This window comes from Chiloscyllium punctatum, chromosome 5, assembly GCF_047496795.1.
Source record: "Chiloscyllium punctatum isolate Juve2018m chromosome 5, sChiPun1.3, whole genome shotgun sequence".
Lineage (NCBI taxonomy): Eukaryota > Metazoa > Chordata > Chondrichthyes > Orectolobiformes > Hemiscylliidae > Chiloscyllium > Chiloscyllium punctatum.
The window spans coordinates 67,040,532-68,193,964 of NC_092743.1; the positions used below are offsets into that span (position 1 = coordinate 67,040,532).

The 1,153,433-nt window shown below is 40.9% G+C and overlaps 2 protein-coding genes across 5 annotated transcripts; one reads left to right on the top strand and one right to left on the bottom strand.

The window, feature by feature from the left end:
• Nucleotides 1-40,437: 40,437 nt before the first annotated feature.
• On the bottom strand, nucleotides 40,438-57,065 carry LOC140476746 (tyrosine-protein kinase Src42A-like). Its single transcript, XM_072569560.1, has 8 exons — nucleotides 56,578-57,065; nucleotides 54,375-54,496; nucleotides 52,667-52,830; nucleotides 44,891-45,056; nucleotides 42,251-42,409; nucleotides 41,942-42,120; nucleotides 40,852-41,008; nucleotides 40,438-40,769 (listed from the first exon to the last, which is right to left on the bottom strand). Exons 1-8 carry the CDS (start codon nucleotides 57,063-57,065, stop codon nucleotides 40,576-40,578), a joined length of 1,629 nt encoding a protein of 542 aa, XP_072425661.1. The 3' UTR covers nucleotides 40,438-40,575.
• Nucleotides 57,066-378,388: 321,323 nt separating this feature from the next.
• On the top strand, nucleotides 378,389-902,432 carry sntg1 (syntrophin, gamma 1). 4 transcript variants are annotated; one of them, XM_072570504.1, is made up of 19 exons: nucleotides 378,392-379,648; nucleotides 541,206-541,284; nucleotides 704,555-704,609; nucleotides 742,730-742,864; nucleotides 766,013-766,069; nucleotides 776,774-776,831; nucleotides 776,927-776,970; nucleotides 777,089-777,130; nucleotides 794,654-794,756; nucleotides 811,022-811,104; nucleotides 815,457-815,587; nucleotides 821,027-821,156; nucleotides 829,183-829,221; nucleotides 840,534-840,650; nucleotides 855,008-855,079; nucleotides 860,539-860,691; nucleotides 870,861-870,953; nucleotides 893,856-893,966; nucleotides 898,080-902,432. In XM_072570504.1, the coding sequence occupies exons 3-19, from the start codon at nucleotides 704,583-704,585 to the stop codon at nucleotides 898,209-898,211; spliced, it is 1,527 nt and encodes a 508-aa protein (XP_072426605.1). In that variant the 5' UTR covers nucleotides 378,392-379,648; nucleotides 541,206-541,284; nucleotides 704,555-704,582; the 3' UTR covers nucleotides 898,212-902,432. The 4 variants fall into 4 exon arrangements, with proteins under 4 accessions (XP_072426607.1, XP_072426606.1, XP_072426605.1 ...); XM_072570503.1 differs by lacking the exon at nucleotides 541,206-541,284 and having other exon boundaries at nucleotides 378,392-379,352; XM_072570506.1 differs by lacking the exons at nucleotides 541,206-541,284; nucleotides 855,008-855,079 and having other exon boundaries at nucleotides 378,389-379,352.
• The last annotated feature ends 251,001 nt before the right edge of the window (nucleotides 902,433-1,153,433 follow it).

Sequence of the window (1,153,433 nt, forward strand, 5' to 3'; positions counted from 1 at the left end):
GGCTTCACATTGAGTCCACACTGGGTTTCACATCATGTCCGTACTGGGCTTCACATCGAGTCCACACTGGGTTTCACATTCAGTCCACACTGGGCTTCACATCGAGTCCACACTGAGCTTCACATTGAGTGCTCACTGGGCTTCACATTGAGTCCGCACTGGGTTTCACATTGAGTCCACACTGGGCTTGACATCAAGTCCGCACTGGGCTTCACATTGAGTCCGCACTGGGAATCACATTGAGTCCACATTAGGCTTCACATCGAGTCCATACTGAGCTTCACAATGAGTGCTCAGTGGGCTTCACATTGAGTCCATACTGGGTTTCACATCAGGTCCACACTGGGCTTCACATCGAATCCACACTAGGCTTCATATCGAGTCCACACTGGGCTTAACATTGAGTCCTCACTGGGTTTCACACTGAGACTGCACTAGGCTTCACATTGAGTCCTCACTAGGCTTCACATTGGGTCCATACTGGGCTTCACATTGAGTTCACATTGGGCTTCACATTGAGACCGCACTAGGCTTCACATTGAGTCCACACTCGGTTTCACATTAAGTCCTCATTCGGCTTCGCATCGAGTCCACACGGGATTCACATTGAGTCCACACTCGGTTTCACATTAAGTCCTCATTCGGCTTCGCATCGAGTCCACACGGGATTCACATTGAGTCCACATTGTGCTTCACATTGAGTCCACTCTGGGTTTCACATTGAGTCCTCACTGGGCTTCACATTGAGTCCACACTGGGTTTCACATCATGTCCGTACTGGGCTTCACATCGAGTCCACACTGGGTTTCACATTCAGTCCACACTGGGCTTCACATCGAGTCCACACTGAGCTTCACATTGAGTGCTCACTGGGCTTCACATTGAGTCCGCACTGGGTTTCACATTGAGTCCACACTGGGCTTGACATCAAGTCCGCACTGGGCTTCACATTGAGTCCGCACTGGGAATCACATTGAGTCCACATTAGGCTTCACATCGAGTCCACACTGAGCTTCACAATGAGTGCTCAGTGGGCTTCACATTGAGTCCATACTGGGTTTCACATCAGGTCCACACTGGGCTTCACATCGAATCCACACTAGGCTTCATATCGAGTCCACACTGGGCTTAACATTGAGTCCTCACTGGGTTTCACACTGAGACTGCACTAGGCTTCACATTGAGTCCTCACTAGGCTTCACATTGGGTCCATACTGGGCTTCACATTGAGTTCACATTGGGCTTCACATTGAGACCGCACTAGGCTTCACATTGAGTCCACACTCGGTTTCACATTAAGTCCTCATTCGGCTTCGCATCGAGTCCACACGGGATTCATATTGAGTCCACATTGGGCTTCACATTAAGTTCACACTGGGCTTCAAATTGAGTCCGCACTAGGCTTTAAATTGTGTTCAGACTGGTTTCACATTGTGTCCGTAATGGGCTTCACATCGAGTCCACACTGGGTTCACATTCAGTCCATACTGGGTTTCACATTGAGTCCACACTGTGCTTCACATTGAGTCCGCATTCGGTTTCACATCAAGTCCACATTCGGTTTCACATCAAGTCCACACTGGATTTCCATCCGAGTCTCCACTGAGCTTCACATTGAGACCACACTGGGCTTCACATTGAGTCCACACTGGGCTTCACATCAAATCCACACTGGGCTTCACATTGAGTCCACAATGGGCTTCACATCGAATCCACACTGGGTTTCCATCCGAGTCTCCACTGAGCTTCACATTGACTACACATGGGCTTCACATTGAGCCGCACTGGGTTTCACATTGAGTCCACACTGGGCTTAACATCGAGGTCACACTGGGCTTCACAGTGACTCCACACCGGACTTCACATTGAGTCCACACTGGGCTTAATATCAAGTTCACACTGGGCTTCACATTGAGTCCGCACTGGGCTTCACATTGAGTCCGCACTTGGCTTCACATTGAGTCCGCACTGGGAATCACATTGAGTCCACATTAGGCTTCACATCGAGTCCACACTGAGCTTCACATTGAGTGCTCACTGGGCTTCACATTGAATCCGCACTGGGCTTCACATTGAGTCCACACTGAGCTTGACATCAAGTCCGCACTGGGCTTCACATTGAGTCCGCACTGGGCTTCACATTGAGTCCGCACTGGGCTTCACATTGAGTCCACACTGGGCTTGACATCAAGTCCGCACTGGGCTTCACATTGAGTCCGCACTGGGCTTCACATTGAGTCCGCACTGGGCTTCACATTGAGTCCACACTGGGCTTGACATCAAGTCCGCACTGGGCTTCACATTGAGTCCGCACTGGGCTTCACATTGAGTCCGCACTGGGAATCACATTGAGTCCACATTAGGCTTCACATTGAGTCCGCACTGGGCTTCACATTGAGTCCGCACTGGGCTTCACATTGAGTCCACACTGGGCTTGACATCAAGTCCGCACTGGGCTTCACATTGAGTCCGCACTGGGCTTCACATTGAGTCCGCACTGGGCTTCACATTGAGTCCACACTGGGCTTGACATCAAGTCCGCACTGGGCTTCACATTGAGTCCGCACTGGGCTTCACATTGAGTCCGCACTGGGAATCACATTGAGTCCACATTAGGCTTCACATTGAGTCCACACTGAGCTTCACAATGAGTGCTCACTGGGCTTCACATTGAGTCCATACTGGGTTTCACATCAGGTCCACACTGGGCTTCACATCGAATCTACACTGGGCTTCACATTGAGTCCTCACTGGGCTTCACATTGAGTCTGCACTGGGCTTCACATTGAGACCACACTAGGCTTCACATTGAGTCCACACTAGGCTTCACATTGGGTCCATTCTGGGCTTCACATTGAGTCCACATTGGGCTTCAAATTGAGACCGCACTAGGCTTCACATTGAGTCCACACTGGGTTTCGCAGCAAGTCCTCATTCAGCTTCGCTTCGAGTCCACACGGGATTCACATTGAGTCCACATTGGGCTTCACATTAAGTTCACACTGGGCTTCAAATTGAGTCTGCACTAGGCTTCACATTGTGTCCAGACTGGGTTTCACATCATGTCTGTACTGGGCTTCACATCGAGTCCACACTGGGTTTCACATTCAGTCCATACTGGGTTTCACATTGAGTCCACACTGGGCTTCACATTGAGTCCACAATGGGCTTCACATCGTATCCACACTGGGTTTCAATCCGAGTCTCCACTGAGCTTCACATTTACTACACATGGGCTTCACATTGAGCCGCACTGGGTTTCACATTGAGTCCACAGTGGGCTTAACATCGAGTTCACACTGGGCTTCACACTGACTCCACACTGGGCTTCACATTGAGCCGCACTGGGCTTCACATTGAGTCCACACTGGGCTTCACATTGAGTCCACACTGGGCTTAATTTCAAGTCCACACTGGGCTTCACATTGAGTCCACACTGGGCTTCACATCGGGTCTGCACTAGGCTTCACATCAAGTCCTCATTCGGCTTCACATCGACTCCACACGGGATTCACATCGAGTCCACACTGAGTTTCACATTGAGTCCTCACTGTGCTTCACATTGAGTCGACACTGGGCTTCAAATTAAGTCCGCACTAGGCTTCACATTGTGTCCAGACTGGGTTTCACATCGTGTCCATACTGGCCTTCACATCGAGTCCACACTGGGTTTCACATTCAGTCCGTACTGGGATTCACATTGAGTCCACACTGGGCTTCACATTGAGTCCTCACTGTGCTTCACATTGAGTCCACACTGGGCTTCAAATTGAGTCCACACTTGGCTTTACAACGAGTCCACACTGGGTTTCGCATCGAGTCCACACTAGGCATCACATTTAGTCCGCACTAGGCTTCACATCGAGTCCACACTGGGCTTCACGTTGTGGACTCAATGTGAAGCTTAGTGCGGTCTCAATGTGAATCCCAGACTGGACTCAATGTGAAGCCCAGTGTGGACTCGACATAAAGTCCGCACTGGGCTTCACATTGAGCTGACACTGGGTTTCACATCGAATCTACAATGGGCTTAACATTGAGTCCGCACTGGGGTTCACATTGAGTACACACTGGGACTTCACATTGAGTCCCCAGTGGGCTTCACATCGAGTCCACATTGGCTTCACATTGAGTCCACACTGGGCTTCACATTGAGTCCACATTGGGCTTCACATTGAGTCCATATTGGCATTACACTGAGTCTGCACTAAGCTTCACACTGAGTCCACACTAGGCTTCACATTGAGTCCGCACTAGGCTCCACATTGTGTCCACACTGGGCTTCGCATTGAGTCCACACTGGGTTTCACATCAAGTCCACACTAGACATCACATTAAGTCCACATTAGGATTCACTTCGAGTCCACACTGGGTTTAACATTGAGTTCACACTGGGTTTCACATTGACTCCACACTGGGCTTCACATTGAGTCCATACTGGGTTTCACATTGAGTCCTCACTGGACTTCAAATTGAGTCTGCATTAGGCTTCGCATTGTGTCCAGACTGGGTTTCACATCGAGTCCACACTGGGTTTCACATTGCGTCTGCACTGGGTTTCACACTGAGTCCACACTGGGTTTCACATTGTGTCCACACTAGACATCACATTCAGTCCACATTGAGTTTCACATCGAGTCCACATTAGGCTTCACATCGAGTCCACATTGGGCTTCACATCGAGTCCTCACTAGGCTTCACATCGAGTCCACATTAGACTTCACATCAAGTCCACACTGGGCTTCACATTGAGTCCTCAATGGGCTTCACATTGAGTCATTACTGGGCTTCACATTGAGTCCGCACTAGGCCTCACATCGAATCCACACTGGGCTTCACAGTGAGTCTGCACTGGATTTCACTTTGATCCACTCTGGTCTTCACATTGAGTCAGTACTGGGCTTCACATTGAGTCCACACTGGATTTCACATCAAGTCCTCACTGGGCTTCACATTGAGTCCACACTGGGTTTCAATCCGAATCCAAACGGAGCTTCACATTGAGTCCACACTTGGCTTCACATCCAGTCCACACTGTGTTTCTCATTAGGTCCACACTGGGCTTCACATTGAGCCCACACTGGTTTCACATCAAGTCCACACTGGGCTTCACTTTGGGTCCACACTGGATTTGACATTTGGTCCACACTGGGCCTCACACTGAGTCCACACTGTGTTTCATATCGTTTCACACTGGTCTTCACATCGAGTCCACACTGAGCTTCACATTGAGTCCACACTTCGTTTCAATCTGAGTCCACGTTGAGCTTCAAATCAAGTCCTCACTAGGCTTCACATTGAGTCCACATTAGGCTTCACATCAAGTCCACACTGGGCTTCACATTGAGTCCGCACTTGGTTTCACATTGAGTCCACACTGGGCTTCACATCGAATCCACACTGGGCTTAACATCGAGTTCACACTGGGCTTCACATTGTGTCCACACTGGGCTTCACATTGAGTCCACTTTGGACTTCACATCGAATCCACACTGGGCTTAATATTGAGTCCACACTGGGCTTCACATTGAGTCCACACTGGGCTTCACATTGAGTCCACACTGGGTTTCGCATCAAGTCCTCATTCGGCTTCACATCGAGTCCACACGGGATTCACATTGAGTCCACATTGTGCTTCACATTGAGTCCACTCTGGGTTTCACATTGAGTCCTCACTGGGCTTCACATTGAGTCCACACTGGGTTTCACATCATGTCCGTACTGAGCTTCACATCGAGTCCACACTGGGTTTCACATTCAGTCCACACTGGGCTTCACATCGAGTCCACACTGAGCTTCACATTGAGTGCTCACTGGGCTTCACATTGAGTCCGCACTGGGCTTCACATTGAGTCCACACTGGGCTTGACATCAAGTCCGCACTGGGCTTCACATTGAGTCCGCACTGGGCTTCACATTGAGTCCGCACTGGGAATCACATTGAGTCCACATTAGGCTTCACATCGAGTCCACACTGAGCTTCACAATGAGTGCTCAGTGGGCTTCACATTGAGTCCATACTGGGTTTCACATCAGGTCCACACTGGGCTTCACATCGAATCCACACTAGGCTTCATATCGAGTCCACACTGGGCTTAACATTGAGTCCTCACTGGGTTTCACACTGAGACTGCACTAGGCTTCACATTGAGTCCTCACTAGGCTTCACATTGGGTCCATACTGGGCTTCACATTGAGTTCACATTGGGCTTCACATTAAGACCGCACTAGGCTTCACATTGAGTCCACACTCGGTTTCACATTAAGTCCTCATTCGGCTTCGCATCGAGTCCACACGGGATTCACATTGAGTCCACATTGTGCTTCACATTGAGTCCACTCTGGGTTTCACATTGAGTCCTCACTGGGCTTCACATTGAGTCCACACTGGGTTTCACATCATGTCCGTACTGGGCTTCACATCGAGTCCACACTGGGTTTCACATTCAGTCCACACTGGGCTTCACATCGAGTCCACACTGAGCTTCACATTGAGTGCTCACTGGGCTTCACATTGAGTCCGCACTGGGTTTCACATTGAGTCCACACTGGGCTTGACATCAAGTCCGCACTGGGCTTCACATTGAGTCCGCACTGGGAATCACATTGAGTCCACATTAGGCTTCACATCGAGTCCATACTGAGCTTCACAATGAGTGCTCAGTGGGCTTCACATTGAGTCCATACTGGGTTTCACATCAGGTCCACACTGGGCTTCACATCGAATCCACACTAGGCTTCATATCGAGTCCACACTGGGCTTAACATTGAGTCCTCACTGGGTTTCACACTGAGACTGCACTAGGCTTCACATTGAGTCCTCACTAGGCTTCACATTGGGTCCATACTGGGCTTCACATTGAGTTCACATTGGGCTTCACATTGAGACCGCACTAGGCTTCACATTGAGTCCACACTCGGTTTCACATTAAGTCCTCATTCGGCTTCGCATCGAGTCCACACGGGATTCACATTGAGTCCACACTCGGTTTCACATTAAGTCCTCATTCGGCTTCGCATCGAGTCCACACGGGATTCACATTGAGTCCACATTGTGCTTCACATTGAGTCCACTCTGGGTTTCACATTGAGTCCTCACTGGGCTTCACATTGAGTCCACACTGGGTTTCACATCATGTCCGTACTGGGCTTCACATCGAGTCCACACTGGGTTTCACATTCAGTCCACACTGGGCTTCACATCGAGTCCACACTGAGCTTCACATTGAGTGCTCACTGGGCTTCACATTGAGTCCGCACTGGGTTTCACATTGAGTCCACACTGGGCTTGATATCAAGTCCGCACTGGGCTTCACATTGAGTCCGCACTGGGAATCACATTGAGTCCACATTAGGCTTCACATCGAGTCCACACTGAGCTTCACAATGAGTGCTCAGTGGGCTTCACATTGAGTCCATACTGGGTTTCACATCAGGTCCACACTGGGCTTCACATCGAATCCACACTAGGCTTCATATCGAGTCCACACTGGGCTTAACATTGAGTCCTCACTGGGTTTCACACTGAGACTGCACTAGGCTTCACATTGAGTCCTCACTAGGCTTCACATTGGGTCCATACTGGGCTTCACATTGAGTTCACATTGGGCTTCACATTGAGACCGCACTAGGCTTCACATTGAGTCCACACTCGGTTTCACATTAAGTCCTCATTCGGCTTCGCATCGAGTCCACACGGGATTCATATTGAGTCCACATTGGGCTTCACATTAAGTTCACACTGGGCTTCAAATTGAGTCCGCACTAGGCTTTAAATTGTGTTCAGACTGGTTTCACATTGTGTCCGTAATGGGCTTCACATCGAGTCCACACTGGGTTCACATTCAGTCCATACTGGGTTTCACATTGAGTCCACACTGTGCTTCACATTGAGTCCGCATTCGGTTTCACATCAAGTCCACATTCGGTTTCACATCAAGTCCACACTGGATTTCCATCCGAGTCTCCACTGAGCTTCACATTGAGACCACACTGGGCTTCACATTGAGTCCACACTGGGCTTCACATCAAATCCACACTGGGCTTCACATTGAGTCCACAATGGGCTTCACATCGAATCCACACTGGGTTTCCATCCGAGTCTCCACTGAGCTTCACATTGACTACACATGGGCTTCACATTGAGCCGCACTGGGTTTCACATTGAGTCCACACTGGGCTTAACATCGAGGTCACACTGGGCTTCACAGTGACTCCACACCGGACTTCACATTGAGTCCACACTGGGCTTAATATCAAGTTCACACTGGGCTTCACATTGAGTCCGCACTGGGCTTCACATTGAGTCCGCACTTGGCTTCACATTGAGTCCGCACTGGGAATCACATTGAGTCCACATTAGGCTTCACATCGAGTCCACACTGAGCTTCACATTGAGTGCTCACTGGGCTTCACATTGAATCCGCACTGGGCTTCACATTGAGTCCACACTGAGCTTGACATCAAGTCCGCACTGGGCTTCACATTGAGTCCGCACTGGGCTTCACATTGAGTCCGCACTGGGCTTCACATTGAGTCCACACTGGGCTTGACATCAAGTCCGCACTGGGCTTCACATTGAGTCCGCACTGGGCTTCACATTGAGTCCGCACTGGGCTTCACATTGAGTCCACACTGGGCTTGACATCAAGTCCGCACTGGGCTTCACATTGAGTCCGCACTGGGCTTCACATTGAGTCCGCACTGGGAATCACATTGAGTCCACATTAGGCTTCACATTGAGTCCGCACTGGGCTTCACATTGAGTCCGCACTGGGCTTCACATTGAGTCCACACTGGGCTTGACATCAAGTCCGCACTGGGCTTCACATTGAGTCCGCACTGGGCTTCACATTGAGTCCGCACTGGGCTTCACATTGAGTCCACACTGGGCTTGACATCAAGTCTGCACTGGGCTTCACATTGAGTCCGCACTGGGCTTCACATTGAGTCCGCACTGGGAATCACATTGAGTCCACATTAGGCTTCACATTGAGTCCACACTGAGCTTCACAATGAGTGCTCACTGGGCTTCACATTGAGTCCATACTGGGTTTCACATCAGGTCCACACTGGGCTTCACATCGAATCTACACTGGGCTTCACATTGAGTCCTCACTGGGCTTCACATTGAGTCTGCACTGGGCTTCACATTGAGACCACACTAGGCTTCACATTGAGTCCACACTAGGCTTCACATTGGGTCCATTCTGGGCTTCACATTGAGTCCACATTGGGCTTCAAATTGAGACCGCACTAGGCTTCACATTGAGTCCACACTGGGTTTCGCAGCAAGTCCTCATTCAGCTTCGCTTCGAGTCCACACGGGATTCACATTGAGTCCACATTGGGCTTCACATTAAGTTCACACTGGGCTTCAAATTGAGTCTGCACTAGGCTTCACATTGTGTCCAGACTGGGTTTCACATCATGTCTGTACTGGGCTTCACATCGAGTCCACACTGGGTTTCACATTCAGTCCATACTGGGTTTCACATTGAGTCCACACTGGGCTTCACATTGAGTCCACAATGGGCTTCACATCGTATCCACACTGGGTTTCAATCCGAGTCTCCACTGAGCTTCACATTTACTACACATGGGCTTCACATTGAGCCGCACTGGGTTTCACATTGAGTCCACAGTGGGCTTAACATCGAGTTCACACTGGGCTTCACACTGACTCCACACTGGGCTTCACATTGAGCCGCACTGGGCTTCACATTGAGTCCACACTGGGCTTCACATTGAGTCCACACTGGGCTTAATTTCAAGTCCACACTGGGCTTCACATTGAGTCCACACTGGGCTTCACATCGGGTCTGCACTAGGCTTCACATCAAGTCCTCATTCGGCTTCACATCGACTCCACACGGGATTCACATCGAGTCCACACTGAGTTTCACATTGAGTCCTCACTGTGCTTCACATTGAGTCGACACTGGGCTTCAAATTAAGTCCGCACTAGGCTTCACATTGTGTCCAGACTGGGTTTCACATCGTGTCCATACTGGCCTTCACATCGAGTCCACACTGGGTTTCACATTCAGTCCGTACTGGGATTCACATTGAGTCCACACTGGGCTTCACATTGAGTCCTCACTGTGCTTCACATTGAGTCCACACTGGGCTTCAAATTGAGTCCACACTTGGCTTTACAACGAGTCCACACTGGGTTTCGCATCGAGTCCACACTAGGCATCACATTTAGTCCGCACTAGGCTTCACATCGAGTCCACACTGGGCTTCACGTTGTGGACTCAATGTGAAGCTTAGTGCGGTCTCAATGTGAATCCCAGACTGGACTCAATGTGAAGCCCAGTGTGGACTCGACATAAAGTCCGCACTGGGCTTCACATTGAGCTGACACTGGGTTTCACATCAGGTCCACACTGGGCTTCACATCGAATCTACACTGGGCTTCACATTGAGTCCTCACTGGGCTTCACATTGAGTCTGCACTGGGCTTCACATTGAGACCACACTAGGCTTCACATTGAGTCCACACTAGGCTTCACATTGGGTCCATTCTGGGCTTCACATTGAGTCCACATTGGGCTTCAAATTGAGACCGCACTAGGCTTCACATTGAGTCCACACTGGGTTTCGCAGCAAGTCCTCATTCGGCTTCGCTTCGAGTCCACATGGGATTCACATTGAGTCCACATTGGGCTTCACATTAAGTTCACACTGGGCTTCAAATTGAGTCTGCACTAGGCTTCACATTGTGTCCAGACTGGGTTTCACATCATGTCTGTACTGGGCTTCACATCGAGTCCACACTGGGTTTCACATTCAGTCCATACTGGGTTTCACATTGAGTCCACACTGGGCTTCACATTGAGTCCACAATGGGCTTCACATCGTATCCACACTGGGTTTCAATCCGAGTCTCCACTGAGCTTCACATTTACTACACATGGGCTTCACATTGAGCCGCACTGGGTTTCACATTGAGTCCACAGTGGGCTTAACATCGAGTTCACACTGGGCTTCACACTGACTCCACACTGGGCTTCACATTGAGCCGCACTGGGCTTCACATTGAGTCCACACTGGGCTTCACATTGAGTCCACACTGGGCTTAATTTCAAGTCCACACTGGGCTTCACATTGAGTCCACACTGGGCTTCACATCGGGTCTGCACTAGGCTTCACATCAAGTCCTCATTCGGCTTCACATCGACTCCACACGGGATTCACATCGAGTCCACACTGAGTTTCACATTGAGTCCTCACTGTGCTTCACATTGAGTCGACACTGGGCTTCAAATTAAGTCCGCACTAGGCTTCACATTGTGTCCAGACTGGGTTTCACATCGTGTCCATACTGGCCTTCACATCGAGTCCACACTGGGTTTCACATTCAGTCCGTACTGGGATTCACATTGAGTCCACACTGGGCTTCACATTGAGTCCTCACTGTGCTTCACATTGAGTCCACACTGGGCTTCAAATTGAGTCCACACTTGGCTTTACAACGAGTCCACACTGGGTTTCGCATCGAGTCCACACTAGGCATCACATTTAGTCCGCACTAGGCTTCACATCGAGTCCACACTGGGCTTCACGTTGTGGACTCAATGTGAAGCTTAGTGCGGTCTCAATGTGAATCCCAGACTGGACTCAATGTGAAGCCCAGTGTGGACTCGACATAAAGTCCGCACTGGGCTTCACATTGAGCTGACACTGGGTTTCACATCGAATCTACAATGGGCTTAACATTGAGTCCGCACTGGGGTTCACATTGAGTACACACTGGGACTTCACATTGAGTCCCCAGTGGGCTTCACATCGAGTCCACATTGGCTTCACATTGAGTCCACACTGGGCTTCACATTGAGTCCACATTGGGCTTCACATTGAGTCCATATTGGCATTACACTGAGTCTGCACTAAGCTTCACACTGAGTCCACACTAGGCTTCACATTGAGTCCGCACTAGGCTCCACATTGTGTCCACACTGGGCTTCGCATTGAGTCCACACTGGGTTTCACATCAAGTCCACACTAGACATCACATTAAGTCCACATTAGGATTCACTTCGAGTCCACACTGGGTTTAACATTGAGTTCACACTGGGTTTCACATTGACTCCACACTGGGCTTCACATTGAGTCCATACTGGGTTTCACATTGAGTCCTCACTGGACTTCAAATTGAGTCTGCATTAGGCTTCGCATTGTGTCCAGACTGGGTTTCACATCGAGTCCACACTGGGTTTCACATTGCGTCTGCACTGGGTTTCACACTGAGTCCACACTGGGTTTCACATCGTGTCCACACTAGACATCACATTCAGTCCACATTGAGTTTCACATCGAGTCCACATTAGGCTTCACATCGAGTCCACATTGGGCTTCACATCGAGTCCTCACTAGGCTTCACATCGAGTCCACATTAGACTTCACATCAAGTCCACACTGGGCTTCACATTGAGTCCTCAATGGGCTTCACATTGAGTCATTACTGGGCTTCACATTGAGTCCGCACTAGGCCTCACATCGAATCCACACTGGGCTTCACAGTGAGTCTGCACTGGATTTCACTTTGATCCACTCTGGTCTTCACATTGAGTCAGTACTGGGCTTCACATTGAGTCCACACTGGATTTCACATCAAGTCCTCACTGGGCTTCACATTGAGTCCACACTGGGTTTCAATCCGAATCCAAACGGAGCTTCACATTGAGTCCACACTTGGCTTCACATCCAGTCCACACTGTGTTTCTCATTAGGTCCACACTGGGCTTCACATTGAGCCCACACTGGTTTCACATCAAGTCCACACTGGGCTTCACTTTGGGTCCACACTGGATTTGACATTTGGTCCACACTGGGCCTCACACTGAGTCCACACTGTGTTTCATATCGTTTCACACTGGTCTTCACATCGAGTCCACACTGAGCTTCACATTGAGTCCACACTTCGTTTCAATCTGAGTCCACGTTGAGCTTCAAATCAAGTCCTCACTAGGCTTCACATTGAGTCCACATTAGGCTTCACATCAAGTCCACACTGGGCTTCACATTGAGTCCGCACTTGGTTTCACATTGAGTCCACACTGGGCTTCACATTGAGTCCTCACTGGGCTTCACATTGAGTCCACACCGGGCTTCATATTGAGTCCACACTGGGCTTCACAGTGAGTCTGCACTGGGTTTCACATTGAGTCCGCACTGGGTTTCACTTTGATCCACTCTGGGCTTCATATTGAGTCCATACTGGGCTTCATATTGAGTCCACACTGGGTTTCACATTGAGTCCAAACTGGTTTCACATCGAGTCCACACTGGGCTTCACTTTGGGTCCACACTGGATTTGACATCTGGTCCACACTGGATTTCACATCGAGTCCACACTAGGCTTCACATCGAGTCCACGCTGGGTTTCACATTGAGTCCACATATTGGCTTCACATTGAGTCCACACTGGGCTTCACATTGAGTCCACACTGCATTTCATATCGGGTCACACTGGGCTTCACATCGAGTCCACACTGAACTTCACATTGAGTCTACACTTCGTTTCAATCTGAGTCCACGCTGAGCTTCACATCGAGTCCACACTGGGTTTCACATTGAGTCCACACTGCGTTTCAAATTGGATCCACAATGGGCTTCAGATCGAGTCCACACTGGGTTTCACATCGAGTCCACACTGGGCTTCACATTGAGTCCACACTTGGTTTCACATAGAGTCAAACTGGATTTCACACTGAGACCGCACTGGACTTCACATTGAGTCCTCACTAGGCTTCACATTGGGTCCACACTGGGCTTCACATTGTGTCCGTACTGGGCTTCACATTGAGTCCACACTGGGTTTCACATCAAGTCCTCATTCGGCTTCGCATCGAGTCCACACGGGATTCACATTGAGTCCACATTGGGCTTCACATTGAGTTCACACTGGGCTTCAAATTGAGTCCGCACTAGGCTTCACATTGTGTCCGGACTGGGTTTCACTATGTGTCCGTACTGGGCTTCCCATCGAGTCCACACTGGGTTTCACATTCAGTCCCTACTGGGTTTCACATTGAGTCCACACTGGGCTTCACATTGAGTCCACAGTCGGTTTCACATCAAGTCCACACTGGGCTTCACATTGAGTCCGCACTGGGCTTCACATTGAGTCCACACTGGACTTCACATTGAGTCCACACTGGGCTTAACATCAAGTCCACACTGGGCTTCACATTGAGTCCACACTGGGCTTAACATCACGTCCACACTGGGCTTCACATTGAGTCCACACTGCGCTTCACATCGGGTCCGCACTAGGCTTCACATCGAGTCCACACTGCGCTTCACATTGAGTCCTCACTAGGCTTAACATCGAGTCCACATTAGGCTTCACATCGAGTCCACACTGAGCTTCACATTGAGTCCACACTGGGTTTCACATCGGGTCCACACTGGGCCTCACATTGAGTCCGCACTGGTTTTCACATTGAGTCTGCAGTGGGCTTCACACTGAGGTCGCTCTGGGCTTCACATTGAGTCCACACTAGGTTTCACATAGAGTCACACTCGGTTTCACACTGAGACCGCACTCGGCTTCACATTGAGTCCACACTTGGCTTCACATTGAATCCGCACTGGGTTTCCCGTTGGGTGCACACTGGGCTTCACATTGAGTCCACACTGGGTTTCACATAGTCACACTCGGTTTCACACTGAGACCGCACTCGGCTTCACATTGAGTCCACACTTGGCTTCACATTGAGTCCACACTGGGCTTCACATTGAGTCCACACTGGGCTTCACACTGAGTCCACACTGGATTTCACATTGAGTCCACACTGGGTTTCACATCGAGTCCACATTGGGTTTCACATCGGGTCCACACTGGGTTTCACATTGAGTCCACACTGGTCTTCACATCGAGTACCAGTTGGGCTTCATGTTGAATCCACACTGGGCTTTATGGTGAGTCCGTGCTGGGCTTCACATTGATTCAACTCTGAACTTCAGTATGTGTTCACACTGGGTGTCACATCAAGTCTGCACTGGCTCAACCTGTCGTCACCAATGCCATCTGAGAACAGGAAGTAAGTAGTAAGGGAAAAAAAGGAGAGAGAAACGTAGAAAAGAAACCGATGGAGCAGATCTTGGATCTCGAATTAAGAATCTAAAATTCTCCTAAAACTCTTAACTGCCTCTTGTATGCACTAGTTTAGGTTTAGTAGAAAGTGAGGTCGACAGATGCTGGTGATCAGAGTCGAGAGTGTGGTGCTGGAAAAGCACAGCAGGTCAGGCAGCATCCGTGGAGAAAGAGCCCTTCATCACCTGAAACATTGATTCTCTTGCTCCTCGGATGCTGCCTGACCAGCTGTGCTTTTCCAGCATCACACTCTTCACTAGTTTAGATTTCACAAGTGAATTAAAAAATAGGAATAGGAGTAAGCTATATGGGAATGCAGGCTCATAGCTCCTTGAAAGTAGAGTCACAGGTAGATAGGATAATGAAGAAAGCATTTGGTATGCTTTCCTTTATTGGTCAGAGTATTGAGTATAGGAGTTTGGAGGTCATGTTGTAACTGTACAGGACATTGGTTAGACCACTTTTGGAATATTATGTTCAGTTCTGGTCGCCCTCCTATTGGAAGGATGTTGTGAAACGTGAAAGGGTTCAGAAAAAATTTACAAGACTGTTGCCAGGGCTGGAGGATTTGAGCTATAAGGAGAGGCTGAATAAGCTGGGGCTGTTTTCCCTGGAGCGTCAGAGGCTGAGGGGTGACCTTACAGAGGTTTATAAAATCATGACGGGCATGGATAGGGTAAATAGGCAAAGTCTATGGTGTGAAGGAGTCCAGAACTAGAGGGCATAGGTTTAGGGTGGGAGGGGAAAAATTGAAAAGGGACATAAGGGGCAACTTTTTCATGCAGAGGGTGGCACATGTATGGAATGAGCTGTCATGTATGGCTGAGTATATAAATAGGAAGGATTCAGAGGGATATGAGCCAAGTCCTGGCAAATGGGACTAGATTAGGTTAGAATATCTGGTCAGCATGGACATGTTGAACCGAAGGGTTTGTTTCTGTGTTGTACATCTCTATGACGCTATGACTCCAAGACTCCTAAATCCCGTTCTACCATTCAATATGGTTGGAGGTGAACTTCTTCATCAATTACACTTCCTGTTCTATCTCCACATTCCTTGACTTTGTTCGTGAGTAGTAATCTATTGAACCCAGTCTTGAAGATATTCATTAACTTGAGCACTACAGCTCCCTCAGGTAACAATTACAAATAATCATAATCTTCTTAATTAAAGAAATTTCTTTACATCTCATTCCTAACTGCCTATTTCCTTTTGGCAAATATATGATTCACTGAGATCCGCGCTCTGCAATGAAAGAAAGTAACCTCTAAGCACTAGCATTTACCGTATAAACTAGGGCTTTTGAAGAAGTTTCTACGTTTCAGTGAGATCATTTCTCATAAACTCCTAGGAAAATAAACATACTGTCGTCGATTTCTCCTCATTTGGAAAGATATCACATTCTATGCATCAATTTAGTGAATATGCTGTGTCTCTTCAAAAACAAATTTCCTGGAATAGTGCTTATGCCCGAAGCATTGATTCTGCTGTTCCTGGGATGCTGTTGACCTGCTGTGCTTTTCCAGCACCACACTCTCGACTCTGATCTCCAGCATCTGCAGTCCTCACTTTCTCTTAGCAAATTTCTACCATTAAGATGACCAAAGCTGAACACAAGATTCCAGATCTGGTCACCAAACCACATCACCTTGAAGTCAAAATTCCTTATTCTAACTAAAGTAAAATACTGTTGGTGCATGAAATTTGAAATATAAGCAGAAATTATCAGATACATTCAGCACATCAAGCAGTATCAATGGAGAGAGAACCAAATTTAATAGGTAGCATTTAATGCCCAACTTCTGCAGGAAGTTTCAACAATCCTTGGCTCAACCTTTATGGTCCAGAGCATAAACCACAGACACAGTGATGCATTGGACAGGGTGAAGATTATCTGGATTCTTTGGACCAAGTGGTCATCATACCAATTAGGATAGGGCTTTCTGATTTTGTCAATGATCAGGGAGAGGAGGGCGTAACTGTGAGTGAGGTAGGTAAGGGGATCCATCGGTTGCGAATGTAGGAGCGTTCAGCGTCTGCAATTCTCCAATTGGTTTGACGTTCAGCTTTTTTGGATGAAAATCCCAATAAGGTGATCATCCCTTTCTTATTTCTCAGTTCCACCCAAATAACGTTCCTGGCTGTATTTCTGATCCTCTCTCAGCACAGCTGTAATGGTATCCCTGATCAAAACCGCCATTCCCCCTCTTCTCTTGCCTCCCTTTCTATCCTTCTTATATACCGTTTGCATCCTGGGGCATTAAGCTGTCCATTCCTGAGCCATGTTTCTTTAATTGATATGATATCCCAGTCCCATGTTCCTAACCATGCTCTGGGTTCATCTGCCTTCCCTGTTAGGCCCCTTGCATTGAAATAAATGCAGTTTAATTTATTAGTCCTACCTTGTCCCTGCCTGCCCTGAGTGTTGACTTGCTTCTGTTCTCAACTGTACCAGTCTCAGATTGATCTCTTTCCACACTACCTCTGTGGGACCACCCTCCCCACCCGCCCTCCCCCAATCTATCTTCCTCGTTGAAATCCTCCCGAGCAGCTAAAGCAAATCTCCCTGCCAGTATATAGTCCCCTTCCAATTCAGGTGCAATCCGTCCTTCTTATACAGATCATTTCTACCCCAGAAGTGATTCCAATGATCCAAAATATGAATCCTCCTCCCATACACCAGCTCCTCAGCCATGCATTTATCTGCTTTGTCCTCCTATTCCTCCCTCCCTAGCTCATAGCACCGGGAGTAATCCAGATATTACTACTCTTGAGGACCTCCTCTTTAAATTCCTGCCTAACTCTCTGTAGGATTATTTCAGAATCTCAACCTTTTCCTGTCCTATGTCATTGGTTCCAGTGTATACGATGACCTCCTGCTGGCCCCTGTCCCCCTTGAGAACATTCTGCACCATCTCTGAGACATCCTTAAACCTGGCACCAGGGAGGTAACACACTTCTCTGATTTTTTGCTGCTGGCCACAAAAACGTCTGTCTGTACCTTGGACTAGAGAGTCCCCTAACACAATCGATCTCTTGGAACCCAATGTACCCCTCATTGCATTACAGTCAGTCTCAATACCAGAAACGTGGCTGCTCATGCTACAATCCCCTGAGAATCCATCACCCCCTACATTTTCCAAAACAGCATACTTCTTTCAAAAGGGGATAGTCACAGAAGACTCCTGCACTACCTGCCTTCCTCTCTTATCTTTCCTGGAGTAATCCCATCTATGTGACTGTGTCTGCAACTTTTCTCCCTTCCTATAACTATCATCCATCACACCCCCTTAGTCTTGTAAGTTCGTCATTCCCTCTAACTGTCTCTTCAACTGATCCCTTCAATCTGATAGGATTCGCAACTAACGGCATTTATTGCAGATATAATCCTCAGTAACATGTAAACTCTCCCTAAACTCCCACATCCAACAAGAAGAGCATATCCCTCTACAAAAGGCCATTTTTGCTTCTTTCAATCTACAGACCCGGAAATAGCACTGTTGTATTCCTCTACAAAACACTGCTCCAGGTTAAATAAATACTTATGGATTATATTTTTTAAGTTTAGTGAAGAGACATATCTCAATATCATCTTCCGCCTGGGAACCCTCCAACCACAAGGGATGGACTCAGATTTCTCCAGTTTCCTCATTTCCCCTCCCCCCACCTTGTCTCAGTCAAATCCCTCGAATTCAGCACCGCCTTCCTAACCTGCAATCTTCTTCCTGACCTCTCTGCCCCCACCCCACTCCGGCCTATCACCCTCACCTTGACCTCCCTCCGCCTATCGCATTTCCAACGCCCCTCCCCCAAGTCCCTCCTCCCTACCTTTTATCTTAGCCTGCTGGACACACTTTCCTCATTCCTGAAGAAGGGCTTATGCCCGAAACGTCGATTCTCCTGCTCCTTAGATGCTGCCTGACCTGCTGCGCTTTTCCAGCAACACATTTTCAGCTCTGATCGCCAGCATCTGCAGTCCTCACTTTCTCCTCAATATAACATATAATCAAGAAAGAATGCATTCTACTCACTACTGCAGACATACTCTAAGGCCATGCTTAAAATATTCACTTATCTGTTTCTGTGCTGTGACCTCTCCCAAACAGGTTTCTCCAAGATCAGTTGTGAATTTCACTGTTTAACAATTTTCCCAGACGCACTCTGGGTGGCGGCACAGTGGCACTGTGATTAGCACTGCTGCCTCACAGCACCAGAGACCTGGGTTCAATTCCCGCCTCAGGCGACTGACTGTGTGGAGTTTGCACATTCTCCCCGTGTCTGCGTGGGTTTCCTCCGGGTGCTCCGGTTTCCTCCCACAGTCCAAAGATCTGCAGGTCAGGTGAATTGGCCATGCTAAATTGCCCGTAGTGTTAGGTAAGGGGTAAATGTAAGGGTATGGGTGGGTTGCGCTTCGGCGGGGCGGTGTGGACTTGTTGAGTCGAAGGGCCTGTTTCCACACTGTAAGTAATATAATCTAATCCAACTCTGATGTCAGGCAATACGTGAATTCAAACAGCAAAAGCAGTAACTGTCCAGGTTCACTACTGTGTCAGTTAGCAGTATGGTTTCATTTTCTTGCTCTCTTTCTCTCTCTCTCTCTCTCTCCCTCTCTCTCTCTCTCTGTCTCCTGCTTTGTCCAAAAGTAGCATAATTTCTTTAACCCTTTAGTTAACGACAGATCATGGGTCCTCCTTTTAGAAATGGTGTTTGCAGTACGAATGTGGTCATTCTTAGCATTTTGAAAACTCCCGTCAAATTTCTGCCACACCATTTCTATTGATCTATCTGTTAGCTGGTATGTCAGACAACTTCAGCCAGCTCAACTTTCCTGCAACCATGATTACTGTTATTTAGTTTTAACGTTTCAATCTGAAGTATCCAATCTTTTCCCTTTCAAATGAAATGTAAACTCAATCATATTCTGCTACCTAGTGATGCCTTTACTCTGAGGTCATTAATTAATCCTGTCACTTTATACATTTTTAAGTCTGGTATTTCCTATTCTCTGATTCATTTTAGATGGGCTGAACTTTGAAAATATCTTGAAAGTATTTCATAATCTCCTCATCCAGAGTATTGCTGCACAACCGACTTTTCCCATTTAAATGTAAATTAAAATCATGCATGCCAACACCCAGCCCATATCTCTCCAAACTCTTCCTATTCATATATCCATCCAGATGCCTTTTAAATAGTGCAATGGTATGAGCCTGCACCACTTTCTCTGGCAGCTCATTCCATACAAGCACCACCCTCTGCATGAAAAAGATGCCTCTTAGGTCCCTTTTAAACTTTTCCCCTCTCACCCTAAACCTATGCCCTCTAGTTCTGGACTCCCCCACCCCAGGGAAAAGACTTTGCCTATTTACCCTATCCATGCCCCTCATGATTTTGTAAACCTCTACATGGTCACCCCTCAGCCTCCGACACTCCAGGAAAAACAGCTCCAGCCAGTTCAGCCTCTCCCTATAGCTCAAATCCTCCAACCCTGACAACGTCCTTGTAAATCTTTTCTGAACACTTTCAAGTTTCACAACATCCTTCTGATAGGAAGGAGACCAGAATTGCACGCAATATTCCAACAGTGGCCTAACCAATGTCCTGTACAGCCACAACATGACCTCCCAACTCCTGTACTCAATACTCTGACCAATAAAGGAAAGCATACCAAACGCCTTCTTCACTATCCTATCTACCTGCGACTCCACTTTCAAGGAGCTATGAACCTGCATTCCAAGGTCTCTTTGTTCAAGAACACTCCTGAGGACCTTACCATTAAGTGTATAAGGAGAAAGTGAGGACTGCAGATGCTGGAGATCAGAGCAGAAAATGTGTTGCTAGGGAAGCGCAGCAGGTCAGGCAGCATCCAAGGAGCAGGAGAATCGACGTTTCGGGCATGAGCCCTTCTTCAGGAAATATACATTCCTGAAGAAGGGTGCATGCCCGAAACATCGATTCTCCTGCTCCTTGGATGCTGCCTGACCTGCTGCGCTTTTCCAGCAACACATTTTCAGCATTAGGTGTATAAGTCCTACAAACTGTCATATAATTCAACTGAAGCATGATTACCATTTGATCAGAATTTTTCATACCTTTCAGAATTTAGCATATTGACAAAGAAAATGTGCACAAATGTACTACTGCGGACTATTTTTAGCACTGTTTACTGTGGTTGGACATTTTTGGATGTGAACTTTGTCCAAACACTGATCTATTTACAACAGACTACTGGCTTCAAAGGTAAAGTAATTATCTGTACTCAGTTTAAACATAGCAAGATACATAGTACAAGTGTACTCTAGGGTGAATAAATAGGCCAGAAATAGTGGCATGGTTGATCCAGTACAATAAGTCCACAAAACACAAACTGTCTGGATATTGTGGCTTTGTACTGAATGCCAGCTGATATTAACTCTTGCTTAATTTGTAGCAATGTGACCACATTTTATTGCTTGATATGCACCTAGCACAGAAAAGCTGGCAACAATTGGAATGTAAAGGAACAGTAGTCAAAAGGTTGTCAAATCTAAGACCAGGAACAGTACATGACAAAAAGGCCACTCATCTTAGTAGGTCTTTGTGACTTTACTACTTGTTTAACTCAGGTTTACTTATGAAGGAGAAATACAGGCAACAAAATCGAGCAAGAAGACATCCTTAAGCCAAACTCATTTGCATGGTTGATCATTGTTAGTATCTGGTTTACATACAAGTAAGTTCATATGCTCCTGGAAGATCTTGAAGCTAATCACTGGGTGTCATAAACTAGACAGAGATTCATTATACAGCACCAGTCCTTTTTTCTCAACTTCTTAGTGCTTGCTCGATGAACAGAAGATAAATGTTGAATTGATTGAAATATTTATTTCGATGGCAATCAATAAATCATAAGAACATGCTGCTAAAAAGGATGTGAATTGAAGTTGGAAAATCTATATATTTAACAGAACTTCCACAAGAAAGTGGTGATGACAGAGGAGTGCATCAATAGGGAAACTGCTCAGCTTCTGTAGGACCCGATGTACAGTGATTAGAATCTTTGGCAGATTGAGGATTAGAGACAGGTGCAGGGAGGTGAGGGAGAGAGAAGCACAGAGCAGGAGTAAAGTACCTGTCAGTTGTAATACAGTCACAGCCAAGGTCATATAAAACAGCAACATAAGTCTCTGACTGTGGCTAGAGAACTATAAAGAGGAGGTAAAATAGGTAGTAGTCAAAAGGTGTGGTGCTGATCAGGCAGCATCTGAGGAGCAGGAGAGTCGACATTATGAGTGTAAGTCCTTCATTAGGACTTCCTAATGAAAAGCTTATGCTCGAAATGTCGACTCCCCTCCTCCTCAGCTGCTGCCTGACCCACTGTGTTTGTCCAATACCACACTTTTTGACTCTCATCTCCAGCATCTGCAGTCCTCACTTTCTCCTAAAATGGGTAGTAACCAGAGATATTGCACACCAGACAGCACCCTGAAGATAAAAAGTTAAAGAGAAAGAAATTCCAGGTTTATTTGTAAGAGACAGTGATCTGTTTGATGTGCTCATGGGAAATAAGCATCAGTAACTGCGCCATCTGAATTGTCCTACCTGGTTGATTCGACATCTGGAGTTAAAGTCTTGATGGTTTCCTGGTGGACCTGGAACTTCAGTCATGGAAATGCATTGTAGATAGCTACTTCTCAGAGTTAATATAAGTCTCACACAAATGAAATAAATAAATCATTTTCCTTATTTGTGTTCTGAAATCACAAGGGTATCAGAAGTGGGATTCCACAATACAGGCATTGAATTATGAACAAAATAGAAAGATGCCTGGCCAAGACGGTGCGGGATTTGAAAGCACTGAAATTTGCCTCTGCAGTGAGGTAGGCCCAAGTAGCTGTGGCTGTTCTTGAGACATAGGCTTCATGGGAGAAAGCTGAGAATCAATGTTGTAACCAGGAATCCACTTCCTGTGTACCATCCTGGAATGTGGCAGGGGAAGAATAGAATATCTCACCATTGGCAGTCTACCTGCCAACAGATAGAAAGCTGGACAAACTGGAGGGAAGACTGGAGATGAACTAGTGACCAATCACTGGACTGAGAATGAGCAAGTGGTTATCGTATTCAAATACTTCAACACGAAGAACATCTGAGCAGTACGTCCAATTGGAAAATGCTGAGGAGAATTGTAGATGTCGATAGAAGTCTACAGCGAATCGTTGAGGTGCTGACACGGATTTTTTAGCACAATAGTAGCCTGCCAAGCTATAAGAAAATTTTTCTGAGTGGCAGTAAACTTAAGGAAAGGTCTTAGTCTCCATATCCCTAGAACTGGTAAAGCTGTTCAACTGCATCATCCCCCTGGATCCCTCCTTCAAATCAACCAGGGACAGGCAGCTGAAAGATCACACAGCTGGAACAGTGAGGGAGGAAATACCTGGATGGATTTGAGGAGGCTTACTAATGACCAACCCCAACTGCCATTCTTTAATATGTGTAATAACATCATCTGGATCTGGGGTAAAGTTGGGCAGCTAGGATCAGGAAAGGAGCCACTCTCAGAGAAGTGATTGTCTGTGGAGGTGCCAGTACTAACCTCAGCTGAAGAGCAGGCAGAATAGATTATTGCACAGTAAGCACAAATTCAATCCTTGCTGTCCTATCTCTATGCCACAGGATGAAGCACACCCAAAAGCTACTCACATTTATAATGATTTGGAGATGCCAGTGTTGGACTGGGGTGTACAAAGTTAAAAATCACACAACACCAGGTTATAGTCCAACAGGTTTAATTGGAAGTACACTAGCTTTCGGAGCGACGCTCCTGCATCAGGTGATTGTCAGGTAATGGAGTGAGACACAACACTTAACAACCACATTCAGTGTAGATGCCAACCATGGTGATCCCACTTACTATTTCTCCTCCTTCACTGGGAAGGTATTGGTTGATCACATAGCATTGCCCTTTGATGTGAAGGGCACTGCTTGTCACTGGCCACTCGGGTGTTTCCTTTCTTCCTGGTGGTGGAAACTGAATAAAGATTCATGCACCTTGTGTCTCTCACTGTGTCTCACACCTGCACACACACAACATGGGTGCTGGGGTAAAAATAAGCACTACCGCAGTTAGGCGGTAGTTTGGGGGGTAAAAGAAAGAAAAAAGAAAAAAAAGAAAATAAACAGGAAAAAAATAGGACTATCAGGGGCTCTTCTCACTCTGAGAGCGGGCTGTGAGGGAGCTGGACCAGTGTCCAAGGACTCTCCTCATGATTGCTTCAGGAGAAGGGGGAACTGATTCTGGGACTGGCTGGGCCACAGCCAGTGTGAGAGAAGAGAGGAAGGTATTGGTATAGTAAATGTAATGGAATTGCTGAGGTCATCAGCTGGAAAAGTCACAATGGAAGTGCTATGTTATATATACTTACCTTTGTACATACACTTGCTCTTCCCTCATGGAAGAAATGATATCAGTTTTATTGCCTATATTCTGGAACGAAACAAGCAGAGACTTTCATACTTCTTGTGACACAGTAGTACTGTGGCATGGTACTGTATTTGAAATAGAAATTCAAACAAGATCAACATTGACACGTGTGTAAGAGATGTCATGTCCTTCCTCTTTGGGACTATAAATTGAAATAGAAGCAGGACTGCTATATAACTGAAATACGGGAGAGTTTAGCAACATGGAAAAATCAAGTGGTGCAAACTTTAGCTTGCAAGACAATATTGCTTTTGGAAGCAGTGAGAGGGGTGAGAGTGGAGGCAGTGTGGAGCAAGAGTCTTTTGAATCTCGCAGAATCATCCTGATGACAGCCCTCTGATTAGTTGAGATGCAGTTTGCTTCAAAGCTATAAGTGCAAGGGTAGCCAGAGACATCCAGAGTCTTAGGACATCTCCCCCTAACTCACACCACCCTCTCTCTGTGTGTGGATGAAAAGACAGAAACATTAAGGTAGATTAAAAAAAGATTCTGAAATGAAATGGCCTAGTTCGATCAAATTAACTATCTATGTGAAAAATTACTATTGCTTTAAAAATAATAGGATGTTATCATTGTTGAAATCAAAAGGAATTGTGAGAGACAATTTATCTCACCCCTGAGGTTAGGAGACACTACTACCTGTTGTTGAATGCATGCCTGGTCTTCAATTGTCCTTCAAGCATCATTGAGCTTGGGAGTTTCGTTCTTGACTAACTGCAGAGATGTGTCAGCAATCTGCTGACTAGATTGCTCACTAGGTAGAAAGTTAGAAGTTTCCAAATTAATGGAGGATGGGGATGAAGACTTGCTGATGAAGCGTTTAGTGGTTTCCTCCTTAGGTTTGAAGGTGAAGCCGAAGGATTTCAGCACTAATATCTTTGTGGATGTTCATTGGGTTCTACTAGTGCCTGCGTAAGGGAAAAGTAAGAATTACCTATTTAAGAAGGACAAAAGTTTGTGTAGATTTCAGATTTCCAGCATCTACAGTGTTCTCTTTTTATTTGAAAAATCTCCTATGGCTGTATTTTGATGAAGAACATGTTCTCTATGGTGGCTTGGCCAATATATATATCTTAATTGACGATACTAAAACAGACAATTTGTTTTTATCACATTCCTGTCAGGACGACCTTGATGCATGGAAATTACTTGTTACAACAGTGACTCAGTTATGACTTGAAAAAGTAATTCATTGACTGTAAGGTGTTTTGATGTGTCTTTAAATTGTAAGGAACTACCATCTACTGTCTCACCCAGTCAAAGTCAGCAATCTTCCACTAGTCATAATCCAGCCATTTTGTTGGACTAGCAGTGTATGCAAAAGCACCACAGAGAAAGGTGCACTTGATATGCACAGGGGTGAATTTGATCTGTATCTTTGGAAATTCTTTTTAGATAAGCATGTTATGCCAAATATAGCTGTGGGGTTTTTTTCTGATAGGATTCTGGACAGGAGCATATTCAAAAAGAGTACCCACAGAAGTGAAAATCTCTGCTCTGACAGATAGTTCAGGTGAAAACCTTGCTAGTGCATCTTCTGAAGGTCAAGTGGCTTCCTCCTTAGAGGCAGATGTGGAGCTGAAGATTTCAGGCACTGACTTATTGTTTGCAATGTTTCAATGGACTCATTATGCCTGCATTAAAAAGAGAGGAAATTATTTGTCCAAAGAGAATAAAAGCTTGTGCAAGTTAAAAATGGTTTAGTATTGTTTTGGCAATGGGACAGCAGCACAGGACAGCAGAATGAAGCTCTTTGGGTTGATTGCCTGTGGAACTCTCCATATTCCCAGATGAATGGTCTTACTTCTGTTGAGAGAAATCCACCATTTCTCCTTATGTATCCTAAGGAGCCTTATGTCCACCAAACCACCCTCCTCCTCTTACAGCTGCCCCAGCCCTGTTGTGCAAGGGGAGAAATGGAGGGATTGAGTCTGATGAAAGTGCTTGGGAAAGCCATTAGTCATGATGCAGAGGCTGGAGAAGTGTTAAGCTGTGCCCTGTGAGTAAGAAAGAAGTGCAAAAGACAGGAAGGCTTGATAGTTTGGAAGCTTGAGTTGGCATAGTGCATTATAGTACATGTGCAGTGGTAGAGTTACAATGGGTGGTAGTCCTTTGAGAATGAGGTACTGCAGAGAAAATGGTGGTGCCTACTCTTGAGGAAGGAAGAAGATAATTTACCTTCTTCTTGCATTGTTGTGCATGGTGTTTCACTCAAAACATTGTCCTAGCTTGAGCCGCTACCTTAATGCAGGCTGGCTGCGTCTGCCAGCATGGCTTCCTTTGGCGGTCAGCTGAAAGTTCTTCCTTTTCACTACCTCATCCAGCTGTATTTTTCTGTCAGCAAAATGGGGGTGAGCTTTCCTTTGTGAGCCCCTATGATGAGTAATAATGTAGAAGCAACACCTGAAGTGCTGTGGGATTGAGCTTAAACATGATAGCAATGACATGAATGTCTCAACATCTGGGTTTTGTGTCTCCTGCTGCATGATTCCATGAGATGGTGCTAAAGAAACATAATTTCATAATTAATGAGCTGAAGAGTAGAAGATTGTATGGGATACATCTACATGGGCCATGGCAGAACAATTGCCTTGAATCTCATCTGAGAAACCATGATGCCAGTAAAATGGGAACTGGTAACTTAGTGTTTTTCATTTGTTCTCTTTATTGAATGTTCATGACAGTGTCCACTGTTGTATTCACTGTGCTATGTGACATGAACTCGTAGGCTCCCTTCAAATGTAGCTGGTACACATAGGATATAAAAGAACCTCCTGGACAAAAAAGCTCATGTGAATGAGATGAGCAGAGATAAATGCAGTATTGTAGGTGGTCTCAAATCCCTGGTAGAATTCTGTCAGCCAATATCCTGAGGTATACACAATGGTTTCACTCTGAATAGGTTTAGACATTATTTTCTTTAATTTTTTGAGTTTAATTATAAAACATCACAATTGATGGCTTGAATTTTGCATTTTTATTTATTGAATGTACTTGTAGTGACCATTTCCTTTCTTTTCTACATTTGTTCTGAATAATTAGTTGGAATTTGAATGATAACTTTCTGTTGATATTGTGAAAAATTGTGTGCATTTTTGAAACTTAATGCACTTTATTCAAGACAAAAGGTAAGATCTGTGATCCAAAAAGCCAGAATTGATATAAAGTTATTAGTTTACTCTTATTGTCCAACATAATTTCTGTGACATTAATAGCTGTACGACAGTCTAGATCATAGATCTTGTCCAGAGATAAGGTGGTGGAAATATAATTAAAAACAAGCATAAACAAATTCCTAGACTGGTCTCTATCCCCCAGTCTCACATATCCATGTTTCTTTTGTCAATTCCATTTATTTGTGAGATTTTTGAAGTTTGAGATCACAGACCCACAGCTATCGCTATAGGTAATAGATCATGGTAAAATCTCCTCAAAAGCTTTTAGGCCCTTATTCAGCCTTCTCTTTTCCATCAAAATAATATGGAACTGTTCCAGCATTCCTCCTGAGCAATCAGGTGGCCATCAATATATTCCTTACAAACACCATATGCTTTTTGCCTATATACAAGTACCATTTGTGATTGAGTCTATGCTTCTTCATTAAGGCACATTTGGGTTCCAGCATAACAGTTCCGCCAAACTCTCAGGGGAACAACACATTCTTTGCTTTATTGCTTAAAACTGCCCACAATCTTATCAATCCAACCTTTTGTGAAAGATTTCAATTCATTTCACTCATCCCTAATCAAAGAGCTCTCCTTTGCTCACTTTATTTGAAAAAAATCCTTGTTAACGTTAGACGCATAAACTGGAGGTGGTAGCAACAAACTTCGCAATGTGTATCTTTATACAACTGAATATACTGCAGCGAGTTTAATCTTTCATATCGTGTGTCTTTCACTGCCTTTAAATGTCATGTCTTAGAAAAGCCAGTTCTATGAACATGTGTTAGGTCGAAGACTTCATTTCAGAAATGACTGAGGATTGAGTTACATCATTAGCCTCTTGGTCCTCAATCCACTGCCTTGCAAATATTCAACTTGCCATGATATAATTGGCAATAGCTGTACTGATAAACAATATAAATGGAGTGGATTGTAGAAGCTATAATGGATGTTGTAAAGCTGCTCTCTGGAAACCAATTGTGTGAAGTTGGGTAAACACAGAAAGAAGTAAAATTCACGTAGCAGAATTATGCAAATGAGAAAAAGAATCACTTTAGTTGAAGGAAGAGCCGGAGAAATTGTAGTTAGAGAAATAGAGTCATAGAGATAAACAGCATGGAAACATACCCTTCAGTCCAACTAGTCCATGCTGACCAGATATCCCAACCTAATCTAGTCGCATTTGGCCCACATCCCTCTAAACCCTTCCTATTCATATACCCATCTAGTTGCCTTTTAAATATTGTAATTGTATTAACCTCCACCAATATCTGTGGCAGTTCATTCCATATATGCATCACCCCCCCGTGAAAAAGTAGCCTTTTAAATCTTGCCCATTTCACCCGAAACCTATACCTCTGATTTACCTTTCCAAAGTGCAGCACCTCACAGTTATCTAAATTATAATCTACCTGCCACTCCTTGGCCCAATGGTCCATCTGATCAAGGTCCCATTGAGGGATCCTTCTGAGGTAACCTTCTTTGCTGGCCACTACACTTCCAATTTTGGTGTCATCTGCAAACTTACCAACTATACCTCCTATGTTTGCATCCAAATCATTGATATAAATGATGAAAAACAGCGCTCCTTGTGACACACCACCGGTCACAGGCCTCCAGTCTGAAAGGCAATCCTCCACCATCACCTTCTGTCTTCTACCTTTGAGCTAGTCTGTATTCAAATAGCTACATTTGAAGAAATTAACTTATTTGTGTTAAAAGGCCAAATTAAAGATCAGCATGTATGCATGCAGTGTTGATGTAAAGTATGTATTACTGGTTACATGTTCCATAAAAAGTCTTCTTACTGAAAGACATCATTTTATTCCAAACAAAAAGTACACCCTTGTAACCTCCTCTTTCACTTTCCCTGTCATGCACAGGGCAAAACCAGACTATACTTTACTTAAAGCTAAGCTACTGCTCACATCGGAGACTGCATGATCTCTCTGCCATCAGTCAGCTCCACATCTTCCTCAAACCATTCATTTGCCACTGTTAATCTCACTTCTCAGTGTCCTTCTCAGCTCCAAGTTCGACATTTCTAGTCTCTTGTGGATAGCTTTCAATTTGCCACCCTTTTAACTAATACAATATTCTAGTTTCAATTCTATACTACACAAAGCCTAGCTCACCTTGGGGCCAGGTGAAAAAGCATACATTTATTGTCCCTTTGGATATTTCAGCCCAAATCCATGCAGTGGTGCAACACCAGTTAAAGCCGAGAGCTGGAAGAAAGCATCTTGCACATTAATAAAGGGTCATTCTGGAAGACAGTATCCAACAGGCAATGGGAAATTCAGTCAGGTTTCCACAGAATCCCAGCTGCCTTAGAATATCGCAAACATTATCTGTGATTGTGGGCCACTGGCCCATGTGCTGATAGGTCTCGACACCAAACACCTCACCACCCCAACAATCACTGTTTCTGATTAACTTTTATGCATTCCCCAAATGCCTTCCATCACTGGTGGCTGTGCATTCAAATATTAGGTCCAAAGGCTGGATAGCCTTCCCTCTATCACCGTGAGTCTCTTTCTATTTTTAGACTCTGTTGGATGGAGTTTTTAATTATACTCATATTAGCTCCATCCTCAGTTTTCACTACAATTTCACTTTTGTGAAGTATCATGGCATGGCTTTTCAATGTTAAAAACACTGCATAAATACAAATTATTGTTTTCATGTCAAAGTTCAGATCTTGTAATTAAATGCTCCTGTATATATTTAACTACTGCAATAAAAATAAAGACTTGCACTTAGGAAGCATTTTTCATAACATCAGGATATCTCAAAGCACTTTACAGCCAATGAAATGCTTATGAAGTGTAGCCACTGTAATGTAGGAAAAAATGAAATATGCAAAAGTCATTGTACAACTGTACACCCAAAACCTCATGCTTTGTAATATTATTTAAGAGAAGATCACCTGCATGTTTTACCACATTAAAGTGACATGATTAACAACCATTAAAAGTTCTACATCCCTCCAATAAAGGACCTTAAATAAGGAAATTACCCAAAAAGTTCTGACCATCTCAAAAATACTTTTAAGAAAGCAAGAGCCTTAAAATTGTATGAGTGCTAACCTAGAACTTATTCTGCAGTCAAGAAGCAGTCAGTGCAATAGGACGCAGCATAGTTGGTGAGCCCAACGTTTATGCCGTATTTGGGTAATTCATAGCCTTAGGCAACACATACAATGATATCTAATAAAAATGTTTCTGATTTTTCTTTTGTCAAGGCAAAGGATATCAGCAGTGGAAGATACATCTCTGACAACACCTTGCATCCATTCCTGCTAGCCCTTGAAATGTCTCAATTTCTCAGTATGGCCAGTGTACTCCTGATGGGTTAAAATGTATCATGGAAACTTTGGCAGTGAAAATGTTCTGTTTTTGATTTGTATTGCCTCACAGCCATTAATCACTTCTGGCATAAACCTTACATGAACAGTGATTCATAGGCTCAGATGCTGTTGAGAAATATTTGCACTTCACTTACGTCAGCAAAAAAAACAATTGTATAGATAAAAGGCAAGGACAACATATCAGAATTTTTGACTCAACATATTCAGAATTGTAAGCAAAGCATTTTCAATCACTGATTCCAAAGTCTGTGAGGTGATAATATGGTTGAAATTTTCTTGAGGATATCTGTTTGTAAATAGTAAGGACTCAAAATTCTTTAGGGCAATTTGATCTGCAAAGACAGGACAAGCACACCAGTTTTAACCTTGTCATAAAATGATGTGCCACATTATTTGCAAATCTACTAGCATTGTTAACAACATGTGTTGAGTGGGGAGGCTGGAAATGCACATACATCTTTTAAAGAGAGAAGAATGGCTTAAGATTTCATAAACAGAATGGGGGTGGAGGACATAAGAAACCAACCATTTGCAAGACTCAACTGATTGATACGTAGTTGCAACAGATGGGTCAAAGAAAAACGGCAAGAACGACCTCAGGCCAATGCAGGTAAGTTTGGAGTCAGCAGGGAGGTGACAAAAAAAACCCAACTTGACTAGTTTCTTGATGTCTTCCTGCCTCCTTCCAACTTTTCCAGAGCAGCCCCTTGTCTGAGATCATTAAGGGAACAATAAAGAGGGATTTTCTACAGAAATTCCCCTTCCCCTCAGTGTAAGAGTAAGGTTACACTGATGACTCCAGAGTTGGAGAAGTAGGCTTCATGAAACTAACAAGCTATGAAGTTACATGGAACTGCCCCAGCCATAGCCAAGAGAGAGACAGAGGTGCAAAGCATTTACACCTGCCCTACAATTCTGTCACTGTTTGACAGATAGTTGACAATTCCTAGGTGTGTATGAGCAACATCTGTCACTGCTCATCATGTTGGATGAGCTTTCTGTATGATTATTCATTTTGAGATAGATTTGCTGTTGGGATGGGCTGGACAGGGTTTGTTTGTTTGAGTACGATGGAGAAAAAAACTTGCTAATGAGAAGAGGCTCTTGTCTTAAACTGGGTGTAGTTTATTGCATGATGGCAACTAGATACAAGTTACATTCATATGATAGGCATTGTTACACTGGCTATGAGGAATACCCAGATCGCCTCAATCCTTTGAAATACTAAGCTGTTCTCCCACCAAGCCCATATGATATCATCAGACTGAGTGTTGCTTCAGGTACACCTCAGAATTAGCCTTTCAGACCCGAACACTCTTTTACCACACTTGAAAGGCACTTCACCTGAACAAAATATCACACCTTCAGGTACATTTCCCAGGTACCAGCCTTCAGGGCGGCATGGGATAAATTTATCCAGCTTCACCATACCAACTTTTTAAGGCTGGAAATTTTCTAATGCAATGTGTCCCAGTTGCAGAAGGAGGAACACCAGAAGCAGCAGCATTAACATCAGTGCCCTTCTCTGGAGCCATATGCTCCACCACATCACAGGGGGTGGAAACACTGAGGTGAACTCATAAGATCAGATCTCCACCAGAGAACCAGCAGGCAGAGACCCAGCTATCACACAGAAGGTTTAGGCTCCCAAGGCAGGTTATTACTGCTTATCTTGATACAAAACAGTCTTCCGTGTAGATTGGGCAATAGAGTGACTAACAGCGTCTCTATCTGTCAGTGGAAATCTGCTCAATCCCTTCCTCAGATCCATATAACTTCCACCAAGTTTGTCCTCTATTCTCTTGGAATCAGAGAATGCAGGGAGCTGTGAGTGTTAACACAGGCTGATATTCAAAGGCGAGAGGATGATATTTATACATGGTGATTGTGAAGCATGGAAAAGGCTGAGGGAAAATGTGAATATCGACCGATCAGGTGGTGGTGTGAGGAGCTTGCAGAACCAGCAGGTCTTCAAATTGCAAGGTGCATTTTCCTTAAGTGTACTGTTCAGGACAGTGATGTCTGATGTGGGACTTGGCACTTGCGCTGTGTCACTCGTCAAGCCATGTGAGATCCTCAATCCTCTGGTTCATAGTCTTCAGGATGGAGGAGACACATTTTTACTGCTTGCTTCTTCAGTGATTTCCATCATTAACTAGTTGGCAATATCCTCTGCTTACATTGTGGATGTGAGCAGGATTCGTATCCCACAGAAGTGGACATGATATGCATTTCAAATGCAGGTACTATTAAAACAGACGAGTTTAACCAGTATTGTGAAATTGTGCAGTTACCCCTTAAAGGGCCTCACTCACACAGAAGTAGAATCCTCTGGGCTCAGGCTGAAAAATATCAGTAAGGCTACCTATTCAGGGTGTGGTTGCATCCATTTTCCTACTCCAGTGCACATTTGTGATTCGCATGAGTATAGAAAGAAATTCTGGTCACTCTTGGACAGTGAGTCACTGGTTTGTAATCAAATGACTTCCCCAAATTTCCATGTAGCTTTCTTCCTTGCACTCCGTGCCCAGCCTATAGTATTGAGCTCCCATGTACCTCTTTGTATTAATCTTCCCAACATCACCCTCTGAGCCTGGGACCTGGAACTTAGTGATGCTAATCATCTTGCTGTGCTGCTCCTCTGTTGATGCCAGAATGGTGGTGATCATAGGCTAACGGGTCAAAGTACAAAACATCAAGGCAAGGCAAGGTGGAAATGCTGTGAATGTTTTGTTGCAAAGTGAGCAAGTGTTAAGAGAGCAAGCAAGGAGCCCTGGGATATATCCTGGTCCAATCCATGAGATGGATGCCTGAGACCCAGTAGCAGCATTACAATGAAATGCGCTGGTGCAGTCCAAAGTGTAGCACTGAATGCAGAAAATGCAATAATTGTTTTTAAATTGCTTAGGGATGTGCTGTGGTGGAACTGGTGTGTATATGAAACCAACCTTCATGAATGTAGATGTGTGGGCAGTTGTTGCCTGAGATGTTGATGACTGCTGTTTAAAATGAAGGCCTGGCAACCTGGAACTGCCAAGTGTCCATTGTGATCTTCATTTTGGGAATTGTAACCATTTAGCTTCTCTTCAATGAATGGGAGAATGAGAAAATGCTTAAAAAATTGAGGTGAGGTTCGATGTTATTAAAGCATTAATGTGTACAAGTTCGCTCTCACTGTTCATTTGGGAAGATTCTCATCTTACGGTTTAAATCTTGGTTGCAGAATTGAATTTTCTTTCTCTCAGCATTGAATATCTCATTATTGCCAATTTCACTTTATTTTCCCAACTGTTATGGCAAAACACAAGAGATCTTTCCTGTCCTTCTGAATTGTGGCTCACACTTCTAAGCTCATCTGTGGTTAAGTCTTGTTCATAGCAATGGATATGATCAATCTGCAAGAAGCAATAAGATGGCCAAAATTGCTTGTGGCCAGGATTTGTACTCCACATAGTTGTATTTCACATGTATAATTTTATGGTAAACCTGTATGGATCTGATTAATGCAATTATTGCTTGAAGGGCAGTGCATCACTCAGAAGTGGAGGCTGAATCTTTGGATTGAAAGAAAACACTCATCCCACCCAATCTGTGCGCGGTGCATCACTATGATTCAAATGAGGAAGGAAAGTAACACAGATTGGTCACCTCATCTGCACTCTGTTCAAGATCTTGACATTTTTCCTGGAGTGTGATGCTTTGTGCACACTCCAGCTGAGACCCAACTGTGATTTGCAAAGGTTTGAGACAACTTGCTTTTCGGCATTCAAAGACTCCATTTACAAAAATGAAACTCCACCCCAATCCATCCTCCCTGTCCCTCCCTATAGGTCCATGAAGAACGGATAACCTGGTGCGGAGTCTTCTCCCCATTAGCAATTCTGCTGGAGCTATCCCTGTAATTGCATGAGGGATGGTCCTTTAATCAAATGCAAACCAGGGACAGTTTGGTCTCCAGTGAAGCTGTAGGCTGTTTCTTTAAGCCTGTCTTCAAACTTTGGACTACACTTTCTGCCAGACCATTGGATGATAGATGGTATGCAGCTGTCCTCATACAATGAATATCACTCAACTTTCGGAAATGCTCAAATTCCCTGCTGATAAACGATGGCCGTTTATCTGTGACCAACATGTCCAAGAATCTACGTATTGCAAAAGATACACACAGTTTTTCTTACATTGTCTCCTTTTTTGACAAATGAACTCTATGCACATCTACATTGAGTGAATGCCCACAATGAATGTCTGGGTGAAATTTGCACATTCTCCCCATGTCTGCGTGGGTTTCTTCTGGGTGCTGTGTGTGCCATGCTAGATTGTCCGTAGTTTCCAAGGGTGTACAAGCAAGGTAAGTTAGCCAGGGGAAATGCAATTACAAGGCCAGGGTAGGTGGTGGGTGAGATGCTTTAAGGAGGGTCGATGTGGACTTGATAGGCCAAATGCCTTGTTTCCACTGTACGGATTCTGATAGAGGAAATTCTGATAAAATTGAGCATATAAAGGGACTTACACAGTTGATGTGTAACCGAGTCCAGAATTTAGCCAGCCATTCCCACGAACATGAGGAGCTGCTCGTGGTAAGTTTTGTCCTTGTTAGCATTGTAGGCACTGCCCCACGAAGGCAGCGATGTCTGCCACCAGACATAACTTCTCATCAACATTTTAATGTTAGACATTCTTGGATGACCCTGGTGGAGTCCAGCTAGTATCTAGCTAGCAGTGACCTGTGCTTAGGACAATTACTCTTCTTCCCTATACCGATATGGCAACACTACTCTGGTCTCACCGGGTCCAAAAAGATTTCATATCTAGTTGCGACACTCCTTTGATTTCCCCCTTAACCACAAGCTGTTTCAGTTTTGCCAGGACCTGATCTTTCTGTGCCCAAAGTCTGATATTGTTAGCTGTGACTGGAAATGTGTCCAGAAAATTTAGAACCATTACAGACTCTTCTTGTGATGAGACCACTGGTGGTATATCTTCTAATGGGAGGCAACTCAATGCATCCGCATTTTCTACTTGGCCTTCTAGACAAAGTGTTCCAACTTTTAATTATACACATTATGGCCCACCGCTGAATTTGGCCTGAAGCTATGGGCAGCACTGCCTTGTCCTCTTTAAGTAGACCTAACAGGTGTGCTTGTTGTCTGTTATTTTTGTAGATTTATGTCTGTAAAGGTATTGGTGGAAATTCCTGACTCTAAATGTGACTACCAAACCTTCCTTCTCTATCTGGGCAAATTTACGCTGCATTAGCTGAAGTCCTGGATGCATATATTATTGAGCATTCCTCACCATTGGTCCACCTAGGAGTCAATACTACCCCTATGTCATACATGGAGGCATCACATGTCAATACCAGATCTTGCTTGGTTTCATAATGTGCCAACACCTCAGAGATGATAGCTGTTTCTTCATTTCTCTGAAGACTATGGTTTGGATATGCAACAATTTCCAAGGCTTATCCCTTTTTGTAAGAGTTGAGGCAAAGGTACCAGGATGGAGGCCAGTTTATGTATGAACTTTCCATAATAATTCACCAAGCCAAGGAAAGAACTAAGCTCTGGTACTGACGTGAGAGCCGGGTCACCTTTGATTGCCCTCACTTTATCTTCCAATGGGTGTAATGTTGACTCTATAATGCAAGTAGTGACATAGGGTGCCTGGAACACACAATTTTCCTTTCTAAGGGTATGCCTGCCTGGGAGAAACATTTAAATGATATGTCCAAGTGCTCCTTATTGGTCTTCCCTGTTATTATCCCATCATCTAGATAAATGGCAGTCTGGGGTAGACCTTGTAAAATATTCTCCATTGTCTGCTAAGAAATGGCACAGGCTGACAATACCTCAAGTGGCACTCTTGTATATTGGTACAAACCTTTTTTGGAATTAATTGTGGCATACCTTTAAGAATCCGCATGTAACCACAATTGCAAATATGCATTGCTCATGCCCAGCTTCGTAAAGAACAGTCCCCTGCCAGATTTGTGTATAAATCCTCTATGCAAGGAGCTGGGTGTGAAAAGTGGTTTACTGTTTGTTAAAATTCCTCGTAAAGGTGAACTAACCTGTTGGGATTTGCAATTGGTATGACTGTTGCTGCCCATTCCGTGGCGGAACCTTGATTGATGATTCCTTCACTTTCCAGCCTTCTGATTTCTTCCTCCACATTTACCTAAGGCACTGGGTGGGTCTTGCAGAATTGTGGAATTGCTTCCTGGCCACAAGCGAGTGGCCTTGGCTCCTTTAATAGTCATAGAATCATAGAGGTGTATAACACAGAAACTGACCCTTTGGTCTAACTCTTCCATGCTGCCCAGATATCCTAAATTAATCTAGTCCCATTTGCCAGCATTTGGTCTACATCCCTCTAAACCTTTCCTATTCATATACAACTCTTAAATGTTGTCATTGTACTCGCCTCTACCACTTCCTCTGGCAGTTTATTCCATACATTTTCTGTGAAAAAGTTGCCACTTAGGTCCATTTTAAATTGTTCCCCTCTCACTTTAAGCCTGTGCCGTCTAGTTTTGGACCCCTCTACCCTGAGGAAAAGACCTTGACTATTCATCCTATCCATACCCCTCGTGATTTTATGAACCTCTAAAGGGTCACCCATCAGCCTCCAATGTTCCAGGAGAAACATCTCCAGCCTATTCAGCCTCTCCCTACAGCTAGAACCCTCCAATCCTAGTGACACCTTTGTAAATGTTTTCTGAGCCCTTTCATGTTTCACAACATCTTTCCGATAGCAGAAAGATCAGAATTGAAAGCACTGACGAATAAAATTAAACGTACCAAAAACTTCCATCACTACTCTGTCTACCTTCAAGGAGCTATGAACCTGCACTCAAACGTTTCTTTGGTCAGCATCATTCCCCAGGAGCTTACCATTTGGTGTATAAGTCCTGCGCTGATTTGCTCGACCAAAATGTAGTACCTCCCATTTATCTAAATTAAACTCCAATCCTAGACCTTCCTGTAAAGTTTCCTGGCATTTAATTAGGACTTCATTCAGGCAGCCATTTTTTAATCAAAAAATGTTAAGACCACAAGACCATAAGAGATAGGAGTGGAAGTAAGGCCATTCGGCCCAAGGAGTCCACTCCACCATTCAATCATGGCTGATGGGCATTTCAATGCCACTTACTCGCACTGTCCCCGTATCTCTTAATTCCTTGCGAGATTAAGAATTTATCAATCTTTGCCTTGAACACATTTAACATCCCAGCCTCCAGTTAAGCAGACTCAGTGAATCTTTCTCAACCAATTTCACCCATCAAGAATGGGATGAACATTTTACTACAATCAGTGGTAACCAAACAGCTGCTTCTCATAACAGGCCAGAACCAATATTGTATTCTTAATCTTTAAAGGATCCCCCCCAGTATAGATTCTCAGTCTAGCTGACCTAGAGGCCCTCTGTTCAGTATAAGTCCTGAGCAAGGCCGTGCAATCACCTTCACTCAAGTGGTCTTCCCCAAACTCAGTCAGATGGACAAGGATGTCCACTTCCATTGGAATACTTGCAACTTATGTGCTCTACATGCCGCATTTTCCAACAATAAGGCCAGTTGTGGTGGCTTCCACTGGTAGATGCTTTTGCCTGTTTGCATCATGTAAGCCCACATGTCAAACAGTCTCTCATCATCACTTTAAGGGTTAAACAAAAATCACATGCTTCTGCCAATCATCTTAACTTTGTCAGAAATCCCGATACAGGTTCCTCTGGTTCTCACATTTCCAAGTAAAACTGATAGTGTCTCAGAATTAGAGGAGAATTGGGGGTCGTAATATTCCTTAATTAAGTTTGTCAATTAGTATCTGGTACCTCAGAAAAGGTCAGGCTCCTAATACCTAAAACAAAACTGCAGGTCCACAAGCTGTCAGGGGAATTAATTGCTTGTTGCTTTTCATCTGCCCCAGCGTCTGCCTGGAAAATAAAATGCACTCTTTCCACATACTGGGCCCAGTCTTTGATGGTCAGATCAAATGACTCATGCTTCTTAATTAATGGCATGATACCAAAAATGCTTACTCAACTCAAAGACAACTATTGCAGGTAAACTTCTTAGGATCGTGCCTTTCTCCCGTCACCACTGAAGTAACTCCACAGAGGCCAGTATCCCACACCAAGTCACCCTTTATCTACATGTGGAGAATCCTTGACATTGATCCAACTCCTCAGAGGCAGCTCTCAGAGTAAATAGAACCTCGGACACTCTTGTTTATATTTGTCAGCCAGGACTCCTTGATTGGTAGATTAACAGCCCCAGTCAGGGAACTCTCATGCTCTGAGGTCCACCCACTGACCTTATTGCAAACATGACAGAGCCCTGATCGAATCTCCTCTAAGAAATGTGGACCTCATTGGTGGAGTGAAAAAGAGGTTAGGATTAGTGACTTCTGAGAGATTGTCACTTTTGGAAAATCCAGCCCATTAAGATGATTCACTAGTTGGGTCCAAAGTTAGTCAGAGGCTGACTGATTGGAAGACAGGACACGAGCAATCAGACTTCGGGCAGAATTAGTTAACGTGAACTGATAATCAGCTGAAGTTATGGATATCTTGTTTATTAAATAGATTGTTTCATTTCTCCATACAATCAAGACATTAAAAATCTATTAAAACATATCATATACGTTTCTTAAAACATAGCTTTTTGATGTATGGCAGACTATTGCTTTATGTATTTATTTTTCTCAGTCCTATGTTTTGAGGTAAGGGGAACATTCTCTAAATCTATTATTTTCATTGTCTTGTGCTTGCACAGCAAACATTTCCACTACAGTAATAAATGCCTGAAATCAGGCACCAAGTACTCTGAGGAGAATAAGCAGCACTCACATCCATCTTCAGAAATTTCTAAATAACCACATGTGCTGATTGTGTCCTGCTGAACCGCAATTGAATGTTGGATATATCTACAACACAGTCTTTAGTCTTAAGCTTTTTGGAGGGTAGTCACAACTTTTTCAAAGCTTTTGCTAGTGTTCTTTTTGCTTCAGTTTGGCATTTATTGATATGACAGGATCAATGCTGCTGCCGTGCTGCTGATGCATTTGGAAGCATTTTGTGATTTCCTCATTTGAAAGCTAACTCAAATCTGGTGTAAAAAAAACAAGGAAGTAAGTCCTCAAAAGAAGATATTAAACTGCTGCATCAGAGAAGCTGAATTGATAATGGTCTAAATTATGCTGTGTACTATTAAATGTAAAACTATTGAAGAATATGAATTTCTAATACTGTAACTTTATAAATACATTGAAAAGAAAGCACACTTCAGTCAACAACTTTCATATTTAATGACACATTTAATAGTGACCAGAAGCTATTGCTCAATTTCCATCTATAACAATCCATGTAATTAGTTTCATTCACACTGCACCATTCAGTCCAATACATTTTGAAACCTTTTCTTCTTTTGTTGGTAGCTTTAAATAAACACTTTCCTCATTTTGAAGAGAGTTAATACAGAGGACTGTAATTGGTTATGATGAACTCTTCAAGCTGTAGTTTCAGTATACTAAATGATGGCCTTTGAGATGGAATTTCATTCCAGCATTGTCTCATAATGTTATAAATGGGTTGTGGACAGCCATTTGGACGTGGCATCCTGTAGCCTTGTAGTAGTTCAGATAAGACCATTTTATTTGTCATTCCTGCAAGGTCAGAAAATATCAGTATCTGTTGAAGTGAATAGTCTAATAACAGAATGAAACAAAATATATATTAAAAACTTACCAGGATATGGTATCTTCCCATTTGTGGTAATCTCAAACAGAACAATACCAAAAGACCAGACATCAGATTTCATCGAAGCTTGATTCATACTTGCTAATTCTGGAGCTGTCCATTTAATAGGAAGTTGACTGTCAGGTATGCTACCAGTTGTGGCATCCTGTTATGAAAAGCATGAAACTTTAATAGATTTCTGTTCATTTCATAACCAAGTGTTCATATTTTAATAATAAATCTGGAATCATAAGAATAATTTGAAAGTATTTGATTGCAATAGTGAAATACGTTGACATACATTTGTACACATTGACATACAGTGTACAAATTTATCACATTTGTAAGACATCCTCTCTTTTAATGTAGCTTCAAATCATTTAAATGGCTAGAAAACCATGTGGCTTGTGCACTCATAGCTCTAACATATATCAGCTATAGAGCTCCGAAGTGCAAGTGTAAAATTTGGATTCCATCTTAAAAATTAATTTTTGTTTTTCACCACGGCAATCTAGTTTGAAATACCATTCAGATAACACTTAAGACGAGAAGAAGTAGAAGGTGTGTCTTGCGGCCTCTTGAACATGTTCTGTTATTCACTAAGATCAAGGCTGAATTTTGACCTAAAATAATTTTTCCAAAAGGAGAACAGGTAATTATAAATGTGGTGAGGGATTGGGAACATTCTTATAACAGCTTCACTTTCTCAATCATGACATGCTATGACCAAACTAGGAGCGGGATGGCATCTTTGAGGTTGAGAGATTTGGAACATTCTTCTCACAACTTCAATTTGTCTGTCACGACATGTTATAACCAAACTAGGAGCATTGAGGGGACCAAGAAATGAAAAATTTCCATTCCCTAGATTAAGAGCACATAAATAGAAATTAGGCAAAGAAAAATCAAAGATCATAGATTTGAAGCAGAAAATCATAAACTAATTTGAAACTACCCCATTTCCAGGTGAAACAAAATATAACATTCAAATTAAAACAATAATGTTCAAATGCAGTTTTAAATATGAGTTAAGTTATTCAAGCCATAAGCTTAAAGCACTGTTAAGTTCTTCCTCATAACTTTATACACAAATATATACCTTAAGCAATCTAGTAAGCCCAAAGTCTGAAATTTTGCAAACAATATTGTCTCCCACAAGAACATTTCTTGCTGCTAAGTCCCGATGAATACATTGTTTGGATTCAAGGTACAACATTCCAGTAGCAATCTGAATTGCCATTTCAATTAACTGTGCAATTGTAAAACAGCCTTCAGATTCTGTAAAAAAGATACACACAGCTGTCAAAAAACCACAAAGCAAGTACTTGAATATATTCTCAAAACACAACAGTTGCTGGTCAGAGTGACTTCAAAATCTGTTTAGCTTTAAAGTACTCCAGATACTAACCCCTTAAATAATTCAAGAGATCTCCATGTTTCAACAATTCAGTGACAATGAAGAAAGGTTGCTTTATGGTGCATACAGCATAGAGGGGGACCAGATTCTCATGCTGGAAGTTCTTCATAATTTGTGCTTCTTTCAGAAGATTGCTGGAATCTTTAACCTCTGTAAATACATAAATTGATTCAGTAGAGCTAATTTAAAATACAAGTGAAACATTACTGCTCAAAGTGGTGATCCAGTTTAATTCTCCTTAGAAAATTACAGGACTAACCAGTTAGCACAAAAGTGGCAGTGTTAACTCATAGTCCAGCAAATAGTGGGTGAAAATTCAGATTAGGAGTCCTAACAAGTGTGGTATTAAGTCCTAAGCTAAACCTTGCATTAGCTGCTGCCAAGGCGCTGTGGGGAAAAGACCACCAGGTAAGGTCCTTTTGCTGAAGAATAACAGGGGTCAATTTAGTAATTGGGCCCTGCTGATGCCTCAGCTAAATGTCAAGAGTTTGACTACAAATGTAGAGAATAGTGACCATTGAAGATTGAATTTGTTCTCTGTAAGGTAAGAGGGTATGGATATGAACGGCTCTATTAACTGCACAGGTACCAAAGATTTCTTTTGACGAATAAAGTATATTTTTGCCATAAATAAAAAGAAGCCCTCTTTTATGAAGTAGCAAGCTATCTCTCTTTTTGCCTGTCCCACTGAGAAAGAGCACTAAATCAGGACATGGATGGTACAAAATATAACACTTTCATAACTGAACAGACATGGATTACAAATAGGGAAGTTAAGTGGTTCCATCTTTCTTGGCATATGCTGTGTATATTTGTTGTCAGTCAGAATTTCTGCGCACCACAGTTGATGGGGTACAAGCTTTAATGATAACACTGAAGGAGAGGATGCAATTGTTAAGTAAATTGACTTCCAGAGCTTGATATTGAAACTACTCTTGTTGATCATTTACAATGAATCAGTATGACAACACAAATTGGTCAAAATTTACAGGTGATCACAGAGCTATGAGAGGCAACAAGATTAATGGAGCAAGCTTAAAAACTATATGCTAGAGATTTTGATTCAACAGCAACTGATATTTCAGTGCTGTGAGTGCTGTTTTACCTCCAAAATGCGGTTGGGATATCTGGTCAGCATGGACGGGTTGGAATGGAGGATCTGTTTCCATGCTGTACATCTCTATGACTCTATGACATGGTGCATAGCAACACAGAACCAGGAGTAGGTCATCCAGCCCTTTGACCTGCTTGGCCATTCATTTGATCATAGCTGAGAATTTACCCGAATACCACAGTCTCTTACTATCTCCATGCTCCTAAATGTCATTAGTCTCTAGAAAGCGCTCTCTTCTTGTAAATGTTCAATGATTGAACTTTTGCAGACTTCAAGGTAGAGAATTCTAAAGATTTACACTCTCTGAGCAAAGATATTCTTCCTCAGCTCTGTCTGAAATGGCCTGTCTCTTATCCTGAAATTATGTCCTCTATTTCTAGAGTCAGTAGCTATGTAAAATGTCCTATTTATATTCACTGTCAGACCATGTTAGAATTTTGTACGTTTAAATTAGATCACCTCTCGTTCTTCGAAACTTTAAATAATACAGACCTAGTCTCTTCAATCTCTCTCTATATGACAACCTGAGAGATTAACCTCGTTCATCTCCATTGCACTCCCTCTCTAGCAAGTACTTCCCTCCTAAGATAAAGGAGCCAAAGTCATACACAATACTTCAGATGAGGCCTTACCAAGTCTCCACACAATTACAATAAGATATCTTTTCTTCTGTACTCAAATCGCCTTGCAATGAAAGCCAACATAACATTTGCATTTTTAATTACTTGTTGTAACTGCATACTAACTTTAATTGACTCATGAACAAGGACATCCAGGTCCCTTTGGATGCTTACACTTCCCAATCATTGAAGAAATAGTCTGACTCTCTGTTTTCCCTACCAAAGTGAACAACATCACATTTATCCACATTATTATCCATCTGTCATTTTCTAACCAATTCACTTAACCTACGAGGTACTCTTGAAACCATCTTGTATCCTCCTCACAATTTGTATTCCCACCCAGTTTCGTGTTATTAGCAAATTTAGTCCCCAGATCCAAACCATCTATATAGATTGTTTACAATTGTGGACCAAGCACTGGTCACTGTGGTCCACTAAAAAGAACAGCTTGCCATTGTGAGTATCGTCCATTTCCTACTTTCTGCTTTTTGTCTGCTAACCAATTCTCAATCCATGTTGGTATTTTTCCTCTTGTCACATGTAGACTAATTTTATTTATTGGTCTTCTGTGTGGTTTGTAATCTACCATTTTAGTTCTATAAAATTAGTGGAATGCAAAACTAGTTTAACGGTGCCATGTAATCATTGTCCTTTGTTGCAAAAACACATCTGGTTTCTTTAGGAATAAAATTTGTTGGTTTGGCCAACATGTAACTCCAGATATACAGCATGTCTCTTAACTGCCCTCTGAAATGGCCTATCGAGCCATTCAGTTAGGTTCAGGGCATTTAGGAATAAATAATAAACATTGGTCTAGGCTGTGATGTCAATATTCCATGAGTGAATTAAAAAAACTATAACAGTAAAATAATTGTTCTTAAATAATATGCTTACCTTCTTTCAACATTTTAATTGCAACAGGTACACTGTCATTCCAGATGGCTTTCCACACTTCTCCATAATTACCAGATCCTATGCACTTTATCAAAGTGAATTCTTCTTTTGGTCTTTCCCATTTGTCCACTGTGTTATATGATAAATGACGAAGTGATGGCTTTTTCTGTTGATAAACAATTTTTGTCTTAGAAAGAAATAAATTAAGTTAAAGAGGATATTTGAGACGATTGATGAATAGGTAAAGATCCTCTGAACCATCTAACCTTAGGTTGTAAGGTTGCTCGCTGAGCTGGAAGATTTGTTTCCAGACGTTTCATCACCATGATCGGTAACATCATCAGTGAGCCTCTGGGGCTCATCGAAGTTTCACTGGAGGCTCACTGATGGTGTTAACTCACTTCATGGTGAAACATCTGAGGACAAACCTTCCTGCTCAGTGAGCAAACTTATAACCTGAACCTCAACCTGAGCTACAAATCTTCTCAAAAATCACAAACCAAAACCTGTTCATACAACTTAATAACTTGGGTGGTTATGGCAACCAGCCAAAAACACAGATACAAATTTGTGGAAACATATCTGAGAAATTCCTCTTCTCTCCATTCCACTTTCCGAGTTTAGTGTTTGGAACATAAAACAGGATTAGGCCATTTAGCCCACAAAGCCTTTCGTTATTGGTTAAATGTGATCAAGGCTGATCTACAAACTACCTTTATAAATCTAGCTTCTACGCTTAACATTCCTTAACAACCGTATTCATAAAAATCTAACAATTTCAGTTTTACAAATAATGTTTGATCTAGCATAAATTGCTAACAAACACAGAGACGTGCTGGAGAAACTCAGCAGGTCTGGCAGTATCTGTGGAGAGAGAAACATAATTAATATTTCAAGGATGGTTAGACTCTTCTTCAGAACTGAAAATCACCAATTGCTGTTCACTGAAGAGTATTTCAAAATGCGCCCACCGTTTAGAAAATAAGAACAGAAGAGCGAGGAGCAGGAGTGGGCAATTCAGCCCCTTGAGTCTACTCCACCATTTGATATGATCATGGCTGATCTCACCTCGGCCTCACCTTCACTTTCCTGTCAGCTCTGCATAACCCTTTAACACATTACTATCGAAAGAGCAGTCTATTTCCTTCTTAAATTTACACAGTATCCCTGCATCGACAGCATTCTGGATCAGCAAATTCCACGGATTCATGACATTCTGAGAGAAGTAATTTCTTCTCATCTCTGTTTTACATCTTCTATGCTTTATTCCAAAACTATGAATTTTCTTTCCAGGTTCCCCCAAAGCAGAAATATCTTTTCTATGTCTACTTTGTTAATCCCCTTTGACACCTTATATGCCGCAAGTTGGTCTCCTCTCATTCTTCTAAACCTGAGGCCTAGACTGCTAAATCTCTCTTCATAAGACTGTGTGAAGAATTGTTTCCAGTTTCATTCCTCCATGGTCTGGCTCCAAGTTATAGATGACCTTCCTTCCACTTGACTCTTCAACTTTTGGATATAGTTTCTCTTAATCTACATTATCTATCCTCCTTAATAGTTTTATAATTTCAATCAAGTCATCCCTTAATCCTGTAAATGGTAGAAGCAGAATCACTGAATATTTTTAAGGCAGAGTTAATGGATTCTCGTAAATCAAGCAGGTAAATGGTTATCATGGTTGACTGAGAATGCAATGATGTAATCAGGTCAGCCATGATGTTATTGAATGGCGAAGCAGGCTCAAGCAGCCTTTCCACCTCCCAGCATCTCCTCCATTTGGAAGAAGTAGCCACAGAACTCTGAGAAGAAACACCAACAAGACTGTCTCTTTTACCCTGCACCAGGTCAGATGCCGGTACCTCTGTTGGCGAGTTAGCTTGATTAGAATCAGGAGTGCATACTTCTGAGCATATCACTGCCATGTCTTCATAGCTGATTAAGGAAGAAAGCTGTCAAGTCACTGGAAGTCAGCGGTCTACTGGAGACCAGACCTCAGGCAGCAGAGCTCCCGATGGTGATGACCAGTTATAACTTTATCCAAGTGCACAGGTAAATGCAGGAACAGCAGGTATTGAAGGGATAGCTATTCTTTCTATAGTACTCACTCTAGCATGAAATTCTGTCATGAATGACTAAAGTAGAATTGGATGTTGTGAAAGCCTCCTTCACTTTGCAGTCTTAACTTTTATTAAACAGCATGAGCATTTTTGAAATATCATTGCATTAAGCTGCATTTGCAGTTGGCATTATACAGGGAATATTAGCCTCAGCGATATCAAAACAGTTGCAGAGTGGGAAAGGTGACTTCCTGCAGAAGTGGGCTATTGAACGATGTTAACAAAAATGACCTGCCTCTGTCATTTTGGATGTCATGGTGCTGTAGAATATTGAACATGCTGATCCTCATCTTTTGCAGCACTCATGGATCTTCACTATTCATTGTAGAGCCTTGACGCATCGTCTAATTGTTTAGCACAGATATTCTGAGGATGAAGCAATGATGGCAATAACAAGGCACACAATGCTATGGGCCACATGCTAGAAAATAGGATTAGAATAGTGAAGCTGTTGTTGAGCAGAAACTTAATGGGCTGAAGAATGTTTTTCTGAGTTGTCAAACGTTTTCATTGGCATGTGGGAGTTTGAGGGGGTGATGTCATAGAGGTTTATATAATCATAAGGAGTATAGATAAGATGAACAGTAAAGGTCTTTTCCCTAAGGTGGGGGAGTTCAAAACTAGGGGGCATTTTTTAAGGTGAGAGGAGAAAGATTTGAAAAGACACGACAGGCAAATATTTTACACAGAGAGTAGTTAGTGTGTGGAATGAACTGCCAGAAGTGGTAGATGCAGGTACAGTTACAATGTTTAAAAGACATTTGGATAAGTACATGAATGTGAAATGTTTGGAGGGATATGAGCCAAATGCAGGCAGGTGGGACTAGTTTAGTTTGGACTGATTGGACCAAATCTGTATGGCTCTATGACTCTTTTAATCAGCATTTGTCACAAGCAACAGCAGCCTATTACAGAGATCCACAACTCTGCAAACAAATCACTGACATCTAATGTCAAATTAAGATCTCACCTTGTCCAACTTTAAATTGTTCTTCCTGTACTATTTAATTGGAAGAAAATGACGAGTGAATACTATTGATAATGCCTTTCAGGACTGAATGGGTGGAATGAACAATCCATTCTCTTTGTGACTTTATAGACCTCTTCTAGATCAATCCTAAGTAAATGCCTCTCTAAAGTGTAAAGTCCAATTCTTTTATTCTACTTGACCCAGGGAATTCATCTTGTGACTCTATCTTTTCCAAAATCTCAATATCATCTCGTATATAAGGTGACTAATATTGGACACTTGAAACGACTTGTAAAAGTACAGAAAAAGTATGTTTCTTAAAGTCAGTTATGCTATAAATATAAGCAAATTAGCTTTTTGTTTTAGTAATCACTTCACGGAATTGTTCACAAACTTTTAGATATGTGGACAATAGAAAGTTCCAATCTTCTTTCTTCTCCATTGGCTTTTTTAAAAATTTGAAGTGTGTATGAATATTACACATTTTCTTACCTTAATGCAGAACGCTGCACTTATCCCAGTTGTATACCATGTAATAAGTTTAATCTCAAGCACATTAAGATCAGCCTGATAGAGGTGAGCATTGTTCACAATTGTAAGATCATCAAATGATTACACACAGTAGATAATTTGATCATAAATTCATGAGGAATATGAACAAGAATATGCCCCTTGAGCTTGCTCATTTTACATTCAATAACACATTGTCTGAGCTGATGTGTGGCTTTAACTCTCTTTCCCTGCCTACTCCTCCCTACCCAATAACCAAAGAAAATAGACTCAATTTTGTCAAATTTCTCTCAAAACACAGCCTCTTCAACTTGGGTATTAACATAATAAACCTTCTCTGAACTGGTTCAATGAAATTATATCCTCATTAAATAAAGAGATCAAAACTGCATAGGGTATTTTAGGTGCAGTTTTGCCAATGCCCTAGCAGTTACTCACTTAATCTATTGACATCTTTTTGCAGATTCTGTGCCCCCCTCAAACTTGTTTTCCGGACCATATTTGTACTGTCAGCAAATTGGGCCACAATACAGATGATCCTTTCAACTCAGTTGACAAGGATAGATCATTAATAATTAATCAACATTGATCAACGTGTTTGTTTGCCAATGTCAAAATGATTAATTTGTCTTATGTTTTCTGCATTGCCAATACTCAACGTTACCCTAACTAGCCTACAGATAAATTGAAGCTTAATTATGTGATTCCCAAACCTCCAGCGAAAATGTTGAGGAATGCTCGAGAAAAAAGTAATTTACTGGCCAACTGGCGAAAGGTAGGATGGAGGGAAGATTTTCACCCCTTAAGGACAGAACATCCTGCTTCTGTGAGGTGCTGCCTGTTATGGGTCTGACAGTTGTTTCCAGTACTGGTAATGCCAGCAGGAAAGTGGTGGCCACTTGCCAACAGCCCTCTCAGGTGATCGGGAGCTGAGCTGTAGTGGGTCAAAAATTTGTAAGCGTTTGATGATCAGCAAGGTGAGGTGGGACAAGAGTTTGAGAGGCCAAGGGGGAGGAGACTTTCAGGGTTTGGGCAGAGACATGGTTGGGGAGTGTGGGTTGTTTGACGTATACGGGTCTCCCAAGGAGGGATTAACTATCTCCACCATGAGTTAGCACAATGAAAATTGGAATTCTAGCCGTCGTTTTTTTATGGGCCTTTCTTGTTGCCAATTTAATCTTGGCAGTGCAGGATGAGGTCTTTAAATAGGCATCAATTGCTGCTCAAGGGTCCAAGCTGGTCCACTGGTATGTGGTCTACCTGATACCATCCCCGTTGGTGGTAAAATTGTGGTTGGTCAGAGCAGGCAGGTAATCAGTGGATATAACAAGAAACACATGCTTTCCAACTCACAAGAATGTTAATCCAGCTCCCTGTTTTCGTTTTCCTTCTTTTCTTGAATAAAGATGGTATATTTATGATTTTCCAGTATACTAGTACATCACAATGCACTAATATATCTATCTTTAAGACTTTAAGAATCAGATTATCAGCTAGAGCAGGCTTGTCAGCCTTTAGTCCCATTAGCTTTCTGATTACTTTTCCCATTGTGACTGTGATTGTTTTAAGCTCCTCCTTTCCTTTCTTGTCTTGATTTTCTACTATTTTTGGAATTCTTTGTGTGTCTTCTGATGTGAATAAAATGTTTGTTCCAAGTCTGTCATTTCCTTGTTTCTCATTATTAATTCCCTTCATTTCATCTTCTCTGGGACCAACAAAGACTTTAACTATCCTTTTCCTTTTTTATATATTTGTGGAAGCTTTCACTGTCTGGTCCACTTCTGTACCAACGCTCTCTAGGATTAACTCAGCTAATATCATTTCCCTGTCTATTCTTTATAGCACTACATTTCTTTTGTCCCTTATCCAATTTTGAAAGACACGATTGAATTTCCGATAGATTAATGATGTCTTCAGTGATGCCTCCTGCACTTTTCTAGAATTGGAAGAAATAAACAGTTTTGTTTCCAATTCCACCCTCCCATCATCTTCAATTGGTCCATCACTGACTCGTCCCTTTCTTTTCTTTACTTCATTGTTTTCATTTCTGGGGATAGGCTGTCCACCAACATCCCCTACAAATACACCAACTCCTGCAGTTACAACTACAGCTTCTAATGCCCTAGTGTCCTGCAAAGATTCCATTCCATTCTCCCAGTTTCTCTATTTCTGTTGCATCTGTTCTGATGATGTCACCCTCCACCAGGGTGCCTCTGACATGAACTCCTTTTTCATTAGTCAAGCATTTCCCACCAATATGGTTGAGAGGACTCTCAGCCACATCTCCCAACCAATGACGATTGGGTTCCCTTGATATTAATATCCATTTCATTAGTCTCTGCATTCAAAGAATCATCTTCTGCACCTTCCACCACTACCAGTAAACACATCTTCTCCTTTTAGTGACACAGCGGTCCATTCCTTCATCACTCCTAACACTTCTCACTTAACCATGGCACATTCTCATACAATTGCTGGAGAAACACTTACTCATTCACTATCCTCTGAATTGTCCAAACACAGGTGAATTCCAGGTGAAACAGCATTTCATTTGTACTTCTTTCAATCTAGTTTATCGTATTTGCTGTTCACAATATAGTGTCCATTACATTGGTGAGATCAAATGCAGACTGGGTGGCGGCTTTGTGGAACTCCTTCACTTTGTCACGAGGAATGACCCTGACCATATAGTTCTTTGGCATTTCAATAAACCACTTTAATTTCATACTAATGTTTCTCTCCTGGGCCTGCTGAAATGTTCCAAAGCACAACATAAGCTCGGAGAACGGGCGGCACGTTGGCACTGCTGCCTCACAGCGCCGGAGACCTCGGTTCAATTCCCGCCTCAGGAGTGGAGTTTGCACATTCTCCCCGTGTCTGCTCCGGTTTCCTCCCACAGTCCAAAGATGTGCAGGTTAGGTGAATTGGCCATGCTAAATTGCCCGTAGTGTTAGGTGAAGGGTTAAATATAAGGGAATGGGTCTGGGTGGGTTGCACTTCGGCGGGTCAGTGTGGATTTGTTGGGCCGAAGGGCCTGTTTCCACACTGTAAGTAATCTAATCTAAAAAAAACCCTCATTTTCCACTTAGGCATTTACAGCCTTGAGGTGTCAACATTGAATTTGATTGTTTCAGAATCTGACTGCACCATGTCTGTTCTCCACCTTTCTTATTTTCTCTCTTCCGTCCCCTCTAAAGCTTTGTCTTGTTTACTTTGTTGCTAATATAATGGACCCATTCCCTTTCTATCACAGATTAATTTCCATCCAGTTTCTCTCTTCCTCTGCTATTAAAAATCCTTTATTATCTGCACTAGAGCTCTGCCCCTGTCAAAAGTATAAGAAAAACAATGTTTTGAACAGCTTTCAGTTGAGAAGAAGAATCAAACTGGGTTTGAAACATTAACTTTGTTGCTCACTCCACAGATCTGCTGGACCTGCTCCATTTTAGATTAGATTACTTACAGTGTGGAAACAGGCCCTTCGGCCCAACAAGTCCACACCGCCCCGCCGAAGCGTAACCCACCCATACCACTACATCTACCCCTTACCTAACACTACGGGCAATTTAGCATGGCCAATTCACCTGACCTGCACATCTTTGGACTGCGGGAGGAAACCGGAGCACCCGGAGGAAACCCACGCAGACACGGGGAGAACGTGCAAACTCCACACAGTCAGTCGCCTGAGGCGGGAATTGAACCCGGGTCTCTGGCGCTGTGAGGCAGCAGTGCTAACCACTGCGCCACCGTGCCGCCCACCAGCATTCTCTGTGTTTGTACTTGATCGCTGCACTGCACGTGTTTAACTTACACCGTGTTATGTATTTGCAAATTCATTTTTCAGATTTAACACCAAAAAATTCATTAATACTGTCTTTGCTAGTTTCTGCTATTAACAAACAATTGCTTAAGTGGTGTCACCAAACTTGGTCAGCCATAGATAACTTAAGGCTTGGATGTTCATGCCAAGTACAGCTGGTGTATATTGTTCCTTGATGTTCCAGTGGGATCTATACGGGAAGGTATGATATTCCTAGCTTTATGTTTCAAGAATTTATGGGGTTAAAATATTTAACATCCCATTGTTTTCTCATTTCCTTATAGCCCAGAGAGAACTGAAAGAACAGCATTTTAATATCCTATATAAATTATTTGAATATATTTTGCTTTTGTACTTACCTTTTTGCTGGGTCTGTTTAATCGAGTATCATATTGTATTGCATTATGTTGATAATGTTCGATCAGCTCGTGAATGTTGTGAAAATCTCTGTCTTCTGTTACGTAATAGTGACCATTTTCTTTTTGTAAAATCACAACATGAATGATCGACTCTCCATTTTTAGCTGAAACAAATGGTGATAATAATTGGCTATCAAATGTGATTATCATGAATTTTTCAATTCAAATTGATATGAATGTCAATGCCAGAGAAACATGGGGTTTCACTTTTCATGTATGGAAATAACAATACAGTTGTGCTAACCTCAAAGAGACTTACAGGTTGTTTTGCTATAACACACATTTCTTTAATGTGAATTCACAATAACATGATTGATGAAGTGGGGACACTGTTTCTAAAGTACAAACTTTTAAAGTCTGTGTTAGTTATAGCAGAACTGACTGTACTCCAGCACTAATCCCACTGAAGAATCCTGAACAATCTTAAAAGGGTGTGATTGAACATTCAAGAGTCAGAATCAGCCTTAGTTTTATAGATTCTCCACTTAATACCAATGTAAATTGCTCAAATCGCTGAAGTAAAAAGCAAAGCTCCCTTAGTAGTGACCCAGTATTGACCAGGAACGGTTTTGAAGATGCTCCTTCAAAACCATTGGAACATCATTGGAAGCACAGACCAAATCCCAATTATAGAGTCAACTGGCCTAGAAATTGTCAAATTCTTTGCCCACTTTCCAGACTTAGAAATAATGGCCTAAGGATGTGTATGGCACCAGCATGTTTGTCATCTGTCAATGTGGTAGAGGTTTCTTTGTAGGTGTCCAGGGTGCATCCCTCAAGTGGGCATTAGATCCTTTATCATTGGATTAATGTTTTTATGAGACTCTCTTTGCAAAATTACTTAAGACGACAATTTTGATGCAGGATAGTTAGTTCATTTATCTAGATTGCTAGTGTGTAGTTCAGAATGATATTATATATGATCTTTGTTCCAGTTGATACAGGCTTGCAACTTGCTTCCTTGCCCTGTCCCTATGAGTAGAAGGAAATGGTAAACCACCAATAACAACTGCCAAGGAAACAGCTGACGATGAAACATCAGACGACAATGAGTCTACATTCAGGCAAAGCTCATATACCATAGCAATTTGACTAAAGAAGTATGTTTAGAAACAAGTAGGAGATAATTGCATGTATGTAAATTTCAGATAAAGACCAGTAAAAACACATGTGAAGTATAAAAATTACTATACACAGAACAAAACAAAATAACCCAGCTATATGGCAAATCAAATCAAGTGATTCAAATGGTGAATATTTTGGGCTTGTGTTTGCACCTTATGATGCTCCCTTAAACTCATTGGTTGACTTCTTTTTTGTTTGTTGACACAAGTTCAGTTTTTAAAATTTACTTGTGTGATATGGGAATTGCTCACTGGGCCAGCATTTATTGCCCTTGAGAAGGTAGTGGTGTGCCGACTTCTTGAACCACAGCAGTCCATGTGGTGTAGGTAGACCCACAATACCATTAGGAATTCCAAGGTTTTGACCCAGCAACAAGAACAGTGATCTATTTCCAATTTATGTTGGTGAGTGTTTTGGAGGGGAACATGCAGGTTGTAACGTTGCATATATATGTTGCTTTCATCCTACCATTTGGTAGCAGGCTTATTTCTACCTCATTTCTAATCTGTTGTAGATTTCTTACCTGACAATACATATGAGTTCTGAAATGTCTCACTTTTGCGGACAAGAAACATGTCAATAGTTTGACTGGAAGAAAGGAGATGGTTTTCTGCCTCAAACCTGGTCATTTTTCCACAATACCAGCTAGAATTACAATGAGTATGACATTAATTAGGCTATATAAGATGTAACATTTTACTTTATTATGCAACAGTTCACCACACAAAGTTAGATTATTCAATAATATCTTAGGTCTTTGCATAATTTGCAATTTTCAGCACACTGATGAATTCACAAAAATCTACATTTTACAATTTGCACTGATATGGAAGTTGTCCAAAAGTCTAAACAATGAAGATATTTTAATTCACTTAAGAACAAAAGGCATGGGATAAGGCTATTAGACTTGAAATATAACTTTATATCCTTGAAATCTGCAAACTAATGAGTGTTAAATTTATCTTTAAAATATATTAAGGAGTGCAAAACTTCTTCCTTTCCCCAATATCCCTGCACACCAATACTATTCAAAAAACAGTCAACACCCTCTTGAATGTATCAATTGAACCTGTTTCCATTACATTTTAGGCAGTGCATTCCATATTCTGGATTAGTGGTGCTGGAGGAGCACAGCAGTTCAGGCAGCATCCAAGTAGCTTCGAAATCGACGTTTCCGGCAAAAGCCCTTCATCAGGAATAAAGGCAGAGAGCCTGAAGTGTGGAGAGATAAGCTAGAGGAGGGTGGGGGTGGGGAGAAAGTAGCATAGAGTACAATGGGTGAGTGGGGGAGGGGATGAAGGTGATAGGTCAGGGAGGAGAGGGTGGAGTGGATAGGTGGAAAAGGAGATAGGCAGGTCGGACAAGTCCGGACCCTAGTGCATTCCATACCCTAACTATTTGCTGAGTGAAAAAGTTTTTTCTCACATCAACCTTGCTTCATTTGCACACCACTTTAAATCTAAGTTCTCTTTTTATTGTTTCTTTTACAAGCAGAAACAGGCACTTCCTATCTATTCTGTCTGAAATATTCATGATTTTGAAAACCTCACTCAGATACCCTTTCAGCCTTCTTTTGTCCAGGAAGAACAATTCCAACTTCATCAATTTATCCTCATAACTGAAGGTTTCTCCAATGCATTCACATCTTTTGAATAACGTGGCACCGACAACTGTACACAATACTTCAACTGAGGTCTAACAAGTATCTTGTACAAGTTCAACAACACCTCTTTGCTCTTTTATTTTGAGCCCCTATTAATAAAGCTGAGGATGCTGTACGCTTTATTTACTGGTCTCTCCACCTGCTAGGCCACCTTTAACGATTTGAGCACATGTACACTCAGGTCCCTTTGCTCCTGCACACTTTTAGAGTTTCACCCCTTATTTTGTATTGTCTTTTCAGTGTTCTTTCAACCAAAGTGTGGATCATCTCAAACTTCTGTACACTGAACCTCATCTGCCACTCTCTGCCTGCCTGACTAACTTGTTAGTGTCCTTTTGGAGTTCCATACTGTCCTCCTCACACTTTACAAACCTTCCAAATCTATTGCCTTCTGAAAAATTGGAAATTATTCTCTGCATACCAAGTTCCAAGTCATTAATATGTACATATATATGTAAAGAAATACAAGAGTTCTAACATTAATTCCTGCAAAACTCCACAACAACCCTTCCTCCAGCCAGAAAAAGATCAATTAACCTTTACTCTCTATTACTAGCTAATTTTTTGCCATTATTCCTTTTATGCCATGATCTAGAATTTTCTTCACAAGTCTGTTATGAGTAGTGCAGCAAATGCTGTCTGTAAATCCATAAAGACCACATCATACCACTTTCACGAATCTTTTCCACTATCTCTTCAAAAAGCTCCACTAAGTTAGTTAACCATGATTTCCTTGCTGACTATTCCTAATCAACCTATGTGTTTCCACGTGACTACTAATTTGTTTCTAAATGTTCTCCCACAACTGAAATTAACTAATTGCTCTATAATTGTCAGGATTAGCCTTACAACAGTTTTTGAACAAGGCTGTGGGGACGGAGGTGCTGATGTGGTGCCTTTCTATGAGACCTCTTCCTCCTTTCTTGATGCCAGATTCCTCAATCAGACACAGAGTCCCCATGAGTGAAAGACTCTCTTGAATTCACATGCCCATTCAAGTGACTAAAACCCCAAACCCTGCCTCCAAACTAGTCCCATTGATTTTCATGTAATAAATACTCACGGTTCTCCCTCCAAGCTCTTCTCTTTTGCAAGTATTTCAACAGGCACAAACCCAGAGCAGGGATTTTTTCGTTTGTTTGAACCTTTCCAAACTTTCTGAGCTAGCCACCAATCCCCTTCTTTGCTGAGTATTTCCAGACACTCTCCTTCTTTCACACTCAGCTCCTCATGGCTCCTTGCCATATAATCAAATTGCACTACATGAATCTCTGGGGAATGTGGAACTTCATTCTTGCATAACTCCTTGCCTTCTTTATCAGCACATGAGCTTGCAGAACAACAACATGCATTTTGTACATTCTGGTGAACAGCGATCGTCGCTGGGAGAGATAAAGGCTTCGCTTCATGAGTGAATATTCCAACTTCAGGGTTGTCAATTGTGTTACAGATTGTCAATCCTTCTGGCTTTGCTTTTCTACCATCCTCCGAAGTGGTATTTGTCATTGCAGGATTGCTAAAACAACAGCAGCAAGAGCATAAAACTTCCATTGTGCTGATGCAAACCAGTCAAAATAATTGCTTGCTTTGCAGAACTGTTCTTACACCAACATAAGCAGTGCATTTTAAGCAATTGGACGTTTAAGTCTGAAGTGAGGAAGTGCTTTTGATTCAAATGGGGAATTCCTTGTGGGTTTATAAACATTTAGAATATGTAATTTTCTATTAGATCATTTTGTGTGCACATACAATAAAGACAATATAAAAATATAGAAAAGTTAGCATGCATTTAATATTGCAGCACAGAAGTATGAAATAGCAAGTTGATCAAATGTAGTAGATTATTTATGGGTTTCTCTTCATGGTTCATGTTAGAAACTGAAGTGACAGGCAACAGAGATGTTTTTAAAGAATGCTATTGCCCATTGTCAAGGCGACATGATTTCCAGATTGGCCTTAAATGAACTGCCAATGTTCCCTACTCAACAGACAGGAGCCAGATTATGTCTGAATGTAAAGTTGATGTTAAACTCAGACCAGATCTTATTGAATGGCAAACAGACTCAAAGGGCTGAGTGGCCAACTCTTGCTCTTTGCTCATATCGTTCTTGAGGCTTCTCCATTTTATGTACTAAGTGAGTTAGCATGATAGTTATAAGGCAAGGGTTGGTGACTGAACTAGCATTGATTACCATGGGGGGTACAAGGTATAATGGGATAAACACACAACATGGTGTGGCATGGATGGGTTGCAAAGTGAAAAGGTGGTTCAATTTGCCACAACTGTTTGTAGTAACCCACATGATTTAGTCATTTTACACAGTGAGATAGACAAAGAGAAAAAGAGGATGTGGAAAGGCCAACATAACCTCCTTATCAGGGAGAAACAATATTTATCAGAGTGAAGTATATTCCTTTTTAAAATTAAATTCTATTGATCTCTTCACAGGACTCCTCAATAAACTTAAATCGGTAAGTCAACAAACTCAAATCTACACTAGCTATCTATTTCTGCACATGATTCTAAGGATTGGCCACACCCCATCCACAGATTGCTACTACTGTATATGAACAGTTTGCCTGAAAGGACTGATAATACCCATTGAATAAGGCTGGAAAGAGCTGTTCCTTAATCTTTGAGGGTTGACTAATATTTCTGGATCTTCAGTCATCGATTTGGGCTTTCCGTATCATCTGGGATTGGTTCTGGTCTTTGGGTTGTCTCACCAAGTTGGTCTCTCTGGAGACACCATTGATGAAGATGCAAAATGCAGAGGATGCTAGTGTTCCAAATTACCCCTTTTATTCTTTCTTTGTGCCCTTCTCAAGATTCTGTGGCTTGTGTACAATTCTGGCAGTGGGCAGGGGCAAGAAAATCCACTAAGGTGACTAATTTCATAGTTAGAAGTCGCAGAACATGATTTTGAACCTTGAACTGTCAAGTGCTGTCCTTGTCACGCTATGCTTCTGGCCTCCTGCTGAACTGGATGCTACCAAATCTGTGTAGCATTCTTCTAACAAAGCAGGTTCACTGCAGACATAAACTACAGTCTGTTCTAAAACAGTGTGACCGTTAGCACCTGGCCAGGCTGTTCCAGGCATGTCTGGTTTCAACAGGAAGCTGATTGTCCAAGTCTGGTTGCATGAATGTGAAATGTTCCAGCTCTGCAGTTTGCGAAATGCAGAGTCCAGCTAGGTTTAAACTTGGCTTCCACATTTTGAGTTTTTATCCATGGTCATGAAAAATAAATCCATATTTCCATACCAATCCAGGAGATCACCTGACCACATTCCCTCCTATTGATTAAGTGAGCATCAAATGAGTTGGATCACAGCACTGCTGAAGCCATTGCACATGTAACTACCAGGTTTCCACATGAAGGAAAGCTAACACTAATCTACACTATCTCATGAGAACACAGTTAGTAAAATAATAGCAATAGGAAAACAAATGAAGGAAAACATACATTAGTTGATTCTGAAATATCATACAAATAAATATGTACATGGTATTGTTGAGTCTGGAGAGCAGCAGTGATTCAATTATTTATAAATTGTTTGGGATCTCAATAAATCAAGGTGTTGGCTGAGCAGAGCTCTCTGCCCGTGCCTGTTCAGCATTGATTGTACATTCAGGAACTCAGTCAGTTCTCTTTTCCACTTAAATATTTAACTGTCAGGATGGTTATACACACTAAAGAAAATAAAATGAACAATACAGTGAGGTGTGAGAGCAGGCAAACCCAAGATTTATTTGTATAATTAAAATCCAAACGGCATCACATCAGTTGGGTGTCTTCAATTTCTTTAATGTCTATTTGTACTTGCTCTGTCTGTTCGACAAGAGTTCTAACAATGTTTGTAGGTTAGCCAGTTCTGTCCAGAACCTATTGTAATTTTTCTGGTAAGATTTGAATATCAATGTCTAGTTTTTTTTCAAATAATCTCCGAAAATCTGTCAGAGTTAACAAAGATCTCACTTCTCCTGTGTATGTCAATGTGTTCAATTTGGCCTAAGCTGGCTGGTATGTGTGGCCTAATGCAGATAGTGGTGCCATAGATGTCACGAGCAATTCTGTACTCATAATGTTTTCAGGAAGTTGTGATGCATTATTCTCCCTCTCTGCTGTACACTACTCAGGTGACATCAGTGTACAGACCCAGATTTCGAGTGTACAGTTTAAATTGATGCCTTCGAAAAACCATGCAAGTCATATTCATCTAAATAATTAGTAGGATACACAATGTCTTGTTTGGTTTGCTGACATTTATCCAAAGTGGCACCTACAAGTGTTCCCACTTTGTGCCATCATAGTCTAGCCAGATTCCCTCTTGATGATGCCAATATTTTCAAACTCAAAATAGTCCACCTGATTGTTACATCGAACCATTACCATGTGGTCTGGCTGGACTCAGACTACCATCAATACATTCAGCTGCTGTGGCAGAAGAGAACCATGTGTAGCCAGGCTGGTTCTTTCCTGGTTTGACTGGTCTCCTGAAAGTGAAGTAGACAATAACAAGAAGGGCTGTCTGCTACATGCCACTCGATTCCTGAAAAGGTCCAGGTAGCATCAGTTACTATCTTGTTTCAAAGATTTAGTTCCTCTCAGTTCTCCCTTTTTTATTCTACAATTGCAAATTTTGGTCAGGTACAAATTTCCCCTAATGATTGTTCAGGATTTAACCCAAAGTTTGGCGTTGGAGTGGGTTGCTGTGTGGACACCTTCAAGAAATGTTTAATAAATGGAAAGCAATTTTAAGTCCACAGGCACCAGAGTAGTGCTATGGGAATGACAATGAGCATGATGAAAAGATGCGAAGTGGCCAAAATTTTAAAAATTCGATGAATTCCACATACACAAAAATCATGTTGTGAGGTTATAAATATAAAAAATGACTAGAAAGGTTCACAGACTTTGTAAAATGAAAGGCTAATGATTACTATCAATCATACTATACCAAGATTATTGTCACTATGGCTGCCACATATGCTACAACTGCTAGCTCAGCAGCCTGAATGCTCATTTTAATGGGGAGCGGTAGCAGTAATTCGATCAGGAGTTTGACTCTGTGGTTCACGTCCTGTCTTTTGGGAAGTGAAAGTGAGGACTGCAGATCCTGGAGATTAGAGTCGAGAGTGTGGTGCTGGAAAAGCACAGCAGATCAGGGAGCATCCGAGGAGCAGGAGAATCAATGGTTCAGGCAAAAGCCATTCCTGATGATGTTGGAATGTTGGATGTTGGAAATCAGAAACTAAAACAGACATCACTGGGAAAACTAAGCAGGTCTGGTAGCATCTGTGGAGAGTCATGGAGTCATAGAGTTATGCATCATGGAAGCAGCCCCTTCAGTCCAACTCATTCAGATTGACTAGCCATCCCAATCTGACCTAGTGCCATTTGCCAGCATTTGGCTAATATCCCTCCACACCTTTCCTATTTATATACCAATCCAATTCCCTTTTAAATGCTTTAATTGTACCAACTTTCACAAGTCCACTGAGTCCTCATACACGCACCACCCTCTGTGTGAAAAAGTTACCCCTTAGGTCCTTTTTAAATCTTTCCTCTCTCGCCTTAAACCTATATCCTTGAGGTTTTGACTCCCATATCCTGGGAAAAAGACCTTGGCTATTCACCCTATCCATGCCACTCATGATTTTATTAATCTCTGTAAGTTCACCCCCTCAGCCTCTGACACACCAGGGAGAAAAGGCCTCAGCCTATTAAGCCTCTCCCTGTCACTCAAACCCTCCAATCCTGGCAACATCTCTGTAAATCTTTTCTGAACCCTTTCAAGTTTAACAACATCTTTCAGAATTGAACACAGTATTCCAAAAGTAGCCTCACCATTGTCCTGCACAGCTGCAATATGACATCCCAACTCTAAATACCTTCTTCACCACCGTGCATGCCTGTGGTTCTCAAGGAACTGTGCACCTGTTCCCCTTGGCCTCTTTGTTTGGCAACACTCCCCAGGGCCTCACAATTAAGTGCATAAACCCTGCCCTGATTTGCCTTACCAAATATACCACCTCACATTTAATTAAACTCCACCTGCCACTCCCTAGCCCATTGGCTCAATTTTCTTCACTGTCTACTACACCACCTATTTTTGTGTCACCACGCCATCTATGTTCATATCTAAATCATTTATATAGATGACAAAACGTAGTGAGCCCAGTACTGATCCTTGTGGCACACCGCTTGTCATAGGCCTTCAGTCCGAAAAGCAATTCTCTTCCACCTCCCTCTGTCTCATACCTTCAAGCAAGTTTTGTATCCAATTGGCTAGCTCCTCCTGGATCTCATGTGATCTAATCTCACCAACCAGTCTACCATGTGGAACTTTGTTCAACTTTTGCTAAAGTCCATATTGATGTGTACTGCTCTGCTTTCATCAATCTTCTTCGTCACCTCTTCAGAAAACTTCATCAAGTAAGTGAAACATGATTTCTCATTCACAAAGTTATGTTGACTATATCTAGGGTTGGCTTGGTGACTCAGTCGTTAGCAATGCTACCTTAGAACACCAGGGACTTGGGTTCAATTCCGCTCTTGGATGACTGTCCGTGTGGAGTTTACATGTTCTCCCCATGTCTCCATGGGTTTCCACTGGATGCTCTAGTTTGCTCCCACAAATCAAAGAAATACAGTTTAGTTGGACTGGCCATGCCAAATCGCCCATAGTGTCCAGAGATGTGTAGGCTAGGTAGATTAACCATGGGAAATTCAGGGTAACAGGGATGGGGGTGGGTTTGGGTGGGAAGCTAATTGGAGGGTCAGTGTGTGCTGAGTGGCCTTCTTCCACACTGTAGGGATTCTAGGATTCTTATCAGTCCTTGCTTTATGAATATACGTAAATCCTGTCCCTCAGAATCCCCTCCAACAAGTTACCCACGACGTCAGGCTCAACTGTCTTTAGTTCCCTGGCTTTTCCTTACAGCTTTTCTTAAATAATTAGCCAATCTCCAGTCTTCTGGCACCTCACCCATGACTGTCAATGATGCAAGTATCTCAGCAAGGGGCCCAGCAATCATTTCCCTAGCTTCCCATAAACTTCTGGGAAACGCCTGATCATGTCTTGAGGATTTCCTACCTGTATGCACTTTAAGACTTCTAGCAGCTCCTCTTCTTGAATATGAACTCTTTTCAAGACATCACAACTCATTTCCCCAAGTTGCCTAGCTTCCACATCCTTCTCTGTAGTAAATACTGAGGCAAAATATTCATTTAACATCCCATTCATCTCTTGTGGTTCAGCACATAGACAGCCACGTTGATCTTTAAGGGGTCCTAGTCTCTCCTTAGTTACTTTTTTGCCCTTAATGTACTTATTTTTTTACTTCTCTCACTTTCATTAATCTTTTATTTTACTTACCTCTTAGTAAAGAGCTCAGTTGCAGCAATGGCATTGGTGGTGACGAGTGTGTCCACCAATGGGGACTCGGTGGCCGTGATGTGATGGCAAGTTCAGGTTTCCGGCGACTTCTGTTGAGGCGATCCTGTGCCAACTCAACATCTTGTTCATCTTACCTTCTTTTGGCAGCTTCGGATGAGGAAGGATGCTCCAGGAGGCTGCTGCAGCAGAAAATGCGGAGTGGATCCAGCTGTTCCTTTGGGTTGCATCCTGATAGCAACCCATCGAAGGATCTTCAGTGTCAGCAAGAAGAAGAGAAGTGTCCAGGCCAGAATTCCAATGGCCTTGGTTTTCCTTGAAGCCTTTGCCTGTGTCTTTGTGACAGCACAGTTGGTCTGGCACAGCCTGGGATTCCTTTAGGTGGCTTTGACGGTGGCCTGGAAACCCTTCCAGCAGCTTCCGTAGCTGTTTTCTTCGGCTTCGGTCTGGACTCCTTGTGGTGGCTTCAGTCAGCCTGTGACTCTGTGCAGCAATTTCTTTGGCACTGTGGTGGATCCAGCCTGGGATTCCAACTTGGTGGGATGTGCGAGTGGGGGGGCAGTTGTCAGGTCCTCGAAACCAGAGCTGTGACATAGACTAGGTGGACTTTGTCTTAAATTCTCTTCTTAAAATTGTGTTGTTATGGTGGAAGCACTGATATTCTGAAATTGTTATTTCTTTATTGTTCTAATTTATTGCTGTGGTTGTGTACTTTTGAATTTCTGTATTGCTGAACTTTTTATTTTCTTATTTTTCAATTTTTTTCTCTACTCAAAAACCTATACCGAGGTACCTCGGTACCTAAGATGGTGCTGTAAATGGTGACTTGTAAACTTTTCACTGTACATACGTGAGAACATGCAACAATAATGTTAATTCAATTCAAATAACACCTTCACATAATGTTCGAGACCAGGATGTATTTTTCCTCTGAGTGGAGACTCACTAGCATACTGCTGGTGGTGACGAATAACATTCTGACCGTTCTGGTGGTGAGTGGTCAGAGGGTTCTTTGGGGCAGATATAAGGAGAGGAGGTCGCTGAACTCTGGGGTCTGGGGATTCAGGTTGCTTCAGGGCAGGAGTTTCAATTAGGATGGGTGGCTGTACTGGGATGGGAGGCTGTATTGGAATGGGAAGCTGTACTGGGATGGAAGGCTATACAGGGATGGGTAGCTGTACTGGGATGGGAGGCTGTACAGGGATGGGAGACTGTACTGGGATGGAAGGCTGTACAGGGATGTGAGGCTGTACTGGAATGGGAGGCTGCACTGGGATGGAAGGCTGTACTGGGACAGGATTTGCTTTGATAAGTTAATCTAAGTGCATTGATCATAACATACAAAGACACAAAGATCATTGGTGATTGAACAGAGCAAGGAGTACAATGTTAGAGCTGCAAAGAAGATGCACAAAAGCAAGATCAATGTTAGATTTAAAATTTGAAAATTCAGAAGTTTCACGAGAGTGGGGAAGAAGCTGTTCTTGAACCTTTCGGTAGGAGGCTGTACTGGGTTGGAAGGAGTGAGGGTAGGGATATAAGAGGTGTGTGGGGGGGGGGGGGGGGTTCCCTTCAGTTTTAAGGATGGGATACCTGTATGCTTCCTTCTCTAAACAATCCCAGTCTGTAATGTGGGTGCTATGTCCTGGGATCCATACTATCAAGGTGCACATTATACCCCTCTGTACTGACAATAATGACTTAAGTCTGCAGTGGCACTTTAAGTGATCAGCAGTGTGGGTTTGATTTTCTTGACCTTGCTTGGTGTGGATTCTGATCGCTGCTTGTGGACCTTACAGTGTTCTATGCTTAGCCATGTTTCTCTGGTCAGCGTCACAATCCCCAGTCACCCCCTGCTCTGGCTGGTAGACCTTCTCAAACTGGACCTGAAACAGTCCCACATGCAGTCAGTTTGCTTAACTGCAATGCCTTTGCTCCAGGAACGTTAAATTCATTCTTTTTAATTGTAACCTTGCTTCCTGCAACTTCTCCTTATGCCTGAGGATCTCTCTCGCTCTTCCTCTCTCTCTCTCCCCTAACTTCTTAAATTCTCACATGATGTTAACTGTTTCTTGTTTCTCATTCTATGCATGCTTCTTTAAATTTACAACTTTGCGGTAATGAAGTGGTGATTGTATCATATAGCTAAGGTTTTAGTTATTTTGAAAATGTGCTTCTCTAAACAGCGATGCACTTCCTCCAACAGTTCTGACCCTTTGACCCCAGAGCCGATGCTAATTTATCACAAATTTTACCCACTTGGGGTACTTCTTATTTAGTTATTTAGATAGTGTTTCTCCCAGTTCATGCTGCTGGCCATAGCATATACTTTATCTTCCCCTTTATGGCTTGTGTCTCAAAATGGAGGCACCTCGTTCTACTTAATTTCTCATCGAGTACCTTTCCTCTCTGGTGAGGTCTCATTTGCCAGATTACCTTTTCAATCATTTATTAGGCTCAGCCAGGGATGCTAATATTGTAAAATGAATGGTGGGTGATTGTGCCCTGACTAATACTGACTAGTTTGCAGTAACCCTTTTTAACTCAGCTGTGTTATGCAGTGAGATAGACAAAGGGGAACAAGAGTCAGGGGAAGGTTCAACATAATTTTAATGAACACTTTATCAAGGAAAAGCTATTTATCAGACTCTACTATTGTACTTTAACTAAATTCCATCAAACTCTATCAATCTCTTCACAGTACTGTTCTGGAAACAGTCTTAAATCTCTAAGTGAACAGTTTCAAATCTACACTAGCTATCTATTTCTGCCACACACTTGAGGATTCATTACAGCCTTTCTACAGGTGTCTCCCACTCTCTTTGAGCTGTTTGTCTGAATGGGCAGTACCCATTCACAAGGCTGGGACAGGCTGTTTCTCAGTCTTTGAGAGTTGGCTGGTGTTTCAGGAGCTGCGGCCATCAACTGGAGGTTCTCCATTCATGTAGGGCTGGTTCTGGTCTTGGATTGTCTCACCAAGGTGGTCTCTCTGGAAATGCCGTTGATGAACGTGAAAAATGCAGGGAGCTGCTGGGGACTCAAGGTTGTCCCTTTTATCTCACTCTTCATGCTCTCCTTGAAGATTCTGTGACCTGTGCCCAATGCTAGCATTGCGCAGAGGCAGAAAGATCAAATCAGGTGACTATTTTCCATATTTGGAGTTTGCAGAACATAGTTTTGAGCCTTCACCTGCCAAATGTTGTCCTTGTCATGCTATACATCTGGCCTGTTTAGTGGGTGCCACTAAGTTTGTGTAATAACAAAACAGGTTCATTGGAGATGTAAACAATGGTTTGTTCTGAAACAGTGTGGCTGTGAGCACCTGGCTGGGCGTTTCCAGACCTGCCTGCTTTCAATGGGAAGTTGATTGTCCAAGGCCTGGGTACATGAATATGTATGTTCCAGCTTTGAAGTTTGCAAATTGCAAGATTCAACGAGGTTTTAACTTGGCTTCCACATTTCAGGTTTTTAATCCATACTCATGGACGATATCAATATTTCTGTAACAATCCTGGAGGTCATGGGTCAGTTAACCATAGATGGGGCAGACAATGTCGGTGGAGGGGGCATGTGGGTGGTGTGGTGTCTCCTTTATGGCCATTCTCGTGTCTCATGGTCACATGTGCTGCTCCGACTGAAGAAACAATTCGGTGACGGTGGCCCCAGGACATCTTCAGACTGTAGCAACAATGCACTGTGCACTTCTGGAGGAAGTGGAATCAGGGACAATTGAAACTAGGTTTCCATGCATCCCATAGAGGCCTTCAGCTGCCTTATGTTAAGGCTGCTGCTCACCCTGGCCTTGCTAATACATTTATTTGATTTCAATGTTTCTCCACATTCATTGTAGTGGGACCATAGTGACGATGACATCTGCTGTGGCTTGATCCATTGGTCATAATTCCAATAGACCTGTTTGAGGAATTTCAGTTTTTGTGAATAAAATACAGTTTTGGAAATAAATTGTTATGTTGCATTTTCATACAGTCTATTGGTCATTATTAACAAGTATATCACAAACACCAACTGCATAATAACCAAAGCATAGGAAAAAATTCCTATCCATAGTTGGATAAGGATTCTCACATTGACAATCCAGCAGATTGAATTAAACTCAACTTTGGATATCCTTCAACTCCTGACTTTTAGAACATAGAACATAAAACATAAAACATAGAACAGTATAGCACAGAACAGGCCCTTCAGCTCACGATGTTGTGCCGACCACTGATCCTCATGTATGCACCCTTAAATTTCTGTGACCATATGCATGTCCAGGAGTCTCTTAAATGTCCCCAATGACCCTGCCTCCACAACTGCTGCTGGCAAAGCCTTCCATGCTCTCACAACTCTCTGTATAAAGAACCCGCCTCTGACATCCCCTCTATACTTTCCTCCAACCAGCTTAAAACTATGACCCCTCGTGTTAGTCATTTCTGCCCTAGGAAATAGTCTCTGGCTATCGACTCTATCTATGCCTCTCATTATCTTGTATACCTCAATTTGGGTCCCCTCTCCTCCTCCTTTTCTCCAATGAAAAAGTCAGAGCTCAGTCAACCTCTCTTCATAAGATAAGCCCTCCATTCCAGGCAGCATCCTGGTAAACATCCTCTGAACCCTCTCCAAAGCATCCACATCTTTCCTATAATAGGGCGACCAGAACTGGACGCAGTATTCCAAGTGCGGTCTAACCAAAGTTTTATAGAGCTGCAACAAGATCTCACGACTCTTAAACTCAATCCCCCTCTTAATGAAAGCCAAAATACCATATGCTTTCTTAACAACCCTGTCCACTTGGGTGGCCATTTTAAGGGACACCAAGATCCCTCTGTTCCTCCACACTGCCAAGAATCCTATCCTTAATCCTGTACTCAGCTTTCAAGTTCGACCTTCCAAAATGCATCACCTTGCATTTATCCAGATTGAACTCCATCTGCCACATCTTAGCCCATCTCTGCATCCTGTCAATGTCCCACTGCAGCCTACAACAGTCCTCTATACTGTCAATGACACCTCCAACCTTTGTGTCGTCTGCAAACTTGCTGACCCATCCTTCAATCTCCTCATCCAAGTCATTAATAAAGATCATTTCTGATCTTTCTGAATATATTTAGTTAACTCCACCAGGTATTTGAGCAAAGGTGATCGATCACAGACAAATCTGGTGACATATTGATACAACTGCCACTTTAACTTTGTGTACAGCATGTGTCAGCTTTTCCAGAGGATTTTCAGAGCACATTCTAACAGAGGAGGCTTGATTTTTGTAGGTTGATGGTTAACCAGGAGGCTGAGACAACCCTGACATGATTGTTTGGAGGAGCTTGGGCTGCATTTGGGCAGCAGATGAGTTGTCATGGGGTTATAGACTCATAGAGTCGAGGAGCTGTACAGCACAGACACAGACCCTTTGGTCCAACTTGCCCATGCCGACCAGATATCCTAAAGTAATCTAGTCCCACTTGCCAGCATTTGGCCCATTTCCCTTTCTATTCATATACCCATCCAGATGTTGTAATTGTACCAGGTTGCACCACTTCTCTTGGCAGTTCATTCAATACATGCACCACCCTCTGCATGAATTTCACTGTTTGTTTATTTTCCTTAGAATGAACTCTGAAGTCCAGAGATACTTGAAACTAAACAGCAGAAGCAGTCAGCAGATTCTCTGCTTGGTCACACAGCTGTGCAGATTTACTGCTTGTTATTTCACCTCCCACATACTCCCTGGTTTCTCCCTTTTTTAAAGTGCTGGTGTTTTGATCTCTTTTTTTTCCAAAGTTCTGAAACACTGCTGATAAAACAATAATTGCTGCTCTAAAAATTTGAGGAAATCAGCTCCAAAACTGAAAACATCTCAAAAAGTGGAAGAGCTCTTACATCCTCAACTTTTTCCCATCCTCCATGAAGCATTAAGACCATGAGAATACACCCGCAAGAGTTACTGGCCAATCAGAGGGATGGCTGCTATTCAGTGCCAATGGGCACAACTGGACGTGAAGGCTACAGCTGACACTGTGCCTGGAAGAAAGGGAAACTATACAGGGCTGACACTCTCCTATCCAATTACATGCATTATTTGGCAAATCCTGGCAACAAGGACAGGGGCTCTGGTGAGAAGAGGAGTAAGAGGTTACCCCAGTGTTGGCTATTGTATCAAGGTGACCCTCATATGAATCAGCTGGTGCCTGTTCAGGCGGGGCTGTCTGGTGGTTCACAAAGAGACTGCCAGTGTGGTATTCACCTGGTATTCTTCATACACAGCGAAGAGCCCACCCACCACTGGGTCCTTTCTACCCTTGACATCTCTTATCCCATCCTGCAGAGTTTATAAAGTTCTGCTCATATGGTGCCTGAGGCTCTGACCAGAACTGCAGTATAACCTTAATGACTCACACAGCTTTGTCTGTTTTTAGTAAGCGGTTTTATCAGTTATGGGGAAAAAAAATCAGTGCCAGAAGATTTGAATGGAATAATGAACCTGTTAAATCTAACAATTTACCAGTACAGCAGCTGAAGCTGGGACAACAAACACACTCTGTCATTTTCAGCCAGATTAACAATACTGCTTTCTCCTTTGTATGAACCATGCCTTAGTGGTACAATTCTCTCAGTAAAATCCTATTTCTCTTTTTGTAATACTGTTAATTTTAATGTGTCTTTCAGTTCACATTTCATCAATTTCACTTTTCCTGTGCAGTTCCGGATGAGCAAATAAACTGAAGGAAAATCAGGAAGTACATTAGAACTGTTCATCCTCCAATCAGCCAGAAACAGCAAATAACATGACATAACATATTCACTGGTTAATATTTTTAGTAACTATTTAGATGCTAATGTTTTTATGGAGCCTGTATGTGCGGTGATGGAGTGAACCTTTATTCCACTGGAAAGTCATGAAACAATAGAACTTTACTAAAACCTTTACATCAATGTATATTATGCTGCACGATCTCTACAGAGTTATCTAAAAGATCTTCTAGTTTTGATAGGAAAGATCGACATTCAATAATGTTACAATTTCTGGGCCCAAAGGATTTGTCTCTTACCTAAAGGTAGAAATTGATATCCTTCTTTTCCAACTTTTGAATGAGCTCACTTTTGACTTACGCTACTAATAGTCCAGCTGCTTGAGCCAGTGAGTTATTATGTTATCAGGAAGGTGAAATCTAGCAATTTCATACTCAACATGTAAAGAGAGGGGTGCTAGAATTACCCTTTAACATCTGAGGTGACCTTGGAAAAGAATCCTAGGAATTGCATTGCTGATAGCTATTCTGAAAATTTAGGTTTAATGTACAATTATGGAAATATCTTATGAAACTATAATCAAACTGGATACACCTACTTCACAATTACATGCACAGGGGAACTGCCAGATCAGTGAAGTAGCTATATCTAGCAGGGTTAATTGTTTTCACAAAAAAGTGAAAAATGGAGTGAGTAACCCATTATCCCTCCATTGACAAAGCAATGTATTATTCTGTTCTATGAAATGACACTCCTGGATTTGAATTTGAACTTTAGCTGGCATATCCTGATATTATAACATTACTTGAAGTAGAAAAAGACACCTATCTTAAAGATAAAGAAAAAATACCCGCAAGGAGATGATCACGTAAAAATGTTATTCAGTGGCAACATGTTCATAATGATCATCAAGTTTACTATGCATGTTTTGGGAGTCTACATTGGAGATAAAATGGAGATAAATCATTGGGATCTAGTTATATACATGTTATGAAAACTGCTGGAATGTACAATGTATTTTTAAGATATAAGTCAATGACAATTGATATTTTCTATATGATTGGCATTGAGTTATATTTCAAACAAGTAACCGTCATTACTAAAAGATCCTAAGAAGTCAATGACAGTCAGTAATATATTGCTTCTGCTCTTTCAACACAATCTTAAGCCCCACAGTAAACTGTAATATCAGTCGAGCAATGTACCGATATGTGGACCCGTTAAATCTCCCTTCCATTTATTATTCTGAAAACAATAGAGCATAAATAAAAGAAAATTGCAGATTATTATTTCAATATGTGTTTTCATATTTAATTATTGTGAATAAATTATTTCAATCTGGAAATGATTGGCGTTTTCACTGTACAATGACTCAACATGATTGGAGTATTCTTTCTGTGGAATCAACTGATGTTACTTATGGTGGTGTCTTCATGAAGAAATTTAAAATCAGTTGTGCCAGGCGCCAATTTGTGCAATCTCAGTAGAACCGTTGACTGCCAATTTAGGGTTTGTTAAAAAAAAATGGGAAGCCTGTTAGGAAGTGTGGGTAATGGAAACAATTAATATTTTAAAATCTCTTGTGAGTTAGAAGTTTTCAAATTTATTTTCAACATTTTATACTTGTATTGGTGCATGTATGTGTGTCTGTGTGCATATTTGTATGTAAGGGAGGAGGTGGCATGATTTGGGGTACTTTCGTGCCGAAATCCTCCCCAACCTATTCTTTCGCCTTCAATGTTACCAGCCCATAAACTGTAATCTTAGATCTGCAAGTCATAAAGAAGTATGAAAGTGACTAATTATGAAATCACATCTGCTACAACTTCAGGATTGATGATATCAAGTAGGTTTACCAAAACTAAGTTAGATATCCAATGCAATCACAACCATAAAAAGAGATTACCTTTTGTCTATCTAGTCACATTGACAGAAATATTAAGTCAGCTGTAAACTTAGAGTATGAAGGAATAAATAAAAAATTGGAAGTATAAAATCAAAGTTAAAAATGTGGGAAACTTTATGACACAGCACAGTAAAAAGGGTAGATACTTCCTCCTTCTTAACACACACTTTCCTCTGTATCATTTCCTGCTGCACTTAACCAGAATGTTTAAATTAATTTCTGTATTGTTTTCCCAAATTAGGCTTAGCTGCTTTCTCCTGCAACATCTATTGGGCCGCAAAATTATAAGCCAATTGTTTTCTCAAGGTTACTGCCATTTCATTCTATTATCTCTAAGAGGAAGTTATGATACTTGTTTCTGTACAAATGAGTGTACCTATTAATGTTTCCTTCTGAATCACACTCAATTCCTGTCTAGAACATGAAATGACCCATATTCTCCTATCAAAATACATAATTGATGGTCAAAGCTGGAATGGGATTTATTAGATTGACATTCCCTATTTTGAAGCATGATGCATTTTCAGTTAAGATTGTAGTGCCCAATTCACCATGGCCGAGAGTGACTTTTCTCATGCAAGCATCTTCTGTTCATTTCATTAATTGTTGTAAAGACCACATCTTTCTTATTTTAGATTGTGGACTAAAAATGAAAAAATTTTGCCAGGCTTTTGAAAAAGAAAAAAACACGCCTGCAAGGAATTTGTTTGCAACTTAAAAGAAAATGTGAGTCTAATTGATGTCAAAGAGACAATGTGGACAGTGACTTCAGTAAAACTGACACCATCTTTCGTGAGCTCAGAGAGTTTAGCATAGTAACAGCTTTCTGACTGGTCCAGCTGTGGCTTAATACAGATCTTATGAGTGAAAAGCAAACAGAAACCTGCATGAAAGAAAGTGAGTCAAATCAATTAACAAGTGAGATAAACACTGTCTTGCTTGTGTTCTGATTAAGGAGTGGACTCTCTTTCTCTCTCCACAGATGCTGAAAGAGATTCTTGGTTTTTCTAGCACTTTCTGTCTTTATTATTGAACTAAAGACTCTCCAATGTTTTGCAAATAATATTGTGCCATTAGCGATAAGGATTAAGAGGATTATGATTAAGAGGATAAGGATTAAGAGGATTCATTTGTTGTCTGGACTTGTTTTCCTTGACTGAATCTTTTCTCCCATTTTATCTGGGTGGGATTTTCCAAGACCTGAAATGATGTGGGCTATAACAAGCAATTTGGGAGAAACACATAAATTGCTGAACAAGCTTCCTCAACATTGAAGATAACAAGTTGAATTTTCAAATTAAGTTCTGGATTTTGAGACAAGATTCTCTCTATGGAAAATGAAGAGGCCTACTTATAGGAAATGTCATCCATTATTGTCCTCATTATTAAATAATATCACCTTATGACTATGCAACTTCTCACTTTACGCCCTCTAGTTAGAAACCACATGCCAAACAATCTGAACATGAAAGTCGGAGCAAGTACCTTGTGACTCTGCATCACTGTTTGCTCCTCCAGACCTTCACCTCGGACATCTGACATCAAATTGTCTGGACATCATCAAATGGGCAGTGACTGCTTATGTTTTACATTTACAAAGACTGGCATCTGACATTTATCAGCCTCTCCACTTGGTCATGGTACATCTCTGATACACTTAAAGTACACTTCTGCAATTTAATGCTGTCCTCTGGAGAGCACAAACCCTTCTGTTTGGACTTCTGCCTCAAGGACACTTTGTGACAGGAACAGGATAAGTCTCAAGGTTTTACATTTGCATGCTCACTTTATACCTACCTGGATGCTCACAGTCTCTTTGTTTTGCCTTTGTTATGCTTTACCCTTCAGCTAGAGCGCTATGGTTCAGAGTATTGCTTGTTTGCCTTGTGGATTCCTGATGAAGGGCTTATGTCTAAAATGTCGATCCTCCTGCTCCTCGGATGCTGTCTGACCATCTGTGCTTTTCCAGCACCACAGTGCTCGACTCGTTGGCCTTGTAGTTTAGCATCTGAAGGAAGCCAGTGATGTTGGAGAATCCCACTCCCCAGGTTTCTTAACTGTCCTCTAGGGTTCTGGTTTTCGAACAGTTATTTTCTGTTTTTAAGTGATTTGAATTACCGCACATCCCTGGTTCTGGACACTGGACTAATTTAGGGAATGCAATATGAAGAAGACAATAGATAGGTGTTTCAGGGCAAAATAATTTCTGCGTTTAGTTAAAATACAAAAGATAAGTACAATATAAAAATCATTGCCACATGGAATGAACTGGGAAATTGACACAATCAACTATACAGAGGACAGTAATGCTAGTAAATACACTATTAGCTAGTTTAGACACTACTAGAACCTAAAAACAACAGTTTTAAATATAGAATCTTTAAGCAGGCATCCTACTCTTGGTGTCCCAACGCACTGACACCAACTGTCCACACCTCTCTCTGCTAGCTAGGTCAGAACTTCGGAGTCTCAGGAATACTAGCTCACTACTGAGAAAAACACTGATTTGAAATATAAGCTGGCTCTGTTGTCTGTTTGTTGCAGCCTCAGTCTAGGATTTTGCTCAGTATTTTAGATATTGGAAAAGTCCAGGGTCTTCTCCAGTATTTTAAATGATAGGGATTTTTGCTCAGTCCTATGATGGGAAAAGGAGATAAATCTGGAGAAAATGGCATCCATGACATCCCGGATGGATCCGTGGATTGAGGATTGGGAGAAGCCATATAGATCCTGAAATAAACTGCAAGCATGAAAGTTGAAGGTGACTGTAACTCTGACAGTTATCAAGGTGGAATTACCACCCAATCTTTCTGAGCACAAGTCCTTTTCCAGCGGATGAATAGTTCAGTGAGAAGGCTCAGCTTACTTAATCTGTGCCTGGCAAGTTTCTGAGAGATGCAGAAAATAACAACGAGATTCATAAATTCAGGGTTACATTATTTCCCTGCAGCTCTTTAGTGGATCTTCTCCATTTGCTTCTCCTTCTGGAGACTGTGTGACAGTCATTGGCGATTGCTGTTCTTGCTGGGTTTATTGATGATATTGTAGTTTGCTCCTTCAATGTTTTCACATTGGAAGAAATATCACAAGGAATCCAGCCAAAGCACTGTCTATATCAGATATGTGAGCAGATAACCCTGTGGGGAGCATCAGAATAAGAACACCATTTCACCAATGAAACTCCTGAGGATTCACATCAATCACAATGAAACTCCATGCTATATGCTGACACAGTATGGGTTCACAAGGCCAACAGCATGCCTCAATATGGAGATCTGAGAAACGTAACTTTATCAAAATGTATATTACACAACCAAAGTGATTATGCTATAATGAGTAAATGGAATTCTGACAATATGTGAGCATGATAGTCCTATTCTTTCTCAAGCAAAGCACCCTTAAATATCACAGGCCATGCCCTAGCACGCATATGGCAGCACAGTGACTCAATGGTTAGAACTGCTACCTCACAGTGCCAAGCACCTGGGCTCAATTCCACCCACAGGTGACTGTCTGAGGGAGTTTGCATGTCCTCCCCACATGTACCTGTATGTCCTCTGTGTGCTCCAGTTTCCTCCCACAGCCCAAAGATCGACAAGTTAAGTGGAATTGCCATGAAAAATAGTGATAGGGTTGGAGGGTAGGTCTGGATGGGATCTTGAGGGTCTCAATGGTGGACTTAATGGGTTGCATGATCTGTTTCCACATCAAAACAAATTTAGCATTCAAATCTAGCAGCTCTGAAGTGTTGTGAAGAAGGGTCATGTCAGGCTTGACGTATTAACTCTTTTCATTTTCCACAGATATTGGAAGATTTGCAGAGTTTCTCCAGCATTTTCTGTTTTTACTTTTGATTCCCAGAATCTGCAGTATTTTGCCTTTATCATGGCAGACACCTTTGATATGGCCAAAACATTTAGTTTAATCTTATTAAAGGAAGCCAGTTTGAGAAATTTCTACTCTCAGATCCTTTAGAATTATTCAGCCATCTTGGGTAAGGAATGTCTTCATTCATCTCTATGAAGATGCCATTTTGGTGAATAAACACTGAACATTACAGTGAAAACAGCACTTTAAATAACAAACAGATTGGACACCAAATAAAGGGCAGAACAGATTAGGACACTCCTCTTCTAAAAACAAAATGTGCATTATGCAGACAAGTAATCAATGAGAAATGTTGCATTTAACAACTGCATAAATAGCTAATTTAGAGTCATAGTGTCATCCAGCATGAAACAGACCCTTTGGTCCAACTCATCCAAGCTGACCAAGTTTTCCAAACTAAACTAGCCCCAGTTGCCTGTGGTTTGGTCAATATCCCTCTAAACTTTTCCTATTCATGAATCTGTCCAAATGCTTTTTAAATGTTGTAACTGTATCTGCATCTACCACTTCCTCTGACAGTTCATTCCACACACGAACCAACTGCTGAGTGGAAAAATTGCCCCTCAGGTTCCCTTTTAAATCTTTCTCCTCTCACCTTAAAAGTATGCCCTCCAGTTTTAACTTGCTCACCCTAGGGAAAAGACCTTTGCTGTTCCCTTTATCCATGCCCGTCATGATTTTATAAACCTATATAAGGTCAAGCTCTAATGCTCCAGTGAGAAAAGTCCTAGCCTATCAAGCCAGGAAGGGGGAATATGATTCACTTTACTTAAAAATGAGCGGGAGGAGGTATTAACAATTTTAGCAGCCTCTAAATTGGATAAGACCTTAGAACGAGAGGCAATATATCCCAGGTTGCTGTGAGAGGCAAGGGAGTAATTGAATGGGCGCTGACATCAATTTTCAAATCCTCTCTGGCCACAGGAGGCATGCCAGGGGACTGGAGAACAGCTGGAGTGGTACCATTTTCTAGGAAGGGTGGTAGGAAATAAACTAGGACCTAGGCCAGTGAGTCGAACATCAGTGTAGGGAAAACTTTAGAAGAAATTCTGAGGGATAGAATTAATTCCCTCCTGGAGAGAAAAGGATTAATCTAGAATAGTCAGCATGGCTTTGTAAGGGGAAGTCTTGCCTGATAAGGCTGATACAGTTTTTCAAGAAGGTAACTAGGTGTGTAGATGATGATTGTACAGTTGATGTAGCCTACGTGGAGTTCAGTAAAACATTTGGGAGGGTTCCAAATGGCAGACTAGTCAAGAGTGCAATATCCCATGCAATCTGCAGCATATTTGGAAAATTGAATGCAAAATTAGTTTAGTGTTTGGAGGATGAAAGTCAAAGATTGTTTTTGTTTACAGTGGTGTGCCTCAGCGTTCAATGCTTGGGTGTATTGATGTTCAAATTTGTGGATGACATAAACATTGGTGGGTGGTAAAGAGTGAGGAAGAAAGCTTTACTCTACAGGATGATAATAAATGAGTTGATCAGATGAGTTGAACAGTGGCAAATGGAATTTAATCAGAAAAGTGTGAGGTGATGCATTTGAGACGACAACTAAGGCAAAAAAAGTACATGATGAATGATAATTTTAGGGTGACAAAGGATCAGAGAGACCTTATTGTGCATGTCCACAGATTCTTGAAAACAACAAGACAGGTGGATAAGGTGATTAAGGAGACATATGAAATCTTTGTCTTTATTAGATGAGGCATTAAATACCAGAGCAGAGAGGTTATGATGGAGCTGCATAGATGTTAGTTAGATGAGGTACTGCATGCAGTTCTGGTTTCATACTATAAGAAGGATGCAACTGTCATAGACAGAATGAAGAAGAGATTCACCAACACCAACATCTCCAAGTTTTGCTTCAAACCACTCACCATCCTGACTTGGAAATTTATCACTGCTCCTTCAATGTTGTTGGTTCAAATTTCTGGAACTCCTCCTGAACAACACTGCAGAATGACAGTAAATAGCAGCAGTTCAAGAAGGAAGCTCATTCCCACCTTCTCAAGGGCAACCAGGGATGGGTGATATTTGCTGTCCCAGCCAGCAATGCCCACACCCTACGTATGTGGTCTGGGTCTCCCTGTGATGGCTTCAGTGTTGGGTCTGTGAATCTATGCAGTTTTTTCTTCAGCATCATGATGATCCGGCCTGGGATTCCAATGGATGGGTTGGGTCCTCGAGCCCAAAGCCATGAAACAGACTGAGATGAACTTTGTCTTAAATTCGCTTTTATTAACTTATTTTCTTATTATACTATTGTGGAAGGACTGTTACTCTGAACTTGTTATTTCTTTATTTTTCTTTTCTTTCCTTAAGAATTTGTACTCAAGAATGTGCACCTAGGTACCTATCTACCTAAGATGGTCTAAGTGGCGACTTACAAACTTTTCACTGTACTCATTTGAGTACATGTGATAACAAAGTTAATGCTAATTCGAATTCCAAAAATGTAATATATGGCATACTTTGGTCAGTATATAAATAGAAAGATGGAGGAGATGCAGGCTTACCTTTCATCGTTGTTATAAGGATGGCATATTCTGACAGAGAATGGGAACATGGAGATACCATAGGAGCGAAGAAATAAAGTACATGAAAAGCTGTGAGATATAGAAAGAGCTAGAATAATATATAGTGAAGCATTAGGTAAGGTCAGAGCATCCATGAATGCCGGGTATCCTAAATTAGGTTATTGTGTATATGTGTGAATGCTTGCAGTATGGTCAACAAAGCTGGTGATTTTCAGGTATAGGTAGTTAGATGGAAGTGTGATGATGTGGCTATAGAAGAGACCTGACTTAGAAAAGGTCAGGGCTAGATAGTAAGTTCTCAGTTCCAGCAGTGAACCGAGAATGGGTTGCTTTGCTGCTTTGCTGGCAGAAGTGGCAGGTCAAATGTAAGATGTAATAGCTAACCAGTTAAGAGGAGCAGTGATGTACCTTTACCTTAAGTCATAAATACAGGAAAGTCAGCAGAAATTGTATGTCCACTGGTGACAACTCAGGTGCTGATGCCATTTTTAAATGTCAGCTGTATGCTTTGGCAGTATTTCCAAAATCTCTGACTGTTTTACTAATTGGAGCTGACGGAAGTTGTCATTTTGCTGTCAACACCTCTAGGATCATATGACGATGTGCAGCGGGAGAGGGAGCGAGGTGCTGGGCTGATGGACACTTTAAAGGAACTTTGTGCCTGCACCTCGAGGTTTGTCTGTTCGACAACACCCTTTAGAGCCCTACTAATAACTGCATAAATCCTGTCCTGGTTTTCTTTCCAAAATGCAAAATCTCACATTCGTCTAAATTAAACTCCATCTGCCATTCCTGGCCCACTGGCCCAGTCAATCAGATCCTGTTGTACTCTTAGATACCCTTCTTCACTATCCAGTATACCACCAATGGCGTAATCTGCAAATTTATCAACCATGCCTCCTATAATCTAATCCAAATGGTTGATATAAATAGTGAAATACAGTCAGCCCACCAGCAAACCTTGCGGTGCATTGCTGGTCATGGGCCTGCAGTTTGAGCAACATGCCTCTATCAACATCCTCTGTCTCCAATCATCAAGGCTGGGTATTATTAGGAGGAGAAAGTGAGGACTGCAGATGCTGGAGATCAGAGCTGAAAATGTGTTGCTGGAAAAGCGCAGCAGGTCAGGCAGCATCCAAGGAACAGGAGAATCGACGTTTCGGGCATGAGCCCTTCTTCAGGAATGAGGAAAGTGTGTCCAGCAGGCTAAGATAAAAGGTAGGGAGGAGGGACTTGGGGGAGGGGTGTTGGAAATATGATAGGTTCCAAGGAGCAGGAGAATCAACGTTTGAGCCCTGCTGCGCTTTTCCAGCAACACATTTTCAGCTCTGATCTTCAGCATCTGCAGTCCTCACTTTCTCCTCGAAGATTTTAACCTACTGCGAATCCTCTTACAAGGATGCCTTCCTTGAAGAAGCTCTCTTCCTCCCTCTACAAGGATTTCAGTGAGTCCCTCTCTCACTGCACACCCGAGGTCATCTCCTCTGCCCAGAAGCTCTTCAGCCACGTTCTCAAACAGACTCACTACCACAGCCACATCTCCTTCCTCAGCACCTGCCTATGGAACCGACTGACCCCGCACGGACTCCGGACTACGTTCAGACCAACAAAATTTGGACCCAACCAGGACAACCAGTACCTACAACAAATCCGAAGCCTCCAGCAACAGACCTCCCTCCGGGTCCTTCGCTCCATAACCCCGCCCCCATGCTGATCTCCATCCCCGCCCCCACGCCCAACCCCGCCCCCACTCCCAGCTCCAGCCCCACACCAGGTCCTAGCTCCTAGCCCTGCCATGTTTTCACCATCCCTCCAGAACTACCCCTCTCTGAGGATGAAAGATCAGTCCTCAGCAGAGGCCTCACCTTCATTCCCCTACGCTCTCGGATTAACGAGTTCAACATGTGGCGTGACATCGAACAATTCTTCCGCCGCCTTCGCCTCCACACCTACTTCTTCAACCAGGATTCTCACCCACCCTCTGACAACCCCTACTCCCACCTCCAACACACCCCACCCACCTGGACACCCCGTGCTGGCCTCTTACCCGCCCTCAATCTCTTCCTAGCCAACTGCCACCGCGACATTAACCACCTCAACTTCTTCACCCCTCTCACCCACTCCAACCTCTCACCCTTGGAATGTGCAGCCCTCCACTCCCTCCATTCCAACCCCAACCTCACTATCAAACCGGTAGACAAGGGAGACGCGGTAGTAGTTTGGCGCACCGACCTTTACACAGCTGAGGCTAAATGCCAGCTCGCGGACACCTCCTCTTACTGCCCCCTTGACCATGACCCCACCTCCCACCACCAAACCATCATCTCCCAGACCATCCATAACCTCATCACCTCAGGGGAGCTCCCATCCACCGCCTCCAACCTCATAGTCCCACAAACTCGCACCGCCCATTTCTACCTCCTGCCCAAAATCCACAAACCTGACTGCCCCGGCCGACCTGTTGTCTCAGCCTGTTCCTGCCCCACCGAACTCATCTCTGCATACCTCGACATGGTCCTGTCCCCCTTAGTCCAAGAACTCCCCACCTACGTTCGGGACACCAGCCATGTCCTCTACCTCCTACATGATTTTTGCTTCGCTGGTCCCCAACGCCTTATCTTCACCATGGACATCCAGTCCCTGTACACCTCCGTCCCCCATCACGAAGGACTCAAAGCCCTCCGCTTCTTCCTTTCCCGCCATACCAACCAGTACCCTTCCACTGACCCCCTCCTTCAACTGACTGAACTGGTCCTCAACCTGAACAACTTCTCTTTCCAATCCTCCCACTTCCTCCAAACCAAAGGAGTAGCCATGGGCACCCGATTGGGCCCCAGCTATGCCTGCCTCTTTGTGGAACAGTCCATCTTCTGCAGCTACACTGGCACCTACCCCCACCTTTCCCTCCGCTACATCGATGACTGTATCGGCACTGCCTCATGCTCCCACGAGGAGGTTGAACAGTTCATCCACTTTAACAACACTTTCCACCCTGACCTCAAATTCACCTGGACTGTCTCAGACTCCTCCCTCCCCTTTCTAGACCTTTCCATTTCTATCTTGGACGACCAAATCAACACGGACATTTACTATAAAACGACCAACTCCCACAGCTACCTAGACTACACCTCCTCCCACCCTGCCCCCTGTAAAAGCGCCATCCCATAATCCCAATTCCTTCGTCTCCGCCGCATCTGCTCCCAGGAGGACCAGTTCCAATACCGTACAACCCAGATGGCCTCCTTCTTCAAAGACCACAATTTATCCCCAGATGTGATCGACGATGCCCTCCACCACATCTCCTCCACTTCCCGATCCTCTGCCCTTGAGCCCCGCCCCTCAAATCGCCACCAGGACAGATCCCCACTGGTCCTCACCTACCACCCCACCAACCTCCATATACATCGTATCATCCGTCGTCATTTCCGCCATCTCCAAACAAACCCCACCACCAAGGATATATTTCCCTCCCCTCCCCTATCAGCGTTCCGAAAAGACCACTCCCTCCATGACTCCCTCGTCAGGTCCACACCCCACACCAACCCAACCTCCACTCCCGGCACCTTCCCCTGCAACCGCAAGAAATGCAAAACTTGCGCCCACACCTCCCCCCTTACTTCTCTCCAAGTCTCCAAGGAATCCTTCTATATCCGCCACAAATTCACCTGCACCTCCACGCACATCATTTATTGCATCCGCTACACCCGATGTGGCCTCCTCTATATTGGGGAGACAGGCCGCCTACTTGCGGAATGTGTCAGAGAACACCTCTGGGACACCCGGACCAACCAACCCAACCACCCCGTGGCTCAACACTTCAACTCCCCCTCCCACTCCACCAAGGACATGCAGGTCCTTGGACTCCTCCATCACCAGACCATAGCAACACGACGGTTAGAGGAAGAGCACCTCATCTTCCGCCTAGGAACCCTCCAACCACAAGGGATGAACTCAGATTTCTCCAGTTTCCTCATTTACCCTCCCCCCACCTTGTCTCAGCCAAATCCCTTGAACTCAGCACCGCCTTCCTAACCTGCAATCTTCTTCCTGACCTCTCCGCCCCCACCCCCACTCCGGCCTATCACCCTCACCTTGACCTCCTTCCACCTATCGCATTTCCAACGCCCCTCCCCTAAATCCCTCCTCCCTACCTTTTATCTTAGCCTGCTGGACACACTTTCCTCATTCCTGAAGAAGGGCTCATGCCCGAAACGTCGATTCTCCTGCTCCTTGGATGCTGCCTGACCTGCTGCGCTTTTCCAGCAACACATTTTCAGCTCTGGATATTATTAGGGGGACCCAAGTATAAATTCTCAGCAATGTAATCCCCATCTTTATTGATATGGAATTAATTCATGATTCAATAGTTCAAAAAGTGAGAAAATAATATATATTTGAAACTATTGCTATAATGAAGTGGGGAGTGGTGAATTGGTTCGTCTGTTTTCAACCTCCCTAGTTGGCCATAACAAAGACTTATATTCTAATTAGCACTCTATCCATTTAAAATGTAATTCACTAATTTGTATTGTAACAACAAGGAGCCAATTACAAGATTTGCTTGAATGAAAGAAAGAGCAAATTTATTTTCTGCTCATTCTGAGAAAAATAATAAATATGCAACATAAAGCATCCAGGCATAGATAAAAGATAAAAGGGATCATATCCACTACAAAAGAAGGGTGGAAGGAATACACAGTTTGAATTCCTTATTAATATGTCCTTGAGACATAAAGTTTTCATCTGAGATCATGTTTGTTTATTTCACTAATCAAAGATAATGATTATTTTAATTATCTTTTGGGTTCTTGCCATTCTGATGTTTCCTTTTAATCAGTATTAACAGTTAACATTTTTCATTCTTGAGAAACAGACAAACAGAGAAAAGAAGAGAGAGAGAGCCAGAGTGTTCCATACATTTTCAGTTCTGAGCTCTTAGTTTCTACTGTCTTTCTGTCAAAAGCAACTTCTTGAAATGCAGGCTTGCTTTTGTATTTCTATGTTCATTGTTTCTAAATTTGATGATTACAAATGATGTTTTCATCTTTAACATGCAAACATCCTCATTAATGAGTAACATAAAAATAGAACAGACTTCTATCATGTCTCCTGCTGGCAGTGGTTAACAAGTTTCTTTGCCTTTGGAAGGAGGTGTTAATTTCGCCACAGATATCTTCTGTTGTTTAATCTATGTTGAAACTGTGCTCAAGTGATGCCTGTGGTTAACATAAAAGTCAATATTTTTGGTCCTTTCTTTACAACTATTTCATTCCATGAAAGTCTCACGTATTTATTGGACCAGGGAATTCAAAATCAATAGTTCATATTCTATATTATCACAACATTGTGTCAATCTGTGGTAAAAAAAAAACATGCAATTTACAATCAATCTCAATGCTAAACAGGTTCTAGAAAAAGAAAGAATATACAAGTTCATTTTTAATAGAGAATCCAGTTATAAAAATTAATTACTGTTACAGCTCAATATGTACGTAGGATATCCATTAAGTATTAAAGTAGCATTCACCATTATCTCCAAGTGAATACTCCACCCTGTTTCAAGTAAGAAAATCATTATCTTTGATGAGTTCCAGGAGATGGACCTTTACCATGACTGATACTCAAGTGAGTTAAGAAAACCTGATCATCCAATCGGTGTCGTCAACTCTCACTGTGTGTCTTGGGCTGTAAACAAACTTCTTAGGTAAAAGGTGGGATCTAAATAGCAATTAAATGTAGCTTCTTTATATTCCAAAAATGGTTTTGCTCCCCATTATTAGCTAAGTAGCTTTGGGGTCTCTTTGATCAGATACAGTTTATTCAGTTGTTAAATTGCAAACCTTGGGACCAATAGATTCTAAGGAAAACAAGCTGCATATTCTATATTTTCACAATCATGTGTCTTTGTTTTAATATTTATAATATAGCTCTTAGATTAGATTAGGTTGTAACAATTCTAGTTGACAATAGTCTGATATTATCAGTATGAATTTACTTTATTAAATACTGATTTGTGCTGGCTTGTTGGGTGAAATGGCTTGTTTCCACACTGTAGTGATTCTATGAAATGATCAGATCAAAGACTGACAAATACTGTAGGCTCTAGGCTATTTGAAAGAAAACAGGCAGGAGGTGAAGGGTAGCTGAGGGTGGGTTCACCTCAGTAACACAGTCAGGTCAGTGTTTGATTCAGGCTCTCTGTGCAATACATGTGCTGAGGGAGTGTCCTGGCCTAAATGAGAGGGCTCTGACTATCGGGGACTTGTTCCTCCATGACAACTCGGTTAAAGCACTGGAGGGAATGCTTCAGCAAAGGAATTACCTCATTCACGGGCCTGTTCTGTGCTGTATTGTTCTATGTTCTATGTTCTATGACCTCTGGGCTGGAGCACTGCACTGTAGCCTTCCTCAGGTGGACTACTTTTATCCATCTCTTTCACATCAGGGCTGCTGCACATTGAGGCTTTACTCTCCCAGCTGGGGTGGGTGGGGTCAACTGTGGGTTGGATATTGAGGTTGCCGGAGTTAAAAGGTGTGACTGCAAACTGGTCCAGCTTAGTCAGGGTACGTTTACCCACCTTTCAATCTTCAACAGTGTACATTTCAAGAAATCTATCCCCAAGAAATCCTTTATACTATGATTCTCCCAGTTAATATTGGAGTTGTTGATATCCCCTAAGAAAATATGTCCTATTATTAATTTTACATGCCAATGTGAACTGAGTACATATCTGCTCTTCAATTGCCTGTTGACTGTTTTTCCACCTATAGTATATGCTTAACAGTACGAATGTCCTCTTTTTATTCCTATGTTTTATCTACAAAGCCTCATTTGACAAATCTTCTAAGATCCCTCTTTACCATAGTAACTAAGTCCCTAATTAATAATACAACAAGACTTCCACTTTTGAACTTTTGCCTCTCTTGTCTGAAGATCCTAAACCCTGTGCCAGCCTTATCTATTCCTCAATCATGTCTCTGTGATGGCGACAATATCACGGTTGCCTGAATTGATCTGATACGGAGAAAGTGAGGACTACAGATGCTGGAGATCAGAGTCGAGCCGCCTGGCCCTGTGCTAATGGCCATTTCTCAGAATGAACTGTTGTTTATGTCTCCAGTGAACCTGCTTGGCGGCACACTGCTCAGTAGGAGGCTAGAGGCATTGTGTGTCAAGGACAGTTCAAAACCATGTTCTGTCACATCTAAAAATAGAAGGTAGTCCCCTTATAGGATCTTCCTGCCCCCCATTTGATGCTAGAAAAGCACAGCCAGTCAGGCAGCAACTGAGGAGCAGGAGAATCGACGTTTCGGGCATAAGCCCTTCATCAGGATTGAGGCTTGCTCCTGATGAAGGCCTTTTTTCCTGCTCAATTCTCCTGCTCCTTGGATGCTGCCTTACCTCTAATACTCCAGATATTAAAGTAGAGGGCATCCAGCCTCACTACTTTATTCAGGCATCACATGCCTGACCACCCTCTGTCTTGCTCCTTCAGTAGAGCATGCTGTGTCACAACTGAATTAACATATTGTGTCGCCTGTCCCCACCGAATAGTTTAGACATCTCACATAGCACTAACAAACTCTCCCACAAGGATGTTGTTGCCAGTCTTGTTCAGGTGCAGACCACCACAGTTGGAAAGGTCCCACCTTCCCTAGAAACAGTCCCAGTGATCCAGGAATGTAACCCTCTCCTCTCCTGCATGAATTCTCGAGCCACTCATTCATCTGCTATATTCCCCTATTTCTGTACTTGTTAGCTCGTGGCATCAATAGTATACCCGAGATTACAAACTTTGTGATCCTGCTTCTTAACTTATTGCCCATCTCCCTGAACGCTTGATGCAAGGCCTCATCACTCATTCCACCTTTGTCAATATGTACCATGACCTCTGTATTATCACCCTCTTATTTCAGGATGCCCTGCAGCTGCTCAGTGACATGCCTAATCCCTCATACTTCCTTAGTCTTACAAGTTCAAATTATCCCGAAATAGCTTTGCACTTCTTTAAAATAACTGCAAGTTAGGGAGAGTTCCTTAAACTTGTTCCCTTAATAGCCAATCTGCTCACTGATTTTGTGATTTCAATCTGAATTTCTTTTCCTCTTTCAGGATAAGTGAATTTATTCTTAGATGTAAACTCACTGTGAACTTCCACCACAGGCTTCGACTCTCAGGTAAGTCAGCCCAGGTCCTCAGCTGTAACCTTTTATACACACTGCTCCATGTACCTCAGCCACGGCTCCAACATTATCCCAGTCCAGAGAACCATGGATGTCTAGGAATATTCAGGACTGAATAAAAAGGAAAAGAGAAATGACAGATACAAAGGGAGCAAACTAATGGAGGTCCCAGGGAGTATAGAACTACCGGGGGTGAATTTAATAAAGCAATTAGGAGAGCAAAGAGGGGCATGAGAATATCCCAAGATATTTTACAAGTATATCAAGGGAAAGAGAATAACCAGAGACAGAGTACGGACCATGAGGTCAATCTAAACATGAAGCTGGAGAACAGTGGCACATTTAAATAAATACTTCATATCTGTCTTTTCTCAAGAAAGGGAGGATGCATGTGTGGAAATCAAGGAGACAGACTGTGAAGTTTGTGGGCAGATTGATAAAAGAAGTGAGGAGATACTAGGGGTTTTGGTGGATTTACAAGTGTGCACATCTGAGGTCTGGTAGGTTGTGTTGTAGTTTGTTGAACCAAACTTTTAAATTTTCTCTGGCCACAGGAAAGTGCCAGAGGATAGGAGGACAACTAATGTGGTTCAACTTTACAAGAAAAGCAGTATTGATAGGTGAGGAAAGTATAGATCAATGAATCTATTGGAGAAAATAGTGAACGAGAAAATTAATTCCCATTTAGAAAGGCAAGGTGTGATCAGGAATAGTCAGCATGGTTTTGTCAGAAGGAGGTAGTGCCGAACAAATCTGGTGGAATACTTCAAGGAGATGACTGAGTATTTGGATGAGGATAGTGCAATTGATGTGGTTTATATGGATTTCAGCAAGGCCTTTGATAAGGTGCCACATGGGATCCAGGGTAACTTGGCAAGATGGATCCAAAATTGGCTCAGTGATAGAAGTAAGATGGTGTTGGTAAAAGGCTCTTTGTTGGGTTGGAGCACTCTTTGCAGTGGTTTATCATAGAGATTGGTGATGGGTCCAGTATTGATTTATGATATTCATAAATGATGTAAATGAAAGTATGGGACTGATGGTAAGTAAGTTTGTGGATGACACAAAGACCGGCCAGATGGTTGGCAGCAAGGAGGAAGCTCTTAGGTCGCAGGAGGATATCACCAGATTGGTCAGATAAGCAGATCAGTGATGACTGGAATTTCTCCTTGTTAAATGTGAAGTGTGAAACTTTGGAAGAGAGAACAAGACAAGGGAACACTCAAGAAATGGCAAGACACGAGGAAGCTCAGAGGAACAGGGGCACCTTGGGATGTTTATCCACAGATCCCTGAAAGTGTCAGGACAGGTTAATAGGGTAGTTAAGAAGGCACATGGAATGCTTGCCTTTATCAGTTGTGGCATAGATTATAAAAGCAGGGAGTTCATGTTGAAATGGTACAGAATTTTGGTTAGGGTTAAAAAGTGTGGTGTTGGAAAAGCACAGCCGGTCAGGCAGCATCTGAGGAGCAGAAGAGCTCTTCATCAGGAAGAGCTTGTGCTTGAAATGTTGATTCTCCTGTTCCTCAGATGCTGCCTGACTGGCTGTGCTTTTCCAGCACTGCAATATTTTTACTCTGATCTCCAGCATCTGCAGTCCTCACTTTCTCCCAGAACTTTGTTAGGCCCCAGTTGGAGTTCTGCTTGTTATTCTGGACACCACATTGTAGAAAGATTATGATTGTACTTGAGGGAATGCAAAGGAAATTCAACAGGACTTTGTTGGGAATGGAGAATTTCCGCTATGCCATGAGGCTGGATAAGCTTAGGCTCTTTTCTTTAAACCAGAGAAGATGGAGAAGGGAGCTGCTAGAGGTGTGCAAAACTATAAGGGACATGGATAGGGAGACTAAAAAACAGGTATTCTCTTTAATTGTGGGATCAATAAAAAAAGGACCATAATCCTGAAGTAAAAAGCAGGAGGTTTCGAGGTAATTTGAGGGAAAACCTTTTCATCTGGGGATAATGGGGGCCTGAAATGTGTTTCCTCAGAGGGTAGTTGAGTGAGGAAGTTTCACAACTTCTAAACATTACTTGACTGAGTAAATGAAGTGTCATAACATTCAAGGCTATGAGCTGAGTGCTTGAAAGTAGGAATGGTGTCGACAGTTTTTTGGTGAAACATCTCGACGGGCCAAAGGGCCTCTTCTGTACTGTATGATTCTATGATTTAAAGTTGTAACTCACATGTAATCAGAATGTTCTTTCGCCTGGCATGAATGGACTTTTACCACAGTTGTTATCTTGAGGTATTGAAGAAATAATTCCATGACAGCCTCCATGTTGTATGAAATGCAAAGAGAAAGAGAGTTATGTGTGTGTCTGTGTGTGTGTGGGTTGCCGTAATATCTAGTAATATGTGTACACTATGAGATGTGGATATGTACTTGCAGTAACTCTAAGTGTGTGAGGATGAAGTGAAGGTGAATGTTTGCTATCTCCTAATTGATAGAGTTTTGTTTGCAGACTGGTAGAGCCGTGGTGAACTGAGCAATGAGTGAAGCTAATGCACTGTTGCTAGGATATCACATTTGCAGATTCTTTCACAAATCTTGTGTGTTCATGTGAGTTCACATAGCATTTGTCAGATGGCAGCTAGGTCCTCAGAATGTTGAACACCATGAATATTTTCTGAACTTGCTAATGGAACAATGCCTGGCTCTCTGCAGACACATGATATCACTCCTCCTTTCCATCATCTCTCCTGGAACTTCCAGCACATTATCCAAGACTTGAAGTTTTTTGTGTGCAATGATGTTCCATTCCTCTGTATTTCACAGTTCAGAATCAGTTTTAGAACAACTTCCAATACCTGCTTTAGCCACAATATATTAACCAACATACATTATATTAAGTCACAGACTTGTTTTATGCAGGCTTGTTTCAATTGGCGTTGGCCTCTTATAATTTTGGGTCTCTTTGTCATGTGTACAGTTGTTAGTAAGTACCATGCTTCGCACTACCTGATCACTATAATCTATAGTCAGCAAGAAGTTGGTGAACCGGCTGCATCACATTGTGCAAGTAACACATGCCCATTTGTCCTAGACCCCATGTTTAGGGGCTATCACCTGTGAATTCCCTCATGCTTACTTTAGAATTATCAAAGAGCAGTAGTGAATACTTCTTTTACTTAACTGCCTTGCTGAATGATGCTTAATGCAATTAAAATGACAGGAATAACTTGCCAATAAAGCAGCAAAAGAGCTATAATTGTGTTAGTTTTCTATTAGTAAGTCTTGCATTGTGTCTTAATAACATTAGACAATGAAACCTTCTCACCAGTTAAATCACAAATCCAAAATCCTTGATCTGTCCTCACCTATAATTCCATTTACCTACCGTCATTTCATTTAACCCTCTTTTTAATTTACCTTTTCACTGGCTGTAGCAGCTAATGTGGTTAGGTCTCCATGGAGATTTAAAACTCACTGTGATTAGGTGCTTTGGGTCGATCAATTTTCAATATGTAACTGACAGAAACAGAAATCTGCCAGAAGTTACTGTGATGGTAACAGAATGGAATAACATTGCAGTGTTATTTCTGGAAGGACATAACACAAACAATAGTCACAATGTGACAGCAGTTACATGAAAACAAGATCAAACTCAATTTGTTGGCGTATAAATCCTGAGATCTGTTTATTTTGATTGAAACATATGTTATCCTAGACAGCGAATCATCAGTCCTTCCTCGAACCTAACCCATATGTTGAGAACAAAGTGTAAATTAGGAAGCTGATAGAAATCTGCCCCTTTCTTGTCAGGAGATTTAGATTTATATCAAGCTTTAGAAAGTTATGGTACAGAATGAAGCCCAAAATCTGTCTGCCAGCTCTTTCCTAAAACTATTCAAATTTAATTGTTCTGCCCTGCTTTCTGTCATCATTGCACCATGTGACTGCATCTTCTCCATGGAGCAGGGAAGGTTAAGAGCAGGCCTATTAAAAATAATCAAAGTTATAAGGAGTTTTGATGGAACATGTTCAAAATTGGTTTCTTCTTGTAACAGGGTTGTTAGCCAATGGAGGTAGATTTAAATAATCAGAAAAGTAATCAAATGGAAAATAAGGATGAATTATTTCTCACAAAGGGTTGCAAAGATTAGAAAATCATCACCTGAAAAGAGAATGGATTAGCTTCTGCAAGTTTGTTCAAAAAAACAATTAGGCAGGTACATGTATCAGATTAATTTACCTGACTAAAGTAAGAAACATGCAGCATGGGACTAAATTCAGCAGTTCATCCAAAACGCCAGCACATCATGTGAACATTGATGAAGCAAACTGAAGATGGTTGGGCTCAGGACAACATACAGAGGGAAGTTAGGGACATTTCTTGTGCAGTTATGGTACCCCGACCTGGAGAGGCCCGGGCTCAAGTCCCACCTGCCCCAGAGGTGTGTCATTCCATCTCTGAATAGGTTGGTTATAAACTACCTACAGAGACATTCGATTACCTGAATATTGGATTATCTTTCATGATCGCAATGTCCCTATGCTTGGATAAACTATGTTATCTGGCATTCAATTAATCTGGAATTTGATTAACCAAACAAAATACTCCCCACCTGTGTCCTTCGGGTAATTGAGGTTCCTCTGTATACCTATGCTGAGGAAAATCCTGCATTGAAGTTCTCAGACTGTGCTGAATGCTCACCAGCTAACTTGCTTTGTGCCACACAGTTTTCCAGTCAGCACTGATTCCCAGACTCGCCATGGAACTCCATGATGCCACACTTGATCAAATGTTGCCTTGATGTTATGGGCAGTCACATTTCCCTCAGCTTTGGAATTCAGCCTTTTAGATCATTTTTGGACCATGGCTGTAATGAGGTCAGGAGCTGAGTGGCCCTGGCAGAACTCAAAACTGTATCAGCAAGTAGGGAATTCCGAAGAAAGTTCGGCTTCATAGTTCTATTAATGTCACTTTATTGATGATCAAGATAGGGTGGTTCATAAAGTGTGCCATAGTGATTTCCAAAGACTGCTGGTGATTGGGGGATGGGGTTGTATATGCTGGGGCAACAGGTTGTGTATGCCTGGGAAGAGTGGGCTAAAACATACGAACTAGAAGATTTATCTTAGCTAATGAAGCCATTAAATATTTTTCGGCATTTCAGCTGCAGCCTGCACTTGGCTTTTACACATTCTGTGACTTTTGTCGACTTGCACAGGGCAGTCTGATTGGTTATCTTCCTCACACACATAAATAAAACATTTCCCATCTTCCTGCCGATCACCTCCAGCAAAACCACCAACAGAGCATGCAAAAACCTTGTCGTTTCTGCTCTGTCTGCTATATTCCATAATCTTCACTGACAGTTATTGTAGTCAGAACCTCTTCTTCAAAAAGAGGAGGCTAACTTAAACAATCTGAATTCCTTTGATTTGGTGAGCTCCAAAGAACAAGGAATGTGACAGTGTGTTTGACATACTTTCATGAGGAGCACAAATTTGGGGCTGTCTTTGTGGTCACATGATCAGGTGCAGTCTCAGATCAATATGCTTTCTATAAATGAAAACACAGTTACATAATTTCTGCATTATTTCATAGAGTATGGAGTATTATGTCTTCTTGAAAAATATCCATTTAAAACAAACTACAGGCAGGGACAACACCATTAACTGTATATTTTAATATCAAGAAGTTAAGTCATAATTCTATCACAAGCTTTTTGTGATGATGTGTTACAAAATGCATATTATAAATACCTTTTGTAAGGGTTAGCAGGCAGCCCAGAACTACACACTGATAAAAAAAACAGAGATCTGCATTGCGGTTATTTCCTGAAATGATGCTTTCAAAATATTTATCTCTACAGTTCCACAATTCTGACTTGCCAAACTGCACACTGCTCAAGGAAACAATGACAACGATACAATGTAGTTAATTAGATTAGATTAGATTACTTACAGTGTGAAAACAGGCCCTTCGGCCCAACAAGTCCACACCGCCCCGCCGAAGCGTAACCCACCCATACCCCTACATCTACCCCTTACCTAACACTACGGGCAATTTAGCATGGCCAATTCACCTGACCTGCAGATCTTTGGACTGTGGGAGGAAACCGGAGCACCCGGAGGAAACCCACGCAGACACAGGGAGAATGTGCAAACTCCACACATTCAGTCGCCTAAGGCGGGAATTGAACCCGGGTCTCTGGCGCTGTGAGGCAGCAGTGCTAACCACTGTGCCACCGTGCCGCCCAAATGTGGTAAAATGTCTCAAGACATTTCATAGGAATGTCCACAGTCAAAGTCTGACACCACGGCATGACAAGATGCTTCAGCAAAATGATATGGGCTAGGGATTTATCTGGTGCTTGAGGTTCTGTACACCAAACAAAAGCCAATGGGTTGATGGTGGGGCATCTCAGCTGGTTATTGGACCCTAACCTAATTTTTGATGGAGCAGGAAATGAATAGATGTGAGCATTTCCAGCCTTTAAGAGAGAAGTCCAATCTTTAAATAATCAACAATATGGATTAGGAACAGGAGCAGGTGACTAGTACCCTAAAATGTGCTCCACCCCTCACCAAGGTGATCTGATTGCTCCAAATTTGCATTAAATCACAAAAGCCTTCCATGCTCTTATTTATAAAGAATTTATCAACATTTGTCTTAAAAATATTCACAAACTCTGATTCCACCACGTTTCGAGTAACTGCGATTTCAATATTCCTACCCCTCTGTGTAAATAAATTTCTCTTCATCACTGTCTTAAATGGAAAACCCTTGTTCTTAAACAGAGATGCCACCAATTCTGGATTGTGCTGTAAGTGGAATAATTCTGTGCATCCGGACTGAGGACAACAAATGCCAAGGATCACAACGGGTCCGACAACATCCGTGCAGAGACCAAGCTAACATTTCGAGTCTAGATGACTCTTCATCAGAGCTGAAGTAAAGTGTGGAGGGGACATCGTTTATGCTCCAGTTCTTTGGGGGGGAGGGGGGGGGAGGTGGAGGCACTAGGGGTAGTGGGTTTAGGGTGCTGGTGAAGAAAAGATGTTGAGAGTTCAGATTAAGTGATTGGAATGTGAGGATGGTAGAACAGTGATGTGTCTCCTGCGGGAGGGGAGGACATGAAAACAAGCTAAAAGAAAAGGAAGAAATATTCACAATTTAGAGGTGTTGAACTCAATATTATGTCCAGAAGGCTGTAAAGTGGTTAGGCTGAAGATGAGATGTTGTTCACTGTGATTCACTGGAACACTGCAGCCTGCTGAGGACAGATATGTGGGTATGTGAGCAGGATGCTATTTTAAAATGACTGGCTATGGGAAGGTCTGGGTCTTGTTTGTGCACAGACTGGACTTGGCATTTGGTTACCCCAATGTAGAGTAGGCCACTCTGGATGCAGTGAATACAATAGACAAGATTGGAGAAGGTCCAGGCGAAATGCTGCTTCACCTGGAAGAACTGTTTAGGCCTTAGATGTTGAGGAGGAAGGGGGTGAAGGGGTAGGTGTTGCACCTTCTACAGATTCATGGGAAGGCACCATGGAGAGGGGGTTGTGGAATGAGCAAGAGCTGCCTGGGGAGAACGATGCCTCAAAATGCAGACAGGGAGAGTGAGGGGAAGATGTGCTTGGTAGTGGCATTCTGCTGGAGTTGTCTGAAATGGCGAAAAATGATCCTTTGAATGCGGAAGCTGGTTGGATGAAAAGTGAGGTGAATGGAAACCTGATCACAAAGTTGTGAGTGATGGGAAGGGGCGAGGACAGAAGCATGGGTGATAGGCCAGATGTGGTTGAGGGCCTTGTCAACCACAGTGGGCAGGAAACCATGGTCATGAAAGAAGGAAGCCATTTTAGCAGCACTGTTTTGGAAAGTGGCATCTTCTGACGAGATACAACGTAGGCAAAGGAACTAGGGGAATGGGATGGAATGCTTACAGGACATGGAGTGTGACGAACTATTGTGAAGGTAGCTATGGGGGTCAGAAACTTTATAGTGGATGGCAGTGGGCAGTTTATTTCCCGAAATGGAGACAGAGAAGTGAAGGAAAGGGAGAGAGGTGTCAGAAATGAAAGTTATAGAAGGATGGAAGTTGGAGGCAAAGTGAATGAAGTTTTCAAGGTCCTGCAGGAGCATGAAGTGGCACTGAAGCAGTCATCAGTGTACCAGAAAAAGAGTTACGGGAGGGGGGTCAGTGCAAGATCGGAACAAGATTCGTTCCACGTACCCCATAAAGAGGCAGGGCATAACGGGGACCCAAGCAGATTACCATAGCCATTCCTTTGACTTGGCAGAAATGAGATGAATTAAAGGAGAAATTGTTCAGTGAGAGAACAAGTTCAGCTTGGCAGGGGAGATTGGTGGTTGATGGGGATTGTTCAGGCCTCTGGTCAAGGAAGAAGCGAGCTCTCAGACCATCCTGGTCAGGAATGGGGGTACAGAGGAACCTCAATTATCCCAACGAGACGAGCGGGCACTATGTCATTCGGAGTTTTGATTGTTCAGTTAATTGATTTCCTCTGGGGCTTGGAGGTTTATGTGATGTCTGCTCCCCGTTTGGGAGACTAGACAAAAGCACAATATGTGTGAAACCTTGTCGCCCCCACCCAATCCTGTCTGGTCCCAGTCCACCCCTTGCCCACCCACCCCCAGCCTTGTCCTCTCCCATCCCCACCCCCCATCTGCCCAGCCACAACCCCATCTGCTGCCACCTGCCCCCACGCCTACATGTCCCAACCTCATCTGCTCTCACCTCTCCAATCTGCTGGAGGGCATCAGAGGAATTGTGGATATAGCTGGACAGGATCCGGACAAGTGGAGAGAGGATGGAGTCAAGGTAGGAGAAAATCAGCTGGGTAGGGCAGGAACAGGCTGATATAATGGGCCTACCGGAACAGACTGGTTTGTGGATTTTGGGAAGGTAGAAGCGAGCTGTTCAGGGAGACTACTAGGTTGGAGGCCTTGGGGAGGATATTCTCCAGAGGTAATGAGGTCAGTGACAATCCTGGCAACAATGGCTTGATGAAAGTGAGGACTGCAGATGTTGAAGATCAGAGTCAAGATTAGAGTGGTGCTGGAAAAGCACAGCAAGTCAGGCAGCAGCCGGAGAGCAGGAAAATCAACGTTTCAAATCAATGTTTCAGGCAGGGCTTGATTTTCCTGCTCCTCGGATGCTGCCCAATCTGCTGTGTTTTTCCAGCATCACTCTAATCTTAACAAAGGCTTAATGTTTGAATGTGGGGTCATGGTCCAGGGGTGGTAGGAAGAAGTGTCTAAGAGCAAGTGTTGACCTTCCACAAGATAAAGATCAGTGTGTCAGACTGTAACAGCACTGCTTTTGGCAGCTGGTTTGATAACAAAGTTAGGGTTGGACCTAAGAGAGAGAGGTGCAGCAATTTCAGAAGGGGACAGGTTAGAGTGAGTGAGAGGAGCAGAGAAATTGAGATGGCTGATGTCACGTCAGCAGTCTTGAACAAAGAGGTTGAGGGCAGGTAAGAGGATGGGGAAGGGGTTCAAGTGGAGGGTGAACACTGAAGGTGGGTGAAGGGATCAGTGGAATGGGGGAGTGGGGGGTATCCTGATTGAAGAAGTGAGCGCAGAGACGGAGGCTGCAGAAGAACAGTTCAACAGAACATCCCGAAATTCATTAAGGTCGGGGGTGGGGTGGGGTGGGGGGGAGGGGGGAGGTAAAGGTATGAAGCTGAGTCTTTTGCCAAGGACATTTGGTTCAGCATCAGAGAGGGAATGTCAGGAGGTCTGGTGAAAACATGGCAAGTGCTGGGGTTAGAGGGAGTAGCCTGAGGGGAATAAAAAGTGATGGCATCTGAAGGCTGGAAAAGGGTGGGTGCTGAGGGGCAGTCTGTAGGACTGATGTTGGAGTCCATAAGTTGCTGGAGTTTGCATGTCTTGATGTTTGTAAGAAAGAGGAAAAAGGCTTTTGTTGAGGAGACAGATGAGGGGAAGGATGAAGTGAAACTGGGGACCAGTGCAGCTTTGAGAGATGGTTAGTTGATGTTGCTGCAGAGAGGAGTCAAGTATGCACATACGCTGGCACAGGTATTGATTGTGGATCACAGGATCTGACAGGAACAGCAATCTGAGAAACGTTGCATGTCCTGGAGATACTTGTAATTCCAGGTTGATTCAAAACACGCAGGATGAAACTTGAGTTAGAATCCATGCAGACTAAGTTTGAGTTTTTGGCAGTAGCTGAGGCAGGAAACATGGCTATGGAAGCAAATTTCAGCCAACACCTTGTTGAACACCAGCAGTGAAACGGAGAGCAACAGAAATGTACACAGTGAAAGAGATGACCGGAATTCCTGTCAGACGGAAGAGCAAAACTTCTTCAGAATAGGCATTCCTCGAAGAGATGTGATAGTTGATTAAACAAACTTAGGAACAAACTACTGCAGATGCTGGAATCCTACATTCAACCTGTCATAGATCCTATATATTTCCATCAAGTTATTTTGTACTCTTCTACGCTCCAGCAGATACAACCCTAAACTGTCCAACTTTTCTTCATAAGAAATCCTATGCACTCCAGGGCACTCACTGAGCCTAACTATACCCCTATGTAACTTCTTTATGTTCTCTTCACAACTTACTTTCTTACCTATTTTTGAGTCTTTGGAAAATTTAGCAACCATTCTCTAGCTTTTTCACCCAAGTCATTTAGAGTTATAGAGTCATAGAGATGTACAGCATGGAAACAGACCCTTCAATACAACCCGTCCAGCCGACCAGATATCCCAACCTAATCTAGTCCCACCTGCCAGCACCCGGCCTATATCCCACCAAACCCTTCCTATTCATATACCCATCCAAATGCCTTTTAAATGTTGCAATTGTACCAGCCTCCACCACATCCTCTGGCAGCTTATTCCATACACGTACTACCCTCTGCGTGAAAATGTTTCCCCTTAGTTCTCTTTTATGTCTTTCCCCTCTCACACTAAACCTATGCCCTCTGGTTCTGGACTCCCCTACCCCGAAGAAAAGACTTTGTCTATTTATCCTATCCATGCCCTTCATAATTTTGTAAACCTCTATAAGGTCAGCCCTCAGCCTCCGACGCTCCAAGGAAAACAGCCCCAGCCTGTTCAGCCTCTCCCTGTAGCTCAGATCCTCCAAACCTGGCAATACCCTTGTAAATTTTTTCTGAACCCTTTCAAGTTTCACAACATCTTTCCGATAGGAAGGAGACCAGAATTGCATGCAATATTCCAACAGTGGCCTAACCAATGTCCTGTACAGCTACAATATGACCTCCCAACTCCTGTACTCAGTACTCTCACCAATAAAGGAAAGCATACCAAACGCCTTCTTCACTATCCTATCTCCCTGTGACTCCACTTTCAAGGAGCTATGAACCTGCACTCATATGAATTGTAATAAGTTGAGACCTCAACATTAATTCCTGCAGCACTCTAGTCATTACATCTTACCAATAAGAAGGTGATATGCCTATTATCCATATCCTGATAGCTAGCCAATCTTTAATTCATATCAATTATTCACAATATCATGAGATCTTACTTTCCACAATAAACTTTGATATGACCTCATCAAATGCCTCACATTGTTTTCTCAAAGAAGTCCAAAAAGTTGATTAAACAGTATTTCCCTTTCATAAACTCACATTGAATCTACCTGATTGTCTTGGATCCATGTATGTGCTATAACATACTTAATAATAGGTTCTAACACCATTTCTCTGACTGATGTTAAGATAACTGGCTAATAGCTTCCTGCTTTCTGTCTCCCTCCTTTTTTTGAATACAGGGCTACATTTGTGGCTTTTTAATTTAATGGAACCTTCCCTTAATCTTGCACGTTTTGGAAAATTAAAACCATTTTTAACCTATTTAAATTAACCAGTTGACTATCCAACTCACCATTTTTTTCAGACTCCAGGATGAAATCAATCAATGTATAAACTCACAACTCCAATAATTTACTCAGTAGCACTTCTCTGCTGATTGTGATTTTCCTCAGTTGCTCCCTGTCTGCTGTTTCCTGATTTATAGTTATTTCTGTAACAATACGTATACTCTGTATAATAAAGACTGATGCTGTTCATCTGTCAGCTCCTTATTTTCCATGAATAAATCCTGACTCATTTTCTATAGGACCAACAACCATTGTGTTAGCTCTTTTGCTATTTTAACTATCTGTAGAAATTTTTTTTAATATACTTCATGCTGGCTTTTTCTTGGACTGTAATTTTCCCAACTTGTTTATCATGAATCATTCTTTTCTAATAATTTTAATATTCTGGTCAAACTTCTGATCTGGCATTCGTATGATTGCATGCTTTTTCTTTTGAGAATATCTTCGCCTTTATTAGTTAGCCATGGATTTGAATTATAGAATCCCTACAGTGTGGTAGCAGACCATTCAGCCCATCATAACCACACTGATCCTCCAAATAGCAGACCACCCAGACCCACTCCCCTACTCTATCCCTATAACTCTCCATTTCCCATCTCCAAAGCACCTAACCTGCACATCTTTGGACATTGGGAAGAATCTGGAGCATTCAGAGACCCATGCACACATGGTGAGAATCCGCACAGTCAGTTGCCTGAGGATGGAATTGAACCTGCATCCTGGCACTGTGAGGCAGCAGTGCTGACAACTGAGTCATGGTTGTTGGGGGTCTTTGGCTAAAAAGTGCCCAATTAGGTGTGCCCCACCTTCAGGAAAGAAGCTACTGAAGTACATCTGGCAGTCTCCTGACATGGCAGTTGGTCTGCTGGCGATTTGCTACTGCTGGTAAGAAGCAGCCCTGACCTGGCCATTCATTTGTCACTAGTTTGGTGGGCCATCTATCAGCTTCACTGTCTCTGTGAAAAAGATCTGCAAGGCTCAGAAAGCAATGGGTATGTCATTGTCATTCTCCCATCCAATTCTTTGGCTCTTCTGCCTCCCAGGATAGTCCATGAGATCTCACGTTATGAAGCCTTTTCAAGGAAGATGAAGAGGTGGAAATATTTGGAAATTCAGAGCTTAAAGCTTAGGATGCTGAAGGATGCACAGCAGGCTAGAATCAGAGAAGCACAGAGATCACAGCAGGATGTATGGCTGAAAAAAAGTCACAGTTTGGGAGGGAGTTAGTATAGAAATATTATAACTGACCTGTTGGTGGCCAGGATCTAAAGAACGTCAGGCTAATGGGTGAACTGGACTTGGTCCAAATTAGATTAGGAGCAGCGGATTTACAGTACAGGAAGTTCCACAGATTCACTTCCCTCTAAAAAAAATCCTCCTTAACTAAGTCTTAAAAGAGTGACCCTTATTCAGATGTTATAACATTGTGACCTAGACTGTCGTATTGATCTCAAGATAGTTTTCCAATCACAGGTCCATCCATGATTAAGTCTTCATCATTCCACCTCTATTGCATTACATAACCCTGGTCTGGTTTTGATTAGCTGCCACTGAAACCCCAATGATGTTACCTTTAGATTAGATAATTTCAATGCTCTAGTTACTCAGTTCCTATTCACCACCCTTTATAAACTAGCATTGGTAGGAAGAGACTCTATTGGCTGAATGGCCTGTTTTAACTTTTATGTTTTATGGTCGTATGGGTCAGCTTCAGGGAGCTGTCAAGAAGTGGGGTGGAGTTAGTGGCTCAGGAACAGAACTCGTGACAGAGACTGAAGTAAGTCGTTGATTGAAATTTCTGCTCATCCAATGTTAAAATCAGCTGACAGTCCAGGGAGGTGGTGGTGAAGCCATGCTAAATATAACCAGCATACATATGGAACCTAACATGACTTTGGATATGGAGCAACAAGTAGATAAGAAATAGAAGAGGGACAAGAATGATGATGAGGGATAGATTGCTATTGTTACCGTCATATAGGATACTATTTGTGGTTTTGATAAAGGCTGTTTCAGCGGGGTGGAAGTCAGATTAGATGATTAACACCAGTTGTCTGCTCTATCCATTCAAATTTACATCCATTCTTGAAAAATTTCATCCTGGAATTTTTAAAACTAATTTAAGGGATGTGGATGCCACCGGGTAGGCCAACATTTATTTCCCAGCTCTAGCTGTATGCAGGGCAATTAAGAGTCAACCATAGCTTAGGTCTGGACTCATATGTAGGCCAGACCAGTGAGGATGAAAGATTTGTTTTCCTAAACACATCAATGAACTAATCAGTTTTTTTTATGTCAATGGTTGCATGATCATCATTAAGTTATCAATTTTTATTCCAGATTTTATTTCAACTTAATTCAAATTTCATCATCTGCTATGTGGGATCCATGTCTCCGGAAAACTCACCTGGGATTCTGGATTATTACACGGATGACATTACCATTATACCACCACCTGCCCAGTTGGTGCAACAACAGCGAATTTGTGCATTCTCTTCAGGATTCCTAAAAATAACAATTCATAATTATTGAGAGCTATGTTAATGTAGAAAAATTACCCAAAATACTTCATAGAAAAATGGAAAGGATTGCCTTCTGATCCAAAGGAAAGATGAGACTAAAGATTGGACCAAATGAGATAAATTTGAAGAAGGATCTTAAGGAAGGTTTGGGAAAAGGTAAGATTTATGGAAGGATATGACCGGTTGAGGCTTGAAAGTCATAAGGTAAAACACGAAGAGGTTGGAGTAGAAATGAGATCTTGAATTGAGTTGAAAGGTTTTTTTTGCAAGAATTCAAACAACCTAACTATTGAACAGAGGTTAAAAAAAATATGCATTGGATAAGGGAAACTTCAAATTCATGAGCCTGTTATCTCAGTTTGATTCAATTCAGAAGTTAAACTGAGTTGCATCAGCCAGCCCCACCTGTTCCCTTTTCTATATTCACTACAAAGAGTTTTCAAGAAACTTCCTTGGAAACTTTGTGTGACTAGCATTTCAAATTTGTACTATTAAAAATAGAGTTCTTATATTATTGTAAAATAATACAACCTTAATTATTGATGTCTTCTTTTTCCCTTTAGTATATTGAAAGAACATAAGAACTTAAGGGCAGGAGTGAGTAGGTCTAACAACCTCTTGAGTCAGTACCACCATTCAATAAGATGTGCCATATCAATACAGAAACCTCTGATGGCTTCGTTGTTCTAATACACTTGCATGCCACAGATACTCCTTCATGTTCATTTAAATCACAGCTGATCTTCTATATCAACTTTCTTGGCCTTGCCTCATTTTCCTTGATTTCTTTAGAGAAAATGTATCTCCCTATCTAAGAAAGGACTGACTATGTATATGTCACCAAGACAGAGAGTTCCAAAAGATGCCCTCAGCTTTATCTTTTATTCCCTGTTAGTAATGTTTTGACGTTTTCTATAATGATAACTTAAATTGTTCTTGGGTCTGAGATCAGAGTCAGAGATCAAAAAATGTAGTGAGGTATGAGGAGATACATTTTATCATTGAGCCCTTCTGTCCACCTTGACTTGATGGATTTTTCAATCCTCACTAATGAATTAAACTTGCACCTCCTCCCATTCCTAAACTCACTAGGAGGTAGAAATGGTGGGCTGTTGATCTGATTTTAAGTCTGAGTCAACTTTCTAGCCAATTGCTTACATTCATATTAAAGTTATTTTTTCTGTTTTTTTCTGCCAGCCACATGATGGCGATGTTTTAACACAATCACCTAAGCTGTGGAAATGTTCCTACTTGTCAGTTTCTCTTGGCATTGCACATGCTGACTTCAAATCATGTGCAGTATGGGGTTAAGATTAACAGGTTAATTCTGCTGAGGCATCACTAGTTTTGTGGCAGGCCTTTAACTTAGGTCATGGATTCAAAATTTATCAACTTGTCTCTGTAATTGCTTATCTCTTTTAGAAAACCATGACCATGCAATTGCAAAGTGTTCAGATCCTTCCTGAATGTACTGCCCAGAATTTGGCACAATATTCCAGCTGAAGTTGAAGGAGTGTTTCACTTATATTTTTGTTCTGGCTTTTACACTCTATGCATATATTTTCAAAAGGCAAAAGGTCCTGTTTACTTTATTAACCTTTTTATTAAACTGGCATGTCATCTTCAAAGATTTGTTCTCTCTTTCCATGGTAACTGTCTGACCAACTGTGATCTCCAATGTTTGTTGCTTTCTGTGTAGAAATACTGCCAGTTTGCTGTCCTGTTTTTTTACAACTTAAAACAATGGCAAAAGTGCCAAGTTTGTACAATTTAGCATGCCTGATTTTAAAGTTCTTTCTAACTACAGTACCACACTCTGAAATGTGTTGAATTTCACTTACCTTGTGTTTGCCTATTCTACAAACCTATATATGTCGTCTTAAAATTTTTCCAATCTTTCTCACTGTTTGCTGCATTTCCAATTTCAATATAATCTGCAAATCTTAAAACTGTCCCCTGTAACTTCAACTCTGAGTAGGCCTGGTTGCTTTACTACACCAAGGAATCAGATTTGATTTCAGCCCCGGCTGACTGTGTGTGGAGTTTGCACATTCTCCATGTGTCTGCATGGTGTTCTGTTGGTTTCCTCCCACAGTCCAAAGATACGCAGGTTAGGTGGATTGGCCACGTTAAATTACTCTTAGTGTGCAGGCTAGGTGGGTTAGCTCTGGGATTATGGGGATAGAGTGGATGTAGGTGGGATGTTTTTTGAGGATCAGAGCAGACTCAATGGACTAACTGGCCTCTTTCTGCATTGTAAAGAATCTGATTCTCAGTAATTAATGCATATTTAAAGCAACAATGGTACAAGTAGTGAAAATTAGGAAAGACTATTGCACTCTTCAACCATTCACCACAATTCTGTGCTCTATCCTTAGCCAATTTATGCTGTTTTTGCCTTTTTTTAATCTCATAGGAAACCATTTTATTAATTACGTTTCTGATGCAGGGCTTATGCCTGAAACGTGCTTTCCTGCTCCTTGGATCCTGCCTGACCTGCTGTGCTTGTCCAGCGCTACACTTTTTGACATTTTATTAATGAACCAAGAATATGCTATTCTACCTTTAGAAATTCTATATATACAAGACACATATTCTTACTGTTATCTTAACCAAAACCTTAAAATTAGTCAGATTTGTCCTTAACAAATCTTTAGTGCCTCTTTTTAAATTTGTTTTCACTTCCTCAATTGGCTTTCTCACAAAACAATTTTAAGTTGTAATTCTCTATATAATCCTCATTTGAACAAGGATAAATCCCTGTACATACAAAGGAGAGAGTGATGGAGACAAATGGAGTATGGAAGAAGGAGAGAGAAGATAAATGATAGAAAGAGGAATTTGGGATGGGAGGGATCATCAAGGGATCACTGAGAGGGAAGCATTGGACAAAAGGGAGGAGATGAAGGGGACAGCAATGGGAGTGAAAGGACAAAGGAAAAAATAGGTTGATGGGAAGGGAGGAAGAAGATAGTGTGAAGTGAAACAGATAAGGAAAAAGGAAAACAGAAAAGGGAGGGAGAAAGGTAATTTGAGGGACAGTACAGAATGAGAAGGAGGACAGGACAGAGGCAGGGTGAGATTGAGGAGAAGAGAGTAAGAAAATTTCACTCCAAATTCATTAGTAATTTAATTCGAACTCGCCTGGAACTGCTAAACAGATGCCTAAGGGCCAGTTTTATGGAGCATACAAAGGTGAGAAAAATGACATGAATGATGGCTTAATTATGCAGGATGTGGAATTTCAATTTCTTAGTATCAGGTTGTGATGCATAGGCAAAGTTAATGGTGTATTTATGGTGTGTTGAGCACTTACACTTGTCTTTGGTGGGTTCATACTTGTAATATGTTTGTATGCAATGAATACCCATTAATATCATTTTATTAAAGTACTATCTTCAAGATAAAGTCAGTGACAATGAAAGATATGTACTGCCTTGCTTAACACCAAATGACACATTTCAGGATGGCTCAGGGACATATGGATGAGGAGACATTGGTTTTGGTCATGCTGGATACCCTCAGAAAGGAAGGAGTCCACTTCATGCTCTTTGTCCTCCATCACACATCCACTTTCCTTGAGGAGCCGGTGCTTCCTTGACAAGCTCATTTTTTCTCTCTACTCTTCCAGCCGACCAAGTGAAATTCCAGCAAGACATCACTCAGCGAGCAAACCTTTTTCCTTCACTCATATGATATACCTGATAATGTGGTGTAGCAAAGTATTTACATTTTGTTAGATGAAACCTTCAGAGAAATTGTGAAATAAATGTGCCTTGAGAGTTGGTGAAATCTTGATGTGTCACAGAAAGTCTTCTGCTATGTTTCAGAGGACCTTTTCACAACTTCAGCAGCGCTGGTCACAATATGTTGATGATGCTGATAAGGCATGAATAACCCTTTAAATATCTCTTAAAATCAACATCAATATTACATTTATTACTGAACTAAAAGCCAGTTGAAGTATTATTCATGCCATTGGGCTGCCCTTTGATTTCTTTTGTCCAAAGATGCCAGCAAAAATCACTCCTCAATCATTAATTTGTTTTTAACTGCATTAACCACTCTAAACTCATTTCAACTCACCTTCCTTAACGTAAGTTTAATTTGTATTGCATTTTACAGTACTTGCTTTAATATCTATTTATATTTCACAGAGATGATGTTAGTTTAAATTCAATAAATATTTAATTGAAAACTAGCTTCAGCAAGAGAATGTGAACTTAGCTTTGTTCATTCATCAAAACAGTCTGCATTTAAAATAAACATGTACCATATCATTTTCGTTTTCTACCTTACATATAATACAAATAGAATGCATTATGCCAAGCCAAGTAGTTTATGAGCCACTCTGAATACCAATTGTTATTCTCTCTTGGTTTCATTGCTCAAGAGTTATCCTGTCAATTTTTCTTTGGAAATAATTCAATTCTTCTGTTTCCAATGTAGATCTTCTTTTGAAACCTTAGAACACAACGAGCTTGTCATTACTGTTATACAGATCTACATCCGATGACAACTTTAGACCTAGCTGTCCTGCTTAAACAACAAGATTAATAACACTCGATGATTCATGTGATTCTTTGTTCATTGTGAATGCACATTACCTGTAGTGATAATAAGGAATTCAGACAACTAAACATTAATTTTGCTCTTCCAGTTCTGTAACCCTGTCAATAATTAACATTCATGCAGAAAAATCTAGTTCATAGAATCTTTGAATCATGCATTATAGAAGAGGTCCTTCACCATTAAGTCTGTACTGCCAAAAATACACCACTATCTGCTGTACACCAGTCCCAATTTTCTGTACTAGGCTCATCGCTTTAAATGTTACAACACTTCAAGTGTTCATCCAAATCCTTTTTAAAGGTTGTGAGGTTACCAACCACCCCCACCTCCCAACGCTCGTCCTTCTAGGAATGCATTTCAAACCCTTACCATCCTCTGTGTGAAAAGAAATCCTCAAATATCCTCTAATCTTCTTGCCTTTTACTTTAAAAGTGTGGCCTCTTGTTCTACTAAAGGAAACAGCTGCTTTCTATTCACCCCATCCATGCCTCTCATCATCCTTTAGGCCTCCATCAGGTTCCTCGTCAACTTGCTATGCTCCAAAGAAAACAACCCAAGCTTATCCAGCCTCTCTTACTAGCTGGAATGTTCCATCCCAGGCACCATTCTGGTGAATTTCCTATGTGCCTCTTCTAGTCCAAATCATCCTTCCTAAGAATTTAAAATTACAAACAGTACTCCAACTGTTGGCAAACCAAAATTTAATGAGTAACACACAATCATATTAGTACTTATTTTGATCTGATATTTTATGAAAATACTGTGCTGTAGACTTGTAATAATACATGTGCTGCAGTTTGTGATTTTCTATATGTTAGCCCATGTAATATATACTACAAAGAGTTAGATCCTTTTAAGGAGATGTCTTGAAGTTTATTTGCAATACTTATCATTTACAGGGCTGTAATATCACAGACTTACTGAGATACGATGATCTCTGTGCTTATTGATGTCACTGTAAATACCATACATATAATGGATTGACCACATTGACCTCATTAAGAAAGTGACTGAAGGCAATGTGAGCATTTTTACACCAGAATTTCCCATGGCCTGACATCATTTAAGTGTCTTAAGGTACATGCCTATCTGGCCTAGAATTAATGACATATTACTATGTCCCCTGTTTTTCCCTTCAAAGAATAGGAATACTTTTTCAAAAGCATATTCAAGGATGTATATAAATACATTGTCTCTATACATTTAGGTAACACCTTGTTAGACAAACAACATCACAAGACCTAATCCTTACACAGTTATCAAGACTTGGTGGTGTAGATGCACTCTGTAGCGTGCCATTGCCATTGTGGATGGATATGTATCATTTGTCTTAGATGTGTTGTTGTTGTCTGGCATGAAATCTTCAGTATCCAAGTCATCAGCCTGTGTGATTGCCACTTGATGATATGCATTTCAGATATATTGTATATTTCTTTGCAGGACTTCTTTACATTGCTCGTTACTGTGTCATATGGCTTAGGTTGGATGCGATGATTTAGTATGTTTCCATGAAGCTATGTGTTCATAAGACATTCTTGAACTCATATGCTTTGTACTGTTTCAATTTGAGATGACTGCCTGCATGCTTGTTGATCATAAGCTTGTACCATTTTCTCCTTCCTTTCTAACAATGCATCATTCACGTTCTTGCACAGTGAATGGTGGGTGGGGGTGGGGGGTGGGGGGGGTGGGGGGGGGGCTGCAGGGGGTGAAGGAAAGAATTGTGTGGATCTGTCTCTCAAATTTGAGAGCTGCTGGTGACAGTACAACTTTTCCAAGAAATGCAGCACAGAGATTTAGCATAGCTATCTAAACATCTTGGCAGGTTGTTTTACATTTAATGATTTTAAATTTTACAATGGGAACAGTGCATTCTGTGGGCCACTCTCTTGAGAGTAGTAAGGCAAACAGTCAATGGTATGTAGTTTCCCATGGCCAGACAAGCATAGATGGGATTTGCTTATGGGGATCCTGCTGAGTGTAGCTAACAATTCTGAAAGAATGGTCCTCAAAATTTAAGATGTGGAGGAACTGGTGTTGGACTAGGGTGGACAAAGTTAAAAATCACATAGGTTATAGTTTAACAGGTTTATTTGGAAGCACTAGCTTTTGGAGCACTGCTCCTTCATCAGGTGGTATGGAGACTAGCACACAGAATTTAAAGCAAAAGATTACACTGTGATGCAATGTGATATATTGAACAGATCTGGATTGTTGTTAAGTCTTTTAGAAAATCTTTTAGAATGTGTTGCATGTTTTGGTGCATTAATATGTAAATTCCAGAACTTATTTTAAGTTACCTTCTTGAGATAACTTAAGATTTTATAACAAAAGGTGACATCTCAGCTCAGACAATGCATTAAAGGTGTGAGGTTAGAGTCTGTCTGTATCGCAATCTTGATTCAGATTGGTTCTATTTCCAAAGTGGAACATACAAAGTATTACATGTGGTCATCCTTTTCAGGTGACCATCCTCCAAGGTGGACTTCAGGATAGGCAACAATGCAAAGTGGCCGAGCCAAGACTGATAGCCAAGTTCAGTACCCATGAGGATGGTCTCAACTGGGACCTTGGGTTCATATTACATTACAGATGACCCCACTACACTATACACTCTCTCACAGACACAAGCACACATACACACATGCAAACTCACACACAAAAAACCACACACACAATCTCACAGGCTTATACCCCCTCTCACATACACACACTTTACCAAGCTTTCACACACACAAACATACACTCTCTCACATGCACTCACACTCACACACGTTCATATGCACTCTCTCTCTCTCTCTCTCACACACACATGCATGTGCACACACTAAGTCTATGGGGTGAATTTGTATTTGCAGATTTATATTTGCAGATACATTCTATTTTGCTCAAAAACTGCACAATCTGCAGACAGTCAATACATGTAATATTTTGTAAATTCCACTTTGGAAATAGAACCAGTCTGATTGAAGATTGGGATATAGGCAGAGTCTAACCTCATATCTTTAATGCATTGTCTGAGCTGAGATGTCACCTTTTGTTATAACACCTTAAATTATCTCGAGAATGTGACTTAAAAGAAGTTCTGGGATTTCCATATTAATGAATTGAAACCTCCAACCCATTCCAAAAGATGAAAGACTTACAATAATCCAGGTTTGTTCAATATATCATTTCAGTTGCATGACACTATCTTTCACTATAAATTCTGTATCTTATAGTCATATTCTCCCTGAGGTAACAGTGGCTGAAGGACCTGAACTTAAGGGAATTTCTATTTGCCAGGATTTGGTGTTGGAGAGACTGTTAGGTCTGAAGGTTGATAAGTCTCCGGGACCTGATGGCCTGCATCCCAGGGTACTGAAGGAGGTGGCTCGGGAAATCGTGGATGCGCTGGTGATTATTTTCCAGAGTTCAATAGAATCGGGGTTGGTTCCTGAGGATTGGAGGGCGGCTAATGTTGTGCCACTTTTTAAGAAGGGTGGGCGGGAGAAAGCAGGAAATTATAGACCAGTTAGTCTGACCTCAGTGGTGGGAAAGATGCTGGAGTCTATTATAAAGGATGAAATTACGGCACATCTGGATAATAGTAACAGGATAGGACAGAGTCAGCATGGATTTATGAAGGGGAAATCATGCTTGACTAATCTTCTTGAATTTTTTGAGGATGTAACTCGGAAGATGGACGAGGGAGATCCAGTGGATGTAGTGTACCTGGACTTTCAGAAAGTTTTTGATAAAGTCCCACACAAGAGGTTAGTGAGTAAAATTAGGGCGCACGGGATTGGGGGCAAAGTACTAGATTGGATAGAGAATTGGTTGGCTAATAGGAAACAAAGGGTAGTGATTAACGGCTCCATTTCGAAATGGCAGGCAGTGACCAGTGGGGTACCGCAGGGATCCGTGCTGGGACCGCAGCTTTTTACAATATATGTAAATGATATAGAAGATGGTATCAGCAATAACATTAGCAAATTTGCTGATGACACAAAGCTAGGTGGTAGGGTGAAATGTGATGAGGATGTTAGGGGATTACAGGGTGACCTGGACAATTTAGGTGAGTGGGCAGATGCATGGCAGATGCAGTTTAATGTGGATAAATGTCTGGTTATCCACTTTGGTGGCAAGAACAGGAAGGCAGATTACTACCTCAATGGTATCAAATTAGGTAAAGGGGCTGTTCAGAGAGATCTGGGTGTTCTTGTCCACCAGTCAATGAAGGCAAGCATGCAGGTACAGCAGGTCGTGAAGAAGGCTAATAGCATGCTGGCCTTCATAACAAGAGGGATTGAGTATAGAAGCAAAGAGGTGCTTCTGCAGCTGTACAGGGCCCTGGTGAGACCACACCTGGAGTACTGTGTACAGTTCTGGTCTCCAAATTTGAGGAAAGACATTCTGGCTATTGAGGGAGTGCAGCGTAGGTTCACGAGGTCAATTCCTGGAATGGCAGGATTGCCTTACACGGAAAGACTGAAGCGACTGGGCTTGTATACCCTTGAGTTTAGAAGACTGAGAGGGGATCTGATTGAAACGTATAGGCTTATGAAAGGACTGGACACTCTGGCAGGAGGGAACATATTTCCGTTGATGGGGGAGTGCCGAACCAGAGGACACAACTTAAAAATACGGGGTAGACCATTTAGGACAGAGATGAGGAGAAACTACTTCACCCAGAGAGTGGTGGCTGTGTGGAATGCTCTGCCCCAGAGGGCAGTGGAGGCCCAGTCTCTGGATTCTTTTAAGAAAGAATTGGATAGAGCTCTTAAAGATAGTGGAGTCAAGGGGTATGGAGATAAGGCTGGAACAGGATACTGATTAGGAATGATCAGCCATGATCATTATGAATGGCGGTGCAGGCTCGAAGGGCAGAATGGCCTACTCCTGCATCTATTGTCTATTGTCTATTGTCTATTGACTACCTGAAGAAGGAGGAGTGCTCCAAAAGCTAGTGCTTCCAAATAAACCTGTTGGACTATAACCTGGTGTTGTGTGATTGCTAACAAAATTTAAGATTCATCTGTACAATTACCCTCCAGTTGGAATCCTCTCATTGTTTCCAATTTAATCCAAGAGTTTGAAAAGTTCTGCTGCTTTGAGGTTAAGCAAATAGTTACTCAGAAAATGTTAGATTATTAATTAGTTATTTCATCTCCTACGTAAATATTAAACTGACCCCCTAACTTATCTTACTCACACTCATGCATTGGCTGAGACCCTGACATACTCCAGATCCTGAGCCAACAAACCTCTCCACCCCGGAGGTCCTGATCATTGCCTTCTCCTAATCCAGATCTAATGCCCATGCCCCCATCCTGCCAAGTCCACTATCTGAACCCATGTCCCTCACTGCCATAGCCAATTGTCAACAGCCATTTCACTTATTGTAATTTTAATATCTCACTAAGGGGATTTCAGCGAAATGATCAAGTGCTCAAAATGAATTGTGGTCCTGGATTAGAAAACATCTATGGCAGTATTACACTATGTCTCAGAAGGAATATTCTGTTGAATGAGATATTCTCTTGACTGTTTGGTTTGGTTGAATTGACTAAGTTAGTTTATTACCAATGCTTGGTCTATGTGGATTTACACGCAAATCTCTTGTTTCTTTTACTGCAGCCATGTGACCTACACAGCTTACTGAATCTGTTCTGCTTGGCTGCAACCAAAATCTATAAGACAATTTTTAAGACTATCTTCCAGTTCAGATTCAATAAAATCCATTGATGAATCTTAAGTAAGACCTCTTTTCTTGGTGTGGAACTTGAAGGTCAGCTAAAAGCATTGGAAGTGGTTATTTGTGAACATGTTTGATAGTATACTTAGTAATTATACTCTTGAATAACCACAACTATATGCGGTCTTCATGGAAGAACAAGAGGTTTTTGACAGATCATTTCTAATAGTTTGTGGTTGGTCTGAAGAATGAAGTCCTTGCCGAATAGGTTCCTTTAAAAACCACCATATCCTGAAAACTGGAGCAAGTGTCTCTCTTTCAGCATTGGTGTCGTTTATCTCGGAGTTATCATAAGGAGCTGAGAACTAAAAACAATAGGCTTGTATTGTAGGATTCGGTGATTCTATGTAGAAATGTGTTTTCTGTGGAAAAGATCTCAAAGAGGAATACCTCAGTTGTAAACTCTGCAACAGATGGAAATAAAAGTTTAAAGAAAACAAAACATCTTTGTAAGTCACATTTGCCTCACTGTGAGGCATCTCCTTCACATTTTACTATTTTGATAGTATCAGATCTAACACTGGTTGACAAGTAAATTGAATTAAAGAAATTGATTTGGCTCATGTTGAGTTGACATTTTTAACTGTTGAAAAGAAAGCCATATTTCCTTGCCGCTGTCATGAGGTGATGGAAGTTTGTGCCATACTCATTATCAGTAATACAGAGACAACTGGTGGATTCTTGATGGCACAATCCATACGTTATGAGAATATGTTTTGCTTAATGAATAATCCAAGAAAAGATTTTCTATAGAAAGGTGTTTAAAAAGTCATCAGTTCCTGTGATTGCAGAGAGAGATGTATGCACTAAAAACAATTCTTGGCAATGAGTTTCAAAAAACAATTGCCACCTGGAAACCTTGGATTAAGCTCTTCTGTAATAGGAATTTTGTGGGGACATCTTTTCTGTGCATTCTTCAGGATCCTTCTATCTAAAGATGCATGAATAACACCATCTCAGATTTCCAGAAGACATTCAATGAGGTGTCACCTTGAAGGTTATTGCTGAAAATAAAACATGATCGTGCAGGAGGTATGGATAGAAAACTGGATGACCTACAGGAAGCAGAGATTACTTCGAAATGGTTTCTTTCAGGTTAGCAAGTTCAAGTGAGTGTTGTGGCTTGGGGATCGATGCTGCAGCCTCGACTGTAAACAATTAAATAAATTATTTAAATGAAGGGACGGAAGGTTTCCAAATTTCCTGATAACATAGTTAGATGGATTAGCAAGTTGTGAAAGGGACATAAGTAAGCTACAAAACGATATTGATAAATTAAATGAATAAGTAAATATTTGGAAAATGAAGTATAATGTGAGAAAACATGGAATCATCCATTTTGGCAGGAAGAATAAAAAGGAAGTCTATTATCTCAATGGTGTGCACTTGCAGATTCTCAGCACTGAGATGCAGAGGGATTTGGTGTCCTCTTCATAAATCACAAAAGGTTAGTATGCAAGTACAACAAATAATCATGAAGACTAATATCATTTTATTATTTACCATGAGGGAAATGAATACAAAAGGGAAGGTTTGTTTCAGTTACACATGTGAGATGGCACATGGAGTATTGTGCACAGTACTAGTCACCTTACTTAAGTAATGGGTGGGTTCACAAGGGAGGGTTTGTATCTGCTGGAGTTTAGAAGTGTAAGAGGAACTTTATTGAAACATAAAAAACAGAGATGTCTTGACACGGTAGATGTGGAGAGGATGTTTTGCCTTTAGGAAATTTATTTGAGCTTTTCTTTAACATGAATGCTGCACATATGGGAGAGCCAATGCTGTGATGGTCATTATCCATCCAATATAACACTGCATTGCCCTTAACTTTGGCCGTAGCATCAAACCAGTTCATCAGAAGACATAATAGGTTTGCTTATGCAATCTGGAACTTTGATGTTGCAATTGACAGATTTGTCACCTTATGTGCTGTGAGATTATGTAGATCAATGTATACTGGTAAACCTGTGATAGGAGGTCCATTCATTGCAACAATGTAAAAGGCTTCAGGTGACCAGGCAGAAACCTAGATACCATCTAGATGAGTGAGACGAGATCAACATTATACAAGATTTGGAGGTTCCACTGAACCTGTTGACAGCTGCAATAGTTGTTCCAGAATCAAGCTCTTGCTGAGGTTGCTGACCTGTTACAATTGCTTTGAATTTGCCTCCTTCTTCTAATGGATTATCAATGTCATATGATTTTTTTCATAATGTTCTTTTACAAACATATAGATGTTAGTTCCATGTGTATTCAATGTAGTCAATATGGTGACTTGAATTTACAATATTTAGGCTGTGGTGGCTATTACCAAATAAGAAAATAGCACAACATTTAAGAGGCATTGGATGGGTATATGAATAGGAAGGGTTTGGAAGGATATGGGCCGGGTGCTGGCAGGTGGGACTAGATTGGGTTGGGATATCTGATCGGCATGGACGGGTTGGACTGAAGGATCTGTTTCCATGCTGTACATCTCTATGACTCTAACAGAATTTACTATCTTGTTCCCATCTGTAATAAACAAACCTAATGAATGTGCCGACTTTTGAATGAAATGCATCACTAATGTAGATATAATTGTAAAAAAATTACAATATTTTTAGAAATTTTTGATCCCTCTTGCATTATTACATGACTAATTTCCAGAAATAATTTGAGAAGGAACAAAAATAATGAACCACAAATCCTGATGCAACGCTCCTGAAACGAACTTGTGAAAACTCCTTCATATATATGCAGTAACAACTTTAAACTTTAAAGGTAATAATATTTTGGCATTAAGGATAAAGATAGATTATCATGATAGTTGTGTTAGAAGGGAAGAGATTTAATAATTCAATGCAATTGTTAATATAATAATTCCAAATGTCACTTCAACAAGAAGTCAAAAATTTAATCAAGTGCTTCATAAAACAAACATTATAAATTTTATACAACAACTACTTACAAATTCTATTTCTTTATTATTACTATTACTTGTTATGATTTGTTGCCATTTTTATTCCTGTAGGATGTGTACTGGTGGGATTTAATTTCACTTCAGTAAAAATGAAAACATATTCTCATTGAAAGCAGGTTTAATTTAAAAATAGAAATACTGTAGACACATTATAGCACAAACACTGCACACTTGACAGGAACCATTCATGGCAGTGACATCACTTAACATTAAGACCTTGGTCTAAAATAACAAATTGTATCAGACTTCTTTGTCTGGATTGTTTTCCTTCTGGGCATGTTCAAGCTTCACTGCACTGACACCAACAATTGAACTTCCAAATAACCTCAACCCAATATCCTGAATCAGGGGTCATTGCAGGCAAAGAGGGCCTTGGAAAATTTTGGTGGTGCTCCATTGACAATTTCAATTCAAAATTACAGTAAGGAGCTCATGGTCCAAACGGAAAACAACTTTTTGATTTAAAGGTTATGATTTAAAATTGGGTTGGCTTACATTGTTGGTTTGCAGTGCAGAGTGAGGTCAACAGTATGCGTTCAGTCAGTTAACCCGAAGGATTTTCCTTTTCAACCTCTCCCCTCATCTGTGGCATGGTGACCCTCAGGTTAAACCATAACTAGTCATAGAGTCATAGAATCATACAGCACAATAGCAGAAACTTTGATTCAACAAGTTGATCACACGCCAAACGAAACTAGTCCCACATGCCTGTGCTTGGCCCATATCCCTCCAATCATTTCTTATTTATGATAAAAACAATGACTGCAGATGCTGGAAACCAGATTCTGGATTAGTGGTGCTGGAAAAGTACAGCAGTTCAGACAGCATCCGAGGAGCAGTAAAATCGACGTTTCAGCCAAAAGCCCTTCATCAGGAATACAGGCAGAGAGCCTGAAGGGTGGAGATATAAATGAGAGGAGGGTGGGGGTGGGGAGAAAGTAGCATAGAGTACAATAGGTGAGTGGGAGAGGGAATGAAGGTGATAGGTCAGGGAGGAGGGTGGACTGGATAGCTGGAAAAGAAGATAGGCAGGTAGGACAAGTCATGGAGACAGTGCTGAGCTGTAAGTTTGGAACTGGGGTGAGGTGGGGGAAGGGGAAATGAGGAAACTGTTGAAGTCCACATTGATGCCCTGGGTTGAAGTGTTCAGAGGCGAAGATAAGGTGCTCTTCCTCCAGGCGTCTGGTGGTGAGGGAACGGCAGTAAAGGAGGCCCAGGACCTCTATGTCCTCGGCAGAATGGGAGGGGGAGTTGAAATGTTGGTCCACAGGGCAGTGTGGTTGATTGGTGCGGGTGCCCCAGAGATGTTCCTTAAAGCGCTCTGCTAGGAGGCACCCAGTCTCCCTAATGTAGAGGAGACCGCATCGGGAGCAACGGATACAATAAATGATATTAGTGGATGTGCAGGTGAAACTTTGATGGATGTGGAAGGGTCCTTTAGGGCCTTGGATGGAGGTGAGGGAGGAGGTGTGGGTGCAGGTTTTGCAATTCCTGCGGTGGCAGGGGAAGGTGCCAGGACGGGAGGGTGGGTTGTAGGGGGGCGTGGACCTGGCTAGGTAGTCACGGAGGGAATGGTCTTTGCGGAAGGCGGAAAGGGGTTGGGAGGGAAATATATCCCTGGTGGTGGGGTCCGTTTGGATGTGGCAGAAATGTTGGCGGATGATTTGGTTTATGCGAAGGTTGGTAGGGTGGAAGGTGAGCACCAGGGGCGTTCTGTCCTTGTTACGGTTGGAGGGGTGGGGTCTGAGGACAGAGGTGCAGGATGTGGACAAGATTCATTGGAGGGCATCTTTAACCATGTGGGAAGTGAAATTGCGGTCTCTAAAGAAGGAGGCTATCCACCACAGAACACACCAGATGGCCTCCTTCTTTAGCGACCGCAATTTCCCTTCCCAAGTGGTCAAAGATGCCCTCCAACGCATCTCATCCATATAGTTATCTATACCCTCATGATTTTATAAACATCTATAAGGTCACTCCTCCACCTCCCATACTCGAGTAAAAAAGTCCCAGTCTATCTACCCTCTCCTTAAAACTTAAACCCTCCATTACCAGCAACATCCTGGGATAAATCTCTTCTAAACCCTCTCCAGCTTAATAATATTCTTACAGGACAGCTAGAACTGGACACAGTACTCCAGAAGAGACCTCATCAAAGTCCTGTATAATTTCAACATGACATGCTAACTCTGATACACAATGGTCTGAGCACTGAAGGCAAGTAGGTTAATTGCCTTCTTCACCATTCTGTCGACATGTGATGCAAACTTCAAAGAATTATATACCTGAAACCAAAGGTTTCTGTTCTACAACACTACCTAAGGCCTTATTTTAATTGTGTAATTCTTGTCCTTGTAAGTTCTTTATTTGTTTTACCAAAATACAATACCTCACATTTAACCAAATTAAAATCCGTTTGCCACTAATCAGACCATTGGCCAAATTTATCAAGATCTCTTTGTAATTTTAGATGACCTTCTTCACTGCCCACTATATCACTAATTTTGGTGTCATCTCCAAAATTATGAACCATACCTTCTGTGTTCTTATCTAAATCATTTATACAAATGACAAACAAAACTGGACTCAGCACCGATCCCTGTGGAACACTGCTGGTATCAGGCCTCCAGACTGAAAACCTCTCTTTCTCTCCATTCTCCACTCTCTTTCTCCTGCTGTTAAGCCAAGAGACAGCAGCCGTGTGATCTGGTAAGACTATAGATACTTTACCTTTTTATTTAAGATTAAGGCTTCTGTAGATTTGGCTTTGGGTCAGATGTGGATGAAGGTCAAGAATATCTTTTCCTTTAATTAAATGTTGGCGCTTTCATATTGTTATAGAAGGTATGGTTCTGAAAATGCTGAAAACCACATCAAGCTCCATCCATTCTGAGGATGTGATAAGGAGTTAGGTGAGGTAAGGCAGAAATTCTTGGGACGTAAAAAAGGACAGATCTGTTATCCTGGGTCTTAGTAATTAAGGGCTGAACATTAAGTTTCTTATGGATTAGTGTCAATTTGGTTAAGTTTTTTGGAGGGTTTCTTGCTGCGATGCATAGCGAGATTTCTCACAGTATCTTACCAAACTCACCTCATCCAATTCTAGCACCATCCTACCATGTTCCATTCCTCAGCAGATATCCATCAAAAGACCAGGACGACTGGTGCATGCTCCAAAATCAAAAGGCCACTATGCATTTGAGTGAACATTGGCATTCTGAAGCTGCCTTGCTCAATGAGGATCATTCAGTCAGAGGATGCTAGAGAAGGAGATGATGACACCATGGTTCTCTAAAGGAGACCTTGTGTTCCTGGTGATTGAGAGGAGGAGCACCTTTTAATAGAAACCCTACAGAGTCGATACTGACCCTCTGAAGGTCTTTCCACACACACCCATCCACTACCCTATGATTCTGCATTTCCTATGGCTAATGCACCAAACTTGCACTTGCCTGGACTGTGGTAGGAAACCGGAGCACCCAGAGGAACCCCACAGAGAAATGGGAGGATGTGCAAACTCCTCACAGATAATCACCCAATGCTAGAATCGAACCCAGGTCCATGGCATTGAAAGGCAGCAGTGCCAACCCAAAGGAACAGTAGAGGAGGCCACAAAACCAGATTCTGGCAGCCTAGGTCTGGAAATTTGGGAACAGTCTGGTGGGCACTTCAGTGGCTAAGGAAAAATAAATAGCCAGTGGTCTCAACAATTAAGCATTTCATTGACATGCACAGGGAGAAACATGTGCGGCAGAGAGATACATAGGAGGCAATAGCTCTCATTGCTCAGAGGCTGGAGGAATGCTGCTACACAATGGGAAACTAGCTGTCTCAAATATTTATTCAACAGTTTGATGGCTGCTGTGAACACAGCACTCTTAGAGTCTGCCAGAGAGATGCATAAATGTGCAATTCATCTTTCCAGCTACTTGTCTTCAGGTCTGAAAGCATGGCAACAGGGAAACAAGGAACCTGATGCACACTCCATGTGGCCCTTTCCTCACAAGGAGACAGGCAGTGCCAGGAAGCACTCAACTGGAGGAGGAACCACACACAGACTCTTTATATTTCAACTTGGAGGTGGCTGGCCTTGGGTATGGGATATGATGGATGGATGAGGGTCCACATGCCAGGTGAGTTATGAAAGAAATTTGGGATCTGGGGCCAGGTCAGGTGCTGAGGGATCCACATGGATCTGGGGTTTTTGAGATTTATGTTGGTGACTAAAGCGTGGCAGTGACTAGGAGTCAGGTCAAGGAGTGTAATTGGATGTTTGAGGGTGTGGGGGTGCAGTCTTCTGTTTTGGAAATCCGATCAGTGTGATCAGGCCTGAGAAGGAAAGAGATATCGTCTTCTTGGCAGAGTCAGAGTGGGTAACTTGAGGGCATTCCATGGGGAATCAGATTTAATCCCTCTACCTTCAACTGGCTAATAATCCAGCAGTAGACAGTTGAGAACTCTCTGAGGTCTCTGACAATAATGTAGAGCTGGAGAGAAGGCCAAATGTTGTCATTTTTTATTGGCTGTTTAAATTTCACAGGCAATTTCTGCAGAATGAGCTGCTCTGGGTCAACTACATTTTTCCAGAGGGATCTCTTGTCCATTCTGCAATGTCTATCTTCCCATTGGAAGATGTGGGCCAATAATCAAAGCATGATTATTGATAGATATTGTATAAGTTTCGATAGAAATTAATCATCAGTTAATCTGTTATAATTAATATTTCATGTATCTTTAGAGTCTGCAGGAAAATGTGGAAGTATGCTAACAGAGCTAGGCAGCATTGGCATGCTGGAAGAACAGGCTTCAACCTCTGCACAACTCTCTGCATCAAGTTCTTGCTTGTCTCCTCTTCTTCACATCGCAGACATACTTTCTGGTGAACATACCACAATTTCATCATGCAGAGCCATCAGCCTTTTCCTTGAACTCACCCAATGGGTTGTTTATCAGACTCCACTTCAACAGACCTCAGCTTCTGATATGCTGGCACAAGGATTATAGAGTATAAAAGAAATGTGATTGATTAGCTTAGTTTGTAATGTTTATTTTGAGGTGGCTTTTATATCTTTGTGACCAATAAGAGATTGTGATAGGAAAAAATCAATTTTCTTTGTGAATCAGTAGTGTTTAATGGTATTGCACCTAAAAGATCTAATCACAGAGTGCAGTCAAAAAAAGGGCTGTGCTGAGCTGATCATTTTTGCCCTCCTTCTCTTCCTTTTGCTCCTGCTCCTCAGCTGTTCACTGTATAACTAACAGAGACAATAAAAAACTGCAGATGCTGGATTCCAAGGTGGACAAGCAGGAGGCTGGAACAGCATAGCAAGCCAGGCAGCATCAAGAGGTGGAGCAGTCAATGTTTTGGGTGCAACCCTTCTTCAGGACTCCTTATAAACACCCATCCAGAAATCAAAGATACACGGCATGGATACAGATCCTTCATAATTACAAACTAAACTAGTCCCACCAGCCTGAGCTTGGTCTACATCCCTCCAAGCATTTCTTATTCGTGCACTTATCCAAATGTACTTTAAACATTCTGACTGTACCCAATTCAGCACTTCCTCTGAAAGTTCATTCCATACATAAACAACTCTGTGTGAAAAAAGTTGCCCCTCATCTCTTTTTTTTAAATCTTACCGTTAAAATATTTCACCAATCTTGATATCACCTACCCTAGGAGAAGACACCTGCCATTCATCTTATCTACATCCCTCATGATTTTATAAAGGTCACCCTTCAACCTCCTATGGTCCAATAAAAGAAGTCCCAGCCTATCCAGCCTCTCCTTATAACTCAACATTCCATTCCCAGCAAAGTCCTGGTAAATCTTGTCTGAGCCCTTTCTAGTTTAAAAACATCCTTCCTATAACAGAGCAGCCAGAACTGGACACAATACTCCAGAAAAGGCCTCACCAATGCCCTGTACAACCTCAACGTGATGTCCCAACGCCTGTACTAAAAACCTGAACAATGAAGGCAACCGTGCTAAATGACTTCTTAACCATCCTGTCTATACGTGACGCAACTTCAAAACATTATGTACTTGAACCCCTAGTCTCTCAACTGAACAACTCTACCCAAGGCCCTACTTTTAATTGCATTAGTCCTGCCCTTGTTTGTTATACGAAAACATACCTCACATAACTCCAAATTAGACTCCATCTGCCACTCCTCAGATATTGACTCAATGGATCAAGATATCTTTGTAATCTTAGATAACCTTCTTCAAAGTCCACTACGCCACAAATTTTCATGTCATCTGCAATCTACTAACCATGCTTTCTATTTTGTTATCTAAATAATTTAAATAAATTACAAACAAAACTGGAGCCAGCACTGATCTCTATGGAATATCCTTGGTAACAGGCCTCCAGTCTGAAAAATAACCTTCCACCACCACTCTTGTCTCCTCCCATTCAGCCAATTTTGTATCAAGTTGGCAAGCTCACCCTGAATTCTGTGTGGTCTAAATTTATTCATCGGTTGACTGTGCGGAGCTTTGTCAAAGGCTTTACTAAGGTACAAGTAAACAACCTCTACCAGCCTGCCCTCATTAATCTTCTTAGTTAATTCATCAAAAAAACTCAACCAAGTTTATGAAATATGATTTCTCTCACACAAAACTGGACTGACTATCCTTGGTCTCAAAATGCATATAAATCCTATCTTTTAGAACATGTCTAACAACTTACCCACCACAGAAGTCAGACACACAGGTCTATAGTTCCCATGCTTCTCCTCACATCCCTTCTTAAACAAAGGCAGAACATTAGCCACTCTCCTGTCATTCAGCACCTCACCTGTAATTATAGATGATACATATATTTTTGCAAGGAGCCCAGCAATTCTCCCCCCTCACAATGTCTTGGGATATACTAGATCAAATTGCAAAGATTCATCCACCTTTATATTTTCTAAACCTTCCAGCACTTCCTTTGCTGTAATGTGAACTGTTTTCAAAATATCAATGTTTATTTCCCTGAGTTCTCTAGCCTTCATTTCTTTCTTCACATGAAAAACTGACACAAAATATTCATTTAAAATCTCTCCCATCTCTTGAGATTCAACAGAAAGATGACCTCTTTGAATTTAAATTGCCCTACTGTCTCTCTCTAGTTCCTCCCTTGCTCTTAATATATTTATAGATTATCCTTACTCATATCTGCCAACCCTATCACATATCCCCTCTTTGCTTTCCTGATCTCTCTCTTAAGAATGCCGCGACACTCTTTATGCTGTTCGAGAGATTAATTTGAACCCGTTTTTTCTATCTCACATATGATTCTTTTTTATTTTTGATCAGAACCTCAATATCTTTATTCATCCATTGTTCCCTAATCCTACTAGCCTTACCTTTCATTCTAACAGGAACATAATGACTTTGAACTCTCATTATCACACTTTTGAAAGCCTCCCACTTGTCTGCAGTCTACTCCAATCAAGCTTTGAAAATTCTTGTCTCATACCATTAAACTTTGCCTTATTCCAATTAAAAACTGTGATATTTATGGAAGGCTTATCCTTTATAATAATGGTTTTCAAACTAACAAAGTTATGATCTTTACATTCCATTATCACTTCAGTTATTTGCCCTGCCTTCTTACCCCAAAGAAGGTCAAGTTTTGCTTCCTCTTTAGCATGAACATTTACATATTGATAAAGAACATTTTCTTGAACACATTTAACAAATTTTTCACCATTCAAACCTTTAGCACTATGGTTGTCCCAAACAACATTTGGAAAATTAAAATCACCTAATATTACAACCTTATTATTCTTACATATATCTGAGATGTCTCTACGCATTTGTTCCTCAATTTCCCTCTGATTATTGGGGGACTATATAACAATCCCATCAAGGTGATCATTATTTTTGTATTTACACATATATTTTCAATGGACGATTTTTCAGAAATATCTTCTCTCGTTACAGCAGTAACGCTTTCCTTAATCAAAAACGCCGCTCCTCCTCCTATTTGCCTCCCTTTCTACTCTTCTTACGGTATCTGAAACCTGGAACATTGAGCTGCCAATCCTATACATCCCTTAGCCAAGATTTTGTGATAGTTATGATATACCAATCCCATGTTTCGAAGAATGCCCTGAGTTCATCAGCCTTACCTGTAAGACCCCTTGCATTGAAATAAATGCAGACAAAGTAATGAAGGTAAGCTGACATTAATACAGAAAAACAAATGCAGTGAACATACAGAGTGATGGACTCATACAGGATGGAGTTAGGTCTTTCGGCCCAACTCATCCATGCTGACCAGGTTTCCTGGTCTGAACTAATCCCATTTGCCTGCATTTGGCCCACGTCACTACAAAACTTTCCTATCCATGTACCTATCCAAATTATTTTGTAATTGTACCTGCCTCTACTACTTCCTTTGGCAGCTCATTCACTATAGCAACCATCCGAGGTCTGAAAAAGTTGCCTTTCAGGGCCTTTTTAATCTTTCATCTCTTAAGTTAAACCTATGCCTTTTGTTTTTGGATTCCCCTGTGCTGATGGAAAAGTCACCTTATCTATGCCCCTCTTAATTTTATAGATTCCTATCAGATCACCCCTCAGCCTCCTATGCTACAGGGAAAAATGTCCCAGTGTATCCAACCTCACCTATAACTCAAACCTTCAGTGTCTCGATAACATCCTTATCAACCATTTTTGCACCCTTTCCAGTTTTATAACATCCTTCCCATGGCAGGGTGACCAGAATTGTATGGAGTAGTCCTGATGTGGTCTTCACAATGACTTGTTATAGCTGTAACATGACGTTCCAACTCCTGTACTCAATGCTCTGACCGATGAAGGCAAGAATGCCAAAGGCCTTCCTGTCTACCTGTGACTCTACTTTGAAGTAACTATGTACCTATACCACTAGTTTTCTCTATTCAACAATACTCCCCATGACCCCCATTAACTGTGTCAATCCTGCCCTGGTTTGTTTTACCAAAATGCAACACCTCATATTTATCTGAATTAAACTCCATCTGAAATCCTCAGTCTTTCTTTGTACTCAAGTTATTTAAGACAAGTTAGATCTCACATAATACAGGGAGAACTAGCCATTTGGATACAGAACTGGCTCAAAAGGTAGAAGACAGAGGGCGGTGGTGGAGGGTTGTTTTTCGGACTGGAGGCCTGTGACCAGTGGAGTGCCACATGGATCGGTGCTGGGTCCTCTACTTTTTGTCATTTACATAAATGATTTGGATGTGAGCATAAGAGGTACGGTTAGTAAGTTTGCAGATGACACCAAAATTGGAGGTGTAGTGGACAGCGAAGAAGTTTACCTCAGATTACAACAGGATCTTGACCAGATGGGCCAATGGGCTGAGAAGTGGCAGGTGGATTTTAATTCAGATAAATGTGAGGTGTTGCATTTTGGGAAAGAAAATTTTAGCAGGACTTATACACTTAATGGTAAGGTCCTGGGGAGTGTTGCTGAACAAAGAGACCTTGGAGTGCAGGTTCATAGCTCCTTGAAACTGGAGTCGCAGGTAGATAGGATAGTGAAGAAGGCATTTGGTATGCTTTCTTTTTTTGGTCAGAGTATTGAGTACAGGAGTTGGAATGTCATGTTGTGGCTGTGCAGGACATTGGTTAGACCACTGTTGGAATATTGCATGCAATTCTGTTCTCCTTCCTATCAGAAAGACGTTGTGAAACTTGAAAGGGTTCAGAAAAGATTTCCAAGGATGTTGCCAGGTTTAGAGGATTTGACCTATAGGGAGAGGCTAAACAGGCTGGGGATGTTTTCCCTGGAGCGTAAGAGGTTGAGGTTTATAAACTTTATAGAGGTTTATAAAATCATGCGGGGCATAGATAGGATAAATAGGCAAAGCCTTTTCCCTGGGGTTGGGGAGTCCAGAACTAGAGGACATAGGTTTAGGGTGAGAAGGGAAAGATATAAAAGAGACCTAAGGGGCAACTTTTTCACACAGAGAGTGGTACTTGTATGGAATGAGCTGCCAGAGGAAGTGGTGGAGGCTGATACAATTGCAACATTTAAGAGGCATTTGGATGGGTATATGAATATGAAGTGTATAGAGGGATATGGGGCAGGTGCTGGCAGGTGGGACTAGATTGGGTTGGGATATCTAGTCGTCATGGACGGGTTTGACCGAAGGGTGTGTTTCCAACATCTCTATGACTTTCTAAGTTATTTTGAATGAAAAGATCCTATTAGCATTATATTAATTAAATGATCATACCTTGCATAAAGAAACATGGTTGTGGTTGTCAGAAGTCAATCATTTTAGCCCAGTATCTCTTTACAAGAGATCTGACTATTGCCCTTTGAAGTTATCATTGTGAAATCTTCCACTGTCAGCATCTTGGAGGTTATCATTGATCAGAATTTAAACTGGGCCTGTCATCTGAATACTGTGACTACAAGAACAGGTAAGGTACAAATAATTTTGCAAGACGTAATTCTCCTGCTGACTTCCAAAAGCCTATCCAGCATCTGCAAGTCACTCTCCACTGGGCTGGATGGGTAATACTCAAGGAACCCAATACTATCCAGGACAAAGTCGTCTGCTTAATTGACGTCCCAATCATAGCTTTCTTAAAAAACATAAGAATTTTTTTTATTCATGCTCAATATTTGAAACAGTATGAAATATTTAGAACATTACCTGTATCATACAACTAGCCTGACTCATATTTGTAGATTAAAATGTTTTTCATCCCCTTTGCTTTTAATCTGCATAACTTATTAAAATGAATACTTGACTTGACTATGTGTAACTGCCAGAGGCAGCAGTGAAGAAGATAATATTCTATTGGAAGAATATACTGATTTACTGAAAACAAAATGCATTTATGGAAGAAACCTTTGATGTAATATCTCTTTATACTGCACTAATATCAATAGAATCAAAACTCTAAACAAAAGCATTCACACTGTATGCACTGCCTTGATTGTGAAACTACAATAATATGTTACCATTGTACTGTCGTTGAAAAGCCAAATGACAGTCAGAGGAACATTTCCCTCCACATTTTGTAAAAGGTCAGAATCATTGATTTCAAACATTCGGGAGATACATCATGATTCCGTCTGTAAATGTGAAAAGGCTATTGATTTGTGTGTTAACAAGGAATAGACTTATTAGAATGTATGGGATCAGAATAAACCACTTCCTTCCAATTGTGCTCAGAGTTGAAAACTAGAATTTACAGCCTGACCGATTTTAATGTTCATTGAAGTCAATGAGTAATTTTGAACTGGTGAAAAATTAACATTCCACCTGATCCTGTGGGTTTCCCTCCTGTGAGTTACAACAACAATTTATATGTCATCTTTAATGACATAAAGATTTCACAGGAGCATTAGAAAACAGAGTATGACACTATATAAAACACAAGGAGTTGTTAGGTTGGCGGATCAAAACTTTAGTCAAAAAGAAAAGTTTTAATAAATGTCTCAAAGAAGGCAAAGGTAGTTGGGATCTGGAGAAATATTGGGAGGAAATTTCAGAGGTTAGGAAACTGAAGACACTGTCAGCAATTGTGCAGCAACTGTGTTGGGAATATATCAGAGAGCAGATGTAAAAGAATGCAGATATCTTGAGTGGATGTAAAATATGAGGAGATTATACTAATAGGGAGGTGTAAGACCATGGAGGGATTTGCAAACAAGGATTAGAATTTTAAAATCAAGATGTTGCTTTGCTGGGAGCTAATACAAGTTATTAAGCACAGGAGTGATGAGAGAACAGCAATGGTTACAAGACAAGACATGGACAGTAGAGTTTTGGATGTTTTCAGGTTAACATAAAGTAGAATGTAGGAGATCAACTACATCACTCCTGGAATATCTACTCTGCAGCTGCTTAAAACAACTCAAAAAGTTAGGGTCTGGGCGACCGTCTTAAAATTTTTGATGGGGTCAGGCCTGTTCCATATCACCAAGGCAAGGATATGGGATTCAGCAGCAGATTCGATGAATTCAATCAAGGTTACTGAGTTGAAAATAGATAGGCTTAGAGCTGATATGAAAAGAGATCAGCATCACAGGATTAAATGTGATAGAAAAGTTGCTATTGGGCTGATTTAAACTTGATTGTTCAAAGTAGAGGGATAAAGTTAGCAGTTAGGGAATGGAGTTTGGATTGCAGTCTAAAAACCTTAGGCTTAATTTTCACAAATTTTAATTGGAGGAAATGTTTGATCCCCCAGAACCATTTCGTAGAATCCCTACTGTGTGGAAGCAGGCCATTCGGCCCACTGAGTCCACACTAACTCTCTGCAGAGCATCCCCGACCCACCCTAACCTATCTCTGCACTTCCCATGGCTAATCCACCTAACCTATGGATCCCTGGACATGTATGAGCAGTTTAGCATGGCCAGTCCACCCACCCTGCACATCTTTGAACAATGGGAGGAAACTGGATCACCCGGAGGAAACCCATGCAGGTACAGGGAGAATGTACAAATTCCACAGAGTCAGTTGCTCAAGGGTGGAATTGAACCTCAGTACCTGACACTGTGAGGCAGCAGTGCTAACCACTGAGCCACTGTGCTGCCCACCAGATGTCAGATAAGGAGTTTTACAAGTGATCAAGGTTGGAGAGATAGAGCATGTGGGAATCAGTGGAATGCACTGTAATCCCAGCCAAGCACCACTGTAGTAAATCCTTGCAATTTGCCCAATTTCAGCTTACAGCTGATGAACTGGAGTCTGAGTTTTAGACAGTGTGAGACATTGGGGGTAGTTTTAGACAGTGTGAGGAATGGGGGGGAGAGCTATCTGGATGTTTTGTCCAGGAAGTAGTCACATCCCTCGGACCCTCCTCCCCTCTGGGTAGGACAGTGCGACTCGGGTATAAGGAAACAACATGCAATAATGGAGCTGTCACAACCCTTGACAATCTTGATGAGATGTTTGCTATCTGTGTGAATAAGGAAGAATACAGCTGGTTGGATGAGCATGACATGACATCCTAGTGCTGTTGCCATTCAAGTGGGTGAAAGGAAAATTAACCTGGCAGTGATAGGTATCAGTAACCAGGGAGTTAGATACTCATCTCTGCAGCCATGAAGAGCAGCTCCAAAGGTTTTGTTACCTGTTTGTTGCTATGGTTAAGCATATCTCCTTATGGCTGTAGATGAACCTGGAGTGTGAAGGGGTGAAACCATTTGACGTGGTCGACATTTTTCCTGGAGTAATTTCTGACTGGTAATGTCTTTTGAATGCCATTTCAAAGATTTTCTGGCAGATAGTGTAATATTCCTTTGATCATTTTAAGCACCTCCATATTATCTATTCCAGTTAATGCAGGGGCGATTTATTCTCCAGTTCCTTTTTTTTAAATCTTGTATCCCATTTCTCTCATCAGTATAAATATATTTCTGTTTTAGTATTGTATACTTCTTCCTTCTCCCTGTCGTATTATAGGTACGAGTACTTTACACCCCAGATTTCCAAATAATAAGAATGCATCATGAACCATCATTATGGTCTGTTAATTACCATATTAGTCATTCCCAGGGGCAGATCTATGAGGAGCAGTTTGGATTTAACTTTCTCCTTAGCCCTAGATGGCCAAAGACCTGCAGCATCCTGGCTGGCTCAGTATTTATTGCCCATGTGAAGTTGGCCTTAAGAAGGCGGTGATGACGTGCCATTTTGAACTGTTTAGTGGCAGATAGGTATTATTGCTATGAGGAAAGGAATTGTAGGATTTTAAGTCAGCAACAGTGAAAAGATAGCAACATGTTTACAACTCAGAAAGGTGAATGGCTTGGAGGGGCGTTTGCATGCATCTGCTTCCTTATCGCTGTAGGTGGTAGTAAACCTAGATTCTATCCTGTTTTAATTGTCTCCAAATTCACTCCCTACTCTTCACACTTTCCAGCAGCTGTAATAACTATAAACAGTGTAGGCATGTGTATTGGTTTTCCACCTCTGCTTGCTAACCTATAAGCGACTTCATGTTGATTCATTGGACTAAGTCAAGCCAGTGCAATCTGTACCTTCTAAAGTGCTTTGATTGGTCTATGAACCATTTTTCTTTTGGAAGATCTTTTATCACTTCCATGTCCTTCACAGGGGACGTATTTTCAATTAGATTTCGTACTTGATTCATTAATTTTTCCAGAGGTTCCTTAGTCTTCTGAACTCCCTTCACAAAAGAACTCTACTTCACTTACTTGTGAAATTACTCCATAATATTCCGTGGAGGATCTTTAATCTAGAGAATGGCCTCAAGAAAAAAGATGGATTATGTATTAAAACAAATACCTTTTTTCCTTACAGTATCCTGGACTTTTAGATCAGATGATTGCTTCCTAACTGCATCCTGAATCTATGGACAGTATTCTGACTTCTATGGACTTATATGCAGCTCATTCCCACCCTGTTCAAACAAATCTTTACTCTCAACCTTCTGATCCATCGATATTGAAGTATGTAAGCTCTTTGCTTCAACTTATTGGATAAGTTTGATATATTCCTTTATCTCTATAGATGCCTTCCCAGTGAAAATGACGTTTTCCCATCTCCATTCATGGTTTTAGAGAATGCTACATATTGAATGTTTCTTTGTCTATAGTAATAATAATTCTTTATGGGAAAACAATGCACAGAAATATTGGGTTTAAACTTGTGGTAAGTCATAATCCAACACCAAAGTCCATGCAGCTATACCAAATTGTTCAGTGGGAAGTTATGCTGTCTGAAAAGCTTCAGCAGGAAATTTATCAGTAAGTTTAAATTTTGCCAGAATGCCATATATGTCAAGTGGTATAAAACCCAACCATCATTAAACTTGTGTGTTTAATTCTGATACCAACTTTTGAAGAACCATTTGGCAAGCTCTCAATAGATTGTGTAGCAACCCTACCTAATATCCGGAATGGAATTAGTATCTTTCAGTATTGTGCATGATTCAATAAAATACACTGCATTTAGGAAAGATTGCTGCAAAAATTGTAGTGGAAAGTTAGTCCAACTTTTAAAGTTGTGGATTGCCCACGAAATATAATCTGATCAATATTAAAATTTTATATCACAAGTATTCAATGAAATTATGACTATTTGGGAATAAAACAATTTATGTCTTAGAATATCCCCCACAAATTTTCAAGATGCATTGGAAAGATGGCATCAAACTTTGAATTCTGCACTTAGAATTGAATACCAAGAATGTCCAAGTGTTTCGGTTAAAGGAATTCCTTTGTTACAATTTGCCATTAAGGATGCTCCCACGAATCCACAGAATTTTGTCCTTTTCAACTAGTATATGGACATGAGGCTAGAACTAAGCACTCTGTTAAATAACTGCACACATGACCAAAATATACAAAAACATAAGGGGCTATCATGCATTGTAGACCAGGCCAGACCCTCAAAATATTTCAAGAAGATAGCCCAGACCCTAACTTTGCTACTTGTTTTAAGCAGGTGTAACGTGGATATTCCAGGAGGGATGCAGTTGGTCAAACCACTTAGTTTCAAACAAAACAGAATTTATTAATAAGATTACTGAATGAAACACAAAAAAGAGAACAGAATAACTTAACCTATCTGAAAACCCAACAGATCATGCCAACTTAATGATGCTGTTCCCAATACTTGCAACAATCACCATAAAAACCGCTTGGCACAAAAGGTAAAATCAAACACAGGTTCTTACAGAGAGAAGTCAGAGGGAGAGTACCAGCCCGGATGTGCTTCTTTGTGTCTAGCAACCTTTTCAACATTACTGCTAAAAACCAAACTAAACCAGAGTAATGCTGAGCTGGGAGAACTGGCAACTCCCCCTTCATTGAACAAGTGTTTTTTTTTCAAAGACTTGAAAGCCTTTTTTCCTGAGCAAGTACCTGTTAGCTATAATCAAACTATGTCTTTTACGACCTCTCTGAAAAAAAAACAAGGACAACATAACTTAGTTAAAGCAGTAGCTTTGTCACACATGAACTAATTAAAATTAGCCTGCATCATTTAAACCCTGCCCAAATGTCTTAAATGAGAGATGTATTTCAGTTGAGTACATGACTCTACAACTGATCTTTACCTGCTAAAGATATAACAATGGCACAGTAAGGCAGAGGACAAGCTCCAAGACGTTCTGATGCTGCACTGCAGTACTTGAAGGAAAAGGAGAAAACAAAATGAGGAGCCTCTGCAAATATCATGAGCTTGGACCAGTGAGTTGTGGATATCAATGTGTAGAATCCATCCTGTGAGCCTGGTCTCTGCTCTAGAAGCAGTTTAATGACTTCATAAGTGATCAAGGTTAGTGAGTACATTTTTAAATGCTACACATCACCAGTTAAACACTTCATCTTACACACTACTCAACACAGCCATCCATCCATTGTGTTTTCTATTATGACTTGTACAAAACATTTATAGCTTTACTTCACTCTCACACACTCAACATTGCCATAAGCCTCAAATCTGTATGTCACAGCTTACTTACCAGCTATTTATCCCTGACAGGCACATCACCCAAACATGTTCTACAAAACTTACTGATAAACTGCCTTTCTGTATTGTAGGATGAGATAGTGCAGAACTAGCAATACATAACCATACCTACTCTCACAGAAATATAGGAGACAGCAGTTACAATAATTGAAGCAACCACACCTGAGGTTCTAGCCTGCAGCGATACTGAATCCATCAATAATGATGATGATAAGTATGTTCATTCTTAATTCTTATTCATGCATTCCCTTCTATCCAGATCCCATAATGTCTTCTGAGGAACAAACTGGAGATGGATGTAGGCACACATCTCTTATTCTCCAGATTTCCCTTTAACATGACTCGGTCCTATATGTTTCTTCTTTCAGGCAGTATTATGAGCTAGATATTTAAGTCTGTAATTTCTATGCTTTCTATATCAACTCTATTGTCTTCCCACTTCAAAAAACTAACCTGTTTTCATTGGGCTACAAGTCTTTGATGTAAATAAGAAATAATTGTAGTTTCAAGACTATGCATTGGACAGTACATTAAGATTCCCTTTCCTATTCTACTGTATTATCACTGCAGCTTGTATTTCATCATCCACAACATTCACAAATCCTAACGGGACAATATAAAAATAATACTTAGCAAGCCAGTTTATTTCCCTGCTGGAATTCTGTGCTGCTACCATTGGTTGGCATTAATTAAAGGATAGTTTAGAATCTATATCCTAATCTGGTCCTCTTCCTGAGCGTACTGTCAGTGAACAAAGAACAAAAAAAAAACAAAGAAAAATACAGCACAGGAACAGGGAATTCAGCCCAACAAGATTTTCTAGAGTAAAAACCATTTGCTAACCATGCGTCATATCCTCTATTCCCCACTTATTCATATAGCTGTCAAGATGGCTCTTAAAGGTTGTTATTAACAAAAAAAAACAAAGAACAAAGAAAATTTACAACCCAGGATCAGGCCCTTTGGCCCTCCAAGCCTGAGCCAATCAAAATCCATTGTCTAAACCTGTCGCCCAATTCCTAAGCACCTGTATCCCTCTGCTCCCCACCTACTCATGCATCTGCCCAGATACATCTTAAATGAATCTACTGTGCCTGCCTCTACTACCTCTGCTGGCAAGGCGTTCCAGACACCTACCACCGTCTATGTAAAGTACTTGCTACATGTGTTCCCCTTAAACTTTTCACCTTGCACCTTGAAAGTGTGACTTCTTGTCATTGAATCCTTCACCATGGGAAAAAGTTTATCTTTATCTACCCTGTCTATACCCTTCATGATTTTGTAGACCTCAATCAGGTCCCCTTCAATCTCCTTTTTTCTAATGAAAACAATCCTCACCTACTCAACCTCTCTTCATAGCTAGCACCTTCCATACCAGGCAACATCCTCATAAACCTTCTCTGCACCTCTCCGAAGTGTTCACATCCTTTAGGTACTGTGGCAACCAGAACTGTACACAGTATTCTAAATGCGGTCAAACTAAAGTCTTGTACAATTTTAACATGACCTGCCAGCTCTTATACTCAATATCCCATCCACTGAAGGCAAGCGTACCATATGCCTTCTTGACTACTCTATTCACCTGTGCAGCAGCCTTCAGGATACAATGGACCTGAACTCCCAGATATCTCTGCTCATCAACTTTTCTCAAGGCTCTTCCGTTTACTGTATAATTCACTCTAGAATTAGACTTCCTAAAATGCATCACCTCACATTTGCCTGGATTGAGCTCCATCTGCCACTTCTCCACCCAACTCTCCAGTTTATCTATAATCTCCTGTATTCTCTAACAGTCCCTTATGCTTTCTGTTACTCCACCAATCTTTGTGTCATCTGCAAACTTGCTGATCATACCAACAGTGCCCTCTTCCAGATCATTTATGTATATCACAAATAACACTGGCCCTAGCACTGATCCTTGTGGAACACCACTGGTCACCTTTCTCCATTTCAAGAAACTCTCTTCAACTACTACTGTCTATCTCCTGTTGCTCAACCAGTTATTTATCCACCTAGCTAGAACACCCTGCACACCATGTGACTTCACTTTCTGAATTAGTTTACCATGGGGAACGTAATCAAAAGCCTTACTAAAGTCCATGTATATGACATCAACAGCCCTTCCTTCATCAACTTGGTCACTTCCTCAAAAAATGCTATTAAGTTGGTAAGGCACGATCTTCCCCACACAAAACCATGTTGCCTAAGCCCATTCTTTTACAAATATAAATAAATATTATCCCTCAATACCTTCTTCAGCAACTTTCCCACCACTGACATCAGGTTCACTGGTCTGTAGTTACCTGGAATATCCCTACTACCCTTCTTGTACAGGGGGACAACATAAGTAACACTCCAGTCCTCCAGCACCTCACCTGTGCTTAATGATGCTACAAAGATACCTGTCAGAGTCCCAGCTATTCCGTCTCTTGCCTCCCTCAGCAACCTGGGATAGATCCCATCCAGTCCCGGGGATTTGTCTACCTTAATAACCTCTAGCCTACCCAAGACATCTTCCCTACTTATGTCAAAGTGATCCAGAGTAATCAAACTTCTATCTCTAATCTCAACATTCATCATGTTCCTCTCCTCAGTGAACACTGATGCAAAGTAATCATTCAGAATCTCAGTCATTTTCTCAGGTTCAACACACAGCCTTCCTTCCTTATCCTTTAGTGGACCAATCCTTTCTCTAGCTACCCACTTGCTTTTTATATAAGAACAAAAGGCTTTGGGATTCTCCTTAATTCTGTTCACTAAAGTTATTTCATGACCCCTTGTAGCCCACTTGATTCCTCATTTAAAACTGGTCCTACTCTCCTGATATTCCTCCCGGGCCCGTTCTGTTCTTTGCTGCTTGGACCTTATGTACACTTCCCTTTTCCTCTTGGCTAGTCGTATGATTTCTCCTGTCATCCACGGTTCACAAATCTTGCCTTTTCTATCCTTTGCTTTCAACAGGGCATATCTATCCTGCACTATCTTTAACCTATATTTGAAAGCCTACCATATCCCAAATATGGACTTCCCTTCACAGGAAGATGGAGATAATTGCATCACCTCCTCTGGCTGCACATCCCAGGCACTTACCACCCTCTGTCTAAAAAAAAGTTGCCTTTCACATTTTCTTTAAACCAACGTGGGTGGCACGGTGGCACAGTGGTTAGCACTGCTGCCTCACAGTGCCAGAGACCCGGGTTCATTTCCCGCCTCAGACGACTAACTGTGTGGAGTTTGCACTTCCTCCCCGTGTCTGCGTGGGTTTGCTCTGGTTTCCTCCCACAGTCCAAAGATGTGCAGGTTAGGTGAATTGGCCATGCTAAATTGCCCGTAGTATTAGGTAAGGGGTATGGGTGGGTTGCGCTTCGGTGGGGCGGTGTGGACTTGTTGGGCCGAAGGGCCTGTTTCCACACTGTAAGTAATCTAATCTACCCCTTTTTATCTTAAATCCACTCATAATTGACATTGTCAACCTGGGAAAAAGACTCTGACTATTCATTCTAACCATGTGTCTCATAATTTTGTAAACTTCTAACATTGTCCCTCATTGTTCAATGTTGAAATACAAACAAACTAAGTTTGCCCAATCTCTCCTCACAGCTAATGTCCTTCAACTCAGGTGACATCTTGGTAAGCTATTTCTATACCATTTCCAGAGCTTTCACAATTTGGGTAGTGTGGCGATCAGAACTGTATACAATATTCTGTATGTGGCCTAAATAAAGTTCTATAAAGTTCAACATAACTTGAATTTTTATTCCCTATACCCCAACTGATGATGGCAAGGATGCCATTTGCCTTCTTGACCACTTATCCACAGGGAATCGCAGATCAGTGCATTCAGATCCCTCTGTACGCTGATGCTACTAAGGGTTCTGGCATTTACTGTATACTTCCCTCCTGCATGAGACTTTCCAAAATGCATCAGCCTGCATTTATCCAGGTTTTACTCCTGTAGTTTTCTAAGGAGAGTTATTTAAGTGGCTATATGGGTCACTTTGAGTAGCAGTGTTTCACGTGACCTGCTGTGCTTTTCCAGCACTACACTCTCAACTCTGATGTTCCAGCATCTGCAGTCCTTACGTCCCCCTCAACAGAACCCTGGTTAACCTTCCTGTAATGTCCTGACTGCTTGCTCTTGATCTGCAAGCCAGATTATGGACAGCACTTTGTCGTGGAAATGGATAGGCCCCTTGACTCACTGAAGAGTCATCAATCATCCCACTCTTTGACTTTCAACAGTTCCATTTGTTTGAAGAGCAAATAATGTGATTGCTTGTGTTGTGCTAGCAAATGCTGCAGCTGTGAAATTGATTTAATACACTGTCTTGCTACATATCTACCTCATGTCTGACTGATAATTTGTTCAGTGTAAACCCCCCAACACGAAATACCTATCTTTAACCTATATTTGAAAGTGTCCCACACATCAAATATGGTCTTCCCTTTATAGGAAGATGGAGGTTATTATATCACCTCCATCACCTCCTTTGGCTGCATATTCCAGGCACTTCCGTGCATATTTTCATCTGCACTAAAAAGCAAGCTGAACTGCAAAGGCACAAAGCCAGTGAATATGAAAGTCAGTATGTATTAAGGAAGCCATATAATGCAGACAGAGTGGCAGCGTCCAAGTAAGTATTTAAAGTGAGGGAGTACAAATAAACCACGTGAAGATCTATAAGATGAGCGTGTCAATGTCACCATAGAAGCATCTTAAGCAGATGCAACAGAGACTATCTCTAATCTGAATGCCACATTACATTGAACAAGCAAATTAAGCTCAAGATTCCTTCCAAAAGATTTTTATTCAGAGAACTACCTTTAGTTGAAAAAAAATTTAAAGCAATATGCTTAATGACTTTTTTGATCAGAAAATGTTCTTAGTAATTGAAATCTGTGATGGCATTAACAAAAGGAAATGATTCCATGTATCTATTTGCCAATGCAAAGTCATTTCAAAAAAATATCAAAAATACAAAAACCACAACTGCTGGAAAAACTCAGTAGGTCTGGTAGCATCTGTGGGAAGAAAGCAGAGTTAATGTTTCAAATCTGGTGGCTCTTAATCAAAAACTGGAATTCTGATAAAATTTAAAATACTTTGAACAACAGATGGTATTCTGTCTGAACAAGTGAAAGCGAAAGTGAAAGTATTCACAGTTAAAGATGAAAAGAATAGATTTTGACACGTTCTATTAGATGAAGAACTGAGTCTCTAGTTTACTCTTTCTATACCATTCAGAACATACAGATGGATGCTTATGCCTTTCAAAATTTCTCCAGCTCCTGTTATATTTCAGAGAACACTTTCTCGAACCTTAAGAAAGCTTGAATGTGTTGTTATAATGGGTGGTACTAGAATGGTTGTGCCGGTGATCAGGACATAATTTAAAACTGAAAACTCTGTTGAAGCAATTTGAATAAGACAATCTCATCAAGAATAAGGGGGAAATTAAGATGAATATTTGGATCACAAACTCTTTGAAGAGAGACCAAAATCAGGCCCTTATAAAATAAAATTTTAACAAATTATTCAGAAGGTTGCTAAAAGGACTAGTTGCTTCAAAGTGTTTCTTTGTGGCCCTACTATAGAAAGAGGTGGGGCTAAATCTTGCCTCGTTTTGGTTAAGTACGAGTTGCGTTGGAGGAATTCCTGCTGTGATGTATAGCAGGATTTCTGACTATATCTTAATGAACCCATCTTATTAATGATTTGCCCTGTCCCCTTAAGACTGATTCTATCCTTATCTTGTGATGTGCTGTATACAGTGAAAAAAAGATTGGCATCTCTTTCACCCATTGGTAATCCAATACTGTCCCTCACCAGCAATACAATGGCGCAAAACAATGTTGTTCATAGCACATAACTGGAACGCCTGATATTTCCTTCCACATGCAACCCCTAGTCTCTTTGCTTAACCACCAGACCATACAGTTTACTTGTTTGTATCAACATCCTGTCTAAGTCCCCATTACAGAGTTCCCAATGTCCCCTAGACACCCAGATCTTGTCATTGTCCACTGGGTGAACATGGCATGTAGGAAACAATGGGACAATTCTAAACATGAGCTTTTACTCACAGCCACCAAAAGAGAACACAAATAAAGCCAATAGATCTGGAAACAATACAAAGCAATTGTGGGCACTATGATCAATGACTATTTAACATTCCATGATGGTCTGCTCCACATAGTTTTTATCTCCTGGAAGTGGATATCAATCAAGTGCTCTCCAGGTTGTAGCAAGCTTTTCAAAATGACTTAATGGGTTTCACAGGAATCTATCCTCTCACTGATTGTTTAAAGACTTAATTCACAGGATGCGGGTGTCTCTAGCTGGAACAGCATTTATTGCCCATCCTGATTTGCCCTTGAGAAGGTGGTGCCAAGATATCTTCTGAAAAATCTGTTTGCTGTAGACAGCCCCTAATGGGGAGGGATTTTCAGGTCATCATGTTGATCAACATCTGTAGATTTCATAATGTCCATATAATAAAAATTAATATTTTGATGTCATATTTGGTTGGTGAACTGATTGAAAACCTCAAACGGCTGGAATAATTAGCTGTACACTATTCTCACAGATTCCTGTGAAGCCCATGAAAAGTTTGTCAATGAAATCACCATATCAGGTCTCAGCTGCATCAGGTGCTTCAATCTGGACAGCACTTGGGCTTGTTCACTGTTGGAAAGCTAGTGGCAGTTCTACCAAAACCATTCTTGAGTTGTCTTGAACATGACGAAATGCTAAGCAGTTGGCTTTCATCAAGGTCTCTGCTGCCTTCAGGACACAGAACCCACAAAGAAAGTTCATATCTCTGCAGACCCAGGATTACCATTGCGATCAGTGACCACTATTGGTACTGCTAGAGACTGAGAAGTGGAATATTGCTGGTGTTCCCATATCTCAGGTAACAGGTAGAATTGGAATTAGATTTAGATTTTTAATGCCATGTATACTCAAATATAGGAATATCTAAGTACAGTGTTGCCATTCTCTGGCACCATCTTGGTTACAAAACCTGAATTTAAACATAAACAACTGCAAAAGTGAAAGAAAGCCAAAAAGGTAACAAAAACATCTGGATCTTAAAGTCTAAGCCTTATCTCCATAAACATGTTTGGAACCACTGATGCCCACAACCTGGAATCTGGGTCAGCCTGCAAGTCCGGGAGGAGTCGGGTCCTTGCTGCCACTGACACTGCCACTACCACATCCAATTGGTGGAGGAGCTTTGCTGCCTCTGATGCCACTGCCAGCCCTGAAAGTTAGGGGCCATCGTTGCTGCCACTGTCTTGCTGCCTCCAATTACTGAGAGGTACCAGGATTGGTCAGGGTGGGGAAGGGGGTGAGGGCAGGGGGTGTGAGGGCGCTGTTAGTGGTGCACATAACTTAGATAATGGGGTGGGAGAGGGTAGGGAGATTCTTCCTTCATTGTCAGCAGTGGCTGCCGTTAGCCCAGAGATAGTCATGTGAATCACCTCCCACTGTTGCTTATAAGTCTGCCCATTGCCACAGCAGGAGCACACTTCTGCCACACTTTTATCCTGAGATTGGAGAACTACAGACATTCTTGTTCATAATTTAATTCTGGCAATGGTGTGATTTAGTTATGTCATCACCCTACCAAATTAAATGCCTCCAAGCTTGCCAACTCTGGTTGAAGAAGATTCTGCTTAACATGATGTTTTTACACAGTAAATTGTCATGATCTGGAATGAACCGTCAGATGGATGCAGATTAAATAATAACTGAAGAAAAACCTTGAAAGGGAAATATTTGCATGGGTATGGGGAAAGCGAAAAGATCTGGGATTAATAAGATAGCTCCATGACAAGAGTTGTCACAAGCATGATGGGCAGAATGGTGTCCTGCTGTGCTGCATTATTCTATGATTCACAGCCTCATATGTATGCACCTCTTGTATTTCTTACATCATGTATTTTAATAATCTGATTGAATTTGAAAGTTTGTGATAGATTATGCATGGTATGTGCTGTTAACCTCTGCTGTACAGGATAAGGATTCCCAGATACATTTCACAAAGTCCTTTAAATCCACATAAATAACAGGCTGTCATAACATCAGTCTGATGTGGATTCAAATCCACTTCAAAGGCAGTCCTCACCTTTGTGGATACATCAGACTAAATTGCAACTGCAGCCATTTATTATGAAATAATACTCGGTTGCTTTTTCAAGCCAACTGTGGTGTAATCAGTACCTTTGGAAAATGAGAATGTGCTAACACGTCAGCATTAGTTGAGATTCATAATTGTTTTAAAATACAAACTGTCACATTTTAGGGTTTTTTACTGTCCTATCAAGATTGTGAATTCACTCGTGGAAAAGTAATGATATTAAGTTCAATTTAAGTCACAAGAGGTTCAATCCACCACACACAGCCACAGGGACTTACAGATTAAATTCAGTTGATGTGTCTACGCTGATGGCTTGAGACAACAACAATTTGTTTAAAAAAATAGTTTTGCAGTACCGTTAAGAGACTTGATTCTGAAAAATGAAAGCTTAGTCATAGAATCACAGAGTCATAGAGATGTAAAGCGTGGAAACAGACCCTGCAGGTTCAACTCGCCCATGCTGACCAGATATCCTAAATTTACCTAGCCCCATATGACAACCTTTGATCCATATCCCTCTAAACCTTTCCTAATCATATACCCATCCAAACGCCTTTTAAATGTTATTATTATACCAGGCTCTACCCCCTTTCTCTGTCAGCTCATTCCATAACCACAACATCCTCTGCATGAAAATGTTGCCCCTTAGGCCCCTTTTATATCGTTCCCTTCTCACCCCCTTCCCCACCCCTACCTATGCCCTCTAGTTTGAGACTCCCTTCCCTTGGAAAAAGACAATAAGACCCTAAAACCATAAGAGTAGAAATTAGAGCATTCGGCCCATCAAGTCTGCTCCGCCATTCAATCATGGCTGATTGTTCAATTTCATTTTCCCGCTTGCTCCCCATAACCTTTGATCCTCTTGGCAATCAAGAATTTATCTGTGTCTGTTTTAAATATGCTCAATGACCTGGCCTCCACAGCCTTCTGTGGCAATAAATTGCACAGATTCACCCCTCTCTGGCAAAAGAAGTTTCTCTTTATCTCCAATCTAAAAACCCTTTCGTCTAAGGCTGTGCCCTTAAGTCTTCATCGCTCCTGCTAATGGAAACATCTTCCCAATGCTCACTTAGTTCAAGCTGTTCAATATTCTGAAAGTTTCAATCAGATCCCCCCCCCCTTATCCTTCCAAACTCCATCGAGTATTGCCCCAGAGTCCTCAAACATTCCTCCTGTGTTAAGCCTTTCATTCCTGGTATCATTCTCATGAACATTCTGAGGATCCGCTCCAGGGTCAATGCATCTTTCCTGAGATATGGGGCCCAAAATAGCTCACAATACTCTAAATGTGGTCTGATCAGATCCTAATAAAACCTCAGAAGTACATCCCTGCTTTTGTACTATAGTCCTCTCAAGATGAATGACAACATTGTACTTGCCTTTCTAGCTACTGACTCAACTTGTAAGTTTACCTTAAGAGAAACCTGGACTAAGATTCCCAAGTTCCTTTGTACTTCAGATTTCTGAATTTTCTTCTTATTTAGAAAATAGTCCATGCCTCTATTCTTCCTACCAAAGTGCAACACCTCACATTTTCCCATGTTGTACCCCATCTGCTATTTCTTTGCCCACTCTCCTAACTTGTTTGTATCTTTCTACAGCCTATCCACCTCCTCAGTACTTTCTGCCCCTCAACCTGTCTTTGTATCATCCGCAAACCCAACCAGAATGCCCTCAATTCCTTAATCCAGATCATTAATGTTTAACGCGAAAAGTTATGATCCCAACATTGACTCTTATGGAATACCACTATTCACCAGCTTCCACTGCCATACAGCCAATCGTCTATCCATGCTAGCACCTTGCCTCTAACACCATGGCCCCTTATCTTACGCAGCAGCCTCCTGTGCAACACCTTATCAAAGGCCTTCTGGAAGTCCAGGTCGGTAACATCCATTGGCTCTCCTTGGTCTGGCCAGGTCAATACCTCCTCCCCAAAGAATTCTAACAGATTTGTCAGGCATGACCTCCCCTTGATGAAAACATGCTGTCGTTGCCCTATTTTATCATACACTTCCAAATATTCAGAAATCTCATCCTTCACAATGGACTCCAAAATCTCACCAATGATTAAGGTCAGGCTAATCAGCCTATAATTTCCCATCTTATGCCTTGTTTCCTTCTTAAATAAGGGGATTACATACCTGATTTTCCAGTCCTCTGGGACTGTGCCTGATTCAAGTGAAAACTGAAAGATCACTACTAAAGCCTTCACTATCCCTTCAGCTATCTCCTTTAGAACACTAGGTTGTGACCCATCTGGTCCAGGCAATTTATCCACTTCAAACCTTTCAGTTTTTCTAGCACCTTCTCCTTAGTGATGGCCACCGTACTCAGCTATGGCAAGATGGCTACTGATTACCTTCTGGGGTTACGTCTACAGTTTTTAAATCATTCACTGGAAGAATAAACATCCTTCCAGAAATGGATAATTCAATATTTTACCACATATGAATAGTAATTATATACCACCAACAAGCCACAAAATAAATTTCCAAAGAATTTACAATATTTTTCAAGCACAGAAGAGACAACATGCATGAGTTGCCTCATTATTTCAGTGAAATTGGAGTGAAATTACACCCTACGTTTTCCCTAAGCATCATTGAAATTCTGTTTGTGCATTGTATTATTCTTCAATCTTTAACATCCATCTGAACCATTGGAATGGAAAGTTTGCACTTAATTTGGAAGATTAAAAAAACTGCTGTTACAGAAGTTACTAGCTCAGAAAAAGTGAACGCACTTTTTCAGTTTTCAGTTAATCAACTATTATCGTGTGTGATAATACCCACTAATAACAATTACATAGTGTCAAAATTATTTTTACATTTCAATTCCTTCTGTAGCTCTGAATAATCAGACAGAAATGATATCCTACTGTGTTCTTTTTGCTAATATCAATTGTCATTGAGGTTGTCAGATTGCAAATTTTTACCAATGATGGCAGTAAAATGTAATTGACAAAAATATTGAAACAACAATGTTCTGTTACATTGTACATTTTCATTTATTACTAAGTTCTATAATGGAACGATCTTCAGCTGTACAAATATGTTGAGAATATTTGCTGTTTGTTTGAATATAGTGGGAAAAGGATGTTCACTTGCCACCCATCTGAAATGGAGGTATCAAGGACAGGAGCATTTGAGAAACCCAGAGGTCAGGATTTATTTTGCATCTTGTATCACTTTCACATCAATTTAAGAGCGCTGACAGATTCCTCCACCACAAGCACCCACAATTCAAACCTTCAACTGCCCATAATATGCAATCATAATATTGTAAGACAAAAATAGCAGATGTAGACAATTGAACCTCGTAACTGCTCCCCTTCAAAGGTCATGGCTGATCTGATTTTGACTTTAACTTCACTTTCTTGCCTTTCTGCCACCTTCTCCCATAACTCGACTCCCAAGAAGATCAACCATCTGTCGATATTCAAACCTATCTTCAAGTGCTCTCACAAAAAGAGCTTCCAAGGATTAATGATCATCTGAGAAAATTAGTTTTTCTTCATCTCCATACTAAGCAAGAGAGCCCTTGATATTAAACTGTATCCTTAATTCTAGATTCTCCCAGAAGGGAAAATGTCCTATCATCACCTACCCCTATGGAAGCCTATTTGCATCACTAACATCACCTCTCATTCTTCTAAGCATCAATGAGTATGAGCCTAACCTCCTTATTTATTCGTCACAAAGCAACACAATCATTTCAAGAATCAGCTCAATGAATCTCTCTTGAATGTCTTCCACTGTTGGAATATCCTTTCTGAAATCACGAGATTAAAAACTATAAGTCACAGTATTATAGGTGTGATTCGGTGTCTTATCCAGTTGTGGCAAGACCTGCCTACATTTTTACTCCTCTCCTTTGCAGTATAGGTCAACACTCCATTTGCCATTCCATTACTTGCTTTACCTGCATTTGGTCTCTTTGTCATTTAGATGCATAGACATCTATAAAGATGATCCACTCCACATCGAAATAAGCACCAGAAATGAAAACAACACACTCAGTCCTGCTGGCTTTATAAAGTCTTTCTTGCCAACTTGGGTGGGATTGTGCCAAAATTGTGGGAGCTATCCCACAAGCTAGTTAAAAAACTGTCTGATATAATGATTCTTACTTAATCATATCTTACAGATAATGTCCCAGAACTTTATTTCCATTCCTGGGTACGTCCTGTCCCACTATAGACCCACCAGAGCCAGAAGTATAAAGGCATACAATTGAGAGGGATTTGCCCTGATAGCCCTCAGTTTTACTCCAGGTATCATCGAGCCTCAAGCCATCAGAGAAGCACAAGCAAGGAATCTCCTGACTGATAATTATCTATCCCAACACACCAGCGAACCACATGGGTTTTACCAACAATGATTTCTAGTCATCATTTGGCTAGTTTAATTTAATTGTAGATTTATTAAGTGAATTCAAATTTCACTCTGTTGTTGTGGGATTCAAACCCATGGCCCCAATGCATTAGCTTGGGTCTCTAGATTATTGGTCTAATGGTAATACCCCTTTACCACAGCCTCCCCCCAGTTTGGTGTCAAATCATGAAATTTAATGACACTGAACTACTCCCATGTCCCTTAAAGCCCCTATCCGAACTCAACCAACCCATTGCAAATCATTCCAATCACAACCACCTTGCACCTTCCCCCTTCATGCCAACACACACAGTAACCACTTTGGGCAGACCTTAGTAATCATGCTGCATTGAAATTAAGTAGCTATCAATCACTTCATCATATATATTTTTAAAAACCCATTCTTGAAAGCCCTTTCAGTGAATTCATCCAAGTGTGTACTCAATCCTTTATAATGGTAAGCATTGATATTCATAACCCCAAATCAAAGACAAATAATCCTTTGATAAACTCGTGGAGCTCAACCATGAACTTCCGGCCTCTTTCTGTTCTAATGATAGGTTTTGGAAAGCAGGTCAAGCAAAAAAGGGCTACCATGCAAATAACTGGACATCTTGACAATGCTAACAAACTTATCTACCTTTCACCAGCATTTACATCTACTCCAAAAATTTGTAACTCACATGTTCTGGGATAAGTGTTGAGAGTGTGTTGCTGGAAAAGCACAGCAGGTCAGGCAGCATCCGAGGAGCAGGAAAAGCGACGTTTTGGGCCGGAGCCCTTCATCAGGAATCTGTTCCTTTGTCAGTTTCCTGATGAAGGGCTCCGGCCCAAAGCATCGCTTTTCCTCTCCTCGGATGCTGCCTGACCTGCTGTGCTTTTCCAGCACCACACTCTCAACTCTGATCTCCAGCATCTGCAGTCCTCAGTGTCTCCTGTTCTGGGATAAGGCCTTTGCTCCAATAAAAATGGGGGAAATGCTTGATTTATTCCCATTCCTAAATTCCCAAAGTGAAGTTAAAGTTTTTTTTCCCTTGAACTGCTTTAGTAATGTGATAACAGCAAAAAACCAAAAGAACTGTGGATTCTGGAAATCAGAAACAAAAGTAGAAATTGCTGGAAAATCTCAGCATGTCTGACAGCATCTGTAGAGAGCAATGAGAGTTTACGTTTCGGGTCCAGTGAACCTAAAGAAGTTCTGAAGAAGGGTCACTGGGTCGGAAACATTAGCCTTGTATTTTCTTTACAGATGCTGCCAGACCTGCTGAGATTTTCCAGCGATTTCTGTTTTGTATGTCATTCCAGCAATTTGATGCAATCTTGTTTGCTGTTTCTATATTCTTAAAAATTAGAATTATCACTGCCATGGTAGGATTATCTGATTTACTAATTCAGCAACATAACAACCACACTGCTACACTTCCAGCAGCTGTCGAAGTGTTGGATAGTTCCCTGAAAGAAGATCGCAAAATTCCAAGCATTTTAGAAACAAAACTCAAAGTCAGGTGGAGTCCAGCTTTAGGAAGCTAATTTAATATTTTGCAAAACAGTTAAGTTGATTAACATATTAACAGGCTAAAAGACAAACATCAAAGAAGTGCAGATATAGTTGCAAATAAGCGCAGGAGGTATTGGCAACATCTCATTCATTTTAAGTAAAAGGATCTCACATACATTTTTCAATGTATAATTTCAGTTACACCACACTGTAAACTTTTGCTATAAATTCTGTGTCTTACAATTGTGTACTCCACAATTGCCTGATGAAGGAGCAGTACCCTAAAAGCTAGTGCTTCCAATTAAACCTTGTTGGACTATAGCCTGATATTGTGTGACTTTTAACTTTGTACACCCCAACACCAGCATCTCCAAACCAGCACTCGCAGGACAGTTCCCTTCTGGATATTATTCGGAAATGGTTAGATTTTCATTAGTGACAATGAAATAAATAAAACTTAAGAAGGGCATTGCAAGAATATGGGGAAGGATATTTCAACACCTCTGCCAATTCACTATAAACTTAAAATTCACTGCTCCAGGCCAGTCTTGAAATCTGTAGGATTTCCTATCCTGGTTCTTTAACATATCTCTGGAAAGTGCTAACAGTGACAGTAGGGGCAGGAAGTATAAACATCTGCTGCTGGGTTCTGGCCTGCTGAGATTGAAGCTTTTTATCACTGATGAAGATTAGTAACTAGAAAGTTTCATCACATTGAAACAAAATTGTGAACTTTGAAAATCTTTTAGTCTTTTGGTCAAGCTGCAGGAGTCTCGCAGCAGAGACTCATGGTCGGACCAAGGTATCATATTTCTCTTGCTGCCATGACCACTCCAAAGTAAAAGCTGATTTCAGGAATAGCCTCACAGAAATAGAGTAGCCAGATTATTCAGTTTCAAAGAACCAATTAGGCAACATGATTATCTCCTTCTGAAATAATAAATCCAGATTGGAACATTTGCTTGCTACAAAATTTGGGGATGTAGTACATGAGTAAATTGAGTATAGCTTAGAAACAATATGTAGCTGTTCATCTATGGTTCCCAAAGCTTTTCACTACTGGGATTTCAGCTACCTATGCTCTGAGTCGAATGGCCCCATTTGAAACCATAATGGGCTGAATTTTGTGGCTGAGTCTCAGGTCTCATCACTGAGATTGGTAGCAGAAGCAACATCTGACTAGGTGAGGATTAGCTGCCCATAATCAACTTGCAAGGGCACAGGACTGAGAGAGCAGTGGTGGGGAGAAAAGTTCCATTAGCTGCTTAACCCTGCAGGTGTTGCCGCCATATTTCAAAGGAGGCAAACACTCAAAGTCATTGAGGCTAAAGGAACAGCTGCAGAAGGAATGTTAAATCAGGCTAAACAATGATGGAAGGGAGATGTCAAGTGACCTCCAGGATGCAAGGGCTAAACAGCAGAACCGTTTCTTCAGGATATAGTATATATGTATGTTTCTTCTAGATCTATCTTACATTCATTCACTGCTATTAATCTTTCTGCTGGTATTAGTCCAGGTTATTGATATCATGTAGGGATGGATGCCTTCACAACATCTGAGGGAGAAAAATAGGCTTAAGCTTGATGAACGGTAAATAGATTTGCTACACTTTACTTAATAGGTAACTGCATTACATCTAAGATGTATGAATGCCATTAAGCTGGACATAAGAGTAAGTTTACATTATAATTATTAAAACATTCTCACTCAGCATTGATAACAATCAAAGAACTCCAACAAAATCCTAGACACTGTTAGCCATTTCCAGGAACAGTCCTTTACAGGGGGATAGGTAAGAGTGCATTTTGTCAGTTAACTAACTTTTAACTTCTTTCTCCACAAGCATTGTTCCAATTAAATTCTTTATACAATTCTTCCAAATAAGTGAGATAGATTTATTGTTAGCCCACATCTAGAGTTCTGAAGGCGGGGCATGTTGTAACTGATATTTTAAATTGTTCACTCAATCAAATTACGAGTTCAATTTTATTCAGTCAATTTTCTAAAAAAAAAGACATTATTTATTTTTCTATTGAACAATGAAGTGAATGTACTCATAAAGCTTTATCAAGAATTTTAACTTCTATCTTCTTATTTTCATTTTCAGAAATTATTCTTAATTTTTATTGATTATTAACATTGAAAATGTTTTCAATATTGCTGAATTATCCTCCTATTTTGCTTTAAAGATGATTTTCAATCATTTAAGGATTATTGAAATATTTTAAAATGAAATACTGCATTTTAACTTTCCATATAAAATAAGAAAACACCTCTCAAATTGCTTTTTAGCCTTTTGCTCTTTGATTTTTGTACCCTTTTTGCCCTGTAGAGGGTTCACACCTTTTCTTCTTCTCTGAAGTTTACATCTCACTTTACGAAAGAAAAGGCAACATTTCCTGATGAAGGGCTTTTGCCCAAAACGTCGATTTTCCTGCTCCTCGGATGCTGCCTGACCCGCTGTGCTATTCCAGCACCGCTCTAATCTAGACTCTGATTTCCAGCACCTGCCGTCCTCACTTTTCCTTATCATGCTGATTATGCTCCTTCAAGAAGTATTTTCAGTTCATTCATAAAACTTAATTTTCCCTTTCAAAATATTCCTTTTAATACTCTTTTTCTGTCTTCAAATATTTCCATGTTCATTAGTTGATTCATACTGTAACTTTTGAACTTTCATAAGTGTCTTTTTTAACAAAGATTTTTCTCACTGCAGTTTTCTATAACTTATTTTTAACAATCATAACAATGCTTGATCATGGAAACTTAAGCCTTGATGTAGTGTTTCAGCATAGAATATTAGTTTAAGTGCAAACATTTTCACCCTTCTCACATCGGATCTGATATCACCCATTCCATCCATGGATTATGAATCCAAGTTTTTTGCTTGTATCTTTTGTGAAGCTCTGCTTAGCCTTCACAGTTTTTTCAATAATTTTCAGATTCTGATGAGATTGAACAGACAGACAGACTTAGTGCTGTGATGACTTCTGATCCATTTTAATGAACAGCCTCAGCTTTCACCGAAGCTGATAGAGTCTGTGAACTTTTGAGTGCTTTAAGTGTCTTTCCTCTCCTCAATGGACTTTGTAGCATTCATGATTCTTTGTAGCATATTTTATGATGTAGTAGTGCCCATTGCAACCATCTTTTTTATTTTTGGAAGAACAAATTTAGGTGTGAATTATACAACAAATGGCAGAACCCTTAGGAACATTGACATACAGAGGGATCTGGGCATGCAGATAAGTTGGATAAGGTGATCAGGAAGGCATACAGCACACTTGCCTTCACCAACCTGGGCATCAAATATAAAAGTTGGCAGGTTATGTTACAGTTATATAAAATTTTAGTTAGGCCACATTTTGGAGTACTGTGGCAGTTCGGGTTGCCACACTACCAGAAGGGCATGGATGGTCTGGAGAGGGTACACAGAAGGTTTATCAGGAGGGTTTTAGTTATGAGGAGAGGTTGGACAAACTCAGATTGTTTTTGCTGGAAAGACGGAGGCTGAGGCGTGACCTGATAGAGGTCTACACAGTTATGAGGGGCATAGATAGGATGAATAGACAGAGGCTTTTTCCCAGCGTGGAAAGGTCAACTACAAAAGAGTACAGATCCAAAGTGAGAAGGGAAAAGTTTAGGGGAGAACCGCATAGAAAATTTTTCACACAGAGGATGATGGTTGCCTGGACCGGACTGCCAGTGGAAGTGGTGAGAGCAGGCACATTAGCAATCTTTAAGGCTTATCTTGATAGACACATGAACAGGAGGTGAACAGAGAGATAGAAACCATATGTAAGCATTAGTAGCAGGTGTAAAAAAAGCTTAGGAATCGAAACAGGCTTGGCTAGTTAATTGTCATCAATCCTTCTTGGTAGTATTGGTCCAAGCTACCAATGCCTAGTGGGAAGAATACACACATGTTGTCTTAAGCAGAAGATAGGCCTAATTGTGAACAGCTCTCTCGAAACTCCTATCAAATCATCCCTGGAGCAGTCCTACACATTCTGTTGAATATAACTTATCTCATGATTCTACCTGTCTTATACAACAAAGAAGATCATCTCATGTGACAAGAAAAAAGCCTGAATGGAAATTACAAAGAAGATCAACAGGAATAGACTAATTTAAGAATCTGGGTCCTGTGATGCAAATGTGTTGAAAACCTCACCTTCTCCAATGTCCGCTCCAGGTCTCTTTTCCTTCGGACTTTGTAGGCTTTTAATCACACTGTCCCTGGTGCATCAGATTTATTCTAGCAATAACTCAAAGTAATTCTAACAACTGAATATACCCAATGTTATTCCTTAGAGCAAAGTACACCACAAAAAGACTGCAAAAATCCTACCCATACAATGCTTACAATCACAAGTGAATCCTTTTTCATGGAATTGTCCAAAGATCAGATCAAAACAGGTGATCAGCCTGTTCTGTCCCAAGTTCTAGTCATTGATCAGTCAATCTCTTCTCTGATCTAGCTAATATTGCAGTGAAGTTAAGTTGTTCCAAACATTTTCCATAACAAGAAGGGAAGCATTTACACTTTTAACGCTATCCAGTTTTCAGCAAATGATCAGTTTGACCACTGACAAACATTTATGTTTTCCACATTGGTTTGATCAATTAAATCATTAAAGTTTGCTATGTTTCCTTGGAAAGAGGCTTATCAATTGCTCTTAATGAATTTCAACCTCATGCTTTATCTTGAACTTGTTATTCACTACTTTTAATCTAGATTAGAGTGGCGCCTGAAAAGCACAGCAGTTAGGCAGCATCCGAGGAGCAGGAAAATCGTTGTTTCGGGTAAAAACTCTTTGCTACTTTTATGTCATTTAATCAACTGCATGATATTTATATGGCACAATTCCATTACAATGACAAATTCAGCTGATAAATAATCTAAACTTTCACATCTGGTTCACTGTATCTGTTTTGAACAAAACATCAGCTTTTCCAGAGTTAGTGTGGCAGTTCAATCCATTCCTGATGAGTCACAATGCTTTATCAGCAAAAAAACAAAAATATGTTAAACCCGTGATCTTTCTAATCATTAGGTCATCTCACCAGGCTTCATATGTTTTCTCCATTTCATTCAACTTAATTTCAGCTAACTTCATTTTGGCTAACCCTGCAAAGTTTAGGTTAATTTTAGGTATGGAATCAGGCATTGCATATTTCGTCAGATGCATGACTGCATTTTATGAATTTCTGCCTCCTAAAGGCCTCTTGAGGGTGGCCACATGCAGGAAGCAGTCAGAGACTTCCAACTTGGACTGTTAGACTGCTGTCAATGCCACCCTTGCTGGACATAGATGTTGTGCTTACATCTATGCGTTGACTTATAATGATTCTCTTTGTATTTGTAGGAGAGGACTGTACATATTGCAAATAAACTGGTTAAGTCAAGCAAAGGGATTCCATTAAAGCCCATGCCAATCTGCATGGAGAAGGAGACATTAGAATTGGTAGACAGCTCAATGGCCACTCCTTCACAGATGATGAGACAAGAGAGAAGACATAATTGAGAGGTGGGCAAGCGCACACGCACACACACAAAAAAAAATCAAGCATATGAAAAGCTTTGTGGCCATTATCTGCTCCTGGTTGCATGGATCTCCACGCAAGGAGTAGCTGAAAAACCATGATGGGAATCTGATGATCCTTTATTCCTGCTTTCAGCTCATGCAGTTCAGACAGATGAACAGGGAGCTGCAGTGATGGGTTAGAATCACCTTTGCCAGGGATTTCACATCGCTAAGCATTAAAAATAAATCTCACTTTACAATGTTATTCCTCAGAAATAATTACTTCAGTAGTTCCATAGGTAATGGAACGTCCCTTTTAAATAAATAAATATGCTTTCAATGAGCAGGTTATTGCTGAGTAGGTAAAAACAATGACTGCAGATGCTGAAAACCAAATTCTGGATTAGTGGTGCTGGAAGAGCACAGCAGTTCAAGCAGTATCCAAGGAGCTTCGAAATCGACGTTTCGGGCAAAAGCCCTTCATCAGGAATAAAGGCAGTGAGCCTGAAGCGTGGAGAGATAAGCTAGAGGAGGGTGGGGGTGGGGAGACAATAGCATAGAGTACAATGGGTGAGTGGGGGAGGAGATGAAGGTGATAGGTCAAGGAGGAGAGGGTGGAGTGGATAGGTCGAAAAGGAGATAGGCAGGTCGGACAAGTCCGGACAAGTCAAGGAGACAGTGCTGAGCTGGAAGTTTGAAACTAGGATGAGGTGGGGGAAGGGGAAATGAGGAAGCTGTTGAAGTCCACATTGATGCCCTGGGGTTGAAGTGTTCCGAGGTGGAAGATGAGGCGTTCTTCCTCCAGGCGTCTGGTGGTGAGGGAGCGGCGGTGAAGGAGGCCCAGGACCTCCATGTCCTCGGCAGAGTGGGAGGGGGAGTTGAAATGTTGGGCCACGGGGCGGTTTGGTTGATTGGTGCGGGTGTCTCGGAGATGTTCCCTAAAGCGCTCTGCTAGGAGGCGCCCAGTCTCCCCAATGTAGAGGAGACCACATCGGGAGCAACAGATACAATATTGCTGAGTAGGTGCTGCTTCATAGAACTGTTGATGACACCTTTTATCACTTTTACTGATGATCGAAGTATTGTAGGATTAAGCAAAAATCCCCATCACCTAAAATCCCATCTTTTGGGATACTAGAAGTAACAATGGAAAACAGAATGGCTTGCTAGGAAAATTGGCCAATTGAATGGCATGTTGGTAAAGGGACCGAGATACAAAGCCAGGAAGCTTTCACTGTCAAATTGGATCAAGCTAGAAAAATATGCAAGCTATTTACCTTGATTGATTATGTCGAATAGATGTTGATGAGACAATATTGTGAGGTTTTGGATGGAACAATAGGCTGGAAGTTCTGAGGAACCGTTTTTGAGACAACCTGTCTCCCAGGGTTGGCTCAATCAACAGGAAAATTATAATACTCAGAACTGCCTTTTGTAACGCCTTTTCATGAAAAAGAAACTCATTCACATGGAATAACTGACGTATGGTAATTATATTACTGTATGAAACTGTTTAAACTACACAGGAGGAATGTGCATGTTGGTTACCATGCCGACACAGTAAACGATAGTAACTCATTGTACTTGGGTTGACCAGTAAACAAGTAAATCAGACAGGTACAAAAATGATTTTTACAGGTCAAAATCTTGAAATGTCACTAAAAGAATTAATGAATTCTGCTGTTGACTTTTTTTTTGACCGATTTAATACTACTAAACTCTGGAAGAGAATATCATAACTGAGTGTTTTTAAAGCAATTTTAGTTTAAAACAATTCAATCATTATGGTTTTGCCTTTTTCAGTGGCATTCACTTCCTACATACAATGCTTGCTAATTCATTTCTATTAAGTTGCACAGTAAGTACATTACAGTTAAGTTTTTTTTAACAAGCTTCATTTGATTCGACAGCTTTTGTGCTAACTATACTGATCATTTCGCATCAGGACTGAAATTGTTGAATGGTAAACTTGAAGCAAAGACATGGCACTTTATTTGATTCAGTTATTGAAATAGGGTTGATATTTTTAGCTGGCTCATTTACCATGTCAGCAGAGGCAAAATGGCTATATACCTTTGCTGAGCAGGAGTGGGACAGAATGATTGTTCCTTATAGAACTATAACCAGCACTAAAATAAAATCTTTCTGTGAATTTCATTGGAATTAAGTAATCTTTAGTTTAACAGGTAATAACTGATATAGGCACAGTCATTTTTGTACACTTTGCTGACAGTAATATTTATTCGTAATAAATCTAATTTAAGCTTGTTAAGCCATGTAAAATAACATAATATCAAAAATAAATTATTATATTAAGGAGATACATGTCCTGACAAGTTGACACCCACAAACTAATTCCTTAAGAATCAAGAAAAATAAATAGAAAACTAATCTTAACTATTGCACAGTTTGTAATTCACTTCATTAGGATGCCATGTGGCAAGCCTGAACAATTTGTTTTTGCATGGGATAAGTGGGTGAAGGGAACCCATCATGGCATTTACTAAATAATATCCCATTGTTCTAGAACTATTTCAAGAACAGGACATAATTTGGAATTTAATCCCACTATATTTGGATGAGTTTCTATACTGGTGGCATATTAAAGGTCCAAAACTGTCAATATGTCTTGAAGAGTTGGTATCTGCTGAATTCCAAATGCATTTTTAATTCACAGGAAAGGTCAGTGAGATTTACATATATTTCAAGTTAACTATCTGCTATCCCATCAAAATGCATGGGTTTCCTGAAAATACACAAGTAAAGCAATAGAACCACACTGATTGCTGAAGTTAGGCCACATGCAAGAAAGGTATCAAGTGCTGAGATAAGACATGTTTACAAGTAGGAAGTTTTTACTCAGAGGACTGGTTCTGAGAATGTGTTTTCACTCTTTTGGAGGTGACTTTCAACATTTTGGAGATCAATTCTATTATTTTGGGTTTTTTTAAACCTTTAATCTGCACTTCCCAGCAGTCAGTTATCACAGCAGGATATTAGCACCTTAGGCAGCTTGATTTTGGGCCTTTGATGATGAACAGGTGCAGCAGCATGAACTGTCAATGGCTGAGAATTAGGTCAGCATCACATGAGGTACAGAGGCAGGGTGGGGTCGTAGTAAGTTGGAGGTAGGTCATTTGTATAGTTATCTACCAGTTAGAATAGGTTTTAATCAATTTAACCTTTTCTTGGGTAGCTATCCAGCTGGTTAAAATCTTTTGAAGTCTCTAATGCTCATTCAGAGATCAAATTATTTTTGGACAATTCCTGGCAGTATGTTCATGAGAAATTTTAACTTCCCAGGCATGTTTTATTCATTCATGGGATGCTGGTGTCATCTGCTTGACATTCTTCATTGGCCAGAAGATAGTTAAGAGTCATCACACTGCTGTGGTCCTAGAGTCACATGCAGGCCAGATTTTTATTTATTCAGTCCTGGAATGTGAGCATCACTGGCTGGAGAGCATTTGTTCCTCATCTCTAGTATCCCTTGAGAAGGTGGTGAGCTGCTTTTTTGAATTACTGCAGTCCATGTGCTATAGGCAAACCTGCAATGCCATTAGGGAAGGAATTCCAGGAGTTTGACTCAGTGATAGTGAAGGAATGGCAATATGTTTCCAAGTCAGGATGGTGAGTGGATTGGGGAGGAACTTGCAGCTGGTGATGTGCCTGCTAACCTTGTGCTTACATTTGAAATTATCATGGGTTTGCTATCTAAGGATCTTTGGTGAATTTCTGCAGTGCATCTCATAGATAGTACATACAGCTGTCCCTTTGTCATTCATGCTGAAGGGATTGCCTGCCTGTGGATGTAATGCTAATTAAGTGGACTAATTTATCCCGGATGGTGTCAAGCTTCTTGAGTGCTGTTGGAGCTGCACCCATCCAGGCAAGTGAGGAGTATTCCAGCACACTCCTGACCTGTGCCGTTTAAGATGATAGACAGGCTTCTGGAAGTCAGGAGGTGAGTTACTCACCGCGATATTCTTTGCTTCTGACCGGCTGTTGCATCAATGGTATTTGTGTGTCTGCAGATGCTGGAGATCTGAGTTGAGAGGTAGTGCTGGAAAAGCACAGCAGGTCAGGCAGCATCTGAGGAGTAGGATAATCAGCGTTTTGGGCATAATCCCTTCATCAGGATTCCCAATGAAGGGCTAATGCTGGAAACATCGATTCTCCGGCTCCTCGGATGCTGTGTGACCTGCTGTGCTTTTCTAGCACTACCTCTTGACTCTGATCTCCAGCATCTGCAGTCCTCACTTTCTTCTACTTATTTATGTGGTGAGTCCAGTTGGGTTTCTGGTCAATGATAACACCAAGAATATTAATAGTGGAAGAAACAGTGATGGTAACATGATTGTACATCAAGGGAGGGTGGTTAAATTGTCTCTTATTCATGATAGTCATAGCCTGGCATTTATGTGGCACGACTGTTACTTGTCAGCCCAAGTCTGGATATTGTCTAGATCTTGTTGCATTTGAACATGGACTTCTTCGGTATCAGAAGAGTCTCAAACGATACTGAATATTGTGCAATCATCAGCGAACATCCCCATTTCTGACCTTATGACAGCAGGAAGGTTGTTGATGAAGCAGCTGAAGATGGTTGGGCCTAGGACACCAACTTGAGGAAGTCCTATAGCAATGTTCTGTAGCTGAGAAGACTGACCTCCAACAACCACAACCACAACCATCTTCCTATATGCCAGGTATGACTCCAGCCAGTGAAGGGTTTGTCTCCTGATAACCATCGATTCTAGTTTCGATTAAATCAGTTTCCCTATTGGGTGGAAACAGGCCATTTGACCCAACAAGTCCAGACCGACCCTCCAAAGAGTAACCCACCCAGACTCATTTCCCCTGGTTAATCCACCCAACACTATGGGCAATTTAGAATGTCCAATTCACCTGACCTGCACTTCTTTGGACCGGAGCACTGAGAGGAAACCCATGCAGACCCGGGGAGAATGTGCAAACTCCATACCAGCAGTCACCTGAGGCTAGAATCGAACCGGGTCCCTGACGTTATGAGGCAGCAGTGCTAACCACTGAGCCACTGTGCTGCCCTCAGGCTCCTTGATGCCACATTTGGTTGAATATGGCTTTGATGTAAAGAACTGTCACTTTCACTTCACCACTGGAATTCAGCTCTTTTAACCGTATTTGACCCAAGGATGTAATGAGATCAGGAGTTGAGTGGCCCTGGTGGAACCCAAACTGGATGTCACTGAGCAGATTATTGCTGAGCAGGTGCTGCTCCATAGCACTGTTGATGACATCTTCCATCACGTTATTGATGATACAAGTAGTGTAGGATTGAGCAAACATCCTCATCATCTAAAGACAAGACCCTGGACTTGTCAAAATTTTGAAAGTAAAGGGAACAGCTGAGCTAAGCTCTGGAAAAACTACATAAACAAGGAGATGGTTGCTTGGAACCATTGTTAAGCCTGGAAATCCAATTTATATCTCCACTCTGTTATGACGCGGTAGAGGCCCTGTACCTTTAAGGAAGCTGTAAAGCTAGCAAGGCCTGCCTTACACAGCAGAAAGTATTCTGAACAAGATAGCTATTTTGACCAAATGTTATATTGTTATCAGTAGCTGAGGTGCCATGAAACAAAAGCAAATTCAAATTCAGCGAATCAGTTTTTTAAATTATGCTTCAAGATACCAACTCAAATCAAATTTGAATTTAATATTTTGATAATACTAAAACCAATGAAATGACCTGATGTTTTGGGGTATTAAACCAGGCATTTTTGGACGGTTGAGGGAGAACTGCCAAAAGACCAACAGATGTAGGCTGCTAGTTTAAGAGCTCTGTGAGAGGTACCTGTCTGTGGAAGACGTTTGCACAGCAGAGCATAGAAAATGACCTGGAGAGAATTTACAAAAGAGATTCAGCAAAGCTGACTGGTTTTGAAATGTGATTTTTTTTTATCGTAAAGTGAAATTGGAATTTTTTATCAGACTAGATTGTGGAATGGACGGTAAAAGAGATTTAAGAGAAGTGAGTTGTAAATAGTTGTTAGTTTTGATATTCTCTGTTGGACTTAAAGAATAAAGTTCTCAATTTTTATGTTAAATAGTGATTTTTGGGATAGTTCTTTGTCTCTTGAATTTTAACAGATTACAGCACAGGGGGAATGTTTTCTGTGTGGCTGGTTTAAATTACCGTGTCATGACAACTCCAAGAGAACAATCAACCAAACTTAACACTCGAGATCAAAATTAACTTTTCCACCTCAGGCTGCCCAGCACAGACAGTATGGAGCTACACAGATACTGAACATTCAACTTCAATCTAAACCCATTTACACCTACTCTTAACGATCAGAAAGCCCACTGACCTCAGAAGAAAACATCAGAAACACAATGGACCACACAGATTTGAGAAGAGATAGGGGGGCACGCAGTGTGTGTATAACAGTTAGCACTGATCTGACTCAAGGAGAGAGCTTTTTCAACAACAAGCTTCTGCACAAGCAGCTTCCCCACTGGCTCCCAGCCCCAACAAGCAGCTTCCCCACAGGCTCCCAACCCCAACAAGCAGCTTCTGAACCAAGAACACAGAAGCTGAACAGAGAATCGGGAAGTCAAACCAAGAGCATCATTGCAACAAAGGACATCCGAGAGGTGGGAGGCCAATTAAGTGCTATCAGAATAAAAGCTTCCAGACATGGGCCTGTTCTGTTTGAAGAGAACTGATGGCAATAACCTCAGCAACTGGATGCACTTTAAAACTGTGTTTTCCTCAGTGGTGAGCTGAAACTCCCAAGATACCCAAGTTCTGAACTAACTAGCAGGGAAGGGAAGGCGAGTGGTAACGTTGCAGGGAACCCCAAATGTGATTAAACCTGCTGTTTAGCTCCTAATATTGTGTAATCTGTGTTTAATTTAATGGTGTATTTCATTGCTATCCTTTGTATAATTGATAGTGTTAATTTCACTGTTTATTGCATTTACCTTTTATTTCTTGTATTATACTTATTTTTTGTATTGTAACTAAATGTTGAGATTGTTTTGCCCTGAAACACTTGTCTACTGCCTTTTTCAGTTCACATTCCCTAAATAAGTCCAGTGTCTAGAACCAGGGATCTGGGGGTGATTCAAACCAGCTAAAATCAGCAAGTTACTGAGTGCAGACCAGAGCCTTACATTTGACTGGGATGCTAATTAGTTGGGTTAGATTTGTCTTGCTTTTTATGTACAGAACATACCAGGACAAATCTCCACATTGTCAGGTAGATGTCAGTGTTGTAACTTTACTAGAAGAACTTGGCTACGGGAGTGGCACATTCTGTAGCACAAGTCTTCAATGGTATGATCTGAATGTTGTTAGGGGTATAGCTTTTGTACCATCCATTGCTTCCATCTGTTTCTTGATATCAAGTGGAGTGAATCGTATTGGCTGAAGACTGGTGTCTGTGATGCTAGGGGATCATAAAGGAGGCTGCAATGGATCATCCACTCAGCACTTCTGGTTGAAGATTCGATTGCTGTGATGTTTTGGCCTTATCTGCTGCACTGTTGTATTGGGTTCTTCCATCATTGAGGATAGCAATATTTATGGAACCTCCTCCTCCAATGAGTTGTTTCATTGTCCACCAAAACTCTCAACTGGATGTGGCAGGACTGCTGAGCTTCGATCTGATCTGTTGGTTGTGAGCTCGTGTAGTTGTCTATTACTTGCTGCTTCTGCTGTTTGGCATGCAAGATAGTCCTGTTTGCTAGCTTTACCGGGCTGACTGCTCAATTTTAGGTATGCCTGGACTTCACTCTCCATTGAACCAGGGTTGATCTCCAGGATTGATGGTTATGGTTGAGTGGGAGATATGCCAGGATATGAGGGTGCAGATTATGCTGGAATCATTTTTCCTGCTGTTGATGGTCCACAGCGCCCCATGGATGCCCAGTCTTGTCCTCAATCTGTTCGAAGTCTGTCCTGTTTAACACAGTAAAAATGCCACACAACACAATGGAGGCTTTTCTAATGTGAAGGCGACATTTCATCTCCACAAAGACTGTGTGGTGGCCACTCTTATCGATACTGTCATGGCATCTGCAGCCACATATTGATAAGGATGAGATAGAATATGTTGATTCTCCCACCATCTACTAGACCCAATCTAGTAGCTATGTCCTTTAGCACCCATTCAGCTTAATCAGTAGTACTGCTGCTGAGCCACCTTTTGGTGGTGGGTACTGAAATCCCCCACCCAGAGTACATCTGTGCCCTTTCCTCCATATGTTTTTCAACATGGGAGGAGTTATTCATCAGCTGAGAGGATGGTACCTATTAACTAGCAGGAGGTTTCCTTACCCATGATTAACCTGAAGCCGTGAGACATCAGAGGAGTGGAGTCAATGTTGAGGGCAATTTGCCGGGCACCTCCCTTCTGAGTATATACCACTATGCCAACACCCTTGTGAACTCTGTCCTGCTGGTGGGACAAGACATACCTAGTGATGGTGATGATGATGGAGGTGGCTGAGACATTATCTGTAAGATATGATTCTATGAGTATGACTCTGTCAGGCTGTTGTTTGATTAGTCTGTGAGACAGCTCTCCCAATTTTGGTACGAGCCTCCCGATATTGGTAAGGAGGACTTTGCAGGGTCAGCAGGGCTATTTCAGCTGTTGTCTTTTCAGGCGCCTAGGTAAATGTCAGTTGGTCTGTTTGATTCACTTTCTTGATAATTAGCAGTGATTGTTGTTACAGATATTGTCTTATTGAGTTCAGACTCCTCCACCTACCATGGCTGGGTTCAAAACTATGTCTCTGAATACTTTAGTGATAATAACATTAGGCTATCACCGCCTGTAGCTCTGTAGGTAAAACTTTTCACTTGCATGCTGTCTTATCTCAGTACTTAAAACCTTTCCTTGGACATTACCTCACCCCGGCTACCAGTACAGTCCTCTTGTGTTACTTGTGTAGTTTCAGGAAACCCATGCATTTATATGGGATGGCAATTAGTTATGTTGTAACCTAAGTAAATTTCAACTCTAACTGTCCCATTGGTGTTTCCTGTGCATTGGACTGGTTAAGAACAGCAGATTTCCTGCAGAAAAAGATATTAATGACGCAGATGGGTTTTTGTGGCAATTGGCAATGGGTGCATCACCATCATTACACCAGCTTTTTAATTCTAGTCTTCTTTCATTGAACTCAAATGCTCTTATGTCCTGTAATGGGATGGGAACACATGTCTTCATAAATTTGCCTCAGGCACTAAATTGCTAGTCTAGTGAGATTACCAATATGCCATCTCCCTGTAAACAAGTGTATATGGGCTTCCACATGATCAAAACATGCAACTCCACTCTCTGCTGTTGCAGCAAACCATGTTGCTAACTGAAAAACTGGGTCTATATTTTTTCCATGATGCATAGCTTCTCCACCAAGGGAAAAATTGTGGAAAAGTCTGTCAATCGCCAGTCTGATACCTGAATACAACACTTGTCCTTTTGACAGTTAATGAATGTTTAAAATGTATTATTTTAATTTGGGAATTTTGATTTTAAAGATGTGGTAAAAATAGATTTTAGTTTCAGTCCTATGATTATCCTTTTCTTTAAAAGAGGTCAGTGTGTTATTTAATAAAGTGAATTAAAGACAGAATGCTTCAATCAAGTACCTGGGGAGTTAATTGCTGAATAATTATGAAATTCCGTTTACATCTACATTAGAACAGATGGTCAGAGGCTGAAATCAGGTTTGAGTTCAGAGAATCATTTTCATATCAGCAGGAAGCAGGTTTGGTTTTAGAAATATCCAAAAAGTGAGAGAATTCGTTTTTTGAAATTTAGTATGTAGGTATCTGCTTGCTGAGAGATTTTATAAAGATCTCATTGATGCACAGAATCCTTAAAGTGTAACCAGAGGCCAGTCAGCCCATCAAGTCTGCACCAACCCTATGAAGAGCATCCTATCCAGATCCATTCTCGCACACTTTCCCCATAACCACGCATTTACCATGACAATCCAACTAACCATATCATCTTTGGACTGTGAGAGAAAACAAAAGGACTCATGCAGATGCCATCCAAGACTTGAATCAGACTCCGATCCTGAGCACTGTGAAGCAACCGGTTTAACTGCTGCTCACAGCTGTCAGAACTGAAAATGAATCTTCAGGTGATCAGAGCTGTTAAAAGAAGTCTTTAGTTGCTTCAGCAGTTCAAAATGAAGGGATGGAGAGAGTAATTTAAATAGTTAAGGTAGGAGTAGTACATCATGAAGTTTGAGTATCTGTAATGAGCACTGCTGAAAAAAGGTTGAATTTATTTTTTGTTATTCATGGTCAAATATTTCTAAATTGCTTATGTGTTGCTTTTTTATTTTTCTGTAAAATAAACCTGTGATCTTTTGTAAAAGAACACCTATGGTTTGTCAACTAACCAGCATAGTCGTTGAAATGCAAAAATAAAACTTATGATCTATCAAGGCAGGCTTCATCTAGAAAATCTGACCTGCCCGGTATTATCTTCCGCTGGAATCATAACAACAGTCCAGGTAATGGGGATAGTTCGCATTTTATATTAATGTTGTTCAAAAGGAATAGCTGGCTATTTCAATCATTGGTTGTCTCCACTCTAGTCAGAGATTGGTAGCCAATGAGGATAAAACATTAAATAAGCAGATTAGACTTGGTGTTTTCAGGTCAGAATCCTGTGGATTTCTAGGATACCCCTTTTGGAGAAGAATGGTACCCCTTTGGATATGGTCTTGTCATACATTTGGAGAAGATAATTGGCCTTTAGGAAGGTCAAGTATAATCTGGTGGAGGCAGGGTGCCATTTAACATTGTGATATAAACATGTTCTTTTGCAATGAATAAATTAACTGCCAAGTTTATTAGAATTGTTAAGATAACCTATCAAAACCATCAAAAGGAATTGTCAAAAACAACTGACAACTTCCAAGATGTTTAAAGTATTGTACTTTTAAAAAAAACTATGTGCAGTGTTAAAAATATATACAGTGTTAAAAAGATCATTATTTGCTCTACAATAAACCTGAGGGTCACATTACTTAATTATTACCACCCCATTACTGATTTCGCAATCATGCATTATCACAGTAAGATGCCTGCCATTTCAAAAAGGGAAATCTGTACAGAATCTGAAAAATGATGTGCAAGCATAGGATGGCAAAAGCAGTCTGAAGTGGGGGACTTTTGTCCTTGATAATGCCCAGATTCTCACCAGTCCTGACATGATGAGATCAGTTCTTCTTTTGCAGCAAGGCACCACATTCTTGCTCTCTCAGGTTACCTTCTTCTTCCGAAATTACTATTTTCTTCATGCTGTCAATCTGGATTGGGGAGGGGGTGGGGTGTGAGGTTTGACTGGATAGTGGTGTCATAGGTGCTGTAATTTTTTTTTTGTTTTCAATGGTTAGGAAAGTTGGGAGGCAAATATAGCAACTAGGTCCACAATCTCAAAGTTACTAGCTAATGTGAATTTTGAAGTTATTATTATTTATGATAGAACCACAACTTTATCAACTCATGGTTAATATTTCCTCCACATGCAATAAAACAAAATGAACCTCATTAGGAAACGGTGAAAATATTCATGAAGCATTAGATTGTGTGTAAACGTGCATAGAATTGATCATGACATTTCTAAATTAAAACTATCTAATTAAAGTAAATGGTGATTCCTTATTTTTAAACTTCACTTATATTCTAATAAGTTACAGTTACAGTTTAAAAACCTCCTGAGTAGCATTTGAAGTGGTTGTGTATCATTTCTGTGTGGATTCTTTCTGAAAGGGATTTTTTTTTTGAGGATGTAGTCAAATAACTGACTTTTAGGATCTTTCACAATCACATGGTTTTAAAATGAAATATTATGTTAACACGTTAGTTTCATAGCATCAAATTTCTTCAAGGGGTTTTGCATACAAATTTGCATACAATATTATGTCAGCTTTCCTGGTTACTCAGGCTGTAAAGCACAGAAGTTGCTGTGAAATGAATAAAATTTAATCCAATGCAATAAGCTTCTGTTTCTTTAGGTTCCACTGGGAAACATTTGTCTTCCTCCCCAGGTTTCAGAACAATCTGCTCCTTCTCAGTGTGGATCATCTCTATGTGGCAAGGTGAGGTCATACATGGGTTGATATAATGATGGGTAAGGTAACTCTGCCAGTACAACTTTAGGAGCCTTGTTTACTTGGATGTGCTCAAATCACCGGAGAATCCACATGCAGACCCTTGAATTCAGCATTTCTATCTGCATTGTTGGCTCAGTGGCTCAGTGATTAGGGCTTCTTCAGTGTCAGGGACCAGGGGTCAATTCCATCCTTGGGTAACTGTATGTATGGAGTTTGCATGTCTCTCCATGTGACAATGGGTTGCTACTGGTGATTGGTGGCACGGTAGCTCAGTGGTTAGCACTGGGGTCTCATAGCACCAGGGTCCCAGGTTTGATTCCAGCTTCAGGTGACTGCCTGTGTGGAGTTTGCATATTCTCCCCATGTCTGCATGAGGGTGCTCCGGTTTCCTCACGTAGTCACATAGATGTGCAAGTTAGGTGAATTGTCCATAGTATTAGTCAGAGAAATGGGTCTGGGTGGGTTACTCTTTGAAGGGTCGGTGTGACTGGTTGGGCCGAAGGGCCTGTTTCCACACTGTAGGGAATCTAATCTTAAAAAAAAAAATCCAGCTTTTGCCCACAGTCAAAGGTTGGATGGAATGGCAATGCTAAGTTATCTGTAATGTCCAGGGATGTGTAGGTTAAGTGGGTTAGCTATGGTAAATGTGGGGTTATGGAGGTGTTGTGGGTATGGGTGGGATGCTCTTTGAATTGAATTGAATTGAATTTATTGTCATGTGTACTGAGGCACAGTGAAAACCTTTGCCTTGTGAGCAATGCAGGCAAATCACAGAGTTAAGTAGCATAGATAGTAAATAATAGGTAAACAACAACAAAAACAAAAACACAGGTACAGGCGAATGTTAAGAGTTTGTGAGTCCATTCAGTATTTTAACAACAGTAGGGTAGAAACTGTTGCGAAATTGGCTGGTGTGTGTGTTCAGGCTTCCGTACCTTCACCCTGATGGTAAAGGTTGTAGAAAAGCAATGCCAGGATGGAATGGATCTTTGAGAATGCTGGTGGCCTTTCCTTGACAGCGGGCCTGGTAGATGGATTCTATAAATGGGAGGTTGGCCTTTGTGAGTGTCTGGGCTGTGTTCACCACTCTGTAACCACCTCCAATCTTGAATGGTACAGTTGCCATACCAGGTAGTGATACATCCAGACAGAATGCTCTTGATGGTGCACCTATAAAAGTTGGCAAGAGTATTCACCATCATGCCAAATTTCTTCAGCTGCCTGAGAAAGAACAGACGTTGTTGGGTCTTTGTAACCAGTGCATCCACATGAAGAGTCCAAGAAATCCTGTTGTGGATGACCACTGCCAGGAGCTTGACACTCTCCATTCATTCCGCCTCTGTGCTGTTAATGTGTTGGGGGGGGCATGCGTAACAGTCTGCCGAAAATCTGTAATGAGCTCCTTGGTTTTGCTGGCATTGAGAGCTAGGCTGTTCTCAGTTCACCATTTTTCCAGGTCTTCCACCTCCCATCTATAGTCTGCCTTGTCGCCATCTGAGATTCGACCGGGTTTGATGGTGTCATCAGCGAACTTGTAAATGGCATTAGTTTTACTTGCAATTCAAATTCCTTGCCTTGCATGACTTAGTGGGATTTTCTGGGCTGAATGAATAGTGAACCATTTTCAGAACACACCAACCACCAACAGATAAAGACCATTCATTGTTAAATGTTCAGTATGTTTGACTAAAAGATCACATGCACATAATTACATTAATTTTTCTTTTTACTGCAGTCTGTGATGCTATATTTGAACACACTGGGTTTAAAAACCTGTTAGCATGATTTTGTTAGCAGTACACAAGGAAGGTTTTACAACCATATTTATGATATGGATACATATTTACCAGGTAAATCTTAAAGTTCCTATGAGTGGCAGAGCTAACAGAGTAACGACTCTATTAACTGCATGGACAGTTACACACAGACCTTGTAGTAGACATGATTTAATTTATTGTGAGCTTTTTAATTAGTTTTGAGACTGCAACCAATGTCAAAGATGGTTTTCTAAAATAGCAATCACAAAATTCAGATTCTCACCATCACATGGAAACAAAAAGTATTTTAGAACATAGAACAGTACAGGCCCTTCAGCCCATGATATTGTGCCAAGCATTTATCTTAATCTAAGATCAACCTAACCTACAGACCTCTTAATTTACTGCAGTCCATGTGTTTGTCCAACAGTCACTTAAATGAGTCTAATGTCGCTGACTCTACTAACACTGCTGCCAGTGTATCCCATGTACCCAACCACTCCCTGTGTAATGGACCGATCTCTGACATCTCCCCTATACCTTCCTCCAATTACCTTAAAATTATGACCCCTCATGACAGTCATTTCTGCCCTGGGGAAATGTCTCTGTCTATCTACTCTATCTATGCCTCTCATTACCTTGTACACCTCTATCGAGTCACCTCTCTTCCTCCTTCTCTCCAGTATGAAAACCCTGAGCTCATTCAACCTCTCTTCATAAGACAAGCCCTATAATCCAGGCAGCATCCTGGTAAATCTCCTCTGCACCCTCTGTACATCCTTGCTATAATGAGATGACCAGAACTGGACACAATATTCCAAATGTGGTCTAACCAGTGTTTTATAGAGCTACAGCAAAACCTCATGGCTCTTAAACTAAATTCCCCCATTAATGAAAGCCAAAACACCATACGCCTTCTTAACAACTCTATCAACTTGAGTGGCAACTTTGAGGGATCCATGTACATGGACACCGAGATCCTGCTGTTCCTTCAAATACTAAGAATACTTTCTTTAACCCTATATTCAGCATTCAAATTCGACCTTCAAACATGAATCACTTCGCATTTAACCAGGTTGAACTCCATCTGCCGCTTCTCAGCCCAAATCTGCATGTCAATGTCATGATGTAGCCTGCAACAGCCCTTGACACTATCTCCAACACCACTTTGTGTCATTGGCAAACTTACGAACCCACCCTTCCAATTCTTCATCCAAGTCATTTATAAAATCTACAAAGAGCAGAGGCCCAAGAACAGATCCCTGCAAGACACCACTGTTCACCGACCTCCAGCTGGAATACTTTCCATCCAGTACCACTTGCTGTTTTCTTTTGGACAGCCAATTCTGTATCCAGACAGCTAAAATCCCATGTAACCCATACCTCCTAACTTTCTGAATGAGCCTACCGTGGGGAACCTTATCAAATGTCTTACTGAAATCCATATACATCATATCTACTGCTCGACCTTCATCAACTTGTTTCATCACGTCCTCAAAGAACTGAATTAAGGCTTGTGAGGCATAACCTGCAACTCACAAAGCCATGCTGACTATCTTTAATCAGTCTATGTTTTTCTAAATAGTCATAAATCCTACCTCTCAGGTTCCTTTCCAGTATCTTGCTTACCAGATACCCAAGACTGACTGGTCTGTAATTCCCAGGGATTTCCCTATCCCCTTTCTTGAATAGAGTAATAACATTCACCTCCCTCCAATCAGTCAGTACTACTCCTGTGGAGAGTGAAGGTGCAAAGATCATTGCCAGTGGCGCAGCAATCTCATTCCTTGCTTCCCATAGTAACCTTGGATATATCTGGTCTGGCCCTAGGGACTTATCTATCTTGATGCCTCCCAGAATTTCCAGCACATCCACTTCCTTAATATCAATCTGGTTAAGCCTATTAACCTGGTCCACGATTTTCTCACCATCAACAAGGTCCCTGTCTCTAGCCAATACTAAAGCTAAAAACTCATTTAGGGTTTCCCCTACCTCTTCACACTCAAAGCACACGTTCCCTCCACTTGATTAGCCCTTCCCTTTCACTGATCATTTTCTTATTCCTCACTTAAGTGTAGAATGCCTTTGGGTTTTCCCTAATCCTTCCCACCAAGGCTTTTTTGTGCCCCCCCCTCCTAGCTCTCCTCAGTTCATTTTTGAGTTCTTTCATAGCTACCCTGTTATCCTCTAAAGCTGTGCCAGATCCTTGCTTCCTCAACCTAAGTAAAATGTTTCCTTCGTCCTTTTAATGAGCAGCCCTCTGCTCTTGTCATCCAAGGCTTCTTCACCTTACAGTCCTTGCCTGTCCCAGTGGGACAATGTTATCTAACACTCATAAACAGATGCTCCTTAAACCGCCTCCATATTTCTATTGTGTCTTTCCCAAATTATACTCCACAGCTCTTGTCTAAAAGCAGTATAATTTTCTCTCCTCCAATTAAATGCTGTCCCATACTGTCCGCTCCTATCGCTCTCCATGGCTATGGTAAAGGTGAGGCAGTTGCGGTCACTGTCACCAAAATGCTCTCCCACCGAGAGATCTGACACCTGGCCTCAATCGTTGCCTAGCACCAAATCCAATATGCCCTCCCCTCTGTCCAGCCTATCTACATATTGAGCCAGAAAACCCACCTGGGCACATCTGACAAAATTGGCTCCATCCAGACCATCTGTACTAAGGAGGTTCCAATTAATATTGGGGAAGTTGAAGTCACCCAGAACAAAACTCTCTTACATCTGTATCTGTCCAATCTGTTCTTCCATCTTTATCTGGTGCTGTTGGGGGGTCTATAGAAACCATCCAATAAAGTGACTGCTTCTTTCCTGTGACTGACGTCCACCCATGCTGACACAGTAGACAAACCTTCCTCAACAACCTTCTTTTCTGCAGTGGTGATGCACTGTCTGATTAACAATGCTACTCCTCCTCCTCTTTTATCTCCACCCCCTGTTATTTTTAAAAGATCCAACATCCAGCAACAATTCCTGCCCCTGTGAAATCCATGTCTCTATTATGGCCACAACATCCTAGTTCCAAGTACTGATCCATGCTCTAAGTTCATCACTCTTATTCCTGGCATTCCTTGAATTGAAATAGACTCACTTTAACCCATCCCTTTGCCCTATCAACTGTGTATCCTTCTTGACCGACTCTCTGCATTCTATTCCTGTGTTCAACAACTACCCTCCCCTCTGATCTGTAGCTCTGGTTTCCATCCCCCTGCCAGACTAGTTTAAACCCTCCCAAAGTGCTCTTGCAAATCTCCCGCCCAGGACATTGTTGCCCCTCCATATTTTGTTATGTGTTCTTGAGAGCATTGTTTGCAATTTAGTGCATGCATAAATGTATATATTTTCAATGCATCCCCATAGACTAATGAGCACAGCATTGTATATATTGTAAAACATAACTCAATGAAAGCGTGATAAATTTTAGTCAATGTCAAAAGTTCAGTTAAAACTGAAAGAGATAACATATTCTGAAATAACCCAACTAATTCCACATGTGTAGCTTCATACTTCTAAGGGAGAACTTTAATGTCACTGAAAAGGAAATTGACAAGAAAGTTTGGTTAAAAATTAATTCACTTCCAATATGTTAACTGCAAGGACAAGAAGCTGGTAATTGCTAAGTTTAATAGACAAAACAGAAATATGTAATTATCTAAATACAACTTGGAGGATATGCATTAAACATCTGACAATAAACAGACACCTTTCCTAAATCAGATCGAAAGCTGTTCTTCGCACAAGCTAAAGTAAATAAAAATTACAAAATTTTCTTTAAATCTCAACAAATCCATCAGATTCTTTGGAACTTACTGTTTTCCTAGTAATTAAAACTTTCAATTTTTGGAAAAATAATGAATACATGTGAAAGAAAGAAAATTAATAGAATAAATTCCTTTCAGAGGAAGTTCAGAAATGTGTGTAACTGACAGTTAAGAGAATACTTTCAAGTGAATTAAATAAAGAGTGAATTGTTAGAATATAGAGAAACAATTTTTAAAAATAATCTAAAAAGGAGTTGAACTCTCGAATAATTTGAAAGAAAAATACTGAGTTGCTGAGAAGCAGATTAAAAATAAATTTGAACAGAGAAATGACTCATTAGCATTTCCAAATAATTTGTCAGATCGACTGTGGGAGGTAGATCACGGAAGAATTGGATAAAATGTGAAAAGTGCTGTGAATAAGAACTCAAATCATTTACCTTTATAAATAGTTTTTCTGTAACACAATGATTGTGTTCTTGTGCAACACCGTGTTGTAGAAAGATCACGCTTTAGAAACAGTGCTTAAAGTGTTGGCGATGTAATCATGTTACAGCCAACATATGTTTTAAAAGTTTGCACATTAGAAACAATGTCCCCAATTTGTTAATCATGTTACAGCAAATTTGCATTAGCAAAACATTTATTAATGTTAGAGAAATTGTAGAAATATTTCAAACATTGCTGGAAATAGTTGGATGATAGAGTGGTATGGGCGGCACAGTGGCTAGCAATGTTGCCTCATAGTGCCAGGGACCCAGGTTCGATTCCAGCCTTAGGCGACTGCCTGTGTGGAGTTTGCACATTCTCCCTGTGCCTGCGTGGGTTTCCTCTGAGTAATCTGGCTTACACTCACTGTCTAAAGAGGTGCAGATTGGATGAATTGGCAATGCTAAATTGCCTATAGTGTTCAGGGATATGTTGGCTAGGTGAATTAGTCATGGAAAATGTAGGGGAATGAGTCGAGGTGGGATACTTGAGCCAAGTGCCCTGTTTCCACATAGTTGGGATTAAAGTTTTAACAATGAGGAAATTGTTGTTAATAAAAAGAAAGAGGTAGATAAGATCCAGATATTTTGTAATCAATCATAATACTCGTTAAAGGAATGGTAAAGATTGTTTGGGTGAGTTTTTCAGCAGCTCTGGAATGTAAACTCTGGAAGACATCAGTTGTTAACATAACCTAACAGATCAGACCAACTTGAAAGATGACCTAAAGAACCATTGGTTGGATTTTCAAATTAGGGTTAAAAATTAGCAGATAGATAAATTCCAAGGTTCTAACCCAGTGTTTGAACTCTAGTAATGTGTTATTAAATGTCTAATATGTTATTAAATGTGAATAGCCAGTTTGGGCTGGCAGCAAGCTCAGTTCCCAAGTGAAGGTGCCAAGCATCTCCAGGAAACAGCAGCTGCCTATCTGCTGCTGCCTGTCCTCTGCTGCCAACAAAGACAACAGCCATGTAGGGGGTAGCCATTGACTCGTCATCGACAGCAGGCATCTTATGAAAAAGTCAGCCAGATAAAACCACTGTAAATGTTCATAACAACCTAGTTGAAGTATAATGCTCAATTAGGCACCTTCACATGTCATAAAGCACAGATGGAAATGTTTTTTATTCATCTCAGGCAATCTTGACAACTAATGTGCTCGAGTCATTTTGGCTTTGTCTGGAAGAAGGATTAAAAGTAATCTGTTGCAAACAAACCCCCAACAAACTCTTTAAGAGCCTAAGGGGGCTAATTATTGGTAGTGACTGGACTGATTAGATTAGATTAGATGACCTTCACTATGGAAACAGGCCCTTCGGCCCCACAAGTCCACACCGACCCTCCGAAGAGTAACCCACCCAGACCCTAACTAATGCACCTAACACTATGGACAATTTAGCATGGCCAAGTCACCTGACCTGCACATCTTTGGATTGTGGGAGGAAACCAGAGTACCCAGAGGAAACCCATGCAGATGCAGGAGAATGTGCAAACTCCACACAGACAGTCGCCCAAGGCTGGAATCGAATCTGGAGCCCTGGTGCTGTGAGGCAGCAGTGCTAACCACTGAGCCACTGTGCCTCCTATTCCTTTCACACTGCAGCTCTTTTAAAAGTATGAAAACCACTCGAGAGGTGGCTGGATCCCACTGAATGTAAATTTCTATTTGCACCTATTCCTGTTCCCAACAATAGCTGAAAATGCAGCTCGGGCACACATCATTTATTTCAAAAATTCTAGAAGCCATTATGGAAGATTTACCGAAAATCAGTTGAGGCATCAGCGAGCCTTCAATCATACACTACTGGAATGGGGTAGAATGGTCTCTGTCTGTGAAGTCTGACTGTGCTGCATTTCAGGATATTTGCTTATCATCAATGTGATTGGAGGAGCAGAAATACAACTCTCGGATGAGTAAATATATAGGACAGGAGTAAGCATCGAGTTGTTGCAAGATTTTAAAACCTACAGTGACTTAAGACAGCAGCAGATTCTTAGAAATACAGTTGGCAAACAGTGTATTTTGTCTATCAACTTTTAACAAGAGCATTATTATCAAAGCATTATTGCTTTTGTTTCCTTAAGATGTATTTCTCCAACATAAGACAATGAATGATCACAAGCTAGGCTGCATGCAAGTGGTGCCAAAGCAAGCAAGAATGCTACCCCTCTTGATTTCATAACTGAAGACCAGTGTCAGAGGAAATCTAATGATCTAATAAATACAGCCAAACTATTAGAAATAAGATCATTACTATTTTATTTTGCCACCAGGGACTACCTCTGTTGATTATGTTCAAGACTTGAATGGAAACTTATTCTTCATTCACAGTGTACCACCATTCAATGACTCCCCAATCCTTCTGTGTCACCGTCAGTTTGCTATGCTTCTTTTAAGAGGAATACTCATGATATCATTACTATATCATTAACATGCAATCTGAGGGAGTAATGATCCCATACTCCATGTTACATTGGAGCCCTTGAAGCATGTCACTCTACTTAGAGCATGTTTTATCTAATAGCTTAATGTTAACACACACTTAAGTGCCTGATGAATGAAATGTTTGCACATAATAGTTGGCTGCATTAATATCTGTCAAATTCTTCATTACTACAATATCCACGGCCAATTTATTATGTTATGTGAGATAATATGTGCAATACTAATTCAGGTAAAACACCCTACTGAAGCCAAACTTATACCATTGTAGTAGTAGTGACGACCTCAATATGACTCTGATATCTTGGTGGCATATAGTTGGAAAATGAATTGAAAACCAACTGGACAACTGTTTTGAACAACAGAGAATTTGGGCAAAGAGAGAATTTCTTATGTTTTAGCAGTATCAGTTGCTTTGAATATAGATCATTATGCAATCTGTAGTTAGAACATTAACCACCAAGGAAAGAATGTTAATTTCTTTTTCATGAAAGCATAAGTTCTTTCAAGACAAAATAAATTGCCTTAATTAAAATAATGAAATGTAAAAAAAGCTGAAACATACTTAGGAGCTGTAACATAAAGCCAATGCAGTATAATATTCTGCAATTTGGAGATCAGATGTTATTCATTCTGTTTATGGTAGTCAATACAAAAACAACAGTTTATCAGAACATCACCTGCAAAGATGTGTTCTCAAGAAAGGAGCAGATTTGAACTGCACTGAAATAAAGTCAGTGATGTGCGACTTAAGGTGAAACAGTCCAAGGTTTTAATTTAGAATCAAAGGACAGCAGAAACTGCATTTTTTCTTTTCTTCATTTCTTCATTATTCTGTCTTTGTATTCTATGTATTAAGTTGGTGTCAATGGGTGGTGACACTATACAACACTTTTGACTGCATTTTGTAACAAGATACATGTGACAATAAATCAAATCAAATCAAATCATTATGTATTGGCCTCCAATGAATGATTTTTTGAATCCTGAACTGTTCAAGCAATGCATGTATTTCTATATTACAGATCAAGTATTAGATGATCCCAAGAAATGATCTCTAAAAATCTTGCTTGGAATTGGCAAGGATGACTTCACAAAATTAATATCCAGTTTTTCCATGGGTGACCAGAAAGATCCAGTAAAGGTCTGGAAGTTTCTCTAGTAAAAAATTTCCATAGTTAACATATTCCAATTCATGTCTCACAGACAGTAATCCCAAAAATCTATTAACCATCTTGTCAGAAGTTGTCACAGTAAAGGTCACAGAGGATGAGCTATAATTGACTTCATTAGTCATTGTCTCTTCACTAATTAATACCTTTTAGGAAGGATGCATTGTACAAGAGGAAGAGCCATGCCATTGATGCATTAATTCAAGATGCACATAAGTGTGAGGGCAGTGTGGGAAGCCAACAATAATCACATGCATTAGTTGCAGCCAGAATATTATTAGGGTTGACAAAGTGCACCAAATTCAAAATATCTGTAATAGATGTGATTGGTCACTCCTACCATAAGCTGAACAGCCTTTCTTTATAACTGCATAGGATATGACTGCAAGGGACATTAGGCATACATGTGTCGGAAATCTAATTCCAAAGGCTCAGCCTCATGACAAGACAAAGTTAAACAACAATATGGTCCAACACCACAATACTGGCAGCAAAGGTAGATGTTAAGAAGGTACACAAACCCAAACACATGGGTAAAGTGAAAAGCAAATTTCACACACCATCCCAATGATCAACTTACACCCAATGTTATGAAATGCGACCACATATGAATCAATTCAGTCAAGTATCTTAAATGCTTGCACCCAATGGATTTAGCACAACTGGCAATTTTAAAAGTGTTTATTCTTTGCACCTTTAGGATGATGCATTTGCATTTATTGATTATCCCAGGAAGTGCAGAATGCACATTTTGGAGAAGTTGTGATTGGAACTAAACAAAATAGAGTAAAATGATATAATATTTAAAGTTGAGCATGACACAGATTGATGAAACTCCATCAAGAGCATTTTAAAGAAAGACAGCACCACAAGAATGTGCCTGGATCCAACGTGCCTCAACTTTTACTTAAAATGCACCCACATAAAATATTGATGCTGGAAAAATTAAATTGTAAATTCTTCAGAACTAGATCCTTTTCCAAGCCAGATGTAAAGTGTGGAACCTGCTCAGTTCATTTAGTGAAAGAGTACCAGGGATTCACAACAGTTAGGATATCAATTGGACACCAATTGGAATTTACTGTTTCTGACAGTTAGCATTTTTTCTAGCAGTTAGCCTTTGCATATTTCAGCAGCACATGGATAGGATATTGAGAATGTACCTTGTTGTCCTTGCACAGCTGATGATATCACTTGTTAAGGGTAAGATAAGTGCAGAGCATAACCAAACTGATGTCAGCAACACAGTGACAAGAATTAGTGTCTAACAGCACAAAGTGCCATATAACCTTTTCATATACTTCACCCATGGAGTTCTTCCCAATCCAAGTAAAATCAAAGATGTTAAACAAATGGAGACCCTTTAGAGTAAAAAGTTTCTGTGATGTTGCCTTCGATTCTTAAAATTTCTCCCCAAACCGTGCTCCCAAAATGGCATTGATGGTATCTCCTCTGAGAAATCTGCTCAAGAAGGACACCATATATGTGTCAAGGCAATCTACCATACATCTTTGATTCTCTTATGCAGATTGAGTCAGGAAAATCTAAGCCTACTGGAGTGATGTGATCCCAGGAAAACCAAATTTCTCAAAGTGGATGCATGACAAGAATATTAAGACACAAGTCTTTTGCAAGATGGAAACCTGCAGCTTTTCATCCAAAGCCCTGTCACCTGTTCAGAAATAGTGTATGAGACATTATCTCTGAATCATGCAGTTTCATAAATACTTACTTTGCAAAAAATTCACCATTAAAGCTTATCATAAGCCATTGGAAATGATTTATCACAATATGCTGACACGTGAACTGCCATAATTAAGGCCTCCACTTGTCAAGGTCAAAGAATGTGACATTGAAGTAAAATATAGGCAAGTTACCAAGATGATTATTTCTAAATCACTCAGCAGCTTACTGAACTCATTCAGAAACCATGATTTTCTTCATCGGTGTACTGATTCTCTTGACAACAAAGCTGAAGACACTCTCAAGATTGATCTGCATCACTTGTGGCCAGAACCTTTTAAATTGTATTGTAGCATTTTACTGCAATGTCAATGAAGAAGGGAATTACAATACAAAGCACAACTTATGCTCTGAGGTAAGTGAAAAATTTTGTTCGGCAACCATTTGTCCTAACAATTCCAAACACAGGATATTTTTCTACAATGAAGGAGACAATAAAAAAGATACATGATGAGCAAACAGGTGGGGAACTGCTAAGTCTGCTCATGGATTAGAGAATGCAAATTAGAAATTTAAATGCAAATACTTTGATACCAGAAATGTTTTGAGACCCCAAACACATGAAGTAATTCATGATCAACACATTATTGCAAGAGAACAGAAGCCAGGCAGATCAATCATGCATGAAGAGATTGGGGAAAAACACTGATTATGATGATAGTGGGATGATTCTGAGTAGCAGCAAGGCAATCAAGATTTTGAACAAATGCACCAGAGAGCAGCGCTTACCTCTCTGCCAGATCAGAATGCCTTTTCAATGCTACAAGTGCTTCTGAAATTTGAAACATCAGTTTTGTTAACTGAATTTTACCTGATTGCATTTAGAGTCATAGAGATGTACAACATGGAAACAGATCCTTTGGTCCAACCCATCCATGCTGACCAGATATCCCAACCCAACTTAGTCCCACCTGCCAGCACCTGGCCCATATCCCTCCAAACCCTTCCTATTCATAAACCCATCCAAATGCCTTGTAAATGTTGCAATTGTACCAGCCTCCACCACATCCTCTGGCAGATCATTCCATACACGTACCACCCTCTGTGTGAAAAAGTTGCCCCTTAGGTCTCTTTTATATCTTTCCCTTCTCACCCTAAACCTATGTCCTCTAGTTCTGGACTTCCTCACCCCAGGGAAAATTCTTTGTCTATTTATCCTATCCATGCCCCTCATGATTTTGTAAACCTCTATAAGGTCATCCCTCAGCCTCCGATACTCCACAGAAAACAGTCCCAGCCTGTTCAGCCTCTACCTAAAGCTCAAATCCTCCAACCTGGTAACATTCTTGAGAATCTTTTTCTGAACCCTTTCAAGTTTCACAACATCTTTCCGAGAGGAAGGATGCCAGAATTGCACACAATATTCCAACAGTGGTCTAACCAATGTCCTGTACAGCTGCAACATGACCTCCCAACTCCTGTACTCAATACTCTGACCAATAAAGGAAAGCATAGCAAACGCCTTCTTCACTATCCTATCCACCTGCGACTCCACTTTCAAGGTGCTATGAACCTGCACTCCAAGATCTCTTTGTTCAGCAACACTCCCTAGTACCTTTTCATTAAGCGTACAAGTCCTGCTAAGAATTGCTTTCCCAAAATGCAGCACCTCGCATTTATCTGAATTAAACTCCATCTGCCACTTCTCAGCCAATTGGTCCATCTGATCAAGATTCTGGATTAATGGTGCTGGAAGAGCACAGCAGTTCAGGCAGCATCTGAAGAGCAGTAAAATCGACGTTTCGGGCAAAAGTCCTTCTGAAGGGCTTTTGCCTGAAATGTCAATTTTACTGCTCCTCGGATGCTGCCTGAACTGCTGTGCTCTTCCAGCACCATTAATCCAGAATCTGGTTTCCAGCATCTGCAGTCATTGTTTTTACCATCTGATCAAGATTTTGCTGTAATCTGAGGTAACCTTCTTCGCTATCCACTACATCTCCAATTTTGGTGTCATCTGCAAACTTACTAACTATACCTCTTATGCTCAATCCAAATCATTTACGTAAATAATGAAAAGTAGTGGACCCAGCACCAATCCTTATGGCACTCCACTGGTCACAGGCCTCCAGTCTGAAAAACAACCCTCCACCACCACCCTCTGTCTTCTACCTTTGAGCCAGTTCTGTATCCAAATGGTTAGTTCTCCCTGTATTCTGTGAGGGATAACACAGAACCTTGCTCACCAGTCTCCCATGGGGAACCTTGTCGAATGCCTTACTGAAATCCGTATAAATTGCATCTACTGCTCTGCCCTCATCAATCCTCTTTGTTACTTCTTCAAAAAGCTCAATCAAATTTGTGAGACATGATTTCCCACGCACAAAGCCATGTTGGCTATCCCGAATCAGTCCTTGCCTTTCCAAATACATGTGCATCTTGTCTCTCAGGATTCCCTCCAACTCCTTGCCTACCACTGACGTCAGACTGACTGGTCTATAGTTTCCTGGCTTATCTTTACCGCCCTTCTTAAACAGTGGCACCACGTTAGCCAACCTCCAGTCTTCCGGCACCTCACCTGAAACTATTGATGATACAAATATCTCAGTAAGAGTCCAAAAATCACTTCCCTAGCTTCCCACAGAATTCTCACGTACACCTGTTTAGGTCCTGGGGATTTATCCATCTTCATGGATTTCAAGATATCCAGCACTTCCTCCTCTGTGATATGACATTTTGTAAGGTTTCACCATCTACTTCCCTACTGTCTATATCTTCCATGTCCTTCTCCAAATACTGATGCAAAATACTTGTTTAGTATCTCCCCCATTTTCTGCAACTCCACACAATGGTCGCCTTGCAGATCTTTGAGGGGCCCTATTCTATCCCTAGTTACCCTTTTGTCCTTAATGTATTTGTAAGAACCCTTTGGATTCTCCTTAATTCTATTTGTCAAAGCTATCTCATGTCCCCTTTTTGCCTCCTAATTTCCCTCTTAAGTATACCTCGACTGCCTTTATACTCTTCTAAGGATTCACTCAGTCTATCCTGTCTATACCTTACAAATGTTTCTTTCTTTTTCTTAACCAAACCCTCAATTTCTATCGTCATCCAGCATTCCCTATACCTACCAGCCTTTCCTTTCACCCTAACAGGAATGTATTTTCTTTGGATTCTCGTTATCTCATTTCTGAAGGCTTCCCATTTTCCAGCCGTCCTTTTACCTCTGAACATTTGCCCCCAATCAGCTTTTGAAAGTTCTTGTTGTAAACTCAATAGTTAGGCGATGTATGACAATGTATATCTATTTGAGAACATTTCTATTTTTGGAAAAAGGGGTTGTTATGTCTTACAGTTAGAATATCAGTGTACTTTTTAGAGACATGCTCATAATATCATAACTACGCCATTACATGTGTCTTGAGGGTATAAACATCTCATAATCATACTCTATATGATCTTGGATCACTTGCAGCATGGCATCTGACTAGGTACGTGCTGCTTTATTGTGAATCATAGCTTCGTTTTAGCCCAGACGCTTATTCCCTGAAGAATAAAATCTTTGTACACAATAGTTAGCTGCAATAAATGCCTATTGGATTCTTCAAAATGATGGTATTCATGCCCAGTTTCTTATTTCATGGGAAATAACAAGCAATGCTGCATCAGGGGCAAAAAAAAGCCTGCTGAAACAAAATTATACCAAATTCTTCTAATTCGAACCAATGTTTGGAACTCTGCTAACTAGTTACTCATGCACAGTCCTTACAATTCAAAGCTCTTTTTTACAAAATCATGTCAAATTGCTGTTATTTTGATGTTATTCCTCAGATAATTACTTAAAGCTATTAATAGTGCTCCAGAAAACAAACAAGCTCACAATTTCCTTCTTCAAGTAATTCAATGGAATCCCTTTCTTACAAATGGTCAGCAAAGAGCTCTTGTGGTGTAGTGGTAATTTCATTATCCCTGGGTCAGAAGGGCAGGGTTCAGGCTTTAGAGTAGCATCATAACACATCTGAACAGGTTGATTAAAGATAACTTCGACTCAAAGTACAGCCTTGAAGTGTCAGTCAGAATATAGATCTGACCAGTTGTAATATTCTAACTCACAGGTAAGCCATATTACTAATGAGGCAAAAAGGATGTGCATTTATCCTGGGATGTGAAGGAGTGGTGTATTTCAAGGAGATACTGGGGATGTAGGCAAATAAACAGATGCTTTGGGATGAAATGAATATGCAAGAAATTTGGGAAAATACCAAGACAAAAAATTCTCAGGGATGCTATTTTAATCTGAGGAAAATATACCATTAATGTTTCCATATAAAGCACCCTGATGGTGTCTGTGTGTTGATCATTAAGATGCTGCAGTCTGGGCTCATTGGCCTCCTTTGCTGGGTTTTGGTTGTAATTTGCATTTTTTGACTGATAATGTAGTTGTGTCGGGAGTTAACACTGCTTCAAAACTGTTCAAGGTGACTGTCACTAATGCTTAGCATGCCAATGGGATGGAAGAGTTAGCACAACAGACAGTTTGTGAAATGTAGACTGCAATTAAAATAAATGCTTTCGTGCCTGGGAAACAAACTGAAACCTGTGACACAACAGTAACTGCTGTCATCTCACAGAAGTAAAAATGATAAACACTGTATAAATTAGAATCAGTGCTCTGCAAAGCCCTCTGACTATAAGCATTTGATATAAAAATGTACCCTTCTGGACTTTATAGAATTATCATTTTCAACGTTTATATTCATCACTTGGATAGTAATGTTGGAGTGAACTGCTTGCAATTGGAGAACAATCCTAATTTGTTATTAATTTCAGATTAATGAAAAAATTGAACGGCTTTACCCAAGAGCAGACAGTCTGCTCCAGATTACTGCTCAGATGGTAAGGCATGAAAAACTTATTCTGCTGTGCCTTATTTTCAAAGTGCTCCCATTAACATTACCTTGTGTGGGACATTCCCCTGATATTTAATCACATTTTGGATTTTTATTATGCAGAAGAAATTCAAACAAAAAGTTATCCTTTGAATTTTTTTTTGAACCAAAGTCTGTTTATGTTCATGTTATATAAGTACTGGGAAAATGGGTAATTAACATATCAATGAACTAAGTGTTTTTTTTTTGTTTTTTCATAGATTGTAAATAATATCGCAATTGATAAAGAACTCTCAGCTTTTGTTGGAAAGCCTGTTTCAGAGCTCTTGGGAAAAGTGGTGTGCCAGATTATTTTTTTTCTGTTTGAGAACAGAGGGAAATAAAAATAGAGGCTGAGACACTCTGTTAAGTCGAATAAAAACTACAAAACCAGCTTCGCTTGTAAATTGAAAACTGTGAAGGCAAGCTGTGGCAAGGTAAGTCTGTGCAAGTATAGTTAGGGATCATTTTATTTAATACTGGATTAGTGGTGCCGGAAGAGCACAGCAGTTCAGGCAGCATCCAACGAGCAGCGAAATCGACGTTTCGGGGTTTTATTTAAGTCATACAAGATGACCAGTTGTTTAGGGAAGCATAATATGACCATTTATTACCTTAGGACAAATTGTGCAATTTTAATCAAGTGAAACTGACCATAATTGTAGCTTTTCACTCACTGCTAAAGAAAATTGCTTAATGATTTGAATGTGGGCTAAACATATTATATGGTCTGTGCTCAAAAAGACAAGTGTGGGATCTAGAACTATCACATTCCTCCAATCCAAAATGATTGAATGCACAGAAGGACACCGTTTGATCTACTGTATATGTGCCTGTGCTCTGCAAGAGCAGATTACCTGGTTCCAATTCCCCATCTCTTCCCCTTAGTCTGTAATTAATGTTTTGCTTTGGATATTTTTCCAATTTTCTTTCAAAACCTCAATTCAATCTGTCTCCATTACATTGTTATGCACTCATTCAAACTTCTAACAACTGAAAGTGCAGAAAAAAAAACATCATGTCACCATCACTTCTTTTGCTAATCACCTTAAGCCAGTATTGCAGTCCTTGAAACATTTGTCAATGGAACGGGTTCTCCTTATCTATTGTGTCCAGACATTCAATGATTTGGAAAAACTTTGTCAAATCTCCTTTTAATCCTCTCTTCTTCAAGGAGAATAGTCCCAGTTTCTTTAATCTATTGGCCCTGCTGAAGTTCCTAATTCCTCGAACCTATCTCCCTAAATTTACAAAAGTGAACCACCTCACACTTGTCCACAGTATATTCCATCTATCATGCTGATGCACACTCACTTAGCCTTTCGACATTCCTTTAAAGCATCTTTGCATTCTCCTCACAGCCTCACATTCCCACCATGTTTTGTATCATCCACAAACATAAAATATTACAATTGGCTCACATGTCCAAATCATTGATATAGATTGTGAGCAGTTAGAGCCCAAGCACTGATCCTTGCTGTTACCCCATTGGTCACAAACTACCAATTTTTGTTTTCTGCCTGTTAACCTACCCTCAATTAATGCTGGCATATTATCCCCAATCCTGTACAGTTTCATATTGTTTAACCCCCTGTGTGGGTGTTTATTAAAAAACCTTCTGAAAATCTTAGTATACCACATAGACTGGTACCCTGTTATCAACTCTGCTAGTTAAATCATCAAATACTCTAAACAGGCTTGTAAAACATGAATTCTCCTTCCTAAATCCAAGTTGACTTTACCCAATAATTATTTTCCAAATATCCAGTAATCACAAGTTTTATAATGCTACTATTAATGTCAGGTTAACAGTTTTGTTGTTCCTTATTTTCTCTCTCCCTCCTTTCTTAAACAATTAAATTTGCCATTTTTCCATTTTTCAGCACAAGTGCAGAATTAATAGAATTTTGAAAAATGTTTCCCATTTCATTTGTAGCCATCTTGGCAACAGTCTAGGGAGAAGATCATCGGATCCCAGGGATTTGTCAACTTTTGGTCCCATTGATTTCTCAATAACTACTTCTTTTACAGATATTAATTTTTTTTAGTTCCTTAATCTCACTAGAATCTTCAACTCTAATCATTTCAGGGAAGTCGTTGTGTCTTCATTTGTGAAGCCAAACACATAAAGTACTTATTAATCTTCTCTACCATTTCTGTTTCATGGTATCATTTATTGTTATAAATTTTCCCAACTCTGCCTGGAATGGATCCATATTTGTTTTTGCTAGTCTTTTTCTGTTTACATACTGATGGGATATTTACAATTTTTTTTTGTTTCTTATTATTTTACTTTCACATTCTATTTTCTCTTTCTTTATCAATATCCTAATCATCCATTGCTGAATTCTAAAATTCTCCCAAATCTCCAGTTTACCACATTTTTTAGCAACTTTCAAAAACTCCCCTTTTTGTTTAATGCTACTTTAACCTTCCTTATTAGTCATGGCTCTCTCGCTTTTCCTGTTGCGTATTTTCATCTACAAGGAATGTATTTTGTTTATCAAAACCAAGTATTCATTATTTTAATATTCACCATTGCCTAACTACTGTCAAATGTTTTAATAACATTTTCCAATACACCAAAGCCAACTTCCTCCTCATAACTTCATAATTACTTTTGTTTAGATTTAAGAATCTAGATTAGATTAGATTACTTACAGTGTGGAAACAGGCCCTTCGGCCCAACAAGTCCACACCGCCCCGCCGAAGCGTAACCCACCCATACCCCTACATCTACATTTACCCCTTACCTAACACTACAGGCAATTTAGCATGGCCAATTCACCTGGCCTGCACATCTTTGGACTGTGGGAGGAAACCGGAGCACCCGGAGGAAACCCACGCAGACACAGGGAGAACGTGCAAACTCCACACAGTCAGTCGCTTGAGGCGGGAATTGAACCCGGGTCTCAGGCGCTGTGAGGCAGCAGTGCTAACCACTGTGCCACCGTGCCGCCCACAATCTAGTTTCAGATTAAACTATATATCTAAAAACTTCATGGCAAATTCTTTCATACTGTGGTTATTATTCCCGAAAGTTTCTTTTACAACAAGATTATTAATTAGCTCTTTCTCATTGCATGATACTAAGGCTAAACTATCATGTGCCCTAGTTAGCTCCTCAAATTCACCCAGTCTATATTGTGAATTGAAGGTATCCATATTTACAGCACTTCCTTGGTATATGCACCTCTTATTTCTTGATTTATGGCATGGCCTACATTGTTACTACTCTTTGATGTCTTACAAACCACTCATCCCAATGTTTACGGGCCCTTGTTGTTTCTTAGCTCCCCCTAAACAGATTCTAAATCCTGTTCTTCCAATCTGAGATCCTTTCCCACCAGAACAATGATTCAAACCCTCAAGATTAGCACAACCTTTTGTCCTTTTCATTTGCCCATCCCTCCTAAATATCAAATACCCATTAATACTCAGTTCTCATTCTGAGATAAGCCTGCAGTCTCATGTCTGACTGGCAATTAAATCAGCCCCATTTACTTCTACCAGGACCATTAATTCACCTATTTTTCTGTGAATGCTACATGCATTTAGATAGAGTGCTTTTAATACTGCCTTTACAATTCTGTAATTTAATCTTGTTTGATTTCAAGATTCATTTCAGCACATTTTCCATTTTCATTTACAGGTTTTCTACCTCCTAAAAACAAATTTGATTTTATTCTATCTAAATTCTTTCCTAGGTTCCCATCACCCTAAATTTAATTTAATTTAAACTCTCTTCAGCAGCATTAGCAAACGTCATGTGAGCATAACAGCTCTGTTCTGCTAAGGTGTAACCTGTCCTCCATGTTCAGGCTGCCTAGAACTGGTCCCAATACCCTAGAAATCTAAAACTATTCCTTCTGCACCATTTTCTCAGCTACTTGCTCAGTCTATATTCACTATATTCACTAGCATGTGGTACTGGGAGTGAACCTGAGATTACTACATTGGAAGTTTTGTTACTCAGTCTCTTACCTAAATTTGACTTTAGGAACTCATCCCTCTTTCTACCTCTGTCACTGGTGCTAAAGTGGATCACAACTTCTGGCTCTTTACCTTCACCTAAAAGAAAGTCTGGCGGCCTGTCCTATGACATACATGACTCTGTCAACAGGGAGGAAACATACCATTGGAGTCACATCTGTAGCCACAGAAATTCCTATCTCTTTCCTAAAATTGTTTACCAATATTGTCTGTCTCAGGTTCCCCCCACTTCACATTCCTCAAGGTCGGTTGGTCGGTCGGTCTGTCTGTCTGTCTGTCTGTCTGTCTGTCTGTCTGTCTGTCTGTCTGTCTGTCTGTCTGTCTGTCTGTCTCAGTATTTCCTTACCTGTTACTCTTTGTGTAACAGGCTGTCTATCTATCTGTCTCGTCTGTCACAGGCTACTCTTCTCAATACTCCTCTATGTGCTACTGACTGCCTATCTTCAGGAACTCATTGTGTCTGCTCCACTAGATGCTGTTGATGACCTGTTTCCGAGTCTTCCTCACTTGTACTCCTCTGATCTCTCTTCTCAATTCCAGGCTATTTTAGACTGTGCTTTGTTGTGCTACCTTCTGTTAGATACTAAACAATATGGAAATACCCAAACATATAAGATATTCAGAACATATTATGGTAATGACTTTCACCAAATTGCCCATCAGAATTTCTACTACAAAACGTTAATGTAGTTCATATTGAACAATTTTGTTTAATTTGTGTTTCTGAAGGTTTTTTTTAAAAAAGGTCATTTAAAAGACAGTGAGGTAGTTCTTCTAGCATTACAGAGAGGTTATAATCAAACACTGGTTTGGAAACAACTGGAGGACGGCAACCATATTCCAAACATCACTTTATAGGAAGGATTTAATTCTCTCATGAGGGTGGAGAGGAGTTTTACCTGGCTGCCTGGTCTAAAAGATTTGTGACATGATTGGGTAGACTGCAGCTGTCTTCCCTGGTACAGTAAGAAGGGACCTGATAGAGATGCATAAGTATCTGAGGGACATAAATAGGTTGAATAGAAAATCACTTTTTTTTCACATTGGAGAGGTTAATAACAAGGAGGCATATAACTAAAATGAGAGGTAAAAAGCTAAGAGGAGCACTGGGGAGAAACAAAATTCTGTTAAAGGACAGTGAAAGGCTGGAATTCACTGCCAAAAAGAGTTATTGAATCTGCAACACTTGTAATGTTCAAGCAGTATTTAAGTGTTCACTTGCCTTGCAATTCCCTCCATGGCTATTGGTCAAGATCTGGAAAATGAGATTGGTGCAGTCAGACCTTTGATTGACTGACACCATAAGACTGTAAGATGTGGGAGCAGAATCAGACCATTCAGCCCATTGAGTCTGCTCCAATGTTCCATCATGGCTGGTATCTTTCTCAATCCCTGCCTTCTCCCTGTAATTCTAGATAGTCTTATGAACCAAGAGCTTATCCATCTCTGTCTTAATGCACTTATTGGCTTGGCCTCTGCAGCCCTCTGCGGCAATGTGTTCCACATATTAATCGCATCTTTCTTCACATCCACTTTATCCAGGCCTCTCAGTATTCTGTAAGTTTCAACGAGATCCCCACTCATCTTTCTAAACTCCATCAAATACAGACCCAGAGTCCTTAACCCCACTAATCATATGACAAGCCCTTCATCGCTGGGATTAACCCCCTCTGGGCTCCCCCCCCCAATGCCAGCTCATCCTTCATTGGATACAGGGTCCAAAACTGCTCATCATAATCCAAATACAGTCTGACTAAATCATTATGCAATCTGAACAGTACATTTTGGCTCTTCTATTCGAACAATTTTGAAATGAATTCTTACATTGCTAACAGGGCAACACAGTGGCTGAGCTGTTAGCACTGCTGCCTTACAGTACCAGCTCCTGGATTCAATTTCAGCCATGGGTGACTGCATAAGTTTGCACATTCTCCACACGTCTGAATGTGTTTCTGCCTGGTCCTCTTGCTTCCTCCCATAATCCAGAAATGCACAGATTAAGTGGATCAACCCTGCTAAATTGACCTATGGTGTCCAGGGATGTGCCAACCAGCTGAATTCTTCATGGTAAATGTGGGGTTTCAGGGATTGGGTGGAATGTTCTTTGGAGGGTCAGTGCAGCCTCAATGGGCTGAATAGCCTCTTTCTTGCACTGTAGGGATTCTGTTCTAGTGTATTTGTCTTCCAAACTGCCAATTGAGCCTGCATTTACATTTTAAGAGAGTCCTGAATTAGATTTCCTAAATGCCTTTATGCTTCAGTTTTCCAAAGCCTATCTTTGTTTAGAAAATAGCTCATGCCTCTATTCTTCCTACTAAAGTGCATAATCTCATGCTTTCGCAGTTGTATTCCATCTGCCATTTCTTTGTCATTTCTCCTAGCCTATCCAAGTTCTTCTACAGCTTCCTCAATACCAACTGTGCCTTCACCTATTTTTGTGTCATATGCAAACTTAGCAACAATGCTCTCAGTGCTTTCATCCAGATCATCAATGTATTGTATGAATAGTTGTGGTCACAACACTCAACTCTGTGGAAATCTACTAGTCACTGGCTGTCATCTTGAAAAAGACCCCTTTATGCCTACCATCTGCTTTCTGCCAGTCAGCCAACCCTTTATCCATGCCAATACTTTGCCCCGAACACTATGGGCTCTTATCTTATTTAGCAGCCTCCCGTATGGCACCTTGTCAAGTGTCTTCTGGAAATCCAAATAGATCATGTCAATGACTCTCCTTTTTCTATCTGCTCATTACCTCCTCAAAGAATGTGAACAGATTTGTCAGGCATGACTTTCCCTTGATGAAGCTGTGCTGACTCAGCCCTGTGTTACCATAGTTATCCTCTCCTGGTCTTTGAAGGCTTCCCAATCCTTTGTCTTCCCAGTAATCTTTACTGCATAGTATGCTTTTTCTTTTGCTTTTATGCTGCCCCTGACTTCCCTTGTCAGCCACTGTTGACTTGTTATCCTCCTAGTAATCTTTCTCGGGATGACTTTATGCAAAGACTCCTGCTTTACCTTCAGCAACTCCAGCCAACACTGCTCCACTGCCTTCCCTGTTAGTGTAAACTTCCAATCCACTCTGGACAGTTCATCCCTCATGTCTTTGCAGTTGCTTTTACTCAATTGTAATACTACTGCATCTGATTCCAGCTTCTCCCATACAATCTGCAGATTGAATTCTATTATACTGTGGTCACTGCCCTCTAGGGGTTCTTTCACCTTAAGCTCCATAATCAAGTCTGCCTCATTACATTTGTTTAATATATCATTTAATTTTCGCTATAAATTCTGTGTCTTATGATCCTGTCCCTCTAGTTACCTGATGAAGGAGCAGCGCTCTGAAAGCTAGTTCTTCCAAATAAACCTGTCAGACTATAACCTGGTGCTGTATGATTTTTAACTCATTACACATCAACAAACCCAGAACTGCCTGTTTCCCAGTGGGGTCGATCACAAGTTGGTCCATCTCATAGATATTAAACAAATTGCTTTTATTTGAATCCAGTCAACATCATTTTTCCAGTTCACCTGCATATTGACGTTGCCCATGATTATTATTGCACCTTTCTTGCTTTTCTCTATCTCCAGATTTATTTTCTTTCGCCGCATCCTGACTATTGCTTGAGGCCTGTACGGGTCCCACCTGGGTCTTTGTTACCATACAGTTCCTCAACTTTACCCACACAAGTTTCATACTTCCTGACTCTATATAAACTTGTAGTTATTGATTTAATTTCACTTCTCACTAAAAAGGCAACCCTGTCCCTTCTGCTCACCTGCTTGTCCTTTTGATAGGACATGCATCCTTGATATTTAATTCCAGTCCTGATCCCCTTGCAGCCATGTCTCTGTGACACCCACAACATTGTACTCCCCAAGTTAAATATGTGCTACAAACTCATTTACCTTTGGTCACAACCCTCAGTTCTGCAATGACTGCCCCCTTCTCATATTTATCTGTTGTGCCTGAAGACTTTCCATACTGTCTGTCCTATTACTTGGCTGGTAACTTTAATAACCTCTGCTGAGCCCTCCTCCATTTTCCCATAATTTCTAATGCATCTGAACCCATTCCCCACTGATTAATTTAAAGCCATATCCACAGATCTAGTTTGCAATTCACCAAAACTCTGGTCCCAGCATGATTCGGGTGGAGTCTTTCTAATTGGAACAGCTCCCTCTGTCCTCAATACTGGTGCTAATGTCCCATGAATTCAAACACATTTCTACCATACCAAACTTTGAAACATGTACTTATCTCATTAATCTTGTTGACCCTAGCCAGTTTGCTCATGGTCCAGGTAGTAATATGGAAATTATAATCTTTTTGGTTCTGCTTTGTAACTTAGCCCTTAGCTATTCATATTCCCTCAGTAGAACCTCTTCCCTCTTGTTACCTATATCATTAGTATCAACTTGGGCCATGATAACTGGATCTTACCTGTTCCACTCCGATATCATCTGTAACCCAGGCGAGATTTCCTAAACCCAGGCCCAAGACAGGCAGCACAATAAGATTTCCTTTGACATTTTCTTTTAACTTATCTTTTGCATTATTGTTTTCTTTGCGATTTGGAGATGAGAATGAGTTGACAAATAGAATTTAGATAAACCTGTTATTTCAAGTGAGAATCTGGTGCGACCGCATCTGGAGTATTGGAGATAAGGCATTCAATTCCTTCGTCCAAATCCTTAGTGTATATTGTGAACAGTTAGGGTCCCAGTACTGAAGTATACGGCACCCCACTCGTCACGCCTACCACTCTGAAAAGAACCTGTTCATTCCAACTCTCTGCTTCCTGTCAGCCAACCAATTCTCTATCCATGCCAATACGTTTCTTCCCATACCATGAACTTTACTTTTTCTTCCCAATCTGTTGTGTGGATCCTTGTCAAAATCTTTTGGAAGTCCAGAAATGCTCTCTCCGTACCTTCCTGTGCAGCAGAGTCAGCCATGGTGCCATGAAACCAGTTGCTTCTGCCTTCCCCCTGCCTTCCAATAGTTTCCAAAATGGTATATCTGTTTTGGAGGGAGATGACACCAGGGAACTCTTGCACTACCTTCCTACTCTTCTGCTATCTGTTGTTCACCAATTCCCAATCTTCCTTCATAATTTTTATCTGCAGTGTGACCAACTCACTAAACATGCTACCCATTATTCCCTCAGCCTCCAGATGTTCTATAGTGAATCCAGCCACAGCTCCAGATCTGCCAAGTGGTCAGACAGGAGCTGCAGCTGGACACACTTCCTGCATGTAAGGAGTCAGGGACATAGCAAGGATCCCGAAATTCCCACATTACAAAGGAGAACACGGTTTGGGATCTCCTGCCATGACTTAAAGCTGAAGTTAATAACAACAGCAGTAAAGCCAAGAGATTTTTATTAAAATTATCTTGCTGTAAATTAATTTATTGGATTTCTGGAAAGCATTGCAATCTCATGATACAGGTCAAGATAACAGTATCAGACTATGAAGCCAAGAGGTAGAATTCTTTCTGTCACAAGTGGCCAGTTGAAAGAGTATTACAATATTTTCTACTGTAGGCAGGCCACAGGTACCAGACAAAATCATCCCAGTATCATCCCAACTACTCTAAGACATATCAACATCAGATATTCTGCTCAACCTTCATGTTCAGGGAACAATAAACTGACAGGGATGTATCCTAAAAGAGAGAAGCTTGTCCAACGAGGTAGATTTTGTGTAACTAATTGAAACCTCATATGAGCATCTTGATGCTTTTCTTTATCTTGAGTCCTCAAATAGCATCCAAGTCATAGAATCCATGAACATTAACTTGCTTTATTTGACTACCTGAGCTGGTAATTGCTATTAACTATGTTTCACCCTAAAAATGCCACTTACTGTCCCCAAGGGTATGTTATATCAGGATCAATATTTAACACTTGGTTAAAAAAAACCTCTGTTCTGGCTCAATGTGCTTATTGTGCCTGGACCACAGTATGTGGAACACAACCATACCATTCTAGAGGTTGGTATGGCTTACTTGACTTTGCATAATGGTCAAAAAGGTTTTGTCAAATTTCATAAAGAATGACCAAGTAGAACTTTTTTAATGTTTTGTTTTATGAACAGTGAACAAAGGCTCCAACTCTAACAGGACCAAATGGGAATTCCCAAATTTGGCCATGGACTGATGAATCTGCATTTCAGCCATTCCCCCCATTTTCTATTATATTAAGTAATGGTTTTTAAAGAGTTAGTGTTGGAGACTGCATTAAGCTCCAACCAATCTAAAGGTATCTTAAAAAAGTAAAATTGTGGGTGGCCCGGTGGCACAGTGGTTGGCACAGTGGTTAGCACTGCTGCCTCACAGTGCCAGAGACCTGGGTTCAATTCCCGCCTCAAACGACTGACTGCGTGGAGTTTGCACATTCTCCCCGTGTCTGCGTGTGGGTGCTCCGGTTTCCTCCCACAGTCCAAAAATGTGCAGGTTAGGTGAATTGGCCACGCTAAATTGCCCGTAGTGTTAGATGTAGAGGATATGGGTATGGGTGGGTGTGCTTCGGCAGGTCGGTGTGGACTTGTTGGGCCGAAGGACCTGTTTCTACACTGTAAGTAATCTAATCTAAAACAAAAAGCTTCCTAGAATCTTATTGGGTGAAGATCTACACTCTTGGGTTTCCCAATAGATGTTAAAACCATGATCAACTTATTAATTTAACATGTACTTGATTGTCATCATGTAATAATATTTCACATTACTTAGTACAAAAGTCTCTTCTTGTTAAAATTGACCATGATTTCTTTGCTATTATTGTAAACCAAATAAGCCATTCAACCCAATGGATAAGGATAGTAGGCAACAAACTCCCCACTCCTGATGAAGGGGTTCTGCTCGAAACATCGATTCTCCTGCTCCTCGGATGCTGCCTGACCTGCTGTGCTTTTCCAGCACCACACTCTCGCCTCTGATCTCGAGAACCTGCAGACCTCACTTTCTCCAGATAGGAAACTACCCCAACCATAAACTAGTAGTGGTTGGCATTGCCACATGTAGAGCATCTTCAACCAGGCTTATGATAAGAGACGATGAAAATTTAGCCCATTTATGCAGATCTTTTACTTAGCACGACAGAAATAGTCTTTTGCATTTTATGTGCAACATGACAGAATATTCAGAAAAATGCATTCGCTTATTGGCTCCAAAAATCTGATCTTGCAAAATTCAGACTGGCAATGAAACACAGAGTTGTCTGCCAATTATATTAAACTTCTCTTGTACAGGAGAGATCAAGAATGGAACTAAATTGCAAAAACTCTTCTTTAATACAAAGACACAGATGTATGCTATATTCCCTGGGATACAAAATGCAAGTCATCGTATTTATTAGTTGCGAAATTATAAAATGATAATTAATTTAAAGTATTTGTCAATGTTTATATTTTGGGAACAGATGCTTCTTTTTCCATCAATTAAGGAAATTACTGTGCGTGAGGCCCAGTAAATGAATTCTAATTCTGAATGCAAATTATGTTCCTGGACTGCAGTTTACAGCTGTACTTTATTCTGAACACATGAAAAATACCACATTACTCTGTATAGAATATGGTTTCATTCTGTTAAACAATAATTGAAAGGAGAAGCACAACTTGTCTTGAGAGCAGCTTAAAATTTCACCTCTGATTCTGAAGGTGACATTTTACTGGCCGGCTGGTGAGGGAGTGATGGAAGTGAACTGGCGGGCTGTCAAAATCTGGGGAGCCATATTGGGCAGCTTACTGAGACAATTTCTCCACTGTGAAGGTTTACAGGCAATAGAAATATGAATGGTTAAGCTCTATTAACCAGAAGTAGGCAGGAAATGACAGATATATTTTAATTATCCAAAGTTCCCTTGGTTCCAGGAAAGTCCTTTGAGATTGGAAGATAGCAAATGTAACTTCTTTATTTATTAAAGTGAGGCAAACAGAATGCGGGATGCAAAATATCAGTTATCTGAGGGTGGCATGGTGGCTCAGTGGTTAGCACTGCTGTTTCACAGCACCAGGGTCCCATGTTCGATTCCAGCCATGTCCTCCCTGTGTCTGCATGGGTTTCCTCTGTGTGCTCCTGTTTCCTCACACAGAGCAACAATATGTGAATTGTGCATGTTAAATTGCCCATAGTGTTAGGTACATTAGAGAGAGGGAAATGGGTCTGGGTGAGTTGCTCTTCGGAGGGTCAGTGTGGACTGGTTGGGCCAAGTGGCCTGTTTCCACACTGTAGGGAATTGAAATTGTTAGAAGCTGTTATGATTTAATTTGATTTATTGTAGTCACCTGTATCTAAGTACAATTAAAAGGTTTGTGTTGTAAACAGTACAGGCAGATCATAGCAAACAAGGACACACAGATCATGGGGTGTTTAGACAGAGCGAGGCATTCAGGTTACACTGCACAGGAAGTGTGCAAAGCATGATCAACATTAACAAGATCAACATTATTTGAAGTTAGAGAGGTCGATTTAGCAGTCTAATAATGATAGGGAAGAAGCTGTTCTTGAACCTGATGGTGCATGTGTTCCAGTTCCTGTATCTTCTATCTGAAGGAAGAGGTGGTAGGAGAGCATTACCAGGGTGGGGGGGGGGGAGGGGGGGTGGGGGGGAAGGGGGTTGATAATGTTGGCAGCCTTTCTACAGCATGAGAAATGTAAATGGAGTCCATGGGTGGACGGTTAGCTTCAGTGATGTTCTGGGATGTGCACACAACCTTCTGTAGTTTCTTACCACCCTGGGAAAACCGGTGGCTGTACCGGGCCATATGCACCCAGATAATATGCTTTCTATGGTGCATCTGTAGAAATTGGTAAGAGTCCTCATGGACATGCCAAGTTTCCTCAGCCACCTGAGGAAGCAGAGGCATTGTTATGCCTTCTTGACTGTTGCATCTACATGGGAAGTCCAGGACAGATTGTCAGTTATTGTCTCTCCTAGGAACTTGATACTGTCAACCCTTTCAACCTCTGCTCCATTGATCTATTTGGGGGCATATCCACCTTTTTTCTTCCTGAGGTCAATGATCAGTTCTTTTGTTTTGATAAGAAAGAGATTGTTATCATTGCAGCACATCACCAAGCCCTTTATCTCCTTCCTGTATTCTGTCTCATTGTTGTTTGATACCTGTCCTATTATGGTGAGGTCATCAGCAAACTTGTAGATGGCATTCACTCAGAATTTGGCTACATAGTCATGGGTGTACACTAGGGGACTGAGAGTGCATGCTTGAGGGGCTCCAGTGTTGAGGGTTATTGTGGAGCAAGTGAAGTTGTCTATCTTTACTGATTGATCAGGAAGCTGAGGATCTAATTGCACAGGGAGGAACCAACATCTAAATCTTGGAGTTTTAAGATCAGTTTGGAAGGACTTATGGTGTTGAAGGTGGAGCTGTAGGAATAGGATGCTGACATAAATGTCCTTATTGTCCAGATTTTCAAGGGATAAATGCAGGGTGAGGGAAATGGTGTCTGCTGTGCAACTGTTACATCAGTAGTAAATTGCAGGGGATCAAGGCAGGCAGGGAGGCTAGAGGTGATGTGGGCTGTGACTGGCCTCTCAAAGCACTTCATGATTATGGAGGTCAGGGCCAATAGGCGGTAGTCATTAAGGCATGTTACATGTGCTTTCTTAGGTACTGGGATGATGGTGGTGTTTTTGAAGCAAGTGGAGCATGTAAAGGAAGAGATTGAAGATATCGGTGAATCAGCTGGTCTGCACAGGGTCAAAGTGCACGGTCAGGGACTCTGTCCAGGTCCGAGGCTTTCCTTGGGTTGACTCTCAGGAAAGATCGATCTGACATCTGTAGCAGTGACCAAGGGAACGGGTGTGTCTGGGGCTGTTGGGGTAGGTGACACCATACTTTTGGCATTCTGCTTGAACCGAGTATAGAAAGCATTGAGCAAATCGGATGTGGGGGAGGTGGTGGTGGTGGTGGTGGGGGTGGGGTGGGGCTGGGGGGGAGTGCGATGTGTCTTTGGCCGCTGTCTTGGTCTGCTTCATTTTGTTTCCTGTTATGTTGTTTATGCTTTGTCACAGGTAACAGGTGTGATATATGGTTGGTACTGGCCTCTGACTTGGCCCAGTACTGCCTCTCGGTATCTCTGATGCCTTTGCGGAGGTTATATCTGAATTGTTTTCATGAATGCCACATGCCTGGTCTTCAATATGCAGTGGATTTTCTGGTTCATCCAAGATTTCCCATTAGGGAACACTCGGATTGATTTCTTTCGCACGCACTAATTAATGATGTCCATGATGGTAGTGGTGAATTCGAGTAGGTCTTTCACTGAATAGTTGAATATAGTCCACCAATTCCAAGCAGTCCAGGAGACACCCTTCCACTGCCTTGGACCAGCATCGTGTTTCTTTCTGTGAAGGATCCTCCCATTTCAGCTTTTGTAGGCTGGGAGGAAGAACACAGTGCTGTGATCTGATTTTCAGAGGTGTGGATGGGGAATAGAGAGGTCGGCATCTTTGATGGTTATGTAGTTGTGGTCCAGGATGTCAGTCCTCTAGTGGGACAGTAGTCATGTTGGTGGTATTATGGCAGTTCCCTGTTGAGGTTGGCCTGGTTGAAGTCACTGGTCATGATGAATTTTGTTTCCATAGTGTTTGTGGCAGTGTAAAATTCATTCAGGGCATTCTTCACATCTGTCTGGGTCAGTATGTAGACTACAGTTAGGATGAAGAAAGGCTTATGCCGGAAACGTCAATTCTCCTGCACCTTGGATGCTGCCTGACCTGCTGCACTTTTCCAGGAACACATTTTTCAGCTCTGATCTCCAGCATCTGCAGGCCTCATTTTCTCCTTACAGTTAGGATGGTGGAGGTGAACTCGCACAGCAGGTAGTAGGGATGACATTTCACTGTAAGGTATTCTAGGTCCAAGGAGCTGTGGCTCTCCAGAGTCGCCATGTCTGAGCACAGTAGGTGTTGATTAGGAGGTATGCCCCTCCACCCTTTGCCTTATCTGAGGATGCCATGTGGTCCATGCGATCTATGGAGAACCCCTCAGCTTGCAAGGCACAGTCAGGTATGGCAGGAGTGAGCAATGTCACCGTGAAACAGAGATAACAACAGTTTCTTAATTTCCTCTGGAAAGTAAACCTAGATCTGAGTCCATCCATTCTGTTTTCGATAGCCTGGATATTTGTCAGGAGTGTGCTGTGGAGGAGGTGCTTGTTTCAGTCCCACCTGCAGGCCCCTCTGTCTTCCCATTTCCTTGTGGTTTCCTTTGTCTGGGTGGTTCCGGGAGTCTGGTCCGAGTTTGTTGCTTCAGGAGGTCTGTGGGATTGGTCTGGTCGGATTGGGCTTTGCAGGGCGGAATGCTGCAAGGTTGTAGTTCAGGCCTGGTCTGATCTGGTCTCCTCAGGAACAGGTTGCGCAGTAGGATTTCTACTCATGGATGGTCCTGAGGGTAAATGGTGCAAATCTGTTGCTCTCGAAAGTCCCTAAGTTAGTTTGGGATGGCTTGGAGTCAAGTAGTCACAGGATCTGGGACCAGGCCTCAGCTGCTCAGGCCTCCTCGGGGGTATGTTGCTGCAGTTATGGGTTAGATCCTGGGCTGGTTAAGCCTTCCCGGGATCGAGTCGCTGTTGGGTTCAGGGGTCAGATCTTGGTTCCGGGTGTCCCTACGGCTTGTGTGGGAAACCGGTAAATTTGCCCTGGAACTGCGAATCCAGCATCGATAATACTCAGGTCTGAACATTTGTAGGATCCTTAGACCTGCAAGTAGATTTAAAAGAACATTATTAGCCATTTTTACAGATTTGGAATTTAGGTTTAAGAGCATGGAACGGTTATAAGAAATGTTAAAATGAAATCTGCTGTAGGGTTCTCACAAAGAGTTGCCCAGCATAATCACCATCTTGAAAACAGAAGATGTTATAGCCAGGTTGGTGAGGATTCGCCACGGCACATTCGCTGCCGCCGATTAGCCACTGCCGGTTCGCCACCAGCGTTTCTCCACTGGGGTCGTTTGACCTCTGGAGACTATTCGCTACCGGAAAGATATATACGTGCTAATTGTTTTCCCTCCTGTCTGTTCTTTCATACTTCTCAGCCCCCTTTATTTATACAACCACATGCTACATATTGATAAAAAAAAGCTAAAATAAATATAATTTTATTGGTTTACATACAAAGATGAGTTACAAACACTTGCGGTGGCGAATCGTCTTCAGTGACCAATGGGTGATGGCTAAGCATCCTCAGCAGTGAAAAGGCAGTAGCTAATTGGCGGTGGCAAACCTGCTGTGGCGAATTGTCCCATCCTGGTTATAGCCAGATACGTAAGACAAGTTCCAGGTAATCAGGCAATGCCAACGTGGTTTAGTGAAAGGAAAAGATCATGCTTAATCAACTTGTTAAAGTTTTCTGAGGAAGTAATGTATGCTATCGATAAAGAGGAACCAGTGAATGTACAGGATTTAAATTTCCATAAGGAATTTGATAAAGTGCCACGACAAAGGTTACTGAGGATAATTCAAGCCCATGGTACGGGGTTAACATATTGCATGGAGACAAGATGGGCTCATTGGCAGAAATCAGACTGTCAGGTCTTTTTCAGATTGGCAAGATGTCAGGAATGGTTAAAAACAAGGACTGCAGATGATGGAAACCAGCGTCTAGATCAGAGTGGTGCTGGAAAAGCACAGCAGTTCAGGCAGATATCCAAGGAGCAGTAAAATCGACGTTTCTGGCAAAAGCCCTTCATCAGGAATAGAGGCAGGGTGCCTGCAGAGTGGAGAGATAAATTATTCCAAATGGTGAGAAATTGCAGAGCTCTGAAATGCAGAGGAATTTGTTACTTTTGTACATGATTTGCAAAAGATTAGAATGCACGTAGGGCAAGTAATTAGAAGACATGTTATCATTTATGATGAGAGGAATTGAGTACAGAAATAGGGGAATTATGTTTCATTTATACAGAGTACTGGTGACATTGCATCTGGAGTATTCAGCACAGCATTGGTTTAAGGAAAGATGAAAATGCATTGGGAACTGTTAAGAGAAGGAGAAAGTGAGGACTGCAGATGCTGGAGATTAGAGTCAAAATGTGTGACATTGGAAAAACACAGCAGGTCAGGCAGCATCTGAGGAATTGATGTTTTACGCATAAGCCCTTCATCAGAAATGTGGGGGAGGGAGAGGGGGCAGAAAGCTTACCAGTCTAATACTTGCAATGGATGGGTGCTCTTATGAAGAAAGTTTAGCTGGTGCCTGACAGAGATCGAAGAATAAGAGTTGATTTTAATGAAACATTTAAGTTCTTGAAGGGTCTTGTTAGGGTAGATGTGGAGAGGATATTTCAGTTTGTGGGGAATCTAGAACAAGGGCTCACCCATTTAGGCCAGAAATAACCAATTTTTTTTTTAACAGAGGGTCGTTAGTGTCTGGAATTTTCTTCCTGAAAAGACAGTGGCAGTAGTTTCCTTAAACATTCTTAAGGCAGAAGAAGATGGATTTTCATAAGCAAGGAATGAAAGATTGTCAGGAGTATGTGGGATTATAATAATCTAAATAAATGGTAGAACAGGCTTGTGGAGCTGAATGGCCTCGTCCTGCTGTTTGTATGCATGTTTATGTATCCTGTTTGTATAATTGAAGGAGTTTCTGTCACAGTGTTAAAGCAAAATTCACAATGTTCCCTTTCATCCTAAATATGAGGAAATCTGTAATATGGATGCAATGTATGACTGCATCCCACTGCTGCCTTGTTATGATGCCAAAGGTTTGGTCTCCTATAGACAGATCATGGGGGATGACCAGACTGCTAGCTGGCTGATGTTGCACAGACCTGCCAACTGAAATTATCCTGTGCTGTAAAGATTTAGAGTATTTTAGTGGCCTTGCTGATCTTTCATTATTTTATTTACTCTGTTATCGATTTTGACTTATGAGCTGGAAATGACTTGATGGACTTTGGGTCAGCTTGGGTTAAAAAAAATAAATCAAACTGGACAAGCATTATTTGGTTATGAAGTCAAGCCTGGAGGCTAATTGCAGACTGGGCCTTGATTAAAAAGCTCGAACAGATACAACCATTCCCCACAAGAAAATCGTGTTTAAACAGATAGCAGAAGTTAGCTCTTAAAGAGATCAGAACTTGGGGGTTAGTTCCAGCGGGTCTGAAGGAAGATTCTATGTTCAAAAAGGGGGCAGTTGTTGAATGGTGATTGAGGCCTTGGGGAGAATTGATCAGTCTCAGGATGGAACCAGAATTAAAGTTGGATTTTAGAATTATGTTTTCTGAGAGATGCTTCTGGAAGATTGTTGAGACAGAATGAAGATTTGGAAAGTTCCCCGCCTAATCTGATACACCAGCTTCCAGAAACCCAAAGACAGAAGTAGCACTGTCTTTGCCTGCGTGAACCGACAGAGTGAACCTGGCCAACATTTCAGGAAAAACAGCCGAGGAATCCACATTTATGCCTGTGAAACAATACATTGTGAAAGCCATTCAAGTGATCTGGCCAACTTTGTGACTTACTTTTATTTATCCTTTAACAAAGTTAAAAGCTTTATTAACCCAAGCTGACCAAAAGTTCATCAAGTCATTTCCAGTTCATAAGTCAAAATTGATAAAAGGGTAAATAAAATAATGAAAGATCAGTGAGGGCACTAACATACTCAAGTTTTTTACAGCACATGGTAATTTCAAATGGCTGATCTGTGCAACAACAGCCAGCTAACATTCTGCTTATTTGTCTTGTCCTTTGTGTGAATAGAAGCTGAAAACAAATCTTTAAGTTTAAAGCATAGATGTTAATCAGCTTACGGTGCTGCTTAATTTTCTCTCTGCTAACATTAGTTTATATTTAATAAATTGTTCAACCTTTTGTTCAAGATACAAACTGGTGTCTGGAAATTAATTATCCATGAAGTCTGAGATTAATTATTTAAAAGTCTGCTTAGGAAGCATTGCAGTCTCTATTTGGGGGTTTTCGACAGTTTAATGTTATTGTGTTGTGAACACAGAGCTAGACAGGCTGCTTTGGTTTTGCTGTCTCTGTGTCATAACAAGTTGTGATCACCTTCATAAACCACAGAGAGACAGCAGTGCAGGGAAATAGGAATGACTGTAGACTTTCCTGCATTCTCCTTGAATGTTGCCTGACTCACCTTGCCTCCTTGCTGTGCTGGTTCTCCTCCTGTATCATTGATATATAAGAATTTTTCCAAAGGGAGCAGGAAGCCCCACTCCTGAAACTGCCTGGAAAGGGTGCAAGATGCCAAGATTCAAAATCTGTTTGCACTGTATCTCACCTTGTCCAGAATCTAGCCAGCCTGGAACAAAGATTACCAAGAAAGAAACTACCCCAGTTACAATTCTCCAGCCTGTTTCTTTTCATTCTTTCAATGTTAGTTCCACTGAAATTTTGAGAATCACTGGTTCTTTGATATTGCCAAATTATCCCCACTACTGGTCCCCTTTCTACAAAGTTGTAGGATATTTTAAAGTTAAAGTTGGTGTGAAATATCCATGGTAATTAGGAAATGGTAGAATTGCGACGCCAAACATTGGCTTAAACTACAAAATTGAGGTCACTTGGAAATTATCTTGACTACATTTTGACCAAAATTCAGCTTCCTAAATGTTACTGCCTCATTTATTACACAATTTATTTGAGCTATGGATTTAATTCACATTTATGCATTCTGTACAAGTGAGTGATTACAATGTAAATGAAAGAGGAAGGTGACACATGGTGCTATTTCAATGCATTGGCATTTGATTCTTCAGAAGATCACTTGGAGATGCTTGCCTATCGCTGATTGCAATTAAAACTAACATGGCAAACACTGCTAAAATATTATATTCTAAAATGTTATATTGACTTTTTTTAAATTAGTGATTTCTTGATTATGCTAATTAACAGATAAATATTTGACAAAAGTTAAAACACGAGAAATGAATTCAGTGCCATAGTCAACAATTGTGCAATTTAGTAGTGCTCCAAGGTTGTGTATTCTTTAGCACGATTATAATGTTGGGACCCATTTGTGGTAATTAATGAAAGGCTCTGAGCTTTTTAAACTTCTATGGCAGCTTGCTCAGCCATCACTGTAACTTTTTTTTTCAAAATTAAACTTTATTCATAAAATGGGATCCATTGGGACAGTCAGATCCTGACCTCATGACAGCCTTGATCCAAATGTGGACAAAAGAACTCAACTGGAAAGGAGACAGTGAGAGTGATAGCCCTTGATATCAAGGCAGAATTGGACCAGTTGTAGCATCACCTGGCAAAACTGAAACCAGTCAGAATAAGGGGGAAGCTCTAGCTGGAATCATGCTAAGCATAAAGCAAGATGGTTGCTGGGGCCCATTAACTCTATCCTAACATACCATTATAGGTGATCCTCAGGGTACTATCCTAAGCCCAATCACCTTCAGTGGGGATGTTCATTGATAATTTTTATGATGTTCGGCACCAATCTGCACACCTTAAGTACTGAGACTGTCAGTTCACATGTACATTAAAAATCACACAACACCAGGTTATAGTCCAACAGGTTTATTTGGAATCACTAGCTTTCAGGGTGCTGCTCCTTCATCAGGTAGCTGTGGAACAGGATCATAAGACACAGAAGTTATAGCAAAACATTACAGTGTCATGCAACTGAAATGATATGTTTGTTCAATTCAGGCTTGAGATGAAAAATGGCAAGTAACATTTAAACCACACAAGCATCATGCAAGACCATCTCTAATGAAAGAGACTCAATTTCTCCTTGATAGGCAACAGCATTACCATCATTGAATACCCCACTATCAAAATTACTTTAGACCAGAAACTGTACAGGACTAGCTGTGTAAATCTTATGGTTATGAATGCAGGAAAATAGCTAGTGATTCTTTGATGAGTAATTCCTGTCTCTATGAAGCCTGTCCAGCATTTGTATTGTATAAGCCTGTGTCCATACCCAACAAGACCTGGACAACATTCAGGTTTTAATTGAAAAGACAAGAAACATTTGCACCTCATAAGCACTAGATAATCTCCAAAAGGAAAGAACCTGACCATTTCCCTCTGATAAGATTCTCAATACCATCAAGGATGAAATAGTCTGCTTGATCAGCACCATATCTTCCACCTTCAACATTCAGTCCTTTTACCATAGGTGAACAATGGCAGCAGTATGCACCATCTACAACATATATTGCAGTAAGTCACCAAAGCTGCTTCAGCAGTACCTTCCAAAGCTCTGAACTTTGCCACCTAAGAAGGGTAAGGGCAGCAGATACATGGGAACATCATCAATTGTAAATTCTCCTTCAAGACACATACCATGCTGATTTGGATCTATATCACTATTCCTTCACTGTTGTGACATCAAAATCCTGTATCTGCATCATACAGACCTCAGCAGTTCAAGAAGGCAGCTCACCACTACCTTACCCATAATGACTTCACCTGTGAATGAATAAAAATATACTCTATGTCACTATCTACATTTACAGTTGAAGTTCATATTTGCAAGATTTATCACAAGTCAAACATAGTCGAAGGGTTTTTGCTGAGTTCCCAGTACAATTCCTCTGTGTTCTTTCCCTGACATGTCTGTTATAACTCCCCCTTTTCCTAGAATGAAATAAACAATTAATCTGAAGTCGCTTTGATGGAGGCTGGGGTGCAGTGTGCGAATCTCCTAGTTCTTTGGAAGCCAGTTTAGATGTAATATGGAAACTAAGAAATTTAGAAAAATTGTGTCAGTCAGTCTGCTGGCAGGTCCCTGCCTCCAACTAGTTTTACAAAGTTAAAAATCACACAATGCCTGGTGTTGTGTGATTTTTAATTTTGTCCACCCCAGTCCAACACCGGCACCTCCACATCACAGTTTTACAAAGGGCAGGCAAAAAAAGAAGTTGAGAAGCAGCAAGCAACACCTGATCAACAGTCAGTTATGATGCCCTGAAAGAACTTTATAAATTTTAATTACATCATTCCTCATTCCTAATATAGTATTCAGATTGATTTGGGTGTGCTTGTAGAAAACTAATATTAGATACAGCAGATAATTAGATATCACAGAAATATATAAAATTCTTTGAGAGATTTCGATAATGTAGATGTTGTAAGGTAGGTAATGGGTTATGTTAAAGTCATTTTGATCCACACATCAGGTCTAGTCCAATTTCAATGCAGGAAACCAGAAATGGCCATGGCGAGATGTCAATCAGGATTTTCACATAAATAGGTCAAATAGGAAACCATCTAATGGAGTCACATAAATTAAGGATAGTAAATGGACCAGGCGAACCAGTAGGCCTGATCAGATGAACTACAACAACATCCAACCAGCAGTCTCTCTGGCAAAGGTGAATGTTGCCAATGTACTTTTGTCTTTAGGGTGCCAGGGACCCAGATTCGATTCCAGCCTCAGATGACTGTCTGTGTGGAGTTTGCACATTCTCCCCATGTCTGTGTGGATTTCCTCTGCGTGCTCTGTTTCCCTCCCACAGTCCAAAGATGTGCAGATTAGGTGAATTGGCCATGCTAAATTGCCCATAGTGTTCAGGTGCATTAGTCAGGGGTAAATGTAGGAGAATGGGTCTGAGTGGGATTATCTTCATTGGTAAATCTTCATTGGTATGGACTTGTTGGGCGAAATGGCCTGTTTCCACACTGTAGGGATTCTATAAAAAAACACAAGGCTTTTCAAGATAGATGTGTCCTCTGGAGGTTCATAAAAATGTTTTTAAAAAAGCTCTGGGTAGTACAGAACTTGAATAGTACTGAAAAAGAGACATGCTGCCAAAGATTTTCATTCTGCACCCCTCAGGATAATGCAATGTGACTAAATTTCAAAATGGTTACAACAATTTATGCGACACGATAAGAGGGAGCTGAATGGTTGGCAAGTTGACTCTGATTGGCTGAGTCATTGCCATGGAGAAAGCAGCAGTGAACTATAAATTCCCTAAACTCCTCGATAATTCACTAAAAGGCACAGGTTTGTGCACAAAGCTCGGTGTAAGAATGAATATTATTTCTAGCAAGCTTAAGTGAGACAAATTGTGAGCTTGACTGATTATGTTAAGTGGTTATATAGCCACATAATGTAGCTTTCAGTCGCCCATGTGGAGGGGAAGCTGCTCCACTGTGTTGCCTGCAGCCCAAGATGTGGCATGCCATAGCCCACGGCTCTGTGAGAATGGGGCCCTCCCTTCACCACTAAAGTCAATGTCTACAGCTGGGATACCACCTTCAGGGAATGACTAGTCTTTGGCCTTTGCTAGGGGTCCAATTTGTCACCTGAAAATTTGGTATCACAAATTTGTAATTAAAGAAGCAACTAATGAATAATTAACTATTCACCACTAATAAGCATTTTTCTTGTATTAGTCATTTCTTACTTCCAACAAGACCGCTCAGAGGCAAGATTAAATCTGGAATCTATTCTGAAGTGAGATTTTTGAATGTTGTTCACAGTCTAACCTTCAAAACTACCTCTGTAGATCCAAGGAAACTCAACTCAATGCTATCTTTGGCAAGAGAGTATTGACCACAGTCATGGTTTCAGGATAAGTTGTCGATCATTAAAATTTTTCACAGAGGGAAACCAGTCTTAAGAGCTCTTTGTTCAGAATGCTGTGGATACTCAATTGATAAGGATATATAAGACTGAGGCTGTCAGAGTAAAGGGCAATGTATAGATTAGGAAAGGCAGTAATTGTAGAAGCTCAGTCAAGATCTTATTGAGCAGGTCACTGGGTCATAGGAGATACAATTTTACTTTCTGAATAAGGAATATTAAAGCTAGGTCTTCCACACATATTCACAATAAGAACAATGTAAATCTGGAGTACTTCCCCCTAAAAACACGGTTGAAATGAAATCAACTGAAAAATATTACAGATAAAATTAGTTAATGAAAATTATTATTGATGTTAAATACCCTTCACAAGTAACTAAATATTATGACATAAATTTTTGAGGAGCCTTGCAGACTTTGCTGTCCTTTAATAAAGGGGTTAGAAGGGGCCATGAGGGAAAGTGAGAGCATTTTTTGGCATAATTTGGCATGGACAGGGCATGAGAAATGGGTGAGAGATGAGTGACTGTGAAGACTGATGGTTATCAAGCCTAATATTTCAGAAAGCAATTTGGTTGAAGTCCCGGAAACTGGCCTTTTAAAGAACTTACCTCAGCACTTGGCACCTATGCCAAGTTATTCAACCTGCATCAGGAAAATGATGGGCCCAATTCAATCCTACAACTTGTCCACACCCACACCCAACCAAAGAACAAATTCAGGTGCATTTCTCCTGAGACAGGTATGGTAGGCCAGGTAATTTCCCAACAAATATTCCTATCTGAGTTTCTGAGACTACATCACTTGCATGAAAAATGTACTGAATCAGACACTTGTATTATGAATATTTTTTAACTAAACAACCTTTTAAAAAGGTACAGGTAGACATAATTAATACTGAATAATTGATTGGTTTATTTATTGTCACATGTATCATGAATATACAGCAAAACATTTTTTGTCATCACAATCCACCACTGTTTTGAGGTACAATAAGGAGACAAAGAAATTATTTCAATAAGAGTTCATCTCCAGTTCAAATTGAGGTCTCAGGCATGACTTGAGGACTCCTCCAGCATTTCTGCGAGGTGTTCTGGTCCTCAAAGAGTCTGACTCTGGAAACAGCAACGACAATGCCAATGCCCCGGAGACCCTGACTCAAGTACCAGCGCTGCTGTGTTGACACTGCCAAGAGTTCCCAAACTGGGTACCACCCTGCCAAGACTGTCTAACAGAATTGTAACCCTGTTTCTTCAAATGTTCCCGCAATCATTATTCAATACCTTTACCATCAAATCCACAAAGTTATGCCCATTTCTTCAGCCTATAAAAAGCTGTCTCACACATGAACAGTTACTTGCAGATCAGTCTTATATATGCACAAGTCTGCACACAATGAACTAAAACTTGTTTGAATTTAATTATTGGAGTTTGTACTCAATTCAGACAATACCTCTTGTATTTCAGCATGAATGGCTCTTTTTTTACACAGTAGCCATGGATGTCAATTTAGTTAATCATCCATTTGGTGAACTCTTCATTACAATGTCAATAGTGAAATTCTTAATATGCTCTTACAATTGTTCCCTGATTTATGTAACTTTAAAGAAAAAATATTTCTGTTGCTATAAATATTCATATCAAGTTCAGATTCCCACCAAATAGATTTAATTGTTTTTGAGATTATTACATTAGAGATATGGAAGCTAATTGCAAGAATGTAACAAGCAAATTCTGGGAACCATAACAGATAAGTGGAAACTTGCATTATTTATTGACCATTAATCTACATACAAAAATATGGCACAGAAGGACTTTACTCAGTTCCATGTAATCATGCAGCTATCAGCTGCATAAACTCCCCAAGCTCTCTTACCAGAAAACTGACAACATCATGAACAATTTACGTTTCTAATCATTGCACTCTTCATCTTCAATCCCATCAAGTCTCGTTGGCTAAATGCATCAATCTCCAACAGTATTCTCAGCTCAGTTTGGAAATGTGAGAGACAAATGTGTTTCACCATCTCCTCTTTGGAAAGCACACACCTTGGTTGAATGAGATACCAGCTTTTTGCAACAGCTGGTTATACTGATCTGCATGTATGGTTTGGAGTTTGATTTACAGTCATAGAGTCATAGAGATGTACAGCATGGAAACAGACGCTTCGGTCCAACTCATCCATGCTGACCAGGTATTCTAACCCAATCTAGTCCCACCTACCAGAACCCGGCCCATATCCCTCCAAACCCTTCCTATTCATATACCCATCCAGATGCCTTTTAAATGTTGCAATTGTACCAGCCTCCACCACTTCCTCTGGCAGCTCATTCCATACACTACCACCCTCTACGTGAAAGTTGCCCCTTAGGTCCCTTTTATATCTTTCCCCTCTCACCCTAAACCTATGCCCTCCAGTTCTGGACTCCCCCACTCCAGGGAAGAGACCTTGACTATTTATCCTATCCATGTCCCTCATGATTTTATAAACATCTATAAAGTCACCACTCAGCCTCCAATGCTCCAAGGAAAACAACCCCACAGCCTATTCAACTTCTCCCTATTGCTCAAATCCTCCAACCCTGACAACATCCTTGTAAATCTTTTCTGAACACTTTCAAGTTTCACAACATCCTTCTGATAGAAAGGAGACCAGAACTGCACGCAATATTCTAAAATTGGCCTAACCAATGCCCTGTACAGCCTAACACGACCTCCCAACTCCTGTACTCAATACTCTGACCAATAAAGGAAAGCATACCAAATGCCTTTTTCACTACCTTATCTACCTGCAACTCTACTTTTAAGGAGATCTGAACCTGCACTCCAAGTTCTCTTTGTTCAGCAACACTCCCTAGGACCCTTAAGTATTTAAGTCCTGCTAAGATTTGCTTTCCCAAAATGCAGCACCTTGCAGTTATCTAAATTAAATTCCATCTGCCACTTCTCAGCTCATTGGCCCATCTGATCAAGATCCCATTGTAATCTGAGGTAACTTTCTTCACTGTCCACTGCACCTACAATTTTGGTGTCATCTGCAAACTTACTAACTATACCTTTTATGCTCACATCCAAATCATTTATGTAAATGACAAAAAGTAGGGGTCCCAGCACCGATCCTGGTGGCACTCCACAGGTCACAGGCGTCCACTCTAAAAACAACCCTCCACCACTACCCACTATCTTCTAGTATCCAAATGGATAGTTCTCCCTGTATTCCGTGAGATCTAACTGTGCTATTCAGTCTCCCATGGGAAACTTGTCGAACGCCTTACTAAAGTCCATATAGATCACATCCACCACATTGCCGTCATCAATCCTCTTTGTTATTTCTTCAAAAAACTCAATCAAGTCTGTGAGACGTTTATTATTGTCACGTGTATCCAGACACAGTGAAACATGTTGTTTTGGGTACTATCTAGACAAATCGTACCTTATACAAGTATATCTTGGTAGTAGATCAGTTTTCAGAATTTAGTGTTACAGTTGCAGAGAAGGTGCAGAGAATGATCAACTGTATGAGAGACCCATTCAAGAGTCTGATAACAGTCCGGATAAAGCTGTTCTTGAATCTATTGGTGCATGTTCTCAAATTTTTGTATCTTCTGCCCAAAGGACGCGGGTGGAAGAGAGTATAACCAAGATGGGATGGGTCTTTGATTATGTTGGCTGTTTTCCCAAAACAATTGGAAGCATAGGAGAAATCAATGGATGGAAGGATGGTTTGTGTGATAGACTGGGCTGCGTTCACAACTCTGTAATTTCTTATGGTCTTGAGCACAGCAATTGCCATACCAAGCTGTGATGCATCTGGCTAGGGTATTTTCTATGATACATCTGTAAAAATTGGTAAAAATCATTATTGCCATTTCGAATTTCCTTAGCTTTCTGATGAAGTAAATGCATTTGTGTGTTTTTTAACTATCGTGTCGATACCGATAGACTAAGGCAGATTGTTGCTGATAGTTACTCCTCGGAACTGATCCAGGAGAAACTGATTCAAGAGAGAAACCTCCAGGATCCAACCCAGCACAACTCCATGAAGAGAAAGCCAATGAACTGAATTTCTCATTCATAAATTCTTCAGAGTTGCATGCTGAGGAAACACTAAAGCATCTGGATTCAAATACATTAGGTTTAGTCACTGGGGAACAGGTTCAAATCCTACCAGGACAGCTGAGTTCTTTTGTTTTGCAGTGTCAGGCAATCAGTGGACCACATGTCTGTAGGTTATGGTAGGGTTGCACCTCCTGTTTAATTATCTTAAAACAAACCTTCTATTATTCTTTTGGAGGCATGTCAAAGGATCACCTCACGGTCCTGTTGCTGGGCTCAGCTACCATAGACATCGACAGATTCAGGCAGTGAGCTGTGAAGAGGGTCATAATTCCTGCTGGCCTGCCTCAATTCATGGTTACAAGTTTGCATGATGTCTGGTTGTCCTTGGATAAGGTCTTCATAGTGTCCACTTGCAAACTTGAAGCCTTTAGAGATAGTTTGATACCATAGGGTATATTATTATCCCACCAACAGCATTTTTATTGAGATTACTCTCTTGTTTTTCCTTTTTTTTTGTTTTGGTTTTTGTTACGTTGCCTCTGGAAGACTCAGTTTGTAACTGTTTAATTGGTAATTATTTAATTGGGGATAGGTTTATTTACAAGAAAAAGAAATCAGTTCTTCCTTATGGGCATTTAATTTCTGGACAGGGAAAAGGTCCAGAGGGGAAAGGTAGAAATTACTGTGCATATGTTATAGCTTTCCAACAAAATCCTCATAGACCTCTGTAAGTCTTTTTCTGCCTAAGTCAACATATGGCTGTTAGTCAGCGAAACCGCCATCACCTTCTCGAATGCATTTAGGGGTAGGCAATCAATATTGGCCCAGCCAGCAAAGTCCACTTCTTCTATTGAGCAGAAATAATACAGAAGTATTGGTGCCACTGCCCTTGATGTACCAAAGTGTAGTCTGCATCTGCCATTTCACTCTGGTTGCAATATCTCCTGAACGCTGAAGTTGAATGGAACACAACTGGAGGTATTAAGTTTGTGCCATGAATAGAAATCTGAAAGAATAGAAAAAGCTGCCCAGTTTATATTTCAAAATTAGTTTTCTTGCCATTGACAATAATACATGCATTCCTGAAATTGCTTTGTACATCTGTAACTTCTCCTAAAAAGAGTAGAGTTTGCTCTTCAGCATTCTCTAATTTTTGAACAGTTGCAGATTGGAATGGTCTTTTTTCCAAACCTTTGATGGTGCAGGCAAGCTTGGTTCAGGTGGTGCTTTGTCCTGCCACAGCATGAAGATGGAACAATGGTTATACCTATACACTCTGCCTTTCAACTCAAGTTTCTTTCCTTTGCTCTGTGGGAAGCCCTCTTCCTCAACACTTAGCTAACACCTATTAAGATTGTTAGCAAATGTTTCCTTTGGCTGCTGGATCCTCATTACTTTTTTTACCCAATGGGAGCAAATTTGAGAAACTATGAATCAAAATTCTTCACAGGATCTTCATACTTGATTGTTTCCTTGTGAACCCTTTCTTCACAGAATCTCATTGGTGCAACTGCTGATTGTAGAGTCATAGAATTTTATAGTACAGAAGGAGGCCATTCAATCCATCATGTTTATACAGGCTCCTAAAGAGCTACCCAGCTCTCCCCACTCTCCAACCCTTTCTCCATAGCCCTCTAACTTTATTACCTTCAAATGAATATCTTGCTCTCTTTCGAAACTTCCTATGGAACCTCAATCTGAGATACAAATCTTCTCAAAACTCGTTAGCTCCTATAGAATCTGCCTCTGCCACTCTCCCAGGCAAACCATTCCAAATTCTAACAACACTCTGAGTAAGTGCATTTCTCCTCACCTTATTCCTATCTGTATTGCTGATAATCTTGAAATTGTGATCCTTGGCTACTGATGTTCCAATTAGTGGAAACAGAATACCTTTGTTTATCTGTCAAAATTGTTCATAAGTTTGAACACCTCAATAACGCCTCTAATCCTCTCTGATCCAAGGAAAATAAGGCCAATTATCTAATCTCTCCTTGTATTCTAAATTCATTTATTCCTGGTATCATTCTAATAAGTCTCCTTTGACCGTGCTCCAGGATTTGTAAAGAGGAATATACTGACCTAAATTATCTGAATTTTGAGAGAGGCTGAAGGACATCTGGGAATGGTCAAATTAGTCATAATAGGAGAAAGTGAGAACTGCAGATGTTGGAGATTAGAGTCGAGAATGTGGTGCTGGAAAAGCACAGCAGGTCAGCTAGCATCTGAGGAGCAGGGGAATCAATGTTTCAGGCTTATTTCTGATGGAGGACTTATGCCCAAAATGTCAATTCTCCTGCTCGTCGGATGCTGCCTGACCTGCTGTGCTTTTCCAGCATTATATTCTTGAAATTGGTGATAATAGTCTATGTAGGACAGAGCATCGTACCCTCTGCCTGTCTTCACCTATCCCCACTTCACCACCCTGCCACCGCCACCCTCTTTATCTGCAGCTCTCCCTATACCCACCCCAAGTCCTGAAGAAGAGAGTTACACCTGAAACATTGACTTCTCCATCTCCTGATGCTGCCTGGCTTGCTGTTTTGTTCCAGCCTCCTGCTTGTCTAGTTTGGATTCCTGCATCTGCAGCTTTTTTGGCTTTGGTCAAAGTCTTTGACAAGATTCAGATCCTTGATGCCCCCATGTCTCCATGCCCCATTAGCTGCCTGTCATTGTGTGCTGGTGACAATCAGTTGATCAGTTGTGGGTGTTGTAGGAGTGTCTGAGCCATAAATGTTTCCAGGTTTTTCCACCTCTACCAACATTAACTTATTAATGATATGCAGACCGCAAACTCCTACTGGTATCTCATAGGAATATCAGGTTCTGAGATCTATAGACAGATGAGGGCTGCACAATATTATGGAAACTAATAGCATTTATTAACTATTGACCTTTGTAGAGAGATGTGTCAGTGAAAGATTTCACTAAAACCTTCTCCCTTCAGATCCCAGATTAATGTGGCATCATCTGACCTTACTAATGTTGCAGCCTAACTATTAGTATAGAGTTAAAAATCTAGATTCTACCCGAAATACTGTGACATGAATTGGAACCTGATTAAAAGGTGATGTGTCAAGGTTTACCTGTCGATTCGAAGCTAATTTATTAATTCAAAAGGCTAGGTGACGGGACAATAGTAATTCTTGATTTCAATGAATCAGAAGTACTGGGGGAATGGAAGCCTGTGGGACAGCATATTTTAAGTTCATCAAAAATGAGAGGGTAAAGTTCAGACAGGTTATATCAACTATAGTATCAACAAAGTTTGAAAAGATAATATAAAATCATTCAACCACACAGCACACAGGCTGTTCAGTCTTTTCTACCTATGCCTTTTCTCTGAAGGAAAATGTTCTATTTCTCAACTCTTTACACATTGTTTTGTTTTTAAATATACATCAAATTCCCTTCACAAAGTTACAGTTGAATTAGATTCTATCATCCTTTCAAGTAACATTCCAGGTCATAACAAAGCCCTGAGTTAAATAAAAGGAAACCTTTTCATTTTCTCTGGCCAAATTACCTTAAAATACACCCTTTGTTTATTGGCCTTGAAGCTGGTAGAAACAGTTTCTCTCTATTTGTTCCATCATAATTTCAGCACTTTTATTAAATGTCTTTTAAACAGGTAGCAGAAAAGATGAAGGAGCCCTGAGTAATGTCTTAGTTACACTTGTTGTGGTGCAGCTGATTGCCTTTTGAAGAAACCCAAGCACTCCTGTTTGCTGGGCCACTGATTCTGTTGGGAAGGCCAATTATTCCAATTGAATAGAATATTGTTGTGCTCCAGGGCTACGTTCCCATACTTCTTTTTGAAACTGACAAATAAGACTGTTGGATGAATTTCACTTTAATGGATAACAGCTATCACCATTCCCTAGTGTGATAGTCCTTCAACAGTGTCTGTAAGGTTGACTAAAAAATGCTTGGCTACTTACATTGCAGAGGTTTAAATGAAGCCCCTGGACAACAGAACTGCAATAACTGTCTTTGGGATTGAAGATTTCTAGTATTCTGGCCAAATATACAGCCAAATGCTTTTATATGATATATAGTAAACTGAAAGTATTGTTTATAATGCATACAATGATTGTGTTTTCACTGATGAAACATATGTGAATTGTTAATGGTTTACAAGAAAGAGCGAATAACCTTCTTCCCTAATAGGTGAGTGTAATATTTGTGTTACTTTAAGTTTAATACATTCTCTAAATATTTAACTGATTTTTTTTCTATGCAGAATACCATACATTCCAAATCCTAACCACTCACTGTGTAAAACGATCTTTCCTCATGACACTGTTGGCTCTTTTACCAAGCACCTTAAATTAGTGCACATTGGTTTGGCTTTTTCCTCTCTGTTCTGTCAGACCTCTCATGATTTTGAGCACCTCCACAAAATCGCTTTTCAACATTTTCTTTCCCAGAGCAAAAGCTCCAGTTTCTCTACCTGATCTACATAATGAAGTTTCTCATCCCTGGAAGTATTATACATCTTGCCTGAAGCGTTCGTAATGTTTTCACATTCTTCCTAAAGTGCAGAATTTGAATACAATATCCCAACTGAGGCCAAACTTGTATTTCAAAAAGTACTACAGCTGTAAAAAACAGTAGTTAAGAAATGTATTAATCCTGAAGTAACATAAACATTATTTTCACTAATTAGTGAAGAGGGTTATTCTAACGCTTAGCTCGTTTTTGTAAACCATTGATGATCCATCAGTGAAAACACAATCATCATATTGTGTTATAAAGAACACTTTCAAATTAATATATATTGTACAAAAGCCTTTAGCTAAATGCTTGGCAAGGATACTACAGTAATCTTTAATCCCAAAGACAGTTATTGCAGTTCTATTGTCCAGGCGTCTCACTTAAAGCTTGCAAATTAAGTAACCCGACATTTTGTAGCCAACCTTATGGAAGCTGTTGAAAGATTATCACACTAGGGAATGAAGCAGTATTCTGTATCTGGTATTAGAACATAGCACATAGAAAAATACAGCGCAGTACAGGCCCTTTGGCCCTCGATGTTGCGCAGATCCAAGCCCACCTAACCTACACTAGCCCACTATCCTCCATATGCCTATCCAATGCCCGTTTAAATGCCCATAAAAAGGGAGAGTCCACCACTGCTACTGGCAGGGCATTCCATGAACTCACGACTCGCTGAGTAAAGAATCTACCCCTAACATCTGTCCTATACCTACCACCCCTTAATTTAAAGTTATGTCCCCTCGTAATAGCTGACTCCATATGTGGAAAAAGGTTCTCATGGTCAACCCTATCTAAACCCCTAATCATCTTGTACACCTCTATCAAGTCACCCCTAAACCTTCTTTTCTCCAATGAAAACAGCCCCAAGTGCCTCAGCCTTTCCTCATACGATCTTCCTACCATACCAGGCAACATCCTGGTAAACCTCCTCTGCACCCGTTCCAGTGCCTCCACATCCTTCCTATAGTATGGCAACCAAAACTGCACACAATACTCCAGATGCGGCCGCACCAGAGTCTTATACAACTGCAACATGACCTCAGGACTCCGGAACTCAATTCCTCTACCAATAAAGCCCAGTACGCCATATGCCTTCTTCACAGCACTATTTACCTGGGTGGCAACTTTCAGAGATCTGTGTACATGGACACCAAGATCCCTCTGCTCATCCACACTACCAAGTATCCGACCATTAGCCCAGTACCCCATCATCTTGTTACTCTTACCAAAGTGAATCACTTCACACTTACCTACATTGAACTCTATTTTGCCACCTTTCTGCCCAGCTCTGCAGCTTATCTATATCCCGCTGTAACCTGCCACATCCTTCCTCACTGTCAACAACTCCACCGACTTTCGTATCATCCGCAAACTTATTCACCCAACCTTCTAGCCCCTCCTCCAGGTCATTTATAAAAATGACAAACAGCAGTGGTCCCAAAGCAGATCCTTGCGGAACACCGCTAGTAACTGCACTCCAAGATGAACATTTATCATCAACTACTACCCTCTGTCTTCTTCCAGCCAGCCAATTCCTAATCCAAACCTCCAACACACCCTCAATGCCATACCTCCATATTTTTTGCAGTAGCCTACCATGGGGAACCTTATCAAATGCCTTACTAAAATCCATATACACCACACCTACCGCTTTACCCTCGTCCACCTCCTTAGTCACCTTCTCAAAGTATTTAATAAGGTTTGTGAGGCACGACCTGCCCTTCACAAAACCATGCTGTCTATCCTTGATCACATTATTCCTATCCAGATGTTCATAAATCCTATCCCTTGCAATTCTCTCCAAGACTTTGCCCACAACAGAAGTGAGACTCACCGGCCTATAGTTACTAAGGTCATCCCTACTCCCCTTCTTGAACAAGGGGACCACATTCGCTATCCTCCAGTCTTCTGGCACTATTCCTGTAGACAACGAGGACATAAAAATCAAGGCCAATGGCTCTGCAATCTTCTCCCTTGCTTCCCATAGAATCCTAGGATAAATGCCATCAGGGACAGGGGACTTATCTATTTTCACCCTTTCCAGAATTTCCAACACTTCTTCCCTACATACCTCAAAGCCATCCATTCTAATTAATTATGACTCAATATTCACATCGGCAACAATGTCCTGTTCCTGAGTGAATACTGACGAAAAGTATTCATTCAGTGTCTCCCCAATCTCTTCAGCCTCCACACGCAACTTCCCACTACTATCCTTGACTGGACCTATTCCTACCCTGGTCATTCTTTTATTCCTGACATACCTATAGAAAGCCTTTGGGTTTTCCCTAATCCTACCAACTAAGGACTTTTCATGTCCCCTCCTTGCTGCTCTTAGCTCTCTCTACAGATCCTTCCTGGCTACCTTATAGCTCTCAATCGCCCCAATTGAACCTTTACGCCTCATCTTTACATAGGCCGTCCTCTTCCCTTTAACAAGGGATTCCAATTCCTTATAAAACCACGGCTCCCTCACACGACCCTTTCCTCCCTGCCTGACAGGTACATACTTATCAAGGACACTCAATAGTTGCTCCTTGAACAAGCTCCACATATCAATTGCGCCCTTCCCTTGAAGCCTACTTTTCCAAGCCACGCATCCTAAGTCATGCCTCACCACATCATAATTTCCCTGCCCCAGCTATAACTCTTGCCCTGCAGTGCACACTTATCCCTCTCCATCACTGGAGTACAAGTCACCAAATTGTGGTCACTGTCCCCAAAATGCTCACCTACCTCCAAGTCTAACACCTGGCCTAGTTCGTTATCCAGAACCAAATCCAGTATGGCCTCACCTCTTGTTGGCCTGTCTACATATTGTGTCAGGAAACCCTCCTGCACACATTGGACAAACACCGACCCATCTAACGTACTCGAGCTATAGCTTTCCTAGTCAATATCTGGAAAGTTAAAGTCCCCCATAATTGTATTGTAATATGTGCGCTTGTTCTACAAGCGTTGGTGCAATAACCACTTTAACTTTCCTTTTCACATCCTCTCCTTAATCAATTTAAGGTATTTATTCCATTTTAAAAGCATTTGTTCTCATTAAGTCCCATAATCATAAAATAATTATAGCATAGGAGGCCATTCAGCCTAACATATCTTTGCTTGCTTTTGGCAACAGCAATTCAGCAAGTCCCACTCCCAATTTTTCTTCTCAACCCTAGATTTTTTTATCTTCAGACTTCGATCCAATTCCCTTTCAAAAGCCATGATTGGATATTCTTCACCACTCACTGAGTAAAATGATCTTTCCTCATGTCACTTTTGGCTCTTTTGCCAATCATCTTAAATTGGTGCACTTTGGTTCAGTTTTTCCCGATCTATTTTGTCAGATCTCTTAGGATTTTGAGCATCTCCACAAAATGACTCCTAAACATTCTTTTTCCAAGAGCAACAGCTCCAGCTTCCCCAGTTGATCCACATAAAGTGAGGTTCCACATCCCTGGAAAGGTCATGGTAAATCTTTCCTGCAGCCTTCCTAATGCTTCCACGTGCTTTCTAAAGTATGGAATCTGAATACAATACTCCACCTGAGGCCAAGCTAGGGTTTCTTAAATGGTCACCATAAGCTTCCTGATTATAAATAGAGCTGTAAAATCTAAGATGTTCAAGATTCCTGTATGCATTATTAACTATTTTTTTGACCTGCCTGCCACATTCGATAATGTCCATGCACTCCCATATCCTTTTGCCCTTGGTGTCCCATTTAAGTAGTCTATTAATGTTCATCAAGCATTCCCTGCGTAGTATAGGGTTTAAGGGCTCATTCACCACTGGTAAAATGATAACAGTCATAAAAAGAAGCCCTTATTTGGTTAATTAAGTGGCCCAATTGGTCTCTAGGCAGGAAAACAGATGATCTGGTTAACATCACATCGCTGTGAGAAAATTAGTTGCTGAACTTTCTACATTACAGTGGATTAGATTAGATTCCCTACAGTATAGAAACAGGCCATTTGGCCCAACAAGTCCATACCAAACCTCTGAAGAGTAACCTACCCAGACCCCTCTATTGAGCAAAATGGCATGAAAGCAGAAAGATAATTAGAAGCCACCTCTTCTCTAAACGCCCTTCATTTGCCATTTACAGGTCTCTTCTGTGCTCAGGAACAAAGGAGTAGTAAAATCCCACCCATTCATTACCTATTCATCAGCAGTCATTTTCAATCCATTATAGGTCCTTTTGTTTCTACCAGTTTAATATCCCACCCAATAAGTCTTCACTGAAATTTTGCAGCGCAACTCTAGTGAGAATCAGTGAAACTCTAGAATGAGACAAGCAGAACTGAGAAGAAGATGGTGGACATCCATATGAATCAGTTTCTGCCATTGAGCCTTTACCTTTCAAAGTGCTAATGTTTGTACACACCTCACAAAGGTGGGTGGCACGGTGGCTCACAGTGCCAGGCACCCGGGTTTGATCTTTGCCTCGGGAACTGTCTCTGTGGAGTTTGACGTTTTCCCTGTGTCTGCGTGGGTTTCCTCCAGGTGCACCGGTTTCAAACCGAAAGATGTGTAGGTCGGGTGAATTGGTCATGCTAAATTGTTCATTGTGTTAGTCAGGGGTAAATATAGGGAATGGGTCTGAGTAGGTAACTCTTCAGAGGGTTGGTGTGGACTTATTGGGCCAAATGGCCTGTTTCTATACTGTAAGGAATCCAATCTAGTCGATTGTAATGTAGAAAATTCAGCAATTAATTTTCTCACAGCAATGTGATGCTAACCAGATCATCTGTTTACCTGCTGTTGCTGACATATATATTGACCAGGATATCAGGATAACTCTGCTGTGCTTTTTGGAAATAGTGTCATCTTTTACATCCACCCATGGGAACAGATGTGTCCTCTGTTCACTGTCTCATCACAAGGGAACAAAACAGTTATGCTTAAAAAAAAATCAGTCTAACTCAACTTGAACACCTCAAACTGGAGCGTCACTGAAGCCAGTACATTCATTTCCAAGGATCTTTTACGATTCTTCTCTCTGGGTGAGAAAACAGCTTCTTGAAATGTGCAGCAGTCCTGCACCACTGTGACAGTTTAGAGCCCACAGCCATCTGATTCAGAGGCAAGAGTGCTACCAACTGGGCCAGGTATACAACATAAGCTGGATAAGACCATGGAGAATGGGGACAGGAAGATTTTTTTTTAATGGGATAAGATTAACTCAAGTTGGAGGAAGCTCATGTCAAGCATAAACAGCAACATAAGCCATTTGGACTGAGTGGCATTTTGCTATGTTGTAAATAATTTTATGCAATGTACTAGATAATTTGATTAAAAATGAGTTTAATGTATGATACTGTGTAATATATAAGCCATAGACTATGCTGAAAGCTGATGCTAAAGCTCAGTGAAAGACCCAAGACAATGTTATGCCTACCTGCAGTCATTACTTATATATCAGCAGTCATTGTCAATCCATTATAGGTCTTGTTGTTTCTATCAGTTTAATATCCCATCCAATAATTCTTCGCTAAACTTTTGCAGTGTAACTCTCGTGAGAATCAGTGAAACTCTAGAATGAGACAAGTGGAACTTAGAAGAAGATGGCAGAAATTTGTATGCATTAGTCTCTGCCATTGAATCTTTGCCTTTTAAAGTGTTAATGTTTGTGCACACCTCACAAAGGAACAGGCAGCCAGAGAGCATCCTGGGAAGTGAACCTCTGGCTGGAAAGGGTCCCAACTGTGTGGAGATGATCATTATGCCTAGTGAGTGGCTGAGCAATGGCCTCTGCAGCAATAATTGCAAATGTTCCTTCTTGTTCATCTGTTTAGTGAATAGTGTACTCTATGGAAAACATCTTATGTTGTGCAAAGAACAGGATAAAAGCTGATTCTCAAGTGATGGGAAACAGCTGCCTGTCAAAAGTTGGCACTGCAGGCTGTAAAATTCACATGCTGTCTCCTTGCAGCCCACATCTATCCTTGTAACCTTGCAATCTTCCTAAGCCTTCCTGTTACTCCCACGCAAAAGGAGGTTGGCTCCCAGTACAGGCCCCATTCCTTCCATTCATTGTAAACCTCTCACAGCTTCCAGGTGCTGGTCTTTGTGATGAAAAACTATACAATATTTTCCAAACAGATATCTATTTTACACATAATAGAGTGCAACACTTCACTTGGGGAGAAAATGAACATCTTCCTCTTGTGCAGCATTTTCAAAGCAGTTAAAAGTCTCACGTGGGTTCACAATGAGAGAGTGAAATTAGGGAGAACACAAAGGAAAATGACTTTTGCTGTAAGCAAAAATAATGCCAGTTCTGTCCCTTAATATAATCTCTGAGGTAATGTTCGAGCTCCTATTTTCCAATGAGATTCTGAGTCCGGCAGTAGATTTTGGTACAACTTTGTTACAGCTTCAGATTTTCTTTGCAGTAAGGCACACAAAAAACTTTAGATTGTATACAGTTAGCGTACATACACCCATTTGATATTATTGGTCTGTGGCGCCAGAATGTCCCTCTGTAATTGGTTAAAAATCACACAACATCAGGTTATAGTCCAACAGGTTTAATTGGAAGCTCACTAGCTTTCGGAGTGTTGCTCCTTCATCCGGTGGTTGTGGAGGACGCAATTGTAAGGCACAGAATTTTTAGCAAAAACTTACAGTGTGATGTAACTGAAATTATACATTGAAAAATACTTTGATTGTCTGTTGAGTCTTTCATCTGTTCGAATACCATGATAGTTTCACTTCTTTCATGTGTAAATCACAAAACCTTTTTTTAAAAGTTGCATTCTCAGGTTAGCTCTAACAATGGGTGATAGCTCGACAATATGTTGAAGGTGTTAGCCCCCTCTGTTCTTTGTCTGTGCCATGATGTTTAAATTGATTCTAATCTAAAAAGTGAAATAACAGTTTTACATGAATTCATGCAGTTTTTGAGCAAAGAACAATGTAACTCTGCAAGTACAAATTCACCCCACAAAATATATGTGTGCATGTGGGTCTTTGTCTGTCTGTCTGTGTGTGTGTGTGTCTGTCTGGGTTGGGGGTTGTGAGTGTGAGAGAGAGTGTATATGTGTATGTAGTGAGTGTACAGTGTCTTAAGTCTGTGAGGTGGTGCATGAGTGAGTGTGGGAGTGTGTGTGTCTGGGGTGGGGTGTTGTGAGTGTCTGTGTGAGAGAGTGTATATTTGTGTGCATGAGTGTAGAGTGGTCTAAGTCTCTGAGAGGATGCCTGTGTGAGTGTGGGAGTGTGTGTGTCTGTAATGGTATGTATAGAAGTGTGTGTGTGTACGCACATTGGTGTGTGTAGGAGTGTGTGTGTGCATGTATAGTGCAATGGTGATCACCTGTAATGTGACATGAACCTAAGGTCCCGGTTGAGGCCCTCCCTATGAGTACCAAACTTAGCTATCAGCCTCTGCTTGGCCACTGTTCTCAGCTGCCTGTCCCGAAGTCCACCTTGGAGGATGGTCACCCAAAGGCCCGAAGTTGAATGTCCTGGACTGCTGAAGTGTTCCCCAACTGAGAACACTCCTGTCTGTTGATTGTTGTGCAGTTCCCATTAATCCGTTGCCGTAGCCTTTGCTTAGTTTTCCCAATGTACCATGCCTCAGGGCATCCTTGCCTGCAGCGTATGAGATAGACAACGTTGGCTGAGTTACATGAGTACCTGCCATGTACATGGTGAGAGGTGTCCCCACGTGTAATGGTGGTGTCCATGTCCACACTCTGACATGTCTTGCAGCGCTTACCATGACAGGTTGTACTGAGTTGTCCTGAAAGCCGGCAGCTTGCTATGAACAATGATTTGTTTGAGGTTTGGCAGTTGTTTAAAGGCAAGTAGTGGAGGTGTGGGGAAGGTCTTGGTGAGGTGCTCATCCTCATTGATAACGTGTTGCAGGTCACAAAGAACATGGTGTAGTTTTTCAGCTCCTGGGAAATACTGAACAACAAAGGGTACCCTGTCAGGTGCAGCATGTGTTTGTCTCCTGAGGAGGTCAGTGCGGTTCCTTGCTGTGGCATGTCGGAACTGCCGGTCGATAAGTTGAGCATTGTACCCCATTCTTGTCAGGGCATCCCTGAGTACTTCCAGGTGCCTGTCACGCTCCTCCTCATCTGAACAGATCCGGTGTATGCGTAGGGCTTGTTCATAGGGGATGGTTGTTTTAACATTTTTTTGGTGGAAGCTGGAGAAGTGTAGCATTGTGAGGTTGTCTGTGGGTTTGCGGTAGAGTGTGGTGCTGAGGTGTCCATCCTTGATGGAGATGCATGTGTCCAAGAATAAGACAGATAGTGGAGAGTAGTCCATGGTGAGTTTGATTGTGGGATGAAACTTGTTGATATCACTGTGTAGTTTTATCAGTCACCCCTCGCCATGAGTCCAGAGGAAGAAAATGTCATCAATGTACCTGATGTATAATGTTGGCTGGAGATCCTGCGTAGAGAAGAAGTCTTGTTTGAACCTGTGCATAACGATGTTGGCATATTGGGCTGCAAATTTGGTCCCCATGGCTGTTCCATGTGTCTGGATGAAGAACTGGTTGTCAAAGGTGAAGACGTTGTGATCGAGAATAAAGCGGACGAGTTGTAGGATGGTGTTCGGAGATTAGCAGTTGTTGGTGTTGAGTACTGAGGCTGTTGCCACGATGCCATCATTGAGGGGGATGCTGGTGTAGAGTGTTGAAACATCCATTGTGATGAGGAATGTTCCCGGTTCGACTGGTCTGTGGGTGCTGAGTTTCTGTAAGAAATCCATAGTGTCACGACAGAAGCTGGGGATCCCCTGTACAATAGGATTCAAGATGCCTTCAATATAGCCGGAGAGATTCTCACACAGGGTCTCATTGCCCGATACGATGGGATGTCTTGGTGTATTGGCTTTGTGTACCTTTGGAAGGCAGTAGAAGTCGCCTAGACGAGAAGTACATGGGATGAGGGTGTGTAGGGAACTTGAAGGACTCAATCCAAAGTTCTGATCAATGTGTTTAATTCATGGGTGTGTTCTTTGGTCGGGTCAGCTGACAGTTGCCTGTAGTGTTCCTGGTTGTTCAATTGTCATTACACTTCCTTGCAGTAATCTGCTCTATTCTGAATGACAATGGGTCCTCCTTTATCTGCTGGTTTGATGACAATGTTGTGATTGGTTCTGAGAGCCTGGATGGCATTGTGTTGTGAACGGTGATGTTTTGCTCTACCTTGTGGGTATGGCTGATGAATCTGGCATTTATATATTTCCTGATGGTTTGAACATACATGTCAAGCCCAGGGCAGCGGCCCTCTGATGGGTCCAAGTTGACACCTTCTTTGGTCGCTTCTCTACAGATCCCTGTGATGACTGTTCCAGTTCATCAGTGGGTTCGTTGGGATCACTGCTGGCACCTTGAAAGAATTCTCAGAGTCTCATTCATCTGACGAACTCCTCTGTGTCTGCTGCCAGAACCAACGGGTCCATTTTGGTGGTGGGCCAGAAGTTGAGACCCCTGCTCAGGACTTCAATTTCTTCCAGTCGAAGGGTGTGGTCCGATAAGTTGATGATAGACTTCCCCGCAGTGATAATGTTGTCTACTGTGGTGCGAGGGTGGGCTTTGCTATTACTGGTGAGAATGTCAAATTTCTCCAGTTTTTTGTTCTTGGGGTGCATGTACATGGTGTAGTTTTGTTACTTTGTCTGTTTGGCAATGTCGCGTAATTGTACTGATGTATCCTGAGTACAGGCTGAGAGTGTGGACTCCATCTAAATTTCAAGGTTGTGGCACCTGCTGTGGAATTGGTACACGAGGTGATTGAGGAGTTTGCGAGAGGTGTGGTGGCAAAGTCTCTCTGTGTAGTCTGTGTTGTAGATTGACTTGAGTGGGTTCGTAATCCGTAATCCTTTTGGGATCTTTCCTGCTTGCCTGCATTTTTCCTCTGTAATTGTTCTCTGTACAGCGTCTTACACAGTCCGCAGCAATTTCAGTGTACTTCTGATTAAGGTCACTGAACGACAAAGAGATGATGTGGAGATGCCAGTCTTGGACTGGGGCGGATAAAATTAAATATCACACAACTTCAGGTTATAGTCCAACAGGTTTATTTGAAACCACTAGCTTTTGGAGCGCTGCTCCTTCATCAGGTGGTTGTGAAAGAATAAGATAATAAGACACAGAATGCATAGCATAAGATTACAGTGTCATGTAACTGAAATGATATATTGAACAAACCTAGATTCTTATTAAGCCTTTTATCTTTTAGAATGGGTTGCAGGTTTAGGTTCATTAATATGTAAATCCCAGAACTTCTTTTAGTTCACCTTCTCAATATAACAAAAGGTGACATTTCAGCTCAGACAATGCATTAAAGGTGTGAAGTAAGAGTCTGTCTATATCGCAATCTTCAATCAGACTGGTTTTATATCCAAAGTGGAATTTACAAGATGTTACACATATTCACCACCTGCAGATTGTGCATTTTTTGAGGAAAATAGAATGTATCTGAAAATATAATTCTACAAATACAAATTCACCCCAAATGTGTATATATGTGCACGAGAGAGACAGAGAGATAGACAGAGAGAGAGAGTGAGTGCACGTGGGAATTTGTAAAGTGTGTGTGTAGGTGTGGTGGAGTATAAGCCTATGAGAGGATGTGTTTTTGGGTGCGAATTTGGGGTGTGTGTGTGTGTGTGTGTGGTGTGATATGAACCCAAGGTCCTGGTTTAAGCCATCCCCATGGGTACCGACCTTGGCCTCAACTGGGACCTGAGGTTCATGTCATACTATAGGTGACCGCACCACACGATACAATCTCCAAGCTTTCACACACGCAAACACACACTGTCCCACGTGCACTCACACTCACATGCACACACTGACATAGAGCTACTCTCTCTCTCTCTCTCTCTCTCTCTCTCTCTCTCACATGTGTGCGCACATACACTAAATTCCACTTTGGACATAAAAATAGTCTGACTCAAGATTGGGATATAGACAGACTAACCTCACACCTTTAATGCATTGTCTGAGCTGAAATGTTACCTGCTGTTATAAAACCTTAAGTTATCTCAAGAAGGTGATTTAAAAGAAGTTCTGGGATTTACATATTAATGAACTAAAATATGCAATCCATTCTAAAAGATGAAAGGCTTCACAATAATCCATGTTTGTTCAACGTATCATTTCAGTTGCATGACACTGTAATATTTTGCTATAGATTCTGTGTCTTATGATCCAACTCCACAGCTATTTGATGAAAGAGCAGCGCTCCAAAAGTTAGTACTTTCAAATAAACCTGTTGGACTATAACCTGGTGTTGTGTGATTTTTGACAAAGAGGTGGGCAGGCTAGTGGTCCACTGACGGTGATGATGTTTTCACAGACTTTATTTTGTAGGGGCAGCACTGCTGCCTCACAGCACCAGAGAGCTGGGGTTTGATTCCAGCTTCTGCGAGGCTATCCTCCGGGTGCTCTGGTTTCTTCCCACAGTCCAAAGATGTGCAGGTCAGGTGAATTGGCCATGCTAAAGTGTTAGGTGCATTAGTCAGGGATAAATATAGGGTAGGGGAATGGGTCTGGGTGGGTTACTTTTTGGAGGGTTGGTGTGGACTTATTGGGCTGAAGGGCCTGTTTCCATACTGTAGGGAATCATCTTTAATAAGGGAGTGGGGTGGGTGTGCACTCTACTGCCCAAAATTGGCTTGAATCTTTTCATTGGTGGTTTTCTTTTGAATAAATGTGAATCGATAGCTACTATGGAATCTATATCTATAATTATCTGAATAATCTTAACTAAAACCTACTCTTAATATTGTGACATATTGACTAAATTATTCAAGAGAAATAACCATTTAGTGTAAAATGTTCTTATCTATGTAAGCAATTGCAGCTGCAATTGTTGGGATAGATAGTTCTATACCAACTAATAACCTAGATCAAACAATCCTGCTATTGTTCAACTTGCTGAGACTACATTAAGAAAATATTTTCCCAAGGCTGTCTATCTACTGTCAGCCATGTTCTGCTGCACTCCGTTGGCCATTTTCTGTTCAGTTATGGGCAGCTGTCAGCCATGTTGGGCTACTTAATTATGCACAGCACTAACAGATAATAAACATCTAGAAATTACAGCTTCTGTTATGAATCATACGTAAAGTATTAAATCAGAGTCAGCCATTAGTTGACAACGCTAACCTAAAACTTATAGTTTGGTTTGGTTTGATATGAACAAAATTGTCAAGTTGCAAATAGGGCACAGTTCTGTTTTGCTTTGAATTGCTATATATTTTCATTCATCACTTAAGAATGGCAGCAAGTTATAAATTGGAAAAAAATGTTAACTGTATCGACCTTTTACTTTAATAAAATAAATTGACAGTCTAAGCAACAATTTATCACTGACTTTACAAAATGCACTTACATTCTTATATAGTGTAACATCGATAACCTTAAGATTTCATTTCAATTTTCCTGAATGATCATTTTTCTGATGAATTGGAATAAATTTTAACCTTGAAAAATAAAGTAATCCAAAGTTCTTTCATGTTTTCCTAAAACACACTTCTCCGTTGTTTATTTATGGATTCCTTTTGGTCTGTGACTGTAGAGAGTTACATGGGGTGCATGGCACAGAAACAGACCAGTTGGCCCCATAGTAAATGCTGGCATTTACATTCTACTTCACCCTGGTTCCATCTTTCCTCATTTAAATCTACTATTATTGCCTTCTATTTCCTTCTCCTATATTGTTTTTTCTGCTTTTCCCTTAAATGCATCCATACAATTTGCTTCAACCACTCCCAGTGGTAATGAATTCATTGTTCCATTCATTCAGCAAAGGTATTTCTTTTTTCTTGGTGACCTCCATTGATGATCGTCCTCTGATCCACTCTATCAAGGCTTGGAAGAGAGCGTACTAACTGCAGAGGCTGAAAGGGATTTTATGACGCTCTGAATTCTGTGAATAGACTGTAAGAATTTTCACAGGTTTGAACTGAACCAGCTAGATCAGGAAATAATAGACATTGAGTCTCGCAAGTCAAGAGCATGGTGCTGGAAAAGCACGGCAGATCTGGGAACATCAGCTTGTTCCTGATGAAGGACTTATTCCCAAAACATTAATTCTCCTGCTCCTCGGATGCTGCCTGACCTGATGTGCTTTTCCAGCACCATACTCTCGACTCTGATCTCCAGTATCTGCAGTCCTCTCTTTCTCCGAGTGAGTCTCACATCAGTGGTAAAGAAACTATTGAAGAAAATTGTGAAGGCAAAAATTTATCTCCATTTAGTGAATCAAGGAGTGATCAAAGATAGTCAGCATGGCTTTGTCAGAGGGGTGTCATGCCTAACAAATTTGACTGAAGTTTTTAAGGCAGTGACCAAGTGCGCTGATGAGAGTAGGGCAGTTAATGCACTTTATATGGATTTCAGTAAGGCCTTTGACAAAATCCTACATGGGAATCCAGTAAGGAAGTAAAAATTCATGGAATTCAGAGTAACTCCGCAAGTTGGATACAAAATTGGCTTAATGACAACAGAAGACTGTTTGTGTGACTGGAGGATGGTATCCAGTGGTTTATCACGGGGATGAGTGCTGTGTCCCTTATGAAATTCATAAATGATGTAGATGAAAATCTGGAGCAATGATAAGCAAGCCTTACGATGACACAAAGTTTGGCGGGGTGATTAACACTGAGCTCTTAGGTTACAGGAAGATATAAATGGATTGCTCAGATGAGCTTATCAATGACAGATGGAATTTATCCCTGATAAGTGTAAGGTGAGACATTTGAAAGAAGTAACAAGACAAGAGAGTACTTCATGAACACTAGAAAACTCAGATGAACAGAGGGATTTTAGAATGCTTGTCAACAGGTGGCTGAAGGTGGCTGAACAGTTTCTTAGAGAAGCGAAGAAGGCACATGGGACACTTCCTTTTATCAGGTAAAAGATGCCCTCCAACGCATCTCGTCCACATCCCGCACCTCTGCCCTCAGACCCCACCCCTCCGACCGTACCAAGGACAGAACCCCCTTGGTGCTCACCTTCCACCCTACAAACCTTCGCATAAACCAAATCATCTAACGACATTTCCGCCACCTCCAAATGGACCCTACCACCAGGGATATATTTCCCTCTTCACCCCTTTCTACCTTCCGCAAAGACCATTCCCTCCGTGACTGGTTAGGTCCACGTCTCCAAACAACACACCCTCCCATCCTGGAACCTTCCCCTGCACCCACACCTCCTCCCTCACCACCATCCAAGGCCCCAAAGGAGCCTTCCACATCCATCAAAGTTTTACCTGCAGTCCACCAGTATCATTTACTGTATCTGTTGCTCCCGATGTGGTCTCCTCTACATTGGGCAGACCGGACACCTCCAAGCAGAGTGCTTTAGGGAACGTCTCTGGAACACCCGCACCAATCAATCCCATCACCCTGTGGCCCAACATTTCAATTCCCCTCCCACTCGGCTGAGGACATGGAGGTTCTGGGCCTCCTTCACCGCCGCTCCCTCACCACCTGACGCCTGGAGGAAGAACGCCTCATCTTCTGCCTTGGAACACTTCAACCCCAGGGCATCAATGTGGACTTCACCAGTTTCCTATTTCCCCTTCCCCCACCTCACCCCAGTTCCAAACTTCCAGCTCAGCACTGTCCCCATGACTTTTTTTTAGATTACATTACAGTGTGGAAACAGGCCCGTTGGCCCAACAAGTCCACAACGACCCGCCAAAGCGTAACCCACCCATACCCCTACATTTACCCCTTACCTAACATTACGGGCAATTTAGCATGGCCAATTCACCTGACCTGCACATCTTTGGACTGTGGGAGGAAACCGGAGCACCTGGAGGAAACCCACGCAGACACGGGGAGAACGTGCAAACTTCACACAGTCAGTCACCTGAGGCGGGAATTGAACCCGGGTCTCTGGCGCTGTGAGGCAGCAGTGCTAACCACTGTGCCACCGTGCCGCCCAGACTTGTCCTACCTGCCAATTTCCCTTCCCACCTGTCCACTCCACCCTCCTCCCTGGCCTATCACCTCCATCCCCAACCCCATTCACCTATTGTACTCTATGCTACTTTCTCCCCACCCCCACCCTCCTCTCATTTATCTCTCCACCCTCCAGGCACTCTGCCTCTATTCCTGATGAAGGGCTTTTGCCCAAAACTTCGATTTTCCTGCTCCTTGGATGGTGCCTGAACTGCTGTGCTTTTCCAGCACCACTCTAACCTAGAATGTCCTTTTATCAGCTGAGGCATAGATGAGAAGAGCATGGAAATTATGCTGGAGCTGTCTTCATACTTAAACTGTTCCATAATAGAATCCCTACATTATGGATAGAGGCTACTCAGCCCCATCAAGTCACCACTGACCCTCTGAAGAGCATTCACACCAACACACCCATCCCCATAACACTCCCTTTACCGTGGTTAATCCAGCTAGCCCGCACACTACGATATAATTTAGCTGGGCTAATCTACCTTACCTGCACATCTTTGCATTGCAGAGGAAACCGGATCACCTGACTGAAACCCAGGCAGACAAAGGGAGAATATGCAGACTCCACACAGACAGTTGCCTGAGGTAAGAATTGAATTCAGGTTGCTGGTGCTGTGATGCAGCAGTGCTAACCATTAAATCACTGTGCCGCCCCATCATAGAAACCATTCTGGTGAATGGCCTTTGCAGCCTTTCCAGTGCAATCACATTCTTCCTATAGTGTGGTGATCAGAATGACACATAGCTGAGGCTAGATCCATGTTTTGTACACCTCCAACATTATCTCCCTGCTCTATATAAAGCTAGCGTCCCATTTGCCTTTGTAAGTACCCTATTAACTTGTCTTTTTAGCTTTCAGTGATATGTGGACCAGCACCCTAAAATCCCTCTGTTCCTCTGAGCTTCCTAGTATCCTGCCTTTCATTCAGTACTCCTTTATCATGTAACTTCTTCGAAAGTGCATCACCTCACAATGTTTACGGTTCAATTCCATCTGCCACCAATCGGTCCACCTGAGCAATCCATTTCTATTCTCCTGTAACCTAAGATCTTTTCCCTCACTGCCAACCATCTGATAGTCTTTCAGTCATCCACAAACATACTTATCAGTCCCTCTCTCCTCCTCACATTTTTGTCTATATCATTCAATATATATATTTATACATATATTATGAACAGTAAGGGATACAACACTGATTCCTGTGGTGTGCCACTGGACACAGGCCTCCAGTCACATTAACAGCCTTTTATCACCAATCTCTATCTCCTTCCACTAACCAATTTAAGATTCAATTGCCAAATTACCCTTGTGCTTTTACCTTCTTTCTCAGTCTCTCATGAGGGACCTTGCCAAAGATCTCGCTGAAACCAATATAAATTATCACAACTGCATTATCCGCATCTACATACTTATCACAGCTTGAAAAAAATTCTTTCAAATTTGTTGGGCATGATCTTCCTCTGACAAAACCTCTGACAGAACTGAAGAAGAGCCACTGGACCCAAAATGTTAACTCTTCTTTCTCTCCACAGATGCTGCTGGACCTATTATGTCTCTCTGTTTCTGTTCTTGTTTGGGATACTGTTCATCTGATTAGATTACTTACAGTGTGGAAACAGGCCCTTCGGCCCAACAAGTCCACACCGCCCCGCCGAAGCACAACCCATCCATACCCTTACAACTACATCTACCCCTTTACCTAACACTACGGGCAATTTAGCATGGCCAATTCACCTAACCTGCACATCTTTGGACTGTGGGAGGAAACCGGAGCACCCAGAAGAAACCCACGCAGACACGGGGAGAACGTGCAAACTCCATACAGTCAGTCACCTGAGGTGGGAATTGAACCCAGGTCTCTGGCACTGTGTGGCAGCAGTGCTAACCACTGTGCCACCGTGTCGCCCCCCCCTATCTGGACCTGAGGATTTTTCCACTTTGAAGTCTGCTAAAATCTCTCAATCCTCCTCACTCACTAGATCAATCTGCTTTAGAACTACCTCCTGAATCCTGTACCTACATGCTCCTCTTTGACGGTGAAGATAGATGTGAAGCATTCAATTCACACCCTGTCAATGTTGCCAGGCTCCATGCACAGATTGTCCTCTTGATTGCTAATGGGCTCAACTGTTTCCCTGGTTATACTTTTTCCCTTGATATACTTATAGAATATCTTAGGATTCTCTTTAAATCTTACCTACCAGTGTTTTTAATGCCCTGTCTTTGCTCTCCTCATTGCTGTCTTAAATTCCTGCCTGGACTTTCTGTACTCCACCGGGGTCTCCACTGATTTGCTCTCACTGGTGTTGTGGCATCTTAGATCCTTTCCCCAACACATGAGCAAAACTACGCTGTAAACACAATCCACAATTAGTTCCAGTAACTCATTTTGGTAAACATGCAGAAACTCCTTCCACAATTCTTGGTTTAATACAGTCTTTTTCATGTTTAGTTCGCAATCGAAAATAAAGATAAAAAGATCTGATCTTTTTACAGAGACACAACTGTCAAGAATTTATGGGCACAATTCATTTTTAAAATTCTCTGAAACTTCTGCTATTACTTGAACAAAGATCATGCAGTAATTCATAAAATCCCTACAGTGCAGGAAGAGGTCATTCAACCCATCAAGACTGCACCGACCCTCCAAACTGCATCCTATCCTGACTCATCCTCATCTGTGTTTTGCCATGGCTAACCCAATGAGCCTGCACATCACTGGCCACTATAGGGCAATTTTTTGTTTAAGCATGGCCGATCTGCCTAACCTGCACGCTGTGGGGGGAAGCCAAAGCTCCTAGGGGAAACTCACACAGACAGAGGGAGAATGTGCAAACTCCCGATAGATAGTCCATGGTTAGAATCAAACTTGGGTCCCTAGCACTAACCACTAAGCTATCATGCATTCACCTTGTATTCAGTTTTGTGACATGGGGTGACTATCGTGGTATAGTGAGATTCACTTCAATAATCACGATCATGTTACTGATCACATGACTCAGACACTAGTGAAAGGGAAGATACCATTCTAGAAAGAACATGTTAATAGAGAGGTGATGGGCACTGCACTCAAGGGCTGCATTTGATAATCTACTGTGAGCAAAAGTAAATAAATGAGTATTAAAGAACATTAGCATGAAGAGCTTTTCAGGTAGTTCCTGTGCACACCATCTCAGACAGGGGTGAAGTTTTTAAAGACCTGACTTATATATGGCTGCTGTACTTATGAATAGCTCCTTTATATCATCCTGATGTGTCTTCTGACTTGCATACAAATCTACTTGTAAATAACTCTCGAACAGCATCCGGGCACAGCCTGTACCTAGCGTTAAAGAGCAATTCCATTGCCATTTAGTCACTTAAGGATGTATGTCAATGACTGGAGTTCATTTACACTGATCTCTAACTATTTGTGAAATAATTTGGGTAAAGTTGAAACAATTAAATTCTTTTATGATCAGGATTGGGTGTGGTATCTATTGTAAGTCATTTTGTCCAATCTCTCCACTAAGGCTGATTGAGCAAACGCTTCGTGAGATGAAACTTGGAATTAATAGTTTCATGGACAGTGAACACTGGTAGACATATAGGCACTCATAGCCCGGTCTGAATGTACGAAGTATAATATTGGCTTAAAGTACAACAGAGAACAACCATTGCTATTGTGGTTCCTGAGACCAGTGAGATCATCCAAGGTGGTGATGACTCTATTAATGTACACATGCATCACCTATCACAATTAGTTTGTGTGTTAATGGCATTGCAAAGATCAGGTGCCTATACAATTTCTAAACTTTCCATTTGGATGAGCAGGACTAACCAAAATTGATCATCTCAGATTAACTGGGATGCAAATATGTTATGCTTTTGCCTCAAACATTGTGGAATGTGAATAGTCTACATGAGGTTCTGCATCACAACTCTGTTTTGGCAATCATCCGTTACCAGAGGCTTTGTGTTATTATTTGAACTTGATTTGAACTTTTTCAATGGAACAGCAAGTTTTTTGAACTTGATTTGCAGTGAGCCATCCATTCCCTCTCATTAAATTAAATTAAACAAAAGCTTGAGTGAACACTGAAGCATTATTATAAATTTTACTTGGCTGCTGCAGATCAAAATCATTGTAGGTTCTAGACTCAAAGTTCCAGTGGAGTGCGTTATAGATGGAAAATACATTTGTAGAATTTGGACAGGAGGACAGCAATCCTAGGATATTTTCTAGATTGCAATTAGAATGTAGACAAAACTCTACCCTATTGGACTGTGTTGTCAGTAACATGTTGCTTTACTGCCTCTCAGTCACTGAAATAATATCTGCTTTGGCTGCCTTTTTGATTTCAATTGCATTGCCAGTTAGTCACTTAAGCAGGATGTATGTCAATTATAGGAGTTCGTTTACACTGATCTATATCTATTTGTGATAATTTGTGCAAAGTTGACACAATTAAATTCTTTTATGATCAGGATTGGATATGGTATCTGTTGAAAGTCATTTTATCCAATCTCTCCATTAAGGCTGATTGGGCAAATGCTTCGTGAGATGAAATTTGAAATTAATATTTTCCATCAGGCAAACTTGCAGAACATTAATGGTTTTTAGATTAGATTACTTACAGTGTGGAAACAGGCCCTTCGGCCCAACAAGTCCACACCGATCCGCCGAAGCTTAACGCACCCATTCCCATACATTTACCCCTCTACCTAACACTACGGGCAATTTAGCATGGCCAATTCACCTGACGTGTACATCTTTGGACTGTGGGAGGAAACCGGAGCACCCGAGGAAACCCACGCAGACACGGGGTGAAGGTGCAAACTCCACACAGTCAGTCACATGAGTCAGGAATTGAACCCGGGTCTCTGGCGCTGTGAGGCAGCAGTGCTAACCACTGTGCCACCGTGCCGCCCACATGGTTTTGATTCATTCTATTCCATTAATGCTACTTACATTTATCACATAATAATAAAAAATTGAAATACTGTGCAGTTCTATTTAAATAGGGTATTTCAGTTAATTTTCTCATCCACCTATCCCATTTCCTGGCAGCGTTTTGCAATATGACTATTTCTTGCCTTAGCAGTTCTCTGTAATTGAACTGTGAATCCAACATTAGCTTTTAATCACAGCCATATCTCTTTTCTCAGTGTCTCCAGCTCATTTCACATGGATTCTGACTCAAAGTTCAGTCTATAATGCAATCTCTCCAAACCACTCCTCTTGCCACTTCATGGGATTCAACCTCGCCACACACCCTTCTGGTCTTGTTTTCAAAGTTTCCTTACCAATAGTATGAACTCGATTTATTTCAGAGCTGACCTGGTCCTCAGCTCCATATAAAATAAATCAAAGAATTGACAATGCTATGGAGTTGAAACAAAACAAACACAGAAATTGCAGAGAAACTCAACAGGTTTGGCCACTCTGTGGAGAGAAAAGAGAGTTAATGTTTCAAGTCCAATGATCAGTCTTCAGAACTCTTTCATTTTTAAGACACTGCCAGATCTGCTGAGTTTCTGCAGAAAGTTCTATTTTTATGTGCTTTAGCTCCAGATCATTGATCATCTTATTCAGTACATCAAAAAAATATAATTTGGGCTGAAAGCGATCTTTGGCAGTAATATGAAACAGACCCATCAAGAACTGACAGCTTGTTTTGGACTATGCCTGCTTTGCTTTATTGAATATTTTTAAAATTCATTTGTGGGATGTGGGCATTGCTGGCTGGCCACAATATATTACATGTCCCAAGCTGTCTTTGAGAAAGTGGTAATAAGCTGCCCCTTGAATCACTATAGTCCATGCGTTGTAGGTTGACCCACAAATGCCCTTAGAAAGGGAATTTAGGGAGGAATTAAAATTAACCATGATATAAGTGGGCTGCTGGTTCTCTGAGTAAAACTCATGTTATTGCTGTAAACTGATTCACTTTTATTTCTTTTCAATTTGCAAAGACCATCAACTTCAATGGCATTTATATTGTAACTTGTTAATTAATCTCCCTCTCTCTCCTTCTAGACACAAACCTGATTGAGTTTTCATTAATTCCTCTGACCTTGAATCCTTTATTTTCAATAGCATTCTCAACTTAACACTCTCACCTCAATCTGGTTCACTGATGTCCTTTAGGGAAGGAAACTGCCATCCTTCCCTGGTCTGGCCTATGCATGACTCCAAATCCTCAGCAATGCGATTGACTTTTAACTGTCTTCTGGGCGATTATGGATGAGCAATAAATGCTGGCATAGCCAGTGATGCCCTCGTCCCCTTGATGAATTTAAAGAAGGAATTTTCAACTCAATGCCTCTTCTTCTACTGTTGGCTGGGCCATATGAAATCAAGATAGCATGAGTTTGAGATCTTTGAATGTGTCTGAGGCAACTCCTGCTTGAACCCTTTTCCTCACAGAAAGGCAGAGGTCTGCTCAGGAAGGAATAGACAGTTCATGGCACACAAACCAGTGATATGAGGTCTGCATTGAATCTTTTTAATTTTGGCTATACAAGGTGATTTCAAACTCTCAAGGTCATGTCCTATGGCCTGAAACAAATAGTGATACTGGGAGTATAGTGGACATAATTCTGTTATACCTTAACTGCAGGAATACAAAATGGTCTTTATATTTCTCTGCTATTGTTGGACACCTTTATGTGTATCACACACCAAGGACGTTCCTTGTCTGACTTAATACAGGCCTTAGTTTTGGCTTTCAGGCCAATTCCAATGCAAAAGCAAATAGCTTATGCAAATCCAACTCTAAATTTAACTTGCTTACTTTGTTAAACCTTTGGTGACAACATTATGCAAAAGCACCCACAAAAGGAGTTCCAGAGACCCATCACAAAATAAAACATCCTTATTTACCTGGTTATGTTATGAATGATATCGTCAGACCCTGAGGATGACTTCTGACTTATTTTGCCTGCTCCATTTTAAACACGTGTGCTCTGTCCATACAAGCTCTACCAGCTAATTGTTGGGCAAAGTGCTGCAACAAATCCTGCTTTCTATGTTAGGTCCAAGGACCTATTTAGCTAACAATAGAAGGGCATGATCTGTGAGGAGGTCTTAATGAGAATCATCTAAATAAGATGTAGGTTTATTGCAAGATACCAATAAGTGCACATTACTTAAATATTAAACGTAATAATTAAGACAATGAAGTTATATGAACAGGAAGGGTTTAGAGGGATATGGGCCATGTGCTGGCAAATGGGACTAAAAAGATTAATTTAGGATATGCAGTTGGCATGGTCAAGTTGGACCAAAGGGTCTGTTTCCATGCTGTACATTTCTATGAATCTATGACTTTAACTAATTAGGTGGAACTTAATATAGTCTCCAACATTAACCCTTCAGGAATCATTATCTTATATATCACCCTCAAACTTTTTTCTCATAGCTAATATTTGTACTTTGGTGTCTGTAAGTTCATTGGCAGTATCATTATCCCACCTCCTCCAAACCTCTGGCTTCACAAACTCAAAATGTGGAGGAGCCAATGTTTGACTGGGGTGGACAAAGTTAAAAATCACACAACATCAGGTTGTAGTCCCACAGTTTTTTTTTTGCATTTGCAGATTTGTACTTGCAGATATATTCCATTTTGTTCAAGAAGCACACAATCTGTAGGCAGTCAGTCAATGTGACATTTTATAAATTCCTACTTTAGAAAAACAACCAGTCTGACCTCAAGGTTGGGATACAGACAGATTGTAACCTCACCTTTAATGCAATGTCTGAGTTGAGATATCACCTTTGTTTTTATACTGATAAAACCTTACATTATCTTGGGATTGTGACTTGAAAGAAGTTTTTAAAGTGATAAAACCTTACGTAATCTCGGGATTGTGACTTGAAAGAAGTTCTGGGCCTTGCATATTAATCAATCGAAACTGCATCCCCATTCTAAGTGATTAAAGACTTAACAGCTATCCACGTTTGTTTAATACATCTCATCAGTTGTATGACACATTGATCTTTTACTATAAATTCTGTGTCCTATGAAACTGCACCATTAATTAATAAAGACACACTTCCAGCTCTTTGTAGCTTTCCAGCTTCCTAATCTCCTCAAAGTCATGTATCCTTCAGAATTCTGAGTGGGGCAGAAGCTAGGAATTCCACAGTGAGCAACTCATTCTGTCTCCTCAGTGCCTGTCCACCACCATGAGGGACAAGTAGAAGTTTGATGGAATACTATTCACTTCCCTGGATAGGTGTAGTTGCAACAATACTCATGAAGGTCTACAAAGCAACTTGCTTGATGGCACCCCATCCACTATCTTCAACATTTACTCCCTTCGCCAATGTCATTCAGCAGTGTTTCCAATCTACAAGATATACTGAAGTAACTCATCAAGCCTTCTATGACAGCTCTATCTGAACCTACAAACTCCATGACCATGGAAGCACAAGGAAAGTAATACATGAGAATGCCACCACAATCTATAAGTCCATTTTATAGAACATTACATTCTCATTGGAACCGAATCACCATTCTGATTCATTGTTGCATGTTTAATATTTTGGAACTCCCTTTACAAGAGCACTGTGGGTGTCCCTACACCAGAGGGAATGCAGCAGATCAAGATTTCAGCTCACCACCATTCTCCCCAGGGCAACTGGGATAGATAATACATGTGTGATTTAGCTAATAACACCCATGCTCATGAACAAATAAAGTTAAAAAAAAAATCAAGGTCCAAATCCATGTCTGTGTTATGTTACCAGTTTATGCCCCATGATGTGGGTGTGTTCCTAGTGAACTAACTATTTTCACATCCTCAGTGGTGTTACTGGAGGATTGCTTCTGCCTTCAATATTTCTGTCACTAGCCCTGAAAAATTGTTCTTGGAAGATAAAATATTGAATTACTGCCCTTGAACTTGCATTATCCCACCAACTGACATCAACATCAAATCTGCTTTTCCAATATGTTCACAATACTGTTTTGTTATCTGAGCAACTTTGGATAAAAGTTTCCTTAATGAGCACAATGGATTGTACAGTTCATTCTTCTTCACTGTATTTGCTTCCCCTGGCAACTTTTCTGACTTATGTCTACTGATGTGTTTTCAATATTGACAGGACTGTTTTGCAACCCAAATAGTTCTATGTAATCACAGATTTCACAATCTTGAGGTATATGCCCACTATACCACAGCTGGAGCTAAAGTATGCATTACTGGCCAACTCTCTGAATTGTTGGTCTGACCATCCTACGATGCAATAATAACAAACGGCAACATATTCTTAAGCATTCTTTTGGTCTTGAAGCTGCTTGAGCATCAAACAACAATTCAGTTTCTCATGAATTCTGATTTCAAAGTTCCATAGTCAGGGTTTTCACTAATCCGTTGACATCATTAATGGATTTCACTGGATATTGAATAATTCTATTACTTCAGGCTCTTTCAAGAATTTTGCTTCTCCTCAGATTAAAGAGATTATCAAAAGCTTAAAGAATGTCTTCAAAAGTATTTAATTTATCTGTTTATAATGTCACCAGTTGTCAGTTCAATGGATACAATAGTATATTTCTTTGTTCAGCTTGCAACTTAATATTTACATTTGATGCAATTCTGTATATTAAGGATTACTTCCACCATGGCTTCCAATCTTAAATTCTATTTGGATCATCTTTCATTTTAAATCACCATTGTAGTATAATTTCTCTTATTTGGCTTTTTGATGTGTTTTTTTTTCCTTTTAAGATTTTTTAATTCTGCAGTATCTAAATGTTGTTGTATTTATAGCTTAAAAGCTTCCAATCTGGCAATAAGTTTTCATCACTTTAATTGAAAGTCCCCTTTTCCGGTTTTTAACCTTTTAATCTATGCAGCATTGTAATGCTATGTATTTTCCTTCTAATGAAGCTTTAAATTCTTTAAACTAACAATACTCCGTACTTCGTAATTAGGGTTTTCTTCTGTGGAGAAAGTTATGTTTTCTGAATATTCTACAGCCAAAATGAAAGTTTACCACTCAATATAACGTCCCAACTGTTATTATTCAAAACGAGTATCATTGCCGAAGCAAACACATGCCACAAGGCATGGCTGCTGTAAAAAAAAAGACAAACAAATTTACATCTTTTTCTAAGATAGTGAAAACTTACTGACCTTTCACAAACTAAAACACAATGCATATTCCCTTTCATGATTTTCCAATTATACTTTATAGCTGTTTGTTATAATTACGGTTTAAATTACTGATCTCCTAAAGTCTTAAAAGTCTTCTGACTCTTTTATTCTGTTAGATACAGTCATCGTCACCTCTTACATTGCCCTTTGTTGCATTAACTTTGATCTGTGATCTTCCAAATGTTGCAACCTTGGTATAAAATTAATATCTTCCTCTTGATTTTTCTACAACAGCCATGCCTTGTAATATGTGCTCGCTTTGGCAGTGATACTCATTTTGAATAATAAGAGTTTGGACATTATATTGAAGTTGTACAGAACATTGGTGAGGTCTCTTCTCAAGTACTGCATGCCATACTGGTCGCCCTATTACAGGAAGGATAACGTTAAACTGGAGAGGATTCAGCAAAAATTTACCAAGATGTTATCAGCAATGCAAATATAAAAATAGACTGGAAAGATTGGGACGTTTTTCACTGGACCGTAGGATATTGAGGGGAGACCTTATTGAGGATTGTCAAGTCATGAGGGGCATAGATAAAGCGAATGACAAGGGTCCCTCGAGTGCAGTACTTCAAAGCTAGGGAATATATTATAAGGTGAGAGGAGAGAGATTCAAAAAGGACATGCAGAGCAACTTTTATACACAGAGTAGTTTGTGTGATGGAATGAACAGCCAGAGAAAGTGATGGATGCAAGTACAGTTACAACATTTAAAAGATGTTCATAAGTTCATGAATAGGAAAGGTTTGGAGGGAGAAGGACCAAATGTGGGCAAGGGGAGCTGGCTAAGTTTGGGAATATGGCCAGCATGGAATGGTTGGACCCCTGGGGTCTGTTTCTATGTTGTATGACTACTTTCTTAACTTCTTTATTTCCCAGCTTGGTCCTTTGTATTGTCAAAGATTTTTCACCTTGCTAAACAGGGTTTTCTAACTTTACTCATTGATCTCTAAAACTCTATTTCTCAGCTGAAGTTTGAATCAGGACTGCACTTACAGATACTTCTTCTCTATGCTCTTCTTCTCCTGAATGCCATTCCATGTCTGAAATGGACGTGGTAGCCTGGAAAGCTCTTTTTGCCTTGTACCTTCCAAACATTCTGCTCATTGCCTGTTTATTCAAGCATCTTCAGCAGCTGACCATTTGTGTGAGTATTCTTAAAGCAGTATGGCACAGTGGTAGTATCCCAACTCTTGCCAGAAGGTAATTTCAAGTTCCAATGTATCATAACAACTCTGAACAGACTGGTAAAAATATTTTAAAGCAATGAAGTTTTTGAAATGCCAAACTCATCTGTCTTCTGTTGCAACTATGTGGTATCAAAGCAATGATGTCCACAATCGGTCATCCTATTATGAAATGAACCACTAGCTATTAAATGTTGAGATCACATCAATCCTCCTTTCTACACTTTTTAAAATGAACCTATATATTACTTAAACAGGTCCTCGTTACCCACTGTAGCAAAAAATTCAAACTTATGAAAACTCACGAAAAGACAAAATTTTAAATCATGAATAACAATAACAGGTTATGCAGTCATGATGGGGTAAAATAATGAAAACAAATCAAGATCTTGAAAGAAACTTATCAAAATTAAGTCAAAATGTAATTGCCAGGAATAACACTTTTATCTATGTTAGGACTGAGGACCTAAATGGTAGTTTATGAACCACTAGTGACTTTCTGTTATTTTAATGCTGTGACACACTTCCAGGGAATGTGGGACTTGAAACAAGACCATCTGGCTTAGAGGTACGGACATTACCATTATGACAGGAGAGCCAAACTTGTGAAGTTCAATAAGACAAGACAGTTCTGTTAATAAGATACAATTATTTTCCACTAGGTTTCTTCTTTTCCTCTAATCAAACTGTTCAGAAATATTAAATGCAGATGTAAGGAACAAGTGGAACTTGAACTTAATCTCCTAGCCCAGAGGTAGGGCCAATACACTCAACAGGAATGCTAGTTGTAATTTATTACAATGCAGTAGATTCTGCCAAAATGTGCATTGCTTCAAAGTGAATTGGCTCAAATATAAAAGAAGAAATTAAAACATTATTTGTAGAGTGGAAACTTTCCTTACCTACAAAGCGATTCGGGTCCCATTGATTTAAGTGGTGCTGCTATTACAGGTTTTCTTATAACGCATGGAAATGGAACTATCGCATCATATCAGAACAGACTGTAGGTACAAATCACTTTGGCTACTTAGAGATATAACTGAGGCTGTGAGAAAACAATGATGATGTGTCTCCATTTGGATCTTGAGCTAAACAAATTGATCTTTCTCCATCTAAGCCTCTACGTCATCATTAGCTTGTGTGGTGTTCAATGCTATTTCCAATATTAATCTTTTCAGAATCATAGACTTATATAACAAACCTGATCTCAATAATTACTAGGTGAGGCTAAGACCCAATTTATTAAATTTTCTATTTGGCATGGTCAGGATGACCACTAAGGAATTAATTAATGGGAGCCAATAAATGGAGACAATATCCACAATTTCAGATTGCTTACCATCCTATGCTTTTTATATTCTTTAAATTTGAATTTGAATCTAGATCAAAATGTTCTTACCTGAAATACATTAGAGCTTCATTTAAAATTTGAACTAATAATCATGAGAAATTGCAGAGCACAATTGTAATTTTCAATTCTCCCCAGGATGAGGTTGTGTAATCACTGTGTAATACACAATGAGTGTCAGGTTAGTTCTAATCAGAAAATTATGCAAAGTGTGTTTGGAAATCTGTGTGGCATGGGGGTAGGGAGTGAGGTATTGAATTTTCCACACAATCATTTCTAAAAATAGACTTTAACTGTGGATTAGTGAGTTTGGTTTTCTAAATAGTTGAGTTTTGATTTTTTTTTTGTAGTTTATATTTTCGACAGAAACAACTTTGAGCCAATTACTATAATAAATCAGGATTAAGGAACATTATCTTCCAGACTCTGTGAAATGGGCAGAAGGAAGGCCAGACAGATTAGATTACAGCTAAAGCACTGTATGAATTTTAGTACATCCAACAAAAACAATTCAAAGATGACCTTCTTCATGGGGAAGCAGTGAGAGGATTCTGATATGAATTAGAATATGATTGCATGCTACCTCCAGTACAGGAAGGGGGCACTGCCAATAATAGCATGTTATCACAGCCTGACACTGTTCTTCCTCCTTGCATAAGGACATCAGCAATAATTTTAAATCTGCAGTACAAATATCGCTGTGTATTCACTCACCAGAACAAATAGATTCATCATCTACACCTTAGGAAACTGGGGATAGAATGAAATCACACTCACTTTTGCACATGTAACAATATCCCCATGGTCACATTTGTATGTCATGACCTTTAATATTTGCAAGGGTCTCCACTCTGTCCATATGCATTGGTCAATGACTGAAAACACTGCATCATCGAGGTGAATGTCTATTTATAGACACTACCATCTTAAAAATATAGTGGAGATGAAGGACAAGATAAATTTCAAACATGCTGGAAATTAAAGATGTTTTCTGGAAGCTTTGAATACAATTAGAATAACATCTAATCCAAGTAAATTTCCTAATATCATTAGTGTATGATGTGACCTTTTTTTTCAGCTCTCTGTCCTCTTCTTCCTCCTCCTCTACTTCCTGGAGCATTCCATTAATCCTCCTATTTTTCCTATTCTTCTGCCTCCCTGTCCTCTGCAGAGGCAGTATCACATTCAAGGTCTTTCTCTTCATCCAGATCTAGATTTTTTTTGCATTATCATGTTGTGCAACATGAAACAACTACCATAATTTGAGCTATCCTGGCTGTTTCGTACTAAAGGGCACCAAGGTAATGGAAGCACAGTTTCAAGATATCAAAGGCCCATTAAACATGAAGAGTTGCGCTTGTGGATGTTTCTAATTGGAATGTCTCACTGCACGGAGATTTCCTTTCAGGGAACTGGGAGTCACTATTTAATAATAAGGTTTTGCTACTTAAAGCAGAGATAAGGCAATTTTCTTTCTCTCAGAAGCAGTTGATGCTCAAATTAAACAAGATCTGGACAACGCCCAGGCTTGGGTTGACAAGTGACAAGTAACATTCATGCTACACAAATGCCAGGCAATGACTATCTCCACTAAGAGGCAATCCAGTCACTGCCTTTTGACATTGAATGGTGTTATATGCATTGAATCCCTCAGTATCAAAATCCTTGAGAGTACCATTGACCAGAAGCCCAACTGTATGCACCACATAAACACAGTGGCTACAAGAGCAGGTCAGAGGCTTGGAATACTTTAACAAGTAAGTCACCTCCTGACTGCCCAAAGCAAGTCCACTATTTACAATGCACAAATCAGGAATGTGATGGAATACTCAACACTTGCCTGGAGGGTGCAGCTCCATCAACAGTCAAGAACCTTGACTTCATCCAGGGGAAAATATCAGCTCGCTGGGTTGCCACCACACATCCACGAGTAAATAAAGGCTGAGAATATTTGAAACTCACTCCTTGAAAAGGTGATGAAAGAGGTGGATTGACTCATTTTAAGCAAGAGTGTGAAAGATTAGCAGGATTTTGCATTTGAGATTACAATCAGAGCAACAATGAATGGCATAGCAGGCTTGATCAGCTAATGGCCTTTTCTTGCTCCTTCTTCCTATGTTCATACCTTTAAGGTGTGCATACCTGATAAGCATTATTGCCCAGCAGACACCCACAGAGTCTGTAACTGAAAGTAAAATGTTAAAGATGTTCGGAATCAGCCTTAAAAATAAAAATTGATGGAAACGCTCAAAACGTCAAGTAGGATCTATTGAGAGAGAGGCATTTCAGGTGAATATTTTTTGTGCATTTCTTGTTTAATGATCTGACTGACTGGCCTTCACCACTGTGTAACTCAATAAATGACCCCTGAACCTGAAGGTATCCGTATACAGTGGAAAACCCTAACAACCTCTGTGCCTGCGATGGCAATTCTGTCTAAAAATGGGTGCAACCTCGCTATCCAATAAAAGATATCCATGACCAGGCTTGTTGTGTGTTAAAAGCAAGATGCTTCTCAGGCCACTGCTGTCTCCAGATCCTAACCTCATCTGCTCCTGAGTGAATATTTTCCAGGAATAAAATATGTGGTGGCATGGACTGGGGCTCATTTGATAATCAGAATGAAACCATAACCCAGGTCAGAGACTATTCAAAGCGTCCTGGTGAATGGTTTTGAAAAACATTCCTGTTTCCCACAGAACATATCAGACCTGAAACATTACCTTAGTTACTCTCTTTACAGATACTGTCGGACCTATTGAGTTTCTCCAGCAATTTTAGATTCTTTGTAATTTTAAAGTTTTACATTATTTGCCTTACAGATCATAATACTGCCAAATTTTTGCTTTGGATTCCCTGAACAGATGAAAGAAAGTCATACTGTTGGACGAATCCTTTTACTATTAATAAGCATTTGCTGTTGATGGGGTTTTTTTTATTTTAAGCATGTGTGCTTTTTGTTCTTGTAGCATCAATAGTACTTGTTTCACTAATTCCTCTCACTTTGTATTTTTATCTGTTTTGATATGTATCTATTACTGGATCTTGACTTTTGCAATTGCAATGATAACAATAGAGTTCGCTATCTAATACCATGGCATCCAAAAGTAGTTGTCTGAACTTCATTAAGGACACAGTCTTAAAGTCTGATAGGTGGAAACCTTAAGAAGTCACTGAATTGATGGGAACTTCCCTTTAAGCTCAAATCACTCTGTGAAATCACCAAAAGTTTTTGCTTTGCTGAAGGAAGTGAAGCTAGGATTTTAATGATGTACTAAGTCATCATTTCCACTCAGCAGCCTCGGTCCCTGAAAGCCAAATTATCTCTTGCTGAAACCAAATTATCTGTTATGGTAAAAACAACTAGTATTTTGATATATAATTTTAGAAAAATAGCTTCTATCTTTACCCAATGTGTATTTCCTAGGGTGGAATTTAATGTTATCTGAGCTGTCAGTTGTCTCAGTTGGTCTATGGAAGCATCCTATTAAACACTTAAACAGCCCGCATTATTAGCCTTCAGGATGTAGGGGTACTGATGCATTGAGGGTGGCAGCTATGGCAGTGCAGCAGTTAGAGGCTCAGGATCAATGAGGGTCTTCCGGTGAGAGAGGATGAGTTGGGAGTTGTAGGGTGGAAGTCACAGGATGGGGAGGATGGTTGGAGACAAGGGTGGGGTGGTGGCTTTTAGTCAACCTTCACTTCTTGGTTCTGGGTGCCTCAATCAAGTATTGAGGGCTTTGACATAGAGACATGCACTGGAAAGCAGAAAGAAAACTGAATGGGGTTTACATTGAATGGTTTCCATTTGGTGACATTCCTGTCCACCATTGGTACCAACTGTTACATCATGGGGTAAATCTTTTTCTGTGTTGCTGGTTTAAATTAGTGGATGGGCAGGTTTACCCCATGTTGTAACAGTATTGGGGCATGTCCAGGATATATACTTGGGACATCTTGCAATTTTAAGAATCATTTCTTTCAATTTTAATTTAATCAACCGCAAATCACCAAAATTAAACCATCTGGCTCACCTATGTTTTATTCAAAGATCTAGGACACTAACTACAAACGCTTAAATCTACTGGGCTTTTTTGTACCCCAAATCTATTCAAATCTGTCTAAAACTGTTCAAATCTTGGGCGAAAGCCCCCAAACTGTTATGACACAGGGTAAACCTTTCCCCCTCCCTGTTAATTTAAATCGGCAATACAAAAAAATTTACCACGTTTGGTAATCTGTGAAAATTCGAGAGGCAAAGAATTATCCCAAAAGTCACTATTTAAAGTACAGAAAGTTTAGAAAATTTATTCTTTAAATCTAACATAAAATATTAACTAACAACTATTTACAATCCTTTCTCTAACCTATTTTTTATTTTCCTTTCTACATTACTGGTCTAATAAATCTCACGAATAAGATTTTCCAAAAAATTCCAAAACCAGCCTGCTGTCGAATCTTCTCTTTGTATCTTCCTTTGTCTTCTTTTCTACTTCTTAGGGATTTCTTTATCACAGGTCATTGAAAGATAAAAGTACCTTTAAGAGTGCTATTCTCCTGGCATATGTTGGTGACTTGGCAGTACTCCCCCAACTGTTCAATTTTTCCCCATCTTATACCCCAAAGCATTGGATCATTTCATTGATTTTAATATTGTCAAAATACTAAATTCAAACTTGATTGGAGTTTAGTATCTTGGGGCATTATTTAAACTAATTGACCAAATTTGAGTTTGTTTTTTGTCTCATAGCAACCCAGGTGCTACTAGTTGCTGGACTAAATGTTACATTGTAAGTTCTCCAGCACTCTGTGTGCTTGCTAAGTCCTTCAACTCTCTTAAAGATACAGTAACCCTTACATCTTCATAACACCAACAAGGCAACAATGGATGAAACTCCCTAAAGTTGGCTTTAAAGATGGAAGCAGAAAGGTGACATTATCCCCACACCGCACACTTCTGCTTGAATAAACATTTGTCACTTCCCCTAAACATACTCTGGCTGGGGGAGGGGAATATTAAATTATTTCCCTAAAATTTGTCTCTGTAGTAATTAGTAGAGGATATATAGAGTCATAAAGTCACACAGCATGAAAACAGACCCTTCAATCTAACCAGTCTATGCCAATCATTATGCCAAACTAAACTAGTCCCACCTGCCTGCTCCTGACCTCTATCCCTTCAATTCATCTTTCCTATTCATGTACTTACCCAAGATTCTTTTAAACATTCTAATTGTACCCACATCCGCCACTTCCTAATCAGTGTATTTAACTCGCTGGCTTTCTGTCTGTGAGAATGTATTAGTATGATTAGCTAAATAGTTTACTTGATGACATAATTGCAGCTGGACACTTGAAAATCTCACATTATGGTCAAATAAATGTCAGGAAAATGAAATTCATGGAACAAAGATTACTCAATCTTTATAGACAGCTCTCTTTGAGGTCATCAATGAATCTTGTCACTTTGCTATTGAAAGCAAACTCCGACCTTAAATTTTGAAATTGAATGTAAAATCATGATGTCAACATAAGCTCAGACATTTTGGTTGCTATACAATCGTGTGCTATTGATAGCCAATTCATTGGATTATTCTTTGATAACCTCAACTGCATTGTTCAAAGGAAGTTGTAAACTGATGAGGTTCATACCTCATTGAGGTAGCACTCTGGAAATTGAGGCCTACTATTACAAAAGTAACCAATTTTATCAAAATACACAAAGTCCCAATTTACATGTCAAATAGACTCAGGGTAATTGAAATTACAGGCCAGGTTGCTGTATTTAGCAAAATCTAATTTTGGTTGCAAATAAATAGACTCTTACCACAGAATAACAATTATGAATAATTAATGTGAGGTAAAATGTGTTAGTGAAACTAATGGGGTTAAACACCGATAAAGACTTGATGGGATGTAAGAGTCAAGATTAGTGTGGTGCTGCAAAAGCACAGCAGGTCAGGCAGCATCTGAGAAGCAGGAAAATCGACATTTCGGGCAGAAGCCCCTCATCAGGAAGGGATGGGATACATCCCAACATAATAAAGGAAATTGTTATAGAAATAGTGGACGTATTTTCAAGAAAGGCGACAATAAAGAATATTCTATTCTATGTCCAGTTACGGAAATCACAGAGGCATTTCCGTACTGCCCACCACAGGAAAGGTTATGCTGAGAATCTTCCTCAACCACTTCCTCCCAGTGGCCGAAGAGTTTCTCCTGGAGTCTCAATGTACCTTTCACCCATCAAAACCTCAATGGATATGATTTTCAGTGAGTGACAAATCCAGGTAAAGTACAGGGAATATTACCAACCGCTGTACATGACCTGCTTTCATCTCACAAAGGTCTTTCACTCTATCAATTGTGAAAGATTGTAGAATATCCTCCTTGGCTGTTGGCAGAAATTTGTCACCATTCCCTGCCTACGGCATGATGGTATTCAAGTTGTGATCCTCACCAAAGATGCACCACAGGCCTAATATGAGTGCAAACTGGGGTCAGGCAGTGCTGTGTTATCTCAATAATAGATGGAGAACTAGCTATTTGGATACAAAACTGGCTTGAAGGTAGAAGACAGTGGCTGGTGGCAGAGGGTTGCATTTCAGAATGGAGGCCTGTAACCAGTAGTGCGCCACAAGGATCGGTGCTGCATCCACTGCTTTTTGTCATTTATATGATGATTTAGATGTGAATATAGGAGGTATAGCTAGTAAGTTTGCAGATGACACCAAAATTGGTGGTGTAGTGGACAGCGAAGAAGGTTACCTGAGAGCACAATGGAATCTTGATCAGATGGGCCAATGGGCTGAGAAGTGGCAGATGGAGTTTAAGTTAGATAAATGTAAGGTGCTGAATTTTGGAAAGGTGAATCAGGGCAGGATTTATACTCTTAATGGCCAGGTGCTGGGGAGTGTTGCTGAAAGAAGAGACTTTGGATTGCAGATTCATAGTTCATTGAAAGTGGAGTTGCAGGTAGATAGAATTTTGAAGAAGGCATTTGGTATGCTTGCCTCTATTGGTCAGAGCATTGAGTGTAGGAGTTGGGAGGTCATGTTGAAGTTGTGCAGGACACTGGGTAGGCCACTATTGGAAGCAATTCTGGTCTCTCTGTTCCAGGAAAGATGTTGTGGAATGTGAAAGGGTTCAGAAAAGATTTACAAGGATGTTGCCAGGGTTGGAAGGTTTGAGCTATAGGGAGAGGCTAAATAGACTGGAGTTATTTTCCCTGGAGCATCGGAGGTTGAGGGGTGACCTTATAGAGGTTTATAAAATCATGAGGGGCATGGATCGGGTAAAGAGACAAGGTATTTTCCCTGAGTTGGGGCAGTTCAAAATGTGAGGGCGTAGGTTTAACGTGAGAGGGAAATGGTTTAAAAGGGACATAAGGGGTAACTTTTTAATGCAAAGCGTGGTGATTGTATGGAATGAACTGCAAGAGGAAATGGTGGAGGCTGGTACAATTACAACATTTAAAAGGCTTCTGTAGGAGATCCAAGATGGTGGTGACCCAGTAAGTCTGGGTCTGCAGTGTTCTGCCGAAGACCCGGGCAAAGTGGGGCACCCACCTTCACCTCACCATTTAGGATAGCTTTTGCCCAGCATACATCAAACTTTAACAATTTGGTGCTTTTTTAAAAATGACCGGACCCTGGAGGAGCACATCGACGACCTCGAGAATCGGTTGCTGGGCCTTCCCGAATGGGAAGAGAAAGGCCAGCTTGTGGATTTCTTGGAGCGATGGCTCCCACAATTATTGAAGTTGGAGTCAGAGCTGGGCCGGGTGTGGGTGGAGCGGGTCCACCGGGTTGCTGTGCTTAGGCCCGGGTCAGACCAGCACCCTCGCCCAGTTCTAGTCTGACTTCAATGCTATAAAGAAAAACAAATGCTCCTAGAGACCGCCAGAGTCCTGGGGAAGGATCCCCAGGCCATGATATGCAAGGGCTCCAGTATAATGCTATTTCAGGACTTTTCTCCAGTCGTGATCGGCAAGAGGAGGGCATTCGATGAGGTGAAGAAATGTCTGAAAGACTTAAATATTCAATACTCCATGTGAAATCCAACAAAGCTGCGCTTCAGCCATGGAAGATCCGTATATAACTTTGGATCAAAGGAGAAAGTAAAAGAATTCTTGGACTCTCTCAAATAGACTGCGGGACTTGAACTGTATGGATAACGACTTTATTTTGTTCTCCCCTCTGTTTACCCTTCTTTCTTTCTCCATCCCTCTTTTACCCATCTTTCACTGGGGGTGGGCGGCTTGTTCTTTATTCTTTCTTTGGTCTCCTTTTTATAGCTGGTGCAGCTTATTTGTTTTGTGGGGGAGGTTTTTTTTCTGGTGCGGGGTTTTCTTTTTTTTTCTTCTTACTTAGTTGCCTAATACTTACTGGGATTGTAATTTTGTAACTTTACATATTTCTATTTTGTATTGTTTTTATTAAACGTATCCAGGTGATGGTGTGGGGGGAGGGGTGGATCACTCACTTTTAATTCCTGTTTTATAAGACAATTGAATTTATTTATTTCATTTTGTAATGCCTGGGCCGAGGGCAGGGTCCTAGCTGGGAAGGGTTATGGTGGGGCTATTGGTAGGTAGTAATGCCCTCTGGGAGCAAGGGGAAAAGTCTCCTTTCAAATATGCTTTGTTGCTTTGTGTTATTTTTGCTTAGGAGTAGTTCTGTATTGTGTTGATTTAAAAGCTTTAAAGTGTTTTTGTTTATGTGCAAATTCTCTATGGTCCTTACTCAATGTCTTTTGGGTGGGGTTCTTCCTCCTGGAGTGTCTCGGGCTTGTCTGGATGATCATGGCTAGCCATTCACTGAGGTAGTGCACCTGGAATGTCAAGGGGAGACATTCGCCAATCAAAAGGAAAAAGATATTATCAATTCTTAAAAAAGAAAGGGTTGATATAGCTCTCTTACAGGAGACATGTCTATTTGATAAGGAAAACTCAAAGTTACAACAGGGTGGGTTTGGACAGGTGTTCTTTTCATCTTTTAACTCAAAAAGTAGGGGAGTAGCCATTCTTATTCAGAAGACTCTTCCTTTCCAAATGTTAAGCCAGATAAAAGATGAGTCTAGATGGTATATACTGATCAGAGCCCTAATACATGGAGAGGAATATGGAATTTTGAATCTTAATTGTCCCCCAGCACACCCTTTTAAATTTGTAATGGAAGTGTTCTCTTAGTTAATGGCTTTCGGGGTTCGCCATATAATTATAGGGGGAGACTTTAGCTGTATTATTGACCCAGAGACGGATAGAATACTGAGGATATATCGCTGAGATCTAAACATTGGCAGATCTGAAAAAGGAGCTAGGACTAGTAGATGTGTGGAGGTGTCTTCATCCCCAGGGTAGAGACTTTAATTTCTACTCTAGCCCACACAAATGTCATACCAGAATTGATATGTTTTTTGCCCCCTTGACCCTTTTGAATTCAATACTGTCTTGTAAAATAGGTGATATAACTATCTCTGATCATGCCACACTACATATGGAAGTCAGGACTAGGGATGATGAGATAGGCCCCCGACATTGGCATATGGACACTTTCTTATTGAAGGATAGCAAATTTATGAAGTATTTTTCGCAGGAATTCAAAACCTTCTGGGATATTACCTCAGGTACGGCCAGTAACCCTTTGATGATGTGGGAGACTACTAAGGCATAGGTGCGAGGCTTGGTCATCTCATACTCTGTGACCCGGAAAAGACAAAAGGGAGAGCAACAGCGCCTGCTCGAGGCTCACTTGAAGGCAGTTGAGACAGCGTATGTTGATTGGCCCTCCATTACTAAGCTACAAAGGATCACAGCCCGTGTGGCAGCCTTGAATACTGCACTGACTCAAACAGCAAAGAGGGAAATATTATTCGCAAAGCAAAGATTATTTGAATATGGCAACAAGCCTGGCAGATATCTAGCGTATCTTGCCAGAAAGAAAAAGGCTCCCTAAGCCATGACATCCATTACAGAAGGTGCTGGTACCTTGATTTGTGATTGTAAAAACATCGACACAGCCTTTAGCAAGTTCTATTTTGAATTGTATAAGTCGCAAGGCTGTGAGAATAGAACTGGGAAGATGGAGTCCTTCTTTAACAAATTTGGCCCTCCAGGCATAACCTCAGAGCAGGTGTTGATCTTGAATGCCTCCTTGACAACCCAGGAAGTTCAGGACATGGTTAAGCAGCTTCAGAGTGGCAAAGCGCCTGGTCCAGATGGATTCCAGGTTGAGTTCTATAAAGAATTTATAGGGGAACTGGCTGGCCACTCATAAATATGTACGATTACTCACACAGTCAGGGCTGCCTCCTGCCTTCATTGAGAGAAGCAAATATTTCTCTCATTGTTAAGAAGGGAAAGGTCCCAGAAGATTGTTCTTCATGTAGACACCTATCCTTGTTAAACATGGATTATGAAATTATTTCAAAAATTTTAGCATTAAGACTGGAGAGGGTCTTACCATACATTATAAAAGAGGACCAGATGGTGTTTATAAAGGGTCACAGGTCAACTAATAACATTAGAAGGGTTTTAAATATAATACAAGCCTGTCATCAAGGAACAATACCAGATTTAGTTGTCTCCCTAGATGCAGAAAAGGCATTTGATCAGGTAGAATGGCCATATCTTTTTTATACACTGGAAAGGTTCGGTGTTGGAGTGGTCTTTATTAAATGGGTTACAGTATTATATAATGATCCCAAAGTAGTAGTGATCACCAATGGTCTAAGTTCGGATAGCTTTAGTATTGGCATGGGCTGTCGTCAGGGATGTCCTTTTCACCATTAGCAGAATAGTGATTGAACCACTAGCGAAAGCTATATGAACTGATCCTAATATAACGGCTCCGAAGATTGGATCGGGCAAGCACAAAATTCCTCTCTATGCAGATGATGTCCTCCTTTTCTTAAGTGATCCTTTGACATGCGTCCCCGCTTAATACAAGTGGTCAATCTATTTGGTATGTTCTCAGGTTACAAAATCAATTTTATGAAATCGGAGGCCATGCCGGTTGGAGGCCTTGCCAGTGTATCCAATTTATTGGACGGATCTGGCTTTCCCTTTCGGTGGGCACGAGAAGGTTTTCTATACTTAGGCATTTTCATCACTCTAGTATTTGGTCAGCTGTATAAAGCCAATTACGTACACTTAATAGAGAAAATAAGGCAGGACCTTCAACGCTGGAGAGATCTCCCAATATCCTGGTTAGGCAGAGCAGCCTTAGTTAAGATAAATATTCTACCTTGTCTTCTAGATCCGATGAGAATGCTTCCCTTGATGATGTCGAGACAGGCGTTGCGTAAGCTTTATGGCTGGCTTGGCTCTTTTATTTGGAATCATAGACAACCCCTTATCAAATTAGAAACGTTGCAGCTCCCACAAGCTAGAGGAGGACTGGACTTTCCAGATTTCAGGAGGTACCAATTGAGCTCCCTATTATCTTATGTAGCTGATTGGGTCTCTTGAGACCCACAATCAATCTGTTTAGATATTGAGGCCTCCCAAACAAAATGTCCCCTCATCAACATATCATTTATGGACAAGATGAGAGTTATTACGGACTATTGTAAAAACACTATTGTGCTAAATACAATTGAAGCCTGGAGGACAATGCGACAAGATGAGGGTAACCTGCAAAAAACCTCCCCTTATACCACTATAGTGGGAGCATCGGGATTCCAGCCAGGGCTGACAGATGCTACATTTAAAACTTGGGAGTCCAGGGATATCTCCTGCTTGGGAGATCTGTATGATGGGGAGGTTATGATGTGCTTTGAGCAGCTGCACCAGAAGTTTCGACTGCCCAACAAGGACCTCTTTCAGTATTTCCAAATACGAGGCTTTATACAAAAGATCACACTGATAGTCAATCCTAACAAAGGGAAAGGAGAGTGCTATGGCCAATGGGGTCAGCCTCGGTCAGTACTCTCGACCACTCACTGTGCATTAAGGTCTCGAAGGACATGGAACAATTATATAAAACCTGGAATCAAGAATTAGGGTTAGAAATCTCTTTAGAAATGTGGGAGGACATCAGGGAAAATGCCAGGAAGATCTCTATGTGTAACAGAACTCAGGCTATTCAATTAATGATACTTCACAGGGCTCATACAGCACCTGAACGACTCGCAAAATTCAAGGCAGGAGCATCCCCAATGTGTCCTAAATGCCAAATAGAAGTTGGCACGCTCATGCATTGTCTATGGACATGCCATAAGATCCGTAGGTATGGGGGTAGAGTAGCAAATGCCTTGACAGAGGTCTTAGGTACGGAGATTAGATTGGATCCAATGTCCCTACTTTTGGGCTCTCCAAATTTTCCCTCACTGGATATTTACGGGAGGAAATTATTTACTATCCTCTCCTTTTGTGCGAGGAAAAATATTTTCGTGAATTGGGTATCCGAAGGCCCCCCAGGACTTTCAAACTGCACAGGATAGTCATAGCATATATCCCCCTTGACTTCCTCACAAATATGGTGCACCAAAAAACAGAATTATTTTATAAAACATGGCAACCCTTCTTGAACCATATTGACACAGATATTTCAGCCATGTTGTTTAGGGCTTTTGTTTAGCTATGGTAATGGTTCTGGCTGGGGAGGAGGAATCCTGTATAAATACGGGTTCTATTATGACTTGATGTAAATCTATTTTGAGTATGTATCTAGTTATTTAACTACTTTGTTGTTTACTTTTAGTAATGTATGATATCCTATTTTATGCTTTGGTTGTTTGTACAATAGACTAGTTTTATCTCTCTTTTTTAAAATTTAATTTTATATTGGTGCTGTTTTCATATTGTAAAGTGGAATACACTTGTATGTATTATTTTTGTAATTTTGTAAAAAAAATTTGAATAATTTTCTCATTTTTTCAATAAAAATATCTATAAAAAAAGGCATCTGCATGGGTATATGAATGGGAAAGTTTAGAGGAATATGGACTAAATGCTGTAAAAGGGGTCTAGATCTATTGGCATTGACGAGTTGGACCAAAGGGTCTGCTTCCATGCTGTACATCTCTGTCACTCTATCACTCTATGACAAACATGCTTCTCCATCTTCCTTGCTGCACCATACCATCCCATCTCCTTGAGGTTCCCCACCAGAGTGCAGCTAACCTACAGGACGAGCAGGAAACTGTTCCATCTTCATCTCCAGACCAGGACTGAGACCACGTTACCTTCTTTTGCTGAATTGCATTACACAGGCAGCACCTGCATATACACACATTCAGGGGCCAACCCCAAACCCTCATCAATGCATTCCCTGCGATCTATAAGAAAGTCAGCCACAGACTGAAGATCTGGAAAAACCACCCAGAAATCAAAAGTTCTCTTCCAAGCCCACTCCAGCCAAACAACACTGTCCCCTGACTATCAGAGTCCATGCAAAGTCTCAGGACAAGATGGATCATTTCCCGTATCTCTGAAGCCTCCTCTTACTGTGAGCAGGCATCAACAATCAAATCCAACAATGACTCCAATGCATCAGAGCAGCCTGCAGATGTGTGAGGAATAGAGTGTTCGATGTCTGAAACCCAGCACGAAGCTCATGGTCTATAGAGCAGCGATGGAACCTACCATTCTGTATATGCCAGAAGAATCAACCACATACAGAAGACACCTCAAACCCTTGAGAAGTTATCACTAGTGCTGCCTTCACAAAATTCTACAAGTTTTTTGGTAAGTTAGGGTGCCAATGTGAGTGTCCTCTTTCATGCCAATATCCACAGTGTGGAGGCACTGGTCACACATGACTAGCTGCAATGGCAGGGCCACATTATCTGCATTCCAGACTCGAGACTCCTGGGCATGTGCTCAACCCTGAGTTCTGCAGTGGTAAGCGATCATTGGGAGGCCAGAGGAAGCACTGCAAGAGCACCCTAAAAGCAACCCTAAACAATAGCAACATCCTCCCCAACTTGTCGGAATCATGAGCACTAGAACACACAAACTGGAAAAGAAATACCTACGAATGCTCTAATTATTTCAAGCTTCGCCAAGTAGACCATGTGGAGGCCACGTGCAAGCAGTGGAAAGAGCGCATATAATCCAGACCTTGTCACTCACCCACCTCACCAAACACTACCTGCCCCACATGTGGAGAGACTGCGGCTCCAGGATTGGATGATTCAGCCATGGCAGAACCTCTGCCTTGTTTCTGGCAAGGCAAATTGTGTTGTATGTTGGTATTCACCACACTAGTTGCAGGACATACTTTTAGATATGGCATTGACAGCATATGTCTCTAGTCTTGATTTTAGTGACTTGTGCTTTATAGACATTTTTGTCATGTGTAGGTTGGAGCTTCAGAATTTCTAATGCCTCATTTGCTCTAATTCTACGGAATTGCTCTTCAACTGTGATGAAAAACAATCTTGTCAGTCCAAATTGTACTAATTTCATCCAAGTAAATGAATTTACACTTGCTGGTCAGATCTGGCAACCCTCTCAACATATGATTACTTTTCTTCCAGTTTGTTGCTGCATCTATTGGGTTTTTTTTCAGCTGTGAAAATTGATTGGTAAGCATTGCTTTCAACCACTTATGGCTCCTTTCTATCTTTATTTCTGGCAAGGTGTCAAAGGTGTCTGGCATAGCAAGGTAGCAATACACATCCTTCCATCATATCTGCAACGCTGTTAGATCTGTTAGGGACTTCAAAGCTTCACTTTCATAATCAAGGACCGAGGGTAATGTCTGAGTGTGAAGCTGAAAGGCCAGGAAGGAAGCAATTGCTGCTTGTCATGGTCCATTATTTTCTTTTCCGATTAGCTGAGCTCCCTGCAAATCTTTGAACAATGATACATAATTTCCCATCAAAATAACAGTGGGGCAAATGGCACTCATCATTATTTATGGAAAAATGCTCTGGCATTTAACAGCAAAGGCAAATGCGAAGGTTTACAGCAAAGTTGAGGTCCAAAATATGCCACTCCACTATTTGTTTTAAAAGAACAGCACTTAAATGCCTGTTTTGCCACTGCAATACATTGACCAGGATACAGCTGCTGAATCTGTTTGGTAGATCTGAACCAAACTCACCACCAAAATTGAACTATAGCCCTAAGTACCCTCTAAAAGGTGTGATAAATGAGATAGCTTTGGCAAATAGAGTTAAGGAGAATCCCAAGAGTTTTTACAAATGCATTAAGGACAAAAGGGCGACTAGGGAGAGAACAGGGCCCCTCAAAGATCAGCAAGGCGGCCTTTGTGTGGAGCCGAAGGAGATGAGGGAGATATTAAATGAGCATTTTGCATCAGTGTTTACTGTGGAGATGGACACGCAAGATATAGAATGTATGGAAATAAATGGTGACATCTTGAAAAATGTCCATATTACAGAGGAGGAAGAGCTGGATGCTTGAAACACATAAAAGTGGACAAATCCCCAGGACCTGATCAGGTGTACTCTAGAACTCTGTGGGAAGCTGGAGAAGTGATTGCTGGGTCTCTTGCTGAAATATTTGTATCATCGATAGTCACCGATGCCGGAAGACTGGAGGTTGGCTAACGTGGTGCCACTATTTAGGAAAGATGGTAAGGACAAGCCAGGGAACTATAGACCAGTAAGCCTGACGTCAGTGTTAGAGGGAATCCCGAGGGACAGGATGTACAATTATTTGGAAAGGTAGGGACTGATTGGGATAGTCAACATGGCTTTACGCATGGAAAATCATGTCTCACAAACTTGATTGAGTTTTATGAAAATGTAACAAAGAAGATTGATGAGGGCAGAGTGGTAGATGTGATCCATATGGACTTCAGTAAGGCATTCAACAAGGCTCCCCATGGGAGACTGATTAGCAAGGTTAGATCTCACGGAATACAGGGAAAACTAGCCATCTGGACACAGAACTGGCTCAAAGGTAGAAGACAGAGGGTGGTGGTGGAGGGTTGTTTTTCAGACCGGAGGCCTGTGACCAGTGGAGTGCCACAAGGATCAGTGCTGAGTCCACTACTTTTCATCATTTATATAAATGATTTGGATGTGAGCTTAAGAGACCTAGTTAGCGAGTTTATAGATGACACTAAAATTGGAGGTGTAGTGGACAGCGAAGAAGGTTACCTCGGCTTACAACAGGATCTTGATCAGATGAGCCAGTGAGCTGAGGAATGATTAATTCAGATAAATATGAGGTGGTGCATTTTGGGAAAGCAGATCAGGGCAAGACTTAGACACTTAATGATAAGGTCCTAGGGAGTGTTGCTGAACAAAGAGACCTTGGAGTGCAGGTTCACAGCTCCTTGAAAGTAGAGTCGCAGGTAGAAAGGATAGTGAAGGCGGCATTTGGTATGCTTTCCTTTATTGGTCAGAGTATTGAATACAGAAGTTGGGAGGTCAATTTGTGGCTGTACAGGACATTGGTTAGGCCACTTTTAGAAAATTGCATGCAATTCTGCTCTCCTTCCTATTAGAAGGATGTTGTGAAACTTGAATGGGTTCAGAAAGGATTTACAGGGATGTTGCCAGGATTGGAGGATTTGAACTATAGGAAGCGGTTGAATAGGCTGGGGCTGTTTTCCCTGAAATGTCAGAGGCTGAGGGATGACCTTATGGAGATTCATAAAATTATGCGGGGGCATGGATAGGGTAAGTAGACAAGGTCTTTTCCCTGGGTTGGGGGAGTCCAGAACGAGAGGGCATAGGTTTACGGTGGGAGGGGAAAAGTTTAAAAAGGGACCTAAGAGGCACCTTTTTCATGCAGATGGCGGTGAGTGTATGGAATGAGCTGCCAGAGGAAATCATCAGGGGCATGGATAGGATAAATAGACAAAATCTTTTCCCTGGGGTGGGGGAATCCAGAACTGGAGGGCATAGATTTAGGGTGAGAGGAGAAAGATTTACAATTAACCTAGGGGCAACTTTTTCATGCAGAGGGTGGTACATGTATGCCAGAGGAAGTGGTGGAGGCTGGTACAATTGCAGCATTTAAAAGGCATCTGGATGGGTATATGAATAGGAAGGGTTTGGAGGGATATGGGCCAGGTGCTGGCAGGTGGGACTAGATTGGGTTGGGATATCTGGTTGGCATGGACATGTTGGACTGAAGGATCTTTTGCTGTGCTGTACATCTCTATGACTCTATGACTTTATAAACCTTTATAAGGTCACCCCTCAGGCTCCAACACTCCAAGGAAAACAGCACAACCTATTCAGCCTCTCCCTATAGCTCAAATCCTCCAATCTTGGCAACATCCTTGTAAATCTTGTCTGAACCCTTGCAAGGTTCACAACATCGTTCCGATCGGAGGGTGACCAGAATTACACACAACATTCCAAAGTTGGTCTTGTAGATGGTGACCAAACTTTGAAAAGTTTGGCAACAAGTTCTTCACCACAGAATTCCCAATTTCTGATTTCTCTTGGAGCCAATTTTTTTATGGCTGGTCCCGTTCAATTTCTGATTAATAGCAATCTCTGAGATGTTGATAATGGAAAGTATTAATGCTACTGAATTTCAAGCTTACATTCTCTCTTGTTTCAGATTTTAAAAAGTATGAAATATGACAGGAGTAGACCAATTCAGCCCATCAAGCCTGTCACATATTCAATAATATCATGGTTGAACTGCCCCAAGATACTTCTTCAAACCTGCCTATCATAGCCCTCAAGTCGCATTCTTTCAAAGGTCTATCTCGATCCATCTTGAAGTGCTTTTAGTAATCTCGCCTCCACAATATCCCCAAAAATTCCAGACATTCAGTAGCCTCTGACAGAAGAAATTACTTTGTATTTCAGTTTTAAACAATTGTCACTTATTCTGTAACTATGTCTCCTTGTTTTATAGTCCCCCATGATTGGAACCATAACATCTACCCTGATAAGCCTCCTCAAAATCTGTAAGTTTCAGTAAGATCGTTCCTCATTTTTCTCAACACTGATGGTTAAAGACTTAACCTGTTTAAGCATTCTTCATAAGTAAAGTCCTCCACTCTAGGAATTAGTCAAGTGAATCCCTTTCAATCTGCCTCCAGTGTCATTATATTTATTTTTAAAATGGAGACCTCACCAACACTCTGTATAGTTGTAAAGGACTTCCCTATTTTTAAACTGTAATGCCAGAGCAATAGTTTTTAGCCTGTTTAATTACTTGCTTCGCCAGCAAGCAAATATTTTGTATTTCATACACAAGAACAACCTGGCACATCAGTGCTGCATTTTATTAGAGTCTCTCTCCATTTAAATAATAGTCTATCTTTTATTTCTTCTTACCAAAGTCAACAACTTCACTTTCCCACATTAAAGTCCTTCTGCCAAGTTTTTAACCTAATCCCTTAACCTGTCTGTATTCCCCTTCAAATTCCTTTCAACTTATCACATCATACTTTCCCGCTTACATTTGCATCATCAGCAAATGTGAACATTAGGCTCTGCCTCTTCCTTTCATTCAATACAGACCATAAATATTTGAAGCCCAGGACTGACCCCTGTGGCTCTCCACCAGTAACATCTTTTCAACCTGATAAAGGATCCCAACCCCCCACAACTTGGCAAAATTGTATTTCTCCTCAATTCCACCTGTACCACTGATGCCTACAGTGGTGCAGTTTCTGCTCCCGTTTCCTCCCACAGTCCAAAGATGGGCAGGTTAGGTGGATTGCCCACGCTAACTCACCCTGTAGTGTCCACGGTTGTGTCGGTATTAAGTGGATTAGCTATGGTAAATGTAAGGTTATGGGGTGACATCTCTGCTTGCCCTGGAATTCAGTTTTTAAGCAGTTGCATTGCAGTGATTTTTTGTATGCAGTTTACCTTTAAGAGACAGATCACACTTAAGACTAATAGTGACACTTGATCAGGAAACAAAGTTACTGAAGCCTCCTCATGTTCAGATCTTGTTCACAAAATTTGCAATCATTACCTATTTCCACAGTTATTCAGATGAGAGGAATGAAGGAATTTTGCATCATTCTCACCTCACTCTGAAGGTGAAGACACATAGTAAAGTGTAACAAATTTACATAAAATTTAGGGCACTGTTGAGCATTGACTGTAGAAAATCACATAACGATGCATTGATCTTACCAGAATTAAAATATATAGGTGAGACTAAACTGAGACCTGGAATGAGCAAATTGCTTTATGAGGAAAAGCTACACAGGCTAGGCCTGTATCCTTGGACTATAGAAGTCAGAGATGACTTAATTAAAAACTTGTAAGATCCTGAGGAGATTTGACTGGGAGGTTGTTAAAAGAATGTATCTTTTTGTGAGACAATCTAGAACCAGGGCTCATAGTTTAATAATAAAGGATAGACCATTTAAGAGAAAGAAGAGACAACTTTTTTTTTCTCCTTGTCTTAGGAATTATTTTCCTCAATAGGCAGTGGATAAAGAATCTTTAAATATTTTTAAGGCAACAGTAGAAAGAAACTTGATCACCAATTGATTGAAAGATTATTGTGATATTCATGGATGTAGAGTTCAGAATAGAATCAGCTCTGCCATGACCTTCTGGAATTGTGCTGCAGGCTTGAAGGGCTGAGTGGCCTACTCTTGTTTTTATGATAGATGTTTAGTTTGTCTCAATGTAAAGCAAATGTTGAGAATTGACAATATTAGTAGCAATAAAAATAGAAATTGGGCCATTTCCAGGGATGCCAGCCAAATGCACTGCCAATTTTAATTCTTGGTGGTAAGTGGACAGCTTCTCCTTAAAACTTGACATTGTTAAATCAGGTCCAGCCCCTCGCCTCATCACATCCAATTGCAATAATACAGAAGCTGGGCAGGACATGAAGTCAGTAATCCACCTATTTTGTAAGAAAGTGTAAATGAGTCAATTCATCAGTCAGTTGGTTGCATTTTGTGTCATTGCGTGGTGTATGACTCTATACTGGCCACATAGGCACCATGCTGGGGACACAATCACAAGAGGCTGTCTCAACAACACAAAGGAAGGATGCCCAATTTGATGAAAAGAGGACAGTGAAGATTTGGAGGCAGTAGGTCACTTTACACATGCTTATGAAGGGGGGTGGGGGGGGTCACTGTCGTTCACCTTGAAGGAAGCGATTTGATGGAGGGGATGCAGCCAATTAAAGAACAAGCTTACAGAAGGGAACCAGAGGTTGGGGCCATAGAGTTAATGTTCTCCACCAGAGGATCCTCATACAAGGAGAGACAGAGAGGGAGGAAGAGGAGGGAAGCTGGCAAAGAGCAGCAGTAACCTGCAACATCTCCTCCAGTTTATAAGAAAAAGACAGGAAGTTCTCTTTTCAGGAGACAGAGAGGTGAGATAGACCTGGTTGACTAATTAAGATTAGACGGAGATTGCAGAGGAGATCAGCATTTATGATCCTGTATGTGGGGCTGCACATAGGCCAATGACCTCTTTTGTACTGCCATGCTGAGTCCTCCATATCACGTACTACTTTGGAGCTTGCATATGGTAACATGGCATCATTTGCTAAATGGAAAGACAGCGATAACCCAGATGGTGGTAAGGTGGTGTGGCCATGGCATATCCCTTCTGAATGCATGACTTTGGCAACAAGCATTATCTCTCTTTGCTAAGCCCCACCATAGCCCTGAAGAGTGGATCAACACAAGAAACATTCAGGAGCTCCCATCATCAAACAAAGAATTGGGGTGGCATGGTGGCTCAGCAGTTAGCACTGCTGCCTCACAGCACCAGGGTCCCGGGTTCAATTCCAGCCTCAAGTGACTGCCCGTGTGGAGTTTGCACATTCTCCCTGTGTCTGCGTGGGTTTGCTCCGGTTTCCTCCCACAGTCCAAAGATGTGCAGGTCAGGTGAATTGTCCTTGCTAAATTGCCTATAGTGTTAGGTGCATTAGTCAGAGGGAGATGGGTCTGGGTGGGTTACTCTTCGGAGGGTTGGTGTGGACTTGTTGGGCCGAAGAGCCTGTTTCCACATTGTAGGGAATCTAATCTAATTGCCACCTGCATAATTATTGTGTGAGGTTTTGCATAAAAGCTAACATTGTAAATCCTTTTGCTTACAGGACAAATGGGCCAACAACCAATGAAAGGTCAAAACTGATGGAGGTATTCACTCATTGACACTGGTAGGGGAGCAAGCCTTGGAACTGGCTGGCTCACTCACAGGCCATCAGTGCAATTGCACATGAGCATATTATTGCAGGGGTGAGTGAACAAATGTAGAGCTACAAGGTGTAACTGACAAATCATGAAGTATAATGCTTGTGTGTTCGCCAATGATGTGGCTAGATGAGAAAACATGAATCATTGAAGTGTTTGCATATCCTATGTATTCCCAAAGAACATTCAGCTGCTAAGATTGGGGTGAAGGAAGAAGAAACTTTAATTTACACATGAAATTCACATGAATTCCCTTGATTGGTCATTTATTAGGCACAAAACATTTGGTTAATTTATTGTTGCAGTGGAAGGAATTATCAAAGAATGGGCGTTTAATAGAGAATAGCCATTAACCCAGATCCTCCCCAGATTTCACCATGTTTATGATTCACAACTTGCTGAAACATGTATCAATTATAAATTTCATGACAATGGACTGTACCTAATGTTAGCAATGGGTTTGGGGGGGGGGGGGGAGGTTTGGTGGTCAATCAAAGGGGGCACTCTGTCACTTCCAAGTCAGGATGTTGGGTGCTCAGTGTCAAGCCTCCCCCATGATTTTGGACACAAGGGTTGGAAATCCTATCTGCGTAGAGCTGCTGGTCAATTAGAGACTGGTAGTCCTCCTTTACTGGCCATGTTATTGGCTGCTTCAAATTATCCTAGTCATGTTCCAAGAGTTCACCAGGAAATATTGTCAGATCTTGGACAAAGATGTGTGAGGGTGAGATCATGGTCACAAGGATCAGACTGTTGATCATGGTATGATTGTTAGAGGCAACAGCAAGGGGGTGGTTTTCAGCATAGCCTGTCCATAATAGCCTGAAGCCAGGTGCTGATTCCTGACAACAAGGGAGTCCTGCAGATTGGCTGCTAGCAAACCTTGTAGTGTTTGCTTAGTGGCCTTTGGGAGGAATGGAAGGGCTGTGCGCCTCTTCCTGAATTGCTGACTCCGTGAAATTCTGGTGGGTATGACAATGGCAGAAGGGGAAACTGAGATTTGACTGCTACGAGCAACCCAAACAAAGGCTACACGAGAGAAAAGATGCGAACTGTATATTATACATCACAGAATCTAAAGAAGAGCAAATTACTGCCGACAAAACTAATAATCCTGCTACCTTGGCGATCAGGCTGCAGGCTTTGCTACAAATCAATGGAAGTCACAGGCAGTCAGATGGAGGTTGTGTGCATCAGTTGAGAGAAAAGACTGCTTGACTATAAATAGTCAATGAGTCAGCAACATGCCACATCCCCTAAATGAATGAACAAATGGTAAAATTGACCTTCACTGATACCACTAAATTTCATTCTCAGGAGCTTTTTTATTCTAATTCATTCATGGGTAGGGATATCATTGGTAAAGAAAGCTTTTATTGCCCATCCGTCAGTGCCCTTGAGAAAATGGTGGTGAGCTGCCTTGCTGAAACATTGCAGTGCTTGGAGTGTAGGGAGATTCACAATGCTGTTAGGAACTAAGTTCTAAGATTCCAATCCAGTGAGGGAACAGTGATATAATTTAAAGTTTAAGTTTTCCATGGCACTGGGTAAATGCCAGTATTTGTAGTTGCTATGTGACTGATTAACTGAATATGTTCCTGATCTGAAGTCAATAATAGTGCTTCTAACAGATTTCATAGCTTCTTGTGATAAAACAGAAATGTTTCTGTGGTGTGTTGCATTCAGGCATATTTGTAATAATTATGCTTGTCTTTTCTGCCATTGGGATTAGTTACAATGTATCTTCAGCTACACATGGCAACAATTCAAGGGAGGAAAATTACAAAAGATTTGAATGTTGCTAATCCAAAATTGAAAGGCAAATTGGTGGAAATCTATAACAGCTTCACTGAACAGACTGAGAGAACAATAAGCTTATGTATCTCACAAGCTTTCGTTAGAACTGATGAAGCTTTGAATTCGTATTTTTCAAATTAGTAGAATTAGTATTTTTCAAAATTCAATTGAGCTGAATTTTCATTTTCTTTGTTTTTAAATCAGGAACTGTTCAGGGAGTATGCAATGCAACTGTATTGTTTAAGGGAAAGTAAATATTACAGTTTTGAATATATGGATGATTCACTGCTAATAATTACTTTGACCCAATACAACCATGAGGAAAAACGTGTTTTGGAATGAGGAACCTTTGTGAATTCTTGAAACAAAAATTGCCCGTTAGCCTCAAAGGAATCACAATAAAGGTTTGATCTCCTGTGATTTTGAGTAATGCAACCAGCTACAAATCCATAATTGAGCCTTTAGGGAACATAAACCCAGAATCTGTCAGTGCTTTTTAAGTTAGGATATTACTCTTCCGCTTAATAGGTCATCAGGCAAACATCCATATCTATAGTTAGGGACTAAAGCACAATAAATCCCCTGAACCCCATGGCGTATAGTCAATGATAGCTACAGAGATAGTGAGAGTATTAATCCTGATCTTCCAGAATTCCTTAGATTATAGACTGGTTACTAAGAATTGGAAAATTGTGAATATAATTCCACTATTTAAAAAGAAAGGTGAGAAAATGTAACCATAGGCCAAATATAGTGACATCAGTAAGAATCAAAATGCAAACAAATGACTTAGTCCTTGACCCCTCTGAATCTGAAATAACTCTTCAAAGGCCAGCATCCCATCAGCAAATTGCCTTTTCATTATGAATGCATTGCCTTTGACAAAAACACGATCTCTCACTGAGTCAAGCATTTAGGGGGCCCAATATTCCTGACATTTTCCCTTTTATGTCAGCCACGTCTCCTTGATTGGACCAAATTAACAGCCCCAATCACAGAACTCACACTCTAGGACACAGAACTCACACTTCCCCCACACATTAACAGCACAGAGGGGAACGAGTGGAGAATGTCAAGCTCCTGGGAGTGGTCATCCACAACAAGCTTTCTTGGACTCTTCATATGGATGCATTGGTTACAAAGGCCCAACAACATCTCTTCTTCCTCAGGCAGCTGAGGAAATTTGGCAGGATGGCAAATATCCTTGCCAACCTTTATAGGTGTGCCATCAAGAGCATCTGTCTAGATGTATACCTCACATGGCAACTGTACCATTCAAGATTGGAGACAGCTACAGAGAGTAGTGAACTCGGCCCTGACTATCACAAAGGCCACCTATAGAATCTATCCACCAGGCCAGCTGTCATGGAAAGGCCGCCAGCATTCTCAAAGATCCATCCCACCCTGGCAATGCTTTTCTACAACTTCGACCATCAGGGAGAAAGTACAGAAGCCTGAACACATGTACCAGCCGGTTTTGAAACAGTTTCCATCTTACTGTTGTTAGAATACTGAATGGACTCGCAAACTTTTAGCGTTGGCCTGTACCTGTGTTTTGGTTTTTTCAACTTTTAACCTATTGTTTACTTATCTGTGCTATTTAACTCTGTGATCTGCCTGTATTGCTCTCAAGACAAGGCTTTTCACTGCGCCTCAGTCCACGTGACAATAAATTCAATTCAATTCAATTCAGTTAGGAGGTCCAGCTGTCTGACCTTGGTATAATCAACTTAGAATCATCCTATGATATTCTATGAAAGGTGAAATTGTGTTTGATAAAGTTATTTTGAAGTTTTAAAGGATATAACTAGAAGGGTGGATGAACAAAACAAGTGGATGCAGTGTACTTGAGTTTTCAAAACATTCAAATGGTGACATAATAATAAAACAAAGAACTGCAAATGCTCGAAATCTGAAATCTGTTTCCAATGCATTTAAATGGTGACCCCTAGTTCTAGATTCTTCCACAGGAAATAACCATTCCACATTCACCGTCAAAAGTCTGCTCAGCATCTTGTATGTTTCAACCATCTTGCCTCTTACTCATCTAAACTCCAGTGTATACAATTCTTGCCTGTTATACAATTATCTCTCTTCAAAAAATAACCCTCCCATTGTGGTATTAACTTCGTAAATCACCTCTGAACTATTTACAACACATTTAATTTTTCTTTAAACACAGGAACCAACAATGAACCCAGTTTTCCTGCTGTGGTCAAACCAATATCATGTCTATCTGAAGCTAGACTGTTTATAAAGTGAATTGCATTGTTGAATGGAAAGTTGTGACTGGGATGGAGTTATGACTGGCTGAAGCTGGCACAGGTGATTGTTGTCACCAAATCTACATGAGCTGATTGGTAAAATACTTCCCATTGTGTGGATCTATATTAATTGAAATTGCTGCTTAGATTTCATGACTGAGAAGTACGGCTACATTAAGGATATGGTGAATTCTCAGCTGGCTCATGAGTCAGGTCAGTTTGCCACAGAATGAGCTGCATTCAATGTCAAATCTAGGAGACATTATTGACTCCATAGATGAATTTGCCCATTTACACTCAACTAGAACAAGGAGCATGACTGTAACAATCCAGGAAAAGGAACTACTCCTGCAGTATCTGGTTACTCTTGCGAGGAGATATCCTGATGAAGGGCTTATGCCTGAAGCGTCGATTTTCCTGCTCCTCGGGTGCTGCCTGACCTACTGTGCTTTTCCAGCAGTACACTCTAGATTCTGAGCTCCAGCATCTGCAGTCCTCACTTTCTCCGAGGAGATATCCTGTCATCATATCCCTTGTTCATCTGCATTGTACCATCCTCATGTATCCACTAGAGTTCATCTGCAATGGTTTGGTGATAGTATCCAGCTGGGTGGTTGACACCAGTGAGGGTGAAGGTCTTAGTTTACAGGAGAGCATAGATTGATTTGTCAGATCACTGGCAGATGGAATTGCAACCTAAAATGTATGAGATGATGTACTTTGAATTAAGTAACAAGTCAAGGGAGAACTCAATGAATGGCAGGACACTAGGAAGCTCACAGGAGTTGAGGGATCTTGGTGTGCTTGTCCACAGATCTGTGAAGGTGGCAGGACAGGTTAAGAAGGTAGTTAAGAAAGTACATGGAATGCTTGCCTTTATCAGCTGAGGCATAGATTATATGACCCGGGTGATTATGCTGCAGCTGTCCAGAACTTTGGTTAGGCCACAGTACAGTGTGTGGTTCTGGACACCACACTACAGGAAGGATGTAGTTTCACTGGAGTGGGACGCAGAGGAGATTCACCATGACATTGCCTGGGATGGAGCATCTTAGCTACAAAGAGGCTGAATAAGATCAGATTGTTTTCTTTGGAGCAGAGAAGGTTGAAAGGGGATCCGAGAAAGCTGCATGGGATTCTGAAGAGTATGGAAAGGATGGAAAGAAAGCATCTATCTCCTTTAGTTGAATGGATATTAACAAAGAGGTGCACGTTCAAGGTAAAAGGCAGGAAGTTAAGATGGGACTTGAGTAAAAATGGTTTGATCTGAACAATATCCAGGCTTGCGCTGACAATTACGTTGATATTCGAAAATTCCAGGCAATGATCATCTCTAATAAGAGACAATCTAACCACAACCTATGATATTCAGTGGTATCATCACTGAATTCACCACTACCAACATCTATGGGGTTATCATGGACTAGAATCTCAACTAGATTCACCACATAAACACAAGCCTACAAGAGCAGGTCAGAGGCTAGGAATACAGTCTCCCCAAACCTGTTGACCCCCCAAACAAGGCATAAGCCAGGGGTCTGAGTCAGGAGTCCCCACTTGTCTGGATGGGTGCCACTCCAGCAACAATCAAGAATCTTGATACCATCCAAGACTAAGCAGCCTGCTTGATTGACACTACATTCACAAGAAATCACTCTCTCCACAACCAATGCTCAGTAGCAGCAGTATGTACTATCTACAGGATGCACAGCAGAAATTCACTAAAGATTATTTGATATCACCTTCTAAATCCACGGTCATTTCCATTGAGAATGATAATGGAACCTAGACCTGCAAGCTCTGCTCCAGGCCACTCAGCATTCTGACTATGAAATATATTACCATTCCTTCACTGTCACTGGGTCAAAATCCTGGAGTTCACTCCCTCAGGGAATTGTGTAGCTACCTACGGCACATAAACTACAGCAATGCAAAAAGGTAACTCACCACTACCTTCTCAAAGGAACCTAGGGATAGGCAATAAATATTGGACAGTTAGTGATACCCATTTCCCATGAGTAAATGGAAAGTATATGTATAGAGTGTTATGGGTCTGGAATGCACTTCCTGAAGGGTTGTTAAGGCACGCAATCCTGCAACTCTTAAAAAGAACTTGGATATACATTTGAAATGTGACATTTAAGACTTGGCCTTATGCTGAAAAGTGGGATATGTGTGGATTTAGTGTATTTTTGGCAGTGCATACTCAATGGGCCTCTTCTGTACTGTATGATTCGATGATTTGTTGAAGATTGTTATTGTGTTAAATATTCTCTTCCTTATTCCTACTCATGGTCTAAATTCAGTCTATTTCACCAACCTCGATTTCAAATATTTTGTTATTTCTTTCTATTACAATTTTTGAGATTACTTTAATGACTCATTAAACACATAGTTCTGAAATGATTGCATTCCATTGTTTTCGGTCTTCCACGTAATCTAATGAATAATTAGTCATCTCATGTCATTGAGATTGTATCCAAGACTTCATTTCAGAGATAGGAAATGGAGCACAGAACTGAACATTTTAGTAATTGCAATTTTAAACACTAAATACCTATGAAATATAATATTCAAATTAGAAGCTGAACAAATGAGTACACTTTGATATGTCAGAAATTGAAGGGGAATATCAATTCCTTCCTGGGTCCACTTCTACAGTTGTCATAATAGATCTTAAATTTATCCTGACTGGTAATGTGATCAATTTCAAAGGTTTAAGACTGTAGGTTTATTTCATCAACAAGGAATAACTAGGTTATTAACTAAATAAGATTAGAGTGGTGCAAGAAAAACACAGCAGGTCCGGTAGCATCCAAGGAGCAGGAAAATCAACATTTCAGGCAAAAGCCCTTCATCAGGAATCAGTTTGTAATGAAGGGCTTTTGTCCAAAATGTTGATTTTCCTGCTCCTCAGATGCTGCCTGACCTGCTGTGCTTTTCCAGCACCACTCTAATTTGACTCTAATCTCCATCATCTGTAGCACCCACTTCTGCCTATTACTTAAATAAATCTTACTCAATTAAACATATGAAGAAGTATTGATAAAAAGTGGTTTTAGTGGTGCAAAGATAGATGTGATTGTATTACAGCATCTCACACTTACCATAAGGCTAATATAAACAATAGATAAAATGGATAATCAATAAAATTCATATTCAATAGTTGTTGATCACTGCACGGAACTCAATAACTAGGAAGTATGATGAAAAGATTCCATTGATTACTCATCAGCTGCCCCTCTACGCCCACCATCCCAATACATTTATTGACACTGTGGGTTATCAGACCTCATTATAACTTGACAAGTAATTACAATTCTTGACTCTTGGTGACTGGCCTTGAAAGTCACTTCAAAGCACCTCTGTCAGAGGCTACCTCAAAGACTGCTTATGGTTTGGCTGTCCACTTTCTCTTTCCCGGATTATATTCTCCTGGATTCTTAGAAAATGCACTTCAGCTCTTAGTCGTAAGCATAAATTCAGCAAATCTGAAAAAGCCCCTGGATTTGATCTGAGCTCCCAAACAGTTGCACTGCTTGTGGGCTTTCAACCCACATTCTGATATACTGAAATATTAATTGCTCAACTACTTCTTTGAAGCCTTTCTTAGCTCTTACTAGACAGTGCTATTCAACTTTAAGAATTCTCTGAGCCCCAACTACAAATAACTTGAATAGTCAGTTGCTTTTGCCATCACAGCTGACAGTAGCTGGGCCTAACATGGAGTTTGCTTCTTTCTGATTCTTATGCTGTCTTCTAGATGCACTGTAACTTTTGTACTCCTTTGCAATGACCTGTAAACTGTCCTACCTGAGAGTCTGAAACCATTAGTGTTGGCAGAATTAAATGTAACTCATATCTTGGAACTGTCAAATGTTGTATCCTTGGAAGTGTCTACCTTAAATTTTACAATGATCACAAAATGCTTTTTCTGTAGTACAAGCTGATATAATAAAAAAGAAATTCATTCTAGAGTGTTGAAAGACGCAATCTGGAGATAATCTTCCAAAATTCTATCGATTTTGGAATGATTCCTGCTGATTAGAAGGCATCAAATATCACCACACTATTTAGGAAAGGATAGAGAAAGAAAATAAGGATTTACAGCTTTGGTAACCTTACATTAATAGTTGGAAAGTGCTAGAATTGATTATAAAGGATGCTATAAACAGACACTTGGATCTGACTGGGCATAGTCAGCGTGGACACGTGAATGGAAAATCAAGTTAAGCAACTTGTTGGAAATTTTAAAGATGTCACTAACAAAGTTGAGAAAGAAGAAGTCAATGAACGTAGTATACATACATTTTCAGAATGCTTTGAAAATCTGCCCTCGAGGAGGCTCATTTGAAAAACTAAAACACAAGGGATAGAGGTGACATATTGTCTTGGATTAATAATTTGCTAACAGACAGAAAACAGGAGGAATAAATGGGCATTCTTGTGTTGGCAGGTTGTAACTGATATGTAATCACAAAGACTGTTCTTGGGCCCCAGCTGTTCACAATGATTTGGAGATGGGGACCAAATGTAACACTTCCAAGCTTGTGGGTCATACAAAGATGAGCACTGTTAGCACTGCTGCCTCACAGCACCAGGAATCCGGGTGATCCCATCTGTATAGAGTTTGTGCATTCTCCCTGTGTCTGCATGGGCTTTGCTTGTGTGCTCTGCTTTCCTTCCACAGTCCAAAGGTTAGGTGGATTGGGAAATGCAGGCTTACAGGGATAGGAGGGTCTGGGTGGGATGCTCTTCAGAGGGTCAGTGTGGACTCGACGGGTTGAGTGGCCTCCTTCCACACTGAAGGGATTCTATGATTCTTTGAAAAGAGAATGTGTAGTGTGAGGAAGATGTAAAGCAGCCTTGAGAATGAATGAGCAAGCCTTGAGAATGAAAAGTGTGAGAATATCCACTTTGGTCAATGCTGTTAAATGGCAAAAGTTTAGAAAGTATAGCTGTACAAAGGGACCAGTTGATGGTTGTTTCCCCATCAGCTGAGGTTATCACAAGGCCTTTCCTTCTCAACGTCTTCCTTTGCCTGAGGTGTGGAGACTCCTCGGTTAATATTTACTAGTTGTTTATCTCTCTAATGAAGAGCAGTCATGAGACTGATTATTTTACCTTTTATCTTTTTACCAGAGGACAAATTGTTAGTGTTTGTACAGCATTGGTTTATGTGTATGCTATGATTGTGCAACTGAATTTATATTTTATTCACTCACATTGTTAGCTGGAGAGCATTTATTGCCCACCCCTCATTACCATTGAGAAGGTGGCAATGAGCTACCTGCTTGAATCACTGCAGTCTGTGTTCTATAGGTAGATGGACAGTACCTTCAGGGAGGGAATTTTAGCATTGTGACCCAGCAACAACAATATATTTTCAAGTCAGTAAGGTGAGTAGCCTGGAGGGAAACTTGCAGGTGGTGGTGTTTCCATGTAATGGCAATTTTCCATAATGCCAGGTAGATGCCAGTGTTGTATCTGCACTGGAACAGTTTGGCTAAGTGTGTAGCAGTTCTGGAATACAAGGTTTCAGAACTACTATCAGAATATAGGGTTCTAGGTCACAGGGAATTCTGATAAGTGAGTGATGAGGGTGTTGTGGATTGAACAATATAACAAGTTGATAGTGTAGAGCAGTAGATGGCAATAAAAGCAACATTAACTGACGTTGAGCACACAGATCTTAGATTTTTGTGTCTTTACTGTTAGATCCTTAGGTCGCGGTTTTAGGAACCACTTGCCCTGTCCATCTACTCCATGCTGGTTCTCTAAAGAACAATAGTTTAATTATTCTTATCCACCTTCACCATTAATACTTCATGCACTACTTTTGACATCCAGGAACCATCTCTCTGTCCTGATAGTCCATTGTTATGCTTTAGATTTCCCTTTAAGACTATTAGAGGGCTGGTTGCACCATTTACTTTTAGCAAGAAGCCAAGCAGTGTTAAGCTATGTTCAGAGGAGGTGAGTTGTGCAAGCAGACAGTCAGCAATGAGAATCCCATTCAACTCACATTACAATCAGTACACATTGTACGAGCATTAAGGTTATGACCTACCCACTTGGAAGTGAACTGGTGTGGCCAGATCTCAAATTGTGACCCTCACACTCCAAAACATCAAGTAGGTGAATATATAGCTCCAGATTCCTCAATTTGCAATACTGTGATTAGCTTTATATGCTTTTAGCTTATTTTAGGGACCTCAGTGACAATTAATTAGTATATTACCTGAGGTAAAAAGAATGATGATGGGAACATTGAAACATGAACCTGTTAAAGAGTTTGAATGAACAAAGAAAATTGACAGGGTTAACAGAAAATGAGTCATCACTCTTCTCAGGAAATCCAGAATTAGGGGACTCAATCTTAGTGCTCAAATAAATAAATACAGAAAAAATAATGGGATTATGACTATTATATCTAGAATACTTTTGTTTGTTAAAATTAAATGCATGCATCATTAACACAATGCCTGAGCACATAATAGTTGCAGAGCTAATTGAAGTGTTTAATAGAAGAAAAATAATTATTTGCAAGGTAATGATGGGAAATTAAGTTTTATCATAGAAGGCTACAGTATAGAAACAGACCACCTTACCCATCATGTCTGTGCTGGCGCATTTGGACAAATGTGCGATATTTCTTTCTGCCCTCCTATGCCATCCAAATCTTCGTTAATATTCAACTTTTTGATGAACTAATTAAAAAGGATTGATACCTATGCAATCACCATCTGGTATATCCTATGAATCTAGGCTGGTGGAAGTTTAAAATCATTGTGTCACTTTGTCTGCCCAGAAGTTATTGGACACCTACAAATTGACATTTTAACTCCACAACAGAGCTGGCACGTCCAAGTATAAGTAGATTTTTACAAAGTTATTCTCCTCCACTATTTTACTGACTTGATTTGATTTCTTAATAAATTAATTTGTTTGGATGTGCTCCAAGACAGCTCTGGACTTGAACTCAGGCCTTATACAGAGGTAGGGGCACTACCACTGTGCTAGAAGAGCACCCTCAAACTCAGGTAAATGCTATGTAAGTGTCACTGGGTCAAAATCCTGGAATTCCCTCTCGAACAGCATTGTGGGAGTGTTTACCCCAAATGGTTCAGGAAGCCAGCTTGCTACCACCTTCTTAGGCACAACTAGAACAGATAATAAATACTGGCCCAGCCAGCAATGCTTACATGACCCTGGTAAATTAACATATACTCCATCTGCCAATTATTTTCGCATTCAGAACCTACTGATATCCCTTTGCAGCCAAGATAAAGCCAAGATAGAGAGAAGGGCTTTTGCCCGAAACGTTGATTTCGCTGCTTGTTGGATGCTGCCTGAACTGCTGTGCTCTTCCAGCACCACTAATCCAGTATTTGGTTTTCAGCATCTGCAGTCATTGTTTTTACCAAGATAGAGAGATGTTTGGCCTCTCAGTGAATCAAGGGATATGAGCAGTGGCAGGAAAGTGGGGTTGAAGACCAAGGTAAGTCGTGATGTTATTGAATGGCAGAACAGATTCAATACAGCACATGGTCTACTTCTGCTTCTATTTTAATATTTGATCATGGTAATTATGGCTGGACAATAAATGCTGGTCTAGCCACATTCATGAATAACTTTTAAAAATTGCTGAAATTAGACCTATTTTATTAAAGATTTTCAAGTTCGCTCACCAGGTTAATTTACAAGAATATGGATTCAAGAGAAAATCGATGTTTATACTGCATGAGAGGAGACTGCTGATTGGTTAGCAAGTGGACTCTGATTGATAGAAGATGTTGCCATGCAGACTGCACCAATTAATGATGATTGATAGCTAACTGGTAGACATGTTTAAATAAATATATTTGGGAGATGACTATAATTTTGTTCTGGAGGTTGTAGCTAAAATGAGTTAAATATCTATCCATGTTTATTTTAAAATATCTTAACGTATTAATTTCTCACTATTGTTAATTTCTTTTTACAAGGATTAATTCACTTATTTCCACACAATGTGATTCATTGCATCTATCCAAAAAGTGGATAGTTACGTTCCTATTTGACAAATGACTAATCACAGACATTTGTATGGTTTTGGACAATTATTTTTATTCTACTTTAGATAAAATTATATTTAATCTAGTGTGACTGACATTATAATGAATTAGATTAAAGAATCTTAAAAATAAAATCACAGCCAGAAGAAAACAAAAAGTTGGTTCTGCTCTGATTCCTGGCTTACTACAAAACAAAGCTGTCAAATGAGTTGCCTGAATATAATTCAAGAGATCCCATATGCTGTTCAGTTATTAAAGATCTAGTCTTGAGTGCAGGTGAGGCCATGTGACACATTAAATCACATCCTCATTAAATTACAGATAGCACACAATACACCCGCTAGAGGCATGATCTCTCAGCACTTGAACCTGTAAGGTAAGGTGACAGTGCATGCATTTTGCATGTTCTGCACCCTAGAGCTTTCACACTGCGAATTAGTTACCACTATACGGTACACTCAATACTGAACTGCTCCAATTGCCAATATTGGAAGAGACAGGCAGTTAATCAGCCCACTATAAAGTCCAGGCAAGAGGAAATACACAATCCAGTGTACTATTGAGTTTGACAATGATAAAGTAAAATGGACTGACTACCATTTACTGAGAAAATGACCCATTTCTCAAGTAGTCATTTCAAGTCAGTGAAAAGAATGTTTGCATTGTAAGGCGACTGTGCACTTAAGAATGCATAACAATAAATGAGGTAAATAGTCTTCTAAAAACGACTTGAGGATCGTGATGTGGAATTAACCATCAGCAGGCAACATACCAACATTCTGCTTTCTGGTTATTTCAATGATCTCTGCACTCAGTCTGCGCTAACTACATAGCCTATTCGGAGACCAATATTAAGTGGCTCGCTCCACTTTAATATTACTTTGTGGAGTACGAAGCTACCCTAAATCTTTTTAAAATAATGCGCAATGTGTCTAGAGTAGATGTCAGGAGTTATAGTGTGCAGAACCTAACCAAGAAAACTGGAAAGTTAAGCAATAGAAATGGGCTCCAGAGTTCTCAGAGGTCAAGGTAGAAGTGGAAAGTTGAGAAATCTCTGGGGCATAGGGATGCAGGCTAGAGTGTGAGGGGGGTGGGGGGGGGGGTGGGGGGGAAGGATGACCTCAAAGTGCATAATCTGTAGGAAATGTAAGGACAACTCTAAATTAACCCTGAAGACCTTGATGCAGTTCAGGAAATTGTTCAAATGATCTGATCTAGGTTAATGAGTACATTTTCAAATATAATCATGCTAGTGTAACAATAGCTTTAACCACTGCTCAATCCACTAATGCACCATTTTGTATCCATATCTGATGTTTCACTTGCACTCAAAAGCTTAAGAATTATGCAAATCCCACACCACATCTCGCCAGTTTCATACATGGCCTCCATATTCAATGGGGAGAGCGGCATCTGAAACTAGGTTACACAACACTCTGTGACACACTTGCCCCTCTCCTGCAGGACAAGATGCTGTACAAATAGATGCAGCAGGACCTAACAGTTGAAGGACAGACATCTGCTTGCCCTAACTTTCATGAGGGAGATAACGTGGTCATTATTGGGATAGCCATTGCTGAAATCATAATAGATCATGGTTGCCTTGCACCCATCCCGTTGTTCCACATCTCAGACCGTGAGGCAATAATAGAAAAACAGTAATCATATCATATTGATAGTCAGTACTCAGATGTGACACTGTGCGTATCTTAGGAGATAGATTAATCTAATTAGAGGAGGGATTAGTTCATTGGAATACACCAGGTACAAGTGTGCTGCACCTGGGGCAGCTTGCTAGGGATTGAAGTCAAACATGAGTTCTGCTACAGATGAGGAACCCAGAATGGTGTGCATAAAGAGAACAATTGATGGCTGTGCACAACAAAATACCTGGTTTGAAAGTCTCCATTAAATATCAAAGAGTATGAAGAATTCCAATAGAAATTTGCCAGTGGACATTGTGCAGAAATTGTAACTGTTACCTTTCCCAGATAGATGCAGTGACTGATCATTAATATCTCAGCTTCCAATGAAACAAGCAATAGCCTCTCAGAGTCTGAATACTGCAGATGAAATTCAAACGGAAGCACTAACTTCTGTTATTCTGTGAATGACGCTATTTAAATGAGCTTTCAGTGATCTAGCTACCTATACAACAGATTACCAGGAATATAATCCAGCAAGTCAGTTTGCTTCCATAGGATTGAACCTGCTGTCCTCGCTCAGGATGATGACATTTGTCCTCCCAACCTCACCATTCCATTAGTAGCCTTGCTCCTGCATTTTAACCAGAGAACCACAACTTATGCAACCCACGCCAGAGCTGTTCAGGACGCAATGGTCAACGGTAGTCAGATCGAGTGAAAGCCAATAAGGAAAGGCAGTGTTCACTCTCCGTTCTGAACTCTAGCAAGAGGGAATGAAATAAAGATAGCTCTGATTGATTCTATGACAACTGCTAAGCAACAGTGAACAATAAATTGTAAAATGTTGAAAATCTCTTAAGTTTCGGCCTGGAAGGAACTAAGCATACAAATGTTCAGCACCACTATCATCTTCACCAGCCATGGGTAATGTGGTCTATGCCCTCTTCTGAGGTTGCCATCCTAGCCGAAAATGATTTCAGTGAGGGCACCCTTGTCATATAGTCACAAAGATTTACAACACAGAAAAAGACCCTTCAGTCCATCGATTCTGCACTGGTCAAAAACAATCAACTGGTTATCTGATGCATGGATGTACCATGTATTTGCTGTGATTCAGATGAAAGAATTACTCTTTGAAAACCCTTCCTAGTCTGATCATTTTGTGCCATTATTTTAATTTTTTTCCCCCTTCATCTATTGGGATCTTTAACTTTAGTTCCAATCAAACCTTGAATCTGAGTTGTCCTTCTTCGGTAAAAACCCAAAAGGTGACCAGTGTGGCTAAACATTTTAACCTTTTCCAATCCACATTGTCTATCCTGTGTCATTTACCAGCTCTGATGTGAAGGTTTTATTTGAGATAATACTTTGTGCTGCTAGTCCTTTCACTCTTTCTGCATCATGTTTTTCAAATTAAGTGTTTCTACTGCTGACTGACTGTCTGATTATTTTTAAAATAGCAAATCACTTGTTTCCTGAAAAGCCTACATCCTGGATTGAATGGACATTTTTTTTGTAACCACTGTTACCTGGAGGTATTTTGCAACACTGCTGATCACCATATTGTATGGTTGCAGCACCAACCACTGATGGCTTGTCTTGCAATGAAGTGCTATCATCAATCCTCCTTTCTATACTATTTCAAAAAGGTTATTTGGTGAGCAGTAGTAGAGAATAAACTGTGAACAAAAAGAGGCATTTGTGTTAACAATGATATATAGTTCACTTCATGATAAAAATAGGTGCAAGTAAATAAATTATCTTAGATATTATCATTGAAACTAACAGAACCCAGAAGTGTCATATCTGAGCCCATCAGAATTGAGAGCTAGATTCATCCACTTCCACAGACTAGAGCTTAAGTCTTATGTTAACCCTTGCAGAACTAATACCTTACAAAACAGTATCCTGTAAGTAAGTGTTTTGATGCAGTATTTGTGGGTTAGCAGGAGCAGGAATCGCCCCCTGTCTTTCAAGCAAGGCTTATGCAACAGTCAATCATTTCACCTCAAAATGAAGAATTCCAAACTTCTTCCCCCATCACCAAATCCAATTTATTATCCCTTCCATTTGCTGATCTTCTCACTTCAGCCAATCATTCTCCATTTCCAGGGACTATTGCCAACACCTCCAGGCTGCAGCTTTCCCTCCTGGTTTTCCTCCTTGGCAGTTTAAAAGACTGTCGGTATCACTAGTTGCTAGATATGGAGTCAAAAAATGATAATAAGGATATGTTATCAAATTTGCTGTGACCTCAACAACTCGAGGATATTTGCATCTTGCTGCTGCTACTACATTCCACTCACTTCCTCTAACTTTCCTTCTAAATCTTGGAATCACATCAAATAGCAGATATCTAAAACATAGTGTGAAAAACAAAGCTCATACACTTCAATAATTGCAGTCCGAGACAAAATCTGAATCAGTAGTGTCCTTTATTTTACTCTTGCAAGAGGGTGTGATGTCCATTGTCTACAAGGCAAGGGACACACACACTAAATTCAATTAATACACGATATTTATATAATTTGGTTTCTTCTTTTTTCATTGCTCCTCCCCTGTTTACATCTTCAACTTCCCTAAGACCGGCACCCATTACTCCTGTTTATCTCTTGCCTTATTCGGCCTTGTCTGTGACAAAATGCTTATTTCTGGCCTCACAAGGCCATTTGACCGCATCCCGCTGTGGGTCATTGTTAGGCATATCCTTTCTTCAGAGCAGCATAAAGTAGGTGCTACCTTTGAGATAAATAGTTTATGAATCCATTTAATATTCCTATGCCTACTATTTTAATGGAGGCTACAAATTCACCCAGTAAAGTTTTACTGAATTTCCTGCAAACAGGTTTCATTTTCAAAATACTTGCAACCTTCATAGAATAAAGATTTTCATCTTGAAAATTATCTACTCCCCCCATCTGTACCTTCCCCTACCATACTGATCCTTATAACCCTTGTAATTGGGTTTTGTTCCTGTGTTTCTGTAAAAGTGGGAAACAGATGTTTATGCCTACTGTTTGTACAGGCGTATCTAGCTTAACTTCCTCCCCTCACAGCATCTTATCTATTTGCCTGTAATATCTACCATTGTTTTGCAGTCACGTTTCATTCTTGCATACAATTTTAGCTAATACAAAAACAATTATATATTTCCTCCACATAATTTCCATTCTTGTTGACTCAGCTCTTGGCTGAAACAATTACACACTGGTGTGAGTTCATTTACTTTGTATAAGTAATTATAATTGCAGAAGTAACACTACTTTACCTATATCCCACAATAGTAACTGAGACTACGAGGTGCATTAGAGAATGGAAATTTTAATAAGATTAGATTACTTACAGTGTGGAAACAGGCCCTTCGGCCCAACAAGTCCACACCGACCCACAACCCACACCCCTGCATTTACCCTTCACCTAACACTACAGGCAATTTAGCATGGCCAAGTCACCTAACCAGCATGTTTATGCATGTCACGCAGACACAGGGTGAATGTGCAAACTCCACACAGAGTCACATGAGGCGGGAATTGAACCCAGGTCTCTGGCACTGTGAGGCAGCAGTGCTAACCACTGTGCCACCCACTAAAATCGTGCCTATGTTTACAATCCATTCCAAATTAAGCCATTTTAACAAGTTCAAAAGAGCAGCATAAAGTAGGTGCTACCTTTGAGATAAATAGTTTATGAATCCATTTAATATTCCTATGCCTACTATTTTAATGGAGGCTACAAATTCACCCAGTAAAGTTTTACTGAATTTCCTGCAAACGGGTTTCATTTTCAAAATACTTGCAACCTTCATAGAATAAAGATTTTCATTTTGAAAAGGTAATTACGATAAGCTCCATGAAACTGGAAGTTGTACTAACATTAAATATCCAAACTCAAATCTTTTAGGTAGGAGTCTATCTCCTGCCCTACCAAAAGAAAACTTACCTCTTAAATGCTGACACACATCTCAGCAAATTGTAAATCCACAATGGCCTGATTTTATGGATTTGAAATATTTCCCTGAAATGAAGATTTCAAAATAGTCTTTATAACTGAAGTTTTCATAATAACAAACCCTGTCCAAACCGTGATTGTAGCCTAAGTTTTCCATTGTGTTACAATGTCTATTATAATAACAGCAATCAGTAATGAATGGGTCACCCATTGTATTATTTCAAAAAACAGGTGGGACAATTTGGATTCATGGAAATTAAAATGAAGGCATATTTATTTAATTGAGAATATTGCTTAACAACTGCCTACTAATTGAGATTTGAGCAGAATCTTCTAGGATTCTGAGTGATGTGGGCAATAGCTAGATTTGTCACAGAATGACATAAGAACCCAAGCAAGGACTATTTTGACATCAGGAGGACCTCGTTCCATTTTTTGGGTACTTGATGAGTGACAAGGTGAATTTCTTACTAGGCAGTGATGAGATGTCTACTAAGAGGGATAATAAGTTGTTAAACATCTTATTACATCACAACTTGCTTCATTGATATACAGCTTTCCATGCCAAACAGGATAGACATCGGGAAATCTGGGCATGGAAGTCAGCATGGATAACGCTGACTTCAGATTATCACTTGATTCAAAAGGCCTCCATGTTGGAAACCAGACATGGCTACTCTCAGGGTACACTAGGTGAGCACTAGGTACATACATCCCTTGTCCACAGACTTTGGCCTCTGACATGTGCCAGCCTCTAAGAACTCAAATGACACACCTCTGATCCAATTGTAGGATTCTTCTACACTTGAATATCACATCGTGGGTTGCACTGCATTGATTGCACAGCATTGCCTTGCTGTGGCAAAGCTTGAGCTTTGGGTATAATGTAGAGAAATGAATGCAAGACATTGGGGGATGATGTTACACTGGCTGAGTGGAGAAAGAAATGCACCTTCTTTCTACAGAACTAGGGAGTTCCTCTGGACAGCCAAGTGGCAACCTCAGACTAGGTTAGTATGGTCTGGCCTTGTGGCCTCCTCAGCTGCTCCTGGGAAAATCCTGTGTCTGCACCATCACATCCAGTAGGACCTCTAACCGCAAAGCAAGGCGCTAATTTCACCCTATCTAACATGGCAGGGACAGGTGTCTGAACCGTGCAGCGCAGTTCCAGACAGACAGAACCTTTCCGATTGCACAATGAGCTTTTAAAGATGGCACTGGGACCAGGGTTGCAGGTTAATTTTGGGATATCCCAGTAGCGGGAAAGTGTTCCAGGAATGATGTGTGGTAAACAGTAGTAAAATGGAGTGTGGTGGAGGTAGGTTGGAATGTGCATTGGATTTGCATGGAAAATGATTTATGGGATTTCGCTATTGCTGGCTTGAAATCCTTAATTGCCCAGAGAGCAATTAGGGGTCATGCTCATTGCTGTGGGTCTGGAGTCACAGGTGGGCAAGATTTGGTAAGGATGACAGATTTCCTTCCCTAAAGGACATTATTAAGTCAAACAGGTACTTTCGTAAAAATCAGCATAGTCATCCTTAGACTCTGAATTCCAGAAACTTTGTTGAATTGAAATTCCTTCATCTGCTACAGTGGGATTTTAACTTGAGCCCCTGGAACATTACCTGATTTTCTGGATTAATAGTCTAGCGATAATACCACTAGACCATTATTTCCCCTGGCTAGCTATATTTGCAATATTTGGACGTTGTCTTTGTCCAATCACTTTTGACCTTCCTCCATGTTCTTGTTACAATTATCATCCCCTTGCCTTTGGTGTTTTATTTTATTCCAGTGACTTGCAGAAGATGACAAAATTATATACTTTGGAGTGTCGAACTAACATAAGGAGTCTTATGGTAAACCTCATTCAGGAAGAGCTGTAGGTCAACGGTTTTTGAAGAAACGTTTGTCTGAATGGATAGTGTCTGTCAATATCCTCTAAGATCCATGATTATTTATCCTATCCATCAAGTTTTAAACTCTGAGAGGCAAGGTTGATAAGATCATAAACAAAAGCAGGATAATCATTTGGACATTGATGTGCTAAACTATACTAGAAACATATATCTAAATATTGCTGCCTAGTTACCAAATTACCAAGTTCCCAAATGGTTTATTTACTGAAATTCAGTGCCTTCTTTTCAGCCCCTACTTCATTTACACAAACGGAGGGGGTTTTTTTTGCAGTAACATTGGAGCCTGAACTTGATATTTCTTAGTCTGGTCGACATGTTGATTTGGTTCATTTAATGTCCCCTGTCAAATAATTCAGTGTTTTATTGCAATTCAAATAATTTTATTATTCATCCAGACGATATAGGGAGGATAGGAGCAAATTACTGCAGATGCTGAAAACAACAAATGCTGGCATTCACAATGGGTCAGGCAGCATCCATGGAGACGAAGCAAGTTTATGTTTCATATCTAGGTGACTCTTCATCAGAGAGATATAGGAGGGACGCTCTTAGTACCTCACGTGTTTTAAATCTACCTAATTTGTATTTCTTTCCTCAGTTATGGATAGCCTCATTGCTTATTTGAAGCTTAATTGACTCACTTAGAATGGTGAAGGCTAAAAATGTAATTTCACTGTCTTTTGAAAACAAATTTAATGCATTTACATGAATAGTGAAATCTATAATTTGTATTTATCCAGCAGTTTTTCCAAGATGTTTGGATTCTAACATTGGGTCCTTCACATTTGCATGATATTTATATGCATATACATTTTTCAGGTGTTGCACTTGATGTTTCATCGATGCAAACTGAAATGAAATACAATTACTAATTACTGCCTCTGATGTTACTATGCAACAAAATGAAATATGAATTCAATTGCTATTACGTTATATTATGTACAAAGTACTCAGATAAGCAAAATGCTACCCATTCATTTTCTTTTAAATTGCATACAGTGTTCCTCATGATTATAGAATACATCTGTTAGACTAGGGCCTGCCACAAGAGAGGAACATAAGTCAATATTTCAATCATAGTTTTATTTTTGAAAGCAGCTCAGTCTGGAAATTAATGATCTGATAAGGAAGTGCATTTTATTACCGTGCCATGAAATGGCTGGCCTGAATATTTATGTAATGGTATAAAAGGTCTAGCTAGAAACCTAGGAAATTGCAGGTAATGCTGCATTATTATCTCTTGTATTTCTGATGCACATCCGACATTTTTTTCCTATTGGTGACACAGTTCAGGCTGTGTTAACTGTAGTGATGATTTAAATAAAATTATATTGTCATGAAGAAAGAGTTCAGACCTCCAGATACACTATGCTTCTGCAGCCTGAAAAATGGATGTGACCTATGAAATTTGCAGTCCATTTTATATCCCTCACTAACTATACTCTATCGGTGGCAAGGTAATATTATTTTCAATGTTAAGTGTGTTACTCAGTAGTTATACAATAGCTGTCAAGGTTACGCAATCTGGAAACATTTCTACTACAAATTGTTCAAACTTCTAATTGTTTTCAGATGATACGTTTGCTTAGTAAATTATTTTTACAATATAGTCAAGCTTTTAATAAAAAGAAATGCTGAAAGAAAAACCTTCTTGTTGAAAATTTAAGAAGATTTACAAGGATGTTGCCAGGATTGGAGGATTTGAGCTATCGGGAGAGGTTGAATAGGCTGGGGATGTTTTCGCTGGAGCTTCAGAGGCTGAGGGGTGACCTTATAGAGATTTATAAAATCATGAAGGATATGGATAGGATAAACAGACAAAGTCTTTTCCCTGGGGTGGGGGAGTCCGGAACTAGAGAGCATAGGTTTAGGGTGAGAGGGGAAAGATATAAAGGAGACCTAAGGGGCAACTTTTTCACTCAGAGGGTGGTATGTGTATGGAATGAGCTGACAGAGGAAGTGGTGGAGGCTAGTACAATTACAACATTTAAAAGACATCTGGATGGGTATATGAATAGGAAGGGTTTGGAGGGATATGGGCCAGGTGCTGGCAGGTGGCACTAGATTAGGTTGGGATATCTGGTCAGTATAAACAAGTTGGACCGAAGGGTCTGTTTCCATGCTGTACATCTCTATGACTCTATTTTCTTATGTCCTCATCAGAAGAAATTATAAGAGTACTAATAAAGTTGAAAACCAAAGATTATATGTTTTAAGCGGAGAATGCGTCATTGTTGACAAATTGACTGCGATTGGTTGATGTGTTGCCACTGGAAAATGCAGTAATTGATGATGATTGACTGTTAACTGCTAAGCTTTGTTTAGATTTCAAACCAGTTAAGTTGACTCAGCTTGGTGAGAGCATTGCTTTGAGGAATGAACCAATGAATAGCAGTTACCTATTTTGTTCAGTTAAAACAGGCACACTATGTGCTTATGTTCTTTCTGTGTGTGTATTAATATGCACCTTCCACTATGTGCTGTACTGCAAGCCTAAGTGACAATTTGAGTGTAAGTCATCAGTATAAGTCATTGCACATTCAGGATTATCAATAAACAGTATTTGAAAATACAACTACAGTGTAAACTCACTTACATGCAGAATGTTTGGCAACACAATTAATTTTGCCAATAAACATGTAGTAAATCTCTCTGATTGTATAGTGTCTGAAAACAAGGAGATTATCTGTGTGTGTGGTTTCAGTTCTAGTGTGCTTTCATCCCACATCAAATGGGAAGGGGTACTTGTTGAGTCAAAACTTGTCTACCCATGGCTATCATGCCACAAAGCAGTGTTCACTGAAGATAGCGAATCTTTCAAGGTCCACTAGCTGATCTGATGTATGCATATTGTGGAATTATGAGCAACAAGTCCGATTTTCATATGCAAGTATCCAGCAGCATTGTAAGGCTGAAACATCGATTTTCCTGCTACTCGGATGCTGCCTAACCTGCTGCGCTTTTCCAGCACTGCACTTGTGACAATAAATGCTGGCCTCCATTTCTCAACCTGTTTTTCTCAACTAAAACTAAGCATAGATACAAAGGCAAACCTGCTCAAAACATATCAGTAAATCCAACAAAGCGACTGGGAATAGACATCCTTACCAAGCATGCCTATTCCAACTAATGATATTCTAAAAAAGATAGGTACAAATGTGCATCCGTTGGACATCCTATTCATATGACAGGACAAACCTTATTTGAAAGAAAGCTGAACAAAAAGCATTTGCTGGAGTTATGGAGAGCAATTAGGTGCTGGGGGATACGTACAGCAAGATTTATCCTCACAGCTCATTGTATCTATGGACTGCAAGCCACACAAAAGTGGAACTAAATTTTACCAGAAATTTTTCTATGAGCCTTGCTGAGATTTCACACACTACTTTCCAGAACACGCCTCATTACAAATGCACTCTAACTCAATGGCATTCTGCTTATTATATTTCTACTCTTGCCAGAGGCGGAGGTACTCCTCACTTCCTAGACATCCCAGAATTCCTGACATTGGTACAATTTAAAACCCAGCCGTACAGCCGGCCAACAGCTATCAGTCAGGAACTGCCTTTCACTATGTATGTTATGGGGTTGGAACAAAATACAAGTGTTTCTCAGGCCATATATGTGGTCTGGCTGACATTTTATTGTCAATTCAAACGCCCACTACTATTTAAGAACAAAGTTATACAGGTTACCCATCCTGAGCATCATCCCATCTGAGAATTCTGTCTGAGGGAAAGTGTTATTCTTTCCGCAATATCAGTGTGGCCTAACATTTTATTTTTCAATGTTTGTCCATCACATACTGAAGAGTCTTCAAATGTTTGAAAACCTTCATTTTAATTCAGGAATAGAAAAATTGTAAGAAAATCAAACGCTCCCAGCTCTTTCATGTCAATCACATCCATTCTTTGTGTCCTTCAGTTGTGCCGAACATAGCTTGCTCCGATTACAAGCCACACTCTGTGTGGACTGTACTGCCAGGGCTGCCACCACAGGCTGAAACTAGCCTTGTTACCTTATCTTCAGGAGACACACTGTCTGCTCCACAATAGCCTTGGTGTAACAATGGACTATATTTCCCTCCCCACCCTTTTCCGCCTTCCGCAAAGACCGTTCCCTCTGTGACTACCTAGTCAGGTCCACACCCCCCTGCGACCCACCCCCCTGTGCCCACACCTCCTCCCTCACCTCTATCCAAGGCCGTAAAGGAGCCTTCCATATCCATCAAAGTTTCACCTGCACATCCACCAATATCATTTATTGTATCTGTTGCTCCCGATGTGGTCTCCTCTACATTGGGGAGACTGGGCGCCTCCTAGCAGAGTGCTTTAGGGAACATCTCCGAGACACCTGCACCAATCAACCAAACCGCCCCGTGGCCCAACATTTCAACTTCCCCTCCCACTCTGCCGAGGACATGGAGGTCCTGGGCCTCCTTCACCGCCGCTCCCTCACCACCAGACGCCTGGAGGAAGAACGCCTCATCTTCCACCTCGGAACACTTCAACCCCAGGGCATCAATGTGGACTTCAACAGCTTCCTCATTTCCCCTTCCCCCACCTCATCCTAGTTTCAAACTTCCAGCTCAGTTACTGTCTCCTTGACTTGTCCGACCTGCCTATCTTCTTTTCCACCTATCCACTCCACCCTCTCCTCCTTGACCTATCACCTTCATCCCCTCCCCCACTCACCCATTGTACTCTATGCTACTCTCTCCCCACCCCCACCCTCCTCTAGCTTATCTCTCCATGCTTCAGGCTCACTGCCTTTATTCCTGATGAAGGGCTTTTGCCCGAAACGTAGATTTCGCTGCTCGTTGGATGCTGCCTGAACTGCTGTGCTCTTCCAGCACCACTAATCCAGTACATTGTATCTATGCTTAGTTTTAGTTGAGAAAAACAGGTTGAGAAATGGAGGCCAGCATTTATTATCACAAGTGCAGTGCGGGAAAAGCGCAGCAGGTTAGGCAGCATCCGAGGAGCAGGAAAATCGACGTTTCAGGCAAAAGTCTTAATCAGGAAGGGGTAATGAAGGGCTTTTGCCCAAAGTCCTGCTGAGTTTTTCAAGCATCACATTCTTGACTCTAATCTCCCGCATCTGCAGGCCTCACTTTCACCTGGCCAGCATTTACTGTCCGTCCCTAGTTATGCTTGAGAAGATGGTGGTGAACTGCCTTCTTGAACCACTGCAGTCCCCCTGCTATGGGTTGACTCACAATTCCATTAGGGAGGAAATGTCAGGATTTTGACTCAGCAACAGTGAAGGAATGGCGATATATTTCCAAGTCAGGATGGTGAGCAACATGGAGGGGAATGTGAAGATGGCCATGTAGCCATATAGCTACTCCTCTTGTTCTTCTAGATGGAAGTGGGCATGGGTTTGGATGGTGCTGTCTGAGGATGTTTTGGGCATTTCTGCAGTGCATCTTGTAGATAATATGCACCGCTGCTACTGAGTGTTGGTGGTGGAGGGAGTGATTTGAGGTGCCAATCAAATGGGCTGCATCGTCCTAGATGGCGTTAAGCTTCTTGAGTGTTTTTGGAGTTGCACTCATCCAGGCAAATGGGGAGTATTCCATCATACTCCTGACTTGTGCCTTATAGATGGTGGACAGGCTTTGGGGAGTCAGGAGGTGAATTGGCACCATCTAGTTCAAACAACCTACTTGATGAATAATGCATCCACAAATGTTTACTCCCTCTATCACCAACACTTGGTTGCAGGAGTGTATACTATGTAAAGGCAGAATTCTCCAAGCCTCTTTCAACAGCACCTAGCAAACCGATGACCACTGCCATTTAGAAGCAGAAGTGAAGAAGATACGTGGGAACATCACTTCCTGCAGATTCCTCTCCAAGTTAATTACCAATAAATTTATTGATCAACATGAGAGGCCCTTGAGAAGGTTGTGCTGAATTGCCTATTGTAGTTTATTTAGTTTAGATTGGTCTAATACTGGCATTAGTGAGGAGGTTGTTTCAGGATTTTGACACAGCAACACTAAAGGAACATTAATATGTTTCTAGTTCTTTTGCTGACAGAACCCTGACAAATCAAACTCACCTTGCCTCTTTTGAAATCGAAAGAAAGCCTGACAGTTAACTGTCAGTCATCATTAACTGCAGCATTCAGAGCTGAAAATGTGTTGCTGGAAAAGCGCAGCAGGTCAGGCAGGTCTGCCTGACCTGCTGCGCTTTTCCAGCAACACATTTTCAGCTCTGATCTCCAGCATCTGCAGTCCTCACTTTCTCCTCAAGTGCAGCATTCACCATGGCATGTACCAATCAGAGCTCGCTTGCCAAATAATCAGTATGCTCCTGTTGGTTTCTTCACAAATTATTTGACAAGTGCAAAATGAAAGGTTTTAACAAAATGTATATCTTCTCAGCAAATATTAAGCTCTATCTTACCAAATATCTGTTAAATAAGAATATTTTAGCATTACATAAAACATTCCTGAGGGCATTCCTAAGATACATAATAAAACACCTGCATTGTCTGCACCAAACATTTACAGGACAGGTACAGCACAGGGTTAAAGTTGGCGAAGGTGATCGTGTATTGGCATTATTGCTGGACTAGTAATTCAGAAACTCAGGTATGGTACTGGGGACTTTGGTTTAATTCCACCATGGCAGATGGGGGAACCTGAATTCAATTAAAAACAAAATCAAGAATACAAAGTCTAACGTGGACCATTGCTGATCGTTGTAACAACCGAGCTGTTTCATGCATGTCGTTTAGGGAATGAAAACTGTCAACCTTATCTAGACTGGCCAAGATGTGATTCCAGACTAACAACATTGTTGTTGACTTTAAACTAACCTCCAAAACAACTGAGCCAGCCATTCAATTCAAGGGCAACTAGGGAATAGGCAGCAAATTCTGAATACGTCTGCAATACCACAAGCTATGAAGAAAATGAAACCATGATTTAATTACCTTTTCCACCTTTTAGTGCTTTCAAAAGATTTTAACTGGATTGGGGTATACAAGGTTAAAAATCACACCAGGTTATAGTCGAACAGGTTTATTTAGAAGCACTAGCTTTCGGAGTGCTGCTCCTTCATCAGGACAACCACCTGATGAAGGAGCAGCGTTCCAAAAGCTAGTGCTTCCAAATAAACCTGTTGGACTATAACCTGGTATTGTGTGGCCCTCAACAAAGTATCTTTTGTGGAAGCATACTCTGAACATTTATAAGATAGAGACAGATAGCTTGGCTACTAACTGGGTGGTGAATTTTTTTTCTTCGGCGTAGGTGGAAATGCAGAATAATCATGTCTTAAATGATTTTATTGATTAGCAGAGCCGACCTGAGTGGCCACTTTTTGCTCCTAGTTTATGTTTGTCTGCTTTAGTTTCTCAAACTGAGCAAGATGTGATACGTTTGTTCTCAGCTAAATTTAGATTGTGCAGGCTAAGCATGTGAAATCCAATTTACCAGTGATCCTCAATACTTTTCAATCTGCTGCAATCAGATATTTCCATTTACTTATTAGCACATTCAATCTCTCACCATTTTTTCACATTTTGTGCTCCAACTACCTGTTTGTCACACTGGCTATCTATTTCTTGTACTGCCTTGCTCTTCTACCAGATTTTTCTCCTATTCAGCCCAAATATCCCCTTTATAGAATTTCAATATCAACCCTACCACTGCCTAATCTAATTCCCAACTCCATTCTAAGAAGCCTAGGGCAGCCTACACACAGAATATTTAAACCTGCCATCTTTCCAATAGTGCTATATCAAATAAGACCTTCTGCTACTTCTCATTATTTCCTATATAGTGTCAACCTTGTTCAGCAGTAACATTCTTGCAACTATTTCATATGACTATGGCTTCAGGTCATGCATCACAATCTCGAGCACATAATCAGACTTATATTTTAGGGCATAACTAAGGGATGGCTGTGTTGCTCTATTTTGAATGAAATGTCAGCTATAGACCAGTTCTTGCCTGTTAGGGTCAATGTTAATGCTCCCACAGCATTATACATAGAACAGCAAACACATTTTCCTGGTATTCTGGCCAATATCTGCGAACTAAGATCAGTAAGGATCAGTATCTTATTGTGACTTTTCTACACAAATTGTGTGCCAAATTTCCTATGTTTGAACAGCAACTCTGGTTCAAAAATACTTGATTGGTCAAAAAAGTTCAGCTAGAGTCATAGAGTCATAGAGATGTACTGCATGGAAACAGACCCTTCAGTCCAACCCATCCATGCCGACCAGATATCTCAACCCAATCTAGTCCCTCCTGCCAGCACCCGGCCCATATCGCTCCAAACCCTTCCTATTCATATACTCATCCAAATGCCTTTTAAATGTTGCAATTGTACCAGCCTCCACCACTTCCTCTGGCAGCTCATTCCATACACGTACCACCCTCTGAGTGAAAAAATTGCCCCTTAGGTCTCTTTTATATCTTTCCCCTCTCACCCTAAACCTATGCCCTCTACTTCTGAACTTCCCCACCCCAGGGAAAAGACTTTGTCTATTTATCCTATCCATGCCTCTCATAATTTTGTAAACCTCTATAAGGGCACCCCTCAGCCTCCGACGCTCCAGGGAAAACATCCCCAGCCTATTCAGCCTCTCCCTGTAGCTCAGATCCTCCAATCCTGGCAACATCCTTGTAAATCTTTAACCCTTTCAAGTTTCACAACATCTTTCCGATAGAAAGGAGACCAGAATTGCACGCAATATTCCAACGGAGGCCTAACCAATGTCCTGTGCAGCCGCAACATGGCCTCCCAACTCCTATACTCAATACTCTGACCAACAAAAAAAAGCATACCAAACGCCTTCTTCACTATCTTATCTATCTGTGACTCCACTTTCAAGGAGCTATGCACCTGCACTCCAAGGCCTCTTTGTTCAGCAACACTCCCTCGGACCTCACCATTAAGTGTATAATCCAAAGCTCTGGTGCCCATGTCTTTACTCTCACTAAATCCCTTCAACTATTTTTCCTGTATTTGTTCAGTTACACTGGCTCCTAGTCAAGCAATGTCTCCATTTAAAAATTCTTATCCTTACTTTCGGATTTTTTGATGGCCTCATTCTTCCCTAGCTTCATGATCTCCTCCAGCCCACTATCCTCTGTGCCCATCTAATTTTGACCTGTGTAGTCCTGAATATAATTGTTCTACCAATGGTAATTATGCCTTCATCTGCCAAGTTCCTAAACTCTGAAATTCTCTCCTTAAAACTTTTCATCTATCCTCCTCTCTTGCCTTTTAAGGTATCCTTTATACTTACTTCATTCCCCATTTTTTTGAGTGCTTTCCTTAATATTACCTTATGTGGCTCCAAGACAGATTTTTCTTTAAAATGCTCATGAAACACATTAAGGCATTTTAGTATATTAAGAATACAATAAAAATTTTTTGAATTGTCTTGAAGTTGGAAAAAGTGCTGTAAAAATGTAAGCCCTTTTTACTTCCTATCTATTCAGAAACTATCAAAGTAATCCCACAATCTAGATGCATATTCACGGGTGATTTTTCTGTAGTATCCAAAACAAGTTATCAGTGGGCAGGCATATACTGCAGGCCTAATTTATATTAATTTATTATGTAATTACATAATTTGTATATTAATAAGGCTTAGCCTGCTTTTAGAGGAAGCTCTGATTGCCTGGTCTGAGGTTGGATCACACAAAGTCACAGCATTAGTTAAATGTTTTGTTCTGTGCAGAGTATTGATTTTACTATTCTTCCATATTTAACTGCAAACAAGGTGAGAGACACACAAAGCTGATCCCTTGGTTTTAACAGAAGTTAACCAGATGTTAAATTCCCAGATTGTAGGACATAGTCTTAATCAAGATTACTCATTTCATATTTTTATCAAAGAGTGGTTAGATTTTGATTTGTAAAGCACAATTGCATGTTTCATGGTACCTCATCATAACACCAGCATTTGAAATCAGTACCTCCACTTATATGCTGTGAATTAAATAGCATGGACCTTCTAATATGATGCTACAGCTTACCTTCTGAGTAACACGATCATGGATCTGTTGCTTTTTAAGAAAAATTTGAGTGCCCATGTCAGTAGTCTGAATAGATTATAATTATAGTGAAAATGACTTAGGATTTTGCATAGGGATCAGAAGAAACATTCTTCATGACATCAGGCACCGACTTGAAGACTTATTAATATAATGTAGTCATCTTTATAGTAAGTATTTCATTGTGGCCACCTTTTAATGGAATTAGTATATCATTTGAGCAATGACCCAGGACTTGAATAACATCAACAAGAGTTCCAGCACCAGTGTAGAATATTCAGCTATTTGGAGACCAGCTTTATCATACATCCAAAGATTTTAAATAGCCTGAAGCTAGCGATTTGATGCAGAAAGTCAAGTCTTTATGAGCAGAACCTCTGATGTACGCTGACTGAACAGTCACAGTTAAATTCTATATTATTACTTGCTTTAAGGTGTTTTAAAGTGGTTGGAATGTGAGTGCAGGCAAGGAGGTGGGAGTCAAAATTAAGTCCATAATTCTGTCCAGTTTTAGTATCCTGTTAAAGCAAGTGTCAACCATTGAGAAACAAATGCTGGCTTTTTTGAATCAGGCTAAATATTCACATTAAAGTTCCTGTTAAAATTCTTAGCATGATAAATTTAAACCTTGATATTTCTTTTGATCAGCTTGTACAACTTCAATGGAAGGCTCTTTTACGCCTGGAGATTTGATAATCTGCCCAATTTCAGATGTCATTCAGTCATTTGAATTAGCTAATATGGCCAAATAATTTGTGAAGCTTTTCTATTGGGATGGTTTATTCTATTACAGGCACTAGGGTGGTATTGTGGCTCACGGGTTAGCACTATTGCATCAGGGACCCATGTTTGATTCCAGCCTTGGGCAGCTGTGTGGAATATGCATATCTTCCCGTGTCTGTGTGGGTTTCATCCGGGTGCTACAGTTTCCTCCCACAGTCAAAAGATGTGTAGGTTAGGCTGATTGGCCGTGTTAAATTGCCCTGGAGTGTTGAGGGTTGTGCAGGCTACATAGGCTAGCCATGGTAAATGCAAGGTTACGGAGATAGGATGGGAGCGTGTGATGCTCTTCAGTGGATCATTGCAGACTTGATTGACTGAATGGCTTCTATTTACTCTGTAGTAATTCCATGACTTTAAATGAGTTTCTGTTGGCCTCACAATTAGGTGCAGGGTTCTGCAAGCTTTATTCAAGTTGGGAATTTGTTCGACACTGATTCATACAAGTTGGTTGACACCACACTGTTGTCCTGAGCATACTCTGCCATAGCTAATACAATGACCTCAAGCTCATTGGTTGCATCCATTGCCATAATAGATGGTGGTTTACTCTAGTGAAGGAATAAAGGATGCTATTTATAGTTACCTCATTTTAACTTTCAGTGCTGACAGCGTATTCTTCCAGGCTACAATGATTTGAAAAAAAAAGGTGCAAATGTTAGACTGTTCATTTCCTGGTTTTTTTTTAACAGTTCAAATTTCAAGACATCACATGTAATATTTGTGTGCTGTGTACAATCCTATGTGAGAATGAATGATAAGGTGACAAAATGTAAGTGAAGAATAACATCAAGCTGAGCTTCAAACAAACCTACTATTTCAACTTTCCTTACAGATTCCATTTCCTTCTATACTTTAGGGTTTGTAATTGTGAGTCTTTCACCCTTTAGAATTTGATAGATTGGTTTTTCTTCCCATTGCAGAGGATAAAAGAGCCTACCCAACTAATTTTACCTCTAATCTATTCCAATTTCTCTTTAGGGCTGCATTATGAATGGGGAGGGTGGAAAAGTAATTCGTCCATTGGAAGCAAGGGACATTCATAACTACAGCATTTATAATGATTTAAAAAGGAGCAAATTGTTTTGTAAACACCGGCAGACATATATAGCTAAAATGTCCAATTACACAGGAATCTTGAAGATATCAGCTCTTGAGAGTGCTCCATATGAAAGAGTATACACAATTCATTCTTGGTCATGTATTTGGTCCTGGTGTTCTGGATGTAGCTGACAGGTCAATAAATGGTGAAGAGTTATTCCCAGGTATTTTGGTATTGAATCATGGTGAGAGTATGGCCTCAAAACATGACGCAAAATTCCATGGATTTCACATTGTTCAGTGGATGAATTAATTAAGCACCTTGGCTGATTTGGTTGAAGTCTCCATTTTCTAAAGTGGGCTTGCAGGGAAGATTTTTTTTCTTAAGCTTCAGGAAATAATTTGCATGACTTTTGTTTGGGAAACTGAGGAATGCAGCTGTAGTTTCTATGGATATATTGGACCAAGTTGATGGCAGTTTTGAAATTTCTCAGCTGTAGGTATTCCAGCTGGACTTCAACAGATTCTAACAAGGTTTTTGCCTTTGAGTTAATGGATGGTAGTTCAGGCCTGGAGCAAGTGAGTGTTAGGTGATATTAGTAATGGAAAACATAGGCTATGCTTGTCAGGAATCCATCAATAGTTAGCCATTCTGTCATGTGTCTGAAGTAAAGATCAGGTGAGCAGTCTTTCTTCCACAAAATGGAATGTCCAGATTGTCTTATTTCATTGACAAGCTTAACATCATGCATGGAGGCTCTGACAGTTATTTTCCAGAGAAGTTGCTATGTCAACCCATACAACATTGGCTGTTGAAATCGCTAATACAGATGGTTGGATGTGTTGTGGCTTGTACTGTAATGTCGGGCCACAGATCATTTGGTATTTTCTAACATTAACGATGGTCAGCTTACTTACTTTCATGGAGATGCTGATAAGTTGAGCTGTTAGTCTTTTGTTGCTTTTTTTGCCTATTCCTTATTAGCTGACAATGTTTTTCTCAGCATTTTCTCATACTTGTTCCAATGTGATGCAACATAACCAATGAACCAAGTTGCTGAACTTTGCCTGACTGTGTGGGCTGTCTTGCTTTAAAGAAATTCCAGTACATCCTACCATTCACCATCCCTTATCCGTTCAACAAGAGGAACAGTCAGTTCTGATGTAACACTATAGTTCCATTCTCATGTGATCATGCGTTATAAGAAAATCACGCAATACTGCAACATTCAAACTAATGGGGCCAGAGTCACGTTATCGCCAATATGGGTAAGAAAGGTTTGCAGTCTACAGAAACTGGTCTAAATTTATAGCTTTAAATTAAGGGGTGGTAGGTATAGGACAGATGTTAGGGGTAGATTCTTTACTCAGCGAGTTGTGAGTTCATGGAATGCCCTGCCAGTAGCAGTGGTGGACTCTCCCTCTTTATGGGCATTTAAATGGGCATTGTATAGGCATATGGAGGATAGTGGGCTAGTGTAGGTTAGGTGGGCTTGGATAAGCGCAACATCGAGGGCCAAAGGGCCTGTACTGCACTGTATTTTTTTCTATGTTTCTATGTTTCTAAATTCTTCAACTGGATTAAAGTCAGTTTTAGCAGAAGTGACCATACAACTATTCTTAACTACCCATCTACAGAGTTATCTGGTGTCTTCACATTAATTTTTCCTTCTTTTCAGCTTTTTCTTGTGAATGTTTCCCTCTCTCTAATGAGTACTTGTAAGAATATTTGTCAGCCAGGTCAATCTCATAGAATACGAGTTCCCTGATTGGGGCTATTAATCTGGTCCAATCAAGGATCCCTCCATGATAGATATAAACGAGAGTATCTGAGGCTCTACTCACTCTGAAAGCCGGATCAGTATCAAGGACTTTCCAAGTGTTAATAAAGGGTGTCGGGATACTGGCCTCTGTGGAGTTAGAAAGTGTTTAGAAAGAGTCGCAGATTATTGATGTTCAGTTGGAATACAGGAAAATGTGGTCATATTCATTTTAAATAGGAATGGCAATTTGTAAAGATTGAAAGCTTTCCTTATTTTATGACTCTCCCCTTCCCAACATTTCTATTCCATATCCTTTGTGTAGTCATGTCTCTACACAAACCACCTATGACAGTTGGAAATTATTGAAGCTATACATATTTTCTCGATTCACAAAGTTCTTCATTCTTTCGACAGTGCAGTTCCAGTGTGACGTGGCTGTAATAGCACTTGTTCAAGCTAGCTCACATTATTGGCCCTATGTGCTAAAAATATTCAAAATTATTCTTTAATACCATCTTAGTTGGGTATAAATTGATTTTGAAACAGAGCAACTTAGCACTATAAAATTGCACTTTATACATTAGTTGTTTTACAATTGATGCAGTTTACATTATACCTACAATGTTCCAAACATTTAGTATTTTGTGTGACCACAATTCTTCTAATTTTTAATAAAGCTTGTAAATGCTAAATTTTTAATGCAATATATTTCAGCTAGCACACATCCCAACATGAATATATCCATGAGAGAAAGGCTTAGAAAAGAAAGGAGCATTATATTTGACAGGAATTCTTTGAACTGTGAGCTGCACAGAGAAAGAATTAGAATGTTACTTTTTTGAGCAGACTTCTTGTAAAAATAGTTTTGCATCATTGTCAAGCTTATTAACTGGTATTTTTATTCCGTATTGCTGAAGTGGATTCTTTAACATTCTTCTTTTTAAAATCTGCTATTGAAATCACTATTATCATTTCATACAATTGGAAAAGGGGTCACTTCAGTGATTGTAATGTTCAATGTTAATATAGCACTACTTAAATAAATTTCTAGGGTCAGGGTGTCCTGCTACACAATTGTGTATTAAGGCAGTAAGTTCATTACTTGTTTAAGAACAGACATAAAATGTTCAAATTGGTGGCTACATGCTTGTAGAATGGACAGTTTAAATGAGAGTTTAAAACTGCAGTTATAATAGTCAATTATTAGCTCATAAAAAACTCACAGACACATTAAAGTAGTTTACAAAGCAAAGCACACAAAAACCCTGAAAGGAGAAGGATCTGGAGCACAATTTGTGGAAGGAGTTGTCAGAAACCCATCTTAAGAAGCTGGATACTCTGTCTGAAAGAATTTTATAATTATACCCTACAAGACTGAAAGATTTGTGAAAAAGACACTACATTTTATGAGCCAAAGTAGACTGGTTGCATCTCAGTTTTAAAATATATTGGATGACTTTTAAAATGTAGTTCAATGTTTCTGTGTCTTGGAAAATGTTCAGACTAGTTTTATTGAGATTTACAAAGCGGTAAAAGGGCAAAATGAGTTTGGATAAGCCAATCTGGCTGGACACAGTTGCTGAACAGCCTGACTGTATGATTTATCTTCTCAGGCTGCTGGTCAGCAATAATCAGTTCTTCCCCTTGGAGTTCTGCATTGATTACTCAGAGTTTCATGTTTAAGGTATTTGCAAGTGAATCAAAGTGCACATCATACTCAAGAGACTGAATAAACATATACAAAACAAACATGCAGCTAAACAAAGCCTGAATTTCTATTGACCGATTGAAGACTATCAGTTGTCGTCCGTAACACATATAAATTTTCAACTATGTTTAAATGTATGGAATATACTCACACAGGCCTTCATTTTCTCTTTTGAAACAAGATTTTGAAGCCTTACACAAAAAAAAAGCTTGGTTCCAAATGCTCTGTTACTAGAAAGTATCAAAAATCACACAATGCCAGGTTATAGTCCAACAGGTTTATTTCAAAAAGGCAAGCTTTCAGAGCTCTGCTCCTTCCTCAGACATGAATTTGGTGATGCCGGTGTTGGACTGGCGTGTACAAAGTTAAAAATCACACAACACCAGGTTATAGTCCAACAGGTTTAATTGGAAGCACTAGCTTTCAGAGAGCCCCTCCTTCATCAGGTGGTTGTGGAGGACACAATTATAAGACACAGAATTTATAGCAAAAGTTTACAGTGTAATGTAACTGAAATTATACATTGAAAAATACCTTGATTATTTGTTGAGTTTTTCATCTGTTCGAACAGATGAAAGACTCAACAGACAATCAAGATATTTTTCAATGTATAATTTCAGTTACATTACACTGTAAACTTTTGCTATAAATTCTGTGTCTTATAATTGTGTCCTCCACAACCACCTGATGAAGGAGTGGCTCTCCGAAAGCTAGTGCTTCCAATTAAACCTGTTGGACTATAACCTGGTGTTGTGTGATTTTTAACTTCCTCAGACATAGTATGAGAGAGGGAAGGAATACTGACACAGAATTTATAAGCAGAAGGTAGCTACCCTAAAACTGGCCACTTCCTGTTGAACCTTTAATCAGTTACAAAACAGACATAAGTTTCCATTGACTAAAATTCAAAATCCAGAATTATTTCAAGTCATTGTCCAGAGATAATAAAAGGTTTAATCAGCGTTTACAAAGGTGACATCTGAGGTTAGACAATGCATTTTGGGTGTGAGGCCATGCTTAGACTCCATCTGTGTTTTAAACTCAAATCAGGCTGGTTTTTTTTTTGAACATAGAATTATAACTACACAAACATCTTGTATAAAATACTTCACCCCATGATATGTGTGTGTGTGTGTGTGTGTGTTCATACCCATTAGGACAGCCTCAACTGTGATCTTGTCTTCATGTTGCACTACAGGTGACCCCAGCACACTATGTACTCACACACACATATACATACACATACTCTCTCTCACACACGCACACTCACACACATTCCCACATATACATACACATACTCTCTCTCACACACGCACACTCACACACATTCCCACATATACATACACATACTCTCCCTCACACACGCACACTCACACACGTTCCCTCATATACACACACTCACTCTCAAACACACACTCATATATAAATCTATGGAGTGAATCATTTCATCCAAGATGTTTGTGTGGTTGCAGATAAATAAAAAATAAAAAATAAAATATACATTTAACTGCAGACCCACAGCAATGAGGTTGACTCTTAACTGCCCTTTGGCCAGTTATGAATGGACAATAAATGTTGACTTAGTCATTGATGTCTATATCCCATCAACAAATGTAAAAGAAAATCAGGGGACCATTTACGGAGCCCTGCAGAACCTCGCTGGAAACAACCCTGCAGTCACAAATCCTACTATCAACCATTACCTTTTGTTTTCTGCCACTGAGCCAATCTTCTGTTTGGCTTTATATATTCCCCTGGCTTCCATGGTCTTTTATATTTTTAACCAGTCTGCCTTGTCAAACTTTATCAAAATCCTTGCTATAATTCATGTAGACAACAACAAAACATTCGTCTCAAATTCTTCTCATCTCATCAGAAAATTCATGTTTACACTGAATTCTCTGAATCTCCCTGTTAAATATTTCTATTGCCCTAACACTGATTTACCTACAGTAACTATTTTCAGTTCTCTTTTGCTAAATTGTACCTTAGCTTTACAGAATCAGTTTTTCCCAATTTAGAAATTTAGCTCTTGTTCTATCTTTCATTTTTATGTTAAATATGTTAAATCCAACTGAATTATCATCTGCCACCAAAATATTCTCCCACTGCCCCTCTCGTCACTTGCTCAGCTCCATTCCCTGAAATTAAGTTCAAAGTAGCACCTTCTCTTGTTGAACGTATTACATACGAGTCCAAAATCATTCCCTGACTGCAAATCAAGTATTCTTTTTTCTCAGTTCTCTTCATACTAAAACTATTCCAGTTAATACTGGAGTTTAGGGTGTAGGTTTGCTCGCTGAGCTGTAGGTTTGATATCCAGACGTTTCATTACCTGGCTAGGTAACATCATCAGTGGCGACCTCCAAGTGAAGCGAAGCTGTTGGCTCCTGCTTTCTATTTATATCTTTCTCCTTGGATGGGGTTGCTGGGGTTTGTGGTGATGTCATTTCCTGTTCGTTTCCTGAGGGGTTGATAGATGGCATCTAGATCTATGTGCTTGTTTATGGCATTGTGGTTGGAGTGCCAGGCCTCTAGGAATTCTCTGGCATGTCTTTGCTTAGCCTGTCCCAGGATAGATGTGTTGTCCCAGTCGGAATGGTGGTTTTTCTCATCCGTGTGTAGGGCTATGAGGGGGAGGGGGTCATGTCATTTTGTGGCTAGCTGGTGTTCATGTATCCTGGTGGCTAACTTTCTTCCTGTTTGTCCTACATAGTGTTTGTGGCAGTCCTTGCATGGAATTTTATAGATGACGTTGGTTTTGTCCATGGGTTGTCCTGGGTCTTTTAAGTTTGTTAGTTTTTGTTTGAGAGTGTTGGTGGGTTTGTGTGCTACTAGGATTCTGAGGGGGTCTTAGTAGTCTGGCTCTCATTTCTGAAACTTCTTTGATATATGGTAAGGTGGTTAGGGTTTCTGGCTGTGTTTGGTCTGCTTATCGTGGTTTGTTCTTGAGGAATCTGCGCACTATGCTTTTTGAGTATCCTTTCTTCTTGAATACGTCGTATAGGTGGTTCTCCTCTGTTTTTCAAAGTTTGTCTGTGCTGCAGTGTGTGGTGGCTCATTGGAATAGTGTTCTGATACAGCTTCGTTTGTGTGTGTTGGGATGGTTGCTAGTGTAGTTGAGTAGTTGGTCAGTGTTTGTCGGTTTTCTGTATATGCAGGTTTGTAATTCTCCCTTGTCCTTTCTTTCAACTATGACATCCAGGAATGCAAGTTTGTTGTCGGTTTCTTCCTCCTTGGTGAACTTTATGCCTGTGAGGGTGTTGTTGATGATGTTAAATGTCTCTTCTATCTTGTTTCGTTTTGTGATGACAAAGGTGTCATCTATGTAGTGAACCCAGATTTTTGGTTAGATGGTTGGTAGGGCTGTTTGTTTTAGCCTTTGCATTACCACTTCTGCTATGACTCCTGATAGCGGAGATCCCATGGGTGTGCCGTTGGTTTGTTTGTAGACTATGTTGTTGAAAGTGAAGTGGGTGGTGAGGCACAAGTCCACTAGCTTCATGATGTTTTCGTTGGTAATGTGATTGATGGTGGTTGGTGTGTGTGTGATGGTCTCTTCTAAAAATGTGGCGAGTGTTTCCTTTGCCAGGTCGATGTTGATGGAGGTGAGCAATGCTGTTACATCGAATGAGATCGTTGCTTCGTCTTCCTCTATTTTGGTGTTTTTGATGATTTTTAGGATTTCCTGGGTGGAGTGGATGGAGTGCTGTGACTCTTCTACTAGGTACTTCAGTCTTGCGTGTAGTTCTTTGGCCAGTTTGTAAGTTAGTGTTCCGGGTAGTGAGACTATAGGTCTGAGGGGGGCTCCTGGTTTATGGATTTTTGGTAGTCCGTAGAATCATGGGGTTTTGGTCCTGTCGGGTTTCATTTTCTGAAATTCTGTCTTGTTTAATTGTCCGGAATTGTGTAATTTTCTTAGGAGATATGTCATTTTGTTTCCTAGTTGTGGGGTCGGGTCTAGCATCACCTTTTGGTAGGTGTTGGTGTCTGTGAGTAGTGCATTGGCTTTCTCTATGTAATCCCTTCTGTTCAGGATGACTGTGAGCCAATCTTTGTCTGCAGGTAATATAACAAAGTTTTTGTCTTTTTTGAGGTTTTCTAGGGCTTTCTTTTCTTGTGCATTCAGTTTGATTCCTTTCCTTTTTCGGCTCAGAGTAGGTGCAACTGTCTGTCTGATAGTTTATTGTGTTTCTTCCGTGAGATTGTTGTCTTTCAATGTGGTTTCTAATGCCGCTAGGAAATCCTAGGAAACAACTAGGCCTGGCTCCAACCACAACGCCATAAACAAGCACATAGATCTAGATGCCATCTATCAACCCCTCAGAAAATGAACAGGAAATGACATCACCACAAACCCCAGGAACCCCATCCAGGAGAAAGATATAAATAGAAAGCAGGAGACAACAGCTTCACTTCACTTGGAGGTCGCCACTGATAATATTACCTAGCCAGGTAATGAAACATCTGGATATCAAACCTACAGCTCAGCGAGCAAACCTACACCCTAAACCTCAACCTGAGCTACAAACCTTCACAAACCTTGCGAATCCTGGAGTAGTTAAAATTGTTATTACTGCTGTTGAAACAATCATTATTATTATTTTTGATTTGTAAACTGTGAATTGGGAGTTGAAGGTGACTTTTGGACTGTGAGTAGCAGCTAGTTTTCATTTTTAGAAGGAGAGCAAACAAACTAACATTTGTTTATGAGGCCGGGCCAGGAAGTTACTTACAGATTAATTGTTGTAGATCCTCTAACTCTAAAGAGGCATTGCGCTTAAGCAGATGGCGGATGTTGAACAGTACCTGAAGCCTCATAGGAAGACAGACAGTCTAACAGAGGGAAACCAGAGATTTCACTAGTTTTTGAATTGTGTTTAAGTCAGAGAGATTTTGGCTACCACAACAAGGAATGGAGGTTTGATTGCCCCCTGGGTTGTCCTCTCTTTATCAACTTATTGGAGGTTATAGAATAGAATCTCAAAGAAAAAAGTTAATTTAATATTCTTCAGATCCTACTTGAAGCTATCTGCATGCATTGTTGTCTTCAGAATGCAAACGAGATATAATCTCATGTGTTTGTGATATTATGGATTATGGAATCTGTTTAAGTGAACTAGCCAGATGCTTCACGTTTATTCGTTTTCCTTCTGATTAGTCCCTTAACCGTGCCTATTTGTCTACCTGTTTCTGTGAGTGTGCAAACCAAAAAAGATTGGATTTGAATCATAGATATTAATTAGATTACCTTGTGGTTAAATTATGCTCTTTATTATTAATAGATTGCTAAATCATTTGTTAAGCTCTAAACCTGGTGTGTAGTATTCACAAAGTCTGATGCTGGTTGTTCAAATAGTTTTGTTAGAAACCATTAGGGTCAATTTTGAGAGTCACTGAGTATTTTAAATTTACTGTGCTGTTAATTCAGGAATAGGGAGGCTGATTTGATTTGTCTGTCTATCTCCTTGTTGTAACATTGCCTTGTTGTTATTGTATTTTTTAGAGATTTGCACAGATATTGGTTCTTCTGTTTCCCTTTGACTGCTTGATGGGGGTGGGGAAGGGGTCTCGAATACATTGCCAGTAGTGTAACAGCCCCCTTTTTCTTCTTTTGTTCACTCCATAAAGCCTTGTTTGGTTATTCTTCTCATATATTGTTCCTTATTGCTGCATTTATTTCTTTGACTAAAATTAATATCCCTCATCATTTTAATCCATCCCTTTATCTCACATGAAAGTCTTGTAACGACAAAGGTTGAGGTGCAATCATGGTCATGCTTTAAGTCTGTAATAACTATGATATCATTCTATCATGTCTCTATCTATGCTCCTAGCTCTTCTGCTTTATTTGCTACATGTTTTGCAATGAACTATGTTTTCTCAGCTATCCCCATTCAGTCACTAATTTGCTACCTTCTATTTCTATTCGTAATACTGTCCAAGCTGAATTCACTCTATGATCCATCCCCTCGACAAACTAGTTTATACTCTGTCCAATAAAACTAACAAATTTCTCTGTAAGGATCTTTGTTCTTGCTCTGTTGAGCTGCTTGTAGAGACTCCACCTCCAGCAGAACTAGTCCTCATGCCTCAAGATTCTAAAGTCTGCTGTCCTCCACCATCTCTCCAGACACACATTCATTATTCTATCCTCTGGTCTCAACATACATGAATGTGTGACCCTGGGAATAACGGAGATTGCTACCTTAAAGTTCCTGCTTTTTCATTTCTTTCCTAATCCTTAAGCTTTATTTTCAGGACATCAGTTCATTTCTGACTTGTGCTATTGGCACTGAAGAAGACAATGACCTCTGATTTTTTTCCTTCCTACTGCAGAATATTCTGCAGCTGCTCAATGGCATCTATGACTTTGACATGAGAAAGTCAGTATACCATCCAGGAATACCAAATCTTGAATCCAATAGCACAAGAATGATCATTTATGCTTCAGTCTAGAAAATGTACTATTTGAAGGAGAGTTTGGAAGTAATAGGATTTAATGATGTTGCTGCTCTCATCCATCATATTGTGTAAGTGTAGGGGAATGGGATGTGCTTTTAAAGTAAGCTTGGCAAGTTGCTGCAATGCATCCCATGTAAAATATGTATTACTGATAAAGGTAGTTGAGGTCAAAATATTGATTGCAAGGACTTGCTAATTTTGATGCTATTAAAATTCAGAAGGAGGTGAATTGATTTTTCCATCTTGGATTCGATCAGGTCAAGTCCTGATGTTTAACATGCTGTGGCACAGAGCATACAGCCCAACATCTAATCTTATGACAGAGAAATAATTACTAAACGTGCTGAAGATGGTTGGACCAAATACCTGTCCTGAGGAACACCTTCGTGTATGTGCTGGAGTTGTGGTAATGAGCCTCTGACAGTTGTAACCATTTTCTCTGTGCCTGTATAGGGTCTTGTATTTCACTCTTATTGACCACAGTTTTGCTAGAATTCCATCAAGTGCTACCCTGGTGTTGCCAGCAGCTACTCTCTCATATTGTTGGTGCATTTATTGAAGTACAACATCATTAAAATATTAATTATTTAATAGACACTGCCTCAATATCTTTTTTCAGAATCACTAGTATGTCAGTAGGATTTGACTGTATCACATCTTTATGCTAAACATGCTTATTCCTAATGACATTACATAAATCTCAAATGGAAATAAAGTACAATATGATGAATATTAAGCTTAATTAATGCATTATGTTTAATTAATATGGCAATTTTAAAATTACAACCTGTGCTATGCCTTACAGGAGTCTTGATGCAATGCTAGTCAAAATATTTTACAGTACTAGAATGAAAGATTAAATATAGATTCTGCTGTCATAGAGATGACACATGTAACTGTAATAATCTGTGTCTCTAAAGATCAATACAGTTTTTCAATCTTCCTTGTACCTACTTTTATTTCCTGTGAAATTATCAAATTATTAATTAGGTGTGACTCTAAATCATCATTGTAAGAGTCACAATAATCAAGCTAATGATATCAAACCAATAGAGAAATGAAGATAATGAATCATTACTTACTTGCAAAAGAACTGTATGCCAGTTAATATTAAAACTTTGAGTTGGAGTAGGCCATAAATTCTCATGAGACCATTTCCCATTTAAAATGGTCGTGATTGAATTTCTATTCGACTTTATTTTCCCATTCTATTCTTAAAACCTTTGATTCCTCCAGTACCCAAAAACCTTTCATTTAGTCTTGAATCTGATTATCGGTTAAGCATCTACAGCTTTCTCGGATAGAGAATTCAAAAGGTTTGCCACACTCTGACTGAAAGCAGTTTCTCAATATCGCATTCCTAAATGCCTAGATTCTGACAATGAAACTATAGCCTGAGCTTTCTATCCTCTAGCCAAGAGCACAACCTGTTAGCATTTGTCTCTGTCAAGCTCTCTATAAATTTTATACATTTCAATTTCCAGAAGATGACTTTTCTTTCTTCCTAACTCCATGTGATGTACGTTCATCCTATTTAATGTCTCTTGGAAGACTAGCCTTCACATCTCAGTTGAAAGCGTGTAACTAGTGGAAAGCCACAAGGTCCAGTGCTAGAGCCTCAGATATTTATCATTGAAATGCTAAGAATAATGTACTTGCATTTGCTAACAATACAAGGCTTGGTGAGTTTGTAAGATATGAGGAGGACACAGAGAGATATAAAGACGTTAAATGAGTATGGGCAATAAGATGTCAGATAGAGCATAATGTGGAAAAGTGTGAGTTTATTTACTTTATCATGTAGAACAGGCAATGATATTTTTTGAAAAAGCTCGAAGTTTCTAAATGTTGTTGCATAGAGGTAGGTGGGTGTACTCATACAAGGAATACAAGTTAGCATGCAAATGCAACAAGAAATTAGATTACATTAGATTCCCTACAGCGTGGAAACAGGCCCTTCGGTCCAACCAGTCCACAACGACCCTCCGAAGAGTAACCCACCCAGACCCATTTCCCTCTGACTAATTCACCTAACACTACGGGCAATTTAGCGTGGCCAATTTATCTGGCCTGCACATCTTTGGACAGTGGGAGGAAACCGGAGCACCCAGAGGAAATCCATGCAGACACAGGGAGAATGTGCAAACTCCACACAGACAGTCACCTGAGGCTGGAATCGAACCTGAGACTCTGGTGCTGTGAGGCAGCAGTGCTAACCACTGAGCCACTGTGCCAGGAAGGTATTTAAATGTAACTACATAATATTATTATTTATGTTAAAGTACAGCATAGCTTGCAAACTGAATCAGAATAAAGAGTTATATGTTCATCACAGCCATTTTGAGGCATTATACAATATTTTCCCTGAGGAGTACCGTGTTTAAAAGAGGTAGCTATTAAGGAGGTAGAATGTTAGCAGTAGAACTGAGCGCCATCACTGTACTAATGAAGTTAACATGAGTCCATGCAAGATGGACAGAATAGAGGAAACACTGAAAAATCAAGGATACATGTGGTACTCTGGGTGGGCGACTTCAATATCCATTACCAAGAGTGGATCAGAAGGATCACCACTGATCAATCTGATAAATTCCTAAAGGACATAGATACTAAACTAGGTCTGTGGCATGGAACCAAAAAGAAGGAAAACATACTTGACCTCATTCACTAATCTGCCTGACACAAATGCATTAGTCCATGATAGCAGCGGTAAAAAGACCTCTTCACAATCCTGATAGAGAGAAAGTTCTGTCTTTATTTTGACAATACTGCCTAGTGTATTATGTTGTACCACCACCATACTAAGTAGGATAGATATGGAACAGATCTAGAAGCTCAAAGCTTGGCAAGGGAATGCCAGGCATAACCAAACATTAGGAGCAAATTACTGTAGCTATCTGCTAACTCCAATTAGGTGCGAACATTTCTCTCATCTAATGTTGAGGATAAACTTGAAAAGTGTGGGTATGTTGCATTCACTCTATTGATTTGTTAACTAAAGGAAATATGTACTTGTAATTCATTTAGCATAAAAAGGCATTCTAAATGATTCTGGCTGCATAAAGCATTTGCAATAAACAGATTTTAGCAAATCAGTTGAGTTCAGATCTGAGCATGATCCGTTTTTAGTAGCCATGAAATTTAGTTTTTTCATTTGAAATGGAAGTGAATAAGATATCTTTAATACCCTGAATTGAAAACCAGAAGTAGAACTCTATTTTCTTTTTAAAAGATGTATTAATGCCAAATCATGAAATCTCTTGTATAATGTTTTACACAGCTTAAAAAGTAGGAAGCAGTTTCTGCTGAATGCAACAAACATTTTTTGGTACTAATTAATGCATAAAGCTGTTAATATTAGAATGGAGGAAATAATAGCAAAGAATGTCACTTTAGGCTGTATATTTGAAAGATTTGAGCAATAATCAAGTAACAGTCCCTCAGTTCATGCTAAACTACAAAACGATAATTTTGCAAACAGCACCTTAGATTAGTCTCTGCCAATAGCAAATTACCTAATCACAAATGAGTCAGAATTATTCAGGTTTACCATTTTAACAACTAAAAATAGCCACTTGATATATTTAAATCAGCCTCATTTATACCAATCCAGCTAATATAATGCCAATAATAAATACAAGCAAGTCCATGGAGACAGATTGTTTTGAATTTGAAATATACTTTCGAGTTATGTTGTGGAGGTGCCTGTGTTGGACTGGGTTCAACAAGGCCATGCAACACCAGGTTATAGTCCAACAGGTTTATAAAAAAGTGTGAGCTTTCAGAGTTCTGCTTCTTACTTAAGTGTAATATGAGAGAGGGAAGGAACACTGACACAGAATTTCCTTCCTTAAAAGATATGAGTGAACCAGATGGTTTTACAATAATCAACTGTAGTTAAATGGTCACCATTGAGCCAGTTTATTATTGAATTCAAATCATACCATCGATCTTGGTGGGATTCAAACCCATAGCCCCATAATATTAATTTGGGGTTGTGGATTACTGCTCCAATAACATTATCACTATTCCACTCCATCACCTTTTTGGACATTTATTAATAATTTAAACTTAAGTATCAGGCCATAATCCAGAAGTTTTGAGATGACACACATAGTTGGTTGTGAGAAGGGAAGATGCAGACTGCAAGATAATGCAAAGGAACTGTTCAGTTTGATGTAAAAGTGGCAAATAGAATTCAATCCAGAGAATTGTGAGGTGCCATATTTGGGAAGTTCAAAAAGTGTAAAGGGATACACAAAGGGAGAATAATGAGAGTCATAGAGTCATAAAGATGTGCAGCATGGAAACAGACCCTTCGGTCCAACTTACCTATGCCAACCAGATATCTGAAATTAATCTTGTCCCATTTGCCAGCACTTTGCCCATATCTCTCTGAACCCTTCCTATTGCTCCTACACCTTATGGTCTTATTCATGTACCCATCCAAATGTACTTCAAATGTTTTATTTGTACCAGTGTCCACCACTTCCTCTGGCAACTCATTCCATACACACCACCCTCTGTGTGAAAAATTTGCCCTTTAGGTTCCTTTTAAACCTTTCCCCTCTTACCTTAACTCAATGGCCTCTAGTTCTGGACTGCCCCAACTCAGGTAAAATAACTATGTATGTCTATGTATGCCCCTCATGGTTTTATAAACGTCTATAAGGTCACCCCTCAGCCTCCAATGCTCCAGGGAAAACAGCCCCAGCCTATTCAGCCTCTCCCTGTAGCTCAAATTCTCCAATCTTGACAATATCTTTGTCAATCTTTTCTGAACCCTTTTAAGTCTCACAACATCTTTCCTCGAGCAGGGAGACCAGAATTGAATGCAGTATTCTGGAAGTAGTCAACAATGTCCTGTACAGCCACAACATGACTTCCAAACTCCTACACTCAATGTTCCGAACGATAAAGGAAAGCATACGAAACACCTTTTTCACTATCCCATGTACCTGAGAATTTTCCAAGAATGATGAACCTCATTCCAAGGTAACACTTGCTCAGTAACACTTGCTCAGTAACACTTCCCAGGACCTTAACTTTAAGTATATAAGTCCTGCCCTGATTTGCCTTTTCAAAATGCAGCACCTCACATTTATCTATACTTCATCTGTCACTCCTCAGCCCATTGGCCCATCTGATCAAGATCCTATTGTACTCTGAAGTAACCTTCTTCATTGTCCACTACACCTCCAATTTTGGTGTCATCTGCAAACTTACTAACTATACCACCAATGTTCACATCCAAATCATTTATATAAATGATGAAAAGCAGTGGACTTGGCACTGATTCTTGTGGCACACGACTGGTCACAAGCCTCCAGTCTGTAAAGCAACCCTCCACCATCACCCTCCATCTTCTACCTTTGAGCCAGTTCGGTATCCAAATGGTTAGTTCTCCCTGTATTCCATGTGATCTAACCTTGCTAACCAGTATACCATCAGGAACCTGGTCAATTGCCTTACAGAAGTCTATATAGATCCCGTCTACCGCTCTTCCCTCATTAATCCTCTTCATTACTTCTTCAAAAAACTGAATCAACTTAGTGAGACATGACTTCCCATGCACAAAGCCATAAGATTATCCCTAATTAGTCCTTGTTGATCTAAATACATGTAAATCCTGTCCCTCAGAATTCCTCCAACAACTTACCCATCACCAATGTCAGGTTCACCAACCTATAATATTTTTGGCCTTTTCCTTACCACCTTTCTTAAACAGTGGCAACACATTAGCGAACCTCCAGTTTTCTGGCACCTCACCTGTCAGTATTGATGATCCAAATATCTCAGCAAGGGGTGTAGCAATCACTTCCCTCACTTCTTACAGAGTTCTAGAGTACACTAATTAGGTCCTGAGGATTTATCCACCTTTATGCATTTTAAGGCATCCTCTGTAATGTAGACATTTTTCAAGATGTCACCCTCTATTTCCCCATCTTCTGTACCTTCCATGTGCTTCTCCACAGTAAATACTGATGCAAAATACTCGTTTAGTATCTCACCTATCTCCTACGGCTCCACATATCGGCTGCCTTGCTAATCTTTCAGGGGCCTTATTCTCTCCCTAGTTACCCTTTTTTCCTTAATGTATTTATAAAATCCCTTTGGATTCTCCTGAACTCTATTTGCCAAAGCTGTCTCATGTCCCATTTTTGCCCTCCTGATTTCCCTCCTACATATACTCCTAATACCTTTATACTCTAAGGATTCATTCAATCTCTGCTGTCTTTACCTGACATATGCTTCCTCCTTATTCTTGACCAAAACCTCAATTTCTCTAGTCATCCAGCATTCCCTACATCTATCATCCTTTCCTTTCAACAGGAACACACAGTCTCTGGACTCTCGTTATCTCATTTTTGAAGGTTTCCTATTTTCCAGCCATTCCCTTTATCTGCAAAAGTCCACACCCCATCAGCTTTTGAAATGTTGAGCCTAATACTGTCAAAATTAGCCTTCCTCCAATTTAGAACTTTACCTTTTGGATCCTAGCTATCCTTTTCCATCACTACTTAAAAGCTAATAGAATTATGGTCACTGGTCCCAAAGTGCTCCCCCACTGACACTTCAGTCACCTGCCCTGCCTTATTTCTCAAGAGTAGATCAAGATTTGCAACTTCTCTAGTAGGTACATGCACATACTGAATCAGAAAATGTTCTTGTACACACTTAACAAATTCTTCTCCAAATGAAAATTCAACGCTATGGGCAGTCCCAGTTTATTTTTGGAAAATTAAAATCCCCTACCATAGCCATCCTATTATTCTTACAGATAACTGAGATCTTCTGACAAATTTTTTTATTAATTTCCCACTGAGTATTGGGAGGTATTTGCACAATCCGAATAAGGTGATCTCCCTTTCTTATTTCGCAGTTCCACCTAAATAACTTCCCTAGACGTTTGCCCAGGAATATTCTCTCTAAGTACAGCCGGAATGCTATCCCTTATCAAAAATACCACTCCCCCTCCTCTCTTGCACCCCACCCCCTTCTCTCCTTCCTACAGCATTTCTATCTTGGACAAGCTGCCAATCCTGTCCATTCTTGAGCTTTGTCTCTATAATTGATGTGATATTCCAGTCCCATGTGCCTACTATACCCTGAGTGCATTTGCCTTCTCTGTTTGGCCTCTTACACTGAAATAAACACAGTTTAAGTTAGTAGTCCTACCTTTTTCTCTGCTTTGTTCCTGCCTGTCTTGACTGTTTGACTTGCTCCTTTTCCCAATTGTACCAGTCTCAGATTGATCTCTTTCCTCACTATTTCCCTGGGTCCCAACCCTACCTTACTAGTTTAAATCCTCCCAAGCAGCTCTAGCAAATCTCCCTGCCAGTATATTAGTCCCCTTCCAATTTAGGTACAATCCGTCCTTCTTGTACAAATCACTTCTAACCCCAGAAGAGATTCCAATGATCTAAAAATGTGAATCCTTCTTGCACCAGCTCCTCAGTCACGTATTCATCTGCTCTATCCTTCTACTCCTACCCTCACTATCTTGCAGCACTGGGAGTAATCTAGATATTTGAGGACCTCCTTTTCAAATTCCTGTCTAACTTCCTGTATTCTCCCTTTGGAATCTCATCCTTTTTCATTCCTATATCGTTAGTTCCAATGTGTACAATGATCTCCTGCTGGTCCCTCTCCTCCTTGAGAACATTCTGCACCCTCTCCAAGATATCCTTGATCCTGGCACCAAGGAGGTCGCATACCATTCTGATTTCTTGCTGTCAACTGCAGAAACGTCTGTCTGTGCCCCTGACTAGAGAGTCCCCTATCACAATCAATCACTTGGAACCCGACATACCCATCATGGCAATAGCATCAGTCTCAGCACCAAAAACTTGCCTGTTCATGCTACATTCCCCTGAGAGTCCATCAGCTCCTAAAATTCCAAAGCAGTCTTCTTGTTTGAGATGGGGATAGCCACAGGCAACTCCTGCACTATCTGCCTTCCTCTCCTACCTTTCCTGGCGGTAACCCATCTGCCTGACTGTGGTTTTTCTCCCATCCGATAACTGCCATCCATCACACCCACTAGCTCCTGTAAATTCTGCATTACCTCTAGCTGCCGCTCAAACCAATCCAAGCAATCTGATAGGATTCACAAAAAAACACACGAACTGCAGACATAATCATCAATGACATTGAAATTCTCTCTTATCTCCCACATCCGACAGGAAGAGCTCATCACTCTACTAAAGGTCATCTTTGCACCTTAACAACCTACAGAAAATAGTACAGTCTTACTACTCTAAAAACATTGCTCCAGGCTAACTTAGTACTTATGGTTTATATTTTAAATTTTTAATTAAGAGACAGACCTCAATAAAACATAAAAACAAAAAGAACCCACTCTACTCACTATTAAAAAAAGACAACAAGGTTACATTTAAGATCCATGCACTTATCTGCTCCTATGCTGTGAGCTCTCCCACACAGAATCCTCCAACACCAACTGTGAATTTTGCTGTTTGTTAGTTCCTCTTATGTGCACTGCAATGTTTAGAAGTACTTGAACTCAAACTGCAAAGGCAGTAGATGTGCAGATTCACTGCTCTGTCAGATAGCAGTGTATGCTGGTTTTGTTCTTTCTTGTGTGTCTCTCTCTCTCTCTCTCTCTCTCTAAAGCGTCGTTGTTCTGATCTGTTTTTTTCCCCAAAGTTCCAAAACAATGCAACAGCATATAAAACAATCATTACTGCTCCTGAAATTCGAGAAAATCACTTCCAATAACTAAAATACCTCAAAAAGGGAGCAGCTCTTACAGCCACAAATTTTTCCCATTCTCTATCTTGGATTACCCAGAATCCAACTGGGTGTAAAGAAAGTGGGGAATTTTGGCGTGCATGTCTAGAGATCCCTGAAGGCAGCAGGACAGGTTGATAAGATGATTAAGATGGCAATGTTTTATTAGCTGATACAGCGAATTAAGAACAAAGAGGTCACACTTTGGTCATATGAAACACTAATGGTCACATTCTGTGCAGTTCTGGTCACAACATCACAGAACAGATGTAATTGCATTAAAGAGGATACAAGGGAGATTTATGAGGATGCTGCCAGGACTGGAAAATTTCAACTGTGAAGAAAGATTGACGAAGTTGGTATTGTCTTCCTTGGAACAAAGGAGAGAAAAGGAGATTGATTGACGTGGATGAGGTTGAGAAAGACTGGGATAGAATGGATGGGAAGGATCTATTTCTCTTAGCAGGAGGCAGAGATTTAATGTGATTGGTTGAAGGGTTAGAGAGGAGATGAGGAAAAATGTTTTTTTATTATCAAAGCAGTGTTTAAATAAAAAAGCAAATCACCAAGATTACTTCCTTCAGTTTCAAAAGATGTTTAAAAAGGAAAAGAGTAAGTAAAGGGAGTGTTGCTGTCCTAGAGAATGAGAATAGCGAGTAAATAATAAAGGAAAGGCAGATAACATTAACAAACATTCTGATTATCTCTGTTTCTGAATTAATGTATTTCAGGTGGTGGAAAGAAGGGAGGACTGGTGAAATTACAATCATGAGAGAGGTGGCACTGAGTAACTGACAGAGCTGAAAGCTAACAAATCCACAGGTTCTGATGGACTTCATCCTAGTTTGAGAAGAAGTGGCTAATGAAGTAATGATGCAGTGATGTTAAGTTTTCAAAACTTGCTAGACTCTGGAAAGGTTCTGGAAAAGAAGCAAAAACAGCTCCTCAATGCAAGAAGGAAGGAAGCAAGGCAGAAAACAGTAGAGTTTAGGCCAGTTAGGTTGACATCTTTCATGGGAATGGATTAGAATCAATTATTAAAAAAGCTATATCTGCACTTGTAAAAAAATGCAAGGTGATTGGGAACAGTCATCGTTGTTTTATGAAAGTAAAGTCATGTTTAATCATGTTTAACCACTTTATTGGAGTGCTTTGATTGAGTAACAAGTGTTGTGGATAAGGGAACCCTGTTGATGTACTGTACTAAGATTTCCAGAAGATTTTGACGAGGTACTATAAAAAAATTACGGCATGAACTAGAAGCACATTGTGTCGACTGATAAAGTATGAACATGCTTAGCAAATTGGCTGACTGGCAATAAACTGAGTATGCATTAATTGATCATTTTCTGATTGGCAGGATGTGATAAAATGGAATCCCATGTGGTCTATGCTGAGTATCAGCTTTTTACAATTTTTAATTAATAACTTTAAGGAGAGTGAAAACAAGACTGGTAAATTTGCAAATGACACAAAGACAGAAAAATACATTGTATAGAGGACACAAGGGGGTTGATACCATCATTTCAGGAAGAGAGTTCCAAAGACTCATGACCTTCAGAGAAAAAAACTCATTTTATTTTCCAAATGACAATACCTATTTTTTAAAACAATGATCCCGAGTTCTCAATACTCCCAGATGAGGAACTTCTTCATATCTACCTTGTCAAGAGCATCTTATATATTTCAATCAACTCGCATCTAACTTTTTTAGACTCCAGTAAATGCAAGTCTTGACTATCTAACATTTTTACATCAGCAACTTTAGCAGCCATACCTTCTTTCCCTTCATCCATATCATTTATATAAATTGTAAACATTTGAAGCTTGTCACAAGCGCTTGAGACAACTAAAATCCTTCACAATACTGCAAAAGGACAATGAGATTCATTTTATATTTATCTAACACCCACTGTATATCAATACTTCTATTGTCCATGGTGAGACAGGAAGATGAATCAGCTAGTATATCATAGTTGCATTTGTTGGAGGGGTATTCATCCTTAACAAAGTGATTTGTGAATGTTACAAGTGCTTCAATTGTTCATATTTTAATTAAGTATTTGCTTGAACATCCGTAGTGCCTGGAATTGATATGCCAAAAGTCACATGAAATGCTGCCAATCATCTTAATAGCAGTTATGTACATTCTAAAAATACAGCTTTATAATTTGTAATATCTGCAAGCTTGTCCTGGGACTGACATTAATCTCACCAAAACGTTGGATCATCTGAGCAGAGCAGGCTAATTTAAACCGCTAGAAAAATTTGGCTGCCAATCTAAGCTGCTCAATGTGATATCACTTTCCATGGCAACAATATATACAAGGTCAGCTATGACAAGGCAACATCAGAACCCTTTGAGTTTCACAATGAGGTCAAATGATGGCACAGTGGTTAGCACTGCTGCCTCACAACACCAGGGATCTGGGCTTGATTCCACCCTCTGTGTGAGGTTTGCACAATCTCCCCATGTCTGCGTGGGTTTCCTCTGGGTGCTTTCATTTCCTCCCACAATCTAAAGATGTGCAGGTTAGGTGGATTGGCCATGCTAAATTGTCCCGTAGTGTCCAGGGATGTACAGGCTAGGTGGATTAGCCATGGTGAATGCCAGGTTACAGGTTGTGTCTTCTCTTTGGCCTAACCTTCTTCTTGTAGCTGTCACATGCCTTCTGATCATTTGGGTTGGAGGAGTCCAGAAATAGGGGGCATAGGTTTAGGGTGAGAGGGGAAAGATATAAAAGGGACCTAAGGGGCAACTTTTTCACACAGAGGGTGGTACGTGTATGGAATGAGCTGCCAAAGGAAGTGGTGGAGGCTGGTACAATTGCAATATTTACAAGACATTTGAATGAGTATATGAATATGAAGGGTTTGGAGGGATATGGGCCGGGTGCTGGCAGGTGGGACTAGATTGGGTTGGGATATCTGATCAGCATGGACAGGCTGGACCGAAGGGTCTGCTTCCTTACTGTACATATCTATGACTCTATGACTCTATCTGCTAGTCTTTACTTATGTACCAAAATGATAATACCACTGGATTTCATGTTCCATGGACATGGATTTATATCCCAATGTGGCAGATGATGAAATTTGTGTATAAATAATTCTGGAATTAAAAGCTAGTCTCTTGGTGGCTGATTGTCATGAAAACCCATCTCATACACTAATATTTTTTTACATAAGAAAATCTGCTGTCTTCACCTGTTTTGCCTACATGTAACTCCAGACCCACAAAACGTGGTTACTTCTTAATGACGGAGGAGAGAAACTGAGGACTGCAGATGCTGGAGATCAGAGTTGAGAGTATGGTGCTAGAAAAGCACAGCCGGTCAGGCAGCACCTGAGGAGCAGGAGAATCGACGTTACGGGTAAAAGCTCTTCATCAGGAATTACTTCTTAATGTCCTTTAGCAAGCCACTCAATTTCAGGGCAATTTAGGTCAGGCAATAAATGCTTTTCTAGTCAATGGTGTTCACATCCAATTGGGAAGAAACAAAACTGACAGAAAGCTGCTTAAGCTTGTTTGCCTGAGATTCAGAACAAACGTGCGCTATGGCCTCACCTACACTGCTGATGTGGCACTAATATTCAACCTGAAGAACACCACTAGCAACAGAGCAGAGGTAAAAGAACTTGGTTTGACCATTAGCATCAGGAAGACAAAAATCATGATTTGTAATGTTGCCATATTGCTATCTATAACCATTAACAATGTGACATAGGAGATAGTTTGTAGCTTCAGAAACTACATGGCTCCACCATCACTAGCAATCCTGTTGCTGAAATCAACACCTATGTCGCAATCTATATAGCTGTTGTGTCCTAAGCTAAGGTGAGAGCGACTGGAAGAACTACAACTTGACTGAGAACAAAGTATGAGCCTAATAGGCCTGTATCATCAATACACTCTTTATTCTGGGTGATAGATGAGACCAGAGGGAAGGCTGAACAGCTTACACCTTTACTGTTTAAGATATACCTTGAACATCTCTTGGCAGGACCTCACAAATTCAGTGTTAAACTTAAATTAATAAACGCTTATTGTTAACCCAACAATGTCTTTGCTAGTTTGGCCATATTTACCTGATAGGTTTTAGCTGCATTCTCAAAGACCTTCTATAAGATGAAATGACAACTGGGCCATGTCCTCTTGGGCATCCTCACTTCTGCTGCAAGCAATATGAAGATGGTGGAAATTGAGAGCAACAATTTGGAGACAGTTGTTAATATTGTGACCTCTGAAAATGGAAAACATGAACAAAAAACTAAAAGCTTAGCAACAGAGAAGACACCCGAGGAAACAGAGACCAATGAATCACACATCTTACCTATCATGCTAGTCTGGGGCTCTTAGTCATAGCAAGCAATCATTAATAAAGAGTTTACTACCCCAGTAAAGACAATTTTCTAATGTGGAAAGAAACAAGAGTCATACAGTCACACAGCACAGAAACAGACCCTTCGAACTAACTCATGTTGACCAGGTTTCCCAAACTAAACGAGTCCCATTTTCTTGCATTTGGTCCATTTCCCTCTAAACTGTTCCTATTCATGTACTTGTCCAAATGTCTTTAAAATGTTGTAGCTGTACCTGCAAATACCACTTCCTCTGGAAGTTCCTTCCACCTATGAACCACCTTCTGTTGTAAAAGGTTGCCCTTCGGGCCCCTTCTAAAAACTTCTCCTCTCTCCTTAAACATATGCTCCCTAGTTCTGAACTCCCCCACCCTTTGGAAGAGACCTTTGCTATTCAAATAATCTATGCTGCTCGTGATTTTATAAATCTCTATAAGAACATCCTCCAACTTCCTACACTCAAGGTGAAAACATCCCAGTCTATCCAGCCTCTCCTTATAACTCAAACTTTCTAACTGTAAGCCATTTCTGAAAGGCTTTGCTCACTGTATATCTGAATTAAAGAACTTGTCATCAGTGGTCCTAACTAAATGGCTGGTTATCTACTGAAAAAGTTGTCAAAATCATTATGACAGCTGTTTTGTAATTGACTGATTTTCTGTCATTTCCACCAATGAATCATGCTACACAAATCACCACAAACAAACTGATGAATCTTTGACATTTGATAACTGAGCATCATTTTCTTTTTGAAAGGAAATCTGTCATTTAGTGAAGAACACTTAACTGAATTATTAAACTAAACCTAATAGTTTTCATAGTGTACAGGACAACTAACTCCACGTTTGTTTAAGTTACATGTTTTGCAAAGTTGTGAAATTACATAACTTTCATTTTCTAAGTAAAACATGATACAATCATTTATATAACAACCTTGCCTTTTGTCAGTAAATTGGATCTGTTTTGTTTTCTACTGAATGATTTTTTACTTATGAAAATAGGGCACCTATCCTCCCCTTCTCCAAACAACACTGCCGAAAGGTGAAACAAGAACTTGGAACAATTTCTACTACATTCCCAAGGTCACATTTTAAAAAATTGTTTACATTTCTTAATTTTGCTACAGTGAAACAAAAGACTGTGGATGATGAGGATCTGAATTAAAAACAATGTGCTAGAATAACTCAGCAGGTCTGACAGCATCCATGGAGAAAAAATCAGAGTTAACGTTTCAAGTACAGTGATAGCAGCTGGGAAATGGTGATATTTAGCTGTTGATAGGATGGAATTGGAGTGGGGAAAGGAGTTTGGTGAATAGTTGGAGTAGGTACCCACAGAGGGGACAAAGAGAGAGACGGAGAGAGAGCGAGAGAAAGGGAAGCAGCCAAAGAGATTTTGACAGTAAGCCAGTGAAGAAGGAAATAAGTGAAAATGGGAACAGTGAATAGTTGCAAATGGATTGGTTAAATTGGGAGCACTCATACACACAAGACATTGGGATATGGGATGTAGTAACAAACAAAAGAAAAATAACGTTCAAGGTCTGAAAATGTGAAGTTCAATGTTGAGTCCTGAATGCTGTAAAAGTACCTAGGCAGAAGGTGAGATTTTGTTCCTTCAGCTTGTATTGAGCTTTGCTGTAGCACTGCAGCAGGCCTAGGACAGAAATGGGACAGTAGGTGTGGGCTTATGTGGCATGCATCTGGAATTTGAGATCATTTCTATAGGTAGAGCAAAAGTATTTAACAAAATGGTCATGCAGTCTGCATTTCATCTCCTCAGTGTGAAGGAGACTACATTGTGCTTAGTGAATACAGCAGACGAGATTGAATGAAGTACATGTAAATCGCTGGAATGTGTATTTGGAGCCTTGGAAATTGAGAAGGGAGAAAGTAAACAGGTAAGTGTTTACACCTTGTGTGATCATATGGGAAAGTGCATCGGAGTATGGAGAAGTGTTCAGAATGTTGGAGAAGTTAACCAGGATGCCGTGCAGCAAAAGGTACCTGTGGAATGCTGACAAGGGAGAAGAGGGGAATATGTGTATGGTGGTGGCATCCCGTAGGAGATGGTGGAAAATAGCAGCTTACGATACTTAAAATGAGGAGTCAGGCAGGGTAGAAAGTGAGGAAAGCGAACTCTTTCATTGTTGAAAGAGGTAAGGGAAAGTGTGAGGCAGAAGGGGGGAAATGGTTTGGCTAAGGGCCCTGTCAACCATGGTGGAGAATCCTTGGTTGAGGAAAAGGTTGGACATATGTATAGCCCACTTGCTGTAGGTGGCGTCACAGAACATTGTGACAGAGACAGATCAACTGGGAGAATGGAATGCAGTCTTTTCAGGAAGTAGGGTGTAAGGATGTACAGTCAAATTCACTGTGGGAGTCAGTGAGTTTGTAATGGATATTGGCAGTCAACCTATCCCAGAAATGGAAACAGAGATATCAAGGAGGGGAATGGGGAGTCAAAGATAGACAAGATGAGGGAAGAATGAAAATTGGAAAAAAAAATCTTCCAATTCCAGATGAGACAGGGAAGTAGCACAAATGATGTCATTGATGTACCAGAGAAACATCTGTAAGAGGGATCCAAGTAAGATTGGAATGAGGAATTTGCCACATACCCCACAAAGAGATGAGCATTCTAGGGCCCATGGCCACACCTTTGACCCGAAAGAAATAAGAGGAGTTACAGGAGAAGTTGTTCAAAGTGAGAACGGGGGGAGCCAGGTGGAGGAGGGTGGTGGCAGATGGACATGTTTCAGTCTTTCTTTTAAGGAAGGAATGGAAACCCCTAAGACTATCCTGATGGGGGAATGGATGTATTGAGAGATTTCATGTCCAGTTGAAGAGAAGGCAGCTGCTGCCAGTGAACTGGAAATTTTGAAACCAATGTAAAACATTTGAAGAATGGAAAAAGATTGGACAAGGGCAGTAATATTGAATCAAGATAGGAAGAAGTAACTTCGATGGAGCAGGAACAAGCAGAAACGATGGGTCTGCCTGGACAGTTCTGTTCGTGAATTTTGGTAAGAAGATAGATGCAGGCTGTCTGGATGGGGGCTCTATAAACTAGAAGGCTGTGGAGGTGGGGGTGATCCCCAGAAGAGAGGACGTTAGTTACAGTCATGGACACAATTGCTTGATGTTCAATGGTGAGTTCCATTGAAATAGAAGGAAGTGTCCTAGAGCTGACACTCAGTCTCCACAAAGTAGGGGTTAGTACACCAGACAACAACAGCACCATTCTTGTAGACAGCTTTAATTACAAAGTCAGGATTGAATCTGAGAGTAAGGGCTGCTGTCACTTCCAGAGGAAATAGATTAGAATGGGGAGGAAAGCAGAGAAGTTAATGCAACTGATGTTACATTGACAGTTCGAAATGAACAGGTCAAACACAGGCAGGAGACCAGGATGCAAGTGGAGGGAGACTGTTTTGCTAGATTATTATTATTTTACTGCACGTTGCAAGAAAGGGAATGATAACTAAGGGAGATAGCATCATGATGCATTGCTGTTCCTCAGGTTCATTTTCTCAATTGAATTACAGCCTGATTTTCCAATGACAGTCAAAAAAGGCCAGACTGAGCAATCAACGGAATTGATTGAAAATGGAAAACTAATGGAAAGCTAATGGAAAACTCAAACAGCAAACTGTAGCCCATCTTTAATTGACAAATTGAATACAAACAGGAATAATGATGTAGAATCATAGAATGCTATGACACAGAAGGAGGCTATTTGACCCATCTTGCCTGTGCTGTCTCTTGGAAAATCCCATTAACCTAGGGTGCTACAGACATAGTTCCTTCTATTATTCATTCAATTCTCTCAAAAATTATTTATTGAATCTGCTTCAAGCACCCTAATGTCGCAGATGATAATTACTCACTGTGTAGGGCTTTTTGTTCCCCTCATGTCACCTCTGGCTCTTTTTTTCAGTTATCTTATATCTATCTCCTCTGGTTACCAACTTTGAAATGAATCCTATACCAAGTCTTGATCTTATTATATCCAAACAAATTTATTTTTCTTTTTGGAAGTCCACAATTCTATCCTTCCCACAATCTGAAAAAAACAACTGACCATCTTATTCTCTGCTTTCTAGCTTTTGGCCAAATTTGTATCCATCCAGTCACTGTCTCTTTAATCCCATGTGGTTAATTTTTTCTAACAATTCTAGACTGTGGTTCTTCCTTAAATTATTTTTCAAAGCTCTACACACATTAACTGTATTACTCCCATTGATCCTTTGTCACATTATTTAAGAGTTCAATCAAGCAATTTACTCAGTTTTGTCTTTAGTGTATGTTTAATTGCTTTCTTTCACTATCCACCATATTTCCAAATATTAATTAATGCTGTCTGAATGTTCCACTATCTCTACTTATAAATAAACTGGCCTGTAGTTTTCAGATTTATTGTGGCCACAAGGATTGGTACTGGGACCACTGCTTTTCATCATTTATATAAATGATTTGGATGTGAACACAGGAGGTATGGTTAGTAAGTTTACAGATGACACCAAAATTGGAGGTGTAGTGGACTGTGTAGATTACCTCAGAGTACAATGGAATCTTGATCAGATGGGCCAAAGGGCCAAGGAGTGGCAGATAGAGTTTAATTTAGATAAATGTGAGGTGCTATATTTTGGAAAGACGAATCAGGGCAGGACTTACACACTTTTTGGTAAGGTCCTGGAGAATGTTGCTTATCAACAGACCTTGGAGTATAGGTTCACAACTCTTTGAAAGTGGAGTCACAGGTAGATAGGACAGTGAAGAAGGCATTTGGTATGCTTTCTTTTAGTGGTCAGCGCATTGAGTATAGGATTTGGGAGATCATGTTGCCGCTGTACAGGACATTGGTTAGGCCCCTTTTGGAGCAATGCGTACAATTCTGGTCTCCCTGCCATAGGAAGGATGTTGTGAAACTTGAAAAGGTTCAGAAAAGATTTATAAGGATGTTGCCAGTGTTGGAGGATTTGATTTATAGGGAGAGACTGAATAGATTGAGGCTATTTTCCCTGGTGCATCGGAGGATGAGGGGTGACCTTTTGGAGTTTTACAAAATCATGAAAGGTATGGATAGGGTAAATAAACAAGATCTTTTCCCAGGGTGGGGAGCCCAAGATGAGAGTGCATAGGTTTAGGGTGAGGTGGGAAAGTTATAAAAGATACCTAAGGGGCAACTTTTACATGCACAGGGTAGTGCATGCATGGAATGAGCTGCCAGAGGAAGTGTTGGAGGCTGGTACAATTAAAACATTTAAAGATATCTGGATGATTATTTGAATCAAAAGGGTTTAGAGGGATACAGGCCAAACGCTGCCTAATGGGACTATATTTATTAGAATATTTGATCGGCAAAGATGAGTTCAACCGACGGGTATGTTTCTATGCCGTACATCTCCATGAAGCTGTGATTGGGGTTTTTTAGACGTCACTGGCTGAATCATCAATTATTGCCCAAGCCCTACTTGCCTGTCAGAAAGTGGTGCTGATCTGCCTTCTTGAATCATTAAAAAGGAAATTCAAGAATTTTTGTGACAGTGAAGGAACTGTAGCGATATATTTTCAGGATGATGAGTGGCTTGGATAGGAACTTGAAGATGGTGGTGTTCGTATGCATCTGCTGTCCTTGTCTTTCTAGATTGAAGTAGTTGTGGGTTGGGAAAGTGCTGTCAAAAGATCTACAGCGCATCATGTAGATGGTACACAATGCTGCTATTGTGCATCAGTGGTAGAGAAAGTGGATATTTTTGGATCACTGAGATTCTAAATTCAAAATGTGATAACTTCATTTCATTCAATCTTGCCAAAAAGAAGCAAGTGATGTGTGTGCTAAGATTTTCAGGTTTGTGGATTCCCCTTTGGTATGGGATGAAATTGATTGCTTGCATTTTCAAAGCAATATTAATACACAGGTTGTGGCCCTTACTGACTGGGCCAGCATTTATTGCCCACCACTGCTAGTCCATTTGATGTAGGTAGGCCCACAACACAATTTTGGTGTCAGGATGATGAGTGGTTTGGAGAGGAGCTTGCAGGTGGTGCTGTCCCCATGTATCTTTGCCCACATTCTTCTGGATGGAAGAGGTCATGGGTTTAGAAAATGATGTATAAGGAGCTTTGTTAAATTTCTGCCGTGCAACTTTTAAATGGCACACTACTGCTGTTACTGAGCGTCAGTGGTGGAGAAGGTGAATGTTTATGGATGTCGTGCCAATCAAGTCGCTGCTTTGTCCTGGATGTTGTCAAGCTTCTTGAATGTTGTTAGATCTATACTCATCCAAGTATGTGGGAACTATTCCATCACAATCCTGACTTGTGCCTTTAAGATGATAGACATGTTTTGAGGAGTCAGGAAGTGAGTTACTCATTGCAGTATGCAGTAAGAAGAGTTCACAAACCACAGCTTGTGACCTCTTCTTTTATGTTCAGTTTTTGGTCAAGGCAACCCGCAGAATTTTGATGGTGAGAGAATCAGTGACGCTAATGTCATTGAATGTCAAGGGGCATTGGTAGGTTAAGTCTTATTAGAGATTGTCATTGCCTGGCATTTGTGTAGCATGAATGTGACTTACTACTTATCAGGCTAAGTTTGGATTTTGTCCAGGTCTTTCTGCATTTGAACATGGACTGTTTCAGCTCCTGCAGAGTGTGAATGGAGCTGAACATTGTGCAATCATTGGAAAAATATGTCCACTCCTGACCTTATGATGGAGGTAAGGTTATTGTTGGTTGGGCCTAGGCCGAGAACACTACCCTGAGAAATTCCAGAAGAGATATCCTGGAGCTGAGATGACTGACCTCCAACAATTACAACCATTTGATTTGATTCCTCGCCAATACAATTTAGGTTAAAGCTTTCTATGAACCTTAATTATGTAAGTCTTCAGAAATTGGCCCCAGCATATTTCAAGCAAAACCCCCACAAATGGTAGAACTCCCAGTACCATTGCTAGTGCGTCAGGAAAGAAAATCTATTTTCCCTCACCAATCTTTGAGCCAATCCTTTTGTGTAGAAATGTAATTGTTCTCTGACTGTTTTCGGACAATTTAAATTACTTCCAAGCTCTTGACAATCCTCAATGTCACAATTACCAGGATACAAATGGTAGAAGGACCTTCGATGCATTCCCTCATTGCATGCCAATTTTTCTCATTGTCTTTGACTTCACTAGAATTTCTGCTGGGAACAAAATTAGACAACTTCCCAAACAGTTGAAACTCTGAGATGGATTATGTTAGATCATTCACAAGACTTTATATTTATATTTTTGCACAGAATATAAGAACCTCCACTGCCATATTGCAAACTATAGAAATTAATAATGCAATCATCCAAATCAATTACTATCTGCAGTAACAAAGCATATAAAATCTTAATATACATAATTTATGAACTATGTCATTAATATATTAATTGACATTTATATAATTTTAAGATCAATGTATTTTAAAGAGATGGCCTTGAATTCTTTTTAAATTTAAACATCTCTTCTATAATCTCATCCCGGAAGGGACCTTCTACTAACAAGACACAATAAAATAATAATGATTTATCATTGCAGTAAGACATTCTTGAATGTAGTTGTATTCTTAAATCTATATTCTTAAATTATTAATTAAATATATTAAATTATTTCCTGTGCTTTAAAAACTCAAAATAAAATGTCAGCTCTTAGTTGTGATTCTACATTGTGCAGCCTTTGCTGAACAACTCGACGTTCTCCCAGTTAATGTATTTAAAATGTAAATAAAGTGGGTGCCCTTCCCACCTTCATCCTTTCCCCAATTTGATCATGGACGGGGGGAGTAACAGGCAGCTAACCTGCCCTACAGTCTATTAATGACCTATTAAAAGATTCATTCTGCCTTGGCTACTCCTTTTCATACACAGCAGAAGGTGGAATTAAAATGAATAACCTGGCAGCTCTCATTGCTTGGGTTGCTGTTGGACATAGAGGGTTATCTCTATTGGAGGCACTTTTTATTGCTTTAACTCCCCCTAAGTGAGTTTAAACCATTCTCTCTCCCCATCACCTGCCTCGCCCCTCAGTGGGTCTACTTGCCAGGCCCATCAAAAACTCAAGATTGATCTTTAAATCTGGTTTCCATCAGCTCTTCTTCAGTGGCCATTATTCAAACCTGGAACAGCTAAGACGACAGAACTGCTGACCAATCTGAGAAGCTCTCTAAGACAGGACTTCCTCAGATAAAGGCGGTCATCTCATTCTGAAACAAATAAGACTGCACACAGTGCATGAATGCATTGGTGCAGCTGGATTTTTCACATGCACGGGCTCTTTTTCGGCTGTGGCAGAGAATGAAGGGCTCCACAAAATATAAACCCCTGAGTGTGCTAACAGCTACATCAACATTTGATTTAAGACAATCACTCAAGCTTGTATCATAGCTCATTCACACTTACTTAATCAGCTTACATTATACAGGGACTCATTCTTTGAAACAAAAGGAATATTGTATATTCAAGCCTTCTGTCTCATTTTGAATTATCAGGGAGCCCAGAGATCCCTATTACTTTCATCCTGGCAAAGCTTTGACCAATCACAAACGGCTTGCTATACAATAACTGGGAGAAAGTGAGGACTGAAGATATTGGAGATCAGAGTCGAATTTCCTGCTCCTCGGATGCTGCCTGATTGGTTCTTTTCCAACACCATATTCTCAACTGCTAAACAATAACACCCTTTTTATAATTTGTAGGACAATTGCAGTACAATTTGTGGTTGCTTGAAATTTAGCATTCTTTCATCTGTCCTGTTGAGTGCAGATGAAAAGCTTTTGAGAACCATTTCCGTTTTCAGAACTATTAACTTCTAAATATTTAGGTGAATCTGATATTTTCAATTTACGTTTACAAGAGTCACTGTTGGAATTTCTGACAGGATTGAATTAGATTCTTTGAAGGAACCCCTAATAATATTTTTGTAACCTGCAAGATAATGTACTGATAAACGTGAATTGATTGTACAATGTGAAGCCAAATAATTGCTGTATTTGATAGAATCTGATACACATTTTTCTCACTGTGAATTTGATGAAAGCAATTGAGAACGATGATAATATACTAATTTTTCCAACAATTGACTGTGAAACTATGATTAATCCATTTTGCAAAATACACATATCATAGATATTTCGCTGAATAAAATAAAATACTTCCTATTTCACTCATGTCAATGTTAGTTCTATTCTCATCATCTGCCCAACCCTCATTCAGGCAAACAGTTCCAGACATTAAGTTTCAAACATAATGATGCAAACACTAGTCACTAATTGATTTAATCTTAAATGATGCCACTTGAGCAGAACAAACAAATGAAAATTGATAATTCTGACTAAATGCATGTCCAAAACTTTCCCTCAAAGCATGACATGCTTTTCAGATTTAAAAGTGAATTTTTTACAAAAAAGCTGATTTACTCACATTTGAAGGAAAAAGGTACAACTTTCAACTGAACATTGTGGGTGGCACGGTGGCACAGTGGTTAGCACTGCTGCCTCACAGCGCCAGAGATCCGGGTTCAATTCCCACCTCAGGCAACTGACTGTGTAGAGTTTGCACGTTCTCCCCGTGTCTGTGTGGGTTTCCTCCGGGTGCTCTGGTTTCCTCCCACAGTCCAAAGATGTGCAGGTCAGGTGAATTGGCCATGCTAAATTGCCCATAGTGTTAGGTAAGGGGTAGATGTAGATGTATGGGTGGGTTACGCTTCGGCAGGGCGGTGTGGACTTGTTGGGCCGAAGGGCCTGTTTCCACACTGTACGTAATCTAATTTGTGATGAAAGTTTTTATCTGAAATTGAAATCGGTTTTTTTTTTTCAGATGTGCAGCATTCACAACTGTTTGTTTCATTTAAACATTTGAATATTGTGATGCTTCTCAAGGCAGTATAAAAATGTGTAATACTTACTTTGAAACTTCACGTCAACAGGACTACAAAGAGATAATGGATGAAGTGTACCTCGTGCATGCTCCATGAAGAGAGTAATAGTCATAGACTTGTTTTCACAGCATAGAAAGAGACATTTCAACCCATCATATCCATGTTGGTCCTTAAACATTTATCTATTCTAATCCCATTTACGTGCTAGGGCATTTTAAGTGTTCATCTCAATAGTTCTTAAATGTCTGGTTCCCACCTCTACCACTCTTATCACCCACACACACTGGGTGACAAATGTTTTCCTCAAGTCCCTTCTGTTCATTATCTTAAACCTATGCCCTTGGATATTAACCTCTTGATCAAAGGGAAACGTTTCTCACTAACTATGCCACTCATAATGCTGTACACCTCAGCCTTCTCTAATCTAAGGAAAATAAACTCAAGATATCTGTACTGTCTTCATAGCTGAAATGCTGCAGTCCAAGCAACATCTTCATGAATCTCTTCTGTATCCTTTCTAGTGCAATCCCAGTCTTCCTATATGAGGAACAGAACTGCACGCAGTACACCATCATAACCATCCTACTTTTGTTTTCTATTCCTTGACTAATAGAAACAAGTATCCCATTTGTCTTCTTAATCCGTTATCTATCTGTCCTGCTACTTTCAAGTATCTGTAGACCAATACACTAGTGTCCCTCTCATCCTTTATACTTCTTAGGATCCCACCGTTCAACATGTACTCCCTTGCCTTGTTCAGATCCAAAATGACACTGCCTTCCCATAAGTCCTGTGAATTTGATTAGGATGTGTACTTGCTTCTGATGACATAATGATGATGACTGTGCCAATGTAAGGAATATGGTAGGGCTCTTGTGATGAAGTGATAATGTCACTACCTCTGGGCCATTAGGCTTGGGTTCAACTCTTACCTGTTCCACAGGAGCATAATGACAACTCTGAACAGGTTGACTAGAAAATATCTGGCAGGAATATGGCGATCCGGCGTAATTCAGAACCATCATTGCACTACCTGTCTGCCAGGTGGGAGACATAAAATTTCACCCTTTCAACTTTCCATTTATTGGTGTAGTTTATCCTTCAGTTCATTTGATAAGTGACTGTCTAATATTTGATTGAATTCCTTTTGAAAATCAATAATGTTACTTCTACTGTATTCCTTTCTTCTAACTGATGAGTCAGTGTCTCAAATCAATCCATTCATCTTGTCTCAAATTACACATTTTAAGCAATTTTAACATAACAAAATAACCATTAATGAGGCAGTAACAGGTTCCACAGGACGTTTGTGAACTTACTGCTCTATTAACACTGATAATTTGCCCAAGGTAATGCCATTTAATATGCAAAGCACAATAATCTAAATTAAGTTGGACCCTGAGCTACTTTTGGATAAAACTAGACAGAGTATTTGATACAAACCCTTTGCACCAGCATTTAAATTCTTATGATCTTGACTTTTCTTTTCCTGGGGTTCACATTTTGTCTTTTGATTTCCATTTCTTCTTCTGTCTCACTTTAATTTTTAAATTTTAATTGATTAATTCATTTTGGTTCACTAGATTTCAAAAGCTCTTTCTTTCTCTCTCTCCTTTAATAATGCTTTCACACTGTAGCTCTGAATGATTTCAAACTTGTTCAGCTGCATTGCTGTCGTTTTACCAGGATTGTATAGAGAAATAAACTTTTCTCTGCTCTCAGACAAGCTTCCAGTATTCCTCTGGTGAGTTTATCCATGGAGTGTTGGAAAGTTTGAGGAAATTTAACGTCCATTTATTTTCGATGAAGCACTTGCTTCTCTTTCAACATTAATTAATATTGCTCTGCTCCTCTGGTCTCAAAGCACGACTTTCTCATTCACTTACTTATATTCGTTTACTTTATACAGGGAGTTGGATAGCTCACTGCCTGCTCCTCGGATGCTGCCTGACTTGTTGTGCTTTTCCAGCACCACTCTAATCTAGACTCTGCAGTACCCACTTCTGCCTGGACAGCTAGCTTGTAAGGGAGAACAATATCTTTAGCATGGGTCCAATTTCTGCACTGACGAGGTTATCTTAAAGGACTTGCCTTTTCAACCACTCCCCTCACCTGTGGCATAGTGACTATCAGGTTAAACCACCACCAGTTATCTCTCCACGATGAAAGAACTATGATATGATAAATACTTTAGATTTTACCCAGCTTTTGTTTTGGAAGTCTCAACAGAAAAAGATTGCTTCTATCCTGTGACAGTTAAAATGACCACTTTGGTAAAGCCTTTGATTGTTTCAGAAATCCTCCAATATGGAAGAATGTGAACATTACTTTCTAAGCCAGGTTGCATCACTCTAGCTCTACATGATGTGGATGTGGGGGAGGTCCCTCCCATAATGTAATATCTCTACCAGCAAGGCCCAGAAAAGCTGGCCTAGGTTTGGGTAGAGATGAACGAAATGATGGATTATGAACTAATAGGGTCGAGAGAGCTAGAGTTCTGCAGTTGTGCTTGTAGCCAAGCCAGATGCCCCTACAAGGCTGTGTATTAACTTGTAAAACATTAATACAATGACTAGATCTGACTCCAATCTAAAACCTTGGCTGCATGATTGCATAGACAGTGCAAAAAGTAGATTACATTACCAAGATCAATTTACTGAAGGGGCACTTCTGGGTTCCATTGACTACCCAGGGAAAAGATCTTGGCTATTTACTCTATCCATGTCCCTCATGATTTTATAAATCCCTATAAGATCATCCCTCAGCCTCCAATGTTTTGGGGAAAATAGCCCTGCCTATTCAGTTTCTCCTTTTAGCTCAAATCCTCTGATAATGGCAACACTCTTATAAATGTTTTCTGAATGCTTTCAAGTTTCACAGCATCCTTCCTATAGCAGGGAAACCAGAACTGAAGGCAGTATTCCAAAAGTGGCCTAACCAATGTCCTGTACAGCCACAACATAACCTCCCAACTCCTATACAGTACGCAATACTCTGACCAACAAAGGAAGACATACCAGACACATCCTTCACTATCTGTCTACCTGAGACTCTACATTCGAGGAACAATGAACTTGCATTCCAAGGTCACTTTACTCAGCAAAACTCCCCAGAACCTTACCATCAAATGTATAGGTCACATCTTGATTTGCCTTTTCAAAACATAACACGTCACATTTATCTAAATTAAACTTCATCTGCCACTCCTCAGTCAATTGGTCCACCTGACCAAGATCTCACTGTGCTCTGAGATAACCTTCTTCGCTGTCAACTGTACCTTTAATCCATCTGCAACCTTACCAACCATACCTCCGATGTTTACATCAAAGTCACTTATATAAATGACAAAAAGCAGTGGACACAGCACCAATCCTTGTGGCACACCACTGGTCACAGACCTCCAGTCTACAAAGAAACCTTCCACCATCATCCTCTGTCTCCTACCTTTGCGCCAGTTCTGTAACTAAATGGCTAGTTCTCTATGTATTCCATATGATCTAATTTTGCTAACCAGTTTACCATGTGGAACCTTGTCCAATGCCTTACTGAAGTCCATAGAGATCACATCCACTGCTCTGCCCTCATCCATTCTCTTTGTTACTTCTTCAAAAAACTCAACTAAGTTAGTGAGACACGATTTCCCACCAATAAAGCAATGTTGACTATCCCTAATCAGTCCTTGCCTTTCCAAATACATGTAAGTTCTGTCCCTCAAGATCCCTTCCAATAACTTGCACAGCACTGATATCAGGCTCACCAGTCTATAGTTCCCCAGATTTTCCTTACCACCTTTCTTAAATAGTGGCACCACATTAGCAAACCTCCAGCCTTTCAGCCCTTCATCTGTGACTTTCGATGATACAAGTATCGTGCAAAGGGCCCCATGGTCACTTCCTACAAAGTTCTAGGGTACACCTGATCAGGTCCTAGGGATTTATCCACCTTTATGTATTTTAAGACACCCAACAATTCCTCCTCTGTAACATGGACATTTTTCATAATGTCGCTCTTTGATTTCTTCAAGTTCTTTAGCTTACATATCCTTCTCCAAATAAATGCTGATGCAAAATACTCATTCAGTGTCGCCCCTGTCTCCTGCAGTTTCACAAATAGATGATGTTGCTGACCTTTAAGAGACCCTATTCTCTCCCTAGTTACCTTTTTGTCCTTAATGTAATTGTAGAATCCCTTTGGATTTTCCTTTACCCTATTTGCCAAAGCTATGTCATGTCCCCTTTTTGCCCTCCTGATTTCCCTTTTAAGTCTACTCCCACTGTCTTTATACTCTTCTAAGGATTCACTTGATCTCTGCTCTCTGTACATGACATATGCTTCCTTTTTTTTCTTGAACAAAATCTTAATTTCTCTAGTCAATCAAAATTCCCTACCTGTACCAATCTTGCCTTTCAACCTAACTGGAACATAGTGTCTCTGGACTCTCATTATCTCATTTTGAAGACTTCCCACTTTCCAGCCATCTCTTTACGTGCAAGTATCTGCTCCCAATCAACTTTTGAATGTTCTTGCCTAATACTGTCAAAATAGCTTTCCCTCAAATTTAACTTTTAAATCCAGTCTATCCTTTTCCATCACTAATAGAATTATAATCACTAGCCCCAAAGTTCTCCCCAACTGACACCTCAGTCCTCCTAGATCAAAGTGATTGTGGGTTTGGAAGATGCTGTCTAAGAATCTTTGGTGAATTTCTACAGTTCATTTCCTGGAAGCTCTTGTTGGAATAGCATCCCCCTCAAGGATGTGTTTTGTTCTGGTGAGGCCCTTGGTTTGGCTTCCCTGTTCTTGGTTCTGGATTCTGCCTCTGTCATCGTGGTTCCAAAGCTGCTTGTGAGGGAAAGCTGTGGTGAAGCTGTTCATGCAGAAGTTTGTTGTTGCAAAAAGGCCACACGTCAGGTGAGACCAGGGCTTTAGTTAATCAGCTTTCCGCTGGTTAGAGTATGTGTGAATAGGTTTTGATTGAGGTTGAATGTCCAGGATCTCTGTGGGCTCCATACTGTCTGCACTGGGCACCCCAATGTGTAAAAGCAGTCTCGGGCTGGGGTCTGTTGGTTTCAGTCAATTGTTCTTTTAGATAAGAGGTGTAAATTGAAATTCCAGACTGAACAATAGTGCCAAATAGCAATCTCCATTCCCAGGCCCTGATGATTGTGTATTTCCCACAGACTCATTCCAGCTTTCATTTACTTTCTAAAAGTCCAGTATTTTTGATCCTGAAAAAGGTCCAGGATTTTTAGATTAGATTACTTACAGTGTGGAAACAGGCCCTTCAGCCCAACAAGTCCACACTGACCAGCCGAAGCGCAACCCACCCAGACCCATTCCCCTACATTTATCCCTTCACCTAACACTACGGGCAATTTAGCATGGCCAATTCACCTGACCTGCACATTTTTGGACTGTGGGAGGAAACCGGAGCACCCGGAGGAAACACACATAGACACGGGGAGAATGTGCAAACTCCACACAGTCAGTCGCCTGAGGCGGAATTGAACCTGGGTCTCTGGCGCTGTGAGGCAGCAGTGCTAACCACTGTGCCACTGTGCTGCCCGTATTTGTCCAGTATTTTAGATATTGGAAAAGATCCAGGGTTTTGTCCAGAATTTTAGATATTGGGGATTTCTGCTCAATCTTACACGCTCACAAGGAGGAGGTCAGCTCTATCTGTGTGGCGAAAGTGAGGACTGCAGATGCTGGAAATGAGAGTCAAGATTAGAGTGTACAAAGTTAAAAATTACACAACACCAGGTTATAGTCCAACAGGTTTAATTGGAAGCACACTAGCTTTTGGAGCGTCGCTCTTTCATCAGGCAATAGTCCTGATGAAGGAGCCTGGTGTTGTGTGATTTTTAACTTTGTACACCCCAGTTCAACACCGGCATCTCCAAATCATGATTAGAGTGGTTCTGGAAAAGCACTGCAGGTCAGGCAGCATCTGAGGAGCAGGAAAATTGACGTTTCAGGCAAAAACCCTTCATCAGGAATGAAGGGCTTTTGCCTGAAATATCAATTTTCCTGCTCCTCAGATGCTGCATGACTTGCTGTGCTTTTCCAGAACCACTCTAATCTCAACTCTATCTACGTGCAAACTATGGACAATCATTACAGTTACTTTAGGTGTATCCAATACAAATTTTCAATACAGACTCCCTGCCAATCCCAATCTCTAAAACTCTGATATTTGCTGTTGGATGGAAATGTTGTACCTCGCCCCACAAGTGGTTTTCAGTGAATACTAGTATTTTACTACAACTACAGAATTGCCTGCTTCTTTGGAGGGATTTGGAGTTACTTTTCTTTTTGTCAAGAATTCTCTCTAGGTTTTAGGTATCTGGTTCACCTCCACCACTCATAGTAGTCTTTGTACTTGGCCTCACAGCTACATTCAGTGTTAAATCATAGGCTGTCATCCTCTCAGTCGCATCCCATTACTAGCTGCTAATTCTCACTCTTGAATACTTGCCTTCCTTTTAGCTTCCAACCCTCTAACCTTTTGGGTTATTGGTTTAATGGAAGAAGAATTTGGACTTGTGGAAAGATTCATAACCATCAACTTACCTGTATGACTGTTGAAATCTTCTGATTCTCTTTGTGAGTACTTTCACTCCTTCCATTAGAATTTTAAAATTCTCCCAGCAGAATTATTTTCTTAAAGCTCTCATATTTACTTTATATCTTGAATGATTGCATTCAATGATCAAAAGTATTTTTCTTTAACTTCTCAAATTGAATCTCCAAAGCTTCTGAAATTTCTGCCTGTAAAGCTCAAGTATCAGCTTATACACAGCTCATACATCTGCAGTCATTGTTTTTACCTCGTACACAAGAATAGTCTTTTTGCCACCTCACAATCTGTGGAAGACTCCTCAGAAAGCATGTGCTCTGCTAGTCAGCATGTTCAACATGAGCAGTATTCTACTCAGTCTTGCATTGCTGTCAAATGTTTCCTCATTAGAATTTCCCTTCGAGTCAGAGAAAATTTACTTTATTAGTTCCAACTTTTACATGCCAGTATTCCCTTCTCACTCCCTCGCTTTATCCAACCTCTGTTCTTTTTCACTTTGCAGTTCTCTCTCTCTTTCCTTTCTCCTTTAATGAATAGATTTATATTTTTTTTCTCTCTCTGAAGTGCTTTTTCTTTTTTCTCTCCCTCAAATCCACATTTTGTCATTTCCAATTCTTTGATTTTCATTTATGTTTCTGTTATGAACTGTTTCATCTGTACGTGAATGCTAGTTAATTCAACCACCCGGAGTGCCATCAACTTATTCCAAACTCAATGAATGAATGAATTAGTTTTATTGCCACGTGCAGTCAAATGAGTGCATTCATTCAAATGGTGTGTTTTGTATAATTATGTATATATACATATGTATTGGTTGCCCAAATATGTCTACATTCTCAATCCCTACTTCTAGTTATAAATCAAGCTTCGTTGCCAATTCTGTTAACCTAATATGGGTTATTTTTGCAAATCACTCAGGGATAAATGTTTCCTCTCCAATAAATTACATAAAATGGTAAAGCTTATTTGGTATAATAGTTTTCATCTAATGCACAATTATTTTTCTATCCTTTCATCTAAGTATTTGGGCGGCACGGTGGCACAGTGGTTAGCACTGTTGCCTCACAGCGCCAGAGACCCGGGTTCAATTCCCACCTCAGGCGACTGACTGTGTGGAGTTTGCACGTTCTCCCCGTGTCTGCATGGGTTTGCTCCGGTTTCCTCCCACAATCCAAAAAATGGGCAGTTTAGGCAAATTGGCCATGCTAAATTGCCCGTAGTGTTAGGTGTAGGGGGGTGGGTTACGCTTCGATGTGGACTTGTTGGGCCGAAGGGCCTGTTTCCACACTGTATGTAATCTAATCTATTTTTCTATCCTTTTCAAACAATCCAACTTTTAATTACATATTTTCAGCTCTGGTTATCCCATGCCGATTCCCAATTTAGTGTTATGACTGAGGTCGGAGGTGTGCATTGTCTCTCTCTTGTCTCTCTACTTGGTTACAAATATAGCCAATTATATAATTTATCAATATAAGGTTTGAATAAAAGGATCTATCACCCAGATGTATTTTATAAACGACAATATTATTGATTTATTATGAAATATGACGTATTCATCAGTGATGCAAGTATAATTAATGCACAGTTTTAAACACGAAAGCACAAAATTTACCCTTCTAAATACTCAAGCACACACACACACAGAGACTAAGTTTAGTTAAATATGTATTAACTCTCAGAGAATAGAACTGTAAGACACAAAATGATACAAATGACTTTCTCTCTGGTGTCGTTGTACATACCATGAGTGTCTTGACACGCATGCTGTTTTCACTGGAATCTTCTCAGTGGCAATACATTCAGTTGATGTGAAGAGAACGTCTTCCAGAACCCCTTCATGTAGAATAGCTCTTTCATATTTTCTGCTCTCGCATGACTGTTCCACAAAAATGTGGCTATGACTAGATGGGTGTCATATTTCTTCACAGGTTAAACCCCAATCGAACTCCAAAATAAGAACAGACAGCCACAAAATCCTATAACCATGATTTGCAATGCAGAGTGAGGTCCGCAGTGAGGGCTGAATTCCTATACCAGCTGAGATTATCATGAAAGTTTCTTCTTCTCAACCTCTCCCTTCGCCTGAGGCAAGGTGACCTGGGATTAACTGCCACCACTCATTTCTATCCAATCAGAGAGTACAGAGAGTATAGTCTGGGTTATGGTGCCTTTACCTTTTTGACATTTTCTTTATTGAAGATACCAAGTAATTAAGAAGTCTGCATGGAAATTCAGGAACATTTTAAGCCATGTTTATGATGTGGAGCTGTGTATATTTGAGGCATAAGCTCTGATAATAGTGTTGTCGACAGCAAAAACATTTTTTACAATGGCTATTCATGCAAACTATTACAGGCAAAATTCATTGCATTCTTACACAAAGTGTTCCTAACTTAACTTACAAGACGTGTTCCTATACAAAGAGGTCATGCACTCTGTATCAGACAATTAGAAGCTGAGTTAATATAAATTTCTCAGTCATTTTATTGAAACCTCTTAATAATGGTGACGGATTGTTGCATAGCTTAGATAGTAAGGTGGCCAAAAGGAATCCCAAAATAAGCCACTAAGTCACAAACTTGTTGGTAAGAAGGTAGAAAAGTAGAGTTTCTGATCCCAGGGTGCATCCACTCCGACTGCTTTTCTTTTCATTTCTTTTCTTTTTTCCCCTCTCTTCTCATTTTTTTCTTTTGTTTTATTTTACTTACCACTTGGTGAAGAGCAGTGACAGCATCGACAGTGAGTGTGCCCAGCAGTGCCCACTTAAGTAGTCCCAGGCAGCAAAGACACATGGGATAGTGTCAGAGGTGGGTTTGGGTTCCTGGTGGCTTCTGCATTTTCAAGACGGTCCTAGTGTCGACTCATGGTTGTTGCTGTGTTGGTGAGTTTGAGTTACTGGTGCTGTCTGCTTCCGGCACAGATTCATGGAGGTAGAATTGAAGGCGAGTTTGGGTCCAGTACAAGACCCGACAGGATCAGATGCAGCTGCATCAATGAAATGGACCCAAGGTAGACTCTGGCAGCAGCAGATTTTAAATTGGGTCAGTTCGGTACCCAACAGCATCGGTGGCATCTGCATTGGTGAAGCCCAGAAAGGTCTCATAGTGGTGGAGGCGAGATGCCACCGAAGTGTGGCCATTTCCTTTCCAGCAACAGCAACACCATGAAGGGACTCATGCCTGTCCACTAGGCCCACGATAGAGCATTCAACAAGAGCTTTCCTTATTTCTTTATTTTTCTGCCTTTATATTCTATATTCTGTTTTTCTTTCAGTTTTTAAAATGCTGCTGGAGTGCGGTCACTCTACAAAACACCTTTCAGTGTATTTTACAACAAGCTACATGTGGCAATAAATAAATCAAATAAATTAAAACTAGAGAGAAGGATGCCATCCATTCCAGGATATACATGGAATGAAAGTGAGATATAATATCTTTGGGATAAAATGAATGCTAATTACAGATTAGACCACTTCCCAAATTAGAAACATATTTTTAAAACAATTTACAATGCACTACAATCAAGAATAAACAACTGGATATTCTTTTTTTTAAATGAAGAACAAACTCCCTAAAAACTCAAGTAAATATTATGTGAATAGGTGTAGTGCAATTTAAGTTGTTTCATCCCAGAATGATAAAGATCTGGGGTACAATAGCAAAGTGTTCTGCACCATTATTTATCATATTCTTAGTATTTCAATAAATTGCATTTGTGAGAAAACTGAACCATCTCAAACACGACATATTGAAGCAGTACTGATTAACGTGTAGGTGGTTCATGGATTGAAATAAATATATATCTGCCATTCGCATAAGAGAGTTTACAAAAGAATATGGTTTGAGGTCAGATTGTTCTTACATAAGTCAAAATAAACATTAGATATTTCCAAAGTGCTTTTATATAAGAATGGGTGAAATCAAAAGAAGTGAAAAATTACTTTCAGTTTTGCTGTTATGTTATGTTTGTGAACAAAGTAACTGTCACAGGTCATGTGTAAGAATGGATATCAAGTTTCTACCAAATGTAGTTGTATTGCGATACCTGATTCTTGCTCAAAAATCTAACCTACGAAGCATTCTATGTAAAGCAATTGAACAACTCAAAATTAACTAAACTCAAAATAGTGAGTTTGTTTAATCTTGATTTGTTTAATTGTTCAAAACTCAAAACAAGCATTCAACTTACATCATTCTAGACATATCAAGGACTTCTCGGGGCTAGATGATCAACTATAATTAGCTGGTGAGAAAGGATTTTTAGAGGAGCTCCCATGTTGTAACTCTGCAGCTTTCAGTGTTGAGTTCTCAACTGGTGCGCCTTGAGAGCAACACCCATCAATGAGAGAATCTAATGAGAAAGTCCTCATATCTAGTGAGGCAATTTTCATGAGTGTTTCAAATGAGACTCAGTTATCACAATGGTATGAAACTTGATCTACTGCTATCAGATATGCAGTGGAATTTTCTTCCGTTATTCATTCACAAGATTTGTATATTACTGACCAACTATTCTTTACCTGTTTAGATTAGATTAAAATACTTACAGTGTGGAAACAGGCCCCTCGGCCCAACAAGTCCACATCGACCCACCGAAGCGCAACCCACCCATACCCCTACATTTACCCCTTACCTAACACTACGGGCAATTTAGCATGGCCAATTTACTTGGCCTGCACATCTTTGGACTATAGGAGGAAACCGGAGCACCCGGAGGAAACCCACGCAGACACGGGGAGAATGTGCAAACTCCACACAGTCAGTCGCCTGAGGCGGGAATTGAACCTGGGTCTCTGGCGCTGTGAGGCAGCAGTGCTAACCACTGTGCCACCGTGCCACCCACTGTGCCACCTGCCACCCACATCATGGGATGTGGGTGTCATTGGCTAGACCAGCATTTAGTTTCCATCCCTAACTGCCCTAGGGAAGATCGTGTAAGCTATCTTCATGAACTGTTGCAACCTTTGGCACATAGAGACACCCATAGTGCTGTTAGAGAAGAAATGCAAGGACTTTGACATAGTGATTGTGAAGGATTGATAATATAGTTCCAAGACCAGATAGTGTGAGGCTTGGAGGGGAATTTATATACACTGTTTTTCCCATGCATCTGCTGTCGTTGTTCTGTTAGGTGGTAAAGGACAAATGTTTGTGCAGTTAGAAAAATTTGGTGAGTTACTATTGTCCATCTTGTAGATGGAGCATAATGCTGCCACTGCGCATCAGTGGTGATTGGAGTCTATGTTGATGTGGTATCTATCAAGCAAGCTTCTTTGTTCTAGGAGATGTTAAGCTTCTTGAGAATTGCTGGAATCGTACACATCCAAGGAAGTAGGGTGTCCATCAAATTCCTGATGTGCCTTGTAGATGGTGGTCAGGCACTGGGAAACTAGAGGTGAGTTACTCATTGCAGAATTCTTTGATTTTGACCCATCCTTGAAGCCATAATATTATTATGACTGGTCTAGTTCAGTTTCTGACTAACAGTACCTCACAGAATGTTGATAGTGGCTGATTCAGTGATGGTAATGCCACTGAATGCCATGATGAAACGTTAGATTCTCTCTTGGTGGAGACAGTCATTGCATGGCATTTGTATAGCACAAATGTTAATTGCCGCTTCCCAAATCTGGATGTTGGCCTGGTCTTACTACATATGGACCTCGATGGCTCCAGTATCTGAGGAATCATGAATGTTGCATAATCATTGACAACCATCTTGACTTCTGACTTTACGATCGACAGAAGGTCACTGATGAAGCAGCTTAAGTTGTTAGGCCTAGGACATTACTCTGAGGAACTCCTACAGGGATGACCTAAGGCTGAGAATATTGACCTCCAACATCAAAACAATCTTACTTTATGTTAGGCATGACTCTACAGGTGAAGTGCTTTCCCTCAAGTCCCATTGTTGTCAGTTATTCCAGAGATCATTGGTGTCATACTCAGCTAAGTGAAGCTTTGAGACCAAAAGCAGAGACATTCACCTCACCTCTGGAGTTCATCTCTACTCTCTACTTGCCCGCATGTAGACAAAGGCTGTAGTGAAGTCAAGAGTTGATTAGCCCTGACAGAAGCTAAATTGAGTGCCAGTGAGCAGACTATTCCTTTGATAGTGCTGCCGAATAAATTGCTACAGTGATGATTTGCCATTTGGATTTTATTGTTCATCATTACTGGCATAACAAGATAATAAATAAGAATAGAAGCAGACCATATGTTTCCCAGGGTTTGCTCTGAACTCATTTCATGGCTGTTCATTGGCCTCAATCCCTCTTGCCTGCCAGTTTCCAGTATTTCTGGACTCTCTGAGAGATAAAAAGATATCTTACTCAGCTTTAAACATATTCAATGATCAAGTACCTACATTGCTCTGCGGTAGAGAATACCAAAGATTCACATGCAAATTACAAAAAGAATTTCTCCACTTCTCAGTCCAAAATAATTGGTCTCCGATCTGAGATACTGCTGCTTGTATGAGAGATGTCAAGCAGAGGAAACAACCTCAGTGTCTAACCTGTCAAGAGACTTAAGAAAATGTTTTAATTGTTAATCGGATCAACTTTTATTCTTTTAAACGCAAGAGATTTTTAGCAGAATGTTGTGTGTAAATTACCACAAGCTACCTTTAATTTGGCTACTTATTCAGAAATCTTACAGAGTCAAATACTGAAACAAATAATTAAACAATGCTGCATGTGCCAGCAATGCGAGCAGACCTTTTCTCAGGGTGACCAGAGAGAACAGGCCATGTCCCACAGCAGAGTGAGCACAGACTGAATCACACAGCAGAGCCCCACAGCAGAGTGAGCACGGGCCGAAGCCGACAGCAGAGCGAGCATGGGCTGAGTCCCACAGCAGACAGAGCACGGGCCGGTTCCCACAGCAGATTAAGAACAGGCCGAGTCCCACAGCAGACAGAGCACGGGCCGGTTCCCACAGCAGATTAAGCACGGGCAGAGTGAGCACGGGCCGTGTCCCATAGCAGGCTGAGTACGGGCCGAGACCCAAGCAGACTGAGCACTCGCCGAGTCCCTCAGCAGAGTGAGCAAGGTCTGAGTCCCACAACAGAGTGAGCACGGACCGAGTCCCACAGCAGAGTGAGCAAGGGCTGAGTCCCACAGCAGAGTGAGCACAGGCCGAGTCCCACAGCAGAGTGAGCAAGGGCTGAGTCCCACAGCAGAGTGAGCACAGGCCGAGTCCCACAGCAGAGTGAGCAAGGGCTGAGTCCCACAGCAGAGTGAGCACAGGCCGAGTCCCACAGCAGAGTGAGCATGGGCTGAATCCCACAGCAGAGCAAACACGGGCCAAGCCCCACACCAAATTGAGCAAGGTCCAAGTCCCACAGCAGAGTAAGCACGGACCGAGTCCGACAGCAGAGAGAGGACGGACCGTGTCCCACAGCACAGTGAGCACGGGCCTGATCCCACAGTGAGCACGGGCCGACGCCCACAGCAGAGCGAGCACGGTCCAAGTCCTACACAAAAGTGAGCACCGGCCGAGTCCCACAGCAGAGTAAGCACGGACCGAGTCCCACCGTAGAGTGAGCAAGGGCCGAGTCCCACAACAGAGTGAGCACGGGCCGATTCCCACAGCAGATGGAGCACGGACCGAGTCCCACAGCAGAGCGGGTACTGGCCGATTTCCACAGCAGAGTGAGCACAGGCCGAGACCCACAGCAGAGTAAGCACGGACCGAGTCCCACCGTAGAGTGAGCAAGGGCCGAGTCCCACAACAGAGTGAGCACGGGCCGATTCCCACAGCAGATGGAGCACGGACCGAGTCCCACAGCAGAGCGGGTACTGGCCGATTCCCACAGCAGAGTGAGCACAGGCCGAGACCCACAGCAGAGCGGGCATGGGCCGAGTCCCACAGCAGAGTGATCACGGGCTGAGTCCCACAGCAGATTAAGCACGGGCCGAGTCCCACAGCAAAGTGAGCAAGGGCCGATTCCCACAGCAGAGTGAGCAAGGGCCGAGTCCCACAGCAGAGCAGGCACAGGCCGGGTCCCACAGCAGAGTGAGCATGGGCCGAGGCACACAGCAGAGTGAGCAAGGGCCGAGTCCCACAGCAGAGCAAGCACGGGCCGTGTCCCACAGCACAGTGAGCACAGGCCGAGTTCCACCGCACAGTGAGCACAGGACAAGTCCCACAGCAGAGCGAGCACGGGCCGAGTCCCACATCAGACAGAGCATGGGCTGGTTCCCACAGCAGATTAAGCACGGGCAGAGTCCTCCAGCAGAGTGAGCACAGGCCGTGTCCCATAGCAGGCTGAGTACGGGCCGAGACCCAAGCAGACTGAGCACTCACTGAGTCCCTCAGCAGAGTGAGCAAGGGCCGAGTCCCACAGCAGAGTGAGCACAGGCCGAGTCCCACAGCAGAGTGAGCAAGGGCCGAGTCCCACAGCAGAGTGAGCACAGGCCGAGTCCCACAGCAGAGTGAGCACAGGCCGAGTCCCACAGCAGAGTGAGCACGGGCTGAGTCCCACAGCAGAGCGAGCACGGGCCGAGTCCCACATCAGAGTGGGCACGGGCCGTGTCCCACGGCAGAGTGAGCACGGGCCAAGACCCACAGCAGACTGGGCACGGGCCGAGTCCTACAGCAGAGTGAGCACGGGCCGAGTCCCATAGCAGGCTGAGTACGGGCCGAGACCCAAGCAGACTGAGCACTCGCCGAGTCCCACAGCAGAGTGAGCAAGGGCTGAGTCCCACAGCAGAGTGAGCAAGGGCCGAGTCCCACAGCACAGTGAGCATGGACCGAGTCCCACAGCAGAGTGAGCAAGGGCCGAGTCCCATGTCATCAGCAGAGCAAGTGGGCAATTCTGGCGCAGTGGCTGGCGCCATTAAAGGCAGCCATTGTAAAAACATTTTACTCTAGCCCTCTACTTCTAAGCTGGAGCATATGTTACAATAAAAGTATATTCTATTCTGTAAAATAAAGTCTATCCAGTAAGTAAGTTAAGCCTCGCAACTCAGCTGTTCCCCGATTAATGATGGAATTTAACAATTTAACAGCCAACTAATAATGTCTGTCTTTGGATGCCTAGGATTTATCCTGGTGCTGTGAAGTTCCCCAGAGTACTGCTCCTGGAGAATCCTGAAGTTGAATTGTTATAGAATTTTATGTCTGGTGAAGGTCCTGATGTGACATTATTGATGATCCTTTAGATCAACTCATCCATAACCTGATTACGGTCTGTTGTCATCAAATCTCTAACTTGCATTATCAGGAGTTGCTTCCCTGTTCCTTGTTACATTCAGTGTTCGCTGTCTGTTATGAAACACAGGCTGCCCTGTATTTAACTTCTTTAGTTATTCTGTATGCAATCTTACTTGCCCATTTGTCACTTGGCAGCTACCTATCAAGCAGTGTTACCTTTTCTTTCCCATGAAACAGCTTGTTTATGTTGCTGTGACTCCTTCTTCCCAGGGTTGGTTAATTAGCATGTTGCTTTTAATTCCTTTATAACTGTTTCTCTTTGTTCCTTTCATCTCAGGAAAGAGTTTCTTCCAGAAAAGGTTATTGCTGATTCTTTAAATCCCTAAACAGTTATTAAAGTATTGAAGTTTTGCAGTATCACAGTCCTTCCTCCTTAATAACCAGTTTAATCAACATCTAATTTAAGGCAAATCTCACCTTCAAATAAGTATATTACTTCTGAAATATGGAAACCGAAACTACATATATGTTTGCAGGTGTAATCTCGCCAATCTCCTATATTATTGTCACAGGTCGTCCTTATATTGCACTCTAACACACTTGCAATAAAATTGAGCATGCCATTTGCCTTCCTCATTCCGCACTGTACTGCATGCCATCCTCATGTATACACCACATCATTGAGAATCTCAACGTTTATAAGTTTATCACCTTTATTGCAAGCATTTATTTTGTTCTTAATAATATGAATAACCTCGTACCCCTCTGTTTTACATTGTTGTCCACTTATTTAAATATGTTTTTGCATTCTTTGTGCCCTCATCATAGCTTACCTCCCTCCCTTCCTTGCTTTATATTATCTGCAAATTCCTCTCAGTTTCTTTGTCTAAATTATTAATATAGATTGTAAATAGCTCTAGCCCCTACCTTGTTCATAGAGAGCTCTGCTAGGCATAATATAGCAACTTGAAAATGCACAATTATCACTAACCTAGCCTTCCTGTCTGTTAAATAATTCTCTGTCCATACTAATGCATTACTTCAACTCCATGAGTCCTGTTCTTGTGCATTAATGTTTGTCCGATAGCTTATCAAGTGAGTTTTCTTGAAATTCAGGTTAGTACATTTACTGGTTTCTCTTTGTCTATTTTACAAGTCATATTATCAAAAAATGAGGAAATATCTTAAAAATACAATTTCTATTTCCTGAAACCGTGTTATCTTTCACCGTACTATGACTATTTAAGTCCATTATTAAAAATACCTCAATAATAGATTCCACACTGGTGACTGATGTCATGTTCATTGTCCTGCAGTTGCAATTTTTCTATCTCCTATCTTTTTGAATCATGGTGTTGTATCTGTTGTCCCACAATAGGCTAGGACCATTCTAGAATCAAGGAAATTTCGAAAAGTCATTGCCAGTACTTTCACTGTCACTGCAGCTATCACTTTCAGATTCCAGCATTTGGACAATCAAGTCCTATGGATTTGTTGAATTTTAACTCCTTATTTTTCTTCGATACTTCGTCCTTTGCTGATATTGCTGACCTTAGATTCCTCAATGTCCTTGACTACCTTTTCAAACACAGCCAAGTTACTTGTTGGACCAGTTTGTGGGCAGTTAAGAGCCAACAACATTATTGTATAGGCTTTTGTAACAAGCTGGTTGTGACACAGCATTACAGAAAAAGCACTACCTTTCTGTCTCAAGTTTATTTGATTGATTTAAATTAAATGTCACAATTGTCTTGGTTAAGTATAAACGCACCCCACTCACTGTGTGCCATTTTTGTGCTTTGAATGAATATTTTCCCACTGTCTTTGAAGGACTTTTTTTTGTCATCTATATGTTTGATACCATTGTGAGTGTTCTGTTTTAAATAATTAATTCAAACTTATCATTTAACTCATGAATAATAAGGCAACGATTTGATGACAAATTAAAAAGTAGCCCTGATAGTGATTACAGTTTATTTGTACTGATTACTTTAAAGGGAAATAGATTTAAAAGGAGCACAAATTTAACAGGTTGAGAAAGAAATAAAGAAATTAATTGCTACAAAAAATGCTACTTTATTAATATGTTGTTTGTTTGCATGTTAAACATGCTTGTTATTTGCTATTCTCAAATAATAAATGCTACAACATAAATGGTCAACCAAATGGTCGAATATATTTCTTGAAATTTGAAGTTGTGAGCACCTGTTAACGGTAGACTCTCAGTATGATGTATGTTAAGATCCCTCCTCTAGACTGCAACACAGATTTCTGACATTTTCAATATTTTAAACTTTTCTTGGTGGAAGACCTCTGTTATTTTCTTGACAGGAATATAGTATTCTCTGAGGTTTCTGTTCAACATGTAATACCCAATCAATTAAGTGTGCGGTATGGTATGCTAGGAGCAGCCAAGGCATAAATAAAAGCAAGAGGTTAAACCAATGATGCTCCAATATGGGATTATTTACATGCCAAACAGCATAAGCAACAAGAGATAGGTCTAAGAGATTGCACAACCATAGGATCAGATCCAAGCACTTGTCAAATCCAGTCATAAATGGGTGGTGGACAATCAAACAACTCACTGAAAGAGGAGGTTCCACCACAATATCCCAACCTCAATGATGCGAGGTCCAGTATATCAGCATAAAAGATAATGCTGCAACAATCTTCATCAACTAGTGCCAAGTGGATGATCCATCTTGGCCTGTTCTGGCAGTCCCTAGCATCAAAGAAACAGTCTGCAGCCAATTTGACTCTTTCCATGTGCTACAAAGAAATAGTTGAAGTAAGGTATTGACAAATTCTGCCAATGATACTGATGACTTGTTCTCCAGAATTAGGCACTGCCATTGTCAAGCTCTTCCAGTACAGCTACAAACCTGACATCTAATGAAGTATGGAAAATTGCCCAGGTATGTCTGTACACATATAGCAGGACAAATCCAACCCAGCCATTTATTGCCCCATCAGGGTACTCTCAAGTGAAGTGCTGAAATATTATGAACAGTGTTAACAAGTAGCACTTACCGAGCAATAACTTGGTCACTGACATGCAGTTTGGGGTCTGCCAGGGTCACTCAGCTCCTGACCTTATAACAGCATTCATTTGATCATGGACAAATGAGCTGAATTCCAGAGGTGAGGTGTGAATGACATCAAGGCGTAGTTTAACTGAGTAAAACCCTCAGTAATTCCTCCAAGTTGTGTTCAACATGGTGGAATACTGATTCATCAGTTGAGGTGTTAGGGTCAAAGGACAGGAGTGGTAATCAACAGGAGGTTTCCTTGCTCATGTTTGATCTGATGTCATGAGACTATGGGGTCAGGAGTTAAAGTTGAAATGTAATTAATGGGGGCTGTTAATGGTTAAGAATGGGTACAGCATGTTCACAAAGTTTTCTTTGTCTTTTTAATGGAGACACATCATTATCATTTAGCTTCCAAGTTTTGTTGCAGTGCACATAACAAGGAACCTTATTACATTGTCAGAACTCCATGATTTAAAGAGGCTAGAGTTTGGAGTTGGAAGCATTGAAGGAAGGACTATTGCTATGGTATCAGAATGCCCTAATTTACTGCTACCTCCCTTGATATGCTGCTGGTTTATATCCTACCTTCTCAATCAAACTGCATAAGATCATTCCTTACAGCTACTTACTTTTCCCTAACTGCTTTTCAGTTTCTTTATCTCCTTCCTCAGGTTTCCATCTGTCCATCCTCCAGTCTCCTCCCATGTAATATCATATCTCTCCCACACGGTCATCCCCCACCAAAAGCCCCCCACTGACCCCAGGGACAGCTGGCAAGGCAAATGGCTGAAATCTATTTTGGAGTTCCCAGTAGAGTGTGGAGATTAGACTTGGGAATAGCACAATAGCAAAGAAATCATCTTGCAACTAATTGAAAAATCACTTGTGACATTGGAATTTATTGTTGTCCCCCTATTATAGAGTCATAGAGTTATAGAGATGTACAGCATGGAAACAGACCCTTTGGTCCAACCCATCCATGCCGACCAGATATCCCAACCCAATCTAGTCCCACCTGCCAACACCCGGCCCATATCCCTCCAAACCCTTCCAATTCATGTACCCATCCAAATGCCTCTTAAATGTTGCAATTGTACCAGCCTCCACCATTTCCTCTGGCAGCTCATTCCATACATATACCACCCTCTGCATGAAAAAGTTGCCCTTTAGGTCTCTTTTATATCTTTCCCCTCTCACCCTAAACCTATGCCATCTAGTTCTGGACTCCCCGACCCCAGGGAAAAGACTTTGCCTATTTACCCTATCCATGCCCCTCATAATTTTGTAAACCTCTATAAGGTCACCCCGCAGCCTCCGACGCTCCAGGGAAAACAGCCCCAGCCTGTTCAGCCTCTCCCTAAAGCTCAAATCCTCCATCCGTGGCAACATCCTTGTAAATCTTTTCTGAACCCTTTCAAGTTTCATAACATCTTTCCGATAGGAAGGAGACCAGAATTGTATGCAATATTCCAACAGCGACCTAACCAATGTCCTGCAAAAACATATAATCAAGAAAGAACCCACTCTACTCACTACTGCAGCCTTTCTATTGGACACACTTAAAACAATGATTAACTTCATTATTAAGTCAAAATAGAGGTAGATTCAACCTTACTGTTTCAGTCCAATAGTCAATGTTCCAGATGTTAGTTAGAAAAGAGGTCACAATAAATTAAAGTAATTGAATAGTTCCTCAGTCTGTGTTTAAAGTTCTGCTTCACCCCACCCAGAAGTCAGTTGGATCTGTATTTCTAGATGGAGGTTGCTCCAGGATACTTTGCACCTTCAGACACATTAATGGTGGACAATCACATAATATCCATCTTTCCAGTTCTTTCTTCAGGTAAGGTTCATATTTCACCTTGGGTATGGCAAAGTTCTTGCAATCCTTCCAATTTCCCTGAGCTTTAGCTTTTAAGATTGGCTGGCTCAAAAACCTGACTATGATAAGCCTTATGAATGATTCACTGCTTTTTATCCTTGTTCCCAGGCTGCATTACTTCTCGGGATAAAAATATTATTGTACAGGTTTTTAATCCAATCTGGCTCTGTTCAGTATCTGATTTTCATGCAACCTTTATCATCCTTTTCTGAAAGAAAGGTATTCTTTCAAGGAGTCAATATCCTTTTCACTTGAGAAGTTACTAAAAGAAGAATGTCTAAGCATATTGTGTTTTCCATGTCATACATCATGATTTATTAGTCCCTACCAGATTTCATCTTGTCCAGTCTAATGTTCCAATCTCAACCAAAGATTTCCCATTCAAACAGGACTCATTGTTGAGACATGCTTTTATATACTTCCTCCCCTAATATTTTGGTTGGAATTTTCTGAAAAATCCTTTCTAAATTTGGATAAATGGCTGCTTGCTACTCTTCTATTAATCACATCTGTTCATCTTTTTCTTATTGTGTCTTTCAAAAAATATCTACAATACCTTCAGTTATCTTGGAGAGATTCTCTTCATATGATTTTTTTCTCATGAAGAGATGGTTTTATATCAAGCAGTGTTACTCATTTATTCAGCAGGATCAAGTGATGCTGATTCTGTATGCCGATATGCTATAACATAAAATTAGTTCAATATAGCAATGATATATCAAAAGGCTGCATCAAATAAGAAAATTAATGAAAGTATTGGAGTTTGTAAGAACTCGGTATATGTACCAAGATTTGCATCAATTACATTTTTGCCCATTGTTATGACAAAGAAAATTCATTTCTGAGATTTATGTATCATCAATAGTGATAGGCAAGGTTCAGGAAGACTGGAGGTTAACGAATGTGGTGCCACTATTTAAGCAAGGTGGTAAAGAGAAGCCAGGGAACAATAAACCAGTGAGCCTGACATCAGTGGTGGGCAAGTTGTTGGAGCGAATCCTGAGGGACAGGACTTATGTGTATTTGGAAAGGCAAGGACTAATTGGGGATAGTAAACATCACTTTGTGCATGGAAAATTGTGTCTCACTAACTTGATTGAATGTTCTTGAAGAGGAATGATGAGGGCAGAGCGGTGGACATGATCAATATGGACTTCAGTAAGGTGTTCGACAAGGTTCCTCAGGGTAGACTGGTTAGAAAAGTTACATCACTTAGAATACAGGCAGGCCTAGCATTTGGATACAGAACTGGTTCATAGGTAAAAGACAGAGAGTGATGGTAAAGGGTTATTTTTTAGGCTGAAGGCCTGTGACCAATGGTGTGCCACAAGGATTGATGCTGGGTCCACTGCTTTCCATCATTTATATTAGTGATTCGGATGTGAACATAGGAGATATGGTTAGTAAGATTGCAGATGATACCAAAATTGAAGGTGTAGTGGACAACAAAGAAGGTTACCTCAGAGTACAATGGGACATTGATCAGATGGGACAATGGTCCATAGATTGGCAGATGGCCTTTAATTTAGATAAATGTGAGGTGCTGCATTTTGGAAAGGCAGATCAGGGCAGGACTTTTATGCTTAATGGTAAGATCCTGGGGAGTGTTGTTGAATAAAGAGCCCTTGGAGTGCAGGTTCATTGTTCCATGAGATGGAGTTGCAGGTAGACAGGATAGTGAAGAAGGCATTTGGTATCCTTGCATTTATTGGTCAGTATACTGAATATAGAATTTGGGACGTTATGTTGTGGCTGTACAGGACATTGGTAAGGCCACTTTTGTATTCCATTCTTGTCTACTTGCTATTTGAAAGTTGGTGCGAAACTTGAAAGGGTTCAGAAAGGGGCAAGATTTAAAAGGTAGTGTGTGTATGGAATGAGCTGCCAGAGGAAATGGTGGAGGCTGGTAAAATTAATATATTTTTTTAAAAATCTGGATGGGTATATGAATAGGAAGGGTTTAGAGGAATATGGGCCAAATGTTGGCAAATGGAACTACATTTATTTAGGACATCTGATTGGCATGGATGTGTTGGACTGAAGGGTCTGTTTCTGTGCTGTACTGCTCTATGATTACATGACTATTTCAATTGATACAACATCTTTTGCATCTTCAGGATGTCACAAAGCACATGAAGGCTAATTAAATATATTTGAATTGTAGGTACTTTTGTACAGTAAACCAGTGTGTTGGCCAAATTGAATGCAGCATGCCTTCACAACCAACAAGGACATAAATGACTGAATATCTTTTTCTGGTTGTTTGTTAAAATTTGCCATCTTGAAAGTGCCACAAGCAAGTTCTCCATGGGTGATTTAAATTCCTATTTTGAAAACAACCTTTTCTATTTTTTCCTTGCTACTGACTTACTGGTTTTCAAATTCCTCCTTGACCTCATCTTGTCTTACAAACCTATGAATTTCTGCAGTCTATTCTGACCTCAAGTACACACCAGATCTCATCATGCAGCCATTGACAGGTATGCCTCAAGTTGCCTCTATGCTAAGCTTTGGAATTCTGTCCTTAAGCCGCTCCACCTCTACACAGCCCTCTCCTACCTTAAAACACTCCTGAAACCCTACTGCTGGAATTCCACCTTGACCTCCATGATAATATTCAAGGGGAGAAAAATGGGAAGGGATTTTAAAAAGGAGTCTAAGTCCTGTGTTCAGTAGCACAAATCAATCATTAGTTGAAGCGCCTTTACCCAATGTGTGGGAAAGGTCAGAGACCACTCTGATTCTGGTTTTCACATGGGGCCCAGTTGTCATTTTAATAATGGCTCAGATCAGAGGTGAAATCAGTAACATTCTTCTCTTTCTCAATGAAATACAGGATATTTATACATACCACATTACAATTGACACCATTGACATCAGTGCTTGCCATATCCCCTCTGATCTACACATTCAATCCTGTGGGCACACAGTCGGCAATGGACAATTTCATGGTCCACCTTAGGTTCTCTCATTACCTCATGATGTTTGCCAGATTCCTGATCAAATGTTCTTTGGCTCTTACAATATTGACCACATTCCAACACTGATTGCTGTGTCCCTTCATAGACATTTGCCAGCTGCATCAGATATATGCTTATTGCTAGTGTCTTTCCAAATTTGGTCATGCAATGCACATCCCTTGCTGACCTTAATACAGAAGGTTAAAAAGGATGTTAATATCCATCTGATGTTATAACATTTGTAATATCCACTCTACTATAAAATGACTTGTAAGATTATACATAGTTATACCTGATATTCTGATTCTGTGACAATGATAACAATTTTGGCAGTAGCTTACCTCCTTTGTGATTTGGAAAAGTCAAACAAACCCGGGCTCTGTCCAGCAGCTACCTTTTACAACTTCTATTTTGCATGCTGTAAGTCGGTTTAAAACAGAAATTTGATAACAAGATGGACTTTTTTGTCATTACTTTAAATAATTTTCATAACACACCAATTCAAATCTCATCGATAAGAATGAAATTCAAGCATTTTTCTCATCCCGTCAAGTCACTAAAAAAAGCCTGTTTGGATTCTTTAGGGTGTTTGGTAGATTTGAAGTGGTAATTGTTTATTCACTCAAGGTCTTAGTCACCCTGTTTCACAACTGTTACTGCCCCCAATTGCTACATTATTTCTCTCTTTGTTACAAGGTTATCTTGCTTATACTTTTCTATTGTTATAGTCTTTCTGCTAATGGAGACAAAGTTTTTGCAAGGACATTTATTAAAACGAGTCTCTGTGTTCAAGGCTGGCTGCCGACAGAAATCCAATTAAATCTCCTAATATTTAATAAATTTAAATTACTATTACTGCATGAATATGGGTCTACTCTAATTTGTAATTGTAATTATTAGAAAAAAACCTTGTCTCAGGTGGGTCAAACTTTCCCTTTTTATTTCGTATAAAAATCGGCAATTTCAAATCAAATGATTTTCATCTGAGCTGCCTTTTCAGAGTCTCAGAGTCTGCATTCTTGTCCCATCCTACTAAGACTCAGAGGCATTTTGTTGTCTGTCAGCAAAGGCCTTGATTGAACTATATGAAATGCAGCATCAGCTCCAATTTTCTTCCAACCTTTTATATTCAAAAACTGCCATTTTGTCCCATTCAGCCATGGGTATGTATACCAAGAAATAAAATGTTCAGATTCTTAACATCAAGGAAAAATTTCTTGATTTTCCCTTCAAGCCTTAAATAGTAACTTCATAACCTTGCCATTCAGCAACAACTTATTTCCATTCATTTGCAACATAGAAAAGCCCCAACTCACATCATTTGTATTGAGAACTTATAGATAGTAAGGTGGAACCCTGTGGTGAATAGGAGAGCATAGAATCAAAGAATCATTGAATCACTACAGAGCGGAAAGAAAGAGATATTCTTGGCAAACTTGTGAAGGAATAACATGATTCTTTATTGTTATGGAAATGAGGGCTCAGAAATTCCTTCAATAAAATTATGTTATCTTTCTGACATTCTCCACAGATTGTGTGCTCCAGAGGCAAAGGTCCACCAAGGATATAGAAAAAAATGATGAGACCCACATCTACAGACCTTGCTGTTTTGTTTAACTCTGCAGCGCAGATGCTAGTTAAGGACATTCTGGGCCATCTTCACTTAGCTGTATCATCTGCCGGGGCAGGACTTGCACTTCGAAGGACTGGATGGCCATTCCATCCCGATGGCATTCAATTTCACAACTATCCTGCACTTTTATGCCAGTAGCAAGTATTAAGGAGTGATTGGCACCCTGTGTGGTATTTTCCAATCATCAAATCACAAATGGATCTTCATCACAGATAGACATGGTGGTGAAGAAGGCAATTAGCATGCTAGCCTTCATCGATCGAGACATTGAGTATAGGAGTTGGACATTATGTTATGGTTGTATAAATTGTTGGTGAGGCTGCACTTGGAGTATTGTGTACAGTTCTGGTCACCCTGTTACAGCAAAGACATAGTTAAATTGGAAAGAGTGCAAAGAAAATTTATGTGGATATTGCCTGAGTTATAGGGAGAGGTTGGCCAGGAAAGGACTTCATTCCTTGGAATGTAGGAGAATGAGAGGTGACCTTACTGAGGTGTATAACATCATGATGGGCATAGATAGGATGAATGCACATAGTCTGTTTCCCAGGGATGGGAAATTGAAAACTAGAGGGCATAGGTTTAAGAGGAGAGGGGAAAGATTGAAGAAGGACCTGAGTGGTGCATGTATGGAATGGGCTGCCAGAGAAAGTGGTTGAGGTACAATAGCAAAATTCAAAAAGCATTTGGACAGGTACATGGTTGCGCAGGGTTTAAAGGGATATAGACCAAATGCGGGCAATTGGAACCAGTTGAGTGGGTACCATGGTCAGCATGGACCAGTTTGGGCCGAAGGGCTTGTTTACATGTTGTATTACTCTATGACTCTGTGTTACTTAAGCTATTTTCTCCAGAAGACAGATCACCACGTCCTATCCTTGAGACAAGGAGAATAAAAAAACTTAGGCAGTGGGGGTCTTCATCATCATTGGTTTCCCCAGTTGCAGGATACTATTGACTGTACCAATGTTGCTTTGAGAACATCCTTTCACTACCTTGCAAAATTTGTCAACACAAAAGGTTTCTACTCATTAATGTTCAAATTATACATGATCATGAATGCCAATGTGAGCCAGATATCCTGGCAGCTGCCATAATGTTTACATATGATAGAACTCACATGTTCCTGTCTCCTTCCAAGATCCTTCGCCCATACAATGGGATTGTGACCCCAGCCCTTCACGCTACTTCTATTGTCCCAACTTTGAAAATTAAACAAAGCTGGCTGGGCTCAGAGCAGACACATTCTTCTTAAAGGCATATCTTATAACATGTGATAATGGCAGGCGTTAATAGCAGAAAATAGGTCAGTTCTGCTGAAAGCACACCAATGCAATCATGAAGCTACAGGATGGAGATAATGGTGGGTTGGGGAAGGGGTGGTGGTGTGGAACAAGGGAAAGGGCTCTTATGTTAACATTTGTGTCCCAGCCCTGCTGCAGTGTTTCAGCAAATGCCAATGTAAGCTGGCAAGGCCAACATAGGCTGGAGGAACAGTACCTCACTTTCTACTTTGACATGTTGCAGTCTTCAGGACTCTATATTGAGTTCAACAGACCTTGAACACTGTCCTCCATTTTGATCCCACCTCCTCCTTTACCCCTCTTCCAATCTATCTTACATAGATTGACCTATTCCTCCAGAGATTTATGACTGCATCACTGCTTCCACCCTGTCATTCACAGGGCGAGTATATATGTGGAATGATATATATCGACCTGTTCCGAGCACAGTCTTTACATATTGTGGCTAGCCTCAAAGTTGACCAGATTAAGCTGAAATTCATTGGCTGAAAATCTCCACGTTAAGTTCAAAGACCACTGTCACCTGAGGCTATTATAGTCAAGCAGTTTACTTAGAACAAAGAACAAAGAAAATTACAGCACATGAACAGGCCCTTTGGCCCTCCAAGCCTGCACCATCCAGATCCTCTTTCTAAACCTGTCACCTATTTTCCAAGGATCTGTATCCCTCTGATCCCTGCCCATTCATATTTCTGTCTCGACACATCTTAAATGATGCTATTGTGCTCGCCTCTTCCATGTGTTCCAGGCACCCACCATCCTCTGCATAAAGAATTTTCCACACCTATTTGCCTTAAACCTTTCCCCTCTCACCTTGAACTTGTGACCCCCAAGTAATTGAGTCATCCATTCTGGGGAAAAAGCTTCTTGCTATCCACCTTGTCTATACCTCTCATGATTTTGTAGACCCCAATCAGAATCCCCTTCAACCTGTGTCTTTCTAATGAAAATAATCCTAATCTATTCAACCTCTCTTAATAGCTAGTGCCCTCCATACCAGGCAACATCCTGGTGAACCTCCTCTGCACCCTCTCCAAAGCATCCACATCCTTTTGGCAATGTGGTGACCAGAACTATACTATATTCCAAATGTGGCCGAATCAAAGTCCTATACAACTGTAACATGACCTGCCAACTCTTGACCTCAATACCAGTCCGATGAAGGGAAGCATGCTGAATGTCTTATGAACCACACTATCGACCTGTTTTGCCACCTTCAGCTCTCCCTGTATGTCAATTTTCACCAGGGCTTTTCCATTTACGTATAGTTCGCTGTGGAATGGGATCATCCAAAATGCATCACCTCGCATTTGTCCAGATTGAACTCAATGTGCTATTTCTCTGTCCTACTGTCCAATCTATCCATATTCTGCTGTATTCTCTGACAGTCCCCTTCAATATCTGCTACTCCACCAGTCTTAGGGTCATCTTCAAACTTGCTAATTAGACCACCTATCCCTTCCTCCAGATTATTTATATATATCACAAACAACAGTGGTCCCAGCACAGATTCCTGTGGAACACTACTGGTCACAATTTTCCATATGGAGAAACTTCCTTCTACTACTGTCTGTCTCCTGCTGCCCAGCCAGTTCTCTATCCACCTAGCTAGTACGCCCTGGACTCCATGTACCTTCACTTTCTTCATCAGCCTACCATGGTTAACCTTATCAAATACCTTACTGAAGTCCATGTATATGACATCTACAGCCCTTCCCTCATCAATCAACTTTGTCACTTCCTCAAAGAATTCTATTCAATTGGTAAGAAATTATCTTCCCTGCACAAAACCATGCTGCCTATCACTGATAAGCCCATTTTCTTTCAAATGTAAATAGACCCGATCTCTCAGTATCTTCTCCAGCAGCTTCCCTACCACTGACGTCAGGCTCACTGGTCTATACTTACCTGGATTATCTTTGCTACCCTTCTTAAACAAGGGGACAATATTAGCAATTCTCCAGACATCCAGTACCTCAACCGTGTTCAAGAATGCTGCAAACAATTAGCCCCAGCTATTGCCTCTCTTGATTCCCACAGTAGCCTGGGATAGAATCCACATGGATCGGGGGACTTGTCCACCTTAAAGCTTTTTAGAATACCCAACCCTTCCTCCCTCCTTATGCCGACTTGACCTAGAGTAATCAAATCTCTATCCCTAACCTCAACATCCGTCATGTCCCTTTCCTTGGTGAATACCGATGCAAAGTGCTCATTAAGAATCTCACCCATTTTCTGTGACTCTATACATAACTTTCCTCCTTTGTCCTTAAGTAGGCCAACTCTTTCTCTAGTTACCTACTTGCTCCATATATACGAATAGAAAGCTTTGGGATTTTCCTTAACTCTGTTTGCTGAAGATATTTCATGACCCCTTTTAGTCCTCTTAATTCCTTGGTTCAGATTGGTCATACTTTCCCGATATTCTTCTAAAGCTTTGTCTGTCTTCAGGCGCCGAGTCCTTATGTATGCTTCTCTTTTCCTCTTAGCTAGTTTCACAATTTCACCTGTCATCTATGCTTTCCTAATCTTGCCATTTCTTCCCTTATTTTCCCTTATTTTCACAGAGACATGTCTGTCCTGAATTCTAAGCAACCTCTCTCTAAAAGTCTCCCAAATATCAAATGTGGATTTACCCTCAAACAGCTGCTTCCAATCCACATTCCCCAGCTCATACTGAATTTTGGTATACAGAGGAACCTTGATTATCTGAACACCAATTTTTCAAAAATCAGATTATCCGAAGGAGATCATGAGGTCCCGATTGAAACATTACATCAAAGATGTGTTTCCAACAGTGATCATGTATTTTGTTTACAGTGATTAAACAGGCACTGTCTCCAAATGACTGACCTCCCGCTCTCTCTCTCCCCCCACATTTTCCCTGGAGTTCTACAGAGTGGCATACCCTAACCCCCCATTTCCTGTGCCCACCAACACCCCCCCCCCACCCCCGCCCCACTTCCCCACATAATCTCTGCAACATTGTCCTGTACAGGACAAACATGGAACCTGTCGAAAAGTTGCAGTAAAAAGGTGTGTGTTTGTATGTGTCGTGTGTGCGCGTGTGTGTGTGTATGTGTGTGTGTGTGTCTGTGTGTGTGTGTGCACGCTATTTGGAGACTTAGCCCACAAAGGTAGCTGCTGCAGCAGCAGTCTTACTGTTGGTGTCCAGTTCGGCTGCTCTGGCGAGGGAGCGGGGGGGGGAGTGGGGTGATGGACGGGTGGAGGGTGGTGTTGGATGGGGTTTGGGGGTGGGGGGGAGGTGTTGGACGGGGTTGGGGAGGCCGGGGTGGTGTTGGACAGGGTTGGGGCCGGGGGGTGGGGGTGGTGTTGAAAGGGTTGTGGGTGGTGTTGACAGGGTTGTGGGTGGTGTTGGACGGGGTTGGGGGCAGGGGTGGTATTGGACGGGGGTTGGGGGTGGTGCTGGATGGGGTTGGGGTGGTGCTGGACGGGGCTTGGGGGTGGTGTTGGATGGGGATTGGGGGTGGTGCTGAACGGGGTTGTGGGTGGTGTTGGACAGGGATTGGGGTTGGTGTTGGACAGGGTTGGGGGTGGGGGGTGGTGTTGGATAGTGTTGGGGGCGGGGGGGCGGTGTTGGACGGGGTGGGGGTGGTGCTGGATGGGGTTGGGGTGGTGCTGGATGGGGATTGGGGGTGGTGTTGGATGGGGATTGGGGGTGGTGCTGAACGGGGTTGTGGGTGGTGTTGGACAGGGATTGGGGTTGGTGTTGGACAGGGTTGGGGGTGGGGGGGGTGTTGGATAGTGTTGGGGGCGGTGTTGGACGGGGTGGGGGGTGGTGTTGGACGGGTTTGGGGTGGTGCTGGATTGGGTTGGGGTGGTTCTGGACGGGTTGGATGGGGTTGGGGGATGGGCGGGGGTCGGAATTGGACTGGCTTTGGGGCTGGGGGTTGGACAGGGTTTTGGGGATGGGCGGGGGAGGCATTGAGGGCAGAGGCTCATGCGCTTTGTGCTCGGGGGGGCTGGGGGTCCGTGTTGGACCTGGTTGGGGGGGCAGGCAGTGTTGGAAGGGATTTCAGGGCAGGCAGGGGGTGGTATTGGGTGTGGGGTCTTGCACGCTGTGTCCTGTTGCAATCTCCTCAACGTGGTGCAGACTCTGAGCCCCAGAGGAAAGGCATTTAATCGATTAACTAAATAATCGATTATTCAAATGAAATAGTGTCCATCTCATTCGGATAACCAAGGTTCCCCTGTAGTTGGCCTTCCCCGAGTTTAGCACTATTCCTTTCGGACTTCTTTCGTCTTTGTCCATGAGTATTCTGAAACTTATGGAATTGTGATCACTATTACCAAAGTAATCCCCTACTGAAACTTCAGATGCCTGGCCGGGCTCATTCCCCATCACCAGGTCCAGTATAGCCACTTCCTGAGTTAGACTATTTACATACTACTCAATAAAACCTTCCTGGATGCTCCTTGCAGATTCTGCTCCTCTAAACCTCTAACAGTAAGTGAATCCTAGTCAATGTGGGAAAATTTAAATCTCCTGTCACCATCAGCCTGTTGTTCCTACATCTTTCCATAATCTGTGTACATATTTGTCCTTCTACTTCATGCTCACTGTTGGGAGGCCTGGAATACAGCCCCAACATAGTTACCATACCCTTCCTATTTCTGAACTCTGCCCATGTTGCCTCACTGCTTGAGTCCTCCATAGTGCCCTCCTTCAGCACAGCTGTGATATCCTTTCTGACCAGTCATGCAACTTCTCCACCCTTTATACCTCCCTCTCTATCCTGCCTGAAGCAGCGATGTCCTGGGATATTTAGTTGCCAATCTTACCCTTCCCTCAACTAAGTCTCAGTAATAGCAATAACATCATACTGTTAGGTACTAATCCAAGCCCTAGGTGCATCTGCCTTACCTACTACACTTCTTGCATTAAAACAAATGTACGTCACGTTCATCAACTGCTCCCTGCATACTCTTCCCCTTCGTCACGCTGACTTCATTATCTAGTTCCTTACAGGTTACTACCTCTATACTGTCCACTAACCTCCTCATTTGGTTCCCATCCCCGTGCCACATTAGTTTAACCCTCCCCAATAACATTAGCAAAAGCATCCCCAAGGACATTAGTTCCAGTCCTGCCCAGGTGTACACCATCCAATTTGTAATAGTCCCATCTCCCCCAGAACAGGGCCCAATGTTCCAAAAATCTGAACCCCTCCCCCTGCACCATCTCTCAAGCCGCTCATTCATCCTGCCTATTCTTTCATTTCTACTCTGACTAGCAAGTGGGACTGGAAACAATCCTGAGATTACTTCCTCTGAGGTCCTACTTTTTAACTTGACTCCTAACTCCCTAAATTCTGCTTGTCGGACCTCATCCCATATATTACCTACATCATTTGTGCCTATATGCACCATGACAACTGGCTGTTCACCCTTCTCCTTGAGAAGGTTCAACTGTCATGCATGTGGGGGGCCAACATACCGTTCAGGAGTCTCATTTTCGACTACAGAGCCGCCTATCTACTCCCCTTACAATTGAATCTACTAAGTCTATAACCCTTCCGCCCTTTTTCTCGCCCTTATGTACAGAAGAGCCAGCCATGGTGCCATGAACCTGGCTACTTCTGCCTTCCCCTAGTGAGCCATTTCCCCCAACAGTAACCAAAACGGCATACCTGTTTTGGAGGGAGATAACCGCAGGGGACACTTTATTGTCTTCCTGCTCTTTCTCTGCCTTTTGGTTACCCATTTTCTTTCTCCCTCAGCAATCCAAATCTGCTGTGCAACCAATTCGCTAAATGTGCTATCCCCAACCTCCAAAGTGAGTCCACCCGCATCTCCAGAACTGTCATCCAGTCTAACAAAAGCTGCAGCTGGACAACTTGCTGCTCATGAAGGATTCAAGGATATCAGCCACAACCCTGGGTTCCTACGTTGAGGAAGAGGAGCATAACGTGGGTCTGAGATCTCCTGTCATTTTTACTCTTAAGCTTAACTTAGTCCAACTACAATATCAAATAATAGATAAATGAAATTTTTTAAAAAATACCGTTCACATTACTTACTAGCACACAATAAAAAAGAAAAAGAGAAACCTTACCTTTTCAACATACCACAAAGTCTTTTTTTTGGTTAGAGGAGGAAGGCAGGTGGGAGAGACTACATGTGCAGTGTCTTGGGTTTAGCCGCTACCCAAATATATCATTTCACTCACCTTCCCAGAGTGTGATTTGACCGCTCCCACTCAGCTCCTAGCTCTCACCCCTCCCGCTGCTACTGCAAAATGGAGGCTGCTGAGTCCACGAGGTAAATATTTAAATGGGAAATCTACCTTCCTGACAGCCCCTGGTCCTCACTCTCACCTTGTGAAAGATGAAGAAAACTAGGCCATTTCAATTTCTTTCATCCTTGAGATGTCTGGAGATATTGGTAATAGAATCATTGAGTTATACAACTTGGAAACAAACCCTTCTGTTTAACCAGTCCATGCCAAGCATAATTCCAAACAAAATTAATCACACCTGCCTGCTATCCACCTATATCCCACCAAACCTTTTCTATTCCTGTGCCTTTTAAATATTGAAACTGTGTCCACATCCACCACTTCGTCAGGAAGTTCATTCCATATGTGACCCATTCTCTACGTAAACAATTTGCCCCCCACCCATGTCTTTTTAAAATCTCTCTCCTCTTTCCCTAAAAATGTGCCCCAATCTTGAAATCCCCCATCCTACGGAAAAGACACCTACCATTAACCCTGTCCACACCCCTCGTGATTTTATATATCTCTAAAAGATCACCTCTCAACCTTCTACGCTCTAGTGAAAAGGTCCCAGTCTATCCAGCCTTTCTTTTTAAATCAAACCTTCCATACCTGGCAACATCCTGGTAAATCTCTTTTAAACCCTCTTAAGCTTAATAATATCCTTCCTATAACTGGACGACCAGAACTGAACATAGTACTCCAAAAGAGGCCTCAACAATGTCCTGTACAACTTCAATTTGACATTCAAAAGACTGTGCAATGAAGGTAAGTGTGCCAAATGCCATTTTAACCACTTTCTCTACCTGTGAAGCAAACTTCAAAGAATTATTTAACTGAACCTCTAGGTCCTTTTGTTCTACAACACTACCCAAGATCCTACCATTAATTGTATAAGTCCTGGCCCTTAAATGTTGGACCAGAATGTTGCCATTTTTCAGCCCATTAACCAATTTGACCAAGATCCCTTTGTAATCTTAGGAAACCTTCTTCACTGTCTATTATGCCACCAGGTTTGGTGTTGTCTGCAAACTTACCAACCATGCCTTCTATATTCTCATCCAAATCCATATAAGTGACAAAGAAAAGAGGGCCCAGAACCGATCCCTGTGGAACACCATTGGTCAGAGGTCTCCAGTCCGAAAAGCAACCCTCCACTATCACTGTCAATCTCCTGCTGCTAAGCCAACTATGTATTCAATTTGGTAAGCTCACCCTGAATTCATTTGAAAACTAAAATAACTGCGAATGTTGTAAATCAGAAACAAAAACAGAAATTGCTGTAAAAGCTCAGCAGGTCTGGCAGCTTTTGTGGAGAGAAATCAGAGTTAACATTTTGGGTCAATTGACCCTTCCTCAAAACATTCATGTACTGTGGGGCTTCTCAACTGACTCAGGACATAGCAGTCATAGAACCCCTACAGTACAGAAAGAAGTTGTTTGGCCTGTTGGGTCTGCATGGACCCTCTGAAGAGACCCCAGAACCCCACATTATTCATGGCTAGGCAACCTGACCTGCACATTCCTAGACACTATGGAACAATTTAGCTTGGCCAATCCACCTAACCTGCTCATCTTTGGACTGTGGGAGAAAACTGAAGCACCTGGTGGAAACTCCATGTCGACATGGGGCGAACATACAAACTGCACACAGACAAGTCACTCAAGGCTAGAATTAAACCTGGATCCCTGGTGCTATGAGGCGCTGTGAAGCCCCCAGAGACCTGGTCTCCAGACTGGTTGGTTCTGATGGCAGGGTCTCCTTTGACCATCAATTAGAAAAAGTACTGTCGTTCTTTTCACAATTCCACCCACCTGTAACTTCAAGTCCCTGGGTGCCAAGTGGTGAGTGAGGTTTCCTTTCCTCTGTGCCATGTTGTGGGTAACAATGGTCAATCACCAGCGTGAGAGGGCTAATTCTTGGCTTACATCTCAGGTTGTATGCAACCGGCCTTTAAAAGTGGTGTCAGGGTATGAAAGCCAGAAACTTGGCAATAATGCACAATTCCACCTTTCTAGCTGCACAAATCCCCAAGGAAATCATCCAAGAGTCCAATTGCACAATTAATAAGGAGAGAAAAGTGTGAGAAAAATTGCTCCAAGCTGTGGTGGACCGGGTCCCATAAATCTCACTTAACAAAATAAAGCAACAGAAAGCAAGAAAATTCCACCCTTCCTGTCTGACCAAGAATTTGTGCACCTCTTCTAATGTCTTCTTACGTGACTCGGTATAAAATATATAAAGTACAAATAGTTTGTAAATAATCAAGATTTTAACAAACTTAATGTGGCAATAGAGGATCTACAGCTTTGAATTAAAAAATGAGGAGTGCACTTTATATTTAATGCTTCTTCTGTAGATTAAGGAGATTTCCATTTTACAATACTTTGTGTACAGAAATTATCATAAATCTTCAATACTTTTATTATTTTGTACTTTATTTTTATTTTACTGACTGTCTGGAACTTTGAAACGGATGACAATTTGTCATTTTATTTTGTCATCATCACAATTTGGCAGCTGCTGCATGATGATCTTTCCATAGACCAATTATTTATCTGCCTAACATTATATTTTGCTTGATAGCTGAACTGTGAAGCAGCTTTAGGATGCTTTACCAGACTTAGAAATGTTATATAAGTATACATTGCTATTGTTGTTGCATTAAGGCTCGATCTTTTGCTGAACATTTGAAAATTACATCAAGATGCACATGAATTGCTGTAATGGACAACTTTATTTTCCAACTTTACAATTGCTGTAAAGTTGGAAAATAGGATTAGAATAGGACAAGACGAGCTGAAAAGCCTCCTCTGAAGTTATAAATTTCTTTGATTCAATGGATCTTTCAATTATTGTATGAATTCAATTCTTTCAAATATTAGCTGTTTTGCTTTTCAGCCTTCCATAAGTTTGTTTTCTATTAGTCTATAGAAAAATATACTTGCCCATTTCCTCATGCCTTTCTGTTTTGATGAAATTGTTGTTAATTTTAGTCTCTAAATCTTTATTCTTTGAGCTTTTCTCAAGCCTCCCTTTTTAATATCTAAACAGCAGTTGTCAAAGAATATACTTTATCTCAAAGTCCTATTTTAGAAACGGATCCTTGCCCTTAACTTTAACAAATATCTTTGATATCTTAACAATATTAAGTTTTAGCGTCTATTTGCACTTCCAAATTTTGGCCATCTATTGTTAAAGTTTTCTCTGGAACTGTTTTCAAGTCCGGAAGCTCAAAGGTATAAAATAGTTATGATCACAAGAAAGCTCTGCATCTTCATTTTATTTATTACTCCAGCTATTTTAAGCTAATGTTTCAAATCACAGCAACATAGAAACATAGAAAATAGGAACAGGAGTAGACCATTCAGCTCACCAAGTCTTCTCCGCCATTCAATATAAGAACAATTGATCATCGAACTCAGTATCCTCTTCCTGCTTTCTCCACAGACCTTTGTCCTTGTTGTTCAAAGAAATATATCTAACTCCTTCTTCTAAACTTTCAATATTTGGTCTCAACCACTTTCTGTAGCAGAGAATTCCAAAGACTCACCATTCTGGGTGAAGAAATTTCACCTCATCTCAATCTTAAATGGCTTACCCTGCATTCTTAAACTTTGACCCCTGGTTCTGGATTGCCCCGTCATCGGGAATATCCATCTTGTCTAGTCCTGTTAGAATTTTATAAGTTTCTGTCAGATCCCTCCTCATTCTTCTAAGCTCCAGTGAATATAGTCCTCATTGATTTTGTGTCTTTTCATACATCAGTGTTGCCATCATAGGCATCAGTGTGGTAAACCTTTGTTGCACTTCCTCCACAGTCAGAACATCCTTCCTCAGATAAGGAGAGCAAGACTGCACACAATATTCCAGGTGTGCTCTCTTACCAAATCCTCTCACTATGAAAGCAAACATACCATTTGCGTCCTTCACCTCCTGCTCTATGCTCATTTTCAGGATTGGTATATAAGGATACCCAGATCTCACTTCACATTCTCTTTTCCCAATCTGTCACCATTCAGATAATAATCTGTCTTCCAATTTTAGTATCAAAGTGGAGAACCTCACATTTTTTCCACGTTATTACTTCATCTGCTATGATTTATCCCACTTACTCAAATTATCCAAACCACACTGAAGCATCTCTGCAGTCTTCTGACAATTTAACCTCCCATTCAGCTTTGTCTCATCTGCAAACATAGAGAAATCACATTTAATTCCCTCATCTAAATAATGAATACATATTGTGAATAGCTGGGGTCCAAGCATTGATCCCTGTTGAATGCCACAAGACACTGACTGCCACTCAGACAAAAAGGCTTGTCTATTCCTACTCTATTTAGGCAGTTGAAAAAGTGAATTTTGTGGGATTGCATTTTAAGTAATATGGTCTTGCAATTATTTTATCAACATTATTAATTGGTCAGTTGATCACTATTTAATACTTTAGACAGTTATTAAGCATGCTGATTAGTCCTCCGTTTACTGTTTTTTGAGTTGCTTGAAAACCTATTCTTAACACCCACACAGCAGCCATTCAATGATGCGGCAAAATCAATATTACAAGCTGTCAACTACGAACTACAATAATGAACCAATTAAGCAGGTGAAATAATGTAGAGAAACCTGTGGCAGCTGTTAATTATGGGTTTTTTTCTGAGGTAAGGAGCATTGCCACAAAAGGAAAGTTCAGGTTTCCTGATTAGTTGCTGGATTCCCTGCTGGAATGAATAAGAACACAGAGAGACAGACTAGCCCCAAACAGAACTCCCAACTATGAATAATGCAGCAGTACAGTGCCAAAAAGGGCAATGCAGTGTGATTAGTAGTACCTGACAAGATGCATGGCAAACATGTTATCAGACCAAAAGAGACTTATGAAGTTTAGTCAACAAAACAGTTCCACAAGATAAGGATACTTGGGTCTCATTGCACCTCCTCTTTTCCCAATCTGCATGCTACAAGTGGATATGGCAAAAATTGCTGCTGTTGACTTCTATCCCTTTCATGATTGTAAGCCATGGTAATTCATTATCCTTGAGTAGTACTGGTATTTTAATGCAGGCAATGAAATCTCTGTCTCAGTGAAGAAACTTTGGTTATATGAAGACAGAATCTGTACCTAGGTACCTCGAACCTAAGATGGTGTTATAAATGGTGACTTGTAAACTTTTCACTGTACTCAGATGAGTACATGTGGCAAAAAGCTAATGCAATTCAATTCACTTGTGAAGTGGAGAAAAACTTTGCCATGTGAATGGTAAAAGTGAAATTAGGAATGTTATACCAGGAGGGTATAAAGAACACTGAAGAAATTTCCACTGTAATGTTGATTATTTTAAGTTGGCACTCCTTGGCCAATGAAAGTAATCCCAGGCATTTTCTGAATCTTTAGGAACAGAAAAACAGAGTCAAGCATTTGGCTAGTATTTTTGGGCAAACCCACATTTAACCTGTTCAGTTATCATCACCTCAGCCATATAACAGTATAGGTGCAAAGCTGCTTGACTTAAATTCTTACCAGCTTCTCACGTTGCCTTCAACATTTGCAGCATCAATCCTGATCCACGGATCGATCTGAGTAGCAAATATTTTTCGGGCTTTCCAGGGGTTATAAATTGTATTTCACTATCCCTCATCTTCCAGTTTTCCACCTGATTATATAGAAAGGTTTTCCTTCAGTGTGAAAGAAAGAACTCTCTTGTCTTTTTGATGTTAATTGACAGTCCATGTACTTCCACAAAACGTCTCAACCAATTTCAAATTCTTAGCCATTCCTGAATGGGACACAGTCAACAGGGCAATGTTGTCAGCAAAAGCTAAGGCAGCACAATGCACCAATTCCTCCTTAAAGTTGATGAAAATGCCCAAATACTGTCCCTAGAGTGCACTATAAGAGGATCCAAAGCTATATTAAACAATATTGGGGTCAGTGAATCCCCCTTTTTAACACCCCTAGCAATATAAATTAGGGTGTGCTTTGTATTTATGTCCCTCAACCACACTAGAACTATTCATGTAAAGATCCATTATCAGCCCAATAAAATTCTTTGGAAGAGCCACCCATTCCAAGGCCTTAAATAGCAACTTGTGCATCACAGAGTCAAAGGCCTTGGCCAAATCAATAAAGCCTAACTCCAAATCCCAATTCTTCTTCTTCATGCCTTGAATGATATCAAGGATCAAAATATTCTCATCGCATCCCGAGGTATGTACGAGAAACCTTTTGTCTTCCATTAAGTTCCACTGCTTCACTCAATCTTCTTTTGTTTATCTTAGTAAAATATGGAGTAAAATTGGGCCTATTGTTATTGGCCTCCAATTATCAATATTTCTTAGCTCCTCTTTGTTCTCAACTTTCGGGATTAACACGGTTCTACTATTCTTCAATACTGTCGGAACTACACCAGTCCTCAACCAAGTTATATCCTTTTTATGGATTGACATTATATCATGAAGTACCATGCCATCTGGACCAGCTGCTGTTTTCAGATCGATAGCACGGTCCAGTTCCTCTTTCTCAACCAGCTTCTCCAGGCCATCAAGTTTCATTGTCCCTGTATCAGATTAAATTTGGTGAGGCTAGCCTTATTATTCAGCTTAGATAACTTCTCTTTAAACACCTCTTTTAACCTTCTCCACTAAGAGGACATAAACTAACCATAGTGCGCCCATCAATTCATGAGCTAATTGCTTCCTTTTAACCTTATACAAGTTCTGGGTCTGCCTAAACTGAGTCTTCTTCATGGCAAACCATTTCTGAGCCCTTTTATTAGGCCTATCACCTTTCATTTTCTATCCTTCTGTTGCCCCTTCAAATTTCCTTCTCTTTTCTTCCCATCCTTTCAATTTATCAATGCCTCAGTGGCCTTATTATTCAAATCCAGAAGCTGACTATGTAAGCCCTTGCCCTTATTGCCTTCTACACACTCTTCAGCTTGTCACAACAATTCCTCAACATTCCTATGCTCAACAAATCTGCGCATAGGAAGGTTGAGGAATTGTTACCTTCTTGGTGTTTATATCTATACTCGACACACTCAGCATTTCCATTTTCCTCCTTATCGTCCAAAATCTGAGGATCACTAGGGATTTCTATTACTTAGGAGGAGAAAGTGAGGACTGCAGATGCTGGAGATCAGAGCTGAAAATGTGTTGCTGGAAAAGCGCAGCAGGTCAGGCAGCATCCAAGGAGCAGGAGAATTGACGTTTTGGGCATGAGCCCTTCTTCAGGAATGGAGAATCGATGTTTCAGGCATGAGCCCTTCTTCAGGAAAGGAGAAAAAATTCCTGAAGAAGGGCTCATGCCCGAAACGCAGATCCTCCTGCTCCTTGGATGTTGCCTGACCTGCTGCACTTTTCCAGCAACACATTTTCAGATTTGTGTGACTTCGTCCTGCTTTTTAACCAACGCTCTTCATTTATCTGACATCTGTTTCAGTGTCTTTGCTCTTTAATTCGATTGCAATCACTTCATTAATAAATTTACTACCTGTAAATTTAATCTCTAATTCTTGCAACAATGTAATCATTCCACTCTACCAAATACCACCTTTACGTCCTGTTTTTTCATGCATCACTGTCCCTATCTATTTCTTATTACATTCTTCAGCATGTCTATGCCTAATATGTTGTCCAAGATCTATCTCAGCAGTAAATTTCACCTCACACATAGAACAATCAAATGTCACCAATCCAATTTCTTCCCTTATACTTTTACATTTAGGGAAATGACATGAAATGGTATGAAATTCCTTTTTTTTACTAAATTTTGAACATCTGACCATTATTTTCTTAATACTATGCACACTCTTCATATGTTTACTAAACATTTCCATACTGGGAAAAAGGGACTTAAAAGAGGCTACAAAACAATCCATCCAGCAGGCATTGCACAGTAAGTTTGTTGTCTTGGATAATGTTTTAAGTAATTGGGTAGTTTTATGATATTATGATAAAGTTGTTTTATTTTAATTCACAGTAAGGGTAGTGGGTAATGGGGGTATTATTCTTTTCACATGCCAACATATCAGACAATGTAACTCCTGTGTATTTTACTCTAAAGTTTATAACAAGAGGGAATGTGAAGGAAGCACAGGGAGTCACACTAAAGGGTTAACAAAAGCAAGTTCTATTGACCTTTCAGACCAGCCATTTGTTGGACGCAGGTCTAGAATTGCTCCAGTATTTAGTACTCATAATATTTGTTTTCAAGTTGAAGCTTTTGCCTCATCAGGACATCTGAAAGCCACATTTGTGCCAATCTAAGAAACACTGCAACATGTGGAGAGAAATATGAGGAGTCTTACTACTTGAATCTGTGCATAAACAAAAGACTAATTATTCAAGCTTGAATTTTACTATGAAGTGTATAATGTTAGTGACAGAGTAGCACAGATCTTAGAACAAACTAGGGATCTCTCCTAAATGTTCACACTGCTGCAGTAGCTAATTCCAGTATTTTGCTTTGCTGTTGTAGTAGCATTTTCAACATGTTGGAAGAACAATTAGAAAAGCTTTTAAGGGAATAATTCAGCAACTTATAATTCCATAAGGATTTGCTCTCAGATAGAGCAGTGGCCACGCTTAGAGACTATCAGCAGACATAACAAACTAGTAATGACCGAAACTTAGGCATTTGGTGTTTAAGCTTACAATACATAGTTATTTTTCAATAATGATGAAAATGGCATTGAGACAGCCAAGGAACACAATAAAGTCATAGAACTATTACAAAATAGAGGAAGGTCTTCAGGCTTTTGTGCTCTTGCGAGCTCACTGCAAGAGCAATTCACCTGGTCAGACTCCTCCACCTTTTCCTCACAGCTCTGCAATTTCTTCCTCCCCAGAGAAATATTCAAGTAACTTTCAAAGGGTCTGTTTGAATCTGCCTCCATTATACTCTCAATGTATTCCAAATTCTGACCACACACTGTGTAAAATCATTTTCTTTCATCTTGCCATTGGCAAAAGAAGCAATTACTTTTAAATCGGTATCTTCCGGTTCTTGATCTTTTTGCTGGCAAAAGCAATTTCTCATTATCGTGATGGTCAGTGAGGCTTTGGAGCAGATTAAATAAGTTGCTACCAGTAGCTGAACTGGTGATCAAGTTGCCTGGGAGATAACAGTAAAGAAGGATCAAGAATAAGTTAGAGAAGATAAATTCTCTCTATATTTGCTTTCAAGCAATTTAGTTCAGTTTAGAATAAACTGGTGTAAATCTCATTCAAATAGAATTCAGTTGAAATTCTATGTACATAATTCTGGGTTTAAAAGTTTCGAGAATTGAAGGACCCTGCTAATAATGGGTTGAACTTGTGCATAGCTAAGCTCAGAACAGAGAGGGAGAGTTTTTAGAGTCAAGACTCAGAACTAAAGAACAGAAAGACAAAAATCCAGTAGAGGAAGTTCAGAGAAGGTTCACTAGGATGATCTCCAACATAGAGGGATTTCCTTTGGAGCAAAGGTTGAATTAGTTGGAACATCACTCATTGCAGTTTAGAAGTATGAGAGGTGATCTCACTGAACATATACAATTCTTAAGGTGTTTGACAGGGTAAATGGTGAGAGGACATTTCCCTTCATGGGACAGTCTAGCACCAGGTGGTATAGTCTCAGAATAAAGGGGTACCAATTTTAGACTGCTAGGAAGAAGAATTTTAAACCTGTTAATTTTGCTTAATTTTACATCCAAGATAATTTATTTTGTTAAGCAACTGTATGAACGGATGAGGGCCAAAGGCAGGTGCATGGAATTAGACCACAGATCAGTCATGATCTCACCAAATAGTGGGACAGGCTTGAGGGGTTGAATGACCTACTCCTGTTTCTATATTGTGAATCTTTGGAGCTCTTTGTCTCAGACAGCTGTGGGGGCAATGCCCTTGAGTGTAGTTGAAGGAATCATTAAAGGAATCAAGGGCTACAGAGAAATAGCATGAAAGTAGATGTGAGGAATGTCAGATTCGCCAGTATCCTACGGAATGATCAAACAGGTTTCAGGGACTGAAATGACCTATTCCTGTTCCTATTTCTTCTGGTCTTATGGCTTTACTCATAAAGCACTAGTGGCATCTGTAATGACTGGGAGTCTACAACCATGAGATGGTTGGTGGAGACTGGAAAGATATTTCTGGAAGTAAATGGAGGGCCAAAAACTTTGCAACCTTTATACAAACCTTTGAAACAGTACTCAGACCAAGTGGTTATTATTTTAATTTCTACTAAAGCTTTAACTTGTTTCCTTTGAGGGGGGGGGGAGGGAGGGTGGTGTAAGTCAAATGGTTACAGAAGGAAATTTAAATTAAGAACTTAGTCTTTGCACTCTAATATCTCCACTGTAACTGACTACTGAATATAGTTCTTAGCTGTACAGCTAGTAGTATTAACATAGAAACATAGAAAATATGAGGAGGAGTAGGTCATTTGGTCCTTTGAGCCTGTTCTGCCATTCAATGTGATCATCCAAACCAGCATCCTGTTGCTGCTTTCTTCCCATACCCTTTGATCCCTTTAGCCTGAAGAAATATTTATTTCCTTCCTGAAAGGATTCAGTATTTTGGCCCCAACTACTTTCCATGGCATAGGACTCCATAGGATCACCACTCCCTGGGTGAAGAAATTTCTTCTCATGCTAGCAGAATTGTCCACTGGCACCCTCAGTCTGTGACTTCTGACTCTGGACTCCCTGGCCACCTTCCTTGTATTTCGAACTGGTAAAACAATTTTTTTATCCATAGAACAGGATCCCAAAATTACTCAGTTCAGCTGCAGCCTCACCAATGCCTGTACATTCGTAGGAACACTTATTCACTTGTGTATTCCACTCCTACAAGCTATTGTTGTGGCTGCTTCTCTTTTGTTTTCATGAAAGCAATTCAAAGTAGCAAATGCAGATTTAAGTAGAAAAGGTGCAGTGAAAATAATTTGGTAAACCAACACTGTTTTGGAAATCCAAACAAATTAAAAAGAAAACAGGTACTCATTATTTCAGGGGATACAAAGGAGATCTATTTTTATTATTGTACCTCAAAGACCCTTCAAAACTAATCTCCTCAGGTATTATTCTTCCAGCACTAGGTGGGACATCCAATTTCGCGTGATAAAACCTCATTTTGTATGCAGCTTCACAAAGTTCTGAAGATCCAAATTCAGGACAAAATACTGGCCGCTGAGCTGCTTACACAAGCTGCCATTCCAAACAACCAAACTGCATTTGGCTGATCATGAAGCCAGAATACCTGACCCTCATAAAGTGGAAATCCATAGAGAACTTCTAACTGGGTTGCATCCTCAAGGCAGTCAATGGAAATGCTAGAACAAGGCACTGAAGGTCTCACTTAGGAGTTCTGATCTCAATTTGAAATGCTTGAAGAAGCTCACCCAGGATCATTCAACTTGGTGCAACAAATGAGAAAATGTGAGTTCTCCTTCAAATACGAGCAGGCAGAGGCTGTGTTCTTTTTCATGCAGCTAGTCGTTCAAATCTGGAACATACAGTTTGATAGTATGGTGGAAACAGTCAAGAGGGCATTAAATTGTTATGTAATATTCAGAGTTATTGGGAAAGTGAAGGAGAATGGGAATAAGTCATGATGCTCCTTTGGCTAACATAATGGACAAATCGCCTCATTCTGCAATGTGACAATTCTGTGATTCTGCAATAGAACACAAAGAGGTGAAATCCTGAACCAGCAACTCATTCAAAACTCAGTTGTCTGTAGTACTTCATTCTATTTACAGTAAAATCTCCTGGCTGCAGATTGGCTTTAGCAGTCACCTGCATATTCAACAGAACCCCAGCATATCAAATGGTGAAAAAGCTTTCTTTGTTTTTCAGGTTAAACAAGAGTAATTTTGTTTATGCATTCAGAGGATCTCACTGCCTTTCTAAGTGTAATATAATATGGTAGCTATAATTATAAAAAAGCAGTATGCTGGGCTAAATCTTTAAAATTTCCCCTAAAACATTTTATTACACACTTCCTTCAGCAGGTTTTGACTTAGATTTTATGTTCAAGGGTCAAATGGGCTTTGAATAATAACTCTTTCCTTCTCAGGCTAAAGAGGAGGACATTGCATATGAAGGGGATTATTTATACATTCAATAAATAGGTGATGGTAAATTACCAGCCATTTCCCTTTTCATTGAAATCTTGGAAAATGGGCTGCTAATTTGCTTTCATATATTTGCTTTCTCAAGGTAAAGTTAAAATTGCTCCCAAGTCTCTATTTTACATTCCACTTATTGTAAATTACACTTTCGCATTTCAGAACTTGAAGGAATGCAATGCAGTTTGCTACAAATGCTAGCTTCCATCAATTTATCTGTCATGTTCCAATTCTTCTATACTTAATGCATATTTAATGATTCTGAACAGATTCCACTCAGTTTACAATATCGTCTGGTATCCATACTTCTTGTTCAGCAAGGTGAGAACTGTAAATGTTGGCAAAAGTATTCAATCCTTTGTGAGCGCACAAGGCACATAAAACATGGACCATTTAGGAGTGAATTTTCCAATTCCTACTTCTGCTACCTTTGTATCATCTGAAGTGATTTTGTTATTTACATACATTTACGTATGAATTATGAATTACATATATCCAGTCTTGTATGATAGAATTTTACTCAAAAGAGTTAAACAGGTCTTGATGGTTCAAATACATTTAAAACTTACCAGAAGTAAAATTGGGTTTGGAGACACAAAACACCATATTGGTAATGTGACGATGATGTGGCTTTCAAGAGATTATTTTGATCTTATATTTTGAAGAGACAATGTAAGGCAGAGAATTGAGCTGTGTCTAAGAAAGTAAACAACTTGTGAGGCTTTGGGATTCCTTTTACGTTGGAACAATCGAAGTAGCCTGACCAGGCTTTCTATCTCTATTTTAGTTTTTAGGTTTAAGCATTCAGAGGATCTCACTGCCTTTCTAAGTGTAATATAATATGGCAGCTATAATTATAAAAAAGCTTAGGTTTAAGCAGAAGCTATTGGGCTCTTAAAGAGTTGGAGCTTCGTGAATGTTTCCTGGCTGCTGGACTGTCTGAATGTTCTCCTGATGCTTTTTCTTCCTGAATTGAAGAACTGTATGTGAGAATCTGTGTCTGAATTTTCCTCTTTTTGCCAATGGTGTGTTTATGGGATGTTACTATACTGGAACAGTAATTAGTAACAATTACTATCATTATTATTCTGTTAAGTTTCCAATTGCATAATGTTATTCTAAATTCTCCTTTCTTTGGTTGTATTTTAACTACAGTGTTTAAATAAATTGTGGTTTGCTTAATGTAGAGTAGTTTGACCAGTTGAAACAGACATTTTATAATTGCTTGTAAAATAAGAACTAAATAGGATCTAGGCTATCTTCTTAAAATATGTTGAGGGAGTCTGGTTTGGTCCATAACAGTAAAATAGTTAATATATGCACTATATGACTACCAGAAGGATGTACAACAGCTAAGTCATGACATTAAACAGCATGCAGTGGTGTAAGCATACTGGAGCTGCATGCTCTGGCCAACACTCTCTTTTAACTTTGTGTAATTGAGCACAATTTAAGATGAAAAACTACCAAAAGGGATCATTAATTACCCTTAGGCTGATTATTTATATATTTTTTCTGATCATTGCTAGAATTGTACATGATTTTGGGGGAACTTTACAGTGTGTTGTTGCAAATTTTAAAAGCTTTTACATGGATTGATATTTTATGATCTGAAGAGAGCATTAGAATACAAGAGACAGGGTGTACTGCTGGTCAGACTGCTCCTGGAATACTGTGAACAGTTTTGGGCCCTTTTATCGAAGGAAGGATACGCTAGCCTTGGAGGGGATGCAGAAATAGTTTACAAGAATGATCCTGGGGATGAAGGACTTGTTAGAAGAGGAGCAGTCAAGGACTCTCAGTCTGTACTTGATGGACTTTAGAAGGATGAGGGAGGGGATCTCTTATTGAAACTTACAGAGTACTGAGACCCCTAAGTAGAGGGGTTGTGGGGGAGATATTTCTCCAGTCGGAGAATTGAGACACAAGGGCACAGCCTCAGAGTGAAATGGCAACCCTTTAGAACTGAAATTAGAAGGAATTTCTTTAACCACAGGGTCATTAATCTGTCTACCTCATTGTCACAGAGGGCTGCAGTGGTCAAATCATTTAGTGTATTTAAGACAGAAATATATAGTTTCTTGACTTGTAAGGGGATCAAAACTTATGTGATGAAGATAGGAGAATGGGGTTGAGAAGCGTTTGAGCCATGATCAAATGGCAAAGCAGTCTTGATGGACCAAATGGCTTAATTCTGCTCCTATCTCATAAGGTCTTAGGGATTAATAGGAGCTGCTAAGGAGCCCTGGTGACTTACCGAATAATATCTTGTAGATGGTATTTACATATATCAACATGTGACTGTGATGGATAGAGTGAATGTTTAAGCTGATGGATAGGGTGCTGATCAAATGATTTGCTTTGCATATAGATTCATAGAGTCATAGAAATAGCAGGGAAGCAGACCCTTCGGTCCAACTCATCCATGCCGCCCAGATATTCTAACCTAATCTAGTCCCATTTGCCAGCACTTGGCCCATATCCCTCTTACCCCTTTCCTCTTCATATACACATCGAGTTGCCTTTTAACAGCTGTAATTATATCAGCCTCCACACTTCCTCTGGGAGCCCATACATGCACCACACTGTGGGAATAAGTTGCCCTTTCGCTCCCTTTTATATTTTTCCTCTCTCACCCTGAACCTATGCCATCTAGTTCTGGACTCACCCACCCTAAGGAAAAGACCTTGTCTCTTTACCCTATCCATGCCCCTAATGATTTTATAAACCTCTATAAAGTCACCCCTCAGCCTCTGACACTCCAGGGAAAACAGCCCCAGCCTATTCAGCCTCCCCCTATAGCTCAAATCCTGCTAAACTGGCAATATCCTTGTAAATCTTTTCTGAACCCTTTCAAGTTTCACAACATCCTTCTGCAATGTGACATCCCAACTCCAATACTCAACACTCTGACCAATAAAGGAAAGCATGCTAAATACTTTCTTCATTATCTTACATTGAGTTTTCTCAGTGTTGTGAACTGAACTCATCCAGGCAAGTTGAGAATAGTCCATCAAACTCCTAACTTATACCCTATATGATAATGGACAGGATTTGCAAAGTCAGGAAGTAAGTTACTTGTCAAAGAACTCCAACCCTCTGAATGACTTGTGTAGTCATTTTGGACATTGATGATGGGTGATTCATTCATAGTAAAGTCACGGGGAGGTAGTTAGATTCTCTTTTGTTGGTGATGATCATTTTCTGGCACTTGCATGTTATCACAATTACTTACAATTTATCAGCCCAAACCTCGGTGTAGTTCAGACCTTGATCACAGATTGATTCACTATGATCTGAAGAGTTGCAAATGGTGCCGAATATTGTGCAGCCACTTCTGATATTTTGCTGGAGGAAAAGGTAGCCTCAAATGATTTAGCCTTGGACACTGCTGCAGCAATTCATCAATGCCATGTCCTCAGTCTCATACTAGTGGCCTTTTACTACGACAACTAGCTTTCCTTACACAAAGTTTAATTCCAACCCATGGAGAGCTTTGCCCTATATTTTTATTGACTTCAGGTGTGTTAGGTCTTTTTGGCAGTCAGTCCAATGCTGCCTTGATTTCAATGATAGTTAATCTCATCTCACATCTGAAATTCAGCTTCTTTTTTGTGCTTGTACCTACTTTATAATATGGTCTTAGCAGATCCACATTGATTACCAGGGTTTTGGTGAATAAATGACACTTGATAACACTATTGAAAATACTTTTCATCACTCTTTTGATGACTGAGATACGTTGACAGGGCAGCAATTGGTTGGATTGTGTTTGTTCAGCTCTTTGTGACTGGGACAGTGCTGAGTGAGTTTTCACATTGTTAGGTAAATTCCAGTGTTATAACTACACTAGAACAACATCATTAGGAAGTAGCTACTTCTGGACCACAAGTCTACAGGACAATAGTCATGAGATTGTTGGAGCCTGCAGCCTTTGTTAGGTCCACTATGCTTAGGGCCAGAACTAAAAATGACTAAGGAATAAAAGAAACCTCCCTGTTACATCAAAGAAACTTGGAAAGAAAAAGATAAATTTAAATTGCATTTAACTAATTAGTTTTGACTTTGTAATTAGTCACACTTGTCCAAGTGAGTAGTATCTTTTATTGGATTATTATTTGTAAAATCATTCCCACCACCAAGGTTAAACAGACTGGCTTGCAATGCTGGATTTAAACATGACAACTTCTTTTGAATAAATGTAATTCTCCGGTCTTCAGCCACTGTTTCAATATTTATGCTTACTTCTCTCAGTATTCAAAGACATGTATAGTCATACAGTCACTGAGATTTCCAGCACAGAAAAAGGCCTTTCAGCCCATCATGTCCACATTAGTCAATAACAGCCACCTAACTATTCTAATCCTAGTTTCCAGCACTTGGCTCATATCTTGTACGCTTTGTCATCACAAGTGCACATCTAAATACTTCTTAAATGTTCTGAGAGTTTCTGCCTCTATCACTCTTACAGGTAGTGAATTCCAAATTCCCATCACCTTCTGCATAAAAGAAACACTTTTCCTCACATCTCCTCTAAGCCTTCCGCTCCTTATCTTAAATCAATGCGCCTGGTTGTTGATCCCTCAATTAAGAGCTTCTCATGTCTACCTTATCTATGCCCCTCATAATTTTATATACCTCATTTATGTCCCTTCTCAATCTCCTCTGTTCTGAGGAAAACAACCCCAGTCTGTCCAATTCTCATCATAACTGAAACTCTCCAGGCCAGGCATCGTCTGGCAACTCCCACATTGTGCATCATCACATCATCTCACACCAGATTCACCTGATGTTTGTATCCGATCAGCACCACGAAAACTTAGAAGAAAATGACCTCTTTTTTAAAAGGAAGAAAGTACAAGAGTAAAAAAGGACTGACAGATTTTGACAAATGATGTGACAAATCCAGGCCAAATGCTGGAGGCTACAAGAAAACCTATGGGATTTATCAAGGCAATTTAGCATCACACACAGCATGGGGGTTGTCAGAAAGCCAGGCATTAGCTCTTACTGCAGCTGTGTATCTTTGTAAAGGCACTCATGACTGTACAATGAGGTTAAAAAAAAACCTGAGTTACTAGGATTTGGAGTCTTGAAAAATAGGTGGCCATCTGTGCCCATGATGAGGCAAGGAAGCCTACAGATATACTGAGGAATACCAGAACAAGGTAATTACTACTACTGAAAAAAAGCATAATCTTCCCATCAGAAAAGTGCCAACATGCATGCCGATCCCTTTTACTAAGTATATCTGGACAGGATTGACCGGCTCTTTGACAATTATTTGGCAGAATCAAAGGATTCCCTGCCAATAAAAGAAATACTGGTTGTCAGGAGCACTCTTTCAAGAATGATTCTCATTAATTGCAATTTGTGCATGGAGGACATACTGTGAGAATGTGTGAACCATTGAATTATAGAATTTAAAGTACAGAAGGAGGACATTCGACCTATTGGGTTTGTACTGATTCCCAACGTAGTTATCCAGCTAGTCCCATTCTTCAGCCCTACTATGGAGCCCTCTAAATTCATCACTTTCTAATCTATATCCAGTTCTCAAATGGATTCCTATGGAATCCAACTCCACCACTCTCCTGGCAGTTCATTCCAAATCCGAACAACTCTCTGAGTAAAGGAGTTTCTCTTTATCTCAGTTCTAGCTCTGTTGCTGACAAACGTGAAAGTATAAAACACAAAAGAACGGTGTATGCTGTAAAACAAAAACAAAAACAGAAATTGCTGGAAAAGCTCAGCAAATATGGCAACATCTGTGGAGAGAAATCAGAGTTAACATTTCCGGGCGAGTGTTCCTTCCTCAGGATTACCCACTTCAAAAACTTGAAATTGTAACTCCTAGTTACTGACATACCCACTAGTAGAAACAGAATATTATACATAATTTTCAACATCTCAGTAAGGTCACCACTTAATTTTCTCTGCTCAGGAAGAATAAGCCAAATTCCTCTAATTCCTCTAATCTTTCCTTTTATCTAAAATCCAGGGTATCATTTTCATAAATCTCCTTTGAACTCTCTCCAGGACTTTAACATCCTTCCTTAAATAAGGTGACTAGAGCTGAATACAATACTCCAAATGTGGTCTGAACAATGATTTGTTGAGGTATAGCATTGTTTCCATGACTTTATAATCTATGCCTCTACAAAAAAAAAATCCTATAAGCCTTTTTAACAATTGTTTCAACTTGCCTGGTTACCTTCAGAGAACCATGCACATGAATCTTGAAGTCTCCCTACCCTGTACTCCCCTCAAAGTTGTACCACTGAGCCTGTATTGTCTGTCCATGTTAGGATTCATCAAAGAGGTGTCTGCCCATTTGACCAACTTGTTAAGGTCCCTCTGAGAAAAGTTGGCATCATTTTCACAATTTACTATTATCCCTAGCTTAGATCATCTGCAAATTTTTCAATTTTCCCTCAACTGACATCTCAAAATCATTTAAATAAATCAGAAAAGACAAGGGTCCCAGCACCTATTCTTGCAAAACACCACTTCAACTCATCTTCAATTTGAGAAATGCCCATCTATATCTATGCTGTTTTCTAATTTTTTTTTAGCCAACTTCTAGTGCTTGCGACCAAAGACTCATCAATCCCAAACATTTCTAATCTGCTAATCAAACTTCTATTTGGTACAGTATCAATTGCTTTCTAAAAGTCCAAATATGTAACATCCACAACAATAGCCTAATCCAATGCCTGGTCACCTCGTCAAAGAACTCAATTAAAGTTTTCAAATGTGACCCACCGTTGACAAAGCCATGTTAAAAAACAAAACCAAGACCTTCCACCACCTCCTTTGGCAGTGTGTTACAGGCACTCACGACCCTTTGTGCAACCATCTTGCCTTGCACATCTCTTTAACCCCCCCTCCCCCCAACCACACTTTGAATCTATGTCCAAGTAATTGACCCCTCCACCCTGGGAAAAAGCCTTGTACTTTCCACTCTATCCATGTCATTCACAATCTTATAAACTTCAATCAGGTCGCTTCTCAGCCTCCAGCATTTCATAGTTAAAATCCTCCATACCAAGCAATATCCAGGTAAATCTTGTCTATTCCTTCTCCAAAGCATCTGTATCCTTCTGGTAATGTGTGAACGAGAACTGCACACAATATTCCAAGTGTGGCCTCATCAAAGTTCTATAAAGCTGCAGCATAACTTGTCCATCCAATGTCCCTTCCAATGAAGGCCTTAGGCCTTTTCTACCTGTGCTGCCACCTTCAGTGATCTGTGGACCTGCACACCCAGATCTTTCTGCATTTTAGTACTCCTAAGGGTTCTGACAATCACTATATAATTTCCACCTGTAATTGACCTTCCAATATGCATCACCTCACATTTGTCTGGATTAAGCTCCATCTGCCACTTTTCTGTTCTTGCCTCCAACTGATCTATAAATGCTATATTCTTTGACGATCCTCCTCACTATCTGCAACACAGCAATCTTTATATTGTCCGTAAACCTACGAATTAGACCAGCTATGTTTTCTTCCAAATCGTTTATGTAGACCATGAACAGCAGAGCTCCCAGCACTGATCCCTGTTGAACATCACTAGTCACAACTCTCCAAACATCCTTCCATCACTACCCTCTGTCCCCTATGAAAAGGCCTATTTAGTGAGCAACATCACTGAGTTGGGGGGAGTGCAAGGCTATTCTGAGAAAGAAGAGAGAAGCCTATTGGCAGATTTGTAAGATAGTAGTCATGGGTGATTCAATAACTTGAGAGATGGACAAACTGGTCTACAGCTGAGATCATGAGTCCCATATCATCTGTTGCCTCACAGGTGCAACAAAATGGCTGGATAAAATTCTAGAAAGATAGGGTGAACAACCAATGGCTATCCAAAATTAGTGTAGCCTGGATAACTAAGGATACTGATGAGAAAATAAGAAAGAAAAAGGAGACATAAATGCAGAATAATAATAGCAATAATAAATCAGGAAGAGTATCTCAAGTGCACAAGAGAGGCTAAGGCTGGAATAAAAAGGCTAAAAGGAAGCATGAGGAAAGGATGGTAGACTGGCTAAAACAAAAAGTAAAATGCTCTTCAAACATATTAATAGTACAAGATTAGTGATGGATAGAGTGGGAACAAGCAGGGCAAGCTGTTAACTGAAACAAAGGTATAGTAGTGATACTAAATGAATATTTTGCTTCTGTCTTTCCCAAATTAGAAGATGGTGACAATAGCCTTATTGACAATGTGGGTGTTGCACAACTGAGTAGTATCATGATAGATAAAAAGATGCTAAAACAGCTGGCAGCACTCCAGGTAGAGAAGTGGCCAAGTCTGGATGGGATGTATCCTAGGTTGCTGAGAGAAGTGAGGGAGCAAATTGGGGAGCCATTGACAGAAATTTTCCTGGCCTCTTTGAAGACAGGCTTATCCCAAGGACTGGATAATTGTGAATGTGACACCACTGCTTAAGAAAAGGGTAAAGGATAACTAGGAAACCACAAACCTCTCTGTTTGACATCAAGAATAGGAAACTGTGGAAGCCATAATACAGAATAAGGTAAGTATACACTCAGCGAAAAATAAGTTAATACTAGGCAGTGAACTGGTTCTGAGGGAGATAGGACCTGTGCAAACTGAACAGTGATGTCCTTGGGGGTGGTGTTGGTGGTGGTGGGGAAGTTACTTGCTAGAGTAGTTGGGCAGGGTTTAAAGTACTTGAAAGTGAGGACTGCAGATGCTGGAGATTAGAGTCGAGAGTGTGGTGCAGAAGAAGCACAGCAGGTCAGTGAGCATCTGAGGAGCAGGAGAATTGATGTCAGCCCTTCATCAGGGTTTAAAGTAGTGTGATAGCAGACTAAAAGAAGGTGAAGTGATAATGTTTTTCACCATTAAAACTCAATGATTCGAGCAGGGTTTCGAGAAAACCCTTTTTTTGTGCTTTTGTGGGATGTGGATGTAACTAACAAAGTGGACTGCAAGAAATGAAACATTGAACTCATCAAATCTAATTGTTTTACAATTGCAGCTAATAATGCATTGTCAATCAGCTTGAAAAGCTGGCCATGACATTACTGATTGATAAATGTGCTTTTGTTACTCTCCAACACTTTTTAAGTTGTCATTATAGCAATGAAATGACCATTACTTTTATATTACATCACTTTCATGATCATTTTCTTTGAACTGGGAATTGGGAAACTTTACCAAACAATTTTATCAGGTTTGACTAACATTCAGTTACTGCAAAGACTGAGTACTTACTTCAGTATGAAGTCATTATTCAGTATAGTAAGATTTACCAGGATTCAACTTCTCTTGATCCGATCTTGGGGAAATTGAATTCAAATTAAAAAATAGCAAATAAATAATAGTTTTAAACAGATGGTATTATGAATGGCAGATAACGAACCTCTACAACAATGGTGCAATTTTGTTATCTCTGAAAAATTGTTGATAAAACTACATGGATTGAAGTGAATTTCAAAATTTTAGCTAGCCATTCTTTGATAAGAAAATTGCATGTTTATGTTATAATGGGACTTTGACTACTTTGCAACACATGTTTGAAGAATAATTGACAGTTAATAATAGCAGATACCTTTCTTATCAAATTCAAATATTGAATTCATTTGTTGTCAATGTATATATCTCAGAAATAGTTTCATATTTCCCAATTAGTTATATACTGCAATACCTAATAACGATGCAAAAGTTTAGCATAAGAGTCCTATATTTTTAATTAGGACAAATGAATGGTGTTAAAGATGACTTTTCAAACTCACTTACATACATATGATACAAACTCTGTTATTATTGTTTGCACCCAAATTAAAAAAAATCAATTGATATGTTCAAGTACCAGTTTAAAAATATTTTATTCATAGAATAAGGCTGACATCACCCGCCTGCCATGCATTGCTAACATTCCTCCTGCTCACCACTGGAGGAACGGGGCGCTGTTGAAGACTGGCGAGAAATGAACTGCAACTTTCCACCCTCTCACGGCATGTCGGAAATCTATTGGTGGAAAGTACCACTTTAAGAACAGTGCGTTTTTAGCGAGGCAAACATGCCATCTCCTTGGACGAATAAAGACGTGGTGATACCGGAGTCAATGTGTGAGGCTCAGACACTGCCTCACATCAACAGTATAATTGCTTTCTACAGTATAACACATCAGTGCCAGATATCTTGTCGGCTCGGAGAAATACAACGCGTTCTAATTATTTTTGAATTTAAAGCAATTTGGTTTAATTCTCAATTAATAGGTAAATCGTATTAATTTCTTGAGGGGCGTTGCAGATTTTCTTTTTTTTTGTAAACAAAAATCCCTTTAATAACTTTGAAAGAAGCGAGACTAGGCAACCCAGCAACAGCGGAATCTGCTCCGACACGATTGAGCGTCAATCCAGCGCTGTGCATGCCGTGTGCTGAGTCCCCAGCGCCGAGTGGCGGTGTCACATCACAGACTCTACTCTCTGCAACTACCTCATCCACATAGGTCTTGCTGATTCACTGCTTCGTGCAGGCACACAACGGGGTGAGGCGAAGGTAAACACAGATACACACACATAAGCAAGCACATTCAAAAAGAGACATCAGTAGCTGGAATCGCGCCTGCCCCAGTCCCTGGAGGAAGACAAGTTGTGGGAGTCCTCCATCCTCCACTGCCTGGCAAAATCTAACCGAACTGACCGCAGCAAGGAGGTCTGTTCCTCAATCACCTTCGAGAGTGTGCGCTGTGGAAATGTAAGCGAGCTGTCCGCTCAGGAGTGCACCGTCCCGGCTCCGTTTGCAGTACCACAGCCCTCTGCCAGTATGATTTAAACAGCACTGGGAGAGGCGTTCAGCCCGTGTTACTGTGCAGCAAGTTATCACAGACGGTCGGTGTACAGGGAGATGGAGCTCGGCCGTGTTGTTCGGGGCATAGTGTAGAAGTGGAAAGCTGGCAGTCTGCAGCAGTGACTGGCCTCAGAGCAACACCTGTTACCCAGCCAGCAGGTAAGGTGCAGTTTAACAGCCTCTGAAGGCTTTGGTCTCCTGGTACATGGTGTACGGTAGGCATCCATCGTCTCCATGGAAAGGAGCCCAATTCCCCCTCAGCCGTAACACTGACACTCAGCTGAGGGAGGGGGGAGAGTGGGCAACAGACACGGTTTACAACAGAGCTCAATCTGACGGACACGATTTGTAGACTTGTAAATGTCAAACTTTGCAGTACGAGCTGGAGAAACATAATCTGATGTGAAGCTACTTCGCCGTGAGATGTGAAACTGAGAAAGGCGCCAGTGTTTTTGGTTAGATTTTCTTTTACATGGAATGAACTTACAATCGGGTTGGGGACTGGCTAGTGGATGGAAATAATCTTCTAATTGTGAAGGGACCTGAGAGTTCTTCCAATGTGAGCATTTACATCGGTGATGTTTGCTGTATGTGTGGGGTTTGCTTAAGTGAAACGAGTCATGATTGAAAGCTTCCGGAACACAGAGATGTTGCAGAAAGCAGCCAGATTATATCTGTGTAGCATTACATCTGGGCTACAGGGCGGCAATTGCGCGGCTGCCGACCACCACAATGTTGATTTGTAGGTTATTTTGATTTTTTTTTGCTTTTTCGCTCAGAGTTACTGTGGGAAATATCGTTAAGAGAAGGTTCAGAGCGATCACTGAAGTCCAAATATTTCGTTAAGGAATATGCAAGCATCCTCAGGTTTGCATTGAACCCCCCACACGCGGGCGTTAGGCGGGAATAAATGAATAAATCATGAGGAACAAAGTGCAAAGGGGAAAGTGTGTCAAAGATCCGGTCGTGTTTGCTTTTGATCGTAGTAGTTTGCAGACTCCAGTGTCCTTGTTCAACCGAGCTCTGGTTACTCTTGGACATTACGGTAGATCAAACCGTCCCTCAATATCACGCAGCGCTGAAACAGTTGGTGCTGAGAGAGACGGTGGAATATTAGTCATGATTTAGAGATGTCGGTGTTGGACTGGGGTGGAATATCGGCACCTCTTTATAAGTTAGTCAACCTCTACCTTTCTCAAGGAAGAATTGGTGTTCACTGCCATGCGCTTTAGAAAGAAGGGCGCGATCCAAGCCACAGAATGGAATACTCACGTCCACGTTAATCAACGTGAAGCGTTCCAGTGTTAGTTGAAAACAGCAGAAAGCTATCAGATAGTTCGCTGGTTAAAAGTAAATAGTCCATGTTTTGAAACTCCATCGTTCTCCGAAATACGGAGAGTCATCTGGACTCGAAACGTTAGCTTGGTCTCTCTCCGTGGATGCTGTCTGACCCGCTATGATCGCCAGCATTTGTTCTCAGTTTTCCGAACCATGATTATGCTCAGTTTCCTGGATTCTCAGCGAACATCGACTAGGGGGCGACAAACAGCCGTTCACACCATCTCACAGTGATGAAGGGCTTTCAAAACAAATGCTACCTTGTTCCAATTTACAACAGTTTCAGGTAAATTCAGACGCCACTGGCACAAGTTGCATTTACGCAGCACTTTTACATAACTCCTGGAGGAGCTAAAATACTTTACATGCAATCAGTTACTTTTGATTTCCATTCACAGAAACAAGATGTGAAACCAGGTCAGTCATCCACGAGGTGATGGCGGATCTGTGCCTCAATTTATGTTTAATAACTACCTTTGATCTCTGTCTCTTGCCTTGACTTTTTAACCTAACATCATTTTATTAATTTGTAAATTTCGACTATTCTTTGCGCTCAAATTGTTTTCTATTTTAACTCCAAAACAGTACTGCTGTAAATTTAAATCATGTTCTTTTGGCTGCATTTTCTTCAGCTGCATCAGTTTCTTTGTATCTACATTCTTGAGTCTCAATATCATGTCACATACTTCTGTAACATTCTGCTTCAATCTTCTAAACTCAAGCAAATATAGTTTCCATGACTTCGCTATTTAAGTTTTGACATTGTTCTGGTAAATCTGTGCTGAACTAACTCCCAAGGCCAATCTTTCAACAGGTTGAGAATGACACTTCAGGTGGAGACTTACTAAATTCTTATAAAACTCAAGGACTTTAAAAAAAAATCAATCAACTTGATGTAAAGGCCGATTTTCAATTGTTTTAAAAGATCTTTTGATCTATCGTGGCATTTCGTGGTTTTTGTATGTGGACACCTTGCTTCTCCACAGCTCTTAGTCTCACTCTTAGTCTCTCTCTTCCTTAGAATTTTAAGGAAAATTCTAATTTGGTTGTCTGGTATCCAAGATAGAAGGCCGCAGACTTCCACATGTCATTTTGTAACTTTTTGCTCTGATTTATGCATGTATTCTGCTTATAGTGTACAATATCAATGACATTGAAGATACAACGCAATGGAAAAAATGTGAAATAATATATGCTGGAAGCAAGTACTGGGACTTAGTATGTCTCCCAGCTTGTTAATATAGAAAAAAAAGCTGCAATTAGTTTGCTCACAGCTCAATGCTGCAAGGAACCGATAGAATAAATTGCCTGCACCTTTGGATTAGGGAAGGTTTTACTGGATTTCTCAGCTTTCACATTCAGTTACTAATTAAAATCATATCAGGCAGGGTTTTTGCACACTTAAATGTTGTGAGTTAAAAATATTGGAGTTGGCAAATTAAAAGCTTTTGACTGCTCAGAGACATTGAAGGTCGAAAGTCAGCTGATGAAAACTTCTCGAAATATGTCCCACCTGAAATCACACAAATCTAATGTATCCACAATGCCATGCTTTTTTTTCCTTTCAGCTGTCTACTAAGCAGTGCTCACTCTTTGCATGATAAAATCTGCCCTGATATTGATTTATAGATTTCTTTTAACCTACATTGCATATACTGGATGCTGGATTCACCTTGAAGTAGTTCTCAGGATTAACCTTTTATATTCCCCCAGTGGGTGATAATTTCCAGACTTGCACTAATGTTGATGGAGGAAATGCTCCCTTTTTAAAAAATACGAAGCAACTCCCTCGTTTACTGACACTATGAACAAACCTCTTATGTCCCACTTTATTTGCTTCACTTGTGCATCAGGATCAGAATAGAAGCCAGTATGTTTGTATCCTGATTGGAGAACTATTTAGTCTTAATGTGATGATTTCAGATTAGTAAGTCATTATTTCACATATCAACATGGAACATTTACCTACAGCGATTAGACTAGATTAGATTACTTACAGTGTGGAAACAGCCCCTTCAGCCCAACAAGTCCACACTGACCCGCCGAAGTGCAACCCACCCATACCCCTACATTTACCCCTTCACCTAACACTACGGGCAATTTAGCATGGCCACTTCACCTAACCTGCACGTCTTTGGACTGTGGGAGGAAACCGGAGCACCCGGAGGAAACCCACGCAGACATGGGGAGAATGTGCAAACTCCACACAATCAGTTGCCTGAGGCGGGAAGGGCTAAATAATAAAATAAATAACTATAAATTGAATGGGAATGATTGTTCTAATTGTCTAAATGTGAACTAAAAATAAAATTTCGAATGGAAGAGTTATTTTTCTGATATTGTTGTCTTTATTTAGGTTTTCAAGAGTTTATTATTGCAGAAAAACAAACAGCAATCTCACCCCCAAACTTTTAACTCTCTGTTTGAGTTCTCAATAAATCTCAACAACACCGTCAATACTGATTTGGAAGTAGAAATTGATAGAACTATTTTTAATGGGAAATGAAATTGTTGAAATTATGCATGATTTTAAATCTGTACAATAATTTAGTATAAATTACAATAGTCCTTACCCAACATGGAGACATTTTCGTCAAGAGAGAAATGCAGTTAGAATGTTATGAGCATGTTATTTGATAAAAATATAATTAAAATGTATGCACTCTAATAACTTTTGATTAAAATTGTAATAGTAAAAATATTTGCTTTCAACATTAATATGTATAAAACAGAGGGTAACTTGTGATTTTATTTTTGCCTACTGTGATAAACTGCAGGTTTAGTCACAAATTAACCGTCATGAAATGCATTTCATTTGCAGTTATCTGCAGGAAATAAATTGCAAAGCACTAATTTAATGACAAACCAATCATATACTTCAGCATAATGTAGTTTATTTAAAAGGTGACTAACAAGACACAGTATAACAATGGATTTCATAGGAAGCACTGTACAGTTGACTGCCCTCCCTAACTTTTTCATGGATCTGCATATTCATTCCAAGTTAAATTTTAAGAAATTTAAACAAACGAATAGGCAACATTTCACTGTGTGCTTTATTAACAACATTTTATGTTTAAACCATTAAAACTCCAAAATGGTGCAAATTAATTTTAGAACAAGAGAGCTTTCACGATACAAAAAAGTTTCGGTGCCATGGCATGAGAGTTGCAAAGAACTAAGTTAATTGAAGGATCTCACACTAACAGCAGGAAGATGGATGGTGATGTACATAGATCAGAATCACAGCATCAAAGACAATTAGAGGTAGAGAGAGGATGGGATGAGGCTGTATAAGAACTTAAAACTGAGGTTTTGGATGCTAGTGGGAAATTAAGGCAGAAAACCATAAGATAATAAGTTCATAAGATTTTGCTGCAAAATTAAGCCATTTGGCCCCTCAAGTCTTCTCCACCATTCAATAATGGCTGAATTGTTTCTCAACCTCATTCTCCTATCATCATCCTATAACTCTTGATCTCCTCACTTGTCAGGAACCTATTCATCTCTGTCTAAAGTTTACTCAAAGACTTAGTCTCCATAGCCTTTTGTGGAAATGAATTCCAAAGATTTACCACCATTTTGCTGAAGATATTCCTCCTCATCTCAGTTCGAAAGGGTTATCTCTTCACTCCAACGCTGTGCCCTTGGGTCCTCGTCTCTCCTACTAATGGAAGCGTCCAGACTCTCAGTATTCTATAAACTTCAATAAGAGATTCCCCCTCATCGTTCTAAACTCATCCAGGGTCCTCAACTGCACCTCATATAACAAGCCATTCATCCCTGGGATCATTCTTGTAAATCTCCTCCGTACCACCTCCAACACCAACAATTTCTTCCTTAGCATCAGGGCCCAAAATTGCTCACAATATTCTAAATGCAGCCTGACCGGAGCCTAATACAGCCTCAGCAGGACATCACTGTTGTATTCTGGCCTTGTGAAATGAATGCTAAATATTACATTTGCCTTCCTAACTGTCAACTGAACATGCATGTAAACTTTAAGAAAATCCTGAACTACGACTACCAAGTCCCTTTGTGCTTCAGATTTCCTAAGACTTGCCCCATTTAGAAAATAGTCCATGCCTCTATTCTTCCTACTGAAGTACATAACCTCATATGTTTCCACATTGTATTCCATATGCCACTTCAGTGCTCACTCTTCTAGCCTGTCTAAGTCCTTCTGTAGTCTCTCTCTTCCTCAATACTACCTGCCCCTCCATCCATCTTTGTGTCATCTGCAAAATTAGCAACATTGTCCTCAGCTCCTTCACCCAGATTGTTAATATACAACATGAATATCTATGATCCCAACATGGATCCCTGTAGAATTTCACGAGTCACTGCCTGCCATCATGAAAAAAGACTCCTTTATCCCCACTATCTGTCTTCTGCCAGTCAGCCAATCCTCTATCCATCCAGCTTGCTCTTATCACTATGGGCTGTTATTTAGCAGCCTCTTGTACACCACCTTGTCAAAGGCCTTCTGGAAATCCAAAATTGATCACATCCACTGGCGTCATTGAAAAAAACGTGCTCCTCAAAGAATTCTAACAGATTTGTTGGGCGCGTCCAAATCTTGATGAAGCTGACTCAGCCCGATTTTACCATGCACTTCCAAGTACTCCAGAATCTCATCCTTAACAATGGACTCTAAAATCTTGCTAACAGTCAAGGTCAGGCTAACTGACCTTTATTTTGCTGTCTTCTGCCTTCCTCCCTTCTGAAACAAGGGTCTTGCATTAACCATTTTCCAGTCCTCTTGAAACCTCCTGACTCCAGTGATTCCTGAAAGATTACCACAGTCTCCACAATCACCTCCAAAATTATGTGGTGCAGTTCATGTGGTCCAACTAAGTTGGTCCAACCTTTAGACCTTTCAGCTTCCCCAGCACCTTCTCCTTGGTCAAGATATGAGTAATAGACTTAGTGCAGAGCAGAATTCAGGATTTCTTTTTTAACAGTTTGAACATTGACTGCAGAAAGTTCAAGTGGATGGTGTGAACGCAAGAAAGTATTAAGTTTTAAGGCAGCAGCATTCTCAAGCAGGTAATATTGTGGAGCCTGCATTGAGCAATTTTGGTGATATATAGAACATGACTTTTACAGCTCAGCTAAGGATTGAATGGAATATTCAGTTTTTACACCAGTGATTTAAGACTAAGAAGACAGTTTTAGACAGAGTCAATGATAATAATCCAATATTTTTGCTGGGACCCAAATAAAATGGGATTCATCTTATCCTTACACTGGCTGAGGAATGTGCTGTTCATCTATAAACCAATAGTATTCAGCCAGGTTTTCAACGTGAGTTGAAGGGGGTAATAGGAGGTTACACTGTGTATTAGCAGGGTACTTACTTAAGCTAATTACTGTTTATTGGTAAGGTTGAGAACTGACATATACACAAAAGGAAAAAAATGTGGCCTCTTGTTCAATGATGAATGTGTGGATGTGGATGGAGTAGTATTGGCTCTGTTATGTAAAGTTGGTGATTCTATAAAGTGACATTCTGAGAAAAAATATTTGAGGAGAATTGCATAGTTCACCATGGCAAGCATCAAGAATGGTCACAGGGAGATACTAAATCATGATCACAGCACCGCAGGATGTGACCACTGACTTTAATCTGAACAGGCTTAATAAGCATACTGAAAGCATGAAGGCATAGAGACACAAAAGTGGGTGAAGTTAACATAGACCTGGATGGCAAAGGCATATTCAAAAAAATTACAGGGAAAAGAAAATATTAGTGATGAAATGTTAGCTGAAATTGGATTAGATTTTGGAGAGGAGTGATAACAATGGCTTTGAAGAATAAATACAAAGCAAAAAATTGACAATGTTGATGAGCAGTACGGCAAGGAAACATAGTTAAGAACCTGGATGGGGAGAAAGTCGTGAATGGACGAAGTGGATATTTGGTTAGCTGAGTGTGAGGGTTGAAGTGGAGATGGAAGAGAAACTATAAGTTACAGCATGACCAGGAATTGGAACAGGAGTGAGAATAAGACTGGGAAGTCGAGGATGGGAACTAAGATAGCTTTCCAAATCGTCGCATTCTTAGAATTATCAATGAGCATGATGTGTCTGTTCTTGGCCAGGACATTAGGGATGAAAGGAATAAAGATACAATATGAGATGACTTGAAATGAACAATTTAGGTTTTCTTAACTTGGCAATAGTAGAGATTGGTAGTAAAGGTGGATGTTAGCTATTATTTAAATAGCATAGCCAGAGCGGGGAGTGAGTGAGACAATCAGGTGTCAGGTTCACTTATGTCTGTTGCCATAAGATTTGAATTAGAAGCAACGGGAATAGTGAAGATGAATATGAATGATATATTTATATGAAAGAATGAAAGTTGGAGCTAAAGGAATTGCTAATTACGTCAACAGAAGAGCTGTTGCTTTTGTTGATAAAGGATTACAGGAGTGGGAATTGCAAAAAGTTTTCTTTTATTTATTCATAGGATGTAGATGTCACTGGCTGGCCAGTATTTATTGCCCATCCTTAACTGCCCCTGAGAAGATGGTGGTAAGCTACTTTCTTGAACTGCTGCAGTCCATGTGCTGTAGGTGGCCCCACAATGCTCTTGAGGATGGAATTCCAGGATTTTCACCCAGTGACTTGAAGGAACAAAAATATATTTCCAAGTCAGGGTGCTGAGTGACTTGGAGGAGAACTTGCAGGTACTGTTGTACCCATGTATCTGCTGCCATGTCCTTCTGGATGGCAATGATTGTAGGTTTAGAAGATACGATCTCAGGATCTTTAGTGAATTTCTTCAGTTCATTTTGTGGATAGAATATATAGCTTCTACTGAGTGTTAGTGGGGAGGGAGTAGATGTTTGTGGATGTGGCACCAATCAAGTGGGCTGCTTTGCCCTAGGAGGTGTCAACTTCTTGAGTATTGTCAGAGCTGCATCTGTCCAAGAGGGTGTGCAGTATTCCATTGCACTCCTGACTTGTGCCTTGTAGGTGGACACACTTTGGGGAGTCAGCAGATGAATTATTTGCCACAGTATTCCTAGAATTTAACCTGCTATTGTAGCCACTGTGCTTATGTGCCAAGTTCAGTTGAGTTTTTGGTCCATGGTAACCCCAAAGATGTTGGTAATGGTGGATTCTGTGATGTAACACCATTGAATATCAAGGAGTAGTGATTAGATTGTCTCTTATTGGAGATGGTTATTGCCTGGAATTTGTTGGGCATGAAAGTGATTTGCCCTTGTAAGCGCAATCGTGGATATTGTCCAGATCTTGTTGTATTTGAACATGGACTGCTTCACTATCTGAGGAGTTGGGATGCTGCTGAATATTGAGCAGTCATTGTGCAATCTGACATTATGATGGAGGGAAAATCATTGATGAAGCAGCTGAAGATGGTTGGGCATACTACCCTGAAGAACTCCTGCAGAGATGTCTTGGAGTTGAGATGACTGACCTCTAACAACCACTATCATCTTCCTGTTTACCAGGTAGGACTCCAACCAGCAGAGAGGTTTCCTCCTGACACCCACGGATTCCAGTTTTGTTAGAGTTCCTTGGTGCTACACTTTGTTGAGTTGATGTCAAGAACTCTCACCTCACCTCTGGCATTCAGCTCTATTGTCCATGTTTGAACCGAGGCTACAATGAGATCAGGAGCTGAGTGGTCCTGGCAGAACCCAAACTGGCATCACTGACCAGTTTATTGCTGAGCAGGTGCTGTTTGATAGAACTGTTGATAACTCCTTCCATCACTTTACTGATGACCAAGAGCAGACTAATGGGAAGATAATGACTCTGCTGGATTTGTCTTGCTTTTTATACACAGGACATACCGGGGCAATTTTCCACATTGTTGGATAGATGCCAATGTTGTAATAGTAATGGAAGGCTTGGATAGGGTAAAAGGCATGTTCTGGAACAGTACTATTGCTGGAATGTTGTCTGGGCCAGTAGCCTTTGCAGTATCCTGTCCTCCTCCCCCAAACACATCAAGTGAATTGTATTGGCTGAACACTGTAGCTGGGTTACTGAGGACTACTGGAGGAGGCCAAGATGGATTGTCCACTCAGCATGTCTGGTTGAAAATTGTTGTGAATTTTTCAACCTTATCGTTTGCACTGATACGTTGGGATTTTCTAGCATTGAGGATGGGGATATTCATGGACCTTCCTCCTCCAGTGAGTTATTTAATTGTCCACTACCATGACTGGATGTGGCAAGATTCCACAACTTAGGTCTTTGGTTATGGGATCGCTTAGCTCTGCCTATCACTTGCAGCTTATGTTGTTTGGCATGCAAATAGTCCTATTTGGTGGCTTCACCAGGTTGACACCTCATCTTCAAGTATGCCTGATGCTGCTCCTGGCATGTCCACCTACACTGTCCATTGAATCAGGGGTGATCTTCTGGCTTGATGGTACTGGTTAAGTGGGGGGAATGCTGAGCCATGAGTTTGCAGATTGTGCTGGAGTACAGTTCTGCTGTTGTTGATGGCCCATGACATCTTATGGATGCTCAGATTCAAGTTGCTAGAACTGTTCAAAACCTGGCCCTTTTAGCACAGTGGTTCTTACTAAATGCATTGGTTTCATAGCTAACTGGAAATTAAAAGGCAATCTTCTGAGGTGGAAGTTTGGATTAGGAACAAAGGAAAAACTGTTTAAACAATTAAAACTGCATTAGATTGTATTTGTGAAGCACATTGTTTTCTGCCAGCATGTTTGTATGTTTACTTATCTTGGAAGCATTTAAAAATAGTCAGTTAACTTGATAGTTAACAACCTCAGATCAAATTCTTCTGTTTGGTGTTTTAATTGAGATGTTAATTGATTTAAATAGCTCCTACTTCTAATGTGTTTATAAAAATACAACAGTAGTAAAATACTCAGTGACTATGTGAGAAATGCAGCATTGCTTGTATATTTTAATTTTGGCAGACATTGAAAAATCAAATTTACAAAACAGGCAGTACTATCATGGGAAAATACTAGAGTGATGTCTCCTGCCTTGTAAACAGGGAACATTCTGTGACAGGATTAACAGCAATATGATCTCAACACTACTTGCACTCACTCAGCTAATGTTTCCAAAAGACGGAATGAGATGACATTTCCAAAAGAAATTGGTCCTGGCTGGTGCAATAGTGCACTATTGTGCACTATGTTTGAAAACTGACTCCCGAGCTGATAACAGCCCTAAAACTTTCTCAGAGTACATTATTGTGATCACAGATAATGAAACACTCCTTACTGCTTGAGCCTAACATGTTCCAGACAACTATGGAAACCTGGAAACATGTTGTTAAAGTCAAAATTGCTGCATTGAGCCCTCAGGTGCATCCATGTTTACAAGGTATATCTACAGAGGTTTTCCACTTGGCTAGAAATCCACCCAAGTTGAACCCAAAATTGGCAGTCATGTTAAGTTCCTGAGCGAATACCACTTTTCTGGGCTTCACCTGCTTATCCATCCCATGTTCCTTCTTCCTTGGACATTAAAATTCTACACAAAATTGCTGCAACTATATCATAAATTGCTGTGTTGTCATGTAATCTCTAGTTCACAGCCTGCAATTCCATGCCGGATCTACCTGTAGATGAAATCTACCTGTATGCATTTGTCATACTTTAGATATCACATTCAAGATGTTACTTCAAGTATTAGAAACAAAAGTTCATCTAGCCATTTAGCCTGATACCCTGATGATTCTCCAACAAACAGTTTCTTCAAACAATTAGTTTGTAATTGACAAGAGAACATCTAACCATGTTCGTTTAGCATTCAATAGCATTATCATCGCTGAATCCTCTATTGACATGCTGGGTGTTACAATTGACTCAAAAGTGAACAGGACAAGCCCTATTAATATTGTGGCAAACACAAGGTCAGAGGCTCGTGGTTCTGCCACAAGCTTATTAAATTGCATGGCAGGTTTAAATAGCCGAATGGTCTACCCTGTTCTGATGTTTTCCAAGGTTTGCCCACCAGCTATTATAGACACAGAAAAAGCTGGAGAAACTCAGTGGGTTTGGCAGCATCTGTGGTTAGAAAAACAGATTTAAAGTTTTGAGCTCAGTATGATTGTTTTTCAAAACTTAAAATTGTTTGAAAATGTTACTTTTTAAAACTTTTGACAAAGGTGGAGAAGGAAGAGGGAGTTAGTGGTGTCAAGATGCAGCTCAAAGACCAAAGAGGCTGTTAATTAGTGGTGAAAGAGGAAAAACAGGTGAAAATGGGTATAAATAAAGGATTGATGGGGAGAAAATATGTCCTGTCTAATAAGATCAGTGTAAGCAAAACAGAACCAAGACAAAGTTATGGGGAGGGGGGGAAGAGAATATAAGACAAATGGAGAACAGACATAAGGCAGTCAGCTTCTGAATTTATGGAAATTGTATTGAGACCGTGGGACTATTATAAAGTGGAAAATGGGAAGTTGTTTCTCAAGCTTACATTGTGCTTTGTTAGAACACTGCAGCAAGGAGACCATCATCATCCTGGTGCCAAAGAAAAATCATGCAGTGTGCCCCAATGACGACTGCCTGGTGGCTTTGACATCCATAATTATTAAGTGCTTCATAAGGTTGGTCATGGCTCACATCAGCTCCAGCCTACCAAATTCCCTCAATCCTTTGAAATGCAATAGGTCCACAGCAGACACCATCTCGCTGGCTCTACATTCATTTCTGGAATATCTGGATAGCAAGGACACGTCCGTCAGGCTCCTACGTATTGACTACATTCTGCCTTCAACACCACGTAATTCCAAATAAACTCATCTGTAAACCAAGGTCTCGGCTTCCCCCCTCTGTAACTGGATCTTCGACTTTCTGATCCATAGACGGCAATCAGTGAGAATAGGCAGCAACACCTCTTCCACCATAATCCTCAACACCCGTGCCCCACAAGGCTATGTACTCAGCTCCTACTATACTCACAACTGTGTGGCCACATTCTGCCCCCGCTCCATTTACATGTTTGCTGACGACACCATTGTTGTAGGATCCCTAACAACGATAAGACAGAGTAAAGGAAAGAGACTGAATGCTTAGCAGCATGATGTAAAGGCAACAACCTCTTCATCAACATCAGCAAAATGAAGGAGTTGGTCATTGACTTCAGGAGGTGGAGTGAAGGGCATGGCCTTGACTGCATCAATGGTGCTGAGATGGAGATGGTCAAGAGCATCATGTTCCTGGGAGTAATGATCACCAACAATCTGTCCTGATCCACTCATATCACATGACAGTCAAGACAGTCAGGAGGATGAGGAAATTTGGCATGTCCACAAGGACTCTTAACAATTTATAGAGATGCATCATACAAAGCATACTATCTCGGTGCATCAGAGCATGCTTTGGCAACGGTTCTTCTCAAGAATGCAAGAAACTACAGAGAGCTGTAAACACAGCCCAGTCCTACAGACAAGCCAACCTTCCATCCATTGACACCATCGATACTTCTTGCTGCTTCGGGAAAGCAACAAACATAATCAAAGACCCTTCCCATCCCGGTTATACTCTCTTCCATTCATTTCTGTCAGGCAGAAGATATAAAAGTTTGGATATCCATATAAATAGTTTCAAGAACAGTTTATTTTCCATTGTAATCAAACCTTTGAATGGATACCTCAAATGTTAATTCTGATCTTTGACTCTCCGCATCTGCTCTGCATCTATATCACTACAATCTGCACTCTGTTCTGCTACCCTGTTGCACTTTGAATGGGATGATCTGCCTATACAGCATTTAGTACATGTGACAACAATCAATCAATCAATCAATCACAGGCCAGAAACATTAGCATGAGAGCAAGGTGGTTTGTTGAACTGGCAAGCAACTGGAAGGTCAGAGTTATTTCTATGTTCAGAACAGAGGTGTTCCCCAACATGGTCATCTAGTTTGGTTTCAATTTCAAGCAGGCTGCATTGTAAGCAGTGAATGCAGTAGTCTGGACTTGAAAAATGCTGCAGCCTTGGAATGTAAGTTGGTGAATGGGCAAGTGTTACATCTTCTCTGATTGCAATGGGAGGTTCCATGGAGGAGTGAGGAAGTGTCAGGAGTACTGGAGATGATGGAATAGGGTGTAATGATGGGAATGGTTTCTGCAGAATGCTGACAGTGGAGGGGAATTTGGGAGTTTTTGGCATGCTGTCCTGCTGGAGGTGATTGAAATGAAGGAGGATGATCTTTTGAATGTGGAGACTAATGGGGTGGAGAGTAAAGACCTTATTGTCCAGTGAAAGAGGAGAAGGGATAGAGGCAGAATTGTGGAAGATGAGTTGGACATGACTGAGGGAATTGAATCTCTACAAAGAGCATAGTTGATGCATTGATTTTGTTTAGGTTTCATAGAATGAAAAATAGCAAATATAACTATTTTATGTAAAAGGCAAAATTGACAGAAATAAGAAACTACAGGCCAATTAACTTGACTTCTGTTATATGGAAGATGTTAAAAACTAATATTTAAAATGATGTGTAGCACTTAAAAAATGTTCAGGGTAATCAGAACGGATTCTTTTTTCAAAGAGAAATCATGTTAGCTCAATTTATTGGACTTCTTTGAACAAGTAACATGTGCTGTGATAAAGGGGAACCAGCAATGTATTCCATTTAGATTGCCAAAGGGATTTGATAAAGTTCCACATCAATGGTTATGGCTGAAAATAGAATAAAACTGATATTGTGGGGTAACTGATTAGCATGGAGAGAAGATTGACGGTGAACAGGAAACAGAAAGCAGGTGTTTCAGGGCTGTGGTGGCGTAGTCATAATGTCCAAAGCTCTGAGCCAGGAATGCCACTTTCAAATCCCACCTGCTCCAGAGGTGTGTAAAAACATCTCTGAATAGGTTGGTTAGGAAATATTTACTCTGAGGAACTGAAGAATTATCTTTAGGGCTGTAAATGGGTTATTTTCTGGCTAGCAAAGTAACAAGTGTTGTGCTGCAAGAATCAGTTCCAGTAGCTTTTTACAACTTATGGCAAAATAAGGAGAAGGAGACTGAGGTACAGATTCGCATTTGCTGATGACACAAAGATACATAGGAAAATACATTGTGATGAGGTCATAACAAAGCTACAAAGGGATACATATAGATTAAGTGAGTGGGCAACAGTCTGGCAAATAGAATATCATGGGAAAACTTGAAAATGGGCTGAAAAATGTGTTGCTGGAAAAGCGCAGCAGGTCAGGCAGCATCCAAGGAACAGGAGAATCGACGTTTCGGGCATGAGTCCTTCTTCTGATCTCCAGCATCTGCAGTCCTCACTTTCTCCAAAACTTGAAAATGTCCATTTTGACAGAAACAATACAATAAGAAACATATTATTTTAATGGTCATAGATTACAGAGCTTTGAGATGCAGAGGAACCTGGATGTCTGAGTGCATTGAAGTCAATTCAGAAAAGGTTCAGTAGAATAGGTGAGTTGTCTTATGAAGAAAGGTTGGACAAACTAGGCTTGCATCTTCTGGAAGTTTAGACGATCAAGAGTCAACTTGCTTGTAACTTAAGATCTTGACGCTCCTTGACACAGTCGATGTGGAAAGAATGTTTCTTCTTGTGGGAGAATCTAGAACGAGGCCTCACTGTTTCAAAATAAGTGCTCGTTCATTTCAGATAAAGGTAAGAGTTTCCTTGCATGGTGGGTAATAAGTTTTTGGAACTCTTTCAGTCAAAAGGTGGTGAATATTTCTAAGGGGGTGCTAGGTATGTACTTGAGAAGCAAGAGGTGAATTGTTATTCAGGGTAGGCAGGAATTGGGGTAATTAGATGGTTTTGTTGAATGGTAGATCACATTTCAGGGGCCATGTGGCCTATTCCTGTTCCTAGTTTATATTTTAATTCTTTTGAACGTACGTATTGAGAAAGGGTAAGAAAAACAGAATTTAATTGATAGAAATGTTTTGAGATTTCCTCTTCACTAACTGATCTTTGTCTATTCACAAATGTGTGATGTTTAGCATATAAGGCATAATTTCAATCCATAAAAAAGTACTGAAATTATTAAAATGAGATTATGAAAACAAACAAGTTACAACAGAGGCCTAAATGATTTTTGAACTGTCTATGAATCAGTATCCTGTAAATTCAGTAGTAAAACACTATGCTTAAAAATATTAAGAAAATAAAATAACAGAATAAAATTCAATGGTGTAATATATTTCAAAGAACAATTGGTATTTTTAATATTAAACTTAATATTCATTGTTGTTCTTCAGTCTCCTACCACTTTTATTCCATAAATTTGAATATTTAACTTTCTTTTAAACATTCTTGCAAAGATTTGTGCTTATTTGAAGCTCACTACATTTTTCTGCATTGAGAGTCCCTTTTGAATGAATCCCTTTCATTCTCTGCTTTTGGAATTATCTCACAAATACTCCGTGCACTCAAAAAATGCTCTGTATCCATTAGACCATCTTTCCCTTCAGATGCTTGAAAATGAGGGATATAATTTTTGGAGTAAGCATGGGGCAGACAGAAAATATTTATGTAGTTAGCCATATATCTTAACTGTGCAGTGATATAGTTGTAACTATGTCATTGCTCACTCCTCATGACAGAAAATGCTTATCAATTTACTCAAGATTACTACCAATACTGTTAGCCTCAATGATAAAAGCCATCCCCTGTGTCATAGTGCGATAGTATTTTTTGAATATTGTCACACAATATTATATTTTTACCTGTTGAATAATTTTCAAATAGTAACTCCAGAATAAAAATGTAAATGGGAAAATTCTTATCGTTGGGTTACAATTGAGTCAGGGATTGCAGTGCTTTGCCTGTTCAATTTTAATGCCAATCGATGCAAAGGTAAAATGAATGAATGGTGACTGTACCAGACTTGATTCGCAAGCATGTCTGTTAATTCTACTGCAGCAATGGAATAAATTTATGAGACTATTGGACTGAACCATAGTACATTGCAAGATCTCAGCTTTTGGTAACATTTCCTTTCTGTTGTGCATTCTATTCACGCCATGTAAATCAAGCCAGTTTAACAGCGGCTGCCTGCAGTTGAGCATATATTACTCTAATGAGCGCTTATACACAAGGTGGCTTGATGGAATTTTCTCATACCTTCTGTTTCTGCAAACAAGGACTGGAGAATGTTGTAACACATTTCGGGCCCTCTTAAAATTATTTCTGAAGAAAGCTGTGAAATTTGAGTTATGTTCCAATGTGTGCATGTTATTCAGGTACGCAGTGAGTTTGCATAGTGCTTAATTGTTAAAAATTGGAACTGAATGCATATTTAGGGACAAAGAGGGAATTGAATCTCTACAAAGGGACTGGTACACATACAAAGTTTACATATTTGACTGAAAGAAATGAAATAAATGATAAGAATCAAATAGATCTTTTCCTCATCACGATGGAGCATTTGAGGTTGTGTCAAACCATTGTTGCCCACAAGACTTCTATTCAATGTGGTAAAATTAATAAAATTCTGAATGGCACAACTGAGAAAGAAATTGCACTGAGAGTAATGCTCCTTCAAAGTTAGCAGTTGCCAAGTGAAAATTTTTAATTTGTGAATTAAGGAAACTCGTATATAACTTGTAGTCATTTCATCACCCATTTTCTGATCACTGAAGGTCAGAAGCTGGTCAAAGGCAATTTGCAACATGGCCATGGAGCTTGCAAATTGAACTCAGGCATTTCAATAATGTTGGAGGTTAGCAGCAATGACATTCCAAAATGCCAATATTGGCTGAAGGTAATCCATTAATTCCAGCAACTTCTGGGTATCCTGTGTGGGTCATATCATTATCTGTCATGAGCAGTTGATGTGGGTCTGGCATAAGAAGGATATCGGTGTGCTGCAACACTGTCTTCTTAATGACATTGTGTGGTATTCAGTTGGTGCAGAACCTTCAACAATTTGTTGAACTTGAAAGTGGATGACCCTCATCATTAGGGTGCAGCATTTCTCAATGTAAAGTGAGGTGTGTGGTCAGCCTTATCTGCAACATTTACCGACGATTACTGTTCTGAGATCTAAGAACTACTCTAGCTCCTACCCTTTGCACTCAGTTATTTCCACCAAGAGATCTACGCCCTGCTGCTGGTGGCATGTTCTGCACTGTGTCCGCCTACCTGAGAAAGTGAGGGCGGTTGCAATTGGTCCCAGGACTGACGGCAAGACCAGGAGCCATGGAGATTGAAGAGCACCCAGATCACAGAGACATCACAATACACCATCCCTCAGAATGCTGGGGATGCATAGGAGGCTCAGAGGTTTTCAGCCAAGGCTCCATTTGCTGGATATCAGCGAGGTGCAGTGCAGACCTAGGCTTTGCATACCCCAGAACACAGTGACAGTTTTAACGAATACTGGAGCGACTCTTGAGGGCTGTAAGAGTGGTAGGCCGTCATGTCCTGTGTGCTATGAGGGTGAGTTTCCCTCTAAATTTTGTAGCTGGCTCCTTCCAGGGAATGACAGGTAACCCGTGTAGGATTTCTAAGTCCTACATCCACAAATGCATCAGGAAAGTGACTGATGCCACTTGTATATGATCACGAAGATCAGAAGACATAGGAGCAGAAGAAGGCCATTCCCAATTGCTCCACCATTCAGTGAGATCATGGCTGATCTGATCATCTTCAACTCCATTTTCCTGCCTTTCCACATAACCTTTGATTCCCTTGCTGATTAAAAATCTGTCTATCTCAGCCTTGAATGTACTTAATGATGCAGCCTCTGCAGCCCTGTGCAGTAAAGAATTCCAGAGTCACTACACTCTGAGAGAAGGAACATGAGCCCTGCATTTACGTCCTTGAAGCCAACACTGACTCTGTTCACTCTGGGTGTATTCCCAGCCATTCTGTAGTGGCACTTTGCATCTAGAAAACAGGAAATGATGGCAGGGAACACAGCTTGTAATGGATACTATCAGCACTGGGACCTGCCTAAACACGAGCTACCTGCCCAGAGTCCCCATGACTCCTTTTCCCTTGCACTATCCTGACAGCCATTTTCTCCAATGTGGCGATCACCACATTGAACCTTGTATTCAACAGTCCTCCCTGCCCCTAACCTTCAATATTACACCTCAGTGATGCCCATTCTGCTTCTGTATGCTCCTTCTGTTCAAGTCACAATGGTGGTCACTGTTGTTAACCCCCTAACCATAGTCCAGTGTGCCTTCTGACTTTGTTCTGCATATCCTAGTCCATAGATCCATAGGATCCTTACAGTGTGGAAACAGACCATTTGGCCCAACAAGTCCAAAGTGTAATCCATCCAAACCTATTCCCCTACCCTATTACCCTACATTAAGCCCTGCCTAATGCACCTAACTTTACACATCCCTGAACACTATGGGTAATTTAGCATAGCCAATTCATCCAACCTGCACATCTTTGGACTGTGGAAGAAAACCGGAGCACCTGGAGTGAACCCACACAGACACGGGGAGAATGTGCAAACTCCACACAGACAGTCGCTGGAGGCTGGAATCGAACCCGAGACCATGGTGCTGTGAGGCAGCAGTGCTCACCACTGAGCCATTGTGCTGCACTCACTTTGAGAGTCCCTCCTTCACCATTGTTTCCTCTACCTCTGTGCATGCATTTGCCTACCCCCGTCTTGACCTCCATTCATTTCTGGCAGTGAAACACTGTTGCAAGTACAGGACCACTTGCACCTTCCTTTAAGCGAGTTTTGAGAAGGTTTGTAGCTCAGGTTGAGATTTTGGATGTAGGATTGCTCACTGAGCTGCAAGGTTCATTTCCAGATGTTTTTTTACCCTACTAGGTAACCTCTTCAGTGGGCCTCAGGCGAAGCAATGCAGAAAATTCCTGCTTTCTATTTCTATGTGTGGGTTTCTTTGGGTTGGTTATATTATTTCCTGTGGTGAAGTCACTTCCTGTTCCTTTTCTCATGGGGTGGTAGATGGGGTCTAACTCAATGTGTTTGTTGATAGAGTTCCGGTTGGAATGCCATGCTTCTAGGAATTCTCGTGCAATTCTTTGTTTGGCTTGTCCTAGGATGGATGTGTTGTCCTAGTCGAAGTGGTGTCCTTCCTCATCTGTATGTGAGGATACTAGTGAGAGAGGATCATGTCTTTTTGTGGCTAGTTGGTGTTCATGTATGCTGGTGGCTAGTTTTGCTTCGCTTGAGGCTCACTGAAGATGTTACCTAGTAGGGTAACAAAACATCTGGAAATGAACCTTGCAGCTCAGCGAGCAAACCTACATCCAAATCCTTCCTGTAAGGTTAGTGGATAGAACAACCCCTGAATTGTATTCACCCCAGATCTCTGACTAGGTTCAAAATGCAGCAATTAAACGTAACTGACCAGACCCCTGACTGCTTTATTTGCAGCTCCCGGGCTGATGGTGATGGCTTTCCAGGACTGAGTGCTGCCCACTCCCCAGACTGTACTGGCACAAATCCCCTGAATGGGAGTATTCCAAGTGCACAACTGAATGCGACCGAGTCCCTTGATTGTGTGTGGATTGTGTCTATCACTGATGGTACTGGGATCCCCTGACAACCATTGGCACCCTGCCCTTGACTGTACTGAGGACTAGCCCCTATGTGTTCCTAACATGGCTATTTAGTTGATTTGCACATGCATTGTTTTTGCCTTGCAGGCAGCTGGCATAAAGTGTAATTGTTACATTGATGCCTTGGTGTTCCAAACATCAAGATGATCCCCTTACCACCCGACCAATTCCTCTTGACAAGAAGGATGAGCCGCTGTCCATGTCTGCAATAAGTAGACATCAATATGGCTGTACTGATAGCCTTTGGCTCTGGTTGAAGAGCCAACACTGACAGGAATGACATGCCAAGGCAAGGCATGGATGCTGCAAGCATGCAAGTAGGCAGTTAGTGAGTGAGTGGTCAGAGAACAAGCGAGTATCCTGGCTCAGTCTTTGAGTTGGGTACATGTCTGTGTGCACAAAGTGTCACTGCCATAACCTTTCAAATCTAGTTGCCATTGCATCTGGTAATCTGAATCAATGCTTCGTATGCAGCCACAGGTGTACTGGTGGGGATGTCATGGCACATCCTGGTCGCCAATGTCTGTGAAGGAGGTTTGTGTGCAGCTTATTCCCATGGATCGTACTCTGAACTGCAATTTGATCATGAGCAATATGGAGATTGTTTGGAGCAAGTGGTGAGCTGAATTCATCTGCTACCTGCTTTAATTTCCATGTTGGGTTTTCTCAACATCTAGCTTACCTGGCGAGTTTAGTAAGATAAAATATTGAATATTAATGAATATAAAATGTTCCATCAACAAAGTATTTAACAAGCTATCATCCCCTTTAATTCGTAACTCTCTGCTGCCTCACAAGAAACTTATCACATGCTTGTCAAACACAAAAGATGGAGCAAGTTGCTCATAACATTGAGATAGTCTCCATTGGACCTTTCATCCAGTTCTAAGACAAATCACAGCACAGTCCACATTGCTCAGACCCCAATAAGATTCTGCCCAAAGTTCTCATTTCTGTTTGTAATAGCAGTTGTCATAAGAAGTTAATGTCAATTTGGTTTCTGTATTAGATGTAGAAAGGCTGGTTTTATTTCGCACTTTGCACATCAAGATAAAAATGGATTCAGTTACTGAAAGTAGCTTTGTATTCAAAGACAATGCATTGATACAATTGACATGTATTGCTTCGACTCAAAACTGGCAAAACATCACCAGGTAATACTAAAAATATATTTTGTAGTTGAGATATCATCCATGGAATTTTTGGAGATTTTGTGTAGGGTAAAGAATAGACAGAATATGGTGCAAAACCATTTGAATTTTTTTCAATTAACAATCTCATCCATTGAATGCAAAATGTGCATTTATAATATTAGAGAATAAAATGAAATGGCATGGATCAGCATTTTTGATTAAAACAGCTGCATATGTGTCTTTGTTAAATTGTACCGTGTTTACTGAACAAAATGATCATTTGGATGTTACGCAATTAGTTAAGGTATAATTTTATAATAGTTAAATCCATTCAATCCATTGAATTAGGTATTGAATGTAAGATTGTTGGGAACAAAGAAAAAGGAGTCAGGTTATAATTGTTCTATGACAACTGTCCCAAAATACATTGTCCAATTTATTTTATAATTTTGCAATTGGGTTGCATTTCCTTGATTTTAAGACTGTATGTTTTGAAACAGATCAAAATGAAAACCGTAGTGACTGGAAGTTGTTCAGTAGTCAGAAAATGTGGGTGGAATCTTACAGGCCTGTGAATGGCATGGGCCATGGCAGGTCTGGTTGCAGAATCAGGCAAGAAGTTCAGTCAGGCCCATCTCGGCATCAGGAATATCTTGCTGTATTTGTAATGATTCTGACAAGCTGTGTCATTAGTTTCTCACTAGGCAGCAGAATGTTTTGATTAAGAGGGTTTGCTTCTTTAACTCCAATTGACGTCTAACTTGCCTCATTTTTAAAAAGATTATTTACGGGAGGAGGGCGTCTCTGGTTTGACCAGCATTTATTGCCAATACTAATTGCCCAGAAGGTAGCTAAGAGTCAGTCACATTTCTGTGGGTCTGGAGTTACATGTAGGCCAGACCAGGTAAGGATGGCAGTTCCCTTCCCTAAAGGACATCAATGAGTCAGATGGGTTTTTCAGATGGTAAACAATGGGTTTGTGGGCATTATTGGATTCTTAATTCCTGATTTTTATTGGTTTCAAATTCCAACATCTACCATGGCGGGATTCAAACTCTGAAATAGTACAGTGATAATAACACCAGACTGCCGCCTCCCATATATTCAACTTTCTATCTTACCAAATGCACCAAACAAGCAAGACATTGAGAAAACTTGACGTGAAAGTCAGAGGAGGTACCTGCATGTTGCATACTCTAAAGGACCTCCATGTTGTATGTGACAAATAGGACTCAATCCGTGAGCACTATTATCATTTCTTGGAGATGTGTGTCCAACTTCACTAAATGTAAAAAAAGTCTCTAAAATAAAAATTGGATGCCATGTTCCAAATAAGAACATATAAATAATCCAAACAAAAACATAAGCTTTATATGTGAAGTATCAAAAATATTAAAAATTGTCAGTGCATTCCCCTGAATTTCATGCAAAGTTTAACTGAAACCCTTGTTTATGTAATGTTTTTTAAAATATTTTCTCCCAGTGGTTAAAGCTTTCAGTTGGCAGTATAAAGTAAGAAATTTTCACATCTGTTACAAATATTTGACAAGAATGAGAAGAAGAAGGCATAAAGTTTGAGTCAGCTCCTCTGTGTAACAGGATGAAAATTTTTAATTAGCTTCTCATTAAATTTTAGGAGATATATCTTCTGATAATTAAGTAGCTTTTGTGAATGTTTATGTTTAGTAAAGGGGTTTGTTTCATAGAAAGACAGATCAAACAACTGGATTTTACTGATTCTTGTTCTCCCTGATTTTCTTACCATTAAAGTTAATAACCAAAGATCAATAAGACCATGGTATCCTGGTCAGTCACCATGAGTGCTAACTCAGAATGTATTTTCCATTTGCCACTTGCAGTGTTATAATAAATGTCACAGAATCATGGACAATAGTTGGCTTTTCTAACCTGAAGCCTTCAAACATAAGGGGAGTAATATTACCTGAAACAGTTCTAACCCAGAATCATTGAATGATGCAGCAAGAAGGAGGCCATTTTGCCCATGCTCCATGTCAGACTTTTGTAGTCCTGGAGTATTTTTCCTGTTCAAGTGGCTACCTAATGCCCTTTTGCGGGTAACATTTGAACCTACTTCTGCCATCCTTTCAGGCAGTGCATAGCTCCTGTGGAGATACATTTTTTGCTTGTGCCTAAATTAGTTCCTTATTTGCTCATATTAAAACTGTATCCTTGGTTTACTGATGCTCCGCAAATAGAAATAATTTCTCCTTATTTAAGTTGGAAAAGCTCTTCATTATTATAAACACATAGGTCAAGTCCCCTCATACATTTATATGTTCAAAGGAGAACTAATTTTTAGAAGTTAGCAAATGTTCAAGCTCCAAGAAGTGCTCAGTACTCAAAAGAGTTAAGCTGCAGTCTCTGCTTTCTCAAAGTCATTGAGTCTCAAATCATTGCTGCCATTTTAGTAAATAGATTAGATTTGATTAGTTTTCCCACAGTGTGGAAACAGGCCCTTCAGCCCAACAAGTCCACACCGACTCTCCGAAGAGTAACCCACCCAGACCCATTTCCCTCTGACTAATGCACCTAACACTATGGGCAATTTAGCGTGGCCAATTCATCTGACCTGCAAATCTTTGGACTGTGGGAGGAGATCGGAGCACCTGGAGGAAACCCACGAGTAATACCAACTGCATCCTCCCTAGGCCTTCTTTCCTAAGCTGTGGTGTCCACAATTGCCTGCCATCCGACAAATGAACTTTAGATCGTAATTAATAAAGGTTTAGGATAACTTCCTTGTTCTTTTGTATTAATACCAATGATCCATTTGCTTTTAATAGTCTTTTCAACTTGTCTTGCCATCTGCCAAAGTGCATGCATATGCGATATAAAAACAGAGAATACTGAAGACATTCAGCAGGTCATGCAGTATCTATGGAGAAAAATACAGTTTTTTAAAATAAAATCCAATATGACTTCTTCAGAACTGAAAGGATTGCTGACAGGATTTGGCAGAGGGGGTTGGTGTGGCAATTGGATTAGATGGTGAAAATGCTCACAAAAAAAACAAACTGAGTGTTAACAGTAAAGGAGAGACAGAGGTATAAAATTATGCCAGTGATGGTATGAACAGAAGAAAATCAGACCGCTCTACTAACAGCAAAGTCAAGAAACCAGAAACAAGACATAGTCAGGAGCTGGTTATAATCAGAATGAAGTACAAGTTGTTGAGCTCAGTATTGAGTCCTAGAGGCTGCTGAGTGCCTAGTCAGAAAATGAGGTGTTTTCCTCCAGGTTTCATTGAGCTTCATTGGAACACTGCAGCAGTTAAAAGATGGAATGCTAGCATGGGATAAAGATAGTTTGTTGAAATGGCAAGCAACTGGATGGACTCCATTATTGTTATGGATAGAACGGAGATGTTCTACAAAGCAGTCACGCAGTCTGCATTTAGTCTCACCAATGTAAAGATGATCACATTGTGAGTTGTATAAGAGAGACTAGATTGAAAGAAGTACAAATGAAAACTGCTTCTTCTGAAAACTATGTTTGGGACCTACAGTTATGAAGAGGCAGGAGGTGGAAGAGCATGTGTTACACCTTTTGTGATTGCATGGGAAGGTGCCCAGTGTTAGGGGTGTCAAGGAAGGTGGGGAAGTGGTGATCAAGAGGTGGGACAAAGGTGAGGTGAGTCAGAGGTGTTGGGTGAGCAAGTGTTCAGAGTGATGGCGGAGTAGATTGCAGTGACTGCGGAGGGGACAATCTCTGTGGAATGATGACAGTTGAGGTGAGGAAAATTGTGTTTATTGGAGATATCTTGCTGGAGGTGGTGGAAATGGTGCAGGATCATCCTTTGAATGCAGATGGGTGGGTAGAAAGGGAGGACAAGGGGAAATGTATAGGAGGAAGTGAGGACTGCAAACGCAGGAGATCAGAGTTGAAGAGTGTGGTGCTAGAAAAGCCAAGCCAATCAGGCAGCATTCGAGGAGCAGGAGAACCAACTTTTCAATCACAAGCACTTAATCAGGAATGAGGCTTGTGGCCAAAGGCCGCTGAGAGATAAATGGGAGGGGGGGTGGGGCTGGGGAGGGGTCAGCTGGGAATGTGATAGGTAAATGATCTGGTGGGGTGCAGTGAGAGAGAGGGACTCACTGAGATTCTTGTAGGGAAACATGTTCCAGGTTTCTTTGTTCCTACATCCTCTTTCTAATTATACCATTTAGTACAGATTACCTTTGTCAAAAGCAACAGTGATGCCAAGACCAATCCCATGGGTAAAACACTGTTTCCGTGTGCCTTCAGTCTAAGAATAACCGTTCTACACTGTTCTCCGCTGTCTCTCTCAACCAATTTTGTATTCACATATTCAGATTTCCGACACTTTTATGGGCTTTAATGCTGCTTATTGTGTTCCTTTGACAAATGCCTTTTGCAAGTCTATGTATGTACCAATCACATTACCCTCATCAATGTCTGTGTTACTTTATCAAAGAACTACCTATCCTTATTAAATATATGTCAGTAACCCTGGAATAATGACTTAAATAGCATTTTGTAAAAGCTTGGCAGAAATTCACCTCTTGTGCTCCAATCACATGAAAATGATAGTTAAGAGGAATCATTATCAGTAAATGACTTGGAAACTCACTGGTGATAAATGATGTGTCCATTTTTTATTCAGCTATTAAATACAGTTATGCTGTCCACAGAAGTCTGGCACAATTCACCCTCTATATCCTGAGTCTTTACTTTTATTTATTTATTTTAGTTTATATTGTTTATGTTTTTCCTTTTAACCAGTTTCCACTTAATGTTATATTCACGGTTTCACTGCAGTTTACAATAAAATATTTAGCATTTTAATAGCTTGTCTGTGAAGAAATATCTTCTCACTTCTCCTTTTGTACTTCTTGTGATAATCCTGAGTCTATGAACTATTCAATTTCTCTCTTTCAAAATTCCTTATTAATCTATTTTAGCCATGACGTTTCCTGAAGGAAATGACAAAGCACTTTTTAAATCATTATCTTGGCCCAATCCAATGGAAATCCAAGCTCTCTAATTCTGCCTGAGAACATTGCACCTGAACAAGGAGGAATATGTTCAAACTTAAATAAAACGAAGAACTGTGGATGCTGTAAATCTGAAAAAAAAAGAGAAACTCAGTAGGTCTGGACTGCTGTGTGGAGAGAAGGTGGAATGAGTGTTTCCAGTGACCCTTCTTGTTCTGCTCAGTTGCTGCCATATCTGCTAAGTTTCTCCAAAATATCTCCCAATTATTTGTTCCAGAATCATTTTAGTTATTATATGCAGTTGTTTAAACTTATCCATTGTTACAACTCGATCTCAAATGAGGCTCCCCAATTAGTGATGGTTTCAGGTGGGATACCCCAAACTACTAAGCTTCTGGATAAAAAGGGATAAACTGGCTCCCTTTATTTAACACCACTTTCCACCTTCTAGTCGGTTGTAACATGGTTTATTTGAAAAGGATCCCTTGTCCAAAATCCCTGTCCAAAAGTAATCATACTATTATAATGATGTGATTATGATAACAAAATCAGTTATAAATGTCTCTTGCTGTTTAATACCAGTCTCTTTGCGTTCATCTGTTCTTTCTAATGTTGTATCACCTGAGAGTTTGACCAGCTTGGATTGAGATCCTTGGTCTGATTATATGTACAATAATTGAAACCAGAATTGTGATCAATAGATCACTATTTAACATGATAAGTTTTGGTTGACTGAAAAGGTGCAAGCTGTTCTTATGCTCTGGCTGGTTGGTGATGATTTTGGAACTGGAATTCCAAGTTGGAAGTCCATGTCAACACTTTGCCTTTTACCTTACACCACACTGTAATGAATATGGATAGAAGAGTTAAGTTCAAGACATTAGACAAGAGTGATTGCTCTTAATAACTGACAACATTTGGCCAAGTATGGCATCCATGAGCCCTAGTAAATTTGAAGTCACTGGGAATTAGAGGAAAACTTGCCTTTGATTGGAGTCATACTAAGCGCAAAGGAAGATGCTTATAGTTGTTAAAGGCTGATCATTTCATTTTCAGGACTGAAAGATTTCCTCAGGGTAATGTCCTCGACCCAAATGTCTTCAGTTGTCTCACCAATAATATTCCTTCCATCTTAAGGTCAAAAATGGGTATGTTCACTGATAATTACACATTGCCAAATGCAGGAATGTCAAAACAATGTTCACGCTCGAATAGATCATAAATCATGGGTGTTTGCATGGCTTGGGTTAGCTTGCCAAACATGTTTTTCCTTTGAATTGTGGCTCTGAGAGGAAAAAACCAGAAAGAGGTATTGGTTTATTTTGCAAACTCATCCTAGCTAACCTTAACCTTTGGGCCCTTCTCAAACTACTTCTATCTTGAACAAAAGCCTGTCCTGTTACTAGCTGAACGTGCTGAGGTTCATCATGTATGACAGAGGCAGCTTATCCTCTTTCTCATTCAGCCATATGCAAGGGATTTGTAGCCTTGAACGTTGTAGTGTAGTGTGTTCCAGCATGAAGCTTGTAGCTCAGTCTGACTGTCAGTGACCTCCATTATCTCCTGAAACACAGCCCTGCAGTCTTAGAGTCAACAGCATATACAATGATTGCATCCCCATGCCTGTAAGATTCAGATATCCCAGTCAGCGAAAGCTCCTGTACAGCTTCATACCGACCAACCCCATGCCCACCACCATCAATGCTGTTAAGTGCCGGTTATTATTCAGCTCAGCATTCAACATATTATGGAACCAAGATGGGATGTCTGTGTTATGAGTTAACCTTTACGCTGAAGTGAGTGTTTCCTTCATATTACTTTTGGTTTCTGTTTTGCTTAGAACTCTGTCGGAATAGGTGAAACCAGACCCCAGGCCTCTTCTGTTTCTGTTGTACATTCTCCACAAGGTACTGTTGTTTAGATTACATTACAGTGTGGAAACAGGCCCTTCGGCCCAACAAGTCCACACTGACCCGCCGAAGCACAACCCACCCATACCCCTACATTTACCCCTGCCCCGAACACTACGGGCAATTTAGCATGGCCAATTCACCTGACCTGCACATCTTTGGACGGTGGGAGGAAACTGGAGCACTCAGAGGAAACCTACGCAGACACGGGGAGAACGTGCAAACTCCACACAGTCAGTCGCCTGAGGCAGGAATTGAACCCGGGTCTCAGGCGCTGTGAGGCAGCAGTGTTAACCACTGTGCCATCGTGCCACCGTGTCTGGCAGTCCTGAAGCAACTTGTGGTTTGTGTGCATTTTTTGGTTGATTCCTTAAGCATCAATCCTTTCCCTCTTCCCCTACATTTGCCCTTCAGAACTGCAGGTTATCTTCTCCTTTTTCCTTACACCCATCTGTAATGCTTCAACCTCCCCCTGTCAACATAGTGCTGATCATGACTTCACTTGACCTTCTTGACTCCCTGTTGAGCCCATTCCATCCTGCTGCCAGTGCTGAGCCTTCCCCGGACACTGCATTTTATTCAATTTACTGGCTTCTTAACTTTCTATTCCCCACTCACAATATCCAACACCCACATTTTTTTTGCCCCAATTACTATAACTAGCCCCTCTGCTTCCCAGTTGCCTATCTTCATTCTGCAGAATGCTTCTGCACCCAAAGCACCCACACTCTTAAACTTTAATTCCCTGACATACTTTCCAAGCTTCACACCATTATCTGCTGGAACTCTGTTGAGCCCCTTTTGTGTTGAACACATTTTGTGTCATGAGCAGCATGGTGGCACAGGGATTAGCACTGCAACCTCACAGCGCCAGAGACCTGGATTCAATTCCTGCCTCAGGTAACTGTCTGTGTAGAGTTTGCCCATTCTTCCTGTGTCTGTGTGGGTTTCTTCCGGGTGTTCCGGTTTCCTCCCACAGTCCAAAAATGTGCAGGTTAGGTGAATTGACCATGCAAAATTGCCCAAAGTGTTAGGTGAAGGGGTAAATGTCGGGGAATAGGTCTGGGTGAGTTGCTCTTCGGAGGGTCGGTGTGGACTTGTTGGGCCGAAGGGCCTGTTTCCACACTGTAAGTAATCTAATCTAAAAACTCTTTATGCCAGTGTTAGCCCTTACTTGGGCAGACTGCATTGCTTAAACTGTAGGCACCAATACCAATCAAGGTTGCTAATGAATGAAACTTTGAATGAGCTAGGTAGCCCAACCAGTTTGCATCCCTTATACTGTAACTGTTTAAGCAAAGTACCTCCCTAGACACGGAGGAGCAAGTGTGCAGAACAAGTGTGTGCTTAGCAGAGCTTCCAGGAAGATGTCTTCCAGGAAGAAGTGTGCACATAATACATATTGTCAAGTTTGTGAACACACACTGTTTTCACTTTCACCTAAGAGGACTGCAACCACGAGTATAATTTCTGTGAGCTGGGGTGTTAATGCATATTTATGGAATGCTAATCATGATCAGTACAGCCAATCCACCAAGAGTTTCTCAGAACTTAATACCAGAACTACCGAGAATCTGAGTTTAGACCTTCCACCCAATTAAGTTCATATTTCAAGCTTTCTAAATGATTTAGATGGACCTGGAGAATTCTTTCCTTTGCTGTTTTTATGGCAGTTTTTGAGCTGTGTGTGGATCCATCTTCTAAATGCAGGGCAGTTCATTACCACATTTAAATCAGACTATTGGAGTAAAGTTGGAAGCGTGATTTAAACTTGATTATTGCTGGACAAATTTCCTTGAATTCAGGAAAGTTGCAGTGAGAACGAGATGGGAATTGCTATCTCTAGAAGGTAAGTGGCATTTACAGCACTGCTCTTTGGCTGCTCAAACAAACCTTTTGCCTCCTGTCCGCCAGTTGTCATCTCTTCATGCCCACCCCTCTCCAGCCAAAACTGAAGTTTGATCCATGATCGCTAACCACTCCTCCAAATGAGCCTTGGGCTCTGATGTAGTTGCCAGGGATTGTTCCCAGTAATAGCTAGCTACAGCCTTCCTCCTCTGATATTCCCATTTAGTAGCCAGCAAATTTGACCAACATTTTGGCAGGAAACAGAAGATGAAAATTATAATGAAGTTATGTGGTTATACTTATAGGACTCCCCATTTCTTGCCCAGAACACCCTTTTTGCTGTGGTCCATATGTACAACCTCCTAAACATTGGGGCATAAAATTTAGATAAAAATTGACCACATGAGCAATTGGATCTCTTATGTATTATTATCTTAATATATATTTTCTTTGTGCTTGTTTTAAAAGAATAGCAGGGTCTTTATGCACATCATTGTTAATTTGTTGAATGACAAATGCTGTTTTAGGGTAGCACAGCACCAGGGACCCAGATTCAGTTCTATCCTTGGGCAATTGTCTGTGTGGATTTTGCATGTTCTCCCTGTGTCGGCATGCGTTTTCTTCAGATGCTTTGGGTTTCCTCCCACAGTCCAAAAATGTGCAGGTTAGGTGGATTGGTGATGCTAAATTGTCCGTAGTGTCCAGGGATGTGCAGGCTAGGTGGGTTAGGTGTGAGTAATACAGGGTTGCAGGGAGAGGGTAGTGGACTGGGTCAGGGTGGGATGCTCTTGGAGGGTTGGTGTGGACTTGATGGGCTGAATGGTGTGCTTCCATGCTATAGGGACTCTATTCTATGATTGTGTAAGTTTTCTCCATGATCTTGATAATATTTTCATAGATAATATTTTCTTTAAATAGAACTCTTAAATTGATTAAGTGAGATGACTGAATGTTAATCACCCTTTCTTGTTAAAAATAAATGCATTACCTTTTAAGAGTTAACCTTAAAGAGTAGATAAAAAAAAAGAGGTCTTCCGCATGTTTAAATCAAAAGAAGGAATGAAGGTTTATTTGCATAATAAACAAAATATGTAAAGGCAATGAAACATCTATTACTTCAAACACATACGTGAGTGGAAGTAAAAATGAGCTCTAGAGATTAAACATATGGTTAGATGCTAACAGGATTATAAAAGAAACCAGTCATGTGTTCCTCACCAGTCCTTCAAGATGAAACGTGTGCGGGTCTGAAGGATTCACTTGGTTTATCGATGTCTGTGAAAGTGGGAAGTTTCTGGGGATTTTATATGAAATTGTGGCTGAGCTTATGTAGAGAAAAATTATCATCTCGCAGATGAAGACAGTTAAGGCTCTCTTTTCACTGCCTGAGATGACTATCTATCCAAAGCAGGTATCCTTTCTCCTGGCTGGATTGGTGTTTCTTTGCGGTTTGCTAGTTACCCTTGCAAAACCCATTTGCATTTGAAGCAATATCTTGGACATACTAATCTGGGTATTTCATGCCCTTGCCATTTACATTTCATCCACTTTACTGGTACTGATGTTCATTGCAGTGCCTTCCTCCAGTGCCTGTCCCTGAGCAGCTCTCTTACTCGTTTCATAGAGGAGGCTGTCAGACTCCATGACAGTTGATGTCCTGCACTCCAACCTTCAGAATCCAGACACTGTTTTTGGTGGACGGGTCTACAGTGTAGGCTGTCTGACTCGCCCATCACCTTTCCATCCATCTCCAAGTGCACCTCCATAATATGGAGGATTGGCAAATGCCAAAATCAGCAGCCCATCTAGAGAATAAATAAATAAGAGTCAATTGAACTTATTAAAAGCTCAATTGATCCTGATTGCAACCTGCTCTGTCCATGCCAAACTGTGGTTTGAATCACACCACTGCCCTCAGCCACAACAAATTTCTTCCTCTGTTGGCATGGAACAGTAGGTGGTCAAATAAGGCACCAAAAAGATAAATTAGCTCACCGTTTGGATACTCTTGAAGTGTTTCCAAGTGGAGCATTGTCCTGTAGGAGTGCTGACACACCAAAAGATCCATGCAGACTACTTCATAACAGGAGGTTATATTGTTAACTTTGAAATGGCTGCAGAAACTCAGCAGGTCTGGCAGCATCTGTAGAAGAAAACAAAGTTAACATTTCAAGATGGCGACTTTTTTTCAGTGCTGCTAACGGGTACTATGTATACAGATAATTGGGGATGGGGGTTAAAAGAACGAGAGAGTGAGCAGATAGGTGGAGACAGAGACCAGAAATAGATAAAAATTGTTAGTTTGATTTTGAGACTATTGAAGATCTCATCAAAAGAACATGGTTGTTTGCTAATATTGTAGCAATGCCATGAAATAACAGATGTGGTGTCTCCAACAGTCATATTTTACATTTCATCCACTTTACTGGTACTGATGTTCACTGCAGTGCCTTCCTCCAGTGCCTGTCCCTGAGCAGCTCTCTTACTCGTTTCATAGAGGAGGCTGTTAGACTCCATGACAGTTGATGTCCCGCATTCAACCTTCAGAATCCAGACACTGTTAATAATTGGATAATGAATGCCGTGATAAACTGAGGCCGTTGGGTATGCATCTGAAAATTGAGGTCCAAATGCAAATACAGTCCCAATGCCAGGTTCTGAATTCCCATGGAAGTTTCAGTCACAATTATGATGGCAACATTGCCTTCACCATTTAATGGAATTGATTTGTATTATATACAACTTAGCTGGAAACAGTTCACATATTGTACTTTGCTGAAACGATATGTCTCTACCCTTTTTATGGGTCAGCTGTTTGGCTTTAATTATTTAGCCCAGAACATTTTCTTTCAATTCTTCTGTTTAAAGACCAGAACATGCAAGACTAATGTAACAATGTTATAGTACACTATAATATCACATTTAAAATGCCTGTTTTTGTTAAGAGCCTTAAGGTCCAGAATAGATGGAGCTCTTCAATTGTTGAGATGAAAAGATAATTTAAATATTGCAACAGTAATTTCATTCCCAGACAAAGTCATTATGACTCAAGCATACCTAGCAGAGTTTGGGTATTTTCAGGATTTAATTAGTAGCTTTTGTTTGTGTTAATGCTTGTCTATGACTGACTGACAAGTGAAACTGAGAGCACTTCCGTCATATTACCAATGGGCAGAACTTGTCACTGCTAACTTTAGAGAACAATGGCTTTCACCCATATCAGCATTCTCTCTTATATGAAAAATGTTCTTATCTCCAGTGTAAAATTCTATTGAAGATTTCCAATTGTATTGCAAATTATGTGAATGATGAAAATAGAATGTCAGCATTTTTGAAATAATTGGAAATTTAATATTGTCTGTTCTCCTCAAGGAAGTCAGTGATTACAGTCATAGAGTCATAGAGATGTACAGCATGGAAACAGACCCTTCGGTCCAACCCGTCCATGCCGACCAGATATCCCAACCCAATCTAGTCCCACCTGCCAGCACCCAGTCCATATCCCTCCAAACCCTTCCTATTCATATACCCATCCAAATTCCTCTTAAATGTTGCAATTGTACTAGCCTCCACCACTTCCTCTGGCAGCTCATTCCATACATGTACCACCCTCTGCGTGAAAAAGTTGCCCCTTAGGTCTCTTTCATATCTTCCCCTCTCACCCTAAGCTTATGCCCTCTCATTCTGGACTCCCCACCCCATTTATCCTATCCATGCTCCTCTATTAGGTCACCCCTCAACCTCCAACGCTCCAGGGAATACAGCCCCAGCCTGTTTAGCTTCTCCCTGTAGCTCAAATCCTCTAACCCTGGCAAAATCCTTGTAAATCTTTTCTGAACCCTTTCAGGTTTCACAACATCTTTCTGATAGGAAGGAGACCAGAATTCTTGGTAAGGCCCCAGAGATGTTGGTACTTTACAATTTTCTTTCCAAATTGCTGTTGAAATTTCTACATTTCATGTGTGGGAAGTAGGGCAGTGACTATTTGGAGGCCTCGAGTAGAATATTAAGTATCAACCGAGAAATACACATGACAATGTTAGATTTAAATAACAACTTCAATCCTTCCTTTCTTTTTCAAATGTTCTTACATTGCCACAATGTTAACATGAAACCCTCAGGTCAAGACATTTTGTTTTGGAGTTTGGCACATAGTTTTACAGTCAAATGGCCAACTGGCCAATCTTCCCCTTCTTTCCTGGCTGAGTTATGTCATGTGGTTTGCCTACACCAAATGTATTAGTGATGGCTGAAATCTCTTTTACTGCTCTGTCAGTCATCTTTGGGATGTTTAGCGATTTGTTATCTCATATACCTAACACATAAACATAGGGGTACTATACTCTACTCATGCTGTTTTAGACAGCAACAACACAATTGAATTATACCACAAACGTTGACAAGATCTGATATTCACCCCCACAACTTTATTGATCACTACCACCATGACCCTAGGTTTCTCAAGGAATATACCTCATTCATTAAGGGACACAATCTCATCTAAAGATGTTAAATAACACTAAAGTAATGAAAACATCTTTACTTCATCCATTAAGTAGTTCTTAATTTAGCATACAACTGCTGAATTTGGAAGACACCATTTTCATCAAAATTATTTTCAACTCAGATGTAAAAGATCAGGGACAGATTTGGATAACACAGTTTTCATAGAAGGTTGGGTGTGCTTGATTCAGGTTAAGGGAACCAAAGTAATTACTTGCTTCAAGGTAAGTGGTAAGAAAGATGTGTCTCAAAAACCTCCTTTAATTTTGTGCTCCCGAAAAAATCTATTCCAGTGGAACCGGAAAATCCATGCTAAAATTTAATTATATTTGATTTATGTTTGAATTGACTTCAGTGACTATCAAATTACCCAGCTAAGTGTCAGTGATTAAACTGAACCTCAAAGGCAGTATTTCTTCACAGGGTTGATGGATAGCTGTTAGGGTGGTCAATCAAAACAAGAAAAAGGGTTCATGAGTATATGATTAATAACTGAAAACACTAGAGCAAGGAGTAATTAGTTATTCAATCATCTGGCATCAACCATTTATTAGAATGTCTTTGCTCAGTGAATAATTTTGCAGAAATCAGTTACAAACATCAAATCCTAAAAGGACAGCCTTTCTGTAATTCATGACTTGAAGTAATTCAGTCAAAACATCATTCATGTGCAAATAAGAATAATCAAAAATCAAAATGCAGTGAAAAAAATCCATCTGAAGCTTAGAGTGCCTGCCAGATAAATATTGGGAGTAGCTAATTGTTCAGAATTTGTTACTAAAGATTTTGGTAAACTATGATAATGATATGACTTGATTCCTCACCTGTCGAAATATTTGCTGATTGATTTTATGTTACCTGCAATTAGAAATGTAACATAATTGAATAACAAAGCAGAGACTATTCAGCTCAACATTTTTGCAAAGCTGTTTCAATGAACGGCACAGCTATCCACATTCTCCAATCTTTTCTCATATCACTTCAATTCTTTCTTCTCAAATTTTTTTTCGCAAATTACTTTTCAAAGGCTGAAATTGAATCTATATCCACCACCAAACCTGGCCATTAACTTGTCCATACAGTGAGTGGTAGAGTGGGCCATTTATCTTGACTGCCAGCCTGCTTTCTGTTGTTAAAGTCTGCACCTGGGTGTCTGTTCAGTGGGAGTGTGCAGTGTCCATTAGAAGGCTTGAGACCTTTCATGATTGGTAGGTACTGTCAGGTTCAGAGCTGGAGTTCATTAATAACACCAGGAATAACATTTTACTTCTAAGTTCCCTTTAAAATTCTGGCTTAGTTTCGTTTGGTATGTTTTGTTATAGGGGGTTAAGAGTGCCTTCATATTGGGTTTATAAAAGAGTTATATCTACCAATCTATCAGACAGTGGGAATTCATTGGACAAAATAAAACTATTCCACGTGTTCCATTTGCTAATCACTTTAAATCAGTGACCGTTTGTATTGAAATTTCTGCTATTTGATATAGTTTTTATACCTAAGCTTTCACAATTTTAAACACAACAATCAAGTCATTGTTTATCCTTCTTTATTCTAAGGAGGACAAAACCAGTTTCACCAATCCACTACTGAATTATAATCCCTCATATTTGGAGCAATTCTAACAGAATTTGTGTGCAGCCTTTACAGAGCCTTCATGTTCCACTTAAAATGTGCTCCCCAGAATGGTTCACAATGCCACAATTGGAACCAATATACAACTTCATAGATTTTGTATACTACTAGTAAAGGACATATACTTTATTAACTGCTTTCTTAATCGGTAATGTCATTGTTAACAATTTCTGCACAGACATCACTCGCCCCAAATTTCTAAGTTCTTGCAACATCTTTAAAATTGTACTGTTTAGTTTGCATTGTTCCTCTTTATCCCCTTACCAAAATGTAATGCCTCTCACAGTCTTCTGCATTGAATTTAATCTGCCATATGTCTACTAATTTTACCAAATTACTTAAACCTCTTGAAGCCAATCGCTCTCTTCCTCACTGTATACTGTACTTTCATATTTCATTTTATTCTGCTCCATTTAAGTTGTGACCTGTAATCCTAAGTCCAAGTCATTGGTAGACAGCATGGTGGCACAGTGGTTAGCACTGCTGCCTCACAGCGCCAGAGACCCGGGTTCAATTCCCGCCTCAGGCGACTGACTGTGTGGAGTTTGCATGTTCTCCCCGTGTCTGCGTGGGTTTCCTCCGGGTGCTCCGGTTTCCTCCCACAGTCCAAAGATGTGCAGGTCAGGTGAATTGGCCATGCTAAATTGCCCGTAGTGTTAGGTAAGTGGTAAAGGTAGGGGTATGGGTGGGTTGCACTTCGGTGGGTCGGTGTGGACTTGTTGGGCCGAAGGGCCTGTTTCCACACTGTAATGTAATCTGTAATCTAATCATTCATATATGTCAAAACAGCAACATCTCTAACCTTAGACACATACCTCTCTTCTGCCACTCATCACAATAAAAGACCTTGGACCCCCTTTTGGTGTTATTCTCATACTTTTTTTTGCTCTTCTTTGTTTCCTTTACAATTTATTCACAAACTGCAAATTAATTGTATTATCAATCAGGTATCTGCAATATTTCCCCATTTTCTGCTTTGTCCCTTTTTTTTAACTCTGTCACTATCCAGGAAGCTCTGACAGTATTTTCTGTCTTTCCCCGTTGTTGGACTGTACTAAAACTCTGCTTTAATCATGGTATTTTTAATGGGTACCCCTTATTCTTCAGAAATTACATTTCTGCCAGTCTTTACCTAAGATTTATCCACGTCACATCCTCCCTTCTCTCACCAGAATTGGCTCTCTTTCAGTTAAGTATTTTCTGGAGTGTCTCATGCCTTTCTCCATAACTAATCTAAATATTACAATATCGTGCCAACTCTTGTTGAAATGTTCACCAACTGTGAAATTTTCTTGACCCAATCTAATTATTGTTCATAGAATCCCTACAGGGCGGAATAAGCCCATTCAGCCCATGGAGTCCCTAGCGACCCTCCGAAGAGCATCCCACCCAGACCCAACCCTCTACTGCATTCCTGTAATCCTGCATAACCCATGGCTAATCCATCTCGCCTGAACATCCTGGACATTATCAGCAATTTAGCTTGGCCAAATACATGTAATCTGCACATCTTTGGACTATGGGAGGAAACCGGACCACCCAGAGGAAACCCACACAGACACCGGGAGAATGTGTAAACGTGACACAGACAGTCGCTCAAGGGTGAAATCGAACCAGAGTCCCTAGTGCTGTGAAGCATCATGCTAACTACTGAATAACCTAAATTAATTGTTGGACAGAAAAAAAATTACTAGTCCAGAAATTTCCAGATTTGGCAGTTTATTGTGAAGCAAACACAGAGAAAGTTGGAGACCTAGGCAAGCTGGCAGCATCTGTGGAGAGAGAACACCAGTTAACATTTAAAATCTGGTTTTTCTGAAGAAGAGTCATACCAGACGCAAAGTGTTAACTCTATTTCTCTCTTTAGGTGCTGCCAGACGTGCTGAGTTTCTGCAGCATTCTCTGTGTTTGTATCATATTTCCAGCACTGACAGCATTTTGCTTTTAATATGGCAGTTTATTATGCTGATTTTATTTGCATCCATTAATTGTTTAAAATAATTCCCATAGTGTACCTGGGCTAAAAATGCCTAATATTTTGCCATTGTTGTTCTTTACATAGGAATGCGGCTTTCTATATTAATGTAGAACTGTTCGCTGTTACAGATAGTCATCTTAAGCTGTTTTTAAACATAGACTGACATAGCTATTTAGCACGTATAATATATTGAAGGGGTTATTTTACATTTGAAAACACTCATAACTTTATTGCTAAAATATTTCATTATACCAGAAAGGATTATTTCCCAAAATATTGAGACCCATTATGTAAATATGCATGTTTTCCAATTAAATATGGCACCTGTTAAAGAAATTGCATGTTTTAACGTAACAAAATTGGAAATAACATTCATTTTTGTTTTTTGTTCAATTGCTTTTGGCAGAAATGATTGACAGTATTTGTGAACTTTAATGAGCCCCAATCTAACACAAAAGGTCCTCGAATACAAATAATTGGGGAAATGTCAACTTTATTATTAGTCAGTTCTGTTGCCTGACAACACCAATAATGTTGACCTCTAATAATGGAACTGACAACTTAACACTGCTTGACAGAAATAAAATTGCTACTTCAGCAATGCCAAGCACTTAGGCACTTTGTGCATTCAATTTACCCTGTGACTGTATGTTTGTAGACAAGGCTTGATCTGTTAATACAACACAGTGATTCTAAGTGCTTGAATGATGAGTCATGAAGCAGAAGAGATGGTATGACTGGAACGATAAGTGGAAATGTCAACATGGAGCACTTAGAGGGACAGAAGTCTTGTAGCATTGCACGTGGTTTATTGGTTTGCAGTTGTGCTTTTACATAACATCTTCGTGTTACTGTTTTCTCAGGTGAAAATTGATGGTGAAAATCTGAATGCAGGTTGAGTACTGTGACTTGATTAGAATATTTCATAACAGATGGAATTGGTGTAGATTAATTTCTGAAAACGAAAATAGAAATGAATTGTCACGTGTACTTTTACATGAAACAAATAGTGAATAGTTTTGTAAGTCACTCCAGTACATCAAAGACATAAGTCAAACATAATAATAAAAAATATAAATTTAATACAACATTCATCACAGTTCAGTTAACAGCTCCTGGGCTTGGGGAAAACCAATTTATGAATGAAGGAATACGCTGAAGATGCAGCCAGGACCATTCTGCACCCTGGGCTGCTGGATACTAGGTTGGGAGCCTCCGCTGAAGAAGACCACCCATGCTGGGCCAAAATCGCCACTCCTGGATGGGACTACCTGCCAGGCCACTGGATGCCGAAGGAGAACAAGACCTCCACATGGGTTCAAGACCACCACGCCAGGAGACCAACACACCAGGAGACAGCCACGCAGGGAGATCACCTTGCTCTTCTTTTAGACACCGAGACCAAACTGTGGGCCAGGAGCTGTGGCCAAGCCTGTGAGTCTGGGCTGAGGGAGCCAGCCTGGGACCTATTCCCTAGTCCTCGGGAAACTCCAGACTAAGGTGGAGCTATGTCTGGCCTGTCCCAGCACTGCTGCTGCTGTCATTAGAGGTTTTTTTTAAAAAAAGAAAACAAAGAAAAAAAGTAAAAGATCAAAAGTAAAAAGAAGAAAGAGAAAGGAAGTTGACGGGAGCGAATGAGTCCCAGGATCAGACCCCCCCCCCTCCCCCATTCTACCACCATCTTGATTGACTACAGCAGCTCCAGGTGAGCTCACTCTGTTTTATTATTTGTTTCCACTGAAGCACTGGAATTTGAATAACCACTGCTTAGCTTAAAATAAAATTGTAGAATTGAAAACTCTTGCAATTACTAGAAACATTGCAAAGCTTACATCATGGCTTTACCAGGAGTTAGATTGTTGTGGAAAACTTTGCAGATGGGTGTAAAATGGCAAGCTGGGGCACTTGCACTGCATTTCACATTCCCAAATGTTGCTACTTAAACATTTCAGACATGAGAAAATCACTGATCTCAATGGAGAAGGGAGCCTCATTCAAACGGAGATGTTGAATCCAGACTTATTGGGACATGCACATTATTTTAATTGTGAAGCTGCTTGCAATACAACTTTTCTATCAGTAGAAATTGACAGCAGTACGGAATCAAATACAGGAAAGTGATTTTTCAAAATAAGTACTTTTGTGCCTGGGTGAATAGGAGTATGCTACCTGGTCACACCAGGATACTTGAAGCCTCAGTCCTGTGACTACCCCACATTCTTAATTTAAAAAAACTGCCTCCAAAACCTGTACTTACGTTTCCATCAGCTTTGTGGGTTCGTAGAAGTTACCTAATATTAGGCACCTCCTGCACCTTCCTCTTCCCAATGTGGGGGTGGGGTGGAGATGCAATGGGAATGTTACATGATCTAGTGATCCAGAACCTCACGTGATATTCTGGAGATGTGAGTTCAAATGTCATCACAGCAAAATTACTGTGGTTATTCTTTACGTATTCTTATATTTCCAATAAAAATCTGGAATAAAAAGCTAACCTATTGCTGACTGTGAAACTACTGTTGATTGTTGTAAAAACTAACCTGATTCACTAATATTCTTTAGGGAAGGAAATCTGTCATTCTTACCTAACCTGGCCTACATGCGACTCTGAACACTCAGTAATGTAACTGACTCTTTACTGTCCTCTGGACATTTAGGGATGAGTGATAAATGTCTAGACAGTGATGCCAACATTTTGTGAATGAATATTAAAAATTGACCCCACCCAATAACAATAACTTGATTCCCCAGCAGCTTCAAATACCAAAGTCAGAACCTCATGTCCTGGGGAAAATGGACGGTTCACCTTCTTCTTAGAATCGTAAAATTATACAGAAGAAGCCCTTCAGCCTATTGAATCTGCTCCAACAAAAACTACTTTAAATTTACACTAGTCCTACTTTTCAGCACCTGGCCCGTAGCCTTGAATGTTATATTTCAAGTGCTCATCCAAATACATTTTGAACGTTGTGAGTTTCCAGCCTCTGCTGCCCTCCCAGGCACGGCATTATAGATACCCTCGACCTTCCAGGTAAAAATATTTTTCCTCAAATCCCCTCTAAATGTCTAGCCTTTCACCTTAAAATTATGCTTCTGTGTTATTGACTGTTCGACTAAGGGGAGCAGCTATCCACCATGTCCATGCCCTTCAACCTGTACACCTCAATTAGATGCTCTCTTAGCCTTTGCTGCTGTCAAGAAAATAAACCAAGCTTATCCAGCCTTACTTCATAGCTAAACTGGACCATCCTAGGCAATATCCTGGTGAATCTCCTCTGCACTCTCTCTAGTGTAATCGTATACCTCCCATGGTGCAGTGACTGGAACAGCACACCGTACTCCAGTTGAGGCCAAACCAAAATTTTGTACATCTACAAGTTAATCTCTCTGCTCTTATCGTCTATGCCATGTCCAATAAAGGCAGGTGTTTACATGCCTTCTTAACTACCTTTTTTGCCTGTCCTGCCACCTTCAGGGATGTATGAATAAGCACCCCAAGATCCCTCTGTTCCCCTGAGCTGCCTCGTGTTCTGCTATTCATTGAGTACTTCATTGTCTTGATTAGTCTACCATCCTCAATTCAAATTGAAATCAGAACTTCTTTTACCCTTCCTCTTATTCACATGGGCAGTTCCTTGAATCAGATATCATTCAAAACTAAACAAGTGGGGACAGGCTTAGTTTGAATCTTTTCACTTACTGTTATTAAATACCTTTCCCCAGTCCTTTCACAGCACCTTGAAATTTCTCACTTAACTTTCACAAATTACATGTATTACTAAGGTCGCAGTATTAATTTTTTTAGTTCTGAAGAAGGGTCACTGGACCTGAAATGTTAATCCTGCTTTCTGTCCACCGATGCTGCCAGACCTGTTGAACCTTTCTAGCAATTTCTGATTCTGTATTCAATTTTTTGGTTTTCCTTGTTTGAGCTTTTCTTTATTAAAATCAGCAAACAAGAGCTGTACAACCAATGGATATTGAGAACTAAATTTTCGTCTCTATGCTATTGCAACAAAAATTATATATGTAAATAAAAGGAAGAGTAAGTTGATTATGATGCTTGATCACGTATTGCCTCTTAAATGTCTCCTCTTATGTTCAAACATGCACAAAATTAATGAAAGATAAATTGCTTGTTAAAGCCAATGTGAAGATAAAGAAAATCATGTTGAAATGTGTGAGTTCATAATTAGAATCAAAGCCAGTCAATTGAACTCATGTTAATTTTGTTATTGATCCCGAATAAAGATATTAGTATAACTCTGCTGATGACAGAAAAATGTGCACGTGAGTTTGAAATTTATACCAGATTATTAGTCTACTAGCCAAATGCTTAGATTATAAAAATATGTAAATTATAGAAGTTGCAGAATGACTGGGCAGAATTTTACTTTTCTTGTCAAGTATAAATTGTGTAGAGTTTGTGAAGGGATTCCAGCTATGGGGTCTAGTGAATTTTCCCGTTATACATTGCCAAAATTGGCTTCTTAACTATCTACCCTGTCCCTATGGCATCCTTCCAAATTCCAGCCCCATCTTATCACATATCATTCACAGAATGACTTGCTACTCAAATATCCCAGAATTCACCGCAGTCCTTGTGTCTACGCCATCTTTAAAAGGCTGTTGTGCACTGATATGTGCTATCACTTCAAAGATATTTGGGCCAGACATCAAGGATAGGGGTATATTGGGGTGCTGTTTTGTGGGCAGGGATTTGGAGATCCTGCACAACAGGGTGCAACAGAGATGGAACTTCTTCTCCTCCCAAGGACATACAGTGAAGGCCATAAGTTATATTGGACTCTCCAAAGTTGCTGCCAGAACTGCTGAGTTTCTCCAGCATTGTGTTTGTTTTCTGTTCTTTATGTCTGCGTTAACTAGTGAGGAAAGGCAAGGATGCTGTGATCATCCATGTCAGTTCAGAGTAACTGCATGCGAAGAGAGTAAATGAATAAGCTTGAGATGCAACCTGATCCAATCAACGATCCGGGTGTGCAACTCTGAATGCTGAGTTTCCTTGCTGCAGCATTAGAATACTTGTTGCCATACAGCCCAAGGAGCAGTATTTAAGTGCACATGTCTCATAAGTGGATTGGAGATGACCCTCTAGGGTTCTCAGAGACTGGCACATTGGATGCCAGTGTGTGTTGATGTGGAGTGCATGTGGCCAGTGTTTCATCACTGAGATCCTTTGGACCAAGTGACAACCTGAAGTCACCAAATGTCTGCCTTCATTTCCATGTTGACATTTCTTGAAATGTAGCTTGTTTGGTGAGATTGGTTAAAACAGATTAGATTACATTACAGTGTGGAAACAGGCCCTTCGGCCCAACAAGTCCACACCGCCCCACCGAAGCGCAACCCACCCATACCCCTACATTTACTCCTTACCTAATACTACGGGCAATTTAGCCTGGCCAATTTACCTGACCTGCACATTTTTGGACTGTGGAAGGAAACCGGAGCACTCGGAGGAAACCCACGCAGACACGGGGAGAACGTACAAACTCCACACAGTCAGTCGCCTGAGGCGGGAATTGAACCCAGGTCTCTGACACTGTGAGGCAGCAGTGCTGACCACTGTGCCACCGTGCCGCCCACAAAGCTGAAGATAAAAAGCTGAATTTTAATAAAGGGAGTTGGGTCACCAACAAGGCTTTAAATAAGCGTTAATTACAGTCAATTGGCAGTTTGCTGCTGCCAAACAAGAATCTCAGCGTGGCACCTGTGAAAGCATAAAAGATGGAGCGAAATGCTCCCAATGTCATGCTGGACCTCACCTGACTTCACATTTGATACTGCCACACATCTTGCTATAACTAATATCACTCAAATCCCTATTAGATTCCACCTGTTAAATTGTTAACACACAGAAGAAGGCTCACAATGTCTATATTACATGGTGATACATTGGTTAGTACTGTTACTTTGCAGCAATGGTTCACTTCCAACTTTGAGTGGTTGTCTGCATGGGATTTGAAAAATGTGTTGCTGGAAAAGCGCAGCAGGCCCCAAAGGATACTTCCATATCCGTCACAAATTCATCTGCACCTCCACACACATCATTTACTGCATCCGCTGCACACGATGTGGCGTCCTGTACAGGGAGACAGGCCGCCTACTTGCGGAACGTTTCAGAGAACACCTCTGGGACACCCAGACCAACCAACCCAACCGCCCTGTGGCTGAACACTTTAACTCCCCCTCCCACTCCGCCAAGGACGTCCATCGCCAGACCATAGCAACACGACGCCTGGAGGAAGAGCGCCTCATCTTCTGCCTAGGAACCCTCCAGCCACAAGGGATGAATGTAGATTTCTCCAGCTTTCTCATATCCCCTACCCCCACCTTATCTCAGTCCCAACCCTCAGACTCAGCACCGCCTTCTTGACCTGCAATCTTCTTCCTGACCTCTCCACCCCACCCCCTCTCCGGCCTATCACCCTCATCTTAACCTCCTTCCACCTATCGCATTCCCAAAGCCCGTCCCTCAAGTCCCTCCTCCCTACCTTTTATCTTAGTCTGCTTGGCACACCCTCCTCATTCCTGAAGAAGGGCTTATGCCCGAAGCATCGATTCTCCTGCTCCTTGGATGCTGCCTGACCTGCTGCGCTTTTCCAGCAACACATTTTTCAGCTCTGATCTCCAGCATCTGCAGTCCTCACTTTCTCCTGCATGGGATTTGCACATTGTTCCTGTGTCTGCATAGTTTCTGCTGGAGGCTTCATTTTGTTCCCTAGTCCAGAGATATGTAGGTTGGGTGAATTGGCCATGCCGTTGCCCCCTAGTAACAGACTACATGACTTAACCGTGGGAAATGTGGGGCTATGGGGTTATGTCTGCGTGGGATGCTCTTCTTGCACTCCAGGGATTCTATGAAGCTCCTCTATATGTCAAGCATGCTTCATAACTATTTGTTCTTGTTGCAAAGGAAAACAACTTTAGAGTATGGGTGTAAGACTTATATATGTCCTTGCCCAATCCATATATTTATGTCCAAGTATTTTCTGACAAAATAACTTGTAACAGTCAGCTTTACTCTACAAAATCTTTCAGCACTTAATGCATGATGAAACCATTAAATAATAATGAATTAATGCACCTAGAGACACATCACCCTCAACTTTTGAATTCAGTTATTTCTTAAATAATGCTTAATCATGAATATGAGTTAAATAGAAGTTTACTGATTCCACCAGGTTCACATTGGAGAATGTCATTGGGAAGTTGAAACCACTTCATGGTGAATGAAGTCACTGTACAAAAGGGAGCTACTGTGATGTCAATAGAAGACACCCAACCACAAAGGAAATTAAGAATCAATCTAAAGGTACCAAAGTTGCTAGTAGGAACATTTCAGTTATAATTTCACCTAAGTTCCTGATCCACACATTGCTTCAGCAGTCTTATCTGTTTGTATAAAGCATAAGTTGCCCAAGATAACTTCTTAGTCAGTACTTAGTCAGCACTGTTGCTTTACAGTGCCAGCAACCCAGCTTCCAATCAACCCTCGGGCAACTGTCTATGTGGAGTTTGTACATTCTCCCTGTGTTTGCATGGGTTTCTTCCGAGTGCTCTGGTTTCCTCCCACAATCCAAAGATTTGCAGGTTAGGTGGATTGGCCATGAGAAATGTAGGGTAGGTGACAGATGCTCTTCAGAGGTTCGGTGTGGACTTTATGGGCCAAATAATCTGCTTCCACACCGTATGGATTCTACGCAATTCTACTATTCTACATCAGCTCCCACAGACCAATAAATTAACATATTGCCATCACGAGTGAATTCTCTAAATTCACTTTTGATTAAGTGAAATGAATTTCCCTGTAAGTGAAGCATGTGGTCTTCATATTTCTCATTTCTGGGCTTGGCATTACTAGAGTGCAGTTTTTAGCTGATAAAAGTTAACCTAAAGCTGCTTCTGCGCATTTTTCCCCTGGAGGGAATAAATGTGACAACTACAGAGGAACCTTGATTTTCTGAAGGACACGGGCGGGGAGTATTTAGTTTGGTTACTCGAATGCTGAATGATCAAATTCTGGATAACATAGTTTAGCCAATCATTGGGACCTTGCGATCTTGCTGGATAATTGAATGCTGAATAATCAAGGTTCCTCTGCAGGTGGTTAGGGAGAGTCTTTGCTAGAGTCGTCCTGTATCTCTACTACTGAGTCTGACAAATTATTGGTGCCCATCAGATGCTCCTAATGGTGTCCTGAAATGTCTGCTAAGGAAGGGTTTCCCAAGCTAGGGTTGGGACCTCAAGTGAGGTCATGAACTGAAAGTTTGGAGACATGAGCTCAAAGGCAGCACTGGCTCAATTCACATCTTCTAAACCTTCGCAAGTGCTTTACTTATACAGAAACAAAAAAAGTTCATATCTCTAATCTTTTCATAGCTTCTTTAAGCTATAACATCGTATCTTAAAACACCAGCAGATATATTTGTAACTTTTGAAATTTAGCCAAATATTCAAAATGAATAGCACTTGGGAAAATGTCTATAAAGATCTCTATTGAAACTAATTGAATTGACACTAAATCAGCTAGCCTCACCGTCAAAATAGTGCAACAGAAGGTTTCTTCTAACAATAATTGACAACTGAAGACAGTGTTTTGACAGTTGCAAGAGTGGGATGATTTAATAACCTTTAGATCATGGCAGATAAACAGACCCAACCGACCATAAAGAATATTTATGAGTACTCCATACATCCATAACTTCTGCACTGTGTGTTAAAGTCATAACAGTAGCCAAAATGGGGTTCTTTTGAATTTAGCACTAAATTTATTTGGTCTTACCAAGTCTGGGCTTTTCTTCTGTGTGAACCAAACCCACCTCTTTGCCCCTACCTGTAAAAATTGGGTCTATCAGAAAAAAGGTGCTTCTGCAACCAGGTCCTAAACACTGATCTCAACTCTGTAAGAATCCAGCTCCAACTGTCCAAAGTGCAGATGTTGACAGCAAGTTATTTCAATAATTTGGCTTTATTGTATTAACATTGACAAGCTTTTGATTGCTATTCAAAGCTGGAATGTTTACAAATGTGGATATCATTTGAATACAGGAACAGGCTCAGCTGTGCAACCAACAGTTTAATATCCTGCTGACAAGAATTCTGAACCCAACATGGATGCAATAAATATTCATTTAACTGTTGACATTACAAATAAATATTTTGATTCACAGTTTTAAATCAACTAGGTCAAAAAAAAGGCAGAAGTGAGAGAAAAATGATTTATTTTGTTTGTACCAGAATTGATAGTTAAAGGATCCTCAAGATGCTGACAGAGGTGACCGTAGGCTTATATGACTGTGTCAAATATTGAAGTACAGTTTATTTTGTAGACAGTGTATAATAGGGATCCCCGTGAGGAAAATCTGCAAACAACATTATTATTGTAATAGCAAACAAACTACTGAGGATGCTAGAGATTTGAAACAAAAACAGAAATTGTGAGCGAACCTCAGCAGGTCTGGCAGCAGCAATGGGGAGAAAGCAGAGTTAACATTTCAACTCTGGCAACTTTTCATCAGCACTGTTTTACTCTTCATAGTTACTTTTATTACTTCACTGATGGAAAAAAGTTATGATTGATTACCTTTGAGAATTTTTGATGTCAGTTTGTCCTGGCCACCTATTCAATGTAATGCATTCTACCTCCAAATGCAAAGAAAGCATCCAACCCTATGTGCAAAGACTGATTTCAAATTTTGAAAGGTGTGCTATAAATGGATATTATTTTATCAAGTAAACAATTTTGAATTTTAATTAAGATTTTCTGTAAAAGATTGTGGATTTATTTAATTGGCTTGAGTATGTACAGTTACTTCATGAACACATACAGGTTAAGTTTATTATTTAAGTCACAAAGAAACTAAATTTACTCAAGTCATGGAGTCATACAGCATTGAAATAGACCCTTCAGTCTAACTAGTTCATGTGGACCAGGTCTCCCAAACTAAACTAGTTCCATTTGCTTGCACTTGGCCTATATCCCTCTAAACCTTTCCGATTCACGCACCAGTCCAAATGTCGTTAAATGTTGTAATTATACCTATCTCTACCACTTCCTCTGGCAATTCATTCCATACATGCACCACCGTCGATGGTGGTCACTTTTAAATCTTTCCCCTCTCACCTTAAACCTATGCCCTACAGTTTTGAACTCCCCTACCCTTTGCTTTTCACCTTCTCTATGCCTTTCATGATTTTATAAACCTTTACAAGGTCACCCGTCAGCCTCCTGCACTCCTGTTATTCATGTATCTTTACATATATTTTTCCTGACTAAATACAGCAGGATAGTGGGTACCTGTGTTTGAACTTTTGAATATTCCCCATTAAACAGTTTGAAACTATAAATATTAAATGCAAAACATAAACTTGATTTTTCTTTGCAAAGAATTAGTAGTTTTGACAACATTAACCAATAACTGGAATATATTCGAAAGCTTTATAAGGTTTGAGGCAGTCAACTGTAGCATTAGTGTAATAGCAAAGTTTAAAGTTGTTGATAACTTGATTACTACCACCTGATGAAGGAGTGTCGCTCCTAAAGCTAGTGCTCCCAATTAAACCTGTTGAACTGTAACCTGGTGTTGTGTGATTTTTAACTTCTACCATGTGTATGCTGGCATATAAAATAAATTATGATGCCGAGAGGTAGTGTTTTATTCAAATTATTTAATTATTAAAATATTTGTTGAACACATTTCCTAGATTTGAATTGCAACCACTTCCCCAAATTATCAAGGAATAACTTGCCTGACATGCCACACTAACGCCAGTTCTCCAAAGATCAAAGTCAAACGTCACACAACACCGGGTTATAGTCCAGCAGGTTTATTTGATATCACAAGCTTTCATAGAGCTGCTCTTTTGTCAGGTGAAGTGCAGGGAAGTGCACAGGCACAGAACTTATAGGGGAAAGCTCATTGCAAGGTAATTCTAGGTAATTAAGAGTGCATAAAGATAGTAAAATGGTGATAGTAAAAGGTTGAATAATAAGTCTTTGCAGGTGATCAAAAGTGTCACAAAAGGTGTGAGTTGTGTCAATAGCTGAATGGCAAGTGAAAGGATGACCGATGATCTGAATAATTAAGGCTGAGAGATAATTACAAAAAATCAAAAATAAGACGGTGCTAGAGCCAAACCAAATGGCTGGAATAACATGATAGGCATAAGAATCATATGATGAGGGTCTAACCAAAGTAGTAAGTAACCCAAAATTTTACAAACCAGTTCAGGTGAAAAGATTATAACAAATTATCAAGGTGATGGTGTCGAAACAGAGCAGTAAGGAAAATTTTGCCAACACGATCTGCTTCCAGGAACAAGGAACTTTGGTTATTAGGATAGATTAAAGAATTTGGGACTATTTTCCTTGGAGAGGAAAAGGCTAAGAGGAGATTTCATAGGAATTTTCAAAATCATGAGGAATCTAGACAGCGCAGATCGAGCCTTGCTGTTTATACTGTCTCTGTCAGTGATGTTAATGGCTGCCTCCTTCATTGGGGTCAGAGGTGAGGGAGGACCTCCCCTTAGGAGGCTTCATTTTTTTATTAACCTGTTTTTCCCAGGTGTCTGTTCAGAGATGGAGCAGGTGGGACTTGAACCCAGGCATCCCAGTCCAGGAGGTAGAGACACTACCACTGCAACACAAGAAGCCCTACGCAATGCTTCTTTTCAGTGAAATCAGCAGATCACAGAGGAGTTTTAGAAGTTGACGAAAGGAGATGTGATTAAGTGAGATGGCCCTGGAGACAAACCCAATTCTTTCTTGTCATATCACCAATTAAATCTTGGGAGACCTTCTTGACCCACCACCAATTAATGGATTCAATAGACAATTAAGGATGTCAACTCACCAATTCCTCAATCAGCAGCCTCCAAAGGGTAAGAAAGATGGTTGGCTTCCCAACTCAGAAAACAGGGGGAGCAACCTGTCAGGTAGTTGGGGTAGCTCCAATTTCCCCAATCTGGGAGCAATCAGAGGGAAAGATGAAGGTCAAGAGAAAGGCCTTTTAAAATCATCATGTTTCCCTTGCCTCTGAATTCCCTGACCCCCTTCCTGTGACAAAGAAAGAGATTTTAAAAAGTCACTTATCTTCTCATTCCTGGATACCCTGAGGACTAGGCCTCCACTGACAGACCTTAGTACTCAGAAGCCTCTGGCCTCTGATTGTGCAGCAGCACACCCCAGATCTTATCACTTAATGAGCTAATTGATGGGAATTTGGGTATGTCTTTCAGTGATGAATGTGATGTGATAGTCACCATCTAACGCATTCGCCCACGTACTTTTTTGAAAAAAATCCTTAATTTCTTGGAGCTATATAGCCAGTGTTTATTTTTCTGCCATAATTCAATCACTATGGACTTTTGCACAATGAATGCTTACGATTGGTTCTTGGGTTACTGGCATTCAGAGTGGTACTTTAGAGTAAAGACACTACCTATACATTCAGACCAGGTAAGATGGCAGATTTTCTTCCCGAACATACATTACTATCAATTTTGTAAAATAGCCATATGATTCATTAATATCTTTTTTGAAAAGAAATCTGACATCCTCATCTGCTCTTGCCGACAAGTTACCCCAAACAGAAATGTGGCTGACCTTAATTGTTCTCATAAACGGCAAGTTACTTAAGTGCAGTTCATCATAATTAAAAATGCTCCTCCTGCCAGTGGCAACGTCATCCCATGAATTACAGAATCATAAGGTTATACAGCACAGAAACAAACACTTCAGTTCAACTTGTCCATGCCAACCAGATATCCTAAATTAGTCTAGTCCCACTTGCCAACATTTTGCCCATTTCCCTCTAAACCCTTCCTATTCACATGCTCATCCAGATGCCTTTTTTAATGTTGTCATTGTAGTTGGCTCCACCACCTCCTCTGGCAGGTCAACCCTCTGCCCTCCAGTTTTGGACTCTCATATCCTGAGAAAAAGATGTTGTCTGTTTACCCTATCCATGATTTTATAAACCTCTATAAGGTCACCCCTCAGCCTCCGATGCTTCATGGAAAAAAGCCACAGTCTATTCAGCTCCCATTGGCTCAAACCCTCAAATCCCAGCAACATCTTTGAAAATCTTTACTGAACCCTTTCAAGTTAAACCACAACTTTAGCGGGGACTCCAGTGTTGAACACAGTATTCTAAAAGTGACTTAACCAATGTTCTGTACAGCCACAACATGACATCCTAACTCCTAAACTCAATGCACTGACCAATAAAGACAGGCATGCCAAATGCCTTCTTCACCGCCCTGCGACTCCACTTTCATGGCACTATGAACCTGCACCACTAGGTCCCTTTGTTCAGCAACACTCCCCAGAGCCCTCCCATTAACTATATAAGTCCTATCTTGATTTGCCTTACCAAAATGCAGCACTTCACATTTATCTAAATTAACCTCCATCTGCCACTCCTCGGCCCATTGACCAATCTGATCAAAGTCTTGTACTATGAGATAACCTTATTTACTGTCCATTTAGCTTCGAAATCGATGTTTTGGGCAAAAGCCCTTCGTCAGGAATAAAGGCAGTGAGCCTGAAGCGTGGAGAGATAAGCTAGAGGAGGGTGGGGGTGGGGAGAAAGTAGCATAGAGTACAATAAGTGAGTGGGGGAGGGGATGAAGGTGATAGGTCAAGGAGGAGAGGGTGGAGTGGATAGGTGGAAAAGAAGATAGGCAGGTAGGACAAGTCCGGACAGATTATGGGGACAGTTACTGCACGACATGGTTGAAGAGCTTCAGGGCAGAGGAAAGGACCTGGGAGCTGCAGTGGGAGAGGGACTCCCTGAGATTCTTGTAGAGAGAGGAGGAAAACTTCTTCAAGGCAGGCTTGGATGCTGCCTGAACTGCTGTGCTCTTCCAGCACCACTAATCCAGAGTCTGGTTTCCAGCATCTGCAGTCATTGTTTTTACCCCCTTATTTACTGTCCACTACATCATTAATCTTAGTGTCATCTGCAAACTTGCTAACCACACCTCCTATATTCATATCCAAATCATTTACATAAATGACAAAAAGCAGTGGATCCAGCACTTATTCTTGCAGCACACCACTGGTCACAGGCCTCCAGTCCAAAATACAACCCCTCGCCATGACCCTCTGTCTCCTACCTTCAAGCCAATTTTGTATCCAATTGGCTAGCTCCAACCTTGATTCCACGTGATGTAACTTCACTAACCAGTTCGCCATGTATAACCTTGTCTAACACTTTGCTGAAGTACTACAAAAATTTAGGTCCAGACCTTTTGGTCTCTGGATCATCAGTGAATGGACCTAACACGTGCGTTGGGAAAGTCTGAAAGTCCTAATAAACTGACTCCAGAATTGCCCAGAAGGTTTGAATATCTGGTTGGCAATATTCCTACTTCCCAGGGCCCTCTGTAAATGTCACTGACTCGGAATTAAAGTCTAAACTTCAGACAGTTCTGATTTACTTAAGTGTATAGAGATACCAAATAAATGTCAGACAGAAAAAGTTAAAATACTGCTTACCCATTACTCCCCTCCACTTGCCGGTAATCCTGACCTGACCTGACTAGTCCCCACAACCCAAATTCCCCCCCTAACCTCTACACCTGACTTAATTCCCTCAATTCTGCCTGATCCAGTTTGACCAATCAACCAGCTGCCATCTAACGTAGCTGCCTCCTTACCACTCACTCAGCTACCTCACCCACCCTAACCACTTAAAACAGCTATTCATTCATTCACTCAGTAACAAGCTGAAAAGTTTTTTAAATGTCCTTTTGTTGTGTTATCGAAAGTCAGTAGAAAGTGACAGCTGGTGCCCTAAATAAAAATTGTCTTTCCCTTGACAATCTGGCACTCTTAAGCAATCAGTTTGATGCAAGCTGTACATTTGTGGTGAATGTGGGATTGGAAGACCTGGTCAGAAATGTGGAGGTCATCAAGGTGCAAAAAAAGTGCAGTGCTACAATCTGATGTTGACAGTTGAGTCTTTGCCCATTTAAAGGTGTTTACTAGAAAGAGTTCAGTTTGTAACTTAGCACCTTACGCAGAATCAATGAAGTTCCTAACTTTCCAGAAATATACAAGAACTTTAGCATATTGTTAAAGGATGAGTCCAATTATCCTCTAGATTAGAGTTGTGATGGAAAAGCACAGCAGGTCAGGCAGCATCTGAGGAGCAGGAAAATCGATGTTACGGGCAAAAGCCCTTCATTCCTGATGAAGGGCTTTTGCCCGAAATGTCGATTTTCCTGCTCCTCAGCTGCTGCCTGACCTGCTGTGTTTTTCCAGCACCATTCTAACCTAGACTCTGATTTCCAGCAACTGCAGTCCTCACTTTTGTCCTCACTTATCCTCTCTACATTCACCAAAGGCAGAAGATTCTGTGCAGCTCCTCTCTCCTATTGTCATCCCAACACAAAATTTTTCGCCCTTCTTCCTCTCAAACACAAAGTGGGGAATCATCCTAGCCCGGAATGTGCCATGGAAGTTGGGAAAATCACATGAGATGATTCACGAAGAACTTCTTGAGGTTGAAAGCTATTTTTCCAACCAAGTTTTGAAAGGTGAGTCATGCTTCTCACTGGGGAGAGGTGAGGTGCCAATTTACATGTATTACCATATATTAACATCTCATTATTAGTAAATCTCACTTCATTGCAGCTCCCCATTCTCCCATCTGCTGGAGAGGAACTAGACAGTGACAAGGTAAAAACAATGACTGCAGATGCTGGAAACAAGATTCTGGATTAGTGGTGCTGGAGGAGCACAGCAGTTCAGGCAGCATCCAAGGAGCTTCGAAATCGACGTTTCAGGCAAAAGCCCTTCATCAGGAATAAAGGCAGTGAGCCTGAGGCGTGGAGAGATAAGCTAGAGGAAGGTGGGGATGGGGAGAAAGTAGCATAGAGTACAATGGGTGAGTGGGGGAGGGGATGAAGGTGATAGGTCAGGGAGGAGAGGGTGGAGTGGATAGGTGGAAAAGGAGATAGGCAGGTAGGACAAGTCTGGACAAGTCATGGGGACAGTGCTGAGCTGGAAGTTTAGAACTAGGGTGAGGTGGGGGAAGGGGAAATGAGGAAACTGTTGAAGTCCACATTGACGCCCTGGGGTTGAAGTGTTCCGAGGCGGAAGATGAGGCGTTCTTCCTCCACGCGTCTGGTGGTGAGGGAGCGGAAATGAAGGAGGCCCAGGACCTCCATGTCCTCGGCAGAGTGGGAGGGGGAGTTGAAATGTTGGGCCACGGGGCGGTGTGGTTGATTGGTGCGGGTGTCCCGGAGATGTTTCCTAAAGCGCTCTGCTAGGATGCGCCCAGTCTCCCCAATGTAGAGGAGACCGCATCGGAAGCAACAGATACAATAAATGATATTAGTGGATGTGCAAGTAAAACTTTGATGGATGTGGAAAGCTCCTTTAAGGCCTTGGATAGAGGTGAAGGAGGAGGTGTGGGCGCAGGTTTTACAGTTCCTGCGGTGGCCGGGGAAGGTGCCAGGATGGGAGGGTGGGTTGTTTGGGGGCGTGGACCTGACCAGGTAGTCACGGAGGGAACAGTCTTTGTGGAAGGCGGAAAGGGGTGGGGAGGGAAATATATCCCTGGTAGTGGGATCTGTTTGGAGGTTGCCGAAATGTCGGCGAATGATTTGTTTTATGTGAACTTTGGTAGTTTGGAAGGTGTCCTACCTGCCTACCTCCTTTTCCACCTATCCACTCCACCCTCTCCTCCCTGACCTATCACCTTTATCCCCTCCCCCACTCACCCATTGTACTCTATGCTACTTCCTACTCGACAGTGACAGTTCCCAACATGAAAAGTCAGAAGCGGTTACCTGGCAACTCCAGCTCGTTGCTTGCTTTTCTGGACTTCTATCTTGGACACCACGCACCAACACGTCAGGACACACTCCATAGATAGCGACCAGGTGCATCTCTCATGCATCTCTCAGACACCTGCCGACCTCGCCTCATCATCATGGCATATCTCCAATACATTTAAAATGCCGTTCTTCACTTCAATGTTGCACTTTGGAGCAAACTGGCACCTTTAACTGGAGTGTTGCTGTAAGTTCTCATGGTTTGGACCATACTGCATTAGTGCAGCTGTTCAATCATTCTCTTGATGTGCACTAGCATAGTGTGTCCTGCGTTGCTCAACGCATCCCTGCTTTGCCTTTTGGTGTTTCCCCTTTCAGTTGTGCCTTAGATGCACACTGTACTTTTGTCTTGGTATGTTGCTCAGCAATGACACAAAGCCAGGAATCTTTTCATGCTTGTTAGCAGTCATCCGTCAAGTGGGTGGATATGTTGCTGTACAACAAAATGTTACATCAATTTTGTATCGATAACAGCACCAACAGCTTGTGCGGCAAATATGCTGCACATGCATCAAACAAATGCCATGTCTCAAAGTCTAAAGGGATTGGTATGTTCCGAGTCCTCAGCAAAGTACAGGGGGTTGCCGACAGTCAGGTGATTCTAGTATAGTGGGTCAAGAGAAATATACCATCACAATCCAGGGGCTTGGGCACAGTCAGTTGTTGTGTTAGGGGGTGTATACCTCTATAGTCCAGAGGGCTGTGTGTGTGGGCTGTGGTCAGTCCTGCAGGTCCTGTGCTAACAGTCAATATGTCAAGGGAAATGGCTATGAGCTTTGCGTTCGACTCATCTGGAAGAACAACACCTCATTTTCTGCTTGGGAACCCTATAGCCTTCTGGACTCGATACTGAGTGAAACAACTTTAGGGCTTGCGCTTCTCCCATGTCCTCACTCCAACCCCCACACACCTAGTGTTGTTATCACATGGTCTGCTATTGCATACCACCCATTTTTAGTTTCTAACAGCCCCCTTTAGTGGTTATTCATTCAACTAATCTGTTTGTTATCCACTCCTTTGTCTGCCCAACTTCTTCTCCCTCTTTGGACTCTATCTCCACTTATCATTTATTCCTTACCCCCTCCCTTACACTGTATCTTCAGTATAAAAACATATGCTTCCTCGCTACCATCAGTTTTGAGGTAGGGTCACTGGACCCAAAACAATAGCTCTGATTTCTGTCCATAGATGCTGCCAGACCTGATGAAATTTTCCCGAAATTTTGTTTCATTTCTGATTTCCAACTTCCATAATTCTTTCGGTTTTTAAATATTTTCCAATATGCTTTTCTATGCACTGCTGCCTTTTTTGGGTGCTGTAGGGCTGGCAAGTGGTCATGCAGAATGTACAGCTGATGGATCTAGCACCAGCAGGGATTATTGTTGCTGTTACTGCGATGCTATGAAGCGCAGCAAACCCAAGACCAGCAACAGCACCCTCAATGACCTCGACATGAAGACATGTCAGTGGAAGGTGTCCTCAGGTTGCACAGGGGGTTACAGGAGGCCCAGAGTCTTTAGTCCTCGATGTAATTTCCAGTGGATGAGCAAGGTGCATCCTGGGAGGAGCTATCACTGTCTCTGGACATTGTCACTGATCCCTGCAGATGCAGGAGTGCGACCTGCAACATGAAGTGAATGGCCGTCCTGTTTATGTGACTACTGCTGTGAACTGTTATCCAAATGCCTCCTTCCAAGCAGCTGCTGAGGAAGTGTGGGAGATTCCACTCTTCGACAAACAAATATATCAACGTTGTTAACAATGCAATTTGTGGCTTATCATTTCCCAATGATAAGTACAATGTTACCGCCCAGGCATTAGGCTTTCTCTTAGGGACAGGACACAATAGACTTCAAACATGTTGAATTGAAAGGACCATATTACAGCACGCTAAACTCATCAATAGAAAAGGCTTCCATTCCATCAGTGTGCAAGTCATCTGTGATCATTGATGCCACATCTTGGAAGTATGCATCCCGGAACTGCCATGTTGCCTATATACTTGAGACCTCTCATGATCCTGCTTCGTGTCAAGGGTGGATGGTTAATAGGAATAGTTAATTGGGGGACAAGGGTGACCGTGACAGACCAGACAGACCCTGAGTCCCTTACACAACTACCTGACTGAGGCTGAGTCAGAGATAATGCAGTGCGCTTTTTGACCAGGTGTATGGCAGATCAGATGACAGACCTACTGAAAGTGAGGTTCTGCTGCTTAAATTGATCTGGGGTGACCTTGCAGTAGTCTCTACACAGAATGTGCTACACCATCCCTGCACTTTGTGCTCTGGACAATTGGAGCAGGCAATGAAGGAATTTGATGCAGACTGACAAGCTGGAAGAGCAGGGGCAGTCTTCCAAGCCAGAAGCTGAGGATATTGATCAGAAGGAATATCACCTTCTGCATGCGAGATTCCAGCAGTGTCGAACACCACATTGCCAGTCAGGACTCAATTGACACCTGGTTTCAGTAGATATGAGCAGGGTGCAGAGATTATTCATGGGTTGCAAGATGGTTGGTCCTCAAAAGGAAAGCAGTCTGTTTCTATTCTAAGAATCAGAAGCACATCCTGTTAATTTGTATCCTGTTAGCTTTTGCTGTTGCTGAATATAAGTGATTGCTTTGAAGACATTGAACAAATGGCCTTAACTTGTTCTTATTTCTAATGTTTTTGTGGTCTGGTATAAATGGTTCACAGGCATCAGTGTTTTTGATGATTTCAAGTTTACAAAGGGTAAGATGTGGGTGTAGTATAACCAGGCAGAGGAACAGAGAGCATGTTATACACGTTGTAAATGATTCTCCCCTTTTCCCATTGGCCTAGTAGATGGAAATACACCAAGTAGAAGAGGAAGTAATGTACAAAAATGACATGTAGCTGAGTCTAACAAAAAAGTATCTGAAATGAGGGGTGGGATGTGATTGAATAGGCTGAATCTATAATATTTAGTTCAATTATTCACTTTGAAGGACCAGCATGAAGTTGTTTCTGGCAATCGAAATTTAATAGACCTTTAATTCCTAAATTGATTCCAAACCTGTAATGTGATTAATGTAGTGTAACTGCTATTAAAGGAACTGCATGGATGAAAATCTGCAATATGGTGCTCTAGATTAGGTTAAATAATAAATTTATGTAGTTGCAGTAATTGTTAAATTTGCAATGAATATGCCTGTGGGCTGATCACTTGGAAACTAGGAAGTTGGCTGAGATGAGAATTGCCTCTTAATGATATAAGGGCAAGAGAATCAAGCTTCTCCTCCTCTCCCTTGCCTTTGATGGTTTGCATTGTCCTTGCTTTGCACATACATTATTAAATTGGAAGCACAGGTAGTGATTAATAGATGAAAAAAAGGTGATTTGCTGACGGGAGAAAAGATATTCCATTGTACATAAGAATATTCCTGGATATTGAGAGAAAAAAAAGAAGACTGGCAATGTAAGATGATCAAAAACCTTGAGGTTGCCAAGACACAACTGGCCAAATGTTGTGCCTCAAGGTGGCAGACTCAGCCAATCCGAAGCCAATTATAGGTAGCAAGCACTATTATGCCCCAATATAATAGTGAGCCAGCTCAGAATGAAATTGTCTGATCAACTACTTCAAGACTGGAAGGAGAGGACTGATCACTCCATTCATTCTTACTATTGGCTAACTTTAAGTCTGCCCCTAACTTTAACCCTAACCTCACACATGCAGGCTCTTACTGAGTGTAAGTTTCTTTTCAAGTGCCAAGAAAATATGCATAGCACAAACAGTAATTTGGAATTATTGAGTTGTTGATACCAAAAGTAAGTCTCCAAATCAAAAAAGCAATACTAACTTACAAGTTGTGTCAATTTGGTAGGTTATAACATGCATTGTTCCTGAAGGTAGTTGGGCAATTTGAGAAGGCAGTAGAATATAAAAAGAAGGAAATTATGCTGAACTTTTACAAGACACTGCTTAAGCATTAGCTGGAGTATTGTGTTCATTTCTGAGCACCATTCTTTAAGGAGGTTGTAAAGTCTTTGAAGGGATGCACAGGAGATTTCCTCAAATGGGATCAGGGATGAGGGACTGCAGGTACATTGAGGAACAAAGAAAAATAAGTTACTCTCCTTTGAGCATGTCTAAGGTGAAAGATTGTATAGAATATATAATGAGAAAATATTTCTAGTATTATGGTTCTCACTAACCTGAGTCTTAAATAGTAGACAAAAGAATAAACTGTGAAATGAGTGAGTTGTCATGTGGAGGGTTCTTCCTGAAAGAATGCTGGAATCAGATTCAATGATAACTTTAAGAAGGTCACAATAAATACATTAAATGCAAAAAATGTTGGGCTGTGTGAAAAAGCAGAGGAGTAAGATTAAATGGATAAGTCTTTCAGACAGTAAGTAGATACAATTGGCTGCATGGTCTCTTCTGTGACCTATATTTTATCTGAGATTCCAAATGCCCCCGGCATACAGGGCTGTACCATTTCCAAACATTTTCTATTCTGATCACTCTGCACCCTAGATGTTATTTAGCTAAATAGCTTAACTTGTTCATGGCATTTCTCATATCCTTTCTCATGACACAGCTTGTTTGTACAATATACATTTCTTCATTGTTAAATGGAAGTGTTTGTAGACTGATGTTGTTCTTATTACAATTGACTTACAAATGAAATTTTAATCAACTTTCATCGATTAATGTTATGCAACACAACACTAAACATCAGCACAAATTACATCAGGCAACAATTGCTTTACTCTACTGATTTGTGTATTATTAGCTATTTCTCTATTTATGTTGCTGAGAGTCCAATTATATTGAATGACCTAATTTATTCTGGAAGGCCCTTTAGCTTTTGTTTTATTGGTTGACCTGATAATTAATTTACAAACTAAATAGCTACTCTTATATGCCCTGCGTGTTCAGCAAGACAAATTACTTTCCCCATGAGCGCCTTTTGTTTTCTTTAGCTTTCTAAGCAACAAACATATAGGTATCAACCATTCATTTCTCTGTAGCTGGGCTAACTGCAAAATACAGTTTGATGCTATATGTTGCAGTATGGTTTCAAGCTCTACTGAACAGTTTTACTGTGGATTATACTTTTTCAGCTGTCTAACTCTGCTGAACTGCTACCTTTAAAGAATCATATCAGAGTTTTCTTTATTGCAAAAATATACTTTATTCATAGAAAGAAATCTTTGGTACCTTTACAATTAATGGAGCTGTTCATATCTGTATTCTCTTAATTTACAGAGAACAAATTAAGTCTTGGTTAACCATTCTCTATATTTGCAGTCAATCTCTTGGCATTTAGCTGCGGCGTCAGAGGGGCTCATTTACTGAATGGACCCCCGTTATTCTTTGTCAGAAGGATCTTACAGGGTGGTCTTTCCCCATCGCGCCTTGGCAGTAGATTAGATTAGATTAGATTACTTACAGTGTGGAAACAGGCCCTTCGGCCCAACAAGTCCACACTGACCCGCCGAAGCGCAACCCACCCATACCCCTACATTTACCCCTTTACCTAACACTACGGGCAATTTAGCATGGCCAATTCACCTAACCTGCACATCTTTGGACTTTGCAATAAGTAGCTGCCCCAAGCTTCAGCATGTCTCACCATGTGGTCTGTCAAGGTCCAAAGCATCTTTAATGGCATCTGAGGTCAGGGCTCTGGGCAGATCCTGCTTGTTGGCAAACACCAAGAGACTAGCTCCAGCCCGATGCTCTTCCTGTGGTAGGACGGAGAGCTCCTTTCTGTAGGCTCCAACATTTTAATGTTGAATTCCAGCATGGGTGAGATGGTGTTGCTATCTTCTCTGTTGAACATTTTGAGGATGGTGGTCTTGCCAGCACTGTCCTGGACCTTGGAATGTTCCAGTCTGCAACACTCGGTCGGGGTCAGCTCCTTCAACTGGAAGACCAACAAGTTTCGGGCAGACCAAAGAGCTTCTTTCACCAAGTTGTTGGTCTTCCAATCATAGTTGCAGCACATGAGAAGCTATTCAGCCCATGATATCTGTGTTAGTTCACTGTATAAGCTAATCACTTAAGTTTACTCTCCTAGCCTTTTGATGTGGCCCTTAATTCCAATCTATTCAGTTAGTTGTGAATTCAAGTTCTATTCCAGAGTATTAAGAACAGAATTCTTGTCTGCTACGCCAGTGCAATACACTGGGAATACTGTATGATCAGAGTGTGCCCATTTCTTTGCAATGATAAGTCAAGACTCCCTGTGCCCTCTCAGGTGGTTGCAAAGGAATTTCTGGCATTATTTAGAAGAGCAGATTATTTATTCCTGATATCCTGGTCAAACTTTATTTATCAGTCAACACAGTAACAACAGAGTATGCAGTCATTGTCACATTTTGTGGGAGAGTGCTGTGTGCAGATTGTGTGCTATTTTCCCTATATCACAATAGTGACTAAACTTCAAAAGTACTTTATTTGCTATGCAGTGCTTTGGAACATGTGAAAAATTTGCTAAATTAACATTTTTTGTTACAGTGACGTGACATGAATAAGTTACAGATATTAGATTAGATTAGTTTACTTACAGTGTGGAAACAGGCCCTTCGGCCCAACAAGTCCACACCGACTTGCCGAAGTGCAACCCACCCAGACCCATTCTCCTACATTTACCCCTTCACCTAACACTACGCAATTTAGCATGGCCAATTCATCTAACCTGCACATTTTTGGACTGTGGGAGGAAACCGGAGCACCTGGAGGAAATCCACGCAGTCACGGGGAGAATGTGCAAACTCCACACAGTCAGTGGCCTGAGGCAGGAATTGAATCCGGGTCTGTGGCGCTGTGAGGCAGCTGTGCTAACCACTGTGCCACTGTGCCACCCAATAATTTATTTAATTTATTTAACAAATGCAAAATCCTGACGTTCAGTGATTGTCTCTCCTTGTCTCCTGAGGTAAAGCTGACTAGTCTGGTACTTGGGCTGTAAAGAGGACATCATTGGTAGTGTTCAGCATTGATGGTGTTTCTGCATAAGTGTGTAAGGGGTTTGTATTGATGCCCCTTATCTTCATAAAACTGTGGAATATCAAACCTTAATAACAGAATAATTTTCTCATGTTAGATTCTCTCAATTCACATCCAACTCCCACTAAACCTATGTGAATATATTTTCTCCCCATTTTAATAATCATTGTGGTAACTTATACTGAGTTTATGGTGTAATGTGTGCCATACACTTGATGATGTTATTGATACATGACAATGACACAAAGAAAATACCATTCCGTTCGTGTGGGCTGCAATTTGAAGCAAGTCATGGAGGTGATAGACAGTAAACCAAACCACTAACTGAGAATTGTATGTAATATATATTTCTGATTGATTTATTATAAATTGGAGGGTACTGTACTGACATGGACACAGAAGTGGTGACAGACAGGAAACAAAGAGTAGGAATAAACTAGCCTTTTTCTGAGTGGCAGGCAGTCACGATCAAGTGCCGCAGGAATCTGTGCTTGGATTGCAGCTATTTACAAGAGTTATTAATGATCTAGATGAGGGAATGAAATGTAATACCTATAAGTTTGCAGATTATACAAAACTGAGTCGGACAATGAACTGTGAAGATGAAGAGATGGTTCAGTGTGAATAGGACAAATTGAATGATTGGCCAAATGCATGGCAGATGGAGCATAACATAGATAAATGTGAGATTACTATGGTAGCAAAAACAGGAAGGTAGTAGGTTTTTGGAATGGCGATAGAGTGGGAATAAGGGACCTGCAACAAGACCTGGATGTCCTCATACACCAGTCACTGAAAGTAAGCATGCAGTTACTGTAGGCGGTGGTTGGGTTATCATGTTGAGATTCTACAGAACGTTGATGAGTCCTCTTCTGGAATACTGTGTCCAGTTCTGGTCACCCTGTTTTGGAAGGATATTATTAAATTGGAGAGGGTTCAGAAAAGATTTACCAGGATGTTGCTGGGAATGGAGTGTTGGAGTTATAAAGAGAGGTTGGATAGGTTGGGACTTTTTTTATTGGAGGTAGAGGTTTTGGAGGTTTGTAAAATCATGAGGAGCACAGCTATGATACAGACCAAAGTTCTTTTCCCTAAGGTGGAGGAGTTCAAAATTATGGGGCATATTTTTAAGTTGAGAGGAGAAAGATTTAAAAAGGAACAACATTTTTACACAGAGAATGGTCAATGTGTGGAATGAACTTCCAGCGGAAGTGGTAGTTTCAAGATTTAAAAGACATTTGAATAAGTATGTGAATAGGAAATGTTTGGAGGCAGGTGGGTCTAGTTTAGTTTGGGAACATGGTTGGTGTGGACTAGTTGGACCAAAGAGTCTATTTCCATGCAATATGTCTCTATGACACTGACTCTAAAAGCAAATGATATATTGGCCTTCATAGCCGTAGGATGTGAAGACCAGATAAGAGATGTCTTGCTACAATTGTGCATGTCCTTGGTGAACTAACCTGAGAATTTTGGGTGCAGTTTTTGTCTCCTTACTAGAGGAACGATATTCTGGCTCTGGAGGGTGTGTAAAAAAAGGTTTACCAGACTGATTCCTGTAATGTATAAGGAGAGACTGCATTGATTAGGACTATATTCTTTGCAATTTAAAAGCATGAAGAGGGATTTAATCGAAATCTATCAACTTCTCATAGACCACACAGAATAAACGCAGGAAGGATGACCTTGATGAGCCGGAACTTGTGAACCAGAGGTTAAGGATACAAGATTGGCCATTTCAGACTGATTCTGGATTAGTGGTGCTGGAAGAGCACAGCAGTTCAGGCAGCATCCAAGGAGCAGTAAAATCGATGTTTAGGGCAAAAGCCCTTCATTTCAGACTGAGACGAGTAGAAGATTCTTCACCCAGAGAGTAATGAACCTGTGAAATACTTTGCCACTGAAAGTGGTTGAGTCCAAAATTTTGTAAATTTTCAAGAAGATGTCAGGAGCTAATTCATGGGGCTAAAGGGAGCAAAGGATGAAAGTGGTAACAGTGTGTAGATCATATTGAATGGCAGAGCAGGCCCAAAGGGCTGAATGGCCGACTGTTATTCCTATTTTCTATGTTTTTATGTAAATAAGAAGTTTAAAATTCCCATTTTATGTCTTTCCCCACTCAGGATAATGTTCAGCAAATTTCAACACATCAGAAAAGTCTTAGTTTTCTATTTTATATATGAGCCAAGATTTTTTCACTTATATCTCAGATCACTTTGTTAAGGGATTTTCCATAATGTATTGTAAAATTTACATTTTTAATTACAAATGTCTGCCTTGTTAAGAAGTTGACAGTTTGTATTATTAGATTATGTTAAATTATCACCTTGCCCCTGCCTTGTGGCATATGCTGCTGAAATCCGAATTCAAGCAATTTCTACAATGGTTATTCCAAGACACTTGGATGATCACTCAAATTGCACCCTCTGTAAACTTACGCCGATCCAAAAGAGCCACTCATGCTAACTTGCATCATGCCTTGTTCACTTACAGCCTTTGCTACATTGACTCTAAGTTAGCACTGTCTCAATTGAAGAATTCTTACCTTTAATTTCAAGTGTTTTCATAAATTTAACCCTTTTTAGCCCGAGTACCTTTGAAATTTCTGTACTTCTGCAAATCTGATTCCTTGCACTTTCCAAATTTTAAACCCTTCAACATTGGGATCTATGTTTCAGTTACTTAGGTTCTAAAGCTCTATTATTCTGCTTCACTTTTCCTTAATATGCCACTTAAAATGAACCCTTTGACCAATGTTTGACTCACCTGTGCTAATACCACCATTTAAGACTCAGTTAAATTTTGTTCAATGGAGTTCCAGTGAATCACCTTTGGACATGTTAATATTTTAAAGCTGCTACATGAATTCCAGCTGCTGTTATGCAGCATTGTTTCCATATATTTTATTACATCTGTACAAATTTCTTTGGATTACTCCATTGAACTTCAAAGTTAGAACAATTTCATATAAATTCTACTGCATTTCCAACTTCAGTAACAGTATCCAGAACTGTTGGAGTGCTGCAGAATTACTAGAAATTTCCCTGTGGAAATCTTTAAGGGATTTAAACACAAGTGTAGCCTTCTACTGAAGTGGGAATAGAGCGCGTGAGATAATTGGATCAGGGTGAGCAGAATTAATTCAGCCAACAATTTGCTGTGGGCTAAAACCTTGGGTCCTTTTACCTAACCTTTGAAATCTGGTTCAGAATTCAACTAGTTGGGGTGAATTAAACCCCACACTCTGTCGGCTTGAATGTTCAATATAAATTATTTGAGTGGTCTCAATGTAAGTCCTAATAATCAGCGACTCACTGCGCTGAAAATCAGTGACTGCATTATCACTAGTTGTTTTGGAAAGTCACAGGTCATCTTTTATGGTCACAAGGATGATAACTAGACAATAGACAATAGGTGCAGGAGTAGGCCATTCTGCACTTCGAGCCTGCACCACCATTCAATATGATCATGGCTGATCATCCTTAATCAGTATCTTGTTTCTGCCTTATCTCCATAATCCTTGATTCCACAATCCTTGAGAGCTCTATCCAACTCTTTCTTAAATGAATCCAGAGACTGGGCCTCCACTGCCCTCTGGGGCAGAGCATTCCACACAGCCACCACTCTTTGGGTGAAGAAGTTTCTCCTCATCTCTGTCCTAAATGGTCTACCCCGTATTTTTAAGCTGTGTCCTCTGGTTCGGCACTCACCCATCAGCCATGTAGGAAATATAAAATGCAACATTGATATGATGGTATAGTCTTCTGAGGCTTGAGTTAAGCTATCTTTTAGGTTAAAGAGAGGAAGCTGGATCTTGTTGTGTTATGACTGACTCCAGAAGAGCTAAATCTTTATGCTGGGTACACAAAGTGGTCTATTGTGATTTGCAGAAAATAATCATCTAAAGTGTATAAATAGTATGAGTTTGACAGTAAGCACTGGACATTCAATTTTCTATCTGACAGATAAAACTTGCAGAGACAAATAATGTTGAGCAGTGTGTGAAAAAAGGGAAAAGAAATGATAGAGAAGGCAGGTGTTGGCAGTCTGTTTGAACAGACCATGACTTAATCTGACTGGGTTTGACAGCAGCAGACATTTGAGTGACAACAACTGTGAAAGGTATTGTATTAACAGATAATACATGAACACTTTAAAGGTGTTTAATTAGGGCTGCCAAATTTGAAACTAGCACCAATAGAGAATTAAATATATTAATTAAAAGCCTCTGAAGGTTTTGAACATCCATTTACTCGAAGATAATATTTTATTTGTATGTAATAGAACTATAACCTTTGTGCATTAAGAACAATAAATGAACTGACAGACAACTTACATCATCATTTATAAATATTTCAAGGTCTTACAATATTTCATTTTAAGTACATTAGAAAAAAAAGGGCCCTTCCAGCCTCCATTCTCATTTCCGCTTGTTTTATGTGAACAATGTCTGTTAATCAATCAAGGAGACAAATCTACTTTTACATAAAGGGAGGCGATAGCCTAGTGACATTATCGCAAGTCCATTAATCCAGAAACTCAGCTAATGTTCTGAAGACCCGGGTTTGAATCCCGCTACTGCAGATGGTGGACTTTGAATTCACGAAAACAAATCTGCAGTTAAGAATTTATTGATGACCATGAAACCATTGTCAGTTTTTGGGAGAACACATCTGGCTCATGAAAGTCCTTCAGGAAAGGAAACCTGCCATCTTCACGTGGTCTGGCCTACATGTGACTCTAGACCCTCAGCAATATGATTGATTCTCAGCTGCCCTCTGAAATAGCTTAGCTCGCCACTCAGTTAAATGAATCATTGCAAAGTGTCAACAGAGAAATTAATACAGTTGGGCCACTTAGCATCAACTGAGACACAGGAAAAGACAACAGCAGTAACAGCCCTGTCAAATTGCATCTTACTAATACCTAGGGGTTAGTGTCAAAACTGGGAGACCTGTCTCACAGACTAGTACAGCAAGAGCCTGACCTAGTTGAATTCACAAAATCATACCTTACAGACAATGTCCCAGGCACCACAATCGCCATTCTTGGATATGTCCTGTTCACTGGCAGGATAAATCCAGTAGAGGTGATGGCACAGTGGTATACAGTTAGGAGGGAGTTGCTTTGGGAATCCTTAACATTAACTCTAGACCCCCTGAAGACTCATGGCTTCTGGTTAAACATGGGCAATGACACCTGCTGCTGACTACTATTTACTATCGTCCCTCAGCTAATGAATCAGTATTCTTCCATGTCTCAACACTTGGAGGAAGCACTGACAATGAAAAGGACGTAAAATGTACTTGATTTCAAACTCTACCAAGAGTGGCTGAGCAGAAGTACTGCTGATTGAGCTGGTCAGATCCTAAAGGACACAACTGCTAGACTGGGTCTGCAGCAGGTGGGATGGAACCAACATGAGAGAAAAACATACTTGATCTCATCCTTACCAATCTGCCAACTGCAGATGCATCTGTCCATAATAGTATCAGTAAGAGCAACGACCGCACAGTCCTTATGGAGACCAAGGCCTGGCTTTGCATTGAGAATAACCTCCACTGTGTTGTGGGCACTACTATTATGCTAAATGGAACAGACTTTGAACAGATCTAACAACTTAAGACTGGGCCTCCAGGAGGTACTTTGGGCCATCAACAGCAGCACAATGATACTGCAGCATGCCTGAGGAACAAATGATAGAGCTAAGCAATCCCAGAACAGATCAGATCTAATTTCTGCAGTCCTACGTCCAGTTGTGAATGATGGTAGACAGTTATGCAGCTCACAGGAGGAGGACGCTCCATGACTATCCCCATCCGCAATGATGGAAGAGCAACACACACCAATGCAAAAGCTAAGGTGAAGCATTTATAGCAATCTTCAGCCTGAAGGAAAAAAGTAGATGATCCATCTCAGCCTCCTTCAGAACTCCTCAGCATTACAGATATCAGTATTCAGCCAATTCAATCACCCAAGCTCTTCCAGTAAATTCGCAACACTGGCATCTACCTGACAATGCATAAAATTGCCTAGGCATGTCACGTACGCGAAATATAGGACAAACTCAACCTGGCCAATTATCAGTCTGTCAGTCTACGCTTAATCATCAGAAAAGTGATGGATATTATCATTGACAGTGCTGTCAAGTAGCACCTGCTCAGCAATATCTGCTCAGTGACAGCCAGTTTGGGTTCCACCGGAGCCACTCAGCTCCTGACTTCATTCCAGCCTTGCTTCAAACACGGAGAAAAGAGATGAAGTGAGAGTGACAGCTCTTGAAATCAAGGTCACATTCGACCGAGTGTAGCATCAAGGACCCCAAGCAAAACTGGAATGAATGGATAAAGGGGGCAAAATCTCAGCTGGTTGGAGCCATACCTGGCACATAGGAAGATGGTTGGAGGTTAGCCATCTCAGTTAGAGTAATAGAGTCATAGAGATGTACAGCATGGAAACAGACCCTTCGGTCCAACCTGTCCATGCCGACCAGATATCCCCACCCAATCTAGTCCCACTTGCCAGCACCCGGCCCATATCCCTCCAAATCCTTCCTATTCATGCACCCATCCAAATGCATCTTAAATGTTGAATTGTACCAGCTTCCACCACTTCCTCTGGCAGCTCATTCCATACACGTACCACTCTCTGTGTGAAAAAGTTGTGCCATAGGTCTCTTTTATATCTTTCCCCTCTCATTCTGAGCCTATGCCTTCTCATTCTGGACTCCCCAACCCCAGGGAAAAGACTTTGCTTATTTATCCTATCCATGCCCCTCATAATTTTGTAAACCTCTATAAGGTCACCCCTCAGCCTTCGACGCTCCAGGGAAAACAGCCCCAGCCTTTTCAGCCTCTCCCTATAGCTCAAATCCTCCAACCCTGGCAACATCCTTGTAAATCTTTTTTGAACTCTTTAAAGTTTCACAACATCTTTTCGATAGGAAGGAGACCAGAATTGCATGCAATATCCCAACAGTGGTCTAACCAATGTCCTGTACAGCCGCAACATGACCTCCCAACTCCTGTACTCAATACTTTGACCAATAAAGGAAAGCATACTAAACGCCTTCTTCACTATCCTATCTACCTGCGACTCCACTTTCAAGGAGCTAATTGTTCTAGGCCCAACCAGCTTCAGCTGCTTCATCAATGACCTTCCCTCCATCATAAGATTAGAAGTCAGGATGTTTGCTAATGATTACACCATGTTCCACGCCATTCACAACTCCTCAGAACTGCTCAAATGCAACATGATCTGGACAGTATCTAGGCTTGGGTTGACAAGTGCTAAGTGTCATTCACATCACATGAATGCCGGACAATGACTATCTCCAATAAGAGATAGTCTAACCACCAGCCCTTGACATTCAATGGTATTACCATCACTGAATCCTTGGAGTTCCCATTGATCAGAAGCTCAACTGGACTCTCCAAATAAACACAGTGGCTATAACACCAGCTCAGAGACTCAGAATACTGCAGTGAGTATCTCACTTGCTGACTCTCTAAAGCCTGTCCACCATCTGCAAGTCACAAGTCAGGTGTGTGTGGCAATATTCCCCACTTGCCTGGATGGGTCAGCTTCAACAATCCTGAAGAAGCTTGACACCATTGAGAACAAAACAGTCCACTTAATTGGCACCACATCCAGAAGCATCCACTCCCTCTACCAATGATGCCTAGTTGCAGCAATGCATGCTTTCTGCAAGGTGCTCTGCAGAAATTCACTATACAATTCTTAGGCAAGCCCACAGCCTCTTACACTTAGAAGGACAAGGGCAGCGCCCTGATGAAGGGCTTTTGCCCGAAATGTCGATTTCAAAGCTGCCTGAACTGCTGTGCTCTTTCTGTACCACTAATCCAGAATCTGGTTTCCAGCATCTGCAGTCATTGTTTTTACCCAGCGGACAGATGGGAATACCACCACTTGCAAGTTCCCCTCCAAATCACTAACTATCCTGACTTGGAAATATATCGTTATTCCTTCACTGGCACCACTTTAACATTCTGAATTTCTCTCTCTAAGTGCATTTGGATCAACTAACAGTAGGTGAACTGCAGTGGTTCAAGAAGATAGTTCTCCACTACCCTCTTAAGGGCAACTAGGGATGGGCAATAAATGCTGGCCAGCCCATGACAACCACATCCTACAAGTGGCAGCACTGTGGCTCAGTGGTTAGCACTGCCAGGGATCCGGATTCAATTCTGCCCTCAGGCGACTGTCTGTTTGCCTGTGTCTGTGTGCGTTTCCACCAGGTGCTCTAGTTTTCTCCCACCATCCAAAGATGTGCAAGTTAGGTGGATTGGCTATGATAAATTGTCCATAGTGTTCAGGTATGTGTAGGTTAGGTGCATCAGCCATGGGAAATGCAGGATTATATGAATAGGGTAGAGGGATGGATCGGGGGGGGAAATGTTCTTCAAAGAGTTAGTGTGGACTCAATGGGCTGAATGACCTATTTCCACACTGTAGGGATTCTATGAATTCTAAGTGAAAACATTTTGCAGATAACTAACTGCCTCAGTGCTTTTGGACCGAGAGTGGGAAGGATGCAGAATGTACTGTAGTGGGCGATTTCAATGCCCACAGGGAAGAGTGGCTGGACAGCGGCCCTTCTGATTCCGCTGATGAAGTCCTTAAGTACATGGTTGTTATACTGTGTCTCTGGCAGGTGGTGATGGAACTAACAAGAGGGAAAAACATACTTGACAAGAGTGACCACTACACATTCCTCGTGGAGACAAAGTTCTACCTTCCTGCTGAAAATACTGTCCATTGTGTTGTGTGGCACAATCACCATGTTGATTGGGGCAGACTGACCAGATTCAAGATTCCAAGGTTTGTCATCTGTGAGATGCTATTGGCCATCAGTAGCAACAGAATTGTACTTCAACATAATCTGCAACCTTATACCCCAGCATTTCCCCAGTCCATCAACCCAGGGATCAACACTGGCTCAATAAGGAGAAATATCTGTCATACCTAAAAAAGAGGTGAAGCTACAAAACAGAACTACCTTCATGCCACACAAATGATAGACAGAGCTAGGTGTTCCAGAATCAATGGATCGATCAAAGCTCTTCAGTTTTGCCATATTTAATAGTGATTGTTGGTGGACAATTAAAAGACTCACATTGGAGGAGGCTTCACAAATATGCCCATTCTTAATGATAAAGAAGTCTCGCACATCATTGCAAATGATAACGGTGAAGGATTTGCAACAGCCTTCAATCAGAAGTGTTGAGTGGATGATCCATCCCGGCCTCCTTCACAGGTCCTCAGCATCACAGATGCCAGTCTTCACCCAATTCGGTTCACTCCATGTAATTTCAAGAAATGATTTGAGACACTAGATACTGCAAAGACTATGGACCCTGACAACAGTTCAGCAATAATACTGAAGACTTATTCTCTAGATCTTATTGCACGCCAGCCGAGCTGTGCCAGTAGTTCCAACATTAGCATTTGCCCAACAATGTGGAAAATTGTCCATGTATGTCTTGTACTCAAATCCACCCCTGCCAAATATTGGCCTTTCAATCAACTGTCAATCATCTGTAAAGTGATGGGAGGTGTCATCAATATGCTAGCCGCCAACATAGACTCTGCAATTACCTGCTCAGTGATGCCCAATTTGGGTTCTGCTAATGCCACTCAGCTCCTGACGTCATCACAGCCTTGGTTTCAACATGGACAAAGGAGCTGAATTCTAGAGATGAGATGAGAGGGACAGCCTTTGATATCAAGGCCGCATTTGACCAAGTGTGGCCATCTAAGAGCCCTAGCAAAACTGAAATGAGTGGGTATCATGGAGCAAGCTATCTGTTGGTTGGAGTCATACCTGGTGTAGAGGAAGATGGTTGTGGTATTAGAGTTCAGTCATCTCAATTCCAGGATATTTCTGCAGGAGTTCCTCAGTGTAATGTTCTGGGCCCAGCTATCTTCAAGTGCTTCATCAATAACCTTACATACATCATTAGGTCAGAAGTAAACTGTTTGCTGTTGATTGCGTAAAGTTCAGCACTATTTGTGACTCCTCAGATGCTGAACAGTCCATGTTGAAATGCAACAAGATCAGGACAATATCCAGGTTTGGGCTATGTTAGAGGGAGAGGTATCAAAGTGGAGTTTTGAGGGTCGTGTTTAGTAGAACAAATTGATCTTTGTTGAGAGCTCTTTACCACACAGCATGGGAGAGGTCCCTTTCTAGTACACTATGGTTCACTCAATCAACTATAACATTTTTATCCATTCTCCAGTAAATTAATTGGATGTAACAATGATGTTATTATTCGCCACATCCCCCCTAATCTATACATGTAATTCTGTAAACACACAATCAATGATAAATGACTCTGTGACTAGGTCCTCACATAATCTCATGATATTTATCAGATATCTTCATCATCTGTCTTTTGAATCTTACAATACATCTGATAGTTATACTCCTTCTCAGACGTTTGCCAGTGCACCGCAATAATTGCCAATAAACTGGATACTTCGTCATCACTTAGAATTCTTCCGATTTCTAAAAGAAAATTTATATTCCCTACTAACATTACTAAAATGATACAATTGGATGCTAATTTTGACCAATTGTTATAACATTTGCAATCTCAGTTATAAAATAAAGTTATATAGTCACATGTAATATAATAATTATTTAACCAGGCTAATAAATTGGGGGCAGTTTCTCTCTCATATGACCTGGGAGATCAAACGCTGTCTATCCAAACTGCAGCTGCAGTTTACGATCCCTGCTTTTTACATACTATATGTTGTGTTTAAACCAGAGATTTATACTTGATAAACCTTACTATCTTGATTCTAAACTAAAGCTTTTTATGAAATAAGACAGCATCTATTTAAATTCCATTGATGAGGGTGAAATTTGGTCTCTTGCACAGTTTTACTAAGTCATTAAAAGAAACTTATTTGGATTCTGAAGGTATAGCAAACCATTACCTCACTGCCACCATTACCTTTTAATTTGTCTCTGCCATATTTTCCTTGATCTTTGGAAACAAAAATCTACACTTAAGCTGCAATTGTTTATTTCACCACAGTCACAATGACAGTGGACCTTTCTCTACCTACCCATTCAGAGATTATTAGTTTACACCATTTGTTGTTTCTGCCCTGGTTGACAGGACAGGATTTTTAAAAAAAATAAGTATCTTTTTATTGTTTCACGGATCAAAATGCTTAAATGTTTAGAGCTGCCTATCTACAGAAATCTGATTAAACTCCCCTGTCTTTTCATCCCACCAAGACACTCTTATGACTGCTATGGTACCGTTCATTATCTTATCCAGTAACTCTGTAAGGAAATTGCACGTCTGGCTGTGAACATTTATTCTATGTAGCTGCCAACTCCTTTCAGCCATTTTATATCAGCTGAAAAGCACCGGGCGGCTATTTTGTCAGTTTTAGTCATAAGTAGCTACAACAGGCCATAATGTGGCAAATAACATTCGCGTCATACAAATGCCAGGCAATGACCATCTTCAACAAGACAGAATCTGACCATTGCCCCTATTCATTGGTGTTACCATCACTGAAGTCGCTGCTATCAATATCCTGACTATTGATTAGAATTGAACTGGACTAGATATATAAATAGAGTGGCTGCAAGAGCAGGTCAGGAGCTAGGAATACTCGAGTAAATAACTCGTCTCCTGACCACCCAAAACCTCTCCACCATTTACAAGTCACAAGTCAGGAATGTGAAGGAATACTCCCCACTTGCCTGGAAGAGTGCAGCTCCAACAACACTCAAGAGGCTTGACACCATCCAGGACTCAGCAGCCCACTGGACTGGCAACACATCCACAAGCATCCATTCCCTTCACCACTGATGCCCAGAAGCAGCAATGTGTGCCATCTACAAGATGTATTGTTAAGATTCACTAAGGTTCCTTGAACAGTGCGTTCCAAAATCATCTTCTTTTATCTAGAAGGACAATGCAGAAGATACATGGGATTACCATCACCTCTCCAAGATCCCTTCCAAGCCACTCACTATCGTAACTTGGAAATATATCACCATTCCTTCAGTATCACTCGGTAAAAATACAGAAGCTCCTCCCTAACAGCCTTGTAGGTCTGACTGCAGCACATAGACTGCAGCAATTCAGGAAAACAGCTCACTGCCTTCTCAAGGGTAACTAGGATTGGTCAACATATGCTGTCCCAACCAGTGATGTCTATCTTCCATGAATTAAAATAAAACAAAACATTTTCACTTTATTTTAGTGATATTAGTGCAGAACCTCTGAACAAAATACATCCTCGTACGTCATAGGAAGAATAGATGCAATAGTAATATGTTTAGCCTCAAAGAACTAGCTGCAACTCACAAGACAAATCCAGTTGTACAGAGAGGTACTCATTAAACATTAATCACAAGGAGGGATTAGTGAAATCAATGTTTTAATGATTTTTCCTATGTTCCTTCTTTCTCTTAGTATTTTGATGTTGCTGTTTTTCATCGCTTTGTGCAATAAACCATTTTATTTTTGATGGAGGGATTTGGACAGGTGATGCTGAAATCTTCAAGAATTCATTGCAGATTACATTTTTCAAGGCGTTTCAAAGGAGCAGAAGCTGATTTGCCACTTGACTTCTCACTTACAGTCAACTTCATGGCACGAGGACGGGGCTGCCCCTCCAAAGGCCCAGCTGAAATGAAAGGGAAGAGCTGCTGCTTTTGTGCAGTCAGGAAACCGGGCACAAATTGCATCATTTTTCCAGAAGTGAAATCACTGTTCAGGTTTCTGTCTAAGCTAATTTGCATAATCAAATAAAAGGCCTTTGATGCTCAGTGCAATTCTGTCATGTTTTAAAACATAATTCTTTATCTTTGTGTTCAGAATTTTAAATTCTTGTATTTCATGATGATAGTCTGCAGTCGTTTTATTAACTTAGGAGAAAAATGGTTTAATCACAAAACAAAATGAGCATCATATATAAGTGCTACTACCAATGAATAACATGACTTTACAACTTTAGAAAACTATACTAAGCTATTTTTGGTTCAAACAATGTACAATGATGTGTTTTTTATAGAAATAACATTTTTTTGGCCATAATAACTTTTATAAAAATCTCCCTTCTGGTGTTCATGCACCAAAACAAAAAAACTCAATTTGAATCCCAATTGAAATTAAACTTGATTTTCCTGCAAGCTATTTCTAATTCACTTATGTCTCCAAAGTCCTTGAATACATTTTCCCCTCCAAAATCCACACCCATGTTTCTCGGAGGTCAATTGACATTTTATGTGACTGTGACATGGGCTAACTACTTCAGCCAATCCTCTTGACCAGTCTTCATCCTTTGGCACGGTTATCAAACCATCCTACAACACTTTTCCACTATGGTCTAGCTGGGCTAGACAATTTTAACTTGATTCCATTTTTATATCACTGATCACAACCAGAATATCATCGGCAATGACTTATTCCCTGCTCCCATACAGTTACCTTTGGTTTTCCCCAAGGATCTATCTTTGGCCCACTTCTACTTTTTATCTACATACTACCCCTTGCTGACATTATCTGAAAATATAATGTTAATTTCCATACGTAATTTGACAACATATCATCAACACCTGTTGATTCCTCCACTGTTGCTAAATTATAGGAATATAGGAACACAGGAACATGAGTAGGCCATTCAATCCCTTGATGGTAAAAACAATGACTGCAGATGCTGAAAACAAAATACTGGATTAGTGGTGCTGGAAGAGCACAGCAGTTCAGGCAGCATCCAATGAGCAGCGAAATCGACGTTTCGGGCAAAAGCCCTTCATCAGGAATAAAGCCAGTGAGCCTGAAGCGTGGAGAGATAAGCTAGAGGAGGGTGGGGGTGGGGAGAGAGTAGCACAGCGTACAATGGGTGAGTGGGGGAGGAGATGAAGGTGATAGGTCAAGGAGGAGACGGTGAAGTGGATAGGTGGAAAAGGAGATAGGCAGGTCGGACAAGTCCGGACAAGTCAAGGAGACAGTGCTGAGCTGGAAGTTTGAAACTAGGATGAGGTGGGGGAAGGGGAAATGAGGAAGCTGTTGAAGTCCACATTGATGCCCTGGGGTTGAAGTGTTCCGAGGCGGAAGATGAGGCGTTCTTCCTCCAGGCGTCTGGTGGTGAGGGAGCGGCGGTGAAGGAGGCCCAGGACCTCCATGTCCTCGGCAGAGTGGGAGGGGGAGTTGAAATGTTGGGCCACGGGGCGGTTTGGTTGATTGGTGCGGGTGTCTCGGAGATGTTCCCTAAAGTGCTCTGCTAGGAGACGCCCAGTCTCCCCAATGTAGAGGAGACCACATCGGGAGCAACGGATACAATAAATGATATTAGTGGATGTGCAGGTAAAACTTTGATGGATGTGGAATGCTCCTTTAAGGCCTTGGATAGAGATGAGGGAGGAGGTGTGGGCACAGGTTTTACAGTTCCTGCAGTGGAAGGGGAAAGTGCCAGAATGGGAGGGTGGGTCGTAGGGGGCTGTGGACCTGACCAGGTTGTCACGGAGGGAACGGTCTTTGCGGAAGGCGGAAAGGGGTGGGGAGGGAAATATATCCCTGGTGGTAGGGTCTTTTTGGAGGTGGCGGAAATGTCGGCGGATGATATGGTTTATGCGAAGGTTTGTAGGGTGGAAGGTGAGCATCAGGGGCGTTCTGTCCTTGTTACGGTTGGAGGGGTGGGGTCTGAGGGCGGAGGTGCGGGATGTGGACGAGATGCGTTGGAGGGCATCTTTAACCACGTGGGAAGGGAAATTGCAGTCTCTGAGACTGTTCCACCATTCGGTGAGATCATTACTGATCTGTGGCCTAATTCAATTTATCTGCCTTTGGCCCATATCCTTTAATATCTTTGCTTAACAAAAGTTTATCAATCTCCGATTTAAAATTAACAACTAATCCAGCATCCACTGCCAATGTGGAAAATAGTTCCAAATATCTACCACCTTTTGTTGAAGATGTGCTTCCTAACATCTCACCTGAATGATCTGGCCCTAATTTTTAAACTATAACCCCTAGTTCCACAGACTCCAACCAGAGGAAATAGTTTATCCTTATTTACCCTATCTCTTCCTGTTAGTAACTTGAAAAATATGATTGGATCACCCCTTAACCTTCTAAATTCCAGAGAATACAGGCCTAGTTTGTATAATCACTCCTCATAATTCCTGATTTCTAGGTATTATTCTTGTAAACTGACAATGTACTCCTTCTAAGGCCAATATATTCTCCCTAAGGTGTGGTACAGGTCTGCTCACATTAATCCAAGTGGGCAAAAGTGAGGACTACAGATGCTGGAGATTAGAGTTGAGAATGTGGTGCTGGAAAAGCACAGCAGGTCAGGCAGCATCCGAGAAGTAGGAAAATCGACATTTCGAGCAAAAGCCCTTCATCAGGATTGATAATGAAAGGCTGTTGTATAGCTACAGCATAACTTCTGTGTTCTTATACTCCAGTCCTCTATATATAAAGGTCAATATTCCATTAGCCTTCTTAATTATTTTCATACCTGTTAATGGCATTTCAAAGATCTCTGCACCTAAATCCCCAACCCTCCAAAGTCTCTTTTGACATGCATTGTATTTAACTTTATACCATGTAGAAAGTACACTGATCCACTTTTGTTTTGGTCAAAGAGTATACCTCACATTTGCTTATATTAAACTCCATCTACCATGATTTGGCATAACCTCTTAATTTATAATTATCCCTTTGTAATTTTATGCTATCATCTACACTCTCCACAATGCCACCTAACTTTGTGTAATCAGCAAATTTGGACATATGACTTTCTTTGCTGTTGTCCAAGTCATGAAGAAGTAATATGAATAATTAAGACTCTAATACAGATTCCTCGAAGACACTACTCTTGCCATCCTGTCAATTTGAGTACCTAAACATTATCCCTACATTCTGTCACCTGTCACTCAACCAGCCTTCTAATTTAGTTCACAATCACTTATGTGGGCTTTATCAATGCTTTCTGGAAGTCCATATAAACAATATCCATAAACATTCCCTTGTTCGCTACCTCAGCCACCTTTTCAAAATTCATTGAGGTTTATCAGGTATTACCTACCTGTCATGAATCCATGCTAGGTTCATGGGGGGGTGGGGGGGGGTGGGGAGGGGTCTCCCTGATAAACTAAAAATGTTCACAGTGTTCTTGATTGTACCCCGTCTGGACTGGAGACTCCCAACAATTTCCTCACCATAGATGTTAGTCTAGCTGGTTCACGATTCTCTAGTTTTCCTCTTTCACTCCTCTTAAAAAGCAGAGTGACCTGCGATTTTCCAATCGATTGGGACAACTAGGGAACATCTCGGGAACTCTGAGAGATTATAGTTAGGATGTATACAACGTGCTCCCCTACTTCCTTTAATACCTCGGATAGAAACCGTCATATCTTGAGGATTTGTTACTCTTAAATTCTATTAATAACCTCATTGCTGATGTTTTACTTAGATTAATTCCATTCAGTCCCTGTCCCTGATCCACTATAAAATTTCTTGGGACTTTCAATAATCTATTTTCTACTATAAATTGTTTAATGCGAGTGCCATTTCTTCATAGTCATTGACAATATTCCCAATTTCTGTCTTTATTGGGCCTTCATTACTCCTGACCACTTTCTTTCCTTTTTGTAACTGGAACTTACCTTCTTATTGATATTGATGTCCCTGGCAACTTTCCTTTCGTAATTCCTTTTGTCAGCATTTATAAAATGATTTGTGGCCCTTTGCTATTCTTCTCTCTTTCTCACTTAGCAATGTCTGTGTTAGTTTTTGCATTTTGTAAGCCTTTACTTTTAGTTTTGTGCCATCCCTTATCTCTTTAGTTGCCAATTATTGATTTTTCTGTGAAGTTGAGCTTTCCCTCTTGGAGGTATACATTGGTTTTATCTTTTGTTAAATGCTTTTTTAAACCCCTTCCACTGTTCTTCTGTGGCTTTACTCACTAGCATATTTTCCCAGTTTACTTTGGATAATCTCTCTCTCTCATTTTGGTAAAAGTCAATCTGACCTAAATCTAAAGTTCCAGTAACTGATTTATGCTTTTCACTTTCAAATGCTACATTGAACCTATCCATGTTATGATCGATATTTGATAAATGTTCACACACAATTAAGTTACTAATTAAATCCAGCTCATTGCTAAATCCGATTTGCTTGTTTCTTTGTGACATCCAGGACATATTGCTGTAGAAAACCAACTCTCTGGCAGGTTGTTATCTGCCTCTCCCAATTTATATTAAAGTTAAACTCTCCCATTAATGCTCACTCCTCTGGTTTTGCTACACATTTGCATAATTTCTGCATTTATTCAATCTAGCACTTCAGAGGTGCTACCAGGGGATCTGTACACAACACCTATTACAATTTAAGATCCTTTACTGTTCCTCAATTCCACCGATTCTACCCTCTAAATGATTTCCACTCGTTATGTCTCTAAATTATCAGATGGCTCATCTGACATTCGTGCTGAATGAGCATGTTCTCCAATAAAATACTGAGAAGACAGAAAGCATTGTTCTTTGTCTCCACTCTATACCTTTTCCATCTCACTAACAATCCCATCCCAATCCCTAAGAACTGTCTGTACCTGAACCAATGTGTTTACAAGCTTGGTGTCATAATTTGGAGATGCCGGTGTTGGGCTGGGGGGTGCAAAGTTAAAAATCACACAACACCAGGTTATAGCCCAGCCGGTTTAATTGGAAGCACTAGCTTTTGGAGCGTTGCTCCTTCATCAGGTAGTTGTGGAGTACACAATTGTAAGACACAGAATTTATACCAAAAGTTTACAGTGTGATGTAACTGAAATTATACATTAAAAATACCTTGATTGTTTGTTAAGTCTCTCATCTGTTGGAATGATTTGGAGATGTCAGTGTTGGACTGGGGTGTATAAAGTTAAAAATCACACAACACCAGGTTATAGTCCAACAGGTTTAATTGGAAGCTCACTAGCTTTCGGAGCGCCTCTCCTTCATCAGGTGGTTAGAATGACCATGTTAGTTTCACTTCTTTCATATGTAAATCACAAAACTTTTTTAAAAAGTTACATCCTCAGATTAAATTTAACAATTGGTGTCAACCCAGCTAATATGTTGAAGGTGTTAGCCCCCATGTGCTGTTGTCTCTGCCATAATGTTTAGACTGATTCTAATCTAAAAAAATGAGTTAGCAGAGTCTTTCATGGATTTGTGCGGTTTTTGAGCAAAATGCAATGCAACTCTGCAAATATAAACTCACCCCACAAACGTCTATGTGTATGTGTGCAGTTTGGGATGGGGGTTGTGAGTGTCTGTGAGAGAGTGTATATATATGTGTGTGTGAGTGTAAAAGGGTCTAAGTCTGTGAGAGGACATGTGGGAGTGTATGTGTGTCTGTAGAGTGTGTGTCAGTGTCTGTGTGCATGTCTGTGTGTAGGAGTGTCTATGTTTGTGTGTGTGTGTGTGTGTGTGTGTGTGTTTGTATATGGTGGTCACCTGTAGTGTGACATGAACCCAAGGTCCCGGTTGAGGCCCTCCTTGTTGGTACTGAATTTAGCTATCAGCCTCTCCTCTGCCATTTTTTGCTGCTGTGTCCCGAAGTCCATCTTGGAGGATGGTCACCCGAAGGTTCCAGGTCAAATGTCTTGGACCGCTGAAGTGTTCTCCAACTGCGAGGGAGCACTCCTGTCTGCTGATTGTTATGCGGTGCTCATTCATCTGCTGCCGTAGCCTCTGCTCGGTTTCCCATGCCTCAGGGCATCCTTGCCTGCAGTGTGTGAGATTAACAACGTTGGCTGAGTCGCATGAGTATCTGCCACGTACATGGTGGGAGGTGTCCCCACACTCTGACATGTCTTGCAGCGCCTACAGGCACGCCTACATGCACACAGGCACTCGTACACACACACTCACATACACACATCACTCCTATACACAGACATGCACACAGACTCTAACACACACTCCTGCAGACACACACACTCCCGCACTCACACATGCACCCTCCACAGACTTAGACCCCTTTACACTCACACACACACACGCACTCTCTCTCACAGACACTCACAAACCACATCCCAGACACACACACACACACAAACTCACATGTGCACATACATATGTACATTTGTGGGGTGAATTTGTACTTGTAGAGTTACATTGTACTTTGCTCAAAAACTGCATGAATCCATGTCAGATTCTGTTAACTCATTTTTTACATTAGAGTCAGTCTAAATATTATGGCACAGACAACAGCACACAGGGGCTAATACCTTCAACATATGATCTGGGCTGTTACCAATTGCTAAGGTTAACCTGAGGATGTAAGTTTTAAAAAAAGTTTTGTGATTTACATATGAAAGAAGTGAAACTAACATGGTCATTCTAACAGATGAGACACTCAACAAACAATCAAGGTATTTTTCAAAGTATTATTTCAGTTACACCACACTGTAAACCTTTGCTATAAATTCTGTGTCTTACAATTGTGTCCTCCACAACCACCTAATGAAGCAGCAGCACTCCGAAAGATAGTGCTTCCAATTAAATCTGTTGGACTATAACCAGGTGTTGTGTGATTTTTAACTTTAGTGTCATATTTAACCCTGAGGCGAGCTGCCTATCACATACTTGTGCTGCCACAAAAAATTACTTATTTCTACTCTTGCAACAGTGCCTGACTTTCTCCCTATCTCAGTTGATCAGTTGCAAAAACCCTGATTCATGTCTTTTTTTACCTCTAGACTTGACTGTACCAGTGCATTCTGGCTAATTTCTCACATTCCATCTCTGTAAACCTCAATTTATCCAAAGCTGTGTCCTAACTCACATCAAGCCTCTTCACTTATCACTGTTGTGATATGTGTGTCACTGGTCTGGCTAGCATTTATTGCCCATCATTGATTGCCTTTCACTACATTGTTTCACTACATTGCTGGTGGTTTGGAATCATATTTGGCCAGACTCAGTGAAGATGGCAGATTTTTCTTCCTAAAAAAAAATTAGTTTCATCAATAGTGATTAAATAGTCACCATTAGGTTTGCTTTTTAATTACAGATTTTAATGAATTCAGATTTCACCATCTGCTGTGGTAGGAGTCAAACACATGTCTCCAGACTGGCTTTCTAATCCAGTGACATTACCACGGCATTTCCCCAGCTTGCTAACCGAGATTGGCTCACAGTCAAGCAACTTTTTAATTTTAAAATAATCATCCTTGTCAGAAGTCCCAAAGAAATTAACAGAAGATCAGTGGCAGTGTCTAAATCAGATTAATTAAAGGAAATAATCAACAATGGGGAAATTAACAGAACTGAAGAGTGACAAATCCCCAGGACCTGATGGTTTCCATTTATGGATGTTAAAGGAGATAGAGGAGCACTGCTGATTCCCTAACCATAATCTTTCAAAGTTTCCTGGATTAAAGTGTTGTATCTCTAGATTGGAAATTTGTTCATGTTGCTCTGCTGTTTAAGAAGGGTGAAAGGGGAAAACGAGGGAATCACATACCTGTTAGCTTAACATCAATGGTGGGGAAATTATTAGTCTATAATCAAATAAAGGGTAATAGATCACTCTGAAATGTTTCAGTTAATTGGAGAGAGTCAACATGAATTCATGAAGGGTGGGTTATGCCTGACAAATGTCATAGAGTTTTTTAAAGCTGTGACTAACTTGTTGGGCAGATGTTAGTCTATGGATGACCAGAAAACATTTCATAAAGTCCCACACAAGACTGTTAGCTATTGTGGAAGCTCAAAAATTGAGGGCAAGTTACTGACATGGATTGGAAATCAGTTGAATAGCAGGAAACAGAGTTGAAATAATGGGTAAGCATTCAAACTGGCAGGATGTGACCAGCAGTGTACTGTAGGGATTTGTGTGGGGCCTCCATTATTCAGAATATTGATTAATAACTTGGATAATGGCAATAAAAAGTCAAGAATCCAAACTTGCTGAAAACAGATAATTGGGCTGCATTGTACACAGTGTTGAAGACAGGCTAAAATTATAACAGTGTGTTAATAGATTAGGTGAATGGACACAAGTTGTGGCAGGTCGATTTTATTATGAGCAAGTGTGAGTTTATTCATTTCTGACCAATAAAGGATCGATCAGACTATTTGTTAGAAGGTACAAAGTTAAATACAATGGATGTTCAAAAAGTTTGGGGATTCATGTACATAGTTCTTAAAACTGTCACCGCAGGTGCAGGGAAATAGTCAAGAAGGCTAATGGGATGTGGGCCTTCTAAAGGGAAGATTAAGGATAGACCAAAGAGATTCTACAAATATACTAAAAGCAAGAGGGTAACTAGAGAGAGGGTAGGGCCTCTTAAAGATCAAGGAGGTCTTCTTTGTGTTGACCTCCAGGAGATGGGAGAGATAATAAACAAATATTTTGCCTCAATTTTTACTGCAGAGAAAGAAGTAGCGTCTAGAGACTACAGAGAAATACACTTTGATGTTTTATAAACAGATCCCATTACAGAAGAGGACGTGCAGGAGGTCTTAGAGAATATAAACACGGATAAACCTCTGAGACATGATCTGATGTATCTCAGAACGTTGTGGGAAGTAACAGAGGAAATTATGAGACCTCTGCAAAAATGTTTACATCGTCTATAACTATGGGTGAGGTGCCTGATGACTGGAGGTTAATGGCGAATGTTGTACCTTTGTTCAAGACAGGTTGTAAGGAGAAATCGAGGAACTATAGACCTGTGAGCCTGACTTCAGTTGTGGGTCAATCATTGGAAGTGATTATAAAAGATAGGATATATGGCCAAATTAGAGAGGCAAAAATTAATTAGGGATATTCAGCATGTTTTAAGTCTAACAATTGTGTCTAACAAATTTGATCAAGTTTTTTTGTGGAAGTTAAATACATCAAAGAAATTGATGACGGCAGATCAGTAGACATTATTTATGGTAGACTAATTAGTAAAGTTATGTCACATGGGATTGAGGGTGAGTTTGCCAATTGGGTACATAATTGGCTTAATGGCAAGAGACAAAGAGTAATGGTGGAAGGTTGCTTTTGGGACTGGAGGCCTGTGTCCAGCAGTGTTCCATAGGGATCAGTTCTGCGCCCTTTTTTCTTTGTCATTTATAGAACTGATTTGGATGAGAATATAGAAGGCATAGTTAGTATGTTTGTGGATAACATTGTAGACAGGTTTTCTAAGATTACAAACAGATCTTGATCAAATGGGTCAATGGGCTGAAAAATGGCAGATCAAGTTCAGTCTGGATAAATGCGAGGTATTGCATTTTGGTACAACAAACAAGGGTAGGGCTTACACAATTAATGGCAAGGCCTTGGGTATAACTGTAGAACAAAGAGACTATGGCGTGCAGGGACATAATTCTTTGAAGTTTGTGCACATATAGACAGGGTGGTTAAAAGGGAGTTTGGCACGCTTGCCTTCATTTCTCAGTCCTTTGAGTGTAAGACTTGGAAAGTCATGTTGAGGTTGCACAGGACATTGATAAGGTCTCTTCTGGAATCTGTGTCCAGTCCTGGTTGCCCAGTTATAGGAAGGATATTGTCAAGCTGGAGAAGGTTCAGAAGAGATTTACCAGGATGTTGCTGGGTGTGGAAGGTTTGAGTTATACAGAAAAACTGGATAGGCTGCGACATTTTTCACTGGAGCAAAGGAGATTGAGAGACAACCTGATAAAAGTTTATAAAATAAAGCATACATGGAATTAATGGTTGTTTTCTTTTCCCCTAGGATGGGGGAATTCAAGACTAGGGGCACATTTTTTAAGGTGAGAGGAGAGAGATTTAAAAAAAAGACATACGAGGCGAATGTTTTATCCAGAGGGTAGTTCGCATGTAGAATAAACTTCCTGAGAAAGGGTGCATGTGGGTATAATTACAATGTTAAAAGACATTTGGATGGATACATGAATAGGAAAGGTTTGGAGGGCTATGGGCCAAGAACAGACAGGTGGGACTAGTTTAGTTTGGGATTTTGTTCAGTATGGACTGTTTGAATCAAAGGGTCTGTTTCCATGCTGTATGCCTCTATGACTCTATGTTATGCTACAGTTACACAAAACCCTAGTTACTTTCTACTTGGAGTACTGTGAGGACATCTGGACACCACATCTTAGGAAGGATGTTTTGGTTCTGAAGGGAGATCAATGCAGGTATACGAGGAAGACCCCTAGAATTCAGAGATTTTAGACTTTATTTTTTGATTTATTATTGCCACATATATATTGAGATATAGTGAAAAGTTTTGCCTGCTGACAAGACAAATCATCCTTCACAAAATTATGAGGAGAGATTAGACAGATTAGGCCTTTATTCAAGCTATTAACAAGGAAAGACAGGGTAGATAACGATACACTACTTCCACAGGTTGAAGAGTCTCGAATCAGGGGCATAACCTAAAAATTATTACCAGGCCATAGAAGAGATGTTAGAAACCTCTTATACATGCAAACAGTAGTGGATTGGAACTCTCTTCCTCAAATTGGTGCTAATTCAATTGTTAAATTTAAATCTGAGATAGACAAATTTTTATTAAGCAAGGTATCAAGGGATATGGGCCCAAGGCAGGCATATAGAGTTAGGTAACAGATCAGCCATGATTTTATTAAATGGCAGAGAATGCTTGGGGTGGGGGGGGGGGGGGGGGTGCTGAATGGCTACTCCTATTCCTAAGTTGCTATGTTTTCAAGTCTCTTTGTAGCTACTCCCCCACTCTGACCATATAATCTCTTTCAGAGCCACAACTGTCCAAGATATCTGATTCATCTATTTTTGGCCACTTGAGCATTCCTGATCTTGATTGCTTCACTATAAGTGACTGGCCCTTTGAATGCCTGAGCCCCAAGATCTGGAATTCCCTTGCTCCATCTTTCCATCTATCTACTTCATTTTCTTCCCTTAAAATGAGCTAAGATCTACCTTTTTGATTAATCTTTTGGCCATGTTACTTAGTATCTTCTGTAGCTCAAAGTGAAACTTCCATTTTTTTGAAAATACTGTGAAGTACCTTGTGAAATTTCATTATGTTGATGGTGCTAAATACAAGTTGCTGTTATGGTGAATAATCTTGCGAATGGCTATTACTATGCTCAGTGAAAGACTTGTATTGATATAGCACCTTTCAAAACCTCAGGAAGTCTCAATGCCCTTCACAGCTAATGCATCCATTTTGAAGTGTAATTGCTGCTGTAATGCTGGGAATCTTTTTTTATTACAATCTGGGTGTATGCCCAGTTTTGTGGGTGAGTCTGACATTCAGTGTTTCTAAAGTAGCATTTAGAGGCTTTGATTTTTTGCCTGACGTAATTTGCATTTAAAATACCACAATCTTTTGGCTTGTTTGTCCAATTTCAACCGGATTACACAGATAAAACCAAAGCAAATAAATGGAAATTCTAGGTCTGAGAGTTCACGGTACTGCAGCTGTAGGGATGAGCTGCAGCTGCCCCTCTGAAGTGATGTTTTCAATTATTCATCAGTATTAGACATGTAACATGTAACAGTTATTAGAAGTATTTCACACACTGGTTAACTCACTCCTTTATTTAATATTCTGTACCAACAATTTACAAGTTTAACTACAATGAAATTAAGTTGAAATTGTACGTGCAGGCATTATCCTTTAAAAAATTCTTTTTCACTTTAGTGGTTTGGAATCTGTGTAATTTGCATATCAAATGCATTGAGTCCCCCAAAAAATGTAAAGCTTCTTTTCTGCAGGTTCAAATACCATTGACAATTTTTAAAAAAAAACAAACACCTACAATAGTTGCATTAGTAACTGGCCTTATTTAGATTTAGGCATTTGCCTGACATGTGGGCAGATGATGATTTTATGAAGGGGGTGGTGACATTTCAGTATTGGCTCTACAGCCAAATCCCCTGCAAAATCTGGGTCAGAAAATGCTATTGAAATAACACAACCCGTAATGCTGATTAGAAAATTAACATAATCACTAGTTCTCAGCTAATTTGATGTGGGAATTCTGTTTATCCTAATGCCCTTTCAGTTTATCAAAATTTTTATAAAGTGATGGTTTACTGTTGCCACCCTAAAGCTATTATCTCATTTTATTATAAGGCATTATACAAATAACAGTAGTGACCAGTTTTGATCAGACTGTGAAGCTAGATATTGATCAAGCAGTTTCAAAGAAATATTACACTCTCTTTAGTTCAACTAGAATAATCATGCAGACTCAGTAAGCTGAATGAAATTTTCATAACCCACGGAGGATACTTTTAAAACAAATGTTAAGGCTGTTCTATTCATTCCATTTGCAATTCAAAGAATTTGTCACGGTCGTGATGATTTCAAATACTGTATGCGCTGTATAACATGTAGAATCTCCCCAGTCCTAAATGGACTGTGGGCTCTGGGGAGAGTATTAGGAAAATCATGTGAGATGACCAATAAAGGACTTCTCAATGTCAAAAGCAAAAGTCCCCCCTTTCTGAGCGTGTGTTGAATAGCAAGCCCAGGTTCTCACTCATGAATAGTAGGAGGCCCATTTGTATGAATTAACTCTCCATATTATGTAATTTGTACTGATGTGCAGTTTCCTATTCTCTCACCAGCCACATAGAAACAAGACATGACAATATCCAACATGAAAGTTAGGGTGGTAACTGGCAGCTCCACCTTGCTGCATGTTCCTCCAGGCCCTCATTAACTTGGACACCAGGTACCAATATCTTGGGACACACTCCATAGCCAACAATCATTTGCACACCCTCATTCTCTCCAGAAGCAAAAACAGAAATTGCTGGAAAAGCTCAGCAGGTCTGGCAGCATCTGTGGAGAGAAATTAGAGTTAATATTTCAGGTCGAGTGACTCTGTGTTAATTCTGATTTCTCTCCGCAGATGCTGCCAGAGCTGCTGAGCTTTTCTGGCAATTTCTATTTTTGTTTCTGATTGACAGTATCCACAGTTTTCTCGGTTCCCACACTCTCCAGTCTGCCAGGACCCCCATCAGTAAGCATCAAATAATGCAGGGCAGCTGCAGACTGCTAATGGTTAACTAGGTGCACAGTTGGCTTTAAAGATGATGATAGAAAACAAAATTCCAGGAGGTCCTGGCAGCACCCAGTACTTCCATCTATCGTAACTAAAAAAATATGATGAGCAGGGGACTATAGGAGCATAGTGCAAAGATAACAAGGTGAGTTTGGGAAGGTAGCCGAAGAAAATTCACTAGGGCACATCGAGAGAAACCCTCAAACTTGCCAAAATGACATTTGGCCAATGTGAATATATTATGGGACTGATATCTCCATTTATCACCTATTCACCCACATGGTCTGGTACATCAATAATGCAATACACTCCCACATAGCTTAATCACAAGCTGGAATATATTGCCTTTTATCAATGTTTGAGTTCACTTATGGAATTGGATCCAGTGCCATATAGAGAGGAAGCCATATGTTATTTTAGTAACATGTTATTTCAGGATTCTTAGAAACTATAGTTCTCCTTGTATTCATTTGACTCTTAAATTATACAGTGGGGGGGGGGGGGGCAATTTGTAATATTATAACAACTTTTAATGACACAAAGATAATAAGAAGTAATTTAAATTACTTCAGATTCATTAACCAAAAAAGATACAAATGAGTTTTGTTTTAGTTGATTATTGGATGTGGGCATCACTGTTAAAAGCCAGCATTTATTGTTCATCTTTAATTACCTTTGACCCGGCAGTGGTAAATCAGTTTGTTGGATACACTGTGTGGCCATTTCAGAAGGCAGTTAAGAAGCTACAGCATCTTGCTGATGAGGTAAGAGCTAAAGGTACATACAGGAAATTTTCACATGAAAAGCAGTTCTGTTACAATGCATATTTCATTAACATTAATTTGCTGTAAGAAGTTTGACAAATTGGGGACACTGTTTCTAAAACACCAAGTTTTAAAACATGTAAAAGGCATCTGGATGGTATATGAATAGGAGGGGTTTAGAGGGATGTGGGCCATGTCCTGGCAAATGGAATTAGATTAAGATAGGATATCTGGTTGGCATGGAGAACTTGGACCAAAGGGTCTGTTTCCGTGCTGTACATCTCAATGACTCTCTCTGGATGTTGGCCGTAACGCGATTACATTGTTAACATTGAAGCACGGTTTCTAAAGTGCGATTTTTCTATAATGCAGAGTTGCACAAGAACACAATCACCGTGTTACAGAAGAACTACCTGTATTTGATTATCACTTATTATAAAGACCAACTTGAATGTCTTGAACCAATGATTATTTGAAGACTCAGATTTTTGCAATTGTTCTTCAGCCAATTAGATGCTATTATTTGATATTAGAGCACAAGTAGATTCACCAGATGTGTCTCAATCATATATAGCATGAGCAGGCACGTACATTCTTGAATTCTTCTCAACAACAAAAATACTGTTATTTGTATAATGCCTTATAATAAAATGAGATAATAGTTTTAGGGTGGCACCATGGCTCAGTGGTTAGCACTGCTGCCTCACAACAGGGTCTTTCACTTCAAAATATTGACTGGGAATTTTTCTTTAGATGGGTCAGTTTTTGTCCAATGTGTACAGGAGGATTTCCTGACACAGTATGTAAGCAGGTCAACAAGGGATGAGGTCACATTAGATTTGGTGCTGGATAATGAACCCGGCCAGGTGTTAGATTTGGAGGTAGGTGAGCTCTTGTTAATAGTGTCCACAATTTGGTTATGTTTACTTTAGTGATGGAAAAGGATAGGTATATACCGCAGGGCAAAAGCTATAGCTGGGGGAAAGGCAATTACAATGCGATTAGGCAAGATTTAGGATGTATAGGATGGGGAAGGAAACTGCCGGGGATGGGCACAATTGAAATGTGGAGCTTATTTAAGGATTAGCTACTGCAGGGCCTTGATAAGCATTCACTGGTTAGGCAGGGAAGAAGTTGTCAAGCGTGGGAACCGTGGTTTACTCAGGAACTTGAATCCCTTGTCTAGAGGAAGAAGAAGGCTTATTTTAGGATGAGATGTGATGGCTCAGTGAGGGCGCTTGACAGTTACAAGTTAGCCAGGAAAAACCCAAAGAGAGGGCTCAGAAGAGCCAGGAGGGGACATGAGAAGTCATTGGCAGATAGGATCAAGGAAAATCCGAAGGCTTTCTATATCAGGAATAAAAGAATAACTAGAGTAAGATTAGGGCCAATCAAGCATAGTAGTGGGAGGCTGTGTTGAGTCAGAGGAGATGAGGAAGTGCTAAATGAATATTTTTCGTAAGTATTCACACTAGAAAAAGACAATGTGGTTGAGGATAATGCTGAGATACAGGCTATTAAACTAGATGGGATTGAGGTGCTTAAGCAATTCTGGAAAATGTAATGATTTGGAGATGCCAGTGTTGGACTGGGGTGTACAAAGTTAAAAATCACACAACACCAGGTTATAGTCCAACAGGTTTTATTGGAAGCACACTAGCTTTCGGAGCGCCACTCCTTCATCAGGTGATTGTGGAGGCCACAATATAAGACACAGAATTTATAGCAAAAGTTTACAGTGTGATGTAACTGAAATTATACATTGAAAAATACCTAGATTATTTGTTGAGTCTTTCATCTGTTTGAATACCATGATAATTTAACTTCTTTCATGTGTAAATCACAATTTTTTTTATAAAGTTACATTCTCAGGTTAACTGTAACAATTGGTGTTAGCCAGACAATATGTTGAAGGTGTTAGCCCCCTGTGTTCTCTGTCTGTGCCATAATGTTTAGATTAATTCTAATCTCAAAAGTGAAATAACAGAGTTTTACATGAATTCATGCAGTTTTTGGGCAAAGTACAATATAACTCTGCACGTACAAATTCACCCCACAATGCGTGCGTGTGTGTGTGTGTGTGTGTGTGTGTGTGTGTGTGTGTGTGTGTGTGTGTGTGTGTGTGTGTGTGTGTGTGTGTGTCTGGGGTGGGGGGTTGTGAGTGTCTGAAAGAGAATGTATATGTGTGTGCGTGAGTGTAGAGTGGTCTCAATCTGTGAGAGGATGCATGTGTGAGTGTGGGAGTGTGTGTGTCTGTAAGGGTGTGTGCGCTTGTCTGTGTATACGCGCGCGCGCGTGTGTGTGTGTGTGTGTGTGTATAGTGGAATGGTGATCACCTGTAATGTGACATGAACCCAAGGTCCCAGTTGAGGCCCTCCCTATGGGTACCGAACTTAGCTATCAGCCTCTGCTCGGCCACTTTTCACTGCTGCCTGTCCCAAAGTCAGGATGGTCACCGAAGGTCCGAGGTCAAATGTCCTGGACCGCTGAAGTATTCCCCAACTGGGAGGGAACACTCCTGTCTGTTGCACGGTTCCCATCCATCCGTTGCTGTGGCCTTTCCTCAGTTTCCCCAATGTACCATGCCTCAGGGCATCCATATCCTGCAGCGTATAAGATAGACAACGTTGGCTGAGTCACATGAGTACCTGCCACGTACATAGTGGGAGGTGTCCACACGTGTAATGGTGGTATCCATGTCCACACTCTGACATGTCTTGTAGCGCCTACCGTGACAGGGGGTCTGTACAACCCTGTCACGGTAGGCACTGTGGGACATGACAGAGTGTTGTCATGGATACCACCATTACATGTGTGGACACCTCCCACTATGTATGTGGTAGGTACTCATGTGACTCAGCCAACGTTGTCTATCTTATACGTTGCAGGCAAGATGCCCTGAGGCATGGTACATTGGGGAAACCGAGCAAAGGCTACGACAATGGATGGATGGGAACCGTGCAACAATCAACAGACAGGAGTGTTCCCTCCCAGTTGGGGAACACTTCAGCGGTCCAGGACATTTGACCTCGGACCTTCGGGTGACCATCCTGACTTCGGGACAGGCAGCAGTGAAAAGTGGCCGAGCAGAGGCTGATAGCTAAGTTCGGTACCCATAGGGAGGGCCTCAACTGGGACCTTGGGTTCATGTCACATTACAGGTGATCACCATTGCACTATACACACATACATGCACACACACACACACGTATACACACACATACACACGGACACACGTATACACAGACACGCACACAGACACTCACACACACCCTTACAGACACACACACTCCCACACTCACACATGCATCCTCTCACAGACTTAGACCATTCTACACTCACATACACACACATATACACACACTCTCACACTCACATCCCCCCATCCCAGACAGACAGACAGACAGACACACACACACACAAAGACCCACATGCACAAATATACATATATGTTTGTGGGGTGAATTTGTACTTGCAGAGTTATATTGTACTTTGCTCAAAAACTGCATGAATTCATGTAAAGATCTGTTATCTCACTTTTGAGATTAGAATTAGTCTAAACATTATGGCACAGACAGAGAACACAGGGGGCTAACACCTTCAACATATTGTCTGGCTAACACCAATTGTTACAGTTAACCTGAGAATGTAACTTTTTAAAAAAAAATTGGTGATTTCCACATGAAAGAAGTGCAACTATCATGGTAATCGAACAGATGAAAGACTCAACAAACAATCAAGGTATTTTTCAATGTATAATTTCAGTTACATCACACTGTAAACATTTACTATAAATTCGGTGTCTTACAATTGTGCCCTCCACAGTGACCTGATGAAGGAGAGGCACTCCGAAAGTTAGTGCTTCCAATAAAACCTGTTGGACTATAACCTGGTGTTGTGTGATTTTTAACTTTGGAAAATGTAAAACTAGTTAAGACCTGGGCCAGATGGGATTTATCCTGGGAGTCTTTTGGAAGTCAGGGAGGAGATTACCAAGCCTTTGGCTTTGATCTTTATGTAATAATTGTCTCCAGGAATAATGCCAGAAGACTGGAGGATAGCAAATGTTGTTCCCTTGTTTAAGAAGGGCAGTCAGGACAACCCTGGAAATGATAGACCTGTGAGCCCTACTTAGGTTGTGGGAAAAGTGTTGGAAAAGGTTATAAAAGATAGGATTTACAATCATCTAGGGAGAAGTAAGTTAGTAAGGGATAATCAACATGGTTTTATGAAGGATAGGTCATGCCTCACAAGCCTTATTGAATTCTTTGAGAAGGTGACCAAACAGGTCGATGAGGGTAAAGCAGTTGATGTGGTGTATATGACTTTCAGTAAGGCATTTGATAAAGTGCTCCATGGTAGGCTTTTATTCAAAATATAGAGGCACACAATTGAGGGTGATTTAGTGGTTTGGATCAGAAATTGGTTAGCTGAAAGAAGACAGAGGGTGGTGATTGATGGGAAATAATCATCCTGGAGTTCAGCTACCAGTTGGGTACCGCAAGGATCTGTTTTGGGTCCACTGTTGTTTGTCATTTTTATAAATGACCTGGATGAGGAGATAGGAGGAGAGGTTAATACATTTGCAGATGACACTAAGGTCAGTAGATAGTAATGAAGGATGTTGTAGGTTACAGAGAGACATAAATAAGCTGCAGAGCTGGGCTGAGAGGTGGCAAATGGAGTTTAATGTGGAAAAAATGTGAGGTGATTCACTTTGGAAGGAGTAACAGGAATGCAGAGTACTGAGCTAATGGTAAGATTTTCGATAGTGTAGATGAGCAGAGAGATCTTGGTGTCCAGGTACCTAGATCCTTGAAAGTTGCCACCCAGGTTGATAGAGTTGTTAAGAAGGCATATGGAGTGTTAGCTATTATTGGTAGAGGGACTAAGATTCAGAACCATGAGAACATGCTGCAGTTGTGCAAAACTCTGGTGCAGCCACATTTGGAGTATTGCTTTCAATTCTGATCACCGCATTAAAGGAAGGATGTGGAAGCTTTGGATAGGGTTCAGAGGAGATGTACTGGGACGTTGTCTGGTGTGGAAGAAGGTCTTACGAGGAAAGGCTGAGGGACTTGAGGCTGTTTTCGTGAGAGAAAAGAAGGTTGAGAGGTGACTTAATTGAGACATAAAAGATGATCAGAGGGTTATATAAGTTGGACAGTGAGAGTATTTTTCCTCAGATGGCGATGGCTAGCACGGGGGAACATAGCTTTAAATTGAGAGGTGATGGATATAGAACAGATGTCAGAGGTAGATTCTTTACTCAGAGATTTGTAGGGGCGTGGAACTCACTGCGTGCAACAGTCGTAGGCTCGGCAACTTTAAGGGCATTTAAATGGCCATTGGATAGGCATATGGACAAGAATGGAATAGTGTAAGTTAGATGGGCTTCAAATTGGTTCCATAGATCGGCACAACATGGAGAGCCAAAGGGCCTGTACTGTGCTGTAATATTCTATGTTTTATAATGGCAGATATCCAAGTTTGATTCCATCCTTGGTGACTGTGTGCAATTTGCACACTCCCCCTCTATCTATTTGGGTTTCCTATGGGTGTTCTGGTTTCCTCCCATAGTCCAAAGATGTGCAGGTTAGGTGTATTAGCAATGCCAAATTACACATACTGTCCAAGGATGTGTAGGTTAGATGGATTAGCTATGGGATATGCAGGGTTACAGGGATAGCATGGGGGTGAGTCTGCGTGGGATGCTCTTTGGAGGATCAGCGTGGACTTGAGCTGAATGACCTACTTCCAGCTCATAAGGGCAATATTAAACAAAAATATCACACAGGCAGAATTAAGTTGGATGGTCAAAGCTATGTTTTATGGAATGTTATGAAAGAAGAATGAAAAGTAGAGAGATGATGAGGTTTAGGAAAGAAAATCCAAAGTTTAGGGTCAAGATAGCGAAAAACGATTTGTGAAAAAGACAATTAGTTGAAGATGGATATCTTGGCTGATTATACAGCTATTAATAATTTCAGAGATAGGGAGAGCAAAGATCAAAAGAGGTTTTTCAAGGTTAGAAACTGAGGGACTTGAAGCAGATGAACATTTCAAAATCAAGTTGTCCATTTGACTGGCAGTGAGCACAGTGAATAAATAGAACCAGTGGATGTGGTCTACCTAGACTTCCAAAAGGCCTTTGATAAGGTGCCACACGGGAGGCTGCTGAGCAAGGTGAGGGCCCATGGTGTTCGAGGTGAGCTACTGGGATGGATTGAGGATTGGCTGTCTGACAGAAGGCAGAGAGTTGGGATAAAAGGTTCTTTTTCAGAATGGCAGCCGGTGACAAGCAATGTCCCGCAGGGTTCAGTGTTGGGGCCACAGCTGTTCGCATTATATATTAATGATCTGGATGAAGGGACTGGGGGCATTCTGGTGAAGTTTGCAGATGATACGAAGTTAGGTGGACAGGCAGGTAGTACTGAGGAAGTGGGGAGGCTGCAGAAGGATCTAGACAGTTTGGGAGAGTGGTCCAGGAAATGGCTGATGGAATTCAATGTGGACAAATGCGAGGTCTTGCACTTTGGCAAAAAGAATAAAAGCACAGACTACTTTCTAAACAGTGAGAAAATTCGTAAAGCCAAAGTACAAAGGGATCTGGGAGTGCTAGTCAAGGATTCTCTAAAGGTCAACATGCAGGTTAGAGTCCGTGATTGAGAAAGCGAATGCAATGTTGTCACTTATCTCAAGAGGGTTGTAATATAAAAGCACCATTGTGCTACTGAGACTTTATAAAGCTCTGGTTAGGCCCCATTTGGAGTACTGTGTCCAATTTTGGTCCCCACACCTCAGGAAGGACACACTGGCACTGGAACGTGTCCAGCGGAGATTCACACGGATGATCCCTGGAATGGTTGGTCTAACATATGAGGAACGGCTGAGGATCCTGGGATTGTATTCATTGGAGTTTAGAAGATTAAGGGGAGACTTAACAGAGACGTACAAGATAATATATGGCTTGGAAAGGGTGGACACTAGGAAATTGTTTCCGTTAGGTGAGGAGACTAGGACCCGTGGACACAGCCTAAAAATTAGAGGAGGTCAATTCAGAACAGAAATGCGGAGACATTTCTTCAGCCAGAGAGTGGTGGGCCTGTGGAATTCATTGCCGCAGAGTGCAGTGGAGGCTGGGACACTAAATGTCTTCAAGGCAGAGATTGATAGATCCTTGTTGTCTCGAGGAATTAAGGGCTACGGGGAGAATGCGGGTAAGTGGAGTTGAAATGCCCATCAGCCATGATTGAATGGCGGAGTGGACTCGATGGGCCAAATGGCCTTACTTCCATTCCTATGTCTTATGGTCTTATGGTCTTATGGTCTAACCTATAGCATGTTGGAACATGGACAGCAGAATTTTGGATGACCTCAATTTGGTAGAGGATAGAATGAAGGAAATAGTGTGGGAGACTAACCAGGACTGCATTTAAATAGTAGTAAATGTACAGGAAGTAAAGACATGGATGATGGTTTCAGCATTTGAAGGCACCCTTCTGTATGCATCAGCTAGGGGTCCTAGATGGTGATGGTCTGCTATGCCTTGCACCAAGATCATGTCAGAGAGGAATGAAGCTGCATGTGACTCATCATCCTCTGATGGGAAGGAGGAGTTGCTTGAGAAAGAGGATTGAGACATAATGTGGCCAAGACATATGTCACTGCCCACTTGGCTCCAGGGCAGCCTGTACCAGCCTCAAAGAGGGTCAGATCAGATACTGAACAAAGCTGAAGTCAGATAGAACTGTAACCATGATATTCAGCTTCCTGACTGAGCATGGAGTATTCCCAGCATAATAAACTACTCCATCACATAACCACGTAATCTACATGTATTCCATTCTGGACTGGCGTTTTGATGAAGCTTTTTCTCATTTGCAAAATCAAAGCACTGCAATGAAGAGGGCAAGACAAATTTAAAAAAAAACTTCCTTCATTCACAATTGCTTAAGTGAAATACAATTTATGTAGTTGCAAACACACAACAATCCCCTTGTGGAATGAGGAAGTTGGAATACCTTGAGAAGAGACGGCTCGAGAAGGAACCTTTTATCTATCCTGCCTTTTGGGTCCAACTGCACTTCCTTGTTGGCAGAGAGCAAGCCAGCACTTTATGTAGGTATGACCTTCACTCATTAAAATAAAATTCAGTTTGATCCTCTGTAAACTGTTAGTAAACTGAGTGGTTTTCCGTCTCCGTCTGGAGTTGTGGCTTTACTTGTCCATAAGATAAGAATATATGGAGTTGCGTGGAATGTACTAGCATGGACAGAGGCCTGGTTAACCAACAGAAAGCAGACAGTTGGGATAAATGGGTGTTTCTCTGGTTGGAGTTCAGTGGTGAGCGGGAGGCCACAGGAGTTGGTGTTGGGCCTGCAACTGTTCATGATATATATCAATGATTTGGAAGAAGAGACCGAGAGTAATGTATCCAAGTTTGCAGATGACACTAATTTGAGTGGGTAGGCAAACTGTGCAGAGGATGTGGGGGGTCTGTAGAGAGATTTTGAAGGTTAAGTAAGTGGGCAAGGGTTTGGCTGATGGAGTACAATGTTGGTAAATGTGAGGTTATCTACTTTGGAAGTAAAAATAATAAGTCAGAGTATTATTTAAATGGTGAAAGATTGCAGCATGCTGTTAGACAGAGGGACTGAGGAGTGCTCGTACATGAATCAGTAAACTTTGATTTGCAGGTGCAACAGGTAATCAGGAAGACTACTGGAATATTGGCTTTCATTGCTAGAAGGATGGAATTTAAGAGAAGGGAGGTTCTGCTGCAATTGTACAAGGTGATGGTGAGGCCTCACTTGGAGTATTGTGTGCAGTTCTGGTCTCCTTACTTGAGGAGGGATATACTGTACTGCCTTTGGAGGTTCACCAGGTTGATTCCGGAGACAAGGGGACTACCCTATGAGCAGAGGTTGAGCTGCCTGGGACTATACTCACTAGAATTTAGAAGATTGAGAGGGCATCTAATAGAAACATAAAATTATGAAAGGGATAGATAAGATAGAGGCAGGAAAGTTGTTTCCACTAGTAGGTGAGACTAGGACTAAGGGACTTGGTTTCAAGATTAGGTGGTGTAGATTTGGGACAGAGATGAGGATGAACTGCTTTTCCCAGAGAGTAGTGCATTTATGGAATTCTCTGCCCAAGGAAGCAGAAGAGGCCGCTTCATCAAATACATTCAAGCCACAGTTGGATGGGTTTTGCATGGTAGGGGGATTAAGGGTTATGGGGATAATGCAGGTGGGAGGAGCTGAGATGATGGCTAGGTCAGCCATGATCTTAATGAATGGCAGAGCAGGCTTGACAGGCCAAATGGCCTACTCCTGCTTCTATTACTCTGAAACTATGAAATATTCTTGTAATGAGTAAAGACAGAGAATTAGGAGTGACTAATGGAATATTTACTCTGGATGGAAAAAGAGCACATCTGAGAAGGGTGACTGTGAGGATTAGTACAGAACAAGGTGTAGATGTATGTTGGTGTTTTCTGTTGAGATGGAGAGAAAGGAGCGCTTACAATCTGGTTCAGTCAAGGAGTTTTGTGCAGGAGAAGGCTGTGGAGGTGAGAAAGTGATAACAACCAGCTCAATTTATCAGACTAAATTAGCTCATTAGCTCATTAGCTACTGAGCAAATGAAAGCTTTTGGTGATGCTGGGTCCAGGTTCTCAGCACCAGACTTCTGTTGACTCCAGCCTATGCTTGATCAGATTGTTGGCTTCCTCCTCCAATTCTCAGAAAAGAAACTTTTCTTCACATCTCACTGTTTTCAGTATGACTTGTTAATGACAAGTCTGAGAATTGAAGCAAGGTTTGGAAGCAGCCATCCTCTTCCTTCAATTTGCCAGTTTTGGATTTCCCATCAGTAGCTTTAGTTTTGTACCTGGTGCTACAATTGTGAACCCTGCTGGGTTCTTTTTAAATAGAAATCCTCAACTGCATTTTTTAGGCACATTATCTTACCCACCCAACCAGCTTGATTAATCACCTAGAAGCAGGATGATAACACAGTTGCTAAGTGAAAGAGTTTGGGAAAAGCTTGCTAATTACTCAAATGGGTTCTCAAACCATATATGGTTCTGTCAATTCAACAGAAATTAAATGTATAAAATTTTGTTCTTTGTCTATTACAGAATTATAGAATGGTTACAGCCGAGGAGGCGAAACATTTTGTTTGTGCTGACCCTATGGCCCTGGTGTCACTCCCTTGCCTTTCCCCATATCCTGACAAATGGTTCATTTTCAGATAATAATTCAATTCCCTTTTGAAATCTTCAATCGATACTTTCTGAACCTGTCTCTCAAACACTGCATGAATAGGTTTTCCTTATGTCAACGCCACGTTAAACCTGTGCACATTGGTTCTCAATCCTTCCATCAACTGAATATTTCCTATTTAATCTTTCTATACTTCCCATAATTTTGACTATCCCTGTGAAATCTCTTCTGAACCTTCTTTTCTCCAAAGAAAAGAGGTCCAACTTCTTCAATCGTTCTACATGACTAAAATTCTTTATCCCTGAAACCGTTCTGGTAAAACCTTTTTGTATGCTTTCTAATATCCTCACATCCTTCCCCATTAGAGACTGCCTTAAAAAGCGCCGTGAGCTTAGTCAAATATAATTTTATTTTCTCTGTCTATGTAGCTCACATTTGCTCAAGTGCCTGGCAATTCTATCCTTATTGACTGAAGTTTTCATTTTCTGAAAAACCTGTAATTACCCAGTTTCTCTTACTTAAATAGCTGGAGTGATGCCAGTAATTTTCTAACAGCACAATTCCCCAATCATACAGTCTTGTCAGCACAGCTTCAGATTAACAAACCATGTGGAGCTTTGTACTCTCAGTATTAATTAAGATAGTCTCTAAATCTTAGACATCTCTGGTCACCTCGTGTTCACTTGCCTTCATCTCAATGCTCTGATGTTCAGAAACTGTGCTGGAATGTCTCAGTTATCCATTAACCAGGAGCGTACATTGTGCATGTACTTGAACTGAGATCTGTGAAACATTCTTCTAATGGGAATTCTGTTTCCAAGCATGTTGCTGTGTAGTCATAGTAAAAAAAAATTGTAATCAACACTGAAAGTATTAGAGTAAGTCAGCAGATTTGCCAGCTTCTGTGAAGAGAAAAAAAAGTTATATTCTGAAAATGAGTCATATCAGACTTGAAATATTGACTGTGTTTCTCTGTCCACAGATGCTGCACTTCCTGTTCTCTAGCACCCACGGATTTCACTTTTATTTTAATGAGCATTCTGGTTGTACAATGTTTGTTTGCCTTTCTAAAATTATTTGTTGTTCACTCTGTAGAATGTGTGCGCATTCAATATTTCTTATAAATGGATTCACACATACTTCCTCTAATGCTCTGCTATTTTCTTCTGACTTCCTTGCAACAATCACTACCAATGTTATTTTGACTTTCTGCTTGTCTTTATTCAGTGTTCAGTGATTACACACTGTATGTGTTTATGGCATTTATTGCTGATACTTTGCCTGATTTTATACTTCCCAGTAATTTAGCAACCATGTTTGCATTGATTTTATTAAATGCTTAAAGATATTATGAATCCAAAATAGTACAGCACTTCTCCACTGTATTTGCAATAGAGCAAAATTATTAATATGCATGGGTCTTTTGCCCTTAGATTTCTTGTCACAACATTTATTGTGACAAGATTATTTTCAGTGCTTTGTCAGTATGAATATAATTATGTATCTTTTATACTTGTACAAAATAATTATGATTGCAATAGCTTTCCCTTTTTGATCAAATGTTTAGTTTTTAGAGTCAGCCTAATTGTCTTTTCAGCTGCCAAGCCATTGTCTTATATTACACTTAGAATACAGAAATATTGATTTAAAATTCTTATATACAGGTGGTCAGCATTTATTAATCAGTCTGTGTGTGACAAGTGTGTGGCAGTTATCAGAAGATTTCTGTGGGCAAATTCAGTAAAACAGTTTTAACTGAAGTACTCAGGCTATGAAGGTAATCATTATGAAAATACACGAGCATAGGGAAAGAACAAAACCAAAACCAACTCACAAGAAAGTGTCAAAATAAATGGTCTCAGTAATTTTAAAAATTCTTGCATGAAGTAAGGGTATCACTGGCTAAACTACCATTTTGTTGCTCATTTCTAGATGCCTGAACTAATTGATTGGCTCTCCATCCCACCTACCTCCGCATACACCACATCATCCTCTGCCACTTCCGCCACCTCCAAACAGACCCCATCACTGGAGATGTATTTGCCTCCCCACCCCTATCAGCATTCCGAAAAGATCAGTCCCTCCGCAACTCCCTTGTTAGGTCCACACCCCCCACTAGCCCATACCCCACTCCTGGCACCTTTCCCTGCCAGGATAGGACCCACACTACTCCCCTTACTTCAGTGTGAGGCCCCAAGGGATCCTTCTACATTCGTCAGAAATTCACCTGCACCTCTCCCAATGTCATCCACTGCATCCATTGCACCCAGTGTGATCTCCTCTACATCGGGGAGACAGGATGCCTTCTTGCGGATCGTTTCAGAGAACATCTCTGGGACACCCGCACCTACCAACCTCATTGCCCCGTGGGTAAACACTTCAACTCCCCCTCCCACTCTGTCAAGCACATGCAGGTCCTGGGCCTCCTCCACCGCCAAACTGTTACCACCTAATACCAAGAGGAGGAACACCTCATATTTCACCTTGGGACCCTGCAACCACATGGGATCAATGTGGATTCCAACAGCTTCCTCATTTCCCTTCCCTCCACATGATCCCAGTCCCAAGCCTCCAACTCAGCACTGTCCTCTGGACCTGTCCATCACTGCCCTCTCTGACCTATCACGTTCTCTCTCACCTTCATCCACCTATTATTTTCCTAGCTACCTTCCCTAAACCCCACTCCGCTCCCATTTATCTCTCAGCCCCGACCAACAAGCCTCATTCCTGATGAAGGGTTATGCCCGAAACGTCGATTCTCCTACTCCTCAGATGCTGCCTGACCTGCTGTGCTTTTCCAGCACCACATTCCCGACTCTGATCTCCAGCATCTGCAGTCCTCATTTTCTCCACAATGCAATTAAAGGTTGACACCACCAGCAGATTCTAATGGTTTCACATAGGCACCATGCTGCAGGAAGTTTGGTAATCTTTGAATTTTTTTGAGAGTGCAGGTGACTATGTCCAGATTCAAGTTATTTTTAAATTGCTCTTTAATGGATAATTTGCTACCAGATTTAATTTCATAATGAAATTAACTCCATACAGTGTCAGTTTAAGATATTTTCCCACATGCAAGTCTGAAAACTGACATTAGATTAGATTAGATTACTTACAGTGTGGAAACAGGCCCTTCGGCCCAACAAGTCCACACCGACCCGCCGAAGCGCAACCTATCCATTCCCCTACATTTACCCCCTTACCTAACACTACGGGCAATTTAGCATGGCCAATTCACCTGACCTGCACATCTTTGGACTGTGGGAGGAAACCGGAGCACCCGGAGGAAACCCTCGCAGACACGGGGAGAATGTGCAAACTCCACACTGTCAGTCGCCTGAGTCGGGAATTGAACCCAGGTCCCTGGCGCTGTGAGGCAGCAGTGTTAACCACTGTGCCACCGTGCTGCCCTCACTATTAGATTAAGGCCTCACTATAGTTATATTTTATGATATGGAGGTGCTGGTGTTGGACTGGGGCGGACAAAATTAAAAATCACACAACAGCAGGTTTTAGTCCAACGGGTTTATTTGGAAGTACAAGCTTTTGGAGTGCTGCTCCTTAATCAATTGTATGACACTTTGATATTTTACTATACATTCTGTGCCCTATGATCCTACTCCAGTAGCTACCTGATGAAGGAGCAGCGCTCTGAAAGTTTGTATTTCCAAGTAGACCTGTAGGATTATAACGTTGTGGTGTGTGATTTTTAACATTATGTTTTGAAATTAGAATTAAAATCCCTACAGTCTGGAAATAGGCGCTTTGGCTCAACAAGTCCACACTGACCCTCTGAAGAGTATTCCACCCAGACCCATTCCCCTACCCTATAACTCTACATTTCCCCTGACTAATGCACATAACTACACACCCCTGAACACTATGGATGATTTAACTTGGCCAATTCACCTAACCTGAACATCTTTAGACTGTGGAAAGAAATCGGAGCACCCAGAGAAAACCCATGCTGACACAGGGAGAATGTGTAAACTCCATACAGACAGTTGTCCGAGGCTGGAATCAAACCCAGGCCCCTAGTGCTGTGAGGTAGCAGTGCTAACCACTGGGACACTGTGCTACAGAAAAGCACAAGCTTATTCATAGCTGTGTTAAATGCAGCTTCAATGTACCTGAATTCAATCTGATGCAAACTACTATGTAAATACATCATTTCATCTTCATCATTACCCTATATGTCTTGTCTGAGATTGATCCTTCATTCATAATCTCTCCATGACTTGCTGTGCTGTGCCAGTCTTTTCATTTTACAAAAACAGTTCTATTTTGAAGCTATCTTGCACTGACATTCTCTTAATTGCTCCTTGTCTTCACTGAAATCTTTGCTCCATAACTTGACTAACTAGTCTGTTCCCTCTTGAAATGAGACCTGCCAGTCTCTCTGCCTTTTCCCAATTATATTAAGCAATTTCTTTTCATTCACTCTTCTTAATGCTTTGTCATTTGTGCTTTTTTCTGCCTGGCTGATACTTGCGATTTTTCTCCTAATCCAAATTTCAAAGCTGTTAAGAAGTTAGTCTTGTCTTTCTGTAAAGTCCAAGTCTTGCTCCCTACAGAATAATTCTCTAACTTAAACTCTATGATATGTGTCTTGATTGTATATTCAGCTTTCCATTTGGGAACATTCTCTTCTTTCCCGTTATTATCCTTGATTTTGTCTTTATTGCACCTACCGTCTACACATATTATAGTTTCCTAACAATTTAAATTCTTGGATCTGTTCTAGTTCTTTCCTTCTTTAATGATATGATCAGTTACATACAAACATCGGAATTGGCCACTCAGCCCCTCAAGCCTGCTCTGTCACTTACTAAGATCATGAATGATTTGATTATGACTGGAAACTACTTTTTCCCATCCGCCCTTGACACACTGACTCACTTGTTGTTGAAAAATCTATCTAGCTCTGACTAAAATGTTAAAGTACATGTCTCCACCAATTTCTGAGAAAAATAATACCACAGACTCATGACCCATTGTGATTAAAAATAAATCTATCTCCATCTTAAATGAGAGAGCCTTATTTTGAAACTGTATCCACAAATTTTAGTCTTTCCCAAATGAGAAAACATTCTTTCAGTTCCATTCTATAGTGTCCCTTCAGAGTCTTATATCTTTCAATCAGATCCTCTCACATTCTTCCATATGATTGATATATGTACAATGGGTTCAACATTTGCTCACGAGATAACTCCCTCATCTCAGAAATCAGTACAGTGGACCTCCTCAGAACTGTCTATAATATAATCATGTTGTTTTTTAAATATGGCAACTGAAACTTATCAAATGTATGCCTTTTTTGTTTTCAACTAGCTGTAAAAACTCTTTTTTTGATATTTCTAGCATTCTTTCAAATTATAAATTTTTCCTTATTAACCTTTTAGTCATTCTTTGCTGTATTTTATATTATGTTCAGTATTGAAACCAGCCACAGCACTTGGTGAAATTGAGTTTTTATTTTTCTTTGATATCACCTTTAATACCAAACTAGCTACTACCTATACCAACCTCCAATGAAAGAGCAGCTCAGTGGTCCTTTAGGACTATGTTAACCTCATCCTAACTACCTGAATGGGCCATAGATGTTGTGTCCTTCTTCTAGTGTCTTCCTTTCGCAAGAAATTTATCCTTGTTGATTATTGCAGAGTCATAACACTGAAAAATGTCCTTTAGCCCATTGAGTTTGTGAGGGTCAAAAACAAGCATATAACTATTCTAATCCTGTTTCTAGCAATTAGTGCATAGTCTTGTGTGCCTCGGCTTTGCAATATACATGTAAACACTTCTTAAATTTTAGGGTGCTTTCTGCCTGCATCTTCTTTACAGCTCCTGATTCCCACCAAACCTCTGATGAAAAAAAAAATTTTCTCATTCGCTCTAAACCTCTTGCCCCTTACCTTAAATATCTACTTCTGGTTATTGATCACTCTCCACCAAGGGAAAAAGATCCTTTTTGTCGATCCCATCTATGCCCCTCATAATTTTAGATGTCCCCCTTCAGTCTCCTCTGCTCCAAGGGAACATGTTTACCCAATCTCTCTTCATAACCAAACCTCTCCAGCCCAGACAACATCTTGATAAATCTCTTCTACACAGTCTCCAGTGCAATCAGGTACTTCCTATTATGTAGATTTCCAGAATTGTTCTTAAAATCTTAGTCTTGGCTAATAAAGGATAGTATTCCACATACCTTCAGAAGCAACTTCTTCACTCAGAGGGTGGTGCTTGTATGGAATGAGCTCCCAGAGGAAGTGGTGGAGACTTCTACAAATTACAGCATTTAAAAGGTATCTGAATGGGTAAATGAATAGGAAGGATTTAGAAGGATATGGGCCAAGTGCTGGAAAATGGATCTAGATTAAGTTAGGATATCTGGTTAGCATGGACAAGTTGGACCGAAAAGTCTGTTTCCATGCTGTACATCTCTATGAATCTATGACGCTATAACCACTTTATCTACATTTTCCATTACTTTAAATAGACATGCATACCAAGGTCCTTCTGATCCTCGGTGCTTCCCAGGATCCTACCATCATCATGTATTCCCTTGCCTTGTTTGTCCTGACCAACGACATCACCTCATGCTTATCTGGATTGAATCTAAATCATTTATACATACTACAAACAGCAAGGGCCTGAGCACTGATCCCCACTGAACCCCACTGGACACAGGCATCCAGTAGCAAAATCATTCCTCAACGATCATCTTCCCTTTCTGTCCATTCAGCCAACTCTGGATCCAATTAGTCAAATTTCCTTGGATCCAGTGATGTCTCAACTTCACTGCCAGACTCCCACATGGGACCTTATAAAAAAACCTTGCTGAAGTCAAGTATCCAATGGCATTTCCCTTATCCATAAACCTGGTCACTTTCATGAAAAATTCAATTTGGTCAAACATGACTTGTCTTTACCAAAACCATGCTGACTGTTCTTGGTTAATCCCTTCCTCTCAAAGTGCAGATTAATTCTGTCCCTCAGAAATACTTTCCAATAGCTTCCCTGTAATGGAAGTTTGACAGGCTGTCCTATAATTTCCTGGTTTATTTCTTCCACTCTTCTCGAAATGAAATATCTTAATAATGTATCTACCATCATAAACATATTGATCAACCTCTTAACCTTAGCGAGTTTTGAGAAGATTTGTAGCTCAGGTTGAGGTTTTGGATATAGGTTTTCTCACTGAACTGGAAGGTTAATTTCCAGACGTTTCATTACCCTACTAGGTAACATCTTCAGTGGGCCTCAGTCGAAGCAATGCTGAAAATTTCTGCTTTCTATTTATATGTTTGGGTTTCTTTGGGTTGGTGATGTCATTTCCTCTGGTGATGTTATTTCCTGTTCCTTTTCCCAGAGAGTGGTAGATGGGTCTAACTCGATGTGTTTGTTGATAGAGTTCCGGTTGGAATGCCATCCCTCTAGGAATTCTCGAGCATGTCTCTGTTTGGCTTGTCTTAGAATGGATGTGTTGTCCCAGTTGACTGTTTAAAAGAGATGTGTAAGGCAAGTTTTTCAAAGGGTGGTGAATGCCTGGAAGGCGCTGCCAGAGGAGGTGATGGAAGCAGCACAATAGCAATATTCAAAAACCCTTGGACTAATACATGAATAGGGAGGGAATAGACGGACATGGATCCTGTAAGTGAAGACAGCTTTAGTATGGAAGGGTAACATGTGTCAGCACAGGCTTGGAGATCCAAAGAGCCTGTTCGGGTGCTGTATTTTTCTTTGTTCTTTTTTTCCTTCGTCCTAATAAAGTGAAGGCTAAATCTCCTCCACTTTGATCTTCTCAATTCCCTTAACTTTCTTACATGCAGACACATCCTCCTGTACCTGAACATTGATCAATTGGAGGACCCTTTCCAAAAGTGTGTGATAGCCTCCGGGAAGGAAGTAGTTAATCAACCTTACCCTTCCTTGATGCAAAGCAGTGTTTGCACTCAGCCGCTAACTCAATGAATTTGAGCCAAATTTCCTTGAACTGGAAATGCAAATGTAGATCACACTAGCATCTATCAGCTGCCATATTCTATAGTCACAGCACATTTATTGCCTGCCATCTTAATTATGTGTTAATTTTAAATTAATTAAGAAAAAATAATTAACAGAATCTCCTATTCCCAATAAGCTTTAATACTCTTAGTAAACTTTCTACTACAGGTACTAATCATTCCTTTAAAATATAATAAACAATATGGGCTTTGAAAGATAAATGAGCAGCATACCACTGCCTTACTTGTTTCTCTGTGGGATGACACTAAGATGTTTCTTAGAATGTAGCTGGCCTCTCTGGAGAAATATTGTTTAGTTGCTGTTGTCCCACACTCTTCTGACTTCCACTTTAGTCAGAAGCAATGCCTGAGAATCACTAAGTAGTTGGTCACTGTACGCTGCCACTTAATTCATCATGATTTTAGAACAGGGCACAGCCAATGTGACCAGAGGAAAGATCACTGTTGATCCAAGTTTTTAAATGATGGATCCCTTGAGATGTGAACAGGGAATATTAACATATCCCAGTATACTGCATCTGAGGACAGGGAAATTCATTCCTTTCTCTCTGTGCATTGGGAAGCAATATGAATAATTATGTGGTTTTGACAGAGTAATAAGCTTTGCAACAGTGCAGGCAGGAAACTATTGATTTCTCATGTGTGCCTTTGCAGATTCCACGTGCCAACAAGGAGATGTACTGGAATTGCAAAGGTTTCCATGTATTAATGTGAAGTTGTGTATGAACATTTACAAGCTATCACTTTGTGAATGCCCATTATCCTTCAGCAACCACACTGCCTTCATCCTGAGCGAGTCTATCATATTGGCATCTTCACAATATAAAGAAGAACTGGCTCCTTGGAGAGAAGAGGTAATTCCTGTACACCTGACTGCTAACAACCCATCTGTCACATGACCATTGATGGACAACAGTGGAGTAATGAGAGCCATGTTGCCTGATGTGTTCAACTGTTTGGTGCTTTACTTTATGTCTGCCCACTGTGCTGTGTGCTGCGAATCAGACCTGTGGGTATTCGTATAGAGAAACAGAAAGCAGACAGTAAGCAAATTCTAATTACGCTTCTGCTGAAAAGCTCATATATATGGAGTGCAGCATTTCTACAGTTCTATGAGGTACAAAACACAATACTGCCAGCAGAAACATCATGGTGCTATCCCTCTGTGTTCCATCTGTGTTCCTAAGCCAGGGTTCTGCTGCATGGACCACTCTGGTAGAGTCCAAAGGTCCAAGCTCATTATGGCATGCATCACCTATAGATTTACTGTTATGAGAATGCAGTCATTACCATGTGGCCTTGTACGCTCCCCAGAGTAAAATAGTCCCATGCCCAAGATGGCGTGGGCTCTGATGAAAAGTTTGGGAAAATTGGGTGAGATGTCGAGCGAGGCTGTTCTAGATGTTGAGACCGACCAGTTACACTGTCCATCAAGTGCTGGATTTCGAGGTATGATTCTCGCTAGACAGCAGCAAAACCTATTATCTATTGCTCTTTACCATTCCCATTAAAACTTAATCTCATCTTATTAATATGCAGGTGCCCATTTTCCCACCTGCCAGATATAAACTAGATGTTGAGAATCTCTAACATGAAAGCTGAGTTGGTACCTGGATGCTGAATGCTTGCTCCTCCAAACCACCATCTTGGACACCTGACACCAATATTCATTGGCAGCATCCACATGCACCCCCTGTCCACCAATGTTGGCATCTAACATGTAGCAGCCTCACCTCATCAACATCTCTGATCCAGGTTACAATGTGCTTCTGCACTTCAATGCTGCACTTTGGAGTGCACCAGCACCTTTCATTGCAATGCTGAGGCAAGGACACTTTGTACATAGGAACAAGCACCCAGCTCTTGGACTAGGCCCAGCAGAATCTCAGGGATTCACTGTGTTAGCACTCACTAACATAGCACCTACCTGGATTCTCACAGCATCCCTGCCTTCCCTTTTTATGTTTTGCCCCCTCAGCCAGATCTTAAAAGCTTGTAGTAGTCCCTTGTTGCCGTCTTGTGCAGCACTGACGTAAAACTGGGGGGCTTGTTGTGACTGTCAGCAGTTATCAGTCAATTGCATGAAAGTTTGCTGTCTATCACTGCCTTTTCTCAATTTCACACACCTGGAGCATGCACCAGCAACCTATGTGGTAAACTGACTGCATGGTCACCAATTAAATGGCCATGTCTCAATGTTGAAAGGGAGTAGTGCTCAGTCAAGTCCAAAGGACTGCGATCAGTTTGAGTGTTCAGTAGGGTCAGTTACAGGCTTTGTCCAGAGACATGGGCATGGTCAATCAGCTGCTCATAACGATAATGGACAGGATTCTTTCCTCAAAGGGAGAGAGAAACTGAATGATTAGCTTCTTGGCTCTTTGTGATCAATCCTGGTTCACTTTCTCTTGGAATAAGATCAAGGGAGGGATTGAGTGAAATTAAAGTGGCTGATGTAGCTATTAGTTCTGATGCAGTTCAGAGAACATTTTGTAAGTGAGTAGGAGGTGCAGAAGACATGTAGACTTAGTGGTCTTGGGGGGAATTAGGTGAGTTAGAGTGAAGGAGAAAGTATGTTGCCACAGTGACCACAGTAGAGCATGAGTATTGGTGGGAAGTGGGTGCAGTAGTAGAGTGGGTTCGAGGTATAGGAGAGAAGATGGTGGCACTTATCCAGGCAGAATCTTCCTACATGTTCTTCCAGTTGGTTGAGATTGCCTTGAGCTGAGTGGCTGACCAGAGTGGTAGAGTCTAGTAACATTGGTTGCCCTTTCAGGCTCTGCGGGCAAGAGGACACCCCTTCTCTGCACCACCCTAACAAGCAGGGCTTCCCAATCCCATCCGCAAAGCTGTCTTCCAATTTCCCTCATCTTTCATGTTCAAGCTAAATGTCACAAATTATGCAGGGCAGTTTGGGATGGCCATCATTTGATCAGATGCACAACGGCCTTTTAAAGATGGCACAGACACCAGGAATCCTAGGATGTTTTTTTTGGAGCAGAGAAGTTGAGGGGAGACCTGATAAAGGTGTACACATTTCTGAGGACCATGGAATAGAAAGCAGCAGTTTCCCTTTCAAAGGGTCAAGAGCAAAGCGATATAATTTTAAAATAAAAGGCAGGAAGTTGAGAGGGAATTTGAGGATGGCTTTTCTCAATAAGAGAGTGGTGGGGATCAGGAATGCATTGCCTTGGAGGGTATTTGAGGCAGGAAACTTCACAATCATAAAAAAATAATTGGATGAGCACTTGAAACGTCGTAACATTCAAGGCTATGGGCCAAGTATGAGAAAGTGGGACTAGTGTAGGTAGGAGTGGCAGTTTAGCCTTGATTGGCCAAAAAGTCTGTTTTCTGCTGTGTAATTCTCTGATGTGCCAAAAGTGGTGAGCATGTTCATCTACAACTAGTGGTAGAACCAGGCTAGCATCGGATGAAAGGGGCATTATAGGGAATTGCAATACAGTTAATGACGCAGGGTTGGGAAAATAGCATGAGAAAGCTCGCAAGAACCTAAGGACAGAAATATTCCGTGAAACTCAATAAAATTGATACGTAACCAGTTTCAAGATTCAGCCACTAGTATTTATTTTCTCTGTGCCTTTCCTCTTCTTTAGATTTAAGTTGATTTAATACTGTACGGTAGCTATTGCTCATGGAAAGCTGCTGATTTGCAGGAAAATAAAAGAAAGAACTGCAGATGCTGAAAATCTGTATCAAAACCAGAAATTACCAGAGAAGTTCAGCAGAGTTTGCAGCGTATGTGAAGAGAAAGCAAGCTAACATTTCAGGTCCAGTTATGAAGGGCATCACTGGAACTGAAACATTAACTCTGCTTTAACATTTAACATTAACAAAGATACTGCCAGACCTACTGAGTTTTTTACAGCAATTTCTGGTTTTGTTGCTGATTTTCAATGCTAGGAGAAAACAGAGGCCTTGACACATGACCTCAAACATATATAGACTGTGGGAGTCCAGTACATAGATGTAAAACTGGTTAAAGATTGTATTAAATATAGAAGGGTAGATTTTGAAACCAATAGCATATTAGAAATTGTGCTTTTAAATTGGTTAATTACTGTACTTTCAATTTCCAAGATATCAATTTAATTCACTATTTCCCTCATCTTCTCATCAATTCTTTTATTTGTGCTGCAGGACAGAAAAAGGCAGCAGCCCATGTGGTGATTTCTGTTGGCATTGTGTGCAATAATTCATTTTTAAGAATTACACAAAAAAACCTTAGTTCTTTTGTTATGAATCTCATGATAATTTGCTTTGAACACAAATCAGTTACACCATGATTTACTTAAACAAACAAATTCACTAACAATTAGAAATTTTCGATAATTAAAAAAGATTGCACGCTCAAGTGCTGTCAATCTGAATGAGCACATTTTGACCACAGGACCTATGTAAATTACATCAAATAAGAAAGCTTAGAATGACTTTGTTTTAGAGTAATTGCCATAAGACCACAAGATGTAAATGCAGTAATCAGCCCATCAGGTTTGCTGTCATTCAATGACATCATGACTATTCTGATGATTTCCTGCATTTTCCCCATAACCCTTAAATCTCTTACTGATTAACTAGCTGTCTCTCAGCCTTGAATATCCTTAATAATTTAACCTTGGCAGCTCTCTGTGGTAAAGAATTTCAAAGGTTCACTACCCTCTGAGAAAATAAATTCATCCTCATCTTTGACTTAAATGGGTGATTCCGTACTCTTGAGATAATGCCCTCTGGCCCTGAAGTCTCTCAGAATAGGAAACAACCTCTCTATTTCTATCATTTCAAGTCTCTGATGAATCTTGTTTATTTCAATAGGTCACTTTTTTTTAATATTCCAGTGAAAACAACCTACTCACTCACTCCTCAAATGAACATGTCTTCAAACGTGGAATTAACCTAGTGAGTCTTCCTTGGACCCCCTCAAATCCAGAATACCTTTCCTTAAATAAAGACCAAAATGGATCAAAGAATTCTAGCTGTGGTCTGACCAGTGTTAGCGAATTCCCTCTATTTTCAAACTCCATTCCTTATGAAATAAAGGCCAGCACTCCATTTGCCTTCCCGTTAGCCTGCTAAACTTGGATATTAACTTTTTATGATTTATGCATGAGGACTCCCAAACTCCTCTGTGCTACAGCTTTTTGCAGTCGTTCTCCATTGAAATAATAGTCAGTTCTCCTATCCTTTCTATCACAGTGCATGACGTCATATTTTCCCAAATTTTATTCCATCCGTCATGTTTTTGCTCACTCACAATCTGTTTATATCCCAGTACAGATTTTGTCACACTCATGACTTGCTTTCCCAGCTATTTTTGTGTCATCCACAAAACCTGGCACACCTTAACTTCTGTCATTAAATATCCATTAATAAATAGTGTATTATTGTACCATCCCCCATCATTATATATTGTAAATAGCTGTGGCTATCAGCAGAAATCCCTGTGATAATCTACTTTTAAAGGTTGCTGTAGTGATTATAATGAGGCCAGCCAGGTGGACCTTGTAGAATCTGAGCTCCCTGATTGGGGTTGTTAAACTGGTCCAATCAGGGAGCTCTGGCTGACAGAGTGTCAGAGCTGATTCTGAGGGAGTTGAATCCATGTCAAATATATGGATGTTTAAATAATAGATTACTTGGTGATGGCATACCAGCCTCTGTCGAAGTATTTCAGTGATGACAAGAGAAAAAAATTGCTTCTGTAGAAAATCGCTCACAACAATTGTCTTTGAGTTGGGGTAAATATTTCTGGTATCATGGCATTATTTGGGAAGCTTGTTTGATCCTGCAATCGATGATTGTGCTCAGTATGTGGAAAGAACATGTCGTTTTTCTGGGAAAATGAGGAAAATGACATTGGGGCAGGTGAAATGCAATGAATAGTTTTCCTGATAGCTTTTGGACTCGATTTTTCGATTGTTAGGAGCTTGGTGTTTTCTGAGGCACCAGACACTAAAACTTTTCAAGTGTTGATGGATTTAGTTAAGGAATATTAGGACCCCAAGCTTTCTCTCATTCTGAGATGCTATTTATTTTACTCAACATTTTGAGAACCAAGGGATCCGTCTCAGGATTTTTGGTGAGTTTAAGAAGGCTGGCAGAGGCATGTGACTTTGGCTTAACCCTCAATGAGATGCTGAGAGACTGTTTGATAAGTGGAACTAATGATGCAATGATGCAAAAGCCTCTTCTAGCTGAGAACAACTGGACTTCAAAACAGTCACTTCAACTGGCTTTGTCATTCAAAAATGCAGCAAATGGAGCATGTGAGTCACAGGAGATGTCCACATGGAAGTGGACATCCTCCCCAGGCCGACTGAGCTTTGGGACACCAGTTGAGTGAAGGCAATTGCATAGCCTCACTTGGGGCTTACCCTGAGCAGTAGGAATTTAGGTCAGCCCACAGCAAAACTCCAAACCAAAGCCAAGCCTTGGCCAAATGGTTAACATTTTCCTCAGCATCTGAGCTAGCAAGCCATTGCAGATGCTGCCAGTGTGCGGACTTGAAACAGCGAAAGAGTCCCACTGGGTCTGAATTGAGTAAGAGAACTCAGGCTGGTAGCCAGGACAGTGCCCAACCTGGAAATCTCACATTGTCCAGAATAGAGGGCATAGGTTCAGGGTGAGAGGGGAAAGATATAAAAGGGTCCTAAGGAGAAACTTTTTCATGCAAACAGTGGTGCATGTATGGAGTGAGCTGCCAGAGGAAGTGGTAGAGGCTGGTACAATTATAGCTTTTAAAAGGCATCTGGATGGGGATATGGATAGGAAGGGTTTAGAGGGATATGGGCCAAGTGCTGGAAAGTGGGACGAGATTAGGTTAGGATATCTGGTCAGCATGGACGTGTTGGACCAAAGAGTCTGTTTCTGTGTTGTACCTCTCTATGACTATGACTCTGTGGCTTTGAACAATTAAATTGCTTAATAACATCTAAATCAGAACCAATCAAAATAAACATCTGGTAAAATTGTCATCTGGTTCCAATGGATGTCAATACTGCCGCAGATGTATCAGTAATTGCAGAACAAATCTTTACCAAAGTTCACTCTGGACTACAGCCTTTAAGTTTGCATAAGACCTCGGCTGTACTGAGAACTGCTACTGGGGAACATTTACAGATTACGGGTACAACCTCAGTTCTGCATTTGTATGAAAAACAGTTATCACTGTTTTTAGTAAAACACTTTGGGCCCAAGCCTAATGGGGTGAAATTGGTTGAGAAAGATATACCTTGATTGGCTCAACATTTTTCAATTAGAAAATGGCAGCCAGAGTGAGGTCCTAATTATGTATCTAGAAGCTTTTGAGGAAGGTTTAGGGACTGTTAGAGGAGCCAAGGTGACCTTTCATGTTGACCAGGAAGCGATTTGATGGTTCTGCAAGGCCCACCCAGGTGCCATTAGGCAAAACTTGAGGCAGAAATCAGAAGCATAGAGAATGCAGAAATCGTCCAACTGGCCCAGTTTGAGGAATGGGCAGCACTGCTTGTAGTGATTGTGAAGTCTGATGGGTCGGTTCACCTCTGTGAGAAATTAAACAAATGGTAAACTGCTTTTTGCAGCTGGATTTATTCATAAAGCTGGTGGGGGGGACTCGGAGTGTTGTCCTTCATAAAGCTGCACATGAGTCATGAGGCTCAATTGTAGCTACATGAGGATTCCCGGAAGTATGCTGCAATTAATGCCCACAATGGTTTATACCAAAGTATGTGTCTGCTATTTGGCATATCATCAAGTTTATTTGAAAGTACGAGCTTTTGTAGCACTGCTCCTTTGTCAGATAAGCTACCTGGTGAAGGAGAAGTGCTCCAAAAGCTTGTACTTTCAAATAAACCTGTTAGACTATAACCTGGTGTCGTATCATTTTTAACTTTGTCCACCTCAGTCCAACACCAGAAACTCCACATCAAGGGTATCATCAGCCTGTTTTATTTATCAGCAGATGATGGAGAACATTTTAGAAGGTTTATGCCAGGTCACCATTTATCTGGGTGACGATCCAGTAACAGGAAAGATCAATGAGAAGCACTTCAACAACATGGACATAGTTCTTAGATGTTTCTCCAAGGTAGATGTATGGACAAAATTTGAAATAGTAACAGACCACAAATCCCTGCTAGGTCTCCTCAAAGAGAACAAGGCTGTGCTGCCTAAAGCTTCAGGTCAAATTCAGTGGTGGGCTCTCACTTTAAGTGCCAACAGTTACAACTTAATCACAATTGGGAGGCCAAGTAGACTAATGTGGCCAATGTGGATGCCTTCAGCTGCCTCCCATTGGCAAATGCACCACCAGTGGTGCCCCAACTAGAAGAGTCCATTCTGGTTTCAAGCTTCCTGGACACACTTCTGGTCAGCAAAAAGATCTGGTCCTGGCAAAAAAAAACAGCTGGTGATGAAGGGGCCATTACAACCAGAATTCAAACCATTTTGGACCCAGTGAGCCAGATGTGAATGGAATTTAATTGTGGGGAGTAAGAATAATTGTCCCAAGCAAAGATCGTCACCAGATATTGGCTGAATACCAATAGATTCATCCAGGGTGTCCAAAATGAAGATGTTGGTGAGACATTATGTCTGGTGGCCAGGATTGGATGCCGACATAACCATTTTGGTGGGCAGCGCCCGAAGTGCCAGCAATGACAAAACTTACTGCCAGCAGCTCTCCCACATTCGAGGGAAAGACTGGGTAAATACTGGACTTGATTACACAAACTCTATGTTTACCATTTCATGAGCTCACCATTCTTAGTCATTTTAGATGCCCACCCAAGATGGTTGGCTGTGCATAGAGCTCATTCCTCAAACACGGGGACAATGATAGAAAGGCTGCAAGCATCTTTTGCAATACATGGGCTCCTGGAAGTATTGGTCACAGACAATGAGCCATCATTTACCTGCAGGGATTTTAAGTATTTCCCAAAGTCAAATGGTATTTGGCATATAAGGACATCTCCATACCATCCATCGCCCAATGATCTAGCGGAAAGAACAATCCAAACTTTAAAGACAGGCTCAAAGAAACAGCCCACAGCTTCACTTGATACCAAACTGTCCTGCTTCCTATATGATTATCAGACCATCCCTCATTAAATGAGGGCAATAGCTTCAGCAGAGTTGCTAATGTGAAGAAGACTCTGCACCTGGTTAAATCGGATCTTGCTGGACTTGGGTGGGGGATGGGTGGAATGGCATCAGTAATGCCAATGTCAGACACAATACTCCTCTGAGCAAGAGAAACAGTTTACTTCAGCGGTTGAAGTTTGGTGCTGAAACCATGGAAGTGGCCCTGCATGAGTAAGAGGCCTGGTGGACACAAGGTCAGGTCCCATGACATACAAAGTTTGGGTCCGTGAGGTACTCCTGAACGAGCACATACACCACATGAGAGCTGCAAACTGGCAAACAGGACAGGCTCAAAATGTGCCCAGCCTCTCAGAACAGATGGAAAGGCTGTTGGAAGCCATGGGTTCTCTCACTCCAGATTGAAGAAATCTCAGAATTGGGCATGGCAGATGTCTCAGCCTTGACGCCTTTACCACCTGAAGAAGAGGATAATTTTTTTTTAAGATGCTTCAGGTGCAAAGGGCATACTGTGGTCTGGTACATGCTGCATATATGTGAGAATGAGCCAGAGGAACCGGACCTGGTCCGAAAATGCCCCAGGAGCAGCTACAAGAAAAAGATCAGGCCTATGTCCCTGGACTTAGAGGGAGAGAAATGAGGTTAGCGTAACTGTAATGAGATTAGCCAAGTGGACCTCATATAATATGAGTTCCCTAATTGCGCCTATTAATCAGGTCCGATCAGGGATCCCTGACTGATAGATATAAACAGGAGTGTCAGAAGTTCTGTTCTCTCTGAGAGCTGGCTCTGTGGAAGACAGACCAGTGTCAAGTACTATGCACATGCAAATAGCGGTGACTTGGTAACGAAATACCAGCCTCTGTGTAGTTATTTCAGTTGCCATCTGAAAATACATCCCTTATCTCAACTCTCTGTCTTCTATTAGCAATCCAATTCTCTATCAATACTAATAGAAAATCCTCAACGATATTAACTCTTATCCATTGCTCTTTGGAAATCTAAAAATATTTTGTTTGCAAGTTCCCCTTTAACTATCTTGCTTCTTGCTTCCTCAAAGAATGCTGATACATTTGTCCGGCATCATATACCCTTCATGAAGCCATGCTAACTGCCTGATTATACTACGTTTTTCTAAATGTTCTGCTATTGCATCTTTTGTAGTTGACTCTAACGTTTTCCCAGTAATAGATTTTAAACTAACTGGCCTATAGTTACCTTTATTGTCTTCTCCTATTTTTAAATAGAGGTGATCTGTTGACAGTTTTCAAATCGCCTGGGACTTGACAGAATCTAAGGATTCATGGAAGGTTACTACCATTGTATTCAGTATTTTTGTACCTAGCTCCTTTAATATCCTGGGATGTGTAAAATCCACTTTTTTTGTACTTTTTTTTGTGGACTGAAATGGGGAAAGAACGATCTTAAAACCACAGATTGTTGAAGGATTGCTGCACTTTTTGTAAGCAAGTAGTCTGATGTCATTGTAAATATCGCTGAAACAGCTGTGGGTCCCAATGTGTAACGGGGAGCACTCTAGACCCTTAATCCAGCAATCCAAGTTCAAATCTCATTGGAACCTTCTTTCTGGGCAGCACAATGGCTCAGCACTGCTGTCTCACAGCATCAGGGTTCAATTTTAACCTCGGTGATTTCTGTTTGGAGTTTGCATGTTCTCCTCATCTCTCTGTGTTGTCCAGGGATGTGTAGGCTAGTTGTAACAACTGTGGTAAATGCAGAGTTATATGGGTAGAAGGCTGGTCTGGATGTGATAATTTTCAGAAGGTCTGTGCAGATTCAGTGGGCCGGATGGTTCTTCCTTGCACTGTAAGGAAACTATGCTTCTAAGGGTCTGGTACAAGTCGTAGATAGCTTGCAGCTGACAGCCAGCAGCCAAGTGCTATGTACAACCAGAGATTCAGCCACCATAAGTAGCTTATTGGACTAACAGCAAGTTAGTAATGGCAAAGGCCTGTGCCTGCCAACAATTATGTGATTCACTCCCAGAAAGCTGAACAGCTTAAGCCTGTGAAAATAAAAGTCAGGAGAAACCGTCAATCTCCACAAATTCAGGAGCTGTCTCTGTTCTCCAGAGTAAAAAAACACATTAAGCCTGAAGAAAACCAGTTTATTTTTCCCTCAGCAGTTGGTGTAAGCTGTGACTTTTAATTAATAGGTCAGGAATCTTTTATAAAGTGTGAACAAGTTACCATGTGCCTCCTGCAAACAAAGAAATGCAACCAGAGAAGGAAAATTGATAATCAGTGTTCTGTTCAGCACAGAAACCATCTTAGTAAACCCTATGAACAGGGAGATCTGCTTTCCCAGTCTTTTCTATTGTCTATAACATCCATTTTGTTTTCCTGTCCATGTCTGTCTGTATATGTGCGTAAAGGAAAGTTTATAAGTAGGTTAATGTTTTAACTAGTACAGGTATATGCCAACAGTATAGAATTGTTTACCTGTGGCCCTGTTTATTTGTAACATATAGTCATTTTTGTTTAGTAACATAGAATCTCTACAGTGTGGACGCAGGCCATTCGGCCCATCAAGTCCATTCCAATCCTCCAAAGAGCATCATACCCAGACCAATGTCATCCCTGTAACCCTGCATTTCCCATGGCTAATTCACCTAATCTACACAATCTGAACACTACGGGCAATTTCCCATGACCAATCTACCTAACCTGCACATCTTTCGTCTGTGTGAGGAAACGAAAGCACCCAGAGGAAATCCAAGCAGGCACAGGGAGAACACGCAAACTCCACACAGAGAATCAACCAAGGCTGGAATTGAAACTGTGTCCCTGGTGCTGTGAGGCAGCAGTGCTGACCACTGAGCCACCATATTGCCTGAGGGAATCTGATCTGTGCTTTCTGTCAACCTGGGAATAAGCAACAGGGAATTTTGGAAATTCTGTGAACTCTTCAAAGTCTTTAACTTTTGCGATGGTTCCAGGAATAGCAGAGCTTAATTTTCAATGCGTTACCCCAGTATTGTGTAACAGATGCAACCCATCAGGTCCAGGGTACTTACCAGCCTTTAGCCCCATTAGTTTTCCAAGTACATTTTCTCGAGTGATAGTTATTATGTTTGTTTTCTTCCCTCACTTTTGCCTTTTGATTCTTTCATATTTCCCAAATACTGTTAGTGGCTTCTATTATGTCGACTGCTACAAAGCATTTATTCAACTTCACTATTATGTCCTAATTCCCCACTAATAATTCCTCAGCCTCATTTCCAAGAGGCCCATGTTCATTTTGGCCTCTCTCTTCCTTATATTTGGAAAGAAGCTCTGATTATCCTTTGTGTATATTTATCACTTGCTAGTTTACCCTCAAAGTTTATTTCCTCTTTTGTTGATATTTCAAACTTTCCCAATCCTCTGGTTTACCGTTAGTAGTTGCTACAGTTTTGCTTCTGGCAATTATATAATGGGCTTTCCTTTTAAATATGTAAATTCTTCAACCCTTAGCTTTATTAAATATGCAGCATATTCATCATTATGTGCCTGACTTTATTGAACAAAGCATGCTTTATATGCATGTTTTATTACAAATCAAACATTAACAAGAAGAAACATAAAATAGCTTCTTTACACCATTCATCTACATCATTTTCCCAATTCAAAACAGAATAACTTGGGACTGTTCCTATATAAAAGGTCCATTATGTGGTGGTCATCTATGACGATTAGTGTAAAATATAGCATAAAATTAGGGCTTTAGTCATTATGTCAGTCCTTGAACATAATTGTTGTACATTCTATATTTTTGAGTCATAAGCAAGATACCCAATATCTGAGTAGATTATTTCCCGAAAAACCAAGTAGCTGCCAGATTGCTTCCTGATCTTAAGAAGTGAATTCAGATTTTGACCCAGTAACAGTGAAAGAAGGACACTGTAGCTCTGAGTCAGGATTGTGTGGGTTAGAGGATAAATTGTAATTGGTGATGATCACATATAATTATTTCCCTTGGTGTTTAGATAATAGAAGTCTCAGGTTTAAAAACACTGCTAAAGGAACTTTGGTGAATTGCTCCCACTGTTGTATCACTGGTAGAGACAGTGAATGTTGAATGCCATAGATGAAGTGCCAAACAAACAGACTGCTTTGTTCTGAATGGCGTTGAGTTTCTTGAGTGTTGTTGGGGTTTGTGCTTTGTAGTTAATGGACAGGTTTTGGGGAGTCAGATAATGAGTTTCTCACCTGGTCTAGTATATTTTGTGATCAACAGTAACTCATAAGTTGATTGTGGGGGATTCACTAAAAGTAATGCCATTTAATATCAAGCGGAAATGGTTAGATTCTCTCTTGTTGGAGATAGACATTGCCTGGCAAGTTGTGTGCTGGGGATTATATGACTGATATCCAAGTCTTGCTACATTTAGACAAGGATTGTTCCACTTTATGATATTGTGAGTTGTGCTGAACATTATTCAAAATTAGCTAATATTCCCACTTCTGAACATATGATGGAGAGAAGGTGATTATGAAGCAGCTGAAGTAAAATGGTCAATGAATACTAACCTGAGAAACCCTTTCAGTGATATCCAGAGAATGAGATGAGGTTCTATAAGGCTCTGGTCAGCCCACATTTGGGCTACTGTGCGTAGTTTTGGGCCCCCATATCTCAGGAAGGATGTACTGGCCCTGAAGCATGTTCAGAGGAGGTTCACGGGAATGGTCCTGTGAATGAAGAATTTAGCAAATGAGGAACGTTTGAGGACTCTGGGTTTATACTTGATGGAGTTTAGAAGGATGAGGAGGGATCTAATTGAAACATACAGGATACTGAATGGCCTGAACAGAGAATATTTGGGAAGATGTTTCTATTGGGAGGATAGACTAGGACCCGAAGGCAGAGCCTTAGAGTAAAGAGAAGATCTTTAAGAATGGAAATAAGGAGGAACTTCTTCAGCTAGAGCATGGTGAATCTATGGAATTCTTTGCCACAGAAGGCTGTGGAGGCCAGGCCATTGAGTATATTTAAGAGTGAGATAGATAGGTTCTTGAGTATCAAGGGGATCAAGGATTATGGGGAGAAAGTGGAAGAATGGGGTTGAGAAACCTATCAGCCATAATTGAATGGCAGAGCAGACTCGATGGGCCAAATGGCCTTATTTCTGCTCCTATGTCTTATGGCCTTATGGTCTTACTTCTGACAAGTGCAACTATCTTCCTTTGGCATATCACTTCAACCAACAGAACATTTCTCTCAATTCCCATTTTCTTCAGTTTTGCTATGACCCTTTGATACCCCACTGTGAAAATTCCATCTTGTTTACAAAACTGGTTGTGGGAGTGAGAAACTTCAATTATGAAGATAGATTGGTAATAGTTGGCATTATTTACTTTGGAGAAGTGAAAGCTATGAATTGACTTGACAGAAGTTCTCAAAATTATGAGAGGTCGAGAGAGAGTGGACAGGGAGAAAATGTTCCCTCTCAAATTGATCAAAAGTGAGAGGCCACAGGATTAAAGTAATTGGTAAAAGTAAATGTGATGTCAGTCTGCATCGGGAATGCATTGCCTGGAAGTGTGGTGGAGATAGGTTCAATTGAGGCTTTTAATAATTTCCAGTCATAACTTCAACCAGCATCCTTTCCCTCTTGTCAGTAAGAACAAACAACACAAACAAAGAACCATACAGCAGAGGAACAGGCCCTTTAGCCTTTCATGCCTGCGCTGACACATTTTGCCCTTCCATACGAAAATTGTTTTCATTTACAGGATTCGTATCCCTCAGTTTCCTTCCTATTCGTGTATTCATCCAGGTGCTTCTTGAATGCTGCTCTGCTGTCTGGTTCCACCACCAACACCTCTGGCAGTGTGTTCCAGCACTCACTACCCTTTGTGTGAAAATCTTGCTTCACACATCTCTTTAAAACTTCCCCCTTGCATCTTAAACCTGTGTCCCCTAGTAACTGACCCCTCCACCCTGGGGAAAAGCCTCGTACTTTCCACTGTATCCATGCCATTCATAATCGTATAAACTTCTGTCAGGTTGCCCCTCAACTTCCTGCATTCCAATCAAAACAAACGCAGTCTATCCAACTTTTCTTCATTGCTAAAATCCCCCATACCAGGCATCATCCTGATAAACCTTTTCTATATCCTCTCCAAAGCATCCATATCCTTCAGGTAGAGTGGTGACCAGAATTGTATACAATATTCAAGTATGGCCTAACTAAAGTTCTATAAAACTACAGCTTAATGTGTCTATCCTTATACTGAATGCCCCTTCCAGTGAAGGCAAGCATTGCACAGGCCTTTTTTACTACCTTATCTACTTGCGCTGCTGCCTGTAGTGATCTGTGGGCTTGCACATCCAGATCCCTCTCATATCAGTGCTCCTAAGGGTTCTGCCATTCACTGAATAATTTCCATTTGCACTTGACCTTCCAAAATACATCACCTCACTTTAGTTTGGATTGAAACTTCATCTGTCATTTTTCTGTCCATGCCTCTAACTGATCTCTATCCTGCTCTATCCTCTGACAATCTTCCTCACTATCCACAACTCCACCAATATTTGTATGGTCCATAAACTTACTAATTAGCCCAGCCACATTTTCCCCAAATGATTTATATAGACCATGAACAGCAAAGGTCCCAGCACTGATCCCTGGGTAAGGCAATTTTTTAAACCCAATTTGTCACATTGCTTGGATCCCAATAGCTCTTCCTTTCTTGACCAACCTCAAATGTGACACCTTGTTGCGTCAGTGTAAGAAGGATGCCATTCCCTGAGCCCACAGGGAAGGTGCCAATGATTATTGGGAGCCCTCCCATGTAATGTGTAGTTCCCTATCACCAGCATGAATTTCTCTTCCATTTAAGATTCCCTGGTGTTTTGCCAGATTACATTGATATGACTAGTATAAGTGAATAGAAACTCTGTCTTTGTGTCCTTGAATATAAAAGGGAACTAATGATGTAAACCAAGGACACTTGTTCATTTTGTACATTTTGTTACGACAAATCATTTAATGCAGATTGATTTATATTGAAAATGCCAAAGCTTTCCGCTTCATATAAATTGAGAAAAGTCAGTTACCTTTGAAATAATTAACTTTTTGTTTGGTATGACAATTCTAAGCTTTTTCAGCAGGTCAATATTTTTGAAAGAAATTAAGAATGAGATAGTCCTGCTAATGAGATCAAGCATTTTTTGCAATCATTCTTCTAATGCACAATACTTTATTCTGCATTGCGCATACCAGAGTCATCTTTGTGCTTTGTCATGAATATCACTCACACCAGTAGTTACATAGCCTCCATCAAAAGGAGCAACACACTTTGTTTTGGTGGTGGTTGTGTTGACTGGTTGAGTTTTAGGGGAGCTGTGACTTGGTTCCATTCACCTATTGCTAGTGAGAATGTGGAGTATTTTGGCCTCTCGCTGTTATGTAGTGATATGCTGTACCTTTGTTCAAAGACCAAGCCAGAAGAGTCTACTTTGACCTCCAGTACTGAACTCTTGCAGGGGTTGATGCTGCTCTGCTGGGCCATTACGCATTCAGTCCAAGATGCCCATGACCATGACCTTTAGCTTGTGTCCAACAAGATACAATAGCATTGTATTTCTTTTTGGTACAGTTCTCAGAGACAACTTCTGGAATTAACATTGTTCAAATATTGGTAAAAGCTTGATCAATTGTTCCAGAAAGTGTCCCCATATAATTCAGAAACTCACTTCACAGCTTCAGGAAGAAAGTCCATGAAGTGGTGAATGTCCATCAAATAGTGTGTAGTGCTTGAAATCAACATCAGTGCTAAATTAACTTGCAAACTGTGGTTTCCTGTAAGGTGAAGCTGTTAATTGAAGATCCTATCCAGCAATATGCTACATGGTTTCTTTAATAAGCATTAACAGACAATTTAAATGTCAATCAGTTGTTTAATAAGAGCTTTCTAGTTTTAAAATCCAACTTTGACTATTTCAATACATGCCTGCCCCGCATCCTAAATTTTACTTTTCATAAAACTTTGTTAGATGTGTTTCAACTAGTATCAATTTCATCCTTCGCCTTGCCCTCCCTGATTCATATTGGTTTCCAGTTAAGCAAAGGCTTCAACTTAAAGTACTTGTCCTTGTTTTTACATCCCTTCCCATAATGAGACCCAGACTCCTACCCCTCTGGTATATCTGTGCTCCTTTAATTCGGATCTCTTGAGTAGTCAGTCCTCCATCATTGATGAACATGCCTTCAAATGCCTCGGCCCTAAACTCTACAGATCCCTCTCTAAAATCTTTGCCACTCTTTCCTCCTTTAAGATGTAAATTAAATCACTGATGTTAGCTATTAACTAAACAACTGCCTTTTTAAAAACTATTATATAAAATTATATAAAATTAAGAATTAGAGAAGCTAAACCAATTTAGTTCCTGCTAATATTCACAAACCACATAAGCTGAGCTCTTCCACGTGCTGATGTTATCAACTCACTAACTCCTAACACTAACTTCCCACACAATAATTGTTCCACACAGTTGGAGAAAACCATTTCAATCTGTAGACCGAGACAAATAACTATTAAATGCAACAGTATTTGCAGCCCATTCTCTATAGATGAAGACATTAGTTTCTCTATTCCTTTTGTGTTTATTGGTACATGTCAATAAATTCTTGTTGCTTTCATAGGGCTAAATTTAGTCCACGAACCTTTATTATTCATTTTGAGGCTGGGTGTCAAGGTTAATGTTGATGACAGTGCCCATTATGTTACAAGCCAGAAATAAACCATTTAAGGAATTTAGTATCCATTAGGGAAGTATGTCTATAAGATTAATGTCTTCCCCTAAACCAACATATAATCTTGACAGCATCGACTATTTCTAATCATTACAGGAAGTGAGATCTATCTTACATTAAAGTCATAGCATATATGAGATTCAGTGTGCTACTGGAAGGTGAGTGAAAAATTTATTTATATATTTTGTCCATAATAAACAAGTTGTTTTCCATAAGATGTCAGAGAAGAAGTAGACCGTTCAGTCCATTGAGTCTGCTCTGCCATTCATTGAGACCATGACTAATGTGATAATCTTCTCCTCTCCTGTCTTTACCCCATAACCCTTGATTCCCTTACTGATTACTAACCTATCTATCTCAGCCTTGAATATTCCTAATAACATATTCTTGACAACCTTCTGCAGTAAAGAATTTCACAGATTCACGACTGTCAGAGGAGAAATTCCTCTTGATCTCTGTCTTAAATGGGTGACTCCTTGCATTCTATGAGGCCTTGCTTGTAGAAACTATTTAGCTAATTTTATCTGGGCTTAATGTTTAGGTTGTTGGTCATTTGGCTACACTTCTCATCCTTCTAAATTCCAGTGAATACAAGCCCAACTTACTCAAGCTGTCCTCAGAAGAAAATCCCTCCATAGCTGACATAAATCCAGTGAACCTTTTCCAGATTGCCTCCAATGCCAGTACATCTTTCTTTCGATAAGGGGAAACCTATTCATGGTATTCCAGGTATAGTCAGACCAGTGCCTTGCATCTGTTTGAGGAAGATTGCTTTATTTTTATATTACATAAGTGAACATTTCATTTGCCTTACTTGTTACCTCCTGATATTGGACACTAGCTTTTTGTGATTCATGCACAAGAAGCCCCAAGTCCCTCTGTGCTACAACTTCTACAGCCTTTCTCCATATGAATAATATTAAGCTCCTTTATTCTTCCTGCCAAAGTGCATAGCCTTACATTTTCCCACATTTAGTTCCACCTAATGAGTTTCCATCCATTCATGAACTGATTTTTATCTCTCAGTAGGCTTTTGTATCATGCCTGCAACTTGCCTTCCTACCTGGTTTTGTGTCACACTTCAGCACATTCACTTCTGTCATCCAAGTCATTAATAATATGTAAATAAGCAGTGGTTAGCACTGCTGCCTCACAGTGCCAGGGAGCTGGGTTCGATTTCAGCCTTGGGCAACTGTTTGTGTGGAGTTTGCATGCTCCCCCCATGTCTGCGTGGATTTCTGTTGGGTGCTCTGGTTTCTAACCATGTTCCAAAGATATGCAAGTTGGTGGATTGGCCAGGCTAAATTGCCCATAGTGTTCAGGGATGAGTAGGTTAAGTGCATTAGCCATGGAAAGGCAGGGTTACAGGGATAGGGTAATGGTTGGGTCTGGGTGGTATGGTCTTCGGAGGGTTGGTTTGGACTTGTTGGACCAAATGACCTGCTTCCATATAGTAGGGATTCTAAGAATTGAAACCGTAGCACACTACTAATTAAAGTTTGCTGTTCTGAAAGTGCCAAATACCAACACTCTGAGTTCAATGTCATGTTTCTTTTTCTGGCTAAGTCTGAGTTGCATTGGGATTTTTGCAAGGTTTTTTTTACTGGGAGGCCTAGTGAGTTATCTTGCTATATCTTATCAAACTCACTTTGTTAGTTATCTAACCAATTTCTATAACACTTCTCACATAAGATTTCCAGACCATCTTGCCTCAGACAGTAAGTGGAAGAACTAGTGGATATCCCAGAATACACCTCCATCGCTTGCACCCTTGCCACCTTTAAAAGTGCATTTGCACTTGGACAGGCATAATAAATTTGGAATTGTCCTTCACAATTCCTCACATTTGCCATGAACTCCTTTAGATTGCCAGAGTTTGGACAGGGTTCTTAGAGGCTGTATTGAGAAGATGCCAATGTCAGTTGGCATGGTACCTATGGAGCAGGTCACAAAAAATGTTGGTTCCTAGTTTCCATAATGGATGTCACTCAGGCCAAGCAGCAAGCTGAATCAGCAGATGCTCTCTCTGCTTTCCTTGTTAATTGCTCCCAGAGTTCAGCTTGTTTTACAATATGTGTATGTAAATACTAACAAGGAGAACTATACCATCAGTAAAGTGTTTATCAAGAAATAAAGATTGTCAATTCACATTGTGTTGCTGCTGAGCAAAGATTCCACTGCACCACATTTGAAAAGCAGATAAGTTGAAGGTCAGTGATCTTACTATGTTTCTTAAACATCTGCCATTTCTCCTCAACCCTCTTTGCTGCAAAATTACTTTCCCAAGCCACGGTCAGGCCAACTCTGCCCTCATCCCTAGTAAATTGGCACTTGTAACCCACTCAAATTTCTGTCTCTCAAAACAAATGCTAAATTCCACCATATTATGGTCATTGTTCCCTGGAGGATCTTTAATTCTGAGATCATTTATTAAACCTGTCTCATTATAACTTTGCAATTTGATAGAAGTGATAGCTCTATTCTACCATAATTAATGATTGGTGAATATTAGATTGTCATAGAGTCATAGAGATGTACAGCATGGAAACAGACCCTTCAGTCCAACCCTTCCATACCGACCAGATATCCCAGCCTAATCTAGTCCCACCTACCAGCACCTGGCCCATATCCCACCAAACCCTTCCTATTCATATACCCATCCAAATGCCTCTTAAATGTTGCAATTGTACCAGCCTCCACCACATCCTCTGGCAGTTCATTCCATACACATACCACCCTCTGCATGAAATAGTTGCCCCTTAGGTCTCTTTTGTATCTTTCCCCTCTCATCCTAAACCTATGCCCTCTAGTTCTGGACTCCCAACCCCAGGGAAAAGACTTCGTCTATTTATCCTGTCCATGTACCTCATGATGTTATAAACCTTTATATGGTCACCCCTCAGCCTCTGAAGATCCAGGGAAAACAGCCCCAGCCTATTCAATCTCTCCCTATAGTTCAAATCCTCCAACCCTAGCAACATCCTTGTAAATCTTTTCTGATCCCTTTCAAGTTTCACAACATCTTACCGATAGGAAGGAGACGAGAATTGCATGCAATATTCCAACAGTGGCCTAACCAATGTCCTGTACAGCCGCAACATGACCTCCCAACTCCTGTACTTAATACTCTGACCAATAAAAGAAAGCATATCAAACGCCTTCTTCACTATCCTATCTACCTGCAACTCCACTTTCAAGGAGCTATGAACCTGCACTCCAAGGTCTCTTTGTTCAGCAACACTTCCTAGGACCTTACCATTAAGTGTATAAGTCCTGCTAAGATTTGCTTTCCCAAAGTGCAGCACGTCTTATCTAAATTAAGTTGCATCTGCCACTTCTCAGCCCTTTGCCCCATCTTGTCCAGATCCTGTTGTAATCTGAGGTAACCCTCTTCGCTGTCCACTACACCTCCAATTTTTGTGTCATCTACAAACTTAACTAACTGTACCTCTTATGCTTGCATCCAAATCATTTAAATGACAAAAAGTAGAGGGCCCAGCACCGATCCTTGTGGTTGTAAAAAAAATTAATTCAGTTTGGAAAGTGTCATGCCATAAATTGAACTTTATTAACAGGATACAGGACACGGCTCTCCACAAAATAAGCTATGTTTGAGAGTAGTACCTCAGAACTCCTCTTTCATATATTGCTTACAGACCTCCATCAGCTTTAATCTGAAAATATTGATTTTTGCACTGACTTAATTATAGTTATAAAGATCAAAAAAAGGAAAGGTGGTGTCATGTAATTTCTTATAGTGAGCATGATGTTACTTCGTTTTATTTTCAGTGTTCCCAAGAGGCAATGTCCTAATAATAAAGAACACTGGAAGCAATGATCAGGATGGTGGTATCTGTGAGAGAACAAACAATATAACATTTCAGGTTTGAACCTCGGGCAAAGAAAATGATGTCCTTTTCAGAGCATTGGATATTGACAAATGATCATCACTGGTCTATGTATGGATGAGATTGACAAAGGGTCATGCATTCTATCCTCACAGAAACTCAATGAAGTCAAAGAGCAATATCCAAAAGGAATGTTACATTTATTGTAAATGACTGACGCTAATGACAGCCTTGACATTGATAGCAGCACTATCAGATAAACAAATGACATCTGCTGTCCCTAAAAGCTCTAGATGAGCTAACTGGCAGTACTAACAGCAGCAGCATTCCCAGCCAAAGAAATGAAACATGTGCCAGTCCCATCCCTATCTTTCTTCTCAAACAGACTCTCCTATACTGGTTAACAATGCAATTTGCAATCCTAATCTTTATGATCTTTTCTTTATGGAATGGTCAATGGACAGAAGCTAGTTTGCAAGCTACCTTTTATAAGTAGTTGGTGATATACAGATAATTTGGATCATTAGCTCATGGCAATGTATGGAACCTTGTTCTGCACAAATTGGTTGCAATGTTAATTGCTTTATAACAGTGACTACATTTCAGTACTGTGTAATTGAAGAATCACAGAATCATGACCTAAATCCAGTCATCTTCACTGCTTCATCAATGACCTTCTGTCTACCATTATGTCAGAAGTATGAATGTTTGCTAATGGTTGCAGTCTTCAATTGCATTAACAATCTCTCAGACACTGAAGCAGTCCAAACTCACATCGAGAAAACTTGGACAGCAATCAATTGGCAAGTAACATTTGGACACACAAGTGCCAGGCATGACCATCCCCAATAAGAGTGAACCTTATGAACCTTAACCATCTTGATATTCACTGCAATTGGTGTCACAAAGTTCCATACACTTACCAACCTGGGCATCAGAAACTGAACTGGACCAGCTCTTTATCACTGTGGTTCGAAGAGTTGGTCAGAACCTAGGAGTTCTGTAGTGAGTAATTATTTAAAAATTTCTTTACAGGATTGGGCATTGCTGGCTGGCCAAAATTTATTGTCCATCCATAGTTGCCCTTGAAAATGTGGGAGTGAGCTGCCATCTTGAATTGCTGCAGACCATATGCTGTGAGTAGATCCACAATGCCATTAGGGAGGGAAATCCAGGATGTAGAAACAGCAATAGTGAAGAAATGGTGATGGAAATCTAAGTCAGGATCGTAAGTCGCTTATATGGGAATTTGAAAGTGGTGCTATTTCCATGTGTCTACTGTCCTTGTTCTTCCAGGTAGAAATGGTTGTGGGTTTAGAAGGTGCTCTCTGAGGATCTTTAGTGAATTCACCTTGTAGATAGTACACACTGTTGCTGCTGAGCATTGGTGGTGGAGAGAATGGATGCTTGTGGATGTGGTGTTAATCAAGCCGGTTGCTTTATCCTGAATGGTGTCAAGTTTCTTGAGTGTTGCTGGAGCTGCACCCATCTAGGCAAGTAAGGAGTATTCCATCACATTCCTGACTCGTGCCTTGTGGATGATGGGCAGTCAGGAAGTGAGTTACTCACCACAATATTCCTAGCTTCTAGCCTGCTCTTATAGCCACTGAATTTATGTGACAGGTCCAGTTGAGTTCCTGGTCAATGATAATATTGAAGTAGACAGAGGGAGATTCCATGATGGTAATACCATTGAATGTCAAGAGAAAGTAGTTAGATTGTCTCTTATTAGTGTTGGTCATAGCCTGGGATTTCTGTTGTCTGAATTTTACTTATCCCTTGTCAGCCCAAGCCTGGATATTGTCAGATCTTGTTGCATTTGAACAATTACTGCTTCAGTGTCTGAGGAGTTATGAATGGTACTGAATATTGTGCAGTTGTCAATGACCATCCCAACTTCTGACCTTATGATGGAGGGAAGGTCGTTGATGAAGGCAGCTGAAGATGGTTGGTCCTAGGAAACTACCCTGAGGAGCTACTTCAGAGATGTCCTGGAGTTGAGATGACTGACCTCCAACAACAATGACAACCTTCTTACGACTCCAACCACCAGAGAGTTTGCCAAAAACATATCGGGGCAATTGTTTTACACAGAGGGTGCCACACATTGATCTCAGTTTTGCTAGGGCTCCTTGATATCAAGGGCTGTCTCACCTCACCTGTGGAAAATTCAGCTCTTTCTTCTGGAATACTGTTTCCAATTCTGTTCGCCCAGTAATAGGAAGGATTTTATTAAACTAGAGAGGGTTCAGAAGCGATGGGGACCTGAGGTCACAGCCTGAGAGTAAAGGGAAGATTCTTTAGAATAGAGATAAGGAGAAATGTCTTTACCCAGAGAATGGTGAATCTGTGGAATTCATTGCCACAGAAGCTTCTGGAGGCCAGGTAATAGAATATATTTAAAACAGATAGATAAGTTCTTGATTGCTAAGAGGATCAAAGGTTACAAGGAGATAGCAGGAAAATAGGATCGAAGAAATCTATCAGCCATGATTGAATGATGGAACAGACTTGATGGGCTGAATTGCCTCATTGCTGCTCTTATGTCTTATGGTGTAATTTACCAGGATATTGCTGGATATGGAAGATTTGAGTTATAAAGAAAGGCTGGATTGGCTGGGACATTTTTCAGTGCATCATAGGTGGTTGAGAGGAAACCTTATAGCTGTTTATAAAATCATGGTGGTTATAGATAGTATTAATGGTAGTTGCCTTTTCCCTAGCCTGGGGAACATTTCTAAGGTCAGAGGTGAGACACTTAACAAGATATAAGGGGCAAAGCTTTTACACAGAGGGTGGTTCACATGTGAATGGAATGAATATTCTGAGGACGTGGTGGATGGACGTTCAATTACAAAGTTGAAAAGACATTTGGTGAAGTACATGAATAGGAAGGGTTTAGAGGGATGTGGGCCAGGGGTAGGCAGGTAGGACTAGTTTAGTTTGCGATTATGTTTGGCATGCACCTTTTGGACTGAAGGGTCTGTTTCTGTGCTGTAAATCGCTATGACTGTATGAGTGTGGTGCTTGAAAAGCACAGCAGGTCAGGCAGCACCTCAGGAGCAGGAGAGTGGATGTTTCAGGTATAAGCCCTTCATCAGAAATGTGGAGGGGGAAGGGATTTGAGAGATAAATAGAGGCAGTGAGGGTGGGGCTGGGCAGAAGGTAGCTGGGAAGGTGATAAGTGGATGCAGGTGGGTTGTAATAGTGATAGGTCAGTGAGGAGGATGGAGCGGATAGGTGGGAAAGAAAATGGACAAGTAGGATAGTTCAAGAAAGTGGTGCCGAGTTGGAGGATTGAATGTGGGATGGGGTGGGGGGAGGGGCGATTTGGAAATTGGTCAAGTCGATGTTGATGCCATGTGGATGAAGGGCCCCAAGGTGGAAGATGAGACATATTTCCTCCAGTTGTTGGGTGGCTTGGATTTGGTGGTGGAGGAAACCCAGGTCTTGCATGTCCTTGGGGCAGTGAGAAGGGGAGTTGAAGTGGTCAGCCACGGGCAGTGGGGTTGTTTGGTGTGTGTGATGCAGAGATGTTCTCAGAAATGCTCCACAAGTTGTTGTCCTGTCTCCCTGTTGTAGAGGTGACCACATTGAGAGCAACAGACAGTAGATGAGGTGAGTGGATATGGAGGAAAATCTTGACCAGACATGAAAATATCCTTGGAGGCCTTGGATGGACGTGAGGGGGGAGGTGTGGGCACAGGTTTTACACCTCCTGTGGCGGCAAGGGAAGGTGCCAGGTGTGGAGGGCGGGTTGGTGGCAGGCATGGACCTATCAAAGGAGAAAGGCATGAATGATCTCTGCGGAATGCAGATAGGGTTGGGAAGGGATAGATTGGTGGTGGGGTCTGATTGTAGGTGGCAGAAATGGCAGAGGATAATGTGCTGTATCCAGAGATTACTGGGGTGAAAGGTGAGAACTAATAGGGTTCTATCCTTGTCGCAGTTGGAGGGACAGGATTCAAGGGTGGAGGTGCGGGAAGTGGAGGGGATGTGCTGGAGGGTGTGATTGAATATGTGTGAGGGGAAATTGCGGTTCTTGAAGTAGGAGGTTATTTGGGATGTCCACAAGTGGAATTGCTCTTCCTGGGAGCAGTTATAGTGGAGGCACAGGAATTGGGAGTAGGGGATCATGTTTTTATAGAAGGGACACTGGATGAGATGTAGGCCAGGTATCTTGCGGGTGTCAGTAGATTTGAAATAGATGTCCATGTTGAGTCAGTCACCAGAGATAAAGATGGAGATGTCCAGGAAGGGGAGGGAGGTGTCAGAGATGGTCCATGTGAACTTAAGGTCAGGGTGGAAGGTGTTATTGAAGTTGATGTACTGTTCAACATCCTTGGAGCACAAGGAGTTGCCAATACAGTCATCAATGTAGCGGAGGAAGGGGTAGGGGATGGTGCCAGTCTAATTGCAGAATATGGACTGTTCCACGTATCTGACGAAGGGGCAGGTGTAGCTGGAGCCCATGCAGGTGTCCATGGCTACCCCTGAAGTCTGAAGGAAATGGGATGATTCAAAGGAGAAGTTGCTAAGGGTGAGGACCAGTTCCGCCAAATGGAATGATGTGTCAGTAGAGAGGTATTGGTTGGGTCAGCAGGCAAGGAAGAAACAGAGAGCTTGGAGGCCTCCGCCATGGTGGATGGACGTGTATAGGGACTGGATGTCCATGGTGAAGATAAGGCTTTGGGAGCCGGAGAAACAAAAGTCATGGAGGAGGTAGAGGGTGTGGGTGGTGTCCTGAATGTATGTGGTGAGTTCCTGGACCAAGGGGGACAGGATGGTGTCAAGATATGAGGAGATAACTTTGATTGGGCAGCAGCAGGTGGAGACAATTGGTCGACCGGACAATCAGATTTCTGGATCTTGGGTAAGAGGTAGAACCGGGCGGTGCGGGGTTGCCGAACTATGAGGTTGGTGCGGGGTTGCGGAACTATGAGGTTGGTGGCTGTGGATTGAGATTCCCTTAGGTGATGAGGTTATGGATGGTCTGGGAGATGATGGTTTGGTGATGGGAGGTGAGGTCATGGTCAAGGGGGCTGTAGGAGGAGGTGTCTGAGTTGGCACCTGGCTTTAGCAGTGTATAGGTTGGTGCGCCAAACTACAATTGCGCCACCCCAACCACCCCCCTTGTCCACTGGTTTAATGGTGAGGTGGGATTGGAGCAGAGGGAGTAGAGGGCTGTGCTTTGCGAGGGTGAGAGGTTGGAGTGGGTGTGAGGGGTGGGCAGGTTGAGGCTGTCAATGTCATGGTGATAGTTGGAGATAAAAAGGGGGTCTATGACTGTATGTTTGAACCAAGGCTGTAATGAGGTTAGGAGCTGAGTGGCCCTGGTGGAACCTAAACTGGGAGTCACTAAGCACGTTATTGCTGAGCAGTTGCTGCTTGATAGCACTGTTGAGAATACCTTCCATCACTTTACTGATGACTGAGAATAGACTAATGGGACAATAATTGGCTGAGTTAGATTTGCCCTGCTTTTATGTACAGGACATACTTGGGCAATTCTCCTCATTGTCAGGAGCAGCTTGGCTAGGAGAGTGGCAAGTAGTGGAGCACAATTTTTCAGTACTATTGCCGGAATGTTGTTAGGGCCCATAGCCATTACAGTATTTAGTGTCTCCAACTGTTTCTTGATATCACATGGAATGAACTGAATTGGCTGAAAGCTGGTATCTATCATGCTGGAGAGCACTGGAGGAGGATGAGATGAATCGTTCAATCAACACTTCTGGCTATGAATGCTTCATCCTTACCTTTTACACTGATCTGCTGGGCTCTTCTATCATGGAGGATGGAGATATTTGTGGAGCTTCCTCCTCCAGTGAGTTATTTAATTGCCAATTCTCATTCACAACTGGATGTAGCAGGACTGCAGAGCTCTGATCCACTGGTTGTGGGATTGCTTAGCTCCATTTATCACTTGCTCCTTCTGTTTGGCACGCAGGTAGTTTTGTTTGACAGTTTCACCAGGTTGACACCCCATTTTCAGACTTGCCTGTTGCTGCTCTAGACATGTCCTCAGTTAATGCCCTGGCTTGATGGTAATGGCTGTGTGAGGGATATCCATGAAGTTACAGATTGTGCTGAAGTACAGTTCTGCTGCTGTTGATAACCCACAGCATTTCATGGATGTCCAGTCTTGAGTTGCCAGATCTGTCTGATTTAGCATGATGATGGTGTGACACAACATGTTGGAGGTTATCCTTAAAGTGAAGGCGGGACTTTGTCTCTACATGGACTGCACTATAGTCACTCTTACCAATACTATCATAAACAGATGCATCTACAACCAACAGATGGGTAAGGGTGAGGCCAAGTATATTTTTCCCTTTTGTTGATTCCCTCACCATCTGCTGCAGATCCCAGGCTAGCAGCTATGTCCTTTGGACTCAACCAGCTTGATCAGTAGTGTTGCTTTGTCTTGGATGGTGTCAAGGTTCTTGAGCGTTGTTGAAGCTACACTCATCCAGGCAAGTGGGGAGTATTCCATTGCACTCTTGACTTGTGGCTTGCTAGGATTTGGGGAATTAGGAGGTGGGTTACTCGTCATAGTATTCCTAGCTTTTGAACTGCTCTTGTAGCCACTGTGTTTATGTGGTGAGTCCAGTTGAGTTTCTGGTCAATAATAACCCCCAGGCTGTTGATAGTGGGGGATTCAGTGATGGTAACACCATTGAATGCCAAGGGGCAGTAGTTAGATTGTCTCTTATTGATGATAGTCATAGCCTGGCATTTGTGTGGCACAAATGTTACTTGCCACTTGTTAGCGTAAGCTTGGATATTGTTCAGATCTTGTTGCACTTGAACATGGACTGCTGCAATATCTCAGGATTCACAAATGGTGCTGAACATTGTGCAGTCATCAAAGAATTATCCCCACTTCTGACCTTATGATGAGGGAAGGTCAGTAGTGAAGCAGCTGAAGATAGTAGGGCCTCGGACACTACCCTGAGGAACTCCTGCAGAGATGTTCTGGACCTGAGGTGACTGACGTCCAACAACCATGACCATCTTCTGATGTGCCAGTTATGACTCCAATGACCAGAAAGTTTGCCCTTAATACCCATTGATTTCAGTTTTGCTAGGGAAAATATGAGTATATCTATACTTGTGAAGCTGCTGTGGTTCAAGACTTGGCTCATTCTTACCTTGTCAAGGGAAATTTGAGGTGGGCAATAAATGGTGGACTCACTAGCAATGGTCACATTCCATGAACAAAATATCAACTGTTTTGGAAAGTCCTTAACTTGTGCAAGCTCCAATTGAAATGCAAGTTTTCTTTCTCAACTTTATAAACATTGGAAAAGTACAAATATAATATAAAATTCCAATCAGTTTGATCAATATGTGCATGCCATAGTTTACTGTTGACCTATCTGGGGAGCAAATGATTAGTACCCAACAATTTGAGTTGGTTAGTTCACTGGCAGTGGCCGTCAGCCAGTTCATTGAGAGAAGACTGGCAAGTTCTCAGGACGACAGTTGGAAACAAGAAAAAGGTTGCTAATTTGTCTGGACACATGTCATGATAAATGTTTTAAAACATGTACCTGCTTGTTGTTGGCAGCTGGTTAAAGCCTGTTTTGCTAATCAGTGCCAAATTTCGTGAAGTGGTCCTTAAATTGACAGGAGGCCTCATATTGCTGTAAGCAAAGGTCCTAACATTTGTTTTAGACAGGCTATTTCTTCCAAAAGTAATGTAGTAAGATTTCAGATATTCTTAGGACCTGGAGCTACCCCTGCATGATTACTCCTTTGCATCCCCATTTTCCACTTAGATAATGGCTACAATGAGAAGTAGTTTATCCTCCATAGAGACTAGCTGAGTGCCAGACTCAGTCATTTGTTCTCAGTTATCTGATCACAGCTGGCACTACAAATAGCCTTGTGTCTCCAGAGTAAAGAGATGAAGTAGCAAGCCTGCAGATTAATTTCTCATCATTATCCGCAACAAAAGAGTTGCACAGATAAAGGTGAATGCAGTAATTTTAACTTCAGCCATATTATTCCATGTTCCTCTACATGGTTTCAGCAAAATTGTGATCACACAAAATGCATGCTGAGATGACATTAAAAGTTGATTGAAATATTCCTAAAATGCAGGATGTTAGTTCCTGAGCTGAATAAGTTTAATTTTAAGCAAAATAAAAACAGGAAGAACTGCAGATGCTGCAAATCAGAAACAAAAACAGAAGTTGCTGAAAAAGCTCTGGCAGCATCTGTGAAGAAAAAGCAAAGCTAACACTTTGGATTCGGTGACCCTTCCTCAGGACCCAGAATGTTAACTTTGATTTCTTTTCACAGGTCCACCATTTACTGCACATCTCGAATTGCCCTGAGCTCTTTCCACAACTTCTATTAATTTTAAGCAAATATTCTAAGGATATTTAAGCAGATGTTCTAAGGATTGCATATATCTTGGCTGCTGTTGGTTATCTCTGGTGTAAAAGTAAAATTCTTCTGTTGCATTTCCACTGAAGCGATTGAAATAATCCTCCTTACATTCAGCAAGTATAATCTTACTCTACCTCGACGTTTTGATTAAAGCCAGCATGGATATTCTTCACAAGAATACATAATGGGAAAAAAGGTAGGTTAGTGAGGTGAAATTCTATCACCTTGTAGGCATTGATTCTAAAATAGAAGTAAAATTGAATTTTAATGGTAAAGCAGTTGACAATGCTTATTTTACGCTGATTGAAGCTTAATGCAAAAACTGTGCTTGAAATGATCCTTTATTGAGGTAAGTACCACTGATAGTGAGCAATCAATTAAAAGTTCAATAGTGCAATAGAATCCACATAAATCATTCATCTGTACAATTCTTTTGAAAAATAAATCAGCTGTGCAGCAAGTTGCTTAGTTATTTTACAATTGAAATGTCATGATTTATAGATAACTCAGAATAATTTTGAATTCTGAATGGCTGTAAAAACTTTAAAAAGGTGCATTATTTTGCACTGAAACATGAATTAGTTATTGAAAAGAAAGGTCAAAATTATATGAAGCCACATCAGGTAGCATCCATGGAAAGAGAAACAGCTCACAGGCTGGATTTTCATTACTAAGTTAAGGACTAAAACCATTAAACCATTATCAGGTCCCGTCCCCACTTCTTGAAAGTGCCTCACACTGATGCAGTTTTCAAAGATGCAGCCAATTAGTATCCTGATGGTGCATTAACAATCCGATTAGGGCTGGCGAGTATGGTGAGGAGATAGTAATTGAATGAGACAGACCTAATTTAAAGGGAACCTGGCATCCATTTGTGCGTAGGCTGGATTCATGGGAATGGTAGAGAGTACAGTAGACCTGCAGCTTGTCGTCACACATGAATGGGCAGCCCCAAGATTTATTAGTGACTCCTGGAGGTGTTTTTAGAGGCAATGTGCAGAATCCTGTTTGCAGGTTAGCATAATCATCCAAGGCAGAAAGAGGAGAAGGCTCAGGAAGTGACCAGCCACAGTATTGTTGACAGAACATGGGTAAAGCTCAGGTTCTGTAGCCCTTTGAGAGGTAACAAGTTGAATGCAATGCTACACCCTGATGACAAACCTCCAGTTTTAAAGTCACCAGAAATCACAGGAGATGAACAACTGAAAGAAGAATAGTCCCCAAGAACAGTAACCATGTATAATCCCAGGTAAACTCTGAGGTAATGTAAACATTTAAGAAAGAGGTTACTCCAGAAACACTGCTGTCCTGGCTGTGGTTCTGAACTTGCACAGAAATGCAGGTTCCCACCTTGTGGCAAACATTAGTTGATGCAGGTGGTTCTGCCTGCTCTTGCTGCCACTAAACAGCACATAATCAGTTAAAATTTCAATGAGTTTAATTTTAGCATACAGTACTTTCATTTATTGTTTTTCTTCTATATCTTAAAATTTGTATTGAAAGCCATTTTGTTTATAAATGTAGGCATTTGGGAAGTTCGCCATTTCAGCTTCATGTTTTGAAGTTGGTTTCTGCTGAGAAAGGTCCTGAAGTGCAGTGTTTCTTTTATATTTCATTTATTAACTTTTATTTTGCAAGTTATTTCAGCTAGGAATGAACAGCACTGTGCACATACAGTACAGTATGTCAACCTATAATTGTTGTTTTTTCTGAACAAGAAAGGGGTGATGGAACCTAACCTGATTTAAACATAGGTCCCCATAGTTGTCAATGATGCATTGTGATTTTCAGAAACACAAGCACGACGTTAAGCAAGAACTAACATGTTACACTTCTGTCAAAGACCTGCAAAACTGCTTTTGATGCTTTCACAGATAATGGTCTCACAAAAGTAACTTTACTTGAAATATTGATGGGCAAAACAAAAGACAGGGAGTGTTATACTGTAATTGCACTTCTGAAAACTGACAAAAATAACTCAATACCACTTTTAGCAAAGAACCACACTTTTTAATCGCAGAGAATGTAAATAGTTCACTGCTTTTCAAAAACATTCAGTTGCCTGTTAAGCTAATGACAAATGTACTTAATCCTTTCTGACAGCAATGTCTAAGGAGGATATAGCACTCTTACCGTGGTGATTAAGTCTATTGACAGTTAAGAATGAAGCTGGCTTATAAGTTGATCAAACAGTGTCAGTACTTATTGGCATTGTCTAATAATACCTGGCAAACACTCAAAGTTCAGTTGAAATGTGTTCAGGACTGCAAGAATTGTAACAGTTCAAAAAGGCAGCTCACCACTTAATTCTCTGGAGAAATTATGGTAGGCAATACATACTGGTCTAATCAGTGAATCCCAGGAACCAATAGAAAAAAAAATAGTATTCACTTTGGTTTATTTACACTTTTTATACTTACAATATATTTTTAGCTAACTTGTTCAGAGATGTTATTAAACGCTGCTTGGAGCAGGTAGGTCCTGAGCCCATACCTCCTGATTCGGAGATAGGGACGCTAATACTGGACCAGAACAGCCCTGTTCTCAAACCTTGCAGATATTTTCAGTCAAGATGTTCAGGCATGTTGGGGTACACCTCTGTGCCAGTTTGGACTTGAACCTGAGCCTCCAAACCTGAGCTATGGACACTACCACTGTACCAGAAGAGCCCAATTTTCAACACTTTTATTGGTTGCATTTTAACAGTTACCCTAATTTGCATTTAAATACATGTTCTGAATTGCAGAGACTCTTGTGGTGCAGTGATAGCATCCTTAACTCTGAGCCAGGAGGTGTGGGTACAAGTCCCACCTGCTCCAGAGGTGTGTAATGACAAGTCTGAACAGGTTGATTAGAAAATATCATTCAAATTGGCCAGGTATTTAACAATCAAAGTGGTAGTGGAGGGCTCTCTATGTGGGAGTCCTCCCCCTTTCTCTCAGGGATCTGGGGTGGAGGGTGCTGCACGCAGCAGTCCCCTGCAACCGCAGGTTGCGGTGGTTCACGGACTCCCAGCCCAACTGCTTGTTCTGTGGTGCTGTGGAGTCCGTAGACCATGTATATATTGGGTGTGGGCGTTTGCACTCCCTTTTTGATTTTCTCAAAAACCTTCTCCTCAGTTTCTGGCTGCACTTCAGTCCCACGCTCCTGATCTTCGGGCACCCGGTACGGAAGAGGGAGGGCAGGTCCGAAGACCTCCTCGTGGGTCTGCTCCTGGGCCTGGCCAAACTGGCCATCAACAGGTCCAGGCAGCGGGCCGTGGAGGGGGTCGTTAGGGCCGACTGCCTGCCCCTCTTCCGGGGTTACGTTAGAGCCCGGGTGTCCTTGGAGAAGGAGCATGCGGTGTCCACCAACACCCTGGAGTTGTTCAGGGAGAGGTGGGCGCCGCAGGGAGTGGAGTGTATTATTTCCCCCTCCAACTCTATTTTGATTTAGTCCTTACCCTCCCCTTCACTGTTTTGATCACACAACATTGCCCTTTGATGTGAAGGGCGGTGCTTGTCACTGGACACTCGGGTGTTTTCCTATTTTCCTGGTGGTGGAAATTGAATAAAGATTCGTGCATTTTGTGTCTTTCACTGTGTCTCACATCTACACACACACACACCACATGGGTGCTGGGGAAAAAAATAAGCACTACCGCAGTTAGGCGGTAGTGTGTGGGTTTAAAAAAAAATCAAAGTGGTCCATTGTTTCAACTATGCCCATGTGAGTCACATCAATTGCAACTGTTACACGCACATGCACACTCTCTTCTGGAGTAGGTGAGACTTCGAGTCATAGAGATGTACAGCATGGAAACAGACCCTTTCGTCCAACCCGTCCATGCCGACCAGCTATCCCAACGCAATCTAGTGCCACCTGCCAGCACCCGGCCCATATCCCTCCAAACCCTTCCTATTCATATACCCATCCAAATTCCTCTTAAATGTTGCAATTGTACCAGCCTCCACCACTTCCTCTGGCAGATCATTCCATCCTGGAGCTTTTGGCCTTGAGGTAGGAATACTGCAGTTGTACTACAATACCCACAAGGTTTGAGATATCTTTAATCAATTGATTCAACATCTCTGGAAATGGTGGGACTTGAACATCTGGCCCAGACATAGGGAACACTGTCCATAAGACCATAAGAAATAAGAAGAGATGTCGGCTTTTTGGCCCCTTGGATTTGCTCTGCCATTCAATAGGATTCTGACTGAAACAACATTTCTCATGCATACTTTCCTTCCCTTTCTTTATAACCCTTGATTCCCTGACTGATCAAGAACCTATTTATCTCAGCCTTAAATATACAGAAGGATGGTCCTCCCACATCTCTTTGTGGCGATGAGTTCCAAAGACTCTCAAGTCTCTAAAAGAAGAAATTCCTCCTCATCTCAGTCTTAAATTGGTGCCCCTTTATTCTGAGACTATACTGTCTGATCTTTGACTCTCTCATGAGGGGAAAAGTCATCTCAGCATTTACACTTGAGCAACCTTGTGTGTTTCAATGTGATCCCCTCTCATTCTTCTAAACTCCAGTGAGTAGAGTTCTAACTCACACTAGAAGTGTCCTTCCTATGCTTATTATTGCTGTTGCCTATTTTCTCATTGTACTATTCTTTTGAGCAGGAGTAATTTTTATATACAATAGAGAAACAAATTAATTTATGTAGTTCAAGGTGACAAAAAGTTTATAGTTGAAACAGCAAATAGTTAAGTGAGTGGGTAAGGATCTGGTAAATGGAATATAATATGGGGAAGTGTGAAATTGTCCATCATGATAGAAAGAAGGAACATAAAAATGCATATTGTCTAAATAGTGAGGTGCAGAGAATTGAGTGTCCGAGTGCATGATTTGCAGAAGGTTATTAGCAAGTACAGCAAGGAATCAAGAAAACCGATAGAATGTTATGTTTCATCGTAAGGGAAATTGAATGCAAGAGTAAGGTGGTTATGGTTCCATTGTACAAGCCATTGGCGAGGCTGCATCTGTGGTACTGTGTACAGTACTGGTCACTATACTGACAGAAGGATGTTAATGCATTGGAAGCAATTTAGTGAGGGTGCACTCAACTATTACCTGGAATGGGTGAATTGCCTTATGACGAAAATCTAGGCATGCTGGGCCTATATCTTTTGGAGTTTCGAAGAGCCAGAGGTGACTTAGTTGAAACATAAAATAACCTGAGGGGGCTTGATCAGGTCATAGAGTCAAAAAGCCATACAGCGCAAAAAAGGGACTTCAGCTCATTTCCTCCGGGGGGAGAATCTAGAACTACTATAAAAGTATGGAAGTTGCCCACTTAAGATAGAGATGAGGAAAAAAGAACCTGAAGACTGAGTGTCTTTGGAATTTCCTTTCTCAAAAGTCAGTGATGCAGAATCTTTAAATATTTTTGAGGGCAAGGCAGCTAGATTCTTGATACTAAGGGGAAGGAAGATTATCGGGGTATGTAAGAATGTAGCACTAAATTAAAAATCAGATCAGCCATCATCTTATTGAACAGCAGAGTGGTCTCAAAGGACTGAGTGGTCAATACTTGTTCTTTTAATCTTCTGTTAAAATGCTGGATACGCTTAGGAAGCACATAAGGTGGTATGGTGGCTCAGTGGTTTGCACTGCTGCCTCACAGTGCCAGGGACCCAGGTTTGATTCCATCTATCAGGCAACTATCTGTGTGGAGTTTGTACATTCTCCCTGTGTCTGTATGGGTTTCCTCTGGGAGCTCTAGATTCCTCCCAAGATGTGTAGGTTAGGTGGATTGGCCATGCTAACTTGCCAATCATGTGCAGGAGTGTGCTGGCTAGGTGGATTAGCCATGAGAAATGCAGGGTTACAGGGATAGGACCGCAAGAGATGCTTAGAGAGTCAGTGTGGACTCGATGGGCCGAAAGCCTGCTTCCACATTGTGTGGTTTCTATGAAGCCAGTGGCAAATATTGAAACAACAAATTGAATGAGTTGATGTGTGAAAACTCACTCAGTTTCAATCTCCACATAACCTAATTGATTTTTTTTTGTTTCTGTTTCAGTTCTCCAATGTCTCAATATTACTTTGCTTTTTTTTTCTTTAATAAGAGATTGTGTGTTGTAGCTCATTTCGAAAATTCTGATAGACCAATATTTGAAACATATGTCCACTGGGCAGTGATCGTTTCATTGTGATTTTAATGTAATATTTTGTATTTTAACAAATAATAGTTACATGGGTGGTCAGAAGAGAACGGGAAGAAATCCTGAAGTGATACCAGAAATGTCACTGACACTTATTGTCATCGATATTACAGAGCAACAAAGCATACTGTTCCATGGGATAAACTTTCCATGAAACTGTTTTCTCAGTATGGCTTTAATCATAGTCTTTACATTCAAATAGGTCTATTAGTTAGGAGTAATGAGAGTCATAGAGATGTACAGCATGGAAACAGAGCCCTCGATCCAACCCATCCACGCCGACCAGATATTCCAATCCAATCTAGTCCCACCTGCCAGCACCCGGCCCATATCCCTCCAAACCCTTCCCATTCATATACCTATCCAAATGCCTCTTAAATGTTGCAATTGTACCAGCCTCCATTACTTCCTCTGGCAGCTCATTCCATACCCGTACCACCCTCTGTGTGAAAAAGTTGCTCCTTCGGTCTCTTTTATATCTTTCTCCTCTCACCCTAAACCTATGCCCTCCAGTTCTGGACTCCCCGACCCCAGGGAAAAGACTTTGCCTATTTACCCTATCCATACCCCTCATAATTTTGTAAACCTCCATAAGGTCACCCCAGCCTATTCAGCCTCTACCTAAAACTCAAATCCTCCAACCCTGGCAACAACCCTGTAAACCTTTTCTGAACCCTTTTCAAGTTTCACAACATCTTTCTGATAGGAAGAAGACCAGAATTGCACGCAATATTCCAACAGTGGCCTAACCAATGTCCTGTACAGCCGCAACTATTACAACAGTGAATATGAGGCTTTGATGTGATAAATATGAAATCCAAAGAATGACAGGAGAACGTTTTGAAAGCTGCTGTATGATTTTATTTAATAAATCTGAAACTCTCCCACCAAGTTCAACTACAGCAATTAACATTTAAAGAACTGAATAATAAATTGTTGATTTAAGGGTGGAAATAATGGTTTTAAGAAATTACTGTTTCGTTTCATCAACACTTCAACCAATTACACATATAGCTCATGATAAGTTGCCAAATAATAATTAGAACATGAGGAAAATGGATTAAATCATCCCTTTAATCAGTAGGAGCACCAGGAAGTTAGGCAGAGAGAGAGAGATATGGATCACATTTAACAAGCAATCTGAAAGCCTGGACGAAACTGAGCAGAAAGATATGAAGAATAAACTTCAAGACCGTAAGCGTGATTCAGCTCAAGGTAAAATGCTGCACCCCACACTTCCTCCTCAACGTGCAATCTCCACGGAAGACCCATTCTCAGACGATTGTGATTGTTGCACCCTTTAGAGTCTGGATCCTACTTTTCGTTCATACCTTCTGGCAATGTGTAAAAGTCCAAATAAACCATCTGAGTCTATGTTTCTATATATTCAGTACATTTGCTTCCTGGAAGACAGCTTCTCCCCAGGGTGTGTAGATTTGCTCAACTACAAGACATACTCCAAGAGTTTCTTTGGAACTATTCCTGGTCCACTGACATTGCTTTATTTATGAACATATAAAACAGAAACAGAACCAGGCCATTCAGCCCCTCAAGCCTCCTCTGCAATTCATTACGATCATGGCTGTTGTCTTTGTGTTTCAAATCTGTCTATAATAACCTTTTGATTCCATTGCCTAACAAGAACCCATTTAGTTCTGCCTTAAAAATATTTACTGACTCTGAGGAAGAATCATCGGACTCGAAACGTTAACTCCGATTGCTGCCAGACCTTCTGAGCTTTTCCTGCAACTTTTGTTTTTGTTTCCGAATTACAGCATCCACAGTTCTTTCAGTTTTCATTGACACTGCTCTGCTTTGTGAAAAATGGCTTTCCAAAATTCCATTACCTTCTGAGAGAAATTTCCTCCTTGCAGCTGCACTAACATAGTGATTCCTAATTTTTAAAAAGTGCACCCTAGTTCTGGACTGACCCACGAGGAGGCATCCCTTCCACCTGTAGCTTGACAAGACCATTCCGAATCTTATAAATTTCAATCCAGTCACCCCTCACTCTTATGAACAGAGTGGAACCAAGTCCAGTCTGTCCAATCTATCCTCATAAAACGACCCATTAATTCCAAAGATCAATCTAGTAAACGTCTACTGAACTGTTTACACATCACTCACCCACTTCCCTAATTAAGGAAACCAAGCTCTGCACAATATTCAAGATGTGGTCTTACCAATATCCTGTGTAACTAAAGCATTATATCTCTACTTTTATATTCAATTCCTCTCATCCTGCTTGGTGCAGATGGAGAAATGTGGGATAATTTCTCCTTTATTCTTGCCTCTTGACTGAACACAACGGGGTATATTTTGGAGAAATATTTTAACCGCTTGGGTGCTGCTACTTTCAAAAACCACAGTAAACAGATTCTAGTATTTTTAAAGTAAAAAGCCAAATGTATATTTCTCTCAACACCTGAAAATGTACACACACATGAAAGGTTGATATCAAAACATATAACATGCATGTAGATTACTTACAGGCACAAATGCAGCATTGTTCTACCTCTAGTTGGTTGTGGAATAGCAGCTTTCGGGCTTTTGATTCAAAATCGTAGTTCTACCATTGTATTTCTTCACTACACATTCTTGCAGGTAAAGCTCATCAGTTTGTGCTGGATCTTTCAAGCTACATCCTCTTTGCATGAGATGAGATACTCTCTGATCTTTGATCCCAAGCTAAATATTTCTAGGCTGTTGTAAAGCAAATAAAATATTTGCTATCTTAAAACAGTTTCTGTGACATGACAACAATATTCATGATTTTCCATTACGCACATAATGGGCTGATGGCAGATATAACTGGGAGAAAGAGAGGACTGGAGATCAGAGTTAGGAGTGTGATGCTGGAAAAGCACAGCCGGTCAGGCAGCATCTGAGGAGCAGGAGAGTCAATGTTTCGAGTATAAGCTCTTCATCAGGACTGAGGATTGTGGGCTGGAGGGTGGGGGTGAGGGGTAGGCGAAGGCAGCTGAGAGTGCAATAGGTGGATGGAAGTGGGGGTGAAGGTGATAGGTCAGAGAGGAGGGTGGAGCGGATAGGTGGGAAGGAAGATGGACAGGTAGGACAGGTCAAGACGGCGGTGCTGAGTTGGAAGGTTGGAACTGGGGTAAGGTGGGTGGAGGGAAAATAAGGAAACTGGTGAAATCCACATTGATCCCATGTGGTTGGAGGGTCACAAGGCAGAAGATGAGGCATTCTTCTTCCACTTGGCGGTGGCAGGATTTGGCGTTGGAGGAGGCCCAGGACCTATATGTCACTGGGGGAGTGGGAGGGGGAGTTAAAGTGTTTGGCCACAGGGTGGTGGGGTTGATTGGTGCGGGTATCCCAAAGGTGTTCTCTGAAGTGTTCTACAAGTAGGCATCCTGTCTTCCCAATGTAGAGGAGACCACATCAGGAGCAACGGATATAGTAAGTGACGTGTGTGGAAGTACAGGTAAATCTCTAATGGATGTGGAAGGCTCCTTTGGGGCCTTGGATGGAGTTAAGGAGGGAGGTGTGGGTGCAGGTTGTGCAATTGGTGCGGTGGCAGGGAGGGTGTTGGGACGGGAGAGTGGGTTGGTGGGGGGCGTGGACCTGACAAGAGAGTCGCGCAAGGAATGGTTATGAAATGTAGATGGGGTGGGGAGGGGAATATACCCCTGGTGGTGGGGTCTGTTTGTAAGTGGTGGAAATGGCAGACGATGATGCGATTTATCCGGAGGTTGGTGGGGTGGAAGGCGAGGACCGGGGGATTCTGTACTTTTTGCGGTTGGAGGGGTGAGGTTTGAGGGCGGAGATGCAGGAAGTGGATGAGATGTGCTGGAGGGCATCATTGACCACATGGAAGGGGAAATTGTGGTCTTTGAAAAAGAAGGCCATTTGCTATGTTCTGTTGTGCTTGGCGCAGATGCAGCGGAGGTGGAGGAATTGGGAATAAGGAGTAACATGTTTACAGGAGGCAGGATGGGTGGACGTGTAGTCCAGGTAGCTGTGGGAGTTGGTGCTATTGTAGTAGATGTCTGTACTGACTCAATTACCGTTAATGGAGATGGAGAGGTCCAGGAAAGGGAAGGAGGTATCCTAGATGGTCGAGGTGAACTTAAGGTCAGGGTGGAATGTGTTAGTGAAATTGATGAACTGTCCAACCTCCACGTGGAAGCATGAAGTGGTGCTGATACGATCATCGATGTAGCAGAGGAAAAGGTGGGGAATGGTGCTGGTGTAGCTGTGGAAGATGGATTGTTCCACATATCTGATGAAGAGACAGGCATAGCTGGGGCTCGTGCAGGTGCCCATGGCTACCCATTTGGTCTAGAGGAAGTAGGAGGATTCAACGGAGAAATTATTCAAGGTGAGGACCAGTTCAGCCAAATGAATGAAAGTGTCAGTGGAAGGGTACTGGTGGGGAAGACAGCAGAGGAAGAAATGGAGGGCTTGGAGGCCTTCATCATGGCAGGTAGATGTGTATAGGGACGGGATGTCCATGGTGAAGTTGAGGCATTGGGAGCCAGGGAAACAAAAGTCATGGAGGAGGTGGAAGGAGTGAATGATGTCCCGAATGTAGGTGGGGAGTTCCTGTACCTGGGGGGATAGGACAGTGTCAAGGTTTGTGGAGAGAAGTTCACTGGGGCAGGAGCAGGACAAAACGATAAGTCAGCCAAGGCAGTCAGGTTTGTGAATTTTGGGTAGGAGGCAGAACCAGGCAGTGCGGGGTTCCTGGACTATGAGATTGGAGGCTGTGGGTGGGAGATCTCCTGAGGTGAAGAAGTTGTGTACAGTCTCGGAGATGATGGTTTGGTGATGGGAGGTGAGGTCATGGTCAAGGGGGCAGGAGGAGGAGGTGTCCATGAGTTGGCACCTGGCTTCAGTGGTGTAAAGGTTGGTGCATCAAACTGCCACTGCGCCCCCCCCTTTGCTGGTTTGATGGTGAGGTTGCGGTTGGAGTGGAGGGAGTGGAAGGCCGCATGTTGTGAGAGTGAGAGGTTGGACTGGGTGAGAGGGGTGGATAGGTTGAGGTGGTCAATGTCCCGGCGGCAATTGGAAATAAAGAGATCGAGGGCGGATAACAGGCCAGCACGGGGTGTCCAGAAGGATGGGGTGTGTTGGAGGCAGGAGAAGGGGTGCTTGGAGGGTGGGCGGGAGTTCTGGTGGTAAAAGTAAGCCTGGAGGCGGTGGAAGAAGTGTTTGATGTCACAATGCGTGTTGAATTCATTGATCTGGGAGGACAGAGGGATGAAGGTAAGACCTTTGATGACAACTGATCATTCGTACTCAGTGAGGGGGAGGTCAGGCAGATGGTGAAAACACGGCAGAGCTGGGAGCCAGGACCTGGTGTCGGGCCGAAGCTGGCAGTGGGCGTAACTGGAGTAGGCGTGGTAGTGAGTTTAAGGGTGATGTCACCTGAGGAAGTGATGCTCACTAGGGGCATCATGGTGGGGGGAGATGGCGCGGTGGAAGTGGGTGCCTGTAGCAGATATAACTGTCACACCATGAAGAAGGAATGTCACAATCCATACCCATCTGTGATAAAATGGTTCTTTGACATACCTCTTTGTCAGATTTCAAATTAGCAGACAGTAAATCTGGGAAAATCGTTCTATTTGAGTTTCTGTAAATATCCAGACAAAGATCATGAGATTGAGAAGAGGGGTATAGGTTGGAAAGCAGGCAATAAAGGGCCATGGAATTGGAGGTGAATGAACCTATATTGACATGGAGAATATGAGAGACCAAATGGAAATCACAGGGCTGGTTAGTTGAGGGTTATGACATGGCATGATTTATCATGGAGTCATGGGAAGGGAGATGGCTTGAGGGATGTTTCGTATTTGATTACTTTTGTCGAAGCTTTGAAGGCAGTGCCTGAAACAGGCTTCCACAAGCCCACCTCTATTCTCAAAAAACAATCTGATGCCCTAGAAGCCATTTTTAAAAGTTGCATTTGTGGAGCTGGGCAATTTCCCAAATCTGCGCATGTAATCCGGGAGCAAAAATTCAGGCCTTGGTCTTGCGTTCTCTCTGGGTGTTAGGAATGCCATGTTTTGTAAAGTGTTATACTTTAAAATTGTCTATTAAATTCCAAAATAGAATTGAGAGTTTAGAAGATAGTTAATCAGCAATTCTAAATAGATACAATATCTATATGATTTACTTTGCTGTAGAGATGGGCTTTGGGATGGAAAAAGTGCCCAGCACTGGGTTGTAGGTTTACTTAGCTTCCTGAACCTTATAGTCAGGTTGGGCAGCAATAATCTGAAAAAGAGAAGAACAGATCTCGTAGTAACTGGTCCCTATTGGTCACCACACAATGAGGGTGGATGCGAACTTACATTCTGATTGAAGAAGGATAATTTGTGAGGATTTCAGTGGGGCTAGAATTCACAGCTAGTGTTGACTAGAACATACTGAAGCAGTCAACTTGTGGCTGGAATTGCAAAAAGGAAGCAAACCATCAGGACCTGAAAGTAGGATTGAACTGGTTCCTGAAGAATGAAATATCCACTTAACGGTTAAAATAATGCACAATTTTAAAGGGGGATATTGAGTGACTTTTAAAAATTAAATGGGTGATGTCTGCTGTAATTTACCTGTTTGTTTCCTGAATAGTGTTCAGCCAACACTGTTTTTAGTTTCTTAATTGCAATGACAGTATTAACTTAAAATCTTGTTGTGTGATCTTTTCAGTTGGCGACAAATTCAGATATCCTTCTCCAAAGTTACTGGGTTATCTCGGGACTATAAGCTGATCATTTACCAGAAGCATGTAATGTGCACAAATGTAATTCAAATGGGTTTCAGGCTGATTTGACAAATGAACTTACATTTCTTGACATCGGCAATTCTGTTCCCAGCCTCTCTTTTAATCTCTTCCAGCATGTGTTTGACTGCTGAGTGACCCACTTCAGGTAGTCATGTTTAAAGATATCACTTGCCATGGGACTTTAAGATGAAATGCTTTTGATTTTCTCTCACCACTTCTGACTGAGTGGACGGGGTGTGTTGAATGTGATTTGAGAAGTCAACAGATTTTTTTTTAGGAATCACAAGGGAGTTAGCTTTTGACAATGAGGTTAGAGGAATTTGGAATAACAAGCAGAAGAAAGCCTGCCTTCACTGATGAGGAGTGTATTTTCAGTTCATTTCAGTTTGTGTCATGATAAGGATATGGACTGCAGGTAGCACAAAGGGAGGAGGAAAGCTCTCAGTAAGTCATATCGAAGTAAGAATTTCAAACAGCATGTCTCCTAATTCTGCCTTAGCCATGAGCAGTATCTAAAGTACTTATGCTTGCCAAGGAAATGGTGACTGATCTGGGCCATCTCCTGCAAATGAACCTCCAGCTGCACAGTAGGATGCAAAAAGCACTGCCAATAGCTATGGAGATAACTGGCTCTCTCTTTTTATACCAATGCATCTATTAACCCAGAACCAGGCAACATTTCCAACATTTCCAAGTTGCCACGCATTGCTGTGTTGAGGAGGTGACAGAGGCCTTGGAGAGAAGAGAGACGCTTCATTAGCAATAAAAACTAAAAGCTGGCAAATCTACCAACAGTTTGGACGGAGAAGCAGCAGTAACATTTTTGCATCCATTGTGACTTCATTATCTTCTCAATGAAGAAATGCAAGGGAAGAAGCATGTGGCAAGATTTCCAAAAATGCATGGTGCCGCTGTCTATAAGTGGATGGCACTGTGGCCCTCTTTAAAGGATAGGTAGTGTATACCAAAGCTGCTACCACTCTCGATAAACTTGCAGTTAGTGTGTAGTGAAGATGACCCTGCTTCACCTGCTGCAGTCACATCTTTAGCAATGGAGTGATAAGTAGCTGGTGCCAGGCATGTCATTGTATTAAGAAGGGCAGACCACCTGTAGGTTACCCTACCAGCTAAGAGTTGCCATTCCAAATGGAAGGCCACAATATAAAGTGAAAGTGCTAAAGAGATGTAGCAGCCTCTGTGGAGAAAGAAAAAAAGATAACATTTTGAGTACCGAAGATTGTTCTTATAAACTAAAGGGCCAAGAACAAAGTAGCCTCAACAGCAGAACGATTGAGACTGCTGCCGAGGAGTGAACACTTCAGTGCCTAACAGCAGTTATGTATTATTTGAGGAAGACTGAAGTGAAACAGGCAGGATTTGGGTGAGGGTGAGGTGAGCATTTGCAGAGCAACAATGCTGGGATGATGGCATTACCAGTGGTGGGTCATCTGCAGGCTGCAGTGTTCAAGACGTGAGATTCCTCATCCCAAACAGTCTAGTAGGTGAATGGCTTGTTTCATTGGCTGTCTCTCAAAAGGGTGGCTCTCCCCAGCTCCCAATGGGGTCAAGATTTTGGTGAAGGAGTCCCAGAGACAAATAGTTTTTAAAAAAGACAAATTATACTTGGAAATGAACATTGTGATTACACATGGTCTTCATTTTGAGGTTTGCAAGGTGATTTGGCTCAGCTTGTGTTGTTCTCAAGCTTTACTTGTTTTTTCCTTCAGGAATAGTGGGTAATTGGTGATTATAGTAGTTCAGTTTGGCTCCAGTGATCACATACTTGCTAATTTGGCTTCTTTTTGTCTATTGACCTCCATCCTTAAGGTTTCTACCATTGCTTTTGAGAGCCTGAAAGCCCCTCCTCCTTTGCAGTTGAATCAATTCTCTTGCAGCAAAGTCTTCTTGATTCTGTTCCATTTGCTGGAGTAGCCTGAGTATATCACCATTTTAAGAAGGGTATAGCTGTTGAGGTTGCTAGCTGTGCATATGCCTGTCCCTCCCAGTGTTTATTCAGTGTACTTTAGTTTTTATTTTCCTTTTGAAATGCATAGAGAAACTTTTGCTTTCTGATATGGTATTTCTAGCTTGCTTTCTCCAATACTTCAATTTATCCCTATTTCTTTGCAGTATTTTTTGTTGTGTATTTATAATTCTATCCAATTACCTGACTTGGCACTAATCTTTATCAAACTGTACACTTTTTCTCACAGATTGTGGTCAGTAGCATTCAGTGTCCTTCCTTATTACATGATTCTTCCTTCTGGTTATAGGAGGGAAAATCTAGAATTCAAACCCTCATTTAGTGTTCATTGCTTTGGGTTAATCAGTCATATGCTGGGATGAAGTCACTAGCTTCTCCCAATAAACACTTTGATCTTTATTTGCTCTGTCTCTGCTAATTAACATCACTGGATCATTTTGTGGTTACACTGAGAAAGCCATCAGTAGATTTAATAATCTTTCAATGTGAGCATTGTAAAACCTATATTCCATGATTTCTGAAAATTTAGCATTTTATATGCTTTGCACAGCTATTCATCTTTGTACATAACAACCAATGCTGTTGCCACAATTCACAAAAACCACTCAACAGATTTTAAATATGCGTTGTCATATAAATATTTATTTTTCAAATAGGCAGTAGGTCAATTATAAGGAAATAATAATGGTTTTTATGACAGGTCAGATAGATTTCATAGTAGTTTCCTGGTCTGTAATTTCCTACATACTTAGATATTCAACTTGTATAATGTTCAAATATTGCTGGTTAAAATTCTCGATTTGGCAGGTGGTACAGGATTAACTGCAACAAAAGTGTTGATTCTACAGGAGATTTTTACCCCCAGCATAAGATATGGGTTATGAGTGGATGGGGTGGAGTGATTAGTGTTAACAGTTTGAAGGATTGTCAATCTAACCTAACTCCAATGTATCAACGTACAGGGTGCCACTGATAAACATATCTGGCAAAGTTGAGGATTTAGTAATTGGATGTGGGTAGATATCTATTGGAGCAGCTAATATGTTGGTAATGTGATATTTTAAATTGTATGTAATTGGGTTTAAATCAAACTTGAGTAGTGTGGGTTTCCAGAGAAGGAGTTGAGTTTTTGAACCAATTCGAGGTTTGTATTTAGAAGTTTCACTGGCCTATCCAAATAAAAAGCTTACTTATTTCAAGTAATTTCTCAGTTACTTAGTGAGTGGTTGCTCAAATATGGCTTCTTTTCAACCTTGAGGATTTATTTTTTGACAAGATCAAGATGGAGGGCACCATCTTCTGACAGCACATCAGAAGAAGAAGACAATTATCCATTGCTTCAATGACATGATGTGGTTTGATCACCATGTAATCAGGAGGGAGGTGCACGGGAGAAAGCTAAGGCCTCAACAAGTACACACATTCCTTTCACAATTCCCATGGGTTCAACATAATCAGAGACCAGCTGCTCAGATCTCTAATCAAAATGCTATGTAGCTTGTGGCTGATGTCCTCTGAGATTTGGAGGCCTAACTAAAGACTGTGTTCCACCTGTGCAGGGGAAGGTTTGGCCACTTGGAGACAAAACATATGGAGTACTATTAAGCAATGGAAATGGCATCAGTGGATGAGTAACAGGAGTGTTTTCAGTTGATTCCCAGCTTTCCTTTCAATGTCATCGTTTTCTGGTGTGGAACCTGCCCAAATGGCGTTCAAACCATTCTGCACAGTTTTAAGATGGTCTTTGCACTTTAATGCATAATGAAACTCTTCATCGCCAATCTCTCTGTCCTTACTGTTACTGCATGGCAAGAGTTCTTTTCAGTTCATTTCAATCTCTTCAGCTATCTCCTTCAGAACTCTGAGGTGCAGTTCATCACGTCGAGATAATCCTCTGGGCCTTCAGACTTTTCAGCTTCCCCGAGTATATTCTCCTTAGCGATGGCCACAACACTCCCCTCTGTCCCAGACACTCTCTAATTCTGATATGCTTCTGATGGCTTCCACTGTGAAGACTGATACAAAGTATCTATTCAGTTTCTCCCCCATCTTTCTTGTTCCCCATTATATGGCTTTGTCTTTTGCTTTTATGCTGTCACTGACTTCCCTTGTCAGCCATAGGTGCCTTGTTCTCCTCTAGTATATTTCTTCTTCCAGAATTTCAGCTGTGCCTCTCAAATAACACCAGCCTGGCCACACCAACCCCTCCACCCTTTGACATTGCTGTTCCATCATCTTCCTTGCAGTGTTCTCCTTCCAAACAACTTTGGCCATCTCCTCCCTCGTGTGTTTGTAGTTGCTTTTTCTCAATTGTAATATTGTTAAATCTGAGTCAGCTTCTCCCTCTCAAACTGGAGGATGAATTCCATTATCTTATATCACTGCCCCTAGGGGTTCCTTCACTTTAAGCTTCCTAATCAAGTCTGCCTGATTGCACATAACCAAATCCAAAATTAGCTGTTTCCCAGTGGGCTCTACCACAAGCTGTTCCAAAAAAAAATTTCATAGATGCTCCTTGAATTTGTTTTCTTGAGATCTGCTACCAATTGGATTTTCTCAGTCCACTTACATATTGTAGTTCCCCATGATCATCGTCATAGTGCCTTTCTTACATGCCACATCCTGAGATTGTGAAAGCTCAGTGTTATCTTTTTTTTAAATAGTGCATGGAATGAAAATCTTCAGTTATGTTGTAAGACTAGAAAAGTTGGAATTGTTCTCCTTACAGCAAAAAAAAATCATCACGGGGCTTTTTAATCGATGTAGTCAATATTATGGCAAGTTTTCATATATAAATAGGGAGACATTTTTTCCTCTGACAGGAGGTTTGACAACTAGAGGACACAAATGTAAGTTAATTAACAAAAGAACCAGAGAGTTTTTTTGGTTTATATAGAAACTTGCTGTGATCTGGAATCTTAAAGGTATAATGGAATCTGCTTCTATGCTCAATAATAAGTCTCAAAGATATTGGTTAAATAACTGACAAAGAAATGTCAGAGATATAGGAATGAAATGGATAGTGAGAGTATTTGATTATTCTTTCTTTGAAACAACCGGTACAAGCATAACCTATTGAACATCTTCCGTTTGTACACTTTGACTCCAGATTTGATTTTTCAGAGTACAGCCAGTGTTAGCTGCCAACGGGGAGATCAGTCTTGTGGTGGTGATCATGCCCTTAGTTAAATTTGCAAAGGGCCAGTTGCTTGTATCAGCCTTGAAAGCGAGATGTTAAAGAGTATTATTTTTATCACTGTGCTGAGCAGCCCACTTTCAGCTCCTGATGAGCATGTAGCTCCTGCTGTGTTGGAGGTGTCAGAGGTTGTTTTGTACCCAAATCTGAACACTGCAAGGGCATTTCAAGGTCGTTCCTGGTTACCTGAGTGCATCATTTGGGCAAGAGGAAACAAGGGCATGCTAATGTGAGTTATCTAAAACATGAGATCTTAAAAACAAATACAGATTATAAGTGACTTAATAAACAAATTTATATGAGCTAAACATAGCACTCAGATATTATTTGCACAGGAGCTTTGACTGGTATCTCTGCACCATTGAGATTTTCTCCAAAATATTTGTAATCTAAACGTGAAAGCAAATTAATCTGAATATTCTGAAGTCCTGGCTCATGTTCACTAATTGTAGCAAATTGAGTTTTACCTGTCTGAGTGAGTACAAGATTATAATTCAGGACAATCTAAACTATAGTATATAAAGAAAAATTCTGAATCCAATTCTTACGGTCACTGGTGACTCATAGTCACAGAGACATAGACAACACAGAGACAGTCAGAAAGATCTAAGAAACCAACATTCATACGGACTTGCCAGAATTTAACATTAGGGTGGCCTTTTTACTTTTGGTTACCATGGCAAAATGAATTAGCAAAAGCTGCATTTCAAATTCTCTCTTTTCAGGTTATTCTTCAGGCCAATTCCCAAGATGTTACTTTGATGAGTCTTGAATTTTATAACACACCAAGCTTAAAAAAATGCTAAAATCCAGAGAAATCACTGCAGTGAATGCAAACCGAACTTTGACTCTCGAGATATAAATATAAAGGTCCAATTGACGCTGTAAGTGAAGTGTATAACCACTGTTATATCCACATAGGTGATAGTAAACAGCACCAAAATAATTCCATTACTCTAACCGTAACATGGCTTATAACACTTCAGTGGAAAGCTGAATATAGTGGTGGAGGAGCTTCCGAACTTCCATCACGAAATTTTGCAAATTTGCTAAGGGAGATTAAAAATATTTCAACAGCCAAATATCCATCTGAAAGCAGCATAAAGATACAATAATCCAGTTGTTAGCTAGTTGATGAATAGTCCAGAGGCCCTATTTTGATGGTCAGTTAACTAATGAGTGGAGGTGGAATTTTAGTATGATCTCATAGATAGAAAGCAGGGAGATAGAGACCTTTGTGAGGCCCAAAGAGAATCCATTGCCTTCTGGTCCTGCAAAGGGAAACTTATTTATTTACCTTTTTGAGTTCTCTGCTGAATGTTCAGCTTATTCAGTAATTACTCTGCCAAGAAGTAATCAATATTGCTGACTGTCCCTTCAACTGAAACAGTCTGTGCCCAAATGCAGCAAGACCTAGACAACATTCAGCCTTGGGATGATTAGAATCCAGTAACCCATCTCTCACACAGGAACAATAGTTTATTGCTACTTGTATTTTTACAAAAGAGACAGTGAAAAGTGTTTAAGTCACTATACTCCAGCACCTATTATTAATATTGTGGGAAACTGTGTCTCTCAAATTTAATTGAGTTTTTTGAGGACATGACCAAAAATATAGATGAGGGCAGAGCAATAGACGTTGTTTACGTGGACTTTGGTAAAGCTTTTGATAAGGCTCCACAGGTAGACTAATTAGTAAAGTTCGATCGCATGGGATTCGGGGGAGCCGGCCAGTTGGATAAATTGGCTTGATGGAAGGTGGTGGTGGACTGATGTATTTTGGACCGGAGGCCTGTGACCAGTGGTGTTCTGCAGGGATTGGTGTTGGGTCTACTGTTGTTTGTCATTTATATAAAGGTTTAGGAGGAGGAGGCACAGTTAGTAAATTTGTATATGTCACCAAAATTGGTGGTTTAGTGGACAATGAAGAAACTTACCTAAGATTACAAAGAGATCTTGATCAATTGTTTCAATGGGCTGAGGAGTGGCAGATGGCGTTTAATTGGATATATGTGAGGTATTGCATTTTTATAATACGAACAAAGGCAGGACTTATACAGTTATTGATAGAGCCCTGGATAGTGTTTTCAAACAGAGAAACCAGGGGTTCAGGTACAAAGTTCTTTGAGAGTTGTCACAGGTTAACAGGGTGGTGTAGAGGCATTTAGCATGTTTAGCTTCGTTGCTCAGACCATTGAGTGAGCATAGGAGTTGAGACATGTTGAAGAGCCGTTCAATTTTAATGTTAGTTTCCATTTGACAGAGGGAGTTATAATCTCTTTCTCTGCTGCTTTATTTGAAAAAGAAGAGACAGCAAACAAAAATGAAATTATTAAATGCGTTATGCATGTAGTTGTTTGTGTGCTGCTCCCTTAAGAGGTCGTCAGGTGACCAGAAGGCAAGAGCTCAGGGAGGTAATCTAAAATCTGGCTGTGGAGTTGAGTGACCTATACAACAAAGTATTCCTTGTTATAGTTTATCCTCCATCTGTTTCATTCTGTTTATGGCTCTTGTGAGACAAACATAATAACTGGCAATGAGTGGGATCTGGTTGACAAACAAAATGAATGGCATTTTTCTTTTTATATTTTTGGGAGTGAGGATGATGCCCAGACTTGAAAAAATGATGTAGGATTGTGAAGATATTATGGAAGGGACTCAGGCTGTGGTCGAGGCTAGAGAAGAACAGTATAGGACACTGGTGAGGCCACTTCTAAAGTACTGTGAACATGTCTGGCGCTCCTGTCCCTCCCAGTATAAGAAGGATATTACTAAATTGGAGAGGGTTCGGAAAAGATTGACAAGGACATTGCCAGGACTGGAGGGTTTGAGTTATTATGAATGGACTGGGACTTTTACCCCATTGCATTCAATAGCATGAACATTGCTGATTTCTATTTCAGTTGGCCAGAGACTAGACTTTGACTAGCCATATAAATACTGAAACTACAAGAATAGGTCAAAGGATGGAATTCTGAATAATTTTGATAATATGGAGGGCACTCAGGCTGTGGTCGAGGCTAGGGACAAACAGTACACACTGGGGAGAGCAGCAGTCGTGAGGGGACTCGGGCTGCAGCTGGCAACTAACATGGAAGTACTCACTCAGGAGTTTACCAGAATCGTTGCGGAGAGATTTGGGGGACTGGGGTTACAGGCAAGTCAGAGAAAAACAGTTGCTAACGCAATCTGTAAGGGAGCAGCCGACATGGAGAGTATTCACTGAGGAGACTCAGGATGCAAGTGGCTCCTCAACTTGTGTGGTGGAAAAACAAAATGATTGGCCAATTTGGAACAATGGGATCATTGGAAGAAGAGACTGAAAGGTGTATTCTGTACACTGTTCCTTTTAATGTCTACTTAAAGCTGAACAAAGTGGTTTTGAAGACAGAATGCTGCCAACCTTTTTGCATACTATTGGGAGCAAGACCTCCGTGATTCTAAGAAGCCTGGTGCAACTAGAGAAACCCACAGAGAAGACACACCAAGAACTTAATGGGAAATGTTGGACAGTTATTTTGCACCAAAACCACTAATCGTGGAATTGTTCTGTTTTTACAAACAGGTACAGCACAAAGGCGGGTCCATTGCCCAATTAGTGGCTGCCTTAATTAGTGGGACAATGCTAATTTGGAACATTCCTCCAAGATGCCTTGCAAGACTGTTTGATTTGTAGCCTCTACCTTGAAGTCATCCAAAGAAAAGGAGAGACCTAGATTTCAAGGCAGCTTTGGTAATGGCTACCTTGATGGATTGGCTGCTGGTGAAGCAACATAACTGAGTGATAACACCTGGGCATGTAAAGTAGTGGAAACTCAGTGGAGTGTGGTACCAAATGTGGAATGCTGCCAATGTGGCAAGAGTGGTCACAGGGACTCAACAAGTCACTTGTTGGACTTGAGAAGCCCAGTAATGCAAATGTAAGCAAGGGGGCCATATTGCCTGAAATTACCAGATACAAACCAATAAAGAGGAGTATCTAAAGGAGACAATGCATAGGATAAGGAATAAGTAACGTGTTGTCAGCCAGCGAGTAGACAGATGTCAGCCGGTACTGTGGGAGAAGCAGAAGGCCCAGAATCAGCAGACTTTCAGATTAACATCCTGTTGTTCAAGGTGAAGTTGATCATTTCTGCGTTTTTCCTGAATTAGAAGGTAAGACGGTAAAGATGGAAGTGGATACGAGTGCAGCGGTGTCTCTGATTCCTAATCAGTATATAGGGAAAAGTTAAAGGCACTACCATTGGAACCTGTATAGGTTACACGATAGGTCAAAACAATGACTGCAGATGCTGGAAACCAGATTCTGGATTAGTGGTGCTGGAAGAGCACAGCAGTTCAGGCAGCATCCACAGAATAAATAATGCCTCTGAAAGGCTATGCATTGGTAAAAATACAGCTAAGGGACCAGTGTGTCGAATTGCTTCTGTATGTGGTGAAAGGCAACTATTCTGCATTGTTCAGATGTTCCAGGTTACAGAAATTAAAGTTAATTTGGGGTATGGTGAACAGGCTTTTGGACTCAAACAAGTTAGCAAGAGATTTTGGACAAGTAAAATGATGTTTCAAGGGAACCTTGGAGGAAATGAAAGGAGAAGAAATTACATTTCAGGAAAGCGGGAGGATCATCCAAGGAATCTGAAGGTGCATCCAGTACCATATGTTATCAGGCTGAAAGTGGAGGTGGAACTGGACTGGTTGGTGAACCTGGAGCATTGAAATCAGTAACCACTGGTTGGACCACTCCAATCATCCTGGTTTTTAAACTTAGATGGTGCAATGAGGATTTATGGTCACTTTAAATCTATAGTTAACCCAGCCCGGTGTGCAGATTCAATACCACTTCCACACATTGAGGACTTATGCAGGGAAAATAAATTCTCAAATGGATCAGTCGTAGGACTGCTTAAAGGTAGGGATTGCAAAGAATTTCAGCCATGGCTGAAAATAATGACACACAGACTGTTCTGCTTTAAGTGACTTCCTTTTGACATCATGCCAGTGGTAGCTCCATTCCAGAAGGCCATGGATCAAATATTGAGTGGATTGTCAGATGTCCAGTGTTATCTGGATGATAATTTGATTACTGGATCCCCCGAGAAGAGCACTTAAGAAACCCAGAAAAAAAAGATTGTAGGAGCACTGTCTACAACTAAAAGGGGAAAAATACAAGTTTTTAAAGACTCCATAGAGATTCCTAGGCTATGCCATCATTGGTACACAAGGTACCCAAGAAGATAGAAGCTATCATGAAGGTCTCTACACCAGAGAATGTCTTAAATGAGATATTTCTTGGTACTTGTAAATTATTATGGCAAATCATGTCTGTCTGGCAACTGTGATTAAAAATCCTGCATCAGTTTTTGAGAAAAGGGTGAACATGGAAATGGATACAGGAATGGGAGGAGGCTTCCTGGGAGGGGAAACAAGCCCTGAAAAAGTATGAAGTGTTGACCCATTTTGACCCAAAGTTGCCACTCCAGTTGGTGTCTGACTTCGTACCTTATGGGATTGGTGCTGTATTGTTGCACATCTTACTGAACAGAGAGGAAAGGCCCTTTGTGTTTGCATTGAGGTCACTAATGAAGATGGTGGAGAAGTATGCCCAGTTGGAAAAGGAAGGATTGGGCATCGTGCTCGGCTTTAAGAAATTCACCCATTTCCTTTACGGCAGGCACTTTACGGCTGACCGACCATAGACCACACTCCTCCATTTTTGATCCGTATGCGGGAATACTGTCAATGGCGGCAGCAGGCCTGCAGAGATGGGCACTATCTCTGCCAACTTAGATCAAATTGGATATGGACAGGTGGAGATGCACGCCGATGCAGATGCTCAATTTGACTTATTGCGGCCGGAAAAGACCAGAGAGGTGGTGGAGCATAATCAAGAAGGACCAATCACCAGAATGGCGGCAACCTCAAAGTCAAGTGTATTCCAAAGAGACCATGTTGGCATGGAATTACATGTCGGGGGGAAAACAATTGATGCCAGAGATGGTGGTGGCTAAAACAGGACCATTGTCATATATAGTGCAGACTAAGGATGAACCAGTCTTGAGGAGATACGCTAACCAGCTTTTCATTGCACCTCACCAACATGGGGACGTTCTTTTGGAATAGTGAGCTGGGCCAGTTGGGACCAGTGATATCAACCGAGTAATGTGTCTCGGAACCAGGATTGGCCATACCCAAAGAGGCGACAACAGAAATGTCACAGGACAGTGGGCAGCACAGTGGCTCAGTGGTTAGCACTACTGCCTTGCAGTGCCAGGGACCCGGTTCAATTCCACCTTCAGGAGTTTGCACATTCTCTCATTGTCTGTGTGGGTTTCCTCTGGGTGCCCCAATTTCCTCCTGCAGTCCAAAGATGTGCAGATTAAGTGGATTGGCCATAATAAATTGCTCATGGTGTCCAGCGATGTACAGGTTGGGTTAACCATGGGAAATGCAGGGTTACTGGGGCAGGGTAGGGCTTGGGACTGAGTGGGGTGCTCTTCGGAGGGTCAGTGTGGACTCAATGGGCTGAATAGCCTGTTTCATACTGCAGGGATTCTATTACACTATGAATGGCAGCCGATCAGAGAGGAGCCCAGGAGACTGCATTAGAAGAGGTTCTTGAAATGTCATTGAGAGTCTGATCATGTCAATGGAAGGATCATTTTCTTTTCATGTTTTCTATAGTAAATATTCTTGATGTACATATATACTAGCTACAATGCTTGTCTAATGGGTACATTGGTTGGATGTATATTGTTAAGGGGAATATTGAAATAATTGTGGGAAAGCTGCTTTGCATGTAGCTCGGGGTGTATTGCCATTTTAAGACAGTGCGTCAGGTGATCTGGAGGTGGGAGTCAGTTGAAAACTGGACTGTGGAGCTAAGAGCTAAAGGAAGGTATTCACTACTAAGTTTACCCTTTGCCTGTTTCATGTTCTGTTTCTTGTCCCAGGATGCCATAAGTATGATAAGATGTTAACATTGAGGTTAGTTAATAAACATACTTAAATTAGCACTAAAGGTAAAGCAGAAAATGAGGCACTGAAGTACTGTTTGTTTTATATATCAGTAATTCAGGGTGATGTTGCCACCTAATCAGAAAGAAACACTGAAATTGGAATGGTCAGCTCCAGGAAGCTGCAAGATAGGTAAGTAAATAATTACAGTAGAGAAAGAAAGCAGGTGGATTTTTTTTTTAGATTTGCATTTATTGTCATAGATTCTAGAGTCATTCTGTTTAAAAACTGCTAGGTATTCCACAAAGGACAGGACCTGATAACCGTTTTGGGTGGTCTAGCTGGTTACTTGGTTAATTGTCCACTCATCCATTTCTATGCCTAGGCAGGTATGTTTAAATTAGGCCCCAGTCTAAGTATTTTGTTCTTTTATGATGCTGTTAAAGAGTGTCTGCTTTTAAAAATCTCATGGTCCATTCAGGAAACTTCATCACTTGCTTGAAAATTGATGAAGTTGAAGTCCAAAGATGTGCAGGTTAGGTGGATTGACCATGGCAAATTGCCCTGTTGTGCCCAGGGATGCAGGTTAGATGGGTTAGCTGTGGTAAATGTAGGATAACAGATGGAGTGGGAGATTATGTTTAGGTGTGTTGCTGTTTGGAGAGTTAGTGCAGTCTTGATGGGCCAAATGGCCTCTCTGCACTGAGCAGATTCTATGGTTCTGTAATTCTAAGGGAATGTTGAAGCTGGACCATGCATTTTCAAAATGAGTCCTTTTCAGTCATAGTATAGCAGAGGTAGAATATGAGTATAATGGTAACATCTAGGAGAAAGTGAGGACTGCAGATGCTGGAGATCAGAGCTGAAAATGTGTTGCTGGAAAAGCGCAGCAGGTCAGGCAGCATCCAAGGAGCAGGAGAATCGATGCCCGATGTTTCCTGAAGAAGGGCTATGCCCGAAACGTCGATTCTCCTGCTCCTTGGATGCTGCCTGACCTGCTGCACTTTTCCAGCAACACATTTTCAGCTAATGGTAACATCTAGGCAAATTAGAAGAAAATGTGTCCTGGTAGGACCCAAATATATGACAAAAAACTGTGTAGAATGATAACCTAACAATATTGAAGCATGATGCAGAAGTAATTCACAATAATATATAGTAGGTTTCAGTTCCAATGTTTCTAATTTTCTTTGTTAATGTTTAATCTGCAAATGTGAAAAATAGTTGAGGAAAAAATTTTGATTCATCTAGCTTGTCTTCACATAGCATCTAAAAAGATAAATGTAAGAATAAATGAGGAAATTGTAATGAGTGAATGGGTTATGACTCACTCGGTAATTATAGTGCATCATTGAGAGTGGCTTTGTGATGTACCTAATTATCTGGTTGACAGGACCTGTGACATGATGACAGAAAAATCAAAAGTAATTAACAGGCTAATGAAATATTGGCCTTTATCTAAAAGGAATTGAATGTTAAAAGTAAGGAAATATGCTTCAGTTTTGTAAAACTTTAGCTGGACCTCAACGAGAGAACTCTCTTCTGTTTTGGACATGAAACATCAGGCAAGATATATTAACATTAAAGTGGTAGTCAAATTGAGGCATTTACAATAGTTAAGGGATTCAATAGAAAACTTGCAAAGAAATTATGTACCCTGTTGTAGAATTCAGAATAAGAGGGCATGATCTGAAACTGACAACTTAGTCATTTAGCAGTGAATGTTAAATACCTTTTTTAGTTCAATAAAATGTCTCTATTTCATAGGGATGTAATAAAATAAAATGACATTGAGACACATAGAGAGACAAGAGAAACTAGAGAAAGATGAAAAACTAGAGAAAAGACGAGTGGGGTGCACTTTGAGGAAGCTTGATGAGGTGAAATAGGGAAGGGAAGAAAGTAAAAGAAGGAACTGATGAAATGGCGTCGAACTTAATGCCAAAGAAGTTCATGAGCTTCTCATACTTGTTGGACGTGACGGTGAAGGACACTGGAGAGAAGGGAGTAAGAAAATGATTACAGTAGAGAAAGAAAGCAGGGGGAGTTTTTTTAGAATTGCATTTATTGTTATAGTTTTTTAAACAGAATGACTGTAGAACCTGCTAGGTATTCCACAAAGGACAGGACCAGATAACCTTTTTGGGTGGTCTAGCTGGATATAACAATGAATGACTAAATGTCTGCCATATCTTTTCAAGTCTGCATTTATAGTAAATGAAGCAGAGATGATGGCGATGTTGGGGAGCAGCCAAAATGAGAAAGGTGGTCATGGTTTTAATGGGATCAGAGGTATCTCAGGTGATGATGTGAGTATGGATGTAGTTGATTAGGTTAGTTGTTAGAGAAATGTCATGAGGGGAGGCTTGAAGTCTGTATTTCTAGGATTTTGCAAGAGCAGTTAATTGGGGAAAGTGTCTTTTCCCCTGGAGTAGGCAGAATGGGAAATAATATTGGGAGGGGAGGAAGTGTGATGTGGGTGGAAGACAAAACAAGAAAGTGATCAGTAATGGAAATCTGGAAGCATTTTTCATACAGGACTTGTACACCTTATATTTTCATAAGTTTCTGGATTAATAAGCATTTTAGAACACTGAGATCAAAACATTTTTGATTTAATGTGAGTATCTAGGGATATACAACAAAGGTATTCAACATTAAGTTGAGAGACCAAACACTAATGATCTAAGTGAACGATGGAACAGACTTGATCAGCTAAATGACCCATGGTACTACAGTCCTAGGTTGAAATATATGCTTGTGTATCAGCTATTCAACCCATTACATCTGTTCCTTTTTCATATTTCTATATAGTAAACTTCATTAGAGACACCATCTGAACCATTGTCTTCTGAGAAAGTATACACCCAACACTGAAGAAATGTTAAAGGAGAATCTGGAAATTGAAATGAAAAACCAGCAAAATTTGAATAATTAAAAAAAACTTATTAATTTAGCATTTTAAATACACTAGCATATCCAGCATAATTTCCTACAACATGACTGATCATATCTAACCAATTTAATTCCAATTAAATGAGAAGTGTGATAGAGAGAGATAATATATTAAAGGCGATGACTTTTAATGGATAAATGGTCATGTCTCACTGTCTAAACTTTGTAATAAATAATGCAAAGTAGTTTTATTTAATAAAAATTGCAAATTATTTTAGTGGGAACAGTGTATAAACAACACAATGACCATGTGACCCTGTAAAATAGTCAGAAAGCTGAATGAAAATACAAGTGGAGAAGTTTTTATTTTGACCTTGCCTATTACTAATTTAGAATTATGTCCCTTGTCCTACAGTCATGATTTACCCTGAAATCAGGATCAGTCTATGCATTCTGCTCATTGGGAGTGAACCCTGTCTTTGACAGTGGAGCAGTAAAGTCAATGATGAACTGGAAGCCCATTTTGCACCCACTTCCCAATTTGTTTTCCCATTAAATAGGGAATTGAGAGGAATTAACAGTGGCTGCTATTTGTTATTGTCATTATGTATCTATGGCAGAATATTTGACCAGACTTGACACCCAATGTCTGTGGAAGCCATTTTGTCACAAAGCAATCTTTGCAGTAAGATGCAGACTGCTAACCCTGCTGTTAGAAATTAAGCTGCAGAATTTGCTTTAATAATATGACCTTGCAGCTGCAAACTGTTCAGTTCCCCAGGCCCCATAGATACAGTGCTGCTTCTGTATATGATGATTATGCTACTTGTTTACATCCGTTATGCTACTTCTCTGTTCCTGTCTAGTTCAAACCTGCAATATGAGATAACATTCAGTTTTGTAGACATTAAGAAATGTAGGTCTGTGCAGTGTATGTAACAGCTGTACAAACTGTCTGTTTAGTTTGTGATTGCCCCTAGGTTGCATAATTAATGGGCAGTGGGCTTGTGATATAGTATATAATTTGCAACACTCCTGTGCTTCATTGGAATACACTCTGAACGAAAGTGTACTTTCCCATGGCCATGATTAAAGCTAGTTAATTGCTCAAGGTCACGACTCCTGACTACTTTGTTATAAATAATCCGGCATAAGATTTATTCCCTAACAATTGGCGTCGTCGGTAGGATCTCTATTTTACAAGGTATTCACCGAATCTGCTTGATTAAGATTGCCCTTGTGTCCACCTTGCGAATGCCCCGAGCCTGCTGTGAATTTGATTGGTTTTTTTGGATTTTTTTTAAGAAAGGAGAGAAATGACAGTTAAAATATCGGCCAGCTGTGTGATCCAGACCTGAGTGAACATGCTGATCCCGTCATATGGAAAGAGGTTGTGGCAAGACGGTATCTGGAAAGATTGCAGTCATAGAGCTACAGGGCGCATTAGTTTTAGTCCGATCTGAGTTAACAGGCTGATCTACGGAAAGATGCCATGGCAAGACGGTATCGGCAAGAAAGAATAACTTCTAAATTCAGGAGACCTTGAGTTATTGACAACTGCGCCCGTGCCAGTTTGTCTTTGTGTGGCTTTGTTCATTGTTTGTTTTACAGCTTAAAGACCCGCGCCATGGACCGGTGACGTTCTGATGGGGTCGGTGAGTTCTAAACGCTAGGAAGAAGGGCTGCTCTCGCAAACAAGTAATTCTCGTCTTGCTGAGCAGGGTGGCCAGTGTCTGTTTGCTGAATTGAGGTAGTTCTCCTATAACACCATGATTGCATTCCCGTGCGATGCTGTGTTATAGAAAATCGTGCAGTAGAAATATTGGGGCCTATGGGAAAACAGGGTTGGGGGTGAACCAAAAATATCATTAAAACTCCAAACAAAAATAGTAGTTAGCCTGACACAAACAACAGCAGTCTAAGTAAATGAAACCTGTTGTATGGTACTGCTTTGTGCAATTCATCAGACTCTGCAACAGATTAGTCTAAGTTGGCATCTATACCTGTTGGCTTCATTACATTCTAGCCAGTCTTCTGATCCCATCCAATGGTAACACAAACAAGTCAGATCCCAGGATGAAACCTGCCTTGATAGATAAAGGGCTAAATCTTAATTTCTTTTGGTAAGTGTCAGTTTTGTCAGGTTTTTCAGAGGGTTTCCCATCTTATTAATTTAATCTTACAAAACCCACCAGATTTATAACTTACCCCACCCTTTGGTGTCCCTCTCACATATTCTAACACCATCATATCATGTGCCATTTCCAAAACAACTCACCAATTCTGGATATGCCAGAATTGACCAACATCCATGGTGCAGCACCACCTTTAAAAAGATTGTGCACCCAGACAAGAGCTTTCAGTATGGAACTGCCCTGTATGGTTCCTGACATTGGCCCTGGATGTCGCAGATAATGGAAAATTTGTGCCTTTTTTTGGGCAGGAACATGGTAATGCAGAGGAAGGATGATTTTTTTTTTCCCCCAGGCCAACAGAGGATACTATACTGGGATCATGTCAACCTGGACCAAGGTTACCATCCAGGTCATACCATGCAGTCTCAACCATCTGAAGAAGTGCACAGAATATAGGAAGATCAATGACCTTCTCCATTTTGTCAGTTGAAGTGCCACCATCATCTTGTTGATACCTCATACTCTCTCTGCTGTTGTACCGACCATTTCCTGCAACATCTTCCCCACTCACTCTCGTTCTCCCTGACTTAACTCTGAATCTCTCCTGCACAGCCTTCTCACACCCTCAGGACATCTCCACACATGCACCAAAAGTAAGAGTGCCACCCACTTTTCTCTCCTTCACCCACTACATGCAGAGTTTCCTGACTACCCTGAGCAGCTGACTGACCATGTCCAAGCCCCTGTACTGGTATTTCTTTGCAGTTGGTTACCATAGTGATTGGTCACTAGAACATATTCATGTAGGTCGACAGATATTCTTTAATATCTAAACAGTTTTTAAACACAAAGACAAAAGCTTTTGATGCAAACAATAAAGCCAACTTTCAACCTGCTGCACAACACTGTCCTTTTCCTGTTAGTCAATTCCATTGCAATTTGACCCTTATCTCATTCCTTAAGTTTCTAAATTAACTGATTGTTCCCAGCTTCTTGTCCTCTGGCTGTAGAACCATTTTAACAATGGTTTTCCAAGTCCACTAGTACAAATATTTCACAATACCTTTCATGAATCTTTCACAAGGAAAGTGCATGAGCCGATAGATCATGTGATGCTGACGCAGAGTCCAGTCCTCTGCGCACCATGACACCTAGTGCTGAGGATGAGAATTGTGTAACAGCAAATGGGAGTTCACTTTGCAAAAAAAGTCAGCAATTCATAAATTGCTTTACAGACAAATAAACACACGTTATAGGAGAACTACCTGTACATTTTTACAATTTCTCATTTCAATCCTGGTGGGGCTAAAACTTTCAAAACCTTTTTCGTTAGTTGTTAATTTATCAAATGATTGTGGTAAAATGTCATGAGAATCCCTACAATGTGGAAGCAGGCCATTCATCCCATAGAGTCTACACTGATCCTTCGAAGAATATTCTACCTTGACTCACCCCTCTCCCATATCCCTGTAACCCTGCAATTCCCATAGCTATTCCTGCTAGCCTGCACTCCCTGGACACTATGGACACTTTAACCTGTCCAATCCACCTAACCTATAACTTTGAGCATCTGGAAGATATCCACATAGACGTAGTGAGAATATTCATATTCCCTGCATACAGTCACCCAAGGCTGGAATCTCCCTATCTTAAAGATAATATGTATCCAGTTAGCATGCTCACCCTGAATCCCATGTCATCTAACTTTATTAATTAGTCTACCATGCAGATTCTTAATAAAGGCTTTATTAAAGTCCAAGTAAACAATGTCTACCACTCTCCCCTCATCAATCTTTTTGGTTACTTCCTCAGAACCCTCAATTAAGCTTGTGTGACATACTTTTCCTTGCAAAAAATCATGCTGTCTATCCCCAATCATTCCATGCCTTTCCAAATGCATGTTTATCCTGTCTTTCAGAATCATGTCCAACAACTGGCCCACCACCAATGTCCGACTTACAGATCTATAGTTCTGAGGCATATTGTTATAGCCCTTCTAATAGGCATGTTAGTCACCCTCCACTCAACTCCACTTCCGTTTAGAAAAAAGTTCATATTACAGCAATATTTATTTGCCTGACTTCTCTGGCCTCACTGTTTCTCTACAGTCAAAACTGACGTAATATTCATTAATATCTCCCTAGGTTCAACACAAAGATGAAGTTGAACCTTTAGCAGCCGTTCTCTCTCTAGTTGATCTTTTGCTCTTAATATACTTTTAGAATCTCTTTGGATTATCCTTAATTTTATTTGACAAGGCAATCTCATATCCTGTCTTTGCCTTCCTGATGTCCCACTTAAGAATGCCCCTGCACTCTTTTTATAATCTTCAAGGAATGCATTTGATCCTGGTTGTCTACATCTAATATGGTTCTTTCTTGCTTAGAACTTCAATATCCTTATTCATCCAGTGTTCCTTAATCTTTCCAACCTTAATTTAGACTAATTGTAAAATTTCCTCTGGATCTAAGGCTAGTGCTGTTTTTCATTCATGAATATTTTGCAGAGACAATAATTCAATGTGTTATTTATCTTTGATTCAACATCTTAACTTTCATGATATCCTTGCTTTTACATAGAATTAAAAATAGTTTCTTATAGTTTTGCTTATTTTTATTTCACATTTTTCTCTTTGGATTTTTCATACTGGTAGATATTTTAGTGTTGAAAAATGTGTTGCTAGAAAAGCACAGCAGGTCAGGCAGCATCAAAGGAGCAGGAGAATCGATGTTTCGGGCATAAGCCCTTCTTCAGGAATGAGGAGGGTATGCCAAGCAGGTTAAGATAAAAGGGAGGGAGGAGGGACTTGTGGGAGGGGCATTGGGAATGCGATATTTGGAAGAAGGTTAAGGTGAGGGTGATAGGCCGGAGAGGGGGTGGGGTGGAGAGGTTGGGAAGACGATTGCAGGTCAAGAAGACGGTGCTGAGTCCAAAGGTTGGGACTGAGACAAGGTGGGGGGAGGGGAAATGAGGAAGCTGGAGAAATCTGCATTCATCCCTTGTGGTTGGAGGGTTCCTAGGCGGAAGATAAGGCGTCCTTCCTCCAGGCGTCATGTTGCCATGGTTTGGCGATGGAGGAGGCCAAGGACCTGCATGTCCTTGGCAGAGTGGGAGGGGGATTTGAAGTGTTGAGCCACGGGGTGGTTGGGTTGGTTGGTCCAGGTGTCCCAGAGGTGTTTTCTGAAATGTTTCACAAGTAGGCGGCCTGTCTCCCCAATGTATAGGAGGCCACATTGGGTGCAGCGGATGCAGTAAATGATGTGTGTGGAGGTGCAGGTGAATTTGTGATGGATATTGGGGCCTTGGATGGAAGTGAGGGGGGAGGTGTGGGCACAAGTTTTGCATTTCATGCAGTTGCAGTGGAAGGTGCTGGGAGTGGAGGTAAGGTTGTTTGGGGAGGGTGGGGGGGGGTGGTGTGGACCTGACGAGGGAGTCGCGGAGGGAGTGGTCTTTCCGGAATGCTGATAGGGGAGGGGAGGGAAATATATCCTTGGTGGTGGGGTCTGTTTGGAGGTGGCAGAAATGACGAAGGATGATACGATGTATCTGGAGGTTGGTGGGGTGGTAGGTGAGGACCAGTGGGGCTCTGTCCTGGTGGCGATTGGAGGGGCGGGGTTCAAGGGCGGAGGAAATGCGGTGGAGAGCATCATCAACCACGTCTCTGGGGAAATTGCGGTCTTTGAAGAAGGAGGCCATCTGGGCTGTTCGGTATTGGAATTGGTCCTCCTGGGAGCAGATGCGGCGGAAGTGAAGGAATTGGGAATATGGGATGGTGTTTCTACAGGGGGCAGGGTGGGAGGAGGTGTAATCTAGGTAGCTGTGGGAGTCGGTCGGTTTATAGTAAACGTCTGTGTTAAGTCGGTTGTCCGAGATAGAAATGGAGAGGTCTAGGAAGGGGAGGGAGGAGTCTGAGATGGTCCAGGTAAATTTGAGGTCGGGGTGGAAGGTGTTGGTAAAGTGTTCAACCACCTCGTGGGAGCACGAGGTAGCGCCGATACAGTCATCGATGTAGCGGAGGAAAAGGTGGGGGGTGGTGCCTTCCCCTCTGTCTTATTTTTATGATCATATTTGTCATTTGTAGTCACAAAGCTTTAGTGTAGGTATTAACTTATGCATTCAGCCACTAGGATTAGCTGTGTGTTTTTATATGTACTGCAGTCGTGCTCAGCCACATCTTACAGTCAACTTAATGCCTGAAGAATAAAACTAGCAGCAGTTATATTTAAAACTTTACGAGCTGTACTTTAATTATGAATAAAATTGATTTTTACTTTTGTGTCTATTTGTAGAAGAAAACTGGAATGATTTTAGTGGGTGAGTAGTGGTGTCGATATCTTATTGAGTTAATATTCCAGAGGCCTGGATGAATGATCTAGGGATATGAGTTTGAATCCTGCAGCTAGGGAACCTGTATTTGTTTGATTGAATAAATTAAAAAGCAAAGATTAGTATGAGTACTGGAGATTACAAAACAACCAGATTGTCATAAAACTTAGTGTGGCTCCCTAATTTGCTGCCATTCTAAACCAATTCTAACCAGTGTGTGACTCTGGACATTTTTTAATTGTTATCTGAAATAACTGGGAAAATAATTAAGTTGCCCCCAATCCCTATGAAAATCAAAATTTAAGCCAGACAGAATACCTAGTATGGACCTGGCACCATGTCGTAACAAAGGCACACCTGACTCCAAAGTAAAATCTATGAAGCATTGCTGAGTTTGCAAGGGCTGTTGCATGGATTCGTTAACTAACTGCTCGGCATGGTCATATATATGGAATTATTCCTTTTCTTCCAATGTCCCAGACTCCTCAATCATCATCCTTGGTCTGTTTTGTCCCACCAAACATGAACAAGGGATCCAAAGTTGAAAAGGATAACCTTTGTAATCAAAGGAGCAATTTGCTAAATGTGGCATTGAGGAGTCCTAGTAAAACTTAATGTCCATGGAAATCTGGAAAGCTGTCCACTGAATGGAGTCACCATCATGTGACTGTTGGCAGCTAATCCTAGCACCTGAATATTTTAGCAAGAATTTTCAAAACAGTGTCCTGGGCTTGACTATCTTCAGTTGTTTCTCCATTGATTGTACCATATTGAGTTCCAGTTGCAATTCTTAGATAACGAAACAATCATAACCACATGAAGTAAGACCAAAACAATATTTAGGATTGGGCTGACAGTTTGCAGGTCATATCTAGACCACACGTGCAAGTCAATGGCTGTCTTGAACATGATAATTTCACTACAGCCCTTTAATATTCACTAAGCTTGTCTTTGCTGAATCTCCTACCATCAATGTCCTGAACAATTGTAATTGACCAGAAATTTAACTGGACCAACTTAGAAGAGCAGGTCAGATTTTAGATTTTTTTTTTTCTCTGAGCAACCACCTCCTGACCACCCAAAACATGTGCCTTGAAGATGATCAAAAAGTGATGTAACCTTCACTTACCCTTCATTAATGCTGAAGATGTTTGAAATCATCCAAGATAAAGCGCTCCATTTGATTGGAACCACTTTAAACATTAACTGCCTCGACACTGTTGCACCTTGGTTGCAGTGGTTACCATCTGTAAGATGCTTTGCAGACAATCAAAGCATCTTAGGCACTACCTCCAAAACCATGATGTCTGAAAATAAGGCTGCAGCTGCAGAACAGTTCTGAAAGTTCTGCAAACCACATACCATCCTGATTTGGAACTTCTTCACTGCCAAGTCTGAATCTTGGAACTCCCTCCTGACTATTATTATGGGTGTACTTGCACCATTGGACTGTTGTGTTTCAAAGAATGACTAATCACCACCCTCTCCAGCATAATCAGGGATGGGCATAATGTTAGTGGCATGCTTATCCATGCTTAAAAAACTTTCTGGCTACACTTCCTGCCTTGCTTCGTTTCAGTAAAGAAGTGGCAGATGCACAACATTAATTGAGTACTTTCTCCTGTTTGGTGCTGATCTAATCTGTTTAGTTTAAAAATAAACCAAGGATAAATATCAGTGAAGAAAGAAAAGCTGATTTTTACTACTTCTGGCTATGCTACTGTCATTAATAATGAATATGTGCAGAAGCTGCTTAGTCAACTCAAAGTAAGTACTGTTTCCTGGATCTGAATAACATCGAATGAAATGAAACATTTCAACATATTGCCTTCGGCAAAGGGGAAGGCCAAGATGAATTTGTTCTGTTACCTTTTAATCCTACTATGAAAAATATAATGCAGAATACATTTTTTCAGATAAACAAACTAATTCTTTAAAAGAAATATTATTTTATTTCCAACTTCAAATTCCCTACTGTTATGCTATTTGTGCCATTGAATATTTTCTTGAGTTGTACAGCTTCTTTCAATCCTCCTGATTGGCAGAGACAGCATTAATATTTGTACTGGATGCCTTATGCTTATTTGCACACTGGAGAAGTAATGTTCTCTTCCTTAGTTCTCCATTCATATGTATAAAAAAATGGGAACGTTTGGACATAAGCAGGTCAGATTCTATCTTGACTCCATGGCACTGTCTCTGAACTGTTTTCATTTGTACTCACAAGTGGAAGAACAATAATGCAAATCAATACTTTTCACTGAGTACATTTGCAAAAATTACAGAACATGCTCAAGCACTTACATAATAGCAAGTTGAGTAATCAATGACAATAGCACAAGAATCCTCTTGATTTGAAGAGTGTTTTCATCGAATCTGTACAGTGCAGTGAGAGGCCATTTGGCCATTGCCTCTGCGTCAATATTCTGAAGTGTATCCTAGATCCAGCCCCCGAATTTATCCTCATAACCCCCACTTACCATGGCTAATCCATCTAATCTGCCCAATCCTGGATACTGTGGGGCAATTTAGCTTGGCCAATCTACCTAACCTGTGAGAGACACCTGGAGCACCCAACACTGTTAGTGACAACTTGCAAACTCCACACAGATAGTCATCTGAGGCTGGATTTGATCCTGGCACTGTGAAAGCAGCAGCGCTAACCACTGAGCCACTTTATCTGCATTACACCCACCTCGTGTTCATGTTACAAGGAACAACATAACTATATATTATCCTATCCTCTCTCAAAAAAAAATCTCAATTGCCAGTTCATGAAGAATCGAGACCAACCAAAAAGCGTTGTTGATGTAATGCCATGATCAGTAGTACTCTAGAAATCCACAGTATTGTTTTGGCGACAGAGGTTCAAGATCCCAACATATTAATATGGTGAAACTTGAATTCAGTAAAAACCAGGAATAAAATGTTAGCCTCAGGGTAACTATAAATATAGAATCAATTGCCATAACAATATCAGGCTCATATAGATCTTTTAGGGTGGTGCCTAGGCTGGGCTACATGCGACTCAAACCTAAGGCAATGTGGTTGACTCTTAACTGACTTTGAGACAAATAATGATGAGAAATAAATGCTGACCTAGCCAGTAATACCTTCATTGTATGAACAAACAAAATACACAAAATTGGATTAGGATCTTAGAATCTATTGAAGGATAATGAAGGAACATAACTAAATACATGAACTGAAGTGTAGTTATAAGGATGAATTTAGTGGACATTTTAGGGAGTAGAGTTTGTTGGTTTGATATTGGGAATTGTGGAGACTGTACAAGGTGTTCATAATGGCAGCCATAACCCTAGTACACAGTTTCACTCCTGTTTCGAGTTAAGACCACCTTTGCTGGTAGGTGATGTTGCACAAGGGTGTCAGGGTCTGAAGGGGTACCTAAGGAGTGCTTTAAGCACTGGCCACAATAATATTATCTTGGAGATTTGGTGGGTGAACAACATGGGATCTCAAATGAGTGTAAACTTCCATTGAGTTCCTGATTCAAAACCTCTAACAATGTCAATCATGTCCATATTAATTGTACTTAGTTGCTAGAATGTAATGAACTACTTCGGGTTTAAAATAAGAGCCCATGATGAACAATAGTGCAGACAGGATGGTGGTGTGCTGTGGGAATTGCTCATATGACAGGTGCAAGGTTGCAGGATGAACTTTGCACATGTGGTCCCCAAATCTGGTGGGACATTAACTCCTACAAATGCAGTTTTTGTTAAAGATTGTCACCTGAGCCCTGTTAAGATCTATTGGTAACTGTTAATATAAAGAAAAGTACAAATACTCTGTATTAACATTAGAATTGCATGACAAGGTTTCCCGTTTATCAAAGCATAATCTTTATTCTATATAAAAGACTGAAACAAGCACCATGCAACAGATCTCTTTATAAGACATATCAGTCTTGAAGTCATATGAGCAGGTGATAGCCTAGTGCTATTATTGCAAGACTATTAATCCAGAAACTCTGCTAAAGTTCTAGGGACCCGGGTTTGTAGCCCCTCATGGCAGCTGATAGCATTTGAATTCAGTTAAAAAAATACCTGGAACTAAACTAAAACTGGTGACTATGAAATGATTGTTGATTGTTGGAAAAACCCATCTGGTTCACTTTAGGTCAGGGAATCTGTTTTCTTCACCTGATTTGGCCGACATGTGATTCCACGGCAACGCTGACTCTTAACTGCCCTCTGAAATGGCCTGGCAAGCTGTTACTTGTATCAATTATTATGAAGTCTCAACAAAGAAATGAAAGTGAATAGACAACTTGCCATTGAACTGGTGTTACAATTCGGACCTTCTTATGCAATGGTAGTGTCCCTACTCCTGGACAAGGAGACCCGAGTTTAATTCCCACTTGCTCCAAAATGTGTAATAAATTCTCTGAGCAGGTTGATTTAGAAAAATAGGTTAAATTTAATACAAGCTTTTTTTTAAACAATCACGAGGCAGTTGCCCTGGGAGTACTCAACATTGACTCAGTACCTCATAAAGTCGCAATCCTTCAGGTTAAATATGGACAGGGAGCCTGCCTGATGATTACTATGTACTGTCCTCCCTCACCTAACTAATTAACACTTCTCGATGTTTTACATGTGTGTCAAGGGTGCAAAGTAGATGAAGAATTTAAATGTTCACTACCAAGGTTATACTGCTGTTCTTTTAAAAAAAAGGAAATTACATCACCCACCTTAAGAAACTAAGACCTATTTAGAGAAAGGCAGGATATACCACCAGTGCTTCACTGGAGACTCTCTGATGTTTCCTAGTATGGTGATGAAACATCTGAAAAAAAGCCTTCCAGCTCACCGAGCAAACTTACATCCATATCATCAACCTGAGCTACAAATCTTCTCAAAAATTGCTGAAGGGTATAGTTGCTAGACCTAATCTTAACCAATCTGCTGGTTGCAGATGCATCTGGTCATGACCGTGTCAGTAAGAGTGAATACTGCACACTCGTAGATTTGAAGTCCTTACCTTCACATTAAGAATACCCTCCGTTGTGTTGTGTGACACTATCACCGTGCTAAATAGGGCAGATTTTGAACTGATCTTGCAATTCAAGACTGGATATTTTTATGCGATGCTGTAGGCCATCAACAGCAGCACAATCTACAACTTCATGGCTCAACATATTCGCTGTTTAACCATTGCATGAAGCCAAAGGATCAAATCTTGCTCAGTGAAGAGTCCAGGAGGGCATAGGCATTTCTAATCAATCTGGTGAAGCCAGCAAACAAGACTGCTTGCATGCCAAATTGCATAAGCAACAAATAATAGACAGAGCTAAGCGCTCCCACAAGCAATGGATCAGAACTGAGCTTTGCAGTCCCCTGACATCCAGTTGTGAATGGTGACAGAGAATAAGGAGCAGAATTAGGCCACTCCACCCACTGGGACTACTCTGGCATTGAATCGTGGGTGATATGCTTCTCAACCCCAATCTTCTGCCTTCTGTCTGTAACCCTTCACCCCCTTTCCAATCAAGAACCCATCTGTCTCTGACTTTCATTGCCACAGAGGGCTGTGGAGGCCAAATCAATAAGTTCCACAGACTAACCACACTGAAGAGATTCTTCCTTATCTTTGTCTTTAAGGATTGCCCTTTCACTCTGAATCTGTGCCCTTGGGTCCTAGTCTCTCGTACTAGTGGAAACATCATCTCCATGTCTGTCTGTCCTGGCCTTTCAGTATTCTGTAAGTTTCAATCAGATCCCCTTCTAACGTCCATTGAGTACAGAACCAGAGTCCTCAACTACACCTTATATGAGAAGCCCTTCATAAATCTTAAAATCCTTAAAGTGGAGGGAGAGGCCATTCAGCCCCTCAAGTCTGCACTGACCCTCTAATGTTTCCAGGGTCATTTCTGCGAACCTCTCCTAGACCCTCTCTAATGCAGGCATATCCTTATTTAGATACAGAGCCCAAAGCCACAATCTGACCAGAGCCTTATACTAACACAGCAGTACATCTCTGTTTTTACATTGTAGCCCACTTAAAATGAATGCTGATATTGGGTTTGCCTTCTAACCTGCACTGAACTTGCATGTTGTGGTCACGAAACATGGCCCTGTGGATCTCCACTAGTCTTTCATCAGCTACCATTCTGAAAAAGATCCATGCATCCCTGCTCTCTGCCTTCTGCCAGTCAGCCAATCCCCTGTCTATGCTGGAACCTTACCCCTAATATCATGGGCTCTTATTTCGCAGCCACCTGTGCAGCATCTTGTCAGAGGTACTCTGGAAATAAAAATAAATAACGTCCATGGATCTCCTTTGCCTAACTTCCTTATTAACTCCTGAAAGAATTCTAATTGATTTGTCAGGCATGACCTCCCCTTGACAAAACCATGCAGACTCAGCCCTGTTTTACCATGCGCTTCCAAGTACTCTCCAATCTCAACCATAATAATGAACTCTAAAATTTTATCAAGGTCAGGCTAACTGGCCTTTCATTTCCTGTCTTCCACCTCTCTCCCTTTAAAAACGGGCATTTTACATTAGCCATTTTCTAGTCTTCTGGGACCCTTCCCGACTCAAGTGTTTCCTGAATGATTAGCACCAATGCTTCTACAGTCTCCTCAGCTTTCTCCTTCAGAACTTTGGGGTGTAGTCCATCTGGCCAAGGTGATTTATCCTTTAGACCGTTCAGCTTCCCACCACCACATCCTTGAAGATGGCCACTACATTCTCCTCTGCTGGTATGTTGCTGGTGCCTTCTGTTGTGAAAACAGATACAAAGTTGCTATTTAGCTGTTCCGTCATTTCTTTGTTCCTCATTACTACTTCTCCAGCTTCGTTTGCCAGTGGTTCAATGCCTGCTGTTGCCTTTCTCATGCCTTTTAGGTATGTTAAAAAAAAAACGCATGCAATTTTGTTTTGTATTACTAGCAAGTGCTCTCATATTTCCACAACCCCCCCCCCATTGCTGTATTAGCTATCATCTGCTGGTTTTTAAAAGCTTCCCAATCCTCTGGCTTCCCACTGATCTTCACCATTTCGTATTTTTTTTACTTTTGCTATTCTGCTAATTGTGACTTCTGTTGTCACCCTCCCCTTAGTATGTTTCTTCTTTCTTGGGATGAATTTCTACTGTGCCTTCCAAATTACCCCCTGAAACAACTGTCATTGCAGCTCCACCATCTTCCTTGCTGGGCTCCCCTTCCAATCAAGTCTGGCCAGCTTCTCTTTCCTGTGATGGTAATGTCCTTTACTCCATTATACCACCACAACATTGGATTCCAGCTTCTCCCTCTCCATCTGTCAGGTGAATTCTATCATATTATGTCTCCGAGTGGTTCATTCACCTTAACCTCCTTAATTATAAGTCTGCTTCATACACATCACCAGCTCATTTACCTTGTCCTGTATGTTGTATACATTTAAGTACAACATCCTCAGTCCAATTTTGACCATCCCCCTTTTCATAGTTGCTGTCTTGTCTGCTCTGCCTGAAGTTAGATTCCTGACTCTTTCCATCCGCTCCATCGTTTTTACTTGTTCTGGGAAGTTTAATAACCACTATTGAGCCCTCCCTTCCTTTAATATTCTCCATGCCACTGCAATACACACGCACATGTACACACCTCACCTCTCTAAGTCTCAGTGAAAAGCCCACTGCTACTTGAACTTTGCCAAAAAACCTAAAATCAACCCAATGCCAAGGGTATAACATGTAACTATTTAGATCTGTCTGAGTGGCGTGGACATCCAATCGCACATGCTATTAGAGAGGGATATGCTAACCCTGACCCCCCTGGACAGCATTTAGCTGGCGTCCATTGTAATAACCTGTATGTATTTCTGTGAAAGTATTTGGCTTATTGGAATGTAGTAAGTTGTGGCATTGGATCAAGGAGTGTTAATGTTCCCCTACTGTACTTCATGGTGTATGCAATCTCAAGTCACGTTCTTGTCACACTAACTACTCATTCCTCTGGGCTGTATGATCTCCTTTCTCTGCTTCATCTCTTCAACCAAATGCTGAAAATCTGGATGACAGAACCACCACAGCAGCTGTGCAACATTCTGGAATGATGATAATGACATTACCGACCCAGCTTAGGGTTCTGTCAACATTCAGCATTACACAAATAAGCTCCATGCAGGAGTCTGATTCTCTAATTTCAGTTCTGCTGGTAAGGGGGCTGCAAGAATGACGTGTTCTTGACATGCCAATATGGCACGTTGTGCGCAGGAGTGAGCAAGTCGTGCTCTTCTGTATTGACTAGTGTGCTGCTATAAGCCTTATGGGGAAAAATTGGGGGTTGGTTAGCTCAGTTAGCTGAACAGCTGGTTTGTGATGCAGAGTGACACCAATAGCCTGGGTTCAATTCCCATATCAGCTGAGGTTGCTGTGAAGGTCTGTCTTCCCCAAATGGTCCTCTCAATTGTGGTATAGAGGCCCTCAGGTTAAACTGCTGCTCGTGTAATGCGACAGAATGAAATTAAAATGGTCATAATTCTCTTATGATAAAGGCACGATTAAATGTCCACACACTAGGTAGTCAAAGGGTAGATGGTAAGGCACTGTTTCTGTATGCTATGTTTAACCATCAGAACCTAAGATGGTATACTCACCTGAACCAGTGGAGAGTATTTAGACCAGCTCATGTTGCTGAAATACTTCCATTGCCATTGGGTCTTTGTAAAGCTTTGAAATTAGTACTGTATGCATTTTCATTTCAAAATGTTAACAGGCAGCAATGGTCCAGTGTTACCATTAGCTGGTATAAGTCAAATCCAGAATGAAACTGGCTTGATATATTTTCCTTTTTTTTTGCAGCTGATTATTCTAGTGGTTAGTTACTGAAACTTTCACACAAGGCTGAAGATGTTCTTTAATAACAACAGAATTGTAGAAACCAGCTTTTAGACTGCAGCCTAGTTCCTTCTGGAAATGGGCTGACATTCTTTCCTAAATGGTGGGTGACATGGTTCAGTGCTTAACATTGCTGCCTCACAGTGCTACAGATGCAGTTTCAGTTCTTGCCTTCGGAAACTATGTGGAGTTTGCACCTTCTCTCCATATCTGCTGGAGTTTCTGTTGGATACGCCACCGAAAGTCCAAAAATGTGCAGGTTAGGTGGATTGGCCATTATGAATTGCCTAGTAGTGCAGGTTAGGTGGTTTAACTATGGTTAAACCAGTTTGCATTTGTTACATGTTATGGCCTCAGGAATCAACCTAAGTTATCATTAAACACCCAGATCCCTTGGCCTAGAGGTAGTGACACTACCATTGTACCATAACAGCTCCTGCTAGTTGCAGAAATGTTGCTGCTGTGATGCAAGTCAGGTGACTTTTAATTGATCCAACCAACTCTAGTGGTATCAGACATAAAGGTCACTATTGTGTTTATCTTGGTATTTAAGATAGGAGATTGGCATTAACATAATTTGAAGCCTTATGTTTCTCCTCTTCATTCCACTAATTGAACTTGAGTGTAGTTACAAATACTGACATGTCAAATAATGCTAAAGTTAAAGAATGCGAAGGGATATTGGCACATAATGCCCGTGCTTTTCTTAGTACTTGCATGCTGTCAGTTTTTTTTTAAAGATTCCAGCAAATTAGTGTAGAAATTTGAGTTAACACAAATTAATTCTAGTCAAGACGCACAAGCACATAATCAATACAAATTCTACAGAAACCTTAATTCACTTTTTTCCTTTACTCATTTAGAGATCAGTTGGGTTCTGCTAATGATATGGTATGAATTTTGATAGGCGTGAATTTCAGCCCCTCAAAGATAGTACCCATGTAATAGTGACCCTGTGAGTTTAATCTTAAAAAGTAGTCAAAAAATTTGACTATTACTTGAGTATATACAGAAATACATTCACAGATACTGTAGCCATTAGGAGCAAAGCAGTATATTCCCCAAGGGAACTTGATGACTTGCAGGTTCTCTTCCAAGTTGCCCACTGTTCTGACTTGGAAATGTCATGTTGTTCCTTTATTGTTACTGGGTCAATATTTTGCACTGCCCTCCCTTAAAAAACTTTTTCGGTAATCATATACCACATGTACTGCAACAGTTCAAGGAAATAACTTAGGACAACCTAAAGGGCAATTAAGAATGGAAAATCGATGCCAATCTTGTTAGTGATGTAATATCTCATTAACGAATAAAAGAAAACCCTCCTGAATTGTGGGGAAAGTAATCGATTGGGTGAATTTAGTAACATGTTTATTACTAGAATAGTATATTAATTTTGCCAGGTATGATTTAATGTTGCTTTATCCATATTTACCAATGACAATGGCATTTTCGTCAGGCCCTTCCAAACACCCAATGCCTTCTACCTAAAGCACAAGGGCAGTCATTGCATAGGATTATACCACCTACAAGTGATATTGCTATTCCTTTACTTTGATGACCCTTTGATTGGCTACATGAGACTCCCCAAGCACGCGTCCTACTCTCCAGCTTTGAAATGGCAGACGAACCCAAGATGGACATTGCCTTCAGGGTGTCACCAAAATGCTTCCAAAGTGCAGCATTCCGTAGACACCTGGGAATTAATGGCCCAAGACTGCTCAAAGTGGAGAAGAAACAAATGGGAAGGCGTCGAGAACTTTGAGACTTGCTATTAGAGAGAAAATGGAAGGTGAAAGGAGTGCACCCATCCCTTCCTGTGACCATCACCAGCCCCAGCTGTAACAGAGCCTGCAGTAGCTTTATGAGTCCGTACAGCCCACCTGTGAACAGATCCTGAGAGTAGAAGAGAGTTGATCTCTTCTGCGAGGGACTGTGATGATTACGACCACCAGGTCAAAATCCTGGTCCACCCTTCCTCACAGTATGTACCACCCCTGTGGACTGCAGTAGTTCAAGAAGGCAATTTACTATCAACATCTCAAACAATTGGGGATAGTTAATAAATGGTAGTCTGTCCGGTAATGCCCACACATTAAAAATTTAAATGACTGTTTGACAAATGAAGATAACACTGAAATCTAGATTTCGTTATAAATATATTGGGGCTAATGAAAAGAAACTCTGTGGTACTTACAAATCTATGCACTCCAGTGTGTCATTTGGAGAGAAATGATTGGAATTATGTTGAATAAAAAGTTGTTGAGACAGAGGTAAGAAGTGGTCTGTTCCAAGCCAATAAAGTGAGCAGTTTTTGAGCCCTTGTTTTTTTTTAAGTTGGAACAATTGAAGTAGCATGAATGGGTGGAGTCAGGCTCCGACAGAACCATGGGTCTTTGTTTAGCTTTCAGTGGCTGGGGTTTTGAAGCTGCCATATGTCTTTTCCTTCTACATCAATTTTCTCTTGATGTTCTTTCCTTCTGGACTATAGAAACATTGCATATGAGACAATCTATTTTACTGAACTTGCCTTTGCCAAAGGTGTGTTTATGGGATGTTACTATATTGGAACATTTGCTGTTTATTGGAAAACCTAACAATAATATATTATGTAACTACTGAAGGTAGACCAATTCTTCTTTTATTTGTATTGTAACTGTAGAGTAAGAATAAAGTAAGTTTTGCTGTAGCAAAGCCAATCGAATTACATGTGGAACATAGCACCTCACATTTGCTTTTAAATAAGAAAAGGTTGGGTCAAGGCTATCTCCATGATGAATCTGAAAGGGGTTTGGTCTGATCCATAACACTAATGACTAGTAATGGACTGCGGCATTCAAGTCATCTATGCAACCAACTTGCAATAAAAGTGAAGCAACCGGCCATGAATAAAGTTGCCTTTTGCCAAACAGGTTAAGCTCATATTTAGTATGAAATAGTTTTGCAGTTTATTGAGGAAAAGATATTTGTTTTAACACTTATTCACCTTAATACAACACATAATAATTATATTTCATTGTCACACTGATTGCTTTCAGTTTCAGATTAGTGATACCATGTTGGTTGGGTGACTTTGTTTCCTCAGATTATGATTTTTTCCATTGGCAGAGACTTGTTCATTAGTTATGTGTTGGGGAAATTGTTGCTCAGCATGTGATCTCTTAACTACTCTTTTGATATAGTGTTTATTGTTAGAAGCTGCCACCCTACAAAGATTAGAATTTGTATCCTAAAGAAAATAAATGCCTCCTGAAGTTCAGAAGAAGCAGCTTCTGTCTGAGACATAATTGCTGATTGCTGGTTCTTGCAGCTGATGGCAAACATTGCATTTCACGCAATGATCCAGGCTTGTAAATTCTACGTTGGTACTTGAAGCTGTGTACGTTTGAACTGTTAAATTACATCTAATTACTCTGACTGTGTCAAAACACAAGATTTTCAGAAAATGTGGGTTTCAATTTAAACCTGTCAAATTAAACTGCATAAATTACTTTGGGTAAATGATGCTTGCCTGACCAACGGTGAGGTTAGGATATTAGGTGTGAGTTGATATTTTTGCTTGTAATCTTTCCAAAACAAAGTGCTTTTGTAATCTGATCCACATCCTGATTATTTCCACACACACGCGCACACACACTGAATACTATTTTGTTAGTCTTCTATTTTGCCTGCTAATTTGTCTTGATTCCTTTTCACAAAAGGTTTAGTGTTTGCCTCATATAACTTATTTCAAAGTGTGGGCCTATTGAAAATCTGCCTTGTTCATTCTTTGGTAAATGTCTGCCCCTACAAGTCTCTACCATTTGTCCACTGTGCTATTAAAATAACACATTAAATTGCAAATTTGTTACATTTATACTGTTTTGTTAGTAAATGTCTATTTTACATCAAACAATATAACAAAGCATATTTGTTTTGCATAGTTTTAGTTGACTACAATATCTACCTGCAGAATGTGCTTTAGTTTGAGTGGCAGGAAGATTATTTGATGACAAGAGTTTTGTTGCTTTGGATCATTGACCCCAATATTTGCAGGATCACTTTATGATGAATTTAAGGATCCTGCCAAATTTAACAGTAGGGTGAATTTAAAAGCTAGTTTACTGCAGATAGATGCTTTTACAGTTTAAATTTGTATAATGTCTTTTTTAGGCATGCATAAGGCAGATATATCGGCATCCTGGGAGCCACCATGGATCAGAAACAAAACTGGACCAATGACATAAATACTTTGGTTAAAAGAATAGGTAGACCCCTGGTAATTCTGTGGCAAATAATTCACAACCATCACCCAATTCCTCACGCTGGGTTCACCTATATAGAAGACATAAGTCAGCGATGTGATTGCGTACCACCAGCTGCGCAGCGTCCTCACTTTGGAATTACACTGTTATCCTTCATTGCTGTTGCATCAAAATCCTGGAACTCCCTTAAAAACAGCAATTGGGTTGTAAATAACCCCATAAATGGCAGTGGTTCAAGAAAAACATGGCTGATCTGGATCTCAGCTCATCAACTGTATGGTTTCAAATTATTTCCTTACAAATAATTTTGTGATGCCTATTTTCAGTTGACCTTGCGTACAAATTTATGATAATGTGGAAAGTTTTGTGATCATTTTAATCCTAGACCCAAAATTACCAGATCTGTTGAATATAATAGAGTCAGGGAGTCATAAAGCACAGAAACAGACCCTTTGGTCCAGGCAGTCCTGCCCACACTACTCCCAACTACCTGCTGCTGACCCATATCCCTCCAAACTTTTCCTATTCACGTACTTATCCAAATGTCTTTTTAACATGGTAATTATACCCACATCACAGCTTCCTCAGGAGGTGCATTGCAGAAGTGAGCCACCTTCTGTGTAAAGAAGAAAATAATTGTCTCCCATTTTTTAAAATGTCTCTCAACCTTTAAAACTGTGCCTCCTAGTCATGAATCCCCCACATTTGGGAAAAGATAGCAACCATATCTATACGCCTCATTATTTTATAAATGTCTCTCAGGTTGCCTCTCAACCTCCTGATGAAACCCCAGCGTGAAAAGGTCCCAGCCTAGCCAGCTTTTCTTTATAGCTCAAACCTTCCATACTTGGTAAATCTCTTATAAATCCTCTCCAGCTTAATAATATCCGTCTTATAACTGGGCGACCAGGACTGGACACAGTATTCCAGAAAAGGACTTGCCAATGTCCTGTACAACATGACTTCCCAACTCCCATACTCAAAGGACGAGCAATGAAGCATGCCAAACGCCTTTTTAACCACCCTATCTATATGTGATGCAAATTTCAAAGAATTATGCCCTGAACCCCGAGGTCCCTCTGTTGTACAACACTACCCAAGGCCTTACTGTTAATTGTATAAACTCTACCCTTGTTTGTTGGACCATGTATCTAAAAATGTTGTTAGAAGGAAGGGAGGAAATTGTGAAATTCCTTGCAAACATATTTGTATCATCTATAATGAGGGGTGAGGTGCCTGATGATTGGAGGGTGGCTAATGGTGTACCTTTATTTAAGAAAGGTTGTAAGGAGAAACCAGGAAATTGTAGGCTTGTAAGTCTGACTTTGGTTGTGGGTAAATTGTTGGAGGTGATTATAAAAGACAGGATTTATTGACATTTGTTGGCAAAAATTGATTTAGGGATAGTCAGCATGGGTTTGTGTGAGGAAAATCAAGTGTCTGAAACTTGATCGGTGACTTCCTCAAAAAACTCAAAGACTGAGGGCAGACCAGTGGACATTGTTTACTTGGACTTTAATAAAGACTTTGATTAAGATTCTGCATGGTAGACTATTTAGGAAAATTAGGTCACATGAGATTCAAGTTAACTTGCCAATTGGATACATATTTGGCTTGATGGCAGGACACAGAGTAATGGTGCTTTTTGGACTGGACGCCTGTCACCAGCAGTGTTCCACAGGGATCAGGTCTGGATCCTTTTTTGTTTGTCATTTACATAAGTGATTTGGATGAGAGTGGGGGAGCACTTTGGGGCCAGCGACCATAATTCTATTAGATTTAAAATAATGATGGAAAAGGATAGACAAGATCCAAAAGTTGAATAACTAAAATGGAGAAAGGCCAGTTTTGATGGTATTAGGCAAGAACTTTTGAAAGCTGATAGGGGGCAGATGTTCGCAGGTAAAGGGACGGCTGGAAAATGGGAAGCCTTCAGAAATGAGATAATGAGAATTCAGAGAAAGTATATTTCTGAGGGAGTGAAAGGAAAGATTGGTAGGTACAGGGAATGCTGGATGACTAAAGAAATTGAGGGTTTGGTAAAGAATAAGAAGGAAGCATATGTAAGGTATAGACAGGATAGATGGAGTGAATCCTTAGAGTATAAAGGAAGTAGGAGTATACTTAAGAGGGAAATCAGGAGAGCAAAAAGGGGACATGAGGTAGCTTTGGCAAATAGAATTAAGGAGAATCCAAAGAGTTTTTACAAATACATTAAAAGAGTAATTAGGGAGAGAATAGGGCCCCTTGAAGATCAGCAAGGCGGCCTTTGTGTGGAGCCGCAGAAAATGGGGGAGATCCTAAATGAGTATTTTGCATCAGTATTTACTGTGGAAAAGGATGTGGAAGATTAGACTGTAGGGAAATAGATGGTGATATATTGCAAAATGCCCATATTACAGAGGAGGAAGTGCTGGATGACTTGAAACGTATAAAAGTGGATAAATCCCCAGGACTTGATCAGGGGTACCCTAGAACCCTGTGGGAGGCTAGAAAAGTGATTGCTGGGCCTCTTGCTGAGATATTTGTATCATCGATAGTCACAGGTGAGGTGCCGGATGACTGGAGGTTGTGTAGCCAAGTTAATGTGGAGCCACAAGAAGGGTGGTAAGGACAAGCCAGGGAACTATAGATCGGTGAGCCTGACTTCGGTGGTGGGCAAGTTGTTGGAGAGAATCCTGAGGGACAGGATTTACATATATTTGGAAGGGCAAGGAATGATTAGGGATAGTCAACATAGTTTTGTGCATGGGAAATCATGCCTCACAAACTTGATTGAGTTATTTGAAGAAGTAACAAAGAGGATTGATGAGGGCAGAGGAGTTGATATGATCTATATGGACTTTAGTAAGGCGTTCGACAAGGCTCCCCATGGGAGACTGATTAGCAAGGTTAGATCTCATGGAATACAGGCAGAATTATCTGTTTGGTGGTGGTGTTTTTCAGACTGGAGGCAGGTGACCGGTGGAGTGCCACAAGGATCGGTGCTGGGCCCTCTACTTTTTGTCATTTATATAAATGATTTGGATGCGAGCATAAGAGGTACAGTTAGTAAGTTTGCATATGACACCAAAATTGGAGGTGTAGTGGACAGCGAAGAGGGTTACCTCTGCTTACAACAGGATCTTGACAAGATTAGCCAATGGACTGAGAACTGGCAGATGGAGTTTAATTTAGATAAATGTGATGTGCTGCATTTTGGGAAAGCAAATTTTAGCAGGATTTATACAATTTAATGGTAAGGTCCTAGGGAGTGTTGCTGAACAAAGAGACCTTGGAGTGCAAGTTCATAGCTCCTTGAAAGTGAAGTCGCAGGTAGATAGGATAGTGAAGAAAGCGTTTGGTATGCTTTCCTTTATTGGTCAGAGTATTGAGTACAGGAGTTGGGAGGTCATGTTGTGGCTGTACAGGACATTGGTTAGGCCACTGTTGGAATATTGCGTGCAATTCTGGTCACCTTTCTATCAGAAAGATGTTGTGAAACTTGAAAGAGTTCAGAAAAGACTTACAAGGATGTTGCCAGGGTTGGAGGATGTGAGCTATAGGGTGAGGCTGAACAGGCTGGAGCTGTTTTTCCTGGAGCGTTGGAGGCTGAGGGGTGACCATGTAGAGGTTTACAGAATTATGAGGGGCATGGATAGGGTAAATAGTCAAGGTCTCTTCCCTGGGGTGGGGGAGTCCAGAACTAGAGGGTATAGGTTTAGGTTGAGAGGGGAAAGATATAAAAGAGACCTAAGGCGGCAACATTTTCACACAGAGGGTGGTATGTGTATGGAATGAGCTGCCAGAGGAGGTGGTGGAGGCTGGTACTAGTGCAACATTTAAGAGGCATTTGAATGGGTATATCAATAGGAAGGATTTGGAGGGATATGGGCTGGGTGCTGGCAGGTGGGACTAGATTGGGTTGGCATGGATGGGTTGGACCGAAGGGTCTGTTTCCATGCTGTACATTTCTATGAATCTACATAGCATGTTTAGTAAGTTTGTGGATGACATAAAAAAATTGTGGCAAAGTAAACAGTGAAGAAGATTATCTAAGATTACTAAGGGATCCACAATTTTGGCAAAATAGAAACAGGAAATTGAATTAACTAGTAGCACCCCAGCGGTTGTCCTACTGCACTCAGCAACATAATCACCTCATTGAGCAGTTTTGGATAATATCATTGAAAAACTTCATATAATTCAGTCACAGAAATCTGAAGATGAAATCTCAATCCATCAATCACAGGTAGCCAGTCATAATTCATACCTGTAAAGCTTTGTGAGGTTCATGAGTTTGGGTCTGTTGGCTTTGTGACAGCAACTGTCATAGCTGACATCTGCCTCTACCGTGGTGATGGCCACTGTGAAGTATTAGCGGTTCTCATATAAACACTACATATATCTTGGTAATGATTGGCAGTTCAGTCTTTTAAAATAGTACCACAGCCTGAACATTACTGGAAATACATTGAAGACGATTTATTCGGGGGTACCACTGGGAATTAAACTAACTTTTTAACAACCCCAATTCATTAGAATTTATTAATTGGTGTGTTAGAATTAGTCTGTGAATTTAACCATATTTATTTCAATACAATTTAAGCAGGTTAAAATAACCAACCAAACAAACGCCTTTCTTCCAGTTTACAAGAAGCCAAGAGTTGCCAATGCATGAGTGAAATAATTTATTTTTTACAGTTTTAACTGTGAGCAGAATTTCTTGTTTCATCTATCACCATGCATTTTATAATGAAGTTCACTTGATTATTAAAACTGACAGTATATTACTCTTTGGTTCTTTATGTGCAGTGTCAGTGCCTTACCTCTGAGCCAGTTCAAGCCCCAACTGCTGCAGAAGTTTAATATATGATGATGCTGCCCCTTTAACATAGTTATGTTGTCCTTTGTGTTTTTTTCAAGAGGGGTTGTAAAGGTAGAGGTTCTGATATGTCTGAAAATATCCACTTAAAAACAATGGCAGGGAAGTGGCCAGTTCTCCCACTTCAGAGTTTTTTTTCTAGTTTAGTTTAGTTTTAACTAGGGACCTAGAGAAACAGCTAGAGTGAAAAGAGGTTCCATGTTTCAATAGAGGTCTTGCCTGAACTTTCTCTCCTGCCTGTAAGACGCCGTGCTTGAATTGAGCTTTTGTCAAGGGATATATTTATGCGATGTTGCAAGGATTGGAACAGCTTTGTTAAATCACAGTATCAGGTTGGGTGAATTATCAAATAGGTTAACAAAGTTAAAAATCACACAACACCAGATTATAGTCCAACAGGTTTAAGTGGAAGTACACTAGCTTTCAGAGCGACGCTCCAAATCACAAATAGGTTGAGTTATTCTGAATTCTGTTTTCTTTTGTTCGTATTTCATCCATAATGTTAAAATAACCTTTTTTTGTTTATAGCTGACTGGTTTGACCAGCTGGATACACTCCTGGAACATTCACTTCACATCCACCTTTTTACAAAAAACAAGATGGGGCTGGGCTACCTTCAGAAAACCTTTTGAAGAGGTCTGGCCTGGTCCATAACAAACAACGTTTCAGAACAGGTGTTAGAAAATAGCAATATGTTCTCCCAGTGTATAATGTAGGTAGAGAGAGGAGTAGCTTGTAAAATCCAGACATACATTCCGTTGCTGTTTAACTGATCTCCAGATTGTGCAGCATCAAGGGTCCTATAACAGCATTCAATGCTGTCGAGTGTATAAATATCATGCATAGATTCTGCTACCTTTCAGAAAACTCATGCATGTTTATGAACTATTTATATTATGTACAGAGGAATGCTTGAGAAGGTCCTTCAGGAGGTCTAACTGCCATATCATCTGGCATCATTAATGCAATCTCACTATTAGGTTACAGCAAGCTTCAGAATTATTAAGTAACAAAATCCTAGTTACCAATTACATCCTACAACTCCTTTGAGAAAATGCGTGTGCGTAAATATCAGGTGCGAACAGAATTGGACTCAACAGTCAGTGTCAAAAGAGTCAAAGAGCCTGCGAAAGCTTGCATGTCTAGTTGGTAATAGGAGTCGTGACTACCTGGGCAAACTAACAAAGTTGGCTTCTGTGGAGCTCTACCTCAGCACAATTGTTTCCAGCAATTGGGCAGAAATGGAAGTGTAGTAGAAATAAAGTACAGTCTGACCAAACCTGAAATCCTTTTGCTTTTAATGCACAGTCATACACAGTGAGTGCCTCCCAAGGATCTGCAGGTATAGAAATAACGACTTGTTAAAATGAGTACTTCAAATGTCTTGGTTATGTGTTTGCAGTATCTTGCAGTGCACCTCCTGCACTCTCACCTACCAACTGTACGGTAATTGGACAAATGTTTTAACATTTGATGAACTCACTCAGTTTTGTAAGTTGCTTTCATTGGAACTATCACCAGAGAACTAGGCTGATGTCAAACTCTCAATTTTCAATGACTTCCTGATATGCATAAACGTACTCTTTTGTTAATAGTTACCTACGCAATCCAAAATGAAAAGCTACATTCCTTTTGGAAAGTATATTTAATTTTATAATATTTAATTTTAATATTTAATATATAATACTTAATTTTAAATTACCCCTTGCTTTGGAATTAATAATTTACAGTGAGTTGACCATATCTGAAACCTGGAGCAGATAGAATCATAGTCATAGAGCTGTACAGCACAGAAAGAGACCCTTTGGTACAACTGATCCCTGCTTATCGGATATCCTAACCTAATTTAGTCCCATTTGCCAACATTTGACCAATATCCCTCTTAAACCCTTCCTATTCATCTACCCATCTCGATGCCTTTTAAATGTTGTAATTGAACTAGCCTCCTCCACTTCCTCTAGGAGCTCATTCTATGCAGGCACCATATTCTGCATGAAAAAGTTGTCCCTTGGGCCATTTTAAATCATTTCCCTTTCACCCTAAACCTATGCCCCTAGTTTTGGACTCCTCACTGCAGGGAAAAACCCTGATCTATTTAACCTATCCATATCTCTCATGATTTTATAAACCTCTGTAAGGTCACACCTCAGCCTCCAATGCTCTGGGGAAAATATCCCCAGCCTATTCAGCCTTTCCCTCTAGCTCAAATCCTCCAACCCTGGCAATATCCTTATAAATCTTTTCTGACCTCTTTCAAGTTTCACAACATCCTTCCTACAGGAGGAAGACCAGAATTGCTCACACTATTTCAAGAGTGGCCTAACCAATGTCCTATACAGCCGCAACATGACCTCCCAACTCCTGTACTCAATATTCCAACCAATTAAAGAAAGCATACCAAACACCATTATCCTATCTAACTGTGATGCTGCTTTCAAGGAACTATGAACCTGCAATCCAATGTCTCTTTGTTCAGCAACACTCTCCAAGACCTTACCATTAAATGTATAAGCCTTGTTTGGATTTGCCTTTCCAAAATGCAGCACCTTGCATTTATCTAAATTAAACTCCATCTGCCACTCTTTTGCCACTGGCCCATCTGATCAAGATCCCGTTGTGCTGTGATGTAACCGTCTTCGCTGTCCACTACACCTCCAATTTTGGTGTCATCTGCAGACATACTAACAATACCTCCTATGTTCACATCCAAATCATTTATATAAATGACAGAAGGCAGTGGACCAAGTACTGATCCTTGTGGCGCACTACTGATCACAGGCCTCCAGCCTGAAAGGCAACCCTTCACCACCATCCTCTGTCTTCTATCTTTGAGCTAGTTCTGTATCCAAATTTGTCACCACATGGTGACCAAGAAAGTTCACTCTTCTTTAAAATAATACATTTCATTGGTTTTGCAGCCACTACCTTTTTGATGTTGTTGCGCTTCTGTTGCCTTTGCCTTTGCCATGTGAAATTTAGCTTGTAACCTTTACATTCTCTGGCATTAGTGATGTTATTCTCCCTTGCTGGGAGAATGTCGATTGCTTCAATGATTAACAAAATGCACCTACGGGGAATCATGTTATGTATCATTTGATTATGAATGTTTTCCTGTCAGTGACATTATTTCTTAATCTATTATTTTGTTTCGAACATCTTTCCTTAAGCTATTTACATTTTTTCTTTAAAAACCAATTGGCTCTTGAATTAACAGTTACTGAATATTTTTAAGTCCTAACGAATATAGATTATCCTATCATGATGTAATTCAAAGCTTCATATATCTAAACAAATGGCAAGAACTTTATAGCAGAGACATCTGTTGTTAACTAAGTTTTGATAATGGTATATTTAATTATTATTTGTTGTTTTCAGTGTAGATAATAGACTCCACAAGTTCCCAGGTCAACTCTCCTGATGTTTGCTCCCCCCACCAAGAATATAATCCTTTAAAAATTAACAGATGTCTGAGAAAACATTACCATATGATTGCTGGGTCTTTCTTGGAGATGTAAAAGCTGGGTTAGTGCTTGCAGTAGATGTAGAGCCAATAGAGATACAGGTGAAATGGGAATTGAGGTAATTCTGATCTGGTGGAAATCCTCCTAAAAATACTGCTATAATCTGCTTTTGACATCTGCCAAATGGAGAGTCAAGCAAGGGTCCCAGGAGAGGCCAAATCTATGCCAGTAAGTGCCTCATTGCTGTATAACACACTTATCCAGATATTACTGAGTATTGGTTGTAACTCAGCATCAAAAAGATTTCAATCTCAGAGGCTCCACATGTGCCTATATTTTATAGATGCAAAGCCCAGGCAGCATCAGATTGCGATGAATGTCCCATGACACATTAGTATGCCAGAGTAGGAGAAGTAGTTCTCCTAGGCTGGATAAGAACAATGCTCCTTATCATTACTGTTATGTGATAAATTGGGTACTCAGTTTTATTTTAACAAACTGAAATCATTGTATGCTTCTAAAAATTATTTCATTGAATATGATATGCATCATATCGGATCACTTAAGCAAGTGAAGGATGATTTCAGCTGTAAAAACCTCTATCTAAGATGTTGCTCAAATACAAATATGTATCTTAGCCTTTGCAAAGGTTTACCTTTCCTGAGAAAGCAGTCCGGCATATGAGGAGAGGTTGAATCGGTTAGGTTTATGTTTGCTGGAGTTCAGAAGAATGAGGGGGAGTCCTCACGTTTATTGTCTATCCCTAGTTGCTCTGGAAAGGTGTTGGTTGAGCTATCTTCTTGAATTCCTGTTTATGTGGTGTACACACCCAAAGTGCTGTAAGGAAGAGTTTGAGGATTTTGACCTAATGATAATGAAGTTCAAATGACATACTTCACAGTCAAGAAGTTGAGTGGTTTGGAAGGAACTTTGATGCTGACCCCATATATCTGTTACCTGTACATTGTGCTACTACTTGGCTGAGATAGTGGGTCTGAATTGTGCTGTCAAAGGAGAATTGAAGGATGTTTCTCACAGAAGTGTAAGAAGCTATGGGCCACTTGACTTAATGTTTGTCATTGGGAGTAACAGAATCCATTATTAAAGAGTTAGTAGCAGGACATTTTTGTTCAAATAGCTTGGATTGATGACTTATTTACAGTTTGGCAAATTCACTCAGGGGTGTTTTATTGAACAGTACAAATCGGGGACAATTCAGTTACAAACCATAGTTTATGCTGATCTCTGATCTCATCCATACACGGACTCTACATCCCATAGAGTAAAGTCCACTGGATTCCCTACTTACTGCCCGGTGATTATAGTCAGAAAAATCTAGAAATACCTACCTGTGGACAAAGGAACAGGGTTAACATTTCAGGTCTATAAATTGTTTTTTCAGATTTGAGGAAAATTAGAGATGTAATAGATATTGTGCAAGGGATGTTTGGGACACAGACAAAAGAAAGAAAGGAAATGAGAGATTTGTCTAGAGCTGTCACAAAGCAAAAATAAGGGAAAATTTTAAAAATGCAGTGAAAAGGAAACAATGGGGAGAGGTTTATGGTCTGAAATTGTTGAATTCAGTATTGAGTCCAAAGACTGAAGTGATTAATTGAAAAATGAGATGTTGTATTCAGTGTCCCTGAAACAGTGCAGTATGGAAAAGGGATCTCGGCATGAGAGAGAGGTGCAGAATTAATGACAGGCCACGAGAAGCTCTTGGCTGTGCCTGTAGACCATTTGGTTGCTTAGCAAGTGCTCTTCCAAAATGGGTTTAATCTCTGTTTGTCTACACACAGATTTATCCAGGCCAATGAATACTCCCAGCTTTTCATGTTCATTTCAGAATTCCAATATCTGTGGTAATGTGTGGTTTTAGTGTCATTCAGACACCCTTGATGCAAAGTGCATTTATGTGAACAGTCAATGGAATGAAGATTGGATTCCAGTTATATATCCGATACATAATTTTGTGAAGTTCCAGAGCTATGAATAATAGCAAAAGTCCAGTAGTTCATTCAAATGATCCACATTTAATTAAGGCATCCAGAATGCACGAGATGTAATAGACATCTTTGCTATTGTTACACCAAGGTAAACCTGCAGCTAATTTTATTTCTCTCCCAATTTTTTAATGTTCCTTTACAGGACGTACAAGAAAGGTGTTGATTGTACAACAGAGTGAAATGAGTGACAGACAAAGTCCGAAATAATCTGCAAGGTGGAATCTTGTTGGGGCGCCAGAGATGTGTTGATTGGCTGGAAGTCTAACAAAAGTACCATACTGCCACTGCTGAAGAAGACCTGACAAACCACATGCTAATCAGGCTCCAGCAAGGCCACTGCCATCCCCTTGAGACAAGGTCTGCTGAGGCAGGGGAACAGAAATCCTGTGCTGAGAGTGCTGTACACCAGTCAGACACTGGTAGCTCTAGTGCTATTGAAGAGGCTTTTTCTGCTGACCAAAGAGACTCTCAGATTTCTAGTATTGCAGAAGACAGAGGCCAAAGATAAAATGGAGGGGGGAGGGTGTTCTCAGGTGGAGTTGCAGGGAGAGGGAGCACAAAGAGATAGTGGCCCCTACCTGACTTCCAGTTTCTTAATCCAGAACAGATCGTTTGAGGACCAACCCTCTTTCTCCAAACTGACAGCTGCAGGACAACAAATTGTGAATCACACAGCAATAGACTCATACGCATCTGGATGCATTCCAGCAGCAGTGTTGAGGTCCTTAATTGGCTAGTTAGGGGTCTCAATTAATAGAGGGTCAACCATGGACCAGCACACTGAGAAATATATTCTGGCAGAAGGGGGAGAAAACAGCGGTGTTAAGATATGATACGGTCTTGCATAACCTCAATACTCATCCTACCTCTAAGTTTACCATCTCTGGGAGCAGGCAATTCCATCCAGTGTCTCAGCCCCAGCATTCCTTCCACTCAATATCTTGATTCAAAGGGATGGCAGTGGCCTTGCAATGCCTGATTCATACGTGGTTTGTCGGGTCTAATTGAGCAGTGGCAGTGTGGGACTCTTGCTAGATTTCCAGTCAATCAACAGATCTCTGGCAAGTCAACAAGATTCCACCGTCCAGGTTAATTCTGATTTTGTCTGTAACTCTTTTTTTTGCTGGAGGTCATCTTTGAAAGCAAAGTGAACACTCTCAAGAACACAGGCAAAATTATAAAATTAAAAAAGGGTCCTTTTAATATGGTTTTGAATACAGAACTTTGGCACACTACACATAATGCTGAAAGGTTACCTGCAGGTGGTCTCTAACATTACTATAATGCCATCATATTTTATCTTTCTGTAATGTAATTACATTAGTTTAGCTTGAAATGGAACATCTGCCACTGGGGCTAGTGCAAGTAGAAATTATAGTGTTCGCTAGCATGTACGACATTATGTGAGCAATTTGGCACAGTGATCAGCTTTAGATTTAAAGAAAAAAGTAATTCACTTATCATTTTGCCTGCCTTAACAATTCCACTACAATGCATTCTGTATTTGAGGATAGAAAAGACTTGAAATATGTTTCATTTTTAATTATTGCCTGTTCAATCCCAGCCTCTTCCATTTTCATTTCAGATTCTGGTGTTTTGGTATATTTTAATGTATATTCCAACTGGCATTTTTCTTCAAATGAGGCCAACCTCTGCAATGAAATATCACACGTCAAGAAGAAGTATCTCATGCATCACACATTTCAAAAGTGCCACATCTCTAGTGTATCCCTCACATTTGCAGAGTCTCAAAGGGTTTACAGAAAAAGAAGGCAGCAAATGGTGCTTTTTCACATTAAATAGGAATAAACAGGCAAAAGAAAATACTGATGGAAAACTAACAAACAGAAAACAAGCTGCCAATAAACAGAAGGGGCTCCAATGATATCATTCAAAATATTTCTTTTTTTAAATGCTATTCACACCAATTTCATTTTATAATGCCCCAGCAAAAATGCACAAAATATTTTAAATATAATAAAACCATAAACACAAACTCAGAGTTATTCTTTAAGAATTCAGTAAGATCAGCTTTGTGTGTATCTATTTTATCATAGAAATATGCATAGTAATATTCCTGCATGTTGTGCTGCCTTTCTGTCTGGGTTAGTGACTGGAGTTCTGTTTCCCTGCCTCTGAGAGTAGTGGCCACAATCCGAACACACAATCCGTATTCCTGATGAAGGGCTTTTGCCCGAAACGTCGATTTTCCTGCTCCTCGGATGCTGCCTGAACTGCTGTGCTTTACCAGCACCCCTAATACAGAATCTGGTTTCCAGCATCAGCAGTCATTGTTTTTACCTACATTCCGAACACAGTAGACCCAGATTGAATTTGTTATTGGTGCCCTGGAGGAAAGCTAGCCTAAGCATGAAAGCCTCACCGAAGGATACAGGCATACACAATAGAGTTTACTTTTTTTTTGTCTACATCACATCTCCTGCACCAGTATACATACCAATGGTAGTAGGATGAGGCCCTTAAGCAGCCCTTACGTAACTGCATTAAAGTTTGTAATTGGCCTACCGGCTAAGAACGCCACCCTCAATCCTTTCTACTCTAGAATCAGTCAGGCATTCGAGCAGGCAAGACAGTCTCCATTGCAAGATTTTCTGATCATATAGCCTTCTGTTTGCTACACAAAGCTCTGAGCAGGGTAGCTCTTTCAGTGTATGTATGATGGTTTCTCATGATCTACAGATTCTTGTCAATCCTAAGCTCTTAAATACAAGTGTCAAACGTCAAGCAGCTAGTTGAGAGAGTAAGATCAAGATCATTTTATTGTTCTTCACTTTTGGCTGAGAACATTCCAGATAAAAGAACATTTGGAATGGAAGAGGAGAAAATAAGAACTGCATGCTTAAGGGTTATGAAGCGTGAGACTGAAAAATGATTATGGGTTGAGGGAGAAGGGAGTTGAAAGAAGAATTTGTTTTGCAAATGCTTTCATCATCATTCTCTCCAGACCTGTCACTTACTAGACTTGGTGAATCATGATGGTGAGTGCAGTTTCCGATATGGGTAATAAAGTATTGAGACATGCTTATCCTCTTTGAGTTAATTGTTGCTCCTTTTTGTTGCCCCCTATGTGTCACATAGGGACGCCTGTGTGTCCCCTGCAATATAGTAAAAAGATGTGGCTGTCATGAATGAAAAGCTGTTAGTATGTATGAGCTGTGACTTGAGTCTGAGACTTCCATCAGCAGTACTTCAATAGTCAAATGTTTTCCAAAGTATCAGCCTAGGTTCACTTTTGAAAAAGCTCCCACCAGTCTGATAATGAGCTTGTACATCCCTTTTATGTCTAAACAGAACTAGCCGTCAGCAAATTCGGTGACCTGCTGATATTTGCACCAATGAGTAGCAAGGGGGCTGTGGCTGCATGCACTAATCATTTTAAATAATGGTAAGCAAGAACTTACTGTACTACATGGGACTATGTGTCAGGTCAGTATCAATATTCATCTGAAACAAAAATAAAAATTGCTGGAGAAACTTAGCAAGTCTGGCAGTATCCGTGGAGAGAAAGTAGTCAACGTTTTGAGTTTGGTGACTCTTCAGCTAATTTATTACATTGTTTAATTGTTATTTTACTGTTTTATTTTATTTTATTCACTGTTAATCAGTGGATCAGCATCACTGTGAAGCAGACTGGGAGAAGTATGCGGCAAGTCAGTATTTCTATATTGTTGAAAGGTAGAGCCAGACCCACGTGAGAAGGGCAAGAAAGATGTTGGGAAATACAAACAAGTGCAGTGAACCCCTTTAACCTGTTCCTACCTGTAAGAGCTGAATTATGACACCACATGAAAATAAGCAGGCTATTGGTGGGCATTGCTGCCATGTTGCTTTTGAATGGCCAAGTGGTTTAAATCAGGAAGTGTTAGTACAACTGAAGACTACTGTTAGGAAATTCATACCTAAAATATTGAGCATCCAAATTAATTAAATAGAATAGAGATGGCTGGTTAAGTGATGTGTTGCAGCAGTGGGAGCTGGTGGACACCAGTGTGACCCATTGTTGACCACATCTGGGCAAGTGTTGACTGATCAAGGAACTGTTGCTGTGATTTGATGATGAGCTGGAATCTGAATTGCTGTGATGCAACAGGGAGGAAGAGAGTTATCTGGGCATCCCTTAATTTAACCAAATTTGACTTGTGGTCAGGGACAGAAGGATGTAAATGCAAGCAAGGCAGGTATTGAGATCCAGAACTTAGCTTTTAAGGAACCAGAGCTGTGCCCATTATCCAATTGGCACAAGGTTCTTGCTCCTGGTATGGACTAGGATACAGGCTACAGCAAGGAACTAACCAAAGTACTGTGGTCTAGAGTGGATGAAGAAGGATTCAGTTGCTGTCGTCTACATAGGTACCAATGATATTGGTAGGACTAGGACAGAGGTTCTGCAGAGGGATCATCTGTAGGTTGCAAATATTTTAAGAGGCAGAATCACAAAGATGGTAATCTCTGGACTATAGTCACATGCAAATTGACTTAGGGTAAATAAGACTACAGGTAAATACATGGCTCAAAGATTGGTGTGGGAGAAATGGTTTCTGATTAATGGACACTGGTACAAGTATTGAGGAAAGAGAGCTGTTCCAATGTTGGGAAACATACTGGCAAAATATATATTTATAATAGTATGATGTGGATGTGCTGGTGTTGGTCTGGGGTGGACAAAGTTAAAAATCACACAATACCAGTTTATAGTCCAACAGGTATATTTGAAAATACAAGCTTTTGGAGTGCTGCTCATTCATTAGGTGGCTCGTGAGGCAAGATCATAGGACAGAAAATTTATAGGGAAAGATCAAACTAATGAGATGTACTGAACAAACCTAGATAGCTGTTATGTCTTTAATCGTTTAGAATGGGGATGCAGTTTTCAATTCATTAATATGTATATCCCAGTACTTCTTTCAAGTAACAGTCCTGAGATAACTTAAGGTTTTATCAATATAAAAGAAAAAGTGACATCTCAGCTCAGGCAATGTATTAAAGATATGAGCTTACAGTCTGGGATGGAGACAGCCTTGAGTCAAACTGGTTCTATTTCCAAAGTAGGAATTTAAGTGTCACATGGACTGACTGCTTACAGTTTGTGTGCTTTTTGAACAAAATAGAATAAAATTCACCCCATAGACTTATATGTGTGTGTGTGTTTGTGTGCGTGCGAGTGTGGTGGAGTATATGCCTGTGAGAGGGTGTGTGCATGAGTGTGTATGAGTGTATTAATCTAATTAGTGTGGAGGAGAGTTGAGTTGAAGGAAAATTTTTGAAAGTCATAGATGAGAGAGCGTAAATAAAGAAATGATTTCTGATTATATGAAGAAATAAAAAATTAAATTGTGACAGAGCAGAAAATACAAGCAGAAGAGTGCAGCAGAAATTAGATTTAGACTGGGTTTTACTGTCATGTGTACTCAAATATGGGTACAATAGTACAGTGAAAAGTGTATAGTGTTGCCACATACTGCACCACCTTAGGTACAAAGTACCCAGTTTCAAAAATGGAAGAATAAAGAAATAAGTTAAAAGGTTCACCACTACAGTCTAAGAAATAACTAGAATCATCTATATGCCTGTGAAGATTTGCCTCACTGCGGGATAAAATGTAAATTGAGAAATAATGAAGGCACATAAGAAAGGCACTACAATTTGTAATGGATGATTTTAATCTGCATATTGACTGGATAAATCAGATAGGTAAGGATAACATGGAAGATTAATTTGCAAAGTGCATCAGGGTTTTTTTTTAGAGAAATGTGTTGCACTTCTTCCTCAGAAACAGGCTATTTTAGATCTAGCAATGTTTAATGAGGTAGTGTTAATAAGAGTTCTTCTAGTTACAGGTCCTCTAGGGGGTAACGATCCCAACATGGTAGAGTTTCAAATTCCACTTGAGAGTGAGCAGCTTATGTTTCAAGCTAATGTTCTCAATTTAAATCAGAGCAATTATAGAAATATGAAGGAAGAATTAGCTATAGTGGGCTGGCAGATCAGTTGATGAGCAGTGATAGACATTTAAGCAAATATTTCATAATGCATAATTTTATCCAGTCTTGATGAAAAGAATGAACTGTTGTGGTTAACAAAGGCAGATAAGGAGAATATCCAATCAAATGTAAAGCAAAGTGGCAAAGACTAGGGGTAGGCTAGAGAATAAGGAATTTTAAGAACCAGCATTGTATTACTCAAAATCTAATTAAAAGGAAGAAAATGGATTATGAGAGCAATTTGGTAAGAAATGGTAAAATAAACAGCCAGAGATTTGATGTTTATATATAAGAAATAGTAGCTGAATGTGGGAGTCTTGAAAGAATGAAAAGAAAGACTTTAATGCATGGGAGCAGAAATAGCCCATTCGCCCCATCAACTCTGCTTCACCCTTCAATAACATCATGACAGATCTGATAATTCTCAACTCCACTTGCCTGCCTTTCCCCTATACTTCTTCATTCCTTTACCGATTCAAAGTCCACCTCAAAATGACTGGGAAATTGATAACAGGAACATAGAAATTTAACTCAATGTTTACAAACAATTTACAAAGTAATGGCATTAAAGACAGACAAGTTGCCTAGTCTGGATGGCCTGTATCCGAAACCAGTAACTGCAGAGATAGGGGAGGTAATGGAATATTTCAGAACTCATTAGATTCTGAGGGACTTCCAGCAGATTGGAAAACTGCTAATGCAATCCTCGGAGAAAGTGAGGACTGCAGATCCTGGAGAGTCAGAGTCAAAAAGTGTGGCACCAAAAAAGGACAGCAGTCCAGGCAGCATCCGAAGAGCCCTAATATTCCTGATGAAGGTGAAATAAAATTCCAAATTAGCATTGTGTGCATCCCACCCAGCAAACACCTGATAAACCTATTGGACTATTACATGGTTTTGTGTGATTTTTAACTTTGTACACCCCAATCCAACACTGGCACCTCCAAATCATGCCATCCATTTCTGTGTGAAGTGTGAACTTGTTCCCTCGTTGAGTGGTTGAGGCAGATTAGGAAGAAAGGAATGGAAGAATATATCGATGGGATAAAAAGAAGTACGTTCTCGTGAAAGGAGCCTCACTTTGGGCATGATCATTGGCATGGGTTAAATTTCTTCTTTGTGTTTTGAAAACTAATTTCTAGCTACACCCCAGTTGCTTAAAACAGCATGTATTCCATCATACTGCAAATGAAAGGAATGGAAAGATGCTTTTTTTTTTACACTGTGACTTTTCCAAATAAAATGTATTTGGTAATATATTACAAGAAAACGATAGCTGATTTGTACATGAACAGGTTATTTATACAAAGTTAAGAAAGAATGCTTTAATACTATTTGCATTGTTCCAGCCAGCATATCATAAATACCTGGTTAAATGTTGTTTTATTGTTTTGGACCACAATATTGTAAATCCTTTCCATTGGTATTTGTTTTGTTACTCTCACCACATCATTTAAATAAACAATGGTTAGTCTTGGAACCAAACAAAAGCAAAAACAGTGGATATCTTCATAAATTTCTGTTGCTATATCTTTAATTGAATGCTTTATTATCAGATATGAGAACAGCAATTCTCTAGCTGATAGCTCTATCAGAAAGTTGAGGTGTTATGAAAAATAACAATTGAATTGCCAAAGCTAGAATACTTAGACTGGAAAAAATTCTCATGTTGTATGGGAATACAATGTGAGGAGTGCATTTTAGCTTCCGAGCGTTATTGCAACATGTGAAATGAAACCACGATTGCCTGAGGCACTAGAATAAACTCAAGAAAAATCTATTCCATAAATTTTGAGGGTAAATTGAGCCCATATTGAACATTATATCCTAGCATCATTCCTAATTAATTCTTTGCACCTGAAATACACTGTTTTCATTTTAATGCATTATTTATGAAAACAGTGGAGTTGATTTATTTTTTCAGGCCGATTGTGAAAAGCCGAGCAGACATACTCAAACACACAGAATATTAATGCACAATGAACAAAAGGGATGTTTGTTTATTTCTATGTGAGGTAAAGTTGGACGGTTCATTGTTTTAAATGATGGCATCCTAGAGTTATGTGGTTTTTGGACAGTATCTTCTAGCAGTTTTTTTATCACGATCACTGTCATACTTTGCATAATCATCCACTAGAGAGAATATTTGCAGTGCTTCCCATGTTACTGACTGACTCATTTTTCATAGGACATTCAAGTCATATCAGTTGGTCAATTTATTGGAGGAGGAGGAAGCTCCACAATATCCCCATCGTCAAGGATGGAAGAGCCCAACACATCAGTGCAAAAAAATAGGCTGAACAATTTGCAGTAACATTCAGCTGAATGTGCAGTAACATTCAGATGGATGATTCATCTCCACCTCCTCCAGTGATCCTCAGCAGCACAGATATCAGTTTCCAGCCAATTTGATGCAATCCACATGATATCAAGAAATGGTTGGAGATACTGAATACTACAAAGGGTTTAGGCCCTGACAAAATTTGGCAATAGTACTGAAGACTTGTCCTTCAGAGCTGGCAGTTATAACATTGGTAACTCCTTGACAATGTGGCAAATTGCATAAGGATGTTCTATACTCAAAAGGCAGGAGAAATCCAACACAACCAATTGTTGCCACATCAGTCTGCTCTCAATCATCAGGGAAGTGATGGAAGGTGACATAAACAGTGTTTCAAGCAGCACCTGCTCAGTGACGCCCAGTTTGGGTTCTCCAGGTCCTAACCTCATTATAGCCTTGGGTCAAATATGGATAAAAGAGCTGAATTCCAGAGGTGAGGTGAGGTGACAACCCTTGACACCAAGGTTATATTTACCGAGTGTGATGTCAAGGAATCCCAGCAAAATCGGAAACACTGGGTTTCGGGAGGCAAACTGTCCGGTGGGTTGGTTTCATATCTGGCACATCAGAAGATTATCGGAGGTTGTTAGAGGGCAGTCATCTCAGCTCCAGAAATTTCTCTACAAGAGTTCCTCAGGATAGTGTCCTAGGCCCAATCATTTTCAGCTGCTTCATCGATGACCTTCTCTCTGTCATAAGATCAGAAGTGGTAATGCTCGCTAATGATTGACATTGAACATTACACAATTGTGACTCTTCAGATACTGAAGCAGTCCATGCAAAATGATCTGGACAATGTGTGGCATGTAACATTCGTGCCATACAAATGTGAGGCAGTGACATCTCCAGAAGGAGACAATTTAACCACTGCCATTTGACATCCAATAGTGTTACTGTCACTGAATCCCCTACTACTGACGTCCTTGGGGGGGAACCATTGACCAGAAACTCAACTAGTCTCACCACATAAATGCAGAGGTTACAATAGCTGGTCAGAGGCCAGGAATACTACGACATGTAAGTCACCTCCTGACTCCCTACAGCCTGTCTATCACCTACAAGGTACAAGAAAGGACTGCAATACAATTTTCCCCAGTTGTCTGGTTGGGTGTAGCTCCAACTAGACTCAAACTTGACTCTATCTAGGAGAAAGCAACCTGCTTGATAGATACTATATCCATAAACATCAACTCCACCTACCACATATGCTCAGAAGCAACAGTGTCTACTATCTTCAAGATGCACTGCAGGAATTTACCAAAAGTTCATAAACAAATAGCACCTTCCAAACCCACGATCTCTTCCAGCTAGAAAAAGAATCAGAGTCTTTACAGTGTGAGACCAGGTCATTTTGCCCATCGGGTCCACATTGACCCTCCTAAAGAGCATCCCACCCAAACCCACATCCTCCCTGCAACCCTCCATTTTCCATGGCTAATCAAACTAGCCTGCACATCTTTGGACTTGGAGGAAACCAGAGCACCTGGAAGAAACCCATGCAGAACGTACAAACTCCACACTGATAGCAGCCCGAGGCTGGAATCAAATCCAGCTCCCTGGTGTTGTGAGACAGCAGTGCTAACCACTGAGTCACCGTGCTGCCGTTAGAAAGACAAAGGTAGCTGCTACTTGGGAACACCATGACCTGCAAGTTCCCTTCATGCCATTCTCCATCCTGATTTTGAAATTTATCCTTCACTGTCAATGGGTCAAAATCTGGAATTCTGTCCTTCAGGCATTGTAGGTCATTCTACAGCACATGGATTGCAGTAGTTCAAGAAGGCAGCTCGCCACCACTTGAGGACAACTGAGGACGGACAACAAATGCTGACCAGCAACATGCCTTGAATGGATTTAAACATTGTTAAAGTTAAAATAACTTATACTTCTGTCTTTAGAAAAATGTTTATAAAAAAATCTTTCCAAGTCCAGTCTGTCTGTATTTAGAGAGCATGAACATGCACCTTTTTCTAAATTTTCTTCCCAAGGATTCTGGGCAATACAAGCTGAAAGATAGGAAAAATTGTGGCTATAAGAGCTGCTCCTTTTTTGAGGTATTTTGTAGTGTTGGAGTTCATTTCCTCAAATCCTAGGAGCAGTAATTACTGTTATAAGCTGTTGCATTGTTTTGAAGTTTGGTGGAGAAAAAGATCAAAATAACAATGCTTTGAAAATGTGGAAGAGAGATAAAGCAGGATTAGGTAGGTAGTGAAACAAATGAGCAGCCCAAAGACCATTCCATCCATGACTACCTGGTCAGGCCCACCCTCCCTCCCTGGCACTCTCCCCGGCACTCTTCCCTGCCACCGCAGGAATTGCAAAACCTGCACCCACACCTCCATCCAAGGTCCCAAAGGAGCCTTCCACATCAATCAAAGTTTTACCTGCACATCCACCAATATCATTTATTGTATCCGTCGATTCCCAATGCGGTCTCCTCTACATTGGGGAGACTGGACGCCTCCTAGCAGAGCGCTTTAGGGAACATCTCCAGGACACCTGCACCAATCAACCCCACCGCTCTGTGGCCCAACTCCCCCTCCCACTCTGCCGAGGACATGCAGGTCCTGGACCTCCTCCACCGCCGCTCCCTCACCACCCGACGCCTGAAGGAAGAATGCCTCATCTTCTGCCTCGGAACACTTCAACCCCAGGGCATCAATGTGGACTTCACCAGTTTCCTCATTTCCCCTTCCCCCACCACACTCCAGTTCTAACCTTCCAGCTCAGCACTGTCCACATGACCTGTCCTACCTGCCTATCTTCCTTTTCACCTATCCACTCCACCCTCCTCTCTGATCTATCATCTTCATCCCCACCCCCATTCACCCATTGTACTTGTTCCCTTCCCCCACCCTCTTCCTTGATGTAAACCTACACAGCTGACTGTCTCTGCTGTTTAGTTTCAAGTATCTCTGCACTAAGAAAAATAAACAAACGATGAACTTCACAGCTTACCTTGGAGAAATCTATGTGGGGGAGCTCACAGTAGGGGGCACCTAAGTGGTATTTTTAAAGTGTAACCTTTCTGTTTTTAAATTGACAATAGTGAATAGAATGAGTTTTTTTTATTGTATGTTTTATTGAGATCTGTCTCCTGATTAAACTTTGAAAATATAAAACAGATGTGCTAAGTTAGCCTGGAGAGTGTTGTTAGAGCAGTAAGACTGGGGTATTTTCTGGGTCTGTAGATTAGGCCGCAAAGATGGCCTTAGTAGGTTGTGTGTGCTTCCTGTTGTATGTGGGAGATTAGGGAGAATTTCCATGTTACTGATGATTATGTCTGCAATAAGTGTATTTGGTTGTGAATCCTATCAAATTTGTGGGCGGCACGGTGGCACAGTGGTTAGCACTGCTGCTTCACAGACCCAGGTTCAATTCCCGCCTCAGGCGACTGACTGTGTGGAGTTTGCACGTTCTCCCCGTGTCTGCGTGGGTTTCCTCCGGGTGCTCCGGTTTCCTCCCACAGTCCAAAGATGTGCAGGTCAGGTGAATTGGCCATCCTAAATTGCCCGTAGTGTAGGTAAGGGGTAGATGTAGGGGTATGGGTGGGTTGCGCTTCGGCGGGGCGGTGTGGACTTGTTGGGCCGAAGGGCCTGTTTCCACACTGTAAGCAATCTAATCTAATCTAATCACATGGATCAGTTGGAGCAGCAGGCAATGAGGCAATGAGGAATTTACATGAGCCAGTGTGATAGATGGCAGTTGCAGGAAGATAGAAAAACTGCAGATACAGTCAGATAGATGGCTTATCTCCAGGAAAGATAGGGGAGGTAGAGAGGTAGTGTAAGAGTCTCCATCAAGGACAAGTATGGCTGTTTTGGCAAATGTAGGGGAATGTCAGTGGCAAATGTCAGTGTCACCATCTTCAGGGATGGTGACACTGACAGCCAGGTTTCTGGTACCAAGACTGGCTATAATATAATTAGGGGCATGCCAGTTCCAAGCGATCGATTGTGATAGGGGATTCTCTTGTCAGCCACACAGACAGACATTTCTGTGGCTGACAATGTGACATCAGAATGGTGTGTTGCCTCCCTGGTGCCAGAATCAAGGATATCTCAGAGGGTGCAGAATATTCTCAATGGGGAGAGTAACCTGCAGGAGGTCATTGTACACATTGTGGCTGACAACTTAGGAAGAGAAAAGGATGAGATTCTGAGGAGAGAATATTGGAATTTAGGTTAAAAGTATTCAAGTATAGTAGTATTTGGATTACTCACAGTGCCACGAGCTGGTGAGGGTAGGTATAGGAGGATAGAGCACGTGAATGCATGGCTGAGGAGCTGGTGCAGGGGAGAAGAATTCACATTTTTGGGTCATTGGAATGCCTTTTGTGGTAGAAGTAACCTGTATAAGAAGGATGGATTGCATCTACATTGGAAGGGGAACAATATACTGGCAGGAAATTTGCTGCAGGTGCTTGGGGGATTTAAACTAGTAAGGGGGGGTTCTGGACCCAGGGAGATAGTGAGGAGGGAGATCAGTTTGAGACTGGTACAGTTGGAAAAAGGAGCAAGTCAAACAGGGCAGAGCAGCAGCGGTCACGGAGGCAGTTGTCTGGCTGGCAATTGCAGAGGCAAACAGTCAGGGCAGGAACAAAGCAGTGAATGAGGTAAGACTGATAAACTTCATTTATTTCAACGTGAGACGCTTACAGAGAAGGCAGATGAACTCAGGGCATGGTTGGGAACATGGAACTGAGATATCATAGTGATGACAAACATGGCTCAAGGATGGACAGGATTGGCAGCTTAATGTTCCAGGATGCAAACGCTACAGGAAGGACAGAAAGGGAGCAAGAGAGGAGAAGGAGTGGTGTTTTTGTTTAGGGATAACATTATAGCTGTACTTCATTCCACCCATCAACTTCCCTGGATGCACTCCCAAAAATATTCTGAGAGATAAAAAAAAGTCTATTGCCTTATTGGGATTGTATTATAGACTTCCTAGTAGTCAGCAGGCCATTGAGAAACACATTTGTAAGGAGATCTCAATTATCTGTAAGAATAAGAGTGGTAATGGTAGGGAATTTTAACTTTTCAAACATACTGAAATTACCATAGTGTTAAGGGATTGAATAGAGAAGAATTTAAGTCTGTGCAAGATAACTTTCTGATTCAATATGTGGATGTATCTACCAGAGAATCAGCAAAACTTGACCTACTCTTGGGAAATAAGACAGGGCAGGTGACTGAGGTGTTAGTGGGGGAGGGGGGAACGGGTCACTTTGGGGCCAGCGACCAAAGTTCTACTAGTGTTAAAATAGTGATGTAAAAGGATAGACCAGATCGAAAAGTTGAAGTTCTAATTTGGAGGAAGACTAATTTTGACAGTATTAAGCAAGAACTTTCAAAAGTTGATTGGGGACAAAGATTTGCACATAAAGGGATGGAAGCCTTCCAAAACGAGATAACAAGAGTACCTCCCTGTCAGGGTGAAAGGCAATGGTAGTAGGTGTAGGAAAGGCTGGATGACAAGAGAGATAAAGGTTTCAATCAAGAAAAAGAAGGAAGCATATGTCAGGTATAAACAGCAGAGAGTATAAAGGCAGTACGTGTATACTTAAGAGGGAAATTAGGAGGGAAAACAGGGATATGCGATAGCTTTTGCAAATAGGGTAAAGGAGAATCCAAAGGGATTCAACAAGTACATTCAGGACAAAAGGGTAAGTAGGGAGAGAATATGACCCCTTAAAGATCATTAATGCTGCCAGTGTGTGGAGCCGCAGGAGATAGGAGAGATACTAATGAATACTTTGCATTAGTGTTTACTGTGGAGAAGGATGTGGAAGATAGAGAATGTGGAGAAATAGATGGTGACATCTTGAAAAATGTCACTATTACAGAGGAGGTGGTGCTGCAAGTCTTAAAACGTGTAAAAGTGGATAAATTCCCAGGAACTGTTCAGGTGTACCCAAGAAGGAAAGTGATTGCTGGGCCCTTTGCGATATTGTATCCATGATAGCCACAGGTGAGGTGCCGGAAGACTGGAGGTTGGCTAAAGTGGTGCCACTATTTAAGAAAGATGGTAAGGAAAAGCCAGGGAACAATAGACTGGTGAGTTTGACATCACTGGTGGGTAAATTGTTGGAGGGGATCCTGAGGAATAGTATTTACATGTATTTGGAAAGGCAAGGACTAATTAGGGATTGTCAACATGGCTTTGTATGGAGATAATCAAGTTAGTGAGACATAATTGAGTTTTTTTGAAAAAGTAATGAAGAGGATTGTGAAGGCAGAGTGGTGGATGTGATCTAGATGGACTTCAGTAAGGCATTTGATGAGGTTCCTCATGGTGGACTGGTTAGCAAGGTTAGATCACATGGCATACAGGGAGAACTAGCCATTTGAAAACAACTGACTGTAAGACAGAAGGTGGAGGGTTGCTTTTCAGACTGGAAGCCCATGATCAGCAGTGTGCCACAGGGGTTGGTGCTGAGTCTATTGCTTTTTGCCATTTATGTGAATGATTTGGATGTGAATATAGGAGGTTTGGTTAGTAAGTCTGCAGATAACTCCAAAATTGGAAATGTAGTGGACAGAGAAAAAGGTTACCTCCTGAGTATAATGGGATCTTGATTAGATCGGTAAGTGGGCTTAGGACTGGTTGATGGAGTTGAGTTTAGATAAATATGAGAAGCTACATTTTGGTAATGCACATCAGGCCAGGACTTATACACTTAATGGTAAGGTCCTGGGGAATGCTGCTGAACAAAGAGACCTTGCAGTGCAGGTTCATAATTCCTTGGAAGTAGAGCAGCAGGTAGATAGGATAGTGAAGGAGCCATCTGGTATGTTTTCCTTTACTGGTCAGTGCATTGAGAATAGGAGTTGGGAGGTCATGTTGTGGCTGTACAGGACATCGATTAGGCCACTTTTGGAATATTGTGTTCAAAAGGTGTGATAGACTAATTGTGCCCCACGTGCAGAATGTGCTGTGGATATAGAACTGTACAGCAAGGATGTCGTGAAACCTGAAAGGGTTCAGAAAAGATTGCCAGGATTGGAGAATGTGAGCTACAGGGAGAGGCTGAACAGGCTGGTGATATTTTCCCATGAGCATTGGAGACAGGGGTGACCTTGGAAGTTTATAACATCATGAGGGGCATAGATAGTGTGAATAGCCAAGGTCTTTCCTTTCTCACCTTAAACAAACCTATGCTGCCCACCTCCCCCCGCCCCCCCCCCACCCCAGGGAAAATATTTAAATGGGACCTAAGTGGCAACTTTTTCACACAGAAGGACATGGAAGATGGTGGTGTGTGTATGGAATGAGCTTCCAGAGGAAGTGGTGGAGGCTGGTACAGTTACAATATTTAAAAGGCATCTAGATGAGTACATGAATATGAAGTATTTAGAGGGATATGGACCAAATGCAGGCAAATGGGACTAGACTAATTTAGCATATCTGGTCGGCATGGACGAGTTAAACCAAAGAGTTTGTTTCCACACTCTGCAACACTGACTGCATGACTCTAATTTGCTTAACTTAATGGCAGAATTTTCACTTCAGTGTCAGATGTGTGAAATGAAAGAAATTTTACAAATTACACTGAGACTTAAAATATCCTAATCTTGACAATAAGACGAAGTTTGTTCTTATCCCCTTAAGCCTTTATCAGTGACTTATGAATCGCACTGTTATGTGATGACTGTTACTTTCATGCACTTTCCTCTGATTAGTCTAACTCACCTTATTTCTATGCCAGTTCCAAATTTTCTGTCCTTTCGCAAGCAAATTATTCATGAAAGTCAAAGTGGATACCTGAGAGCTGCAGCTTGTCATTTAAGTAGCCCAGCCATCATTCAACTAGTCTACAGCTACCATCCTCCTCAACTCTTTGTCCTCAACAAATTGGCATTTACAAATCACCCGCCCCATCACATCATCATCCCTGCGTATGCACCAACTCCCAAGCCACTCCACTCCTTCAACAGTTGTCTTTTGGAGTTCAGAGACACCTTAGACATGCATATTTCTACCAGGTTGTTTTGCTTGCAACCATAAACATCTCTTACAGAGCTGTACAGAATGTATCTTATGGCTCTTTCCTTGTCTTCTTAGTGCTTATTCAGTTCCTTAGACTTGGAGACTGACAGCTTCTATGGCTTATATTGCTTTTATAGCACAGAGTGCATCAACCTGTCATAGGGAGCACTGAAACACAAGCAGAGGAACATGTTACTGTACAGTATTGGGTTCTGTCAATGTTAGACTTACAGCATGTGCCAGAAGCCTATCCATAAAGCCCAGTGCCATTTCCTTGAAGCACGTGTAAAGACTGAAAGTCAAACAGGATGAGTTCTCAGTATCATTTGTGGGGACTGGGGTCAGTCAGGGCATATTGTCATACTCAGTCACGGGTTCATCTGATTCAAGTCCAAGGGCATGACCAGTCAATGAGGTGCTTGGTCCTATCAGAGTTCAGGGACCAGGACAACATCAGTCCTGCATGTCACATACAAGTGTCTGGATATTACAGATAGGACAGCTGGGGTGGATGGTCTCAATAGGGTGGACTGGTGGATACATGCAATACTGGGAGTTGCAGTTCATGAACCATGAGAGGTATTTGCACTGCCAGGATTGGTGAGTGGCCCCATGAGTGTGAGAGAACAAAGCAAGTTGGTGGGTCCTACCCTTTCAGAGCACAGAAGATCATTGATCTTATGTAACAAGATAAAGAACTGCAGATGCTGGAGACTCGAAATGAAAATATAAATTGATGGTGAACTTCAGGTCTGGCAGCATCTGTGGGAAGAAAACAGAGTTAACATTTCGGACCATATTTGCTATGAATGGATGAGCATTACAGTGAGAGGGCAGTTTCTGATATTTAGTGTCTTTAGTGGTTTTCATCTGGGCTTTCAGTATGATGTTATCAGCATAAACACCGGGAAATCCCAGCATTGGTGAGTGCTTCCACCTCTGCTACTGAACAATTACTTAGGAAGGGCATTGAGAATTCCATGTGCATAATAAATCAGATGAAGAACAGAAGACTCCATGAGGAAAGTCAATGCAGGCCATAGTAGACAAAACACTGTGAATCTCATTTGACAAACTGTTTCAACTCAAGATGGAAAGTTTGGTCCTATTCCTTGATGCTCATTCAGGAGATTATATAACCTGGATTTTGGCGGGAAGGCATTGTTGTTGCGTAAGGCAGGCTGGTGAACCAAAGGGTTCTTTCACAAATAAGACAGCTATTTGTTGCCACCTAAATCTGACTCTGCACACACACCCACAACTTTCCCCATTGCTTGAGCAAAACCCCGGTGGAAACACCACATACATTGAGTTACCGTAACATTTTTTTTCAGAAGAGTTGCAATTCCTTTCACAATCTTTTGATTTTAACACTGTCCTTATTTCTGTTTTGGTCCATAATCAAGAATGCAGACTATTACCTAATACAGTGTTTCCACCTTTCTACAGTGAGTCGTCCTCTTTCACAATTATAATCCTCTCTGCATCCTGGCATTCAGCACCCAATCCATACAGTTAGGATCCCCAGGTTTTCTACCACAGAAATCCTCCAATAAGTGGCTTCACATTTAGTAGCTGGACTATCCATGTTGTACCACCTTTAGTATCTTATTCATGCAACCCTGATGTGGATTTGTGCATGGGAAATCATCTCCCGCGAGCTTGCTTGAGTTTTTTGAAAAAGTAACAGAGGATTGATGAGAGCAAAGCAGTGGATGTGACCTGATGGGACTTCAGTAAGGCATTTGACAAGGTTCCCCATGGGAGATTGGGTAGCAAAATTAGATCTCGTGGAATACAGGGAGAACTAGCCATTTGGGTACAAAACTGACTCAAAGGTAGAAGACAGAGGGTGGTGATGGAGGTGGTGAAGGGTTGCTTTTCAGATTGTGACCAGTGGAGTGCCACAAGGATCTGTGTTGGGTCCACAACTTTTCATCATTTAAATAAATGATTTGGATGTGAACAAAGGAGGTACAGTTAGTTTGCAGATGGCATCAAAATTGGAGATGTAGTGGACAGTGAAGAATATTACCTCAGATTACAACGGGATCTTGATCAAATGGGTGAATGGGCTGAGAAGTGACAGATGAAGTTTAATTTAGATAAATGTGAGGTGCTGCATTTTAGAAATGCAAATCTTAGCAGCTCTAACACACATAATGGTAAGATCCTGGGGAGCTGAACAAAGAGGCCTTAGCCTGCAGGTTCATAGTTCCTTGAAAGTAGACCTACAGGTAGATAGGATAGTGAAGAAGCCATTTGGTATGCTTTCCTTTATTGGTCAGAGTATTGATTACAGGAGTTGGGAGGTCATATTGCGGCTGTACAGGACGTCGGTTAGGCCACTTTTGGAATATTGCATGCAATTCTGGTCTCCTTCCTAACGGAAGGATGTTGTGAAACGTGAAAGGGTTCAGAAAAGATTTACAAGGATGTAGTCAGAGTTGAAGGATTTGAGCTGTGGGGAGAGGTTGAACAGGCTGGGGCTACTTTCCCTGGAGCATTGGAGACTGAGGGGTGACCTTATACAAATTTATAAAGTCATGAGAGACATGGATATAATAAACAGACAAGGCCTTTTCCCAAGGGTGGAGGAGTCCAGAACTAGAGGACACACGTTTAGGGTGAGAGGGGAAAGATATAAACGAGAACTAACGGGCAACGTTTTCACACAGAGGGTGGGGCATGCATGGAATGAGCTGCCAGAAGATGTGGTGAAGGCTGGTACAATTACAGCATTTAACAGGCATCTGGATGGGTATATGAATATGAAGGGTTTAAGACCATAAGACCATAAGACATAGGAGCGGAAGTAAGGCCATTCGGCCCATCGAGTCCACTCCTCCATTCAATAATGGCTGATGGGCATTTCAACTCCACTTACCCGCATTCTCCCTGTAGCCCTTAATTCCTTGTGACACCAAGAATTTATCAATTTCTGCCTTGAAGACATTTAGCATCCCAGCCTCCACTGCACTCTGCGGCAATGAATTCCACAGGCCCACCACTCTCTGGCTGAAGAAATGTCTCCTCATTTCTGTTCTGAAATGACCCCCTCTAATTCTAAGGCTGTGTCCATGGGTCCTAGTCTCCTCGCCTAACGGAAACAATTTCCTAGCGTCCACCCTTTCCAAGCCATGTATTATCTTGTTTCTATTAGATCTCCCCTTAATCTTCTAAACTCCAATGAATACAATCCCAGGATCCTCAGCCATTCCTCATATGTTAGATCTACCATTCTAGGGATCATCCGTGTGAATCTCCGCTGGACACGCTCCAGTGCCAGTATGTCCTTCCTGAGGTGTGCGGACCAAAACTGGACACAGTACTCCAAATGGGGCCTAACCAGAGCTTTATAAAGTCTCAGTAGTACAACGGTGCTTTTATATTCCAACCCTCTTGAGATAATTGACAACATTGCATTCGCTTTCTTAATCATGGACTCAACCTGCATGTTTATCTTTAGAGAATCCTCAACTAGCACTCCCAGATCCCTCTGTACTTTGGATCTACGAATTTTCTCATCATTTAGAAAGTAGTCTATGCTTGTATTCTTTTTTCCAAAGTGCAAGACCTCGCATTTGCTCACATTGAATTGCATCAGCCATTTCCTGGACCACTCTTCCAAACTGTCTAGATCCTTCTGCAGCCTCCCCACTTCCTCAGTACTACCTGCCTGTCCACCTAACTTTGTATCATCGGCAAACTTCGCTAGAATGCCCCTGGTCCCTTCATCCAGATCATTAATATATAATGCGAACAGCTGCGGCTCCAACACTGGACCCTGCGGGACACCGCTCGTCACCGGCTGCCATTCTGAAAAAGAACCTTTTATCCCAACTCTCTGCCTTCTGTCAGACTGCCAATCCTCAATCCATACCAGTAGCTCACCTTGAACACCATGGGCCCTCACCTTGCTCAGCAGCCTCCCGTGTGGCACCTTATCAAAGGCCTTTTGGAAGTCTAGGTAGACCACATCCACTGGGTTTCCCCGGTCTAACCTACTTGTCACCTCTTTAAAGAACTCCAACAGGTTTGTCAGGCACGACCTCCCGTTACTAAATCCATGTTGACTTGTTCTAATCTGACCCTGCTCTTCCAAGAATTAGAAACCTCATCCGTAATGATGGATTCTAGAATTTTACCAACAACCGAGATTAGGCTAATTGGCCTATAATTTTCCATCTTTTGTCTTGATCCTTTCTTGAACAAGGGGGTTACAACAGCGATCTTCCAATCATTCGGGACTTACCCTGACTCCAGTGACTTTTGAAAGATCTCAACCAACACCTCTGCTATTTCCTCAGCCACCTCCCTCAGAACTCTAGGATGTAGCCCATCGGGGCCAGGAGATTTATCAATTTTAAGAACTTTTGGCTTTCCTAGCACTTTCTCTTTTGTAATGGCAACCATACTCAACTCAGCCCCCTGACTGCCTTTAATTGTTGGGATAATACTCATGTCTTCCACTGTGAAGACTGATGCAAAGTACTTATTAAGTTCTCCTGCTATTTCCTTACCTCCCATCACTAGGCTTCCAGCATCAGTTTGAAGTGGCCCAATGTCTACTCTTGCCTGTTGTTTGTTTCTTATGTATTGAAAGAAACCTTTACTATCATTTCTAATATTACTGGCTAGCCTACCTTCATATTTGATCCTCTTCTTCCTTATTTCTCTCTTTGTTATCCTCTGTTTGTTTTTGTAGCCTTCCCAATCTTCTGATTTCCTAGTGCTCTTGGCCACTTTATAGGATCTCTCTTTTTCTTTAATACATTTCCTGACTTCCTTTGTCAGCCATGGCTGTCTCATCCCTCCCCGGATAATCTTTCTCTTCTTGGGGATGAACCTCTACAGTGTCCTCAATTTTACCCACAAACTTCTGCCATTTTTGCTCTACTGTCTTCCCTGCTAGGCTCTGCTTCCAATCTATTTTTGTCAGTTCCTCTCTCATGCCCTCATAATTATCTTTATTTAACTGTAACACCATTACATCCGATTTTGCCTTCTCTCTTTCAAACTGCAGACTGAACTCTACCATATTATGATCGCTGCTTCCTAAGTATTCCCTTACTTTAAGATATAGTTTAGACGGATATAGGTCAAATGCTGGTGAATAAGACTAGGTTAGGTTACGATATCTGGTCAGCATGGACATGTTGGCCTGAAGGATCTGTCTCTGTGCCGTACATCTCTATGACTCTATATTTGTATTGACCCTGCCTGGTTGCACTGGGACTAAAGAGTTAACCATGGTCATACTGTAGAGGTATGTAGCACCATGACTGTTACTGTACCAAGTGGCCAACTGTCCATGCACATCTCTGTATTGATATCTTTGACCAATGATACCTTGATGTTTTGTTCTGGAAATCCTTCCCTGAAGGGTGTCTTCCTGGATGTAGCTGAAGGCTATGCCCCTTTGACTTAGAGATGTAGATATTTGAAACTGCCCTTGACACATGAGGTATATTAGGCACACAGATGGTTGGCACAAGGGTAAGTGTATCACTTACTGTACAATACTGTACAGCAACATGTTCAACCTGCTGACAGTCATGACAAGCTCCTTTGTATCAGCACTCAACATAAAAGTAAGATGAGTCTTTAAGTTTTAGCTAAGGGGACAAAGGGCCAAAGACAAGGCAAGGCTGATGTGATTGAAATAGGTAGTACATGAGTGATTGCAGAGTGAGTGAGAATCATTGCAGAGTGAGTGAGAATCATTGCTATACACCCTGGTCCAAACCAGGAGATATGTGTCTACACGCACAAAATGGCCTGGCAGCAGCATTGCACTGAGTGGTGTTGGTGTTCTTCAAAAAAAACTGTATTGATTGAGTGCAGAAGCACACTGCAAGTGGTTTGGAAATATGCCATGGTGATGCAGTGGTACAAGTTGAATGCCAATGTCTGTGGACCTGGGATTTATGAGGTTCCTACCTAATGAGTGTGCCGTGTGATGTTGGTGCCTGATGTCTGAAATGGAAGTCTGGAGAGCGAGTGGGAACTGGAGTTGGAAGGTGCCTGCTTTGATTTTGATGTCGGAATTCTTGGGATATTTAGTTTCTATCTAGTGGGTGCAAGAATAGGAAGCCACATATTGAGGAGATGAGATTAGGTGATAATGATTGATAATTCCCGCAGATATGTCTCTTGTCACTCGCTAATGGGAATTCATCTTATTGGTAGAGACTTGGTTGGAAAATAGGAATATTTGACCTAAACATCTGGAAGGATCTTGGACATTTTACTTGATTTTCAAAACTTCCTTGCCATGGCCCATGTTGTTCAGGGTCTGGGATGGTTCCTCTAATTGTGAAAAATTTTGAGAAAGATCAGATGTTAGACATCTTTTTGTGTTCCCTGCACAATGAAGAATTGATCAACAACAACATCTTTTATTTAAATTTATCCAAAGGCTTTTTAAGCAAGAGTATCAAACAATTTTTAACACTAAGCCACATAAGGAGATTTTAAGCAGATGACCAAAAGCTTGTTTAATTAATTCTTGAGATGTTGGTGTTGTTGGCATGGCCTACATTTATTTATTTTCCTTTAGTTACCCCAGCAAAGACACATCCTTAATCATTGCAGTTCATGGTTTTTTTAATTTGTTCGTAGGATGTGGGCATCACTGTCTGGGTTGAAGCAAGCACTTTATTACTTTCTGTTTGCAAAGAACAGAGCGCAGTGTATTAATATATATAACTTGCAGTACACATATGTGTGTGTCACATTGAGCCCAACCATCAATCCTGAATTGATTGTCAGTGTAACCTTTGATAACATTTTTCAACAATTCTCAAATTCTACGTATGGTATTTCAAAGGTGAATTTGTAAATAAATTCTTCATCGAATGACACACAACAATAAAAAGCATGCTTTCTCTAATATTACAGTATAATTTCAGGGTATTGTTAATAATGTGTAGTATTGAAAGGTAGACAGGCAAAATGGAAAAAATGCCAGAAGCAAACACCTAGGTTATCTTCACAGCAATTCCTTCACCTCATAGAAGTTTATAAGAGCATTGGGGTATAGATAAGGTGAATGGATGGTATCTTTTCTCCAGGGTGGGGGATTTCAAGACGAGGGGACATGGTTTTAAGGTGAGATGTAAAAGATTAAAAGATCTAAGGGGCAATTGTTTTTATGCAGAGTGAAATGAACTTCCAGAGGAAGTGTTGGATGCAGGTATCGTTACAACATTCAAAACATATTTGGATAAGTTCATGAGTAAGAAATGTTTGGAGGCATATGGGCCAGGCGCAGGCAAGTGAGACTAGTCTGGTTCAGGATTGTGGGCAGCATGGACTGGTTGGACCGAAAGATCGGTTTCCATGCTGAATGACTCTATGACCTACTTAGAATTTTAAATCATATACTTTGGCTGCTATTGTAATAAAGTTTCTACCTGGTCTTTTAAAAAAAAGTGAATTTATTTTTCAACTTAAAATGAAATATCAGTAATAGAAAAACAAACGTAGCATTAAAAGCTGATTTTCATTTACCTCTGTAATGGCAATCTATTTTTTGTATGGTTCTTCATTTATGCTGCCATTACTTTTGGAATGCAAAGGCTATCACTAAGTATGAACTCTTCTGTTTAAGCACAGATAAACTGAAGAAACTTACCCACCTACTCCTCATCTCCCAAGAATGTTCTAGAAAAAAAAACTCATTGTGAATAAGTAATTACATGAGCAAGAGCTCATTTATAGGTCAGAGTCGAGCTACAGTGAATAAAGTAACTTCCTTTTTTAGAAACATCTGGTTACAAGAAACTCTTTCTGAAAGCTCTACACAGCTTCACACAAGACTAAACGAGTTAGGAACAGGAGTTAACTATTCAGCCTGTAGATTCTCCTCTTGAGCCAGGGATCCCTTTTTAAATAGTTTGTTTCCAAACAATTTATCCTATCCCTAGGTTGAAGATAGGAACATGAAATGGTGTTAGATGCTAAAGCCAACAAATTGCATTGATGTTAGTGAAGGTGGCACGGTGGTTAGCGTTGCTGCCTCACAGCATCAGGCTTGGTTAGAGACAAAAAAAATGCAGATGCTGGAATCCAAGATATACAAGCAGGAGGCTGGAAGAAAGGTTGACTTCCCCACCTCCTGATGCTGCCTGACTTACTGTGTTCTTCCAGCCTCCTGATTGTGTACCATCACAGCATCAGTCACTCAGGTTTAATTCCAGCCTTGGGTGACTGTGTGGAGTTTGCATGTTCTCTCAGTGTCTGTATGGATTACCTCCCACAATGTAACGATGCGCCGGCTAGGTTGATTAGCCATGCTATGTTGTCCCATAGTATGCTGGCTAGGCAGGTTAACTGTAGTACATATGGGTTTACAGGGATAGGGTGGGATGCTCGTTGGAGGGTTGGTGCAGACTTGATGGGCCAAATGACCTTACCTGCACTGAAGGGATTCTCTGAATAAAAGTCATGGGACCCGAAGTAGCATGTATTTACAAGCTACTCACTTCAGATTGGAGCTCTTGTCACCATGCATCTCACAGGAAAATCATGCACAGACATTAGCTTGCTTAAACTTAAAAAAAAATCAAATTAGAATGATTTCTAATATTGGACATAAACTAAAATTCCTTTGTATTCCTATTTGCTTCATTGTATAGTTTCAAATAACTTTGTGAAACTCACATGACCCACAATAATGTAAACTAACTAGGATTCCACTTGATTTCAATGATAGTTTTTGTTGTTAACATTTTTAAAAAACCCATATTATGTGATATTATATATCAGTATACAGGTACCAGATATGAAATACGTTGCTAGTTTATGGTAATGTGAAACTAGTACCACTTTTCAGCTTTGAAATGAATGAGAATGTTAGCTGCAAAGGTGACAAAGCTATTGATGGGTAGGTTACCTGAATTATTTATTTGCACAATAAAAGTAACAGGCTGTGTGGCTTTCTTTCAATATAAAGTCCAGTAAATGAAATTCCTGGGCATAGTTGGCTAATGGTAGTTGAGTGTGCACACATAATGAGCAGCTCCAAAAATAACACAAGCAAAGGGTACTTGGTATCATTTGACTTCCCAGAAATATTACTTATTGTTTAGTAATCATATCAACAGAAATATGGAGCATTTTAACTGCATAAGCAAGAGCATTTAGCTTCTGAATTTTAATTAGGCTCTGTTCATTTTCCTCATATAATGCACGTCTTAGCTATGAAGTACAGTTAACATTTTGTTTTCTGATACTTATGAGACCAGGAGCATGATGATGAAATATTCCAGATAATCAAGAGGTCCACATAATCAATGTAAAAACATACTTAGTAGTAGAAATGTAATGCAGGGGGCATACACATCACAATTTCACTTTATTTACAGCATAAATGACTTTATTAATGTAACTCTTCCTGAAGTAAAACTTACAGCAGAGAGCCTTCTGACTTGCACCCTCAACTAATTTCTTGGGCATCATGGTAGGTTGAGATATCTGAGGAAAAATTGACTCAAAATTGAATCAACTTTTGATATTTCATGCAACCATTTGATTAAACAACTAATATATTCACGTGGTAAATAAATTAAAAACCCGTAAGAATTGGACAGAAAAATACAGTAAACTTCCTGGTATCTGAAGCAAATAATTTTTGTTGGTTTATCAAGAGTGCCAGTTACAATGTGCCAGTTAAAACAAAGTTTATTATACCTTTGTTATATGTATAGATTGGATGTTCTATATCATAGAATCCCTAGAGTGTGGAAACAGACCATTTGGCCCAACAAGTCCACACCGACCCTCTGAATAATAACGCACTCAGACCCATTCCCCAACCTTATTATTTTACGTTTACCCCTGACTAATGCACCTAACCTACACATACCTGAACACTCTGGGCAATTTAGCATGGCCAATACACCTAACCTGCACATCTTTGGAGTGTGGGAGGAAACAGGAGTAGCTGAAGGAAACCCATGCAGACACAGGGCGAATGTGCAAATGCCACATAGTCAGTTGCCCAAGGCTGGAATCGAACCCGGGTCCCTGGCGCTGTGAAGTTGCAGTACTTACCACTGAGCCACCATTCAATATAGATGTCTTTAGATTAGATTAGATTAGATTAGATTAGATTACTTACAGTGTGGAAACAGGCCCTTCGGCCCAACAAGTTCAAACCCACCCGCCGAAGCGCAGCCCACCCAGACCCATTCCCCTACATTTACCCCTTCACCCAACACTACGGACAATTTAGCATGGCCAATTCACCTAACCTGCACATTTTTGGACTGTGGGAGGAAACCGGAGCACCTGGAGGAAATCCACGGGGAGAATGTGCAAACTCCACACAGTCAGTCGCCTGAGGCAGGAATTGAACCTGGGACTCTGGTGCTGTGAAGCAGCAGTGTATGGATCTTAATGAAACCAAAGCTTGTGCACAGTTACAATTTATTTTGAATGCATTTACAGACAGGACTTAACAAAAATTGTATTTTTCAATTTTGCAATGTAGAAGATGACAATCATAGGCCAAATATGGCCCAGAATGTTGTTTGATTCAGCTCCCAAACTGTTTTTCTAGTTCCTTTCTTTGCATTTTTGTGCAAAGATGACTTCAACGTCTTATTAATACCGGCAGAAAATGCAGGAAGCACTCAGTAATTCAGGTGGTATTTGTGTGAGAAAAAGAGATAACATCCTAGGATGTTATATAATCCATATAATCATTGGAGCAGTGAAGACTAGGGTTTAATGTCATAAAATATGGAGTGCTCCCCTTCCAGTAAGTTGAGAGTTACACTGGAGTTAGGTAACTAAAAACCAAGTCTTAATTCCTGTGTAAATATTAAGCTGAAAATGTGTTGCTGGAAAAGCGCAGCAGGTCAGGCAGCATCCAAGCAGCAGGAGAATCGACGTTTCGGGCATGAGCCCTTCTTCAGGAATTCAGGAATTCTTCAGAGCCATTCCTGAGGAAGGGCTCATGCTCGAAACGTCAATTCTCCTGCTCCTTGGATGCTGCCTGACCTGCTGTGCTTTTCCAGCAACACATTTTCAGCTCTGATCTCCAGCATCTGCAGTGCTCGCTTTCTCCTTAAATATTAAGCTGGCCTCTCACTTACCCATAAACCTCCAAGTGCCCACCATCCTTCTCCTCTTTGCCCCCAAACCACAACTCAACACCTTTACCTCCCAGCACTGTGGACAGACACCCCCAGCCAAAATATGATTCCACCCACCCTAGAATGTGACAAATCCTCACAAGCTGTCAAATTGTCCTCTGCCACAGTCTCAGACCACAAACCCCCCACCACCCCATCCCCTTCCACTGCCAGCCAGGCACCTTTGAATTCAGCCCTACCCTATACTAGCTTAACATCTCCCAGACTACACAATCACTGGTCCCAATCCCCACCCCTGTACTTAGCACTTCATCACTTACCTGGCACCCTAACTCTTAACCAACTCCTCTCCTTACCCTATACTCTCACAGGAGCTGTCAGAGTGTCGGGGAGCTATGCTGGACATTTAAATATCAGAACTCAGCACAATGCTGTAAAAGTTGCTGTGGTTTGTCTTCTACCAACTATGCCGTATTACGGTGTAAAAACCGAAAGGACTGTGGATGCTGTGAGTCAGAAACAAATATAGTAATTACTGGAAAAGCTCAGCAGGTCTGGCAGCATCTTAGAGAGAAATCAGTTAATGTTTTGGCTTGAGTGACCCTTCCTCAGAACTGATGGTAGCTAGGAAAATGATGGTTAATGTACAGAAATCCCCCCTCCCAATCTCTACCCATTTGCTCCTTACCCCTTCCCCCCACGCTATCTTCTGCATATAAACCACCATTTTCCTAGCTACCATCAGTTCTGAGGAAAGGTCACTCAGCCCAAAACATTAACTCTGATTTTTCTCCACAGACGCTGCCAGACTTGCCAAACTGTTCCAGCAATTTCTATTTATATTTCAGTACTATAGTATATTTTGATGTCACCTGTGTTTCACATTTCTGAAGGAGCATATCACAGACCTCCCAGTTACAAATCCAGAGCTTAGTGTTAACAAAAACAATTATGAGCGAAATGGCAGTCTGACTATGATTGTTACACCTTACAATATTAAGATTTACATTTCAACTCAATGATCTCCCTCTGTCCTGATGAACAGTGATGTATATGAAACGTAGGCCCTGTTTCTTTCCTCAGATACTGCTCAACTTCCCAGTAGTTTCTGTTTTTATTGCAGATTTCCAGCCGTCTGTGGTATTATTTGCTTTTGTTTTCAACATTTTCAAACTTTGTTTTTCTCACCTGTAAGGTTCCAATGGTCAGGCTTTTGGTTAGTTTGAAACCAATTAGGATACAACTGTTCCAGATCCAGCAATGTTAAGAAACCATAAGCTGTGTGTCACTTTCTCTATGCTGGCTTATTAATTTATTTAGATTCCTCACATCATCCAGCCTGCAGCATTCAAAGATGTAAATAATCATCGATAAGGAAATACTTTACTGTTTCAGCAAATCTTGTCTGACATTAACAGTGAGCTTTTTAAAAAGAATTTGCAGTGAAGCCATCACAAGCTGAGGATGAGCATCCGTAAAGAAAGAATTGATTCACGAACATTTGTTGAACTTTGGAGTGTATGGTAACTCGAGGACGGAGGACTTGCCTTGGAGATGTCAGAGGTAGGTTCTTTGCGCAGAGAGTTGTGAATGCATGGAATGCGTTGCCAGCTGAGGTGGTGGAAGCAGAGTCATTGGGGACATTTAAGCAATTGCTGGACTTGCACATGGACAGCAGTGAGTTGAGGGGTGCGTAGGTTAAGTTACTATATTTTACATTAGGATTAAATCTCGGCACAACATCATGGGTCAAAGGGCCTGTTCTGTGCTGTACTTTTCTATGTTCTATGAAAGTGCCTCTTGCAGGGTCAGGGAATAGGAGCAACAAAGAGACACCCAGAGATTGTCAGCTCAAGGCAGAACACTCTAGACGTGCCTTGTTGCACTAGTTTCCCCCTGCCAGGAGCTCAAACACTGCTATCGGGTAAGGCTGTGGAAGTTGCACCAGCACCTGTGAATGAGAGCCCCTGCAAGCTTCCAGGCATTGTGTCACGATGTAGCAGTAGGAAAAGAAAGATTTTAAACAATGGAAATCACTTTGGATGCATGGGTGTCAGCCTCCTTTACAACCCACCACTTAATAGAAACGTGACATTTTTCAAGTGTGAAAGCTCAGATAACTTATCTGTCTGGATCAGCAGTGAACTGGACAAGCTGTATTGATTTCGTATGAAGGGCATCAGTGAACTCTCATGCAGCTGTGTAGCATCTCCTAATTGGCAGTTACTCTCCAGTTTAGTATGGAAGGAGTCAGTTGATTGTGAGAAAATTCATTGTTGTTGTCATCTTCAGTGCCATGGTCATAGTGCTGCCTCCCAAGTTGCACAGTTGCAGATCTGCCTGCAGGAGGCAGCAGATTTATATGATAGCATTCCTAGTCAAGTGAAAACATCTGTTATTACCTTCCACTCACCTGCAGGTATCTATCGATGTACTCTCTCACAATGACTGGTTGGCAGTGAAGATCCTGGTTCCTCTCCTCAGGCACTATTTGTTCTTCCATCGCTGCAGTCCCCTTTCATATTCAGAAAAGTAACTTTGTAGTTTATGATCTGTTTCAATCTTAAATCTCATGCCCATGACATAACCTGAAAGTTTCTGACATGTCCACATTGTTGTGAACTTTTCCATTTCAATTGTGTTGATAACTGGGTTGTAATTACACAAAGCTGTAAAGAAATAAATAAATTATTTTTTTCTCAAAATAATTTTGTGATCAACATTCCAACACCACTTGGCATCATTTCCACAGCTCTTAATGACTTGTTGATTACTTGAGACTAGAAGATGTAGGAGCACAAGTTGGCCATTCTGTCCATCGAGTCTGCTCTGCCTGTAATAAGATCATATTTGATCTGATAATCATCAACACCACTTTTTTGCCTGTTCTCCATAAACCTTTATTCCCCTACTGATTAAAGATTTATCTATATCGACCTTGAATATATTTAATGACCCAGCCTCAACCGCCCTCTACAGTAAATTCCACAGATTCATCCTCTTCTGAGGGAGGTTCTTCCTCACCTCTGTCTTAAATGTACAGCTCCTTACACTGAGATTATGTCCTCTTATCCTGGTCTCTCCCACAAGGGGAAACAATACTTCTGCATCTACCCTGTCAAGTCCCATAAGAAGCTTCTATATCTTATAAGATTGCATCTCATTCTTCTACATTCCAATGAGTACAAGCCCTAACCTGTCAGTCTTTCCTCATAAGACAGTCCCGACATAGCTGGTATCAGTTCTAGAAACTTTCAAATCCCACCGTAGCAGCTAGTGAGTTCAAATTTAATTAAAATCTGAAATTGGTCAAAATGAAGGACTGTGTTCCTGTTCTAAAATTGTTAAATTCAGTGGTGAGCCCAGAAGGCCATTACGTGTCTAAGCAGGAAATTAGATGCTGTTCCTGCATTGGGCTTTGCTGGAGCACTGCAGCAGGCTTAGGTTGTTGGAATGCTGAAGTGCATGATGATATATTGAAAAGAATGCAACTGGATAGCCAGGATTATTCCTATGGACAGAGCAGAGGTGTACGGCAAAGCGGTCACCCAGTCTGTATTTGGTCTCATCTCAGCAGTTAGTTCAGTAGGTATGATTGAAAGCACAATAAACTGTTGTTGTTGCTAAAAGATGTGCGTATGGTCTAAGACAATGAGGAGGCAAGTGGTAAAAGGGCAAGTGTTACAGCTGCTGTGATTGCATGGAGATCCACTCAGGTTTCCAATTCTTAGTCCTCCAAACCCACACAGGCCACTTCTATCTTCATCAAGAAGTCCACATACAGACCTGACCTGTTTGACTCATCATTCCACCCTATTCCTGCTGTAGTAAAATTTTATTTCTTTCTGTCTTGACTCTCCTCACTCCCACATCCAGTCTCTTCCTAGTTACATTCTTGATTTTTCTGATATTTTACAGCAATTTCTAGTTTCCTGGCCACATTTGTTTGTTTTTAACAAAGCAGGGGCCTCTTGGTTGTGAGTCAGGTAGCATTATGGTACTATCTCCCTTCACGTAACCCAAGTAGCTGTTTACCACTGAAAGACTGCAGCACTGTTGCATGTGTCATCTTGTGGATGAAATGTTAAACTAAGGCCCTATCTTGCCACTTGGATAGATAGTACAGATCCTATGGCAAAGAGGAACAAAGCAATGATCTCCAGTGCCCTGATAAGTACCACATACATAATTTTCAATCCAACAGAAATGAAACAGATTATCTGGTCATTACTAGATTGCTGTTCGTGGAACATCAGTGTGCACAAATTCTGAGCAAGATTTTTTTTGTGTGTTTGAGATTTGCATTGTTGTACAGTAATATGAAATCTGTTTACTGCTTTTGACTCATGTACTTGGCCCACGTTGCAAAACATTCAAAATCGTTAAGCTAAATACTGAAATCCATGTTAAATTTAATTTTCAAAATTGTTTCCTCGGGTCATCTGTTGACGAAATGATAAGTATAATTGAGGTAAAAATATTCTGTTTCTCTCACTCCATCAAAACATTACTTACATATTTATATGTTATAACAAATGGAATGATGCAACTAGGTAAAATCCTTTTTGAGCAGAAACCCTTTAATGACAACAAATGATAATTAGGCTAACTCTCAGTGAACAGATTCAAGTAGCAGCACATAAAAAAAATACTGCCACTTACATTTGTCAGTTTGTGATGTGAGGCGTTTTCTTGTTGGGCTATAATTGGCAATCTGGTCTGTGGTCAAAGAGAACCTTATTGAGCAGCAGAACTCTCATTTTTTTCTTTCTTCAAATTTTCTCCTTGTTCAGCAGCAATCCTCACACTGTTTGAGACCATAAGAAGAAATAATAATAAAAATCAACATTCAAATCTTTGAAGGGGGATTTCTAGATTACTCTATTATAAGCAAAATGGTTTAATGGATACTAGGTGTATCTGTCTGGGTGAGAATGCACTCTTGCCTCCACTGATGGAAGATGGGTTTTCTTTGTTGTGAGAGATTAATCAGTTTATTTTCTGTGGTCATAGTGTTGTAATAGGCGAAAGGCTGTTTTTAATTAATTAAGGCCGAATTGTTTAGACTTGTTATTACCTCAAATTGCAACAACAGCCTTAAGAATTCCAGGAAATTAGGTGAGTAGGATAAGGGTTGTGAGTGCCACTTACTGGAGTGAAGTGAGCAATGACATTGAAAAATGTGACTGTGAACAGGGCATGTATGAGCCCTGGGACTTGTGTTTGTGGCTAAGAAATTTAGAACTGTAGGGACCCTGCTTAACTTCATTACCATTCCCTAATTTCAAGTTGACAAGTTATTTACTGCTGAATGGAAAAATCAGTGGTTATCTTGGACCATTGGGAAGGGTGAAAGATTCATAGAATTAATGAAGTAAGGAGAGTCACTCAAGAAAATTGACGACTGGGAGAGATTGGAGGATTGCTGTGGGTGTGCATTATAGTAACGAATTGAGAGAGGAGGGAGTGGAAGAGATTGTGAGGTTGATAGTGATAAGGAAGGATACCGACTATCCAAATAAATATGAGATTGAGAGAGATGAGGGTTGATTTTATCAGACCTGCAATAATGAGGAAGGAGAGACAGAAGAGATCACAGAATTTGGTGAGGTGAAGAGGTGTATCAGTAATCAGGAGAAGGAGAAAGGAGACTGAGACTGACCATATGTTGTGATAGGGAGTTGGGGAGCAGGCAAGATTGCAGGTATGGTGTCAGGGTCAAAGCTACAAAATGGTGGAGTTGGGCGAGATTGAAGAGCTGATGGAGTTGAGAGCAGGGTAATGCAAAAAAGAAAGGATCAAGAGAAAGTACGTGGTTAATAAAATAATAAAACCATAATCATGAGGAAGTGTTGTGGGGGTGGGGGAGTTGCGTGGTGATGGTGAGAGAGGAGGTAAGATAGGTGGTGTGGAGGAACTGTGGATCAGAAAATAGCAGGGTAGGAGGAACTGTGAGAGATCATGGGTTTGGGGCAGGTTGGGGAGAGTGAGGTTGCCTTTAAGTGTCCTGTTTCTTGAGTCTTGATAAAAAACATACAGGGACCTTTAAATGTGAACTGCTGCTAATTCATTTTTTAAAAAAATTCACAGTATGTGGCTGTCACTGGCCAGCATTTATTGACCATTCATAAGAGTCAACCATATTGCTATAGGCCAGTCTATAAAAGGACAGTTTTCTTCCCTAAATGATATTGCAGAACCAGATAGATTTTATTTCTCTATCAATTGTCAAGATTAGACTCATAATTCCAGATTTTTATTGAATTCAAATTCCACCAACTGCCACGACAAGATTTAAGCCTGTGTCCCCAGAACTTTAACTGGGTCTCTGGATGAACAGTCTAACGATAATACCAGTACAGCATCACCATCCAGAAAATATCAAATAGAGCATTGTTTACTTTTAGTAATATACTTCTCTTGACAGTCATGTGGAGAGTTATAATATCCTCTTTGGTGTTGTGGTTCTGTTCGCCAAGCTGGGAATTTGTGTTGCAGACGTTTCGTCCCCTGTCTAGGTGACATCCTCAGTGCTTGGGAGCCTCCTGTGAAGCGCTTCTGTGATCTTTCCTCAGGCATTTATAGCCACTATAAAGGAAACATCACAGAAGCACTTCACAGGAGGCTCCCAAGCACTGAGGATGTCACCTAGACAGGGGACGAAACGTCTGCAACACAAATTCCCAGCTCGGCGAACAGAACCACAACAACGAGCATCCGAGCTCCAAATCTTCTCACAGACTTTGAAATCCTCTTTGGTGTTGAGCAATTCCCATTTGAGCAATGCAGCAAATATACGTGGTATCAGGCAGCTATTTCTGTTTCCTGGATCATAACAACAATGAATGGAGGATGATGATAACTAAATAACTGGTTGTTTTACTCAAATTATTATTGATTTTTGGTGAACAGACTATTGGTATGTCTTTTTTTATTGAAATCCCATAGTAGTTCAAGTAATTCTGTAAATTGTTTTGGGTGATAATTGATTCTTTAAAAAATATAAATCCTATTGACTATGCACAATAATAGAAGTTTAGCAACAAAGATGGATCTTTCATAGCCATATATGTGTTATCGGGGTAAATTAGCATTTTTTAATATTCAATTGTCACAGGAAAGTGTAGTGATTGTAACGAGGTGGATCTCAGAATGGGTTCCCTGACTGGGGCTGTTAACCTGGTCCAGTCAGGGAGCCCTGGCTGATAGGTAAGAACAGATGTGTTTGACATCCTGTCATTCAGAGCTGGCTCTGGGGGAGCTGGATCAGTGTCAGTGACTCTCCGCGTGTAAATTAGGGTGACACCAGCCTCTGTGGCATTATTTCACAAAGTAAACAGAAAAAGGAGTTTGATAAGATTTCATGGACAATTGTCAAGTTATTGATAAGTTATTTTCTTTGTCCTGAGCATCCCCAAGTGTTTAACATTCATTTTTGTTTCTTTATGTTCATTCCTGTCTTTCACATTTTTTAAAATTTCAAATTATTTTTATTGGAATTCATTTGTGAATGCTCGAAATTCAAACTGACCCATTCTAGCTGAGCTTGTCTAATCAATAAAAATTGTGTAGAATGTTTTCTCCCTGGTGTATTATGAGTAATGGTGAGAAAATACAATGAGAACGAAAGATCAGGTAAGGAACATAGGAACAGGAGTTGGTCATTCAACTATCAAGCCTATTCCACCATTTATTATGATCTTATCTGATTTTTTTCCCAATACATCCATATCCTTGTATTGAAAATCAAAAAAATCTGTTAACTTTGACTTTAAATATACTCAAATCCTGAGCTTCTATAGTCCACTTGGATAGAGAATTCCAATGATTCACCACCTTCTGCACATAAAGAAAAAGCCTCAGTTCAATCCCAAGTAGTTTAAAATATTGATTTTGGCATCTTGCCATTGAGTGGAGACTACCTTATTTTCATGAATTTGCAGGTCATTAAAATCTCACCTTATTTCTGTGCTACTTCTAATTCTACTCAACAATGAGAAGCTACATGGTGCAAATTTCCATCTTCTAAATCAACAAGGACCTGACAGTTGTCGCTCACTAACTACTTGTGTAGGCCATCATTCAACAGCTTCCTCTGCAGTAATGGCCTTGTGGCGATACTGCATTGCCATCATCATCCTCCTGATTCTTCTTTCATGCAAGTCAGCATCAGCAACTAGTAAGCCTTACCACATCTTCATGCTTGTTCTAAGTCCAACTTAGACATGACTTCAGCCCTTTACTTTAACACTTTACTTTTGGAATGCCTATTACTTATATGCTTTTGGAAGGCTTGGATATCTCCAGGGTGCTTTTGGGCTGACATAGACACATCTATCTAATGCTCTTAGCTTGCTTTATTAACACTCACACTCACATTTTGCAGTAACTTGGAAGCTGGTAGTCTCTGTTTACCTCACCTTGCTTTCTTAGCACACAAGCACTAACTTCAGCACTGGTTTATAACTGCTAATCTCTGTGTGGCTCATTGCATCCTTAGTGCACAGGATCTTTTAATGCTTAGTTACGGGTTGCCATTTATCACATTGGTTACTGTTTTGTCAACATCAGACCTGCAGTATGTACTAACAAGTTTACACAGTAAACACACTACATTTACTTTTCAAAGGATAAGCAGGGTTAGTAGGGCATAAGAGGGACTACATGTAGTTGGGTGCACTGCCACATTCAAGATATTAATCCTGTTTCTGATGTTGGCATAACACAGAGCTGCACAGCAACATGTTTCAGTCAAAGTGGGTTGATCATGATCAGTCAGTCACTGATCCCAACAGAGTCTGGAATTCTATGTATTAAAATTGAGGAGTTGCACCATGATCACACCTGCAGGTCAAGTGCAAGCAGTCCAAACATTTGGTCTGTTGAGGTGCTTTGGAGACAAGAGTCTGCACGTGGTCAATGGTTAGTCCTGGTTGTCTTGTCAGTAATGCTTATCAAGGTAAAAACAAGGACTGCAGATGCTGGAAACCAGATTCTGGATTAGTGGTGCTGGAAGAGCACAGCAGTTCAGGCAGCATCTGAACTGCTGTGCTCTTCCAGCACCACTAATCCAGAATCTGGTTTCCAGCATCTGCAGTCCTTGTTTTTACCTAGTTGATTTTAACCCTACTGCGAATCCTCTTGCAAGGATGCCTGCCTTGAAGAAGATTTCCTCCTCTCTCTACAAGGCTCTCTGCCTTTATTCCTGATGAAGGGCTTTTGCCCGAAACATCTATTTTACTGCTCCTCGGATGCTGCCTGAACTGCTGTGCTCTTCCAGCACCACTAATCCAGTAATGCTTAGCAGACTTATTCTCGGACAGTCCATGGAATACTGGGGAAAGTGGGCAACTAGAGGTGCACTTCATTGAGAGAATGTAGACAGTAATAGGCAATTGTAGATAATAGTGTAAATATAGTAAATGGGAGGGAACTGGGAGCTCTAAGAGAGAAGATTCAAACTTGTCACAATGATTCTGACTTCTACATGTGTTGGATGTAAGCCCGACAAAGACACATGAATTTCCAAAGTCATGGCTCTGTGGAGTAAAATAGCACATTAATAGTCATGTAAAGAATCTGAGTGGAGATAGAGAAGGCTGAAAGGTATTGGGGGCCACAGAAACAGCAACCAAAAGGAAAACTGAAGGACAGTTATATATTTGAATTGGGGTGGAACCTGGAGAACAGTCACATTGAAACGATGGTGGAACCTTGCTGTGACTGATGAAAAGCCATCTGTGCAATAACTACATAACGTGGTGACACTACATGTAAAGTGCGCAATGTAGGTTACTGTGTTTTTTTTCTTTTCTAAAAGAGTAGGGTTCTAAAAGAGTACATGTAAGCTTGCAAAAGCAAAATGATTATGGCATCATTACAGGACAGTTATTTAGATAATATCCTGATCACAACAACAAGAGAAAACAGGAAAAAACAGCAATTGGGTCGAAGAGGGAAAAACAATTGTAAAAAGGCAAAATTATTGGCTCTCTACTGAAATACACAAAGTATTTGATCAAAATAAATGGGATAAATGCAGTTACTGTGTAGGATATATCCATAATTGAGACATGGTTATAGCGAGATCAATGCTGAAAAGTAAATTTTCAGGGGGTTGTAACTTTTTGAAATGGCAAGCAGGAAAGAAAAGGTGTTGAGTAGTTTTGTTAGTACAAGATGGAATAAATGAATTATTTTATTGTCACGTATGTTTTACATTGAAAAGAAATAGTAAAATATAGTGAAAGGTTTTTCCACTGTCACCACAATCCAATGTTATTTTGAATAGTTTTAAGAATAAGAAAGAAATAAAAGATGTAGCTTAAAGAGAGCCATCAGTCATGAGCCTGCTCATTATCATCAATGCCTGTTGTGCCATCTCTCCTCAACTGCCTCATCGTTGTTTACATCAGAATGAACCAACGTTGAAGTCACCACTTTTCAGCACCATCTTTTTCCATTGGCCCAATTCTCCAACACTGCTTTGCTGCCACCTGTGCTCGATCAGCCAGAATCAGAGTTGCAACTCTCCCTGTTGGGTCCATCGTGTCAATGTCACTGTGATGCCCTTCCCTCATTGTTTTGCCACCTCCAGCGCTGGACCTACTGAGTGATGAAATCGCTGATTCTCAGGTGCCATCTTTCCCCACTGAGCTAACCTTGTTGATGTCACCTCTGCTGATGTAGCAACCTCTGATTCTGATGCAAGGTCCTGTGCACATCCTGGTAAGGTAGGTAGGGGCTCACTGAGCACTGGGTCCACTTGAATCTGTGTTGGGCACACTCAAGTCCACACTGGAGTTCCTCTCAGCCACCAGTGCCATCCGAGCTCAGGACGAGAAATAAGTAAATAGGAAAAAAAGAAAAGCAGTTGAAGTGGACAAGCCCTGGCTCAGTAGCAAGAAATGATCTTGGATTAGAAAATGGAGAGGCGATATGCATACCATTGTAACAGCTCAAGGAAAACACTGCTAACAGTAGTCTGCAGCGTCCCAAACAGTAGCTATGCTATAGGATGGAGAGTAAGTCAGGCACTAATAAGTACATGTTAAAATAAAGGCGGTACATTATTCCTGAGCCTCAATTTTGCTATGGATTGGGAAAATCAAATGGACAGAGGTAGCCTTGAGAAATAATTCATGTAATCAGGACAGTTTCTGAGATCAGTATGTTATTGATTAATTCAGACAATATATTTTGGATGTGCAATGTTAAAAAATTATGTTGGAATAAAAGATCTCATTGGGAACAATTACAATTACATGATAGGATTTCAGTTTTAAAGGGAACAATTTGGGTTTGAAATAACTGTGCTAACTTAAGTAATGATATTTACAGAGGAATTAATGCAGAATTCAACTGGAAAAGGATGTTAACAGAAGAGACAGTTGAGGAACAATGAAGAACAGTTGAGGAACCTTTAAGAAAATATTAATTGATAACTTACAACAAAGATATATCCCAATGAGAATGAAGGAATCTAGGAAGTAGATAAACTGACAATGGGAAACAAAGGAAGTTAAAGATCGTGTCATATTGAAAGAAAAAGACACATGATGTGGCAAAGATTAATGGTAAATAAAAGGATTGAGTGCATTTTTAAAACCAACAGAAGATGATCAAAACTGATGAAGAAATAAACTTTGTGTATAAAGTGAAAGTAATATTAAAATGGACAGTAAGAGCTTCTATAAATGTATAAAAGGAAGAGAGAGGTCAAAGTGAATATTTGCCCTTAGAGAATGAGATTGGGGAAATAATAATGGGCAACTAGGAAATCTCAGACTAGTTGTATAAGTCCTTTGCATCAGTCTTCACACAGGAGAATACATTAGTAGTATTCCAAATATCTAAATAGTCAAGGATCAAAATTGGGGGTAAGGGGGAGAAACTAAATATAACAAAAATGAGACAAAATAATAACAAGACTGAAAGCCAATAAACCCCCTGGACATGATTGGCTCCAGCCTAGGATATGAAAGGAAGTAACTACAGAGATGGTGGATGGCTGGTACTAATCTTCCAAGAATCCTTAGATTCTGGAAAAGTTCCAGGGTTTGGAAAAGTGGCAATGTAACATCTTTATCCAAAAAATTATAGTGACAAAATAATGGGTCTGTTAGCTTTATAGCTATTATAAAGGATTTAAGTGCAATGCATTTTAGAACTATGTAATTTAGTAAAGCAGAGTGAGTATGGTTTCACGAAGATTAAGCCATGCCTGACACACTTACTGGAATTTTTTGAGATAACAAGCAAAGAAAAGAGTACCGTTAGATATGTATTTGATTTTCCAAAAAAAACCTGTTCAATCAGTTACCATTCCTATTCAATAAGATGGATGTTGGGGTATTTTATTAACTCACAAAAAGGATTAACCAACTAATTAACCAACATTGAGTTTACAGAGACAAAGGGAGGCATTTTCAACATGGCAACCTGTAACTAGTGGGATCAGTGCTAGGGCTACAGTTATTTATAAAATATATAGCTAACTTGAATGAGGAAAGCAAATGTACGATAGCTAATTTTGTGGAAGACACAAAAAAAGGGAAATCAAGTGGTAAGGATGGTAAAAGAGTCTTCAGAGCTGATAAAGGCAGGTTAAGTGAATAGGCAAAAAAACTGGCAGCTAGAATATAATCTGGGAAAATGTGCTCTTTGGCAGGAAACATAGAGGAGGTAAATATTGTATAATGGAGGAAGACTGTAGAAAGTTGCATAACAAAGGTTTTTGAGGATCCTCGTACATAAGTCCCAAAAACCTAGTCTACAAGTTCAACAACAATAGGGAAAGCAAATGGAATATTGGCTTTTATTTCAAAAGGAATAGATTCTTGTTAAAACTACACAAGGCAATAATCAGATATACCTGGAATACTGTGAACAATTTTCGTCTCTATATCTAAGGCAACATAAACTGGAATTGAAGGTAATCCAGAGAAACTTCACTTTTTTGAGTCCAGGTGTGGAAGGTTTTCTTCTGAGGGGAGTTTAACTAGGTTTTGTCTGCATTCATTTACAAAGGAGAGGCAATCATATTGAAGCATATAAGATTCTTAGTCAGCTTGACAGGGTAGGTACTGAAAGTTGTTTCCCCTGTTGGACAATGTAGGATCAGAGAAAGGGGTCACCCATTAAAGATTTGATTTACCAAGGAGGGGTGAAGAGGCTATGTCATTAAGTATAATCAAGGCTTAGATGGATAGAATTTTAATCAGTAAGGGAATCATGCATTATGGGGGAAAGGCAGGAAAGTGGAATTAAGGATTAGCAGATTAGTCGCGATTTCATTGAATAACATTTAATGCGCAGACTTATTTCTTACTTCTGCTCCCACATTTTATGGTCCTGTGGTAGAAAGTACAGTCCTGATTGTCAGCATGAATTTGTACTTGTACAGTCATTAAAAGCATTGACCTCCATGTATGATACTCCAGTCTATTTAGGGCTGAGCAAAATCCATGGTTGAAGCAGTATTCAAGATTTCTTGCTTCAGTATTGACATCTCTCAAAATTTTATAAATAAATTACATAGTATCATCAATAACCACTTCAGAATACATGCAGTGCATCATTATGATGTAAAATATCAATCCTGTGCACTTACACAGAAAAAGGCTCCCGATAATGTTGCTGTCATCTTGAGACCATATGCTGATACTCAAGAAGTTTACTTCTTTAAATTTATAATGCCCAACATCAGAAAATTGAGAGAATTTCAAATGTGTTCTGTGAAAAATTGTAAAAGCGTGTATTAAGTTTAGACAAGGAGCAAAGAAAAATACGGAGTTTGAAAGATTATCAAAAACTCATATAGTAACTAATTTTGACGCTGTCAGAATTTGTAAAGTTGTGGCAAATTTTAAGTCTTTCTGAAACCAGAAACCTTAGTTATATTCCCATGTAGCTCCTATTGCAGACTGTGGTGATAATAGATTCTATCAATTAGTCAGAACCATTTGACGTTACCATTATAGTCTTCAATGATTCATTTTTCATTTATTATTTCAGCAATAGTGATAATAGTTTGACATATTTCACAGTTAGCAATCACACTCAATGTTAGTCATAAGCATGTTAAACCATTGTCATATTTCAGCATTTGAAAAAATAAATTCTTTTAAGGGTGAGGTGAACGACTGTTAAGGCATTCAGCATATATCCTGAGATGTGACAATAAACAACTCATTAACTTTTCAGATAATCACAAAACACCTCGCAGCTATTTTATTGGAAACTTCTTTAAGGTGAGGGGCAAAAATAAAGACAGCGTTGTCAAGTCAAAACAAAACATTTCATAAGCAATCAGTTAGAAAAGTCTAAGAAGGACAAAATACTACAGGAATTTTAATCCTGGGCTGCAAACAGAATGCAGAGGACTTAGATATGCAGCATTGAAATGGGCGTAGTAAATGATGTTATATGCAGTAGTAAATTAGTGTGTGAATTTAGTGGTTGGCGAAATTAGAAAGGGATAAGGAAACCTAATTTTTCAAACTGGTCTCACTTCATCCGATGTGAAATCAGCTTCCTGGCAGAGAAGTTAAACAAATATGCATACAAAAGATATAGATGTTCAAGTTGGTTATGCATTCTATGTCCTATTATCATTTAAATCAGCAGTGAGGGAATAACAATAAAAGTTGTTTAATGCTTAGATAATGCTACCTATACCATTGAACCTGAGAAGGTATTTAAGACTGAGACAAATCTTGATTATTGTCTATATATAGTGTTTTTATCTTAACGATTTTAACAAAGCAATAAAATGACTGAAGTGGAAGATCTTATTTATTAAAATAAAAATGTTTGTTGGCCTTTCAGTTAAGTGTTCCTTGTAATAACATAGTGGAGCCACAATGATTTAACATTACTGCAGCACGGTGGCTCAGTGGGTAGCATAACTACCTCACAGCCAGGGACCTGGGTTTGATTCTAGCCGCAGGCAACTGTCTGTGTGGAGTTTACACATTCTCCCCGTGTCTGTGTGGGTTTCATCCGGGTGCTCCGGTTTCCTCCCACAGTCCAAAGATGTACAGGTTAGGTGAATTGGCCATGCTAAATTGCTCATCGTGTTCAGGGATATGTCGGCTAGGTGCATTAGTCTGGGGAAATGTAGACTGATGGGGCAGGGGAATAGATCTGAGTGGGATATTCCTCGGAGAGTCGGTGTGACTTGTTGACCAAATGGCCTGTTTCCACACTGTAGGGATTCTATGAATACTATGAAATGTATTGGTTGTACCAAAAGGTTTGAGGTTTTCTTTTCATGAAGGGTATGTGCTGTTGGAATCGAATGAACAATTCTGCAAGTTATTGAGAGTCCATTTTGATTTATTCTATGCTAGGCTTTGTGAAAACAGAACTTGTTTTATTTACTCATATTTTATGTAATAATGATATTACTATAGCATAAAAGCTGCCCCCTCCACACTTCATGTCAGCTCTGATGAAGAGCCACCTAGACTCAACATTAGCTTGCGCTCTCTTCATGATTACTGGCTGACCCACTATGATCTCCAACACTTGTTGATTTCAGTTAAAATTAAGGGCATTTGTAATATTTTCTTGAAACACTAGCTCCAACTATTAGTCTGGTGCCTAATGAACTACAAAACTTCATCCAGCAAGAGGTGCAGGTTGGTTGAACTTGAAGCTATCATAAGTGTTGCAATTGATTATCTGGCTTTTGACCATTTACATTTTAAAAGATTTTTCGCTATTCATATTGTTGTTAGATTAGGATGAGTAAATGTTAAGTGTTCTGTAGTGCAAAGGATAGAAAATACACAATTTATGCTCCTTCTGGACCATGAGGAAAATTAAAATGTAGAAGTTTAAATTGCCTGGGCCCCTTCTGACCTATAATCCACAATCTGTATGACCTAACAAGGCCAATACAATTTTTGAGGCTGCAGAATAAAGTAGTAACTATCACAAGTTGATGACAGTGAGAGCATTCTATTTGTTTAAAGAGGATCCCACCACTTTCATTTAGGTGCTCTGATTATCTGCTCAGAACATGAAATGGTTGAAATGCTGCAGAATCAGAGGTAGGAAATAATGAACCTCATATTTACTGTCCTTCCCCCTTTTTCTAACAGGTAGTGTCCATTACAAATAGGGCAGATCTGTCATTAATCTGTCTCTATAGAATATTTGTATGTTTCAGCACCCATAACATCATAAAACATCGTAAAATGCTGAGGGCAAGAGTTAAATAAATGCCCATAAATTAGCAATCGAAGATCTCCATAACTGTGTTGGAAGGGTGAATGAAAATGATCTGGTGATTTATAGAAATTGGTGACAATCAATAACCTGATATAGCGACTGGTGTCAAGCATGGAGCAAAAAGCAAAGTGTTTCATTGAATTTAGTCATGTGAAAAGGAGGGAGAGGTAGCCTGTTTGGAGTGAAATTTTCATATACAAACTGTTGAATGGAATTTGTACATTAATACAAACTTTGCCAAATTTGCCCTAAAAAAAGATTCATTCAAGAATGAACATTTAGTAACTATCAAGATGATAAGGCACTTTCCTCAGCACTGGAAGTTCTGGAGCCTCACAAAACAGATATCATGTATTTTGCTTCTTGTGCAGTACTTGCACATTCACTGTAAATAATGTGAAATCAAACAATTTTTCAGAATACAATGATGAATAGATTTACAATATCTGTGGATGAGAAAAACTGAAGAGAGTCAGCTCTCCCATTATGTTTGAAGTACTGATCTGACAGGCTGTTCTGAAAGGATGCAGTCCTGTGTAGTGTGCATCTCCAGCTGAAATTGTGTTCTGCTTGGCATCAGTGAAAATCAGTCAACATGCCCAGAGAGAGAAGAATAAGTGAATCTGCAAGTTGTGTTGGTCTGAACACTGCTGTGCAGAAGAATGGAGTGAGGAGTTTGATCCTTGAATGTTGGGATGCCACTTGTCCTTTGAGCCTGAATGAGGTCAACATGGAGCCTCTTGTGGCATAGAAAGCATGTGTGTGACTCCACAGTTCTGTTGTTGCTCTCCGAGATAATTTTAATTAGAACATTCAAAAACATTTGAAATGCATGACATACAGTGATGCCACAGACCTCAGTGGGGCAGCCCTTCTTCACTGAGGCTATCGCATCAGTTTTGCTGTCAGTCCTCACATCCTGTTATGGATCCATTCTAATGCCCGTGGATTGTCTTTCAATCATCGGTGGTCCCTTAAAGACGAGGATGACTCTCTTCCACTCTCAGGGTGAGTCTGTAGGTGACTGAACAAACTGAATAGGCTACCTCAGGCTTATTACACCTGGAGCAGGTGGTGGTCACAGGAAGGGGTGGATAGGGCATTGGTGTGGCAGCACGCTCCTTCTGCTGTTTACACCTAGCTTCCATTTTTTCTCAATAGCAAGTCTCAAAGTGCTTGACCCCTTCACAGGTCCTCCTTTGGACGGCCTTGGGCCTGTGATTCCCAGATGTCTGAGGGAATGCAGCATTTCAATAGTGAGGCCATGAGGGTATAACTGAAGTGCTTCCTCTGTCCATCTGGGGCTTGCTGCCATTTCAAAGCTGGGAATACAGCTTCTCTCACTTTAAATAGGCTGTCTTTAACTGTGGTGTGCGTTGCCATGACTCCCAACCATTCCAATTAGTTGAGAAACTTAAAAATGGATTACTAAATGGTTTAATTAAAAAGTCACTGCGAATCTCACTCCACATACGCTTAACATTCTCAGCTTCTCCTGCTGAGAGTGGGTTTAAATATCAAAACATTACCTTTGATTTTAGGTTTCTTCTACTATCTGTTGAATTGTCAATGGGTGCCCACTATTTACTGGGTCTGCCAGATGTAAACTGAAACAATCCTCAGTAACGTTGGATGGAAATTTGGCAACCAGACAAAAATGCAAGTTTAATTAGCACTTCCAAGACATTGTTAAGCTCAATATCCATGACCACCCCAGTCCGGTTGTGTTCAGTGAATGTTCTGTGTTTTATTTTCTGGTCATTATCACCCTGCTGTATGCAAAAGGACTACATTACGCTCCTTTATTACAAAGGCAATCAGTACTAATTGGTTTTAAAAGACTTTGGGATGTTTCGAAGTTGTGAAAGACACTGTCAGAGATTCGCCCATTAACTAAACAAGTGTGAGAGTAGTTGCCTTTATGAGTGTGAACACCAACCCCGACCCTGACACAATCCCCATCAATGGAAAAAGTCAACTGGATCAACTGCAAAACAGGCATGAAGTGGTGACAAAGTGGGCTTCTCAGTCATTCAGACCCCACGCAGCCCAACGAACTGGGCTGCTTCAGAAGACCATGTTCTTAGTTTTTTTTAGATGCTGAGGATCAACTGCAGGAGGAAGACTTAAGTTGGCTTGTTGGCTATTTTCAAAGTGATGCCACAGCTTGGGTTCATTTCCCACACTAGCTGAGATTACCATGAGGGACTGTCCTTCTCAACCTCTCCCATTGTCTGAGGCATGGTGAGTCTCAGGTTAAACTAATACCGGTCATCTCTCTCTCTCTCTCTCTCTCTCATGAAAGTTCAAAGTCATGTAAACACTCATCAGCTCTAATTTCGCCTCAAATCACTCAGCAGTCTGACTAATACATATGTTGTTATTCCTTTCTGTTGTTGAATTGAGATGTTTGATCTTCAAACTAATACGTATTTTGGAATACTGTCTCGATGCAAGCGCTCTGATAATTTACTGTAGGACTACACTGGTGCTCCTTTCAGCACTATTATTTGCTGTCATCACAGTAAAGTCTGAATATACATGAATAGACAAATGTTATGTTAGTCTTCGTTGCAAGGCATATGGAGTGGAGAATAACGTTTTGGTGAGGCTAAACCTGGAGTATTGTATGAGATTACAATTGAAATATCTCATGATAATAATTTGTCTTGGTAGTGTGAAGCATCTGATGTTTAATTCCTTTCAGTACAAAGACATTTAAAATCATAACCACTGTAAACCCTCTCCCAGTTTATAAATACACGGCACTTTGTCTTCAAATCTTATTTATGCTTCAGTATGTTTTGATCAAATTTTGCTCTTTTTCATGCTTCATGCTTGATGGATCATTATTTTGCTGTGCCAACAATAGCACATCTTCTGACAGCAATATCTGGCTTTATATGGTCAACTTTGTGAGCTGTATATCCATTCAAGTTCTGCATTAGAATCATGATCCTCCAATTCATGATACACTTTAAGAACTGAGTATCAGTTACTTTGTGTATATGGCAGCTGATCCAATACTGTTGTTTTTCATCCATTATCCTTAATGAGTTCCTGTTTCATAAATTCTAAGGGGGCTTCCTAGCTAGATGCTAGTTGGAGAATCTACAAATAGGTGTCTTGCTATAATAAAAGGAAATTGACCATTTATGTCTCAGATGAGGAAAACGTTGACCACTTGAAGCATTGAGAGTATTTGAAATTCTGTATTCCAGTGGGCTATGAATGTTAAGTCATTATATTTTTAAAGCTAAGATTGGAAGGTTTTTAGAGTTCCTTTAATTAATTGCATCAAATGTGGTCCATATTCAAGGATAGGAGCTGTGACTGTGTGAGGCAGAGATAGAGATCCAGAATTTAGCTATAGAGGCACCTTGACCAGTGCTCATGTCCAGTAGGTATGAGGTTCTTGCTCCAAGTGCAGACTAGGGCACAGACTGAAGGGGAGATAAATGAACTGACCCAGCACTATGGCACAGAACACCATTCCAGTTGTTTTGGGGGAGTTGGGGGGGGGGGGTGGGGGGGGGGGGGAAGAGGGGGAAGAGGGGGATTGGATGGTGGTGGTGGCAGAGAAAAAAGAAATGAAGTAGTAATAGGGAATAACATAGTTAAAGGAATATTTACCGTTCTTTGCAGCAGGAAGTTCTGAAGTCTGTGTTAGTTACATTGTGGTAAAAACAATGACTGCAGATGCTGGAAACCAGATTTTGGAGGAGAGTGGTGCTGGAAAAGCACAGCAGTTCAGGCAGCATCTGAGGAGCAGTAAAGTCGATGTTTCGGGCAAAACCCCTTCATCAGGAATACATTGTGCCATGGTTGACTAAAACTCTCTTGGGCTAGAGAGGAATTTTAGAATAAGAGGGGAAGGATCTAATTGTCATCTATGTAGGTACTATAACATAGGGCAGACTGGGAACAGGGTTCTGCTGAGTGATTACAAGCAGTTCAGGGTTAAATTAGAAAGCAGAACCACAAAGGTAATAGAATCCCTACAGTGCTGAAAGAGGTCATTTGGCCCAGCAAGTCTGCACTGACCCTCCAAAGAGCTTCCCATCCAGACCCCACATTTACCATGCCTTGCCCACCTGAACTGCACATCCCTCAACACGACACAAAAATTTAGCGTGGCCAATTCACCTAACATGCACATCTTTGGATTGTGGAAGGAAACCCTGAAGCACCCAGCAGAAACCCACATAGATAGTTAGCCAAGGCTGGAATCAAGCTCTAGTCCCTGGCTCTGTGAGGCAGCAGTGCTAACCACTGAGCCACTATGCTAGTCTGTTGGAATGGGCTTCATTTGAACTATGCTGGGACCACTGTGTTGATGAATTAATGTTGGGTTTTAGATAGCACTTTAATTGAATTATTGGGGAGGATTTAGTTGAAGAGATGCTTAAAAAGTCAAAACAAAGAGAGAGAATATAGGTGCAGGTGCAGGATTGTGAAGAGGTCAACGATACTAAACCTCCAAAAGTGGCAGAAAATGTCAACCGAACAGAGTAGCAGACCTAAGACTGGAGTAACTAATAATAGTTAAAAACCAATGCTTAATGCTCTTTGTCTGGATGCATACAGCATTTGAAACAAGATAGATGAGTTTGATGCCACCAATAGAAATAAATGGTTACAATTTGATAACTGTAACAGAGACATGGTTTCAGAATAGCCAAGGCTAGGAGTTCCAGAAGGATACACCAAAATGAAAAACAGGTGGGATGGCTTTGTTACTAAAGGAAGATATCAGTGCGATGAAAAGGAGTTATAAAGGTGCAGTAAGTCATGATTTGAAATATGTTTGGTTAGAAATAAGACAGCAAGGGAAAGAAATCATGTGAGGGAGTCATCTAAAACCCTTCGAAGAGATGCCTGATAAGAAGGGCAATATAATTGTCAGGTGATTTTAATCCGCATATTATAAAGTCATGGAGTTATACAACGTGGAAACAGACCCTTTAGTTCAACTCGTTCTGGCCAATGAGATGTCCTAAATTGATCCTTGTCACATTTTCCAGCATCTAACCCATATCTCTCTAAACCCTTCTTGTTCATGTATTTATCCAGATGCCTTTTAAATGTTGTAATTGTAACTGCCTGCACCACCTCCTCTGGCAGCTCATTCCCTATTATTAGCTACATGAAAAAGTTGGCCCTCAGGTCCCTCTTAAATTTTACCCCCTCACCTATGCCCTCTAATTTTGAACTCCCCACCCTAGGACAAAGACTTTTTGACTGGACAAATCAATTTAGCAAGATTAACGTAGAAGCAAAGTTTGTATTGTGCATCAGGGATGGTTTCATAGAGAAAGAGGCTATTTTAGACGCAGTAATATGTGATGAGGCATGAATAATAAGAGTTGTCATAGATAAGGATCCTCTCGGGCAGTGGTTTCTAATTATTTTAAACAAAAGATCTTTTGAATTTAAGGGCAACCCAAGATCTGCTCCAAAGAAAATATAGAATGAATAGATTGTTTTAGTGCTATATAAGTCTAAATAAAGTACATATTCATATTCATTTTCCTATTCATCAAATTTCAGTGTGACAGCATATCATCTGCCAGTGCCTTGTAGTCTGTTTTCTAGTTTGGGATACAATCTGTCAAGTGGATATTTCTGAGGGGAGTGTGTTACTTGAACTTGACTTTTCATTTGGGAAAAGGCTGTCTCTGAGAGGTGAGCCTTTACTTCAAAAGCACAGGATGACAGGAAAAAGTAGTTTCCTCTGTTTAGGAGTTCCAACAACTTACTGTCCCTTTACCTGGCTCTCAATTCAATATCATTTTGCATAGTAATTTGTCTCCATATCAACTCCACTGCTTTGAAAATCCTACAACTAATGGAATTTGCTAGGCCAACTACTGATGTGTAGTTGAAGGAATAGATTTCCGACAAATGGGATAATTTGTTCAAACTCATCGAATTTCTGAAATTACTTGTTGAACTCTTATGCTAATTTCCTCAGGTTCCAGCTGAAATTTTCTATGTGAGCCCTTTCTCTTTGCCTTTGATTTTTTTTTCTCTAATATTTTCTCCAGCCTTGAGAACTTATGCATCATTTTATTTTTTTCAATTAGGAGGACCAGATCCAGCTTCAATTTGAAAGCATTCATCCCACTGATCATACGTGCTCAGTCTCTGTCCTTTCCCTGCAGTTCACAGCTCAGCTCATTCAATTTTGATGTTATGTCCAAAGTCAAGCAACCATGCACTGTCTGACAGCTCACTGCATACTTTATTCCTTACTTATAAAAAGGTAACAATTTCAGGCATCAGATCTTAAAGATCCTGCAAAGACCTTCCCTCGACTTAACTATTTCACATCAACATTGAGGATTAGTTCAGCCTAGGGAACCTTCTCTGGACTGCCTCCAATGCCAGTATATCTTTCCTTAGATAAGTGGCCCAAATCTATTTACAGCATTCTGGCTGTGGTTTGATTAGTGCCTTGTTTAGTTTCAACATAATCTCCTTTATCTTTATGATCAATTTCCTTTGAAATAAAGGCCATGATTTTACTTGTCTACCCCAATTACTCACTGATCTTAGATGCTAGCTTTTCATGATTTATGGATGAGGACTCCAAAATCACTCTGTTCTGTAACATTCTATAGTCTTTCTTTCTTTTAAGTAATCTTCAACTCCTCTCTTCCTGCCAAAGTATATAACCTAACATCATGTTTCATCTGCCAAGTTTTGTCCATTTGCTTAACTGATTTATAACCCTCATTATTGCCTTCCCACATACTTTTGTATCAGTCACAAACCTGGCGATTGTACACTCACTTTCCTCATCCAAGTCATTAATATATATTATAAGTAATTGTGAGCTTAACATTGATCCCTGTGGCACACCACGAGTTGCAATGTCCCTCTTATTCCTTTATCAATACTAATACACTACTTCCAATACCATGGGTGTTTATGTGTGATACCCTGTCAAATGCCTTCTGCATATTCAAAATATATCACATAACTGCTTCCCTTTAATCGATCCTGCTTGTTAACTCCTCAAAGAATTCTAGTAAATTTGTCAATCTAATTCGTAACAAAATATACAGTGAGCTCAAGCGAACCAAATCTTCCTAATATTGAACTTCCCCGAGTGATCTCATGTACCTGTCATGTAATCTTGAGCTGCTTCTCATGCACTCTGGGATAAATATGCTCTGCATAAGGGTCATAATACTGAAATGGTCCTCCACTTGTAATGGCTTGTTGCTGTATCTCTGGAGCTTGTTCTCAGGCATTTGGTTTTGCTACAATCCACTGGTATTATGCTCTGAGATAGTAGACCAGGTAGTTTCCAGCTGCTGCTGTTACACTGGTGTCTATATTTATGTCATCTCTGATCAGTGAGACAATGGGCTTAATATCCTTTATCAAATTCTGAAAGACCTGATATAGCAACATGCATTATAATCACCATGGCAATGAAGCTGATATGAAGAGGTGCTTCCTAGTCTCCATCCCCACCCCCACTAATGATGACAACAACTGTCTGGGTGACTGTGGAGTTGGAGGCACCAATGGGTTCCAGATTTACTCAGAGATGGTTCTGATTCAACATGTCTTCAATCTGTCATGTTCCAGCATGTGTGACCTCTGCATTGCCTAGTGGTTCATTTATATTCTTATATTGTACGCAGAGTTTTCTTATTATGCAGCAAATCTTTCAAGATTTTAATTCTTTTTAATTTTAATAATTCAATATGTTGTGGAGCCTATTAAATTTAAGTATTTCACTAATGAAAACTGTAAAGCATTGATATGTCAATAAAGATTTAATAAGTCAAATCAAAACCTAACTGCTTATGTCCATTGTGAGGCTTTTACTTTTCCTTCATGTAGGAGAAGCAACACTGTAAATGATGGATCTCCGTCTATTTTACACTTGTAATGCAAGGCATGACTGGAGATTAATGTGACTCAAAATTCAATTAATTTGTAACCATCAGGAAACACAGATTTTCATCTCATTCCCTGAGGCAGAATTTGAATTTGGGCCTTCACAGGTGAAATGCAGTGAACAAAATAAGTACTTTGTTACATTTACAAAATATATGCTTTTGGTTAGGTTATGTATAAGATGTTGCTGATTTTTGTCAGTCAGCAATCATTAGGCATTCCTAATTATTTTTATAGGAAAATTTGGGCTAATATTATTCATTAGGAGTTGCAGTTGTATCTTTTGCATAGACTGAAGTAACAGTTGAAATTAAGATAGGATATGAAATGCCAACTAAAAATAAAATCTTACGACATCCATATATTGTCTTCCCAAGGGCAAGTTCTTTTACACTTTTCATGGTAACGTAAGCAGAGAAACATGAAGGGGCAGTTCTTTGCGATGGCATTGCAATGTTTCAATATCATCTTATTTTCAGCCAGTGTTTCATCAGCGGTCAGTACTAAGTACAGAATATGGGCAATTTCAGACTTCAATGTTACTCTAACAAGGATTAATAAATCCTCTTTGTCACAGATGCCCCTGTAAGGTTATTGTTAGATTAGATTGCTAACCATTAAAATAGTGGTGGATATCCAATTGATTAAATTCATACTTTATTATCTGTCGACCTCTCACCACCACATATATAATACCCAGCTAACTCATGGCTGGTAGTTTTCTTTATGGGATCACTTGCTGAAAGCTTGGTGGCCTGATGATCGCATTTTTTTTTCAACTAGTTAACCTCAAAGGCGTGTTAAAAAGACATATATTGAAAACTGACCTTCTTAGTGACTGTACACTAGTTTTCACAAAGGACATGGTGGTAAAGTTTTCTCGCTTTTAGAAGGGTGCAAGGCAAAAGTCCAGTTTCCTTACACTGGGTTAAAATTTTGTTGAGCTTTCAGCATCTCTCAGGCAGTTCAGTTTTCCCAGGCTTCATGGTTGAGAACATGTTTTGCATTCATTAACCTGTCATGAATACTCATTAACACCCCAATCTGCTGAAATTACATTTGCAGAATTGGGGAACGTGTTCACAAATTTTGGTCTATCTTCAAGATATGTACCTCGTGGGACTGACTTTTCCTTCAAGCTCCAATGAGTACAACCAACTTCAGTTACTTGCCTCCTTCCACAGTGTGTATGGCACGGTGACTCACTGGTTAGCACTGCTGCCTTACAGCACCAGGGACGCAGGTTCGACTCCAGCCTTGAGTGACTGTGTGTTGAGTTTGCCTGTTCATCCTGTGTTTGCGTGGATTTCTGCGATCTGGTTTCCTGCTGTCATCCAAAAATGTGCAGATTAGGTGGATTAGCTATGGTAAGTATGGGAATAGTGTTGCAGGCTGGTTCTGCATGGGATGCTTTCCAGAGGGTCAGTGAAGCCTCAATGGGCCAGATGGCTTCATACCATTCTGGAGGATTCCACGAATCATGACCAAGATCTTTATTTGCACAAGTACTTAATGTTAGGAGTGAAGCCTGAATGGATCAACCAGCTTGAATAGTCTCAGTCATATGTTAACTATAGAATCCCTACAGTATAGAGCAGGCAATTAGACCCATTAAGTCCACACTGCCCCTCTGAAGAGCATCCCACCCAGACCCACCCGCTTATCCTATTCCTGCAATCCTGCATTTGCCATGGCTAATCCATCTAACCTGCACATCCCTGGACACAATGGGCAATTTAGCATGGCGAATCTGCCTAAGTTGCACGTCTTTGGACTGTGAGAGGAAACCCATGAGACACAGCAAGAATGTGAAAATTCTACACAAAGAGTTGTTTTTGGTTGGAATCGAACCAAGATTCTTGGTGCTGTGAAGTGGTAGTGCTAACAGTGGAGCCACCGTGCTGCCTGTACATTCTTATTGTTTTTTTAATGCTTACACAGTTCAAGTGAAACCTGAATGGCCCAACAAGCTTGCTCAAGAGAGCCAGGAACACTGGCTAGTTCCAGCACACCTGACTGGGGCACATAAGGGATCTGAATTTAATTGGGGGTTCAACTTGATATGTAAGCTTTTGTAGATTGTGACCTGTCCCAAGCAAGCCTTTAGTGCAAAGCTATCAGATGCATACATTTTCCTGGTTGTGATGAAACATTATTGAGCTGATGGTGCATGAGTGGCTGAATGTTCCTTCAACATTATAAATGTGAACTCTAGCAGATGTGTGAGTGTATGTCACTGTGTGTCATTACAGCTAACCACAATGCAGTGACAGACATTAATTGCACATAGAGCAACTGATGGAGATTCTGGCACTCAGTCTCCTGTGTGACTGTCCTCTACAATGGCAACTTCATTGTATTAACTTGGAATCAAAGGAGAGTGAAGCACTGGATTGAGAGTGATACATACCCTAGCAGAATACAGGATGTCATTCATGTTCTAGCAGTACTAAAGCAAGGTTCTTATGACCCATTTACAAGTGTTGGCCTCTGTAGCTACCTCTGATTAGGCTGCCTTTTATTCTGGATGGTCTATTGTTGCCATCCATTCCCTGCATGAGCTTCAGGAGAACCAAAATACATAGGAGCAGAAGTAGACCATTCAGCCCATCAAGTCTCTGCATCATTCAGTGACATCATGGCTGATTTGATCATCCTTTATTCAACTTTCCTGCCTGTTCCCCAACAACGCTTGTTCTCCTTAATAAAAATGTCTATCACAGCCTTGAATATAATGACCCAGCCTCTGCAGTAAAGAAACTCTTGGCAGGTATCACCACTGAAGCATAATGTTGCTTTTTACCTGGTCTGTGGGTGTGGTCAATTAGCAGAGATTGATTGATGCTTTTGGTTTGCAAAGTGCAGTCCATGTCCCGTTAACTCTGCCACACGGATGTTAGATCTGCAGGCTTTAAAGTTTCCTGGCATATAAAATTAGTCATATTATCCATTTGTGGATATGTGTACAGCTGAGAAGGTAATCTGCGGAAAATTCACCTCCCCCCCTCAGTAGATGTCCCTCCTGTTTTAATGTCCTTCTCCATACTTCACCTCAAAAACAGTGAAATTCTGTTCACTGACTTTGCAGGTTTGTACAAAATTGGCAATTTATAGCTTTCCTATTTTTTACTTTTCTTAAAGTCCAAATTTATGCCTTGCTGGTTGTAATTTGAATTGGTCCCATGTATACATAGCTCTCCTGGCAGACACGATTTGTCCCTTGAGGTAAATCACCAAACTGGCTTCAAGCTCAGTTATAGTTTCCGGAATGGTTGACCCTACAAGAGAAAGGAGGTGGGGCAGGGTACCAGAGGGAGTCCTTAATTTGAGAATGCGTGAACCCTGCTTTTGAGCTCATGATCCAGCATAGCATTGACACAGCTATGCCTAGTCTCACCAGGTGTCTTACTAAGTCCAGTAAATCCCGTCAGTTTGCGACCTTTCCACTGGCCCTATGAACATTAAGGTCAATCATGGGATTCAGTGGCAAGTGTATTCCTTGGGTAATTGCTGGAATATACATTTCTAATCCAAAGTAAATGAATGACAAAGCATTTGGTAGTACAGAACATTGCACTGATGGAGATAGATAAATGTTTTATGTATAACAGTAGAAAGGGCTGATTTAATTTTATTCCAAAATATGATAACTGTTTGTTACTTTAGTCAGTTGATTTTATGTTTGCTTTATAACAAACAAGTTTCGTAATTTGCTGCTTCATACCAATCAGACTTAAAGCTTGAATAAACTTGTGAAATTTACAAGAAATAAGTATACTTTAGACATACAGCTGACATTCAGTCTAGAAATGTCTATATTTGCAAGATTGTTTGAAAAGCGTTTGGGAAGTAATTGTGTAGGGAAATTGGAGAAGGAAGTTGTTTCAGCAGAAATTCTAGGACCTTAGACAATATTTGTTCATTTTTATTTCACTTATCACAAATGTCAAATTGGTTTATGTTATTGAAGAGGAGACCCAGCATAACTGAACATAAATGAAGACATTCATCAAAGCCAGTTCACAAAGTTGTACGGGTCGTTCCTCTCTAATGTGACAGTTGCATCCCTCAGCCACCTTGTGCTATAAAAAATCGCGCTGTAGAAGATTGCTCTGTAAAATAGCTGTGCCTGTTCAGTAGAAAGGTTGCATTATCCAAACAGCATCCATAATTCATAAACCACATTACAGCCAATCTGTGTTAAGTAAATGCGCATTATACAAGAACTATCTGTAGTTATGATTTGGAGATGCTGGTGTTGGACTGGGGTGTACAAAGTTAAAAATCACACAATACCAGGTTATAGTCCAACAGGTTTAATTGGAAGCACAATTAAACATGTTGGACTATAACCTGGTATTGTGTGATTTTTATCAGTAGTTATTGTACTTTTTCAGATGTAATCCTTGATTCAATGGTGTCTCTTTCAGCCCTTGATTAGGGAGTTATAGATTCAAGACTTGAATACATGATCCAAGTTAACAGGAAATCAAAGAATTGTGGCATGATACAGCACAGAAGGAAATAGTTCAGCCTGTCATCTCTGTGTTAAATGTTTGAAACAACTGTCCAATTAATCTTAGTTCCCTGCTTTATTCCCATAGCACTGCAAATTTTCACTTTCAAATACAGATCCAAATTACACCCTAAAACTTACTACTGTACTGAATTGGCTTTAGATAGCACAGTGCAGGTGATAACAATTTGGTTTAGTAAAATAAATCTCTTCAGCTCTCACTACATGGAAGTTTTGACAATTATCTTAAATTTTATCCCTTTGGTTATCAATTTTCCCACCAGCAGAAACAATTCTCTATCAAATTTCCTCATAAACAAGAACTCCTTTTAGTAACTGTTCCTTCAAAGGATAACAATCTATTCCATCGAACAACTGAAGTTATTTGTACCTGGCACCATTCTGATAAATCTGTTCTACTCAGCAGGTCTGTCAATTTCTGTGGAAAGAGGTTAACAATTAAAACTCTTCTTGCTGTTCGCCAGCTAGCCTGCTGAGATTCTCTTGATTTTTGTATGAATTTTCACCATCTGCAATATTTTGACAGCATTTTCTTCACTGCTTCTGTTACTCTTCCCAATAAAAAATAAATCAATGGGCCTTTTGTTTTTCAGAGCTGGGCAGCTTCAATGCCTCGACAATCAATTATTTTACAAACTAAATGACCTTCTCCAGAAGGCAACTATCTTGTTCTTGCTATTTTTTTTTTATTTTTATGTTTACTGATTTTTTTTAGATTTTTTAGATTACTTACAGTGTGGAAACAGGCCCTTCGGCCCAACAAGTCCACACCGCCCCGCCGAAGCGCAACCCACCTATACCCCTACATCTACCCCTTACCTAACACTATGGGCAATTTAGCATGGCCAATTCACCTGACCTGCACATCTTTAGGAGTGTGGGAGGAAACCGGAGAACCCGGAGGAAACCCACGCAGACACAGGGAGAATGTGCAAACTCCACACAGAGAGTCGCCTGAGGCGGGAATTGAACCCGGGTCTCTGGCACTGTAGGCAGCAGTGCTAACCACTGTGCCACCGTGCCGCCCACTGAAGCCATCATTTTTGGTCCATGCTCCAAACTCTATTTCAAGCTCCTGACTCCATCTTTTGTGCAACAACAGTGAGAAACTAAGTCAGTCTGTTCACAGCCTTATTGTTGGACTTGCTTGTTATGATTCAAGGGAGAATCAGCTAAGAAAAAAGCAGCCAGGCAACATAGTTTGACGCACTACCTTTATGTCCTACGCTGGTGGTGGTGTGAGCAGCAGAACAGATCATGCCTGTCAACTCTTCTATCAAGCAATTTAAAGCATCAAGAAAAGGTCCAAGTTAGAAATTACGACAACCTTTTGAGAGGCAACCTAGAAGTGGGAGCCCTCAACAATCATCTGACACCCTAAAGCCTATTTATCTGCTCAAGAATGTGATGGTTAACTCTCCACTTGTCTGGATAAGTGCAGTCCCACAACACTTGAAGTATTCAACAGCCCGAGGACAAAACAGCTGCAATGATTGACATCTCGTTCCTTAAACACTAATTTAATCTACCTTTGATGTACAATTGCAGCAGCGTGAACCATGTAAAAAATGCAATGCAACAACAAGCCATCTTCCTTCAAAAGCATATTCCAAATGTATAGCTTCTATCATCCAGAAAGGTAATGAAACCAAAAACATGGGAATATCATCAGTAAACTACACATTCTGATTTGTAACTGTCTCATTTATGTTTCACTGTTGCTTGTTTAAGACCTTGGAACTCATTCTTTCATAGCACTGAGGAAGCACCTACATCTGACAAGCTGCATGCAGTGATTCAAGACAGTAGGTGACCATCACCGCCTCTGCCAACATTAGGGTTGGGCTAACTGTGAACGCACCACACACCTGTGAAGTACGTCAGGATATTTTATTACGTTAAAGGTTGATGTGTATAATGTAAACTAATATAAACTATTGCTGGTACTGTAGCATCCTTTATGACTGATTGTGAAATGCTCCACTTATAATGCAGGGTGTACACCATAATAATCTCTATAAAACAAAACACAGGGTCAATACTACAAAAGATAGCTACAATTTCTGGGCCAACAGCAAGGCAAGGAACACATGGCATGTGCTGTGAACCCCACGTTGCAAAGTTGCAAACACTTTTGCAGAATATGCAAAACGTCCTACCATACTCTGAGTTACGTTGCATTCAAAAATATTGTTCAGCCTCTTTCTGTTCTCTCATCCTAGCCAATGCTGTTATCAGATTTTAAAGTCTGCATAATCCATGGTAATTTTTCATGAAGTGGCATTTCCTGCACAGAAATTATAGAATGATAAAGCTAGGAACTGAAACAGTGGTGAAGGGTGAAGCAAAGAAAGCCGACGTCAGGAGCTATAAGTGGCAGTGAAAGAGAGAGGAGGAAGTTGGAAGAAACTAAATTAAACATTTAACATTCATTATTAAAGCTGACTTAAAATAATTTCAACCAAGTTTGTCAGCAATTAGTACAAGCAAATATTAGGATGTGAACAAAATCTTTGCAATTTTTGCCACAGTCAATTGCAGTATCCCACTGGTGATATCTTTACAGCTGTCTAACCAACGATGGCCAGAAAATATATCAGGAGCAACATCTGCTTATCTTTTCAGTTAGGCTGCTGCTACCACAGGATATTTTTTATTATTTATAGCATAAGGTTGGTCCTGAAATCAGGGCTGTTTTTGAATGCAACACAGTTAAGAAAAAGGCCGTGAATTTAGCAACCCCTATACCAAGCCAGATAATAGTATTGAAAATTCAAGTAACATTAAATGAACAGGAATATTATCTGTGAATGTTTATGAATGAATTATTAAAATACATCCAGCACTTAGCTAAAATAATTTCCCAAAATATAAATTATACAACACTTAATGTTTGGAAAAGAAATCAATAGTATTAGTGTATTGTGTTGAATAATGTTAACGTTAATGAATCCTGAAGCAAAACGTGTCCGTGTCATCATCTTGATTGTGCTACAGGAGCAGAACATAATTGCTTGGCATGAACAGGATGTACTATACAGCCTGGGGATATATTAAAATAAATTAAGTCTCAAAATTTGGAGCTGAGCCTGAAAATTTTGATTTATGAATGAAGTTATTGTGACGTAATTGTGCAGCTGTGATGGATCATTTTACACCATTAGAAAGTGTGAGTTCACCTTTTCCATGAAACTGTTATGCAAATAGACAGAAACTGAATTATTGATTGCAAGGTATTGCAGATACCTCCCTTTTCTGAGAGAAACTTGGATAATTTCTTAATTCATTACCAGGATCTGCTTAGATATGTACTCATCCTTTTGCCTTTTCACATGCATCAGCCACAGGTCTTACTTTCAACCACCAGAGAGTTATGTATTAGATTGGTTGGAAATTGTCATTAAACCATTGGCAAAGCAGGATAAAAATTTACACTATCATGAGATATGTACAAATAAATTAATATATATCTTTGCCTTTATCCACAGTAGCTGCCTCGATTGCTGAGTGTTTCCAGTTTTTTCTGTTTTCTTATGAAGTAAATGTTTAATTAAAAATGTAAAAATTTCCTGCAGTTAGTGAAATCTTAAAAATTATTTTTTTCTGTTTCACAATGTTTTTACCTCATAGTGGTATTTTTCCAATTGGAAAAAAACCACTCCTGGCATTTTGTGGTATTTTCATGTGGTACAAGGTGAGGATTGTTGTCTTGGTACTGTATCATCAATCCTCCTTCACCTTTGCTAAATCTTGGATCAATCTAATGATTGGCAATAGAGGGTGTTTAACTGTGGAGTGCCAGCAGAAGAGGCACTGTTCATGGCTCACACACAAATTTGCTGCATGATAGCAGAAGCGCAAATACCCTTGGTCGGACATATTTGCAAGCATCTTTAAAGGAGAAAGGGTAGGCTGTTTATTTCTGAAACTTTGTTCATGAAATGTGGCTGGATCACCATTTATTGCCAATGAGAAGGTGATGGTAAGATGCCTTTTTGAACTGCTGCAGTTCATTTGATGTAGGTCAACCTATAATGCCGCTAGGGAAGGAATTCCAGAACTTTGACCCAGCAATACTGAAGTAACAGCAATACATTTCCAAGTCAGGATGGTGAGTGAGTCAAATGATGGTATTTTCATGTATCTACTGTCCTTGTCTTTCTATATGGTAGTGGTCATGGATTTGGAAGGTGCTTCTAAACAGCCTTGGTGATTTTCTATGGTGTATCTTGTGAATGGTACAGCCTGCTGCTGGTGAGCATTGGTGTTGGAAGAGTGAGTGTTTTCTTATGAATATGGCACCAGACAGGTGGCCACATTATCCTGGATGGTGTCAAGCTTCTTGAATGTTGTCCAGGCAAATAGTGATGAAGATCTTGATGAAAAGCTCATGCTCGAAATGTCGACTGTCGTGCTCCTCAGATGCTGCCTGACTGGCTGCACTTTTTCAGCAAGCGAAGTAGAGTTAACATTTCAATTCCATTAACCCTTCTTCAGAACTCCAGTCTGAACTAAACTAATCCGTGGAATAAGTGGATTAATTTGAGGAAAGGCTACACAGGCTATGACTATGAGTCATCTTGTTTACTTTTTACACCTGCACTCTGATAAACAATATTCATCAGAGGTATTAACCAGAGAAAATCTACTTATCGTGTTGTGAGTAATAACTAATAATAAAATTAGGAACTTTGCACTTAATCATAAAGAATCTGGGAGTTAAGAAACACAAATAACTAGATTGCAGATTTTAAATTGAAAAGAAAATACAAAAGGTAAGACTTTGATTATGGATGATGGGAAGAGATAACCTAGTCTGCAGGTATGCTAATCACTAAAAACAGTTGCTACAATTAAATTGTTTTGACTACAAAAATAATAAATTGAATTCTTGACATGGTTTGTTATTTTATATCTCCAGATACAATGTGATAATGATCAACTTCACAAGACTTTAAGCTGCAGTTTGGTATGGTGACAAGTTTTGGACATTCCAGCACAGGAATGACATAAAAATAATGTAAAATGATCCAACATAATGTCTTAAACATGTAGTAAGCAAGCAGCAAAATCGTGTAGGTTTAAGAAGCTCATATCAGGTAAATATTGCAGCAACTTAATAGCTCTAGTCTGCACTGTAATTTTTTACAACTTTTGTACAATTGAAGCAAAGTGGCTGAATCCAAATGTAGTCTTCTGTTTTATCATCTCTTTTGATGGAAATCGCTTCTTGAGATAATTTTAAATTGAGAACAAATGTTCAGATTGAGTGCTTCCTATGAACAAAGTAAGGTCACCCACCACAAGGTTGTTCTCCTATTAGAGAAAAATAAATGGTGCTGGTTTAATGTGGGGGTCACTGCACCTCAGATGAGGGGAGAAGTTGAGAACAAAAGATCTTCCTGGTAACCTTGTGGGTAAAACAATCTCAGAGACAAAGGACAATTTGCTAAAACTGAAAACGCAAATATTTGGTGTAAACCAGCATTCTCTGATTGCAGGGATCGAAAAGGAGCCCTTAATTTCTCACCTTGTATATTAATGACTTTGATAAAGAGACAAATGTGAAATTTACATATTATTGGGAGATGAGCTGTAGAGGAACAAAATGTGACAATATACACATATTATCAAAAGCTAGAGTACAGGTGTAAAAAGTAAACAAAATGAAAGCTAATCAGTCGTTTGTTAGCTTTTATCTCAAGGCATCACAATAATGAGGAAATAATGTTTAGGCTCTACAGGATAGGATAAGTCTGCAGAACTATATTTTGGATACTAAGGCTCAAGAAAGATATATTGGCTTTGTTGGTGGACCTAATTTTCACCAGAAGAATACCAGGTACCAGCTGGGTAGATCTTCCAACAGCTGGTACAGACTTGATTGGTTGAATGGCCTCCCTCTGTACTGTAAATTTGTATGGCTTAAAAGGTCAACATGACGACAGGTTGAACAAAATTGTCTGTACTTCTTTGAGTTTAGAAGATTCTAGAATTATCTAACTATGGTTTTTAAAATGATAAAGTACCTGTAGTTTCATAGGATAGGTATGAAGAGGGAATACGGCATTGAAATAGAGGATCCACAGTTATCATGTTGAATAGTGGAGCAGGGTTGAATGGCCTACTCTTGTTGACAGTTTCTATGTTTCTATTTCTCCTGGTAGTGCAATTCAAGACCAGTAGGAATGTTGGCATTAGAGCTAGACTATTAGTGATGAAATCAGGAAGTACTTTGAACACATAGTGATGGGAATCTGACACTGTTCCCTGTAATGTTGGGGCAATTGAAATTTTCATCTCTGTATTTTTGTGATGGAAAGACATCAAAGGACATGGATTAAAGATAAGTAAATTATGTTGAGGTACGGAGCACCTTCAATCTGACTGAATGATATATGAGGCTTAAGAAATAGAGTGGTGTACTTCTATTCCGATGGATGCTAATCACACATTGGTTTCAGAGACAAATATAACCATCACATAACTTGATTGCCATTTTCAGAGATGTGTGGGTGGAATGTTTGTGGTTTATATAAATGATTCAGACTTGAATGGAGACAGGCTGGTCAGTAAGTTCACAGATGGTAAAGTAGTGGGGTTATAAGTAGTAAGGAGAATAGCATAAGATTACAGAGGGGTATAGAAGGGCTGATCAGGTGGGCTGATCACCCCATGTCCTGTCATCAAGCGGCCTAATAAGGCCCAGGTTTTGAAGTAGTTTCGGTTTTTTGGTGCAAGGAGGCCATCAGTTCTTGCCAGCTTATTGTAGAGCAATCCAGTCCTTGTCATTCCCTTGGTCTCTCTCTCTCTGCAGTCCTGCGAGCTTATTTGTCTTGCATGTTTATCCAATTTCTACGCTTGCCGCCCACATCATCAAAGACCCATTACACTCTGGTAATGATCTCCTACAACCTCTCCTGTGAGGCAGGAGATACAGAAGCTTGAACACATGCAACAGCAGGTTCAGGCAGACCTTCCTGGCCACTATTAGACCGATGAATGGATTCTGTAACCTCCAAATAATGCTGTTCTTGCTAATGTTGATCTCACCTATTACATGCCCTGTGCAATGTAACCTGTATGCCTCTAGTTTTTTGACAGCTTTTGATCTGTACATCCCTGCTCATTATGATCTGCCTGTACTGCTCGTAAACAAAGTTTCTCACAGTATTTCGGTATACATGACAATTAATCAATCAATCAATCCTCAAAGACAGTAAGTTCCAGATCATTATCACCTGTTGTATGAAAAGGTTCACATCTGCCTGCATCTCTCAGATTCCTGCAGAATGATCTCAAATGGTCAGAAAAAGTAGAACATCTGTAATGCTTTGCGCATACTTGAAATATTTTGGCTAGAAACTATAGGCTAGGAGAGAAGTTAGTAGCAATGTAAAGAAATACTACAGAGGCATAATGAACTTTCTCCATTTAGTTCCAAAAGCGTAGGTGATCCTTTGGGGTACATTCAATACAGATGTAATTTTACAATCATTTTCATAATTATTAGTCCTTTGTAATAAGAGGCACGAAATATTCTTAAATGACGAAATATATATTTTATTGCTGTTATAACTTTCTTTATTCAAAATGTATGAGAAAATTAGTTTTAAAGAGTAAGAATGTTTCTTATTACCAAAATGTACAACAAATGCTAGTTAATCCATTAATTACTGAAAATGCATTAATATGTTTATTTGAAAAGTCTGCAAACTCAATTTTAATTCAGGTACTAACCTTTACTTCACAATGATGGAATTTTATATAAGTGATAAATGTCACCAAACATGTTTTCCACACAAATGGTTACTGATAAATACATATAATTTACAACAGTCTCTCTATGACTTGCTAATTTAAATACAAAGATTCAATTTCATGAAAGTCAGTCATACATTCCAACCTTCCTTTTACCTCTGCTGATTACCTTTTTATTACACTTTTTAAAAATGTGAAAATAGAAACCTTAGCAATATATTTATATCAGCAAAATAAAATGTTTAAGAATTTATTTGTTCATTATAACTTATATTAATCAGCAAACAATTTAGATAGGCCGTAACAATTGATTTGATGCTCTTAAAATATCTAAGGCAGAAGCACAAAACAAGTGATTTTGAATTTACCATTCAATAGTTAGTTCCATGAAAGGGATCAGTTAGCTAAACAGCTAGCCTGTAGTGCTGACTGATGCCAGCAGTTTGGTGTTAATTCCCACACCGGGTGAAGTTACTATGAGGGATTCCCTTTCTCAACCTATCCAATTTGCCTTGAGTTTGATGACCCTCAGATGAAACCATCACCAGTTTTCTCTCTCTAATGAGAGAGCAGCCTTAATGGTGTTCTGGGACATTGGCAACTTGATTTTATTCAGTTCTATATATTAAGTGAAACAGAATATTGCTAATTATTGATCCTTTATCATAAGATAAATGAAATATCTTAATAAATGTATTTTTAATTGCACTTACATCTTCCTGTATTCAAAACGTTTCAGAAAACTAGAAAATTTGTTTTCAAAAGTGAGCAAACGAGCTAATCGAACTTACTATTTGTAAATCCAGAAGATCTTGGCGATTCAACATTCCATCCAAATTCATTGCAGAATCTCATTATCAGACTTTAAACATTTTTTCAGCCTTGGAGTTGACAGACAGACGTAGAAAATATGGAGACCACTGAAGACAGTTCATAGAAAACAGGACAGACTCAGGTTGGAGGTGAAAGATGCCTTGGGTTAACATTCAGAAATCCAGTTGCATGCTCCTGGGGTGTGGTTTTGCCAAAATACAGCATACGTGGTTCCAGCTCATTACACCTAGAAGGATAGGCCCGTGATGAGAATGTTTTCTTGAAAGACCAGGAGAATATACCTGTTCATCCTTTTCATTATGGGTTGTCTGACGGTGACCTTACGATGGAGGGAAGGTCATTGATGAAACAGCTGAAGATGTTTCAGCCCAGGACACTAACCTGAGGAACTCTTGTCGAGATCCTGGGCCTGAAGTGGTTGAACTCGAACAGCGATAACCATCTTCCATTTGCCTGGTATCATTCCATCAACTAAGTGTTTTCCCTGATTGGCATTGACTCAATTTTTGCTCTGTCTCCTTAATAACATAATTGGTCAAATACTGCCTTGATGTCAAGGGCAGTCACTCAACTGTTTTCTGGAATTTAGCTGAAACCAGCGTGATATTGAGATCAGGAGCTAAGTGGCCCTGGTGAAACATAAACTGAGGACCAGTGAGCAACTTATTCTTTTACAAATCCTTTTTGATAGCATGTCTGATGACCAATTTCATCACTGATGATTCAGAGTTGACTGATAACAAGCAGGATAAATACAATGCAGTTATGTAAAGGACACCTGGCAATTTTTCATAATGTCAGGTTAATATTAGTAATATAGCAGCACTAGAACGACTTGGTTAGGAGTGTTCCTTGCAGCATCTTCTGTGGCTACAGCTGATGGGCATCACTGTCAAGGAGAATATCCAGGAGATGAATGCCATCAATCCTTGCTCTCTGCCTTAAAGACTCATAAATCATCTTCGAATCCAGAGTCTACTCCATAGAGCATGGAATGAAAAAGGCTGTGTTACTTCTTCCAGATGGTTGAGGGGTCTTTATCTGACTAGAAACCTAAGTCCAGTGGGGTTCCACAGGAGTCAGTGTTGGGGCCCTTGCTGTTTGCTGTTTATATAAGTGATTCCAACTTGAATCTAAGAGACTTGATCAGTAAGTTCGCAGATGGTAAAGTGTGGGGTTATAAATAGTGAGGAGGATAGCATTAGATTACAGGGAGATGTCAATGGGCTGGTCAGATGGGATGATTGGTAGCAAACAGAACTCAATCATAAATGGGAGGTGATGTACTTTGGTAGGACAGACAAGGCAAGGGATACATGATGAATTGTAGGTCTTCAGGAAGCACCAAAGATGAAAGGAACGTTGGTGTGCATATCCACAGGTCTTCAGCTGTTTCATCAGTAAAGGTGGATAAAGTGATTAAGAAGACGTATGGTGTTGACTTGCCTTTGTTAGCTGAGGCATAGAGTTTAAGAGCAGGGAGGTTATGCTGGAAATATTTGAGCAAATAAAACAGCTGTGCACAAGTAAGTAAAATGGCTTAATCTATGTAAAGTGTTCAATTTTCATAATGACTGTTACTCTTAACAATGGGAATAATTAATTATTATAAAACAATGATTGCAGATGGTCTTCTGATCTTAAATTTGATTTGTATTGTACAATTTAAATGCATGACAATAAAAACGTATTTTTGGTTATTGACCCTTTTTTAAGATTAGATTGCTTAGTGTGGAAACAGGCCCTTCGGCCGAACAAGTCCACACCGACCCTCCGAAAAGCAACGCACCCAGACCCATTCTCCCACATTTGAGTGCCCTAACACTACAGGCAATTTAGCATGGCCAACTCACATAACCTGCACATTTTTTTTTGGACGGTGGGAGGAAACTGGAGCACCACGCAGACACTGGGAGAATATGCAAACTCCACACAGACAGTTGCCTGAGGCGGGAATTGAACCCAGGTCCCCGGCACTGTGAGGCAGCAGTGCTAACCACTAGGCCACTGTGCCGTCCATTTCCACTGTGCCACCGCCCCTTCTGAATGAAAAGAAATTTACAAAGCTTAGATGCCTTTTTTTCTAGTCACAATCACAGTTTTCTTTGTTGAGAAATCACCACTCTTTTGTTTGTCTGCTTGAAGTTTAACATTACTCATTTTGTGCTTTTTACAACTTTAATCTTACTTACTGTAGAATGCTACCAAACATTTACACTGTACTTGCGCAGACTTCTGAGTCAAGAGACAATTTCTTTCACATTCATCATAAACCTTCACTCACCAGGTCGGCGTACAAACAACAGAAACAGTTGTAGACTTTAAGACCCTTTGATTTTACTAATCATTCCAAGCCCAGCAAAGATTCACATGCATTTCTTCTAACCTGATGTATTGCATCCATTACTCCTGATGTGGTCTCCTGTATATTGGAGGGACCGAGTGTAAACTTGCAAAGTGGTTCAGGGAGCATTTATGGTCCGTACCCTCCAGTTAACCTCCCCTTCCGCCACCATTTATTTCAACTCCCCAATGACCCATCATCCTGGGCTGTCTCCACTGTCAGTATAAGGCTACATGCAAAGTTGAGAAAGAACACCTCACCTTCCAGCTTGGGGGCTTACAACCATGTGGCCTTAACATAGAATTCACCAGCTTCCAATTCCAACCCACCACCACCTCATCTCAGGCCCAGCCCTCCCTTTCCAACTCCACCCCCTTAATCTGACCTAACCTGTCCATCTTCCTTCCCACCTATCCGCTCCATTCTTCCTACTGACTAATCACAGCCATCTCATTTCTGCATTGACCTATCACCATTCCACCCACCTTTGCCACAGCCTCACCCCTCCTTATATATTACTCGGCTCCCTTCCCCTCCCCCCGTCCTAATGGAATGTTTCAGCCTGAAATGTTGATTGCCCTCCTCCTCTGATGCTGATGGACCCGTTGTGCCTTTTCCAGCTCCACTGTTTATCCACTTATTCAATATGATCATAGCTGATTTCAGTCTGAGTTTCCATCCATACCCTATGTCCCCATGAATCCTTGAGAGATCATAGATCTGTCAGTCTTGAAGAATCCATAGTCCTGTGGAGTAGGAAGTTCTAAAGATTCACAACCTTTTCAATGAAGAAATCTTTCCTTATTTCAGTTCTAAATGATTCGCCCCTTCGCTTGAGGCTAAATGTCTGTTTCTGATTCTCTAACCGTGAAAACAACTTCTCAGCATCTACCTGTTAGGTCTCATCAGATTCTTAGTAATGCTGACAGCATTTGTGGAGTTGCTGCTGTACCTCTACGCTAACTTGCTGTGTCCATCGTATAAGAATACCAAAGTCTGCCTGAATATTAACTCACTTTACAAGCTTCATGCCTCTTAACCAATGTGCTTTTCAAAATGTTGAAGTCAATAACATCACATTTCCCCATTATAATCCATATGCCATCTCATTTCACACTAACGTAACCCTCTGTGTCCTCTCTACAATGCACCTTTCTACTTAGCTGTGTATTATCAGCAAACTCAGATATGCCACTCTCTCTCTGTTCTTCTAATTCATTAATACAGATTGTAAATAATTGAAGCCCCATCACTAATTCTTGTGGCACTCTCATTCACTCCCTACTTTTATCAAATGATAATTACACAACCTCAGTCTTCATCTCCAGTGGTATTTTTCCACTAAAGCAAGAGGCTGAGAACCAAGATACCTTTTACTTTGGTCAAGTATCACATTATGCAGCAGTATGCCAAATTCTTACTACTTCCACAATTCCTTTCTTGTTGATCTACCAGATCAGCCCCTAAGTTCCAGATACCGGTACATCCAAAAAAGGGGGCGCATATCCTTCTGGAAAAGGGTGCATACTCATACACACTTGTTCATTGTAGGGGTTGTTATGGGGTACAGTCTGATAGATGATCAAATGTTTTGGAGCAAAAAATGTGGTAGGAACGAACTGTACAGTAATAGTCTGCAGTTCTCCATATGATACAAAGTATCAGGAGTATGATAATAAAGGTGACGAGCCCAATGTCTAAGGAGGATCCCCACTTACTCAACCAGGTGATGTCAAAGGACCACCGGGAATCAAAAGGGGAGCTCAGTTTCTTGACTTCTATGTGAATATGAGTCACTAAATCAGAGACATTTTTAGAGTTGTCTGATATGTAGGTACAGCACTCCTGCCCAATAACAGCAGAAGTGCCACCCTCCTTGGATAATAGAAATTCCAAGCCCAATTCTGAAGGGCCATTTTTCTAACTGTGACTAGCTCAGCATTGATCTCAGTCAGGGCCTCAGCGATATCATTGGCGACAGTTTCCAATACTTTTTTTAATTTGCTCAATTCTTGGGAGTGCAGATAGATTCCAAAGGAGAAAACATCCCAACCCAGGTGAGGAATCTGGTGAGGGATCTCTCAGGCTTCAGGGTGAAGGTAACCTATCTAAGACTGTAATGCAAGGTATTACATATTCCATATAACAATGACCCTCTCCATCTGAGGGAAGCCAAAGCAAGCCATTGCATTTCTGACGCATGCCTGCAACCTGCCCTTTCATGCACTTTCTAGATACCCCTTTTACTCTCATATCTTCCCCTGCTGTAGATTCCTTGCTAGTCGTGATCTTCCCTCACGCACCTGAGGAGCACTACAAAGGAATCCTGGAAAATCCGCCAGACAGTGGGAGCTTAACCAACATTGCAAAGTATCTGGTACACTTTTTGACCTCCCACTGCAGTGGAGGAAAAATGGTTAACTCTTCCAAGACCCTGATCCATCATTTACAAATTCTGACTAAAAACAGCTTGAGAGAGTGATACACATTGTATCATGTCATCATTCCAGAACTGATGGGTAATTTTGGCACACCCACCACAAGGCCATACATCTCTAGTTTCAGTCTATTGCAGGCTGAGGAGGCCCAGAAATTGCATCCACAAGGTTATCATCATTGACTTTTGTAGTTGCCGAGTTGGTGGGGTTATGTATTTTACAGTTGGTCCTGTGCATCCACTCCTTATATCCTTTCAACTTACTGGCAGTTTGGGTTGTCTTTAACGCTTGATATGTTCCCTTCCACATAGGAGAGAAAGAGAGAGCCTTTGTTCAGAGACTTAACATATTCTAAATCACCAGGTCTAAAAGGGTGTGTGTTTGACTCATGGGGTTTTGGCATGTCCTCTATTACCTTTGAATGATTTGCCCAGGGCTCGGGTGTTTGTAGGATTTTCTCATCTACCCACATCAAGGCTATTTCTGCTATAGACAGATGGGGTCGGCATGAGTAGTCATGAGTCTCCCCATAAGAGAGGTTCTATCAACTTGGTTTTGGAGAGTGTACAGGGCAATAGGCAAGGCTTTAGACTAATTTCCTGGCAAGGTTTTGCAAGAGTATTTTTTTAGCATCCTGTTAGTTTGTTCCTCTATTCTCAAGGACTAGAGTTGATAGGGAATATGAACTTTCCACACAAATCCCAATACCACACACAGTGCTGTTATTATTTTCCTAGTAAAGTGAATACCCCTGTCACTATTCATTTGTCCTGGTCTTTCAAATCAGGGGATTATATCTTTCATGAGACATTTTACTACAATTCGGACATCATTCCTTCTGGTGGGAAATGCCTCTATCCATCTAGAGAACATATCTACTATGACCAGTATGTACTTGAAACCTCCTGAGGGAGTCATAGGGACAAAATCAATCTGCAAGTTCCCAAGTGGCCCTTCAGGGTTAGGTAGGTGATCAAAATGTGCAGGTTTTCTTCCTCTATTGTACTGTAGGCAAATAACCCATGTTTCAGCTATTTGGTTTAAAATAGTAGATATGCCAGGCACAAACCATTGTTGAGCAATTTGATGCAACATCCCTCCTATTCCTACATTCCCCTGCACATGCGCCATTGGGGAAAGGGCATGACGGTGAGTATGTGGACAGACCACCCTACCATCAGGATGCCGCTAAAGACCAGAGGTGTCAGGGGAGTATCCAACACAAGCCCAGAAATCGCGATCCACCTCTGTAACCGTGCCCTGCGCTTACAGTGCTGCTGTGAGGTTGACGATGGAGGGGACTATGACCACGCATATCCGAGCGGCTTCACGGGCAGCAATATTTGCAGCAGCGTTGCCGCAGGCCACCTCATCCTTAGAGGAAGTGTGCACTTAACATTTGACAACCACAACATGTGCAGGATAAGGCACTGCCCACAATAGATTTTTGATAAGATTCACATGTTGAATAGGTTTACCGGATGATGAACTAAACCCATGATTTTTCCAGAGTGTACCAAAGTCATGGACCACCCCAAAGGCATAACAGGAATTGGTATAAATGTTAACGGATTTTCCCATGGTAAGGATACATGCACGGGTGAGAGCAAAGAGTTCAGAAACCTGGGCTGAAGTCCTGGATGGGAGAGTGCACACCTTTAGCATTTCAAAGGGAGTAACAATCGCAGAACCAACAAGGGAACAATCCTTGAGGGGATGCATGGACGAGCCACCTGTGAACAGGGCAAGGTCATGATTGTCAAGGGGTGTGGAGGATAAATCAGGGCGAGGAGAGGTCACAGAGTCGACCACCTGTAGGCAGTCATGCTGGGAGGATTCCAAGTCAGATGAAGTAGGAAGTAGGGTAGTGGGACTCCCTGTAGGGGCACGGCAGAATGAAAGATTCAGCATGAACAACAGCACGACCTCATACCCAGTCCTATGGGCTGCAGTGAAATGCTGAGTAGCAGCTGAATTGGGAAAGAGCAAAGCAGTGAGAGTGGCCATAACAGTACAACAATGATCCAGAACAATGGGGTTTGCCTTTCCCAGCAAGGTAGCAATGGCAGTGACAGCACAGAGGCAGGCTACGATCTACCAGAGATAAGTGAGAGGCCATTGAGTACTTCAGATCACCATGATTTTGGGCAAGGACTTCACTGGCAAAACCTTCTCATTCATTAACATAGAAGTTGAAAGGCTTAGGATAATTGGGTAAACGCAAGGCTGAGGCCTGTGTCAGAGTAGTATGAAGTTCCTCAAACACTTGCAGCCACTTGGGGGTCCAATCAATAGAATCAGGCTGACCCTTAAGGGTAACCTGATGCAAAATCACATCCCTGCACCAATATTCAGGCACCCATTGGCAGCAATAGTTCACCATGCTGAGAAAAGACAACATTGCGGGGCATTGAGAATAGCAGCAACACGATCAGGACCCAGGTGATGGGTACCATTCTGCAGGATGCATAATAGATATTGTACCGAAGGCTGACATAATTGTAGCTTGGCAGCAGAAATGCAGTGACCACAGGAGGCTAAGTGGCTCAACAAGGTCACAAAGTCCTGCTGACAGTCAATGAGGGACTACGAGATGATGATGAGGTCATCAGCATATTGCAACACAGTGCTGCCACAAGGCAGAGTGGAGCCATATCCCTTCACACCGCTGTAGCATACACTGCTGGGCTTTCTATATAGCCCTGAGGAAGATGAGTCCTGGTGAATTGTTGGCTCCTGTAGGTTAAAGCAAAGAGATCCTGGCTATCCTCATGCAAGGGAATGGAGATAAATGCTAAGCAGAGGTCTGTGACAGTGTAACAAGCCGAATCCAGGGGTAATGAGGAAAAGATGACATTGGTATCAGGGACGACTTGTGCCATGGAGATAACAATCTGATCCATGGCGCATGAACCCTGAACAAACCGCCACTCGTTGTTCCTACCCGGTTTAGGAATAGGTAAAATGGGAGTGTTACAGAGACTTGGAGTAGGATGCAACCAGAGAGAGCAGAGCATCAATAACAAGCCGAATGCCCATTTCAGCATTAGGTAACAATCTATATTGACTGACACAAGGGAATACTGCCCCAGGATGGACAGTTACATGGTGCGGCAGAGCAGAAAGCGCCATTCTCACATGATTTTTATGGAATACCCAAAGGGAAGAGGGGACGGATGCTAGGAGTGATGGGGGCATATAGTCGTGGGATGAGGGGGTGACTGAATCTAGAGAAAAAGTACCGGCCAATAGGCAGATGCAACCAACCTTGTCAGAAAATACAGTAATCCGGAATTTCCTGCAATGGGTCTCCCTTAGAGATTCACCGCAGGACAAGGATTGGTTTATAGGACCAACTTCCTCAGGCCGATGTGGTGATTTATCAGGGACAGTGACATGGGACACCGAGGTGGGATCCATCGTGAACAAAGGTGATTGTACCTTATTAAGTTTGGATAGAAGCATCAAAGCTCACAGGACTGAAAACAACTCACCCATTGAACTGCAATTAACCTGACTGACTTAAACAAGGAGCTGCGAGGTTTTCATATAGGGCAGGGACTGGACAGTGGGTAAAAAGGGCCATGCAATGGTTGGTTTTGGGAGGGCGGGATGGAAGGCGTAGGTGATGGAGAAAGCTTAAGCAGGGATCAGTGCTTCCTTCTAGATCAGCGATCGGGGGACACAAGAGAGGTTCAACAAGGTTGTTCTGTAGTTGCCAGCAGTACAATACAGCCTGTGTCACAGGGTCAGAGCACTGCAACGGCAAATTCAGGACCTGTGCCACAGACTGATCAGGGAGCTCCAAGAACAGGCTCATATCAGAACAGTGGGTTGAAGCACTGAGTTCACACAGTGCTTGGTGACCCAACAGGGAAACAGGTGAAATCTTCGCAATGGCAAATGACTCCTCTACCTGGAGCTGACCTATCTGAATGAGACTGTGGTTGGGAGAGTGATTCCACCATGGGAATTCCGGCTATACCGACATGGAGACAGTTTCAGTGCCTACCGGAAGTTCCACTGAGGGTACAGACTCACACCAGAGTCAAGTAAAACCTTAAGACACTTCCTCAAACATAATTCCCTTCACTGGGTCTTCGAGGAGAGAGTAAGATAACTGGATCAAGGTAGGCTGTACTGATAACCCCTCGAGGCACCTCAATGGTGTAGTCTGGATGGGGCCTGTGAGTGTAAAAGTTGAAGCATGCACCGGGGGGTACATTCCTGCAGTTGCAGGAGGAGCAGCCAACTGCACTTGACAGTTTCAAGCACAATGACCCTTCCAATCATACCGATGGCAAACGTCACTGTTCTTGGACTGAACCAGCCCTGGCCTCCCCCATCTAACCAGGGTGGGCAATTTCTTCAGGACCTTTGGTTATAAGATTGGTGATATTTGACAAATTGGCCCTTGGGACACTCAGACCTCTTATTGAATAGACCTTGTCGGTGCATATTCGTGAGGGAGGTAACTACAGCTCCCCAATTCTGCTGTTGCCAAGTGAGACTGGGAAGTTTGAAAGCCTGAGCTATCTGGGGCTCAACACAATTTAACAGAGTCTATACCACCAAAGGATCATTTTCATCCAGAGGCACTCCCATGGATGATTCCCACATGTTCTTAAAACAGGCAATGAAATCAACAAGGATTCCCCTTTTTTTTGAGGGCATTGAGTGACCTCTCCAAAGTCACTGTGCTGCCTGGCTCCATTTGAGATGGTCTGCATAGCTCTGTTCTGGAGCTACTTGTCCCGGGGGATATTTCCCTGACCCCACTACTCCTCTGAGGCTTCCTCTATCCAATCCCCATTTTCCCTGGCTGGGACTGAAAAAGAATCCTGAACAGCCACGCAGGAAATGCCATATGCAACTTTGAATCGGAGAACAACATTCCCGGGTAATGGGTTATACATTTGGCAGGTTTGGACTGGCCAGTTATGTAAAAACAATGACAGCAGATGCTGGAAACCAAATTCTAGATTAGAGCGGTGCTGGAAAAGCACAGCAGTTCAGGCAGCATCCAAGGAGCAGTAAAATCGACATTTCAGGCAAAAGCCCTTCATCAGGAATAGAGGCAGAGAGCCTGAAGGGTGGAGAGATAAATGAGAGGATGGGGAGAAAGTAGAATAGAGTACAATAGGTGAGTAGGGGAGGGGATGAAGGTGATAGGTCGGGGGGGGTGTGGAGTGGATAGGTGGAAAAGAAGATAGGCAGGTAGGACAAGTCATGGGGACAGTGCTGAGCTGGAAGTTTGGAACTGGGGTGAGGTGGGGGAAGGGGAAATGAGGAAACTGGTGGAATCCACATTGATGCCCTGGGATTGAAGTGTTCCGAGGCGGAAGATGAGGCATTCTTCCTCCAGGTGTCGGGTGGTGAGGGAGCAGCGGTGAAGGAGGCCCAGGATCTCCATGTCCTCGGCTGAGTGGGAGAGGGAGTTGAAATGTTGGGCCACAGGGCGGTGGGGTTGATTGGTGCGGGTGTCCCAGAGATGTTCCCTAAAGCACTCTGCTAGGAGGTGCCCAGTCTCTCCAATGTAGAGGAGACCACATCGGGAGCAACGGATACAATAAATGATATTGGTGGTTGTGCAGGTAAAACCTTGATGGATGTGGAAGGCTCCTTTAGGGCCTTGGATGGAGGTGAGGGAGGAGGTGTGGGCACAGGTTTTGCAATTCCTGCAGTGGCAGGGGAAGGTGCCAGGACAGGAGGGTGGGTTGTAGGGGGGCGTGGACCTGACCAGGTAATCACGGAGAGAACAGTCTTTGCGGAAGGTGGAAAGGGGTGGGGAGGGAAATATATCCCTGGTGGTGGGGTCCGTTTGGTGGAGGTGGAAATGTCGGCGGATGATTTGGTTTATGTGAAGGCTGGTAGGGTGGAAGGTGACTCCCACAGCTACCTGGATTACACCTCTTCCCACCCTACCTCCTGCAAAAATGCCATCCTGTATTCCCAATTCCTCCGCCTCCGCTGTATCTGCTCCCAGGAGGACCAGTTCCACCACAGAAGACACAAGATGGGCCTCCTTCTTTAGAGACCACAATTTCCCTTCCCACTTGGTGAAAGATACCCTCCAACGCATCTCGTCCACATCCCGCACCTCTGCCCTCAGACCCCACCCCTCCAAATGTAACAAGGACAGAACCCCCCTGGTGCTCACCTTCCATCCTACCAACCTTCGCATAAACCAAATCATCCACCGACATTTCCGCCAGGACCTCATTGATCATACTTCTAAGCCTCACAGGGGGACCAAGGCTTCAGGAGAGTTATATCGCCGACCATCATTCGTGGCAGTTGGGTGATGGGAGAGGTGGAACTAGAAGGTTTATTTATATCAGAGGCAGCAGAGAGCATCTCAGATGTCATATCCGGGTGACGCACTTTAGTCTGCAGACTCTCAGTCATCGTAGTGTGCTGGGTAGAATCAGGTGGGGCTGTAGGCATGCTAGTAGTATGGACTACATCCTGGTAATGTGGAGATTGAAGAGGCCGGGCTGCTGTTCTCGCACGGGACGTTCGTACTGCCTGAGATTCAAGCTGGGGATTTAGCCCCTTTGAGGCACTGGAAGGTGCCTCCTTCAATGCACCAGCATCTTTCTTATGTTTAGATATGGGAGGTCGATGACACTTAGCAACCTCGAACCATTTAATGAAACAATGCATCATATAACATTTGTCCCAAGTGGGATCGGCACCTCCTTCCTGAGTGACTTTTTGCCATTCCTTAATTTTATTGAAGTTAGAAGAGCCTCCATAGGGTCAATGACCTTGGAACCATCCATAAAGATCATTACAAAAAGGAATGACGTACTTGGAATCTCACGTTTCACAGAGCACCGTTTTGCTGGTGATCCCAGTGGAACAATAGGGTCTCCTACCTGTTGATGCGATCTTATCACCTTACAATATCTTTGTTTTGTTCGTTTTTCCATCTTGGGACTGTCTTCTGGGTGCCTCACATCCGTGTTCACAGAGAGGCACTGACTACTGACTCGATTTCCCATTTCCATAATCTAGAAAGGTACACTACCTGCCAAGAAAGGAAAAGGAGAGAAAAAAAACTGTTACCTGCACCCACATGAGCTAATCTACCTATAAACACTCACTGGTGTTTCTCATCCATCCACAAGGTCTCAAAGTCTCGAGCCTATTTCAATTGGGTAGCTGCCACTTCTCACTCTCTCTCACTGCCCTGGTAAGTTTAGTCTTCTCTGCAATCTTGCCTCAACCTTTCGGTAATCTTGAGTCAGCTGGAGTCAGCAGCTGGACATCAGACTTCCCCCTCATGAGGGGAGCATTAGGCCCAGTCCACCATTCAGCTAGGACCTTCCTACCCACTATTTCCACTATTTCCTCCATTGCTTAATTACTTAAGCAATTACTTAATTTGAGACTTCCAATCCTGTTTCAAGAAGCTTTGTTTCTCATGAATTCATGGAGAGGCAGCCACAATCATCATTGTCTCAGCACTCTCTCTCTCGAGCTGAACAGTCAGCCTATACTTATACAATGATACAAATAACTTTGCTTACATTCTGCACTTTCCAATAATTCAAGATTAAAATAAGCATAATGAACATAATGCCTTTGTTCTTTGATGTTGCTCAAGAACAGAGCTCAAGAAGCGCCCCCACTAAGCCTATGATACATTCCCTATATTTCATCAAATGATAATTACACAGTCTTCATCTCCAGTGGTATTTTCCCACTAAAGCAAGAGGCTGAGAGCCAAGATACCTTTTACTTGGGTCAAGTATCCCATCATGCAGCAGGATGCCAAGTTCTTACTACTTCTACATTGATTGTCCTAATCATATTATTCTACATGAATTATGAAGGCTTGCTTAATAATAACAGGCCCCAGCCTGTTCAGCCTTTCCTTATAGCTCAAATCCTCCAACCCTGGCAACATCCTTATAAATCTTTACTGAACCCTTTCAAGTTTCACAACATCTTTCCGATAAGAAGGAGACCAGAATTGCATGCAATATTCCAACAGTGGCCTAACCAATGTCTTGTACAGCTGCAACATGACCTCCCAACTCATGTACGCAGTGCTCTGACTAATAAAGGAAGGCATACCAAATGACTTCACTATCCTATCTACCTGCGACTCCACTTTCAAGGAGCTATGAACCTGCACTCCAAGATCTCTTTGTTCAGCAACACTCTCTCGGACCTCACCATTAAGTGTATAAGTCCTGCTAAAATTTGCTTTCCCAAAATGCAGTCCTCGCATTTATCTGAATTAAACTCCATCTGCCACTTCTCAGCCCATTGGCCCATCTGATCAAGATCCCATTGTAATCTGAGGTAACCAACTTCACTGTCCACTGCACCTCCAATTTGGGTGTCATCTGCAAATTTACTAGCTATACCTCTTATGCTCGCATCCAAATCATTTATATAAATGACAAAAAGTAGTGGACCCAGCACCGATTCTTGTGGCACTCCACTGGTCACAGGCCTCCAGTCTGAAAAACAACCTTCCATCACCACCCTCTGTCTTCTACCTTTGAGCCAGTTCTGTATCCAGTGGCTGGTTCTCCCTGTATTCCGTGAGATCTAACCTTGCTAACCAGTCTCCCATGGGGAACTTTGTCAAACACCTGCAAAGTTAGGACAAATCAGATTTTTTGTTCCATAAATGTTGACTTGATTTCCTGAGCGGCTATGGTATGCTGTCAAACTCTGCAGCTGTCAAACCATTCCCTTGAGGACACAAACACCAAGGAGGAAGCATGCTGAAACAGCTCCCGATGCTGCTGACTGGACCCGGAATGTTGCGTTTGCCAAAGCTGCTTCAACACCAGCTGCCATATAGCCAGGAGACTGCCCCAGCTATCGAGAACCAGGGCCCACCTCAACTTCCAAGAACCGATTGATCATCCAAATTAACCCCTGAGGCTTGACGGTCATTGAAGCCATTGCAGATGCTGCCAAACCATCAGAGGGGAAAGAAATGGACCCTAATTCATTGATGCTGGATCAGTTGCTCAAGTTGTGACTGCCATGGTGACAAGGAATGGACCGGTTCCACCATTCAACAGCTCGCTGCAACCTCTCTCCACCACCGCAACCGCATAAAGAAGAAACGTGATTGAAGAGAAATAAAATTTAGTAAAGGATGCGGTTGGTCATGCAAGAGGGTGCGAATGGGCTGGGAGCCGAAACACCAGCTACCCTGCAGCCTCCACTATCTTGAAGAAGATTTTTATCTCTCAGTAACGTTTTGGTTGTTCTTGCAAGTTTCTAAATTTACAAAAAACATCCTGTTGCTCTTGGCAACATTATTGATCTCTATTGTAATCTAAAACATAAATTCCTGAGTGAGCCACAAATGAGTCTTTCCTGCAGAGTTATGTTGCTTTTTAATGGAATTTATTTTCATTGAACATTGTGAATTGCTTCATAAAATATTTGCCACTGTTTAGTTACCAGAATATCTATCTGCAACCTGTTTATCAAACTTAGCTACCTCTCTCAACTTATCGATGCAATTGCCTTTATTTAAATGCACATGTTTTGTTTGTGATTGGAATATATTTGTCAAAATGAACCTCTGAAATTGTGATTTGATTCACCATGGATCTTTTACTGTGAAATTACTAATTAATCCTACCCCATCGGGCAGCGCAAGATCTAAGACAACTCTATCCTAGTCAATGCTACAATGTACTGCTTCAGGAATATGTCATGAAAACATGACAGATTCATCTTCCAGAATCAAAACGTATGGCACTGGAAAAGCACAACCATTCAGGCAGCATCTGAGGAGCCGGAGAGTTGACATTTCAAGCATTAGCTCTTCATCAGGAATGATTGAAACTTCAACCCTGCTGCTCCTCGAATGCTGCCTCATCAACTGTGCTTTTCTAGCACCATGCTTTTTGACACCGATTTCCAATATCTGCAGTCCTCACTCTCTCATAGATTCACCTTCCACACCATCCTGATAATTAGATCATCCTAATCTCTGAGGATTAGAGTTCCCTCTCAACTATTGTAATACCATTGTTGTAAATTACAATATGTTCTTGTTGAGTACACTGTCTAATATTACTAGTATAAACTACACCCACCAATGTTCTGACTCTTGATATAATTTCCATCATACTGATTCTACCTCATGATCTGCTGAGGCCAGATATTTTCTCACTAACATTATTATACCATTATTTACTGACAGCACTACCTTTCCTTCCCCCCCCCCCCCTCCCCAACTCCACTCTGTCAGCTTTTATATTTATTTTAGGTATTTATTCTGCAACCTTGATCACTTTGCAAGTATTTACCTGGAATGACAATAAGATTAAAACTGTTGACTTATATTTGTGCCACAGGTTCATCTATGTTATTGCAGATGCTATGTACATTCAGATAAATAATGTTTAATCTCAGTTGTTCACTTTTATTCCCTTACCTCATGTGCTGGTGTATAACTTTTATTAAAATGTCTGACCCTTCCTATCCTGTAGAGCTTGTCATCTGTATCCAAATCCCTTTGCCATGTTCCATTTAATTCCATATTTCACTCTGGATTTCTTAATGTGTCTTCATAAATGACATTATAGATATGTTAAACATGCAAATCATGTAAATTATTTAAAGACATGGGTGCTGAAAACATTCAAAAATATAACTTAGGAAAACAACTTGCAGAGCCTTATTTAATAACACATAGCTGCAAACGTATGTGAATAATTCATAAGGCCACAAAATTGTTAGTTAAACAATACATAAGACAATTTTGTTCTAAGATCTAAGATAGCAAAAGGAATAATAATATTATACCCACTTTCAAAGAGTTGTTTATTCATTGAATCTCTGAAAGAATCCACTAAAACATCATTGGCGTGGGTAAGAGAAGGTGATTGATACACATACCTCAGAGAATTGAACTGCTGTGTAAAGACAAATTGTCGCCTATAGTGCAAACTTGATAATATATATGTGCCTTCTCACTAACTGTATATTACAGTTAGATAGGTGTACTTATGTAATAAATTAATTGTGCTCATTCTCTGCATGATGTAAACCTAAATCAATAATGATTCAATTTAGATAACTGTACACCTCGTAATATGTTAATTTCTTGTGCCCAGATCCAAGAGTATAACTGCCTCTGTCATCCTTTGTTGTGGATCTCCAGCATATAAATTTTTAGATTGTCTGGAGTCACTATCTGTAACTAAATAATAAAGACCATTTTAACACTCTACAGATCTTTATCTGGTCACTCTCTGCAGGTAAGAGTCAGAGGATTGTGGGGGTATTATCAAACCCCAGAAATTCCTACAATTGGCACCGAACTTCTGACTTGTTCCTGTTGTAGTTAATGGCAGTTATATGTAAACCTACGCATTTACTTGTCCATGCTTCCATTGATCAGCCTTCAAAAAGAAGCTGGGTAGGTCTCAAACCATTATAGGAGAAGCAAAGTCACATTCTCTTTCTTCTTACCCCCACCCCCACATGACGATGGAGGAGCTAGAAACACCCCAAGGGCAAAAGCAGACATAATTGGGATTTAAACTACCACCTAACTTTAATGAAACTTCTATCACATTATCAAGTTTTATGTAGCGTCATTATTTTTAGATATTTCATATAAATATTTAATGCTATTGACAAATTGTAAGTATACTTTAAAAAGTTATTCTCAACATTTAATGACATTGTTATTCAGTAATTCTAAGTATAATTAGTTTTTCTTATTTAGTGTCAAATGTTATTAATGACTTTTACCGAAATGTGTGCGAGTGAGTGGAGTAAGTGGATAAGAAGGTGGGGACGAATCAGATGGCTAAGGAGATAGGGTGGTATCTGTATAAGGTGACACTTTGGTAGGTAAGCACATGGATGGTGTACAGATTCAAAAACACCAGCAATGGTTCTCCTTCAAGATCCTCCGCTCCATGCTTGCAGCAATGCGCCGGCACCTAACCTCTCTACAGTCAGCCCTGCCTCAGCTGAGGGCCACACTCTCTCAGAATTGCAAAGGACCCACTCTACGACAGCCTCAGGAGAATTCATACTCTCAACGAACAGTATTTCAATTCCATCTCAAACATCAAAAACTGTAAGTAAAACAAACTTTTACCTACCCACCTCCATAACCAGCACTCTTCAAACATTCCAGAAGATTCCCCTGGCCTCGGAATCTACTCAGATGCCATTAGCCATGTGGCTGTTGCAGCTGCCACCCCCACGCTGATTGATGATGTCACTTCTGCCCACATCATAGCCACTCCCACAACCACTTCCACCCCTCACAATTCCTCATGCATCACACGTGACATCACTTCCGGCCCTCACATCATCGCTGATGCCACATGCTCAGTGACTTCTGCCACCCCTACTGCCGTGGTCACCACCACTTCTGCCCCCACCAGCGCCACTCACCTGCATTCTGCTGATATGCCCCCCACAGACACCACTGTCACTATCCCCACCTCCCAGAACCCCGAGGGGAACACTATCCCTGCTCATGACTCCAACCCCATTCCCCCCACTATCACACCTACTCCAGTTATAGGTTCCGCTCCCACTCCCAGCTCCACACCCACACCAGATCCCAGCTCCCAGCCCTGCCGAGTTTTCACCATCCCCCCAGACCTCCCCCTAACTGAGGACGAACGATCAGTCCTCAGCAAAGGACTCACCTTCATCCCCTTCCGTCCATGCATCAATGAATTTAATACACGCTGTGACGTCGAACAATTCTTCCGTCACCTCCGCCTCCGAGCTTACTTTCACAATCAGGACTCCCGCCCACCTTCCAAGGACCCCTTCGCCCACCTCCAACACACTGCATCCACCTGGACACCCCGCGCTGGCCTATTACCTGCCTTCGACCTCTTCATTTCCAACTGCCGTTGGGACATTAACCGCCTCAACCTGTCTACCCCACTCCCCCACTCCAACCTCTCACCCTCTTAATGTGCAGCCCTCCAATCCCTCTGCTCCAATCCCAACCTCACCATCAAGCCAGCGGATAAAGGGGGCGCAGTGGTAGTCTGGCGAACTGACCTCTACACCGCTGAAGCCAAACGCCAACTCAAGGACACCTCTTCCTACTGCCCCCTTGACCATGACCCCACCCCCCATCATCAAACCATCATCTCCCAGACCATACAGAACCTCATCACCTCAGGAGATCTCCCACCCAAGCTTCCAACCTCATAGTCCGGGAACCCCGCACTGCCTGGTTCTACCTCCTTCCCAAGATCCACAAGCCTGACCACCCTGGCCGACCCATTGTCTCAGCATGCTCCTGCCCCACTGAACTCATCTCTACCTACCTCGACACTGTCCTATCCCCCCTAGTCCAGGAACTCCCCTCATACATTCAAGACACCACCCACGCCCTCCACCTCCTCCAAGACTTCCGTTTCCCCGGCCCCCAACGCCTCATCTTCACCATGGATATCCAATCCCTCTACACCTCCATCCGCCATGATCAGGGCCTCCAAGCCTTCCGTTTTTTTCCTCTCCAGACGTCCCCAACAGTACCCTTCCACTGACACTCTCATTCGTTTGGCCGAACTGGTCCTCACTCTTAACAATTTCTCCTTTGAATCCTCCCACTTCCTCCAGACCAAAGGCGTAGCCATGGGCACACGTATGGGCCCCAGCTATGCCTGTCTCTTTGTTGGCTACGTAGAGCAATCGATCTTCCGTAATTACACTGGCACCACACCCAATCTCTTCCTCCACGACATTGATGACTGCATTGGCGCCACCTCGTGCTCCCGCGAGGAGGTTGAGCAATTCATCAACTTCACCAACACATACCACCCTGACCTTAAATTTACCTGGACCATCTCTGACACCTCCCTCCCCTTCCTGGACCTCTCCATCTCCATTAATGACGACCGACTTGACACTGACATTTTTTATAAACCCACCGACTCCCACAGCTACCTGGATTACACCTCTTCCCACCCTACCTCTTGCAAAAATGCCTCCAATATTCCCAATTCCACTGCCTCCACCGGATCTGCTCCCAGGAGGACCAGTTCCACCACAGAACACACCAGATGGCTTCCTTCTTTAGAGACCGCAATTTCCCTTCCCACGTGGTTAAAGATGCCCTCCAACGCATCTCGTCCACATCCCGCACCTCCGCCCTCAGACCCCACCTCTCCAACCGTAACAAGGACAGAACGCCCCTGGTGCTCACCTTCCACCCTACCAACCTTTGCATAAACCAAACCATCCGCCGACATTTCCGCCACCTCCAAACAGACCCCACCACCAGGAATATATTTCCCTCCCCACCCCTTTCCGCCTTCCACAAAGACCGTTCCCTCCGTGACTACCTGGTCAGGTCCACGCGCCCCCCCCCTACAACCCACCCTCCCATTCTGGCACTTTCCCCTGCCACCGCAGGAACTGTAAAACCTGCACCCACACCTCCTCCCTCACCTCCATCCAAGGCCCTAAAGGAGCATTCAACATCCATCAAAGTTTTACTTGCACATCCACTAAGATCATTTATTGTATCCATTGCTCCCAATGCAGTCTCCTGTACATTGGGGAGACTGGATGCCTCCTAGCAGAGTGCTTTAGGAAACATCTCCGGGACACCTGCACCAATCAACCACACTGCCCCGTGGCCCAACATTTCAACTCCCCATCCCACTCTGCCGAGGACATGGAGGTCCTGGGCCTCCTTCACCGCCGCTCCCTCACCACCAGACACCTGGAGGAAGAACGCCTCATCTTCCACCTCGGAACACTTCAACCCCAGGGCGTCAATGTGGACTTCAACAGTTTCCTCATTTCCCCTTCCCCCACCTCACCCTAGTTCCAAACCTCCAGCTCAGCACTGTCCCCATGATTTGTCCGGACTTGTCCTACCTGCCTATCTCCTTTTCCACCTATCCACTCCACCCTCTCCTCCCTGACCTATCACCTTCATCCCCTCCCTCACTCACCCATTGTACTCTATGCTACTTTCTCCCCACCCCCACCCTCCTCTAGCTTATCTCTCCATGCTTCAGGCTCACTGCCTTTATTCCTGATGAAGGGCCTTTGCCCGAAACATCGATTTCGAAACTCCTTGGATGCTGCCTGAACTGCTGTGCTCTTCCAGCACCACTAATCCAGAACATGGATGGTGTGGCAGATGCGCAGGTGGATCAGGAATTGAGTCGGGAAGGAGTTGAGTGATAAGGCTACGTCAGCTTAGCTTGGAGGAATCCGTGTCAGGGAATTAGATTATTTGGGTGTTGAGTTGGTAGTGGTGTATTAGGGGAGTGAGAAGGGGAAGCTATAGATGGTCAGTTTTGCACTTATCTCAGAGATACAGAGGGTTCTAATCCTTTGTTTTCCTGGGAAGTCAGAATCCTCCAAAGTCTCTTACTCTAACTCTGACCTGGTGGCATTTTGAGGGGGTTGCAGATGCTGGGTAATTGCTATCAGTAAGTTTAAACTTCAGGACAATTATCATGATGTCAAGTACAGTGAGACATCCGTGCATCCCCATAAGCATCTCCAGTCTACATTGCTGCAACAGAGACATTCCCAATGAAAGATCTGGTCCATTTTACAGAAAGACACATCTGCCAGGCTGGCAACATTTTACAATCCATTTTGTAAGGCACATTCATAAAAATTTTTGAATATGAAGCCATGCCTGAAGTAGGATTGGCAGGTATATATGCCCAGTTTTTGAGGTGATGGGCTTTTAGTGATACAAGATTAATTCTATCACCAAATCAGAATTGTTATGTTACAGAAGGATGCCATTTGGGCCATTGTCATAGAGTTATAGAGTCATAGAGATGTACAGCATAGAAACAGACCCTTCGGTCCAACCCGTCCATTCTGACCAGATATCCCGACCCAATCTAGTCCCGCCTGCCAGCGCCTGGCCCATACCCCCCCAAACCCTTCCTATTCATATACCCATCCAAATGCCTTTTAAATGTTGCAATTGTACCAGCCTCCACCACATCCTCTGGCAGCTCATTCCATACACGTACCACCCTCTGCATGAAAAAGTTTCCCCTTCGGTCTCTTTTCTATCTTTCCCCTCTCACTATGCCCTCTAGTTCTGGACTCCCCGACCCCAGGGAAAAGACTTTGTCTATTTATCCTATCCATGCAGCTCATAATTTTGTAAACCTCTATAAGGTCACCCCTCAGCCTCCGACGCTCCAGGGAAAACAGTCCCAGCCTGTTCAGCCTCTCCCTGTAGCTCAGATCCTCCAACCCTGGCAACATCCTTGTAAATCTTTTCTGAACCCTTTCAAGTTTCACAACATCTTTCTGATAGGAAGGAGACCAGAATTACACGCAATATTCCAACAGTGGCCTAACCAATGAATTGTACAGCTGCAACATGACCTCCCAACTCCTGTACTCAATACCCTGACCAATAAAGGAAAGCATACCAAACGCCTTCTTCACTATCCTATCTACCTGCGACTCCACTTTCAAGGAGCTATGAACCTGCACTCCAAGGTCTCTTTGTTCAGCAACATTCCCTAGGACCTTACCATTAAGTGTATAAGTCCTGCTAAGATTTGCTTTCCCAAAATGCAGCACCTCGCATTTATTTGAATTAAACTCCATCTGCCACCCCTCAGCCCATTGGCCCATCTGGTCCAGATCCTGTTGTAATCTGAGGTAACCCTCTTCGCTGTCCACTACACCTCCAATTCTGGTGTCATCTGCAAACTTACTAACAGTACCTCTTATGCTCGCATCCAAATCATTTATGTAAATGACAAAGAGTAGAGGGCCCAGCACCAATTCTTGTGGCACTCCACTGGTCACAGACCTCCAGTCTGAAAAACAATCCTCCACCACCACCCTCTGTCTTCTACCTTTCAGCCAGTTCTGTATCCAAATGGCTAGTTCTCCCTGTATTCTGTGAGATCTAACCTTGCTAATCGGTCTCCCATGGGGAACCTTGTCAAACGCCTTACTGAAGTCCATATAGATCACATCTACTGCTCTGCCCTCATCAATCTTCTTTGTTACTTCTTCAAAAAACTCAATCAAGTTTTTGAGACATGATTTTCCACGCACAAAGCCATGTTGACTATCCCGAATCAGTCCTTGCCTTTCCAAATACATGTACATCCTGTCCCTCAGGATTCCCTCCAACAACTTGCCCACCACTGAGGTCAGGCTCACCGGTCTATAGTTTCCTGGCTTGTCTTTACTGCCCTTCTTAAACAGTGGCACCACGTTTGCCAACCTCCAGTCTTCCGGCACCTCATCTGTGACTATCGATGATACAAATATCTCAGCAAGAGGCCCAGCAATCACTTCTCTAGCTTCCCACAGAGTTCTCGGGTACACCTGATCAGGTCCTGGGGATTTATCCACCTTTAACCGTTTCAACACATCCAGCACTTCCTCCTCTGTAATCTGGACATTTTGCAAGATGTCACCATCTATTTCCCTACAGTCTATATCTTCCATATCCTTTTCCACAGTAAATACTGATGCAAAATATTCATTTAGTATCTCCCCCATTTTCTGTGGCTTCACACAAAGGCTGCCTTGCTGATCTTTGAGGGGCCCTACTCTCTCCCTCGTTACCCTTTTGTCCTTAATATATTTGTAAAACCCCTTTGGATTCTCCTTAATTCTATTTGCCAATGCTATCTCATGTCCCTGTTTTTCCCTCCTGATTTCCCCCTTAAGTACACTCCTACTTCCTTTATAATCTTCTAAGGATTCACTCGATCTATTCTGTCTGTACCTGACATATGCTTCCTTCTTTTTCTTAACAAAACCCTCAATTTCTTTAGTCATCCAGCATTCCCTATACCTACCAGCCTTCCCTTTCACCCTGACAGGAATATACTGTCTCTGGACTCTCATTATCTCATTTCTGAAGGCTTCCCATTTTCCAGCCGTCCCTTTACCTGCGAACATCTGCCCCCAATCAGCTTTTGAAAGTTCTTGCCTAATACCATCAAAATTGGCCTTTCTCCAATTTAGAACTTCAACTTTTAGATCTGGTCTATCCTTTTCCATCACTGTTTTAAAACGAATAGAATTATGGTTGCTGGCCCCAAAGTGTTCCCCCACTGACACCTCAGTTACCTGCCCTGCCTTATTTCCCAATAGTAGGTCAAGGTTTGCACCTTCTCTAGTAGGTACATCCACATACTGAATCAGAAAATTGTCTTGCACACACTTAAGAAATTCCTCTCCATGTAAACCTTTAACACTATGGCAGTACCAGTCTATGTTTGGAAAATTAAAATCCCCTACCATAACTACCTATTATTCTTACAGATAGCTGAGATCTCCTTACATGTTTGTTTCTCAATTTCCCTCTGACTGCTGGGGGGTCTGTAATACAATCCCAATAAGGTGATCATCCCTTTCTTATTTCTCAGTTCCACCCAAATAACTTCCCTGGACGTATTTCCGGGAATATCCTCCCTCAGCACAGCTGTAATGCTATCCCTTATCAAAAATGCTACTCCCCCTCCTCTTTTGCCTCCCTTTCTATCCTTCCTGAAGCATTTGTATCCTGGAACATTAAGCTGCCAGTCCTGCCCATCCCTGAGCCATGTTTCCATAATTGCTATGATATCCCAGTCCCATGTTCCTAACCATGCCCTGAGTTCATCTGCCGTCCCTGTTCAGCCCCTTGCATTGAAATAAATGCAATTTAATTTATTAGTCCTACCTTGTCCCTGACTGTTTGACTCACTTCTGATCTCAGATAATTCTATTATCTCAGATCGATCTCTTTCCTCACTATCTCCCTGGGTCCCGGTCCCACTCCCCCCCCCCCCAAAACACCTTACTAAATCCTCCCGAGCAGTTCTAGCAAATTTCCCTGCCAGTATATTAGTCCCCTTCCAATTTAGGTGCAATCCGTCCTTCTTGTACCCCACTTCTACCCCAAAAGAGATTCCAATGATCCAAAAATGTGAATTCTTCTCCCATACACCAGCTCCTGAGCCATGCATTCATCTGCTCTATCCTCCTATTCCTGCCCTCACTAGCTCGTAGCACCGGGCGTAATCCAGATAATACTACCCTTGAGGACCTCCTTTTTGAATTGCTACCTAACTCTGTAATCTCCCTTCAGAGTCTCAACCTTTTCCCTTCCAATGTCATTGGTTCCAATGTGGACAATGACCTCCTGCTGGCCCCTCTCCCCCGTGAGAACATTCTGCACCCTCTCTGAGACATCCTTAATCCTGGCACCAGGGAAACAACACACCATTCTGCTTTTTCTCTGCTGGCCACAGAAACATCTGTCTGTACCTCTGACTACAGAATCCCCTAACAGAATTGATCTCTTGGAAGCCGACGTACCCCTCGTTGCATTAGAGCCAGTCTCAATACCAGAAACTTGGCTGTTCGTGCTACGTTCCCCTGAGAATCCATTACCCCCTACATCTTCCAAAACGGCATACCTGTTTGAAATGGGTATATCCACAAAAGACTCCTGCACTAGCTACCTACCTCTCTTACACTTCCTGGAATTAACCCATCTATGTGACTGTATCTGAGACTTTCCCCCCTTTCTATAACTGCCTTCCATCACATACTGTTGCTGTTGCAAATTCCTCATCGCTTCTATCTGTCTCTCCAACTGATCCATTCGATCTGATAAGATTCGCATCCAACAGCATTTGTGGCAGATATAATCCGCAGTAAACCTTAAACTCTCTTTAAACTCCCACATCTGACAAGAAGTACATATCACTGCAAAGGCCATTTTTGCTCCTTCACAATCTACAGATCTAGAAAATAACACCGTTTTATTCCTCTACAAACACTGTCCCAGATTAAATTAATAGCTATGGCTTATATTTTAAGTTTAATCAAGAGACTTATCTCCAAAAACATATAATCAAATAAGAATCCATTGGACCCACTAGTGCAGCCTTTCTCTTGGACAGACTTAAAACAACAATTAACTTATCTGATTCTATTCTGTGAACTTCACCCAACAGTTCCTCCAAGATTAGTTGTGAATTTCACTGTTTGTTAATTTTCCCAGATGCACTCCGATGTCCAACGACACACGAATTCAAACAGCAAAGGCGGTAACTGTGCAGGTTTTCTCTCTTTCTCTCTCTCCTGCACTGTCCTCACCATGTGCTTCCTTTGTCTGCTCTTCTCCCTTTTAAACTGCTGTTGTTTTGACTTTTTTTTCCAAAGTTCCAAAACAATGCAACAGCATATAAAACAGTAATTGCTGCTCCTGGAATTTGAGAAAATCACCTCCAACACCTAAAATACCTCAAAAAAAGGAACAGTTCTTACAGCCAGAAATTATTCCCGTCCTCCATCTTGGATTACCCAGAACCCATCACTGTGCTTGCATGAACTTTTCCAATGGACACCATTAACTCATATCAATTTCCTACTGTTTTCCCCATAAGCCTTGCATAGTATTTCTTTCTAAGTAATCATTCAATGATGCCTTGAATGTCTCAATTGAACCTGCCTGTAATACATTTCCAGGGCCATTCCTTACTCTAACTACTCACTGCATTAAAAGTTTTTTCATCCATCTTCATTGCTTTTTTTTCACATCACTTTAAATCTCTGCCCTCTTGTTCCTTTCACATATGGGAACAGCTTTCTCTCTATCTACCATTTTCCATCCACTAATGATTTTGAAAATGTCTATAAAATCTCCTCTCAGCCTTCTTTCCTCCACGCAGAACAATCCCAACTCCTTTACTCTCTCCTCATCATTGAAATTTCTCATTCCTGGAACCATTCTTGTAAATTGCTTCTGTACTCTTTCCATTTCATTCACATCTTTTCTATGTCACCCACAATTGTACAGAGTACACTCGCTGAGGTCTAACAAGTGTCTTATGCAAGTTCAACATCAGCTCCCTGCTTTTGTGCTCTATGTCCCTATGAATAAAACAAGGGACACTGTATGCTTTGTTAACCATTCTCTCCACCTGTCCTGCCACCTTCAATCATCTATGACTTATACTGCTACATACACGTTATTATTGCAGATATACATGTAGCTAATTGCAGCCTAAAATACTGCAAACGTGTTGACAATTTCCAGCTATTGCCACATAGTATTCTTAGTGAGCAGCAAGAGAAACAGTAAGCTTGCCTGATCAGTGTGAAGGACACCATAATTAAGGTCAGTTACAGATTGACAATTTCCACTGATTAATTACCCATTCAATACTAGTGTAGATTGAATTGGCTATGTTGTTACATTATCTAATGAAAATCACACTGCATAGTTTTCAGCATTTTGCAAAGAAGCTATTGTTGCCACTAGTTTGCTTCTCCTTGTTCTACATATGCTGTCTCCTTCCCTTCAGTTCCTTCCTACATCCTCTTCTTTCACCTCCTCCGTACTGTCAGCTATCTCCTCCTTTCATTCCTCATGCCTTCCCTTTCTTTTCCCTATGATTTGGAGATGCCGGTGTTGGATTGGGGTGTACAAAGTTAAAAATCACACAACACCAGGTTATAGTACAACAGGTTTAATTGGAAGCACACTAGCTTTCGGAGCATCACTCCTTCATCAGGTGGATTGAGCCCTTCACTACCACCTGATGAAGGAGCGACACTCCAAAAGCTAGTGTGCTTCCAATTAAACCTGTTGGACTATAACCTGGTGTTGTGTGATGTTTAACTTCCTTTTCCTTGTTATCCTTTTTCAGATCCTCCTTACCTCCCTTCCTTCTTGCCCTTCTCTATCTTTCCTCCCTTCAAACTTCCACTCCAACTGTTTCTCTCCCCTTTCCACTCCCCTTCTCCTGTTTCACCTTGCTCTTCCTGAGCAGATCTTTAATTATTAACCTGACCCCATTCTAATTTTCCCCTCCTTGTTTCCCATTATTATTCCTTCCCTTTTGCTCTCTCCTTTTTATGTTCCCCTGTTTTGCTTTGAGCCCTTCTGGTCATGTTTTAAATTTGTAGATAGCTTTTCAGTGTAGACATAGGGTTTTATATTGGAATCATTGCACAATATTTCTTTTTCCTTTTTCAATGAGGAACAAAATGGAAGTTGCTGGAAAAGCGCAGCAGGTCTGAATTAACATTTCAGGTCCAGTGACCCCTCCTCAGAACACAGTACAATGTTTACTTATTCTCTTGTTCCAACCATCCCTTGTACCAAGACCTGCTTCATCTGACAACTACATTTGACTCTATTTGCATGACACGAAAGAGTGACTGCTCAATATTAAAACATACATGGACTTACATAGTCTGCTATGTCACAGGATTTTCAATTCTGCATAAATTCCTCATAATCATCTTCAAAAACGAAAGTCTGAAAAACTATAGTTCATTTTCATATTTTCTACACTGCAATCTTTATGACCTTTCCAAAAGAAGTTAAACTTTTATTTCATTTTTGATAAGCTGTAAGGAACACAATGAAATTATTTAAAATTACTTCATGTGATGTTTATGCCTGTATCAAAAAGAGAGAATCTTAATCACTTCTGAATTGGTTGATTGAAACCCTATCACTATTCTACTACTTTTCTTGGATCAAGTTCCATGACCTTCCTCTGAGTGTTCCTACAACTGATTGCAGTAGCTTCGGAAGGTGACTGACTGCCAGCATTCCAATAGCAATTATGGATGAGTAGTAAGTTGCTTTCTTCATTCATGAACCTCAGCAAGGAACAATATGTCTGATGTATGTGCTTCAGAAGGACATGCACACTTAAATCTACAATCTGTTACAGCTACAACGGTAACCTCTGAGCAGAATAAGCTGACATTGCCAGTGGCAAAAATCATGAGAACTGCCAGGATTACATTGGTCTGCTGCCAAACTCAGCTGAGATATTTGTCACTCTCCAGTTTGCCACTGTTTCTTAACCAAAGTTGTAATTCAAAAAGCTGGGAAAATTTCATTCTGTTTTGCCAGAGCACTGAAAGGAAATGGCTTCGACAGAATTACAAGCTTGTTTTTGGTGCAGGATGCCATTCACTGCGCACACTTAGCTTTGCAGGCACTGCATGTCAATGTTAAGGTATAAAGTAACTAAAAAGGACAGACCAGTTGATTTGAAACCATACACAGTGAATCATGTAACTCCGTGTCTGGGCTTCTGACCACAGTCAAGATGATTTCATTTTGTCGGAATGAATCCATCATCAGTTGAGCAACTTTGAAAAAAGCACAGAATGGTTGTTGGGTGACCAGAAGTCTGAGCATTTGGCTTGTGATTTGGGTAAATAAACCACACCCACATGGGCAACATTTATATAGTAGTATGCTGCCACGCACAGTATATTAGAGCAGATATTTGATGTGCAAAACAAAATTTCAAGTGCTGGAGCACTTTGGTGGAGCTTTGCAGGAATCGTGTAAACAGATTTGGTGATCTTTTGTGTGCTGCATAACCTCAGAATCAAGAGGGCAAACCCCTTACCATCAGGTTATTGGCTTTGTAGGTTAATGAAGACTCTTATGTTCTCATTCATTTCAACAGTATCTGACTGGTAGCACTCAGAGTGAGAAAGAGTTTTTTTTTCTTTACCTGCATTGTAGGTATATTTAGAGGGCTGTTATCAGTGTGGTAACATTCACAGTGCACCAGTCCACACACTTTGATGTTAGTTCCATAACATGCAGAAATCAGGGTTGAAACTTCCTTTTAATCCATGTTCTGTGTATTCGTGAAAGGGTGGGGTTAGGGGAGAACATGGATATGCCTTGCACCCAAACTGCTGACATATGGTAAAAATATGTTCAAGTCTGAAAAAATGCCAGGAGATTACAAAATCAGTTTATTGTGCATTTTGCCCCTTTGATGCTTTCTTAACTCCTTATCAGGTGTGACATTCTATAGACTCTCTCTTTCTTCAGTCACTGAATTTTATAGTTTCAGTGAACTTTTGGCTGGATGTCATTTTAAAAATATTATAATTAAAGTATGATATGCTCGGAATTATGAATCATGGTCATCAGAATATTCAAAAGTTAAGTTACCATAGCACTGCACTCTCATTAGAGAGAGACAACTGATGGATGTCCAATTTAAAGGTTACCACAGCTCTGGTGAGCGGAGAGATTGTGAAGGCAGGATCATCATGGTAACTTCAGCTAGCATAGGAATTCAACCTATGCGGTTGGCACCACTGCATTGCAAACCAGCTGTTCAGTTCACTAACACCTATGATAAACAAACTATGGCTGAAACCTCAACAGAACATGTATAATAGCAGTTATAGTTAAGACAGAAACCATGGATTTCTCAGCCATCCATCCAGAAGATGGGTTACTAAATCTTATTACACTTTGTCTCCTTTATGAAGGATTCCAACTCTTCATTTTCCACAATTGAGCTATGAAACTTCTTCCAAAGCCCCCTTGTCATGGACTGCCTCAATCACTACTCATGTCCACGTTGTTAGACCATAAAACATAGGAGGTAAAAACAATGACTGCTGATGCTGGAAACCAGATTCTGGTTTAGTGGTGCTGGAAGAGCACAGCAGTTCAGACAGCATCCAAGGAGCAGCGAAATTGACGTTTCGGGCAAAAGCCCTTCATCAGGAATAAAGGCAGTGAGTCTGAAGCGTGGAGAGATAAGCTAGAGGAGGGTGGGGGTGGGGAGAAAGTAGCATAGAGTACAATGGGTGAGTGGGGGAGGGGATGAAGGTGATAGGTCAGGGAGGAGAGGGTGGAGTGGATAGGTGGAAAAGGAGATAGGCAGTTAAGACAAGTCCGGACAAGTCATTGGGACAGTGCTGAGCTGGAAGTTTGGATCTAGGGTGAGGTGGGGGAAGGGGAAATGAGGAAACTGTTGAAGTCCACATTGACGCCCTGGGGTTGAAGTGTTCCAAGGCGGAAGATGAGGTGTTCTTCCTCCAGGCATCTGGTGGTGAGGGAGAGGCGGTGAAGGAGGCCCAGGACCTCCATGTCCTCGGCAGAGTGGGAGGGGGAGTTGAAATGTTGGGCCACGGGGCGGTGTGGTTGATTGGTGCGGGTGTCCTGGAGATGTTCCCTAAAGCACTCTGCTAGGAGGCGCCCAGTTCCCCCAATGTAGAGGAGACTGCATCGGAAGCAACGGATACAATAAATGATATTGGTGGATGTGCAGGTAAAACCTTGATGGATGTTGAAGGCTCCTTTAGGGCCTTGGATAGAGGTGAGGGAGGAAGTGTGGGCGCAGGAGACAAGTATGCCATTTGGTCCATCAAGTCTGAAACAACACTCAATAAGACCATGGCTGATCTAACAATGCTCAACTCCACTTTCCTGCCTTTCCCCCTACATTCCTTTGTTGATTAAAAATCTGCCTATCTCAGTTTTGAACCAACCCCAGTTGACTTGTACAGCGAAGAATTCCACAGTTTCAGTGCCCTCTGAGAGAAAGAAATTCCTTCCTCTTCTCTGTCTGAAATGAGTAAGCTGATTAATCTTTATGACTCTCAGACAAGGGGAAGCAATCTCTCTGCATGTATCTTGTCAACACCCCTAAGATTCTTATATTCTTCAATAAGATCTCCTCTTATTCCTCCACATTACATGAGTCCAAGTACGACCTATTCAACCTATCTTCGACACAATCTCTCCTTACATGGTACTGCCTCCATGACATTGTGTCTTTCCTTAGAGAAGGGGACCAAAACTGTTCAGTATTCTAGGATTAGTGAGTTTTGAGAAGATTTGTTGCTCAGATTGAGGTTTTGGATGTAGGTTTGCTCACTGAGCTGGAAGGTTCATTTTCAGATGTTTCATCACCATACTAGGAAACATCATCAGGGAGCCTCCGGATGAAGCATTGGTGACATGGCCCACTTTCTATTTGTGTGTTTAGGTTTCCTTGGATTGGTGATACAATTTCCTGTGGTGATGTCATTTCCTATTATTTTTCTCAGGGGGTGGTAAATGGGTCCAAGTCAATGTGTTTGGTGATAGTGTTCCAGTTGGAATGCCATACTTCTAGGAATTCTCGTGCATGTCTCTGTTTAGCTAGGATTTGTGCCTTGTATAGTTTTAACAAGACGTCTTCATTTTTATTCTCCATTTCCTTTGAAGTTATATTTTTACCCACTCAGTTAATCAGTGTGTATCCCTCCTTTTGTATTATCCACACTACTTCCCTTCCTGCTTATTTTCGTGTCATCTATAAATTTGGTGATAGTAGATTCACTGCTGCCATTCTAGTGGCCCGAACACTGACCCCAGTGACATTCTACCAGTTACAGCTTGCCAAACTGGAAATGCCCCCTTTATCCCAACTCTCTGTCTTGTATTAGTTAGCCAGTCTCTATTTGTGCTGATATATTAACCCCAAAAACATCAGCTCTTAACTTATCAAGTAGCAGTACCTTATCAAAAGACTGTTGGAAATCCAGATATATTTAGTCTACTGATTTTCTTTATCTTTGATTTGATTTGATTTATTATTGTGTGTATGGAGATACAGTGAAAAGTATTGTATTGCGTGCTAACCAAACAAATCATACCTTACGTAAGTACATCAGGGTAATAGAACAGAGTGCAGAAAATAGTCTTACAGTTACAGAAAAGATGCAGAGAAAGATCAACTTGAACTTATAAGAGGTCTCTTCATAAGTTTGATAGTAGCCAGGAAGAAATCTGTTTGGTACATATTTTCAAACTTTTGTAACATCTGCCTGATTGTAGAGAGTGCGAGAGAGTATAACTGGGATGGGAGGGGGCTTTGATTATGTTAGTTGCTTTCCTGAGGCAGCAGGAAGTGTAGATGGAGTCAATGGAAAGAAGTCTGGTTTTCATGATGGACTGGGCTTTGTTCACAACTCTCTCTAATTTCTTGTGGTCTTGGCCATCAAACTGTGATGTATCCGGGTAGGATGCTTTCTCAGTTGCGTCTATAAAAATTAATAAGAGTCATTGTAGATCTGGCAAATTACTTCAGCCTTTTGAGGAAGTAAAGGCATTGGTGTTCTTTCCTGACTGTAGTGTTGATGTGGATGGACCAGGATAGATTGGTGAACTTGAAGCTCTCCATCACCTCCATCCTGGCACTGTTGACACAGACAGGAGCATGTCCTCGACTTAGCTATTCTTTTTGTTACCTCCTCTAATAACTCTAATACATTTGTCAGGCATGTTCAATCTTTTCATCCAGACTGCATTCCACATAATTCTTGAGGCAGCGTTTCAGCACAATTCCAGCTCTTTAACAGAGTAACCAAACTGGTACTCACCCATGGTTTCTCGGATTTGGAATCTTTCTCTACTGCACTGAGCAAGTACTGCTTGTAGGTTTTCTTGACCCAGATGCTCATTCCATTGAACCACCAATGGTTTCTATGCCTTCTGAGCCCTAATACTAACTTTATTATACCTACTGGCTCTAAGGACTTTTGTGGGCTTTAACTGCACAGAATCTGATACAGACATACGTTTTTGGTGTAGAGCTCCGTTCCCTGCTGCTGAAAAGTCCCCACCCTGTGGACTTATCTTTTTCCTTGCCATATGGGTCATTTGTTGGATTTTCATCCCAATACCAAACAGCAAATGCACTCCTGTCCAAATCAGAACCTGTTTTAGGAAACCAGGTACAGTCCATCCCACACTGCTCATGCACCAGGGCAGCTAGAGCAGCACTTGTAGCCCCTTGGCCTCCACCTGTAAGAAAACATGGTACATTTCGTTTTCTTGAAACATTGTGTCTACTTCCTTAGGGCTTGTGTTTAGAAACTAAATTACTCTGATCATCTAGTCCCATAGCCTTCCAGAGGTTTTTTCTGGTTTGTGCCCTGACACCCTAAAGAGGTGCTGACTCTCTCCACCAACCATAACATCACCAGAGCAGCATCAGAAAACATAGGCTCTAATCTCCCCAAGCTGGATTTGAATGAGTGTGTCTAAGTTCAGACTTAGTTTGCAGGATGACTTCTCGCACCTGCTTCTGCCAAAAGATCCCCCCTTCTCGCTGGCTTTAACAAGTGCAGACGTGCTTCAACTGGAGCTAGTCTCTCATGACTTTCTTTCATCCAGCAGTTCAACAGTTAGCCTGGCTGCTCACTCCAGTTATGTTATTTGGCACAATATTGCCATGCTTCCTGCATCAGAAGCAATGGGTCCAGGTTAATCCTGTATTGGATCTGAAAGCCTACTTCAAAGGCAATCAAATATCCTCCTGTTTCTGATTTTGGTCTAATTTGATCGTAATCCAGTTGTCATGTGGAGATGCTGTATCTTGTTCATTAAAATGTTGAGTTTACCAATGAATTTTCTGGACGACTGCTTTCCAATTAAATAAATTACAATTGGAAAGTGAAGGTGGGCATTACTGATCAAAGCATCTGTTATTTTCCCTCATATGTTCCCTGGAAATTGGTCATTTAACAACTTCTTGCAAGCAATTAATTTGACAAAAAAGGTGTACCATCTTTGCCAACAAATGTCTAGTCAAAGGTTACTACAATGAGGGAATTATGCATGACTTTAATCTTGTTACTGTTATTGTTTCAGGCATAGTAAATTTGGTATTCAGGAACCTACAATCAGACTCACAGTTATATGTTCACTTAACTGAATCTTATTTTATTACATGAATGACAAAGACAAACTGATAGTTTATATCATTTCTTTTTATACTAAATTCTTGTGTATAAACATGATTCTAGTTGCATTTGCAAAATATGGGTGGCCATAATTTGTTTGCAAATTCCATTATGGAGACTACACAGAATTGTTCACAACTGTCTTGGTTGAATCCTTTATTAATGATGATTTTGAGTCAAAAAGGGGAGGGTCAAAATTAATGGGATTAACAGCAATGCAGAAAATAACATGGAGGTTGTGGGGGGGACACCTGATATAATAGGCAGGGCCTATAACTCTCTGAGGCAATAGCTGTGTTACTTTCCATTTCCATTGGATTCTTAAATATGCAAACAAAATGAAAAATGGCTGCCAGCACAGCTAGTGTGGGTGGAGTAAGTTTGCTTTTATTTTGTCTGTGGCAGCAGGCTCCAATTGTGGGCAAAGTGAGGCCTTTCAAGGGCCAATGGCATGAATCAGGCACTTACAGATTCAAGACATCTGTACACATAAAGTTCTCCATTACTAGATTATGTAGATTACAAATCCTAGACACAAGCAATCCTGATCATGACATTAATCATCACAGATTAATCACAAGCAACCTGTATAACATTACCTGCAGTCAGCAGTTCACAAACACATTTCAGTGTCTCATAGGTGAGAAAAAGATCAAGAACTGTTCTCTTCTCACATTCTTGTAAACTGAACTCCATGACAGGAAGCAAGGGACTGTAGTGAATGGTTGTTTTTTTTTCAGACCAGGAAGTACTATGCAGTGGTTTTTCCTCAACCTTCCGTTTTGTGTCCGTCATGTAGGGAGCAGCATCATAAATCTTATTGATGATATAAAACTTGGCAACATCATAGATATTGATGAGGATAAATCTAGACTTTAGAACAACAAACGATGACAAAATAGATAGAAGAATAGGAGTTCAAAACAATGAAGCGTAAAGCAAAAGCATTTTTGGGGAACTAAAGGCAGCATATTCCAAACAACATAATTTTGAAAAGTGTGAATGACAGACATTGTGTACAGCCGTACTTAATAGCTGCAAGACATGTGAATCACATAACTTTAAAAAGCCAGGTGAATTATGTGGGCTTATGGATGGAATTATTAATATAAAAGCAAAGACAACATGCTCAAACTTTACATATGACTGGTTAGACCTCTGCTAGTGTTTTGTGGATAGTTCTTGGCACCACACTATGGGAAAAATGTAAAGACATTTAGAAAGGGAAGAAAAGATATTTACATGAAAGAAGGGACTCCAGTTATGAGGAAAAACTGGGAAAGTTAGTACAGTTCTTCTTGGAGCGGAGAAGACTACAAGGCATCATAAGGCATTGCCAGGATGATCAGAGGTTTTCCTGGAACTATTTTGTGTGAGTGATTCAATATCCAAAGATGGGGGAGAGGAAGGAGCTTACAGGTTTTGGACAAAAGCAGGGAATTGGGTCTGAACATGCTTGCTCTAAGAGCGAGCACAATAAGACTGATTGGTCTCCCTCTGTGCTCTGGGTTTCTATGATCCCATGACTAGTTACACGATACCACAGAAACCTGGAAGGATTATTCTGTTGTCCATTCAGTATCATTGTGAAAAAACTGCTGTTCTTGCTTTTACTTCCTATGATTCTATTTATAAGTCCAACTAATTCATATGCTTTTTTAAACCACCTGATCCATTAATTATTACTATGCATGGACAGATCAATGTTTCTCAGATTTCTTTCATTTTGCTTTAAAAACCTTTGCATTGTATTTAAACAACTTTGAAATGTATCGATATTTATATGGCTTATGAAATCTAAAACAGAACTTGCAAAAACTGGCCTGTTCATATTTAACTAATTGGCTTAAACTATGTTAACTTATTTTTAGCTGATCATTATAGCTTAATTTAATACTAATCAAATAGTTATCAGAATTACCTCAATTTAATAGTTGTCAACTGAAATGAAAAGTGTATGCAACTCTGTGCAAAACACTTAGGAGTTCTGCAATTACTCAGAGGGCATTGGGCTGGGTGCAGAATCTGCCTTCTATTTCAGCCAGAACAACAAACAAAATAGCCCATGGTTATCAATGATTAATTGTTGAATTATAGCAGTGAGTAGAACTTCAGTGCTGAAATATGTGTGATATTGCATTCCAGCAGAGACTGCAGGCATTCTCTGCATCAAAATCAGATCTCCTGAATTTGCCAATACCAATCAATCCAGCACATGATCAATTCCTACCCTTAGGTTATTTCTGATAGTTAGTGTATACAAATATTTATCCAAGTTTGATTGGCTGGAATTCTTATTCTTTATTATTGGAATTACCATTGGATGACTACTGTGGATTATTTAGTGGTTTTAAATTAGCATCTTTTCATCAGAAATGTGCTTAATAATTAAACTATCCTCTCGTCATATTAAGCGAGTAACTTATTCAGTTATTGTAGTCATATTTTCAGTAAAATGAGACTGCGGTAAGGACTCAGATTCATTTTCAGTATTATTGGTGATGACTTATCACTCAATGACCCAGCTTCAAAGACAAGTTGCTATTTTTGTACAAACGAGGTACATTCAGTACTATATTGATCAGCTTAGCAGTTTTTTTTGTTATCAGTATTATCTGTGGTCATGGCTGAAGTCTGACACTTTTTCATTTTCAGACATTTAAGTAAGTTCATATTATCTGTAATAATTATAAATAGTGTGCTTTATTTCAGCTTCTCACTGTCCGCACTTGTAATGCTAGTGCACAGTTCCTTGAATGTATTTACATGAAATTATCTTTGAAATAAAACTGAGCATGTTTTGCAGCCACCATGTAAAAGATAAAGGTTAATATTTCACAAGGAGAGGCATCCTCAAAATTATGTGACATTAACAAGTTTTTTCATATTTAAATGGAAGTAGCATTTTCTGATTTTATTTCAGATTTCTAGCATTTTGTACATTTTTATCATGAATTACTTCAGGCATTTTTTAGTCTATGCACAGAATTTATCCATAATCTCTTTGAGTACTATCAATGCTGTCTACATTCTGGTTGTGTTTAAAGTCTGGAGCTGCAAACACAGACTGAATTATTAAAATGTCCTTCAGTTTTTCAGAAGCAGTTTGGCATTCCTACCTTTGCTTACTACCTTTGCTTTTTATTGCAATGGAACAGTCAGTAGCACAACTCCTGTGCTGAAATTTAGAACGATCCTTTGGTAGAACACATTTCTGCTCAAGTACATTAGGATATTCCAGTTCATTGTGGGAATGGGGACTGTGGTTCTGCTTATACTTTGCAGAGTTTAACAGAATGCATCGTTATCCGCTAAGTGTCCAAGCTAGATCAGTGGGGCCTTAGTGAATTTGCTGATTCTGAGGCTGACTGTATGTTCCAGAGAATGGCTTTCAATAAGTACATTTTCCAGAAATCACATACACTAGGAGATTGCCTAGGCATGCTAAGCAATTAAATAAGCCTGTTGCTATCTGGTTTGTAAGCTTGGGAAAGATACATGTACATTTTGGAATCAAAATAGTTTGACTTGACAATGGTATAACCCACCCAAAGTTACGATGGTGGACACTTCCTGGGCATGGGCAATCAAGGAGGCCTGCCAGTACCCCTCAAGAAGCTCTATCGTGGAAATGTAGGCCACTTAATCTACTCCTATCTATGCAATTTTCCATATGGGGTATTTGGTAGGTATCTGATCTGGTCACTGAATTAACTTCCCGGTCATCAATGAAGAATCTTGTGAAGCTGGTCATCATGGCCACAAACATAACTGGGGAGCTCCAACTGCTGCTTTTAGGCTTCATTTGTTGGTGCTACAGAGCATAAGTAATCTCCTAAAAAAAAGAGGTTTTTTTTTCTGTTGCTAACTGATTGGGATGTTGTCTCAGAGGAGGTATCCCTCCTACATCCATGTCATGTAGAGCTAGAATGGCACAGGCTGGCTTGCCTTTCCATAAGATCCAGAAGCATTAAGCAGCCTTATTGAGTCTACTTGTTGTTCAGCACCTAGGTAAATGAAAAAGGATGGCTATTTTGCTAGTTTTTCTGTATTGGTGAGCCAGGTAATATAAAGATTTATGTGTAGTAGAGTTCTAGGGGTGAGTCTTGCAAGTCTGTGAAGTGATTTGAGAACTCTTGAAAATCTCCCAAACAGTGATGAAATGAAAGGCAGACAAACATGTCAGCACTGAACCTTTCAGCCAGGAGACCGCTTGTTAGTGTTCCTGACAACAACATAACTTACATGCATGCAGTTTAGAATAAAGAATCGGTCCGAAGACGATAGAGGGGCGGCACGGTGGCTCAGTGGTTAGCACTGCTGCCTCACAGCACCAGGGTTCCAGGTTCAGTTCAAGCCTCAGGCGACTGACTGTGTGGAGTTTGCGCATTCTCCCCGTGTCTGCGTGGGTTTCCTCCGGGTGCTCCGGTTTCCTCCCACAGTCCAAAGATGTGCAGGTCAGGTGAATTGGTCAAGCTAAATTGCCCATAGTGTTAGGTGTATTAGTCAACAGAAATGGGGCTAGGTGGGTTACTCTTCGGAGGGTCAGTATGGACTGGTTGGGCCGAAGGGCCTGTTTCCACACTGTAGGGAATCTACAAAAAAAATACGGATCATTCTCTCTGGGTGGTTGTTAATTGAACAGTTGATTTTGGAATTTCTGACTGTGCTGTAAATTAAACTCTTTTTTAGTTGGCTTCTGGAACCCCGACTGAGAGTATGTGCAAGTACATACATGGCTAGCGGGTAGTTCTTTGTCTGTAGTCAGGGTAGTTCACCGGTACAGTTTGTTCCATTCATACACCACTTCTGACCAGGGTTATTGTCGGTTTAACCCTTTTATTTTTGCAGAGGTTTTGGATGTGATACAATATAAACTAAATGGTTTAATTTCCATAGGGATACTGGCCAGTAGGACCTGTAGGTGTATACATAGAAATCATTGTTAGTGGCAGGACAAGACAAGAAAGTTATCAAAGAAACATAAAAGATACTAGATTTTATAAATAGAGGGCTAGAGTTCAAAATTAAACAATTATTACTGAGTTTTAAAACTTTTAAAGCATCAGCTTTGTGACCAATTCTAGGTATCAGAAGGATATCAAGGCCGTATAAAGGCAACAGTGGAAATTTATTTGAGTGGTACCATAATTTCAGTTATGTAGGGATGAGAGAAACTAACATTGTTCTCTTCCAAGCAGAGGAGATTTGATAGGGATGTTCAATCTCACAATTGATTTTGATAAAGTAAACAGGAGAAACTGTTTTCAGTGTCAGAAAGGTCAGTAACCAGAGAGAACACACTTAAAGTCATTTGGTAAAAGATTAGAAACAACATGAGGAAAAATTAACCACATACTTGATGGGCTGCTGAATGATTGTCTTGTGAAAATAGATCCAAATAACTTTCAAAAGATTGTTGGATAAATGCTTGAAGGGGATAGATCTACATAACTTTAGGGCAAGTTAAGGGCAGTGAAACAAATTGTAGAGCTCTTTTTAAGTGGTGGCATCAACACAATGGTCTGAATAGTTTCTTTCTGTGCTATATTATCCAATCTTTTAAACATCATATGGAAAAGCATGTAAAAATCAAGTCTGGCACCTTCTGTATACTTTCAGTTATGTAAATATTTTCCTCTACCTATAGGCTTAAGCAACGTTTGTGAAAAGATTTGTAGCTCGGGTGCTCATTGTTGTGGTTCTGTTCGCCGAGCTGGGAATTTGTGTTGCAGACGTTTTGTCCCCTGTCTAGGTGACATCCTCAGTGCTTGGGAGCCTCCTGTGAAGTGCTTCTGTGATGTTTCCTCCGGCATTTATAGTGGTTTGAATCTGCTGCTTCCGGTTGTCAGTTCCAGCTCTCTGCTGCAGTGGCTGGTATGTTGGGTCCAGGTCGATGTGTTTGTTGATATAATCAGTGGATGAGTGCCATGCCTCTAGGAATTCCCTGGCTGTTCTCTGTTTGGCTTGTCCTATAATAGTAGTGTTGTTCCATCGAACTCATGTTGCTTCTCATCTGTGTGTGTGGCTACTAAGGATAGCCGGTCGTGTCGTTTCGTGGCTAGTTGGTGTTCATGAATACGGATTGTCAGCTGTCTTCCTGTTTGTCCTATATAGTGTTTGTGCAGTCCTTGCATGGGATTTTATACACTACATTGGTTTTGTTCATGCTGGGTATCGGGTCCTTTGTCCTGGTGAGTTGTTGTCTGAGAGTGGCTTAAACAATTAAGCAAAGTGAGCATGCATCAATAAATAGATTCTGATAATTGGAATCAGACATATCAAATCCTAAAACACTACAACAATGTCTCTATTCTACAGACACATCAATAACAAGGTAGGGCCAAAAAGGATTCAGAGGATAAACTCAGAGATAAAGATCTCAGCTAAATGACTGAAATATTGAATAACTACTTTACCTCAATATTTACTGGGCATGGAGGCAGCAGTGGTAGAAAAGACAATGAATAAACAAATCAGACTTCTAGAGAGTAAAACCATTGATCCAGATGGATTGAACATATTAAAATAAATTAGGGAGGAGATAGCGTAGGCTGTCTTACATATTAAACAATAGATTGGAAAAGGGATTCTTGTCAGATGACTGGCAAACGACTAATGTTAACCCTGTATTTAGAAAATGAGTTAGGACAGGTCCAAAAAATTATAGACCAGTCAGCTTAATATCATGACAGGAAAGATAGTGGTATGATTACTTAAAGATATGGGTTTCAGAAGTATCTAGAAGTCAAAAACAAAATAGGGTAGATTTCAGAAAAGAAGATCATGCTTATAAAAACATAATTGAATGATTTGAAGGAGTAATGGAAAGAGGACAAATGTAGTTTGAAAGATGTAAAGTATTTGGACTTTCAAAAAAAACCTTTGATAAGATGCCATATAGTATATTAGATCACAGCATTTGGTAAAGCAGGATGGATAGCAAGCTGGCTACAACATAGTAAACAGAAAGCGCATGTTAAACTTAGCAACTCAGATCTGCAAAAGCAGGAAGTAGTGTTCCACAGAGATAGTGGGATAACTACGATCTATTATTACATTAATGATCTAGGCTTAGGATCAGCAATACAATTTAAAAAGATTTGGAAGAAAAACTTGGCAGAAGCAATAGAACATTGGAAAATGTGAGGTCATGCTCATTAGCAGGAGAATCCAAGATGGAATATGGGAAAAATTTCTGGCTGTAACAGCTGCTCCTTTTTTTGAGGTATTTTAGGTGTTGGAGGTGATTTCCTCGAATTCCAGGAGCAGCAATTACTGTTTTATATGCTACTGCATTGTTTTGGAACGTTGGGGGACAAAAAGTCAAAACAATAGCACTTTTAAAAGGGAACAGACAAAGGAAGCACATGGTGAGGTCTGTGCAGGAGAGAGAGAGGTAGAAAGAAACCCACATTGCTAACTGATAGAGCAGTGAACCTGCACAGTCACTGCCTGTGCTGTTTGAACTCGTGTATCGCTGGACATCGGAAAATTAACAAACAGTGAAATTCACAACTGATCTTGGAGGAACCTGTTTGGACAAAGTTCACAACACAGAATCAGATAAGTGGATATTTTAAGTGTGGCTTTGCAGTAAGTTTGCAGTAGTGAGCAGAGTGGGTTATTTCTTGATAATATGTTTTATTGAGATATTTCTTTTGATTAAACTTAAAATTTAAGCCATAAGTATTAATTTAACCTGGAGCAGCATTTTGCAGAGGAATACGACAGTGCTATTTTCTGGGTCTGCAGATTGAAAGAAGCAAAAATTTCCTTACGTAGAGTGATATGCTCTTCTTGTCGGATATGTGAGATGACGGAGTGTTTACAGGTTACTGAGGATTATATTTGCAGTAAATGCCATTAGAATTAATAGACTAGTTGGAGAGACAGTTAGAGGCAATGAGGAATTTACAAAAGCAAGGGGAGGTGATGGATGGCAGTTATAAGGAGGGGGAGTAGTGGCAGATGCAGTCACATAGATGGGTTAACTCCAGGAAAGGTAAGAGAGGTAGGCAGGTAGTGCAGGAGTCTTCTGTGGCTTTCTCCATTTTAAACAAGTATGGTGTTTTGGAAAATGTAGGGGATGATGATGGATTCTCTGGGGAACATAGCACAGACAGCCATGTTTCTAGTATTGAGACTGGCCCGAATGCAGTGAAGGGTATGTTGGGTTCCAAGACATCAATTGTGTTAGGGGACTCTCTAATCTGAGGTACAGACAGACGTTTCTGTGGCCAGCAGCGAAAATCAAAATGGTGTCTTGCTTCCCTGGTGCCAAGATCAAAATGTCCCAGAGAGAGTCTAAAATGTTCTCAAGGGGAGAGGGGGCAGCTGAAGGTCATTGTTCACATTGGAACCAATGACATAGGAAGGGAAAAGATTGAGATTCTGAAGGGAGATTAAAGAGAGTTAGGCAAGAATTTAACAAGGAGGTCCTTGAGAGGAGTAATATCTGGATTACTCCTGGAGCTACGAGCTAGTGAGGGCAGGAATAGGAGGATAGAGCAGACGGATGCTTGGCTGAGGAGCTGGTGTATGGGATTCACATTTTTAGATTATTGGAATCTCTTTTGGGGTAGAAATGACCTGTACCAGAAGGACGGATTGCAGCTAAATTGGAGGGGGACTAATATACTGGCAGGGAGATTTGCTAGAGCTACTCGGGAGCTAATAAGGTGGAGGTGGGGTGGAACCCAGGTAGATAGTGAGGAAAGAGATCAATCTGAGACTGGTACAGTTGAGAACAAAGGTGAGACAAACAGTCAGAGCAGAGAACAAGGTAGGACTGATAAATTAACTGCATTTATTTCAATGCAAGAAGCCTAACAGGGAAGGCAGATGAACGCAGAGCATGGTTAGGAACATGGGACTGGGATATCATAGCAATTACAGAAACATGGCTCAAGGGCAGACAGTACTGGCAGCTTAATGTTCCATGGCACAAATGCTACAGGAAGGACAGAAAGGGAGGCAAGAGAAGAGGGGACTTGGCATTTTTGATAAGAAATAGCATTACAGCTGTACTGAGAGGTATATTTCCTGAAATACATCCAGGGAAGTTATTTGGGTGGAACTGAGAAATAAGAAAGGGATTGATCACCTTTTTGGGATTGTATTATAGACCCCTAATAGTCAGAGGGAAATTGAGAAACAAATTTTGAGGGAGATCTCAGTTATCTGTAAGAATAATAGGGTGATTATAGTAGGGAATTTTAACTTTTCAAATATAGACTGGGACTGCCATAGTGTTAAAGGTTTAGATGGAGAGGAATTTGTTAAGTGTGTACAAGACAATTTTCTGATTCAGTATGTGGATGTACCTACTAGAGAAGGTGTAAAACTTGACCTACTCTTGGGAAATAAGGCAGGGCAAGTGATTGAGGTATCAGTGGAGGAACACTTTGGGGCCAGCGACCATAATTCTATTAGTTTTAAAATAGTGATGGAAAAGGGTAGACCAGATTTAAAGTTGAAGTTCTAAATCGGTGAAAGGCCAATTTTGATGGGCTATTAGGCAAGAACTTGCAAAAGCTGATTGGGGGCAGATGTTTGCAGGTAAAAGGACTACTGGATAACGAGAGTCCCGAAAATGTATATTTCTGTTAGGGTGAAAGGAAAGTCTGGTAGGTGTAGCAAATGTTGGATGACTAAAGAAATTGAGAGTTTGGTTAAGAAAAGGAAGGAAGCATATATCAGATGTAGGCCAGCTAGATCAAGTGAATCCATAGAAGAGGATAAAGGCAGTAGGGGTATACTTAAGAGAGAAATCAGGAGGGTAAAAAGGGGACATGAGATAGCTTTGGCAAATAGAGTTAAGTAGAACCCAAAGGGTTTTTACAAATACATTAAGGACAAAAGGGGAACTAGGAGGAGAATAGGGCCCCTCAAAGATGAGCAAGGTGGTCTTTGTGTGGACCTGTAGGAGATGGAGGAGATACTAAATGAGTATTTTGCATCAGTATTTACTGTGGGAAAAGGACATGGCATATATAGAATGTAGGGAAATAGATGGTGAAATCTTGAAAAATGTCTACATTATAGAGGAGGAAGGGCTGGATGTCTTGAAATGCTTAAAAGTGGATAAAACCCCATGACCTGATCAGGTGTACCCTAGAAATCTGTGGAAGGCTACAGAAGTGATTGCTGGGCCTCTTACTGATATATTTGTATCATCGATAGTCACAGGTGAGGTACCGGAAGACTGGAGGTTGGCTATTGTGGTGCCACTGTTTAAGAAAGCTGGTAAGGACAAGCCAGGGAACTATAGACCGGTGAGCCTGATGGCAGTGGTGGGCAAGTTATTGGAGGGAATCCTGAGGGACAGGATGTTCATGTATTTGGAAAGGTAAGGACTAATTAGGAATAGTCAACATGGCTTTGTGCGTGGGAAATCACGTCTCACAAACTTGATTGAGTTTTTTGAAGAAGTAACAAAGATTTTCGATGAGGGCAGAGCAGTAGATGTGATTTATATGGACTTCAGTAAGGCATTCGACAAGGTTCCTCATGGGAGACTGGTTAGCAAGGTTAGATCACATGGAATACAGCGAGAACTAGCCACTTGGATACAGAACTGGCTCAAATGTAGAAGACAGAGAGTGGTAGTGGAGGCCTGTGACCAGTGGAGTACCACAAGGATCAGTGTTGGGTCCACTACTTTTCATCATTTATATATGATGTGAGCATAAGAGGTATAGTTAGTAAGTTTGCAGATGACACCAAAATTGGAGGTGTAGCAGACAGCGAAGAAGTTTACCTCAGATTACAACAGGATCTTGATCAGATGGGCCAATGGGCTGAGAAGTGGCAGATGGAGTTTAATTTAGATAAATATGAGGTGCTGCATTTTGAGAAAGCAAATCTTAGCAGGACTGATACACTTAATGGTAAGGTCCTTGGGAATGTTACTGAACAAAGAGACCTTGGAGTGCAGGTTCATAGTTCCTTGAAAGTGGAGTCGTAGGTAGATAGAATAGTGAAGAATGCGTTTGTATGCTTTCCTTTATTGGTCAGAGCATTGAGCATTGGAAGTTCACGTTGCAGCTATAAAGGACACTGGTTAGGCCACTTTTGGAATATTGTGTACTATTCTCGTCTCCTTCCTATTGGAAGGATGTTGTGAAACTTGAAAAGGTTCGGAAAAGATTTACAAGGATGTTGCCAGGGTTGGAAGATTTGAGCTACAGGGAGGGGTTGAATAGTCTGGGGCTCTTTTCCCTGGACTATTGGAGGCTGAGGGGTGACCTTATAGAGGTTTATAATGTCATGAGGGAAAGTCTTCTTCCTGGGGTGTGGGAGTACAGAACTAGAGGGCATAGCTTTAAGGTGAGAGGGGAAAGATATAAAAGAGACCTAAGGGGCACCTTTTTCACGCAGGGGGTGGTGCATATATGGAATGAGCTGCCAGAGGAAGTGGTGGAGGCTAGTGTAATTGCATCGTTTAAAAGGCATCTGGATGGGTATATGAATAGGAAGGGTTTGGAGGGATATGGGTCGGTTGCTGGCAGGCGGGACCAGATTGGGTTGGCATATCTGATCGGTATGGACGAATTGGACCAAGGGTCTATTTCCATGCTGTACATCTCTATGACTCAAGTTAATTATTATTTAAATGGGGAAAGACAGCAGAAACCTGCAGCAGAGGATGTGTGGGTTCCGATGTATGAGTTAGCACCCAAGTGCAGGGGGTAAAAGGGAACACAAATGGAATGTATTTTATTTCAAAGGGAATGGAGTATAAAAATAGGGTGATGTTACGAAAACTACATAACCATACTTGTCAGACAACAGCTGAAGTACCATGAAAATTTGTGATTTTTTTTTATTTGGTCACCATATACTGGCATTGGGAGCAGTTCAGAGAGTTTCACTTGGTTGATCTTAGGTATAGTGGGATTTTCTTATAGGAAGAGATTGAATAGGTTGGACTTATTGGATTTAATAAAAATGAGAAGCAACCTAACAATTAATACATGTAAGATTCTTAGGAATGACAGGGTGGATGTAAAGAAGTTGTTTTCTCTTGTGGGAGAGTCTCGGACCTGAGGGCATAATTTCAGAGTACGAAATCACCCATTTAAGACAGGGTTTGGGAGGTTTTTTTTGCTAAGCTTAGTGAAGCTATGGAATTCTTTACTGCAGAGAGCTATTGACACTGGATTGTTAATTATATTCAAGGCTGAGATAAACAGATTTTTAATCAGTAAGAGAATCAGCATTATTCAACGTTCAAATGAAAACAAACCAAGTTTGCCCAATCTTTCCTCATAGCTAATAACGTCAATATCAGGCACCTTCCCAGAAAATCATTTTTGTACCCTCTCCTAAGCCTCCGTATCTTTCTGGTAGTGTGGCGATCAGAACAGTGCATAATCCAGATGTGGCCTTACTAAAGTTCTGCAGCATGACTTGCTAATTTTTATACTTTGTGCCCTGACCGATGAAGGCAAGCATGCTATCCTGCCTTAACCACTTTATTCACTTGTGTTGCTACTTTCAAGGAACTGTGGATTTGTACACTTCGATCCCTCTGTATGTTGATGGTACTCAGGGTTCTGCCATTTGCTAGATATCTCCTTCCTACATATTTTCTAAAATGGATACTTCACAATTGTCTGGATTAAACTCCATCTGTTATTTCTCGCCAAAGTCTCGAGGCTATCTCTATCCTGCTGTATTCTCTGCAAATCCTCCTTACTATTGACAGCTCCCAAAGTCTATGCATGATCCACAAACTTACTAATCAGGCCACCTACATTCTTCTCCAAATCATTTTTATATATTACAAGCAACAGACATCCCATCACTGATCCCTCCAGAACACCATTGGTCACAAATCTCCAATTAGAAAACCACCCTTCCACCATGACTCTTTGACTTATATGACTAAGTCCCTTTTGCATCCATCTTATCAGTTAACCTCAGATCCCATGTAATTTAACGTTTGTATCAGCCTGTCATAAGGCAATGAGTAACAGACCTTGCCGAGGACCATATAGACAACATCTATCACCTTACCGGCATCAGTTATGTTTGTCACTTCCTCAAAAAACTCAACCAACTTTGTGAGATATGATCTTCCTCACACAAAGCCATTGCTGTCTATCACTAATAAATCCATAAGCCATGCTGCCTACAGCTAATAAGACCATAGTCAAAGCAAATAACATAGATATTTCGGTGGAGACTTCATCGGCATGAGGACAAGAACTCGTATTATATGTTATTAAGGTTGGATGGGAGGAAATATGGAAGCTTATATAGACCTTCTGAGCAACAACAAAGACCTAACTATTTTCTGCATATTTGTGGCAACATCATATAGGCAAGTAATTTTATCATAGATTCCAATGCCACTGTCTCAGGATATTTGCAATCTCAGCATAATATCCAAAGTGTCATTTTGGATTTCAAATTCTCTTCCTAATTTTTAAATCCATTCTTGACATTCCCTCTCACCATCTTTGTTACATCCTTCTCTGACTCTGTTGGGCTTCTGTGTTCCTCCTTTTTATGAAGTTATAAGTTTAAACGGAAAGAACCAGTGGATATGGTGTCTTTATATTTCCAGAATAAAATCCCATATAAATTATTAACCTGCAAAATCAACGTACATGAAATTGGTGATAATATGCTGGCATAGATTGAGAATTAGTTACCAGACAGGAAATAATGAGTGGAAGTAAATTTGTTATTTTCAGAATGAGAAAGTGAGGTCTGCAGATGCTGGAGATCAGAGTCGAGAGTGTGGTGCTGGAAAAGCACAGCAGGTCAGGCAGCATCTGAGGAGCAGGAGAATTGATGTTTTGGGCATCAGCCCTTAATCAGGAATGGGGGATGCTCATTCTTGATGAAGGGCTTTTGCCTGAAAGGTCAATTCTCCTGCTTCTCGGTTGCTGCCTGACCTGCTGTGCCTTTCCAGCACCACACTCTCGGCTCTATTCTCAGAAGGAGTGTGGTACTGCTGGGATCTGTACTTGGGGCCCAGCTATTCACAATACATCTTCATGATTTGGATAAAGGAGTCAAATGTGTTGTTTCCAAATTTGCTGACCACACAAAACTAGATTTTGAGTGATGAGGAGGATGCAAACAGACTTCAGGGCAATTTAGACAAGTTGAGTGATTGGGTAAATGCAGTATAACTTGGCTTAGTGCAAAGTTGTCCAATTTGTTAGAATGGCAGAGTATTATTTAAATGGTAGTAGCCTGGGAAACACTAATGTACAAAATGATCTGTATGTTCTTGTACACTATCATAGAAAGCAAGCATGCAATGAGGAAGGTAGGTGGTATAAAGGTCTTTATTACAAGAGATTTTGTATGCAGCAACAAGGAAGTCTTGCTGCAACTGTGTAAGGCTTGGTGAAACCTTGGTGTGTATTTTTAGTTTCTTAATCTAAAAATGTATTTTTGCCATAGAAAGACAAAATTAGTTCACCAGACTAATTCTTGGGGTGACAGGCTTCTTGTATGAGCAGAGATTGAGTTGACTGGGCCTGTATTCACAGGAGTTTAGAAAAATAAATCGGGATTTCACTTGAACAGAACTGGAAAGACGAGATGCAGGGATAATGTTTGCTCCTTGCTTGGGTCCAGAGTAAAGAGTCACAGTCCCGGGATGCAAATTAGGTAATTTCTCACAGAGACAGAAAAAAATCTCTTCATTCGGAGCGTGGTGAATCTGTGGAATTCTGTGAAGGTTACTAAATCTGCTACTTTCCCCCATATTGGTTTTCCCCTTCTGTGGGGCTTTTCATGGTCCGTACATGGAAGTGAGTACCGAAACCGGAAATCAACTCTGGGAACAGCATCAACACGCTGATCGACAATGGTTGGTGAAGGGGCATGAGGAGTACTTGGGACGGCATTGAGATAGGGGATCAACAATGATCATGTTGAATGGCAGAGCAAGCTTTCTGGGCCAAATGGTCTGCTCCTGTCTTTTTTCTAGTATCAATGTCTTTGTTATATTATTATTCATTGACTCGGAAATTATTTTAATTTGTTGTTAAGTGCCTTATGTTTTTCTGTCTGAAAATTGCTACTTTAATGAAAGTTTTTGTAACTCTTGTATATGCATGATTGGATTGCTTGGTTATGACACCTTTGCAGATGAGGCATTATGCCCATTGTGTTAGAGGCAGTTTTCATATAGGTGTATTTATGTAGCTCCTTTGATTTCTTCATGATATTGTGTTAGCAACTATCTTGAGGAGACACTTAAAAAAAAAGCAACTGAAATTTTCCCACTTTGGCTAGTTTCCGTATTGTAGATCTAGATATCCAGACATTCATAAAGCTTAAAATTGGTGCTTAATTAGGATCTAGCTCTTTTTTGAAATCAAACTTCTTGGACTTGGACCCATACACCTAAGCCAATCTCTGCAATCTAGGCCACTGGAAAACAAAGTGTTCCTTTTCAGGCAGTCAGAGATGAAGAAAGCTTACCCAGTTAAGTGGCATCAACTTGCCGAGCACTTTAAAACACATTTCTCAAGTCAAAATCTATACATATTATTCCTAAACGATGATTAAATTTTCCTGGGCCAAAGTATTAAAGACAATCTTAAAAAAATCAAATCTGTTTGTTAATGCTCATAGTAGGAATATCAGATAGATTTGATTGAGATATTCAAAATCACAAGCATCAAGAAAGAGTAGATGTGGAAACATTAATTTCTATTAATGGAAAGATTGAGAATCATGCAGAGGACACAGATGTAATATTCATTGGCCAAAAAAAGTAATGGTAACATGGGAGAAAACTAAGTCACATAGTGAGATGTTAATATCCAGAATGTACAGAGTGTATGATGGAAGCAGGGTCAGTGAAAGAATTCAAGAAGGAGTTGGATATTTATATGAAAAGGAAGAATGTGCAGATGTACGGGGAGAAAATGGGAGGACAATAGTAGGTAAAGTTATTCATATGCTGAAAATGTGTTGCTGGAAAAGCGCAGCAGGTCAGGCAGCATCCAAGGAGCAGGAGAATCGACGTTTCGGGCATGAGCCCTTCTTCAGGCTCATGCCCGAAACATCGATTCTCCTGCTCCTTGGATGCTGCCTGACCTGCTGCGCTTTTCCAGCAACACATTTTCAGCTCTGATCTCCAGCATTTGCAGTCCTCACTTTCCCCTCAAAGTTATTCATATGGTGAACTGGCACCTGAGAAGTTGAGTAGTTTCTATTTCTATACTGTAACAATTTTGTCATCTCCCCATTTCTAATTCCCAGCAGTTTTGTGACAAGTGCGCAATATATCTCAGCCTTTTGTTGTCTTGTTTGTCTGGTAGCAAAGATAAGTGGGAAAACAGAGGACTGGGAAGCTTTTAAAGAATAACGGAGGATTACTAAGAAGGAAATACGCAGAGAAAAATGAGGTACGAAGGTAAACTAGCCAAAAATATGAAGGAGGACAGTAAAAGCTTTTTTAGGTGTGTGAAAGGCAAAAAAAATGGTTTAGACTAAAATTGGGCCTTTGAACAGGGGAATATATTACAGGGAACAAAGAAATGGCAGAAGAATTGAATTGGTACTTCAGATCTGTGTTCACTGGGGAAGACACAAGCAATCTCCCTGAGGTAACAGTGGCTGAAGGACCTGAACTTAAGGGAATTTATATTTGCCAGGAATTGGTGTTGGAGAGACTGTTAGGTCTGAAGGTTGATAAATCCCCAGGGCCTGCTGGTCTACATCCCAGGGTACTGAAGGAGGTGGCTCGAGAAATCGTGGATGCATTGGTGATTATTTTCCAGAGTTCAATAGATTTGGGATCAGTTCCTGCAGACTGGAGGGTGGCTAATTTTGTACCACTTTTTAAGAAAGGTGAGAGAGAGAAAGCAGGAAATTATAGACCAGTTAATCTGACCTCAGTGCTGGGGTCTATTATAAAGGATGAAATTACAATACATCTGGATAGTAGTAACAGGATAGGTCAGAGTCAGCATGGATTTATGAAGGGGAAATCATGCTTGACTAATCTTCTGGAATCTTTTGAGGATGTAACTCTGAAGAGAGACGAGGGAGATCCAGTAGATGTAGTGTAGCTGGACTTTCAGAAAGCTTTTGATAAAGTCCCACATAGGAGGTTAGTGAGCAAAATTAGGGCGCATGGTATTGGGGGCAAAGTACTAACTTGGATTGAAGGTTGGTTGGCTGACAGGAAACAAAGAGTAGTGATAAACGGCTCCATTTTGGAATGGCAAGCAGTGACCAGTGGGGTACCACAGGGATCAGTACTGGGACCGCAGCTTTTTACAATATATATTAATGATATAGAAGATGGTATTAGTAATAACAATAGCAAATTTGCTGATGATACTAAGCTGGGTGGCAGAGTGAAATGTGAGGAGGATGTTAGGAGATTACAGGGTGACCTGGACAGGTTACATGAGTGGTCAGATGCATGGAAGATGCAGTTTAATGTGGATAAATATATGGTTATCCACTTTGGTGGCAAGAACAGGAAAGCAGATTACTACCTAAGTGGAATCAATTTAGGTAAAGGGGCAGTACAAAGAGATCTGGGTGTTCTTGTACACCAGTCAATGAAGGTAAGCATGCAGGTACAGCAGGTAGTGAAGAAGGCTAATAGCATGCTGGCCATCATAACAAGAGGGATTGAGTATAGAAGCAAAGAGGTTCTTCTGCAGCTGTACAGGGCCCTGGTGAGGCCACACCTGGAGTATTGTGTGCAGTTCTGGTCTCCAAATTTGAGGAAAGACATTCTGGCTATTGAGGGAGTGCAGCATAGGTTCACGAGGTCAATTCCTGGAATGGCAGGACTGCCTTACACTGAAAGACTGGAGCGACTGGGCTTGTATACCCTTGAGTTTAGAAGACCAAGAGGGGATCTGATTGAGACATATAAGATTATTAAAGGATTGGACACTCTGGAGGCAGGAAACATGTTTCTGCTAATGGGTGAGTGTAAAAATACGGGGTAGACCATTTAGGACAGCGATGAGGAAAAACCTTTTCACCCAGAGAGTGGTGGCTGTGTGGAATGCTCTGCCCCAGAGAGCAGTGGAGGGCGAGTCTCTAGATTCACTTAAGAAAGAGTTGGATAGAGCTCTCAAGGATAGTGGAATCAAGGGTTATGGAGATAAGGCAGGAACAGGATACTGATTAAGGATGATCAGCCATGATCATATTGAATGGTGGTGCAGGCTCAAAGGGCAGAATGGCCTACTCCTGTACCTATTGTCTATTGGTAGTGATCAATTTGAATCTGACCTTTGCGTCAATTTAGCATAATGGAGTTATGACAATCTGAAGGATATTTAAAATATTGAAGTATTTTGTTATTATTATTTTGGTTATGTAGTCTATTTTTGAAACATTGGCAATATTGCATCAATATGCCAGTAACAGTATTGTTAATGATAACCCAAAGTTTGTTCCAAGACCTATTATCCTTTATTGGTTTGTCATCATGAAGTTGCTATTTGAAATGGTCTAAAATGAGATCTAGCCAATGCTGTTTAAAATACCAGTATCACTCTTGAATTAGTATTCTCTGGATATTTTTCTACAACTTGATATTGCAGTGGCTTTTTAAACGTTATAATAATGTTCTATATTAAATCCAGCTCTTTTCTGAAGCTTATAGTCTCTAAAGGGATATTCTTTATGTTTTTAAGACCTTTTGAAAGTTATCATCCATCAAATTACCATAATCTACCAGCTCATTATGTCCTTAGGGAGGTCCAGCAATTTTGCTACACGATTCGTACAGCCATATTGACTTGTGATTATTGCTTTTATTCTTATTAAGCTTGCTACTGTTGTTTCCTTTCAAAAACCCACAAAGGATTTCCAACCACTTATGCCAATTGTGGAGGCTGAGGTTCCTGTTTCTAATTTGCCAAACAGATGGAACATTAGGTGTTTTCCATTCTTCCAGTTGTGCTCCTGTAAGCTGAAAAATAGATTTAACTACAACTGTATTACTTTTAACTCCCTGAAATATTTTTGTGTGTACTTCATTTAGTTTGAGTTCCTGTGGAGGAATAGATGGACATTTTTTCGCTTTCATTGTCCATTTTGATCATAATTGTAATTGTAATCCCTGAATTTAGTTGAATATTTCCAGCTGAAAATACAGCATAAGTAAATAATTTACAATTTGTTGTAATTTTTACAACCCATTTTACCTCGAGTATTGGCTCTTGGTTTTACCTTAATTTTACAATCTAGTTCCTAATTTTGATTATATTCCTCTCACAATTTAATTTTACAGTTTTCTTATTCTTGTAAACTTCAAATCATTTTGATTAATTTTATCATCTCTTTTCTTTCCCATACTCTGAAATCTTACAAAATATTAAGTTTTCTTTTACGCTAAATTTAATTTGTCAGTGTCTGTTATATCTTTAGGAATGTTAAATGAATATAACCTTTACAATTCAAAACCATAGTGCCCTTTTTTTGTCATCACAAGAGGAATTTCACCTCTAAACTGGCATTTGTGACATGCTGTTTCTGCTGCTAACTACTGTTCATGCTATTTTGATTGTGCCATTGGCGCTTGGGCAGGTATTGTCTGCCAGAAGTATGAAGAATAGGCAGATTGTGACATTGATTAGCACAAATTGCTGATTTGACACCAGTGATGCCACTTTTGAACTCAATTTGGATGCAGAACTGGCTCAAAGGTAGAAGACAGAGGGTGGTGGTGGAGGGTTGGTTTCAGACTGGAGGCCTGTGACCTCAAGGATCGGTGCTGGACCCTCTACTTTTTGTAATTTACATAAATGATTTGGATGCAAGCATAAGAGGTACAGTTAGTAAGTTTGCAGATGACACCAAAATTGGTGGTGTAGTGGACAGTGAAGAGGGTTACCTCAGATTACAACAGGATCTGGACCAGATTGGCCAATGGGCTGAGAAGTGGCAGATGGAGTTTAATTCAGATAAATGCGAGGTGCTGCATTTGAAAAAGCAAATCTTAGCAGGACTTATACACTTAATGGGAGTCCTAGGGAGTGTTGCTGAACAAAGAGATCTTGGAGTGCAGGTCATAGCTCCTTGAAAGTGGAGTCACAGGTAGATAGGATAGTGAAGAAGGTGTTTGTATGATTTCCTTTATTGGTCAGAGTATTGAGTACAGGAGTTGGGAGGTCATGTTGTGGCTGTACAGGACATTGGTTAGGCCACTGTTGGAATATTGCGTGCAATTCTGGTCTCCTTCCTATTGGAAAGATGCTGTGAAACTTGAAAGGGTTCAGAAAAGATTTACAAGGATGTTGCCAGGGTTGGAGGATCTGAGCTATAGGGAGAGGCTGAACAGACTGGGGCTGTTTTCCCTAGAGCGTCGGAGGCTGAGGGGAGACCATATAGAGGTTTACAAAATTATGAGGGTCATGGATAGGATAAATAGACAAAGTCTTTTCCCTGGGGTCGGGAGTCAGAACTAGAGGGCATAGTGAGAGGGGAAAGATATAAAAGAGTCCTAAGGGGCAACTTTTTCATGCAGAGGGTGGTACGTGTATGGAATGAGCTGCCAGAGGATGTGGTGGAGGCTGGTACAGTTGCAACATTTAAAAGGCATTTGGATGGGTATATGAATAGGAAGGGTTTGGAGGGATATGGGCCGGATGCTGGCAGGTGGGACTAGATTGGGTTGGGATATCTGGTTGGCATGGACGGGTCGGACCAAAGGGTCTGTTTCCATGCTGTCCATCTCTATAACTCTATAACTCTAATACACCAGCTGACACCATCACTTAAGCAAACACATCTAAGTGAGCATTCAGAAATATCCCAAAACCAGCACTTAATTAAAGGTTAGCTCTGAAGGATTTTATTTTTTGCTAGCTTTAGGTGCTTTTGCTGAAGTGTTTGGTGCATCTTACACCAGTTTAGATTGTTGAAGTTTACAAGGAGGACTGTAGCAAATAATGAAGGACTTTGTTTTGGCACAAAGATGTTAAAGAATTGGTGCAGCAGTCTGCATTTCACTTTAATTCCAGCAAAACATGGAGAATAAACAGATACACAGAAAATCATGCAGGTAGCAGGCATGAAGCTGTCAAACCCCAGTATGCTGCTTTAATCTTTGCATTTAAACCATCACAACAAACCAAAGAGCTGCTCGGGGTGACAAAAGGCTTTCCACTGAGCACATGGCTCAGAGATCCAGAGGAGAACCCTTGCCCTCTTAGGAAGCATGCAGATAACAATCTTCATGCATATCATATGAGTTCAGGGATTGTGTTAGGTCAATTGGGATAATATCTGCCACTTAGAGCACTGGGGTTGGTTCCATAGTGGAGGACAGATTGAATAATAATCCTTTTATTTACTTGCATGGCTATCGTCAAGCCTTCCCTCTGATTGATATCGCCTAATCTGAGGCTGGCATCTCCTCATGATGCCAGTGAGAACGGTGGCTACTGATCGCAATGCATTCAGCAAAGGTCAAGGATCAACAGTGGACCTCAGGTCAAAGGTAAATGAAAACCTTGCATGTCAGGGCATGTAGCAAAGGGTGCAGGGTATCATTTTAAGTTCAGAAGGGTTTGCTTGGTAGTTTTCCGAGGAAACAGGAATGCCTATTAAAGAAATTATCATGAAAACCTAAGATGCAATATGGATTTAATGCCTAATTCTCTAATTTATGGTGGGTTCAGGAATAATGAGTGTTAATTGATTCATTAATAAGCCAGCAGCCAGGAATCCTTCATCAGCCTCTTTCATCCTCGGACTTAATCGGGTGGGTTGGGGGAGATGGGGTGGTAGAAGGTTTTGCCTCCACCAGAGATCATAGAGGACTACTCACAGGATTAAGTAGGCCTGTCTTTGTAAATCCTTTCATAAAAGGCATTTAGTCCAAACCAGTATATGTCAAATTCATTATGGTCTGCTGCATTCCAGACAACACTGTCATCATGGGAGTATAGAGCTTTACAATTGTAGTTGTCAATAAGGAGGAGGAAGAGGAGACAAGATGGAAGAAACCAACGCAGACCATATCTGCCAAAGCTTCTGTGATTTATTCTATGAATATTGTACAGGTTTTGTTGCATTTGGGCATGGATTGCTTCATTATTTGGGAAGTTGTGAATGGGACTGAATACTATGTAGTCATTAGCAAACACTCTCACTGTGAATGCTTGCAAGGACATCAGGAAGACTCCCTTGCTCTTTTGTGACTCATGCCATGGTTCTTTTGCATACAACTGAGAAGAAAACAAGACACAATTTAACATTTAGGCAATTTATATTCTAAATGTAAATTTATAATAGAAGGAAATGAGACAGGAAGTATATATCAACACAAGGTACTCTATGTTATAGACTGGTATCTGTTTTTTCTCTTTAGACTTCAATACATCATATTACAACACTGTTACAACAGTTACATCATTGGCATCTGCTCGACAATATGGGAAATTTCTCAGATATGTCCTGTAGATAAGAACGTGGACAAATCCACCCTGGCCAATTACCACCTTATCAGTCGAATTTCAATCATCAGTAAAGTGATGGAAGGTGTCATCAACAGTGCTATTATGCAACACCTGTTCAGCAATAACCTGCTCAATGATGCCCAGTTTGGGTTCTGCCAGGGCTGCTCAGCTCCTGACCTCATTATAGCCTTGGTTCAAATATGGACAAAAAGCTGAATTCCAGAGGTGAAGTGAGAGTGACAGCCCTTGACATCTCCACTGCATTCGACTGAGTATAGCATCAAGGAGCTCTGGCAAAACTGGAATCAATGTGTATCAAGGGTGAACTCTCCAGTGGTTGGAGTCATACCTGACACATAGGAAGATGGTCAGGCTTATTGGAAGTCTGGGACATTTCTGCAAAAATTCCTCAGGGTGGTTTCCTAGGTCCAAACATCTTCAGCTGCTTCATCAATGACCTTGCCTCTATCCTGAGGTCAGAAGTGGGAACGTTCACCGATGTTTGCACAATGAGCAGCATCATTTGTGACTCCTCAGATACTGAAGCTGTCAATGTTCAAATGCAACAAGATCTGGACAATATTCTGGCTTGGGCTGTCATTCACACCACACATATACCAGACTATGACCATCAACAATAAAATACAATCTAATCACCACTCCTTGACATTCACTGGGTGTTACTATAATTAAATCCCCCATTATCAGTATCCTGGAGATTACCATTGGCCAGAAACTCAACTGAACTCACCACACAAACACAGTGAGTGTAAGACCAGGACAGAGGCTAGGAATACTGTAGAAGTAACTCACCTCCTGACTCCCCAAAGCCTATCCACTATCTACAAGGCACAAGTCAGGAGTTGATAGAATACTCCCCACTTGCCATGATGAGTGCAGCTCCAACAACACTCAAGAAACTTGACACCATCCAGGACAAAGTAGCGCACTTGATTAGCACTACATCACAAGCATCACTTCCTCCACCTCTGACCTTCAGTAACAGCAGTGTGTACTATCTACGTGGTGCACTGCAGAAATTCACCAAAGATCCTCAGACACCACTTCAAAACCCATGGCCACTTCTATTTGGAAGAACAAGGGAGCAGACATTTGGGAACACCACTACCGTCAAGTTCCCATCTAAGCCTCTCCCCATCCTTATGTGGAAATGTGTTGCTAATCCTTCACTGTTACTGGGTCAAAATCCAGGAATTCACTTCTTCGTGGCATTGTTGGTCAGCCCACAGGTGGACTGCAGCAGTTCAAGAAGGCAGCTCACCACCACCTTCTCAAGGCAATTAGGGACAGGCAAGAAACACTGGCCAGCCAGTGATGCTCATATCGCACAAATGAATACATTTTTAAAATTAACATTAGTTGTTTATAATAATCCTCATACAACAGAGAAAATATATTCTTGTAACAAATATATTGCTCAGCTGTTGTTATCAATCTATTATGTAAACAAGTTATCATGAAAACCTAAGATGCAATATGGATTTAATTCCTAAGGAAGGGAAACCAAACACGCCACAAGAGTTAATATCAAAGGTACATTTTGCAAACTGGGAAATTTGATACTCTGTAGTTAAGTATAAAGGACATAAATTATTATTATCATACTAATACCTTTGATTTTAAATGCAAATAAAATTTGGCACTTTCAAAGATGTTTTCTTCAGTACTGCTTCATTGCTCATGAAGGACTACAGTGATATCAGATTCAAGAAATACAGTAAAACAAAACATATGCTCATGAAATACAAAATACCTACAAATTTTCACAACACAAATAAATATTTCTGGCTTTTAGGTGTAACTGAACATACTTAAAAAGTTAAATTTTATTAGTTTGACATAATTATAGCTACTGACATTACAGCATCTCACTTCAGTTCTTACTAGTGAAGGTACCTGTTCATATAGGGTGGCATGTTGGCTCAGCGGTTACTACTGCTGCCTCCCAGCACCAGGGACCCAGGTTCGAGTCCAGCTGTGGGCGACTGTCCATGTGGAGTTTGCACATTCTCCTGGTGTCTACTTGGATTTCCTCTGAGTGCTCCGGTTTCCTCCCACAATCCAAAGATGTGCAGGTTAGGTGGATTGGCAATGCTGGAGTCTGGGTGGATTACTCTTCGGCATGTCAGTGTGGACTTGTTGGGCAAAATGGCTTGATTCACACTGTAGGGATACTGTGATTATTACATGAGCTGTTCTCTTGCTAATCAGAATATTGTAGAGATGAGATAACATAAACAGAGTTTTAATCACTAAAGTTTTGAATATGTTTTACAGCTTCAAAAGTAAACTCAACTCATGACAAACTGTTAAATTGAGTTGATTTCAAAGCCAAGTCTATCACTATTACAGGGTTATTTGTGACAATGCTGACAATTCAATGTAGCATGCAAACAAAAATTGATGAGTAAATATTTATACAATAATAGACTCAAATATTCACTCCCCCCACCACTCAGTGGCAGCAGTGTATATCATCTACAAGATGCACTGCAGAAGTTCATTAAGACTCCTTTAACAGAACCTTCCAAACCATTACCATCCAGAAGGTCAAGGGCAACAGATACATGGGAAAACTATCACCTTGCAAGATCCCCTCCAAATCACTCATCATCCTTACTTGGAAATATATTGCCATTTCTTCAGTGTCACTGGGTAAAAATCCTGGAATTCCCTCCCTAATGATAGTATCGGTCTACCTACAACACATGAACTGCAGCAGTTTAAGAAGGCAGCTTACCATCACTTTCTTAAGGGCCACTAGGGAAGGACAATAGATGCTGGTCCAACCAGTGACACCCACGTTCCATAAATGACTTTTTTTTAAGGAAGGTCCAATTGTTTTAAGTTGCAAGTTTATTTTTGTTGAAGAAATAAACAGCTGAACAAGTTAACAGCAAAGGCTTTTATAACGTCACCAAGCCTAATCACACAGCTTTTGAAAGAAAATTCAAGACAAGTGTCCCTGAAATGTAGATGGAAATGTCATCCAGTTTCCATCCGTATCAATCAATATGTAACTTAGATCTGTATTAGAAATGTAATCTATTAATCAATCCTTAAATTCTGTTGTGCAATATCCTGCTAATTTGTTTAATGACTTACTGATGTTTTGTATAGATGATAGATAGATGTGAACATATGCTACCGATTTTAATTTACATTGAAATATCATAAAATCTATTGGCTCAAATGTGCATAACTGTTGCACATCATTGAATGGCTAATGTTGCCTTCTGTTTCTGAAAGCAAAATGAAAGGTTTGTGTGCAAGAATTTGCGATGATAATTAGAACAAATTATAAACACATCTTTTTGAGCAGATGCAGCTAACATTAATGTCAAGGTTGCCGTCATATTTCAGAAAACTGAATGCTTCAAAGTCAAAGGAAGATGACTTGTAACATGTTAAGCATCAGCAACAACCAGCTGTTTGGTACTATAAACCTGATACAAATCCTCACAGAAATCTCTTCCAATAAACATTGATTGGATTGACAACATTTGCTCCATGTAGGTTATTACGCTTCAGTGTACTGGCCCCAGCATCATTGTTAACATGAAATCCCATTGCTGTAACCAATGGTTTTTCAATTAATTTTAGTCATGCTAAATATAGTGTCTGGGAAGTGTTGTAGGAAAATAATGTATAAAAGCTGGAATGCAACTACTGCCACCTTGCGGTTACTTCTTAATGCTAACTCCCTTTGAACTTACTTGGATGCTCACACATCTTTGTTTTACCCTTTAGCATGGAATAAAATCCAAGCAGTTTCTTATGCTTCCAGCACTAAGCAGGCAAATGGTGATATGTTGCTGCATGGCACCATCCTATCTGGATGCATGCTAGAGTAGTATGACAATTGTTCTTCCCAAGAAACGACAGTCATGAACACAGCCCAGCCCATCACCCAATCCAGCCTTCCATCCATTGACTCCATTTATATTTGTCGCTGCCTCAGGAAAGATACCAGCATAATCAAAGACCCCTCCCCCCGCAGTTATACTCTCTTTCACCCACTTCCATTGGGCATAAGATATCTAAGTTTAAATACATATACAAACAGATTCAAGAACAGTTTCTTCCCTGCTATTATCAGGGAAGGATATTTCAAATGTTAATGCTGATCTCCCTCGTTGTACCTTCTCTATGGCTACAACACTGTATTTTGCAGTCTGTTCTGTTACCCTGAAGGACTTTGTATGATACGATCTGCCTGTAGAGTATGCGAAACAACACTTTGCACCACATCTTGGTATGTGACAACAGTAAATCAAACTCAAATAAATCAAGCTCAAACTCAAACGTGCATGCATGCATGCACAGCAAGCACACAGCACATGTTTCAACCAAATGACCAAGTCTGCAATTCTAAGTGGACTAATTCTTAGTCCAGTACGGGACTAGTGTTCTATTTTGTGCAGTAATCATGCCTCCACTGAATATGTAATGTCACCCATCTGGCTCCAATTTGCATTTCATCGGTAGGTCATTTAAGGTCACGAATTAATTATAAAATTAAAATCTTTCAGATTAACAGATTAGAAATTATGGCTAAAGCAATCATGAGCATCATACATTAGGCATGCATGCATTTATTGATTGAGAATTAGAATATGGATACGTTTGAACATTACAGGGTTAGAAAAGGTTTACATTGCTCTAGACAATGTAGTGTAGGTTAAGATATTTTACAGGTGAGATAATCAGCAAGGCCCTTCTCGAAATGAGATCATCTTGCCGTGCTTTATAGTTTTAATCAATCGCTTTGGAGATGTTATAACCCACATCCAGGGCTGACGAGACTTGAACCCAGAACTTCTGTCCCAGAGGTAATGACACTACCAGTAGCCAAATGAGTACAAAAGAGTGCCGTTTTACTTTAGCAGATCACTAGATGCACTATGTAGTTATTTTCAATCAACGTAATAACCTGGTCATGTTATGACTTCTGGGGCAGGTGGGACTTGAACTTGGACAGATGAGCAGATGCTGGAGATGTTTGCAAGGACATGTAATGTTTTCTCTCTCTCTCTCTCTCTCTCTCTCTCTCGGTCAACAGGAGATAGAACTTTGAAGAAGCAATACTCTGTACCTCTTTCAGTGAAACCGTTAGGAGCATACCTGAATTCAGTTGCAAAGGTTAGGACTCCCAACTATTTCTCAACAGAATCTGAAATCTTCTCTGAAGATTTTCCATTATTCTGTGATGGTCAGCAATCAATCTCAACCACAGTAATCCAAAGGAACTTTGAGCATTCAACCCATTTTTTTGTCATCCGGATTTAGCCTTTGACCTAAACGGGTGTTGTTGTGATTTTTTTCCCTTTTCTGTCTAATTTTTTTCCCCTACCCATAACAGCTCTGCATGGTTGAGTATGTCTTTGTCTTGTCAGTATATCAATGTGTGTGAGAGTTAGGATTAGTGGGATGTAGTTTAATTCAATAGTGGTTTAGTTGGTAACTATTTTGGCATTTTGAAGATTAACTGTTGCCAATTGTTGGGAACAACACACCTGGTTCACTCGTGTCTTTTAAGGAAGGACACTGCTGTCCTTTCCTGGTCTGGCCTAGACATGACACCAGACCCACAGCAATGTGGTTGACTCTCAATTGCTCTCTGGGCAATGAATACTGAACTAGCCAGCAACTCTCATATCCTGTGAATGCATAAAAAGAAAAAAAAATTATTAAGCATGTTATTTTTGAGTTCATTGAAAATCTTGACAAAATTATCTTTGTTCTAATAGTGAAAAGGTAAACAAATTGAACATTTTTGCTGATTGAATAAGTCAATTGTACTTTTGTTATGATTCGTGGAGTAGAGGTGCCTGCTTTCCAGCACACTCTTTCTGCCAGACATAAGATCCATTGTGCACACTAATTGCCTCCTTGTTATGTCAGCTAAACAAGAAGGCGGCACGGTGGCCCAGTGGTTAGCACTGTTGCCTCACAACGCCAGGGACCCGGGCTCAATTTCTACCTCAGGCAACTGTCTGTGTGGAGTTTGCACATTCTCCCTATGTCTGCGTGGGTTTCCTCCAGATGCTCCGGTTTCCTCCCACAATCCAAAGATGTGCAGGTCAGGTAAATTGGCCATGCTAAATTACCCATAGTGTTAGGTGCATTAGTCAGAGGGAAATGGGTCTAGGTGGGTTACTGTTCGGAGGGTCGGTGTGGACTTGTTGGGCTGAAGGGCCTGTTTCCACACTGTAGGGAATCTAACCTAATCAAATCAAATGCAGTGCGAACAAGGCAATTAATGTAGGACCATCTCACAGGGCAAATTCCATAGCAGGTACTGGAAGACAATGCATTACAATTGACAGATTTGTACACTGAACTGCAAGCACTTGATCTCTGCTGTAGAAGGGAACCATGATAGGACAAACATAATATCTTAATGATAGAATTCTGCTCTCAATGTGAAATGAAATTGTTGGTTGTGCAATATATAATTGGATAAGATCACATGTCTCAGTGCTTTTTATGTCAGTGCATTCCTTGGGCTAGATCCATGCTAGACTGTGTGAAGGTATAAGATGATACTTTATTATAATAAATATGAGGTCCAGGAATTCCTCCAATGAAATTTCATTATCTTTCTGACATTCCCCATTGATTCTCTGCTCATGGATTTCACATGGGAACACCATGGCTGGGGTCTTTGTGGTGCAACTCTGAAGAGAACCTACAAGCAAAATCATGCCCATTGAGATGAGCAACCTCAGAAGCTGCCTCATCGCCTTCACAGGGCAATGCAATAGGCAAGGATCCACTGAGGTGGTGGAGGACAATTACAAGATGCTGCAACTACAAGCCTCGCTACCGTTTTCTTCCACTCTCTGTGAGACAATTTGGGCATTGATTAAGGATGTTTTGGGCCATCATATCTGAACAGGGGCATTTGCTGGAGCAGACTTCCACTCAGAAGTACTGGGTGAGGGGGGTGGGAGGCATTCGCATCCTAGTAGCTTGGAAGGTCATAGCTACCCAGAATCAGTGGCTCATTTCAAGGACCAACTGGACATCTGTGTGCATCTTGAAATCCTCAATTCATGAATTGCGTCAAAGAAGTTACTGATGGCATTTTTGCTCGATCGCAGCCCTTTATCTTCTGTTACAAGATTGTGACAGTCAGGCAACTCAGGCAGTGGAACTGTGCACTGTGTCTAGCTTCCCCCAGGGATAGAATGCTATCAATTGTACCCACATAGCTTTGAGAGCACCCTGTCACCCTGTCATCAATGTAAGAGAACATAAAATATGAATGTCTAATTTATATGTGATCATCAATATCAGATTTCGGGGATTGGAGCCAAGTTGTTGGTACGTGGCTCAGTGGTTAGCATTGCTGCCTCACAGGGACCTCACTGGGTTCACTTCCAGCCTTGGGTGACTGTCTCTGTGCATTCTCTGCATGGGTTTCCACCACATGTTCCAATTTCCTCCCACCATCAAAAGATGTGCAGGCTAAGTGGATTAGCCGTGGTAAATGCAGGTTACAGGGATGGGGGGGAGTGCAGGGTCTAGGTGGCATGCTCTTTGGTGGGTTGATGTATCCTCACTGGGCCAAATGATTCTGTATCTTTGGAGCTGCCATAACTCTTCTATTTTAGGGATCTCAGATAACAACCTTTTTTTAAAGTCTTCAGGCCAGAGAGTGATGGATACTGGAAAACAAGCGGCGTCAACTCCAAACATATCTGATGACAACTTCACAAAATCCTCAAACCAATGCAGAATGATAATATAACACTGCAATTATTTCAACCTGGGCCATAAAACAGGGAATAGCCCTCCTTAAGATGAGGTATCGATGCCTTAACACCTCTGACATCTCTGTGAAAGGATGTGCCACTTGTGGCATGTTGCAGACTTCACAACTGGAGCTGACAATGGAGGATATCCTGGATTCAGATAAATAGGACAACAACATCAATCTTTTGAGGTTTACTGAGGTTTGGGATTTTGACCAAGAGGACTATGTGGAGTGTGAGTACAATGTATGACGTATCCTGAGAGGCATAGAGAAAACCTAATTGTAACACGCTTCCAGGATGAATGAGCTAAGTTTGAACTTTAAGTCTGTAGCCATCAACCCCTACTGAGGACATGTGGACTTTCTTACTTGTGCAGTTCTTTACCTTTTGTATTTCACAATAAACAGCCCATTATCTCGGTCATTGTATGCTTGATGTCTTTGAGTGATCCCACTTTTAAGTATGTGCACATAACATTTCCTTTTGGACCATTATAGAATTCAATCAATGGGGCAGTGCCCTACCAATGAGAAATATTCCTGTGGAATCTCATTTTAACTCTTCCATTAGCAATAACCTACCAGTTTTTCAGAGTGCACTTAGTCTGCAATGTTACCCGAAACTGCTTGAATACCCATTATGAGGGAGTGTGGGCATGTGAGCTGCCTTTATTCATCCTCGAGCCTTGAATGGCTGGGTGTTCCCTTGAAACTGGAATTGTATGTCACATCAATAGGCAATGTTTTAAATGATCAACACTAATGGAATACTATGTTTCTTAAGATGCTGGCAAAAGTGGAAGTAAGCAACAAGCTGTGATGGATTAATCAAGATACTCAAATAGATTGTGTTCTTATTTTTTTTTACTTTTTATAGTGTGGGGGAGTGTGAAAAACTATTTTGTCAAGGAAAAATAAACTATTATTTTGAATTCCATGACAATCCTAATTTTCACAGGAATGGATTGCAGTTTAAATAGATTTCACATTTTTTTAATATGCCCTGTAATATAAATCATATTCAGTAGTAAAATCACTCAGGAATAATCTCCAAATTCATTACTTGTAATCCCAGAGACAGATTTACTTGGTACTTTTTTGAAGAATTTAGAGATTTGAATACAAAGTTGTCAACATTTAAAAAAGCATGAGAAAGTGAATAGGTTGTCTTGCTTATAGTGATGACATAGTGGTAATGTTACTGGACAGGTAATTGAATTGCATTCAGTAAAAATGTGGAATTAAAAAGAGATAGTCTAATGGCAATCAAGTAATTATTGTTGATTGTTGTTTCCCTTTGTGATAGCAAAACTGCCATCTTTATCTGGTCTGGCCTACAAGTGACTCCAGATCCACAGCAATGTGGTTGATTCTTAGCTGCCCTAGGGAAGGGAAAGAAATGCTGGCCTAGCTAATGATGCCCACATCCTGTGAACAATTCACTGAGTAGTTCAAAATGTCACCTTTACAGACAAATCAATGCAGTTTCAGCCTTTCTTTCTTTGTTGCAGTTATGAGTGGATGTCAATTGAATAATTACTCAGGAATTAGATTAAGTTTTTAATGGTCTAACCTTATTGTTTATCAGTTTCCTGAGTAATCATTGCAGAACCTCTGTATTCTCCAATTTAAATGGATACCTTCACAGGGTTCCAGATACAGGAAAATCTTCAATTTCTTAGACAATTCCTTTGGAGTCTTTTATGCTGGGAATTGCAGTATTCCGGCACATCATTGTTATCTCTGCTGCAGATACTACTACCTGACCATTAGGAAATCTGGGCCATACCATTTTCAAGTTTATTATACTTTGGTTTCAATTGAGTATATCCCAAATTTTATTTCAATCTTGTTAGAATGACTGAAGACAGTTTATTTACTGCTTTTGGTCTAATGAGAATTATTTAGTGGGATTGGCTGCTTGTTTTTGTTGCTGGATGCCTAGAAATCCCCTTAACTTATTACCGGGTTCAAATTAATCAAGGAAAAGGTGATATTTTCCCAACAGACATCACTAGATCTTTGTAAATTATGTTATTTTTGCTTGAATGCAATTGCTTTGCTGCTGACTGCAAAATCTGGTCTAGTAATGTATTCTAATGTTGGATCATGAACATTTATTCCATCAAATTGTGATTGTTAAATGTACTAATCAGCTATCCAGCAGCAGGAAAAGGAAATTCTAAAACTTAAGACAGTTTTCTGTGTGTTTTTCTGGATCAAAGAATTACCTACTTTATATTCAACTCTTTATCTGCTAATTGGAAATAAATTTCAATCTTCATTTTTTTATTTTGTATAGCAGAATATCAATGTATTGAGTGATAGAATATGCAAACAATTTTTGCATAATTTGTAATATCAATTATGCAAGCCTTCTTGTTCATTATAGCTTAATTAACTGTACTTTGCTTCGGCTGATGCCTTTCTCTCTGTGTTTTACAGACCAGCATTTTCCTCTGTGCGATAGCACATGGATTTCAGGACTGGGGCTGAAGAGGTAGGTGCAATTGTGGCTTTCCCTTGCATGTTGAAGTAAGGCACATCAGGGTATATGCTTTGCATGCTTTTTGAGAATAGATATTTGCATGCAAAATTTATCTGACAATAATGTTACAATATATTCTTAAATGCTGCTTCCAGTAAATACTAGAGAATTCCACAATGCTGCAAAATGGTTCAATGGCTCAGGCTTTTAGAAATTTAATAAAAGTGTCCTTATTACCACTAAAGATACAGAACAACCTCGATTATCCAAATGAGACAGGCGGGGAATATTTTATTTGGATAATTGAGAGTTCAGGTATTGGACAGCATTTTTACGGGACCTTGAGATCTTGTTCGGACAATCTAAAATTCAGCTAATTGATGTTCGGATAATCAAGGTCGTTCTGTATTATCCTCTTTAATGGATTTACAGAAAGGACAATGCAAATAAAGAAGGAAATAAATTAAACAATTTTTGTAGACTTCAAAGATGTTGACTTTGAATGGTTTAGAACATAAAAACTGAATGGAATAGGCCATTTGGCCCCTCAAGCCTGTCCTCCATTCAGTAAGTTCACAGCTGATCTGTGCCAGGCATCACCACCTATTTCTTGCCAGTTCCACATGGACATTAGCTTCTCAATATTTCAAAAATCTGACAACTCCTATTTAAATACATTGTTAATCTAGCCTTCGCAACTCTCTATGTTCGAGAATTCCAGACTTTTCTACTCTGGGAGGAGAAATTCCTTCACATCTCAGTTTTAAATGCATATTGGTTTATTGTGTAACTGTCCCCTCAGATGAGATTACTCCACCAGCAGGAACATCTTTTCAACATGTTTCCTGTCAAGCCTTTGAATTTTCTATTTTTAAGTTAGCTCACTCTTCATTCTTTGAAGAATAAAGGTTTAATCTCTTTAAATATTTTTGATAAGCCAACCCCTGAACTCAGGAATCAGCCTAGTGAATCTGTTTTGAATTCCCAACAATACCAGTCCATTTGTTCTTAAATATGGGGAACAAAACTGGTCACAGCACTTTAGGTGCAGCCTTACCAACCGAGTGCACGGTTTGAACAAGACTTTCCTTTTTTTTTAACTGTAATCCCCTTGCAATAAAGGCCAGAAATTCCATTTGCTTCCTTAATTTATTGCTGCATCTGCATGCTTTTTTTTGTTTTATGTACAAGAACACACAGATCTCTCTGTGCTGCACTTTGATTGGAGTATCACTTTGTTCAAGTAATAATCTTCCTTTTGATCCTGCCTATCAAAGCACATGACTTTACAATTTCCAAAGTTAAACTCCATTTGCCAGATATTTGCCCAGTCGTTCAACCTACCTAAATCCCTTTGCAAGTTCCTTATAACCTCATCGGAACATACACTTCCAATTATTTTTGCATCATCAACAAATTTAGTCACATTACTTACTGCTTCTTCCTCCTAGTCACTAATTTCAACAGTAAATAATTGAGGCCCTAGGACTGATCCTTGTGGTACTGCAATGGTTACAACTTGCCATTGTGTAAAAGAGCGATTAATTCTGACTCTCTGTGTTCTTTGTGCTAATCAATCATTAGACCCAATATCATGAGCTCTTGTGCAATAAGCTTTTATGTTGCATTTTTCAAATACTGCCTGGAAATAATTTGTCTTAAAAGTAAAAGTAGCCCTTTAGGGATGTTTTATTGGGAGTTGCATACGAATCCTCTTCAAAAGAGGTAAATGACACCTTTTGTGTTGCCTGATAGGACAACTAAGGTCTTTTTTTTAGAATAGATTCCCTATTGTAAGGAAACAGGCCCTTTGGCCCAACAACTCAACACCGACTGTCCAACGAGTAACTCACCTACACCATTCCCCTATATTTATCCCTGACTAATGCACCTAACAATATGGGCAATTTAGCATGGTCAATTCACCTGGCCTGCACATCTTTGGATTGTGGGAGGAAACTGGAGCACCCACAGGAAGTCCACCCAGACAGTCGCCCAAAATAGGAATCAAACCTGGGTCCCTGGCGCCGTGAGACAGCAGTGCTAACCACTGAACCACCATGCCTCCCCAGAATTTCACGCTCTGCCATGGCAGGATTTGACCCCAGATCACCAAATCATTTCTGAGGTCTCTGTATTAATAATTTGGTGATAATACCATTAGGCCTTATCTCATCCAAAAAAAACTCATCCCCACATCTCATCCAAAACAACTATTTTACACAATATGTCAGTACTTTATTGAAATATCTGCATCAATTTTGTACTCAAGTCCAGTAGTATAAGTAATGAAATAGAATTGGGGAAGGATGTGTATTAGCAATTGCAGGGCTGTGTTCTTGGAGCATTGCTGCAGATTTTTATTTGAAGGCTCTTAACAGATAGAGTCATAGTATCATAGAGATATACAGTACAGAAGCAGACTCCAGATATCCTAAATTAATCTACTCACATTTGCCAGTATTTTGGCCCATTTGCCTCTAACCCTTCCTATCCATGTACCCATCAAGATACTCTTTAAATGTCATATTTGTATGAGCCTTCACCACCTCCTTTGGCAGCTCATTCCATTCATGCCCCTTAAGTCCATTTTAAATTATTCCCCTCTCAAACCCATGTCCTCTAGTTGTGGACTCGCATTACCTGGGAAAAAGATCTTGTCTATTCACCCTATCCATGCTCCTCATGATGTTATAAACCTCAGTAAGGTCACCCTGCAGCCTCCAACACTCCAGGAAAATAATCCTAGCCTATTTAGCATGTCCCTTTGGCTCTGCTTTCAAGTTTACTAGAGAATGATTGTCAGTCAGAAATAGGCTTGAAGCACAAAAATTATATTGTTGTCCTAACGTTCTGACTAATATTCCTCTCTTAATTATTAAAACTATAAATTGATTATTCATTCTATGTATTATTTACTGAAGCTTGACATACACAAATGCTTCTGCATTTCCCTGAATAACAAGTGTGCATCAAATATAACAAATTTATTTTAAAATGAGTGAGGACATACTAATAACATGAGAAATTGATATGCAAATGCAAATTTGTTCCTTCTTTGTAAAGCAGCAAAATAGGTCAATGTTGGGATCACAAAACAAAATTCTTACTCAGGATCACTTTTTAGATCACAAATGTCATCGAGAATCAACATAACTAAGGTATAGACAGACTTATTCATTTTTTGGCACAGTATCAGGGTAGATGGGAAGAAACATTTCCCCTCAGTGGAAGGATCAGTGACCAAGGGGCATAGATTTAAAGTAAGGGACAGGACATTTAGATGGGATGTAGTGTTTTTGTTTTAACCCAAAGGGGTGGGAATCTGGAGCTGTCTGCTTGTAAGGGGGTTAGTCGCACATACCGTCATATGTAGTATTTAGATGTGTACTTGTGATGTCAAGGCATACAAAGCAATGAGCCAAGTGCTGGAAAATGCGATTAGAATAATTAGATGATTGATTTTGACTGACTCAGACTTGATTGGCCAAAAGGTATTTTTCAGTTCTGTAGACCTCCATGACTCTTGACTATGACTCTAATTTATGCAGGCTGAGCAATCATGTTCACAGCTGGTCGATTTTGGAATATGATGTGGGCACACTGCTGCCAATCTTTAGCCGTGTGACATTGTCAGCTGAGGTTTACCAGCTCCGATGTATACTTTGAAGATTGCCCCCACTTAGACAGAAATGAAAGAAAATACAATCAAGCCGCTTAAAGAAAAGTAATAAAATGTAGTCAGGAAGACACAGAGAGGGGCATGGAAACAATCTGGGGATAATTCAGGGATTCTAACCTTTTAGGACCTTTTCTTTAATCAAGATCAAAGCAGAGAATCAACCATCAGAAAAAAGGAATGAGTGTGTTTGAGGAAATAATTATTGATGAATAAAAGGAAAGAAGATTTATGATGCAGTATATGGCATTGCCCTAATTACTCATTGAGAATAAAAGCATGGTAGATCCTCGAGAATGTTCAATGTAATTTGCAGTAATTACCTCCCACATTAGTTTTTACTCAGGAAAAGAATCCTTTTCTCTGAAGGGTTTGTGAATCAATATTTCTGTCTCAAAATAACTTCAGGTTAATGTTCCCTATCAGTGGTTGACTAATTTAATCGATATATTCATGTTCCTACAGTATCCATTAGCCAAATTATGCATGCAAAAGGCTAAAGGGCTCCCACTCTTTACAGCATTGGGGATGGTAATAATTTTCTATCACACAATAATTTATGTTATTGCCACTTGCTTTCACTTACCTCATATCTAATTTCTGACTATTGATGTCTCTATTTCTTTTCCATTCATATAAAACATGCTGTTATCCTGAAGGCAGCAAGAGTCCATTTAGATAGGTTGGTAGAGCTGGAGTATAAATTTGAAACATTCCAGCTCATAAGTAATGGGGAGGGGTATGGGGGAATGGTATAGGTAGTGGTGTTGATGGTGGTAGTGGTGTGGGGTGAGGTTTAATAGTGTCTGAACAGCTGTATCTCCAAACTTTGGTCACCATCTTCCATAGAAGTCCATATTCAGATCGGTGCAGTAGCCCAATAATGTGCAGACTAATGAAAAATAATGAGAGATGGAAAATGAGGATCTGCAGAAATTGACCTTACTAAAAAGTATAAATGTACTTTCTACCTATGTTCGGTATGGATAACAACAATTGGAAGGATAGCCAAAATGTGGATCATGGGAGATGAGAACAGCAAAATATCAAAGGAGGTGGGGGAAGAAGAAAGAAGTATAATGAAGTAATTGTAGGGAATTAACTTAGTAGGAAAAGATAGCATCCTTTATAAGAGCAATTGTTATGGACTAGGCCAGACCACTCAAAACATTCTTAAGCAGGTAGCCCAGACCATAACTTTGCAAGTGTACAGTAAAAATTACCTGGAGTGAGTTAGCTAGGTTGACTAACAGGTTTTGTAACAGACAAAACATTTATTCACAAAATTACACAATGAAACACAACAGAATAAAGAACGCCTGCAGAACTCAGTCTATCCATACTAGACTTAATTATGCTGGTTCTGAATATACACCCTTAAAAAACAGTAAAAATGAAACAAAGGCTTACAGTTGAAGTGAGAAGGGCAAAAAGAGAGAGAGTTTAGCAGCCTGTTTCCATACAACTCACAGCTGAACTCCTAACTAGGTCTGGACTGAACTGCTCTGCTAGAGAGCTGACCACTCCCCTTTCACTATACAGGTCACTTCTAAAACATAACAACTTTGGCCTGAAGTCTCATCTGTTTACATATAAATAAAAGGTCTCTCAAAATCCTTTTTCATCTCTATACCAAACTAGTTTGATTGGAGCTGTTTATGACCCTTCTGAAAAAAACCAAGGACGCAATATCCTTAAGAAAAGGAACAACTTTTAGAAAAACAGAACCAGCTTTGTGACATAATTAAGAATCACATTTGGTACATTGCCTAGCTGATCTTAAGGGCTTAAAGTGAGAGGGAAAGTGAAGATCCAGTCATTGTAATCCATAATGGACCCAACACATTGGAAAGAGTAAGGAAGAGTCCTTATTTCAGCATTACGAGGAGCTGAAGCAAATTTAAAGAACACTATACACCAAGTGTCCAACTCAACTATCTTCCCCCCACCACCCCCCCCAAACCCCCACCCAGTAAATCTTTCCTTATATATTATCCAATTCCCTTTTAAAAACTAAGACATTGGTAGAGGCAGGTTCATCAAAGGCAGACCACTCACGAATCTAATGACTGACTGTGTCAAAGATTTTCCTTATGTTGCTTTTGATTCTTTCGCCAGTTACCTTTGAGCACTGTTCTCTGGTTACTGGATTAGTGGTGCTGGAAGAGCACAGCAGTTCAGGCAGCATCCAACGAGCAGCGAAATCAACGTTTCGGGCAAAAGACCTTCATCAGGAATAAAGGCAGTGAGCCTGAAGCGTGGAGAGATAAGCTAGAGGAGGGTGGGGGTGGGGAGAGAGTAGCATAGAGTACAATGGGTGAGTGGGGGAGGAGATGAAGGTGATAGATCAAGGAGGAGAGGGTGGAGTGGATAGGTGGAAAAGAAGATAGGCAGGTCGGACAAGTCAAGGAGACAGTAACTGAGCTGGAAGTTTGAAACTAGGATGAGGTGGGGGAAGGGGAAATGAGGAAGCTGTTGAAGTCCACATTGATGCCCTGGGGTTGAAGTGTTCCGAGGCAGAAGATGAGGCGTTCTTCCTCCAGGCGTCGGGTGGTGAGGGAGCGGCGGTGAAGGAGGCCCAGGACCTCCATGTCCTCGGCAGAGTGGGAGGGGGAGTTGAAATGTTGGGCCACGGGTCGGTTTGGTTGATTGGTGCGGGTGTCTCGGAGATGTTCCCTAAAGCGCTCTGCTAGGAGGCACCCAGTCTCCCCAATGTAGAGAAGACCACATCGGGAGCAACGGATACAATAAATGATATTGGTGGATGTGCAGGTGAAACTTTGATGGATGTGGAAGGCTCCTTTAGGGCCTTGGATAGAGGTGAGGGAGGAGGTGTGGGCACAGGTTTTACAGTTCCTGCGGTGGCAGGGGAAAGTGCCAGAATGGGAGGGTGGGTCGGAGGGGGGTGTGGACCTGACCAGGTAGTCACGGAGGGAACGGTCTTTGCGGAAGGCGGAAAGGGGTGGGGAGGGAAATATATCCCTGGTGGTGGGGTCTTTTTGGAAGTGGCGGAAATGTCGGTGGATGATTTGGTTGATGCGAAGGTTTGTAGGGTGGAAGGTGAGTACCAGGGGCGTTCTGTCCTTGTTACGGTTGGAGGGGTGGGGTCTGAGGGCGGAGGTGCGGGATGTGGACGAGATGCGTTGGAGGGCATCTTTAACCACGTGGGAAGGGAAATTGCGGTCTCTAAAGAAGGAGGCCATCTGGTGTGTCCTATGGTGGAACTTGTCCTCCTGGGAGCAGATACGGCGGAGGCGGAGAAATTGGGAATACGGGATGGCATTTTTGCAAGAGATAGGGTGGGAAGAGGTGTAATCCAGGTAGCTATGGGAGTCAGTGGGTTTGTAAAAAATGTCAGTGTCAAGTCGGTCGTCACTAATGGAGATGGAGAGGTCCAGGAAGGGGAGCGAGGTGTCAGAGATAGTCCAGGTAAATTTAAGGTCAGGGTGGAATGTGTTGGTGAAGTTGATGAATTGCTCAAACACCTCACGGGAGCACGAGGTGGCGCCAATACAGTCATGTAGCGGAGGAAGAGGTGGGGAGTGGTGCCGGTGTAATTACGGAAGATCAACTGTTCTACATAGCCAACAAAGAGACAGGCATAGCTGGGGCCCATACGTGTGCCCATGGCTACACCTTTGGTCTGGAGGAAGTGGGAGGATTCAAAGGAGAAATTGTTAAGGGTGAGGACCAGTTCGGCCAAACGAATGAGAGTGTCAGTGGAAGGGTACTGTTGGGGACGTCTGGAGAGGAAAAAACCGAGGGCTTGGAGGCCCTGGTCATGGCGAATGGAGGTGTAGAGGGATTGGATATCCATGGTGAAGATAAGGCGTTGGGGGTCAGTTTTTGTCAGCTCTTTTAACAATAGGATCCCTTTTTTTGCTGTCCAGATCTGTCATCTCTATCAAATCAACATTCAACATTCTCCGCATGAAACAAAGCAATACCAATTTCTTTAATATAAGCAAAATATTGCAGATGCTGAAGATTTAAATAAAACAGAAGTGCTGGAGAAACTCAACTAATCTGGCAGAGAAAATCAGAGTTAATGTTTTGAGTCCAGTGACTCTTCTTTGGAACTGAAGAGGCTGGAAAATTATATTTCTTGTGCTGTTGACAAATGGGGGAGGAATGAGTGAGTGGAACAGTTGGTGAGGGTAATAAGCAAAAGACAGAAGGAATAACAATGACAGTGAACGTGTGATATAGATGCAAAATAAGTGCTAATGATGGGTGTTGATTGTAGAAAATAAGTCAATCCTTCTGAGAGCATATTTATACATTCAAGACTTTGGGAGGTGAGACAGCAGCAAATATAATCAAAAACAGAGGACACTGCTCATGCTCTGAAGTTGTTAAACTTGATGTTGATTCTAAAGGCTATAGAGTGCCTAAGATTTCTCAAATCCATCCATGTAACTGATGTTTTTTATTCCAACAACAACTTTCCAAATGCTTTCCTGCATCTTCATTAGGCTTTCATGAAAATGAATTGCCCAGAATTTAATGTAATATTCCAGATGTGACTGAAACAGTGTTTTATGGACATTAACTGTAAATTCCTTAATTTGTACTCTATACATTTATAAAGTGCAGCATCCTTATTATCAATTGTTTTCCCAACTTGGTCTGTCACACTTAACATTTTGTGCAAATATACCCCAATATCCTTCTTTTTAGATTACTGACAGTATGGAAACAGGCCCTTTGGCCCAACAAGTCCACACCGACCCTCTGAGGAGCAACCCACACAGACCCATTCCCCTAACTAATGCACCTAACACTACGGGCAATTTAAGTATGGCCAATTCACCTAACCTGCACATCTTTGTGACTGTGGGAGGAAACCGGAGTACACGGAGGAAACCCACCCAGACACGGGGAGAATGTGCAAACTCCACGCAGGCAGTTGCCCAAGGCGGGAATTGAACCCGGGTGCCTGGTACTGTGAGGCAGCAGTGCTAACCACTGAGCCACTGTGCCGCCCAACATTTAAATTGCATCCTGTATTTTCTTTGCCTTTCTTTGTTCCTCCTGCCAAAATGTGCCTTCAGACTTCTCCATGTTAAATTTCATTTGTCAAATATTCCACTATTCACTATGTTCATTTCAATAACAGGTTATCTTCCCTAAAGGACATTCATGAAATTCATTCCATTAGCCTGTATTTGCCCTCTTGTATCTATTACTATTCTCTTCACAGTTCATAATCCTTCATTTTTGAGACTCCTAAAAATTTTTGTAATAGCTCTAGTTCAGGTCATTACGAAATATCAAGAAAAGCAGTGGGTTATAACAATTCCTGTGTAACTCATTATATCCCATTCTCCAGTTTAAGATTGAGAGCACCACAGACAAGAAAGTGTATGAGATTATGTTGAAATGTAAACAATTAATTAAACCTATTTAGAATGTAAACTAGATTGTTTAATTCATTTGAAAACTAAAAATTAAATCAATTTCATGAAATACATAATCTTTAAAGTATTAAATGTATTATGTTTCCTACATTGCATGTTGCATTAGTTATGATGTGATTACAGTCAATTTTTACTTAAACTGATGTAAGGGAATAAAGTTAACTAAACAAAGAGATAATTACAGTAATGGGCATGAAATTCTTAATCAAACTAAAACCAGAGATTTGTAGATAAAAAGGAGTTAAGTAGAACTTTTTCTAAACCTAGTTTTTTATTTAAAGTTTAAAATTGAATATTCTAAGTTGAGGCAGAGAGCCCAGAGGTGAGGAAAGGTTAGAGTCAGACATTCATTTTGAAGGGGGGTATCAGCAGTTGGCTATGTGGCACTGCCTCTGTCTTGTTTTCACCTCATGTATAGTGAAGACGGTCTGGAGACTGTCATTTCCTGAAGAAGGCCTAAGTTGATAACAGAGTAGGGTAAATGCTGAAGTGAGCAGCTTAGAAGTCCATCTTATTGGCTGGACATTGCCCCCGTTCTCAACATGGTTATTAGCTTCGCTAACCTTTATCCCCACAATCCCTCACACCCCTTAGCTCAATGCATACCCCAACCTCCCTCCTTATGTACTGTTCTAATCAAGAATCAATTAACACTATATTAACACTGGAACATCTTTAAAATGCTCATGAAATGTTAAAAATATGCTAACATATTCAAAATTCACTTGATGAAGGTTTCCTTCTTGCAATCTCAGAAAAAATGTCATTAAATGTAATTATTAATACTTCCCCCTTATTCTTTAATGGAATATTGCCATCATGTGAAAGGCCAACATTTATTGATCGTCCTGAATTGCTTTTGTACTGTGTAGCTTTTTCAGACAGAAGCGAGTCAAACAGTCAGGGCAGGTAGGGACAAAGTAGAGAACAAGGTAGGACTGATAAATTAAACTGCATTTATTTCAATGCAAGAGGCCTAACAGGGAAGGCAGATGAACTCAGGGCATGGGTAGGAACATGAGACTGGGATATCATAGCAATTACAGAAACATGGCTCAGGGATGGGCAGGACTGGCAGCTTAATGTTCCAGTATACAAATGCTACAGGAAGGACAGAAGGGAGGCAAGAGAGGAGGGGGAGTGGCATTTTTAATAAGGGATACCATGACAGCTGTGCTGAGGGAGGATATTCCTGGAAGTACATCCAGGGAAGTTATTTGGGTGGAACTGAGAAATAAGAAAGGGATGATCACCTTATTGGAATTGTATTATAGACCCCCTGATAGGATCCCTTTTTTTTGCTGTCCAGATCTGTCATCTCTATCAAATCAACATTCAACATTCTCCACATGAAATAAAGCAATACTAATTTCTTTAATATAAGCAAAATATTGCAGATGCTAAAGATTTAAATAAAACAGAAGTGCTGGAGAAACTCAACTGATCTGGCAGAGAAAATCAGAGGGAAATTGAGAAACAAATTTGTAAGTAGATCTCAGTTATCTGTGAGAATAATAGGGTGGTTATAGTAGAGGATTTTAACTTTCCAGACATAGACTGGGACTGCCATAGTGTGAACGGTTTAGATGGAGAGGAATTTGTTAAGAGCCAGACATTCATTTTGAAGTGGGGTATCAGCATTGGCTTTGTGGCCCTGCCTTTGTCTTGGCGGTGCCTACCCATCTTATTTTCATCTCATGTATAATTTTCTCAAGAAAATTTTCTGATTCAGTAGAGAAGGTGCAAACCTTGACCTATTCTTGGGAAATAAAGCAGGGCAGGTGCCTGAGGTGTCAGTGGGGGAGCACTTTGGGGCCAACGACCATAATTCTATTAATTTTAAAATTGTGATGGAAAAGGATAGACCAGATCTAAAAGTTGAAGTTCTAAATTGGAGGAAGACTAGTTTTGATGCTATTCGACAAGAACTTTCAAAAGCTGATTGGGGGCAGATGTTCACAGGTACAGGGATGGCTGGAAAATGGGAAGCCTTCAGAAATGAGATAACACGAGTCTAGGGAAAGTATATTCCTGCTCGGGTGAAAGGAAAGGCTAGTAGGTATAGGGAATGCTGGATAACATTGAGGGTTTGGTTAAGAAAAAGCAGGAAGCATATGTCAGGTATAGACCAGATAGATCAAGTGAATCCTTAGAAAAGTATAAAGGCAGTAGGAGTATACTTAAGAGAAAAATCAGGAAGGCAAAAAGGGACATGAAATAGCTTTGGCAAATAGAGTTAAGGAGAATCCAAAGGGTTTTTACAAATACATTAAGGACAAAAGGGTAACTAGGGAGAGAATAGGATCCCTCAAAGATCAGCAAGGTGGCCTTTGTGTGGAGCCGCAGGAGATAGGGCAGATACTAAATGAGTATTTTGCATCAGTATTTATTGTGGAAAAAGGACATGGTAGATATAGAATGTAGGGAAATAGATGATGACATCTTGAAAAATGTCCATATTACAGAGGAGGAAGTGCTGGATGTCTTGAAACGCATTAAATTGGATAAATCCCCAGGACCTGGTCAGGTGTACTCTGGAACTCTGTAGGAAGCTAGAGAAGTGATTGCTGGTCCTCTTACTGAGATATTTGTATCATCGAGGTGCTGGAAGACTGGAGGTTGGCTAATGTGGTGCATCTGTTTAAGAAAGGTGGTAAGGACAAGCCAGGGAACTGTAGACCAGTGAGCCTGGCGTCAGTGGTGGGCAGGTAGTTGGAGGGAATCCAAAGGGACAGGATGTACATGTATTTGGAAAGGAAAGGACTGATTAGGAATAGTCAACATGACTTTATGCCTGGGAAATCATGTCTCACAAACTTGATTGAGTATTTTGAAAAAGTTACAAAGAGGATTGATGAGGGCAGATTGGTAGATGTAATCTATACTGTCTTCAGTAAGGCGTTCAACAAGGTTCTGCATGGGAGACTGGTTAGCAAGATTAGATCTCGTGGAATACAGAGAGAACTCACCATTTGGATATGGAACTGGCTCGAAGGTAGAAGACAGAGAATGGTGGTGGAAGGTTGTTTTTCAGACTAGAGCACTGCCTGTGAGCAGTGTAGTGCCACAAGGATCGGTGTTGGGTCCTCTACTTTTCATCATTTATACAAATGATTTGCATGTGAGCATAAGAGTTACAGTTAGTAAGTTTGCAGATGACACCAAAATTAGAGGTGTGGCAGACAGTGAAGAAGGTTACCTCAGATTACAATGGGATCTTGATCAGGTGGGCCAATGGGCTGAGAAGTGACAGATGGAGTTTAATTTAGTTAAACGCGAGGTGCTGCATTTTGCGAAAGCAAATCTTGGCAGGACTTATATACTTAATGGTAAGGTCCTCGGGAGTGTTGCAGAACAAAGAGACCTTGGAGTGCAGGTTCATAGCTCCATGATAGTCTAGTCGTAGGTAGATAGGATAGTGAAGAAGGCGTTTGGTATGCTTTCCTTTATTGGTCAGAATATTGAATACAGGATTTGGGAGGTCATGTTGTGACTGTACAGGACATTGGTTAGGCCACTGATTAAATATTGCGTGCAATTCTGGTCTCCTTCCTACCGGAAAGATGTTGTGAAACTTGAAAGGGTTCAGAAAAGATTTACAAGGATGTTGCCAAGGTTAGAGGATTTGAGCTATAGGGAGAGGCTGAACAGGCTGGGGCTGTTTTCCCTGGAGCGTCGGAGGCTGAAGGGTGACATTACAGAGGTTTATAAAGTCATGAGAGGCATGGATAGGATAAATAGACAAAATCTTTTTCCTGGGGTGTGGGAGTCCAGTACGACAGGGCATAGCTTTAAGGTGGGAGCGGAAAGATATAAATGAGACCTAAGAGGCATCTTTTTCACGCCGAGGGTGGTACATGTATGGAATGAGCTGCCAGAGGAAGTGGTGGAGGCTGGTATAATTGCAACATTTAAAAGCCATTTGAATGAGTATATAAATAGGAAGGGTTTGGAGGGATGTGGGATTAGATTGGGTTGGGATATCTGGTTGGCATGGACAAGTTGGACCGAAAAGTCTTTTTCCGTGCTGTACATCTCTGTGACTCAATGACTGTAAGTGTGTCTGGAGTCACATTTGTATCAGTTGAGGTAAGGATAGAATATTTCCTTCCCTAAAGGGCACTAGTCAAATAAATATATTTTCATCTCAATTGGTTACTATTGCTATGATCACCATTATTGAATAGTTTTCAATTTTTCATTTTATTAATTTAATTTAAATTCCACCAGACATGTCCCAGGTACAATACCCTGATCTCTGGATTTTTAGTCCAGTGATAAGTCACTCTCTCCCCTTATGAATGTTAGCCTGAGAATTTTGAAATAACGTATGAATAACAATTATTTCTTACTTTGTCTGTTGCTCTCAATGTTTTCACATCTCCATCATTACAGTTTTATAGTTTAACTTTTGATTTCCTTGTCACTACCTTGTTCTTTCCAGCTCAATGATAATCATTGTAGTTTTTTTCCAGATCCTCAAAATCTCTTTTCCAGCTTGCCGGGTTATATCTGTGCCTGGCCATTTGCCCAACAAACTATTCCCTTTCATTTTACAGATTCCTTTGTAGTCTATCTCTCCAGCTGGCTAATTTAACTTCTTGCTAATTCTTCCACACTCAATCCCTATCTTCGCTGAACTCGTTCAAAATCTTTTCTCTCAAGCACATCCTTTTTTTCACATCTGTTTCATGTCATTTTCTGTTTTTCCTTTTTATTCCTGTGTTCTCCTTTTTCATTGTTTGCCCTTGCAAGGATTCACCCAAGATCCTTAGACAACACTTTCCAAACTCATGAGCATCACCATCTAGAAGGACAAGGGCAGCGTATACATGGAAGCACCACCACCTGCAAATTCCCCTCCAAGCCACTCTCAGTTCTGACTTGGAAGTATATCACTGTTCCTTGAGGGTCATGGTGACAAAATCCTGACAGCGTTGTGTATCTATTTATAGTACATGGGCTGCGGTGGTTCAAAAGGCAGATCACTGCCTCTTTCTCAATGACAACTCAGGACAGGCAATACATGTTGGCTGAGCCAGTGATTGGCACTTTGCATGAGTAAATTTAAAAAAAAAGATTGCTGATCAAACTCACCAGCCATTATCACAGGAAAACTATTGAAGCTTAATTTTGTGGAATGTAACTTTCTCATCCAGCAATTATTTTCTTCATTTGATGCTTCCAGCACGAGGACTTTTTTTTAACAAAAGGATAAATTCCTGAAAGCAAAGTAAAGAAATAAATGAATTATAGATGTGTAAACATAGGAAGCAGATCCTAGCAGGTGTGCAATAATAGCCTATACAAACATGCAGGCAAGGAACAGCAGTAGGCATTCAACCCTGTTCCACCAGGTAATGAGATTATGGCTGAAATGTTTGTGACCTCAATCCACACTTCTGCCTATCTCTGATAATCTTTCATTCTGTTTCTAACAAGAATCTATCAACCTCAGCCTTAAAAAAAATCTAAGGACTCTGCTTCTACCATCACTTCAGAAAGAGAGTTCAAAAGATTTGTGAGCCTCTGAGATAAAAATGTTTGTTTCTTTTCTACTTTAAATGGATAACCTTGATTATTAAACTGTGACTTCAGTTCTAGATTCTCCATTAAGTGAAAAAAATTCACTCCACATCTGTGTTATACCCACATGCTGGGTGAGATTCCTCAAGTATTACAGTTATATATGAGATACTTAGGATTATAGTGTCATGCAACTGATACGATATATGGTACAAACCTAGATTGCAGTTAAGTCTTGCATCTTTTAGAATGGGTGCACATTTTCATTCATTAATATGTAAATCCCAGAACTTCTTTCAAGTCACATTCTCGAGATAACTTAAGTTTTTATAAAAAATAGTGGCATCTCAGCTCAGACAATGCATTAAAGGTGTGAGGTTAGCATCTGTCTGTATTCCAATCTTGAGTCACACTGGTTCTTTTTTCAAAGTAGGAATTTATAAAATGTCACATGGATTGACTACCTGCAGAGTGTGTGCTTTTTATTTGTAAATACAATTCTGCAAATGCAAACTCACCCAATAGATTTATATGTCTGTGTGCATGCATGAGAGGGAGAGCTACCTGATGAAGGAGCAGCAGCTAATACTTCCAAATAAACCTGTTGGACTATAACCTGATATTGTGTAATTTTTAACTTTGTCCACCCCAGTCCAACACCAGCACCTCATCACCAGCCTTTAGAGATGTTGAATAACAAGTCTCACTGCCTTTTGCTGATCAGGATCTTGCTTTACGATGTCTAGTTTGCAGAACTCAGGGTTCCTGGCAATGGTCACGACCCAGTCCAAAGATAAAGTGTAACCACGTCCCTGATATTAGTACTATTCTGGTTATGTGCTTTGTCACTATTTTTGTAGTGCTTTCAGTACTTTTCCAAACATTCGATTCTGCAGACAATAAGTTGAAAATGTCATCCATGTGGCCCCATATCACCAACATTAAAGAATGGTTCTCATAGACAATCAAGCTTATGCAGATTGTCAAAAGGCCAAAATAAGCTGTTTTTGACCTAGTTCAGTAATACTGCACTTGTCTCCAATTACTCATTGGCATGCCTAATTAACCCTTATGGATTAAACCATAGTGGTCAGGTTTGAAGACATAATTTTCTAAGTTTTTCAGTACAGATACCCCAAATCATTAAACCCTAAGTAAAAAGGGATGAACTGGCTCCACATTTTTATTAATTCCCTCTCCTCCTCAGTTGATCACACCAACCTGTCAAGTTCAATTGAAGACAGTCCCTTCCCTTGTGGATATATTTTTACCAGACCTAAATGAACTTACATTTTTAAAGATAGCCAATTTAACCAGGCTTTGACTTAACAAATAGTGAGTTTATTAATTACTAATCCTGAGATGAATTAGTAACTCAACACATATAGCAATCAACCACAGTGCACGCAAAGAGTCGTATTGGCATTGATTTTGGATAAGGTAAAAAGTACCCTTCCACTGACACTCTCATTCATTTGGCCGAACTGGTCCTCACCCTTAACAATTTCTCCTTTGAATCCTCCCACTTCCTCCAGACCAAAGGTGTAGCCATGGGCACACGTATGGGCCCCAGCTATGCCTGTCTCTTTGTTGGCTATGTAGAACAGTTGATCTTCCGTAATTACACCGGCACCACTCCCCACCTCTTCCTCCGCTACATTGATGACTGCATTGGCGCCACCTCATGCTCCTGCGAGGAGGTTGAGCAATTCATCAACTTCACCAACACATTCCACCCTGACCTTAAATTTACCTGGACTATCTCTGACACCTCGCTCCCCTTCCTGGACCTCTCCATCTCCATTAGTGACGACCGACTTGACACTGACATTTTTTACAAACCCACTGACTCCCATAGCTACCTGGATTACACCTCTTCCCACCCTATCTCTTGCAAAAATGCCATCCCGTATTTCCAATTTCTCCGCCTCCGCCGTATCTGCTCCCAGGAGGACCAGTTCCACCATAGGACACACCATGGCCTCCTTCTTTAGAGACCGCAATTTCCCTTCCCACGTGGTTAAAGATGCCCTCCAACGCATCTCGTCCACATCCCGCACCTCCGCCCTCAGACCCCACCCCTCCAACCGTAACAAGGACAGAACGCCCCTGGTGCTCACCTTCCACCCTACAAACCTTCGCATCAACCAAATCATCCACCGACATTTCCGCCACCTCCAAAAAGACCCCACCACCAGGGATATATTTCCCTCTCCACCCCTTTCCGCCTTCCGCAAAGACCGTTCCCTCCGTGACTACCTGGTCAGGTCTACACCCCCCTACGACCCACCCTCCCATTCTGGCACTTTCCCCTGCCACCGCAGGAACTGTAAAACCTGTGCCCACACCTCCTCCCTCACCTCTATCCAAGGCCCTAAAGGAGCCTTCCACATCCATCAAAGTTTTACCTGCACATCCACCAATATCATTTATTGTATCCGTTGCTCCCGATGTGGTCTCCTCTACATTGGGGAGACTGGGCGCCTCCTAGCAGAGCGCTTTAGGGAACATCTCCGAGACACCCGCACCAATCAACCAAACCGCCCCGTGGCCCAACATTTCAACTCCCCCTCCCACTCTGCTGAGGACATGGAGGTCCTGGGCCTCCTTCACCGCCGCTCCCTCACCACCAGACGCCTGGAGGAAGAACGCCTCATCTTCCGCCTCGGAACACTTCAACCCCAGGGCATCAATGTGGACTTCAACAGCTTCCTCATTTCCCCTTCCCCCACCTCATCCTAGTTTCAAACTTCCAGCTCAGCACACTCTCCTTGACTGGTCCGACCTGCCTATCTTCTTTTCCACCTATCCACTCCACCCTCTTCTCTTTGACCTATCACCTTCATCTCCTCCCCCACTCACCCATTGTACTCTATGCTACTCTCTCCCCACCCCCACCCTCCTCTAGCTTATCTCTCCATGCTGCAGGCTCACTGCCTTTATTCCTGATGAAGGGCTTTTGCCCGAAACGTTGATTTCGCTGCTCGCTGGATGCTGCCTGAACTGCTGTGCTCTTCCAGCACCACTAATCCAGTAATTGATTTTGGATAGTCAGATTCATAATCTGTAATCTTGTAGATCGGATGCAACTGTATTCCAGCACTCAGGCTGACCAAGACCTCTTTTGTTGCTCTGCTAACAATGTCTAATTTGCAGCATTGAGTTTGAAACAGTCTTCCTTTACCTGCAACACTGGGCTGACTGGAGGATAGTTCTTTGGCTATGACCTACACAGATACAGAGTTGGTGCATTTCCAACAGCATGCTCACAGTGAGGTTGAAATTGTTTTATTTCTCCCTCCTTAGATGCTGCCAAACATGCTGAGTTTCTCAAGACTTTCTGTTTTTATTGGAGATCTCCAGCATCCGCAGTTATTTTCCTTTTATTCCAGAGGAAATAGTTTCTCTCCGCTAACCAGATGGTTTGATTAACTTAAACACCTCAAGTATATCAGTCCCTTCTTTTTTTCAGATTCAAGAAATTACAAGGGTAGTTTGATGATGGTGAAATAAGGCTTTTATCTTTATTCCTTCATGGGATGTGAGCATCACTGCTAAACCAGTTGTTTTCTGCTCCTCGCTACTTGTCCTTGTTATAAACTGCAGCCAATTATGTGACATAGCTACACCTAGGAGTTTAAACCAGTGACATTGAAGGAATGACAACATGGTTGCCAGTCAGGATAGTGTGTGGCTTCAATGGAACTTGCAGGTGATGGTGTTTCCATGTGTTTGCTGTTCTTTATCCTTGGCATGCAGGTTTGGAAGGTTTGTCCAAAGGAGTCTTGGCAAAATATTGCAGGGCAACCTTTATGTAATACATACTGCTGTCGCTATGCCTTGGTGTTGGAGAATGTGAATGTTTAAGGTGATAGGTAGAGTGCCAATAATGCAGGCATTTTAGACTAGGATGGTGTTGAGCATTGGTGTGGCTACATCCATCCAGACAAGAGGTGTATTTTCCATCATATTCCAGACTTGTATCAAGTAAATTGTAGCTAGGCTTTGGGGAGTCAGGAAATGAATTTCTTATTACAGACTTCCCAGCCTCTGACCTGCTCTTATAGCCATCCAGTTCTGTTTCTGATTAATAGTGATCAGCAGAACGCTATTGCTGGGGGATGCAACAACAATGAAGTCATTCAATGTCAAGTGGAGGTGTTTAGATTCTGTAATGTTGGAAGTGGTCATTGCCTGGAACTTCTGTGGTTTGAAGATTACTTGCTATGTTTCAACCTAAGTTTGAATATTGTCAATCTCTATCTGTATATGGTGACCCTAAAACATAATCAGGGCTATTCAAAATCATAAGTTGCAAAACGTACATTCCTACAAGTCCAGTAAAACAATACAATACCACTATTTAGCAGAGTGCATCATAATCATTAACAGTCATTCAATATCATAATTTGTCAACAGCCTGAATCTTCACTGGCAGAAAGCCAAAATGAAATGGAAGATTAAAATGCATTATATCCTGTTGTGGTTGATACAAAATATTATCACATTTATGTTCTATATAAAGAAAACAAATTAGAAGTCTAGAAATGGCTATGTTTAGTAAGTTGCCTGGGGTTTGTCTCAGTTTATTGCATTGTTGGAAGATGTTTCCTTCTTCTGTTGTCCTCTTCAAAACATCTTTATTACTCCCTCGAGGGAGTATTGCTTTGGCTTGTGTTTTCTAATATTAGTGCAAAGCTAAACATCAGCATAAAGCATTTAACACACTTTATGCATGAGCATATTTTTCTATTTTTAAATGGAAAATAATGTCAATTCCAATGTGAAAATGGAAAATAAATTTAAACTCTCCTTTTCTCAGCTACTCCTTGATATCTGCACCATAACAGAAGTGAAATTGGTAACATCTTATTTTTTCCAGAAGTCTGCTTTTTGTTAAGTCCATGCAAGTCACCTTTTAAGGAAAAACTGAGCAACTGTGACCAAATTTCTATTCAATGTGATTATTCTTCCCATGTAATTGCCACATTAATGAGTTCTGTATTGTCAAAGGATAATGGATTGAGGAGATTAAAATCTAAGCACCATCTAAGCACCATTGAAATTTTAAAGTAAGTTGCATTGAGCTCAGGGAGTGCAGGTACCACAGTGATATTGTCCCTACCTCTGAACCAGGAGTCCTATCTGCTCCAGAGGTATGTAGTAACATCACTGAACAGGCTGATCAAAAAATATCTATTGCACTGGGCTCATTGCTGTTTAACTAAGTAGCACTAATTAAACAGAATTAACCATTTAAAAGTTCCAGTGTGCTGCTCGGCTGAAATATTACTTTTCCCTCCATGCAAACAGAAAGCTGAAGTGTGAGATCTTTAATGAATCTTTAACAGTACACAAGAGGTCAGACATACTTAGGTGATTAATTTAAATGTAGCCTCAATCACACAGGGCTGTACTCCCAATGCAGTGTTGCGTTGACTGTGAATGCAGATCACAGAATTGGACCTGTAGTTTTAAATGAACTTTATGCAATGTCCAATTTAATGAACAGATTAAACAGGAATGTTTTTTTTTACCAGAAATGCACTTTATAAATTAATACACATTGCAGAAGTGTTCGCTGCTTTCGTACAATTAATAGTAATGTGTTATTTGGTTCTGATTTCAACAATGAAGGGGTTGATTACACTTATTAAAAGCAAGTGCTTTCATTCTTATGCTATGATTCTATAAGGCAACCCTTCAAAATCTGGACTCATCCTTACCGCTGAATCATGATGTTCAAATTCACAATTACTAATGTACTACAGAGAAATGTTCTTGAGAATAGAATTAATACCAACGGCTCTATCTGATAGCCTATGTTACTATTATATCACTTCTGGGATGCAAATGAGCATTGTTGCCCTGATTCTGTTGCTATGGTTGATAGAGTCTCATAGGATAAATTCATACAACAAACGTTATATTTGACATTTACATTTTGGTGCCCCTAATATTAAGGGATATTGGTCTATGATAACAAAAAAATGTTCAATTCAACCCTTGAGGTCAGCATGAAGTACTTTCAGGTCACAGTTAAATTTCAATTATAGTTCCATCCTAAAACTGTTCTTGAGCCCAAAACTCCGAAAACATATTCCTAGAACATCAAGACACCACTTGTCACACCACCCCCAAAGTTAGTCCTGTCTGAGTAAATTTGCCAATCAATGGTAGGTTAGAAACATTTTTATACTGTGGTGCCTTATACATTAGCAACTGAATTAAGACTTCCCAATATCACTTTATATATGACCCTAAAGTCCAGCAAAGATACTTGTATTTTTGAGTCTGAATTGGACTCACACCCAGGTTATGTTGCTCTAACTCATTCCAAAACTTCAGAATTACCAAAATCAAAGATTAACACCCTGTTTCTAAAAATGGAAAATAACATCAATCAGAAAGGGCGTTGACCTGAAAATTTAACTGTGTTTCCGTCTGCCAGACTTGTTGATTATCTTCATCATTTTGGTTTTTATTTCAGATTTCTAGTATCCATAATCTTTTACTTTTTATAATTAGATTTATTTTGCATTTAAATGATCATGACTACATTGTGTTTAGATATTTAGTCAAAATGTAGATATTTACAGCAGTGATACAACACAACACAAAACAGTTTGCACTAGGATGCAAAATAGTCTACACTAGGGATATAAAAGAAATTTGATTACTCATTGTTGTATATGGGTCTGAAAGGGCTAACACTGAGGAGTGCCATTGCACCATCTATTATTATATATTAAATGAATCCCTACAGTATGGAAACAGTCCATTTGGCCCAACACATCCACACTGACACTCTGAACAGTATCCTACCCAGATCCATTCCCCTACCCTATTACTCGCCATTTTCCCCTGACTAACGCACCTGGCCTACACATCCCTGAACACTGTAGGCAATTTAGCATGGCCAATTCACTTCACCTGTACATCTTTGGATTTTAGGAGGAAACTGGAGCACCTGAAGGAAACCCATGCAAGACATGGGGAGAATATGACGGTCACCCGAGGTTGGAATCTAACCTAGGTCCCTGGCACAGTGAGGCATCAGTGCTTACCACTGTGCCACCATGCTGCCCATATGAATTTATGGGCAGAACAGCTTAGGAACATGCAGGAGTGGACTCCAGCATTTGATTCTTCTCAACATTTCCATAATAATGTATGACAGCTTATTGTAATCTGTTATAAGGTACTAATATGCAATATGTTGTTAAATACAAGAAAAACTTTTAATTAGACCAAGAAGTGGTTTTCATTAACCACAATTGACCAAGCAGCTCCTTTGGTCCTTTTGTATTTAAAAAGAGATGACGCAGCAATGTTCATCATCAACAGCAGGGCATAGAACATTCTGAGCTGATATGTCCATACAACGTCCATCTTCATCCATGAATTTTTATCCATTGAATTAGAGAAAATCGTTTTATGGAAAAACTATGTGTTTGAATTTCCTATACTTCAGGAAGTTTCAATTTGATGGTATCCTTGTTCCAGTGACTGGAATGGTGAGGCTGGTGGTTTATTACCTTCTTTTGAAGTAAGAATTGTGTGGCGCATACTTTGTCTTAGGACAATAATGTAAATTCCCATTCTACATCTCAGAGAATGGTGGATAATAGAGCTGAAACACATAAGGCTGACTTTTACAAAACATTGGCTATATCAGTTTTGGAGAGTGGAAGATTTCCCTCTGTCAACTGGGTGAGTTTTCTCACCCAGTTTTATGTTGCTGACCTCAATATGCCTCTATGGCACCCTTCTGCTGGGAGGTTCTGAGATTTTTGGCACTAAAACACTATTTAAAATTCAGTTACACACCAGGCTAATCTCTGCCAGCCAGGATTAACCCAATACAGTGCATGTCTCAGGAGGGGAACAGAAAAGAAGAGGTTTTGAGGATCTTTGACTGGCAAGGCTAAAACTTCATTGCAAATAAAACCTCACCTTCGCAATGACCTGCTGTCTGGAGGTCAGACAGTAGGTTTGGAGACTGGAGGCCTGTGACCAGTGGAGTGCCACAAGGAGAATCGATGTTTCGGGCTCTCCTGTTCCTTGGATGCTGCCTGACCTTCTGCGCTTTTCCAGCAACACATTTTCAGTTCTGATCTCCAGCATCTGCAGTCCTCACTTTCTCCCTGTTGGGAAATAAGGCAGGGCAGGTGACTGAGGTCTCAGTGGTGGAGCACTTCGGGTCCAGTGACCACAACTCTATTAGTTTTAAAATAATAGAGATGGAACTAACTAACGAATAAATAATGATGGAAAAGGATAGACCAGATCTAAAAGTTGAAGTTCTAAATTGGAGGAAGGCTAATTTTGACGGTATTATGCAAGAACTTTCAAAAACTGACTGGGAGGCAAATGTTCACAGGTAAAAGGATGGCTAGAAACTGGGAAGCCTTCAGAAATGACATAGCGAGATTCCAGAGATGGTATGTTCCTGTTAGGATGAAAGGAAAGGCTGGTAGGTATAGGGAATGCTGGATGACGAAAGAAATTGAGGGTTTGGTTCAGAAAAGGAAAGAAGCATATGTCAGGTATAGACAGGATAGATTGACTGAATCCTTAGAAGAGTATAAAGGCAGTTGGAGTATACTTAAGAGGGAAATCAGGAGGGCAGAATGGGGACATGAGATAGCTTTGGCAAATAGGGTTAAGGAGAATCCAAAGGTTTTTTGCAAATACATTATGTACAAAAAAGTGACTAGGGAAAGAATAGGGCCCCTCAAAGATCAGCAAGGCAGCCTATGTGTGGAGCCAAAGGAAATTCTGAGGGACTGGATTTACACATATTTGGAAAGGCAAGGACAAATTAGGGATAGTCAACATGGCTTTGAGATTAGATTAGGTTAGATTAGATTCCGTACAGTGTGGAAACGGGTCCTTCTGCTCAACAAGTCCACACCGACCCTCCAAACTGCAACCCACCCAGATCCATTCCCCTACATTTACCCCTGCACCTAACACTACGGGCAATTTAATATGGCCAATTCATCTAACCTGCATGTCTTTGGACTGTGGGAGGAAACCGGAGCACCTGAAGGAAACCCACATAGACATGGGGAGAATATGCAAATTCCACACAGACAGTTGCCCAAGGAATTGAACCCAGGTCCCTGGTGCTGTGAGGCAGCAGTGCTAACCACTAAGCCACCATGCCACCCCTTTGTGCATGGGAAATCATGTCTCACAAACTTGATTGAGTTTTTTGAAAAAGTAACAAAGAGGATTGATGAGGGCAGAATGGTGGATGTGATCTATATAGACTTCGATAAGGTTCCCCATGGGAGACTGGTTAGCAAGGATAGATCTCAAGGAATACAGGGAGAACTAGCCATTTGGATACAGAACTGGTTCGAAGGTAGAAGACAACGGGTGGTGGTGGAGGGTCGTTTTACAGACTGGAGGCCTGTGACCAGTGGAGTGCCACAAAGATTTGGATGTGAGCATAAGAACATAATTAGTAAGTTTGCAGATGACACTAAAATTGGAGGGGAAGTGGACAGCGAAGAATGTTACTTCAGATTACAATGGGATCTTGATCAGTTCAGCCAGTGGGCTGACGAGTGGCAGATGGACTATAATTTAGGTAAATGTGAGGTGCTGTGTTTTGTGAAAATAAATCTTAGCAGGACTTATACACTTAATGGTAAGGTTGGAGGGAGTGTTGCTGAACAAAGAGACCTTGGAATGCAGGTTCATAGCTCCTTCAAAGTAGAGTCACAGATAGATATGATAGAGAAGAAGGTGTTTGGTATGCTTTCCTTTATTGGTCAGAGTATTGAGTATAGGAGTTGGGAGGTTGTGTTGTGGCTGTACAGGACATTGGTTAGGCCATGTTGGAATATTGCGTGCAATTCTGGCCTCCTTCCTATCGGAAGGATGTTGTGAAACTTGAAAGGGTTCAGAAAAGATTTACAAAGATGCTGTCAGGTTTAGAAGATTTGAGCTATCGGGGGAGGCTGAATAGGCCAGGGCTGTTTTCTCTGGAGCATTGGCGACTGAGGGGTGACTTTATAGAGGTTTAGAAAATCATGAGGGGCATAGATAGGGTGAGTGGACAAGGTCTTTTGCCTGGGGTGGGGGAGTTGAGAACCAGAGGGCAAAGGTTTAGAATGAGAGGGGAAAGATATAAAAGAGACCTAAAAGGCAATGTTTTCACACTGAGGGTGGTGCGTGTATGGAATGAGCTGCCAGAGGAAGTGGTGGAGGCTGATACAATTACAGTATTTAAAAGGCATTTGGATGTGTATATGAATAGAGTGATATGGGCATGTTCTAGCAAATGGGACTAGATTAGGTTGGGAGATCTGGTCGGCATGGACAAGTTGGACCGAAGGGTCTTTTTCCATGCTGTACATCTCAATGATTCATTGCTATTTTGTATCGTCACTTGTCAGATTGAGAAACATTGTAACTGCAGCTACAGGAATCAAACTACACAGGCTTACCCATCCTTGTAACCACATCATTCTAGTCCCGTCTTTCAGGCAGGGATACTCAATGCCTAGAGGAGAAAGTGAGGACTGCACATGCTGGAGATCAGAGTCGTGAGTGTGGCACTGGAAAGGCATAGTAGGTCAGGCAGCATCCAAGGAACAGGTGAATCGACACTTTGGGCAAGACCCCTTCATCAGCCCAGTGAAGCACCATCTCTGAGTGGTTCGTGTCATATGTTGGAAAGCCTTCAAATAGTTGAAAATATAACTTTGATTGAGCAACAACAAAAACAAAGGAAAGACAAACAGAAAAGGCTGCATTTACTTCTAGTAACCAGTATACCTTTCAATCAACAACATGGCAGAAGATTGTATGAGCTGCCATCAAAATGAGTGAGTACTAAGAGCAAGTGAGGAGCCCTGATGTAGATCCTGCTGCTGTGCATGAGATGGGTGCTTGGCCCAGTGCACAAAGAGGCTGGCAGCAGCATTACGCTGAAAGGAACTGGTAACAAGAATGGTGGAGAAACTCAGCAGATCTGGCAGCAATTGTAGAGAGAGAAACAGAGTTGGTGTTTCAGGAGTGATGCTTATTTAGAACACTCTGTTACCTGCATTCTGAATTTTTATAATTCTTGTGTAAGCCTTTCTTTTGCAGCATGCAAGGTTTTTTGTGTTAAATGACAAATGGCTATGTCATTTCAATAGTCTGTTTGAGATAGTTATACTATGTCAGTTCTTTTTGAGCTTTGATTTGCTGAAGTTCATTTCAGCTTTCTCAAGGCATTCTGGAACCTCTTGAATTGGTTCCTGTCGGTGTTCTTTTTCTCTTAATAGCTTTTTATTACTTGTTTGCAATTGTTGAATGATATCTTAATTGATTGTTTCTAAGGAGATGACTTATTCTCTAAGTGACTGGATGTTATCTTTGCTTGTATGTTAAGATATGTTGGACAAAGTAGACTTCTGCCAGGGTTGGTAGACATCATTGACCCTGCCTGAAGCCTTAATTAACATAAATCTTGTGATGGAGCTCTGAGATCTTTTCCCATTATGTTTGAAGGTCTCTTTCTAACTGCATAATCCAAAAGATCTCAGATTTTGTAGTCATTTCTGTTACTTTGGAGATTTTTGAAGCTTCACCTGCTTTAATTTGTGATCAAGCTAGTAACAGGTTTTGTTCCTGCTTTCCTATGGTGGCTTGGCCTTCAACACAGGATGGATTGTTTTCAATTGACCTCTATTGGCAAATATTGCATCATTGATAAGTCCTGTGAAATAAATATAGTGTAGAGTGGAAGATCAGTGAATAGTAAAGTGGGTGAGTGTGTGAAGGGGTAGAATGCCAGGTTTACTGAAGGTTCAGAGTGGCAGGTGGGTGAATGAGAGTATAGGATTAACTCAAACCCTGTCACAGGTCAGGTGTCAGATGGTCTGACTGGGTAGGGGTTGGGGCATTAAGTGTCGACGTGAGGAGAGGTGGAAAATTGTCCAGAGTGAGGGGATGGTTCAGATTGCTGGGGGTTAGTAGGAGAGAAGTGCAGGGGTGGATCAGTTTTTGACTCAGTCAGGAATTGCAGCACATTTCAGTCACTCTAACTTTTCCTGGCTACCTCCTGAAGTAAATTAACCTGAATACTTTGAAGTCTTTGACTAATTTGAAATTGGGAACATTTTCAAATGATTCTGTATGTTGGATAATTATGCATTGGAAGTTTAAACAGCCAGCCAATTGTTATATACTCAGTATACAGGGCTTCCAAGGGGTCTTGCAGTGCACATTTCAGCAAAATACTGGTCTCCAAATATTCAGTGTTTGGATGATCTGGACCAATACTGTATAAGCAAGCATTTTCCATTTCTATTTTCCTTCACTACTGTCTCTCAGAGGTGGTTCCAATGGCTATTCTAAATCAATTGGGTTTACCAATCTACTTATTGAACAAGACACAAACAATTGCAAGTTTGGGATTTTTTTAATAAGTTCTCACAAACAAAATATCAATCATTCTGGAACATGTGCTTCACTGCCTCAGCTCAATAAAAAACCTGAAGTTTCCATGTTATAGGGAGATAAGGATAATCAGAACATTTATTTTTTTTCAATCTGTGTTTCTTTCTGGTTTAGAAATTGTTGGTGAGTGTTGTTTTTGTTCTAGTCAAGATATTTCTTCAGCTTGGCATAGCTTCCTTATGTCTTTTCCACAGCACCTCAGCTCTGACAATGCAGGAATTTCACATTATGCATGTATAATTTTTTATTTTGTGATTTTGATTGTGGTCTGTATTGGGAAAAGCACTGTTTATGGATTGTGTAAGGAATTGCTGCACTTTTAAAAGACAAGTTACTAATTTTCAATAATGTTTACACTGCTTTGTGCATGAGAAATTGTGCCTTACTAACTTGCTTGAGTTTTTTTAGCAAATGATGAAGAGGATTGATGAAGGCAGAGTGCTAGACTTGGTGTATATGGACTTCAGTAATGCATGTGACAAACGTCTACATGGTAGACTGGTTAACAATGTTAGATCACATGGAATAGAGGGAGAACTAGTCATTTGGATACATAATTGGCTCAAAGGGTGGAGACAGAAGGCAGTGATGGATGGTTGCTTTTCAGACTGGACGTCTGTGACCAGCAGTATGCAGCAAGGATCAGTGTTGGGTCTACTGCTTTTTGTCGATTATATAAATGATTTGGATGTGAATATAGGAGGTATTGTTAGTGTGTTTGTAGATGGCACCAAAATTTGAGGTGTAGTGGACAGCAAAGAAGGTTACCTCAGAGTACAATGGGATCTTGATCAAATGGGCAATGGCTGAGGAGTGGCAGATGGAGTTGAATTTAAATAAAAGTGAGGTGCTATATTTTGAAGAGGCAAATCAGGGCAGGACATGTACACTTAATCATAAGGTCCTAGGGAGTGTTGCTGAACAAAGAGACCTTGGAGTGCACGTTCATAGTTCCCTGAAAATGGAGTCCCAGGTAGAAAGGATAGTGAAGAAAGCATTTGGTATGCTTACCTTTATTGGTCAGAGCATTGAGTACAGGAGTTGGAAAGTCATGTTGCTGCTGTACAGGACATTAATTAGGCCAATTTTGGAATAGCGCATTCATTTCTGATTTGTCAGCTGTGGGAAAGGGTTCAGAACTTGAAAGGACTCAGAAAAGATTTACAAGGATGTTGCCAGGATAGGAGGATTTGAGCTAAAGGGAGAGGCTGAATAGGCTAGGATCATTTTCCCTGGAACATTGGAAGCTGAGGGATGACCTTATAGAAGTTTATAAAATCATGAGGGACATGGATAAGGTGAACAGCAAAGGAATTTTCCCTAGAATAAAGGAGTCCAAAACTGGAAGGAATATGTTTAAGGTGAGAGGGGAATGATTTAAAAGGGACCTAAGGGGCAACATTTTTTATGCAGAGCATGGTGTGTGTATGGAACGAGCTGCCAAAGGATGTGATGGAGGCTGGTACAATTACAACATTTAAAAGGCATCTGGATGGATATATGAATAGGAAGGGTTTAAAAAGATATGGGCCAAATGCTGGCAAATAGGACTAGATTAATTTGGGTTATCTGGTTGGCATGGACAAGTTGGATCAAAGGGTGTGTTTCCATGCTGTATATCTCTATAACTCTATGCTGTTTTGTTCAAACAGTGGGGAGGATGTGGGGTTATTTGTAGACTCAGGGCACCAAGGGGTTTGTACAAAGTGACATTCAGCTGCCAACAAGTTACCAATTGGTTTGTGGAGTTTTGATCATTTCTGGATGCTCATAGCTATCAGACAACAACCATTTGATTGGCTCCTGGGTAGCTGAACTGCTTTTGTGTGAGAATGATCCTGGCTGAAGCCTTTGGACTGTTGCAAGAACAGATGATGTGCCTTTATATCCAGTAAAATACAGAAAACCTGAAGAAAGGTAAATTATTTTCCCTCACCAGATGCTGTAAGCTGTGGTCTTTCACTGGTAACTAAGAAACTTTGCTGGTATTGTACTAATCAGCTGTGCCTCCTGCAAGGAAATGAAAAGAACCTTGTGAAAAATTGAAGAACAGAAAATCTTAGCAAACAAAAGAATCATCTCAGTGAATCTTTGAACTGCTTCCCCAGTTTTGTTTTCTATTTCCACCCATTAAATGAACATTTTCTGTCTGCTTGGAATTAGAGTTTTAACTGTTCGAGTTTTATGTTGACAGTTTATAATTGTCTACCTGTGGTCAAAGTCTATTTATTTGTAAGAATTATTAGTTCTTGTTCATTGCAGAAACCCATTCTGTGTTTTCTGTTAGCCTGGCTGTAAGAAGTAAACTGGGGACTTTGAGCACTTGATAATATTTTAACTTTTGTGTTACCTGAATGAGCCTGACATTGAAAAGTGACACCACCTTTACAACAACCAAGACATTCAACTTCCTCTCAAAACATTGATATTGGAAGGAACAAAATTATGTGTGTGTGTGTTGGACTTTATTTTTATGTAACTAAATCAGTATTTTTGGTTCACGTTGTACCCTGCAGCCTGTCAGTTGGTGATGTGTATTCGTCTACCCGAGGTGAGCATGGGGTTTCCAATGGTGCTCCTATGATCTGTAGTCCACATTGTTTTATTGTAGTATTGTAGGTGGTGACCGAGGACATGTATTTTCATGTTGGTACGCCTCCGATCACTGAACTTGCATTCAATATAAAATATCTGGTTGATCAAGGTGACTTTTTATTGTGACGCTTAAGTTTATGAAGCCCGGGGCTGGGATTGACAACCGGTTATATGCATGGCGTTTGGCATTGGCTTTTGATCAATCCCTTCTTACTACTTTGAGTGCATAGGTTTCATAATGGAGGGATGTTTTTACCTGCACTGATCTCCAGTTTTGCATATAGGTTTTCATGTCCGGGAACTTATTAATTTCTGTAATGAATATTCTCAATGATACAGCTGTCATAGCTTGCTGGACAGAGAATTCCAAGACTCATTACCCTCTCAGTGAAGAAATTCCTCCTCATCTTAGTGTTAAATGGACTGCTCCTTATCCTGAGGCTTTTCACCCTGGTTCTCAGGTCATAGACCAGGGGAAACATCCTATCTACAACCTGTAACACCCTGTAAAAATTTTAAAGTTTCAAGAAAATGAAAGGTGATCTAATTGAAAGTCGAGAACATACAGACCATGTTTTCTCAATCTCTGTTCGTAAGACAGTCTTGCTGCACTCCTTCTCTGGCATGTATAATCTTCTTTAGATAAAGGAGACCAAAACTGTACACACTACTCCAGATGCAGTCTTATTACTCCTACCCAAGTGTAACAAGTCAATTTTACTTCTCTACCAAATTTCCCTTGGAATGAGGGCCATTAGAAGGCTATTTGCCTTTCTAATTATTTGCTGCAATTGTGTGTAAGCTTTCAGTGACTCATGAACAAGGACATCCAGGTCCCTTTGGGTACCTGCATTTACTGCTCTCTCTCACCATTCAAGAAATATTCTCCCTTTCTGTTTCTTTTAACCAAAGTTTTTATTTACATTATAAAATATATTATGTTCTGGACTATTGACTTAGACTGTTCAGGTTCTCTTGAAACCTTCTTGCATCCAGCTCACAGCTTATGTTCCCACTCAGCGTAGTGTTTTCAGCAAAATTAAAATACTACAGTTGGTCCCCACATCCAAATGACTTAAGTAGATGATAACTTAGCACTGACCCTTGCCAAATTCCATGAGTATCAGCTTGCCATTGTAAGAATGATTTGTGATTCTTACTGTTTTCTGTCAGTTAATAATTCTCAGTCTATTTGATTTAGTGTTGTCGCATGTACCAAGATACAGTGAAAAGTATTGTTTTTTTGTGCTGTACAGGCAGATCATATCATACAAAGTGCATCAGGTAGCAAAACAGTGTTGCAGCTGCAGAGAAGAGAGGGAGCGATAACATTAATATTTGAGAATTCCGTTCAAAAGCCTGTTCTTGAATCTGTTTGTATGTGTATTCAAGCTTTTCTGTCTTTGCCCCGAAGGAAGAGAGTGTAACTAAGGTGGGCGGGGTCCTTGATTATGTTAGCTGCTTTCCTGAGGCAGCGGGAAATATAAGCAAAATCAATTGATGAAAGGTTGATTTGCACAATGGACTGGGCTGTGTTCACCACTCTCCTGTAGTTCCTTGCATTCTTGGAAAGAGCAGTTGCCGTACCACACTGTGATGTATCTAGATAGGATACTTTCTATTGTGCATCATTGAAAATTGGTAAGAGTCTTTACATTCTGGATTAGTGGTGCTGGAAGAACACAGCAGTTCAGGCAGCATCCAAGTAGCTTCGAAATCGACGTTTCGGGCAAAAGCCCTTCATCAGGAATAAAGGCAGTGCTGATGAAGCCCTGATGAAGGGCTTTTGCCCGAAACGCCGATTTCGAAGCTACTTGGATGCTGCCTGAACTGCTGTGTTCTTCCAGGACCACTAATCCAGAATCTGGTTTCCAACATCTGCAGTCATTTTTTTACCAAGAGTCTTTACATGTCAAATTTCCTTAGCCACCTGAAGAAGTAGAGGTGTTGCTGTGCTTTTTTGGCCATTACATTAACGTGGGTGGACCAGGACAGTTTGTTGGTGATCATCACTCTCAGGATCTTGATGCATTTGACCATCTCCACCTCAGCACCATTGGCACAGACAGGGGCATGCCCTCCACTCCTCTCCACTTCCAAATGTCAATAACCAGCTCCACCATTCCACCATTGTAAATTTACTTACTAGCCTCCTGAGAGTGACCTTATCAACAGTCTTCTAAAAATCCAAATATTTCAGATCCACTGGTTTTCCTTTGTTTATGCTAAAGGAAAAATCCTCAAAAGCCCGAACAAATTTGTCAAATGTCATTTCCGCTTTCAAAATCCATATTGTCCAGTTTTATCAGTGTTTTCTATATGTTCTACTTACCTCCATATTGGACACCAGTCACCAACATCACAGGGCATGCACCATGACACCAGTCGCACATACCTCATCTAGAGACATTGGATATCCAATATATCTGCCAGCCTCCAAGAATCTCCACAGCTCATGATCCCATTACAATGTAATGCTGCTGAAAGGACACTGTGTATTCAGCGATACACACCCAGCTCATGGACGGAATTAGACAGCATTTACGGTCATTTCTTTCACTGTCATAATCTTACAGCATCCCTGCCTTGTGTTGTCTTGCCTTTTTGTGCTTTTCTCCCAAGTGATAGATATCAGGCTCATTTTATTTCTGGTTTTCCTTGCCTTACCTTCCCATAAGGGAAGGAAGCTTACCATGGTTGTCAGTAGGCATTAGTCAAGTCAAGAGGCATAACATTGTGAGATTCCAGCACAGTATGTCAGTGTCGATGTCAGCCTTCATTACGAGGGCTTGGAAGCTGTCAGCCAGCCACAACGGACAGTCAGAGGCTGTCAGGCTGTTTGTCAGACAGCCCACAGCCCATCTTGATCCTTTCGGCAGAGTTAATAGTGTTGATGGTTGGGATGGCTGGCTGCAGGTGAGGGAAGATGTTGCAGGCAATGGGGAGAATGGTAATGCATTAGCCTCAGTGGGAGGTGGGTACGAAGCAAAGATGGGTGAGTGTGAAGTATTGGAGAAAAGATGGTAGTACTAATGCTGCTAGAGTGGGGAAGTCATTGACCTTCTTTTGACAGTGCTGGGCATTCCGCCAGATAGCCAAATCTGCTTTAACCTGGGTGGCTATCTCAAATGGAAGACCAGTCGTGTCTTCCATTGCTGGTCCTGGGGGCACAAGAAGTGGCATCTCTGCACCAACTCTTTCAGCAAGATCTCCAAGTCCTTTCCCTCAAAGTGAGGCACTAATTCCCCTGTCTGCCATATCTGGAGAAAACATCAGGTACTGTGCTGGGCAGGTCCAGACTGACAGTACTTGTCGGGTACAGAATGGGCATCCCTGGGTCTCTAAAGATCAAGAATGCTGTAGAGATCTGTTACTACTGGTAGATGCGATTAACAAAAATGTATTTTAAATGAAAAAAATGCATTAAATCACTGCTACAGCTTACCGGTGAAGGGCACAAAGACTTCTATTCCTAACTCAGTGGAAGGCCAGACCTGCCAATGAGCAGGATCCAAATTTAAAAGGGAATGTTGGAAGTGGGTGAAATGGCTTTTGCGAAAATGGAGTTCCACAAAATATTGCTCATCTTTGTCTAGAGTAGCTTGAAAATTATATCAGGAAGGCTTTGGATAGGAAGAGAAAAATTTGGCTAAAAATATTCCTTTCTGACACCTTGATTTAATAAGCAGCCAGTCATTTTACAGAAGCGAAGCAGATAGCTAGCAGTTAAAATGTTCCTCCTTTTTTGGTCTTTATTCTTTGTTTTGTCACAATATATGTAACCAACTGATCACTCAGACCTAATCCAAATGCTCACAAACAAGTTTCAGCTTTGCTTCCATCTTTAACACTCTACTGCTGTCTACTCAAAGTTAAGAGACCACAAATCTCAGAATTACTATCAACATAAAATGTTGGCAATAAAAGGTGTTGTAGTGGCTGAACTTTAATGAAGTTTTACAAGAGTATTTGTTAGTATAATATCTCAAAGACCTAACATTTTTAACAAAATATCTCCTTTCCAGCACACTTAAAATTTGAAGAAGGGTGATTTCAGATTGGAAATTTTAATTCTGTTTCACTATCCAAATACTAGCAGGTGAACTGAATATCTCCAGCACTTTCTGTTTCTATTTGAGATTTCCAACATCTTTATTATTTTGCTTTTACTCATGTTCCACACTATCAAACTGAACAGTTATCATGGCATTTTTAAAATTTTTACGCCATGCAGATGTAAAACATTTCAGTTTTTGTTTAAACCTGATGTGGTTTTGTAAAATTCACTGCCAACATAACCATTTTTTCCCTTGCTGGATTGTGGATATACAGAAAAAATACAAATCAACGATGATTGTATTTGCCAGTGTTGCCTTACATTTAAACTGGGCAAGTATTTGTTTTCTCATAATGATTTCCTTAAGTGACTCTAAATGTCTTGGGCTTTGGCAAGATAAGTCATAGAATCTGACAAGACATTAAGCAAGGCCAATCTTGATGTTGAGATCATCTCACAGCATTTTGCAGGCTTTTCTCAAGCAGAGATTCTCATTAAGGAGTAGTGCATTCCCAATTGATGCTCATTGTTACTTGTCAAATGTCTTGCTAACATTCCACTCATCATATGTTGTGATCCTATGAAACTAACCATACAAACGAACCATAGGAAAAACTCAGCACAGAAACCATAACTGATTCTGTGCGTTCAACTTGCTGCTTATTCCAAAAGACCTCTGTGTCAGACACCAGATACCAATATTTCAGGCATGCTTCGGCACATGTACCCGACATCCACAGACATTAGCATTCAATATTTCTGTCAGACTCTATAAACACACATGGCACATGTCTGATCCATTTATTGGATGCTTCTGTGCTTCAACCATGCACCTGTAATGATCATTGTAATGCTGCTGCAAGGAGGCTTTGTACTCATGGACTGAACTAGCCTGCATCTCCATGCTCTTTGTTCACTGTGATAGTGGTCACTCACTCTAATGTTGCCCAGAAGCTTGCAGCATCCATGACTTGCATTGCCCTTTATTTTATTTGTGTATTTCTGCTGTTTTGCTGTGCCATATAGCAAAGACACAAACTTTCAGTTGATGTCAGCAAGTCTCAGTCAGGTGAAGAGGGGTAACCTTTACTCAGGGATTCCCAATACAATAAGTCAAGGGCAGCCTCCAAAAACAGTTCAGACCCTCATGGGGCCATTACAGTCAGGATCCTCTGTTCATGACTAGATGAGGGGCTAACTGACGGTTAGCTTACCACCAGTCATAATTCTTTCTGCCCTTCTATGGACTACTTTGCACCTGGAATGAGAGAGATGCAGGTATTGAAGGTAAAAGAGGTGACACACCTATAACTGATGATACAGGTGTGAGGGTGTGCTGAATGCGTGAGTAGGCAGTTTAATTAATCTTTTGGAATTCTATGAAGACATTATGACCACCGTGGACAACGGGGACCCAGTAGATGTGGTGTACTTAGATTTCCAAAAGGCTTTAGACAAGGTTCTACACAAGAGGCTGCTGCATAAGATGGTATTATGCATAAAATATTAGCATGGATAGAAGAGTGGTTGACCAAAGGGATGCAAAGAGTGGGGAAAAATGAGTGCTATTCTGGTTGGCAATCAATAATTAGTGGTGTGTCTCAGAAAACAGTGTTCGAATAACAATTACTCATAATTTACATTGATGATTTGGAATTGGGGACCATGTGTAGTGTGTCAAAGTTTGGAGATGACACAAAGATGAGTGGCAGAGCAAAGTGTGCAGAGGACTGAAACTTTGCAGAGAAACAAAGATACTTTAAGTGAGTGGGCAAAGAACTGGCAAATGGAATACAATGTTAATAATGTACAGTCATCCGTTTTGGTAGGAGTAACAGTAAAATGGACTACTACTTGAATGGTAAAAGTTGCAACATGCTGCGATGCAGAGGGACCTGGTGTCCTTGTGCATGAATCACAGAAGGTTGGTCTGCAGGTGCAACAGGTAATTAGGAAGGCAAATGGAATTTTGTTCTTCATTGCTGAAGGGATTGAATTTAAAAGCAGGGAGGTTAGTTACAGCTGTGCAGGGTGTTGGTGAGGCCACATCTGGAGTACTGCGTGCAGTTTTGGTTTCCTTGCTTGAGAAAGAATGTACTGGCACTGGAGGGGATGCAGAGGAGGTTCATGAGGATGATTCCAGAGTTGAGGGGGTTGGCGTATGAGGATAGACTGAGTAGACTGGGGTTATATTCATTGGAATTTAGAAGAATGAAGGGGGATCTTAGAGAAACATATAAAGTTATGAAGGGAATAGATAATGTAGAAGTAGAGAGGATGTTTCCACTGGCAGATGAAACTAAGACAAGAGGGCATAGCCTCAAGATTAGAGGGAGCAGATTTAGGACTGAATGGAGAAGGAACTACTTCACCCAGAGGGTTGTGAATCTGTGGAATTCCCTGTCCTGTGAAGTATTTGATGCTACTTAAGTAAATGCTTTTAAAGCTAAGACAGATTTTTTTTGAACAATAAGGTGATAAGGAGTTATGTTGAGAGGATGCATAAGTGAAGCTGAGGACATGAAAAGATCAGCCTTGATCTTATTGAATGGCAGAGCAGACTCGAAGGGCCGGATAGCCGTCTCCTGCTCCTGATTCTTATGTTCTTAAAGTGGTATTTGTTACCTTTTGAGATGGATAAGGATAAGTGGAGATGATGTTGCAGGTATTAGTGAAAGTGATAGAGGGGGAGCTTTGGTGTAGAGATAGAGTGAATGTATCAGAGGGAACTTATACTGGCAGAGTAGAAAGGGGCATTGTCCTTCTTCCTATAGTGCTGGCTATTCCTCCAGATGGCTAAGACTACTTTCACCCAAATGAAAATGCAAACAAGATTGGCATGGTCAGTTGTTGTGGCCTCCACTGCTGGACTTTGGAGAGGGGGTGTTGGTGTTGGTGAATTTTGCCAGTGCATTACCCCAGTTAGCAGAACCTCCAGGATCATGACCACATAGTGGGGTGCTGGCTCCCTCTGTTGCCACATCTGGGGCAAATTTTGGAGTATGTAAGGGGTAGCTTGAGACTGAGAATGTTTGTCAGAATGCACATTATGCAGTTAATTATGTTGCTGACACTAGGGATGTTGGTCAATTCAGGGAGCACCAATGAGTGGTGAGGTGTTCTTGGAAGATAGTGGGAGGAATCAATCAGATGTGACTCTCACCATGAGGGCTGAAACACCAATTGATGTGCGAGTTTGGTAAGACACAGAGAAAATACACTCACCCTCAGTGAGAAAGAATCATTTCACCAAACTTGGTGCAACTTGCATTTTACTAAAAATCCAGGAGACTCAGCTTTTTATCTTTGACCAGCAATTATGGCACCCAACATATCTACAATCCACGTGCAACTACCTGGCAAGAATGTAAAGCATTGGAGCAGCCAAAAGCTTAACAAAATAAAGTTTCAGTCTGTCAGCAGAGATTATTGGTGAGTTTCCAATGCTTATCCAACTACAGTGATCTTACATATGGAAGTATCTGAATCTGAATTCTAGCTCACATGATAGCTTACCTTGGGTGTATGCATAAAATGCTAAGGATTAGCTTGAATAAGACCTTACATGAACATTTCTGGTTGGACTTTCATAGTTCAAAACTTCCCTTGTCAGGTGCTGACTTTAAACAAACCCTGCTTACCTCCCTTCAACAAAAGGAGATAATCCTTAGCTGTAATTAGACAACTAATAAACATTGGTCTGAGCTCACACTGGACAAACAGTACATATCAGGAGTTACTCATTAAAACACAGTGAGTAAGGTAACACCACAAAACATGAAAGATATTTTCCAGTATCTCTTTGACATTACAGAATGCCAGTCACACCAATGAATGATATAGATCTTAAGCAGCAGCTGTTTGACTTTCCTCAATGTACTTCTGCTAGGCATGAATCCTAGATATATTGAAGCATGGTTTTCATAAGCAGCCTCCAGGCTATACCTGCTGATAACTGTCATCCCAAGCTTCAGAATTTACTAATTGGATGTACAACAAACATCTGCTTTCAATATGATGGAAGAACTTCATCCGGGATAATTTGCAAGTGGCAGCCACCTTTGAGCCTTAATTTTGCAGCAGAGTCTCCATTCTCTAACTGAACCAGCTTTTATGGATAAAATCTTGTTTTTTTTTGTTGCTGACGCAGCTGAACATGTTAAAATCTGTTTTGTGTAGGGAGGTATATATTTCAGTCATAGTGCTCAATATCTTTTTGAAGCCTTTATAATCTGTTTTATTTTATACACCTTATGCATTAAACATTAGTGTTAAAATGAAAATTTCTGCCTGTAGTGATTTGAAACATGAATTCAGAAAGTAAACTGATTGTTTTATTTGTAAGAAATATGTCAATTGTGCTTACATTGGTCCAATCTTTTATTGCAAGACAAAAATAGGAATTTGTTTGCTCCAAGATGGAAGTCGAGAACCTTTTGAAGTGCGATTGCACTTAGCAAAGGACATTTTAACAATTCAGGAGCAAGATGTCATTTGTGTCTCTAGTGAAGCTTTCTACTCAAGTGTAAGTAATGTTCCTTTGCTTCAAAATATTAATAACTAAATTTGTTGTTTCAATTGCATGACAGTCACTTTTTGTGTTTATATAGTAATTTTACTTCTATTATGTGGTGTTTGCCTTTTATGATTTTGTGTCCACCATATCATGCAGCAAATATTTTGGTCCATGGTGTGATTTTTTTTTTAATTTTCAGAAGTGTAAACATAAGAAATGCTTTTGGGATACATATAACATATCCTTGTGCCTGGTGGAAACTTGGAGAATAAGGCGCAGCATGTGTGAAAATGACAACCAGCATGCATCAGCACAAGATATCAAATGCATGGCATATTCAAATGACATTGATAAATGTCAATGTGAGCTTTACATTTGTTAATTGAAAGAGATGTTTTGTTCATTAAAGATTAAATACAAATTAGCATTCTGCCTTCTGCCAGTCTTCATCTGTGTATGGAATTCTTCTCCAGTGCTTGACTCGCTTTCATAATAGGTTTACTGATCTGGACATCAAAGCTTCTTTTGAAGTACAGAAGAAACTGAACAAGGTTTGAAAGATAGGATCAAGACACGGCACTAAAGAAAGAAATTACCATTATTTTAGAGAAAATTTTGAGATATTCCAAGTGTTAAATTGGGCTGTTCAGTGCTTGCTTTTCAAATATTACATAGCCAACTAGACCCCATAAATGGGGTCTGGTGCACACTTTCATTAGAAAGTATATTGGTTGCGATGTTTGGTGCAAGGGTTTAGATCCACATACTTAACTATCGTTAGCGTATGCCTAGCAGGCAGATCATGACTCCAATTCTTATGTAATGCTGATTTGATGCTGGTGTTTCCATTTTCCAACTAAACATTCCAGCCAGTATGCTGAACACCAAACATCTATAGTTCATAATCTTTATATTTGTGGCTTACTTTAGGCTGTTGTTGGATACAATGCATTTCATTTTCAGTGCGCTGCTGCAAAAGGGATATCATTAATAGATGCTTTCCCAAGAGGAACAGTTTTGTCTCAGGCCTTCTTGTCAGGGGTAAGCATGTCAAGTGAGCTCAAAGATTTTCACAGATTGCATTCCTGGCATCCTCATGGTGCAGGTTGTCATTGATTGCATGCATCTCATGTGAATTTGGCCATTTTCATGAACAAAAGGGTGTCCCGCTCCCTAAAACATAGGCAGAGGATCAATATCCTAACAACAGGTTTTCTCTCTGACAATGCTGTCAATCTTTGAGTCACCACACTGGGTTTAATCTTGGACACAGGACAGAAAGATTACAACCTGTTCATTATGAGCAAACAGCCTTTGCTAGCAGCTATCAGAAAATAAACTGAGGAGGACAAAACTGCGGTAGAGGTAGAGGGAGATGAAGGATCACTACAGTGTAGGAAATCTTCTCTGACCCAGATCCTAGATAGTTTAGTGATTCATGGAACAATACCTGTTAGATTATAACCTGGTGTTGTGTGATTTTTAACTTAGAACAATACCAGAAGTTTTAATTAACCTTCTCACTATCCCAGACTTCCTTCCTTCCTTTTACAGAACCAAAAATTAAATCCACAGTAACATGGCTGAAAGGCAACAGAAATGGCACTAGTGGTCTGTCAAGAGTCTGGGCTTGAACATTGGGAGTGGACAGCAGTTTCTTATTCTGTGGAGTCACTGCCACTTGCACCTCACCAATCCTACTGATCTCTTGGAGGATAGATTAATAGGCAGCTGTGATGCCCTTTACACTCTTTTAAATAGTATCTTGAAAAGTAGTCAAAGCTTCTATATAAATTTTATAGAATATGTAGCGCAGAGACAAGTCATTCAGTCCAACCAGTTCGAGTCAGCATTTGTCCTTCGCCTGTGCCTCCTCCTGACTTTCATGTAAGAACACAAGAACCAGGAGCAGGAAAAGGAAATCCAACCCACCTAATATGCTCCAACATTCAATGAGATCATGGCTAATCTGATTGTGGCCTCATTAATTTTTCCCTCTCTGCCTTCCCTAACCTTTAATTAAAGGTTAAATCAAAATCTACTTGACTCAGCCTTGAATATATCCAATGATCCACAGGCCAATGCATCTGAGGAAAAGAATTCTACAGATTAATGACTCTCAGAGAGAAAATAGTTTTCCTCAGAGTCTTAAATGGAAAGCCTCTAATTTTAACTGTTTCGCCTTGATGTAGTACACCCCATCAGGATTTTCTAAACTCTTAGCAATGTAATCCATTATTCCTTTCTCCCTCATTTTCTTACCTAGCCTTCCATTATAGAGGCATTCATATTATTTATTTCAACCATTCCATGCAGTAGTAAGTTTTATGTTCTCACCATTCTATGACCAATGACACTTCTTCCAGATGTAACTGCCTTGATGCCCCATTGCTTGAACTTCCACAAAAGTGGAAACAATTTCTCTTGGTCTGAATTTATAAATGCATGACTTTTGAATGAGGTAGAATCTCAATGTCAATGTCCATTCTTTTAAAACCTTTCATGAATTTAAATACCTAAAGTGGGTCACAGCTCCATTTTATATTCCAAATTAATAACCATGCATTTCTCTTTCTATCCTTGAAAAAAAATACTTTCCACTGGACAGTATTGTTTTCATAATACAGCAACTGGAATTGAAGACAGCACGTCAAGTGCAGACTGATCAAGGTTTGATACAAGTTTAGCATAAAGTCTCTACTTTTCAGATCCATCCTTCTAGAGATAATCCCTTATGCTTTGTTTGCTTTCATTAATGTCTTCATTAATCTGCGTTACTATTTTAATTGTTTAGATTTTTAGGTTTAGATTTTCTCAAGTTTTCTCAAGTCAACTATTTAGGTTTTCTCAAGTAATTTTGGGCTTTCTTATTTTTCTTTAAAAGAAAATAATCTATGCTGAAATTTATTTGCCAATTCCTTATTATCTTCAGGTGAATTGTAGCAGTCAGTCCTGAGGCGGACTATCCTTTGCAGTTTTGTGTTACCTACATTTTGAAATATTAAATCATGAAAATCCCCCATGATTATTGTCCTGTCTTTTATTGATTTCCTTAAATTGCTTGTATATTTCTTCCTCCACTATTATTAGGGTGTCTGTAGACTATCTCCATTAGTGTGAGTGAGCCTTTATTACCTTTTATCTTTATCCACTTGGATTCTATTTCTGTCTTACTGATAGTTGCACCAAATCTTTTGATTGTCATATTATATAATGTACAGATATGGCACCACCCTCATTTTTCCCCCCTATCCATCTTAAATGTGTTTTATTCTAATGTTTAATTTTCAATTTGATTTTTTTCTGACTATGTAGCTGGTTTCTCAAAATATACTATGACCTGCAGTTTCACTATTTTATTGCAGACATTCACAATTCTATAGTCATATTAACTCATTTTTAATTGCACCTTCTCCCTTGATGTTTATTAGTTCTTTACATTCCCATTTTATAACTATGGTCACCTTACCATTGATGTCCTCTCTTAGATTAATCTTTCAAGTTCTTACTTGCTCTTTCATTTGTATTTATGCTTATTTGTTTCTTGTAGGTCCCTCTCCACTTTCTTTCTTCTGCACATTTCTCTTATTTTCCATCTTCTCATTTACTCTTTATGCTGGGACATGAGTCCTACTCAGCTTCACGTGGAGCCGTAGCACCAGGGAGGCAATTTACCACCCTGAAGTCTCATTTGGAGCCACAGAAATTCCTATCTATTCTCTTCACTAATGAATCCCACAGCACTATAGCCCTGCCACTCTTCTTCCTTCCCTCATGTGCAACAGAGCTACTCAAGGTGCCATGTACCTAGTTCCTGCTGTTATCCCTGAGAATTCATCACCCCTAACAATATTTTTTTTAAAATACATCTGTTAGAGAGAGTGGTCTTCTGCAACACCTGCCTTCCCCTGCTCTGCCTGATCATCACCAAGCCCTTTCTGCACACTCAGACCTTGCATGAAGTGGGAGCACCCCACTGAATGTGCTGTCGATAATAAGCACAGCATCTTCGGTGCCCCATTGTGAGTCCACCCACAATGCCAGCTCCTAAATGTGGTTAGCCAATAGCTACAGATAATTTTTTAAAATATTGTATCCAGTATCCCTAAAGATTAGCAGTGAAATGCTCCTTCTGTGCTATCTTGGCAATCATAGACATAATCTCCATGATTTCACACAAAGCACAAGAAGAGCATATCATGGATGCAAGCTCTGCTGTCATGACTTCTCTTTAGTTTAGGCTAATTTGTTACTCCCTTTGAAGAATACTATTTGTGCTTTAGGTATGTTTTTCCCACTCCAAACACTCCCACTACATTCCAATGTCCCTACCTTATTTTGTTTAAGCTAATACATGGTAACTGTTTAATTATTACTACTCCAGATGCTTTCTGATTTAGAGTTACTTTAAAAAGGTCACCCCATCAAACTATCTCATCGAGTTCACTATTTCCCATTTGTGTCACTTTTATACAGAGTTCTTCCAGTCTGCTACTAGCAAAGTAGACTTCTGCACACTCCTCATAGAGCATAGAACATTATAGTGCAGTCCAGGCCCTTCAGCCCTCAATGTTATGCCATCCTGTGAAATTAATCTGATGCCCATCTAACCTATATTGTTCAATTATTATCCATATGTATGTCCAATGCCAACTTAAATGCCCTTAATGTTGGCAAGTCTACTAGTGTTGCAGGCAGCCCATTCCATGCCCCTACTATTCTCTGAGTAAAGAAACTATCCTTGATATCTGTCCTAAATCTATCACTCCCCCCCAATTTAAAGCTGTGTCCCCTCATGTTAGCCTTCACCATCTGTGGAAAAAAGCTCCACCCTATCTAACCCTCTGATTATCTTATACGTCTCGATTAAGTCACCTCTCAACCTTCTTTCCAATGAAAACAGCCTCAGTTCCTTCAGCCTTTCCTCGTAAAACCTTTCTTCCATACCAGGCAAGATCCTAGTAAATCTCCTCTGAACCCTTTCCAAAGTTTCCACATCCTTCCTCTAATGTGGTGACCAGAACTGCACACAATACTCCAGGTGCGGCCTTACCAGTGTCTTGTACAGCTGAAGCATGACCTCATTGTTCCGAAACACAATCCCCCTACCAACAAACACCAATACACCATGTGCCTTCTTAACAACCTTATCAACTTGGGTCGGAACTTTCATGGATTTATGCACCTGGACACTGAGATCTCTCTTTTCATTTACACTGCCTAGAATTTTACAATTATCCTAGTACTCTGCATTCCTGTTACTACGTACAGTTCTGGTCACCGCATAATAAGAAGGATGTAGAAGCTTTGGAAAGGGTGCAGAGGAGATTTACTAGGATGTTGCCTGGTATGGAAGGAATGTCTTATGAGGAAAGGCTGAGGGCCTTGAGGCTGTTCTCGTTAAAGAGAAGAAGGTTGAGAGGTAACTTAATAGAGACAAACAAGATAATCAGAGGGTTAATTAGGGTGGACAGGGAAGCCTTTTTCCAAGTATGGGGACAGCAAACACAAGGGGACACAACTTTAAAGCGAGGGGAGATAGGGAGAAGACAGATGTCAGAGGTAGTTTCTTTACTCAGAGAAGAGTAAGGGTATGGAATGCTTTGCCTGCAACGGTAGTAGATTCGCCAAGTTTAAGTGCATTTAAGACGTCATTGGACAGGCATATGGATGTACATGGAATAGTGTAGGTGGGATGGGCTTCAGATTAGTATGACAGGGCGGCGCAACATCGAGGGCCGAAGGGCCTGTACTGCGCTGTAATGTTCTATGTTCTTTCTAAGTGAACTACCTCACACTTTTCCGCATTAAATTGTATTTGTCACTTCGCAGCCCAGCTCTGCATCTTATCTATGTCCCTCTGTAACCCACAACATGCTTCAGCACTATCCATAACTCTGCTTACCTTAGCGCCATCCACAAATTTACTAACCCATTCTTCTACATCCATATCCAGATCATTTATGAAAATGACAAACAGCAGTGGCCCCAAAACAGATCTTTGCGGCACACCACTAGTAACTCAGCTCCAAGTTGAACATTTCCCATCAACCACCACCCTCTGTCTTCTTTCAGCTAGCCAATTTCTGTTCCAAACTGCTAAATCACCTTCAATCCTGAAACTCCATATTTTGTGCAATAGCCTACCATATGAACCTTACCAAATACCTTACTGAAGTCCATGTACACCACATGAACAGCTTTACCTTCATCCACTTGTTTTGTCACCTTCTTGAAGAACTCAATCAGGTTAATGAGGCACAACCTACCCTTCACAAAACCGTGTTGACTATCCCTAATCAAATTATTCCTTTCTAGATGAGTATAAATCCTACCTCTTATAACCTTTTCCAACACCTTACCCACAACCGAAGTAAGGCTCACTGGCCTATAATTACCAGGGTTGTCCCGACTCCCCTTCTTAAACAAGGGATCAACATTTGCTATCCACCAGTCTTTTGGCAGTATTCTTGTCAACAATGATGACATATAAATCAAAGCCAAATGCTCTGCAGTCTCCTCCCTGGCTTCCCAGAGAATCTGAGGATAAATACCATCCAGCCCAGGGATCTTAGCAATTTTGGAAGATCTGAAAATAGATAAAACCTCCTCTTTGTCAACTGCAATCCCATCTAATCTAGTAGCCAGTATTTCCATATTCTCACTAACATTGCCCCATCCCAGTGTGAAAACTGAGGAAAAGTATTCATTTATCCCTTCCCCTATGTCCTCAGAATCGACACACAACATCCCATTACTATCTTTGATTGACCCTAATCTTACTCTAGTCATTCTTTTATTCCTGATATACCTGTAGAAGGCCTTAGGGTTTTCCTTGATCTTTTCCGCCAACAACTTCTCATGTCCCTTTCTGGCTCTTCTTAGCCCTCACTTTAGATCTTTTCTCGCTAACTTATAACTCTAAAGCCCCCTAACTGAGCTTTCACGCCTCATCCTCACGTAAGTCTTCTTCTTTCTCTTGACAAGAGCTTCAAATACTTGAGTAAACCAAGGCTCCCTCTCGACAGCTACCTCCCTGCCTAATAGGGATATACTTATCAAGGACCCGCAGTAGCTGTTCCTTGAATAAGCTCCACATTTCAAGCGTGTCCATCCCCTGCAGTTTCCTTTCCCGTCCTATGCATCGTAAATCTTGCCTAATCACATCAATATTGCCTTTCCCCCAGTTATATTCCCTTCACTGCGGTATATACCTGTCCCTGCCCATTGCTATTGTAAACATAACTGAACTTTGGTCACTATCACCAAAGTGCTCACCTACCTCCAAATCTAACACCTGGCCAGGTTCATTCTCCAGTACCAATTCCAATATGGCCCGAATACATAATGTGTCAGGAAATCCTCCTGCACACATTGAACAAAAACTGACCCATTTAAACTACTTGAACTATAGTATTCCCGGTCAATACTGGGGAAATTAAAGTCCTCCATAGCAGCTACTCTGTTACTCTTGCTCCTATCGCGAATCATCTTTGCTATGCTTTCCTCTACATCCTTGGAACAATTCAGAGGCCTATAGAAAACTCCCAACAGGGTGACCTCTCCTTTCCTGGTTCTAACCTCAGCCCAAACTACCTCAGTGGATGAGTCCTCAAACATTATCTCAGCTGCTGTAAAACTATCCTTGATTAACAATGCCAATCCCCCCTATCCTTTACCATATTCTCTGTTCTTACTCATAGAATCATAGGAGTCCTACAGTGCAGAGAGAGAGGCCATTTGGCACATCCAGTCTACATCAACACTCCAAAGAGCATCCCACCCACACCTAGCCCCCTAACCTACCTCCATTGTCTTACATTGATCACCTAGCCTGCACATCCCTGGACCCTACGGGACGATTTAGCATGGCCAATCCACTTAACCTGTCCATCTTTGGACTGTCAAAGGAGCTGGAGCATCAGCAGAAACCCACGCAGACATGGGAAGAACATGTAAACTCCACACAGATAGTCACCCAAGACTGGAAGCAAACCCGGATTGCTGGCACTGTGAGGCAGCAGTGCTTAACACTGAGCCACCGTGCTGACCTATTCCTGTATCTACCAGGGCTAACACAGCTAGCCTGAATGTTACAGGGCAATTTAACATGACTAATCCACCCAACCTGTGGGAGGAAACCAGAGAATCCTGGCAGAAACTCACACAGACACAAGAAGAACATGCAAACTCCAGAGAAACAGACAGTCATCCGAGATTAGAATTGAAGCAATGCTAACTACTATGCCACCTTGCAGCGTTCTTCTCTCCAAGGAGAACAGTCCCAACCTATCCAATATATCCTCATAACTTAAGTTTCTCATCCCTGAAACCACTCTTGTAAACATCTTTTGTACTCTCTGTCATGTGTTTACATCCTTCCTATAGTGTGGCATCAAGGACTGTACACAATATTCAGGCTGATGCCTGGCAAAAGTGTCCAGCAGAAGTTTAGCATATCTTCCTTACTTTTCTACTCGGTGCAACATTAATAAACCTCGGGATAGCATGTTTCATTAACTGTTCTTTTCATCTGTCTTCCATCTTCAATAATCTATACACACACACACACACACACACACACACACACCTCTGCTCCTAGACCATCATGTGTATTGTACCTCTTATTTTATATTGCCTGTCCATGTTCTTCATACCAAAATGCATCTCCTCATGCTACTCTGCATTGAACTTTAGCTGCCATGTATCGCCCACTCCACCAAATTGGCAATATCCTTTTGAGTTCAATCCCATCCAGTTCAGTTTGCAATACTTCTAAGTTTCATATAATGTACAAACTTTGAAACTGTTCCCTCCAGTCCAAGATCTAGATCATTAATATACAATCGGGAAGTGCAAGGGTGCCCATGCCAACCACTGGACTCCACTACAAACACCATTTCCTTCAGTGCAGAAAAATCCATTGAACGTTACTCTTTCCTATTACTCAGCCAGCTTTGTACCTAGGAGACTATCTTCTCTTATTCCAAAGGCTTTTTTTTTTACACCAGCCTGTTGCATGGCATTATATCAAATTATATCAATTTTATTTTCAAAATCCATATCACATCACATCAACAGCATCACTCTTATTGAGCCTCTTATTTTCACAAAAATCCAGCGAGTTAATTAAACAGTTTACTCATCAGGAATCCATGCTGGCTTTTCTTAATCAACCTGGTTTTTATCATGTGACTACTAATTTCATACTGAATAAATGCTTCTGGAAGTTTCTGTACTGCTGAAGTTCAAATGACTCATTTGTAATTGCTGGACTTATCCTTTTTTTGAACAAGAACATGCTGTGTGCAATTCTCCAGTGTTCTAGCACTTCTCTCACAGCTAGAGAAGTCTGAAAGTTAATGGGCAGTCCCCCTGCAGTATTTGTTCTCTCTTCCTTCTATATCCGTTGATGCAATCATCTAGTTCCAGTGCCTTGTTCATCATTCTCATACTGAAATGATATTCTCTGGAATCACTGTCTCTCTTTCCAGCATATGTTATGAAATTTTATATCTTTGTATAATAGTAATAATATGCTCACCATGTGGTCGATGATATATTGAATGGAATGATTCATATTCACCGTAAACTGCAAGTGACAAGTACAGTAAAATGCTGTGAAAAGATTCTACTATCACCACAATCAGATGCCATTTTGAATAGTTTAAGAATAAAAAAAACCTGAAAGAAAGTCTATCTTCATTCCACCATGAGCCCTGAAGCTGACACACTAGACATATGACACAGCCCTCCTCCACAACCTCACCTCCAAAATAAATTTGATCAATGTATTCCATGAACTATTACTTCCAAACTGCTTTGCCTGTTGATTTGTCTAATTTATGTATTTCTAAGATTACTGCATCCCATTTTAGAAACATGAAAAATCGGAGCAGGGGTAGGTCCCTTGAGCCTCTTCTGCCATTCGATATGATCATGGCTGATCATCCAGCTGGGTATATTGTTCTTCCTTTCTTCCAATATCTGTTGATCTTTTTAACCCCAAGAGTGATATCTGACATCCCCTCAAAAACATAGTGTTTTGGCCTCAATGGCTTTTGTAACAGAGAATTTTAGAGGCTCATCATTCTCTGAATAAAGAAATTTCTCCTCAGTTCAGTCCTACATGGCTGACCCCATGCCCTTAAATTGTGGCCCCAGACATTGAAAACCTCCTCATACAAGCTCTGCTTATTTCTTGTTTAACATTCTGTTCAACTGCATTGCAACTGTTAACAGAGGCAGGATGGATCAGGGGAAAGCTAAAAGCTACTTTTGCTAATGTTTTCTGACACTTATGCATTATAACCTTGGTTCTTTCTGATTCTGCTTTCTGTCCTTGAATCAAAATCCTTCCTTACTAATGCCTTATGTCATTCTTTATTATCAAGGCTAACGTGCCCTCTAAACCTCACTTATCTATTTGCCTATCTTTTCAAAACATGAAATACCTGGAAATATTTAATTTCCAGGCTTTGTTACCACGAACTCAGAGACTGAAAACACATTCACTTATATGAAGTTAATATTGAGTTACACATAATTCTCTTTGCAACTTAACGGGTAGCAGGAGAGGCCCCCAAGATGTAGCTCAGTAGATTTAACCCTGCAGAGTTGAAAGGTGGGATTGCCTCCTTCAGGACCCCTGTATGTCAGAGGACCCCCTCACATTGGCAACATCTTGATGATGAATGGGAATCCCACTTGCTTATTTAAAGGGTCAGCACCTGATAAACTAAAGTGGGCAAGCCAGCTAAGTAGAGATGGGTGCACTATCGACATTTGCACTTTGGTAGGGAGCTGGTACTTGGTGTAAGATTCGGCTCTTAGTTTCTTCCTATCACAGTCTGCTGAACTTACTCAAAATGCTACTATTCTTAGTCCCATAATGTTTCACTGCAAGTATTTATTTTCATTGGAAATCTTGAATCTCTTTAGTTTAAAGCTCTATAACCCAAATTTTATAATTTTGACATTTCTCCTATCTGTGTTTAAAGGAAGCTAGATGTACCCGAATGAAGAAATGTTATATCATTATCATATTTCATTGCTCATTTCCTGCCTTCCTCAAACAGCCTTCGGTGTCACAGTCCCTTGTGTTCTATTTTGTGACTTGTCTCCCTTCAGTTTTTCTCCTTGATCTCACAGGTAGTTGGTGCATTATACATGCAGAACAACACCAGTGTTAGGGAACTTCTCAATCACAAATCCTGTTAACAAAAACAGAATTCCTTTAAGTAATAAAAAAACTCACATTATTGACTAGCCTGCTGATAAAGGGAGCTAAAGAATGCTGATAGCATGGGTACACATAAAAATCATTTAAGACCAAACAACATGAATTTAACATGCAGCTGGCAGAACAATGAATGGGTTAGGACTGCTTACATACTGCAATGACCGTGTCCATTTTGAGGGATTAGCCAATCAAACCTCACTTGTGTTCTTGAGCCGTGCACTCAGCAGGTGATGATTACTAATAACAATGCAAAGATCTTCCTCTCCAGAATGCCCATAAGAGTTTAATATCTTTCTATAGCACACAAGGTCCTGTCAGAGGTGCAACCTCTGCATATTCACTAGCAGTGACTTTTCCACCTATGTAATGAAAAATATTTCTCTTCTTTACCAATTAATTCACTTGCATGGACTATGTCAGGTAGGTATCTAACCTGTGTGGATCACCAATTCAAGGCATTGATTAAGCTGCACCTATTTATAAGATTTAAGGAAAATTGGCCAGGTCACAGTGGAGTTGAAGAGTGAGCAGAGGTAGTGCATTGCAAGATTCAAGTACTTCAGGTCACTTTTACAAGCAGTTCTTGAAGTAGGTGCATGCACTCATTTCAATATTTCAATCCCAGAAATGGCCATCTGAGGAAAGGCTGTATTGAATGTTGCTGTGGTCTGGGCATGTGTACAATTCAGAAATTCAGATGCTAAATTTGACATTATTGCACACATTTTATTCAGATATTTCAATAATATTTAATTGAAAATGCACTTGACAAATTTTTTATAGCTCATTGAAGGCAGTTAAGGGCAAGCAGGTTAAGAAAAACCTGGAAATCAGATGTGGGTTGAATCATATTGTGATCCCTTCACTTCCCACTTTCTCCCCAGGATGGTTTGGGAAACTAGGATCTTTCACACAAATAATTAAGAAGTTACAGTTAAGCCGATTCTGAGGTCCTTTAGCACTGAATCCCAGATTTTCCAGCTATGGAACCTGTTTTCAGCAACTATCTAGGATCACTAAGAAAACAGAAACAGCTTCTGAAGTGAAACAAACACATTGGAAAGTTTTGATTAGTTATCTTGAAGTGATCTAGCCATAACATTGAGATCACTGGACTTTCTGTGTCAGATAGTGCTTTCATTTCTTGACAGATGACTGCCATCTTCTTGAAAGGCATCTCTCCTAAGCATTTCATTCAACTTCAGCAGTAGTTCTTTAGGACCAGTCTTCACCATGGTTGTATCTCCAAATTCCACTACTGCTGAGGGACAAGAGTAGAGGCAATGCCACTGCCAATTGTACGAGTTACAGTGCCACATTTGAGTTCCTAGTCTGGGACTCGTCTACCTCCATCTGCTTTCTTAATTTTGTTTTATTCTTTTGTTCTTTTGCTTTCTTTCCTCTTTTCTTTCATTTTAAGGCCTTTTAAGGCAATGGCAGCAGGAGAAAGCAAGTGAGCATTGTTGAGTAGAGAGAGAGAGAGGGCTCCCCATGGCTACAGGAGAGAGCAGGATCCGATAGCATGGAGGGAAGAGCGAGCCAGTTGTTCAAGATGGTGACACTGGCACAGTAGGCTCGTGTGCTCCAGGCCGGCCACATTCGTCTTTTTCCCTTCTCTCGTGTTCTCTTCATTTTTTACTTACCTTCTGGAGTCCTGGAGGAAGTGCAGCAGTGACATTGGTGTCACAAAGAGCATGGTAACAGCTGTGGGCCCGGAGCAATGTTGACTGGAGTTCCGGTGCAGGGGAAGCAACTTTGGGCCTGGGGTGGTGTCGGCTAGAGGTCAGGTGCATGTGGGCCTGAGCCCAGTGCGGGTAGAGTGAGCCCAAAGTGTTGATTCCCTGGCATCTGCGGCATTGATAGCAGGAATCTCGAGGTTTCCTGGTGAGTGAGCGAAAGTGGAGGAGACTGAGCCTTTATAGGGATTGCACTTTGGAAAGTTTCTTTAACTTTGAACTTTATTCCTTATTTTTCCACTTATTATTAGGAAGGACTGTGATGTTAACTTTCAACTTTGTATCTTTATTTTCCTACTTATACTAGGAACAACAGTAATGCTTTACCTTTACTTTTCTATGTTACTTCTTGTACCCCAGTTTGTACCTAAGTAACTGTGTACCGAAAATGATGTCATCTGTGGCGACATTGTACACTTACCATTAACAGTGGCACCAACTGCTTTCTGCTTAGCCCTATAGAGTAGATGGGATAAACACCAAATATCCAATTGGGAGACAACATGCACACAATATAGTTAACATATAGAGGATTAGCGCTCTCAACAGCTCTAAGCATCAATGACCTGAAGCTTCAGGATCCTCTGTCAGGTAATTGACAACACCTCCAGTCTCCTGGAGCAAGACATCTTTTCTATGTGGGCAGGCACTACTGGTTAACTGTATGATGTAATCACTGGAAGACATTTTCCATCTCTCACTAAGTTGTGTGCTCTTCTCCAGCCTGAAGCTGTAGTATGAACATTCTGATTGACTTTTACAGATTGGAGGAAGGACACACGTGTTGGGTGACTGTGAAGCATGAACGTGAGAGAGCAATAGGCTTATGAAGAGTGTTGCTCAGATGGATATATCAGGTGTAAGGAAAAAGAGCAATGAGTGGATTTTCATGGACTGTTGACTTGAACCCTGCTATTGTAGGAAATGTTTGAGCATGGGTTTTGGTACTGTTGTGAATGGGATAGGTGGAATGTGCTGATAGTCAAGCCCCATTACACCACGATTTGCATGATTAGTGTAAATGTCCTGATTCATTCACCAAAACAGTGAATGGTTTCTCTTTGTTGCTGCTAGCCAGAATAAAAAGATTTCCTTTGTTTTAAGTGAACTCATATTATGTTCCTTAATAAAAGAAAACTCATTTCCAAAGCAACTGGCCACACTGGTTAACAACTAAACTACAGTATGAAATTGGAACTACATCCCTTTTCAATCCCAACACGAAACACACATGGTAGTTTTCAAAAGGCAAAAGCAGAACACCCTTTTGGCCAATAGCCTGAATAACAAAAAGATAGAATTTGACAAGTTATCACAGCTCACGGGTTTCTGATTGAGAAAATCAAATCAGCTGTAGACTGATCAAGGAGAACATGAGGACTGCAGATGCTGGAGATCAGAGTCGAAAAGTGTGGCACTGGAAAAGCACAGCAGGTCCTGCAGCATCCAAGGAGCAGGAAAATCAACACTTCAGGCATAAGCCCTTCAGCAGGAATGTGGGGGGGATGGGGGCTGAGAGATAAATAGGAGAATGGGGGTAGGCAGGGGGGAAAGTAGCTGGGAAAGTGATAGATAGATGGAGGTGGGGGCTAATGGTGCTAGGTCAGTGGGGAGGGTGGAGCAGATAGGTGGGAAGGAAGATGGACGGGTGGGACAGTTCAAGAGGGTGGTGCCAAGTTGGAGGATTGGATCTGGGATGAGGTGAGGGGAGGGGAGTTGAGGAAACTGGTGAAACCAACACTGATGCCGTGTGGTTGGAGGGTCCCATGGTGGAAGATGAGGCATTCTTCCTACAGGTATTGGGTGGTTTGGATTTGGTGGTGGAGGAGACTGAGGACTTGCATGTCCTTGGCAGATTGGCAGTGTAGGTTGAAGTGGTTGGCCATAGGGAAATTGAGTTGTTTGGTGCATGTATCCCAGAGATGTTCCCTGAAATGTTCTACAAGTTGGTGTCCTGTCTTCCCAATGTAGAGGAGACCACATCAAGAGCAATGGACACTGTAGATGAGGTGTTAGGATGTGCAGGAGAATCTCTGCCGGATGTTGAAGGATCCTCTGGGGCTTTGGACGGAGGTGAGGAGGGAGGTGTGAATACAAGTTTTACACTTCTTGCGGTGGCAAGGGAAGGTGCCTGAATTGAAGGGTGGGTTGTGGGGGGAGGGTTGTGGACCTAAAGAGGGAGTCATAGAGGGAATTATCTCTGCGAAATGCTGATGGGGTGGGGAGGGAAATATATCTCTGGTGGTGGGGTCTGATTGTAAGTGGCGGAAATGGCAGAGAATAATGCATTGCATCCATAAATTAGTGGGGTAGATAATGCATTGTATCTAAAGATTAGTGAGCTGTAGACAGATGACAGATCTTCTAAACAAGCTTTGGTTTAGCCTTTGGACAGGGTAGTGCTAAGTATTTGAAAATTATCACAGTTCAGCTTCTCATGATTTATAAGGTAATCAAAATTTTGAGATGTAGAAACTTTATCAGATACACAATTACTTCAACTAAGAAAGAGAGACAGAGACAGAGAGTGACAGAGTGAGAGACAGAGACTTGCAACTTTTACTGAAAGCTTTGGATGTAATTTTATTTCCTTGTTAGGTTTTTGAAACAGAAATGCAAGACGAGAAAAGAACATAGAACATTACAGGCCCTTCAGCCCTCAATGTTATGCCGACCTGTGGAACCAATCTGAAGCCCATCTTATCTACACTATTCCATTCTCATCCATATGCCTATCCAATGACCATTTAAATGCCCTTAACGTTGGAGAGTTTACTACTGTTGCAGGAAGTGTGTTCCACGCCCCTGCTGCGCTCTGAATAAAGAAACTACTTCTGACATCTGTCCTATACCTATCACTGTTAAATTTAAAGCTTTGTCCCCTCGTGCTAGCCATCACCATCTGAGGAAAAAGCCTCTCACTGTCCACCCTATCTAACCCTCTGATTATCTGATATGTCTCCATTAAGTCACCTCTCAACCTTCTTCTCTCTAATGAAAACAGCCTCAAGTCCCTCAGCCTTTCCTGGTCAATCCTTCCCTCTATACCAGACAATATTCTTGTAAATCTCCTCTGAACCCTTTCCAAAGCTTCCACATCCTGCCTATAATGCAGTGACCAGAACTGTACGCAATACTCCAAATGTGACCACATCAGAGTTTTGTACAGCTGCAGCATGATCTCATGGTTCCGAAACTCAATCTCTACCAATAAAAGCTAATACTTCGTAAGCCTTCTTAACAACCCTATCAACCTGGGGGGGCAACCTTCAAGGATCTATGTACCTGGACACTGAGACCTCTCTGCTCATATACACTACCAAGAATCTCACTGTTAGCCCAGTACTCTGCATTCCTGTTACTCCTTACAAAGTGAATCACTTCATTCTTGTCCGCATTTGCCACCTCTTAGCCCAGCTCTGCCGCTTACCTATGTCTTTCTGTAACCTGCAACACCCTTCATCAGTATCCACAACTCTACCAATCTTAGTCTCATCCACAAATTTACCAATCCATCCTCCTATACCCTCATCCAGGTCATTTACATAAATGACAAACAACAGTGGACCCAAAACAGATCTTTGCAGTACCCCAATAGTAACTGAACCCCAGGATGAATATTTCCCATCAACCACCATCGTCTGTCTTCTTTCAGCTAGTCAGTTTCTGATCCACACCACTAAATCACCCTCAATCCCATGTCTCCAGTATTTTTTCATATAAAATCCCTACAGTGTGGAAACAGACCCTTCGGCCCAACAAGTCCACATCAACACTCTGAAGAGTAACCCACCCAGACCTATTCCCCTATATTTAGCCCTGACTAATGCACCTAACCTCGACATCCCAGAACACTATGGGCAATTTAGCATGGCCAATTTATCTAACCTGCACATCTTTAGACTGTGGGAAGAAACCAGAACACCCAGAGGAAACCCACGCAGACACGAGAATGTGGAAACTCCACACAGACAGTCTCCCGAGGTTGGAATCAAACCCAGGTCCTGGTGTTGTGAGGCAGTAGTGCTAACCATTGAGCTACCATGCCGCCCCTCTTTTGTGAAGTCAAGCATGCTAAACACCTTCTTAACCACCTGTCTATCTTTTATTTTTATTTTGTGCAATACCCTAACGTGGGAAACTTATCAAACACCTTACTGAAATCCATATATATCATATCAATTGCTTGACCCTCATCCACCTGCTTGGTCACCTTCTCAAAGGACTCATTCAGGTTTGTGAGGCATGATCCACCCTTCACAAAACTGCGTTGACTATCCCTAATCAGCTTATTCCTTTCTGAATGATTATAAATCCTGTCTCTTTTCCACACTTTACCCATAACCGACATAAGGCTCACAGGTCTCTAATTTTCAGAGTTGTCTCTACTCCCCTTCTTGAACAAAGGAAGAACATTTGCTATCCTCCAGTCTTCTGGCACTATTCCTGTAGACAATGAGAACATAAAGATCAAAGCCAAAAGCTCAGCAATCTCCTCCCTGGCGTCCCAGAGAATCCTAGGATAAATCCCATCTGGCCCAGGGGACTTATCTATTTTCACTCTTTCCAGAAAAGGTTGCTAGGTAACTATCAATGTAAGGGCCCATTGTCTTTTTCAAATGCCAAATTTCCCAGCAATCAAGGACAACAAATCATCTCTTTATCCCATTTCTTACCTCTGTCAAAGCTTTGCTTGGCTAATTTTCCAATGTAACTGAAGTGTTTGTCAGTAGGTAATTCCCAGCCTATCATAAACTGTTGACCTCAGTCCTTGGTAAAACCATGTGTAATCCAGAAATCTAAAGAGTTCAATAGCTTCTAGTTTTTCACATGGTCCAAAAGCATTGGTATGTTGTCCCAACAGTACATAAAAATGCTATGCTGCTCACGTTTTCTGCCTTCAGGTTTTTTTAAAAGAGTTTTGTACGTTGTCTGCTGGATACGAGAGAGAACATTTAACAGGACCTCCATGGATTTTCTCTTCATTCCTGTGGTTGGTGTAGCCTTAAAAATTAAGGTGGTGCTCCATTTTTTTGATCTAAATCATGGTCCTTCTAATTAGAAATCCTTAATTTTGACAAAACAGACATATCATGCACGTAAACTCCGTTATTGGTTGTGAAACTTGGAGACTGGATGTTAGTCAGTTTTTTATGGTAATGCATAAATGTCAGACCAGCCAGTCAGTGCATTGGGTTCTGGCAGGGACGAATATCATTATCAAAATTAAAAGACTCACTGATTAAGCACACATGATAAAATAAATGCTCCAATGGCAATGGATCTCTAATTGATCCATAATGGATGTATTGTCCCCTCAACCAGGTATAAAACACATTCAAACATCTGGTAAACCAACCAAAATGAGTTAGCAAATAGGAATGAGCTTTGAATTGGAACTAATACACTTCTTATGATACAAACCATTTAAAAATTAAGTAATTCTATAATAGTCTAACTTTCCATTCCTGCAGACCCTATCTCTTTTGTATTGCTAAGCAGATTCCACTCTACCAGAACAATAGTTAAAGAAACCTTCAGGCAAAATTGTTTGAAAGTACTGGTTTGAGTTTATTAAGTATTACTGGGTTTTCCCTAAGGATAGTTTTCCCTTTGTTTTCAAAGGAACTCCTATCAAACCTTCATTGTTTTCACTTCGCTGAAACACATTGCCAATTTCAGCCCAACTTTCAGATGCATATATCGTCATAGAGTCATAAAACTAAAGCATTATTTCAAAAATGCAAACTTCCTTAATGATGTTTGTTAAGCACTCTTAGAAAACAGTAACATCTTAAGAATTATTGGAGACAGCTACAAATGGATTTTTTTGTGTATGCCTGTACTCGGATTTTTATGCACACTTTCAAATGTGCATAATCCACAAGAGGAAGCATCTGCGCCACATCTATTTTATCCATACCTTTTATCATCTTGAATATTTGATCGCCCCTCATTCTTCTAAATTCCAAAGAGTATAGGCCTAAACTGTTCAATCACTCTTCTTGCAACAAATCTCTCATCTCTGGAATCAATCCATTGAACTTCTTTTGAACTGCTTCCAATGCCATTATATCTTTTCTCAAATAAGGGGACCAAAACTGTCCAGGTGTGGTCTCACTAATGCCTTTGTATAGTTGCAATAATACTTCCTTACCTTTATATTCTATTGCTTTCGCTATAAAAGCCAACATTCAATTCACTTTCTTTATTATCTACTATACCTGTACACTAGTTTCTGTGAAATGTGAACAGAGACCCAGATCCTTCTGCACGAGAGCACCCTCTGCTCTCCCCATTTAAGTAATAGGTCGTCTTCCCAATTTTTCAACAAAACTGCATGACCTCACACTTATCCATGTAAAACTCCATCTGTTGTATTTTGGCCCAATATCCTATCTGATCTATATCCATTTGTAAGGTTCTTATTTCCTCATTGCAATTTACCGTCCTGCCAATGTCATCTGCAAATTTGGCTATAGAGCCTTCTGTCTCTGTATCCAAGTCATTAATATAGATTGTAAATAGCTGAGGTTCAAGACTGAACCCTCAGGCACCCCACTAGCTGCATCTTGCCATCCAGAAAAAAAAAACATTTATCCCAATTCTCTGTCTTTTGTCCATCAGTGAGTCATCTATCCAAGCTAATAAATTACCACTAATCCCACATGATCCAACCTTGTGAATTCACCTTTTGTGTGGCACCTTATCAAATGTCTTCCAGAGGTCCAGATATATAACATCTACAGAAACCCCATTATTCACTTTACTTGATACATCTTTGAAGAACTGTAGCAAATTAGTCAAACATGATTTGCCTTTCATAAAACCATGCTGACTCTGATAGATAATATTTTGACTTTCCAAGTGTCCAGATATTGTTTCCTGGATAATTGATTCTAACACTTTCCCAAAAACAGATGTTAAACTGATTGGTCTGTAATTTCCTACATATTGCCACCCTCCCTTTTTGAATTAGGGAGTTACATTAGCATTTTTTCCAATCCACTGCGACCTTACCCATGTGCAGGGAATTTTGGAATATTGTACCAAATGGATCCACTATCTCCACTGCCACTTCCTTATTGTCCTTAATTCCCACTATTAACTCTACAGTTTCATCTTCCAAAGCACCAACATTCATGCAACTCTCTTATATACCTGTAGAAGCTTTTGCTATCCATTTTGATTATTTGTTCTAACTTTCTTTGATAATTTCCAGCGTTCTCTGCTTGATTTCAGTATGTTGATCTGTTTAAACATACCTTTTTGATTGGAATTTCTGAACATGATTCTTGTCAGCTTCAGGACTGCAATATTGGTTAATAGTTTCTTGTATTGGTTACTCCACAAGCAAGCCTAGTCTCTTCAGGAGTGTGACCGTATTGCCCAAAATCTGATGAGATGAATGTATAACCTGGCTGTAACATTAGAAAACCTTGCATTTTGACCTATGAGCCCAGATCAAGGGACCAAATGTATATTATGATCTAATGAAGGGCAGTAACTTTTTAAAAATAGTAGACAAATTGAGATATCCAGCAACTCAAAAGGAGAAGAAAATCACATTTTACAGTTTTAAACAAAACAGCAATAGACTTTGCAATACAAAGTTAGAAGTGTAATACTAAATACTATATACGCAGAAAATTTATATTCTCACATCCAGATTTAATATGAGATAAACATGGATAAGAGACTTACTATGATCAAACTCCCCAAAGAGCACATCTTACATGACACCTACTACATTCACTTCCTTCTTAACTTTCTCCTCCACTACCAAGACGACTGCTCAGTTTTTCATCTGATAAGTGGCGCAAAGAGTTTTTATCTCTCAGAGAAAGGATGTGCAGCAGGTAGGACACAATCATTAACTGGGCAATGCAAGGTTCCTCCCAAGCAAATATGGCACTGGAAAGCCATGCTTGTTAGTACAGGTGCAGTGCTCTATAATATTTCTTACAGTAGCATGACTCTTTTTGAATGCATGTTATATGTATGTGCACATCCTGAGCAGGTTCATGAGCTGTATGTGGATTCATCTTGCCACTGAGTAACCATCTTTGGATGTTGCTAATTGCCATAGTCAAATGAGTCAAATACAGTTGTCAGGAGATTGCAGAGTGAAGAAATCTTGACTACTACACGAGTTATTTGCTATTGACCCGCTTTGACACACTATTTGTGGTCATACATTAACTGCATATGACAGGTTGAAATCCCTTTCAGTTCAGGAAATACCTGATTTGAATTACAGATTGTACAAAGCAATGGCAACTTGCACAATGTAAAGTCTGCTATCTGTGCAAATTCCTGTGGTCACTCTCCCAGTTTGAGCCTGACAAGAAGGAATGAGATTAAACTATCTGTGTGTCGCAAACCACAGTCACATCGGGCAGCAGTGCACTGAAATGAAGTTAAAAAAATATTGCTGCCGTCTCCAGGAGCAGCATAGAAAGAGCCACCTGCATTATAGTTAAGAACCATGGTCACTTTGACAACTATTGACAAAACAGACCTCATCTAAGCTGCTTTGAGGTTTTAGTTGTAGTTGCTGCAATGATCAGATTTCAATCAAAACCTCATCATGCTTTTATTTCAAGCACTGGCTATCTTCAAAATTGAGGTAGGAGAATTGTCCCCAAAGACCCTCAGCAGATAAGACCTCCTGTTAACATCCTTTCTCTCTCTTTTCCCTTTTTCCGATAGAGCGACTTTTCATGGCTATTTTTTCTAGTGTGGCCTGGCTTCATTCTCTTTCCCATTTCGTGCTCCATAGGAATCCTACCAGACCATATCTGGAAGAAACTGTTTCCATTTAAATTTTTGAATCAAGAATTTCAACACCAACCAGACCACTCCTCTAGACTATTCAAATATTGCAGTTACATAAACTTTGTTCCTCCAGTCCTGTGCTTTATAAAGGACAGCAAGACTGCATTGCCGTCTCTGGTTTGTCGCCATGTCCTTTGCTCAAGCTCAGGTGGTGTTCTGCTGTTAACGATCCTCCTTAAATGTACTTCACCTGATTTCTTTGGGCCAGCCCCATCTTCTTTTCCCATCTTCCTGTATTTATTCAACTGCCTGTGTGGCAGGTTGTAAATCTGGAGGGCAAGGTCTTAATAGTCTCAATAGTTTCTCTGTCATACTATTCTAAATTAAGTTCTAAGAATAAAGATCCATGGTCAAAGTGCCTGGAGTAACATATGCATGGTAGGGTATTTCTGCTGAAAGCTACCCCTATTTTTGCTTCCAAATGTTCTGCCATTCTCAGCCCATGAATCTCACCTCTAGAAGATCTTTGTACAAGTCACCTACCCACCCACCTTTAGCCTGTGATCTTAGTCTCTGTGATTGCATTCTCACAGCAATGATGCTGCCGAGTGAAGAAGATGTTGATCTTTAAGTTGCTAATAGATCCTGTTGGGAGGGATGCTTTCTCCCAGAAGCCGAATTCTAAATGAAGACTTGCCACTGTTCTCTTCAGTTCCTGCTGAGAAGAAGATGCAGTGAGCTTTTGCCCTAACAGTAAGCAATGTTTCATATGTTATAATGTTAAACACACTAGCTTGTGATTGAATAGTTTGTGTCCATCATTCCTCTCTTCGTGATTGTGTTCAAGGGCCTACATGGTATACAGTGGTTAAAAAAAAATCCACTAGTGATTCTTAATGAGAAGAGGTTCTTCATAAGCAAGATGTAGTTTATTGCATGATAACAATTGAATAAAATTATGTTATTAAATTAGACAGTGTTACTAAGACGACTGAGAGACCTAGGATAAGATCGATCCTCTTTAAGATCGTAAGCTTCTCCACCCAGGTCCTTACAGCACCATTACAGTGGGTGAAACTGGGTGCCATTGCCAACATTAACCCTTTCAGAAACACTGCCTCCTCGACAAAGCATAGGTGTCTTGATATCTTTTCAGGCAGCACACAAAAAACCAGCTAAGCTGAAGACTGACTGAAGACTTCTTGAGTGTAAGATACCCTACTATCAGCATGAATTCAAAAATACATGTACAAATTCTTGTGATTCTTCCAATGAAGGAAGATATTAGTAATACCTAGAGTTTGACATTTTAAATGATATCAAAATTGTTTAATTTTTGAGTGCTTGGGTTTTTATTATAGTACCTAATCTAAAATCTAAATTATTATGCTCCTTCCATAGGAAAGAACAGTTTCAATCAGAAGACAGACAATTGGTGGATTTGGTCTAAGTATAAAGGTGTCTTTTTCAAACGTTATTAGTTCTTTGAAAATGATTTTTATTTAATACCTAGTCCATCCTTTGCAATATTGGCAATATTTTGTGTTGGCAAAAAAGTTCAGAATCGGCTGTGCAGTTAGAATGTCTTTACTTTGCATAATTTCTCAGCTAAAGCACAATTTGCTTCTCTCTCCTCCTCAATCGAGTAACAATTATGGATGTGATGTAAAGGCTGCACACAAAGTCCTGGTCATAAAGCTCATTTAACTCACAGTAGTTGCTATAAAATTCTGCAATCCTTCCCCAAACAATGCAGCTGAGACTTTCAACTGTTCATTGCAAGGAGAAAGTTGATTGAATGCTCAGAGTAGATTTCAATATCATGGGAGTAAATGTTTGTCTTAGGACATGCCCATTAATTTAACAGAGCCCATTGCCCATCTGTTCTGTAAACCAGCAGATTTTCATCCACTGATTAAACCAGACGAGAGATTTGATGGGGTCAATAATTGGTGGGTACTCTGCTTCACCAGATTTTCACCTGTTTGTTAAATGTGTAAAATTGCCTTGTTCTTCCTGTTGAGATTTTCAACAGTTTTAAAGTGAAGTGCAGAATGTTTAGACGGAATTGGAGGAAATACTATTTCACAAAAGGGTGGTAGGGGTTGTGTATGCACTGAGTGGGAGGTTAGTTGAGGCAGGAAACCTCACAACCTTTAAAATGGACTTGAATTAGCATGTGAATGTCATAGCATTCAAGCTTATGGGCCTGGGGTACTTAGCAATGTTTTTATTGGTACAGATTTGATGGGCCAAATGGCCTCTTCTCTGCTGTATGATTCTATGATACCTGTTTTATGCTTGTAATTAACAAGCAGAATAATTTGAATCTTCTTTGAGCTTTACACTTGATATCTTAAGCTGCAGCGACTGATTTGGGATCCTCTCCTACATTTCGATTTGTCTCTCACCCATACTGATTTGAGTAGGTGTATGCCACAATTATTCTGGGCTGAAATCGATGAGCCACCTATGTACAGTTGTTTGGCACCAAGTGCTTATCAGGTCTACATCAAGGAGCACTGGACACCAATATGCTTCAGGTTTCTTTGGTACCTGAAATGGGCTGCCATGCTCCATTTTTCGGCTTCCCATGAGCTAAAATCTATCTGGTGCATTTTTTTTTTCAATCCATAACACTGATATTTTTCATTCCATCTTTAAAAGCTGTTATCTTTGCTTTTACACAATACCATTGGTAATCCCAAAGAAAATGGGCATATTGAGAGAAGTTCATGACTTCAGAGAGTTTAAAGATCTTAAAGGAGGTGGAGCATAATGTCATTGAGTCATCAAGATCAACAGCACAAAAAAAGGCCATTTGGCCCATCAAGTCTGCAAAGATCAAAAACAACCATCTAATTTTCTAATTCTATTTTCAAGCTCTTGGTCCACATCCTTATATGACTTGGCATTGCTAGTGAACATCTAAACACTTATTAAATGTTTTGAGGGTTTCTGCCTTAACCATGCCTACATGCAGTGATTTCTGGATTCCCACCACCCTCTGGATGAAGAAAAATCCTCACATCCCTTAAATTAAACCTATGCCCCTTGGTCATTGATCCCCCCCACCAAGACAAAAGTTTCTTCCTGTATATTCTGTCCATGCTCCTCATAAGTATACTCATCTCAATTGTATCAGCCTCGATTCCAGCATTGAATGATAGGCCATTGTTCACAAGTATTGCTAATCTCATCCCATCTGGGGATCTCCCCCCATCCTGGCCAACAGCCTGCTTCTACGTTCTCCCCAAAATCCACAAACAGGAGTCCCTGGGCAATCCATTATTTCTGCCTGTTCCTGTCCAACAGAGCTTATTTCTTCCTAACTTACCCAGATTTGTTCTCCCCTTATCCAATTCCTCCATACTTACATCTGTGATCATTCTAACACTACATCTTTACCTTCTCTTCACCATGGATATGTGATCCCTCTATATGGCTATCCGTCAGATGTTCTTAGGACTTGTAGCTTGTTCTTGGAAAAAGGGCCCAAACAATCCTCATCCTCTTCTGCCTGGCCAAGCTTGTTCTCACTTTGAACAACTTCTATATCTCCTGTCACTTTCATTAAGCCTACATGGGGCCCCATTTATGCCTGTTAGAACAACACACATTACTCTAGTGTGGCCTAACCAAATTTGCATACAATTCCAGCGTCATCTCCCTACTCTTAAACTTTAAGGCTCATCTAATAGAGGCCAGTATCTCATATGCCTTCTTAACCACTTTTATCTACCTGTTCTGTTACCTTAAGGGACTACTCGACATGCTAAGGAAGTTCCCTCTTGTCCTCTGTTCTTCTTAGGCTCTGACTAATTACCATGAATAAAAATATTGAGATTCTTGTCAAGAATAAGAAAGAATCATACATTAGATATAGATAACTGGGGTCAAATGAATCTCTTGAAGGGTATAAAGAGTGTAGGAGCATTCTTAAGAGGGAAATCTGGAGGACAGAGAAGGGATATGATATAGCTTTGGCAGATAAGATTATGGATAATCCAAAGAGATTCTTAAAGAACATTATGAGTAAAAGAAAGAGAGAATAGGGGCCCTTAAAAATCTACAAGATTGTCTATATGTTGAACCTCAGGTGATGAGAGAGATACTAAATGAATATTTTGTGTCAGTTTCAACTGTAAAGAAAGAAATGGAGGCAAGAGAACTCTTGAAGATATATTGTATTATTTTTTAAAAAGTTCACATTATACAAGATGAAATGCTGGAGGTCTTAGAAAATATAGAGATAGGTAAATTTCTGGGACCTGATCAATGAGGGGCATGGATAGGGTAAGTAGACAATGTCTTTTCCCTGGGGTGAGGGAGTCGAGAACTAGAGGGCATAGGTTTAGGGTTACAGGGGAAAGATGTAAAAGGGACCTAAGGGGCAACTTTTCCGTGTAAAACGTGGTCCGTGAATGGAATGAGTTACCAGCGGATGTGGTGGAGGCTGGTACAATTACAACATTTAAAAAGCATCTGGATGGATATATGAATAGGAAGGGTTCAGAGGGATATGGCACAAATGCTGGCAAATGGGACTAGATTAATTTAGGATATCTGGTCAGCAAGGACAAGTATGGAAGGGTCTGTTTCCATGCTGTAAATCTCTATGACTCTTTGTATCCCAGGACATTGTCAGTAGTTAGGGAAGAAATTGTCTGACTCCTAGCAGGCATATCATCTTTAACCATGGGTGAGGTGCCAGAGGACTGGAAGGTGGCTTAATGTGCCTTTAGTCAAGAAAGGCTGCAATGAGAAGCCTGAGAACTATAGACCTGTGAGCCTACGTTGGTGTTGGGTAAGTTAGAGGAGGTTGAGAAAGATAGGATTTACATACACTTGGAGAAGAAAGGGCTGATTAGGGATATATGAGGAAGTGTGGTAAGTATTGTTTACATGGACTTTGGTAAAACCTTCGACAAGGTTGCGCATGGTAGGTTAATTAGTAAAGTTCAATCACATGGGATCCAGGATGCGCCTAACAATTGGATATAAAATTGCCTTTACGGTGGCAGACAGAGGATGGTGGTGGAGGGTTTTTTTTGGATTGGAGCTCTGTAACCAGCAGTGTTCCACACTGATCGGTACTGGATCTACTTTTGTTTGTCATTTACATAAATGACTTGGATGAGAATATAGGAGGCATGGTTATTAAATTTGGAGATGACACCAAAATTGGTGGTACAGTTGACAGTGAAGAAGGTTATCTAAGCTTCGAAAGGGATCTTGATCAACTGGGTGAATGGGCTGAGGAGTGGCAGATGGAGTTTGATTTGGATAAATGTGAGGTATTGTATTTTGGTAAAACAAAAAAAGGCAGGACTTAGACAATTAATGTTAAGGCCCTGGGTTGTGTTGTTGAACAAACAGACCAAGGGGTTCAGGTACACAATTCTTTGAAATTTGCAATACGGGTTGGCAGTATCATTAAGAAGGCATTTAGCATGATAGTCTGCATTACTCCTTTGAGCCTAGGAGTTGAGATGTCATGTTGAGGTTGAACAGGACATTGGTGAGGCCTCTTCTGGAGTACTTTATGCAGTTCTGGTTACCCTTCTTTAGGAAAGATATTATTAAATTGGAGAGGGTTCAGAAAAGTTTTATCAGGATGTTGCCAAGAACGGAAGATTTGATTTATAAACATAGGTGAGATAGACTGGAATGTCTTTCAGTGTACGACATTGAGTGGTGACATTATAGAGGTTTATAAAATCATGAAGGGCATGGATAATGTGAAAAGTAAGGGTCTTTTCCCTAGATGGGAGAGTTCAAAATTTGGGTGATATTTTTAAGGTCAGATGAAAAAGATTTAAGGAAACCTTTTTACATAGAGAGTGGTTCGTGTGTAGTGGAAGTAGTGGATGCAGATACAGTTCCAACGTTTAAAAGACATTTGGAGGGATATGGGTCAAAAGCAGCGGGTGGACTAGTTTAGTTTGGGAACATGGTTGGCGTGGACTAGTTAGACCAAAGAATCTGTTTCCATTCTGTATGACTCTGTGCATTCCCAGACAGCCACTTGTGCTGTTTTATATGACTTGAAGATGTAGACAATTGCCTCTAACTCAGTCAGACTTCATCTTCTGTAAAGTTTGGATAGAATCATCTGTCATTAACCATTTATATATCACAGTATCTCTTCCAGGTCACAAAAATAACTTCAAAAGTAGTGATCTTATGCACTATTTAACATTTGTAAATTGCACAATGTAACAGTATATGATTAAAAAGCCTGGAAAATGTTAAATAGTGATGTGCAACTAAAGTAAGAAACGCATGAACATTGAAACTACCCTTCTCTGGAAAAGCACAGGGGTGATGCACAGCCTTCCACTAAAAATAGGCATGGAAGTTTTATGGACTGTTGGCACAAATAGGTGTTAGCAAAATTGATAGCTCATTTTTGAAATTATAGGGAAAATGTCGTGCAGAGTAGAATTGAATGTCATGTGTGTTGCACTATTTTCCAAGTTGAATTTAAACTGAGCCCCTGTATTTTTTCCAGTTGTCGATGGTGGTTAAACCTATTTAGAGCTGGTACAATATGGGGAAGCAGAGGGACATATACCCCAATATTCTTATTGTAACAGATCAAAAAGATAAGAAAATACTTTTTTATATGAATCCTAAACATGAACCATCAATTGTTGTATAAGAATAGATGCACTTACTGTATAATGAGTGGGACACTATAATTGAGATTTGGAAGTAATTAAATCAGTGATTTAACTACAAGTAACAAATTTGAAATAAATTCTTACTGACCACAGAAGTAACCCAAAGAAAGTAGTAAACAATCCCAAGTACAGTGAAGATGTGAGATAATGCTGTCAGCAACAGAACTGTTTTAGAGTTTAACTGCATGTCATGAGACATAGGAGCAAAAATAAGGCCATTCAGCCCATCAAGTCTGCTCCATCACTCAAACATAGCTAATAAGTATCTCAGCCCTATTCTACCACATTTTCCCCGTAACCCTTGATCCCCTTGACAATCAAGAACCTATCTCTTTCCCTTTTAAGTATACTCAGTGAAGTGACCTCCCTGTTTCCTCAATGCTACCTGTCCCTCTACTTTGTATTATCTGCAAACATATCCAGAATACCCTCAGTTCCTTCATCTAATCGTTAATGTATTAAGTGAAAAGTTGTGGTCCTAACAGTGAGCCTTGCGAAACACCGCTTATCACTGGCTGCCATCCTGAGAAAGACCCTTTTATCATCACTTTTTGCTTTCTGCCTGACAGCCAAGCTTCTACCCTTGCTTCTAAAATCTTGGGCCCTTATCTTACTCAGTAGCTTCCTGTGCAGCTCCTTGTCAAAGGCCTTCTTGAAGTCCAGAAAGTAACCTCCATTGGCACTCCTTGGCCTAACCTGCTCATTACTTCCTCAAAGAATCCTAGTAGGCATGACCTCCCTGTGATGAAGCCACGTTGATTTTGCCCTATTTTACTGTACACTTCCAAGTACTCAGAAATCTCATTGTTCACAATGGATCCCAGTATCTCGTGGTTAGGCTAATCTGTGTGTAATTTTCTGTCTTTTGCCTTACTCACTTTTTAAACAGGTCTGTCATGTTATCAATTTTCCAGTCCTCTGTGACCCTCCCTAACTCTAGCGATTCCTGAAAGATCACTACTAATACCTCCATTATCTCTTCAGTTCTCCCTTCAAACTCTGAGGTATGGTCCATCTGGTCCAGGCGATTTATCTATCTTCGGGCCATTCAGTTTTCTAGCACCTTTTCCTTGGTGATGGCCACCATACTCTGTTCTCCCCCTGACTCTTTTGAATGTTTTGGATATTACTCTTGCCTTCCACAGAGAAAACTGACACAAAGTAATTATTCAATTATCTTCAGCCATTTCCTTATTCCCCACTATTATCTCTCCAGCATCATTTTTCAGCAGTCCAATGCCCACTTTTGCCTCTCTTTTGCCCTTTATATGCCTGAAGAAACTCTTACAGGCTTCCTTTATATTACTGGCTAGCTTACCCTCATATTTAATCTTCTCCCTTCTGATTTCATTTTTGTTACCATCGGTTGGTCTTTGTAAACTTCCCAATCCTCTGGTTTCCCACTGCCCTTCGCCACATTATATGCTTTCTCTCTTGCTTTTATGCCATTCCTAACTTCCTTAGCCAGTCATGGTTGCCTCATCCTTCCCGTACCATGCTTCTTTTTCCTTGGGATGAATCTCTGCTGTGTCTCCGGAAATACTCCCAGAAACTCCTGCCATTGCTGTTCCACTGTCTTTGCTACTAAGCTCCTCTCCCAGTCAATTCTGCCCAGCTCCTCCCTCATGTTACTCTAGTTGCCCTTATGTCATGTTTTGTCCAGCTTGCCTCTCATTTTAATACTATATCTTGTGATATGATAAAATAAGATCTCTATTGTACATGTACATGTACATGTATCTGATCAGAGAATGTATGGTGAATAGTAACATTACCAGAATTTATGTTAGAATGTCTTAACTGTTAACATAAAGTACAGAAGAAAAGGTCTGTTTCATATCTGACAGATTGACAGTTTTGAATTTGTGTATATAATATATATATTATATATACAAAATGTTAGAGCCAATTTGTTTTTTAATTATTCACCTGGCATCTAATTGTCTTAATATTCACAGAACATGTCAAGACCAACATCATTTTTTTTTTGTGTTTCAGTCAGTTAATTATATTCAGTTAATGAAATTATCTGCATGTATAATTTGCACAGCAAATGCACTAATAAATAATAGCACTATTATTGTTCCACTATTGGATGTTCCATTTGCAAGAATCAAAGAGGAAACAGATGCTCCAGATTGAAATGTAATAGAAATCAGAAATAGCCAATCTTCTGTGATCCCCATACCAATGAATTAGAACTATCTGACGATGAAATGTTTGCTTCTCTGATGCATATTCTTTTGAATACATTTAAATCTTATCCAAGAGGTTTCTCCAGTTTGGGTCAGTGTACATGCCAACATCAGCTATCAATGTGAATACCAAATACCAGTGTACTGCAGCTGATGATATTGATGCAAAATTCAATTAGTGACAGTTAATACTCATGAAAATAATGACATTGAAGACTGACACATCTCTAGAACAATGTACTTTCCATTTTATGGTTTAAAAAATAAATGCGAACATTTCAGATCCCCTAACCATTATCATCTAAAGTTTGTTTGATTCAGGAATTGTTCCTTCAAATTGGAAACTTGCATCACTCTGAATGTAAGAGAGGTGAGACAGAGAAACTCGGGAAATAGAGACAAATTGGCCCAATATCTGTTGTCAGGAAATTTCTGAATGTTACAATTAAATATATAGGTGATCAAGCAGCTTGAAAATACTCAGCTGCTCGGAGAAAAGAGGCATGAATTATATAGACTTGACCATGCCTGAGGAATCCTGAGTTGCATTTTTGAAGAAGTGACTATAGAGTTAAACAAAGAATGTCTTGTTATATAGACTTTGGAAGATACTGTTGGCAAAAGTTGAAAATCCTGGAAATACCATGGGAAAATGTACAGCTCGAATGCGATGGTGCTATGTTTTTAATTTTTAATAAAATCTATCATGGCTGAGAAATCTTTATGGTTCTACAAAATGTAATTTTATATTGTAGAGTGTCAAGTTCCTCCTGGTTTATTTAATATTTTAACTTATACCTGAACCCCTTCTATACATCATTTATTAGCACTTTATAAAATTGGCAATTTGATGGCATCACAGTTTCTGAGTGTCTGATATCCTTTTAGCTTTGCACTAGATTCAAGCTAACATCAGGAAGAGGAAAATCTATGCTACATTAGAAATCCTTTCTAGGTCTTGGTGAGCAGCCACCCCTCCAACCGTAACAAGGACAGAACGCCCCTGGTGCTCACCTTCCACCCTACAAACCTTCGCATCAACCAAATCATCCACCGACATTTCTGCCACCTCGAAAAAGACCCCACCACCAGGGATATATTTCCCTCCCCACCCCTTTCCGCCTTCCGCAAAGACTGTTCCCTCCGCGACTACCTGGTCAGGTCCACACCCCCCTACGACCCACCCTCCCATTCTGGCACTTTCCCCTGCCACTGCAGGAACTGTAAAACCTGTGCCCACACCTCCTCCCTCACCTCTATCCAAGGCCCTAAAGGAGCCTTCCACATCCATCAAAGTTTTACCTGCACATCTACTAATATCATTTATTGTATCCGTTGCTCCCGATGTGGTCTCCTCTACACTGGGGAGACTGGGCGCCTCTTAGCAGAGCGCTTTAGGGAACATCTCCGAGACACCCGCACCAATCAATCAAACCGCCCCGTGGCCCAACATTTCAACTCCCCCTCCCAGTCTGCCGAGGACATGGAGGTCCTGGGCTTCCTTCACCGCCGCTCCCTCACCACCAGACGCCTGGAGGAAGAACGCCTCATCTTCCGCCTCGGAACACTTCAACCCCAGGGCATCAATGTGGACTTCAACAGCTTCCTCATTTCCCCTTCCCCCACCTCATCCTAGTTTCAAACTTCCAGCTCAGCACACTCTCCTTGACTGGTCCGGACTTGTCGAACCTGCCTATCTCCTTTTCCACCTATCCACTCCACCCTCTCCTCCTTGACCTATCACCTTCATCTCCTCCCCCACTCACCCATTGTACTCTGTGCTACTCTCTCCCCACCCCCACCCTCCTCTAGCTTATCTCTCCATGCTTCAGGCTCACTGCCTTTATTCCTGATGAAGGGCTTTTGCCCGAAACGTCGATTTCGCTGCTCGTTGGATGCTGCCTGAACTGCTGTGCTCTTCCAGCACCACTAATCCAGTTTTTTTTTGAGGTCAGCTGTGAGTGCTGTGCTTTGATCTTGACTGCAAAATCCAGACATGTAATTTTTAGTCCAATCAAATTATCTGAATTTAAATGTCCTGCTGTCCATTTGAAAACTTCACTGTAATTGTCAGCCAAAATTTCCTTCAAACCTTACTTCAGATGTCAACCAAAACACTTTTTTAAAAAAGGCAAATTTAGCTTTAAATTGTCTATGCATCAAAGTTATGTTACATGTAACTATAAGCACGGCGATCCCCTCACTGACAAATGTGACACCATATGCAATTTAAAAGTCTTTTCACCTTAGACTCTGATATATATGCCTTCTAACCTTTCTCACTTAATGGATTTGACCCTCAAGTTGCTTTCACAGGTAGCTGTGTTCCATCTGAGGTCAACAAATGCAGTTAACACTGACCACGCGCATGTCTGTGAACCCACTGTCACTCAGGTCATGACAATCTTGACGTCGTAGTTCTCCAGAATTCCTATCCAGCCAAACAATCAGACATAGTATGACCCTCTGAGTCAAAAGGTCCACATGTTAGCATTGACGAACTGTTCACACCTTTCAGTATCTTACTGCTGAATAGAAAACTGATCTATTCTTTGAAAGATTTGCATGACTCACTTCACAAGAATTCTGTGTTCTGAACTGTAGATTCTAAGACCAGCTACAATTTAATCTCCCAGTTAGAATTCTATTTACCTTTTAATTTTAAAGTTTTATTTCATAGTAACCTCACATCAGTTAGACATTATTTAGTATTAAAATACTTGATAGGATGCCCAACAGCACCTTTCAGAATAGTCCCGTGCTTCACTTTGGAATTAAATGAACATCCCCAAAAGAAAATGCAGACTTTTCTGCAAAGCACATGGATCATCATAGTTATATTATGTTAATGCATCAAACGCCTATTCCGGTCCTTCTCATTTGTTGCTGAGGGAAACGGATAAAGCTTTGTTGCATTCAAGCCCTTTAAATAGTAGCTCAGAAATTGTGATGTACGATCATGTAATATCATGTGTATCACATCCTTCTATCTAGATTTTTAAATGACCCATCAATAGGATTTGGAAATTATGGGTAGACATTAAATATCGGCCTTGCCAACAATCTCCACATCCAGTGAATAAATTGAATGAAAGACAAAAATAAGTCCATTGTAACTCATTTCAATGACTTTCCATGATTGTGTAATGTCACTGTTTTAATTAAACTATACAAAGTAATTATAATTGATTGCTCATATCAATGTACTTTCACAATCAATCATTGAAAGGGTCACTTATATCTTCCATCTGCAATGTTTTCATCCAATTCTGTTTCTTCAGGGTGGAGCTGAGCACAATATTCCTGTGATTATATCAAAAATCTCAAAGGAACAAAGAGGTATGGCATATTTTCGATTAATTTCCATTAATTTTTATATCAGCAATTGAAATAATTTGACATTAGCTTTTTTCTCTCTCGTCTTACTTATAAAGCTGACCTGTCTGGATTGCTGTTTATTGGAGATGCTATCCTTCAGGTGTGTACACTGTCTGGTTTTCAAATTGACGTAATACTGCTGACCACAGATAATTGCAGTGAATTTAGCTTTGTCAGCAATATCTTTTCTTCCTTTCCTGCTTTCCCTGCACCATTAGATAAATGGAATAAATGTTAGGAACTGCAAACATGAAGAAGTGGTGAGTACATAACAAATTTCTAATTTATATCCTTTGCTTTCACTGTTAAAAAAAAACACTTTAAAGTTGAATTAATCCAAAAATGCATATACATTTTGACAGCTATATTAATGGGTCATCCTTTTAGAAAATAAGCACCTGCCAGATTTACATTTTCCACATGACAGGAGCATTTTTATACTAAAAGGCCGAAATGTCTATGTGATCATTGTATTGCAGTCAACTTCCTTATTTATTACAGTAAGAAGCATTCTGAAATCAATTTTCTACATGCACCAGGAATTCTAAAATTCAAGATCACCCTATGTTTTCTTCAGATGTGGCAATTACTATGGTTTTGGGCAAATGACTTTGATATAATGATGGGTAAATCAGAAAATGCCATGCTTTCCAAACATGACTGTAACATGCACATTTTGTTTTTTTACAGCTTTAGAATTCCACATAATATAAATGTTGTGAATATAAGAGCATGTCAGAGGCCAGTAATTCTGTGTCTATTAAGTCACCTCCTAACTCATAAAAGCTTGTTCATCTACAAGATACAAATTAGCATGTTCTCCACATGTATGATGAGTGCACCTCCAAAAACAGTTATGAAGCTTGATATTATCTAAGACAAAGCAACCTGCTTGATTGGCCCTCTACCACCAACACACAATGTACCATTTACAAAATGCATTGCAGCAGCTCACTGAAACTTCTTAAATAGAGGATGATAAAAGTGCAACCTCTACACTTAAAAAAAAGGCAGCAAATTTATGGGAACACCACAATTTGCAAGTTCCTCTCCAAACCGTGGTGGGCGGCATGGTGGCACAGTGGTTAGCACAGCTGCCTCTCAGCGCCAGAGATCCAGGTTCAATTCCCGCCTCAGGCGACTGACTGTGTGGAGTTTGCACATTCACCCAGTGTCTGCGTGGGTTTCCTCTGGGTGCTCCGATTTCCTCCCACAGTCCAAAGATGTGCAGGTCAGGTGAACTGGCCATACTGAATTGTCTGTAGTGTTAGGAAAGGGGTAAATGTAGGTGTATGGGTGGGTTGGGCCCCGGCGGGGCGGTGTGGACCTGTTGGGCTGAAGGGCCTGTTTCCACACTGTAAGTAATCTAATCTAATCAAACCAAATGCTATTCTAGCTTGGAACTATATCACTATTTCTTCATTCTCACTGAGCCAAAATCTCTCCCTAACAGTATCATCTCAATCTAAGGACATCACTGCAGGGGTTTCTCAAAGATAGAGGTCAAGGCCTAACCATCCTCAACTCTCTCTATCATAAGATCAGAATTGGGGATATTTATTGATGATTGCACAATGTTTAGATACATGTGACCATATGCAGCAAGACCTGGGCAACATTTAGGCTTGAGTAATAAGTGATGAGCAATATTTAAGCTGCATGAGGTTCAGGCAATATCCACCTTCAGGCATTATCCACTTTCAGGCAATATCCACCTTCAACACGAGAGAATCAAAATTTACACGCTTTGACGTTCAAACGCATTATCGCAATTGAATTCTCCACTATCGACAACCTGGGACATTACAATTGAACTGGACCAGCCATATTAATGCTGTGCCTACAAGAGCAAGTTAGAGGCTTGGAATTCTGTGGTGAATAATTCATCTTGTCTCTCCCCAGTGTCTGTCCATGATCATAAGCAAAGCATAAATCAGGAGTGTGCTTAAAAACTATACGCGTGCATGGATGATTGCAGCTCCAAAACAGTCAAGAATTTTATTCCTATACAGGATAAAGCAGTCTGCTGAATTAGTGTTCCATCCACCATTTCTAAAATGCATTCACTTTGTCATTGAGATGTAGTGGCAGCAGTGTGTACTATCTACATGATGGCAGTATACTAGACCTCAAGATGACATAATCAGCATATTAGATAGTGTTCAGGCTCCTAAGCCCGTTCACTCCAGGCTGGCCACATCTTTCTTGTTCTCTCCATTCCCATTTTTTGCTTTCGCTTTTCTTCTTTTCTTCATTTCTGATGTCATGAAAAGCTGGAGCATGAATTCAGCAGATCATTGGTGGTGGTGATGCCCAGAGCGAGGGCTTCTGGCTACAATAGGCCCGGAGCGTGGACTTGGTGGGAATTCTGTGGTGGTGGTAGTGCTTGGTGTGCAAACTCCTGGCTCTAGTAGGCCTAAAGCATGGGATAAGTGGGTCACCGCCTGCGGCAGTGCTTGGCAAGTCATCGGCTGTGGCAGTAGTGGTGCCCGGCGTGGGGTCTCTTGGCGGTGGTGGGTCGCTTTGGCGAAGGCAGTGCCTGGAGCAGGATCTGCTGGCTGCAGTAGGCCTGAAGCATGGGGACTCCTTGAGGCCTGGGACACCTTGCAGAGAAATTGCAGGGGAGTGGAGCTACATAAGGATTCCGTATACAGAAGATGAACTCTATTTATGTAATTTCTTTCTATTCTTTTTGTAACTCAAAATGAGGCCAGTTTGTAGTGACAAAACATTGTTCACTGTAACTTTTTCGATGTATATGGCAATAAATAAGTAACTGATTACAGCAACTCACCAAGCATTTTTCCAGCTACAATCTCCAAACCTGTGATCCCAGTCCATGGCAACACAACCAACTACAAGTTCTCCTCCAATCCCCATGTCATCCTGATGTTAAAATGCATCATCTTTCTTTTACTGTCATGAAGTCAAAATTTTCCAACTCCCTTACTAATAGCACTGTGGGTGTACCTAAACTCCAACTTTGGTAGTTTAAGAAAGCAGCTCACCACCATATTCTCAAGAGCAATTAGGAATGAATAATAAGTGCTGGCCTAGCTAAAAATGTCCACATCCTGTGAATGAATAAATAAAAATACTGTGAAGAAGAGTGTCCAAAGACGATCCAGTAATTCCCAAATCTTGTAAACATAGGGTGGAAATTTCACACCAGTGCAAGCATGTGCAGCTGGCAGAGGAAAACAGGAGATAGTTGATGATTTATTTTGTTAGATTCCAATTCAGCGTACGGTGTAACAGTTTCTAGCTGGCCCTGCTGGTTAGAAACTGTCACACCTTGCAGTTCAGCACACTTGTAGGGACGTGAGGTCAGGCATAAAAGCCCCGTGCTTTTCGTAGGATCTAACATTTTAAATAACTAACTCATTAAAAGGCTGTTAAGTTCATAAGTATTTGAGTCCTACCTGGAAAGTGAATATTTTGGTTCTTGAATTAAAATTCCTTAATTTCATGTCCCTTCTGCAGTCCTTTATGGAGATGGAAGAGGAGGCTGAATGAAGTACTCCGAAGCAAGTGTGTTCACATTAGGAGCAGTTTGCATGCACTTACCATGACCTAAACAGCCATGCATATGCAATATAAAAACTGTGAAAGAACTGAGGATGTTGTAACTCAGAAACAAAAACAGATGTTGCTGGAAAAGCTCAGCAGGTCTGGCAGCATCTGTAAAGAGAAATCAGAATTAACGTTTTGGCTTCAATGACCCTTCCTCAGAACTGACACACGCCTAGGAATACTTAACCTGAACATTTCTGAATCAAGTCATCTTCATAAATTGATATTCACAAATGACAGTGATTTCCCATTTATTGCCATCTGACCTGCTATCTACGTCAAGCAGACACCCTTCCCACTATCAAGTCCAATGCTGTGAAGTCTGGCTAGATTGTCTGCTTTCTGACACATGTATGGAGAAAGGTAGCCCTGAATGAGACATCACCTTCAGTGGATTGCCTGACCCGTAAAGCTGCAGTCACATACCCTCATACCACTGCCTCAAAATGTCCATTGATTTAATGGAAGCAAATGTTTGTGAAGTCCTATGCAATGGTTCTGCCAGTCCAAACCTCCGAAGAGATTGGTATAAGACATGGGTAGCTACTCTATATTTATGTGTTTCACTTCTAATAATAAGCAGTGGTACTGCAACTACTGATCATGTTCTTTACACAGTGAATAAAGGTTTGGAAAGTTCTGATGAAGAATGTTTGGTGAGTTGCTATAATGGGTTTCTCAGCATGGAACAGCATTAACGTCAGGTTATTCAAGCACCTAATCATATTCAAAGAAAAGCACTGATAGTTATGGCCAGATCATTCCCTCAGTATTGGGAACAATCAGTCCTGTCATTTTTTGACTTTGCCAACTCTGTCACACCCTCCTACTGCCACAGTACATTTTTCTGCTTGAGTGATAGGCAGCCAAGCTTCAGATCTGTGGCCTTTCACATAGGCCCGAGGTTGTGAGGTGATGTCTTTTGGAAGAAGTGGGAGTACTCAGTGAACAGTAGAATACTAGGAAGGTCAGAAGAACAGAGGAATCTTGGTGTGCTTGTTCACAGATTCACGAAAACAGCAAGACAGATTCATAACATGGTGAAGAAGACATATGGAACACTGCATTTATCAGTCATGGCATAGATTATAAGAGCAGAAAGATTATGTTAGGACTGTAAAAAACAAACAATTTTATTAGGCCACAGCTGTAACACTATGTACAGTACTGTGTTGGTCACCTCACAATAGGAAGGGTGTGATTGCAGTGGAGGGGATGCGGAGAAGATCCACTAGGATATTGCCAAAAATGGAGCAGTTTAGCTATGAAGAAAGGCTGGATAAGCTCAGGTTGTTTTCTTTAGAGCAGAGAGTGATGAGGGGAGACCTGATTGAAATGTATAAGATTACAATAGGAATAGACAATAGGTAGGAGGCAGTTGTTTCTCTTCATTGAAGAGTCAATACCAAGGGACCATAATTATAAGAGGCAGGGCAGGAGCTTTAGAAAGGATTTAGGAAATATTTCCTTCTCCTGGAATGCACCACTCTTCCTGGACCTCTCCATCTCCATTAGTGACGACCGACTTGACACTGACATTTTTTACAAACCCACCGACTCCCATAGCTACCTGGATTACACCTCTTCCCACCCTACCTCTTGCAAAAATGCCATCCCGTATTCCTAATTTCTCCGCCTCCGCCGTATCTGCTCCCAGGAGGACCAGTTCCACCATAGAACACACCAGATGGCCTCCTTCTTTAGAGTCCGCAATTTCCCTTCCCACGTGGTTAAAGATGCCCTCCAACGCATCTCGTCCACATCCTGCACCTCCTCCCTCAGACCCCACCCCTCCAACCGTAACAAGGACAGAACGCCCCTGGTGCTCACCTTCCACCCTACAAACCTTCGCATCAACCAAATCATCCGCCGACATTTCCGCCACCTCGAAAAAGACCCCACCACCAGGAATATATTTCCCTCCCCACCCCTTTCTGCCTTCCGCAAAGACCGTTCCCTCCGTGACTACCTGGTCAGGTCCACACACCCCTGCGACCCACCCTCCCATTCTGGCACTTTCCCCTGCCACCGCAGGAACTGTAAAACCTGTGCCCATACCTCCTCCCTCACCTCTATCCAAGGCCCTAAAGGAGCCTTCCACATCCATCAAAGTTTCACCTGCACATCCACTAATATCATTTATTGTATCCGTTGCTCCCGATATGGTCTCCTCTACATTGGGGAGACTGGGCGCCTCTTAGCAGAGCGCTTTAGGGAACATCTCCGAGACACCCGCACCAATCAACCAAACCGACCCGTGGCCCAACATTTCAACTCCCCCTCCCACTCTGCCGAGGACATGGAGGTCCTGGGCCTCCTTCACCGCCGCTCCCTCACCACCAGATGCCTGGAGGAAGAACGCCTCATCTTCCGCCTCGGAACACTTCAACCCCAGGGCATCAATGTGGACTTCAACAGCTTCCTCATTTCTCCTTCCCCCACCTCATCCTAGTTTCAAACTTCCAGCTCAGTAACTGTCTCCTTGACTTCTCCGGACTTGTCCAACCTGCCTATCTTCTTTTCCACCTATCCACTCCACCCTCTCCTCCTTGACCTATCACCTTCATCTCCTCCCCCACTCACCCATTGTACTCTATGCTACTCTCTCCCCACCCCCACCCTCCTCTAGGTTATCTCTCCACACTTCAGGCTCACTGCCTTTATTCCTGATGAAGGGCTTTTGCCCGAAACGTCGATTTCGCTGCTTGTTGGATGCTGCCTGAACTGCTGTGCTCTTCCAGCACCACTAATCCAGTATTTGGTTTTCAGCATCTGCAGTCATTGTTTTTACCACCCGGGAGGTAGTTGAGTTGGGAAACTTCGCAACCTTTAAAAAGTACATGGGTGAGCATTTGAAATGTCATAATATTCAAGACAATAGGCCAAGTGCTGGAAAGTGGGATTGGTGTGGATAGGTCAACACAGACTTGATGGGCCAAAGGACCTCTCCTGTGCTTTATGACCCTATGACTGCAGTGAAGTGCAGCAGGTGCCAAGGCAGACTGGTTAGAAGGTGTGCCTCAGTTTGTTAACCATATATCTTTTCACACCCCTATACATCCTACATATTTATTCTCTCAGTATTCACTATGTACAGAACAATGAGCCATTGGTAAGTCTGACATAGCTTTGAAATGCTCCTGAATTGGGCACACTGAGCAAAGAGGCACTGAAATTCTCCATTTAAAGGTAACAACTAATCTCACAAAAATGTCAGTCAGCTACTTTAGTACTTCTTAACCTTGTCCAAATAAACAAACAGCCATTAAAAACCTACATCAAAGAAATAAAAAAATTATTATAATTGCAATTAATGCAAGCTAACACTTCCTATAATCAGATGTTGCTCAGCTTAGACCAGAAGCTATTCTTAGAAATGAATGAAGAACTCATGATTAGGCCATATGGAAAAACATTTCTGGCTATTTCCACATGGCTAGGTGCTTAGGGACTGTGTGTTGAACTCTTAACTTTATTTTGTTTTTTTATCTATTAATAAGAAGGACTGAAATATTTAACATTTTAACTTTGTTTTCCTTATTTTCTGCTTTGTAACTAAGCTTCCGTACCTAGGCAACTTTGTCCCTAAGATGGCGTCGTAAATGACGACTTGTAAACGTTTCACTGTACTCATGTGAGTACATATGACAGTAAACCTAATTCAATTCAACATATAGCTTCTCTAGATAGGCTCATTACCAATAGTTGACTGAGTTCTAAGAATGGCCAATGCACAAAGCTCAGCATTTTGACACAGTTTAGAATCGTAGAAGCATTTCAGAGACTGTCAGAATTGCCAATTAGGCCATCAACATGGGGTCAAGTTAAAAATTAAAATATTCTGAGAAAAACTTGTTAAAAATATTATTCAAAAATTAATTTAATCATTTAATAAACTTGAATTATTTTAAAAAAACATAATTCAGGGCCAGTTCATTAAAGTTTAAATTGCTGTCACACTACTGAGAAAACAGTTTTTAGGATTTTTTGCTAGTGATGTAGCAGAGATGTAGCTAATTTCAGAAATTGTTGATTCCCGGGGATCAGCCTGTACCTGAACCCTGAGTAAGAGACGACAACTTAATCTGCACAACCTTGACACCCTGAAATTATGGCTTGTTTCAGTTAGTTTGGCGGCACGGTGGCTCAGTGGTTAGCATTGCTGCCTCACAGCACCAGGGACCTTGGGCGACTGTCTCTGTGGAGTTTGCACATTCTTCCCCTGTCTGTGTGGGTTTCCTTCGGGTGCTCCGGTTTCCTCCCACAGTCCAAAGATGTGCAGGTCAGGTGATTTGATCATGATAAGTTGCCCATAGTGTTCAGGGATGTTTAGGTTAAGTGCATTAGTCAGTGGGTAAGTGTAGAGTAATAAGGTAGGGCAATGGGTATAGGCAGGTTACTCTTTGGAGGGTCAGTTTGTACTTGTTGGGCTGAATAGCGTGTTTCCACATAGGAATTCTATGATTTGATAATAGTAAATGGTAGTGAAGTGCTGTCAACCTTAACTGCAACTCCCACTGCCATGAAATGTCTAGGCTGCTATTAATATATGTGATAGCAAGTTGTTCTCTCCACTGTTTTACAAAAGAATCCTGAGGGACAGGGTTTACATGAATTCCAAAAGGCAAGAATTGATTACGGGTAGTGGGAACTCATGTCTCACAAACTTAATTGAGGTTTTTGAAGAAGTAACAAAGAGGATTGATGAGGGAAGAGCAGAGGGCGTGATCTATATGGACTTCAGAAAGGCACTCATCAAGGTTCGCAAGATTAGTCCACATAGAATATAGAGAGAACTAGCTATTTGGATACAGCTGTGTGCCATAAGGATTGGTGCAGGGTCCACCAATTTCATGATTTATATATATGATTTGGATGTGAACCTAGGAGGAGGTATAGTTAGTAAGTTTGCAGATGACACCAGAATTGGTGGTGCAGTGGACAGTGAAGAAGGTTATCTCAGAGTGCAACTGGATCTTAGATCAGATGGGTCAATGGGTCGAGGTGAGGCAGATGGATTTTAATTTAGATAAACGTGAGGTGCTACAAATCAAGGCAGGACTTATACACTTAATAGTAAGGTCCTGGGGAGTGTTGCTGAACAAAGAGATCTTGGAATGCAGGTTCATAGTTCCTTGAAAGTGGAGTCGCAGGTAGATAGGATAATGAAGAAAGCGTTTGCTCTGCTTTCCTTTATTGGTCAAATTATTGAATACAGGAGTTGGGAGGTCATTTTGAAGTCTGTACAGGACATTAGTTAAGCCACTTTTGGAATATTGTGTACAATTCTGGTCTCCGTCCCATAGGAAGGGTGTTGTGAAACTTGAAAGGGTTCAGAAAAGATTTACAAGGATATTACCAGGGTTGGAGGTTTTGACCAATTGGGAGAGGCTGAATAGGCTGGGGCTGTATTCCCTGGAGCATCAGAGGCTGAGGGGTGACCTTAAATGTGTTTATAAAATCATGAGGGGCATGGAATAGGGTAAATAGACAAGGTCTATTTCCTGGGGTGGGGGAGTCCAGAACTAGAGGGCATCGGTTTAAGGTGACAGGAGAAAGATTTAGAATGGACCTAAAGGGCAACCTTTTCATGCAGAGGGTGGTGCATGTATGGAATGAGCTGTCAGACGAAATGGTGGAGGCTGGAAAAATTACAACATTTAAAAGGTATTTGGATGAGTATATGAATAGAAAGTGTTCCGATGATTATGGGCCAAGTGCTGGCAAATTGGACTAGGTTAGATTTGGATACCTGGTTGGCATGGATGAGTTGGACCGAAGGGTCTGTCTCCGTGCTGTACATCTCTATGACTCTAATTAACATAGCAACCATAGGAATGTCACCAGTACACATTAACACAGTTGTTAGTAATATCACTTAGCTTTAGAACATTAGTTTTGCATTGAGATGGAGTACTATTATCACAGGCAGCTGCACAACAATATGTTAATACATGTTACTTCAAATACAGTGCAGCAATTCTGTTAGAGAATCAGCTTCCATTTGGATCTCACTTGATGTTACAATCTGAAATTTGGACTGTGAGGAGAGAATAATGCTATGCACTTGAATCCTAACTAGAAAGCACAATATGTTAATTATGCCTCAAGATTAATTATACAAATATACCTGAATAATATTTGGGTGCATGCTTGGTGTCAGTCTCAATTACCTGTGGGCTGCAATGTTTATTTCAACATTGGCTACTTAAGAACTATTAATTTTACATATCCTTTTCACAGTAGTCACTTCTTAAAAAGATATGTATCACCCAAATTTATTCTTATATACTTGCAGTGTTACATTGGAGGAATTTTACTAAAAAGTGGTTAGATCCTGAATACGTCTGCAGGAGTTCCTCAGCATAGCGTCCACAGCCCAATATCAATGACCTTCACTCATACAGTCAGAAGTATGGATATTTGCTTAAGACTGCACAAAGTTCAGCAGGATGTGAAGAACAGCAAATTCTGAGGGACAGGATTTACACATATTGGAAAGGTTCCCCATGGGTGACTGGTTAGCAAGGTTAGATCTCATGGAGTACCCTAGCCTTTTGGATACAGAACTGGCTCGAAGGTAGAAGACAGAGGGTTGTGGTGGAGGGTTGTTTTTCAGACTGGAGGCCTGTGACCAGTGGAATGCTACAAGAATCGGTACTGGGTCTGCTACTTTTCATCATTTACATAGCTCTGGACTCCGCCAGCCCAGAGAAAAGACCTTGTCTATTTACCCTATCCATGCCCCTCATGATTTTATAAACCTTTCTAAGGGCACCCCTCAGCCTCTGATGCTCCAGGGAATACAACCCCTACCTATTCAGCCTCTCCCTATAACTCAAATCCTCCAACCCTGGCAACATCCATGTAAATATTTTCTGAATTCTTTCAAGTTTCGCAACATCTTTCCAATAGGAAAGAGACCAGAATTGCACACAGTATTCCAAAAATGGCCTAACTACGTCCTGTACAGCCGCTACATGACCTCCTAACTCCTATACTCAATGCTCTGACCTATAAAAGAAAGCATACCAAATGCCTTCTTCACTATCCTATCTACCTACGACTCCACTTTGAAGGACCTATGAACCTGCACTCCAAGGTCTCTTTGATCAGTGACTCTCCCTAGGACCTTACCACTAAGCGTACGAGTCCTGCTAAGATTTGCTTTACCAAAATGCAACATCTCGCATTTATTTAAATTAAACTCCATCTGCCACTCCTCAGTCCATTGGCCCACCTGATCAAGATTCCATTGTTCTCTGAGGTAACTTTCTTCACTGTCTACTACACCTCAAATTTTGGTGTCATTTGCAAACTTACTAACTATACCTCTTATGCTCACATCCAAATCATTTATATAAAAGTAACAAAAAGTGGTGGACCCAGCACCGATCCTTATGGCACTCCATGGGTCACAGGCCTCCAGTCTGAAAAAACAAATCTCCACCTCCAACCTCTGTCCTCTACCTTTGAGCCAGTTCTGTATCCAAAAGGCTAGTTCTGCCTGTATTCCATGAGGTCTAACCAGTCTCCCATGGGAAACCTTGTTGAATGCCTTACTGAAGTCCATATAGATCATGTATACCATTCTGCCGTCATCAATCCTCGTTATTTCTTCAAAAAACTCAACCAAGTCGTGAGACATGATTTCCCACACACAAGCCATGTTGACTATCCTTAATCAGTCCTTGCCTTTCCAAAAACATGGACATCCTGTCCCTCAGGATTCACTCCAACAACTTGCCCACCACTGATGTTCGGCTAACTTGTCTATATTTCCCTGGCTTGTCCTTACCACCTTCTTAAACAGTGGCACCAGGTTAGCCAATCTCTCGTCTTCCGGCACCTCACCTTTGACTAGCGATGATACAAGTATCTCAGCAAGGGGCCCAGCAATCACTTCCTGGGTTTCCCACAGAGTTCTAGGGTACACCTGATTAGGTCCTGAGGATTTATCCACTTTTATGCGTTTCAAGACATCCAGCATGGTAGGCTCATTCATAAAGTCAGGAGATATGGGATACGGGGAGATTTCGCTACCTGGATTCAGAATTGGTTGGCTGACAGAAAGCAGATGGTGGTTGTAGATGGAAAGTATTCTGCCTGGAGGTCAGTGTTGAATGTCATCCCGCAGGACTCTGTTCTTGGGCCTCTGCTCTTTATGGTTTTTATAAATAACTTGGATGGGGAGATTGAGGGGTGGGTTAGTAAATTTACAGACGACACAAAGATTTGAGATGCCATTGATAGTATTGAGGGCTATTGCAGGCTGCAGTATGACATAGACAGGATGCAGAGCTGGGATGAGAAATGGCAGATGCAGTTCAACCTGGATAAATGTGAAGTGATTTATTTTGAAAGGTCAAATTTGAATGCTGAATATAGGATTAAAGACAGGATTCTTGGTAGTGTTGAGGAATAGAGGGATCTTGGTGTTCAAGTACATAGATCCCTAAAAGTTGCCACGGAAGTGGAAAGGGTTGTTAAGAAAGCATATGATGTTTTGGCTTCCATTAACAGGGGGATCGAGTTTAAGAGCTGCGAAGTTTTGCTACAGCTCTACAAGTCCCTGGTGAGACCAGACTTGGAATCTTGTGTCCAGTTCTGGTCGCCCTATTATAAGAAAGATACAGAGGCTTTGGAGAGAGTGCAAAGAAGGTATACCAGGATGCTGCCTGGACTGGAGGAGTTGTCTTATGAAGAGAGGTTCACTAAGCTTGGACTTTTCTCTCTGGAGAGAAGGAGGAAGAGAGGTGACCTGATCGAGATGTACAAGGTAATGAGAGGCATGGATACTGTCAATATCCAGAGACCTTTCCCCAGGGCAGGATTGTTTGGGACGAGGGGTCATAGTTTTAAGATATTAGGAAGAAGGTATAGAGGAGACGTCAGAGGTAGGTTCTTTACGCAACGAGTTGTGAATGCATGCAATGCGTTGCCAGTGGTGGTGGTGGAAGCAGATAGAGAGCAATGAATTGAGTGGTGCGTAGGTTAGGTTATGCAATTTTTCTTTAGTATTAATCCTCGGCACAACATCGTAGGCTGAAGGGCCTGTTCTGTGTTGTACTTTTCTTTGTTCTATGACGCCTCAGTCACCAGCCCTGCCTTATTTCTCAAGAGTAGGTCAAGTTTTGCACCTTCTCTAGTAGGTACATCCACATACTGAATCAGAAAATTTTCTTGTACACACTTAACAAATTCCTCTTCATCTCAGCCTTTAACACTATGGCAGTCCCAGTCTATGTTTGGATCGTTAAAATCCCCTACTATAATCACCCTATTGTTCTCACAGATTACTGAGATCTCCTTACAAATTTGTTTCTCAATTTCCCGCTGACTGTGAGAGGATCTATAATATAATCCCAATAAGGTGATCATCCCCTTTTTATTCCTCAGTTCCACCCAAATAACTTCCCTGGATGTATTTCCGGGAATATCCACCCTCAATATAGCTGTAATGGTATCCCTTATCAAAAAACGCCACTCCCCCTCCTCTCTTGCCTCCCTTTCTGTCCTTCCTGTAGCATTTGTATTCTGGAACATTTAAACTGCCAGTCCCGCCCATCCCTGAGCCATGTTTTTGTAGTTGCTATGATATCCCAATCCCATGTTCCAAACCATGTCCTGAGTTCATGTGTCTTCCCAGTTAGACCCCTTGCATGGAAATAAATGCAGTTTAATTTATCAGTCCTACCTTGTCCCTGCCTGCCCTGACTGTTTGACTCGCTTCTGTTCTCAACTGTACTAGTCTCAGATTGATCTCTTTCCTCACAATCTCCCTGGGTCCCACCCCTCCCCCCTACCTTACTAGTTTAAATCCTCCCAAGCAGCTCTAGCAAATCTCCCTGCCAGTATATTAGTCCCCTTCCAATTTAGGTGTAATCCATCCTTCTTGTACAGGTCACTTCTACCCCAAAAGTGATTCCAATGATCCAAAAATGTGAATCCCTCTCCCATACAGTAGTTCCTCAGCCATGCATTCATCTGCTCTATCCTCCTATTCCTGCCCTCACTATCTCGTAGCACTGGGACTAATCCAGATATTACTACTCTTAAGGACCTCCTTTTTAACTTCCTGCCTAACTCTCTGTAATCTCCCTTCAGAATCTCAACCTTTTCCATTCCAATGTCGTTGGTTCCAATGTGGACAATGACCTCTTGCTGGCCCCTCTCCCCCTTGAGAACATTCTACACCCTTTCTGAGACATCCTTGATCCTGGTACCAGGGAAGCAACACACCATTCTAATTTTTCACTGCTGGTCATAGAAACATCTGTCTGTACCTCGGACTAGAGAGAACCCTAACACAATTGATCTCTTGGAACTTAATGTACCCCTCATTGCATTAGGGCCAGTCTCAATACCAGAAACTTGGCTGCTGGTGCTACATTCCCTGAGAATCCATCATCCCATACATTTTCCAAAACAGCATACCTGTTTGAAATGGGGATAGCCACAGAAGACTCCTGCACTACCTGCCTACTCTCTTATTTTGCTAGAGTTAACCCATGTATGTGACTGAATTTGTGACTTTTCTTCCTTCCTATAACTGCCATCCATCACATCCTGTTGCTCTTGTAAATTCCTCATTGCCTTTAACTGTCTCTCCAACCGATCCATTTGATCTGATAGGATTAGCAACCAATGGCATTTATTGCAGATATAATCCTCAGTGACCCTTAAACTCTCCCAAACTTCCTTAATCCAACAACAAGAGCATATCACTCAACGAAAGGCCATTTTATTCCTTCCTATCTACAGACTCAGAAAATATCACCGCATTGGCTATTGACTGTATCCATGCCTCTCATTACCTTGTACATCTCGATCGGGTCACCTCTTTTCCTCCTTCTCTCCAGAGAGAAAAGTCTAAGCTTAGTGAACCTCTCTTCATAAGACAACTCCTCCAGTCCAGGCAACATCCTGGTATACCTTCTTTGCACTCTCTCCAAAGCCTCTGTATCTTTCCTATAATAGGGCGACCAGAACTGGACACAAAATTCCAAGTCTGGTCTCACCAGGGACTTGTAGAGCTGTAGCAAAACTTCGCAGCTCTTAAACTCGATCCCCCTGTTAATGAAAGCCAAAACACCATATGCTTTCTTAACAACCCTATCCACTTCGGTGGCAACTTTGAGGGATCTATGTACTTGAACGACAAGATCCCTCTGTTCCTCAACACTACCAAGAATCCTGTCTTTAATCCTGTATTCAGCACTTAAATTTGACCTTTCAAAATAAATCACTTCACATTTATCCAGGTTGAACTGCATCTGCCATTTCCCATCCCAGCTCTGCAGCCTGCAATAGCCCTCAATACTATCAATGGCACCTCAAATCTTTGTGTCGTCTGTAAATTTAATAACCCACCCCTCAACCTCCTCATCCAAGTTATTTATAAAAACCATAAAGAGCAGAGGCCCAAGAACAGAGTCCTGCGGGATGACACTCAACACTGACCTCCAGGCAGGATACTTTCCATCTTCAACCACTCTCTGCTTTTTGTCGGCCAACCAATTCTGAATCCAGGTAGCCGAATCTCTCTGTATCCCATATCTCCTGACTTTATGAATGAGTTTACCATGCTGGATGTCTTGAAACGCATAAAAGTGGATAAATCCCCAGGACCTGATCAGGTGTAACCTAGTACTCTGTGGGAAGCTCGAGAAGAGATATGGGTATTCTTTGCTGTCCACTACACCTCCAATTTTGATGTCATCTGCAAACATACTAACTGTTCCTCTTATGCTCGCATCCAAATAATTTATGTAAATGACAAAAAGTAGAGGACCCAGCACCAATCGTTGTGGCACTCCACTGGTCACAGGCCTCCAGTCTGAAAAACAACCCTCCACCAACACCCTCTGTCTTCTACCTTTGAGCCAGTTTTGTATCCAAATGGCTAGTTCTTCTAAAATTGCAGGACATAAAACATATTGTATCTGGTCCTACCACCTCCCTGAAAGTGCATTCAGGCACCTATTAACCTCTGTGTGAAAAATGTGTCTCACACATCTCATTTAAACTTTCTCCCTTTCATCTTAAATCATATTCTTTTGTCTCACCGTGCTGACCTCAATAGTAACTGTTCATATTATGATGAGCGTCACCTCCTCCATGAGATATTAGAACATGCTGCCTGTTCCATTTCCACTGGTTAGCTGCTGCTGCCTTCAATTGCTCTTGTCAAATCTTGTCCTTGAAAAGATGAAAGAATGCCAGGGAGTTGGTGTAATAATTATGGCTAATGTGACTTTTTTTAAGGAGCTAACTGCATTCAAGAGACATGGGTGTGCAGTAGAAGTCATGTTAAATGTGTCAGGGTGAGGCCAAACAGTGCATATGAGGTGAAAGGTATGTTTGAATAAGTTGGTGACTGACTAGGTGTGATAAATGGAGCACTGTGTAAGGCTTTAGTTCAGTTGTAATGTGACATTTGAAGATGCATCCACTGATCTTGATCAGTTGTGTAAGGTTTTTAAGCTTCTTGCAGCATTGCATCTAAGCTGTTCTACTGATTGCTATGCCAATCCACTCCCGTTCCCTTCTAAGCAATCGTCTGGAGGTATTCTCACTAGTATGGATACAAGACCTGTTGTCTCCTGTCTTCTTCAGCACCAGGACCTCACATGCTATGTCAGAAAGGGACTTGGAGTACATGTGCACAGAACACAGAAAGCTAGGACACAGATGTGGCAGGTAGCCAAGAAGACTTATGGAAATTTGGCCTTAATTTCAAGCAGTTGGGGATTAAGAGTACGGAAGTCTTACTGGAACTGTACAAGGTGCTAATGAGATCACAGTTGGAGTACTGTGAGCGATTTTGTCCCCTTATTTAAGGAAAGATATCGCTTCATTGGATAACATCTACTTGAATGATTTTTGGTACAGAGGTATTATTAGCAAAAGTTGAACACAATTTGGGAGTCTACTCACTGGAGTTTAGAAGAGATTGAAACCATATACAATACTTAAAGGACTTGACAGAGTAAGTACTAAAAAGATTTTTTCCTGTTGTGGGAGAGTCTAGGATCAGAGGGCAAAGGTCTCAAAATAAAGGGAGGCAAATTAAAGACTAAGATGAGGAGGAATTTCTTCTTTTGGAGAGTTGAGAGTCTTTGGAGCTCCTTGCCACAGAGAGCTTTGGGGGCAGAGTTCTTGTGTATGCTGAAGGCTGAGATAGATAGATTATTGATAAGTAAGGAATGCAAGGATTATGGGGAAAGGACAGGAAAATGGATGTAAGGAGTGTAAGACCAGCCATAATCTTGTTGAGTAGCAGAGCAGGCTCGAGGGTCTGAATGGCCTACTCTTATTCTTAGAGTTTTATGGTATTATTTGAAAATTTGGGAGTTTGCTGTCAGCCATACTGTGCTACCTTCCTTTTCAGTAAACCAGACTTTTTTCTGCATTAACTTCCAGTCGACATTACAGCCAGAATTCACCAATTTTTAAGAGGTGCAGGTTGGCTTTAAGTAGTGCCACAGGCTTTAAGTAATGCCGGCCTGGTACAAAATTGGGACCACTGATCAGGCACGCAACCACTTAAAGCAGCAGCAAGTGTGAAGTGTGCCAGCATTTCTTTGAACTGGTCAATCATGCATTGTGATGCCATTGCTTCTTTTCAGTGGTTACTTCATTTTTAGTCTTTGATCATTTTCCATTTCTGTTCAGCATGTCATTTTGAGTGTAAGTCTAACATACTGATGGCAAACTGTCATCTTGCCCTCTTTCCCCACCAGAAGAGACTTGCAAATGCTATTCAAGAGAAGCTGCAATCATTTATTTTAGTTTGACATTAGTTTCTAATGTCTATCATTTTTACAATGATCACACATCTTTATAATTATGTGTTTCAGTGTGTATCACATTTGAGGATCAAAAAAGATGCTCCTAGTACTAACACATTGTTGACAGCTCTACTTGTATTAGTATTTTGCAAATCATTCTATTCACTCCATCTGTCTCCCTTCTTTGCAGTCAGCAGGACCAGTAAGATGTGCTCATTCGTCCTTTCTTCTAGGGAAAAATCAAATGCTTGAGAAATGAATTATTATATTTTTGGTTGTTTTCACTCAAAGCATCTTAGATTGGAATGTTTATGTTGATAATATTATAATTTCTTTTTTTAAAAGAAGTCAGTTCTGGCTACTGGTTAAACAAAATAAATTGTCTTGCCTTTACCTATGCTTTGTAATGAACGACAGGTTCAAGTTCTGCGTAATGCTGGGGAAGAAGTAACTCTCACAGTTTCATTTTTAAAGAGAGCACCTGCCTTCCTGAAACTCCCTTTGTATGAAGACTGCACATGTAAGCATAAAATCTATTTATACTCGGAACTGGACTGGATAAACACTACTGTCATTGCTGGATAAACACCTCTGTTATTGCTCACATATTGTTTCTGTGTCATTTCAATTCAGACATCTTCGAAGTGTTTAGTAATTCAGATTGTGCAGAAGGTGAGCTTGAGTTAATCAGTATGTGATTTATAAAAGTCTACAGCCGTCTTTTACTTCAACACTGGGTTTATGTCAAAATTTACTTGATTTAATGAGTCATGGTCTTTTGAGGTAATGTAAAATCTTCCATATTCAAGACGAATGAATCCAGAATTGAAGTTAACTGACTTCTACAAACTAAAAATGAAAATGCGCTTAAAAAACAGATTAGGTTTTAAAACAATTGAGCTTGTTTGGATGCAAGTCAGTTGAATTCAACAGTCTGTCGAGATCATCAAACCAGAGAGATCTCAATCCTTCTTTTTCAGATGTATGGGCCCTGATAATGATATGGATCAGGTTTCAGAATTGAGGGGAAGGGAGCAGGTTGGAGGCATTGGAAAGCCTGAAATGCATCTTTCTCTGAATGCCAGCTCTGTGCAGGACATTTCCCTGTTTCCAGCCAACAGTCAGTATGATTGACAGACTTGCTTCCTGTCAAAAGTGTAGTGCTGAAAAAGCACAGCAGGTCAGGTAGCACCCGAGGAGCAGGAGAGTCGACTTCTCGGGCATAAGCTCTTTATCAGGAATGAGGCTTGTGGGTCAGGGCTGAGAGATAAATGGGGGGGGGGGGGGGGTTCCGGAGGGGGTGTGTGGGGGTTGGCGGGTGTTGGTTGGGAAGAGGTAGCTGGGAAAGCGATGAGTGGATGAAGGTGAGTGAGAAGGTGATATGTCAGAGGGGGCAGTGATGGACGTGTCTGGAGGGTAGTGCCGATTTGGAGGCTTGGGATAATGGGGGGGGAGCAGGGGAATGAGGAAGCTGTTGAAATCCTCATTTATCCCATGTGGTTGTAGGGTCCTAAGGCGGAATATGACGACTTCCTCCTCCAGGCGTAGGGTAGTAAATGATTGGTGGTGGAGGAGGCCCAGGACCTGCATGTCCATGACAAAGTGGGAGGGGGAGTTGAAGTGTTCAGCCACGAGCAGGTGGGGTTGGTGGATACGGGTGTCCCAGAGATGTTCTCTGAAACGATCCACAAGAAGGCATTCCAATGTAGAGGAGACCACACTGGGTGCAATGGATGCTGTAGATGACATTGGTATAGATACAGGTAAATTTCTGATGGATACACTTCCTACGGTGGTAGGGAAAGCTGCCAGGAGTGGGGTGTGGCAGGTGGGGGGGGCGTGGACCTGACGAGGGATTTGTGGAGGGAATGATCTTTTTGGATAGGGGTGGGGAGGGAAATATATCTCTGGTGGTGGGGTCCATTTGGTGGTGGCGGAAGTGACAGAGGATGATGCCTTGTATGTGGAGGTTGGTGTGGTGGAAGTGAGGACGGGTGAGGGGGGTGGGTTCTGTCCTTGTTGCGTTGGGGGTGGGCTGGTGGTGGGGTTCCAGGGTGGTGGTGTGTGAATTGGAGGAGATGTGCTGGAGGGCATCGTCAACCACATGGGAAGAGAAGTTGCAATCATGGAAGAAGGAGGCCATCTGGGACTTTCTGAGGTGCAATTGGTCATCCTGGAAACAGATGCGACGGAATTGGGAATTGTGTTTTTACAGGAGGTAGGGTGGGAGGAGGTGTAGTCTAGGTAGCTGTGGGGGTCAGTGGACTTGTAGTATATGTCTGTGGTTAGTCAGTTTCCAGAGGCGGTGATGGAGAGGTCCAGGAAGGGGAGGGAGGTTGCCGAGATGGTCCAGGTAGACTTGCTTGCTGGTCAGATACAGAAGGCTGTTGAAGAATACTTCAGCCGAGGAGCAGATTGTTTAAGCAAGGAGTCATGAAGAACAGATAGATCTTGGTTTGGGCTATGAGCAATTGTGATGGGAGAGGATGACTTGTCAGAAGAAAAATCAAAATGGGCTTGAAGTAAATTAAAGTGGTGGGGTTTGAGGGGGTGTGGTTTGCTTGTTGGACTTAGAGAAAACACTCCTGTCTCTGATTGTCTGCAAGGAGTGCTAAGAAAAAGATTCATCTGAGAGATCCTTATGCTTCCTCCAAAAGTTTAAACAACGCATCTACTTCCTGATAGTTAACCCGCCCTCTCATCCTGTGTTTTGCAACAAGCAAAACCTGAAATATGCAGGTTCCAAGTGTATTTGAAATATTTTACTTCTGTGTTCCTGCCTGACACAACCTACTTAACCTGAGGGTTAAAATTACTCTCATGACCACTGCTTTAATTGAATTACTAAGCAAATAAGTCTTTCTGTCTAGGTGATATGGCTACAGACAAATTGAACCATAAGTCCTGCCACAAATTAGGAACAATAAATCATAATATATCAGGAGTTCACCTTTCATTCTTCTGAACTCCAGTGAGTGGAGTCCCAACCAGTTTAGCCTTTGCTCATAATACAGTCCCTTCATACCAGAGATCATTCCAGTGAACCTTCTTGAAATGCTCCTAATGGAATTATATCTTTCCTTAAATAAAGGGACCAAAACTGTGGACATTACTCCAGATATGATCTCACCAGCACCTTGTATAGTTTCAGTAAGATTTCTGTGCTCTTATACTACCATCCCCTTGAAATAAGGGCCAAATTATCATTTGCTTTCCTGACTACCTGCTGCACTTGTGTGCTAGCTTTCTCCATTTTGTGCACAAGTATCCCCAAGACCCTCTCTGCAATGTTTCTCTATTTAAATAATACTCTGTTCTTTTATTCTCCCTTCTAAAATGAATAACTTCACATGGTCCCACATTCTACTCCATTTTGTCAACTTTTTGTCCACTTACTTAACTTATCAATGTCTCCCCGTAAACTGTTTGTATCCCTCTCAGAACATGTGTTTCACCTATATTTGTGTTGTCTGCAAATCTTGCTGCAGTTCATTTGCTTCCTTCCTCCAAGTCATTCATCTATATCATAAATATACGTTTGTGGTCCTTGCATTGATCCCTGTGGAACCCCACTGGTTACAAGTTGCCAACCTGAAAAACAGCAGCGTATTCCCACTTGCAGTTTCCTGCCCATTAGCCAATTCTCCATCCACGCCAGTATATTATCTGGAACACCGTGGACTCTTATGTTATGATTTTAACTTTTTGTGAGGTACTTTGTTGAACTCCTTCTGAAAGACCAAATACAAAGCATCTACTGGTTCCCCCAATCCACTCTGATTGAGACTTGCTCAAAAACTCTAATAAATTAATCAGACACGACCTCCCTTTCATGAAATCATGCGGACTCTGCATGATTAGATTATGATTTTCCAAATGTTCTGATATTACTTCCTTAATAATTGATTCCAATATTTTTTCCAACAACAGATGTTAGGATAATCAGCCTAGAGTTATCCAATTTTTGCTTCCCTCCCCTTTTTGAAAAGGGTGTCCAATTCTCCCGTACTTCTCCAGAATGCATGGATTTTTAAAAATATTACAACTAATGCATCCCCAAAAATTGTAGCTATCTCTTTTAGGATCCTAGGATGCAAGCCATCAGGGCCTGGGAACTTATCTGCCTTTAGTGCCATTAGTTTGTCCAATACTACTTTACTGATGGTGATGGCGTTTAATTCCACTCCCATATTCTTCTGTGTTAATGGGATGTTTGAAGTATCTTCCTCTGTGAAGACTCATGCAAAACATTTGTTCAACTCCTTTGCTGTTCCCTTGCTCCTCATAACTATCTCTGAAGATTTGTTTTTTAAAGGGGCCTATGCTCACTTTGAACTCTTCCTTCCTCTTATTACAAAATTGAAAGAAATTCTTATTGTCAGTTTTTACTTTCCTTGCCAGTTTTCCCTCATACTTCATTTTCTCTTTATTATCTTTGTAAACCTCCTTTGCTGGATTCTGAAATTTGTTTTCCAACATTATACTGTTCTTAACTTCCTTGGTTAGCCTCTCTTGCAATGTTTTCTCTTGACTAGAGTATATGTTTGCTATAAGTCATGAATTACCTCCTTAAATGCCTGCCATTACATGCTTACTGTCAGAGCAACTGTGCCATGTTTCACAGAGACATTGCTCACTCCAGCCATACCTGACTGTGCCTTGAAAGCTGATTCTCCACACATCGCATGGACCACATGAAGTTCTCAGGTAAGGCAATGGGCGGAGGGGTATGCTTCCTAATCAACACCTACTGGTGCTCAGACCCACTGCTCCCTGGGCCTAGAATACCTTACAGTGGAATATCATCCCTATTACCTGCCGCATGAGTTCACCTCCGCCATCCTGACAGCAGTTTACATACCACCCAGACGGATGTGAAGAATGCCCTGGATGAAATTTACACGGCCACAAACACTGTGGAGACAGAATTCCCAAAGACCTTATTCATGATGGCCACCAACCTCAACCAGGCCAACCCCAAGAGGGAGCTGCCAAAGTGCCACCAACACGTCTCCTACCCCACTAAAGGATTGAACATCCTGGATCACAATTGTACAACCGTCAAAGATGCCTACCTCTCCATTCCCCCATCCACACGTCGAAAAATCAGATCACAGCACTGTGTTCATCTTTCCAGCCTACAAACAGAAGCTGAAATAGGAGGGTCCTTCACAGAAAGAAACAGAGTGCTGGTCCGAGGCGGTGGAAGAACATCTCTGGGACTGCTTGGAATTGGTGGATTGCACCGTATTCAGATACTCAGTGGAACATCTGGAGGTGTATTCCGCCATCATCATGGAGCTCACTACCAAATGCGTGGAGACTACCTGCCAAAGAGGTCAATGCAGGTATTCCTCAACCAGAAACCTTGAATGAAGTGGAAAATCCACTGCCCACTGAAGACCAGGTGTGCAGAATTCAAATCGGATGACCCAGACCTATACACAAAACTCAAATATGACCTCCGCAAAGCCATCAGAGATGCTAAAAGGCAGTACCACACCAAGTTAGAGGATCAAACCAACCCTAAGGACTCCCACAGCCTGTGGCAAGGTCTAAACAATATAACAGGATACAAAATGCTTACTGGCCTCCTCAATATGCTTAATGCTTTCTCTACTTGGTTTGAGCAGAATGTCAGCAGCACGGTGTCACCTGGCCCAACAGCCCTGGACACACCTGATTCTTGGTCACCACTGCAGATGTCAGATTGGTTTTTCTGAGAGTCGACCCAAGGGAAGCAACAGGCCCAGACAGAGTCCCTGGCCATTCACTTAGATCCTGTGCAGGTCAGCTGGCAGGAGTATTCACTGGCATCTTCAAACTCTCCCTCCTACAAGCTGAACTTCCCACCTGCTTCAAGAAGACCACCATCATCTCAATACCAAAGAAAGCACATGCAACATACCTTAATGACTACCATCATGACCTTGATATTCATTAAATGCTTTGAGAGGCTGGTCATGGCCCATATTAACTCTAGTTTCCCAGCCTGCCTTGATCCTCTGCAGTCTGACTACTGACATAACAGGTCCACAGTGGATGCTATTTCTCTAGCCCTACACTCATCCCTGGAACATCTGGACAACAAGAACACCCATGACAGACTCCTGCTCTATGTTAAACACCATAATCTCCTCCAGACTGATCTGAAGACACCAAGATGTAGGTCTCAGCTGTCCCCTCTGCAACTTGGAAGATAGGCAACGGCTGCATGATAACACTCAACATTGGAGCCCCCTCCCCCCCAACCAAGGATGCATTCCTAGCCCTCTACTGTACTCCCTGTACATCCACAAATTCCAAATGAATGCCACCTATAGGTTTGCTGATGATACCAACATGGTAGGACAGGTATCAAACAATGATGAGTCAGCATACAGAGAGGAGATAGAGGGCTTGGTGCCATGGTGCAATGATAACGATGATAACATCCTTTTCAATGCTAGTAAGACAAAAGAACTGATCATTGACTTTAGAAAGAAAGGAGGAGAACATGCCCCGATCTACATCAACAGAACGGAGGTTGAGAGGGTTGAGACTGACAAGTTCCTTAAAGCGATGATAACTGATAACCTGTCCTTGACCTCCCATGTAGATGCAACGGTAAAGAAGGCAGAACCAATGCCTCTTCTTCCTGAATTGGCTCAGGATATTTGGCAAATTCATAAGGACCCTCATCAACTTTTACAGATGTACCATAGATAACATACTATTCGGGTGCACAAATGTGGGGTTGTGCTCTGCCCAGGACTGTAAGAAACTAAAGAAGGTTGTGTGCACAGCCTAGTCAACCTCCCATCCATGGGCTCCATTTATACCTCTCATTGCCTCAGAAAGGCTGCGAACATCATCAAAGGCCCCTCCCACCCTGGTAATGTTATCCTACAACCTCTTCCATCAGGCAGATGATGACAAATCTCGAACACGCTCACCCGCAAGTTCAAGAACAGCTTCTTCCCTGCTGTTGTTAGACTGATGAATGGACTCTCTAACTTCAAATAATGTTGATCTTGTTAATGTTGTTCTTCCTTGCACACATACTGTGCAGTGTAACCTGCAAGCATTACTCTGCCCAAGTTTGTTTCATCCAATAATCTGGATGTCTTTGCTTACCATGATCTGCCTGTAATGCGATACTCTCAAACAAAGCTTTTCACTGTACTTCGGCACACATGATAATAAATCAAATCAATCATCAATCAAATCCTATAAATCTGTCTGCACAGTTCTTTTTAGCTAACTCTATCTTAATTTCTTTGTCATTTTCTTTATTTAAACTAAACACAGCTGTTTCCACGTTTCTCACACTTAAACTAGATATTAAATCCTATCATGTTATGTTCACTGCTAATTCAGGCATATTTTGCTTTGATGCCATTTACTAAACCTTCATCATCACCTATTGCCAGATCCATGATAGTCTGTTCTCTGGTTGATTCCATGACATATTGCTGTAGGAAACTATCCCTAATGGACTGCATAAATTCATTGTCACAGCTACCTTTTCTATGTTGATTGAACCTAAAAACATAAAGATTAAAGTCAACCATCATTATTGCTCTATTCTTTTTACCCGCTCCTGTTATTTGTTGATATATACCCCTTCTGATAGAATGGCTACTCTTTGAGGGTCTAGACTTCCACCAGTCTCTTCTTGCCCTTGTTGTATACCCAATTGGATTCCACCATCCAAGCTGGGATGCATCATTTCCTCCACAAACTTCATTTTGGTTCATTCGCCTCCCTTGTTTCCTGTCATTTTTGATTTTTATTAATGTGACACTGCCCCTGGTGGTTAGTGGTGGTAATCTGTTAATTGGGTGTTGTTTATTTGGTGGGGGAATCCTTGAGATAAAAAAAGCTTTATTTTTAAGTGGGGAATTCTGGGTAATCGAAGATGGAGAACGGGAAAAATGTCTGGCTGTAATAGGCTGCCCCTTTTTTGAGGTATTTTAGGTGTTGGAGGTGATTTTGTCAAATTCGAGGAACAACACTTACTGTTTCATATGCTGTTGCATTGTTTTGGAACTTTGGAGAAAAAAAAGTCTAAACGACAGCACTTTTAAAAGGGAGGGGAACAGACAAAAATAGCACATGTTCAGATCAGCGCAGGAGGGAGGGAGTGTGAGAGAGAAAGAAAGAAAGAAAGAAAGAGAGAGAGAGAGAGAGAGAAAGAAAACACAGTGGTGAAGCTGCGCAGTTACTGCCTTTGCTGTTGATTTCATGTATCGCTGGACATTGGAGGTGCGTCGGGAAAAATTAACAAACAGTGAAATTCACACCTGATCTTGGAGAGGTCACAGCACAGAAACAAATAAGTGAATAGTTTTAAGTCTGGCCTTGCTGTAAGTCTGCAGTTGTGAGAAGATTTGGTTCTTTGTTGATTATATGTTTTACTGAGCTGTGTCTCTTGATTAAACTTAAAAATATAAGCCATAGGTATTAAGTTAGCCTGGAACAGTGTTTTGTAGAGGATTAAGACTATTTTCTGGGTCTGCAAATTGGAAGAAGCAAAAATGGCCCTTAGAGTGTGATATGCTCTTCTTGTTGGATGTGGGAGTTTTGGGAGAGTTTACATATTACTGAGAATTGTATTTGCAATAAATGCAGTTGGTTGTGAACGGATCAGTTGGAGTGACATTCAGTGGCAATGAGGAATTTACAAGAGCAAGGGATGTGGTGGATGGCAATTACAGGAAGGGAGAAACACTGTAGATACAGTACCATAGATGGGTTAACTCCAGGAAAGTTAAGAGAGGTAGGCAGGAAGTGCAGGAGTCTTCGGTGGCTATCCCCATTTCAAATAAGTATGCTGTTTTGGAAAATGTAGGGGGTGATGGATTCTCTGCAGAATGTAGCACGAGCAGCCAAGTTTCTGGTATCGAAACTCACTCTAATGCAATGAGGGGTACGTCGGGTTCCAAGAGATCAATTGTGTTAGGGGATTCTCTAGTTCAAGGCATAGACAGACCTTTCTGTGGCCAGCAGCGAAAAAGCAGAATGGTGTGTTGCCTCCCTGGTGCCAGGATCAAGGATGTCTCAGAGAGGGTGCAGAATGTTCTCAAGGGGGTGAGGGCCCACTGGGAGAGGGACATAGGAAGGGGAAAGGATGATACTCTGAAGGGAGAATATAGAGATTTAGGCAGGAATTTTAAAAGGAGGTCCTCGAGAGTAGTGATATCTGGATTACTCCCAGTGCTATGTGTTAGTGAGGGCAGGAATAGGAGGATAGAACAGATGAATGCATGGCTCAGGAGCTGCTGTATGGGAGAAAGATTCGCATTTTTGAAACATTGAAATCTCTTCTGGGGTAGAAGTGAACTGTACCAGAAGGATGGATTGCACCTGAATTGGAAAGGGACTGATATACTGGCAGGGAAATTTATTACAGCTGCTCGAGAGGATTTAAACGAATAAGGTGGGACCCAGAGACATATTGAAGTAAGAGAGCAATCTGAGACCGGTACAGTTGAGAAAAGAAGAGAGTCAAACAGTCAGGACAGGCAGAGACAAAGCAGAAAACAAGGTAGGACTGATAAATTAATAAGCATTTATTTGAATGCGAGAGGCCTAACAGGGAAGGCAGGTGAACTCGGGGCATGGTTAGGAACATGGGACTGGGATATCATAGCAATTATAGAAACATGGCTCAGGGATGGACAGGACTGGCAGCTTAATGTTCCAGGATACAAATGCTACAGAAAGACAGAAAGGGAGGCAAGAGAGGAGGGGGAGTGGCGTTTTTGATAAGGAATAGCATTACAGTTGTACTGAGGGAGGATATTCCTGGAAATTCATCCAGGAATTTGGGTGGAACTGAGAAATAAGAAAGATAAACCACCTTATTGGGATTGTATTATAGGTCCCCTAATAGTCAGTGGGAAATTGAGGAACAAATTTGTAAGGGGGTTTCCATAATCTGTAAGAGTGGTTATGATAGGGGATTTTAACTTTCCAAACATCGACTGGGACTGCCATAGTGTGAAGGGTTTAGATGGAAAGGAATTTGTTAAGTGTGTACAAGAACATTTTCTGATTCAATATGTGGATGTACCAACGAGAGAAGGTGCAAACCATGACCTTGGGAAATAAGGCAGGGCAGGTGACTGAGGTGTCAGTGGGGGAGTTGGGGCCAGCGATCATAATTCTATTAGATTTAAAATAGTGATGGAAAAGGATAGTCCAGATCTAAAAGTTGAAGTTCTAAATTGCAGGAAGGCTAATTTGGTTGGTTTTACGCAAGAACTTTCAAAAACCGATTGGGGGCAGATGTTCACAGGTACAGGGATGGCTGGAAAATGGGATGCTTTCAGAAATGAGATAACACGAGTCCAGAGACAGGATATTCCTGTGACGGTGAAATGAAAGGCTGTTAAGTATAGGGAATGCTGGAAGTCTAAAGAAATTGAGGGTTTGGTTAAGAAAAAGAAGGAAGCATATGTTAGGTATAGACAGGATCGATCGAGTGAATCCTTAGAGTATAAAAGCAGTAGGAGTATACTTAAGATAGAAATCAGGAGGGATTTGCCAAATAGGGTTCAGGAGAATCCAAAGGGATTTTACAAATACATTAAGGACAAAAGGGTGACTAAGGAGAGAATAGGGCCCCTCAAAGATCAGCAAGGAGGCCTTTGTGCGGAGCCACAGGAAATGGGGGAAATACTAAATGAGTATTTTGTATCAGTGTTTACTGTGGAAAAGGACATGTAAGATAGAAAATGTAGAGAGTAGATGGTGACGTCTTGAAAAATGTCCATATTACAGAGGAGGAAGTGCTGGATGTCTTAAAACGCATAAAAATGGATAAATCCCCAGAACCTGATCAGGTGTACCCTAGAACTCTGTGGGAAGCTAGAGAAGTGATTGCTGGGCCCCTTGCTGAGATATTTATATCATTGATAGTCGCAGGCGAGGTGACAGAAGACTGGAGGTTAGCTAACATGGTGCCAGTACTGAGGAAAGGTGGTAAGGACAAGCCAGGGAACTATAGACCAGTGAGCCTGACGTCGGTGGTAGGCAAGTTGTTGGAGGGAATCCTAAGGGACAGGATGTACATATATTTGGAAAGGAAAGGACTGATTAGAGATACTCAACATGACATTGTGCATGGGAAATCATGTCTCACAGACTTGACTGAGTTTTTTGAAGAAGTAACTAAGAGGTAGACCTGATCTCAATGGACTTCAATAAGATGTTTGACAAGATTCCCCATGGGAGACTGGTTAGCAAGTTAGCAAGGTCTCATGGAATACAGGGAGAACTAACCATTTGGATACAGAACTGGCTCAATGGTAGAAGACAGAGGTTGGTGGTGGAGAGTTGCTGGGTCCAGTACTTTTCGTCATTTATATAAATGATTTGGATGTGAGCATAAGAGGTATAGTTAGTAAGTTTGCAGATGACACCAAAATCAGAGGTGTAGTGGACAGTGAAGAAGATTATGTCAGATTACAATGGGATCTTGATCAGATGGGCCAGTGAGCTGAGAAGTGGCAGATGAAGTTTAATTTGGCAAATATTAGCAGGACTTGTACACTTAATGGTAAGGTCCTAGGGAGTGTTATTGAACAAAGAGACCTTGGAGTGCAGCTCCTTGAAATTAGATTCAAACGTATATAGGATAGTGAAGAAGGTGTTTGGTATGCTTTCCTTTATTGGTCAGAGTATTGAGTACAGGAGTTGGGAGGTCATGTTGCAGCTATACAGGACATCAGTTAGGCCACTTTTGGAATATTGCATGCAATTCTGGTCTACTTCATATCAGAAGGATGTTGTGAAACTTGAAACGTTTCAGAAAAGATTTATGAGGATGTTGCCAGGGTTGGAGGATTTGAGCTATAAGAAGAGGTTGATTAGGCTGGGGCTGTTTTCCTTGGAACATCGGAGTCTGAGGGGTGACCTTATAGATTCTGATAAAATCATGAGGGGCATGGACAGAATAAATGGACATAGTATTTTCCCTGGGATGGGGGAGTCCAGAATTAGAGGGCATAGGTTTAGGGTGAGAGGGGAAAGATACAAAAGACACACAAGGGGCAAATGTTTTACGCAGAGGGTGGTACATGTCTGAAATGAGCTGCCAGAGGAAGTGGTGGAGGCTGGTACAATTGCAACATTTAAAGGGCAGCTGGATGGGTATATGAATAGGAAGAGTATGGAGGGATATGGGCCGGGTGCTGACAGGTGGGCATAGATTGGGTTGGGATATCTGGTCGGCATGGACGGGTTGGACCGAAGGTTCTGTGTCCCTGCTGTACATCTCTATGACTTTATTTTGTAATTCCTGAGTGCTTGCCTTTCTGGGGCTATATCCAACTGTTCTGGGAGAGGGGGTATGCAGGGTCAATCAGTAATTTCAAAGCTTTTCAGAAGCAATGGGTACAATAGAGGCTGGAGTGCATTCTAACCCTCACTAATTACATTTTGATACAGTTCCTTCCTTGCTTTCTCCTCTGTTTCATCTTTGTAACTGTTACACTTCTCTGGTGGGCAATGTTTGTAGTTTCCTCAGTTGAGCCCTCTACTAAGGCAAAAGTTCTATTTGTATCAACTCTATCTATACCCGTAAGGTTTTGTAGACCCGCATCTGGTACCTCCCCTGCTTCCAGCTTTCTCTGCTCTAAAGAAAAAACAACTGCAGCCTACTGAGTCTGTCTTTGTAGTTGAATTGCCCCTTTGTGGGCAACAACCTGGTGAACCTCCTTTGTACCCTTTCCAGTACACCACATCCTTCCCATCACATGGCAAACAGAGCTACACAGATTATCCAGCTGTGACTAACTATACAGCTCATCATGATCTTGTATTCAGTGTCTTAATAAAGTCAGCTATCCCATATTCCTTCCTAACCATCCTATCTAATTGCCTTGATACTTTCAAAGATCAATATACAACTAAATCAAGGTCTTGCTGATTATCAGTGTTACCCGGGACCTGACACACATCATAAACTTCACTACCTTGTTTGTCCTCCTGTAGTCCTCCCCACTATTTAGCACACCACCACTTCTTGCGTAGTCTGCGAAATTATTGATAAACTTTCCTTATTCATATGTAATTCATTAATGTACACTACAAATAAGAAGGACCTAGCACCGAGCCCTGCAATACTGGAGGCAGGCTTTCAGTCATTAAAATTTTAATCCGTGCCCTCTGTCTCCTGCCATTAAGTCAGTTTTGGATCCAAATTGCAAAATTGCCCTGCAATGTATGGGTTCCTATCTTCTTGATCAGTTTCTCATGTAACAGCTTCCCAACAGCCTTGTTAAAGGCTGTGAGGATTACATTTGGTTGCAAAAAGAGGAGCTCAAATTATTATCTCAATGTGATAAATTGGGAAAGGCCAGGAGCAACAAGGCCTTACTGTCCTTGTAAACTAGTCCATGAAAGTAAACATGCAGGTGCAGCAGGCGGTGAAGAGGGCAAATGGTACGCTGGCTTTCATAGCAAAGAGATTCAAGTATAGGAGCTGGGATATCTTGCTGCAAATGTGTTGCTCGAAAAGCGCAGCAGGTCAGGCAGCATCCAAGGAACAGGAGAATCGACGTTTCGGGCATCAGCCCCCAGGGCCTTGGTGAGACCTTACCTTGAGTTTTGTGTGCACTTTTCGTCTCCTTATCTGAGGAAGGATGTTCTGGCTTAAGAGGAAGTGCAACAAAGGTTTACCAATCTGATTGCTGGGATGGAAAGACTGACATATGAAGATAGACTGGATTGGTGAGGATTATATTCATTGGAATTTAGAAGATTGAGGAGGGATCTCATAGAAACATATAACATTCTAACGTACTAGACAAGGTGAATGTGGGAAGAATGTTCCTGATGACCGAGAAGTCCAGAATCTGTGGTATAGTCTTATGACATAGAGTAGGCTGCTTAGGACTGAGATGAGGAGAAATTTCTTCTCCCAGACAGTGATAAACCTGTGGAATTCTACACCGTAGAAGGTGGTTCAGGCTAAAATCTCTGTTTTCAATAAGGAGTTAGATAGTTCTTTGAGCTGAAGGGATCAAAGGGTATGAGGAGAATAGGGTCCTGAGTTGAAAGAGCAGCGATTAATTGAATCATGGAGTAGGCTTGAAAGACCAAATGGCTTACACCTGCTCCTTGTTTTTAATGTTTCTATAAACAACACTATCCTCATCTCCACACCTAGTCACCTCCTCAAAACAAAATTCAATCAAATTTGTTAAATGTGATCTATGGAGTGACATATCACATACCAACATACCAACAAGCCATTCTGACTATATTTGATTAAACCTTTTCTCTCTAAGTGGAGAAAAATTGTGTGTCTCAGAATTTTTTTCCACAAGTTTCTCTATCATTGATGTTCCTCACTGGCCTGTAGCTCCCTGTCTTTTCTCTGTCACTATTCTTGAATGGTGGTAGTGTATGAGCTATATCTACAGTCCTCGACACCTCTCCATGAACCCAGAGAGGATTTAAAAATTAATGTCATTGCGGTCTTGGATACACCTCACCTAGGCCTGAGGTTTTATCCAGTTGAAAACTTGCTAAATCCATGTTTTTTCCTCCCCCTCGATTGTATTTTGTTCGTATTTATCACAGTCACTTCCGCTGGTTGTAAAATATGCATCATTTTCTCAATAGGGAATACAGACGCATGGTAATAATTTTAAACTTCAATAATGTATACAAGCAACTCATGCACATTTCTACTTTGATTCCTAATGAGACATACTCTTTCCCTTGTTTTCAATGTATTCCCAGAAAAGCATCAGTATGATTGTTAATTGCTGTCAGTTATGCTGATAGCTACTGTCTCCTTAGAAGAAGTAAGCAGACCAAACATAGAGCATTACAGCTAATGAAAAACATTTTGACATGTTATTACTGTTGTTCAGAAGAAAACATACTGACCACTCCAGCCCACAAACACCCTAAGAGAATATATGTTCCTTTTGTGACATTGATTGAGGGATAAGTATTAGCCATAGAAACCTCCTGTCCTCCTCTTCAAAGTTGTATCATGGGATCCTTTGTATCTATTGAAGCAAGCAAATGGGATCAGAGTGTTACCTCTGACAATACAGCACTTCCTCAAAGCTTTACTTGACTGTCAACCTTGATTTAGTTTTTTTTAAGACCTGGAGTAGTACTGCAATGTTGTCACATAACCTAAAAACCAATGGAATCACAAGGATACAAATTTTAATGCTACTCTCCTGATATTCACTACTGTTTAATCCTCTCTTCACCTTTGAAACAAAAGTCATAGATAAGAAGAGGCCTTGGCAGGAGAATTTTAACAATTTTTAGGTTTCTTTGTGGATCAAGAGAAACAGGAATGCTCCTTTAGACATCATAAGGAAACTTTTGCCTCAGGCCCCTTCAGTTGAGATTGGCCCAATTTTCACTTCACCCAAAATTTTCTGCTCCTGATTTTTCTGGTGCAGGTAGAGACTGGAGTCAAATGTGCAAACTCCACACAGTCAGTCGCCTGACTCGGGTTCAATTCCCACCTCAGGCTGTGTGGAGTTTGCACATTCTCCCCGTGTCTGCGTGGGTATCCTCTGGGTGCTCTGGTTTCCTCCCACAGTCCAAAAATGTGCAGGTTAGGTGAATTGGCCATGCTAAATTGCCCATAGTGTTAGTTGCAGGGGTAAATATAGAGGAATGGGTCTGGGTGGGTGCGCTTTGGCAGGTCGGTGTGGATTTGTTGGGCCGAAGGGCCTGTTTCCACACTGTAAGTAATCTAATCTAATCAAATATTCTGTGGCCTGAGCAATTCACAGGGCTAGATTCTCCATAAGAGCCTTGTACCAAATCATCTAACTCAGCAAAAAGAATGCTACCAATTGAGACATGGGTTATGCTCCAAAAAGCTGTTTGATGCTGCAATGAATTATTCAGAGCTTCCCTACCTGGAACTATTCACAGTAATTTTTGATAGCCTACATTTCATCAACTCATACCATCTAAAGCCGGCTACTTGACTATTATTAGTAATTTAAAAAAGCACAGATATTCACAATGATCCCACAATTATCTCAGGAATATATTATACAACTCTCTAGCTTTTTGATAAAACAGTAAGTAGATGAAAATATGCTTAATAAATGAGGGGTAATGTTCCCCATTTCTTTATACATGTCTGATTTAGGGTTTGACTCCATTTTCCTCTGTTCAACAAAGATAAAGGATAAAAATTGGCATGACCTGTACATTTAGATGTAATTTACGGACGATTATTTTATGTAAGTATGCTTTGATAAGCCAGTACAGATGGTCAAATAATCCTTGAAAATTATGCCACAGGAATGTAATCCCAAAAATTATAACCAACCAGATGTTTTGCTTATTTAGCTGAGTATGTCAGTGAGCATATATATAGAATCTTTACTCCATTAAGACTCAGAGGTGCTGGTGTTGGACAAAGTTAAAAATCACAGAACACCATGTTATAGTCCAACAGGTTATTTGGAAGCACTAGCTTTCGGAGCGCCAGTCCTTTACCAGGTGGTTGTCCGATCGGCACTCCAAAAGCTAGTGCTTCCAACGAAGCCTGTTGGATTATAACCTGGTGTTGTATGATTCTTAATTCATCAAGAGTTTAAATAATGAGGCAGAAGACATGATAGAAGAGTGTTATACTCGTATGGTCCACAGAAGCTATTAGATGGATGCACCAAGTTACCTTTTCTTATACTTTGCTTTTCTGTTGTGTTTTGTGGGGGAATTCTGCAGTTTTGGATCATTCTGAAGTATTATTGGCAAATTACATGTAAATGTCCTCAGTTTAAACAGTCTATTTTACAGGTGTTCCCAGTGACCAAAGCAGTGGTACATCTTCCCCACTTTGCGACAGTGGATTACATCTTAACTTTCATCCCAACAATACAGTAAGATATGTTTCTACCTTTAAACTTAATGCGCCAGACTGGTTATGCAAGTAGGTAAAAACAATGAGTGCAGATGCTGGAAAGCAAATACTGGATTCGTGGTGCTGGAAGAGCACAGCAGTTCAGGCAGCATCCAACGAGCAGCGAAATCGACGTTTCGGGCAAATTCCTGATGAAGGGCTTTTGCCCGAAACGTCGATTTCGCTGCTCGTTGGGTGCTGCCTGAACTGCTGTGCTCTTCCAGCACCACTAATTCAGTAGTTATGCAAGTGCCAACTTCAATATTCAAGAGCATTTTTCTTTTCCTGCTATTTTTAATGAAGATAGTGGTTATAAGGACAAAGTATATATAGTTGGTCCTGACTATATCAGCGATAGTTTTGTTCTTGTGCAGTCTTGCTTATAAGAAAATTGCGTAATTGCCTTTGAAACTAATGGGGTCGGAATAGCATTATAGCCAATACAGGAAAGGAAAGGTTGTGTTTTATAAATAACAGTCTAAATTCTTCAATCACATTAAAGCCAATTTGCATTGAAGAAACACGCATTATTGCAGAACAGACTGTACCATGTGTATTCTTTCACAGAAGCAACAAATAAGGAAAAATCAGCCCTAGTAGGTCAGTTGTAAACTTGCTTCTAATATTTTCAACAAAGCAATAGACAATTAACTGTTAAGAGCAATACCTGGGATTTCTACAGAATCTCTTGATCGTGGATCAATAGAACTTTAGAAGAAGTTATATAAATGTGTTAAATAACCTTTTATGCCATTTATCCTGAGAAATTGTCAATTAACTACTAAACAGGTCAGGGACCTCATGAATGTTAGGGTGTTTTTTGTTATTGTGCCCAGAAATGAAGCTGATCCTGAATTTTTGCAATTTTTCTCCAAGAATGTTTTGATTGAAAAACAGCAAAACCTCTTTAAAAGTGCTACAAATGAAAAATTACATATACATGTAAAGATATCTTGCAAGAAATGACAATGTGTTCATTACGATCTGAAGATGTTGCCTTTTGCCTAGCTGCCTCCGACATGATCTCTTTTTTCCTCAAATGAGGACTTCCTCCACCATGGTTGACAGGGCCCTCAGCAGTGTTCAACACATCTCCTACTCTTCTGCCTTCACCCGTTATCCTCCTTTCCAAAATGACAGTAGGGTTCTGTTGCTCTTAGTTTCCACCCTATTCATCTCCGTATTCAAAGGATCATCCTCTACTATTTCTACCACCTTCAGCTGGATACAACCAACAAATATATCTTCCCCTCCCCTTCACTATCAGCATTCTATAAGAATCCTTATTCTGTGACACTTTGGTCCACTTCTCTGTTATTCCTAACAATTCCTCACTCTTCCAAAGTACGTTCCTATGTAGTTGCAGAAGGAGTATTCACCTCCAGCCTCCCACTGTCCAAGGCCCCAACCACACCCACCAGGTGAAGCCGCATTTTGCCTTATGTTTCTTTCAATCTGGTCTAGTGCATTCACTGTTCTCCTTTACACTGGGGAGACCAAAGTCTGGCTGATTGCTTTGCAGAATGCTTCCACCTTGTCTATTGGAGTGGCCCTGACCTCTCAATTGATTGCCATTTCAATAAGCCATTTTTCTCATGCTAATATGTCTTGGCCTACTACAATGTCCAGTGAAGCACAATGTAAGGAAGAGACCTCATTTTCCATTCAGGGCATTCACAGCTTCTGGGTCTCAATACTGAATTCCACACCATCAGAGCCTGACTGATATATCTGTTCTTCATTTTACTTGCATCTCCACTCCTGCCTCAAGCAACTATGACTCACTTGTGACAGCTTACTTTGTTCTCAATAGAGGGGACCAATTATCTCCCTTTCACACCTCTCTTTCTCTTTTACCACCATTAACAACCCATTTGGCTTTAGCATTGGGCCTCTACACCATCTGTTCCCTTCAATCCTTCTCTGCCTCTGTCAAAAGTATTAAAAAGACTTTTCCTCCCCATTTCAATTCTGGAGAAAAGTCATGTCAAACTCAAATGTTTCTCTCTCCACAGATCTTGCCAGAATGGCTGAGTTTTTTTCTTTCTAGCAATCTCTGTTTTTCAGATTTACATTGTTTCCAGTATTTTGCTTTTACATATTATTAGAAGGGATGACATTTAATGTGTTATTCATGAATTGTTTTATGAAATCCTTGACTGCCACCAAGTGTATATCAGTGAAGTAGTGGCTGAGTGCCTCAAATTTCCAGTAAGCACTAATGATGATTAGATCCCACATCATGGATAATAATTTAGATAATAACTTTCTATATGTTTTAATTGAATCTTCAAGGGTTCTATCACTAGGATTTTTTTAATGAAGTGCATGCTGCATGGGAAGCTGCTCAATGCATTCAAATTCCTTAGCTTGCGTTTGTTTGTACTAAGTACAATATTGGTTTAGAGACTGAACTGCCTTAGTTTCTGAAAGTTTAATGTTGCTGTAAGTGGGCAGTTCTGTCTCCTAATTGGGATCATTATTCTTCAATGAGATGCAGTGCTGAAAATTGGCATTGCACAGAGCATTGCAGAAAATTACAGAAATATATATATATTGCTTTGCATCTGCTGAAACATGACACAGGTAAGAAATACAATTACAATTTTGCCAACCAAAGGAGTGATGTTACTGGGTTACCCTTTCAAAAATATGAATGGTAGGAATAGAAGCTGGAATAGGTTGAGTCCTTCAAGCTCGCTCAACTTTATTCAATGAGATTGTGCTGATCGTCTACTTGGGGTCATAGAGATGTACAACATGGAAACAGACCCAAACTTCGGTCCAACTCGTTCATGCCGACCAGATGTCCTAAATTAATCTAGTCCCATTGAACCCATCTAGTCTCTCTTAAACCACTCCTATTCATATACCCATCCAGATGCCTTTTAAATGTTGTAATTGTACCAGCCTCCACCACTTCCTCTGGCAGCTAATTCCATACACACACCACTCTGTGTGAAAATGTTGCCTCCTTAGGTTCTTTTTATACCTTTCCCCTCTCACCCTAAACCTATGCCCTCTAGTTATGGACTCCCTGACCCCAGGGAAAAGACTTTGTCTATTTATCCTATCTATGCTCCTCATAATTTTGTAAACCTCTATAAGGTCACCCCTCAGCCTCCAACGCTCCAGGGAAAACAGCCCCAGCCTGTTCAGCATCTCCCAAAAGATCAAACCCTCCAACCCTGGCAACATCCTTGGAAATCTTTTCTGAGCCCTTTCAAGTTTTACAACATCTTTCCAATAGGAAGGAGACCAGAATTGTTCACAGTATTTCCAGAAGTGGCCTAACCAATGACCTATACAGCTGCAACATGACTTCTCAACTCCTATACTCAATGAAGGAAAGCATACTAAACAGCTTCTTCACTGTCCTATCTACTTCCACTTTCGAAGAACAATGAACCTGCCCTCCAACGTCTCTTTGTTCAGCAACACTCCACTTACCATTAAGTATATAAGTCCTGCCCTGATTTGCCTTTCCAAAATGCAGCACCTCACATTTATCTAAATTAAACTCCATCAGCCACTCCTCAGCCCATTGACCCATCTGATCAAGATCCTGAGGTAACCTTCTTCACTGCCCAGCACACCTCCAATTTTGGTGTGATCTGCAAACATCAACACCAATTTCCTGCAATGAGCCCATATCCCTCGACATTTATTTAGAAACCCTACAACATAGTTACTTTTGTCCTCGCAGCATCACTTGTAACCTACAAATCTTCATACATATTTGGTGTTGTTCCCTGTTCACACAGTTGTTCCAGTTTCCTGGATATTGTGCATCCCACAGCTGCTTAGGTCCACAGGGAGCTATTTACGCAAGTTCAATTTCTGTGTAGCTTCTTAAGTACAGTTCTTCTATGAGCACAATGTGCATGAGATTTCAGAAAACACAGTTTAGAGTTCCAAGTTCACAATGGCAAAAAATTGTACTATCTACATACTAACAGGAATTATATCTCAATGCTTCTTACATGTGAACTAACTAGCTTTCAATGCTCTGGAAGCTTAAGGATTTTTGTCTTGATTCTGAAAAGATTTTTAGTATAATATACTTTAAACCCAAAAAGCATGACCCATCTGTCAAAGTGTTGACGAAGCATTAAAAGAGCATGTTAAAGTTTTAGGAAACACTTCTCCAGGATTATCAAATATCAATGAAATTAATTTCATATTCACACCTACACATTGTGTCAGTACATAGTAAATAATAGAAATGTCAGACTAATAATAAGAATTGGTGTTTTTTGCAAAAGCATTACAAAAGATAATAGATTTAGAATGAGTTACAATTGGAAGAGTAATATGAATAATACTTTTCAGGATTCCCTCTCGTGTTCTTCATGGCCCACATCCTCAGGCCTAAAGTGGGAGAAGCGATGGTGTGATCTACGGTTAATCCCCCTTCTTCATTCTCGTTTGTCACATTATATTCCAGGAACTGATATTGCCAGGTACTGTTCCAAATTATTATTTTCTTTACAGTAAGCTGTCAATTGGTATTTATCGTTAAGGTGCTCAGGTATATTCCGCCATTCATGATTTCACATGCAACACACGTGACATCACTTCCGCTCCTCACGTCATTGCTGATGTCACAGGCTCGCCGACTTCCGCTCCCACCCCCCTACTGCCGTGTTCGCTACCACTTCTGCCCCCACTGATGCCACTCACCTGCAAACTGCCAACATGCCCCCCACAGATCCCACTGTCACCATCCTCGCCCCCCCTCCCCCAGAACCCTGAGGGGAACTTCATCCCTGCTCATGCCTCCACCCCCATTCCCCCTACCACTTAGCCCACTCCAGTTACAGGCTCCGTCCCCTCTCCCAGCTCCACACCTACCCAGGTCCTAGGTCCTAGCTCCCACCCCTGCCAAGTTTTCACCATCCCCCCCCTAACCTCCCCTAACTGAGGACCAATGATCAGTCCTCAGCAAAGGCCTTACCTTCATCCTCCTCTGTCCACGCATCAATAAATTTAATACGCGTCATGACACGAACACTTCTTCCGCCACCTCCGCTTCCAAGCGTACTTTTTCAATCAGGACTCCCACCCACCTTCCGAGGACCCCTTCACCCACCTCCAACACACTCCATCCACCTGGACACCCTGCGCTGGCCTATTACCCGCCCTCGATCTCTTCATTTCCAACTGCCACAGAGACATTAACCTACTCAACCTGTCTACCCCCACTCCAACTCTCACCCTCACAACGCGCAGCCCTCCACTCCCTCTGCTCCAATCCCAACCTCACCATCAAACCAGCAGATAAAGGGGGTGTAGTGGTAGTTTGGCGCACTGACCTCTACACCGCTGAAGCCAGACGCCAATTCAAACACACCGCCTCCTACCGCCCCCTCAACCGTGATCCACCCCGCCATCGCCAAACCAGACCATACAGAACTTCATCACCTCAGGAGATCTTCCAACCTCATAGTCCAGGAACCCCGCACCACCCGATTCTACCTCCTTCCCAAGACCCACAAGTCTGACCACCCTGGTCAACCCATTGTCTCAGCATGCTCCTGCCCCACCGAACTCATCTCCACCTACTTCGATAATGTCCTATTCGCCCTAATCCAGGAACTCCCCACATACGTTTGAGACATCACCCATGCCCTCTACCTCTTCCAAGACTTCAATTTCCCCAGCCCCCAATGCCTCATCTTCACCATGGACATCCAATCACTCTACACCTCCATCCGCCATGACCAGGGCCTCCAAGCCCTCCGTTTCTTCCTCTCCCAACGTCCCCAACAGTACCCTTCCACTGACACTCTCATTCGTTTAGCTGAGCTGGTCCTCACCCTTAACAATTTCTCCTTTGAATCCTCCCACTTCCTCCAGACCAAAGGGGTAGCCATGGGCACCCATATGGGCCCCAGCTATGCCTGCCTCTTTGTCGGCTACATACAACAGTCCATCTTCCGTAGTTACACACTCCCTATCTCTTCCTCCGCCATATTGATGACTGTATTGGTGCCACCTCGTGCTCCCGTGAGGTGGTTGAGCAGTTCATTAACTTCACCAACACATTCCACCCTGACCTTAAATTCACCTGGACCATCTCTGTCACCTCACTCCCCTTCCTGGATCTCTCCATCTCCATCAATGATGACCGACTTGATACCGACATTTTATACAGACCCACTGATGCCAACAGCTACCTGGACTCCACCTCTTCCCACCCAATCTCCTGCAAAAATGCCATCCCATATTCCCAATGCCTCCGTCTCCGCCCCCCAGGTGGACCAGTTCCACCACAGAACACACCAGATGGCCTCCTTCTTTAAAGACCGCAATTTCCCTTCTCATGTGGTTGAAGATGCCTTCCAACGTATCTCATCCACATCCCACAACTCTGCCATCAAACTCAACCCCTCCAACTGTAACAAGAACAGAGTCCCCTGGTCTTCACCTTGCACCCTACCAACCTTCGCGTAAACCGCATCATCCGCCACATTTCCGCCACCTCCGAAGAACCCCACCACCAGGGTATATTTCACTCCCCATTCATTTCCACTTTCCACAAAGACTATTCCCTCTATCCATGTCCCCCCCAACAACTCACCCTCCCGTACTGGCACCTTCCCCTGCCACCGCAGGAATTGCAAAACCTGCGCCCATACCTCCTCCCTCACCTCCATCCAAGGCCCCAAAGGAGCCTTTCACATCCATCAAAGTTTTACCTGCACATCTACAAATGTCATTTATTGTATCCGTTGCTCCCGATGTGGTCTCCTCTACATTGGGGAGACTGGATGCCTTCTCACAGAGCGCTTTTAGGAACATCTCCAGGACACCCGTACCAATCAACCCCATCGCCCTGTGGCCCAACATTTCAACTCCCCCTCCCACTCTGCCAAGGACATTGTGGTCCTGGGTCTCCTCCACCGCCACTCCCTCACTACCCGACGCCTGGAGGAAGAATACCTCATCTTCTGCCTTGGAACACTTCAACCCCAGGGCATCAATGTGGACTTCACCAGTTTCCTCATTTCCCTTCTCCCCACCTTACCCCAGTTCCAAACTTCTAGCTCAGTGCCATCCTCATGACCTGTCCTACCTGCCAATCTCCCTTCCCACCTAGCCGCTCCACCCTCCCCTCTGACCTATCACCTCCATCCCCACCAGCATCCACCTATTGTACTCTTGGCGACCTTCTCCCCAGCCCCACCCCAATCCCATTTATCTCTCCATCCTGGAGGCTCTCTGGCTTCACTCCTAATGAAGAGCTTTTGCCTGAAACATCGATTTTCCTGCTCCTCGGATGCTGCCTGACCTGCTGTGCTTTTCCAGCACCACTCTAAGCTAGACTCTGATTTCCAGCATCTGCAGTCCTCACCTTTGCCTATATTTAGCATTTAAATATGTAATAAGTCTTCTCATCCAGGATTACACTATGGCTTGAAATTTCTTTCTGATGCTGTGACTGCAGCTCATTTTGCAGGAGCAGGATTTATTAGTCATGGAGTGTGACCAACACCTCTGCCGACATGGCCCTGTCATTGCTGGCCGGATAAGTGCAACAGTCTCTCTGCAGCATGAAAAGTATCAATGAAGAGACAAAAACAATACACCTTATCATGCAGTTGTGAAAGCTTCTAGTAGGTCACAGCCTCCACTATATTTGAGCTGTAGCTGCACTACGAAGATTTACTGCCACCTTTCTCCAAATAGTCTTAGCAGCAGCAAGCAAAAGAATATGTGGAAGAGAAATCTGGAAGCCAGAATCAGACTTAGCATCATGATTGGAAATTAGCAGCAAATGGGAAAATAAAACCTAGGCCAATGTAGGTTCAGTGGCAGTCCTCAGTACCCCATTTCCTAAAAGTTTGGCGTCCATTTCATTTGATTCAGAGTGGGATGGCTGGAGAACATCAAGCCCAGCATGTCTCTAGTCTGAACAAACAGCACAAATGTATAATCATTTGTGATAAGATTAGCTTTCACTTCATTGACAATTTGTTTCAGTCTAACATCAAAATTTGCACTGGACCTAAGTCAGTTTAAATGATAGAAAATTTACTAGATTGGTTCAAGATAGATTGAAGTCACATCCTGTGTAACCTTTATCCAAAAGTAAAACTTCAGGGCCAATATTTTTCAGCCTTTTCTGATATTCCAGGTTAACATTGGACAGTGTTTCTCTTCATATGTTTTGTCATGTTTTCAGCAAAATGCATTTCAAATAATTGCTGTGAATGAAAAGTGTGGTTTGCCACTTGGACATTTTACAGCTTTTTGGTCACAGTCTTGAATTTCACAACTTCAGAGGATTCAGCATCATGTCTATTCAACATTTTGCCTATACCACCAGCATCATTAACCAACCTCCTGCTCCACCCCCCAACTTGGTCTTTCTTATTTGTGTTTTTTTACTTTGCTCGAATGCACCACTTTTGACCCCCCCCCCGGTCCACTGCAGTTTATGTCACTTCCTTTGGTGACATCACCAATGATACCATGACCACACCCACTCCTGAGACAGTATCCGCCCTCACTCCCAAAAAAAACCTCATATTTATCTCTCAGCTCCCTTTCCTGGCCCCACCAACCCAACATTCCTGATGAAAGGCTTATGCCCGAAGCTGCTCCTCGGATGCTGCTTGACCTGCTGTGCTTTTCCAGCGCCACACTTTTCCACTCAGCAAGGAGGCTGCATTCTCTTCCCTTCACACCTTAATTTATACCCATTTACAGCTCTAGTCCTTCTTCACTACTTTTAACAGCCCCTTTGTCTCTTACACTGGTCTTTTACACCGTCTTTTCCCTTCACCCTCTTCCACCTCCATCCAAAGCATAAAGAAAATCATTTTCCTGTCCCTTTCAGTTCTGAAGAACCATTATACCAGACTCAAAACGTAATTGTTTGTCTCTCCACAGATGGTACCAGACCTATGGAGTTTTCCAACATTTTCAATGTTTGTTTCAGATTTCCAAAATCCACAGTATCTTGCTTTCATTCATTATTATATGGGATGGCATTAGAGGGAATCTATCAATAGTGTCATTTATAAATTAGATGTAGATTTACTGAGTGAATTCTTACCTGCTATTAAAGAACAGGAACGGGCCCTTCAACCTACCAAGCCTGTGCTGATTCCTAATCCTTATTTAAACTTGCCACGTATTGCCCACATGCGGTTTCTGTCCCTCTGTTCACATGTCTATAACCTTGTGCTTTAAATGTTGTTAACGTGCCTACTTCCATCCTCTCCACTGCCCTGTCTTTCAGGCACCCACCACCCTCTGTGTCTTGTGAACTACTGACTCATACACTGTACAGTGTGGAAGCAGGCCACTTGGCCCATCAAGTCGACACCAACCCTCCGAAGAGCATTCCACCCAGACTCACCATCCTCTCTACTCTATCCCTGTAACCCAGCATTTCCCATGGCTAACCAACCTAGCCTGCACATATCCTGGGCAATTTAGCATGGTCAATCCACCATAACCTGCACATCCTTGAACTGTGAGAGGAAACTTGAGCACCTGGAGAAAACCCATGCAGACACAGGAAGAACATGCAAACTCCACACACAGTCAATCTGAAGGTGGAATTGAACCCAGGGCCCTGGTGCTGTAAGGCAGTAGTGCTAACCACTGAGCCACTATGGTTCAGTGCCTCAATTTTCCAATAAGCACTATGATTATTGAGATCCACCATCATCGGTAAAGATTTTAAAAATTTACTTTTCATTTCTTTTATTGAAAATTCAAAAGTACTTCAAATGAAATGGGTTGGGGTTGAGATTGATACAAAGAGGTAGATAGAGGTCCCATCCTGGATAAACTTCATCGAAAAGTGAAAGTATCTCTAAATATTTTCTGATGTTATAGATTATTATTGGAAATAATTTCTAATCGTATGCTTTGTGGCATTTTAGGCAAAATGCGTTTCAAGTAATTGCTGTGGATGGAGTGTGCAGTGGTGTCATTCAGTGTCTCACTGCTGAAGACTGTACAGATTGGCTGCAAGCACTGGCCATTAATATATCCAACCTTACCAAGCACAATGTAAGTATGGATACTTGAATGTAAGAAAAGAAAATTAAGACTTCAAAATTATTCAAGACAGTAGTTTATTATTTGTAACTTCTGCTTTTGGCAATTATGATGTAAATGATTCATCATTAGAAAAAAACCGCCCATACTTATGAACGAACCATTGGCGCAGGTGTGATTATTACCTATTCACGGGTTTTGACAAAAGCTTTAGCTCTAATTACTGTAAATGAAAGGAAAACACTAAAGAATATTTACATAATTATTTAATATCTAAATTACAGTGTTCAAATCATGTAACAGCATATGCAATTATATCCTCAAACCATCAGACATCCTATAACTAAAAGAATAAACACCATCCCATAACTTACACCATGCCATATCTACACAACCACAGAATGAGCAGGATATAATCATCCTGCCACAGATCCCAAATGAAATTAATCACAATGCATTCGATGTTAATGAATGATAACAACATGCTAAATGACCAAAATTAGCTTCCCACCATCCTGGTTGGCTTTGCCATTTGATTTGATGCATGTTACTTTAATAATTTGAGCTTTTGATCCTGGTATTAGAGATCTGTAAAAACAATGTGGGAAGAGCACAGCCCATCAGCGACCAAGCAGACAATCTATGCATGGAGCCAGAGGACATAGGCAGGGTTTTAAATGAGTATGTCACATCTGTCTTCATTTTGGAGGAGGGGATGTCAGTACAGTTTGTTACATTACACAGTAATGGCTCTTTGGTCTAGTGGTATGATTCTCATTTTGGGGGGGTGTACATTACAGATATGTGAGATGTCCCAGGTTCAAATTCCAGATAAGCTCTGAATGCTTGCCTTCAATTTTGGGTAACATGGGTCTCAGTGGTTAGCACTGCTGCCTCAGAATGCCAGGGACCTGGTTTTGATTCCAGCTTTGTGGACTGTAAGGAGTTTGCACATTCGTCCCATGTGTTTTTCCCAGATGCTCTGGTTTCCTGGAATGAGGGTAGTGCTGTTGCTGTACTTTATATGGATTTCAGCAAAGATAAGAACTCGCATGAGAGACTAATAAAGCCGTTAAAAGCATATGAGATCCAAGATAACTTGGCAAATTGGATCCAAATTTGGCTTAGTTGCAGGAAACAGAATGTGGTCGTAGAAGCCTGTTTGTGTGACTGGAGGCCTGTTTCCAGTGGCATACCATAGGATCAGTGCTATGTCCTTCATTGTTTGTGTTGCATATAAATAGTAAAGAAGAAAATGATGGGGAACTGAGGGAATGATAAGTAAGTTTATGGATGACACGTAGATTGACTGTGTGGCTGACTGTGAAAGGACTTAAATTACAAGAGGATGTAGACAGATTGCTCAGGCAGGCAGATCAGTGGTCGAAGATGGAAGTTAACTTTGATAAGTGTGCAGTGATGCACTTTGGAAGAAGTAACAAGGGAGTATTTGATGTATGGAAAGATAGTAGAAAGCTCAGATAGATCTTGGGTGCTTGTCCAAAACTCCCCAAAGGCCATAGGACAGGTTAATAGGTTAGTTAAGAAGGCATACAGTACACTTGCCTTTATTAGTTCCAGCATAGATTAGAGAGCAGGGAGGTTATGGTGGAGCGGTTCAAACCCTGAATGAGGCTACAACTGGAGTACTCTGCTGTTCTGGTCACCCACTATCTGAAAGATTTGATTGCACTGGAGGAGGTGCAGAGAAGATTTACCAGGATAATGCCTGTGGAGGAATAGTTTAGCTATGAAGAGAAAAATTAGGTTGTTTTCTTTATAGCAGTGAAGGCTGAAAGGGGGATTTGACAGAGGAATTTAAGATTATGAGGAGCATGGACAGGGTAGGTAGAAACTGGCTGGTCTCCTTAGTTGAAGGGTCAGTATCAGAGTACAAAGTTTTTAGTTGTAGAGTCATAGAGATGTACAGTTGTTAAAGTTAAGAGGATTTGAGGAAACTCTTTTCACACAGGGGGAGGTGGGAATCTGAAATGCACTGCCTGGGAGGGTAGTTGAAGTAGGAAAATTCTCAACCTTTACTTGGATGAGAACTTGAAATATCATAATATTCAAAGCTATGGGCCAAGTGCTGCAAATTGGACGAGTGTAGATTTAGAGTTTGTTGGTGTAGATACCATGACCAAAGAGCCTGTTCTGTATTTAATGAATGTATGATCTAGCATGATTAATTATCGCTGCTTCATTCCACACTCTACCAGCCAGTATTAAATTCCATGGTGACTGTTTCATTCATCACAAACTGTGTATGTTAACCACACATACCACTGTATGATGCCTCAGTTCTGCTTGATGAAGCCAACTCTTAAAGATTTTCAACAATATCTATTTAAACAATCTCAATTCAGTGCATGTCTTATCCTGAACATTAAACTGTCCAAGTCAGGTTTTAATTGAAACATATTTAACAAGGTTGGTCTGAAATGTCTCGGGGACTGACAGCACACACTAATGTAAAGTAAAACGTGATCTTTCAGGAAGCAGTTTGGTTGATTGTATTGTAAATGCCTCTAAGCAAATCTGATTATTGATTTGGTAGTGTTTAATGGTTCCATTGAGTAAAAGTTAAGCGAATTTCCAGAGCTGTGAACCCACCCCTATGAGACTAAAAACAAGCTTTTTAACAATTGCTAGTATACAGGTTCCCTGCTGAAATTCCAGTTTCACAACAATTTTTTAATCAACTAATTATATGTACAGAGAGTAGTTTGAAAAAAACTCATCTCAGTGTGATTAATATACTACCATGACCACCTTTCATGACCTCTCCAATTAATTTATCCTTTTAGGGCAGAGTTAATATAATTGAGAATGTTTCCAAAACTTTCATTGCATGTGAAAATGAAACATAGTTTAGCTTTTTCTGATTAGAATGGGCATATGGAAGTATGTGGAGCATCTACAGTTGTCTAGTTTTTAAATATTTGGTATTGTTGTATTGCAATCCTTGCTACAATTTTATAGAAAAAAAAAATCCAATTTGAAGCTATTTTTAGCACCTTTCTTTGCATCAGGAAAACAGAGAATGTAAATGTTGAAATTAAATGCTTCCAAATCACTGAAAAGTTGACTGTAATAAGATTTCAGCAATAGGAGATTAAAGAGAGAGGGGTTATTTAAGAGGTTCTTGCAGAGTTTCAAGAATGCTTTTAGAAGCATCGAAGCATTGAAGTTTTATCTGCAGGATACTATGACAATTGCCAACAGGTCACCCAGATAAAATAAATAATGGGAACCAATTTTAAAGTTCACAAATAGGTACTCTATGATTGCACTGGAATAAAGTGAGAGGAGATATGGCAGGTAGTTCAATAAATGTCAAGCTATCTTTACTGACCTTACGCTGCCGGCTACATCTAACACTCACACCTTATGTAGGCTCCAGTCAAAATTGCACATCACTGTAATCAGTACTACATGTACAGCACTGCCACTCTCATCAATGCCCTCTTCTTTTCTACCCTGACACCACCTGTATTTCCATGAGAATCATCTTTAGTTTTATCATATAAGTCACTAATAGGTCACATATAGGTCACTAATTCAAAATGGCAGGTATTTCACAACTCCTTTCCTACTGGGCAGTACAGATTTATCTCCACAAGAGAACAGAATTTTGCTGGCATCCATATAGATCTCACAGTATCAGGTTTCTCGTTGTTCTCTGGTATGGTCGTACTCATTTTCTGCCAATACGACCTCCTCACATTCACTAATAACACACTAATAACATGTTGGAGTGATATGGGGTACAGTCGTCTTTTGAGCTACTTGTAAAGCCAGTATCTTTCTTTCCTAAGCCTAGAAAGACGAGGATAGATGACTAGTTCAGGATAGATATTTAATCATTATAGATTTTAAGATGTTATGCTTGATGTTTGATTATTTGTTTATATGTTTGTGTGAGAATAGGTAAGAAGAAAAGCAAAACATAAAACCTGCAGTTGTTCTAACTGGTGTGAACTTCATTGGCGAAACTTGTGTTGCCGTCCCCTTGATGTCTGCAGCCTTTTTGAATTGCCATATGGTATAGACAAAACCACAGAATTGTTTGGGAGGGAGTTGCAGGTACAGTGTATTTGACCAGCAGCATTGAAGCAATGACAACATAATTCCAAGCAACATTCCCTCCAAGCTGCACATGCCAATCATTACACCAACACATAACTCCCACTTGCAGGAGCTGCTGTGGGCACGAATTACAGCAGAAGGAAAAGTTATCAAGGGAGCATTTGTTACACATCAGGATGGTGTGTAACTTGGAGGAGAACTTGCAAGTAGAGGTATTCCCATGCTTCTGGTCCCCTTGTCCTGTGGGATGCTAAAGACAGTTGATTTTGAAGGTGCTGTTGAATGAGCCTTGATGAGTTGTTTCACTGCATCTTATAGATGGTGCACACTATTGCTAGTGTGCATAAATGAAGAAGATATTGAATGCTTAAGGTCATGGATTGGCTGCCTTTCAAAGCAAGCTGTTTATCATTAGTGGTGCCAAGTCACACAAATGTTGCCAGACCTGCACTTGTCAAAGCAAGTGAACACTTCATCAAATGTCTTGAAAGTAACAACAAGGCACAAGGTAAAATGGTTGTTGGAGATCAGTCAACTCAGCTAGAGGGTATCTCTGCAGGAGTTCCTCAGAGTAGCATCCTAAACCTAGGCATCTTCGACTGCTTCATAAATGACCTTCCCTCCATCATAAGGTGACAATTGAGGACATTCACTGATGATTTCATAGCGTTCGACATCATTCGTGACTCTTCAGATACTGAAGAACTCCCTGCCCAAATGCAGCGAGACCTAAATAAAATCCAGGCTTGAGATTAGAAAAAAAGGCATGTTACATTCATGCTACACAAATGCAAAGCAATGACGTTCTCCAATAAGAAACAATCTAACCATCTCTCCATGACATTCAATAACATTATCATCACTAAATCCTGCACTATTATTGTCTTGGGGGTTAGAATTGACCAGAAATTGAACTATACAAGTCATATAAATACTGCAACTACAAGAACAGATCAGAACTATGAATCTAGGAATCATGTCCAAAGACGGTCCACCATGTAGAAGGCACTGTTCAAGAATGTGTTGGAATATTCCTCACTTGTCTGGATGGGTGCAAATCCAACAACATTCAAGAAGCTTGACACGATCTAGGACAAAGCAACCGGCTTGATTGGCCATTCCCTCCACCACCAACCCTCAATAACAGCAATATGTACTGCCTAAAAGATGCACTACACAAAAGATTCACCAAAGATCCTTAGACAGCAGCTTCCAAATCCACAAATCAAAGTTCAGATGTCAAAGATACATGGGAACACCACCACCTCCAAGCCACTCATTGTCATGAGTTGGAAATATATTACCATCCCTCCACTATCACTTGGTCAAAATCCTAAGACCATTCTGACTCCACCTACACCACATTGATTGTAGCTTGGCATTACCTTCTCAAGGGCAAATTGGCATAAACAATAAATGCTAGCCCACTTGGTAACCCACACATACAATTAGTGACTAAAACAAAATTAAAATTCTTTGGGTATCAGATTGTATGCTGTTGTCCAGAGAATTTACAATCTCTAGAACTATAAGAGTAGAAAATAAAATTAATATGGCTGGTTCCATTACGCTTCTAGTTAATCATGGTGTCGGGGTTTTGATAGAGGGGCAATTCGGCAATGGCAGTGCCATTGAATATAAATAGAAGGTTTTTTGATGTACTTGTTGGGTGTGGTCATTGCCTGATACTCATGTGGGATAAATATTACTTGCATATTAGTTGGGGCAGCACGGTGGCTTGGTGGTTAGCGCTGTTGCCTTACAGCACCAGGGACCCTGGTTTGATTTCTGCCTCGGGTGACTGTCTGTGTGGAGTTTGCACATTCTCCCTGTGTCTGCGTAAGTTTCCTCTGGGTGCTCTGGTTTCCTCCCACAATCCAAAGATGTGCAGGTCAGGTGAATTAGCCATGCTAAATAGCCCATAGTGTTAGGTGCATTAGTCAGGGGTAAATATAGGGTAGGGGAATGGGTGTAGGGTTGAGTGGACTTGTTGGGCTGAAGGGCTTGTTTCCATACTGTAAGGAAGCTAATCTGAATGCTATCCAGGTCTTTTTATATGACTGCTTCTGTATCTGAGGTCTCACAAATAGTACTGAACACTCTGCGATCCTTAATAACAACCAAAAGAACTGTGGATGCTGTGAATCAGAAACAAAAACAGAAGTTGCTTGAAAAGCTCAGCAGGTCTGGCAGCATCTATGAAAAGAAATCAAAGTTAATGTTTCAGGTCCGCAGGGACTGTTCCCTCCAGGATACTCTGTTCCACTCTTCCTTCACTCCCACCATCCAGCACAACCCCACGGCACGTTCCCCCCCAACCACCGAAGGTGTAACACCTGCCCATTTACCTCCACCCCCCTCAGTATCCAAAGGCCCTAGATAACTTCCAGGTAAAATAGCACTTTATCTGCACTTCTCGCAATCTAGACTATTGCATTTGCTGCTCACAATATAGTCTCTTCTACACTAGGGAAATGAAGCATAGACTGAGTGATGACTTTGCAGAACATCTACATTCTGCCTGTAAAAAGACGCTGAGCTTCCAGTTTCGTGCCACTTTAACACACCACCCTGTTCCCTGACCAAGATCTCTGTCTCAGGTTTGCTACAGTGCTGCATCGAGGCTCAGTGCAAGCTGGAAGAACTTTTTTCAGCTTGGGGGGCCTACAGTCCTCTGGACTCAATATCAAGTTCAGTAATTTTAGGGCCTGAACTTCCCCATGTCCTAACCCCCTATCATACACACTAGACCTTGTTATCACATAGTCTGCCATTACACACTACCCATTGTTAGCCATTAACAATCTCCATTAATAGCTATTTACCCTCCCAGCCTGTTTGTTGTTGATTCCTTTGTCTGTTAACTGTTCTTCTCTGCCTTTGGGCTCTATCCATCCCTATCATTTACTTCTTAACCCCTCCCCCACCATATCTTCTGCATATAAACCAAGATTTTCCTAGGTACCATCAGTTCTGAGGAAGGATCACTGGACCCAAAGCATTAACTTTGATTTCTTTGCACAGATGCTGCCAGACCTGCTGAGCTTTTCCAGCAACTTCTGTTTTTGACTCTGCAATCCTTGATGGACATCCCCACTTCTGACCTTATGCTGCAGAGAAGGCCTGAGGAACTATTGTCATATATTATGGATTTGAAATGATTGGCCTCTGAGAACCATAATCATGTTTCATTGTGCAACTTCAACACTGATGGGAATCTAATCTAATCTAATCTAACCAAGACAGTGTTTCTCTGCAATTCCCATTAACTTCAGTTTTGCTTGGGCTGTTTGAAGCCACACTTAATCAAGTGCTGACATTTCTGGAATTCACCTCTTTTGTCCATATTTGATTCAAGGATGCAATGATTTCTGGAGATGAATCATCCTAGCACAACCCAAACTGAGTGACCATGGTATTACTGAACAAATACTACTTTACAATACTGTTAATGACACTTTGCATCATTTAGTTGATGATGAAGAGTAGATTCATGGGGTGGCAATTGGTTAGATTGGATTTGTCCTGAGTTTTGTGAACACACCTGGGCATTCCTTTTTCACATTTTCAGATAAATTCCAGTGTTGTACCTGCACCAGAATTGATTGTTTAGAGTGTGTTTAATTCTGGAGCACAAGGTCTCAGAATAACAGCTGGAATGTTGTCAAGGCCAATAGTCTTTGTTGTGTCGGTGACTTCAGTCATTTCTCTATATCGTAGAATTAATCAAATTGGCTAAAGAGTAGCATTTGTGATGCTGGGGACCTTAGGAAGAGGCTGAGATGGATCATCCACTTCTAACTAAAGATGTTTATACATATTCCTGCCTTGTCTTTTGTACTGATGTAAATATTATGTGAATGAACTTCAGTTAACAAGTTTTGTTTTGCTGTGCTACTTTGCTATTTTATTCATAAATTAATAATTCTACTTCAATATTTTCCCTCAGATTAAAAAGATAAACAGGAATTTTCCTGTAAATCAACAGGTAAGTTGAAATATTTAATAAAATAGCTGCTAAATTTATCAATCAGGTTCACTATATTTAGAAAATGTTTTTACCTTTGCAGTAAAATGTCCTAGAAGTAAAGGCTAATGGCCAATAATGAGTCCCTACTGCATTAATTGTTAATGACATGATTGACAATATCATTAATGAGATTATTCAGGGGATCATTGATTTGGACTGGGTATCAAGTAACCCTTTGGGTTCTGAATATTTTCTGCTACTTTAAGTGTACCTTAAGTGTACCTGGAGGCAGGAAACATGTTTCCGTTGATGGGTGAGCCCTGAACCAGAGGACACAGCTGAAAAATAAGGGGTAGGCCATTTAGGACAAAGACAGGGAGAAACATCTTCACCCAGAGAGTGGTGGCTGTGTGGAATGCTCTGCCCCAGAGGGCAGTGGAGGCCCAATGTCTGGATTCGTTTAAGAAAGAGTTGGAGAGAGCTCTCAAGGATAGTGGAATCAAGGGTTATGGAGATAAGGCAGGAACAGGAAATTGACTGAGGATGATCAGCCATGATCATCATGAATTGTGGTGCAGGCTAGAAGGCAGAATGGTCTACTCCTGTACCTATTGTGTTTTGTCTATTGTCTACCTTTATATTCTTTGGTAAGTTAAAATCCACTTAGAAGCAATTCAAATCTGTGCAAAATAAACTAATTATTTTGGTTGGATCCAATGAATCCTATATTCAAATTCATTTAATTAAGTATTAAATTTACCAAGGGAGTATGCAATTAAAAAGAACTGGGAATTATAAATAAAATTGCTGAGAAATGACAAAATCTGATAGGGAATTAAATATTATCTAAAATATAACTGAGAGTTATCACTAGCAAAGGTAGAAAATGACAAAAAATAACAATATGGCATTATTCAATGAGAAACTGCTGCCAACAAGGCTTGCCAACAAGAAGGGCTCATGCCCGAAACGTCGATTCTCCTGTTCCTTGGATGCTGCCAGACCTGCTGCGCTTTTCCAGCAACACATTTTCAGCTCTGATCTCCAGCATCTGCAGTCCTCACTTTCTCCTCCTGCATCTTGAGATTGTTTGTTCTACAGTCAAACAAAGTTATTTAAACCTTGTATAAATCATTTAGAATGCAATGCAATCCAGTTTTGAGTCACTTACTCCAATAATATTGATGTATTGACGAAGGTTAGGAAAGAACTAGAACAATAATTTGAAGACAAACTCAGTATTAGAAAGTATTTCAAAGAGGTGAATTTTCACCTGACTAAAAAGATGGAGAGTCACAATCCAATTATTTATAAAATACAAAAAGGTAGCTGAGACATAGAGGTAAAAGGCACAGCATATAATCTAAGTAGATTTGTAACTGAGACAAGAACTTGGTCATTTGTTCCCTTCATAAGTAGTAAGTTTCTCAAACAGGGACCCAGGGCAAGATTTTCCATCTTTTAAGCTAACTGTGAGGGCAGGCAGTCCAAAGGTGTGCAGGTTCGGTGGATTGGCCATGGGAAATGCAGTGTAACAGGGATTGAACATAGAATATTACAGCACAGTACTTCAGCCCTCGATGTTGCGCTGACCTGTGAAACCAATCAGAAGCCCATCTAACCTATACGATTGTTTTCATCCATATGTTTATCCAATGACCATTTAAATGCCCTTAAAGTTTGCGAGTCTACAACTGTTGCAGGCAGGAAGGCCCCTACTATTCTCTGAGTAAAGAACCTGCCTCTGACATCTGTCCTATATCTATCACACCTCAATTTAAAGCTACGTCCTCTCATGCTCGCCATCACTATCTGAGGAAAAATGGTCTCACTTTCCACCCGATCTCACCCTCTGGTTATCTTACATGTATCAATTAAGTCACTTCTCGACATTCTTTTCTCTAATGAAAACAGCCTCAGTTCCCTCAGCCTTTCCTTATAAGACCTTCCCTCCGTACCAGTCAACATCCCAGTAAATCTCCTTGAACCCTTTCCAACACTTCCACATCCTTCCTATAATGCAGCGACCAGAACTGTATGTAATACTCCAAGTGCAGCTTGAACCAGAGTTTTGTGGAGCTGCAACATGGCCTCATGGCTCCAAAACTCAGTCCCTCTACTGATAAAAGTTAACACACCGTTTGCCTTCTTAACAGCCTATCAACCTGGGTGGCAACTTTCAGGGATCTGTATACATGGACAACAAGATTTCTCAGCTTATCTGCATGCCCAAGAATCTTACCATTAGCCCAGTAATCTTTATTCCTGTTGCTCCTTCCAAAGTAAATCACCTCACACATTTCCACATTGAACTCCATTTGCCACCTCTCAGCCCAGCTCTGCAGCTTATCTATATCCCTCTGTAACCTGCAACATCATTCAGCACTATCCACAACTCGACTGACCTCAGTGTCATCCGCAAATTTATTAACCCATCCTCTACACCCTCCATTATAAAAATAACAAATAGCAGTGGCCCCAAAACAGATCCTTGTGGTACACCACTAGTAACTGAACTCCAGGATGAGCATTTCCCATCAACCACCACCCTCTGTCTTCTTTCAGCTAGCCAATTTCTGATTCAAGTCACTAAATCACTTTCAATCCCATGCCTCTATATTTTGTGCAATAGCCTACTGTGGGGAACCTTATCAAATGTCTTGCTGAAATCCATATATACCACATCAACCCACTTTACACTCATCCACCTGTTTGGTCACCTTCTCAAAGAACTTAATAAGGTTTGTGAGGCATGAGCTATCCTTCACAAAACCATGTTGACTATCCCTAATCAACTTATTCCTTTCTAGAAGATTATAAATCCTCCCTCTTATAACATTTTCCAACACTTTACTCACAACTGAAGTAAGGCTTATTGGTCTATTATTGCCAGGGTTGTCTTTTCTCCCCTTCTTGAACAAGGAGACAACATTTGCTATCCTCCAGTCCTCTGGCACTATTCCTGTAGACAATGGCGATATAAAGGTCAGAGGTAAAGGCAGGCCTTAACTATTTTCACACTTTTCAAAATTGCTAAAAACCTTCTCCTTGTGAACCTCAATTCCACCTAGTCTAGTAGCCTGCATCTCAGTATTCTTCTCGACAATATTGTCTTATTCCAGTGTGAATACTGATGAAAAATAATCATAAAGCACTTCCCCGATCTCCTCAGACTCCATTCACATCTTTCCACAACTGTGATTGATTGGCCCTAACCTTACTCTAGTCATTCTTTTATTCCTGGTAATACCTTTCAAAAGCTTTAGGGTTTTCCTTGATCCTATCTGCCAATGACTTCTCATGTCCTCTCCTGGTTCTTCTTAGCTCTCTCTTTCAGTCTTTCCTGGCTAACTGGTAACTCTCAAGTGCCCTAACTGAGTTTTCATATCTCATTCTAACAAAAGCTTTCTTCCTCCACTTGACAAGAAATTCAACTTCTTTAGTAAACCACGGCTCCCTTGCTCGACCACTTCCGTCCTACCTGCCAGGTACATACTTATCAAGGGCACGCAGTAGGTGTATTTTGAATAAGCTCCACATTTCAATTGTGTAGTTGTGGATAGGATAAGGGAATGGGTCTGGGTGGAATGCACTCCGGAGGGTTGGTGTGGTCCTGATGGGCTGAATGGCCTGCTTCAAAACTGTAGGGATTCAATGATGTTAAGTGTCAACCAACTTGTTGCCCCTACTGCCAAAAGAACTTGCTGTGTCACATGCTAATCAGCTTGTTAAGAGCTCACTGGCTTACCAGTTAGTGCTATCTAATCTGACGCAAATAGCATCTTGATCCTAAAGACCATGGCAATCAAGGCTTCCTCTTCAGGGGATCCAATGATGAGAAACTCAACATTTTTCTTTTGTTTCTGTGAATTGGGGATCAAAGTGAGGAAGAATTCAGAGGTCAGAGGTACATATAGGAGGGTGGCTTTTAGAGATCCACTCCCTTGCCCTCATCTCTACCTCTAATTGCCTGCAAATTGGCGCAAATGGAAGCCATTGTAGCTGTCAATTGACTACTGAAGAGGCTTAATTTTGGACAAGTCAAGAAAGTCCCTAACGGATATTAATGTCCAACATTTAATTGGCGAGGTACTGACAAGGGTGTATATATCTCCCTGAAGCCAGCTCATCCAATGATGTCCCCTTTTCACTATCTCTTTTGTTCACCATTAGGATTGGGAACAAAACATAGTAACTAATTGCTTATTGATGAACTACTTCACTTCAAAATTGCGTAATTTTGAGTGGGAATGTGATCAAAGGTAACAGGTCAAATTGTAGAGCTCTTTTAAAAATATAATCAAGTAATTTGAATATTACATATCATAAGTGTGTTGTCGTATGAAAGATATAGAATGGAGGGAAATAGATGATGACATCTTGAAAAATGTCCATATTACAGAGGAGGAAGTGCTGGATGTCTTGAAACACATAAAGGTGGATAAGTTCCCAGGACCTGATCAGGTGTACCCTGGAACTCTGTGGGAGGATAGGGAAGTGATTGCTGGGCCTCTTGCTGAGATATTGGTAGCATCGATAGTCACAGGTGAGGTGCCGGAAGATTGGAGGTTGACTAACGTGGTGCCACTGTTCAAGACGGGTGGTAAGGACAAGCCAGGGAACTATAGACCATTGAGCCTGACCTTGGTGATGGGCAAGTTGTTGGAGGGAATCCTGAGGGACAGGATGTACATGTATTTGGAAAGGCAAGGACTGATTAGGGATCGTCAACATGGTTTTGTGCGTGGGAAATCATGTCTCACAAATTTGATTGAGTTTTTTGAAGAAGTAACAAAGAGGATTGATGAGGGCAGAGTGGTAGATGTGATCCATATGGACTTCAGTAAGGCATTCGACAAGGTTCCCCATGGGAGACTGATGAGCTAGGTTAGATCTCATGGAATACAGGGAGAACTAGCCATTTGGATACAGAACTGGCTCAATGGTAGAAGACAAAGTGTGGTGGTGGAAGGTTGTTTTTCAGTCTGGAAGCCTGTGACCAGTGGAGTGCCACAAGGATCGGTGCTGGATCCTCTACTTTTTATCATTTACATAAATGATTTGGATGCGAGCATAAGAGGTATAGTTAGTAAGTTTGCAGATTACACCAAAATTGGAGGTGTAGTGGAAAGCGAAAAGGGTTACCTCAGATTACAACAGGATCTTGACCAGATGGGCCAATGCGCTGAGAAGTGGCAGATGGAGTTTAATTCAGATAAGTGCGAGGTGCTGCATTTGAAAAAGCAAATCTTAGCAGGACTTACGCATTTAATGGTAAGGTGCTAGGGACTGTTGCTGAACTAAGAGACCTTGGAGTGCAGGTTCATAGCTCCTTGAAAGTGGAGTTGCAGGTAGACAGGATAATGAAGAAGGCGTTTGGTATGCTTTCCTTTGTTGGTCAGAGTATTGATTACAGGAGTTGGGAGGTCATGTTGCAGCTGTACAGGACGTTGGTTCGGCCACTGTTGGAATATTGCGTGCAATTGTGGTCTCCTTCCTATCGGAAAGATGTTGTGAAACTTGAAAGGGTTCAGAAAAGATTTACAAGGATGTTGCCAGGGTTGGACGATCTGAGCTACAGGGAGAGGCTGAACAGGTTGGGGTGTTTTCCCTGGAGCGTCAGAGGCTGAAGGGTGACCTTATAGAGGTTTACAAAATTATGAGGGGCATGGATAGGATAAATAGACAAAGTCTTTTCCCTGGGGTCGGCGAGTCCAAAACTAGAGGGCATAGGTTTAGGGTGAGAGAGGAAAAATATAAAAGAGACCTAAGGGGCAACGTTTTCATGCAGAAGGTGGTACGTGTATGGAATGAGCTGCCAGAGGAAGTGGTGGAGGCTGGTACAGTTGCAACATTTAAGAGGCATTTGGATGGGTATATGAATCGGAAGGGTTTGGAGGGATATGGGCCAGGCGCTGGCAGATGAGACTAGATTGGGTTGCGATATCTGGTCGGCATGGACAAGTTGGACTGAAGGGTCTGTATCCATGCTGTACATCTCTATGACTCTATAACCAAGAAAATGTACTTTGGACGAATGCTTGTGGAAAAATTACAGGTACACAATCCTTTGTCCAAAAGTCCAAAGTCTGAATTTTTTTTCTTGGAGTGTGGAGCGTCATTGTGGTGTGCGAACACGTGACCCAACTCCCGTCCCATTCAAACCACGTCACTCAGATGTGACGTAGCGGCATAGCCCACACTGGCAGGTGTCAGTTATGTCTCAGAGCTCATACTGTTCACACATCTGACTGCTGTTAGGTACTTTTCTTTATTTCACTGTAAAAATGTCATTTATTCCGAAATCCGAAGAATTCCGAAAAACAACTGGCCCCAAGGATTTCGGATAAAGGATTGTGTACCTGTACTAGTTGGCCAAAGTTGAAAAAATACAATTGACCGACTACTTTGGTATTTTACTTCATTCACTGTGGGGTTCAATGAGGAATTGTGCAGAACTTTTCACTCAGGAAACAATAGAAAAGGTTGAAGTTTATGATAGACTAAAATGTGTGTGGTCAATGAAAGGATTAATCGAAAACAAATTCTCTCTTTTTCCGTCATTTTTAAAATTCGTTCATGTGACATGGGCATCAATGACTGTGCTAGCGTTTATTTCCCATCCCTAATTGACTTTGAGAAGATGGTGCTCAACTACCTTCTGCAACTACTGCTGTCCATTTGGTGTAGGCAGACCCACAATGCCATTTTAGGGAGGGAATTCTGAGATATTGGCCCAGCAACACTGAAGGTACAGCAATTTATTTCCATGTCACGATGGTAATTGTTTTGGAGAGCAACTTGTAGGTGGTTCTGTTTTGACTCCCAATTGATCAATGTCATTCGTTGATCAGTATATGCTGTTGTATTTTTTTCATTTGATTATAATATTGATATACTGTCAACATTTGTGCTAAAGCCATAAATTTTATCCAGTGTAAATGGCCTGTGACCTAACAGCATGACAAATTTATATTAGTGTTTTATATCCTCCTTGGGAAAACATTATTACAATTCTAAATCAAAGTAGGTTTTTAAATAAAGCTATTGATGAAATCCTCCAGGTGTGCACATCATGAAAAAATTAACTTCCAGAACCTTTATTAAGAGTTTGTGCAAAGAATATTCAGCATTTTAAAGGAGGAAAGCATTTGTGGAAAACTCCTTTTATTTAGCCTACTCCCTTAAAGTGTGTCAAAACTATAATTGGGAAATATTGTTATCTTTTGAAAAATACAAGAGATCATTCATTTCTGTTCTAAGTGTACATTTCAAGGAGAAACATTTGCATCCTTCAGTAAATTTGGAATATAGTTGACCACATCACAACCTACAAATTCAGGAAAGACATGCTGCAAAAGAAGTAGTAACCCACAATCATTCTTAAGATGGTCTTACTATTGTGATTTTGTTTAGAGATGCGTGTAAGAGATTTCACTAAGTCACATTCCTGAAATTGACTACTGTATAGCAATAGGAGGAGGGGTAGGCTATTTTCACCCTTTGAGCCTGCTCAAACATTTAATATGATCTTAGCTAATCCTCTATCTCAATGCCATATTTCTGATCCATCTCCATGGACCCTTTGATGCCATCAGTATTTCATAATGTGGAAGCAGGCCATTCAGCCTAAACAGTCCACACCAACCCTCTGAAGAGCATCAAACCCAGACACACACAACTGTGCCCCCCGTCACCCCCAACCCTATCCCTTTAATCATAGATTTTCTATTGCTAACCCACCTAGCCTGTATTTCCCGGACACTATGGGCAATATAGTATGGCCAATCCGTCTAACCTGCAATTTTTGGACTGGGAGAAAACTGGAGTTACCAGAAGAAACCCACGCAGACACAGGGAGAGTGTGCAAACTCCACACAGACAGGATTCACACAAAAACCAGGACATAAATTCTTTGGGCTGTATGGTCGTTTGACTGCTGTCCAAGAGCCAAACTGAGTACATTTGACTTTTGCAAACTTGCCTTTTATTGTGGCCCTTTTTATTCAAACACCCTACTAACTGATGAAGAGCCTATGGTGAGTGCATTTTAGTTCTTTCGATTGATTTAAATTGGTTATTACCATTAAATTTGCACAGTCCTTTGACTATTTTCTTTGTGTAGATGCAGCATACATTGCACATTGACTTCCCTCTAATTTTATATGAAAATTACTTCAAATTTCTTATTACAATCTGTATCCTTAAAACTGTACTTAGTTTCCTTGAAAGCTGCATTGCTTTCTCATAAACTGGATTCACACCTATTCATTGCTTTCAATGTTGGATGCCTGGGTCTCACGTATGTGGTTTCCTCCCCTTGCTCGCCCCATCTTTCACAGCTAAAGATTCCGATCTGACTGCCTGGTAGAGGTCTGTGAGTAAAGTACTGACAGCTTTGATTATGTCTGTTAAGTGGCCAAAAAATGATCAGCTGGGTGGAGAAAAGGTGAGCATCTGAGAAGCCATCTGTTAGATTTTAGATGCACCGCACCCGCCCCACCCCCTGCACCCCCTCGTGTTTTTGGCAGCACTGCAACACAAAATGCACCCAACTTCTACAAAGAGGTGAGCTTATATTCCCTATTATATAAAAGATGAAGTGACTTGGCTGATAGTTAAAAAAGATTTTGCAAGAAATTAATATGGTCAATTGTGTGGGAGTCTAGGGAGCACATGTGTGGAATCACTGCTCAGCCATTCCAGATAAAGTATTTCTACTGAAGAAGTGGGCAAAAGGTGTGAAATTCAAACCTCAAAAAGTGCTAGATTCTGTCTCAATTAATAACCAAATCATAGACTGACTGATTGTTATTTACCTTGGACTTTGAAAGATATCGAGCCATAATGGGTCAGTAGATGTAGGAGTCAAAACAGCCTTGATATATAGAACAACATGAAGGGGAAAACTCTTCTTATTCATAATTCTTGCAAAAAACTTGGGGTCGGATAGTTTGAGCATTATTAATTGCTTAACTGCCAGAAATGACAATCAAGGTGTTATGGCCAAAATAGTTTCAACGCAGGTCGAAATTTTGCAAGTTTGGACTAAAACATCATATTAGACAATTATTAGGAGAATTTTATTGTTTTTATTCATCCAAAGGGTGGGTGTCACTGCCTGGGCCAGTAGTTATTGCCCATCCCTAGTTTCTCTTGAGAAGGTGATGGTGAGCAGCCTTCCTGAACCATTGCACTCTGCGTGCTGTAGGTAGACCCACAATACTGTTTGGGAGAGAAGATACTGAAGGAACATTGACATCTAGATTAATGTTGCCCATTAAAAACTGCTGAATTGGGAGGGGAGGGAGATAGATCATGGTTATTGCTTTTTGCCAATGAACTGAGAGCTCATTTGTGTGTCTGTTAGTGTGGAATAAATTTGTAAGTGCTCTTGTTACTCTCAATGCTGTGGACTCCTCAGCAGCACATTTTACCCTGACAGTATTGGTTTTCTTTCAGACAAGGAGGATTACAGGGGAGGCTGTAGACTCAGAAATGTCTGATTAAAATCTGGACAGTGAACCAATTTTAAGGGTCTCCTTTCCAGACTCAGGGAGGTGGTGAGCGCCCGATAAGTGACCCAAGGATCCATATGTTCCTAAAGTGGGATGATTATAACGGAGGTCCTTATCCAGACGAGTCCATTCCCAGGATGGGGAGGGCAGGTATAATTCAGGAGGCTGATAGTCCAATGCCAGCAGGGTGATTGTGTCCAGTTTGTGTGGAGCTGATCTGATGGCAGAATGCATGTGAGATCAGAAAGAACACTCTTTCTGATGACAGTTACATATTAAAACAAAAGCAATTAGGGCTTGAAAATTGGGAAATATATGTACTACCACACTCTCTTTCTCAAAAGGATAGCCACTTTCCACCACCTGCACAAGAGCTATGCTTCTATTATTAGTTTCTTCAACTGCTCGTGCCAGGTGCAGAATAGTCAAATCAACTTGGATGTTGACTCTCATCTTCTTACAACCTAAGAACTAGGAAATGGCAATTGGTACCTTGTCTTCTGAGAGGATTGAGGGAAATGGGAGGTAACATGGGTCAATGATGGTCATTGAAATTTTGGGGCAAGAGAGCATTGTAGCGCCACCTGATTTTCTTTAATTCTCTTCTATCACCTGTGGCATAGCAGAAGAAAATCAACCTCAAACTCTTGAATTTTTTTGATAGTTCATAATTAAGTTTAATGAATGTTGATGAGAATTCTCAATTAAAGGGATTGGGTTAACTGGAAGCAGCATGTATTTGCATCACAAGAATACTGGAATAAATGAATAAAATAATTTAGAAAAGCTAGTATCATAACATCATTTAGAAATTATGCTTCTAAAAATTTCCCAGTACTGATCTTGTTAGTAACGTTGTGGACAAAGTTTTGAAGAGATAGCAGATGTTCCCCTGCCTGGGCTAAAAGCAGCGGTAACCCAATTTTTTTGGGTGGCACGACTCAGACGAGCAGAAAGATGCCAGCTCAAACAATGGATCAGCAGGTTAGCAGCTTCAATAACAGAACTGTTGGTGGTGGTCATTGTTTGGACTGTAACCACAGGATGAGGATGAGACATGGGATTGGTGAAAGGGTTCACTGAGGGCAGGCAGCTTCATTGTCAATCATGGTGCTGACTATTGCCCGTAGGGGCAATGCCTCCACAGACCGTAGAGTATCTGCAGAGAAAGAATATGTTAATCCTCTGGAAGTCCATATGCTTTATGTGGTGGTTTTCTGTAGTGGCAGGCCCATCTGATATCGGCCCCTTCCCATACGACATGGGAAATGGCCATTAATTGTTAATATTAAGAACTCAGTTGGTCCTCCAGCAGGTGACAGATCTGCCACCCTTGCCATTGCTTGGAGAGTAACATGGTAATGGGGAAATGTTGGATTCCTGATGCCTTTCTATGTCATTTTCCAAACTACTCATTGCCACCAACTCAGTACTGACAGATCCAGAAATCTCTAGCCCATGGTACAAAGCACAATTAGACTTAGTGTTATTTCTTTTCATAACTCCAAAATATGTTAATGGCAAATAGAGTGAAAAATGTATTGAGAACAGTCTAAAGAATTGATTTTTGGAAATTAAAATGTGATTTAAGCACAAATTATAGTTTTACAAACATTTCTATACCCTTAAGGCTGAAGAAAACTAATTCAGTTTGAAGTGTACACTAATGATTCACCTAAAAGGCTTTCATGAGCAGAAGAACTCATGTGATATGGAATGTTTTTTCAGTAACTGCCTTATACATCATTTTAACTGCACCCTCAAGTTAGTAAAATGTAACACCAGTCAATATTGTTGATTTCTTTTTGTCAGATAATCTACATGGGCTGGGTAGAAGACCGGGAGCCAGACTCATTGCAAGATAAACTGTATACACCAAAGTATTTAGCTGTGAGAGGCTCTTGCCTCTACAAATTTACAGCACCTCCGGTATGTAATATTGTTCAGTTTTGACTTCAGCATACATTTTTAACTTAATATGCAGTTGAAAATATGTAGCCAATGTGTTTTATTGAGTATGATGAGGTAGTATACTGACACACACTGTATAATGTGAATTCAATGTTATGACCTGCATTTATACATTTTATCCTTTGAGTCGTGAAAGAGAAATAATTTATTTACCTTTTAAGAAGTCTAGGCTAAGTGTAATTCTAATGCAGATGTAAATTGAGGCATGTCTTTATTCCAAGAGCATATAATCAATCAAAAATGTATAACATAAATCAATGCAAATTTTACTGTTAGATAAATTGATCGAAGACTAAAGAGTGCTAATGATCTTGTTGCTAATTATTGTTGCTGCTGAGCTTGCTACTGTAGTCAGAAGTATTGAAAAACTGAATACAACTACAGTGTAATCGCTAGACATGTTCTTTGAACACTATTGTTTCATTAACAGAACAACTGCCTAGCCTTGCTCATGAAAGCCTATTGCTGTGCTTCAATGTCTATTTGGCCCCTTGTGAATAACAATCTCTTATTTTTTTTCTAAAAAGAACTTCCCTGTCATTAAGATTTTAATTGTTACATACTCAATCCTTATGTTGTTTCTAAAATAGAAGGGCAAATTGCAGCAAAGTGAGCACAGTTGCAATCAAGAAACTTTCCAACGTTTTGTATCTGCTTTAATGAAAAACACCTCAAAATGCAAGATTTTCCTTCAGGGGAGTGGTATGGAATTGAGCTTGTTAATCCTAGAAATTGAGTGTTGTTATGCATGGAGGAGAGCTCATGTTTGAGGGAGTGTGGGTCGGAGCCTACCTCAATTCTCTGGGACTTTGCACCATTGTTCTTACAAGATTTGAGGCCAACTAGTCCTTCATGCTCTTCACCATACTATAGCCCCTTATAATCTCCATGCCAAACCCATGGCAATTTATCCAGCATCCACTGTGAGAAAACCTCAAATGCCATATGGAGATGAAAATCTAATAAAGTCCACTGATGAAAACAAAAATGTTTTTAAATTTTCTCCAGGAGCTAACCTCTTTAATGAATTTTATCCATCAATAGGTTCTTAAGTTGATAATCAGACTGGGACCCTGTACCAACATTCCTTCTAAGTTGTGCGAACGCACGCATGATCAGTCGTGCCAGTCTCTATGTATGGTAATTAGAATCAGCACACTGATCACAGCATTGACTTCTGGTTCTATATGTTGTTGCTACACACAGACATGGGAGACTGACACAGCCAGAAAGAAAATTAGAGGGAGATCATTTTAACTTTTGAAACTCAGTCAGCATTCATTATAAATGACCCTTACTTTAAAGATTAAGAATGAACTCTATTGAAGCTGGTTAAGCAGATGCTATAGTGCTGGATTATGAATCAAAACAGCCCAGCAGAGGTATTTCTTCAACAATTACTGATAGTTTTGTTTTAGCACAAGAGCCTATTGTGGTGCAGTGTTAGTACCCCTACCTCTGAGCCAGGTTCAAATCCACCTGCTCCAGAGGTATGTAACAACATCTCTGAACAGATTGTTTAGAAAATTGAAGAGCAGGATATTTAAAGACCAGTTCCAATCATGACAATTAAACAGAACGGATCTTTCTTACCGGGAAATTTCCTCAATATATTGGTGACTCCTAAACTGCAGTTCAAGACTATTGCAATGGAGGCTATTTGAGTTCAACAGCTTTTCTTCTATGGCTTTGTAAATACCTTGCACAGAGTCATTTACAGCATGGAAGAAACCCATTCAATTCATTAAGCCCAGTCTGCAGATTAATCCCCATAGGCCTCCAGGTTTATTTCCTTCAAGTTCCCATCCAGTTTCCTTTTGGAATCATTGATTGCTTTCTAGTATTTTCAGATCAACCTGTTCAAATATTACATACCTCTGTAGCAGGTGGAACTTGAACCCAGGCCTCCTGGCTCAGAGGTGGGGACACCGCTTTTGTTACTTTCTAAGTTATGGTTGTTTCATGTTGCATTGACGATAACTTCTTTTTAGTTATAAATGAAATAAAATCTCCTGTACCCCATTCTTCATGTTGTTGCTCCTTCATGCTGCCAAACTAATGATTTGTAAACATCTTCTGAAATAACAGCCTATGAACAAAATTTACCATTTAAACGAAGCACATTATTAATCCATCCTTTCAGAAATAATTCAAAATATAATTAGAATAACTTGGTTGATGAACTAATAATGATCCAGATTTTGTTAAAAATTAGTAAGCAAAAATGAATGCCAGATAATTTTGCCTTGGTCTTTTGACATGGTCTTCAATTCTATAGTTTATTAGCTGCTTCATTAGAAAAAGAAATAAAATTGTTCATGATCTTTCCTCCCACAAAAATAATCTTTTTGATTAAACTATTTCTAATGTACTTTAATTTTAGTTTCTCGTTTGCTGCACTAAAAGTTAAAGGAAGGGATGCCAGTTCTGGGAAAAGAAGTGCTTCTCCAGTTCACCTGCCAGATTTTTTACATTACTTAGATCTTTTGAATAAAGTGCCTTCAAGTTAAAAATTACCGCAGATGCTGGAATTTTTGAAATAAAGTAACTTTAAAGAAACATGACTGGAGCAGGAATATTGATGTTGAGGTTCAAAGTTCATTCATTGGATTGGAACTGAAACAGTGTGAATAGTTGTGATGCAACCAGGAATGGATCTGTCAAGGTATAGGTTCAGTATGTTAGCTTGGATGACCAAAGTCACAATTTGATATTTCCTAATGATCCACTTGTGGAAGAAGTTACCACAAATTCCTTGGCCTGCCATCAAATAGTTGAGAGTTCTATAAATTTTCTGTGCAAGATTAAAACCTCGGACTTCAGCACATGGGTAACTTATCATGTTGCAGTTTGTGATTGTGGGATATTGCAAGATCTTAGCATGTTACCTTGCCTTTTCTGCTGTGAAGATATAAATAAAGTTAGTTCAAAATTAGCTGCCTGATGTGAGTCCACATCTTAATCAGTGCAATACATATAAGAAAGATGGTGATGATGCTGGGATGAAACTTATTTCATTTGGAAAATTGAGAACTGAAGAATATTGGAACACATTTTTTGAATCCTTAAAATGGATTTTGATAACTGTTGAGCAGTTTGGAAGATTGTTCTGTTTGCACCTTGTGTACAAGTACACATTGAGTCAGCACAACAGATAATTGAAAGAAAATGGCACTGAAGGCATATTTCGGAACAACAGATTTCAGTTGTGAGAAAGTGGACTGGTATCATGTGTTTTATTAACTTACAGAATGAAGCCTTTGCTGACTGGCCAGCATTTATTACCAGTCCCTAACTAAGCTTAAGAAGTTAGTAGTGAGCTGCTTTCTTCTACCCTTGCAGTCCACAATACTCTTATGGAGGGATTTGCAGGATTTTGACCCAGCATAATGAAGGAAAGCTAACATATTTAGAAGTCAAGATGATAAGTGATCTGGAGGGGAACTTGCAGTTAATAGTGTCTCATGTATCTGCTGCCTTTGTCCTTCCAGATGGAAATTGCTGAGAGTTTGGAACATGGTGTCCAAGGATCTTTGGTTGATCTTTGGTGAATTTCTGCAGTGCATCTTGTAGATAGTACACACTGCTGCTACTGAGTATTGCTGATGGAAGGAGTGGATATTTGTTGATGTGATACTGATCAAGCAGGTTCCTTTGTCCTGAATGATGTCAAGCTTCTTGAATGTTGTTGGAGCTGTACCCATCTAGACAAGTGGGGAATATTCCTTCAAACTCCTGGCTTGTGCTATGTAGATGATGGAAGGCTTTGGAGAGTCAGGAGGTGAGTTACTCACTGCAGTATTCCTAGCCACTGACCTACTCTTGTAGTTACTGTAATTATATATTAAATCCAGTTGAGTTTCTGGTCGATAGTAACCCCTAGGAAATTGATAGTGGGAGATTCAGTGATGGTAATGCCACTGAGTGTCAAGGAGCAGTGGTTAGGTTGTTTCTTATTGAAGATGGTCATTGCCTGGCATTTGTGTGATGGGATGTGACTTACCACTTGGAAGCCTTGTTTCATATGGACATGGACTACTTCAGTATCTGAAGAGTTGTGAGGCATGCTGAATATTGAAAAGTCATCAGCAATCATTCCCACTTGTGATGTTGTAATGGAGGGAATGACGTTGATGAAGCAGCTAGAAATTATTCAGTCTTAGACAGTACCCAATGGAACTCCTGTAAAGATGTTCTGGAGCTGAGATGACTAACGTCCAACAGCTACAATCATCTTCCTTTGTGCTAGGTTTGACTGCCATTCCAACTCTCCATGTGGTGAATTTTCCCTTCCAAACCGATGGTTACTGTTTTCATAAGACTTCTTCATGCCCCACTTGGTCAAATGTGGTTTTGATATTAAAAGCTGTCACTCTCACCTCACCTCTACAATTTGTCCATGTTTGAAGTAAAGCTATAATGATGTCAGGAGCTGTGTGATCCTGGAAGAACCTAAATTGGGCATCATTGAGAAAGTTGTTGCTGAGCAGATGCTACTTGAAAGCATTGTTGATGACACCTTAGATCACTTTACTGATGCTCGAGAGTATAGTGATTGGCTGGTAATTGGATTTGTCTTGCTTTTGTGTAAAGGACGTACCTGGAAAATTTTCCACATTGTCAGTTAGATGTCAGTATTGTATCGGTATTGGAACAGGACAAATAAAAGTTTTCATATTTAGCTGAAAGTGAGTAAAATAGGAGATGAGGATAAAGTAGATGATTTCTCGTCATAATAGGAGTGGTAATTTTGATGGAGTTTTCAATCAATGCTGACTTAAACACCCCAGTTCTGTGGAATATGCTGATGGTCATGAAAGGCTGAGCATTTATTATGGCACAATAATAAAATTGCACAGAGAGTTATTTTCCAAGAAAGGAAAAGGTTGCAAAGTAACACTATTGTAGATCTTACTGGATTTTTAAAAAAATCTCTCGTCACTGTAGATAAGGCATAAGTTTAAAATCAGCCTTGGGGACACCTTCCTGTAAAATTCCTATAGTTCACATTGTTTGAGCAAAGGCAATAATTTGACATGGAAGATGACCTCCAATTACGATGCAGCCATATAAATGACAGAAAGAGATAGTTGTAATGATATCCTCTCGTTATATCCTTTTTATTTTGTACTGAACAAACCTTTTGTTCTGTGAGAATGTAGTGATGATAGGTCAAATAATTGTAAACATTGCTAGGTGTCACCATTCAGTTAGTCTTTACAATAAATCTAGGGCATATTGCAAGTTTTTTAACTAGTCCCTCAGGACTGCTTTGGGGCCATGAAAGAGCAGTTCAAAAGATTGCAGACAGGAACTGAAGGTTGGTGAGTTGGAGAAAGAAACAGAGGTAGAGTTAAACTCTATTTAACTGGGCTGGTAAAGCCAACTGAACAACACAAACTTTGTATCATTGCAGTGCTCAGTGAATTCATCCAGCAGGTAAATAGCTCCAGGTTTCAGGGCCAGGAATGTTCTGGAAGCTGTGCAGACTGGGAAGAATCTTTGTTCCATTAATAAGTCTGAGAGTTGAGGATTGAAAAGCCACAAGCTGTATTTGTTTGTTACAATTGAGCAAACTCAGAGCTCAGGGAGAACCTAAGGTAGTTTTGAATATGAAGTTTGCTGTCAGTGAAAAGTTGGAGTTGCGTCTCTGCAAAAGTACTGGAGTGCAACTTTCAGAGTTCATGGTGCATCAACCCAGGGTAGAGAAGCAATGGACCGGAATAGCAACAGTTATTGAGACAGTGCATCTTGGATAGCTTTTGAGAGGTGGTCTTAATCCCAGTTTGGCAAGTGTGTAAAAATGTGATTTCTTGTGAATATTAATGAAATTTGGTGATCAGCTGTGTCATTAATTTCTGAGAGCAGTTTCTGAGATATCTATGGGATCTGTATTTGATTGCATTTGATATTTTTACATGTGCTGTGTGGGGGTATTCAATCACAGTATATTACTTATATTGATTACTTGTTAATTCTGGGAATTAGAAATACATTGTTCATGTTTTGTGGATTCTACTGCTGTTCTAAATTATAGAGCAGTTCTTGTGTTTTTTATTCAAATCATGCTTTAATCTCTTACTAAGTCCTTTGAATCTCATTTTTATACATCCACCCAGTTAGGGACTTGGTCTGAGATTATAACTTGGAGGAGTGTTTTTTCCAGTGAGGATCGTGGCAACCCAGTGGCCATGGACCCATCTTTTTGCACCCAAACCTTCATTATTCACCTTGTCAGTTGTGTCTTTAAGCTCCACAATGCCCATCTTATTAATTGCACAGCATAAGAAATGGATGTGCTCACCACTGCTTGGACTATCCGCATTCACACTGCTGGTGCCATATTCAAACCTGGGGAATGAGATAGAACAAAGAAAATTACAGGACAGGAACAGGCCCTTCAGCCCTCCAAGCCTGCGCTGATCCAGATGCTCAATCTAAACCTGTCGTCTATTTTCTATGGATCCATATCCCACTGCTCCCTGTCCATTCATGTATCTGTCTAGATACATCTTAAATGATACCATCCTGCTCGCCTCTACCACCTCCACTGGCAACACATTCCAGGCACCCACCACCCTCTGCATAAAGAGTTTTCCAAGCATATCTCCCTTAAACGTTTCCCCTCTTATCTTGAACTTGTGATCGTTAGTAATTGAGTCCCCGACTCAGGGTGGATAGCAAAAAGCTTTTTCCCAATCTATACCTCTCATGATTTTGTAGACCTCAATCAGGTTCCCCCCCCCACAACCTCTGTCTTTCTAATGAAAATAATCCTAATTTACTCAACCTCTCTTCATAGCTAGCACCTTCCATACCAGGCAACATCCTGGTGAACCTTCTCTGCACCCTCTCAAAAGCATCCACATCCTTTTGGTAATGTGGTGACCAGAATTGTATGCAGTATCCCAAATGTGACTCAGCCAAAGTCCTATACAACTATAAGATGGCCTGCCAGCTCTTGTACTCAATACCCCGTCCGATAAAGGAAAGCATGCTGTATGCCTTCTTGACCACTTCTCGACCTGCATTGGCACCTTCAGGGTGTAATGGCCCTGAGCACCCAGATCTCTCTGTATATCAACTTTCCCCAAGGCTTTTCCATTTACTGCATAGTTCGGTCTTGAATTGGATCCATGCATCACCACACATTTGCCCGGATTGAACTCTATCTGCCATTTCTCTGCCCAATTCTCTAACAGTCCCATTCACTATCTGCTACTCCACTAATCTTCATGTTATCTGCAAACGTGCTAATCAGACCACCTAGACCTTCCTTCAAATCATTTATGCATGTCACAAACAATAGTGGTCCCAGCATGGATCCTTTTGGAGCACCACTGGTCACAGGTCTCCATTTGAAGAAACCCCCTTCTGCTACTACCCGTCTCCTGTTGCCCAGCCAGTTCTCTATCCATCTAGCTAGTACACCCTGGACCCCGTGTGTCTTCACTTTATCTATCAGCCTATCATGGGTAACCTTACCAAAACCTTACTGAAGTCCATGTATATGACATCTACAGCCCTTCCCTCATCAATCAACTTTTTCACTTAGAGTCATAGAGATGTACAGCATGGAAACAGACCCTTCGATCCAACCCGTCCATGCCGACCAAATATCCCAACCCAATCTAGTCCCATCTGCCAGCACCCGGTCCATATCCCTCCAAACCCTTCCTATTCATATAGCAATCCAAATGCCTCTTAAATGTTGCAATTGTACCAGCCTCCACCATATCCTCTGGCAGCTCATTCCATACACGTACCACCCTTTGCATGAAAATGTTGCCCCTTAGGGCTCTTTTATATTTTTCCCCTCTCACCCTAAACCTGTGCCCTCTAGTTCTGGACTCCCCGACCCCAGGGAAAATATTGTGTCTATTTATCCTATCCATGCCCCTCATAATTTTGTAAACCTCTATAAGATCACCCCTCAGCCTCCGACGCTCCAGGGAATACAGCCCAGCCTGTTCAGCCTCTCCCTGTAGCTCAGATCCTCCAATCCTGGCAACATCCTTGTAAATCTTTTCTGAACCCTTTCAAGTTTCACAACATCTTTCCAATAGGAAGGAGACCAAAATTGCATGCAATATTCCAACAGTGGCCTAACCAATGTCCTGTACAGCCGTAGCATGACCTCCCAACTCCTGTACTCAATACTCTGACCAATAAAGGAAAGCATACCACACTTCTTCTTCACAATCCTATCTACCTGCGACTCCACTTTCAAGGACCTATGAACCTGCACTCCAAGGTCTCTTTGTTCAGCAACACTCCCTAGGACCTTACCATTAAGTGCATAAGTCCTGCTAAGATTTGCTTTCCCAAAATGCATCATCTCACATTTATCTGAATTAAACTCCATCTGCTACTTCTCAGCCCATTGGCCCATCTGATCCAGATCCTGTTGTAATCTGAGGTAACCCTCTTCACTGCTCACTACACCTCCAATTTTGGTGTCATCTGCAAACTTACAAAATCATTTATGTAAATAACCAAAAGTGGAGGGCCCAGCACCGATCCTTGTGGCACTCCACTGTTCACAGGCCTCCAGTCTGAAAAACACCCCTCCACCACCACCCTCTGTCTTCTACCTTTGAGCCAGTTCTGTATCCAAATGGCTAGTTCTCCCGGTATTCCATGAGATCTAACCTTGCTAATCAGTCTCCCATGGGGAACCTTGTTGAACGCCTTACTGAAGTCCATATAGATCACATCTACTGCTCTGCCCTCATCAATCTTCTTTGTTACTTCTTCAAAAAACTCAATCAAGTTTGTGAGACATGATTTCCCATGCACAAAGCCATGTTGAATATCCCTAATCAGTCCTTGCCTTTCCAAATACATGTACATCCTGTCCCTCAGGATTCACTCCAACAACTTGCCCACCACCGAGGTCAGGCTCACCGGTCTATAGTTCCCTGGCTTGTCTTTACTACCCTCCTTAAACAGTGGCACCAGGTTTGCCAAACCTCCAGTCTTCCGGCACCTCACCTGTGACTATCGATGATACAAATATCTCAGCAAGAGGCCCAGCAATCACTTCTCTAGCTTCCTACAGAGTTCTCGGGACCTGATCAGGTCCTGGGGATTTATCCACCTTTAACCATTTCAAAACATCCAGCACTTCCTCCTCTGTAATCTGGACATTTTGCAAGATGTCACCATCTACTTCCCTACAGTCTATATCTTCCATATTCTTTTCCACAGTAAATACTGATGCAAAATATTCATTTCGTTTCTCTCCCTAGTTACCCTTTCGCCCTCAATGTTTTTGTAAAACCCCTTTGGATTCTCCTTAATTCTATTTGCCAAAGCTATCTCATGTCCCTGTTTTGCCCTCCTGATTTCCCCCTTAAGTATACTCCTACTTCCTTTATCTTCTTCTAAGGATTCACTCAATCTATCCAGTCTATACCTGACATATGTTTCCATCTTTATCTTAACCAAACCCTCAATTTCGTTAGTCATCCAGCACTCCCTATACCTACCAGCCTTCCCTTTCACCCTAACAGGAATATACTTTCTCTGGATTCTTGTTATCTCATTTCTGAAGGCATTCCATTTTCCAGCCGTCCCTTTCCCTGCGAACATCTGCCTCCAATCAGCTTTCGAAAGTCCTTGCCTAATACCGTCAAAATTGGCCTTTCTCCAATTTCGAACTTCAACTTTTAGATCTGGTCTATCCTTTTCCATCACTATTTTAAAACGAATAGAATTATGGTCACTGGCCCCTAAGTGCTCCCCCACTGACACTTCAGTAACCTGCCCTGCCTTATTTCCCAATAGTAGGTCAAGTTTTGCACCTTCTCTAGTAGGTACATCCAAGATACTGAATCAGAAAATTGTCTTGGTACACACTTAAAAAGTTCCTCTCCATCTAAACTTTAACACTATGGCAGTCCCAGTCGATGTTTGGAAAGTTAAAATCCCCTACCATAACTACCTATTATTTTTCCAGATAGCTGAGATCTCTTTACAAGTTTGTTTCTCAATTTCCCTCTAACTATTGGGGAGGTCTGTAATTCAATCCTAATAAGGTGATCATCCCTTTCTTATTTCTCAGTTCCACCCAAATAACTTCCCTGGATGTATTTCTGGGAATATCCTCCCTCAGCACAGCTATAATGCTATCCCTTATCAAAATTCCCACTCCTCCTCCTCTCTTACCTCCCTTTCTATCCTTCCTCTAGCATTTGTATCCTGCAACATTAAGCTGCCAGTCCTGCCCATCCCTGAGCCATGTTTCCTTAATTGCTATGATATCCCAGTCCCATGTTCCTAACCAAGGCCCTTGCATTGAAATAAATGCAGTTTAATTTATTAGTCCTACCTTGTCCCTGCCTGCCCTCACTATCTGACTCACTTTTCTCAGTTGTACCCATCTCAAATCGATCTCTTTCCTCACTATCTCCCTGCCCCCCCCTCCCTCCCCCCGGACCACCTTACTAGTTTAAATCCTCCAAGCAGTTCTCGCAAATTTCCCTGCCAGTATATTAGTCCCCTTCCAATTTTGGTGCAATCCGTCCTTCTTGTACAGGTCACTTCTACCCTAGAAGAGATTCCAATGATCCAAAAATGTGAATCCTTCTCCCATACGCCAGGTTCTCAGCCATGCATTCATCTGCTCTATCCTCCTATTCCTGCCCTCACTAGCTCATAGCAGTGGGAGTAATCCAGATATTACTACCCTTGAGGACCTCCTTTATAAATTTCCACCTAACTCTCTGTAATCTCCCTTCAAAGTCTCAACCTTTTCCCTTCCAATGTCGTTGGTTCCAATGTGGACAATGACTTCTTGCTGGCCCCTCTCCCCCGTGAGAACATTCTGCACCCTCTCTGAGACATCCTTGATCCTGGCACCAGGGAAACAACACACCATTCTGCTTTTTCTCTGCTGGCCACAGAAACATCTGTCTGTACCTCTGACTACAGAATCCCCTAACACAATTGATTTCTTGGAAGCCAACATACCCCTTGTTGCATTAGAGCCAGTCTCACTACCCTACATTTTCCAAAACTGCATACCTGTTTGAAATGGGTGTATAAGTTGGTAAGACATTATCTTCCCTGCAGAAAACTATGTTTCCTATCACTGATAAGCCTATTTTCTTCCAAATGGGAATAGATCCTATCCCTCAGTATTTTCTCCCTACCACTGACCTCAGGCTCACCAGTCTATAATTATCTGGATTATCCCTGCTACCCTTCTTAAACAAGGGGACAACATTAGCAATTCTCCAGTCCTCTGGTACCTCACCCATCTTCAAAGATGCTGCAAAGATATTTGGTAAGGCCCCAGCTATTTCCCCTCTCACTTCCCTTAGTTCCTGGGATAGATTCCATCTGGACCTGGGGATCATCTTTAATACCTTTTAGAATGCCCAACCTTCCTCCCTCCTTATACTGACTTGACGTAGAGTAAACAAAATTCTATCCCAAACCTCAACATCCATCATATCCCTCTCATCGGTGAATCCCGATACAAAGTGCTCATTAAAATCTCACCCATTTTCTGACTCCACACATAACTTTCTTCCTTTGTCTTTGACTGGGCCAACTCTTTCTTTAGTTACCTTCTTGCTTCTTATACTGTATACGAATAAAAGGCTTTGGGATTTTCCTTAGCCTTGTTTGTAAAGATATTTTATGACCCCTTATAGCCCTCTTAATTCATTGTTTCAAATTGTTCCTACTCTCCCAATATTCTTCCATAGCTTTATTTGTTTTCAGTCCCCTTAACCTATGTATGCTTCCTTTCCCTCTTAGCTAGTCTCACAATTTCACCTGTTATCCACGGTTCCTTAATCTTGCCATTTCTATCCCTAATTTTTGCAGGGACATGTCTGTCCTGTACTCTAATCAACGGCTCTTTAATAGCCTCCCACATATCAAATGTGAATTTAACCTGAAACAGCTGCTCCCAATCCATATTCCCCAGCTCCTGTTGAACTTCACTACAGTTGGCCATCCCCCAGTTTAGCACTCTTCCTTTAGACCACTCTCATCTTTGTCCATGAGTATTCTGAAACTTACAGAATTGTGATCACTACTCCCAAAATAATCCCCTACTGAAACTTCAACTACCTGGCCGGGCTCATTCCCCAACTAGGTCTAGTATAGCCCCTACCTGAGTTGGACTATTTGTATCCTGCTGTATAAAGCTCTCCGGAATGCTCCTTACAAATTCTGCTCCATCTAAACCTCTAACACTAAGTGAATCCTAGTCAATGTTGGGAAAATTAAAAGCTCCTGTCACCACGCCCTGTTGCTCCTACATCTTTCCATAATCTGTTTACATATTTGTACCTCTTTCTCATGCTCACTGTTGGGAAGCCTTTAGTATGCCCCCAACATAGTTACCACACCCTTCCTATTTCTGAGCTCTGCCCATGTTGCCTCACTGCTTGAGTCGTCCATAGTGCCCTCCTTCAGCACAGCTGTGATATCCTTTCTGACCAGTCATGCAACTTCTCCACCCTTTATACATCCCTCTCTCTCCTGCCTGAAGCATCGATGTCCTGGGATATTTAGTTGCCAATCTTGCCCTTCCCTCAAACAAGTCTCAGTAATAGCAAGAACATCATACTTCCAGGTACTAATCCAAGCCCTAAGTTCATCTGCCTTGCCTACTACACTTCTCGCATTAAAACAAACGCACCTCAGACCACCAGTCCCTTTGCATTCATCATCTGCTCTTTGCCTACTCTTCCCTTTAGTCATTCTAACTTCATGATCTCATTCTTTACAGGCTTTAGTTACTACCTCCTTACTGTCCACTAATTTCCTTATTTGGCTCCTGTCCCCTGTCACATAAGTTTAAACCCTCCCCAACAGTGTTAGCAAAAGCACCCCCGAGGACATTGGTTCCAGTCCTGTTCAGGTGTAGACTGTCCAATTTGTAATAGTCCCACCTACCCTCCAACCAGTCCCAGTGTCCCAAATTTCTGAACCCCTCCCTCCTGCACTATCCATCAAGCTACGCAAATATCCTGGTTTTCTTTCATTTCTACTCTGATTATCACATGGCACTGGGAGCAATCTTGAGATTACTACCTCTGAGGTCCTAGGTTTTACCTTGGCTTCTAACTCCCTAAATTCTATTTGTAGGACATCATCCCAATTTTTACCCATATCATTGATGCCTATACACTGACTGTTCACTCTCCCCTTTCAGAATGTTCTACAGTTGTTCTGAGACATCTCTGACCCATACACCTGGGAAGTAACACACCATTCGGGAGTCTCGTTTTTGACCACAGAACTGCCTATCTACTCCCCTTACAATTAAATCTCCTCTGACTATAGCCTTTCCACTCGTTTTCCTGCCCTATGGTACCATGAACCTGGCTACTGTTGCCTTCCCCTGGTGAGCCACTTGCCCTAACAGTATCCAAAATGGTATACCTGTTTTGGAAGGAGATGACCGCAGGAACACCTGTACTGCTTTCCTGCTCTTTCTCTGCCTTTTGGTAATCCATTCCCTTTCTCCCTCAACAATCCTAATCTGCAATGTGACCAATTCGGTAAATGTGCTATCTGTGACCTCCTCAGCATCACAGGTGCTGCAGAGTGAGTCCATCTGCAGTTCCAGAATCATCATGCATTCTAACAAGAGCTGCAACTGGACACGCTTACTGTACATGAAGGAGTTACGGGTCTGAGATCTCCTGCCATTTTTACTCTTAAACTAACCTACTCCAACTTTAATATCAAATAATAGATAAGTGAAAAAAGAAAATTTTTTGCCAATCACACAATAAAAAATAAATTGAAAAGCCTTACCTTATCAACACACCACAGTCTTTTTTTCTCGTTAGTGGAGGAGGGCAGGTGGAGATATTACATGTGTGGTGTCTCAGCTTTAGCTACTGCCCAAATATATCTGTTCACTCCCTTCCCAGAGTGCAGTTCAACTGTTTCCACTCAGTTCCTCATTCTCACCGCTTCTGCTGCAAAATGGAGGCCGTTGGCACTCGAGGTAAGTCCTTTTGAAGGGAAATTTACCTTCCGAGCAGCTCCCGGTCCTCGGTGTCACTGCTCCCACTACTGCTACAAAATGGAGTGAAAAAAAATTTCAGGAAAGGATGGGAAAATGTATTTATGATTACAAAACTCAAAGCCCACCATGGTTCATAAACCATTTGATTTTCAGTCCCTGCTAAATGTTATCTTCCTAAACAAATAAGAATAAATTAACTTTATTCTTTTGGTCATCATTCTATTGATTGTCACAAATACTAATCATGTTCAAGTCATGTTCTGTATTAAAAGCTAAATTGCCCAAATAATTAAATATCCAATTCATTTCTCAGGTGACTACATTGGATTGGACAAAAGCAGTGAGGAGTTACACAGTCTATGAAATTATGTGCAAAATTCTTAAGGTATGAGCAAATAGACTGTTGGTATTTACAGGACTGTGCTAATGTGCTATTTTAATTACCAACAAACATGACTCAGAACAGTGTACAAATCCATGGAATTTCAAAGTATTGCCAATGAGCTGTTTTAGTCTTGAAGCTTATGCCATCTTGTGACAAATGAAGCAGACAGTCCACATGCTTCTGTCTCTTTCTGCTGAATACACTACCCTGCAGTAGGTTCACCAGACGTTAGCTTGTAGAATACCACTGCACGAACAGGGAAAATGGCAGAGAGGGTAGAATAGCCTTTCTGATTAGAAACAAAATCACTTCAATAGTGAGAGGGGATAGAAATGAGGAAAAGTAAAGGATGTAAAACTGTAATCAGTGTTGTATATCAAACCTCCTACTAACAGCTCTGAAGTGCTAAATTGTATAAATGCAGAAATTCAACAAATGTGTAACAAAAACAGTCATATCGTTCGGTGATTTTATATTTAACATAGATTTGGGGAGGCAGATAAGCACTGTCAAAAAGGCAGTAAGTTTCTGAAGTGTGTCCAAGATAGTTCCCTACAACAATATGACCTGAATGCAACAAGGGGACAAGTAATATTGGATTTAGTACTGAGCAGAATTTAATTAGTAATCTGATTGTGTGTGAACATTAATCAAATAGTGATTGTAACATTCTGGAGTTCAGTGTAGCATTTATCGCTAGAATTTTAAGAAGCGAGATGAGACCGCAGTAAAATGGGCTAATGGGTAAAATGAGTGAAGAAAAGTGGAGTATGTTTAAAGAAAATTTAATGCAATGCAGAACCAGTTTAGACACCTGAAAGGGAAAAGCTGCACTACAGGCATTGACATTTAAAGAGATAAAAGACAGAATAAAACTAGACAAAAGGACTTACAAAATCAGCACAAATCCTGGTGAATGACAAAGATATATACTCCAGCAAATGGCCACAAAGCAGATTATAAGAGATACTGAAAGGGATTATGAAAGGAAACTTTCAGGGGACACAAAATTAATAAGAAGACATTTATTTAGTTACGAAAAGAGAAAGCAAGTGGTCGGAACAATTTTCGCCCATTAAGGACAGAAAGTGGCAATATTGTCAATACCTATGGGAAAATGGCAGACATATTGAATAATAACATTACCTCAGTATTTACAGTATAAAAGGAGGCTTGCTTACCAGAAATACAAAGCAAATTAATCACGGATCCGAGTCAAAATAAAATTAAAGTAAGTAAAATAATGATAATGATGAAATTAAAGAATAACAAATCCACAGGATATGGCAGTTTCCATCTGCGGGTGTTAAAGGAAATATTGTAGATGCCTTCATGATAATCTTTCGGAGTTCCCTAGATTCAGGAATTATCTCTTTGGATTGGAAAATTGAACAGTTACTCCGTTTTTAGGAAGGATGAAAGAAGAAAACCAGGAAATTACAGATCAGTTCGACAAACATCTGTGATGTGGAAATTTTTGGATATAATCAAAGATAGGCTAACTGAACACATCAAAAATGTTCAGCTAATCAGGGAGATCCAAGATGGATTCATGACAGATAGTTCATGCCTGACAAACCCTATTTAATTTTTTGACCAAAGTTATGAACAGGAAAAAGTCTATGGATATTGTTTATGTGGACTTGGAGAAGACCTTTAATAAAGTCCCATATAAAAGATTGTTAACTAAGGTAGAAGCCCACAGAATTGAAGGCAAGTTATTGACATGGCTGGAGAATTGGTTGAGCGGCAGATGACAGATAGTAGTCAAACTCTCTGTGACTAGTGACCTCCCACAAGGATCTGTGTTAGGGCCTCAATTATTCACCTTATTTGTTAACCATTTGGATAAAGACATAGGAATTATATATCCAAATTTTCTGATGGCACAAAGTTAGGCAGCACTATAGACACTTATAGATGGTAGCACAAAATTACAAAGGGATATTGATAGACTAGGTGAACAGGCATGATTGTGGCAGAGGGATTTCAGTGTAAGCAAATGTGAAATTGTCCATTTTAGTCTGAAAAGAGGATGGATCAGGGACTTCCAAGATGGTATGAAGTTGAATACAATGGATGTCCAAAGAAACTTGGGGGTTCATGTGCACAGATCTTTAAAATGCCACAAACAGGTGCAGAAAGTAATGACCTATATATCTGGAGGACTGGAGTATAAGGATGGAGAAGTTATGCTGTAATTATACAAAACTCTGCTTAGATCCCACTTAGAGTACTGTGAGCAGACCAGAGCATCACACCTTGGGAAGGTTATATTACCCTTGGAGGGAGTACCATGTAGGTTTACAAAAATGAAATCTGGACTACAGGAGAGATCTTACAAATTAAGCCTATTTTCCGTGGAATTTAGAAGATCAAGGAGTGATCCAATTGAAGTCTTCAAGATATTACAGGGAAAGATAGGGTTGATAAAGGTAGATTATTTGCACAGTTTGGAGATTCTAGAACGAGGGGACATAAGGCCAAAAGTAGGGCCAAACTGTTCGGAATAGATACTAGGAAGCACTTCAATGCACAAAGGGTGGTAGAGGTGGCAGAGGTATTAAAGGATAAGGTCCAAAGGAGGTATATGGAGTTAGACCACAGATCAGTCATGATCTCTTCGAATGGCAGAACAAGCTCAAGGGGCTGAATGGCCTACTCCTGTTCCTTTGTTCCATTTGTTCCTATGTTCTATGTTCACAATAAGAAAGCTGACGAGGAGACTGCCTAGTTCTTATCACCTGTTGTAGGAATATTAGAAGGATTTGCAGGTTAATAATTTCTATGGTCATGAAGTCATGGAGTTGGGACTGAAATCAAGAGCTTCTGGATCAGAAGCAGAAGCAGTATCCTCTGCATGACAAAATTTTCTCTCCAGCTATCATTGCTACTTCAAGTATTACCTTATTCGTTTAATTTAATGGCTGAAGGAAATCTGAATGTTCAGAAACATATTCATGACTGTATGTTGCTGACATGAAGTTTTTGTGCATTCAATTTCAAAAAGCTTCATTATTAAATTTTTATTGCTTAAGTTCTGTTTTGTCAAAGGTAAAACTTGAGCAGTAACTGAAAGGCAGAGTTTGTTGTATTTTATTTAGTTTTTGTGCAGTAGAGGGATGTTCTGAAAGATAATGCTTTGTAGCTTTAAAACAGTTTTGTAAGCAAAACTGACTGCACTAATCTATTAATAGATTTCCTTTACACTTGCTTATCACTTTTAAATTTAGAAACTTGTCCAAACACTTTAACTGAGTTTGCTGTATTAAGAAGTGTTGAAAATCTTTTATCACCACATCTAAGAGTCTTTGAGAGATAAAGTCAGGTTGCAGGGATGTAGTCATAAGGAAACCACAGCTCAAAGAAGTATTTTATGCATTTCTTTTGTTAAAGAGTAAAGAAGTATTTGAGGAAAATGGCGATCATCATAGCTCGCTGTTGCTCATTTAATAGGCATTCATAATTGTTAGTATTTGCAGATGGCCTTGAGATGCAGAGCTCATGGAGTTTCATGGTTATTCTAAAGCATGAAAATGTGACTTTGCAACTCTGTGGATGAATGAGTTTCTAACTTATGACCGAGGGAATGTGTGTCCTGCATGTTAACCATTCACTATATTTTCTGGAAGTAATGACAATAAAATAAAATAATTTCAATGACAACCACGAATATGGGAAAATCTTAGCAGCACAATCAGGGAAAACATTTGAATATTGAGGATTCAAATTGTTATTGTTTGTCTTACATTAGGAGCTTTACTTCAGCTTGAAAAAACAGATTCATTGAGATCTCCCTCATAGTTGTCCAGAGCTATGATTAGCCATTAGCTTTACTTTGTCTCTTCTGTTTGGCAAAACTTCCGAACTTCTACAGAACTTAATTAAAGTTAAGCTTATTTTTAATGTTAATTTAACATGAAGCTTAAATAAATGAATTTTCTAAATAGTATAATTACCTGAGATCAGTCATTGCGTAAATCACATTAAAAAATTCTGTTAAGATCTGCAAATAATGCATTGTACGCACTAGAAGTAATGCTATTATGGACAATTACATGGCATTACTTACACAGAGAAAAGTGGTTTTACCCATCCAGGCCATATTGCTATTTCTGCATGAGCAGAAAACCTTTCTGTGCCTATCCTAAACCTTTGCTTCTCATGATGCTCTTTGTCCTTACTTCTTTCAAGACCTTGTTAGCCTATTGCTAAATTTTCAGCTACCTGCTTCTTTGGGAATCAGTGGTTCAAAATGAGATGAAGGCATCAAGACATCAACGTTTCCAGGCAAGTCTGCAAGTAGACAAGCAGCGAACACATCTATTTTAACTACAAGTCAGCTTAAATATACACCTCTATTTTTATAAAAAGCTTTAAGACCCTTTTTTGCAGTTTTCATGCTCAAATTGGCGGACTGTTCAATGTACAGCAGAACTGGCAGTCCTTACTGCTCAGATTTGTTTCAAGATGATTTTGTGGGGCAATTAAACAGAACTTCCTGCTGGCTGATGAAAGATGTGAGTCAGTCAATTTCTCATCCACCTCCCCCACACCCTCTGACCTAGGGTAGAGCATTTATTTGCTGTCTTTAACTCATCGACGGTACTTCAATGAATCCTCTACCATTGGGTAAAGCCCTAACTCCATTCATTTCACATGTAGTTGAAGCAGCAATCAAGCTTTCCCAACATGGTCTCTATTTCTGTCACCAACTCTAGAGTGTTCTACAGCCTGAAAATCCTCTAGAAAGATGTTTTGTTTTACCATCTGTCTTTAATCATTCATAGCTAAGCATATATTTATGTCCCACTATTCTAGATTACTGCACTTTTTCTATCGAAACTATTCGATCGCTTCAGAATTTTAAATAAACTCTCTATAAAAAAGATGAATAATACTAACTCAAATTGTACAAGTGTGCTTTTATTTGCATTTCTACAAACCAGTCAATATCCCAGTAAATTTATGATGCATCATTTTTATTGTCTCAATATCTTTCCTGTTAGTTGGAAACTAGGGCGACATGCAGTACTCCAACTGTGGCATAACAAATGTTTTGTGATGATGTATCACGATAGCTCAGATTTTATACCTGGTATCTTTTCTCATTAAATCAAGTAGTGAAAAGCAGCCCACTCAAGTAGTAAGTTTGAAATATTAACCTTTCCATTATAAAGCTGGCTTCCATGATACAATGCTGTACTAAAAAAAAAATTACAGCTAATATTTGACCGGTGGGAAAAGAGAAAGGCACACATCATTTTTCACCACAATAATGCCAAGTGCAAGCAGCAGGCAGCAGGCAGTCTCACCTCCTCCAATGTTCAGCTTAGAACTGAAACATTAGCAATGTGTCTGCATCAAAACTTGTGCTTGTGGTTTATGTCTTTAATAATTGTATTAGGTGAAAACATTAATTGATGTATGCCAGATTATATAACTTTAGTTTTCATCAGGACAGTGACCTGTGGGACCGGCGGAAACACTGTTTTAGTGTTCAGACAGAAAATGGAGAGGACCTTATCTTCAGTGTGGAATTAGAATACGAACTTATTCTCTGGGAAAAGGCCTTTCAGATGGCAACCTTCCTGGAGGTGGAACGAATACAGGTACTACCAGAACTAAGCTTTTGGAGATATATATAAATGCGATTCATGCTCCTTTTAGTTTGTATGCATTGCATTCCTCAGTATTTGGAAGTTATTTTGATAATTCTACCAACATATGAAATATTAAGTTTCCATGAACAGTTTCCAATTACCTGAGAACAAGACCATCGATCTTTTGATGAGAATTGCCCATAGTGTTCAGGGATAAATGTAGAAGAATGGATTTGGTTGGAATACTCTTCAGAGGGTTGGTGTGGACTATTTCCACAGGGCCTATTTCCACAGAGTAGGGATTCTATGATTCTGATTCTAATTCTAATTGTAGCTGTTTTGCAAACATTTGTGATTACAGTCATGATTAATTCATTATACGCAATCTATTTACACTTGAACATAATAGAAATGAGAGAGGAGGAAATTTTCCCTCTATTCCTGTTTCTCCTGATGAATCATAGCATTAAAAGGTAACAATTTATAGATTATTAACAACAGCAGAAGATTTGCCAAGGTTACTCTGGTGTTGTTAGCACATGTGGTGTCACATATTCTTACAGTTGATTTAAAAGCATTAGGTAACCTGCAGAGATCAGCTAAGGGTCTTTAGAAACAAGAAAGGAATTCTAATCCAGCAAGTGTGTTATTTTTATTTTTAAAGTAGACTTAAAGTTCAAACATTTGCTTTCCTGAATAAATCAAAATGCTTTTGGTGATAGAAAATAAAAACTTCTGTCACTGGAATCTCATATAAATCCAGAAAACTACAAAAGGTGCAAACATCGTCAGATTCAGCTGACAAATTGCTTTTAGATTCCCTGCTGATGTTAGTGGATGCTCAGCAAGTGTAATGCATTCAGTTCACAATCTTTTCTTTTTCAATGAACTGCTCAAAATGACAAAAAAAGAACAGACATTTGCAACAAACAGGGATAGACAGTGCAAAATGGGTGGTATTTTAAAATTTTTATTTCCTTGGAAGCCAATGGCACTACAGGATCAAGTGCACAACAGAACATTGCAACAAAGAAAAAATGTTGCTCACTGATACAGAAGTAGAGTCATTGAGAGTTGGTTGGGGGGGGGGGGGGCGGGGAGCGGTGGGGGGGGGGGGCAGGGAGTGATTCGACAGTTCAATTGAAATTACAGCTGAGCTGAACCAAATAATTGTTGAAAATAAATAGCAGCAGCAGGCTAATAGTTTTAGAAAAAAGCTTAAAGCTCGAGCTTTACTTTCAAATAAATGCATTTAGTCAGCACATTTTCTGTGTAACTCTATGGCCAATATGAATCTTTCATAATCTAGTGAGACATTGTCCACATATACCCAGACCTGAAGTGGAAGCTTTGGTGGGAAGATGGAAGGGCATCTATGTCATGTTCTTATCATATGCCCCCTCCTGAAACTGAGACCTGGGGAGGGATGTCAATCGGCATGGGGCTTTTATAAGAGTCATTTATTCCATGCCTTGATGCAATGAATATTTCCGTGCTGAATACTGAGGAACCTCAATTGTCCGAATACCAATTATCCGAAGGAGATCTTGAGGTCCCGATGGAAACATTACATCAGATCGTGTTTCCAACAGTGATCGCGTCTTTTGTTTAAAGTGATTAAACAGGCACCGTCTCCAAATGACTGACCTCCCGCGCTGTCTCTCTCCCCACACTTTCCCTGGAGTTCTACACAGTGGTGTAGATAATCCCTAGATAATCTCTCCAACATTGTCCTGTACAGGGAAAAAGTGGAACCTGTAAAAAGTTGCAGTAAAAGGTTGTATGTGTGGCTGTGGCTGTGTGTGTGTGTGCTATTTGGAGACTTACCCCACAAAGGTAACTGCAGCAGGCTTGTTGTTGGTGTCCAGTCCAGCTGCCCCAGAGAGGCAGTACTGGACTGGGTTTGGGACGGTGGGGGGGGAGGTGTTGCATGGGGTTGGGTCGAGGGTGCGGGGGTCGCAATTGGGGGGGGTAGAGGTATTCTCGATTGTTTCCCCAACAGAATCACTTTTTCTCTCTCGATACTCTGTACAAAGTGTTCATGATTTTGTTTTAAACTTCTCTTCGCCAAGGACAAAAGCTACCCTTCTCCAGTCTATCCATAGATAAAAAGCTCTTCACTCCTGGGTTATGATTGGGAATAAGGACATAATACTTGAACCCAACAATTGTTCTATACAGGTTTATCATAACTTCCTTGCATTTGAATTTCTGCTGTAATTTAGAATGCCCAGGATCTTGTATGCTTTATTCATCATTTTATCAACCTATGCTACCACCTTCAATGATTTCTTCAAATATCGCCCAATGTCCTTTGTTTAGAATTTTTTTTAAATTTTATATTGCCTTTCCTCATTCTTCCTATCAAAATGAATTGATTCTTTTCTTGACATTAAATTTTACCTGTTATTCTTATTCCACCAACCAGCTGATAACCTCTTGAGGTTTTTAATCATCCTTGTGGTTCACAGTATTTACAAGATTTGTGTCGACTGCAAATTTTGAAGTTGTGCCCTGCACCAGGTTGTTAACACAGATTGAGAAAAGCAGTGCCCTCACAATGACCACAAGGGGACCATATGATGTTGCTTTCTTCAGTCTAGTAAAACAACAACACTGTCTGTTTCCTGTCACTAAGCCAGTTTTGTATCCATGTTGCGCTGTCACTACTATTCCATGGGCTTACAAAGTTAAAAGTCGCACAACACCAGATTATAGTCCTGAAAATGTGTTGCTGGAAAAGCGCAGCAGGTCAGGCAGCATCCAAGGAGCAGGAGAATCGACGTTTCGGGCATCAGCCCTTCTTCAGCTCTGACCTCCAGCATCTGCAGTCCTCACTTTCTCCCAGGTTGTAGTCCAACAGGTTTAATTGGAAGCACTAGCTTTCGGAGCGCTGCTCCTTCATCAGGTGGCAACCACCTGTTGAAGGAGCAGCGCTCCGAAAGCTAGTGCTTCCAATTAAACCTGTAGGATTATAACCTGGTGTAATGTGACTTTTAACTTTGTCCACCCCAGTCCAACACTAGCATCTCCAAATCATTCCATGGGCTGTAATTTTGCTCACAAATCTGTTTTCTAGCATTTCACCAAATGTTTGTTGGACGTGTATTTTTTAAAAACAAATATCTACTTTATTCATAAAAACTATATCTTTAAGCACATACAAAATGTTCTCATTCTGTCCTGTACAACCTTTCCAATGAGGAAAAAGAGGCTCAGATGATACATGTGAACTTTACAACCCAAAGAACCTCTTTGCAGTTCAAATAACAAGGGCACTTTTAAATGATGCAAGAAGAAAATAATTACATTTTGTGGACACAAGGGTGTCTGATAACTGAACGGACCCCCATCATGTTTCGGCAGAAAGACCCAAGGCATGCTTTAGCATCCCTCAGCATGTCGTCCTGGCTCTTGGAACATGTCAATCTACAACACTCAGTCGAGGTCAACCCTTTACACTGGAAGACCAGTAAACTTCAGGCAGACCAAAGAGTGTCTTTTACCATGTTGATAGTCCTCAAGGCACAGTTGATCTTTGTCTTGGTGTGTGTCCTGGAGAACAGAATGCAGAGCACAGAGTACTGTATCACAGAGCTGCTTGGGACAATCCTAGACAGAAACCACTGCATGTCTCTCTACATCTTTTTTGCAAAGGCACATTCTAGCAGGAGGTGTGTGGCAGTCTCCTCCACCTGGAGTCGCTTCGATGGCAGCATATGGTGGCGCAGAGAGACTGGACATATTTGAAGGATTTGACGAATAGTGCTCTTTTTTCCACTAGCCAAGCTACATTTTGGTTCTTTTTGGAAATTTCTGGTGATGAGGCATTCTGCCAATTGACTTTGCCAGTCTACTCAGGGTATCACCCAACAAGATCAACCCTCACCTTTACATGCAGGGTCTCAAGGATATTACTTGCTGACCGCTGCCTGATGGACTTACAGTCAAAATGTTTCCTTTCACAAATTTCTCCATGAAGGACCAGTGATATGGAGTAGTTCAACTACTCAGAACATTCTGCAAAATTGAAGACAGGCCCATCCGACATAATACCGGAGATAGGTAGAACCTCAGATGGTAGTGACACTTGGAGTTTGTCTACTGAGTGTCAATGCATACCTTGATGCAGCTGCACACAAAGCTGGCTATTCAGGGATGAGGCAATATTGGGCATGTACTTCCCCACCTTATCCAGAGTTTTAAACATTGTGTCGCTGCAGACATGGTCCATCTTTAACTTAAAGATCAACTGGAAGGTGGCTCAGGTTATTGCAGTGATGCAGACTCAAAGAATAGGCCAGACCTGCACCACGCGCCACAGTTACATCAAGAGTACCTTGTACCTGATGACCAGAATTTTATCCACAATTGGAGGGGGAGAATTGCTCCCAAAATCCATTTCTGCCTCACCTTGGCAATACGCCTTTCCCAAGTTTTGGCACACCCCTGCCCTTCCGTTCGATATATCCAGCACCTTCAGATAGTCTCACCTAATGGTGAAGCGTTAAGGCATCAGTCGACTCAGTTCCCTCATTCTAACCTCCATCTACCTTGGTGCCTGAGGCCTGTTTGAACTGGTCACAAATGCTCCTGAATCTCTGCACTGACAGCGGAGTCAAGCAGAAAACATCATCCATGTACATGGAGTTTTTGACCTGCAGACCTCTGCTGCCTGGAGTAGTCCCCCTTCTCAGCCTCGCATCCTTCCCGACGGACATGACAAAAGGCTTTATACAACACATAAACAAGGCATCAATGAGACAATGGCCCGACCTGACTCCAAATCTGATGGGAAGCTTTCTGCTTTCCACCCATTGATTGAAACTGCACTGGTGTTGGTATAGAACATTCTGATCCAATTGCAGGTTCCTTCTCCAAAGCCAATTTCTGGAGAGCACGTCCCATACGTAGGTGTGTGATATCTTGTCAAAGGTCTTCTCCTGGTCCAGGCTGAGGAGACAGGTGTCCAACCCCTTGTCCTACATGTAGACAATCATATCCCTGAGGAGAGCAAGGCTGTCAGACATCGTCCTTCCTGGTACAACACTGGTTTGGTCAAGTTGAATCATTGATTCCAGAACAGACATGACCTGTTTGGCGATGATTTCAGACAGGGTTTTATAATCCACATTGAAGAGAGAAATTAGTTGCAACGTTCTAATTTCCTCCTCCTCTCCCTTCTGCTTATAGATGAGCTGAATACAAATTGGGCAGTAAGCCATTGCTTCCAGGAGTTTTATTCTTTTCTAAGGACTAGAGAGCTTTGGTCAGCTCACCCAGAGAAAATGGCTGGTCCAGCCTCTTCCACATGCTGTTGCCTAAGACATCCACAACTGGGAGGCTGTGCTCTCTGTGGGTTTCATGTCATACACTCGAGCATAAAAGGATTTGCTGATTCTCAGGATGTCAAACTGAGAGGACGTTAGAACAGGAACAAAGAGCAAAGAGAAATACAACACAGAATAAGCCCTTCAGCCCTCCAAGCTTGTGCCAATCATCATGCTGTAACTAAACTAAAAAACAAACCTTTTGCCTTTATTTGGTCTGAACCACTCTATTCCCTCCCTATTTTCCAGATGCCTTTTAAATGTCACCAAAGTGCCTGCTTCCACCACCTTTTCTGGCAGTGCGTATCAGGCTCCTACTACTCTCTGCATAAAAACCTCCCTCGCACATCTCCCTTGAACTTTCCCCTTCTCACCTTGAGTCTGTGTCCCCTTGTAGTTGAAACTTCAACCCTATGAAAAAGCCTCTACACCTCTATCTACACCTCTCATAATCTTGTAGACCACTATCAGATCTCCTTTTAGCTGCTGTCTTTCCAGTGAAAACAATCCCAGTCTTTCTAATATTTCCTCATAGCCAATGCCCTTGAGTCCAGGCAATATCCTAATGAACCTTCTCTGCACTCTCTCCAAAGTTTCAATGTCCTTGTGGTAGTCTGGTGACCAAAACTGCACACCATACTCCAAAATGCAGCCTAACAAGAGTTTTATATAACTGCAATATGGTTTGCCAACTCTTATACTCAGTGCCCCAGCCGACTAAGGTAAGCATGCCGTATGCCTTCTTCATCACCTTGTGTTGTCACTTTTAGAGAACTGGGGACCTGCACGCTGAGATCTGTTTGTACGTTAATGTTCCTAAGGGTGCTGCCATTTACAGTATAATTCATACTTAAATTTGATCCTCAAAAATGCATCACTTCACATTTGTCTGGATTAAACTCCATCTGCCACATCTGTGCCCAAGTTACCAATCTATCTATATCCTATTGAGTCCTTTCACCATCATCGGTACAATCAGCAATTCCACCAATCTTTGTGTCATCTGCAAACTTACTAATCAGACTGCCCACATTTTTGTCCTGATCATTTATTATATACAACAAACATTAGAGGGCCTAAGACTGATCCCTGTGGAACACCACTAGTTACCAGTCTCCATTTTGAAAAATAGCCTTCCACCACTAACCTCTGTATTCTATGACCAAGCCAGTTTTGTATCCGTCTAGTCAGTCTACCATGAATCCCATGTGAATTTAGTTTTTGTACCAATCTACAATGTGGGATTTTATCAAATGCCTTCCTAAAGTCCAAATAAACTACATCCACAGACCATCCCTCATCAATAATCCTTGTCACCTTTTTAAAAAATTCAATCAATAGCATGAGACATGAACTTCCTGTACAAAACCATGTTACTTGTCACTACTAGGCCCTTTTTCTTCCAAATGTGCATATATCTTGTCCATCAATACCAAGCCATCATTTTCATTAAGCAGTGGGGGCGTCAGCAGCAGTGAGGACGTCGGGAGCAATGAGGGGTCGGGAGCAGTGAGGGCGTCGGGAGCAGTGGGAATGTCAGCATCAGTTAGAGAGTCAGCAGCAGTGAGGGCGTCAGGAGCAGTGGGAGCGTCGGGAGCAGTGAGGGCGTCGGGAGCAGTGAGGGCGGCGGGAGCAGTGAGGGCGTCGGGAGCAGTGGGAACGTCAGCAGCAGTGAGAGAGTCAGCAGCAGTGAGGGCGTCGGGAGCAGTGGAAACGTCGGGTGCAGTGAGGGCGTCAGGAGCAGTGAGGGCGTCAGCAGCATTGGGAGCTTTGGCAGGATAGCCAGCCGCTCACTCTTGACCACCGGGTGTACGAATTAATTATTCTCAGAGGAGTTTTTTTATCCATAATGTCAGCTACAATGAGACACCAGTCAACCACATCCTTAACCTTGGAGGTGGTGGCGTTGCCTCCTAGCATTGTAATATCCAGCCCAGAGGAACAGTGTGGTGCTGGAAAAGCATAACAGGTCCCGTAGCATCCGAGGAGCAGGGCAATCGATATTTTGGGCTTAAGCTCTTCATCAGGAGTGTGGAGGGTGGGGGCAAGGGGGCTGAGTGATAAACAGGGGGGTAGGAGTGTGAGTGGGGCTGAGGGGGAAGGTAGGTGGGAAAGCTATAAGTGGTTGCAAGTGGGGTGTGATAACGATAGGTAGGAGTGTAGGGTGGAGTGGATAGATAGGAGGGAAGATGGACAGGTAGGACAATTCGAGAGGGCTGTGCTAAGATGGAGGGGTGGATCTGGGATGAGGTGGAAGGAGGGGAGATGAGGAAGCTGGTGAAGTTGACATTGATACCATGGACACCTGTCACCTGCTGGAAAAACATCTTATCTTTCGCCTTGGGACCATCCAACCATACAGCATCAACGTCGACTTCACCACTTTCCAAATTTCACACCCACCTCCACCTTTTCACTGATGGGCACCTCTTGGTTCCTAACATCAAGAGGTGGAGCTTCAATGGACCCTTTGCAGTGTCAGTGTTTCTGGGTCAGGAGGGGCGTGCTTATCTCCTCCTCCCTCTTGCCTATTTTTCTCTTCAGGTGATCCTCCAGTATGTCGTCATTAGAAGAGGAGTCGCTGGTGTGTCTCTTTTCAATCTCCTGCTGACCAGTGCTGGCCCTGTGTGACTGAAGGGTTTCCTTTTGCAATTATTCTTTATTACCTCCCACACGCATCCCTGTTTGTTCACTGCCTCTACCTTTGTAGACTTTGTATTCTCAGGTAAAGGTTCAGTTGGTTTATCACTGACTGGAGGGTCTTTGACTTTTTTTCTGTATGTCTTGCTTTCCTTCTGATAGTCGTTTTCTCTGTTGTGTTATTGGAGGGTGGCATCTTACTGTCCTTTAAGGGTTCCATAGCTCAGGTTGCCACTCTGGCCATCGGAGCACCTATGCCCCCCATCCCCATCTTGAACATGCCTTGTAGAGATACCCTGCTTCCCACACAGCTTCCAGCTCTTGGACCCTTTGTCATCTTTTGTCAGAAGCTCCTCCTTCTGACAGAGGGTCACTTGACAACCTGCTGCTCTGTGCCCTGACTTCCCATAGGTTTGGCACACCCCTACGCTGCCCCACGAATGTCAGGTAGCCTCAGCTTCCTCAAACATGACGATAGAGTGCAGTTCAAGGATGCCACCACCAGTATCCGCCTTCACTGTCACCTTGACATGACGCTTGCTTATCCAGACCTCAGACGGATCCATTACATCACTACTACCTCCTTCAAGCTATACATACCTCCCAGGAAGATCAGGACCTCTGTTGTCCACCTGTGGGGGCTGTATATATGGACTGTAACAACCCAGCTCTTCTCCACTTGGACAATGAAGATTGATGCCACAGACAGAACAGAGAGGGGACCTCCTTTCTCCTCAAATACCTTCAGGTGATGTTCCAATTGCTTCGCACTCTGGAAGGTCATGTCGAAATATCCTTACTGAAATCATGCAGTCATAAATTTTATTTTGAAAAACTATGCTTTATTTATCCACTACTTGGAACCCACAGCAATCCTGGAGGATCCTCTTGATGAAGAAGTTCTAATCGATCTGGGGAAGGGTCACTCAACCCGAACCGTTAGCTCTGATTCCTCTCCGACAGATGTTGCTAGACCTGCTTGATGTTTCCAGAAATTTCTGTTTTTGTTTCCAATCAACTAACGTTCCTTCTTCCACAGTCACCCTGACTATGTTCCAAACACCCTTGCCTGAGGCTCAGGCACTTGCTGAGGTCATAGCTCTGGTTGGTTAGACACTGAAATGGTCTTAGGCTGAAGCCAGCAAAAGGATCTGCCAATAGCAGCCGAATTCAACCAACAATCCTCCAACACCCAATTACGAACCAGCAAAAATGTCGAAATCCTTTGGTGACTCACAACTCAAAATTTATACTTGGTCTTAGCCAAAAGGCTGAGAAACAATCCCTGCAGTCATACACACCACATTAAACTCAAAATCCTCATCAATTCCTTCAATTTGACTTTAACAAAGCAATGCTGGCTGTCCTTAATTAACCCATGTTTGTCCAAGTGATTACTAATTTTGTTCCAAATTGTCATTTTTAAATGCTTTCAAGCAATAATGTTTAAATAGAGTAAGGTATTGTTGCTGGGATTATCCAGCCACCATTATTTTTAAGAAGGCTGTAACATTTAAGGTTCTGCATTTTATTCAATTTGTGCCTGTATCTAACGAGGATTATGAGAATATAACCAATCCCTCTAGAAATTGTACATCTTTCAGTAGACTTGAATGTTTCTTATCTATACAGGTAATCAACTTCAAGTACAGCCAGTCTGTCAAATGCTCTGGGTAGTGCTTTGACATTCATTGTAGTCCAACAGTTTTCTTCCATTATCTCAGGAGACATTGGAGAGAAGATCTCAAGGTAGTTGAGAGAATAGAAAAAGTATGACGCAAGGTTATAAAGTGGGTATAAGGAGCACAGGTTCAAACTTGTTAAAGGTAAACTTAAGCTTCATGTCAGAAAACTTTCTTCCCACAAAGACTACACAATGTATAGAATAGATTTCTAGACTGGTGAAAATGAACATCCTTTAACCCCTCCTCCTCCCCCAACCCCACCACCCCCCCAAACATTTAAGAAATAGTTGGATGCTTCAGTGGAGATGTTACTGAGTGGATACATTTCGATGTAACAAATGGTCTCAATATCATCCACTAACAATTCAATTAACATCTGGCATGATGACTTAAAAGATTTATCAGTCTGACTATGTTTGTTTTGTTGATCATCAGGAGATTTTTCTATTATGCGTTTCAGTGTAATCTCTCTATGACCAGGACCTTTACAGTAAATACAATATTTTGTTTCCTACTGTTTCAGTGTAAAACTTATGCATGTGTGCTGGAGAGTCACCTCATGGGACTGACAATAGACTTCAACATGGGTTTTGTATGCTTTGATGCTGCATCAAAGGTAAGAAGTTGAAGTTTGCCTTTTCATTAGCAATGATTTAATTGGAACTTCTTTTTACTCAACATTTGAGCACAAGAATATCAATTTACTTTGTAAAGCTTTATCACAAAGCTGCCAAAAAAATGAATCAAGGTGCACTTTAATTAGATATCATCTCAGAAAATCCTTTGTGCCAGATATTTTCTGCCACATGGATAACTTAAGATGAACAAATTCCCAATTGTATACCAACTCTGATAAATCTGTATTTTTAAGTATATTTCTTGTTCAATGATGTGAGCGATGAGGGTTTAAAATATTATTAATAGTAATTTATTAATAATGAAAAATAAATTACGTTACAAATAAAGATAGGCAAAAGTGGGTACTGCAGATGCTGGAGATTTGAGTCAAGATTAGAGTGGTGCTGAAAAGGCACAGCAGGTCAGGTAGCATCCAAGGAGCAGGAAAATCAACGTTTCATTCCTGGTGGAGGGCTTTGGCTGAAAATGTTGATTTTCCTGCTCCTTGGATGTTGCCTGACCTGCTGTGCTTTTCCAGCACTACTCTAACAAATAAAGGTAGCATGGCAGTCAACGTGTTGTGGTTGTAGAAATGGGAACTTTTGGACTCCTGTAAACATGTCTGCATTGCCTCTGCAACTGGAGGAGTATTGTCTCAGAGTCCATGAGCTGGAGGTCGAGTTACAAATATTGTGATACATCGGGGAGGGAAAGAATTACCCTTTACATTGTGGGTTTCTGATTTGCTGCATGATCAGGAATAGGAAGTAATGACTGAGGAAGTAATGAGTGAGGCAGGTAATGGAATCGAGAAGGCAGGAGCCTCAGGCTATGCAATAGTTTTGCAACTTGTATGGATGAGGCCAGGTCTGAAGTGTGGAAGGGCAAACTGGCCAAGGAATAGGAAACCATTTCAAATGGGTGAAATTAAAGGAATCCAGGAGGCGCCGACCGTATTGGTGGGGAAGTGAACATACTGCTGTGCAGAAGGCAGTGAGAAACTGCTGTGTTGCCTGCCTGATTCCAGGGATCTGTTCTGGACTGGAGAGGATTTTTGACTGTGAAGAAGGTGATTTGACTGTTGTGGTTACAAATGAAACAACAGTATAGTTAGATCTAGGAAAGAGGTTCTGCTGAGGGAATACAAGCAACCATGATCAAATTAAACATCAAAACCCCAAATATAGCAATCTTTGGATTATTACCTAAGCCATAAATAAATCAAAGTAGGGTAAATAAGATTAAAGAGTTGAGTGTGTGGTTCACAGATTGGTATGGGAGATATAGATTTGACTGGGACAAGTCGGAAGACTAATTGAGACTGGTTTCAACCGAAAGATCTCTTTTACACTGGTGAGACCAAACGCAGATTGGGTGACCGCTTTGCAGAACACCTCTGTCCTAACCGTAGGAATAACACTGATCTACCGGTTGTTTGCCATTTCAACAAATCACCTTGCTCTCACACTCGCATATCTGCCCTGGGCCTGCTGCAATGCTGCAATGAGAATGACACATGCTTGAGGAACAAAACCTCATTAACTGCTTTACAGTTTTGAGGCCTCAATGTTGAATTCCATAACTTCAGAAACTGGTCACATTAAATGTGTATTCTCCATTTCTCTTACACTCTATTGTTTGTGTCTTGTTAACTCTACCTGATGAAGGAGCAGCGCTCCAAATGCTCGTACTTCAAAATAATCCTATTGGACTATAAGTTGATGTTGTGAGATTTTTATCTTAGTAGAGAAGACCAATTCTTTCACTTTCACACTTTAATTTGACATATCGCTGTTGCTATTGCCAACATGAGCAATTCCTTTGTCTTTTGTGTTAGGCCTGTACGCCGTCTGTCTCTTGCTCCTCCTCCACCTCTGTCAAAAGTATTAAAAAATTTCCAACTCCTTTCAGTTCTGAGCAAAAGTCATCCAGGGCTTAACTCGCCACAGATGCTGCAAGACCTGCTGAATTTCTCCAATATTGTCTGTATTTGTTTCAGATTTCTGGTGTCTACAATATTTGGCTTTTACATAAGGCAGGAGTCAGAACACAGCTGGAATACTGTGAACAGATTTGGAACAGATTTAGATGGTCTGATCGGATAGGCTATACAGTGGCAAATGGAGTTTAATTCTGAAAAGTGTGAGGTGTTGTATTTTGGAAGGACCAAGAAGATAAGGGAGTACGTTTTGAATGCTCATACCTTAGGAGCTAAAGAGAATCAGAGAGACTTTGGTGCATGTGTCCAATGATCCTTGAAGGCAGCAGGACAGATAGATAAGGTGGCTAAGAAGGTGTATAGAACATAGAATATAGAAAATACAGTGCAGAACAGGCCCTTCGGCCCTCGATGTTGCACCGACCTGTGAATTATTCTCAGCTCGTCCCCCTACACTATCCCAAAATCATCCATGTGCTTATCTAAGGATTGTTTAAATCTCCCTAATGTGGCTGAGTTGACTACATTAGCAGGTAGGACATTCCACGCCCTTACCACTCTCTGCGTAAAGACAGTGTATGGCATACTTGCCTTTATTAGTCAAGGTGTTAAATACAAAAGCAAGAAAGTTATCATGGAATTGCATAAAATGTTATTTGAGCCACGGCTGGGATATTGTGTGCAATTCTGGTCGCCATGCCACAAGAATGATGTGATTGCACAAGAGAGGATGCAGAAGAGATTCACCAGGATGTTGCCTGAGCTGGAATGATTAAACTATGAAGATATATTAGTTAGGGAGTGTTTTCTTAGAGCATAAAAGGCTGAGGTGGTATCTGATTGAGGTAAACAAAGTTCAGAGGGGCATAGAGAGATACCCTTCCCTTCAGAAGAGATTAATAATGAGGAGACTGCAGTTTTAACTTAAGGAGCAGACCGGATTTGAAGAAACATTTTTTACCCAGAGGTTTATAGGTATCTGGAAGTTATTGCTTAAAAGGATGATAGATGTGCAAATGTTCAAGTCTTTAAGAACTATTTTGATGGACATTTGCAATGTCATAGCCCATATATGGGCCAAATCCTGGAAAATGGGATTAGAATAGATAGATATATGTTGACCAACTTGGATGTGGTGGGCTGAAGTTGAGAAATGTAGGGAGATAAGAGTCATCGCAGTGATATACCTAGCAGCAGCAATTCCAAATTCTAACCTAATTAAAGGTGTCAGTATCTGACCTAGCGGAAGACATGGGAGATAGCCTTACCAGTGCTGCTTCTGAGGCATCCGTTCTTTCTTCTTCAGAGATATAAGAGCAAATATCTTGGGAGACAAGCCTCTTAGATGCCAACACCATTCTGCTTCCACAGGAACACACAGGAGACAAAGAGAGGAGAGACAAAGACATTCAGACATGTTAATAATATGTGTCCATGACAAGAAACCTAGAGGGGATTTGGTAATGGTGGAGAGGTGCAGCAATGGACAATGCTTCTTGTTTGGTTTCCATATCATTGTGGTTTCAGCATCTTCACAGGAGTGGTCCCAGAATCATCTGATCCAGAGTTAGAATTCTGTTTTTTTTATAGTGGGTATTCAAAGGGAATTCGACCATCATCTTGATTCTCTCCACCCAACTGTGGAGTATTTTCTCCTGGAATTAGACAAAGGGAGGGACTAAGTTGGATGAAAGCGACTGACATAGCTTATAGTGCTGGAGCAGGTGTGAAATGGAGCAAGAAGTAGATTGTACCAAAGCCATACAGGGTTAGTAACATGGAATTTGTGGTGGGTGAGAGCAAGTGAAGATAAATTATGTATGCAAGAGTGAGCAGAGGATCTGGTGAGAGGTGAGTACAGCAGCAGAGATACAATATGAAGTAGCAGAGAGCAAATAGTGGCAAGTAACCCTGATGGTTCTGAGAAGGTGATTGATCTTCTTCATATGCTGCTGTGCATGCCTCCAAATGGCTGAGACTCCAACACTCTCTCAGATGACAATCTATGACCAGGCTGTCAGGGTCCATTATCATGGCTTCCTCTGGTGATCCTGGGGGAAGAGTATGGCCCTCCCCTGTGGTACCCTATGCATAAGGAACTCTACATCTCTGTCCACAAATTGGGACACCAACATGCTCCTTCAATGTCATGTCTGGGACTAATATCATGAACCCTGCAGGATAGCTTCAGACTGTCAGTGATAGTCTGAGTGTGCAAAGGTGGTGACATTGACAGAGATGCCTTTCCAACCCGGGAAATCTGGATAGTGGTGTGTAGAGACATAAAGATGTATAGCATAGAAACGGGTCATTCAGTGCAACTCGCCCATGCCGACCAGATATCCTAAATTAATCCAGTCCCATTTGCTTGCACTTGTCCCACATTCCTCTAAACCCTTCCTATTCATACACCCATCCAGATGCCTTTTAAATGTTGTTATAGTACCAGCCTCCACCACTTCTTCTAACAGCTTGTTCCATATACGCATCACGTAAAATTTTTGCCCCTTAGGTCCCTTTTATATCTTTCCTCTCTCACCCTAAACCTATGCCCTCCAGTTCTTGATTCCCCCACCCCAGAGATCATTCCTGATGAAGGGCTTATGCCCAAAACATCGACTCTCCTGCTCATTAGATGCTGCCTAACCGGCTGTGCTTTTCTAGCACCACACTCTCGAAACCCACAGGGAAAAGACCTTGTCTACTCACCCTATCCATGCCCTTCATGATTTTATAAACCTCTGTAAGGTCACCTCTCAGCCTCCGAAGCTCCAGGGAAAACAGACCCATCCTATTCAGCCTCTCCCTATATCTTAAACCTGCGACTCTGGCAACATCCTTGTAAATCTTTTCTGAACTCTTTGAAGTTTCACAACATCCTTCTGGTATGAGGAAGACCAAAATTGCATGTAGTATTCCAAAAGTGGCCTACCCAATGTCCTGTACAGCCACAACATGACCTCCCAACTCCTGTACTCAATGCTCTGCCCAGTAAAGAAAAGCATACCAAACACCTTTTTCACTATCCTATTACCTGAGATTCCACTTTCAAGGAACAATGAACCTGTACTCCAAGATCTTTGTTCAGCAACACTCCCCAGGACCTTACTATTGAGTATATAAGTCCTGTCCTGATTTGCCTTTCCAAACTGAATTAAATCTAAATTAAACTCCATCTGTCACCCCTCAGCCCATTGGCCCATCTGATCAATATCTCATTGTGCTTTAAGGTAACCTTCTTCGCTTTCCACTACATCTTCAATTTTGGTGTCATCTGCAAACTTACTAATGACACCTCCTATGTTCACATCCAAATCATTTGTATAAATGTTGAAAAGCAGTGGATCCAGCACTAATCCTTGTGGCACAATGCTGGTCACAGGCCTCCAGTATGAAAAGTAACCCTCCACCACCCTCCGTCTTCTACCTTCGGGCCAGTTCTGTATCCAAATGGCTAGTCCTCCCTGTATTCCATGTGATCTAACCTTGCTAACCAGGAGAAAGTAAGGACTTCAGATGCTGGAGAGTCAGTGTTGAGAAGTGTAGCACTGGAAAAGCACAGCAGGTCAGGCTATATCCAAGGAGCAGGGAAGTCGACATTTCGGACACAAGCCCTTCATCATGATTAAGGGGCTTATGCCTGAAATGTTGACTCTCAACCTCCTCAGGTGCTGCCTGACCTGCTGTGCTTTTCCAGCACCACACTTTTCAAACCTTGCTAACCAGTCTACCATGAGAAACCTCGTCGAACGCCTTATTGAAGTCCAAGTAGATCACATCGATCACTCTGCCCTCATCAATCCTCTTCGTTACTATTTCAAAAAACTTAGTGAAGGTAGCGATACACTATTTCCCATGCACAAAGCCATGTTGACTATCCCTAATCAGTCCATGCCATTCCAAATACATGTACATCCTGTCCCTCAGGATTCCCTCCAACAACTTGTCCACCACCGATAGGTACCTCTGGCTACAGCGAATGGTAAAATCAGGCTGGCATCAAATGAGAGAGGTAGTGCAGTTAAGGGGTACATTCTTAATGAGTTGAATTTGAGAGGATAGTGTGAGAAAACTCAAAAGGATTTATGAGGAGAATCTGCCCATGAATCTCAACAAAATGGATGCAGCCAAAATATAATAAGATTCAGCCTAAGAATCCCAATACCATTTGAGATAGGCAGCCCACTTGATTGGCACCTATCAATCAATTTTTGGGGCAGAGATGAGAAGAGGTTTTTTTTTCTGTTGGAGGACTGTGCAACTGTCGAATCTGTTGCATCAAAAGTTGGTAAAAATGGGATCCTTCAATATAGTTAAGGCAAGAAATCGCTAAGTTCTTTACAGCAAGGGAATCAAAGTTTACCAGGAGTAAATTGGAATGCAGAATTTGAAACCACAAACAGATCAGCCATGATATTATTGAATAGCAAATACTGAATGGTCTATTTGTGCTCCTAATTTGCAGGTTTAACTTTCACTCCCTTCAACACTGATGTACAATGCCAATACTATGTACCATTTATACCAAGGTATCTTCAATAAATTTTCAAAGCTGCTGGGTTAAAATCTTGAAACTCCCTTCTGAACAACATTGTGGGTTTCCGTACACCCCAAAGAATGTACTGGTTCAAGAAAGCAGCCCATCACTAGCTTCTTAAGGGCAATTAATGATGTATCATAAGTTCTGACCTAACCAGTGATGTCCACCTCCCTTGGTCAAATAAACAAAAATTGTTCAAGTTACCAATTGGTCTGTTCCTGCTTCTGATTTGTATGTTTGCATGATCAAACTCTTTTATATTGCGAATCATTTTCTTTATATCATAGTCTGTTAATTGAAGTTCATTACCATGTCAGCTAATATGAAAAATCAATAGTGAAAGTGTCTTAGCATTTTCTAATTATTGAAAGTTCAAATCCATTCACATGTTCCATTTTGAAATATGGACACAAACCAGTCAGTTTCTTTTTATATAGAGCAGAAATACTTACACTCTTTGTGAACCTGTTTAACTTACTCATGGAGTTTCAATTCAACGTGTTTATTAAAGTCATATATCATTACCTGACATAGACATCTCACAGGATAAAAACAAAATGCTATGGATGCTAGAAGTCCAAAGCCAATGCAGAAAATGTGAGAGAAACTCAGCAGGTCGAGCGGCATTGATGGAGAAAGTAATAGAGTTAACATTTTCAGTCCCATGTGATTTTACTTCAGTACTTACAGGATATGTTTGTGTTATTCCTGCAGTTTGGGAATTGACATTCCCCTGTAACAAGGCTTGGGGAAAAGGCCCCAAGAGATCTGTTACACAGATAAGTGTTCCCCTTATGCTGCTATATTACCATTGGCAATGTAAGTGAGCATATCTCTATAAGAGCAAGAGAAATTTATATCCTAATTTAAAGAAATAGGCCTCAACATCCTTTCCTAAACACCCTCTTGCTACCTTATTGAATTGTTAATCTAGTAGAAAACTGGCCCTAGAGCCACGAGAGATTCAAACTTGGCAGTAGTTCAGGCAAGCTGTCACATTGTTTTTACTGATCAGTGAGATCAGAAGTGTTCAGCAGCAATCAGAGACCCTCTTAGTGCCACACTAGTGGACAATGCACTCTACCTTTTTTAAAAAAAGTCTCATCTGGATATGGATTGTACAGCTGTGTCACATTTCCAACATGTGCCTGGAGTATGTTTATGTATTCACATTTGCTTCATAAACTGAGTGAGGCTATTTAAATATTTGCAACAGTGAATAATTGTTGAATTAATGGGTGATATGATATTAGCAGTACCCTCCAAATATTCAGAATCTTTCCTCGTTGGTATTTTATTTTTCTTAGTGACAATGAATCTTTCTCTTCATGCCCTTGTGACTATCCATGGGATATCAATGGGATAGTCACAATTTCAGAATTTCAGAAACCTTTAGGGCTTCAGTCAGCAGCTCCGATACTGCATCACCTTCTGCCACTTGAACTGTAATTTGAGCTCCGTCTGTTTATTTGTCGATCTTTCTACTTCTGAGCTCTTTCTAACAAATACAGGAAAATTCAGGGTTGTGACCAAGCAGCTTACAAATAATAACAAGACTTGGTCTCTGTGTTGCTTTTAGCTACGATGGAGTCGTAATAGTGGATCAAGAAGTCTTCCATATAACTTTCTGCACTCGCTCAATTTTGAATGCAACCCAGCAGTGGCTTAAGAGAGATAAAGTTAAACAGACAAAAGGTTGATAGCAAGCCAGGGAAGGAGAAAAGCTGGTAATGGGAAGGCACGGTGGCTCAGTGGTTAGCACTGTTGCCTCACGGCACCAGGGACCTGGGTTCAATTCCGCCTTGGGCAACTGTCTGTGTGGAGTTTGCAAATTCTCCGGTTTCCTCCCACAGGCCAAAGATGTGCAGGTTAGGTGAATTGGCCGTGCTAAATTGCCCGTAGTGTTAGGTGCATTAGTCAGAGGGGAATGGGTCTGGGTGGGTTGCTCTTCAGAGGGTCGGTGTGGACTTGTTGGGCCAAAGGGCCTATTTCCACACTGTAGGGAATGTAATTAAATCAGTCAGTAAAAATGGGTTGGCTGTGCTGAAAGCAGGGTTTGGGCTGTATGAGTGAGTAAACGACATGGAAGGAGGTGTTCAGATCATTGAACTCAATATTGAATCCTGAAAGCTATAGGTAAATTGGAAATGAGATACTGTTCTTCCAACTTGCACTGAGCCTAATTGGAGCACTGCAAGATGGACCAGAAATGGCGGTGTGGGAACATGGTGGTGTGTTAAGGTGGCAGGCAACTTGAAGTTCAGGATTGTTTTTACAGACAGAAATGAGGTGAACCTCAAATTGCCCACTCAGGCTGCATTTCATCTCCACATTGTGAATAGCAAATACTGTAGATAAGATTGAGCGAAAAGCTTCACCCGGAACTACGCCTGGGGCCACAGATAGTGAGGTGGGAGGAGGTAAACTGACAAGTGTTACACCTTCCATGATTACATGGGAAGATGCCAGGGAGGTTTTGGGAATGGGGAAGGAGTGGACCAGGGTATCCCAGAGGAATGTTCCTTGTGAAGTGCTGACAGGGAAGATAGGGGACTATACATCCTGTCGTGACGTTTTGCTGGAAGTGGTGGAAATGATAGCTAATGCTGCTTTGGATGTGGGTCGGGGTCCCTGTCATTATTGGGAGGAAAGAGAAGGGGTGAGGTTAGATTTGCAGAAAATGGATAGGAAACAGCTAAAAGCCTTGTCAACCACTGTGGCAGGATATTTTCAGTAGAGGAATTAGGTGAAGATTTCTGAGATCTGTCTGTAGAAGGGGGCATCAGCAGAATAGATGTGATGGAGACTGAGAAATTGGGAGAATTGAATGGAATGTTTATCAGAAATGGGATGTAAGGGTGTATGGTTCAGGTAACTGTGGAAGTCAGTGTACTAGATATCGGTGGCCAATTAATTATTGATGAAAGTTGCGATCTCTGCAAAAATTAACCAATTTAGATTAACTACTTTGAGGCAAGATGACCATTCAACCTCTAATAACAAACCAATAAACCTGCATGATGAGTATAGTAAAATCATATCCAATTATTGCGTCTTAGAACATAGAACAGTATAGCATGGTACAGGCCCTTCAGCCCTGATATTGTGCTGAGCATTTATCTTAATCAAAGATCAATCTAACCTACACACCCTTCAATTTACTGCCGTCCATGTGCTTGTCCAGTAGTTGCTTAAATGTTCCTAATGTCTCTGAATCTACTACCGCCGCTGACGGTGCATTCCATGCATCCACCACTTCGCTCAATCAACCCTTGGCAACTCCCCTGTACCTTCCTCCAATTACCTTAAACTTATGACCCTATGTGACAGCCATCTCTGCCACGGGGGAAGAGTGTCTGGCTATCTATTCTATCTATGCTCTCATTACCTTGTACACCTCTATCAAGTCACCTCTCTTCCTTCTTCTCTCCAGTGTGAAAAGCCCTAGCTCATTCAACCTCTCTTATAAGACAAGCTTTCCAATCCAGACAGCATCCTGGTAAATCTCTCTGCACCCTCTCTAAAGCATTTACATCCTTCCTATAATGAGGCGACCAGAACTGGACACATTTTCCAAGTGTGGTTTAACCAGTGTATAGAACTGCAGCAAAACCTTGTGGTTCTTAAACACAATCTCCCGTTTATGAAAGCCAAAACACAATACACCTTCTTAACAGCTCTATCAAGTTGGGTGGCAACTTTGAGGGATTTATGTAGGTGATTGCCATGATCCTGCTGTTCCTCCACACTGCCAAGAATCCTGTCTTTAACCCTGTATTCAGCATCAATTTCAACTTTCCAAAATTAATTGCTTTGCATTTATTCAGGTTTAACTTCATCTGCCACTTCTCAGCCCAGCTCTGCATCCTGTCAATGTCTTGTTGTGGCATGCAACAGCCCTCGACACTATATACAACCCCACTGACCTTTGTGTCATCGGCAAATTTACTAACCCACCCTTCTACTTCTGCATCCAAGTCATTTATAAAAATTACAAAAAGCAGATGCCCAAGAACAGATCCCTGCAGAACACCACAGGTCATCGACCTCCAGGCGGAGTACTTTCTATCCACTACCATTGGCTGTCTTTTTTTAGCCAGCCAATTCTGTATCCAGCCATTTCTGTCCTGGGGAAAAGTCTCTGGCTATTTACTCTATCTATGCCTCTCATAACCTTGTCCACCTCTATCAAGTTACCTCCCTTCCTCCTTCTCTCCAGTGTGAAAAGTCCTAGCTCACTCAACCTTTCTTCATAAGAAAGCCCTCCAATCCAGGCAGCACCCTGGTAAATGTCCTCTGCCCCCTTTCAAAAGCATCTACATCCTTCCTATAATGAGGTGACCAGAACTGGACACAATATTCCAAGTGTGGTGTAACCAGGGTTTTATAGAGCTGCAGCAAAATTTCCCTGTATCCCATATCTCCTGACTTTCTGAACAAACCTACCATGGGGAACCTTGACAAAGGCCTTACTGAAATCCATATACACCACATCCACTGCTCGATCTTCATCAACTTGTCTTGTCACATTGTCAAAGAGCTCAATAAAGCTTGTGAGGCATGGTCTACTCCTCACAAAACCATACTGACTATCTTTCATCCAACTATGTTTTTCCAAATAGTCATAAATCATATCTCTCAGAATCCTTTCCAACACTTTGCCTACTGCAGGCGTAAGACTGGTCTGTAATTCCCAGGGATTTCCTTATTCCCTTTCTTGAACAGAGGAACAGTATTCGCCTCTCTCCAATCATCCGGTACTCCTCCCATGGAGAGTGAGGATGCAAAGGCACAGCAATCTCATTTCCTTTTTCCCACGGTAACCTTGGATATATCTGATCTGGCCCTGGGGACTTATCTATCTTGATGCTTCCCAGAATTTCCAGCACATCCACTTAACGTCAATTTGTTCAAGCCTATTAACCTGGACCATAGTGTTCTCACCTTCAACAAGGTCCCTCTCTCTAGTGAATACTGAAGCCTTCCCTACTTCTTCAGACTCCAGACACAAGTTCCCTCCACCATCCCTGATCGGCCCTACCCTTTCTCTGATCATTCTCTTATTCCTCACCTAAGTGTAGAACACCTTTGGGTTTTTCCTAATCTTTCCCACCAAGGCTTTTTTGTGCCCCATGTTGCTCTCCTCAGTTTAATTTTGAGTTCTTTCCTAGCTACCCTGTAACCCTCTAAAGCTGTGCCACATCCTTGCTTCCTCAACCTTAAGTAAGCTTCCTTCTTCCTTTTGACAAGAAGCTCCTCTTCTCTTATCATCCAAGGCTCCTACACCTTACCATTCATTGCCTGTCTCAGTGGGACAAAGTTATCCAACACTCACAACAAGTGCTCTTTAAATAGCCTCCACATTTCTGTTGTGTATTTTCCGTAGAACAATTGTTCCCAATTTATACACCCCAGCTCCTGTCTAATAGTAGGATAATTTCTCCTCCCCCAAATTAAATACCCTCCCATACTATCTGTTCCTATTCTGAATTAGTGGTACTGGAAAAGCACAGCAGTTCAGGCAGCATCTGAGGAGCAGTAAAATCGACGTTTTGGGCAAAAGCCGTTCATTAGGAATACAGGCCTGAAGGGTGGAGATATAAATGAGAGGAGGGTGGGGGTGGGGAGAAAGTAGCATAGAGTACAATAGGTGAATGGGGGTGGAGATGAAGGTGATGGGTCAGGGAGGAGGGTTGAGTGGATAGGTGGAAAAGAAGATAGGCAGGTAGGACAAGTCATGGGGACTATGGTGAGCTGGAAGTTTGGAACTGGGGTGAGGTGGGGGAAGGGGAAATGAGGAAACTGTTGAAGTCCACATTGATGCCCTAGGGTTGAAGTGTTCCGAGGTGGAAGATGAGGCGTTCTTCCTCCAGGCGTTGGGTGGTGAGGGAGCGGCGGTGGAGGAAGCCCAGGACCTGCATGTCCTCAGCAGAGTGGGAGGGGGGGTTGAAATGTTGGGCCACAGGGCAGTGTGGTTGATTGGTGCGGGTGTCCTAGAGATGTTCTCTAAAGCACTCTGCTAGGAGGCGTCCAGTCTCCCCAATGTAGAGGAGACCACATCGGGAGCAATGGATACAATAAATGATATTGGTGGATGTGCAGGTGGATGGATGTGGAAGGGTCCTTTAGGGCCTTGGATGGAGGTGAGGGAGGAGGTGTAGGCACAGGTTTTGCAATTCCTGCGGTGGCAGGGGAAAGTGCCAGGATGGGAGGGTGGGTTGTAGGGGGGTGTGAACCTGACCAGGTAGTCACGGAGGGAACGGTCTTTGCGGAAGGCAGAAAGAGGTGGGGAGGGAAATATATCCCTGGTGGTGGGGTCTGTTTGGAGGTGGCGGAAATGTCGGCGGATGATTTGGTTTATGCGAAGGTTGGTAAGGTGGAAGGTGAGCACCAGGGGGTTCTGTCCTTGTTATGGTTGGAGGGATGGGGTCTGAGGGCGGAGGTGCGGGATGTGGACGAGATGCGTTGGAGGGCATCATTAACCACGTGGGAAGGGAAATTGCGATCTCTAAAGAAGGAGGCCATCTGGTGTGTTCTGTGGTGGAACTGGTCCTCCTGGGAGCAGATATGGCGGAGGCAGAGGAATTGGGAATACAGGATGCCATTTTTGCAGGAGGTAGGGTGGGAAGAGGTATAATCCAGGTAGCTGTGGGAGTCAGTGGGTTTGTAAAAAATGTCAGTGTCAAGTCAGTCATCATTGATGGCGACGGAGAGGTCCAGGAAGGGGAGGGAGGTATCAGAGATGGTCCAGGTAAATTTAAGGTCAGGGTGGAATGTGTTGGTGAAGTTGATGAATATCTCGACCACCTTGCGGGAGCACAAGGTGGCACCAATGCAGTCATCAATTTAGCGTAGGAAGAGGTGGGGAGTGGTGCTGGTGTAATTATGGAAGATCAACTGCTCTACATAGCCAACAAAGAGACAGGCATAGCTGGGGCCCATACGGGTGGCCATGGCTACCTCTTTGGTCTGGAGGAAGTGGGAGGATTTGAAGGAGAAATTGTTCTGTGTGAGGACTAGTTCGGCCAAACAAATGAGAGTGTCGGTGGAAGGGTACTGTTGGGGATGTCGGGAGAGGAAGAAACAGAGGGCTTGGAGGCCCTGGTCATAGTGGATGGAGATGTAGAGGGACTGGATATCCATGGTGAAGATGAGGTGTTGGGGGGCGGGGAAACGGAAGTCTTGGAGGAGGTGGAGGGCGTGGGTGATGTCTCGAACATATGTGGGGAGTTCCTGGACTAGGGGGGATAGGACAGTGTCGAGGTAGGTAGAGATGAGTTCAGTGGGGCAGGAGCATGCTGAGACAATGGGTCGGCCAGGATGGTCAGGCTTGTGGATCTTGGAAAGGAGGTAGAACTGGGCAGTGTGGGGTTCCGGGACTATGAGGTTGGAAGCTGTGGGTGGGAGATCTCCTCAGGTGATGAGGTTCTGTATGGTCTGGGAGGTGATGGGGGGTAGGGTCATGGTCGAGGGGGCGTTAGGAGGAGGTGTCCTCGTGGCTCTGGCAAAGGTGAGGCAGTTGTGGTCAATGTCATCAAAATGCTCTCCTACCGAGAGATCTGGCTCATTGCCTAGCACCAAATCCAAAATGGCCTCCCCCCAGTTGGCCAAACAACATATTGAATCAGGACTCCTTCCTGGATTCACCTGACAAAAAATCGGCTTCATCCTGACCATCTGCACTAAAGAGGTTCCAATCAATATTGGGGAAGTTGAAGTCACCCAGAACATCTGAACCTTTCCAAGATCTGCTGTCCAATCTCTCTGATGCTATTAGGGGGTCGATAGAAAACACCCAATAAAGTGACTGCGCGTTTCCTGTTACTGACTTCCACCCATGCTGACTCAGTAGACAAACCCTCCTCAACAACCTATTTTTCTGCAGCTGTGATGCAGTCTCAAGTTGACAGTGCAACTCCCCGCCCACTACTTTTCTTTTTAAAGTATCTAAACCCTGGAATATCCAGCAACCATTCCTGCCCCTGTGAAATCTATGTCTTCGTTAGGGCCACAACATTGTAGTTCCAAGTATGGATCCATGCTCTAAGTTCATCACTCTTCTTTTAGATACTCCTTGCATTGAAACAGTCCCACTTTAACCCATCCCTTTTCCCTATCAACTGTGAATCCTTCCTGACAAGCTCTCTGCATTCCATTTCTGCCTATTCAACAGCTACCCTCTGATCTGTCGCTCTCATTCGTATCCCCCTGCCAAACTAGTTTAAACCCTCCCAAAGTGCTCTCGCAAATCTCCCACCCAGGACATTGGTGCCCCTCCTTCAACCTGTCCTTCATGTATAGTTCCACTTTTCCCAGAAAGTACCCCAATGATTTATGTATCTGAAGCCATCCCTCCTGCACCAGCCCTGTAGCCATGTGTTTAGCTGCATTCGCTCCCTGTGCCTCGCCTCACGAACACATGGCACTGGTGGTAATCCTGAGATTACTCTCTGTTCGTCCTGCTTTTTAACTTCCAACCTAACTCCTTGAAATCACTTTTTCGATCCTCATCCCTTTTCCAAGCTATGTCATTGATACCAATGTGTACCATGATGTCTGACTGATCACCCTCCCCTTTCAGAATCTTGTAGACTCGATCAGAGACATCCTGCACCTTGGAGGCAACATCCTTTCTGGGAATATCGTTCGCGACCACAGAATCTCCTGTCCATTCCCCTAACTATTGAGACTCTTATCTCTTGCTCTTTTCTCTTCTTCACCCTTCCCTTCTTGTGTTTATAAAGAAAGTAGAAAGAACTTGCTCACTCACAGCATCTTAATGTCATTGGAAATTCCAAAATAGCATCAAAATTAGTGAGTTGCTGTTGAAGCTGCATTCTTTACTGTTACATATCCATGTGGATTAGCCAGGTTTGAAGCGGAAAGTACAAAAATACATTGTACATACAAATGATTTATCTTGTTTGATACATAGTGCATTTGAGGTCAGTGTAATAAGAAAATCTTCTGTCCTTCACATAGAATCTTGAAGCAAGTGTGATCTCAGCTGAACATTTCCTTTGAAGTCATCTCCCACATTACAGCACTCTGTCTGCATTGCAAAGTTTCAACTTAGGGAATGTGATCACATGCAGGAGCGGTGGGCTTATTCATACAATTTATTGTGACAGAAGAACACTACTACTGAACTAAACTAATGTTCTGAAAGGTTGCAAACAGCATTCCCTATAATTTTTATTCCAGCTATGCAGACTTTGAGATTTGTATGTAGCAGCAACCTCCGGAACCAGATGTCAGTGCCACGATTGGTTACGCTGACGCTGATCACCACACTTGGAACCTTGGAGTGACTGTCAGCCACACAGCTAAGAGGGAATGTTAGCTGCACACTCCATAATGCATTGGAACTAATATTGCCACTCCTTCACTGTTGCTGGATCAAAATGCTGCAGCCGTTCAAGAAAGTAACTCATCTTTTCAGCAATGGTTAGGGAGCAACAATAATGCTGCACTTTCTACATTGCTCACATCCCCATGAGTGCATTAAAAACAAAGTTGTGCAGACTACATTGATTAATGTGAAAAATAATTCACTTTTTACTTGTTGACCTGATTGACCGTTGGTCTGACAGTGTAAATTTAAAATGCTCATCCTTGTTTTCAGTCCTGCTCTGGCCTCACCTTTTGCTATCTTTGTAATCTCCCCCAGCCCTACCAGTCTCCAGGTCATCTTTGCTTCTCTAATTCTAGCCTCTTTAAACTTTCCAATATTAAATTCCCTAGCATGAATAGCCAAGGCTTCACCTGCTGGGTTTCGAAGCTGTGGTGTTTGCTCCCCAGCCCCTCTTGTTTAGCTCCTTAAGGGCACTTCTTCAAGCCTATGGCTTTAATCAAAACTTTTGATCACCTTCCCCGGAATTTCCTGCTGTCAATTCCCCTCTGATGCATCTTTTGCTATAGTAAAGATGTGACATACAAGCACATCACTCTTGTCAAATTTCTCATTCTAAACCATTAAATATGTTTGTAATTGCTGGTGAAAAATACAAAAAATACCTATTTAGTACTACACAGATATTTGTTTGCATTTATTTTTGCCAGTAACATATATTACAGAAAAAAAAAATAATGCTATGGGAGCTGGAGGATAAACACCTGGACATGTTTATGTAGGAAGGGGAATGTGGACCTGCAATAAGAATATAAGGAGGTAGGCAGAAAATTAGCAAACAAGACCTCAAATGTAGTTATCTCTGGATTACTACTGGTGCAATGCACAGGAAATGTAATAAGAGAAATAGGAAGATGGGCAGATAAATGCTTGGCTTGAAAGATAATGTAGGAGGGTGGATTTAAGATTCCTGGAACACTGGGACTGAGTTCTTTGCAGGATGTTTTGCTAGTGTTGTTGTGAGGACTTTAACCTAAGTCAGCAGTGTTGGGAACACCTGGAGAGATGGATAGGACTGTTATAGTGAATAGAAACGTAGTTTATGCCAGAGTAAAGTAGAAAGTAATGAAGTCTAAATCAGGTTTAGTATACATCTATGTAAATAATATATTGTACGATTGAGCAGATACAAGCATAGATTGTTATAGATTAACATGATGTTGCGATAGTAATGAGTCCTGACTCAAGGAAGGGAGCACTGTGTGTTACATACCCTGGGTACAAGGTGTTCAGAAAAAATAGGAAAGGAATAGAAGAATGAGGCCTGGTTGTATTGGTTCAGGAGTGCATTGCTGTGATGAAGAAAGAGAGTATACTCAAGGGTTCAAAAACGGAATCAATCTGGCTACAGCTAAAAATGTCGCAATTACATTGCATGGTGTAGTGTGTAGACATCACCATAGGAAAGCTGTAGAGGAACAAGTCTGCAGGGAAATTACAGAGACATGCCACCTTTATAGAGTGGTTAAATTTGGAAATCTTAATGTAAACTTGGATAGTGCTAGCATTAAGAGTGGAGAGAGGCAAATTATCTTACATTGTTTACAGGAAAATAACCTATGCCAATATTTATCCAGTACAACTAGAAAGGATGCAGTATGACTGCAAATGAGTTGAAGAAAATAGACCAAGTGTCAGCGGGAGATCGGTTAGGACACAATAATCATTATATTGTTAGATTTAGGATGAGGGTATTAATTGGGCAGTTTATTAATACTACCCAGGACAGTGCTGACTTCATTGGGATAAGAACCAAACCAGATTACATACTAAAATGAAAGACAAGTAGGAAAAATGAGATGAGGAGAAATTTCTTCACACAGAAGGCAGTTGAGGCTAAAGCATTGAATGTTTCCAAAAAGGAGACAGATATAGTTCTTCGGACTAAAGGGATGAAAGGGTGGGGTGAATGTGAGATCATGGTACTGAGTAGGATGATCAGCCAAGCTCATATTGAATGGTGGAGTAGATACAAAAGGCTCCTCTTCCTATTTTCTATGTTTCAATAATTGAGCAATGAGCTACTTTCAAAGAGGCAATAGTTTAGGTATCGACAGAGTATATTCCATTAAAAGGGACGGACGGAACAAGCAATCCAGAGTTTGATGGATGACAAAGGATATAGAAATTAAGAAAAAGAAAACAAAATGTATTTATGACAAATATCAGGTAAATAATACAATTGAGAACCAAGGGGAATGAAAAGAGATGAGAAACAATATTAGAGAAGTGAAGATGAATTATGAGAAAAGGCTGGCAGTTGGCATAAATAGGGATCCCCAAAGTCTTTTGCAGGCACATCCATAGTAAAAGGTGATAAATAGAGGAGCAGAGCTGATTGGAGACCAAAATAGGACATACACAAGGAGACAAGAGGCATGGCTGACATATTAAATAACTAGTTTTTAGTACCTTTCCCAAGGAGGTAGATGCTACCAAGGCTATACATGCAGAGGGGGAAGTATTTGTCTCAAGAAGGCTTCAAAATCAATAAGAAGTGTTGCAAAGGCTACCAACACTTTTAAAGAGAAAAGGGACTGAGACCAGAAGAGATACAAAAAGGGATATTGAAAGAAGTAAGCATTAAAATTACAGGGGCACGGGCTAGAATCATTTAGTGTCTGCCAGACTTAGGGGAGGTGCCAGAGGTCAGGAGAATTGAAGACATTATCGTCTAATTCAAAAGGATTAAAAGATAAGCACAGAAATTGTAGACCAATCCATTTAACTGAAGTCATGAGGAAGCTTCTCAAAAAAATATTCAAGATAGAATTAGAAGTCACCTGGAAAAAGGTGAGTTGAGTAGAAAGATTCAGTATTGATTGCTAAAGGGGAAATCGTGTTTGACTCAGTTGCTGGAGATTCTTTTGAAAATGTAACAGAAGTGGTTGATGGGTGGCAATGCTGTTGATATGTAGATGGACTATCAAAAGGCATTAAATACCATGTCAAGCAACATGCTTGTAAGAGCACTTCATGGAATAAAACAATAAGTAGCAATGTGGATACAAAGTTCACTATGTAATAGTAAACAGACAGTAGTAATTGATGAATATTTCTCAGTCTGGGGAAAGGTTTGTCATGGAGTTGCCCAAAGGAACCTTTCATTTTTATTATATATTCATGATTTTGATCTTGTTAGGCAGGGGACAATTTCAATAATTCTTGATAATGCAAAACTTGGAGGCATTGTTAACTGTGAGGCAAACAATATTTTTGAATTCACTCTTGAGACATGGACGTTGGTGGTTGGCCAGCATTTATTGTCCATTCCTAATTGTCCTTGAGAAAGTAGTAGTGGGCTATTTTCTTAAACCGCTGAAATCCATGTGCTTTAGATAAATCTACAAAACTGTTAGTGAAGGAGTTACAGGATTTTGACCCAACAACACTGAAGGAATGGTGATATATTTCCAAGTCTGGATATTGAGTGGTTTGAAGGGGCACTCCAGAAGGATAATAGACAAGTTGGTGGAATGGGCAAACAGGAGACAAATTAATTTCAGTGTGGAAAAGTGTTGGGAAGAACAGGGCAGACAATACAAAATCGGGGTACAATTCTAAAGGGGATCAGGAGCAGAGGGACCTGGGTGTACATGTGCATAAATCGCTAAAGGTGACAGGTTAGAGAGAGCAGTTAAACAAGGTAATCTCAGCTTTATTAATGGGGCACACAATAATGAGCAAGGAGATCGATCTCAGCTAGAGAATTGCATATAGTTCTGTGTTTCAAGCTATAGGAAGAATATGATCACTTTGGAGAACATGCAGAAAAGATTTACAAAAAAATGGTTCCACGGATGTAAACTTCAGTTTTAAGAATAGATTAGAGAAATTGGAACTGTTCTTGGACAAAAGAAGGTGGTGACAATATCTGATAGAAGTTTTCAAAATCGTGGGTGGTCTGGATAGATTAGAAAGCGAGAAACTGTTCCCTCACATAAAAGGCAGAGGGTACAGACTTAAAACAATTTGCAAATATGACATGTGTTCTGCAATTTCACACAATCAGTGGTTCAGGTTTGTAATGCACTACCTGGATATATCATTGAGTCAATGAGTCTTTCAAGTAGGATTTGGATGGCTATTTGAATAGAAGCAATATGCAAATGACATGGAAAATAGGCAGGTGAGTGGCAGAAACTCACAAGATTCATTGGAGAGCTGAGTGGCCTCTTACACATAATAACAATTCTAATACTGTGTTTTATTTTACCTTGAATTTGACTAGATTACTTTCCAAATTATCTTAAACATACTTCTTCTTCTCAGTGTTGACATTTCATTATTAGTGACTATCGTTGAATGAAACAGTCATAGAGATGTACAGCATGGGAACAGATCCTTCGGTCCAACCCATCCATGCCGACCAGATAGCCCAACCCAATCTAGTCCCACCTGCCAGCACCCAGCCCATATCCCTCCAAACCCTTCCTATTTATATACCCATCCAAATGCCTCTTAAATGTTGCAATTGTACCAGCCTCCACCACATCCTCTGGCAGCTCATTCCATACACGTACCACCCTCTGCGTACAAACGTTGCCCCTTAGGTCTCTTTTATATCTTTCCCCTCTCACCATAAACCTATGCCCTTTAGTTCTGGACTCCCCAACCCCAGGGAAAAGACTTTGTCTATTTATCCTATCTATGCTCCTCATAATTTTGTAAACCTTTATAAGGTCACCCCTCAGCCTCTGACGCTCCAGGGAAAACAGCCCCAGTCTGTTCAGCCTCTCCCTGTAGCTCAGATCCTCCAACCCTGGCAACATCCTTGTAAATCTTTTCTGAACCCTTTCAAGTTTCACAACATCCTTCCAATAGGAAGGAGACCAGAATTGCATGCAATATTCCAACAGTGGCCTAACCAATGTCCTGTATATCCACAACATGACCTCCCAACTCCTGTACTCAATACTCTGACCAATAAAGGAAAGCATACCAAACGCCTTCTTCACTATCTTATGTACCTGTGACTCCACTTTCAAGGAGCTATGAACCTGCACTCCAAGGTCTCTTTGTTCAGCAACACTCCCTAGGACCTTACCATTAAGTGTATAAGTCCTGCTAAGATTTGCTTTCCCAAGATCCAGCACCTCGCATTTATCTGAATTAAATTGCATCTGCCACTTCTCAGCCCATTGGCCATCTGGTCCAGATCCTGTTGTAATCTGAGGTAACCCTCTTCACGGTCCACTACACCTCCAATTTTGGTGTCATCTGCAAACTTACTAACTGTACCTCTTATGCTTGCATCAACAAAATTTATATAAACGACAAAAAGTAGAGGGCCCAGCACCGATCCTTGGTCACAGGCCTCCAGTCTGAAAAACAACCCTCCACCACCATCCTCTGTCTTCTACCTTTGAGCCAGTTCTGTATCCAAATGGCTAGTTCTCCCAGTATTCCATGAGATCTAACCTTGCTAATCAGTCTCCCATGGGGAACCTTGTCGAACGCCTTACTGAAGTCCATACAGATCACATCTACTGCTCTGACCTCATCAATCTTCTTTGTTACTTCTTCAAAAAACTCAATCAAGTTTGTGAGACATGATTTCCCACGCACAAAGCCATGTTGACTATCCCGAATCAGTCCTTGCCTTTCCAAATACATGTACATCCTGTCCCTCAGGATTGCCTCCAACAACTTGCCCACCACCAAGGTTAAGCTCACCGGTCTATAGTTCCCTGGCTTGTCTTTAACACCCTTCTTAAACAGTGGCACCACGTTTGCCAACCTCCAGTCTTCCGGCACCTCACCTGTGACTATCGATGATACAAATATCTCAGCAAGAGGCCCAGCAATCACTTCTCTAGCTTCCTACAGAGTTCTAGGGTACACCTGATCAGATCCTGGGGATTTATCCACCTTTAACCATTTCAAGACATCCAGCACTTCCTCCTCTGTAATCTGGACATTTTGCAAGATGTCACCATCTATTTCCCTCCAGTCTATATCTTCCATACCTTTTCCACAGTAAATACTGATGCAAAATATTCATTTAGTATCTGCCCCATTTTCTGTGGCTCCACACAAAGGCCGCTTTGCTGATCTTTGAGGGGCCCTATTCTCTCCCTAGTTACCCTTTTGTCCTTAATATATTTGTATAAACCCTTTGGATTCTCCTTAATTGTATTTGCCAACGCTACCTCATGTCCCCGTTTTGCCCTCCTGATTTCCCTCTTAAGTATACTCCTACTTGCTTTATACTCTTCTAAGGATTCACTCGATCTATCCTGTCTATGCTTCTTTCTTTTTCTTATCCAAACCCTCCATTTCTTTAGTCATCCAGCATTCCCTATACCTACCAGCCTTCCCTTTCACCCTGACAGGAATATACTTTCTCTGGATTCTTGTTATCTCATTTCTGAAGGCTTCCCATTTTCCAGCTGTCCCTTTACCTGCGAACATCTGCCTCCAATCAGCTTTCGAAAGTTCTTGCCTAATACCGTCAAAGTTGGCCTTTCTCCAATTTAGAACTTCAACTTTTAGATCTTGTCTATCCTTTTCCATCACTGTTTTAAAACAAATAGAATTATGGTCGCTGGCCCCAAGGTGCTCCCCCACTGACAGCTCAGTCACCTGTCCTGCCTTCCTCTATCATGGTTTTGTATAAACTGAAAAAAGCTTAATTAGTGGAATATAATGAATCAAAGTAATTTGTTATGTGGAGATAGAGTCAGAACCTCAATTAAAAATTAATTTTTCAATGTCGAATAGAGATTCAATATATTTTCCAGGAAAGTGTACAGGAATTCAATTTGCTTATCACTTGAAGTTTGATTCATAAATGAGTGAGTAAAGAGGAAGATAATCTCAGTGATTTCTCATGATTTCTGCCAGTCAAATAAAGCTAATTTTAGCATATTATGTGTTTGATTGTAGAGGAGCCCTTCTACTAAGCAAATATTTCATGTGAAAAATTAAAATACACTGTGAAATAAAATGTCAGCATTGTATCATTCAGAATTCTCTGCCATTAACTTTTTCATACTTTTTTAAATAGATTGTTCTCTGGAGATATAAATTTTCACAGCTGAAAGGCTCTTCAGATGATGGAAAAAGCAAGATAAAATTTTTATTCCAGAACATTGACACTAAACAAATTGAAGCAAAGGTAATGTGGTGTGAAACAAGTGTCGAACCAGACAAATCTGTGTTAATTTTTAAAAAATATGCTGCATTTGTGTTTTTTTTGGCATTGCCATATTTTCATCAAATTGAAAATAAAACTGGCTAACTGTCCACATCACAACTGATTGAAGAAAATCAGCTGAACAGTTGAACTTCCCCAAGAGAACATTAATCTGAAACGTACATGTGTTGTTCAATTAGATACTTTGGCATCCTCCAGTGAAGTGATTACAATGCTTGTGTGTTCAGCTGGAGAATGGGCAATTGACGTCTTCAGAGAGCAGGTCACATGGATTTCCATGTGCCCTGTTAATCTAAAATCTATTCAGATTGGCTTCTGGAAATCAGGCTACTGACGTATGACACAGATTGAATAAATTATATGCAGCAGCAGTAAGTTACTATGGAGAAAGTATATTTAAAAAATACTTTGCATAAGAGAATTGTCTCCAATGTGTTTTAGGAAAGTAGCTTTTTAACAATATACTTTGATCACCAAAACTAAAGTATACATTCATAATTCCACAAAAAGGGTTCAGAGATCCAAGGGTTCAATTTTACTTGCTTCCTGGAGTTGGGCAGGAAGGATAGAAGGGTGCATAAAATGGTGACAGAAAGGGTTTGGGGGGAAATGATGCCTTAAATAAAAGCTCATTGTGCAGTTGCTTGAAATCTAAACTGAACATAGAAGCATTTGTAGAGAGAGAAACCAAGTTAACAGAGCATTTTTCTATCACCATGACATAGTCTTATATTTGGGAATAGCTGTAGCTCAACTGCCCAGAAATGAGCAACTAATTATTCTAGTTAGTTAGTCAATTAATAGCCACTTTACAATGGCATGGTTATTTGCCAATATCATTACTGTGTCCCCTAGGCCCCCACCACAGACAGGTAAACTGAGGCAGCATCCTGAAGGTGGAGGCTGCCGATTTTGGCAGTTTGTGATCACAGTTATCTAATATAGATAATCAAACATTTTTCACAATTGTCTGGTTATAAAGTTAGTTAAGAAGTAACAGTTTGAATATGTTAAACATTAGTTAATTAGACAAAGAAAAGTATTCATCCATGACATCTGGGAATGGTTCACTGATACCAGATGACAACAGGCTGTTACTGTGGCTGTTAGTCTCATTAAAGTTATAAAGGCAGAGTCCTGCTCTCTAGTTGAGATGTTCAGGAACTGATCCCTGGGTCATTCTCCTCTCTGGACCATCTTCCATCTGGAGAAGACCATCTGAGGCCTGCTGGATGAGGACTGCTGCCCTGCCATCTCTTGTAAGAAATTATTGATACCCTATTTCTAAGGGTACACAGCTCAAACAATTGTATGAGTCCTTTTGGCCAATGATTTTGGAACAACTACTTATAACATTGGATGACTATTGTCCCCTCGCCCACCTCCATTTGAAGGTTAGTTTTCATTCCTTCTGAGAACAGAACCTTCTTATTTTTGAAAACGCTGCGTTCACAATAGGATAATGTGGTGTCCGAGAAGTCTTTTGATTATGCAGGTCATTCTGCTATAATACGCATTTCATTAACTTGAATTCATTGTAACATGATTGACAAATTGGGGACACTGTTTCTAAAGTGCAAACTTTTAAAACGTGCTTTGGCTAGAATGAGATTACATCGCCAATGCTTTAAGTGCTGTTTCTGAAGCACGATGTTCCTATAACATGGGGTTGCACAAGACACAACCACCACATTATAGAAAAACTACCTGTACTTGTGGAAGACACTCAACTGCTGTAACACAGTTAAATGCGACACAGGATATATGGAAAATGGAAAACTACAACCATGCCTGTTTAGAGAGACCTCCGATTTCCAATTGGCCTTCCTTTCTAACTGAAGAAGGAATTCCTCATTAGCAAAAATTGCCTTCTTTAGCTCTAATGCTGGTTCTGGATGGTTTGATCACCAGGCTTGCGTCACTGGCCCCAGTGCATGAAAATATGTTCGTATCCATCCTCTTCGGGTATGTCCATGTGTAGGCACCGTATTCTTCTCCATCCAATTTCAGCCACCATTTTGGCTTTCTGACTTGACTTCAGTTGGGTAACAATCACTGTCATGGCTTCTTAGTTCACCACTGATTAAATAATCAATCAGGCACATGGCCTACATATCTGGCAAAACACTGACATTGAAATTCATGTTTTGCATTCCTGATTTGTGTTGTCAATATTTGCATATCTGCCCTTTTTTTGCACATCTTGAAATTATTTTGTTCCACTGTTGATGACCATGCCTGTAACTTCCTCAGCTCTGTTCTGGAATTTCCTCCTTAAACGTCTGTGAATCATTTGTCTCTTTAGAACCCACCTCTAGTCAAGCTTACCATCAAGCCTTCTAATGTTTTCTTCTCATAGCTTTGAGTTCATTTTTATTGAATCAGAACTCTGTAAAGTACATTGGAATGTTTTGAACACTAAGGACACCATATAAATGAAAGCTGCTGTTATTGTTATTAGTTTCCATGTACAATGCAGTTATCAGTCAGCAATCACTGTGAAGACATAAGCCAGACCTGGATCAGTGTGTATTTTTAAGGTTATCAAAGAACAAAGATCAATACAGCACAGGACCAACCTCCTTCCTATGCCGACAAAGTTTTACCCTTCCATACAAAAACTGTTCGTACTACAGGTTCCATATCCCTCCATTCCTTTCCTATTCATGTATACATCCCGATGCTTCTTGAATGCTGCTGTTGTATCTGCTTCCACCACCTCCTCTCGCAGCGTATTCCAGGCACTCGCGCAATTGGTGTGAAAAACATACCTTGCACATCTCTTCTAAACATCCCCCTGCACCTTTAGGCTGTGTCCCCTAGTAATTAACCCCTCCACCCTGGGCAAAGCCTCGTACTTTCCACTCTGTCCACTGCCATTCATAATCTTATAAACTTCTCTCAGGTCGCCCCTTAACCCCCTGTATTCCAGTGAAAACAAACCCAGTCTATCCATCTTTTCTTCTTAGCTAAAATCCCTCATACCAACATCCTGGTAAACCTCTGTATCCTGTCCAAAGCATTCACATCCTTCTGGTAGTGTGGTTACCAGAATTGTACAATATTCCAAGTTTGGCCTAACTAAAGTTCTATAAAGCTACACCATTACTTGCCTATCATTATACTTAGTGCCCCTTCCATTGAAGGCAAACATGCCATAAGCCTATTTTTACTACCATATCTATGTGTGCTGCCACCTTCAGTAATCTGTGGACTGAATCCTTCTGCACATTAGTGCTCCGCAGGATTCTGTCATTCACTGTATAATTCCTACCTGTACCTAACCTTCAAAAATGCTATACCTCACATTTGTCTGCACTAAACTCCATCTGCCATTTTTCTGCCCATTCCTCCAACTGCTCTATATCCTGCTGTATCTTCTGACAATCCACTTCATTATCCACAACTCCACCAATCTGTGTATTCTTCACAAACTAATTAGACCCACCTCGTTTTCCTCAAAATCATTTATGTAGATTGTGATGAGAAGAGTCTCAGCACTGATCCCTATAGAAAATACAAGCCACAACTGTCCATTCCGAAAACAATCCTTCCACCACTACCCTCTGTTCCCTTTAACTAAGCCAGTTCTGTATCCAACTTGCCAGCTCATTATTCCATGTGACTTCGCCTTTTGTACCAACCTGTTATGATGCGCCTTGTCAAAGGCAAGATCTTAAACTAAAAGAAGTGGCAAAAATACTTTCATTTTACGAGGAGCAGAGCAGCTATCCAACTGGCACTGGAATGAAAGTTAGGAAAAAAACTGTCAATCCTCATCCAGCCCTTCCTCCCATTATGTGAGAGAACTGTAACAACGATCCCACTGAATCTGAATGTTGTAATAGCAGTTTGGCCTCAATATTGTTATGCAAGTTCAATTTTCACTTAAAGAAGGAATCCATTGGTGTGTCCACATAAGTACCACTGACCTGTTTTGAAGGTTAAATTTATAATGTGTGAGATTATGAGAGTTGGGAACAAAGTTTCGCAAGTGGCACGGTTAAAGTATGTGAAAATCAGAAATCACAATTATGCATTTTTATCAATAGTGTCTCCTTATTTTTAATGCAGGAGCTGGAATTTTCCAACCTTTTCGCAGTACTGCATTGTATACACTCCTTTTTTGCTGCTAAAGTTGCTTGCATGGATCCTCTCTACGTTGGAAGCCAGCCTTTTGTTGGGAAGGCCAAGTATAGTAACTGACAGACTCCTTTCTATCCAGTTGGAAAGAATTGTTGCTGCTCTGCTAAAGATAAATATTTAACATGGCGTACCTTTGATGGGTTTCGATAACATGCTTCCAGCTCAGGAGAAAAGTTGTCAGCTTTCATTCTTCTCTTGTCCCATGTTTTCCAAACAGTCACTGATGAGTTGAACTAAAACATCAAGAGTTTACAGATATGGTAGCTTTTCTCATTTTAGTGCTCAAATTTTGTCATGAACTACAATCAAATATTATTGTGAGACACTTCCTGAATGAGGAGTGTCACTGATGAACGTAATGTACATAAGATTTCTTACTGAAGATGTCTCTGTGAAAGCACCCTTCAATTCAATGTGCTTCTGCTTTCCAAAGATGGAAATTTTTATGAACTTACAAGACATTTAAGTGACATGAAATGTGCTTTATCCAAGGTAGAGATGAGGAATATGATGATTAGAAATTATGATTCAAATGGGCAAAGCAGGTCATTTTTATGTGAAATAATTTTTGTAGTGGAAATGCCCTTATTTTTACAATAAGCCCTGAGTGTTTACTTTTTCCATGTTAAGCATCTGAACTATATAAATATGAGCTCATGAGCAAGATAACACAAATTAATTCATTGTGATTGGTAAAAATAACAATAATAATTCATTCTTCTGTGAGCTATATACACATGCCATGCAGACTGAGCTAACATTTCTCTGTTATGACCACCATTAGCTATGTATAATGCAGTTTTAATTCCTTAAAAATATACCTATAAATTGCATAATCCTCTGTACATTTTGAAGTACAACGTTCTATAAAAACTCCTGATGAAATTTTAACAATATAAGCTGGTTTTTAAAAGAAAATCATCATAGTCATACTAATAACTAAACATCCAATATCTCTTCAAAGATCCTTTAAACAATTCATGTAAATCATTCATTGTAAAGTTTTTATAATCATTTTTTGGAAAAATTGATGGCAGACAAATTTCACAGGCTCTTAGCTGTGCCAACATTACGTAATATGATTCCACTATGTAAGTGGACAAATTAAAAACATTTTTCACATATGTTTTGTTAATCTTGTCAAAGTGCAAAGGTTCATTTCACAAATTGCCAACATATATGTTGCTACATCTTCTAACATAGGTTTTACATTAGAAAATCACAGAAGTGGACTGGAACATCACCAAGTAGCAGACTAGTATGTAACAAAGTGAAAAGGGTTTTTCAAACTTATTTGCATTTTTGGCTTTTTATTCAATATTGTTAGGCATTATTATGTTTAAAGAGGAAATCCTAATAGATCTATGGCACAATATTCCATGTTTTTTTTAAATGTCTTTATTGTGTGTATATAAGACAAAAGTAAGCACTACAAACTTAATATGATAACTTATGTTGTGTTGTGAATTCAGTTCTACATTTTACTTCCTTCCAAGAGTTCACTTGTATAATCTTGAAGGTTCATTCACTTATCCAGACACCAAAACCAAAAGTCATGTCGTAGCTCTCTGGAAATTTCTTGAATTCATAGAAGTCCAGCTGTTTCTTGAGGCACTAATATAATGGGAATCCTACATTAGCTTTTGACCAACAAATCCTCTGGTCTTCTTTAAAGACCTCAAGTCATGACTGTGGACTTTCATTCCTTGTAATAAAAGCAAACTGGAAATTTGCAACAAGCCCAAAACATGCTGGAGAAACTGAGCAGGTTTTGCAGCATCTGTGGAGAAAGAGACAAGAGTTAATATTTCAATCCAATACGACTTCATCAAACCCGTTCTGAAGACGAGTCATGTCAGATTCAAAATGTTTTCACTGCTTCTCTCTCCACCAATGCTGCCAAACTTTCTCCAGTGTTTTCTGTGTTGTCTAAGGTCCTAATTGTGGCTTTGTGTATTCATGCAAGTTTTTTTTACTTCCAGTCTATTACAAAAGTATCTGTATTGCTGTTTCTAATCTAGTTTTACAAATGGAAAAGCATTAAACCACGTGAGGATTATTGTAGGTTTCTTCCACCAGCTGCAAGTTGGAGCAAATCATCCAGTTGCTTTTCTCTCACGAAATCCAATTGATTGAGCCATCCAAGTGATGAGCAATGATTTTAGTATTTTCTTAGCTGACGTGCAAACTTAACTGACAAACATCTCCTATAATATTTTTAAATCTGGTGGTGTGAAATCTTTGCCTCGATAATGCTTGTATGTTCCCCAACCTGAACTGCCTGCTTCTATCAGCAACACAAATCAATACATTAATCAAAATAACCTTCTCAACAAGAATCCACCCTGAATTGAGTGGCAACATGCTACAGTGGTATTGTCCCTATCTGTAACCCAGGAGGTCTGGTTCACATCAGACTTGTGTCAGAGGTGTATTGTAAAATAGCTGAACCAGTTGATTAAAAAGTCTGGGTTCTTAAGGTACAGTAGCTGTGTCTCTACCTCTGGCACACAAGGTTCAAGTCCTATCTACTCCAAAGGTGTGTCATAAGATGTCATAACAGATTTATTAGAAAATAACTCCATCCTGAATCTGTTTGGCTTGGTAACGTCCTTTGGGTCAATTCAAGTAGAAATACAAAATATTATTTACCTTCAATATAATTTGTTGATTCTACAATGAATATAAATAATTTATATTATAACAGAGCTATGACCCAATCTCTCACCTTGGTTTTTGGAGATGTCCAGAATTGTGTCATACATTATTTAGTTTGTTTCTTCTGTCAACTCTGACCTTGTAAGATAAACACAGTTAGTTTTAAGGGTCATAAAGTATCAGGTTTATTTGAATTATATTTACTTCACGGATGCTCAATCAGTTGCTCCATTTATCTACAGTTAAAAGTTTAACCAAAAATTATATTCGAAAACATATGATCTATGAACTAGATATTTGCAGCACTTTGAATTATTTGTTTAAGTGACCTCTTGTTCTTCTGCAATGAATACTCCTTCTTGTAAATAACTTCTTTTTCACAGAAATCAGTTGAATCATCTCTTTTTACTTCCTTTAACCTGGCATAATTGGCCATCATATTTTCCATGCCATGTTCATTATAAAAGCTTTTCCTTAAGGTCTCAGTCAATTCTGAGATAGTTAAAGGTCAAAATCTAAGCAATACAAATGTGAAATCAAAACAAAAGTATTGTTTCTGTCTCCAAATGTATCTCGACAACTGTTTTGCAGGTTGGTGACACACATATGAAAGGAAAATCACTGGGGAAATGGACTGCTGTTCATTGAGCTGCAGAGCTCTATTTGACACAAACTGTTTCTTTCAGACAGCAGCTGGAATCTCTCATCTTTCCATTTTAGTTTTTTTTGTGTGGTACATTTTCATGTTTGAGAATGGATTAGACTGAGCCTCCAGCCTCTCATCACATCTTTCCACCTTCAACTAATTTCTGTGGTGTCATAAAACACACTTACTCTGCAAGTAGTTTCCGTCATTTTTGTGAAATCTCAGCAACATTTTCACCATTTTCCTGGGCAGCTCATGCTCAATTTAATTTATCTATTATCCTTTCACTGCGTGTCAGCTAATGTTCTGAACCACAGGAGGTGTATGAGATCAGTGTACTTCACATTTTATACCCAAAAGGGATTAAACTATCATTTTTATTAGGTTCATAGTCCAGTATTTTGATAATTTTGCAAGGGTATTAGTCTAAAATGCTCTTTGATTTTTAGAAAATGTTTTCAGTCCCATTTTCTTTTGAGTATTCATGTTTCGGTACTTAACAGGAAGACACTGCTTTGTCATTATTTTTATTGTTATTGAATTCACAGTGCTCAGATAGCATTGAATTAACCTTTTATTTCAGTTATATTGTAAAGCTTGTTGCAGTTAATGGACAAGAGTTCTTCAATCAATAGACTGAGTGGAGCATTAATGATATTGGCTTTCAGAAGACAAAATAGCTTTGGTGCTAAACTCATGATTTATCAAAAGAGTAAGGAAGCTTTTAGGTGATTCTCAGAAGAATGAGTCAAAATTCATTTATAGTGGAATAGAATTATAAAGTGTTGCCAGATCTTGTAAACCTCAATTCTTTTTCAGTATTGCCACATGTCAGATCTCAACGTCAGTATCAGAATATCTACAGACTGAAGAGATGATGACAGTTGTAAACTGAGCCTTTGATCTGTACAGAAGATGAATATTTGTATGTTTTTACAGTGCACTATAAGCAATCAAAATTAAACAAAATGAGATCAGATTGGGCCAAGCTTGTTTCAATATTATGGTTCATAATTTTTCAAACAGTTGTGTGTTGGCTTTGAATCATCCAAAATACAATTAGTCCCTTCAGAAAACTGATTGATTTCCTTAATTTACATAGGAATTCAAGACTTTTCGGAGTAAGCAGGGTAAGAAGATGATATTTGTACCAAGGTGGGGGTTGAGGAGGCAAGAACATGTTACAGAAACTTAGCAAGTTTGGCAGCATCTGTGGAAAGAAACAAAATTATTATGAAGTCCAGAATGATTCTCTATCCATTCTGTACACAGGCGCTGAATTTCTCCAGCATTCTCTGATTTTATTTCAAATTACCAACGTCTGCAGTCCTTTGCTTTTATTTTCTGGAGAGAGGGCTGATGGAAGTTAAGAAAAAGGAGGGAAAGAGAATCAAGGCTGGAAATAGATGTGAAGGAAAAAGTCAGGACAGAAGAAGTGGGGATATGGTGTGGAGGGAGATAAGTATGGGGTCGGAGGGTGGGTTTAGATAATAATTTCATTTAGAGGAAAGATGGTTGTTTGGTAATTTTCTTTGTAGCAATAGTCCTTTCCAGTACTGCTTGAAAATGAATGTACTCATCATACCGGAGCTCCATTTTGAGGTTTAAAAGATGAGTTGCATCAGCTGAATTGTTCACAAGTTTTAGTCATTTTTCTTTCAGGGAATTTCCAGCAGCTGTCAAGTGGGGTAGGGTCAGATGGAATGGGAAGAACAAGGAGTCCTCTTCCTGGAGGAGTTGTGGATAATCTTCTCACCAATGAGCTGGTGGGGAAAAGGATGTTTGCATCATCCATTTTCTCCTCAACAGCAGGAGGAGAGGAATCTAGTGGCTTATTTCATATCATCATCATCATCAAAAGGTGTGCCTGAGCAAAATGGCTGGAAGGCAGAGGCAACAGTAGGATGGAGCAATGTGTAATGTTCTCTTGGTTGTAAAGATGTCAGTGCTTCATCATTATTTGACATTGACTGGGCCTGAGGGAACATCAGGCCTTAATAGGGGTTGCAGCATTTTTCTTTTGAATTTCATGAATGGACCTTGTTCTAACTAAGGTAAGTTTCCTTAATAATTTTTAAGTTTGCTGTAAACTACAAGTTCAAATGAGCTATGTGTCAGAATGATGGATTTGTTCAAGGGACTTCATCAGCTTATATGTTACAAAATGTTTCACTTTTATAATTTCACAAGCATTCTCTCCAATGTAATACCAAGCTTTTTCTTTTGTTATGACTTGATCCCAGACAAGATTCCCTAATTCATTATGAATCCAGACAGATACCTCAAATTATTAGGCTCCCAGGTGAGAAGGGTGGATTTGCTGCCTTTCTTTACTCACTTATCCTCTGAATTTGATACATCAAGGATCACTTCGCGTGTGTATGAAAAGGTTCCCTTTTACCAGGCTCAAATTAACTTACAGGCTGAACTTGAGTTTTTTGTTCACACAGTCCAAGTTGAATTTTTTTTGGAGCACTATTTCCACAAGGCCTAGTGAGTTTTTTTCTCCCTATCTTGCCAAACTTACTGTATTAATGATCTTCCCTCCACACATGGTCTCTCATGTCTGATTTCCACCAAATCTCACCATGCACCAGTCCCAGATCAGATATCCTCCCAGCAGCTCTTGCACTCATGCTTTCTAAAGTGCTGCTGTGCACTGGACAAGTAATGACAATCTGGCATTGCCTCTCACCAGCAACACCATGTCTCAGCAGCCATGAGGCACGCTGCCCATGGCACATATCTGCAATGGCCTAACACTCCCTTCCACATACAGCCCCATTCTCTCATCCTATTTGCTGAATAAACATCAGGCTCCACACTTTACCTGTCTGTAGATACATTCCACCTGAGCACCCTCTTAAACCAGGGCTACCTTGTCCCTGATGCATCTTGTCATGCGCAGTAATTGCACATCAAATACAAGCAAACAATCACATAAATACAAGCACAAATATGAGCTTTTGTTTACAGATAGAAGAGGGAGTAAAAATGGAGCCAACAGCAGCTGAACTTTACCCTTAGAATGCCAACCAGCTTTGGGCATCGTGACCTAAATTGGGAGAACACCTTCTCCCAATAAAAGATAATTAATGAGCTTCTGGTTGGTGTGTAGCACCCAGCAGAGCTGAACTCTGACATGGATATTGACTGCTTTCTCCACTTCAATGTCATTCCTCCTCCTTGGAAGACTGCTTCCATTTCCCCAGTTCTTCTGCATCTGGGACATTGCCTCATTGCCTGCTCCAATTGTACTGAGCACAACATGCCTGGATGATGTAGCAAACTCTATCCAAACTATGCAGGAGGGCTGATGATCTCAGTCACTGTGCTGATACATTTGTGCTGTATGTCTGAGAGTGCCCACACAGTTTACCCATCATTCTGTGAAAGATGCCAATTGTGCAGAAGTTCAGCGCTGCAATGAACTGTTCAACCATTGGGAGAAGGTGGCCAACCGCAAGCTTCAGTTTCTCCTCCACTAGTTGCATCACATGCTAATAGAAATGGAGTCAAGTCAAAGAACGCTGGTCCTCCTGTGGGCGCAACATCCCCTGGCCAGCATTGCAACTGTGACCTCCACCTGAGCTGTGTGTTTCTCTTGCACCACAAAGGGCTGATGCTGCCTCCTGGGCTTGTTGGCCATTGTCCTCCTGCGTATGCCCTTACCTTCTTAGGTAGGCAGCTGCTGTAACCGACAAGCCACTAGTGGCAGGGCCCATCATTCTTGGTGAAAATGACCTAAGTTGGACACCCAAAAAGCAAAAGAGTTCTTTGATCTCAGAACAGTCATCAGCGGTGAACGTTGCCGATGAGGTTTAGACTTTACACACAGTAAGACGGACGAGACACAGATAATGGAGACACATCTGTATAAGACATGTACATTGCACTTCAGCATGCGCAGTCACTTACTGAAGGTAAGTTACACTGGCTGAGTAACCACTACATATCAGTGAAAAGCAGCTGCTATGGCGCAGCACCACCTTCCGAACCTTACACCCACATCAAACACTGAACTTCATACTGCATTTCACTTGGACAATCATTATCCTTACATGATAGATCAAGGCACTTTGAAGTGGAACTAATAGTATTTTCCTTTCAACCATCATTGCCCTTTTGTATCTGCATTGGTATTAAATTCAACTTTATTAAGATGTGTGGGTTCAATTTGCAAGCACTAATGGCATAGCAAAAATTAGCCTTGACCAGCATCTAATCTGTAAGCATCTTCAGTCTGAATGTATATGAAATGATTTTTAAAAATTATAGCTACATATTGTAAATGACTGGTTCCTCATTTTGTTCCAATATTGTGGTGTCCAGCAAATGTGGATCCCATTCTTTTGGCCATCAGACTGATACTGACTCTACCCATCCTGAGCATATCCCCAACACTTTCCAGGAGTTTTTTGCATTGAGAGAAGGAAAAACCATGTCTGGGAATCAGCTTGCATTGGACCCCATTAGCACCGGGCCCTTCTTGGTCACCAGGTAATACCACCCCCTCCCCCAAGTACCTGAATGTCCCCTATTACCTCACACAGTCCTACCATCCTATTGCAACACATTGGCAGAATGTGGAGGCTAGCCACTTTGAACTTCACCTCCAACTGTCCTCTCTGCCCTTTGAACCCTGACATTGCATTTTGCTGGTGCTACCCTACTCCTTTTCACTTGTCTTGCAGATATCACTGTGGTGATCACAACCAATAACCCCATTCCATAGTCTATCATACCCTCCAATCCAAACTGCCCTCATCCAAACTTGAGCTTCCCCACCTCCCCTGTCACTGTGCTTATTTGAACTGTCATAAACACATCTACTTTCCCTCTTCCACTCATTTTGCTATTGAACCCCAGCTGCATCTAAATATCCAACTCAAATCCTCCTGGAAGAGTGCTGAATGGAACCCCAGGATTGCATTGTCATCAGACGCCTCACTAACTTCAATGACTAGCCAACTCCAGACATGACTGACCAGATTCCAACTGTTATTTTTGCAGCTTCTTGAATAGCAATGTGCAATTCCCTGACTGCTGGTGCTGGCCCTATAGGACAGACAGCTATGTACTTCCCGAGTAGTACTGGGACAGACCTGACTGTGTGCCTGCCAAACACATGACTGACTGTGTCAAAATCCCTGGGCTATGTGTGGAGTATGCCTGTGATTGACAGTACTGGGACTACCTGACCAAGTGCAGTCCATTTGACTGCGCTGATGACTAATCTCCATCAGTTTCTAACATGGCTACTTGGATGCATAAATGTGTGTTATCTTTGCAGGGAGTTGGCACATGCTTTAGGTGTTCTATTGCTTTTGCAGTGCAACATTCACCAAGATGTTCCGCACCTCTTGAAAACCTTTCAATACTGACAAGCATGACAGCGAGACTGTGTGTATGTGTTGTGTATACGCTAAACAGTGCCTTAAAATGGCAGTAATGAAAGCCAGCGTCTCTGGCTGAGCAAAGCTTGGCATGGATAGTGCAAGCATGTAGGGAGGTGAAAAATGAGCAAGTGCTAAGAGCAAGAGCTTATGAACTCTGCTCTAACATTTTGTTGCCTCCTATCAACGTGGAGGCCATTCAAAATAAAAGTTGAGCTGAATTTGCCAGATCGACAGGTTGACTATTGACTGTCCTCTGGACAGTTAGGGATGAGCAATAAATGCTGGTCCAACAAACAACATCCATATGCCATGAGCCGTGTTATCAAATCTCAAACCTGTCTAACTCTACTTTAAATCTTTTTTAATCTTCCGGCAACATTACAATTGGTTTCCACATGCAAATTATTTAAAAGGTAATATTACCAGACCATAGGGCTGCTCTTTCATTCGATAGATGACTGGTAGTGGTTTAACCTGAGGGTCAATACAACTTCAAGTGAGGGTAGAGGTTGAAAAGGAGAGCCCTCTGTTGTGACCTCAGTGAGTGCAGGAACTGAACCCAAGCTTGTTGGCATCACTCCGCATTGCAAACCAGCCATCTAGCTATCGACTGTCAAATTAGTTATATTGATTATGAACAACTGGGAACCTAGCACTGTTACTTGCAATACCTCACTAGTAGCAAGCTGCCATCCTGCAAATTGCCTATTTGTTTCTACTGCCTGCTTCTATCTATTAACCAATTCTCAATCCACATTACAGTGCATCACCACAGGCATAGTGCTTCTTCACAAGCAGACCTGGCTGCAGGAGGTGGCCAATTCAGCTGACATGCTCCCCCAAGCACGCAGCCACATCCCTCAGCACTGCATTTCACTTATCTGCAGGTAGCTGTAATACCTTCGGTAAATGCTCTTTCAGTCGACTGCTTGATGACACTGAAGACCCTTGACGCATTCTTTGTTCATCCACAGCTGCAGCCTCCTGAACCTTATATTTCTAGTCCTGTACGAATTATTCATCTCCTCCACCTTTATATTAGCCTTAGTAAAGCTAAATCAGCTGCTGGGTTAAGGTGTTCTCACATCTGACATGGAAGTACTGATCTGTGAAGAAATATCAGGAATGATAATGTATGTTTTCATTTGAAATCTTGACCTTTTCAATCTACCCTTGGGCTGTTGTGAGGCTGTTCACAACTTCAGTGAAAGCTTGCCCTATGGCTGCTCTACATTGTGGGCTGCATCCTTCATGATTCTGGTTGGTTTTCCTCTTCCCAGTGCTGACCTTTGTAGTCTTGATCTTTACATTGCTATCCATGTATGAGGCAATTAGTTCAATCTAACTCTTGGTGGCCTTTATTATCCCTACAATAGTGCCATACAACCTTGAAATCCATGATTTCCATCACTGCTTCATTCCTGTGTCTTTAACTGGCTTATACATGAGCCTGTGAATGCTCCTGCTGAATGTGAAATAAACTTAACAGCACATCACTACTCATAGCAATTCTTGGCTGCCTTTCCTGTCAAAGTTTAATAAAAAAAAACAGGAGATGGTTGGGATATTGGTGTTTAGAGTTATAGGAGCTTATTTGCCTACATTCTGCATTAAGTGTTTCCCTTCGATACAGACCTAATTGGGTGCTCACATAATAGCATTTTTCAAATTCTGTTTTGATTCCCTTGGTTGCATATATATGCACTGTAAGAGCCCCTCCCATTTGTACCAAACATTTTCTAAGAGACCTCATTTTTTAAACAGATCAAGAGAAAGATGGTAATTGTAAACTTTTTGTCATACCACCTCAAACACATGTTTTCTCCGTCATTGCAAGTGGACTTTTCCTTTCCTCTGGTGTTCCTTTTTCAAAATTCATTCAGGATTCAGCCTTCACTGACTGGGGCAACATTTATTGTCTGTCCCTAATGATCTGCCTTCTTGAATCACTGCAGTCCATATTCTGTAAGGAGACCCTAAATGCTGTGAGAAAGGGCATTCCAGGATTTTGGCACAGTGACAATTAAAGAACACTGGTATACCTGCAATTTGGGATAGAGTGGCATGGCAGGGAACTTGCAGATGGTGGTGTTCCCATGCATCTACCTCTCCTGTCATGGTCTTATAACATCACCTCTCAGTCTTAAGGAAACTTTTTTTATTGTCATAGAGAGTTGTGACTCTTTGGAATTCCCTTCCTCAAAAGGCAGTGAATGCAGAACCTTTAAATATTTTTAAGGCTGAGGTAGATAGATTCTTGATTAACAAGGGGATGAAACATTATTGTGGATCTGCAGGAATGTAGAATTGAGTTTATAATCAGATCAGCCATGGTCTTATTGATTGGCAGAGTAGACTCGGTGGGCAGAGTGGCCTACTTTTGTTCCATGTTCATATTTTGTATAACAAAGGGGAGGAGCTAGAGGAAGATGGAATAGTCAACTATGACAGGGGTTGCTGCCAGGTCAAGAGGATAAGAAGGAATTTACCTTTGTACAGGCTCTCATTTATCATTTGCTTTTTTGATCAGAGTCACTTTAGTACTTTAGAAAAGTGGAAAGTTGATTGAGGGATTCAGTGCAGAATTCTGGGCAAGATAGGTACAAATTTGGGAGGCAACAGTACAATCAACATAGAAAAACAGAAACTGCTGAAGAAACTCGATAGATCTAGCAGCATCTGTGGAGAGAAAATAGAGTTAAAGTTTCAAAACGTTAACACTACTTTCTCTCCATAGATGCTGCCAGACCCACTGAGATTTTCCATAGATTTCTGTTTTTGTTTCCGATTTCCAGCATCTGTAGTTCTTTGTTTTATTTTAATACCTTAATGGACTTTTGTGAGGAAAGTTTGAAGCTGGTACAGGAGTTTGCATGAATGACATTCCAGGAATTGTTTTTTTTGATGAGAGGAATGATGACTGTACACTTGAAGGAGAGACAAGCAGTTGCTGAGAATAGGAAGCTGTTATATTAACCAACACAGACACCAAGAAGAGAAGTTGGATGCCTGTTGTTTAACAGGAAAAGAATTGAGGGTGCAGGAATTGGGCAACCGTACACTCTAATTCACGCAACAATTCACATTGTTCTTTGTTGTTAATGTTGTCAGGCGATATGTTCCTTTAGTTTACTTTTTTTTCCTTTGTGGATTGGTGATTATTAATCTCAGCAGCTCCCAAGGTTATATACAATTCCAAGTCAGGTTTAGTCAATATTACACTGCAAGTATTCCTAGTGGCATAATGCCCCATGACTATTCTGACTTTCCAATTTTCTCAGTATCATTGAAAAACTTATTTAAATATAATTTTTTTCACAGCCTCACTATATCTCTCAAAGTGCTTTACAACCAGAGAAGTACTTCTGAAGTGTTGGACACCATTATCACGCATGTCACTGCTTAGAAATGCCCTGCACTACTTAGTACAGCATCACATAAAAAGCCAACCACTGCCTCAGTTTAATATCTTAAAAGCAGCACATCCAACAGTCCAGTGCTCCCTTAGTACTGAACTGCAGTGTAAAGCAATTACTGATAATAGGTAAGGAGCCTTCATTCATTTATATTGAAGGAAACAATATTCACACCATATGTACAGGGCTAAGGTGAAACCACATCTAGAGTATTTGGGACAGTTTTGGTCTTCTTATCTGAGGAAGCGTGTTCTAGCTTGAGGGAAGTTGCAACAAAGATTTAACAAACTGGTTTCTAGGATGGCAGCAGTGATATATGAAGACAGAATATATTGGATTAAGACTGGAGTTTAGAAGAATGAGTGATGATCTCATAAAAAAGACGATGCAACTCTAACAAGACTGGACAGAGTAAGCATTTCTAATAACAAGAAATCCAGAAACAAAGGGTCACACTTTAAGGATTCTGATTATGCCAGATAGGACTGAGACACGGAGAATATTTTTCACCTAGATAGTGGTGAGCATGTGGAATTCTCTGCCACAGAAAGTGATTGAGCCTGAAATACAGAAGGAATTAAAAATAGTTTTTAGGGCTAAAGGAATCAAAGAATTTGGGCAGGATACAGAGTTAGAAACTGAGCCTTAATGGTATGAGACCAGCAGATATAGGAGCAGAATTAGGCAATTCAGCATTTCGACTCTTCTCAGCTATTCAATCAGGGTTGATGTTTCTCAACACCATTTTCCTGCCTTCTCTCTGCAACCTTTGATCCTCTTATTGATGATGAACCTACCTTTCTCTGCCTTAAACACACCCAAGGAATTAGCCTCCACAATCTTCTGTGACAATGAGTACCACAGATTAACCACCCTCTGGCTGAAGCAATTCTTCTCACCTCAGTTCTACAGGGTCATCCCTTCAGTCCTAGTCTCACCTACTCGTGGAAGCCACTCTATCTGGACTTTTTAGTATTTAGTAAGTTTCAATGAGGTCTATTCTCATTCTTCTAAACTCTGAAGACAGACCGAGAGTCCTCAAGTGCTCCTAATATGATAAGCCCTTCATCCTTAGAATCAGGGAAGGCAATGGCCCAGTGGTATTATCACTGGACTGTTTATCCAAAGACCTGGGTTCAGATCCTATCACAGCAGATAGTTGAATTTGAATTCAATAAATGACTGGAATTAAGAATCTAATGAAGACTGTGAACCTGTTGTTGATTGTCAGAGAAAAAAAATCTGGTTCACTAATGTCCTTTAGGGAAGGAAACTGCCATCCTTACCAGGTTTGGCCTACATGTGACTCCAGATTCGCAGCAATGTGGTTGATCTTACCTGCCCTCTGGGCAATTATGGATGGGCAATAAATCCTGGTCTAGCCAGCAACAATTGTGAATGAATTAATAGTTAATTGTTGTAAGCCTCCTCAGGAACTCCTCAAAGGCCAACATGTTCTTGCTTGGATGTGGAGACCAAAACAGCTCACAATATTCAATATGCAGACTGACCCAAGCCTTATACGGCGTCAGCATTGCACTTCTGCTCTTGTATTCTAGCCTTCTCGAAATGAATACTAACATTGTATTTGCATTTCTTACAACTAACTGAACCTAACTGTTAACCTTAAGAGAATCCTTAGCTAGGACATCTAACTCACTTTGTTCTTCCGATTTTCAAGTCTACACATCTATTCTTCATACCAAGTGCATAACCCCACACTTTCTCAAAATGTATTTTATCTGCCACTTCTTTGCCAACTCTCTGAGCCTGACCAAGTCCTTCTGCAGCCATGTCAACACTACCTGTCCCTTGACCTATCTTTGTGTCAGCTACAAACTTAACAAGAATGCTTCCCCTCAGTTGACTGGCCAAACAAGCCAAAAAGGCCGACCTGCTCCTTTTTAAAACTGTTCCTCAAATGCACAATACATCAGAGTATTTCTACAAAAGGACATTTTAAAATCTACTGAACAAAACTGTAAATTGATACCACGATTCAGTAACTTGTTGATGTTAGATGTTAGAAGCTGAATATTCAATCGTTACTTGAGTGAGTTATAGTTCATAATGAGTGTTATAGTTCACCCAGGTAGTTCAAGTTGTTTTTTGTGCTACATGCATTTTACACAATGTAGTTTGACATTATTAGTAATGTTCCAATTTCCAACATTACTTCCACCGAATGGTTGTTTCTCTACAGTTGGTAATGATCTTCAGAAATTCGTGGGTGCAAGATAACATACAATTTGTTTAAAAAAAGGTGAAAATGAATAAGTGAGCTTCATTTTTAGTTTCTGTGTAATTTGAGATGTTAGGGATGAAAAAAACTAAAAACATCTAAGAAAGTAGTTGAAACCAAAAGACTACAGCCATGGGGGCTGAAGCAGACCATTCAGCTGATTAAGTCTGCTCAACCATTAAATCAGACCATGATTGGTCTTTTCATCCTCAACTACACTTTCTTGCTTTTTCTGTGCAACTTTTGATGCCTGTTGTGATTGGAGTGGATAAAGAATGGAGCTGGAAGAAGCACAGCATTAGAGAAGAAAGGGAGTTGACATTTCATCAGGACTGATTATCGTGATTGGAACCAGGGCCAGTTGGATCTTGTTGACTATGAGATCCTTGTTTTGGGTTGTTAATCTAGACCAATCAGGGAAGCCCCGGCTGACAAATATAACTGAAAATGTTGATTTAATCCCTGCCCTCCCCTTCATTGTTTGATCACGCAGCATTGCCCTTTGATGTGAAGAGCATTGCTTGTCACTGGCCACTCGGATGCATCTTTTCTTCCTGGTGGTGGAAATTGAATAAAGATTCGTGCACCTTGTGTCTCTCACTATGTCTCACACCTGCACACACACACCAGGGGGACTGGGGAAAAATAAGCACTGCCGCAGTTAGACGGTAGTGTGGGGGTAAGGAAAAGAAAAAACACGAATGGAAAATAATCAACAGAAAATTAAACTGGCCATAAACAGGTCTAGGAAGTGGGCCATGGAGGAGGTCATTATGGCTGTTTGCTTGCCATTCTTCCATGACTTTGTCCGAGCCCAGGTGTCTCTGGAGAAGGAGCACATGGTGTCTACCAACTCCCTCGAGCTGTTCATGGAGAGGTGGGCACTGCAGGGAGTGGAGAGTATTACTTCCCCCTCCAACTCTGTATTGAATTAATCCATACCCTGCCCTTCATTTTTTTGATCATGCAGCATTGCCCTTTGATGTGAAGGGCACTGCTTGTCACTGGCCTCAGGTGTTTCCTTTCTCCCTGGTGGTAGAAATTGAATAAAGAATTGTACACCAGTTGTTCTTCACTGTGTCTTACACCTGCACGCACGCAACACGAGTGCTGGGGAAATTATAAGCACCACCGCTGTTAGGCAGTAGTGTAGAGAATAAAAGAACATAAGAGAAAATTCAGAAGGTCTCCTCAGTCTAGGGTTTGGCTTTGAGCTTGCTAGTCGGAGTTCATGTACAGTGCACATGTAAATGAAGGGTGACTTGATGACGGGTATTGGCCTCTCAATTCCCTTATTGATTAAAAATCTGTCTATCTTAACCTTGAACATACTTGATGGCCTAGCCTTGACAGCCTTTTCAAGTTAATGTTAGGTTCAAACTACTCAACAGCTCTGCATAAGTCCCTGCATACCTGCTATCAACCTAATGAACCTTCTTTGTACTGCCTTCAAAGACTCATTAGATAAGCAGTCCCAAAACTGTTTAATATTACAGCTGTGATCTGACATGTACACAGTGGTTTTAGCAAAACCTCCATAAATGTGTACTGTATTCACTTTGAAACTAAAATCAACATTCTATTTGCCTTCCATGTTACCTCACTGAATTTGTATGCTAGCTTTTTCATGGGTGAAAAATCCCACATTTCTCTGTGCCCTAGCTTTCTGAATTTTTCTCAATTTAAATAATGTTCAGTTCCTCTATTCTTCCTGCAAAAAGACATAACCTCAGTTTCCCACATTAAATGTCATCTGCCAAGTTCTTGCCTACTCAATTAGCCTATCATCCCTTTGCACACACTTCACATTAACCTCACCAATTACCTTCCCATATAGTTTTGTATCACCACAACCTGGCTGTCGTACATTCATTTTTCTCCTCCAAGTCATTAAGATACATTGTCAATAATTGTGATGCTATCACTGATCTCTGTGGCACTACTCTAACTACAGCCATTCTGCAAACATCCCCCAAGTTATCCCAACTCTGACTTCTATCACTTAACCAAACCTCCAAACATGCTAATATTCTACTTCTAATACCATGGGTTTTTATCTTTTTAAGTAGCCATACAGTGTGGTACCTTATGAAAGGAACTGGGTCCTTCATCAGATCATTTACTCTGACATAATTTATTAAAGCTGCCTCATTATATATCACCAGCTCCAAAATAGCCTGATTCCTATTGGAATCTATAACATAAAAACCAGAAGAACTGCAGATGGTATAAATTAGAAACAAAAACAGAAGTTGCTGAAAAAGCTTAGTAGGTCTGGCAGCATCAAAGTTTACATTGCAGGTTCTAAGGAAAGGTGACCAGACCTGAAACAATAACTTTGATTTCTCTTCACAGATGCTACCAAACCTGCTGAGCTTTTCCAGCAACTACTGTTTTTGTTTTAGATCCATAATGTATTGTTCTAGGAAACTGTCCCAAATACACACTGCAATGCTTTCCTCATGACTTCCTCTTCTAATCTGACCAACAGCTTTTGGTACATGCTTTCATTATCTCATGATTTGGAGATGCCGGTGTTGAACTGGGCTGTACAAAATTAAAAATCACACAACACCAGGTGAAGGAGCAGCACTCTGAAAGCTAGTGCTTCCAAATAAACCTGTTGGACTATAACCTAGTGTTATGTGATCTTTAACTTCATTAGCTCATGGTTGATTCCCTGCCCCACCATAGAGTGACTGTTAGAGGGCCTATCTTACCAGTTTCTTTTCATTTTTATTTATTAACACTACCCATACGGATTATACCTCTCCTCATCCAAATTTGTTTCTTGCTATTGTACTTAATCCATCCCATATCAACAATGCTTCCCCAGTAACATTTTCTTCTTGCCTGTTCTTTCAAAAAGTTCATAGCCCTGAATATTTAGTTCCCAGCTTTGATCTCCTTTTCACAATGTCTTCATAATGCTATAAATTCATAACCATTTATATGGTTAATTCATTTATTTTGTTCCAAATGCTACATACATTTAAGTAAAGAGCCACTCATTTTGCCTTCTTACCATTTTATTCCCATTTTGGCAATATTTAGTGCTCTTTCTCAATGTTTGTATCCTCTGTTCTCTCCACTCTGGGTAACCTTAATCAAATAGCTGCCCTGTAATGCTGCCTTATCCTCTTGCTTTGTAAGTGTACATTTTCCCTCTTCCAAGTCCTTACTCCCTCTAACTAGTTTAAAGCCCTCTCCACAGTCCTAGTTATTCAATTCACCAGGACACTGGTCCCAACATGGTTCAAGTGAAGCCCAGCCCACAAGAGCAGCTGGCTTCTTTCCCAGCAGAGGTGTCAGTACTTCACGAACTGAAACATATTCCACTGACACCAATCTTTGATGCACACGTTTAATTCCCTGACTTTATTTTCCCTGTGCCAGTTTGTCCATGGACCAAGTAGTAATCAAGTGATCATTATCTGGTAGGAACTGTTATTTAACTTAGCTTCTAACTGCTAAATCTTGCAGCTAAGACTCTTTTTTTGGTCCTACAATATTATTGGTATCAACATGAACATTTACTATTAATCCCATTTCCTCCCTCTCCAGCTTGTCTCCACCCCCAGGAGATGCCCTTAAATCTGGCACTAGGTAGGCCACACAACCTTTGTTAATCCCACTCACAGAAAATATTATTTATCCCACTAATTATGCTGTCATTTCCTCCCTGTACTAAGATGCTGTGGACAGTTTTCTTATCCTCCCTGCAGTCCCCTACTCTTGTCCACATAGCTTGCAAAAACCTCAAAATTGTTGATCAATTCCAGAGAATGAAGCTCCTCAATTTTAACACCCAGCTCCTCAAAACTGCAGTCACACCTTTCTGAATTCAATACAGAGTTTTTAAAGTGTGGCACTGGAAAAAGCATCCGAGGAGCAACAGAATTGCCATTACGGGCATAACCCTTCTTCAGGACTGATCACAAAGCAATTTTGATGTATCTTCTCTGAAGGGCATTATTACCCTCTGGAATGAAGTGTCCAGGTAACCTTTCCCTTCGCTGATGTGGTACAATGTCTACAGTTCAGGTTTCAGCTCCTCAACGCAGATCCAAAGATCCCCCAGGTGCAAACACTTACTGTATATGTGTTCACCCTGCATCACTTGGTGTCCAGCAGCTTCTATATATTGCACAAGCAACTTATATTTGATCTGTAAGTTGAAATACAATAATTTCTCATGTTTTAAAAAATGACAAAAATGTTGTGTAGAATCAGTTTGATATGTTTCTTGACCTTGTTCCAGGAACTAGTTGAATTCCATCATAAGAGAAATGAATAATCTTCCTGACATTCTGTTTTCACACAGGTTAGAAGAAAATTCCTTATTAAAGTGAACCAAAGCTGATTTCACCTAACTCAACTATCAACTACAATATCTTAAGTGTTAAACATTTAAGGTTATTCAGAATAAGTTTGCTGTCTGTTTCCTTTTCAGTCTGAGGTGAGTCCTTGTGGATTTGAGGTGATGCTGGACACTAGGAACGGAAAATTAAGAGCTACAATGCATATTGGTGTAATATGGATTTCAGTCTGTTTTTAGTTGCTGAAACAACCAAAACAGAAGTGGAAAAAGTAGCACATTTTGAGACAACGGCAATGTGCAAAGAAGTGTTTCTTTAGATTTGAGGAGAGAGTCATGGGAAACCAGGTGGGCAAGGATTAATGATGATCGAAGCAGTATAACAGAGCAAAGTGTATGGGAAATGTGAAGAGGGTTCTTACCTTGTCAGCGATGATCAGTTCATTCACTTGACTTTTTAACATAGCCAATCTGTTCATGCTGTTAGTGAGTTGTACATTTTCTCCAGCCTTTCTCCATTTCTCTTGATCTGAGAGGAAAGCTTTGGCCTGCAATTCAGGCAGCACTTCTATCACTACCTTAGTGAATCTGGAATTGCTTTATATGCTGCTGCACAATTTCACTAATAACTGACAAAATGTTTTTCTTATCATGCAGTAAACCTTCCTGTTATGGGGTGGCACGGTGGTTCAGTGGTTAGCAATGCTGCCTCAGAGCACCAGAGTCCCAGGTTCGATTTCAGCCTCGGGCGACTGTCTGTGTGGAGTTTGTACATTCTCCCGTGTCTGCGTGGCTTTCCTCCGGGTGCTCCGATTTACTCCCACAGTCCAAAGATATGCAAGTCTGGTGAATTGGCCATCCCAAATTGCCCATAGTGTTAGGCACATTAGTCAGAGGGAAATGGGTCTGTGTGGGTTACTCTTCGGAGGATCAGTGTGGACTTGTTGGGCCGAAGGGCCTGTTTCCACACTGTAGGGAATCTAATCTATCAAAAGCAGTAGCTCTTCTATAGATACTATTGATGGTTATCATCTACCACCAATCACTAGATGGCTGAAGACGAGAAAAGATAGAGGAATATTGGTGGCTTCACCTCTCCCAGCAATTTAAATCAAAAACTTCTATTTAATTGGCATGGCCAAGCCTTTAAATGACAGCCATACCCATCACATTGCCCAGAAGTACACACCCATGTGCATCAGACTGACACCTGTGTGAAATACAAAGCACATTGGCCTTTTGCAGCAGTTATCTGTCCCAGGATCTTGCCCAATGCTTGCAAACCAGACTAAATCTGTCAACAGTTTGGATTCATTCTGTGGATTAGAGTTTTCAATGCTGTGGTACATTAACATATTAGTACAACTGGCATTTTGTGGTATTTGCCTGCACTAGTATGTGATCCTGGGTAAGGAATTAGGGGCCAAACTTGTGGAAGAGCATAAACAGAAGACTATCTATAGAAGAGACACAGCATTTAGATATACAAAGGGTTTATTGCATGATAGAAATAAGCAAAACTACAAAAAAAAACAAGAAACTGCAGATGCTGGAAATCAGAACCAAAACATAAATTGCTGGGAGAGCTCAGCAGGTCTAGCAGCATCTGTGGAGAGCAAACAGAATTAACGTTTTGGGTCCAGTGACCCTTTTTGAGACCTGATTGCAGCTAGGGAAAGTTTGGCATATACAGTATGCTAAAGAAAGCACGGGGGAGGAGGGAAGAGTAATAGGCAGAGTTAGAGCCCAGAGGGAGAAATAAAAAAAGTTAGTCAAGACAAAGGAGTGGGTAAATGTCAACCTGGAAGAATGAATAGTTGCTAATGGGAACTAAGAGTGGCTAACAATGGTTGTTTTTGGTAGCAACTCATGTGATGAAAAGGCTTGGTGTGTGGGAGGTTTGGGAATGAGAATAAGGTTCTCAGACCCTAAAATTATCAAACTCGATATTGAATTCTGAAAGTTGCAAGGTTTCCACGTAGCAAATGAGACACAACTATATTTATTCAGCCACAATTACTGGGTTCTTAGGGAGCTAGTGCTGATACATATACTCCATCGGAAAGTTGGAGTGGAACTCATTGTCTTTGTCCACAGACTGACTCCATCAATGATACTGATATCATAAACAATGCCACATGAACATTAATTGACCCCATCAGAACGATTCACTTATATGTAAATTTTTATCCAAAAGTGTATTGGAGACTACTTAATATAAATATCTTATTAATGTGCAAATGTCTGTAGTTGTATTAAAAATATAACATTTTTAAAGATCTGATGATAAAATCATTGCAAATTCATTACATATTATCCAAAAGGGCATTTTCAAGAGGCAGTTTTGTGATTCAGTGAGTATCATCCCTCCCTCTGAGCTAGAAACTTTGGGTTCAAGTCCCACCCCAGGGCTTAATATGAGTGGGTGATGATTTTCATTGTGCTGTCAAATAAGTTCAGCATCAAACTGTAAAACCTTCCTATGCATGACAAGTGATTAGAATGGGAGATTTTTATAGGGCTGGGATTTCCCCATTATATGAGAATGAAGGTGGCATGATAAATGAAGTGGCTATTGAGCAGCATATTTGGAAATCCCTCCTTTAATTCCTGCCCTGTACCATTTTCTTAAGTATGAGTGAGACAGTGGGACACAAACAGTCCTGTTCCCATGAACAAACTCATTTACATCATGTTAGACTCAGTAATAGCACATCTCCAGAAATGTATTATGATTTTCGGTGAGGTGTCGAGGACTCAGTCATGGTCAGATTTTATAGCAATGTTTGGGGACAACAACGAAGAGAAGAAGGCAGGCAGAATTTAAAAAGCTAAGCAAAATGGTTTTCCTCCTTCCAGTTCATCAGAAATTTATGGGCAGGGAGCATGATTTATATCTGTATTGATTCATGTGTATCATGATAGTGTTGTGAATGGAAGATCTAACAACCCATTAAATAAGGTATTTTATAAATTTTTACTTGGCATTATCGAACACAGTGTAAGTATTACTAACTTTGTGAACAGGATCCTAATAAACGGTTAGCAACGAACAGCAGCCTGGCTGCTTGCATGCACTTCCTTTTGGACAGTTGCAAGACATACCTAGGCAGTTATTTATTGATCTTTTGAGCGGAAAACCTGAAGAGCAGCTGACTAACCTTCAAAATGTGCCTTTTTTCTCATAAAGGAATTGACCATCAAGTCAGATAAGTCTGTTAATTAGTCTGAATTCTGCCACATGGCAAACTGTCACCATTGTAAAAATGGAAAAGATGAACTGAATTGAAATTGTACATAAAGTAAAATGGTAAAGTATTTTGGGTGGAATTTAATGGGGCTTGTAGATGTAGAAAACGAGGCAGTCATGAGGAATAAGCAAGAAACAAAATCCTGTTTTCCTCAGATCAGGTAGAATTTGGGAAAAGCCGTTCATAGTATGTTAGTAGCTGTGTAGCACTTAGGTAGCAAGATATTGTTTTCCAGGTATTTAAATGCCATGAATACTAATAAAATAGTAGCTTCACCAAATTAAGTCCTACTTTCAAGATGAAATCAAGAGTGAAGAAAATTTGATTGTGTTATTTGCCAACAGCATAAAGATGGTTTAAACCAAATGAGGCATTTCAATCTTTGGACCCAAGGTGAGAATTTGTTTTTGACCAAGTCATTAGCACAGGGGAGGGAGCAGAAGAACCTGACACTCTGGTAATAATTGTAAGATGGAGCAGAGCTGGGAGGCTGTAACAGGTCGGCTGGTGAAGATGGTCAGGCAGACAGCGGTAGAGATTGGACCCTCATACACTGACACTTGTGGGGCACTGGCATCTGTGAGGACATGAGTGAGGAGGTGGTGTCCAAAAAAGAGCCAGACTCTGGCCAATTAGGCTGGGTCCATCAATGCAGATTTCTAGTGCTATGTGACCAAAGGAAACAACTATGACACACATGGCAGGTAAACAGTAAGAGCAGAAGTATGAAGTTTGAAGCTTACAAGGTCCAGCTGAAGTGAGGCCAGGCCACAGATCTCTAAAGGTGGGTCAAGAGTTTACAATCGCAGGTCAAAAGTAACAGATGGAGACTCTAGGGTGCTGGAGGGAGGGAAGGCGGAGTGTCACTGGGTCCGCATCAAAAGCATTGGCTGGAAGCTCCAGCATAATTAGCAGAAGGAGTTGGGTCATGTTGGGAGAACATACTTGAGTGACAGATGGAGAATAGGGGTGAATAGGTTCCAGTTGCAGGTTTATATATGCATGTTCATCAATTGCTGCTGACATGGCTGCTAAGGAAATCTGACTTTACAGAAGTTCTTTTTTTCCACTGGAGGGTTTATGAGTACGGCCCATGGGAGGTGACCAATATCCTTTTCAAAAGGAACAATTCATGAACTTATTTTGCAACAGTTGCTGATAGGCAGGCCATAGAGCAGTTAGCTTCATTGCCATTGCCTGTCTGCAATTAGTACAGGAATTGATGGCACTCTCATGGCCATTAAGAATGTGGCCTTAGGAACAGCACCTTGCACTTCTCAATTGGAAGAAGTTTCACTCCCTTAATGTTAAACTAGGCTGTGACAACAGAAAATTAATTATGTGGGTTCATGTCTGTTTCTCAGGCTGTCATGATTTTCCACAATGCACAGCTATCATAGCTCTTTGAGACCCCTTTCTGTAAATCTATTATAGGATGCTGGTCTTGCCAGTGTACTCTTATTGCATGAAAGAATAAAATAAAGCTATTCCTCCACTGTACTATCACAAAATCTTAAATTTTAGCTTACAGACACTGCACAGCTCTGTGACCCTGACAACAGAAGTTGATGAGACTGTCTGCAGTGAGTGATGTCCAGTTTGTCATCGGTGCTTCGGACACTTCAACCTAAGCATTCATGTTGTTGAGGCAGACAAAGGGACACAGAATTCGGTTAGCGGTTCAACTCAATTTTATTAACAAATGGTTCCTTGCTAAAAACACTATGTGAGCATTTCCCAAATTCCCACAATTCCTCACTCTCTAGTCAGCCCTATGTCAGAGGGGAAGGAACTTCTATCTTCCCAACTCAACACTTCGATCAATGTGGGTAATATCCTTTCTCAGAGAGACATATTATACGTAAACTGGTTGATGTGTGCAAAGTATGAACAATAAATTGCAATGATGATCCAAGGTCTGGAGGGTCCTGACTTACTGGGGGTCTCCTACATGACTAGAGGGCAGCTTCCTCCACCTAGACTGCAAAAGGTTCTGGTGTTCCATCAAAGCGGATAGGAAGCAACTATTCACCATGGCAGTGCTCTGAAAATATTCTCCCTCAGTTAGTTGGCAGATACTTCTCCTGCTGTTACTGCACAATGGCACCTTTCTGTATCCTTGAGGAGAGAGGGCACCGGAGGGAGGACCAAGAGCCTTGTTCCTCACTTACTTAGCTATTGCAGTATTTAGCCCATGCCAGTGTGACACACAACAGATCTTTGAGTCTATGGGTGATATGATTGAGCTGGCGTTCCATGGCAGTGATCAATTTTTCCATAAAGGATGATTTTCACTCACGTGGTGGAGCCATGGCAGTACTCAAGGATTCCTACATTATGGACTCCTACACTATCTATTCAACAGTCTTTGGTACCTTTGTTAGATCTTCCCCTTCCTGACTCTGTTTCTCCAGAAAGATTTTTGTAGATAAGATCTGAGGTCTATCACCAACCCAGGATTCAGCATGGGTCTGACCCCCATAGTCCCCCCACTGGAAAGGATCTCAACTGACTCAGCTTTCATCAACTGCTAGCACTTTGCCAATGAAGTGATTTGATGCGCAAAATATCAGAAACATGCGTAAGTGCAACAGCTGATGGAGGATGAGGGAGAGGCAGTTGTTGGGCGTATTCCTTGGATGTTCCTTAGAAATGTAGTTGTCACATTTGTTATTGGGTTTCACTCTCTATGGTGATGAAGTGCAGTGGAGAATAATAGGGAGGCATTAATGAGAAATAGGGACATTTCTGTGCTCTTAGAATCATTCCAGTTTTTAAATGTGTATTGTGTGTATTGGTCTGAGTTTATATAGCTCCTTCTAATAGCCATATTGTTTCTTTGCGAAATTTTGAGGCTCTTTCCAACTGCATTCCAGCTTTTATGATAGGACTTATGAGTCTGTTTATAAAATGGATGGGTTGAATGGGTCAAGGGTGAGATCTGTTATAGCGACCTGGTTAGTGTAGAAGTTAAAGGGTGGAATGAATGTTAACTCCTTAACAATTTTACATTGGAATAAGCCTTGATGCCTTCCTAGTGCAGATCACTATTTTGCTGCTAGTTCCAACAGAAGATTAGGCCTGGTGTATTTAGAAATGGATGGGGACAGAGACATACCTTTAAGCTGCTCACTCCTGAGTCAGTCCGCCTTCATTCCTGGTGTGGGTTTTCCGAGGACAGTGACAGACCTATTTCCAGGTTAATGAAGCCCCAACACCAGAAAAATTCCATTTCCCAAAATGAAGGTGATCGAAAGAGGTTTGCACCTCTGCCTGAAACATTTAGCCCTCAGTTTCAAAATGCCACCAGGAGACTCTCCAATACTGTGAGAATGCAAAGGAATAGGGTATCTCAGTTACGTGGAGCTGGCAAATGCACGAATATTTCAGTGTTAGTTGTCAAGCAACTATTAAATAATTATTAAATAATGCAACATTAGTTCCAGCTAAACAGACTGCTCTCATCCTACAAAGACAATAAAATTTTGTCTTGTGACATTTGGCATTCAAATGTGGTGTTCTTGATGGAAGAAGCTGTGAAAATTGGCCTCAATGTTTTGCAATGAAGTTGATATGGTATGTTGATAATTGTGATTAATGGTTTTGATTGTAGTATCACTGTTACTGAAGTCTGATCTAATGTGTCCAGTAGCTATTTTAGAATATATTTCTTTATTTATTCAACATTAATTTAAGGGAGGTGTTGTTAACCTAAAGACAATTGCAGAGGATTAATTATTCAGTATATGGTTTTCGACTATCAAGATTTGATTTCCTGGACTGATTTTGTTAATTAATTATGATAACTTGCCCATTGCTGTTTAGGGTAGGCATTTTTAACTTATTCAAAAAAGAATTGCAGAAAATTCTGGTATTCTGACATAAAACAAAAAATGCTGGAATTAGGACTGATGCCACATTGTAAACGTCTCTATATCACCTGCATTTTGGGAAATGGAATTTTTCTGGCGTCAGGGCTTCATTAACCTGGAAATAAGTCTGTCACTGTCACTGGAAAACCCACACCAGGAATGAAGGCGGACTGACTCAGGAGTGAGCAGCTTAAAGGTATGTCTCTGTCCCCATCCATTTCTAAATACACCAGGCCTGATCTTCTGTTGGAACTAGCAGCAAAATAGTGATCTGCACTAGGAAGGCATCAAGGCTTATTCCAATGTAAAATTGTTAAGGAGTTAACATTCATTCCACCCTTTAACTTCTACACTAACCAGGTCTACAACAATATTGCGTGCAATTCTGATGTCCCTCCTGTTAGAAGGATATTGTGAAATCTGTAAGGGTTCAGAAAAGATTTACAAGGTTGTTGCCAGGATTGGAGGATTTGAACTATAGGAAGAGGCTGAATAGGCTGGAGCTGTTTTCCCTGGAGCGTCGGAGGCTGAGGGATGACATGATAGAGGTTTATAAAATCATGAGGGTATGGGATAGGATAAGTGGCCAAAGTCTTTTCCCTGGAGTGGGAAAGTCCAGATGTAGCGGGTATAGGTTTAGGGTGAGAGAGGAAAAGTTTAAATGGAACCTAAGGGTGGTGCGTGTATGGAATGAGCTGCCAGAGAAAGTGGTGGAGGCTGGTACAATTACAACATTTAAAAGGCATCAGGATGGGTTTATGAATAGGAAAGATTTAGCAGGATATTGGCCAATGCTGGCAAGTAAGACTAGATTAGATCGGGATATCTGGTCGGCATGGACCAGTTGGACCGAAGGATCTGTTTCCATGCTGCACACCTCTATAACTATGGAGAGAGCAAATAGAATTAATTTTTAGACCCCGGTAATAGTGAACACGGAGGCAGGCTGGCACATACAGTTGAGCTGTCAGCTAACATGAGGCTATACCAGCACCAGCTGCTCCACCCCCTCAAGCTCATTTTGCTGGAGGCAGGATAGGCCAGGGATTTTGGACGTGGAAAGGGAAGTCAGGGCTACAATCCAGCAAGTGGCAGGTGACCAAATAAATTACCTATTAAATTCTATTACTTTCATTAGGAAGAAAATAAATTAAATTGAATGACTGAAAATTAATGATTCCCTAAAAACCGTCTGCCAACTACAAGGCATAAGTCAGAATTCAGCAGTGTGATGGAAAATTCATCTGCATTACTGCAGCTTCAAAAATGCTCAAGAATCTTAAAAATATCCGGGATAGAACAACACACTGATTGCCACCACATCCACTCTCTGCAACACTGTCGTTCAATAGCTCAGTAGTATACTAGTTACATAATGCACTGCAGAAATACAGCACCTTCCAGACCCACAACCACTACCTGAAGAAGTGGTCTTCAATTCCTGAAGAAGGACTCATGCCCGAAACGTTGATTCTCCTGTTCCTTGGATGCTGCCTGACCTGCTGCGCTTTTCCAGCAACACATTTTCAGCTACAACCACCACCACCCAGAATGACAATGGCAGCCACAGATACATTGGAAGACCACCAGCTGCAAAACTCCCTCCAAGCCACTTACAGTCCTGACTCAGAAATATGTTTCCGTTCCTTTGATGTGCTGGGTTAAATCTCTTGAACTCATCCCTAACGGCATTGTGGATCAACCTGCAGCACATGCACTCAAGAAAACAGCTCAGCAGCACCTCCTCAAGGGTAACTAGGGATGGGAATTGAATGCTGGCCCAGCCAGTGGCACCCACATTCAGTGAGTGAATATATGCATATTTATAAAATGATGCATAGATAAAGGCTAATTAATTATTTTATTGTACAGGAATCTTAAGATTCTCAAATAATAGCCAGAGCATGATTGAATTTCCCATTAAGCTTGATAAAGATAATCTGAAACCTGTGTCCCAAAGTAAACAAGGTCAAGTTTGAAGGTATGAGAATGAAGTTGGCTGTGATGGATTGGAAAAATACATAGAATGCTTGATGGTAGATTAGCAATGGTATGTAATTAAATAACTTATGATTGGTTTAAAACAAAGCACACATTCCCTGAATGCAAATAAAAGCCAACAGGAGAGGTAAGAGAGTGCAAGCAAAGTTAGGGTTTATATTAAAGAGCCTTTCAATCTATGGTGGCAAATGGATGCCACATAATATGCACAAGCTGCCAAGTAAATCCTGCTGGGCACACCTGTGGCCTGGTGCGGATATTTCTCTGACATGGGTAACTGATACCCAAATAAGAGGACCATTGGCAATAAGGCCAGCTAACGAATTAGACACCCATTTGGCCTTAAAACTTACACTCATCTACTGCTCATCAAGGTCTCCCAGACAGGCCTCAGAAAAGCTGCCTTAGTTATTTTCAATCCAGGCTACAAAGACAATCATGCATCTATGCCTTTAACAATATTAGTTGCGGACACCATTCCTGACGGATGTCAGAGATGGATTGTCTATACAATAAGGAACACCACACCAACCAGTAAGTGTCTGACAGTTGCCAACTTGGACTTCAGGGCTCAAAATGACTTCAGTCACTTGCCACCAGCATTCCCTCTAAACAACAAGTCCAACGCTGGGAGATTCTGCATATGCTGATCAGTGTGCCAACATATTGCAGAAGCTGCTGTTGCACACAGATCCTAAAACTCCACACAGCAGAAAAATATATTATAGGGATTGGTTGGTATCAGTATTCCACCCACAAGACAGGTCCACCCCTGCAAGCAGTGTATCCAACGCATTCTTCCAAAACCTTCCCAAAATGGGCAGCACTTCAGAAGAAGACTTTTTCCTGTTTCATGTAGCTTTAATAAGATTAACAGTAAGATCATTTCCTATCAGATCTGGTGCAAGTTAAAGGAACTGTATCAACTCAAATTAATATTCAGCCAAACCCTTTGTCAATGTTTACTTCAGGAGATTTTTATTGCGTATTATTTTTATACATTGCACATCATTCAGTTAGAGCACATTTCATGTTATTTTTATCAAATAGGTCAGTATGTCTGATGTTGTTATCTTCTTCAAATTAGATCAATTCAGGGTAATATGTCTAGCTCTTATTTGTGCTCACTGTGTCAGATTATTTACATCTATTGAGGTCGCACACCAGCTGTTTGCAACCTCTTAATGTTGCAGTATTAGCATTAGTTCCTACTTCTCAACAAACCTGGACAAAATCTAAGAAGCGCATGTTTTAGATAACCTCGAAAGTGATTTCAACATTTCTTCAAAAGTCTCCCGAGATGTGATCTAGTTAGGCTATGGGATTTTTTTATAGATATCAAACTATCTCTACATCATCCTGAACTCTCTTTCATCGACAAATGATGTTCAGTAACATTGTATCCAAAATGTTGTTCTGAAATCAGTTACTGAGTTATTTAACGCAAATCAAAGACTAATTTCTTTGTTTTTACCTTGGTTTGACATTTGAGCACTGTGATGTAAATAGCTGATCAAAATAAAATACTGGCATTTTTTTCCATATCTGAGTACTTCTAATTTTGGATTGGAAAGTATAACAATTTATACCTGAAGTAAAAGACAGAATTTCCAGGATGTGATCCCAGCGATATCAATGAGATTGCTCGCTAGTGTCCTCCAATGACAATTTGAAGTGTCAGTGGGAGATCACACCATTTCCATGGGACAAATAACCACAAGTGCCACTTTAAGAACATCTGCAGTAGTTTTATGTCCCATGAAAAATGACCCTATTAGATACCTATGACACTGTGTGGGTTTGCCTAATTCCCTCTACCCAACCAAACTCAGCCATTGCTTCAGTATCACCAAATCTATTGCTCCACTTCCCCTACTACACCTGAGAGAAATGGGGAGCTGATTTGTTTTATCATTGATAATCTGCCCATGAGCTAAGTAGCCTCTAAGTTGACCAAGTTGAAGTTTTGAGCTGAAATATTATTTTAGCCCAGATTTAATGCAAACTAAAAGCTTGTTAAAGTTCAAGCATGAATTATGAGCAGCTGCCAAAATGTCACACACTATGAGAGACTGATCGATATATAAACTGTCCTTTAGCAGTCATTAAAGAGGCTGTACAACATCTTGGTTGGTTGCACTTGAATTAATGTAATAGAAATAACCAATTCATTGTTTAAGATTTTGCTCACCATTTAAAGTATTATCAACTTGCAGTGTTGACTCACTGCTGGAGCTTTGAAGAGAATTTTTGGAACATGTCAAAAGATTTTCTGAGAGACTTAATCAAAATTACATCAACATTTGAACATCATTCATTCTATTAATTCAATCAGCCAAATCAGTTTGACATAGGGCTGAATGCTGATCATGGCTTTTTTTTTTGTATAAATTAAATTTTGTTTGTTGGCCTTAATTAGCATTTAACTGAAATCTATAGTTTAAGTTCTAAGGTTCTTTGCCTCAAACAGGGTGTTAATAAAGTGTCCCCTGAGAAAGCAGTTAATTAAAGAAGCAGATCAAATTGGTTTCTGCATAATTGGGTTGTATAGGCTCTCCATGTTCGGAACATATAAAAGTAGCCAACGTAGTGTGAGTGTGGCTTAAAACTGAGAGCCCGGAATTGAATGATTAAGGATGTGTGACTTAAATTAGAGTGCTGGGAATTGGATTGTTAAGAGAGTTGTTGGAGAAAGGAAAAAGCTGCTTCTTTGCTTTTGTTTATTACTTTGGCATTGAGGAATTGACACTGACTTTGCCAGATGAGGGAAAGCTGACTATTTTATATATTATTGCTGTTTGTTCTTTTCCTAATGTTCAGATTATTATAGCAACTGATCATAAGGTTAATAAAATAAATGTAAAACATAAGTAAACATATAATTAGGTTAAATAAGTAATTACATAGCTAAGTTGGCAAGTTATGGCAGTGAAAACTCCTTGATACCAGTTTGGGCTAAGGCAAATGTGGCTGTGGTAAGTTTTTTTCAAGTTCAAGCAGCTTTAGGTCAGAGCTTATGAGCTGGAGATTGAACTGCACATACTGCAATGCACCAGGAGTGGGTAGGTTAACTGGATATTTTGAATTAGGAAGCAGTCACCTCTCTTCTGTCAGTATTCAAGGTCAGGGCAGTGTATCTGCGGGTGATGGCTATGGGGACCCAAAGGGCAGAAATGTTGATTTTCCAAAACATTTAAGGTTGTTTCACCATATTTCAATGAGAGTAGGAGCTGTATGGTTAATCTACAAACTGACTATGGCACTAACGTATAGAAAGCCATTCAGATGAGAGGGAGAAAAAGGAAATGTAGTGGTAGTAGGAGAAGGATTGACACCATTCTCTGCAGCAAAAGCACAAGTTCAGGTAGTTGTGTTGACTGGCCAGCGCCCTTGCCGGCATTCAGGACATCTGCTAATGGCTGGAGAGGAATTTGCAGTGGGAGGGAGAGGAGCTGTTCACCATTGTCCATGTAGTTACTAACAACCCAGTTAAGTCTCAGATGCAAGTTGTGCACAGTCAATGCACAGAAAATGCAGATGCCAAATTAAGAAACAGACCCTCAAAGATCAAAATTGCAAGATTGCTACCTGAGCCATGTACAAATTGGTTGAGGGCAAACCAAATTAGAAAGATGAATGCTTGCCTCCAAGTTTAATGGGAGAGTATCAAGTTCTGGTTTATAGAGCACTGACACCAGATATGGGCACAGTGGGATATGTTCTGTTGACACAGCATTCACATGAATTACACTGGGGCCAGTGTACCTCTGAGTTGCAGAGTTAGAAGATAGTGAGGGTTTTAACCTAAATGATAGAGAAATGGATTAAATTTAGGAAAGTGTGTTAAATCAAAGAGGGAAGTCAAGGTCATAGATAACAATATGAATACTGTAACATGAAGGCATAGAGATTACAAATTTAAAAAGTAAACCAATAGATAGGTTAGTGATTGCATAAAGAATAAAATAAGATTTAAGACTCTATACCTAAAGACACATTACATTCAAAACAAACAGCACCAACACCTTGCACCGCTGTAGAAAGATATTCCAAGTTTTAAACTCCAACATCCATGCAAGAAAGACCAAAATCCCATTTGCTTTCCAAATTGTGTGCAAATATATATAAATATGTGTGATCTGATAGCCATTGTAAACAATTGAGTCAGAGAGAGCTAGCATGCATGTATAGCAGATAATGAAAAAAGCAAATGGAATGTTGGCTTTTAAAGCTAAAGGAATAGAATATAAAGGTAAGGAAGGTTTGGTTCCCTTATTTGAGGAAAGATGTAGTGGCATTGGAGGCAATTCAGAGGAGGTTTACTAGATTGAACCCAGAGAGGAGGAGTTGGACAAATGAGGAGAGATCAAACAGTTTAGGTGTACACTGTCTGGAATTTAGAAGAATGAAGGGACATCAAATTGAGGTATTGAAGATGATAAAAAGTATAGATAAAATAGATATGGAGTGGATGATTCCTCTTGTTGGGCATTCTAGGTTGAGACGTCATAATCTGAGGATAAGGGGTAGCAAATCAGGGCAGGACATATACACTTAATGGGAAGGAAAGTATTGCTGAACAAAGAGAACTTGGATTGCAGGTTCATAGTTCCTTGAAAGTAGAGTCACAGGTAGACAGGACAGTGAAGAAAGTGTTTGATACATTTGCTTTATTGGTCAGTGCATTAAGTATAGGAGTTGGGAGGTCATGATGAGGCTGTACAGGACATTGGTTAGGCCACTTTTGGAATGTTGAATTCAATCCTGGTCGTCCTGCTATAGGAAGGATGTTGTGAAACTTCAAAAGGCTCAGAAGAGATTTACAAAGATGCTGCCAGGATTAGAGAGTTTAAAGATATAGGGAGAGGCTGAATAGGTTGGGAGTATTTTTCCTGGAGCATCAGAGGCTGAGCGGTGGCCTTATAGAGTTTTATAAAATCATGAGGGACAATGGATAGGGTGAATAGACAAGGCCTTTTGCCCAAGGTGATGGTGTCTAAAACTAAAGGGCATAAGTTTTAAGGTGAGAGTGAAAAGACTTAGAAGAGTCCTAAAGGTCAACATACAAGGTTGGTGCATGTATGGAATGAGCATGCATAGCAGAACCTCACCAAAGATCCTCAGACAGCACCTGCCAAGTCCACGACCACTTCCATCTAGAAGGCCAAGGGCAACAGAACATGGGAGTAGCACCACCTTCAAGTTCCCCCCCAAGCCACTAACCATCCTGATTTAGAAATTTATGGCTGTTCCTTCACTGTCACTGGGTCAAAATCCTGGAATTCCCTCCCTAATCACATTGTGGGTCAACCCACAGCAGGTGTCTTACAGTGAGTTAAGAAGGCAGCTCACCACCACCTTCTCAAAGGTAACTAGTGACGGGCAATAAATGCAGGCCAGCCAGTGACTCCCACATCCCACAAAATGAACAAATAAAATAAAAATGGAAATGGATGTTGTGGAGACTGGTACAATTACAACACTTGAAAGGCATCTGGATGGGCATATGAATAGGAAAGGTTTGGACGGATATGGGCTAAGTGCTGGTAAATAGGACTAGATTTATTTAGGATATCTGGTTGGCAAGATGAATTGAACCGAAGGATTTGTTTCCGTGCTATACAGCTCTATGACTCTCTGACTCTATGACAAAGTGGCAAGATGTCAGGAGTAGGGAACAGAATATTGAAGGGAACTAAACATTTAGGAAGGACAGGAAGATAGGAAATGGTGAACAGGTGACTCTGTTAGTTAATGATAGAATGAGCACAAAAGAGAGGGATTACTAAGTACAGTAAACATGGATGTCGAAACAGGCTGGCGAGAAATGAGAAATGACAAAGATGAGAAGTAACCTCTGAAAAGCCCTCTAACTATAATCACATGTGGGCGGCACGGTGGTACAGTGGTTAGCACTGCTGCCTCACAGCGCCAGAGACCCGGGTTCAATTCCCGCCTCAGGCGACTGACTGTGTGGAGTTTGCACGTTCTCCCCGTGTCTGCGTGGGTTTCCTCTGGGTGCTCCGGTTTCCTCCCACAGTCCAAAGATGTGCAGGTCAGGTGAATTGGCCATTCCAATTATGCTAATAGTGTTAGGTAATGGGGTAGATGTAGGGGTATGGGTGGGTTGCGCTTTGGCGGGGCGGTGTGGACTTGTTGGGCCGAAGGGCCTGTTTCCACACTGTAAGTAATCTAATCTAAAAAAAAGGGAAAAAGGAACAAGGAGAACTTGTCAGAACGGCAGGGTACTATCAGGGAAGATGTTAACTTACATATTGTTTGGAAAAGTCAGATGGGCAAAAGTAATCTGGGTGAGGAACTTCATTGAAAGCTTTCAGAATAGTTTCTTAGAAAGGAAGTGTCAGAATTCTGACCCAGTGACTGAATGAACAATATTTCTAAGTCAGGGTGGTGAGTGCCTTTGAGGTGAGCTTGAAGGTGGTAGAATCTGCTGCTCTTGCCCTTCCAGAGAGAAGCGGTCATGGGTTTGGAAGGTGCTGTCTAAGGATCTTTGGTGAATTTCGGCAGTGCATTTTGCTGCTACTGAGCAATGGTGGCCAAGGGAGTAGATGTTTATAGATATGATGCCAATCAAGCAAGCTGCTTTGTCTTGGATGGTGTCAAGTTTCTTGAGTGTTGTTGGAGCTGCACCCATCCAAACAAGTGAGAGTATTCCATCACATTCCTGATTTATGCCTTGTAGATGGTGAACAGGCTTTGGGGAGTCAGGATGTGAGTCACTTGCTGCAGTATTCCTAGCCTCTGACCTGCTCTTGTAGCCAATGTGTTAATGTGATGATTTTGGTTATTTCTAGTCAATGGTAACCTCAACGATATTGATAGCATGGGATTCAGTGATGATTTTAACTAAGCAACAGTGAAAGAATGGTAATTTAGTTCCAAGGTAGGATAGTGAGTGGCTTGGAGGTTAAGTTATAGCTGGTGGTGTTCCCATGTATCTTCTATCCTTGTCCTTCTAAGTGCTAAAGGTCATTTGTTTGGAAGCTATTGTTGAAAGAGGTTTGGCATGTTGTTGCACATCTTCAATTGGAGTGGGTGCACGGAGCTCACACATACTGTTTCGTGAAAATTACATCGAATTAACTCTTTTGTCCTAAACCTGTATGGCATCTGTTTTAGCATCTCCGAATGAGTTTTGAATTATGATCATTAGCAATTAATATCAAAATTGTATGCTAAATCTTGATACAAAAACTAGTTTTGGGCTCATCTTATCATTTAGCCATGGTAACACTATTTCTTTTGTTGTTTGATGTCAGCAATAAGGAATTATCAAATAAATTTGGCACTGAGATTGAAGAGAAAGATTAAAACTAACTGGTGCAGAATTTGATCTGAAACAGACTCTTTAATGGAGTAACAAGTGTGAGACTGTTTTCCCTGAAGTGTCAGAAGCTGAGGGGTGACCTTAAAGCGGTTACAAAATCATGAGGGACATGGATAGGGTAAATAGACAAGGTCTTTTCCCTGGGATGGGGGAGTCCAAAACTAGAGGGTGAGAGGCGAAAAATTTAAAAGGGACCTAAGGGGCAACATTTTCACGCAGAGGCTGGTGCATATATGGAATGAGCTGCCAGATTTAATGGTGGAGAATGGTACAATTACAGCATTTAAAAGGCAAAAGGATGGGTATATGAATAGGGAGGGTTTAGAGGGAAATGGGCCAGGTGCTAGCAAATGGGATTAGATTAGATTGGGATACCTGGTTGGCGTGGACGAGTTAGACCGAAAGGTCTGTTTCCATGCTGTACATCTCTATGACTCTATGATCCACGGGTATCTGTTTAATACAGGCATTAGGTCCTTAAAAATACTCACCAGTTGCTCCTTAAAAAATATATCATGAACACTATCAAGTGTTGGATGATTTGACAATTTTGAGAATTTTAACCGCTCAGCATCAAGCTCCAGTCAGGTACCATGCTGCATTGTGCTCTGTACAAAGAACGATTCAGCTAAGACATTGTAAATCTGAATTACATTCACTTTTCATTGTTATTCATTTTCTGTTCGAGTTTTGCTTGGTTGAGATCAATTGTCAAGACATTTCTTTTTCTTATTTTTATTTAATGAATTCTTAGGAGCAGGAGTGGACCATTCAGTACTTCAGGTTTTCTCTACCTTTAGCTCAGATCATGGCTGATTAGATTTCATTTGGACAGCGGCAGTTTTACAAATGTGAAGTAATCAATTAATGTTCTGCACAAGCATTGTATCTTAGTGTGTATATATTCAGTTTTTTAGAAAATTATCTCACAGAGAAAAAAGAATGACCTTTTCATTTAGATGATTTTATATATTTCATCTTTATTGCACTCAAAATTGAAAGTCAGCCAGAAAGGGGATTCTATTTCAAGGACTTCAAAAGTTTTTCACTGATGTTTCAAATCTATGAAAATAAAACCCTTTTTAAAGATGTGTCAAAATATGACATTTCAAAGAGTCAACAAGATCAAACAGTAACCAGTGAGAGTGCAGATGTGTAGGTCAAATCTCTCATCTGGAAGAGGACTAAATAGTTGTGTGAATCTTCAAATTGAACACATCACATTTTACACATGTATGAGGAAATGAGTATGTAATATAAAGTAGCTGACTTTGCAAATACATTGAATGTTATATACTTCAAAATACTTCCAATCAAAGTCTGAGTAGTTGAGCAAGTGTGTTGATGCTGCTATAATAGAAACTGGTCTATCAGAGCGGATCCGGGTCTGACACACAGTTTAAATGCACCATAACAATTTTTTATCTCTCATTTTTATTCAATTGAATCCTGTGCATTAAACTAATGATGAAAAATGAATAAGCAGTACCAGAATCATAAATACTGATAATATTAAAAATCTATTCTTTCCAGGTTATTGAATTTATTGCTGAGCAGGTCACAAGGTGGATTATCAGCCATTAACATGAGGTTGTCTCTTTACTTCCAATATTATACAAGTACAGAAAATTCTAATTAGTCTCCATTGGTATTCACCTCCACAAGGCAATTTGCTTGATTGAATGGTATCCTGTCTAGCAGATGCTGTGCTTTGTTCCAGATGTTTAACGAGGTAAAAACACACTTCTCAGGCACCATTCCAAAACTTCTTGCCTGGCACTGTCACATTATCTTACTGCCAAGAGTGACTGGAGAGAAAAATCATTTAATCTTGCAGCAGGTCTGGGCATAGCTGGCTGTGTATGGGTTTCAGAACTCTGGAGCAACTTTGCAATCAATGGTGTCAAGCATCTGCACATCACTAAGCTTAAATAGACTGAGGGTGTGAGTGGAATCAGAGCACACTCTATTTTCCGGAAGAGAATACCCCCTAGATTGCAACATTCCAGATTGGAAGAATCACATGAGGACATGAACATGAACTCTCAAAAAGAACAGATTAGTTATTACCTAATGTAACTACAAGTTAGAGTTGAGAGTCAGAATCAATGAGAATGATGAAGAGCTTTTGCCTGAAACATCGATTCTCCTGCTCCTTGGCTGCTGCCTGCCCTGCTGTGCTTTTCCAGCATCACACTCTCTACTCTAATCTCCAGCATATGTAGTCCTCATTTTCGCCTATTTAATTTTAACTACAAGTTCGAGCCTGACTTTTTTTTTTAACCATGTATAGCATTATTTAGTACTAATATATAATAAGTAGACTTACTTTGAAGATTGCTTTTGACCTGCCTTCTCCCATCACAAAGCCAACTCATACTGTGATATCAAAACCCATGGCAAGTATGAGAAGCACTGCCTAGAAAATCATGGCAGCAGTTAAAGATCAAGAAACAGGCCTGGAATCCTTTGGAGAACAGATGAAATCAAAAAAACATTTTTGAAAAAAATTTCAGTGCAGCTCTAAGACCAACTTGCCGCCAGAAAAAAATCCCAGAGCTGAACAGCTAGCGTGAAGGAAGCATCTTAGAACAGAAAACTCTACCAGACAAACCAACAGAAGACTGTAGATCTCAAATAAAAATCCTTTTTACAGTCTGTCATTGGAAAAAACAAACCTTTAAACTATGAGAATACTAAAAGCCTGCAAGCAGCCAGAGGACAAATCTGAATCAACTGCAAATAGAGATTGGTTACCAGATACGAGAAATTAAATTCCTAAGACAAGGGATAAAAAAGTTTTGTTTCTATCCAAAATATTAGGCTTTGAAGCACAATTAAGAATGAATGAAGCACAATTAAGAATTCCTGAGATATGGTGCCCAAAGCTGCACACAACACTCCAAATGTAGCCTGAATAGAGCCTTGTAGAGCCTCAGAAGTACATTCCTGTTTTTACATTCAAGTCCTCTCAAAATAAATGCCACCATTGCATTTGTCTTGCTAACTATTGACTCAACCTGCAACTTTACCTTGACAAAAGCCTGGACAAGAACTCCCAAGTCTCTGCATTTCAGACTTGTGAATTTTCTTCCCATTTAGAAAATAGTCCATGTCTCTATTCTTCCTACCAAAGTGCATGACCGCATACTTTTCCATGCTGTACCCCATCTGTTACTTCTTTGCCTGCTCTCCTAACTTGTCCAAATCCTTCTGCAGCCTCTCCGCCTTCTCAGTGTTACCTGTCCCTCTTTCTATCTTTGTATTGTCTGCAAACTTAGCCAGAATGCCCTCAGTTCTTTCATTTAGATTATTAATGTATAAAGTGAAAAGTTGTGCTCCCACTACTGGCTGCCATCCTGAGAAGGATCCTTTTATCCCCACTCTCTGCTTTCTGCCAGATAGCCAAGCTTCTAGACATACTAGCACCTTACCTCTGACACCACGGGCCATTATCTTACTCAGTAATTTGTGTGAGGCACCTTGTAAAAGGCCTTCTCAAAGTCCAGGTGGATAACATCCATTGACCCTCCTTGGTCTAACCTACTTGTTGTTTCCTCAAAGAGTTCTAACAGATTTGTAAAGCATGACCTCCCCTTGATGAAACCATACTGACTTTGTCCTATTTTACCGTATACTTCCAAGTATTCAGAAATCGCATCCTTCACAATGGATTCAAGGATCTTCCACAACTGAGGTTAGACTAATCAGTCTGTAATTTTCTGTCTTTTGCCTTATTCCCTTTTAAACAGAGGTGTCACGTTAATCATTTTTCAGTCCTCTGGGAATGTCCCTGATTCTAGCAACTCCTTAAAGATCACCATTAACACCTCCACTATCTCATCAGCTATCTCCCTGAGAAATCTGGGGTGTAGTCCAACTGGTCCAGATTATTTATCCACCTTTAGACCATTCAGTTTTTCTAGCAGCTTCTCCTTGGTGATGGCTACATACTCAGCTTTGCCCCCTCACTCTCTTGAATTTTTGGGATATTACTCGTGTCTTCTACCATGAAGACTGATGCAAAGTAATTATTCAGTTCCTCAGCTATTTTCTTGTTCACCATTACTATCACTCCACTGTCATTTTCCAGCAGCCCAATGTCCACTTCTACTTCTCTTTTCCACTTTATATATCAAAAGGATCTCTTACAGTCTTCCTTTATATTACTGGCTAGTTTACCCTCTTATTTAATCTTCTCCCTCCTATTTCTTTTTTCGTTGCCCTCTGTTGGTCTTTGTAAACTTCCCACTGCTCTTTGCCACATTATATGCTTTCTTTTTTGCTTTTATGCTATCCCTGACTTCTCTGGTCAGCCATATTTGCCTCATCCTTCCTGTGCCATGCTTCTTTTCCCTCAGAATGAATCTCTACCGTGTCTCCTGAATTGCTCCCAGAAACCCCTGCAATTGATTTTCTGCAAATTGTCTTTCCTGCAAAGCTCCTCTCCCAGACAATTCTGCCCAGCTCCTCCCTCATGCCTCTGTAATTGCCTTTATTCATTTGTGATGATGTTACCTCTGATTCTATCTTCTCTCTCTCAAATTGCAGAGTAAATTCTATGATATTATGATCACTACCTCCTCAGGGTTCCTTCACCTTAAGCTCCCTTATCAAGTCAGCTTCATTGCAGAACATTAAATCCAGTATTCCCTGTTCTCTCGTGGCTCCATCACACACTGCACCAAAAAGCTACGATGTAGTCATTCCACAAAATCCTTTCCTTGCAATCCACTACCAACCTAATTTTCCCACTCCATATTGAAATCCTCTATGATTGCTGTAGCGTTGCCTTTCCTACACATCTTTGCTATCTACTGGTGTACCTTGAGCCCAGCTCCTGACTACGATTTGGAGGCCTGTGCGTAACTCCAACTATGGTTTCTTTTTCTTCTTTGTGGTTCCTCAATTCTATCAACTATCTGACATTACTTAATTTCTTACTATTGGCTTAGTTTCATTTCGTACGAACAAAGCAATCCCATCTCTTCTGGTCACCTTTTCGATAGGATGTATATCCTTGAATATTCAGCTCTTAGTCCTGATCCCCTTGCAGCCAGGTCTCCATGATGCCCACCAAGTCATACCTGCCAAGTACAATCTGCACCACAAGCTCATTTACCTTATTCCTTATAATGCATGCATTCAGATACAACACATTCAGTCCGCTATTAACAGTCCATCTTCTCAATATCATTTGTTTGTCCAGTGTGCTTGAAGTTTGATTTCTAACCCTTTCAGTAAGCTCTGTCCTATTTGTGTTTGTGCTGGAGATTTTAATAACCTCCCCATAATTCTGCACTCTTACTTCTTCCTTTAATTTGTGTTTTCTAATTTCCCCTATAACTGAACCCTCCCCGTCCCTTTTTAGTTTGAAGCTCTGTCTACAGCCCTAGTTATGTGATTTGCTAGGACTCTGGTCCCAGCACGGTTCAGATGAAGACCGTCCCATCGGAACAGGTCCCTTCCTCCCCAGTATTGGTGCCAATATCCCTTGAATTCGAACCCATTTCTCCCACACTAATCTTTGAGCCATGCATTTATTTACTTAATCTTTTTGACCTTGTGTCAATTAGCTCGTGGCTCAGGCAGTAATCTAGAGGTTATTAACTTTTAGGTTCTGTTTTTCAATTTAGCTCCTAGCTGTTCATACTCCTTAGTAGAGCCTCTGCCCAAATTTTATCGATGTCATTGGTACCTACATGGACCACGATCACTGGATCTTTACCCTCTCACTGCAGGTTCTTCTGCAGCCCAGATGAGATATCCCAAACCCAGTACCAGGAAGGCAACACAGCCATTGGAACTCTTGATCCTGGTCACAGAGAACAGTGTCTATGCTTCTAACTATACTATCCCCAATTACAATTCTCTTCTCTCCCCGCCCCCTGAATGCCTCCCTACACCATGGTACTGTGGTCAGTTGGCTCATCCTTCCTGCAGTCCCTATTCCTGTCCACACAGGGAGCAAAACTCTTGAACCTGTTGGACAAAGACTGGGGCTGAGGCTCTTGCAACTCTATCTCCTGTATCCCTCTATCTGCCTCACTCACAGCAACACCCTCTGTCTCTGACTACTGGCTGAATTTGAGTTAGTTCGTCTAAGGGGTGTCTGAGAAAGGCCTAGAAATATTGAATGCAAATAGTAAAAAAAGAATCAAACTGTTTCCTCAATTCTAAATATCAAAGCCCTAACTGAGAAGCTCCTGAAATCTTTAGTATCTTGATTGTTTTAGTGACAAATTTTAGTTTTATTCAGCAACTAATAGTTTTGTCAATCTTATTAAATAAATATGAAAAACTGCATAAAGTAAAACATAATGAATCTGTGCACCTGGTGTTCAATTCAGCACAAATATGCATCAGATATGAAAAAAGTCAATGGGACTGGTGTTATGCTAGCCATCTTTAATACAGTCAAACTATAATTGAATGTTAATGATTGAATACATCCTGAGAAATCTTCTACAGAACTCTGAAAATCCTTCTTTGAAATCTTTATTCTTCATTCATCTCTATTAAGATGTCATTTTGATGAAGGAAAATTGAACATAGGAAATAGCATTTAAAACAGCAGAAATGTCCCATTCTGGTACTACAACTGTAATGGAAAATTAACAAAATTAACATTTACTGTGAAATCTGAAAGGGAATGCTTTGCTAAATTTAATGCTTTGCTGAATCTTGCAGTCGAGGAGACAGCTTGGCTTTGCTGAACTTTGCAAACATTCAACCTGACCTTGCAAGCAGTCGAAGTCAGCAAAAGCTAAGGGAAACATAAAGACAGTAAGCAATTATATCCACGGCAAGGGAATGAGAAAATAAGCCATTTCCCAGCTCTTGTCCTTGAGTGTGTGATAAGAATAGTACAAAAAGAATGTGTGAAATTTGTTCAGGGCCCTTACACAACGCACCTTTTAGTTGAGGGGTCCAGAACTAGGGGCAAGGATTTAGGGTTAGAGTTAGGAGATTTAAGACAACATTTGAGGGAAACATTTCCATCCAAAAAATGATGGGGACCTGTAATTCACTGCCTTAAAGTGGTGGAGGAGAAGCTCTGATTACATTTACAAAGCACTTGGATGTGCTACAGACTATGGACAAGAGCCAGAAAGGGATGCTAGGCTAGATGGTCATTTATGGTCAGCAGGGGTACAATAGGCTGAATGACTATCTTCCAGCTTAAAGATTTCTGTGATTCAGCAAAACAAAAGGCAGTTCTGTCAGCTTTGGACAGGTCCCTCTTTCTCACTTAACATGGAAATAATAGGTTTGAAATGCAGCAATGGAAAAATAAAGAACAGTCTCCTATTAACCATTCATGGCAGTTGGAGTATGTAATTAATCACATGACCATAATAAAAACACATCAACACATCAACACTTTGCCAAGTGTATTGGTCCCCTGCATGCAGAGGTTAAAAAAACGCTTTTTCTTTGCTCTTGCTAGCATTTGAATCGAGTCGACTTAATTTCCACGACAGTAAACTTGGGGGCTCATCCAGTGCCCCACAACTGGGTGAGATTCTGAGGATTCCCAGGAGGCACTGTTGCCAGTGTCTTGAAGGACTTTCACTTCAGCTCGAGTGCTGAATTGACCCCTTTACATGAGAGGACTGGGAATCTGTGGATCGCTCCAGCGCTGGGGTCCGAACCAAATAGGTTCTGGGTAAGAGCTGGGGCTTAAGTAGTCCTACATAGAGACTCATTCTAAGAGAATAAATAAAGCAGGGAAAAGGTCCAATGAACTCTCGCGCGGTATTTGAGTAAAACCTGTGGGAGGGGATTGCCATCTTTACAGTGTTTAAGAGACAGCAAGCTTAAGGGTGGTTTTAGACTTGGAACCACCACTGGCTGAGCTGGACTTGCCAAAGATGTACCGGGTATATGGTTTCTTGGTTTATGAAAATCAAGGCATTGAGGTGGATGCGCCCAATGCGAGAGGGAACATCTGGAGGCAAAAGCAAGTCAAAGGGAAAAGATAATGGTACTGCACGAGAGAGAGAGACCTGAACACTTTTCCAGTAACGCTGAAAATGGGCTCTAGCAAGCACAAACAAAAAGAGGGCCCACAGACGACTTGGAATGGTCGACCAAAAATACAATGCATGTTAAAAATTACGGCCCAGAGTCAGTAAGGCAGTTAGAATCGTGGATCAAGAAATGTACTTTTTGGGAGGGAGGAAATTTTAATAAAAGTCAGTTGTAAATATTGAGGTCACAGTTGGAGGAGAGAGAGAAGGAGAAATGGAAGAGGAAAATAGAACCTGTAAATTGGAGTGCTTATAACATGTGGAAGGCTGAGTCTGATATCAGAGAAAGGAATTATCTAGTAAAAGATAGGTCAAATACAAATGCAAACACTAGCGCACATGCAGACGAGCGCGGAAATCAATCTAACAAAGCTGTACAGTGTCTTAAGTCTGTTCCAGATCCTGACCTTGATGACTGCCCTCCGAGACCTACAGCCCCCCCTACGAGACCCGCCTTGCAAAGGTTCCAGATCAGCGGCTGCAGCCTCTGGGTCTGCTGGATCACCAGTAGCATATCGTACCCGCAACCAATTGAAGCAATAAGCCCAAAATGAGGACGGCCACTGTAAGATGGAAAGGTATTCAGGGCCTGCTTGTGATCGCTCCACGACAGACAATGAGTCAGACAGCGAGAGTACTAACGTATGATCATCTAACCAGGTAGTTCTGCAAGCACCAATGGTTGAGTTTGCAGGTCCAGAAGGGTGCCCGGTGCTGGTCCACTGACCATGGACCATGAAGGATCTGTAAAGTGCTTATGGGCAGTTGCCTGACCCATGGGATGTTGGAGGTAAAAGGTTTGCTGAAGAAGGGACAAAGTTCTGTGTCGAGTTCCGTCCCATGTCACATGAGATAAGACGTCTCCTGGGACGAAAACTGGGTGCCAATGTCACCAAAATCAAGTATAAATGGCCAGCTGTAAACATCCATGCCAGATCAACTGACTTACAAGCGGAAGAGAAGGGAGACTTTAATGCTTTTGTTGCAGCGCTGGCAACTGCCTGGAGGGAGGCATTCCCAGTGCGAATGGACATGACTAAAATCACAATCTGTAAACAACAAGAAGGTGAGACAGTGTCCCAGCACCTTACGTGCCTTACTGAAGTCCGTAACGCCCATAATGGACTGAGACCACCCGAGGACATAACAGCGGCAGAGATCACGCCGTATGAAGCACACCTGAGGAACAGCTTCACCAATGGAATAAAGGATGAAATAGCGAAAAAGGTAAAAGACACATGTATTACCTGGGACACAAGAAAGCTGAATTTGATAGAACAACATGCGATACATGCTGAAAAATTGCTGGCCCAAGAGAAGGATGAGCAGAAACTAAAGATGAAACAGCAAGCACATAAAGCTTAGCTTACTCTGATGCAGATGGTCGTCCAGCCGTTGGAGGGAGGTGCTGCAGGAAGAGAGAGAGGCAGAGGTGGAGGTCGCAGAAGAGGAAGAGGAAGAGGTCATGGAAGAGGCGCTGGCAGAGGTAGATATAGCGGGTGCTTTGTTTGTGGAGCAATGGACTACTGGGCGAGACAGTGCCCGCACAGACAGCCTCAATCGGCCCTGGAGGCTGGGCAGCAGGGTGATTGACAGGGGAAGGCTGAGATGGAGGTGGGCAAACCACAAGGTACAGGTAAGCCTCTTTCCCTTATGCTTGGCAACAAAGACTCACTTATGCTAATCTCTTCTACTAACCTTATGGACACTGAAACAAGTCCCACCCCCATATTGAGCACTGAGATTGCGAAGTGTGGACAATGTGTTCAATATAACAATGATGCGTGCAAGTTGATGCCCACCTCTATGTTATATGTGAAAGGTACACCAGTTACCTTTTTGGTAGATACAGGGGAAACATATTCAGTCCTTAAATTAAGCCAGTTCAGACAATCAATGAAAATAAAGATAAGCGGAAGGTTCCTGAACACAATGGGTGCATCAGGAGTCATGGTATGAGAGAGATTTTCCGCACCTCTATTGGAAACATTCCAATTCTCATTCTTGTTATTGGAATTGTGTCCTTTAAATCTGATGGGTCGGGATCTCATAGGGAGACCGGGCTTGGACTTGCCCAGTACCCCGATGGGCTTGCAGGTAATTCAAAGGGAAGATTTACCCATGCAGGCTGTAAAATATACGACTCATGACCCATGATGTATGTCTACGAGTGGCAATTAAGCCAGACAGCGATAAGTTCAGTGAACGATTCACTCAGCCTGGAAGCAAATAACCATGTTAATCCTATTAACATCGATTTTCTTGCTGGGGATATGCTGCACTGCACAGCACACATACACCACAGTGGCCCTGATGGATCATACGGGAAGGATTGGTCCAGGAGATTGGTTAAACCAGATCGGTTGTTAATGTGCGAATTTTATTGGAATCATCACAGATGTGCAGTCAGTGTGAACTTATCTAAAGGATCTATAGTGGCAAGCAGATACTGTCTTTTTGATGTGGAAGGCTCTTTTCCTCACTGGTGAGGGCGTCCGGTGACAGGTGGCTGTATTTGGGGCCATGGGTGCTAAAAGCACAAAGAACGAAAGGTTGGGTCTTCAGGGATGATGTGGGTATATGGTTCAATGCAGATATGCGGACATATGGGAAGAAACTAAATTGGCTAACTCAGGCAGCTAGGACATCCAGGTAACCCCCATTAACCCTGTAGAGCCTAGGAGGGTAGCCTGGCGTTTCCCTAAGATAGAAGAACCCAAGATTAAAAACGGTCCATATTGGGCTGTGGGCAAAAGGCAAGCATGATGTGAGACTCATACGAGACTGTGAACCCATAAGAATAACCCCAAAGTCTGAGTATCGTCCTTCCAAAGCACAATACCCACTAAAACATGAGGCCATAGAAGGAATTACTCCAGTCTTTGAATCCCTCCTAAAGGCTGGAGTGATAATCCCCTGTGAAAACTCACCGGTGAGAACCCCCATTTTTCCGGTCAAAAAGACAAACATTCCAGGTCAACCAGAGGAATGGAGGTTTGTTCAAGACCTGCAGGCAGTTAATAACGTTGTTGTCCCGCATGCCCCAAATGTTCCCAACCCCGAAACTATTTTAGCTCAAAATCTACCGGACAGTAAATGGTTCTCTGTTGTGGATTTAGCAAATGCCTTCTTTAGTGTACCGGTACACCCAGATAGTCAATTCTGGTTCGCTTTTTCATTCAAAGGGGAATCATATACCTTCACGCAACTTTGTCAAGGTTACTGTGAGTCCCCCACCACCTATAATGAGGCTCCACACAGGAATCTGGAGACTCTTGTTTTAACCCTGGGGTCAGTGCTTCTGCAGTATGTAGATGATTACTTAATAGTGGTACGGACAGAGGAACAATGTGAGAAGGATACCCTTGCGTTGCTCTGCCATCTGGTGAGGGAAGGGCACAAAGCCAGTCTCGCAAAGCTACAATTTGTGTAACAACAGGTGAAATCCTTAGGTCACTTAATATCTGAACAAGGGAAGGCCATTGGTCAGGACAGAGTTCAAGCAATCCAGCAAATTTCAAAGCCTCACATGAAGAAACAATTGTTTTCATTTTTGGGCATGTGCTCCTACTGTAGAGTGTTTATCCCACATTACACAACCCTTGAGGCATCCCTAAGTGACATAGCCCATGGTAAAGGTTTGCAGAACCAGAGTCCGTTGCAGTGGACCCCAGAGGCCGAGAGTGCCTTTGTTGAATTGAAAAAGGCGCTCCAAACTACACCTATGCTGGGGGATTCCGAATCCAAACTAGCCTTTTGTACAAACGGTGGATGAGAAGCGTGACATCAGTGCTGTTGCAGGATCATGGGGGAAAATTGACACTGGTAGCTTATTTTTTGGCTAAATTAGACCCCATAGCGGCAGGATTGCCTAAATGTCTGCGAGCCATGGCTGCAGCTGAAAAGGCTGTTGTAGCATCCAGGGATATAATCGGCTATGGTGAATTAACCCTAATGGTCCTACATGCAGTATTCTTACTGCTTTCCGAGCAAAAATCAGCACACATGTCAGCAGCATGTTAGCTCAGATACAATACTGTGCTATCGGAGATGCCTAACATTACAATAAAGCGATGTAACGTCCTTAACCCTGCTAGCCTTCTCCCCACAGAAGGAGACAGAGAACCACATGATTATGCCGCTGTAACTAATGAAATTTGCAGCCCTAGACCAGACTTATATGATTCACCACTTCAGAATCCGGATATGGAGGTTTTTGTGGATGGGTCAGCATTCAGGAGCAAGGAGACAGGCCAGAATTGAGTTAGGTATGCTGTAGCAACTACCCACGAGGTAGCCAAAGCAGGATCACTCCCTTCTCATCTGTCAGCACAAGCAGCGGAGCTGATTGCCTTCACTGAGGCCTTGGCCAAGGAAAAGACAGTGAATATTTACATCGATAGCAGATATGCTTTCAGGGTTGTACATGATTTTGGAACCCTGTGGAAACGCAGGGGCTTCTTCATCTCTACTGGAAAGCCCATCATACACTGTGGCCTGATTTCTGACCTCCTAGAAGCAGTCCTGTTGCCTAAATTAATCGCTGTGTGTAAATGCGAAGCCCACATGAAAAATAATGATTTTATTTCCCAAGGCAATGCAAGGACAAACTCAGCAGCAAAAACAGCAACCCAGCAGCCAATAAGTGAGCAGATTGACATGTGTTTGACAAAAATTTGTACCCCAATAGCAGACGTACGGGAGTTACAGTCACAGGCCACGCCGAAAGAAAAGTGTGAGTGGACAAAAGCAGGGTGTAGCGTGAGGGAAAGGGTATGGTGTGGCCCCAATGGTAAACCCTGTCTACCACGACCATTATTTCCATTCTATGCCAAACTGACACACGGTAATGACCATGTGTCAAAAGGGGGGATGTATGACAGTATTTCAGCACACTGGTACACTCAGGGATTTACTCATTACTCCCAGAAATATTGTGAACGATGTGTTATCTGTGCCACTAATAATGTGGGGAGGATAATACAGATGAGTCAGGCAACACACCCCAACCCCAAAGACCCTTTGAACATTTACAGATGGATTTTATTGAACTAACACCCAGAGAAGGGAAGAGGTATTTTCTGGTAATAGTTGATATGATTTCCAAATGGGTGGAAGCATTCCCCACGTCTAAACAGGATGCCAGTGCAGTAGCCAAGGCTTTGCTAACTGAAATAATTCCAAGAATGGGCATCCCTGGAAGGCTGAGTAGTGACAATGGGACACCGTTTGTCAATAATGCCCTCCAGCAGATCAGAGATTATTTGGGATAAACATGAGACAACACTGTGCCTACTACCCAGTGAGCGGTGGGGCAGTGGAGAGAGAAAATGCTACCTTAAAAAATAAATGACAAAATGTTGTGAGGAACTAGGGGTGACATGGACAAAGGCGCTTCGATAGTGCGAATGTATATGAGATCTAGGAGGAGAGGAAAAGCTAATCTTAGCCCGTTTGAGATTTTGTTTGGTAGGCTGCCCAATACAGGAATTGGCCCAAGGCCTAAGGTAAGACAGATAACAGGCCACTGTCAGGATGAGATGTTGTGTTACTGTACAAAACTCATATACTTTTGTCTCAAATACAGAATCAAGTGAAAGCAGCACTACCCCAACCAGCAGAAGGGAAGCTGCATGATCTAGAATCTGGAGACTGGATAGTGGTGAAAGACTTCAGGAGGAAAAACTGCAAGGCGAAGAGGTGGCTGGGACCATTTCAAGTGTTCCTTACAACACAGACAGCTGTTAAGATCGTCGAAAGAGCCATATGGATACACGCCAGCCGTGTAAATGTGTAGCTGGGCCTGAGGAAACATCAGATAACACCGGAACCTATTAAGTGCAAGTAGTTATTAGAAGTCTCATACGAATATGGGGCTGCCCCAGCTCACACTGTTAGCAAGTGCCCTGGTAGGACTATTTATAAGGCAGGGGCATCTGGGATACAGTCACAGATGATAATCTTAACGGAGGGTGCTAAGGGGGCCTTCACATGCGACCCATGGCCATTTAGAAACCAGGATGACTATAAATGGGATTATAAATATTTATGCAGGGATCCTTGTGGCACCGGTGACGAGCACTTAGTAGTAGCCACCACTGACATGGGAAATAGATATTCTATGATCAAGGTGGCAGGGCACAGGTGGTAATATCCAAGACTTAGAAGAGCGATGAGGGAGTCTGGTGGTGTGGAATAAATAGACCCTTCTCCAACATCTATAGACAGGTGCAGAAGGCGCTACAGAAGATAATAGTACTGGGGCATGGCAACCAACCAAACCAGATCATGGACCTAACCCCAAGCAGGGCAGAGGGCATTAATGTCATGCCTGAACCCGAAGGGAGTCAGCCAAGGCTCGAGCGCAAGTCTAACTCGGTAGTGGAATTGGCCCTTCAGGAGCTAAATGGTGTAAATGCGACTCCAGTAGGTTGGGAAGTGCGAAGGGCCATTGCTAGATGTGAAGGGAACAGAGCATGTGCTTTGGACATAATACAACACCGGAGATTAGACGTTGACTACCCTTGTTCGATATGCTTTCACACAGCCCAAAGGTGGACTGCCGAACCATCACAGAGAACCTGGCGAGAAATGTTAGCTGTCTGCTTCCGCAGGCGGTCACTACCCTGACCCTGATAGGGGGAGTAATTAGGGCAAATCTTGCGCCACCACCCGAACTTAAGGCTAACTGCAATCTCAAGGCTGACACGCTCCCGACCACAGCCTTCCACATAGTGGAGGGCAGGAGAGAAATGTGCATTTGCGCCAATCAGGTGAGACTCCATTTGGGGATCTCCCAGTGTACTACGATGCTGTACTTGAACAATGACTCTTGCAAATGGTACAATCATAAACATTGCTTGTTCCTTTATCAATAATCAGGCCATGATGGCGGGTATAATATTGACTTGTGGGGAGAAAGGGTGCCACCACCTTCCCCTGGGATGGAAGGGTTGCTGCTACCCTGCGATACTGTCTACTGGCACAACAGTGTTTGTCCCGAAGGCCAGTAACGGACTACACCAGGAGTGAACATTGAGTGGTCTATTCTCTTGGGAGCAGGGCCAACGGTAGGAATAAACAAGATTAATGGCCTCGCATTACTGTTAGCAAATGAGACGGAGGAAGGTTTCACACTCATAACACTGAGATAACGGCAGTTAGGGAAGCAGTGATACAAAATCAATTAGTACTATACATACTGACGACCGAGAGAGGAGCGTCTGCAAAATGTTAGGTACCTCATGCTGTTTTAATATTCCTGAAGAGTCCCAAAATATTACTAGTATAATAAATCATATGAAGGCAGTGATGTGACCACCTCCCCCAGGAGATGACACATCTCCCTTTGGGAAGGATGGGGGTATTGGATCCTACACATTCTACTAGTTGCAGGATTGGTCTTATTCATAATACTTTGTATAGGACCCTGCTTGTGTACCTGCCTATGCTGCTTGCTTATGAGTGCAGAAGGATACCAAATGGTAAAATTATCAGTGGTCCCACAGCAAGACAATCCGATTGCATGGACCCCACCCTACTGCGACGTTGACGAGTGTGACGTGTGAAGATGGGCTGCATACAGGGCACACCAGGGCAAGTGACAATACCACCACAAAGCTGTGTTATAGCTAGGTGGTGTCTGAGGAAAGGCCTGGTATTCCCTCGGTATTTTTTGATGTATAGCTATCTGGCTCTGTATTTTTTTTTTGGTTGTTGGCCTTGTTGCCATAAAATGACAAAAAGGGGGAAAATGTAATGGAAAATTAACAAAATTAACACTTACTGTGAAATCTGAAAGGGAATGCTTTGCTAAATTTAATGCTTTGCTGAATCTTGCAGTTAAGAAGACAGCTTGGCTTTGCTGAACTTTCAACCTGATCTTGCGAGCAGTCGAATTCAGCAAAATCTAAGGGAAACAAAAAGACAGTAAGCAATTATATCCACGGCAAGGGAATGAGAAAATAAGATGTTTCCGAGCTCTTGTCCTTGAGTGTGTGATAAGAATAGTACAAAAAGAATGTGTGAAATTTGTTCAGGGCCCTTACACATGGCCCCTTTGCCAAGTGTATTGGTCCCCTGCATTCAGAGGTTAAAAAATAAAGCTTTTTTTTGCTCTTGCTAGCATCTGAGTTGAGTCAATTTAATTTCCATGACAACAACAATACAAAGATGAAACAACTTTAAACAATGTTGATAGACAGCAAGGTAACAAACTGAATATACTACAAGAAGAACAGAATCCAAGTTATCATCTTCCACCAGAGAAATTGAAGACATCAGCTCCAGTTGATACGGTAAAAACAATGACTGCAGATGCTGGAAACCAGATTCTGGATTAGTGGTGCTGGAAGAGCACAACAGCTCAGGCAACATCCAAGTAGCTTCGAAATCGACGTTTCGGGCAAAAGCCCTTCATCAGGAATAAAGGCAGTGAGCCTGAAGAGTGGAGAGATAAGCTAGAGGAGGGTGGGGGTGGGGAGAAAGTAGCATAGAGTACAATGGGTGAGTGGGGGAGGGGATGAAGGTGATAGGCCAAGGAGGAGAGGGTGGAGTGGATAGGTGGAAAAGAAGACAGGCAGGTTGGACAAGTCCGGACAAGTTATGGGGACAGTTACTGAGCTGGATGTTTAGAACTAGGGTGAGGTGGGGGAAGGGGAAATGAGGAAACTGTTGAAGTCCACATTGATGCCCTGGGGTTGAAGTGTTCCGAGGTGGAAGATAGATCAGCAAAGTATTTGAGTGGTGATATGACAGCCTAATGATGGGAAAGTGTCCAATCGTGAGGAAGAAACTCTTTGTGTTAAACCAGTTGTATGTTTAAATTTAAGCATAATGTTTTGAATAGCAAATACAAGCCTGACTAAATCTTCAACACCTCTGGGACACCCACACCAACCAACCCAACCGCCCCGTGCCTGAACACTTTAACTCCCCCTCCCACTCTGCCAAGGACATGCAGGTCCTTGGCCTCCTCCATCGCCAGGCCATGGCAACATGACGCCTGGAGGAAGAGCGCCTCATCTTCCGCCTAGGAACCCTCCAACCACAAGGAATGAATGTAGATTTCTCCAGCTTCCTCATTTCCCCTCCCCCTACCTTATCTCAGTCCAAACCCTCGGACTCAGCACCGCCTTCTTGACCTGCAATCTTCTTCCAGACCTCTCCGCCTCCACCCCCTCTCTGGCCTATCAGAAGGGCTTATGCCCGAAACGTCGATTCTCCTGCTCCTTGGATGCTGCCTGACCTGCTGCGCGTTTCCAGCAACACATTTTTCAGCTCTGATCTCCAGCACCTGCAGTCCTCACTTTCTCCTCCTGACTAAATCTTCAGGCCACCAGGATATAGAATGTGAACACCATACCTTAACATGTTATACTTTATTAACTATTCTCAGTACTAGTGATTTAAAGAATGTAAAACTCAAGCTGTCTTTCATTTCTTGGATGTGTGGATTATCACTGAACTGCCACTGGATTAATTCTGATAAATTCAGCATATTGAAACAATGACGTTTGCAGATTCAAATTCATCACACTCACTGTTAACATACGTTCCAAATTTATCTACATGCATTTTGGTAATCATTTGGCGATATCATTTCTAAGCGTGGTTACAGTTCATGCCCAACTTTCAGCAATGTTCTCCAGAAAACAGATAGAATATTTTAATCAAAACAGAATTTAGAGTCATAGAGTCATAGAGATGTACAGCATGGAATCAGACCCTTCAGTCCAACCTATCCATGCCAACCAGATATCCCAACCCAATCTAGTCCCACCTGCCAGCACCCGACCCATATCCCTCCAAACCCTTCCTATTCATATACCTATCCAAATGCCTATTAAATGTTGCAATTGTACCAGTCTCCACCACATAGGTCACCTCATTCCCTTGCCGTGGATATAATTGCTTACTGTCTTTCTGGCAGCTCATTCCATACATGTACCACCCTCTGTGTGAAAAACTTGCCCCTTAGGTTCCTTTTATATCTTTTCTCTCTCACCCTAAACTTATGCCGTCTAGTTCTGGACTCTCCCACTCCAGTGAAAAGACTTTGTCTGTTTATCCTATCCATGCCCCTCATGATTACATAAACCTTGATAAGGTCGCCACTCAGCCTCTGAAGCTCCAGGGAATACAGCCCCCTAGCCTATTCAATCTCTCCAACCCTGGCAACATCCTTGTAAATCTTTTCTGAACCCTTTAAGTTTCACAACATCCCTCCAATAGGTGGGAGACCAGAATTGCATGCACTATTCAAAAGTGGCCAAACCAATGTCCTGTACAGCTGTAACATGACCTCCTAACTCCTGTACTCAGTACTCTGACCAATAAAGGAAAGCATACCAAATACTTTCTTCATTATCCTATCTACCTGCAACTCTACTTTCAAGGAGGTATGAACTGCACTCCAACGTCTCTTTGTTCAGCAACACTCCCTAGGACCTTACCATTAAGTGTGTAAGTCCTGCTAACATTTGCTTTCCCAAAATGCAACACCTCACATTTATCTAAATTAAACTCATCTGCCACTTCTCAGCCCATTGGCCTATCTGGTCAAGGTCCCATTGTAATCTGAGGTCACCTTCTTCGCTGTCCACTACACCTCCAATTTTGGTGTCATCTGCAAACGTTCTAACTATACCTCTTATGCTCAAATCCAAATCACTTGTATAAATGACGAAAAGTAGAGGACCTAGCACGGATCCTTGTGGTACTCCACTGGTTACAGGCCTCCAGTCTGAAAAACAACTCTCTATCTCCACCCTCTGTCTTCTACCTTTGAGCCAGTTCTGTATCCAACTGGCTAGCTCTCCTTATATTCCATGAGACCTTGGAACCTTGTCAAATGTCTTACTGAAGTCCATATAGATTAGGTCTACCATTCTGCCTTGTCAATCCTCTGTTAATTTTTTCAAAAAACTCAATCACGTTTGTGAGACATGATTTCCCGTGCACAAAGCCATGTTGACTATCCTTAATCAGTCCTTGCCTTTCCAAATACATGTACATACTGTCCCTCAGAATTCCCTCCAACAACTTGCCCACTACTGATGTCAAGCTCACCGGTCTAAAGTTCCCTGGCTTCTCTTTACCAACTTTCTTAAACAGTGGCACCACGTTAGCCAAATTCCAGTTTTCCAGCACCTCACCTGTGACTATTGATGATACAAATATCTCAGCAAGGGGCCCAGCAATCACTTCCCCAGCTTCCCTACACCTGATCAGCTCCTGGGGATTTATCCACTTTTATGCATTTCAAGACATCCAGCACTTCCTCCTCTGTAATGCAGACATTTTTCAAGATGTTAACACCTATTTCCCCACATTCTATATCTTCCATGTCCTTCTCCATAGTAAACACTGATGCAAAATACTGATTCAGTATTTCCCCCATTTCCTGCAGCTCCAGACAAAGGCCGCCTTGCTGAACTTTGTAGGGCCCTATTCTCTCCCTAGTTCCCCTTTTGTCCTTAATGTATTTGTAAAAACCCTTTGGATTCTCCTTAATTCTATTTGCCAAAGCTATCTCATGTCCCGATTTTGCCCTCCTGATTTCCCTCTTAAGTATATTCTTACTGCCTTTATACTCTTCTGAGGATTCACTCAATCTATACCTGACATATGCTTCCTTCTTTTTCTTAACCAAGTTCTCAATTTTTCTAGTCATCCAGCATTCCGTATACCTACTAGCTTTTCCTTTAACCCTAACAGGAATATACTGTCTCTGGACTCTCATTATCTCATTTCTGAAGGCTTCCCATTTTCCAGCCGTCCCTTTACCTGTGAACATCTGCCCCTAATCAGCTTTTGAAAGTTCTTGCCTAATACTGTCAAAACTAGCCTTTCTCAAATTTAGAACTTTACCTTTTTGATCCTGTCTATCCTCTTCCATCGCTATTTTAAAACTAATAGAATTATAGTTACTGGTCCCAAGCGCACCCCACTGATAAGTCACTCACCTGCCCTGCCTTATTTCCCAAGAGTAGGTCAACCTTTGCACCTTCTCTCGTAGGTATATCAACATACTGAATCAGAAAATTTTCTTGTACACACTTAATAAATTCCTCTCCACCGAAACCCTTAACAATATGGCAGTACCAATCTATGTTTGGAAAGTTAAAATTCTCTACTTTATTACCATCCTATTATTCTTACAGACAACTGAGATCTCCTTCCAAATTTGTTTCTCAATTTCCTGGTGACTATTAAGGGGCCTATAATACAGTCCCATTAAGTTGATAATCCCTTTCTTATTTCTCAGTTCCACCCAAATAACTTCCCTGGATGTATTTCTGGGAATATCCTCCCTCAGTACAGCTGTATTGCCATCTCTTATCAAAAACACCACTCCCCTTCCTCTCTTGCCTTCCTATCTATCCTTCCTGTAGCATTTGTATCCTGGAACATTAAGCTGCCAGTCCTGTCCATCCCTGAGCCACATTTCTGTAATTGCTATGATAACCCAGTCCCATGTTCCTAACCATGCCCTGAGTTCATCTGCCTTCCCTGTTAGGCCCCTTGCATTGAAATAAATACAGTTTAATTTATCAGTCCTACCTTGTTCTCTGCTTTATTCCTGCCTGCCCTGACTGTTTGACTTGCTCTTTTCTCAACTGTACCAGTCTCAGATTGATCGCTTTCCTCACTATCTCACAGGGTCCCACCCCCACACCCCCATCCACCTTATTCATTTAAATCTTCCCAACAGCCCTCGTAAATACCCCTGCCAGTGTATTAGTCCCCTTCCAATTCAGTGTAATCAATCCTTCCTGTACAGGTCACTTCTACCCCAGAAGAGGTCCCAATGATTCAAAAATGTGAATGCTTCTCCCATACACCAGCTTCTCATCCACACATTCACCTGCTCTATCCTCCTATTCTTAGCCTTACTCCCCTTTGAGAACATTCTACACCTTCTCTGAGACATCCTTGATCCTGGCACCAGGGAGGCAACACACCATTCTGATTTTTCGCTGCTGGCCACAGAAACATCTGTCTGTGCCTATCCTGACACAATTGATTTCTTGGAACCTGAAATACCCCTCAATGCATTAGAGCCAGTGTTGATACCAGAAACCTGGCTGCTTGTGCTACATTCCCCTGAGAACCCATCACCTCCTACTTTTTCCAAAACAGCATACCTGTTTCAAATGGGGATAGCTACAGAAGACTCCTGCACTACCTGCCTATCACTCTTACCTTTCCTAGAGTTAACCCATCTATGTGACTATATCTGCAACTTTTCTCTCTTCATATAACTGCCATCCATCACATCCCCTTGGTCTTGTAAATTCCTCATTGCCTCAAACAGTTGCATCAATTGATCCATTCGATCTGATAGGATTCACAACCAAGGGCATTTATTGCAGATATAATCCTCAGTAATATGTAAACTCTCCCTAAACTCCGATAAGAAGAACATATCACTTACTAAGGGCTATTTTTGCTTCTTCCAATCCATAGACCCAGAAAATAGCATTGTCATATTCCTCCTCAAACACTGCTCCCGGCTAACTTTATACTTATGGCTTATATTTTTAAGTTTAATCAACAGACATAACTCAATAAAACATATCATCAAGAAAGAACCCACTCTACTCACTATTGTAGATTTACAGTAAGGTTATACTTAAAACTATTCATTTATCTGTTTTGTGTTGTGACCTCTCCCAAACAGGTTCCCCCAAGATCAGTTGTGAATTTCACTGTTGTTAATTTTCCTCGATGCACTTCGATGTCCAGCAATACATGAATTCAAAAGCATAGGCAGTAACTGCGCAGGTTCACTGCTGTGTCAATTAGCAATGTGCATTTCTTTGTCTCTCTCTCCTGCACTGATCGGCCTTTCTCTATCCCTCTCCCTTTTAAAGGTGCCATTGTTTAGACTTTTCTTTTTCTCGAAAGTTCCAAAACAATGCAGTAGCATATAAAACAGTAATTGCTGCTCCTGAAATTTGAGGAAATCCAACACCTAAAATGTCTCAAAAAAAGAGCAGCCTGTTACAGCCAGAAATTTTTCCCATCCTCCATCTTGGATTACCCAGAATCCTTTCATAGTAATGTTTCTGTCATAATCTTCTGGATTATGATTTAAGGTCATAAGGTCAGATATTGAGAAAGAAAATTGCACGGTTGCTCAGTGGTTAGCACTGCTGCCTCACAGTGCCAGGGACCCGGGTTCAATTCCCACCTTGGCAAATGTCTGTGTGGAGTTTGCACATTCTCCCCATGTCTGCTTGGGTTTCCTCCAGGTTCTCCAGTTTCCTCCCACAGTCCAGGCTAGGTGAATTGGCCATGCTAAATTGCCCGTAGTGATAGGTGCACTAGTCAGGGAGGGTTGCTCTTTGGAGGGTCGGTGTGGACTTGTTGGGCCAAAAGGCCTGTTTCCACACTGTAGGGAATCTTAAAAAAACAAATTGAATACTTTGATTCATCAGCTATACTGATTGATGTTAAAATCAGGAAATTGGAAGGAAAGGACTGGAAACGGAAAATATATAACGAAAGTGGGGTAATAAGGTGAGAGGTTTGTTGAGAAAGCAACGTAGACAGGCTGTATATTTTGGAACTAATAATCTTGAAACTGGTGAACTTTTATCTTATTCTAGTATGTTGAAGCTTACAGGCCATCTATTAATCTTTACTGACTTTCCTATACTTACAAGCTATTATATTCATTCCAACTTTGACATAGACTGGTACAGGACTGGTTCAGCATTACAAGCATGTTCTAAATCCCAATTTGCTTATGAGCAAAGGGAGATACACTCTACACAGGGACAGGAGAGAGCAGACGTAAATAGTTCATTTTTGGATTGACAAGTTGTGATGAGTGGAATGTCACAGTGCCAAAACTTAAATTCTTTCCAATTTATCACAATGAACCAATTGAATCCATGTTTACTAAATTTGGTGATGACACAGATTGATAGGAAAATATGTTGTGAAGTGGACTGAAGGTCTGCAAAGGAATAAAAATACGTTAGTTATGTGGTTACAACTTTGGCAGATCGTGCTCAATAAAGGAAAAGGTGAACTTGTCAACTTTAACAATAAGTGTAGGAAAGCAGCACATTATTTAAATGGAGAAAAATTGTAGAATTCTGAGCTACAGATAGCTCTTCTGTAGAACAATCACAAATAAATTAGTCTGCTGGTGCAGCAAATGGTTAAGAAAGCTGAAACTTTGATGTTTTTTGCAAGTGGGATGGAATGTAAAAGTAGACATATATTAACCGTTTCTCTCTCCACTGATGCTGCCAAAAATATTGAATTTTCCAGCACTCTGTTCTTACTTAAAATCTCCATCATTACAGCATATAGTTTTTCTTATAAAAGTATGGATGTTTTCCTGCAGTTATCAGGGCAAGAGATGTAGGAGGAGAAGAAGGTTATTCAGTTCATTGAGTCTGTTTTGCTATTCAATAAATCACGTTTGATTTGATCATCCTCAATTCCATTTTCCTGTCTTATCCTCATTCCCTCACTAGCTAAAAATCTATCTGCTTTAGCCTTGAATATACTTAATGACCCAACCTTGACAGCTCTCTATGAGAAAGAGTTCCACAACTGCACTACTCTTTGAGAGAAGACATTCCTCCTCATTTCAGTCCTAACTAGTCACTGCCTTGTTCTGAGATTAAGCTCTCTGGTCCAAGATTCTCCCACATGAGGAAACAACCTTTCTGCATCAATGCTGTCAAGTCCCTAACAGTCTTGCACATTTCAATAAGGTCACCTCTCATTCTTCTAAACATCAGTGAGTACTGACTCAATCAGTCATCCTTCTCATTTGGCAATTTCCTATTGGATCAATCCAATGAATCTTCTTAGACTGACTCGAATGTCAGTATATCTTTCCTTGGATAAGAATAGAATAGAATATAAAAGAATAGCAGAGCGAAACAGCTGCAGAATGCTTCGAGAAATGATTAATGGTGCCCACAACAGACCCCTTAACCTTAACAGACATCTTAATTCCTGACCGAACTTTAACAGACACTGAAAAAGCCATTTTAGTAAGAAGATTAAGTTACAACTTCCAGGATGCAGGCAAGAAAGATTTCTCAGCAGCGTTAGAAACAACACTGAAAGACAACCAACTCACAGAAGAAACCCAGCAATCCATCAGACAGACAGTCACACCAACATTAAGCAGGAAAAAGGAAGGAAACACTCTCAATACACAAGAAAGGAAAGCACTGGAAGGACTAGAAAAAAGGTAAAAATATTGTTATCCTACCTGCAGACAAAGGACACTTGACTGTCATTTTAAATCAAAGAGATGACATTAAGAAAGCAAATGCATTGCTTGCAGATACCAACATTTACCAACAAGTGGCGATAGACCCAAACCTACAACTAGAGAACCAAATCATAGCCCTACTCAAAAATCTTCGGAAATCTGGAGAAATAAATACAATCGACTTCCAAAAAATGAAACCAGACAGATCCAACACACCACACTTCTATGGATTACCCAAAATTCACAAACCAGAAGCCCCCCTCAGATCCATAGTCTTTCACCTAGAACGCAAACTTACAATTTAGCCAAGGAGCTACACCAAAAGCTAAAACACTTAGCAGAAGACTCACGTCACTCCACCCACTCTACCCAAGAATTCCTGAAGACCAAAGACACAAAAATAGAAGAGGATAAATTAATTGTCTCCTTTGACGTAACAGCCCTGTTTGGATCCATCGACATCAACATGGCCAAAGGAACACCTACTACACTATTAGAAAAACCAAAAACACACACACCAAACACCACCAACTTCACCAGCAAGGATAATACCATCAAGATAGTGGAGCTATGCCTTACCACCCACTTCATCTTCAACAACAAAACCTACAGACAAACCAACGGAACACCCATGGGATCTTCAATATCAGGGTTCTTAGCAGAGGCAGTAATGCAGGGCCTTGAACAAACAGCTCTGCCGAACTTTGGGTCCGCTCCATGGATGACATCTTTGTTATCACCAAGTAAAACAAATTGGAGCAAACTTTCATGACCATCAATAATACCCTTACTGGCATAAAATTCATGAAAGAGAAGGAAAACATCAACAAATTGCCATTCCTAGATGTCACAGTAGAGCGAACAGCCAATGGGGAATTTCAAACCAGAGTCTATAGGAAAATAACACACAGGGACCATATACTGGACTACAGAAACAACCATCCCAACACCCACAACAAAGCTGTATTAGAACATTATTTCAATGAGCCTCCATAGACTGCAACATAGATGATCTACAAAGAGCAGAGGAAATCACCTGTACAGTGTATTAAAAAAAATAGATACCTAATGAACACAGTCCACCGATTTCTCAGCAACAAACCCAAACAAACAGACAAAGCACGTCCAGAAACCCTAACCACTCTCCCCTAAATCAAAGACATCTCAGAAAAGACTGCCAGACTTTTCAGACCCCTTGGCATCATGGTAGCCCACAAACTCACCAACATACTAAAATAGCAGCTAATGAACTTGAAAGACCCCATACAGAAAACAAGCAAAACTAATGTCATTTACAAAATACTTTGCAAGAATGTAACAAACACTGGATTAGACAAACAGGCAGAAAACTAGCCAACAGGGTGCATGAACATCGACCAGCCACAAAAAGACATCACCCATCTCACTAGTATTATTACATACAGATGAGGCAGGACACCACTTGACTGGGGCAACACATTCATGCCAGAACAAGCCAGAGACACACATGAAAATTCCAAGAAGCATGGCACTTCAACCAGAACTCTATCAACAAACACATTGACTTGAATTCCAGTTACCACCCCCTGAGAAAAAGAACAGGAAATGACATCACCACAGGAAATGACATCATCAAGGAAACCTAAACACATAAATAATAAGCAGGCCATACTACCAATGCTTACCAGACGCTCACTGATGATGTTACCCAGAATGGTGATGAAATGTCTGAAAATGAAACTTCCAGCTCAGCAAGCAAACTTATATCCAGAGAATATCCTTTACTGTCATTTGTACTCAAGTACAGGAATGCAGTGAAAAGTTGCCTATTATGGCACCATCTGAGGTGCAAAGTACCTAGGTACAAATCTTAGATACAAAAAGAGGAATAAAAAAGAAATGTAGTTGCATGATTTTGCAGTGATTCATAGTATAAGTTAGAAATATGATGTAGCTAAAAGAATAGATAATTACAAATAAACATTACATTGCAGTGACTCAACACAGGGGCTCCCACATAATGTCTGACTGCCCACCCCAGAACCCAGTCCAACAACCATTCTCACTCCGCTCTACGCGTCTGATCTGCTCCGCACCAGCTCTCAGCTGCTTCAGGATTCACTTCCCCATGCTGGCCTTCACTCCGGGGACTTGCTTCCCTGCACTAGCCTTCACTCTGTGACTCAATTCCATACGCCAGCCTCTGCCCCGTTACCCAATTCCCCGCGCCAGTCTCTACTCTGTGACTGGATGGCTTGCACCAGCCTCTGCTCCGTAACTCTATTCCCGGCTCCAGCCTCTGCTCCATGAATCACTTCCCTGTGCCAGCCACTACTCCATGACTCACTTCTTGTGTCAGCTTCTGGTCCGTGACACACTTCACTGTGCCAGCCTCTGGTCCATGACTCGATTCCCCGTGCTGGCCTTTGCTCTGTGACCCACTTTTCCATGCCAGCTTTCGCTCCAGGATTTGTTTGTCTGTTCTAGCCTCTGTTCTGTGGTTCACTTACCTGCGTCAGCCTCCACTCCACCCTCTTGCCTTCAGGACCCACCAGTGGCGGCCTCTGGTCTGGAGTTGCTGCCTCTATTCCCCTCCACATAAGTCAAAAATAAAAAAAACACAGAAGAGGAGAAAAAAAAGAGAGGAAAAAAAACGAAAAAGAATGGGTGGAGCAGCAGAGCTCTGGCTGAGGTGTCTTACTCTGCCACCATCTTGCTGTATTTAAGCTGTAGTCTAACTAGTGACCTGTCAGTTATAGCACAACCTCCTTACTTTTATATTCCATTCCCTTAGAAATAAAGACCGACATTCCATTTGCTTTTTCTATTACCTGCTGAAATTTGATGTTAGCTTTTTGTGATTCATGCATAAGAACTCCCAAATCCTTTTGCATTGTAGCTTTCTGCATTTTTGGAAAGAATGTCTACTGAGGAAAGGTTGGATAAGTTGTATCCCTGAGAGTTTAGAAGAATAACATTGTTGAGGATTCTAAGGGGACTCAACAGGGTGGACTTTGAAGGAATATGTCCATTTGTGGGAGAGACAAGAACTAAGAGACATGGTCTAAAAGTAAGGACGATCCGTTTAAAATGTCAGGAAGGAGAAATTTGTTCTCTCAGATGTTAATGAGTCTTTGAAACCCTGGCTCCAGGAAAAGTAGAGGCAAAGTGACTGAATATTTTTAAGGCAATGGTATTTAGTAATATTGTTTTTTTGGGTCAACTACTATTCCCAATAAAATAAGGGCTCCTTCCTTCTTGTATGTTATCTCATTGAATATACATTGTGTTACGACATGGGGTAAACCCCTCTGCTAATTTAAACCAGCCACACAGAAAAGATACACCTCGTGCTATAATCTGTTAAAATTCAAGAAGCAAAGAACTATCCCAAAAGTCACTATTTAAAGTAGAAATTAACAACTTTATTCTTTAGGTCCATCAGAGAATATTAAAATCAACAGCTATTTACAACTTTATTCTATTAAACCTATCTTTTACCTCCCTCTCTACAATATGTAATGGAAAATTAACAAAATTAACATTTACTATGAAATCTGAGAGAGAATACTTTGCTAAATCCAACACTTTGCTAAAATTTTAAGTATCAGCCTGACTTTGCTGGATTTTGAGGAGAAAGTGAGGACTGCAGATGCTGGAGATCAGAGCTGAAAATGTGTTGCTGGAAAAGCGCAGCAGGTCAGGCAGCATCCAAGGAACAGGAGAATCGACGTTTCGGGCATCAGCCCTTCTTCAGGAATGCCAAGTGTATTGGGTCCCCTGCAGAGGTTACAATAAAGCTTTTTCTTTGCTCTTGCTAGCATTTGAATCGAGTCGATTTAATTTCTACGACAAATGCTAGTCCGATTAAAAAAATTCCCAATTAAGATTTAAAATTAAAATCATATTTCAAAACCAGTTAGCTTTGCTGATTCTCCTTTGTAGATTTTCTTCTGTAGCATCTCTCTCCAGGTCAGCTTTGATGTTCTATACAAGCTCATGGACAGGTACCTCTCAGAGAGCTGTTTTGGTGGTAGTCTGTACTTGTTGGTAACTTGGTAGTTCTCCAACTATTCAAAATGTCCTGTTTGATACCCCAAAACATTGAATCGTTTCATTGATTTTTATATTATCAAAATATTTTATAAAAAATCAGGTTTGATTGGATTTTGGTATCTTGGGGCATAATTTAATCTGATTGGCTGAATTTGAATTTGTTTCTGGATCATGACAACCCAGCCTCAGCTGTTTATTTTGACCAAGTGTTACATTGTTATCTTGTTCAGGACTCTGTGTTCTGTCAGTCCTTGCTATCTTTTCAACTCTCTTAAAGGTACAGTACACCTCTACACCTTCATAGCAATTGTAAAGCTTGCTTTGTTGATCAGTAGTTTGTATGGCAAAGTGTTATGTTAAATCCATACTTGCACAATGTGCCAGCCCATACACATCAAACATACTGTATATACAGAAAGCAAGCAGTAATATGTCAAAGAAATAGTCCTCACTGAATTCCATGGAGGCATTCATTAGTGAGGGGATCCTGGCTCAGTTAGTCAATGGCAGCCTGCAATTTCAAACCAGGAGATTGGCCAAGGTCAGGAATGCAATTGGAGCCATTGGATGATTATTTGGATAGAAATTGTGTGCAAGGGTGTGGAGAAGAAGCAATAGATTGGCATTAGGTGATAATGCCTGTTTGAAAACCTAATGCATGTACAATGATCTAAATGGCCTCCTTCGGTGTCATATTAACTCCTGACTCTCTGATTCTGTGAGTATTTAGCGAAAGCAGGGGAGGTGGGCACAGCACCTCCTCTTCAAGGGGAACAGTGCATGGCACATGGCATGATCAGCTTATATAGAATGATGGGCCAGTGTAAGCTGATGTAGATGAGTTGAGTGCAGGAGACTGTGTGGCTCATGAAAGCGAAACCAGGTGTGGATATTCAGGGCCTGAATGACATGTACAGGTAATATGTGGAAGCTAATAGCTGACGCATATTGCCCATCACCTTTCATCGTGCTAGAATTCTAAAGTACCCAATGCGAAGGAAAATAGCTTCAATTGCACTCAGAGCAGGTGGAGTAAGTGTCTGGACCTGTGAGGAAGGAGACTGCAGGACCCACTGATATGAGGTCTTTAAAAGGGAAACAACATTCCACAGATCAATGTACCCCACGGGAGACAGACATGTGGAGTTCCTAATCTGTGGCAATCCCAACTATATAAATATATTTGTCTGTGTATGTTGCACGCCTCCCTGCCCCAGATATTACAGACAAACTTTCCACAGCAGCATTTTTGGACACAGAGGCCAGGGAAAGAATAGGAATACTTTAGGATGAAAGACCATGACAGCAGCAGAACCCATTGTTCCTCTTGCAGCAAAATCTGAACACAGATATCCACACATCCTGTATGGATATGGAGTTAGGCATCATGTGGTACACAGGTTTATTTAGTTGCATTTAGGGCTACACAGACACTCAAACAAACAAATGAAGAGTCCAAACAATTTGTACAATTGTGAGACAACCCAATGTCACTTGTGCCACCAACATGCCTTAAAGAATTCTCTTCTTTCTCTCTCTGTCAGCACAACTCAGTGTGACCTCTGGTTCTGTCAACGGGGCGGAGGAAGCTTTCTTGGCAGTGGAGCTTATTGGATCTAGTGTTTGGAACAGGCAACCCCAGGGGCACTTGTCTGGATGGCCCAGATATGCCAAGGGTCTTCTTCCCACAGAGAAGTGGATCCTGCTCAGATTCAATTTCCAAAGGTCAGAAAGGGACATGATAGAGGTAAAGGGTCAAGCCACCTCTGGAGTGTCCTGAGAAGAGACCTCAATGAGGACTTTAATGGTTACTCTTTCAGTTGGATTTCTTACTGGCAATGCCTTTCTCTGTGTGAAGGAATGCATCTGGACTGCACACCATGTTTCCCCTTCCTTCTGGCGCCATACCTTCAGTTCTGAGGAACAATGGCTGGGGTGATGGTGTACAGTGTTTGCACCTCTCCAGCAGCCCCTGAGGGTGCTAGACCTGGCTCTCTGTGGCAACCAACAACCTATTGCATTCTGGCAATGACAACCATTTCCTGACACATACCTGTTTACTGCTCTAGTTCCACCCAGTGAATATGGACAAAGTCCTTGATTACGCAGAATGACAGGGTCCTTTTCTGTCTGGGGATAAGCAGACACCTATACTTAGAACTTAGATCTGATCCCTGGGCATTTGGATTGCTGAATTTTCTCAAACATGTAAATTGAAAGAAGGTGATGGCCTAGTAGTATCATTGCTAGACTATTAATCCTGAGACCCAGGTAATGTTCTTGGGCAAGTGTTTGAATCCTGCCATGGGAGATGGTGGAATTTGAATTCAATAAATATCTGGAAGTAAGAGTTAAATGATAAAATGAAATAATTTTTGGAGGAAAAAATCCATCAGGTTCATCAATGTCCTTCAGGGAAAGAAACTGTTGTTGTTACCTGCTTTGGCCTACATGTGATTCCAGACCCACAGCAACGTGGTTGATTCTTATCCGTTTTCTGGGCAATTAGGCATGGGTAAAAAATTCTGGCCTGTCCAGTGACTTCCACATCCTGTGTACTCCTATATCGTAGCTTCACCACATTGACACCATTTTAGACTTGCCTGGTTCTGCTCCTGATGTACTCTCCTGCATCTAACATTGAACTAGGGTTGATCACTTGCCTTCGTGGCAGTGGTAGAATGAGGAATTTTCTAGGCCATGAGGTTGCTGAACATAACTGAAGACAATTATGATGCTGGTGGCCCACAGAACCACATAGATGCCAAGTCGTAAGTTTTAAGTCTAGTCAAAATCTATCCCACTTAGTATACGGATAGTACCACGTAGCACAATAAAGGTCATCCTCAATGTGAAGGTCGGATTTCAGCTCCACAAGGAATGTGTGGTTGTCACTTCTACCAATACGATCATAGATAGCTGCATATTTTTATATGTAGGTTGTTGAAGACAAGGTTAAAGATGGCTTTCATTCTTGTTGTTTCTGTCTTAGCTGTCTTTACTACTAACAAAAGCATTCTGGCAGTTCTGGCCTTTTTAGCAAATTCAATCAATTAGTGGTGCGACCAAGCCACGCCTAATGATAGGAATTGAAGTCCCTCACCCAAAGCTTATTCTGTGTTGTTTCCAATCTCAGTGCATCATCTAAGTGGCATTCAACATGAAAGAGCACTAATTCATCAGCTGAGAGAGGTAATAGGTTACTATATCCATGTTTCACTTGCTGGCATGAGACTTCTTAGGGTTCAGAGTCAATGTAATTGTCTCCCAGGTAACTCCTCCCAACTTTATTGTACTTTGTTTCTGCATCTGGCGGGTTGATCCAATCAGTGATACAGGACATACCTAGGTACAATGTTGATGATGATGTCTGGCTCATTGTCTGTAAGGTAGGATTTTGTGAGAATGACCATGGCAGGCTGTTGCTCAGCTAGTCTGAGGGAAAGGACTCCCAGTTTTTTCAAAAGCCTGAAATGATAGTCCAGAGAACTTTGCGAGATCAGCCGGGCTGCTATTATCTTTTCCAGTGCCTCAGTTGATGTCTAGCGGCTCTGTCCAGTTTCATTTCTTTTATCACATTTTATGGTGGTTACATGTAGCTGAGTGGCTTGTTAAGCCGTTTCAATTTTGATCACATTGTTACATGTCGGGAATCACTGGTAGGTCACACCAGATGAGGATGACAGATTTTTCCTCCTTAAGTTGCATTAATTAATGCTTTGCATCTTTTTATGACAATCAACAATGGTTGCATTGTCACCATTCAACTCAATTCTCCGTCCAGAATGTTTGATTGAATTTAAAATAAACCATCCCCAGGTATCTAGACTGACAAAGGAGTCAAAAGCTATCCACGGGAAGTTGAAATACGGAGTTGAGACCACAATCAGATCAGCTGGGATCTTGTTAAGTGGGAGAGCAGGCTGAAGGAGCTAAATAGCCTACTCTTGCTCCTAATTTTTATGTTCATGTCCAATTGTAATTCACTGCAAGATATGTGGTAAAAGTATTATATCAGTTCCATCTCCATGGATTTACAACTAGTAGTTATATTAATTAAATTATTATTCTTTCTTTCCTATTATTGGCTATGTGGCTTCAAAGATGAATGTGCACTTTAGTCTTAACTCTGAGGAATTTTTAAAAAGTCTGTCTAACTCTCCAAAGTCAAGTGTACCTCCTAGCTGGTTAGTCAAGAAACTGCATTGAATATCATTATGTAATTTGCTCAGTTCATTTCTAGCTGTCAACAAAGTATGAAATTGCAATGCAGTTCATGAATGTCAATGGAGTAATTATTGTGACATACCAGAGTAATGTAATAATGCACACAACTGCAAAATGCATCAAAAGCTTTTGAACATCAAACAACTATCAAATATAATGCTGTCATTCTCAGTACATTGTGAAAAATGGAACACTTTCTTGTTTCGAACATCAAGCAAGGGCTTCTCAACCACTTGTTTATTTTCTGCTGCACCACTTAGTGAGGTGCACAAATTCATTGCTGAAACTTGCTCAGATATTAGGAATGGAAGATGAAGAATTGCTGACAAAAGTCAGAGACTGGCTGCAGTGCAGCATTAGCTAACCTCTGAAAATGGGTTACCTGGCTTTTCTCCAAGCTGTGGAATGAAATCTAATGTTAAAGGAGCAGAGTAAAAGTATTATAAATCTTTTTGGTGAATTCTATGTAGGCTTGATATTATTTTTAAAATAGCAAAAGCAACATTTGTTCATCGCATAAAATTCTCAGCTGATTTTGAATCTTTGTCTTAGTTAAGCACATTTTTTTCTTTTCCATTTCACAAATCGAAAGGAATTTGTTGCATTTCATACAAATGCAAATCAGATAAATGTTTTTAGATAGTCTTAGTCCATCCACTTAATGTACAGCAAAGCACTTGCAGTCTCAGAGCTAGAATTAGGAGCAGCATTATAAACAAACACCTCTTGCAAGAAAATTTAAGTTGGTTCGGCTAAAAGCCAAATTTTAATTGTGAAAGTAGTTTTGGCTTGATAAAATATATGAGCCTTAAAATTACTGCTGACAGAAGCATTATGTGAGTAATTTAATTTCTTCCAGGAACGATGCCTATAAAGAAGCTAAAGAGCCTGAACAATACATGGATAACACAGAGTTCTGAATCAGCACGATGGGAATGTGATATCCTGTTAATTAATTACAAGAAAAACACTGTGATCATCCTCTCCTGTTGGTATATATTAAGGACAAATGCTGCAGAGTTAAAGTTAGAGACTGTATTTAAATAAAACTTGATTGAATGTTTTTCCATGTTGCAAGGTTGCTGGCATTTGTACCGGACTGCTCAGCTCCTGACATCATTACAGCCTTGGTCCAAACATGGACAAATGAGCTCAACTCAAAACTTGAGGTAAAAGTGACTATAGTTGACATCAAGGCAGCATCTGACCAAGTATTGCATCCAGAAACCAAGCATAATTGGAGTCAATGGAAATTAGGGAGAAAACTCTCCACTGGTTCGCCATACTAACAGATAGAATGACGGTTGCGGTGTTTGAGGTCAATCATCTCAGTCCCACAATAGCACTGTAGGAGTTTCTCAGGGTGATGTCCTTCAGTTGTTTCATGATGTCAGAAATATGGATGCTCATTGATGATTGCACAATATTCAGTGTTGTTCCCAACTCTTCAGGTATTGTCCATATGTAGTATCAGGATAGCTCCTTGATATATTTCAGTCATTGGGGAGTTTTCCTGAGGAGTGTTATGAATTAGGTTAGCTGCTAATTGAAGAGAAGTGGAACACATTTATGTTTTTGGCCTTATTGGGAGTTCAACAGACACGGCAAATGCATTTTATATGGTATATATCAGAATACCTTTCCGAAAAATACTCACATTATCATCACTTTATCATACCATGGAATCTGAGGTTATAAAGGTCTCATTTCCCATCTTACCCTGGGATCACTTGACTCAGGACATACTTCTGGAAGCCCGGGCACTTATATACCTATGAATGTAATGTTTGTGCTGGTTGTTAATTCTATTATATGTCTGTCAGATTCTTCATGACCATGACATCCATATCAAGTTTCCTCTATTATGCATGTTGCAGTACCCTGCTAGAGGAAAATTCCCACCAGTACTACTCTGAAGCACCAGGGAAAATTTGTTCTCCCTAACCATTATGGCAAATAATATAATATGTTATTAGATTCCAACAAAATGCTAGCTTTATCTAATACTGGCATGTTGTACTTGGCAACTTCAAACTATTGGCTTCCTAGCATTTGACTTAGAGGCTTCTTGTATTCATTTTCTGAAATAGCAGACAATGCTGCAACTGTAATAATGAAGGAAGTAATTTATGAATTTCTTACTTTCATTTTTATTATGGAATTTTATCTTCAGCCTAATTACTCTCATCTTCCATATATTGTTTTTCTTGGATTCTAAATACAACTCCTGATCTTCCTGCTTGATGACATCAACTTCTGTTTCTACTTGCTTTCCATGTGCATTTGAGCATTTCAAAATTCCTGAGTTAGCTTTAAATCAACCACAATCTTGATCTGGTGCATGACAGCAACCTAGAGCTTTACCACAACTCAGAGTAACACTGGTTCATCTCTTTCTGCATGTGCCTGGATATGACAGTTGTTTCCACAGGCATAGCTTTGTGACTGGAAATGGAAACATTGAAATGGTTGGTGGCAACCATGTGAAAGGCAAGGTTTAAATTTTCATTCTGAGATGATACACCTGACAGCTGTGGTCTTAGTCTCACTAAAATCAGTTGGAACATCATACTGATTTAAGAAAAACTCCCTTGCAATTTTAAACTATATCCTTTTCCCATTTTCATGGCTGTGGACTCATCACAGGCTTCTGCTTCCCAAAATATTGTGTTGCAGCCATTTGAACCCAATGCAAAAGTTCTAAAATCTTTATAAAATCTGGCCCGAATTATGAAACAATGATACTGATATGCCAGTCATCAAATGAAACAGAGCAAATATGCAGTGAAGCTCATACCACAATTGGAATTGTTGTGAAAGATACCATTAGCAGCCGCACAATAAAATCACATCATTAGGTTGCTCTCTGCTGCATGCCACTTAATGTCCATGCTAAATGAAGTCATGGCATGTAATTCAATAATCATTCTAGCAAAGCCTTGCTGGGCTAAGAGATCAAAATACTAATGAGGAATTAATGAAAGTTGCAGCAGTGTGGAAATGAAGAATAAGTACTACACCATGACCCACCTTCAGGAGCATTAGGAGAATGCCACTCCCATATCATTGTTTGCAAGGGTTACGTAATGGTACTCAAACCACTTTGCTCTGTCAATCATCACCTAATATCTTATGTGGAGCCAGACTCATTGCAGCTAAGTCCAGATAAATCAAAAGAGACAACATTTCTGGATATTGGCACCAGATGTGTTTTATGCTGTTAAAGACAAACCTGATAAGTGCATCAGCATTCTACTTCTACGATGAGAAGTTATAGATCTCCATTAAGTCTGACTAACCTTGTATAATTTAGCAATCCTGATTGGTTAATTTGAAACTGGGGGTCCCATCCAAGAATTCTTTCACATATAAGTCAGTATTTGCCAAATTCATTGCTCCAAGTTAGCTTGAATTTGCAAGGCAACAGCAGGTCTTAAAATTTGAAAATGCATTAAAAGCCAATTCTTTAAAAATTTGAATATATACCAAAAACAATAAATGCAAAATCTAAACACAGATCTAGTGCTACTCTGGCATAATGTGAAATCTCCCACGAGCAGTCTGAATACATGTAATGTCAGCATGCAGCACTAGCAGTCGTGACTAAATAATGTTTAGACAATTTCTGGATTCCTTGAAGAATCGCTCAGTGGTTGAACAAACTACCAATATACTACAGAGCATTCCTGAATGAAATGGCACCAGCATCATTTGTGCATTAATCATCATGCAGTTTGTCATGCCAAAGGCACAACCTGATACAAAAACATGTTTCCATGGAGATGTTTCTAAATAAATGAATCATTTGCCTTTTGCAGTGGAAGTGCTATTCCTACTTTAATATAAAGAAAAATAACATTCGTTTTTAGTTGAACTGTTTTGAATGAGTTTGTTTACTGGAGCACAGAATGATGTATTCTCTAGTGTCAGGAAACTTATGGTGTTTTTGTTTCTATTCTAAAAGCATTCAAGAAGAACAGTGATTAAATTGCTTATAATACAAAAACCGAAAATATTTAGCATGCCTGGGAATATCTTTGGAGATAAACAAAGTTGATATTTCTGGTCAATAACATTTCCTCAGTGCTGATCATAAAATTTCTACATGACTGGTTCAAATAGCGTATACATGTATTTAATTCTTATCGCAGACATACAATAATCAAAGAAATGTAATAGAATCTCAAAATGATTACAGCACAGAAGGAGACAGTTGCAAGAGCAACACAAAAGTCCTATTCACCCAAGTATTCCCTGTAGCCCCGTCAGATAATGATTCAATTCTGTTTTGCAAGTCATAATTCTATCTGCTTTCACCACATTTTGAGGCATTGCATAGCATATCCAAACCACTTACTGCCAAAAATGTTTTCTCTAATTTCATAATTGTTTCTTTAAAAAATCTCTTTAAATATGTGCCCTATGGTTTTTAATTCTTTCATCAAAAGGGACAGTTTGCACATATCTGCTCTGTTCAGAGATTTCCTAATTTTGAATACTCTATCAAATCTCCTGTCAAACATCCCTTCTCCAAGAAAAATAAGTTCTGATGCTGTTTATGGACAGAATTTTAGAGGAGTACTGGTGTGATTCATGGCAGATTTGGATAAGAAGACTGGTGGGACCTATCTCAGCATTGGGATTATTTTGCTTCATCGTTCATGCTGTTGACAAGTGTTGTGATGAGTTTCTTGTTAAGCGGAAATGAATTGACATTTAAAGAGGATTATTGCTTGTTAAAGTCTTTGTTGAAAGTAAAACACACCTCATTAATATTCAGTTTTATATCTTACCAAATGTACCAAACTGGACCATTTAAATTCAGCACATAGAAAGACTTAATTTTCACTCCAGGAACAACCTCAATGAACTCGGTCTGTTCCATGACTTTATAATGAAGATGTAGATGCTTTGAAAGGCTGGATAAAATCTGTAAGAATGTTAAAAGATTAAGCTTTTTAAAGGAACGACTTTTTTAAAAAATTGGGGAAATTGCTTGTGTGAAGAAAAAAAAACTTGTTCGAGTCATTTCAATAATTGTTTATTACATAACCTGAAGTGCTATTATTGGAACACTATTACTGTTTGACTGCTTTCCTCAACCCATTTTCATCATGCGTGGCAACTATAATTTCACAGTTTAATTAACAGCATAACATTATCAAAGGTTTAGTTGTCTTATATGAGGGAGTATAAATACAATATTCATTTCATATGGGATTAAGTAATCGGGGGAAAATAAATTTTCTCCATTATATTTTTAAAAATTGTTTCAAATGCATGGGATTTTGTACACTACATGAGCAAAACCAATGTAGTGTACAAAATCCCAAGGAAGGACTGCACAAAACACCACATTCGACAAACAGGAAGACAGCTAACAATCCGCATCCATGAACACCAACTAGCCACGCAATGACACGACCAGCTATCCTTAGTAGCCACATACGCAGATGACAAGCAACATGAGTTCAACTGGGACAACACTACTATTACAGGGCAAGCCAAACAGAGAACAGCCAGGGAATTCCTAGAGGCATGGCACTCATCCACAGATTTTATCAACAAACACATCGACCTGGACCCAATATACTGGCCACTGCAGCGGGCAGCTGGAACTGACAACCAGAAGCGGTAGAAACAAGCCACTCAAATGTGTCATTGACAAAGCCAGCATTTATTGCCCACCCCTATTTAGAACATAGAACAGTACAGTACTGTACAGGTCCTTCAGCCCTCAATGTTGTGCCGACCTTTTATCCTACTCTAAGATCAGAATATCCTACATACCCTTCATTATACTATCTTCCACATGCCTCTCCAAGAATCGCTTAAATGCCCCTAATGTCTCTGACTCTACTACCACTGCAGGCAGTGCATTCCATGCACCTACCACTCTCTGTGTAAAGAACCTACCTCTGACATCTCTCCTATATCTTCCTCCAATTACCTTAAAATTATGCCCCCTCATAATAGACATTTCCACATGTAGTGTTTACAGTTTCTGAAGAGAAAATTTGAACACTATGGGCAATTTAGCATGGCCAGTCCACCTAGTCTTTGGACTGTAGGAGGAAACTAGAGCACCCAGAGGAAAACCCTCACTCACACGGGGAGAATGTGCAAACTCCACACAGACAGTCACCCGAGGCTAGAATTGAACCCGGGTCCCTGGTGCTGCAGTGCTAACCACTGAGCCACTGTATCACCCTCAAGAGGAAGTCAAGAGGAAGAAGGAAACTTACTTAAGGTTAAGGAGGCGAGGATCAGACAGAACTCTAAAAGGTTGCAAGGTAACCAAAATTAACCGAACAATGGACTTAGAGAGCTAGAAGGGAGTATGAGAAGCTTTATTGGGTAGGATTAAGAAAAACCCTAAGGCGTTATGTGAGGAACAAGAAGATGGTCAAGGTGAAAGTAGGGCCGATCATGGATAGCTGCTGAAAATGTGTTGCTGGAAAAGCGCATGTTTTCGTTAGAGAGATGAAGGTTGAGTGGTGACTTAATTGTGGCATATAAATAATCAGAGGGTTAGATAGTGTGAACAGTGAGAGCCTTTTTCCTCAGATGGTGATGGCTAGCATGAGTGAACATAGCTCTAAATTGAGGGGTGATAGATATAGATCAGAGGTAGTTTCTTTACTCAGAGAGTAGTAGGAGCGTTAACCACACTGTCTGCAACAACAGTAGACTCACCAACATTAGGGGCATTTAAATGGTCATTGGATAGGCATTTGAACAATAATGGAATAGTGTAAGTTAGATGGGCTTTAGATTGGTTCCACAGATCGGTGCAAAACTGAGGGCTGAAGGGCCTGTACTGTTCTCTGTTCTATGTTTCAATCCTGAAGACATGATCTGAGACATGCCTGACCCTGGCACCCGGGAGGCAACATACCATTTGGAAGTCTCCCTCGCAACCACAGAATTTCCTTTCTGTTCCTCTAACCATTGAATCTCCTATCACTATTCTTTTCCTATTCTCCCCATTCCCTTCTGGGCCACAGAGCTAACCTCAGTGCCAGAAACCTGGTCGCTGTGGCTTTCTGCTGGTAGGTTTCCCACCCCCCAACACTATCCAAAACAATATATTTATTATTGAAGGAAACAGCAGTAAGGAATCCCTGCACTGTCTGCCTATTCAATTTCTCTCTCCTGATGATCACCCAGCTGCCTTTATCCTGTAACTTAGGTGTGACTACCTCCCTTTAACTCCTCTCTATCATCCCTTCTGCCCCCCAAGTTCATTCAGTTCCAGCTCCAGTTCCCTAACACGGTCTGCAAGGAGCTGGAGTTGGGTGCACTTCTCGCAGGTGAAGTCAACAGGGACACTAGTGGTGACCCTTACCTCCTACATCCTGCAGGAGGAACATGCAACTGCCCAAGCCTCCATTCCCTCTGCTCTAAATTACCAAAAGAGGTTGAGTAAATGAAAAGAAAAAAAACAAATGCTTTGCCTTACCTTACCAAGCCTCCACACATGGCCTTTTCTTTTGGTTAGAGGAGGAGAACGTGTGGAATATATTACACGCATAGTGTCTCAGGTTTAGCCACAGCCCAAATATATCTGTTCACATGCCCAGCAATCCCTGTGTCCGCGTCAACACCTGTTGAGCCTTTGCTCCGCCTATTCATGAGGTAAGTCTTTTAGAGGAGAATTTACCTTCCCGTCAGACCCCGGTCCTCGGTCTCACTGCTCCTGCTGCTGCTGCAAATGGAGGCCACTGAAAGTTGGTAGTGAGCCATTTCTTGTATCCCAGTTGTAGTCCATGTGATTTGGCATAATTGCCGTGCTGAGAGGGAGGGATTTTCAGGGTTTTGACCCAGTAGCAGAAAGTTAACAGTGATACACAGAGGAACCTTAATTATCCGATGTACACGGACAGGGAGTATTTAATTTGTTTAATCGAATTTCGGATAATCGAATACGAGATAACATCGTTTAGCTGAGCATCAGGACCTTGCGGTCTTGCCGGATAATTCGATATTCAGATAATTGAATGCTGGATAATCGAGGTTCCTCTGTAGTTCCAATTTCGGATGGTGTGCGACTTGAATTGGTGGTGTTCCTGTATATCTTCTGTCCTTGCACTTCAAGATTAGATTAGATTAGATTAGATTAGATTAGACTACTTACAGTGTAGAAACAGGCCCTTCGGCCCAACAGGTCCACACTGATCCGCCAAAGCGCAACCCACCCAGATCCATTCCCCTACATTTACCCCTTCGCCTAACACTATGGGCAATTTAGCATGGCCAATTCACCTAACCTGCACATTTTTGGACTGTGGGAGGAAACCGGAGCATCTGGAGGAAACCCACACAGACACGGGGAGAATGTGCTGATAGAGGTCATGAGTTTTGAAGGACCATTCAAAGGAGCTGTTATAAGTTATTGCACTACACTGCATATTGTAGATGATCTCAGAGCACTTTCCAGGGCTCCAGCCACATGCACCCTACATCTATGGATTCTGACATCCAACACCTGCCAACATCTTGGGGTACCCGTGGTATCTTTCTGATCCACGTACAAGATGCTTCTGCACTTTTAAGTTACACTTTGGGCCACACTAGCAACTAGCATTGAAATGCTGCTGCAGAAACATTTTTGACTATTTAGGCTAGAGTACATCGCAGGGCTCTTTGCTTGGTCTTTTAGTGCTCAATCACTTTGTGCCTTCCTGAAAGTTCAGAACATTCCTGTCTTGCTTTGTGTCCTTGCCGTCCAGCAGAGATACTAGGCTCATATTAGTTGCTATTTATCACAGCCACAATATCTGGATGCTGATCACGATTGTCAGAGTACTCAGTCAAGTCAAGGGTACTATCAACTACCAAGGGTCCCAGTACAGTAAATCAAGGGCAGCTTCTGACATCAGCCCAGGGGCACTGGCACTATCAGTGAGTCTGGATCAGGTTCTTATCCTCATAGTGGATGAGGAGAAAAATGTTAGGCAGCCCATCACTCATCTTGGCTCTTATCCTGAGCAGTATTTTTACCTTGGAATGAGAGAAAACGAGGAATTGAGTGAGCTGAAAGTGAATGCTACAACTTTTAGTTCTGATATGGGAAAGATAGTGAGTTTTAGTGAACAAATGAGAAGATAGTGCAAAGGCCATGCTGGTTAGGAAGAAGAGTTGGAATGAGTCAGAGCGAGTGAGGGAAGATGTTGCATGTAACAGCGAGAATGGTAGAGCATGAACATTGGTGGGAGGCCAATGCAGTAGCAGAAATCGAGTACATGTAAGATGGCAGAGAAAAGATGATAGCATACTAGATCAGAGTAGATCATTGACCTTCTTCCTTCACTGCTCGGCATTCCTACTGATAGGTCAGCAAGGTAGCTCAGAGGTTAGCACTGCTGCCTCACAGTGCCAGGGCACAATTATTAATTGACCATGAATTTCTTAATCTTTATTTTATGTTCTTCTTTTCACAATCTGCTCTGATCTTTAACAATAAGTATACCAATAAGTGAAATGTCAGGGGATACTAAATGATGGTGGATCTTAACTAATTTCTGAAGTTCATTCTGCCTGCAGTGCAGACAAATGGAAATGAGTTCATTTTCACTTAGAAGCAATTTATCACATGTGACTGTTCTGTAATTTATGCATTTCCTAAATAGCCCCACTATTTGCAAGGTAGCCCATCACTTGAGTAATATCTGATTTTTGTGTGACTGAGTAAAAGCTTGTCATGTTATTATTTTGTCATAACAAGTCTTCTAATTTCGAAAAAATATTCTTCCATGGTTAAGCAAGTTATGGCAATAATAAAATCATGCCAATTAAAGTGATTCAAAAATATTTTTAATGAATTATATTAAAACATAAGAAGGGTTTAAACTAGATTGATGTGGAGGAGATATAGTAATCAGAAAGAGTAAGTTGAAGAGACAGGTCAGACTGGAACACAACAGGGAGTACAGAATGCCTGTCTGATTAAATTGCAATTATTTCAATGCAAGAGGGCTGACAAGTAAGGCCAATGAATGGGGTGGACAAAATTAAAAATCACACAATACCCTCTGTAACAAGTTATAGTCCAACAGGTTTATTTGGAAGTACTAGCATTCGGAGCCCTGCTCCTTCATCAGGTAGCTATGGAGCAGGATCATAAGATCCTGCTCCACAGTTACCTAATGAAGGAACAGCACTCTGAAAGCTAGTATTTCCAAATAAACTTGGTGGACTATAGCCTGGTGTTGTGTGATTTTTAACTTTAAACTAGATTGGCAGGGGGGTGGGGTCTACAACAGCAGGGAGGCAAAAGCGAGGCTCAAAGGAGATACAGTAATCAGAAATAGTAAGTTGAAGAGACAGGTCAGACTGGAACACAACAGGGAGTACAGAATGCCTGTCCGATTAAATTGCAATTATTTCAATGCAAAAGGGCTGACAAGTAAGGCCAATGAACTCAGAGCATGGATAGGTACGTGGGACTGGAATAATATAGCCATTACAGACATACGGCTAAGAGAAGGATAGAACGGGCAGCTTAATGTGCCAGGGTACATGCGCTTTAGGAGGGACAGACATGGTGGAAGGAGGGGAGCAGGACTTACATTTTTGACTAAGGCAAGTATCCCAGCAGTAATCAGAGATGAAATAACTGAAGGATCATCCAGTGAGGCTTTGTGAGTAGAGCTAAGAAATAAAAAGGGGATGGTGACATTATTGGAGTGTACTGCAGGCCCCAAAATAAGCAACGAGAATTAGAGGAACAAATATGCAGGGAGACTGGGGAGACTTGAAGGAGCAATAGGATTGTCAGAGGAGGGGATTTTAATTTTCCTAACATAGACTGGAACTGCCAGAGCATTAAGGGCTTAGATAGGGTGGAATTTGTTAAATGCATTCAGGAAAGTTTCCACAGGCAGTACAGGGGGTCTTACATGGGAAGGGGCAAAACTCAATTGACTCTTGGGAAATAGGGTAGGACAGGTGACAGAGTTGACAGGTGGGGAGCACTTTGGGACCAGTGACCATAGTTCTATTAATTTTAAAATAGGTAAGGCGAGGGACAAAATTGGTCTACAGGTTCATGTTCTAAATTGGGTCAAGGAGAATTTTGATAGAATTAGACAGGCGCTTGCAGGGGTTGATCGGAGAAGTTTGTTTGCAGTTAAAGGGACATCCGGCAAGTGGGATGCCATTAAAAGTGAGATGGGTCTAGAGTACAAGATCTACATGTTCCTGTGAGTGTTAAGGATAAGGTTGTCAGGAATAGGGAACTCTGGATGACAAGAGATATTAAGGCTTTGACCAGAAAAAAGAAGGAGGCCTGGCTCAGGCACAGGCAACTGGGATCAAGGGAATCCCTGGAGGTTTATAGGGGATACAGGAGGTTACTGAAGAAGGAAATCAGGAGGATGAAAAGAGGGCATGATATAGCCTTGGCTGAGAAGGTTAGGGTGAATTCAAAGAGGTACTTTAAACATATTAAAGAAAAAAAAATAACTAGAGGGGGAATTAGGGCCCCTTACAGACCAAAGTGAACATATGTGTGTAGAACTGCAGGAGATGGGTGAGGTTCTTAATGAATATTTCTCCTCTATGCTTACCATGGAGAAAAACATGAAGCCTTGGGAACTTGGGAATGTTAATGGTAATATCTTAGGGACAGTCCATATCACAGTAGAGGAAGTGGTAGATGTATTAGAATGCACAAAGGTGAATTAATCTCCTGGTCCTGACCACATATATCCAAGAACACTGCAAGAGGCTAGAGAAGACATTGTAGGGGCCCTGGCTGACTCATTTGCATCATGGTTAGCCACAGGTGAGGTCACAGAAATCCAGAGAGTAGCGAATGTTGTGCCATTATTCAAGAAGGGCTGCAAAGAAAAGCTTGGGAACTACAGACCAGTAAGTGGGTAAGTTATTTGAGAAGATTCTGAGGGATAACATGTACAAGCATTTGGAAATACAGGGTTTGATTAGGAGTAGTCAGCATGGCTTTGTGAGTGGGAGGTCATGCCTCACAAATTTGGTCGAGTCCTTTGATGAATTGACCAGGAATGTTGACGAGGGCAGGGCGGTAGATATAGTCTATATGGATTTCAGTAAGGCCTTTGATAAGGTACCACATGGTAGGCTGCTGTTAGATCACATGAAATCCAGGGCAAGATGGCAAAACGGTTACAACATTGGCTTGATGGTTGGAGGCAGAGGGTAATAGTGGAAGGATGCTTGTCAGACTGGAGGCTTGTGACTAGTGAAATAGCTCAGGAGTCAGTGTTGGGCCCGTTGCTGTTTGTTATCTACATCGATGATTTCGATGAGAATGTACAAGGCATGATTAGTAAGTTTGGAGATGACTCTAAAATAGGCGGTATCATTGACAATGAGGAAGGTTATCAGAATTTTCAGCAGGACTTTGATCAGCTGTGGAGGTGGGCCAAGAAATGACAAATGGATTTTAATATAGATAAGTGTGTGGTCATGCAGTTCGGAAAGTCAAATCAATGTCAGAGTTTCATAGTGAATGGTGGGGCCCTAAGAAATGTAGTGGAACAGAGGGACCTTGGAGTTCAAGTGCACAGTTCTTTGAAAGTGGAGTCACAGGTAGACAGGGCAGCGAAGGTGGCTTTTGGAACACTGGCAGAGATTTGAGTATAGAAGTTGGAAAGTTATGTTGCAGTTATGCAGGACTTTAGTGAGGCCACATTTGGAGTATTGCATTCAGTTTTGGACACCATCTTATAGGAAGGATGTTGCTAAACTGGAAGGACTACAGAAGAAATTGCCCAAACTCAATGGTCTGAGTTATCGGGAGAGGTTGGACGAGCTAAGATTTTTATCTTCAGAACATAGGAGACTGAAGCAGGACCTTATGGATGTTTATAAGATCATGAGAGGTATGGATAGGGTGAATGCACTCAGTCTTTTGCCCAGAGTTGGGGAATCAAGGACTACAGGGTATCTGTTTAAGGTTAGAGGGGACAGAATAAAAGGGAACCTGAGGGGCAACTGTTTTAAACAGAAGATGGTATGCATATGGAATGAGCTGCCAGTGAAAGTGGTTGAGGCGAGTACATTAACAACATATAAAAGGCATTTGGTCAAATACATGGATGGGGGAAGGGATTAGAAGGATATGGGCCAAGTGCAGGGTAATGGGGTTGTGTGGTCGGACATTTTAGTCAACTACTTTGGTCCAAAGGGCCTGCCTCCATGCTGTAGGACTCTATAACTCTTTACATATCTGAGGAGAAATTCTGATATGCAGTTACGTTGGTGGTGGTGAGAAATGGACTGTTATGACTCCATGTTGTAGACTACACCTTCAGTGGTGAGGACGGTTAACATCAATGAGATGTATAATGCAAATCCAGCCTAGAATGTTTCAAATGGGATGGGAAGAAGCAATGATAGATCCCCAAAACTCCATGTTTAATAGGGGAAATGGAGCTATGGGAGGTGGAGTGCAAGTGTTTGACTGATACAAAATATGCTGCTGGAATTATGGAAAAAAAATTGTAATTTGCAAAACATGGTAAAGATCAATTAATTTATTTTTAATGTATGTAATGGCAGCAATGTACATTCCTGGTGTGATTAGCTATTATATTTTTGTGTTGAATCTGTTGACTGCAGTATGTCATGTTACTAATAATGTTTTTTGGATGAAACGTCGAATCCCTACAGTGTGCAAACAAGCCCTTTGGCTTAACAAGTCCACATCGACCCTCTGAAGAATATCCTACCCAAAACCCTTTTACTCCACATTGACCCCTGACTAATGCATCTAACCTACATAACCCTGAACACTATGGGCAATTTAACTTGGCCAATTCACCTAGCGTACACATTTTTGGATTGTGGGAGGAAACCGACACAGACACAGACACAGGGAGAATGTGCAAACCCCACGCAGACAGTTACCCAAGGCTGGAATCGAACCTGGATCCCTGGTGCTGTGAGGCAGCAGTGCTAACCACTGAGCCACCGTGCTGCCCCTGCAATGCCCAAATGAAAAGGATCTAACTTAATGCTCAATCATGATGTCATCATTGCATGTTGGGGTTTTGAAAGTTAGCACCTATTACAATGTAGATTCTATTATGGAACAGAACTGCTACTCTTAGGCTTGAAACTAATATTTGCAGAGTGGTCCAACACAACATCGTGCTGGACAGCATGTTTTGATCAGTGCGAGCACAGACAATAGGCTAGTAGAAGGTTTTATAATCTTTTGATTATGAGTACCATTACAGATGAGTGAAAAGATACTATGGATATAATGCTGTTGGGCTGAATTACCATCCATGTTAGAGTTAGAGTGAAAAATTGAGTAAATAGTTCACAGTATCAAGAAATGGGCATTTAATACAGCTGTAGAACCTTTCTTCCAAAAATTATCATTCCTCTTTAAAGTGCATTCAGTGTCTGCTCTGTGATATTTAAAAATTAGTGTTGCTAACCTTTCAAGTTTGCCCCGATCTAAATAATTAGTAGAATTTGATTTCTCTGAGGCAAATTCTACTTAGAGGAAGACATTTTATCTGATGTAACTGAAGTAAATGCGAAAAACTATAAATACTGTAAAAAGTCAATTCATTTGTTCGTTTGCATGATTCCATGTAATGAAAATTATTCTACATATCTTAAAAATGTGAAAATACCATCTCGACAAAAATAAGAAAAAAAACATAGTATTATTAAAACAAATGATTCAGCTCACTGTAACAAATCTCCATGAAACAGAATCTAGCTATCCTGCTGAAGTTCCCAAATATTATCAAAAACAGGTAACAAATTTGTTCAAATTAATCATTATAGACTATTGCAAAATGAATTGATTTACGGCATTGAAAGCCTAGAAAGGTCCAAGAGGATTTTATTGACTAACAATACCTTATCTATACCCAATTCCACTTCACGATGAAAGTTCAAGATTGTTATCATACCTGAAGGCAGGTTTACAATAACCTAGTTTCCCCAGCACAAAACATTCCGATATATCAAAGTTCACTGAGAAATAGAAATAGGACAATATCATGCATCTCCATTATTGTAGTACAGCAATGTGTTAGTCAAGATTAATTCACACATTGGGAGACAAATAGCAAATTATTGTGCATCTGATGTTGTAACATATTTAAAAATATAATTATTAATTTCTCATCAAAGTATACCATGTACTTCAATAGCTGCAATAGTACTATCAACCTCTTTAACTCACATCGATGGAAGGAATATAAAACATTCAATTTGCCTACTGTCTATGCTTATCCAAATACAAAGTTGGTGTCTAGCAGGGACATGAATTGAAGAACAATGCAAATATTGGTTTCAATTCCTAATTGTTGCAGTTTTCTCACAGTTGTTAGTATTACAGATGGGTTATTCTTCATAAACATTTTCGGAAGTTCATTAGGTAGGAATAACAAGATTGTCAAAAAAGGACAGGTGAAATGTAGACAAAAAGGAACAAAGACAACATAGGAAAGGAAACTGTAAGAATAAGAAGCAATGAAAGGGAAAGAATTATTGAGATTCTATGAGTCATTTTATTTCTTATCTGTACTGTAAACAACACAATGATGGAAACAATCAAGCCAAATTTTCATTAAGTCATCAAAAGGATGCCATACTTTCATTGTGGTAAAAAGAAAAATGACTCCACAAATTAATGAAATTGAATATTAAAAAAAACTCATTTTTGTGTAATCCTGCAGGATGATTACTGTGCATAAAAGCTACTTTTGATTCATGTGAAACATTTCAAGATCATTAGGAATTAACAAATGTGCACTTTTTTTGTGAAAATTATGGCAATTACTTAAAAGAACTATAAAAGAACTGATTATAATTAGGTGAGACTAATAGTTTCTGACATGCTGTGATAACCAAATTTGATCATGCAAGACAGTTTTCAAGCATCACCACTTCATAAAGAAAATGAACAATCTTTGAATAATTCTGGTTAGGCTTACAGATTAACGCAAACATGAAAACCTTGCCATCTACCAGTCGCTGATCTTCTAAATAAGCTTTCAACTTTTTCAAGTAAAAATAATGCTGACAATTATTTTCACTTGAATGAACTCAAATCATTCCAATTTAAGTATGAATTAGAGATACAGACAAAAGGGCAAACATAGCATTAGCATGGAAACATCACCTGCTTTGTGATGTCTTCACAATGAAATATACAAGGGCACAAAGTTTGCAAGTTATACATTTACTCAACAAAGACACTACAAGAATGAAATTAAGTTTTGAAACTAATCAAACTGCAATCAACCCTAGTTTAAGGGAATGTTCCATCAAACATCATGGCAATTATCAAGAAATTACTATTGTTTCATATCATTTGTCATGGCAACAGCCACTAATTTAGAACATTAAAAAAATTCTTAAAACTTAGAAAGTGTAATAAAAAGGTTTCTATAAATTAATAGCACCACTACTGAGGGTTTTTTTTTCACAGAAAACCTTCAAAAAATATATAGTTGCAGTGTAACTAGAAATGGGAACTCAATATTCAAAGATATTTGAATTTCCAGAAGAATTGGCAAAAACAAAAAATAGTCTTAGTTTTGTTAATAAAGTAAACCATCCATGTGATGGTGATATAGGTGTAATAGATTGTGATGTGGAATTATTTGGGTAGAAATAAGGAAAATCAGGGGGATAAAAGTAAAAGGTGAAATCCATCCAAAGAGTTGCTTCGCCATAGGACAGGATATAAATCAGTAAATTGTGGAGGTTTCGACCTGAATCAATCCTGAACAAGAGTCCTGATGAATCACATAACTCGGGGCTGAGGAGAGGGATTTAAACTAAACAGTGCAATCATAGGTACAGATGCATGGAAATTTGTGGAAAACATTAAAGCTGGGGAAAGCTCAGCAGTAGATATTAAAGTTTCCAGAATAAGTAAGAGGACAGAGAGTTTATAAAAGTTTGGGAATCTATCTTCATGTACAGCAGATAAGGGAACAATTATGAGAAGGGCGGGGGCAGTCAATGAAGGACTGAGGGTATTGTACTTAAATGCACACAGAATATGTAATAAGGTAACTAAGCTTGTAGCACAAATTAAAATTGGCAGGCATGATGATGTGGGCATTACAGAACTAAATGTTGAAGGATTCACAATCCATTGAGAGGGCAGGCAGATAGGCAGAGAGGACAGGGTTGTCTTGTGAGTAAGAAACAAAATTGAATCAATAGCAAGAAGTGATAATAGAGTTAGAAAGCATTGAATCTGTGGGTAGAGTTGCAGAACCACATAGGAAATAGATCCTGATGGGAGTTATGTACAGGCCTCCCAGCAGTAGTTACAATGAGGGGAAGAAAATAAATCAGATGATAGAAAAAGGATGTAAGAAAGGCACTATTGCAATAATCATGGGGGACTTCAATGTGCAGGTGGACTGGAAAAATCAGGTTGTGAGCAGATCTCAAGCAAATTAATTGGATATGAATATAGGAAGTATGGTTCTTAAGTTTCTAGGAGAATTGGTGGTGCAGTGGACAATGAAGAGGTTATCTCAGAGGACGACGGGACCTTGATCAGTTGGGCCGATGGGCCGAGGAGTGCCGGATGGAGTTTAATTTAGATAAATGTGAGGTGATGCATTTTGGAAAGGCAAATCAGTGTAGGACTTATACACTTAATGGTATGGTCCTGGACAGTTTTGCCGAACAGAGACCTTGGAGTACAGGTTCATAGTTCCTTGAAGGTGGAGGCACAGGTAGACAGGGTAGTGAAGAAGGCATTTGGTACACTTGCCTTTCTTGTTAAATGCATTGAGTATAGGAGTTGGGATAGCTTGTTGCAGCTATACAGAACATCGGTTAGGCCACTTTTGGACTTCTGTGTTCAGTTCTAGTCTTCCTGATATAGGAAAGATGTTAAAGTTGAAAAGATGCAGAAAATGATTTACAAGAAAGTTGCTACTGGGAGAGGCTGAATCGGCTGGAGTGTCAGAAGCTGAGAGGTGACCTTATACAGGTTTATAAAATGATGAGGGGTATAGATTAGATTAGATTAGATTAGATTATTTACAGTGTGGAAACAGGCCCTTCGGCCCAACAAGTCCACACAGACCCGCTGAAGCGTAACCCACCCAGACCCATTCTCCTACATTTACCCCTTCACCTAACACTACGGGCAATTTAGCATGGCCAATTCACCTATTATAGGTATGATGTAGTCAACGTCTTTCTCTGAGGGTAGGGGAGTCCAATAAAGTCCAGCACAAAGTGAAATGCAAAAAAGACAGCATGCAGGTGCAACAAGTTATTACGAACACAAATGGAATTTTGGCCTTCATTGTAAGGAGTTTAAAATAGGAAAGTCTTGTTACAATTGTACAAGGTATTGCTGAGGCTGAAACTGGGGCCCTGTGTACGGTATTGGACCCTGTATTCAAGAAAGAATATATATGTATTGGAGGCAATCCAAAAGTGATTAACTGGAATAATTTCTAGGACAAAATGGTGGGCTTATCAAGAATAATGAAACAGGTTAGGCCTTTATATTGTGGAGTTGATTGGTGCAGGTGTTCCGGATTTGTTCCCTGATCAACCCCACTGCCCCATGGCCAAACATTTCAACTCCCCTCCCACTCTGCTGAGGACATGCAGGTCCTGGGCCTCGTCCACCGCCACTCCCTCATCACCTGACACCTGGAGGAAGAACACCTCCTCTTCCGCCTCGGAACACTTCAACTCCATGGCATCAATGTGGACTTCACCACTTTCCTCATTTCCCCTCCACCCACCTTACCCCAGTTCCAACCTTCCAGCTCAGCGCTATCCTCAAGACCTGTCCCACCTGTCAATCTTCCTTCCCACCTAGCCACTCCACCCTCCTCTCCGACCTATCACCTTTACCCCTTCCTCCATCCACCTAATGCACTCTCAACTACCTTCTCCCTATCCCCACTCCCTCCCATTTATCTCTCCACCCCGAGGCTTCCAGCCTCATTCCTGATGAAGGGCTCCTGCCTGAAATGTTGATTTTCCTGCTCCTCAGATGCTGCCTGACTTGCTGTGCTTTTCCAGCACCACTCTAATCTTGACTCTAATCTCCAGCATCTGCAGTCCTTATTTTCAATTTTATTAATTTAAGCTGAGAAGAATGACAGGTGATTTTATCGAAAATTTTTTTTGTTGTTGGGAAAATCTCAAACTAAGGGACATAGATACAGAATAAGTGGGTGTTCATCTAAAACTGAAATGTAATGAAATTTCTTCTCCTGAGGATATTGAATCTCTGGAATAGTCAATCTCAGACAGTTACAGAGGATGGATCACTGAAAGTATTTAAAGTGGAGGAAGACATATCTTTCCAGCCGATGAAGGCTATGACAAGGTGGCATGAAAGAGGATCAAGGCCTGGGACAGATCAGCCATGATCTTATAGTATGGTGGGGCTGGCTCGAGAAGGTGAATGTCTCACTCCTGCTCTTATGTTCTTCAGTGCAATATTCAGAAGGTATCTTCAAGCTTGATGTTACGGAGTAGAAAAGATTAGAAAGATGATTCATTCCTGTACAATTCCTGTAGAAATTGAAAACTTAAAATAAAATCAAATTTGCAGACTAAAAGCACTATTGACTGAACATTATTTTGTCAGCAAATGCTATTTTAAACTAGAGAACAGGACTTCTGTTGCCTCTACTTTTAACACATCTCAAAAAACATGGTATAAGTTTGTTTCTCGATTGTTCTGACAAAATCCAGACTTTGCTTTATTCCTTTACTTTCCTAGCCGAGTAAGTATTAACTCCAGAACAATCTTTCACAGCAAACTTTGTTTTCTGTTAATTTTTTTCTTGAAGTGAATCCTCTAGAGGATTTGTGAATTTAATCTTTTCAATCCAAGAATGCAACTATTACTTGCATTCCTCCATCATGAACCATAGAAATTCTTTGCCTCTATCTGCTCTGTGTCACCTGGAAACTGACAGCCTAAATGTACCTGTGAATTTGTCTGCTCTCAATGCTCATCTTCATGGAAATGTGAACTATGAGCTTCTTCCATCCTTGTATAAATATTGATTAACTATCTTTGAAACACCAAATCTCTGTTATTTTGGATGCAAATAATCAGTATAAAATGCAACTGTTTCCAACCTGACATTCTGAACACCTTCTTGGGATTTTGGATACTAGTCGTTTAACAACTATAAACAAGTGCGAGTGCCATTACACCTTTTTTGCCACAAAACAACCTGGGGTTTCCTTTAACACTTCATAGCTATCTCACACAGTCCTCATACAGGCTGATTTCAGCATACATCACCTGAACTCTTTTGTTTTACTCTACATTATAAACAGCGCCAAAACATAAACATCTTATAAACACCAGAACTGCAACAAAATGAAAAAGAAAAAAAATGCCAAACCAGGAAATATTAAGAAGAACAGTCGAAAAAAACTATCAAAGATGTTAAGGAATTTAGAAAAAATTCTGACCAATCTTTTGATCTACCACTCAACTTCGTTTTTTTTTGGTTTTTTTTCTTTAAATGTCATATTCTTTAATTAACTATGGTTAATAGGAAATGCTGGATTTTCTTTTACCTTTCTTATTGAAAGATATCTATTCTGTGTATTCTGAAATAGCCTCTTAAATGTCTGCCAATGCATCTCTGCTGATTTATTTCCCAAAACTAATTTGGCAGTTTAGTTTAGCTTATATGCACACATAGTTGCCCTTCTTTAAATTTTCAATACTAGTTCACCGAATGGATTCAATGTTTCAATCATATTTTCTTAGCATATTCACTATGAGATAATTAGTTCATATCACCTCATTGCACAATACCAAATCTACCATAGCATGCTCTCCAGTTGCCTCCAGAATGCACTGTCCTAAGAAATTATCCCAAAAATATTTTATGTTCTCTGCTTCTAGGTTGCTTTTGCTCATATGATTTTTCCAGTCTATCACCCATTATTATCACCAAGCTTTTCTCACAAATGTTCATTATTTCTTCCCTTATTCTTCATTCTACTGTGTGATTGCAGTACTATACACAAGTCGCACACATTAACTTTTTTGTCTTTAACATTTCTTTTCTCAATGCAAAAAGTTCTTACATTATTTCTCTAATCTTATTTACCCTATACTAATTTTTTAAGGCTTGCATAATTTTCCAGAGATTGTTAGCTTAGATGTTCTGCTTTTTAATTTGGTACCTAGCTCCTCACAATGACTGTAAAGAAACTATTTCTTTGCCCTGCCTGTATTGCTGGTCCAAAATGGCCCATGATGGCTGATCCTTCCCCATCTTTTCCCTTCCCCACCGCAGGTTCCTCTTCAAACATTAATGGATGTTGCAAGCCCTGGCTCTGTCAAAAGAGCTTTTGGACTCTCATTGCTTGCTGCAGGGAACAATGTCAATCTCTTGATTATACCATCTCCTACTACCACTTTATTCATTTTGCACACCTCACTTGAATGGCTTCCTGTACCATGGCGCCATGGTTAGTTCATTAACCCTGTAGCCCAACTGTCATCCAAACAAACTCAAAGTACTACAAACCATTGGACAATTGCCAAGGCTGAAACTCCAACTTGCCTGTCCTCTGGGTCTCCTTATTTGCTTTACTTGCAATCATATCCCTGTCAATGACCCCGATCAAATCAGAAGACCCTATCCTAATGAGTGTGACCACCTCTTGGTACAAAGCATCTGGGTAACTTTTCAAGCTCTATGCCAAACTAACTTCCAAATCAGAAACTCTGGTCTCAGACTCCTCCACCTGCAAAGAATCACTACAAATGGATTTACCTTGGTCCACACTGGCAATCAGCATGTTGCTGATGTGACACATTACTTTCCCGACATCCTTAATGTGTTTTAATTAACTATTTGCTTATTTCATTCAATTATTTATTTTTCTTTTTAAAATATTTTATTAATCTTGCTACAATATTCTGCACTACTTTAAAACTTAGAAATAAAATAGACCTTGATAAGTTACCATGTACTCACCAAACTGCAAGCTCCTTTCCCTGGATTGCGGTAAGAACCAATGCCTAGAGGGTTAAAGCTTTGGGAAAAAGCACAATCAAAGGGACACTTCCTTTTACTCCTCTCCTAACTCACCTAATTACCAAACCTCAGTACTCTTTTCTTGGCATCTATGTTAATTTGCACAAAGGTGCCTGGTTTTATTAACTGTTCAAAGTTTGTGAGAAGGTTTGTAGCTCAGGTGCTTGTTGTTGTGGCTCTGTTCGCCGAGCTGGGAATTTGTGTTGCAGACGTTTCGTCCCCTGTCTAGGTGACATCCTCAGTGCTTGGGAGCCTCCTGTGAAGTGCTTCTGTGTTGTTTCCTCCGGCATTTATAGTGGTTTGTCTCTGCCACTTCCGGCTGTCAGTTTCAGCTGTCTGCTGCAGTGGCCGGTATATTGGGTCCAGGCCGATGTGTTTGTTGATAGAATCTGTGGATGAGTGCCATGCCTCTAGGAATTTCCTGGCTGTTCTCTGTTCGGCTTGTCCTATAATACATTGTAGAGGCGTTCTTCTTCCTCTTTTTGCAGTTCTTGTGTGCTGCAGTGTGTTGTGGCCCTTTTGAACAGTGTCTTGATCAACTTCTTTTGTGTTGCATCAAGACACTGTTCAAAAGAGCCACAACACACTGCAGCACACCAGAACTGCAAAAAGAGGAAGAAGAACACCTCTACAATGTATTCGCCAAAAACGGATACCCCTGCAATTTCATCAACAGATGCCTAAGGGAAAGACAATGGAATGAGAACATGCCACAACCCAAAGGACTAGCCACATTACTATACATCAAGAACATTTCTGAACTGACAGCCAGACTACTACAACCACTAGGACTCATAACAGCACACAAACCAACAGCCACTCTCAGACAACAACTCACCAGGACAAAGGACCCGATACCCAGCATGAGCAAAACCAGTGTAGTGTACAAAATCCCATGCAAGGACAGCACAAAACACTACATAGGACAAACAGGAAGACAGCTAACGATCCGTATCCATGAACACCAACAAGCCACGAAACGACACGACCAGCTATCCTTAGTAGCCACACACACAGATGACAAGCAACATGAATTCAACTGGGACAACAATACTATTATAGGACAAGCCAAACAGAGAACAGCCAGGGAATTCCTAGAGGCATGGCACTCATCCACTGATTCTAACAACAAACACATCGACCTGGACACAATATACCGGCCATGGCAGTGGACAGCTGGAACTGACAACTGGAAGCGGCAGAGACAAACCACTATAAATACCGGAGATAACATCACAGAAGCGCTTCACAGGAAGCTCCCAAGCACTGAGGATGTCACCTAGACAGGGGATGAAACGTCTGCAACACAAATTTATTAACTGTTGAAGGAAAAGAGTTTGCTGACTTGAATTACAATAAATACATTTTTGATTTTCTTCTCAGCTGCTTTAGTTAATTATCAAACTTCAACAACTCTTCCATCAGGGACCTTGTAAAATCTTGCTTACAGCTAGGAAATTTAGAATTGAAACAGTAAATCTCAGTTAACTGTTAAACAGAAACAAAAATTAGTTTTTTACAAAACAATTAAGATTCCCTTACTCACCAATTGCCAGCATCCAGCGAGACAGACAGATGTGCAGCTTTTCATTTGATATTACAACTTCCCATAGGAATGCCAAGCAGCAGATTCTTTGCTCCAGGCAAAAACAAAGTACAACATGCAAATGGAATGTTAGTCTCAATGTTGACAGTGCGGTGGTGTTGCTGAATGGAAGGATTAAAAAAAGTCTCGGCTGTCCACACAATGGACATATTTATTTTATTTATTAAATGCTTGAGCTCCTGAAACAAATATGCAATATTTTCATGCAGTTGTTTAATACTGCAGGGTTATACTCTGATGATGGTTAATGGTAAACATATTTAGAGAGAAAACAAACTGCCAGTTTTATGTTCAACACCAAATGTGTAAGAAGGCAATCAGGTCTATAAATCAGAAAAAAATGCAATTGTATAACATTGGTTGCATAGTATGATGATTTGATGTGGATAATTATTGTTTTTTATTCATTCACAAGATGTGTATGTTGCTGCTTGGGTCAGTTTTTATTGCCAATTCCCATTATCCATAGGACAGCTAAGAGTCAACCATATTACTGTAGGCCTGGAGTCATCCAAAGGCCAGACTAAATGTAAATGGCAGTGCCCTTTCTTAATGGATACTAGTGAACCACATGTGCTTTTCCCCTGACAATTAATATCGGTTCCATGGTCATCTTTAGACTCCAGACTGTTGTTGAGACCAAATTTCAACATCTGCAAGGGCAAAGTTTGAACCCTGGTCTCAGAGCATTCCCTGCGTCTCTGGATTAATAAGTCTAGTGATAATAACATTAAGGTCATCACCTCCTCAATTTCTAGGGTGAGAAAGTTTGCACTATTGTCCTTGCAATTTGTGTATAAAAAATGATTGTAACCTCCTAAAGGCAGACTCTCCTAGCAAGGATGACTGTTGTCCCTTTAAGGTTGGATCCCTTACATTGCAAGTAATAAAGATGCTGTGTGCTTGTGCAACAAGAATACTATTGCTCGGCTGATCATTCCTTTGACACTGGGTCAAAGCCCTATCTGTTTGCATTGGTAAAGGATAGACCACTATGAAGACTTAACGAGAAGAGCCACTTGTTCTACATATCATGATGTAGTTTAATTAATGACAGCAATAGGTACAAGCTACTCTGCTATTAGATATTATTATTAAGACTAGCAGGTATCAGGGATGTCACATCTGTCTCCATTGGAACCTTGTACTAGACTTCTTCTGCACCAAACACTTTGTGATATCATCAGATTGGGTGTAGTTTAATGCAGCTACAACATTAACTCTTTCAGATTCATTGCATTATCTAATAGATCTCTGCTTTATTTTGCAGCTGTTGGATATGTTTTAAAAAAAACCCTGGGTTGAGTTGCAACTTCAATTGAATATCATTGGAAACCTTGGCTGAGCACCAGTCTTCCCATTATCATAACCCAAGGGAGTGCTATGATTTGTAAATTCATTTGTCTGTATCTTCTGTCTATATTATATATGCTTTCCACCCACTTCTTTGTAAGCTCATCGCCTGTATTTCTCTGTGTGTTAGAATCCATACAGTGTAGAAACATGCCCTTTGGCCCAACAAGTACACACTGACCCTCAAAGAGTAACCCACCCAGACCCATTTCCTTACATTTACCCCTGATTAATGCACCTAACCTACACACCCCTGAACAGTATGGGCAATTTAGCATGGCCAATTCACCAAATGTGCACATCTTTGGATTGTGGGAGGAAACTGGAGCAAACCCACATAGACGCGAAGGGAATGTGCAAACTCCACACAGACAATTGCCTGAGGTGGGAATTGAACCTGGGGTCTCTTACGCTGTGAGGCAACAGTGCTAAGCACTGAGCCACCATGTTTGTTGTTGCCTTTTGTTCTTTTCAGTATAGCAATAAAATTCCAGTCTCTTTCATTATTTACATGTTTAACTACATTTAACTGAAGTGTGATAGTTACATGCTAAACAAAATTAAGGAAGTGTTTGACTGACCAAGAAAGGGTTAAAGAAGAGTAGAGCTGTGACTCTTCCTCATTGCAGCTTAACATTTTAAACCTTTGCAGGATTTTCTCTTACTCCGAATGTTAGAAGCTGGCTAGCCAGCAAGCCTGTCAAAACAGAAGTGTTACCAGTCAACCGCCATCAAAATGAAATAGGACAAAAAAATTACTACTAATTTGTCAATCCAACAAGCCTTAATTCAATGTATTAACTATCAAGTTTTTTTCTATTAACTACTATTCTCAAGTGACTCAGAGACTGACCATGTATCTTTTAATTTGTATCTTTTTTAACACAATTTTGTTTTTAATCTGTGTAAATGTGTGTTACATTATTATGTCTTCTGTGTGTAGTGACTAATAAACTCACTCTTTTATCAACTCGAGAAAGACTTATCAAATTAACTGCTTTTAATACATAAATTCATTTGGTTTGGGAGAAAGGTACCCCCAGTAAAAACCTTACCAACTTGGGGAAGGTAACTAAAGAATTGCAGCTAGTTCATGCCTTCTCACCCAGTGGCTTGATCAATTATAACTTGTGGTACCATACCCTGAGTCTGAGTAGTACCGATGATTGACAGTAGACTGCTGGGTGGTAATTGGCCTGTTTGAATTTTTCCTGCTATCTTTGGATAGGTCATATTTGAACAGTTTTCTACATGATTGAATAGATGCCATGTACCAGAACTTCTTTGCATAGGAAGTGGCTAGTTCCAGAGTCAAAATCTTCAGTACTACCCCTAGGATATTGGCAGTGCCCATTTCCTTTCCCGCAACCAGTGCTCTCAGTTTAATGGACCTTAACGTTAAGTGTAAAAGTCCTGCGCTGATTTGTCTTTCCAAAATTAAACTCCATCTGCAACTCCTTAGCCCATTGGCTCATCTAATCAAGATCCCATTGTACTCTGAGGTTAATCTTCTTCGCTGTCCACTACACCTCCAATTTTGTTGTCACCTGCAAACTTACTAACTATACCGCTTATATTTACATCCAAATCATTTATATAAATGACAAAAGCAGTGGATCCAGCACCAATCTTGTGCCACACCATTGGTCACAGGCCTCCAGTCTGAAAGGCAACCTTCCACCAACACCCTCTGTCTTCTACCATTGAGCCAGTTCTGTATCCAATTGGCTCGTTCTTCCAGTATTCCTTGAGATCTCCCATGGGGAACCTTGTAGAATGCCTTTCTGAAGATCATATAGATCACGTCTACCACTTTGCCCTCATCTATCTGCTTTGTTACTTCTTCAAAAACTTAATCAAGTTCGTAAGACATGATTTCCCACAAACAAAGCCATGTTGACTATCCCTAATCAGTCTTTGCCTTTCTATAAATATGTAAATCCTGTCACTCAGGATTTCCTTGAACAACTTCCCCACCACTGATGTCAGGCTCACCAGTCTATAGTTCCCTGGCTTTTCCTTACCATCTTTCTTAAATAGTGGCACAAGGTTAGTCAATGTCCTGTCTTCCGGCACCTTACCTGTGACTATCGATGATACAAATATCTCAGCAAGAGGCCCAGCAATCACTTCCCTAGCTTCCCATAGAGATCTAGGGTACACCTGATCAGGACCTGGGGATTTATCCACCTTTATACATTTTAAGACATCTAGCACTTTCTCCTCTGTAATATGAACATTTTTCAAGATGTCACCAGCTATTTCCCCACATTCCATATCTTCCATGTCCTTCTCCATAGTAAACACTGATGCAAAATACTTGTTTAGTATCTCCCACATCTCCTGTGTTCCACATATAAACTGCCTTGCCGATCTTTGAGGGGCTCTATTCTCTCCCTGGTTACCTGTTTATCATAAACAAATGTTTCTCATCAATATTTACAATGGGGAAAAGCATGGAAGCTAGGGAACTCTGGGTAATAAATAATGATGTCTTGAAAAGAGTCAACATTACTGAAGAAGAGGTGCTGGAGGTCTTAAAATGCAAAAAGGTAGAAAAGTGTCTGGGACCTGGTCAAATATATCCCAGGATATTGTGGGAAGCTACGGAAGAAATTATGGGACCCTTAGCAGAGGTATTTGTATCATTTATTACCACAGGCAAAGCACGAGAAAATTGGAGGGTGGTTAATGTTGTGCCATTATTTAAGAAAGGCTGCAGGTAAAAGCCAGGGGACTATAGACCGGTGATCTAACATCAATGTTTGGAAAGTAGTTTAAGGGCATTCTGAGAGACAAGATCTACTTGCATTTGGAAAGGCAAGGAATAATTAAGAATAGTCAGGATGGCTTTGTGCATAGGAAATCATATCTCACAAACTTATTGAGTTTTTTTGAAAAGCTGACCAAGAAAATAGATGAAGGCAGGGTGGTAGATGCTATTTATCTGGATTTTAGCAAGGCCTTCCACAAGGTTCTGAATGGTAGATTATTCAGTAAATTTGGATCACATGGATCCAGGGAGAGCCATCCAATTGGATAAAAATTGGCTTGGTGGTAAGAAACAGAGGATGGTGGTAGAAGGTTGCTTTTTGGACTGGAGGCCTGTAACCAGTGGTGTGCTGTATGGATTGGTGCTTGGTTCATTGTTGTTCATCATTTGTATAAACTATTTGGATGAGAATATAGCGGGCATAGTAAGTAAGTTTGTGGATGACACCAAAGTTGGTAGCATAGTGGACAGTGAAGAAGGTTACCTAGGAGCACAATGGGATATTGATCAAGTGGGTCAATGGCCAAGAATGGCAGATGGAGTTAAATCCAGATAAATGTGAGGTGTTCAATTTTGGTAAAACCAACTGGAGAGACTTAAACAGTTAATGGTAGGGCCTTGGGAAGTGTTGTCGAACAAAGAGTGTGATGGACCGGACCAAACGCCTTTCATTTATACCAAGGAAATAGCCTAGACCCTAACGTTTTCTTATTTAAAAGCAAGTATAAGGTACTGTGTTCCAGATGTAACTTGATTGGTTACACTACTCAGCTTTAACCAAAGCACCCTTTATTCTTACTCTACAACTAAAATACAAATGAAAGAAAGAAGAATTGGTGTAACGTTAACTCTATTGGAAATTATTTAACTATGAAACAACAACAGTTTCAAGATAGTAATATCCTTCAAGCATATCCATGGCTGTGTTACAGCAGCCAGTTACAGTATCACTACCCCATTGTCCATGTTGACTGAGGATATCTTGGTTTGTTTCTTTTCAAAATGCCAAGAACTTAACTCCTTTTTTAAGGAGTAGTTACCATCATTTTTAAAACTCATTGTGTAGGGGTAGTTTTAAGGTGAGAGGGTGGTGTGTGTATGGAATGAGCTGCCAAAGCAAGTGGTAGAGACTGGCATGATTACAACATTTAAAAGTCATTATTTGGAGGTACCGGTGTCGGACTAGGGTGTACAAAATTAAAGATCACACAACACCAAGTTATAATTCAACAGGTTTATTTGGAATAGTGCTGTACCTTCATCAGGTGCTTGTGGAGTATAAGATTGTAGGACACAGAATTTACAGCTTAAGTGTAGTGGTGTAACTGAATTTATATATTGAAAAATACCTGGATCGTTTAAGTCTCTCATCTTTTAGAATGGGTATGTTAGTTTCAGAACTTTAAAAAAGTTTTGTGATTTTCATATGAAAGAACTGAAGCCAAAATGCCCATTCTAAAAGATGAGAGACTTAACAAACCATCCAAGTTTTTTTCAGTATATAATTTCAGTTTCATCACACTGTAAACTTTTGCTATAAATTCTGTGTCATATGATCTTACAAGTATAATTTATCATAAATCTTAAGAATGACTTATAAACCTGTATATTCCAGGAATTCGATATAACAAGGTGTTTCCTATTGCATGTAAATTCCTTCTATCACTTTCCCACCCATGCGGTCAATACAAAAAATAGCCCCGGTTTATGTTAGAGACAAAAAAAAACTGCAGCTGCTTGAATCCAAGGTAGACAAGCAGGAGGCTGGAAGAGCAGAACAAGCTAGGCAGCTGTTTGTGTTGACAGCAGTTTGGTTTGATTTCAGACTCCATATCTTACCTTGGATTTGCACCATCTTATTTTTTACATTGTCATTTGTTCCTTTTATGCCTCTTCACTGTTTCAATAGATTGCCACTGCTGGTCATTCAATCTCCTTAAGTAATTTCTCTTTACTTAGTTTCCTCAAAGTGTGTGCTGTTCTCTTTTCACTTTCTGCATCTTACATTAGATTTGCTCTATGTTCAGTTGTTAAAAAAAGCATGCAGCCAAAATGTCATTTTTCTTTATATAGGTGCTAATAAATCTGCCTTGGATTTGCACCATTTTCTATTTTTATTTCCAATTTCTACTAAGTACTGTTCATCTCTTTAGCACAGCTCAACTTGGGGATATTTCATTTTGAATATATTTGCATTATTTGAATAGTGTTTTGAAATTGATAAACTATCAAACCTTCCTCTGCTGTTTTGTAACTATCCCCCAAGAAGCAAGCCAAGCTCTTAGTCAAATGAAAAAAGCTCCCAGCTCATGGGTACCACCATGGGTACTCAGAATTAGTAATCCCGCATGTCACAATGACCTTCAACTTTGCACCACCTTGAGAGATTATTATAGATTGTGTGACGTGAAGATCAGAGGAAGATCAGAGAGCATTATTGAATAAGGCAAAGGGATTTGGGAAGGGAGCATTAGTGCATATTCTCATGGATCTGAATATAAAAGAATGCTGTTCTCTGGCAATGATCATTACTTACAGTCACCTGGGAATGCCCAAAGCAGCCTGCAAGCTCTGCATAAAGTGTGCCTGTGCTGTTGTAAAATATGGCTAATCTAAACTACTATTCATCACAAAATGCATAGCAACACCGGGCCAATTGGAGCTGGGCTGACAGTGACAGAACTCCTTTGCAGAGTTGAAGTTTATCTCATGATGGAAGGGGCTTCTGGCCTTTCCCATCCAGGGACTATGTGTCTGGGTTTAATAGAGGAGAGACAAAAAAAAACTGCAGATGCCAGAACCCAGAGTAGACAGGCAGGAGGCTGGGTGAACACAGCAAGCCAGGTAGCATCAGGAGGTGCAGAGGTTGATGTGGGGGACGTAGAGGAGGGGCAGGAACAGGGGTGTTGTCAATTTCCATGTGTTGATTGCCCAGTTAGAGATCTATTAATGTGGCCTTTGCATATTAGTAAATTCCATGGATTTCTTGTGCTTACAGTGTAAGCAGAAGGTGTGGACATGGGCCAGCTATTTATGTTGAAGGTGAGATTAATCTTTCTGCTTCAATTTGAAAGGGTTCAGAAAAGATTTACAAGGATGGTGCCAGGGTTGGAGGATTTGAGCTATAGGGACAGGCTGAAAAGGCTGGGGCAGTTTTTACTGGAGCTTCAGAGGCTGAGGGGTGACCTTTTAGAGGTTTATAAAATTATGATGGGCATGGATAGTGTAAAAAGACAAAGTCTTTTCTCTGGGGTCGGGGAGTCCAGAACGAGAGGGCGTAGGTTTAGGATGAGAGGGTAAAGATATAAAAGAGACCTAAGGGGCAACTTTTTCACCCAGAGGGTGGTACATGTATGGAATGAGTTACCAGAGGAAGTGGTGGGGGCTGGTACAATTGCAACAGTTAAGAGGCATTTGGATGGGTATATGAATATGAAGGGTTTGGAGGGATATGGGCCGGGTGCTGGCAGGTGGGACTAGATTGTGTTGGGATATCTGGTCAGCATGGACAGGTTGGACTGAAGGGTCTGTTTCCATGCTGTACATCTCTATGACTCTATGACTCTCTAATTGAGAATGACAAAAAAACTGCAGTTGCTGGTATCCAAAATAACAGGCGGGAGGCTGGAAGAATACAGCAAGTCAGGCAGCATTAGGAGGTGGAGAAAGGTTATACCTGAAATGTCAAATGCCAGTCCTGAAGAAGGGTTACACCCAAAACATTAACTTGCCCACCTCCTGATGCTGCCTGCCTTGCTGTGTTCTTCCAGCCTCCTACCTGCAATTGAGAATGACAGCAGGTAAATGATCTTCGGATACCAAGGCCTCAAATGACTTGAAGACAGGAGTGCAGTCAGGTCAAGACAGAGCTGTTATGTTCAAAGAGTTATTTCTGTATCCAAGAAACCTCAGCCCAATGTTATCAATAAATATTCACCAATAAACATTCAAACATTCTAACCACTTTAAATCTTCCTTGCTCAAATGCTTCCCCAATTACATGTCTCACTATGAAGCCTTCACACCTTAATCACTCATTCTCAACACGGATCCTCCATCATCTCAGTATCTGAACCTTGGGATCTCATTTCATCTTAGCCTCTGCAAAATCCTGACTTTATGATGCTGCTTGGTCAGATTTGTTTTCTGGCTGTAAATACTAACAGGAGTTGGGCTCATTGCCCCAGAAACAGAGTAGAAGCAGCAACAAACATTTCTGGATTTCAACGTGGACTGTGTTAAAGGTCTCTCTTCGCAATTCAGGATTTCATCCCAGCCATTAAGAAAAACAAAATGCCTACACCCCAACTGCTCACAGCACTTCACCACCCCAACTACTCCCCATGACATTCCCAAACAGGAATCAACCATTCCACTGCTATCCTGTCATGTTCCATGAGAATCTTGTATGTTTAAATAACATGATTATTTTTCTAAATTATAATGATTACAGGCCCAACCAACTCAACCTCTCCTCGATGCCAGTCCCTCTGTACCTGGTTACAGCCCAGTAGGACTTCACTGAACTGTCTCAAATGACAGTATGTCTTCTGTTCTATAAGGCGACTAAACTTTTCACGGAATTCCAGCTGTGATGTGATTAGTGACTTATGTAGTTTGCATAAACCTTCTCGACAAACTATTCTCCATTCCCCTTGAAATAAAGGCCAACATTCCATTTGCCTTCTCTTGTTACTCATTGAACTTCAATGCTAGCTTTTTGTGATTCATGGTAGAGGACTCCCAAATCCCTCTGTTTTGTAGCTCTCTGCAGTCTTTCTACATTTAAAAATAATCAGCTCCTCTACTTTGTTTGGCATTGACATATTGTTGCACCAACCAAGATTGACATTACCTCCAGTGTGTGTAGGTGCCCAGATGCCAACATGGATGTGATCAAGATCTCAGCTATCTGTAAGAATAATAGGGTGGTTATGGTAGGGATTTTAACTTTCCAAACATAGACTGGGACTGCCATAGTGTTAAGGGTTTAGATGGAGAGGAATTTCTTAAGGGTGTACAAGACAATTTTCTGATTCAGTATGTGGATGTACCTACTAGAGAAGGTGCAAAACATGACCTACTCTTGGGAAATAAGGCAGGGCAGGTGACTGAGATGTCAGTGGGGGAGCACTTTAGGGCCAGTGACCAAAATTCTATTAGATTTAAAATAGTGATGGAAAAGGATAGACAAGATCTAAAAATTGAAGTTTGAAATTGGAGAAAGGCTAATTTTGATGGTGTTAGGCAAGAACTTTCAAAAGCTGATTGAGGGCAGATGTTCGCAGGTAAAGGGACGGCTGAAAAATGGAAAGCCTTCAGGAATGAGTTAATGAGAGTCCAGAGAAAGTATATTCTTGTCAGGGTGAAAGGAAAAGCTGGTAGGTAGAGGGAATGTTGGATGACTAAAGAAATTGAGTGTTTGGTTAAGAAAAAGAAGGAAGCATATGTAAGGTATAGACAGGATAGATCGAGTGAATCCTTAGAAGAGTATAAAGGCAGTAGGAATATACTTAAGAGAGAAATTAGGAGAGCAAAAAGGGAACATGAGATAGCTTTGGCAAATAGAATTAAGGAGAATCCAAAGGGTTTTTACAAGTACATTAAGGACAAAAGGGAGAGAATAGGGCCCCTCAAAAACCAGCAAGGCGGCCTTTGTGTGGAGCTGCAGAAAATGGGGGAGATACTAAATGAGTATTTTGCATCAGTATTTACTGTGGAAAAGGATATGGAAGATATAGAAAGTAGTGAAATAGATGGTGACACCTCGCAAAATGTCCAGATTACAGAGAAGGAAGTGCTGGATGTCTTGAAATGTATAAAGGTGGATAAATCCCCAGGACCTGATCAGGTGTACCCTAGAACCTAGCTAGAGAAGTGATTGCTGGGCCTCTTGCTGAGATACTTGTATCATCGATAGTCACAGGTGAGGTGCTGGAAGACTGGAGGTTGGCTAACATGGTGCCACTCTTTAAGAAGGGTAGTAAGGACAAGCCAGGGAACTATAGACCAGTGAGCCTGACGTCAGTGGTGGGAAATTGTTGGAGGAAATCCTGAGGGACAGGATGTACACATATTTGGAAAGGCAAGGACTGATTAGGGATAGTCAACATGGCTTTGTGCATGGGAAATCATGCATTACAAACTTGATTGAGTTTTTTGAAGAAGTAACAAAGAAGATTGATGAGGACAGAGTGGTAGATGTGATCTTGGACTTCAGTAAGGCGTTCGACAAGGTTCCCCATGGGAGACTGATTAGCAAGGTTAGATCTCATGGGATAGAGGGAGAACTAGCCATTTGGATACAGAACTGGCTCAAAGGTAGAAGACAGAGGGTGATGGTGGAAGGTTGTTTTTCAGACTGGAGGTCTGTGAGCAGTGAAGTGCCACAAGGATCGGTGCTGGGTCCTCTACTTTTTGTCATTTACATAAATGATTTGGATGCGTGCATAAGAGGTACAGTTAGTAAGTTTGCAGATAACACCAAAATTGAAGGTGTAATGGACAGCGAAGAAGGTTGCCTCAGATTTACAACAGGATCTTGATCAGATGGGCCAATGGGCTGAGAAGTGGCAGATGGGGTTTAATTTAGATAAATGTGAGGTGCTGCATTTTTGGAAAGCAAATCTTAGCAGGACTTATACACTTAATGGTAAGGTCCTTGAGAGTGTTGCTGAACAAAGAGACCTTGGAGTGCAGGTTCATAGCTCCTTGAAAGTGGAGTCGCAGGTAGATAGGATAGTGAAGAAGGCGTTTGGTATGCTTTCTTTTATTGGTCAGAGTATTGAGTACAGGAGTTGGGAGGTCATTTTGCGGCTGTACAGGATATTGGTTAGGCCAATGTTGGAATATTGCGTGCAAGTCTGGTCTCCTTCCTATCAGAACGATGTTGTGAAACTTGAAAGGTTCAAAAAAGATTTACAAGGATGTTGCCAGGTTTGGAGGATTTGAGCTATGGGGAGAGACTGAACAGGCTGGGGCTGTTTTCCCTGGAGCATTGGAGGCTGAGAGGTGACATTATAGAGGTTTACAAAGTTATGAGGGTCATGGATAGGATAAATAGAGAAAGTCTTTTCCTGGGGGGGGGGGGGGGGAGTCCAGAACTAGAAGGCATAGGTTTATGGTGAGAGGGGAAAGATATAACAGAGACCTAAGGGGCAACCTTTTCATGCAGAGGGTGGTACATGTAGGAAATGAGCTGCCAGAGGAAATGGTGGAGGCTGGTACAATTGCTACATTTAAAAGGATTTGGATGGGTATATGAATAGGAAGGGTTTGGAGGGATATGGGCCGGATGCTGGCAGGTGGGACTAGATTGGGTTGGGGTATCTGGTCGGTATGGACAGGTTGGGCCGAAGGGCGTCTTTCCATGCTGTACATCTCTATGACTCTCTGAATAATAAGTCAGGGATGTCCTGTAATGTGTCCTTTCATTCTGCTGCCAGCTTTGTTGGGATAGTCATGAAACATTTGCCTTGCGTGTAACAGATCAATGATCTCCTCGATGCGTTTCTGAACTTTGGATTGATTGCTGTCGTTAGTGTCTACCAAACTAATTTGGCAAGACCTGGAATCCTAGAAAATCACTGAGTTGATTATTTTCACTGCAGCTAACAAAGCTGCTATTGTTCTTGTAGTCTGACCACTGAAATCAGTGGGAAAATTAGTTACTTGATACCTGACAGAGCATGGCTTGAGGAAGCAATGTTCTTCAAGTATTTTTGCAGGTGTATAATCATGTGTCCTAAAGAATGTTTAGGTAATGTCACACATAAACAGTCTGCTGCTGTGTTAAACACCAGTGTCTTCATCCTCTTTCCATTCATTATGCTTGAATCTAAGAATTTAAATGGAGAAGGACTCTGAACCTAGTACACAGTTTAAGAATAATGGGCAAATTTTTGAAGGAGTGGTAATCTCATGCATAATTTTTTTATGAAAGGTGGGAGTTCTGCATTTCTGAGAGGAGTTTCCAATTAGGACGACTGCAGCAATTTGGATCCATACTTCCATTCTGACAGTTCTTTTGTAACATTGAACTGTCAGAGGAAGATAAACCATGCTTCTTTTCCACAGCAGTCAATCACAATATTCTGAAATTCAAAGGTCCAAACAGCCACATTGACAGCTGCAGTCAAACAATAAGCATATGTAAGGTCCATGTGAGAATCTTGTTTTGCATTAGTTGTGTTCCTACCACTGGGCCAGCAGAAGTCCAGCAGGATAATCACATTTTTGGGCAATTTCTTTGGAGTTGTTACATTGAGGATTCTATAGAGTCCCTGTATACAACTCCTACCTTCACCAGAATAATTACTGTCTGGGAAAATTCAGACTGTTATTTAATAAAAGACCAGTGTATATAAAGTGCTTCCTTTCCATAAAGTCAGATTGTATTTGCTCTTTTGTTGTCTATTTTAGTTTGCTGAGTTAAAATCAAACTGCATTTCAAGTAGGAAAATCTATATTTCTCTATGAGCAATTTTTCCTCAATGGCAGACTGTTCACGTAGTGAAGAGCCAGCAAACAAAAGCCCTTCCTGCTGATATATTTTCTGCCAGTAGGTCAATTGTGTCATCAGATTCTCTAATTTTCTAAAATCCTAAACCATTCATATTCTTATGGACATATCATATATCTTCAGTTAAGACAATGAACACTAAATTTTGCCTCACTGTGGGGCACTTTACTTTGAAAGTACAGATTTGGATCAAACATAGTTGATGTCAAGTGCAGTATTTAAATGTTAAAGAAATCTCAAACATTGTAATAATACAATGCAAGACTTGTAATTTATAGGAAGTTGGAGCCCTAAATTGCTAAGATTTTAGCAGGCTGCAACATTTTAATCTGAGGTCATGTAGGTTGTCCATTTTCATCACATTTCAATGAATATCACTATATGTTTGCAGTTATCTCAACAGCAGATAAAAGTGATGTTACCAATTTTTGACTTTCCTTCATTCCTGCTGTTTATGTGTCTTATACTTTTTTTAATGTTTCAGGTAAATATTTGTATCTATGGTGACTTCAATTCATACACTTAAGATTAGGCATTCCAAGTCTTTCAGTGATCAAGAAAACTCACAAATCCTGAAGTGATTTGGACCTAAATATCTGAGACTGGAGATGCTTCATAATATTTTAACAAAACATATACCAACTGAATAAGCAGGATAGAGTTATTTGCAAAGTAGGAGTCTCTTTGAATGACAGGCTGGGAGATTCAGAAGAAAATTTCTACAAGTGCTACAATCAGTGGAAAGGTCTGATTACAACAAGATAAGTTTCCTTAAACAGTTTCTATTATAAATGTAGATATAGGAATTTACAGTGGTAAAGCTGACTCAGGATACTGATGCAGATGTGCACTGTTTTATACATTGATATAAACATTGTCATTTTGTTTAATGGCAAACTCTTATATCATCCTCTCAGAAACGCAAATACATTCACTGACCCTTCAATATCCAAGTTTATTTTAAATGTTTATTTCAATTCAGAAAACAAATAAAAAAGTGCAAACTGAGTTAGTGAACCACAGATTAACCATGTAGAAGCCTTAAACATAAAGCTGAAAATGTTTGATGAACAAATTGTTGGTATTGTTAATACAAATTACAACAGAATCTGAAATATGAGCACAATAATATTGTGGAACTACTAAAGGTTAATTTTTATTGAATTCAAAAAAACTATTTTTGTGTGACTTAAATGGATTTCAAATTGTAAATGGTTGTCATAATCAAGAAACAATGAGTTCAGAACATAGCCAGTGGCATTCACTTTAATGGATATTAAAACTACAATAATGACTTGAGGGCAAAAATGTCCACTCATGACCACATCAAGTCAATGCACAATGCATATTTCCTGTGACTACTTAAAACAGAACTGAGACATAATTTAAAGGCCTACTACCATTATAGATTTTCAATATTTAGAGTTCATGTTTAGTTAGAGCCAATTTTAATTGGTTGGTTGATTTAGTTCCACCATAATGTCATTGCAACGACTATAGCTCATAAAGTGGGGAATGTAAAAATGCCATTTCGCTATATAACTATATCTTTTCTCATATAACTTTTCATGGTTGTTAGTTTACTTAATTACTGTCTCAAAGCAAAACAAATTAATTCCACAAGTCCAATTCTAAAACATTGTCTGTTAGTAAAGGACAATTAGTTAAAATGAGTTGTTCACCTTTGTACACTTGAAAGGATTCAGCAGTGAAGAGACTTCAGAAAAGAGTGACAAGAATGATTGTTGAGGTTAGATCTTAAAGTATTGAAAACATGCTTGATGAACTGGATTTGTTTTCATCACAAAAAAGGTTGAGAAAAATGGCAATAATGATCCACGAGTTTGAATGGCTCATAAGCGCTAATCAAGCAAATATAATCAGGATAGCCAAAGTAGACTATATATGCAAATTAACTAGGGAACCCTGAGTAACATTGTCAAGCATGGCATGAGACTAGAACTCTTTCTTTACATAATGTGTTAATTCATTTCTTTTTCAAAAAAGAACTGAATGTTTCTATAGATATATAATGATGAGTAATATCAAATTTTGAATATTTCTGAGCAAAGCAGTTTTTCAAAGCTTTTCCTCTTGCACTCATCAGGATAATTCACAAGCATACAAATGTAAAAGAAAAACAGTATTTTTACTATGAGAGAAAAATACTGATTGGTTGGCAAGCAGACTCTGATTGGTATAAACGTTATCATAGAGATTACACAACTAAGATGATGATAGACATTTAACTGGCAGGCTTTGTTTAAGTTTTTGACCAGGCAGATTGGTTGTAAAAATGCTCTCAAAAATTAATCAGAGAAAGTTGTTACTTATCTTTTCGAGGTGAAACACTGTAATGTGTGTAAAGCACAGAGTCCTGTATATTAATATATGGGTTTTCAGAAACATGCAAGTGCACGACACTGCAAGCCTGATCAATAATCTTATATTGGTTGTGAGTGTAATTCTTCACACACTCAGGATCATCTAGCAGATGTTGTCAAATGGCAGAATAATATCCCATGCTGTTTTGAGTTTTGCATATGTAACCTGGTCAGGTATCAACAGTACCTTGCTGTGAACAGTGAACAGGATATTCACTTTGATGCAATCCACTAACCTTTGGGATATATGGCCTACTAGGTAGAATTAGATCTTCACACATCACATTACTCATTGCAGAACATGTTTTTAGCCTGACAGCAGTCTTGTTAATGGCAAACACCAATCATGTTGCCGCTAAATAGTAGCAGCATGAAACAGCCATCTTCACTTGTTGCAAGATGAAAAGCTTTGATAAAGTTTGTCTTCTTTTTATTCAAATTCCATCCAAGTTCAAGTGTTACCAAATGACTAATATTGTCAAGTCTACATGCAACATGATGCTTTGCCCCCCAACTAAAGCACTTATTTTGAATGTTGTTTATCTGAAATATTTTCCAATTTTGATGAACACCCACACCTTAGGTGTCAACTCCATCATTTTTTCTACAGATACTGCCTGACCTGCTTAATGCTCTGAGCAATTCTGGTTTTGTTTTAGAATTCTAGCAATTGAAGTTATTTATTTTTATCTTCTATTGTTATCCTTTTTTTTAAAATGCCCTTTAATTCTTTGGTTATTTTCTATTAGCAATTTAAGAACATCACTTACATCTCGAGCAAAACTGACTGAAAAGGCATTCAGTCAGCTTGTGTTCAGGAGGAGTCTAAGGTCTTAGAACTTTGTAAACAGCCAGGAAAACCAAGGTAGGTAAAGCTAGGGGCTTCTCAATGTTGGAAGAACTGAAGATAAGGGTTTTTGTTTAACTTTTGCTATGTTTTAATTCAGACTGGCCTTAATACACAATGAGCTGTTGGAAAATGTTATTAAAGAAGTTTTGATTGTGCTGAAATACTAATCTGCTGAAATCTCACTGCACTTTTTTTTCTATGCTTAAGACTATTGATGTTTTCCAGTTTGTATTAGCCAGAATAAGATCTTGGCCTTTTTAAACTTCTAAATTGGTTGCTGTTGAAAATAAATAGGTGAGTAATTAAATGAAGATATTATCAAGAATGCTGGAGAAATCTATCAGGTCTGGCAGCATCTGTGGAGAGTAACAGAGAGAATGCTTTGAGTCTGGTATGACACTTCTTCAGTACTGAAGCCAGCACTGCTGGATTTGTTTTGGATATCACTGATACTCAAACTACAGTGAATGTTTCATCCTAATTATTCTATCAGTCACCATTTATTTCAGCCCCAAGGAAAATTTTCTGAGCTTGTGAACAATTGATGCAGGTAGTTAACAGATTGAACAGTACAAACAGAACAATGACTGGAAGATATTAATTTCATTAAATGTACTGCCTAAGTCTCTTCAAGATGAGGTTGAGGTTTCGATGGAAGAGTTTGTCATTGCTGAGATCTATGACTGGGAAGTTGAAAAGGAACGTGCGCATTTTAATTGAAGTTCCATAAGGAGGCCAGCGTAGTAATTGGAATAGCACTGGAACCACAGGTTTCTGCAGAGTTGCAGCAAGTTGAATATCTTTGTGATAGTTGTCAGATTGGACATACCTTAGAGTTAGGCAGCTTACAACTGCATGCGCAACCTGCAAGAGTATTTAAAATAAAGAAATACATTAAATATTGATCATTAAGGAACATTAGAGCAATTCAAATTGATAAATTAAGCTAGTTTCTTTGCACTAGAACATAATGCAATCATATTACACCTTTGAAAGATAGATGATTTCCTTTATTATTTGCAGTTGGAGATATTCTCATGTATCCACTGGTTTTGTCCTTCTACACAGTAAAAGTGATAGGTTAGGTAAGTGCTGCATAAGGATGCTTGGTGATTGCTACATGTATCTTGTAGATGTTACACACTGCTGCTTCTGTACTTTGGTGCTGGAAGGAGTGGATTTTGAATGTGGTGGATTGGATGCTAATTAAGTGGGCTGCCTTGTCATGTATGGTGCTGGGCTTCTTGCCTGTGATTGGAGTTTCACTCCTCAACATATGTGAAGAGTATTTCATCATATCCCTGACTCATGACTTGTCAAGGGTGATCAGGCTTTGGATAGTAAGGATCTGAGTTCCTTAGTGGAGAAGTCTTAGTCTCTAACCGGTTTTCGTAGCTGCATATTTGTACTGCCCATGAACTGAGGAGGAGAATTGTGATGAAGAGATGTTACACAGTTTTATGGAAGTTACAGTTAATGGGAGTTAAGTGTCTGAGTCTGAAGTTAGTTAAAATGTTGTTATTTAAATCATGAGGAGTTTCATCAACAGGAAGAAGAATGGCAAAATAGTTGAGGCTACAAAATGTTTACTGTTGCCAGGCTCCTATTTTTTAGCTTTTGGGGCATTAAAGTTCCATATGAGTTCTTCCAGCAAAATTATTGAAACATTGGCACATATCCTTTCAGACTTTGAGGCTTTTACTTAACTGATTTGTAAAAGAGTTACAATTGAAAGAAAACACGGATATGCTGGATACACCAATGGAGTATTGTGACAAGCGCAGAACGCATTTACATTTTTCCATGACTTGGGTTTGAAATGTCTTGTTTCCGAGATTTTCAAATTATCTGTTTTATGTAAATAGAATGGAGTAAATGCATAAGGAGAATGCATAAGCAGTAAATTCATAAATAAATTGAATTATCTCTGATTACTACTATGAGCAAAGCAACCCATGCAACAAATTTTAAAATAACATGATTTGCAAAATCAGTTTCAAAATATTAAATGTTAGTTTTCTCAAAATACAAATTGCTGATGAAACTTGATCTGCCATATACATTTACCATTTAGTTTATTACATCTTCAGCTTAATTATTCACTTTTATAAAATCAGCAACATCAGGGGTTCATTACTTCTAATTTTCAGCTTACCAACTTCTTGCAATAAGTTGACTTTAAAATAGGAAACATTCACAAGAATTTTGATTAATCTATGTTAGACTTACCATTAGCTCAACCATGAACCATTTTTGATCACTGATTTTTAAGGGAAAATGTACTTTTTGGTTTGTAAACCAACCTTTCTCATGTTACAACACAGATGATGGAAGTAATACAGACAAATAGTCCAATTCACAGCTGATGCCTTGGCAGTTCTACCAGAAACAAATGTCCCCTTCAGCAGAAAAACCCCTTGCTGTAAAGATTGTAAAGGTAAAAATTGCCTGGAGGGAGTTGGCCAAGAAATGGAATGCAGTCCTCCAGGTTTATTGCACTTGAGGGGATATTAGGCAACTGTCACCTAAAGAAGAATAAAATATTGTAACAGTGTTTGCCCAAGCTTGACTATCCACCTGCACCTTAAGTTCAATTGTACCGTCATGACTTCCTTCCTGCCATGGGCCTCCACATGATCACCATTGATCAGAAACTGTAGTTGATGAGCCAACTCAATGCTGTGGCAATACACGTGTCAGGCACATGATGAGATCACAGGTTTAAGGCTCAACTATTTTGCAGGTTCTTTCCCAGTGGGTTCAGGAGAGAATTATTTCAAATGGCTGGGTACCCTACAACAAATGGGCAACGCCCTCTTCACTCAAAGTCTCCTCACAGTCTGCAAGACTGTCATCAGGAGCGAAACGCTTAACTTGTGCTTAAATACATTAATGTCATGCTTCCCTGTTTCTCTAATTTTCTGCTATAGCTTTTCAACTCCATCTTAAACTCTCTGTTCCTCTAACTCTGAACTTATATGCATCTTCCTCTTCATTGCTCATCTCACCACAGGTAGCTGCAGCTTCATCCAGCTAGGCCTCACACTCTTGAATTTCCTCCTTAAACTTCAGCACAACTCTACCATACTCCTCCTTTCATGGTATTAAAAATCAACTTTTGCCTTACTTTTAGTCACCCTCCTATCATCAAAGCCCAGTAATCATGGTACTCACCACAACAATTGTGCAGCATGATTTCCAATGTATCAAACTAATCTGCTAGATACTGTTAGAACCACGCTGAAGGGATTCTATGGTTCTGGGATTTCCTTTGAGTAGATGTGTTTACTCTTGCTGAGTGTAACATTTTCTTTTGAACAGCTGGTATGCTGTAACAAAAGGAGATGGTAAGGGGTGGCATGGTGGCTCAGTGGGTAGCACTGCTGCCTCACAGCACCAGGGACCTGGGTTCAATTCCAGCCTTGGGTGACTGTCTGTATGCAGTTTCTTCCCACAGTCCAAAGATATGCAGGTTAGATGAATTGACTATGCTAAATTGTCCATAGTATTCAGGATGTGTAGGTTAAGTACATTAGTCAGGGGTAAATATAGGGTAGGGGGAATGGGTCTGGATGGGTTGCCCTTCGGAGGGTCAGTGTGGACTTGTTGGGCTGAAGGGGTTCTAAGATAAGAATATACAATATTGCCTTCTAGTCTATCTTCCTCTATGTCAGACTGCAAGAGGGTGCTTACAAGAACTGACCTAATTTCTTACCATACTGACCAAGAACAGTTTAATTATATCTTACATTCGCCAGTCCTATTAAGGCTGCTATTTCATTCCCTTGGTTCGACAATTCAATGTCCCTTAACTCTTACTGTAGCACTCTTGCATACTACAGAATTTGGATGACATGCCAAAACATGCATAAAACAATATTTTACACACGGTAGCTCCTAATGTTGGACCAGCCATAGATATTTCATGCTAATTAATTTTCGTTTTTTTCATTTATTTGTTTTTGTGGGAAGTGGGCATTGCTGGTTGGCCAGCATTTATTGCTCACTCCCAGTTTCCCTTGAGAAGGTAGTGGTGAGCTGCCTTCTCAAACTGCTGCAGTCCCCCTGCTGTGGGTTGACCCACGATGCTATTAAAGAGGGAATTCCAGGATGTTGACTCAGTGACAGTGAAGGAACGCCAATATATTTTCAAGTCAGGATAGTGAGTGGCTTGGAGGGAAACTTGAAGGTGGTGGCACTTCTATATAACTGCTGCTCCTGTCCTTCTAGACAAATGCGGTCATGAGTTTAGAAGGTGTTGTCTGAGAATCTTTGGTGAATTTCTGCAGTGCACCTTGAAGACAGTATGCACTGCTGTTACTGAGCATCTGTGGTGGAGGAAGTGAATTCTTGTGAATACAATACCAATCAAGCAGGCTGCTTTGTCCTGCATAGTGTCAAGCTTCTTGAGTGTTGTTGGGGCTGCATGCATCCAGGCAAGTGGGGAATATTCTATCACAGTCCTGACTTGTGCCTTTTAGATGGTGGACTGGCTTTCGGGAGTCGGGAGGTGTGTTACCTGCTGCAGTATTCTGAGCCTCTGCATTTATGTGATGAGTCCAGTTGAGTTTCTGATGTTGAAGGGGTTCTAAGATAAGAATATACAATATTGCCTTCTAGTCTATCTCCCTCTGTGTCAGACTGCAATAGGGTGCTTACAAGAACAGACCTAATTTCTTACCATACTGATCAAGAACAGTTTAATTATATCTTACATTCGCCGGTCCTATTAGGGCTGCTATTTCATTCCCATGAACCAGGATGTTGATAATGGGGGATTCAATGATGGTGTCCATTGAATGACCACTGAATGTCAAGGGGTGGTGGTTAGATTGTGTCTTATTAGTGATTAGTGATTGCATTTATGTGGCATAAATGTTACTTGGCTCTTGTCAGCCCAAGTCTGGATATTGTCCAGAAATTGTTGCAATTGAACGCTGACTTATTCAGTGTCTGAGGAGTTGCGAATGGTGCTGAACATTGTGCAGTCATCAGTGAACATCCCCCATTCAGACCTTATGTTGGAGGGAAGATCATTAATGAAACAACTGAAGATAGTTGGTCTTTAGGCATTACCCTGAGGAACTCCTGCAGAGATGTCCTGGAGCTGAGATAACTGAGGAGGAGTGTCAGAGGAGTGTTGTTTGTAATATTTCCTATCTCTGGTCTGCCTACAAGGTAAGGAAGACAGGAAGATAACAGAAACAGCCAAGTGACTATTTTGAATGAACTGACACAAAATCTGAGGATGACTATTATTTTATGTCTTGGGAATATATGGAAGAACTGGAGGGTTAGGGCTATATAATTGAACATCTATTACCCTCATTAAATTTTCCCAATGTTATTTGAGATGCTATTCCAAATTAGTTGAGGCAAAAAGAGATGGACAGTGGTCTAGTTCCATGGAGTCATTTGCAATACATCTCCACTTTGTACACTCTCAGTTGGCTGATATATCTGCTGTGAAGTATTTCACCTTTCTACTTGTTCGTTGATTAGCTTAAATTACTTCAGTCATTACCTGTGGCTGTTTTATTGATGAGTTGGAATTTTCACATTCTCAGCCATGTAATTGTCAGACTCTTGTCACTCACATTGATTGGATTTTTTTAGAAGTCTGAAGATTGAACATTTGCATCAATCCTGCAAATTATGTAACTTCTTAACTTTGATTGTATGAAACAATACTGTTATGCCCACTGGATTCATTCTCCTGGCTGTGATCTGCCAAAAATATAGGAAACTCAATGAAATCTGCTTCTCATAGCTCCATGACTCAATGATGGTATGTTACTGTACTAGTTCTTCTTTTCTAATTGCTTCTTTTGCTGCAGCAAGAACATTGAGTCTAAGACATGTGACAAGCAGTGTTGATTGTCGACTGTGGAGTGTTGATTGTGAACCAAAAACACATTTTCAACTGTATAATGTTGTTTGAGTGGCAGTGTAATTTGTAGTATACCTTTATGATTTTAGAAATTATCTATCTGGACTATGAAGTTTAATCTTTGTAGCGTCATAACATCAAATTCTTCACTCATGGTTACTGATCTGACATGATAGTGACTTCCTTTGCTGTATCAAGTTTAAAATTAATAAGATGTCCATTGACATAAATAAGTTTTGTACTAATTTGAACTTATTGAATTTTACTTATATTTAAAAGAGTTGCTTTTGCTTGGAATGATTCTGGTATCCTTTCTAATGGATATGTATCATCTATTACCTATTTTTAAAATGGTGGCAGTTGCTCTTGACGTGTGTGACCACCAATATTTCTGCCGTTCTGAAATAGTATCCTGTGCTAACATATCCTCTGGAGGTGACCTACAGTTTTACAAAAATTGCGTTCCTTTGTCATGACTAAGCATTGTTTTTACCTATCATGTGATGTTATCCCTCAGAAATTACAATGACTCTTAGTATTTGTTGTTTTATTTATTCTCTCTGGGTTCTCACATGCCTCTTCAGAGTGTTTCACACTTTATAAAATCAATAATTCTGTATCTTATCAATCCTGATGCAAACCCTTAAACGTAATCTTTCCGCTAGTCTGCAGACATAGTTAATGAATTATCCATAAATTCTCCTCGAAGCTGAATTCTCCTATTAAATCTTGTTTATTCAAGAATTTTGTTCTTTTCAAATTAAAGTTACAAATGTTTTAAAACATTATCGAACCTTTCTGTACTTTCTTTGGTATTTTATTAATTATTAACATTATTTGTTATAGGACATACTGAATAGAATCATATAATAAATAGTTCAGCCTAAACTTTAGTGTTAAATTTTAAGCAATTCTGCATCTTTGAAATTGTTTCTTCCAAGGTGTTCTGTTTGGCCATTTCCTACCTCTTACATTAACTAATTTTGGAAAGATTATTTTTTTCTTTGGTTATTTATTCATTTTCTTTCATAATTGTTTTTAAATCTACAACATATCGGTGTTGTTCATAATTTGTTGTCTTCAAGCTTGCATTCTTGTATTCATTAATACTGTTGTGAATTTTGTTGCTGCAAAGTTTGTACACTCTTTAAAAAGTCTTTACTATATCATTGTTGTAATAAATTGTTCTAACAGAGCTTTAAATTCTGCTAAACAGCTGCTTTGTACTGATTTAATGTTTTCAAACTTTGACATGCTATTTCTCTCAACTCTGTACCCTTGTGTTGCTAACTGGGTTTCCAAACTTTTATAGCCAACATGGCATTGTCCTGCTTCTTAATAGGCAAATGGACATTTTTCCACCTTTCAGGTTAAAATCACAAAGTTCTTTCCTCTGTACAATTTCTTAAACAAAGTTCTCCAGCTGTGATTTTTATAAATCTTCCCATGAAACGTTCGATGTAATGGTCATTTTAAATGTTACGTTTCTTCTGACTTCTCTATTCTGCTTGACCTTTCCCTCAAATTTTACTAAATTTTGCTCTTCTTACGTCTTAAATAAATTGTGTTCTTCCCCACTGTAGACCTCTTATAAATTGCTTATAAATTTGGCCTTTTCACTCTCCCTTGCAGCTATGCCTCCTGAAACCCGTCCAGAATGAGAGCAATTTTCATTCAGGGAGGTGAGAACTGTCTGTTTTATACCCTTTCTGCTCTTTGCTGTGTTTTAATAAAAATATTCCCCTTCCCTCAATGTTATATAACCTTGCTGCTGCAGTCTTATTTCACTCCATACAGAGCCTATTTTCTAAAATCTCTGCAATGACTTTTCTCATTGTGCCTGGACTTTTCTCTTTTCCTAGCCCACAACGTAATTCCTGCTCCACTTGCAAGCTTAGATTAAATTAGATTACTTACAGGCCCTTCGGCCCAACAAGTCCACACCGACCAATTTGGTGAAGGTTTATTTTTGGAAATGCTGAAGTCACCCTGGTACCTCTCCAACGGCTGTAGCTAACTGCCAGTTTTCATATTTCAGTTGCTGGTTGTTTCTTCTGACAGTAGTAATACATTTAATTCACTTTTCTTCAAGGAATTTGTTTCTCCTTTCTTAATCCTCAAATAGATTCTGTCTACCAATCATTGATCATCATGTCAAATTTCAGGATCCTCCAATCCTTCTTTTCTCTTTGCTCAGTGTAGTCCTGTCTAGGTATCAGTGATAAAGGATAGACCACTGGTGAGTCTAAACAGAACAGGCAATTGTCTTAAATAGCAAGGTAATTTATTGCATGATAACAGTAGGCTGTTTTCATTACTTTGCTATGCATAATTATTTAAGATACAAGGAGTTGCACAGAACACATCTGATTCTCGCGGAAGTTCATGCAGATCTCTTCAGCTTCTATACAAAGACTGCATATCATTGCATGAAATTTAATGCAACATCAACATAGCTCCTTTAGAACCAAAGAAAACATGCAAGATATTCCTGTGATAAATTCAGGACTCCTTCATTCTGTCAAACATTGGCAAACTCACTTGAAGAAATAATTAAATGCAAGTCAGACTTGCTTGACCAGACTTTCTCAGTTTATGTAGGCTAATTGCATCTGAATGCAGTTACCTGCCTGAAAACAGAATGCAGAAGTTTCTATTATTTTAATATTATTGAGAACGTCTGCATTGCATGTTTATTTTATCTGCTAAATTGCTGTGAATGAAAAGTTTGATTTTTCTACATATGCACGTAGAGCCTACAAAAATAAACAGAATGCATTCAGTGCAAAATTCCTTGTGAAATGGATGAACGATACAATTGAGCCCATACAATTGAAAATCCAATGATATAATGTGATTGCAGAAATGTACTGAGCTATTATATTGGCTAGCATTGGCAAAACGTTAACAACATTCTGGAGTATTTATAGTGTTTCTAAGATTACAATAAAAGTTTTAAGCAGATCTGGAAATGTGTCAAAAAATCAATTGTAAAAAAAAAATTCCATGGGCAGGGATGCTTTCCTTTTGAATGTTGCAATATGAAAAATACAAAAGCAATAATTCTTCCACTTATCTTTGATATCTCCAGACATAGCAGACCACTTAGAGATATTGAATCAGAATATGTATGTTTCATTTTAACATGGATAATATTTGACTCTGAAAGATTATTAAAAAAAGGAACATATTTCTAAAACATTCAATGTTAGTAATTCTAAATGGAATATACTTATGAATAAGCTGAAAGCTTAATTTGCATAGAGTGATGTGAAATTTATGGTAAGAATAACATTTTGAATATTGTGAATATTGAATATTGCTGAGAAAAGTCATTTTGCCAAAGCATTTCATGTTGCACTCGTCAGATAATTTTTATGATGTATCAAAAGAAAGGAAAAACAATGTTTATATTGTATGATAGAAAAAAAACCTGATTGTTTGCCAAGTGAACTTTGAATGTTTGTGACAGTGAACTGCCAAACACGGAGAATGCTAGAGAAACTCAGCAGGTCTGACAACAGAATTAATTATGTGTGTGTGGTGGCAATGGTCTCGTGGTATAAATCCAAACACACAGGAAGTGTTCTAGGGACTCAGGTTTGAATGCTACCATGGCAGATGGTGGAATTCGAATTCAATTAAAATTCAATTCAATTGCGAATTTGGAACAAAGAGATGTTGTTGATTGATGGGAAAAACCCATTTGGTTCTGTATTGTTTCTTTAGAAAAGGAAACAGCCATCCATGTCAGTACTACATGTGATTCCAGACCCACAGCAATGTGGTTGACTTTTAACTAATGTCTGGATTGGGGCAATAAATTATGGTTGAGCTAGCAACACCCTCATCTCATGAATGAGTACAAATAAAATTTGAATTTGTCAGGCCTCTTTTTCAGAACTGAAAGGTGTTGGAAAATGATTTTTTAAAAATACTTTTGACAGGGGTAGAGGGGGAGCAAGAGAGTACATCGTGTAGAGGCACAGAGCAAAAGGCAAAGAAAATCTTAATGGTGGGGAAAGAGAAACAGATGTAAATTGGGTATAAATTAAAACATGAAAGGAAGAGGATTGTCCTCTCTACTACACACACAGTAAACGGCAAACAAGACAAAGCTGTAGGAGAGAAGGGGTGATAATATAAGAAAAATAGAGAACAGACATCGTGTAGTCAGTTTTTGAAGGTGTTGAACTCAATACTGAGACCTTGAGGGTGCAAATTGCCTAAGCAGAAAATGAGGTGGTGTTCTTCAAGATTGCTTTGTGCTTTATTAGAACATCATGCAGGCCCAGGACAGAAATGTTAGCATGAAGTTAAAGTGCTTTATTGAAATAACTAAAAGATAGTGAGGTCTGCAGATGCTGGAGAGACGATGATGTTTAGCGCTGGGTAAAGCACATCATGTCACGCAGCAGCTGAGGAGCAAGAGACTTGACATTGAAAGGTTATGTCTGAGATAACTCTGCTTTGTTAAACGGGCAAGCAACAGGGAAGATCATTTCTATGGACAGGGTGGAGGTATCCCACAAAGTGGTCACCCAGTCTGTGTTTAGTCTTACCAATATAAAGGCGATTGCATCATTGTGAACTGTGAATGAAGTAGACTTGATTGAAAGTGTGCAAGTAAAACAGTGCTTCACCTGAAAGATGTGTTTGGGGCCTTCGACAGTGAGGAGGAGGAGATGAATACACAAGTGTTACATCTTCTGTGATTGCATTGGAAGATGCCATTGGGGAGTAAGGAAGTATTTTATGGTAAATCAGTTCTGAGTACCAGTCCCACATTGTGTTTTCCAGAGCTGTTTCCCCAGGTTTAAAGGCTCAGGCAAATTAATGACAGGGAGTCAGCTGACAACCTAATTAAAGACAGCAGTCTGACTCCTGATGTTGTAAATTGTGTGTTCCTTTTTATCTAATGTGATAATGTCAAAGTTACCACTTACAGCATAAGAAATTAGGCCTGGATAATGTGGTATTGAAACAGCCACCAGAGATTTATTACAGCTAGTTATATGTACAATTCTGACAGTCGGAGAAACAGAGGTGTCCAAGTTAGTGTTGTTATTCAGTTATAGCAGAAAAGTGTGCTTCTTATATTGTGCTTCAAGTGATCTGAATTTAAATGGTATTGAAGACCTTTATATCCTCAGATCACAAGATATGATACAATGGTGATACTATGAGCATGCCTCTGAAAAGTGTAGTGGCTTTATGTAGCCTAATACAATACCTGAAGCTAAAAAGCCAACAGAGGGTTCTTTGTCACTGACAAATTAGAAGCCCTATAAGATATAGAAGGATTCATCATGAAGAGATTAGAAAACTCGGGATTGAATAAGAAACTCAGCCTGACACCGTCCAATTCTCTAACATCATCCATCGCTGTCCCTGCCTCTGCTGAGATCCTTATTCATGACTTTATTAATTCTGGACTTGACTATTCTAATTCTCTCTTTGCCAATATTGCATGTTCCACTCTATATAATATTGAGCTGTGCTATTCATATTATAACTCATACTAAATCCTGTTCACTCTTGTGCACTCTGACCTATACTGGCTCACAGTTCACCAAAAGCTCAACTTTAAAATTTTCATCCTTGTTTTTAAGTTGCTTATAGCCTCATTCTTTCTTACCTCCAATTTCCTCCAGCCTTACAACTCTGTGAGATCTATTGAGCATATCCAATTAAATTTGTTCAGCCATTTCTAGTAGTGCCTTCAAGTACCTAAACTGTGGAATTTCTTGTTCTGTAATGTTCTCCCTCCTCCTTGAATCACACTTTAACATTTATGTCTTGTGTGCTAATATTAGCTAATATATAAAATGTTGTTTGTTCATTCTCTTTGGAATGTTTTAAGACAAGAGAAATGAAAGTTGTTGTTATTTCTCCATCCACTTCACTAAAAACTTTGCTTCAGAGTACCATGCCATGTTTATCAAACATAAACCTCAAGATTATCTCACAGTATATCCATTCCTCTGTTTATGTCATCCTGTAGACTATTTCATTCTTTGTTATAGTTTACTATGACCCCAATTTTTATTTTCGCTATTTTTTTTTGTCCATTGTTACAATGCTTACAATCTCAATGTTTTCCAATGATGCTCACACAATAGCAACTTCTTAATCACTGAAATACAACATTATTTACAAAAGGCAGTATAGAAACCATGCGTCAGGGTTAACAGTCTAATTGGGTTATGCAGAATGAAGACAGATTGCCCATTAAATATTGCTGGCCTCTCAACAGCTGAATAAAGCCTACAAACTGGAGTAGTGTCTTGGAGAAAGGAGGTGGCGATGGATAATTTCATCTGCCCAATTTCCTATCTATTCTATGCAAATGAAGTGATGTCAATGCAGCTTTACTTTTAAATTATATAACCAGCACTCAACATTAAAATTAGATATTTGAAATTGGCAGGACCACGGGCATTGGACTGTCATTGTGGAAGTTTGCAAAACCAGGAATTTCAGTTGCAAATGATCTCTGATAGGGATAAGTTTCTTATTTTGATATTTCTAGTAAAATTAAAGTGTTCTTCATACATAACCTTTATGGAGAGCAGATTATTGACATTGTTGCAGCGGTGAATCACAATTTGATTTGGATCTTGTGTCATGCATAATCATGGAATGTCTGTTATTGAATGGCAAAAATATTTCACTTCTGAATTCATCTTAGTAAACAAAACAAGTTAATTTTTAAAAGTTAACCACCTTCAGTGCTTCATGCACTGAATTTCATGATTGCTCATTCTAAAGTGAAAGCAATTTGAAATGGACATATGATAATAGGAATAATTTTTGTAAGAATAATAGGCATGATTCTTACAAATATTTTCCTCTAAATAGTCTGCTTTACTTAAAACACTGTCAAAGATTTGTGTGCATTAAAACTTACAAGTTACCTGTCACCAAATACATCTGGTCAACAAAGAAAATTATCATTTGTGAATAAAAACTGTTAAGACTGGCCACTCTCCTGTTTGTCAGTTTTTGCACATGTATTTTATCTACAATCTCTAATGTTCAGGTCTTTTAATGTTACATGTGTGAGCGATTTTGACAGTTTATATGCTAACTCCTAGGCAAGGCTCCTTCAGCGAGGAGTTTCACACCATTGCAAGTGCTTGATCACAGCAAGATATTTGTCTTTCATGTCCAGTTGGTTGATGACATCTAGAATATGTCAAGCTTTTGTTGATTGTTGACTGTTTCTGTGCTGTATGACTCTATGACTTTATGTTCCGTATCTTAGCTCAACTCTGTATCTTAATGGTATATTTGTGCCAAAGTTTACATTCTGATGATATGTTCGATAAGAACTTCCAGTGGTTCACAAGTACACTTCACACTGCTTTCACATCTGCTGGTCAATATATCACTGATATATCTATCATGTAGTCAGGGTATGGGAAACTGTTTTTACTGTCAGTATATGATCTATACCAAGCATCTGCAATTGCATTTTTTTATGCATCTTTAGATTTTTCTGAGAGACGCTCCCTAGCAGATACAAATAGATTCTGATGGTGTACAGTGATGGCTTCTTCCATCATATTTTCACATCTACAGACTAGCAGATTATCACTTCCACTCCAGGAAGATCACTAACTACATCGTGCTGTCTGTGTTGATACTCTTCTGGAGTAGTGAAGTACCAAGTGGTATATTCAACCATCTGCATCTTCCAGATATCATTCGGAATGTAATCAGAAAACTACTGTATTCATTCAGCTTGACTTGCCAGTATCCATCTTGCACATCAATAGCAGTAAGATCTTTTACCTTGACAAGTTGGAACAAAATTCCTTCAATAGCTGGCATAAGACAGTGAAAACTAATTAAACATTTCTTGAGATCCTTTGGATCAATGCGGATTTTCAATATTTCTGTTTTCTTTACTGTTTCCATGCTGTTAATCCATTCCATTCATGTTGTCAGCTTCTTGACTGCTCTCTTCTTTTCCAGCTCTGCTATCTGTGAGAGCAGGAGCCGGCAGTCTGTGGTGGTGGTGGTGGTAGCTGGAACAGGCTGCAAGGTAGCGAGAGTAAGCAGCCTGGGATGGCAGTGAGGGTGAGGTCAAGCCCGAAGCTGGGGAGGTCGAGCCCTTGTAAGGAGGGGATCCTGACATGGCTAGGTTATGGACTGTGATGTTGAACCGTTAACTGTATTTTCTTTGTTCTTCCACCTTTTAGTAAAAAGGACTGTAATGATTAACTTTTTAATGTTGTTTTTGTTATTTTCATGCTTTGTAACTAAGATTCTGTACCTAGGTAACACTGTACCTAAGATGACGCCATAATCGATGACTTTTCACTGTACTCATGAGAGCGCACTAGATCATAAAACTAATTCAATTCTATAAATTCCAGTCTTTCAGGCTGGACTTGAGGATGGCCAGACTCTATCCATCAGAAGCCAAGGTGGTCTCACTTTCATAAATACTTTGAAATGGTATTCATCCGAAAGACATCCAAGTCTTGTCAAAACATCTTTGTCGCCTTCTGAGATTGGTTCCGCAGTCAACTGCTTCATGGCCTCTAAAGCACGGCAAGCCTTTTCTGGCACATTTACCTGTCCAAGCTTTGGAACTATTTCAGCTGAGATGAGTGGACTTTGATAATCTGGAATTGCAGAGCTTTGTTCTTCACATCACATAATTTATCCTGTTCCATCACATTGCCTCAACATTACCCTCAAGGGCTTCTTTTTGGAGTCCTCATCTTCAGTCTTCAAAAGTGACAATAAGTATTGGCTTAACCAATAAAGCTCACATCCCATGAATGGAAAAAAAAGCCTCACACAGATCTGTGAAGGAAAAATATTACATGAATCACCAACATCTAGCTGCTTCACACTCATTTGATAACCTCGCTTGCAGTCATTCTAACAATGACAGCTATTTATCATTCTTAGACCTGAAGATATTAACTTGTTATGTGGTGTAGAATGATTTGTCAGAATAACTGTCTGATATCGCTCCAGTCTCTATCATTATAGGCTTGCTTTGCGTCTTTTCAGTTCAACATTTGTGTATAAAATGATTCAGCTTTTACAGATAAACTCTGCTTCCTCCATGCTAAACATGTCCCAACTTCTGTTGTATAGTGGCCTCCTGTACTTTGGACTTGATCCTTCTCCTAGCCCTTCCACAAATATTTCCTCCTTTTTAAAAATTATATTGTTCTTGTTGGGCCTGGTCTATGTCTCACTATATTGCAGAGCTTGTCGATTTTGTAATTAATGCTCTCTAGCCAATAATTAGGGCGGCACAGTGGCTCAGTGGTTAGAACTGCTGCCTCATAGCACCAGGGTCCCAGGTTCGATTCCAGCTGTCTGTGTGGAGTTTGCACATTCTCCCTGTGTCTGCGTGGGTTTCCTCCAGGTGCTCCGGTTTCCTCCCATAGTCCAAAGATGTGCATGTCAGGTGAATTGGCTATCCTAAATTGCCCATATGTTACGTGCATTAGTCAGAGGGAAATGGGTCTGAGTGGGTTACTCTTTGGAGGGTTCATGTGGACTGGTTGGGTTGAAAGGCCTGTTTCCACACTGTAAGGAATCTAGTCTAATTGCCATAATGTGGAGGTGCCAGTGTTGAACTGGGGATGACAAATTTAAAGATCACACAACACCAGGTTATAATCCAACAGGTTTATTTGAAAGTACAAGCTTTCAGAGTGCTGCTCCTTCGTCAGGCAGCTACCTGATGAAGGACCAGCACTTGGAAAGTTGTAGTCCCAAATAAACCTGTTGGACTATAACCTGGTGTTGTGTGATCTTTAACTTTAGCCAATGATTAGCAACCAGACCTGCTCTCACAGTGGGATTTCTTACACTTAAGGCAATCCAACCTCTAATGAGTTCATATTTGAGTTGTCCAAACTCTCAGGATTCAGCTGGATGTAACATCACTGCTACACTATGTTCCTTCTCTCCTTGATCGATGTTGGTGACATACAGATAGTTCTCCTATAATGCGGTAGTTAAGTTCCCATGCAACACCATGTTATAAAAGTTGCACAATATAAATAACAGGGCCAATTGAAAAAACATGGTTAGAGGCGAACCACCAAAAATATCAGTAAAATTTGAAGCAAAAATATTACATAGCCTAACACAAACTATATACTGGATTAGTGGTGCTGGAAGAGCACAGCAGTTCAGGCAGCATCCAACTAGCAGCGAAATCAACGTTTCGGGCAAAAGCCCTTCATCAGGAATAAAGGCAGTGAGCCTGAAGCATGGAGAGATAAGCTAGAGTAGGGTGGGGGTGGGGAGAGAGTAGCATAGAGTACAATGGGTGAGTGGGGGAGGGGATGAAGGTGATAGGTCAAGGAGGAGAAGGTGGAGTGGATAGGTGGAAAAGAAGATAGGCAGGTCGGACAAGTCAAGGAGACAGTAACTGAGCTGGAAGTTTGAAACTAGGATGAGGTGGGGAAAGGGGAAATGAGGAAGCTGTTGAAGTCCACATTGATGCCCTGGGGTTGAAGTGTTCCGAGGCGGAAGATGAGGCGTTCTTCCTCCAGGCGTCTGGTGGTGAGGGAGCGGCGGTGAAGGAGGCCTAGGACCGCCATGTCCTCGGCAGAGTGGGAGGGGGAGTTGAAATGTTGGGCCACGGGGCGGTTTGGTTGATTGGTGCGGGTGTCCCGGAGATGTTCCCTAAAACGCTCTGCTAGGAGGCGCCCAGTCTCCCCAATGTAGAGGAGACCACATCGGGAGCAACGGATATTACAAATGATATTGGTGGATGTGCAGGTGAAACTTTGATGGATGTGGAAGGCTCCTTTAGGGCCTTGGATAGAGGTGAGGGAGGAGGTGTGGGCACAGGTTTTACAGTTCCTGCGGTGGCAGGGGACAGTGCCAGAATGGGAGGGTGGGTCGTAGGGGGGTGTGGACCTGACCAGGTAGTCACGGAGGGAACGGTCTTTGTGGAAGGCGGAAAGGGGTGGGGAGGGAAATATATCCCTGGTGGTGGGGTCTTTTTGGAGGTGGCGGAAATGGTGGAATCCAGGTAGCTATGGGAGTCAGTGGGTTTGTAAAAAATGTCAGTGTCAAGTCGGTCGTCACTAATGGAGATGGAGAGGTCCAGGAAGGGGAGCGAGGTGTCAGAGATAGTCCAGGTAAATTTAAGGTCAGGGTGGAATGTGTTGGTGAAGTTGATGAATTGCTCAACCTCCTCGCGGGAGCATGAGGTGGCGCCAATGCAGTCATCAATGTAGCGGAGGAAGAGGTGGGGAGTGGTGCCGGTGTAATTACGGAAGATCAACTGCTCTACATAGCCAACAAAGAGACAGGCATAGCTGGGGCCCATACGGGTGCCCATGGCTACGCCTTTGGTCTGGAGGAAGTGGGAGGATTCAAAGGAGAAATTGTTAAGGGTGAGGACCAGTTCGGCCAAACAAATGAGAGTGTCAGTGGAAGGGTACTGTTGGGGACGTCTGGAGAGGAAAAAACGGAGGGCTTGGAGGCCCTGGACATGGCGAATGGAGGTGTAGAGGGATTGGATATCCATGGTGAAGATAAGGCGTTGGGGGGCCGGGGAAACGGAAGTCTTGGAGGAGGTGGAGGGCGTGTGTGGTTCTACCTCCTTCCCAAGATCCACAAGCCTGACCACCCTGGCTGACCCATTGTCTCAGCATGCTCCTGCCCCACTGAACTCATCTCTACCTACCTTGATACTGTCCTATCCCCCCTAGTCCAGGAACTCCCCACATACGTTCGAGACACCACCCACGCCCTCCACCTCCTCCAAGACTCCCATAGCTACCTGGATTACACCTCTTCCCACCCTATCTCTTGCAAAAATGCCATCCCGTATTCCCAATTTCTCCGCCTCCGCCGTATCTGCTCCCAGGAGGACCAGTTCCACCATAGGACACACCAGATGGCCTCCTTCTTTAGAGACCGCAATTTCCCTTCCCACGTGGTTAAGGATGCCCTCCAACGCATCTCGTCCACATCCCGCACCTCCGCCCTCAGACCCCACCCCTCCAACCGTAACAAGGACAGAACGCCCCTGGTGCTCACCTTCCACCCTACAAACCTTCGCATCAACCAAATCATCCACCGACATTTCCGCCACCTCCAAAAAGACCCCACCACCAGGGATATATTTCCCTCCCCACCCCTTTCCGCCTTCCGCAAAGACCGTTCCCTCCGTGACTACCTGGTCAGGTCCACACCCACCTACGACCCACCCTCCCATTCTGGCACTGTCCCCTGCCACCGCAGGAACTGTAAAACCTGTGCCCACACCTCCTCCCTCACCTCTATCCAAGGCCCTAAAGGAGCCTTCCACATCCATCAAAGTTTCACCTGCACATCCACCAATATCATTTATAGTATCCGTTGCTCCCGATGTGGTCTCCTCTACATTGGGGAGACTGGGTGCTTCCTAGCAGAGCGCTTTAGGGAACATCTCCGAGACACCCGCACCAATCAACCAAACCGCTCCGTGGCCCAACATTTCAACTCCCCCTCCCACTCTGCCGAGGACATGGAGGTCCTGGGCCTCCTTCACCACCGCTCCCTCACCACCAGACGCCTGGAGGAAGAACGCCTCATCTTTCACCTCGGAACACTTCAACCCCAGGGCATCAATGTGGACTTCAACAGCTTCCTCATTTCCCCTTCCCCCACCTCATCCTAGTTTCAAACTTCCAGCTCAGTTACTGTCTCCTTGACTTGTCCGACCTGCCTATCTTCTTTTCCACCTATCCACTCCACCCTCTCCTCCTTGACCTATCACCTTCATCCCCTCCCCCACTCACCCATTGTACTCTATGCTACTTTCTCCCCACCCCCACCCTCCTCTAGCTTATCTCTCCATGCTTCAGGCTCACTGCCTTTATTCCTGATGAAGGGCTTTTGCCTGAAACGTTGATTTCGCTGCTCGTTGGATGCTGCCTGAACTGCTGTGCTCTTCCAGCACCACTAATCCAGTATTTGATTTTCAGCATCTGCAGTCATTGTTTTTACCTAACACAAACTATAGCACAGTCCAAGTAAGTTGTTAAATCATGTATTTTAATGACATAATACAGTAAGTTTAACACTTTAAGACTAAGATAACTGACTACAGCACTGTACTTTTCACAAGGTTTTTCAGAAAGCACGTGACCCAACTGACCACACGATGCTGATGCAGAAGTCAAGTCCTCTTCAAAATTCTCCCTCGATTTTAAATAAATTTCCTTCTAAATGTAGACGACAATTTGCAGTTTCAAGCTGGGTTTCAAGGCTTGTAGACCTGATTGATCCTGTTTTAGCTGAACACACTGAATTTGCATTTTGTAGACAGAGGATCCAGAAGCTGGGTTTTGCTGTTTAGCTAGTGCTGGGGATGGAATCACGTCACAGCAAATGGGAGTTTGCTTTTTTAAAAAAAATCTGCAATTCACAACTCATATTACAACCAAATTGTGTTTCATTAACGTGCATTATAGGAGAACTACCTGTCTCTCCCACAAGTAAGATTGTTAGAGGGTTCAAAATATGTCTTCAAGGCATACAAGGTTTCTTCTTACTAAGATTGTTGTCTATATGGACTTTACTAAAGTTTTTGACAAGGTTCCGCATGGTAGACTGATTAGCAAGGTTAGATCACATGGAACACAGGGAGAGCTAGCCATTTGGATACAAAAATAGAGGTAGGAGACAGAGGGTGGTGGTGGAACATTGCTTTATGGACTGAAATGGCATGCCACAAGGATTGGTGCTGGGTCCACTGCTTTTTATCATTTATATAAATGATTTGGATGTGAATATCGGAGGTGTAGTTCATGATATTGCAGATGACACCAAAATTGGTGGAGTAGTATATAGCGAAGAAGGACCTTGGTCAGATGGGCAAATGGGCCAAGGAGTGGTCGATGGAGTTTGATTTAGATAAATGTGAGGTACTTTGGAAAGATAAATCAGGTAGGACTTAGGCACTTAATTATAAGATCCTGGGGAGCGTTTCTTAACAAAAAGACTGAGGGGTATAGTTTCATAGTTTCTTGAAAGTAGAGTCGCAGATAGACAGGGGGTGGTGAAGAAGGTGTTTAATATGCTTACCTTTATTGACCAGTGCATTAAGTATTGGAGATGGGAGGTCATATTGTGACTGTACAGGACATTGGTTAGGCCACTTTTGCCACACTGCATTCAATTCTGGTCTCTCTGCTTTTGGAAAGATGTTGTGAAACTTGAAAGGATTCAGAAAAGATTTACAAGGATTTTCCAAGGTTGGAGGGTTTGAGCTGTTGGGAGAGACTGAATAGGCTGAAGTTATTTTCCCTAGAGGGTCAAAGGCTGAGGGGAGACCTTATAAAAGTTCATAAAATCATGAGAGGCATGGATAGGGTGAACAGCCAAGGCTTTTTTTCTGCAGTGTAGGGAAGGCCAAAACTAGAGGGCATAGGTTTAAGGTGAGAGGGGAAAGATTTAAAAGGGACCTAAGGGGCAACTTTTTCACACAGAGGATGGTGCATGTATGAAATGAATTACCAGAGGAGGTGGTGGAGGTTGATACAGTTACAACATTTAAAAGACATCTGGATGGATACATGAATAGGAAGGGTTTAGAAGGAAAAGGGCCAAATGCTGGCAAATGGGACTAGATTATTTTAGGATATCTGGTCAGCATGGATGAGTTGGATCAAAGAGTCTGTTTCTGTGCTATACCTCTCTTTGATCCATGACTCTGTCTACATATCATAGAATCATAGGAGCTAGGAACAGAAGCAGACCCTTCAGCCTGCTCCAATTTTATTAAGATCATGACTGATTTAGTTGTGGTGTGAGCTCCACTTGCTTGAATGCACTCTAATACCTAATTGCTAATAGAAATCCAACACATTCTGTCTTGTAGAAATTTAAAGACTAGTCAACATGATCTTCTAGATTTCACACTCTTCCCACAGTCTGAGATTCTATAAAGGTCTCCTTATCTTTGTTTTCAAAGGGAGACTTCTTATTTTAAATGATGTCTCTTAGTTTTAGTTATTCCCACAAGTAGAAGCAACTTCTGGCTATCAAGCTTGGTCAGTTGCATCAAAATATTATATGTTTCAATAGATCACCTTTATTTTTTTCCTAAATTTCAATGGCTTAACCTTTTCATTCTGCTTTAAGGATTAGAAAATTTACAGCCATTCTGACTCACCCAGTACTTCAAAGTTGCAGACTGCTGATTTAATTCTTCCTTGCTGCTTCTTACAGTCGTTGGCTCTCTTAAGACTGTGTGTGAGTTTTCAATTTTAGCTATACACTTCTGATACCATGCTTTATACTGTGGTATTTAATGAGTTTGTAAAGAAATTTAGAACAGAGATCGCATGGCTACTGAGACCTAATTATGTACTCTAAATTATGTACTCTAGTGTTCTAAAAAATGGATAATCTCAAACACACAGGTCTACGAATTTAATGACTTCTGATGTAATCCAAAAGCCATAAATTCTATACCCTTGGTCTTTAACACACTGATAACACATCAACTATTAGTGATCTAGGTTTATGCTAATGAGTAGTTCAAAATCCACACTCAGTTTATACACCCCCCAACATTATTAACAAGGATGAAAGTCATGAACAGGGACTAGGTTAGCAATTCATAATCACAAGTTTTGTTCTACACTTCTAGACAAACTTATACCAAACCATTTTGTTGAAAAGAAATAATTGTCTTTACTGCTCTAATATGATTATGTTTTCATGATTTCAATTTCTACTAATGCAGCAGCTCAATAAAATTAATTTATCACCTTTTAAAGCAATACATGGTGAAACCAAATTGGATTTCCTGCAGCTTTTGCCAGTTTATTATTTTTAAGAGCATCAGATAGAAAGAAAATGGCCAGGCCAGGCACTTCTAAATAATACATGAGCACAAAATGGCTGTGATCTTTGTGCTCTTTTTCTCACCTAGTTAGAGGACAGAATGTTTTACTTCTCAATTTATCTTGGTAAGCAATTCAGTTTCCTCATCTTATTCAGATTCAATAAGCAATCTTTGACATTTTACTTTCCCGTATTTTTAATGAAGAAAACAACTATAGAACAGTATAGTCACTAATCTAATAATGCCAAAGGTAGCACATTATTAATTTCAGAAGGAAAATCAAATAAATTGCCACCTACTATTTGTTCTTTGACCTAAATTAATATAAATTCAAGTCAATGATGGTAGATGAAGTCCAGAACAACTAGTATACAGGATGTTCCTCCTGTAGCATCTCAGTGTCTTTTACTTCCAGTAATTGTTTCAACTCCCTTGGTCAAGTCATATGTTTGAACTAACAAGGTAATTTACAAAGATTAAATCAATTTATTCTGTAACGAGTTATTGCTCTACCTGAACTTTAACTTCTTTATTTACTAGGCCACTCTTTGATTCAATTTTAATCCAATCCAATATAGTGGCACAGATTTGTAACTTGTGTTTTCCTCCAATTTATTTTTATTTATGAAAGACAAATTGTATTGTCAGCAAGTATCAGGGGTTGTGTTGCTCCAATGTCTCTCAATATGTTTATTGGTTTACATCTGATTGGATCAATAAGGAATTATTTTTTGCTTTGAAATAAAATAATCAAAATCTCCAGTCATCTGATTCTCTTTATTAATCACTGAGAAAATATCTGCTTAACTGCTTTGGAGTCTAAGTTCCCATCATAGTAGTTTGAAGGGGAACATGCTCCACTTGTACAAGAGCTACTATTTTAATATTGTATTTCATTCCCTAATGCATTCCTTTTCTGAAGAATCATTCAATATTCCTACTACTGCAATAGGTCTTCAATTTAACTTTAAGCAAGTGGCTTTAGCATGTTATGTTCTAATACAATTGAAGTGTATTATTTCCTTCATCTTAATGTTAGATTCCAGCATTTCTCCTTTATTATTTTGGCATTCACCTGTTTGCTCTCTAAAACTAATACCTCATCCATCTCCAGATTTTCTATTCGTACAGTGCTTTTGTGGATTTCCATATGACCATTTCCTGAAATGTAAATGTCTTTATGAGCTATTATAGTTATCTACCAAAACTGCTACTTCTTTGATCTTTAATACTTAATGCTCACTTAAATCAGTGATCGGGCTTACAGAAATAGGATTTAGACATTTTATAAAATCACGATGTTCTTCACATTCTCAAAATGTTTCTTTAAGTGCAGTGAGTGAAATGATGGATCACACAATTTTTTTTTCTCCTGAAAACTGTACAAATGTCTAATTGGATTTGACTTTTATGGTTCTAAGTTTGAACTGATAAGCTTTGGGAACAAGCTTACAAGCATTGAGCAGTGGTCTTTTAAACACTACATAGACTACAAAGCTTTTTCTGACAAACTGGTGTTCATATTCATAGCTGTATTTACAAAAACATTCTGCAGCATTATGATCCACATTTCTTTGGCCACTTCATCTTCCCAGCTATCTTTTTCAAACCAAGGTCTCAGTAAGGCTCTATATAATTGCTGAAAGACATCATTATTCCGAAACTCAAATCTTCATGCAATAAACACCAACAAAGGATTCTGGGTAATCCAATATGGAGGACAGGAAAACAATTGTGGCAGTAAGAGCTGCTCCTTTTTTGAGGTACTTTAGGTGTTGGATCTGATTTCCTCGATACAGCAGTGAATCTGTGTCAGTTTAATTTATCAATCCTTCCTTGTTTGCTGTTTTGTTCCTGCCTGCTATGACTGTTCAACTTGCTCCTTTTCCCAACTGTACCAGTCTCACTGCCTTTCTGATTTGAGTTCAAGTATCTCTGGACATTGGAGTGCATTGAGGAAAATTTAACAAATAGTTAAATTCTCAGCTGACCTAGGTGAAACCTGTAACAGAGAGCTCACATCACAGGAGCAGATAAATGCATAGTTATTAAGTGTAACGTTGCTGTAAATCTACAATAGTGAGTAGAGTGGGTTTGTTCTTGTTTATGTGTTTTATTAAGATCTGTGTCTTGATTTACATTTTAAAAATATAAACCATAAGTACTAATTTAGTCTGGAGCAGTGTTTTTTTTAAGAGCAGTAAGATTATGCTATTTTCTGGATCTGTGGATTGTTAATATGCAAACATGACCTTTAGTAGAGTGATGTGCTTTTCCTGTCGGATGTGGGAGTTAGGGAGAGTTTCCATGTTACTGATGATTATGTCTGCAGTAAGTGTATTTGGTTGTGAATCCTATCAGACCACATGGATCAGTTAGAGGCAATAAGGAATTTACAGGAGCTAGAGGATGTGATGGATGGCAATTACAGGAAGGGAGAAAAGCCACAAGTACAGTCAGATAGATGGGTTAACTCTAGGAAAGGTGGAAGGGGGCAGGTAGTGCAGGATTCTCCTGTGGCTATCCCCATCTCAAACAAATATGCTGTTTTGGAAAATATAGAGGGTGATGGACTCTCATGAGAATGTAGCATGATAAGCCAAGTTTCTGGGACAGAGAATGGCTCTAATGTAATGATGGGTGCATCACATTCCAAGGGATCGATTGTGATAGGGAACTTTCTAGTCAGAGGCAAAGATAGACGTTTGGGTGGCCAACAGTGAGAAATCAGAATGGTGAGTTGCCTCCCTGTTGCCAGGACAAGAATATCACAGAGAGGGTGCAGAATGTTCTCAAAGGGGAGAGGGGCCAGGAGGAGGTCATTGTACACATTGGCACTAATGGCACAGGAAGGGAAAAGGATGAAATTCCGAAGGGATAATATAGAAAGTTAGGCAGGAATTTAAAAAGTACGTCCTCGAATGTAATAATATCTGGATTACTCCCTCTGCTGTGAGCTAGTGAGGGTAGGAATAGGAGGGTAGAGCAGATGAATGCATGGCTGAGGAGCTGGTGCAGAGGACAAGTATTCACATTTTTTGGATCAGTGGAATCTCTTCTGGGGTAGAAGTGACCTGTACAAGCAGGATGGATTGCACCTGAATTGGAAGGGAGATTTGCTCGAGCTGCTCAGGAGAATTTAAGCTAAGAAGTTGGGCTCTGGGACCCAGGGAGATAGTGAGGAAAGAGATCAATCTGAGACCGGTACAGTTGAAAAATGGAGCAAGTCAAACAGCCAACACAGGCAAGAACAAAGCAGAGAACAAGGAAGGACTGATAAAGTAAACTGCATCTATTTCAATGCAAGATGCTGAATAGAGAAGGCATATGAACTCAGAGCATGGTTAGGAATATGGGACTGGGATATCATAGCAATTACAGAGATGTGGCTCAGGGATGGGCACGGTTTTGTGAAGGATAGGTCATGCCTCACTAACCTTATTGAGTTTTTTGAGAAGGTGATGCAACAGGTGGATGAAGGTAAAGCGGTTGATATGATACATATGGACTTCAGTAAGGTGTTTGATAAGGTTCCACATGGTAGGCTATTGCACAAAATACTGAGTTTCAGGATTGAAGGTGATTTAGCAGTTTGGATCAGAAATTGGCTAGCTGAAAGAAGACAGAGGGTGGTGGTTGATGGGAAATGTTCATCCTGGAGCTCAGTTACCAGTGGTGTGCTACAAGGATCTGTTTTGTCATTTTCATAAATGATCTGCATGTGCAAAGTTAAAAATCACACAACACCAGGTTATAGTCCAACAGGTTTAATTGGAAGCATACTAGCTTTCGGAGCGCTTCTCCTTCATCAGGTGGTTCCGAAAGCTAGTATGCTTCCAATTAAACCTGTTGGACTATAACCTGGTGTTGTATGATTTTTAACTTTGTCACACCCCAGTCCAACGCCGACATCTTGAGATCTGGATGTAGGCATAGAAGGATGGGTTAATAAATTTGCGGATGACACTAAGGTCAGCAGTGTTATGGATAGTGCTGAAGGATGTTGTGGGTTACAGAGGGACATAGATAAGATGCAGAGCTGGGCTGAGAAGTGGCAAATGGAGTTTAACATGGAAAAGTGAGGGGTAGTTCACTTTGGAAGAAATAACTGGGCTAATGGTAAAATTCTTGGCAGTATCGATGAACAGAGAGTTCTTGGTGCTCCTTCATTAGGTAGCTTTGGAAGAAGCTCCGAAAGCTAGTGCTTCCAAATAAACCTGTTGGGCTATAGATGGGTGTTGTGTGATTTTTAACTTTGACCTCCCCAATCCAACTCTGGCTCCTTCACGTCAAAGATAGAATAGGGTGGTGATGGAAGGTTGCCTTTCAGACTGGAGGCCTGTGACTAGTGGAGTGACACAAGGATTGGTGCAGGATCTACTACTTTTCATCATTCATATAAATGATTTGGATGTGAACATAGAAGGCACTGTTACTAAATTTGCAGATGACATCAAAATTGGAGGTGTAGTGGACAGCAATGAAGGTTTCCTCTGAGTACAATGGGATCTTGATCAGATGGGGCAATGGGCTGAGGTGGTGGCAGATGGAGTTTAGTTTATATAAATGTGAGATGCTGTATTTTGGAAAAGCAAATCTTAGCAGGACTTATACATGTAATAGTATAAGAGACCTTATAGGGAAGGTTCATAGTTGCATGAAACTGGAGTTGCAGGTAGATAGGATAGAGAAGGCGGCGTTTGGTATGCTTTCCTTTATTGGTGAGAGTATTGAGTATAGGAGATGGGAGGTCATGTTGCACATGTACAGGACATTTGTTAGGCCACTTTTGGAATATTGTGTACTATCCTCATCTTCCTATTGTAAAGATGTTGTGAAACTTGAAAGGGTTCAGAAAAGATTTACAAAGATGTTACTAGGGTTGGAGGATTTGAGCAACAGGGAGAGGCTGAATAGGTTGGAGCTGTTTTCCCTGGAGCATCAGAGGCTGAGGGGTAACCTTATAGAGGGTTATAAAGCCATGAGGGGCATGGATAGGGTAAATAGACAAGGTCTTTTCATTGCGGTGGAGGAGTCCAGAACTAGCTGGCATAGGTTTCAGGTGAGAGGGGAAAAATTTAAAAGGGTCTTAAGAGGCGACTTTTTTTTACACAGAGGGTGGTGCATGTATGGAATGAGCTGCCAGAGGAAGTGATGGAGGCCAATACAATTGCGATATTTAAAAGGCATCTGCATGAGTATATGAATAGGAAGAGTTTAGAGGAATATGAGCCAAAGTGCTGGTAAATGGGACTAGATTAGAACATGATATCTGGTCGGCAGGGGCAAGTTGGACAGAAAGGTCTGTTTCCATGTTGTACATCTCTCACTATTTAAAAAAAACACTGTATTTCTATTTTTCTTTTCAAAATGGACAACCTCGCATTTGTTCATATTCTATTCTATCTGCCTATTTTTTGGCTACTGCCCTTGCTTCTCTGTATTTCTTTGAGGTGACTTTGCATCCTGCTCATAACTCACAGTTCTACCTAGCTTTGTGTCATCTGCAAACTTGGAAATGTCATGTTTAATCTCTGTATCTAAATCATTGATATAGTTCATGAACAGCGGGGACCAAGCATTGACGCTTGTACCGTCATAGCCTGCAAAACTGAAAATGAACTGCAGGGTGCTATGGCAGGCTATTTAAAAGGCCCGAGTCAGTGTCTGGTGTTTGTCATAAAAACAAAACTCAGCTTTCATCGCTCACACATCAACACCACTCAGACAGATCTCCAGGCTCCATTCATGCCACCACATGTGAACACACCCACCCCACCAACACCATTTCCCTCATGCCCGATTGACAACTAACCCAGTATCTACCATAAAGAGATCTCAGGAGCACTGCTAAAATTAGTTAAATTCAGCTCTAAGTATTTAATAGACTTTTGGGTATACGTTATGTGAGTTGACTGGACAGTTAGTTTGCAATGTAAAAACAATGACTGCAGATGCTGAAAATCAAATACTGGATTAGTGGTGCTGGAAGAGCACAGCAGTTCAGGCAGCATCCAACGAGCAGCGAAATCAACGTTTCGGGCAAAAGCCCTTCATCAGGAATCCTGATGAAGGGCTTTTGCCCGAAACGTTGATTTCGCTGCTCGTTGGATGCTGCCTGAACTGCTGTGCTCTTCCAGCACCACTAATCCAGTAGTTAGTTTGCAATGACAACAGTGAGATTTCAATTTCTGTACCATCTGAGATGACCTTCTTAATTTCGCCCATTACCTGAGGCATGGTGGGCTTTAATGAATAATAGTCTACAATGTTCCAGAAACAGCATAAGAGTGCATATTCAGGAGGGTGTTGTCCTGGGAGTACTTAACATTGACTCCAGCCTACATTGAGACTTGTGATATTAGATCAATGATGAACAAGGAAAGCTCCTGCTGATTATCATGTATCACCAGCCTGCCATAGCTGAATTAGTTCTCCTCCATTTTGAATATCAATTGGAATGGCACAAAATTTGCCCTGTTTGGAATACATCAATAATGATTGGTTTGAGAATGCTTTGGTAGTTATATTATTTCCTCAAGCTGTTGGATAATGCCTGTGACAGCTAATGAGGGAACCAATGAGGTAGGACCTCATCCTCACCAATCTACCTATTATAGATGCAAGGGTACATTGGCAGTTGGACAGAGGGTGGTTTTGCATGGGGGGACATGATGAAGACATTTTTAACATACCTTTTTAAGTGTTTCATCTTGAAGTGGATGGTTCACAACACCTCTGAAGTAAAATGGATAATGGGTTCTTTAAAAGCCTGATTCTATGAACTTTGTAATAGAGCAGGACATGCCTATCCCGGAATGAAGCTGGCCATGTCAAGAGTGCAGGTGGCAAGATTGCAACCCAACCAGCACACACCCTTCAAAGCACCTGGTGAAATTTGAAAACCCCAGGAATTCAGAAATTAGGAGTTCTGGAATCAGGATCCTTTCACCATTTTAAAAGGGCTCCCAATGCACCATGACTTATTAAAACTCTAGGCTATTGTCCCATTGTGGTTTCTAGGTTACTGGTGGCAGCTTTGACTGTGTTTGTCTATGATACTAAAGCACTTGATAGCATGAAATGGGGTAGTGGGATTTTTAGAGATTGTGTAAGGTACTTATAGAAATGCAAGCTCTTTATATCCGTTTATTCAGTTTTTATAATCAGTTGCAGGTTGTTCCATTGTGAGACATGGATAAAGTAAGTATGAAATATTCTAGAGACTATGAAACCTGATGCTGGGAATGATAATGTGAAAAATGAGCTTCAGCATGCCTTTACAAACACAATTTCAATATTTAATTTGACCTGGGTCTTTCTATTTTCTAAATAGTGCAGTGAGTGATTTTTTTGAAAATGTATTTTGCAGCATCTACAATTTTAATTAGAATTTCCTGAAAGCTTCTCCCTAGCCAATATAATTGGATTTTTAAGCACAATTTCACGTTAAATAAGAGCTGCAATATCCAATTATGTTGATGCATTAAACAGTTGAATGCAAAAAAATTTGTTCTATGTTAACTGATAATGGGAATATTGAAAACGAAATGGAGTGGATCCTAATTTACCAAACTGAGTCAAAATTACACTACATTATCTTACACCATTTACACGATCAAGCAACATTTCTGATTTGAATTCTCCCCAGTTTATGTATTTTTAATAGTAAACAGAGCTTTTTATAATAAAATCTTTAATAAAATCCAAACATATGATGTAAATAAGAACAATCAGCATTGCACTTTTATAATGCATTTACTATATTCTTTAAAATCAAGTTGCAGGTATTAGATTCATAGAATGATATATGTTTCGATAACCTAATCACAAAATTGTTACAGTGTGAAAGGAAGCCATTTAACCCTACATGCCTGTATTGGTTTTTGCCTAAAAATTGTGCACATTATTTCTATTCTAATAATTATCCAGTGCCTTCATTAATACCTTAATTGAAAGTTCATCACATTTCCTGGCAGTGCATTCCATATCTTAACTATTCACCATGTGAAAAATATTTCTCATATTACCCTTGTTTCATTTGCACATCACCTTAAATCTTTGCCATTTTGTTCTTATTTCCTTTACAAGCAGGAATAGTTTGTCCCTATCTACTATATCTACAACTCTCATGATTTTGAAAACTTCTACCAAATGTCCTCTCAGCTGTCTTCTCACCAAGGAGAACATTCCCAACTCCTTCAATCTATCCTCTTAACTGAAGTTTATCACTCCTGGAAACATTTATTTAAATTGTTCTGCACACCCTCCAATACATTCACATCTTTCTTATAATGTTGCACCCACAATTGTACACAATGCTCTGGTTAAGTTTAACCTTGGGTTTACTAGACCATGGGGCTGTTCTTTCATTAGACAGGGACAACTGGTGATTTTTTTCACCTGAAGGTCACTATGCCTCAAGCAAGGGCAGAGGTTGAGAAAGAGAATCCTTCACAGAAATCTCAGTTAGTGTGTGAATTAAATCCATGTTGTTGGCATTGCTCTGCATTGCAAACAAGCCATCTTTGAAATTTTACCCCATAATTTATGTTGTCTTTCATTACTTTTTCTACCAAAGTGTATCACCTCACACTTCTCTGCACTGAACATCATCTGTCACCTATCCAGACATTCTACCAACTTGTCAAATGAAGTCAAAGTCATTTTGGAGTTACACTGTCCCTATAGTTTAAAATTCTTCCAAATTGCATGTTACCTACAAACTTTAAAACTGTCCTTTGCACACCAAGATCCAGATGATTAAAATATATCAGGACATATACATTACAAAGTAAATTATTGACCCTTCAATTTTAAGAAACTTCAGTATTAAAGCAACTTAAAACGGTCCTACTGTCATCTCATAGCCCTGTATCATTCATTACTTTAAATATAAAATTCTTCCTTTAAGGATATAATGGTACTTGCTCAAACAGTTGCCTGGAATAAACTCATTCTAGTCCCAGTACTCCACAGGTCACACCATAAAATTATTATTTTTTATTTGTCAAGGTGACTAATTAATTACAAAGTATATTGGTTTTAAGCATCAAGAATATCAACCAGGTTTCAGAACATACAATTGTGGTTTTATTTGGTCAAAACCTATTCAATAAAGGTGCAATGATTGCTTAACATATTGAGTCATTAATACAGAAATATAAAATGTACATCATCCTAAATGTCCTTAAAGCATACATGCAAATGCAGGCACAGACATTTTGCAGGAAAATAGGAAAAAGAGTTTTTCGCTCCAGAATTTGACTTCCAAACAAAAAATAATCTTGGCCAATAGGTCATTCTTGAAGGCAAAGGATCAAAGGTAATATTTTCCATGGTCTTTTGCTTTGTTGGACTAGGATGTGTGTTCAACTCACCAATTATGCATGTTTCCTCTGAAGATGTCAACAGAATCAGTGTGCTCAGGAAATACAATCAATAGATTCAAGATAGTGCCGACACCAAGCGAATCTTTGTGAGCTCCCTACAGCAGATCTTATTCTAACATTTCCTATAGCTGTTTCATACTTCTAAACCTAAATTCTAAGTGTATAAAAATTATGAATAATGTTCTTTTATATCTTTCACAAATCTGATTATCCTGTGGACATCTAGGCCCGAGTTCTATTGATACTGGATTTGCAGGGCCAGGGTAAACCTATTGGCTTCCCACAGGACCCACAAGGACACTCAGAACCAAGATCTGATCCCAATCCCACAGAGACCTGACCCTGACCCGGAACGAAACCGGTCTGGACAGTAACCTGGCCCCAAGAAGGCCCAGGACCTAACCGTGGAACCGCAGCAAAGCAACCCCAAGAAGGCACAAGCAGCCGAGGCCTGGTCTCTGGTGCTGTGACTATTTGAGCCTGGGGAGACCCAACCCATCCCAAGCCAACTCACTTAACTTCTAGAGCAACAAATTTGCATCACTGACAACCAAGACCATCCAGGAGTGGAAAACCTCCTGCCGTGACCTGTCCCTCACAAGTCCAAACTGGACCAGGCCTGAATCACGACCTCATGGCATCCGACCTGGGGAGGCCCAGCCCAGCCCAGCCAGACCCATCTAACAGAGTTTCTGAAGCAGCTGACTTGCACCACTGATTCCTGGGACTGTCCAGAAACAAGAAAACAGGGAAGATGTGCTGGCCTCAGGTGAGACTAAAACAATGCAGCTTGAAACCCCTCCTTCCCAGCATACTCCTAGCTATCAAATCAAAATTGATGAACACACATCTAGACTTGTCTTCCAGAGGGAACTGAGAGACTGTTGTGCTCTACATTTCACAGAGACATTGCTCACTCCTGCTCACTCCTGACTGTGCCTTACAAGCTGAGGGGTTCTCCATACATTGCATGGGCTACATGACATCTTCAGGCAAGGCAAAGGGCGGAGGGGGATGCTTCCCAACCAACACCACCCAGTGCTCAGACATGGCAACTCTGGCGAGCTACTGCTCCCTGGACCTAGAATAAATTACAGTGAAATGTCATCTCAACTACCTGCTGTGTAAGTTCACTTCCGCCATCCTAACAGTAATCTACATACCACCCCAGGCAAATGTGAAGAATGCCCTGCGTGAATTTTACTCTGCCACAAAGTCAATGAGACCTTATTCGTCATGGCCAGTGACTTCAACCAGGCCAACCCGAACAGGGAGCTGCAAAAATACCACCAACATGTCTCCTGTCCCACTGGAGGACTGAACATCCTGGATCACTTCTACACAACCATCAGATGCCTACCTCTCCATTCCCCATCCACATTCCAGAAAATCAGATCACAGCACTGTGTTCCTCCTCCCAGCCTACAAACAGAAGCTGAAACAGATCCTTCACAGGCGTCTCCAGGAGTGCTTGGAATCCGTGGACTGGACCGTATTCAGATACTCAGCGGAAAACCTAGATGAGTACACCACCTCCATCACAGACATCAATAATAAGTGCGTGGAGGACTTTGAGTGTTCTCCAATTGGAAATCTTGAATGAACCAGGAAATCCACTGCTTACTGAAGATCAGGCATGCAGCATTCAAGTCGGATGACCCAAACCTACACAGAAAATCCAGATATGACCTCCACAAAGCCATCAGAGGTGCTAAAAGGCAATACTGGGCCAAGTTACAGGTCCAAGCCAACCATACGGACTCCCACCGCCTATGGCAAGACCTTAGTAACATAACAGGTTACAAAGTAAAGCAGAACAATATAGTGAACAAAAGAACATACCTCCCCGATGTGCTCAATGCTTTCTATACTCAGTTTGAACAGAATGCCAGTGGCGTGATGTCACCTGCCCCGACAGCCCTGGACACACCTGTTCCCTCGGTCCGTGCACCTGGATACAGTGCAGACCAGCTGGCAGTGGTACTCACTGACATCTTCAACTTCTCACTCCAACAAGCTGAAGTCCCTCACTGCTTCAAGAAGATTGCCATCTTCCCAGTACTTAAGAAGACACATGCAATGTGCCTTAATAGAGTCATAGAGATGTACAGCATGGAAACAGACCCTTCGGTCCAACCCGTCCATGCCGACCAGATATCCCAACCCAATCTAGTCCCATCTGCCAGCACCCGGCCCATATCCTTCCAAACCCTTCCTATTCATATACCCATCCAAATGCCTCTCAATTGTTGCAATTGTACCAGCCTCCACCACATCCTCTGGCAGCTCATTCCATACATGTACCACCCTCTGTGTGAAAAAGTTGCTCCTTAGGCCTCTTTTATATCTTTCCCCTCTCACCCTAAACCTGTGCCCTCTAGTTCTGGACTCCCCGACCCCAGGGAAAATACTTTGTCTATTTATACTATCTATGACCCTCATAATTTTGTAAACCTCTATAAGGTCATCTCTCAGCCTCCGACGCTCCAGGGAAAACAGCCCCAGCCTGTTCAGCCTCTCCCTGTAGCACAGGCCCTCCAACCCTGGCAACATCCTTGTAAATCTTTTCTGAACCCTTTCAAGTTTCACAACATCTTTCTGATAGGAAGGAAACCAGAATTGCACGCAATATTCCAACAGTGGCCTAACCAATGTCCCGTACAGCCGCAACACAACCTCCCAACTCCTGTACTCAAATACACTGACTAATAAAGGAAAGCATACCAAACGCCTTCTTCATTATCCTATCTACCTGCGACTCCACTTTCAAGGAGCTATGAACCTGCACTCCAAGGTCTCTTTGTTCAGCAACACTCCCTAGGACCTTACCATTAAGTGTATAGATTTGTTTTCCCAAAATGCAGCACCTCGCATTTATTTGAATTAAACTCCATCTGTCACTTCTTAGCCCATTGGCCCATCTGGTCCAGATCCTGTTATAATCTGAGGTAATCCTCTTCGCTGTCCATTACACCTCCAATTTTGGTATCATCTGCAAACTTACTAACTGTACCTCTTATGCTCGCATCCAAATCATTTAAGTAAATGACAAAAAGTAGAGGAGCCAGCACCGATCCTTGTGGCACTCCACTAGTCACAGGCCTCCAGTCTGAAAAACAACCCTCCACCACCACCCTCTGTCTTCTACCTTTGAGCAAGTTCTACATCCAAATGGCTAGTTCTCCCTGTATTCCATGAGATCTAACCTTGTTAATCAGTCTCCCATGGAGAAACTTGTCAGAAGCCTTACTGAAGTCCATATAGATCTCATCAATCTTCTTTGTTACTTCTACAAAAAACTCAATCAAGTTTGTGAGACATGATTTCCCACGCACAAAGCCATGTTGACTATCGCTAATCAGTCCTTGCCTTTCCAAATACATGCACACCCTGTCCCTCAGGATTCCCTCCAACAATTTGCCCACCACCGAGGTCAGGTTCACTGGTCTATAGTTCCTTGACTTGACTTTACAACCCTTCTTAAACAGTGGCACCACGTTTGCCAACCTCCAGTATTCTGGCATCTCACCTGTGACTATCGATGATACAAATATCTCAGCAAGAGGCCTAGCAATCACTTCCCTAGCTTCCCACAGAGTTGGCGGGTACACCTGATCATGTCCTGGGGATTTATCCACTTTTAACCGTTTCAAGACATCCAGCACTTCCTCCTCTGTAATCTGGACATTTTGTAAGATGTTACCATCTATTTCCCTACAGTGTATATCTTCCATATCCTTTTCCACAGTAAATACTGATGCGAAATTTTCATTTAGTATCTCCCCTATTTTCTGTGGCTCCACAAAAAGGCCACCATGCTGATCTTTGAGGAGATCTATTCTCTCCCTAGTTACCCTTTTGTCCTTAATATATTTCTAAAAACCCTTTGGATATTCCTGAATTCTATTTGCCAACGCTATCTCATGTCCCCGTTTTGCCCTTCTGATTTCCCTCTTAAGTACACTCCTACTTTCTTTCTACTCTTCTAAGGATTCACTCGATCTATCCTGTCTATACCTGACATATGCTTCCTTCTTTTTCTTAACCAAACCCTCAATTTCTTTAGTCATCCAGCATTCCCTATACCTACCAGCCTTCGCTTTCACCCTAACAGGAATATACTTTCTCTGGATTCTCGTTATCTCATTTCTGAAGGCTTCCCATTTTCCAGCCGTCCCTTTACCTGCGAACATCTGCCTCCAATCAACTTTCAAAAGTTCTTGCCTAATACCATCAAAATTGGCCTTTCCCCAGTTTAGAACTTCAACTTTTAGATCTGGTCTATCCTTTTCCATATTTTCCATATTTTAAAATGAATAGAATTATGGTCGCTGGCCCCAAAGTGCTCCCAAACTGACACCTCAGTCACCTGCCCTGCCTTATTTCCTAAGAGTAGGTCAAGTTTTGCACCTTCTCTAGTAGGTACATCCACATACTGAATCAGAAAATTGTCTTGTACACACTTAAGAAATTCCTCTCCATCTAAACCTTTAACACTATGGCAGTCCCAATCGATGTTTGGAAAATTAAAATCCCCTACCATAACAACCCTATTAATCTTACAGATAGCTGAGATCTCCTTACAAGTTTGTTTCTCAATTTCCCTCTGACTATTGGGGGGGTCTATAATACAATCCCAATAAGGTGATCATCCCTTTCTTATTTCTCAGTTCCACCCAAATAACTTCCCTGGATGTATTTCCAGGAATATCCTCCCTCAGCACAGCTGTAATGCTATCCCTTATCAAAAATGCTACTCCCCCTCCTCTCTTGCCTCCCTTTCTATCCTTCCTGTAGCATTTGTATCCTGGAACATTAAGCTGCCAGTCCTGCCCATCCCTGAGCCATGTTTCTGTAATTGCTGTGATATCCCAGTCCCATGTTCCTAACCATGCCCTGAGTTCATCTGCCTTCCCTGTTAGGCCCCTTGCATTGAAATAAATGCAATTCAATTTATTAGTCCTACCTTGTCCTTGCCTGCCTTGACTGTTTGACTCTCTTCTGTTCTTAGCTGTACCCGTCTCAGATCAATCTCTTTTCCACTGTCCTCACCATGTGCTTCCTTTGTCTGCTCTTCTCCCTTTTAAAACTGCTGTTGTTTTGACTTTTTTTTTCCAAAGTTCAAAAACAATGCAACAGCATATAAAACAGTAATTGCTGCTCCTGGAATTCGATGAAATCACCTCCAACACCTAAAATACCTCAAAAAAAGGAGCAGCTCTTACAGCCAGAAATTTTTCCCGTACTTCATCTTGGATTCTAAAAAAATCTTCAACGCTGTGAGCAGGACTACCGCTGACTGTCTCTGACCTCCATAGTCATGAATGTTCCGAGACGTTGGTCATGGCCCACATCAACCCAAGCCTCCTAGTCTGCCTCAGTTGCTACCGATGTAACAGATCCACAGCGGATGCTATCTTCTTAGCTCTACACTCATCCCTGGAACATTCGGACAACAACGACACCTACTTCAGAGTTCTACTCATCAACTATAGCTCTGCTTTCAAAACCATAACCCCCTCCAGACTGATCTCAAAACTCCAAGGCCTAGGTATCAGCTCCGCCATCTGTAACTGGGTCCTCAGCTTCCTGACCCATAGACTGCCATCTGTGAAGAGAGATGACTGCATTTCAACATTGGCACCTCCCCAAGGATGTGTTCTCAGCCCCCAATGTATTCACTCTACACCCACAACTGTGTAGCCAAATTCCAAATGAATATCACCTTCAAATTTGCTGCTGACAACATTGTAGTATGACAGATATCAAACAATGATGAGACAGAATACAGGAAGGTGATAGAGGGCTTGGTGCTATGGTGCAATGATAACAATGTTGGCAAAACAAACAAACTGATCATGGACTTCAGAATGAAATGAGGAGAACACGCCCCCATCTCATCAGTGGAACAGAGGTTCAGAGAGTTGAGAGCGTCAAGATCCTCAGAGTGACAATAAACGACAATCTGTCCTGGACTTCCCACATAGATGCAACTATCAAGAAGGCACAACAACACTTCTTTTGAAGAGGTAACAAGTAGGTTAGACCAGGGGAACCCAGTGGATGTGGTCTATCTGGACTTTCAAAAGGCCTTTGATAAGGTGCCACACGGGAGACTGCTGAGCAAGGTGAGGGCCCATGGTGTTCGAGGTGAGCTGCTGGGATGGATTGAGGATTGGCTATCTAACAGAAGGCAGAGAGTTGGGATAAAAGGTTCTTTTTCAGAATGGCAGCCGGTGACGAGCGGTGTCCCGCAGGGTTCGGTGCTGGGGCCACAGCTGTTCGCATTATATATTAATGATTTGGATGAGGGAACCGGGGGCATTCTAGTGAAGTTTGCCGATGATACAAAGTTAGGTAGACAGGCAGGTCGTACTGAGGAAGTGGGGAGACTACAGAAGGATCTAGACAGGTTGGGAGAGTGGTCCAGGAAATGGCTGATGGAATTTAACGTGAGCAAGTGCGAGGTCTTGCACTTTGGCAAAAAGAATATAGGAATGGACTACTTTCTAAATGGTGAGAAACTTAATAAAGCCAAAGCACAAAGGGATCTGGGAGTGCTAGTCGAGGATTCTCTAAAGGTAAACATGCAGGTTGAGTCTGTGATTAAGAAAGCGAATGCAATGTTGTCTCTTATCTCAAGAGGGTTGGAATATAAAAGCAGAGATGTACTACTAAGACTTTATAAAGCTCTGGTTAGGCCCCATTTGGAGTACTGTGTCCAGTTTTGGTCCCCACACCTCAGGAAGGACATACTGGCACTGGAACGTGTCCAGCGGAGATTCACACGGATGATCCCTGGAATGACAGGTCTAGCATATGAGGAACGGCTGAGGATACTAGGGTTGTATTCGTTGGAGTTTAGAAGATTAAGGGGAGATCTAATAGAGACGTACAAAATAATACATGGCTTTGAAAAGGTGGATGCTAGAAAATTGTTTCTGTTAGGCGAGGAGACTAGGACCCGTGGACACAGCCTTAGAATTAGAGGGGGTCATTTCAGAACGGAAATGCGGAGACATTTCTTCAGCCAGAGAGTGGTGGGCCTGTGGAATTCATTGCCACGGAGTGCAGTGGAAGCCGGGACGCTAAATGTCTTCAAGGCCGAGATTGATAGGTTCTTGTTGTCTAGAGGAATTAAGGGCTATGGGGAGAACGCTGGCAAGTGGAGCTGAAATGCGCATCAGCCATGATTGAATGGCGGAGAGGACTCGATGGGCCGAATGGCCTTACTTCCACTCCTATGTCTTATGGTCTTATGGTCTTATGGTCTTATTCCTCAAACAGCTGCTCTGCCCAAGACCATAAGGATCTACAGAAGGTTATGTGCACAGTCCAGACCATCACAAAGCCAACCTTCCATCCATGGACTCCATTTAACTTCTCATTGTTGCGGAAAATCTGCCAACATCATCAAAGACCCTTCCCAACTTGGTAATGCTCTCCTATAACTGCTCCTGTCCTGCAGAAGATACACAAGCTTGATCACAGACACCAGCAGGTTCAAGCTTCTTCCCTGCCATTATTAGACTGGTGAATGGACTCACTACCTTCAAATAATGGTGATCTTGTTAATGTTGATCTTGCTTCATGCAATGTAATCTGTATGTTTCACTCTGTCTAAGCACCCTATGATCTGTATGTCCTTCTTTACTATGATATGTCTGTACTGCTCTCAATCAAAGCTTTTCACTGTACTTAGGTACATGAGACTACAATAAATCAAATCAAATCAAAACAAGATATTTCTTCAATCACACTTGCAAAAGAATAACAGGTTTCCCCCGAACAGATATAGAAAATTTTCTTTTCAGAAATGAAAAAATTTAACTGAGCAGTTTGTTCTACATAGTCATTCTTCCAATCAGATAAAAATGAGAAATTTCTACATGGGGGTCCCTGTTCAAAAACAGCCTCAGTGGGATCCAAAGCAATGCAAGCAGTCATGTGATTGGTAGGAAGCTTTGTTATAAAAATTCTAATGTCAACAGAGAACATTCAATTACCTCTATTAAAGGAGCTACTCCAGATCTGTTCACAAAATGTGAAATGAATTCCTTTTTCCTACAATGCTTCAAAACTTGGGTTTACAACAATATTACATATAAAGTAATGTTATGATACTTCCACACTTACAAACATGAAATATCATTTTTAACTGCATTTCACTGTAAAGTGTATATAAAACAAAAAAATATTTTGACACATTCACACATACATTCTCATTGGCTCATTACATGTAACTTACAGAATTATCTCTGATAACTTCGTAATATATAATCAACTCAAACAAAGTTGAATTTGCCAAGATTCTTGACTAAACATCAGCGATTATGTTGTTCACATTGAACGGAAAACAATCTTGAAAAGATACGGATGTAAGAGCAAATTTCATCAAAATACTTTGACATTTTGATTTTAATTTTTTTCCACGAAGATTAGGATGTTATGCCCAATATATACCAATGTCTCTTTGCCCCAATGATAGACATACACTTCAAAATGTTTAAGAGCCAGTTGCAATCCCAGGGTTTCATTTTACTGATGATCTTTCATTTGGTGTTTATTTAGCTTTTCCCAAGTGAAGAATTTGGTAGGACTCTGCCTTTATTATGCACTGAACTTTTTACAGTCTATGCAGAATCTGAGAGCATACTCTGGCTGAGTCATTAATGCTACTGGAGGATTCAAGCTACTGTTTCTCTAGTCGTAAGCAAAGTAGATCCTGTTTTATCGGATAGCATTCTCCTACACACACATCATATTTGGCTAAATGTTTATACTTTAGCTTATCCTTCCTCTCTTAACTTGACACTTTCAAATTTGGCGAGTAACATCATTAGGTCTTTTAGCTTTTCGTTGTCTAAATATGAAAGCATGGTCTCTAATCTCGCTAATAGGGTTAGTCAACTTGATAGTAGATGGTTCTTTCTGGAAGTGTCTTCTGTCGACTCTGACAGAGGGTGGTGGTGAAGGGTTGTTTTTCAGACTGGAGGCCTGTTACAATGGGATTTGATGAGATAGGCCAATAGCTGAGAATGGCAGATGGAGTTTAATTCAGATAAATGTGAAGTGCTGCATTTTGGGATAGCAAATCTTAGCAGGACTTATACACTTAATGGTAAGGTCCTAGGGAGTGTTGCTGATCAAAGAGACCTTGGAGTGCAGGTTCATAGTTCCTTGAAAGTGGAGGTAGATAGGATAGTGAAAAAGGCATTTGGTATGCTTTTTTTTATTGGTCAGAGTATTGCGTATAGGAGGTAGGAAGTAATGTTGTGGCTGTACAGGACATTGGTTAGGTCACTATTAGAATTTTGCATGCAATTCTAGTCTCCTGCCTACTGGAAAGATGTTATGAAACTTGGAAGTGTTCAGAAAAGATTTACAAGGATGTTGCCAGGGTTGGAGAGTTTGAGCTATAGGGAGAGGCTGAACAGACTGGGGCTGTTTTACCTGGAGTGTCGGCGGCTGAGGGGTGACCTTATAGGAGGTTTATGAAATCACGAAGGGCATGGATAGGATAAATAGACTAAGTCTTTTCCTTGGGGTCGGGGAGTCCAGAACTAGAGGGCATAGGTTTAGGGTGAGAGGGGAAAGATATATAAGGGACCGAAGGGGCAACCTTTTCACACAAAGGGTGTATGGAATAAGCTGCCAGAGGAAGTAGTGGAGGCTAGTACAATTGTAATATTTAAAAGACATTTGGATGGATATATGAATAGGAAGGGTTTGGAAAGATATGGGCTGGGTGCTGGCAGGTGGGACTAGATTGAGTTGGGATATCTGGTCAGTATGGACGAGTTGGACTGAAGGGTCTGTTTCTGTGCTGTACATCTCTATGACTTGATGACTCTAGTCCTCCTACCTCATCTTCACTATTATCCTTCATTGTCTTTACTGCTTGACACATCTTCCTGACAGTGATGTTTTTTAAATTAGCTTCTGTTTCAAAATAACCTGATCAGAGATATTATTACATAGGTGAGACTTGAACTGGGCCTCCTGGTCCAGCGATAGCGACACCACTACTGCACCACAAGATGGCCCAATCTCCCCCTGACAGTGATTTTAAAAAAAATTGAAACTATTCTTCTAATCAGCCCATTCAGACATATTAATACACACCTCTGGAGCAGGTGAGACTTGAACCCTGGCCTCTCAGCTCAGAGATAGAGAGACCACCACTGCGCTACAAGATAGCCACTCAAATTGTGATATTACTTCAACATGTTAATATGACACAGCTAATTCTTGTTTCACTGATCAGCTTCTACTGCTACAACAACCAATATTCAGTCCAGAAGTGAGATATAAATTGGGCAATGTCTATCATCTCCTTAGATAGAAGGATGTCGACCATGACAACTTGATAGTTTCTGAAATAATTTCTTAGCAAATGTAGAATATGATAAAGTCATCTTCCTGATTGCACCATTAACAAAAAAAAAATTATTTTACAAAGGGAGAAAATGTCGTTATTCTTGATTGCGGTATCAACCTCTAAGGTTGAGTAACAAATTATTTTGTTCCAACATAGCTTTTCAGTTCAACTTCACAAAACTATGATGAATTTACACTTAGGGAGAGTACAGGTGAAAGGGGTTCCAAAAAAGACAAAGGATGGGATGAATAACTCATGTGAACACTGGGTATCAAAGGATGTACAGGCTTGGATAAAAAGGTGCAAGCACCAGATACTGAGAATTCAAACACAATGTGCAAGGGGAAACTTTAAAGGAAATTAGGAGAGCAAAGAGAGAGCACAAAAGAATAATGGCTGGGAAAATAAAGGAAAAACTTAAATTATTTTATATGAACATTAAGGATAAAAGGATAACTTTTGTACTTGCAGTTGATCTGCAGAGGATTTTGGTCGAGTTCTCAATGAATACTATGTGTCAGAGTCAGAGGGATAATGTGGATACAGAAATTAGGGAGAAGGACTGTGATGTATTTAAATATATTAGCATAGGCAGAAAGGAGGTTCTGAGTGATCTGATAAGCTTAAGAGTAGATAAATATCCATAACCAGCAATCTCTTCCAAAGTTGGTTTTGATAAAAAGTATTGGCTAAGGTCAAAACTGTTTTCTAATTCTGCAGGTCTTCTTTTCGATAATGTGATTTTTTTTGTCTCCCTCCTTTTTCCTGTCCCTCTTGACTGTTAGTCCCTACGAATTGAGGTCAATAACATTTTCCCGTGTATTGACTCAGCTCTGGTATGCAGATCCAGGCATTAAATATATTGGTAAGAGTAGAGAATAGGAATATGGATGAGTATGTGCTGGAGAGAATTGGACAAAGCCCCGCTTTACCCTGCTGCTGATCATGAAAACATTTGGTGTTGTTCCATTGTAACTGATAACATTATGCATACTTTTGTGGAAAGAAGAAATAATTTCTATGCATCCAGCGTTGTTCCCATGGCAGTTTGAAGAGCCTATCTCTGCTAATGAGCTGAAAGGTCTGTTTGATCAGGTCTATGAAGGTAATGTTGAATGGTCACACTTGTGACAATTCTATTGTTGTTGAGGTGAGAAATGCATGTCAACTGTTGATCTGCCATAAGTCATAGGAGCATAAATTAGGCCATTCAACCCATTGAGTCTGCTCTGCTCTCATGGCTGATAGGTTTCTCAACCCCATTCTCTCACTTCCTCCCCACTTGATCCCCTTGACAATCATGAACCTCCACAGCCTTCTGTAGCAATAAATTTCATAGATTCACTACTTTTGGGTTGAAAAAGTTTCTCCTTCATTCCCCTTTACTCTAAGGCTGTGACCTTGGGTCCTAGTCTCTCCTTCCAGTGGAAATATCTTCCCAACATCTACTCTGACCCAGCCACTCAATATTCTGTAAGTTTCAATTAGATTCCCCTCATTCTTCTAAATTCCATTGTACATAGACCCAGAGTTGACAAACGTTCCTCATATGTTAAGCTTTTCATTCCTGGGACCATTCTCATGAACCTCCTCTGAACCGCTCCAAGGCCTTCCTGAGATATGGGGCCTAAAACTGCATGAAATTCTCCAAATGTGTCCAATGAAGCCACATTGAGGTCCAAGTTACTAACTCAGTGGTTCATCTCTGTCCAACTCTCAAAAGAAAACATTATTGCATCCGCAGAACATTTTTATGCTGTAGGAGTCAGCTTGAATGAGCATGGCACATTAATTTCCAGTTCACTCCATACCTTGAGTAACTTTGTAATCTAGCCACATACTTTCAGGAATCAGACTAAGAGAGGCGAAGTGATCAGGAGCAGGCTGTCCAGCCTGTGTTACTGAAGATGAGACTGTGGTGCTGGAAAAGTACAGCAGGTCAGGCAGCATCCGCGAAGCAGAAGAATCGACATTTTCGGTAAGAGCCCTTTGATGAAGGGCTCTTGCCCGAAACATCGATTCTCTTGCTCCTCGGATGCTGCCTGACCTGCTGTGCTTTTCCAGCACCACACTCTCGACTCTGATCTCCAGCATCTGCTGTCCTCACTTTCTCCCTCTGTGACTGAAGTACTGGGTTTCATGTCAGTTAAATTGTCTGAGCACTTTGCGCCCACAGCAATAATTGGGGTCAGATTCTGAAAAGAAGCCTTTCATTAACTTGCATTTGTCACTAAACAAATTTAAATGTATTTTTATTTTACAAAGAAGACTATACATCAGATATTACTTAATTGTTTGATATCACAAGGTCATGAAATGTGCTATATAAGTGTAAGCATTCATTTTTTTTTAATTCTAAAGTTGGAATTTAGACTTGGGTTCAAGAAATTGAAGTACTGAATCTGAATCAACATATTAAATTCATTAAATCATAATTAGGTTTTTCAGTCCTTATGATCACTTCCAAATGGACAGAGAAAATTAAGTGCTGGGTTTTTATTTTCATGTTTTGAAGAAGGGTCACTGAACCCAAAATCTTAACTCTAATTTCTCTCTGCAAATGCTGCTGGACCTACAGAGTTTTTCCAGAAATTTCTGTTTTTGATTCTGATTTCCAGGACCCGCACTTCTTTCAGTTGTTATTTAGTATTTGACTCACTGCCAGATCTCTTCCAGACATGCTCACCTTGAAGAAGTTCTGCTCCTCTCTGCTACAGAAGTTGCATTGCAATCTTTTTTTTCTTGCCCACAGTCATTAATTTTGTTGTCACTGCTGGTGTTTGACAAAGGTATTTGCTAAACCTTGTTTCCACAGCCACAGCACATTCATTAGCGACTGCCTCCAGCTCAGACTCACTCCAAGCGAGTTCCAACTTAAGTTTCATCCATGGTGTTTTGAATCTACCCAGGATCATAGGTATTTTCTTATGTTCAATGTTTCACTGACAGCTGCTCTTGCTGCATCCTGAGACCCACACTCGATGCAATGCGACATCATGCGCACAATCTTGATCTCTCTCTATCTCCAAGCAGCACTGCTTCATGCTGGCTCAGAGCCACACTACTCCCTAGTTCCACTTCATCCTCCGACTTATTTGACGTGCTAACAAGAATTTTTTCTTTTCCTTTCAGGCATCAAGGAACAGACAATTCAAAAACTCAGGCTCAACTCAAATGCAATCCACGGCCTTGTAGAACCTTCCTCCCCTCCCCGTCCCTCCGACTCATCCCCTCTCCTAACACCATCTCATGTTGTGTATTTATTATCCCTCCTGACCTTCCACTCTCTGTTGCTCAGTGAAGGTTTCAGTTTTATCCAGCTGCATCGCTACCTCAATGAATTTTGGACACGATGAGGCATTGAACTCTTCTTCTTTCGCCTTTGCCTCCATGCCCATTTCTTTGGACAAAAGTCCTCTCCCCATTCCACTGATTCCTTCATCGACCATCAACACCTTCTCTTCACCTGGACCCATCCCTCTGGCCTTTTACCTGCACTCAACCTGTTCATCGAGAGCTATTGACATGACATTTGTTGCCTCAAAGTCTCTTCCCTCCTCACCTATTCCTACCTATCTCCAAGTGAACTGACTGCATTCCATGCTTTCAGATCCAACCCTGACTTTGTAATGAAGCCTGCTGACAAGGGTGGTGCTGATGTTCTATTGTGGACTGACCTCGACATTGCAGAGGTTGATCACCAGCTCTCAGATACCTCCTCCTATCTCCCCTGGACCATGACCCCACCATGGAACATCAGGTCATTATGTCCACTATGCTCCCTAACCTCATTTCATCTGGTGATCTCTCCCACTGCCTCCGTTCATAGTTTCCCAACCCCACACAGCTCACTTCTACCTCCTTCCCAAAATCAACAAACAGGATTACCCGGGCAGCCCCATTGTTTCTGCCTGCTCCTGCCCCACAGGACTCATCTCTTTTTACCTTCGGTTGATGTTTTTCAGTCCAATCTCTTCCCACTTAGATCCGTGAAACCTCTGATACTCTGTGTCAGTTTCAGAACCTCTACTTTGCGGGTTGGTTGGAACTTGCGGAACATTTCAGAGAACACCTCTGGGACACCCGGACCAACCAACCCAACCACCCCGTAGCTCAACACTTCAACTCCCCCTCCCACTCCACCAAGGACATGCAGGTCCTTGGACTCGTCCATTGCCAGACCATGGCAACACGACGGTTGGAGGAAGAGTGCCTCATCTTCCGCCTAGGAACCCTCCAACCACAAGGGATGAACTCAGATTTCTCCAGTTTCCTCATTTCCCCTCTCCCCACCTTGTCTCAGTCAAATCCCTTGAACTCAGCACCACCTTCCTAACCTGCAATATTCTTCCTGACCTCTCCGCCCCCACCCCACTCCGGCCTATCACTCTCACCTTGACCTCCTTCCACTTATTGCATTTCCAACGCCTCTCCCCCAAGTCCCTCCTCCCTACCTTTTATCTTAGCCTGCTGGACACACTTTCCTCATTCCTGAAGAAGGTCTTATGCCCGAAACGTCGCTTCTCCTGTTCCTTGGATGCTGCCTGACCTGCTGCACTTTTCCAGCAACACATTTTTATCTCTAATCTCCAGCATCTGCAGTCCTCACTTTCTCCTCAATATTGAGTTAATCAATTCTAGGGCAGGAGGCACCTTTTGCAATGTCCTTACCCCAACCCCCTCACACCAGCTTTGTTATCCCATGGTCTGCTATTACACACAGCCCATTGTCAATCACTAAAAGATCCCATTAGCAGCTATTCGTCCTCCTAGGCTGACTGTTATCCACTCTTTTATCTGTCCAATTGTTCTTCTTTCCAGTTCTGAAGAAGGGTCACTGGATCCAAAGCATTAACTCTGATTTCTTCCCTATATGCTGCTGGATCTGATGAGCTTTTCCAGCAATTTCTGTTTTCGTTTCGGATTTCCAGCATCCGCAGTTTTTTAATTTGTTCTTCTGTTTTGCGTAGAATTACTCCGATGCAGGGTACAAAATCAGTTGGGCAGCTCCTTCAAAGGCAAACTCAATAAGTCAGTAGGCTGAATTTTCCCATTTACAGTTCGTGTGGTGGCAAGTGAACTGTATAGTGTCCATTTTGGCAAGACCTGGCGTAATTCCTATTGCACACTCTTCTGCTTTTTGCCTCATTAATTGTGCAAGCAAGATAGTGGGCAAGTTTCTCAATAAAATCTTGCGATGAGCAAAATGATCTCCTCAAATCCGGTGAGACCTTCAGGCTTCCATATCTCTGGTACAATACTTAAATCCCAGCTGCACACCAGTTCTGATGTTGCAAGTCAGAAACTACTTGTTATATGGCTGTGTTTGAGTCTTATCATTGAGGGATGTCCTTGCATTAAGTGAAGCTCACTCCACGTTTCCAAGATGGAGACCTGGAGGTGCTGGAGATGGAGTATTGGAGAACAAGTCAATCCTCTTAACTGAAAGCTTGCAGGATGACTTATCTCTCATCATAGCCCAAACATCATCAATAATGCTAATATAATAGTGTTGTTTAACATACTGCTGCAGGACAATGTTATTTGGGCCATACCCTGGTCAGCTGGCAAGGCAAATTATGAGGTCTGTGCACATCAATAAATGAAGCCCACAGCATTCCTGCAACTATTTTGCTTTGGCTGGCAAATAGTGAATGGTCAAAGCTGCAAACGCCTGGATTATCCTTGATAAAGTCTGTGCGGTAATCTGATGTATTCCCTGTGCATATTCTGTAACTGTGTCATGCCTTGTCTGCTGTTTTTAAAATCACCAAATTCTGGGAGTTATCATTGAAAACCCCCAGTTGTATTTAACAAGATTGTTAATGGATTTTGGTCAGTTTCACTTTTATCTGCTAGGCTTAGGATACAGTCAGACAATTTCTCTCATGCCCAAGATGGGTCACTGAGATTTCCCAGCAATATCTGTTTTTGTTTTAAGGATATCTGACAGAACTTTAGTGCTATTTCCAATTCAAAGTGTTTGTGTTGGCCATCGATGACCACAGCAAGCTCCATTACTGACTATCAAGGTTTGTAACCATCCCAAGAGGAAGAATTGCTGAGCAGATTCGCCTTTCAAAGTGGATACTTTGTGTTTTCTTAATATGAGCTTTTATTTTAATGATAAGAGACTTCTGAACTGCAACCAGGACTGTCTACGGTGGTGTCAGTGCCAGTAACCCCTCACCGTGTGGATTCCATCTTGGCATTGCTGGTTGCTTAAAAAGTTGCAGTTGCCATCTTTTCTGTATGCTATCCCAATTGCTGCCATTATGCACTTTTGTTTCTACCCTCTGATTCTGTTCTTGTTCAGCCTGAGGCCCTATATTCTCCACAATGCACTTGAGTGGTTTAAGATATACCGTAGAACCTTGATTATCTGAACAAGATGGGCAAGGAGTATTTTGTTCGGATAATTGATTGTTCGGGTAATCAATCTGATCACAAACAAGTGGTAATTTATGAGTGCCGGTTATCCGAACATTTCTCGGTTATCCAGCAATGCACACCATAATGTGGTTTAACCCGATAACTGATCTATTGTAACCAAGCAGTAGAGTGTGGGTTATCGAACATTTATCAGCTATCTGACAATGCATGCCATAATGCCATTTAATTGATAACCGAATGCTGAGATGCCTAATGCTGTATTTATGGGACTGAGAGATCTTGTTTGGAAAATCTGAAATTCGGATAATTGACGTTTGGATAATTGAGGTTGTACTGTACTTCATTACTCACTGAAGTGAACTCATTCTGCCCCCAGTGTTCTCTGTGTTGATCAGCAAATTGGTCAATGTTAAGGTCCTTGTTTGTCTGCTGTATACTGCCGCAGAGTTGCTTTTCAGTCTCTACTCCCTCTTTAGTGGTTGGATTGCTCATCTGGTCATGTAATTCACTCACCGCACTGTATTGACATTAGACTTCCTTTCAGCTGGCCCACGCTGCTTGTCCCTTGTTTCATGATTCTTGTCACCATTACCATCATATAGTAACATTAATTCTATTCTTAGTTGAGTGAATACCAATTGGCTTTATTGAACATAACTACATACAAGGGATGATAAGAGAGGACATCTTGGAACTGCACAAACTCAGATCCTGGTTCCATGTGACCTGACATCACTGTGACATAACAAACCAAAGTAAAATAGTTCAGATGCTGGTAATCTGATACAAAAACAGAAAATGTTGGAGAAAATCAGCAGTTCTAGCAGTATCTGTGGAGTTAGAAGCAGAGTTAATGTTTCAAGTCCAAAGCCTCTGCTTCAAAACTGTTTGATACCAGCGTCAGTATGACACACATAATCAGTAGCTATTATTAGACTTAAGATATACTTAGCTTCCGAGTCCACATCAATAATTATGATTTTGAATTTTGTTTGTTTCTTTGGTTATGATCCTGGCTGATCTTACTTCTGGTTAAGTCAGATCCTGGAATGACATTGGGCTTGAGAGAAAATACTTTGTTCATTATTAATTCAATGTGACTGCCTTTCACTGAAATGTAAGCACACAGAGCTGCAAATTTAGTTTTAGCAGCAAATCTAAACAAAGCTATCTAAATGTTTGAAGGATTTCCAAATTAAATCCCATCTACTCCCCAACACCATCACTTTCCAATTACTCAAAACCCAGATAAGTTTTCTTTCCCTGTCCAATCTGGAGGTTTAGCTTAACTGCTTCATTTTTGTTCCTGTTCCGTGAGGTTTGAAGATTTTTTATTCATATATCAGAAAGGCATGACAGTAACCGTGGGAGTTTTTAATCAGCATAGAGCTGGAAAAGTCAGATGGGCAAATGTAGTATAGATTTGAAATTCATAGACTGTTTTGTTTTTTAGAACAACATGTTTTGAGGCCAACCAGAAAACAGGTTACACCAAACCTGATATTGTGCATTGTAATAGAATTACTGAATGGTCTTATACCAAAGACACTTCTAAGTAGCAGTGACCATCATACATCTGAATTTTACATTCGGTTTGAGGGAGAGAGACGTGGATCTGAGACTATTTATTAAAATGTAATTAAGGAAATTGAAGCAGAGCTAGTTAAAGTGAGTTGGTGAATCAGACCAAAGGATAGGTCAACAGAAATGTCGTGGCCAACATTTAAGGGAATATTTCTGAATACACGAATAGATATATTCCAAGAAGTAAGAAAATTTCAAGGAGCCGACACACTGTTCATGGTTAACAATAAATGTTAAAAAGAGTATTAAACTAAAAGAAAAAGAGTATAGTTTTGTAAAGACAGGCGGCAAGTCAGACAATTGGATAGAATATTTTTAAAAAAGCACAAAGAATACCCTCAAAAAATGGCTGCTGGTGTGAGGGATTCCAGTGCAATGGTGCAAAGCCTCAATGACAACTGGTGCTTCCCAAGGCAACTTGTTGCCCCAGGAGTAAGTAGAAAGTAAGAACACCTTCCTCACTCACTGCTACCCCCTTCTGTACATAATGACGTGACATAAGGAGGAAGAATAGTAGTAGGTCAAGCTTGGTTTGTCATTCAATATGACTGCAGCTGATTTTAAGTTTCAACTTCACTTTCCCACATATTCTCAATGTCCCTTGATTCCACAGAGACTAAAAATCTTTCTCCCTTAACCTTGAACATATTCAATAGTGAAGCATCCAAAACTCTCTGAGGTAGACAATGCTAAAGATTCATGATGCTTTGAGTGAAGAAATATCTCCTCATTTCACTCCTAAGTGATTAACCCTTTATCCTGAAGCTGTGTCCTTTTGTCTGAGACTCCTCAGTCAGGGCAGATAACCTATCAATATCTATCCTGTCAAGACCTTTCAAAGTCCTATGTTTCAGTCAGATCAGCTCTCATTTTCTAATTTCTAAAGAAAGTACTTAGCCTCTCATCATGAGACAACTGTCTCATCCCAGAGTCAAATCTAATGGACTTTTTGCTTTACTGCCTTAAATGCAACTGTATTTTATCTTAAGGAGAAACTGCACACACATTCTAGGTGTGGTCTTGCTAAGGCTCTGTATAATTATTGCAAACATTTTAAATCCTGTACTCCAATACCATTGCAATGAAAGACAAAACCCTCCTTACACTCTTAATTGTTTGCTTTGCCTGCAAGGTAACTTTCTGGGTTATTTAGACAAATGCACCCAAGACATTCTGAACATCAGCATTTATAAGTTTTAGGCCTTTGAAAAAAAATTCTGCTTTCCATTCTCAATACTGAAGTGGGTAACTCCACACTTCCCCACTAATACTTCATTTGTATTTTGCTCACTCACTTAATTTGTCTCCATTTCTTTGTACTCTCCTTGTTTCCCTCCTTACCTTACATTTAGTCATAGCTTCATATCATTGAAAACATTAGAAGCATTAGTTTGTTCACCTAATTTATTAATGCAGATTGCAAGTAGCTGATGTTCCAGCCCTCATCCTTGTAGCACTTCACTGGTCACATCATGCCAATTTGAAAATAATCCATTTATCCCTCCTTTCTGCTTTCTGTCAATAAACAATTCCTTTATTCACACGAATATTTCTCCCAACTCTATTAACCTTATCAAATGCATTTTTCAAATCTAAGTATACAACATTTACTGGCTTCCCTTTATCTACCATTCCAGTTAAAAACTCAGAAAAACAGCAATTGATTTGTCAAATGGGATTTCCATTTCAGTAAACAATGTTTACATGTTCTAATCATATGATCCTTTCCAAATTGCATTTCCAAGACTTCCTTAAAAACATATCCTGAAAATTTTCTGATGACTGACACCACAATGACTGACCCATAGTTTCTTGATTTCTCTCTCCCCTTTTTCTGAAATTGCAGTGTTAAATTTGATAATTACCAGTCTGCAGACATCTTTCTAGAATGTAAGGAATTTTGGAAAATCCCAGCCAGCATAAACACTGTGTGCAATTATCTTTTCTAATATTTAATGATATAGGTTATCAGATCCTCGGGGCTTTATCAAATTTTATTCCCTTGACGTTCTCCAATGACAATTAATTTTCCTAATCTCATTATATCCCAATCAGTCATCAGGATGGCTCAGTGGCACATTGATGCCTCACAGCACCAAGGACCCAGGTTGAATTCCAGCCTTGGGTGCTGGTCTGTGTGGAGTTTCTACGTTCTCGCCATGTCTGTGTGCGTGTCTTCCAGGAGCTCAAGTTTCATTCTACTGTCCAGAGATGTGCAAACTAGGTGGATTAGCCATGGATTAGCCATGGAAAGTTGCCTCATTGTGTCCAGGGATGTGCAGGTGAGGTGGATTAGCCCTAGTTATTGGGATTGGGAGGGATCTTCTTCAGAGGATGGTGTAGACTCATCGGGCTGAATGGCTTCTTTCTGCATTGTAGGGATTCCATGATCAACCTGAGTTGGAATTTTGAATCACACATCATTTTGTGGTAAAAAATGCCTACCACTGGATTCTGCATGACACTTTTATAACCCAAAGAACCTTTGCAAGTGTTGGAAATAGCTATTAAAAACATTATCAGCCTCTAAAATTGTTGCCAGTAATTTTATCCATATTTAGGGCATGGTTAGCACTACTGTCTCACAGCACCAGGGTCCCAGGTTCTATTCCAGCCTTGGGCAACTGTCTGTGTGGAGTTTCTACATTCTCCCCATGTCTGCTTGAGTTTCCTCCGGGTGCTCTGGTTTCCTCCCACAATCCAAAGATGTGCAGGTCAGGTGAATCGGCCATGCTAGATTGCCCATAGGGTTAGGTGTATTAGTCAGAGGGAAATGGGTCTGAGTAGGTTACTCTTTGGAGGGTTGGTGTGGACTTGTTGGGCTGAAGGGCCTGTTTCCACACTGTAGGGAATCTAATCTAATCTAATCTTATATGGCAACGCCCTTGTAACGTAGCCATCATTTCTTGTAAATAGTCCTTTCAATGATTTCTCAATGTTAAACGGCAGCAGATTATGACATATGACTGAAGGTCAATCAGCCTGGCTGGACAAATTAGTAAACAGGGCTCTCAGTAATAGACAATAGGTGCAGGAATAGGCTATTCTGCCCTTCAAGCAATTAATCTACAATTAATGTTCAAACAGAGCTCTAATTGGAAAAATAGCTTTCTTTGTCAGAAAAGTTCAATATAATTTAATATTTGAACCTTACATTTCTGAGAGGGATTAATAATACAACATCTTAACTAGGGACATTTTCTTCCTAAAACTTCATGTCAAAGTCCAAATATGAGGATGCAGAGATCAACTACTGTAGTTAGCAATACTATCTGTGATCAGGTCATTCACAACTTGAAAAGGATGGAATTTCTTGCCAGGGCTTCTCTTTTTGGTCCAAAAATTACCTTTGGAGTTCTTAAAGCATCTATCCTTGAGCTTTTCCAATTTCTCATTTCTATCCTGTCCATCTTGTAACAGCACCTTATGATAATATCTCAGTGATTTCAGTGCAATGCATTAACATATCTTAACAAATACCCTGTTATATGTTCCTTTCAAAAGTGGTTGACATCTGAAATTAAAAATCACACCACACTGGGTAATAGTCCAAAAAGGTTTATTTGAAACTGCAAGCGTTCAGAGCTCCCCCCCCACCTCCTTCCTCAGGCAACTAGTGAGGAAGATCTGAGGCTGAATGTCCTTGACAGCTGAAGTGGCATTTTATAAATTCCTACTTTTTGGAAATAAAACCAGTCTGATTCCAGACTGAACTGAAACATGGCCTCACATCTAAAATGCATTGTCTGACCTGAGATGTCACCCTTATTTTGATAAAAACCTGAAGTTATCTCAGGGCAGTGACTAAAATCAAATTCTGGGATTTCCATCGTAATCAATCAAAAGCTGCACCTCCATTATAACTGGTTAAAAACATAAGTTTGTTCAATACATTTATTGACCCTTTGATCTTTACTTTATAAATTCAGTATCCGATGTATTCTCTTTCATTGTCTGCCTGAGGAAGGAGAGAGGGCTCTGAAAGCTTACAGTTTCAAATAAACTTGTTGGACTATAACCTGGTGTTATGTGATTGTTGACTTTGTCCATTCCAGTCCAACACCGGAACTTTCATATCCAAGATAAAGTTAGTTCAACATGAACAAAGGAAATAAGACAGTTAGTATTTATCTTAAGGTCAATAATTAGCCTGAATAAATAAAACAGTTGAAGAGTGAAATCATGAAAATGTTAGTGATGCAGGAAAATTGGATTTCAAGGAAAGGTCAGCTATAATTTTCATACCTTCATATTTCTCTGAATCTGGCCTTGCAATGTTTCTGTAATTTTATCAGATGCCAGAGATGAACGAGTACTCATCTGTGATTGCCCTCGAACACTCAAGTCTGCCCAGCAAGGCAAACCATTAGCCTCTAAATATGTCCTCACCTTTTGCACCTATTAAATTGTAAAATATATATTAATTTACACAAAGTTACTCTAAATGATGTAAACATGTAAGTATGAAGTTTTGTGAACACATTTCAGTGTTGTTATTATTAAGAAAGTAAATAATTTGTTGATAACAATACACCTATTGATGTATATGAGTAAAGGTTCTATTATTACACAGTCCAAAGGTGTGCTGATTAGGTGAATTGGCTATGCTAAATTGCCCATGCTAAATTGCCCATCGTGTTCATGGTTAGGTGGATTAGCAATGAGAAATGTAAGGTTACAAGGATAGGGTAAGGGAGTGGATTTAGGTTGGATGCTTGTCAGAGGTCAGTGTGACCTCTTGGCTTGCTTCATATTGTGGGGGTTCTATGGTACTACAACTGATTTAAAAAAAAATTGACTTACATCCCAATGACAAGATACAAATACTAAAAAAGCTACTTTGGAAGAGTAAACATTAATATTGTTACATTGTGGTGCACAACACAGGCTATTTACAAAATAATATTTCAACACAAATGGACCAAAGTTACAACAGTGATTTAATTAGTTATGTTTTAATCAGCAGCAAAGCTGATAAATTTCTTGACTCAAGGAAGATTTTAAGAAACGTATTGTTACAGCATTAATGTTGAACCACTAATATATCAAGTAACACAAATCTATTTTTAGAAGTGGTTTGACCTATAAAAATAAGCAATGGATTTTGAAAGGTTAATATTCCTATGTCTAAGCAGGGAGCATCAAACCAGTAAATTGCAATTCATTGGCTCATTGTGCACATACTTGAAAAGCAATAAATCATGTCACTGATGTTTTTATTATGCACAAACTAATGTTAATGACAAGAAAATGGATGGGTTCCAGAAGAGAAAGGTGATTTCCTGTGCCACTTTCTGCTTTCAAATGGGAAGAGGAAAATTAATCCCACTTATCATATAATTGTTTAACCAAATAATTTTTGCCTTGGTCAATTATGTCTTTTGAGAAAATCTGAGAAGTACTTCTCATATTCTCAGCGATATCAATGAGTACTTTCAGGAAAATTCTGGGACAGGCACATTTTATGTCTTTCTCAGTCAGTTATCATAAAGAAGGGAACCTGTGAACACATCAAGGACAGAGAATATGGTTTCCATCATCTTGTTCATGCTATTTGTCATTCAATCTGCAATCATCTTGCTTCAATTAGACTCAAAAATTCTTATTGAACACACATAAATGCTATCTCACAGAAGTAGACACAACTGGATGTTTAAATTCAGGCTTTTGAAAATATGATAACTAAAGAATCCATTGTGGCTATTATAAAAATGTACATTTGGCTAAGGGAGCAATGTTTATGCATACACTTTTTAATTGAGAATTTTTAGCAAGGGTAGTCAGATTTGTGGAGCTAAGGGGTGGTGTTGGTATTGATGCAAAATAAGTAATAACGTCACAAGTGCAATAACGTTTAACTTAATGCAGCAACTCTAGGACCATTCTGGCTTCTCTGGGTCTGCATTCAAGAACATAAATCTGAGAAAAATGTTACAAGTGAAAAGACATGGATGTACTCATCCCGAATGTGACCAATGATGAGGTTCTCTTGTGGTGTAGAGGTAGATTCCCTACCCCTGTACCAAGAGGCCTAGTCTCAACTCCTCCCTGCTCCAAATGTATGTAATAATGTGTGGCCAGCGATAACATGGTTTACTTCAGCGCCATTTTGAAGTGGATGCTTTAAGTGAACAGTAAGCCCCTAATGTGAGCATGCAAGAGATTTATTGTCTACTTCAACTGATACCCAAAGAACAACTGCCAAACATTGTTCAAAAGAATGAAATGGTTTTGTTAGTGAGCAAAGTAAAATGTGGGAAGATAGCGAATTTAATCTTTAATGCATACACCAGAGTGTAGAAAACTATTGTTAGAAGTAGATTTGAGTATGTTCAAATCACTGAATAGGTAAAAATAAAATGGAGAATGCTAAAGTAAGAAGGGTCACGAAGTAACTGAAGAAGAATCTGAAGAAGGGTCACTGGATTCAAAGTATTTTTTTTCTCCACAGATGCTGTTAGACCTGCTATGTTTCTCCAACAATTTTTGTTTTTGTTTCAAATTTCCAGCATCCTCAGATCGTTATGTTTATTTTCCATCACTGAGTGGCAGGGGCTGATAATCATGGAAGACTCACCCGGGATGTCAGTGATTTTTCGACTCAATGCCTATATTGTTATGACAGGAATTAATAAATTACTGTTTGAATTAATAAGTACAACCCTATGACTGACCATTCTAAATATGTTTTGGTTAAATGAATTACGTTTCTAGTGCTTGCGAGATATATTGGTTATCGTTTATTGGCTCTTTCAAATCAGCCAAGGTGACAGAAAACTGAAAAAATATTATAATTTATTTCCCTCTTAACCCTCACATGTTTGTTGCCAGCTTCAATTCATTTAATCCTTCGTTTAACTGTGTGAAGCATCAACTCATTAAAAGGCATAAGCAGCTCTTAGGTGGTATGACTTTCTTATTAGCTTGATTGCAAACATATCTCTGGGGGCTGTTCTGGCAACTGTAGTTCTTTACAAAATGTGTACTGTCAACATTTCTAATTTCAGACACCCTTTCTTGTACACCTGGGATTAGAAATCTCCAGACAATATCAAGCATCACACATGGACATCAATCACAGTCAAATGCCAACTTATTGTAGCTGCCATGAATTATTGGTTAAGTCAAATAACTTTAATCAATGCACATACAATGTTACCTTGCCACATTTGTATTAGGAGGTTTTCCTTCTTCCACAATTTTTTTGTTTGGGAGGATAAGTTCAAAGTAAATTTACTGAACATGACAATGGCTGCATTAGCCCTCATTCTGCCTTCAGATAAATCATCTCAACCAGATTTTTCTTCATTCTGCAACCTGCTGTGGACTCTTGCCTAAAATCCTTATTATAAATGTTAGTGCTGATGCGCAGAATACATTTTTTTCCCCTATTTCTGTATTTCACTAGCCCAGGCATGGATGCAAATAAATATGTACACAATTGTGAATTTTGAGAAGATTTGTATCTCAGGTTGAGGTTCTGGATGTAGGCTTGCTCACTGAGCTGGAATGTTCATTTCCAGACATTTCGTCACCCTACTAGGTGACACCTTCAGTGGGCCTCAGGCAAAGCAGTGTACATGATTCCTGTTTTCTATTTATATATTTGGGTTTAAGTATATAAATAGAAAGCAGGAATCATGTACACTGCTTTGCCTGAGGCCCACTGAAGTTGTTACCTAGTAGGGTGATGAAATGTCTGGAAATGAATCTCCCAGCTCAGTGAGCAAACCTACATCCATATGTACACAATTGTTGAGTCCATAATATACACCAATATCCAGCTTAAGTGGGAAAGACAACTGAGGCAAATATTGCTGCTAAACAATTATGTTCAACTGAATTAATTCACAAGTTAAAGGAGTCAGAACAAACTCTCAACAATATATTACATAACAATGAATTATGGACATATTTAATTGAACTGTTCATATATGCTATGGCACATTTCTGGAGTGGGTGGGAATTGAACGCAGACCTGGTGGAGAGTTAGTGACATTACTACTGCCCCTCAAAAGCCCCCAACAAGATATTTTGATAAACTAGGCCACTATACCTTTATTACTTTGAGAATCGATCAGACATATTCCCCAAGGAGGTCTGCAGCTAACCATTTCATTATTGGACAGAAAGAATAGTCTCTATATTAAAAGCACTCATCATGTATTCGAACTGCAGTATGAATTATTGTCATTTAATATATCCTGAATTCATGTTCAGGATACTGGCCTGGGAAACAGTCCTCCTCCTCCAGTCACAATAAATTTAAAAGAGAAGATTCTTAAAGGAGCCATTCCCTTCTTCTACAACTTGGGCCCCTATGTGGCTGCAGCTGACATACCCTCAGTCACACGATACACCACCACCTCCAACACACCAATCAACTATCAATTCCAGCAGTCACCATTACAAGACAATATGCACAGGAGAGGGCAACAACATACCCAAAAGCCACTGACATCTCAAAACATAGTTAAAATGTCAAAGTCAATGGGTACCATGAACATTTTGTTTTCCTTGTTGGACCTCATATATTTAATGTCTCTGTTAATTGGTCACTAGATGAAATCAACACCACAGGAGTTGTTACCTTAAATTTCCTACAAACCTTTTAATTGATAGGAAAACCTTCCCTACTATTGCATACTATTGCTACTTGAAACAGTTCCTGCTTAAATACAACATGAGATGTTTCTCTTCAGCAGAGAAAATACAGCCACTGAAGAATTGTTTTGCATCACAACTATTTTCTCATTCGTGGATGATGACCACAACATTTTTACAAACAATCTGGATCAGGTCCTTGGAAGCATTCTACAGTCTATGGGACTCAACAATGAGTTCAACAATTTTAGAATGTGACCTTTGTATCAATTTTGCCTCATGTTTTATTTTTATTTCAGCTGTTTCTTTTCTTCTTTAATTCTCGATTCTTTCATTTGAGTGGTGACTATTCAAATATTTAGAATTGATCTGGACACAACTTTCAGTCATTTAATCTGTCCTACCCTCAGACCCTCACCACAGATCTTCCTGTTCCAATTCTTGTTTCCTCTGACCCCTTGTATGTGCTTAAAACCTTAAAGACATGTCTATTTTTCTTGGTTAGACCATAAGACCATACGATGTAGGAGTAGATTTAGATCATTCAGCCCATTGAATCTACTCTGCCATTCACTCATACTGATTCTCCTGCCTTCTCCCCATAAACTTTGATCTCCTTTCTAATTAAGCACCACTGTATCTCTTTCTGAAATACACACAATGACTTGGCCTCCACAGCCTTGTGCGGCAATGGGTTCTCCAGATTAAATCTCCAGATTAAACTGACATCTCAGTTCAAAATGTTCGTCCCTTCACTCTAAGGCTGTACCTTTGGGACCTACCCTCTCCTACTCATGGAAACATCTTCTCCATGTCCAATCTATGCAGGCTTCTCAGTATTCTGTAAATTTCAATCAGATCTGTGCTCATCCTTCTAAACTCCTTTTTTACAGATCCAAAGTCCTCAACTGCTTTTTATATTATAAATTCTTCATCCCTGGAACCATTCTTGTTAGCGTCCTCTAGATCCCCTCCAATGGTAGCATATCCTTCCTTAGGCACAGGGACCAAAACTGCTCACAATGTTGCAAACATCATCTGAGCATAGCCTTATACAGCCTCAGCAGATCATCTTTGTTCCTGTATTTTAGCCTCCTTGAAAAGAATGCTAACATTGCTTTTGCCTTCCCAATTGCAACTGAACCAAGTGTTAACCTTAAGAAAATCCTGAACTATGACTCCCAAGTCCCCTTGTGTTTCAGATTTCTAAATCCTTTCCTCATTTAAAAAAATAGTCTATATCTCTATTTTTTATAACAAAGTGTATAAACTCATATTTTATTGCATTACATTCCATTTGACACTCCCTTTTCACTCTCCTAGCCTGGCCAAGTCCTTCTGCAGCATCCCCGTTTCCACAACACTACCTGTCCGTCCACCTATCTTTGTGTCATCTGCAAGCTTAGTAACAAAGCCTTCAGTTTTTTTGTCCAGATCATTAATGCATAATCAAAATAGTTGTGGTGCCAATGCTGACCTCTGTGGAACTCTACTAGTCACGTTCCGCCATCCTGAGAAAGACCCCTTTTATCCACACACTCTGTCTGCTGCCAGTCAGCCAATTCTGTGTCCCTGCCAGTACCTTGTCAATAACACTGTTCACTTATTTTACAACTTCCTGTGTAACACCTTGTCAAATGCATTCTGGAGGCCCAAACTGAACATCTCCACAGGCTCTCCTTTGTCTAACTTGCTCATTACCTCCTCAAAGAATTCTGACAGATTTGTCAGATATGAACTCCCATTGACGAAGCCATTTGAAATCAACTTACTTTACCATGTACTTCCAAGTGCTCTGCAATCTCCTTGTTAATAATAGATGTTAAAATCTTACCAATAACTGAGGTCAGGTTAACCAACCTATCGTTTCCCACCTTCTTAAAAAGGTGTGTTACATTAGCCATTTTCCAGTTCTCTAGGACCTTCCCTGACTCTAGTGATTCCTGAAAGATCACCACCAATGTCCCTACAATCTCCTCAGCTATCTCCTCAGAACTCTGGGATGTAGTCCACCTGGTCCACAGTTATCCACCTTCAGACCTTTCAGCTGCCCCAGGACCTTCTCCTTTGTGATGGCCATTATGCTCATTCTGCCCCCAGTTCTTTTGAAGTTCTGATGTGCTGCTAGTGTTTTCCACCAGGAAAACTGGTGAAAAGTACTTATTCAATTTCTTCACCATTTCTTTATTTCCAATACTACTTCTCCAGCATCATTTTACAAAAGTCCAAAGTTCACAATTGCCTCTCTCTTATTTTTAATATATTTTTAAAAAATCATTTCTTTTAATAGTGGACAAGCTAGCTTACCCTCATTATTCTTTTACTCCTGGGGCTTATTGCTTTTTTAGTTGCCCTCAGGTGTTTTTTAAAGCTTCCCAATCCTCTAGTTCTCTCTAATCTTCACCACATTGTAAGCTTTATCTTTTGTTTTTTCTTGCTGATTCTGACTTGCCTTGTCAGGCATGGTTGCCTCGTCCTTCCCTTAGCATGGTTCTTCTTCCTTGGGATGAATTTGTGTTGTGCCTCCCCAAATTACCCACAGAAGCTCCTGCCATTGCTGGTCCACTGTTTTTCCTACTAGGCTGCCCTTTCAATCAATTCTCACCAGCTCCTGCTTCATGTCTTTGTTGGTACCTTTACTCAACTGTAATATTGATATATCTGATTCAAGTTTCTCCCTCTCAAACTGCAAGGTGAATTCTATATATTATGGCCACTGGCCACTAGGAGTTCTTTTACCTTCAGCTCCTTAATCAACACTGCCTTATTACACATCACCAAACTCAGAATTGCTTCCGCCCCCCCCCCCCCCCCCCCGCCCATCTGCCAGTTCTTTCGATTAGATATATATCCTTGGATATTCAGTTCCCATCCCAGATGCCCATTGCAGTCACATCTTTGTGATACCCAAAACATCATATATACCAATTTCAATCTGCACTGTAAGTTCATTTACCTTGTTTCACATCCTGCATGTATTTATGTATGACATCCACAGTCCTGTGCTGATTGCCGTCCTTTTCATAGTTGTCCCCTTATCTCCTATGCCTAAAGTCTGGAAACTTTAATAATCTCTGCTGAGATTATTAAAGCCTTCTCAATATTTTTTATAATTTGTCATGCACTGGCCACCACCGTCCCCCCACCCTGTCAATATCCCCTAACTAATTAGTTTAAAGCCCAATCCACAACCCTAGGTATCTGATTTACCAGGATCCTAGTCTCAGCATGATTCAGGTGGAGCCCATAACATTATAACAGCTCCCTCCTTCTGCATTTCTGATCCCAATGTCCCATAAATACAAACCTATTTCTCCCACACCAATCTTTGAGTCAACCATTTACCTCTTCAATCTTGTGGACTCTTGTACCGATTTGCTTTTAACGCAGGTAGAAATCTAGAGATTAGTACCTTTTTGGTTCTGCTTTTTAAAATATATTTATTTCTATTAGAAAAGGCTTTTATTCTATTACAAAATTATAAAAATACGAAAAGAAAAACAATATAACAATCATATATTACAAAAACATTAACAGTAAACTACCTAATACTCTGTAGAACAAACCAAAACTATCACAAAAAATACAAAACATTCTTTCCACATTGAGATTCAATAAGTAACTGTACGTAGCAAATTAGCATAGGTTGACCCAGATTTTCCTAGACCAGCCTAATCCAATTTAGAATGAATCAAATTAGATAAAATTATCTTGAATTAGCTTAACTCAAATTGAATTAAAACTAAATTCAAAACTAAACTAAATTAAATTAAATTAAATTACACCACTCGCCGTGCCCCCACCGAGACTACTATCCATGGGACCATCAGTTATCAAGCTTCTTTCCCCTAGGGCCCCTGGACTGCCAAATTCAGCCCCCAAGCTATATAAAGGCACTGGTCAGTATTGCTGACAAGTCTGTGCCTATGTAATTCAAAAAGGGCCGCCATGTGTTATAGAATGTTTCTGTTTTGTGGCGCACTACATTTGTGAGGTAATCTTGGGGGTGTGCTCCATCACCAATCCACGCCAGCCCATGAGACCCGGGGATTTTTTCCGAGATCCAGTTCATTAGAATGTTCTTCCTTGCACAGTATGTGAGAATATTGAATAATCTCTTCCAGGGTCCATCCAGCGAAGGAAAATGCAGCAATCCCAAAAGAAGGGATACGGGATCCGCCTTAACCTCAATTCCCAGGATCCCCTCCAACTCACTCATTATGGCATCCCAATATTCACGAATCCTGTAACATGACCATAAACAATGTGAAGGGTACCTGTGCTAATCTTACATTTAGGACATCTTGGCGATGATCCTTTCTTGAACTTTGCTAACCATTCTGATGACATATGAGCCCTGTGAAGAGTCTTCAATTGCATAGCTTGCGCTTTATTGCATATCAAAATTTTCTTCACATTCTCCCATATTTCAAACAAAATTTCTTTTTCTAGATCCTGATTCCAGACTCCATTCAGTCTTTCAGTCCTACAAGTTTGACATAAAGAGAAGAGTGCTCCGGTATGCGGGCGACTCCTCTCTGTAAATGGTATAGGGTACTGACCGAGAGAGCGCCCACATACCGGAGCACTCTTCTCTTTATGTCAAACTTGTAGGGCTGAACCAAGAGTCCTTCTCTGTATATAGTCCCTAATCTGAAAATAGTGGAAGAGGTCCCTACTAGGTCGCCCATATTTGTGACTTAATTGGCCAAAAGATATCAGGACCTCTCCCTCAAATAAATCTCCCAAACAGAGACTCCTCGACTTCCCATGTTTTAAAGCTGGTGTTCATTCACCCCAGCCTAATCCTGGGGCTCCAACTAAAGGGGTGAAAGGCGAGGTCTTATGTGAACTTGCCTTGCCCTGCCCATTATTCTCTACGCTTTTACCATGTTTAAGATAATCGGGCTTTTACAATGCTCAGCCATGGATTATTTCATCCTGTCCATAAACGGCAAATTAACAAAGGGACACCTTGCCTGAGAAGCCATATGTCAAGCCATATCGACCCCGGATCCTTGCGCACCCAGTCACCCACATATAACAATATGAAAATTGGGCACCTATTTGAAATTGCATCAGATCTGAGAGATCTACTCCTTCCATATCCTGTGGGAGCTGCAACTTAGTGAATTTAATGAGAGAGTGCTTATGACACCAAACGAAGGATCCAAGCCAGCCATTGAACCTGTCTGGGCAGCAACAACAGGAGCATTCTCGTAGGATATAGTAACCGAGGGAGAACATTCATTTTAATCAGGGCTGTTCAGCCTAACTATGATATTGGTAACCCTGCCCACCGCTGCAGATCCTGTTTTATCCTATCAAGCAATTGCACAAAATTAGCTCTGTACAGCTGATGGACAATGGGGGTAAATAAAAATACCCAGACAAAGAAAACCATTGAAAGGGAAATTGCGTTCCATCCTCCAAGTCAGGCATTCCCACCAAGACCCCCACAGGCGTGGCTTCCGACTTTGTAAAATTAATTCTATATCCTGAGAAGATGCGGAATAATTTAAATTTTTATATTAGCCGGGGTACGGACTTTTCCAGGTTAGCCAAAAATAAAAGGACATCATCAGCATAGAGAGCAATTCTGTGCTCTCCCATTCCTACCTTTGGCGCCATTATTTCAGGGTCCGTCCGAATGGCGTCTGCCAAAGGTTCAATTATTAAGGTAAATAATAGCGGTGAGACAGGACACCCTTGTCAGCTGCCTCTCCTGATGCTAAAATTATCTGATTGATGCTGTTCATAAGAACTGTTGCCTTGGGGTCATTATACAGCACTGCATCTAGCAAAGGCCCCCCCAAGCCCAAAGTGCTCTAGGACACCAAAAAGATACTACCACTCTACCCGATCAAATGCCTTTTCCACATCCAAGGAGACCATCAAACCCAGAATTAATCTCTCTTGGCATACCTGCACTACATTCAACACCCTCCTGTTTTATATTTGAGTATTATTTATCATATTTGTATTGGAGTTCTTATTTGGTGCTTTACCAGAACAGGGAGCAGAGAACTGATCTCAGGTGCTTATAACTATTCCAAAAGGTTCCACTGAATGGCTACTGCACAAGATAAGAACTTAAGGTCTTGGAGATTCATATATAGAGGATAGAGGATTGGCTAGCTAACAAGAATCAGAGAGTTGTGATAAATAGATAACTTTCAGCTTGGAAAACTGGTAGAGTACCACAGGGATTAGTGCTGGGTCTTAACCATTTGTGATCTTTATTAACTTCTTGACTGAAGAGATTGACTATATTGTCACCAAGTTTATCAATGAGACAAAAATATTTAGGAAAGCAAATTGTGATCAGGATATATTCAAGAGGGAACTGGACATGGCCCTTGAGGCTAAAAGGATCAAGGGGAATAGAGAGAAAACAGGAATGGGATCTTGGAATTTGCATGTTCAGCCCATGATCATATTAAATGGTGATGTAGGCTCAAAGTGCTGAATGGCTTACTCTTGCACCTATTTTCTATGTTTCTATATCAAGAGTATGCGAACACTATGTAAAAATGGCAGACAGAATCTAATGTGGAAAATGCGAGACTTCTCACTTGGGGAAGAAGAATAGAAAAGCAGAACTTTATTTAAATGGGGAGATAGTACAGAGGGATCTGTGTGTTCTCATTCATAACGTCACAAAATGTTCACAATCAGGTACAGCAAGTATTCTGTAAATAAAAATGCAACATTTCAATAGGAAAGTTGTGTTACATTGTACAGGGTAATTTTGAGTTCACAATTGGAGTACTGGAAATTTTGTTTCCACATATTGGTAATGGTATAACAACATTGGAGATTGTATAGACAAGCTTCACCAGGTTGATTCCTTGAATGAAGGGGCATATTAATGAGGAAAGGTTGGGTGATTCAGATTTGCATCCATTGGCATTTGGAAGAATGATAGACATAAGGTTATGAAGGTCTTAACTGGATAAATGTAAAAAATGATGTTTGCCTTGTGAGAAATCATTAACTAAAATTTCAGAGTAAATGATCTGGAGATGAGCAAAAATTTATTCTCACAGAGCGTTCTTATTATATTGAATTCTCCACTCGTTTGACCAATAGAGGCTAGGTCATTGAATATATTCTAGACAGAGATAAAGAGATAGAGACACAGATAGACAGTTTTTTTAATTGTCAAGGGAGTCCAGGTTACGGGACAGCAGGCAGGAAAGTGACATTGAGGCTATGATCAGATCAGTTATTACTGTTTGATCAACTCACACCTCAGCCTATTATGGCTTGGGTGGTACAGTGGCTCAGTGGTTAGCACTGTTGCCTCACAGCATCAGGGAGCCAGGTTCAATTCCAGCCTTAGGTGACTCTCTGTGTGGAGTTTGCACATTCTCCCCGTGTCTTCGTGGGTTTCCTCCCACAATTCAAAGATGTGCAGGTTAGGTGAATTGGCCATGATAAATTGCCCATAGTGTTTAGGGATGTTAGGTGCATTAGTCAGAGGTAAATTTAGAGTAATGGGGAGTGGGTTTGGGTGGAATGGTCAGGGTGAACCTGTTGGGCCAAAGGGCTTGTTTCCACACAGTAGGGGTTCTATGATTCTATTCTCTGAAGACGTATGTGTTAGATTTACTGCCTATTCATATAACTATCAAGGTGCCTCTTAAATATCACTGTTGTATTCATTTCCACCACCTCCTCTGACAGTGCATTTTAGGAACTTACCATCCTCTGTGTATCTGCCTCTTACATGTTTAAACTTATCCCCTTTTACCTTAAACCTGTGTCCCACAGAAATTGAGATTTCTACCCTTAAAAAAAAGACTTGGACTATCAATTTTATTCATGCCTCTCATAATTTTGTAAGCTTCTGTCAAGCCACCCCTTAGACTTTGACATTGAAGTGAATGCAAACCAACTTTGTCCAATCTCTCCTCATAGCCAATACACTCCAAACTAAGCAACATCCTGGTAGACCGTTTTTGTATTCTCTCTTCAAAGCTTCCATATCCTTCTGGTAGTGTGGCGACCAACTATACACAATATTCCAAATGTGACCTGAGTAAAGTTCTATACAGCTGTAATGTGACTTGTCAGTTTTCATATTCTGTACCATGACAAACGAAGGCAAATATGTCATATGCCTTCTTGACCAATTTATCCACTTGTGTTACTTTCAGAAACTGCAGACCTGTATGCCTAGATTCCTCTGTATGTAGATTCTACGAAGAGTTCTGTCATTTACTGTATACTTCTCTCCTGCATTAGATCGTCTAAAATACATCACCTTAAATTTCCGATTTGACATTTCTCCATCCAAGCCTCCAGCTGTATCATCTGGCAATCGTCCTCACTATCCACAGCTCCTGAAACTTTGTGTCATCCACCCATACTTACTACTTAGGCCACATACATTCCCCTTCAAATCAATTATATGTATAAAATAAACACCAGGGGTTCCGTCACTGATCCCTGCTGAACACCACAGATCTCAGATCTCTATTAGGAAAACACCCTTCTACAGCTGCTTTCTGTCTTCTATCACTAAGTCAGTTCTGTATCCATTTTAGCAGCTCACTGTGGATCCCATGTGATTTCACCTCTGTGAAATTTTTAAACCAAGATTTTCGTCAACTGACCCCATATCTCCTTACCCAGGTCCATTTCACATTTTGTTTAATAGTACTCTTGTGAAATAATTTTATTACACTCTTGTTAGAATGAATCAGAATTTCTATGAAACAGTGATTCTTTTCTTTCCAGACCTCCAGAATATTCAATGATTTAAATTACCCACTGCAGAAGATTTGCCTGGCCCACACTTTGTGGTCACAGATTGTATTTCCAGACGTTTTCTGCTTAGTAATGCCACAGTGCATGGGAGAAAGCAAAGAAAACCTTTGTTTTAACATTTGAGAGGGATCTCTAACATAGATGATTCTCAGCATTTAGGTAATTCTCAAAATAAATAGCTTCTTTGTTCCCAGGTTTTCCCAAATTACCTGGTCATAGTTGGCCTACTGGAACTTGTCCTGCAATGTCTATTGTGTGCAAAAACAATAACAAATCTTTAGAAGATGCTGCTGCACCCCGGATCAAGATTCAAAGTACAAGGTAGTGCCAAGAGCCAAATGTTTCTGACTCCTGAATGTTGTACCCCAAGAATATTTCCATGTATATTGTTGTTGGTAGGACAAATGTAGTTCAACATTTTAAGATATCTACCAAATTTGGATCCTTTTTATAGTGAAGTCCTTTTAGAGTGAAGTGTCATAAACTTAAAGCCATTTCAGAGATTTGGTATGCAGCAGTTGAAGCAAAATCAACTTCTATCATTGTTAATTTGACAGATTATACAACACCATAACCTAAAATTCAAGAACTTGCTTCATTTTTAAAAATCACATTTCTCTTAATGGGGTACATGAAGTTTTAATAAAACATATTATGGTGTACGAATAATTACCTATTGCTCACCTTTGATTGCACGTCCCACTGGTAGCTGATGAATACTTTGGGTTCCACCTCATCAAGGCCAAAAGGCCAGAAAATTGAAGCTGCAAGGGAGAATGGTACACAATCATTACTCGTCAAATAGACAATCACATCAAATCAAAACAAAGCTACATCGGCTAGGAATTCCAAGCATTCTGACCAGCATTGACCTGCAGAGAAGAAGCAAGAAAACAATTTGGCATAATCTGATTTCTATTCCACATGAGCAACATGCAATAATCCAAAATGCTTTTATGGCTGGTGTATCTGTTGTTCTTATTCCTGTTGCTTCACATCTAAAGGACACATCAAGAGAGATTGGAATAGTTTTCTTGGAATTGGAGTACCCCCACTTATTTCAGTAGAAGTGATGAGAATAGTCCAGTGATGGTTTTTAAAAGCTATGATGGAAAATAAACGGTCATTTGTATGAACCCACAACTTCCACTCTGCCTTGGACTTCTCTTCCTCCTATATTATCTGCAGCCCCCTCTTCACAATATAGGCTACTTCTTTCTCATAGGTAGTGTGACATGCAGATAGATAGCAACATAGAAACTGGAGGCAGAATAGGCCATTTGGCCCCTCAAGCAGTCTGTCATTCAATGTGAACTTGGCTGATCTCTATGTTCCCGCTTTCTCCCCATAATCTTTGATTTAAAATCTAAAAATAGATCTATCTCTTCCTTGAAGATCGAGAGTCACCAATATGTTACTGTAATGGTTTATCTTGCCGTTGCCACAGAGTTAAAATTGCGAATTGCCGTTTGAGTTTGGTGAGAGATGTACCATTTAGACCTCTGCATGCTACCCCATAATGGGTGTGACAAATCATGAATGTAACAAGTGTAGTGTTCAATTGTTCTGTGCTTGATTATGTGAATCTGTTTAAAGAATAACATTTGATTAGATTCCCGACAGTATGGAAACACGCCTTTCAGCCCAACAAGTCCACACTGACCCTCTGAAGAGTAACCCACCCAGACACATTCCCCTACATTTACCCCAACACTCTGGGCAATTTAGCATGGCCAATTCACCTAACCTGCACATCTTTGGATTGTGGGAAGAAACTGGAGCACCCAGAGGAAAGCCGCGCAGACACAGGGAGAACATGTAAACTCCTCTCAGATAGTCACCCTATGCGGGAATCAAACCGGGTCCCTGGTGCTGTGAGGTAGCAGCGCTAACCACTGAGCCACCGTTTACTTTGATGGTCACCATGGTTAAATCTGGGTGTGAGCTCATAATAAAACCTGAACGGGCAATGACACACTGCAGCAACCCAGAACTCCAGAAGGCAAAGCAGAATTTAAACAAACGGGTACCCCAAGAGCACTTTCCTCTGGTACTGATGGGACAACCCCAAGGAAGAAAACACACGATAGCGATCAAAGACATATCAGAGATAACTACCCGATTACTCAGACCCCTGGGAATCGTAGTGGCCCACAATGAGTAAACACCTTACATCAGCTCCTCACAGAAGTTAAAGACATGACACCCACATCCAATAGGATGAATGTTATCTGCAAGATACATTGCAAAGACTGTGAGAAATACTACATAGGACAAACAGGGAGAAAACTAACAATACGAGTGTGTGAGCATCAGCTCGCTACTGTTAATAGGATAACTGTGAATTTGATTAATTCAATTTGTTCTTTGTAATGTTAAGACATGCAATGTATATAACTATGAACAACATGGTAAATTGTACAAGTACCAGAGATTTATTTACATGAATAAAGTATAATTTGAAATTTAAAAAAATCAGCTCGCTACTGCCAGACATGACCAGCACACTCTCATTTCCAACCCCACAGACAATGAGGACACAAATTTAACTGGGACAATGTAACCATCCTAGCACAGGCAAAACAGAGACACGCCAGCGAATTCCTTGAAGCCTGGCACTCTAACTTGAACTCAGTCAATAGACACATTGAACTGGACCCTGTATACAACCCAGTCAGATACCAAACCAGACGTACTAACAAACAGAGAGATATAAATACCAGGCAGGACAGAGCACCTACACCTTATCAAAGACACACTGATGATATCACCGAGCAAGGTGATGAAAAGTTTGCAGAAAAACACACTGGCTCGGTGAATGAATTCACAACTTCAAACTGAAGAACCAGTTGGATGCTAGACTGTAAGCATGGTGTAGACCTTTTAAAGCACTCTATCCTGCAAGGTGGACTTCGGGACAGGCAGCAGAGGAAAGTGGCTGAGCAGAGGCTGATAGCTAAGTTCGGTACCCATAGGGAGGGCCTCAACTGGGACCTTGGGTTCATGTCACATTACAGGTGATCACCATTGTACTACGCACACACAGATATTCCTACTCACACACTCTCACATACACACGGACACAGGTACACACAGACGCGTACACAGACACCCACACACACCCTTATAGACACACACACTCCCACACTCACACATGCACCCCCTCACAGACTTAAGGCACTCTGCACTCACTACACACACACACACACACACACACACACAAAGACCCATGTGCACACATATATTTTGTGGGGTGAATTTGTACTTGCAGAGTTACATTGCACTTTGCTCAAAAACTGCATACATTCATGTAGAACTCTGAGCTCAAAAACTCCATGAATTTATGTAAAACTCTGTTATCTCATTTTTTAGATTAGAATCAATCTAAACGTCAGGTCATAGACAGAGAACACAGGGGGCTAACACCTTCAACATATTGTCTAGCTATCACCATTGTTAACAGCTAACCCGAGAATGCAACTTTTAAAAAAAGGGTTTTGTGATTTACACATGAAAGAAGTGAAACTATCACTGTATTCTAACAGATGAAAGACTTAACAGACAATCAATTTGCCAATGTATAATTTCAGTTACATCACACTGCAAATTTTTGCTATAAATTCTGTGTTACGATCTTGCCCTCCACAATCACCTGTTGAAGGAACGTCGCTCCAAAAGCTAGTGTGCTTCCAATTAAACCTGTTGGACTATAACCTGGTGTTGTGTGATTTTTAACTAAATAAAACCTGGTAGATATGTAGAGTGGAATCTTCTGTTTTTATCAGCTATCCCACTTACTTGCTCAAAAAGTGATGAGGCGCTCATGCTGATGCTTCAGAACAAAATCCAATGCAAGTTCCTCTGATCAAGCAGTTTGGAGGACAGCAATGGACTTTTCTCTGAAATCATGTCCTATGTGTTAGAAGTCCTACCTGTTGAGAGCCAGAAGCCAATCAAATGCTGCCATGTCTCACACTCACATGAGAAGGAAGATGTAACTGCCAGAAGGACACCCAACATCGTGAGGACCAAACTACTTTGATGTGGTGGGAGGGAGGTGGGGCTAATGTTCAGGAGTTACGGCGAGAGAAAACAGGGTGTTCAGGGTCGAGGGCAGGGATAGTTCTCAATCGCCACCTCCCTATCCTGTGCCCTATGGCTGCATAAGTTAATGCAGATTGAGGACACCCCTGCACCCCCTCACCTGGCAGACACCTGCACTGCTTCAACAATCGGGTGGGGCAGTCCTTGTTTGTGCCACCTGGAGCTGAGAAAGTGGCAATGCAGATGGGGTCAAACACATATCTGTTTGATTTATTTTAATTAAAGTTTCTACAGTTGGATGTGGTGGGGTTGCCACCTGCTTTCTGACCATTGCTTGGTGTCATCATCATGACCATTAAGTTCAGTTCAAACTGAGAAAAAAGAAACTACTCATTTACCATGGTGAACTCGAGTTTGACAGATAGAGTTACTCAGCAAAGCATCATATTTTGTTTGGGGAATGACGTATCATAGAACTACCTGGACACATGAGTGTGCAAATGTTTCTCAGCTTTAGAAGATGAAACCTTCAATATACCCATTTCATTTCATAATCCGTGATATTTACCTTTAGCCATTAGTTAAAAATAAAATTGACTTTGGTCCAGTCAGCACAGGATGCTTCGTATTTTGTACAGCATTGTTTATTTCTCTTAATCTAATCCTTTATATCCATTCTGATACTTATTTGTACCGTTCATGTTAAAGGAGAAAATCAATTTATCACTACAAATACTTGCCAAACCATGACCACACTGCAGGGATTTGCCTTTTGGCTTGCAGGAGAATTGTTTATTTTGTATTTTTATTTATTGAGTTTAGCAATTAAACCCCAAATTAAATAACTGACTTAAATAAAACAAAGAACTGCAGATGCTGGAGATCAACAAACAGAAGTAAAACCAGAAATTGCTGGAGACACTCAGCAGGTCTCTGTGGAGAAAGCAGAGTTAACATTTTAAGTCCAGTGACTCTTCATCAGAACTGATAGCAGCGAGGAAAACGTGGTGTTTATGGTGAAGACAAGGTTGGACTTGAGGTGGTGGTTGTGGGAAGAGGTGATTGGGTAGGTGGAGATAGAGCCCAGAGGGAGAGAAAGGAAGAGAGGGATGCATGAAAGGAATAGGTAGGTGAAGTATTATTGACAGTAAGCCAGGACAGAAGAGAAATTTTAAAATGCAAATGAAGGCTAAGAGTAGGAGAGAATGGGCAGGCTGTACTGAAAGTAATCCATGTAATGGCAGGACCAGGGTGTGGGGATGGATAAAAAGCATGGAAGGATGGAATCCGGCTTTATCACTGCCTATTCTTAGAATCCCTACAGTGTAGAAGCCAGCCATTCGGCCCATCAAGTCCACACAGGCCCTCAGAAGAGTGTCCCACCCAGACCACTCGCTATCCCTGTATTTCCATAGCTAATTCACCTAATCTGCACATCCCTGAACACTATGGGCAATTTAACATGGTCAATACATCTAACCTACACATCTTTGGACTGTGGGAGGAAACCCACGCAGACACAGGGAGAACATACAAACTCCACGCAGACAGTCACCTGAGGTTGGAATCAGGCCTGGGTCCCTGGCACTGTGAGACAGCAATACGAACCACTGAGCCACCGTGCTGCTGTTTGTGACTTCATCACTTGTATCAGCCTGTCATAAGGGACCTTATGAAAGGCCTTGCTAAAGTCCATTTGGATCACATCTCCCACCCTGCCCTCATCCATCACCTTTGTCACTTCCTCAAAAAAAACTCAATCAGGTTTGTGAGACACAATCATCCCTGTGCAAAGCCATACTGCCTATTGCTAATAAGTCTATATTTTTCCAAATGTGAGTAAATTCTATCTCTAAGAATCTTCATAGAATGCCTACTGTGTGGAATGAGGCCATTTCCATATCAAGTCACACTAATTCTCTGAAGAGCCTTTCACCCAAATCCCCCTCCACAACTTCCTGGTCCTTGTAACCCTGCATTTCCCATGGCTAATCCCCGAAATATACACCTCTTCAGACTATGGGAGGAAACTGAAGCAAACACATGCTGAAATGGGGAGAATGTGCAAACTCCACACAGACAGATACCACAGGTAGAATTGAACCTGGTTCACTGGATCTGTGAGGTAGCAGTGCTAACTACCGAGCCACTGCACCACCCAATAAGCATTTCCAATAACTTACCTACCTCTGACGTAAAGCTCACCAGCCTGTAATTTTCCAGATTATTTTTGTTGCCCTTCTTAAACCAAGGATGAACATTGGTTATTCTCCAGTCCTCCAGGTTCTCTCCCATGACTGAAGAGGATATGAAGATTGCCCTAGCAATCTCCTCACTTGCCTCCCTCAGCATTCTGGGATGAATCCCATCAGATCCTGAGACTTGACTACTTTAATGCTTTTTTAAAACACCCAAAGAACACCCAAAAACTTCTCATTTCTCACATTTACCTGTCCCAGAATATCGACGTACACCCCACTTCAAGAGTCACCATCTTCTCCTTTGTGAATACCGGAACAAAATATTCATGAAGGACCTTAGCCACTTCTTCTGGCTCCAAGCATAAATATCCTCCTTTTGCCTTGAGTGGACCTATCTTTTCACAAGCTACCCTCTTGCTCCTTATATATGTATAAAACTCATTGGGATTTTCTTTAATCCTGTTTGCCACAGCCCTTTTTGGTTCTCCTAATTCCTTGTTTGAGTTCATTTCTGCTTTTTTTTTGTATTCTTTGAGCACTCTGCCTGTCTTCAGTCCCTGACTGTGAGTCCCAGTCCATGTTGAAATATCTTGGAAATCAGGATCACATCCAGTGTCCATGGTGAGTACATATGCATGATGTGTGTTCACCTGCAGCTCCTGATTTGCCGCATTGAATGTTTCAATACTGACTTCACCACCTTTTCTTTGGATTGCATTTTTAAAAGTTTGACAGAGTTTTACAATAATTTTCAACAATTTACTAAGGAAGATTTTGGGTGGAATCCTTCCAGGTATGAAACAGTATGGGTATTAGTTTGAAAGTTAAGAAACCAGTGTGAGATCAGCAGTGATGAACCACTCAACGTCAAGGCTAAGTAATCCATTTTGCAATCAAGTGTTGAATGATAATAGAGTCATAGAGATGTACAGCATGGAAACAGACCCTTCAGTCTAACCGTCCACGCCGACCAGATATCCCAACCCAATTTAGTCACACCTACCAGCACCCGGCCGATATCCCTCCAAATCCCTCCTATATGCATACGCATCCAAATATCTCTTAAATGAAGCAATTGTGCCAGCCTCCACCACTTCCTCTGGCAGCTCATTCCATACACGTACCACACTCTGTGTGAAAAAGTTGCCCCTTAGGTCTCTTTTATATCTTTCCACTCTCACCCTAAACCTATGCCCTTCAGTTCTGGACTCCCCGACCCCAGGGAAAAGACTTTGCCTATTTACCCTATCCATGCCTCTCATAATTTTGTAAACCTCTATAAGGTAATCTCTCAGCCTCCAACGCTGGAGGGAAAACAATCCCAGCCTGTTCAGCCTCTCCCTGTAGCTCAAATCCTCCAACCCTGGCAACATCCTTGTAAATTTTTTTGAACCCTTTCAAGTTTCACAACATCTTTCTGATAGGAAGGAGACCAGAATTGCACGCAACATTCCAACAGTGGCCTAATCGAAGTCCTGTACAGCCACAACATGACCTTCCAACTCCTGTACTCAATACTCTGACCAATAAAAGAAAGCATGCCAAATGCACTCCAATGTCCAGCGATTCATGAATTCAAACAGCAAGGGCAGTGTCAGTTTCTTTTCCAAGATGGAGGATCGGAAAAATTTCTGGCTGTAACAGCTGCTCCTTTTTCTGAGGTATTTTAGGTACTGGAGGTGATTTCCTCGAATTCCAGGAGCAGCAATTACTGTTTTATATGCTGTTGCATTGTTTTGGAACTTTAGGAAAAAAAAGTCAAAACAACAGCAGTTTTAAAAGGGAGAAGAACAGACAAAGGAAGCACATGGTGAGGTCAGTGCAGGAGAGAGAGAGAAAAAAAGAAACTGACACTGCCCTTGCTGTTTGAATTCATGAATCACTGGATATCGGAGTGCGCCTGGGAAAATTAACAAACAGTGAAATTCACAACTAATCTTGGAGAAACTGTTGGGCGAAGTTCACAGCACAGAATCAGATAAGTGTATTTTGTTTTAAGTGTGGCCTACAGAAAGTCTGCAGTAGTGAGTAGAGTGGGTTCTTTCTTGATTATATGTTTTTGGAGATATGTCTCTTGATTAAATTTAAATTATAATCCATAACTATTAATTTAACCTGGGGCAGTGTTTGCAGAGGAATAAGACGGTGTTATTTTCTGTGTCTCTAGGTTGTGAAGGAGCAAAAGCGGCCTTTAGTAGAGTGATGAGTGCTTCTTGTGTCAGATGTGGGCGTTTAAAGAGAATTTAAGGGTTACTGAGGATTATATCTGCCATAAATGCTGTTGGTTGCAATTCTTATCAGATTGAATGGATCGGTTGGAGCGACAGTTAGAAGCAAAAGGGAATTTGCAACAGCAACAGTATGTGATGGATGGCAGTTGTAGGAAGGGGGGAAGGTCTTAGATACAGTCACATAGATGGGTTAACTCCACGAAAGGTAAGAGAGGTAAGCAACAAGTGCAGGAGTCTTTTGTGGCTATACCCATTTCAAACAGGTATGCTGTTTTCGAAAATGGAGGGGGTGATGGATTCTCAGGGGAACGTAGCATGAACAGCCAAGTTTCTGGTATTGAGACTGGCTCTAATGCAATGAGGGTTCCAAGAGATAAGATGAGAATCTCATTACTGAGTGGTGAGGGTCTATTTGCATGAATTAGTACTTAATGTTGCCTCATCAAAAAGCAGTTTCTCATTTGTCCAACAGAGGATAGAAACCAGCACTATGAATTCTTGACATGATAATCAGAGTCCTTATCTAGAGACTTCAGGTCGTCACTTGATTCTCGGATCTCCATTTGGGCACCAGCCTGAAGGAATACTCCAAAGGTAGGAAGGCACCAGCTCAACTCACTGCTTCACCCCCTGCATCCCACCTCCCCCTGCACACCCATGGATGTTAGCATTGGACTCATATCAACATTAGAATATCTTCCACACATTTGTAAGACAGTTCTGCACCTTAATGCTGCATGATAGAATGTATGGCACCTTTCATTGTAAAACATTTCATGGATGGGACCAGATGCATCTCAGGGCTGCTGGCTTCCTCACTTAGTGTTTAATTACATTTTATCAACATTCCTGCCTTACTTTGGCTTTTCGCAGTTTGCCCACTCGGCTAGAATTTAAAGGCTTGAAGAATTTCTATTGTGCCTTGTGTTTTAACACAGATACAATGCCAGGCATTTTGTCCGGTTGCAGTATGGCATCTCGCCCATGTTAATTCTATACCTGCACCATATGCCAGCCACATAAGTGGGGACACTTTGCCTGTGCTTCAACCAAATACTCTTGTCTCATAGTCCCGAGAGGAAGTAGGACTCAGTGAAGACAAAGGAGGCTGCCTTCAGTCAAGAATATTGTTTTTGATTAGTCCAGGGGCTTGGACATATTCAGTCTGCCACTCAGAGCAGTCAGGGTAAAGGGGGTCCGTATCACTTCAGTCAGAGGAGTAGGCCATGGTCAGCCATCCAGATCTGGGGGAATTATGCTAAGTCACTCAGAAGCTGCACACAGTTGGGAATCGGATTAGTCATTAGTCAGAATTATCTGTCCATGTCAGTCATCACAACTAATAGCAAGTTCAGGCCAGCAGAACTGAAAAGGAATCTTGAAACTGTCTCAAAAATTCAACAAAATGAACTAAAAATAGTTTGTTAAGTAAGAAATTAAAGAGCTGAGATAGGAGTGATATTATTCTGAGATTTGAGTATTTGTTATGGATGTTACCTTTTATGTTAACATCTTTCTAAATTGTCTTCAATAATATGTTTATAGCTTAGGTCCTTTTTTTGTGCGTAATAGATTTTGCTTTTTTGTTAAAGAAAATTTGCAACTTTATGTGGATATGTTTTAGTAACTAATTACCACAGTGGCAGCAGGGTGTCGGTGTTCGGGAGGTGGCACTGAAGAATGGCAACTTATGTTCCACCTTCGTCGATGTCTTGGCCACCATGTGTTCTCATTGGACCTCACCAATGCAAATGACACCAATGCTGCTCCGTACCGCACTAGCCCAAACTCAGCTCTGCCGTGACCAGGAGCCTGCTTCAGGCCTACCAAGCTGATGCAGCTGCTGCCGATGCCCACCAGGTTGCGTACTAGGCTCTAATTCCCCTCCTGCCACCTTCATGAGTCTATAGTGGAGGCAGGCACCTATTGACATTTTTTATTGTATGTTGAAGCTTACATCTAAAATTTATTGGAGTTTTAAGAAGGGAACTAACATTTATTGACTTGATGCAATTATTACCGATAGAGAGCCTTAAAATTAAGCTTTCTTTAGTCTGACTTGAATGTAATGACAAAGCTTAATCCAGTTTGTGCCCTTTAACTTTGTTCTTTGTTCTTTGCATCTGTTATGTTAATTTAGGCACTTTTTTTTCTTCATTCATTCATTTATGCCACTGTCGTGTAACATGAACAACTCTTTTAACACAAAACATATGTGCAATACAATTCAATTGTTATTCACTATAAATTCTATATCAGCTGTAACTTGCCGATTATCCACCCAATTATTCATCTCATATGAGTTGATCTTCGACTCAGAAATAACAAGATCCAAGTTTTTAAAAATACAATTCAAAATTCTATTAAACACATGACTTTATCTTCAGGAGCATCATATATAATTTCAGATTTCTTTCATTATTGTCAGGCCATTGTACTGTGAGCAGTGAAAAAATCATTATTGTGATAAATCACTTTTAAAACGTGTAAGTTTAAATCATTTGTCAAGTGACATTGAAATTATTTCTGAAAGGAACTAAATGCAGAAAGGAAGTTTACATTTCTGTTCCAATTATAATATCTTAAATCTTTATGGTCAATGTGACACTTTATCTCCACTATGTCTTTACCACAGCTTTAAAAAAATGTATCTATAAAGCTTTGCTGTTGAAATAGTGAAGGATCTACAAAAGGAAGTAAGAAAGAGCTGTCAATGTCTTAGCATTAGCAAAGAACGCATGGTTCTCATAACTTTATTAAAGGAATTGTCCACATGTCACTTACTCTTATGTGATTTCATGTTTCTCTCTCATACTCATTCTCACCAAATAGACTCCTCAATCAGGTAAATATATAGCATTACACTCATTCATAGCACTGTACTTTCTACAGAGTAGAAGAGAAAATAGAAAAGCAGGCTGAGGGAGAAGTGGCACTCCAGCCATTTTAAGTTTGACAATTACAAAGCATTGACAATCATTGGAATTTTTTGTACATGTCCAGAATGATGAGGCAACAGATCTACCTGATGACACAATTAAATATTAGTGACCTGAAACCATCTGGAACTCAGTTACCATGACTTTATTTCAGCACTGAGTGAAATACTATTATCTTCATAATGATATTTTGCAACACTTTTGACCTTGCCAGTATTAATTTATGTCTTTTACTTCATAGGCGACTTTCATGCATGAAGCAGGAATTGCTGGTGATCATGGATGAAAATTCTTCATAGAAAGCGAGCTTTCTAAAGGTTCATCATTACAGGACTCATACATACCTTGCACCTGCCCAGATAGTGACATTTTTAAGATATCTAAAGACTCAGATTTCACTGATGAGCATGAAAGAATAGCACTCCCCAGAGAGCAATAGCACTTTGGGGCTCTTGTTGGAAAGGAACAGTGTTTGAACAGTGACAGAAAAGATGACTGGGCTTCTAAATATGTTGAGTTTTCCTAATTTATATTTTCATACTCTTCATTGCTAGAAGACTAAACTTCTTTTTTATTCAACTAGAGAACATTGGCATTGCTGGTGAGGCCAGCATTCATTGTTCACCTCCAATGGGCCTTGAGAAGATGTCACTGAGGTGCAATCTGTGTGGTGCTGCTACACCCACACAGCTTTTAGGGAGAGAATTCTAGGATTCTCTCTGAGTGACTGTGAAGGAACAGCAATATGATTCCAAGTCAAAATGATGTAAAACTTGGAGGAAAGCTTTTACATATTTCTGTGCATCTCCTACCCATGTCCTCTGGGCAGCAGAGGTTGTGAGTTTGGAATTTGCTCTTTAAGGAGCCTTAGTGAATTGTTGAAGTGTATTTTGTAAAGGGTGCACTGTTGCCATTGTTCATCAATGGCGGAAGGAGTGAATATGTCATCTAGACTTGCAGCATCAGCTTGATCTCTGTCTATAGATGCTTCCTGACCCACTGTGATTCCCAACATTTATTTTTTGCAGTACAGATTCCAGCATCTGGAGTAATTTGCTTGCACCTGAATACTGATGATGTTAGGTTGGGTGCCAGTCAGTGTAATTCATAGAATAATAGAATCCCTACAGGTTGGAAACAGGCCATTTGGCCCAACAAGTCCACACCAGCCCTCTGAAGAATAACCCACCCAGGCCCATTCCCCTGCCTAATGCCCCTAACCTACACATCCCTGAACACTATTGGTAATTTAGGGTGGCCAATTCACCTAAACTGCACATCTTTGGACTCTGGGAGGGAACCGGAGCACCTGGAGGAAACCCACGCAGACATGAAGAGAATGTGCAAACTCCACACAGACAGTCGCCCAAGGCTGGAATCAAACCCAGGTCCCTGGTGCTGTGAGGTAGCAGTGATAACCACTGAGCCACTAATTTTTTTTCTTCCTCATAGACTTCCACATAAAGTGACTTCTGGCATTGGAGGTCAGTGCTGCGATTTGCATTAAGTTGCCGATTGCCATGCTTAGAATATCGCAGCAGCTGCATATGCAGCTTAGAGCAAAAATTACTACAAATCAAGTGATCTGGTCTCACTAGGTTGGCATCAAAATTCTTGAATGTTGTTGAAACTACACTCAGAGTCATTCCAGATTGTTTGCAGCACGGAAAAAGATCCTTCTGACCATTATGTGTGTGCTGAATAGAACAAATGCTGGAGATCAAAGCAAGTCAGACAGAATCCATGGAGAGCGAGTCACAGGTGAGGTGCCAGAAGACTGGAGGTTGGCTAACGTGGTGCCACTGTTTAAGAAGGGTGGTAAGGAAAAGCCATGGAACTATAGACCGGTGAGCCTGATGTCGGTGGTGGGCAAGTTGTTGGGGGGAGTCCTGAGGGACAGGATGTACATGCATTTGGAAAGGCAATAACTGATTAGGGATAGGCAACATGGCCTTGTGCGTGGGAAATCATGTCTCTTGATTGAGTTTTTTGAAGAAATAACAAAGAGGATTGATGAGGACAGAGCGGTAGTTGTGATCTCTATGGACTTCAGTAAGGTGATCGACAAAGTTCCCCATGGGAGACTGATTAGCAAAGTTAGATCTCATGGAATACAGGGAGAACTAGCCATTTGGATACAGAACTGGCTCAAAGTTAGAAGACAGAGGGTGGTGGTGGAGGGTTGTTTTTCAGACTGGAGGCCTGTGATCAGTGGAGTGCCATAAGGATTGGTGCTGGGTCCTCTACTTTTTGTCATTTACATAAATGATTTGAATATGAGCATAAGACGTACAGTTAGTAAGTTTGCAGATGACACTGAAATTGGAGTTGTAGTGGACAGCAAAGAGGGTTACCTCAGATTACAACAGGATCTGGACCAGATGAGTCAATGGGCTGAGAAGTGGCAGATGGAGTTTAATTCAGATCAATGCGAGGTGCTGCATTTTGGGAAAGCAAATCTTAGCAGGACGTATACATGTAATGGTAAGGTGCTAGGGAGTGTTGCTGAACAAAAAGACCTTAGAGTACAGGTTCATAGCTCCTTGAAAGTGGAGTCACAGGTAGATAGGATAGTGAAGAAGGCATTTGGTATGCTTTCTTTTATTGGTCAGAGTACTGAGTACAGGAGTTGGGAGGTGATGTTGCGGCTGTACAGGATTTTGGTTAGGCCACTGTTGGAATGTTGCATGCAATTCTGGTTTCCTTCCTATCGGAAAGATGTTGTGAAACTTGAAAGGGTTCAGAAAAGATTTACAAGGATGTTGCCAGGATTGGAGGATTTGAGCTATAGGGAGAGGCTGAGCAGGCTGGGGCTGTTTTCCCTGGAGTGTCGGAGACTGAGAGGTGACCCTATTGAGGTTTACAAAATTGTGAGGGGCATGGATAGGATAAACAGACAAAGACTTTTCCCTGGGGTCAGGGAGTCCAGAACTAGAGAGCATAGGTTTAAGGTGAGAGGGGAACGATATAAAAAGAGACCTAAGGGGCAACCTTTTCACGCAGAGGGTGGTACATGTATGGAATGAGCTGCCAGAGGAAGTGGTGGAGGCTGGTACAATTGCAACATTTAAAAGGCATTTGGATGGGTATGTGAATAGGAAGGGTTTGGAGAGATATGGGCCGGGTGTTGGCAGGTGGGACTAGATTGGGTTGGGATATCTGGTCGGCATGGACAGGTGGTACCGAAGTGTCTGTTTCCATGCTGTACATATCTATGACTCTAAGCTAACGTTTCAAGTCATGCTATAGCTGGGGGCGAGTGGGTAGGGTGATGCTGCTGGGGTGTAGAGTGCTGGTGGAGAAAGGATGTTGCTCGTTCAGATTAAGTGCTTGGAATGTGAGAATGGCAGAGCAATGGAATGTCTAACTGGCAGTCTGTGCTGGTTATCAAGCCAAGTGGACAATATTCAATCACACAGGACTTGTGTCTTGTGGACAGGTTTTACAGAGATAGGAGGTAAGTTTCCTTTTGTTGACTTGCAAAACTCTGGCCTCAGCATTTATGTGTCCAATTCAGTTTCAGATCAATGAAAAGACTCAGGACGTTAATAGTCAAGGACTCAGTGATGGCACTGTCATTGAATGTTAAGGGGCTGTAATAAATTCCCTCTTGTTGTAGGTAATCATTGCCTGCAGTTTTTTGGAATGAATGTTAATTGTCAGTTAGCCCAAGCTTGAACATTGTCCAGGTCATTCTGCATATAGACAAAGATTGCTTTTGTATCAGACGAGTCGCAAATGATTCTGAACATTAATGATTGCCCAATAAATGTCACCAATTCTGAGATTACAATGGAGGGAAGATTATTGATAAAACAGTTTGAGATCATTGAGAAAAACACTTGGCCAAGGACACTACTCCTAGAGCCAGCATGGAGTCATGTCAGACCATGGGTTTATATAATGTTGTTGAATACAATCTGCTGCTTCTGATGTCCCATAGTGCCTCATGGATGCCTATTCAGGAGTTGCTAGACCTTTGTGGACTATATCTCATTCAGCGTATTGGTGGTGTAAAAGTAGGACTTCATTGCCAAGAACAATGTACAGTAGTTACCCCTAGTGTCTAGGGATGTGTAGACGAGATGGATTAGCCATGCTCATTGAGGGGTTAGGCTCAAATGGCCTCTATCTGCACTGTAAGGATTCGATGTTTCTATTCAATCAGTATAGACGGATAAATGCATATACTACAAGCAGATTAGTCTGGATGAACTCATGTACACTTTCCCTGTTGTTGGGTTCCTCACCACATGTTGTAGTTCAGCAACAGAGTTCGTTAGCATTTAGCCAGTCTCATCAGTCGTGGTGCTACTGAGCCATGCATGTTGATCAACATTGAAACCCAAAGTACATTCTATTATTGTGAATCAGAACTCCAAAGTAGAATGGACTTATCAAACTTTGAATTCCAGCATAATATACTAAAACCCAGGGTTGTGGATACTGGAGACTCTGAAACAGCAAGCGCAGGAATTTTAATACGTGTGCTTTTTTAAAGAAGACTGCTGCAAACAGCAGATAACTGGATTTACATTCATTGACTGTCTGGCTAAGTCCTCTTTCAACCCATGGAATGTCACACCTCCACATAGTCAGGCAATCTTCAAACAGAAAATTTATTCTGCCACCATTGAAAGGAGTCAGAACAAATGAATTTAATCAATCTGCAAAGCCAAGAGTCTCGAAATCAACTGCTTACTCAGCACACCAATATTGTTGCACTATCCAGTGTAAAGACTGAAGCATTCTATTATCTATTCTTCAAGAATGACTCAAAGACTGATCTGTATATTTTTTACCTATAGCTGTTTTTTGGACTCACTTTTTATTCCTAATGTGTCTATATGATTTTCATTATTTCTTTTAATGTTTCATAACTAATTGATTCACTCTTTCATTAACTCATAGAAGGCTCCTTTTAACAGAAATTAATTTGTTCTGAGATAAGGATATTCACAAGAAGAGAGATCCTTTTTAAATTTGCTGAGACTAACAGAGGTAATGGATAATGGAGGAAGGAGTTTATCCCACTTCAAAGGGGTACTTAATGATTTGGGAAATGCTGTCCTGAACTGAATGACTTAGGGAACATCACCTAGGGATTGGTCGTAACAAATTGAGGTCATGCCCACAATTTCGACATAAGATGAAATGAGAGAATTAGAGTCAGTAATTTGTCACCCTGAAACCAATTTTAAAGAAAGAAAACCAAAAGGCCTTCTTGAGTTTGAACAGCTACAGTACAGAAATGTTTGCATTCGATGCTAAAACTACCTAACATAATTACAGAAGCTACATTTGAGGATTTAAAAGTCCTATCCCTCAAACTATTCAAAGATTTAGTGAGGTATTTTGGATTAAAACTTTGCTCAATAACTATAAAAACTGACATTTCAAAAGGGATAGACAATGGTTTACAAGGAGAAACTGAGAACGATTGGCATGGACGAGTTAGACCGAATGGTCAGTTTCTATATTGTACATCTCTATGACTCTATAAAATTGAGATATTAAAATTGGAATGGGGTTACTAACATTTCAAGAAAAGCAAACAAAGAGAAATGATATAGAGAGAGTAAAGAGAAAAGTGGGATGCTTTTTGAAAGGTTATTACAAACTCAGTGGGCTGAATGGCCTCTATCTTCATTGTCAGGGTTTAATGATTTAAGGGATTCTATACGAAAGAGAGAGAGGAAACTGTAAGAGAGAAAAGAAAGAACAAGGAAAGAGCATTTCAGGAAAAATAGCAGAAAAGGGAGTTTGAATTAAATCAGTTTTAGTTGAGGTTGTACTGTATCCCATAAAGTGTCCACTGGCACAGATTTCAAGATGGAAGCAATTCAGTTTACTCATTTAATTTCTATATTTCAGGAAGAAGTGGAAGTGGAATCTCTATTCCCCTCCCAGTAAGAGTAAACTTCTTTATTGCTTTCAAATAGTTAACACGGTAGACAAAGTTGTCAGCTCAGCATCTGTTGTGACAATACCTTGGGATTTAAGAGATCATTTTGTCTTGTTTTGTTTGAAGAGAGGTTGTAAGGCAGAGGTAAAGGGCAGTCTGGGGTAATGTAAACAATTTGAGAGAACTTGCATTTTTGTTTAACAGCCTGAATGAGTGTAGCCAGCTCTCTCGGATCAGGATTTTTGGATTTTGGTTTTTCAGTAGCATCCGAAGCTATTAGGATCTCAACAGAGTTGGAAGCTTCAATGAATGTTTCCTGGCTGCTCCTCTATCTGAGTTTTCTCTTTAAATATAGAGTTGTGAAGTCATGTTGAGACTGTACAGGACATTTGTGAGGTCTCTTCTGGAATACTGTGTCCAGTTCTGGTCACCCAGTTAAAGGAAGGATGTTATTAAGATGGAGAAGGTTCAGAAGGGATTTACCAGTACGTTGCCAGGTATGGAAGGTTTGAGTTATAAAGAAAGGTTGGAAAGGCTGGGACTTTTTCACTGGAGCATAGGAGGTTGAGAGGTGACCTTATAGAAGTTTATAAAATAATGAATTGTAGAGAGAGAGTTAACGATTTAAAACACATGGGGGCAAATTATTTTATGCAGAGGTTGATTCACATATGGAAAGAACTTCCTGGCGAAGTGATGGATGTGGGTACACTTACAACTTTTACAAGACTCTAAGATTAATACATAAATAGAAAGGGTTTGGAGGGATATTGGGCAGAAGCAGGCAAGTGGGACTAGTTTAGTTTGGCATAATGTTAGGCATGGACTGGTTGGACCAAAGGGTCTGTTTCCATGCTGTTTGACTCTATGACTTTATTTTTTTCCTCTTGAATGGGATAACTACATGTGAGAATCTGTCTGAATTTTCCTTTTTGACAAGGGATGTGTTTATGGGACTTTACTATATTGGAACAGCTAATTAGTAAGAGTTACTGCATCTATTATTCTGTTAAGGTTTCCAATAGAGTTAAGTTATTTTAAAATTCTCTCTTTTTTGTATTTTAACTGCAATGTTTAAATAAATTGTGTTTTACTAAATGTCAAATAGTTTGAATACTCACATTGCTTCTGGAACAGACACTTTAGATTAGCCTTTAAAATAATAAAAGTTAGGGTCTAGGATAGCTTTCGTCAATCGCTTTACAGAGCATTTGCATTGACGAAATGTGCATTAAAACAGAATGACCTGAATGCCAACTTGAGAGCATAACAGTTTGTGTTTGTGTTGAATGATCAAAACATCTATCCTCTCAGAAAACCTCTGACCAGATCTCCCTGGAAACTGAAATGCTTAAGCAGTTTTATTTTGACCATGGCTAGGCTCTTAAAAACAGAAATCGTGCACTGAAACCTCTCTGAAATAGTTAAAAATCTCCATTTCCCTCCCAGTAAGAATAAACTTTGAAAAACAGAATGACTGGGGTCCAAACAGGTGGCTATGTTGGCTAATGAATATGAGCGGATCGACAAATCCATGTTGCCAAAGAAATCTTCCCCTAGTTAGCCTCAACCAAAGATACAGGTGGAGAGAGTAATAGGAAATTGAGCTCCCGTGTGTGAGAAAGAGAAAGAGAGAGAGAGAGAGAGCAGGAGGAAGCCCTCTCCTGGATGGAAAGAATAGTGCTGAGATAAAAAATGAGGCCAATAAACTTGTGTCTTTCAACTGCTAAAATGTAGTTGCCGGAGGCTATGCAAAAAGCCAGTGAGGCAGAGCACATACACCCAACTGAGAATGGGAGTCAATCAGAGAGCATAAGCAGACTAAGGGTCTGACTCTGGCTCTGACTGCAGCTATGATTCCCTGTAAAGGTACTGCAAGTGGGTATACATGAGGTTAAACAAATCTCTGAGAGCTACAGGGATTTTGTATTGAACTAAGGGATAGCCACATTTCCCCAGAACGAGGAAAAGAAGTCTGTAGAGATACTGAGAGATACCAGGGCCAACCAAAACCAACTGTTGGGAAAAGGCATAACGTTCTGATGCGGGTGTGCACTAAGTGCCAAAGTATTGATGAAAGGATTTGAAAAACCTACGTGCCCATCCACCAGGTGCATGTGGAATACTCCATTGCACTAATTGCACTGTACAAACAGCGTTGAGAGTGCAGACATACAACCCCTTTACTCTAACTATTCTAGTGACCACCAGAAGATTCAAAACTCCTGGAATTATATCAGAGACTATCCTTGATTTACCATGCTAAGACCACCCTGACTGAATGGGGTCTCTTTTAATTTGATATTTCCTACATCCCTTAGACTTTGAGACATAGTCATTTGTCAGTGTGTTTGCTGTGTTTACATCTAGCACATGGTGCAGATGTGGGATTGCTGTAGCAGGGTGGCATACAATGTTATGCCCACCCCCTTGACTGCTGACTGCTGACAACCATGTCAAGCTGACTAGTTTTGTGTCTATGCTAAACAGCAAGGCAGGACAGAAATACCGTGAGCCTTCAAAGTCTGGCCAAGGGGACAATGTCCAAAAAAAAAGGCAAGGAAAGGATTTTGTGAACATTAAGTTAGGCACAAAGTGAGTGAGTGTTAAGAGAGCAGAGCCCTGAGATGCAGCCTAGTCCAACCCTAGGAGATGGATGTATTTGGATATGGATATATAACCCTGAGATGGATCTCCTCAAGAGTCCTTGAAGCAAATTGCTCCAAACTGCAAACACTGAAGTTCAGAACCATCTTGAAAATGATGGTGTGATGAGGCTAGTAATTATCTAATGCCAATGTCTATGGACAGGGAAGGGAGGGTGGTCACTGCCCATAGAGTTTGCCCTGAGATATTGGTGCCTGATGTCAATGATGGAGGCCTGGAAGGGCTTGCAATGAGCTGGAGTCACTAGGTAACCACACTTATTTCATGTAGGGAATTGTCATGATCTAGTTTCTATTCAACAGGGAGCAGCATGAGAAACTGCATATCCATGAGATTAACTAACAATGACATGCTAGTGAATATAAATGGATACCAATGGACTTCTCACCACTGAGTGGTAGGATTCTTATCTTGCCATTCAGCGCTTTATTAGAGGATGAGACATTTGCCTTTGACTACAACAGTCTTATTACTGCTGATCTAATCTTATTTTCCCAAATTTCTTATTATTGCACATGTTATTCATAGAAGTTTTTGCCCACTCCTAGGTGTTGTGGTTCTGTTCGCTGAGCTGGGAATTTGTCTTGCAAACGTTTCGTCCCCTGTCTAGGTGACATCATCAGTGTTTGGGAGCCTCCTGTGAAGCGCTTCTGTGCTGTTTCTTCCGGCATTTATAGTGGCCTGTCTCTGCCGCTTCCGGTTGTCAGTTCGAGCTGTCCGCTGTAGTGGCCGGTATATTGGGTCCAGGTCGATGTGTTTGTTGATAGAGTCTGTGGATGAGTGCCATGCCTCTAGGAATTCCCTGGCTGTTCTCTGTTTGGCTTGCCCTATAATGGTAGTGTTGTCCCAGTTGAATTCATGTTGCTTGTCGTCTGTGTGTGTGGCTACTAAGGATAGCTGGTCATGTCGTTTCGTGGCTAGTTGGTGTTCGTGTATATGGATCGTTAACTGTCTTCCTGTTTGTCCGATGTGGTGTTTTGTGCAGTCCTTGCATGGGATTTTGTACACTACATTAGTTTTGCCCATGTTGGGTATCGGGTCCTTTGTTCTGGTGAGTTGTTGTCTGAGCGTGGCTGTTGGTTTGTGTGCTGTTATGAGTCCTAGTGGTCGCAGTAGTCTGGCTGTCAGTTCAGAAATGCTCCTGATGTATGGTAGTGTGGCTAGTCCTTTGGGTTGCGGCATGTCCTCATTTCGTTGTCTCTCCCTTAGGCATCTGTTGATGAAATTGCGAGGGTATCCGTTTTTGGCGAAATTCCAATGGCTGAGCATGTCAGGACATTGAATCTCCTTGGATGCTGCCTGACTTGCTGTGCTTTTCCAGCTCTACACTTTACGACACTGATCTCCAGCATCTGCAGTCCTTACTTTCTCCCGGTACACAAAATCCCTTGACTTAACTAGCATTTATACTGGTAAGTAAGGTAGTACAGAACCTGTTATAGCAGTCAGGTTGTGGGAAAACCTTAACTTTCACCTCTGACTCCTGTGCTGGATTTTGTGGAAGCACTTGTCAAGATATTAGTGGCCTGTGTGAGACACCTGCCTAAACCAAAAGAAGCCGCCAATGTATTTTTACCATCATTAATGTGTTTGCCAGAGGTTTGAATGGAGCTGATTGGAATTTTTCTTGCTCTATAACTAGCTTGATGAGTGTCTAGGATGTGATTAAGGTATTTTCTATTCTTAAATTATAACATAGTACACACATTGATGCTAAAGTTAATAGAATGTATAAAAGGAAACATACATCAGAGATTAACATAAATACATCTCATTCGGATGGAAGTTCAGGTGAAGTGTTAAGGCTGCAGCATGTGATGCAGGGTATATACCTCTGCAGTAAATGTTTGACATTTGAGCAGCTTTGGCTCACAGTTTTTGAACTGCAGGTTGAATAACAGGTAGCGTAATGAATCAGAGAGGGGGAAGGTTACCTGGATACATTTTTAACATGAAGTAGTCACACCACTTTGGATAGTCTTCTGAATTTGGTCAGTGATCAGGGATGGGAATGTGTGACAGTGAGAGAGGTGAGTAAAGCACAGAAGTACAAGGTTATCAGTCTCTGGAACTGTCAAATGTGTTTGAGCCTATCTCAACCTGTTTAGTTGGGAATGGGGACCCCAGGCTCGATGTGCAAGCTACTCAAGTCAGGGGTTCAACAAAGAATGTAGTTATAGTAGATGACAACACATTGAAGGAAATTGGCACCATTCTCTATAAAAAGAGTAAGCGACCATATGGCTGTGTTGTCTGCCCAGTTCAAAGGTTTGGGACATCTCATCATAGCTAGAAAGGAACTTGAACTGGGCAGAGGAGGATCCAGTGGTTATGGTCCATGATGGCATTAATGACTTTGGTGGAACATGGAAGCAGGTCCTACATAGAGAATATGAGGACATAGACACGAAATCATAAAACATAATTTCTAAATTTATAACCTGAGTCTTGTGCAAATTGGCATGGAATACATGAAATTAGACAGAGCAATACAAAGACTAGTATGAAAAAGAGGATTTTGGTTCATGGGCCATTGGTAGCAACAACCACAATATTATCACCTGGACAAAAGAGCTGAGGGCGTTGTTGTGTCATCTGAAAATTCAGCAAAGGTGGAGAGGAAGTGTTGAGGAAGTGTTGAGCAAAAGGAGTTGGAGGCAGCATGGTGGCTCAGTGGTTAGCACTGCTGCTTCACAGCATCAGGGACCTGTGTTCGAGTCCACGCTTGTGCGATTGTCTGTGTAGAGTTTGCAGTTTCGGTGAATTGCTCATAGTGTTCAGGGATCCGTAGGTTGGGTGCATTAGTCAGGGGTAATGTAAAGTAAAAGGGTAGAGGAATAGGTCTGGGTGGGTTACTGTTTGGAGGGTTGGTGTGGACTTGTTGGGCAAAAGGGCCTGTTTCCACACTGTAAGGATTCTATGGATAGGTTAGGAGAGTGGACAAAGAAGTGGCAGATAGAATATGAGATGGGAGAATGTGAAGTTATGAACTTTGGCAGGGAGAATTGAGGCATAAGCTATTTTTGTAAATGGGGAAAAGCTTTGGAAATCTGAAGCACAAATGAACTTGGTAGTCTGACTTCAGGATTCCCTTGAAGTTAATTTGCAGGTTCAGTTGGCAGTTAAGAAAGCAAATGTACTGTTAACATTCATTTCAATAGGTCTAGAATGCAAGAACAGGAATGCACTGCTGAGACTGTATAAGGCTCTAGTCAGACTGCATTTGGAATATAGTGAGCAATTTTAAGCCCCATATCTATGAAATGATGTGCTAGCCTTGGACTGGTCTGGAAGAAGTTTACAAGAATGATCCCAACGATGAAGACCTTATCATATGAGGAACAGTTGAGGACTCTGCGTCTGTACTGACGGAGTTTAGAAGGATGAGGAGAGATCCAATTGAAACTTATAGAATACTGAGAGGCCTGGATAGAGTGGATGTGGAGAAGATGTTAGCTGGAGAAACTGGGATCCAAGGGCACAGCTTCAGACTGAAGGGACGACTTTTTCAAACTGAGACGAGGCAAAATTTCTTCAGCCAGAGGATGTTTAATCTGTGCAACTCATTGATTCAGTGGCCCGTAGAGACCAAGTCATTAAGTGCATTTAAGACAGAGTTAGATATATTCTTGAATGGTGGAGGGGATCAAAGGTTAAGGAAGAAGGCAAGAGAATAGGGTTGAGAAACATAATAGCCATAACAGACCAGACTCGATGGGGTGAATGACATAATTCTGCTCCTATATGGACCAAATTTTACACTCAGTTCGAAAGGGGGAAGATTGGTTCTAAGGTTAGGACAATTATGCTAGTATGAAAGCAAAGCCTGCTCTCGCGAAGTTTTATACTACACTGAGGGATAGATTAACAAAGATACATTGGCAAACATTGAAAGAAATAATTCAGGATACTCAGAATAAGTATATTTCTACAAAAAAAATTCTAAATAGAGGACCCACAACATGTGATTAACTAACGTCGTTAGGAAAAGCATCGAACATAAGGAATAAGCCTATAGCTGCTGAAAGCTGAATGGCATGCCAGATGATTGGTCAGAGTATAAAGAATGGCAGAGAATGAGTTTAAGTTAAAAAGCTAATCTGGAGAAAGAAATTAGAGTACAAGAAGAAGCTAACGATGAATTTAAAAATTAGATAGCAAGAGCTTCTACTGTATTTAAAAAGTAAAACAGTTAGTAGAGTGGTCATCCTCCAAAGAATCAGAATGGGGAATGAACAGTAAATAATAAGGAAATTTTGATGAAGTTAACAAATATTTTGCTTCACTATAGAGTATAAAAATAAATTCCAGTGAGAACAGGGAGAAAAGGGTTTAGCAAAATTATAATCATGAGAGGAGTGGTGCTTAACAAACTGAGGGAGCTGCAGGCTGTCAAGTAATCAGATCCAGATAACTTTCATCCTTGGATTTTAAAAGAGGTGGCTAATGAGGTTAATTCACGTTCATTTTCCAAAATTCCCTAGATTCAGGGATGGATCCAGTGGATTGGAAAGTAGCAAATATTACCACTCTGGTCAAGAAGGGAAGAAGGCAGAAAACAGAAAACAATAGGCCAGCCTAATGAAGGAGCGGCGCTCCGAAAGCTGATGTTTCCAAATAAATCTGTTGGACTATAACCTGGTGTAGTGTGATTTTTAACTTTGTACACCCCAGTCCAACACCTACATCTCCAAATCAGCAATAGGCTAATTACTTTGATGTCTGTAATGGAAAACGTGTTAGAGTTATCATTAAAGTGATCATGGCTGCATATGTTTGAAAAACATAAGGCAATTGGGAAGATCCAACATGATTTAATTAAAGAGAAATCATGTTTAGTCAATTTTTTGGAATTCTTTGAAGGAATATCATGCACTGTTAATAAAGTAGAGTCTGCAGATACACTACATTAGGATTCCAGAAGTCGTTTGATGAGATATCACGTCAAAGGTTATTGCAGAAAATAATGATCTAGGGTGTAACATATTGTCACAAATAGAAGATTAGCTGGCTGGCAAAAAAGAATGTTTGTATAAATAGGTCTTTATCTGATTGGCAGAATATAGCTAGGGGAATTCCACAGGGGTCTGTTCATTGGCCTCAATCTTATACAATTTATATCAAGGTAAGAAGACATAGGGCATTGCAAATGTATATATGCAGTTTGAATGAGTGGGAAGCAATCCAGCAGATGGAGCATAGTGAGAGAAAATGTGAAGTTATTCACTTTGGAGCGAAGTATGAAAAAATAAAGCATCACTTAAATGAAGAATGGCTATAGAATTTCAATGCACAGAGGTATTTAGGCATTCTCGTACAAGAATCACATAATATTAGGATGCAGGTAAAGCATGTAATCAGGAAGGGCAATGAGATGCTAATCTTCATTATAAGAAGAATTGAACATAAAAATTATGATTTGCATTTTCATTGTGAAGGTGAGGTAATATCTCAAATACTTTGGGCAGTTTTGCACTCCTTATTTAAGGAAGGATGTAAATTAGATGCAGTTCAGAGGAGGTTGCCCGAGTTGATATCTAAAAGCAGTGGTTTAACTTATGAGGGTAAATTGGACAGGCTGTGCTTGTTTCTAGCAGATTTGTACAAGTGAGAGGTGTCTTGATTAAACTGCATAAGATCTTGAATAATCTTGACAAAATGGATGTGGGAAAGATGTTACCTCTTGTGGGTCAGTGCTGAACTAAGGGGAACTCTTTTAAACTTAAGATCACCTTTGTAAGACAGATAGGAGGAGACTTTTTTGACTCAATGTTGTATGACTTTTTTGCCTCAGATGTGGTGAAAGAGAGAGCATTGAATATATTTAAGATATTGGTAGATCAATTCCCTTGCATAATGAGAACCTAAGGTCATCATGGGTAAATAGAAATGTGGAATTTGGAACACATAAAAATCAAGCATGATCATATCAAATGGCAGACTAGGCTGAAGGGCCAAATGGTCTGCTTCTGCTTCTGTTTATATGTTTAGAGGCTGTTTGCCTGAGAATCAGTTCTGCCAAAACAGTGGTGTGGGAATTGACCCAATTCTTCACCCAGATGAGGTCGGCAAATTTTCTTACCTCAAAGACATTAGTGAAGCAGATAGGATTTTACAACAATTAACAATGCGATTTTTATATTCCAGGTTTTCTAGTTATTGAATATCACTACCTTCTGTGGAGAGGCATTCAAACCATGTCCTCAAAGGATTACCCTGGGGAGAGGATGGTGAGTCACAGCAATAGAAGAAGATATACCGGCAGTGAAAAACACACTGTAAGCAGACACAGAAGTATGCATGAATGACAAAAAAAAAGATGGGAAAATGTACAAATGAGGCAAGCATATGGGTTCAAGGAATTATTAAAGGTACAATAAGGAATGGAGAATTTGTCAGCAGTAAGAGAGCAACTGTAGTGATAAAGTAAAGAAAGAGTTGCATTTATGTACTGCTCTTCAGTGCCACCAAGGATATCAAAGTGCTTTATAGCCAATGAAACTTTTAAAACGTACTCACTGTTGTAATGTAAGGACTGTAACAGTGCCTTATATAGAGAGGCAGTCATACAATTTAATGTGAGTAATGCTGTAGGAAATCAACTAGTCTTGTAAAATTATTATTTTCTTTCAGTATAATGTTAAAAACCTTTATTTATATGCTTGCTATGAAATCTTCATACAACTTTATGGTAATATAAAACTCCCTTTGGAGCCTATATCACTCTCTTTCTTTTCTGGCAAGTATTCAACTTACACATAAAATGTAATTCATCATTGCACAGCCTATCCAAATCAATATTAAACTGACTGTGCAGAAGAGACTCTAACTGAGATATAACCAAATATTTGAGATTTTCTTGGAAGTGGATACAGAAATGTTAAATCATACATTTAAAGAATATCCTGGGGCTGGGCTTTATGGGCTCTCTGTGAGGGGCAAAACGTGTGGATAAAATAAGGCTGCCATGCCATCTGCAACATGACCTTCACCCGATCACCAAAATTCACCTCAATGAGTAAAATAAACATATCAGGAAGACTGCCTATCCTTGGCTCGCTTGAAGCACTTAAAGTGAATAAAAATGCACCAGTAACCCACAGGTAACGATAAGGCTCCAATTGACCATGCTGGACTTCCTTCTGGAAGGGATTAGAATCATGCCTTACATCTCAGGTTGTCAACTGCAGTATAGAACCAGGCTTATCCCTAATATATATTCTCGGGTGTGGGGGGATATGCCCAGCATTGAATCCAGCCCTTCTTGTTCCGTAAATTTTGTTTCATTGTTTTTCTTGTTTAAGGGTAGATTGTTTCTCATATTCAATCAAGCCAGAATTCTGGAGAACTGCTACAAAGTGCAGTTAAAAAATGCTTAGGCATTTCAAAGCAAACCTTAAAAAGCTAACTGCACAGGCATTGCATATGTGGGTGAATTCCACGAAGTGGCACAAATGTGGTACAGTGCTGTAAGAAAGCCTTGTGATCCGAGCAGTAACCAAAATAAGTTGTTGAAGAATGCAGTGCTGGAACAGGATGCTGGAAAAGCCACATCCGGGAGGCTACTATTGCCAAAAGCTGAAAGCATGCACCATAATAACCACAACGACAAGAGTGGGCCAGATGTTGGGAATTCTGACCCAGTGACTCACTCTCTCTCTCCCCAGTGCCTTTTACCCATCGACCAGGTACAAATCAGGAGTGTGATGGAATATTTCCCAGTTGCCTGGGTAATTACAGTTCCTGCAGCACTCAAAAAGCTTGACACCACCCAGGAGTTGCTTTTGGTATATTTGTATTGTCTGTTTGAATTATCTTTAGCTTTATCTGCCAAGACTACATTGTGTCATTATTTAAAAAAGGTTACAAGGAGAAGCCTATGAAGTGTAGACCACTGAGTCCGACACTAGTGATAGGTAAGTCAGTGAAGATTCTGAGATATAGGATTTAGATGCATTTGGAGAAGCAAGGATGAGTGCTTAGTTATTAGGGATTGTCAGCATGACTTTGTGCATGGGAAATCGTCTCTCACAACCGTGATTGAGTTTTTGAGAATGTGACCAAGAACATAGATGAGGGTAAAACAGTAAATGTTGTCTGCATGGGCTTTAGTAAAATCTTTGACAAGGTTCTGCATGGTGGATTGGTTAATAAAGTTAAATCTCTTGTAATTCAGGGACAGCTTGCCAATTGGATACAAAATTGGCTTGACAGAGACAGAGAGCAGAGAATTGTTTTACAGGCTGGAGACCTGTGACCAGCAGTGTTCCACAGGGATCAGTGCTGGGTCCACCATTGTTTGTCAATTATATAAATGATTTGGTTGAGAATTTAGGAAGCATGGATAGAAACTTTGCGGATAACACCAAGATTGGTGGTATAGAGAATAGTGAAGAAGGTGATCTAAGATTACAAAGGGATCTTGATCAATTGGGCCATTGGGCCCGAGGAGTGGTAGATGGAGTTTAATTTGGATAAATGTAAGGTGTTTGCATTTAGGTAAGACAAACAAGAGCAGGTCTTATTCAACTATTCACACTCCTAACCAGAACATTATCCACTCCTTTGTCTGTTCAACTGTTCTCTCTCTTTAGGTTTCATCCTCACCTATCATTTACTCCTGACCCTCTTCGCCCACTGATCTTCTGCACATAAGCTGACATTTTCTTAGCTATCATCAGTTCTAAGGAAAGATCACTGGACTGAAACGTTAATTTTGATTTCTCAGATGCTGCTAGACATGCTGAGCTTTTCCAGCAATTTCTGTTTTTGTTTATATAGTTAATGTTAGGACCCTGGGGTGTGTTATTGAAAGAATGAAGAAAAGGGTATTATTAAATTGAAGAGGGTACAGAAAGGATTTACAAGGATGTTACCGGGACTGAAGGGTTTGACGTATAAGGAGAGGCTGGATAAGCTAAGACTTTTTTTCACTGGACCAATGGAAGTTGAGGCATGATGTTATAGAAATTTATAAAATTATGAGGGGTGTAGTTAGGGTGAACAGCAAAGATCTTTTCTCAAGGGTAGGAGAGATCAAAATTAGAGGTCATACTTTTAAGGTGAGAGGAAAAAGATTTAAAATGGATCTGAGGGGCAACGTTTACATACTGAGAGTGGTTCATATGTGAAATGAATTGTTAGAGGAAGTGGTAGATGTAGGGACAACATTTAAAAGACACTTGGACAGGTATTTGAATAGGAAAAGTTTAGAGGGATAGATATGGACCAAACACAGCCAAATGGGACTAGTTCAATTAGGGAAACATAGTCAGCATGGATGAGCTGGACTAAAGTCTCTGTTTCCATGCTGTATGACTCTATGACAAAGCAACCCTCTTGATTGACACCTCGTCACTACTTTCAACATTCAATCATTTCATTACAGAGGCACTGCGGCAACCATGTGCACCATGTCCAAGATGCACTGCACTAACTCAGAAACCCTCTTCTGATAGCACCTTCCAAACATAAGTCTCTACCACTATGAAGAACAAAGGTGGCAGATGCATGGGAACACCACAGGCAAATTGCCATCCAAGGCACATATTATGTGACTTGAAAATTGCCTTTTTTTAACTGTCATTTGGTCAAAATCCTGGAACTCTCTCCATTCCTGCAAGGAATCAGCTCACCATTTCCTCCAGGACAATTAGGGATGGACAATAAATGTTGACTTAACCTGCAATACCCATATCCAATGACTGGATTTTAAAGAAAGCTTTCAAGGATCTTTTATGCTTGGAGCTTGAAGAGTTACCTAAAGGCAATGTTCTTCTTTGATATGTTCTTAAGTCATGTCTTTTTGCAAAGTTAATAATGTTACCTCACATGCATTACCTAAAATGCCAGATTCAACATTAGTTATTATAACACTTACGTGTATTTTATTCTTGTGAAAGCAGAGGAATAATTAACTTGTAAGTCCTGCCCACCAGGATTTAGCACTTCACTAATAATGATTAGCACAGTGTTAATAAGTTTGCAGGTTCAATTAAAGTCAATTAACATTAAGTGTTGGCAGTAATTCCTGGAAAACTGCACCTCTTTTGTACCTTTACAATGTCTATTTAAAATGTTATTAATTGCTCTCTATTATGAATGGCTCCAATGGTTTAATGGATAAGGCATTGCCTTCCCCTCACCAAACCTGGGATTATGGATTCAAGTCATATTTGGTATTAATTGAGCTTTGCGGTGGTTCAGTGATAGATTTCTCACCTGCCATGTGAAAAGTCTGGGTTTGATTTGTGGCAATGCATGGTATTTCTCAGGGTGGCAAGGTGGGTCAGTGATTAGCACTGCTACCTCACATCGCCAGGGACCTGGATTTAGCTCCACCCTTGAGACACAATGTCTACATGGAGTTTGCACATTCTCCCTGTGTCTGCGTGGGTTTCCTCTGGGAGCTCTAGTTTCTGCCGATAGTCCACAAATGTGCAGATTAGGTGGATTGGCTGTGCTAAAATGCCCATAGTGTCCAGGGATGTGTAGACTAGGTGGATTAGCCACGGGAAATGCAGAATTCCAGTGATGGGATGGGTTTGGGTGGGATGGTGTTGAGAGGGTCAGTGTAGACTTGATGGGCCAAATGGCCTGCTTCCACACTGTAGGGATTCTTTGATAAAAGTTTTTTCAAGAATAATCAATGAAACAATTGTACGGAGATATTTTAACTGTCTCTGCCTGGTCAAAATGGTTGTATTTATAGTTAAAAATTTACACTCTTTTTCCATTTTAACTGCTTTTCTGCATGACTTTCTGCCATGAAAACCTAGCCAGCCTTAATAAATATGTAAAATGGGGCTTTTTTGTGGGCATGGACTCCTGAAGGGATTTCACTGGATCCAGTTCAAACTTAGGAGCAGGTTCTACATTAGGCTCTGCAAGATCAATGTATTGTGTTGCTTCCAATCCTCATCTACTTGTCACCCTCCTCTAAATGTCTGAATTTTATCAATAGGATTATCACCCTACTACTGAGGTTTTTTTTCCTGCCATCAATAAACAATCTTTGTGAAACGTTACGATCAGCAATTTGTCAATTTTCAAAGAGACTTAGTACAAGATACTTGCTCAATGGAGAAACTATCAGAATATGTTAAGCTAATTGCAGGATGAGCATTGATCAATGTAAAGCTAATTTTGGTTATCATCAATTAGGAGAAAGTGAGGACTGCAGGTACTGGAGATCAGAGTTAGAGTGTGGCGCTGGAAAAGCACAACAGATCAGGCAGCATCTGAGGAGCAGGAGAATTGTCATTTTGGGCATAAGCCCTTTGTCGGGAATAAGCCAATGTTGATCGTTGTGGAAGATAATGCCATTGAATGTTGATTTCAAGCCTTAAAAAAAGTCAGCTTAAAATGTATCTCAGATGTTAATCTTACAAATTGCAAAGGCAACAATGTAACTTTACTGCAGACATGCAAGTGACACAGTTAATTCTAGTAACTGATATCACAAACTCATCTTCTGAGGATATCCAGCATGATTGGTGCTCGTTACCCACTTCGATCCTGCCAGTCTGTTCTGGACAGACACTTGTGCCAACATTATTTCTACGACTGAAAACAATGTGTTCTATTGAGGTGAGGTACCCCGGCTCCCAAACTGATCTTTCCCTCCTTCTGTGACAGGATGAATAGATATTGTGTGGGGCTATTTGGCTATGAGAATCATCTCCTCTATGTCCAAATTCTCCTGTGACACTATTATGATGTTCTAAATTCCAGTGCTTCTTAATAATGTCAACCTGGGTTGTAGCCATTGCTATGATTGAAACACAATAAGCGTTGTATATAAGTTGCTTGAAAATCTGTAATATTGGAGACGTCTCCTGGCTTACCAGTAAAGATTTTCTTTTGACTAGTGTAAAATAAAGACTGCTTGACATTTGAATGAAAGACTATGTTTCGACTGTTCATCTCTCTCTTGTTGAAGTTGGTCATTGCCTGGCACTTGTGTGACGTGAATGCTACTTGCCACTTATCAGCCAAGTCTAGATGATGTTCAGGTCTTGCTTAGTCTGGACATTGACAGCTTCAAGGAGCTGCAAGTTATGCTAATGATTTTGGAATCATCAGTGAACATTCCCATGGAGACCTAGGACCGTCCAGGAGTGACAATCCTACTACTAGGACTGTCCCCAAGGAGACTGGTCCAGCCCAGGCTTGAAATACAATCTTGCTGCATCCCACCCCAGGGAGGCCCAGCCCAACCAGACCCATCTGATTTACTTCCTGAAGCAGCAGACTCAGACCAACGACACCCAAGAACATCCACGAGCAGAAATCCTACTGCCGCGACCTGTTCTGAGGAGACCAGGTCTGAACTACAATCTTGCGGCGTCCCACCCTGGGAGGCCCAGCCTGACCGGACCCGTCTCACAAACCTCCTGAAGCAGCAAACTCAGACCCACAATTCCCAGGACCACTCAGACACAGGAAACCACAAGGAAATGGGAAGACACACGGGCCTGCAGGTGGGACTGAAACAAGCACCACCTCCACAGCACACTTCTGACAAATATCCAGGCTATCAAAAACAGAATGGATGGACTCAGATCTAGGCTTACTTTCCAGAGGAAGGAGACTGTTGTTGTCTCTGTTTCACGGAGACATTGCTCACTCTTGCCATACCTGACTGTGCCTTGCAAGCTGAGGGGTTCTCCATACGTCGCATGGACCACATGGCATCCATGCAAAGGGCGGAGGGGCATGCCTCCTAATCAACACCTCCCAGTGCTCAGACATGGCGACTCTGGCGAGCAACTACTCCCTGGATCTAGAATACCTTACAGTGAAATGTCATCCCAACCACCTGTCGTGCGAGTTCACCTCCGCCATCCTGACAGCAGTTTACATACCGCCCCAGACAGATGTGAAGAATGCCCTGGGTGAATTTTATACTGCCACAAACACTATGGTGACGGAATTCCCTGAGACCTTATTCATTGTGACCGGCAACTTCAACCAGGCCAACCCCAAATAGTGAGCAGCCAAAATACCACCAACACGTCTCCTGTCCCACTAGAGGACTGAACATCCTGGATCACAACTATGCAACCATCAAAGACGCTACCTCTCCATCCCACACTTCCGAAAATCAGATCACAGCACTGTGTTCCTCCTCCCAGCCTACAAACAGAAGCTGAAATGGGAGGATCCTTCACGGAAAGAAACACAATGCTAGTCTGAGGCAGCGGAAGACCATCTCCGGGACTGCTTGGATTCATTAGACTGGACCGTATTCAAGTAGGAGAAAATGAGGACTGCAGATGCTGGAGTACCAGAGTTGAAAAATGTGGTGCTGGAAAAACACAGCAGGCTAGGCAGCATCCGACGAGCAGGAGAATCAACGTTTTGGGCATAAGCCCTTCTTCAGTGTATTCAAGTACTCAGTGGAAATCTTAGATGAATACACCACCTCCATCATGGACATTAATAAGTGCATAGAGGACAGTCAAAGAAGTCAATGTGGGTGTTCCCCAAACGGAAACCTTGATAGAACTGGAAAATCCACTGCTTACTGAAGATCAGGCATGCGGCATTCAAGTTGGACAACCCTAACTTATGCAGAAAATCCAGATATAACCTCTGCAAAGCCATCAGAGATGCCAAGAGGTAGTACTGGATCAGGTTAGAGGCCCAAACTAAACATACAGACATTACCACATGTGTTAAGGCCTAAGCAACATAACAGGATACAAAGTGAAGCAGATCAAGATAGCAGACAAAAATACATCCCTCCCTGATGTGCTCAATGTTTTCTATACTCAGTTCGAGCAGAATACCAGCAGCGTGATGTCACCTGCCCCAACAGCACCAGGCACACCTGTTCCCTTGGTCACTGCTGCAGAGTCAGATCAGTCTTCCTGAGAGTCAACTCAAGGAACGAGTCCCTGACCATGCACTTAGATCCTGTGCAGACCACTGATTCACTGACATCTTCTCCCTCCCACAAGCCAAAGTCCCCACTTGCTTCAAGAAGACTGCCATCATCCCAGTACCTGAGAAAACACATGCAACGTGCCTTAATGACTACCGTCCACTAGCTCTGACCTTCACAATCATGAAGTGCTTCAAGAGGCCGATCATGGGCTACATAAACTCTAGCCTCCCTGCCTGCCTCAATCCCCTGAAATTTGCCTACCAATGAAACAGGTCCACAGTGGATGCCATTTCCCTAGCCCTGCATTAATCCCTGGGACATCTGGATAACAAGGGCATCTACATCAGACACCTGCTCATCGACTACAGCTCCACCTTCAACACCATTATCCCCTCCAAACTGACCTCAAAACTCTGAGATCTAGGTCTCAGCTCTGCACTCTTTAACTGGATCCTCAGCTTCCTGACTTATAGACCGCAAGCAGTGAAGATAAATAACTGCATCTCCTCCGCAATAACCCTCAACACTCCAGCTCCCCAAGGATACATTCTCAGCCCCCTACTGTACACCCGTACATCCACAAATGAACGGCATCTACAAGTTTGCTGACAACACCACTGTGTTAGGACAGATAACAAACAATGATGAGTCAGTATACAGAAAGGAGACAGAGGGCTTGGTGATGTGATGCAATGATAAGAACCTCTCTCCCACTTCAGCAAAACAACTGATCATTGACTTCAGAAAGAAAGGCGGAGGACACTACCCCATCTACATCAACAGAACGGAGGTTGAGAGGATTGAGAGCATTAAGTTTCTAGACTGACGATAACCAACAATGTGTTGGACTTCCCATGTTGATGTGACATAAGAACGTAAGAACCGGAAGCTGGAGTAGCACATCCGGCCCTTCAAGCCACTCCACCATTCAATAAAATCATGGCTGGTCTTTTTATGGCCTCAGCTCCACTTACCTGCCCTCTCACTATAAACCTTAATTCCTTTGCTATTCAAAAATTATTTATCTTAGCTTTAAAAACATTTACTGAGGGAGCCTGAACCACTTCACTGGTCATGGGATTCCATAGATTCTCAAGCCTCTGGGTGAAGAAGTTCCTTCTCAATTCAATCCTAAATCTTCTCCCTCTAATTTTGAGGCTATGCCTTTTTGTCCTAGTTTTACCTGCCATTGGAAACACCCTCTCTGCTTCTATCATATCTGTTGCCTTCATAATTTTGTATGCTTTGATAAGATCTCCCCTCATTTTTCTAAATTCCGATGAATATAATCCTTGTTTGCTTAGTCTGTCCACGTCAGCCAACCCCCTCAACTCCAGAATCAATCTAATGAACCTCCTCTGCACCCCATATAATGCCAGTACATCCTTTCTCAAGTAAGGAGACTAAAACTGCATGCAGTACTTCAGGTGTGGCCTCACTAGCATCCTATACAGCTGCCACATAAGCTTTCTGCTTTGAAACTCAATCCCTTTAGCAATGAAGGGCAAAATTCCATTTGCCTTCTTAATTACCTATTGTACCTGCAGACCAACCTTCTGTGATTCATGCACAAGGATATCCAGATCCCTCTGCATAGCAGCATGCTACAATTTTTTACCATTCAAGTAATAGTCCTTTTTACTGTTATTCTTACTGAAATGGATAACTTCACATTTATAGACATTGTACTCCATCTGTCAGACCTTTGCTCACTCACTTAAACTAACAATGTCCCTTTGCAAAGTTTCACAGTCCTTTGCACACTTTGTTCTACCATTAATTTTAGTGTTAACCACAAACTTTGACAGATTACATGTGTCCCTAATTCTAAATTATCTATGTAAATTGTGAATAAGTGCAATCCCAACATTGACCCCTGAAACACACCACTAGCTACTGATTGTCAAGCAGAATAGTTCTCATTTATTCCCACTCTGCTTCCTGTTGGTTAACTAATCCTTTAATCATGCTAATACATGGTCAAGAAGGCACAACAATGCCTCTTCATCCTCAAGCAGCTTAGGAAATTTGGCATGCCCATAAGGACCCTCACCAACATTTACAGATGCACCATAGAAAGCATACTATCCAGATGCATAACTGCCTGGTGTGGCAACTGCTCTGTCCAGGACCGTGAGAAATTACAGAAGGTTGTGAGCATACCTAGACTATCACGGAAGCCAACTTTCGATCCTTGGACTCCAGTTACACCTCTCATTGCTGCGGAAAGGCTGTCAACATCATCAAGACTCCTCCCACCCAGTAATGCTGTCCAATAACCCCTTCTGGCTGGCAGAAGTTCCAGACGCTTGAACACACTCCCCAGCAGGTTCAAGAACAGCTTCTTCCCTGCTATTATCAAACTAATGAATGGACTCTCTAACTTCAAATAATGATAGTCTTGTTAATGTTAATCTCACTTTGTGTATGTCCTGTGAAGTGTAACCTGTCTGCCTAACTCTGTCCAACTTCTGTTCATCCTATGATCAGTATGTCCTTGCTTACTATGATCTGCCTGTAATGCTTGCAAACAAAGCTTTTCACTGTACTTAGCTACTCGTGACAATAAATCAAATCAAATCACTTCTGAACATATTATGGACAGTTATTTATTAATAAAGTAATTGAAGATGGTCAACGCAGAATATCACCATGAGGTAAAGGTAAAAAAGTGAGGTTGCCTTTGTCCAAGAAGATCATTCAACTCTTCTCTCAATGGAGAGAGGTGACTGGGGGTGGTTTAGGCCTCAGGCAACAGGAGAAATTGAAAAAAAGGGGTCTTCATCTTAACCTGAGCCCTGACAGAATTGAGCCCACACTGTTACCGTCACTGCGTGGTCAAACTAGCATCCAGCTAACTGATTCCCAGGGGGGGTACTTCTGTTGTGATGTCCTGAGGCTATTTAAACCAAATATTAAAGTAATATGTTTCACTATAAAATCTGAAATATTAAAAAGGGAAATCATCAGTGCACAGTCTATAATTATTTTTATTATTCTTTATTCTTCTGTGGGATGTAAGCATCATTGTAAATTTCTTATTGCCCGAGAAAAAGTGGTGGGAAGCCACTTTCTTGAACCACACAGTTCAAGACGAAGGCAACCTCACTTTTTTTAACTTTACTTCATGGTGATATCCTGGCTTGACCATCTTCTATTATTTCATTAATGACTATCTGTCCATCATATGTTCAGAAGTGATTTGATTTGATTTATTGTCACGTGTTCGAGATTTTTCTCTCAGTGAGAATAAAGGAACATCAGTACAGTTCTAAGTCAAGATGGTGTGTGACTTAGAGGGGACCTTGCAGCTGGTAATCTGCTATGCAGGACATTTTAGGTTGTTGATAGCATAATTTTGAAAAGTACTGTTGAAATTGGGTTGATTGAATGCATCTTGTATATGGTACAGATTGTTGCCGTTGTTCATTGGTGTTGTAATGTTGAAGGTGACACTTTGTCCTGGATTAAGTCGAGCTTCTTAATGTTCTTGGAGCTGAATTCATTGATGAAAGAAACCTTACAACAAAATATTCTTTTAGAATGTCCTGTGTCATGTATTCAATTCTACTTTGATTTGGCTATGAGGAAATACTGTTGTGAAAAATTGCATTCTCATGCAATCTCGTGTAATAAGAAAATCGTGCAATAGCCATGCCATTCAAACTAATGGGGCCAGAATTGCATTACAGTCAATACAGCTAAGAAAAGTTCACCTTCGACAAATAAAGGTCTAAATTATTCAATCCCCTTAAAGCCAATTAGCATTGAAAAAACATGCATTATAGCAGAATCAACTGTACAGTCAACCAGTGTTACCAGGTTCATTATTGTTAAAGCACTCCTAATTCCTTTCCGAAAGATTACACTGGGCAGAGACAATAACTTTGATTCAGACACAAAGATATCTCCCTAAGATACAGTGACTAGATGTTCATTCTCACAAATGGGCAAGCTGATTTGATAACATGGATTGAAATGAAATTAGAGAAGAATTTAATGATAGTTCAGGATTTGGGTTTATGCTAACAAAGTATTGGGTTGAATTTTATTGGAAATCACTTTGTGAATTGCTGTGAGTTTCACAGAGTTTTTCTCTATGAGGCCTAATGAGATTTCTCATGCTAACCTCTCAAATCTATCTCATTATGTGTACACCACATGCCAAATGCATCTTGCTTGTTGTATCCTCCCACTTGTTGCAGTCAGATCTCTGACAGCAGGGTGATATTTAAAATGTAGTTGTGCACTAGGTTAAGTGCTGTCACTCTAGAGGGGCTCCACATGGTTCCTGTCAATTAACTCAGACATGTCAGGCTGAGGGAAATTGGCACCTTGTTTAGTCATTCAAGGCACGGAGATCCCAATGGACACTGCATTGTAGAAAAGGACTGTTTTCTTCTCTTAGGACTGGCAGAAGACATAACAGCACCCTGCTAGCTGAGAACATAAACATAGAACATTACAGTGCAGTACAGGCCCTTCGATGTTGCACCGACCTGTGAAATCAATCTGAAAGCCATCCACTGACATCATTCCATTACCAACCACATGTTTATCTGATGACCATTGAAATGCCCTTAAAGTTGGTGAATCTACTACTGTTGCAGGCAGTGCATTCCACGCCCCTACTACTCTCTGAGTAAAGAACCTGCTTCTGACATCTGTCCTATATCCATTACCCCTCAATTTAAAGCTAAGTCCCCTCATGCTAGCCAACACCATCTGAGAAAAAAGGATCTCACTGTCCACCCTATCTAACCCTCTGATCATCTTCTATGTCTCTATTAAGTCACCTCTTAACCTTCTTCTCTCTAATGAAAACAGCATCAAGTCCCTCAGCCTTTCCTCATAAGACCTTCTTTCTATATCAGGCAACATCCTGGTAAATCTCCTCTACACCTTTCCAATGTTTCCCACATCCTTCCTATAATGCGGCGACTAGAACTGTACGCAATACTCTAAGTGTGGTCGCACCAGAGTTTTGTACAGCTGCAACATGACCACATAGCTCCGAAACTCAATCCCTCTGCCAATATAACCTAATACACTGTATGCCTTCTTAACAGCCCTATCAACCTGGGTGGCAACTTTCAAGGACCTATGCACATGGACACCGAGACCTCTCTGCTCATCTACACTACCAAGAATCTTACCATTAGCCTCGTTCTCTGTATTCCTGTTACTCCTTTCAAAGTGAATCACCTCACACTTTTCCACATTAAATTCCATTTGCCACCTCTCAGCCCAGCTCTGCAGCTGAATCAATGTCCCTCTGTAACCTGCAACAGCCTTTCGCACTATCCACAATTCCACTGACTTTAGTTTTATCCACAAACTTACTAACCCAACTTTCAATGCACTCATCATGGTCATTTATAAAAATGACAAATAACAGTGGACCTAAAACAGATCCTTGTGGAACCTCACTAGTAACTGAATTCCTGGATGAATCTTTCCCATCAACTGTCACCCTCTGTCTTCTTTCAGCTCGCCAATTTCTGATCCAATTCATTAAATCACCTCAATCCCATGCCTCTGTATTTTCTGCAATAGCCTCCCATGGGGACCCTTATCAAATGCTTTACTGAAATCCATATAGAGCTAAAAATGTGTTGATGGAAAAGCGCAGCAGGTCAGGCAGCATCCAAGGAACAGGAGAATCGACGTTTCAGGCATCAGCCCTTCTTCAGGAATGGCAGGCGCTGAGGAAGGAAATGTGGCTGTGGTAGCGAGACTGTTTGAGAACGTGGCTGAAGAGCTTCTGTGCAGAGGAGATGACCTGGGGTGTGCAGTGAGAGAGGGACTCACTGAAATCCTTGTAGAGGGAGGAAGAGAGCTTCTTCAAGGAAGGCATCCTTGTAAGAGGATTCGCAGTAGGAAATCCATTTACACCACATCAACCACTTTATCTTCATCCATCTGTTTGGTCACCATCTCAAAGAACTCAATAAGGTTTGTGAGGCACAACCTACTCTCCACAAAACTGTGTTGACTATCCCTAATCAAATTATTCAAAGAACAAAGAAAAGAACAAAGAAAATTTACAGCCCAGGAACAGGCCCTTTGGCCCTCCAAGCCTGAGCCGATCCAAATGTACTGTCTAAACATGTCGGTCAATTCCTAAGCATTTGTATCCCTCTGCTCCCCACCTACTCATGCATCTGTCCAGATGCATCTTAAATGAATCTACCGTGCCTGCTTCTACCATCTCTGCTGGCAACCCATTCCAGGCACCCACCACCCTCTGTGTGAAGTACTTGCTGCGTGTATCCCCCTTAAACTTTCCACCTCTCACCTTGAAAGCATGGCCTCTTGTTATTGAATCCTTCACCCTGGGAAAAAGCTTGTCTCTATCCAACCTGTCTATACCCTTCATGATTTTGTAAACCTCAATCAGGTCCCCCCTCAATCTCCATTTTTCTAGTGAAAATAAACCTAACCTACTCAACCTCTCTTCATAGCTAGCACTTTCCATACCAGGCAACATTCTCGTAAACCTCTGCATCCTCTCCAAAGTGTCCACATCCTTTTGGTAATGTGGTGACCGGAACTGTACACAGTATTCTAAATGCGGCCGAACCAATGTCTTGTACAATTTTAACATGACTTGCCAGCTCTTATACTCAATACCCCATCCAATGAAGGTAAGCATACCATATGCCTTCTTGACCACTCTATCCACATGTGCAGCAACATTCAGGGTACAATGGACCTGCACTCCCAGATCTCTCTGCCCAACAACTTTTCCCAAATCTCTTCCATTCATTGTATAATTTGCTCTAGAATTACTCTTGCCTAAATGCATCACCTCACATTTGTCTGGATTGAAAGCCATCTGCCACCTTTCCGCCCAAATCTCCAGTCTATCTATATCCTCCTGTATTTTCTGACAGTCCATTATGCTTTCTGCTACTCCTCCAATCTTTGTGTCATCTGCAAACTTGTTAATCATACCAACAGTGCCCTCTTCTAGATCATTTATGTATATTACAAACAACAATGGCCCCAATACTGACCCCTGTGGAACACCACTGGTCACCTTTCTCCATTTCGAGAAATTCCCTTCAATGATTACTCTCTGTCTCCTGTTGCTCAACCAGTTCCTTTATCCACCTAGCTAGAACACCCTGCACACCATGTGACTTCACTTTCTCCATTGGTCTACAATGAGGAACCTTATCAAACACCTTACTAAAGTCCATGTATATGACATCAACAGCCCTTCCTTCATCTAACAACTTGGTCACTTCCTTGAAGAACTCTAAGTTGGTAAGGCATGATCTTCCCCACACAAAACCATGTTGCCTATCACTGATAAGCTCATTATTTTCTAAATATAATGAGACCCTGTCTCTCAGTACCCTCTCCAGCAACTTCCCCACCACCGACATCAGGCTCACTGGTCTGTAGTTACCTGGAATATCCCTACTGCCCTTCTTGTACAGGAGGACAACATGAGCAACCTTCCAGTCCTCCAGCACCTCACCTGTATTTAAGGATGCCACAAAGATATCTGTCAGGGGCCTAGCTATTTTCTCTCTTCCTCCATCAGCAAAGTGGGATAGATCCCATCAGATCCTAGGGATTTGTCTGCCTTAATGACCTCTGGCATACCTAGCACATAGAACATAGAACATAGAACATAGAAGAATACAGCGCAGTACAGGCCCTTCAGCCCTCGATGTTGCGCCGATCAAAGCCCACCTAACCTACACTAACCCACTATCCTCCATATACCTATCCAATGCCCGCTTAAATACCCATAAAGAGGGAGAGTCCACTACTGCTACTGGCAGGGCATTCCATGAACTTACGACTCGCTGAGTGAAGAACCTACCCCTAACATCAGTCCTATATCTACCCCCCCTTAATTTAAAGCTATGCCCCCTTGTAATAGCTGACTCCATACGTGGAAAAAGGTTCTCACTGTCAACCCTATCTAACCCCCTAATCATCTTGTACACCTCTATCAAATCACCCCTAAACCTTCTTTTCTCCAATGAAAACAACCCCAAGTGCCTCAGCCTTTCCTCATAGGATTTTCCTACCATACCAGGCAACATCCTGGTAAACTTCCTCTGCACCCGTTCCAGTACCTCCACATCCTTACTATAGTATGGCGACCAAAACTGCACACAATATTCCATATGCGGCCGCACCAGAGTCTTATACAACTGCAGCATGACCTCAGGACTCCGGAACTCAATTCCTCTACCAATAAAAGCCAGTACGCCATATGCCTTCTTCACTGCACTATTTACCTGGGTGGCAACTTTCAGAGATCTGTGTACATGGACACCAAGATCCCTCTGCTCTTCCACACTACCAAGTAGTCTACCATTAGCCCAGTAATCCATCTTTTTATTACTCTTACCAAAGTGAATCACTTCACACTTAGCTACATTGAACTCCATTTGCCACCTTTCTGCCCAGCTCTGCAGCTTCTCTATATCCCGCTGTAACCTGCCACATCCTTCCTCACTGTCTACAACTCCTCCGACTTTCGTATCATCCGCAAACTTGCTCACCCAACCTTCTAACCCTTCCTCCAGGTCATTTATAAAAATGATAAACAGCAATGGTCCCAAAACAGATCCTTGCGGAACACCGCTAGTGAAGGCACTCCAAGATGAACCTTTGCCATCAACTACTACCCTCTGTCTTCTTCCAGAGAGCCAATTCCTAATCCAAACCTCCAACTCACCCTCAATGCCATATCTCTGTATTTTCTGCAGTAGCCTACCATGGGGGACCTTATCAAATGCCTTACTAAAATCCATATATACCACATCTACCGCTTTCCCCTCATCTACCTCCTTAGTCACCTTCTCAAAGAATTCAATAAGGTTTGTGAGGCACGACCTGCCCTTCACAAAATCATGCTGACTATCCTTGATCACATCATTCTTATCCAGATGTGCATAAATCCTATCCCTTACAATTCTCTCTAAGACTTTGCCCACAACAGAAGTGAGACTCACTGGCCTATAGTTACTAGGATTATCCCTACTCCCCTTCTTGAACAAGGGAACCACGTTTGCTAGCCTCCAGTCCTCTGGCACTACTCCTGTCGACAAAGAGGACACAAAAATCAAGGCCAATGGCTCTGCAATCTCCTCCCTTGCTTCCCAGAGAATCCTAGGATAAATGCCATCAGGCCCAGGGGACTTATCTATTTTCACCCTTGCCAGAATTTCCAACACCTCTTCTCTACATACCTCAAAGCCATCCATTCTACTTATTCGTGCCTCAGTATTCATATCGACAACAATGTCCTGTTCCTGAGTGAATACTGACGAAAAGTATTCATTCAGCGCCTCCCCAATCTCTTCAGCCTCCACACGCAACTTCCCATTACTATCCTTGATTGGACCTATTCCTTCCCTAGTCATTCTTTTATTCCTAACATATCTATAGAAAGCCTTAGGGTTTTCCCTAATCCTACCAACTAAGGACCTTTCATGTCCCCTCCTTGCTGCTCTCAGCTCTCTCTTCAGGTCCTTCCGGGCTACCTTATAACTCTCAATTGCCCCTATTGAACCTTCACGCCTCATCTTTACAAAGGCCGCCCTATTCCATTTAACAAGGGATTCCAACTCCTTATTAAACCACGGCTCCCTCACACGACCCTTTCTTCCCTGCCTGATAGGTACATACTTATCAAGGACACTCAATAGTTGCTCCTTGAACAAGTTCCACATATCAATTACGCTCTTGCCTTGGAATCTACTTTTCCAATCCACACATCCTAAGTCATGCCTCAACGCATCATAATTTCCCTGCCCCCAGCTATAACTCTTGCCCTGTAGTACACACTTATCCCTCTCCATCACTAGAGTAAAAATCACCGAATTGTGGTCACTGTCCCCAAAGTGCTCACCTACCTCTAGTTCTAATACCTGGCCTGGTTCGTTACCCAGAACTAAATCCAGTATGGCCTCACCTCTTGTTGGCTTATCTACATATTGTGTCAGGAAACTCTCCTGCACACATTGCACAAACACTGACCCATCTAACGAACTTGAGCTATAGCTTTCCCAATCAATATCAGGAAAGTTAAAGTCTCCCATAACAATCACCCTATTACTGTCACTCTTCTCCTGAATCATCTTCGCAATCCTTTCTTCAACGATTCTAGGACTATTAGGAGGCCTGTAAAACACTCCTAACAGGGTGACCTCACCTCTCCTATTCCTAACCTCAACCCAAACTACCTCAGATGGCAAATCTTCATCCATCTTCCTTTCCACCGCTGTAATACTATCTTTGACAAGCAAAGCCACACCCCCCCTCTTTTGCCCCCACCTCTGACCCTACTAAAACATTTAAACCCTGGAACCTGCAACAGCCAATCCCTACGTATACCAACGTGATCCATATTAGTCAAACGTCTATCTCTATTTTCAAGATTCATCACGTTCCTCTCCTCAGTGAACACTGATGCAAAGTAATCATTCAGAATCTCACCCATTCTCTCAGGTTCAGCACACAGCCTTCTTTCATTATCTTTTAGTGGACCAATCCTTTCTCTAGTTACCCACTTGCTTCTTATATAAGAATAAAATGCTTTGGGATTCTCCTTAATTCTGCTAGCTAAAATTATTTCATGACCCCTTTTAGCCCGCTTGATTCGTCATTTAAGACATATCCTACTCTTCCAATATTCCTCCAGGGCTCATTCTGTTCTTAGCTGCCTAGACCGTTTGTACGCTTCCCTTTTCCTCTTGGCTATTTGTACAATTTCTCCTGTCATCCATGGTTCACCAATCTTGCCTTTCCTATCCTCTGCCTTCAACGGGACATGCCTATCCTGCCCTACTGTTAACCTATCTTTGAAAGTCTCCCACATCTCAAATGTGGACTTCCCTTCAAACAGCTGTGTCTAATTCACATTTCCCATCTACTGCCTAATTTTGATATAATTGGCCTTGGCCCAGTTTAGTACTATTCCCTTAGGACCACTCTCTTCTTTATCTACGAGTATTCTAAAGCTTACAGAATTGTGATCACTCTTCCCAAAGAAATCCTCCACCACAATGTCTACCACTTGTCCTGGCTCGTTCCCCAGTACCAAGACCAATATGGCCCCTTCCCTCGTCAGACTATTGACATACTGCTCTAGAAAACTCTCCTAGATGCTTCTTACAAATTCTACTCTATCCAGATCTGTGACACTAACTGTATCCCAGTCAATGTTAGGAAAATTAAAATCTCCCATCACCACTACCCTATTGCCTCTACATCTATTCATAATCGGTTTACCTATTTGTTCTTCTACCTCACGCTCACTGTTGGGAGGTCTGTAATGTCCTTTCAAAATCTTACAAATCTTATCAATTATAATCCTTTCCAAAGCTTTACCCACAACTGAAGTAAGGCTCACTGGTCTATAATTACTAGGGATGTCTCTACTCCCCCTCTTGAACAAGGGGACAACATTTGCTATCCTCTAGTCTTCTGGCATTATTCCTGTAGATAATAACAACATAAAGATCAAAGTCAAAAGCTCTGCAATTTCCTCCCTACCTTCCCAGAGAATCCTAGGATAAATCCCGTCTGGCCCAGGGGACTTAACTATTTTCACACTTTCCAGAATTTCTAACACCTCCTCCTTATGAACCTCAATCCCATATAGTCTATTGGCCTATATCTCAGTATTGTCCTCAACAACATTGTGAATACTGACAAAAAATGTTAATTTAGTACCTCTCCTATTTCTTTGGACTCTCCACACAACTTCTCACTACTGACCTTGACTGACCCTAATCTTACTCTAGTCATTCTTTCATTCCTGACATAAGCTTTAGGGTTCTCCTTGAGCCTATCTGCTAACGACTTCTCATGCCCCCTCCTGGCTCTTCGTAACTGTCTCTTCAGGTCCTTCCTGAACAGCTTGTATCTCTCAAGCGCCCTGGCTGAGCCTACATGCTCATCTTTACATCAGCCTCCTTATTCCTCTTGGTAAGAGATTCAACTTCTTTAGTAAACCATGGTTCTCTCACTTGACCACTTCCTCCCTGCCTAACAGGTACATATTTATCAAGGACACACAGTAACTGTTCCTTCAACAAGCTCCACTTTTAAGTTTTTTTAGATTTTAGATTACTTACAGTGTGGAAACAGGCCCTTCGGCCCAACAAGTCCACACCGCCCCGCCGAAGCGTAACCCACCCATACCCCTACATCTACATTTACCCCTTACCTAACACTATGGGCAATTTAGCATGGCCAATTCACCTGGCCTGCACATCTTTGGACTGTGGGAGGAAACCGGAGCACCCGGAGGAAACCCACGCAGACACGGGGAGAACGTGCAAACTCCACACAGTCAGTCGCCTGAGGCGGGAATTGAACCCGGGTCTCAGGCGCTGTGAGGCAGCAGTGCTAACCACTGTGCCACCATGCCGCCCGTAAAAGTTGTGCCCATTCCCTGCAGTTTCCATCCCCATCCTATGCATCCTAAATTTTGCCTAATCACCTCATAATTGGCTTTCCTCCAGCTATAACTCTTGCCCTGTGGTATATATGTATTCTTTTCCATTGCTAAAGTAAATGTAACCGAATTGCAGTCACTCTCACCAAAGTGCTCACTACCCTCCTACCCAGTGCCAAATCTAATGTGGTTTCACCTCTTGATGGTCTATCTACATACTGTGTCAGGAAACCCTACTGCACACATTGGACAAAAATCGATCCATGTAAAGTACTCAAACTATAGCCTTTCCAGCCAATATTTGGAATGTTAAAATTTCCCATAACAATTACCCTGATACTTTCGCTCCTCTCTAGAATCATCTTTGCAATCCTTTCTTCTACAGCTCTGGAACTTTTTGGAGGCCGATAGAAAGCACTCAATAGGGTGACCTCTCCTTCTCTGTTTCTAACCTCAGTCCATACTACGTCAGTAGACAAGTCATCATCAAATGTCCTTTCTGCCACTGTAATACTATCCTGACTAACAGTGCCACACCTCCCCCTCTTTTTCCACCTCCCCTGATCTTACTGAAACTTCTAAACTTTGGAACTGCAACAACAATTCCTGTCCCTGCTCTATCCATGTCTCCGAAATAGCTACAACATTGAAGTCCCAGGTACCAACCCATACTGTAAGTTCACCCACCTTATTCCAGATGCTCTTGGCATTGAAGTAGACACACTTCAAACTGCCTTTCTGCCTGCCGGTACACTCCTGCGACCTTGAAACCTTTTTCATGACCTCACTACTCTCAACTTCCTGTACACTGGAGCAACAAATTCAGGTTCCCATACCCCTGCTGAATTCGCTTAAACCCTTCCAAATGGCATTAGCAAATTGTCATCTAGGATATTGGTACACCTCTGGTTCAGGTGTAGACCATCCCATTTGTAGAAGTCCCAGCTACCCCAGAATGAGCCCCAATTATCCAGGTATCTGAATTCCTTCCTCCCTCCTGCACCATCCTTGTAGCCACTATTCAACTGCTATCATTCCCTATTCCTTGTCTCACTAGCACGTGGCATGGGTAACAAACAAGAGAGAACAACTCTGTTTGTTCTAGCTCTCAGCTTCTACCCTAGCTCCTTGAATTTCTGCCTTACATCCCATCCCTTTTCCTACCTATGGTCATTGGTGCCGATGTGGACCATGAATTGGGGCTGCCCCCCCCTCCCCTTTAAGGATCCCAAAACACGATACAAGGCATTACAGACCCTGGCACTGGAGGGCAACACATCAACCACGAATCCCTCCCCTTTCCACAGAATCTCCTATCTGACCCCCTAACTATGGAGTCCCTCTCCTCCTCTCCTCACTTCCCTTCTGAGCAACAGGGACAGACTCTATGCCAGAGACCTATACCCCATGGTTTACCCCCGGTAAGTTGCACCCCCCAACTAATATCCAAAACGGTATACTTGGTTCAAGGTCACCAACTGCATCAATATTCACAGTCTGGAGGAACACCCAGCAACTCAGGAAAAAGATCAATGATCTTCTCTGCACAGTGTGGGTAAATGTCACCAATTTTTATCTGCCAACTCACAGTTGTTCTTAGAACTTCACTCTTCAGCCTTTATGTACACTCGCTGTAAATATCTGTCCAACCTCCCCTCCACCTCAGTGTCATGAGACTAATTGTCTGACATCCATTCATCTATGAGCTACAATTTACTCCAGTTCATCCTGTTCTTCAAATTGTTATGACTGACCCCTGGCTCCCAATTTCTTACAGTTCCAGACACAATACCTCAAACATTAAGTTCCTGGGTGGGAAGTGCTGAAATGGCTCTCCTTGATTATTCGGCTGCCCTCTTGATTGCTGATAAGCAGGTTCACTTTAAAAGGATCTCTTGCCTTATGGATGTCCTTCTCCCAAACCAAATGAATTAATGTTTTAACACATATCAATTTAAGTACCAAAAGTATCTTTCTTGTATTAACAAAACAAATTGGTGGAATCTTATAGGAGTCTGAATGATGTGGGTTCTGGTAAGATATGTGATAGAATTAGCAACAAATACAGTGAGAACCATCTCGATATTCAAATTATTTCACTCCATCTTTTCTATGTTTTACAAGTGGTATTGAGAGATTCTCATTAGGTAGCGGTGAGATGTCAGGTGACAGATATTAATGCTTATTAAACACCTTGTTTACTCCACAAACCACATCTTACCATCCTTGGTAAACAAGCTAAACAGCGGGAAAACCTGACCAGGACAGGATGGGTACCGAGCAGATTCAGCTTGCTGAATGCTTTGAATAGGCTCCATGTTGGAAAGTGGGCTCTGCAACCTCGGGACATGCACCCTGGAGAGGAGATAGATTATGGGATACACTGCTAGAAATGTGCTGGAATCAGGTTCAATTGTTCTTTTCTCTTCTTGTTCTTTCCTGGTCTTGCAGCTTTCTTTTTAAATGATAGTTCCGCTGCTCGAATTTTAACCTCTCCTCTATTGTAACCTTGTTTCAGTGTCCTCAGTAAACCTGCTAACAGTTTGTCACACCTTCTAAAATTTCGGATTTCCCAGACTTTGGTGAAATTCTAATCTTAGGTGCTTCTCTAAATTATTTAACTATTCGTTGGACAGAATTTTTAACTTGTCAAAGTGATTAGCCTAATTCTGCTTGCAAAGTGCAGATAGTGAATGAAAACATTTCTATACTATCAATGGAAACTCAAGAAAACCTTTAGCAGTTTCTTTTCTTTCAAAAATTAGTTTCAAGGTGACAATTTACCCATTCTAACTTGTTTCAATTGCCTGTGGGTTAAAATCATAGACAAGGCCCTCAATTAGTTACAAGCCCTTTATTCCAGCATGCATCCCAAGTAACTGTTTGCAAGTTCAAACTTGGTAAAAACGAGGACTGCAGATGCTGGAAACCAGAGTCTAGATTAGAGTGGTACTGGAAAAGTACAGCAGTTCAGACAGCATCCGAGGAGCAGTAAAATCGACGTTTCAGGCAAAAGGCCCTTCATCAGGAATACTTGTAAATGATTCTAGAACTCAACTTTGGTTGCATGTCCTCAGAAATATCACCTATTTGCCTTTATGTCATTACCAGTCTTGACTTTCCTGAAGTATACCTGCTACAGAAACCAATACCTAATCTGTTCGTACTAACAGACTTTATTCCTGTCTTCTCTTGCCTGGTTCTCTAGTCTTTGTTCTCCAAAGACATCAGGTTGTTCAAATAATCAGCTGTTAGCATCCTATTTCGCATATTGTCATAATTCACTGACTATCCCTGTGCCTGCTGACATTTATTGGTTTTCCTATCTCTTCACTTTCTCAAATTTAAAATTCTTATTCTCATGTTCAGCTCCCTTCATTGCAAAGGATTCTGTTTCCTAACTCTGTAATCTTTTCGTGCTTTCAGTTCTACTTGTCTCCTACTTTGCTTTGTTGTGTTGTCTGCATCCCATTGTCAGTGAGAGTCTGACCTTTGTAATCTCATTCCTATACCTGCCTGCCGCCCCACTTCTTCTTTAAGATCCTTGTAAAAGCCACTTGATCAATCAACATTTTAACCATCTCTCCGTATACTTTAATTTTTGATTATGTTTCACATTTTGTATGATTATTGAAAGCACCTTTGGATGTGTTCTGTGTTAAAAATTTCATATAAATGAAAGTTGTCACTGTTGACAATTTGTAGTATGCTTGATCCCATTCTTCCTGAATAATTATATTTTTTTTATCCACTTCAGAAGCTCATACAAACTCAGTAAGCAAAAAACATTTATGGTCAGTCTGGGTAAACAATGCAAAGTAATCCAGAGTGATTTCGGTCAGTCATTTAAGAGGAGTTAAGTGAAAGATTGACCTGGATTCAGATTTTCTAATTCCTGTGTAAACCACCTATGCCTAGATTGCAATAGCTAGGAATTTAAAAAACACCAATCAATAATCCACCTAGCTCACTACAAGGAATTTGTAGACAGAGATCAATTTAGGTTATTACATTCCTCCACTGGTTTTACATCTCATACACAAAATCTGGTATCAATAATGTTCTGGGATGTTGGTGGAGTCATTTTCAATTTTATTGATTGACCACTAATGTAGTGGAGCATATTGTTTATCCTTTGTAGAATTTATCTAATTTACATTACCAGTGACATTGAAAGTTGGTTGAGTGGTTTCCATAATAGGCTGCTGATCTACTCCACCATGTTATTACCCAGACAGTAAAGTTGAAAATTAACTTCAATGAGTGAGAAATAACTACCCAGACTAAATTAATTCAAAGTATTTATCATTTCCATAACTTCCACATAATTTAGTGTGTCAGCAAAGTCCTTCGGTAAACGAAAAGGGCATTTTGGAAGGCAGAATTGTAATGATTCAATAATGAAAACACCTTTCACTCCAGACTGATTTTAGAAAACAATGTTAAAAAACTCATAATGCATTACATAGAAAAACGAAATTATATTCTCGCATTGTTGTTCCTGATATTATCCTCCTGGAACCATGCTGTGAAATTTAAAATACCCCATTTAACCTATATATTGAGTCAACACCTGAAATAAAAAAACTCACACACACACACCTGTACAAGTGGATTACACATTCTTATGAAAACCACACCATTTAGAAAAATACTGCTATGAGCATAAGTCATTAATAGGAAAAGAAGCCCAAAGAGCCTGTTCCTTTGACAGACTTAATACCAAAGAAATTATTTTGACTTTAATCTGACTTTAATCCGATTCAGTTAATTAACTTGGGATGATTATTTCAAAGAAGGGATGAATCCTGTTTCTCAGCAGTTATTGTTTATCCTGATGGGAATATTTTCAAAATAACTACTCTAGAGAGAAATATACATAATTTTGAGAATTTGAAATCTTTCACTAATCATGGGGTCACATTATAAATCAGCTAAACTGTAGACTGCACAGGAACTAAAGCAAGTACAGCACAGCTTTTCCTGACATTTAATTTCATCAGTAAAAATAACTGAAGCTTATAAAATGCAATGGAAAATCAATCAAAGTGGCATATAATTCTGATTAATACTAAGTAAATCATGTCTCACAAGGTCCAGTTTCTGGTTCTTTCTTGTGTTTTAATACTGTGCTTTTGATATATACTTCAGAAGATAACAGCCACAATAGATGTGAAGCCTAACACAAATGGTGCCAGCTCATACATTAGAATTACTGATGCAAAAGTCATTGCATTACAAATACAGAAATAAGTTAATATATTGTTTCATTTTACCTATATTAGGACAAGTGTGTTTATATATCCATAATTATTCTTGAAATGGCATGTGGAAAAACTTTTGGATTATGTATCAACATTGATAATATGTCTGCAAATCATCAATTTCAGATTCAGGCATAATTTATTTTTAAGAGAGTTGCAAATGACAAGCAACTACACCACTGCAGTTCACTGCTCGGATCAGGAAGGAAATACACCTGCACTGTAAATACCTGGGCAACAGATAACTCAAGTTGGGAGACATGATTTGGAGGTGCTGGTGTTGGACTGGAGTGTACAAAGTTAAAAATCACATAACACAGGGTTATAGTCCAACAGGTTTAAGTCACAGGTATAAGTATACCCCTTTACACTCACACACATACACATATACGCACTCTATCACAGACAATCATATCCCTCCACACATACACACACATGCACAAGCTTGTGGGGTGAACTTGTACTTGCTGAATTACATTTTATCTTGCTCAAAAACTGCGTGAATCCATGTCAGATTCTGTAAATCCCTTTTTTTGATTAGACTCAGTATGAACATTATGGCACAGACAGCCTCACACAGGGCACCTCACACCTTCAATGCATTATCTGGGCCAACGTGGCACCTATTGTTAAAGTTTACTTGAGAATGTAACTTTACAACAATTCTGGGATTTACATTTGAAAGAACTGAAACCAACACACCCATTCTAAAAGATGAGAGACTTTACAAACAATCCAGGTCTCTTTCAATATATGATTTCAGTAACATCACGTTGTAAAATGTTGCTATAAATCCTATGTCTTGTGATTTTATATTCCACAACCACTTGATGAAGGAGCAATACTACAAAAGCTAGTGCTTCCAAATAAACCTATTGGACTATAATCTGGTGTTGTGTAATTTTTAAAGTTGGGAGAAGCAGAGATGCAAATTAGATCTGTAGCAGGGCGGCAGGGTGGCACAGTGGTTAGCACTGTTGCCTCACAGCGCCAGAGATCCGGGTTCAATTCCCGCCTCAGGCGACTAACTGTGTGGAGTTTGCACGTTCTCCCCGTGTCTGCGTGGGTTTCCTCCGGGTGCTCCGGTTTCCTCCCACAGTCCAAAGATGTGCAGGTCAGGTGAATTGGCCATGCTAAGTTGCCCGTAGTGTTAGGTAAGGGGTAAATGTAGGGGTATGGGTGGGTTGCGCTTCGGCGGGGCGGTGTGGACTTGTTGGGCCGAAGGGCCTGTTTCCACACTGTAAGTAATCTAATCTAAAAAAAAACTCTGTGGAGTTTTGTCCCAAATAAGTCTTACAAAGAATTATTTTGAGACCGGCCTTCCACAGTTTCTTCCTCTTAACATTTGGAGATTAGAGGGATATGGACCAAGTGCTGGCAAATGGGAGTAGATAAGGTTAGGATATCTGGTTGGCATGGGTGAATTGGACTGAAAAGTCTGTTTCCGTGCTGTACGTTTTTATAACTCTATGACTCGATAGTCAGATAATCCTCTGCACTTTAGGTCTTTCGGTTAATTATCCTTGAAAGTTCAAAAGTTGGATCGTATAACAGGAATGGATGTCTGTTTGTAAATTGAAATAGGTTTCTGTCTGATGAAGGATGAAGATACATACACCAAGGCTACCTGAAAATTGATTTAGGTGGGCAACTGGTAAATAAAAGATAGTGAGGAGTGCAGATGCTGGAGATCAGAGTCGAGAGTGTGGTGTTGGAAAAGCAAGGCAGGTCAGGCAGCATCATAGGAGTAGGAGAATCGACATTTCGAGCATACACCCTTCATCAGGAATGAGGCTTGTAGGCCAAGAGGCTGAGAGATAAATGGGAGGGGTGTGGGGCTGTGGGAAAGGTAACTGAGAGTGTGATAGGTTGATGAAGGTGGGGGTGAAAATGATAGGTCGGAGAGGAAGGTGGAACGGATAGTTGGAAAGGAAGATGGACAGGTAGTACATGTCAAGAGGGCAATGCCAAGTTGGAAGGTTGGATCTGAGATAAAGTAGGGGGAGGGCAAATGAGGAAACTGGTGAAATCCACATTGATCCCATGTGTTTTGAGGGTCCCCAGGTATAAGATGAGGTGTACTTCCTCCATGCGGCAGGAGGTAAGAGTTTGGCGATGGAGGAGGCCCAGGACCTGCATGTCCTTGGGGGAGTGGGAGGGGGAGTTAAAGCGTTCGGCCACGGGGTGGTGGAGTTGCTTCATGTGTGTGTCCCAGAGATGTTCTCTGAAACATTTCACAAGTAGGCATCTTGTTTCCCCAATGTAGAAGAGACCACATCGGGAGCAACAGATACAGTAAATGACATGTATGGAAGTACATGTAAATCTCTGATGGATGTGGAAGGCTCCTTTGGGGCCATGGGCGGAGGTGACAGGGGAGGTGTGGGAACAGCTTTTGCAATTCATGTGGTGGCAGGGAAAGGTGCTGGGAGGGGACGGTGGATTGGTGGGGGTGTGGACCTGACAAGAGAGTCGTGGAGGGAATGGACCTTACAGAATACAGTTGGGGTGGGGATGGAAATATATCACTGGTGGTGATAGGTGGTGGATGATGGTACAATGTACCTGGAGTTTGATGGTGTGGAAGATGTGAACCAAGGGGTTTCTGTCCTTGTTGCAATTGGAGGGGTGGAGTTTGAGGGCAGAGGTGAAGGAAATGGATGAGATGCACTAGAGGGCATCATCGACCATGTGGGAGGGAAAATTGGGGTCCTTGCAGAAGGAGGGCCATTTGGGATGTTCTATGGTGGAATTGATCCTCCTGGAAGCAGATACGGTGGAGGTGGAGGAATTGGGAATAAGGGATAACGTTTTTACTGGAGGCAGGATGGGAGGAAGTGCAGTACAGGCAGCTGTGGGAGTTGGTGGGTTTGTCCGAGATGTTCCAGGTAAACTTGAGGTTGGGGTGTAAGGTGTTTGTGAAGCTGATGAACTATTCAACCTCCTTGTGGGAGCACAAGGTGTCGCTGATACAGTCATCAATGTCATGGAGGAAAAGGTGGGGGATGGTGCCAGTGTAGCTGTGGAAGATGGACTGTTCCACATATCCGACAGAGGCAGGCATAGCTGGGACCCATGTGGTTGTCCATGTCTACCCCTTTGGTCTGGAGGAAGTGATAAATAAGATCTTTATAAGACTTTGTTTAATCATGCTTCCCCCACCTGCTGGATGCTGTTTATTTCCAACAGCTAGAAATCTAAAAATTATAGGGATTGAAATTAAATACAATGATTAGAATAAGATTTTTAAATAATTATTTAATGCCTGAGATTCGACAGCGACAGGTTCCAGAGAGCAAAAGTTTGCCAGGATATATGAATCCAATATCAAGCATTTCACCATTATTTATTTGATTATGTGCTTTCAGCTCACAGCAGAGATATATTGTATCAAAGCAAATGTTATCTTAAAGCTGAATTATTTTAAATATCACAATCAATCTTTTGATAATGGGTGCCACATACTGATAAGAATCATTCAGAGATTGTTACTGACAGTACCGGATGCTCTTGTCAAAATTGTTAATCACAAAAGTTATATTGTTCAACTAATCATTCAGTACTGACCATCATTATAACTCCATATCCATGACAGTAGAGTTTGACATCAATACAGGTACTTGTAATACCTTTTAAATTTGCACAGTTTAAGCAATTAACATCACTGTCTACACAAATTGAAAACAGCAAAACATATTCATGAATAATCAATATAACTTTGCATTGTATTTTTATCAGTGTAGGGTTCTTTTCATGTTGGTACAGTGTTAATGGTGCACATTACAACTGATAAATTGATTGGTAGTGATATTGCTTGAAAGAAGTCTCATTCTATTAATGATCAGTGCTTAGAAGGGAAAGTTTATTTCACAATACAAACTATTTTATCATATACCCTGAGCCAGGAGGCCCTGGGAAAAGTACCAGTTGCTCAAGGAGAGTTATAACATGTCTGAACAGGTTGATTAAAAGTTCCTAAATAGAACGCTTGTACATAGCAGCACCCAGAGTTTAAAAAGAGTTTAAGGGTTACTGCGGATTATATCTGCCATAAATGCTGTTGGATGTGAATCTTATCAGATTGAATGGACCAGTTGGAGAGACTGTTAGAAGCAATGAGGAATTTGCAACAGCAACAGTATGTGATGGATGGTAGTTATAGGAAGGGGGGAAAGTCTCAGATACAGTCACATAGATGGGTTAAATCCAGGAAAGGTAAGAGAGTTAGGCACCTTGTGCAGGAGTCTTTTGTGAATATACCCATTTCAAACAGGTATGCTGTTTTGGAAAATGTACGGGGTGATGGATTCTCAGGGGAACGTAGCACAAACCGCCAAGTTTCTGGTATTGAGACTGGTTCTAATGCAACAAGGGGTGTGTCGGCTTCCAAGAGATCAGTTGTGTTAGGGGATTCTGTAGCCTGAGGTACAGACAGACATTACTGTGGCCAGCAGCGAAAAAGCAGAATGGGGTGTTACTTCCCTGGTGCCAGGATCAAGGATGTCTCAGAGAGGGTGCAGAATGTTCTCAAAGGGGAGAGGTGCCAGCAGGAGGTCATTGTCTACATTGGAACCAATGATATAGGAAGGGAAAGGTTGAGATTCTGAAGGGAGATTACAGAGAGTTAGGCAGAAATTTAAAAAGGAGCTGGTGTATGGGAGAAAGATTCACATTTTTGGATCATTGGAATCTCTTTTGGGGTAGAAGTGACCTGCACAAGAAGGATGGATTGCACCTAAATTGGAAGTGAACTAATATACTGGCAGGGAAATTTGCTCGAGCTGCTCAGGAGGATTTAAACTAGTCAGGTGGGATGGGGGGTGCAGAGGTGGGGGTGGGACCCAGGGAGATAGTGAGGAAAGAGATCAATCTGAGACTGGTACAGTTGAGAACAGAAGCGAGTCAAATAGTCAGGGCAGGCAGGGACAAGGTAGGACTAATAAATTAAACTGCATTTATTTCAATGCAAGGGGCCTAACAGGGAAGTCAGATGAACTCAGGGCATGGTTAGGAACATGGGACTGGGATATCATTGCAAATACAGAAACATGGCTCAGGGATGGGCAGAATTGACAGCTTAATGTTCCAAATGCTACAGGAAGGATAGAAAGGGAAGCAAGAGAGGAGGGGGACTGGCGTTTTTGATAAGGGATAGCATTACAGCTGTGCTGAGGGAAATGCATCCAGGGAAGTTATTTGGGTTAAAGTCAGAAATAAGAAAGGGATTGGGATTGTATTATAGACCAAGGTAAAAACAATGACTGCAGATGCTGAAAACCAAATACTGGATTAGTGGTGCTGGAAGAGCACAGCAGTTCAGGCAGCATCCAACGAGCAGCGAAATCAACGTTTCGGGCAAAAGCCCTTCCTGATGAAGAGCTTTTGCCCGAAACATTGATTTCGCTGCTCGTTGGATGCTGCCTGAACTGCTGTGCTCTTCCAGCACCACTAATCCAGTAATTGTATTATAGACCCCCTAACAGTCAGAGGGAAATTGAGAAACAAACTTGTAAGGAGATCTCAGGTATCTGTAAGAATGATAGGGTGGTTATGGTAGGGGATTTTAAATTTCCAAACATAGACTGGGACTGCCATTGTGTTAAAGGTTTAGATGGAGAGGAATTTGTTTAATGCGTACAAGACAATTTTCTGATTAAGTATGTGGATGTACCTACTAGAGAAGGTGCAAAACTTGACCTACTCTTGGGAAATAAGGCAGGGCATGTGACTGAGGTGTCAGTGGAGGAGCACTTTGGGGCCAGCGACCATAATTCTATTAGATTTAAAAGAGTGATGGAAAAGGATAGACCAGATCTAAAAGTTGAAATTCTAAATTGGAGAAAGGCCAATTTTGACGGTATTAGGCAAGAACTTTTGAAAGCTGATTGGGGGCAGATGTTTGCAGGTAAAGGGACGGCTGGAAAATGGGAAGCCTTCAGAAATGAGATGAGAATCCAGAGAAAGTATATTCCTGTTAGGGTGAAAGGAAAGGCTGGTAGGTATAGGGAATGCTGGATGATTAAAGAAATTGAGGGTTTGGTTAAGAAAAAGAAGGAAGCATACGTAAAGTATAGACAGGATAGATCGAGTGAATCCTTAGAAGAGTATAAAGGAAGTAGGAGTATACTTAAGAGGGAAATCAGGAAGGCAAAAAGGGGACATGAAATAGCTTTGGAAAATAGAATTAAGGAGAATCCAGAGTTTTTCCAAATACATAAAGGACAAAAGGGTAACTAAGGAGAGAAGAGGGCCCCTCAAAGATCAGCAAGGCAGCCTTTGTGTGGAGCCACAGAAAATGGGGGAGATACTAAATGAGTATTTTGCATCAATATTTACTGTGGAAAATGATATGGAAGATATAGACTGGAGGGAAATAGATGGTGACATCTTGCAAAATGTCCAGATTGCAGAAGAGGAAGTGCTGGATGTTTTGAAATGGGAAAAGGTGGATACATCCCCAGACCTGATCAGGTGTACGTGAGAACTCTGTGAAGAGCTAAAGAAGTGATTGCTAGGCCTCTTGCTGAGATATTTGTATTATCGATAGTCACAGGGAGGTGCCGGAAGACTGGAGGTTGGCAAACATGGTGCCACTGTTTAAGAAGGGCGGTAAAGACAAGCCAGGGTTAGACCAGTGAGCCTGACATCGGTGGTGGGCAAGTTGTTGGAGGGACAGGATGTACATGTATTTGGAAAGGCAAGGACTGATTAAGGATATTCAACATGGCTGTGTGTGTGGGAAATCATATCTCACAAAGTTGATTGAGTTTTTTGAAGAAGTAACAAAGAGGATTGATGAGGGCAGAGCAGTAGATGTGATCTAAATATACTTCAGTAAGGCATTTGACAAAGATCCCCATGGGAGACTGATTAGCAAAGTTAGATCACATGGAATACAGGGAGAACTAGCCATTTGGAGACAGAACTGGCTCAAAGGTAGAGGGCAGAGGGTGGTGGTAGAGGGCTGTTTTTCAGACTGGAGGCCTGTAACCAGTGGAGTGCCACAAGGATCGTTGCTGGGCACTGTACTTTTTGTCATTTACATAAATGATTTGGATGCGAGCATAAGAGGTACAGTTAGTAAGTTTGCAGAATTGGAGGTGTAGCGGACAATGAAGAAGGTTACCTCAGATTACAATAGGATCCTGACCAGATGGGCCAATGGGCCAAGAAGTGGCAGATGAAGTTTAATTCAGATAAATGCAAGGTGGTGCATTTTGGGAAAGCAAATCTTAGCAGAACTTATACACTTAATGGTAAGGTCCTAGGGAATGTTGCTGAACACAGAAACCTTGGAGTGCAGGTTCATAGCTCCTTGAAAGTGGAGTCACAGGTAGATAGGATAGTGAAGGCGGCATTTGGTAGCTTTCTTTTATTGGTCAGAGTATTGAGTACAGGAGTTAGGAGGTCATGTTGTGGCTGTACAGTACATTGGTTAGGCCACTGTTGGAATATTGCGTGCAATTCTGGTCTCCTTCCTATCGGAAAGATGTTATGAAACTTGAAAGGGTTCAGAAAAGATTTACAAGGATGTTGCCAGTGTTGGAGGATTGAGTTATAGGGAGAGGCTGAACAGGCTGGGGCTGTTTTCCCAGGAGCATCGGAGGCTGAGGGGTGACGTTATAGAGGTTTACAAAATTATGAGGGGCATGGACAGGATAAATAGACAAAGTATTTTCCCTGGGGTTGGGAAGTCCAGAATTAGAGGGCATAGCTTTAGGGTGCGAGGGGAACGATATAAAAGAGACCTAAGGGGGCAACATTTTCACGCAGAGGGTGGTACGTGTGTGGAATGAGCTGCCAGAGGAAGTGGTGGAGGCTGGTACAATTGCAACATTTAAGAGGCATTTGGATGGGTAAATGAATAGGAAGGGTTTGGAGGGATATGGGCCGGGTGTTGGCAGGCGGGACTAGATTGGGTTGGGATATCTGGTCGGCATGGACGGGTTGGACCGAAGGGTCTGTTTCCATGCTTTACTTCTCTATGACTCTATGACTTTCAAGACACTGTCAAAATAGGGTAATTTTGAATTTCTGCAACAGGTTACTTGAATGGTCATTGACAGGTTAAAGGTGAAAATAAAGGTTGACAATTGGGTTCTGCATTGCTAGTTTTTTTAAGGTGTTACTCAACTTCCTAATGTCCATGATGTATGAGAATATGGAGTCATAGAGTGATAGAGATGTATCTACAGATGGGGAGTGACAATGCCCATAGGAAGCAATTCTCTTACCTCAGCGTCATTGTTGACCATGCATTTGTTTGTAGAGGTCAATATTGAAGTCTATCAACTGTTGCTAGCACAATTACAATTTTAAAGTGGGGACAGGCTGACGTTGCCTGCAGCTGTCAAGGTGACAGTGACGTTTCACTTTTAAAATGTAGAAACATAGAAAATAGAAGCAGGGATAGTCCCTTTAGCTTTTCGAGCCTACTCACTCAGTGTCCTGTTCCCCTTTCTCCGCACAGCCATTAATCCAGTTATTCCTAAGAACTATTACATGTATATGTATAGATTTATCTCCTCCTTGAAAACATATGCATTTCACTCCTTCCAAGTTGCTGTTGCAAAACGTCATAGTGCGAAAAATACTATTGCATAAAAAAAAACAGTATGGCTCTCTCTTACACAGTGAGACACAGGTTAATCTTTTTACTTCTTATCAAAGACAAGCAGGCAGAATGAGCATGTGGGATCGCAGAGGTTACATACTTCGTCATTGTACAGTATATTTTTGACTGAAAAAGACTTTGTGAGCATCTAACGTGAGATCAGCCATTTTGCTGAACTGAAATATAGCATCTACGCTCTTAGCATGAACATGGTTGTTACCACATGCAGTGCATTTTTCTTTTCATCATTCAGGGATGTAGATGCTACTTGCCAGACCAGAATTAATTACCCATCTCTAGCTAACCTTGTGGAGGTGATGTCAGCTGTTTTTTTCTGATACTGTAGTCCAGCTTGTGTTGTTACACCCACAATGCCATAACAAAGGGAGTTCCAAGATATTGGAGTTGTAATGGTGTGAGAGATACAAATAAACTGAGCAGATTTGTTTTTATTTTTGCTTTCTTTGTAGGGCCAGGGCGTACAGCAGTCTCCTGTTGGTTTCCCCAAGAAGATCTTAAATATTCAAGCATATTGAAAGGAGGCTCTAGGACATCAGTTCTGGAACACTGACAAGTTTCTGGTTCATACATTCCAACATGTATCTAGAGTGTAATTCATGGCAAAGAGTCAGGTGGAAAATTGTGGCCTTTTTGTAAAAGAATGTATAACTAATACATGGAATGAATTGAGTTATCTTGGCCAAGCAGTGAGTTGCATTTTAAACAAAAACATGCTAATAAGTGTCTGCATGAATTATTGATTGAGCTTACAAATTGTAATCTAATTGGCAATGATCATAACAAAATATACTCTGAAGATGGTGAAATCACAACTGCAGGGGTGGAACTTAAAAGCTGATCAGATACAATTTTCTAGCAGTTGAGTAAATAGCTTGTGCACATCAACTTCCACTGAAGGTGAGGTATATGGTGGCTGAGAGAGGTTAATTGAGAAAATCCATCTTAGGAAATCATGGAGAGGACATGCAAATTCTTGAAAATGATATTAGAGGTCTTGATGGAGGTGGTACAGAGGAGGAAGGATGCCCTCTGCTTCTGGGAGGAAGGAGGAGTCTCTGACCTATCACCTTCACCCCACCCCCATCCATCCATTGTACTCTTTGCTACCTTCCCCCACCCACCTCCCTGACCTATCATCTGCATCCCCACTCACCTATTGTACTCTATGCTACTTTCTCCCCACCCTCCTCTCATTTATCTCTCCACCCTTCAGGCACTCTGCCTATATTCCTGATGAAGGGCTTTTGCCTGAAACGTCGATTTTTCCGCTCCTCAGATGCTGCCTGAACTGCTCTGCTTTTCCAGCACCACTCTACTCCAGATTCTGGTAGGAAGGAGGCCATGAGGCCTCTAATATGTTGTGTATGGGAAGAGTTAACAGCCAAGATTCTTAACTCTATGTAGGTCCAGTGCCATAAAACATGCAATGATTTGAGTGAATGGTCAAGATCCCATCTCCAAATATAATGCTCAATATGTGCACCACCACCAGTATTACAATCTCAATGTATATCATCCACCACTCAACCGCATGCTGACATTCACACACCACGCAACTTTAGCTTTCATACTGTGCATCACACAGCACTTCATTCACTCAAAGCACCGTAGTCATACAAGCATAACTGTTAATTCATTTTTTTATGTTATCATTTTCTTTTCCAGGAAAGAAAACAGCATATAACAGATGGCAGTAGAACCTGAGTGGGAAAGAAAGGAAATGCTAAACTGCTTAATGGTTTCTAATTCATGGAAGGTACAACATGTGATATTTCTTCATTGTTTAATGGTGCAGGTTATCTCTTAAATTTAGTTTCAATTAGTTGATCATGATCATCCCTTCCAGATGTTGACTAACTAATTGGAAGTCCCAGCTCCCCTTCTTCCTTTTCTTTGTTTCCTCTTCATTTCCCCCTTCCCTTGTTCCTCCTTCCCCTCCTCCAGTAACCCTTTTGGTCCTGACCTTAACAGCTTGAGCAGGTCACCAGTTTTCTGAAGGGTTTCTTAACTGAATGTTATAGGGCATCTCAATGTCTGCTTCAGGATCACAATGGTCTACTGTGTGATATCCCTGGCAGCTGGTGGTTCTCATTGTGAATGTTTCTCAGAAGCGCAATGAACCATGGCTTCAGAAGATATCCCTGGTCATCAAGTAACCAGTTATACTTATTGCAATGGGACTCATAGATATATGGGATAGATGCTATCTCATTATAAATGCTGAGTGGAGGCTTTATGCGTACCAGGCATTCACCTGTTGTTCATCACACACAAGACATACATGAAGAAAATGGATTCCCTCCTGTTTTTAAATGCTTTTGCATTGAAATGAGGATCTTATATGGTCATAAGTATATGCAAGACGATTGTTGCAAGATGATGTTCATTTCCACATCAGTGAAAATAAGCAACCCTTACTGAATACAATGCTATTTTTAAGTGAGGGCATCTTTGGAACCTTACGCACTTGGCTCGCAGTTCCATGTGCTCTGATTTAATCAGATCTCACTGATGACATAGTTTCCTAATAACATTGTATCTATTATCCAAGCATGCTACATCAATAACTCTTCAGACCAGAGGGAATCTATCAATCCTGTAGGATCCTACAGCTCTCTGCCTTTTGTCTTTCCAGACAACAAGCAATGATATCTAATCACTCCTGATTGTGTATCAAGTCTGAGAGAGCTCTGTTTTGCAAGGATGTGCTCAATAATTTATATCTCCTGGGACCACCTAGAAGATTTAAGTAAAATAAAAAAAATGTGTTAATGTGACCTTGGCAGAAATTGTTGTCTGGTTGTCTTTTTTCTACAAAGATCTCTGTGACAGCCACCTTAGTAAAGTGTACCTTGCTCATAGTCTGGTTTCGGATCATGTGAATATAAATGGTGTATTCTCCGAAGACCAGGATGAATAAGAACTCCTGCTGAGAAATAACCTCGTTCTCATATCCTTCAAGTCCCTCTCCTCAGGTGCTGTTCTGCTTCTTTGCCCTTACCTCCTTCCTCAGGTCCTCATCCAGTGCAAGAAGGTCTATAACCAAACATTACCATTCTCCCGGGGACATCTGTAACATGAAAGTTAAGGTAGGGTAGCACCTTTTTAGGTGAAATTCTGAGAGACATGCCACAAACAAAAATTGCAGCGTTGGCAAGGTCATGAGAAAGTATTCTATGAAGACTCCTGATGTGAATTGTAAATCCTCTTGAAACATAGTGTCTTCAATCTATTTCAATCAGCAGACAGGCCGTGAAAGTGAAGCATATCCTCAAATCACACTTAAAATCCTGAGCAGAGACCTGGTTTCTCCTGTTCAACTGGCTACTATTAATGTTAGGAGAAATAGTTAATTAAACTGTTATCCAGCAAAATATAATTCAGCCTCTACAGTGGACACTTGCAAGCAAATTAATCGTCAACCAGCCCCTTAATAATTCTAAGGCGTCTGGCTGTTCCAATGCATGTTTCAATTCTTAATTAATGGCATTTTACACGAAAGATGGGCCATGCTTGTGCTTTAGCCAACAATCCCATTTTAGATACTGCAGGGGTTCTTTAACACAAATGTGTCTTGTAAAAATTACCGCTTTTATTTAATAAGAACATAACATACAGGATTAAGGGCCAGCCATTCAGCCCTTTAGACTGCTTTGCCATTCAATAAAGTCATGATTGTTCTCTACATCAACACCATTTTCCTGAACCACCTCAATATCCCTTGATGTTTTTAATATATAGAGCAAACACAATGTCTGAGCCTCCACTGTCTTCTGGGGCAGAGAATTCCAAAGATTCACCATCTTTTGAGTCAAGAAATTCCTCTTCATCTCAGTCCTAAATCCTGCCTTATTCTGAGGCTATGTCTCCTGTTTCTGGAATTACATAATGGGAAATATCCTTCCTGAATTCAACCAGGCCAGTCTGGTGAGAATTATGTCTGTTAATAATGCTGGAGGATGTGGAAGCGACAGGCAGACTGGCATGGTTGTTGCAATTGAAATGTACTGGGCAACTCAAAAGCATCTTGTATTTGATTATATACCCCCAGTGAATTTGACATTACAGAGCAAAAGGGAGAAAAGAAAGGTGAAAGTTTGATTTCACAAATTTGATGACTACTTTCAGGTCAGTATTGGTAGATGCTTTTATTCAGAATTAATTAAAATACTGAAAAAGTAAAATAAAGAAGAGAAAAATACCATTAAACCTAAGCATCCAATCCTCATTTGAAACCAAACCATATTTGAATCCTCTCCAATCTTCATCAAAGTTTATAGTAAACAGTGAGAAAAGAATATGAAATTTTGCGCAAATGTTAATATAATAAACTATTCTTTAATAGGTCTATAAACTTTAAAAATCACAGTACTTGAAAATTTACATGCTGCACCAGGCACCATCATATCTTTGCAGTCTCATTTGTGCTGTTAAAACTGTAATGGGAAGGTTAAGTTTATAAAGTAGTCGCTGTATGACAGGGTTCCAGGAATAGCATTTAGTATCTCAACAAAACAATACCAAGCATGGTAAGAAAGAGAACTTAAATTTATATTGCACCTTTACTGAAATAAGTCATCCCTAAGTATTCCACAGGAGTACAATAAAACCCCCAAAATATGTTACAGAGCCTCATAATAGGATATTTGGTCAGATGACAAATAGCTTACTTAAACAAGGTAATTTTAGGATATGTCATTAGTGAGGAAAGAGAGGCAGAGTGGTACAAGAATGTAATTCTTATGGAAAGATTAGTTTGACCACTGGCAAACATTACAAGCTAGTCATGTTTTCCACACCATTTTGATCAATTAAATCATTAAGACTTGCTTTGAATTCATTGGAAAGAGGTTTATCACTGGTTTTTAATGAACTTTGACATGAAACTTTAGTTTGCACTCACTGTTCACTACTTATCCATCATCCAATTAACCATAAGCTCATATAGCACAATCTCATGGCAATCACAACCTTGGCTGATAAATAGACAACATTATCACATCTGATTCCTTGATCTGTTCAAAACAAAACTTCACATAAGCACATTGATCCAGCCTAAACATGAACACTTTAACAATCATGCCTTCTTCCTGATCATTAGATCAGCACCAAGTTTCATACATTTTCTCCCTCTCATTTTATTCTAATTTAATTTAATTTCACTTCATTTTGACTAATCAAGTGAAGTTTAGGTTAATATCTACAGACCCAAAATTAGGTAATCATATAAACAGTTATTTCTCATTTCAGTTGTTTTCCCTCTCTCTACAGCATCTACCATCATTGCAATAATTGTTGGACATGAGGGTAGAGGACATAAAGAAAGGGTGATAAAGAAAATCGTGTTATTATTTTATTTATCCCTTAACTCTGTCAGTTTGTCTTTGTGTGAATTAGATTAGATTACTTACAGTGTGGAAACAGGCCCTTCGGCCCAACAAGTCCACGCCAACCCGTAACCCACTCTCCTACATTTACCCCTTCACCTAACACTACGGGCAATTTAACATGGCCAGTTCACCTAACCTGCACATTTTTGGACTGTGGGAGGAAACTGGAGCACCCGGAGGAAACCCATGCAGTGCAGACACAGAGAGTCGCCTGAGGCAGGAATTGAAACGGTGTCACTGGCACTGTGAGGCAGCAGTGCTAACCACTGTGCCACCATGCTGCCCACAATAGGGGCTGAAAACTGATGTTTCAGGTTCAGAGCATGGATATTAATCAGTTTACTTTTTTTTCTCTCTGCTAAACTTATTTAAAATATAGTTAAGTTTTTGTTTTGAGGTACAAAACCAGTTTAGTTATTCACAAAGCCTGGGACTGGTTATTCAAAAGTCTGTTTAGTAACGTATTGCAGTAACTATTGTATACCTTTGATCATTTAATTTTACTGCTTTGCGAATACAGAGGTAGGAAGGTTGATTTGGTTCACCTGTTTACCTGTGTCCTAATACAAGTGTGTGAATGCGTGGCTCCTTGCATAGTAGTGGGGAAAATTTAATTGGTCAATGGCAATAAGTCAAGATGGAACAGGATGGCCTGATCTTTGGACAATTTCACAAAAAAATGTTAACTCATGATTGTAAGCATTGCAAGCATTTTTTTTTTGCTGTGTTTCTTGTTGAGTACTTTGTTTTATAAAGAACATAGGGTATATTCCATTGTTAGAACTGCCTTGGGTTAGTGTGATCCATTGTAAATTCGATGGGATAGGAGGGTAAAGGGCACAAGGGAGAGGGAATAAAGAAAATGATGTGCAATAGATAAAATAAGCTGCAATTTACTTTTGCATTTGAAGATTATCCTGGAATAGTGATTAGTTTTAGCAGACAAGGGCAGGATCCAATAGTGTTTTAAGTGGTCTAGCTAAATCTAACAGTTGTCTGCGATACTCTTTATGTGAGCAGTGACAGAACCATACAGTTAAAACAGTCAGGGTGTGACAGTGTAATTCTTTTCTTGGGGATCAGGACTTCAAAATTGGAGGGGAAAGTGTGTTTGAGTAAAGCAGTCACTGTGGAAATTATAGAGTTTTAGAGATATATAACACAGAAACAGAACCTCCAGTCCAACTCACCCATACCAACCAGAAATCCTATATAAATCTAGACCCATTTGTCAGCCCATGGCGCATATTCATCACAACCCTTCTTATTCATATACTAGTCTAGTTGTCCTTTAGGTGTTGCAATTGTACCAGACTTCACCATTTCTGCTGGTAGCTCATTCCATACATGTACTACCCTCTGTGTGAAAAATTGTCCCTTAGTTCATTTTTATATCATTCACTTCTGAACTTAAACCTACGTCCTCTAGTTTTGGACTCCTCCATCCCAGGGAAAATACCTGGTCTATTTATCCGATCCATGCCCCTCATGATTCTATAAACCTCTATGAGGTCACCCCTCAGCCTCTGACATTCTGGGTAAAATTGCCCCATCTCCAGGACACCCGCACCAATCAACCACACCGCCCTGTGGCCCAAAATTTCAACTCCCCCTCCCACTCTGCCGAGGACATGGAGGTCCTGGGCCTCCTTCACCGGTGCTCCCTCACCACCAGATGCCTGGAGGAAGAACGCCTCATCTTCTGCCTCAGAACACTTCAACTCCAGGGCATCAATGTGGACTTCAACATTTCCTCTTCCCCCACCTCACCCCAGTTCCAAACTTCCAGCTCAGCACTGTCCCCATGACTTGTCCTAACTGCCTATCTTCTTTTCCATCATCCACTCCACCCTCCCCCCACCAACCTATCACCTTCATCCCCTCCCCCACTCACCTATTGTACTCTATGCTACTTTCTCCCTTCCCCCACCCTCCTCTCACTTATCTCTCCACCCTTCAGGCTCTCTGCCTGTATTCCTGATGAAGGGCTTTTGCCCAAAACGTCGATTTTACTGCTCCTTGGATGCTGCCTGAACTGCTGTGCTCTTCCAGTCCCAGTAATCCGGTAAAATTGCCCCAGCCTATTCTGCCTCTCCCTATAGCTCCAAGCCTCCAACCCGAGCAGCATCCTTGTAAATCTTTTCTATACATTTTCAAGTTTCACAACATCCTTCCTGTAGGAGGGAGATCAAAATTGCATGCAATATTCCAAAAGTGGCCAAAGCAATGTCCTGTACAACCGCAGCATGACCTCCCAGCTTCTATACTCAATGCACTGACCAGGAAAGGCAAGCATTCCAAACATCGTCTTCACTATCCTATCTACCTGCGAATTCACTTTCAAAGAACTATGAACCAGCACTTCAAGGTCTTTTTGTCCTGCAACACTCTCCAGGACCTTACCATTAAGTGTATAAGTCCTGCCTTGATTTGCCTTTCCAAAATGCAGCACTTCATGTCTATTGGCCCATCTGATCAAGAACCCATTATACTCTGAGGTAACCTTCTTTGCTGTCCACTATACCTCCAATTTTTGTATCATCTATAAATTTACTAACCATACTTCCTATGTTCACATCCAAATCATTCAGGTAAATGACAAAAAGCAGTGGACCCAAACTGATCTTTGTGGCACATTGCTGGTCACAAGCTTCCAGTCTGAAAAACAATCCTCCATCACCAGCCTCTGTTTTCTACCTTTGAGCCAGTTCAATATCACATAGCTAGTTCTCCCTGTATTCCAAGTGATCTAACCTTGCTAAGCAGTCCACCCTAAGGAATCTTGTCGAACACCTTACTGAAGTCCATATAGATCACGCCTATTGCTCTGACTTCATCAATTGTCTTCACTACCTTTTCAAAAAGCTAATTCAAGTTAGTGATACATGATTTCCTACACACAAAACCATGTTGACCATCCCTAATCAGTCCTTGCCTGTCCAAATACATGTAAATCCTGTCGCTCAGGCTTCCTTCCAACAACCAATGGCAGGCTTGCTGGTCTATAGTTCTCTGGCTCTTCCTTACCACCTTTCTTGAATTGTGGCACCACATTAGCCAACCTCTAGTCTTCCAGCACCTCACCTGTGGCTATCACTGATACAAATATTTCAGCAAGGGGCCCAGCAATTACTTCCCATGCTTCTCATGGAGTTCTAAAGTACACCTAATCAGACCCCACGGATCTATTCACATTTATGCATTTTAACACATTCAGCACCTCCTCCTCTATAATATGGACATTTTTCAAAATGTCCCTATTTATTTCCCCATGTTCTCTACATTCTACATCCTTCTCTACGGTAAATACTGATGCAAAATACTCATATAGTATCTCCCCCATCTCCTGTGATTCCACACATGGGTAACCTTGCTGATCTTAAGGGTACTGAATGGAGAGACTAAGGCTAGGTGCAGTCTGGTTCTGTTGAATCTTATTGTTGACACATAATCATGGAGGGAATAGAGAGATATGGACCATATGCAGGCAGATGAGACTGGTTGACACAGACATGATGGGTCAAAGGGCCTGTTCCTGTTCTGTTCTATGTTTTAAGTTCTTTGGATAGATTTGCCACCATTAACCTTTCCTCCAATACTAGTCAACGGGCTTATTAGTATTAAATGGTAAATGATTAATCGCTAATAAGTCATTGGCAGAAGAGGCACATACTTGAGTAACAAGAAGCAAATAATTTCTGTATTTTTGTAAATGTCCTATTTTCATGCAAAAGCATGAAAGTATATACTCTTATAATAGAGCTGGATGCTACTTTTATTTGTCTGCTTTTTGTTCTGCTCCACATCCTGAACCCCTAGCATCAATGGATTTGAATACTCTTTGTGCTGGTTTGTCATGTGATTTTTTGGAGTAGTTGTGCCCTATGAAATTGATAGATTCTAATGGCCTCTGTTCTGTAGATTTTCCATTATTTATCGAAAGCACAATCAGTGCGAGTTCTTCCTTTGATTGTAAAAGATTTGAAAGAGGCTGATAAGCAGTTCTGATGACAATCTGTCTCTAATTCATTCTGGTTTTAATGTTCCATAAGCACAAGTCTGAGACAATGCATCAAGATCACTAATGAAGTTATCAACAGATATTCCTGGAAACTTTTTTTTAGTCTTGTTCTTTACTATACTATGACTGGTTCTTAAAGTATAATATGTGAGATGTTTTAAGATATCAGATTTATCATTATATTGGCAACTTTTGGTTTATTCATAATAAAGTTTGCACAAAATATATCAATGTGTTATTCAGCTTGTGATTTGTGTGGACCTGAAGCAATTCTGTATCTCTGTTTCTTCAAAACTGCCCAATTTAAATTTTCTATCTGAACTAACTATAACTTCAAAATTTTTTGAAGCTATAATAAACTTCTTCATTTTTTTGTTTAAAATAACTTGCTCATTTGGAAAGCTTTTAAAATTAAAGTTTGCTGTATCTTCAGTGTTCATTCTTTAAATTTGAATGTGATTTCAATTCAATTACTGTCAACTTATTGGAGAATTTTCAGCTGTAAAGAGTTTTTGAAATTGTAATTACATTTAAATTACTAAAGATTGAGGATCAATCTCCAAATAATGTGAACTGTAAATAATTGTTGTTTTAATAAACATTCAAGGTTTCTGTCTTCAAATGTATTTTCTCTCTTTGTAGATTTTTCAATATTTCAAATAATTATGGTATTTTTAACTTTTTAAATTGTAAATTCTCTGACAATAAGATTTTGAATTTTTCTCTCAATTATTTGAAGATTGCAAAAAGACTCCATAAATTGTCATTTCTTTCACAGTTATATTTTAGATTAAAAAAAACAAGATGGAGAATTGATGCCATTTTACGCCTTCTTGGTGGGTTTCTTGTCATCTATGATTGGATTTTAGCATAATGCCTCTTCCCTAACTTATTCATACCCATTTTAGCTAAAAATTGCATTGTGACATTTTTCTACCTTTAAATTTTTGCTGTATGACCAAAATGTGTTTCAACTTTAAAATGCACACTTTTAATAAAACCTTCTCTCATGAACTTGTATATTCTAAAAGGATTACCTCTTCTTCTGTTTTGAAGAATTTCTTGAAGAATGGTTTAGAAGACATTCTTCTGCAGGTTGTGGCAATTTTAATGATAAATAAGATGCTCAATTATTAAATATAATGATTTAAAGCCTCTTATCACTTAGCCTAGAATTTTATAATAAAACTAAGTAATTTTACACTTTCTTGAAGGGATTGAACTTCTAGAGCCCTGTGTCAAAGTTTTCTCTCCCCCTCAACCGCGATTATCTCCTTGTGGCCTCAGTGAGACCTTTTGTGGCTTTCATAAGTTTTTTAGTACTTCGTTCTTATTGCCTGGTTCTGACTGATTTCAGTTTCTAAAGAAAGATTTGCACCTTCTCAAGCTTGTCCAGCTCTGAGCTATTGGCTGCTGCTGTCTTTTCAGGAACTGACTGGAACTGTGTTCCTTTTTAAAAGCTGTTGAATTCTTAAAGAGGTATTCACAATTTAGTGATTTTTTTTCTTCTGTTCAGATGTTAGTGGAAACTTGTGCTGTTGATGAGTTTGTTAATTTAGAAGCAGTTCACATAGATGGCACAATGTTGTAAGAGAGACACCCAACTGGCTCTTTATTCTTCTTTGGGGCAATTTGCTGCCTTCTCATCTATGAAGCTTACTCTATTACATAGAGCATACTCTATTACAGCGCAGTACAGGCCCTTCGGCCCTTGATGTGAAACCAATCTGAAGCCTATCTGTCTGACACAATTCCATTTTCATCCATAAGTTTATCCAATGACCAATTAACTGCCCTTAAAGTCAACGAGTCTACCACTGTTGCAAGCAGTGCATTCCACGCCCCAACTACTTTCTGAGTAAAGAAACTACCACTGACATCTGTCCTATATCAATTTAAAGCTATGCCCTCTCATGCTAACCATTGCCATCTGAGGAAAAAGGTTCTCACTGTCCATCCTCTCTCATCCTCTGATTATCTTATATGTCTCATCTCTCAACCTTCTTCACTTTAATGAAAACAGCCTCAAGTCATTCAGTCTTTCCTCATAAGACCTTCCTTCCACACTAAGCAACATACGAGTAAATCTCCTCTGAACCCTTTCCAAAGCTTTCACATCCTTTCTATAACGCAGTGACCAGAACTATATGCAATACTCCAAATGTAGTCGCACCAGACCTTTGTACAGCTGTTGCATGACTTCGTGGCTCTGAAACTCAATCCCTCTACCAATAAAAACTGTATGCCTTCTTAACAACCATCTCCACCTTGGTGGCAACTTTCAGGGATCTATGTACAGAGGAACCTCGATTATTCGAATACCAATTATCCGAAAATCGAATTATCAGAAGGAGATCTCGAGGTCCCGGTAGAAACAATACATCAAAGATGTGTTTTCAACAGTGATCGCGTCTTTTGTTTAAAGCGATTAAACCCAGGCACCGTCTCCAAATGACTAACCACCTGCCCTCTCTCTCTCCTCACACTTTCCTTGGGATTCTACACAGGGGTGTATCCTAAACCCCCCTACCCCACATAATCTCTCCAACATTGTCCTGTACAGGGCAAAGGTGGAACCTGTCAAAAAGTTGCAGTAAAAAGTTGTGTGTGGGGCTGTGGCTGTGTGTGTGTGTGTGCTATTTGGAGACTTAGCCCACAAAGGTAACTGCAGCAGTCTTGTTGTTGGTGTCCAGTCCAGCGGCCCTGGAGAGGGGGCAGGTGTGTACAGTGTTGGGGGGTGGGCGGGGGCGGTGTTGGACAGGGTGGTGGTGGGGGATGTTGGGGGTGGGGAGGCAGTGACAGATGGGGTTGGGGACGATGTTGGGGACGGTGTTGCACAGGATTGGGGCGGAGGGGGCAGTGTTGCATGGGGCAGGGGCGGGGCCTCATGCACAATGCTGCTGCAGTCTCCTGAATGGGGAGCAGACTTTAAAAACTCTGAGCCCCAGAGGAAAGGCATTTAATCGATTAACCAAATAATCGATTATCCAAACAAAATAATGCCCGCGCATCACATTCGGATAATCGAGGTTTGCCTGTACATGGACATCAAGATCCCGCTGCTCATTTACACTACCAAGAACCTTACCATTACCCCAGTACTCTTTATTCCTGTTGCTCCTTCCAAAGTGAATCACCTCACACGTTTCCATAGTAAACTCCATTTGCCACCTGTCAGCCCAGTTCTGCAGCTTACCTGTGTCTCTTTGTAACCTGCAACATCATTTAACACTATCCACAACTCCACCGACCTTTGTGTCATCCGCAAATTTACTAACTCATCCTTCTACACCCTCATCCAGGTCATTTATAAACATGACAAAGCAATGGCCCCAAAAAGATCTTTGTGGTACACCACTAGTAACTGAACTCCAGGATGAACATTTCCATTAACCACCACTCTCTGTCTTCTTTCAGTAGCCAATTTCTGATCCAAACCACTAAATCTCCCCCAATCTCATGCCTCCGTATTTTTTGCAATAGCCTCTCGTGAGCAACCTTATCAAACGCCTTACTGAAATCCATATACACAACATCAACTGCTTTACCCTCATTCACCTGTTTGGTCACCATCTCAAAGAACTCAATAAAGTTTGTGAGGCATGACCCACCCTTCACAAAACTGTGTGAACTATCCATAATCAACTTATTCCTCACTAAATGATTATAAATCCTAACTCTTATAACCTTTTCCAATACTTTACCCACAACCAAAGTAAGGATCATTGGTCTATAATTTCCAGAGTTGTCACTACTCCTCTTCTTGAACAAGGGGACAACATTTGCTATCCTTCAGTCTTCTGGCACTATTCCTTTAGACAATGACGACATAAAAATCAAAACCAAAGCTTTCTGCAATCTCCTCCCTGGTTTCCCAGAGAATCCTAGGGTAAATCCCATCTAGTCCAGGCATGCTATTAATTGTTGAAAGATTCAATTTGGTTTGATTTGATCATTTGTACCTAAATACAGTGAAAAGGTTTGTGAGTAGTAAGGCAGATCATAGTAATCAAGGACATACCAGAATTCTACATCAAAATAACCACTAATAAGTTTTCAGGAGAAGATGCACATAGACAAGTAACAAGAATGTTGAGGTTATATTAGCTGTAGACATTTACACTAGGTAAGAGACATCGTTATCTTCTGATAGAAAGTAATTAGATTTTTGCTACACGTAAACTGTAAGATTGAATAATGTGTACCAACAATATAGAACAATCATAGAATTGCGACAGTGAGGAAAGAGCCAATCAGCTCATAGAGGTTGCATCCAGCCTCTGTAGAGCATCCCACACAGATCCAACCCCCACCCTATTGCTGTAGTCCCACATTTATCATTGCTAATCTACCTACACATCCCTGGACACTATGTGACAATTTAGCATTGCCACTCCACATAATCTACATATCTTTGGATTTGGGAGGAAACTGGAGGACCCAGTGGAAACCCACACAGACACTGGGAGAACGGGCAAACTCTACACAGACTATCGCCTAAAACTGGAATTGCACTCGAGTCCCTGGCACTGTGATTCAGCAGTGCTAACCACTGCTCCTCCCAGAATCATCTACATAACAGTGAGCCAAGATATTCCAAAGCTTTTGAGTTAATGTGTTCAGGCCAACTGTCTTATATAACACAGTTGTAAGTAAGTGTGGGATAGTCTTTTCCAGGGATCGATTGAGAAGGTGGTAAGGACAGGTTGTGCATGGCAGTAGTCCAAGGAGGTGGTCAGCGTATTCCATCAAAGACCTGACTGCAATACAGGAAGCAGTTTAATAATCTTGCTAATGTGACAGTCATAATGCTACTCTCTTCTTACTTATTGGCTTACAATTCCAGGGCTGAAAATGTGTTGCTGGAAAAGCACAGCAGTTCAGGCAGCATCAAAGGAGCAGGAGAATCGACATTTCGGGCATGAGCCCTTCTTCAGGAATGAAGGGCTCATGCCCGAAACGTCAATTCTCCTGCTCCTTGGATGCTGCCTGACCTGCTGCGCTTTTCCAGCAACACATTTTCAGCTCTGATCTCCAGCATCTGCAGTCCTCACTTTTTCCCTTACAATTCCAGGGAGCAGACACGCATATCAGAAGGGCCTACACATTCACTAGTATAAAGAACTGTAAATGCTGAAAGTTTGGAACAAAAACATAAATTTCTGGAGAAATTCAGCACGAATGTCTGCATCTAAGGAAGGAAAACAGAGTTAATGTTTTTAGTCAATAAGGCGATTCTGGATCTGGTATTGTGTAACGAACCAGAATTGGTCAGTGACCTCGAAGTGAAAGAGCCATTGGGAAGTAGTGACCATAATACAATAAGCTTCAATTTGCAATTTGAGAGGGAGTGGGTACAATCGGAAGTGACAATATTTCAGTTGAATAAAGGGAAATATGGAGCTATGAGGGAGCAACTGGCCAAAGTTCAATGGTGCAATACCTTAACAGGGAAGACCGTGGAGGAACAATGGCGGATATTTCTGTGTATAATGCAGAAGTTGCAGGATCAGTTCATTCCTAAAAGGAAGAAAGATCCCAGGAGGAGACATGGGCGGCCGTGGCTGACGAGGGAAGTAAAGAAACATATAAAGTTAAAAGAGAAAAAGTATAACTTAGCGAAGATAAGTGGGAAAACTGAGGACTGGGAAGCTTTTAAAGAACAACAAAGGATTAGTAAGAAGGAAATACGCAGAGAAAAAATGAGGTACGAAGGTAAACTGGCCAAGAATATAAAGGAGGATAGTAAAAGCTTTTTTAGGTATGTCCAAGGCAAAAAAATGGTTAGGACAAAAATTGGGCCCTTGAAGACAGAAACAGGGGAATATATTACTGAGAACAAAGAAATGGCAGAGGAATTAAATGGGTACTTCAGATCTGTGTTCACTGGGGAAGACACAAGCAATCTCCCTGAGGTAACAGTGGCTGAAGGACCTGAACTTAAGGGAATTTATATTTGCCAGGATTTGGTGTTGGAGAGACTGTTAGGTCTGAAGGTTGATAAGTCTCCGGGACCTGATGGCCTGCATCCCAGGGTACTGAAGGAGGTGGCTCGGGAAATCGTGGATGCGCTGGTGATTATTTTCCAGAGTTCAATAGAATCGGGGTCGGTTCCTGAGGATTGGAGGTCGGCTAATGTTGTGCCACTTTTTAAGAAGGGTGGACGGGAGAAAGCAGGAAATTATAGACCAGTTAGTCTGACCTCAGTGGTGGGAAAGATGCTGGAGTCTATTATAAAGGATGAAATTACGGTACATCTGGATAATAGTAACAGGATAGGACAGAGTCAGCATGGATTTATGAAGGGGAAATCATGCTTGACTAATCTTCTTGAATTTTTTGAGGATGTAACTCGGAGGATGGACGAGGGAGATCCAGTGGATGTAGTGTACCTGGACTTTCAGAAAGCTTTTGATAAAGTCCCACACAAGAGGTTAGTGAGTAAAATTAGGGCGCACGGTATTGGGGGCAAAGTACTAGATTGGATAGAGAATTGGTTGGCTAATAGGAAACAAAGGGTAGTGATTAACGGCTCCATTTCGGAATGGCAGGCAGTGACCAGTGGGGTACCGCAGGGATCCGTGCTGGGACCGCAGCTTTTTACAATATATGTAAATGATATAGAAGATGGTATCAGCAATAACATTAGCAAATTTGCTGATGATACAAAGCTGGGTGGTAGGGTGAAATGTGATGAGGATGTTAGGAGATTACAGGGTAACCTGGACAAGTTAGGTGAGTGAGCAGATGCATGGCAGATGCAGTTTAATGTGGATAAATGTCTGGTTATCCACTTTGGTGGCAAGAACAGGAAGGCAGATTACTACCTCAATGGTATCAAATTAGGTAAAGGGGCTGTTCAGAGAGATCTGGGTGTTCTTGTCCACCAGTCAATGAAGGCAAGCATGCAGGTACAGCAGGTCGTGAAGAAGGCTAATAGCATGCTGGCCTTCATAACAAGAGGAATTGAGTACAGAAGCAAAGAGGTGCTTCTGCAGCTGTACAGGGCCCTGGTGAGACCACACCTGGAGTACTGTGTACAGTTCTGGTCTCCAAATTTGAGGAAAGACATTCTGGCTATTGAGGGAGTGCAGCGTAGGTTCACGAGGTCAATTCCTGGAATGGCAGGATTGCCTTACACGGAAAGACTGAAGCGACTGGGCTTGTATACCCTTGAGTTTAGAAGACTGAGAGGGGATCTGATTGAAACGTATAGGATTATGAAAGGATTGGACACTCTGGCAGGAGGAAACATATTTCCGCTGATGGGGAAGTGCCAAACCAGAGGACACAACTTAAAAATACGGGGTAGACCATTTAAGACAGAGATGAGGAGAAACTACTTCACCCAGAGAGTGGTGGCTGTGTGGAATGCTCTGCCCCAGAGGGCAGTGGAGGCCCAGTCTCTGGATTCATTTAAGAAAGAGTTGGATAGAGCTCTTAAAGATATTGGAGTCAAGGGTTATGGAGATAAGGCTGGAACAGGATACTGATTGGGAATGATCAGCCATGATCATATTGAATGGCGGTGCAGGCTCGAAGGGCTGAATGGCCTACTCCTGCATCTATTGTCTATTGTCTATTGTTTATTGTCTATAGTCCAGTGACTTTTCATGGATGCTGTGATGCATAGATACTGTTAGGCCTGCCAAATTTCTCCAACAATTTATTTCTATCCATTCATATTATGAAGTAGGTTTTGATTGAACAGTGCTCCTGAAGCCTATCAGCTCTTCATAATAGAGGAAATATCCTAGAGTTTCTTGACATCTTATCGTCTTTCACTCTCAGCAGAAGTCACATCCCTGTACAAACTTCATGTTATAGTCCTACTGTTGTCATAGAGTCATAGAGTTGTACAAGTGGAAACAGACTCTTCAGTCCAACTCATCCGTGCCAACCTGACATCCCAAAATAATCTAGTCTCATTTACCAGCATTTGGCCCATATCCCTCCAAACCCTTCTTACTCATGCACCCAACCATTTAAATGTTATTATACCAGTCTCTACCACCTCCTCTGGCATCTCATTCCAGGCATTCACCACCCTCTGCATGTAAAAGTTGCCCCTTAGGCACCTTTTTAACCTTTCACTTCTCACGTTAAACCTGTACCGTCTATTCTAGTGTGTCATTTTAATCTGCTTTTGCATATGTTCTGAAGAAAGAACATTATGAAGAAAGAACACTTTTGTTAATGTATTATCCCAGGCTACAGCAGAACGAATTAGTTAAAAATTAAGCTGTTCAACATTTGTTACAATTATATTTAATGACAGAATAGATTTAAATGCTCCGTAGTGTCCAAGGATGTGCAAGTCATTTGGATTAGCCATGGTAAAAACCATATGTAGGGTTATGGAGATGGGGTGATGGTGAGTCTGGTTGGGATGCTCTTCGGAGGGTCAGTGCAGATTCAATGGGCCAAGTTGCCTCTTGCTGCACTGGAGAGATTCTATGATTCCAGTAGGCTCAAGGGGCATATGATCTACTCCTTCTCTTAGCTCTTATGTTTTAATGTATTTTCCTGGCCCTACTCTTTTCCAGAACTTGCTATTGCTCTGATTTTGGTCTAATGTGCTGAATTCTGCCATCCCTGTCAACAATCTCACTTCACCCCGTTAATCCCTTTGCCTTGAGTCTTTCACAGACATGTATCCTGGAAGTGGTGGTGTCGTGATAATGTCGTTCTACTCGGAATCTAGAACCCTAAAGTAATGTTCTGATGGCCAGGGTTCAAATCCCACTATGGCAGATGGTGAAGTTTGAATTCAATTTTTAAGAAAACCTGGTTTAATAGTGACCAGGTAAATGTTGTTAATTGTTGTGAAAACCCATCTGGCTCATTAATGTTCTTCAACAAAGGAATCCTACCTGGTTCATGCGTGTCTCCAGACCCACAGCAATGTGGCTACTAGGCAATTCGAGATGCGCAATGAATGCTGGCCTAGCCAACAATGTCCACATCCTATGAACAAATTATGAACCAACATTAAAGTTTAATTCCCTAAAATCCACTGCCTCTCCACTTACATCCTCTTCTTCAAAATCCTCTTAACAATCGTCTTGTTTCGCCCAGACTGATGGCAAACTTTTCGCAAAAGTCAAAACCATTGCAAGCTCCATTCACCTAAATCTAAAATGTAAGGGGGAGAAGACAGTATATCTACAGAATGAAAATAAACTTCAGAGATTGAAATTCTATACAATTGTTGTTCCACGTAAACAAAGAAACTCTCTTTGAGACACTGAAATCAATCAGTTTTACAAGGCAGAGTGACATATTTATGTGCATCTAGGTGAATTATGTGAATGTTACTTCTTCTTTCTTGGCATATATCATTACGTACAACAATAAATAGGCATTCAGGATTCATTCTTTGAAAGTCACAGTGCTACCAGGGATGATTTCACCTACCAGCTTGTTGTTTACATTTTTAACATACTGAAAAAATAACTCACTTTCGGAATGGACATTTTACACATTAATAAAGAAAACAGTGACAGGGCAGGATGAATAGAAAAGAGTGGAGGGAAGTGAAAATAGATTGCCGCAGGAACTCAAATTGAGGTGTTACAATTTTCAGATTTCAAATGTTATTTTTAATCACTATTATTAATTGTAAAGTACATTCCTTATCTCAGGATACATATTTTACTGAATTGTCCACTTAAGTTTGGTGCATTCCCCGAAAATGTAGAAATCTGGCTGATCTGGCAAATCAGGAATTTTCTTTATCAATGAGTGGTCTACTTGATCCAGCATGAAGGCTAAAAATCCAACTGGATAGACAGGATGTATTAGGAAGCCATGAAGGTAATTTGGAAAAATCAATATGGGTTTTGAGGAGCAACTAAATATAATTCTGTCAGTGTGTTAAAAGTTGATTGTTCCTTTCTTCACTATCAAGCTCTTCTTTATGAACTAGCCGATAGCTGATAAAGAATGGCGGGCAGAGCGAACTTCTCACTTTAATGCGTGAAAGGATGAAAAGAATAAAACTCCCAGTTATTTTGACAGTAGTCACAAAGATTCTGATAATATTTTTTTCAGATTTTAAAACATCATCTTAAAGTTTGTGTCAATTTTGGGATACACAGATTTGAGTTCATTTTGTAACACCAACAATCAGGTAAACGACATAACATTCATAGGCAAAATTCAACACAGTGGTAAAGAAATTGATTTCATAACTTAGCTGAAAGACTATGGAACTTATCATTGTTTCTTGCCCATCAAATAGTTCAGAAAAATATTTCTGGAAGAATATATCATTCATGTTTTGTTAGAAAAAGGGCACAAGTTCAAAGCAATTTTAACAGGCCATCACCAAATGCAGCAACATCCTGGTTAGCATCTCAGCTTGGCTGACAAGTGGTAAGTAACATTTGTACCACACAAGCATTAGTCAATGACCATCTCCAACAAAAGGATCTAACTGTCAGCCTTAATGTTCAATGGCATCACCATCGCGCACTATGAATATCCTTGTGGTTGCTGTTCTCCAAAACCTGTATTAGACCAGCCATATAAATACAGTGGCTACAAGAGCAGGATATGTTGGCAAATAGTGGGCGGCATGGTGGTACAGTGGTTAGCACTGCTGCCACACAGTGCCACAGACCCAGGTTCAATTCCCGCCTCAGGCGACTGACTGTGTGGGATTTGTGCATTCTCCCCGTGTCTGCATGGGTTTCCTCCGGTTTCCTCCCACAGTCCAAAAATGTGCAGGTTAGGTGAATTGGCCATGCTAAATTTCCCGTAGTGTTAGGTGAAGGGGCAAATATAGGGGAATGGGTCTGGGTGGGTTGCACGTCAGTGTGGACTTGTTGGGCCAAAGGGCCTGTTTCCACCTGTTCTTTCTTGAGAATGTCCATGGATCTGTCCCAATGTGCTGACAGGATATCACAGAACATGTAGAATTTAATCAGCATCTATGATATTTTTTAAAAAGACTTTTTTGTTTATCTTACGAGCAAATTTGTTGTTGATATTTTCTACTTCATCTCCAGCGCACTAGTGCCAAAGTCAAAATAAGAGTGAATCTCATGCACTAGAGCTGAAATACTACACATTGCTTCAGTCACTCATGGCTACCCAACAGCAGAATTTTGCAGCTCAGCATTAGTCAGGAGCTGCCACAAAAACAAGGTCGGTGCTCACTTTAGAAACTTATACAAATTATCTTTGGGACTCTGAGACTAACATAACTTGAATGGAGTCCCATGTGAGCATGTATTGAATTCCTTGATGCCCATAGGGTAAACTTTCTCCTCAAAGCATACTACCAGTTGTCTGTTAACAAAGCCGTTCCATTAACATAGGGCCCTCAAGGAAACTCATGTACTTGTCTGAAATCCCATAATCTGGACTACAACACGCTCCAACCTAAATAAATTAATGGCAGCTCTGCCTGTTGATGGCGCACCCCTTTTTTGACCTTAAATATTACCAACTGCAACCGGTTAACTGACCTGAATAGTCAGGTTTCAAACTTTTTCATAAAGCTTGTACAGCCTTGACCCACATGAGGATAAGCCAGGGAAGATGTGGGTATGTGCTTTTCAAGTGGATCATGAAGAGTT

Excerpts from the sequence above, each read along its gene's own strand:
- LOC140476746 (XM_072569560.1), bottom strand. The coding sequence starts at position 57,065 with ATGGAAGTTTTATGCTCTTGCTGCTGTTGTTTTAGCAATCCTGCAATG. Across the intron at positions 42,410-44,890 it reads AATTAAAATGTTGAAAGAAG|AGGTTAAAGATTCCAGCAAT; the intron begins GTAAGCATATTA and ends ATGTATTTACAG. Across the intron at positions 41,009-41,941 it reads GGCTTACTAGATTGCTTAAG|GATGCCACAACTGGTAGCAT; the intron begins GTATATATTTGT and ends TTTTCATAACAG.
- sntg1 (XM_072570504.1), top strand. The coding sequence starts at position 704,583 with ATGGATTTCAGGACTGGGGCTGAAGAG. Across the intron at positions 821,157-829,182 it reads CCAACCTTACCAAGCACAAT|ATTAAAAAGATAAACAGGAA; the intron begins GTAAGTATGGAT and ends ATTTTCCCTCAG. Across the intron at positions 855,080-860,538 it reads TTATGTGCAAAATTCTTAAG|GACAGTGACCTGTGGGACCG; the intron begins GTATGAGCAAAT and ends AGTTTTCATCAG.